This window comes from Hemiscyllium ocellatum, chromosome 19 (assembly GCF_020745735.1).
Source record: "Hemiscyllium ocellatum isolate sHemOce1 chromosome 19, sHemOce1.pat.X.cur, whole genome shotgun sequence".
Taxonomy (NCBI): domain Eukaryota; kingdom Metazoa; phylum Chordata; class Chondrichthyes; order Orectolobiformes; family Hemiscylliidae; genus Hemiscyllium; species Hemiscyllium ocellatum.
In genome coordinates, this window is record NC_083419.1 from 35,524,901 (window position 1) to 36,678,333 (window position 1,153,433).

Genomic DNA, 1,153,433 nt, shown 5'->3' on the forward strand with positions numbered 1-1,153,433 from the left:
TTTTTTAGATTCCTTACCGTGTGGAAAGAGGCCGTTCAGCCCAACCAGTCCACACCGACCCTCCGAAGAGTAACCCACCCAGACCCATTTCCCTCTGACTAATGCACCTAACACTATGGCCAATTCAGCTGACCTGCGCATCTTTGTGACTGTGGGAGGAAACCGGAGCACCCGGAGGAAACCCACGCAGACATGGGGAGAACTTGCAAACTCCACACAGCAGTCCCCAGAGGCTGGAATTGAACCTGGGACCTTAGTGCTGTGAGGCAGCAGTGCTAACCACTGAGCCACCATGCGATGGATGTGCTGGTAATGAGCTAGAATTGAATGTTATCAGTGCATGTGTGAAAACTGATGATCTGATAATGGGATGCTGTCACCAAGGGAGGACAGTAGATGAAAAACAGGAGAGGCTGAAACCTAAATATTTCCAGGTCAAGGCAATGTGACTTGAAGGGGCTGTTGGAGCAAGTTGAATGCTCATTGGTAGAGATGGCAGGTTTGGAAAATGCTGTGAAAGTCCCGTAATGCATTATATTGTGCATAAAGTAGCTGGTATAGGGTGCAGCTACACAGTGTGGATGATGGAGGGAATGTATGTTTTAAGGCAGCAGATAACCAATCAAGCCAGCTATTTCATCTGGATTCTTGACTATTGTTGAGCTTCACTTATTTAGGCAGCTATATCTCTACATTGAAATAACTCTTAGCCCATCACCAATTCACCCTTTATTTACGTGTGTAAATTCCTTGACACTGATCCAACTCCCTCAGAGCCAGTTCTCAGAGTGAACTAGATGTCTGACACTGCTGTTTTTTATCTGTCCTCCCGGGCTCACTAATTGAACCAGGTTAATAGCCCCAATCAGGGAACTCATATTCTGAGGTCCACCTGGTTGACCTTGTTACAATCACTTAACATATGTCTTCACAGGAGACAAATTATTTTAAAATCATAGCTACTGCATTAATTTACACTGACTTTGTTCAAACAGTTCCTGAACTTCTTATTTATCTAGCATTGGCAATGCCAGACTAACTCTGATATCATTCACCAGTGTATTTATATTTTTGTTTAAATTAACATCTTTAGGAGCTAGACTGCAATTATCTACTTTTCTCCTTTTTGCTGATTTGTTGAGACTTGATTGGCTGCTTTACATGATAGAATGTAGTCATTTAGGTTTTATTAAAATAATTACATGCAGCTGTATCAAAAATCCAGTAACTTCACCTACACTAAAATCCTTTTAGCTGACACATAATTGATTTGTTGCTAAGTTAGCTAAACTTCCTTGACCTTGACCAGGTAACTTGCTTTGATTACAGTGAATTACCAATAATTTCAGCAAAGCCATTCACAGTGTTTCTTCACAGTTCGTTGTTTTTGAGAGGAAATGTGAGAAATGCACAACCCAGCTGTTTCTGATTGCTTTTGAAAATCTTCAACATCATGGGTCCAACAATATACTAATAATATTACTTATAATATAAGTATTAAATATATAATATACATTAATGAACTTCACTTGGCACCACTGAACACCTGTTGTGTGTTATTTCTAAGTGTCCAGCAGTAATGATGGAAAATACTAAATCTAATGTAAGCGTTTATTTAGTTAAATACACCTGCCCCTGTACGGCTGGCTATTTTGTTATTCATTCACGGGATGAGGGCATCGCTGGCTAGGCCAGAGCTTATTGCCCATCATTAATTGCCCACAGGACAGTTAAGAGTCAACCACCTTGCAGTGGGTCTGAAGTCACACGTAGGCTAGACCGTGTAAGGATGGCAGTTTCCTTCCCAAAAGACATTAGTGAACCAGCTGGGGTTTTCTGACAATCACTAATGGATTGTTAGGCGTCATTAGACTCTTAATTCCAGATATTTCTTAATTGAATTCAAATTCCATCATCTGCCACGATGGGATTCAAAATCAGTCCCCAGTACATTATCTGAGTCTCAGGATTAAGAACCCAGCAATAATACCATTAGGCCATTGCCTTCCCCCCGAATTCTCTAGGATATGATGCTATAACAAACTTTATAATAAAATTAGGTCAGGATTCGCTTCACAATTTGAATCGTGAAATTGTGGTCTTTAAATTACTGGTCTTTAAAAGTCAAGTTGCTTTGTTAATAATCAAATTGTGTATTATTTGTAGGCAAGTCCATCTACCTCAAGCTTAAGCTCCACTCATTCAGCATCTCCAAATGTTACTAGTTCAGCTCCATCCAGTGCCAGAGGTAAGTCTGTTCAATCCAATTAAAATGGTAACATTTAAACTATTTATTAGAAGATGTAAAATATTTACAGCTCTGAATTATTTCAGGGTTAATAGAATTATTATGGCCAAACAACTTAAAAGAAAGATGATTTGTTTCCTTACTGTATATTTTAGGTTCCCCGCTGCTATCTGATAAACACAAACATTCAAGAGAAAATACATGCTTGTCTCCCAGAGAACGACCTTGTAGTGCCATTTATCCAATATCTATGGAACCTGCACAGGTAAGCATATGATAAAGAAAGCACATAGTGTCATTCTCTCTCTCAAATAAAGATACAAAAAGCCACGTACAAAACTCTAGCTGCCCTGTAATTGTTGTTTTCAGATACTAAATGTGGGCTTTATCAAAGCATTTAAAATAGCATGAACCATTTCTTCTGAGAAAAAGCAGTTTAAGCTTTGTGATTAGCTTGGTGGAAAATAAAAGTTGGATACGTGTCTTATTCAAAACCCAATCAAAGGGAAGTTGGCACATAGATGATTAAATGGTCTTTGGAATCAAAGACCTGTATCTTCTGATGTGGGAATGGAAAATGGCTCCACCTTAAGTTGCTGATATGCCTCTCGACTCTGAGAAAGTTCTGATGTGTGCACATGCACATTACATGTACATAAAGTTTAAACTTCCCATTGCCAGCTTTTCCCTGCTCAGCTTACTGCACAATTGTCTATTGGGATGTGATTGCCAGAACCCATCCAGACTGTCTGCCCTTTACTTTCTCAATTTTGTTCGACAGATTCACTTTGACCTTTTTCTTGCAGCTGCTGATGATTGCAGCTTGAAGTAAATCAGCTGGAGTGTCAAAGCATTCCAGTACAACAGCAACGTTGACACATATCACACCACTACTTCCCCCTCCCACAGCTCAGTGCACTTAGCTTCCACTACAATCACAGCTCAATATAACATCCCCTAATTCTGCTCACAATCCACACATCCCTGACAGTTTACAAGCTGTGTCATTGTGAGTAAGCCCCACACCCCTCTCCTCTAATTGCCCAACTCCCTCCCAAGCATTGCCATCTGCCCTCTTCCTAATTTGTTCTCCCAGCCTCTAAACAGTGTTTAATTGCTGCACTTGATCGGCTCACCATTCCAGAATTCCCTGGCACCTATCCAACTGATGTCAGAAGAGTCAGCTTTATCGAGGCGGTGAGGGGGTGGGGGGAATGGTTTGCCGCATTGTTCAGGAAGGAAAGGATGGGGGTGAGCCAGGAGGCATTGAGCATTGTTTAAAGGAGAGCATTGTTGAGAGACAGTGAGGGAGGAAGAATGCATTTTCAAAGGTGGGTAGATACAGTGAGCATTTTGGGGTGTCTGGGAGGTGTTAGCATTTTTGGAGTGAACGTTGTGGAGGAGGGAAATGAGCAAGTGACTGTGAGGCTTGGCAAGGGGGTCAGGGAGGAGCGACCATTATAAAAGGAGGTTGTGTAATGCTGTCAGTGACAGGGACATTATAAACTGCACAAAAACATGAGTCAGTGTCTTTAGTTACACTGTGTCACTAATCCTCCTGACTCTGCTTGTTGATGGATTCAAACTGGAACCCAGACTGGAAAGATGAAAGGTTCCAGTGCTGCTGACCTTAGGATCTGCTTCAATGACTTCTACACTCTTGACAACATGAAAAGGTGGAATTCAATCAGTTAACTGAAACTATTTTGATGAAGGACTTAACCTGTGCCTTGTACACAGAATAAAAGAATAGAGGCTTACATACAGGATGAAAGTGAAGATTATTATCTGTCAATCCTGAATAGATCAAAATCAACACTAGTTAACAAGATCATCAAATGAAATTAAGAGAAAACTGCTGCTTTAGATTTGTTTTTTTCATTTCCACACACAAGTCACAAGATAATATATAGTGAGGATGGTAATCTGTTTTTCAACTTGATTTTGCATTTTCCTCACTTATTTATAACCATGGGGAGATTAAAATGCTGATTGTGTATTATTTCCCCATATCCTGATGTGAAACAGTGTCCTTTGGTGATGTATGAGGCTACCATTTATGTTTTATAATTGATAATGCCGCACAAAATATGAAATTAAATTGCTTTGTGGAAAGATGTTTAGCAATGATCTTCATTTTGAAAGCTTGTCACTAATGTATATCTTTTACGACAGAGTCTGGATTCATTAAAAAAAATCCCTTGTTGATTATGAACAAAGTTGAATTGTTGCGGTCTTTTATAATGCCATAATTTTACCTGATATTTTATTATAAAAATGTCTTATTTCTGATTGGTGCTTTAGCTAGTGGTTGAGAGGCATTGTACCAATTTATTATATTTTATGAACTGCGCTTCTCATGCATTGTTTCAACCTTCTGTTCATCAGCAGACACTTACCCAGCAGATTGGTGATCCCTGCATGCCCAGAAGTGATCCCAATTTATCTGCACCTGAAAAAGGTGGGCTTATGCTGTAATTTCCTTTCTAAATATACCTTTTTTCAGTAAGTAACATTGTTGTTAATTAGTATTGGACAATAGATATCAGTTGCTCAGCCTAGAAATTGAACACAAGATCAGAATGTACAGATGAGGAGAACCCGCAGACCACCATAATCCTTTCATCCTGAAATACCCCATAGTCTTTCTATTTCAGCATTGAAATGTATCTTAAATGAATCTAGGATTTTTACCTACACTACTCGAGAAAATATTTATTGCATTAATCATCTGTTTTCCAAAGAATAGTTTCCTGATACTGTCTTAAATGTACTTACTTTGTAGCTGTGAATGCTTGCAGTACTCTCTTTGTTCAATTTAAAACAACATTCTGAAGTTACTTCTTTCCACTCTCCTCTGTGTAAGTTTATTTCTCAGGTGTCTCTTGTGGAGATCAAAGTGTTTGAGAGTGATTTGATAGCTTATCTCTGTATTCTCTCCATTGTCTCTCATTTCCCATGATTGGAACTGTTCACAGAACTTGAACTGGTTTGACCAGAACATAGAGTTCTTACAATTTTGATGGATTCAAGTTAAACATTTTTGCTATGTAGTTCAATATTCTGTTACCTTTTAAAATTTTTATTTGCCATGGTTGAACATGTGGAGTGCAATTTTTGAGTATCTCAGCTTCATAATTGACCATTACAGCACCAAGCATAAAGTGCAGATGTTATCCATTTCACCTTCCTTTGTGCAGAATTTTATAAATGTCTGTTAGGTTTCACACATCACTGCTCTGTCCACACACACAGTTTGTTACGACACGGCAGTGAACTGTTAATTAAACCAAATACTCAGAAAAGCTCAGTTCACCTCACTTCATAATGTATTTAAAATATGAGTGACAGAGAACTATCAAATTCCACTATTTAAAGAAAATAATATCAATTTATTCTTTAACTCTAAAAGTGAACATTAAACAACATCTGTTCACAACTCTAAACCCTCTTTCTCTTAACTGTTTATTATCTGCCTCCAACTCTGTGACAATATACTGTTCCAACAAACATTTATTAAAATTACATCAATTTAATTTCAAAACCATACAGTGACTATAGTCATTGCTGTCTTTCTTCCTTCAACTGAAGATCTCCCTGGGTTATCATCTTTCTTTTTACTGAGATGATGTTTCATATGAAAAAGGTACCTTTGATAGAGAGTCTTTCAATCTTTTGGGTCTCTTTATCTCTCTCGATGGCAGTTACTTTGTCTGATTTTCAAACTGCCTTTTTTTTTAATACCCCCAACATTGGAACATGTCATTGGTTTGTTGTTGACAAAAACAATAAATTCTAACTCAATTGGGTTTTAGTATTCTGGGGCATAATTTAAACTGGCTAAATTCAAATTGTTGTCAAAACAGCAACCAACTCAGATATCTATACCACAGCCAAATATGACATCTTTTCAATTTTCCAGTACAATCTGGGACTGCAATCTAGTTAAGCATATGACAGGTGTTTATAAGCTCTTAATGCAAAACGGCATTCACTGTCTCTTTAAGATGCAGTACATGTCTTCAACTTCATAACACAACTAATTAGTGCTGAATTTTAATTTTTGGAATGAGCAATACATGGGTTGAAGGAACTTTTTTTAATGCTTAAATTCCTTCAAGCTTTTCCTTTTGGCTTTTTCCTTTTCTGTTCTTACTACCTCCTTCATTGAGTGATACAGTCAAGTTATAACAATGTCTTCTGTATTTGTGATGGTGTATGGGGAATTTGGACACTCACAGATGTATAATCAGAATAATTCAATAAATATTCTCAATATTTATCTATGTAGCATTAAACTTAAACTTAAAGCCATACTGCACAAGGAAAGCTTTAATTTTCAGATAGATTTGCTTTTGAGGTGGCATAAGATAGGCACTGAAACAGAAAGCCAACCAGCTTTCTTAAACTTAACTAGTGCCATTGCCTGCATTTGGCCTATTTCCCTCTAAACCTTTCCTATTCATATAGCTGTCCAAATATTGTACATTAAAAGCTGTCTTTTAAATATTGTAATCATACCAGCCTCCACCACTTCCTCTGACAGCTTGTTCCATATACGCATCACCCTTTGTGTGAGAAAGTTGCCCCTCAAATCCCTTTTAAAGTTTTCTCCTTTCTCTTTAAATCAATGCCCTTTACTTTTGGACTTACTTATCCTATGAAGGAAAAAAACTTTGGCGAATAATCTTGTCTGTGCTCTCTCATGACTCGTATACTCAATGCTCTGACCAATGAAGCATGGCAAACGCCTTCTTCATCACCCTGTCTATCTGCGATGCCACTTTCAAGAAACTATGTACGTGTATGCCTAGGTGTCTCTGTTCAACAACACTCCCTCGGGCCCTACCATTAACTGTCTTGGTTTTTCTTACCAAACTATAATACCTCACATTTATCTGCATTAAACTCCATCTGTCATTCCCCCAAGATCCACTGTTAGCAGCAAAGATTTCTTTTCAAAATAACTGACCCATTTCTACACATGCAATACCATCACCCTAAACATGCCTGTATTTGGGTGTAATGACTGAATAAGATATATAAGATCACTTCATACCCAGGTCTGCTTATAGCATCAGAGAGTTTATTGTGAGAAGAAAGCTTTGTGCATTTCAGGGACTTGTCCACTTTTAATACTTTTGCTTTTAGCCCACTTTTAGTTGTTACAAACAACTAAATGATTATACATTTATCCAACCAGATGAATCATGTGATTGTGAGATCTGTCCATGATAGCTTTAGGTTGTCCAAGGATGTTTACCAGATTCCCTTGTCCAGGCCTTCCCAACCTGTCTTATCAACAACATTCCAAATGTTAGCTGCTGTGTCAGTTACTCAGCGCTGTCTTGTTAAAATCAACTCCTGCTCCTCGGATGCTGCCTGACCTGCTCTGCTTTTCCTGCACCACTCTAATCTCGACTCCCACTATCTTGTTAAAAGTCTAACTGCCTGAGACTGAATGTCTACAGAAATATAGTTCTTATCCAGCAGGACTCCATTGCATGCATTTCACAAGACCCTCTGTTTTGTTTTAATCTCATTAACTTGGATATACTTTCTTTTGCACAGTCAAAAATCACATGCCACCGGGTTATGGTCCAACAGGTTTATTTGAAATCGCAAGCTTCTAGAGCCACCTCTCCTTCCTCAGGCAGCTAGTGAGAGAGAATAAAAGGACACAGAATTAAATTCTCTCCCACTAGCTGCCTGAGGAAGGAGCGGGAGCTCCGAAAGCTTGCAGTCTCAAATAAACATGTTGAGCTATAACCCAGTGTTGTGTGATTTTTGACTTTGTCCACCCCATTCCAACACTGGCTCCTCCACATCACTTCTTTTACACAAGTGATCATTACTCCAACTTATAGTTTAAGTTCAACCATTAGGCTATGGAAGTCTGCAACTTTAGCTGAAAATCTTCCTCAGCCATTTTATGTCAACTGAGAACCACTTTTGGACATTTTATGTTAACTTTAGCCATAGCCAGTCCTAAAATCTGCAGACTGTTGAGGTCACAACTAATCTGCTTCTAGTCCACATGTACAATGCTGGAAGATTTTAACCAGGCAGTTAAAAGCTTTATTTTCATCATCTCTGATCTCAGTATTGGATTTGAATTGAATAATTGACAGTTTTTGTTACATACTTATTGGCCCTGAGCTTGTGCAGTAGAAAGCTAGAGATTCCATATTAATTTTCAAGGAATTCATCTCATCAACGATTTCAAGTTCATTGGCCCTAATTAGCTGCATATACATTTGTTGACAGTTTAAGGTAGTTTTCTCTCCTTTTTGGACACTGTTCTTTCCAGTGCAGCCTCCATCTTTTCTCCTATCTCTTGCAGTCTCTATTTGCCACTTCATAGCCACCACTTCATCCCCATTGTGGTTTCCTTCTCTCCCCATCCCTGCAACAACCTCTTCCTTTTCTCCCTCTTGCAGTCTACTCTTCCTGCCAGTTGCAATCTCCCTCTCCCTCACTGTTATTACCTTCCTCTTTCAACCTACAGCCTCCCCCTCCTTGCCTTTGCACTGACTTCTCAACCTGCTCCAGCCTTGTAGCCAGCTCCTCCCCTAGGCCCCAGCTGACCTGAAACTGCCTGAACCCCAATAAAAGTCTCAGGCAGCTTTAGACATGGAGAATTGTGCACCACCACCATTTAGCTTCCCTACAGCTCACTGCTTAAGGAATCGGAGACTGTTTCTTTCCTATGCTTGCTAACAATAGTTTATGATCTCATGGTGCTACTGAACAAGTCAGATTTTAGAATGAAATCTGGCTTGTTAGTTTATTATTGTTTAATTGGTTAATGTAAGAGTTAGTCACTGAGGCAATCCCATGAGGCTGCATATTTCCTTTAACAACAGGATGGAAGTGTATTACACAAAAGAAATAAAAACAATGATCCAAATATCACAGGCAGTTAGATTGATCTCAAAACACACAGTAAAACATATTTTCAATCTGTTAACTCTAAGGTTTTATTTAAATAACTAATTCTAGGTTCTTTTCCACTGATTGTGGGCACAGTTAAATGAGTCCTTACCAAATCTGTTGACATGAACTTTTCACAAATCTGAGAGTCTAAGTCTTCTCTTTTCTAATAATCTGCAGATTTCTAACCATTTTTTCCTGTCTGATAAGCTTCACAATCTTAAACCCTTCTGTTGAGATGATTTGTTGCTGACCTGCTGTGAATCCTTTCTCCAGGAGAGAAACTAAACTTGCTTGTAAACTCAAAGCCAGTGTCCTCTGAACTGAGCAAAAATAAAATCCCAAATTCTTCTGAATCGGAAACAAAACCTTGCCGTCTAATTCATTTGCTCTGCCTGTTAGGGGAGGCAATGGTCTAGTGGTATTTTCACCAGACCTTTAATTCAGAAACCCAGGTAATGTTCTGGGCACCTGGGTTTGAACCCCACCAAGGCAGATGGTATAATTTGAACTAAGTAAAATCTGGAAGTAAGAGTCTAATGATGACTGTGACTCCATTGTCAGTTGTTGGAAAAATCCATTTGTTCACTAATGTCCTTTAGGGAAGGAATCTGCCATCATAACCTGATATGGCCTACGTGTGACTCTAGACCCACAGTAATGTGGTTGAATTTTAACTGCCCTCTGGGCAATTAGGGATGGGCAATCAGACACGAATGTAGTATAATTTGTAGTGCATGACAACCTATCAGCTACAGCATTTTGAAATATATGCCTATTTACAGCAATAATTTATTGCCTTTAACCTGGAAAAAAATCCCAAGTCACTTCACAGAGACCTAGTCTGACAAAACTGAACTCTGAGCCAAAGGTCTTTTTTAGCAGGATGGACCAAAAATGTAGCCATAGAGATGGATCTTGGAAGATGTAGAAGCAGAGAAGTAAGATGTTCGAGGTATTGGGACCTATTGTGGTTCTGCTCGCCGAGCTGGAAGTTTTATTGGGACCTGGCGAGCTACAGGGAGGGCCAACAAATTCAAGTGAATGGAATAAAGGATTCTTAACTGGTCAAATTTAGAGAACATGGGCATTGAAGGAGAAATGAAAGTATAAAGAAGCTTACAGGGGTATGGAGCACAAGGTTTAAAGGATTTGAATAGAAGGATGAAAATTTTAAATTAGAGATTTTGTGGAACTTGAAAGCTAATATATGTTAGTGAACACAAGCCAATCCACTGAAAGATATAACCGTAAATATAAAAGAATGGAATAAATTAATTGGGGACTCGTTACAGGACTTTAAACAGTGCATGTATTATTCTTTCACAGTAATGAATCCAACTCCTAGTAGTTGGAGTCTAGACAGTGGTAAGGAAGCTCGAAACTGTGTACCAGACAGTGCAAGGCTGGTGTCACCTCCTGTCCCACCCAGGCCACCACATACAGGTAAAATAATGTAGTCAATCTCCAAATCAGTTAATGGCCAAACCTTGGCATTTTGACAACACCACTTGAAGAAATTGATATGAAGAGTACTGGCACAGCTAATCAGAATGGCCATTATTCTATGATACAAACAGAAAATGCTGGAGAAACCCAGCTGCTCTGCCAACATTTGTGGAGGAAGAATCTGATTTAATGTTTTGAGTCCAATATAACACTATTTCAGAACTGATGAGTGTGGAAAGGTGATTGGTTTTATGGTATCAAAATTAAGGAAGGAGGAGCAAGTGAAACAAATGGTCTGGCACAAAGCAATGGCAACAGATTTGCTAATGACAATAGAGAAGTGATATAGATTGAGAGCAGATGTTAGTGACAGATGTTCATAGCAGAAAATAGGTCAGCCCTGCTGAGAGCAAAACCAGGCAAACAAGGTGCTTTGGCAGATAAAATGGAAGGAAAGTGTTGACCATGTAATCAATATTGAGGAAAGTGTTCACGGTCTAAAATCATCAAGGTTGAGTCCTGAAGGTGGTTAAGTCCCAAGTCAAGAAATGGGCTTCCTGTTCTTCTGATTACAACAAGCTTTGCTCGAACCCTGCAACAGGCCTAGGACTGGCAATCTTTAAATGAAAGTAGAATGGTGAAACAGCAAGAGACCGATGGAATAATTATGGTCATTATGGGAAAGAGGTATTTTGCAAAGTAATCACCCAGAATGCTTTTGGGTCTGGCCAACACATTGTGAGCAGCAAACACAATTGTGGGTTCCTGTGGTGCAGTGGTAGCATCCCTACTTCTGAGCAAGGAAGCTTGAGTTCAGGTTCCACCTGCTCCAAAGGTGTGTAATAACATCTCTGGATAGGTTGATTAGAAAAATATCTAGACTTGGTTGAAAGACATACAGGTAAATTGCTGCTTCATCTGGAAGTGTTTGTAGCCTTGGACAGTTAAGCAGAAAGTACATAAAGGAGCAAGTGTATTGGAAGATCCCATAGTGGAGGTGGGTGGAGGATGGTGATGGTGGTGGTGACAAAGGGGTGTTCAAAGTGAAGAAGGTTTAGACTATGATGTTAAAGAGACTCCCTTAACTTGGCAAGTTTTTCCAGCATTTCTTGTTTGTATTTCACCTGTACTTTTCTTTTAATTTGATTGTTCTTTTAATTAACTTAAAAGCATCTTTTATTCTCATTTGCATTATATTTTATTTATATTTGATGATATTTCAAGACATTTGTCAAGTTTTTTTTGGTGTATTTGTGATGTGCCTTCAAATGACAATGGAGTGGAGAATGGTGAGAGTAATATCATCATGAATATGTAATTAAAGGAATAATTTAAAACCTACCATGTCAGACTTAATTTACATATTTCAAACCAATTTTGCTATTTTATTTAATGAATTAGAGTATTTAAAACTTCACCTTTTATTCAACCCAAAATGCATATCCTCCACCAAAACGCTGCTTGACGTCGTTGAGTCATAGAGATGTACAGCATGGAAATGGGCCCATCGTCCAACTCATCTATGCCGATCAGATATCCTAACCCAATCTAGTTCCATTTGTCAGCACTTGGCCCATATCCTTTTAAACTCTTCCTATTCATATACCCATCCAGATGCCTTTTAAAATTTTATAATTGTAATTGTACCAACCTCCACCACTTCCTCTGGCAGCTCATTCCATACACGCACCACCCTCTGTGTGGAAAAGTTGCCCCATAGGTTTCTTTTATATCTTTCCCTCTCACCCTAAACCTATGCCCTCTAGTTCTGGACTCCCCTACCCCAGGGAAAAGACCTTATCTAATATTCCTATCCATGTTTCCATGATTTTGTAAACCTCTATACGATCACCCCTCAGCTTCTGACGCTCCAGGGAAAACAGCCCCAGCCTATTCAGCCTCTCCCTATATCTCAAACCTTCCAACTCGGGCAACATCCTGGTATATCCTTTCTGAACCCTTCCAAGTTTCACAAGATCCTTCCAATAGGAAGGAGACCAGAATTGCACGCAGTATTCCAAAAGTGGCCTAACCAATGTCCTGTACAAGCGCAACATGACCTGCCAACTCCTATACTCAATGCTCTGACCAATAAAAGAAAGCATACTAAATGCCACCTTCACTATCGTATCTACCTGCGACTCAACTTTCAAGAAACTCTGAACCTGCACTCCAAGGTCTCTCTGTTCAGTAACACTGTCCAGGACTTTACCCATAAGTGTATAAGCCCTGCTTTGATTTGCCTTTTCAAAATGCAACACCTCACAATTATCTGAATTAAACTCCATCTGCCACTCCTCATCCCATTTGCCCATAAGATCAAGATCCCATTGTACTCTGAGGTAACTTTCGATGTCCACTCTACCTCCAATTTTGATGTCATCTGCAAACTTTCTAACTATGCCTCTTATGTTCACTCCAATTCATTTATAAAAATGACAAAAGCAGTCGACCCAGCATCGATGCCTGTGGCACACCAATGGTCACAGGCCTTCTACCTTCATAACTACATTAGTTCATTTGGTACTGACTTGGTCTGCTGTACATTTCCCCGTATTCCAAACTTTTCATGATCAATTTGCCATCTCCAAAAGACAGTTCGGTTGGGTCAAAACTCTGCAATCTATTTTGTTCCTTACACCAATTTCACTTGTATATCATGCCTTCTACTCCTCTCCTCTTCCCCCTCCCTCCCCTTAACTCACAACTCCTCAAATAATTTAGAATTCTTATCCTCATATAAAATCCCTCCATGAGCCAACTCTTAGAAACATTTTATTCCTCTGCGTCTCATGTCTTGTGTAATCCCACCCTTACACCCTCTCACTCCATCATTGATGGGCTTCCATCAGAAATGTTCTATGTAAAATCCCTGTTACCTGTTGTTTCATGAAATCTTTGGTCATCCTGTTAACACCCTCTTTCACTGAGCATCCATTTTTCTCTCATGCCTCTGTGAAGTACTTAGGACTGCTTTGCTATGCTAAAGGCACAACTTAAAAACAAATACAAGTATCTTTGTGGATACTCAGCCTCTCAGAACTCTAGTGGCAACATTATAGCAAGAATAAATTATATCGCATTTGCTATTTTTTCTCAGTGAGATTTTTTGGGGATCCAACTCCTTCCTGAGTGGTATTAAAATGTTTGCCATTCACCCAGCAAATACTACCTTGGTAGTCCATGAAGTCATGCATATATAAGGTGTCAGTGCATTAGTTTGAGATGGGCTTAAAAAATTAACTCACATCAATACCTTTGAGCTTAATATTTGTAATGCCTAAAGTAAAAGTCCAAACTTGCTTTAAGCAACAATTAACATCCTTATTGTGCATTATATTCTGGACAACAGATTGTTTGCATCTTAGTGGTAATGATACTTTGGGCTGGGAAACTTAATTGTTTGGTAGGATTGTTGCAGGAGTGTAGATTAGTGTTGAAAATGTGTTGCTGATTAAAGCACAGCAGGTTAGGCAGCATCCAAGGAACAGGAAATTCGACGTTTCGGGCCAGAGCCCTTCATGTTCCTTGGATGCTGCCTAACCTGCTGTGCTTTAAACAGCAACACATTTTCAGTTCTGATCTCCAGCATCTGCAGACCTCACTTTTTACTTGTAGATTAGTGTTGGTCAGCAGAAATAGCAGACTATTTACAGGTCTGGCAACAGTTATATCAGCTTAGCTCAATGTTCATTTTTAATGGAAAACACCTTTTACCGCAAGTCTGTAAGCAAGGACTAACCATGCTTCTGTAGTTGCCACATATTTTCTGGTTCCCTCTTAATGTGGCATTTGTCAATGTTAATAGGTGAAGTTCTCTAATTCAATTTTCTTACAGTAAGTAGTGATCTACAATAATAATTCACCTCTGTGAACTATCAGCACTTATTATTTTTTTTTAAATTTAATACTACAGGTTCACCTGCAAAGACATACAGGTCCTTTTCTCCACAGGCATTTGAAACACCTCCTGCCCATCCCAGATCTCCTCATAAGGTATGTTTTTTAATCGTAAAGGCAATATGATACAATGCAGCTGTGTTTACATAGTTTAACTTTGAACCTACATGAGTTTGTAACATGAAGTGCTGTTTACATATTTATATTCCCAACAGTTTTTGGACTATCGCAGGACATCGGTAGAAATGGAAGTTATTGTTTCAGTAATAGATTTATTCACCAATAAGGCAATGATACTAAGAACAATCTTTACCCAATTTTCATATTTGGACAAATCAAACAGAATAGGGATTTTTTTTTAACAAACCTATTCAGAAATGTTATGACACACACCAGGAACAGATGGGACTTGAACATAGGACTCTTGGTTTGGGGTAGGGACACTACCACTGTGCCACAACGACCTTCAAACAGGAAAGAACAATAACTAACAAATACTGACATAAATCAAATCTATTTTACCTTGGCATTTTGGGCTGAATTGTCAGGATACAGCAGCTGTATCTGGTCTGTGGAATATTGTTTGGAGATCCTTAAACAAATAGTTGATGTGTAAATTAATGATAAATGATGTTTCAAAATATAAATACATGGATACACAGCATGTCAATATGTTAAGTGTTCAATGCACAGAAGAATTTCTGTTTTAAATCAAGAAAAATATGTCTGCATATGAATATAGATAGGTTATACGTCTGGGTATTCATTTATTAACTATATGTAATTAAAGGTCTGATTCCTTCATATTGCATTGAAGTTTGCAGAACCGAATCAATTTTGTTATCAGTGTAGTTGGAAAATCATATTTACTTAATCCTGCATGTTACTGTAACATTGGAGATAGTTGAACTCCATGCATATGTGCTGTGTTGAATTACAGGCATTTCTCTCTAGATAAATTGTCTCAAATCTGGCAGGCTTCATACAATCTGCTTTGTTTAATGTATAGACTGTGTACTTGACCATTTACAATTGCCTTTCGGTACAAAGTGAGTACCCAGTGCACGTTGAAGTGATTTCAAAGTGTATCATTAAATATTTTACGACAGGCCTGATGAGAATTCGTGGATTTTGTGTGTGTGGTAGTCTGTCACCTAGGAAATGACAGACAATCAAAACCAATATATAAAAACGGAATAGGATGAGAGGAATGATAGTTCAATGAACTCAAATTGTTGTCTAAAACTTCTTTCAGAATCTATCTGTTTCCACTTATATCTCATTAATTTTCTGTCCAAGTTACCATTTGAGTTCATTGGCACTATTATATATGAAATACCTAACAACATACACCTTATCTCATGTCCTTCGGTGTCAGCTTAAGTTTCAAATCATTTTTGAAATATGTAGCTCATTGACATGTAACAGTAAAACAAGGTGATAGAAGGCAAGTGCTACACCATAAACATAGTTGTTCCATTTAAGGCAGCTATTGATTTGTGACTGGTACTTTGTTAATGCATTTTGTAGCATTGAGACATTTCATCTTTCCAGTAGTATTTTAGTTTTCATGTCTGTTAGCTGGTCTTTGCATAATCGATGATGCTCTTCACTTATTTCTGTGAGAGATTATTGCATTCTTTGTGAAAGTATTTTGCACATCAAAAGCAAAAAAAAATTGACATTAGAAATACATTTAAAAAAACAAAAACTCAGGTAAAATCTTTGGAGAGACCAAAAAAATTAAAATTTGGATGCATCCCCTTTGCAGGTTTTGTAATTTTAATAGTTGGGTTGTCCCCAATGTGTCCAGCAATTATGTTTCTGAAATAAAAATGTGAAGAGCTGAAAATACTTACCAGTGCAATTAATATATGGTTAAAAAAACTATTAATAATTTGTTTTCTTCAAGATGGTAAAATAAGGGGACAGAGGACAGAAAGTCAGATTGATACAATGACAGAGTTGGTGCATTTTATACAAGAGGCAAATAAAAATCAGAAAGGAAATTGACAAAGAGGAAATATTAAATAGTAAAACTGATCATCTCAGTTAAATAAAAGAAGCATTAAAATAATGAAGAGACAAGTATGGTGTAAATATCTTCTAAAAAAATCAGTTCATACAATAAAATGGGAGAGATGGAAAACCCGGGGATAAGGTGTGACATAGCAGTCTGAAATGAGAATGTAGCTTAAGGTTAACGTTACACAAATTTGAACCTACATGTTTCCCAAACCTTTTTCTAATTGTATTAATATTATTTTCACTGTGAAGTTGTGAAATTATGACACTGACTTTTTATTCTGCATTGTTGTGTGATGCAGTGCAGTTAATTGTGTGTTATAATGTTCTAATTATTACATCATATAGTCATACTATTTTGGTTTTGGGATGGAAGCTATTAAAATTACAAGCTTAATTAGGTTATGATATTTGGAACTCTACCTGTAATTTAAGGTAAAATGAAAGGGATTAGATTAGGTTAGAATCCCTACAGTGTGGAAACAGGCCCTTTGGCCCAACCAGTCCACACCGACCCTCCGAAGAGTAACCCACCCAGTCCCATTTCCCTCTGACTAATGCACCTAACACTATGGGCAATTTAGCATGGCCAATTCACCTGGCCTGCGGGAGGAAACCCTTGCAGACAAAAGGAGAAAATGCAAACTCCACACAGACAGGCACCCAAGGCTGGAATCGAACCTGGGACCCTGGTGCTGTGAAGCAGCAGTGCTAACCACTGAGCCACTCATGTAACCTGGTATGAAATTTGTCTGAAAGGAAGCCTGGATGATTTAAATGTTAATTGTCAAATGTTTGTTTTACTGAGGTCGTACAAATGATTTATTTTTCTTTGTCGGCAGCAATCTATGTATCAGCAATGCAGATTGTTATAACAATTTTGCTTTAAATTGTCAATTTAATTCCAAGACAAGAATTGGACTCTTGAGAATGGTAGAAAGTGGGTACTGCAGATGCTGGAGATTAGTCAAGATTAGAGTGGTGCTCGAAAAATACAGCAGGTCAGACAGCATCTGAGGAGTAGCAAAAAGCCAATTGCTGATAAAGGGTATTTGCCCAAAACATTGATTTTTCCTGCCCCTCAAATTCTTGAGAATAGCTAGTTAGCATATCTACCTAGATAGAAGGCCTGTGTGATTCACGTTGCCAGAGGAAGAATGCGGAGGAAGCCCTTATGAACATCATGTATCTTGGAATATTGAAAACCCTGTTTGCAATCCACCTGGATCCAGGGAAGAGGGAATAAATAGAAGCCAAAAACAAACCTCCAAGATTTATCATATAGGAATGTGGTTGGAAGTCGAAGTTTTGATTGAAAAGACTAAATTCTTGGGAAATTAAAATAAGCTCGCAACGATCACCTGTCTTGAACTAGAGGAGAAATCTCCAGGAGAAAAAATGAACTCTCTGAAAAATAGATTTAAGATTTTTCAGAAGATTTGTAGCTCAGGTTGATGATAAGTAAGTTAGCTGGCTGAACTGGAAGATTTGTTTTCAGATGTTTTGTCACCATACTAGTAACATCATCAGTGAGAGTCTCCGGTGAAGCGCTGGTGGTATGTCCCACTTCTCTGTAAATAGTTCTTGATTTCTTAAGGTGGTTGATGTCATTTCCGGACAAGTGAAAGAAAGAAGCACATGAGAATACTTAGGGGCGTGGCATTCTAACCAGAACTCCATCAATAAACACATCCTATGTACCTCTCCTTGAAAAAAAGAACTGTAAATAACATCACCTTCCTTTAGAAACCAAGACCTATGAATAGAGAGGAATGACATACCACCGGAGACTCTCACTGATGTGACGAAACATCTGAAAACAAATCTTCCAGCTCAGTGAGCTAACTTACAGGTTTAAGATGGCACGTTACTAACATACAAATAAAAAATAAGCCCTTGGGGGCTGTGAATCAATTTGGATTGTTTTGGGAAATCTAAATGTTTATGAAAAGCACAAGATGTACCAGTGATTTTTTTTTGTTGATCTGAGAATAAGAAATATTCCATTATATAGTTAAAATGTATGTTGCCTATACAAATGGTGTTTGGCCAATGGTGTTTTGGCTATTTTTTTACAGTATAAGGTTTAACATATAATATCTTGTCATTCTTTTCAACTGTTATCAAGTGACAAGTAGGTTAGACCAGGGAAACCAAGTGGATGTGGTCTATCTAGACTTCCAAAAGGCCTTTGATAAGGTACCACACGGGAGGCTGCTGAGTAAGGTGAGGGCCCATGGTGTTCGAGGTGAGCTACTGGTATGGATTGAGGATTGGCTGTCTGACAGAAGGCAGAGAGTTGGGATAAAAGGTTCTTTTTCAGAATGGCAGCAGGTGACAAGCGGTGTCCCGCAGGGTTCAGTGTTGGGGCAGCAGCTGTTCACGTTATATATTAATGATCTGGATGAAGGGAGTGGGACCTTTCTAGCGAAGTTTGCCAATGATATGAAGTTAGGTGGACAGGCAGGTAGTACTGAGGAAGTGGGGAGGTGCAAAAGGATCTAGACAGTTTGAGAGAGTGGTCCAGGAAATGGCTGATGGAATTCAATGTGAGCAAATGCGAGGTCTTGCAGTTTGGAAAAAAGAATACAAGCATGGACTAACTTTCTAAACAGTGAGAAAATTCATAAAGCCAAAGTACAAAGGGATCTGGGAGTGCTAGTCGAGGATTCTCTACAGGTAAACATGCAGGTTGAGTCCGTGATTAAGGAAGCGAATGCAATGCTGTCATTTATCTCAAGAGGGTTGGAATATAAAAGCACCGTTGTGCTGCTGAGACTTTATAAAGCTCTGGTTAGGCCCCGTTTGGAGTACTGTGTCCAGTTTTGGTCACCACACCTCAGGAAGGACATACTGGCACTGGAGCGTGTCCAGCGGAGATTCACACAGATGATCCCTGGAATGGTAGGTCTAACATACGAGGAACGGCTGAGGATACTGGGATTGTATTCATTGGAGTTTAGAAGATTATGGGGAGATCTGATAGAAACTTACAAGATAATACATGGCTTGGAAAGGGTGGACGCTAGGAAATTGTTTCTGTTAGGCGGGGAGACTAGGACCTGTGGACGCAGCCTTAGAATTAGAGGGGGTAAATTCAGAACAAAAATGCAGAGACATTTCTTCAGCCAGAGAGTGGTGAGCCTGTGGAATTCATTGCCGCGGAGTGCAGTGGAGGCCGGGACACTAAATGTCTTCAAAACAGAGATTGATAAATTCTTGATGTCACAAGGAATTAAGGGCTACGGGAAGAATACGGGTAAATGGAGTTGAATGCCCATCAGCCATGATTGAATGGCGGAGTGGACTCGATGGGCCGAATGGCCTTACTTCCACTCCTATGTCTTATGATCTTATGGTTATCGGCATCGAATTAAAAAAGTATCAGGTTTTGAAATCCTAACTCTTTTTCCACCAAAATGAGTTGAGGGGAGGAAGAGAAAGAAAATATATTTAAAGGTTGTGTTTTAAGTTATTAGTCTCAACAGGGATCATAACGAATTAAATATGTCTAGGTCGTAGTTCAATGCTTGTGCACATGTGGGTGTTTGCATTGCCAGGGTTGACATAGCCAGAGTATTCATTATGTTTTAAAAATAAATGAAAGGACAGGAGTTAAACTCCTGGATTTACTAATTTGTTTCAGATAGAAATTTATTTTAGGAAATGCATATTTCAGGAAATAAGTTCACAGGGTACTGATACAGCTGTAATTATTCTTGCACCAGCATGTATGAAAATTGAGGCCATGGTGTTTTTGGGACCTGATGTTTGTAATGTCAACTGTTCATTGCCTCTATTTTCATCCAAAAATGTGTATCACAGAACTGAGATGCCATATATTCCCCATTGAGGCAAGTAGTGTGTAATCACCGCTCTCAATCTCTGATCCACATCTAGCGCGGTGGAAATGTATTAATGAAATGTATCAGGCTGAGATTGTTCACATCTTTCTAGCAAATTTGTTTAAGCTCAAAAATATTTTAATATTTATATCAGCAAAAGTAAAAACAATATAGTTATAAGCAGGAAAGTCGTGTAAATTCAGAACAGATGGATAAGAATCTGTAAATGGATATATGCTAACATGTTTGAGTTGTGTTAAAAAGGTTGAATACCCAAAAATGCATTGTTTGTTTAAGAGAAGAAACATGTTTAGGTCGTAGTTCAATGATCAGCCATGATCATATTGAATGGTGGTGCAGGCTCCAAGGGCAGAATGGCCTACTCCTGCACCTATTGTCTATTGTCTATTGAAATATTGACGAACCTGCTGTATTTTGAGTATTTTCTATATTTTAGGATTCTGCAGTTCTATAAGTTTGTTCAAGCGTAATAGGACACATTCTGTGAGACTAATCTGCCCTTATGATATTGAAACCTGTAACGGTATTCATCTTGTCTTTTCCAACAGAGTTCTGTTCAATCATTGACTCCTTCTCCCACTGATTATCAATCCTTGGGGCCAGTTTACAACTCACCTGTGCTGTCTGGAAGCAGTAGCAGTGGTATTTCTTCCCTGAGCAGGGGAAGTGTGACCGAGACCACCTTGACTGATGGAACAATTACATGCACCTTAATTGGGTCGGAGGAATTAATTAAAAGGGAGAATGAAACCTTTGCTTGTATGCCACCACGTTACAACTTATCTGAACATGGCACTGGAACGTCAAGACGTCGAGCTCCTCTACCTCATAGCCTGTCTGTTCCTCCCAATGCTGAGCCACCAGCTCTCCCTCCTAAACCCCATGTACTGCGTGTACATAGGTCAGAAGGTGAAAACCGAATGGATGAAATTCTTGTCAGACCCAGATCTCAGCCTCGAAAAGTGTCTCAACTATAGAAAATCTGAATACTGGCAAAAATTTTGTTCAACCTAAATGCTAATTTGGCCAAAAGAATCCAGGTGGGCACCTTAAACTTAAACCGTTTTGACCACATGTATGTACCCATTGATCAGTGATTCTGCTGATATGTAATGGAGCATTGTTATGCAATAGGTCAGGATGGAGAAACAGAAGGAACTAGCACGTGACCAGAATGGTTATCCAGTTGCAATGAGGAGTCCCCTTTTTCCCCAATTTGCATTTGTGCTAATGACACAAATGCTATACTATGTCTAATGTCTGTTAGCCAGGGATCTATAAGAAAGCACATTAGTTGATATAAAAATAGAGTCTGCATTCCACTTTGTTTGCCATTTTGATACTTGCACATATAGAATAGAACACATATAGTTCATCGTTCATGATAATGACTTTCGAATGAGAGGCGGCTTCCCTCCTGAAACTAATTTGAAAGGAGATATTTCTTATTTATCTCCCTCCTTCATCCTCTTTCTGTTTCTCAATCTTTATCTCTTTCTCACTTTATTTTTGAGCTCAGTACACTGTAGTATTTGCATTTGTAATATTTGTATTTTTCACCAAATTGTTCAAGTATCACATTTGGAAATCCATCTTACTATTTTTCCAGCAAAATTAGTTAGGGTAAGTGGTAAAGAAATTGTTTAAAGATTGTATTTAAAACTGAATTTATTTACACATTGAAAAAAGGCAAAGAAACAAAAAGTGTTTAAAATAAGCAGTTTTTCTCCAATAACCTGGTGTTGTGTGATTTTTAACTTTGTACACCCCAGTCCAACACCGGCATCTCCAAATCATTCCTCCAATAATATGCATGTATCATGTCCCAACAGCCTTAAAATGCAGAGCTTTGGGCTAATTGTTCAGCATTACAGGAAAGAAGAAAAACTATTTTGTTAGAAACTGTCTAATTTATGACGACTCCAAATCCTTTACTTAGAAACAGCACATAGGCCATTCGTTAAAAGAGGTGGTGATTGTTTCACATAATGTTCCTCCCCTTGCCTCAGATTACCCTACCAATATATCCTTTTATCATTTTTCCCAGTTGCACCTATACATATTGATGTAACAGTGTCCATATTGTTGCACAAAAGTAATTACAGCTGCCTTAATTGGGGTACAAGTTGAGATAGGTAATCACTTTTCACAGTTCGCATGTACTGAAAAATTTGTTAAGTAATTTGTAACTTTACACAAGCTTTTGCGAGGTTAATGGTGTAAAAGTACCATTAATTCTGCATTTTTAATTCTGAATTTTACAAACTGGGATTGACTTTGGGAGGATCCTGTTTGTGGGACAGTGATCTTTGTGGCAATCAGCTATTTATTAGCCGAAAGCAGATGCCTGAAATGTCATCACCTAACTCTGCAGACTGGCTTATTTATGAGATTGTTGAAGTATATGAAATATTTTGTCTACTTTTCCCCTTAATATAAAAAGTCACAAATTGTCTATGACCTTGTAATTAAAACAAGAACCTACCAACCTTAGTTAAAATAATTCTAATTTCCTTTGTCAGTCAAGTGCCTGCCTGAATACTTTTAGGTTGAACAGAGTATATCAAATTTCTGGTCTGGCATTTGGCTACATTTACAGAGGGACTACTTAATCTGGTGCCAGTAGCCTTCATCAGCCCAAACTATTAGCAATGTAATTGTTCAAACGTATATAGTAAATATTATCCATGAAGCAAAATTTGGAGAGGAGTTGCTAAAATGAGTTCCTGGAATTTTTCTTCAGTATTTCAAAATGTCATTATTAATGGAGAGGACAAACGTTTTAAAAAATTCCATTACATTTTAACAATGATTGTAAAAGTGATAAAAGGGCTAATTTGAATAATCTTCGAAAAGCACAAACAGTATCTATGAGTAAGAGTACTCAGAGCGAAGTCAATTTAAAAGAGAAGTGAATGTTTATGCTCTAAAGGTATATTTCTTGAAAAAATTACAAGTTGAATGTTTGAAGCAATGTATTATAATAGCACACAGTGAACGTACATTTTCAACATGCTTTTGGAATTTGGACAGTGTCAATAACAAAGTTGGGGCAAAAAGAAGATATTTTCAACATTAAAAATGGAAAAAAAAGACTTTAAACAGTTAGATCAAAATATGTTTTATGAATGAGCTGGTGGACCATACAAATCTACCTGTTTATCAACGAGAACTTTAGAAGAATGGTTACTTGCGAAATTTCAAAGGCTTTCAGCTGAAGTGTTCTATAATGTGGCTGCTTTTTCTGTTTTTGAAGGGAATGTATGTTTTTCCTGATCAGATATTTAAAGCAATCTTCAGAGACTGAGATACATAGATAATTGCAGTTTATTTTTCAGAACATTACTCAATCATTCTCTGCATGCTTCTACATAAACATTCTAAATTGAATATTTATATATTCTGGCAGTTTCCTCAGTGATCCAGTGAAAAACCTGCAAATAACCTATTTAAGTAATTTTACAAAACGATGCAGTCAAATCAGTGTGACTTTCATTCAATTGATACCTGACATAAAATGACCTGTGCTAAAGCTTTATATCATAGGTCAAGTCGAATGCAACGAACAATTCAATTCCTTTTTCATATCGATGTAAAAACAGACTTGCTTGAGATGCAGCAGGTGGAAATATAAACTGAGAAATTTTATGAGCTTGTTCTCAATCATCAAAACAATATTTTAATTGCTGTTTTCTTCATTCAAAAATATGTAGGTCCTGTTGCAAATCTTAAGAACTTGTTAAAACTGCCAAATTTAAATTTGTCACTGGTGGTTACATATTTTGACCTTGGTTGCTGTAAAAACCTTCAGGTTCAGAATGTCTTCAAGGGAAGGAAATCTGACATGCTCACCGAGTCGAACCTATGTGTGACCCCATTCCATTACCAATATAGTTGAGTCTTAGTTGTTCTAACTTGTATTATACCACTAGTGGTTTCAGAAAACCCACCATCACCACTTCAGCATAACCAGAGATAGCCAATAAAGATACTTCCTTTGACAATGATCCCTACAACTTACTTCATCCATTTAGAAAATTGTCCATATTTCAGCATCAAATTTCTTCTCATAACTCCTGGGTGTTCACCTCCACTGTTCCATCTGAACATCTATTCTTTGCACTAATCACTGTTTTTCTAATGGAGAATTGTGTGAAATCCATCATAGGCACACCTTTAACTACTGTTGGACCTGTGTTTCCCTATTCTACTCTCACAAGTTAATTTATGTTGCAGATTTATCTTGCCCATTTCCATAACTAGCTTGATCACTGTGACTATAATTTCTTGGTAGACTGAAATGCACAATTTTCTTTGGCCTTTTCCTGTAATACAAAACTTTGACACTGGATGTTAAACCATGTGGCCCTACTTGTGATGGTCTCTAATACTAGGAAAGAAGATATAGCAATTTTCACCATGAAATAAAGTGTTGGGAAATTTTGACAGCTAATTTGCAGAGGGTTGGATCATACAAACAAGGTGACAAATTACAAAGTAAAAATGTTTTATTCATATAGAGTAACAGATTTTTCAGGATACCAGGAAAACTCCCCTGCTTACTTTTAAATTAGTGTTATCCCACATTTAATGTCCACATGAGAAAAAAAGGTGGAGCCTGGAATTAATTTAAGGTGGCACAGTGCCTCAGTGGTTAGCACAGCTGTCTCATAGCACCAGGGTCCCAGGTTTAATTCCAGCCTCGGGTGACTGTCTGTGTGGAGTTTGCATATTCTCCCCGTGTCTGCATGGGTTTCCTCCAGGTGCTCTGGTTTCCTCCCACAGTCCAGATGTGCAGGTCAGGTGAATTGGCCATGCTAAATTGCCCATGGTGTTAGGTGCATTAGGCAGAGGGAAATGGGACTGGGTGGGTTACTCTTCAGAGGGTCGGTGTGGACTGGTTGGGCCAAAGGGCCTGTTTCCACACTGTAGGGAATCTAATCTAATATCTCATTCAAAACACAGCACTTTCCTCAGGTTCGATTATGTCTTCAAGTCCTGGAGTGGATCTTAATCCCATAATCATTTGATTTAGAGGAAAGGTTACTGCCATTGACTAATGCTTAATCCTTGGCTCGATTTTACTTTTCTGCAAATGGGTCATGCTGAAACTGTTAGAATCTTGCTTATTATTTCTTGCCAAAACTAGAATGGATACAGCGTACATCTCAAACATAGTTTCCTCAGATTTATGCTCTGCTGTTTTGCCTAGCTGAACATCTGTTGCTTGTTTGGACTGCTGCTTTGTGTTGGTCATACATGTGAATTGAGTCCACTCAATTCAGAGGTCTCTTGTGGCTTCATCTGTACCTATTTTGTCACCATTCATAACATATTTGCATTGTTATTCATTTTAATGTGCAATACTTTACATTATCTGAATTTGGGAGAAAGTGAGGACTGCAGATGCTGGCGATCAGAGCTGAAAATGTGTTGTTGGAAAAGTGCAGCAGGTCAGGCAGCATCCAAGGAGCAGAAGAATCGACATTTCGGGCATGAGCCCGAATTCCTGAAGAAGGGCTCATGCCCGAAACGTCAATTCATTATCTGTGTTTACCCCACCTATGTTTGTTGTACCCACTAAGTGTTTTTAACTAATTCTCTTGCTTTTAATTTATCCTCATTGCTTTGTGTCTTTTCTGTAAATTAGAAATAATGATCACAACACTATAACCCTTCAATCTCCCATATACACACTTCCCACCTGTCCTCTCCCAATCTACTGATAAATACTCATCTATACCCAAACCATAGTTTTGAATGGAAATAATAATCTTTCATATGGACCTATTTTGCAAAGTCTTCTGGCAGTCCAATTATGTCCACCTGAGGCTGTTATTTCCTTAAATGAATTGAGGTTTATTAGATTCTCTGTTGACACCAATTTACCACTTTTGTGCAGATAATCCTCAGACTTACAATTGATAATTGTTCCATTTTTGTTTTGTATGGAAAGGCGAATGAGCCTGCAGTTTTGATTGTTAGTTTTACCTCGCCCTTCCTCGCCTTTTGATTTCAAATATCACAATAGCCATTTTCACGGAGAATCCATTAGCCTCCATACAATGATTTTCAAAATTTCATAAATTTTGCAGCCTCGAATAATGTACCTATCTATCCCTGCATCTCTATTTGCATCAAACCTTTTTAGCCATTCTAAATGCCATCTTATTTACATTGAGCACAAAATTCATCTTGGATGGTAACAAAAAAACCACATCAGCAAGATCGCCAAATTTTCTTTTCCACAAAATGCAACATTGGGCAAGTAGAAAATGTTAGTTGACTCACTATCTCTTGCTGTGCACTATACCCATGTTGAATTTTACTCTTGTTGAGTTTAAATAGAATATCTATTTTAGAAGGATATATGATTAATATCTTGAAATATTCATGTAGACTATTGTTATTTCAAATTACTCATATGTTATCTAGGTGTCTGCAAGAAATCTTTATGTAATGGTCACAGAGAGGATGTTAAAAATGCTCAAATTAAATCACGGAATCCTATTGCTGCTGCATTTATTACTTAAAATAGCTAAATGTGTGATCTCACTTTCTGAAGGAATTAATTAAACCAATAATGTAAGAGCAACGTCAGTTAAAAGGAAACCAATGTTGCAATTGTATGGAAGGTCAGGATTTCTATGGTATTGATATAGACGAACTACATCTGCTTTTTGTAAATGTAAAATATAACAACTAATGTCACTGTTCTATTAATTATCATTTTTATGGCTGCTGTTTTTTTAAGAAAAAGCATAATGGATACATGCTTTGGTATGTAGATGTTCAGTGCAATTTTGTCTAGTAGCACTGGTTTAAAAAAACATGGAAAATTCAATAAAAGATCAGTAGTAAATGAAAACTACCGCTATGTTAGAAGAGGTTTCCTGGGAGGAAACTAAATAAATGCACTCTCCTTCAGAGGCTCAGAATATTTTAATATCTGTTTACTATTCAAACACAGTTCAATATGCCAATTATCTTTGCGGCCAGATCCAACTACTAAGCTAGTTGTTACTTTAGATTAAAAGCATGCATTTTCTTTTTTTTTCACTATGTCTTAAAACATGCCAGTTTCGAAATAATCTGGCCTGAGAAGTTAATGCATTTACTAAAATCAAACACTTGAACACATTATTTTGGGAAATTCCAGTTGCTCTAGGTTGCCTTTGTGCATGCTGTACCCAACTACTAATTAAAACATTGGTCTGTCCTAATTATTAGTTAAAAATATCTCCAATCTATAATGTAGGACACCTTATTTCTATGCCATGTTTCAGTGTAATGACTTTGTACTACAAAAAAGCAAAATAAATAGTATGTTTTTTTAAAAAAATAAAGTACTTGGGTGAACTGAAGAAAGTAAGATTAGTGAATCAGTTTTTACGATAATTAAAGTTTCTGTAGATGTTTTCACATTTAAATTGACCTTTTTAATATTAAAACTAAAGCAAATTACAGTGTGAATGTTGTTGCATTGCCAAATGTTTATCTATTAAGATTGTACATAAGTGTTTTTATAAGAATTCAGCCATATTAACTTACAACATTGAATGTTGGAAGAACAAATTCCTAATATATGTTTAGTATTTATATGATGTTTAGTGATTATATGTAAGCTCATAGGAACATGTTAATTTTATTGAGCATTTATTAAAATGCTAGTACTGGATTTCTCTAACTCTTGGTTCCTTTTGCAACAAGCTGAATTTTATCATTTATGAGTAATGTAATTTGTCGTCAAAGCACATGAAAGCCTAAATGACTGTATTTTATTAAAATAAATTGTTTGTACAATTAATTTTGCTTCCTAAATCTTGATAAGGTGTCAAAATATCCAAACTGTATCAAACTTGCTGACAGTATTGTCTTGTATGATATTTTTGTATATATGAAGTTGACCTGCTGTAAGTCAGTGATTTTTGATGACTTGAAGCACAATATATAGTGTTTCATTGGTAATCATCCACTGATTCCACACTTTGAATGTTGTATACAAAACTGCCAGATATGACTACTTTGTATAGAGGAGGGTTTGCAATGGTTTCAATGGCTAATTGCACATTGACTATCTTAGAATGTTCACAAATGAAAATAAAGCATTTTATCTCCAATTTGACTTTCAATTTACACTGTTATTTTATGTCATAAGTCAGGTTGGTGTTTTTTTTTAAAGCTTAGATGTGTTTAGTGTTCCTAAAATGAAGAATGAAAAAAAAACATATTATTAACATTGCAACAAGGTGTTGATGCAAGCAAAAATTAAGTTTAAAAAATCACAACATCAGGTTATAGTCCAAACGGTTTATATGGAAGCACTAGCTTTCAGAGTGCTCCTCCTTCATCAGATGGTTGTGGAGTATAAGATCGTAAGACACAGAATTTATAGCAAAAGTTTACAGTGTGATGTAACTGAAATTATATATTGAAAAAGACCTGGATTGTTTGTTAAGACTCTCATCTTTTAGAATGAGCATGTTGGTTTCAGTTCTTTCATATGTAAATCGCAGAACATTTAGAAGTTACATTCTCAAGTGAACTTTAACAATTGGTGTCATGTTGGTCCAGATAATGCAGTATGAGCTGTCCTGTGTGAGATTGTTTGTGCCACGATGATTCTAATCTTAAAAAATGGATTTACAGAATCTTACATGGATTTATGCAGTTTTTGAGAAAAGTAAAATGTAATTCTGCAAGTACAAACTCACCCCACAAACTTGTATGTGTATGTGTATGTGTGAATGTGGGTGTGTGTGTGTGTGTGTGGGGGGGGGAGGGTTTATGAGTGTCTGTGAGAGTGTGTGTATAGTGTGAGTGTAAAGTGGCATAAGTCTGTGAGAGGGTGCATGTATGAGTGTGGGAGTGTACATGTGAGCGGATGAGAGAGGGTCTGTAGGAGTGTGTGTGTGTGTATGTGTGTGTTTATAGGAGTGTCTGTGCGTGGGTGTCTGTGAGTATAGTGCAATGGGGTCACCTGTAGTGTGACATGAGTCCAAGGTCCCGATTGAGGCCATCCCCATGGGTACTGACATTGGCTATCCACCACTGTTTGGCCACTTTCCGTTGTCCCGAAGTCCGCCTTGGAGGATGGTCACCTGAAGGTCTGAGTTTCAATGACCTGGACAGCTGAAGTGTTCTCTGGCTGGGAGGAAACACTCCTGTCTGTTGATGGCTGTGCAGTGTCCATTCATCCGTTGCCGTACCCTCTGCTTGGTCTTGCCAAAGTACCATGCCTCAGGGCATCCTTGCCTGCAGTGTATGAGATAGATAACATTGGCTGAGTCGCATGAGTACCTGCCACATACATGGTGGAAGGTGCCCCAAGTGTAAGGTGGTATCCGTGTCGACATTTTGACACCTCTTGCAGCGTCCACCATGATAACGTTGTATGGTATTGTCCTGAAAGCCGAGCAATTTGCTATGAACAATGATCTGTTTGAGGTTTGGTGGTCGTTTAAAGGTGAGAAGTGGAGGTGTGGGGAAGGTCTTGGTGAGGTGCGCATCCTCATTCATAATGTGTTGCAGGCCACGAAGAACATTGTGTAGTTTTTCAGCTCCTGGGAAGTACTGGACAACTAAGGGTAACTTGTCTGTTGCAGCTTGTGTCGGTCTCCTGAGGAACTCATTACGGTTTCTCGCTGTGACACTTCAGAACTGGCGGTCGACGAGTTGAGCATTGTACCCCGCTCTTGAGTACTTCCAAATGCCCGTTATGTTCCTCCTCATCTGAACAGATCCTGTGTATGTGTAGGGCTTGTCCATAGGTGATGGCTGTTTTTAATATGTTTCGGGTGGAAGTTGGAGAAGTGTAGCATCGTGAAGTTATCTGTGGGTTTGCGGTAGAGTGAGGTGCCGATCCTTGATGGAGATGCATTTGTCCAAGAATGAGACAGATAATAGACAGTAGTCCATGGTGAGTTTGGCGGTGGGATGAAACGCGTTGATATCACTGTGCAGTTGTTTCAGTAACTCCTTGCCTTGGGTCCAGATGAGTCCTGCCTCCTCGCCTTTAAACAACCACCGAACCTCAAACAAATCATTGTTCATAGCAAACTGCCTGGCTTTCAGGACAACACCACACAATCTTGTCTTGGTGGACACTGCAAGATGTGTCAGAGTGTCGACACGGATACCACCATTACGCGTGGGGACACCTCCCACCATATACGTGGCAGGTACTCATGCGATTCGGCCAATCTCATACACTGCAAGCAAGGATGCCCTGAGGCATGGTACATTGGCAAGACCAAGAAGGGGCTACATTAATGGATGAATGGACACTGCTCAACAATCAACAGGCAGGAGTGTTCCCTCCCAGTCAAAGAACACTTTAGTGGTCCAGGACATTTGACCTCAGACCTTCAGGTGACCATCCTCCAAGGCGGATTCGGGACAGGCAACAACGAAAAGTGGTCGAGCAGAGGTTGATAGCCAAGTTTGGTACCCATAGGGAGGGCCTCAACTAGGACCTTGGGTTCATGTCACACTGCAGGTGACCCCATTATACTCTATACACACACACAGATAGACACATATACAGACAGGCACTCCTTCAGACACACATACTCCTACAGACCCTCTCTCATGCGCTCACACATGCACTCTCTTAGACTTATACCCCTTTGCGCTCTTACATTCTCACACGGACACTCATAACCCCGTTCCCCCCCCTCCCACCCCAACACACTCACGTTCACACATACAAATTTGTGGGGTGAATTTGTACTTGCAGAATTACATTTTACTTTGCTCAAAAACTGCATGAATCCATGTAAGATTCTGTAAATCAATTTTTTAGACGAGAATCAGTCTGACTATTGTGGTCAAGACAGCCTCACACAGGGCAGCTTACACCTTAAATGCATTATCTGGGCCGACATGACACCAACTGTTAAAGTTCACTTGAGAATGTAACTTATAAATGTTCTGCAATTTACATATGGAAGAACTGAAACCAGCATATTCATTTAACAAACAATCCAGGTCTTTTTCAATATATAATTTCAGTTACATCACACTAAACTTTTGCTATAAATTCAGTGTCCTACGATCTTATATTCCACAACCGCCTGATGAAGAAGCAGTGCCCTGAAAGCTAGTGCTTCCAAATAAACCTGTTGGACTGTAACCTGGTGTTGTGTGATTTTTACCTTTGTCCACCCTAGTCCAACACCAGCAACTCCAAATCAGTAAAAATTAATTTTCATTCCTTCAAGTAGAAACCCCTATTTCAGGATAATCCACCCAACAGGTTCAGGGGTCAGACATGGGTTTTGTACCTTGCCTATTCTATATTCTGTTGAATTAAATAAAGCCTGTCCCTCTTCTCATAGAGCCATAGAGATGTACAGCACAGAAACAGACCCTTCGGTCCAACCTGTCCATGCCGACCAGATATCCCAACCCAATCTAGTTCCACATGCCAGCACCCGGCCCATATCCCTCCAAACCCTTCCTATTCATATACCCATCCAAATGCCTCTTAAATGTTGCATTTGTACCAGCCTCCACCACATCCTCTGACAGCTTATTCCATACATGTACCACTCTCTGCGTGTAAAAGTTGCCCCTTAGGTCTCTTTTTTTATCTTTCCCCTCTCACCCTAAACCTAGTTCCTCTAGTTCTGAACTCTCTGACCCCAGGGAAAAGACCATTCTGCCCTTCAAGCCTACACCACCACTCAATATGATCATGGCTGATCATCCTCAATCAGTATCCTGTTCCTGCCTTATCTCCATAACCCTTGATTCCACTATCCTTGAGAGCTCTATCCAACTCTTTCTTAAATGAATCCAGAGACTGGGCCTCCACTGCCCTCTGGGGCAGAGCATTCCACACAGCTACCACTCTCTGGGTGAAGAAGTTTCTCCTCATCTCTGTCCTAAATGGTCTACCCCGAATCTTTAAGCTGTGTCCTCTGGTTCAGCACTCACCCATCAGTGGAAACATGTTTCCTGCCTCCAGAGTGTCCAATCCTTTAATAATCTTATATGTCTCAATCAGATCCCCTCTCAGTCTTCCAAACTCAAGGGTATACAAGCCCAGTTGCTCCAGTCTTTCAGTGTAAGGTAATCCCGCCATTCCAGGAATTGACCTCATGAACCTACACTGCACTCCCTCAATAGCCAGAATGTCTTTCCTCAAATTTGGAGACCAGAACTGCACACAGTACTCCAGGTGTGGTATCACCAGGGCTCTGTACAGCTGCAGAAGAACCTCTTTGCTTCTATACTCAATCCCTCTTGTTATGAAGGCCAGCATGCTATTAGCCTTCTGCACTACCTGCTGTACCTGCATGCTTACCTTCATTGACTGGTGTACAAGAACATCCAGATCTCTCTGTACTGTCCCTTTACCTAAATTGATTCCATTTAGGTAGTAATCTGCCTTCCTGTTCTTGCCACCAAAGTGGATAACCATACATTTATCCACATTGAACTGCATCTGCCATGCATCTGACCACTCACCTAACCTGTCCAGGTCACCCTGTAATCTCCTAACATCCTCATCACATTTTACCCTGCCACCCAGCTTAGTATCATCAGCAAATGTGCTAATGTTATTCTATATCATTAACATATATTGTAAAAAGCTGCAGTCCCAGTACTGATCCCTGCGGTACCCCACTGGTCACCGCCTGCCATTCTGAAATTGAGCCGTTTATCACTACTCTTTGTTTCCTATCAGCCAACCAACTTTCAATCCAATCTAGTACTTTGCCCCCAATACCGTGCGCCCTAATTTTACTCACTAACCTCCTATGTGGGACCTTATCAAAAGCTTTCTGAAAGTCCAGGTACACCAAATCTACTGGATCTCCCTCATTACATCCTCAAAAAATTCCAGAAGATTAGTCAAGCATGATTTCCCCTTCATAAATCCATGCTGACTCTGACCTATCCTGTTACTGCTATCCAGATGTGTCGTAATTTCATCCTTTATAATAGACTCCAGCATCTTTCCCACCACTGACATCAGGCTAACTGGTCTATAATTTCCTGCTTTCTCTCTCCCACCTTTCTTAAAAAGTGGTTCAACATTAGCCACCCTCCAATCCGCAGGAACTGATCCCCAATCTATCGAACTCTGGAAGATAATTACTAACGCACCCATGATTTCTCGAGCCACCTCCTTCAGTACCCTGGGATGTAGACTATCAGGCCCCTGGGACTTATCAGACCTAACAGTCTCTCCAACACCAATTCCTGGCAAATATAAATTCCCTTCAGTTCAGGTCCTTCAGCCACTGTTACCTCTGGGAGATTGCTTGCGTCTTCCCCAGTGAGCACAGATCTGAAGTACCAATTCAATTCTTCTGCCATTTCTTTGTTCCCTATGATATATTCCCCTGTTTCTGTCTTCAAGGGCCCAATTTTAGTCTGAACCATTTTTTTGCCTTTTACATACCTAAAAAAACTTTTATTATCGTCCTTTATATTATTGGCCAGTTTACCTTCATACCTCATTTTTTCTCTGTGTATTTCCTTCTTGGTAATCCTCTGTTGTTCTTTAAAAGCTTCGCAGTCCTCCGTTTTCCCACTTATCAGTGCTATGTTATACTTTTTCTCTTTTAACTTTATATGTTTCTTAACTTCCGTTGTCAGCCATGGCCACCCATGCTCCTCCTAGGATCTTTTTTCCTTTTTAGAATGAACTAATCCTGCAACTTCTGTATTAAACATAGAAATATCCGTCACTGTTCCTCCACTGTCATCCCTGCTAAGGTATTGCACCATTGAACTTTGGCCAGCTCCTCCCTCATAGCTCCATAGTTCCTTTTATTCAACAGAAATATTGTCACTTCTGATTGTACCCCCTCCCTCTCAAATTGCAGATTGAAACTTATTGTATTATGGTCACTACTTCCCAATGGCTCCTTCACTTCGAGGTCCCTAAACAATTCTGGTTCGTTGCACAGTATCAGATCCAGAATTGCCTTCTCCCTGGTCAGCTCCAGCACCATCTGTTCTAAGAATCCATCTCTGAGGCACTCCACAAAGTCTCTTTCTTGAGGTCCAATACCATCCTGATTCTCCCAATCTACCTGCATGTTGAAATCCCCCATCACAACTGTAGTAACATCTTTGCAACAGGCCAATTTCAGCTCCTGAATTAACTTACATCCGACATCCAGACTACTGTTTGGGCACCTGTAGATAACTCCCAAGAGGGTCTTTTTACCCTTAGTATTTCTCAGCTCTATCCACACTGACTCTACATCCCCCTGATTCTAGGTCCCCCCACGCATGGGACTGAATATCATCCCTTACCAACATGGCCACCCCACCCCCTCTGCCCGTCAGTCTGTCCTTACGATAGCACGTGTAGCCTTGAATATTCATTTCCCAGGCCCTGTCCACTTGAAGCTACATCTCAGTTATCCCCACAATATTATATCTGCCAATTTCCAAAAGGGCCTCAAGCTCATCCATTTTATTTCTAATCCTTCGTGCATTCATGTATAGTATTTTTAATTTGTTACTGCCCTCCCCCTTCCCATCAACTCCTATTTCACTCAACCTTACAGCATGATCCCTTTCTGAGTTTTCTGCCTTATTGATACAGTTGTCTTTCTTGACTTCCCTTGTTCTAACTTTCCCTCCAATTTCCTTCTTAAACATCCAGTTTGTCCCCCCCACCCCGCCGCTACTTAGTTTAAATGTAGCTGTGTTGCAGTGGCAAACCTGCCTGCCAGAATGCTGGTACTTAACCTATTAAGGTGCAAACCATCTCTCTTTTTAGATTAGATTACTTACAGTATGGAAACAGGCCCTTCGGCCCAACAAGTCCACACCGACCCGCAACCCACCCATACCCCTTACCTAACACTACGGGCAATTTAACATGGCCAATTCACCTGACCCGCATATCTTTGGACTGTGGGAGGAAACCGGAGCACCCGGAGTAAACCCACACAGACAAGGGGAGAACGTGCAAACTCCACACAGTCAGTCGCCTGAGGTGGGAATTTGTATAATTTATGCTTACCACAAAACACACCCCAGTCATCCAAGAATTTAAATCCTTGCTTCCTGCACCAGTTCCCCAGCCAAACGTACAAGTCCATTATCTCCCTGTTTCTGGCCTCACCAGCCCGAGGAACTGGAAGTAAACCGAAGATAACCACCTTGGACGTCCTGCTTTTCAACCTTCTTCCTAGTTCTCCGAAGTCCCGCTGTAGTATGTTCCTCCTCTTCTTCCTGACATCATTTGTGCCAACATGTACCACCACCTCTGGATCTTCACCTTCGTCCTTGAGGATTTCCTGCACTCTGTGATGTCTTTAACCCTGGCACCAGGAAGGCAACACACCATCCTTAAGTCCTGTCTGCTGCCACAAAATCCCCAGTCAGTTCCTCTCACTATGGAGTCCCCTATTACCACGGCTCTGTGCGATTTCCGACTCTTCCGCTCTGTCTCCATGTCAACTTTTGATTGAACAGACCTGGCTGCCTTGCGGACTGGCAGTGTCATCTGTCTCTACTGTTTCCAAAAGATTCAACTTGTTCCTGACAGGTACTTCCCCCGGGGTCTCTTGCACCTGTCTCCTCTCTGCCTTCCTCATCGTCTGCTCTCTTCTGGTATGATTGGTGTAATAACCTCACTGAAGGTCTTGTCCAGAAAGATCTTGTTCTCTCGGATGAACCTAAGGTCCTCGAGTTCTTTCATCAGTGCTGCAATATGCTCTGTCAGTAGCTGAACATGCACACACTTTCCACACTTATACGAACCAGACACACCAGAGTCATTGACCTCCCACATCAAGCACGTAGCGCACTGAACCAGCATGGCAGTCATGTCTTCACCCTCTTCAACTGTGGTGTAATCACTTCACTCAACCTCCTTGTCAAAGACTCCTGAGCTAAAGCCTCACTGTTCAATCCACAGGAACTTTCTTGGTCCCTCTTTTTGGGGCAAGTCTGTAGACTTTTAATTTAGGTTAGAGGAGGAGGGAGGCCCTACTTTGTAGGACCTGGGGTCTAGAACACACCCACTCAAATAGCAATCACTTACCTTCCCGACCAGCTTTGCACTCTGCCTTCACTTCCGCCCAGTTCCTGCTGCTCTCTGATGCAAAAAGACCATTGGCGTCGAGGTAAGTTCTTAAGTAATAATCACTTACCTTCCCGACCGGCTTTGCGTTCTGCCTTCACTTCCACCCAGCTCCCGTCGCTCTCTGATGCGAAAAAAATAGACTTTGTCTATTTATCCTATCCATGCCCCTCATAATTTTGTGAACCTCTATAAGGTCACCCCTCGGCCTCAGACGCTCCAGGGAAAACAGCTCCAGCCTGTTCAGCCTCTCCCTATAGCTCAAATCCTCCAACCCTGGCAACATCCTTGTAAATCTTTTCTGAATCCTTTCAAGTTTCACAACATCTTTCCGATAGGAAGGAGACCAGAAGTGCACGCAATATTCCAACAGTGGCCTAACCAATGTACTGTACAGCCACAACATGACTTCCCAACTCCTGTACTCAATACTCTGACCAATAAAGGAAAGCATACCAAACGCCTTCTTCACTATCCTATCTATCTGTGACTCCACTTTCAAGGAGCTTTGAACCTGCACTCCAAGGTCTCTTTGTTCAGCAACACTCCCTAGGACCTTGCCATTAAGTGTATAAGTCCAGCTAAGATTTGCTTTCCCAAAATGCAGCACCTCACATTTATCTGAATTAAACTCAATCTGCCACTTCTCAGCCCATTGGCCCATTCGGTCCAAATCCTGTTGTAATCTGAGGTAACCCTCTTCGCTGTCCACACCTCCAATTTTGGTGCTATCTGCAAACTTATTAACTGTACCTCTTATGCTCACATCCAAATCATTTATGTAAATAACAAAACGTAGAGGGCCCAGCACCGATCCTTGTGGCACTCCACTGGTCACAGGTCTCTAGTCTGAAAAACAAACCTCCACCACCATCTTCTGTCTTCTACCTTTGAGCCAGTTCTGTATCCAAATAGCTAGTTCTTCCTGTATTCCATGAGATCTAAGCTTGCTAATCAGTCTCCCATGGGGAACCTTGTTGAACACCTTACTAAAGTCCATACAGATCACATCTACTGCTCTGCCCTCATCAATCATCTTTGTTACTTTTTCAAAAAACTCAATCAAGTTTGTGAGACATGATTTCCCATGCACAAAGCCATGTTGGCTATCCCTAATCAGTCCTTGCCTTTCCAAATACATGGCTGAAAATGTGTTGCTGGTTAAAGCACAGCAGGTTAGGTAGCATCCAAGGAACAGGAAATTCGATGTTTCGGGCCAGAGCCCTTCATCAGGAATCAAGAGCTCTGGCCCGAAACGTCGAATTTCCTGTTCCTTGGATGCTGCCTAACCTGCTGTGCTTTAACCAGCAACACATTTTCAGCTCTGATCTCCAGCATCTGCAGACCTCACTTTTTACTTTCCAAATACATGTACATCCTGTCCCTCAGGATTCCCTCCAACAACTTGCCCACCACTGAGGTCAGGCTCACTGGTCTATAGTTCCCTGGCATGTCTTTACTGCCGTTCTTAAACAACGGCACCACGTTTGTCAACCTCCAATCTTCCGGCACCTCACTTGTGACTATCGATGTTACAAATATCTCAGCAAGAAGCCCAGCAATCACTTCTCTAGCTTCCCACAGAGTTCTCGGGTACACCTGATCAGGTCCTGGGGATTTATCCACCTTTAACCGTTTCAAGACATCCAGCACTTCCTCCTCTGTAATCTGGACATTTTGCAAGATGTCACCATCTATTTCCCTACAATGTATATCTTCCATATCCTTTTCCACAGTAAATACTGATGCAAAATATTCATTTAGTATCTCCCCCATTTTCTGTGGCTCCATACTGAGGCCGCCTTGCTGATCTTTGAGGGGCCCTATTCTCTCCCTAGTTACCCTTTTGTCCTTAATATATTTGTAAAAACCCTTTGGATTCTCCTTAATTCTATTTGCCAAAGCTATCTCATGTCTCCTTTTTTCCCTCCTGATTTCCCTCTTAAGTATACTCTTACTGCCTTTATACTCTTCAAAGGATTCACTCGATCTATCCTGTCTATACCTTCTTTTTCTTAACCAAACCCTCAATTTCTTTAGTCATCCAGCGTTCCCTATACCTACCAGCCTCCCCTTTCACCCTGGGAGGAATATACTTCCTCTGGATTTTTGTTATCTCATTTCTGAAGGCTTCCCATTTTCCAGCCATCCCTTTACCCGCGAACATCTGCCTCCAATCAGCTTTCGAAAGTTCTTGCCTAATACCGTCAAAATTGGCCTTTCTCCAATTTAGAACTTCAACTTTTAGATCTTGTCTATCCTTTTCCATCACAATTTTAAAACAAATAGAATTATGGTTGCTGGCCCCAATGTGCTCCCCCACTGACACCTCAGTCACCTGCCCTGCCTTATTTCCCAAGAGTAAGTCAAGTTTTGCACCTTCTCTGGTAGGTACATCCACATACTGAATCAGAAAATTGTCTTGTATGCGCTTAAGAAATTCATCTCCATCTAAACCTTTAATACTATGGCAGACCCAGTCGATGTGTGGAAAGTTAAAATCCCCTACCATAACTACCCTATTATTCTTACAGATAGCTGAGATCCCCTTACAAGTTTGTTTCTCCATTTCCTTCTGACTATTTGGGGGTCAATAATGCAATCTCAATAAGGTGATCATCCCTTTCTTCTTTCTCAGTTCCACCCAAATAACTTCCCTGGGCATATTTCTAGCAATATCCTCCCTCAGCACAGCTGCAATGCTTTCCCTTATCAAAAATGCCACTCCCCCTCCTTTCTTGCCTCCCTTTCTATCCTTCCTGTAGCATTTGTATCCCGGAACATTAAGCTGCCAGTCCTGCCTGTCCCTGAGCCATGTTTCTGTAATTGCTATGATATCCCAGTCCGATGTTCCTAACAATGCCCTGAGGTCAGCTACCTTCCCTGTTAGGCCCCTTGCATTCAAATAAATGCAGTCTAATTTATTAGTCTGACCTTGTCCCTGCCTGCCCTGACTGTTTGACTCACTTCTGTTCTCAACTGTACCAGTCTCAGATTGATCTCTTTCCTTACTATCTCCCTGTGTCCCACCTCCTCACCTTATTAGTTTAAATCCTCCCAAGTAGTTCTAGCAAATTTCCCTGCCAGTATATTAGTCCCCTTCCAATTTAGGTGCAATCCGTCCTTCTTGTACAGGTCATTTCTACCCCAAAAGAGATTCCAATGATCCAAAAAATGTCAAGCTTTCTCCCATACACCAGTTCCTCAGCCATGCATTCTTCTGCTCTATCCTCCTATTCCTGCCCTCACTAGCTCGTAGCGCTGGGAGTAATCCAGATATTGCTACCCTGAGGACCTCCTTTTTAAATTTCTGCATAACTCTCTGTAATCTCCCTTCAGAATCGCAACCTTTTCCCTTCCTATATCATTGGTTCCATTGTGGACAATGACCTCTTGCTGGTCCCTCTCCTCCGTGAGAACATTTTGCACCGTCTCTGAGACATCCTTGATTCTTGCACTAGGGAGTCAAAAGACCATTCTGCTTTTTCTCTGCTGGCCACAGAAAAGTCTGTCTGTACCTCAGAATCCCCTAACACAATTGATCTCTTCTTTTGAATAAAGGCTGGCTGTATCAGATGCTCTTATTTCAAGGCTATCTCGACTATTGCATACAGTCAAGGCATGGGAGTTGCTCAAACCTATTGCCACCAATAGGTTATTGAGATGGCAACACTAAATTTGTAAGCTGCCCACCTTCACCAGACCTGATGAGCATATTATAAATCTTGACTAATATGCCTGAGAAAATAGGAAAAAACAATTGTTGAACCATTTCCCCTACCTTCACAGAAAACATCTGCTCCCTGTAAAAACTCCCTGCACACCCCTTGCATGGGTCCATCTACCTCCTGAAACTTTAGTACATATTTCTCTCAATGTTCCTCTTGGTAGTCTGTCATCCTTCTATATTTGTAAATACTAATTTGCCCCACATTTTGCTGCAATCCTTGTATATTATCCTCCTGGAATTTCCATTTTTTCATCATTACTTTGGTTTCTAGCTCACCAGCACCTCAACTTCCAAATTCTTATATTTTTGGCAGCACAGTAGCTCAGTGGTTAGCACTGCCCACAGCATCAGGGATCTGGGTTCCATTCCAGCCTTGGGCGACTGTCTGTGTGAAGTTTGCACATCCTCTCTGTGTCTGCGTGGGTTTCCTCTGGGTGCTCCGGTTTCCTCCCACAATCCAAAGATGTGCAGGTTAGGTGAATTAGCCATGTTAAAATTGCCCATAGTGTTCAGGGGTGTGAAGGTTAGGTATATTAGTCTGGGGTAAATGTAGAGCAGTAGGGGAATGGATCTGGGTGGGTTACTCTTTGCAGGGTCAGTGTGGACTTGTTGGGCTGAAGGACCTGTTTCCACACTGTAGAGATTCTATTCTATATGTAGGTATGACATGACTCTGCTCTCTTCTCTATAACCCAATGCAATGCATCTCTCTTTTCCTCCAAACCTAATCTTCTGTCCATCCTCATCCTCCCTGGGCAACGTGCCTTTTGTAGTAGACAACTTATGTGCTGAACTACAAATGTTACCACACTAAACTTTAAAAGGCTGAAAATCCTCTTCCATGGTTATGTCTTGTCCCTTAATTGGACACTTTTATTTTCAAGGACCAGTTCAAATCTATTCTCAACTTCCTCTGACTTGCTTTTATCTTTCATTTCTAGCCTGCTAACTACTTTTCCTCAAACTGACTTTCATGGTATGTGTTACTCTGGGCTCCCTCCCTCAAGTCAAAGTTGAGCACAACATCCTGCCTCGTATAAATCTTCGTCTCATAAACTTGCTCTCTTGGAATGTGAGGTCCTTTCTGTTTTCTGCATGGTGAACAATAGAAGCACTCTTGCTTTCTCTCTGATTCTTACAGATTAATCTACAGGTAAAAATACACTTCTTCGAGACAATATTCTTAACTTTACAAATTTTTTTTTACCAGCAGAATAAAAGCAGTAAACTAATCTTAAATTTTTCCTTGTTATTAATGCTTCCTTCATAGAATAATGTAAAACGCAATACGAAATGTTTAAAGAAGCAGTTTTAATTTTAACCTTCATCTTGAAGGGATTAGAATGCATGTCGGTAAAAATTAGGATGAGGATGACTTACTTCTACTCTGGTTTGATGAGTTTTGGGATGGCTGAAAAGCTCAATGTGCAACCTGCAAATTCTGTCACACATTTGGAGAAATAATGGAATTCTGATGATTAATGCTCGTTTCAGAGATAGCATTTTACATTGCTTTAAGCAGTTGAATAAATTGAATGTTTGGCTCCACTGAATTTTATTGTCACTCACAATTCAACATCTACTTAGGTGGCATATTATTAGATTGGACTCTTTCCAGTCCAGGTTCGTTAACCTTGAAATATTTTATTGAGAATAAAAATAATGGACATTGGACAAAATATATATTTAATAACATTACAAATTGCTTTGAGGAATCCGATGAACTAGAGAAAGGAATTATTCCCTGCATTTACTTCAAAATAATAGAAATCAATGGCTGGGGGGATGCACAGAACATTCAGGGCATCTAAATATGTCAACCCAGTTCACCGGTTCACCTGGATATTATTGTATTACAAGTCAAAAATAAAATCATTACTAAACTTTTGAATTTTAGAAAACAAAACTGAAGAAAGCAATCTTCTGTGACATTTTGTGGATTTAAAGAATTTTGAAACATGAAATTGAAATTATGTGTATGGCTACTTGCACATGGTGTGTTATCTTTAAAGCCAATATAACTTTAATGGACACTGAAATCATTTGAGCAAGAATGACTAAGTTTGATGATAAAATTGAGTTATTCAGAGAATTAAAATATGCATAGAGTTATTGAAATATACTTTACCTGTTGTTTCGCGTCCCATAGTCATTGCCAATATTTTATGGAGATTTGAAGAACAGTGGAAATACAGAAGTGCAGGAAAAATATATTTTATCTCTTCAAATGATATTTTATACTTCACTGATGGAGAAGCAATACATTTAATCTATCTCTAAGCCTAACATTTTTATTATTAAGATTAACACATGTTGTTGGATATTTTGCATTTTCATACTGTAATTACCAATATCTTGAATCCACAGTTGCTTGTGTTTTAAAGTAATCTGTCTTGTATAGTTTTAATCCTTTTATAATGTTCTATAAATGTTATATTGGGTTTTTGTTATAGGACTATGATGTTATTTTATTAAAATTATATGGTGGTTCGGGGACACACTGCAATGCAACACAATGGAAGCACTTTTGATATATCTGCACATGTCAATCACTTTGTGGTAGAATGTCCCTTCCAAAAAGGAATTGAGTATTACCAAGTAAGCCAGTTACAGAGTCATAGAGTCGTACAGCATGGAAGCAGCTTTGGCCCAACTCATCTGTGCTGACTAGACATCCGAATTTGACCTAGTCTCATTTGGCCCATATCACTCTCTGAACCCTTCCCATTCACATACCCAAACCAGATGCCTTCTAAATGTTGTAATTGCACCCATCTCGACCACTACATTAGGCAACTCATTCCATACACAAATCACCCTCTGAATGAAAAAATTACACCTCCAGTCCTTTTGAAATATTTCCCTTCCAATCTTAATCCACCTTAGGAAAAATACCTTAGCTATTCACCCTATCAATGCCCCTCATGATTTGGTAAGCCTCTATAAATGAACATGGAGGGAAAAGCAACGTAAGATGGAAAATAAAACAGAATCCTGAAGTTCTGACTAAAAAAGTGCTTCACAGATGTCTTCCTAGTCAGGTCTGTGGACCTCTGATGTGCCTCAGTGTACTTGCAAATGTAAATACAAATAATTGCATTTGATATGAGACATTCTCTGGTACATATACTCCAAATGGTTTTATATTTACTTAGTATACTGCTGCAGAAGGGTTGTAGACAATGACCATTCTCTTTCAAAGCTTTGTGGCAGCTGCTCAAAGCCTTAATACATCCCTCAGCATGTGGTCCTGGACTTGAAATGTGTCAGTTCATGATACACAGTCATTATTGACAGTCCTTTGTACTGTGTCATGATCTTTTTAAGATACCATTAACACTTCTAATATCTTATTTGTGAAATTCCAAAAACCCAGTATTTACTATAAGAATGAAGCCACAAGAGACACAAAATCATAATGATAAATAACAAGAACATTTGATTTGGAGATGCCAGTGTTGGACTGGGGTGTACAAAGTTAAAAATCACACAACACCAGGTTATAGTTCAACAAGTTCAAGTGGAAACACTTTGTTGGAGGGAATCCTGAGGGACAGGATGTACATGTATTTGGAAAGGCAAGGACTGATTCGGGATAGACAACATGGCTTTGTGCATGGGAAATGCTCCTTGGATGCACCTGATCTGCTGCGCTTTTCCAGCATTTTTAATACATTTTTCAGCTCTGATCTCCAGCACCTGCAGTCCTCACTTTCTCCGACCTTCAACATAATATCTGGCTAACACCAATTGTTACAGTTAACCTGAGAATGTAACTTTTAAAAAAAATTTTGTGATTTACATATGAAAGAAGTGAAACTATCATGGTATTCGAACAGATGAAAGACTCAACAAACAATCAAGGTATTTTTCAATGTATAATTTCAGTTGCATCACACTGTAAACTTTTGCTATAAATTCTGTGTCTTACAATTGTGTACTCCACAACCACCTGATGAAGGAACAGTGCTCCGAAAGCTAGTGCTTCCAATTAACTCTGTTGGACTATAAACCTGGTGTTGTGTGATTTTTAACTAAGAACATTTGAACTAGTCACTCATTTTAGAGATAATAAAAAGTAAAATAGATACAGTTGGTGATGCTCCAAACTAAATTCAAATTACAAATTATAATATTTGACCATCTTCCTGAAAAACTCAAGTCAAAGGATTCACATTTTTGGATCACTGGAATCTCTTTTGGGGTAGACATGACCTGCACAAGAAGGATGGATTGCACCTAAATTGGAAAGGCACTAATACACTGACAGGAAGATTTGTTAGAGCTGCTCAAGAGGATTTAAACTAGTATGGTTGGGGGGGAGAAGGGGGTCAGGGAGGTTGTGAGAAAAGTGATCAATCTGAAACTGGTACAATTGACGAAAGAAGCAAGTCAAACAATCAGGCAAGGACAAAACAGAGAACAAGGGAAGACTGATGAATTAGATTGCATTTATTTCAATGCAAGGGGCCTAACAGGGAAGGCAGATGAACTCAGGGCATGGTTAGGAACATGGGACTGGGATATCATAGCAATTACAGAAACATAGCTCAGGGATGGGCAGGACTGGCAGCATAATGTTCCGGGATACAAATGCTACAGGAAGGATAGAAAGGGAGGCAAGAGAGGAGGGAGAGTGGCATTTTTGATAAGGGATAGCATTACAGCTGTGCTGAGGGAGGATATTCCTGGAAATATATCCAGGGAGGCTATTTGGGTGGAACTGAGAAAGAAGAAAGGGATGATCACCTTATTGGGATTGTATTATTGACCTCCTAATAGTCAGAGGGAAATGGAGAAACAAACTTGTAAGGAGATCTCAGCTATGTGTAAGAATAATAAGGTAGTTATGGTAGGGGATTTTAACTTTCCAAACATCGACTGGGACTGCCATAGTGTAAAGGTTTAGATGGAGATGAATTTCTTAAGCGCATACAAGACAATTTTCTGATACAGTATGTGGATGTACCTACCAGAGAAAGTGCAAACCTTGACCTACTCTTGGGAAATAAGGTAGGGCAGGTGACTGAGGTGTCAGTGAGGGAGCACTTTGGGGCCAGCGACCATAATTCTGTTCGATTTAAAATCGTGATGGAAAAGGATAGACCAGATCTAAAAGTTGAAGTTCTAAATTGGAGAAAGGCCAATTTTGACAGAGTATGAGGCAAGAACTTTCAAAAGCTGATTGGAGGCAGATGTTCGCGGGTAAGGGGATGGCTAGAAAATGGGAAGCCTTCAGAAATGAGATAACAAGAATCCAGAGAAAGTAGAAAATAGAATGAAGGAGAATCCAAAGGGTTTTTACAAATATATTAAGGACAAAAGGGTAACTAGGGAGAGAATAGGGCCCCTCAAAGATCTGCAAGGCGGCCTTTGTGTGGAGCCACAGAAAATGGGGGAGATACTAAATGAATATTTTGCATCAGTATTTACTGTGAAAAAGGATATGGAAGATATACATTGTAGGGAAATAGATGGTGACATCTTGCAAAACGTCCAGATTACAGAGGAGGAAGTGCTGGATGTCTTGAAACGGTTAAAGGTGGATAAATCCCCAGGACCTGATCAGGTGTACCCGAGAACTCTGTGGGAAGCTAGAGAAGTGATTGCTGGGCTTCTTGCTGAGATATTTGTAACATCGATAGTCACAAGTGAGGTGCCGGAAGACTGGAGGTTGACAAACGTGGTGCCGTTGTTTAAGAACGGCAGTAAAGACATGCCAGGGAACTATAGACCAGTGAGCCTGACCTCAGTGGTGGGCAAGTTGTTGGAGGGAATCCTGAGGGACAGGATGTACATGTATTTGGAAAGGTAAGGACTGATTAGGGATAGCCAACATGGCTTTGTGCATGGGAAATCATGTCTCACAAACTTGATTGAGTTTTTTGAAGAAGTAACAAAGAAGATTGATGAGGGCAGAGCAGTAGATGTGATCTTTATGGATGCAAATGTGTTGCTGGTCAAAGCACAGCAGGCCAGGCAGCATCTCAGGAATAGAGAATTCGACGTTTCGAGCATAAGCCCTTCATGAAGGGCTTATGCTCGAAACGTCGAATTCTCTATTCCTGAGATGCTGCCTGGCCTGCTGTGCTTTGACCAGCAACACATTTGCAGCTGTGATCTCTAGCATCTGCAGACCTCATTTTTTTCATCGTGATCTTTATGGACTTTAGTAAGGTGTTCGACAAGGTTCCCCATGGGAGACTGATTAGCAAGCTTAGATCTCATGGAATACAGGAAGAACTAGCCATTTGGATACAGAGCTGGCTCAAAGGTAGAAGACAGAAGATAGTGGTGGAAGTTTGTTTTTCAGACTAGACACCTGTGACCAGTGGAGTGTCACAAGGATCGGTGCTGGGTCCTCTACTTTTTGTCATTTACATAAATGATTTGGATGCGAGCAACAGAGGTACAGTTAGTAAGTTTGCAGATGACACCAAAATTGGAGGTGTAGTGGACAGCGAAGAGGGTTACCTCAAATTACAACAGGATTTGGTTCGGATGGGCCAATGGGCTGAGATGTGGCAGATAGAGTTTAATTCAGATAAATGCGAGGTGCTGCATTATGGGAAAGCAAATCTTAACAGGACTTATACACTTAATGGTAAGGTCCTAGGGAGTGTTGCTGAGCAAAGAGACCTTGGAATGCAGGTTCAAAGCTCGTTGAAAGTGGAGTCGCAGGTAGATAGGATAGTGAAGAAGGCATTTGGTATGCTTTCCTTTATTGGTCAGAGTATTGAGCACAGGAGTTGGGAGGTCATATTGTGGCTGTACAGGACATTGGTTAGGCCACTTTTGGAATATTGCATGCAATTCTGGTCTCCTTCCTATCAGAAAGATATTGTGAAACTTGAAAGGGTTCAGAAAAAATTTACAAGGATGTTGTCAGGGTTGGAGGATTTGAGCTATAGGGAGAGGTTAAATAGGCTGGAGCTGTTTTCCCTGGAGCAGAGGGTGAGGGGTGACCTTATAGTTTTTATAAAATCACAAGAAACATGGATAGGGTTAATAGACAACATCTTTTCCCTGGGGTGGGGAGTCCAGAACTAGAGAATATAGGTTTACGGTGAGAGGGGAAAGATATAAAAGAGACCTAAGGGTCAACTTTTTCATGCAGAAGGTGGTGCGTGTGTGGAATGAACTGCTAGAGGAAGTGGTGGTACCTTTTAAATGTTGCAATTGTATCAGGATAGGTATATGAATAGGAAGGGTTTGGAGGCATATGGGGCAGGTGCTGGCAAGTGGGATTAGATTGTGTTGGATATCTGGTCAGCATGGATGAGTTGGACTGAAGAGTCTGTTTCCATGCTGTACATCTCTATGATTCTCTCACTTTAAGTACTGTTGGAGAAAGATCTTAAAGAGGAGTATGAGTCATGTGTTCAGTTACACAAATCAATCTTCACTGGAGCTCCATTACCACCTATGGGTAAGGACAGAGACCGCTGCGTCAGCAAAAATATCCTTTGATTGTCTGTGTCAGTTAAAACTAAAACCCCGAATAGACATTCCTGAGCATCTACAACCACTCCACCTTTTAGGCACTTGGCCTAAGCACCAAGCTGGCTTCTATCTTACGCCATTGACATAAGCAATAATGCTTGTTTTCTCAACTCTCTTCCACAGTATTTTCCTTTTTGTAATTGCTCATTATCTTGTCCAATTAGCCCCTAATGATTAACTTTTAGTGGAGGTTTATTTTGAAGATATCATTTTTTTATTCTTTCATTACATACACTCTTTAATCAAGGCCATACATAAGCATGTACATGTTCAATAATCGCAAGATGGTTATATATATGAGAAAGTTTAAGATCAGCTCATGCCTAACTGGTGACAGATTATGGATGGACTTAAAAGATTCTCAACCTCTTCCTTCATTTTTACCCGTCTTGTGGATATTTCTTCAGTATTTTTCCTTCTCTGTCTCCAATTGCAATTTTTACCATCTTCTCACCAATACCAAAAGTCAGTTTCTTTATGGATTTTGTCAGTGCCTTATCACTTAAAATACTTTTTTGTGCTCTTCCAGGTCACACAAATCATTTAATCAAATAGGTGTACATGTCTAGGGCCTGATCTTCAGTGATATTTTCATAATTCATTCCTACATGTTTGTTACTTCAGATGTAGCACAGTGGCTCAGTGGTCAGCACTGCTGCCTCACAGCATCAGAGTCCCAGGTTCAATTCCAGCCTCGGACAATTGAGTATGTGGAGTTTGCACATTCTCCCAGTGTCTGTGTGGGTTTCGTCTGGGTGCTCCGATTTCCTCCCACAGTCCAAAGATGTGCCAGATGAATTGCCCATGCTAAATTGCCACATAGTGTTAGGTGCATTAGTCAGAGGGAAATGGGTCTGGGTGGATTACTCTTCAGAGGATCGGTGTGGACTTGTTGGGCCAAAGGGCCTGTTTCCACACTGCAGGGAATCGAATATAACTGCACTCTTACATCAGTTTACCAGGATTATGCCATACACTCTTGACTTTCAGATGATCTTTTTGAAAGATCAAAAAAGTCATTGGAGGGTGCCAGTGTATTTTCCTCACCTGATCCAATGCTCCTGGTAAAAACTCAAAAAAAAGCTGCTGATGCTGGAAATCAGACACAAAACCAGAAATTGTTGGGAAAGCTTAGCGGATCTGACAGCATCTTGGAGACCAATCAGAATTAATGTTCTGGGTGGAGTGATTCCTTCCAAAAAGGTTGATCTATGTTTTGAAAACAAGCTAAAAACATTTTTATAAATGCTGGCCAAATCAGCCAATTCAGTTTCCCGAAAAATAAACTCTCATGGCTCACATATCTCCAAAAGAATACGATTAGTTATCTAATTCTACTTACATTTTGATTTCATTGGATATATTCCATTTAGCTATACACAAGGTGAATCGTTCCCATTTCCATTTGATGCTGTCACTTTTATTTTCCTGTTACTATTCTTTTAGTCTAAAATTACTGTTATAACTGGTTCAGGAACCGTGGAGTAACCTTAGTCTCCAAAGTATTGAGCAAAACAGGTATGTTTTTGCAATAGTTTTAAAAGAGACAAATAAATGAATTCAAACATTACCAAACTTCGCGTGTTTGGCTTTAGAAAACATACATGCAATTTTCTCAAATGTAACTTGCTGGATTACACTTAACTTTGCTTCCTTTCAAAAATATTCCAAATCCAAACTTGACAACAACTGACTCAAGTTTATTTTGTACACAGCCCCTGCAGTGTTGTTGGGCTAACGGGTTTCAAATAATTTCTTCCAAAGCAATCTATCCCAATTTTTCCTGATACATATTAAAACCACCTGGACCATTTTTACTGGCTCGTGTTTTAAATTCAAATTTAAAAAGTTAAATGGGCTTGACCATTAACATTCAATTGAATTTCCATTGTGTGTTGAACATGTATCAAGTAATTTTATCAATCCCAATTTCAGTAAAGAATTTGTCACCACAAGATTTCTAGCTCCCTTGTTGTGTTTGTGAAACCTATTCAAAACCAAAATCTACTGGTACAGGAAGAAGCCCAGTGGGTTAACAATATCCATACTACAAGATATCTCACCACAACGAATGTGATTGAGAAAATTTAAAACTGCAAGTACACATTGGAAAATTCACATTGGAAAAGGGCAGTGCTGGTGAGAACACAGAGATCCAGGCTACAAAATTAGATGGGATTGAGGTTGATAAAGAGGTTTTAGCAATATTGGAAGATGTGAAAATAGATAAGGGTGGAATTTATCCTCTGATTCTCTGGGAATCCAGGAAGGAGATTGCAGAGCCTTTGGCTTTGATCTTTATGACATCATGTTGACAGGAGTAGTGCCAGAAGACTGGAGGATAGCAAATGTTGTTCCCTTGTTTAGGAAGGGAAGTTAGGTAGTTATAGGCCAGTGCGCCTTACTTTGGTTGTGGGTAAGGTGTTGGAAAATGTTATAAGAGATAGGATTTATAATCATTTGGAAAGGAATAATTTGATTAGGGATAGTCAACACGGTTTTGTAAAGGGCGGTCATGCCTCACTAACCTTATTGAGTTCTTCGAGAAGGTGACAAAACAGGTGGATGAAAGTAAGGTGGTTGATGTGGTGTACATGGACTTCAGCAAGGTGTTTGATAAGGTTCCACATGGTAAGCTATTGCACGAAATAAGGAGTTTTAGGATTGAAGGTGATTTAACTGTTTAGATCAGAAATTGGCTAGCTGAAAGAAGATAGAGTTGTGGATAGTGCGGAAAGATGTTATGGGTTAAAGAGGGACATAGATAAGATGCACAGCTGGGCTGAGAAGTGGCAAATGGAGTTTAATGCAGAAAAGTATGTGCTAGTTCAGTTCGGAAGATGTAACAGGAATTCAGAGTACTGGGCTAATGGTAAAATTCTTGGCAGTGTAGATGAACAGAGAGATCTTGGTGTTTAAGTGCATAAATCCCTGAAAGTGCCAAGTTGATAGGGTTGTTAAGAAAGTATGCTGTGTTGGCATTTATTTGTATGGGGTTTGAGGTTCAGAACCACAAGATCATGCTTCAGCTGTACAAGATACTGGTAAGGTCGCATCTGGAGTGTTGCGAACAATTCTAGTCACCGCATTATAGGAAGGATGTGCAAGCTTTGGAAAGGGCTCAGAGGAGATTTACGAAGACGTTGCCTGGTATGGAAGGAAGGTCTTATGAGGAAAGGTTGAGGAAACTGAGGCTGTTTTCATTGCAGAGGAGAAGGTTGAGAAGTGACTTAATCGAGATGTATAAGATAATCAGAGGGTTAGATAGGGTGGACAGTGAGAGCCTTTTTCCTCAAATGGTGAAAGCTATCACAAAGGGACATAGCTTTAAATTGAGGGGTGATAGATTTAAGACAGATATCGGGGTAGTTTCTTCTCTCAGAGAGTAGTAGGGGTGTGGAACGGCCTGCCTGCAATCGTAGTAAACTTGCCAACATTAAGGGCATTTAAATAGGCATTGGACATATATATGGATAATAATTGAACAGTGTAGGTTATATAGGCTTCAGATTAATTTAGTGGGTCAGTGCAACATTGAGGGCCAAACAGCCTATACTGTGCTGTGATGTTCTAAGTAGGAAGAGTTAACTCTGTTGGTCTCAGAAGGGGCAGACCCCAAGTCAGAAGGTGATGTAGCCATACCTTCATGAATTCAGTTTTTAAAAAAACTGTTTAGAATTTTATTTTACTTATCTCAAACTGACATTTTAAATTTCTATTGTCTTAAAGAAAACATTTTCTAAGTAGGTATACAAACAAAACATTTCTCATTCCAAATTCAGACTTCAAATTGGATCCTTCCAAAAAGGTTTATCTATGTTTTGAAAACAAGCTCAAAACATTTTTATCACAACATCTTTTCTACTGCAGCTTAAAAGAAGTTTTAAATTTTTCAATGAAATAAGGTTTGAAAGTCTTAAATGTATGATGCTTTTGGGCTATTCCTTACCTTAATACTGATCTCAGCTGAATGTAAGGGATGCTCTCCTTGTAATTGTTTTGGTAATTCTCTGTGATCACAATCCAATTTTCACAGAGGGCTTCTTTAACTTGAATGGAGGAAGGGGACTTGTTAATCTCTTCTCTAACTGTACCCCCAGCTCCTATTTCTTTGTTCACAATTTCTGGCTCATGGGTGACATTACGCTGCTAACAATACACTCAAGGTCTTGCAAGGTAACAGTCCCTGCTGCTGTCTCTTCACAGATTTCTGTCAGCCATGTTTTGATTTTTTTTCCTATACCAGAGGAGAAGTTCATTTCAACGTCAGTTTCAACATCAGTACCCAATTTTTCCAAGTCACAATATTGGATTTATCCACAGTATTGTATTGGTACAGTGCTTTCCAAAATTTTAATTATTACAGTTTGTTTGGACAGTTTTGCTGCTTCCACTAAATCGTTAACTAAATTTTCATGTTGCATGTGGTCCCTGGACAAGGTGATAAACCTTTGCAGAGCCCAGGCCATCACATAATCACATGCTATATTAGAGGCATACCTGCTATCAGTATATATGTTAACTCTCTCATCTCTGGCTCATTTCAGTGTTTCCATTCAGGCTTTTTATTCTGCCACTTGGGCTGACTGTCTACCAGGAATCTGCTGCCTGGCCATCAGGTTTCCCTCAACGTCTACCACTGCCCAGGCAGTGTGGAGCATTCCCTCATAATATTTCCTTGATCTTGAAATATCAAGCAGTTACACTTACTTTCCTTGAGTGTAATGATCTGCTCAAATTGTCTATATCCTTTTCTCTTTCAGTTAATCTATTTACATAAATTGTTCTAAAATTCACTCTTCACAAATTCTGGAACCTCTGAATATTATAAATTCAGATTCATGCTCCTTAATTTGTCTTTTTTATCCTCCAGTTCTCTATTTACAGATCACCCCACTTAATATCAGAAAAATAGCATCACACAATTTCTCCAGCTGTCTTTGTCTATATCCATCTTGAAGATATTTCTTCAATATATTTCCTTCTTGCCAATTTTATGTATAGCTGGATCATTGAATGGTAACTACCTACATTATGCAAATACCTCTATTGACCTACAGTGTACATGGTATTAAACAAAACCACTCGAAAAAATTGTGGTGTGTTCATCAGGCTTTATCTTCTGCTTATACTTCCCGCCTTTTATTTTTTCTGGGGTTCTCTACTACACACTCCTACACCACCTGAGTCTTAAATTGGCCTTCTTTCACTTCACTAACTGTCTCAACACATTACAATTTCACTTACTTGTTTAAATACTGGAATACATGTATCATACAACAGCTCAAGGTGGGGTATCTGTGTGTCATCCACTGGGCCCTTTCACTCAGCTCACTTTCATTCCCCAGAGTCCACATTCCTATATCTCTGTAACATTTCCCTCATTCTCCACCCTTAAACACTTCCCCTCATCCAATTTCACAATTCAACTAACCATCCTATCCAATTCCAGAGCTCTGGAGAGATTTGCAGTCCATGGAATATATTCTGGTAATATCTTAAAACAGAAGTCAAACATTTCTGTTTGCTGCAGGCAAAAACATACTTTGTTCATTCTTTCTTTGAGTTGACTCCCATTTTTTTCAAAAAACGTTGTTTGATAACTCATTCTAGATATTTAGTGTATCTATATATAAATTTGTCCAAATTTAATATTTTGTTACTCCCTCAAAATCACTAACAATCTTTTATGCATTAAAACCACTGAGACTGTGTGCATGCATTTTATCATTTTCCGGAATCTTTTCAAATTTTCAGGTAACTATTCCTTTTAAATGTTTGAGAATGCCAGACCACGTGAGTCTTATTTTCTTTTTTATCATGATATGCTTAAGTTTATGGAGAAAATGACGACTGCAGATGCTAGAGATCAGAGCTGAAAATGTGTTGCTGGAAAAGCGCAGCAGGTCAGGCAGCATTCAAAGAGCAGGAGAATCGACGTTTCAGGCATGAGCCCTTCTTCAGGAAACATGAGATTCATGAATGATGAGATACATTGTTAATGAATAGCTTGATGGATTGAGGATGCTTTGTCCTTAGTTTTGTTGCAATGTTGAAAGTCTGCAGACATGTTCAAAAGTTCGTAGTCATTGGTGAAAGTCTTCAGAATCTTCAATTATCTGAAAAACAAAACTGTCTCCATCATTCCATTTCAAGCAGAATGGGTCAATTAGTGGTGGCGTACTGCTGGTTTAAAGGGGGTGAGGTGAAAACTCCTGAACATAATTACGCTAACAATCCCTCTTCCTCCTGTACAGAAATAACAACCGTGTGTTACAATTCATTTATGAATGAAGGAAAAGCTTGCCTCATTTGTTAGATTCTACTGTCCTTTTTAACTCCTTCATCTCAGTTTTCTCAGCTCTTAGAATATATCATCAGATAATTTTGTTCAAAGAGAATTGTAACTATTACTTGGATACTTTTACACCAAAAAACATTTCAGATGAGCTAAAGTCTTATCATCCAGAATTAAAGATTCACCCTTGTATTAAACTTTGGCCATAAAATGGAATTCCAAACATGATAATTGAAACATAAAGATTCTGAAATTAAACATTTACCCTCAATCTAAACATAACACAAAGTATCTTATTTTGAGAAAGGAGCAAGTAAATTATATCTTTTGACTTAATTTTTTCTTCTTCAATTAACTTGAATAAACTGTAACCAATCCCGAGAGATACATTTTTATATGCTTTAGGAAACAAATTCTAAATCAACAATTGTTGCAGGTCTTTTTTTTAAATGACCTTGCGTAATTCCTTAAAGGGTCCTCACTCTAACCATATATGTCTCAAACTGATAAGAACGCGCATCATCATACATTCCTAAAATATAAATTGAATTCAAAATAGTCCCAGATCTCGATCTCCAGGGAATGACAACACATGGACACAATCCAGACCACATAGAGTTAGCATTTAGTTCAAGGATCAGAGCACAAAAGCTGGTCTCTCTCTCCCTCTCCAACAATGATGAACACTTTGTACCTTTTTTTTAAATCTCAGTTTTAAACTTTCTGATTCGCTTGTGGTGTGAGTGAGATGCACAATAATTTTAAATCCAATTTTTCACGTTCTAGTAGCAGCAGCTATAATATATAGTCATGACAAGGGAGTTTACCTCCAATATGCTCAGGTGTGATAAATATCTGCTGACCAAAGAATTTCTCTTTTAATTATTCAGTTTGGTTTAGGGACTGCTATTACTGGCCCAGCTGGCATTACTTTAGCAGACACCTTTTGTTTCTCTCAAATGATTCAGACATTTTGTTAATTCTACATGGGCTCAAAGTATGAATATTAAGGAAAAACCAAGAGTTGCAGATGCTGTAAATCAGAAACAAAAGCATAAATTGCAGGAAAAGCTCAGTAGATCTGGCAGCATTTAAGGAGAGAAATCAAAGTTAATGTTTTGGGTTGAGTGACCCTTCCCTGAAACTGAAAACAGCTAGGAAAATGTCAGTTTATATGTAGAAAATAGCGTGGGGAGAGAGGGTAAGCAATAAATGATAGGGCATAGAGCCCAAAGAGAGGGAAGAACAGTTGGATAGAAAAAAGAGTGGATAGCAATCTGGCTAGAAGGGTGAATAGCTAGTCATGGGGACTGTTAGTGGCTAACAATGCATTATGTGTAATAGCAGACTATATGATAAGTAGTCTTATGGTGAAGATTGTGGAGGTTGGGGTAAGGACATGGGAGAGCTCAAGACTAAAGTTGTTGAAATTAATATTGAGTCCAAAAGGCTGTATTGTCCCAAAGCGGAAAATCAGGTGCTGTTCTTCCATATTCCACTGAGCTTTGCTGACTGAACGAGACTGAGACAGAGATGTTGGCCTGGGAACAAAGTAGTGTGTTGAAACAGCAGTCAACTTAGAGTTCAAGGTCTTTTTGGCAAACAGTAAGTAGATCGCTCAGTCTATGCTTTGTTTCCCAATTTGGAGGAGATCACATGAGCAGCAAATGCAGAAGACGAGATTATGTGAAGAGCAGGTAGAGTGCTGCTTCACCTGGAAGCTTTGTTTGTGCCCTTGGATACTGAGGAGGGAGAAAGTAAACAGAGAGGTTGTTACACCTTCTCTGGTTGTAGGCGATGGTGTTGTGAGGTTGTAGGGGGAATGTTGGGAGTGTAGGATGTGTGAACCAGCATGTTCATTACTTCAAAGATTCAAATAAGAATCGAGATTTCTTGGGCCTTCTGCTTATTTTAGGTAAAGTTGTTCCTTTCAGATATCCAACATTTGTAGATTCCTAGTTCAACACAGACACTGCTAACATTTTAAGTATAGGCAGCTCGGGTAGGAACTCTCCTACTTCTAATATTACTTAACTCTAGTCTTGCATCCAAGAAATTTCTTTCTCTGAGCTTACCTGTCCCAGAGGTCCAAATGTTATAACATACTTCAATTATCAAGGGATTAAAACGTGTTTTAGCTTTCATTAACAGGGGAATTGAGTTGAAGAGCTGTGAGGTTTTGCTGCAGCTCTTCAAGTCCCTGGTGAGACCACACTTGGAATATTGTGTCCAGTTCTGGTCACCCTACTATAGGAAAGATACAGAGGTTTTGGAGAGGGTGCAAAGACGGTTTACCAGGATGCTGCCTGGACTGGAGTGCTTGCCTTATGAAGAAAAGTTGAATAAGCTCAGACTTTTCCCTCTGGAGAGAAGAAGGAAGCAAGGAGACCTGATCAAGGTGTACAAAATAATGAGTGGAATAGATAGAGTCAATAGCCAAAGACTTTTCCCCAGGGCAGGATTGACTGGTATGAGGAGTCACAGTTTGAAGATATTAGGAGGAAGGTATAAAGGAGATGTCAGAGGTCAGTTCTTTATGCAGAGAGTTGTGAATGCATGGAATTGCCAGCTGTGGTGGTGGAAGCAGAGTCATTAGGGACATTTAAGCGACTGCTGCACATGCACATGAATAGCAGTGAGTTGAGGGGTGCGTAGGTTAAGTTACTATATTTTACATTAGGATTAAACCCTGGCACAACATCGTGGGCCAAAGGGCCTATTCTGTGCTGTACTTTTCTATGTTCTATGTTCTATTACATAGCAAATGAATCTTCCTCAAAAGAGATGCTTCTAGCAACAAGTTTGTTCTAAACTTAAACTAAACCACTTGAAACAAACCATTTAAAAAATTATTTTTTGTTTACCATTTTTGTGAGGTGGCATGGTAGCTCAGTGGTTAGTAGTACTGCCTCACAGCGCCAGGTACCTGGGTTCAATTCCAGCCTTGGGTGACTGTGTGGAGTTTGCACATTCTCCCTGTGTCTACGTGGGTTTCCTCCCACAATCCAAAGATATGCAGGTCAGGTGAATTGGCCATGCTAAATTGCCCACAGTATTTGGTGTATTAGTAAGAGGGAAATGGGTCTGGGTGGGTTACTCATTGGTGGGTCAGTGTGGACTTGTTGGGCCGCAGGGCCTGTTTCCACATTGTAGGGAATCTAATCTAATTTGATTTTTATAACTATTGATTATCTGTCAGGGCAGCTAGGTAACATAATCAGTTACTTGGAAGCAAAGATTTTTTTTTAAATAACAAGAAACCATTTCCAGTTGATCTGGGTGGGATTTTTCCCTCCCCAATATGCCATGGGAAATGGTGAAAATGTTAGGAAAATATAATGAGAAATTTTTAAAAATCAAAATCTCTATGTCAAGAAACTTTTTTTCTGATTTTATCCTTAAGATTTAGATGACAACTTCAGAATCTTGCTATTAAGTAGTAAAAGCCATATTTCTATGGATTTGCATCTCATTATTAGCCCAACTTACTTTATTCCTGCATTTCTTCCAATTTTCTCCTCATTCCAAGAAATTATATGGCACAAATTCCTGAAATGTAAGTCAGAACGAGGACCTGGTGGCTACTGTTAGTTAATTGCTTGTCACCGTCATGATCCAAACATGCCTTCGCAACAATATCCCTGCATGCTTTTATGGCCACAATACACCTCCACACTTCTCCGTCATAGGGACACCTAATTACTCCATCATTATGCCTGCTTTTGGAGCAACTTACACACTACTTTTTCCCCTCAATACTTTAGAGCTTCGACTTATGTGCTTCTGCCAGGTCGCTTTGTGCACAGGGACAATTGCATCTAAACAGGATGCATATTATGGCTCTTAGTTTACTTTCTTTGCACTCATTTTGTACTTGCTTGGAGGTTATCAAACTCTGTGGCTTTCATTATGGTCTTCAATACTCAGGAACAGGATGCTACCCCTTGTGGCTTACATTACTTGTTAGCACAGAGGGAGAGGCTGTCGGCTTGACATGGTGAGGCGCACTGAACAGTCAATGAAGTGGATGTGCAGCAGTATGGCATCAGGCCACATCAATGTACATTTTCAGTTGCATCAGTACCTTACATAGCAAATCATTTTTTAAATTATTCATTAACGGGATATGTGCATCGCTGGCTGGACTTGTATTTATTGCTTATCCCTAGGTGCCCGTGAGGTGGTAGTGAGCTGCATTCTTGAGCTGCTGCAGTCCATATTCTATTAATAGATGCACATTTCTGTTAGAGATGGAGTTCCAGGAGTTTGATCTACAGACTTTGAAGGAATAGCAATATATTTCCAAATCAGCATGGTGAATGCCTTGAAAGGAAATTTCTAGGTGGTTGTGTTCCCATATATCTGCTGCCCTTGGCCTTGTAGACTGACAATCTTGTGGATTTGGAAGATACTGTCTAAGGGGCCATGGTGAATTCTACTGTGCATCTTGTACGTGATACACACTGCTGCGAATGAATATTAGTCTTGCCAAACACCCAAGAACTGTAAAGCACAAGAACAGCCCCTTCAGTCACCAAGCCTGTGTTGACACTTGACTCTTTTCTAATCTAAAAGCCTTTTGTCTATACATTGCCTGTATTCCTCTCTTCCTTGCCAATTCATGTATCTGTCAAGACACCTCTTAAATGTTGCTATTTTGTCTGCTTGTACCACCATCTTGGCAGTGCATTCCAGGCACTTATCACAGTCTGCATAAATTATATCAATTATCTAGTAATTGATATTTCTATTTGGAAAAAAGATTCCAACTATCCATTCTATCTATACCTCTCGTAATTTTGTAAATTTCTATCAATCACCCCTCAGTCTCTGACATTCAAGTGATAACAAACTAAGTTTGTTCAATCTCTCCTCATAGCTAATACCTCCTGAAGAAGGGTTATGCGTGAAATGTTGATTTCTCCACCTCCTGGTGCTGTCTGGCTTGCTGTATTTTTCTAGCTCCCTGCTGGAATACCTTCAAAACCAGGCAACATCAAAACCAGGCAACTGTTTCAATATGTTTCCATGTTGTCTGGTGGTGTGACAATCAGAACTGTATACAATATTCCAAATGTGGTCTCAACCACCTGATGAAGGAGCAACGCTCCAAAAGCTAGTGCTTCAATTTAAACCTGTTGGACTATAATCTGGTGCTGTGTGATTTTTAACTTTGTATACCCAGTCCAACACCGGCATCTCCAAATCATAACTAAAATTCTAATAGCTGTAACATGACTTGACCATTTTTATATTCTGTGCCCTGCCATTTTCAGTGAACTGTATATATATCTAGGTCCCCTTGTATGACCTTCGAAAATGTAGCATCTTGCATTTAGTGCCATAGAGTCATAGAACTTTTCAGCATGGAAACAGATACTTTGGTACAATTTGTCCATGCCAACCAGATATCCTAAATTAATCTAGTCCCATTTGCCAGCATTTCACCCATATCTATCTAAACTCTTCCTATTCATATACCCATCCAGGTGCCTTTTAAATATTGTATTTGTACCAGCTTCCACCACTTTCGCTAGCTGTTCATTCTATGCACGTACCATACTGTGCGAAATAGTTGCTCCTTAGGTCCCTTTTAAATCTTTCCCTCTCACCTCTAAACATTACACTCCAGCTTTGGACTCCTCCACCATGGGAAAAGACCATGCCCCTCATGATTTTATACACCTCTATAAGGTTACCCCTTTGCCTCTGACACTCCGGGAAAATAGCCCCAGCCTATTCAGCCTCTCCTATAGTTCACTCTTCAACCCTGGCAACATTCTCACAGATCTTTTTTAAATCTTTTCGGGTTTCACAACATCTTTCCTATAGCAAGGAGACCAGAATTGTATACAGTATTCCAAAAGTAGCCTAAACAATGTGCTGTACAAACACAACATGACCTCCCAACTTCTATACACATTTCACTGACCAATAAAGGCAAGTGTTCCAAATACTGCCTTCACTATCGTGTCTACCTGGGACTCAACTTTCAAGGAACTATGAACCTGCACTCCAAGATCTCTTTGTTCAGCAACACTCTCCAGGACCTTACCATTAAGTGTATATGTCCTGCCCTGATTTGCCTTTCCAAAATGCAGCACCTCACATTTATCTAAATTAAATTTCATCTGCCACTCCTCGACTCATTGGTCCATCTGACCAAGGTTCTTTGTACTCTGAAGTAACCTTCCTCGCTGTCCACTATACCTCCAACATTGGTGTCAATTGCAAACTGTCTAACCATACCTCCTATGTTCACATCCAAATCACTTATTGGACCCAGCACCGATCATTGTGGCACATGACTGGTCACAGGCCTCCAGTTTGAAAAGCTACCCCCCCACTACCTTTGAGCCAGTTCTGTATCCAAATGGCTACTTCTCCCTTGATTCCATTTTATCCAACCTTGCTAATCAGTCTACCATGTAGAACCTTATTGAATGTCTTACTGAAGTCCATATAGATCACATCCACCGCTCTGCTCTCATTTTCTTTGCTGTTTCTTCAAAAAAACTTAATTGTGTTCGTGAGACATGATTTCTTATATACAAAGCAGTGTTGACTATCCCTAATTAGTCCTTGCCCTTCCAAATATATAGAAATCCCTCAGGATTTCCTCCAATAACTTGCCCACCACTGTTGACAGGTTCACCAGTTCACCAGTTTATAGTTCCCTTGCATTTCCTTACCTTTCTTAAATAGTGGCACCACATTAGTCAACCTCCAGTCTTCCGGCACCTTACTTGTGGTTATTAATGATACAAATATCTCAGCAAGGGATCCAGCAATCACTGCCTTAGCTTGTCACAGAGAATTAGGGTACACCTGATTAGGTCCATGGAATTTCTCCTCCTTTTTTGTGTTTTAGGAGGTCCAACACCATTTCTTCTGCAATATGGACATATTTCAAGATTTTGTTATTTATTTCTCCACGTTCTCTATCTTTCATATCGTTCTCCACAGTAAACATTGATGCAAAAGACTTGTTTAGTATATCCCCCATCTCTTGCAGTTCCACACATATGTGGTCTTGCTGATCTTTCAGGGGCCCTATCTCTTCCTTGTTCCTCCTTTACCCTTCATGTATTTGTAGAATCTCTTTGGATGCTCCTCAAACCTATTTGCTAAAGCTATTTCATGTCCCCTTTTTGCCATCCTGATTGCCCTCTTAAGTATACTTCTACTGCTTTTATACCCTTCTCAGAATTCATTCGATCCCTGCTGTCTATACCTGACATATGCTTCCTTCTTTTTCTTGAGCAAAACCTAGTCATGCTGCACTCACCACAATTACCAGCTTATTATCCCATTTTGTTCTTAATAGATATTTTTATTGAAAAAGAAGATTTTTAAGATTTTTTACTACAAAAATTACAAAAATAATACAAACTTGAGGTACATAGTAAGTTTGCAGATGACAGTAAAATTGGAGGTGTAGTAGACAGCGAAGTGGGTTACCTCAGATTACAACAGGATCTGGACAAGATGGGCCAATGGGCTGAGAAGTGGCAGATGGAGTTTAATTCAGATAAATGCGAGGTGCTGCATTTTGGGAAAGCAAATCTTAGCAGGACTTATACACTTCATGGTAGGGTCCTAGGGAGTGTTGCTAAACAAAGAGACTTTGGAGTATAGGTTCCTAGCTCCTTGAAAGTGGAGTCGCAGATAGATAGGATAGTGAAAAAGGCGTTGGTATGCTTTCCTTTATCGGTCAGAGTATTGAGTACAGGAGTTGGGAGGTCATGTTGCCGCTGTACAGGACATTGGTTAGGCTACTGTTGGAATATTGCGTGCAATTCTGGTCTCCTTCCTATCAGAAAGATGCTTTGAAACTTGAAAGGGTTTAGAAAAGATTTACAAAGATGTTGCTAGGGTTGGAAGAATTGAGCTATAGGGAGAGGCTGAACAGGCTGGGGCTGTTTTCTCTGGAGCGTTGGAAGCTGAGGGGTGACCTTATCGAGGTTTCCAAAATTATGAGGGGCATGGATAAGATAAATAGACAAAGTCTTTTCCCTGGGATTGGGGAGTCCAGAACTAGAGGGCATAGGTTGAGGATGAGAGGGGAAAGATATAAAAGAGGCAATGTTTTCACGCAGAAGATGGAACGTGTATGGAATGAGCTGCCAGAGGATGTGGTGGAGGCTGGTACAATTGCAACATTCAAGAGGCATTTAGATGGATTTATGAATAGGAAAGGTTTGGAGGGATATGGGCCGGGTGCTGGCATGTGGGACTAGATTGGGTTGGGATATCTGGTCGGAATGGAAGGTTGGGCCGAAGGGTCTGTTTCCGCGCTGTACATCTCTGTGATTCTATGACTAGTGTATTCCACTTTACAATACAATAAAAAAACTAACTAGTAATCTATTTTACAACCAACCAAAACATAAAATAGGATGTCATATATTACTAACAATAAACAAATAGGTAAATAAATAACTAAATACATACTCAAAATAGATTTATATTAAATCATAACAAAACCCATATTTATATGGGATTCCTCCTCCTGGGGACCCCCGAAATAAAAAGGGCTAAGCAATATGGCCGAAATATCTGTGTCAGTATAGTCAAAAAGGGCTGCTATGTTCTATAAAATAATTCCATTTTTTAGTGCACGTATTCATAAGGAAGTCAAGAGGGATATATTCCATGACTATCCTGTGCCTGTTTGAAAGTCCTGGGGGTCCTTCGGATACCCAATTCACTAAAATATTTTTCCTTGCACTAATGGAAAGGATAGTGAATAATTTCCTCCTGTATACATCCAAAGATCAAAAATTTGGGGAGCCAAGAGTAGGGACACTGGGTCCAATCCAATCTCTGTACCCAAATTCTTTGTCAAGGCATTCGCTACTCTGTCCCAATGCCTGCAGATCTTATGGCATGTCCACAGACAATGCGTGAAGAGTACCAATTTTGATTTTGCATTGAGGACACACTGGAGATGCTCCTGCCTTGAACTTTGCAAGTCGTTCAGGTGCCATGTGAGCCCTGTGAGGTATCTTCAATTGAGTCGCCTGAGTTCTGTTACAGATAGAGATCTTCCTGGCATTTTCCCAGATATCTTCCCACATGTCTAAGGAGATTTCCAATCCTAATTCTTGACTCCAGGTTTTATATAACCATTCCATGTCCTTCGATACCTTACTGCAAAGTAAGTGGTAGAATGTACTGACTGAGGGCAGATCCATCGGCCAAAGCACTCTCCTTTCCTATCTGATTTATAAGGATTGACTATCAGTGTGGTCTTCTTTTGTGTAAAGTCTCGTATTTGAAAATACTGAAAGAGGTTCTTGCTGGACAGCCCAAACCTCTGGCGCAGCTGCTCAAAGGACATCATGACCTCCCCATCCACCAGATCTCCCAAACAGGAGATACCTCTGGACTCCCAGATTTTGAATATAACATCGGTCAGCCCTGGATGGAATTCGTTCCCATTATAGGGGTATAAGGGGAGGTTTTTTTTGTCCAGGTTACCCTCATCTTGTTGCATTATCTGCCAGACTTTGATTGTATTTAATACAATAGGGTTTTTATAATAATCTATAATAACTCTCATCTGGTCCATAAATAGTAAATTGATGAGAGGAAATTTTGCTTGGGAGGCCTCAATATCTAACCAGATTGATTGTAGGTCACAAGAGATCCAATCAGCTACATAAGATGATAGGGAGCTCAATTGGTACCTCCTGAAATCTGAAAAGTCCAGTCCTCCCCTTACTTGTGGAAGCTGCAGCATTTCTAACTTGATAAGGGGCCGTCTATGACTCCAAATAAAGGAGCTGAGCCAACCATAAAGCTTACGCAGCGCCTGTCTCAGCAGCATCAAGGAGAGCATTCTCATAGGGTATAAAAGATGAGTTACAATATTTATCTTAACTAAGGCTACTCTACCTAGCCAAGATATTGGGAGAGCTTCCCAGCGTTGAAGGTCCTGTCTTATTTTCTCTTATAAGTGTGCATAATTGGCTTTATATAGCTGACCAAGTGCTGAAGTAATGAAAATACCTAAGTACAGAAAAGCTCCTAGTGACCACCGAAAGGGAAAACAGGATCCGTCTGGAAAATCGGATATATTGGCATCCCAATGGCATGGCCTCTGATTTCACAAAATTGATTTTGTACCTGAGAACATTCCAAATAAATTGACCACTTGAATGAAGCTGGGCACAGATGTCAAAGGAAAGGAGAACATCATCCGCATGGAGAGTAATTTTGTGCTTGCCCGATCTAACCTCTGGAGCCGTTATGTTAGGGTCAGCTTGTATAGCTTCTGCCAGCGGTTCAATCACCAGCGTTAATAATAATGGTGAGAAAGGACATCCCTGACAACAGCCTCTGCCAATGCTAAGACTATCTGAACTTCAATCATTGGTGATTACTGCTGCTTTGGGATCATTATATAATACTGAAACCCATTTAGTAAAGACCTCTCCAACACCAAATCATTCCAGCATATAAAAAGATATGACCATTCTACCCGATCGAATGCCTTCTCTGCATCTAGTATTGCTCCCTACTGGCATGCTTGTACCATATTTAAGACTCTTCTAATGTTGTTAGTAAACCCCATCTGGTCGTCTTTTATAATGAATGCTAAGATCCTCTCCAGTCTTAATGGTAACATTTTTGAGAGAATTTTAAAATCCACAACAACAGCAGTCTTCTGGGACCTTTCCCTTCTTAAGAATGAGAGAAATATTTGCATGTTTCAACAAAGTTGGGAGGCAGCCCTGACTATGTGAATAGTTATACATATTTATAAGTAGTCTGGCCAGTTCCCCTATAAATTCTTTATAGAACTCAGCCTGGAATCATCTGGTCCAGGCACTTTGCCACTCTGAAGCTGCCTCACCACTTCCTGTACTTTCTGGGTTGTCAGGAGGGCATTCAAGAATGACACCTGCTCCTAGGTTAGGCCTGGGAGGGCCAGAGTTTTAAAGAAAGACTCCATCTTCCTCGTTCTATCCTCATGGTCCTGCGACTTATACAACTCAAAATAATATTTCCTAAAGGCTGCATTGATCTTTCTACATTTACAAGTCAGGATACCAGCACTCTCTCTAATAAATGTAATGGTTTGGGGAGCCTTTTTCTTTTTGGCAAGGTATGCTAGATACTTGCCAGGCTTGTCACCATATTCAAATAGTCTCTGCTTCGCGAATAATATCTCCCTCTTTGCTGTTTGAGTAAGTGCGGGATTCAAGGTTGCCCTCAGGGCTGTGATCCGCTGTAGTTTAGTAATGGAGGGCCTATCAACATATGCTGTCTCAGCTGCCTTCAGACGAGCCTCGCACAGATGCTGTTGTCCTCCCTTTGGTCTTTTCCGGGTCGCAGAATATGAAATCATCAAGCCTCGTGCGTATGCCTTTGCAGTCTCCCACATCGTCGAGGGGTTACTGGCTGTGTCTGAGTTGATATCCCAGAAGGTTTTAAGTTCCTGCGAAAAATATTTTATGAACTTGCTATCCTTCAATAAAAAAGGCTCCATATGCCAATGTCGGGGACCTACCCCATTTTGAGTGGGAGCAGCGGCTCAGTAAAAGCGAACCCGGAAGACTACAGCTAATGTAGGACAGTTTGTTTTAAAATTACTTACCTGTAGCGGGCAGCGGTGTTTTCTTTTTCTCTCTCTTCACAGAAAGAGCGGGAGCAGCAGGGGAAGTGACGGCTACCAGAGGGGCAGCCGGGAAAGAAAGCAGTGAGTATATAAATCAGGAAGGCGGCTAAACCCGAGATTCTACACCTGTAGTATCTCCCACCCACCCTCCTCCTCTCACCTCCTTAACTACACTGTTCCTTAAGGTAAGGATTTTCTAATTCTTTACCAGTGACTGGTTAAAAATTTACTTTGTGTGTATATATATATAAATTCTTTTTTAGGGAAAGACTATAGCAGATAGGTATCAGAAAGTATTCTAACTCAAACTAGTACAAAGTAACTAAGTAATTAATTAACTAAGCAGAGATGGCTAGGCAGGTGATGTGCTGTAGCTGTATGATGTGGGAGTTGGCTGATCCCGTTGTGAATGGCAGTGACCACATCTGCAGCAAGTGTTGGTTGCTGGAAGAACTCCGGATCAGAGTTGATGATCTGGAATCTGAGCTTCAAACACTGCGGCACATCCGGGAGGGGGAGAGTTACCTGGACGCTTTGTTTCAGGAGGCAGTCACACCTGGGAGATTAAGTAATTCACATTCAGCTAGTGATCAGGCACATCAGAGTGTGACCGTCAGTGAGGCAGGTAGGGGGAACCTGAAATCAGGAGTGGAGGAGCCTCAGCCCTTGACCTTGTCCAAGAGGTACGAGATTCTTGCTCCCTGTTCGGATGAGGAAAAGGGCTCGGGACAGGATGAGCCAACTGACCAAGGCACCATGGTGCAGAAGGCCATTCAAGAGGGGGGAGCTAATAGACAAGTAGTGGTTATTGGGGATTCTATAATTAGGGGGACGGATAGTATCCTTGGGAGTCTCGCATGGTGTGTTGCCTGCCCGGTGCCAGGGTGCGGGACATCTCCGACCGGCTTGAAAGGATATTGGAGCGGGAGGGGGAGGATCCGGTTGTTGTGGTCCACGTTGGTACTAACAACATAGGCAAGACTAGGGTGGAGGACCTGTTTGGGGATTACGAAGCACTAGGCAGGAAATTGAAACACAGGTCCTCAAGGGTCATAATCTCCGGATTACTGCCCGAGCCACGTACCAAATTGGCATAGGGACAAGAAATTAGGCAAGTAAACATGTGGCTAAGGGGTTGGTGTAGGAAAGAGGGATTCCACTTCATGGGGCATTGGCATCAGTTTTGAAACAGTGGGGATCTGTATTGTTGGGACGGTCTCCACTTGAACCAATCAGGTACCAATGTTCTAGCAAAGAGAATAAATAGGGTGGTCAGTAGGACTTTAAACTTCTGAGCTGGGGGGAAGGGAAAGTGAAAGCGACAGGGAGTATGGCGTTAAATGGAAAGATAAGCAGCAGGATAGCATGTGTGCAGGCGGATTTAAAATTGAGGCAGACTGGGAATGCAGAAAAAAGCAAGGAGAACTTAGGACATCATATGACTTCCAATATCCCTAATGATAAGAAAGTTAGCATGAAGACATTTTACCTGAATGCTCGTCGCATTCATAACAAAGCAGATGAACTAGTGGCACAGATCATAGTGAATGATTATGATGTAGTAGGCATCACAGAGACTTGGTTACAGGGGGGTCAGGACTGGCAGTTAAATCTTCAAGGATTTTCAACTTATCGAAAAGACAGGGAGGTCGGCAGAGGGGGTGGGGTTGCCTTGTTAGTTAAGTACAAAATTAAATCTATGGCACTGAATGACATAGCGTCAGATGATGTGGAGTCTGTGTGGGTGGAATTGAGGAACCACAAAGGCAAAAAAAAACCATAATTGGAGTTGTGCACAGACCTCCTAACAGTGGTCAGGACCAGGGACGCAACATGTACCGGGAAATAGAGAAGGCATGTCAGAAAGGCAAGGTCACAGTGATCATGGGAGACTTCAATATGCAGGTGGACTGGATAAATAATGTTGCCAGTGGATCCAAAGAAAGGGAATTCATGGAATGCTTACAGGATGGCTGTTTGGAACAGCTTGTCGTGGAGCCCACAAGGGAGCAGGCTATTCTGGACCTAGTACTTTGCAATGAACCAGACTTTATAAAAGATCTTAAAGTAAGGAAACCCTTAGGAAGCAGCGATCATAACATGGTAGAGTTCAGTCTGGAGTTTGAAAGAGAGAAGGCAAAATTGGATGTAATGGTGTTACAGTTAAATAAAGGTAATTATGAGGGCATGAGAGAGGAACTGACAAAAATAGACTGGAAGCAGAGGCTAGCGGGGAAGACAGTAGATCAAAAGTGGCAGGAGTTTGTGGGTATAATTGAGGACACTGTACAGAGGTTCATCCCCAAGGAAAGAAAGATTATCCGGAGAGGGATTAGACAACCATGGCTGACAAAGGAAGTCAGGAAATGTATTAAAGAAAAAGAGAGATCCTATAAAGTGGCCAAGAGCAGTGGGAAATCAGAAGATTGGGAAGGCTACAAAAACAAACAGAGGATAACAAAGAGAGTAATAAGAAAGGAGAGGATCAAATATGAAGGTCGGCTAGCCAGTGATATTAGAAATGATAGTAAAAGTTTCTTTCAATACATAAGAAACAAACGACAAGCTAAAGTAGACATTGGGCCACTTCAAACTGATGCTGGAAGCCTAGTGATGGGAGATAAGGAAATAGCAGGAGAACTTAACAAGTACTTTGCGTCAGTTTTCACAGTGGAAGACATGAGTAATATCCCAAGAATTAAAGGGAGTCAGGGGGCTGAGTTGAGTATGGTTGCCATTACAAAAGAGATAGTGCTAGAAAAGCTAAAAAGTCTTAAAATTGATAAATCTCCTGGCCCTGATGGGATATATCCTAGAGTTCTGAGAGAGATGGCTGAGGAAATAGCGGAGGCATTGGTTGAGATCTTTCAAGAGTCACTGGAGTCAGGGGAAGTCCCGGATGATTGGAGGATTACTGTAGTAACCCCCTTGTTCAAGAAAGGATCAAGACAAAAGATGGAAAATTATAGGCCAATTAGCCTAACCTCGGTTGTTAGTAAAATTCTAGAATCCATCATTAAGGATGAGGTTTCTAAATTCTTAGAAGAGCAGAGTCTGATTAGAACAAGTCAACATGGATTTAGTAAGGGGAGGTCATGCCTGACAAACCTGTTGGAATTCTTTGAAGAGGTGACATGTAGGTTAGACCAGGGAAACCCAGTAGATGTGGTCTATCTAGACTTCCAAAAGGCCTTCGATAAGGTGCCACACAGGAGGCTGCTGAGCAAGGTGAGGCCCATGGTGTTCGAGGTGAGCTACTGGGATGGATTGAGGATTGGCTGTCTGACAGAAGGCAGAGAGTTGGGATAAAAGGTTCTTTTTCGGAATGGCAGCCGGTAACGAGCGATGTCCCGTAGGGTTCAGTGTTGGGACCACAGTTGTTCACATTATATATTAATGATCTGGATGAAGGGACTGGGGGCATTCTAGTGAAGTTTGCAGATGATATGAAGTTAGGTGGACAGGCAGGTAGTAATGAGGAAGTGGGGAGGCTACAGAAGGATCTAGACAGTTTGGGAGAGTGGTCCAGGAAATGGCTGATGGAATTCAACGTGAGCAAATGCGAGGTCTTGCATTTTGGCAAAAAAAAGCATAGACTACTTTCTAAACGGTGAGAAAATTCGTAAAGCTAAAGTATAAAGGGATCTGGGAGTGCTAGTCGAGGATTCTCTAAAGGTAAACATGCAGGTTGAGTCCGTGTTATCACTTATCTCAAGAGGGTTGGAATATAAAAGCACCGTTGTGCTACTGAGACTGTATAAAGTTCTGGTTAGGCCCCATTTGGAGTACTGTGTCCAGTTTTGGTCCCCACACCTCAGGAAGGACATACTGGCACTGGAACGTGTCCAGCGGAGATTCACACGGATGATCCTTGGAATGGTTGGTCTAACATATGAGGAACGGCTGAGAATCCTGGGATTGTATTCGTTGGAGTTTAGAAGATTAAGAGGAGACTTAATAGAGATGTACAAGATAATACATGGCTTGGAAAGGGTGGACGCTAGGAAGTTGTTTCCGTTAGGTGAGGAGACTAGGACCCGTGGACACAGCCTTAAAATTAGAGGGGGTAAATTCAGAACAGAAATGCGGAGACATTTCTTCAGCCAGAGAATGGTGGGCCTGTGGAATTCATTGCCACAGAGTGCAGTGGAGGCCGGAACGCTAAATGTCTTGAAGGCAGAGATCGATAGATTCTTGTTGTCTCAAGGAATTAAGGGCTACGGGGAGAATGCGGGTAAGTGGAGTTGAAATGCCCATCAGCCATGATTGAATGGCGGAGTGGACTCGATGGACCGAATGGCCTTACTTCCACTCCTATGTCTTATGGTCTTATGCTCTTATCATTAGTCTTAACTTCCATATATACTGCAGCATGGTCAGAAATAGTTGTATTACCTATTTTACTAGACAATATTGAGTTCAAAAGGGTCAGGGGGACAAAAAAACAGGTTGATTCTGGTATGGCACTTGTGTGGGTTAGAATAGAAAGTAAAGTCTCTACCCTCAGGATGGAGACACCTCCACATATCTATCAGCCCCAACTCCTTGTTCAGATCTGCTAGCTGCCTAGATCTCAAAGATATGCCTGCAGAGCTCCTAGGTATCTTGTCAGTCTCTGGGTCAATGATACAATTAAAATCTCCCCCTATAATTGTCTGGTGAACCCCGAGATCCATAAACTTAGAGAACACTTTCATTACAAATTTAAAAGGGTGTGCCGGGGGCAATAAATCTTGTATTCCTCTCCATATATTAGGGCTTTAATCAATACATACCGTCCAGACTCATGTTTTATCTGGCTTAGCATTTGGAAGGGAAGATTCTTCCGAATAAGAATAGCTACTCCCCTACTTTTTAAGCTGAAAGGTGAAAAGAATACCTGGCCAAACCCACCCTGTTGCAGCTTCAAGTGCTCCTTATCAAGTAGGTGTGTCTCCTGTAAAAGAGATACATCAACCCTTTCATTTTTAAGACCTGATAATATCTTTTTCCTTTTGATTGGCGAGTAGCTCTCCTTGACATTCCAGGTGCACCACCTAAACGAATGGCTAGGTATGATCGTCCAGGCAAGCCTGAGATTGCTCAGAAGGAAGAACCCCACCCAAAAGACATTGAATACAGACCAAAATCAATTCACAAAAAGAAGAAAACTCTTTAAAACAGTTAAATCAAAGCAACTATGAACCACTCCTAAATAAAAATAACATAAAGCATATTTAAAGGGAGTCTTGCCCCCTTGCTCATAGGGGGCACTACTACCTTCCAATAACCCTGCCATAACCTCTCCCATTACAAAATAGAAGAAATAAATTCCAGTATCTTATAAACCAGAAGTTAAAGTGGGCGACACCCTCCCACAATCACCTAGATACGCTTAGCAAAACAACACAAGATAAAAATATATAAGATTACAAAATTACAATCCTAGCAAGTATTAATCAACTAAATAAGAAGAAAAACATTCAGAAACATTCCCCAATAATCAAATAAACTGCGCGAGCTATAGATAAGAGACCCAAAAAAGAATAAGGAACGAGCCCCCCACCCCTCAAGGAAAGATGGAGAAAAGAAAGAGGGAGAAAGGAGAGGGGAAAGACAAATGGGGGGCAAAACGAAGTCGTTGTCCATACAGTTCAAATCCCGCAGCCTACTTGAGAGCATCCAGGAATTCTTTTACTTTTTTCAGTGACCCAAAGTTATACACAGATCCTCCATGACTGAAGCGCAGCGTTGCTGGATATCGCAGAGTATTGAATATTTAAGTCTCTCAGACGCTTCTTCGCCTTGTCAAATGCCCTCCTCTTGCGGATCACAACCAGAGAAAAGTCCTGAAACAACATTATCTTGGAGCCCTTGTACTTTGTAACATGGGGATCCTTTCCCAAGACTCTGGAGGCCTCCAGCAGCATTTGTTTTTCTCTGTAGCGTTGAAGTCAAACTAGGACCGGGTGATTGTCGAGGTTGTCGATTTGCTCCTTCAGGGTATGGATTCGCTGCTGCAGAGCCCGGACCTGACCTACGGATGACTCAGCAGCAGTGTCCAAGGCCACGGCCCATTGCTCCATCCTTCCAACATGCTGCCCGAGTTTTTTGAACTCTTGATCGTGCTTCTGCGGCATGACCAAGAACAATGCCCACCTGGACCTGGTCTCCTCAATGGACGCATCAAAATTCTCTCAGAATGCAATGAACTCCGAGATCAGGCTCACCTCTGCAGATAAGTCCCCCGGGGTGGCTGCAGACGTCTCTGCTGCTGCAAAGAAAGGGGGGTCCTTATCTGTTGTGAACTATGACAGCCTTTGCCTTAGTCATTTTAAAAAGCACCAAACTGTTAAAGTTTGATGCAAAATGGCCAAGGGTGCATAAGCAGTTGAGGTGAGGATGGGCACCACATTTTGCCTGAATCTTGGGCAGAGCTCTGCAGACTTAGACCTGCTTGGTCGCTGCCATCTTGGATCCCCATTATCCCATTTTTGAAGGCTTCACATTTTACAGTCATCCCTTTACCTACAAATATCCACCCCCAATCTACCTTTGAAAGTTCTGCCTAATACCATCAAAATTGACCTTCCTCCAATTTAAAACTTTAACTTTTAGAACCACTCTATCCTTTTCCATCACTATTTTAACACTAATAGAATTGTGGTCACGGGCCTTGACGTTCTAATCCACTGATACCTCAGTCACCTGCCTTGTCTTATTTCCCAAGAGTAAGCCAAGTTTTACACCTTCGCTAATGGGTACATCCACATACTGAATTAGAAAAGTTTCTCATACACACTTAACAAATTGCTCTCCATCTAAGCCCTTAACACTATGGCAATCCCAGTCTATGTTCAGAAGTTGAAATCCCCCTCCATAACCATCCCTTTTTTTTTACAGATAACTGAGATCTACTAACAATTTTTTTCTTAATTTCCCACAGACTACATGGGGGTCTATAGTACAATTCCAATAAGGTGAATATCCCCCTTCCTTGTTTCTCAGTTCCATCCAAATAACTTTCCTGGATGTATTCCCAGTAATATCCTCCCCGTAATGTTATCCCTAATCAAAAATGCCACTCCCCTCCTCTCTTGCCCCCTCCCCCCACCAACTCCTTTCTATCCTTCCTATAACATCTATACCCTGGAACATTAAGCTGCCAGTCCTGTCCATCCATGAGCCACATCTTCATAATCGCTATGATATCCCAGTTCCATGTTTCTAACCATGCCCACAGTTCATTTGCCTTACAGTGAGAAAAGAGATCCATCTGAGACTGGTGCAGTTGGGAAGTGATCAGGCAGGCAGGAACAAAGCAGAGAATGAGGTAGGACTGGTAAATTAAGCTGCATTTATTTAAATGCAAATGCACACAATGCCCCATGCTCAAGTTTTTGCCTGCTCCAGTTGCTGTGTCCTCCCTCCAGCCTCTCTGGTTCCTGTTCCCAATCAAGATAAGGCTTGAAACTAGTAGTTAGATTCAATTCAATTCGATTCCCTACAGTGTGGAAATTGTGGTGGCTATCTCAACCTCTCCCACAATCCACCTCAGTTGCCTCTCATTGGTGGCCTCAATTGGTTGCTCTTCCTCCTGTTGAGTACCATATCCTCGGCAATCCCCTTTTCAGTTATGGAGTCTATGCAAATTCTCCCACAAAAGCCCCCTCGGTTGGTTCTCACGGGCACCTGATCTCACCTCAAGAATTCAGCTTACTTTTTCATTTTTGAACCGAAACCATAATGAGGTCAGGATCCAAGAGGTCCTTGTTTAATGAAAACAGGGCATCAGTGAGCACGTGGCTTAATGACATCTTCTATCATTCTACTGATTATCAAATGTATATGGAGTGGTATTTGGCCAACTGGATTTGTCATGTTCAAAACATACCTGGGCAGTTTTCCACTTGGGTGGGGGGTGGAGGTGAGTGACAAGGTTCGCGGAGCGCCTCAGTGATGGGACACTCAGATCAGACGGAAGCTGATTCCACTTCCAACGCGAGGGTTACTTGCAGTGTGTCTGGTTCCTTGAAGCCCCAGAAACTCACAAACCAGCACCTCCACATTATGATGGGCACCGTGCCTCTTGACAAGCTTTGGACCTACTCTGAGGTTTGAGGCATGCCCCAGGATCCTCCAATTCACTAAAATGTCCGATACTGTTCTTTAATTTTTTTTTAGATTAGATTAGACTTACAGTGTGGAAACAGGCCCTTCGGCCCAACAAGTCCACACCGACCCGCCGAAGCGCAACCCACCCATACCCCTACATTTACCCCTTATCTAACACTACGGGCAATTTAGCTTGGCCAATTCACCTGACCCACACATCTTTGTGACTGTGGGAGGAAACCGGAGCACCCGGAGGAAACCCACGCAGACACGGGGAGAACGTGCAAACTCCACACAGTCAGTCGCCTGAGTCGGGAATTGAACCCGGGTCTACAGGCGCTGTGAGGCAGCAGTGCTAACCACTGTGCCACCGTGCCGCCCACGATTTGCTATTACAATTGTGGCATCTACAATTGCTTACCACAGGACATCCAGACTTTGCTGCAGTTAGCATACAGGACTCTTTGGGCAACCGTGAAAAGCTCTATTGAATTCCCACTGAACAGTGGCCTAATGTGGGCGCACGCTCTGATTGGCTTGGGAATAGCATTAAAAATGCCATCATGGCCATCGTACAACAACAGGCTGACTTTAGGGAGGTTACCTGTTGCTTGCACAAGGCTAACAAATTCGTCCCTAGTTTTGTCACTCGCTTTAAAGATGTATGGGAGTCTTCTCAGGCAGAGAATGGTAAATTGGTGGTACAGATCCTTGTAAATTATGTGCTGTGCCGACATGCACGTGTTTACAAGTCCCACAACCTAACCTGCAAATGGCCACATGGGGAGATGCACTCACCACTCTCAGCAATTTTGATCAACGGGTCTGTTTGATTATAAAAAGGAAAAGGAGGCGTACCCTTGGCTCATGCAAGTGTGGAATCAGGGGCAGAGTCATGGCCAGGGACAGTGGCATTGGGACAAAAGTGCAGACAGATCTAGGGCATATGGCAAACTTGGTCACCGGGAGCGGGATCATTGGTCAGCGGCCCCTCAGCATCATTGAAAGCTTCCACCCGTGCACTACCCTTACTTTCCCAGCAATACCATACTCCTTCACAGGGGCAGCCTCAACAGGTCACCTTTACTGCAGATGCCCCATTTCCTCGTCCTCCTAATGCCCTAGGCTGCCTGGGGAGGGAGATTTTGCAGGCTGCCTTGATACACCTTTCCCACTCCCTGTCTGAAAATCCTATGATGGGTGTGGATTGGGGGGTGGGGGGTGGGGGGGGGGGTGTTGTCTCGTTTCAGTTTTCGTAGACTCCACAGCCACCCACTTGTCTGCACCTCCCTCATAGAACTTTCTCCTCAGTTCCCATACTGTCCGCACTGTGGGTATCTCTGAAGTGCCTACGGTTGAACCGCTTTCTAATCCAATGCCCTTTAGCGTTATGGTCACTGACAAGGCTATAATTTTCTCGTCCTGTTTAGTGGCCTTCCTGGGCCTCCAAACCCTTTGTAAATGGAATGCTTCTATTCACTGCTCTCCACAGGGTCTCACCCTAGAAATCACTGATTCCCGCTACTCTCTGTTTCAGGCTGCCATGACCACCCTTGTCTTCCCCTGTTCAGTCCGCCTACAGTTGGTCATGCCTGTCCAGACCTATGAGCACTTTTCTTGACCTTTTCCTTTCCCTTTTATTGCATGCCCCTTTATCTCCCACAATCTCTTCCCTGTGCGGGATCGTTCTGACAGGTAATTTCTTACATGAATTTCACTGTACTGCGTTTTTCACACGTGAACCGGGGTCACCCTACTCTATTCTTGCCGATCCCTACCTCACTTTGCCCTCTACACTAAGGTTGATTGGTCTTTACTTCATTAACCCTGAAAGAATAGCTGTGGAGATTCTGCTCACATAAGCAGACACTGCTGCTTTGCCATGATCCTGCCTCTACTCCCTACATCTCACTTATCGTCAAGGCCCCATGGCATCCCAAGGACTTGGGACCCATGGTAGCCACGTTACAGTGACTGCCTCAGCATTTTGCATCACTCAACCCTGGGAAGACCTTGTCAGTTCGGATTGTTGTCTCGGGCAGGAAGGATTTTGCGAGTGCTACCTCCCCTCATCCGTGGAGGTGACCTTTACTGTCCAGTCCCCTGGGACACCTCTCCTACGAAGACCCCTTACCACTTGCTGAAAGGTGCGCATAGGTCTATTTTTAACTCTCTTAAAGGTAAAGTACACCCACATATTCATAACATATCCCCCTTTAGAAAAAATGAACAAACATAATGAAAAGACGGCTTCATTTTTTTGTCTACTTTTAAAACACATTACCCTAGCATACAGATAACGTTAATGTAAGTTCACCTTAACCTCTTCCCATATACCTGTGTATGCATAGCATTCAATAAAGATAAAGTTCATCTAAAATCTATCAGTTAAATCTGCTATAATGCATCTGTGATTACATTCTTCCAACCTGCAACATGTATGATTTTTAAATTAAAAGTCTATAAGACTCCAATGAAATTGTCTCATATTTTTGTCTTTAAAGCGTTCTAAGAATGTAAGCGGATTGTGATCTGTGTATACAACCATCTCCGACACATTGTTCGTGCCATACACATTAAAATGTTGTACATCCAGTACCAAACTCAATAGTTCCTTTTCGATTGTGAATATTTCCTCTGGTGGATGTTGATCTTCAAAAAGTAACCAACAGGCAGTTCAATCCTATCATCATCTTCCTGGATGAATACACTTCTAACTCCTATGTCACTAGCATCGATGGCAACATTAAAAGCTTTTGAAAAGCTGGGTGTAGCTAAAACTGGTCGGTGGTTAATACGTCTTTCAAATGGTCGAATGCCTCCTGACATTGTTCTGTCCACTGAAACTTCTTCAGCAAATCGGTTAACGGTGCCACTGCACTTCTGAAGTTTGGAACAAACTTCCCATAGAATTGCTGAGTCCTAAGAATCGAAGCACCTCTTTCTTTGAGGTTGGTCATGGAAATTCCTCAATGGCCTTCATCTTTGCATTCCGTGGGGTCAACCTTCCATGACCAATGTTATGCCCCAAGAATGTCACCTCTGTTTTCGCAAATTCTGTTTTATTTATCACCAGTTTTGCTTCTTGTACTCATTCCAAGAGCTCAGCCAACTGTACCGTGTGATCTTTCCAGGACTTACTAAAGATCACTACCTTGTCCAAACAAATTTTGCAGTTTGTTAACCTACCCACAGCTTTGTTTATGAGTCTTTGGAATGTGGCAGGTGTGATCTTTATTCCAAAGGGCATCACTTTAAACTGATATAGCCCATTTGGGGTTACAAACGCAGAAATTTATTTTGCCTACTCTGATAAAGGTAGTTGCCAGTAACCACACATTAATTCCAACTTGGTGATGTAATTGGCTTGTCCTATCTTCTCGATACAGTCCTCCAATCTAGGAATTCGATATGACTCTGACTTTGTAATGGGCATTGACCTTTTGATAATCCCCGCAGAATCATGGAGTCCTGTCAGGTTTGGGAACTAAGGCGATCTGCAAACTCCACTCGCTCTGGCTTGATTCGATGATGTCCTCATTGAGCATGGCCTTCACCTCCATCTGGACCAGGTTGGCTTTGAAACAATTAAGCCAGCAGGGGTGTTGTTTTATCGGAACAGCATTCCTTATGAATACTTCATGTACAATAGCATTAGTCCTCCCCATCTGATTCACACATATGTCCTTATACTGCAGTAACAAATCTTTTTTGGAGTTGGATAGGCTCCTGGCTTGGGTCCTGGGGCAGCGGTCTCCTATAAGGGCTTGTTGTCCTTGTTGTTGTTTTATACTTCTCACTGTCCTAATTATTTTTGTTAAGCAGTGTTGCATGCGTTTCGGCTCACTACTGCTGCCTTCTGTCCCACTGACTTCACACTTGACCAAGACTCCCCTTCCTGAAAGGCCCTGCCATGAAGTAGAACCCATTGGGCTTGACCACTCTGATTCTGAGGGCTACCTACCTGATTCCAAGCCTCCTTCACCAGGCAATCCCCCTGACTCTGGCTATACTCCCCGTTTTGCCAAAGCTCCTGACCTGCTCTTTTGATTGCGAAAACGAAGGGATTTTGGAAACGATTTTTAGGACCCAGATTGGGCTGTCTTTTTTTAGCTGAGTTGTTTTCTAACAAGTTGTTTATGAGAATTCTTTTGCTGACCTTTCTGCTGTATCTCCTCACCCACTGATAAGTTCCTCTCTCTTTATATGGGAGCTGTTAGAACTGCGCCACTACTTATCTGGTGCTAACTCCTGCAAATAATGTGCTACATGACCGCCTAATGTTGTTAGACATGCATTGTTCTGTAATTAAGTCAGTAATCTGTAATCCTATATAATCTGTGAAACCCTATAGCTAGGCGGAGAGGTCATGGTCTATTTGTGCTGAGTGGTCACTGCTCTCTTCCCATGATATCATGAGTAAACATGTCAATTACTCAAGTCCTGCGTACAAGATTTAATTAGCGAGAAACGGAAAGTGTCTACAATACCAGTCAACGTTGATAACTCCCATCACAGCTGCTTCCTGACTGCAAACCACTGTGCTGCACCTGTTCTGCCAGTGGGACAATGATGATGATGGTTTCTGGGATATTGTAAAGTGTGAATCTATGTCAAGTTATTTTGCTTTACTAGTTGTGACACAGCTCTCCTAATTTTGGCACTAGCCTCCAGATGTTTATTAGGATGGCTTGGCAGGGTCAACAACTTTGTCATTGTCATTACCGACACCTAGGTCAATATCAGGTGTACCATCCACTTTCATTTATCTTTTGAGACTTACTTATGATTATTACGACTGAGTGAGTTTCTAGGCCATTTCAGAGAGCAGTTAAGAGTTAACCACATTACTGGTGGGTCTGGAACAAGGTCAGGATAGCAGATTTCCTTCCTTAAAGGACATAGATAATAGGTGGGTTTTTCTGACAATGGTCCTCATTAGTTTCTTAAATTCAAGTTATGCTGAATTCAAATTCCACCATCTGACATGGCGGGATTCAAACCCAGGCATTACCTGAGTCACTGGATTAATTGCCTGGCAATAATATCACTGGGCTATAAACCCCTTTTAAAAGCCCTGGTCATTCTTGGAGTTTTGCTTAATAATGTTCAGGGTTCTTACGCTGTTTGAGAGGATCTAGTCAATGATTTAATTTGAGTCAGAATTGTTATTACCATTTCAGAAACCCATAAGAGGAGCAGACCTTAGTGTGGTCAAACTATTGTCAATCGATGGTGACATCATATTGGGGCAAAGGGGTTATCTAATCACATGACAGAGGACTGACCACCATCAGTAGGCACTTGGTCCTATTGAAGATCACTGTCCTTGCAGTTGAGGGATTAGGACATAATCAGTCCTGCAAGTCAACTGCAACTGTTCTGGAAATTACAGGTAGGCCATCCTGTAATCTGGAGCTGGGCTGTGGTCAGTCTGGGCTATCCTGTCAAATCAGTGCAGAGGCTGGATCCTCTTCAGTGTTGGAGCTTTACTCAATAATGGTTGAAGAGCTTGGGGTGGGACAACTACAGACTCATTTAATTATAAACAGAATTGACTTAGGCATAACAGATTCCACTGAGATCATGTCCAATGAGAAAGAAGAAACTTATTCTCAGGAAGGTGATTGACACATACAGAAAAACTGAGGGCCTGAATGAGCAGCTAGAACTTTTTCATAACAGAAAAGACAGTGCTGATGTACATTCCTGGCCGGAAGGGCAAAAATATTATGGACAAAATGCAGGATGTAAATGCTTAGGAGGACATTACACAAAAGAAAAAGTACATGTCCAGCGTGGGGAAAGCAGTGTTCTCTGTAATGCGTACTGTATATTAAATGTTTGGTCAATATGTTGTACAACACGTAGGTAACATTGCCGCTAGACAGATATCATTTGTGTGGTGGGCAAAATGTCTTTTTGGCTTGATAACAACAACCCATTTTTAGAGTAAACCACCACTCATGGGGATTTCCTGCATTGTAACAGCTCAAGACAGCTAGCTTCACCTGTTGTTCAAATGTTTGAAACACCTTTTAGGGGAAAATGTTATGTACATAGTGCCTATCATGAGTTTTTACGACATACAATGAGTGATGATTTAATCAAGGTACTCGTTATCACACAGGGTAGTTTTTATTTGCCTGTGTCAAGCTTACATGGTGACAGATGACTAGGGTCCTATTCACGCTGTTGTCAAGAAGATTGATCTTGGAGGACCATAGGAACCCCACGTTTATATTGACCATTAAATATCGGTTTGAGGTAAACTCACTTTCAGACCTCTCAACTAATATGGAGAGCTCACAGTATGGCACAAAGAGTCAAGACAGGTTGTGGGCTACCCGATGTTCAGCTCTTCACACCTTATGAGGAGGAAATCGTGATCAGTTGACTGATGGTGTCCTAGTCCCTTGACTAGTACCTGAAGCTCTGCTTGATTTATCTTCTTTGACTTGACTGAAGCCTGCTCACAACCATAACAGGCTTCCTTCCATTGTGTCAGCACAAGGAAAGACCGCTGTAATATAAGCCTGCTATCTCTGGCTAAGGGAGCAATTCCAAACAAGGCAAGGTAAGTCAGGGATGCTCTAAGCATCCGGAGAGGCTCTAGAATGACAGTCTGCAATGAAAGCAAACAAAGATCCTCAAGATGCAATCTGATCCAGTCCCTGAGCTGGGTATGTGTCCCTCTAACACAATGTCCTTGCTACAGCTTTGCAAAAATAGTTGTGACACAAAGTGCCACATTAAAATGTAAATGAATCCCGTCAATGTCTCAGAGCTGTGCTGTAAAGTTCTTAGGGGCTGACATGTCAGATGCCAATGTCCATGAATTCAGAGTGCATGTGGCCAGTTCTTACTGGAGAATGCCCTGACATCCAATACGAAGGTTCTTCGAAGCAAACAGCAAGGTGATTTCACCAGGTACACTGAAGGTTTCCATGAAATTTTGTTTGTCGGCCAAGTTTGAGAAGATTGCAAGCAGAATATTAATGAGGCAAGATGGGCTGACAACAAAGTGTTAATCCCCATTAATTGGTAACTTGCTGTTGCCAAGCAAGAATCTTGCCAGTCTACCTGTGAAAAGCACAAAATGTTCTTGATTTGAGATGGACCTTGCTGAAAGTTTCATTCGATTCTCCCACACATCTCAACATAGCCCATATCACTCAGACCTCTGTAACATTTTGCCTTGTGATTCTAATAGTGGTCTACACTTATCAGAAAGTTCTTGCGAGAGTGAAAAGGTTCCAAAGCTTCATCCATGATTTGTCCAGGACGTAATATTCAGTAGTTAACTTGTTTATATTGGTATTCATTACAAACACTTCATTGGGTGATTTTGTCCTAGATTCCATTTCTCATGTTTGACCAGTAAAGCACTTCTCTTGCCTTCCTTGGACTCAACTTTATCCCTCGGTGGTACGCATGGATTTACTTTATTATCTCTCCTATCAAAAGTTTGGGAAAACGACACTGTTCCATGTACAATATGTCATCTTGGGTTGTCAATTCATCTTTAAACATCTAGCACATTCTTGTGACCATTATTTCATGGCTAGTTCTTGTAGCCTTGAGAGAGTTCCATCTTGATGGGTAATTTACTTGATTTTAGCAAGGCACTTGTCCATCAAATTCAATGATTCTGCTGGGTTGATAGCTTCTAGAGCATTTGAACTGCTGCATCAAGGTTGATCTGGAAGATTTCACACATACAACCCTCAACTTTCTTTACTTGGAGTGTTGCTCTTAACAGTCTGCCAGCTTTATCCCTTGCTTGGGTTTCGTGGCTGGATAATATATCTGTAACCAGAGCAATATTTATTGCAGTCTAGATTAGAGTGGTGTGTCTAGATTAGAGTGGTGCTGGAAAAGCACAGCAGGTCATGCAGCATCCGAGGAGCAGGAAAATCGAAGTATCAGGCAAAAGCCCTTCATCAGTAATGAAACATTCCAGCACCACTCTAATCTAGACTCTGATTTCTAGCATCTGCAGTCCTCACTTTTGCCTAATATTTATTGCAGATGTTTTGGAAAAGACAGTAGTGATTTGAGGAAAATGCTTTGAAATAGTCTGTGGTTAGACTAAACTTTGTCCCTTCCAAGAAGGTATCAACAAATATTTTCACAGGCACTCTTTCTCACTCTTAGCAGAGTCATTTCATTTGGTTTAATTGCATTAATGCAACTAGTTTTTATTGTTGCATTAAGGTTGTTCCAGCTCCTGACTCACTGGTGCCACGTTGAAAGGTGATCTTATCATTAATTTCATAATATTTCAGCATTGATGCTGTCAACATTAGTTTCTTGATTTCTGTGATCATTGCTCTTGCTCTGTGCCAAACACCACTATGCATTCTTTGCAGAGAGTTGATATAACGGTTCATAGTCTGATAACAAGTTGAGCAAGAATTTTGCGAAGTAGATGACAAAACCAAATCATTGCCCTGCTTCTAAGTCTGTTGGTTGCTGCATCGCTGAAGCTCTCAGTTTTCCAGGATCTCAGTGAAGACCTTTTGCTCTCAGTACATGATGTACGCACTCAACTTCAGACATTGTTAATTGCACTGCAGATCATTGTCAGAAACAGCTTCTTGCAATGTGTCTCTGCACCCACAAACTATCTGATCATCCACGATAATTTCTACTCCAGGAAGATCGTTAACCATCTTATGCTTTCTATGTTGACCCTTTCTGGAGTTGCAGAAATGCCAAATGATGTGTGCAATTAGCTATCTCTTGATCATTGTCCAGAATGTAGTTAGAAAACTGCTGCTTTCAGTGAGCTTCTCTTGCCAGTAACCATCCTTCACTTCTAGGATAGTGAAGATTTTTACCAAGAAACGTGTAGCAAAATTCCTTCAATGATTGGCAAGGTGTAATGAGGTCTCTTCTAAACTTTAGTTCAATTCTTTGGGTTAGTGACAATTCTCAGCTATCCAGGATGTTTCACTACTACTATACTGTTAATCTATTCTGTAGAAGTTGTTACTTTCTTGACTCAATCTTCTTTTCTAGTTATTTGATTCTGCCTTCTAATCTGGCCTTTTTGGCAGCTGGAGCTCTACTTGGCAGATGCTGAATTGATCTTACACTGTTATCTGCTTAAAATCATATTCTTTAGGAAGACATCCTAAGGTACATGATTTTACTTCTCTAGGCTTGTTCTGCAGTTCATGGCACAATATTCTGTGACATATTGCAAATTGGAGAAATGCATGGAAATTCAAAGCCTAATGTCGTATCTTATCCAAACTACTCTCTGAATAGCAAAAAGCTATTGAAACTTTAAGCAGTAACAGGCGTGATTGGCAACATCAATATGAAATAAAAGAAAGCCAACCATTGCAAGACTTGAGCACTAAGAGGCAACTCAAGTGGTAACTGGATCTATATAGAGTAACAGTCATCTTGATCACATATGGTTGGAAGAGAATGACCATGGGTATTGTCACAACCTTGGACGCTTACAGACAACTGGAGAAACTGGCTTCCACCAGTGGAAAATCAATCTGGAAGTTGTTAAATCGTCATGTGAACTGAGCACAGATCAAACATCAGTCCCAGAGGTCCGCACCTCACCAACAATAGAAATGAAACAAAAGGTACAATGGCAACTCTAATTTGGGATTAAAACTGTTGGTAAAGACATGTTACAAAGATGAACATAAAGAGACCTGCACAATTTAAAAACTACAAATACAATGCATCTTCAGAGAGAGATGAGAACTGTTAATGCATGAGAATAGCTGTGTGCATCGCAGGTAATGTGGATAACTCACATGTGAATGATAATACATGCAAATATTTTGAAAAAGAGGGAATGGATGTTTGACATAGAAATGCTACTATCACTCCTGTCTTGCCATAGTCATGTCATTTACCATTTGACACCCTTCACAGCCATTCACCTTGTTGCCAGGCCAACAGTATATTTGAGTGTTAGCCTAAGAGCACCTCACAACTTCCACCGGCAGCTTGTTCCATTGGGATTATCACTGTCCCAGTCGTAACATTTCACAATCGCTGCTAAGTCGTTCAACTCCAGGGATTCGTGGGAGTGGGGGAAGCAAAATGCAGCAGATTCTGGGAATCTGAACTAAAATCAAATGAATGTGTAAATATTCAACAGGCCTGGCATCATCTGTGGAGAGTAATGTTTCAGAAGTGTGACTGACAGACTCTCGGGGTTGGGTGGGGAATCCTGGTTGTGGGTGACGCGCAAGGCCCGGTGTCTCGGATGGTGTCGTTGGGCCCGGGATCGGTCTCCCGCTGGCGGGGGGTGAATGTTGGTCTCCGGGTCCGGGGGGGGGGGGGAAAGAGAGGCGCAGGGCCCGGTCTCTCGGTGGGGCTGGGGCTGGGGCTGAGGCTGAATGTTGGACTCCGGGTCCCGGAGGAGCCTCAGGGCTCGGCGCCGGGCCGGTCCGATCCGGTCCGGAGGAAGTGACGGCACCGTGCGGTGCGCGGGGTTTCCCGGGGCCCTGTGTCGGACTCGGGACTCGGTGAACAAACGGTAACTAGCGGCTCCGGAAAGGATTGGTTTAGAAGTTGTCTCTGGGTGTTATTGGGAGGGGGCCGCCTGTTTGTGATGCTGCAGCCTCTCTGACGGACTGGGTTCCCGGAGGCGGCGAGGCTCCGGCTCCGGCTCCGGCTCCGGCGCGAGCTCGGGCCAACGCTGAGAAGCGGCCGTTGGTCCTCACGCTGACTGCTGCTCGAGAGCAGCTGCTTTAGCTCGGGAATGGCGGGGGGGGAGCTCGGACAGTATCTGATCCACACCTCAAACATTAACTAATATCCTCTCTGCCTGCAGATGCTGCCAGACCTGCTGAGTTTCTCCAGCAACTTTTCCATTTATCTCACATTTCCAAAATTCCGCAGTATTTTGCCTTTATTTCCGCGGAACTGGATCCGCATCTCAGCTCCTCCCCCTCACACCCACAATGTCCCCCGCCCCCCCAGCACTCCAGAAGAGCCTTCATCAACGTCTTATATCACCTCAACATACCGCCCCAACAGCTATACAGAACAACACCGATTATCCGAATTTTGGATAATCCGAACAAGATCTCAAGGTCCTGATGCCTGGGTAAACTGTGTTATCTGAACATTTACAACACTATTTTACAACACTACCCAAGGCCCTTATTTCTTCTACCAAATTGCAATACCCCATATATATCTAAATACATCTGTCACTCTTCAGCCCATTGATCCAATTGATCAAGATCTCTTTGCAATTCTCCCTCCCTCCCAACCCCACAAATCGTCTCTCTCATGCCTTATCCTCCCCAGCTCCTGTGCCCATCACCTCCACCCTCATCTTCTCTTCCTATGTGCTTGCAAGTCTGCTACCTCCTGTAGTTTACATGTCATCTTCCTCCTTGTACTCTCTCCTGCTATTAAGACCATAAGCATAGGAGTGGAAGTAAGGCCATTCGGCCCATCGAGTCCATTCCGTCATTCAATCATGGCTGATGGGCATTTCAACTCCACTTACCCGCATTCGCCCCGTAGCCCTTAATTCCTCGAGACATCAAAAATCTATCAATCTCTGCCTTGAAGACATTTAGCGTCCCGGCCTCCACTGCACTCTGCGGCAATGAATTCCACAGGTCCACCACTCTCTGGCTGAAGAAATGTCTCTGCATTTCTGTTCTGAATTGATTCCCTCTAATTTTAAGGCTGTGTCCACGGGCCCTAGTCTCCTCGCCTAACGGAAAAAGTTTCCTAGCGTCCACCCTTTCCAAGCCATGTATTATCTTGTAAGTTTCTATTAAGTCTCCCCTTAATCTTCTAAACTCCAATGAATACAATCCCAGGATCCTCAGCCGTTCCTCATATGTTAGACCAACCATTCCAGGAATCATCCGTGTGAATCTCCGCTGGACACGTTCCGGTGCCAGTATGTCCTTCCTGAGGTGTGGGGACCAAAACTGGACACAGTACTCCAAATGGGGCCTAACCAGAGCTTTATAAAGTCTCAGTAGCACAACGGTGCTTTTATATTCCAATCCTCTTGAGATAAGTGACAACATTACATTCGCTTTCTTAATCACAGACTCAACCTGCATGTTTACCTTTAGAGAATCCTCGACCAGCACTCCCAGATCCCATTGTACTTTGGCTTTACGAATTGTCTCCCCCTTCCCTCTGTCAATGCTTCAATTAGTTTCTATCTCCCCACCCTCTCCCTATAGTGACAATATGACAGGTCTGTGCTTCAGCAATGTCTGTGGGTTTTTATTAGTTTATGGTCAGTTGAAAGATTGGGAGCAATAGTGTATATGACATTGTGTTTCTGCTGATTAAATTATATTTGTGTTAAACCCAATATCCAAACTTTCAGTCTTTTATTTTTCTTATCTCTGCATCAACACCTGCAGAAAAAGTTAAGATCTGATTAATATGCGAATACCATATACAAAAATAAAAACTTTAAAACAATCTCATTCTGATAGATTGCACAGTTACAAGTAGAAGGCAGTATTTTGAGTACTAAAACTGGGCTGAAAGCATAACTTGACCATCTAAATCTTTTATATTTCTGTCATCTTAAGGAATTTTGCTGCTAGGTGAAGATAGTTATGCTGTATTGTCCATTGCAAAGTTGTAATTTCAGTTGAAATTTAGTGCATTGTTGCCATTGTCTGTTCTCCATTTTCCACTGCTAGATTGTCACCATTGGTTGGCTCTGGCAATGTGGTGTAGTGAAAAGGATGAATAATGAATGCTTTATCCTCTTATTTTTGTTTTGCTCAAAATTTACAGAGCTTTTAAGTGGTAACACTATGTAAAAATGATACAATAGTCTGCTTTGGTTTTTGTTTTCTCAACTACCAACAGTAAGTTTTACCCTCATAATTTGCTGCATCTGTATAATTACATTTTCAGTAAAAATGCCAAGGTGGCTTATAAAGACAAGAAGAAAAATATGAATGTTGAGCCAAAGAAGATTAGGAAGGGCTAATGCTATGAATTGATTTAAAGGAGGAATTTGGGTTGGGACTTACATGGCTGAAGAATCTCACAATTGTCCTTTTAAGGGTGATGCACAAGAAATTGGAATTTGAGCATGATATGTTTGAATGGTTATTGAGTAGAAACATTTGAAATGAAAGACAAGGTCAAGGAGTGATGTGAACAAAATAAGACTTTTAAATTTGGGGATTTGGGGAACTGGGAGACAGTTTAGATTACCATAGACTGGAGTGAATGGAGAATGGCGGCCAGTATAGATAAGGATATATGCAGCAGAGATTTGGATAGCTGAAGTATATTGAGGGTGGCAATTGGAAGGCCACCAAGATTTTTTTGGTCATGATAAAAATGGACAGAAATTGAGCCAAGTGATATTATGGAGTTAGAAGTAGCAGCTCTTTGTGATGGAGAGTGTGGGGGATCAAAAACTCAGAGTTTAACTGAATCAAAGCATGCAATTGAGAAAATAGATTGTAATTCACCAGTGACAGATTCTCGCTTGACTTGGAATCTTCAATAATTCAAGCTTAATTTTCTGGGTGTTACTGTGAATAACAAATTAAAAACAAAGTAGTCACATTAAAGGATGTGTACTTTCTTTTCATTTTCCTGTAAACTTTATTGGCCATGAGGAAAGAAGACTGACAAAGGAGGGTCGTTTGAGATAGCAACTTTAATGATGAAACCTCCTGGAATACTTCCACAACTTAAGTACCAATATACTCCATGTGGACACATTTGAATTGTGTATCCATATCCATAGAGAACTAGGTTAAGAGAGACCGATCTCTTTCCAATTCCTAATTTTACTTTTGGATTTGGAGTTAAATCCCAAAAATGATTCGATTGAAAACTGTACAAACCAGCAAATTGCGGTACCTTCTCAGGAAGAGTCACTCAACCTGAATCATTAACTCTGATTTCTCTCCATAGATGCTGCCAGAGCTGCTGAGCTTTTCCAGCAATTTCTGTTCTTGTTTCTGCGATACCTTATTTAAAACATTTTTTTATGAAGTGTTTTACTTCAAAGCATGTTCTATCAAAATTTGTTTTTTTAAAGATATTTTTAACAAGGAGAGCTTTAGAGACAAAAGCAAAATGCTGCAGATACAGGTTTAAAATATAAACAGAAAGTGCTGGAGGAACTTGGTCCTGGCAGCATCTGTGGAGAGAGAAACAAAGTTAATGTTACAAGGCTAATATGACTCCTTTGGAACATTGAACTTAAGAACAGTGGGGTGGTGGAGTCCAGAACTAGAGGTGATAGGTTTAGGGTGAGAGGGGAAAGTTTTAAAAGGGACCTAAGGGGCAACGTTTTCACACAGAGGGTGGTACGTGTATGGAATGAACTGCCACAGGAAGTGGTGGAAGCTGGTACAATTACAACATTTAAAATGCATCTGGACGGGTATATGAATAGGAAGGGTTTAGAGGGATATGGGCCAAGTCAAATGGGACTAGATTGGGTTGGGATATCTGGTTGGCCTGGACGAGTTGGACCGAAAGGTCTGGTTTTGTGCTGTACATCTCTGTGACTCAATAACAGTTGAGTATGGAGGTAGCAAGCGTGTAAAAGGGATTAGGCAGTAGAAAGGTTGCAATAGGGTTCTTAGTGAATATAGTAGTGACAGATAGGATATGTGATTGAAAACGTTTTCAATCTTCTGTTGCAAGGTTGAACGCAACAGAAAAATACAAGCAGTCTAATTAAGGCTGAGCAGTGGGGAATATGATCAGTGGCAAAAAAAAATATTTTCTAGCAGGAGCTGAAGAATATGGCTTTGCTGTTTCCTAATTTTGAGCTCTGGTCATTTGAGATTCATCCACGACTTTGTGGGAGGGCAGTTAATTCAGTTGTCTAGGTGACTGGTTTGTGATGCAGCATGACACCACCAGCACAGGTTCAGTTTCCACATTGCCTGAGCTCACCTTGAAGGTCCCTGTTTTGCCTGAGGCAATCAGGTTAAACCAACACCAGTCATCTCACCCGAACAAGAGAGTAGCCTATGGTCCTCTGGGACTATAGTGACTTTTACTTTGTGTTGAAGTAATCTAGCAGTATTGAAGTTTGACACAATATAGAGGTAATGACATTAGAGATAGAATAGTTTTGTTGATTGAATTAAGACATAGAGGAACAGTTGTCGGCAAGGACAACCTTATGGAGCCAGACAAAAGTAAATTAGCATAGAAGGCTGATGGCTTGATCATGAGCTGTACTGAATGCTGCAGAAACCATGAGGAAGAAAAAGTGCACAGATAATATGATTTTGTTTAAGAATTTGCATCAGGTATGAGGGGCATGCATAGGATAAATAGGCAAAGTCTTTTCCTTGTGGTCGGGGAGTCCAGAACTAGAGGGCATAGTTTAGGGTGAGAGGGGAAAGATATAAAAAAGACCTAAGGGGCAACTTTTTCACGCAGAGCGTGGTAAGTGTGTAGAATGAGCTGCCAGAGGATGTGGTGGAGGCTGGTACAATTGCAACATTTAAGAAGCATTTGGATGGGTATATGAATAGGAAGGGTTTGGAGGGATATGGTCTGGGTGCTGGCAGGTGGGACTAGATTGGGTTGGGAAATCTGGTCGGCATGGATGGGTTGGACTGAAAGGTCTGTTTCCATGCTGTACATCTCTATAACTCTAAGTAGATATGAACAGGAAAATCCTTGAGATGAATTATGGTGCATCTTGTTAAGATCCACTAACTCAGCAGGGTAGCACTTACTAAGTGATTGGGCAAGTTCATAATGTCTGCTCTGACTACATAAAAATGCTTAGTATTTTAAGTTTAAGTATGTCAAGGTAAATTCAATGATATTCAATAGTGTAAGCTTGCAGATTGGTGGTAATCTTGCCTTTATTTTGCAAAATGTGGGTTCCAGGCGACTTGCAGGTCTTAAATGCAAAATCTAGGCTGATGCTGCAGCATAGTTCTGATGAGTGCTGCACTTTTTGAAATCTTTTGGATTTAATTTTAAACCTGCCTGAGTTAGTGGATGTAAATGATCCCATTACCTGTATGCTTTTTGAAAAACAGCATAAGAATTTGCCCAATGTCCTGAACAACATTTGACGTCTTTTAAATAAAAAAGTTTGTTATCTATTGCTGTGGGATTTGTCTGCAAATTGTCTACATACCAATGGTGCTACACTTCAGTCAACTATGAAGCTTTTTAGAACAGCTTGAGAATGTGACTCACGCTAAATAATTGCAACTGCGTTTCAGTTAAGACAAATTCCACCTTTTATAGTTTATTTGGGATTTTCCACACAGATCACCTATTTTGAACCACAATCTGAGAAAGAAATCTTCATTCTTGTAGGAAATAGTATGAGATCACTTTGTTATTCAGTTAATCCACCAACATTGATATATTTGATGGAACTATAGATATGAATAACAGTGACAAAAACCTAAAAACGGTCAGCATTTCATACACAGATCATATTACCAAAATTATAATTGTATGTATGTACAGCAGTATCTTTTAAATTGTCAGTTTTTGTTAAATGCAGTCAGTTCATCTTTAAATATACAGTCCAAAAATCACTTTCTGGAATCACAATGTGTAGGTCTGGAAAGTAAAATAAAGCTGGATCATACATTGGATACTATAACATGCTTGGGGGGGAATTTACATCTGAGATTCTGACTCGTTTGACTGCAATGAGCTGAACTTCTGAAGAAATTGAGTAGAATACTGAATTACTTGCCACTGACTGTGTGGAGTTTGCACGTTCTCCCCGTGTCTGCGTGGGTTTCCTCCGGGTGTTCCGGTTTCCTCCCACAGTCCAAAGATGTGCGGGTCAGGTGAATTGGCCATGCTAAATTGCCCGTAGTGTTAGGTAAGGGGTAAATGTAGGGGTATGGGTGGGTTGCGCTTCGGCGGGTCGGTGTGGACTTGTTGGGCCGAAGGGCCTGTTTCCACACTGTAAGTAATCTAATGCTGATCTTGCTCCTTCTGTCTTGCTACTGAGGCAATAATAACTGAAGAACTGAGGTCGCCTTCTATTACAAAGAAGTTCAAAAGAAGCTTCTATATCAGAGCTTTTTAAAAGTCATGGTGGAACAGTCATGAGAGACAAGTGCCAATTCTTCTTTTCAAAAGTGTTGAAGATTTAAGAAATGATTTTTAGATTTAGAAGTAAGATCTATCACAGATGGCAAATACCTAATCATACATAGGAAAGAAGTTGGCCATTCAGCTCATTGAGCTTCCACCACCATTCAGTTAGATTGTGGCTGATCAAACCGCTGCAGGGTTTCTGTAAAGGTTATAACCCATCTATTTGTCCTAGAGTTCCACAGTATAGCCTTTACAAGAACCAGCTTGTCAGTTGCACAGTTTCATAGCGAGTAAGCCATAACAAGGACCCACTTGGAAGGTTTGATCTTGCTTAGATTAGATTAGATTACTTACAGTGTGGAAACAGGCCCTTTGGCCCAACAAGTCCACACCGACCCGCCGAAGCGCAACCCACCCATACCCCTTACCTAACACTACGGGCAATTTAGCATGGCCAATTCTCCTGACCCGCACATCTTTGGACTGTGGGAGGAAACTGGAGCACCCGGAGGAAACCCACTTAAGAAAACTATATTTATGATATATCTTTAAATTCATAATAGTACAATGTTACTGTGGATGACATTAATTTACACTGCATTATTCCTGTATTTTCAGCATTTCATTTGTACGTAGCACCACTTTTTGTCTCAAGCAAATGCTATCCTTATTGCTATGCTATCAGCTTGTGTTTAAATTTTGTATTTTTTACAGTTTGTATCATCAGCCTACAATTGATATCAATGCAGCAAATGATTTTAATGCTCATTGTTACAACTGAGCACTTACAGCCTAGGCACATTGTTCAGATACAGATTATAATTTGCACTATTCTATCACAGCAATGCAGTTATTTGTTACCACACAAAATGTGAAATTGCAGGAATAGAGATTTTGTAAACTGAGTGCTAAAGTGAGGAATATTGTGTAAGTGAGATTTCTCTAGTAAAGTCACATATTGCACTCCTTAGATATCAGAGTTGAATTCTGAAGAAAGAGGAGAATAACAGCTTTTGAAATGTGATTATGTTGGAGAATACTGAGAATCAGGTGCATGGACAGAAAGACAAATGACTGGATTAAATTAAAGTTAGAATTTTATAAACCAAAGCGCTTGCGAATGTATAAGTAGAGAAAAATCATCAAGTATGGACATTGGAAACAAAGATATGGTGACCTTCACCTGGCAACTGTTGAAGAAGAGATTGAGGGTAAAAGCAGAAGAACTAAAGAAGAAAGAAGTATAAAACAGACTTAGTAAAAAATGGATGGAGGATAGTATTGAGATGTGGACTGAGGAAGGTTTGAAGAAAGCCAAAGAATTAATACAATGTCAATTACCCCAAAGAGGCTGTGAATGAAAAGAACAAAAAGGATATATCTGCTAAGTATTTATCATGCTGTACTTCAGATTAGCATTGAGAATTTGACTTTAATCTGTAAAACTGCAAACTAGTTAAGATAAAAATTGAAAATGCTCACAATACTCAGCAGATCTGGCAGTATTTCAAACCTTTAAAGTTTCAGGTCACTAACCTTTCATTAGGGCTGTTTATTACTTTAAACTCAAGTGAGGGAAGAATCAGGTGAAAGAAGATTTAGAAATCCAAAGAGAAAAGTCAAGGCAATATAGACGTGCAGTGACTTAGAGTCATAGAATTTTACAATATTGAAACGGACCTTTCAGTCTAACTCATTCATGCCTACTAGTCTTCCCAAGCTAGTTTCATTTGCCTGCACTTGGCCTATAATCCTCTAAACTTTCCTATCTATGTACCTCTCCAGATGTCTTTTAAATGTTGTAACTGTACCTGCATCTCCTATTTCCTTTGGCAGATCATTTCTTATACTCGCCACCCTCTGTGTGAAAAAGGTTACCCCTCAGCTAAAGCAAACTGAGTGGAAAAAGAATGGACAAGAAATTTAATGGTAATAGTCCATTAGCAAGTAAGGTCATGGAATGCATAGTAGTAAATAAAAATAAAAGCCTTTTAACTGAATGTTGGTGGCAGGCCACTGATCTCTTCTGGTAAAAAAAAGCCATGGAAACAGATGCAAGCACATCTTTCACCTGCCTTATGGAAAAACCTCTCTGGTTATCTGAATGTGAGATATATTCATAAGAGCTAGACACACAAAATCAAGACGAGTTGTTTTGATCTAATTGCCATTACAAATATATAGTTACTTGGCAAGGCTGGTTGAGAAGTAAATATGCAAGGGTTCACAGCCTTAGAAGTAGAGGGGGTCAATTCAGAACAGAAATGCGGAGACATTTCTTCAGCCAGAGGGTGGTGGGCCTGTGGAATTCATTGCCACGGAGTGCAGTGGAGGCCGGGACGCTAAATGTCTTCAAGGTAGAGATTGATAGATTCTTGTTGTCTCGAGGAATTAAGGGCTACGGGGAGAACGCTGGTAAGTGGAGTTGAAATGCCCATCAGCCATGTTTGAATGGCGGAGTGGACTTGATGGGCCAAATGGCCTTACTTCCACTCCCATGTCTTGTGGTCTTATGGTACACTTCATTTTGAAAAGGCAGAATGAAAAAATGAGGAGCAACCCCAATTGGAAAAGATGACTTGGGGGCCAGTAGTGAGAAAGGATCTTGGGTCAGAAGATCAAGAAATAGAACTAGTAAGTGAAGAGATTAGGAATAAGTAGAGTTAGATTCCAACTGTAGTTATGAAGTTGGACAGAGAATTAAGCAAATAAAAAAAACGTGGAGCTTGTGGTGAAGTCAGTGTCGCAATCTTTTGGTAAAACAGTAAATTCATCAATCTTTCTGTAGATTGAACCAAACAAATTGGCAAAGGTAATTTGGCAAATGAGATTCCAGAATGCTATCATACCAGTTTTCTGCACAATATGTTTGTAGAAGTAACTGGGGTAAATTTATTCCAGATCTTAATATTGTGTGGTGAGGCAGGTTTAGTTATCTCATCATAAAAGATCCTCTGTGAAAACATAGTATGATTGAATTACATTATAAGTTTGAAAGTGACATAGCCCAGTTGCAATAAGAATCTTAAAAAGATTCAATTACACAGGAATGAATATAGAAATACCCAATGTTTACTAAAGTGTACGGTGATAAATAATCATTTAAAGAGCAATTCAAAATGTTCATCAAACATACATTTAAAAATAAACAAAAAACTCATCAAGAAAGGTCACTAGGGAAGTTAATGAAAATATTAGATTAATAGAAGAAGCTGTACTATTGCAAAAGATGACAATAAGCCTGAAGATTGGGAGTGGCTAAGAAACAAGCAAAACACCAGCAAAGAGACAAATTTTGATTGCAGAACTAAGACTGGCTAGCAAACTCACTTTTTCTCTGCCTGTTAAAGAAAAATTGCTGACATCACTGACTGGATGGAAACACCAAGAACTTAAAAGATAACTAATATTCTCTACTGCTGACAGTCACAGAAATAAATTGACTTACTCTGGTCTCATCTTAAATCCTTACAACTTAAGGGCATTCAAATGACTCTAAATTACATATTCTTTTCTCATTTTTGTATTGCCCATTGTCCTTTATAACTTTGAATGAGTGTGGACCAACGAAACTACACAAGGGCCTTCTGTTTGGCATTGTGCTTTTGTTTTTTTTGAGCTAGCAAGTAATGAATTTGCTCATTTTTGTCTCAGGAAAACCTTGTACACTGTAATTAGCTCCTTAATAATCTCAGTGAAAACAGTTAACTACATTTTATTTGAATAAATCTGGAGCTGTGTGATGAGAAGAACTTAAAACCTCAGCTGCAATAAACTAGTGATAATGTTATTTAGGGGTTATTTTCTATTCCAAGTTATGTTTTTCTGCATCCAATCAGGTATTTATAAAATCGTTGTCGTTCTGGAAGTTGGATAAAATCAACAGAACTAGTTGTGATGTTCTATTTTTTTTCTCAAAAACTTGACAGAAACTTTAATTGTAAATGGACATTTGCAATCTGGCTTGCACATATAACCTGTAGAAACATGTCCAGGTTGCTTGTTTTGTGTTGTGGTGCATGTTTTAAAAAATTGTGCTCTCAATCTGTTCTTGTTGCAAGATATTTTCTAATCAACCTGTTTGGAGATGTTATTACATACCTCTGGAGGTTCGACTTGAACACAGGACTCCTTGGTCCAGTGGCAGGGTCACTGCTGCTGTATTGTAGGATCTCCCGACTCACTTGCACCAAAGGTAATAGACAGAATGGTAGACAACTGATTGAAGGCAGACACCTATCATTTAGGACCACAGAAGGAAGAACGGCCATTGTTTTGCAAATGTGGGAGATAAGGGGTGTCTAGAGCCTGGAAGGAAAGGTAACTCCATTCTGGAGAAAAAAAGGTCCGAGGTCCCTAGGTAAAAGAGTAGTTTTTGCTTCTTCCCAGTACCAGGGAGATAATTAGCAGCAACAACCAAGCGATATCTGGGCATTATTGTTTCCCAGATACACTGGTGAAACATAAATCTGTACAGTAGCAGATTTCAAGCATGCATGTATAAATATAAATGAGCTAGGTGACAGTAAGATTTTAATAGTATCATCGCTGTTTTGCAAAAAGGTGGGAGGGCGTTTTTGATAACCGGCAAGTTAAGAATTCTTGCTGTATGTAGGGCATGTGGAAGTTCTGGGAAGATGCTAGTTCTGAAGAATTGAAAGGGAGGGATGATCTTGCTGAGGATAATAGTGTGGGAGAGTTGTAGACAGGAAGGTGGTGCACGTTTTGTAGTGAGAATGCTGTATTCACTGTCATAACCTGGGAGCTGACTACAAAGTATTTTAAATATTTATGGTGTTTCTTTATTTTGTTGTCTTATATCATCACTTCCACTCACATTTCTCCATATTATTACAACATAAGACTGCTTGTATTGTAATATATATTCAATATCATGACGAGCAGCAATAAAGAGGTTTTGAGTGATGTTGCAGAGAACTTATGTTGTAATTTTGTTTTGTCAGATAATGGCACGTAGTTTTGGCAGACGTTACCTCAAGGCATTTGTTAGTGGTTTCTTTGTCGCTGTTCCTGTTACTGTGACATTTCTGGATCGTGTGGCATACATTGCAAGAGTGGAGGGTGCATCAATGCAGGTACAGTAGACAAATTTTGCTTTGTGCTCATACAAGACAAATTGTAAGCATACGATGAAATTGAGCATATTTGCTCCTGCTGAAAATGTGTTGCTGGAAAAGCGCAGCAGGTCAGGCAGCATCCAAGGAACAGGAGATTCGACGTTTCGGGCATAAGCCCTTCTTCTGGAATCATATTTGCTTCTGTACAACTACTGGTCATTTCATTGTGATTGTGCTTAATGTATATTTTGGTCTCGTACTTCAAGTGCAGAAGTTCAACAGTTCAATACACTTCAGTTATTGGAATTTTGTAATACAGCTTGTTTAGCCACTTTTAACAACTGATTATGCCTATTTTCCTCCAGGAATTCTTGGCTATTAATTGTAGTAATCAAGACCAAATAAAATGTAATTCTTTTGTTGCTTTTATCAATTATGAATTTAATTTGTAAAAATATGGAATAAAACAATTTAGTTTGAAAAATGCACATGTGCATAAATTCTGAATAATTGCTTAATCACAGTATTTCTGGAAACTCTTTGTGTACCCGACTCAGTTGTTAAAATGTTTTCTGGTGTCGTAAGTGTGTAGAATATTTTATCATTCTTATGGCTATCAGGCTATCATTGGGATTTAGGCACTTATTATTTATTTATTTTACCCAATGCAGAGAGTACCAACCATAATTCAGGGCATCCAAAGCAGCTTGGAGCTCCAAATGGGATTGATAAGTGCCTTGGAGTAGTGAATGCATCAAAGGATACTTAGGGAAGTAAGGGTGGAAATTATGGAGGCACCAGTCAAAATTGTCCAATCCTCCTTAGATACAGGGGTGGAGAATTGCAACTGTTTCATACTTATTCAAAATTTGATGCAAAGAAACTACAGGCCAATCTTTTAGAAATAATGATATAGATAATAGAAATTATAAATTAATATTGTAGAACAGAGGGGCCTAGTGATGCATGTATAAGATTCTTTGAAGTTTATGTCATTTATAGACCGAGTGGTTAAAAAGGCGTTTGGCATGTTTGCCTTCATTGCTCAGTCCTTTGAGTATAGGAGTTGGGAAGTCATGTTAAGGTTGTACAGGACATTGGTGAGGCTTCTTCTGGAGTACTGTGTCCAGTTCTGGTTGCCCAGTTATAGGAAGGAAATTATTAAGCTGGAGAGGGTACGGAAGAGATTTACCAGGATGTTGCTGGGTATGGAAGGCTTGAATTATAAAGGTAGGCTGGAACCTTTTTCACTGAAGTGTAGGAGGTTGACAGGTGATCTTATAGAGGTTTATAAAATAATGAGAGGTACAGATACAGCTAATGGTGGTTTTCTTTTCCCTAGGATGGGGAATTTCAGGACTGGGGGCACATTTTTACGGTGAGAGGAGAAAGATTAAAAAAAGATATGAGAAATGTTTTTACATGGAGGGTGGTTAGTGTGTGGAATCAACTTCCAGAGGAATTGATAGGTATGGGTACAATTACCATGTTTAAAAGAGATTCGGATAAGTACATGAATAGGAAAGATTTGAAGGGTTATGGGCCAGGAGCAGGCAGGTGGGCCTAGTTTAGTTTGGGATTACGTTCGGATTGGTTGGACCCAAGGGTCTGTTTCTGCGCTATATGAATCTATGACACTGAGTCACTTGAGCAAGTGGTGAGGAGGATATGATAATAAGTAGTCAGAGGTACAATCTACATCAGTGGCTCTCGTGAGGAAACTGAGTCCATTGTACCTAAGGTTACTAACGGAATAAAATTAGTTGAGAAAGTAAGAATTGATGACATTACAAAGGCAAAACAGACGTTCTCAATTAGTGGACAAGAACTTAGCAGATGGAACATAATACAGAGAGAAATATGTATTTAGAAATGGGTGCTCAGTATCATCAGCAAAGTGAGAGGGGAACGAGGGAACCTCACTTCAGGTGCTACTTCAACTTCAGCAGGCACCCACAGGTAGGAGGAGCAACTGGCAGGGACTCCAGGACCTCCCTCCAAACTATCAAGAGGTTCCTTCTCTCTCCGCCTTCCTTTTGCTAGTGACTCCATTGTTTGCAGCAGCTGAAGCCAAGGATGGTATACCTACATCTGTTCAGGAAACTCTCAAAGTCATAAGCCCTCAAAGGGCACTTGCCAAATCTTCAATTGTCATTGGGGTGTAGCACTCACCAAACACTGTCCTCTACCCAGATGGAAGGGCAGTACCTAGATGTTGTGGTAGGCAAAGGTAAGAACAGATATTTTGAGGAGACATTGGTGGCACAGCTTTGTAATCAATTTATATACTTTTCACCAATGTAGACAGAAAAACCACATGAACAGTTCTAACATTTGCTGCAGTCTCATTTCCCCACTGGAGGATGACATGTTTGAAATGAAAGTATGGAACATCTTCCGCCATGACAACGGGATGCTTTTTTTCTATCAGAAAACCTTTGATTATCTCACACCATCAGCAATGTGTGTCTAAAGTTGCTCTCATCACCGAGTGAACCATTGACCAGTTTGGGGATAGCAGTCAAGAGTCAAGATTAGAGTGGTGCTGCAAAAGCACAACATGTCAGGCAGCATCTGAGGTCTTGACTTTGATCTCCAGCATTTACAGTCCTCACTTTCACCAAAAGCAGTCAAGACTCTAGTGATAGCATTCAAGGGCGCTTGCTTTGTCCGACATGTTCAAAAGGGATGATACTGGGGTTAGCCACAAAATAGGCCCCAAACAGCCAATTAATGAAGAGTGACATTTGACTGGTATCTACAGGGTGCCCGAGGACAAGTTTTTAGCCTCTACAACCCTACCAAACGCTCTCAGCATATGAGGCAAGGAATTTCCAGCTGAAATGTGATTCTCTCTATTCCTTAGTGGGCAAGCATTTCCACCTGCACGGCTATGGTGTTGGAAGCAAGGTCACTGGGACCACTTTGTCCAAGGTATTTGGCCTCCATTTTGCAAGAGACATAGCCCATGTTGTTTTTGCACTCCATAATCCCCTGTTCACAAGGGAGTACCTACAATGTAGCTGCTGCCGATGTATTTTTAAAAAGTCATTCGCAGGATGAAGGCCCCGCCAGCATTTAGTATCCATCTTCGAGGGCTGTTAGAGTCAGCCAAGTATAGTGTAGGTAAGGATGGCAGTTTCCTTCCCTAAAGGAAATTAGTGACCCAGATTTACAAACACTGGTTAGTTTTTGAAGAAACTCAACACCCATCAGAGGAAATAATCCATGATTGAAAAAGAACTATTGCGTTTGATACGGGCCTTCTAACATTTTAATGTATTCATCACAAACAATGTGTCAGAGATGGTTGTGTACACATATCACAATCGTCTTGCATTCTTTGAACACTTTAAAGGCAAGAATGTGAGACTATTTCACTGGAGTCTTACATTACAGACTTCTAATTTACAAATCACACATGTTGCAGATCGTAAGAAAGTAATCACAGATGCATTATCATGGATTTAACTGATAAAGTATAGATAAGATTGGTATCTATATATGTGGGAATGTTATATATGTGGGAAGAAGTTAATATGAACTTAGATGAAGGTTATGTGTATGTCATGATAATGTGGTTAAGGAATAGAGAAAAAAATGAAGCCATCTTTTCTTTCTGATGGTTCTTTTCTTCTCTTAAGGGGGAAGTGTTATGAGGTGTAGATGTGCACTCTACCCTTAAGAGCGAGGAAGCTAGCAAGGACTAGCACAGTCATCACGCAATAAGTCCAATTCGACGATGTAACTGGCTAGCCAACTTTTCTCGATACCGTCCTCCATTCTCAGTATTGGGGATGAGTCCGACTTTGTTATGGCGTTGACCTTTCAATAATCCACACAAAATCATTGAGTCCTGTCTGGTTTGGGAGCGAGGATGGTCGGCAAATTCTACTCGCTCTGGGTTGGTTTGATGATATCCTCGTTGAGCATGGCCTCCACTTCCTTCTGGACCTGTCTGGCTTTCAAAGGATTGACTGATAGGGGTATTGCTTTTTATGGAACAGTATTCCCTATGTCTACTTCATGTGCAATAGCATTAGTCCTCTCCATTTGATTCCTGCATAAGTCCTCATACTGAAGTAACAAATCTTTCACCTGCATACTATGCTCCAGAGACAGATAGTTTACTAACCTGTCCCAATCCTCATTTTTAAACATATTTTGAAGCACATCAAGATCCACAATATCTGGATTTGATTCCTCACTCTTCAAGGCAGTAACTAACACCTGTTTCTCCAGTTCTTTCTCTCTAGTATAATACGGTTTCAACATGTTCACATGACATACCCAATACAGTATTTTTCTATTGGTATGTTTACTAGATAGTCCACCTGACTCAACTTTTTCTCAATTTGATAGGGACCATTAAATCTGGCTTTGAAGGGATCTTCTATCACTGGTAACAGTACTGACACATCATCTCCTGAGGAAAACGTCCGAATCTCAGAGGTTTTATCTGCCACCTACTTCATTCTATGCTGTGCCCTCTTTAGGTGCTGTTTAACTAATTGATTTAATCTGTCCCTCATCTCTGATACACAATCTGTTAGATCTTTGACTTTGGTCCTGTCAATTTTTGTTTAATTAATTTCAAAGGGCCTTTCACATCATGCCTGAGTATTAACTTGAAGGAAGTGAACTGAATAGATTCATTTGGGGCATCACTAATGGCAAACAATACGAATGGGATACCTTTATCCCAATCATTCAGGTAAACCTGATAGTCTGATGTCACCTTTCTCAAGCTCCCTGGGATTCATGATGATACACACTGGATTTAAAGTTGTGTATGCTTAAGCTCTCCCCAATCTCCTTAGCATGTAAAATTTGACCCTTAGTCTGTCAGAATCGCTCTGGGTAGCCCATACCATGTGGAGAAAGCTACTAACTCCTCTACTACACTTTTTGCCTTGATATTCCCTAAGGGAATTACCTCAGGTAATCTGGCAGACACATCCATTATGGTTAACAAGTACTGGTTCCCACTTCTAGTTCTCAGGAGGGGACCTACACAATCAATTAGAACTTGCGTGAAAGTCTCTTCAAATGCAGGAATTTGCAATAAAGGTACTGCCTGTGGCTTAGCTACCATTTGGCATGTATGACACATAGGGCAAAATCTTCGAGGAGAAAGTGGAAAAGTTAACCACATCCTTGTGCATTCCAGGCCAATAAAAATGTTTTTGTGCCTTAGCCTGAGTCGTTTGTATCCCTAGGTGACCTCCTACAAGTAGTTCATGTGCTACTCATTACACTTCCTGTCTGTATCCTACCAGCAACACAATCTGGTGCATTTCAGCCCATTTCTCCTCTGCACTAACTTGCCATGGTCTCCATTTCCCACTTCGGGTTCTATCTTTCACATAGTAATCTTCAGGAATATTTTCTACCTCCTTTTCAGAGTCCGCATCCACATATATATCTTTTAGCGTCTTGTCTTTCTGTTGCAAGTCCCTTCGCCTTTCAGGACTAAGCACTTCTGCCTCACCCTCTGCCTGTGCAGGTTTTCCCTGCACCATCTCCTCAAACAGGGTGTCTGCTAACTGAACCTCAACTCCTTCATTTTTTCCTTAGTTTTTGCTTCCTGCTGTGACTTATGATAGTGGGATCTGGTTACTACACAATCTAAGAAAATACCAGGATATTTTTCTTTTAACTCCTCAGTTTCTTGGTCTTGCTTGGGCTTATCCACAACAAGGTGTGTCACTCCCACCTTGGACCCTGCTAAATCTTTCCCAAGAATAAACTGGATTCCTGGAACTGACACTCTGCAATCACTCCCACTATTACTTCCCCAGGCTTGAGTTGGCATTCCAACCTGAACTTACACAGGGGAACGCTAAATTTCTGTTAATCTATCCCACAAATGGCACTCTCAGGTAACAGATCAGAAAAAGTGCAAATTCGTTCAGTTTTACTTTTAGAGACTGGTTAGATTGTGTATCTCTCAAAATTATAACTTCTTGCCCTTCTCCCCTTGTTCTTTCTGAGTAAACGTTACCCACAGAGACAAATTCTTTATAGAGATCAGGCACTAACTCCATACCCAGTCTCTGCCTAGGCTGTGCATGCTCCTGTAGGTCCTTGGCTCTTCTTGGGGTTTCCTTTACTACTTTCATTAATGCCACTGGCTTAGCTTCTTTGACCACATTTTTTCCCACAGTGCCTTTCTTTAACAACCAGCACTGTGACTTTACATATCCCACTTTCTGGCAGTGAAAACTCCTTTTCCACGTGCCCTTTTTGAACCATCAGCGCTGTAATTTTCTGTGTCCCACTCCATTACAGTGAAAACACTGAGGCTTTTCATCTCCTTTCCACCCTGTAAGGATTCTTTAATCTGTTGTAAACTCTTATCAGTGTTCACTGTTTCATACTGTAGGATCTCCCCTTCTCCCAAATTCTGTCCCTCACAGGACAAAATTCTGGCAGGATGCTTGTGTTATGCACCAACATGTATTTATCTGCTAACTCTGCTGCCCATCTCACTTCTTGAACTATCTATTCATTCATATGAATTCCTATTGGTATGTTTACTAGATAGTCCACCTGACTCAACTTTTGACTCAACATGAATTCCACCATTTCTGGAAGTGAGTTTTAAAGCCCCTCCAGCAGAATAATCTCTCTTAGAGCCTCATAGGTCTTATCTATCTTTAAGGCCCACACCTTTCTATCAAAGTGACTATGTTTAATTCTTTCGAACGCAACATACATCTGACCTGGTTCCTTCTTTATGCTTCTGAACTGCTGTCTGTACACTAGTAGTACCTATTCATAAGCTCTTAAAATAGCCTGTTTGACCTCTTCATAATCTCTTGACCCCTCATCTGACAGCGCAGCAAATATCTCACTCGCTGTGCCTACCAGTTTAGTCTGAACTAGCATTACCCATAAATCCTCAAACTACCTCATCCGCCTAGCCAATGTTCCAAATGAAATAAAGAAGGCTTCAACATCTTTCTCATCAAAATGTGGCAGAGTTTTGACGTATTTGTATATATCACTACCATATCTTTTAATCTACATCCTGTTAACTTGACTTTGCTGACTAAGTTGAAATGTCTCAAATTCATATTCTCTCTCTTTGCTCAACCATAAACCTTCTCTCACTCTCTTTCTTCTCTTTCTCTCTCCCTTTGTTCATCTTCTAACTCCATTTTCCTCAATTGTAATTTAAGTTTTTCTGACTTGACTACACTTCTCTTTTTCTCTGACACACCTAAGTGTTTGAGTAATTCCCTTACAATTTCAGCTTTATTTTTGTCCTTCGTTAAACCCAATTCTAACCTCTTTGCTAATTCTAAGAATATGGGCTTTTTTGTTTCTTTGTAAACTTTCTTGGCAAATTTGGGAATCATCTTCAAACCCTAGAACCTCTTTAGCCATTTTAAGTGCCATTTCTCTCATTTTTAATTTAACTAATTACAAGTAACCAAAATTAAACCATCTGTCTCACCCATGTTAGAAAAATGCACAACACCAGGTTATAGTCCAACAGGTTTATTTGGAAGCACTAGCTTTCAGAGCACTGCTCCTTCATCAGATGGTTGTTCATGATGGAGCAGCGCTCTGAAATCTAGTGCTTCCAAATAAACCTGTAGGACTATAACCTGGTGTTATGTGACTTTTAATTTTGTACATCCCACTCCAACACGGACATTTCCAAATAATATCTCACCTACGTTTCACTTAAAAGATCTAGGACACTAACTGGCAAGTGTTTAAATCTACTGGGCTTTTCTTGTACCCCAAATGTATTCAAATCTGTCCAAATCTCAGACTGGATCTGTCTAAACCTATTGAAATCACGAATCTGTGACCCAAACAGTTCAAATCCCAGCAAAGAGCCCCCAAACTGCTATGACACAGAGTAAACCCCTCTGCTAACTTAAATCTGACATACAGAGAAGCTTATCTCGTGCTGTAATCTGTTAAATTTTGAGAGGCAAAGAAGTATCTCAGAGGTTACTGTTTAAAATAAGAATTAGCAACTTTATTCTTTAAGTCCAAAAGAGAACATTAAACAACTATTTGCAATTCCTTTCTCTTAAATCTATCTTTTTCCCCCAGTCTGCAATGCTGGCTGGATTAAAAAACCCTGATTAATATTTACAAAAAAATTAATCATGGTTCAAAACCAGTCAGCTTTGTCGATTTTTCCCTTGAAAATTTTCCTCTGTAGATTTTTCTCAAGATCTTCAGTGTTCTCCTGCACAGATTTCTTATGGACAGTACATTTCAGAGAGCTGTTTGGTTAGCAGTCTATGCTTGTTGGTGTTGTTGACAGTTCTCCCCCAACTGTTCAAAATGTCTGGTTTTATACCCCAAAACATCAGATTATTTCATTGGTTTGAAGTCATCAAAACATTAAATTCAAATTTGATTGGAGTTTGGTATCTGGGGCATATTTTAAACTGATTGGCTGAAATTCAATTTATTTTTTTCGCATGGCAATGCAACTCCAGCTATTTGTTTCATCCAAGTGTTACATTTTAAATTGTTTAGGACACTCTGTGCTTTTAGTCAGTCTTTGCTAGCTTCCTCCCTCTCTTGAATGTACAGTACACACCTATGCCTTCATAATACCAAGGATCCCAAATATGCCTTTAGCAGCTTTCCCAAATTGGTCTGCTACCTTCAAAAACTGTGTACATGTACCTCCCAGATGTCTCAGTTCTTGTACACCTATCAAAGTGTATATTTCCCACTTTTCCTCATAAAATTGTATCTGTACCCTGACTTCCCATTTTGCCAGTCATTTTATGTTCTTGCTGAAGTCTCATAGTTTACTACCTTTCTAAATTTTGTATCAGCAACAAACTTTAAAATTATGCATTGTCTGCCAAGTTCGGATCATTATCATTAATCAAAAAAGTAGACTCCTAATGTTGACTACTGGGGAGCACCACTGAATACTTATACATAGCTGGAATTCTAAATGGATTGAGCAGTTCAAAAAGCAGCTCCGACCGCATCTCAAGGGCAGTTAGGATTGGGCAATTAATGCTGGCCCACCTGGTGAAAAGTGCTCACATCTGCATGAATAATACATTTTTAAAATACTGACTTCTTTGGAATATAGAGGAAAGTGAGGACTGCAGATGCTGGAGATCAGAGCTGAAAATGTGTTGCTGGAAAAGCGCAGCAGGTCAGGCAGCATCCAAGGAGCAGCAGAATCGATTTTTCGGGCATGAGCCCTTCTTCAGGAATGAGGAAAGTGTGCCAAACGGGCTAAGGTAAAAGGTAGGGAGGAGCGACTTGGGGGAATGGGCATTAGAAATGCAGTAGGTGGAAGGAGGTTAAAGTGAGGGTGATAGGCCGGAGTGGGTGTGGGGGCGGAGAGGTCAGGAAGAAGATTGCAGGTTAGGAAGGTGGTGCTGAGTTCGAGGGTTGGGACTGAGACAAGGTGGTGGGGAGGGGAAATGAGGAAACTGGAGAAATCAGAGTTCACCCCTTGTGGTTGGAGGGTTCCTAGGCGGAAGATGAGGCGCTCTTTCTCCAGCCGTCATGTTGATATGGTCTGGCGATGGAGGAATGCAAGGTCCTGCAGGTCCTTGGTGGAGTGGGAGGGGGAGTTGAAGTGTTGAGCCTCAGGGTGGTTGGGTTGGTTGGTCTGGGTGTCCCAGAGGTGTTCTCTGAAATGTTCCGCAAGTAGGCGGCCTGTCTCCCCAATATAGAGGAGGCCACATCAGGTGCAGCGGATGCAGTAAATGATGTGTGTGGAGGTGCAGGTGAATTTGTGGTGGATATGGAAGGATCCCTTGGGGCCTTGGAGGGAAGTAAGGGGGGAGGTGTGGGCACAAGTTTTGCATTTCTTGCAGTTGCAGGGGAAAGTGCCGGGAGTGGAGGTTGGGTTGGTGGGAGGTATAGACTTGACGAGGGAGTCACAGAGGGAGTGGTCTTTTCGGAACGCTGATGGGGAGGGGAGGGAAATATATCCCTGGTGATGGAGTCCGTTTGGAGGTGGCGGAAATGACGATGGATGATACAATGTATATGGAGGTTGGTAGGGTGGTAGGTGAGGACCAGTGGGGTTCTGTCCTGGTGGCGATTGGAGGGGCGTGGCTCAAGGGAGGAGAAGCGGGAAGTGGAGGAGATGCGGTGGAGAGCATTGTCGATCACGTCTGGGGGGAAATTGCGGTCTTTGAAGAAGAAGGCCATCTGGGTTGTTCGGTATTGGAACTGGTCCTCGTGGGAGCAGATGTGGCGGAGACGAACAAATTGGGAAAATGGGTTGGCTTTTTTACAGGGGGTAGGGTGGGAGGAGGTGTAGTTGAGGTAGCTGTGGGAGTCGGTCGGTTTATAGTAAATGTCAGTGTTGATTCGGTCGTCCGAGATAGAAATGGAGAGGTCTAGGAAGGGGAGGGAGGAGTCTGAGATGGTCCAGGTAAATTTGAGGTCGGGGTGGAAGGTGTTGGTAAAGTGGATGAACTATTCAACCTCCTCGTGGGAGCACGAGGCAGCGCCGATACAGTCATCGATGTGGCGGAGGAAAAGGTGGGGGATGGTGCCAGGGTAGCTGCGGAAGATGGACTGTTCCACATATCCTGCGAAGAGGCCCATGGCTACTCCTTTGGTTTGGAGGAAGTGGGAGGATTGGAAAGAGAAGTCGTTCACAGTGAGGACCAGTTCAGTTAGTCAAAGGACGGTGTCAGTGGAAGGGTACTGGTTGGTACGGCGGGAAAGGAAGAAGCGGAGGGCTTTGAGTCCGTCGTGATGGGAGATGGAGGTGTACAGGGACTGGATGTCCATGGTGAAGAAAGGCGTTGGGGACCGGGGAAGTGAAAGTCATGGAGGAGGTGGAGGGCATGGGTGGTGTCCCGAACGTAGGTGGGGAGTTCTTGGACTAAGGGGGACAGGACCGTGTCGAGGTATGCAGAGGTATCTATATCCACCACAAATTCACCTGCATCTCCACACACATCATTTACTGGATCCGCTGCACCCGATGTGACCTCCTCTATATTGGGGAGACAGGCTGCCTACTTGCAGAACGTTTCAGAGAACACCTCTGGGACACCCGGACCAACCAACCAACCACCCCGTGGCTCAACACTTCAACTCTCCCTCCCACTCCACCAAGGACATGCAGGTCCTTGGACTCCTCCATCGTCAGACCATAGCAACACGATGGTTGGAGGAAGAGCGCCTCATCTTCTGCCTAGGAACCCTCCAACCACAAGGGATGAACTCAGATTTCTCCAGTTTCCTCATTTCTCCTCCCCCCACCTTGTCTCAGTCAAATCCCTCGAACTCAGCACCATCTTCCTAACCTGCAATCTTCTTCCTGACCTCTCCGCCCCCACCCCCACTCCGGCCTATCACCCTCACCTTAACCTCCTTCCACCTATTGTATTTCCCACGCCCCTCCCCCAAGTACCTCCTCCCTACCTTTTATCTTATTGGCACACTTTCCTCATTCCTGAAGAAGGGCTCATGCCCGAAACGTTGATTCTCCTGCTCCTTGGATGCTGCCTGACCTGCTGCGCTTTTCGAGCAACACATTTTCAGCTTCTTTGGAATATAGAAGCACATTTTATTATTAAGGAGACGAGGGTCACTTGAGCGCATAATTGACTAAGAGATCTAGGCAGGACATAATGGTGAACAGCTGCAAGAACTTAATTAACTGAAAGGCTTTGAAAAATCTGCAGTGCATCTTTCATCTAGGCGGTATTGTCTGTGCAAAGTGAAGACAGTTCAGCAATTTCTGCTGACTTATGCTACAACTGACCAGCAATATTTAATATTATCCCTGATAAAGATATTCAATTATCAGACATCAAATGACAGACATCACCAGCATGCATTTTGTCAGGGGTACAAGCCTGGTATTTGTTAGAAAAATTGTTTGGATGCAGTTACAGTGATTAATCGTTTTTGTGAAGCATAATCTCGACGTCTTTGAAAATAATATATAAGCACATGTTCTTAGCTGTAATACGGTCATGCTTTTCTTCATGGAAGCTTTTTTTGAAAAGATCTAAGGTGATGGAATACCTGAGATAATATTTAGTCATTCATAACAACATAAATTGGAATACAATACATTTAAAATGTTGCAGATTTATAGGCACTCCTAAGAAGTATACTTAGGGAAATTCATAAGTAAGATTGCTTTTATAACACAGAGATTTGCTAACAGGTTCTGTGGTTATTTTGTAAACCAGCAAAACTGGATAGTTTTTGGTCCTTGGATGATCAAGCGAGACAGTTGCATTTTTTAAGTATCCAGCATCCCATTTAAAAAACAAAAAATGCTCAAATTCTTCTGAGATCACACTGAATTCCATTTTTGTCAAATAAATGACAATAAACATTAGTTAGATATTCACTTTGTTCCTGAAGTAAGGACAAAAGACTTCAGTCACAATCAGTGAGTGATCAAATGAATGAATTAGTAATTCTTGTTCATCAGAAGTAAGAAAATCAGAAGAATCTCATGCCTCTTTTCTTAATTTTGTTCTAAAAACTGGTAAACTCCAAGCACCTTATTTGTGGAAAATACCATTTATCCTTAATTGTTGCAGGCAGTAATTTTTGATGCAACGTCTTACATTATGACTTCATAAAGAGGTCAACTATTTGATAAATTCAAAAGTTATTCCATAGTTTTCATGATTAACTGTCTAAAAAAAAACAATCATTTTGATTAGAAGATGTAATTGTAGGGTTATATTTTTATCTCTCCAGATCATCCGCTTTTATAGTTTGAATTTTGTATAATATATATTTCTGTGAATTTTGCAAAACAAATGAATTTCAAAGGGATCATAAGATAATTTGCAATGTTAGCAAATGGTGTTGATCTATTCTTGAAAAGAATAAGATATTGATGAAAGGAATAGCTCAAACACACAAATTCCTTCATGTATACTTAGCACCCATCCAGATGGATAGACATATTGTTGATTTTATCTCAACCAATCCTGATGTTATTCTGCAATTTAATTTGTAATTAAATGTACTGGATGCATCTTTAATTTCTGATACAAATTACTTTCTAATTTCACACTCAGGTGGCTATTAAAACCATCACCTAACAATGTTCTTCCTACCTTACTGTTTTGTACTGAATTGTGACTGTTACTTATTAATCTTTTACCTTAGATGTGGTTTTAACACCCTGGCAACTTGCCTTCATGGAGGAAGTAGAAACTGCATTACAGTTAGCTGAGCATTCCATTATGGTTCCATCCACACACACTCCACTGTTGCTTATTACCTACACTTCATGCTGATCTTCATACTGTTGAAAATCTTTGAACATTATATAAATTAAATTCATGAATATGCGAATGTGTCGCTCTAAAGTTGAATAATTGTTTTGAATGATGCGGAATGTTGAAATGTTCATTTTTTAAAAATGAAGTTCTGTTTAACTAGATTCTGTTTGCTTATCTATGCCTATTGCACTTGAAACAGTACCTCCTCACACCCTCTGAGTCTTTCTCTTTGAAAGCTGAAGCAAATTAAAAATTTTGTTTGTTCACTGTGTCTTCATTCTCATTAGCTGTATTTTTGATTATTATTTTGGTTTTGATGTGCTTATTGCATAACTTATTATTTTCCTTTCTATTTTTTCCTAATCTATTAACTATCTTCATAACTTTTCCTTTTTTTTTCAAGGTTTACTTTTTTTTGCATTGGAATTGTCACAAATGTTTTAAATTCACAATTTAATTGCCCTTTCACTGCTGATCCAAGGTTCTTTAAGAAGTGTTGCACTCACTTTACTTGTAGGAATAAGTGGCTATTTAATCATTTCTCATTATTTGTCTGCCATTTTGGCTACTAATTATGTGTTACAATTGGTCTGGACTACTTTCCTTTATATCTCATGAGAAGTATCATTGTTTCCTCTACTTATCAATTTTTATAACAAAACCAAATATTGTCTTTATCAAGATGGAGAGTGAGATAGTTGATTTGGAGAATAGGATGCTGAATCTTAATACAGGAGACAATGAAGATATGAGGCATGAGTTGGCCTTAATAGACGGGGGAGAGGTACTGAAAGGGATGACAGTGACTTGGCCAGAGGTGGGGAACCTTTTCATGTTGGAAGGCCGCATTATGTTAGTTGTAATCTAATAAGGCTGCATCCAAGAAACTTCAATTATATATTCTTCAAAATTCACATTATTTTGTAAAAATCTAACTACTATGTACTAAATAAAAAAATTTTAAAAATGTTAATTCTAAAGTTAACTAATCTTTTAATGACTTTGTTGTCTGTTTTTTGTAGGAAAGCATTGGAACATTTGGTTGCAGCATGGAGGTTTGCAGTTTTAGCTGATCCTCTAGATGGCTGACCTATTTGTAACCTTAAATCTATATTCCTGCAGATTAAAATAAAAATAATAAAGGATGAATAAAAACATATTAATAAAAAATAAAAGATTTGTTCTGCAAAATTTGGATTCATTCAAAAGGCCACACACAATGGCCTAGAAGGCTGCATGCGGCCTTAAGGCCGCAGGTTCCCCATCCCTAGAGTAGGCAATGACAATTATTCAAGGAATGCATAAGGGAACTGCAACAACTGTTGACTCCTATCTGGCACAAAAGCGAAATGGGTTAGAGGACCAATCCATGGCTTACAAAGGAAATGAGAGAAAGTATCCAATCCAGGGAAGAAGCATACAGATTGGCCAAGAAAAATAATAGAGATAAAAAAAAACTATAGATGCTGGAATCCAAGGTAGACAAGTAGGAAGCTGGAAGAACACAGCAAGCCAGGCAGCATTAGGAGGTAGAAAAGTCGATGTTTTGGGTGTAACGTTTCTGCAGGTCTGAGGATTGGGAGCAGTTTAGAATTGATCAAAGAAGGATGAAGGGATTGATTGAAAAGGGGAAAATACAGTATGAAAATAATCTTGCAGGGAACATAAAGAATGACACTAAGTGTTTTTATACGTACGTGAAGAGAAAGCAGCTAGTGAAGACCAATATAAGTCCCCTACTGTCAGAAATGGGGGAATATACAATAGGGGGCAAAGAAATGGCTGAGCAACTGAATACATACTTTGGTTATGTATTCACAAAAGAGGAACAAATCAGACACCAGAAATGTTTGAAAATGCAAGATTTAGTGAAAGGGAAGAACTGAGGGAGATCAATATTAGTAGGCAAATAGTGTTGGGAAAATTCTGGGGATTGAAGCTGGGTAAATCCCCATGGCCTGATAATCTACATTCTAGAATTCTTGAGGAAGTGACTGTAGAAATAGTAGATGCATTGGTGGTAATGTTTCAAGATGCTACAAGATGGAAGAGTCCCTGCAGATTGGTGGGTTGTGAATGTTACTCCAGCATTCAAAAAGGAAGGTCGAGAGAAACCAGGGAATTATAGACCAGCAAGCCTAACATCAGTAGTCGGGAAAATTCTCAAATCCCTTATCAAGAACTTTATTGTGGAGCATTTAGAAAGCAGTGGCAGAATCAGACAGAGGTCAACATGATTTTATGAAAGGGAAATCATGCTTGACAAATCTGTTGGAATTCTATGAAGATGTAACTAGTAGAGTTGACATGCGGGAGCCAGTCGATATGGTATATTTGGACTTTAAGAAAGCGTTTGACAAAGTCTTGTATAAGAGATTACTGTGCAAAATTAAAGCACATGGGATTGGGGTAAGTGTATTGAGTTGGATAGAAAACCGTTTGACAAAGAGGAAATAAAGAGTGGTGTTATGACATGGGGTAAACCCTCCTGCTTAATTAAAACAAGCAACACAGAAAAGATTTACCCCATGCAGTAATCTGTGAAAATTCAAGTGGCCAAGAACTATTTAAAGTAAAAATTAACAACTTTACTTCTTAAAGTATAGCAAAGAATAATTAACTAACAACTATTTATAATTTCTTCCCCAAACCTATCTTTTACCTTCCCTTCTATAATACTAGTCTGATAAAACTCCCAGTTAAGATTTATAGAAACATTCAAATTTTAAAACCAGCCAGCAGTTGAATCTTCTCTTTATCTTTGGTGGTAGATTGGCTCTCCAGGTCAGTTTTCATTGATTTTTTGTATGCAAACTCCTTCTCTAGACAGGTACCTCTCAGAGAGTTTTGACTAGCAGTCTACAGCTGTTGGTCTGGTGGCAGTTCTCCTCTCAACTATTCAATATTCTTATACCCCCCCCAACATTGGATTGTGTCATTGGCTTTTAAGATTGTCAATATACTAAATTTAAATTGGATTGGAGTTTGGTATTTTTCAGGGTATAATTTAACCTGATTGGCTTAATTCAAATCTGTCATGTCATTTCCTGGCAACCAGCTACCCTAGCTGCTGGACCAGAAGGTTACATAATAACTTAATGTGAACACTTGGTTCTGTCACTGCTAGCTTTTAACTCTCTTGAAGGTACATTACACCCACACCTTCATAACAGTAGGAATTAAAGGGTCCTTTTCAAATTGGCAGGCAGTAACTATTGGTGCAAGGACACCAGTTATTCACACTAGATATTAATGATTTGGATGAGGGAAAAAATGTAACATCTTAAAGTTTGCAGATGATACCTGATTGGATGGGAGGGTGAACTGTGATGAGGATGCAAAGGTACTTCAGCACGATTTGGACAGGTTGGGTGAGTGAGCAAATCAATGGCAGATGCAGATACATTGGATAAATACGAAGTAATTCTCTTTGGAAGTAAAAACAAGAAAGCAGATATTATCTGAATGGCTGTAAGTTGAGTGAGGGGAGTGTGCAGTGCGACCTGGGTGGCCTTGTACACCTGTTGTTGAAGGTAAGGATGCAGGTGGTAAAGAAGGCAAATAGTAAGTTGACCTTCTTTGCGAGAGGTTTCGAATACAGGAACAGGGATGTGTTGTTGTAGTTACACAAGCCTTGGTGAGACTGCACTTAAAATATTATGTGCAGTTTTAGTCTCCTTTTCTGAGGCAGGATGCTCTTGCTCTCAAGGGACATCGGCGAAGGTTTACCAGGCTGATTTTGGTGATGGTGGGACTGACATATGAGGAGAGATTGACTAGGTTAGGATTGTTATTGTTGGAGTTCAGACGAGTGAGGGGAGATGTCATAGAGACTTATAAAATTCTAACAGTACGAAGCAGGGTAGACGCAGTGAAGATGTTCTCATTGGTGGGTGCATTCAGAACTAGGGGCCACAGTCTGAGGATACAGGGTGGACCATTTAGGACGTGTTGTAACAGTTTGGGTGTTATTTGCTGGGATTTAAATAGTTTGGATCTCAGATTCATGATTTGGATAATTTGATACTGATCCAGTCTGAGTTTTGGACAGATTTGAATAGATTTTGGGGACAAAAAAGCCCAGTAGATTTAACCACTTGCCAGTTAGTGTTCTAGATCTTTAAATAAAACGTAGGTGAGATGTGATTTGGAGGTGCCCATGTTGGAGTGAGGTGTACAAAATTAAAAATCACACCAGGTTATAGTCCAACAGGTTTATTTGGAAGCACTACTTTCAGAGTGCTGCTCCTTCATGAACAACCACCTGATGAAGGAGCAGTTAGACATAGGCATAGAGTCGTCGAGATGCACAGCATGGAAACAGACCCTTTGGTCCAACCTGTCCATGCTGACCAGATATCCCAACCTGCCAGCACCCGGCCCATATCCCTCCAAACTCTTCCTATTCATATACCCATCCAAATGCCTCTTAAATGTTGCAATTGTACCGCCTCCACCACTTCCTCTGGTAATTCATTCCATATCCGTACCAACCTCTGCGCGAAAAAGTCTCTTCTTTATCTTTCCCCTCTCACCCTAAACCTATACCCTCTAGTCAGGGCGGCACGGTGGCACAGTGGTTAGCACTGCTGCCTCACAGCGCCAGGGACCTGGGTTCAATTCCCGCCTCAGGCGACTGACTGTGTGGAGTTTGCACGTTCTCCCCGTGTCTGCGTGGGTTTCCTCCGGGTGCTCCGGTTTCCTCCCACAGTCCAAAGATGTGCGGGTCAGGTGAATTGGCCATGCTAAATTGCCCGTAGTGTTAGGTAAGGGGTATATGTAGGCGTATGGGTGAATGGCGGGTCGGTGTGGACTTGTTGGGCCGAAGGGCCTGTTTCCACACTGTAAGTAATCTAATCTAATCTAGTCCTGGACTTCCCTACCCCAGGGACCAGGCATTGTCTGTTTACCCTATCCATGCCCCTCATAATTTTGTAAACCTCTATAAGGTCACCCCTTAGCCTCTGACGCTCTAGGGAAAACAGCCCCAGCCTGTTCAGCTTCTCCCTACAGCTCAATCCTCCACAGTGCTCTGAAAACTAGTGCTTCCAAATAAACCCTTTGGACTATAACCTGGTATTGTGTATTTTTCTAACATAGGTGAGACAGATGGTTTAATTTTGGTGACTTGTGGTTGGTTAAATTAAAAGTGAGAGAAGTGGCTCTTAATATGGCTATAGAGGTTCTAGGGTTTGAAGATGATACCCAAGTTTGCCAAAAAGTTATAGTAAAAGAAAAGACCATGCTCTTAGAATTAGCAAAGAGGTTAGATTTTGGGTTTAACCAAGGACAAAAGTAAAGCTGAAATTGTAAGGGAATTACTCAAACACTTAGGTATTTCAGAGAAACAGATAAATGCAGTAGAGTTAGAAAAATGAGTTAGAAGATAGCAAAGAGAGAGAAGAAAACGAGAGAGAAGGTTCTTAGTTGAGCAAAGAGAGAGAGAAGAAAAGGAGTGAGACAGAGAGGGTGAAGAAAGAGAGTGATAGAGGGAAAAGAAAGAGAGAGAAGGTTCTTAGCTGAGCAAAAAAAAGAGAACTTGAACTTGCAAATTTGTGACTTAGTCAGCAAAGTCAATTTAGCAGGATGGAAATTAAAAAAGAAGGTACAGATCTATACAAATATGTCACAACTCTGCCACATTTTGATGAGAAAGATGTTGAAGCCTTCTTTATTTCATTTGAAAAATTGGTTCGGCAGATGGAGTGGTCCGAGAATTTATCGATAATGCTAGTTCAGACTAAACTGATAGTGCGGCAAATACCTCACTAGCTCTCTCTATCAGATGAGGGGGTTAAGTGACTATGGAGAGGTTAAACAGGCTATTTTAAGTGCTTATGAATTGGTACCAGAAGCATACAGACAGCAGTTCAGAAATACAAAGAAGGAACCAGGTCAGACTTAAGAGGAGTTTGAAAGAATTAAACATAGTTATTTTAGATGGATGGGTGCAGGCTTTAAAGATAGAGATGACCTATAATGCTCTAAGAGGGATTATTCTGCTGGAGGAGTTTAAAAACTCACTTCCAAAGATGATAAGAATTCATGTGGTTGAACAGAAGGTTCAGGAAGTGAGAAGGGCAGCAGAATTAGCAGATGAATACATGTTGGTACATAAGACAAGCTTCCGGCCAGTTAGTGTCAGATCTTGAGAAGAATTCACCTCTGTTGGTAAGGTTTACTCAGAATAGAGAGAGAAGGCAAAAAGTTATAATTTTGAGAGATAGACGATCTAACCAGTCTCTAAAAGTAAGAGATGAGTGAATTTGCACCTGAGATTGATCTGTTACCTGAGAGTGTAGTAATTTGTGGGATAGATGGACAGAAATTTAGCATTTTCCTATGTAAGATCAGGTTGGAATGCCAGCTCAAGCCTGGGGAACTAACAGTGGGAGTGATTGACAGAGGATCAGTTCCAGGAATCCAGTTGTTCTTGGGAAAGATTTAGCAGGGTCCAAGATGGGAGTGACACACCTTGTTGTGAAAAAGCCCAAGGAAGACCAAAAAAAATTGAGGAGTTAAAAGAAAAATATCCTGGTATTTTCCTAGACTGTGTAGTAACCAGAGTAACTATCATAAGTCACAGCATAAAACAAAAGCTAAAGACCAAAATGAAGGAGTTGAGGTTCACTTAGCAGACACCCTGTTTGAGGAGATGGTGCAGGGAAAACTTGAACAGGTAGACGGTCAGACAGAAGTGCTTAGTCCTGAAAGGCTAAGGGACTTGCAACAGCAAGACGATAAAAAAAAATGTGGATACGTACTCTGAAAAGGAGGTAGAGAATATTTCTGAGGGTTATTACCTGAAAGGTAGAATCCTCAGATGGAAATGGAATCCACGGCTGGTTAGTGCAGAGGAGAAATGGGCCAAAGTACAACAGATTGTGTTGCCACTAGCATGCAGACAGGAAGTTACAAGTAGCACATGAACTACCTGTAGGAGGTCATCTAGATGTATGAAAGACTCAGGCTGAAACATGTTTATTGGCTTGGAATGCACATGGATGTGGTTAACTTTTGCTGTACGTGTCATACATTCCAAGTGGTAGGTAAGCTATAGGCGGTAATAAAACCAGCACCTTTGTTGCCAATGCCCACATTCGAAGAACCTTTCCTGTGGTATATAATTGATTGTGTAGGTCCTGAGAACTAGAAATGGGAACCAGTATTTGTTAACCATAATGGATGTGTCTACCAGATTACCTGAGGCAATTCCATTATGGAGTAGCTGAAGATGTGTTGCTGGAAAAGCGCAGCAGGTCAGGCAGCATCTAAGGAACAGGAAATTCGACGTTTCGGGCATAAGCCCTTCATCAGGAATGAGGAAAGTGTGTCCAGCAGGCTAAGATAAAAGATAGGGAGGAGGGGCGATGGAGATGTGATAGGTGGAAGGAGGTCAAGGTGAGGGTGATAGGCTGGAGTGGGGTGGGGGCGGAGAGGTCAGGAAGAAGATTGCAGGTTAGGAAGGCGGTGCTGAGTTCGAGGGATTCGACTGAAACAAGGTGGGGGAAGGGGAAATGAGGAAACTGGAGAAATCTGAGTTCATCCCTTGTGGTTGGAGGGTTCCCAGGTGGAAGATGAGGCGCTCTTCCTCCAACCGTCGTGTTGTTACGGTCTGGCGATGGAGGAGTCCGGAGACCTGCATGTCCTTGGTGGAGTGGGAGGGAGAGTTAAAGTGTTGAGCCACGAGGTGGTTGGGTTGGTTGGTCCGGGTGTCCCAGAGGTGTTCTCTGAAACGTTCTGCAAGTAGGCGGCCTGTCTCCCCAATATAGAGGAGGCCACATCGGGTGCAGCGGATGCAACAGATGATGTGTGTGGAGGTGCAGGTGAATTTGTCGCGGATATGGAAGGATCCCTTGGGGCCTTGGAGAGAAGGAAGGGAGGAAGTGTGGGTGCAAGTTTTGCATTTCTTGCGGTTGCAGGGGAAGGTGCCGGGAGTGAAGGTTGGGTTGGTGAGGGGCATGGACCTGATGAGGGAGTCATGGAGGGAGTGGTCTTTTCGGAATGCTGATAGGGGTGGGGAGGGAAATATATCCCTAGTGGTGGGGTCCATTTGGAGGTGGCGGAAATGACGGCGGATGATACGATGTATATGGAGGTTGGTGGGGCGGTAGGTGAGAACCAGTGGGGTTCTGTCCTGGTGGCGGTTGGAGGGGCGGGGCTCAAGGGTGGAGGAGCGGGAAGTGGAGGAGATGCGGTGGAGGGCATTGTCGATTACGTCTGGGGGGAATCTGCGGTCCTTGAAGAAGGAGGCCATCTGGGCTGTACGGTATTGGAACTGGACCTCCTGGGAGCAGATGCGGCGGAGATGAAGGAATTGGGAATATGGGATGGCGTTTTTACAGGGGGCAGGGTGGGAGGAGGTGTAGTCTAGGTTCTCCTCCATTATGGAGTATCAAGGCAAAAAGGGTTGTAGAAGAGTTAGTAACTTTCTTCACACCATATGGGCTACCCAGGGAGATTCAGTCAGACCAAGGGTCTAATTTTACTGCTAGTGGCGAGTTATCAATCAAGAGGAAACCATAGCTTGTTAAATGTCTGATTGGCACTGCAACTTGCCTCTTTAATGTTCAGCTTACCAATCGGACTGAACAATTTGGATGTTCAGAATTCTCAACATAGAATTCCGAGCTGAGACCGTTCTTCAGTTCACCGTTGGCTGTGAGAGGAGCCTCCATATTTCTCTGCAGCAAACAGCAGCTCAGGACACAATCCTTGACAATCAGTCGCATGCATACATTCACAACTTAGATTTATTTTTGGTCATTTGGAGTTAAGAATTTAATTTCTAAATCCAAAAGTAGTGTGCACTACGAACTATGGAATCAGGTATTCACAACAGAACATACTTAGGTCGACACCGCAGTGCAGCAATGTGCATGATCTGCAAATATAGCAGTATTTTTCCCAGATGTGACATTCAATTGAGCCCCTGTTTCAGATACATATATAATGTCTCATTATATTGTTTCAGGAAAAGGACGTTTCCCTTGTGTTGTGACCAATATGAATGCCTCAATCAACTTTATCTGTTTATTCACACGGTGCTTGTGGGACTTGGCTCTTTGTTTTTTATTTTGTTTAGAATTTTGGGTCCAGTTTGCTTTCGATTCCAGGGGTTTCTACCTTTTGGACCAGCTTTCTATCTGTGGCCTTGACAAACGCTGTACTGAAATCCATTGAAACCACATCAGCTGCACTACCCTCGTCAATATGTTTAGTCACCTTTTAAAAAAAAATCAATTAAATTAGACAAGATCTGCCTCCTACAAATCTGTGCTGTTCAGGGAATAGAGTAAGGAGATGAGCAGTGAAATAAACGAGTTAGGTGAGAACATGAGGAAGATTAAAGCCAAAAGGATTGAAAGGAAGGGCAACCAAAAAAGAAATAGGAAGATTTGGGGAGTCACCTAGACTGAGAGGCTGAGACTGTGACTCATTCCATGAGGTGTAACTGTGGCCTCCTTCAACTGTGATCCAAATAGCAAGTGTGCAATAGGGCTGAAAATGGCTGCCACAAAGCTGGAGTGAGCAGAATAAGTGATTCATTCTCTGAAGGAATGGACTGCATTTTAGTGTGCTGTGAGGTTCTTCAAAGAGTAAAAACATTAAACAGGCCCCAACACAGTGCCGGTGAAAGATACATGTCATCACAAAAGACTACCTGATGAAGGAACAGCACTCTGAAAGCTAGTACTTCCAAATAAACCTGTTGAAATATAACTCAGTCTTGACCATGTCATACAACATTACAATGTCTGTGAGGCCCAAGCAATAGTTTGCACCCGGGAAAGATTCACACTCATTACCAAACTAGCAATCGCCTTCCAAGGTTGTACAGATTGCACAGGCTGCAGGAGCTGCTCAATTCACACCTTGGATCATAAAGCACCTTGTAGAATTAAAGACGGTTAACTTCTGTACATTCAGTCTTGGAGTTGCAGATAAAATGGCATTCACTCACATACAGATGATGAGTGAATATTTTAAAATGTAGTCATGTATTTACGTTGAAGTGCCACATACGGGTTCTCAGAAAGGTTGTCTCTTTTGTTTTCCACCTAGCTGCAATCTCACACTCGATAGTGAAGCAAAAGCAGCCTGCCCTGTTGACTTTGGAGATTTGGTTTGATGGCCCGAGGGCAATTGTGGCTGGAGAATTCACATATGCTCTGTCTGTCCTGCCCAGAGGCAGGTTCACCCTCCTTGGTGTGATCCACTCCCAGCGATGAGAGTGACAGGCAGGGTGGAGGTGGAAGGCCTGCTCATCTCTGAAGTGATCTGACATAACACTATACTATAGGAAGGATGTGGAAGCTTTAGAACGAGTGCAGAGGAGGTTTACCAGGATGTTGCCTGGAATGGTAGGAAAATCTTATGAGGAAAGGCTGAGGCACTTGGGGCTGTTCTCATTGGAGAAGAGAAGGTTTAGGGGAGATCTGATAGAAGTGTATAAGATGATTAGGGGTTTAGATAGGGTAGATACTAAGAACCTTTTACCGCTAATGGAGTCAGGTGTTACTAGGGGACATAGCTTTAAATTAAGGGGTGGTAGGTATAGGACAGATGTTAGGGGTAGATTCTTTACACAGCGGGTTGTGAGTTCATGGAATGCCCTGCCCGTATCAGTGGTGAACTCTCCTTCTTTATGGTCATTTAAGCGGGCATTGGATAGGCATTTGGAAGTTATTGGGCTAGTATAGGTTAGGTAGGATTCGGTCGGCGCAACATCGAGGGCCGAAGGGCCTGTACTGCGCTGTATCCTTCTATGTCTATGTTAACACGCACAGAATTTACATTTTCACTTTTGGATACTTATTTTCTTCTAATTATTTCCTAGCCATCATTAAATCCTCCGGGAAGAACCACATGTGATGTCGTGCTTTTAAATCGATGGAGTGTGCGGAACTATGAAGTACAACGTGGTGATGTCATCTCCCTGGTGTAAGTAATATATCTTGTAGTTTTCAGTAAAATGGATGTGTTTCTGAATCACTTGCCAGCTTTGAAATGTACATTGATTGTGTTACTGGCTTGTGTGTTTGTTTCAAAGCCAATCTTCAGGGTATAATCTTGTGACTGGTATTCACGTTTTCAATTAAAGAATTCTCTAAAAGAACCATATTTGTTAAATATTTTTGATATTGATGTGATTGGTTGTTTTCTGTTTGCTTGCCTGGATCTTTTTGGTGTGATTCATTATTTCATGTCATCCAGTTATGAAAATGAAAGATTGCAGAAAGCATTAGATAAAACTATGTTTAGCTTCACCCTAACAGTCTTCTGTACTCTGTAGATTTCCTTGGCCATGTATCATTTTGTGAATGAAGCAATCATGAAACAGAATAAAATGCATTGAATTAATATTGTTTTAAAACTCAATTGACTTACCTCTTTTCTTGTGATATTTCATTTCTGAAAGTAGAACAAAATATGAAATAAACTTCTCTATGAGAAGTTTGAGGCGGCACGGTGGCTCAGTGGTTAGCACTGCTGCCTCACAATGCCAGGGACCTGGGTTAGATTTCAGTCTTGGGTGACTCTCTGTGTGGAGTTTGCACATTCTCCCGGTGTCTGTGTGGGTTTCCTCTGGGTGCTCCAGTTTCCTCCTACAGTCCAAAGATGTGCAGGTCAGGTGAATTGGCCATGCTAAATTGCCCACAGTATTTGGTGTATTAGTAAGAGGGAAATGGGTCTGGGTGGGTTACTCATTGGTGGGTCGGTGTGGACGTGTTGGGCCGAAGGGCCTGTTTCCACACTATAGGGAATCTAATCTAATCTTTTTTGCTGCCTTTTCCCGGAGGGTTATGAGGGTTACTGTTCTCCTGCTCCAAGCTAGATAAATCTTCCAACTTCTATTCCTGTCATAGACTCCATCTCCAAACTGACAGCAAGCATTCTGTGCAGTGAACAATAAAGTGCTTTTTTTGTTTAAGGTATAGGCCTGGCGAACATTTATCGCGTTTGATCCCTCAACTTTCAGTCCATTCTTAGGCTAAGCTGCATGTTTCTGGAAGCAGAAGCACAAAGTTACAGCCCACACAAAGGAAGGATCCCTGCAACCTATTTCCATGGTAACATGGTACACTGAGGATACTAACTTTAGCTTCAAAACCAAACCTTTTGACACTGATATCGATATGATGAATTGATATCTCCAATGGAGTTAACAGTCCCTTTTCCAGATTAGCTGTTTCCACTAACACCTATCACCTCTGTTTTCTCCCTTTCCCCTTACCCCATCAATCCTCCCCTTTTCCCATCACCTCTTTCCCCTTCTCCCGTCACCCCCTTTCCCCCTTCTCTCATCACCCCCTTCCCCATCACCCGCCTTCCGCCTTCTCCTCTTACCCTCCCTTCTCCCATCTCCATCCCTCCCCTTTCCCCTCTTTCTGTTCACCCATCTCCCCCCTTTCCCTGCCCCATGTCTCCCCTTTCCTTATCTCCCCCTTTCCCCATCTTGCACCTCTCGTCCCTGCCCTCTTCTCATCTCTCCCATCCTCCCTTGTTTACAAAGATGGTCTAACTTCTTCCACCTGAGAATTACTTTTATATGATTTAGATCTCTTATTGGGTAAATAAGTTACAGCCCTCTCGTCTCTACTGAGCTCAGAGATAATGCATCAATTTTCTTACTTCCAAACCTCAACTTATTAATTAAACAGGCATTACCCTTGAACTGTTACTTTAAATCTCTTTACCAGTTTCTCAACTAAGTGTTTCCATTTACCTTCATTTAAAATTCAATTTCAGTTCTGCAGAGTTTCCACTCTCTGGCACTATCCTTTATATTGATGCCCGTGGAATGTTTGAAGCAGCAAAGTGATATTGAGGCAGCATCTTCATTTATGGATGTTGAGTTCCTGATGGCACAACCTGATGTGATCCCAAAACAGTTAATGAATACATTAGATGAGCTACAGTAAACTGGTGTTCAAGGGAAGGCTGACATGCAGAGATATTCCTTTTGGTGCCAAAGAGTGAAGTTGATTTATATGTTTTGGTTGATACAAAAATTGAATATGCCAGTACGTTAATTGTAATAAACTTCTCCCTTCTACTTAATTAGACAGTACTTGACTGACTGAGTTTAATTTTCTCCTTGCAAATAATTGACCTGATCTCTTGCATTCTATGCTGCACTCTTAATTGAGATTCTGAGTCAAAACCTGGGAACCATTTATTTTCTGAGCAGTCAATGTGCCTGTGACTAGAATTTAGCAGTTACTAAGAAGACAGTTTGTCATTTGAAAAACAGAATTTAACACGCACAAACATTATTTTAGTTTACTGTCTGTAAAGTACACTTGTTCTATGTGCATTTTTATGATGTAAAATTCATTGTTACAAAATATATTGAAGTTATTCTGTTCCTGATTGCTGAAGAATATTGGTGATGATGTTTCTGTATTTAAGCCAGCTGCTGTCAGTCCAGTGGCCTTAGTTAAAAACTTGACTGTGTATTTGAACCCCAGTTTAGGCTTTGCATTGTCTGAGCACTCCTGGAATGCTGTATTGAAAGGAAGCAATGTTTTTAAGAGTTGCATTTTTTAAACTTTGCTTATAGGATGTGGGCATCACTGGCAAGGATAATTGTTTTGAACATCCCTCTTTGTCCTTTCAAAAGTGGTGGTGAATGCCTTATTGAACTGTGGTCAACATGGTGCATGGGTAATCATTACCATGTTAGGAAAGGTGTCTGATGGTTTTGGCCCAGCAGCAGTGAGGAATGCGATATATTTTCAGGTCAAATGGCATATGATTTGGAGGGGATATGAAACTCTCCCATTTGCAACCCTTGCGATTCCAGTTGTTCCAGGTCACGGATTTGAAAGGTCTGTAGAATTAGCCTTGATGAGCTACTGTTGTGTTTTTTGTGGAGAGTGCAGGCTGCTCCATAATGGAATGCTGATTGAGTGAGTGAATATTCCAAGTCATGGATAGCATGACATTACTTGAATAATTCGCTTGCTTTCCCACCATGGATGCTGCCTCATCTGCTATGATTAGTGCTATGGTTAGCACTGCTGCCTCACAGTGCCAGAGACCCGGGTTCAATTCCCGCTGCAGGCGACTGACTGTGTGTAGTTTGCACGTTCTCCCCATGTCTGCGTGAGTTTCGTCCGGGTGCTCCGGTTTCCTTCCACAGTCCAAAGATGTGCAGGTCAGGTGAATTGGCCATGGTAAATTGCCTGTAATGTTAGGTAAGGGGTAAATGTAGGGGTATGGGTGGGTTGCGCTTCGGCGGGTCGGTGTGGACTTGTTGGGCCAAAGGGCCTGTTTCCACACTGTAAGTAATCTAATCTAATCTCCAGCATTTTTTATTTTCAGTCATGATAATCATTTTGTTCTGGATGATGTTGATTTTTTTGCTAATTGTTGACGCTGTTGTCATCCAGGTAACTGGGGAGTATTCTATCACCCTCTCCACTTGTAAATTCAAGTAAAGTTGTCATAGTCTTACCAAAATATAGGGCTGCTTTCCCATTTGAGAGAGGTGATTGGTAATGAAATAACCTGGGGTCACTATGCCTCAGGTGAGGGGAGAGATTGAGAAGGAGAGAATTCATGGTAACCTCAGCCAGTGTGTGAATTGAACCCAGACTATTGGCATCACACTGCATGACAAATCAGCCACCCAGCCAAGTGACCCCCATTCCTGGCCTTTTTGCCTTGTGGATGGTGAAGAGGCTTTGGGGAGGCAGGAGGTGAGTGATTCCATCACGAATTCCAGGTCTCCAACTTGCCCTTGTAGCTACAGTATTTGAATGACAATTATGTTTAAGTTTCTAGCCTGTAGTAAACACCAGGATGTTTATCGTAGTGGGGTGGGGACAGAGTTAACTGTTTAGGGGTATGGTTAGATTCTCTCTTTTTGGGAATAGTCATTGTCTGGGCCCTTGTGCAGCGTAAATAGTACTTGTCAAATATTTGTCTTGATTATTATCTGGATCGTTTTGCCTGTGGACACAGAACGCATCATTATCTGATGAATTGTGAACAGAGAACTAACTATTGTGCAATCATCGATGAACATTGGCATTTCTAAATCAATGATGGAAGAAATTCATTGATGTAACAGTGAAGATGGCAGGCCCTGGAACACTGCTGTCTTTCAGTTGTGCCTCTCTGGTGGTTCAGATAACTGTTTACAAATATATGACTCGACTTAATAATAGGAATTCTTTGAGTGGCATTGTCCACATTCTTTCTTAAACACTAATATTAAAAACAAATTGTCTAAGGTATTGGTGGCAATAGCAATAAGTCAAGTTAGAAATGTGACTTTTTAGGAACGTGTGTTGAAGATGCAAATTAAGTCCATTGGTTTAGTGTTTGTATATTTCCTTCAAAATATATGCAGATGGAACAAATCCATTATATCACCGACAGTTTGGCCGAGGCATAGGACAATTGGAAAATCATGTTGTTTTAAACCTTTTTAACAATTTTCTACAAAAATCATATATCATACTTTATTTCTGGAGATAAGTTGGTATGTTCCACTTCAGCTTTGAAATGCTTATTTAATTTTATTATTCTACTTGCTAAATCTATGTTATTTTGCTTTTTTTTGGATGTAGTGGCGAAAATGGTTTCTGGATTCAGGTGGTTCTTCTATAATGCCATAGTTACTTTCCAGCGAAACTTTGCTTAATCGAAAATCATTTAATATAAATAATGGGACCTTTGGGAAAAGTGGGCTTAGGGGCAAACCAGCAAAAAATATCATTCACAATCGCTCAAAAAACACCCAAAAGTCTAACACAACGTACAGCACAGCCTGAATGAAATCAGATTTATTAACAAAAATAAGTTTAACACAATACATGTAAAAACTGTAGAAAGCTGCTCTCAATACAGTACCTCCCACAGAAAGCTGCTCTGTCAGCAGTTAACATCGTGCATCACGGAACAGCATGAAGATCTGCGCATGCACAGAATGAAGCGTGCAAACCGATCCCCGCTGGAAACGCACTATTGCGAACAGAGATAAGTGTTCTCAAAAATACCGTTCCCTAATTCTTTAGCGATGTTATAGCCAAATCACGCTACTGGAACACACGTTATCCAATAAGTACCTGTAATTAATTTTCTTTTGTGTAGATTTTCATCAGAAGGCTGAAGTTCTGCACTGAGCCACAAGATGGCAATGCTTAGCTGACTAAAATACTGATTTGGAGCAGGCAGGAATGAAGTTCCTTTGTGTAGTTTTAAGCAGGAAATATTCTAAGGAGAGGAAAAAGTGAGGTCTGCAGATGCTGGAGATCAGAGCATCTGCATTCCTGATGAAGGGCTTATGCCCGAAACGTCGAATTTCCTGTTCCTTGGGATGCTGCCTGACCTGCTGCGCTTTAACCAGCAACACATTTTCAACCCAGGAAATATTCTAAGCATTGGTGTTGTCTGGTACCAATTTTTTGAACAGAAATTAAGTTAAATTAACCACTTAAGCTATTGCTAGGTCAGTTAAAAATAAAATTTGTCTGGATATTAGTGAAAGTGTGAGATAATTTCACTTTGTGAAGTATTACAGTGTTGCTTTTCCAGAATAAAGGGGCAGCAGTGTGGCTCAGTGGTTAGCACTGCTGCTTCACAATGCCAGGGAGCCAGGTTTGATTCCACCCTTGAGTGACTGTCTGTGTGGAGTTTGCACATTCTCCCTGTGTTTGCATGGGCTTTCTACAGGTGGTTGGGTTTTCTCCCACAATAGGTGGGACTAGCCATAGGAAAGACAGGGTTACAGGGTGGGGGTGGGTCTAGGTGGGACACTCTTCAGAGGGTTGGTATGGATTCGATGGGCTGAATTGCCTACTTCCACATTGAAGGGATTCTATGACTTTGGAGTGTACAGACATGATGGTGTCAGTTCTGATTTGCTAATTTATTTCTACTATTGCTGCACATTATGAAATGTGATATTAAATAATTGTTGTATTTAGTGTTCAAAAGTATTTTGACTAGCATTATCTATAATAATAATGCAATTTTATATTATTTATGTTTCTATTTATTGGCAAAATATACCGTATAATCAAAATTCGTTAGAAAATCTGTTAGTAATTTCCAGATTTATGCTTTTAACTATCTCCCCATAATCTTATATCTACAATACTCCAGCTTTTATTATCAAATGTTTATGTGGAGTTAGATTTTCAGGATCTGTTATTTTGTCTGTACTCATTATTTCTACTATAATACTACCCTCACTAGACATTTCTGGCAATTCATAATTGTTACCAGACCTTCACTACTGTCTCCACACCATAGTATTTATAAATAAGCCAAACAATTGCCAATAATGTACATTTCCAGGAAACATTCACATCACGTATTGTTTCATGATGTTCAGCGTCACCTTATATCTCAACATTCGCAAGATGTCAACATTTTGTTGTCACCCGTCTTTGGCTCAATCTAAATTACAGAGTTTTCACATCAGACACCCTTGCTTTATGTCCAAGTAATTTATATAGGAAGTGAGCAACAACTAGTCCTGAATCATGTGGAACATTATTATGCACTTTGAATGACTTTAACAGGTTGTGAATGTACAAGCTTGAGGCCTAGACAACTGAAGGCATGTCTACCAATGCTGGAGCAATTACATAAATGGGAATCTAAAAGCATCCAGAATTAAGAGTACAGACATCTTGAAAGCTGCACTAGCTGGGGATCATTACAGAGGTAGAGAGTGACAGGCCTCGTGGGATTTTTAATGAAGGATGATATTTTAAACTCAAGTTACTTGGTTGAGAGCCAATGTATGCCAGACAGCATTGGGCTGGTAGGGGTAGAATGTAGTGGGAGTTTGGACATGAAAAGTAGAGGTTTGGAGGGTGGAGTGTGTGAGACCTGACAGGATTGCATTGAAATGGTCCAGTGTTTAGATAAAGTTACAGATGGATGTTGCAGTAATAGATGAAATGAGTCACGACTGACATCTGGCAATGTTATGATGGTGGAAATGCATTGTCTTAGTGGCAGGAATATTAAGTCAAAAGCTCATCGTGGGATTAGATGTAATCACAGTAAGTACCTGACCTTTTCATTTTGGTTGCATATACAATAAATTATCTTCTATATTGCTTTAGTTTTAAGGGATAGTTTTCCAAAATAAAAGTTTGAAATATATGTATGCAAACATTTGTGGATCTTTTAACAGACCTTTTTTAAATCAAAAATATATTTGACTGTGTAAGTAAGTTGGCATGTGTGCGAATAGTGCAGTAATTGCTTAAAAGCAGGGCAGCAAAAGAAGGAGTAAAAAATGAGGTCTGCAGATGCTGGAGATCACAGTTGAAAATGTGTTGCTGGTTAAAGCACAGCAGCTTAGGCAGCATCCAAGGAACAGGAAATTCGACGTTTCGGGCATAAGCCCTTCATCAGGAATGAGGAGAGTGTGCCAAGCAGGCTAAGATAAAAGGTAGGGAGGAGGGACTTGAGGGAGGGGCGATGGAGATGTGATAGGTGGAAGGAGGTCAAGGTGAGGGTGATAGCCCGGAGTGGGGTGGGGTCGGAGAGGTCAGGAAGAAGATTGCAGGTTAGGAGGGCGGTGCTGAGTTGAGGTTTTTGTCCTGAGCTGGGGTAGGGCTGATTGCAGGGAATGTAGGTATTTTTGTCCTGAGCTGGGGTAGGGCTGATTGCAGGGAATGTAGGTATTTTGTCCTGAGCACCACCCGAAACGTCGAATTTCCTGTTCCTTGGATGCTGCCTAACCTGCTGTGCTTTAACCAGCAACACATTTTTAACAGCAAAAGAAGGAACTGATTGACAGCTGAGGAGAGGGGGATGTTTCTGGAAATTCTGAATGAAACTCTAAATAGTTTAAGACAAGGCTAATGAATAGGAATGTGACTGAGAAAAGAATACTTGATTTTGATTTTATTATCATGTGTACTCAAGTATAAAAGTACAGATGTAACAGTGAAAAGTGTATAATGTCGACACGCAAGGCACCATCTTAGAAACAAATACCTACATACAGAATCTTAAGAACAAGGTAGAAAAGAAGAACAAAGTTAAATGTTAAATGTTGCAGTAATTATAGTACAATGACAGCTTCTGACTTTTAAGTAGAAAATAAAGAAAGAAAGCTGAAAGTTCAAACATTACAGTCTTTCTTAAGTACTGTCAGATCTTATCAATGTTGATGTTAATGAGATTGTAACTTTACTAGAGCTGGATGTAGGACAATTGTTAGAAATAGCTGCAAAAAGGAATTGGCCATCAGAAATTAGCAGAAGTCAACACGGATGTATAGCTTGATGATCTGGATTATAAACTGTTGGAAGACTTAGAGAGGAAGTAACAGATGCTTTGGCCATAATTATTCAGTTCTTTTTGGATTTGTTATAATGACATTGTTGCAAAACGGTAAGAGTGGAATTTTAACAAATCAGACCCACACACAGGTAAGAGATCAGTAGTGATTGGCAAATCATTTGTAATTAAAGTTGATTTTGCTATAACTTCTTAAATTAGATTTAGTTTCACAACCAGTCAGAGAAGGCAGGCAGAATGATGTTCCTATTCAGTTATAACACAGCTTTCTGGATGATGGGATCCTGATGTCAGAAAGGCATTGCTTCTTGTAGTGTTAGCAATCTCAGGACTGGAAAGAGGGTTTGAGAAGGCTGTTCTCTCCCTGGCCTGGAGATCCTATTGTCCATTTAAGAAACTGAAGTGAGCTTGCTATATTCCATGAATAGGAAGAAAGAGGCCAACTAAACTAAATAAGCATAGGTGTAAGTTGTCAAGGAAGTGAGTAACAGGAACATGGCTTCTTGAATGTGGATACAGTGCCCAAGATGTTCTCCAATACTCTAGATGACCAGGAAAGGGAATGGTGTAATACTTTGAGATTTCAGGCCCCATCCTCTGGCTTTCCTAACATTTTCCTGCACAGCAGGTCCTCAGCCCAACACATCTTGCAGCTTTATTTTAAGGTCATTTATTCATTCTATCACATTAAACGTTACCAAGTCTTATCTAAGTTACTCACTGGTTGGTTTCAGAATGTGTTCTGAGAAACTATCTCAAAAGCATTTACGAACTCCACACCCAGGCTACTACTGCCAATCTAATTTTACCTAAAAATCACTTATGATTATTGCTGTTCCATTAGACAAACACACAATTTTTCTTTCTTTTATACTTTGCCCCTTGACTATGACCACATTGTGGGACAGTGATTTGGTTGCAACAGATGAGAAAATTAAACAGAACACATTGAAATGCCAAGCCTTTGTCTTAAGCCTTTAAGCAGTGTGATACAGACAAAACCCAAGTGATTTTTGAGAAACAATGATGAAGCAGAGACCACTATGGTGATGCAGAGAAGCACTGGATTGTGTTATTAACCAAGCAGGATGCTGGTAAGAGTTGGCTATGTTTCTGTCTCATTGGAAAGTGCACTTAAAATTGCTCATCTGGAGCACATATTTTACAATAATTCTTGTATAATTTTCTTGGAGTCAACCTAAGTCAATGCATGCATTGTGGATATGGTCCCCGCCAAGTTTGAAAAAGCAATGATTCGCAGTAAGTAATGATTATCTTTATTAGTGTAGAAAGGGGCCATTATCCCCAGCTATTCCTGTGAATTTAATAGCTATCATTAATAGTCTTTGAAACTTGGGATAAGACTTTATATCTGAAAATGTGTTGCTGGAAAAGTGCAGCAGGTTAGGCAGCATTCAAGGAGCAGGAAATTCGACGTTTCGGGCATAAGCCCTTCATCAGGAATGAAGGGCTTATGCCCGAAATGTCGAATTTCCTGCTCCTTGGATGCTGCCTGACCTGCTGCACTTTTCCAGCAACACATTTTCAGTTCTGATCTCCAGCATCTGCAGACCTCACTTTCTCCTATAAGATTTTATATAATGAGTCCAGATTATGCCGAGCATATGTGCTGCAGCATAGCAAAAATGCTAAATAGATGGAATAATCATACCTTGAATTGGAACAATCCTTGGCAGGAGACAGAATCCAAACTTTAAACTAATATTCACTTTTTAAGAGAAAATCTAAAAAGGCATTCACTTGCAGCATCAGATACTCAGCTTCAGTGTCATATCATTCAATTTTTATAGCTTCCCCAAAAGCATTAACAGCAGGAATTGCCTATGGCCCTGAACTAGATCAATGATATCATTGGGTGCCCATCTTTACAACAAGTTCATTTTTCTGGCAGTTGCCTGCAACACAGCATTAAGGAAAAAAGAACAGTGTCTCCTATGTCATTGTAATGCTATCAGTCCATACTCGTTTGTCAGAAAACAAAGTGGCTAATTCACTTGGGAAATGCAGCAAATCGTTTTTTCCAGCACATTGCCAGAGGCCTGTTTGACAATTAATTTCAAACTTTCTTTCAACATCCTTGGGTAAAGTCATGTCTCTAAATAATTGCTAGTTACATTGTGTTGTATTTCACCTGTCTGTTGTGCAGAGCATATGGTCAATTGCTGTTGGAATGTTGCTATCTCTGGTTCAGTGGATCTATCTTATAGGCTTCTATCTAAATATGTTTCGGAGAAGCTTTTCTTTCATTCTGGGACACTGAACATTTGTCAACAAAATGTACTCTACTATGGTAGCCTATTATGACTCTTCACTGACAAATTCTCAATTAATGGACAGTCAGGACTTTATATTTCCTGCCTGAAGAATGACTGCCTAATTAACAACAATTGCAAGGGTCGATTGTATTCTTTGCGGTTCAATGTCTTCCACTGTTCTTTAGTGTATTGTATATTGAAACTGAAAGTGAGATTGAATTTTTACTTGTAAATTATCTGTTATGATGAGCAAGGTAGAAGTACTCCAGTTAAATGCTATAACCTACAATCACAAAAGTTAAATTGGATCTTAAATTAGTTTGGGATTAAAAGGACATCATGAAGAAACTGTGTTGGCAAACTAGAATGAATTACAAATGAACTTAAAGGCTGCAGGAAATTATTCTAGTTTCAGCTGTTTTTTTTAGAAACTCCTTTCCTATACTACTCTATCGAACTATAGCCTGCAATATTTAGTTGGATGGGATGTGTTGTGGGAATTTCTGGGGTTTGATAATCGCCCCTATCCTCTGACTGTTACCCACAGAGTGACCAGAGATTTGTAGAGTTAAAATGGCCTTTGTTACTAGCTATAGTAAGGGAACTGCATCTAAAAATGAATGTGGAGACCCCAAACAAAGGATTACAGAAGCGATTATACTCTTAGAAATGGACCAATTAGAAACTGTACAGTTATCTGAATCCAATCATTTACATCATGAATAGAATGAGTACAATTAATCTATCACTACGTTGGTATGTCTAGCTAAATGTAAGTAGATTACTTACAGTGTGGAAACAGGCCCTTCGGCCCAACAACCCGCTGAAACGCAACCCACCCATACCCCTACATTTACCCCTTACCTAACACTACGGGCAATTTAGCATGGCCAATTCATCTGACCCGCCATCTTCGGACTGTGGGAGGAAACCGGAGCACACAGAGGAAACCCACGCAGACACGGGGAGAACGTGCAAACTCCACACAGTCATTCGCCTGAGGCGGGAATTGAACCCGGGTCTCTGGCGCTGTGAGGCAGCAGTGCTAACCACTGTGACACTGTGCCGCCCACATAAGCCCTTCTTCAGGAAGGGCTTATGCCAGAAACGTCAATTCTCTTGCTTCTCGGATGCTGCCTGGCCTGCTGTGTTTTTCCAGCACCACATTTTTCAACTCTGGTCTCCAGCATCTGCAGTCCTCACTTTCTCCTAGCTAAATGTAATGTATGGTTAGTATGAAGATATGCACATACTATATTGCACTATAGGCTCCAATTGTCCTTAACATAACGGTTTATGTCTGACTTGTGTATATCAATCATTCTCCCCTGTCTGATATCCCTGGTGTCTTAATGACTTATTTCACGTCTCAGAGATTCAATGAATAAGCAACCTCTTTAGGTAGCTGTGAGCTCTATTATTATTATTCCTTTGCTATCTTGCAGAGAAGTTGGCTCCTAGAAGAAATGATCCCATGTGTTGATTAATGATCAGTTTTGTCTTTGTGAATTTATCCACAGCTAGCAGATCACAATTTTGTGTCATTAAATGCTGCTCTTCAAGTTATTGTATTATTTTTAAAAACTCTTTCAGGAACTTAACTCATTGTGCTAATGTACTACATCATATTACTTAACTACAATTTTCTTTATAATATAGTAACAATAAAGAATGAGCATTTGCTCTGATAAGTAAAAACACACCTTGAGAGTCGGATGTCTTGTTCAAAATGAGCTCTCTTAATCAGATATGAGCAAGCAATACGAATTCCAACTTTCACATCGAATTACTGGGATTCCATGGCACAATTAATTTGTACAATTATAGAGATTTGCAATACTTGTCACACAGTCTCTGATGTTAGATGTGATTTTACGATTGAACAACATTTTCCAAATAATTCAGAATCTGTGAAGAACAACTCTGACAGTAATTTAGGATTTCCAGTTGGACTTGCAGTGTGGTGCAATTCCATGCACTGAAATGACCTATGTTAATACACAGGGCCTCTTCTTTGCAGATAAGAATGAGTGTGTACACACACTGCACATTTTTCAACTGTCCTGATGAGTGCAAGCCAAAAAGCTTCAACAAAATGTTTCTCAACAATACTCAACTTCTATAGTACTCAATAAACATTTTTTGGTTAATTTATAAAGGTACTCAAACTTCCACCCTGTAATACTTATGATTCTTTGTAATGTCCCCACAGCATTTATATTTCTTTATAAAGCTAACAAAGTCTCCACCTTATGTGATTTGGTCTTAACCTTGAATCAATTATGTCTTACCCTTTTGAATGCTTATAACAATGCTACCCCTCTGTTAGGCTCTTTGCCTGCTGTGTATATTTATCCATCTATGTGACTGATTTCTTCCCCTCTGCAGCATCTCTTGATCCCCTTCAATCCTAATTATTAAGACGCATGTTCAAACACACACACGTACACAAAAATAATCTATTTGTTCCAAGTTCAGAAAAGACTAGCCCATGCCTTTAAAGGAAAGAAAACAAATAATTATGACATAATAAACATCAATCTGCTTTAAAACCGCCTGCAAAACAAACCAAGAAGGGGTAGAATAGACACTGGCCTGCAAACACATGCAACTGGAAGAGTTTTTTTTGCCTAGTCTATTTGTGTCTCACTCTAGAACAAAAATAAGGAATTGCTACAACACAGTTAACAGAATCAACCACAGCCTTTTACAGTCGGTTTTTGATGAATATTCTGAGCTGATTGATGTGTCCTCTTTTCTATGTAGTCTTAGCCCATGATACTCAGGCATACATTTCATTCAATATGCCTGAAGCCATTCTGTTTTCTTCCAGTAGGACTGAGTAAGTTCCTGAGCTTAGAATTGTCAGCAACAACTTATTCTCTTATGTCTCATTAAAACCATGGAGTTCAGTCTTTTGGGAAATCTGGAGTGATCTTATGGCTCTTACCCTTATATCAATTTTCCATCTCAAAGGTGAGCTTCCCAAGTTCCTTAAAAGTGAATGAGACTACAAACTCCTTTTCTAACACTCCCAAACCGTGTGATGGCCCTGGATACAGAACTCTTTCCTCAGTTCATCAGCTTTAAACAAGCTGAGCACGTGGGCAAGTGCATGGCAGATGCAGTGTAATGTAGATAACTGTGAGGTTCTCTTTCTCTGCAGCAAATAAAATGGAAGACGCATGATAATCAGAATAACTATAAATTGAAAGGGGAATGTGCAATGTCCTTGTACACCAGTCACTGCAGGTTAGTACAAAGGCGCAGCAGATAGTAAAGAAAGCAAATAGTATGTTGGCTTTCACAATGAGCAGTATTGAGTACAAGAGCAGGGGTGTCTTACTGCAATTACACAGGGCATTGGTGAAACCACACCTGGAATATTTAGTGCAGTTTAGATCATTTTATCTGGGGAAGAATGTTGTTGCATGGATGGGTTGCAGCAAAGACTTTCTAGCTTGATTCCTGGGATGGTAGGTCCAACGTATAAGGAGAATTTGAATTGGTTAGAATTGTATTTGATGTGCTCTCATAAAAATCTCAAAGACTACAAGGACCAGACAAAGTAGTCACAGGGTGTTCCTGTGGTCGGGGAGTCCAGAACTCGGGATCACAATGACATAAACCATTGAGGACTGCAATGAGGGGAAATTTCATCACCCAGAGCATGGTCAGCCTGTGGAATTCATTACCCCAGAAAGTAGTCAAGGCCAAAACATTATATGATTTCAAGGAGTTGGATATAACACTTGGGGCTAAAAGTATCAAAAGATTTGATGGGGGGGGGAAGCAGAAACAGGCTGTTGAGTTAAATCAACAGCCATGATCATAATGAGTGGCACAGCAAACATGAAGGGCTCTTATTTTCTATGTTTCTGTGTTTCATCGTTACAACTGAATCCTCTTTCTTTCTCCTCTATGCTGATTTTCTTTTTCTCTTCTTTCACTCGTTCACCTCTTTTGATCATGGAAACTATTTTCCTTAAATATACTTTCATTATGTATTAGCTCTTGAGTGTAGTCATCAGGATCAAAGCTGCAAACTATGTATAAAATCTTTCTGGTAACAGCATTTGCCATTCAAAAAATTGAATTGAAATTCAATGTCTTTGACAACTGAATACTGCTTGTTAATAAAAAATGAAAAATTGCAAAAGGAACAAAATATTTTTTCAACAGTATATCAGCCATTGTCAGGGATGGTGTTAAATGTACCTATGCATCAGAGAAGTAATTTAGACATTGCTCATTTTTCCTTTAAGTTAAAAAGAAACTGTTAAATTGATGAACTGCCTGAGGAAAATGGTTACAAATTAATGAATGAACCACTGTATTAAAGATGCTGACATCATAATGATTGAATGCATTTAAATTTACTGCACCTCAGTATTCAGAGTCAGCAAAATCCACCCTCCATACCATTTTGTGTGATTTGGTTTAAGCATAATATTGTTTCAGCTATGTTATAAATGTACACTGCAGATTAAAACAACATGAATAAGTGTTTTCTATTTGCAGCTAGTCAATGATGTGTATAAACAATTAGTTACTCGTGGATTTACACATTGTTTCAGCTTGGAAAACATTCCAAACATCTTCTGGTAGGATTGTACTGAAGTGTCTATAATTAGTATATGAATGGAACCGTCACTGTGTTCCAACAAAGAGTGTAACAATTAAAAATATTATTCTAAGTTTTATTTCAAACTTTGAATTTATATACAATAAAGGGAGATTCAGTTGTTACCAATTAATTCTTTAATCAGACTTTGGTGACAGAGGCAATTACAAATTTTCTTTATCTACCATACAAAGTGCCAATTAGTCACCAGTGTTAATGCGGTCAAGGTGTGACCTTTCCAACAGCACATATGGTTTAATAGGATTGGTAATGATTTTCTGTTTGCATGCTGTTGATTTTCTTTTGCACAATTATTTGTTGCTTGAATGCAGTTTTGTCATTTCTATAGACTACACACTACACAAGCTTCAGACATCAGTAGATCTTTGTATATGTAATTTGTAAAAATGAAATCAATTAGAAAAAGGCTGCTTCTAATTTAGAGCCACTTTTCTTTTTTGCCCAGGCATTGTATTCATTGGTGATGTAACTGTGTTGGCTGCTGACATTGATAAAAGCTGCCCACAAAGACCTAGCAAGCTATTAGTGTAGATTTCACATATCCCCATGTTATTATGGTGCCAGCTAAAGGAGGTCTTTGACATTGAACAGTAATGTCATCATGCTGACTGAATAGCCAATCATATTGGAGAACTCATAACAAAAAGGTATTGTTTCATGGAAAGCAAATTAAAGGTGGGTTATGCACAAGAGATTAGATACTAAAATATTAAATACATTTTAAAAATAAATTAATTTTTATGATTTTAAAAATCTGAAAATTTTAACAATAATTGAGAATTTGGGTATGCTATAAATATAAATTCAATTTATCAGGACCGCAGCATTTTTTTCAATATTACTTATAGACATAGTAAGCTGTTAATGAGGCTACACCTCAACCAATTAGGCTTAATTTATTTAAGGAACATTGCAATGAGAATAATGCCCAAGAAAGAGGTAGTTTGTGTCAGTTCAGTGATTTTTAATCCACTTCTAACTGCAAGGACTTCAACAGTAAAGGATCTGGAAATGATTGACAGCAATTTATGGATCTGCTGTGAACTCTGCACACGTGGACACTAAGAATTGCTGAATTTCACAGTAATGATGGATAATATTGACAGTAACATCATTACAATTGCACAACCTGAGCCTAAACTTGTTTTGTTTTAAAGATGCCCTCAGTGATTATGTTTTTTCATTGTGGCTACATAATATTAGAGTCACTGAGACGTACAGCACAGAAACGACCCTTCAGTCCAACTCATGCAACTAACGTAATCTAGTCCCATTTGCCAGCACATGGCCCATGTCCCTCCAAACCCTTCCTATTCATATACACATTCAAATGCCTTTTAAATGTTGCAATTGTATCAGCCTCCACCACTTCCTCTGGCAACTCATTCCATACACGTACCACCCTCTGAGTGAAAGTGTTGCCCCTTAGGTCTCTTTTACATCTTTCCCCTCTCACTCTAAGCTTATGCCCTCTAGTTCTGGACTCTCCTATCCCAGGGAAAAGACTTTGTCTATTTATCTTATCCATGCCACTCATAATTTTGTAAACCTCTATAAGGTCACCGCTCGGCCTCTGACGCTCCAGGGAAAACGGACCCAGCCTGTTCAGCCCCTTCCCCATAGCTCAAATCCTCCAACCCTGCCAACATCCTTGTAAATCTTTTCTGAACATTTTCAAGTTTCACAACATCCTTCCGATCAGAAGGAGACCAGAATTTCACGCAAGTAGCCTAACCAATGTCCTGTATAGCCGCAACATAACCTCCCAACTCCTGTATTCAATACTCTGTCCAATAAAGGAAAGCATACCAAATGCCTTCTTCACTCTCCTATCTACCTGTGACTCCAATTTAAAGGAGGGTCTCTCTTGTTCAGTAACACTCCCCAGGACATTCCCATTAAGTGTAGAAGTCTTTCTGATTTGCTTTTCCAAAATGCAGCACCTCGCATTTAGAGTCATAGAGAAGTACAACATGGAAACAGACCCTTTAGTCCAACCTGTCCATGCCGACCAGATATCCCAACCCAATCTAGTCCCACCTGCCAGCACCCGGCCCATATCCCTCCAAACCCTTCCTATCCATATACCCATCCAAATGCCTCTCAAATGTTGCAATTGTACCAGCCTCCACCACATCCTCTGGCAGCTCATTCCATACACATACCACCCTTTGTGTGAAAAATTTGCCCCTTAGGTCTCTTTTATATCTTTCCCCTCTCACCCTAAACCTATGCCCTCTAATTCTGGACTCCCTGACCCCAGGGAAAAGACTTTGCCTATTTATTCTGTCCATGCCCCTCATAATTTTGAAACCTTTATAAGGTCAACTCTCAGCCTCAAATCCTCCAACCCTGGCAACATCCTTGTAAATCTTTTCTGAACCCTTTCAAGTTTCACAACATCTTCCAATAGGAAGGAGACCAGAATTACACGCAATATTCCAACAGTGGCCTAACCAATGTCCTGTACAGCCGCAACATGACCTCCCAACTCCTGCACTCAATACTCTGACCAATAAAGGAAAGCATACCAAGCGCCTTTTTCACAATTCTATCTACCTGCGACTCCACTTTCAAGGAGCTGTGACCCTGCACTCCAAGGTCTCTTTGTCAGCAACACTCCCTAGGACTTTACCATTATGTGTATAAGTCCTGCTAAGATTTGCTTTCCCAAAATGCAGCACTTTGCATTTATTTGAATTAATAGACAATAGACAATAGGTGCAGGAGTAGGCCTTTCAGCCCTTCGAGCCTGCAAGGCCATTCAATATGATCATGGCTGATCATGCCTAATCAGTATCCGCTTCCTGCCTTACCTCCATAACCCTTGATTCCACTATCTTTGAGAGCTCTATCCAACCCTTTCTTAAATGAATCCAGAGACTGGGCCTCCACTGCCCTCTGGGGCAGAGCATTCCACACAGCCACCACTCTCTGAGTGAAGAAATTTCTCCTCATCTCTGTCCTAAATGGTCTACCCCGTATTTAACTCCATCTGCCACTTCTCAGCCCATTGGCCCATCTGGTCCAGATCCTGTTGTGATCTGAGGTAACCCTCAGAAGTCCCAGAAGACTGGAAGATAGCAAATGTGGTTTCCTTATTCAAGAAGGGGAGTAGGGATAACCCTAGTAACTATAGGCCAGTGAGTCTCACTTCTGTTGTGGGCAAAGTCTTAGAGAGAATTGTAAGGGATAGAATTTATGAACATCTGAATAGGAATAATGTGATCAAGGATAGTCAGCATGGTTTTGTGAAGGGTAGGTCGTGCCTCACAAACCTTATTGAATTCTTTGAGAAGGTGACTAAGGAGGTGGACAACGCTAAAGCGGTAGATGTGGTGTATCTGGATTTTAGTAAGGCGTTTGATAAGGTTCCCCATGGTAGGCTACTGCGGAAAATACGGAGGTATGGCATTGAGGGTGCGTTGGAGGTTTGGATTAGGAATTGGCTGGCTGGAAGAAGGCAGAGGGTAGTAGTTTATGGTAAAGGTTCCTCTTGGAGTGCAGTTACTAGCGGTGTTCGGCAAGGATCTGTTTTGGGACCATTGCTGTTTGTCATTTTTATAAATGACCTGGAGGAGGGGCTAGAAGGTTGGGTGAGCAAGTTTGCGGATGATACGAAAGTCGGTGGAGTTGTTGTTAGTGAGGAAGGATGTGGCAGGTTACAGCGGGATATAGATAAGCTGCAGAGCTGGGCAGAAAGGTGGCAAATGGAGTTCAATGAAGGTAAGTGTGAAGTGATTCACTTTGGTAAGAGTAACAAGAAGATGGGGTACTGGGCTAATGGTCAGATACTTGGTAAAGTGGATGAGCAGAGGGATCTTGGTGTCCATGTACACAGATCTCTGAAAGTTGCCACCCAGGTAAATAGTGCTGTGAAGAAGGCATATGGCATACTGGCTTTTATTGGTAGAGGAATTGAGTTCTGGAGTCCTGAGGTCATGTTGCAGTTGTATAAGACTCTGGTACGGCCGCATCTGGAGTATTGTGTGCAGTTTTGGTCGCCATACTATAGGAAGGATGTGGAGGCACTGGAACGGGTGCAGAGGAGGTTTACCAGGATGTTGCCTGGTATGGTAGGAAGACCGTATGAGGAAAGGCTGAGGCACTTGTGGCTGTTTTCATTGGAGAAAAGAAGGTTTAGGGGTGGCTTGATAGAGGTGTACAAGATGATTAGGGGTTTAGATAGGGTTGACCATGAGAACCTTTTTCGACGTATGGAGTCAGCTATTACGAAGGGGCATAGCTTTAAAGTTAGGGGTGGTAGGTATAGGACGGATGTTAGGAATAGATTCTTTACTCAGCGAGTCGTGAGTTCATGGAATGCCCTGCCAGTAGCAGTGGTGGACTCTCCCTCTTTATGGGCATTTAAACGGGCATTGGATAGGTATATGGAGAATAGTGGGCTAGTGTAGGTTAGGTGGGCTTGGATCGGCGCAACATCGAGGGCCAAAGGGCCTGTACTGCGCTGTATTTTTCTATGTTCTATGTTTTATACTCCTGCTACCTTTATACTCTTCTAAAGATTCTCTCAATCTCTGCTGTCTATACCTGACATATGCTTCCTTTGTTTTCTTAATCAAAACCTCAATTTCTCTAGTCATCCAGCATTCCCTACACCAATCAGCCCTTCCTTTCACCCTAACAGGAAAATACTGTCTTTAGACTGTCTTATTGAAGGCTTCCCATTTTCCAGCTGTCCTTTTACCTGTGAACAACTGGCCCACTCAGCTTTTGAAAGTTCATTCTTAATACCGTCAAAATTAGCTTTCCTCCAATTTAGAACTTCACCTTTTCGATCTGGAATGTCTTTTTTCATCACTATTTTAAAACCGATAGAATCATGGTCACTGGCCCCAACGTGCTCCCCCACTGACGTGTCAGTCACCTGCCCTGCCTTATTTCCCAAGAGTAGGTCAAGTTTTGCACCTTCTCTAGTAGGTACATCCACATACTGAATCAGTAAATTTTCTTGTACACACTTAACAAACTCCTCTCCACTAATGTAATTAAAATTTAAGAACATTCTCCTGATCTTATTTAATCTTCAAACTGGGGAAAATATTTATTGGGAAAGAAAAGGTGATGAACAATTCAGCAGAGTCACTGTACTAAATTTTAATGAAATGTCATTGAATTCCATTCAAGGAAAGTTTTTAAATATCTATTATATCGAAAAAAAAACAATTTTGGTATAAGTGGTCTTGTAATAAATATCTGAACTATCTGCTACAAATATGTATCTGTAGATATTTGCAAGTTCCAAATTAATTTCTACCTGCAGATCTTCTTTGATGACTGTGAAAGAGCCTGTACAGCAATTAGAAATCTGCATTACTAGCTCACAGGAATAGCCTAACTGCTCAGCTTATTTGATGTAAGACAAAATGAATAGCATTGCTCATACCAGCACTGCCTTAGATCACAACATTGTTGTTAATGTCCAGACAGCTATTTATCGCAGAGATGTAATTTAAAGTGAATGTATGGATGTACAGTTGCAATATGATACCTGAGGAGATAGTATGAAGGCACGATGACATTGTGATTTAAGGTGAAGGTAAAGAAGCCCTGCAGGACATTTTCAATTTATGAGAATACTATGACACCATTCATTATTTTGACATCATGCTCACCTGATTTGAAATGGGTTTAGTGAAAAATAGTAAGAAAGCTCTGTCTAATGACTGTCAGTTTTGCATGCAGAATTATGGGTCTTACATATGGTTATGTGCTACCCTGGAGGAGTCTCAAATGTACCTTGTTATATAGAGCTGATAATTTCTGGCTGAGAGCCGATATCTGCAGTGGGCTATAAATTTAGCTATGATGTATTACTTTCTAGGTGGAGGGTATGTGCTGGGACTACAATTTGGAGCTTGATTAAATTTCAAATATTTTAAGTTAAAATTTTGTTCAACTCTTCATGAAGGAAACAAAAACTAAACCAAAATCTATATCAGTCTATCATGAGCATGACCTTCCTTATTTGGATGAAATAAGTTTGTTTTTGTCATCTGCTTAATTGCACTGAACTTCGCACATAACTCTCATACTGGAATAACTGTATCAACAACCACACTTCCATATTTTTAAAACGACAATGATATTTTGTACTAAATACTTTTGTTCATATGAAGAAAGATCATTCTAATAATTTATTTTTACTCTTGTGCATGGAATATTTAAAGCTAATTGTGGTCTAATGTCTTGTCTTTGTATATTTCCATTGATAGACTGCCATTTGATTTAAGTATTTATAGAATAATATCTCAACTGGATACATTCTATTAAAATGTATTGTGCTATAATTTACCATGCATGCTACACCTTGCAGTGCATCATGTAGTGAAGCTGTTGTAAAATTGTCCAGCTTTCATAGCTTTTCACAGCAATCTAATTTATCCCTGTAATCAATTCTTGTAAATACTTTCTCCAAATTAACTAATACTGTCAGTTTGCATGTGAAAAATTAGCCTTTTTCATATAATATATGTGTATAAATTTATAGTGTCTGCCGTATTTCTTTTCTCATTGCAGGGTTGTCCTGTTTTGCAATTTTTAGATATTTGGACCACTTTGTGGAGAAGACTTGGATATAATTGAAATGTTTAGTGGTAAATTATCCAAGTGAGAAATTCTTCTCCAACAGGGACAGAGAGGTTGATATGGTAATAAAGTTACACCAGAGTACTATTATCCAGGCTGATTTAGAGCAATTAGGAGACTTGTTATCTCATGTCAGGCACTTCAAGCAAACAGTCTTACCATCAGAAGTTTGAATATTCCTTTGTGTTGAGGTTTGAAGAAACAGAGATAAAGTTCCATGTCAAGTTCGTGTGTGATTTGCAGGGAAACCTAATAATGGTGATCCCTTCCTCTTTTGGTTGGTGGAAGTTGAGAGTTTGTCTGATATAACTGGGGAAGTTCAAGCAGGTTGCTGCAGTTCATAAGCATTTTTTTGTACCTGTACTCATTCAAGAAACATCACTCTTCTCATTCATGCGTTGGAAAGGTTTTGAGGACTTTGGCTGAAGAATACCCAGACCCTGGTGTTAATTAAATTTAGAGCTTTACAAATGGAGAGTACTGTTTATGTTTCTTAAACACAGATAAGAGAGGATTTGAGCCATTGAATGATGGTTAAGGAGGAGACAGATATTTGTAATATTGCTAAATAAACTCGGTACTTTTCAAGATGGTTTCCTATCTTGCCACCTGTCTTTGATGTTTAACATCCGAACTGCTTTGGTAAATACAGAATTTATAAGGCTAGTCCAGCTAAATTTTCATTTTGTGTTTGAATGGGAGAGGTGGGTCAATTAGATTAGCTTTCAGAAATATTTGGGGGTCACTAGTCAAACTATCAAAGGCGCTAAATCCCACCATCCACAAGGAAAAAAATCAGGAGAGTGATTTAATACTCTCCACTACCGTGGATGAATTCAAATCTTACAACATTTCAGAATGTTCAACACCATTCAAAACAAAGCAGTTTGTTTAATAGGCATCCCATCCAACACCTTTTACAATCACTGCCTCAACCCTTAACACAGTGGCAATATTATCTATAAAATGCACAGCAAAACTGATTAAGCCTCCGTAGACAGCACATTTCAAACCCAAGACCTCTACCAGCTAAAAGGACAAAGATAGCCAGTACATGGGAACACAATAACCTGGCAGGTTCGCCTTTAAGCCCCACACCATTCTGATTTGGAAATATATCTCCTTGCTTCTTAAACATATTCAGTAACTGACTCGCTTCCGACAGTCTTCTGCAATAGAGAATTCCACAGGTTCACATCTTCTGAGTGAAGATGTTTCTCTCCTCATCACAATCAGAAATAGTGTACTACATATCCTGAGACCATGAAAAATTGTCTAAAGCTGTCATAATTTTATATGTTTCAATGAGGATCACTCTCATCATTCTAAGTTTCAGTGAAAACAGACCCAGTTAGATTAGATTACATTACAGTGTGGAAACAGGCCCTTCGGCCCGACAAGTCCACACCGACACACCGAAGCGTAACCCACCCATACCCCTACATTTATCCATTACCTAACGCTACGGGCAATTTAGCATGGCCAGTTCACCTGACCTGCACATCTTTGGACTGTGGGAGGAAACCGGAGCACCTGGAGGAAACCCACGCAGATACGGGGAGAACGTGCAAACTCCACACAGTCAGTCGCCTGAGGCGACCCAATTGAGTTGACCCAATATCTCCTCTTGTGACAAACCTGCTATCCTAGGAATCAATCTGGTGATCCTTCACTGCACTCTTGTGTGGCAAATATTTTCTTTTAAATAAGGAAACCAAACCTGCATACTCTACTCCAAATGTGATCTCACCAAGGTCCTTGCTCCTCTCAAACCCTCTTGCATGAAGGCCAATGAATTTTAAAAGGTCTTTGATGAAATGCCCTATAGTAGGCTTGTCAGTAAAACTTAACTTTATGGAATGAAACAGCAACAACACAGATACACAGTTGATAGAAGTCAATAGTGACTGTAAAGTGAAAGAGTGACAGGAAAGTTTTTTGACTGAAAGAAAATATAAAATTAGATTTCCAGAGTTAAATGTTGGAACTCCAGCCGTTCTTGTGCATATTAATTACCTATAATTGGATGTACTGAGCATAATTTCAAAATTTGCAAATAGCATAAAACCTAGAAATGTTGAGATGTAGGGAGGACAGTAATAGAGTTTGAGAGACCAGCAGGATGGGTAGACCAATGGCAAATATGGATAATGCAGTGTGAAGTGAACATGTTGGCAGAAGACTGAATGAAAGCAATGTATACTAAATGGATGGTTGTAGCTGATTTAAAGAGGACGTAAAAAACATTTATGAACATGGCTTCAGGGATGAGGGACTTCAGTTATGTGGATAAAGTGGAGAAGCTGGGATTCTTTTCCTTATAATAGTTAAAATTGAGAGGAGGTTTGACAGAGGTGTTCAAAAGTTTGAGAAATTTTGTAGAGAAGTACTATTCCTATTTTGTCGCAGGTTTGAGAACCACAAGGCAGCTGTTTACATTGATTGGCAAAAGAATCAATGGAACCATGAGGAAAAACCTTTTAAACAATGAGTGGCTATGATTTGGAATGCACAGTTCAGAGTGTGTGGTGATAGATTGAGTCAGATGTTTCAAAATAGAATAGGATAGCACCTGAAGTAGAAGAAATGCAGGGGTGTATGGTAAGGCTCAGGGAATGACTCCCGTTGCACAGAATCAAAAGCTATGTGATGTGCTGAATGACCTCCGATTGTGCTGTTACCTTTTTGTGCCATTGTCTCTTTGTTTGCAATCAGAACCTGAACTTCAGGAATTACATGTACTGTATGTAAACCAGTGTCATGCATTCTTCCACCCCGTTCAACTTTCAGTATTGAAGAGATTTTCCAATTGTCTTCCCCATGACCTATTGTTAAAATATTAAATAATCATTTTTATATCTCCAGTGCTGCTACCTATTGCTTCTTTGAACTACAGTTCAACCTCAGATCTTGCTATGTTGCTTTGCTCTATAATACTTTTCCTCTTTTGGTGGCTGTCCTGTTCTTGTCTTGCCTCATTACATTAACCATTCGTTTACTTGGAGGATTCTCTCATTAATTACGTTTGCTGTCTCTATTCCTGCACCTCAGCATCTGTTTTCCCTTGCATCCCAAATCCTTTCTTGTGAGCCAACATCTTTGCCATTCCCAGTTTTCATCCCTCTTCTTTTCCATTTTCTTTCTTCTTATTGTCCTCCATTCACTCCTCTATTGTTATCCTTTCAACTGTATTCTCACCATTTAACATCTTTTCCGCGTATGTTCACTATTCTCTTACTTGCTTTGCCCTTCCATCTTCCTTCTTTCTCCCTTTTTCCATCTCACTCCAATAGCACACCATTGTTAAAATTTTTCATTTCCTCTGTGAGATTGAAACCACTTAACAATATCACTCAATGTTGGCATTTATTTCCTCCACTGAGAGTTCTGTGCTCAAAATCATAACTGCTGAGAACATTTATAGTATCAGGACTAACCCCATCCAGACCATTTAACATTGGAAGATTTGGAGAGCCAAATTCTCAATTTGAATAGTTGAGAAACTTGAAAATATTTGAGCACTCACTCCAGGCAGCTTCATAGTGTTTGAGATCCTCTGAACCTTTCCCATTGGAAGGATTTGTAGTCTGCCCTTCTCTAAAAGATTTCTCTTGTCTTTTCCTTCAGTGTTCTCCCTTTCGCTTGGCCTTCTGTCTCATCCTTACTTCTTCCCCTTCTTCTTCCTTACTCTTGTCTTCTGCCCCTCCTTACTCTTTGTTGGATTGGTTTCTTCTTCTAATTTGCCTCAACATCGGAGTACAATTGCATGAAGCTATAATGCAGAATCAGGTCACATTGAATAAACTATACTTCATGGTATGAGATACGTGGTATGAGATGGTATGAGGCCTTCAGATCACTCAGTCAGTATGTGTGTTCAGACATAGCATATTTCATGATTCTGGTATCGGTACAGCAATGATCACACAACTCTAATACTAATTCCAGCTTTGATCTCCACATTTGCATACATTCTTGAATTCATAACACATGAAAGATGTATATAACTGATGTCAGAATGACAACATAGACCTGACAAACATGCACTTAACTCCTCGATTCTTTCCAATCATTCTATTAACAGAGTTGTTGCTCTCTCAAACACTATGATTATACAGCCCACACATGATGTTTCTCTTGTTTTATTACTATTAAAAACAGATGATCAAATTCATGTAAATTAAACACATCCCACTACCCAACTTAATCTAAAATAAACTTTGCTAAGTCTCATTGGCACAATGCATGCATATTGAGTTATAAGCCGACTTAACTCATCATACTGTGGTCCCACAAACAAATTGGGATATGGAGGTCCTGATAGAACTCTCATTTCCATTTCCACCTCTTACCTTTACCCCCTTTCTCCATTTGTATCTAATTTCTTTTCTTCCTTTTGACTTCATCCCTCGTCACTCCTTCTCATTTCCAGTTTCTTTCCTTTCCTTTTCCCTTTTCCTCTCCTTTCTCGAGGCTATTGTCCTTGAAAGAGTCAATCATCTTATCTTGGTCTCCCTCCTTCATCTGCTGTCTCCTTCCCTCACTCTCCCTGTCCACATCTTCCACTGTCGTATTTTCCTTTTGTTTCCCTTTGCTGTTGTCTGCTTCTCCCCCCACTCCTGTTGTCCATTCCTGTTAACCTCCTGTCCTCCCCACCCCCCAAACTTACACAGTTCCCAATTCTCCTCTTTGTCTTGCTCCTGGCTGTCCTGGCTGCCCACAGCCCTCATCCTCCCCTTAGCCCTTGGTGTCCTCCACTACCCCCCCCCAAAAAAAAAGAAACATTTCTCAATCCCCGAACTCTTGGTTGACTCCCACCATTTTCTCCATTTCCCTATTGAATTTAGCCATTCACAATCACAAGTGCCAGTGGAATTCACTACCACAGAAAGTCAAACATTGTGTTTTTAAGGAAGAGGTAGATATATCTCCGGGAGCTGAAGGGGTCAGAGGATATGGGGAGAGCAAGATTAAAATATTGAGCTCCATGATCATAATGAATTGCAGAGCAGACTCGAGGGGTTGAATGGCCTACTCCTGTTATTATCTTCTATGTTTATATAGGCAGTCAATGACTTTTAGCAGTATTCTAATAATTGAGTCTGTTAAGAAGCAGCAATTTAGTTATGATACATTAGTTAATTACATAAAGTATATAACCATGACAATTAGAGACGGTTCACTGATAGCAGAGGGTAAACAAGCTGTTGGCGCAGAATGTTTTAGCTGAGCTGTTAGGGAACCCTTCCCTTAGTTGTCTTCCTCTTCTTCTGGTCTGTCTTCCATCTGCCTCATGAGGACTGCTGTGGGGCCATCTGATGAAAACTGTTGCCTACAATGTTTGCAGGTTAAGGAATGCCCTCTGCTGCTGTGTACTCTTTGTTATTCACATTTGAAGGGGCAGGTTAGTTTCTCTGTATCAATCAATCATCTGAATCCTTTAGCCAATAGCCACAGGACAAATACTCATGACGTTGAATGGCCATTGTCCCCTGGTCCTCCATTTGAAAATAAGTTTGCATTCCTTCTAAGAAGAAAAACCTCTTTATTTTCGAAAACAATATACTGATAATAGGGTACACTTAGCATTAGATAAACAGTTGATGATAATTCAATGTGCATTGTGACCTCTGTGTATTTCTTCCTATCAGTACTCCCTTGCAGGAAATTAATTACTGTTGTAATAGCTGGAAAGTTAAATTTTTATATGTACAGTAAATTCTCAGAAAATTCAGTTTTTATGGGCCCGCAACATCCAACGCCTCCAGTGACTTTCATTCTCCTCTTTCCACTCCTAATCTCTATCCCCTCTCTCCTCCCCCCATTCCTGGCTTCCTCTATAGCTGTTTTCCCCACCTCCTAATTCTCTCTTTCTTTATTTTATTACTCATTTTCATCTCTGTCTCTACCTTCTATTCTCATCAACTTTGCTTAACCTGATTACTGCACCTAAGACTGAACTCCTTGCAGAAATCACCATTGTGGATCACCTAATTTGAATGAAAACTGCAGTGTTATAGCATTTTTAAAGATTTATCATATCAATATAACATCCAGCGTTAAATGTGCAAATATAGAAATAATGATAACCCTCAAATAAAGGAGAATTTAAAAAATGGTTTTTCTGTGAGGTTGTTGATAAATAGTGCAGAGGCATAGTTATTAGCGTGGGTCACAGAACACATTTTAAAAATACCAATTGGTAGTATTTCTTGAGGGAATTGCGGTCACAACTTCCTATTACAGTCTAGCCAAAACAGTGGAAAATCAGTTTTTCAGAAGCATTCTCATTTGCAGTGCAGAGACAATGTTCCAATGACTCTGGTGTAACCTTTCTGGTGTTTAGATCTTCTTAAATGGAAATAGCTATACATTTTACAGTTTGAAATATCTGTTCAGTGTAAGAGGGACTTCTAGCCACAGCCCCTGTAGAAAAAAAACACTCAGTAGCTGCATGTATGCAGGAAATAATTTTAACTACGAGTGGCATTCTCAAAATAAATCCAGTTTAGTTTCTGCATTGTAGCAGTAATACTCAATATATTCAAACGATGTAATAATTGGAGATATAGAGTTAAGATACAGCTACTCTGAATTCTAACGTATTAGAAACTTTCATTTGTAATCTGTTATCATATACTCAACATGACCAAAGCACTTCATGACAATTGAATTGAGTGAATCATTGATAGCATTCAAACTACGCTAACAATATGAAACCTAGAGCGATATGTTGTGCTTCCTCCTAGGCATCAGGCCACCTCTCCTCAAATTGCTTAATAGTGTGTCTCTTTCAAATGCTTATCTAGATCCCCTTCAATGCATTTCTGCTACTTGGCTAAACTACACCTTGCAGCAGTGAATTTCAAGTTCCAACCACTTGCTGGTGTCACTGTAAATCTTGTATTCAAGGCTCCAAAGGGGCCTTGAAGCAAAAGCCTGCTGGATCAGGAGTAAATAAGTTACCAAAAAATACATGCAAGTTGGCCAAAAGTTGAAACATTACTTTCATTCATACTTTGTTAATATATATATATTATTGCTTAAAAATATTTCTCTTGAAAAAAAAAGTTTTATTGCATTGTGACCTCATCTGTAGAAATTTTTATAATATCCTGTTTGAATCATTAAATACGCAAAATTTAATTTGCAACTCTGAAGGTGCCAGAGACAATACTAAAAATATTAACTTCCGTCAATTGGAAATGTATTTTTTCTTGCCAATATTTATTTCCTCCATCCATTCATGATTTGGAGATGCAGGTGTTTGACTGGGGTGTACAAAGTTAAAAATCACACAACACCAGGTTATAGTGCAACAGGTTTATTTGGAAGCACTAGTGCTCCACAACCACCTGATGAAGGAGCAGCGCTCTGAAAGCTAGTGCTTCCAAATAAACCTGTTGGACTATAACCTGGTGTTGTGTGATTTTTAACTTTGTCCATCCATTCAAGTCTTTAATATCAACTATAGTCCTAATACTTTACAACTTCAGTATATTCCTTATCCTACTTTAGGAGTGGCAGAAACCAAAGCTGGCAAAATGCAAGTCCAAATCTGTTGAAGTTTTTGATAAAAATTTGAAAAGATACATTTTTTGATATTTAATTTCAGAGCGGATAAGAAGATAATGCTGGCCTGAACTGGTGTTGTTTCTTTAAAGTTATCTTGAGTGACAGAAAAGTAACTTGGATTTTTAGAAATAGTATTATTAATAAAAAACCTAGGAAGTCTCAAACTAGGGGGTAAAGTGATCATATGTGTAAACACTTACTTTGGCTCCAATTGTTGCCATGACAGAGATCATCTTTGCAGTGAAAATGCAGAAACATGTATGGAATTTCAAATCCCGCCCCTGAACCTTTCTTCTGGGTAGCCAGGGTACATGTCTGGACAGCTGAAGTACCCATGTTGATATGGGCCCACAATACATTGTGGGTGGATACAGGGATCCTTGGGGTTGGGCATCAGGTATCCTTAGGCTTTAAAGGCCAGGGATACATTGGGCGGTAGTCAGGAGTTCTTTGGGACTGTCAGCTGTTGAGGACATTGAACATAAAATATACATAACCACTTAGAACTGTCCAACTTGTCAAGAGGTGTCAATCAGCATCACAGAGTGTTTTTCTTAAAAGTATTTTATCTGCAAATAAGACATTTATTTAATATAACTACAAATAATAATTTGTTAATACTGAACGTCAGTATTGCTGAAAACCTGTGTATTTTTTTAGTCTTGCATTCATCAGAATAATTGTCAAGAATGCCAATAAAAGGGACATCCAGTATTTATACCGTATAAGAGGAGAGTGTTGTCTAATTGGAAAGCGGACTGATTCTTGGAGGCATTGCCATGAGGAATGCAGCAATTAAGATTGGTCATTAACTGCCAGGGTTTGTTTAGATTTTAGGTTGATTCTGGTCAGGATAGTGCTGTGAAAAGAAAAAAGCCAGTGATTAGCTGATACCTATTTGACTAAGATGCAGTAGAAGTATAGACAGGGCATTTCCACACTCATGCTGGATATTCGGTGAGTTAGCCAGATAAGGAAGGGCAACAGATGATGTGTACGGGAGGATTGAATTGCCAGTCCTACTCCATGATTCTATGTTGCTGCTTTATATTGACAGATTTGTTTATTACATAATGCAGTTTGTTTGTTTTTTGTGCCAGTCTCTCTTTTCCTACAGCTAGTACTCTTCCATTACTTTTAACTGCGTATTTCTGTCTGTATGTCATTCTGTTTTCACTATCACTATTTATCTAGTTGAAGACACTCTGCTCATTGTAATGTTTTACCTATCTATTGCTGGTTCTTATTCTTCATTTGCCAACTTGCTGTCGTTTTTCTCTTCATCTCTCCCAAGATGCATGTTCCTTCATCAATGTAATTAACTTTTAACTCAGGATATGCAACTTAGGGCTTAGAATGTCTGCTTAGCTGTACATAACTCCTTAAATCAAGCAAAAAAGCGTCTTGTGCATTAATTAAGTTGTAATTTAATGTATCCGTAATTTTTTCTCCACCCGTAGGATGTGGGCACTGCTGGTAGGCCAGCATTTATTATCTATCCCAAGCTGTCCTTGAGAAGGTGATGGTAAGCAGCTGCCTTGAACCGCTGCAATCCATGTTCTGTAGGTAGACCCACAATGCCATGGGGAGGCGGGCGGGTGGGGGGGGTGGGGGTGGGGGGGGTGGGGAGTGGGGAACTTTCAAGATTTTGACCTAATGTTAGTGAAGGAATGGTGATATATTTCCAAGTCAGGATTGTGAGTAGGTTGGCAGGGAACTTGCAGGCAATGGTGTTTCCATTTATCTGCTGGCATCTGAGTCCTGAAGAAGGGTTACACCCAAAATGTTGACTTCTCCACCTCCTGATGCTGCCTGGCTTGCTGTGCTCTTCTAGCCTACAGCTTGTCTACCTTCTCCTGGACGGTGTCAAGCCTCTTAAGTGTTGGATCTGTGTGCTGTCCAGGAAAATGGGGAGTATTCCAACACAGTTCTGACTTATGCTTTGTAGATGGTGGACAGGCTTTGGGGAGTCAGGAGGCAAGTTACTCACTGTAGTATTTCTAGCCTCTGACCCTTGAAGGCACTGTGTTTAAGTGACAAGTCCAATTGAGCATCTGGTCAATGGTAACCCCAAGAATATTGATAGCAAGGAATTCAGATTCACCATTTAATGTAGTAACACCATTTAATGTCAAAGGGCGGTGGTTAGAGTGTCTCTTACTGGAGACATTCATTATCTGGGGCATTTGTGTGGTGTGAATGTTGCTTGGCACTTGTTGGCCCAAGCTTGTACACTGTCCAAATCTTGTTGCTTCAATACCTGAGGAGCCATAAAAGGTGCTGAACATTGTGTGACCATCGACAAACATCCCTATGTCTGAGCTTTTGATGGAGGAAAGGTCATTGATGAATCAACTGAAGATGGTTGGGCCGAGGACACTACCCTGAGGAACTCCTGCAGAGATGTCGTGTAACTGAAATGATAACAACTACAACCATCTTCTGACGTATCAAATGCCTTTTGGAAATACAAATATCCTATGTCTATCAGTTCTCTTTTATCAACTCTTTTTGGTATATCCTCAAAGAACTCTAGCAAATTTTGAAACATGAAGAGATTTACTAGGATGTTGCTGGAAATAGAAGGTTTGAGCTATAAGGAAAAGCTGGAACTCTTTTCATTGGAGCGTGGGAGGTTGACATATGCTCTTATAGAAATTGATAAAATAGTGAGGGGTATAGAAAGGGTTAATAATAGTTGTACTTTCCCTTGGATGGGGGATTTCAAGACTAGGGAACATATTTTTGTAAGGTGTGAGGAGAGAGATTTTAAAAAGTCATGAGGGGGCAATGTTTTTTCACAGAGGGTGGTTTGTGTGTGGAATGAACTTCCAGTTATAATATTTTTTTTGTAGATATTTTTATTGAAATTTAACATTTTTGCAAATTTACAAAAATAAACAAAACTCTCAAATACAAACATTGATGTACAATTAAATCATATATACAATAGTCATAATTTAACAAAGAAAAGAGAAAGAAAGAAAACAAAAAAAGAAAAAAAAGAAACGAAAAAAGAAAGAAAAAAAAACTCAACTTTCTACTAATCTAACCTATAACTAACCAGAGTGTATACATAAGTCTCTTACATGCTCGGAATGTATAAACATCAAATATAATAAAACCCGTATTCGCGCAGGATTCCTCTCCCAAGGGGCCCCGGAGCAGCCCGGTCTGAAATCTTCACTAAATAAAAGCCCTTGTTAGGATAGCCGAAATATCTGCATTTATATAATTCAAAAAGGGCTGCCATATTTTATAAAATAATTCAGTCTTTCGGTGCACCATATTTGTGAGGAAGTCAAGGGGGATATATTCCATAATTAATCTGTGCCAATTTGAAAGTCCAGGGGGGCCCTCAGCCACCCAGTTCACCAAAATATTTTTCCTTGCACAGAAAGAGAGAATAGAAAATAGTCTCTTCCCATGCATATCCAGAGATGAGAGGTTCGAAAAGCCCAAAAGGAGAGATACAGGGTCCACCCTAATTTCCGTTCCTAAAATTTCTGTCAGGGTATTTGCCACTTTAGTCCAGTATCTGCGGATTTTCTGACAAGTCCACAGACAATGTACAAGAGTACCCACCTCTATTTTGCATTTGGGACACATTGGAGATGCTCCTGCCTTAAATTTTGCCAGTCGAGCCGGAGCTATATGGGCCCTATGAAGTATCTTTAGTTGGATAGCCTGAGTTCTGTTACAGATAGCAATTCTTCTAGCATTTTCCCAAATGTCATTCCACATATCCTCAGAGATTTCTAGCCCCAAGTCCTGCTCCCATGTTTTAAGCAGGTCATCCATGTCTCCTGAGACTCCATCATGTAGCAAATGGTATATAGTACTAACGGAGGATGCCCCCGCTGGTCGTAAGACATTACGTTCTCTGTCTGATTTATAAAGACTATCTATTAATGTAGTCTTCCTCTGTATATAATCTCGAACTTGGAAGTATCGAAAGAGATCCCCATTAGGTATTCCGAATTTCAGACGCAGCTGCTCAAAGGACATCAGGATCCCATCTTTAAATAGGTCCCCTAAGCATGAGATGCCCCTGGATCTCCAGAGTTTAAAGGTGGCATCTGTAATCCCCGGTTGGAATCCCCATGCGCCTACTATTGGTGCATGGGGGGATGTTTTATGTGAGTTACCCTCATTTTGCCGCATTATATTCCAGGCCTTAATTGTGTTTAATATTATGGGATTTTTACAGTGGTCTGTAATGATTTTCCTCTTATCTAAAAATAAAAGGTTAATAAGTGGGTATTTTACTTGGGAGGCTTCGATATCCAGCCAAATTGATTGTGGATCAGATGAAACCCAATCAGCTATGTAACTTAGTAGGGAGCTTAACTGATATTTCCTAAAGTCTGGGAAGTCCAGTCCTCCCCTTGCCTGTGGAAGCTGTAGCTTCTTCAGCTTAATAAGGGGCCGTCTATGGTTCCAAATAAAGGAGCCCAACCAGCTATATAATTTACGTAGGGCTAGCCTTGGCAGCATCAGCGGGAGCATTCTCATAGGATATAAGAGACGGGGCAGAACATTCATTTTAATTAATACTATTCTCCCTAGCCAGGAAATCGGAAGGTCTCTCCATCGCTGGAGGTCCTGCCTTATCCTTTCCATTAATTGTACAAAATTAGCCCTATACAGCTGATCAAATACTGGCGTGATAAAAATACCTAAATATAAGAAGCCCTCCAGGGACCAACGGAAGGGAAAAGGGGATCCGTCCATTAAGTGGGGTATCATAGCCAGACCACCCATTGGCATGGCTTCCGATTTTGAAAAATTAATTTTATAGCCTGAGAATGCACTAAATGTATTAATAACTTGAATTAGATGAGGCACTGACATTAAAGGATTACTGAGGAATAAGAGAACGTCATCTGCATAGAGGGTAATTTTGTGTTTACCTGTACCAATCCTCGGGGCCATTATATTAGGATCAGTCCGGATGGCTTCTGCTAATGGTTCGATTATCAGTGTAAACAACAATGGTGAGAGGGGACATCCTTGACGGCAGCCCCTACCCACACTGAAGCCATCCGATCTTAACCCATTAGTAATAACAGCTGCTTTGGGGTCATTATACAATGTTGAAACCCATTTGGTAAACACCTGTCCAACGCCAAACCTTTCCAATGTGTAAAATAAATATGACCATTCAACCCTATCAAATGCCTTTTCCGCATCCAATGAAATTACTACTCCTGGTATCTTTCCCTGATGACAGGCTTGGATCATATTCAAGACCCTTCTGATATTATTGGATGATCTGCGGCCCTTAATAAATCCCGTCTGGTCCTCCTTTATAATATATGGCAGTACCCTTTCTAGTCTTAGTGCTAACATTTTTGAGAGAATTTTAAAGTCTACATTTAGTAAGGATATTGGTCTGTAAGATGCACAATCTTCTGGGTCTTTTCCTTTTTTGAGGATAAGAGAAATATTTGCTTCTTTCAGCGTGGGCGGGAGACAGACCTGACTATGCGCAAAATTATACATATCCATAAGTGGGTCAACCAATATTCCTGTAAATTCTTTATAGAATTCAGCTTGAAAACCATCCGGGCCCGGTGCTTTTCCGCTCTGAAGTTGCCTAATTGCCTCAAGTATTTCTTGGACTGTTAAAGGGGTATTTAGGGCCGACACCTGTTCCGGAGTCAGGCCCGGGAAGGTCAAATTTTTAAAAAATGACTGCATCCTCCTAATCCTATCTTCACAATCCTGCGATCTATATAGTTCAGAATAAAATTCTTTAAAGGTCGCATTGATCTTTTTATGATCATGAGTCAGGGTACCTGTACTTTCCTTGATGGTCGGAATAGTTTGAGGGGCTTTCTTTTTCTTTGCAAGAAATGCTAAGTATCTACCCGGTTTGTCGCCATATTCATATAATCTTTGTTTCGCAAATAATATTTCCCTTTTAGCCGTTTGAGTAAGCGCGGTGTTTAAAGCTGTCCTAAGAGCTGTAATCCTCTGCAATTTTGTGATAGAAGGTCTATCAGCGTATGCTGTTTCGGCTGCTTTTAGGCGAGCTTCGAGCAGACGCTGTTGCTCTCCCTTCATTTTCCTCTGGGTCGCTGAATAGGAGATGATCAAACCTCGTGCATAAGCTTTGATGGTCTCCCACATCATTGACGGATTACTAGCCGTACCAGTATTAATTTCTAAAAAAGTTTTAAGTTCTTGGGAGAAGTACTTTAAAAATTTGCTATCTTTTATCAGGAAGGGGTCCATACGCCAATGCCGAGCAGATGTCCCATTGTTCTTTACCTTAGTTTCCATGTATACAGCGGCATGGTCAGAGATTGCTATAGTACCTATTTTACAGGTTGCTATAGAGTTTAGAAAAATCGATGGGGCAAAAAACATATCAATTCTTGTGTAACATTTATGTGGATTAGAGTAGAAAGAAAAATCTCTACCCTGTGGATGGAGACATCTCCATACATCTACCAATCCTAATTCTTTATTCAGGTCCGCCAGTTGTCTAGATCTGGGAGATACTCCAGCGGCACTCTTGGGAATCCTGTCTATTTCCGGATCCATAATACAATTAAAGTCTCCCCCTATAATTGTATGACGGGCACCAAAGGCCATCAGTTTTGAAAAAGCTTCCGTTATGAATTTAAAGGGGTGTGCCGGGGGGCAGTATACATTTAAGATCCCATATTCCTCTCCATTTATGAGGGCTTTAATCAAAATATATCGTCCAGATTCGTCTTTTATCTGATTTAGAATTTTCAAAGGGAACTTCTTCCGGACAAGGATAACGACTCCCCTGCTTTTTGAATTAAAAGAGGAAAAAAAGGCCTGATCAAATCCGCCCTGTCGTAATTTTAAGTGTTCTTTATCCGACAGGTGTGTCTCCTGTAGGAGAGCTATATCAACTCTCTCCTTCTTAAGATTTGATAATATTTTCTTCCTTTTAACTGGCGAATTACTCCCCCTGACATTCCAGGTGCACCACTTAACCGACTGTTCAGCCATAATCATCTGGACAGATCCGAGACCCCTCGGGAGGGGAAACCCTATCTAGAACATCCCGAGCATGGAGCATACAAGATTTACAAAAGTAAAGATTCTCTGATACACTCAAAACAATATAACAAAAAACTCTTTCTAAGTATAAAAAATATAAAACATTCCGAATTGGAGATTTTCTCCCTTGTTCCCAGGGAGCGTCACTTCCTCTCCCACAGTCCATCTTACCCTCTTCCAACCAGTGCCCCACCCTTGACCCAGGTGTTCCTCAATAAAATGAGGAGAATTCAAATATAATATAAAGCTAGAGTTAACAGTGAACACCCCACCCCCACCCACACCCACATCTAAATATATTTGGGAATATTAATACCATATATAACTATAAGATTACAATCTCAACACGTAATACTTAAATATAATACCACAAAATAACAGGGGAAAGAAAAACAACCCCGCTCCTAAAAACAGAAGTAAAATAGAATAAGGTAACCACCTCCGCCCATCAACATTAACCAAACGCCCCAACATATATATATACATACACACATAGGGGGAAAGATAAGAAAAGATGAGGGGATGTAAACCAAAATAATGGGAAAGGCAGACCAGCGTCCACACTCTCTTACAGCTTATTTAAGAGAGTCCAAGAATTCCTTAGCCTTCTCCGGTGATCCGAAGTTATATATGGATCCTTCGTGGCTAAGGCGTAGCGTCGCTGGATATCGTAAGGAGTACTGGATATTTAAGTCCCTTAAACGCTTCTTCGCCTCATCAAATGCCTTCCTCTTTCGGACCAAAGCTGGGGAGAAGTCCTGGAACAGCATGATCCTGGATCCTTTGTGGGTCATAGCTTGGGGATCTTTTCCCAGATTTCTTGAGGCTTCCAGGAGCATCTGCCTCTCCCTATAGCTCTGCAGCTGGAACAGGACCGGGCGTGGGCGCTGGGTTGAGCCGGGCCCACGTACTGTGACCCGGTAGGCCCATTCTACCCTTACCTGGCCTGATCCAGCCTGCAGATTTAAAAGTTGTGGCAGCCAATGCTCTAAGAATGCTGTCAGCTGGCCTCCCTCTTCCTGCTCGGGAAGGCCCAACAACCGAATATTTTTTCTACGACATCGATTTTCGAGATCATCAATGTGGTTTTCTAGGTTCTGGACTCGATTCTTGAGAAAACGGATGTGGTCGGCTGTTGATTTTATCCCAGTCTCTGAGGCTGCGGCCTTCGACTCCACCTCTCTGACTCGGCACTCCAATTCCTGAATGTCTCTGCCCTGCTTCTGCAGCTCGGCTGATAGTGCTTCTCTGCTCTGCCGAGACTCATCGATAAAAGCATCAATCTTAGCCTCCCACCTGGCAAACATCTCCTCAAAGCTCATCTTCGTTGGTAAATCTCCTGAAGTAGCTGAAGACACCTTTGTTGCAGCTGAAGAGGGAGAGGGTGGGGGAGGGGTCCCTGCTTTCTTAGAGCCGCCTGTTCCCTTCCCTTTACTCATTTTCCAGCTAGTATTAGACTATTTAAATGTACTAATAGGTAACTATTTAAGGTTAACAACTATTATAAATGGTTTAGTGAGTGTGGTGGGGGTGGATAGCCCACTTTTCCCAAGTTTTGGGTAGAGCACTGTGGACTCAGTCTTGCTGGGTCGCCGCCATCTTGGATCCCCCTCCCAGTTATAATATTTAAAAGCCATTGGAAAATACATGATTAGGAAAGGTTTGGAGGGATAAGGGCCAGGAGTAGGCAGGTGAGAATAGTTTAGTTTGGGATTGTTTGACATGGATTGTTTGGACCAATGACAGTTATGTGCTCGGTTTGACTTCATAGAGATATCTCAAATGAATCCTCTCTGTTTGCTCCCTTTGAGTAAATATTTGGACAGGATGGGAGCGACCCTTTGAAATTAATTAAAGAGAAGTTGACAGGATCGAAGTCAAAGATCTTCCACTTGGACTGTGTAATTGAGGTGAGAGAGAGATTAAATTGGGTAGGTGAGTTAGCTAAACAGCACCTGAAGAGGGCACAGCATAGAATGAAGCAGGTGGCAGATTAAAAACTCTAAAATTCAGAAATTTTCCCATGGGGATGACATATTAGTATTGTTACCAGTGGTAGGAGATCCGGTTTCGAGGTCTCTATAAAATTTAGAAAACGTTAAATCAGGTAAACTATCTAGTAAAGATACCGGATTAAGAAAAAACTGTATCGTGTATGTCATGTGAATATGTTGAAACTTTATTATAATATACAGGGAACTGGAGAAACAGGTGTTATTTACTTCCCACAGTGAGGAATCAAATCCAGATGTTGTGGAGTTTGATGTCCCTCAAAATACATTAAACAATGAGGAAATCATTGAGGATTAGGATAGGTTAGTGAACCATCTGACTTAGAAGCAAAGAACCCTGTTGGAAAGGTTGTTGCAGCAGTATGAGGACAAATGCAGGAATAAGATGGGGAGGACGAATATTATTGTGCATGAGGTGGGAGTAAGGAATGCTATTCTGATAAAACAACACTCTTACAGACTTAATCCTTTCAAAGTCACGCAGGTCCAGAAGGAAGTGGATGTGATGCTCAATAGAGATATAATTGAACCGAGTCAGAGTGAGTGGATCTTGCCGATCGTGTTAGTTTCCAAACCTGATAGGACTCAGTGATTTTGTGTGGACTATTGGAAGGTCAACACCATAACAAAGCTGGACTCATTCCCAATAGCAAGATTGGAGGACTGCATAGAAAAAGTTGGACAAGCCAGTTACATCACAGACTTGGACTTACTGCGTGATTATTGGCAGGTACCTTTTTCAGAAAAAGTGAAAGAGGTTACTGAGTTTGTATCCCCACATAGGCTGTATTAATTCAAAGTCATGCCTTTTGGAATGAAGAACACACCCGCCACATTCCAACGAGTCATGAAGAGAGTTGTCTGGGTTAACAAACTTTGCAATTTATCTGGATGATGTAGTGACCTTTAGTGAGTCATGGAAAGATCACATGGCACAGTTGGCAGAGCTCTTTGAATGATAACTGAGATGCAAAACATGGTAATAAATTTAAAGAAAACAGAATTTGCAAGGCAAAGGTGACGTTTTTGGGACACAACATAGGTTATGGAAGGCTGACCCCAAGGAATGTGAAGATGAAGGCCTTTGACCATCCTTATAGAAAGAGGTGCTTTGGTTTTTGGAACTAATCAGATTCTACCAGATGTTTTTCCAAACATTAGTAGCGTGGTGGCACCGCTAACAGATTTATGAAAGAAGAACACAAAATTTCATTGGACACAACCATTCCAGGAGGCAATTGACAGTGTAAAAGCAGTATTAACCACCACACCAGTTTCAGCTACATCAATTTTTTTTGAAAGTCTTCAAAGTTGCAATCAATGCGAGTGATATAGAAGATGGTTGGAACGGTACTGCTACAGGAAGATGATGATAGAATTGAACAGCCAGTTGGCTACTTTTCATAGAAACTCAACACCCACCAGAGAAAATACCCTACCATCGAAAAATAATTGTTGAGTTTGGTACAGGCTTTGTAACATTTTAATGTCCATGTGACGAGCAGTGTGTTGGAGACAGTTATGTCCACAGAACCAAATCCTCTTGCATCCTTGGAACAATTTAAATACAAAAATATGAGACAATTTTGTTGTAGTCTTAGGTTGCAGACTTTTAATTTACAAATTATATATGTTGCAGGTCGTAAGAAATGTGATAGCAGATGTGTTATTTAAAAGAAAAACTATAGATAAGATTGAACAGATTCCAATGTAATTTTTTTGTGTGCAGAAATTATTATGAACTTAGATTGATGATCTTTGTATTTCATAATAATGGGATTAAGAATTAGGAAAAAAAATGAAGACATCTTTTCATTATGATGGTTTTTTTTTCTAAAGGGGTGGCCTTGTTATAAAGTTGAAGGTGTGCACTATACCTTTAAGAGAATGTATAGTGTTCTGCACTGAGAGGTTAGAAGAGAAGTCTCAGAGTGTACTGGAAAATTGAAAATATGTAACATTTGGTTGTGAAATAGATACCTGAGTTGATTGCTGTTTTGACAACAATTCAAATTTAACTAATCAGTTTAAATTATGCCCCAGGATACTAAAACCCAATTGAGTTTGAATTTATTGTTTTGCCAACATCGAACCAATGAGACGGCCTGATATTGGGGATATTAAAAAAGGCAGGCATTTTGAAAATCAGACAAAGCAACTGCCATTGAAAGCCAAGAACTTAGGAACACTGTCTATCAAAGGTACCTTTTCATATGACATGTCTTCACAATAAAAAGAAAGAAGATGATCCAGGGAGATCTTCAGCTGGAAGAAGACAGACATTGAAGACGACATCCACTGAATGGTTTTGAAATTAAAGTTGATGTAATTTTAATAAGAGATTTATTGGAAGAGTATGTTGTTATAGAGTTGGAGGCAAGTAATAAGCAGTTAAGAGAAAGCAGGGCTTTGAGTTGTGAATAGTTGTTGTCTAATGTTCACTTTTAGAATAAATTGATATTATTTTCTTTGAATAGTAGAATTTGGGAGTTCTCTTTCACTTATATTTAACAGATTATGAGGTGCGGTGAGCTTTTCTGGCTGCCTCGTTTAATTAACAGAGGGGTTCACTGCCATGTTGTAACAGTAGAGACTGTTGGGAGGATATAGCTTTCTATCCATTTCCCATAAACTACTTCCACCAAGTCTGGGTAATCCAAGATGGAGGAGAGAAAAATTGTGGCTGTAAGAGCTGCTCCTTTTTTGAGATGTTTGCAGTGTTAGCATTGACTTCCTTGAATTATAGGATCAGTAATTACTGTTCTATAAGCTGTTGCCTTGTTTTGGAACTTTGGGAAAAAAATATAAAAACAACAGAGCTTTAAAATGGAGGAAGACAGACAAAGATAGTGACCACAAGAGAAATGACTCAAACAAAGAAATAAACCTGCACTGCTGACTGACTTAGTAGTGAGTCTGCACAGCTGACTGTTCTGCTGTTTAATTTCAAGTATCTCTGCACATTGGAATTCATTAAAAAAACACAAACAGCAAAATTCCTAGTTGGCTTTGTAGAAACCTGTGTGAGAGAGCTCACAGCGGGGGAGCAGCTAAGTGGCTTTTTAAAGTATAACTTTTTTTCTGTAAATCTACTAATAGTGAGTAGAGTGAGTGCTTTTTGGAGGAGATACTAAATGAGTATTTTGCATCAGTTTTTACCTTGGAAAAGAATATGGAAAATAAAGAACATGGAAAAATAAATAGAAACATCTTGAAAAATGGCCATATGGCAGAAGAAGTGGTGCTGGATGGCTTAAAATGCATATAGTGAGATATTTGTATCATTGATAGCCACAGGTGAGGTGTCGTGAGACTGGAGGTTGACTAAAGAGGTGCTACTATTTAAGAAAGATGGTAAGGAAAAGCTTGGGCACTATACTGGTGAGCCTGACATGGCTGGTGGGCAAGTTGTTAGAGGGAAGCTTGTATTTGGAAAGGCAAGGTCCTATTAGGGATAGTCAACATGGCTTTGTGCATGGGAAATTGTGTCTCACTTACTTGACTGAGTTTTTTGAAGAAGTATCAAAGAGGATTGAAGAGGGCGGAGTGGTGAAAGTCATCTATATGGACTTCAGTAAGGTGTTTGACAAGGTTTCTCATGATAGGCTGGTCAGCAAGGTTGGATAACATAGAATGCAGGGAGGACTAGCTATTTGGATACAGAATTGGCTTCAAGGTAGAAGACAGAAGGTGGTGGTGGAGGGTTGCTTTTCAGACTGGAGGCCTGTGCCACAAAGATCAGTGCTGGGTCCACTGCTTTTCATCATTTATGTAAATGATTTGAATGTGAACATAGGGGGTATAGTTAGTAGGTTCACATGCACCAAAATTGGAGGTGTAGTGGACAGCGAAGTAGGTTACCTCACAGTACAATGGGATCTTGATTAAATTGGGCCAAGGAGTGGCAGATAGAGTTTGATTTAAATAAATGTGAGGTGCTGCATTTTGGAAAAGCAAATCAGAGTAGGACTTATACACATAATCGTAAGGGAAGTGTTGCTGAACAAAGAGACTTTGGAGTGCAGGTTCATAGTTCCTTGAAAGTGGAGTCCCAAGTTGACAAGATAGTGAAGAAGGCATCTGGTATGCTTGCCTTTATTGGCCTGTGTATTGAGTAAAGGAATTGGGAGGCAATGTTGCTGCAGTGCAGGACATTGGTTCGGCCACTTTTGGAATACTGTGTGCAGTTCTGTTCTCCGTGCTATAAGATATTGTAAAACCAGAAAGTGTTCAGAAAGGAATTACAAGGATGTTCCCAGGGTTGGAGTGTTGGAACTATGGGAGGGGCTGAATTGGCAGGAGTGTTGGAGGCTGAGGGGTGACCTTATAAAGGTTTATAAAATCATGAGGAGCATAGACAGGGTAAATAGACAAGGTTGGGTGAGTCCAAAACTTGAGGGCATAAGTTTAAGGTGAGAGGGGAAAGATTTAAAAGGGACCTAGGGGAAACTTTCTCATACAGAAGATGGTGCGTGTACAGTATGAGCTGCCCCAGGAAGTGGTGGAGGCTAGTTCAATTACGACTTTTAACAGGCATTTCAATGGGTATACGAATAGGAAGGCTTTGGAGGGATATGGGCAAAATGCTAGCAAATGGGACTAGATGCATTTAGCATATCTGGTCAGCATTGACAAGTTGGACTGAAGGGTCTGTTTCTGAGCTGTACACCTTTATGCCTCTAAGTCCCTTGACATTATGTGCTTTGTGCTTCTTACTCTCAATCACACATTAACCCTTCCTGATTCTTCCAGATTCACATGGAATTCCATTTTCAAGGGCATTTGAAGGTGTAAAAATTCTAACTTAGTTGGTTTAATTGTGTGGACAGTTATTCAAAAAGCAAATTTGCGCAATTATTTATTGTTCTAAAACAAGTTTACATTATCTGCAGATAGCCCTGAAGAGAAAGCTGCAATTGAAATTAATCCAGATGGCATATCCTCTTTTAAGTAACTTGAAATCATCGAGACCTCTATTTTAATTGCTTTAATTAATTTAATTCAATGCTGAAACAGCAATATCAATAGGTTTGACACCAGTGCCACATTAGCATCTAAGAATGGCAAAGATTCCCCATAGAACATTTAAATGCAGCTTTGAAAAACGTGAAAGATTGTTAAAATCAATTTTATTTTAATTCGTGCTGATGGTAGTGTTGTAAAGCTTGAATTATTTGTTTTATATAATTAAAGATAGACGAAACTTCTCAATGATTTAACTTTGTTGATTAATATACGCATGAATTGTAATTGTATTTCCACAAATAGGTTAATATGATCCTATTTGCTTCTTCGCACAAATGCATCATATACTGTATAAAAAGCATAGAAATGTACATTTAGTCTTCCCTGTTTATTTAAATTTGCATTCCAAGTAATGCTTGTTTGTTGACATCAGCAATGATTTCGGCTAACTAAAGATTGCATAGAACATTACTCAATGAACCCGGCAAACAAAAACTTTGGGATTTGGACAATCAATAAATTGATTTTGGCCCTGAACTTACAAAAGAATCTGAAAAAATATTCAATATATTATTCTCATAAACAAAATCACTGTCTAATCAAATCAAACATGTTCCATTTGAGAAACTTCTTAAAAATCTGTCACCTATTTTAGACTTCTTGTTCAATGTTTACAGAATGCTTAGTTTTCCACATTTTTGCAATTCATAATTCTATTTGATAGTAAATTAATTCTGTGTTTAATCTCTACCATTTCACAGAGTTTTGGTCGCAGTGTGAGGTAATGTAAATTTAAAACCCAGTTTACTGAAAAGTGACTGTTTATTCTTTAGTATAGAGCTGAAAATGTGTTGCTGGAAACGCACAGCAGGTAAGGCAGCATCCAAGGAGCAGGAGAATCGACGTTTCGGGCATGAGCCCTTCTTCAGGATTCCTGCTGCCTGACCTGCTGCGCTTTTCCAGCAACACATTTTTAGCTCTGATCTCCAGCATCTGCAGTCCTCACTTTCTCCTATTCTTTAGTATATGCTTCTTCTAAAAGTATCTTATGAAAATTGTACAGTCGCATATTGTAGAAGGACAGGTGCTTGTGAAGACATGCTACAGCATAAAATGAGAAGGCAGTTCTACATAAAACATAAGTTGTAACCAAGAAGGAGACACCTGTTTTTCTTAAATTTCTAATTAGGACTGGTTTGAAGCAACATAAATTAACACTTTTAAGAACATTAGTGGTCACTTTACCATGACATAGATGACTTAGTTTTACAACCAGTTGTGAATTTTAATTTGGTGAATTGTCACTATGCAGGAGGTCATATGGCATATACTGTGACTTTGTTCCTTTGGGTATAAATCTAGTGTGCAAATGCCAAGGACTGCTGCCTTTTTATAATCACACAAACAAATTTGCATGAATTAGTCATGCTGAATCTGGAATGTGATGCTGATAATATGTTAATTATGTTTTTTAATCAGTTACTGGACAAGTACCAGCCTTTTATTAGGATTTTAGTACCAAGTATAACTGGCACCTGTTAATTGAGACAGCCAGGCAGATATAAAATTATTCTATTCATCAGTTTGCTTCCATTGAGCAGAACTCATTGGTTCTGATTTAAATACATTGGAAATCAATTGGTGCCAAAAAATGTGCCCTTTGTAAATGATAGTCTTCATCACACACATTCCAATTAACTGACATCCACTGTAATTATAATATAGCAATAGGTGCAGGAAATGCATTTGCTTTCAAAGTGCCCTTTATGCATTATGCATTTCTAGAGTAATTGCTGTTGAGTAATCTGCCTGTACAGTAAACACGTATTTTATATCATACATATAGTCAGTCTGAATGATTTTTAGCTCACAATTTGTTCACCTAAATGTACAGTGAGTACGGTATTTTAGATTAAATGGGAATTTATTTAAACAATTGTTCCAATTTTGTTTTTCTCTGTATGTGTTCTATTTGTCATATCACAGAAATGAAGAAAAATTATGCTTTGAAGAAATGATGATGGTTTGGTTATTTTGCCTAAAGAGAATCTCTCCAGCTATACATGCTGTTAATGCAAAAACTGTAGTTTGTGGAAAGCTGCAGTAATACCTGTCTTCCTAGATGTGAAGCATGGATTGAAATTTCATAAACGATCTGCTCAATTGTTATCCCAGTGTGGCTTTAAGGTGTTAATAGTAATTAGTCTGTTACAAGCACCAAATATACTTCAAAATCTAGTAATTTCTTGTACCTATCCAGTCTGCTTGCAATCAGCTAGCCTGACCAATATTGCTTGCTTGTTTGTTCTTTTGATGCAAAGATGATCGAACAATAGGTCAGCTATTTACAACCTAAGATCAAACTAGTTTGCTCTGCACACCAAGACCCATTTTCCCTTTATTCTACAATATCAGTGTTAAACACCCCCTCGAGGGAAAGTCACACCTTGTTGAGAGTTTTCAAACAGCTGACTTAAATGCTGTTGAACAACGTCTCTGGACCTGAAAACTGTCTTTTTTTCCCAGTTGAAAAATGACAAATGTCTCCATTATGATTACATTTCATGTCTGTAATTCTTTTATTGTTGACTCCAATTTTAGTCTTATGTCAATGTATAAATATTTTATTTTGTCCTTTTAGACCTTTCGGTCCATGCCCACCAGATATCCCAACCCAATCTAGTCCCACCTGCCAACATCTGGCCCATATCCCTCCAAACCCTTCGTATTCATAAACCCATCCAAATGCTTCTTAAATGTTGCAATTGTATCAGCCTCCACCACATCCTCTGGCAGCTCATTCCATACCCGTACCACCCTCTGCGTGAAAAGGTTGTCCCTTAGGTCTCTTTCATATCGTCCCCGTCTCACCCTAAACCTATGCCCTCCAGCTCTGGACTCCCCGACCGCAGGGAAAAGACTTTGTCTATTTATCCTATTCATGCCCATCATAATTTTGTTAACCTCTGTAAGGTCACCCATCATCCTCCAACGCACAAGGGAAAACAGCCCCAGCCTGTTCAGCCTCTCCCTTTGGCTCAGATCCTCCAACCCTGGCAACATACTTGTAAATCTCTTCTGAACCCTTTCAAGTTTCACAACATCTTTCCAGTAGGAAGGAGACTAGAATTGCATGCAATATTCCAACAGTGGCCTAACCAATATCCAGTACAGCAGCAACATGACCTCCCAACTCCTGTACTCAATATTCTCACCAATAAAGGAAAGCATACTAAGCACCTTCTTCACTATCCTATCTACCTGCGACTCCATTTTCAAGGAGCTATGACCTGCACTCTAAGGTCACTTTGTTCAGCAACACTCCCTGGGACCTTACCATTAAGTGCATAAGTCCTGCTAAGATTTGCTTTCCCAAAATGTAGCACCTTGCATTTATTTGAATTAAACTCCATCTGCCACCTCTCAACCCATTGGTCCAGATCCTGTTGTAATCTGAGGTAACCCTCTTCACTGTCCACTACACCTCCAATTTTGGTGTCATCTGCAAACTTACTAACTGTACCTATTATGGTCGCATCCAAATCATTTATGTAAATGACAAAAAGTAAAAGGCCCAGTACCGATCCTTGTGGCACTCCACTGGTCACAGACCTCCAGTCTGAAAAACAACCCTCCACCACCACCCTCTGTTTTCAGTTCTGTATCCAATTGGCTAGTTCTCACTTTATTCCATGAGATCTAATCTTGCTAATCAGTCTCCCATGGGGAACCTTGTTGAACGCCTTACTGAAGTCCATATAGATCACATTTACTGCTCTGCCCTCATCAATCTTCTTTGTTACTTCTTCAAAAAAAACTCAAAATAAAAGTTTGAGAGGCATGATTTCCCACACACAAAGCCATGTTGGCTATCCAGAATCAGCCCTTGCCTTTCTAAATACATGTACATCCTGTCCCTCAGGATTCTCTCCAACAACTTGGCCACCACTGAGGTCAGGCTCACCAGTCTATAGTTCCCTGGCATGTCTTTATCGCCCTTCTTCAACAATGGCACCACGTTTGTCAACCACCAGTCTTCCAGCACCTCTCCTGTGACTATCAATGATACAAATATCTCAGCAAGAGGCCCAGCAATCACTTCTCTAGCTTCCCACAGTGTTCTCGGGTACACCCGATAAGGTCCTGGGGATTTATCCACCTTTAACGTTTCAAGACATCCAGCACTTCCTCCTCTATAATCTGGACATTTTCAAGATATCACCATCTATTTCCCTACAGTCTATATCTTCCATATTCTTTTCCACAGTAAATACTGATGCAAAATATTTATTTAGTATCTCCTCCATTTTCTGTGGCTCCACACAAAGGCCGCCTTGCTGATCTTTGAGGGGCCCTATTCTCTCCCTAGTTACCCTTTTGCCCTTAATATATTTGTAAAAACCCTTTGGATTCTCTTTAATTCTATTTGCCAAACCTATCTCATGTCCCTGTTTTTCCCTCCTGATTTCCCTCTTAAATATACTCCTACTTCCTTATACTCTTCTAAATATTCACTCAATCTATCCTGTCTATACCTGACATATGCTTCCTTCTTTTTCTTAACCAAAACCCTCAATTTCTTTAGTCATCCAGCATTCCCTATACCTACCAGCCTTCCCTTTCACCCTGACAGGAATATACTTTCTCTGGATTTTTGTTATCTCATTTCTGAAGGCTTCCCGTTTTCCAGCCTTTACCTGCGAACACCTGCCTCCAATCAGCTTTCGAAAGTTTATGCCTAATACTGTCAAAATTGGCCTTTCTCCAATTTAGAACTTCAACTATTAGATCTGGTCTATCCTTTTCCATCACTATTTTAAAATGAATAGAATTATGGTCGCTGGCCCCAAAGTGTTCCCCCACTGACACCTCAGTCACCTGCCCTGCGCTATTTCCCAAGAGTAGGCCAGGTTTTGCACCTTCTCTGGTAGGTACATCCACATACTGTATCAGAAAATTGTCTTGTACACACTTAAGAAATTCCTCTCCATCTAAACCTTTAACAATATGGCAATCCCAGTCGACGCTTTGAAAGTTAAAATCCCCTACCATAACTATCCTATTATTCTTACAGATAGCTGAGATCTCCTTACAAGTTTGTTTCTCAATTTCCCACTGACAATTGTGTGTGTGTGGGGGGGTGGGGGTGGGGTCTATGATACAATCCCAATAAAGTGATCATCCTTTTCTTATTTCTCAGTTCCACCCAATTAACCTCCCTCAGCACAGCTGTAATGCTGTCCTTTATCAAAAATGTGACTCCCCTCCTCTCTTGCCTCCCTTTCTATCCTTCCTGTAGCATTTGTATCTTGGAATATTAAACTGCCAATCCTGCCCATCCCTGAACCATGTTTCTGTAATTGCTATGATATCCCAGTCCCAAGACCATCATGGAAGCCCAAACTTCCCGTCCATGCACTCCATTTATTATTGTCTGAGTGCCAAACTGCTTTTTAAAAGCTGAAGATATTCCGAATCAATTAACCAGTGTTGGATTCCTGTAACTTTTAGCATCACTAGCTGTTTTGAAAGGTTATTAAAGATTTAATGGGTGCAGACTTATTACATTGAGAATAGGTAGCCAGTGTGGTACTTAAAGATTAAACCAGTATCAGAATAAGTACTCTAAAGTGAGTAAAAGGAGATGTTGATATAATTATTGACTTGTCAATGTTCCGAAATTGACGTCTGTCACAATTTGACATAAAGTCTAATATTTACTAATTTTAGCTTTTGTAGAGAAATTTAAAGTTCATAATGTGAGACTGTTTCAATTAATTCAAACTTATAATATCAAAAATGTTCACATTGCTGGAGAAGACATAGATGAATTATCAATAATGTAATTATGCTGGGATAGTTTAAGAATTTGAAAGTTAAGATAACAAGATGTTTTGTAAATTCTCCTCCCGCAGTCCAAAGATGTGCAGGTCAGGTGAATTGGCCATGCTAAATTGCCCATAGTATTAGGTGCATTAGTTACAGGGAGATGGGTCTGGATGGGTTACTCTTCGGAGGATCAGTGTGGACTGGTTTTGCCGAAGGGCCTGTTTCCACACTGTAGGGAATCTAGTTTAGTCTAGTCATTTAAAACAGACGTAAGGGGCAACTTTTTCTTGCAGAGGGTAATGTGTATATTGAATGAGCTGCCAGAGGAAGTGCTGGAAACTGGTACAGATTAGATTACTTACAGTGTGGAAACAGGCCCTTCGGCCCAACAAGTCCACACCGACCCGCTGAAGCGCAACCCATACCCCTACGTTTAACTAACACTACGGGCAATATAGCATGGCCAATTCACTTAACCTGCACATCTTTGGACTGTGGGAGGAAACCGGAGTCCCCGGAGGAAACCCACACAGACACGGGGAGAATGTGCAAACTCCACACAGTCAGACGCCCGAGGCGGGAATTGAACCCGGGTCTCTGGCGCTGTGAGGCAGCAGTGCTAACCACTGTGCCACCGTGCCGCCCACTAACTGTACAATTACAACATTTTAAAGGCATCTGGCTGGGTATATGAATAGGATGGGTTTAGAGGGATATGGGCCAAGTGCTGGCAAATGGGACTAGATTAATTAAGGATATCTGGTTGGCATGGACAAGTTGACCTGAGGGTCTATTTCTGTGCTGTACATCTCCATGATTCTATGACTCATTTCACTCTTGTGTTCTGGACTTTGAGAATTTGTTTTTCCCTGTCTGTTTTCTATTTGTAGTATTTATATCGAATCATCTGTTTTTTTTTGTCCATTTTGCATTTGCGTGTTTTGCATTTATCGAGGTATAGCTTAAGTTGTACTGCAGTAAATCATGAGCATAATCTTTTGCCATTCATTCAAAAATAAATCTGTTTACAATAAATAGGTTAATTTTCTTGATAATGAAGAAGATTGTTGCAAATTTCTTTTGTCCAAGAAAACAGTCTGCTCGGTCAATTGATCAAATTGATAGGTTAATTACACATTTGTGACAGCTTAGGGAATGGTGTGGCATGATTATTGGCACACACTTTGCAACTGAGTCATGACACTGGCTAAGCTAACATTGATTGTGCATTTGTCAATGGCATGTTGAGGAGATGAGAAGATATTTGGAGAGGGATGAAATAAAATGTAAACACAAAATTCTCCCTGCATGACAGATTTATCAAAATCTGAAATAAACATGTTGCTTTTCTAGAGCTGAGAAGTGTTTTGTCAGAACTGTGGAAGGTATTTGTTTTGAGCAGTTATGGAAAGTGATTGGTTTAATCCTTAGATAATTTCTCTGAGGCATTGAACTCAGACTTAATTTTGTACACTTGCTGCACCTGTCATGGGTGGTTTCACTGGAAATTCTTGTCTTTGGTACGGTGGGCGGCACGGTGGCACAGTGGTTAGCACTGCTGCCTCACAGTGCCAGAGACCAGGGTTCAATTCCCGCTTCAGGTGACTGACTGTGTGAAGTTTGCACATTCTCCCTGTATCTGCATGGGTTTCCTCCGGATGCTTCAGTTTCCTCCCACAATCCAAAGATGTGCAGGTTAGGTGAATTGGCCATGCTAAATTGCCCATAGTGTTAGGTGAAGGGGTAAGTGTAGGGTTTTGGGTGGGTTGCGCTTTGGCGGGTCGGTGTGGACTTGTTCCACACTGTAGATAATCTAATCTAATCTCATCAGTCTTTTTCTTTGACAAGATATAGTCTGCTTTGCAGAGAGATATCGTCCAACTTGTGTGATGACCCCAGACTTGCAGAGAGGTATCTTCCAACCTGTGTGATGACTCCAGACTTGCAGAGAGGTATCTTCCAACCTGTGTGATGACTCCAGACTTGCAGAGAAGTATCTTCCAATCTGTGTGATGACCCCAGACTTGCAGAGAGATATCTTCCAATCTGTATGATGACCCCAGACTTGCAGAGATATCTTGTAACATGTGTGATGATACCAGAATTGCGTAACAAAGTTAAATAGATAATTTATCATTTAGAAAGAAAATGAGCTTAATAAATGTTTTATGATGTTCTAAATCCTGATCCAAATTAAAGAAAAACTCTTTTAAAAATTTTTCAGTAACGACAAAAAATGCCATAATTCAGACTGTTTCCTCTGAGCTCAAAGAACTGGAATTTCTTCTCCAAAATCTCCACCATGTCTTCCACTCCTTGACCAAACTTCAGGTCACATATACTTGTTTGAAAAATGTAAACAGTCATGAAGTTACACAGATTGTTTGGAAATGAAAATGGTACACAGTTATGCCAACAATAGAAAAAATTGCAACAGCTATGCCAGAATTCACAAGACTATTGAGGACCATAGAGTGCTGTGAAAGGAGATTGTAAGGGCAGATGTAAACTGATTCCCAGATTATGACAGATTACTACTAAATGATTTTTGCCTCAATCTCTACACATCTAGATGATTCTTATGTTCCAGATGAGGCATACTAAGTACTGAATGTCATTATTAATATTAAAGTTAATAGAAATATCATAATACAGTAGGAAAACTAAATGCTATTGAGTTTCAACTCCAGATAACAGCTATCCAAAGGAAATTAAAGAAATTTTGTCAATGGGCCTCTCATCAGTCATTTTAGTCAGTCAGCAGAATTATGTGAGTTTCTTTAGACTGTAACTTGGTCATGTAGGTCTTGTTTACTTAAAAAAGTGAACAAATCAAAATCAGGAAGTTTCTAAATTTCTGAAACATTAAATGTTTGCCTCCAAGCATGCTATCTGCCCAACATTTTCCATTTTTAATAACACAGGCCTACTAACCTATCCTCCACAATTGAGGAGATGTAGCATGGATCATAAGAAATTAAAAATTGTTCACAGTTTCCAAAACAAATCAATTCACCAAATTTCAGAGTTTCTTTGGAGAAGTCACTTGTGCAGTAGGTGAGGGAAGTCTAGTTGACATGATCTATCTGAAGTTTCAAAGCCTTTGGCATCCTTCACAAGATACCTGCGGAAATGTGAAATACTGGCCTGGAAGTTGGCTCCAATCCTGCAATCAGAAATGATAACTAACTAACTGATGTGATTCAGATTGGAAATAAAAGTGGTGATCCTTGGAGGTTAATCCTCGTCCTAATGCTCTTTCTTCATTTTATTCATGACCTAGGAAGTGGTTTGGGGGTATAGGTTTGTCGATAATATCAAAATTTGTGGATTTAGTTTACTAAATGTGAACAGTTTTAATTTAAGTAGAGTCATGACAATTAGCTGTTCAACTGTTATGGTTAAGGAAATGGTGTGATAATATAGTCTGTTAGGACCAGGTAAAGGAAAGGAAGTAGTTCCCTCTTTAAGTTCTTCTCAGTCAGTTGCAACATGCAATTTTCTTTTCTTATTTTGTTTTCACTAGTTACTGAGTGGGACATCAGGGGACTCCTGCGCTGTCTCTTTCTCTTGCACTGCCTGGCTTATTTTCTATCTGTCTGTTTGCCCTTAAGTTGTGGTGTGATTGTTTCTTAGGATGTCCTATCACAAACATCTCTGCCTTGTGAATCTCCTTAGTGACTTGCTTGCTTCTCCAGAGTTACATCTTGTACCCTGGCATAAACATTTTAGGCACACTCCATTGACAGTGGCCTTGCACACCCATGTCTATGTATATTGACATTTGACATGTAAGTGTCTCATTATATTGTTGTGACACAACTTTGTATCACTTGCAATACATCGCTGCACTTTGGAGTGTCTCACGCACTCCCCCCACCCCTCCCACCCTCCCCCTCCCAGGACATATTTTACAGATGGACAGGTACCTCCCTCATGAATTGGATCTCAGGACTCCTCCTTCCCTCTCTTAGTGCTCATTCATTTTGTGCATACGTCATTGCTTGCAGCCTTACCCTTGAGGGCATTAATGAGTTGCACCATTGTATTTTAGTGTTTCCTGCCATGCCTAGCCTTTTTGTGCTTTGTTCCCTTAGCCAGATCTTAAAGACTTAACAGGAGTTTTGTCTTGCTTTGCTGTTCAGTGCTTGTCATGGTTATTACAAATCATCATCACTTAAGGGGATGAGCAATTTGCTGTATGGCATCGTGCTACTTCAATCTTAGATCTGCACTGTGTGCCTGCCACTTATATGATAAGGTCTAAGTGGAGTAATCCTCAAGTAACTTGAGGGAGAAAGTCATCAGTAAAGCAAAATCAGCCTCTAGTATCTGGTCAGGGCTTGGGCATGGACGCTCATTGCAGTTACTGTCATTGCAGGGGTTCTGTACCTCTACATTCTGCAGTCCAGGGAGTTGAGGAAAAGCAGTCAGGGCTGGTCATTCACAGTTTAGATCTGTAATTTGAGTTGCTCGAGAGAGAGTCATGAAAGGCCTCGTCACCTCTGGAGTGTCCTGATAGGAGAATTCTCACGGCTTGTATGTGGTTTCCTCCTTTGGCTAGATGCCTACTAGCACCATCTTGATTCGTGAGAATGGGGCACCTGGAGTGAGTTCCACATCTCTTGTCTTCTTGTCACCTTACAATTGGTGCTGTGCACCAATGGCTAGAGTGATGGATTGCAGGTCTGTCTGCCTATCCTGCAAACTCAGAGACTGTTGGACCTGGATCCACACTGATCCCACCAATCTATCCAAGAAGCATGCAGATGATCCCATACCAGAGACAGCAGGGTCCCAACAGCATTAGTGTAGTCTGCAGCCTTGTGTGAAATGGTATAATGAAGGTAGTTTGGCAGCTTTTTGTAAATATGTTCAGTGACTGACCACGACATTTCTCAAATTACAAAATAATCTATCAAGTCAGGTTTCACTCTTGAATCTCACTTATCCAGTTTTGCCATCACCTGACATCATAACAAGGTCCCTTTCTGTTCAAAGTTTTTATCAAAACGAAACAGTCTAATTTGAATACTCTGGGATAACCCAAAAATTGCCTCTTTGTCTTAAAAGCAAGACATTTAAAAGTATTTACAAACTAATGGGTACAGAGATTTATCACAGTAAGAAGGCAATGTGAGTCTTAACTACATCCTCCTTCCTTTTTTGTTGTCATTTTTACTTAAAATACACTTGCCACTTTAGTACTGTATTTGAATGCTTATTATAACAAGGCTTTTTGTTCAGATGTTCCCTGAAAAACTCTTTAAATTACAGTTTGCCAAAATAGAGGATTCTTTGAGTCAGCACTATGGAACTCTGTTATGGTGAGTTACATGAGATGTCCATGGAGAGAAGTGATTGTGGCCATAACCTTTTGCATAGTTCACATGAATTAAATGATTTACCAAACTTGATCCAACAAATGGGGAAGAAACAAAATATGTTGATCCCTGGGGATAGAAAATATGTGTTATAAATGGAAATTGGTCAATAGATGTAACATTTTATTTACTCTGCAGATTAGACCACAGAGTTACTGGAGAAGGAGCTACAGTTAAGTTAAATTTAAATGATCAAAGCATATCAAATGAAAAAGATGGGTTTTTAAGAATCATATTATGCTGTGGTACCCCTTGATTCTGACATGTTATTTGATAGTTGTTGTCTGATGTCATTACAGCTGTGCTGAAAGGATGGATCTAGGAACTTACCACTTGCAGTTACAGTAATAAAATCAGCAATTACTGGAAAACCCAGGTCTGGCAGCATCAGTGGAGAAAGTAGAGTTAACGTTTATTGTCCAGTGACCCTTCTTCAGACCTGCCGAACCTTTTCAGCAATTTCTGATTTTACTTCCGATTGACGGCATCTGCAGTTCTTTGTTTTTATTTAGTTACAGTAGTGGTTGTGGACCATTCAAGTCAGCATCAATTCTCTTTGTGCAAATCCACCATTCTTGCTTGCATTATAAAAACTGTTTTTCTTTGTGCCTTTTTAAAAAATTGTAAGCTAAAATGAGAGAGATTTGTTTTGAAACCAACGCCTAAAAGGATTGCTGCATGTTTTGAAAAGCAAGTAGCCTGATATCTATGGCGATCATTGTGCAAGTAGCTGTGAGAACAAACAGGAAGTGAAGTGGTCAAAAACAATTTCAAGGCTTGGCATATTTTAAAGTTGAGAGAAGAGAAATTTTTTTAAAAAAGGTGAGGGGCAATTTCTTTTACGCAGAGGGTGGTTTGCATGTGGAATAAACTTCCTGAGAAGTGGTGGATGTGGCACAGTTACAGTGTTTAAAGAACACTTGGATAAGTCCATGAACTGGAATAGTTTCAAGGGATGTGAGTCAGGAGAAGCCCGGTCAGACCAGTTTAGTTTGGGATTATGTTTGGCATGGACTGGTTAGACTGAAGGGTCTGTTTCCATGCTGTATGACTCTGACAAATTGGATTCTCTGTACAGCCATAGTTAGTCTATGGACTAGTGGCCAGTATCAATGACAAAATCCTTCTGCCTGCCAACAGCTGTGCGGTTGGTTCTTAGGTAACTGAACAGCTTGGAATTGGGACCAAGATACTCTGTTCTTTGCGATCAAAACCATTTTACTTCTGAAGAAAGCAGTTCAGCTTTCCTTCACCAGTTGTTATAAGCTGTGACATTAATTTGACAAGTCAGAACCTTTTATCAGCAATCCAGCCACCTTATGTTTCTTGAAAATTAGTGGAAGCATCCAGAAAAAAGTGATTTAAAAAGCAATGTTCTGAACTGAATCAAAACGATCATCTCAGCAATCTGTGAACAGGAACTATTAAACTGCCTCACAGATTTCCCCTCTGCTCATATCCTATATTGTGTGTAGGATTATAAAGAAGATTAGAGTTTTCATTTGTAGTGCTATATGGTGGCAGTTTTATAATGTTTTACCTGTAGCTACAGTCAATTGCTTGCAATAAACAGTAATTATAAATAGTAATAGAAATCTGCTCCATGTTTTCGATCAACCTGGGTCTGAAATCTGATAAACTGGGAATTTTTGTGTCCTTATTTTAGAATCTTTAACTTTTGTGATGACTTGAGAATAACTAGACTTGATTTTGATCATGTTAACCCAGTGAGTTGTGCCAGTATCTGTAATTCTGTATTATTTAATCTGCAATCAATCTGTAACCTGGACATATGCACGTTCGTGTTATCTGGAAGATCACCATGTACCAACAGTAAGTTCTGTTACTGTTGTTATGACATGGCAGTGAACCCTTCTGCTAACAGCCAGAAAAGCTCACCTAACCTTGTACTCTGTTAAAGTTTGAGAGCACTCCCAACTTCCACTATTTAAAGAAAAAATATCAATTTTATTCTTTAACTCTGAAAGTGAACATTAAACAACAACTATTTACAACTCCTTAATCTTAAGGGTCTGTTATCCATCTCCAACTCTATAACAATATACTGATTCAATAAAAGCCCCTCTTAAAATTATGTCAACTTAATTTTCAAAGCCCCATACAGAGGCTGTTGGCTTCGGTGTCTGTTTTCTTTCAACTAAAGATCTCCCTGGGTCACCTTTGGCCTTTTACTGCAAAGATGTTTCGTATGAAAAAGGCACCTTTTGATAAAAGTGTTTTGAATGGTAGTCTCTCTCTAGACGGCAGGTTGTCGCTGTCTCTCTGGCTATCTCTCAAAATGCCAGCTTATTTATACACCAAACATCGGATTATCTCATTGGTCCTATGTTGTCAAAACAGTAAAATTCAAATTCGATTGGCTTTGAGTATCCTAGGGCATAACTTAAACTAATTGGTTAGGTTTGAACTGTTGTGAACATTTCAGCCAAATGTTACATATTTTCAATTGTCATACACTCTGAGACTGCTAGTCAGTCACATGACTCTCACTGCCAATAACTTTCACTCTTTCTTAAAGGTACAGTGCATGCCTTCAGTTTCATAACACTATTTTTAATAAAAGCTATTTCTAAAATACAGTGAGTGCATTGATGAGACATTCTTGTATTTACTGCTTATCATGTTTAATATTGTTATTTATAACATATGGTTCCTTCAGGATTTTAACCAATGACTGGCATTAATAGACAATGATTTGTATTTGACAACTCTGGGTTCATGAAGTCACATGTTTTTTACAAATACAGTTACTAACAGCAGCAACTATTAAATGTTCAGTATTAAAGTTGCCCATTAGGAATCAATATTCTGGAAAATCAAATGTTGCTTCACATATTAGGATAAAGGATGATTATGGCTGGCCAATGAACTAAAAAATATGCTTCAGTGTTTTGATGACTACAACTTGTACAAAAAAAGTGCTTTACAGTGTTGGCTTTACATAAAACAGAATAAATATTACCGATAGGCACTTAGAACAATGAAGGTGGAGATATGTGCATTCACACTACATTAAAGATATCTTTCCCATTGCACATTGTTCAGTATATTTTATTTGTATAAAGTATCTAACCTCCTTTAGAGAACAAAATTTGATAGCCTTATATGTGATTCAGACCCTCAGTTGACTCTTAATTGCCCCTGTGAAATAGCCCACTCAATTCAAGGGCAATTAGGGATGTGCATCAAATGCTGACCTTGCTGGCAATATCCATATCCCATCAATGAATAAAGAGAAATATACTTTACAGTTGATTAGGTGCTTGCCATTTTAGGAGATTTATACTGTCTCTGACATGAAATGTCAGTTTGTTTATCATATCAGATAGTTAGCAACAGCAAAAAACAGCAAATAATCTTGGCTGAAACCTCAGTTCAGGTGTTAATTTTCGTGTAGCCACACTTGGAATGTGTTATCAAATTAAAAGTATTGTGCCATGCAAATTGAGGCTTTTGGACTGAGATTGCTGAATTGTTGGAGGTCTATTCATTGAACCTCTTTAAGTTGGATGTAAAAGATATGCCATGGCACAAATGTAGCAGAAAGATGGTTCTGGCTGACTAAGCATCAATCAATGTATGAAAATACAATGTCCTGGTCCCTATTCTCATTACTGTTTGTGCATCTTATCATGTCCGAATTAGCTGTTGTGTTCCTAGAAAACAGTGACTACTTCGCAAAAAGAATTAACTCATAATGAGATGTTTTGGAATATCTTGACCATATAAATAACACTAAAAATGTCAATGCGTTCTTTTTATGATGTAAGTGCAAATAACTTCTACCAATATATAGAAATTGTATCAACTTCTAGGTTCTTAACTAGAACCAATAACGCCAGAAAGAAAGAGTACAAAATGGTTTTGATTTTCTGCAGTTTGTTGAAGCTTTAGCTGACTGTAAATTAATGACTACAATGTAACAGGTTAATTGTATTTTATGTAATCACAGTCATATGAATATTATAATGTATGCCAGGATCTTAATTCTTTACAGTTATCCTTTCAAATTATAAAATAATTAACTTATACTCTACTATGTAAATCATGTTTCAATTCTGTAATGATATCACAATAATTTTTCAAAACTTTAAGTAAAAAATGTAGGGTTTTTTTGCTGCCAGTAATATTGTTTTCATTTTGAAGTGAATGGTTTATTGCATCAAAAAGTTGAGAAAATAAGGCTTCAAGAAGTTACGGACAAAATTTGACTTCTTTACAGATACTTATCCTCAATATTCTCTTTGTTTTGAAACTTTCTGAATTTTCATAGAGTCATAGAGATATACAGCAGAGAAACAGACCCTTTAGTCCAACTCGTCCATGCTGACCAGATATTCTAATCTAATCTAGTCCCATTTGTCAGCAATTGGCCCATATCCCTCTAAACCCTTCCTATTCATATAACTATCCAGATGCCTTTTAAATGCTGTAACTGTACAAGCCTCCACCACTTCCTCTGGCAGCTCATTCCATACGTGCACCACCCTCTGTGAAAAAGTTGCTCCTTAACTCTTTTTTATATTTTTTCCCTCTTGCCCTAAACCTATGCCCTCTTGTTCTGCTCTCTCCCACCCCAGGGAAAATACCTTGTCTGTTTATCATATTCATGCCCCTCATGATTTTATAAACCTCTATCAGGTCACCCATCAGCCTCTGACTCTCCAGGGAAAATAGCCCCAGCCTATTCAGCCTCTCCCTATAGCTCAAACCCTCCAACCCTGGCAACATCCTTGTAAATCTTCTCTGAACTCTTTCAAGCTTCACAACATCCTTCTGATAGAAAGAAGACTAGAATTGCATGCAGTATTCCAAAAGTAGCCTAACCAATGTCCTGTAGAGCTGCAAGGTGACCTCCCAACTCCTATACTCAGAGCTCTCACCAATGAAGGAAAATAACCTAAACACCTTTTTCACTATCTTATCTATCTGCGACTGTACTTTTAGGGAGCTATGAACCTGCACTTCAACGTCTTTTTGTTCAGCAACTCTCCTCAGGATCTTATCATTAAGTGCATAAGTCCTGCTTTGATTTGCTTTCCCAAAATGCAGCACCTTGCATATATCTAAATTAAACTCCATCTGGAAAGTTGTCAGACTTTCCCAACTCTTTCTGCCTTTACTAAAGATTGGTCAGAGGCTTATGTGGAGGTCTCTTGATACTTTTGGAGGGCGGACAACCTATTTCCTTGGTGGTGGTTGGCGAAAATACCCTGGGAAAGGCCCTCCCTCCATAGACACTTTAACAAAATGAATTTATTCTCTTGGGAAAATATTCGTACTCCAAGATGCTATGCAATAACACAGGGATATCAGTTCATTTTTTTCAGAAAATGTGCAGGTCAACGACATTTAAAGTAATGTACAAGTTTTGAAAAGATACTTCCAAATATTGACAATAATGCAATATAATGTTTAATAATTTGTTTTAATCTTCCCTTTTTTTATGAATTGCAAAGACAACATCTTGATCTTCTTATCAGCATCCATAAATTGGACAATTATTATTCCAAATTGTCTTTAAATTGTGCGTAATGAAAGATTTGACATGAGACCAGGGAGCATATATCTGTTGGGTGAAGGAGGAGGATGGGCTTGGTCCTGAGGTGAGACAGCAACACAGGTTGAGAGATCAAGGTGCTGAATGGACACAGGAAATGCAATGTGCAGGTGGGTCAGTGTTAGCTTGTATTTGGGGAGCAGTTTGGGTACAGGAAGTGTAAAGTGTGAATCAGGAAGCACTGTGTTTCAAGACCCAACTTTAATAAAGACGCAAATCTTGTGAAACTAGAATTGCACTGGCAATTTTGTTGTGGGAACAGTTTTTTTTTCCTTCATTATATATCAGGAGTTTGATGTTTTCAAATTGTATTTGGGTTTCTTAAACCTCAAACAATAAATTGCTATTCAAAATGATATTGAAGTTTAGAGAAGGGATTGAAGTATTAAAGAAATAAATAGGAAGGGGAAGTGCTGAGAGGAATTGGGAATAGGCAAAATTGTGGGACTTGAAGCAGTAAGGGCAGGTCAAGGTCCCAAGTACATTCTGAAATAAGAAATGAAGCAGAGAAGAGTGAATGTATCAGAGAGCCATTATTTGTGGAGAACAAATTTTACTTGGCTCCAGGAGCAGCTATAATGTGTTGGTGTACAGATTAGATTTTCCATTAGAGATTAGATATGTTGCAGATAAATTAGTGTATAACCTCCTCCAGTCCTAACTCTGTTCCAGCTGTGGACTCTTTAATATATTTGTTTTTTGTAACTGACCATTGGCAGTCTTGCAACAACTGTTTAGTTCTTAGTTCTGGAATTTCCTTCCTAAACATCTTTTTCTGTCTTTTTACGCTGAAAGTATTCCTTAACACCTAATTCTAATATGAAACCTTTAGTTTGAAAATGCTCCTGTGATACACTTTAAGGTATTGTGCAATGTTAAGGGTATTTTATAAATACAAATTGTGAAGCAAAGTGTACTTGATCAAAGTGCAAATACAACGTTTCTTAAGAGAAGTAACAGGAGAATTAAGCCTGTGGGTCTGCAGTGACCCTAAATTTGGAAAGATGCAAGGTCTAGCAAACTCTTACAAAGCAGCCAAACTTCGTCCCCAGGCCTATGAGAAAGTACCGTACAGACAAAACCTGCCATTATACAAATGGATACATTATTTCTGATCAGCTGGATTTAGTTTCTGAAAAAGAAAACAACTTAAGCTGTCCAGTGCTGTTGCTTAGGACATGGCCCATTAGAACTTAAGTCCCAATTTTAAAAGTTGCCTGTTTCTTAACTGCATGACTCGTGATGCTGGAATTGAAATTATAAGCATTTTATTCATAAAGCTATATTCCATTATAGTGCATTTTGTATCTTTAACCTGTGATAATGGAATGATTATTAATTATATTTTCAACATAAATCTCCATCCTTTTCAAAGGACATTTACCTTCAGAATGTGTTCGGGAGTGTACCATCCGTAATATAGCAGTCTCACATTTTGTGATTTTTTAAAAAAATAAGTACATTGCCCCCAGCTCAACATCTCAAAATCAGGCTTTAATTTCCTCTGCAGCATATGGACAACCCTCAATATAATATGCACTTGGCAAGCTGATGTACAGTTGGCAGCTTAAAACCTTACCTTGCCATGACTACCTTGACCAAATTAGACAGCATGTAGCAAACATCTTCTCCCAATTCAAGTTTGAGGGTGAGACCCTGGAGCTAAAATTGCTGTCCAGAAGGACATTATACTGGTTAGAGATTTTTACATGAAACTTCTGAACATCTGTACCCAAAGCCAAATGAAAACAGAAGTTTGTGAAAATTGACATGTCCTAGGAAGCAAACTGGTGGAATATCTTTTACAGTGACTCCTGCATGATGGCAGATTATTTTCTCCCCTGTTTCTAAATGCGTGGGTTTATTTCTGCTTCATTAAGTACTAATCGAAGCTTTATTCTGCCTCATGGTCTTGAACACGCAGGCCTGAACTTTAAAAATCATGCATTGCCTTGCTCATACAACAGATTTTGTCAACCCTGAAGATTTTGCAATGTAAACAGTTTTTTCTTCAATGGGTGTTATGAATTTGATGTTTACAGCTTGCATCTGTTTCATTAAACCTCTTACAATAAATTGCCAAAAACATTTGGAATAGTAGATGCATCATTTTCATGACACTTTGGTGAAGAACACTGAAAATGAGAGTAGAGAATAGGAGTGAATTAGCAGCATTTGTACAATAACACAACAGCTATCTGGACCAAGTGAAGTAGGATACTGATTATTTGGATAAGCATGAAGCTCACTGTGTGACAGCCTTTGTGCAGGTGGCAACCATGACTGAATGCTGACAAAATATTGCAAAAATCAGGGCAGATATCCTGATGGAGATGGTATATATTCTGAGAGAATAAAAGTAGAAATATGTCAAGCCCTTGCTTAACATTAACTCACTTAAGATTGTTTAATTTTAACATCATTAACAACATGATGTCACTATAGTTTCTGAATAAAATAGACTGAGATGGTTTATCTAATTTAGAGAAAATGGTATAGCATAAAGAACAAAAAGTTGGCTTGATAGAAGCTGTCCCGTCTTATTATTGCTTAATATATTTTGAATATGCTGTTAACAAAATAGTTGAGTGATGATGCACATTCCATTACATTTTTACCAAGGATTGACATTTGTATGCATCATTCTGTATGTATTCATCATGAATTAGGACTTCTTTTCATTATGATTTGACATTTTTATTTTGGGACCATTGTTTGCAGATCTTGTATGATTGAGTACACTAGATTTGTTTCCAAGCAGAATTGTGACTATAGATACTTGTGGCTATTCTTTGGAAACAAACATTTTGACATTCAATTACTTGAGTGCAGCTTTGAGATGTTAGGATGGATTGAGTGCACACCAGCCAGCTTGTCGATGCAATTTGTCTCTGAATTATTCCTTTTTTTTCAGTTTATAACACTTAATTTACATTTGAATGAGAGTTCTTTACTGAACTGGATTTGTTTCATTTGAAGGTTATAAGGATGAGTACTGTAATTAACGAGGAAGCACTACATAATTTAAATCAGTTTCAGCAGCAAACCGGAAAGAAATGAAAGAATCTTCTGGAGATGCATTGGCCCAGGTATATGTGCATATGGGAAATACAAGTTCAATTGGAATAGCTTTGACAGTGGTAATAAAAAAGAAATATTTGAAAATATGAAGCAAATTAGACCGCATCTGTGGACAAAGAGAGTTAATGTTTAAGGTCTGATCTTTCATCAGAACTGGGAATAGAATTAGAAATGTAATAGGCTTTGAGCAAGTGAAAGACAGTGGGGGGGGGCGCTGGGGGGGACATTGGTGAACAAAAAAAGATTGATGCTTGATGACTAGAGAAGACATGATGGACCAAAGGGCCTCTTTCCGTGCTGTAAAATTCTACGACTATAGGGTAGAAGGCAGGTGAGGTTAATGACAAATGCTTAAAATACAAAAGTCAAAAGAAGTGATAATGGTCAGACAATATGTTACTCAGTACAGCATGTACAAGCTTTGACTTGCTCTTGGAGCCGCAATATTTATGTGGCTTCTGCACATTAGATTTTAGCCAGACTGACCCTCGAGGATATTGCTGGTGGATAATTTTGATGCCAGTAATCTTTTTGAATATTGGGTGAAATTCTTAGATTCTTTCTAGACAGGAGATGGTCATTGTTAACAAATGTTATTAGCCGCTCGTTCATCCACAGCTGAATATGGACAAGTTGATTATTTGAGGAATTGTGAATGAAATTGTAGAATCATCTTTATATATTCCTACTTCTGATCTCATGGTGGAGAGAAAGTTATTGGTGAAGCAGCTGAAGATGACTGAACCTAGGACACTACTGCAACAATGTTAATGTTGAACTGAGGTAATGGGTTTCTGACAGTCAGAACCACCTTACTTTGTGTTTGGCATTACTCTAGCTATGGAAAGGTTTCATTGACTTCACTTTGGTCAGAGTTCCTTAATGTGATCCTCAATCAAATGCTTCTTTGCTGCCACCAGTACTTTGAATTAGGTCTGCAGAAGGAGAAGTTTACATCTGACAATCTTGAATATACTCAATCAACAACTTTACAAGTTTCCTTAGACAGCACCTTCCAAGCTCAAACCTCTCTCTTCCAGGAGGATTAGCCAGCAGATGCAAGTACCCTTCCGAGCTACACACCTTGCTACACACCATCCCTGTTGCTTCAATGTCATTAGGTCAACATCCTGAAATTTGGTCTCTAGCATGACTGTAAGTGCATCTATACCATGTGGATGGCACTACTATCACCTTCTCGTTTGAAATTAGGGATGGGCATTAAATACTGGCATAGCTAGCAATGCTCATGATCTGTGTATTAATTTTTAAAAAATCCATACTCCATATATAAAATTTAATGGCTAATCTGTTAACTTAATTTCATTTTATACGCTTTTGTCAGGAATCTTTGACTACTATTATTCCCTGTTCTTTAAATTTCCAGGTCATGTAGCTTTTCTGGACTAAGTGAGGAAAAAGCATTTCCAGAATATTAAATTGTGGAGGGTATTGTAGTTTCCTCCAGTCTTGTCTTCTGATGTCATTTTTGCTTAAACGCTAGTCATATTGGCCAATATCAAGAAGCTGGAACCTGAACTATATTTCATCCTTTCCATAGTGCAGAGAGCACATATCCCATCCTTTCTTAGACTGAGATCATTTAAGTTAACACAGGTTTAGGAGAGGCAGTGGTTTTATTGCTAGACTATTAATCTAGACCATGCAACATTCTGGGAACCTGAATCCTGCCAGAGCAGATGATAGAATTTCAATGCAACAAAAGTCCAGAATTAAGAGTTATTGTTACTCATGAAACCATTGCTGAGGGAAATAAAAACTCTGGGTTCACTAATGTCTTTTAGGGAAAGTAACTGTCGTCCTTACCTGGTCTGGACTATACGTGATTAGGATGGACAATATATGCTGGTGTAGCCAGCGATGCCCACATTCTGTGAATGAATCAAACAAATGTTGAAAGAATTTAATAACTGTGATTGAATACTCATTCAAAATGAATGTTCAATAAATATTGACCATCTGCAGTCATCTAAGTATGTTTTGAAGAGATCTGGTTGTGGACAAAGAACTATTGCTAAACCTGTATGAATCATTATTTTAGCTGTATTAAGGATGTTAAGGCCATAGGTAGTGGTGTGTACTAGGTTTAGTTGAGTCTAAATGATCTTTTGTGATATCTTTCACTGCACTTCAAGATCATTAGTGGGCGGCACGGTGGCACAGTGGTTAGCACTGCTGCCTCACAGCGCCGGAGACCCGGGTTCAATTCCCAACTCAGGCGACTGACTGTGTGGAGTTTGCACGTTCTCCCTGTGTCAGCGTGGGTTTCCTCCGGGTGCTCCGGTTTCCTCCCACAGTCCAAAGATGTGCGGGTCAGGTGAATTGACCATGCTAAATTGCCCATAGTGTTAGGTAAGGGGTAAATGTAGGGGTTTCGCTTCGGCGGGTCGGTGTGGACTTGTTGGGCCGAAGGGCCTGTTTCCACACTGTAAATCTAATCTAATCTAATCTAATCATGTTTTAATTGGATCACGGATCATGATTCAGTCCTCTTTTTAAGTTATGTTCTATTATTGTATTACACTTTGGTTTGATATTGTTTATAGGTTAACATTCACCATTCAGTTGGGAGCACACTTCTTAGCCAGGATCTTCTTTCTTCTAGTACAGTCCAGAGACTTGATCACAGCATTCTGGGTTCCAGTTTAGTAAATGGGGATTCCATTCCGCAGTGTTAAAGGTTTGAGGTACATCATTTTGTAAATTCTCAATTTATTTCAAGGCTTTGATGATTTTCAACACCTACTGGCAGACACATTTAGAAAATATTCTATGAATATAGAGAGAGATGTGGGTGAGTTCATGGAAAGTCATCAGTGAGTGATAGCAGCTTTGGAGCTCACAAGTGTCTAAAGTGGCTCATTTCTATAAACCACTACAATTCAATATATACTCCATTGATATAGTACTCATGAGCATTAGAACAGTTCAGTAACAGCATTTAAAATATTAGTCTTTACAGTGTGAAGTGATACTACTGTAAATCATGATGTGGATGTGCAGCTTTTCTTGAATGTCAATCTGAGGCAGTTATTTGAAGGATGAGGCTGTGCAATGCAGTTCGAAAGTATGAGACTTCAGGAGTGGATGTGTCAGGAATCGGTTACAATTAACAGTTGTGTCAGCATTTCCAGTGGATATTGTATCCACATGAATCATTACATGTTCACCATAGTGTGGAAGCAGACATTTTCAGCCCATCAAGTCCACACTGACATTCCAAAGAACATCCCTTCCAGTCCCTATGACTATGCATTTCCCATGACCAATGCAGCTAGCCTACATACCACTGGACACAATAGGCAATTTAGCATGGCCAATCCACCTACACATTTTTGGATTGTGGGAGGAAACCAGAGCACACTGAGGAAACCCACGTGGACACAGAGAGAATGTGCAAACTCCACACGGACAGTCATCCAAGGCTGAAATTGAACCCAGATCCTTGCCACAGTGAAGCAGCAGTGCTAACCACTGAGCTCACATGCCACGCCATGTTAGTTAGCAGAACAGCAAAATCCCACTATTATATGTTGCAGTTGTAAACTATGGCATTATTGTGACAACGTACTTAGTTAATTTACCTTTTTTTCTGAAGGAGAATCGTTGAAAAGATAAGTTTGTTTGGCAAGAGAATAGTTTAAGCATACCTTTGTCAAACTTTGTAGGAGTACTAGGAGAAAGTGAGCACTGCAGATGCTGGAGTACCAGAGTTGAAAAATGTGGTGCTGGAAAAACACAGCAGGCCAGGCAACATCTGAGGAACAGGAGAATCAAAGCTTCAAGCATAAGCCCTTCTTCAGGAAGGGCTTATGCCCGACACATCGATTCTCCTGCTCCTCGGATGCTGCCTGGCCTGCTGTGTTTTTCCAGCACCACATTTTTCAACTCTTTGTAGAAGTACCGTTTATTATTTATGAAATCCTGTAGATATTTTTAATCAACCTATTTGGGCAAGATGTCACACAGGTGGGACTGGAATTCAGAACTATGGCCGATAAGGACCTGGAATCTGATTTGAGTTAAGGCTCTTAGAACCATGCAGCACGGAAACAGTCCCTTCAGTCCAATTTGTTTGTGCTGACCAGGTTTCCCCAAACTAAACTAAACTAGTTCCATGTGCCTGCATTTGGCCCATATCCTTATTAATCTTGCCTATTTATCTGTCCAAGTGTCTTTTAAATGTTGTAACTGTACCTGCCTTTATCGCTTTCTCTGGCAGTTCATTCTATAGACCTATCATCCTCTGTGTGAAAATGTTGCCCCTTAAGTCCCTTTTAAATCTTTGCCACCTCACCTTAAAATTATGTCCTCTTGTTTTGAACTTCCCTATCCTAGGATCAAAACCTTTGCTATTCACCTTATTGATGCTTCTCGTGATTTTATGAATCTTTAAAAGGTCAGCCCTCAACATCCTATGCTCCAGGGAAAGGAATCCTGGACTATCCAGCCTCTCCTCATAATTCAAACCCTGCAATCCCAGTAACATCTTTTCTGCATCCTTTACAATTTAATAACATCCATCCTATAGCAGGACCCCAGAATTGTACTCAGTATTCCAAAAGTGGCCTCACCAACACACCATAACATGATGTGTCAAATTGTATACTCAGTGGTCTGAGCATTGAAGACAAGTGTGCCAAATGCTTTCATCACCACCCTCTCTTAAGATTTTAAACTTTTAAAAATGCAGCTTAGTAAATACCAGTTACAACATTTTTGACAAAACAAAAATGTTTCGATGTGAAACTATAGACTGCATTTTCCATCTGAGTATGAAGTTTGACATCACTGATGTTAACATTGTGCTTATCATTTGAATCTACTCGAAATATGATAGCTGCAAAGAATGAAAAGTGAAGCTACAAATTCTTGGAAAGGTTTCAAAGCAAGAAACAGCTAAGTTTGAAACATAAGTGATATATTATTTATAATACTCATTAGCTTCAGTAATAGAAGTGGTTAATAGAATTCTCATCCATTTATCACTGAGCTTAGGTAACTTTATTTTCTGTAGCTAATATGATTCTTTTAAATTAGATTTACAAATGATTTTGTTATCTCATCCCTAAGTGAGCGGATAGTGCAACACAATTTAATTTTAGTGAAAGTATACCATACTGTTACAATTAAAGATAACACACATGATTAATTGCTGTCTTTGATGCACTTGTGTGTACTTGAACAGTTTACTGGAATGACCTAAATAACTTTGTAATTTTGAGAGTCACTGTCCAGAAGTCTGTTAAGTGCTAATTAAATGTAGTTGAATATAATCTAATCAACTGCACAATATAACCCATTGTACAACACATTTGATAGAAAATTTGTAGATAAAGTAAAAACACTCTCTGACACAGTATATTGGTGGTAAAGGATAGTGCTGAAGGTGGAAAGAGGTGCAACTAATCTGCATTGTAAATTGGAGTTTTGCATCTACATATATTCTTAAAGTTTACGTTAGTTCATCTTATTAAATCTTTACCAAGCTGTGTTAATGATATTAACCATTTCTATCATTGTAGCTAATGTAGCTCCAAATAACATACCAAATACTTTTAAATCTTAGCATTTCATTGTTCTTAATAAAATTTGCATGCAAATTTTTGTTTCTCTTGCAATTCTTCTTCACATGTTCTTTGCATTGACCATGCATCCGTTGGAGTCAAATTAGAAGTGTAATTTGAATGCTAATGCTGTAAAACTTTCTTTTGAGAAGGAAAGGTTTGGCACAGTGAAAAGTTTTGTTATTACAAGCAGTCTGAGGGCAGATCATACCAAGCAAGGATGTATAGATCAAAAAGATTTTGAGGCATCCAGGTTACATTGCACAGGGCATGAACTAGCTGAGCTCAATGTTAGCAAGATCAGCATTATTTGAGGCTAGAGAGTCCATACAACAGTCCAATAAAGGCTAGGAAGAAGCTGTTCCAAAACCTGCGGATGTGTGTACAGGCTTCTATATCTTCTGCCTGATGAAAGACGTTACAGGAGATCATTACTGGGAAGTGATGGGTCTTTGTTGGCAGCCTTTCCGTGGCAGTGAGCCATGTAAATGGAGTCCATGAATGGAAGGTTGGCTTCTGTGATGGTCTGGGCTATACACGCAATCTTCTGTAGTTTCTTATGGTCCTGGGCGGAGCAGTTACCATACCAGGCAGTAATGAACTCTGACAGTATGCTTTCAATGGTGCATCTGTATAAGTTGCTGAGTGTCCTTATGGACATGCCAAATTTCTGAGCCACTAAAGGATGAAGAAATGCTGTTGTGCCTTCTTGACCATCACATCTACATCGATGGGCCGAATAGCTTTACTTCCACTCTGGTATCTTATGGAATAAATATTGATTGCACATATGGACTGGATGCTGGCAGGGTGGGACTAGATTGGGGTGGGATATCTGGTCGGCATGGACGAGTTGGACGTAAGGGTCTGTTTCTGTGCTGTACATCTCTATGACTCTGAGTGACTTGATGCTCTCCACCCTCTCCACCTCAGTTCTTTGATGTAGATGGGGGGCATGTTTTTCTTCTTCCTTTCTCAAGTCAATGATCAGTTCTTTAGGTTTTTCTGACCTTGAAAGAGAAGTTGTTCTCATTTCACCATGTCACCAGCAGTGAGATGCCAGTTGACAAGATTAGATTCCTTGTTAATGGTGCAACTTGCTCATTAATATTCATCCTCCCATCTTCACAAACTCCCCAAATAAGTTTGATATTGGGAAAACTTGACAAAACCAAAGAGAGTACGTGGTAGACTCTTCAGGTTACTGCTTGCTCCATGTGACTTCTGTGTTGAAAATTGGGCACCAACACATCAAGACATGTTTCATGGGCAACAGATACATGCACCCTATGAACATAAACATTGGTGTCTGACAGGTGCCAGTTTCTAAGAACAAGGGACATCTCCAATCCACTTACAAGATACTTCTGCATTTTAATGCTGCTTCATGGAATGCATTAGCAATTAATGTTGCCATGCTCCAACAAGGATGCTGGGTGCTCAGGGACATGCATCCAGCTCATGGACTGGACCACCACGTTTGCTTGGGTTCAGAATGAATGAGCACTATCTTGGAGGTCACAGCATCTGCCGCTTCAGCCAGAGATATCAAACTCATATTACTACTGTTTTGCCTTGCTGTCTAGCACAGATAGAATGCCAAGAAACATTTCTTAATATCAGTAGGCCACAGTCAAGACAAAGAGGATAACCTTTTGCTGAGGGGATCCTAGCACACTGAGTCTAGCACAGCTGCTGTTACCAGTCTAGGACCTGCTTGGGTTCCTCATAATTGGGAGGCTGTCCTTGTAAGGGATGAGGAGCAGAATGATTGGCACAACACCATCTGTCTTGACTCTTCTTGCCTATAGTGGGCTATTTTGCCCTGCTGGAATGAGAAAGGGCAGGTATTACATGAGATGAAAATGGGTGGCAGAGCTGTTACTTTTGGGATGAGTGAGAGGGTGTCCCTTGCGAATAAGTGCATGTGCAACTCCGAGGGCATGAAGGATTGCTGGTGTTGGTGTTTGAAGTAGGTACGGATGAATGGGAAATAGTGAAAGTGGCAGAGAAAAGCATTGGGTTGAGGTAGGTCAGTGGTAGGTGAGTAGACAAAGGATCATGAGAGTGTGAGGTATCAGAGAGAGAGATATGGTGGCACTTGCCATAACATTGGCAGAATAACATTGACCTTTTTCCCACATTACTAGACATTCCTCCAGATGGCTAAGATTGCTTTAACCTGGGTAGAAACTTCACTCCAGGGTGGCAGGGTATGATGTCGTGGCCTCCATTGTTGATCCTAAGTGAGGGAGTAGACTCTACATTGACACCATCTTGTACAGTATGATACTGCACACAAAATGGGTACCAATTGCCTTGTTGACCATGTCTGTGGCAAAAGTCAGGAACATTATAAAGCAACTCAGGACTGAAAAGGTTTGTCCAGGTGCACAATGGGCTTTTACAGATGGCATTGGTGGAAATGATCAGCATTCATTTTAGACTGAACCCCCCCCCCCCACCCATCCCGTAACTCACATGAGATTTTCACCATTGCTAACCCACCCAATCTGCATATCCCTGGACAGTACTGGGCAACTTTTAACATGGCCAATCCACCTAGCCTGCATATCATTGAACTCTGGGAGGAAACCAGAGCACCCGGAGGAAATCCATGCAGACATGGGGAAAATGAGTGGAGTTTGCTCATCCAAGGCTCGAATTAGACTCGGGTCCCTAGAGCTGTGAGGCAGCAGTGCAAACCACTGAGCCACCTGAAAGAGAAAAGCCACCATAGTCTATTGGACCAGAGCGCTGCTCTCTCATTAACCTGGGGTCACCACATTTCAGACAAAGGGATAGGCTGAAGAGATTTCTTTACAGTAACCTCGGTCTGCAGAACAAATGTTAAAATGGGCCAGGATCGGGATTTCTGTAGATATCCACGAAGTTGAAAATGTGTTGCTGGAAAAGCGCAGCAGGTCAGGCAGCATCCAAGGAACAGGAAATTCGACGTTTCGGGCATAAGCCCTTCACCTTGACCTCCTTCCAACTATCACATCTCCATCGCCCCTCCCCCAAGTCCCTCCTCCCTACCTTTTATCTTAGCCTGCTGGACACACTTTCCTCATTCCTGATGAAGGGCTTATGCCCAAAACATCGAATTTCCTGTTCCTTGGATGCTGCCTGACCTGCTGCGCTTTTCCAGCAACACATTTTCAGCTCTGATCTCCAGCATCTGCAGACCTCACTTTCTCCTCGAAGATATCCACGAAGTGATGAGTTATTCTGGGAAACTGCTCAAAGTATGAGTTGAAAATTGGACATGAGAGATCCATAGAGGCCTGTCAGGTATTAATGAGGTGATTTTGTCAGATAGGGCAAGCAAACTCCTTAGATCTTGCAGGTAAAACCCTCCAAAAAACTTGATGCAACTCAGGCTTAGCCAAAAAGAAAATGCAGCTTGGTATTTTTCTCTTGCTAGAGTCCTCAAACCTTTGTACCTAATGTATATCCAGAGAGCTGCAACAGACTTTTAAAACATCCTGAAGATCTAAATCTCCAGATATGTTGAACGAAGCATATTTAATGAACATTATCTTTTTTTACTTCATTTAGAGGGATTGCCTGTCGATAATTGCTCTGACGAAGGCGGTAGTGAGCTGCCTTCTTGAACCATTTCAGTCCTTCAGGTTAACCAATCACAGTCGTCTGTCTGTCTCTCTGTAATGAGAGAGCAGCCCTATGGACTGGTGAGACCACGACAACTTTACACCCACAGTGCTGTTGTTATGTATTTCCTCAGTATTTCTTTTCATCCTTTGGTGACGTTCCCTTTTATCTAAATGTTTCTTTGTTGAAGATGGATGCAGGATGTCAATTTTACAGCATCAGTTCGATGAGCAGATAGTTCCAAATGTTTTGAATTAGTCAATAATTTCTGCATTTATCACCCAATCCCCTCTAACTAATTAATCCATTTATCCTGCGTCAACTTCATTTAGGGAATCCTCTCCATGTACATAGCCTCCAATCATCCAGCTGGTATCACGGTTAAATCAAAATGTTGCTTTTCACCATGCACATTGATAAGCATTAAGACTAATATTTTTCATCTTTAAAGACAGTTAATTCATTGAAGTTCTTTTGAGTAACCAGTACTGTGGATTAAGGGGAGCTGGTAGATGTGTGATTGATGGATTTCAAGAATGCATTTGACAACGTGCCACAGAAAGTTGGAGATCATAGTTTATGGGGTAACATTTAGCATGCATAGAAAAATGGCTGGGTGACAGAAAACAGAGGGAATGCAAAAATGGGTCTTTTAGGGTATGACGTATGGAGTTCCACTTCTTACAGTTTGTATCAACATTTTAGCTGAGTAGAGCAAAGACATGGTAGTTAGATTTGCAGGTGACACAAAGAAGAATGGAACAGTGTATTGTGAGGAGGCCACAAGAAAGAATATCAAGATAGAGAGGAAGACCTTCTTTAAATTTTTAATGTGGAAGAGAGAAGCCAGAAATAAATACAAGATTGAGGCTTTGCAATTGACCCAATTAAGCTACATATGTTGTAAATGTCATACACTAGTTGCAGTAACATGTTCTATTTTTGCTCTGTCATGACATAGGCAGGACATTTGCAACTGCTTCTGTTATCAAAATCTTTGATTAGAGACTCAATTGGTATCAATGGGCTTAATATCCCCTTATTGTGCATTGAACTCAATGATAGAACAAGAAGGCTGGAATCTCTGTTCAGTTGAACGTTTTTCAGCACAATTTACCTGAAATCACTAATTAAAGGTTCAAAATATTACTGAATGTCAAGCGCACATCAGGTTTCTGTGATCTTGTATGCCAGTTAAAATGTATAATTGCAGGGATCCAAAATGGCAGCGATCTGAAATGTCTGCCCTGCTGAGCTCTGCACCACAGCTCAGGCGAAGTGGTACTTTTATCCTCCCCACCTAAGTTACTTCAGAAAAATTTGATAATTAAATATTGGTAGAATCATTATAAACCTTTGTTTAAGCAAGGGGAAATGACTAAAAGTAAAGGTTTGGGTAAGTCCCAACACACAGGACATTCCCTGTCAGCATCGGACACATCTGCTACCATGCCCGCGACCGTGACTGCGACCGCAGCTTCAGTCTCCTCTGCAACTCCGCTGGAATCACTTATCCAACAGACCTTGGCTGCAGAGTTCATGAAGCTCAGGGAGATGATCGAGGCTTCGACTGAGGACAGTTGCAGCTGGAACCAATCTCAGCAATGCTACACAAGCATGAGCAGGAGCTGGAAGGGCTTCGAAAGCAAATGGAGGAGGTTGAATCGTAGACTGCAGCATCGGAGACTGTGATTGAGTCCTCGATGGAGCAGACCCAAACCCTCAAGAAGCAGGTCCGGGCCTTAACAAAGCAGGTTGGCGACCTTGAAAACAGAGGTCAGAAGAAGAATATCTGGGTCGTCAGGCTGCCGGAGGGAGCGGAAATCGAGTAGCCAGTAAGTTTTTTGAAAACTGGTTGCCATGATTTCTTGGTTGGGAGGCCAAGGTGGGCTGGGTGAAGGTTGACAGAGTTCACTGGGTTGTGGTGCGCAGGCCTGGTTCAAACCAGTGCCCCTGCCTGGTCCAGTGCTGTTTTCAGTCATGCTTCGAGCCGGTGCTGTTGCTCTCCATTCTGCTGCTTCCAACTGGCAAGAGTAAGAGATAATTATCCCCTGAGCATAAGCCTTAGCAGTCTCCCAGGCAAAGTGTCCCCTTATTAGCCTGCTGTTTTTAGATAAAATGAGGACAGTTGCCTAGTACTGTCAGTATCCAATAATTATTAATACTGTCAAAGCATGGAGGGCAATGCGACAGAGTGAGGGTAATATATCTAAAACTTGTTTTCATAGCCCTATAATTGGTATTCCAAGATTCAGGTTGGGGATAATGGACCCTGGGTTCAAACTCTAGGCAGCTAGGGGAGTTTCCTGTTTGGGTGACTTATTTGAGGGCAACGCATTGATATCCTTTGACCAAATAAGCTACAAGTAAGGATTATCTGGCAGAGACCTTTATTGTTTTTTTTCAGATTAGGGAAAAAGGAACCACACTCTTTAAAGATCCGACACAGAGCTGAAAATGTGTTGCTGGAAAAGTGCAGCAGGTCAGGCAGCATCCGAGGAGCAGGAGAATCGAAGTTCCTGAAGAAGGGCTCATGCCCGAAACGTAGATTCTCCTGCTTCTTGGATGCTGCCTGACCTGCTGCGCTTTTCCAGCAGCAGATTTTCAGCTCTGATCTCCAGCATCTGCAGTCTTCACTTTCTCCTAGAAGATCCAATATAGAGAAGAAGGTACTCCATGCCAAGAGCACTCTCAGTTTTTACTCTGTATAATCGGGTTGGGGAATGGTCCCACGGATGATATTAAGGAACTATGTGAGTTCTGGGAGAGAGTGATGGAGTTGATATTTCCTCGGAGACATGGGGGGATATCTGTGGAAGTGCATGAAAGATTTTGATCTGTAATAGGACCCATGTCATGCAGCTGAAGATTCTTCATAGGGTCAATCTGGCCCCAGACTGTCTCTCGAAATTTAAGGTGTGAGTATACTCAGTGTGCCTCAAGTGTAAAATAAGCACTGGTACTCTCACTCACTGTGATCATACCACTGTACTGGAGTGCTGTGGCAGGGGTAATAGGGAGGGTCTTGAGGACCGAAGTTAAGGTGGACCCGATTTCTCTTCTCCTGGGTTTGCCCAATTTATCTTCTTTAGACACTCAGGGGAATTTTTTTTTCATATCCTTACTTTCTGTGTGAGGAGAAATATTTTGATGTGTTGGATATCTGAAACCCTCCCCCACCCTGGGCTTGTCGGGTTGATGTAAGCTAATCATGGAACATAACTCCTGGACTTTCTTACAAAAATGGTGCACCAAAAAACAGAAATGTTTTATAAGACTTGGCAGCCTTATTTCGATTACATAGATTTGTCTGCCATTTTAATTAGGGATTTTGTGTAGCCATGACGATCTGATTTAGTGAACTTGGTACCCCAAGAGAAAGAACTTTGAAGAAATGCAAGTGTTATAGTCAGTGCTCTCGAAGTTTGGGAGCTATTGTTTAGTTGTGCTAAGCAGTGTTATTTATTTATTACTTCTGTTGGACTGTTTATCTTGCACATGAGGAGAAAGTGAGGACTGCAGATGCTAGAGATCAGAGTTGAGAGTATAGTGCTGGAAAAGCACAGCTGGTCAGGCAGCATTCAAGGAGCAGGAGAATCAACATTTCGGGCAAGAACCCTTCATCCGGAATCCTTACTTTCTGATGAGGGGCTTGTGCCCAAAACATTGATTCTCCTGTGCCTTGGATGCTATCTTGCACATGAGTATAGTCTTGTTTGGTTTGAATTTTTTTTTACTTTTTTTATATTCCTTTTTTTGTATATATAGAGTAATGTTGTTGTTGGTTTAGTGTTGTTATAATTTTATAAAAAAAGAAATCTTTTTTCTGTACAAATATTTAAAAAGATATAACTGCTCTAGAAGTAGGCCGCATCAATGAGACTGGCCAGACTCATGGGTCAAATTCATTGCCACAAATGAAGCTAGTTTGCAAGCTTCAAGAAGGCTCTTAAAACTGTGCGTTTTATCTCCACAAGTACACTAATTGGCATATTTTAAAAGCTTGTTTTGTAACTTAATAAAAAACTGACTAACATAAACATACAGAAGCATTTGCAAGTTGAAATAGCTTTCCATTTGTATTAATCATTGATAGAGTAGATACCAATTGAAAATTTAAATCATTGTGATAAAAGTGTTTTATGGATATTATTTGAACCTGTTGAAACATTTGAAGCCTATGGCCTTCATTTGTTCTGATTCCATTAATATTTAATATTTATTTAGCAGTCCCCCTAAAATGAAAAACACATGAATAGTATCTGAAAATACAGCTGGATGTACATTGACTAAAATTTATCAGAAGCTATTTTGATGTCACTTTCATGGAATTATAATGCTGACATAGATGCAGCAAGGAAAAAACCTTAGCCTAGAAAGCAAAATTATCAAGGCCGTGGACTCCATATTTATTGTGTTGCATTCAACTTATAATGATAGTTACTAGAGAAATCTCATCCAAAGTGTCCTACAATTGCATTGTGCACTTCATATTTGTTAGTTGGGATAAATGTTAGATTGAGGTTTTTCAGATCCCTCGCATCTTTCTCAGTATCTCTGCTTATTTAGTCAGTTTAGACTGTGGAGTTGTGAAATGACAGTGGTGATGAGTCCAAGAATGATTTATTATTATATCATTAGAGAAATAACCAAGGCACATTTACAGACAATCTTAGCAAATGTATTTGTTTTGCTAAAGGGAAATTCACATTTATTACTCAGAATGCTAATGTTTATTAAACTCATTTAACAGCTAGCTGTTGTTACTTGGAGATTCTCAAACAGTGCATATGTAATTCTGTTGTTATGGAGAACAAATTAAAACATAATGGAGCTTTTAGTTTTAGCAGAGACATAATTCAAAGAGTTTCTTACCTCCTTTACTTAATGGTTAGCAATTCTTAAAAGGTGCACTTGGCCAGGTACAAAGTACAAAATAAAACAATTTGCATTTGTATTCGGGTGCATTCACATTTGACTTTTAGTGCAGGTAATTCTAACACGCATTTCGTCAACGCAAATTTGCTGTACTATGATTGATGAATCATGGACACTTTCTAAAGCCTGAACTTTTAAAATAAGTGTTGGCTGAAACGTGATTACAGCGCCAACACTTAAAACGTGATTTTCCTATAATGCAGGGTTGCACAAGAACGCAACCATTGCATTATAGAAGAACTAACTATATTGCATAAATGCAAAACTCCAGTACTATGTAAACTGAATAAATGGCTAGTTTAGACCACTTCCACCTCAGTACCTCATCACCCTTTGTTCTTTCCATCAACAATAAAGAAAAGCATTTAAATGAGACCCATATCTAGTCAGAGGTCATTCTGACCTCCATGCCAGCAATTGCTGCTTCAAAGCTTGCAGCCCCCGAATCCCATCTGACTACTCTACTGCCAGTCAGAACCCACAATTTTGGAACTGCTGCTTAAAAGGTGTTGTATCTCTGTCGCTGCAGCTCGAGATATCCAGTGCTCTAACAATTAAGTAAAGTTACTTACCCTAATCCAGTTGCTGATTTTCAATTGAAACTACAGGTAACATGTAAAACACTTGAAGGGAACAATGATAAGCTTTGGAATGGGCAGACTAGTGGCAAATTTAAATTAATATAAAGAAGTGTGGTGTTATGCATTTTGCATGGGGAAAAGAGAAATTAAATTGATGGCCCTTTACCATTGATCTTCAAAAACATAAAGTCAGAACCATCTTTCCAATAATAGGTTGCCCTGAAAAACGTTCGGCAATATCGAAAGGAAGCTCTTTTGAAGCTCTTCCATCTGTTTCAAGTTGAAATAGTCTCTGTGTTTCAAGTGTCTCCTTGTGACTATTGTTTCTGATGCCTGGTATAGTCCTGGTGAAACTATACTTGATGTTCTATTTGCCTTTAATGCATTTACTATATTTAGGTGCACAAAATATCTCTTCACTTGTACTTATTGTCTTTAAAATCAACAACAGCATTATATATTTTATAATGGTTATGCCTGCAAATGAACACTTATGTACATTAAAATGTATCTGTCATTTTTCTGCTATTCCTCTGAACTGATTTGTCCTTCTGAAGTCATTTACAGTCTTCCATTCGTGCACCACCCTCTGTGAAAAAGTTGCTCTTTAACTTTCTTTTATATTTTTTCCCTCTTGCCCTAAACCTATGCCCTCTTATTCTGCTCTCTCCCACCCCAGGGAAAATACCTTGTCTGTTTATCCTATCCATGCCCCTCATGATTTTATAAACCTCCATAAGGTCACCCCTCAGCCTCTGACGCTCCAGGGAAAACAGCCCCAGCCTATTCAGCCTCTCCCTGTAGCTCAAATCCTCCAACCCTGGCGACATCCTTGTAAATCTTTTCTGAACCCTTTCAAGTTTTTCAAGATCCTTTTGGTGGGAAGGAGACCAGCATTGCATGCAATATTCCAAAAGAGGCAGAACCAATGTCCTGTATAGCTGCAACATGACCTCCCAACTTCTGTACTCAATGCTCTGACCAATAAAAAATGCCTTCTTCACCATCCTATTGACCTATGACTCTACTTTCAAGGAACTATGAATGTGCACTCCAAGGTCTCATTTGGACCTTACCATTAAGTGTATAAATCCTGTTCTGATTTGCTTTTCCAAAATGTAACAGCTTGCATTTATCTAAATTAAACTCCATCTGCCAGTCCTCAGCCCATTGGCCCATCTGATCAAGGTCCTGTTGTACTCTGAGGTAATTTTCTTCACTGTCCATTACACCTCCAATTTTGGTATCATTTATAAAGTTAATAACTATACCTCCTATATTCACATCCAAATCATTTATGTAAATGACAAAAATTAGTGGACCCAGCACCGATCCTTGAGGCACACCATTGGTCACAAATCTCCAGTCTGAAGAGCAACCCTCCAGCACCATCCTCTGCCTTCTACCTTTGAGACAGTTCTGTATCCAAATGGCTAGTTCTAGTCCCTTGAATCTGTTTTGCCATTTAAATAGATCATGGCTGATCTATATCTCCAGTGCCATTTTGCTTTTTTCTTTTCATGATGCTTTTATCCAGCAATGAAATTTTATCAACGATTTCCTTGAAAGTTGCAAAATTACACACTATCTGTAGCATTTTAATGTGTACTTTCCTTCTGAAACTACATTTACACAGCATCTACTGCATTCATTTTCTCACTACTGTTACATTTATCAGAGGCATTTGCCTTTATCACATCTGTGCTGATTTTTTGAATTGTCCCATTCATCTTGGAATGCTCATTAATTTCATCTTGGATTAAGGACTTTAAAAATTTATCTACAAGCCACAGCTAACAGGCCAATAATTGATATAACTGTAGCCTTATTTTCACATGACTAATGGCATTATATGGATGATTGCAGTCAGATACACTAGTTTTCTTAAAAAAAGTCCAATTTCTTGGAGACTACTATTGAATTTGTATCTACCACTCTATCAGGCAGTGCATTATAAGTTGCAAACACTGGTTTTTGAAAGTTGCAACAACAACTTATACCGTGGCCTTTAATGTAATGAAACATTTCCAGGCACTTCACAGGCGCATTATAAAACAATGTATGACAATCAAACTACATCAGGAAATATAAGTTGACCAAAAACGGAGACAAATGTAAAATGTGCAACATGTTAAAGGAGGGAAAAATGAGCTGTAGAGCCTGCAAGAGCATATTTCACCAGAGCCTAGGGTATAGTCAACTGAAGGCATGGTTACCAATAGTGGAGTAATTGTGATTAGTCATCTCTGATTACCTTAAATCTATATATTCTCATTGCCAATCATTCAACTGTTGGAAATCTTCTCTTTATGTACTCTTGTCAAATTTCTCATGATTTTAATCACAAATTTAACTCCTGCTTGAAGGAGAGCAATGCCAACTTCGCTAGTCAATGCTACTGTAATCTATTAGATCATTCTAAAAAATCAAATCTTTAATTTGTCTCTAATGACACTGCTAGCCCATTGGCCCACATTCCCTAATCATTCTTCTTCCCATTCCCTGTCCTCCCCCCAAATCTTTCTTACTTCAAATACTTAAATAATTTTTCTGTAAAAGATATACCAGACTTTGCACTGAACTAGTCCGTGGTCTTAATTACAGGTATTTTAGAATACGTTTTTTTTAACTATTGTTCTGACAAGCAATTGCTTCACATCCTCTCTTTTGTATATCTAAAATCTCAATTCTACCGTTCTTTTCAAAAATGATACAAAATATTTTATTTATTATTTATTTCACCTTATGTCATAATTTCTTCCAACATAAACCATGATTGCTAGCTGTTTAATTTGTTTGTCCCAAAACAGTTGCATTGCTCCCTGATATCCTATGCCATGTGCCTAGCAAGGCTATATATAATTTGCAATGATTGGATATAATATGTATGTTCATTTGAACATAAAACTACTCATTGTGATTTTTTTTCTTCACTTTATTTTTCCTTATTTGGCAACTACTTGCTTATGCTGTGATTTTTTTTATTTCTCCTTGTGGTAACGCTCTCCCTAGTAGTTGTAATTGTCAGGTCCCTGCACTGTTTCCTAGTTCAATAACAATTTTAGCACCTGCAATGTAATAAAATGTCCTAAGCTGCTTCACCTGAACTTGAAAAGTGAAAGTTGGTGAGTGTGATATTTGGGGCACATGAGCAAGGCTGTATTAAAGAGGTGAGTTTCCTGCTCATTTTAACTGAGAAGAGAGAGGTGAAGAGGTTTATGGAGGGAATTCTAGAGCTCAGAACCTCAGCAGCTGAAGACATGACCACCAGTGCTGAAGTGATTAAAATTCAGAATGTCCAAGAAACCACAAGTGGTGGAGTGCAAATGTCTTGGAGGATTGTGAAACTGAAGGTGTGATGAAGCCGTGAAGGGATTTGAAAACAAGGATGAGAATTTTGAAATTAAAGTGTTGTTTTATTGGGGCCAGTGATTGCATTATAACATTTCAAGGTAAGAGGGACATGATTGAGGCTTTCAGTAGCACATGAGCTAAGGTATGCAATAGAAGTAGCTCATATGGTGATGGCTGGGATTTGTGTGAAAGTTCATCTTAGGGTCAAATGTGACCCTACAGTTGCAAACGGTCAACAGTTGCTAGAGAGAGGGATGGAATTAGTGACTAGGGAATGGAACAAACAGTCTGACAATTTAGACACCATGGAGGGATTAAAAGCAGTTGTAGTGAGGTAGAGCTGGATGTCATCAGCATACATAATCTTCTCCTGTTTCTCTTTCTCGATAATTTATGTCTATTGGCAGAGCACTATTGAAGAATCCTTCAGCCTACTGCACTGATGGAGTGTTCCCAGCTGCTTCTCACGTTCAGGACCACAAAGTTCATAAAATCAAACATAATAATTTTATGATTTAACTCCAATATAATTTCAGATTTACTGCACCTTGAGGCTAAGTTCCTGAGTTTTTGCTCTCCGTTGATCCCATGCTGTGCCAGACCCTGTCTAGGCATCTCCCAGAGTACTATTTGTTCTTTTATGAATCAAACCTAATTAGCATTCTGTTACTTGCCACTATATTTCAGAGCCTTGAGTTTTTTTTTGACATTTTATACTGTGGTGTTAGTTTTATGACTTTACAAAATCTTCAAAAAATATGAATTTTTAGAAGTGATTTTCTTAAGTCTTTTCTAAATAAATATTTGAGAATTAAAAACCTTATTGACCCGATTCAGTGGAATTCATCGGTTTGGATTTTCAACGTGGTCATTTTCAGCTCTAATATTCTGTTCAGGGATCGAATATTGTATTATTTATTTATCACATCTTTCTAAAACTTTATGCAATGTCTATAGTCTAATGAATAAATATTAAATCTACATATGTGGGTGCAAAATTTATTTAACAGCCATAAACCAGCAGGTTCTTGCTGATGTTTCCAAACTTGCCCCATAGTTATTGCTGCTGTGCGTTCTGTTCATTATTGTCAGAAAAGAAACATTGTACATAGCTGACACAGATTACCTATCAAATGCCCTTACAGTTTTAAGTGCCCATATGCCAATTCTCATTGTGCACTCCCTGGTTGACACAGAGCACAACCTGGTAACTGGCCCAAATGGTGAAGAACCATGTTTCAACCTACAGTGAGAAATATGGACAACTCAACCCCTTGAAGACAGGCTTGGAAAGATATGACTATTTGTTCCCCAAGTCAAGCATGATAAAAATCTCAAATTGTCACTGGCCAGCCAAGTCAGACCATCATCTATATGCTGAGCTTAGACCCTGTAAGATCCATTACTGGTGGCATTGCAACCATTCACAGTGTGTCAATTGAAGCCATTTAATGAATTGTTAACCTTGATTTTGAACTGTAATTGCTTACCCAGCCATTTAAATAAGGAATCTCAGTGATCTTCCGATCTGTTCCTGTTGCAACCAATAGCATTTATTCATTTAATCATTCTTATTATTGAATACACATGAGAATTATATCTCTTTAAGAAACTATTATATCCAATCAGATTGCTAGTTATGGAAACATTTAAATTAATAGTTGTATAATCATATTAGGATGTAATGCTCCAAATGCATCTTTAATTTTTCATTTAGTTAAACATCAGTTGAAATAAAATTTATTCTAGGCTTCCTTGAGAGACTTTACAGATGCAGGTTCTTTATTGTCATCCTTTTCGTGACCGTTCAGTCAAGTGTACTATTTTGTAGTATTGTGGTCCCTCAAAACAGATCAAAATCATATTACTAAAGGGAATAATAACAGTTTAAAATGAATGTACACATGTCTGTCATGTAAGTAGAATTAGCATGATTAGTATTGAGTATAATATTTTACTCCATTCACAAGTAAACATGCAATATTATGCTGAAATCAAGTTTTACACCGTGTCTGATAGTATTCGAGTTATATTGATGCTTCTTGAGTGCACATTGCATTTTTAAATTGTGGAATGTCTGCAAAGATTTTCTGCACTGAACTTTTTCCCTAGTGTGGGAACGTCAAATTCAAAATAATGTTTTTCTCTATCTAGAGACTTTGTGAAATTGTTGCAAATTTAGTTTGCATGCTTAAACCATTGAATGTAATGGTATTTTGTTTAGGCTTAATATTAATGTACAAATTAGTTTTGTCAATGGTTTTATATATGCTGCAAAACTGTACTGAACGCATTACATGAGATCAAACAGTAACTTAACAAGCAATATCCAACAGTTGTGAATGCAATTCATTCTCAATTGTACCAGTTGCTTATATTTTAAGAAATTGTTATGAGGAGATAATTAATGTCTAAATATGTTTCCAGAACGTAGGGGTGTTCTGTCTCCAAGACACAATTGATTTTAATTTTGTCCAACTTCTATTAGATAACAAATGGTGTTGATTCTTTAGGAATAGATAATCTTCTTGAATTTACTGAAATCAAAATTTCTTTCTGTCGAAGTCAACATAAAATGTTGAGAACTAAACATGCAGATACCTTTGAATCCATGCTGTGCACGTTAATGCTAACCTTGACAGTAGAATGTTTATTTCCGCTGATAGAACTGACCAGATATTCAAAAATTTCAGTGAGATGTTTCACCCAGAAACCAGCTTACCTCAGCTGATTTCTCTTGACCTTAGGGTATCCTTTTATACCTTGTTAAATCTGTGCCAATCTTTGTTTTTCTAATGGATTATTGTGACAGAGAAGGTTAAGTATGTCTGTGCTTGGAATTTGAATTGAAAAATAAAACAATTCTTGTGAAAATGTCTTAATTATTTAATCAAAGCTGCTTCCTCTCCTCCACCACAGCTAACATCCTCCCCAGTGTTTTGCTTTAGCTGGTCACAGTGAAGCTAATTTGTTTTAAGGAATTAATGTCACTGTACAATAGATTTACGGAATTGCTCCCTGCACTCATGAATTGAATCTTTGTTAGATTGTGAAAGGAAAAGCTAACGATTGTTGATATTGCTATTCAGAATTTATGGAACAATCTATATCCAATTTCATATACAACATCTGTTAACTGACTCGATGTCAGAAACTCAGAAAGTCACATTTTCTTTAGTTAGAAGCTTTTTAGATAAATCTATAGTCACTTATTTTGCTGTAATCTGCATGATCCTGTAATTTGTAATGTTGACATTTATAGTCAACAAAACAATTGACTTTTACATTTAATTAGTTGATCAACTATGCCTCCCTCATTATTTGCAATGTGTGGAAAAAGAAGCAAAGTCGGATTGCTGTTTTCACGCAGTTTTTCAAACACTGAGTAGATAGGGCATGGAATGCACTGCCTATAAATGTGGTAGAGTCATGTTCAGTTGAGGCATTAAAGAGGGAAATTGGATAGGAATGCATGTGGGGAAAACCATGAATCATAGAATTCCTACAGTACGGAAGCAGCTATGAGGCCCATCAAGTCCACACCTCCCCTCCAAAGTGCATTCTACCCAGACACACTCTGCTGTCCTGTACCCCCCCCCAAAAAAAAATTCCCTACATTTCCTATAGTTAATCTGCCTAACCTACACATCTATGGACACTACGTGGCAATTTAGCATGGCCAATGCACCTAATCTGCACATATTGCACTGTAGGAGAAAAGCCACGTAGAAGCAAGGAGAATGTGCAAACTCTGCACAGAGGCTGGAATTGAACCTCTGTCCCTGGCACTGTGAGGCAGCAGTCTAACTACTGAGCCACCATGTAGCCCTGTACATCTATATATGCCATCTCTGTGTTTTTATGTTTCTAAATAATAAAGGTTCATAAAGTTTGATTTGCCCTATTTGACATTCAGGTAAAAAATGAGGTCTGCAGATGCTGGAGATCACAGCTGAAAATGTGTTGCTGGTTAAAGCACAGCAGGTTAGGCAGCATCCGACTGAGACAAGGTGGGGGGAGGGGAAATGAGGAAACTGGAGAAATCTGAGACGTGACTCCCTCGTCAGGTCCACACCCCCCACCAACCCAACCTCCACTCCCGGCACCTTCCCCTGCAACCGCAGGAAATGTAAAACTTGCGCCCATACCTCCTCCCTCACTTCCCTCCAAGGCCCCAAGAGATCCTTCCATATCCGCCACAAGTTCACCTGTACCTCCACACACATCATCTATTGCATCCCCTGCACCCGATGTGGCCTCCTCTATATTGGGGAGACAGGCCGCTTACTTGCGGAACGCTTCAGAGAACACCTCTGGGACGCCCGGACCAACCAACCCAACCACCCCGTGGCTCAACACTTTAACTCTCCCTCCCACTCCACCGAGGACATGCAGGTCCTTGGACTCCTCCACCGGCAGAACATAACAACACGACGGCGGGAGGAGGAGCGCCTCATCTTCCGCCTGGGAACCCTCCAACCACAAGGAATGAACTCAGATTTCTCCAGTTTCCTCATTTCCCCTCCCCCCACCTTGTCTCAGTCGGTTCCCTCAACTCAGCACCGCCCTCCTAACCTGCAATCTTCTTCCTGACCTCTCCGCCCCCACCCCACTCTGGCCTATCACCCTCACCTTGACCTCCTTCCACCTATCACATCTCCATCGCCCCTCCCCCAAGTCCCTCCTCCCTACCTTGTATCTTAGCCTGCTTGGCACACTCTCCTCATTCCTGATGAAGGGCTTATGCCCGAAACGTCGAATTTCCTATTCCTTGGATGCTGCCTAACCTGCTGTGCTTTAACCAGCAACACATTTTCAGCTATTTGACATTCAGTACTGATTGACCAAAAGCCTCCTTTCAACAAATTCTTAGAAGATCAAAACCGTTGGCAGTGGATGTCTTGCTAGCTGGCTACTGGACTAGTGGGAACCATGCATTGCTAAAAGCCTGTTGGAGGTAAGTGCCTGCTGCCTAAACTTGGGCCTTCCCTGAATTTTAAGAGCCCGGGGATGGGAATCCTACTTTTTGAAAGCTACAGCCTATTCAGAGGCCAATGGTTCCTCATTGTCTGTTAGCACCACAGGAGAAAATAGTAAGATCAACATGGGATGGAATCTTACTTTTCTTTGGCTAAATCTGAGTTGTGTCAAGTTTCTTTTGATGGATTTGTTGTCGTGAGGCCTAGCAGGTTCTCTCATATCTTACCAAACTAGTCTCATTAATTATTTACCACACTTGTATGACCAATTTCCACCCCATCTTATCACACACCATTTCTGAAATAACTTGCCACTCACTGAATATTCCAGTATTTATTGACATTCTGTGTGTCCATGCTATCTTTAAAAATCTCTTGTGCATCCAGGCAAGCACAAGGCTTGGTTGCTGACATTTACCCTGGATGTGGCAGACAGAGGCAAATTGGTGCCCACTTTATGAAAGGGCCCTGGAACTCCTCAGCAAAGCTTGGGTCAGGCAGAAGACTTTCTTCTCCTCCAGGACTGACTGTGGACTCTACCGTGTCAGCTTGGACCCAGGTTACCAACTGAGTTAAAGCAGTCTCAGCCACCCGGAGGAATGCTCAACATTGTACGAAAGTCAATTTTCTTTTTCATTGTGTCAGTGTAAGTTCCACCATCAGTATTTTCTGTTCTTACTTCAGATTTCCAACATCTACACAATTGTGCTTTTACTTAAGCTAATTGTTGTGTCAAATGTTTTCATGAAACTCAGTGTTACATACGTTGTGTCTTTATTTAATATTCTTTTCACAGGATGTGTCCCAAACATTTGCTGCCCACCCATAATTGTCCTTGTGAAAGTAATGGTGACCCAATTTGCTGAATTGTTGCAATCCATTTGATATAGGTTCATTCATGGTGCAGTTCGAATCAAAGATGCAGGAGTTTGACCCAGAAACAGTGAAGGGATAGCAATGTAGTTCCAGATTAATATGGTGTGTGACTTGGATGGAACTTACAGACATAGGTGTCCACATGCAATTGCTGGCCTTCTCCTTCAAGGTGACTCAGGTCTTGGGTTTGAAAAATGCACTTGAATGAATTTTGCTGAGTTGTTGCACTGCATCTCATAGATGGTACACATTACTGCCACTGTGTGTCAGTGGTGAAAGGAATGAATATTGATACATGGGGTACCAATCAAGCAGGCCGTTTCATCATGGATGGTGTTGAGTTTTCTGTGTGTTTTTGGGGCTGCACCTATCCTGCAAATTAGTATTTCATCACACTCCTTACTTGCTTGTGAACCTGAAAATTGCATTCATATGGCTGGTCTAACTCAGTTTCTGGCCAATGGTAACCTTCAGGAGATTGATAGGGGGATTCAGCTTGTCTGATATTTGTGTGGCATGAATGTTATTTGCCACTGACCCAGTGTTGTTCAAGTATTACTGCATACAGACATGGACAGCATCCGTGTCTCAGGAGGTGTGAATGGTACTGAACACTCTGAAATCATTTGTGATCTTCTCCAATTCTGACCTTATGATGGAGGGAAGGTTACATATGGATAATGAGAAGGTGATTGCAACCAAGAGAGGAATTACTCCATTTATATCCTGGGGATGAGGTGATTGACAATCATTTTCCTTTGTGCTTGGTAACATTCAAACCAATGAATAGTTTTTCCCTGATACCAATTTGCATCTATTTTGTTCGAGCTCCAAATTGTCACACGTGGTCAAATAAGACCATAAGATATAGGAGTGGAAGTAAGGCCATTCGGCCCATCGAGTCCACTCCACCATTCAATCATAGCTAATGGGCATTTCAACTCCACTTACCCACAATCTCCCCGTAGCCCTTAATTCTTTGTGGCATCAAGAATTTATCAATCTCTGCCTTGAAGACATTTAGCGTCCCGGCCTCCATTGCACTCCGCGGCAATGAATTCCACAGGCCCACCACTCTCTGGCTGAAGAAATGTCTCCGCATTTCTGTTCTGAATTTAGCTCCTCTAATTCTAAAGCTGTGTCCACGGGTCCTAGTCTCCTCGCCTAACGGAAACAATTTCCTAGCGTCCACCCTTTTCAAGCCATGTATTATTTTGTAAGTTTCTATTAGATCTCCCCTTAATCTTCTAAACTCCAATGAATACAATCCCAGGATCCTCAGCCGTTCCTCGTATGTTAGACCTACCATTCCAGGGATCATCCGTGTGAATCTCCACTGGACACGCTCCAGTGTCAGTATGTCCTTCCTGAGGTGTGGGGACCAAAACTGGACACAGTACTCCAAATGGGGCCTAACCAGAGCTTTATAAAGTCTCAGTAGCACAATGGTGCTTTTATATTCCAACCCTCTTGAGATAAATGACAACATTGCATTCGCTTTCTTAATCACGGACTCAATCTGCATATTTACCTTTAGAGAATCCGCGACTAGCACTCCCAGATCCCTTTGTACTTTGGCTTTATGAATTTTCTTACCATTTAGAAAATAGTCCATGCTTGTATTCTTTTTTCCAAAGTGCAAGACCTCGCATTTGCTCACATTGAATTCCATCAGCCATTTCCTGGACCACTCTCCCAACCTGTCTAGATCCTTCTGCAGCTTCCCCACTTCCTCAGTACGACCTGCCTATCCAATGTTATGCATCAAGGAGCTCACATGCTGGGAGCAATCTGATGACTGCTCCCTGAAGGTGGAAGAGTCATGTGAATGATACAGAATGGAGATCCTGCTGCCTTCCACCTCCCTCCAATACAGTGCAGGGCAGGAAAACTGAAGCAGAGCCTTCCTGCCCAGAGTCCCATTGAAGCCCATAAGTGGCTCTTAATGGTTTCATCCTGCTGCTGCTGGAATTCTACCAGTAATAGGTAGGAGAATTCTCAGGACTGGGTTTGCCTGTGACTTCTGTCTGTACCCCAAAGTTTGAAGCACTGTGAATGATCAGAAACCTTACATCAGGGAAGTGGAGCTCAGTAAGAAGCAAGCCTCTGCCTTTTCTGCTGATTTCCCCCTTTCACTGGAGCTCTCTTCCTGCAGCCTGAAGTGCTCAATTTACCTGATTACAGTGAATTTGTCACTTCTCTGCATAGGTCCCATTGCAATCCTAGCAGTGGTCACCGTACCTGATGGCATTATTTATATTGGAGTGCTTTTGACCTGTGATTAACCTTCTGCTCTCTGGAACTGGTATACTCAAAGATTCCTTGATTTAATGTCCCCAGTGGAGCTCTGTGCACAGGTATCAGGATTTAATCGCAAATTAGGCACTTTACTTTGTCAGAGTTTCTGGAGATTGGGTCATCAGGACAGCCCCCAGATTTATTGAAGAGGACAGTACCCACCATCCATGTTAAAATCCATCTGTGGCCTTGACTCATCATGGCTCAGTCTGCCTCAGAGGGAATAAAAGAATGCACATACAAGCACAGAAATCCACTCCAGAACACACAGGAGTTTTGTTGTTACACACAAACGTAACACAGTTGCACACAAATATAATTCAGTTGAGGTCAGCTTGCACAAGAAGTAAATGACTAAGGTAATTTAGGGAGTGCCTCAAGTCAACTTGGTTAGATATCTATACTAGAGTCCTTTTTTTATAACTTGCAGAACAGCAATTCACTGACTTCCATGATATTTGAATACATTTTCTCAACTTTCTCCCATTTTTGTATCCAGTGCAGATCTTGTGCTGTATAATAGTGATAAAGGTTCCAGTTCCACTTAACTGATACTTAACTGCTGTGGCTTGCAGATAAAATGCAGGTGCAATCATTCAAGGAGGTCATTGAAGCACTCTCTGAAGTAAGCAAATTGCTTTTTCTTTTGTAGTTCAAACTTTATTTGTTAATTATGTTTTCACAAATTGATAAATGCATATTTCCTAATTTTTCTAGGAAGTTAGATGAGGCAGTGACTACTGAGCAATAAAGCATTTCTGAATTCTACTTTGTTTGGATTTGAGTTCTGTGGGTGAACATTCTGAAGCATATTAATCCCTATATTACACCACTGAATGACTGCATAATTCATGATGTACTGGGTAAATGAATGATATAGTCCAAAATGTCAATAAGCTTTTTATTTTTCATGTAACCTATGGGGTGACAAGTCATTCATCACTTTTGCACATTTTATTGAAGGAAGATTAGAGTTCTTACAACAGCTGATAGGAGAAATAATCTTTACTGCCCAGACCATCATATATTGTGCAATAAAATCTTCTTGTTGGAGAGAAAGATTTCATACAAGTTGGAAAATATAACGAAGTTGTAAAGCGTTTTATTGTCCTGGAAGGCAAAAGCTCATTGGCCTTAATCAATAACTAGAACTTTACTATCCAGACTCTGTGAAAAATCTATGTTTGACTTACTTTCTGCGATGGAAAAATAAATCAATTTTACTTGTGTAGTTCCTTGCTAACATTGCTTGGATGTTCTTTAGAAGAGAGGACACTGAAAAACAGGCTATTCTGTCATGCAGTATTGCTCATTAGAAGAAATTTTATTTTGTTAGGCAGTAGTAATTATTTTTAGGTTCCAAACTCCTTCGTCATTAACCAGCCACTCTAAGATTGTGATCAACCAGCAATTTGAAAAAAGGACAAGATTTTCACAAGATTGGAAAAGGAAATATGAAAATATTTTTAAAAACGAATCATGAGACACGCTGCAGGTTGGAAAAATGGGAAAAATGGAAATTTACATTTTGTGTCTTAAGACCTTTCCTCAGAAAAGAAAATATTATAAATGGATAGCGACGTCAGACAAAATGATGAAAGAGATAATTTTCTATTTGTATAAAGCTTTGTCACAACTTCAGGATGTTCCAAAGTATTTTACACCCAATGAAGTGCACTTAAAATGCAATCACCGTTGTAAGGTGAGAAATCTGGCAATCAAATTATGCACAGCAGGGTCCTGCAAACAGCAGTGTAATAATGACCTGACAATCTGTTTCTGGTGTTAATTGAGGGATAAATATTGGTTTAGACACTGGGGAGAACTCAACTAAAATAGTGCCGTGAGATCTTTTGCATTCACCTGAGAAGTAGACAATATAGCTGTCTCAGCACTATATTAGGAGCATCAATATAGATTATTAGCTTGGAATGAGGCTTGAACCTGCAACTTACAGATTCAGACAAGAGTGCTGGGAACTGGACCATGCTTGTAATTATGAATAGAAGAAAAAAAACAAGTACAGGATTATTAAAAATACCTGGTTAAAATTAAATATTAATAGATATTTCACAATGTGGAAGTTAGATTTTTCTTGCCTTGAAAAACTGTCACTTAATTTCAAAGACTATGTAGAGGTACCAATTGATGGGAACATGCAAATCATCTTACTCAAAATGTTGACATTGATTTTGTGTCAAAATGGCCACTACATTATATAAAATATAAATTTGGAATTTGGCACTGTTTCTGCTATCAAAAGTATTTGTCGCCAAATGACTGTGATGTTTTCTGCCTCCTGCATGTTCTTGAGTGTGTCCACCTGCTGCGCCAGATGATGCATGCATTCTGTGAGGAGCTGCAGGTTGTCCCAGTTCCTACAGCTCTAATTGTCAGGGAAGTTTGAACTGTCCCTTATTTCCCACACCTCACAGAAGAGGCATACCACACCACAAACTGTTATTTTTAAACAGTCTAGCGACTACTGGACTAAAATAATAAACAAGTAGCCCAAAATGAATAAACTTTATCTAGTTAAATGACAACTATTATTTAACAACCAACAGGCTTACTAAATGTATTATCCTTCAAACAACAGTCCAAATAGTCTACCTGGCACTACAGTCAAATTCCCATTACTCTACAACTGTAAAACTATGTAAGGGTTTATAAATGGAAATTTGGGAAAAGAATCATCTGATTGGTACTCACCGATTAGGAGGCTTCCTGCGCAGCAAGTCACTTTTGTGTTCGTGTCCCCAGGTAACACCTCTGAAGGTGGTTTTTTTGCAATTCCCTTTTAAGAACTGGTGAGCAAGCTAACTTATCCCAGAACCCTCCTCAGTTGCCTCTCTTTGTCGGTCTCTCTTGGACACTCCTCCTCCTGTGAAGCACCTAGTTCTTCACAGTCTCTTTCTTAGTCTCAGACAGTGAAAATTCCAAACACTCACTGCCCTTTACTTTAAGTGTTTTCATTACTTTCTGTGGAATTATGAGATGGTGGTGGTGGCATAGGCAGTACCTGCGCTCCTCAGCTCAGGGCACATTAATCCTGTCTGCTTTTCTCTTATTCTTCTTCCTTCTTAATTTGTGACATTTTATTGAAAGAAGAATCTTGTGGAGAGATCAGCAGCGATGTTATCAGAGTGGTTGAGGGTTGGAGTGGAGCAGGCTGGAGACCTGGAGCAAAGTGAGGATAGCCATTGGGCCCGGAGTGGAGCAGGCATTGCCGAGAGTTCGAAGCGGAGTGGGGAATGCCAAGGGCCCAGAGCAGAGTGGGGATGGCCTAGGGCTCAGAGCAAAGCGGGAATGGCCAGAGGATCCGGAGCTGAGTGGGATAGCCAAGGGCCCAGAATGGAGCGGGGATGGCCGAGGGCCCGGAACAGAGCGGGGTTGGCCAAGGATCCAGAGCGAAGCGGGGACGGCCAAGAGCCTGGAGCAGGGATGGCCAACGGCCCGGAGTGGAGTGGGGACGGCTGAGGGCAAGGAGCGGAACAGGGACGGCCGAGTGCCCGGAGCGGAGCGGGGATGGCTGAGGGCACAGAGCGGGGACGGCTGAGGGCCTGGAGCAGAGCGGGGACGGCTGAGGGCCTGGAGCGGAGGGGAGCAGGGACGGCCGTGGGCCCGGAGTGGAGCGGGGATGGCTGAGGGCACAGAGTGGAGTGGGGACGGCTGAGGGCCCGGAGTGGAGCGGGGACGGCTGAGGGCCCGGAGCGGAGCGGGGACAGCTGAGGGCCTGGAGCAGAGCGGGGACGGCTGAGGGCCTGGAGCGGAGGGGAGCAGGGACGGCCGTGGGCCCGGAGTGGAGCAGAAATGGCCAGAAGGCCCGGAGTGGAGTGTAGACGGTCAGAAGGCCCGGAGCGGAGTGGGGACGGTTGAGGGCCTGGAGCACAGCAGGGAGGCTGAACCAAGGGCAGAGCGGGGATGGCTGAGGGCCTGGGGCGGAGCAGGGATGGCCGAGGCCCAGGAGCGGAGCAGGGATGGCTGAGGGCACGGAGCGGGGATGGCCGAGGGCCCGGGGCAGGGATGGCCGAGGGCCCGGAGTGGAACAGGGACTGCCGAGGGCCTGGAGCGGGGATGGCTGAGGGCCCGGAGTGGAGTGGGGATGGCTGAGGGCTGGAGCGCAGTGGGGACAGTCCAGGGCCCAGAGCGCAGTGGGGATGGCCGAGGGCCCGGAGCGGAGCGGAGCGGGGACGGCCCAGGGCCTGGAGCGCAGCGGGGATGGCAGAGGGCCCGGAGCGGAGCGGGGACAGCCCAGGGCCCGGAACGGAGCGGGGATGGCCGAGGGCCCGGAGTGGAGCGGGGATGGCTGAGGGCCGGAGCGGAGCGGGGACAGTCCAAGGCCCAGAGCGCAGCGGGGATGGTTATTGGGCTGGAGACTAGTGCAATCAGTCAGCAGCTGGTCAGACCACTTGTGGAAGCTTCATGCATTGATTTACTGCAGGTTGTTTATAGAAGGAATGTAATGTTTATCTTTTCACCTTTATTTCTTTTTGCCATCGCAATTTGGCTGCAGTGCGATTGGTGAATTGGGGAACTCCCATTGGCTATTACATGATTCAATCCCTGGCCACCTTAAGTTCACTCTAGCTGTTTACTTCGGGTCAAGCAAAATAGGTTGGATGATGGGGCAAATTTTTTCTGGCCTTGTTGTTGATGTTTTCGAGGATGGTTTTTGAAATTATTGCAAGAGAAAAGATTTGGATTTCAAGATTCTCCTTATTCTAGACAATGTGCCAATCCTTTCTCCCACCATTGATGAGCTTTCTGAAAACATCAAAGTGCTTATCTACCTCTGAAAGCAACCTCTCTCATTCACCCCATGGACCAGGGTGTAATAGCAGCTTTTAAAGCTTATTATTTAAGGTGCACTTTCAGGAAGCTGATTGCAGTTACTGAGGGGGATAATGAGGACTGTGTTCTTCAATTTTGGAAGAGCTTTAACGTTAAGAATACTATTGACATCATTGAAGAAGCCTGAGGTGATGTCAGTAAGGACTACTTCCATGTAGCTTGGTGGAAGCTTCCCCCAGTTTTTCTTCATGATTTTAAAGGTGTTAAACCATCTGAGGAGGTTCCAGCATTCAAAGAACATTGTAGCTCTTGTAAAGCACGTTGGATTTGAAGAAGTGGAGACTGATCTACAACAACTTGATGCTGTGGTGGGAATTGAAACTCAAGATGAAAATTTAGTCGTCCAGGTGGCAGCATTTTGAGAACTTTCTAATTCTCTTTTGTCTTGTATCCTGAGAGAAGCTAAGAGGCAGTTGCAGCTCTGACTACATTGCAGAACACGGCAAGATAGCAGTTTGTGGCATAAAACCTTATCTGGCACCTTGTCAACAGCTTCTTCATGAAAGAAGAAAGACGGCAAAGCAGCAAAAACGAGGTGCCTTTTTTAAGCCAACCCACAAGAAACTGTCTGAGGACAATGAATCACAGCTATCCACTTCTGGACTAAATATTTTCTTTCCCTGTAACCCTGTACCCAGAACTGCACCTGAAAGTAATGATGATGCTAATGATGCACCTCAGCCCCTGTCTTAAAACAGAACTGTGAGTCAGCAAACTTAGAAACCCCTTAAAGTGTTACATTTTTTGTAATATTTCATTAAAATATATGATTTTAGCATTTAGTGCTATTAGTTGTGTTAGGTTAACTCCTATTTTTGTTTTGATTTTTACTGAAATTGTTGGTGGTTCACCCCAACCCTATTTTTCCCGTATGTCCTGTTATTTCTGTTGCACGATTTTCTATAAAATGAGGTCGTAAGAGAGTGCATTATAGCAGAACTGACTATAACTTTATTTTTGTACCTAATATTTGTACCTAGATACTTTGTATTCAAGCTAGTGTCATGTGGGATGACACTGTACACATTTGTACTTGAGTACGTGACAATAAACCTAAACCTAACCCTCTTTGTGAAAATGTTTTCCCCCATGTTCCCTCTAATCCTCCTACCAATCACCTTAAATCGGTAATTGATGTCTCTGATCAGCGAATCATTGTTTCCTGTCAACTCTATCCAGGTCTTCATTATTTTGTATATCTTGATATAGGTTGCCCTCAGCCTCCTCTATTCTTGAAGGAAGAGAAGATAATATATGTTCAGAAGAAACCTGTTGGATCTCAGTGCTTACTAGCAGAAGGTCATGCAGGTTTCCTATGCTGGTTTTTTGTCTTTTTGTATATATATTTGTGTTAATTATTTATAGTGATGAATGATAAGACATCACAATTTTGCATTCTTCCAGAATTAATGGATTATTGGGCTTTTGGTACTTGAGACAAAAATAGTCACAGTGATTACAAGCAGCAATATGTGTGCCTAATATCAAGGGGGCATCAGCCAAAAATGAGCCAGGTGTTTTCTTTTTCATTTTCCAACAGTCACATCAAGATTTAGGAAATTATCATCTTAATTGATTAATCACAGGATCAGGTACTTATCCGTATAAATCACTTCGTAGGTGATGTAGCAAATTGACTGTCATCAATTTTTTTAAGACTATCATTGCACTTAAATTCCATTTGTCTTTCATTTCATCATTGTGGCATGGTGCTGTAAGCAACATTTTTTTGCAACCTGATTTTAAGTTGTATTGATAGTTTGAAGTTTAGAAGAACCTTTTCTACATTTGTATTTTTTTTCCTTTTGCCAAGACTTAGCAGAAAGCCTCCCTGTAAATTTGACCATGGTTTTATCACTCCTTTTGATAACATTCAATGCCAGCAAATGGTTTGGAAATTCATGGAAAGGTAGCGGGGTCTACCTGAGCAAAAAGTTGACAGAAGTATAACTTTAAGTGACAAGCCTTAAGTGAAACATCATGCGATAGGGCAGTCATTGCTTCATGAAAGTTTATTGTAATTACTGTAAATAGTTTGAGATGACAATGAGGGAAAGTATTTCGACCATCATTGGAGCTTTCTGAACCTATGAATTTCTGGGCTGTCCAAAACAAAGCAGCAACAAAAACCAATCAGTCTGAGCAAGCAGGCACCTCTTGGCAGGTATTTTAAACACTATTTTGAGGTTGAAAGATTTAACCAACTTTGCAGGTTTAACTGTGGCAGGGTCCCAGCATATTAGCAACTAAAATGCACTCTGTTGTGTTCCCGTAAAATTTGGATCATCAGTGCAGATAAATATTCATTATGTGTTTAAGAAAATTGCAAATCATTATTTGTGAAGCACAATGATAAAGTGCAAGGTTGTTTTATTTTTTAAAAACCATAGTTCTCATTTATTGTAACTATTCGTCCATTCATACATGTGTGCTTTGCCTGGAGGCAGGTCCATTGCTAATTGTATGCTGATGTTTTATTCTGAACTGTTTCCTTAGATATTTTTTGTCATTGGTGATTTGCTATTGCGTTTTATTCTTGGGGCAGACAAAGGAGGTAGGTTCCCAGTTCACCTCGGCTGGTACTGGAACAAGAACTAACACTTGCTAGCCATCTAGCTAACTGGCCCCTTAACAATACACCTCAAAATAACAATGCCTTTGGAGACAGGTTTTGCAGTGTTCTGTACATCTAAAGCTATGCTGATTCAACTGGAAATTTCCTATTTAGTACTTTTATTAAAGATGAACAACTTTTAAGTTGAATTATTTTAGTCTTTTTTCCTTCTGTGCAATGTTATGTCTGTCATTTGGAGTGCTCTTGTTGGCTAGATGTGATCAAGTAGCTTAAAGCAGAATGCAAAGTGAACCCAAAATACCTTCCTTGAGCATGATGCTTTTATTATTTGAAACTTGTGGGAACTTGTGATTAACAGTGTTGATTGGCAAGAAAGTAGCAGCCAACATCTTATTGTAATGTTATTGTATTTGCCTTTTAGTTGTCTCTTTTTAAGACATTTATTTTGTATTAGAATAGATTTCACAGTTTGAGTTTCTTTTAGGATTGTAATTGTCTTTACAAATAGGTGAGTTGAATGCACTATTGGTTGTTTGTGCTAAATTCAATTTGCAGTGTATTTCTGAGGATTAGTGATCTAGAAATTGCTTGGATTTGTTTTTGCATGGATGAATGGGAGAAGACAGGGTTTGAGCACCATCTCAAATTACATAAGGCACTTGAGTTCACAGATGTGAGTAAGAAAATTGGGTCTTTTCTGTGCTTGACAGATGTGTGAAATCTCCAATATCCTGAGGGATAATTTCATTAAAGATAATGGCTTTTGACTGAAATTGTTACCATCCTGTGCAAATATCACAAAATATGTATTCTGCATTTTTGAACCAGGCTGCATTGATGTGTCTGAGTTGCGGGATCTGGCCTTCTGAAACAAACTTGGTTAAAGGTGAGCCAGAAGCATAGAAGTTTACTGTACAGAAAGAAGCCTTTCAGTCAATGGCTGCTGTCATCTAAAGCTTAAATCCATTGGCTTGTTCTCTCCCAACTCTTAGCATTTTCCACTGCTTCAGATAGTTACTGAAATTTCCTTTGAATGATGCATTTCTCTCTGCCTCTGCCACATTCAGAAATCCAACAGAATTTTCAATGATGAGTTTTCTTAACCCACTATCCTTGCTTCCTTTGTGGCAAATTCAAATTGACCTCTTGTCACTGATTCCCCAAACAGAAGTACTTGTCTTTCTCTATACACACAGTCCAACCCTTTGACAGTTTCTAAGTGTTTTCTTTCTTGGTATTTTTGAAGAATGCTGAACAGATCATGCTCCACAGCACTAGCTGTCCCAGGGAAAATGAAGAGTCCACCCACTCAATATCCCTATACTGTATCCTTCTGCTGCTCCCTTGGAAATAATCATAGTACCTCATTCCTTTATTATTATAGTTTTCTTTCTCTGATATTGTCCTGATTAATCTATGTTAATCACTGTTTGTCAAAAGTATCCTTTCTTGTATCTGTGTCCTATCTATAAAACTTATAAATATGTTGACCTTGTAAAAGCATTATCTACTCATGTCCTACCTTTCAATGAAGGATGTTTATGAACTTTATTCTGTTCACCTATTTATCGTATTGAACGAGTCCAATATGTTTTAATATTTGTCAAGTTCAACTGAAATTATTTACATCACAAATGCTTCCGCTGTCTTTCCATCCTGATGATTACTGAAATCTTTTATAGGTCTTACTATTTACCAGACTTTCTACTTTTTGTCATCAATACCTTTTGGATTGTGTTCCCTGTGGAACACTGAAACATAAGACTTATGATAAAGAGTGGGCTACTTAGCCTTTCAATCCTGTTCCACTATTCAATGTGTTCATGGCTAACTTCTAGTGATCTCAACTGCATTTCTATATAACATCCTCCATTATCTTTGATTTCCTTGAAAGACAGAATTTTGTTAGAGTCTATCTAACTCAGCTTTGAGAATAATCAGTGACGCTCCCTCAACTGTTTTCTGGGGGAAAAGAATTCCATAAACTAACAACCCTCAGGAAAAATAAATGCTGTCTTTTCCATCTTAGATGGGAGACCTCTTATTTTTAAACTGTGCCACAGTTCTCGTTTTATCCTTGATAATACAAGTCCTCTCATAATACATTCTATATATTTCCATGTGCCTATTCCCATGTTATTTGCTTATAGTGAGAACAAAGTGAACCCATTATTGCCTGCTGGGATACAATATTTTTAACTATTTTACGTGTCTGAGAAATGCACATTTACTCCTGTCCATCAGACCGTTTATCACTTGTGTCATGACCTCTAATATCATCTGCCTGTTTGTCTGAATGTTCCTACCAAGCTTGTTATGAGGCAACCTTCTGAAAATATGTATTGGGTTATGCTGTTTAATGAGGCAACTGGCACTTACTAATGTAATCATCAAGCATACTGGAGTGCTAATTCAGCAAAAGATAGAGATTTCCTCAGATTTGACATCCTTAATAAATGTTGTAAAATTTGGAAAACAAAGAAAATCTGCTTCTGGAACATAGTGCAGACTGCATTGTAATTATGATAGGTACAGCTGTTCTCTGTTATACCCTTTCCTAAATAGAAAATACTGTGAATCCTCCGGAAAGGAAGGAAGCCTCCATAGTGAGGCTCACAGGAAGAAAGCTGATTGCTGTGTCCAGTGTTATGGACTAGGCCAGTCCACTCAGTGCATTCTTAAGCAGGCAGCCAAGACCATAACTCTGCAATTTGTTTTGATAAGTATATAGTGAAAATCACCCGGAGTAAGGGAGCTAGGTTGACTACTTGGTTTTAAAACAGACAAAGATTTATTCACAAGGTTACACAATTAAACACAAAGAACAGAATAAAGATCCCTTACAGAATTCAGTCTATACAAACTAGACTTAATCATGTTTTTACAATCCTAAAAGCAAAACTCCTTAAAACCCAGTACATATGGAACACATGCTTACAGGTTGATGTTAGAAGGGCAGAAAGAGAGAGAGAGAGAGAGAGAGTTTGTTTCCACACAGCTCACTGTTGAATTCCCAACTAGTTCTGGACTGAAATGCTTAGCTAGAGAGCTGACCACTCTCCTTTCATTGTAAAGGTCATTTCTAAAACATGACCACTTTGGCCTGAAGTCTCATCTGTTTGCATATAAATAAAAAGGCCTCTCAATACGCTTTAACCTCTGTACCAAACCAGTCTAATTGGCATCGGGAGCGGTTTACGGCTCCTCTGAAAAAGCAAGGACATAGTATCCTTGAGAAAAGGAACCGCTTTTAGAAAAAAGATACCAGCTTTGTGATACTAGATTGTGAAGTTTGCTAGCGATTGGAACCCTTATGCAACCGTGGAAAATATTTCTTGCTTAAATATTTGAAACCTTTCATAAATATATAAAATTAAATTTAATATTTATTTATAAATGTTATCTTGGCTGATTTGATGAGCCTGAACACAAATTATGTTTGGAAACTCAGTGTATAATTAACTGAAAAGTTATTCCAGGCAGGGAAAGTGCCTATCATCTATGGGCAGAGTGTCAATTTTGGTGATTTTTGTGGAGGTTTCTTTTTGTGAACCCTAGCGAGATTTCTCACGGTATTCTCTGAATCTTGCCTCATTACTGATGCACCACATGTCTATGGAACCCTATTTGTTCTGTCTTCCCTCAGGTCACTGCCTAGCTCCTCTGGGATTCCTGGTGTTGGTACAATTTTTAAAGCTCAGCTGTGTACCAAAGTCAAATGCTGTCAGTCAGGAGTTGTGCTTCACCATGCACATAGTGGGAGTGGAATTAAAAACAAATATTTCTCAGGGAATATTGCTAACACTTCCTTACAAATACATTCTTAAATCTATTGCTATTTCAGAAACAAGCTACACAGCTTACCTGCCCTTCATAACATCCCACCTTACAACCCCGTTGAAGGCTGGTCCCAATGCCCTGTGTAGCCTAACATTGTTGTTGTTCCATGTGGGAACATTACATACTGGAAAACCTTGGGTAGTTGAACATATTTGCTTTTATTTAACAACCATCAAGGCAAAGAATAAACAAATGCACAGAATCTGTATTTATCTCCGGAAACAGACAGGAACTGCTTGCCTTTTGAGCACCAATAACCGTGCAGTCAATGAGTGATCACCATGCTCTGTTCCTCAGTGGGTTACAAAACAGAGCTTTTAGCATTGGCTGCGGAGTGTAGCTCTCGTCTCCCAAGAAGCATCCTTGCAAGACATCCAAACCTGGCAACAAAGCATGAACATGAGACTTCTCAAGGATGTAAACACCATGGCACCTCCAATGGTACCTTGTGCAGACTTTGAGGACATGATGCTGATGATCACAGATGACTTGAATATTGAAATTTGGAACCGTTTTATATTAATGAAGTTAGCTTTGGCATGACATGATGTCAGTGTAATGTCCCATATAAGTATAATGCTCCTCACCTAGAGGAAGCTAGCTTTCTTTGCGAAGTCAACTGTGCAGACTGCAGCACTGACCTTGTCATGGGGAAATTGTGCAAATTGCTGTGTTCACCCTTAATACATTTGAGGGTCAAGGGTTTTGAGATCTCACACAGATCCCATCAGTGCCTTGGAAGAAGCCAGTTGCATATCAAGTTAAATGCAGCTATCACCTTGATAGGCACCAGGGTAGGATGACCATCCACTCCTTGTATCGCAGCTCCCGATCTAGCAGCTGGTGTAGTTCTGTGACAGTTTCCTGGGACATCCTGATTCTGTGGTAACACTATGCCTTGCTCATCTGGTGGAAGTGACATTGAGGTAGATAGACTTTTGATATTCTGTGTCTAGATTTGAGTGGTGCTGGAAAAGTGCAGCAAGTCAGGCAGCATCCGAGGGGCAGGAAAATCGATGTTTCGGGCACAAGCCCTTCATCAGGAGTGAAGGTATTCTGTATCTCCTGCACATCCTGAGAGGACCTTCCGTTGTGATTTTTTCGTGTGGAGGTAACTGCTGAAAGTTGTTGCTAGTCCTGAACTTGCTGGTGCAGCTGTTCCTCCTTCTCTGAGTTCTCTTTGCACCACAGCAACAGTGGTAATAACCCCTGCTGTGGCTGAATCCATTGGGCATGTTTCTGATTAGCTTATGTATGGAATATAAGAGACACGGTGAAGTGAACAGTTAAGTAAAGTGAACAGTTAGCATCAGTTTGCATCGCTCAGAAATGTCAATTTAATGTAGTCCTCCATTCAATGGGATATGGAGGACTTCATCAAGGAGAGCCATGGATTACCACTGTGTGGACTTTTGACAAAGGGACATCATTCTAATGAATACAACACAAGCTATGTCATGCAAATATAGTAGGAGATCCTAAGTGGTATATAATTACTGATTCCTTTTCCTTCCACCCCTACATAAATCAGATCCATTCCTATTCTGCAGCTTACAGATCTTGGATAGTTTTTGAATTGTGGCCCACAGGTGGCACTTTTGAGGTCAGCTGTGATTACTTCTGCTTCATAAGGATGACTATCTTCAATCTGCAATGACCAATGATACAGTCAAGATTGCTTGTCATCAGATGTATATGTGTGACAATGTATCCCACACGGTTGGACATTGCATGCATTTCATGTGCAGGGTGCTATGATCACAGATATCTTCAATCTGTCCTGTAAAAGGGCCTGATTAATACGGTTACCCCTCGAAAGGATTCACATCACTCACAAGTACAGCCATGTATTCAGATGGAAATAAAATCCATCACTCATTCCGGGTGTGATCACAGATTCTCCATTTCAATTGCCCGAGGACGGAAGGCACACAAGTTGCAAGCTTAGGCTGGTAATCCATGGACCCCCTCGAAGTTCCATCTTTCTTTCTTTCTGGTGGTCCTATCAAGCCAGCTGTATTGTGCTTCCAAATTTCCAACCAATTTCTTTGAATTACCACTTCATCTCAAAATTTCTGCCTGAACCAAGACCTGCCAGCTTAGTCATGCCAACCATTAATGTTGCCTAGTCTCCTATGGAGACCAGCATTGTTTTGCCCATCGGTGCACTCCCTTCTTCTACAACTCATGTATTCCATTATATTATTGTCTCCCCTCCTTATATATCGAATTTCCCTTTTCACAATTGTCTCCTCTGTACTGCAGCATGGTGCCTTCAATCCCCACAATTGACTCCCTTATTTTCCTGTTTTCCCTAATACGGCCCCCCCCCATTTGTCAGTGAGGTGATCCCCGAATGAATGCTGACATTCCTCTGACTGACATGGAAGGATAGCTCACCCATGTGACAGGACCCCCAACAGGTCTTTGACTGACTCATTCCAATTCCCTGGACTGGTTGAGCTAGATTTGAAGAGCTAAACCTGGACCATTCCCTGGGATGTAACATTATGACACTTGACCCTGACATTCGAAACAGCCAAATGACTGTGTTCAAGCTCATGGACTGATAGTGGTCACTGTCATTGACTTTCAGTGCCATCCTGATGGAAGGCTGACTACTTTGACTTGACTAAGGACTATTCCCTTTAGACATTGAAACATGGCCATTTGGTTATAACATGTACAAAGTGTTTGCATTGTCAGCTTGCTGGCACATGGTACAGATGTGAAATTGATACTGTGCAAGTCCAGGAATTGACACCTTATAGGTTCTCTCCATCAGCTGGGAGAATGCAAAACTGCAAAGTAATGAAGTGAGATTAGGTAATAATCATATAGGGTCTTCGATGCTCTCTCACAAGATTTACATCTCTCTACTTAGTACTTAGGTGAAGAATCAGCTCTCGATCTCAAGAATGTTATTACCTCCAATCTCATCCTATTTCCCAAATTTCTCATTAATGTTCACCTTATTCTGGGCTGGGAAGATTCTGCCTTATGTATGATTGATGGCAGAGTTAACACTGGTACAGATATTCTGTTTTTCTATTTGGATATATTTGTGGGAATAGGTATGGTTAGGTATACTTGAACAAGGTGGAAGTTAAAGTTATTCCAAATATAGATTTCTATTTGATAGTTTAAATCATTAAAATAGTTATTTTTTCATGGTAGTTTTGACATGTGTGAACTTAAAACAGACTTGCAACGTTATTTTATTCAGCAAACTATTTTCCACCTCTTCCTTACCCTGTGATCATTTTTACAGCATTAAACAAATTGTTTCCACACTATATTTATGTTCATACTTTGTGTGCAAAAGTTAGATAATCAAAAATAGCTTCTGTATCAATGAGGCCGTTTCACTCCATCTTTCAGCATTTAGTTTAGGTGTTGTGGTTCTGTTCGTCGAGATGGGAATTTGTGTTGCAGACGTTTCGTCCCCTGTTTAGGTGACATCCTCAGTGCTTGGAAGCCTCCTGTGAAGCACTTCTGTGATGTTTCCTCTGGCATTTAGAGTGATTTGTATCTGCCGCTTCCGGTTGTCAGTTCCAGCTGTCCGCTGCAGTGGCCTGTATTTTGGGGCCAGGTCGATGTGCTTATTGATTAAATCTGTGGATGAGTGCCATGCCTCTAGGAATTCCCTGGCCGTTCTCTGTTTGTCTTGTCGTATAATAGCAGCGTGAGTTCGACTGGCAGATACAAATCACTTAAAATGCCGGAGGAAAGATCACAGAAGTGCTTCACAGGAGGCTCCCAAGCACTGAGGATGTCACCTAGACAGGGGACGAAACATCTGCAACACAAATTCCCAGCTCGGCGAACAGAACCACAACAACAACGAGCACCCAAGCTACAAATCTTCTACCAAACTTTGAATTTAGTTTAGTGCCAGAATTCAAAATTAACAATATCTTGGTGATTTTTTTTTACTGATATTTCAAGCATGATAAATGTGTACCACTGGAATCAAAAGTATGAAGGGGTCATGTCCATTAGAGTCAAATGTTTATTTGAGATCTGGATAAGATGTTTTTGGGAATAGTGATGGTGTAGAGAAAGGACCCAATTTACCCCCTTTTCTGATGTGGCTAAGTAAGGAGGAACATGCTGCTTCTGATGCTGATCAGTACAAGAAGGAAGTAACTTAACCATTCACCTCTTGCATAAAAAATGACCTAGGTTGTTGACATCTAACGTTAAAGACAAAGCACATCTTGTTTTTACAAAAATGATAATTTTCCCATTTAAGTAGATGAAAATATAATGAGTTATGACGGCAATGCAATTTAGCTGAAGGGAGTTAACTTTGTTGATTTTGTCAAACTGCTATTTTGAAGTCTCACCTTGAAGTTTTTTTTTAAAATGGAGATCTTCTAACAGCAAATGGAGATTCAGCAAAAACCCTTCCAGGGTGTCCTTGACACATGGTTTGCCTTAGAAGTGGCTGATTGCCTCAGAGTAGCATAGATACGAGTAAACGTGTGTGGCTGCCATAGTTTTGTTCTGCTCCCCCATGCATTTCTTCCAGGATAAAATGAGGATTGTAGATGCTTGACATCAGAGTCGAGAGCATGGTGCTAGAAAAGCACAGCAGGTCAGGCAGCATTCAAGGAGCAGGCGACTCAACATTTCAGGTATAAACCCTTCGTCAGGAATCATGATTCCTGATGAAGGACTTATGCCTGATACGTCGATTCTCCTGCTCCTTGGATGCTGCCTGACCTGCTGTGCTTTTCCAGCACCACACGCTTGACTCATGCTTTTCCTCTGTATGTGCTCTGCACTGACCTCCCCTAAACCCATGTTCCTGACATGCTCTTTTCTTGACTCTGCTGAAATATTGCATTCCTGCCTTCCTCATCTTGTACTGCTATTGCATTTCTCCTAACAATGATCTTGGTCATTCTCCTCCCCATCAAGCTCATCTCTTTGTTATTCTGCTTTCTGCCCCTGGTACTCTCCACAAACTCCTGATCTAATTGTGATGTGTTACCCCAGTGGTCCTTATCTTACCTTACCTTCCTTGTCTTTCTTGATGCTCTTCGTCCTCAGCTCCTGCCAGACAGGCTTGTTATGAGAAGCCGGTCCATCCACTCACTTATAATATGTATGTAACAGCTTTGTTAAACCCTTCTTTAAAATGTAACTCTTCCAAATTATGACTGGTATGTAGTAATATAATTTCAATAAGGCTGCTGTGATCATTAGTCTGTCTAAAAAGAGATGGTTCACAATAATGTTGGAGAACCACTGTTCTATTTCATGAAAACATTTTAACTTACAATGTTTTATTTGTTTTTTTTAATCCTTCACCAAGTATTATGGTCTGTATGATTTTATTTTTTGCTGTGAGCATCAATTGTCTATTATATTTGTTTCTATTATCAGAGATATGCCTTTGCTTTTTCACTACTAAGTCTTTTCTGAGATGGCATCATTGTGTTCTTGTCTGTGATGTGCTGCATCCTCTGAAGCTCTTGCATCCAATTCATGATAGAACTTTTATTGTTAAAATAAGTTTATTGTTTTTCTCCTTTTCTGTATTTTTATACACTTCTATATTGTATGTTGGCAGCAGATCAAGAAATAATTTAGAAATGGGTGTCATTGTAAATGCAGACACAGCAGCACTACAATAACAAGTGCTGTAAAATTGTGGTTTCTTAAGGACGTAAATAAAGTTGGAAACATATATAATTACTTCCTACAAGTATTCATTAGAGAAGACAGTTGAATACGACCTACTATTGGGAGTTCTACTAAATTTATTTTAGTAATTTCAGTGTCACTGTATGAATGTGTCGAGAAGCCTAAGAATCCCCAAACAAATAAATCCCAGGGCAGTAATGATGGCTCTCAAGGACTTAGTAAAATTAAAGCAGAAATCTGGAAAATGTTGACAGTGATCACAAGGTGGCTAATCATAAGCGCAGGAGGTCCACTGGGACTAAAACAGGTCACAATTATGTGTATTTTCACAAAGTACATGATGCGCTAAATCTGAATAACTAATAGTCTTTCTTCAATAATTGGCAAAATAATGAATGCCCATTCTAACTCACAGCTGACCTGCTAAGAATATAACCAGTGCCTCAACACTGCACTAAAACATCAGCCTGGATTATGAGCTCAAAACTCAGAAGCTTCAACCTATTACTGCATAACTGAAAGGTATGAATATTATTGTTTAGAACAGATCAACCAAATGTGCTTTTATTTTGCTACAGAGTAGGTTCATGTGAAGTGATGTAAAAGCTGCAGATGTGTTGCTGGTCAAAGCACAGCAGGCCAGGCAGCATCTCAGGAATAGAGAATTCGACGTTTCGAGCATAAGCCCTTCATCATGTGAAGTGATGCCTGAGTTATTTTTATGTCAACCCAATTTTGGAAGATCAGATCCAGATGCAAATTATACAATAAATGGCAGAACCCTTAGGAACATTGACATACAGAGAAATGTACAGGTCCACAGATTCCTGAAAGTGGTGACACAGGTGGATAAGGTGGTCAAGAAGGCATTCAGCATTCTTACTATCATCTGCAAGGACATCGAATCTAAAAGTTGGCAAGTTATGTTATAGCTGAATAAAACTTCAGTGAGGCCAAATTTGAAATATTGTGTGCAGTTCTGGTCACCACGCTACCACTAGAAGGACATTGATGCCTTGTAGAGGGTGCAGAGAAAGTTTACCATGATGTTGCCTGGTCTAGAGAGTTTTAGATGTGAGGAGAGGTTGGATAAACTTGGATTATTTTCACTGAAATGACAAAGGCTGAGGAGTGACCTGATAGAGGTCTACAAAATTATGAGTGACATAGATAGGGTGGATAATCAGAGGCTTTTTCAAGGGGGGAGAAATGCAGGGAAATGTTTTCGCAAAGAAGATGGTAGGTGCCTGAAACGTGCTGTGAGTGGAGGTGGTGAAAGCAGACATGTTAGTCATGTTTAAGGCATATCTTGATAGACACATGAATAGGAGGCGAACAGAGGGATAGAAACCCCGCATGACCAGTAGGTAGTGGATATAAATAAGGATTAGGAATTGGCGCAGGTTTGGTGGGCCAAATGGCCTCTGCTGTATTGGATGTTCCGTGGAAAACCAATTGATAAATATCACATGCTATCTGTTGAAATGTAGCACATTTCATTTTTCCCACAGTAAATATGCATTTTACTCAGGTGAAACCTATGAATAGGTCTGCCACTAAAACCATAGAACAGATGCTTTCTAATTAACAGCATGAAAGTTGCACCTTTCATTATCTTTATACTCCAACCAGCAAGCATCCCCATCGTCCTATATTCACAAAAACTGTGTGTAAGTTCCAGTGTCCTAGCTGTGAACTTGAGTAGCCTTTTTCATTTGAAGAATAGTAGTCTACTCAAAGTTGGTTTGTGGTACTTTTTGTTTTATTCATTCATGGGATGGGAACATCGCTGGCTAGGTCAACATTTATTGTCCATCTCTAATTACCCCGAAGCCAGTTAAGAGTCAACCACATTGCTGTGGGCCATATGTAGGCAGACCAGGTAAGAATTCCAGTTTCCTTCCCTGAAGGACATTGCTGAACCATGGGTTTTTACGACAATCAGCAATGGATTTGTGGTCATCATTAGATTCCTAATTCCAGATACATATTGAATTCAAATTCCTACCATCTGCTGTAGCAGGATTCAAAACCAGGTCTCCAGGACATTACCTATGTCTCTAGATTAATAGTCCAGCGATAATACCACAAAGCCTTTGCCTGTTAGGAGCTCTTTAGTAATAATTAATATTAAACAAAGTATATAATATTGAAAGGAATTTCTTTACTTGGATTTTCTGCAATCATCTCAAAGTAATCATATTGAAACCAGCTGCAAATCTGTTTTTATTGTCCAGAAGCCACCTACCTGAGAAAGGAAAGATTTGGTGGTGATTTTTTAAACTTATGTTACTGGTAGCCACTATTACTTGTGACAATGTGGCAAACACCAAAGCCACTCTTGCTGTCTCCAGTTCTTTCTCCAAATTTAAATCTGTGCTTATCAATTAAGCATTTGTACGAACAAATTATTGAGTCATCTTCCTATAACAAGGGAGGTTATAGTGGAATGGTAATGTCACTGGTCCAATAATCTAGAACTCCAGGATGTTGTTCTGGTCATGTGGGTTCAAATCCCACTATATTAGATGGTGAAATTTCAATTAAAAGCAAAAATCTGGAGTTAAAATTTGCTCATGGTGACTGTGTAACTAATGTCAATTGTCGTAAAAACCTATGTGGCTCACTACTGTCCTTTAGGGAAGGAAGTATACTGGCCTACATTTAATTCCAGACCCATTGTTGTAGTTTTTGTTGATAGAATCAAAATAGGAGCTACCAATTTGAACTTAAAACTAGTTACCCAGTGTTCTCTTTATAAAGATTGATGATAAAGTTAAGCTTTGTTCATTGAGGCATAACAGAATTTTTAATAATGTACTGAGACGTAATTACTATTGAGCAACTGTCCTCAGACTGAAAAAGAAATATTACACGTGTAGTCTAATTCACTTGGAAGAAAATGTGAAAATTGTAGCTATCTTTTGAACAAAGTTTAGAAATTTTGTTGAAAATTTGTTTTGAAATTCAACTTTCTCTCTTAATCTATGTATATCATATAATCTCCATTTTGTTTCCCATACAATAATTTAAATGAAATTTATATTTGTTGGAAACACCTATCTAGTTCAGTAATGTCCTTTAGGGAAGGAAATCTGCCATCCTTATCAGGTCTGGCCTTTATGTGACTGCCGATCCACATTAATGTGGTTGACTCTTAGCAGCTCTTTGGGTGAATTAGGGTTGATCAACAAATGCAGGCCTGATCAGTGATGCTCTCATCCCATGAATGAATAAAAAAAACAAGTTACTCTTTACTTTTTGCTATGTCTTGTGTAAGAGCTCTTCAGTCTAGTTAATTGTCCTGCCTTTAGTGTATACTGTCACTCGATGTCTTAGAAGGTGTCACATTCAAGCTGTTATTGAAATACAGGAAATGTATACCCCACACCCAAGTCAGACATTGTGAGCAGCTTTTATTGAGGCCAGTGGTGAGCACTGTCACAATATCATTGACCAGAAAATCTAGCCAGTAGATCGATTTAACATCTCAAGTTTACCTCATTACTTTTTAAATGTTGATTTCATGGCTTGAATTCATGTGTTTCCTGAAATTACAAGGACCATGAATAAAGATTATGTGTGTATGACTGAAAAAATACACGCTATTGAAGTTATGTTTTGCATTCATCAGATACAAAGGAAAGAATTGTCACAATTTGTACTGCATGAGAAAATGATACTATTTGTCAGCAAATTAATTCTGGTTGCAGTGTTGCCGAAGAGAATGTGCTGGAGGACTTTTGTCCCCAGGCTCCTTGATCCAAAAAGGCACATTGCTTGGACATGATCCTTCTGGCTGCAGAAGGGAAATGAACAAAGGCAAAGTTAGCCATTTCACACTGTCACTGTACAGTAACAACACAAGTGATTTTTTTTCTACTAACCAGATACAATTGATTAGGCAAAAAGATATGCTGCCTACCGTGCAATGAGTAATGTGGTATCTGAATTATATTGTTAGTGTAATGCAATATACATAGGCCAAGAGCTTCGATGACTGGAAGACAATATAAAACAGAACAACCCATCAGCTGTTCACTATAGAAAGTATTGATGATACTCAACTAGTCCTTGTTTGCACATCACAACTTACTGTCGAATATTAGATGTGTATATTGTGGACAGCACTTAACTCAACAATTCTGAACATGCTAATCATTAATTCACAATCATTCTCACAATATGGTTCACCATTGCTTGTAATTCATACACAGGGACCTGTCCTCAGGAAGGTAAAAGAAAAACATGCGCATTATGCATTAAATTTTAAATTAAATTTTAAAAAGGGACAGTTATTCCCTGTTGCATTCCCCATGACATTAAGTTGTGATGTGCAAACAAGGACCAGTTGAGTATCATGAATACTTTCTATAGTGAACAGCCAATGGGGTGTTCTGTTTTATATTGCCTCAACCAATCAAATTCAACTTGCCAACTAATTAGTACTCTTTTGCGGTATAAATTGTTTTTCCTTTGTAATGTGTTATCCTTATGACTGTTCTGATGAGCGCAGGATGAAGAGCTTCATTGGATGTCTTTTTTACAACAATACTAAAGTTCTGCATTGTGAAGCAACTTATTAATTATGTAGTCATTTCATCATAATGACCGAAGTGCAATTGCAGCAGAGGAAAACACAGTGTAGCAAAGCCAGTAACAAAAACATCTTCTTGCTTTGTCTGATAATGTGACTAAAGCCTTTACAAATGGAAATCAACTTCATGTTTAATGTTACTACTTTTCTTTGGTTTGCCCCATGATATTGCATTATAATGACCATAAAAGGATTATGATTCTTTGATCAGAATGTTGGTTATCTGCCCTAATATCTGATGTGTCTTCTGTCAAATTTTGTTTGATAATATTTCTGGTGAAACGCCTTCCAAAGGATGTTATATTGATGCTTGTTGTCAATGTTGGTTTTCCACATATATAATGTTGTATTTTTATGATGCACAGTGGCATAATTCTTCGTGATCTTTAATGATTATTAGTTCTCATACAGTCCCTGCAGATTTATTGATAGAAACAATATTGAGCACTGTTGGTATTTCTATTGTTATGAAATCATGCAATTAGTTTTATTTTCATAATTGAAAATAGAATTAGATATTTGGTTACCCTTTAAAATTCAATGACATAATTGTAATTATTAATATTTCACAAATTTGCTTCTTTAGGCTGTGAGCTCAATGCAATATGATTAACATATCATGTTATAGAATACACATGCTAGAGAATATAAAAAACTTGATACTGCTGTATTGTGTTACTCAATATGGCAAACATACTAGCAAATTTTAACGTACCCTGACATCTATATTGTATTGTATACCTATATACAATTTGTATAAAATCCTAACACTTCCTGGATATTTTACCTCAGGCCCTTTTTTTTTGTTTTTCTTGGAGATTTTACAGCTTAGGTAACCCAAATGGTCAAACGAGACCATTTATCACACTTTGTCCCTCTGGGAGGAAATGTTTTTATTTGTTCACAGGATGAGGGCAACCCTGGCTAGGCCCATTGAGCTCTTAGAGTCATACAGTCATAGAGATGTACAGCATGCAAACAGACCCTTTGGTCCAACCTGTCCATGCCAACCAGATATCCCATCCCAATCTAGTCCCACCTGCCAGCATCCAGCCCATATCCCTCCAAACCCTTCCTATTCATATATCCTTCCAAATGCCTCTTAAATGTTGCAGTTGTACCAACCTCCACCACATCCTCTGGCAGCTCATTCCATACACCCTCTGAGTGAAAAAATTGCCCCTTCGGTCTCTTTTATATCTTTCCCCTCTCATCCTAAATTTATGCCCTCTAGTTCTGGACTCCCCAACCCCAGGGAAAAGACTTTGTCTATTTATCCTATCCATGCCCCTCATAATTTTGTAAACCTCTATATGGTCACCCCTCAGCCTCTGATGGTCCAGGGAAAACAGCCCCAGCCTGTTCAGCATCTCCCTATAGCTCCAAACCTCCAACCCCGGCAACATCCTTGTAAATCTTTTCTGAACCCTTTCAAGTTTCACAACATCTTTCCGATAGGAAGGAGACCAGAATTGCACGCAATATTCCAACAGTGGCCTAACCAATGTCCTGTACAGCCGCAACATGACCTTCCAACTCCTGTACTCAATACTCTGACCAATAAGGGAAAGCATACAAAATGCCTTTTTCACTATCCTATCTACCTGCAACTCCACTTTCAAGGAGCTATGAACCTGCACTCCAAGATCTCTTTGTTCAGCAACACTCCCGAGGACCTTACCATTAAGTGTATAAGTCCTGCTAAGATTTGCTTTCCCAAAATGCAGCACCTCACATTTATCTGAATTAAACTCCATCTGCCACTTCTTAGCACATTGGCCCATCTGGTCCAGATCCTGTTGTAATCTGAGGTAACCCTCTTCACTCCAATTTTGGTGTCATCTGCAAACTTACTAACTGTACCTCTTATGCCCACATCCAAATCATTTATGTAAATGACAAAAAATAAAGGGCCCAGCACTGATCCTTGTGGCAATTCACTGGTCACAGACCTCCAGTCTGAAAAACAACTCTCCACCACCACCCTCTATCTTCTACGTTTGAGCCAGTTCTGTATCCAAATGGCTAGTTCTCCATGTATTCAATGAGATCTAAGCTTGCTAATCAGTCTCCCGTGGGAAATCTTGTCGAACGCCTTCCTGAAGTGCATATAGATCACATCTACTGCTCTGCCCTCATCTTCTTTGTTACTTCTTCAAAAAAAACTCAAAATAAAAGTTTGTGAGACATGATTTCCCAAACACAAAGCCATGTTGGCTATCCAGAATCAGCCCTTGCCTTTCTAAATACATGTCCCTCAGGATTCTCTCCAACAACTTGGCCACCACCGAGGTCAGGCTCACCAGTCTATAGTTCCCTGGCATGTCTTTACTGCCCTTCTTCAACAATGGCACCACATTTGTCAACCTCCAGTCTTCCGGCACCTCTCCTGTGACTATCGATGATACAAATATCTCAGCAAGAGGCCCAGCAATCACTTCTGTAGCTTCCCACAGTGTTCTCGGGTACACCCGATAAGGTCCTGGGGATTTATCCACCTTTAACGTTTCAAGACATCCAGCACTTCCTCCTCTATAATCTGGACATTTTCAAGATGTCACCATCTATTACCCCATAGTAAATACTGATGCAAAATATTTATTTAGTATCTCCTCCATTTTCTGTGGCTCCACACATAGGCCGCCTTGCTGATCTTTGAGGGGCCCTATTCTCTCCCTAGTTACCCTTTTGCCCTTAATATATTTGTAAAAACCCTTTGGATTCTCTTTAATTCTATTTGCCAAACCTATCTCATGTCCCCTTTTTGCCCTCCTGATTTCCCTCTTAAGTATACTCCCATTTCCTTTATACTCTTCTAAGGATTCACTCGATTTATCCTGTCTATACCTGACATATGCTTCTTTCTTTTTCTTAACCAAACCCTCAATTTCTTTAGTCATCAGCATTCCCTATACCTTCCAGCCTTCCCTTTCACCCTGACAGGAATATACTTTCTCTGGATTCTTGTCATCTCATTTCTGAAGGCTTTCCATTTTCCAGCCGTCCCTTCACCTGCGAACATCTGCCTCCAATCAGCTTATGAAAGTTCCTGCCTAATACCGTCAAAATTGGCCTTTCACCAATTTAGAACTTCAACTTTTAGATCTGGTCTATCCTTTTCCATCATGATTTTAATACGAATAGAATTATGGTCACTGGTTCCAAAATGCTCCCCCACTGACACCTCAGTCACCTGACCCTGCCTTATTTCCCAAGAGTAGGTCAAGTTTTGCACCTTCTCTAGTATGTACATCCGCATACTCTATCAGAAAATTGTCTTATACACACTTAAGAAATTCCTCTCCATTGAAACCTTTAATTTTGAGTTTTTTTTAATGGAATTCTAATTTCACTGGCCTGTCTGCCCTGGTCAGATTCAAATTCAGAACTCAGAACTGGGTCTCTGGATTAATAGTCCAGTAATAATGCCATTAGGCTATTGCCTCTACACTTCTCCGAATCCATAGTACTAAGAATACAGAGCTCTTTGCATTATGTACAGTGTCACAAATTGCAGATGCAATTTATTTCCTTGTAATTTGCATTTTGTCGGCTTTTTTGTGTAATTAAGCATGCTGGTTAGATGTATTATAGTTTTGATATGCATGTATTGGAGAGTAATTTGATCTTTTTTTCTCTGTAACTTAGCTGCTCGTTTGCTAATGTAACAGACTGTCATTGGAAAATATCGTAACATATGGGTAGGTAATCTCCAGGACCTTGTCCAAGTCACCATCTTCATGTGTGAAGGACATTGCAGCCAGACCTTATCTAAGTAATTATGGATAGCAATCAGGAGCAAGAACCCAGGCGCTTTTGTGATTTTGTTATGCAGGGATGCCTAGATCAGTTGAGGTATCCCTACTGCACTTAAGCTGAAATCACAACAAAATTGCAGCTAGGAGGCTTTCTGGGCCATGTAGCTCATCCTGACATAGAACTCTCAGCAAATTCTATCATAACATTCAAGTATTAGTTAGATGTTTCAAATGCTACTTTGTTTGTTAATTACATGTTACAAATAGCTCTTTGACAACCCAGTCTTGTATTTTCCTTAAAATAGTTTATACATATTTCATTTTACCACACAATTACTTCAAACTAGCCTTCCCTTTCCCATTTTGCTTTTTTTAAATACATCCATCAGGATCTACCTTATCTATCTACTTTTCCAAGTTTTTAGTATCTTTCTTTGTAACTCAGCCTCTTTAACGTGTCTCTTTACGACTGTGTTTTCAATGCTTGGTGATTGAGTGGAATGACTAAATCATTCTCTTGGTAACCTACTTCAAGCATGAAAGAGTTGCCCTAAACCAGTGGGGAGAGAGTCTCTGGACAGTCCAGGGACTTTTCCACCAATCAAATGAAAACATACACTTTCATGTTTGCCTTTAGTCTACTTTGCCTGTTACAAACCAATTAATTAATTGATTACTTGTGTATCCAATCAGGTTAATCATGTGACCGTGTGAGCAGTACATGGACAACTTTAGATCATCCCGTGATCTCACGATGTTTACCAGACTCCTTTATCAATTATCCTCAGATCTTTACCATACATCTTATTCAACCACATTCCAGACTTAGCTCCTGCACCAGTCATACAGCACTCCTCTGCTAATAGAAAAGAGCCTCTTCTGCCTCAGAATGAATATCCTCAGGAATGTAGTTAACTGTCACAAGGCCCTTGGTATATTATCTTCATCTAGTTATTCTACTTCTGTGAAGGCAGCTAATTACCCTAGCTTACAATTTAATTTCACATAGCAGACTATAGAAGCTGCTTTTTCAGCTAAACGTCTTCCTCAGCCATTTTATCTCAACTGAGAACCACTTTGAGCCATTTTATACTGCTTTAACTATGGGAAATCCTAACAGATCACCTTCAGTAACTGAGTGGAGACTAATGATTGAACCTGGGTCCTTTCTAATCTATAGAAATCAATATATCACCTCTTGGTTTATTTACCTAATGAGTCAGTAGGGAAGTCTATTGGTATTTGAGCTTCACTAATTTTACACAAAGTTCACAAATAAACTGAGAATTCTGTATCTGTTAATTGGACAACTGATCCATTACTGTCTTTTTATTGAAGTGATTTTATATCTTTCATACCAAATGTAATATTTCTCTCATAACAATCTCCATTTGTATGACTTAACTTGCTCAAAGAAATTCCTCACTATTGTAAAGCGCTTTTTGTAATGATTACTTGTAATTATAAAGTGCTTTAAATATACGGTAAAATTCCCCAAGGAATATAAGAACACCAATCATACATTTGATACTGAACAGTGTGTGGCAGAACAATTGAAATTGGGAATATTCAAGTGGTCAGATTTGGAGCAGTGGAAACGTTTTGGTGAGTTGTAGTCCTGGGGAAAGTTACTTTGATAGGGAGGGTTGAGAAAATGGAGGGAGTTGAGAGCAAAGATAAGAATTTTAAAATGGACCATTTACTGGAGTGGGGAGCCAGGTAGAGATCAGCAAGCACAATCAGGAATGGGAGTTGGTGTAAGTTCAGATGGTGAAAGATGGGAAGTGGACTAGAAAGACTCAGAATAGCCAAATCTAGAGGTAGTGAGGCAAAGATCAGAGTTTCGACAGTGGATGAATTCGGCACTATGAACATTTTTCAACCTCCCTAAAAATGCTGCCTTGATAAAATGTTCCCATGCTTGGAACCTCATTATCTTGGGATCAATTAGTAAGAGGTGTCCTTGTCCTGCTTTGTCCATTTATTGAGGGAAAGACAGCTGCCATTTCTGTGTAAGTTGAATCTGGTGCAAAGTTTTGATGTCTCATCAAGAGACAACATAGATGAAAAGTTGGAGGAAACCAAAGAAAGAAGTCACTCCAGATATAATATTGCAGGCGTAGAAAGTGAATTGCAGGTCACTATTGGGCTGTAACTGGATATACAAAAAGTAGAAGAGACAAAGACACCTTTTAACCATGAGTAATTGCACATACTTCAAGATGGAACTGCATTCTATCTTTGAATTGTGCTCATGAAGATAAATTTACGATATTTATATTGGTTCAAAACACAAGCTGTATTTTCTTACATAGACTCATTCTAAGAATAGAGATAGAAATACTAAATTATTCATTAAAATTCCACGTAAAACAGCATATCTATCTTCTGGACTGTTTATGTGAATTAAATTGTGTGTGGAGTGAGAAGAGATCTTTCGAATTGGAATAAATAATCATTTTATTTGTGTAAAATCTATTACAAATATGAATTGCAATTGGCACAATAACTGCAGTGACCTGGCTTCATGGCTTGTGAACACTGAGTTAACTTCATGGAACTTAACTTCTTGTGCAACATCTTTCCTATTTGAAGAGAAAATTTCTGCGAAACTGAACTTGTTAGCGATCTCATGTGGGATTACTCACTGCAAGTTAAAATATATTTATTTTATAACAGAGTTGTGAACACTGGAAGATTCATTGCTGTTAAGCATGGGAATAACAGCAATTTCCAGTGTAGTCACTTGTGCCGCAAGTCAGAATTTTATAAAAATCTTTAGGGTGTGGGCATCGCTGACAAGGCCAGTATTTATTTTTCATTACTAATTGCCTTTGAACTGAGTGGTTTTCCAGGCCATTCCAGCGGGCAATTAAAGTCTGTTCCACCGCTGTGGATCTGGAGCCACCTATATTTCAGACTAAGTCAGGATAACAGATTTCCTTTCTTAAAGGAGACTAGTGAATGAGAGAGATTTTTAATGGTAATCAGTGCAATCTCATGATGGTCCTGGATTGATATATTGTCAATATGAGCTCATTGTTCATAAGCACTGGATCTAATATTGATTTATTTAGAATTGCAATTAACAGGCACAGAAACCTGCATGGAATCAGAAGTAGGCCATTTAGCCCATCAACTCTACTCAGCCATTCAATTAGATCTGATAATCTACTGATTAAAAATCTAACTATCTCAGCCTTGAATATACTTAATGAACCAGCCTCCAAGGATCTTTGAGATAAAGATTTACAAAGATTCGCTACTTTATGAGAGAAGAAATTCCTCCATGTCTCTGTCTTAAATAGGTGACCCTCTCTAAGATAATATTCTACAATTTATACAGGCAGACAATAACAATAATACAGTAGTTTTCAGGTGAAGCAGGGGTTACACAACAGTGATCTGGTCCTACATCCTCCCACAAGTATCTGAATTATCTTGTATGTTTCAATAAGGTCTTCTCTCATTCTTCAAAATTCCAAGTCCAACCTGCTCAACCTCTTCTCATAAGAAAATCGCTTGATACCCGGTACTAACCTAGTGAACCTTCTCTGAGTTACCTCCGATGCCAGTATATCTTTGCTTATATTAGAGGACCAGACTGTTCATAGTATTTGTAGGTGTGGTCTGACTAGTGCTGTGTATAGTTTTTGTAAAACTTCCCTATTTTTATGTCCATTCCTTTTGAAATAAATGCCAATATTCCACTTGCTTCATCTGTACATGCTACATCCGATAAAGGAATAAATTAAATGTAAGGAGTTAACCCTTTCTGTTTAAAATTTGGAAACAATTCTCAAACCATTTTGACTTAATTTGCACCAAGGATAAATTATTGTAAATAATGAAGTCCCAAACACTGAGTTCTAATCTTGTACAGCTGTTAAGTCTTCAAATACTGGTGTCAGCAAGACAGTACTGTGGCATCCTCGCACATTCATATTCTTCAGAGGCTTTTTTCAGTTTGCATTAACAGTTCTGGGTAATCCAAGATGGAGGACGGGGAAAATGTCTGGCTGTAAGAGCTGCTCCTTTTTTTGAGAGATTTTAGGTGTTGGAGGTGATTTCCTCGAATTCCAGGAGCAGCAATTACTGTTTTATATGCTGCTGCATTGTTTTGGAACTTTGGGAAAACAAAGTCGAAACAACAGTAGTTTTAAAAGGGAGAAGAGCAGACAAAGGAAGCACATGGTGAGGACAGTGCAGGAGAGAGAGAGAGAGAGAGAGAGAGAACCTGCACAGTTACCGCCTTTGCTGTTTGAATTCGTGTATTGCTGGATATCGGAGTGCATCTGGGAAAATTCACAAACAGTGAAATTCAGAACTAATCTTGGAGGAACTGTTGGACAAAGTTCACAGCACAGAATCAGATAAGTTAATTGTTGTTTTAAATCTGTCCAAGAGAAAGGCTGTATTAGTGAGTACAGTGGGTTCTTTCTTGATTATGTGTGTTTGGAGATAAGTCTCTTGATTAAACTTAAAATATAAGCCACAGCTATTAATTTAACCTGGGGCAGTGTTTTGTTGAGGAACAAGACGTGTTATTTTCTGGTTCTGTAGATTGTGAAGGAGCAAAAATGGCCTTTGCAGTGATATGTACTTCTTGTCAGATGTGGGAGTTTAAGGGTTACTGCGGATTATATCTGCCATAAATGTAATCTTATCAGAATGAGTGGATCGGGTGGAGAAACAGATAGAAGTGATGAGGAATTTGCAACAGCAACAGTATGTGATGGATGGCAGTTATAGGAAAGGGGGAAAGTCTCAGATACAGTCACATAAATGGGTTAACTCCAGGAAGGGTAAGAGAGGTAGGCAGCTTGTGCAGGAGTCTTTTGTGGACATACCCATTTCAAACAGGTATGCTGTTTTGGAAAATGTAGGGGGTGATGGATTCTCAGGGGAACGTAGCACAAACAGCCAAGTTTCTGGTATTGAGACTGGCTCTAATGCAATGAGGGGTACGTCGGCTTCCAAGAGATCAATTGTGTTAGGGGATTCTGTAGTCCGAGGTACAGACAGACATTTCTGTGGACAGCAAAGATAAAGCAGAATAGTGTGTTGTTTCCCTGGTGCCAGGATCAAGGCTGTCTCAGAGAGGGTGCAGAATGTTCTCATGGGGGAGAGGGGCCAGCAAGAGGTCATTGTCCACATTGGAACCAACGACTTAGGAAAGGAAAAGTTGAGATTCTGAAGGGAGATTATAGAGAGTTAGGTAGAAATTTAAAAAGGAGGTCCTCAAGAGTAGTAATATCTGGATTACTCCCAGTTCTACGAGCTAGTGAGGGCAGGAATATGTGGATAGAGCAGATGAATGGATGGCTGAGGAGCTGGTGTATGGGAGAAGGATTCACATTTTTGGATCATTGGAATTTCCTTTGGGATAGAAGTGACCTGTACAAGAAGGATGGATTGTACCTAAATTGGAAGGGGACTACTATACTGGCAGGGAAATTTGCTAGAACTGCTTGGGAGGATTTAAACTAGTAAGGTGGGGGTGGGGAAGTGGTGGGACCCAGGGAGATAGTGAGGAAAATGTCAATCTGAGACTGGTACAGTTGAGAACAGAAGTGAGTCAAACAGTCAAGGCAGGCAGGGGCAAGGTGGGACTAATATATTAAACTGCAGTTAAAACAGCGAAGGCAGATGAACTCAGGGCACGGTTAGGAGCATGGGACTGAGATATCATAGCAATTACAGAAACATGGCTCAGGGATGGGCAGGACTGGCAGCTTAATGTTCAGGATACAAATGCTGCAGGAAGGATAGAAAGGGAGACAACAAAGGAGGGGGAGAGGCATTTTTGATAAAGGACATCATTACAGCTGTGCTGAGGGAGGATATTCTCGGAAATACATCCAGAGAAGTTATTTGGGTGGAAGTGAGAAATAAGAAAGGGATTATCACCTTATTGGGATTGTAATATAGATCCCCTAATAGTCAGAGGGAAATTGAGAAACAAACTTGTAAGGTGATCTCAGCTATCAGTAAGAATAATAGGGTAGTTATGGTAGGGGAATTTAACTTTCCAAACATCGACTGTGACTGCCATAGTGTTAAGGTTTAGATGGAGAGGAATTTCTTAAGTGTGTACTAGACAATTTTCTGATTCAGTATGTGGATGTACCTACTCGAGAAGGTGCAAAACCTGACCTACTCTTGGGAAATAAGGCAGGGCAGGTGACTGAGGTGTCAGTGAGGGAGCACTTTGGGGGCCAGCGACCATAATTCTATTCGTTTTAAAATCGTGATGGAAAAGGATAGACCAGATCTAAAAGTTGAAGTTCTAAATTGGCGAAAGGCCATTTTTGATGGTATGAGGCAAGAACTTTCATAAGCTGATTGGAGGCAGATGTTCGCAGGTAAAGGGATGGCTGGAAAATGGAAAGCGTTCAGAAATGAGATGACAAGAATCCAGAGAAAGTATATTTCTGTCAGGGTGAAAGGGAAGGCTGGAAGGTATAGGGAATGCTGATGACTAAAGAAATTGAGGGTTTGGTTAAGAGAAAGAAGGAAGCATATGTCAGGTATAGACAGGAGAGATCGAGTGAATCCTTAGAAGAGTATAAAGGAAGTAGGAGTATACTTAAGAGGGAAATCAGGAGGGCAAAAAGGGGATATGAGATAGCTTTGGCAAATAGAATTAAGGAGAATCCAAAGGGTTTTTACAAATATATTAAGGACAAAAGGGTAACTAGGGAGAGAATAGGGCCCCTCAAAAATCAGCAAGGTGGCCTTTGTGTGGAGCCACAGAAAATGGGGGAGATACTAAATGAATATGTTGCATCAGTATTTACTGTGGAAAAGGATATGGAAGATACAGATTGTAGGGAAATAGATGGTGACATCTTGAAAAATGTCCAGATTACAGAGGAAGAAGTGTTGGATGTCTTGAAACAGTTGTAGGTGGATAAATCCCCAGGACCTGATCAGGTTTACCCAAGAATTCTGTGGAAAGCTAGAGACGTGATTGCTGGGCCTCTTGCTGAGATATTTGTATCGTCAATAGTCACAAGTGAGGTGCCGGAAGACTGGAGGTTTGCAAATGTGGTGCCACTGTTTAAGAAAGGTGGTAAAGACAAGCCAGGGAACTATAGACCGGTGAGCCTGACCTCAGTGGTGGGCAAGTTGTTGGAGGGAATCCTGAGGGACAGAGTGTACATGTATTCGGAAAGGCAAGGACTGATTAGGGATAGTCAACATGGCTTTGTATGTGGGAAATCCTGTCTCACAAACTTGATTGAGTTTTTTGAAGATGTAAGAAAGAAGATTGATGGGGCAGAGCAGTAGATATGATCGATATGTACTTTGGTACGGCATTCGTCAAGGTTCCCCATGGGAGACTGATTAGCAAGCTTAGATCTCATGGAATATAGGGAGAACTAGCCATTTGGATACAGAACTGGCTCAACAGTAGAAGACAGAGGGTGGTGGTGGAGGGTTGTTACTCAGACTGGAGGCCTGTGACCAGTGAAGTGCCACAAGAATCGGTGCTGGGCCCTTTACTTTTTGTCATTTACATAAATGATTTGGATGCGAACATAAGAGGTCCAGTTAGTAAGTTTGCAGATGACACCAAAACTAGAAATATAGTGGACAGTGAAGAGGGTTACCTCAGATTACAACAGGATCTGGACCAGATGGGCCAATGGGCTGAGAAGTAGCAGATGGAGTTTAATTCAGATAAATGCGAGGCGCTGCATTTTGGGAAAGCAAATCTTAGCAGGACTTATACACTTAATGGAAAGGTCCTCAGGAGTGTTGCTGAACAAAGAGACCTTGGAGTGCGAATTCATAGCTCCTTGAAAGTGGAGTCACAGGTATATAGGATAGTGAAGAAGGTGTTTGGTATGCTTTCCTTTATTGGTCAGAGTATTGAGTACAGGAGGTGGGAGGTCATGTTGCGGCTGTACAGGACATTGCTTAGGCCACTGTTGGAATATTGCATGCAGTTCTGGTCTCCTTCCTATGAAAAAGATGCTGTGAAACTTGAAAGAGTTCAGAAAAGATTTACAAGGATGTTGCCAGGGTTGGAGGATTTGAGCTACAGGGAAAGGCTGAACAGGCTGGGGCTGTTTTCCCTGGAGCGTCGGAGGCTGAGGAGTGACCTTACAGAGGTTTACAAAATTATGAGGGGCATGGATAGGGTAAATAGACAAAGTCTTTTCCCTGGGGTCAGGGAGTCCAGAACTAGAGGGCATAGGTTTAGGGTGAGAGGGGAAAGATATAAAAGAGACCTAAGGGGCAACTTTTTCACACAGAGGGCGGTGTATAGAATGAGCTGCCAGAGGAAGTGGTGGAGGCTGGTACAATTGCCACATTTAAGAGGCATTTGGATGGGCATATGAATAGGAAGGGTTTGGAGGGATATGGGACAGGTGCTGGCAGGTGGGGCTAGATTGGGTTGAGATATCTGGTCGCCATGGACAGGTTGGACTGAAGGGTCTGTTTCCATGCTTTACATCTCTATGACTCTATGACTCTAAGCCATTGAATTTGGTCACTTCCCCACAATGTTCTTTTGCTGGAAGTTGCCCTTATCTTAGGCCACTATTGATCCGCTTGTTGAAAACAAACTTATTTGTCCACCCTAACCCTAATGTTCAACTATTTTAAAGCCTATAGTTGTATATGCAATTATTTAAAAGTTTACCGAAGTTTTTAAGAGAGCTTTAAAGTATTTGAAGTAGTAATAAAACACTCTCCTGTCTTTGAGCTGAATGTCACAGAATAGTCACAACACTGAAGCAGGCCATTCAGCCCATCTTGACTGTACAAGCGTAACTCTGCTAGCCCTATTTTTCTATCCTTTCTTGAGAGCCTCACAAAGTCACTCTTGAGTTTCTGACTGACCTTAAAAGCTTGGTGTATGACCTGTCATGTCATTAGGCAATATGCTTTCAGTCTTTGTGCCACATTACAAGACCTTGCTCATCCTTTTGTTATTGAACCTTGCATCAGTCAGAAATGGCACTCTTGCCAATTATAGAATCATAGAATTTACGGTAAAGAAGGACGCCGTTCAACCCATTGTGTTTGCACTGGCTCCTGAAAGAGGCACTCAGTAGTTCCGTTCTCAAGCCCTATCTCTGTAGCTCTCTAACTTAAGCAGTTTCAAAATTATATCCAGCTCTCTTTTGAAACCTGGTATGGAATTCACCTTCACTCTCAAAGGCAGCACATTCCAGATCCTAACAACTCCGAGTAAAGACATTCCTCCACATCTCACTGCTAGCTCTCTTGTTGAAAATTTTGCTAAAGCCTATTGTTGTCTGAAGTTTTTTTACCTTCACTGTTCCTTCTCATGAATTGAACCACTAAAGCCCAGGCCTTATTCATCCATAAATGAAAACAGAGTTAATGTTTTGAGTCAGACATGACTCTTCAGTTAATCAATTGTTAATTCTGCTGTTCTCTCCAGAGATGCTGCTATACCTGCAGTTTCTTCAGCTCTTTCTGTTTTTCAGATTTCTAGCATATGTAGTATTTTGCCTGATTAATCTTTAGAAGTCACTGCACCTGACCATGATCTGAGGCATCTTGAACTCTCATTGACTTATTAATGAATGAACAGTTAGTTCATGGTTAATCCTGGATTCATAAGCAACATATACTTCATTCTTGATTGGTTTCCTCAAAAGTAATGGTAATGATAATGACATGACTTTCTACTGTCTCCTCTTTCTTTTTTACACGTAGATCATTTTGTGAACTATTCCCTCTTATAATAGCGTATCATTCTTATCTTACCAATTCTATAGAATTTTATAGAACTTCAAGATAAGGTGTCAGTAATGAACAATTTATAAATTTGTTTAGCTTATGTGCTGTCTCCTCCTCGTACTGAACTATCATGTTAATGCCCCAAAAGACCCATTTGAATGATTTCAAAATCTATTGATATTGTTTAACTATAAGAATCATGTGTATGACTACACAATAGTTGTTGATTCCTAAAGGAAATTAAAGCTCAAAATGACTATACAGATTAATACACACAGGTCTATTACATATGTTAAGTAATAATTTCAAAATGTAGAAGACTTTTTAGTCTCAAAACACTTACAACATTTGTTAGCCTGCATTTACTTTAACTTAATCCATAGAGCAGCAATAAAAACAAACTACTGTTCTTTTCACCTTTCATACACCTTTCTTCCTTTCATCAAGCGATAATTAACCACAATTAAACAGTATAATTTAATGCAAAAACAGATGTTGCTGCTGCAGGTCTTGCAGCATCTGTGAAGAGAAATCAAAGTTAACAATGCTGCCAGACCTGCTGAGCTTTTCCAGCAACTTATGCTTTTGTTTCTGATTTACAATATGTGCAGTTCTTTTGGTTTTTAATAGTGTAATTTAATTCCTCACTTAATTAAATGCACCAAAATGGCAAATTATTGAAAAACATCTTGATCCTACAATTTATATGGGCAAACAATAACTACAATACAGTAGTCTTCAGGTGAAGCAGGGGTTACACAACGGGGATCACAGCATGCAAATATAACCCAGTTTTCATTTTTACATCTACATTTCCCCATTTTGCATATGACAGCAATTTGACGTTATCTTCAGTAATAGCAATATTGTTATAAGAATAACAAGTAGCAATGCTTACTAAATTTTGGGAAGTAGAGTTGGGGCTTAGGAGTTTCTTTGCAGTTCATATGGAGGAAATGGATGAGGCAGAAGTAAAGTGCTACTGCAGCAGAGATAGATGATAACAAGGTTACATAATAAAATCAAACATGGACATTTATAAGGGAAGTAGTTATGAAATATGTAAATGTTCCAACGGAGCTGATATTTATGTAGCACTTTTAAAACAAATCAAGATATTGCATAGCACCATTACAAGATTAGACACTAACTCACATAAGACAAAGCTCAGATAGCCAAAAATGTCTTAACAGAAAAAAAAGGGTTAGAGAGTAATTGTTAATATATTCGAAGGATATAATTATAACTCAATTTATAGCTGTATCTAGATATGATTAAATTTTTTCAACATATGACCTATTTGGCATTGTTACCCAAGGATCAAGAATAGTCTTCATGTGAAGCACAGGTAAAAGCTGGTTGTAATTAGATAAAGGTCTACAGAATCTGAATTAGAAATCATACATTCTTTCCTTTATGGTTCTCTCCCCCTTATAAATTCCACTGTCCATAACTGTATACTTTTCATCAGTCTTCACTGCAGTATGTTATGCACAATTGCTATCAATCATTGCATAGGTGCCACTCTAACTGAAAAATTCAAGGTAGTTGCAGATTGACTCCTGTAATGAATTAGGGATCTCAAACCAGGTAAAGCTCTTGTACTATCTCTGCCAGTCCTTCCTTGATGTGAGCGTAAATCTAATGAGGCTTAAAGATTGAGAATTGTGAGCCGCTTGCTTTTATATTTCAGTTTACTAGAATTGTGGATTAAATTGGTGGTGTGAAATGTTAAATATGGAAAAATATACTGTCACGTCTAAATTTGATGGGAAATGGACTTATATTTGGCAGATAATATTACTTGTTGATAAATTTAGCAAAATACTTTAATACTAAGCATATAATTATCATGGAAGCTCTACTAAAATTTTGTCAGCAAGTAAAATATCTGGGTGTAATAGTATATGAATTTCTAAAGGTTAATGATCAATGCCACAAGATGATAGCAACAACTCGTAAAGCAGTGGGATTTATTGCTGGGACCTTCCCATAAAAGATAAACAGCACTCAAGCGCCCTTGTGAATAATCTTGGTTAGACTTCATGGACAGTGCTATGCCTACTTTTGATCTGTTCTATAAAAGGTTTAGCAGGGTCTATAGAATGGTGCATGACTTAAAAGCTGTTAGTTATGACAGCAGACTTAGAGAGCTATGTCTATTTATTGTTGAGAAATGTAGATTTGTATTGGAGTTTGAGCTGAATTTTACCAAAAATTGGCTAAGTTTTATTCCGTGGACCCAAATGAGTGTTCTCACACTGTCCTGTACGGATTGGTAAATTAGCTCTACAATGCACCCTGCTTGCACTATCTTACTTCTTCCGCAGCAAATGTATTCGTCACTGACAGGACTTAGTGGGAGTTCTAGCACGAGCACTGTTTTTAAAGCCTGGTCATGTACCAGAACAAACCCTGCAAGGAACACTTCTGAGGGCTCATAGGAGGTGTTTCTGACACGTCATTACAAATACAAGTGCACATTCATAAAGGCAATGTGATTTAAGAAACAAGCTACACAACTTGTCAGCCTTAGAGCCATCCCATCCTAGCGCCATGTCTGTAGGAATGCAATTCTTTCCATAATGTCTGACAGAGCCAAACCTCTTATTGTTCAAAGTGTGACCATCACATACTGAAAAGCCTTCAAATGTTTGAAAACATTCACTTTAATTTATCAACAGCAAAAGCAAAGAAAGAACAAGCAAATGCTCCCTTTCCTTCCAGGACTGCTTGCCTTTTTGAGCAACAAAGATTTATAGTCAATAAATGATTGCTGCACCAGCTCATATCTATTGGAGCCAACTGCTGATTAGGTCCTGTCTGATTTGCGCCTGATGCTGCAGCACTGGAACCTCCTCTTTAGCATGCCTATTGTCTGCTCAAGATGCTTGGCCTGAGTCAGGGTTGCAGGGTTGCATTTGAGGTATTCAGCCATGAAGCAAACCAGAAACATGAGATTTCACAAAGATGTAGACATCACAGCAGTTCCCAGGATACATAGTGCAGACTTCCAAGATGTGGTACCAATGATTACATTGGTGAATGTGAATTCTTTTCTGTTTGTGACATCAACTACGTTATGTTATAGTGCTCTGAATGTGATATATGTACAGTCTGTAGTGCCCTGCTCCTGGGGGTAGCCAGCTATGTTGGCAAAGCCTACTGTCCATGTTGCAGGACTAACATTGTCACAGGAAAATGAGATGAAGCAATGTGATCTGGTACAAATTAAATTAATTAACAGCCATGCTGCAGTCAAAAGTTGTGATCCACAAAGTCCCCATTGGATCCTTGGAAACAGCCAGTTGCATACAGGGTGCACCTGTCACCCTGACAACCATGGGGATAGGATGGCCACCCATTCTTTCAGGTTGCAGGTCCTACTCCAACAGTTGGCATAGCTCTGTGATAGTGTCCTAGGACATCCTTAGTCAGTGGTGACACTGTGTCTTGCCCATACGGAGGAATTGGCTTCAAGAATGATAGACTTTGGCTCTCTTGGACTAATGTGCATCCTGAGGGTACTTTCAGCTGCAATTTTAATTTTTTTTTTCTATTCATAGGTTTGTTAAATTTGTAGGTAATGGTTTGAAGTAATAAAGCAAGAAGTCTGAGAAACCAGACTTCTTAGTAAACCACATTTCTCAAGTCCAGTTGGAGTTTTGCAAGAATCAATAAAACCAGGAAAATGTTGATCTACATGGGTAAAACAGTAGCAGACATCCCAGACATGAGTTGTGCCCTGGTCACATTGTATTTGTGCTGCCGTATTCAGTTCTGATCATCAAAAAATACTAGTGAGACATTCATGTGCTGGAGGCAGTATGGAAAAGAGCCACAAGATTGGTCCTTAGTGTGATGGGCAAGAGGCTTGTTTCTCGTGATTTTATTGAATTATATAAAATAGTCAACGGTATAGAAAATATTAATCCAGTACCTCACTTTAAATTTTTGACAGTAGGACAAAGTTTTATGCTATAAATGGCAAGATGATATCAAGAAGTTGTTCCTTGGAGTGTGAAATGGATTTCTGGGCAGAGTGGTGCAGATATCAAGCCTCAGCTGTATTTAAGAAACAACTAGATGCAGTGATGGTGATGTGGGGAAGTGGTAGGGAACTGTCTAGTGCTTCTGGATGGATGAATTTAGATTAGTATTTCTCATCCCCTATCATTACATCAAACTTGACTAAATCTAAAAAGTGGATTGTGAAGAATGATCTCTGTGAGAAAAAAAAACTCAGAGGGACCAAGATATAATATTCAGGTAATAGAAATCATTTCTATTAACATCAAAATGTGCAGGAACGGTTGCACCTCTTGATTACATTATCATGTCACTCAAAATGTTTTAAATGCCCTCTGGTACATTGATTAGTGTGAAGTAAAGTGACAGTTATGCATCCAAATGTGGCAGTTATTCTTTACAAATAATCATTTAAATGGTGACTTCATCTACTTTCTTTAGACATATCATTGGCTGAGATACTAGACTCTGTTATTTGGAAAGTGATGAAAAGATATTGTCTGTTTCCCTTAACCACTGGAATAATGAAAAGATGTTAGGCTTAAACTGAAATTAGAGATTTATTGTCAAGTGAGTTGGATAGCTGAATCTCACATACATACATCAGGTTAGAATGGAGAAGGGAGTTATTCAGGTGAGAAAACTCAGTTGGGAGGCAGATGGAAAGATAAAGTAAAATGAACCAAAGGAAGAAATGAAATGTGTCACCTTTTTTTTAAAGCTTCTTGCTTATTTAAACAGTAATGATTTATTTTATTAAACATTTTGTTCATTTTCACCATTTAAGTACTAACCCAACAAACTAGTTGTTTACTGGAGTCTATCTCAGTCTCAGAACTTATATGATCAGATTTTTCAAGCAATCCTGAAGTATCCTTTTGTCAACATTGAAAGTGTGCATAATTAATTTGTACCATTGTATATAATATTCAATTTTTAGTGTGTCTAGAATGCATAAAATTAAAAACTGGTTTGATTGTGGACATCTATTTGTATTTATTCCAGCACTTGAGAATCATAGTCATAGAGTCAATGCAGCACAGAAGCAGACCTTCAGTCCAACCAGTCCAGGCCAAACATAAACCCAAACTAAACTAGTCTCATCTGCCTGCTCCTGGTCCATATCCTTCCAAACCTTTCCTATTCATGGATTTATCTCCATGTGTTTTAAGTGTTGTAACTGTACCCACATCCACCACTTTCTCAGAAGTTCATTATATGTGTGAATCGCTGTCTGTGTAAAAGATTTACCCCTCATACCTTTTTAAATCTCTCTCCTCTCACTATTAAAATAAAGCCCCTAGTGAAATTGCCTATCAGAGAAAAGACAGCTACCATTAGCTCTATCTGTGTCCCTCATTACCTTATAAACATTTAAAAGGCTGTCACTCAACCTCCAATGCTCCATTTTGGTTTTTCATTTTTTTAGGAAGAGGTACAAAAAAACCTGCTCTACACTTTTAGTCTTCTTTTATTGCAATAAGTTCTGATTATGAGTCATTTTATGCTTCAATGAAACATGCAGGCAGCTATTCCTACTTTCCATTATATTGTGGCTACATTTATAGGTCAAAGTAAAGAAGGTTTACCTTTATGTTTAGATAAAAACTTTCCCTGGTAAAGCAAAATTGTGCATATTATGATTCAGGCACTTGAACAGACTACAAACTTTCAATATGCATGTTATGATATTTAATTCTTAATTTGTACTTATAAATATTTGTGTAAGAATTTGCTAAATTGACTGCAAAGTCTTAGTTGGAAAATTTTCTTGCAAATGCTAATTATTTTATATTCTTCAATAAATAGTATAATATGTGATATCTGATTTATTGAGAGCTTGCATATCTCTGAAAAATCTTATGTTCTATCATATCTCCATAAATCTATTAAAAGTTGAATGTATAATTTTACTATTGTGATGGAAATATAATAAAGCTGATTAGATGAATATGACTGATTGGGGTGATCAAACAAAATTGAATTGCTGAGACCACCGCTGTTTTTTTTAAAATTGCTTTGACAGCATCAGATTTGTTTGCTGCAAGGAAATTTCTTGTAAAATATAATTGAATGCGTCACAATCATAAATCAAATTTCTCAGCTGACTGTGCACTCTGGTGATGTGACAATTACATAAGGTCTGGCTGTGTTAGGAGGAAATGAAACTGTCTCCAACATGAAATAGTGTAACAGTTGTGCCATTTTAAGTGTCGCTCTTCCTTTTAATCACCACAGTGAACAAAGCAGCTGGGGTTGGGCTGTTTCATTTGCCTGATTAAAGTATGTCCAACAGGGTCCATTACTTGGCATACAACAAGTGTGACTCTGTGTCTGATAATTAACTGGAGATCTAATGTCACTCTGTCTGAAGCAAGGGTTTTGGAGTTCAAGCTGGGGTTGCTTTACCACTGAAATATTATTTCCCTTTTGGCAGTCACCTATTGTTCAAAATCTAAGTGTGAGGCTTTATTTTCTGTAATCTGCAGTAAACTGATCATAACTTTTGGGTGATACATAGAACATAGGATAGTACAGCACAGCACAGGCCCTTCAGCCTTCAATATTGTGCCGACCTTTTATCCTACTCTTAAGTTCAAATTAATCTACATACCCTATATTTTACTATTATCCATGTGCCTATTTAAGAGTCGCTTAGATGTCTCTAATGTATCTGACTCTAATATGGCTGGCAGTGCATTCCTTGCACCCACTACTCTTTGTGTAAAGAACCTACCTCCCCTAAAGCTTCCTCCAATTGCCTTAAAATTATGCCCTCTTGTAATAGCCATCCCTGCCCTGGGAAACAGTCTTTGGCTATCCACTCTATTGATACCGCTCTTCATCTTGTACACCTTGATCAGGTCACTGCTCATTCTTCTTTGCACCAATGAGAAAAGCTGTAACTCTCTCAATCTTTCTTCATAAGGCATTCCCTCTGGTCCATGCAGTATCCTGGTAAATCTCCTCTGCACAACTCTCTAAAGCTTCTATATCCTTCCTATAATGAGGTGACCAGAACTGAACACAGTATTCCAAGTGTGGTCTAACCAGGGTTCTATGGAGCTGTATTATAACCTCGCAGCTCTTAAAGTCAATCCCCCTGCTAATGAAAGCCAACACACTATACGCCTTCTTAACAATCCTCTCAACTTGGGCGGCAGCTTCGAGGGATTGATGGATGTGGGCCCCAAGATCCCTGTGTTCCTCCACACTGCCAAGAATCCTGCCTTTAACCCTGTAATTTGCATTCAAATTCAACCTTCCAAAGTGAATCACTTCACACTTTTCCATCTACCAATTGTCAGGCCAGCTCTGCATCCTGTCAATGTCCTGTTACAACCTACAACAGCCCTCCGCACTATTCACCACTCCATAAACTTTTGTGTAATCAGCAGACTTATAAACCCACCCTTTCACTTCCTCATGCAAGTCATCTATAAAAATCACAAAGACCAGAGGTCCTAGAACAGATCCCTGTGGAACACCATAGGTCACTGAGCTCTGGGCTGAATACTTTCCATCAACTACCAGCCTCTGCCTTCTATGGACCAGCCAATTCTGTATCCAGACAGCCAGTTTCCCTGTATTTCATGCCTCCTTACTTTCTGAATGAGGCCACTGTGGGGAACCTTACCAAATGCCTTGCTAAAATCCATGTAAACCACATCTGCTACTCCACCTTCATCAATGTGTTTTGTCACATCCTCAAAGAATTCAGTGAGACTTGAGGCTTGACCTGCCCCTCACAAAGCCAAGCTGACTATCTCGAATCAAGCTATGCTTTTCCAAATAATAATAAATCCTGTCACTTAGAATCCTCTCCAGTATTTTGTGCACCACAGACGTAAGACTCAATGATCTGTAATTCCCAGGGTTATCCCTAATCCCTGTCTTGATCAAGGGAATAACATTTGCCACTATCCAATCATCTGGTTCTACTGCAGTGGACAGTGAGGACGCAAGAAATCATTGCCAAAGACGCAGCAATTTCTTCCCTTGCCTCCTGTAAAATCTAGGGTATATCCAAATGGCCCAAGGGATTTATCTATCCTCATGTTTTTCAAAATTTCCAGCACATCCTCCTTCTTACCATCAACCTGTTTGAGTGTATCAGTCTATTTTCACATTGTCTTCACAAATGGGAAGATCCTTCTTACAAGTGAACACTGAAGCAAAGTATTCATTAAGAACCTCCTCCACCTCCTCCGACTCCAGGCACAAGTTCCCTCCAGTATCCTGGTCAGCCCTATCCTCACTCTGGCCATCATCTTGTTCCTCACATAAGTGTAGAACACTTTGGGATTTTTTTTAATCCTATCCACCAAGGCTTTTTCATGCCCCCTTCTAGCTCTTGTAAGTCCATTCCTCAGTTCCTTCCTGGCTACTTTGTAGCCCTCCAGAGCATTGTCTGATCCTTGCTTCCTCGACCTTAAGTAAGCTTCCTTCTTCCTCTTGACTAGATGTTCCACATTTCTTGTCATCCAAGGTTCCTTCACCTTACCATCCTTTCCTTGCCTCAGTGGGACAAACCTATCCAGCACTCTTAGCAAGTGCTCCCTAAACAACCTCCACATATTCCTGAGAATACCTGATCCCAACTTATGCTTCACAGTTCCTGCCTAATAGCATTGTAATTCCCTGTCTCCTAAATGAATACTTTTCCCATACCATCTGCTCCTATCCCTCTCCATGACTATAGTAAAGATCAGGGAGTTGTGATCACTATCACCAAAACGCTCTCCCACTGAGAGATCTGACACCTGACCTGGTTCATTGCCAAGCACCAAATCCAATTGTCAGCCTACGTACATATTGAGTCAAGAGTCCTCCTGGACATACATGACAAAGTCTGCTCCATTCAAATATTTACACTAACGAGGTTCAATCAATATTAGGGAAGTTGAAAGTCACCCATAACAACAACGCTGATACTCCTGCACCTTTCCAAAATCTGCCTCCCAATCAGCTCCACAGTGTTTCTGTTGCTATGGGGGTGCGGGGTGGGGGGGGTGGGGGGGGGGGTGGGCCGGGGGGGGTGGTGGTGGCGGGGGAGTCTATAGAAAACTTCATAAAGTGACTGCTCCTTTCTTGTTTCTGACTTCCACCCATAATGACTCAGTAGACAAACTATCCTCAACATTGTCCCTTTCTGCAGCTGTTATACTATCCCCGATTGGCAATCCAGCTCCCAACCACTTTTACCTCCCTCCCTATTACTTTTGAAGCATCAAAACCTGGAACATCTAACAACCATTCCTGCCTGTGTGATATCCACATCTCCTTAATGACCACAACATTGCAGCTCCAAGTACCTTCCATGCTCTATGTTCACCACCCTTACACCTGACACTTCTTGCATTAAAATAGACATACTTCAATGCATCACACTGACTGCAACTATCAACTGTCTATCCTTCCTCACAGACTCTCTGCACGCTGTATCCGCCTGTTCCCCAGCTACCTCCTCCTCTGATCCGTAGCTCTGGTTCCCATCCCCCTGCCAAATTAGTTTAATCCCTCCTGAAGAGCTCCAGCAAACCTCCTGCCCAGGATATTGGTCCCCTCCAGTTCAGGTGCAACCCATCCTGCTTGTACAGGTCCCACTTTCCCCAGAAGGTATCCCAATGAACCACATATCTGAAGCCCTCCCTCTTACACCAGCTCTGCAGCCAGGTGTTCAACTGCACTTGGTCCCTGTTCCTAGCATCACTAGCACTTGCTATTGGTAGCAATCATGAAATTACTACTCTGCTCGTCCTGCCTTTTAGCTTCCAAATTTAATCTGTATATTCATTTTTCAGGTCTTCAACCATATTCCTAGCTGAGTCATTGGTACCGATATGTACCATGACTTCTGGCTGCTCAGCCTCCACCTTACGATTCCTGGAGACTCAATCCCAGACATCCCTGACACTGATCCGGGAGGCAACGTATCAGCTGGACGTGTTGTTCACGACCACAGAATCCCCTGTCTGTTCCTCTAACCAATGAATCTCCTATCACTATCACTCTCCTATCATCCCCCTTTCCTTTTTGAGCCACAGAGCCAGGCTCTCTTGTAGACACCTGGCCATTGTGGCTTTCCCCAGGTAGGTCCGCGCTCCCCCTCAACAGTATCCAAAGTGGTATACTTACTATTGAGCGGAATGGCCACAGGGGATCCCTTCACTGACTGCCTATTTCTTTTCTCTCTCCTCCCCTGACGGTCACACAGCAACCTTTATCCTGTAACTTAGGTGTGACTACCTCCCTATAACTCCTCTCTATCACCCCCTCAGCCTCCTGAAAGAGCAATACATAATTCTCTTGATATAAAGGTATTTTAATAAGTGATTTGCCTTAAAATACAATATTTAAATTTGAGGACACATATTCAAACATCCAATAAGGGATCTAAAACCTGAGTAGGGAATTTAATTTTAACGTGATAGTTAGTTGTTTAAGCCCTTGCATAACAAGTTTCCACTTCTTTCCTTTTTATAATGAGTACATTTTATTTTCTGATTTTTTTTCATGAGCAGCGAGATTGTGAAAGTTTTTCAAAGGGAGGTTGTATTTGAGAATTCAGATATACAGTCTTTTTGAGAATGTAACTAGGTGGATAAAGGGGAACCATTGGATGCAAAATATGTAATATTTTTAAAGACATGCAATAAGGTTCCACATTAAAAAGCTGTTACTTGAAATAAAGGCGCATGGGTTTGGAGGGTAATTTAGTAGTGTAGATGAGTAATTAGTTTATAAACAGAAAAAAACAGTTGGAATAAACAGGTCATTCTGATCAGGAAACTGATGAGTGGGATACTGTAGGATTTAAGGATCAGTGCTGAGATCTCAGCCATTTATAATATAGATCAATTACTTTGAAGGAATCATATAGAATGTGTTCAAGTATCCTGATGATACAGAACAAAGAAAGAATGTAACTTATGTGGAGTCCAATGAATCTGAAAAGGGCTATGTTTATGTAATTTACCCACAGCTGAAGTCAGACTTACAGGTTCATAGCTCCCCAGTTTCTTCTTACAATGGTTTTTAAACAAAGGTACATTATTAACCACCCTCCAGTCATCAGGCACCTCACGCATAGTTATAGATGACACAAATATTTCTGCAAGTTTGAGTTTTGTTTTCCACAGAGAGGGTAATTGGTCAGGCTCTAACCATGCTGGGTTTGAAAGGTTTATTCACACCCTTTTTGTTTGCCTCTAACAGATAATGCCTCTGACCTAAGGCATTCACATTTTAAAACATAAGGTATTCAAAGGGGAGTGACCAGCTAGCTGTGTAGCGAGCCTTCGTTTAGATTAGAGTTTTTGATTCAGTTCAGCAGCAGTGTGTATGAAGAAAGGTTGCTGAGGCAAGTCCAATTGGGTACTCTCTCTCTCTTCTCTCTCTAACTTCAAGCCTGTAAGCTTGTTTCATTTTTTACTCTTTGTGCTAAGGGATTTGTTTTTTGGGACTGTTGCAAGTATTTTTGGAACAGCATCATTACATCAGAATAGTCTGTCAGGTTTTAGATAAGATAAGTTTTCCAGTATTCTATTTTCTGTTCTTTGTGTTTCCTTTGTAATTTTGTAAATAAATTCTGTTTGTTAAAAACGTGGCAGTCAAACCAGCTAAGTCACTCCGGGAATATCCACTTTACACTTCCCTCAAACAAATATCAAAGTTACAGTCTGGGCTACCTGCCTAAGAATGTTTGGAGAGGTCGGGCCTGGTCAATAACACAATACACTCGTTATATTGATTGAGATTCAATTGTATCAAGTTGTTCAGATCTAAAATCAGATTCACTTTTAGTCTTGACTGGGACCACAATATTTGTATTCATCCATTGAGCCTTAATCTTATCAGTCTTACCCTTCACTCTAACAGGAGCGTAGTGCCTCTGAATTCTTGTCGTTATACTTTTGAACGCCTCCCACTTGTCAGGCGTTCATTTACCTGTGAACAGTCTAATCCAATCAACTCTTGAAAGCTCTTGTCTCATACCATTAAAACTTGCCTTAATCCAATTGAAAAAAATGACTTTTCCGTTGGAAAGGGGAAGTATGGTGGCTCAGTGGTTAGCACTGCTGTCTCACAGTGCCAGGGACCCACGTTTAATTCTAGCCTTGGGCAATTGTCTCTGTGGAGTTTGAACATTCCCCCTGTGTCTGTGTGGGTTTCTTCCGGGTTCTTCGGTTTCTTCCCACAGTCCAAAGCAGGTTAGGTGAATTGGCCATGGGAATTGCCCATAGTGTTCAGGGGTGTGCAGGTTAGATGCATTAGTCAGGGGTAAATGTAAAGTAATAGGTTAGAGGAATGAGTCTGAGAAGGATACACTTCAGAGGGTTGGTGTGAACTTATTGGGCCAAATGGCCTGTTTCCACACTGTAGGGATTCTATGATAACCAGTTTGAAACTAATTGAAGTATGATTGCTGGACCCAAAGTGCTCCCCCACTTTTACTTCAATCACCTGTCCTGCCTTAATGCCCAAAATAAAGTCTGGTTTTACTTCTTCTCCAGTAGGAGCATCCACATAGCGATACAGATAATTTTTGTGAACACATCTGACAAATTCTTCACCATCCAAACCTTTAACACTATGGTAGCCACAGTACATGTTTGCAAAATTAAAATCCCCCAAAATAATAAAACATTATTATGCTTACATGTATCTGAAATCTCCTTACATATTTGTTTTTCAATTTTTCTCTCTCATTATTGTGTGGTCGATAGTACAATCCCATCAAAATGAAACTTCCTTTCTGATTCGTAATTTCTATCCATATATTTTCACTGGATGATTTTTCAAAAATATCTTCCCTAGTTACAACAGTAATGTATTCCTTAAATCATGTCTCACAAACTTAATTGAGTTCTTTGAGGAAGTTACCTAAAAGATTGATGATGGAGTACATAGCAGTAGACATTATTTATTTGGATTTTAGTAAAGCATTTGACAAGGTTCTGCATGGTAGACTAATTAGTAAAGTTAGGTCACATGGGATTTAGGGTGAACTTGCCAATTGGATACATAATTGGCCTAATGGCAGGAGACAGCGTAACAGTGGGGAATTGCTTTTTGGACTGGAAACCTGTGATCAGCGGTGTTCGACAGGGATCGGTTCTGGGGACTCTTTTGTTTGTCATGTATATAAATGATTTGGATGACAGAAATGGTTAGTAAGTTTGTATATGACACCAAAATTGGTGGCATAATAGACAGTGAAGAAGGTTTTCTAAGATTACAAAGGAATCTTGATCAAATGGGTCAGTGGGCTCAAAAAATGGCAGATGGAGTTCAATCTGGATAAATGCGTGGTATTGTATTTTGGTAAAACAAACAATGGTGGAGCTTATACAATTAATGGTAGAATCTTTGGTAGTATTGTAGAACAGAAGGACCTCAGGGTGCAAGTACATAATCCTTTGAAGTTTGCATGTAAACAGAGTGGTTAAAAAGAAATTTGGCACACTTGCCTTAATTGCTTAATCCTTTGAATATAGGAAAGTCATGTTCAGTTTGTACAGGACATTGGTGAGACCTATTCTGGAATACTGTGTCTGGTTCAGGTTGCCCAGTTGTAGGAAGTATATTATTAATCTGGAGAGGGTTCAGAAGAGATTTGCCAGAATGTTGCTGGGTATGGAAGTTTAAGTTATAAAGAGAGGCCGAATAGGCTGGGACTTTTTTCACTAGCGTGTAGAAGGTTAAGAGACGGCCTGATAGAAGTTAAGAAAATAATGAGATGTATAGATAGAGTTAATGGTATTTATCTTTTCCTGAGAATGGGGGATTTCAAGATTGGGGGCACATTTTTAAGGTGAGGAGAGAGAGATTTAAAAAAGATAAGAGGCTAATTTTTTTACACACAGGGTGGTTCGTGTGTAAATAATGAGAAATTAAGAAATGTTAATATTCCAAAGAATGAACTTCCTGAGGAAGTGGTGGATCTGTGTACAATTACAATGTTTAAATGACATTTAGCTAAGTATGTGAATAGGTAAGATTGGAAGGGATATAGATAATGAGCAGGCAGGTGGGACTAGTTTAGTTTGGGATTATGTTTGGCATGGATGGTTGGACCAAATGGTCTGTTTCTGTGCTGTATGACTCAATGACTAAATAAGTGTATTAGGAAATTGCAGATGGTGCATCTCTATGATTGTGACTCTGTGAGTTAAAAAAAAATTAAATAATGAGAAATTAAGAAATGTTAATATTCCAAAGAATTTGCATATTCCCCATCCACCTGGACACCCCGTGCTGGCCTCTTACCCACCCTCGATCTATTTATAGCCAACTGCCGCCGCGACATTAACCGACTCAACCTGTCCACCCCTCTCACCCACTCCAACCTCTCACCCTCAGAACGTGCAGCCCTCCACTCCCTCCGCTCCAACCCCAACCTCACCATCAAACTGGCAGACAAGGGAGGCGTGGTAGTAGTTTGGCGCACCGACCTTTATACCGCTGAGGCCAAACGCCAGCTCGTGGACGCCTCCTCTTATTGCCCCCTTGACCATGACCCCACCTCCCACCACCAAGCCATCATCTCCCAGACCATCCATAACCTCATCACCTCAGGGGATCTCCCATCCACCGCCTCCAACCTCATAGTCCCACAACCCCGCACCGCCCGTTTCTATCTCCTGCCCAAAATCCACAAACCTGACCGCCCCGGCCGACCCATTGTCTCAGTCTGCTCCTGCCCCACCGAACTCATCTCTGCGTACCTTGACACGGTTCTGTCCCCTTTAGTCCAAGAACTCCCCACCTACGTTCGGAACACTACCCATGCAGTCCACCTCCTCCATGATTTTCGCTTCCCCGGTCCCCAACGCCTTATCTTCACGATGGACATCCAGTCCCTGTACACCTCCATCCCCCATCACGAAGGACTCAAAGCCCTCCGCTTCTTCCTTTCCTGCCGCACCAACCAGTACCCTTCCACTGACACCCTCCTTCGACTGACTGAACTGGTCCTCACCCTGAATAACTTCTCTTTCCAATCCTCCCACTTCCTCCAACCTAAAGGAGTTGCCATGGGCACCCGCATGGGTCCCAGCTATGCCTGTCTCTTCATAGGATATGTGGAACAGTCCATCTTCCGCAACTACACTGGCACCACCCACCCCACCTTTTCCTCTGCTACATCGATTGACTGTATCGGCGCTGCCTCGTGCTCCCACGAGGAGGTTGAACAGTTCATCAACTTTACCAACACCTTCCATCCGACCTCAAATTCACCTGGACTGTCTCAGACTCCTCCCTCCCCTTCCTAGACCTTTCCATTTCTATCTCGGACGACCAACTCAACACAGACATCTACTATAAACCGACTGACTCCCACAGCTACCTGGACTACACCTCCTCCCACCCTGCCCCCTGTAAAAACGCCATCCCATATTCCCAATTCCTTCGTCTTCGCCGCATCTGCTCCCAGGAGGACCAGTTCCAATACCGTACAGCCCAGATGGCCTCCTTCTTCAAGGACCGCAGATTCCCCCCAGACGTGATCGACGATGCCCTCCACCGCATCTCCTCCACTTCCCGCTCCTCCGCCCTTGAGCCCCACCCCTCCAACCGCCACCAAGACAGAACCCCACTGGTTCTCACCTACCACCCCACCAACCTCCGTATACAACGTATCATCCGCCGTCATTTCCGCCACCTCCAAACGGACTCCACCACCAGGCATATATTTCCCTCCCCTCCCCTATCAGTGTTCCGCAAAGACCACTCCCTTCGTGACTCCCTCGTCAGGTCCACACCCCCCACCAACCCAACCTCCACTCCTGGCACCTTCCCCTGCAAGTGCAGGAAATGCAAAACTTGCGCCCACACCTCCCCCCTTACTTCTCTCCAAGGCCCCAAGGGATCCTTCCATATCCGCCACAAATTCACCTGCACCTCCACACACATCATCTATTGCATCCGCTGCACCCGATGTGGTCTCCTCTATATTGGGGAGATGGGCCGCCTACTTGCGGAACGCTTCAGGGAACACCTCTGGGATGCCCGGACCAACCAACCCAACCACCCCGTGGCTGAACACTTTAACTCTCCCTCCCACTCCACCGAGGACATGCAGGTCCTTGGATTCCTCCATCGCCAGAACATAACAACACGATGGTTGGAGGAAGAGTGCCTCATCTTCTGCCTGGGAACCCTCCAACCACAAGGGATGAACTCAGATTTCTCCAGTTTCCTCATTTCCCCTCCCCCCACCTTGTCTCAGTCGATTCCCTCGAACTCAGCACCGCCCTCCTAACCTGCAATCTTCTTCCTGACCTCTCCGTCCCCACCCCACTCCGGCCTATCACCCTCACCTTGACCTCCTTCCACCTATCACATCTCCATCTCCCCTCCCCCAAGTCCCTCCTCCCTACCTTTTATCTTAGCCTGCCTGGCACATTCTCCTCATTCCTGATGAAGCGCTCTGGCCCGAAACTTCGAATTTCCTGTTCCTTGGATGCTGCCTGACCTGCTGTGCTTTAACGAGCAACACATTTTCAGCCCCAATTTGCATATTCTCTCAACTACAAAAAATTAACCTAGAGTTTCAACAAGTAATTGGTTAATCCTAGTGGTAAAGGTAATTGACCTAACTTGCAAGTGGGGTGCTGTACAGGAGTAAGGAGGTTTATGTTGCAGTTGTTCAGGGCTTTGGTGAGATAACACTTGGAATATAGGATATCATTTTCTCTACCAAGGAGAGGACATGTTTTTCTTGGAAGGGATGCAAAGATGGTTCAAATTTACATATGAATTGATATTATTGGATTGATTCCTAGAATGATAGAAGGGATTGAGTAGACTGGGGTTTCAATGAATGGGAGCTCCATCTCATTGAATAGGATTCTGAGAATCTTAGCCTAGATACACACTACAAATTTGCTTTTCCAGGATGTCTTGAATTCAGGGACATTGCCTCAAAATAATTGATTTACTGTTTAGGATTCAAGCAAAGATCAATATTTTCACTTGGAATGTTGTAAATCTTCAGAAATCTCTGCTCAGAGAGTACATTATGAGTTGTATATGATGTTGCATTTTCCTGGAACAGTGTGAATGAAGGTAAATGAAATGGAGGCAATGGGTCCTAAACTTGGGCAATTGCTTGACAGGTGTGGCACGTTGGCTCAGTCGTTAGCTCTTCTGCCTCACAGCATGTGGGACTGGGTTCGATTCCGCCCTCAGGCAACTGTCTGGGTGGAGTTTGCACATTCGCCCTGTGTCTATGAGTTTCCTCCAGGTGTTCTGGTTCCCTCCCGCAGTCCAAAGATATGCAGATTAGTTGGATTGGCCATGCTAAATTGCCCATAGTGTTCAGAGACGTACAAGATAGGTGAATTAGCCATGGGGAATGCAGGGTTACAGGAATAGAACAGGGGAGTGGGTTTGGGTAGAATGCTCTTCAGAGATCAGTGTGGACCCAAAGGGCAGAATGGCCTGCTTCCACACAGTAGGGATTCTATGATTGGCTCTCCGCAATAAATGAGTTTGGAGATTGTACAATTAAATCTCTGCTGGATTTGGAATCCGGTGCTGTTGACGTGGTCTCCTCTACATTGGGGATACTGAGCACAAACTCGTGTAACAGTTCAGGGAATATCTCTGGTGTACGAACCTACCAACCCCACCTTCCTGTGACCATTCACTTCAACTCCCCTTCCCAGTTCCCTGAGGGCATATCCATTCTGGGTCTACTCCATCGCCTACACAAGGCCACCCACAGACTGGAGGAGGAATACCTCATCTTCCACCTTGAGAGCTTACACCACACAACATAAACATTAAATCCACCAGTTTCCAAATCTCCCCACCCCCGCCACGCCATCCCAGATCCAACCCTCCGACTCACATCTGCCCTCTTGACCTGACCTACCTGTCCATCATCCTTCCCACCTATCCGCTCTACACTTCCCACGATTCTATCCCCATCACCTCCTACCTTGACTCAGCTATCGCCATCTCATCTACCTTTCCTCTAGCCCCAACCCCCCATTTATCTCTCAGCACCCTTCCCCCTCCCTTGTTCTGAAGAAGGGTTATGGCCAAAACATCGATTGTCTTGTTCCTTGGATGCTGCCTGACCTGCTGTGCTTTTCCAAAGTCACGTTTTTATCAACTCTGACTCTTCAGTACCTGCAGTCCTCACTTTCTCCTTCTTTTTCTCTGTGCAAATCTCTTTCCCTATTTTTATTAAACAGGCTCTTCTTTATGCTGAAAAATGTGAACACTGGCTTTAAACTATTACTGTCTCTTTATCCTTGGATTAAGAGAGGATTCTGTTAATTTTGCTACTTTTCATGCCAGGTCAAATTATTATCAGTCAACTGCACTCATGCAAAGCCACTTTTAAATCACAGGTACAGCATAAAATGTCAATGTAGGTCAGTTGGTAACATGCTTATTTCTGAATTGAAAAGTAGTAGGTTCCTTCTCAGTGCTGGAACTTGAGCATAAAATCAGTGTCATACAAAGGGAATGCACCGCTGTCAGAGGTCCCGCACAGTAAGAGGTGCTGCTTTTCCGACTAAATGAGATGTTAAACTTATCTGCTCTCTCAGATGCTGGAAGTCATTCAATCATAAAACTTTGAAGAACAACTGGACTCTATCCATTGTTTTGGATAATACAGGTAGATGATCCTTTATCCAAAGTTCCAAAATCCAAAAAACTCTGAAATCCAAAGTTTTGTTTGTGCATTTTTTTCATTAACAAGGTTGTTTGGCGTGCAATTAACACAAGTTAACTCCTACTTGATGTGTGTCACTCAGATGTGACATGGGTGGGTATGGGCCAGCACCGGCAGGCCTGGATTTTCTCTCAAGGCCTGTTTTACTTAGTACATTTGCTCCTCCAGTAAGATTTTTAAAAATTTCACCATCAAACTGTCACTTATTCTGAAATCCGAAAAATTCCAAATTCTGAGAAACAGCTGGCCCCGATGAGTTTGGATAAAGGTGGCATGGTGGCTCAGTGGTGAGCACTGCTGCCTCACAGTGCCAGGATCCCAGGTTCGATTCCAGCCTCAGGCAACTGTCTGTGTGGAGTTTGCACATTCTCTCCGTGTCTGCGTGGGTTTCCTCTGGGTGCTCCGGTTTCCTCCCACAGTCCAAAGATGTGCAAGTCAGGTAAATTGGCCATGTTAAATTGCCCATAGTGTTAGATGAAAATAGTCAGAGGGAAATGGGTCTGGGTGAGTTACTCTTCGGAGGGTCGGTGTGGACTGGTTGGGCCGAAGGGCCTGTTTCCATACTGTAGGAAATCTAATCTAATCAAGTTTACCTGTACTAAATCCTTAAACAGCAAAAGAAACATATTAAGTTGTCATTATCACTCTGATGTTGTAGCAGCTTACTGTGTGCAATACTGGCTTTGTGTTTCCAACATTCCAACATTGGCAAAATTTTGAAAGTTCTTTCTTGCTGTAAAATACATTGGGGTGCACTGAGAATATGAAAAGCAATATATAAATGCAAGTTTTACTTCTGTAATTTCAAATGGACAGGTGAACTTGTTTATTTACTTAGAATTGAATAGTAAATAGCAGTTAAAACGCATAATATATTGGTAATTTTTAACTTTATTAAGTGGTTATTTTAGTAAATATGTTAAAAAATTCAAAGTTCACTAGATGCTGAACTAGGGTGGAGTGTAGAGAGGAATGGCTGTTGATTTGTCAAAACAGATAGTGGACAGATCAATGATAAATGAAACTCAATACAGTCAGAATCACACCACTACGTGTAGGAAAGACAATTAGCAACCCAACACACTGTTTTTGAAGTCACTAAGGGTGAAGTCGAAAGAAACCTTAACAGACTCAACAGGAGTCAGGGCAGCAATCAATAAAATCAATCGAATGTTGAATTATATAGCCCAAGCTGTCAACTAGAAGTCAGAGGAAAACAGAGCAGAAAAAGACAGAGGAAGTAAACAGAACTGGGGAATAGAATACATTCAAATTGACACATCGGGCAGTGATAGACTAAAGGAAGATCCATAATTTCGGAATTATTCTGGGCTCTGCTTGTACAGCTATCTGTACATTTATAGGAGAGATCTGGGAGCAAGCAATTCTTGCGCTTACATGCTACGAATGCCATATGGAGTGTGGGGCTTCCACTAAAAGCAATATTTAAAATGGGGCAGCAGGAGAGCTCACATACTGCAGTACGATGTAGCCATGAATGCAATTTACAGATACTCAAGTATTAAATTGTGTTTACTTAGCTAGTTGTCATCTTATAAAATTGGTTGAAAACTTTTAAACATTTGACTTACTTAATTTGGAATGCAGTCAGTATAAGGTCTTTTCCATGTTCTTTATCCCTCTTTCTCTCACTGGTCTCTACATTTTAGCCTCCTCTTTCATTTTTGTCTTTTCTGGAATGTGGACAACGCTAGCTGGCCAGGATTTTATTGTCTTTCCCTGGTTCCTCTTGAGAACCTAATGGTAGGGTGCCTTCTAGAACCACTGCAGTCCACATGCTGTGGCTTGACCCAGAATGCACTCAGGGAAGGCCTGACCTTAATTTCTCACTTGAATTACATTACATTCTCAGAACCAGAGAGAAAAGAAATGAAATTTATTCTGCTATCTTCTAATGACACTGGCAAACTTACAACAAGTTGTAATTAAAAGCAAATGTTATAAGTTTTTTTAAACCTCTGTACCTTTGTTAGCTGAGTCAAAAGTCACATAACACCAGGTGGTAGTCCAACAGGTTTATTTGAAATCATAAGCTTTTGGAGAACTGCTCCTTCGTCAGGTGATGTCAAACTCCGAAAGCTTGCGATTTCAAGTAAACCTGTTGAACTGTAACCTGGTGTCCTATTGCTTCTGACTTTGTCCACTCCAGTCCAACACCGGCACCTCCACATCTTTGTTAGCTGAGGTGTAGGAAATGCAAAAAAGTCATTATAAATATGTATCCAATATAAATATATATCCATGCTTTTTTGCTGATCCTAGAGATGAAACAAAAGAACCCTGAAATTGCAAATAAAAACAGATGTCCAAACATTTCAGGATCTATAATGGAAAATATGTAATATTTGGGAGAATATCTAGTACTTTGAAAGCATTAACTCATTGGACTAGAATTCTGACGGTATTGCATCTGTTCAAGTAAAGAACACACACACCAAAGCGCTCAATGTGGTGAAATGTGATGCACTTTTTTACTGGGAGCTGAAAGTACCATATTGATAGAAGCAGAAAAGGAGCTGTCCCGATTCTGTAGCTGAAATAGAAATGCAATGCCTAATACCTGGTTGAGGACCCATTCATAAAATTAAACTGCCCTGTATGCAAGGCAGGAAATTGTTGTCTCTCTTGTCTTTACACGAAGCATGGGATGCTGCCAGCAAAAACATCAGCTCCTTGAAAACAGCTTATTTGATTGTAAAGCCAAGTGATGCAGGAATATTCTCCCTGACTCCACTTCAACGCTAAAGTCTGGGCCAACTCTCTCGCACTTGACGGCTGAAGCCAGCTTTTATCTGTTGAAATGGAAAATCTCTTGGGTGGCATTCTGCATATGAAACCCAGTATATATCTGTATCTCCTGGGTCTCTGATAAACCTATTTATACCAAGTGTGCATTGACAGACACCTTTCTCCTTTTGTGATTCTGACAGATCTGCAGTATATTTTCATTTATTTCTGCACCTGTTCTTATTAGGTAGGATGGACTTGATTGTAAGCATTCAATTTCCAGGAAAAAAAAGAGAAAGAGAATCTAAAATAGAAAAAAGAAAATACAACTTTCATTCAGAGAGCATTTGAAGAAGATCTCGTGACTTGTATATCCGCATTTTTTTGATGAATGTAAACCTTTCAGTGCATAAAATTTGAAAAGCGTAGAGGAAAGGGGGAACATTCATTTCAAGCATTTGCCCTTTCTACAGTTTGAATTGCGGGGGAGTGACATATATAAGGATACAGTAGAATAGCATGACTTATGTCTCAAACTTCGAAAGAGTGGTGTGAATTCAATGCTGGCTTGAGTAATGGCTACACTGACAGAATCATTTGTTCATTTCTTAAGTAACATTAAACATCAAATGTACTTTCTTGATATTCAATTACAAACCTTTGCTTAGAGGTAAGTGAAAATGACTTTCAGATTTTGGTCAAGTACAAAAGCCTTATCAGCAATCTCTCCTCTAATTTTTTTTTGTTGTTGTGTAGCCCATTTATTCCAAAGCGTGGTACCTTCAAATGTTTTTTGCGCAGCCACTGATGCATGTATGTTACCTTAAAGAGGGGGCAACATATGTTTGGCCTTCTGGGTGGCTGTACACATGCATGGAATTTTAGCTTTTACGTGATTGATATTTCCATTATGAATTGATACGTGCAAGGAAGTGATAGTGAGAGAAAGATACTGGGGAGGGACAGTTTGAGGGTTCAGCAGCAGCTCCTTGCCTGATCCCTCAATTAGACCCCAAGAGCCTTTGAATGAGGGACCCTTCTGAGAGTCCTTCTGAAAATATATCTGGGTTTACATGTTGAGCTTCCTACATAGTGAGCCTCCTGCCCTAAAGGTGGTGTGTGAAGCAGTGGACACTGAATACTCCTTCTTCAAGCACAAATCCAACCACAGAAGAGAAGCATGCAGTCAGGACAAATGACTGTCTCAACTATCTGCTGCTTGATCTCATTAGTGGTCAAATGAGGCACTGCAATAAATTAGTGAGGAGGTCTCCACTCTGCCTTAGCCCACTTCTGCATTGGGTGGCCAAAGATCAAGAGTGTGTGGCAGATATTAGGGAGCAGTCCTTTAAATTTGCCAAGGGTTGGGGGTCTACAACCTTAAATGTCTGATATAAACAGACTCCTCAGAAATGTAGGCAATCCATTAGTCCATGAACCAACCTCATTATGATTGTTGGGGACTAATGTATACTAACCCCTACCTCAGATTCCCAATGGACAAAGGGAGAACTAACAGGTTGAGAGCCCTGAAGTATCTCTTTCTAAGTGCTCAAATAATAAATGCCCCTAATGTATCCAATTACAAAGGGGCTTGGTAGCTTAAATTGAATTCCAGGTACAAAATATGCTATAAGGTACTGTGCAGTGAGCTGAATCATGGTAAATGCTTGTGTTACTTAGTTCAAAAAGGGGAAGCCTTGCCAAAAGATCAATCTTTTTAAAAAGGGACACATCAACTGAAAAAGGGAGGAGGATGCCTGTGTTAGGAAAAAACTCATAAAGGATGATTCGTGATCACATAACATACATTGTTTGAAGCAATGTATATGCAACTGATTGAAAGGAAGAGAATCCATAGATTGAGAAAACATCAGCCCAAGGTCAGTCTCTAATCCAGGATTGTTTGTGTGAGAAGTATTCTTTGTGATATCAGACACATGGCAGGTGGAGCTTCAACCTGCATCTTCTGGCCCAGAGGAGAGATACAGCCACTGTCCCACAGGATTTTATAACTATAGCTCACCCCAGTATTAATTGAACTTGACTCATGAGCTTCCATTCAACAACAATGCCAATTATCATCTGAATCTGATTGTTCATTGTCGATCAAAAAAAGGAGAACATTTAAAGCTCTGCACCTCAGCAGATTCTGTTCGTGATAGTATTTAAAATTATTAGGTAGATGAACAATAATTTGCATAACCACAGCAATAACGGCGTGGTGAGCGTATGGAATGGAGTTGCTAGAGGAAGTGGTAGAGGCTGATACAGTTACAACATTTAAAAGGCATCTGGATGGGTACATGAGTAGAAACATTTAGAGAGATATGGGCCAAATGCTGCCAAATGGGACTATATTAGGTTAGGATATCTGGTCGGCATGGACGAGTTGGACTGAAGAATCTGTTTCCATGCTGTACATCTCTATGACTCCATGTGGAACAAATTTTAATACACAGTGAATTGTTAGTCTGAGCAAGTACCTCACCTGAATTCCATTCAATTCTGAATAGTTCAATTTCGTATTGTTCCTGGGTTATGATGTCAAAGGGTATATAAGAAATCAAAGTGTAATTTGGCAGGAATGGGTCACACTAATCTATTTGTGTCAAATCATTCAGTGGTTCATAAATCTTATTATATTTTTGCAACTTACATTTTGCTTTCAGAAGAACATCAGGACTGTTTGAATATTTGGAAAATTACATGCATTATCAGATTTAAATAAGCTACTCTTTATAGATTAAAAAGACTTAAACGTCTAACAGAGCTATTTTCCTTCAATAGCTGTTCACGATTTACAGGGATTGTGGTATCATCTCCCCATGTGTCTCAATTTAGAAACATCCAAATTGACTTCTGTCAGACAACATGTGTAAAGAAAGTGATGATGGATTTTACACATTATCTTTATAATGCAATAGAAAAAGCACAAAATTTGTTGTGAACCAACTAAATGCAATTTTTAAAAAATCATTCAGAGGTATTATAGTATAGCTTTTAATTGTACTCAACTTCTGAAGACGTGTTCAATTGATCTAGCAAATTGTATCAAACGTGAATACACTATTCTTTAAAATGGTGTAAACTGGCTTTTCCAGTCAGGGTGGTGAAGCAATGACACTTGCCACTGACCTTGAAGAAAGTTGTCCACAAATATCTAGCATACTTTTTGGATGGACTTCCCCTTTCCCTTGTCAGCTTTGTAGGAAATTGCCAGGGGAAAATCATTGGGTCATTTCTAACACAAACCATAATTACAAGTTTTCGTGGAATATGTACACAGTTCATTATGGAACACAATAGTCTTGTCCTCAAGAATCAGAGAGACCAACTAGTAGTATTGAAATATTTACACAGGCAGCAAAGCACAAATTAAAACCAGTGAATCTCTTCATATTTAAGTTTTGAAATTGTATTGTCAGCAAGATAAACGATTGGGACATACTTACGGCATGAAGATAAAGCTAATATTTCAAAGCTTTAAATAAAGTTATTGTTTAAATGGTTTTCTCCCAGAAATCTTTTAATTTTAAATTCAAATTTTAAGATTCTGCAAAAAATAAAATTATTCTCGGTGCCAGTGAAAATGTTTCACTGAAATTATGAATTTACTATTAAAATCTGAACAAGTTTACTTCAACATAATATAATATTTTTAAAGGCTTCCACAGTTAGATCAAGGGTGTAAATTGTCATCCTTCCAGTGATTTATAATTGACTGCAAGTTCTCAACGGTGCCTGTTTTGGTGAAGCATCAAACCATTGCCAGATGCATGTAGATTTTGACATGTAGCTATGAAAGATCAGACTCCAGGCGTTGTGAAGGCAAACGTTGACAGTTTCAACATCGCTAATTGTACAATCTTCAGGCCTGTGTTGAAAGAAATTAATTTTCCAAATCTTTTCATATGAAAAATTAATTTAAAATTCTTGTTTCATAACAGTGCCTGTCTTTATTAATTGGCATAACCCTTTGCTTGAAGTTGATGCAACTTTTACCAATAAGGTCTAGTTGAATGCTCCACAGGAACAAAGGAACAGAAGAAATAGGAGTAGGACCATTTGGCCTATTGAGTCTGCTCTGCCATTCAGTGCAATCATGGTTGATCATTTGCCTCAACTACACACATTTCCATATCAGAGGATTCCTTGTGCAACCAAAGATCTGTCTATCTCATCATTCTGTCATTTGTTTTCTCTGAAACACAAAGTTCCAGAAACCATAGCTGAAATTGCTGGGAAAACTCAGCAGGTCTGGCAGCACCTGTGGAGAGAAAGTAGAGTTAACATTTTAAGTCCAGTGACCCTATTTCAGAACTCTGAAATTCCAGGCTGAATTCCTCAAGGGTTGAGCACAAAAACAAGGATATCACGGCAGCAAAGTACAAAGTAGGTACTTTACTGTTGGAGATGCTGTCTTTTGCATGATGCTATCTTCTACCCTTTGGAAGAGTCTGTAAACTCAGTAAGTTCTTCAGGTTTTCTTTTTTTTCTCTCTTCCTTGTTTAGTCCTGTGTGGGCTTTCAGATTAGCTGGGTAAGGCTGATAGAGTAGTTGCATGTTCCTCCTGTGGAATGTGGCAGGTGAGAGACATGACACATGTATCTGCCGACCACATCTGCAGGAACTGCACCCAACTCGAGCTCCTCAAAAATCGAGTTAGGGTACAGGAGCTGGAGCTAGATGAACTGTGGATCATCTGGGATGCTCAGGGGGAGATGGAGAGGATGAACAAGGAGGTTGTACTCCTCAGGCACAGGATAAGGACAGCTAGGTTACATCAAGGGGAGGAATGGGGACTGAAAAACAGAGCAGGGATCCCCGTGGCCATTCCTCTCAGCAATAAGTATACCGTTTTGGATACTGCTGGTGGGGACAGTCGACCAGGAGAAAGCCATAGTTGTCAGGTCTCTGACACTGAGCCTGGCACTGTGGCTCAGTAGGGAAGGGGAAAGAATAGAAAAGTGCTAGTGGTAGGGGACTCAATAGTTAGACGGATTGACAGGAGATTTTGTGGTCAGGAACAGGACTCCCGGAAGGTATGTTGCCTCCCCGGTGCCAGGGTCCAGAATGTTGCTGATTGTGTTTACAGGATTCTGAAGGGGGAAGTGAGCAGCCAGAAATCATGGTACATATTAGCACCAATGACATAGCCAGGAAAGGGATTGAGGATCTGAAAAGTGACTACAGAGAGCTAGGTTGGAAGCTGAAGAGCAGGACGAGTAGTGTTCTCAGGTTTGCGACCATTGCCACGAGATAGTGAGATGAGGAACAAGCAGCTTAACACGTGGCTGCGCAGTTGGAGCAGGAGGGAGGGCTTCAGGTACTTAGACCATTGGGAAGCCATCTGGGGAAGGTGGGATGGTACATGAAGGACAGGTTGTAGCTGAACTGGAGGGGCACAAATGTCCTGGGTGGGAGATTTGCTCGTGTGATTCAGGAGGGTTTAAACTAGTTTGGCTGGGGTTGGGAACCAGAGCTACATATCTGAGAGGGGGTAGTTGTGGATGGGGCAGTGACAGGATGTAGTGAATCTATCAGGGGTTTTCATGTGATGAAAGGGATCAGTTAAAGTGCGTCTCCTTTAATACAAGGAATGTCAGAAATGGTGGTCATGAACTTAGAGCATCGATCAGTACTTGGGACTGTGATGTTGTGGCCATAACAGAGAGTTGAGTTTCACAAGGGAAGGAATGGTTGCTAGATGTTCCAGGGTTTAGAACATATAAAAAGAACAGGGAGAGGTGTTTAATATTGCTAATCAGAGAGTACTTCCACACTAGAGGTTCAATGATTTCTACGATTCTATGACTTGAAACTGTCCTGTTTTTGCCTGCTGTCTGCTTCCTCTCTGGTTATAGATTATCTATCCAGGCTAATATAATTACACCCAACTCCCTGAGCCCTTAGTTTGCGCATTCAGCTTTGTTGTGTTACCTTATCAGACCCAGGTATAATATACTGTTGGTTCCCCCATGTCTCTGCTATCAGTTTGGTCCTCAAATTTAAAAAAAAGAACAATGTCAAGCCCTATTTCCCTTTTGTAAACCACAGAATGATTATAGCACAGAAGATCATTTGGCTCATTGTGTCTAAGCCTGCTCTTTGCCATTCTGCACCCTATACCTTTATCTCTGAAAAGATTTCCTTTTCTGATAATGATCTGGTTCTGATGGCAAACTAAAATTGATTCTGCGTCCATGCTCTCAGGCACTGCATTTCAGGGCCCAACCTCTTACTGTACAAACAACATTCTTGTTCATGTCATCATTGCTGTTTTGCCTAACCACCTTACATTCATGTCCTTTCAATTTCAATCTTTCTATTCATTTGGAAGAATTTCTTCCTTCATACACAGTCTAGACCACTAATGATTTTGAATTTGTGCGATCATACGGTGATATTATAAGGATATTGTTAGCACTTTGTTAATAGGAAACTCCAATATTACAGTCATAGAGTCATAGAGATGTACAGCATGGCCCTTCGGTCCAACCTGTCCATGCTGACCAGATATCCCAACCCAATCTAGTCCCACCTGCCAGCACCCAGCCCATATCCCTTTAAACCCTTCCTATTCATATACCCATCCAAATGCCTCTTAAATGTTGCAATTGCACCAGCCTCCACCACTTCCTCTGGCAGCTCATTCCATACACGTACCACCCTCTGCGTGAAAACGTTGCCCCTTAGGTCTCTTTTATATCTTTTCCCTATCATCCTAAACGTATGCTCTCTCGTTCTGGACTCCCCGACCCAAGGGAAAAGACTTTGTCTATTTAACCTATCCATGCCCTTCATAATTTTGTAAATCTCTGTAAGGTCACCCCTCAACCTCCAAAGCTCCAGGAAAAACAGCCCCAGTCTGTTCAGCCTCTCCCTATAGCTCAAATCCTCCAACCCTGGCAACATCCTTATAAATCTTTTCTGAACCCTTTCAAGTTTCACAACATCTTTCCGATAAGGAGACCAGAATTGCACGCAATATTCCAACAGTGGCTTAGCCAATGTTCTGTACAGCTGCAGCATGATCTCCCAACTCCTGTACTCAATACTCTGACCAATAAAGGAAAGCATACCAAACGCCTTCTTCACTATCCTATCTTCTTAGAACAACTGATTTAAAACTAACTGACCTGCAGTTACAAGTATTCTCTCTTACTTTCTTTTTAAATAATGGTATTTGCTAACTTCCGAACCACTTAGACTGCTCTAGAATGTTTCTTATTGTTGAGTTTTTATTTTTAATAACATGTATTTTTGTTGAATGGCTTGAATTCTTTCTATAACAGTCCTCCATAATATATTTGCCATTTATTCATTCACCAGCCTATCTTTCAGTTTGTTTGCACAGGCAACCTTCAAAAGCCTTCTCCTCATACAATGGAATTGACTGTGTTGAAGCTTAAGATTCTTGTTTGAGGCTGGGCTATGTCACTTTCAAACTTGATATGGCATTTTGCAATATTATAGGCAGATAACCATTGGCTGTTTTACTGTACCATTGCTCAAAAGCCCTTCTTCATTGCACAAATTGTTTCAACAAATAATTCCAAATCTGCTTTCTCAATTTGATTAGTCCAGAGCACCTGAAAAGTGAAGACGCCACAATTACCTTTGCCATAAGCTCCAATAATGTCTTGCTTAATGCTCTGTCCTACAGTAAATGTCTGGGGGCTTAAAAACTACTCCCATTGGTGATGTTTTGACCCTTGCTATTCTTAAACTCCACTCATAATGATTCTACTTCTTGAACTGATTAGTCATAATTCTTTCTCTCAACTGGCCTATGTCACTATTTACGATGAGGTTTACCCTTCCTCCTTTTTCATCCTGCCTATTTGCTTTCTGAAACGTTATGCATTATTGTGAAATCTCAACTAGGAAACTAAAGCAGTTAGCTGGAAGATTCAGTTTGGACTTTCTGAACAAACTCCAAATTGGAAATGGGCACCGACATCATGAAGCACACTACACGGACACTGGCATCCAACATGTGTCAGCATCTGAGAACCCTCACTGTACATCTCTAATCCATTTACGGGACACTTATGAACTTTAATGCTGCATCATCAAATACCATTGTAATGTTGCAGTGAAGACACATACTCAATTCACAATCTGAGTCAGGCTGCACCCCTGTCCACTCTGAGCTTATCAAACCTTGCATTGCATTGCCTTGCTTTTATTGTGCTTTGTCCCCTCAGCTTGAAATACTTGGTTCAAATTATTGCTATCTTGGTATACAGTTTAGCGTAGGCACAAAGCAAGGAAGCTTTCGGAGTTGACAGCAAGCCTCAATCAAGACAAGGAGGATAGGCTTTGCTCAGAGCATCCCTGCACAGCAAGTCAAGAGCAGCCTCAAATACCAGTGCATAGTCAAAGAAAACTGAAATTCAGCCCCCACATGTCGTGGCAGGCTTTGAAATATGACATGACTTTGAACCCTTCTCCTGTTGCCTTTGCTTCCATGCCTGTTTCTTTGGACAAAGAATCCTCTCCTGGTCCTATAGACTCCTTCACCACCTGCAACACACTCCCTTCACCAGCCTCCTCCTTCTGGCTTTTTACTCGACCTGTTCATCGAGAAGTGTCAACATGACATTGGTCACCTCAATTACTCTGCCCTGCTTACGCATTTCTCCCTATCTCCCGCTGAACTGACTGCACTCCGTGCTGTCTGATCCAACCCTGACTTTGTAATGAAGCCTGCTGTCAAGGGTGGTGCTGTTGTCTGGGAGACTGACCGCTATATTGTAGAGGCTGAGTACTAGCTCTCAGAGACCTCCTCCTCTCTGTCTTGGGCCATGATTCCACGATGGAACATCAAGCTGTCCTGTCTACAATGGTCACTAACCTCATTTAATTTGGTGATCTAACTCCACTGCCTCCAAGTTTATAGTCTCCAAATCCCACATAGCGTGCTTCTACCTCCTTCCCAAAATCTACAAACAGGACTGCTGGGGCAGACCCATTGTTTCTGTCTGCTCCTGTTCCACAGAACTCATCTCTCCCTACTTGATTCAGTTTTTCTCCCCTTGTCTAGTCCCTTTCCACTTAAGTCCATGATGCCTTTGACACTTCTCATTTGTGTCAGAATTTCCAGTTTGTGGCCTCCAGTCACTGCCTCTTTATCATGTACATACAATTGCTTTACACTTCCATCTCCCATCAGGATGGTCTCAGGGTTCTTTGTTTCTTCCTGGAAGAAAGGTCTGAATCATTCCCATCCACCATTACCCTTCTCCATCTGAATGAGCTTATCCTCACTCTGAGCAACTTCTTTTGTAAGTCTTCTCAGTTTCTTGTGGTCAGTGCCTGTCTCTTTGTGGGGTACATGCAAACAGGCCCTTTGATCCAACTAGTCCACGCTGACCATGTTCCCAAACGACTGATTCCTATGGAAGCCCCACCCACAACTCTTTCTCTGGTATGTCGATGATATCATTGGTGCCATTGCCCTCTCTCATCCAAAATTAGAAAAGTTTATCAATTTCGCTTCCAATTTCCACCATGCTCTCACCCTTACCTGGTCCATCTCTGACTCCTCTCTTCCCTTCCTTAACATCTCTCTTTCCATTTCTGGGGATAGACTGGCCACTGATATCTATTACAAATCAACTAACTTTCATAGTTATCTTGTCGATGCATCCTCATAACCTGCTTACTTAAAAATTCTTCTGTTCTCCTAGTTTCCCCATCTCCATCTTTTCTGATAATACCAGCTTCAACAGGGCAATCTCTTAAATATCCACCTTTTGCCCTCAGCTGATCTGGCCCATCTCCCGCACTCCAGCTCTCTTCCCCTCTCTTCCCTCCTCAACTAGCAATGGGGTCCCTCTTGTCCTTATCTAAAACCCCACCAGCATCCGGAGGACCACGGTCACCACCTCCAGCGGGATATCACTATCAGGCACATATTCCAACCCCCATTCCCTTGTCAGTTGCAGCTACCGTTTCCTCTGGGATCCCAAGGTCCATTCCTCCTTCTATGCCAACACCCTCCTCCAGCCCCACTGCATCTTTCCTTGCAAATACAGAAGGTATGACACTTGCCTGTTCACCTCACCCCCCCCCACCCCCTTCAGTATCCAAGGGCCCAAAACCCAACTTCCAGGTGAAGCAGTGTTTTACCTGCACTTCACTCCATCTAGACTACTGCATTCCCTGCTCACAATGTGGTCTCCTATACATTGGGAAAACGAAGTTGAGACTGGATGAACACTTCAGAGAACACCTATGTTCTGTCTCCAATAAAGACCCTGAGCTTCCAGTGCCTGTCACTTCAACACACCAAGTTATTCCCTGGCCATCATCTCTGTCTCGGGCCTGCTGCAGTGCTTCAGTGAAGCTCAGTGCAAGCTGGAAGGACAACACATCATTTTCAGCTTCGGAACCCTTTTAGAGTTTGAGCACCTTCTCCATGCTTTCCCCCACCTCCACACACCAAGCCTTGTTGTCATATGGTCTGTTATTACACACAACCCATTGTTAGCCACAATTGGTCCCCACAAGCAGCTATTCATTCTCCTAAACTGACTGTTATCCATTCCTTTGTTCAACTGTTTTTCCCTCTCCTTGGGCTCTATCTCCACATCTCAGTTACTTCTTATCCCCTCCTCCCATCCAATCTTATGCATAAAAAGCAATTTCTTTCCTCGTTACCATCAGTTCTGAAGAGGGGTCACTGGACCCGAAATATTAACTCTGCTTTTTCTTCAGTGTTGCTGCCAGACCTGCTCAGTTTTTCTAGCAATTTCTACTTTTGTTTCTGATTTCCAGCATCCACAGTTCTTCCCGTTTTTTTTTAATTTTCCCAGAATAAACACCCTTGGCAAATGAGGTATTAACAAATGAGGAGGCTTTTGTTACATAAATTAAGATAGCCTATTCGTCTCTTCGCGATACATTTTGTAGCATTTGGTCAGGATCTGGAATACTGTACTTAAATGTAAAAGCAGTTTCAATGAAAGCCTTCAAAAGTGATGTGTATACTTATCTGCAGTGGAATTATTTGCAGGGGAATGGAACTGGATGAGTTTTTCTACCCTGGACCTGTGATACAGAATGATCCCTTTCTGTGCTGTTAACCATTGTACATTCCTATAAAATGATTCCTGTGTCAATCTGCTTAGCTTTACTCAAATCACTACACCATTACATTGACTCAACGTTTTGCTTTAGACTTCTAGATCTCTATTCACCCATTACTACTTAACATTAATCCCATTTCAACAGAACATCCTCTTCTTTCTTGCACACTGGTGTCAGATCCTTCATTAGACTTCCAAGATGTTAGCAGCATTTGGCTTCTGAGCGCGGAACTCAAATGCTTGTGGCTCATGAGGCCATATACACATGGCTTCATTGTTATCTTTCCAGCTCAGTAACGTTTCTATTGGTTTTTGTTGCCCTGGGGTTTCCTCCTAATGTCCTCCAACCCCACCATCTTGGGTGGCAGGATCGGAAGACGAGCCACTGGTCGATCAGAGCCAGGACCTGTTAATTGATGTTCAGCGTCAGAGGAGGTGTGGGACTCATGGAGTGTGACAGTCCCCAGCTTGGAGACGGCGGACGCTGAAGTGACCATGGTGCTAGAAAAGGAGCACATTGCCAGGAACGTGGAGATGATGGCAACTGAAGGAGCAGAGAGGGTGGTCAATGGAGAGGGGAAGATGAACTTTTGAAGCTGTTTCAGTTTTAGTAATAATTTATTCAGTAATTTATTCTGTAATCCACTTTTTACTGTGCCTTGGTACAAGAGATATATTGGTACAATATATTAAATAAATCTACTGAAAATAAATAAATCAAGAATCAAAATCCTTTCACACACCACTTTTTAAGTTACATCCTTTTAGTCCTTTTTATCTTATGTAGTGAGCAGTTGCTTATGCTTATTTTCATATATTTTTATGTAATTAATTCAATCAAAATGATTCTACTTGACCATTTTCCTAAGCATAGGCAAAATCACGTTACATATAGGAATTATACTTGTATGTTATGACTAGCATGTACAGTGACTTGCATCTGAATCAGTTGCTCATTGACATATCCACCCACAGGCATTATTAATCTTTTACAAAAATGAAGTTTAGAATGTTGAATGCGAGTGATGGATTTATGTATTCTCTCCAATTTTAGGGGAGTTGAGGTCTTAATTTATTGTTAGAACTGCTTGTGAGATTGATCTCACAAGCAGTTAATATGTAGATTAATCCCCAAGATGGAACGGTGCCATTCCTGCTGTTCTGGGAAAATCTAAGTTTTTAATGAGATGCAAATATCCAGTTTAAATTTTAGTTCAACAATGAATAGCAGGTGTTTATGGAATTGAAGCATTTTGTTTTTAACTCCAAATAAACTGAACTTCATAACAGTGGAGGGAATTATCATAGAAATCAGTTATGTTTTCTGCAAAATCCAATGTACAATCAAACAAGGTTCTTCCTTGTGTCACAAATGACATAATCCTTAATTGTAATCACAGTAAACACTTCCACATTGTGCTTCTCCACCTGTCTCCAGCCTTTACTTCAGTTGACCATATCTTCTCTCCTGCCTCTATTTCATCGAGCTTTCCATTCTTATCTAATCAAACAGCATAATACTGTGGATGCTGCAAACATGAAATAAGAACAGAAAATGTTGGAAATACTGAGTGGGACAGACACATTGTTCAACTTTAATCCTGTTTGTCTTTCCTGATTATATTCTGTACTCAATTCCTACTTACTTAACCATAGCCTGAGTATTAGTGGGAATAGTTTCTCTTTCAATTCCCATATCAATACTTGTCTGCCTCCTATTTTCTCATAGACAAACCACCCCTTGGCGATACCATCGATGATCACATCAGATTTCCACATGTATGCTGAGACTACTCAGCCCTAACACACCACCTTAACCCCTTCATTCTTTAACTTGTTAGAATGTTTTTGACACCCTGACTCATTCCCAGTCTAGATGAGAGTGTTTGAAACCTTGGTATTGAACTGGATATACACACTATCATCATAACTGCCTTACTTCTGACTTCATAATGTCACCACCCTTGCCTCAGTTCATTTATTGCTAAAAACATCCATTTGTTATCTCTAGAGTATTCTAATTTGCTATTGCCACCTTCCTCCTTTTCACTTTCCATCATCTGAAACTCATCCAAAACTTTCTGAATGGCGTCTTAACTTGCATCAAATCCCAAACAATGATCACTCCTGTGCTGACATATTGATTTTCACTTGAGACACATCTTGATTTTAAAATCAAGGTATTATATAAATATAAACTGTTGGTAGAAATAATTAGGTGAACATTTAGAATTTCAAAATCACCAAATTAAATGCTTTTTCTTTTAATGTAAAACTGACATACCTTTTTAACAAAGTTGATTGTTGCTATCTTGAATCGTGAATCTCAAAATATTAATATCCAAGGAAGGCAAATGACTAGGAAGTCAAATGGAATGTTGCATTTATTGCAAGGGGAATTGAGTATAAAAGTAGGGATGTTTTGCAACAATTATGCAGGGTATTTGACAGTGCATCAGAAATACTGTGCACAGTTTTGGTTCCCTTACTTAAGAAAGGATATAATTGGATTAGAAGCCATGCAGAAGAGATTAACTTGACTGATTCCTGGAATGAAGGGGTTATCTTCTGAAGAAAGGTTGAACATATTGTGCCTGTATCTAATGGAGTTTAGAAGATAAGGGACTTGATAGGGTGATGCTGAGAGGATGTTTCCCCTTGTGACAGAGGGAGACGAGAACTAGGGAAGATGATTTAACTAGAAGAGGCTTCCATTTACTGTCAGGATTAGAATTTTTCACTCCAGAGGATCATGGGTTTTTGGAATGATTTTCCCAGAGATCTGTAGAGACTGGTGCTGTGAATATTTTTAAGGCTGGATTCAAGAGCTTTTCGACTGGCAAGGGAGTAAAGGTTGTTAGGAATAGGCAGGAAGGTGAAACTGAGGTCATAATCAGGTCACCCATGATCTTATCAAATGCAGAGCAGGCTCAAGGGGCTTTGTGGCCTACTCTGCTCCTAATTTGTATGTCAGACTGGACCTAAGCCATTTTGAGTAAATGGTGTTATAGCTTTAATTTTCATTTTCAGCAATTATATTCTCACCAATCAAACAGGGATATTTTGATCTTCCTAAAATGTAGGAACTGGGCAGAAACATCCTAAAAATGATGGCATCTGATCATTCAGAGCACACCATTGATATTCTCCCTTGAGTTAAGTGGCATTTTTAATGTGAAAATTGGGGTTATATGATTCAGATTCCTGTCCAAGATTGAACTCCCCACCTGACTAGCACTCTAAGGCTAAAGTGGCTGCCTAATTTGGTCCTAAGGCACTCACCTCAAGCTGGTCAGTGGGCACATTCTGCTAGCTGGCTATCCAAAAACACAGTGGCACAGTGGTTAGCACTGCTACCTCATAGCGCCAGGGACCCGGGTTCAATTTTGCATATTCTCCCTGTGTCTGTGTGAGTTTCCTCCAAATGCTCTGGTTTCCTCCCACAGTCCGAAGATGTGCAGGTTAGGTGAATTGGCCATGCTAAATTGCCCGTAGTGTGAGGTGGATTAGTCAGGGGCAAATATAGGGGGGTGGGTTTCTCTTCAGAGGGTCGGTGTGGACTTGTTGGGCTGAAGGGCCTGTTTCCACACTGTTGGTAATTAATCTAATCTAATCTCCATGTGTGTAAATTATCTTTTATCATTCTTGCAAAATTTGGAATTTTACCTACAACACAAAAGGTGAGAAAGATGATTGCATTTTCTGATTTTATGTGATATACTTTGGTGATAGTGTACTGTGATCTCTAATGCTACCTACACACAGGTTACCTAGTGCAGAAGAGTAGACTTGTCTAACTTGATGCTTGACAACTTGAATAGGTTGGGCAGTAAATATGATAAATGATCTTGGAGCTATAAAACTGCTGTTGGTACCTTAATACAGCTGCTGTGGGATTGCTCTTAACATAGACAGGTGTTCCAGCTGAAACCAGAAAGATCTTTTAAATATCTAGGTGATACAATTTAATATAAAGTGACAGGATGAAATTGATATAAATAATTTGTGAGATATTAATGTAATGAAATAGAATATATTCTTATTGCTCAAAAGTAGAGTTGAATTTCCTTGAGCCTTACCAAACAAAATGCTTTCTTTGCTCTCTTCCCCTTTCAACATCACGTGTGAAGCATTCCAGTCTCCTACACCACATATCCTGATGGCTATTTTTTAATGAAACTGTCATGATCCTGTTAGAGTTGATAACTCTTCTACATTGCTAGGAGTAACCTCGAGTAGGAGCCTGGGGAATAAGGGATCGAGGAGTAAGGGTGGAAAGGGATTGGGAGAGAAGAAAGGAAGCTAGAGCATGAGGGTTAGGGAAGCAGGAAAACCAGGGAATAGGAGGGGACGCTGGGGGTGTCAGGGAGAGATAAGGAAGGCCAATTGAAGTTATGAAGAGAAAAGCTGGATAATAGAGTACAGGAAATATAAATACTTTGGACTGAAGTTGGCTGAGAGTGTTGGTGTATTATTACTCATAAGTGATTTGAGAAGAAGACAGTGGAGGCCATAAATTCTATTTATAAAAGCCAAACAGGAAAGGTAGTAGGAAAGTCCTTGAAGTAGTACTATTACATCATCAAATGTTTCACCAAAATTGGCTGCTGACATGAATTAAAATGTGAAGAAATGGAATAAGTGTTTGTAAAGGTGGAATGACAGAATCTGGAGGAAAACAACAAAACATGTTGGCACAGCCACTGGAGCCAAAAGCTCTCCTCGTGTACTTCAATCTTTCCTTAAAACTCTCCATTATTGAGTGTGAGCTTAGAGAATGGTTTGAATTGTTGATGCTGAGTTATATTAGGGTGACATGCTCTGAGAAATATCCCAAACATTGAGCTCATTGGCCTTTGCGTAATCTCTTTTTTTGGTTCAGGTGAGACTTTGCTGGCCAATTTTGTTGTATAAAGTCTAAATACAGATTGCCTATGACTGAGGCTTCCAGCTTTGCACAAAACCAGAACTGAAGAGAAAGGAAGAGATGAGGCCTATAAAAAAAACCCATTGGTGGAGGATCCTTTGATTGTGCAAGGAGGGTCTGCATATAGTTTTAGGAAGAGTTTTGATGGCTATAAGATTACAATACATTGTAGGTGAGATATTTCGATGTTCTATTTATTATCGCCAGTTACATCTAGGCATACCAGTGAATGATTATATTAATATCACTTATGAAGAAGTTTGGAGTGTTAGTCTTTTTATTGCTCATTATCAGTGGAACTTCAATGAATTATCTGAGTTCCTCTCTCCTGTGGGTTCCCGTCAGCAAATTGCTTTTTATTTTCTTTTACACCTACTCATGAGTGCTTCTTGGTCTTTAGAGTTGTTATAGCAGCTCTATTCACATGACTGAACAACATATGGTTGTAAGCTACTCAGAACTTGAATATTAAGGCAGTGGTGCCCAAAGTCTTTTGTTCTTGGACTTTTTTTTAGATTTACCAAGACTTTGGTGTTCCTCATAAGAAGTTTCTTTCTTTAAATATCACTCTTGTGGTAATTCATCTTGTAAAATCACAATAATCATACAGTACAGGTAAACAAAGATTCATAGAGATGTACAGCATGGAAACAGACCCTTCGGTCCAACTCATCCATGCCAACCACATATCCTAACCTAATCTAGTCCCATTTGGTAGCATGTCTAGAAATGTTTTTTACTGATCATTTCGCAGTCTTTATTCCCAAGCAGCCTTCTCCCATTCACTCAACAGGCCCTCATCCCAAGCACCTGCGTTCACTTCTTTTACCTTTTTATTAAAGGACCTCACCAGGGGAAAGGAGTTAGCCAGGCAGACTGAGACGATGAGTCGAGCAGCTGCAGCACCTGCTGGGACAGTGTTTTGGCCAGTAGCTGCTCCTCTCATACCACCGATGCTCACATTCATGTACCGACACTCACTTTCCCAATGCTCGCTATCAGCAGCCAGTGTGAGATATAAATAATTTGCAAGAAAGTGAGTAGCAGCATATGAGCGTAAGTACCACAGACATTTATGTTTGGGAAGAACCTCTTGATAATGGAGAGTGAGAAGTGGAGGTGAGAAAAATATTTCATCTCTGAAAGTCTGTCACATGACCAAAAGAAAATATACCTCCTGAAGGCATCAGTGTATACTCTACTTTGGGAAGCACTTATTTAAGCTATGTACAGTAGCATTTGTAATCATCAAAAAATGAGAATGTGTGTTAGACTGTTGTTTCATGGGTATTCCAGATCCTCTGGTCAAAGCAAATTTGCACTGCAATGTATAGCCTAGGTTTCTTTTTTTTTTAACAAAAGTTTCATGTTTCGATTTGCGTGACAGCAGTTAAATCTGCAATAAAAAGTGTGTGCACAAGTTTCTGCACAGTTTTTAAGAAGTCGCAAAGGGGCCATTTTTGTTAGGTGTCTCTGTTATGTGCAATAAGTTTGGTAGTTTCCTCCTGCCCAATGTTCTCATCCTGTTCATTGGAAGACTGTTCCCTTTCCCTCAGTTCCTCAGCATCTATCATATCGCCTCATTACTAATTTCAGTTGTCCAGAGCAAAGCATATGGCATACTCTGTTCAGACAATACTGGAGGCCCCTCAGATCAGTCCAGTAGTGGAACCGCATCTTCGGCAATATCTGCACAACCATGGCCCTTTTTGAGGCAAGGGCAGCATTATATTTTCATCACGTGTCAGTCAAGAGGTTGCGTATTGGTGTTCTGAGTCATGGTTTCATTGGATAGTCCTTATCTTCCAACAACCGGCCTTTATAAGGCACCTGGAACTTCACCTGCACCGGGTGCATGCTGAGAATGTTGGAACCATGACGGATGCCAGGGTAGTGGGCGCATACCTCCAGGAAGTGGTAATGGTGATCATGGATGATCAGAGTTACCTCTAAGCTCTGCTGTGACATTCCATGTATGGCAATAGTGTGCCATTGTGGATCACCGGATTCTCTACTGGTTTCAGATGTCAGTGTCCCACATAGACTTCAGCGGTCCATGTTGAAGAAAAAAGAAACTAGCAAGAAGGCTGCATCTGAATTCTGCAGTATGTTAGTACAGTCCTCTCAGTGCCACATATGTACAGTCATAGAGTCATACAGCATGGAAACAGACCTTTTGGTTCAACTTGTCTATGCCGACCAAGTTTCCCAAACTAAACTAGTCCCATTTGCCTGCTTTTGGCCCATATCCTTTTATACCTGTCCAAATGTCTTTTAAATGTTGTAATTGCATCCCATAACAGGGTAGATTTTATAAATGTTTGGTTTGTAAGAGAAAAAGCATGTACAGAATAATATATTGAAGCATTAAAACTCAGAATACAGGAGTGACCTTATGGAGGTTTACAAAATTATGAGGATCATGGATAGGATAAATAGACAAAGTCTTTTCCCTGGGATCGGGGAGTCCAGAACTAGAGGGCATAGGTTTAAGGTGAGAGGGAAAAGATATCAAAGAGACCTAAGGGGCAACTCTTTCACGCAGAGGGTGGTGCGTGTGTGGAATGAGCTGCCAGAGGAAGTGATGGAGGCTGGTACAATTGCAACATTTAAGAGGCATTCGGATGGGAGTTTGAATAGGAAGGGTTTGGAGGGATATGGGCTGGGTGCTGGCAGGTGGGACTAGATTGGACAGGGATATCTGATCGGCATGGACGGATTGGACTGAAGGGTCTGTTTCCATGCCGTACATCTCTATGAATCTTTGACTCTATCTGCGTCAAGTCAGATAAACTAGGGTGTGGGACCCTCTATTTACATTAATGGGGGTCACAAAGAGACAGAGGTGGTACACGTTCATCCACCATTACCTTGAAATACATGGTGGACAATAAACACTTTGAAAGGAATATTCCTCAGGTACTTTTATTGTAAGTGCTGGTGGATGGAAAATTAGGAGATTCAATTGAAATATTGAATTTTGTTTTTAGAGAGGTCAAGTTATGTTGATTTAATATTTGGTAAAAGATTTCACATATTAGCTGAAAAATATTCTTCTTGTTAAAAAGGAAGATTCATCAGATATGAGTGAAAAGATTTTAGAAAAGCTGTCAGATGAATTAAAAGGATAGACTCGTGATTATTCTATTGATGAGGAATATGAGCACCGTTTATATGTTCAAGAGTTTCTACAGTCTAACTCCAATGTGTGTGCCAATGCACAAGACTTGAAGTAAAGAAGGAGCATTTAAAATGTTGAGAGCCAACTTGAACCTGTAATGGAATAAGATTGGTTATTCATGAAGCTAGTTTCTTCAATGATAGCTGCTGGAGTTATAACAGGCAGATTTCAAGGGAATGAAGTGTTTGTTCCTTGGATAATATTGAACCCCTTAGATGGAAAACTATCTTTTCAACTCTGGAAAAAAGAGGCAGCAATTGATTCTTCATTTTCAATGTCTCTTTAGGTCACAAGGTCAGATGTCTGCCCTGTTTTACATGTTACTTTATGTAGTTTTTCTGGCGTAAGGAGATTTGATTTTGTTCAAGTCTTTTGTGAAAGAATAACAAGAAATCATGTATTTAAAGAACTACCATTTTGGCTATTAGTATTTTGCTCATCCCTTTTAGAATCAAAAGAGTGGCGTGGGAAACATGGAATGGCGCAAGATGGACCAACTGGCATGGGAAGGATGGCATAAAAGGGGTGGATGAAATTATAGAATTGCCTCAGTAAACAAATTAGACAGCAAATGGCTTGCTGATCTCTCTTAATTTTTAATAAAAAATAGGAAATGCTAAAATACTCAGCAGCTCAGACAATATTCATAGGGAGTAAAACAGCATTAACTTGTCGCTCCGTTGTTGTTTCCTAACCTTTTGAGGTTCAGGTTTTAATTCAATACCTTGGGTATTGTAGTTTAAAAATGATTATGACTGAGTGTGAAAGACTCAAAACTCTGTCTGAATGCTGAACCCTTTACTGTTGTCCTATATGTCAATAACTTAGATTTGCCGATTATTCACAGTTTACAGATGATACAAAATTGGCGATGCAGTTGTTAGTGAGGAAAAAGCTGTGGACTGCAGCAAGACATTAATAGATTTGTCAAATCAGAAAGATGTTGTGAAACTTGAAAGGGTTCGGAAAAGATTTACAAGGATGTTGCCAGGGTTGGAGGATTTGAGCTATTGGGAGAGGTTGAACAGGCTGGGGCTGTTTTCCCTGGAGCTTCGAAGGCTGAGGGGTGACCTCATAGAGGGTTTTAAAATCAGAAGGGCATGGATAGGATAAATAGACAAAGTCTTTTCCCTGGGGTTGGAGAGTCCAGAACTAGAGGGCATAGGTTTAGGGTGAGAGGGGAAAGATATAAAAGAAACCTAAGGAGCAACTTTTTCATGCAGAGAGTGGTACACGTATGGAATGAGCTGCCAGAAGATGTGGTGGAGGCTGGTACAATTGCAACATTTAAAAGGCATTTGAATGGTTATATGAATAGGAAGGGTTTGGAGAGATATGGGCTGGGTGCTGGCAGGTGGGACTAGATTGGGTTGGGATATCTGGTCGGCATGGACAAGTTATCTAGAAGGGTCTGTTTCCATGCTGTACATCTCTATGACTCTAAATGGACAAAAGAGTGACAAATGTAATTAAATCCAGAAAAGTGTGAGGTAGAATATTTGGGTAAAATAAGGTGAGGAAATACAGAACAAATTAAAAGGTTCTGAGAAATGTAGAGGTACCAATGAACCTTAGAGCACATGCTAGTGGTGACTGTAATCATTGTCATTCGTCATAAAAATGGAGTGTCTTTTCGGGAACAAATCTACCATCCTTATTGAGTCTGGTCTGTATGTGACTCCAGATTCACAACAATGTGGTTGACTCTTAACTGCTCTCAGAAATAATCCAAGCAAGCCACTTAGCTCAAAGGTTTTTAGAGATGGGCAACAAATACGACTTCACCAGTAGTTCTTCTTCCCATCAAAGAATTAACAAAGATCAACTGATCCTATTAACTCAGGATACACATCAGCAATGGTTAGGTACTTTTGATAATTTGACAGGTCCAAGGTGCAGAACAGGCAAAAGAGGATTGACAATGAACTACCCGAAACAACCCTTACCCTGTACCATATATTGGCTGATGTGGCAGATACCATGAGGTGTCACTGCTGGTACTGAGGTTACTATTAAAACAGCCATAACCTACAAGGCAACTGGCGAAAGCTGAAAGTTATGATGAAGTTAGATTGCTCTTCATGGCCAGCACAGATACAATGGACTAAATGTCCTCCTTCTGTCTCATAAATGTTTCCATGTTTTTTGTTCAATTCTGCACTGCTTGTGTCAATCACATCTAGCTTATATCAGGCTTTGTATAAACCTGCATTGTAGATACATTGTAGATTAATCTGCTTAAAAATGCTGCTATTCTTGGACTGGGTTTTTATGTCAACTTAGAGAGAGGGTGCAAAGGAGACCCAAATGGGAAAGGGCACCCTCCAATGGTAGCACCTCATTTCTTCCCACAATTTTAAGCACTTATTTAAAATAAATGTGATTTCCACTTTACTTGGCAGCTCACATCAGTCGTGGGCAGTGTAATATTGGGGTCAGTTGAGGGTTTAACAAGCTCAATTGATCCTTAATTATTTACTTACATATAATGGATGTGTCGCTGAAAATGTTTTGCTGGAAAAGTACAGCAGGTCAGGCAGCATCCAAGGAGCAGGAGATTCGACGTTTCGGGCATAAGCCCTTCTTCCTGAAGAAGGGCTTATGCCCGAAACGTCGAATCTCCTGCTCCTTGGATGCTGCCTGACCTGCTGCGCTTTTCCAGCAAAACATTTTCAGCTCTGATCTCCAGCATCTGCAGACCTCACTTTCTCCTATAATGGGTGTGTCACCAATTTTGGCAATCGCCCACCTATCACCCAAAACATGCTTGCTAATTTGTAATTTCCAGCTCGATCATGTATCTGGAATTTATTTGTTGGTGCATTTTCGACTCAATGGCTAATTTTTTTGATCGCATTAGTATTCACTCTAGGAATTGAAGCTCAAATTGGAAATAACTGAGATGGATAAAATATTCAAATATCTTTTCTTCCTTGTTATCAAGCAGTTGCATGGTTCATTGATTCAAAATAAATGAAACTTTTAATTAAAACTATTTCCACTTTGCTAGCTTGTTAAAGGGATATAATTTTAGCCACTTTGGGTCTTTAACAATATTGATATTCATAGCATATTGACATTGTGAAACCTTGCCTGTGTAATTGGCTTTTATGTGATTCGACGTTCAGAGAAAAACCTGTTTTAATTCACAATGTAGAAGTTAGATCTGATTGACAGAAACTTGCTGTATTCACACTTATTGCATTGAGAAATAACAGTTAAAGCTTTATACATTCATAAAGGGAAGATATGGCTTTGGAGTTACTGACAGAATTCTACTTCATGATTTAAATTAATTATTCAAATACAATATTGAAATGATTCATATTCTACCATTTAACATATTAAATAAATGATATATTTTCTGCTGGAAATCAGCTTGTTGTGAATTTTGATCAAGCCTCAGTTCAGGCAGTTAGTGCTCAATTCTTATGCGAATCATTCTGAAGGGACCGTTTACTCCATCACACCTGGGCACATTTTCCATTCACCTCCAATACTTTGCAACCTTCATGTTACAAATGTAGGAGGTGTAATGGCTGTCCTTTTATTTGCTCTCACCATCCAATGACCAAATACTTCCTACTATCATATGACTTTCAATCTTGTCAAATTTACTGCTCATAATGTGGTCTCCTCTGTACTGGAGAAAGCAAATACAGGTTTGTTATGGACAGTGCTCAGTCTGCAGATATGACTCTGAGTGCTGGTGGCATTTTAATCCTTCACCTTGCTCTGATGCTTTTATCTCTCTCCTGTGCCTTCTGCATTGCTCCAATGAAACTCAGTCTTTGTGAAAGGACCAGCAACTCATCATTTGATTAAGCATTTCACAGCCTTCTAGACTCAACATTGATTTCAACAATTTCAACAAAAACTCACTTTTGTTTCAGGAACGAACGAGACAGACAAAGCCAAAATAATATTCACATTTATGGGATGCTGAATTTTAAAAAAAAGTGTACCTCCATCTCCTTGTTGTTTGCTTAACTTTACACATTTAATTTTTTTCTTAATTTTTCTTCTATAGCATCTTGATATGTACTTTAGGCACTTTTTTTTTCTCTCTCTTTATCTCACAACAGATGCTACTAATAACGTATTGAGTATTTCTTGCATTTTCTATTTTTATTCAACTTCCCATAAATGTTAATACTGTTTTGGCTTTGTGTATCTCATTAGTTTCTGAAACAAAAGTGAATTTTTGTTGCAAACTTAGCATTCACTTGAAAAAGCCTCATGCAAACAAATGTTAATGCTGATCACAGGACTCACTATCCTACAGTGAACTGCTATATCCTTAGCCCATCCACAAATTAGTTTACTTCCGGTGCTATAAAAAGGTGGATTCGGCTAGTATAATTCCAATATCTGTAACCATTTGGCAGCTTTCTGAAATTCTCAACTGGGATGTTTTTACATGTAGAACCACTGTTTTTGAGCCTTGTAATTAGGCAGCCATTGGTCAGCATGGTACTTTTTTCAAATCAGGAATCTTCTTTGTCATTAATATTGGCAGAGCAAGTGTCAGTGGTTTGAACAGGTTGAAGAGTCAGATGTTGTTACAACTGCAGAGAGGCCACAGAGGAAGAGAATTGTGACATTTTACTCTGCCAGAGTTACATAACTACATTTCAAAAAATATTACTCCTTGCAATCATCTTCTTTGGTTCCAGTTCCTCCTACCTGCAACAGGGGATATCAACAAAATCAGAAACCCTTAACTCGTGCTTGGAATAGCTGGGTGACAATGCTATGTCTGTTCCAACAAGTGACTTTGCTACATCTCTGATAGTTAATTTGAAACAGCAGATCTTCCAAGGTATCGCTGACCACAAATATCCCCAGCAAGCCTCTCTTAATAAGCCAATGTGCTTTGTAAGTTGCCAACACATCTATTACATCAATGTGTAATTTGTATATGATACCAGTGCCGTGTTATTCCCTGGCACCTGCCGTGACTCTTTATCTGCTGTTCGTTCATTCACCATCTTTCCCTATAAGCAGAGAAATATTGTAAAAACCATTTCCTGTATGCATATCTAATCACTGCTCTCAGAAATTTGGATTTGCTTTCTACGGAAAGATTCAAATGTCAACTAGAATCCTCTGAATAAACACGATGTGCTCAATTCTGCTTCCTAGACAATCATAGAATCCCTACAATGTGGAAATAGGCCATTCAGTCGATCCAGTCCACACCAACCTTCCAAAGAACATCCCAGCCCTATCCCCATAACCCCATACCTACCATGACTAATCCACCTAGCCTGCACATTCTTAGACACAGTGATCAATTTAGCATGGCCAATCCATTAAACCTGCACATCTATGGACTGTCAGAGGAAACGAGAGCACCAGAAGAAAACCCATGCAGACACGAGGAGAACATGCAAACTCCACATGGACAGTCGCCCAAGGCTGGTATCGAACCAGGGATCCTGACACTGTGACGCAGCAGTGCTAACCACTGAGCCACCATGCCACCCAGTAGTACAGCTTTCAGAGGATATCTTATAGATTTGCAGTACTGCAGTGAAGTTGATACACTCCGGTGGTTCAGACAAAGATCTTTGAGATGCAAGTGGCCAGTAACCTTTTAATTCTTGGCCCTCAGAAAGTCCAGCAGCTGATTATAGAATCTTAGCAGCTGCAAGGACAAAAATATTACAACGTTACGCAGCCTATAAGGAAGGCCCAGCCGTGGATACACTGAGGGAATCATGTGTTCTGGGGTTGACTGCAATGGCTTTAATGGCAGGGCCACTGGCCACTGTATGTTGCCCAGTAGCAAACTGGTTACACGCAGAAATAAACATAGAATCATAGAGATGTACAGCATGGAAGCAGACCTTTCGGTCCAATCTGTCCATGCCGACCAGCTATCCCAACCCAATCTAGTCGCACATGCCAGCACCCGGCCCATATCCCTCCAAACCCTTCCTTCCTATTTACACTCCCATCCAAATGCCTCTTAAATGTTGCAATTGTATTAGCCTCCACCATTTTCCTCTGGCAGCTCATTCCATACGCGTACCACTCTCTGCATGAAAGAGTTGCCCCTTAGGTCTCTTTTATATCTTTCCTCTCTCACCCTAAATCTATGCCCTCTAGTTCTGGACTCCCCGATCCCAGGGAAAAGGCTTTGTCTATTTATCCTATCCATGCCCCTCATAATTTTGTAAACCTCTATAAGGTCACCCCTCAGCCTCCGACGCTCCAGGGAAAACAGCCCCAGCCTGTTCAGCCTCTCCCTGTAGCTCAAACCCTCCAACCCTGGCAACATCCTTGTAAATCTTTTCTGAACTCTTTCAAGTTTCACACTATCTTTCCACTAGGAAGGAGACCAGAATTGCACACAATCTTCCAACAGTGACCTAACCAATGTCCTGCACAGCTGCAGCATGACCTCCCAACTCCTGTACTCAGTACTCTGACCAATAAAGGAAAGCATACCAAACAGCATTGTCAGATCACTGCTGAGTAAAGATAATCACTAAATTTATGCCAATGTTATCAGTCAATTAGAGCAGGCATCATACTCACTTCTCCTTTTTGGTCCAAATTAATTTTGAGGCATAAGATTAATTTTACAATAATTTAAATGCCACATTCTGAACTCCAAGATGTTGCTGAACAGAGATGTGTACATTCTAACTGCTTTATTTTCAAGCATCTTCTCACAGCTAATACTGCATTGACATTGATGGAAGCCAGAACACAGGCCATTTACCTGTTTTTCTGTTTCTGATAGTGTGGATCTGAAAGGAATTTGGTAAGTTTTTTTTTAATTTAAAAAGAAGTACGTGTAAAAAGGAAAATATATCACCTAATGGGAAACTGAATCTCAGTGGTTCTTTTCCGACAAATGTTAAAAATTGTAGCAAAGAAAACTTGTCTACTCCCTTTTTTAAAAAAAAGCAAAAATATCCTTCCTCCAACTTTCAAACGATTCATGTCAGAAAAATAAATCTGACAATCTTGAAGCTAGTCACTGCAGCCAAGATTGTTCTCCATCTATATTGGTGCTTCTGTTTTCTGTTCACAAAGACATTCAAACTTGAGTTCAAACATTGCAGAAGAGCAAATGGAATATTTTGAACAGCTGTGTTTTCTTTCCATCTGATGAAAGGATCAAGTCTGAATGTTCTGACAGTAACAATAAATCTGTTTTCAAATGTTCACATTTCTCTCCTGAAAAAAGGTAAGGAAAATACACTTTTACTGAAATTGGAAGCCTTGGCTAGTTTTACCACATTGGATGAAATTTGAGGTTGGGATTCATCTTACATGTAACAAAATGGTGATTTGGATCAAAGCAAAGTTGTCATTTATGCCCAGTCCTGCAAATGAAAACAAATGCAAGGTAAATGTATTTCGTTCCATAAAGTAAATTTTCCAGCACAAAAATGTGCTTTTGAATTATTTTACTTCAATAGTTTAAAAATGAGAATTGTCAGGATTTTGTTGGGTTACAGAGATTATGCATTGAGAAAGTCATTGCCACAGGTATAGAATTCTTAAACATTCATGATTGAACGTTACCAGAGTTGAGTGTTATGAATCATTATCCTCAAGAATTAGCCAGATCTTTGAATATTTGCCCTCACAGCAAGTAAAGTTTCTACAGTGAGGAAGCACTGCTTTCCTTATCCAGTTGGCTCAATTTTCCTCCTTTGTTATATGAAGGACATCATGCCAAATATTTATGTGCATTTGGGACTCCAGATGTTAAAGAATGTTAAAATGAATGGTTCCAGCAAAGTGATTTATTGCTGGGCAATTAAAGATTCTGGGAAGGAGAAGTGCACTGAGTGTAAAGTGTACCTTGTGTGAGAGCAGACTTATTGTAGTGCTGCCCAAGAGATTTCACTTACTTGCCATATCACTGTAAATTTATAATCTGGCAGCTGTAAACTATTTCTGAGATCATTGGAGTGATCTCTACAGTTGCTTGTTATTGATTGCCGTTGCTTTCTTCTATTGGCCTGGACTGGTTGATCTAATTGGTTAAGGTGACAATGCTAACTACTGCTTTCTCCATACAATGACACTGATATTTTAATGGTCCAATGCTTACACTTGTGTTACATATCAAAGTAGTATTAAACAAAAAGCAGTGACCAAAGATAGTAAACACATTTGCACACACTGTTTTCCAGAGGCATAAAAGATTAAGGGATGCATTGCATACACAATTCAAGGATGAGTATTGAGGTGACATCTTATATAATATATATAAATAAATATAAATATTAATTCACAGTTCCGAATCAAAACTGTAGCTCGTCACTTCTGGCTTCCCAATTAACTTTATACAGCTAGTGGATAACATACTGCACAAGAGTCTCGGAAATTTGCAACTCTGAGACGATAAACTGATTGTAGTAGTGCAGTCACTGTTGAGAAACCTGGAGAAATTATGAAGTTTGAGTACACATTTGGAAGTGTAGATGCTGGAGGTTTGAATTGCATTGTGAATTACTAATGAAGTATTGTAATAATAAAATGATAACTACCAGCTCTTTGATGTAGTTGCAAGAGTATATGTTGACATGATGAATAGTTTGCCAGAATTGTGCTTTATATCAAGGTCCAAGAAATGTTCTTTGCAAATCTTGTTTATAATTTTTAAAATTTACATATCTTCAAATTAAACATTGCAATATTGTTTTATCAAAGCGATAAGGTAAGTTTAGTTTTAAATTATCTCTTTGCATCAGGCACTTTCCCTTACTAACATGGCTTAGATACTTGCCTATCTGGGTTGATATGATACTTTGATTATGTCAACACTTTTCCATTTGGCCTATACCTTTTGGGAAGATAATTGTCGAGGGAGCAGAGACTGGAGTTGCACATCAGGACCGTGTGGGTGTCCTGATGCAGCTGAATCCCCATGAATTGTCCTTGCCTTTCTGATTAACCAGTACCTGATCTGGAAGGCTTCAATAATAACAGTAATAATCATCGTCATAATGTTAATAGCTGAACAGTTACCCAAATTCAAATCAACCAATTCCTGGATAATTATTAAATTGACTTCCCCCAATTCACCACAGACTTACAACTTCAATCATACCATGGAAATCCAATTTGACACTTCCCAACCTCTGACTCCCCTTCAGAATCCAATGTCCAATCCCTCAGTGAGCTACACCTGAATCATTGTCCCACAGGCCTAACTGTCTGCTCCTCCCTTCCAACCTCAGAATCTGACTCCCCTCACCATACCCAGCTCTAACTCCATACCCACCACATACCTTTGACAGACAACCAACATCCTCCCTACCTTGGACTGGATGTTCCCCACCTCTTAACCCCTCCCAGCAACCCACCCCAGCCCAATACCCTTCAACTCCCCATGCTCCAATCCCACCCGCTTCCTCTCCCCAGTCCTGACAACACCAATTATAAAATAATTTTGAGTTGAGAAATCACTGCCATCTTTTGGATGACATTACTTCACGTAAGTTAAAGCTATCTTGATGAAGGAACATGTAATCAGGCTTTTGTGCAGTATTTGAATATTGTGATAAAGGGCTTCATGACTATGAATCTGATTAATTGTTTCAAATTCTATGAATGTTACCAACATTATAAAAGTACTTAATTTCTAATAAAGTCAGGATGAAGCAAAGAATTTAATTTCAACAACAAACCAGCTTGTGTGATTGTATGTTAATGTTCTATAAATTACAGGCATCTCTTAAAGAGTCTGCATCAACTCGTTGGCTTATATCAATTGATTGTTTATCTTGAATTAATAAGCTCCAACCATAGAAACATTCTCTGTGGAAACATTTCTTTGCTTTTTCTTACTTACAATTTAGGTTTTTTAATGTGCCATGATTGTCATATTTGCAAAAATGTGCAAGAGTGTAATTTTCAATGCACAATTCCTTTGAGATCTTTTCTGCTTTTTGGTGAATTTATTATTCATGTTTGGGTGCATCTCAATAATGTTGCTGATGCTATGACAATATGCTTATAATTAATTATCTTAACACTGTATTTTTAATGCAGAATTCTTTAATTGGATCAATGAATATTTAAAGATGACTTCTTCAAAACCTCAAATTGATGATTTAAAGAAAGATTAGGTGAAACAAAGACAGAAAATCATATTTGGCACTTTAACATATAATGAAACGTTAGTCCAAAATATAGATTTTTTTTGCTGCCTAACCTTTTGGAAATTTCATTAATGACAAATCACGTAGCAACCCCATAACTCTGACACTGAATATGTCTAGTGTTACAGCCAGCAACTGTTTCCAGAACATAATAAGTTGAATCAATGTGCCTCACGTAGCACACCCCAACTTTAATTTGTAATGATTCAAGTTAATCAGTGGTCAAATCTCTTGTTTAAACTGGTTAATTTATTACAAACCCACTTACAAAGAAAGAGATAAAGCTATTAACTAAAGATTATGATATCAAAATTAAAGTGCAGATAATGCAAAATAATACTTTCAAGAGGAATATCCTGATACTGACTGTAGTGTATGGTTGTGGTTTGTTGCTTGAGTTCCTTCTGAGGAGAAAGCAAGGACTGCAGATGCTGGAGATCAGAGCTGAAAACGTGTTGCTGGAAAAGCGCAGCAGGTCAGGCAGCATCCAAGGAGCAGGAGAATCGACGTTTCGGGCATGAGCCCGAAGAAGGGGCTCATTGCAGCAGTTCAAGAAGACAGCTCACCACCCCCTTTTTCAAGGGCAACTAGGAATGAATAAGAAATGCTGGCCAGCCAGCGATACCTACATCCTATGAGTGAATAAAAAAAGCAAAGCAAGCATCAGTATACTTGTAAAAGCAATTCTTAAAATCTAAGGCAAAGTAGACTTTCATTTATCACGATTTTTTAAAAAGCCACAGGCCATTTTATCTGAAAATTACTTCTCCCCTGGAATTGTATTACTCTCTTTAAAAACCTTCAAAGCTTTCTTCTGTTGCAAAAGGATATTTCAAAATCAGTAGTCACCTGAGGCTCTTTCCCTCCCCTTCCAAAAATAATACAGAGGTCTTCTTTAAGTTTTTTGCACAGTAAGGGCCTTCTTAATGTCAGCAGTTTAAAGAATGCAGAAGACCATGCAAATATTGCATTTGACCCAACATTCTGTGTTGTGTTTTGAATTCAAAGCTGTAAATAGTTCTGACCACATTTTACTCAGTGTTCCCATATCTCTTCAACTTATTCCAGTTGACATGAACAATCTTAATTTGGCCTGCTGTTGAAAGGCTTTTGGGGAAACATTTATTGTACAGTACTTAAAAATGAGGCAAAGTGAAATGGTAAAATTAGCATTGGTTTACTGTGTTTCATATCTTCTAAGTTCAATTGTTGATAATCATCTGATCTAGCTTTTGGTATTTGCATTTATAATACAAATATTTTAAACATTCTTTTTATCTGGAGGTCTTGTATTTAAACAAAATATAACTAACTCTTGTAGTTTTGACCTCAGAGCTTCTTTCACGGCTGAAAGTATTTGTGAATACCTTCATAAGAGATATGACTTATTTATCTAGTGAGGAAGCTATATGCTCAACTGCAATACAAACTACCCGTCTTGAAGATAGCCTTTCATAACCTTCCATCAGCATAAACAGGCAAGATAGTGAATTTTCACTTTGACCGTGCTGTTCCACTATTTGAAAGCAGCCCTCAATGATTTATTGACTTTTCCTCAATTATTATTATTGCTAATCCAGTCCCAGTGGCTTTGGTGATATTATGTCATTATGTTATTATATATAAACATTATAAACCTCTTATTTAACTTAGTGGTCACCATTTGTGCTAATGGCTCATTTGTATGACTGCTGTATGACTCTTGCTACAGGTATCTGTTGTATTATGTTCGTCTGATAACTCTGTGGTTCTTGTTTTTGAAAGTCCTTTTGAAGCAAGGAGCACAGTAATCCATACAGATACAGCTCTGTTCTTGTATAATTATAGGCTTGAATACAATCGGTATGAGTGGCTACAAATATAATATCTTTCACACATCAAATAACTGTACGGAATATAGCAATCAAGGATTGGCAGAGACCCTGTGCTCTGACAGCTTTCTCTTAAACAGCTCCAATGTGGATTCCTAATATGAGATGAATCCTTATGGTGTTGAGACTGCCACCTGCACTATCTGGCTATGTTTATGCTTATCTGTTAAACAAAATTTGTCAAGTATAGGCCAGGCCAATTGACCAATGACAATCACTTCTTTTAGTAAATTCTCTGTTAATGACACAAATTATTAGCGTAACCCTTCTATTTTCACAGTTAGCATCTTGCTAAATTCTTTGATATTATTGTGTCTGTAGAATCCATTCCTGTATATTTATGTTTTACAAATTAAACATTTCCTTCTCTTTATATGTTTTGTGCTGTTTCATTACAACAATATTGGATCTTTCATATTGTCATTTCATTTTCTCTTCCAACCATGACCTATTCACAATTAACACAATCTCTGCTGCACACTCACCAGCCAAAAAGAAATTTGGCAGTGCAACTAAAGGACTCTTACTTGTCCTTGAAACATTCTTGAGGTTGGCTGAGCAGTCCAAATGGTTGAATGAAATTGTCAACATTTATACTGGTTGGCTGGCTCATTAACTGCTTGAGAAGTATTAAGGCAGAACATAATAGTAGGTTTTGGCTGATTTTTTTTTGTCACTCTTTTTAGTTGTGTGCTTCCTTGTGGCTCATTACGTTCAACCAAATACATTGGCGCATCCCATTTCCCAAGAAAGTTTGAGAAACTTTTTTTAAGTATTTCTAAAATAAACATTCCTCAGTTTTAATTTTTAAAATTTATTTTTAATAATTTTGCAGGTTTTTGTGTGGTTAGATATTCTATGATATCTCATTTGTCAGTGAACAAAAGAAATGAAAAAGATGTCTAATAATTTATATGTTTTAAAATGTAAAACTATATAGTAGAATATGTAAGAAATTACAGAGAGTGAGAGACAGACAGACCCCAGGATATAATAATCCATATGAGGCAGAAGTATACCCCAAACCACCTCACTCTTGATTTTTGACCTATTCTAATCTACCAGATGCAGACTCACATTCTTTAATCAAGTCAGAGAGTTAATTATCACAAAGATTGTCAAAGTAAATGCTCAAAAGAATAATAAAAATGCTGTGAGTCTCAGCTCTAATGGTTCTTGCTGTTAAGCTCTCTGGCTCACAGTCTCATCATCTTTCTTCTGTTTTCTGTTGGCCATTGTTTCGCTTTTAGATATATTCCAACACTGGTCTGTAATTTTCTTTGTATTCTGACAGAAAGACCCTTTCCATGTTAAATCAAGCTATACTTTGTCCTGGGCTCTCTATGTTCCAATATATATGCATGTGCAGGTGCTTCCTTCCTTTTTCCCCCAAAGGTTAGAAACATTATGACATGGTTTTCTATATGGTAGCCCATGTAATGTATACCAGGTTCTTGCTGATGTGGATATCTGGATCTTTATTAATAATTAAACATGTACATTAACATGTTATTTCAGATTTACATCTTGTCTGGATTCTATATTCGTTTATATTACCACTACATTATATAAACAGTTGACTAACTGACTGACAACTTGCTGTTAATCTGACTGGCTGTACAGAGAGTAAATCAAAGCCTTTTATACCACAGTATCACATCTTGTGATGTCATCTAGCTATCGTAAAGGGATAGTGCATTTCTGAGAGCTGTGCAATAATACAACTAAAATATTCACTTATCTATTAATAGGTTACCATTTGCAATTCTGCTGTTTCATGCTCATTTTATCTATTATTTTTACAAGTGAGTCCTAATGACTTTTTATCTCCTCCATTATCAAAGAAATGTACAATCCTAACAGTGCGGAAAGGGCCATTTAGCTCATTGAGTCTGCACCAACTCTCCAAAGAGCATTCCATACAGACCCAGGTCCCCTATCTATCCCTGTAACTCCTCATTTACCATGGCCAATCCACCTAACCTGCACATTCCTGAACACTGTGGGGCAATTTAGAATGGCCAGTCCACCTAACCTGTACATCTTTGGACTACAGGAGGAAACCAGAGCATCCAATGGAAACCCATGCAGAAACCTGGAGGATATGCAAACTCTAGGCAAACAGTCACCCAAGGCTTGAGATGAACACCGTCCCTGGCACTGTGTGGCAATAGTACTAACTCCTGAGCCACATTATCTTTTCCATACATAGAGCATGCATGAAGTCAGCCTTCAATATATTCTTGCACATAACATAAAATTAGTTCTATTAATTTAACTGTTTTAGTTTTCAAAAAATGTAAAGTGCATTATGGCTTATAGTCTGTGATGAATCACATTTTATTGGTCTATGAGTCTTTTCATCTATGAAACTTACTGTTTCTAATGCTTGAAACTGCACATAACCCACACATATGCATATCATTGGATTGACAAAATTTACAATTTTTAGTGAAGCTAACCATCATGCTTTTAGTCCAACATTGACATTATGATTTCTTAAGAAGAATACTGCAGAATTATTATTGAAGACAACACAGTAAAATCTGCTAATTATTACAAACAGGACTTTATATTCTTGCATAATGAAATATTGAATATTAAGTAATGTAGAGATGGTTAACTTATTACAGATTTTATAAAGGACTTTGTCCTGACTTGCAAGTCTGGCATTTATTGCTCATCATGAGTTGCCTTGAGAAGGCAAATTTTGGCCCTTTCCTTGAACTGCTATTGAATTGGTGAAAGTGCATCCACAGTGCTATTTAATATGATGTTCCATGATTTTTCAGTGTGCTATGGTGAAGGAATGATGATATATGGAACCTGAGAAGGGAGGGAGAAGGAGGTGATGTTTACATGTACCTGCCAATGTTATCGTTCTTGATGGTGGAGGCAATGGATTTGGAAATTACTGCTGAAGAATCGGCAATTTGTTGGTGTGTATTCAATGACAGACCACTCTGCAGCCATGGTATGCCACTTTTCACAGAATACTCTTAACCACAGCAATTAGATGGCTGTCCCAATGAGTTTTTCATCAACGATGAGACCCCCTCCAATTGTACTACAATTGAATGTCAAGTGGAAGTGGCTAAATTTTCTCTTGTGCAAGATAGACATTGTCTGCCATTTGTGTGATGCATCTGTTACTTGCCACTTAAAAGCCCAAGAGTGAATATTGTTCAGTTCAGTCTACCTGTGGGCATTGACTGCTTAATTACATGAGGAATTATATTGGAACTGAACATTGAAATCATTCGTGAATAGCCTCACTTCTAATCTTTATAATGGAAGGAAGATCATCGATCAGCTAAAGGTGGCTGGGCCTAGAGTTCTGCCCTGAGAAACTCATGCAGTAATATTCCAGGTTTGAAATGACTGGCCTCCAACAATTAGAGCCATCTTCCTTTGTGGCAGAATGTCTTCAGTCATTGGACAGTTTCCCCACTGCTTTCAGTTCTAATGGAACTTGTTGGTACCACACCCAATCAAAGTATGTCTTGATGTCAATGTTGGTTACACTTGCCCTCACCTTTGGAATTCAGTTCCTCGGCTTATATTTGGATCAAGACTGTAACAACTGGAGATGAGTGACCCTTTTAAATCTAAGATGAGTATGTGAACAGGTTATTGGGGAATTAGTGATACTGAATGATCTGGTTGATGCCCTCATCTCTGCAGTTAGTTGCATGTATTTTGGTAGGACATTTATTAGGTACAATAGAATTGTCTTGCATTTTGTGGATGAGAAATATCTAGCTGATATATTGTCATGTAGGCACCATCATTTAGCAAGATTGGGACAACTTGACTTGAGGTATAGCACTTGTGAAAGAATTGGGAACAATGCACAGATTTAAAGTAATTAATAAAAGAAGCATAAGTACGATGAGAGAAAATGTTTTCACATGACAAATGGTTAAGGTCTAGAATGCATTGCCAAAGAGTAGTTGAAGCTGGTTCAATCAAGGTATTCAAAATATTTGTGAGATATTTTTTCACACAACAAGTAGTTAGGATATGGAATGCGTTGTCTGAAAATATGGTAGAGGCAGTTTCAGTTATTGATATCAGAAAGGCTTTGGTCATTATTCGGATAGAAATGGTGTGCAGGAAAGTGGGAAAATGGAGGAGGTTAGCACTAGGTAATAGAACTGATGCAGGCCAGATTGGCTGAATAGCCTCTTCCTGTGCTATTACAATTCTATGATTCTGAATTCTATAGTTACTAGCAGGGGTGCTCAACTGGGACATTTTTGTGTTCTACAAGCCAGCCGATTCTTTGTGGCCATGGACTGAACAAAATTGGCTGAAGACTTTACATCTGCTCATGATGGATGCATATATTTCAGCCTTGTCCTTTATATTCATGACCCTGAAACTGGAGATGTTTCTTGATCCTTCTCCCCTGATAAGATGCTCAACTGTCCACATGTATTTATAATTAAAATTGGCAGTAATGTAGATCTTTGATTGTGGGAATATATGGCTCTATCTGTAGCATATGGCTGTCGCTGATTAGCATACATGTTGTCTTGTTTTATAGCTGCATTGGATCGCACTGCATTTTCAGATACGCTTGATGTTATGTTCAGCATGCTTTTCTACACCCTACATAAACCATGGTTGGCTGTTTGAATTGATTGTGAAAGAGGAGTCTGCCTGTAAATTTATAGGTTGAAGTGGTACAAAATGGCATTGGCCAGTTAGATCTGTTTTTAATCAATCGCAATTTGCTCAATGTGTTGCCATTTGACATGTTGGACGGTGTCCACGATGTGACGGACTGCATAGTAATCACTCAAATGTCTTCATGAGCTGACATGCTCATGATGGGTAGGTTGGTGTCAATAGGATCAAGTAAGCTAATTCACTGTGTTATTTCATCACTTACATAAACTGAGTTTAGCAGTTATGTCCTTTTGGATTTGACACCTAAGTTAAGCTACTTGTTGATAAACATTCAAATCCCTTATCCACAGTATTGTGTGTGCCCTTGCTAGCTTCAGAGCTTCTTTTGATTGGTGTGATGGGTCAGCACTGATTCATCTGTTGAGAGGATACAATAACTGACAATCAGCTGTTTTTAAGAATGCCAGTACTACTCTTCCCTGACTATATATCATTGGTGGTTTCTCTTGCTCTGTGATGTACAAATGTAGAAATGGTGGTGAAGAAGTTTTGAATGTGTACAGAGTGGAATTTACAGAATTTGGAATGCCCATGAGGCCAGGAATAGAGGAGCATAGATATCTGGGAGGGTTGTCGAGCTGGAGGAAGTGAGATAGCTGCAGAGATAGTGAGCATCAAGGCTACACTGAAATTGGAAAGCCAAAAATCAAGACATTACATGACTAGGAACCAATGTAAGTGAGCAAGCACAAAGATGATAAAGGAATGAGATAACCTCGAGTTTACCGACTGTAGAATGAGGGAAACCAGCTAGGAGTTTAGTGGAATAATAATTTTGAGGAAATAATGATGGAAGAGGAAACATTGTCCATTCAACCCATCAAATCTGCTGATATGATAATCCCCAACGCCACTTTCCTGCCTTTTCCCTATAACATTTGATTTCCTTCCTGTCTATCTCAGCCTTGTATACACTTAATGACCCAGCCTTATGAAACCTTGATACGCAAGCGAAAGGGGTGATGTTGTGGAGGTGGGAACAGACAGAGCCAATGATGGCTTCTCAGAATTAAATATGATGTTGCCCCAGTTGTTTTGGGAAATATTAGATCTTCTAGACTTGCATCCCTTTACATCCCCGTTCTCTCCCTGTATGTGTACACACAGAATGAAGCCACTCATGCTTCCTGCTATCCCATTACCCCATATACCCTCTCAGCCATTTTAGTGCCAATTCATCCCAAACCCATGTCTTGCCATCCACCATCCTTTGCCCTTTTATTCTCCATGCAAATACACCTTGTATCCACCATGGATACTATGGATCTCAGGATCCATATTGAAATGAGACAAAATAAAGTTTTAGATAGATATCACCAGATTTTAATGTGTATGTATATATATGAAAAAAAACAGTCACTCGCGAAACCTCATTCAGTGCATGTAAATCCTCCCAAGGACTTAATCCCGTATAAAAACATTTATGTTCATAATGCCATTTCAAAGAAAAAGCATTCAATGACCCCTTTGGGTTTGGGTTGCCCCTATGTGTAAGTCATACTGTCCCTGTTCTCAAAGATCTGATTTGTTGGAAATAGGGACAGAATTTTCACACCTGGATTCTCAGTGCTGCTCTGAGTATGCTGTGGAGTCTTGATGACTGCACAAAAGTTGTGGTCCAAGATTGCAGACTGACTTAATATCAGCCTGTTTCCAGGGAAGTAGATAGACCTGGTATCTACAGAACTGAGTTTGGAGTAGTCACTGAAAACAATGGCTTTAGTCTTTCAAATATTTAATTGGAGGATGTATCCACCCGCCCAAAACTGCATGGCAGTTAAATAGTCTGATAATTGAGTAACAAAAGCAGAAATTGCTGGAAAAGCTCAGCAGGTCTGGCAGCATCTGTGAAAAGAAATCAATATTAATGGTTCAGGTCCAATGACCCTTTCTTCAAACAGATTTGTGGATTTGATAATTGAGTAATGTTGGAGGAGTTGAGAGAGGTAAAGGTAAGGTAGAGTTGGGTTTATTCAGTGTATGTGTGAAAACTAATGGTGTGTGTTCTGATTCTGTCACAATGGACAGCATGTAAATGAGAAGTAGAAAGGGACCAAAGATAAATCCTTGCAGCATACCAGAGGTGATGATGTTGGGATAAGAAGAAATGTCACTCTGGCTGATGCAATGATTCTGATTCAATGAATAAGAATGGAACCAGATGATAGCAGTCCTACTCAGTCAGACAGCAGTGAAGAGATGTTGGAAGAGGATGTGATAAAACATGTCAGAAGCTGCCAGGAGCTCCAGAATGTTGAGTAACTTACCTTTGTCTAATCCACAATGAGTATTGTTTGTAATTTTGGTAAGAGCCTTTTTGATACCACGAAAGGGCATTGGAGTATCCATGCATAGAGTTCCATGTAAGATGAATTGCATTTTGGAGTTGACATGATCTCAAGGGTTTCAGAGAGGAAAGGCAGGTTGGAAATGGGACATTATTTCCAAAGGTCGAGGGTCGTGGGTTAAGTTTTTTGAGTAACAGAATTGCAATAGAAGCGGCAATAATAGCTCCTATGACTGTGATTTTAATTAGATGTTTAAATATTTCTAGGTTGTGCATTATGCTGTTGAAAATTAAATAAGTATAGCTGTGATCTCATAGGATATGTTTCTTTTGTTAAGAGGAGTGAGGCTTATTACAAGGAAAATTCTGGCCTGTGGGTTGTTAAATATAGCATGATACTGTTAATCATTATCAGAATTTATATTATTACTTTATGGATTATTTATACATTACTCCTTACTTTCAGTTTGCATAATTGCCTTGAAGCAAGTTATGGAAATTATTCAAGGAAACGGATGAACAAGTAGAGTACTAATTGCCTACATTAAGATGCATCATTGTATTTGTACTATGCAACATAAATGATTCCTTGATCTAAAAATGACCATATGTTAGGAGAAATATTGTCTTCATCCTGTAAATACAAGTCCGTCTGTTTTCTGAATTTCTGTCATGATCTTGATTTGTTCAATCAGAAGATAAATGGAGTTTGAAAGTAACACTGGAATGGGCACAGCTGTGATTGTAGAAAGGCGAACATCCACAATAAAATCAACACTTTTTATGGCTATGCTGTGTGAATGCTTATTTGTGTGGAATGAGCATCCAGAGTTTTGTGTGCTTGAATGCTTATTATGCACAACGCTATTAATCATTAAACCATTATAACATTAACCTGGATTAACTTCTTCACTGTTACTATCCATATTCTTGTGGTCAAGGTACAAAACGTAGAGATCACATTCATAGTCCTTTGTGACAATAATCAGTATTTTTATCGATCAAATGCAGTGAATATTGTTTTGTTGTATTTTAAACAAAAGCATGAGTCATGTTCTATAATTATAGACTATTTAACTGAATTGCAGATAATTCAAACCAGAATGATTACATTCATAGATCAAATAACCAATCTGAAGAAATTATTGTCAAAAATTAATACATTTCTTTATCAGAGAATGACCTTGATAAGAAAATGAACAACTGCCATAAGAACTCTCCATATTTTGAAATGGGAAAGTGATATCAATTTACAGATGAAGTGTGAAAGGAAGTGTAATGGTACTGCTTCCTTGACATACCATTTTTATAACAGTTTCTCTGCCGTGATTGCAGTTTGAAGAATGTGGATAATTTCTTTAGGGATTCTTCTGATAACCTGCCATTACATGGCAGAAGAGTTATGGAAACCAGCAGAAAACAGCTGAACCACAGGAACCCAAGAAGACCCCCATGGAAACTCAACCTTTAAAGTTTTATGATGGAGTTGATCTGTAACAATTCACCATACATGACTGACTTTGTTTCGACCAAGAATAATGCAAAGGAAGAAGAAGCAGTGAGCAGTATAAGGTATTGAGGAGAAGATAGTGGCACTTAGTTGGTGGAGTGAAGGAGGAGGGGCTCCTGCGTTGGCACTACCCCATTTAGCAGGACCTCCAGGACCCTGTCCTCAAATTGAGCATTAATGCAATGTCCTAGACAAATGTTAGTAACGGTGCAGGGCAGCTCCAGACTGACAGTGCTTGTCTGGGTGTACAACAGGCTTTTATGAATGGCATCAGCACAAGGGTGCTGGTGAATTCATGATATCTGGTGAGTGAGTTTTGTTCCAGGAATGGCAGGTGGTGAGATAGGATGGAAAATGAACATGAATATACCTTTGGAGCATGGTAAATAAGTTGTGTGTGGCAGCATATGGCAAACAACCTTGCAGCGACAAACCTTCCAAAAATCTCTTGCAACTCAGACCCAGACAAATGTAAGATTCATTGCCACGCCGTTGAGAGAATCCTGCTAGCGATCTGTCGACTTTGAATATTAAATTCACCTAACAATATTTCAAGAGCAAACATTCCTTCTTCATCCAGTCTGCAAAATGTATTTTCCACGATGAGGCAATTCCATGAATTATAAACTCTTCTGTTATTTATAGACTTGTAAAAAAATCTGTATGTGTATTTTCCTTCAGTTTATGTAGATGAGTGTGAAAGAATGAGTGGCATAGCTTTAAATTTTCAGAATGCATATGTAAAGAAATAATGTGTTTACTTAAACCCATTTTTGTTTGTTTGTTTGTTGCTGGTTCCTAATTTATGGACACACCAATAACTGAAGAAATACATCATCCTATTTAAATAAATATACATTGGTTATGAATGGTAAGGGATGGAAACAGTCACTTTAGTAATTCTCTCTCATTCTGACTATAACATAAAGTTCTTGTTTGGGTGGTTGAGGAACATTACCATGACAGCTTTCAGCTGAAAATCAGTAGTGATATGCTAGTCAATTATTTAACAGAATATTGTATTATGATTTTTCCCATTTATTTGAACAACTGAATGAGCAGCAAATTTCAAATTCTATTTGTGTAAATTTTTAAAATTGCATGTTCTAGAAATTAATGTTTCTCAGCTGGACTTAGATTTTTGCAGTACTTCATTGATAACGAAAATGAGGCAATGTCTTTGACTTAATTTGTTTTTAATTTCTGGAGTTTTTTTTCAATTTTTAAATTACGTATCAATGTTTATGGAATGGAAGCAGGGAGATTAATAATGCTTTAATCTATGTTAATGGAATGGTCTCTTCTGGATAATCATTCTTTGAAACCAAGCACTGTGATTTAGGAAACCATTATTACAGCTATAAGAAAAGGGATTATTTGCCCAAATCAATATTAATTGTGCTATTATGCCAACCACTACCAGCTCATGATTGGGCTAGTTATCATCACTAGCCCAATCACTATCCTTGACTGAGTCTATTGGTCTATGGGTTGGAGAGACTAAATAAGAAAAGTCTCTTGTCTGAAACAAGGTATAGTTTATAGTGTGATAGCAGTTAGGTAAAAGGTATATTAGGCATTGTTATGAAGACCTGTGAACATAGGTCTTGAACCTACAAGATCTTAAGATAATCCACGGTTTCCCACCTAAGTCCTTGTGACATCATCAGATTGGGTGAACTAATGTAGTCTCCATCATTAACATTTTCAGAACCATTACTTTATACAATATTAACCACACCCCTAAAATTAAACATGATAAGCACTGAGTGACAAATTATGCATATTCAGCAAATCCTATGGGCTGTCCTAGCCTACTACATCTTAAAGCAGGATTGCACAAAGTATTACTGCATGAAACACTTTTTATGATGTAATTTTCATTCTATTTAGGTTGTTAAAGTAACTTTTTATTACCTTACTATATTTTATTTCCTTTTTGACTTTGTGTGCATTTCTGGTGAGGTTTCATCCATATTAAGTCACAAAAGATATTGATTTGCCTCATGCCTTTAAATTTTACCAATGAATAACATCCCATGGTTTCCATAAGACCAATTCCCAAGGTTTAAGCTATTCTACTGAAGCACAGGAAAAGAGAATTTTTTTTAATGACTGGAGACATACATTTTAAATCTTTCAGTTCTAATAAATTTTTGATAGTGTAATAAATGAAATAATCGATAATGTACCCTCTTCTATGATGCAGTAGTTTAAAAATGTCCTATGGTGGAGGATTTTTTTGTTTTGGAAAGCAATTTTGTTTCGTCAGGTTGCTGTGCTGAATAATTTTCATTGCTTGAATGGGAAAAATCATAATACAATATTCTGTTACATAATTGACCTTGTTTTGGATAATTTATTTTTTATGTATTTCAGACATGCATTTTATGGTTTCACTAATGCAGAAATCTGTTATTCTGATATGAGAATTTCTTACACATTTTCCCCATTATCACCTTATTTTTAGACAATGATCAGTCTCTCCTCTTTAAAAAGAAGCACATACATTCTAGAATTATGGAGGAGCCAGTTACTGCAGATGCTGAAATCTGTACTGAAAACACAAAATGCTGGCAATCACAGTGGATGCTGACTGACCCGTTGTGATTTCCAGCAGTTTTGTTTTCATTCTAAAGTTATGTGGTATTGTGACAATGCAATATAAAGTCTTTTGTGAAAGCTTTTGTATAAAGTCATAGCAACATGAAGCATAGTGTGAACACTGAATAAATTGATTTTGTTGTACTTTAATTGAGTGTACTTTTGTGCTGAAGAAGTTCACTTTTGCTTCCAAGAATAGTTGAAAAGATCTACTGAACTTCCACGTTACAATGGAATGTGGTTCAGTTCAGTATAATTTTGGATTAATCACACTTATTTTTTTTCTCAAGACTGAATCCTCCAATATTATAGGAAAGTGTTATTTTCGTGGAGTTTCACGGTGAGATTCTCTCGGCAAGGCCTAGCGAGATTTCTCACACTATAGCGCTAGACTGACCTCATTAACTACCTACTACTCCATCATTTTTATTTGATGCTAGCCTGGTTCTCCCCACTCACTCAAGCTGGAAATACTCACCACTGCTGGCATACCCTCGCCTCGTTTTAAAAAGCCATTGTGCTCCTGTTTAAGTGTTTGCAGTCAGGAGCTTGAGATTAAAGGGAGTCAAGATTGGGAGAAGGTGCAAAGTATTTATACTTTAAAATAAAACCAGCAGGTTGTGTGTTAACAATGGGTGAGCTGTCAATGGCCAAAGTTCCAGAAAAATGATGAAAATTTTAGGTTGTAAACTTTTATTGTTGAAACAGTCCATTTACTTCCAAGATCAAAGAGAGTAAGGTTCTCATGGATAAGTAATCAGCATCGTTACCTGAATACAAGGCCCATGTGATATACATTGCCACAGAAATGTACTTTTAATGTGAAAGGGCTCCTTAGTTATGTCTGAAACTCTCAGATGTAGTTAGTCTGCCAGATTCTGTGAGAAAGAACAGCTAGAAGGTGAAAGACTCTGTGGTTCTCTCTGATGGAACAGATGTAGGACCATATGCTCAGACTGAAAAAACCAAATTCCTGAGGAATTAAAACAAAGCTGGATGATTTTCTTATCTTTAGTTAGAGGGCAAAGTTTTCAGAAAAATCTTGCATTTTGAAAGACAGGTCTGGAGTCAGTAGTTTCCGATTTGGGAAAGGAAAAGAACAGAAGTAAACTCTTGGGAAGTAAGAATAATTTTGGACTGACACTGGGAGAATTAAATGTTTACTTAAAGGACTGACTAATGCAAACTTGTGTGTTTTTAAAGTTACACTAAAAATATCAAGGGCATTGTTCTGTTCCATGATTTAACTTACATTTCCCTTAAAAATAGTCTTTAGTCAGTTGTTCGAGTAAATTTATTAAAACACGAAATCTTGTCATCATCCTTTCAGTTTGAATTTTTTTTATAGTTATCAGTCTCTGTGCAGATCCTATTGGTAATCAATAAGGAATTTTGATATGACAATGTGACAATTTGCTAGGATCAATGATGCAAAATAAAAATCAGTCTCAGGAACAAGAGGTTACATATTTTTGTATAAATATTTGAAAGCACGAGAGAATGTTTTAGACTTAGTTTGTGGATTGTATAGTAAATATAGTAAACATTTTTTCTGAAAGGAAGGAAATGGCCTGTTTTGATGCATGATGTAATGTTCACTCTGGGCTTACATTCTTATAATTTGCTATGGCAAAATAGAATTTAAAGAAGCTTTGGGATGATTGACAGCATGTAACGTTACATTACATAAGGACCAGACAATGACCTTCTCTGGTAAGAGAGAAGTTAAACATCTTCCCTTGACATTTACTGCCATGATCATTGCTAAATCATTTACCATCAATGTTCTGTGAATTACCATTGTCCAAAACTGAACTGGACCAGTCATTCTAAATACTGGTGGATGGAAGATTAGGTCCACCATCTACAAAACACAAACAAAGAGTGTAATGAAATTCTGTACACATGTGGAAATCAGCAGATTAACAGCATTCAAGAAAATCAACATCATTCAGGGCAAGGCAACCTGTTTGATTTTCACACCATCCATCACCTAAGACATTCGCTCTTGTAACACTAATGCACATTAGAAGCTTGTTGAAGAGATGCTGTCCTGTTCGGTGCTCTACTTATGTTCCAAATATGAGTGGAAGCTTCTGTGACGAGATGCTTCTTCAAACAGAGGCCATTTCTCTGATTATTCATTTGCTGTCCTCATTTCCTGTTGATAGCTTTTTAAGCAACAAATGCAGGAGAGGAATGGCCTCAGATTAGAAGAGCCACAAGCTGTCATCCTGAAACTGCTTTCTGGTAATAGCAACAATGCCAGTAGTCAGTCTGCTTAGAATGTGGGCGAGGCACTGTATGGATGTAATGCTTGCAGGGTAGGTGATGTTGAAAGAGGCTTTGAATTGCTGGAGAGACACTCTGAACCAAAGGAGGAGAACAAAGAACAGTATCGCACATGAACAGGCCCTTTGACCACCAAGACTGCGCTGACACTTGAAGCCTTTCCAAACTAAAAGCCTTCACCTCTACACTGTCCGTATCCCTCTATTCCCTGCCTATTCATGTATCTGTCAAGATGCCTCTTAAACAAGGCGATTATATTCACTTGTACCACCTCCTCTGGCAATGCATTTACCATTCTCAATGTAAATAACTTGCCTCTCACATCTCCTTTAAACTTATTCCCTTTTACTTTTAAACTTATGTCCACTAGTAATTGGCATTTCTACCCTGGGAAAAAAGACTCTGACTATCCATTCTATCCATGCCTCTCATAATTTTGTAAACTTCTATTAGGTCACCCAGCAGCCTCTGACATTCAAGTGAAAATAAACCAAGTTTGTCCAATCTCACCTCATAGCTAATACTCTGCAAATCAGGCAATATTCTGGTAAACCATTCCTCTACTCTCTTCAAAGCCACCACATCCGTCTGATAATGTGGTGATCAGGATTGTACACAACATTCTAAGTATGATCTAACTGAAGTTCTATACAACTGCAATATGAGTTGTTAATTTTTATACTGGATGCGCCAACCTATGATGGCAAGCATGACTAATGTCTTTTTGACCACCTTATCCACTTGTTGCCACTTTCAGGGGACTGTGGACTTGTACCCCTAGCTCCCTTTGTATGTTGATGCGATAAAGGGTTTTGCTGTGTGCTTCCCTTCTGTATTAGATCTTCCAAAATGTATCACCTCACATTTGTTCAAATTAAACTACATCTGCCATTTCTCCACTCAAGTCTCCAACCTAGCTATATCCTGCTGTATTCTCTGACAATCCTCCTCATTATCTGCACAGATACAATGCACTGCAGATGCCATCCATAAGGATGCAATTTGGGTCTGTCAAATATTTTCTTGTGAAAATCCTATGTTCTTCTCCGAACATATTTGATATTGAGCACTTTTTCACTTCTATGGTTAATTAGCCTTACAGTAGGCCGAGTGACCATTGGGGGTTCCAGGAAAAGGCTCAATATCATCTCTTACCAAACTCAAAGAGTCTGTCAAAGGGGGAACTGGCCACTTTGAGGTCAATGAGAAAGGCTAATAGTGGGGTAATCATGCTGTTGGCAGTGAAAATGTTTGGAGGGCAGAACTCCATACATAATTTTTCTTGTAGCTCAAGGGGGCAGGGAGAGTTGGAGTGGAAGAATGGTAAGAGTGTGTTAAAGGGGTAAGAAAGAAAGAGTGAAAGGAAACATGAGCAATGGAGATGGAAAGGGGTGAGAGCAAAAGGGAAACTGGAAAGAGAAAGAAAATATTGGAAACAGGGGAAGGAAATGTATATGAAGGATGACAGTGAGTAAGAGTGGGATAGGCAATGAGTATGTGAGGTTTGAAGAGATGGAGTGACAGCGAGGACGTAAACCCTGAGACTGAGAGTGAGCCGGATATAGACCATCCTTTTCCTTTTCTTTCTTCTTACTTGTCCACAAAGTAGGTTCAGAAAGGCAAAAAGCCCAGATTGAAAGGCAACCCACTTCTGACCCACACATTCATCTAATTTTCTCGAGGCCAGTTTGATATGTGTGACACCAAAGTGGGGTTGATTGAACTCAACTCCATTTATTTAAATTATTGATTTATTAGTTTGAATTTTTTTTCTAAATATCATATTTACTTTTGTGGCAAATCTTTCCCTCTGGCACCCTCAAAGTGAGAGAAAAACTGATGTGTATCTCTCTGTCGTTCTTCACTATGCAAAAAGCTTGGACAGTGCTGATTGATTACTGTCAAGAGCAGCAGCTGCATGGGAATGATAGCACTTGCAAGTTTTGCGCCAAGACACACATTATTCTGACTTGGAAATATTTTACTGTTCCTTCTAGTCTTGCTGGGCCAGGAATTTGCAACTCCCTTCCCGCAACAGCACTGAACATACCTACAGCACATGTACTGTAGCAGTTCAAGAAGGCCACTTGCTTCAATGCAATGAGGAATGGAAAACAAGTCCTGGGTGTGGTAATGAAATAAACAACCCATAAACAGAAAATAAAATGAAAACATAAATATTTTATTGCAAACTGAAGTTAACTAATTTTATATTAATCTGTTAAGTTTACCTATCAGTGGCTTTCTTCATTGCCATTAAAATAGAAATGCACCATTTGCACTGCTAGCAGGGTTACTAATGTTCACTGCTAAGCCTCTCACATGAGAATCTTCCTAAGCTTTTTAACTGAATGAATGAACAGTTTTCCATGAGTCAAGTTCCTGGAACTAAGTACCAGTAAATCCTCTTCACACATTTATATAGGCAGTGGCTTGTTTCATTTGAAACTTACTATTATCATTAATATAAAAATGCACCACTTGCATCCCTGGAAGGATTAGTCATGCACCTTGCTAAGTCTCTCCTATGAGAATCTTGCTAAGATTTTTCATAAAAAGTAGAAACAAACAGCTTTCCTTGAACGAAGTTTATGGACCAAGTGCTTGTAAATCCTGTACACATGGCAGTGTAGCAACCCAAATATTTTGGCAATGTGCCCACACTTTAACGGGATAAGTTGAATGTTAGTATGCAGAGATAATAGTAGATCAGAAATGTTCCTGTTCTGAGAGTATATGTTACAACTTATTTCAAAGATGAATGTAACACCTTTCCATAAAATATTTCTTGCTCCCTAAAAATTAACAAACCAATTGATTTTCTTTTAGCTGGCTTAATTCCTTAACAGCATGTTGGTATGTAGTATAGAACATGTCAAAAATACTTTTAATGTACATTTTATGAACCCATTTTTGCTGCTGACCGTACATTGGGAATATTGTTAATATAAAAGCTCTGTTATTAATTTTGCAGCGACATCATTTGAAATGATAGGATGTATGTTTAGATATTCAGTCTTTTATATCTTGATCAGGCCCATGTTTTTTATGAAATATAGGAAGTGCAGACTACTTCTTCCTCACAGGAAATTAGTAGAATTTCAAAGATGGTTTACCTGTGCCATTTTCACATGTTTGCTTGCTGTTTACTTCAGAATATTATTAATGTGGGCACACTTTCTACCCATGACTCTGTTGAGGACAATGGTGCTGGCAGAGCCAAAGAATACGTTCATAAGATAGAGGATTAAAATTAGGCTATTTGGCCCATCGAGTCTGCTCTGCCATTCAATCATGACTGCTCTATTTCTCACCCTTATTTTCCTGCCTTCCCCCCATAATGTTTTAACTCATTACGAATTAAAAATCTGTCTAACCCCTTCTTAAATTTATTCACTGTCCCAGCATCCACCACACTTGGGGGTAGTGAATTCCACAGATTCACAACCATTTGAGATAAGTAGTTTCTCCTCAACTCTGTTTTAAGTTTGTTACCTGTTATTCTAAGGCAATTACCTCTCATCCTAGAATGCTCCACAAGAGGGAAGCATCTGCTCCACGTCTATTTTATCCAGACCTTTTATCATCTCGAATACCTTAATTCAATCTCCCCTCATTCTTCTAAATTCCAGAGAGTATAGGCCTAAACTGTTCAATCTCTTTTCATTTGACAAACCCCCTCATCTCTGAGATCAATCTGAGAACTGCCTCCAATGCCACTACAAAGTTCCTCAAATGAAACCAAAACTGTGCATGATTCTCCAGGTGCAGTCTTTTCAATTTCAAGTGGACCTATAGTGTATTTATGTTTTATAACATCCAATATTTTTGGACATCCAGCTAATGGTCACAGTTCACTAATCCAACTTCTATCCCCAATGACTGCCTGGCCTCTCAGTGCCAGATGTTAACACCTGGTGCCATCCATTTGCATGAATGCTCAATATGTTAGAAACATCGAAACTGAGGTGTGCAATAATCCGTTGGCAAGAGATTTCTATTTCAGCCTCTGAATGCTATATTCTGAAAATGAATTGTTTATATTTCTAAAAAAGCTGACAAGGCTTGAGTACCTTTGAAATTAATTAATTGAGTAATGCATCTAATTCAAAATTCAAACAGCAATGGGCACTGATTATCCTATCAGTCTCTTTGTAAATAACTGATCTTTGTTAGAATCTTTATTCTTAGATATTACATCCATTATTCTCAGCTCTTGAATATTTTCAACAGCTGTCAGAGTTCACGGATAATTTATATTCTAGTTTGGATTTCTTGATCAGAATTTTGGGACTTTGTTTCCCCATGACTTTTCCAGATCAAGTTCAAGTTATATGAAGCTACAGACAGCTGAGGTTTATCAATTAATGTTACATTTCTAACAAAATATGATAATTCAGTCTCACAATCTAAACTAGAAAAAAATAACAAATATTTGGATACATAAAATTTCATCTAATTGAGATTAATTCTGATTTGCAGTATATTCAGAAAGTCAACTTTTGATGAGGTTATGTTACGTGCCATCTGGTAGCTTGTTCATTTCTGTTCCATTTAACTGTAATGAGCTTGTATCTAATTATTGATAAAATATATGAATTTGAACTTCAACTTCGTGTACTTAGGTTGAGTGTATGGTTTTGATATCATGAATCTGAAGTTTATCACTTTCACATTATCAGATGTTAAGTGTCCTGACTTTGAAATACCTCAAAATATGAAAAAAAAACAAAATGGTATCAATTACTACCTTTGTAAAATTGTGTCTGTTATAAAATAAAGATGCCATTAAATTTTATGAAGTATTCATTTTTAGTCTCATCACATTTTCTTTCAGTGTTCTTATGCTTTTTTGTCTAAACATTTGAGGGAACCACCAGCCATTTACCTCATGATGGCTTCATTGAGATTTGGATTACACATCGTAGGTAGTTTTATACATGCTTTATACTTGTATGGCAATTATATACTCTGTCTTCAGGCTGTCCTCTACATTCCTTTAAAAATTCAGTTTTTGGGGGCTTGCTGATTTTATGTTGCAGTACATTTTAGCATTTCGCTTTTGATTAACCAAATATTGAATATGTGTGAAACTCATCTCTTCTTTTGAGTCTCCAGTTCAAGTCTGTACTCACCTATAGAGTATTAGTTTGCCCATTAAAGCATACACTATTGGAACATATTTCAATTACCCTAGTCCAGGGAGCTTAAATTCGTATAACCAATGTGAAGGGTCTTACTCGTGCTTGGGAGTATCTCTGAAATTTAACACAGATTAAGTGTTTAGTATTCCAACTTTGTGCCAATGTGCTTTATTGCTAAGTGCTTTGGTTGTGAAAGAACAGAATAATAGCAAGAAGAAAGAATGTGAGAATGTCAGAGCATTCAGTTTGTGTTGTTCAGAGTGCAAAAACTAAAAGATAACTAGGATGGTAAAAAAATGTAGTTTGAAGAAATATATATTTGTAAGTTTTTGGGGTCCACTTTACTAGTGAAACTTAAATTAATTACAACGATAAATTAAGTTTGAGAGAGTCAATCAAAATGGTTCTAATTAGCTTCAAATTCTGTTCCAGGTACAAATGTTTTCACGAGTTTTACAAAATTTATTAAATTTATCACAACACATACAAAATTGATAGTACTGAATAAAAACAGTGGTTTTTCAGTGAACCCACTTTGAGTTGCCAGTTTGCAACCTTAGTTGGCCGGTCTCAAATTTCCTATTCTGTCAATGGAAGTACTCTTTCGATCTTTCGTCCTCATTTCTTATTCACTGAACACGAAGAACTGCCACTTTTTAACCTTTGTGAGCCAAGATCCCTTGTGCATGACCAGACACATCCTGAACTCTAGTTGTGTTTTCGTACATAAATAGTTCATAGTTGCTCTTGAATTGACTAGATGCTGTCCATGTGCATAGATCCCTAAAAATTGCCACCCAAGTTGATAGGGTTGTAAGAAGGCACATGGTGTGTTAGCTTTTGTCAGTTAGAGGGTTTGAGTTTCAGAGCCACAGGTCATATTGCAGTTGTATAAAACTCTGGTGTGGCCACACTTGGAGTATTGCGTAAAGTTCTGGTCACCACATTGTGGGAAGGATGTGGAAGTATTGGAAAGGGTACAGAGGAGATTTACCAGGATGTCGCCTGGTATAGAGGAAAGGTCTTATGAGGAAAGGCTGAGGGACTTGAGGTTGTTTTTGTGAGAGAGAAGAAGGTTGAGAGATGACTGAATAGAGACATACAAGATGATCAGAGGGTTTGATAGGGAGGACAGTGAGAGCCTTTTTCCTCTGATGGTGATGGCTAGCACAAGTGGACATCACTTTAAATTAGGGGTGATAGATATCGGACGGTTGTGAGAGGTTCTTCACTCAGTGAGTCGTAAGGGCGTGGAATGCCCTGCCTGCAACAGTAGTAGACTCGCCAACTTTAAGGGCATTTAAATGGTCATTGGATAAACATATGAATGATAATGGAATAGTGGAGGTTAGATGGGCTTCAGATTGGTTTCATAGGTCAGCGCAACATCGAGGCCTAAAGGGCCTATATTGTGCTGTAATGTTCTGTGTTCTATGGTGTCGAATAAATGGTTAAACTACAAAATTCACGATAGAACCAAATATCAAGGTAACATATCTTACCTATGCACATGCCATACACAGGGGAACCTCGATTATCCAAACATGATGGGCACTATTTCATTCAGGTAATTGATTATTCGGTTAATTGATTAAATGCCTGTCCTCTGGGGCTTGCAGTTTTTAAAGTCTGCTCCCCATTCAGGAGATTGCAGAAGGACACGGAGCGCGAGGCCGTGCCCCTGATCCCCCGCCTGCCCCCTGGCCCCAAACCCCTTCCAACACTGCGCCCCCCCCCCACCAAATTCCAGTCCAACACTGCGCCCCCGCCCCCCAGCACAAAGCGTGTGAGCCCCCAACACCTCAATCCCACCTGCTCTGCCCCCAAACCCCATCCAACCCCGTCCCCAACCCTGTCCAGCCCTGCAACCAATTCCAACCAACATCCTCCCTCCTCCCACCTCCATGTGGGTAGGGGGGTGTAGGGTACACCCTTCTGTAGAAGTAAAGTGTGGGGAGAGAGACAGAGGGCGGGAGGTCAGTCATTTAGAGACAGTGCCTGTTTAAACATTATAAACAAAAGACGCGATCACTGCTGGAAACACGCCTTTGATGTAATGATTCCACCAGGACATCGAGATCACCTTCAGATAATCCAATTTTCAGATAATTGGTATTCGGATAATTGAGGTTCCTCTAGTATGTCTGTATATGTACAGACCTGCAAGACCTGTTCACACTAAGTTACAAAACTAAAAAAATTAAAATATAGTTGTGTCCTTGAGTATAATACGATTCCCTCAAGGCATTTTCACGTGTTAGTCAAACTCTACATTAACCTGAGTCGTGACACAATGATAAAACTGTAAACCCTGACCATACTTTGACCAGAGTTGTATGTTTTTCTTCCTTATAGAAACTGTTTACAACTATCTATTTGAGAAAATGAGGACTGCAGATGCTGGAGAGTCAGAGTCGAAAGGCTTGGCGCTGTGCCTTTCCAGTGCCACACTTTTCAACTGCAACTATCCATACTCAAACACAATATAATTTTACTCCTCACTTAATTAATCAATTCAAAATGATTAATTATTGAGAAATAGCCAATCCTACAACTTGGCTTATGTACATAAACGCAGTCAAATGGGGAGAAAATGTCAAAATGGTACACTTCTAATTCGTTTCTTGCTGTAATAGTCTTGCAGATATACAAAAGTGAGATGACGGGGGGTGGGGTCTTAGAATTAGAACTAGAATTCCTACAGTATGGAACTAGGTCCTTCGGCCCAACAAGTCCACACTGACCATCCAAAGAATAGACTGCCCAGACCCATTCCCCTATTACTCCACATTTACCCCTGACTAACACACCTAACGTACACACCCTTGGAAAAACAATGGAAAATTCAGCATGGCCAATTCATCTAACCTGCACATATTTGGATTGTGGAAAGAAACCAGAGCACCCGAAGTAAACCCATGCAGACACAGGGAGAATGTGCAAACTTTAAACAGCCAGTTGCCTGAGGCTGGAATTGAACCTGGGTCCTCGGTGCTGTGAGGCAGCGGTGCCAACCATTGAGCCACCATGCCACCTTAGTGTGTTTAAATTCCTGCAGTGCAATAGGTACAAATTTTCTACAATCATTCTACCTTTCATAATTTTGTTACTTCAAAATACTTTGATCACTTTTTTTACGATTATATAAAATATGTTGCATATGTGACTTGTCCATCTTTGATATGTAACTTTGTGTAGTCTGTGTAGAGTATAGATTTGAAATTGGTGAATACAAAGCAACAATTCTGTGAGGGATATGCAAGGAAGCAATACATGGTATCTGTAAATTAGCTGGAAATGTCATTAATACACACTTTTCAGCTGCTCAGCAATTAATAGAATCCAAACATTGTGGAAGCAGGCCTTTCGAGTCATCAGATCCACATCCCACCCAGACCCATCCTGAAACCCTGCATTTCTCATGGCTAATCAACCTAGCCTGCACATGCCCCGATACAATGGGTAACTTAGCATCCCATCCTGCACATCTTTGGACTGTTGGAGGCAACTGGAGCACCTGGAGGAAACCCAGGCAGACACAGGGAGAATATGCAAACTCCGCACAGACAATTGGCCAAGGGTGGAATCGAACCCAGGTCCCTGGTGCTGTAAGGCAATAGTGCTAAACACTGAGCCACCATGTTGCCCTAATTAGATGATTAAATTGAGTTACTCATTATTAGAGTGCCAAATTAGATTAGAGCCTGGTTCTTGCCGTGTTATTACAAGTAAGCTTTTTGTACATTTCATAGATTTCTCTGTGATTATTTCTATCAGGATAGAGTTGAATAGGGTTACTAAATTATTTGGAGTTCAGAAAATGTAGATGTGCATTAAATCAAAAAAAAAGTTATTTCCTTAATAGTCAATCAACATGAACAAGAATTTTCCATTTTGCAGTATTTTCCATTCACAACTGAAATATAGGTCATGGTTTTTAGCGAATGGTCTCCTGGAAGTTTTCATCATTGCTATCTGTGGGAAAACCCTGCTTTTGCTTTGCCAGCTGCTTCAGTGACTAAGCAAAATTGAGCTCAGTATAAATAAACTTCATACTATTTTGCAGTGGAACTTATTAGTAAGTCTCTTTACTGGGCAACCAAGCTGCCTTTCAAATTGCAATTTTTCACAAGTTAAGACATTTAAAGAAATCCAGTTTGCATATTTTAGCTGTTAAAAAGGTACGCAGACTAGTCACTATATTAAAATATATTCAGAAGTTGCATTGCTGTATTTAGTTTTCAGAATTATTTGATTGACAGACAGAAGTAAAAAAGTTTATGTTATAAATCTCTGCTGATTGAGAAATTATGGATGATAGGGCATAGCATTTGAGTATTATGGAGCAGCACTTAACAATAGTAAGTACAACTGTGACTTCTCAGATTGAAGAATTTGAATTCTTCAAACTCATGGAAGAGTAGTTACTATAGATTGCATTAAATAAAATGCCCTTTGAATCATTCTGAAGGAGGGAGCCAATTTGTATGTAATGTATAAAATGTGAACCACTCTTGTCAAGACAGGAACATCTGTTTCTTTGTTGGTTTCCATTTGCATTGTGGTGCGTGTAGTCTTGTCTTGCCTAACACTCCCTTTCATCTTGTTGGCACAATGGCCTGTTTTGCCCACTTGATCCCATGCACGTTGCATATGGCAAAATATATTGTCATGTATAATCCTAAATGCACAGTTGGTTATAGGTCTAAGCAAGAATTTTGATGCTGAGAAAACTGCAACTTTAATGAATGAAGTCAACTTAAACAGCTACAGTAAGTAACATGATTTATGCTTATTTACATTATATATGTGTATATATATATATATATATATAATGTATATATATCTGCTGTTATCATTCTTCAATCTTTTTATTCACAACTTTCATTTTTATTAATTGATTTCTATAATTTTAACTGCAAGATAATAACTTTATTATTGTTTTAGTAGTTATGTGAAATGCAATGTGGAGATTGTGATTCTAGTGCTAGTCACATAATTTTGTTAACTAGTGAATTATTCAACACTTGACAAATATGAGTGCAAATCAGATTTCTAAGCAAAATATTTCCATATTCCTTCAGCTACCTTCTCAAGCTGATATTATATTGTCATTCACTGGTTTTCAGTGGTTACATATATTGTCTCCCATGTTTCAAACAAAGGAATACTAGACTCTTGAAAATCCATATTCAAAACCTACACATGATTTCTTTTAAAATTATGCCTTCCTTGTAAAATTATGTTTTGTTTGATTCAAATAATTGACTGAAACTCAGAAAGGAGCTTGTTCTGATTAATTATTTACACTACTTATTTGTGTAAGTAAATTTAATTTTGAGAAGGCACATAGATTGTTATGTCAGTACCATATTATTTATCTTACTTGAATCATTTATTTTTTTTAGTATTTTATGTATTATTTATATACATAATTATGCCTTGCATAATCTTGGTTTAGATCATACAGAATCCATCAAGCAAAACCTATTATATACATTAGGACCCAATTCAAATTTTCTTAATAAATTTCTGATCTGATGCTAAAAGATATTGGCCTTCAATGAATGACGGTTTGCCTAATCAATTGTAATAACTTAAGAGTTTTTCATGACGTATTCCTCTCCTTTTTCTAAGAAGATGACTCTTACTGGGTTATAAGTTCATAAATACCAGCAGTGTCAAGAGTGAGTGAAAAACAGTTGTGTTGATAATCAGTTTATCACTCTGGGCTTTCTTGATATTTGAAAACAGTCATTTTGTATAATTGTTGCTCATGTCTATGTTTGCACAGACAAAAATAAAAATAAATCATTTTCTACTTGTGCCCCACTCTTACTATTTTTCTCTGTCTGTGCCTTTGGGTGAATGTTTAGCTCATTTAGCTTTCACATTTATGCTGACAACTGACAACTTTACCTCAGCACCAACTCCCTCGACTCCTCCACTGTTGCTAAGTCATCAGGCTGCTAGCACATCATCCAGTGCCAAAAGAGCAGAAATTTCCTCCAATTAAATATTGGGTGGACTAATGTTTTCCATCTGCATTCCAAACACCATTCTCTAGCTACTGACACCATCTCTCTGATGATAATAGTTTGAGATCAAGTCAATGCGTTAAGTCAATTCATAATCTTGGGGTCACCTTTGATCCCAAGATGAGCTTTAGACCTCTTATTTACACCATCACCATGACTCCTTTTTTTAACCTTCATGCAATAGCCTGACTTCGCTCAGTCTCAGCTTATTTGCTGCTGAAATCCTCATCCATTCCTTTGTTTCCTCTAGACTCAACTATTCCAAAACATTTCCGGCCATCCTCCCAGATTCTATCCTCTGTAAATTTGAAGTCATTCAGAAACTAATGTCTGTTTTTATTTGTAGAAAGTCCCATTCGTCTGTCACGTCTCTCTTTGCTGACCTACATTTACAAATATAAATTGGATGAGCTTTGCTTATTTCTATCTTATAAAACAATGCAATTTTGTAAAATCTATTTTTTGTCAATTGGTAACTTGAAGTGATTGTCATTGAATATTTTTACTGCAGTGCCCTGTTTTACTCATAAAAGTGGTTCATCAAACAGATGATATTTTGTAACTTTTGAACTCCACTATTAATGGCTACTAAACTTAAGAGAGAATTAGAGGAGAATGTTAGATATATGAGCAGGTTCCTGCTGATCTGTTCAATACCTGCATTGTAATGGGTTGTATTTCAAATCTCTTGCCTTTGACAAATCGCCTAGCACTAGAAGCTTTGTCCAAGGTGCTGAAATCTGTGGTGATGCATGAACAAGCCTACCTGATAAATTCGAGTGTCACATTGTGTGTGATGGTGATTTATCAATTTTCTCAGTTTTTTTTGGTGTGGAAAAGACATTAGCATTGTAAAGATACAAATCTGCAGTATTACCAGACATTTTGGAAGCTACTTCCCCATATTGCTTCAGTTTTAATTTCTCCAATAATGTAATGGCACTCTGAATCTGAAGAAAACCTCCCTGACTATAATAATTAGATAAAATTGCAGTGTTAGATCTTGAAATGATATTTATGAAAATGTATGATTTTGGAAAATTGCTGATTAAGGAAGGCATATTTCTGCTGTTCGATTTCATGAGTAAAGCCAAAATTAGTTTGAAATGCGGATGAAGTTCAGTAAATGAAATAAAAGCCTCATTTCACCTGAAGATCAAACAAAACCAGGCACAGGTCAGACACTCATGCAGAAATATCTGCCAATTAGGTGAAACTGAAATTCCTGTTTATCTCTTTGCATAAAAAAAACTTATTGTGGTTACTGATAACGCACTTACCATTCAGAAAAAAAATTATAACACTTGAATTTAAAAGGAAACCAGACATAATTGCAAGTTTATTCAAAAATGTTAATTTTGTTCCAAAAAATCAATTTCACATACTGATTTTATTCACTGTGAGATCTACTCTAACGGATTGTATCCATTCAATAACACCACATCTGGCATTCTATTTTAAACTGCCCACCTTCTAAACAACTGCCAGCTAAAGTATTGTGTAAAACAGGACAGGAGGTATTGCTTGGAGACCACTATTACAGTCCACTACTTTACACATTACATAGTTAAATACAGGAAAAATACTTTTAACCTTTACTTAGCATCATTGTGCCATTGTACCATATCTTTTGACTGTAGTGAGCAGTTTAACATTAATAGAATAGAAGTTAGGCTGTTACAACTTATATTGGCTGGTGATTGTTTCTTTTGAAAGTTGTAATTCTTACAAGGACACTCTCACCAATCCACATCTTTGTCTTGTCTTTATTAGTTTGGTGTATGTCTGTCCATCGTACAGCAAGTACAGTATAGAAGAGGGGTCTCCTCCCATTTCCTGCAAGTATTGTGAGCAGGGCCTGTGCTTTGTTTTCCTTCCAACGTTTAAAAGCAGTCCAGTTGTAACTGGCATTTTAAAATATCACCAATTTATGAACAGGTTGCTGATACATCTATTACCGTGGCTTTAACTTCCAGTGGTCCTTTCTTCTCTTTTGCTGTGTCCCAAACATTGATAATTGGAGGGTAGAAGTTGTTTGATGGAAATATTGCTTGACCCGGCATGTACTTTCTTGAACAGCTGTGGCCAGAATTATACTTCATCCTCCAAGTTACATAAGAGCAGAGACATGTCATGCTAATGACACCAAAGATCGCACCAAGGACAGTCACAAGTGCTGAGGTTGTAGTTTGTCCATTTGATTTTACAGCCAAGTCTAATCCATTTGTTGTGACATTGATACATTTCTTTTCAGTTTGTTGATGAAGGTTAGTTACGTGAACACATACCTCATACTCAGTCGACGGGTTCAAATGTGTTAGATTATATGTACGTACATCTATTGGAACTCTGGCTGTATACATAAGTTGGGGGCTGTCAGAATTTGTTTTGGCAGACCATTGGATATTTGATGACATACAGTTGGAAACAGCCTTCCAAGACACTAAGATAGAATATGATGCCACATTTTTTATTTTGATATTCAGAGATTCATTCATGGATTGTGCAAGTGAGCCATTCACTGTGATAAGAACTGTCTTCAAATCTGCTCCAACCAGATTGTGGGCCACACAAGTATACAAGCCTGTTTCATTGTTGCTTATATGAAATAAATCCAGTGTTCCTTCAAGTTGCATGTTGTATTTATTGGTTGCAGTGTTAGGCAGAAGTTTATCACCTGATGGTGCGATCCAGTAGATTTCAGGCTCTGGTAGTCCTGTAGCTCGACAATGTAGAGATACTGAGCTCCCACTGCTTACATTTAGAGCAGAAGGGAAACTTCCTGATGCTATTAACGGAAGGCACATATCTGTCATTTCTCGGAAGGGAATCTCTCGGACGTGCTGACCTTTAAATTCAGGTGGGTCAAAACAAAACAAAGACTGTGGTTCCATAAATCGAATGTGTGTTTTGTTCATGTTAATCCAACGAATGACACAGTCGCATCTGATTGGATTGCTATGAATGCTGACTTCCTGCAGTTTGGGTAAAGATTCCACTGTGCCTCTGTAGAGAGCACTAAGTGCGTTGCTGTTAAGCATTAATGTTTCAAGTTGGGGAGCTCTGTAGAATGCGTTTGGATGGATATACGATAGTTTTGGGTTGTTTGTTGCTTCAATTTTTGTTAGTTCAGGCAAATTGTCGAGAGCAAGACAGTCAATAGAAACCAATTCTGCCATATTATTAATGCCTAACTCTTTCAAGTGCAACATATTTCTGAAATCTCCTTGCCGTATTCTCTGGATAGGATTTTTATTCAAATCCAAGAATTTGAGATTTGGAACTTTCTGAAGAGCTGCATGGGGCACGGTGATAAGTCTGTTGTCATAAAAAGAGATGCTTTCTAAATTGTTTAGGCCGACTAATGTATTGTCCCCCAGTTCTGAAAGCTTAATTCCTGCCAAAACCAAACTCCTCAGATTGATGAGGGGTTTGAAGCTCATCCCTTGAATTTTAGTGATGGGATTTTCCCCTATTGTTAGAATCTCTAAGCTTGGGATAGCTTCAAACCAGTTGCTTTTAACCGTTGTTAGTAGGTTGGAATTAAGATGCAATCTGAGAAGAGTATTAAGACCTGTAAAGGCTCCCATTGCAATTCTGGAAATCTGATTATGATTAACATAAAGTTCCTGTAGGTTGCTGAGTCCAAGCAAACAGTTGTCAGGCAACTCTGTGAGCTTATTTTCCTCCAGGTGCAGTGACATTAGCTGAAGCATTTTTCCCAGGTTGATATCACGGATTGATAAAAAATTGTTTTGAGATAAATCTATTTCAGTAAGGTTAACCAAATAGTCTATTTTGTTCTCGATTTTTGAAATGTTGTTACTTTGCAGTAGCAAAACTTGGGTCTCAGCTGGTATTTTTGGAGGAGGTGAAGCCAAGTTTAAATCATTGCATTCTATTGTAGGAGCTTCCATATAAATAGATCTTGGCGTGAACCATGGTCTGATTTCACAAATACAGAATTTCGGACAGTCCATATTTCTTCCTACCGTTTGTACTAGTGCAGTGATTGCAAGCCCAATAAAAACACAGGTATTGAGCGATGTGTCCTTCATCATGGAATGGTTTCCTGTGCCCAATAATAGTTGTTTAAGGATTCTGCAATTACTTCTGTTCAGTTTAATCACCAGATCATTTGTTATCAAGCACTGAACATTTGCTGTCTCATATATTCCATGTGAGTGGCAGATTTTTGTCCTTGAAAGAAAGTAGTAAACTTTCAATTACCCTGTCCAAAGATGCCATGCATTTAAGGCTGTTCAATCCTTGATATTGTGAAAGTGATAAACTGGGATAATCTCTCAGAAAATTCTGTAAATATATTCTGAGCCTCATTTATTCTTCTATGGTCTGCTCATTTTTCTTGAACATCATGAAAATAACATTGGATCACCTACAATAAACAAAAAAAACTTCATTAGGCAATGTAAAACCATGTATCCATACATTTAGAAATGTTTTAGCTTTGTATATATATATTTGCATAGATAATTTGTATGAGTAAACATACATAGATATATTTACGCTATAGGTACAAACTTCTAAAAAAAGTAAACAGAAGTAACACCACTGTGCCTCCGTGCTGCCCAAAAATGTGTCTGCGTGGGTTTCCTCTGGTTGCTCAAGTTTCCTCCCACAATCCAAAAATGTGCAGATTAGGTGAATTGGCCATGCTAAATGTCCGTAGTGTTAGGTGAAGGGGTAAATGTAAGGGAATGGGTCTGGGTGGGTTGCGCTTCAGCGGGTCAGTGTGGACTTGTTGGGCCGAAGGGCCTGTTTTCACACTGTAACTAATCTAATCAATGTAAGTAATCTAAAATCTAAATCAATATTACTTTCTTTATAGTATTCATTTATACATCAGAGCATTTGGCAGAGGATTTTGTGTTTCCCCAAACCATTGACTTTTCACAAAACAGAGTTCATCTTTTTAAAGTAAATTCCATTGAAATGTCAGGACTTCTGTGGGAACCTAGAGAGGTGACTGCTGTGCCTCTTGCTGAGATATTTGTATTATCGATAGTCACAGGTGAGATGTCAGAGGAATGGAGGTTGGCTAATGTGGTGCCACTGTTTAAGAAGGGAGGTAAGGAAAGCCAGAGAACTATAGACCAGTGAACCTGACGTTGGTGGTGGGCAAGCTGTTGGAGGGAATCCTGAGGGACAGGATGTACATGTATTGGGCGGCATGGTGGCACAGTGGTTAGCACTGCTGCCTCACACGCCAGAGACCTGGGTTCATTTCCCGCCTCAGGCGACTGACTGTGTGGAGTTTGCACATCCTCCGGATGCTCCGGTTTCCTCTCACAGTCCAAAAATGTGCCGGTTAGGTGAATTGGCCATGCTAAATTGCCCATAGTTCTGGATCAGTGGTGCTGGAAGAGCACAGCAACTCAGGCAGCATCCAACGAGCAGCGAAATTGACGTTTTGGGCAAAAGCCCTTCAAATTGCCCGTAGTGTTAGGTGAAGGGGTAAATGTATGAGAATGTGTCTGGGTTGCGCTTCGGTGGGTCGGTGTGGACTTGTTGGGCTGAAGGACCTGTTTCCACATTGTAAGTAATCTAATCTAACCTAAGAAGTATATTTGAATGTGTAGAATACTGTGTTTGATTAACTTGCACTGTTAATAACGTTAATTGAGTCAATAATCTTTAATGATCAAAAACACTCTTTCATATGTTCAATATTGCACTTTCTCCAATATTATAATGTACGAAAGCCTGCATTAGCTTCTACAGAATTTTATTACCTGAAAGGAATATATTGGTGATCTGTTTTTGTTGTTACACGCTAGGAAATCTGACAATATTGCTTTAATCAGAATTTTGAATTACAAACTAAGTGATTGACTAGCCCTAATCTTACTCTAGTCACTCTTTTACTCCAGTTATGCTTGTACAATTTCTTTTAAAACACATTCAAAATGCACAACTGTCTCAGCATCTGTAAGGAGAAAAGATGGATTAATGGTTCAAGTGTAAACTCTTCATTACAAGTATAAACCAACATTTTACTGGGGTTTGGAGGAAAGTGAGCACAGAGGTGTTTTGATGAAATTGTCTGAAAAAAACATTGTTAGGAACTGTAAATGGGGATTTTTTTTTTGTTCTTGGTGTTTTATCCTCTAATGGAGCAGACATTTTCACCATCTATTTGCACAATACTTTTTTTTCAACTAATGGAAAGTGAAATTCAGACAAGTTTTAAATCATTCTCTTGGTCTATTTTCTGTGTAGAACATAATGACCAGTGTGTTCTGTTAAATATCATATTCCTTACCTTGTAAATCACCTGAAATCTATGTTACCCTGAGCAGTGGTACCGATGATTTTCTATTAATATGTTAAAGAGAATGCAACAGAATACATGTGCAAATAACATAAAAAATGCATATTAAATTACTTGGTTTTTGAAGCCAAGACAACGTTTCACCTTTTAAACTTATTAGCCAATAAAAACATGGGGCCAAATTTTCCGAAGCAGTATTAAGACAGAAACGAGGTATGATGTCAATAAAATAACACTGGTGGCTTGTGTGCCAGTCTGCTATCTGTGTTCCTATCTTTCCTAAGGACAGCAATGTACGAAGGACAGGCAGGAAATTAAATTGACTGCCTCATTAATTAGATGGATTGAGGTCATTATGTAGCTCATTGAATGATCTTCCAAGAGTTTCATGCATTTTGTTGGCTATTAGGAGTACTTTGAAATTGTTGCATACTGGGTGGGAAAAGAGGTGGCAGCAGAATTTTATTAATTTGAAATAAAGATGGAAGCCTGCACAAAACGTGCTTAGCAGTGATGAAATTTCACTAACCTACCTTTTTCCTATCTTATCCTTGGTCCCAGCTTGCAGCTTGTCATAACCACTTTAAAGGTAAAGATCATTTTTTTAAGACCAGGCATAGACAGCAGCCACAGCGATCACTGCTGTTCACTTCTCTGATGACCTGTTGCTATTCCTGCCCATTAATTGGTGGCAGACCCATTTCTAGGATTGTCAATGCTCTAATCCTGTGAAAAGTCAATGCTTCACTGCAAGCTTAAATTTGTGGTGGCTGTACAAATTGAATGCAACTTCCAATTCCTGCCTTTGACACAAATGTCTGACCCTTCAGTTCTGAATGATGCAAAGGTTTCATACTCTAATTTGTAAGTTTTCATATGGGGTAATGATTAAACAGTGAATGCCCAAAGTCTTTGTTTGCCTAAAACGAAGATTTTGTAGGTTTCCATTAAGCTCAGTCAAAATTCGAGCCTAAATCACATAATACTAACATCCGTCTCAAGGGAAGGCAGTGGCATACTGGGAAAGTCAGTGGTCTAGTAATCCAGAACACTGGACTAATATTATGAGGGCATCGGGTCAATTCCTGCATGGCAGTTTGAGAAACTTGAATTCAATAAAACTTCTGGAATAAAAAAGATAAACTAATCTAATGATCGCCATTTAGCCATTAGTGAACCAGACAATGTCCTTTTGGAAAGAAATTCTCTCCTTATCAGGTCTCACCTTCATGTGATTCCAGACCCATGGCAATGTGGTTGGCCCTTATCTGTCCTCTGGCTAACTAGGTCTTCGGTCTAGTGTTCACATCCATGAACAAATAAAGAAAAATTCTCTGTTCTTGCTTCTGTACAGAACTCCTCCACAGGAAAACTTCTTGACTTAATATTCAAACCCCTTTGTGATTCAGATCTGCTCTGACTTGCTATCTTTCATAGTTCTGTTCCATTACCTCACCAATATTTCCCAAAAGGAGGAGCCTATGACTTCCTTCTCCTCTTTATGTATTCATTCAATCCTACCTCTTCTGACCAAACTTTCGGCCATTTGTCCCATGTATCATTCTTTGACCCAATGTCAACTTTTGTCTCATAATGCTCATCTGAGCTGCCTTTGGATGATTTTCTACATTAAAGTTGCTATATAAATACAACTTGTTGACTTATATGAACAGAGCTCTAACATATCATGCATTATTGATGTTGTGGAATGGGAGACCTGTCTCTGAAGGATAGAGATTTATCTAAGAAATAAGAGAATAAGAGGGATTAATTAAATGAATCATGAAGCAATTGTGTTTATTTTCTGGGAATCTGTTTGCACATTTACTGCTTTGAGGAGAAAATCTGGTTTTCTCTTGGGAATTGTTTGTTTTGAATCTATTGTTTCCTAATCCACATTGAAATTTGACAACAGAAACTTGTTTTGATGCTGCACTTGTCACCGACAATATTTCTCAAGGTGCTTTGCAGAGGAATAGCAAGAGGAAAGATGCACTGATGCAAGAGATGGTGAGAGAACGTTATTCAATACAATGAACTTTGAGGAGGCAGGAAAAAGTGAGGCTGTATGACTTTGGTGGGAAGGATAAGGATGTCAAAATAAATGGTTCAGGAATAAGAACTTTATGCAGACCAGTAAATAAACAGACAATAAGCAAATCTATTGTAGTATGAATGAGATCTGCTTTGCTTGAGATAAACTTGAGTTTATGAAGGGTAACTGACAGAAGGCCTGCAAAATGTGGAATAAAATATGGAAGTGACAAGGGCAGAGATTGGGAATGATATGGAAATAGCAGAAAGTCTACTTCTTGACATCCAAATTAAATATCTTGGAGATTCATAGAATCATGCATCTCAGTTTTAATTTAATGATCTAGCTATGATTGAGTTTTTTGAAAAAGTAACAAAGATGGTTGATGAGGGCAGAGCGGTGGATGTGATTTATATGGACTTCAGTAAGGTGTTTGACAAGGTTCCCCATGGTAGACTGGTTAGCAAGGTTATATCTCATGAAATACAGGGAGAACTAGCCATTTGGATACAGAACTGACTCAAAGGTAGAAGACAGAGGGTGGTGGTGGAGGGTTGTTTTTCAGACTGGAGGCCTGTGACCAGTGGAGTGCTAGAAGGATTGGTGCTGGGTCCACTACTTTTTGTCATTTATATTCAAATCACTTATATGAGCATCGGAGATATAATTACTACATTTGCAGATGACACCAAAATTGGAAGTGTAGTGGACAGCAAAGAAGGTTACCTCCAATTACAATGGGATCTTGATCAGATGGGCCAATGGGCTGAGGAGTGGCAGATGGAGTCTAATTTAGGTAAATGCGAGGTGCTGTATTTTGGGAAAGCATATTTTAGCAGGATTTGTACACTTAATGGTAAGGTCCTAGGGAGTGTTGCTGAACAAGGAGACCTTGGAGTGCAGGTTCATAGCCTCTTGAAAGTAGACTCGCAGGTAGATAGGATAGTGAAGAAGGCGTTTTGGTATGCTTTTCTTTATTGGTCAGAGTATTGAGTACAGGAGTTGGGAGGTCATGTTGCGGCTGTACTGGATGTTGGTTAGGTCACTTTTGGAATATTGCATGCAATTCTAATCTCCTTCCTATCAAAAAGATGTTGTGAAACCTGAATGAGTTCAGAAAAGATTTACAAGGATGTTGCCAGAGTTGGAGGATTTGAGCTATAAGGAGAGGCTGAATAGGATGCGGCTGTTTTCCCTGGAGCTTCGAAGGCTGAGGGGTAACCTCAGAGGTTTATAAAATCATGAGGAGCATGGATAGGATAAATAGGCAAAATCTTTTCCCTGGGGTGGAGGAGTGCAGAACTGGAGGGCATAGGTTTAGCATGAGAGGGAAAGGATATAAATGGGACCTAAGGGGCAACTTTTCACACAGAGGGTGGTGTGAGTATGGAATGAGCTGCCAGAGGAAGTGGTGGAGGCTAGTAAAATTATAGCATTTAAAAGGCATCTGGATGTATAAATGAATAGGAAGGGTTTGGAGGGATATGGGCCAAGTGCTGGCAAATGGATTATGGGATATCTGATCAGCATGGACGAGTTGGACTGAAGGGTCTGTTTTCGTGCTGTACATCTCTATGACTCTATCTGTAATGCATTCACGGTTTCTGAATTTTTGATGCAGGATATCCTATTAAAAGTTATTTCAATTAAAACAAGTTGGATAACTTAGCTATTGTAAATTCATGATTTGGAGATGCCGGTGTTGGATTGGGGTGTACAAAGTTAAAAATCACACAACACCAGGTTATAGTCCAACAGGTTTAATTGGAAGCACACTAGCTTTCGGAGCGACCTGATGAAGACCTTCACCTGATGAAGGAGCGTCGCTCTGAAAGCTAGTGTGCTTCCAGTTAAACCTGTTGGATTATAACCTGGTGTTGTGTGATTTTTAACATTGTAAATTCAGTAATAAACATTTTGACCACTTATTCTCCCCAGGTAAGAACCTAATTGTACGTTGTTTCATAGGTTGAGCAATCACACAGCATGATCACTACTTCTCAGTGCACATTATTAGCACCTTGTTGTGGTTGCTATGCAACAACCAAGCAACCTGTGGCAATGTCTTCACTGGTGCTAATAATATGAAATGGTGTTATTTTGTGATGTTTGTCAATGGAATCAGATACACAGTATTCCAGCTAAAGATATGTAAAGTATCTAGACAGGTGCCAATAAGATCAAAATGTGACTTGCTAATGCTGCCTTCCAAAAGAGTGAGTGTGTGGCACGGGGGCATAGTGATTAGCACAGCTGCCTCACAGCTCCAGAGACCCAGGTTCAATTCCTGCCTCAGGCGACTCTGTGTGGAGTTTGTGCATTCTCCCCATGTCTGCGTGGGTTTCCTCTGGGTGCTCCAGTTTCCTCCCACAGTCCAAAAATTTGCAGGTTAGGTGAACTGGCCATGCTATAAATTGCCCGTAGTATTAGGTGAAGAGGCAGGTCGGTGTGGACTTGTTGGGCTGAAGGGCCTGTTTCCACACTGTAAGTAATCTAATCTAATCTATACCCAATCAGTATAGTTTGAGATTATAACTGTAAAAGTTAAAACAGGTTTACTATGAGAATGCCAGTGCTAAGCATCTTCACAAATCCATGTAAAAGTAATTATGTTGTGATTTTTAAACATTCTGCTGACAGGAAGTGAACATTGCTGGCAAGGCCAGCATTTATTGCTGTTTCTAATTGCCTTTGAGAAGATGGTGGTAAGCCACCTTCTTGAACCTTTGCAGTATATGTGGTGTAGGTACACCCAGAGTGCTGTTAGAGAGGGGCTTTCAGGATTTTGACCTAGTGCTGTAATTTCCCCATTTCTCAATTAGCTCTGAAGCAGGAGGGAAACTGATAGTCAATTGAGGTGCACAGAAGGAAAGACCAGTAAAACTTGCAAATGGCACATACTAGTCCTACTCTTCATGTACACTTCAAAATAGCACTCCTTTACATTCGCATCCAAGTAGTACTGTCTTTTTCTCTCTGTTAACAAATCTATCAGATCTTCTAGCGATCAAGTAGCTGATAGGCTCATTGCAGGTATTAAAACTGCAGACCAGGATGACCTGCCGAACTGGAGCTGTAGCTAGTCAGAGGCAGCCTAACAGCAGAGGTTGTAGTTGCTGCAAGGACAGCCCCACCCCGAACCTGATTCCCAAGATGGAGTATCAAATTCCCAGCTTGGCGAACAGAACCACAACAAACATGGAGTATCACCGTCAGGAAAGGGAAGTTTTGTTTAGGGTAGAGTGGTGGTGTTTCTGGGGTTGGGCGGGTCACAGGGAGAGGGGTCAGAATCAAGGGAATGGGAATTGCTCTCAATGGCCTGTCCTGGGTCCAGTCCCTTGGTCTTGCATGAATCACTCTCCTGCCTGCCTGTATTGGGTTACCAGTCAGGTTGGCCAACTCATCGTCTTCCCATCTGGAGCTGAAGTCATTAATTGACCACTCAGGGCCTCAACTGAAGCCAAAATAACAAGGTCGAACTTGGGTCTTCCCAAATAGAATTTTATTGAAGCCTGGTTGGGTAGGTCTGCCATCAACCTAGCTAATTAAGTTGACTTCTCAATTTTTCAGCCTGATAGATTTACCCAACAAATGGGAAGGAACAGTGAATCATTTCCAAATCAGGATGGTGTATGCTTGGAGGGAAGTGTGTGGGTGGTATTGTTTTCATGCAGCTGTAACCTTTGTCCTCCTACGAGTAGAAATCTTGAGTTTGGAAAGTGCTATTGAAAGAGCTTTGGTGAGTTTTCCCAATGTATCTTACAATGGTACACACTGCTGTAGTTGCATATTGGTAGTGGAGGGAGTGAAAGTTGGTGAATGGGTTGCCAGTTGATTTGGCTGTTTTTCTCCTAGATTAGATTCTCTACAGTGTGGAAAAAGGACCTTTATGTAAGATGTTGAGTTTCTTGGAGATTGGAGCTGCATTCATTCAGGCAAATGGAGGAATATGCCATCACACTCCTAACCAGTGCTTTGTGGATGGTGGATGCACTTTGGGAAGTCAGTATGTGAGTTACTTGCTGCAGAATCCATATCTCTGACTTGTTTTTGCAACCACTCTTTTGGCTGGTCCAATGTGGTCCCTGATTGATAGCAACCACTATGATATTGAGAATTTGGTGATAGTAATGCCAAAAAGATGGTTAGATGCTCTGTTATTGGAAATGGTCATTGACTGGCACTTGAGTGAAGCTGGTGTTTTGTAGTCAGGAGTCACACAATATTAAGTGATAGTCCATCAGGTTTATTTGAAATCACAACCTTTTGGAACGTAGCCCCTGAAGTGGCTACTCTCCAAAAGCTTCTGATTTCAAATAAACCTGTTGGACTATCAACTGATGTTATGTGATTTCTCATTTTGTCCACCCAGTTCAACACTGGCACCTCCACATCATGGTGTTTTGCAGGTTATTTTGTTTTCTGTTCAACAGTAGATACAAGACCTGAAACTAAACATCATATTTATGAAAACACTGACAAATTATTCATCAATTTATATAAGAATGTACTATCGCAAGGCTGATTTATAACGCTACAATTAATCCAACTGTGAGAACATAGCATCAGAAGGAAAAATGGAAAAATATTTAGAATAATAACCATAAAATGCACAATAAATAGCATTTGAAATTTTCCTTCTAAAATTAAGTGTTTTAAAATTGAATGAAAGATAAAAGAGAAGCGAATATATAAATACATTTTGAAAACTAAAATATGTGTATAAGAATGGTCCAACCTAATAATATTCTGAAAATCTGTCACATTCCCTGTTTAGCCACGTAACTGTTTGTTTTCACAGACCTGTCATCTCTGTTTCCACTTCTGATTTGCTACCGAGGTAGAATTGGTATATTCGGAAGAAAAGACCATCAGAAATTATACCTACTTCATGTTGTATTTGGATAAACCTAAATTGAAAACTTTCCATGTGTATTAATCTGTAATTGCCCCATTGATTTTGCACATAAACAAATCATATACATTGAAAAAAAGGCAGAAATTGCCAAAGAAACTCAGCAGGTGTGGCAGTGTCTATGGGAAGAAAGCAGAGTGAACATTTTGAGTCCAGTGACTCTTCATCAGAACTGGTGTTTTGCTTTGATAGTGAGCATATGAGCAAGGAAAATCCCAGGGTCTGTTCATGGTGTCTGCTGAGATACCAGGATATCTTTAGGGGCTGAACAGTTGCCTCAAGTGCTCTGCGATGTTAAGAAGGAAAATATAAAGATGGTTTAAAAGATAAACGTTGCCCCAGCTGATTCCAGACTGCCTTCAAATATGTTTAGTGCTGCATGTTAAATATTGAAGTTAAACAAAGCACAACCAATACATTAACAAAGAAAAATAAACATTAAAATTTTCACATCAAGAGATTTTGCAGTGTTTTTGGGAAACCAGGTATCTTGCGGAGCATTACATTAACATGATGATAGCTTAATTTTGTTACTGGACAACTCAGATTCCTGAATAAAATAGAGTTTGATAGATTTTTTTTTAAAAACGTTAGTTAAAATGGTTGTAAGTCACTGGGACACATTCACATGAGACTGCAGACTTTCTTTAACAACACAATAAAATTTTATTATTTTAATACAGTATATAAAATGTAAAGCGAAACAAAGCTTCAACCTTTTTTTTATACAAACCAATGGAGAAATTCAAATCCAGAAAAAGTACACTCCATCTCTGAACTTGTTTGAGTTTAGTTAACTGGCTGATGATAGTTTGTCTGCTGTGGAATGTGGAGCCTATATGTTGCATTTTTTTCCCCAAATCTACCAGCATGAATTCATCCACAATGGTAAGAGACTAAACTTTCTCACTTCTAATAACTGCAGATTTCTAACCAAACTCTCCTGGTTTCAAAGTTTCACAAAACAAACCTTTCCATTGAGGTGACTGTGTTTTCCCTGAACAGTCCAAAAGAACTGCCTAATCGCATTTTTTTTTAAAGGCCAACTTGTGTTTAGAAAAAAATTTCTTTCTTTTAAAAGGAAATGAATATGCCCATCTTAGAAACCCTTCATACACTAACAAAAAATATATTTCTTGTCAATTCATAAATTGGACACCTGGATTTGGTGTCACTTCACTGGTTATTTGAAAGGCTCAAACTAATGTAACAAAACTCAAATAGTAAAATCAACAGTACATAGTCAACATGGCTTTGTGCATGGGAAATCGTGTTTCACAAACTTCATTGAGTTTGTTGAAGAAGTAGCAAAGAGGATGGAGGAGGGCAGAGCAGTGGACATGATTTATATGGACCTTAGTAAGGTATTCAACAAGGTTCCTCATTATAAACTGGGTAGCAAGGTTACAGAGAGAACTAGCCATTTGGTTATAGAACTGTCTTAAAATAGAAGACAGGGTGTGACCACTGGTGTGCCACAAGGATCAGTGCCGGGTCCACTGCTTTTCATCATTTGATTTTGATATGAACTTAGGAGGAATAGTTAATAAGCTTGGAGGTGCAGTGGCCATTGAGGAAAGTTACCTCAGAGTACAATGGGATCTTGATCAGGTGGGCCAATGGGCCGAGAAGTGACAGATGGAGGTGCTGCATTTCACAAAGGCAAATCAGGGTATAGGTATAGGTTTAGGGTGCAAGGGGTAAGATTTAAAAAGGGACCTAAGGGGCAACTTATACATTTAATGGTAAGGTCCTGGGGAGTGTTGCTGAACAAAGAGACCTTGGAGTGCAGGTTCATAGCTCCTTGAAAGTAGAGTCACAAGTAGATAGGATAGTGAAAAAGGCGTTTGGTATGCTTTCCTGTATTGGTTAGAGCATTGAGTAAAGGAGTTGGGAGGACATGTTGCGGCTGTACAGGACATTAATTAGGCCATTTTTGGAATATTGCGTGCAATTCTGGTCTCCTTCCCATCAGAAGGATGTTTTAAAACTTGAAAGGGTTCAAAAAAGATTTACAAGGATGTTGCCAGGGTTGGAGGGTTTGAGCTATAAGCAGAGGCTGAATAGGCTGGGGCTGTTTTTCCTGGAGCATTGGAGGTAAGGGGTGACCCGATGGAGGTTTATAAAATCACGAGGGGCATGGATAGAGTAAATAGACAAGGTCTTTTCCCTGGGATCCATAACTGGACAGTAAAGGCTTAGGGTGTGAGGGGAAAGATTTAAAAAGGGACCTAAGGGGCAATGTCTTCAAGCAGAGGGTGATCATGTATGGAATGAGCTGCCAGAGGAAGTAGTGGGGCCTGGTACAATTGCAACATTTAAAAGGCATCTGAATAGGTATATGAATTGGAAGAGTTTAGAGGGATATGGGACAAATTCTGACAAATGGGACTAGATTAATTTAGGATATCTGGTCAGCATAGATGAGTTGGACCAAAGGACCTGTTCCATGCTGTACATCTCTTTGACGCTATGACTCTAATAGCTTCCACATGGCTTTTCTATACACCTCCCATAATGGTGTAATTCTACACCTTTTACTTTCTTCAGTTAATTGATGTACATTTTCAGTTAAACCAAGTAATTTTAATGTTTTTCTTTTGCTTATTACAAAATGTGTTTCCTCCGCATTACTGGGCATTCATCTGTTGATTTTCTTTTTCTTAAATTGGACTGTGTTCTTGGTATGTGGGCCATGTTGTGCACAATCAACATTGTGACTGTATAAAGCTGGCTTGAAGGTCTCTCATTCCCAGTGTTTTAACATGATCTTAGTTATTGGTACAAAGTTTTATCTTTTGGCTTCTGTGGCATCACTCATCCTGAGGATTTTACGTTTGTGGAAATGATTCAAACTGCCCTTTGGGTCCTTGAGCAATAGGATTATTACGCTTCATTCCAGCTTTGACCTCAACTAAATATCATTACTGTGATGAAAAACCAGACAACCACTTGTTAAGACAAAGCTTGATACAAAACATTTTATTGATCTGAACTCAAATTTTGTTTGATAATGCTTCTGTGAATCATATGTTTTACTACATTAAGATGTTATGTAAATGCAGTTTGCTGATTATGGTGGTGTCCCTGTCTTTCTTGTTCACAGACAATCAGAGGTCAATGAATTTGAAAGCAATGCATACGAGCAATTTTGTAACAAATTTAATAAGCTGACATTGTTTAATTTCGGGGAAAAAAGCTTTCACAGAACTGGCATTTGAAATGTTAATTGCATTCTACTTTTTTTAAGCTTACAAGACCAGGCTTTAACTAAAAAAGCCAAATTATTTAATGTTGAGACTAATCAAAAATTATTTGAACTATGAGAACAGAATTCCTGGAAATTATGGTCTGAAATGCGGACTTTTAACTGTATACTGTATTGTAAAAATTGATAATGTTCCCTTTGGAACCTTTTCCTGAATTGAAACATTTCTTTGTATTTGTTATTAATTAAAGGTTAATGAGTTACAAACCTTGATTATAGATAATAAATAAATAAATGTGATGGTTCCCTTTAACTTAGTGTTTTCCTTAACTGCTTCCCACTTCCAACTTGAACAAGAAACATTTATTTTCCTCCAACCTAATTTGCCAGAGAAGAAAATAATTTGACAGTTTGCATTACCCACATACTTAATCATAGTCTAAAGTATGCAAAGTATTCATTTCCTCTAATTCTAAAACTGTTAAACACACAGCTTTGAAGTTAAATGGATAGTGTCCTAGATCAGCTGATTCATCAATGAACTTCCCTCCAACATAAGGTCAGAAGAGGACATTCGCTGATGATTGCACAATATTCAATACCAGGCAGCAATACCTGAACAATATCTAACTTGGGCTGATAAATGGCAAGTAACGTTTCAGCTGCATAGGTGCCAGGAAATGACTGTCTGCAAGAAGAGAGAATCTAACCATTATTCCTTGCCATTCAATGTCACAATCATTGTTGAATATGACTGAGCAGAAACTGAGCTGATCTAGCCACTTTAGTAATGTGGTTTCAAGAACAAGCCAGAGGCTAGGAATCCTGCAGCTAGCAACTCACATCTCAACTCCCCAAAGTCAGTTCACCATTTACAAGTCATAAGTCAGGAACATAATGGAATACACCCCATTTGTCTGGATGAATGCAGCTCTAACAACATTTGAGAAGCTTAATATCATCCAGTACAATGCAACCCCTTGACTGGCACCAGATCTACAGTTATTCACTTCTCAACCTCTTGTCCCATCAATGAATTTAAAAAAACTCTCCACTGCAATACCATAGTGGAGGGTGAGCCCAAGGATAATGTGAAGGTTCACTTGAAAGTCAATCATCATGTCCAGAGTTTCATTCAATGATGTACCCATTTGAATATATTGAAAAAAATCACTCATTCAAAAAAAAACACTTCATTGAATTTGGCAGCTTCTCAAAAGCTTGCCTTTGGCTGATCTGTCTGGTTGCTTGTGGCTCAATCTCTTTACATAAGCTTTCTCTAGGATTTTATTCTTTGAACTGCTCCTTTAGACCACAAAATTCTGAAAGAAGAATGTTCTCTTTTATTACAAGTGTTGTTTTGCAACTATCCTGACATACACACGACATGAATTTTTGGTTCTAAATGTATGATCACAAAATTAGCAATAGCATATAAGTAGTTTCTCATGGTTGGTGCTACTAATCACAAACAAAAAAGAGCTGCAGTCCTCTGTAGTCTGGAGTGTACTTTTTTTTCTGTCCAGTATCTACTCAACCACAATTTATGACTCAGGAATCATGTAGTTTGTTGAGAGTGTGGTGCTGGAAAAACACAGCAGGTCAGGCAGTATCTGAGAAGCAGGAGAATAGACGTTTCGGGTTGCCTAAAATGTCGATTCTCCTGCTCCTCAGATGCTGCCTGACCTGCTGTACTTTTCCAACACCACATTCTCAATTCTATAATCTCCAGCATCTGCAGGACTCACTTTCGCCTAATCATATGGTTTGTGGTCACTAGATATTGCCGACAATTAGCAAACAGGGTGCTAGTGGACATCTAGCTTGTGGTTGATGCCATCTGTTGTCTGAAAATGGCGGTGCTTGGACCCATCTGCATGTGCCCCTGCTCAAACAGAATTTTACATTGGCTCTAGAGTCCTGAACCTCCTTCAAGAGCCAATGCTCCTCAACTTCAAGCTACCTCTTAGCTAAGTATAGTGTCTTTCCACCTTGCGAAGAGGTGTTTTTTGTGCAGGCTACTGCTGCACACCTTCCTACGTTCACTGTCCAGAAATGCCTTGGCCGCTTATTAGCTGTCGGGCAGTGGGGATCCCCAATGGAGGGCGCTTTACTCAGGAGTCCTCCAATTTTCCATCAGGGACCTGGGGTGGAGGGTGTTGAATGCAGCAGTCCCATGTAACCGCAGATTGTGGCAGTTCATGGACTCCTAGCTAAATATTTATTTTGCAGCGCAGTGGAGTCTGGGGCCCATGTATATATTGGTAGTGGGCATTTGCATCCCTGTTTTTAGTTATTTGAAAAATCTTTTGCTGCATTTTTTTGGTTGCAATTCAGCGCCACGCTCATAATCTTTGGGCATCCAGTGCAGAGGAGAATGGGCAGATAAGAGGAACTCTTAGTGAGACTTCTCCTGGACCTGGCCAGGCTGGCTATAAATAGGTCCAGCCAGCCGGGTCTGGAGGGAGCCATCTCTACTGACTGTCTGTCCTCTGTGGTTATGTTTGTGCCCAGGTGTCCATGGAGCAGGAGCACACAGTGTCCATCAGTGCTCTCGAGAGAGGTGGCATTGCTGGGGATACAGTGCATTATCTACCCCCCCCCCCCCATCCTTACTGCTCTCCCTCCTGTGCTAATTCATCTGTTATTTTGAAAATAATCCCATTTTTGTTTAAAATCTTTCTCTGACACACATTCTACATCGTTTCCAATTTTGATGTTGGTTTGATGATTATCCTTATTTAGGATGGAAGTTTTCGCTAATGATTGAAATGAGTGCCTGAGATGATGATTGTTCTCCTTCTATTCTTTTTGTTCACTCTACAAAGAAGGAACCTGATTCAGAGACCTTCGCAATTAACAGAAAATATCAATTGCTGATAGTGAGGTTTCATGTTAGTAAATTAAACACTTATCTTTAATTCTTTCCTGACCATGTCCTGAGACAACATTTTAAATCTTAGCATAAAAGCTCTCTTTACTCATTCTGCTATGTGCAAAAGAAGTAGGTATCAATCTAGTTTCAAAGCATGATTATAATCGTCGCTTCATTGCATATTGATATCTGAATAATGGAACAGTTTTAAATTTTAAGGTAGTATGTCTTTCAAATGTTCAAGCTGCACCATCTTAGAATCACACATTCTTTTTGCCTAATTTCATATCGTCCTTCAGAAATAAAATTTTTATTGCTGGTGTTAAAGCAGTACAGTGAGTTGAGCTATAATCTGCTCTGAAGGAGGATGGGCTACTGGGTGTACATCTGAATCCAGAAAATGAGCCAAAGCTGAACAAATGCTTTAAAATAAGGTGAAACAGTCCACAATACAAATCCTGATACAAGGTGTAGTAGTGTTTTACTCTTTTGCAAGGATGAAAAAGCATTGCAGGTCCACTGGCTCTGTAGAATTCATTTATACATTACTGACTGGAGATAGAAACTAAATTTTAGGATTGCTGAAAATCTAAGAAAGTCTGGGTGTATTTCCACCACAGAATTTTGGGTCTTGATACATTTGGTTTACTTTCAAACTTATTGTTTTTGAATTAAATTTCAGCTTTAGGTGTTGCCCTAAATAGTTTGCAGGATCCATTTACTTTCACTGGAAGCTAACCACTGAATTAACAGACATGCAGTGCACTGCAGGTTCAAAAGATAAAACTAGTTTGTTGCTCTATTGTTTCTTATCCTGGATTTGACAGCAGGCTAGATCTAGATAGGAAGTTATCTGATTTGATTATTTTAAACAAATACTTTTCTTTAAATTTAAGTAACTTCAGGAGGAATGAGGCTTAGTTGAAACCAGTTAAACCAAACATTAGAATAAACACCCAATTAAGAGTCACAATAAAATATTAACGATTTTGTCATCCTATTTTAGATGTTGACTGATCTGAAGTATATGAATTGACTGCTATTTAAACAGAAACGGCAACCTATTTAAAACAAACAACTGACCTGACCAGTATTGACAGTTTCTACTAGACCTGCTGTTCAATTTGACACCACCAATCCCAGATTAGAAAAGAATTTTCTTGTGAAATGCTGACAAGCTTGCACGTAGATTAAATACTGACTTTGATCGTTGGCATATATGATAACAGCTGTAAGCAGCTAATAGTGTTACCATGGCAACATTCTGGACATGCAGGGAGTACTTCCTATTTCAGAATGCTAAATTATCGCAAGGCACGAGGACTAGTAAACTGAAAAAATCAATTACTTGTGATATACTGTGGCTCAACAACTCTGACTAACATTGAAAAGAAAAGAAATAAAATACCATCCTTCATGGATAGGAAAAAGTGAGGACTGCAGATGCTGGAGATCAGATTGAGAGTGTGGTGCTGGAAAAGCACTGCTGGTCAGGCATAAGCCCTTGCCCGAAATGTCGAACCTCCTGCTCCGAGGATGCTGCCTAACCCGCTGTGTATTTCTGGCATCATACTCTTGACGTCCTTCATGGATAGCCAAGCCTGTTATCATATTACATCAGTGTTAAGCAAGAACATTATATAAAATTGAGCACAACAGCAAAAAATGGACCCTTGAGATGATGGGTGAACAGGATACAATCAACATTTGACATTTGGCACCCCATAAAAATTCATTGCTTCTGCTAGCCAATGTTTAAGTTCCATTGATACTTATCACAAAACATGAGATGCGGGCTGCTTCTTAAACCTTTGCAGTCCATAGGTGGGCATGCGGGTAGGTAAACCCACAGTTCTATTGTGGTGTCTTTCAAGGATTTTGACCTAACAGTGAAGGGACTATGATATTGTTCCAAATGAGGATGGTATATGGCTTGGAGGGGAACTTGCACCTGTTACCTTTGCTTTTCTGACTGATCGATGTTGCAGGTTTGGAAGCTACTATTAAAGGAGTTTGCTGAGTTGCTGCAGTACATCTTGAATAATGTCCATAGTGTTCTTCTGTGTGTCGGTGGTGGAGGGAGTGAATGTTGAAGGTGGTGTGATGGTTAAATAGGCTGCTTTGTCACTTCTTGAGTGTTGTGGGAGCTGCACCCATTCAGATAAGTGGATATTCTGTCAAATCCTCAACTTGTACCTTATAGATGATAGATAGGATTTTGGAAAGAGAGGAGGTGAGTAACATGTTGCAAGATTCCTAGCCTCTAAACTGCTTTTGCAGCCACGGTATATTTACATGGCTGGTGCAGTTCAGGTTCTGATCAATGATAACCCCAAGGTTGTTGACAGTGAAGGATTCTGAAAATCACGGGGTGATGGTTAGAATTTCTTTTGCTGGAGATGACATCATCTGGCAATTGTATATAATGATTGTTACTTCTTACTTGCTAGCCAAAGCCTGAAATGTTATCCAGGTCTTGCTGCATATGACCAAAGATAACTTCATTATCTGAGGAATTGCAAAAAGTGCTGAGCATTGTACAATCATCAACAAACATCCCCACTTATAATCTCATGATAGTCATTCATGAAGGAGCTGAACAGCTGTGACATGATTCTGAGGTACACCTGCAGTGATGTGCCAAGACTTAGATGCTTAACTTACAATCACAAACATCTTCCTTAATGTAGGTATGGTCCTAGTCAGTGGAGAGTTTTCCATCAATGCACATTGATGCCAGTTTTGCTCAAGCTCTTTGATGCCATATTTGGTCAAATGCTGCCTTGATGTCAGTCTGAGCTCATCTTGCATTTTGATTGTGGTTAGACCAAGACTGGAATGAGATGAAGAGCTGAGTGGCCCTAGTAAAACTCAAATGAGCAGTGATATTGCTGAAAAACTGGCACTTGCCAATGACTCTATTCATGGGTGGTTTAAATAAGAAACGTGGCAGTGAGATTTCTGGGATTAAACTTAACAATTTGAATAAAAGTATGTTCTTTTAAAATGCGCAAGACATTTAAGGATGCCATGCTTTTTTTTAACAATTGAGGTATAATATAACAGATAAAATGAATTAATTACTTGCATCTCAAAGATAATGTCACATCACTCAAGCTTATTTGCTTTTAACCTGGTTTGTTGATGTTTCTAATTTGATAGCATGCTGTAAGTCTGCTGGTGAAGGACCTGAGTAAAAGAACATAACCTTTCCTTCTCTCCTTCCACACATAATCACATTTGTCAGTTCCCAGCTTTAAGGAAGTGCGCCAAGACTGGTTTTTGCAGTCCATGATTGATCTCTGCCAACCCCATGTTTGAAGTAGTTCTACAGTGGCAGAAGGAAACCACAAGAAATAGAACCAGTGAGAATGTTTTTTTGTGATCTGATACAAACTATTATTCACATTATAAAGATTTAGTTTGCTAAATCATAATGTATTACTGTTTGAAACACCTTATCTTTTTACGTCAGCAGTCTACCTCCTGGTACATCATTAGAAATGTCATTTTATATTTTATAATTTAAAAATGATGACTTCTTCCTCATGTAATATGAGAATATACATGAGAAGGGTCTATTACATTCTAATTGGACGATCTGAAATCCACAGTTGAAATATATCACCTAATACCATTCAGCAGGTACGATATGTAAATATAATCATTTAGTTTAAAATTAACAATATACCACAAAGATGGTCAGCAATTTAAGGTCTCCTCTGGTAATCTGATCAAATTATGTCAAGCCATGGGGATTACAACATTTCTCAATATAATGAAGGGAATGTTAGACAGGTAAACAATTCCAAATAAAATTATAAGTTGCTTACTTAGTTTTCCATACACAGAGGAACCTTGATAATCCAACATTCGATTATCCGAACATCGGATTATCCGGCAAGATCACAAGGTCCCGATGCTTGGCTAAACTATGTTATCCGGCATTCTATTATCCGGAATTCGATTAACTGAACAAATTATTCCCCGCCCATGCCCTTTGGATAATCAAGGTTCCTCTGTACTACAGAATTGGAATATTGAGGACCTACACAAACTGCACAATATGGACTGCAGTGCTTCAATAATGTAGCTCACCAAGGCCCATTGGAGGTGCATAATGAATACTGCTTGGCCTGTGATACCCACATTTCATTAATGAATTAAAAATGCATAATTTTCAAAAAAAATCCTGTGATAGAATAATAAAATCTCTGCACATAATCCAGTAAGAATATTTTTGCTAAAGTTAAAATCCCAGGATAATTTTCACAAATCCTGGTATAAAAAGGATTATTGCGAACTCCATAGTGTAAATATTTGTCAAAGACTCAGCTTCCTGTCTTTCTATGAACTGCATCATGTGATGTTGGTTTCTCACTAGTTACAGCACAAAATTAGCATGACTATTGCAATAAATTTGCAACTTAAATTACTTGCCTTATCCACTACACTTAAAAACAAAACAGTGGTTTCTCACAAAATATATTCCATTATAGCTAGAGAATTTACCTTTAATTTGCAAAGGCCCCTTTGGAATAAATAATGAAACTCTGGACAGATTAATTGCAGTATCATGGTGATAGAATATGATTGGAATCTCATAATTAGATTTGTTTCACATGCTGTCAGTCTGTATATTCCACGCTTCACTTCACAAGGAGAGGCGACATTGTTCCTGATAGAAAGGCATTCTCAGCTAGGATAAGCCAAGCATTGTTGCTCATCACCAGAGCAACAGAGAAGTAAAGCAAGACAAGCAGGAAGGAGGAGTAAAAAAGTGTGGTGAGCCTTGGCACTTGTTCTGTTTCCACTTCAATTGTTAGAAAGATGGTAATTAAAAAGTAAAAATTCAGCAGTTACATAGTACCATGCTCTATTGCCAATAAGGCGAGCAACTCAGCTTATCGCACCATTTTACAGGCTGTGAGCATTTTCAAAGCCCAGCTGTTGCACCATAATAGCCTTTCTTCAAGCACAATGAATTAAAGAACTGCTTTACACTTTCTGCCTTTGCAGTCATTCATAGAATCCCAACAGTGCAGAAAGAGATCATTCGATCCATTGAATCCACACCAACCTAATATTGAACAAAACAACTGGGACAAGTTTTCCAGACAACCAAAATGAATCTTTTAAATAGCCTATCTTGATACTCAGTCATCTCTGTGGCTACCTTGAACCTGTGTTGAGGGACAGTGGCCTGACTGCATCCCACACCAACCCCATGCACACAGCAAAGTTCTGTTATTTAGGGACATTTCTGCCATGATGTTGTGGCAGGCCTGAGAGATTTTCCAACTTGAACAATCCAACCCAGAATCAAAAAATTAGATTGCAAACTGTTTGCCATAAGGTTAGAAGTGGGGATATTTACTGGTGATTGCTCAACGTTCAGAATTGCTCAACGTTCAGAAGGCATATGGTGTACTGGGCTTTATTGGCAGAGGAATTGAGTTCCGGAGTCCTGAGGTCATGTTGCAGTTGTATAAGACTCTGGTGCGGCCTCATCTGGAGTATTGTATGCAGTTTTGGTCACCATACTATAGGAAGGATGTGGAGGCATTGGAACGAGTGCAGAGGAGGTTTATATCAGGATGTTGCCTGGTATGGTAGGAAAATCGTATGAGGAAAGACTGAGGCACTTGGGGCTGTTCTCATTGGAGAAAAGAAGGTTTAGGGGAGATTCGATAGAGGTGTACAAGATGATTAGGGGTTTAGATAGGGTAGACACTGAGAACCTTTTACCGCTAATGGAGTCAGCTGTTACAAGGGGACACAGCTTTAAATTAAGGGGTGGAAGGTATAGGACAGATGTTAGGGGTAGTTTCTTTACACAGCGGGTTGTGAGTTCATGGAATGCCCTGCCAGTAGCAGTGGTGAACTCTCCCTCTTTATGGTCATTTAAGCGGGCATTGGATAGGCATTTAGAAGTTATTGGGCTAGTGTAGGTTAGGTAGGATTCGGTTGGCGCAACATTAAGGGCCGAAGGGCCTGTACTGCGCTGTATTTTTCTATGTTCTATGTTCTATGTTCTAATTATTATAACTCATCAGATACTGAAGCAGCCTGTGACCAAATCTAGGAAGACCTTTGCAACATCCAGGCTTGGACTGAGAAGTGGTAAGTAACATTCACACTATAGTAGTACCAGGCAATGACAATCCCCAGGAAGACAGAGTCTAACCATCACCCCTTGATGATCAATAGCATTATCATTGCTCTCCCACTGTTACTATCAACCAGAAACCGAAGTGGACGAGCCATATAAATACTCCATCCATAAAAGCAGTCACAGACAAGGAATTCTGAGATGAGTAATTCACCTTCTGTTTCCATAAACCTTGTAAACCATCTACCCAGCATATGTTAGGAGTGCAACAGAATACTCTCCACTTGCTTACAGTTCCAACAGCGCACAAGAAGTTTGGGAGAATCCAAGATAAAAGAGCCCATTTGATTGGCACCTCCCTCACCACCTTTAACATTCATTCTCTTCACCACCAATGCACAGATGCTACCAGATGCACTGCAGTAAGGCTCTTCCAATAGCATCTTTCAATCCCATGAGCTTTACCACCAAGAAAGTGTATGGAACACCACACATCATCCTGACCTGGAATTTTGTCATTATTTTTTCATTGTCACTGAGTCAAACTTCTAGAGCTTCCACATAGCTCAATCGGTTTCCCTGTTCTCTAAAGAATACAGCAGTTCTAGAAGATAGTTACTACCACCTTGGATGATATGCAATAATGCAGACTTAGCCATGAACAAATAAACAAAAATATGAACCAAAAGTATATTGTTACCCTGAGTACATTTATGTTTAAGATAAAAATGACGAAGAATGTGAGATAATTCCATTGCTCTGGAACAGCATACTACATTACACGTATAATAAAAATTTGATGCTTAAACAAACCCTTAAATCACCAATAGCATTCCTCAGAAGAGTGATACTGTTAAAAAATTCTTCATGATTATTTTTATCCTACAATTTGATCTGTTCCTGACAAGGATAATTCGTGAAAAATGCTGTCAAAGAAAATGGAAATCATGCACAATGAAACTCCAAAAGGTAGCTTTTAGTTGTAACAGAAAAATGAACAGCTCACTGATGGGTTAACAGCCCTGTCTATTCAAATTCCCAGAGTATCTCCAAGAAAAGTAGGAGCAAACTACTACAGATGCTGGAATATGTAATAAAAGCAAATTGTGAACCATTTCTTCCCTTTCTCTTAGCTTCTTATCATGTCCTCTCTTCTCTCCACCCATCTCTGTGTCAGTCCTTTCAAGTCTGGCAAGAAACACACCATTGTTCTGCCATTCTCACATTCCAATCACTTAGTCTGAACTATCAACATCTTACTCTCCCAGCACCCTACACGCACTCCCCCCAACTCTCCAAACTATAGAATAAATGCTGCCCCCTCCACACTTCACTTCAGCTCTGATGAAGAGTCATCTAGACTGGAAACATTAGCTTGCTCTCTCTCTCTCTATGGATGCTGTCTGACCCACTGTTATCTCCAGCATTTGTTGTTTTCAGTATCTCTAAGAAATGCTGCAATGATTGGGAGATCTGGTGACCTATGGTGAGGAAGAATACATAGCTCGTCCATTGAGAATTAACCTTATGGCTTCCCAAATTATTAGTTTCTTTTAAAGCATTTTATTAAATTATTGAAGTGGAAAAAAAAGACTTGAAAAACAACAAATGCATATATAAGAAATGAAAACAGTACTGACGAAACTCAAGCATGTTTGGTAGCATCTGTGGCAGAGTTGATGTTTTGAGTCCAATAGGACTCTTCTTTGAAACTGAAGAATTCAAATCTACAGCGTTCAGTACTTTGTTTTTATTTTAAGTTATGAGACGAGCCCACTTTGTTCATTGCCTTCTCTTTTGTCACTGTCAACAGTTGATTAGTGTACTTCTCCTTCCAATAGAATCCATAATATTACATACTGAGGCAAGGACATTCATTACTCTATTATGGTCTCTTCAAGAGAATAATACTGTTGTGAAGATTTATGAAAGTAGCAATGTTCAATTCTGTTAGATTATTATGAACAGTCGACTGACTTCCACCTCATGGTAATGCTGATTTGTAATATTCTTTTGAACAAAATTATTTTTACACAATTCTGAAATAAGGCAAATTAAACCAGGCCAGTGGTCTGTTACAGAGAGTCAATAATTTAAGGTTCTCCTTTTAAAATGACAATCAAATGTTCTATCAAATGCAATATGATCTTATTTTGTAACATGGGAATACTGGCTTGTACTGTTGAATTATGGTCCTTTTATAGCCAGTAATGGCTGGTTTCAGGAATTCCTATCTAAAGATCTTCACGCATTATCAAAATGGATGTGTTTTGTGCAGTAATGGGTTTATTGTCAAATTAGGCTGTAATTTAGAGTGACTGATGTGTGAACTGAACTGCTGATTAGCTAAGTGGGACCTTGATGTGCAAAAACTGCACATTGTGAAAATCTAATAGCTCTAATATTTCCTTCCAATGTCATTGATGTTAACACAAAAGAGAAACAGAACTTCCTTTTACTTTCATAATTCAACTTTGTATTCTACAGCATAAATGTGCTCTGGGGATATGGTCAGTTGGTTTGCATTAAGTGTATTTAACATGGTTAGAACTGTACCATGTTGGTTTGGGCTTTAGTTACATGATGAATATGACTTCCTGCAGCTCATAATAGTTAATCTGCAGTGCTTCACAATTGATTCATAATTGTATTTTTCTGGAACTCAGCTGAAGAAACTATCCTGTTTTATGATTTCAGCAGCGTTAGTTACGAGGGTATTTATGTATTTTGCACACTTCAGAAATGTGCAGGTTATGTTTGGTTTTACAGCACTTAATCTTGGTTTATATCCAGCATAATGAAAGGTAAAACTAACATGAAGAACTAGTAGAAAATCAACCATTTGGTAATGTTTAATAGTGAAGATATTTGATTTTTTTGTTTAAACTCAGCCAGCATACAGCCCATGTTATTCATAGTAGTTATTGAAAAGAATAGCACAATGCAAGCCTCAATCCTCAGGTGGATTCTTAATTTTAGCATTTATATCCATGCCATTCTTGCTGTAGTCCCAGACTCTTCTACCACATCAGCAAAACAAATGATAAGACAGTTGCATTTAATACTGATTAGGTATCATCTAATTAGAAAGTCAAATCAGCCGGAGAACAGACAAGAACGAAGGGCAGAAATGTGCCAAACCTGTTGCGTTTTATGTTGCGGGGGAGTTAGGACATTATCCCATCTAGAAAAATAAATGCATATCATTAGAAGTAGGCAAGATTCAAGGAAAATTATGGTGTCTGCTTTGTAATTTTCATTTCATAGTGGAACTTAAATCAATCATCAAAAAATATTATCTCAACATAACCAAGTCAATAGCAAAATACTGAATCTCAAATCAAGTTCAATTTGTGTTCCTTAATTAATTGCACCATTACATTGAGTTTTCCATTTGGAAAGCAAAATATTTGTTTTTGTTTGTTAACTCTGAAACATTTCCAAAAGCCTTGCATTTATATACTGTGGTGGCTTTCTTGTTTTAGGACATCCAAAGCCCTTGCCACTAGTGAAGCATTGTTCATTTAATTATGTAGGAAATGTCATATTTCAAAATTCTGTGTTCCCTGTATAGAAATATCTGGTGTGGTAATGTCAAGCAAAACCAGCATAATTTAGAAGAGTGTAATACCAGATTGGTTGCTGTAATAATGATGGGGGAAAGGGCTACCCTATATTTGAAACATTACAACTCTTCTCTGCACTTGTCACATGGGTAAATTAACTCAGTGGTTGCAATCTTGCTTCTCAAGTCAGAAGGTCATGGGATCAAGCCCTCTTTTAGAAATGAGGTAAATGATTTGTACTGTCACTTCAATGCATTGCAGAGGTACTGCACAACTGGACTGTCTTTCAGGTAAGATATCAAAGAAAGGCTCTGTACACCTATTCTGGTTGCACTATATGAAGAAAGCAAGATGTTGTCTGTGACCTGAGCAATTTCCTTTCCCTCACCCAAATGTCACTAAAGCAGATTGTGAGTATTAAGTTCAATAGACTCTTACTGTCTTGCAAATTTGCCAGCATGATAATAATCGCCATTTCACAAATAATTGTTTTTAAAAACTTTATGCAACATGATATCGTGAGAAGTATAAGATTTGTTCTTAATTCCCATGTAAAGCAGTCATAACAGAAATTTATTTTTTTTTAGTGGAAGGTTGCCAGATCAGTAACTGCACTTCTATTAAAAGTACTATTATTAGATCAGGTCTGTTCTTTGGTTTTTTTTATTTCAATTGAGTCAGTTGCTTTTGCAAGCAGAATTACCATTATGAAAGCTAATTCATACTCCTTTATATCTATTTGTACTTTAACAGGACCTGGGGGTCCAATTGGTGAACTGAAGTTAGTACCTGTGGCCTTTGTCAATACATGCCTTCAATATTCCTGATAAAGGTCCAAGTTACTAATAGGTATGGAGACGCTGCTCATATTATGTTAACCCATAGTAAAGTGTACATGCAGCATCATAGTTAAAATCAGATTTGCTCAGATTTTAATAGATCCAGCTTACCCCTGTGCATCGACATGAAAATAATGAAAATATTATGCTTCCTTTCTTTTATGAGCTATGTTTCTTGAATGAAATATAAAGGTTTTTTTTTAATTTGACACTTTTCCTAGCCTTTATTGCCTGTTATTTCTCTATCATAACAGTAAAATAAATTACTCTTGGCATAAAAATGGGAAAAAAAACCTGCAGATGCTGTAAATCAGAAACAAAAACAAGTTGTTGGAAAAGCTCAGCAGGTCTGGCAGCATCTGTGGAGAAATAAGAGTTAACATTTTGGGTCTAGTGAGCCTTTTTGCTTTCTGAGGGAGTGTCACTCAACCTGAAACGTTAACTCTGATTTCTCTCCATGGATGCTGCCAGACCTGCTGAGCTTTTCCAGCAATTTCTGTTTTTGGTTCTATATTTGATATGTTTAATTGTCTGCTCTTATCCTGATTTTTCACAATCAGAAGGAAATCCAAAACATTCCTACATGATGGATGTGAGATGTTCACATACAAGTTAGACAATGAGCATCTTGGATCTGCTTTTTATTAGTTATCTGTCATACAGATAAATGCTCTGAGCTAAGTCTTCATTTGGGACATATACCATCTTAAATGCTAATGGAAGTATTAATAATACTATGTACACCTGTTGAGCGAAGCTTTTGAAACTCAGCCAAGCATTCACACCAGAGAAGATTATCATTTTCAATACTAAACTTTAACACAGCACAGCACAGTATAGCACAGCGTTAAATTTTCACACTTCCTGATGTTTGTGAAATCACTGTGAGGTTCACTGTCTGTAGTGGTATCATATACTAAAAAAAAAGCTGGGGTAAAATTTTTGGCAATTCCCATCCACCAGGAGTGAGAACGAAAACATACTGATCACTTGATGTAAAAAAAAATACACTTCTGGAAGATTATTACAGAATATTAGCATAAGGCATCTGAAATCAAAATTGTGCCTGTGTGAAGTATATGGGCTAGATTTTATTGCTGTATGCCAGATGCATTTTTGGCAGAAGTGGAGAGGGGATGGAACAAATAGATCTGTAATGTGACTAGCCCATCACCTGCCCACAGATTCCCAACCCAGTCCCAATTAAACAGTAGATGGCTATTGATTTTGGTGCCACTGACTTCTTTTACAACAAATGGACAATCAAGCTTGTTAACAAGTCTATGACTGAAATTACTCAAAGAGTAGAATACTGCTGATGCTGGGAATCTGAAATGAAACAGTTGGAAAACCTCGGCAAATTAGGCTGCATCAACAGAGAGAGAAACAGAGTTAAATGTTATGCGGGGCAGACCACAATATGCATTTGGGCAAGGAATGTTGTAGGCTTTTCTTTTTAACTCAGCTAAATGGGCCAAATGAGGGTGGGAGGAGGAGGGGGGGGGCATCTGCAGACTGTGCATTAGGGTCAACTCCCCCCTCCCAAAGCAAAAAAAGAGTTGCACTGGCATTGATATTTCCTGCCTAGCTCCCAAAACCCAACCTCCATTTTCCCTGTCGCCACTCCCCCCTCCCCAAAAACTATCCTGAGCCTCCCCGATTCCACAACACCTAAAGATGCCCAGGACTTGCATGCACCTGGAATCTATCCTATTTCAATGCAGTCTGCAATACTTAAAGTCCCTGCCGCATCCATTAATTTCTTCTGGAGTTTCTTGGATAGCTAGGACTGTTAATTACCCAAGTCTATTGACAGTTCACCAGGGCAAGACAAAAGGCAGTGCATTGCTGCCTTGTCAATTCACTCACAATCATCTGCAACCTGATGGAAACAGTGTCTTCAAGCAGCACTTACTGATCTCACCAACCCCTCGGCTCACAGCCTCATTTCTGATGAAGGGCTTTTGTCGACTCTCCTGCTCCTCGAATGCTGCCTGACCTGATGTGCTTCTCCAGCACCACACTCAACATTCAATTCTCCCAGATCATTCCAAAGTGATTCTTAGCACTCGGGGGTTTTCTTTGTTTATTGCTTCAACTTGAGCAATTTTAAATTCAGAGTTGTCTTCTACAACGAGGTTTTCTTTCCAGAGATTCTAGCTACGTGAATCTTCCAGCCCTTTCTTGAGCTTTCACATTCCTGTGTGGTATAACATACCTAGTGAAAATTTCACAGTGCCTGGAAGATAGTGGAAAATATGATGAGAATGGTAAAAAGCAGATTCTTAGTGTTGTGAAAATTCCCTTAAGGTTTCAAAGGCTATAAGAGAATCCGACTTTGAATGGCAATGACCCTATGCAGCTCATATTATCTAATCTTTCCCTATTTATATGCTGTTTGTGATTATCCTTGGTATGGTGAGGATCTTGACAGTTTGGACAGATACGTGCAGCTTGCTGATGGCTTTTTCAGATCTTCATGTTGACCATCATCCTCAACACCTTATAGCATGCTCTATGGTTAGCAACTGTCTCCATTCTTTATCCACTGAAGTCAGCTTTGGCAAATAAACGGCCTTACCACATCATCATGGTCGATCTTGGACTGACAACATACAATGCACTTAAATCTTCAGGTTCATTTATATCTTTTAAGGAAGGAAGTCTGCCACCTTTACCCAGTGTAGCCTACATGTGACTCCAGAACCACAGCAATGACTTTTAACAGCCCTCTGGGCAACGAGGAATGGATAATAAATTCTGGCCAACTAGTAATGCCCACATCCCATAAATGAATAAAAAGCACTTCACTTCACCACTGAATTTTGGAGCTTGTAGATACCTCAGATTGTAATGATGCGGTCAGGTTGCTCTTTGTGTAGGGCGACATACCCATCTCAGGCATCTGCAAAGTGTGCATCTCAGGTGACACAGGCTGCTTTCATCATATTTACTCTCTTCACAGCTACTTGGAATTAGTATCACTGCTTTGCCTTTTACGACAGACAGAAACCCAGCTTTGTCATGGTTGCCAGCACTGAACAGTAAAGAGAATGGTCACGTTGCCATATGGCACCATGCTACATTGAAGTCAGAGCTACAGAACATGCCAGCTGATTATGCAGCAAACGCACGGCATGTGCTTCCATCAGGTAGCTATGTCTGAAAGTCTAAATGGAGTAATCCTTAGTCAAGTCAAAAGAGACAATGCTTAGTCCAGGGTCACCAGCTTCAGTTAAGAGCATCGTTTGATCTCAGTTCAGAGGTTAGCAACAATCAGAATCACTGCTGTTATGACGCAGATGGAAGCCATTCAGCCTACTACATTTGCACCAGCTCTCCAAATAAGCATCATTTCTCTAATTCAGTCCTACAGGTCATAGCCAACTGGAATTTACAGGCATCTGTGTAAGTGTTGGGAAGACATCAGTACAAGGGGCAGTGGGACATTTCTTCCTGCAGTGGGACAAAGGCAGTGATTGAACATCTTGGAAGTGAATATAACTGCATGTCTTTCTTTAAACGTCCTGAGATTTTCACAGATGATTCATCCTCTCATAAAAGATTTCTTTCAAAAGAATGTAAGGCAATTATTGGTTTGGAAAACTGATATATGAAGGATTGCTAACACATTTTGTACTTTTTGTGGAAAACTTTTTTACCAGAATGTTCTTTACAGCACTCCCACTAGGTAACAAACTTCTGATGAACTGTTGGTTTTCTACCAAATCATTTCCCTCGGTCATAAATCTACATTCACATCAATATTCAGTCTTGAACTCAGAGACTGTACCAGGAATTCATATTCTCAACTCTATCAAACAACATTGAAACTGGTTGCACAGTTATACGACTAGTCTTAAAGCCTGTAATTAGCAGAATTTGTAACTCACTATATCAGAAACAAAACTCGAGATAGCCTCTGATAATTGAGTGAAAACTATCAAAATGAATATTTCTGACTCATGATAATAATCTTTTAAGCTTCCATTCGCTGGGCACAAAGATTGGTACATCTTTCAAAACTGCGTAGAAATGCATTTTCCCTTGACAGGAGATTCAGAGATGTAGAATTAGCCAGGGTACTGTTTATCTGGGAGGTAGACCGGAGTTTACAACCCACTTAGTCCATAGGTGTGTAACAACATCTGATCAGAAAGTATCCTTAAGTGGAACGGACTCTGCAAGCCTATGTTGACTTATGCTCTGTTAATCTTGTGCATTACTAGATGGACAAAGAAATGTAATGAGAACCCTGCAAGTCCCAACATGAAACACATCATTAATTTTTATTGAGAATGTCATGCAGACAGCTAAGCTCCAAGTAGATGGATGCTGTCATGCATACAATATAAATTTGAGATCTGCAATTCAAACTCTAAGATAGTGTGTAAGCTTTACTTAATGAAATGGTACAGTTTATTTTTACTTGAGAGTACAATGGAGATGCAATGGCCTAGAAGTATTATCATTAGACTATTAATTCAGAAACTCAACTAATGTTCTGGGGACCCACATTCAAACCTGCCACAGCAGATGGTCCAATTTAAATTCAATAAAAAGAAATCTGGAATTAAGAATCTTCTGATGACCATTAAGCCATTGTCAGGAAAAACCCATATGACTCACTCATATCCTTTGCATATCTGTGGACTGTCAGAGGAACCCAGAGCACCTGGTGGAAACACGCAGACACAGAGAGGAAATCTCCACTGTCACTGAAATCAAACCCTGGTTCCTGGTGCTGTGAGGTAACAGTGCTGCTTATGTGATAGACCAGTTAGTTTGATCCTGGCCAGTGGTAAAATTTTAGAATCCATTAATAATATGAGATTGCAAGTACTTGGAAATGCATGATAAAACAGGACTGAGTCATGACGGTTTCATCAAAGGGTCTTTTTCAGGATGGCAGCTGGTGACTAGTGAAGTTCCACAGGGTCTGTATTGGGATGACAACTATTTACATACCTTAAAAATCTGGACAAAGGTGACTGAGGGCATTGTTGCTAAGTTTGCAGATGACACAGATAGGTGGAGGGACAGGTCGTGTTGCGGAAGCAGTCGGCTGCAGAAGGACTTGGACAGGCTAGGAGGGTGAGCAAAGAAGTTGCAAATGGAATACAATGTGGGAAAGTGTGTGGTTATGCACTTTTGTAAAAAAAAAGGCATAAACTATTTTCTAATGGGGAAAGAAATCATAGGCATAAAAAGAATTAGGAGTCCCAGTTCAGGATTCTATTAATATGCAGGTTCAGTTGGCAGTTGGGAAGACAAATGCAGTTTTAGCATTCATTTCAAGAAGGCTAGAGTACAAGAGCAGAGATGTACTGCTGAGGCTATATAGGGCACTGGTCAGACATGATTTTGAATATTGTAAGCAGTTTGGGCCCCCTAGTTAATGAAGGATGTCCTGGCATTGAAGGGAGTCCAGAGGAGATTTACAAGAATGATCCCAGGGATGAAGACTCTGGAAGGAAACTGGAGCACCTGGAGCAAACCCATGCAGACCACAGGGAGAATGTGCAAACTCCACACAGACAAACACCTGTGGCTGGAATTGAACCTAGGTCACTGGTGCTGTGAGGCAGCAGTGCTAACCACTGAGCCATTGGATGGTTAATCTGAGGTATTCATTGTCATGGGGGGCTGTAGAGTTCAAGTCATTGAGTGCATTTAAGACAGATATAGATTGGTTCTTGATCAGTAAGGGGATCAAGCGTTATGGGGAGAAAGTGGGAGAATAAGGTTGAGAAACATGAACAGACCTGATGGACCTCCTCAAGGGTAACTTGGGATGGGTATTAAATGCTATCCAGTCGGTGAAGCCTACATCCCAGAACTTTTGTTTGAGATTTATATAATTGATTTGAATCTGAATTTAGAGGACGTGGTTAGTATGTTTGCGGATGACATCAAAATTGGTGGTACAGTGGACAATGAAGAAGGTTTTCTCAGATTATAGAGATTTTGATCAATTGGGTCAATGGGCTGAGGAATGGCAGGTGGAGTTTAATTTGGATAAATGTGTGTATTGCATTTTGGTAAAACAAACAAAGGCAGGACTTACACAATCAATGGTTGGTCCCTGGGTCATGTTGTAGAACAGAGAGACCTACGGCTTCAGGTCCATAATTCTTTGAATTGTGTCATATGAAGACTGGGTGCTTAATAAGGCATTTAGCATGCTTGCCTTCATTGTTCAGGCCTTTGTGAATAGGAGGTGAAATGTCATATTGAGGTTGTACAGGACGTTGGTAAGGCCTCTTCTGGAATACTATGTACAGTGGTGGTCGCCCTGCTATAGGAAGGATATTATTAAATTGGAGATGGTTCAGAAAAGATTTCCCAGAATGTTGCCGGGAATAGAAGATTTGAGTTACAAAGATAGGCTGGATAGGCAAGAACTCTTTTGCACTGGGGTGTAGAAGGTCGAGATTTATAAAATTACGAAGGGCATTGATGACATCCGCTGAGAAGATTAGACGGTGTTTTAAACATATAGTTATCCCTAAGTTGGCAAGTTTCAAACATGTACATTTAGATTAAATCTCTAAAGTAGTTACATGGAATATTATCCTTGTGCCAAACATTATTATTTGAATCTGTCTCCAGAGAGATGCAATTTGGCAGATCTTTGATTCTATCTGCCTTGGGCTGCAAGCAGACAGATTCTCCTTTTTTGAATATGTGCACCACTAAGAGAACGAAGACTGACAAATGAAGGATAACAAAAAAACACATTATTTATCTTTAAGTGTCATAGCCTTTGTTCTTCAGATTAATTTCTTCTCCTAATACTACATCTAGCACATTCATTGCCTCCAGAATATTCACTTCTAGTTTTCGATGATTTCTCTAGTATTGGATTTTCTGTCATAGGTTGAAAGCATTTTCTGGTTTCATGCTATCTAGTTTGAAGAGAGAAATCAGTGGGGAGCAAAGATTATATGTGTATCAGAGGATTTTTGAAATTTCACATGCTGGTTTTCAGATTTTAATTTTGGTACAAATGAGGAATTGCAACCTTGGACCATATTGTGGTATAGATAAAGTTATCCATAGATATACTTTTACTGTTGCAACGAACTGGAGAAAAAGCAAATGAGAAAAATGAAATATTGGACGTATAATCTAAGGTACCGTATATATATCTGAGTAACAGTTGATTTTTTGACTTTTTAAAAGTTAAATTTATAGGATCGACCATTACGTGGACACTATCTTTGAGGGGCTGAAATTCATGCCCGTCAAAATTCTGACCGCATCATGATCAGAAGCCTAATTGATCTAAGTGAACCTGGAGAGGAACACACCAGCCAGTGGGCTGGAAGCCAGGAGTGGAGTGGAACAACCGGCAGACTGGAAAGCTGGGGTGGAACGTGACAGCCGGCACACTGTTTCATAAATGTTGATCTGTTATCTGTGAAGAACTAGGGTCGACTTTTACAGAAGATATATGCAAAGTTCCAGGTTATTTGGCCAAAAATAGGGGGCCGACTTTGACGTGAGATCGATTATTACTCGAGTGTATATGGTAGGTCTTGCAACTTATTGAACAGCAAACATTGAATTATTAACTTGACACTATGTCTGTCTATATCCTGTTCCACAGAAGTGATTAATGACATTATCAAATGTGCTTTAAGCTTTAATATTGCCATACTATGTATTTTAGCTTAGAACTATAACAAGTAAAAAGTAGATATTACATTCATTTCAATATATGTGCATTCAAGTAGGTCACACTGTTTGATGATTTCAGATAATTTAAGATAACAATGTAATTAATCACTCTCGTAATTATATCTAGTGAGTGTCCTGTAATCACACACGATATTTGCAAGCATGGTACTTCCTTATTTTGTTGGTCAAACAATTTTGCATGACTGCTGTTGCTTAGTCTTTCTGAGATCAGTAAAGCTGTCAAATGAAAGTTGAACCATATGCCTTTTGTTTAGAATGACTGCCTGTTACTTTGCTCAATACTATATATTGCACTCATTGGATTTCGTGATCAGTGTACTCTTGGGTGTAAAATGTTGATTTGGTATTACAACTCATTAATTGTTATTTCCCTCTCTTACATGTTTAATGTTTACAAGGAGCTTTTTGCACTGCTGCACAAGCTTAGACGGCAGTGCATAACCAGAAGAATGTTCATGATATTACAAGCAGTAGTCAATGGTGATACGTTAGTTTTGAGTGTTTGGTGTAGTCAATACCAGTACAGCATAAGACTTTCAAGCCAGAGTTTTCTTTCCTTAGGTGATAAAAGTGGTATCTAAAAGGCTGAGCAAATTAGACACAGGAACTATTGAACTTTCTCAGTATAAAGACTATAATCAGATTTTTAAATTGTGAACATTTTTCGCTATCAAGGCAAGAGTTCAACAGAATAGCTTATATTCAACCTGCTTATTCTGTTGTGTGTAAACAGGTGGTGTTTCAGCCTTTTCATACAAGGCCCGGTGCTTCAGGTTTTTGCTAAAGTTGTAAACCATGATCTCTAGAATCAATATGATGGTTCTCCTCCTACATGAAACAGACATCAGCAAATAATTAAGAAAACATACATTACAGTGTTTTCTCTACATGCAGTAATTCAAACAATTACACAAAATTTTGGTGAACCAGACTATAGAAAGCAAAGATTAGATTAAATGTCTTGCTAAATCCAAAATGGCAGTTGTGTTCACTGATGCAGGCTTTATGTAATCCAAAAAAGTACTTGAATCAAGTATATTAAAAGTGACTGAAAGAAATATCAGCGAAAGTGTTTTCCACCCCTCATGGCATGAGGCAGTCCTTAAAGTCTTTCAATGCCACTTTTAATGATGATCACCAGGGAATGTTTGAGAATGAAACAAATTGAATAATAAAGATGTACAGCATGGAAACAGACCCTTCGGTCCAACCTGTCCATGCCGACCAGATATCCCAACCCAATCTAGTTCCACCTGCCAGCACCTGTCCCATATATCCCTCCAAACCCTTCCTATTCATACACCCATCCAAATGCCTCTTAAATGTTACAATTGTACCAGCCTCCACCATAGCCTCTGGCAGCTCATTCCATACATGTACCACCCTCTGCGTGAAAACGTTGCCCCTTAGGACTCTTTTATATCTTTCCCCTGTCAGCGTAAACCTATGCCCTCTAGTTCTGGACTCTTTGATCCCAGGAAATGACTTTGTCTATTTAACCTATCCATGCCCCTCATAATTTTGTAAATCTCTATAAGGTCACCCCTCAGCCTCCGACGCTCAAGGGAAAACAGCCCCAGCCTGTTCAGCCTCTCCCTATAGCTCAAATCCTCCAACCCTGGCAACATCCTTGTAAATCTTTTCTGAACCCTTTCAAGTTTCACAACATCTTTCCGATAGGCAGGAGACCAGAATTGGACGCAATACTCCAACAGTGGCCTAAGCAATGTCCTGTACAGCCGCAACATGACCTCCCAACTCCTGTACTCAATACTCTGACCAATAAAGGAAAGCATACCAAACGCCTTCTTCATTATCTTATCATTCCAGCTCTGACCGATTAAGTCCAAGAAAGGAACAATCATAGATGGTCTTCATGCCTGTGTGCTAATTGAGTGCCAGATGCTGGCAGTTAAAAACAGACACCCTGTCACTTTGAGATCTGGGTTTGAGGGAGTGATATTATTGTCAAAGACTTCCCATGTGTAAATAAAAGGTGGGTCTTCGTGGAATTATTTTGATGGCAACGAGGAAATAGCATGCTCCTGAAGAAATTCACCTGTAATAGTCGTCTTTGAGGTAGGTCAGCATTTCTGGCATCATGCCGTTATTTGCGAAAATTGACTTGTGTTATCGAAGACTGGGCCCAGTATGTGGAAAGAATGCATTGCGTTTTTCGGGCAAAATGAGGTTGGAGCAGATGAAAAGCAATGAGTAATTCTGACAGCTTGCGGACCTGCAGCTTTTTTTGGTTATTTGGAGCTTAACTTTCCATAAGGCACCAGATACTAAAGCCTTTCAAGAGTTGATGGATTTAGTTTAGGAATACTACAACCCCAAGCCTCCTTTAATTTTGAGTCACTATTGTACTTATTCAGCAATTCGAGAACCAAGGGAATCTGTGTCAGGATTTTTGACAACTGATTAAGGCGACTGGCAGATGCATGTGACTTTAACTTAGCCTTAATTTAGGTGCTGAGAGTCCATTTGGTATGTGGGGTTAATAATGTAACCATGCAAAAGTGCCTACTTGCTGAAGGACAAATGGATTTCAAACATACACAAGAACAGGCTTTATCATTGGAAAATGTGGAAAGTGGAGCGCTTGAATTACAGGGTATTTCAATGGATGTGGACATGCTCGCCAGTCCAACTGAGGTTGGGGAACGCCACTTGAATGAAGGTAATTGCATAACCACACTCAAGATATATCCTGAACAGAGGCACTCCAGGTCAACCCACAGTAAAACCCCAAAACAAAGCCAAGCCCTAGCCAAATGGTTAAAACTTTCTAAAATTTTCTTCAAGATCTGGGCCAGTGAGCCAGTATGGTTGCTGCCAGTATGTGGACTCGAGACAGCAGAAGAATCCCACTAGACCTAAACTGAGTAAGAGAATTTATAGGCCATTATCGAGGAGTGCACATCTCGGAAAGTCCACCTACATTTGGTTTGGAACAGTTAAACTGCTTAGCAATATAGAAATTAGAACCAAACAAAATAAAAGTCTGGTTAAATGTTCACCCCGTTCTAATGGGAGGTCAATACTAGCTTGGGCATTTCAGCAACTGCAGAACCTGTTTTTAACAAAATTCACTCTGGACGCTAACCCTTAGGTTTGAACAAGACCTCAGCTAGACTGAGGACCTTTACAGATTAAAGGTACAATTTCACTTCTGGTCTCTTACGAGAAGCAGCTGGTTCAGTTTCCATTGATGGTAATAAAAAACTCAGGCCCAAGCTTGATGGTTTGGTTGAGAAAGATTCACCTAGATTGGCTCAACATTTTTGATTAGAAAATGGATGCCTAAGTGAAGTCTGAATTAAACATAGTCAGCTATGATATAATGCGATATTTCCTTTCTCGTGCAATCTCGCGTTATAAGAAAATCGCGCAATAGCCACACCATATATGTAATAGGGCCAAAGTCGTGTTAAAGCCAATACAGATCAGGAAAGTTTGCATTCTACAAATAACGGTCTAAATTATTCAATCGCATTAAAGCCAATCTGTGCCGAAGAAATACACATTATCGCAGAACCGACTGTACTTGAATGTTTTTCAGGAAGGTGGAGGAGCGAAGGCCACCTTGCATGTTGACCAGGAAACAATGCCATGATTGGAAGGCCTGCCCAGTGCCGTTTGCCTTATGGGCAAATGTATAGGCAGAAATCAGAAGGCTAGAAAGTGAAGGAATCATCAAATCTAATCCACTTTGCAGAATGGGCAGCACCAGTCGTACCAATTGTGAATCCAAATGGCTTGATTCGCCTTTGTTGGGATTTTAAACAAACAGTAAACTGCATTTGCAACTGGATAAATACCCAGTACCTCGCATAGAGGATTCATATGGAAAACTGTCAGGGGGTCTATCCATGTGTATGTGCCATGTGTATTTGATTCCCAGATGTTTCTTACAATTAATACAAAGGTTTGTACCAATATATAAGGTTGTCTTTTGTGATATTGTCAGCATGTGCAATTTTTCAGCAGACGATGGAGAAAATTTTACAAAGTCTACCCCAGATCGACATTTATCTAGATGACATACTATTAACAGGAAAAACCAATAAGTAGCACATAGAAACTTTAGACATAGTCCTTAGAATTTTCTCCCAGAAGGACATACACCTTAAGGAAAAATGTGTTCCAGGCAGCCAAAGTGACAAATTGGGCTACTGAGTCAACAAGACCAATTGGAAGATAATGTGAAGGTAATCAAATGTGCCCCAGTTCTCACGTCTATATTACAGCTGAGGTCTTTCCTTAGGCTGGTGAATTATTACAGAAAGATCAGACAATACCTGGCCTCCATCCTGGCACCTTTGCATCAACTCCTAAGAAAGGGTCATGAAATGGAGGTGCCAGTATTGGACAGGGTGGACAGGGTCAGAATTTACACGACGGCACAATGTAATCCAACAGGTTTATTTGAAGTTCCAGGCTTTCTGAGTGAAGTGAAGACAAGCACATAGCATCAGAATGTAAAGGCAGAGATCAAAAGATCATTACAAAATGGTATGAACGGAGTGTTGACAGGCTGAATAATAAATCTCTGCAGGTAATCAAAACTGTCAGATGATGTAAGTAAAGTGTCAAAAGCTGATGGCAAGCGAAGGGTCGATCTATGGTCTGATTAATTGAGGCAGAGAGATAATTACAAAAAATTAAAAATAAGATGGTAATGAAAACAAACCAACTGGCTAGAATAACAAAGTAGGCATGCCAAGTATTTAACCAAGTAATCCAAAACTGTACAAACCAATTAAGGTAGAGAGGTTCAGTGACATATAACATTTGGGTATGATGGTATTGACGATGCATATGGACCATATGGAAGCTGGAAACTCACAAACGGTGCACATGCAAAACATACCATTGTTGTTCGAGCAACATACCATTGTACTTGGCTGATAATTCTTTCTCTCTTTCCCTTTCTCTGGGAAAGTGTCTTTCCCAGTCCAGCTGGTTGAGATCAGGAATTCACAAAATGTCACCATATTGTAAACCACAGAAGTAGTATACACTTCACTGTTTGCTAGCACAGTACATTAGTCTAGCTTCACAATGCACCACCAAACCACATGTTAGTCATCATGAACATTTCATTATCAGTTTCTGTCCGGTTTTTTTTGTGACAATTCTACATTGATTTTCTAAAATTATTTGAATTGTAGTTAGTGAATTTTTTGGTGTGGAATCCACGTTAGTCAAACAGTACTGATGCTCATGAGATGTATATTTGTGATGATAAGACCTCAATATAAAGTAGAGCAGATTATTTGTCAGACTAAAAGGCTATCTACTTCTATTTCAGCAAATCGATACATTTTACAATACCTATTTGCCTTAGATTCTGGATGGGTCATTTCTCCTGCATGCACTAAAGTATCCTTTATTTTAGAATTTGGACTTTGAACTAGTGGGCTGTAGGTTTTGCTCTGTGTGTATGAGGAAGTAGAATGTTAACCTGCCAGTACTTTTGAAGCTAGGACTTCTTTAAGCCATATGATAGAGGGGGTCCCTGGGGTTATAATTTGTTTGTGTTGGAACAGTTTTACAAGTGAACAGTGTAAACATTGATAACCATTAGGTTGTTTTCAGTTTAGATATATCAGGCTTTTTTGTATAGGAGAAAGCCCGTAGCTTGGAAAATATTTCATTTCACATGGGTGTCAGTGGAAGTTCTGTGTATGAGAAAGGTTCTCCTGAAGGAAGCAAATAGTTTAGAACCTTCAAAAAATGTTTCCTCAGTGTCAGGATTTAATTTGAAAGTTCCAGACCAGAAGTGTTTGGTTATAGCCCAGAGGAGTTATTCAAGTATTAGGAAAGCCTAAGCTAAGTTGTGTAACTAATCAAAGAGGTGGCTACTAAACTCTCAAAACTGAAATGGGGAAAAAAGACAGGTTAGACTTATAAATGTGATGGGCAAGCAAAGTGTCTTTGTTTTTTGAGCAATGTAATAAGATGGTCATGTAAAAAATGGGATTGTTTCTTTACTAAGATATTTTGAAATGTTTCAAATTATGTTATATATTAACAGCTTGTTTATTCTATTTTATCTTTTCTTTTGTGGACACGCTTCTGTTTATTGTTATAAGTAAATCTGCAGCATTGTGCTTGGGTTTGAGTGAAAGATTACTTTTTTAAAAATCTATCAAATCAGAGTTCAATCTGCAATCTGACTTGTCCAGTAAAAAAAAATCAAGGGATCATAAAACTGACATACAAGACCTTTTATTATATAGATTAATCAATGATTACCAGCAATAAATGGGCAGCACGGTTGCTGAATGGGCAGCACGGTGGTTCAGTGGTTAGCAATGCTGCCTCAAAGCGCCACGGACCCAGGTTCGATTTCCACCTCGGGCCCTTTCTGTGTGGAGTTTGCACGTTCTCCTCGTGTCTGTGTGGGTTTCTTCCAGGTGCTCCAGTTTCCTCCCACAATCCGAAGATGTGCAGATCAGGTGAATTGGCTGTGCTAAATTGCCCACAATTTTATGTTCATTAGTCATGGGTAAATGTAGGGAAATGGGTCTGGGAGGGTTACTCTTCGGAGGGTCGGTGTGTGCTTATTGGGCCAGATGGCCCTATGTTCACACTGTAGGGAATCTAATCTTAAAAAAAAGTGTTTTTACTTATGGAATAATGAAGCTGGAATTTTGCAGACTTTGTTCCTCATTTTATTTAAAAAAAAGCATACTGGCCAGCAGAGGAAACAGGGTCATACTTAAAGTGAATAAGGACAGTTATGACAGAATGTACTCCTTCAAACCCCAGTATCAACCGTACACACATCACTTGAAAATTGAATTAAATTGACCATAATCAAGAAGAGTATTCCAGTGCCTTTACCAGCTTCCGCCAAAATAGCTACATCAGCGAAACAATTGGAAGAGCGATAAAGTGACATGGGATATTTTGTCAAAAAATCTTTCCCTCATTACAAAGAAGCATACAGCTTTCACATTGTATCACTAAAAAACTTGGCAAAAGGTGAAAATTAGGTGTTTACTGTGTTGAGATTCATTGGTTCAATTTAGTTGCACAGGAAATATTAAATAAAGTCACTTTATAATAAAGCTTCATTAAAAAAAATGTTTCCAAGGACCTTTTAAAAAGAAATGTTTTGCAAAGTTATAGATTTTGTTATCTGTGTGCCATTTTATTAATGGTCATAATTTGTTTCTACTGTCTTATTCATGGTAGTGAGAAAACTGTTCTTTTTCAGGCCTCTTGGGTTGCCATACCAGTTCTGCATTTGTTCAGAACCATGGATGCATTAAGCTACCATTATATATTTTCATATTGTTTTAGCAAGAAACTGTTATGAAAATCTGTATGACCTGATTAAATAATAAAGGTCCGTCTGACCACAACAAGGATGAGAGCAAATATTTTATGTAACTGAAGGAGCATGAAGAGATAACCTCACTAGAGTTTATTCTTCAAATAAAAATCAGAGTAGGGACAAACCCATTACAGTTAAGCACACTGATGATAATGGTGAGCACAGGTGACTTACATTATGGTAATTTTTTTTATTTAAAAAGCTAATTATATCATTATTTGCATTAATATGGCTTCATTGACTCTAAGGCACACTTCAAACAATTCAGAAATCATCAGTTGGGATTTCTACAACGAATTAATAAAAACTGGTTTTGGTTTATTTTGCCAAAGAAAGTAATATAGTCCTTAAAATAAGAGAATTTGAGGTAACTGACCTTAAAGCCATTGAGTTTCACATTTCAGTTTAAATATCGTCTTCACTGGTTTAATGGTACTAATAATTTTTACTATTGATAAGATGCTGCAACTGATTATTTTATGCAGCTAAACTCACAACATCACCTTATCTCTTGATTGGTTTTATGTGCTGCAGTGGTCATAATTAAGACAATGGGTTTGTAAAATATGAAAAATTTCCCAAATTGTATTTTGATGAATTAAAGGCTAAATTGGGCTTCTTGTCTAGCACTTCTCTAAAATTTTTTTGTTTGAAATACTGGAGCTCTTATCCTTGATAACTTCTTACTGCATCCTGCACAATCAGATATGTGCATGTATACAAGTTGTATTTCTAATGCAACCCAAAGAACTCTCTAAAGAGATCATGGGCTCCATCATGTAACGGTACAGCGAAGGTTTTCTAGTGAATGTCAGATTATTGAAGATTAATTGCCCGAATGTTGCCATTTTGTAACATATTTAGAAAAAATAAAGATTTATATATGTACCAGGTACAGGCCTTATGGTTTTGGGTCATTGTGGACCTACCAGAAATCAATATTGAGACTTCGGAATGTACGGGTTGTTAAAACCCAGTTATATGAATGGTTAATTAGAAAAGGTAGCTGAAAATGTGTTGCTGGAAAAGCGCAGCAGGTCAGGCAGCATCCAAGGAGCAGGAGAATCAATGTTTCGGGCATGAGCCCTTCTTCAGGAATGAAGAAGGGCTCAGGCCCGAAACTATGATTCTCCTGCTCCTTGGATGCTGCCTGACCTGCTGCGCTTTTCCAGCAACACATTTTCAGCTTTGATCTCCGGCATCTGCAGTCCTCACTTTCTCCTAATTAGAAAAGGTAGACAGACAGACAACTAAATATATTTACCAAAGAGTCACGTTGTAAATTTTTAAATAACAGGCTCCATAAGGATAAATTAAGATTTTTAACAATCATTATTCATTTCCCTATAGAACAACAGTACACTGGTACTTTATAGAAGTGGAATCAGTGTGTTTATGGAAATAAATTGTGCAAGTGCTTTCTTCACTCAACATTTTAACTCAGCAAGAGACTGTAAAGTATATAGGTACTGTTAATTTGTAAATTATAATTACATAGGAAGACTGTTACAAAAATCATGATCATACTGATGATTGTAATCCTAATGGAACAAGGCCATCATTAGCAAATGGCATGGTATTGAAGATCAATGTTGTCTTTCTCATTGTCAAAAGTTTTGATCTGTAAACATCAAGATAACACTATAGAGTATGTGACTATACAATGGGACCCTTTCCCCTCAAGTACTGCAAATAAATGTTACTTGTCCACAAAGCACTTAATCCAGTGAAATTTGGTAAACAGTGAAAAAAGATCATCAAATCTCAATATTTTAGTATTTAGCTGTTTCCATGAAGTAGGCACTACTATTCAAAAAAAACCCTCAGTGGTGGAAAGATTTGGGGCCCATGGATCTTAAGTCATCTGTTGAGAATGGTGTCTGCTAACACTGCTGTATAAGGACATTTTCAATTGCATTAAATGTGTTTTATAATTACAATTTGTTGATGCTTTTCCAAGTAATATTTACAGGAATGCTTTTGCATATTCTCTCTCTCTCATAGCAGTGGTTAAAGTTACAGCTACTACCAATCCTACCTCCCAATTATAGATCTTACTCCCAGATTTTCTTCCTGTTATGTGTTCCTCTTTGGCTTTACATCAGTATATTGTTGTTCCCGAATTCCTATACGATAATATACTTTCTTATTGCATATTTCCTTTGTCCACTCATAAAAACTGGGAAATAAGAACACAGTGTAGCCTCTCATTATTTCTTCTGTCCTCAGCCAATGTTCTGAGGGTTGCATTTGTTACAAGTGATGGCTGTAAGTTATGTCAGAGAGTGACATGCACCTGCAGCACTTGCATGAAACATTCAATGGATGTTTTGTATTTTAAACTTTCAAAACCAGCATTGCCACTCCATTAAAAAAAAGGTTGAATGTGGACAACCTCAGTGTCTTATTTGATGGTATTTCAAAATCTATTATTGACTGCTTACCTCTTGACTGGTCTCAGCCTCATATGTACTAAGTCATGGTTTCTTCAACAGCGTCTTTGCTGATGTCTTCAGCTCCATCTCAAACCAGTTCCAAATATTTCAAAATGTTGCCACCAGAAACTTTTAGGGAATTAAGTTCATTTTCCCTCCTATGGCTCACTGCTTTCCCAAGATTCCTTGTCCTTGTTATAAATTCCTTTATGGTTATACTCTCCAACCTCATCTCTGCAAATTTTTGATGAGCACTGCTATACAATCTATACATCAGTACTTAATTGCTGGTCTCCTGTGTATCACCCTCTATTTGTTCAGCCATTTTCTCCCTAAAGCTATCTCTTTTTCTGCATGATTATGAATTAGGTTTTTTTATTGCATTCCAAAATTTTATTACTTCTCATTCACTCATTGTATGTTAAGAACTTTATTATATTCAGAACTTTAAATGTAATGTGTGTTCTTGTATCACATGGGCTTAGGTACTTCAGATCACCAAATTGCCAAATAGAAAGATTCATAGCATAATTTCTGAAGCACAGGATTAAAATCAAGCATTGGTAAACACTACTTCTGGCGACATAACTATTATTTCATTTATATTACTACTTTGATAGTGATTTTGGCGTTGCAGAAAATTGGCGATACAAATGTGCTCTAAATGCTAACCAACTAGTGCTAAACATCCTGAAATTTGTAGTTATAAAATAATAGAACACAAATCTCCTTTGCTGCTGTTGTAACTTGGATAGAAAGTTTAAATGGCAGCAATGGATAATTGAGCCATTTACGAAAGCTGAGGCATGTTACTGTAGGTCTAACACTTCTAACTGATGGGAAAAAGACATTAATTATAGCAACTATTAGCTCTGCTGTTCAGCATAAAGGTTAATGCTTCAAGTATGAGGGCTGTAAATTTTAAAAAATAATCGAAGATTTATGCGTTTCATTGTACAGAGGCGACAGTAATTGAATCTTAAGGCAAATTGGTGAATACAGTGCACTGATAGCAAGGTCAGATGTTGGACCTGTTCTGTATTACAATGTTGTCTGCTTTTATGCTTTTATTTCAGATTGACAGCATTGGCAGTGTTCTTTACTTAAGGCTTTTGTTCCATTCACCCTTCCTACTCACCAAATCTTCCCTCCCTCCTCCAAACACCCTTCCAACCACCACCACGCTCCCCCAACCCTGAATCCATCCAAGTATTTTTGTCCAAGCTTCCCTTTGTATTTCCCTGTAGGTGAATGGTTAAAAGCACAGCAGGAAATCAAAAGTATGAAAACAATTTAACTGTTCTCACAAAAATGTTATTGTGACCTTATGGGGATGACGGAACATCTATTGATGCAAATTTTAAATTACAAGAGCATGGATGTTTTAAATGCGGCTGTACAGGGCTTTACTCAGATCGCATTTGGAGTTCTGTGTACAGTTTTGATCTCCTTATTTGAAAAGCTACGATTTATTGCATTAGATTCAATGCAGAGGTGATTCGTCTGACTCATTCCTGGAATGAAAAACCTGTCTCTACAAGATAAGCCCAATTGCCTTAAAGCCATTGAAGTTTAGAAGAATAAGAGTTGATTGTATTGAAAAACATATGCCGGGGTAATGTTTCCTTTTGTGGGCAAGACTAAAACTAGGGGACACAGTCGAAGAAGAAAGAGGTCTTTTTAAGATGGAGATTGAGATTTTATTTTTTTCAGAGGATTTTCAGTGAATGAAATTATCTTTCCCAGTAAGGGGAAGCTGGGCCATTGCATTTATTTAAAGGCAGAATTTTGCTGGAAAATCAAGGGTTATGGAGGAATGATTGGAAAGTGATGTTAATTTTTTTTGAATGGCAAAGCAAATTAAAAGGATCAAATGGCCTACTCTTGCCCCTAAATCTGTGTTCATAAGTTCTTCATGGGTCCCTCTAAGTCTTGTTCGTTCTTCCAGCTAACATTGTGCACATACTTCCTGCCTCTACCATGATTCTCTTCAGCTATGTATAATATGGCCTCCTCTTTTTCTTGTCCAATCTCATTGGGAAAGCTCTAGCCTATATTTGGAGTAGTTTATCTCCTAGCACTTTATCAGAGAGTTTGTTGATACTGGTGTCAGTTATGAGGATTTTAAACTTGTATGACGATTTAATCCTTATTACTAAAACTGGTTTGTTGTCATAATTGTGTCATTTAGACACAATTTTGAAAATTCCAATGTTATTGATTTCTTTGTGCATGCATTGTAAAATATACTGGTATCAGTAGATTCAAAATTTGGTGTTTGTCAAAACCTAATGTTCTTAGATTGCAATTATTTTTGTATGGCCATCTCAGCATGCAACCTTTATTAGATTATAAATCTGTTTTTATATTTTACTTAGTGGATCTATTTGTGCTGGCTAGCCTGACTTCAGTACAAATGAAATTCCATATAATGAGATGTAAACAGCAATGGTTTCCAGTTCCCACCCATAATATTCATCTGGTGCTTGCTGTTGAGAACTTGCTGAGTCCAGCAAAGCAGCTTTAGAGCAGTTGCAGAAACCAAGTCTGTCCTTGTCCCTACAGCATGCCACTACTATTGTGTTTCTTTTGTAGATTGTTTACTTTGCTACAGACACGCTGTAATGTTAGAATATTAGCTTCAAATATGTTTGAAGAACTAGTACCTTTATAGTAATTTATAGTAATTCTCACCACCAATCAAGAACATATAATCAGGAACAAGTCTCTTCTTCATGGCAGTTTTCACCACGGCTTATTAAGGAACACACGTGGAGGCGGATTTTACAGTAAGTTCTATTGCTATTAACTTTTCGAGAAGCCAGACTGGTTTAAGAGGTGTAGATTAAAATGGGGAGCTAAAGAGTTTCCTTCACAACTTGCAACACAGAATTATAATTCCTAGTTTGTATTATGATTATAGCACTTAAATAATTGTACATAATATGTATCATAAAAGGAGAGCTTGGCTGAAATGAGAAATGTATTCTGGAAAGATTGTTCTTGTATTAATGCTATACCAGTGGAGCATGCTGGAGATGACTAAATCAGATCTCAGTGTAACCATGGTGAAAACAACGTGAACACCATCTTTGGTGATTTAATCTTAACAACTTGGTCTCAAATCATTGTAAACCATACAAGGTCTTTTTGAATTGAATTAAATGGGACTTAGATTATGAACATCAATGAGCTAAATTTTACATATTTATTGTATTTTTTTTAATTGCTTAAAACACTGGTGGATTCATTTTGATGCATTGTATGCTGACAAAGTTACTTTGACCTACACTTGACTTCACTTCCTTTCTTGTTTGAATGCTGCTAATGTTTTGCATACGTTTGCCATGGTTCATTCTTTGTTTTTGTTGTATATACCAGTTTACAAATACAATATTTTTCATATTATTCTACCAACTTAGCTTCAAAGTTTACAACCTCTTTACATCAGATATATGGATTTGGGTATGGAATTCATGTTGTGTTTGCAGTTTTTGCAGGATTTCAAATTTCTTCTAGTTGAAAAGCAGTTTCCTATTGAACAATTTATACGGATGCATTTTTTGGCTGTCAGTATATAGGTTCTTACAGTCATTAGGACATAATGGGGGGAAGACAGTAACTTATTGTCATGTGTATACCACCCACTACTGTTCATGTCGGTATACATTAAAGGTTAGCATTTACTGAAACATTTCAGTTGTCTTGCCTACTTACATTTAGTAAGTACTTAAAATGTTTACAAAAATTCATTGAATGTAAGGCCTTGTTGACAACCTAGTAGAAAATGGAAGTAAGTGGTCATGCTTCATTAAAGTTAGAGACAACATCACTTCTCCACTCACCGACTGCAATTATGTATGAACTGTTGTTCTTTTGCAATTTAATGAATTTCTTTATCAATGAGATTGTCCTGTAACAAGCAGTAATTATATATTTAGATGTAAGATTGATCTAGTATAGTTCTATTAGAAAAACCTGTACAAAAGACAATAGATTTAATAATACAACAGACCTATTCAAACTACAACTGTCTTTTCTTTTATTATTCAGTCATGGAAAAAAGACAATGTTGCCTCATGCTGTAGAAACAGCTTTATTATAATTTACCAAGATTGTTTGATTAAATTAACTCCTTAGCATCTGAGCAATTAATTTAGGACCTTTTTCAAAGGGTGAAGCCAAATCAGTGTTTTGGGTTTTTTAAAAGAAAAATCCTGATCTAATAGAAAACAAAAGTGTTCTTTGATTTTATATAACAATGCAGCACAATATCAATGTTGGACAGTCTGATAACGGAAGGAAATGTTAAATGCTTTGAGAAATATTGTCAGATGAAGATAACATATAACAGCTCCAATACTACAATGTTGGTCATTTTGGATGGAGTTAAAAGTAGTAGATATAATGTTATTTTATCTGTAATTATTTTGCACCAATATGTCAAATGTATCAGCAATTGGATTTTATAACTGCCCTATTTTTGTTGAGCTGTTTTAAAGATTGTTATTTACTACCAATCCACAGACCTAGATCAACAGAAGGTCAATACGCTTTTGTAATAAGCTCATCTTGTCTTTGTGCCATGAGTTCATTTTGTTCATGATCCAAGGCAGATCACAAGCTTTAAACTAAAACCACCTTTTTAAAAAGAGGTTACCCTGTGTTCACTATTAGTTACTCAGGATAGCTAACCGAATGCTCATCTTCAACTGCAATAGTCTGCCTGCACATTTCTACTGAAATGAAACATAAGATTTAACATCCCAGGCACCTTTTGTATTATACCTGTGCTGACTTTTTTTTATACCTACACTGACAATCTCTTCAAAATTTGATTTTAATTTCTGTTGTGCGTTTTCTGATTTGACGCCTTTAAGAATAAATCATAACTTTATGCATCCCAAATATTCATAATGTTCTTGATTAAGAGGAGGGATTGGAATAAGACAGTTTAACTGAAGACTCATTAATCTAAGACACATCTGTTGTGCATGTGTTTTAGTAATAATACTGTATCTGGAATTGATATGAAGCATTAAAATTAAAATGTAAAATGAGCTTACCGTAACATCCTCAAGCATCTGGTTCAATCCGCTTGGTTTCTCCAGAGCTTCTGAGCAAGGGTCTGTTTCAGATAGGAAGGATGTTCAGAAGCATGTATCCTGCTCTCGGATGAGCAGCAATACTTGAGCTGTGCCTTAACAATAAGCATCTGTTTGTATTGTTTGCAGTAGCTCTGCCGTCGAGCCGAGGCTGACAATCCGGTGTATGAAAATGCTGCTAAGCTCCTTTATATTTCCCCTCGTATCCAGAGTCCTTAGTGGTGCATGATTCACACTATCAGTTGTCACATTATCGGACTGCCTGCTCAGCGGTCATTAATAACTGAACACCCTCCATTCCCCAGAGAACAGCCAATGATTTCCAAGAGCTAAGGTGTATCCTTTACAACTGCTTGAGTCTGGTTGGATGAAATAACTTGTCCATCATCTGGCAGTTCTGCTGAAGAGTGGGTAAAAGGACCGAGTGTTCAGATTTCCCTTTGTATCCTCAGGAGCTGCTCTGCTCACAGTCTGGGACGTAATAGCGACACTTCTTGAGACATTGTTGGTGCCTTGCACTTAGTAATGTTCGATGGTGCATTTGATTTTAATGATTGGCGAAACTCACCTCGTTTTATCTCTGAGGGCTGTGAGCATCTCGCTTTATTTGTTTTCACACTGTAGGGATGGTGACTAACTCCTGGCAGGAAAACAAGCCGTGCCAGACACATGTGATAAGGTAGTGACCTCCCTCCCCCTTTCCTATCAATCCACCAACAACAGCACCGAGCTTGGCGTGGACACGCTCATATCTGTGCTGTCCTCCTGTGCATGAACTTAACAAAAAGTGTCTCGCAATATTTGCGAAGCATCTACTGGATTGTATTTGGAATCCATTTGGAACATAAGCTTTATCCTGTCACCGTCTTGACAGCTACAGGATCAATAGGTTCAGGAGTTTTTTTTAAGGTTTTGCTTTATTTGCTGTTATATTGTCGTAGAATATATATTTAAGAATTGTACAGTTAGAAAGCCTTCCGTTATGTTTTACTAAGAAACTTGATAACCTTAACGGAAGTACATGTGAACTCTGCTGAATTCAAATAAGGATAACGCCCGAGAGACACATGACTGCACTGTAAATACAAGCGAGGACAAAGCTCTTTGGTCAGCTGCAGTTTGAGGAAGTCCTGGTGTCTGTTACTGTTTTGTGAGCCACCTGCCCGTATTCTGATTCTTTCCCAAGTGATACAATTAAAGGTTTCAGTTGTCTGGAAAGCGGGGAAGCCTGAGCAATTTGTACAGATATTTAAATTCACCATGAGCATTATTCGTTTTTTGAAAAAAATGATTGCCCCCTTAGTTTAGGATTTTAAAAACGTCAGTTTAATTGAGAATTCCCACTCACAACAGGACAATGCATTTGGTTTTCCTTAATTTTTATTTGTGTAAAATGTTTGAAACAATATTTAACCACATATTAGTAAAAATAGGTGGTTATATTCCTGAATCGGTGTGCAGTCCTTCACGTGATATTTGTACTGGGAGCGTTGGTGAGGCCATGCCTAGTGTATTGAGAGCAATTTTGGACTCCTTCCATAGGAAAAATCTACTTCCCAGATTGCGAGTGCAACAAAGTCCATTACATTAGTTCCTCGGGTGGAGGAATTTTGCTATGGGGCAAGATTAATAGACTTGTCCTATATGCTCGGGAAGTTTAGAGAACCATTATTAACCATGCTTCCAGAGATGGGACTGGATTGAATACTGACCTTTCACCTCTGGATTAAGCCATTTTCCTACACTATTGTCATGCCTCTGTATGTTTTTGATATGTAGAAATCTATCAGTCTTAATTTTGAATATACTCACTAATTGAACCATACAATAGACAAAATTCTTACAAGGACCTTCAGACGGAATGCAGGGAGTATGTAGAGGAGCAGGGAGAAGTTCTACAACCAGGGGATAAAGTCTCAGAATAAAAGACTGATCATTGACATCTGAAGTGAGAAATTTATTCATTTAGAGGGGCTGAATTTAGAATTCCCTATTACAGACAGCTGTGAGTGCTCAATCAGTGAGTATATTCAAAATTAAGACTGATAGATTTCTACATATCAAAAACATACAGAGGCATGACAATAGTGTAGGAAAATGGCTTAATCCAGAGGTGAAAGGTCAGTATTCAATCCAGTCCCATCCCTGAAAGCATGGTTAATAATGGCTCAGTTGATGTCACAATTATCTGTTTGTGAACTGGTTTTCTCCTCCAAATTTGTTCTTATTACAAATTCTCTAGAGTTCAACAGTTGTCAATGAAATCCCTTTTCAAAGGATTGCTGTTGTGAATTTTTCAATAGATTGAATTGATAATTGATCAGCATGGACAGGTTGGACCAAAGGGTTTGTTTCCATGCTGCACATCTCTGTGACTATGACTCTATAAATTGAAGTTTAGAAAACTGAAGCTGGTGACTCCAGACCGTATTGAAATTACAATTCAGCAAATAATGAGACATTAAAAAGCATACATTACTATCAAATTAATACTAGTACCTTTCTCATGCAGGTCTTTCTTCTGTTTTCTTTATTGCGTTCAGTTGCTTGGCCAAATGGGGAAATATGCAAATACAGGTTTCATTCAGGAAGGCAACGATTGACAAGTGAGATCCTGTAATTTATTGATAATGTGCAAGGTGATTCTGGAGGAAAGTGTGACTATTTTACTTTTAACAAAAAGAAAGTTTATTTGAGAAGGCACAAAACTTATTGAAGGACTTCAGAAGTGAAGTCAAAGAGTCAGAGACAGCGATAACTCATCTACCCAATTCTTCAAACATTATCTTCTTTGCTCTGTATGTGGCAGAGTCTGCACAATATCTATTGAAGCTGTCAGCCATCTCAGATCTCATTGAACGGGATTAGCAGCAAGTTACCCTTAGTTCCCAATGACTGCTTAAGAAAATGATTGGGAAGAAATAGTTATAAATTCTTCAGAAGTTGTGAAGCATCCTGTCAGACTTGAAACGTTACTCTGTTTCTGTCTCTACTGATGCTACCAGAACTGTTAAGTTTCTCCAGCGTTCTCTGGGTTTGTTAGTTATACTTCTTCTCAGTTAAGAACTGGTTTAGAACCAGCCTCAAAGACTAGTGTCATTTTTACCTTCAGAAAGCACATTTGGGATTCCTTTCTCTATAAGATTATTTTAATTCTTTTACTTGTCTGCGCATCATTGGTAAGGCCAGTTTTTGCTGCTGTTCTCTAAATTTCTTGAGATTTGGTGGCAAGCTGGTGAGAATAGTGATGAATGCCTTTTTCACATTTATTTGAGGTTCCTCCCAGCAGCAATTCAAACAGACTATTCAGAAACAAAAATGAATAAATGAGGTGGTGTTACTACCTGTTTGTAGCTGAGGCACTATTTAAACAGTGCTTTTTGATAATCTAGCTCTATTATAGATTCTCTTGAACTGGTTGAGTACTGCGTGGGCCAACATTCAAAATTTAAAATGTAAAATAAAAATGTTGTTAATTATCAAAAGTTTTGAATTATTCATTATCTAAATGTATAATTAACTTTTTTAATGAAACCTCTTGAGTTAAAAAAGGCTTCATCTGATTCTTGGTCAATTGATCAACCATTTAAATGGCTAATTTTGAAATGACTGCGTGTAATTTATTGCTGAACTTAAATGAATGAGCCATTATACTTTAAAAACAATGTAACAATCAATTGTAATTAAAAAGGTATTTAGAAATCATGGGTAAAACTTGTTTTTGCCACTAATAAGGTAATTATCACACGCATGGGAAGATTTTTGATTATTCATCCACTCCTCTAATGAAAACATCATTAGATGCTCAAGGACGTTAGGCGTGTATCTTGCACACCCTCATTATTTTTATATTTTTTTAACCAACTATTTAAATTTGTCTTGGTATAGAATTGGCACCAGCATGATGGTATAACAATGGATGCCCTATTTCTTCTACAGTTGATAGTTCATTTCACTAGTTCCAGCAACATTTCAAATGGAAAGGTTTTGAATATGGTTTCATGGTGTACTGGTTCCCGTATAACAGCATACATCTCCCGGTATAAATGGAAACTAGTAATTCTTGTTCATGATGTATTTTCAACCCTTCACAGAACGGATAGATCAGTGCTGGTAACAAGTTTCATGTGTGAGTGGCTGGAAGAAGTAAATATATGGTGTAAACACACAATGTATACTTCAAGTTCTTCTAAATTAGGACAGAATGCATTAAGCATATTGCTCCTTTTGTGGGTGGCCCAGATATTGTTACCATGAGACTAACAAGGCTATCAACATTTACCATGTTGACAAGGTAAGTCTGTCAACAACTCTGGCTTCTCGATAAGCCGAGTGAAATGTGAAAATTGTGAAGTTTCTTTAAGAGATATGTTGCTTGTCCACAGGGGGCACTGGTGCAGTCCTTGCTAACAGACTAAAATCCCTGTAATGGTATGAATTTGCTGTACCCAGCCTCTCATTGGTATGCTTAGGAGTAGTTTGAGCTTTTAACAATGTAAAAAGTGATAATTATTGCTGAACAACCACATTATCCTGGAGAAAAAAATAATTTTATAAGTTTACAGATTTTATTTCTCAAGAAAAATAATATTACAGAGGATTTTTTTTGCTTTTTCTGTGTTTCTTTAAAATTTATCTCTGTTTCTTAATCTCATCTGTATTTCCCAAGCATTATTGCCCTTCCTAGAGTTAGTTTAAATTGAGTTTTTATTTCCAGTTTTTTGCTTTCTTAATTTGATTGATATTGCCCAAATGAAGTTACTTCATCCTGATTGGCCAGCCTTTCTGTTGCTTGCACTGTTCACAGATACTACTAATCCTTTGTAGGAAGCATTGCTCAGACAAGTATGTCAAATTATTGGAACCTCCATTGATAACTTCTGGTAATGGTAAGCAAGGGAGCAGGAAAACGTCTTTCTTTGCTGGGAGGGAAAAATCTAGACCATTATTGTTTTATTTACTCAGTGTTGACATTATAGAAGAGTTCACAGAAAAGCTAGTGAGAAGATTTTAAACTACCTAACTTTGTCTTGTATTGTGTTCAAAGAGTAACCATTTACTGAAGTGTTTATAGTCGGCCAATAATGTATGGGATGTGGCCTCATGCTTTTTCATTTCAAACAGCCTGCATATTGGGCACTATTAATCCATCTTCTAAGATGTAAACCATAGTGTGCCAGTGTAACATAATGGTGGCAGTTCCCTGGAGGATACAAAATTGTGTTATCACAAGTAAGATTGTCAAACAGTTTAAGTTTTAAAGAATTAGTTGTCAAAGATCTTCATATCTTTGTCTATGCATTGAAGATACTCTGCACCATATTGTGTTGCAATTTTACACTGCTAAATGGGATAGACTTGAACAGATCTAGCAATTTAAAACTGGGCATCTATTGAGTGGTATGGACCATTGGCAGAATTGTATACAGCTACAATATGTAACCATTTACCCCAGCATAATTCCTAATCTACCATTTCCTATCAAGTCAGGAGATCAGCATTGTTTCAATGCAGAGTGCAGGAAGGCATGCCAAGAGTATCAACAGACGTATCTAAAAATGAAGTGTCAACCTGGTAAAGCTATAACACATGATGAGTCAGACAGCAGAAGCAGATAGGGCTCAGCAATCCAACAAACAAAAGATCAGATGTATACTCTGTAATCCTGGCACATCCAGTTGTGAGTGGTGGTGGATGATTAAACACTAGTACCATTATCCTGCATCTTTATTGATGGGGAAGCATATCACCTCAGTGTAAAAGACAAAGTTGAAACTTGACATCTACCTTCAGCCAGAAGTGTCAACTGGATAGTCCATTTTGGCCTCCTCCTAATGTCCCCAGCATCATAGGTACCAATCTTCAACCAATGCAAATCATTGTGTCTAGTAGCAAGAATTGGCTGAAGGCATTGGAGCCTGCAAAGGCTGTGGAGCCTTTCAATCTTTCGGCAGTATTACTAAGAATTGTGCTCAAGAACTTGTCGCATCTCTAGACAAGCTGTTCCAGTAGTGACACCACTGGTATGTACTCGACAATGTGGAAAATTGCCTAGATGTACCTTCCCACATTTATAAAGGAATAACTTACTTGTTGATGTTCAGTTTGTGTTCTGCTAGGCCCATTTAACTCCTGACCTAATTATAACCTTGATCTGAATATGGACAAAGAGCTGAATTCCAGAGGTGAGGTGAGAGTAACTGGCCTTTACATAGAAGCATAGGAAATAGGAAAATAAGGTTTTTTGGCTTTTCAAGCTTTCTCCATCAATCAGTGTGATTATGGGTGATCATCCAACTCAATTCCTGTTTTCTTCCCAAACCCTTTGATCCCTTTAGCCCTACAATCTGTATCTAACTCATTCTTGAAACTATTCAATGTTTTGGCCTCAACCAGTTTCTGTGATAGAGGATTCCACAGACTTACCATTCACTGCTAAAGAAACTTCTCTTCATCTTGGTCCTAAACAACGACCCCATATCCTTAGACTGTGACCTCTGTTCTGGATGTTCTGGACATTAAGAAGCATTTGTCTGTGTGTAACTTTGAGGAACTCTAGCAAAAATGGAGTCAATAGGAATGATCTGCTATTTGAAGTCAGACTTGGCACCAAGGAAGATGGTTGATGGCGATCAATAATCTCAGTCCCAGGATATCTCTGCAGGACAGTCTCAGTCTCGTGTCCTCGGCCCAATCACCTTCAGCTGCTTCATCAATGACATTCCCGCCATGCAAGGATTGTGAGCCTGTGGGATTCTTTACTACTGTGGGCTGTGGAGACTCAGTCTTTGAATGTGTCTAAGATAAACGTTGATAGATTTCTAATTAGCAGTAGTTCACAGGTATATAGGGATGAGGTTAGTAAAAGTGTTCAATGACCATAATCATATTGAATGGTGGGGCAGACTCAAGAGGCAAAATGGCCTCCTCCTGTTTTGGTGTTCTATCATCCAATCAAGGACAAAGCATATTGCTTGTTTGTCACCCCGTCAATCACGTTAAACATTCACACACATGCATCTGATTCAATTCAACACACAGTGACAGCAATATGTACCATCTTCAAGATGCACAATAGTATCTGTCTGAGGCTCCTTTGATGGCAGCTTCCAAATCCATAACCTCTACAGCCTAGAAGGACTAAGACAGCAACTGCAACCATTTGCAAGTTCACATCCAAACCATGTACCATCCTGATTTGAAAACTGGATCATTGTTCCTTCATTTTCACTGGACCGTGCTTCCTAACAGCACTGTGTGTATCCCTACACCTTACTGACTGCAGCCGTTCCAGAAGGAAGGTCACTCCCACCTTCTCCAGGGCAACTCGGTATATAAATATTGGACTAGTCATCAATGCTAACATCCCATGAACAATGAAAGAAAATGTGCAAGATAAGGCTAGAGTTATCCTAATTCTAAAGTATTGCTATGCCATTTAATTATTGACAAAATACTTTTATTATTGTGTCTACTTTTTGTTTGTCATTATTGATGATGACAGTTGCAAGGCATAAAATATATTTCATTTTCAACTATTGGAACAAATTAGACCTATCATGTTTTAATAAATATAGGTAGTGTTTACATAGTATTCCAGGATTGCTTTGCTTTCAATACTCAACACAATTGTATTGTCTTTATAGTTAATTTGTGAGAGAAGGATGATGAAGGAGAAAGTGATGGTTGGTAGAAACTCTACATTTTGGAGGTGATTACGTTTAGAACACAACCTGGCTCTGAAACAAAATGATTTTTGACAAATAGATAGATGTTTTGTTGTGATAGTAAAGTGCTGAGTTAATTAGGTTTACTTCAAATCTTCAACATACTAAGCATGCAGTGTAATGAGCACTTAGTTCATCCCATTTAGCTTGCTTGTGTGGTGTTTACCATTAACAATTGTTGCATATCTTCCTTGGTTTAACCTCCTAAAGACTTACCAGTCCTAAAGTACTTTTCCAACAGTAGTAAAATAGTCAAGAGTAGAGTCTGCTTAAAATGTGTTTTTGAAAACTTGATTTTGAACAATTTGCTGAACATAATTTGCAGTTTATTGTTTTATTTTGTCATCAATTCCCTAAGAAAGAGTCTGTGCACCATCTGCTGAATGTCACTTGGCTTTCGCCAATGGATCTCTAACTTTAAAAACAACCTGTTCTGATTCAGAATTGCGAAGTTTATAGATCCACCCAAACCTGTAGAGGTGGGAACAGCAGCGTAATTATAATTCACATGGTACCCTAAAAATGGTATTGTTTTCAATTATCGCTTCCCACTCCAAAACAATTATTGGAACCCATTATGTGTTTCCTTGGGGCACCATTTTCCTTTCTGATCTCCCCAAAATTGGCTCTCTTCAGATGGAGCAAGACCATGATTAATGTTGAATTTTTTTTAAAAATTCACTCATGGGATATGTGTGTTGCTGACTGGCCAGTATTTATTGCCTGTCCCTAATTGCCGTTGAGAAGATGGTGGTGATCTGACTTCTTGAAATGCTGCAGCTTATGTACCATCGGTAGATCACATTGATATTAGGAAGGAATTCCAGAATTTTTGACCCCGCGATACTGAAGAAAGATGCATTTCTAAATCAGGGCAGTGAATTGCTTGGAGTGGACTTGAAGGTTGGTGGTCTGCCAAAGTGTCAGCTGCTGTTGTAGATGGAAGTGGTCATGGGTTTGGAAGGTGTTGACTAAGGACCTTTGCTGAATGTCTGCAGTATGTAGCGTTGCAACTGAGCTTTGGTGGTGAAGGGATGTGGTGCCAATCAAGTGGGCTGCTTTGTCTTGGAAGGTGTCAAGCTTCTTGAATGTTGTTAGCACTGCACCCATCCAGGCAAATTGAAAGTATTCCATCACATTGAAAGGACAGACAATTGGGCAGAGGGGGTGGGCTTGACTTGTCAGTAACAAATGAGGTTTGTGACTAACAAAAAGTCAAATAGGATGAGAAGGCATAGAATTTGTGTGGGGAAAGGAGAGGAACTGTAAAGGAGAAAAGACCCTGACGGAAGGTGTGTACAGGCCTCATAGCAGTAGTCAGCATATGGGGAAGAAAATAAATGAGGAGATAGAAAAGGCATGTCAAAAAAGCACTATTACAATAAACAATGTGCAGGTGGAATGGGAAATTCAGATTGGTAGTGGACCACCAGAAAAGGAGTTAATGGAATGTCTATGGGATGGTCGTTTTGAAGCAGCTTGTGGTAGGGTCCACTGGGAACTAGACAATCTGGATTTGGTGATGTGTAAAGATGCAGACTTGACCATAATATGATTGAATTCACCCTGCAGTCTGAGAGTGAGAAGCTGAAATCAAATGTAACGCCATTACAATTGAGTAAAGGTAACTACATGAGGGAAGAACTAGCCAAAGTTGAGTGGGAAGGAGCCTATTGAGGAAGGTGTGGAGGAGCAATGATAGAAATTTCTGGGGATACTTTGGGAAGCACAACAGAAATTCATCTTAAGCAAGAAGAAAAATACTAAGGGGAAGACAAAGCAACCATAGCTGATGAGGAAAGTCAAAGACAGCATAAAAACATACAAAGTGGTGAAGATTAGTATTGATAAAACATGGTGCTGGTAAATGAAGAGCAGGTCAGGCAGCATCTGAGAAGCAAGAGAGTCAATATTTCAGGCATAACTTTTCTTCAGAACTGGGGAGGGGGTGGGGGCCTGAGAGATAAAGAGTAGGAGGGGTTGTGGAAGCAGGGGAAAGGTTGGTGGGTGATCTTTGAGAGGGAGGAGGAAAATTTCTTCAAGGTGGGCATCCTTGGAAGAGGCTTTGCAGTAAGCTTTGCAGCAACTAGGAGAAAGTGAGGACTGCAGATGCTGGAGAATCAGAGTTGAAAAAGTGTGGCGCTAGAAAAGCACAGCAGGTCAGGCAGGTCTGAGGAGCAAGAGAGTCGATGTTTTGGGGATGAGAGATAAATAGGGGTTGGGCCTTGGGGAAAAGGATTAGTAGGAAGCCAGAGGGTTAGGAAGCCTGTAAAAACCAGCAGGCAATAGCTAAAAAAAAGGCGCAAAGAGGGAAGAAGATGAAATATGAGGGAAAGCTAGTTATTAATATAAAAGAGGATTGCAAGAGTTTCTTAGATATCTAAAAGGTAAGGGAGAGGTAAGAGTGGACAGTAAGACCAGTGGAAAATGAGGCTAGAGACGTAGCATTGTGGAAACGAGAAATGGCAGAAGGACTGAACACATACTTTGTATTAGTTTTCATAGTGGAAGCAACCAGTAGCAAAACAGAACTTCAAGAGTCAGGAGGCAAGGGTGAGTGCAATAGCTGTCACTGAAGCTGGGGAAGCTGATGGTGGATAAATCACCTTGACCAGATGGACTACACCCCAGAATTCTGAAGCTGATGACTGGGGAGATTGTAGAGGCATTGGTGGTGATCTTTCAGGAATCATTGGAGTCAGGGAGGGCTAACGTAATACTCATGTTTAAGAAGGGACGGAGCAGAAGACAGAAAATTATAGGCCAGTTAACCTGACCTCAGTTGTTGGTAAAAAAAAATTTAGATCCATGCTGAAGGATGAGATTGCGAAGTACTGGGATGTGCACAGTAAAATAGGACTGAATCATTACAGCTTAATCAAGGGCTTGTCTGACAACTCTGTTATCATTCTTTTGAGCAAGTAATGAGCAAGTTAGAAAAAAAAGAGCCAGTGGATGTGTTCAATTTGTATTCCCAGAAGGCTTTTGACAAGGTGCTGCACAGGAAGCTGCTAAATGAAATAGGGACAAGATACTGGCAAGGATAGAGGATTGACTGATTGGCAGAAGGCAGAGCGTAGGGGTAAAGATGTTCATTTCAGGAGGGCAGCCGGTAACCATTGGAGTTCTGTGTTTGGATCACAACCATTCATGTTATACGTTAATGATCCAGTCAAAGGAAATGAGGACATTGTTGCTGAGTTTGCAGATGGCACAAAGATCGATGGGGGTGGGCGGGGGTAGGCCATGTTAGGGAAGTGGGGAGGCTGCAGAAGGCCTTAGACAGGCTAGGAGACTGGGTAAAGAAGTGACAGATGGGATACAATGTAGAAAATGTCAGATTTTGCACTTTGGTTGGAAGAATAGAGATATGGACTATTTTCGAAATGGTAAAGGCTTTGGAAATCTGAAATGTAAAAGAACAGGGGTCCTAGTTCAGGATTCTCTTTTAACACGCAGATTTAGTTGGCAGTTGGGAAGGCAAATGCAATGTTAGCCTTCATTCTAGAAGGGCTAGAATACAAGAGCAGAGTTGTACTGCTGAAGCTGTATAAGGCTCCAGTCAGAATCTTCTGAGCAGTTTTGGGCCCCATGTCTAAGGCAGAATGTGCTGGTGTTGGTGTGGGTCCACAAAGTGTTTAAAGATGATCCTGGGGATGAAGGGCTTGTCAAATAAGGGCTGGTTGAGGATTCTGAGTCTGTTCTTAAAGTAATTTAGAAGGATAAGGCCTGAATGAAGTGGACATAGAGAAGATATTTCTACTAGTAGAAAAGACTAGGACAGAGGACAGCCTCAGAATGGAGGGATGATCCTTTAGAAGTTAGAGGAAAGCATTTCTTCAGCTAGAAGGTGGTGAATCTGTGGAATTCATTTCTACAGAGAGTTGAGGAAGCCAAGTCATTCAGTATATTTAAGTCAGAGAGAGGTTTTTGATTGGTAAGGGGAGCTGAAAATGTGTTGCTGGAAAAGCGCAGCAGGTCAGGCAGCATCCAAGGAACAGGAGATTCGACGTTTTGGGCACAAGCCCTTCTTCAGGAAGCCCTTATTCCTGAAGAAGGGCTTATGCCCGAAACGTCGAATCTCCTGTTCCTTGGATGCTGCCTGACCTGCTGCGCTTTTCCAGCAACACATTTTCAGCTCTGATCTCCAGCATCTGCAGACCTCACTTTCTCCTCAATTGGTAAGGGGAGCAAGGGTTACGGGGAGAAGGCAGGTCATAGAGTCATAGGGATGTACAGCATGGAAACAGACCCTTCGGTCCAACTCGTCCATGCCGACCAGATATCCCAACCCAACCTAGTCCCACCTGCCAGCACCCGTCCCATATCCCTCCAAACCCTTCCTATTCATATACACATCCAAATGCCTCTTTAATGTTGCAATTGTACCAGCCTCCACCACATCCTCTGGCAGCTCATTCCATACACGCACCACCCTCTGTGTGAAAACGTTGCCCCTTAGGTCTCTTTTATATCTTTCCTCTCTCACCCTAAACCTATGCCCTCTAGTTCTGGACTCCCTGACCCCAAGGAAAAAAACTTTGCCTATTTATCCTATCCATGCCCCTCATCATTTTGTAAACCTCTATAAGGTCACCCCTCAGCCTCCGATGCTCCAGGGAAAACAGACCCAGCCTGTTCAGCTTCTCCCTGTAGCTCAAATCCTCCAACCCTGGCAACATCCTTGTAAATCTTTTCTGAACCCTTTCAAGTTTCACAACATCTTTCCGATCGGAAGGAGACCAGAATTGCACACGATATTCCAACAGTGGCCTAACCAATGTCCTGTACAGTCGCAACATGACCTCCTAACTCCTGTACTCAATACTCTGACCAATTTAGGAAAGCATACCAAACGCCTTCTTCACTATCCTATCTACCTGCGACTCCACTTTCAAGGAGTTATGAACCTGCACTCCTAGGTCCCTTTGTTCAGCAACACTCCCTAGGTGAATGGGTTAGAGAAATAGATCAACCATGATTGAATGGTGAAAAACACTTAATGGACCAAGGGGCCTAATTCTGCTTCTATATCTTATGGTCACTCTCGAATTGTGCTTTGCAGACTTTGGTGAGTTAGGAGCTGAGTTACTCGCTACTGAACCTCTGACCTGCTTTTGTAGCCACTGTATTTATATTGTGAGTTTCTGGTCGGATTGGATTTAGAACATAGAACAGTACAGCACAGTACATGCCTTTTGGCCCATTGTGCCGACCTTTTACCCTACTCAAAGATCAAACTAATCTACATAATCTTCATTGTACTATCTTCCATGTGCCTCTCCAAGAGTCGCTCAAATGTTCCTAATATATCTGACTCTACTCTCAGCACTAGCAGTGCATTCCACGCACCCACCACTCTCTGTGTAAAGAACCTTTCTCCAATCACTTTAAAATTATACCCCCTTGTGATAGCCATTTCTGCCCTTGGAGAAAGTTTCTGGCTATTCACTGTATGCCTCTCAGCATCTTGTACACCTGTATCAAGTCACCTCCCATCCTTCTTTGCTCCAATGCTTTTTGAGTACAAGACATACTGGGCAATTTTCCAAGCTGTCAGTAGTTGCCAGTGTTGCAACTGTATTGGAAGAGTTTCGTTGGGGAAATTTTGGAGGACATGTCTTCAGTACTATTGCCAGAATATTGTCAGGGCCTATAGCCTTTGCAGTATCCAGTGCCTCCAGTTGTTTTTTGATATCATGTGGAGTCAAATTGAATTAGCTGAAGATTATTATCTTTGATGCTGAGGACCACTGGAAATGTATAAAGAATGTTGTTCTGAAAAGTATACTTCTTTAAAAAATTGAAGTCTTGTTTTGGTATGTTCATATTGGATGACTATGTAATAAAGCTGGAAACATGCTGCACATGACACAGTGCAAATTTGTTTAAGTGTTTTGGGATCATCAACAATGAAATGCAAAATGATGCTACATGTGATCAGTCCTTGCACCTTGATAGCATTTAACTGCTTGTATTGTTTTATTAATGGACAAGTAATTTATTCATATTTTAACTTTTATATCTAAAATGTGGCCAGATAAACTTAATATCATTTTACATTATCAGTCTTTTCTCCTCTAATATTAGTCAAACTAAATACATTGCATATAAACCTCTTCTATCAGAGATTTTAACATAAACTGTAATTTTATATCCTGTGACTAAGAACTTGATAGCTAATGTTATCTTGTAAACGTGTAGTGTGTTCTACTTAATCAGTTCATATCTTGTTTCAAAGCTATAGCACATCTGATAGTGTGCTACAATAAATATAGAATGTGACGTTATTGAAAAATCTGAGTAATGAACAAATATTCTCCATAATGTGCTATCAGGTTGATATGAAAAAATCTTTAAATGTTCCCATTTAAGCAAAATATTGCAGATGCTTGAAATCTGAAACAAATGAAAAGAATGCTGGAGATTCTCAGTAGATCCCTCTTTTTCTTTTCTGGCAACTCAGTCAAATTTAACCATGCTGCTACTCTTCTATTTATCTCCATGCTGAAAAGCCTTAAATGAGTCTATCAAATGACTTTGGAAGTCCACATACATTACATCAATTCCTCTACCCACTGTAATATTTCTTCAAATTAGCTGATGTGATTTACCCTTAATGAATTGGTGCTGACTATCCTTAAATAATACACATTTGCCCAAGTGACTCTGAATTTTGCCATTTCTAAATGCTTTCCCAAATTATGGTGCCTTCCTTGTGGTTGCTGGTTTCATCCTTTGTTAAATTGATGTGCAATCTTTACAATTTTGCATTCCTGTGGACCATCCTTGGATCTAAAGTCATTCTAAAATTTCCAGCCTTGCTTCACTCAGCGTGTTTAGATTCATACTTGCTTGTCTGAAGTTGGGCCTCCCACAACTAATTGACTCAGATTTTCCAATGTCAGATAGTCATTAGAGCAGCATGGGCTGGAATTTTGCACCTTTTTAATCAGCAATTTCCTGCATCTGTGGAAAAAAAGAGCTTAATTAATGTTGGAGAATTGAATAATAATTGAAAATTTTAAAGAGGAGTACCGTTAGCTGTATCTGTTTCAATAGTAATCTGAATATTTGGCCATTATTTTTACTCTGATTACTTTTGTGCTTTTCTATAGCTAATGGAAAACTTATGATAGTATGATCACTGTTTCCAAAACACTCTTATACTGACAGTTGATTCACATGTCTGAGCTGATTCCCTAGATCTAGACCCAGTATTGCCTCCTTCATCACTGATTTAAAACCTGTTGTAGAAAACTCTCCATAAAGGTATGACACCTATAAGGATGACTGATACCTTTAACTTTGATATCTATGGTTGAACTGAATTTACCACATATGTACTTTAGTACAATGAAATAAAAAGAAGTGGTGGGAAATGCATTTACTCCAACCATGAGGAACAGATTAATGGATTGATTTGAAACTTGCTTAAAATTAAAGCAGGAAATTGTTGGTTAATTTATCAGCAAGTTAATGAAAGGTTATTGAGAAAGACATTAATTTGTTAATTTTATTGTCATTTCATCACCCTATTGACATGTACATTAATATTGTAACTTATAGTCCACTACCGGTTTCAGATAATCCATTTATTTCCTCCCCATATTTTGTATATTTTATATTCTTCCTTCCTTTTTTTCTAACAATCCTACTTGTCTAATTTCCAATTTTCAGTTTTGGAGAAGTATTTCAGCTTTGTATGCATGCAAATTATGCCAGTTGTGTATCTCAGTTTTGAGTCTGGGATGACCTTTGTCTGATCTGAGCAAGTCAGAAGGAAAACTTGCTGAGCATTGGAAAAATATGGGCATTCTATTTCAATAATGTGTCATGTTTTGTTGAGAAACATGGTTATTTTAAACTAAATTAACCAAGATGATTTCATTGCGTGGTAGAGGGCACATTAATTCACTGAGGCAGCTTGGGTTCAGCATCAGACTGCAAGCAAGGTGTAAAATTAAAACAAATGTGGGCTGTATTTTGTTGTCAAATGATTTCTGTGTAAAAACAACTGTTCTCATTATCAGTCTATGTGCTTTATAGCTTTTTCAAAATTCAGAAGTGGTCTTATTTGAGTCACAAGTAAATTGTATAAACATTCAACATTGGGAATGATAAATTTGGAATAGTATCAAACAATGAAGTTAATACAAATCAACAGAAATATGATACAGATATGCTAGTAAAATGCTGTCAAGTGGTTGATGAAAATTCATGTGAATAATTGTGAGGTGATATATTTAGACAGGATGGAGAGGAAGAGGCAATATAAATATTTAACATTAAAAAAAAGCTCTAAAGTGTATTTAGGGATTAAAGAGACACTGGAGGGGTATGTAAATTGACATTGAAAATGGCAGACACACTGAGAGAGTGGTTGGAAAAGCATGTGATATAGGATTTTGAGCTTCATTAAAAAAAGGTACTATATATCAAAGAATGGAGTTTATGCTAATTCTGATTAGGACGCAATTAGAATTTTGCATGCAGTTCTGGTTGCCACACTTCAGAAAGGAAGAGCGAATGCGTCAGAAGATTGCTGTGAAATTCATGGTTTCAAAGCTTCTAATCTTTGAGATGTTGTAAGGAGAAACTGAACAGGGGTACCAACAAAGGAAACTGACCTTTTTTGGTGGTTGGTGAGGAAACTAAGGCTGAAACTGAGATTGAAAACCAAAACTTCTGATTTGAACGTTCTGAAAGGAGACAGAGGGAACATAGCTCAGAAGAGGTTGGTAAGTCTAGAGGCGCAGTACAGGCAAGCTGAAGAAGACAGCAGTGAAATCCAGACACTGAAAATAATAAATGTACAGTTCCTTCAAGTATTTCTTTTATTTGAAGTTAACATTGATCGATACCACAGCATTCAGAAACTGTATCACTTTTGGTAAAGATCATTCCCAAGGAACTTAAGTGTACCACGATTAGTTGGGGATCAAGGTAAATCTGAAATTCTACAAGAGGAGCCCAGAGTTTTGAAAGACTTTGTGACGGAAATTGATGCCATATTTGCTGGATTGATTGCCAAAACAATTTAAATTCTGTTCTAGCTATATCTGTCATTTAATGTCTAATGTATAGTTTATAATTGACTGCAGTTTGCTTGTTAATTCTTGTTTAACTTGTTGATTTCGGTTTTTTGAGTTTGGCAGTTAGCTATGGTGGTATTAATGTTTGCTTTGTTTGAATTTTAAATCATAAGGACTCTTTTGCTTAAACTTTGAAATCTTGTGCCATGATTTCACATTTTTCTTTCTTTAAAAATCCCAATTTGACTGAGCTGATAACAGAGTGCAGAATTGCTGGAGTGGTTCCAGATTAGGTTGGAGAAATGGGGCTGTTCTCCTGGGACCAAAGAGGATTGTGGATAGATTTGAGAAATGTACATAATTACGATAGGTCTGGATAACATGGACCAGAATACGATTTTCCCATTAGCTGATATGTGGTCGCGTTTAAAGCACTTTGGCAAGAAGTGCTGAGGGAACACCATTTTTATGCAGCAAATGGTAATGGCCTGCACCTGGTTTTATGCGCTGGACTATCTTTGCATAACAAAGGATCTTACACTTGGATGTGTAATCCCACAATCAACTCATGACTCTTCCATCCTCCAATGTGTTTCTGTTGTGTAATACCTAAATGGAACTGGAGCCAGATATCTGAAAAATTTAAACTGAAAGCATCGCTCACATTTCTTTTGCAGAATTCGTATAAACTAACAACATGCAGGAGTGTACTAAGAAATTCAAAACTGCTTCATCCGGTATAGAGCTAACTATTGGTCTCAGTAAACAGTAATTTGTGATTTCTCTGTTTGTACTACATTAGAATGGAGTGAGTATTTTGCAATATGAGTTAGTCTCAGTGTGCAAAATAACTGCAACCTACTACGTTATCTCACCATCAAGAGGCTCCCCTTTGAGCTAAATGAAAAATACATCCATAGCTTTCCTTGGAAGATGAAAGATTCCACCTGCCTGCTCTAGCTGTTGAAGTTATGTCTGTATCTGAAGTTGGTTCTTAACTGACTTCATTTGAAAGAAACTGCCCACTGCCAAGATAATAAATTTCATAAACCATATATGTGACTGATATAGTGGACCAAACCTACAAGTGATACATGACAAAATCATTAGATTTTATAGCACAGAATGTGTAGGATTCATTATGTAAATTCAATAATAAATCATATTAGTTATTTATACATAAGACTGATGAAAACTCTTCAATGACTGAGAATTAGTAGACCTCATTTATTCTGTTATAGTACTTTCAGAAATTAGCCAATTATTTGTTTAAAATCTGCCTGTGGAATGTGAGTTCAGTTGTATTTCGTTGAAGCTAGCCATTTTGTAAATTAGCTTTTTCATGGTCTGTTGAATCTAGTTTCCTCATCTCCATGATTAAAGAGCAACCTGTAGGAACAGAATGAATTTGTTTCTAATTTGGAGTAAACTGCTGTGTGGCCAAAGGCACTGATACAAATGATGGATTAGCAATTATAAATAAATCCAACCTGTATTTTTGATTAAATAACCTCTGTAAAACGTACCTGTGATTACCATTTAAAATTATGTTTGGCTTTGTGGCCGACAAATAAAATGTTACTCACTTAGTTTAATTCCTCATCTGATTTCTAGAATTAGGTTAGTTCAATCTGAAAGTAACTTTTCAGATTGAATTTGAAAACAGTAGCAATTTGTATTCATGGTGTTTTTGACATATACTCCCAAGGTGCTTTACAGGCACATGATAGAAGAACATTTGACACTGAGCCACATAAGGAGATATTGGGTCAAATGTCAAAAGAAAATTAGGAACAAAGATAGGTTTTAAGTATCTTAAAGATTGACAGGTGCAGAGTTCAAGGGAGGGAATATCATTAAAAAAATTTAAAGTTTAAATAAAATGCTGCAAACACATCATAAACAAAGTAGTCTTTTAAAAAAAAACTTAAGCAAGATTAAAGGAATTGCAAGAATTCAAATGTTAAGTTTTTTTTCGCGAAGACCCTCTCATTGCCACATTAAGTACTTGATTCAGATTATACCAGCATGCCATCCTGATATTTAGGAAAAATGTATTAACATCTTTTCACATAAAAGATATTACATGAAATATAGAGACTGTGGAAGAGCTTGAGACTAAGGCAAATATAGCTAAGAGGGTAGAGCAGTCAGGGAGAGGTTGCTGAGCTCAGCGGAACTGGAGGCTTGGACTGTATTTCCTTTAGTGCAAGAACTGTAACAGGTTGGATGGATTAATGCATGCAGTTATGTTGTTATCACAGGGACATGGTTGAAAGAGGGACAGGGTTGGCAGCTTAATGCTTCAGAGTATCAATATTTTAGGTGAGACAGAGGTAGAAGCAAATGAGGTGAGGGAGTTGCAATGTGGTTAGGGTGCATATCATAGCTGTGTTGATGGAGGATACCCTGGAAGGATTTTGCAGTGAGGCATTATGGGTGGAATTCAAGAATAGGAAGTGTGCAATCCAATCCCTCGTGGTGTTCCACAGGGATCAGTGCTGAGACCTTTGTTGCTTGTAATATATATATATAAATAATCTGGAGAAAAATGCAGGCAGTCTGATTAACAAGTCTGCAAATTAGATTAGATTAGATTAGATTACTTACAGTGTGGAAACAGGCCCTTCAGCCCAACAAGTCCACACCGACCCACCGAAGCGCAACCCACCCACACCCCTACATTTACCCCTTACCTAACACTACGGGCAATTTAGCATGGCCAATTCACCTAACCCGCACATCTTTGGACTGTGGCAGGAAACCAGAGCACCCGGAGGAAACCCACGCAGACACGGGGAGAACGTGCAAACTCCACACAGTCAGTCGCCTGAGTCAGGAAATGAATCCGGGTCTCGGGCGCTGTGAGGCAGCAGTGCTAACCACTGTGCCACCGTGCCGCCCTTTGATTGGTGGAATTGCAGATCATAAGGGGAAATTGACAAAAGGATACAGCAAGATATAGATAGATTGCAGATTTGAGCAGAAAAATGACAGATGGAGTTTAATCCAGACAAGTGTGAGGTGATGCATTTTGGAAGGTTAGATTCAGGTGTGAATTATACAATGAATGAGAGACCCTTAGGAGTATTGACTTACAGAGGGATCTGGGTTTACAGGTCCACATATCCCTGAAATTGGCAACACAGTAGCTAATGTGGTCAATACAGCATACAGCACGCTTGCCTTCATTGGCTGAGGCATTGATTTTAACTGTTGGCAGGTTATGTTACAGTCTGAAATTTCAGTTAGGCCAGATTTGGAATATTGCATGCAGTTCTAGTGACCACACAACCAGAAGGATGTGGATGCTTTGGAGAGGGTGTAGGGAAGGTTTACTAGGATGTTGCCTGGTCTGAAGGGTTTCAGTTATGAGGAGAATTTAGATAAATTAAGATTGTTTTCACTGGAAAGATGGAGGCCGAGGGGCAACCTGATAGAGGTCTACAAAATTATGAGAGACAGAGATAAGGTGGATAGTTAGAGGCTTTTTTCCCAGACTGAAAGTGTCAACTACAAGAGGGCATAGATTCAAGGTGAGAAGGGGCAAGTTGAGGGGAGAGGTGTGGGGAAAGATTTTCACATAGTGGGTGGTGGGTGCCTAGAATGCATTGCTAATGGAGTGGTCGAAGCAGGCACATAGCAATGTTTAAGGCACATGAATGTGAGGCAAACAAAGGGTTAGAAACTGCATTTGGGCAATAAGTAGTAGGTATAAGTAAGGATTAGGAATTGGCTCAGGCTTGGTGGGCTGCAGGGCAAGTTCCTCTCTGTATGATTTTGTATTGTATTGATGTGCAACTTGCACTCATTCAAAGCAGTTAGTGTTAAGTGAATGAAGATCTGGTTGAATATGTGTAAATTGGCACTTGTAAAATTTAAAGCATTAATTGATTGAAGGATTTCTAAAGATAACAAATAAAATAGTGTGCATTTTAATACACTCCGAATCACTTTATTCAGCTGTCACCTTGCGTTTCTTCCAACAATATTGAGTTCTTAACTGGTGTAGCAGATAAAATCGTCACTGCTATATTTTTTTCCCCTTTCGTCTTTACCTATTAACCCATAGAAAAATGGAAAACGTAGTTTTCTTTATTAATCTCATCATTAGTTGATATTTTACCTTCAGTCTAATTCATTGTTATAAATGATCTAATTAATCAATCAGAAAAATTGCAACCATAATAGTGCATTATGTCGAGTTTAAACAGAATTTCAAATTATTGCAACACTATTTATAAAGGAGATACATATATGTGCATATGAGTGTGATTAAAAAGTGAATACTCTTCCAGGTCAAACATGATAGCAGGCATGTGCCAACAGTTCTACCTTTTCTCCTGCCTCACGCCTCCCCCCTCCCCCCAATTTATCCTTAGGAGTTTCTCCACATTGCTTACCGCAATAGCGTCCATCAAAATTGGATCCTTTCTAACCTTTTGCAAAGGTGTTATATCTTTCAAACCCAATTATATTCTAAAAGTTTTTTTTTAAACAATAAAATGTCCCATGGTGCATCTGGCATTAAAGTGGAAATGGCATTAAATCTGGCAAATAAAGTGGAAAAGATGTTCACTTTGGAAGGAAGAATAAAAAAAAAGCACAGTATTCGTTAATTGGGGAATGACTGCAGAATTTCCAGATGCAGAGTGATCTAAATATTCTAGAACGAGTAACAAAAAGTTAGTATATAAGTACAGCAAGTACTTAGGAATGCTAATGAAATGTTATCCTTCAGTATGAGGGGGATTGAGCATAATGTAAGAATTTTCCTTCAGGCGTACAGGGAACTGGTTATATCTGGGCTCCTTATTTAGGGAATGATATATTCGCATTGGAGACAGTTCAGAAGAGTTTTATTAGATTGATACTGTTATGAGTTGGACAGGTTGGACTTGTTTTCACAGAAGCTTAGATGGTGGGGTGATGACTGAAGTATATAAAATCCTAAAAGGTCTTGATGAGGTGGATATGAGAAAACTATTTCCCTTTGTGTGTCAGTCCAGAACAAGGGGAGACAATTTAAACATTAGGAGTTATCCTCTGGGACACAAATGAGGAGAATTTCTCTAATTTAGAGGGTTCTGTGGCTTTTGAATTCTCTACCTCAGAAGTCATTAGAGATTGGATCACTGAATATTTTTAAGAGTAGAGGTAGCTAGAAGTAGGTTATTGGAAGAAGGTGGGAATGTGAAATTTGAAATACAAACAAATCAATCATCATCATATTGACTGGCAAAGCAGTCACAATGGACTGAATAGCCTATTTCTGCTGCTAATTTGTATGTTCATAGGAGTTTTTTAAAATTTAAACCAGAAAGTGAAAACCATATCTGTTGTTATTTGCCAACTTTCAGGAGTCTCCAGAATCATCTTATACATTTTTATCCTTTGCCAACTAAAACTTCAAACCAACTTCTCTTACGTAATCTTATGCTGTCTCCTGTGGTTTATCTCATAACTCCTTTGAAACATCACATTTCCAGCCTTGAAACTATTTTACCATGGGTTTCATTATTTCATCTATCCATCTTAGTAGCTTATACTCAAAAGTTATTCATAAGAATTGATAACAAGCTGTTCATAACGATTATCACGTCCAATTGTTCATTCCTATCCTCTTATTAAACCATGACATGATTCACTAAAGTAACCTTTATTCTACTTCCACAGACTTATTAGTTTTCTCATTTCACAAGCATTTTAACAGAAAAACCTAATATAGTTTTGTAGGATAGTTCCTCGTTTTGTGTCCAGTTATTGTTTTACTAATGTCGTGGTTTACAGTAAGCTTACAGCACCAATCTAGTTCTGTATTGCAAGTTGGTTAAATATATGTTTATCATCTTGCTAATTTCTGGCAATGGGCAATAGGTATCTACCAGGCCTAAGTATATTTATCAAATTGTCAGTTCTTATGACTAACTGAAAAAAAAATCATCAAAGAAACTAAGATGCAAATTCTCTCGACAAAGCTTTATTCATTGAAGCAACAAGATGTGCAATAGCCTGGTGAGATTAACATGACACAAAAATGTATGTGGAGAAAGTCAGGACTGCAGATGCTGGAGATCAGTGTTGAAATGTGTGGTGCTGCAAAAGCACAACTGGTTAGGCAGCATCCAAGGAACATTAGACCATTTCTTCTGTGGCTTATTTGTTAGGTCCACGCCCTCTACCAAACCATCCTCCATTCCCGGCACCTTCCCCTGTTACCACAAGAAGTACAAAACCTGCACCCATATCTCCCTCCTTACCTCTGTCCAAGGCCTCAAAGAATCCTTCCACATCCGACAGAGATTCACCTGTACTTCCACACACGTCATCTACTGTGTCCATTGCTCTCAATGTGGTCTCTTCTACATTGGGGAGACAAGACACCAACTTGCGGAATGTTTCAGAGAACATCTCTGGGACACACGCACTACACAACTCCACTGCCCTGTGGCCGAACACTTTAGCTCCCTCTCCCACTGTGCCAAGGACATGCAAGTCTTGGGCCTCCTCCACCGCCAAACTCTCTAGCCATCCCATGCCTGGGGGAAGAACACCTCATCCTCTGTCTTGGGACCTTCTAACCAAAAGGGATCAATGTGGATTTCACCAGTTTCCTAATTTCCCCTCCTTCCACCTTATTCCCAGATCCAGCCTTCCAACTCGGCACCGCTCTCTTGAATGGTCCTACCTGTCCATCTTCCTGCCCACCTATCCATTCCAACCTCCTCTCAGACCAATCACCTCCACTTTCACCTCCCCATTGCATTCCCAACTACCTCCCCCCAGCCCCAACCCCAACTCCCATTTTTCTCTGAGTCCCCTTGGGCTAACCCCTCATTCCTGATCAAGAGGTCTTGTTCAAAATGTTAACTTTCCTGCTTCTTGGATGCTGCCTGACTGGCTGTGCTTTTCTAGCACCACACTTTTCGACAAAAATATATGTGTAAAACTGCAAGAAGGATTCATTACTCAAAAGATTGTATACATGACCTCAAAGAAGTAAATTGATCTAACTCCGATGTTAGTTCATGAATGAAACAACATTTTCAATTTTTTTATTGAGTCACTTTTTTTGGCTTAATATTAGATTATGACAAAGCAGTAAGACTGATCTACTGACAAATGCAACACTTGTGTATTTGTGACACCGTACATTTTGAAGACCCTGATATTACATTATTTTCCCTATTTTGCCAGCAGCTACTGAAGTGCTTGAGAGGCTAAAAGAAGCATTGGCAAATTTATTTTCTTCTCTTCGGCAGACTATTATAATATTGTATGTGATGCAGAAAATATCATTACCTACTGCTTTTAAGATCATTATCAGTGTAATGTTTTGTTTGAATGTCCTTAATAAATGTCATTGGGAAACAATAAATAAAAATACTTATAGATCAAGATGTGTAGTGAAGGAATACAGTTGATTAAAAAGGGAAAGTGATGAGGACAACATACTATGTGAAAACACAGCTTACTGTACATATTGTTATCTTAAACTACTACAAAGTCTAGAAGTTAACTATAGAAAATTGCATAATTTAATACTGGCTAAAAAAATGAGTTCAGTTGTATTTATATTCTATATTGCATTTTTCATGTAAACTGGAGCAAGTACAGATTGAGTATAACAATTGAATCAAATACACATTTTATAGTGGGAAAACATTTGTATTAATTCTGTACTTGACCAACTTTATTTATTCATGTTGTATGTTATGACACAGGCATAGCAAGCCAAACCAAAACGAAGCTCACTGTTACTGGATTTGTAACACAGTGAAATTTAAACTTTTAATAACCCTTAAATTTGCTAAGTTATTAGTAACCATATTTTACAAATCACAGATCTTGGACGCCAAATTTTTACCCTAAACGAATTAACAGTTTATTATTAAGAATGCAACTTCAGCAGAACACTGATAAACTACAAGGCGATCCAAGCCCAATCTTCTTTAATAATAGACTCACTCTCAAGCATTGGCAATCAGGCACTGTTAAGAGATAAATTAAAAAAGAAAACGCAAAATATTTAATTTATCTGTTTGATATCCATTTCAGTAATAAATACCTGGCCTTCATGAAGTCCTTAGATGACAGCTTGTATTCCTGGCACTGTATAACATGTTTCAGAAGTCACTGGTCAATGCAAACAGCTTTTGCAAACCTCTGGAGACTTACTTATTTCTTATAGACTAGCATTCTTTTCTCAGAACTTCCAACAAATCAATAACTGGAGGTTAACTAAACACAGCAATAGTCAAAAACAGCCCCAGTCCGAAAGCTTCCTAAACTAAACCTCGTCAGAATCCGTTAATTCTTTTATTTTCACCTTTATTCGCAACATTCGCTTTGGTTGGCTGCTCAGCACTGGTCATCCCTTGATTGACCAGTGTATCATCCACCTATCTCCAGTCCCGAGCGTAGCAAAATCTCTGCTGAAATGTCTGCTGTGTCGAGCAGTAATTAACCTCTATTATCTTTTCGGGCCAGTTCCCAATTTTAACTGCTCTTTTTTTTTAAGTTAGCTGCTGTTCAAAATTCAAGTCTCAACTGCAACTATCAGTTCCAAACCAAAAGTAAGAAAAATAAAAGAAAAATAGTGCTTTGTCAAATAATCATACTCTACCTTTAAATGTCTACAAAATATTTACTCCCATAAGTCCAGTAAATGTCTGAGGCAGCAATCAGCTGAGTTTCATTTTGCAAATGCATATTTCTCACTGTCTAAATTATTTCACAATATCCCCTCAAACTGTTAGAAATAGGATATTAAAATCAGCATTGAGAAAAAATTAACACATGTAAAAAGTAAAGTTCCATAACTTGTCACAATGCACAATAAACTGTATTTATGCAATCTGGTTGAATTTTCAGAACTTAATTTAGCTTGTCATTTGATGTTAAATTTATTCAAAATGAGCTTTTAATGTTGCTGACATTAAAAGAGACAAAAGATTGAAGAAAACTGCCCAGTGAGCTCCACCTGTGTAAAGGAATAGAATAGCAATGAATGAGAAACCTCTAAGCACAAAAATGCCTCAGGGTTCAGCTGACATTGACAAACTATTTAACCTTTCTCTTGCAGTTAATGACATCTCAACCTCTTGATGCTTCCTTCAGATTAAAAATAAGAATTTGTGTCACAAGATTATGACCTTTTAGTAGGTTACCTCTGTATAATGTTATTAAAATTCTAAAGGATTTTGGAATTACCATTTAGATTTCCATTAGGTCTTATGAGACATGAGAATTTAAGAATCAAATACTTAATTAAAATTAACAGTGCTATCCCAAGTTTATTGCTGCCATTTCACAAACAAGTTAATAACATCCAGCCAAGAATGAATAGACTCCCTGTGGAATAAATGTTCTAGAGCGCAGAAAATTCTAGAAAAGGTTCCTGACACAGTTGCAATATAAAGTGATCATTAGGATTTTGATATTTTCCTTGGGTTTAAGTCCCATCTGCCCCAGAAGTATGTATAAACAGGTTAATTCTGTAATATCTATAAAGGGATAGTGTTAACTCCTTACACATGTATCCTTCAAGCACACAGACAACCCAGATTTGGAAAGTACATTGATGTCTACCCATTATACTGATATGAAATGGACACCTATACATCCAAAATTGTTTTTTTTTTCATTCTTACATGAGTTGAAGGATTTGTGAGCAACCACTTGTTGCCCACCCTGAATAGCACTTCAACTGAATGGCTTGCTAGGGCATTTTGGATGGCACTTCAGAGTCAACCCTGATGAAAGGCTTTTGCCCGGAACGTCGATTTTACTGCTCCTCAGATGCTGCCTGAACTGTTGTACTCTTCCAGCTGCACTAATCCAGAATTACATTTCTAGAGTCGAGAGTCACAAGTAGGTCAATTAAATAGCTCCACAGAGGCTGGTATCCTGTCACCAAATCACCCTTTATTTACACATTGGAAAGCCTTGACACTGATCAAGCTTCCTCAGAGCCAGCTGACACTCTATTCATATCTATCAGCCAGAGCTCCCTGATTGGACCAGAGTAACAGCCCCAACAGGGACCTCATTATTCTATGAGGTCTACCTGGCTGATGTTACAATCACTACAGTCAGGATGGGTGAAATGGCAGCTTTCTTTCCCTTCTGTTTATTAGTAAACCAGATGGAATTTTACAAGTGATGTGCATAGTCACTGTTACTAAGATTAGCTTTATGTTCCAGGTTGAAATAATTTGATTTAGATTCCACCAGCTGTGGTAAGATTTGAACTCAAGTCCCCAGATGTTAGCCTCGGTCTCCTGATTACTATTGCATACCATTATATTGGTATGATATTACCATTATGGTGAAGTCTGTGCATTGTGCTGAAGTTTATTCATTGATAGGATTGCAAATCCACTATATTGAATTGGGCTCATTCACAGATTTCTACAATAAATTCTATAAGTCATTTGAATAATACTGGACTAGCGAGTCAGGGATTCAAGCTAATTTTTTGATTGCAAATGATGATGGCTGAATTCAATAATATCTGAAATTGAAAGCATGTATAATAGCAACCATTTGATCATTGGTGATTATCATAACAGATATCTGTTTCACTAATGTTGTCAAGGGAGGGAAATATATTGCCCTTACCTGGTCTGGATTACATGCCACTCTAGTTCCATAGAAATGTGCTTGTTTCTTAACTGCCTTCTGAAATGGTCAAGCAAGCCACCCAGTTGAATGAACTACCACAAAGTCTAAAGAAAGCAATGAAGTTGGGTGAATAGCCCAGCAGCGACCCAAGCACCAGAAGTAATAATGGCAAACCCATTCCTGCCAATTGTGCAAGATCCTCCTTACTGACATCTGGGGGCATGTGCCAAAATTGAGAGAGCTGTTTTATAGAACATTCCAGCAAAAGCCTGATATTGCCAAAGTCACAGAATCACACCCTACAGACAATGTCCCAGACACGAGTAACACCTTCCCTGTGTTTGTCCTGCTCCACCAGGAGGACAAATCCACCAGAGGGGAGGCACAATTGTATATAGTCAGAAGATTAGCATAGTCTCCCTGTTCTTGTACTCTATACCACTATTTATAAACCCTGGGATATTCTATGCATTAATAACTTCTCTCTGCAACTCTCTGTCCTATCACCTTCAATGATCTGCGCACCTGCATAGCCAAGTACCTCTCCTCCTGCACCCCGTTTCAAATTGTATATCTTGTTTATCCATGATTTTCCTACTGTTACAATAAGAAGGTAGACAGCCAAATCAAATCAGCCTCACTATCTTTTATAAACAACACGGTTAAATGAAAACATTCAAAGGTCCTCAAAATTGACCCCAATAATTACTAACCAGACTTTTTGAATAGTCAGTACCTTTGTGAATATTGATATCAGATGCCAGGTTTCTAGCCTTAAACAGAGGAATTTACAAATTTTTTGTTAATACAGTAGCTTTAGTCAAACAAAGTTAAACAACAAGATAATCTATTAATGTCTATGATACAAACCCAATCTTCTTTGATTCAATCCAAGTCTTTCAAGACAGACAGTCAAACCAAAACTGTTAAGGAATAATTCAAAATTTAAAAAAATAAATGAGGTGTAGTTGGTACCCTCACTTAAGCAGTCTCTATGATCAGTCAGACCACAGGCACATGGAATTCTATCTTGCTTGGTTTCTGACAACACCAGTCATTGTCAACAGCTTCTAGTAGGCTCTGAGGAATATTCTCTTAATGCATACAAGTAGGATTTTATTCTTTGAAATTTCAATAAGTTGATAATGGGACGAGAACCAGGAAGTAATCAAACCTCCAGCCTATAGCTTTGGCTGTCACAATCCTTCTGACAAAAATACAGATCAAAACCAGTTTAAACTTTAGTTTCCCTTTCTGTTTTTTTTCAACATTTTCGTAGTTAGACTGATTGGCATCATAACTCCACGTCAAGCCTCTGTTAACATTCAAATCTCTGGCATGTATTTGAGCATAATGCATCTCCAGAACCAAAATGTCTATAATATTCTTTGAACAAGAGTCAACCTGAAATTAACCTCCAAGCCTGTCCTCAAAAGCTTATATCAGTTTGTGTATTTTTGAATTAGTTGCTACTTCAGTCCAAAGGTCACCCTCAATTCTCTGTTCTAAACCAAAAATTACAGCAAAAAAATAAAAATAATGTAGGTCTCAACACTATCAAAATGTATCCACTTCATGCTTGAACTTAATTTCCCACCTATAGAAAGGGAGGCAAGAGAGTGGCATTTTTGATAAGGGATAGCATTGCAGCTGTGCTGAGGGAGGATATTCTTGGAAATACATTCAGGGAAGTTATTTGGGTGGATCTGAGAAATAAAAAAGGGACGATCACCATAATGGGTTGTATTATAGATCCCCCAATAGTCAGAGGGAAATTGAGAAACAAACTTGTAAGGAGATCTCAGCTAGCTGTAAGAATAATAGGGTAGTTATGGTAGGGGATTTTAACTTTCCAAACATCAACTGGGACTGCCATAGTGTTAAAGGTTTAGATGGAGAGGAATTTCTTAAGTGTGTACAAGACAATTTTCTGATTCAGTATGTGGATGTACCTACTAGAGAAGGTGCAAAACTTGACCTACTCTTGGGAAATAAAGCAGGCAGGTGACTGAGGTGTCAGTAGGGGAGCGCTTTGGGGCCAGTGACCATAATTCTATTCGTTTTTAAATTGTGATGGAAAGAGATAGACCAGATCTAAAAGTTGAAGTTCTAAATTGGAGAAAGGCCAATTTTGACGGTATGAGGCAAGAACATTTGAAAGCTGATTGGAGGCAGATGCTCGCAGGTAAAGGGATGGCTGGAAAATGGGAAGCCTTTAGAAATGAGATAACAAGAATCCAGAGGAAGTATATTCCTGTCAGGGTGAAAGGGAAAGCTGATAGGTATAGGGAATGCTGAATGACTAAAAAAAATTGAGGATTTGGTTAAGACAAAGAAGGAAGCGTATGTCAGGTACAGACAGGATAGATCGAGTGAATCCTTAGAAGAGTATAAAGGAAGTAGGAGTATACTTAAGAGGGAAATCAGGAGGGCAAATAGGGACATGAGATAGCTTTGGCAAATAGAATTAAGGAGAATCCAAAGAGTTTTTACAAATATATTAAGGACAAAAGGGTAACTAGGGAGAGAATAGGGCCCCTCAAAGATCAGCAAGGCAGCCTTTGTGTGGAGCCACAGAAAAAGGGGGAGATGCTAAATGAATATTTTGCATCAGTATTTACTGTGGAAAAGGCTATGGAAGATATAGACTGTAGGGAAATAGATGGTGACATCTTGAAAAATGTCCAGATGACAGAGGAGGAAGTGCTGGAAGTCTTGAAACAGTTAAAGGTGGATAAATCCCCAGGACTTGATCAGGTGTACCCGAAAACTCTGTGGGAAGCTAGAGAAATGATTGCTGGGCCTCTTGCTGAGATATTTGTATCATCGATAGTTACAGGTGAGGTGTCGGAAGACTGGAGGTTGGCAAACTGTGATGCCACTATTTAAGAAGGGCATTAAAGACAAGCCAGGGAACTATAGACCGGTGAGCCTGACCTCAGTGGTGGGCAAATTGTTTAAGGGAATCCTGAGGGACAGGATGTACATGTATTTGGAAAGGCAAGGACCCTGATTAGGGATAGCCAACATGGCTTTGTGCATGGAAAATCATGTCTCACAAACTTGATTGAATTTTTTGAAGAAGTAAGAAAGAAGATTGATGGGGGCAGAACAGTAGATGTGATCTATATAGACTTCAGTAAGGTGTTCGATAAGGTTCCCCATGGGAGACTGATTAGCAAGGTTAGATCTCATGGAATTCAGGGAGAACTAGCCATTTGGATATAGAACTGGCTCAAAGGTAGAAGACAGAGAGTGGTGGTGGAGGGTTGTTTTTCAGACTGGAGGCCTGTGACCAGTGGAGTACCACAAGGATCGGTGCTGGGTCTTCTACTTTTTGTCATTTACGTAAATGATTTGGATGCGAGCATAAGAGGTACAGTTAGTAAGTTTGCAGATGACACCCCAAATTGGAAGTGTAGTGGACAGCGAAGAGGGTTACCTCAGATTACAACAGGATCTGGACCAGATGGGCCAATGAGCTGAGAAGTGGCAGATGGAATTTAATTGAGATAAATGCAAGGTGCTGCATTTTGGGAAAGCAAATCTTAGCAGGACTTATACACTTAATGGTAAGGTCCTAGGGAGTGTTGCTGAACAAATAGACCTTGGAGTGCAGGGTCATAGCTCCTTGAAAGTGGAGTCGAAGGTAGATAGGGTAGTGAAGAAGGTGTTTGGTATGCTTTACTTTATTGGTCAGAGTATTGAGTACAGGAGTCAGGAGGTCATGTTGCGGCTGTACGGGACATTGGTTAGGCCACTGTTGGAATATTGCATGCAATTCTGGTCTCTTTTCTATTGGAAGATGTTGTGAAACTTGAAAGGGTTCAGAAAAGATTTACAAGGATGTTGCCAGGGTTGGAGGATTTGAGCTATAAGGAGAGGCTGAACAGGCTCGGGCTGTTTTCCCTGGACCATCGGAGGCTGAGGAGTGACCTTATAGAGGTTTACAAAATGATGAGGGGCATGGATAGGTTAAATAAACAAAGTCTTTTCCCTGGGATCGGGGAGTCCAGAACTAGAGGGCATAGAATTAGGGTGAGAGGGGAAAGATATCAAACAGTCCTAAGGGGCAACGTTTTCACGCAGAGGGTGGTACGTGTATGGAATGAGCTGTCACAGGATGTTGTGGAGGCTGATACATTTGCAACATTTAAGAGGCATTTGGATGGGTATATGGATAGGAAGGGTTTGGAGGGATATGGGCTGGGTGCTGGCAGGTGGGACTAAATCGAGTTGGGATATCTGGTTGGCATGGACAGGTTGGATCGAGGGGTCTGCTTCCATGCTATACATCTCTATGACTCCATCTACCCACACAACCACATTTGTGATAAAATTTTGAAATTCTACGTTGTTTTTCTGACTGTTTTACAATTCTTGTGAGTTTTGAATTAACTGCAACCTTTAAGGTTGTCTCTTGTACATCTCATCATTAATACATATCAGTAAAATTCAGGGTCAGATGTCAAGTTAACAGGCCTCTAATTTCCTGCTTTCTGTTTCACTTCATTTACTGTTTTTCCAAATCTAGGAAATTTTAGGACATTGAAATCGGCTAATCACTATCTCAGTAGCCACTTCTTTTAAGACCACAGGATGAAGTCCATCAGGACCCAGGACTTGTTAGCTCCAAAACTTTATTCAGTATTACTTCATGATTGTAAATTTCTTGATTTCTTCCTTCCCTTCTACTTCTGATTCACAGCTATTTTGATGTGTTACCTAAATCTTCTACAGAGAAGACTGATGCAAATGATTTGTCAAATTTGTCTGCTATCTCCTTATCTTTCATTATTTATTTCTGCTTTCACTTTTTGTACAACTAGTACCTACCTTGTTGATTCCTTTCTGAAAAGTTTGAAGCTCTTGATGTTTGGTTTTATATTTCTAACAAAATTTCTGTAATTTTTCCCTCATTCTTTTTTTTAGCCATTCCTTCCTTTTTTGTATTTGTATAGTCTTCAGACCTGGAACTTATCTCTGTGTAATCTCTTTAAATTTGATACTAACTTTGACATTTTTTACTTAACCTGGCATAATGGATCCTCCCATTGCATTTTTTTCTTGTCGCAGCTAGAAAATTAAAAATATGTCCAATTAACCACTCTAGCCTTAATGTGTAAGTATGAATAGTGTAAGTACTTTACTCTTTAAATCAGTCATTGTAAGAATAATGATAAAATTAAGGTTGTACTCTATAATGCATTAGGAAGGTTACTGTGGAAAAGATACTAATGAACTTTTGAACCAGACATTGATATTTTATCAGGCATGTGTCATATGTGTTAATTTTGACACAGTTTATTTTTAAAATCTGCTAAATAAACAAATATATATATGTCTATTTCCAGAAAAACTTCTTATTGTCACATTTATTGGCAAAGCTAGTGTAATCTGCAGTGTTTCCACTGACTGACATGTTTGTCAAATTAAGTGACTCAGAGCTTTACATAACATACACCTAGTTGATTAGAACAATAAAAGTGGATCCAGGATCCAAAAATGAATTAATAATGTCAGCAAAGCATCTTTCCGGTGTCCAGTACAATGTATGGTGTTAGGGAAAATGACCCACATGACCCCCCCCCCGCCATATGTTATTTTGTTTGAAGTCCTTCTCCATGAAATATTGAAACTATGTTCTCCTCAGTAGTATAGCTGGTATCTCAATGCCCATGGTTAGTGTTTTACTATTTAACAATGATGGTATTCAGTGATAGAATTCTGAAGTGTCATGCTGACATAATCAGAAAGTCTCTGTAGTCAGTAAATGTTCATCTCGTAAATGTGCTTTCAAAACATTTAATATTGCATGCAATTTTTGAAACGTCACTCATCATGCAAGCAATGTGAAATGTTCAACCATGAAATAGGATTCTCATTCAATCATTGAAATGCCTACATATAAATTACCTCAGAGTTATTAGGTCCTTTTCAGTCATTACATAGAAATGGTATTTCATGGCTAAACATTAGGTATATTCAATGTATATGTAGATAAATCAATCATAAGTAATTGGATTGAATGTCAGAAGAGAAAGGGAAAAAATAGCCATTCAGCTTGTAACTTGCCATCTATCTGTGCATGTTCAAAACCTGTTAATTTTCTGTTTTGTCAATTTATTTTCTAATTTTTCTCTCCTTGCAGGGATCATATTCAAAATGGCTATTTGTCTGTCGTTATCCCATCCACATTATTAATATTCTTGATAGAGTTTTGTAGTTGGGCTATTTGTTCACAATAGAGGAATGTGATGGGAAACTATTCCTTTTCTTGTTTAAGTCCTTGTACATTCCCAGCAGATGGTGTGGATAGTAACTGGATGTAGGTGCCCTGGATGGTTTCCCTTCCTGAAGCAATTGCAGCATTTAAACAACCATCTTATCTGATATACACCTGGTTTGGTCAGATCAAAACTTAGATTTTCCTGACTCTGTTCCTCAGCTTACTCATTGGCAAAATGCATTGAGCCAACAGTAGACACCTTCTATTTTTTCAAATGCTCGGCCAACTTCATGCACGATCCATTCATTTGATTACAGTTCAAAGTGAAAGGTTGTTAGACCATGAGATATTACAGATTGCAGCCTATGGTGGTAACTTGCTGTTTTTTAAAATTATTTATGCACCGATTTTACAGAGAAACCCTAAAACTGTATCATCTACCAATTATTTGACATAAATTCTTGACATTGTTCAATATGCCATCTTTTAAAATCAGCTTTCTGCCACTGGTTTCAGCATTAACTAGGTTGGAATGTTAATTTTAAATGTAATGACTGACTTCTCATGGGAATGGCGTGAATAGCAATCTCTTGGTTCAGCAATGTATCATAATCTCCTTAATGAATTATAGATTTGTATTAATTTTCTGATCAATTATGGTTTTTTTAAACTGCTTCTTCCAAGCCACATCTCTGTGATATGACATCTGCATTTTGCCCTAGCAAATTAAGTGATAGTAATTAGTGACTAAATGCATGTTGTAATCTGATGTGTAGGATTCTCATTCCTCAATATTTCTTCACACAAGGCCAATGAGCTGTGCTCAGTTAAATAGAAAGATCTCCCAATGGTGAAGTACTGTATTTCATAATAAATGCTATTTCCAAAGTAGGTCACTGATTGATCCTCTTGTTGAAGTAGAAATGCTAGTCAAATGCTGCCTAAAGAATTGATGACTGGTAATTTGACTGACCTTGCTGGCTATTTATTAGCCCTTCGGCTGTTCTTTTTCTTAAAAGATGTTGATCAACTCTGAAAGCATTCGGAGATTCTGAAAAGCAATTAGATTTCATATGACAGAAAACCCTGATTTCTGCAAAGCAGTTGTGATTTATAGATTTCTACAAGGTTAGGTCAGAGATTTGGTAACTACAAAGTTGCTCATTATTAACTGCCACTTCACATTTCCATACGATGCACTAAATTCCTTACATTTGTGAATATTGTCTTTGAAACATTTAAGTGAGGATGTCAGCTGAGTTAACTCAAGGGATTTGAGGGAAAAGTGTCACGTAAGAGATGCAATCATTCAGTCATTTCAGTCACTGCTTGATGATTATCTGACCTCCGTTAAGTTAAAAATAGATATTAAGAGTTGTCTGCTGCTCTCATTTAGATGTTTAAGTTGCTAGAATACAGACTACAACTTAATGATAAAAGAACAGAGACTCTTGATTAGAATGTTAAGTGTTCTCTATTAGATTATGAAGTGTACTTTATGGCACTTTAGCGTACCCTAGGAGAAATGTGCTGAATTGAGGATTAGTTTCATTTCTTCTAACTTGAATATATATTCATCCTTAGCAAGAAATAGAAAGATTTACATTTTTTCACCAGTGACAGAAAGAGATAATCCAGCTTGTTGCAGTAATCAAGCTGATATGTTTCTACCTATTCTGAACAATAGCACCGTTCAGCAACAATGCCATTGCAACGTTTGAAGCAGTCTGGGAAATGTATCCTGCAGCAGCATCGCAGTGAGGCAGTCTGGGAAGAGTATCTTGCAGCAGCATCGCAGTGAGGCTGTTTGGGAAGAGTATCTTGCAGCAGCATCGCAGTGAGGCAGTCTGGGAAGAGTATCTTGCAGCAGCATCGCAGTGAGGCAGTCTGGGAAGAGTATCTTGCAGTAACATAGCAGTGAGGCTGTTTGGGAAGAGTATCCTATAGCAGCATCGCAATGAAGCAGTCTGGAAGATAATCCTGTAGCAGCATTGCAATGAAGCAATCCGGGAAGAATTTCAAAACTGACATGGGGTGAGGAAGCAGCTAATTGAATGACTAAGGTCAGGTGAATATATATACAATTTTTTACCAATTACAGTTTATAATATCTTTATTTTGGCTTTATAATTTGTAAGGGTATTATTGCATGTGTTCCAAGAAAAAAAGACCCTAGAGCAAAATTTCTTTTAACTTTGTTTTCTTCTGATTGGACCTCCTGAGGTCAGTACTTGGCAATGACTGGTAATCAATGCTGCAAAAAGTGTGGTTAGCACAGAATGTTAGAGTAGCTGGCACACATGCAGCTTAGAGGAAACGCTGCCCAAGAGCAATGAATATTACTTATTTTCAGGGCACTCTGAGGGCTTAATTTGAAGGGATAAGACATGGAAGGAGAGCTCAAAGGTTTTGAATGCTCCTCCTGCTCTTTTTGGGAAGTTGGGCATATTTCCAGTGCCTGAAGTGTCTCCAGCTGCAGCTGCTGGAAACTTGAGATTTGGAGCTGGAGCAGCAACTGCAGATACTGTAGGTTGGGAGTGTTGTGGATAATATGCACAGGGAGATGACTATTCTGCAGGCTAAGACTCTACAGTCAGGGAGGGAATTGATGACCAGCAGCAGATCAAGAGGACTAACTAAACAATACAGCAGTCTCCCTTGACCATTCCACAAAATGCAAAACCACTTCGGAGACAGTTGGGGATAATGGCCTCTTGGAGGAGAGTAGCAATAGCCAAATTCATTGCACCATGGTTGGCTCTGCTGCACAGGAGAAGAGGAATAAGTGTAGACATGCTATAATATTAGGGGGTTCAACTGGAAGGAAAAAGTAGATAGACATTACTGTAACTGCAAACAAGACTCTGGGATAATGTGTTATTTCCAGGGTGCTTTGGTCAAGGAAATTTTGAGCACAACAGGACACCCTGTGGTTGGTGCGTACAGCTAGTGGTTGTGGTACATGTCAGTATCAATGGCGTGTTTAAATAAAAAGTGCTGAGGTCCTAAAATCAGAATATAGAGAGTTAAGAAGCAAGTTAAAAGTAGAACCTCCAAGGTAGTGATGTCAGGATTGCTACCAGTGCCATATGTTAGTCAGTGTAGAAATAGCATGTGAAAACATGGCTGGAGAGATGGCGCGAGGGGGAAGGTTTCAGATTTCTGTTATATTGGGACCAGTTCTGAGGAAATGGGATAAGTACAAGCTGAATGGGTTACACCTGTGGAGGATCAGAACTGATGTCCAAAGGGGAGTATTTTCCAGTGCAGTTGGGGAGGGTTCAAGTGAAAATGGCAGCAGGCTGGGAACCTAGAAATGGGATAGAAGAAAGAGAAATAAAGGAAAAGACAAAAGACGGAATGCAAAATAAGAAAAATGTTACTCAGAGAATTCAAAGGCAAGAATCAAATGGGAGGTCACAAGACAAAATAATATGAATAAGATTAAGAAGATTAAAAAAAAACCCTAAATGGGTTTGATGTAGTTCGGATTAGAGAAACATGACTGTATGGTGACCAAGGTTGGGAACTGAATATTCTGGGATATTAATGCAATCGTGAGGAAAGATGTTAGCTCTGGGAACTGGAATCTGTTTGGGGTAGAGCTTAGAAACTCCAAAAGGTGGAAAATGATTGTGTACATTGTGTACAGACCCCCAACATTGGGAAGGTATTAAACAGGAAATTAAAAACTCAAACAATAAAGATGCCACTGTAATTATGGACAATTTTTCAAGGATGTAACTAGTAGAGTTGATAAGGGAAAAGCAGTGGATATTGTTTACTTAGACTTTCGAAAGGCTTTCAGTTATGTTCCACAGAAGAGATGCTGTAAAATTAAAGCACCTGGGATTGGGATAATGTACACATGTAGAGAATTGGTTGGCAGACACGAAATGAAGAGATGAAATTGCCTAATGGGATACCACAGGGATTAGTGCTTGGGCCCCAACTATTCACAATTTTTATTAATGAAACAGATGAGAGAATGAAATGTAATATCTTGCAAGTTTGCAGATCCTATAAAGCTGTAGGTTGAACTGTGAGAAGGATGCAGAAACTCTTCAGTGTGATTTGGACACATTGAGTGAGTGACCAAATATACGGCAAATGATGTTTAATGTGTGTGAATGTGAGGTTATCCATTTTATTGCAAAAATAGGAAGGCAGATCATTATCTGAATGACGATAGATTGGGAAAGGGGGAGGTGCAATGAGACCTGTATGTACTTGTCTAGCAGTAGTTGAAAGTCTTGAAGGTAATCCTGCAGGCATTGCAGGTGAATAGTATGTTCGCCTCAATAGTGAGAGTGTTTAAGTGCTGGAGCAGGGATGTCTTGCTACAATTATGCAAGACCTGAGTAAGATCACACTTGGAGTATTCTGTACAGTTTCTGGAGTCCTTATTTGAAGAAGAATGTTCTGGCTTTGGAGAAAATACAACAAAACTTTGCCAGGCTAATTTCTAGAATGGCAGGACTGATGCATGAAGAGACATTGGTTTGGTTTGGGCTATAGTCATTGGAGTGTAGAAGAATGAGGGGGAAGTCTCACAGAAATCTATAATATTCTGTCAGAAGTAGACGTGGTCAATACAGAAAACATGCTCCCTATGATGGGGGAGTCCAGAAGCAAAGGTCACAGTCTAAGGATATAGGCTATGCTAGTTAGAACTGTGATGAGGAGAAACGTCTTCATTCCAGAGAGTGGTGAACATGTGGAATTCTCTGCCACAGAAAGCAGCTGAGGTCAAAACATTGAATGTTTTCAAGACGGTGGTAAAATATAATTCTCAGGACGAAAGGGATCAAATAGTGTGGGGCGAAGCAGGAATAGGGTACTGAGTGGAAAGTAAGCCATGATCATATAGAATGGCAGAACAAGTTTGAAGGGCCAAATATTCTACTCCTGCTCCTATTTTCTATGTTTCTATAATTTCTTGAATAAAGCATAACTCAAAAAAATGTTTGAAGGACAAGTTGTCAACATTTTGAATAATTGGTACCAAACTCTTCTCATTCATTAATGTTAACGATACTGCATTTCATGGAGACCTTCACAATGTCTTTATAGAATATTGTTTGCCCTTTCCTGACTTCACTGATTTGAGAGTTGAAAAAAAAAGTATCTGACAGATGGGACACATTTCAGCAAATTGACCAACAAATCTATTATGGCTGATCTTGCAGGAGTTTTGTCTGAATATTTTGAGAGCTGACTTCAAAAGGGACACTGGTGCTTGTTTGATGAGCCTCCCATTGAATATGGAGGATGCAGAAGGGCACATTACTGATGCAATTTCTCTTACATGTCACTGACACACAGCCCTACTCTCACTTCTGTTGAAGGAGCCATGGTGAATTTCTGCAGTACATCTTGTAGATGGAGTACATAGCTGCTACTTTATTGGTGGTTGAAAGAGTGAATAAAGTGCAATTGAATAAGACTCAAATCATTCAGGATGGCTTCAAGCTTTTTTAGTGTTGTTGGAGTTGTAGTTATCCAGTCAAATTTGGAGTATTCCATCACACTCCTGACTTATGCCTTTTAAATGGCAAACAGGGTTTGGGGAATCAGAAGGTAGGTTTTCCATTGCAGGATTCATAGCCTCTGACCTGTTTTTGTAGTCACAATATTTATATGGCTATTCTAATTCAATTTCTGGTCAATGTGGATATGGATAATAAAGGACTTAGCAATAGTAATGCCAAATATTGAATGTCAAGGAATGACATTTTCTTGTCGGAGATGGTCATTATCTGACACTTGTATTGTGTTGAATGTTGCCATTTATCAGCTCAAGTTTGGGTATTGTTCAAGTCTTAATGCATTTGGGCATACAGTGCTTCATATCTGAGGAGTTGCGAATAATACTGAACATTGTTCAGTCATCAATGAATGACCCACTGCCTTCTGACCTTATGATTGAAGGAAGGTTATTGATGAAGTATCAGACAATGGTTGAGCAAGGAGATTACCCTGAGAAACTCCTGTGGACATGTCCTGGAGCTGAGATGACTGATGTCCAGAAACCACAATAACTTTCCTTCAGGTCATGTATGACTCCAAACAATGGATGGTTTTCCACCAGATTTTCATTTAGTCCAGTTTAACTTTGATGCCACACTCAGCCAAATGCACCCGTCATATAATTGGCAATCATTCTCAAGTCACTTCAGCTCCAGAGTTCAGCTGCTTTGTCCCATGCCTGCCCCAAGGCTATAATGAAGTCAAGTAATAAGTGGCCCTTGTGGAACCCACACTGAGTGCCAGCGAGCATTTTATTTCTAAACAAGTGCAGCTTGATGGCGCTGTTAATGGCCCCCTTTCATCACTTTACTGATGATTAGGAGTAGAATGATGGGTGTTAATTGACTGGGTTGGATATCCTTTCCAGCCTGATCAACAGTGTTTAACACTCATTTTATTATTTTATGTCTAAATTGGAGTATTATATAATTGTTATCTTAGTCATTAAGGCATCATGCCAGTTACTTGAGCAGTTGCCTTCTTTGCCAGTAGGCAGAATGAAATACTGTATGCAATTAAGGAAAAGTGAATTGCGTATTTGAGAATTCATTGGTAACTTTCTCTGTCTAAACCTCATTGTGCTCAGGTGGAGAAATTGTGAAACATGATGATTTTGACTTCAGATCATTTCTTATTCGAGCCCAAGGCATGGATTGGCCACAAGGCAATAAAATATAATCGGTAAAACATGGCTGCACTATATTGGAGAGATTGAGTGAAGCTTATCCTGGCTCCTTGTGCTTCTTCCTCTCCTGAGTTGAAATTTGTGGCATTTACAACACCAAGATGATTGACAGATTATAAACTTATGCAATTGGAAAGGACAAGTCAACAAAAGGAACACTTTATAAAAAAAACATTTAGTTCAGAAAATAATTATCACTATCAAATTAGCTAGCAGTTAAGATTGATATTGGTACCATATTTAATATTTATTTGTTGCAAATTATGAATTCATCTTCCTTATTTAAAATTCAGCCACCAGCTGTGAAATGCTGTTATATAAGATCACATTACAAGTTGTAGCATCATATTCATGTGGCTGAGAAACATTGCAAACTATCAGAACACTGTTTTGTAGTTTAGCAAAGTTAACCACAAGATTTATTGCGTCCTTGAAACCTCTTGCAGTCTGCATCATTCTGTATAACATGACCGCAAATCACGTTGCTGGCAGTGTGTTTTTCAGCAGGAAGTTTTAGCTGCTGATGGAGGCTGTGTTCAAACTCCTGAGATTGACTGGACAAGCTATTAAACAATTCTGTGTAATTTTCAACTGTAGTAATATTGAGTTTTGTTAAAGGCAATTAGAATCCATTTTATATTGATAACAGTTTGATTTAACTTCAGGAGGATCAATATATTCTTGGTTTTGACAATTAATGACAGCTGTGGTCAGTCATTAATAGTCAAAACCAAGAATATATTGATCCTCCTGAAGTAGAAGATTCACTGCCAAGTTTTTATTTTTTGTTACATTTTGAATGTGGTTTGGTAGAAATTTTGATAGAATTTAATACCAAAGGCACGGATCTTGTGGTGCATCCTAGACGGGGCCTCAATGCTGTTCTAGTTGGAAGTCGAACACTATTACAACCAGTTATAGCAAACCAAAGTGTCAAGAGGGAAGAACATTGATGGACCATCCATCATAGACACCAGAGACAGCAAAGACAAATCCTGCCCAGGCTCTTCTGCAAGGTCCACCTCACTAACATTTTGGTAGTTGTGCCAAATTTGGGAGAGCTGTCCCATACTCTAGTCAAATAACAGAATTATAACCTCTAGCCAATGTTTCAACTCCTCCATTCCCAAGGCACGAGGTGACAAAGTGGTGTAGAGGCAGGGGGAGTGGCACAGTGAGTCCTCTATGTTGATTCTGGACTGCATGAGGTCTCATAGCATCAGGTGAAACCTGAGTAAGGAATGCTTCTAATGACCTCCCTCAGCAATGAATCAATATTCCTCTGCTACTTTGTTTTTCCAAGGGCACAGCATATACTGTTGATAGGGAAATCCAATGCCCATCAGCACGAGTGACTTGATAATACCACTTCTGACCAGTCCTGAAGAACATAGCTGCCAAACTGAATCTACAACAGGTGGTGAGAGAATCAGTAAGAGGGAAAACCCATCTAACCTAATATCTGTTACGGATGAATATATCCTTGATAATATCAGTAAAGTGATTTCCACACAATGTGGAGGCAGAATCCTATTCTTCACACCCGAGGAGAACCTTTGTGTTATTGTGTGATGTGACCATTTTATTAAATAGGATATGCTCAGAATAGATTAATAGTGGAGCAGAATGGTATTCAACCACAATTTTAATCTCACGATCCAATGCCTCACTGTCATTCCCTTCAAGCCAGGAGATCTAATGTGGTTCAATGTTGATTCAGGAGAGCAGAGGACACAGATAGGTGGAGGGACTAGGAGTATTAAGGAAACAGGGAGGCTGCAGAAAGACTTGGACAGACTGACAGAGTGGGCGAAGAAGTGGCAGATGGAATACAATGTGGTAAAATGTCAGGTTATGCACTTTAGTAGGAAGAATAAAGTCATAGGCATTGTCTAAATGGGGCTTCAGAAATCGGAAGCATAAAGAGATTTAGGAGTCCCAGTTCAGGATTCTTTTACGGTTAACATTCACATTCAGTAGGCAGTTAGGAAGCCAAATGCAATGTTAGCATTCATTTCAAAAGGAACAGCAGAGGTGTGCGACTGAAACTCTGATCATATTTATTGGAATATTGTGAGCAGTTTTGGTTCTTGTATCTCAAGAAGAATGTGCTGGCATTGGAGGTTTTAAAAAATTATGCTGGGGATGAAGGGCTTGTCATATGAGGAGCCCTTGAAGACTCTGGGTCTGTACTTGATGGAATTTGGAAGGATGAGGAGGGGATCTCATTGAAATGTGCAGCATATTGTGCAACTGGGATAAGGCAAGTATGAAGATGTTCCTGATACTAGGAGAGACGAGGATAGCCTGAGAGTGAAGATATGAACCTTTAGAACTTAGACGAGGAGGAGTTTCTCCAGCTGGATGATGATGACTTTGTGGAACTCATTGTCACAGAAAGTTGAGGAGCCCAAGTCATTAAGTGTATTTAAGATGGAGATAGATCAATTCTTGATTAGTAAGGGGATCAAGAATTACAAGGAGAAGGCATGAGAATGGAGTTGAGAAACATGTCAGCCATGATTGAATGGCAGAGCAAGCTTGATTGGTGGTATAGCTTAAGTTTGCTCCTGTGTCTTATGGTCTTTCAGTCTTACTCCAGGAGCAGCAACAGGTGCACATAAAAATGAGGTGTCAGCTTGGTGAAGCTACAACTCAGCATTACATACAAGCTAAAAAGTGCTAGACAGAGCAAAGTGATCTGATAGCCAGTAGATTATATCAAAGTTTTACAGTCCAAACACATCCAGCCACGAATGGTGTTCGATAGTTAGTCAGTGCGAAATGCAAAGCTGAAATGTTTATGATCATATTTACGCAAAAATATCACTTATTGGCTTATCACAGATGCTAGCCTTCAGCCAATTTAGTTCACATCATCTGTTGCCAAGAAACTACTTAAGCCACTGGATACTGCAAAGGCTAAGGATCCTGACATCTTCCTGGCCTTAGTACTGAAAACTTGCTCCAGAACCAAGGTATCTAATTACAAAATGTCAGAAAAATGCAGAAACTTTTGCTGGTGGTACAACCAGGAAGCACTTACTCAGCAATAACCCGAAGACAGATGTGTGGGTTCTGCAAGGAATATTTGACAGCAGGCCCCATTACAACCTTGGTCAAAACATGGTCAAAAATGTTGATTTCAGCTAATTTTTGTGGTGTGGAATCATCTTCAAATGATAATCCGAGACAGAATTTACAGGCATCCAAAAATGGGGATTAACTAGGAAGAGTCAGCAATGTTTGTTCTAAGGGGAAGAAGTATTTAACTGACTTGTTGGCATTCTCTGAAGAGGTAACAGAGTTGATGAGTGTTCCAAAGGGTGTTTGATACAATGTCTCACATCAGACACAAATGAGAAAATTTATAGCTCGTGAAATAAATAGGACAGCAGTAACATGGATATAAAATATGCTGGGGGTTAGAAAACAAAAGGTAATGGTTAATGGTTATTTTTCAGGCTGGAGGAAGATTCGTTGTGAGATTCCCTAGAGGTTTTTCTTTGCAATCCTTGTTTTTCCTGACTTAGATTTGAAGGTAGTTGAATCAATTTCAGTTAGTTAAGGGTTAAATAGGGATATGCAGTTTAAGTTTGAAGTAATTTTAGCTTAAAAATAAACAGGAATATAAACAAAGGGACATTGACATGTTTGTAGGGTGAGAAGATACCAGTAAATGGCAAATCTGGAGAAGTGTGAAGTGATATGTTTTGATAGAAAAATATGGAGGTATAGTATAAACTAAAAGGCACTACCCTAAAGACTGTTCAGGATCAGAGACACCTGTGCCAATATCTGTGTCTATATCACTGGAGGAACTAAGATAAGTAGAGTGTGCAGTTAATAAAGCATACAGTGTACTTTTTTTAAAAATTGATATAGAGCGCTAGAGTCCAACCCGTCCATGCCGACCAGATATCCCAACCCAATCTAGTCCCATCTGCCAACACTTGGTCCATATTCCTCCAAACCCTTCTCTCCATATACCCATACAAATGCCCTTTAAATGTTGAAATTGTACTAACCTCCACCACTTCCTCTGGCAGCTCATTCCATACACATGCCTCCTCTGCGTGAACAAGTTGCCCCTTAGATCTCTCTTACACCTTTCCGCTCTCACCATAAATCTATGCCCTCTAGTTCTAGACTCCCCCACTCCAGGGAAAAGACTTTGTCTATTTATCCAACCATGCCCCTCATGATTTTGTAAACCTCTATAAGGTCACCCATCAGCCTCCGACACTCCAGGGAAAACTTACATAAGACACTGGTCAACTGGGCTATTAGCTACAATTCTGGCTGCCATATTTTCGGAAGACTGTGAATACATTAGAAAGCATGTAGGAGAGTTTTAGGAGAATGGTTCCAAAGATGAGAAACATTAGTTGTGAAGATAGATTGAAGAAGTTGGGAACTACCTCCCCTTGAGAGGAGAAGAAGATCTGACAGAAGTTTCCTAATCATGAGGAGGTTGAACAGAATAGATGACGAGAAACAGAGAAACTGTTCCCTCTCATAAAAGGATCAAAAATGACAGGGCACAAATCTTTGCAAATTAACTTCCGAAAAAAAGTGAAAAAATTAACTTTTATACACTGCGAGTAGTTAGTGTTTGGAATTCACTACTTGGAATTGTGATGGAGGCAGGTTCAATTGAAGCATTCAGGAGGGAATTAGATGATTATTTAAATGAAATCAATATTCAGTATTGTTGGAAAAAGGCAGGTGAATAGTACAAAGTCACCATGCTCATTTACAGAGTCAGTGTAGCCACGGCCATCTTCCACAACTGTAACAATTCTGTCACTCCATGAATAGGTGCATTCAACTGACTGTCCTTAACATCAGGCTGGTATTTAATCAACTCCGACATCTAAATTTTGTAGGAAAATTGAAGGCAAAGTGAGACCTGGGTAAAATTCAGGCTTGCCTGAATGCCATCCACCACAAAATCAGCTCACTTTATTTGCACCCCTTTCACCACCTTTTAAGTTTACTACCTCCAAAACCAATTCAGATTGGTAGCAGCAGGTACCATCTATAAAATGCACTGCACAAACCCATCAAGGCTCTTATAATAACACATTTCAAACCTGTGACCTCTACCATCTCGAAAATATATGAGAACACCATCACCTGCAAGTTCCTCACCAACCTAAACACCATCGTCATTTGGAATGATATCACTAACCTTTAACTTTTGTTTGAGTTTAAATCATGAGACTCCTTTCCAAACAACTTTTTGTGTACCTACATCATGTCGACTTCAATAGTTCAAGAGTGTGGCTGGGATGGGCAACAAATGCTGGCCTTTTCAAGAGACGCTGACATACCATGAATGAATAAAAATAAACTTGTCTGCATATTTCTCTGACTTTCAAAATCCATTACTCTGAAGCCACTCTCGTACATAAGAGCCAGGTATTTGCAAAATTATGTTGGTATAGTTAGTCAGATATTAAATAGGACAGATCACAAATTGCAAGATTCCTGTTGTAATTGCTCAGAATTTTACTTATGTTTGTCTTAAAGTTACTGGGGTGACTTGGGCTTCTACAATTGACTTAGCTATTACTCTGTGAGGTCCCAGTTTGTTTTTATTCTCCCCTCTTGTGACCTTTGTGAATTTTTTTTAATGCATTCATGGGATGAGGGTGCCTCTGGCCAAGCCAGCGTTTCTTGCCCATCCCTAATTGCCCAGAGGGCTGTTAAGAGTCAACCACATCGTGGTGGATCTGGAGTCCTATGTAGGCCAGACTGGGTAAGAGTGGCAAATTCCTTCCCTGAAGTACATTAGTGAACCAGATAGGCTTTTTCTAACAATTGACCATGGATTCACAGTCATCATTCGATTCTTACTTCCAGATTTTACTGAGTTCAAATTACACCATCTACTATGGCAGGATTTGGACCCGGGTCCCCAGGACATAACCTGCGTCTCTGGATTAAAGCCAACGATAATACCACGAGGCCATTACCTTCCCCAAACTCAGTGCTATATAAAGATACCTTTGCAATTCAATAACCATAATTATTCAATATTTAGATTCACCCTTAAAGAATTGCATGTGGGTGCCAAATTTGTTTTGGTGACTTGTGTCAACTGAGGTTATAGAACAACGCTATAGGAATGTAATCAGAAAAGAACCAGATCTGTTTTATTTTTCATGGTGTGCTTGCCAATTTCATGTAATATTCTCTCACAATTATGTTGTGCAGTAATGTCATTCACATCAAAATGTCACATTACATCCCTTAGTCAGTGCCTTACTTTTCATCCTTTTCTCAATAAAAAAATTGTCATAACAAGTGTCCGTTTGAATTACCAACTCAAGTTTATGAAAGGATTATTGTGAAATACCAGTTTTGAAGGTATAATTTCCACTTCTACTGATAACAGTACACATAAAACATGATAAATAGCTATAATTGAATTGCAATAATGAACTTAACAGTGACTGTTTTAACAGGCTTTACCACACTAACAAATTAATTATGGCTAATTCATTGTTGAAGCACTAAACGAGGATTTAAATGCAGAAGTAAAGAAATGCTGGTACTTCCAGAAATTATTTAAAAACACTCGAAGGTAATGAGAGCTTCATGTGTCATTCTGAATTAAAACGTCAGGCCCATAAAGGAAGAAGAACATCTAAACCCTATGGCTTAAAACAAAGTATCTACTTTACAGCTATAATTTTATGTCTACAATAATTTTAAATGCAGAGATTTTCAGTACCATGTCCTGCCTCTTCACTTAGGAATATTGCGCCTTAGATTTATGTAAAATAAATTAAAGATGTCAATACTTCAGGTCCCAGTTTTAGAGTCACCGTGATATACAGCATGGAAGCATACCCTTCGGTCCAACTTCTCCATGCTGACCAGATGTCCTGAATTGATCTCACCCCATTTGCCAGCACTTGGAATATATCCCTGTAAACACTTCCTTTTCATATACCCATCAAGGTGTCTTTTAAATGTTATAATTGTACTAGCCTCCACCACTTCCTCTGGCAGCTTATTCCACAGTCTGTGTGAAACAGTTGCCCCTTAGGTCTATTTTAAGTCTTTCCTCTCTTACCTTAAATTTATATCCTCTAGTTTTGGACTCTCCTGACCTGAGAAAAAGACCTTGGCTATTCACCCTTTCTATGCCCCTCATGATTTTATAAACTTCTAAAAGGTTACCCATCAGCTGCCGATGCTCAAGGGAAAATAGCTCCAGCCTTCTTACACTTCAAGAAATTTAGAAACAGGAGAATGTCAAAAAAAAACACTTTTCCAGTCCGTCTGTCCTGCATTGCTCCAAAAAGGTACCAAATAGCCTAAAGCCATTATTTTTCATTTTGCTATACCCTCTGACCTAATTTTGTTTTCACCTTTGAGCTGTGACTTGCATCTTTTTCAATTAGAACAAATCCTTAGCTTCCTTACTTTGATATCTTAATTTAAATTCCGCACACTGAGAATTATCTTACTTGTTTACCTTATTTAAACATGCTATGTTACACCATCAAGGTAGGAAGAACTTGAACCCAGAGCCTCTAGCCTAGAGTACAGACACAACCACTGTGCCAGAAATTCCTCCTCACTTGCTCAATTTTACAACAAATTACACAATGAAAACTTTGACATGAAATTCCATTTTGGAGGTGGTTTGCATCTTATTCAGCAAAGAACAATGTATGCAATTTTTTGGCAATTTTTGATCCACCAGTAGTTTCTTAATCTTTATTTTCATATAATATCTGCCAAACCATCCATTACTTGTATGAACATTTTGTCTCACGCTTGCTGAAAGGTATTGCTTACATCACAGCAAAGAAGCAGTTAATGTAACAGCTGAACATAAATCAAGAAGGTCAATGAAACCAACACAAATCATCAAATAAAAGCAAAATACTGCAGATGCTAGAAATATGAAAACAAGACAGAAATTGAAGGTCTGGCAGCACCTGTGGAAAGCTAAATAGAGTTAACATTTTGAGTCCAGTATGAATCTTCAGTACTGGACTCAAAATATTATCTTCCACAGATGCTGCTGGGCTCAATAAAATGTTGAGAAGGGTCATAGGATTGTACAGTACGGAAAAAGACCCTTTGGTCCAACTTATCCATGCCGACCAGATACCCTAAATTAATCTAGTCCCATTTGCTAGTATTTGGCCCATATCCTTAAACCCTTCCTATTCAGGTGACCATCAGATGCCTTTTAAATATTGTAATTGTACCAGACTCAACTAGTTCCTCTGGCAGCTCACTTCATGCATGCACCACCCTCTGCAGGAAGGTGTTGTCCCAAAGGTCACTTTTAATCTTTCCCCTCTCACCTTAAACCTATGCCTTCTAGTTTTGAACTTCCCTACCCTGGGGAAAAGACTTTGGCTGTTTAGCCTATACAAGCCCCTCGTGATTTTATAAACCTTCATAAGGTCACCCCTCGGCCTCTGCACTCCTGCGAAAACAGCCCCAGCGTCTTCAGCCTCTCACTATAGCTGAAACCCTCCAACACCAGCAACATCATTGTAAATCTTTACTGCACCCTTTCAAGTTTAATAACGTCTTTCTAATAGCAAGGAGATTAGAATTGAATGCAGTATTCCAAAAGTAGCCTAACCAATATTCTGTACAGCCACAACATGACATCCCAATTCCTATGCTTGATGAAGTTATGAGTAAAGACAAGCGTACCAAATGCCTTCTTCGTAATCTTGTGAACGATACACCCCAATGTCCCTTGGATCTGCAATACTCCCCAGATTCTTACCATAAAGTGTATAAGTCCTGCCCTGATTTGTCTTGTCAAAATGCAGCCCCTCACATTTATCTAAATTAAACTCCGTCTTCCACTCCTCGGCCCATCAGGTGACCTGATCAAGGTCAGAGAGAACCTTCTCACTGTCCACTACACCACCTATTTTGATGTCATCTGCAAGCTTACTAACCATTCCTCCTATATTTACATGCAAGTAATTTATATAAATGACAAAAATCAGTGAACCCTACACCGAACCTTGCAGTACACCACTGGTCACAGGCCTTTAGTCTGAAAAAAACAACCTCCACCAGTACCCTCTGATTCCTACTTTCAAGCCAATTTTTTATTCAAATTGCTAGCTCTCCCTGGATTCAGTGAATATAACAAATTCATAGTCACGAGTCAGCAAAACCAAACAATCATGGCAAGGAAAATGGAATTATTCAAAATATCTTTGACAAATTATTTTGTCTGATATTTAAGACAACTTGTATATATAAATAATACTCTCAAATGGTTTGCTGGCACTACATTAATTTTGGTGAGAACGGATTGGAGAGGGTAGCTTGAGAGAGTTAAGGAGTATATTACACTGCCGTTGCTGAAGTGATATATATTTTCTAATCAGCCGGTTCAAAAATGTTATTACACACCTGTTGAGCAGGTGTGACTTGAACCCAGGCCTCCGAACTCAGGGATAGGGATATTGCCGGTGTATTAAAAGAACCCCTTGTTGCTCAAGAGGATATAAATCAGTTAACTTTTGGAATCATCCTCACATAACCTTGTTACGCCCTAATTTTAGAAACTGTGATCTATTTAGGTCTTTAGACAAAGTGGCAACTTCAGTAACTGTACAGTGAACAGAATAATTAAATAGAGCTTCATCTGAGCCAGGAATTACAACTGTGGACCTGAGACAATGTGTGAGACATTTCGCCAACTATCTATAATTGCCAGCATTACCTTCGATGAAATCTACCTTCACATCATGTTCATAATGTACTTACTGGTTATTGTACATGTTTATTTTTATATAAATAAATATTTCTACATAGAATATTTGCATTTTTATTAGCTACAGATCATCATAACACATTGTTGTGGTTCTGTTCGCCAAGCTGGAAGTTTTTGTTGCAAACGTTTCGTTCCCTGGCTAGGGAACATCATCAGTGCTATTGGAGCCTCCTGTGAAGCGCTGCTTTGATGTTTCTTCCGGTATTTATAGTGGTTTGTTCTTGCCGCTTCCGGGTGTCAGTTTCAGCTGTAGTAGTTTGTATGTGGGGTCCAGGTCGATGTGTCTGTTGATGGATGTTCTTGCCGCTTCAGGGTGTCAGTTTCAGCTGTAGTGGTTTGTATATGGGGTCCAGGTCCATGTGTCTGTTAATGGAGTTTGTGGATGAATGCCATGCCTCTAGGAATTCCCTGGCTGTTCTCTGTCTGGCTTGTCCTATGATGGTAGTGTTTTCCCAGTCAAATTCATGTTCCTGGTTGTCTGAGTGTATGGCTACTAGGGATAGCTGGTCATGTCGTTTTGTGGCTAGCTGATGTTCATGGATGCGGATTGTTAGCTGTCTTTAGCATGAGGCCTGGACTGATGAACCATAGATATGAGGTAAGTTTATGATACTTTCAAAATCCACCCACTGGCAAATAGTTCAAATCAAACCCTGTGTTCATGTGCAAATGTGACATCTGGGGAATTTAAATTTAGTTAATTAAATAAATGTCTGAAATAAAAAATGTAACACCAGTAATGGTGACTGTGAAAATACCCGATTGCTGTAAAACCCATCAGCTTCTTATTATTTTGGGGAGACATCTATGGGCCTTAGCTGGTGTGGTCTATCAGTGTCTTCAGACCCATATCAATGTGATTAACTCTTACTAGGCCTCCAAAATGGCCAAGCAAGCCACTCATCATCACATTCTTAGAGGAAATTAGGGATGGGTTATAACTGCTGACCCTACCAGCATGCTATCCTATTAATGAAGTTTAAAAAAAAGCAATTGAAATATTATTCTGTAATCCTCAGCACATTAATAAAAAAAATAAAAGTAGGAATGATGCTTTTAAATAGGAATTGGCATCAACATGAAGATGCAATTAAGTGTGCATATAATGATTTTGTTGCGAGGAAAATGGAAAATAAGGATCAGCAAAATCAGATAGTAAAATGGCGATCCTAATAAGAGGCGAAAATTAGAAAAGCAAGTTGTAACCTATACAAATGAAATAAAAAGATGTGCTCGAATCAATGTTAAATAAGAAATGAATATCTTTACAGATGAAGTATGTAAATAATGAAGCAGAGTTTAGAATTTTTCCAACTGCAGTTTATTTTCCTCTGAAAAGCTGTATTCCCAACATAGTACTAAAACAGTGCAGCATGGATCTGAGTTTATAGAGACATTAGTGGTCAGCAATTAAATGGACATTAAACAGGAATGCTTGGAGGTTAATAAAAGCACCAGGCCCATATGGAATCCATTGGAGAGCACTAAAACAAATGAGGATAGGGATGGTGTGACAGAAATTTTGCTAAGTTCATTGAATGCAAGTGAGGTATGAGAGAAATGGAAGTCAGCAAATGTATTTCCAATCTATAAAAATTAAAATGTTGAATCCTGGAAATTACAGGCTTGTAACCTAATCTTTGTTGTGACAAAATGTATTAGTATATTAAAAAAGGAAGCAATTCAAAAACATTCAGTGAGCTTAAAGGAAATTATTCCAAGCATATAGAGTCATAGAGATGTATAGCATGGAAATAGACCCTTCGGTCCAACCTGTCCATGCCGACGAGATATCCCAACCCAATCTAGTCCCACCTGCCAGTACCCGGCTCATATCCCACCAAACCCTTCCTATTCATATACCCATCGAAATGCCTCTTAAATGTTGCAATTGTACCAGCCTCCACCACTTCCTCTGGCAGCTCATTTCATACACATACCACCCTCTGCGTGAAAAAGTTGCCCCTTAGGTCTTTTTAATATCTTTCCCCTCTCACCCTGAACCTATGCCCTCTAGTTCTGGGCTCCCCGACCCCAGGGAAAAGACTTCGCCTATTTACCCTATCCATGCCTCTCATAATTTTGTAAACCTCTGTAAGGTCACCCCTCAGCCTCGGACGCTGCAGGGAAAACAGTCCCAGCCTGTTCAGTCTCTCCCTATAGCTCAAATCCTCCAAACCTGGCAACATCCTAGTAAATCTTTTCTGAACCCTTTCAAGTTTCACAACATTTTTCTGATAGGAAGGAGACCATAATTGCACACAACATTCCAATAGTGGCCTAACCAATGTCCTGTAGCCGCAACGTGACTTCCCACCCAGAACCTGGTTCATGTTAAGCACATTGTTAGAAAATTTTGAGAGTTTAACACAATTAGTTAATTAGCCAGGAAATGGTAATAGTTCAATGAAGGACAACAGGGATACAAACAGGGGGTGATAAATGAGATAGGTTTACACTAAAATAAGGCAAATCTAATTCAATATGACTCACTTTGAGCACCTTTGTTTCCAGGATGAAAGTGGTACATTGAAGCCCTATTCAAAAAACTCAGGTACAAGTCTACACTGACAGTCCGGTGTCACTGAGGGAGTACCACAGTATTGGAGATACCATCTTTCGAATGACAGATTAAAACAAGACACTGGCTGCACTTTCGGGACGTGCTCTTTCAACACCAACAGAGATTTAGGAATAATTCGAAGAAAATCAAGGGATTTCTGCCCAATATCCTCATCAATATTTATTTTTCAATCACCATTAGTAAATAAACATTATTTCCTGGTCATCATTTTTTATTGATATTTGTAGGAACCTGAGTGTAAATACAGCACATAAATACAAGTGTTTGTCTTATTTATTTGTAAGTGGAATAAATGTGGCTCATCATAACTGTACTTTGACTATGCAGCCTGACAAAGTAGAGGTGATCAAGAGAGACGTGGCAAGATAGCGATTGGAGGTTCGTGTGTTTATATGCTTGTGAGAGACAGCAAGCAGATGAGAACAGTGAGGCACCAAGGATATGTAATTTGGGAACTTGGGAGGAAAGGTGCGTGACTGAAATACACAATCTTTGATTGGGTAACTAAAAGTAGATCTATCTGAGCTGGCAACAGAAGAAATGAATGACATGATGTGAAGACCAGAGTTTGTAGGGAGACAGAGGAAGGATAATGCACTGTAAGTGTGGGTGTACTTTGTGGTTGTTTATAGCCATTTCAGTGTAGGTGTAAGAACAGAGAACTGATTGAAGTTTTGAGAAAGATGGACAAAGATTTGGTGGCAGTAGCAGTCAATAAGGATTCCAAATTCAACAGGAAACCTATTTTGCTGGTCCCGAACAAGAACTCAAAAGGCAGAGCAATATTTAAACAGGCAAAAGTGAGGCTCGAATGCTGCCTGAACTGCTGTGCTCTTCCAGCACCACTAATCCAGAATCTGGTTTCCAGCATCTGCAGTCATTGTTTTTACCTAAAAGGTGAGGACTGCAGATGCTGGAGATTAGAGTCAAGAGTGTGGTACTGGAAAAGCACAGCAGGTCAGGCAGCATCCAAAGAGCTGCCTGACCTGCTGTGCTTTTCCATCACCATACTATCAATATTTAAATGGTCTGATTGATTTTTCTTATTTCTATTTTCTTACCATATGTCAATAAAAAATGTGACAGTGCTATATTTCCTTACAAATCTCTGTGTGTATGAAACGGATATGAAAATTACTGTTTCTGGATGTCTTGAAATTGCAAAGGTCAGTTTTATTTCACCATACAAACAGAAAAAGTTTCAATCTGTATATTTGTCTGACCATTGCAGACGTTTAGAGCAATTTAGATTTCCAGTGCAATGTTATACTGTTTTATTTGTTGCTTGGGCATTGTCCTCATCATCTTGCCACTGAGTTTAGAATCTTGCCAAATAATTTAACTCTATTGAAGCTCATTGATTGGGATTGTGGTGACCCATAACCTTTCATTTTTCAAAATGTATCAGCTAATGCAAAATTTCATCCTCTTGTTTTAAGCAATTTGTAATTCAAATGTTTTAAATGAATTTCTTGTGTAACTAGAAAATTAATTGAACCTTTATTGCAATTACATCATTGTCTCCAAACATTAATATACATCAACTGACATATTTAGCTTTTAAGTTTAAGAAAAGTGAACTATGATTAAGGTGCTATTTGTCATACTTGAGTTAAAATAATTCTAAGTAAGTTGAATTGGATTTCTTGCATGAAGTTTCTGAAGATTATGCTATTTTCATAAATTGAACATTCCTGTTTAATGAATTTTGAAGACGCATGAAATTATGCTTCGTTACAATGTGTTGAACTTCAATATTTCATGAATTTGGGAATGCATAGAATGATGTAATGTGTAATTATTTAACTAACTTGTTCAGGAAGGTCAGTGAACTTAGTTGGCTAGACAGCTCGATTATGATGCAGAATGATGCCAACAATTTGGGTTCAATTCCCACACTGGCTGAGGCTGCCATGAAGGACTCCACCTCTTTGTGGTGACCCTCATCATCAGTTATCTCTCTTTAATGAGAGAACAACCTTATGGTCTGATAAGACTGTGGCAATTTGGCATTGGGAAACACAGGTGATTGCATCATAACATTTGATACACCTTTACAGTGACTTTGAGAATTCTTTCCTTATTTGATTGAGAAATGTATGTACTATCTTCAAACATTTAATATAGCAGAGCTTGTGCAATGAAATACTCTTGTGACATCTTAGAAAGCACATTGATGCTCATATGCACCTGATAGTACAGAACTTCAGTCTTGCTGAAACAAAAGGCATATTGTACAAGCTTTTTGTTCTGCACTCATCAGGACAGACATAAGGATGGCTGATTTCAAAGAGAATAACAATTTACATGCCCATGTTCAAAGAATGTTGATTGATTGGTCAGTAAACTCTGATTGAAATATTGTCATAGAGAATTCACCAGAGAACAATTGTCATCACACTTCTTTATTTCAACAAAGTTGCAGTATTTGAAGATATTCCTTTAGTCTGTGGAGTACATGACCTTGTATGTGCATGTATGTAGCTTCTTGCAAGTGGAAACCTGACTGAGAATCTGAGGTGGTTAGTAATATGTCAGCTGTTGGGACATATTACCTATAAATCTACAAATCTCACCACTGAAATTCATTGAACTAAAGAAAAGTCTTAGGACTTGAAATATCAATTCTGTTTCTCACTTCATAAATGCTTTGAAGATCTTCTGAATTGCATCAGCATCTCCTTTATTTATTTAAGGTTTCCAGCATCTGCAATATTTTGCTTTTATTTACTGAAATTCATATACTGTAATGGCAGAGGGGATAATAGTGTCCATGACAATACTTCAATGAATCAGTTGACTTGCCAAATAATCAACACTCTTTGCTTATATAGCATAAATTGTTGCTCACTTTGAAATTTAGCATTTTCGTATCTGTCCTGATAAATAGAAGATCAAAAAATTTGACTGTATGTCTTTTTCATCAGTAAGATCTCTGCTGTGATTTCTCCTTGTAACTACAATATTTGGGCACGTCAGTGGGAAAACAAATGTGATAAGATGGTTGACATCTCCCCTCCAGAAAGGGAAAAGATGTGGTTGTGTAACTCACAGATATGGTAATATATATCCTTGCTCTGTCCTGAACAGCATTGTCAGTTGTGTGACAAGCTGTTCTCCTGAATAGGCAGTGATTCACATTGCGAAGTCGAAGTGTGGGATGAAATTATTACTTTCAAAGCAATGACGACATTTCTAAGCTGCTTTTACTGGCTGACAAAAATTGACTTTGGATATAAGCAAGAGTAATCTTCAATGAAAACTGTAACATCATGTCACCGTTCAAGTAATCCGATTTTTGTTTTGTGGTACAGTATAAGATCCATCATGTCTCTGAGCAGAAATGAATTCACAATCATATCTGCCTTAAATTTTAATCTTGGATTGAAGATTTTGTTTTATTTTAATCAAATGAAAAACAGCTGAGAATGTGTGTAATTGCTTGCTTCTTGGTACTGGTTGCATGAAGCCAGGTGTTTTGAGGAAGATGAAGGCCATCAATAACTACAGCAAATAATTATTCTAAGGGTGATTTTGATGCTCTGTCATTAGTCCTATTCCACATATATAGCTGGGCTACACCTTACCAAAATTAATAATCCTGCCATTGGTGCAGTGAAGGGAGAAGAAAACAATTTCAGAGTGGTTTCAATCTTCATTCTTTTGCATGTGAAATATTTCATTGCAAATTTGTTAGGAGGAACATTTTCTCTATTGCCAAAAAGATTCATGTGTTTGAGGTACACATTGCAGAATTTATTAATTTTGAATTCTGTGTTCCACTATGTAAACACAATTAGATTAGAATCTTGTAGCTGCAACTAGATGATCATAGATTCAAGATGGATCATCTATCCTGTTGAAATATATTGGCAAACATTAATTTTTGAGGAACAACCAATACAAAGAAATCTGTCTGTGCTAACATCTTCACAGAAACGTGAGCATCATCTGTAGGCCCAGTGATATCAGACAAGGTAACTGATTACAGCATAAATGTTTGACTAGCTGGAATATTTTTTTCTCATTGTATCAAAACATGTAAGTGTTTATATTATCACTTAAATATATATCTGAAACTGAATTTATACTTATTAACAGTACAATCAATTTACCTTGCCTGGTGCTATCAAAATAATTGTTGAAAATTTAAAACAGAATATTTCAGCTGTTTGGTTGCACCATGTAAACTTCTCCAATAAACTGTTCTGCTTGGTGTTTCAACTGTGGATGTGGCCGATTTGAGGAGGACTACAATACTAATCATTTCTTTCTAGAATCTTATCATTTGCTTTCTGGGCAGAAATTTTATTTCCTAAGAAATGATGAGGAGGGCAGCGAATCAGGCAGGTTGGCACTGGAAAGATGTCCATCCTCTTTGTTCGCCCCCACCCCCACCTCAGAAATGAAGTTCTACATGTGAAGATCCCGCTTTTTCCTCAGCCTGCTATCAACGATAGTCCATAAGTGGTCAGTTAATATGGTGGTGGTGGGAGTGGGTGTGGGTTTGTGTTCCCCTCAATCGGCATTGAATTATTCAAGATGTGAGGGATTGTATCTAAAGCAAGGAGTTGGTCTTTGACAGACACACCTGCTCATGCTTTCGATACTACTCCATATGACCTCCAGGCCAAGATCACCACTCAGATACTCTTCCCAGATGACATCTTATATTCTATGAAGTGATCCTCCATCTGAACGCTGGTGAGAGAAGGGGGAGTACTGAGTTCCAGTAATGCCAGCCTCTGTTTTCTTGGCATCTACAGGTGGGCAGGACTGGGTTGGTAATTCTGGCAGAAAGCCAACAGCAGCCAATTAGCTGTCTGTTTGATGGAATATGAAGCATGCTTTCTGGCCATGGATTTTGTTCAGGAGACCCCTCCACCTTACAGATGTAACCCAAAAAAAGGAAACCTCCAGCCCCGTCTACACTGATAAACTAAACTCAGTTGTTTTTCTGATGCCTGTCATTTTACAAACTATAATTATGTGTGGTATTTTCAAAACATTTCCTTGTGGGTAATGAATGGTTTCCTGAAATTATAAAGAATTATGTGCTATTTTGAATGACACAATTTACAAGTTATAAGGAAATGCAGTGCATAAAATCATAACGTCATCCAAAGATGAATGCTAGACCTAAGTTTAATCTGAGACTTAAATAATTTATTTAAACCCCCTCAATAAAGTTTTGTAAGTATGTTCATTTTTGGCCCAAAGGAATTAACAAATAAGAGAAGGATCAGAATTTTGTGGTACTTGGTAATGTCACTAACATTGGGTCAGAAGATTTGGGTTCTAGGCCTATCTGTTCCAGCAGTATTTGAACAGTTTGATTAAGGTAACTATAAGCAGGAGGATCCTTGGGAAAAACAAGCGAAGAGATTTTAAAAATACGCTATAAATCTTAATCATGCGCAGATATGAATACATTTAGAATTCACAGTACAACAGTAGGTCAGAGCATCTGGTCTTAAAATGATACCAAACTTGGATTGAGAGAATAAATGAGATTTGGACAAACAGCAGAATAACAAGTGTTGTTTTATCATACATAATAAAATGTGAAAAAACTCATAAAATGCAAAACGTTATTGTTAGCCTATAACTTTCTAATATTCAGTCAAGCTTGTCTCAGCACTATTATATTCATTATAACTTCTAATATTAGGCAGTCTGTAAGGTTAATTATTTTGGTACTTACAAGATGGCCAAATTAGGTAACATCTCATATTAACTAATTATCCATTAGCCACCTTAATGATTAACTATTAATCTTCTGTGGCATCTACTTGGAAACCAAATGGAAGTGATATTAAGTATTGTGTTTAAAATCAATTTTAAGTAAGAATTGCTGTAAAGTTAAAATAAATGCAATGCATTTTAAGAGATCATCGTATTCAATGTAATTCTGCTTTTAAATATTCTTAAAATAATTGGAGTGAGCTAGTTTCACAAAATGTCACATTGATACATTTGGAAGTGGATACTAACATTTCTATTATGCATTGTTAAGGTCCTGTACAATTTGCAATGTGTTTATGCAGTGAAACATGTTCAAAACTATGCTTTGGCTGCAAATCAGAATGGTTTCGTGGTACTTTATCCTCCACTATCTTATTTATTCTGTTAATGAGGTTATGTACGTCAATGTGATAATAGGCAGAGGAGGACAGCAAAATAATTTAATATGCGAGATGTAATGTCAGAAGGCATACAAGATGCATAAAGTATTGAACCAGTGCCACAGTATGTTATTGCTTACAAATCAGTTCTGAAAAATTAAGGGAAAATTGATTTGGAGCAGAGGAACATCAATATGAAATACCATATTCTGGTGTATTGTTTGCAAAACAAAAAATAATCCCCAACCTTTCTTTCCAATTGAATTAATCTGGAGATAAACAGGAGCTATGAATCATACAATCTTGCAAAAAAAAGGAATCTATTCAGACCAGCATGTGTCTTGGAAAAAGCTATCCAATTAATCTCAATATTCTGCTCTTTCCTCATAACCTTTGAGTTTTTCATTTTCAAGTTATATATTCAATCCACTTTTGAACATTACCATTGAATTTGCTTCTGCTACCATTCCAGGGAGTGCATTTCAGTTCATTGCAACTCTCAGAGTTATGGAATAGCTTCTCATCTCCACATTCATTCTTTCACTTATACACATTTCCAAGTTACTTGCATGTCGAAATTTTCCACATTTCAAGCTTGTTTAGTGAGTTTGGCTGAATATTATTGAGGTGTGTTGACTATTGATGATGTGTTTAATAACCAATATTCATTGTTATTTGGCGTAAAGAGAATGCCAGCACCCCACTCCTGAACAGCATAAAAGATGACATAAGATGATCCTTACATTGTGATAGGCCTTGCTGTACTTGTTGCCCGTTTCTATCACACTTCTGGCTATAGCCCATATGGTTCAAACCCCTACAAGATTCTACCTCTAATTACTTCCGGGTTGAAGTAGATTTTAGTTCCTCTAATTTTCTCCTGGCTAAATATTAAGCTGAGTCTATTGGAACCAATTCAGAGTTGGAGACATTTTCAGTGGCTTCTAGACACAAAGTAATTGCCCATCAAAAGTTTCAACTTCCAGAGCAATTCCTGGAGTCAGCTGTGTAAAGACTTTTGCATGGTCCTGATGTACAGCTCCAGTCGATGCTGCTGCAAAGACTATCTTCCCCATTGGGAATTTGGGTAATAACTCCATTTCTCTCACCACAGATGCTGTTATATGTTCAGAACTTCATTTTTATTTCATATTTCCAGTATCCACAAATATCTAGCTTTTATTTTAGAAGAGTTCCATGACTTTGATTCATTGCTAATTGAGGATTTTGTATAACTTGGAAATAAACTTGAAGACAATGGTATTCATTTGGAGTTTAAAGGGTGCCATTGAAGTAAGCTTCATGATTTGCTGCTATGCATCTTTAAGACTTTATTGACTGTTGCATCTATGTATCATTAGTGGAGCACATAAATGTTTAAAACAGTGATGTGGTGCAAATCTACTGGGTGCTTTGTCCTGCATGCAGTTGACGTTCTTGAATTATACTCATCCAGGTAATTGGAAAGTTTTTCTTCACACTCCTAATTTGTTCTTTGTTGATGGAGGACAGACTTTGTGCAGTCAGTCACCATGGAATACCCAACTTATTTTTTGGCAATAAGTATTTTATATGGTTGGTTTCTGGTCAGTGGTGACCTCCCAGGATTTTAATTGTGGATATTTGGTGATATTAGTACTGTTCAATGTCAAGAGAAGGGGGGTTAGATTTTCTCTTGCTGAATATGACCATTGTCTATCACTGTGTGATGCTTACATTATTTGCTAACTCTCCGTTGAAGTATGAATGTTGTCCAGCACCTATCTAAGGGGTTGTGAATGTCTTGCTATATCCCCACTTTTTACCTTATGAAGGGAAGGGTATTGATGTAAAAGCTGAAGATTGTTCAGATGTTGGGCCTTGTAAACTGACCTGAAGTGTCTTGCAGCCGAGATTATTGAGCTCCAATAACTGGAACTGCGGTAATTTTTCTTTGTGCTGCCTATGACGAGTGAATAGTTCTCCCAGTTCCTATCAATTTCAATTTTACCAGAACTTTTTGATGTCAAGGGCAGTCACTCTACTTTTGTGATTCAGGTTTTTGTCTGTGTAAGAGCCATAATTGTTCTGAGATGAAGAGTTGAGTTGTGCTGTCAGAGTCCAACATGGGCATTGGTATTGAGTAAGTGTGCTTGATACCTCATTTATTTCCACCTTTTATTTCTCTTCTGATGATTAAGAGTTGGCTGAAGGAGTGATAATAAGCCTTTTTGAATTTATCTTACTTTTTGAGAGAAAACTTCACTGTTCTCAAATTTCACTTTGAAACTCTCTGAAGTCTCCAGAGAGTGCCTTGCTCTCCTTAATTGGATGGTGCTCCTAGAATTGGCCTTTAAATTAGCTGTCACCTTGAAAATCTCATCCATAGCCCTGGCAACCAATTCCCGATTTCCTATCAATATACAACCCAGCATTGGAACAGAACTCCAGTATTACGATTGAGCCCTTTATTCCTCATGGAACACCTTCTGATGCTGAATATCTCTTTTCACAACATGAAAGACATGTGAGTACAGAGAAAGCAAGCAGTCATTTTTGTAATCATCAAACTAAAAATGAAGACTAAATTGTGGTCTGATATTTACTCCCTCTTTTACAGATACCTAAGTTAATATCTGCTAATTTCTTTGCTCTTCAAGTTCTATAAACTATCATTGAAATAAGAGAGATATTTACAATCCAGTATCTGATTGTGTAACCAAAACACATTTATACTGATGATTAATGTAAGAGATTGATAATGCATTACAATTATAAAAGAAAGGCTTAATGTGTGTCTTGAAAAGACTAAGTTTATTTGGACAAATTATTAGTGATAATATTTTCCTTTGGTATCTTGAGAAAGGCACAACATGATGGGCCAATAATAAGTGAAACACAATAAATACTATAAATAAATAGCACTCAGAATTTTAGCTTTCCTTTTTATATAAACTGATATTGAAGTTTGAAGCAAATCTTTTGCAGCTAGTACAAGAAAATTAATAATCTTGTTCCTTTCGTCTAGATATAACATATTATTGTATTTTCCAAATGTGCTGTGCTTGCTTAAAGGGCTCATGGCACATTGAGAAATTTGCTATCCCTCAGGTGTAAAATAAATTTCTTTTGTACCTAGTCTTTAATGAAAGTACATGGCAGGAGTCATTTCTCTATCTTTGGACAAGAGAGGAAAAAAAGTCACCTCATCTCCCTGGTGGTTCCTTTTGCTCCCTTCAACATAAATCCACTGTCAGTGTTGGTGATTTCCTGGCATGGAAACTGTTTCATGGCATCACTTCCTGTGTCGAGAGCTCTTCCTGTGATCTTGCTCATTTCAGTGTACTGTTCAGTTTTAGTTTGCACTATGTCTGCTCAGATTCCAAACTACGTGTGTTGTGCTCTCACATTTGGAACTTGTTTATACCATATTTGGAAAAGGCTCTCTGATCATCAGTCACAACACTGTTTGTGCAAATTAAAGGAAATTGCCCATCTAGCTAGCCTAAGCAAGGTTCAAACTCACCCTCTTTTAATCTGCCTAAGTGAAAATCACAAGAGATTTGATTTCTACATGACTAGCTCTATACATGGTAAAAACAGCTTCAGATTAAAGTCAATTTGAACGCAAACAAGGGATCATAATTTTATGCAATGTTTTCTTATTAAAAAGCTTCACATTAAATCCTGTTCCCAAAAGGTGAATCTAGATTTTGAAGAGTTCTGAGGAAGGGTTACTTGATCTGAAATGTTAACTTTGACTTCTCTTGACAGATGCTGCCAGAGCTGCTGACTTTTTCCCGAAGTTTCTGTTTTCATTTCTGATTTAAAGCATCTGCAGTTTTTCTCAGTTTTTGTTAAATCTAGGGTTTCTGCTTTCCTCTCTTGAAGGTAGCCACAGGATATGGGGCCAGCTTATCACCGAGTCAGACTGACTCCAGAGTACTTTAAAAATGTTGGCTAGGAGGTAATTCCAGATTCCCAGACTTATTGCCAAGTTTTCACATTTTCACCAAAGCCTTTTATGTTTTGTAAGCACACACTCTGCATTCACATCTCAGCTGGCTCCATTGTGGAAATAGGCATAGCCCCTCCTCCTCAGTTTTCACCTGCGTGGGGCAGATTTTTTAAGGGCTGTAGTTCATCATAGATCAGAAATGTTGTGATCCATAGTCTGCATGAGAATCCAGTTGAAGGATCCTTCTCAAGCTGCCCACTGCTAATCTATGCCCTCCTTCTCATCCCACATGTCCTTTATGCACCTATGCATAGATATGGCATTTGCGTGCTGAGTCACACACAATACATTATTTCAGAGCAATGAACACTTTACTGACAGTTATAAAAATAAGCTTTGGAAAAGGATTCATTCATAAATTTTCACTACATTGTTTTAAAACAATGTTTAAAAAGTACTCTTCACTGCAACCCAATAAAAACTAAATCATCCCTATCCTTTGTATTAGATTAGATTCCCTGCAGTATGGAAGCAGGCCCTTCGACCCAACAAGTCCACACTGATCCTCCAAAGAGTAACCTGTCTAGACCTTTTCTCCATACCCTATATTAACCCCTGGCTAATGCACCTCACTGTTAGCATGGCCAATTCACCTGACCTGCAAATCTTTGGATCTTTAAATTTCCAATATCATTTAAGCGTTTGTAAAGAAATGTTACGAAATTGAGAGTTGAGATCAGACAGCCAGAGCTGTCAATCAAGGTGGGGCTCAGGCGTTTCCAGACAATAATGGTTGTCTGCACTCTTAGCTAAGCCTCATTATGTCTTCTTCATGACACAAGTTGAGATAGAAACAGAAGTACAGTTCCATTCAATTGTGAAAATAGTGCTCTTTAGGTGTACTGCTCCATTAACTTTTGGGAAAACGTCATCCAGTTAGCTGGGGTTCACCATTCAAACTGATTGAATTACATGAGGCTGCTGTGCTTATGTGGCATATATGAACCAAAATTGGCGCACGAATTAAGTTTTCACTCTTGCAGTCTAATTAATCTTTTAATCACATAGCTGTTCATTATTGCCACTCAACCCCTCTAATGCTGAAAATTATCCATTACTATTTCTTCAGGTCTTCATTGTTGTTAGAGATTTTATGATTTAAAAAAAAATATTTTTCTGCCTCTCTTTGCTATTGTAATTTTCTCTCAGTTGCTTTCTCTCACTGATTTGAAATTGAATCATCCATTTTAATTAGCACTTCCTTCTTTGTCCTTGCTCTGATAATTTCACAATCCATCAGTATGACTGGTTAAGGAGAGATGTCATTTTTTGTCCAGTTTGTTCAGCCTCCAGCTATCCAGTTACCATCACTGTAATGTTATCAGATTGCATTTTCAGCAACGTCCCAAACAAAACATTAAAAACCTGAATACTCAAGACCAGTCTAGCTAATGCCAGAAAGTGTTAAAGTGCTAAATACAAATGATAGGAGACCAATTCAAACATCCAATCACAGTCACAGCATTGCTATGGTGCAGAAAGAGGCCATTCAACCCACTGAACTTACACTCGTCCAGTAGTAGTGCCAACATCCTGCCTTTTTTGCATATCCCTGCACACCATTTCTATCTAAAAATGAACTATGGCCTCTTGAATGCCTGACAAACTACTGTAGAATGACTATACTGAGAAGTGATGGCCATTTGTTATAGAAACTTATAGCAGTGTTGTGTCATTCAAAGAGTAGCATATAAAACATATAAACCGATACATGAACATCATTTCATTCTATTTGCATTCACAATGAAACTTTACTTATCCAAGGTGATAGCTGTTCCTGAGAGAGGATGCAGACACATTGCAGTTGCAATTTTACAGTGACTGATTATTCCTTTACACAGCCTCTATTAAAGGCTGCCACCTTCCCCAGCAGAATCTGCTGCTAGATTCAACCTTGATCTCTGTGGCAGGCATATTCTTCTGCCCTTCTGCTGCTTCATCAGAGTGCCGAGAAACATTCCAAATCTTTTATAGTTATGATACCTGACAAATACCTACAGGCAATGAACAATTGCAAATTATTGGGAGTTGTTACCAAGCTTAATAGCTTGTTATTTCGTCATTTCAAAATATATTTTGATGCCGGTTTGTATCCCAAATTTGGGAGTCCTGTGTGATGATATGGTATTGCTGGTCAAACATCATCACAATATATGTTACTTTGCCAAGTTTTTATTTGGGGTATTGGGCACAAATAAATTCCAGCCTCTTTGCTCACAAGTGGGAACCATGATGCCTATCAATGATTGTTTAAAAAAAAAATCAGTTTGTTTACTAGTGCCCTTTTGGGCAAATCTGACATCCTCCAGTCTGAAGGACATACTCTCAGAAATGTGGTTGACTCGAAAATGCCTTAGCAACTCACTGAGCTGAGGGGCAATTAGAGATGGACAAAAATTCATGGGTTTGCCAGAGGAGTCCAAAAATTAAAAAAAACTTACATTCTTCTTGAAAAATGTTATGGGATTTTACACTGCATTAATCGTTGGCTTATAAGCTTGTTATGCTTTAAAATGTGGAAATATTTGTATGTGGTATGAATACTGTGATGGACATCAGTTCAGTTTGGTTTTAAATAATTTTCCCATATCTTGCAACTATAAATAATTTCTTGATTTACTTTGTCACGCTATTCAGAAGAAGTTATTTTGGAAGCCTCACAGCCAGTCATTCTTTTATGTATTGCTTTTAGATGATGGAGTTGGTTTCTGATAAGATATAACTTCACAGTGGATCTTAACTGTGATTGATACAGCATGTCAAGGAGCACAGTGGCTCCCATATGGCTCTAATGGTCTCTATTTCTGTTTTGTAATTTCAATGAATTTCTTTAAATGAATCGAATGTTAGAGGACATAATGGATTGTATAATCTTGTCCTTTAATTTTAGGTCACCTAAAAACCCAGAGCAGAAAATAATCAAGCGAGTGATTGCCCTTGAAGGAGATATCATCAGGTAAATACTCTGTACTGTAATAACTTGGTTCTTAAGGTTTCTGTGATACGTGATAGTTAATCAACTATAAAACGCAGCTGAATGTCCATACTGGATTCTTGTGATTGCCATGGTGACATATTAGAAAGACCACTTTGTTCTGTTTCTTTTTAAGAGACGTGCTGCCTTTTCATGTTCTGACAAAAGTAAATTCAATATTGCTCATCTACTTCTATTTAAAACTAAAATCCTAAATATGTAATAAAACTCCCCCGGCAGGGCGAACGTATATCTTGCCCATTTGTGGTTGGTTTTGCCTGCCAGGTAAATAACTCTCTCTGTGGCTCTTACAATCTTATATTAAAATGGTTCATCTCTGCAGTTCTGCATTGCAAGGTGATCTTGAAATGTGAATCCAAATGGCAGGCAGTAGCAGAACTAATAGAGTTTTGAAATTGATCACCATGGTGGTTATGAGATTTAAATGAGAAATGGACAATAAGTGACTCTTACCTTTATCATTATTCTTTTAGTCTCATTCTGGTTATTTTGACACCAGGTTGGAGTGCAGAAAATTTATTGATAAAAATTAATTGTTTTTAACATGGTAGATAATAACTGATTAAATATAATGTTTGTGTCTTGCACTTGGTTTTCTTGCAATATTTTCTATTACTAAAACATGGAATGTAGCTCTGAAGACTGTTATTGAGTATCAATTTCTCGGGAGCTGTCTTGGTGAGCAATGTTTAAGCTATTTATGTAGTGTTGTGTAACGGATCTGACACAGTCAGGATATTATGCAAAGATCAACTCACTTGTATAGGCATTGCCAGAAAATGGCTTAGGTTACCAGTTCTATTGACAAAAATGATGGATGAATCTAACTTGGGAAAGGAAAACAAAAAAAACTAGAAAATTAACAGCTGATCAGTCAGTTTCTATAAAAACAAAAGGTTTATTGATGTTTTCCATCCTTCACCAGGACTGAGAGTGAAAGAGAAATAGCATTTTACCTAGCTTGGAAAAACATTGAAGAAAAATAGAGGTGGAGGAAGACAATTATCACAAATGAGCTGAAAATGTGTTGCTGGTTAAAGCACAGCAGGTTAGGCAGCATCCAAGGAACAGGAAATTCGACGTTTCGGGCCAGAGCCCTTCATCAGGAAACATCCTGATGAAGGGCTCTGGCCCGAAACGTCGAATTTCCTGTTCCTTGGATGCTGCCTAACCTGCTGTGCTTTAACCAGCAACACATTTTCAGCTCTGATCTCCAGCATCTGCAGACCTCACTTTTTACTCGAAGAAATGATCACAAATGATACTCATACAGATTGCTTAACTAGGTGGAGTGATCTGTAAACTCCTTAATCAAAATATTTGTTGAGATAAGAAATAATTTGTGGAATGGAGAAATATAAAAAGGAAAAATAATATGTAGATCATGTAAGATATAGAGATACTCTGACAATGAAATCAATTAGTTTTGTTTCTGTTAACCTTTACAAGTTGCATGTGGTTTGTGAAGTAAGCATACAGTAGAAAACTAGAAATATTTTAAATATTGTGTTATTGGGTAAAATGGTTCAAAAACTATGTCATGTATTTCCCTCTTGATGTCTGTAATTTTTAATTTGTCCTCTTTAATTCTATATTTTCTTGTCTATTCCTTGTATCCTTCAGTCCCGATTTTAACAGAAAATAGGGTATGGGTGATAGGATGAGCATCAGCCCAGTTCTCAATCCCTGACATCACTCTTAAGGAATCTGGATATCTTAACACGTGTTAGTTATTTGAATATAATTGAGTGATCCACCATATTTTGCGAACTGAGCAGCAAACCCATGTTTATGGAATGATTCCTGATGACTCTCCTAAGGCCTACTTAAAGGACAGTTAGGTTCACTTCTGCCTGATTCATTTGTTGTATTACTACAACAGGGTTCATTTAGATGAATGACTCTTTGCAGCACTAACAATGTAACAACAGTGACTACACTTCAGAAACACATCATCAGCTATAAAGTGTTTTGGGAAATACTAAAGTTATGCGAGCTGGCATATAAATGCAAATCTTTCCCTTTTTATTTCTTGCTTGCTATCTCCCTGTATGTCCTTGTAGAGGAATCAGGGCAAGTGGGGAACCATTATCTCCTACCATCCCTGATATCTCTCCAGGATGAATATCCAGCAAGTCTGCAGACAGGTGCCTGAGAGAATCTGTGTCAATAGCATCACCTTAAGTGCTTGGTCCAATAGCTTAGCAAGGATGAATTTCTGTGATCATTTGCACAAGTGTTCTGCCGTCTAAAGCCTCTGATGTTCTGTATGTATCACCATACCCATGTAATTGATCAATTTGCAAATGCTACTTGCATTTAAACAGGAAGTGTAGAAATATGGCCCAAAAAAGGGTCAGCATCGCCCAAAAATTATCTGATATTTATGTTATGAAGATGTAGGAGTACTGATTGTTTAAGAGAGTGGAAAAGCTGGCAAGGACTTAGAGAAACACTGAGTACTAGAAAATTTAAAATATAACATTTGGTCAAACAGCTAGATTAGTTGGGTTGCCTGGATACAAAAACAAATTTGAATTCAGCCAACCAGTTTGAATTATGCCCCAAGATACCAAACTCCAATCGGGTTTCAATTTAGTTTTTTGACAATATTAAAACCAATGAAATGATCTGATGTTTTGGGGTATAAATATTAGACATTTTGGAACAGTTATCCAGAGCGGAAAAGAGAACTGCCAATCACCAACAATTAGAGGGAGACTGCTTGCAGAAATATCTGCTCTCTTAAAGGTAGCTTTACCTATTAACAACCTGTCAACTAGAATCCCTAAGAAGAAGAAAGGAAGACAGGCAAATACAGAGGACACTGGGCAAGTTGACTGGTTTTGAAACATGATTATTATGTTTTGGTAAATCATAATTGGGATTGTATTATAGAGGGGAAGGTAAAAGATAGGTTTAGACAAATAAGTTGTTAATTATTCTCTGTTAAACTTTAAAAAATAAACTTGTTAATTTTTACTTTAAATAGTAACTTTTGGGATAGTTCTTTGTCTCTCAAATTTTCACAGATTACAGCACAGGGTAAACCTTTTCTGTGTTGCTGGTTTAAATTAGCGGGGGTCGGGGGGGTGGGGAGGTTACCCCATGTTGTAACATTTATTAACAGAGTGCTCTGGAACATAGAACATAAAAAAATACAACACAGAACAAGCCCTTTGGCCCATGATGTTGTGCCAAACATGAATCCTAATGTAAAATAAAATAACCTAACCTGCACTTAACCTCAATACACTGCTCTCCATGTGCATGTCCAGCAGTCGCTTAAATGTCTGTAATGACTCTGTTGCCACCACCACAGCTGGCAACACATTCTATGCATTCAGAACTCTGTGTAAAAAAACTTCCTCTGACATCCCCTCTATACCTTTCTCCTAATATCTTAAAACTATGACCCCTCATGCCAGTCAATCCTGCCCTGGGAAAGCTCTCTGGCGATTGTCTCTACCCATTCCTCTCATTATCATGTATAGTAATACTTTACAGCTTCACAGTAATATTCTAAATGTCACGTAATGAGATCTGGACTTCCACTGACCAAAGAGCTATCAGTCTCAGTGAAATCTTTCTGATCCCTAGACTTAACCTTGTGTTCAGGAGTCTGAAACTAAGGAATTGCCTTCATAGTACTACAGTCCTGTAAAGTGATGGAAGAAGAGAACCAGTGGTAGCACAAACAAAAGTCTCAAAGTGATCTGCCATTGCAGAATGTTATGACACGGCAGTAAGCACCTTCTGTTAATTAAATCAAACACACAGAAAATCTCACCTCGCGTTGTAATCTGTTAAAGTATGAGTGACAGAGAGCTATCCAAATTCTACTATTTAAAGAAAAAATATAAATTTTATTCTTTAACTCTAAAAGTGAACATTAAACAACAACTACTTACAATTCTATACCTCCTTTCTCTTAAAGATTTATTATTTACCTCCCACTCTGTAATAATATACTGATCCAATAAAAGCCACTATTAAAATTACAGCAACTTAATTTTCAAAACCAGACAGCAGCTGTCATCTCCAGTGTCTGTCTTCCTCTGTTTGTAGAACATGTATAAATTGGACTTCTGCTGCAAAGATATTTTATATGAAAAGGTACTTTTGATAGAGAGTGTTTTCAGGCAGTCTCTTGATGGAAGTTGGTGCTCTTCCTCTGGTTAACTCTCAAAATTGGCTTATTTAAACCCCAAACAATGGATCGGCTCATTGGTTTGAGGCTGTCAAAAGTAAAATTCAAATTTGATTAGATTAGATTCCTACAGTATAGAAACAGGCCCTTCAGTCCGACAAGCCCACACCTACCCACCGAAGAGTAACCCACCCAGACCCATTCCCCTGACTATTGCACTCAAGGCAATGGGCAATGTAGCAAGGCCAATTCACCTGACCTGCACATTTTTGGATTGTGGGAAGAAACCGGAGGAAACCCATGCAGACACGGGGAGAATGTGCAAACTCCACACAGATAGTCACCTGAGGTAGGAATTGGGTTTAGTATCCTGGGGCATAATTTAAACTTGTTAAATTCAAGTGGTGGTCAAAACAACTGAGGTGTCTAGTTTACAGCCAAATGTTAGATATTTTCAATTTTCCAGTGCACTCTGAGACTGCTAATCACTCATATGACAGTTGACTGCAAACTCTCACTGCCATTCACTCTCGCTTAAAGGTAGAGTACATGCCTTCAACTTCATAACAAGAAGACAACAAACCATTCACCATTATCCCTTTTGGAAGTGGTGTGTTTTGTGCTTGTTTTTTTGCCAATTTTATATTTCCATAGTCCAATGAGTTCCAAGAGCAAGGTGAGCATAAATTCCAGTTATGAAATGTTGTGTATAAAGAGGTATTTAACCCAGATTTTCACCCTATTGCTATCAAATCTTAGTTTCCTCTTTGCCAGTGCTATCACAAGCTTCAAAATACATTATAAATTGAGTGTGATACAGGTTCAAAATCCACTGTGGCGAAGGGTGAAATACGAATTCAATAAATTAAGGAGTAATCCAGTAGTGACTATCTAATAGTTATTGTAAAAACCCAACTGGTTCACTAATGTCCTTTAAGGAGAGAAAACTGGTATGGCCAATGAGTGACTGCAGATCCACAGAACATGTATAAATTGAATTAAGATGATGATTACTGCCATTCAAAATTCTGGTCAGTCTAAAGAATCCTGACTTAATTCACCATTTGGACACATTGTGTAGGGAGTTGGTCGCATCATGACTGGGCTCTTCGCCAACTAATACCTAGAACATAGAACATTACAGTGCAGTACAGGCCCTTTGGCCTTGATGTTGTGCCGATCTGTGAAACCAATCTGAAGCCCATCCAACCTAAACTATTCCATTTTCATCAATATGTTTATCTAATGACCATTTAAGTGCCCTTAAAGTTGGCTTCTGAACAAAAAAAAATGACTTTCAACTAATATCTAATATCAATTTGTGAATGACAGCACTTTGTGGGAAGGATTAACTTAGGAGGCATTAGTGGGTGGTATAACCTATGTTTTGAAAAGCATCCACCCCAGTTCATAGGTTTTCAATGATTACAAAGTTATATTCACACTGCCTCAGCCCAGTGATGCTAAAGGCACAGACAGCTCATGATTCCTTGTCTCTCTTATTCTTCCTGTGTCCTCCTGAAATCTGTGCAATGAATCTCAAGTGAGTCCTTTTTATTCTCTGTAGCCCGAGGCTCTTCCTGTGTTGTCATGTCCTGATCTTGTTACTTCATCCATCAATTCTTCAATCTTGGTGATCACCCACGGTCAAGACCCAGGCAGCATTTCCTTTACATGTGAACAGTCCATTGTTAACTCTTTGCTGAATAAACATTCACAGGATTGTAGACCCATGATTCTTGTTACAATGTGGTTCCATTTAACTCAAGTCACACAGAAAGTACACATCTAAAATTAGTTCTCCACTACCCAAAGAGCAGACACATAAAAAGAGTTTGTTACATAAAGACTAAATCTTATGGTTCTTTTGGCTAAGTTCAAGTTGAATCAAATTCTTTCGAAGATTTTGGGCCATGAGACCTAGTGACTTTTCTCACCGTATCTTATGAAATTGATCTCATTCAGTACTTACCAGCCCCTTTCGCCTCTGATTGCTGCCACATTTTACCACATGGCATTCCCAAAATGATTCGCTGTTCAGCAGACATCGTAGTATTCACTGCCACCCTTTAAAGCTCTTTGTGCATCCATACAAGTACTATCCGTCAAGATGTGCCCTACATGGTTCCTGTCATTTGCCCTGGACATGGCAGAGAGGAGGGGTGTATATCAGCACCCTGCTTTGCATGGATGTTCCTTGCAGTTGTGCTGTATGGGGTATACAGGTAGGGTTTTCTCTTTTCCCCAGGAGCAGCAATCACCTCACTGAGGCCTGTTGCCAGGCTTTGTGCCAGGCTTTGGCTGTGCTCTAAATGGCACAGCAAGACAACAGTCTTATAAGCCCAGTATCTCTGACTGACGGGCCAACGCACAAAAACAGCAAGGCAGTACAACGCAGAGGTGCTGTGAATAAAGAGATAAGGATGAAGCAAGTGAGTACTATGCCAGTGAGGGAAGAACCTAAAGATGATGCCTGGTCCAGTCCATGAACTGGGTGCGTGTTCCTGAGCACACAGTGTCCTTGCTGCAACATTGCAATGATAGTTGCCAGAACAGCCTTAGGTACATTGAAGTACAAAAAAGACCTGTAAGTGAATTGGAGCTGTGCTATAAGATTTGTTAGAGACTGATATGTGTCAGAAACCAGTGTCTGTATGACTGGTATCCTTGGAGTGTGCCCTGAGATATTAGTACCTGGTTTCCAACATGGAGGTTGTTTGGAGCTGCAGTGAGCTAAATCCAATAGGTACCCTCTCAGGTTTCCATGTTGAGTTCTCCAGACATCTAATTTGTTTGGAAAGAAGCGAGGCTGAATATTAATATGGTGAATTGTTCAGTTAACAAGGTGTTCGATAAGTGTCAGTCCCCATCAATTGGCATTTTGCTGCTGTTTAGTAAGAATCTCACTCACCACTTGTGAAAAGTTTAAAAAATGGCGCTATGGAGATGGACCTCACCGAATGTTTCTGCACATCTTGCAATTGTCCACATTGCTTCGACAGCTATAAGATCCCACCCATTGTATAAAAATACAAAAAGCAAAAAAAGTATCATCTTTCCTTCTTGCAAGACAGTCAAACTATAGATGGATGTACAATAGAGTGAAACGGACTGCTGCTTTGCGGTTTCTGAGAAAACTGGGAAATAAAATTTCATCCTGCATCCCAGAATCTATATTATATTTCAAAGGAAGCTAATGTGCAATATTGTTAGCTGGGCCTATTCAGGAAGTCTCCCTGAAGGGTTTACTGGAAGAGTGTATTTCCTGCTGGCAGTGAAATCTTTCCATTGTAAGCTATTATTTCTACAGCTTCCTTTATCAACAAGACATTATAAAATATCTCTGCTGGTTTCTTTTATGGCCCTTTCAAAGGAGTCTTGGCTGAATGCTATAAATGTTTGCAAAACAATTGCTGTCAGGAAATCTGCAGAAATTCCAATTGTTGTCTGTCCAGTGTGTGTCATCATCTCACAAGGTTTTATGTAATATAGGGCTTTTTGCCTGACATTGGAGCTGTAGGGTGCCATCCAAACCCTAAAGTCAGTTTGAGGTACTGGTTTGCTTGTGAATGTTACAGCTGATTTTGCAAGCAATACAGTGTTCAAAGTACTGAATTTTCATGAGTTGAGTGCAGCTCAGTCAACCAACACAGTGGCTAGTAGCATTGTTATCTTGCATTAGCTAATCAAAATTGATCTAGTTTCCTTGGTAAATTGTGAGTGGTGTGTACAAATCAACAGAGTGTACAAGTTGAAATGCACCTGCAGCCACCATCATTATCTGTACCCACAGGTGTGTTAACCTACAGGACAGTAAAAAGTGAGGTCTGCAGATGCTGGAGATCAGAGCTGAAAATGTGTTGCTGGTTAAAGCACAGCAGGTTAGGCAGCATCCAAGGAACAGGAAATTCGACGTTTCAGGCCAGAGCCCTTCATCAGGAATGAGGAGAGTGTGCCAGGCAGGCTAAGATAAAAGGTAGGGAGGAGGGAATTGGGGGAGGGGCGATGGAGATGTGATAGGTGGAAGGAGGTCAAGGTGAGGGTGATAGGCTGGAGTGGGGTGGGGGCGGAGAGGTCAGGAAGAAGATTGCAGGTTAGGAGGGCGGTGCTGAGTTCGAGGGAACCGACTGAGACAAGGTGGGGGGAGGGGAAATGAGGAAACTGGAGAAATCTGAGTTCATCCCTTGTGGTTGGAGGGTTCCCAGGCGGAAGATGAGGCACTCTTCCTCCAACCGTTGTGTTGTTATGTTCTGCCTATGGAGGAGTCCAAGGACCTGATGTCCTCGGTGGAGTGGGAGGGAGAGTTAAAGTGTTGAGCCATGGGGTGGTTGGGTTGGTTGGTCCGGGCATCCCAGAGGTGTTCCCTGAAGCGTTCCGCAAGTAGGCGGCCCGTCTCCCCAATATAGAGGAGGCCACATCGGGTGCAGCGGATGCAATAGATGATGTGTGTGGAGGTGCAGGTGAATTTGTGGCGGATATGGAAGGATACCTTGGGGCCTTCCTCCAAACTAAAGGAGTTGCCATGGGCACCCGCATGGGCCCCAGCTATGCCTGTCTCTTCGTGGGATATGTGGAACAGTCCATCTTCCGCAACTACACTGGCACCACCCCCCACCTTTTTCCTCCGCTACATCGATGACTGTATTGGCGCTGCCTCGTGCTCCCACGAGGAGGTTGAACAGTTCATCAACTTTACCAACACCTTCCATCCCAACCTCAAATTCACCTGGACTGTCTCAGACTCCTCCCTCCCCTTTCTAGACCTTTCCATTTCTATCTCGGGCGACCGACTCAACACAGACATCTACTATAAACTGACTGACTCCCACAGCTACCTGGACTACACCTCCTCCCACCCTGCCCCCTGTAAAAACGCCATCCCATATTCCCAATTCCTTCGTCTCCGCCGCATCTGCTCCCAGGAGGACCAGTTCCAATACCAGTACAGCCCAGATGGCCTCCTTCTTCAAGGACCGAAGATTCCCCCCAGACGTGATTGACGATGCCCTCCACCGCATCTCCTCCACTTCCCGCTCCTCCGCCCTTGAGCCCCGCCCCTCCAACCGCCACCAAGACAGAACCCCACTGGTTCTCACTTACCACCCCACCAACCTCCGTATACAGCGTATCATCCGCCGTCATTTCCGCCACCTCCAAACGGACCCCACCACCAGGGATATATTTCCCTCCCCTCCCCTTTCAGCGTTCCGCAAAGACCACTCCCTTCGTGACTCCCTCGTCAAGTGCACACCCCCCACCAACCCAACCTCCACTCCCGGCACCTTCCCTTGCAACCGCAGGAAATGTAAAACTTGCGCCCACACCTCCTCCCTTACTTCTCTCCAAGGCCCCAAGGGATCCTTCCATATCCGCCACAAATTCACCTGCACCTCCACACACATCATCTATTGCATCCGCTGCACCCGATGTGGCCTCCTCTATATTGGGGAGACAGGCCGCCTACTTGCGGAACGCTTCAGGGAACACCTCTGGGACGCCCGGACCAACCAACCCAACCACCCCATGGCTCAACACTTTAACTCTCCCTCCCACTCCACCGAGGACATGCAGGTCCTTGGACTCCTCCATCGCCAGAACATAACAACATGACGGTTGGAGGAAGAGTGCCTCATCTTCCGCCTGGGAACCCTCCAACCACAAGGGATGAACTCAGATTTCTCCAGTTTCCTCATTTCTCCTCCCCCCACCTTGTCTCAGTCGGTTCCCTCGAACTCAGCACCGCCCTCCTAACCTGCAATCTTCTTCCTGACCTCTCCGCCCCCACCCCACTCCAGCCTATCACCCTCACCTTGACCTCCTTCCACCTATCACATCTCCATCGCCCCTCCCCCGAGTCCCTCCTCCCTGCCTTTTATCTTAGCCTGCCTGGCATACTCTCCTCATTCCTGATGAAGGGCTCTGGCCTGAAACGTCGAATTTCCTGTTCCTTGGATGCTGCCTGACCTGCTGTGCTTTAACCAGCAACACATTTTCAGCTCTAACTACAGGTCAACAAATCTAGAGGTACTTGATTTCAAACATGGCCCATCTAACACGTCAGCAGGTAGAACATACCACTGGTTTAATTTTCATGTTCTTATAATGCTATTAACAAGTAAAAGAGCTCTCAGATATGTAGTACATGAACAGTGGTGCAAAATCAGACCATACTGTGGAAGATCATGAGAGAAATGGGGCAAGGACAATAATTGCTTAATTTCCATCTCTTTCAGGAACAATAAAATCTTTCACCACCATTCCCCCACTTAGCAAGCTGTATTATCAACATGCCCTAGTATCTACATGATGAGAGTGTGACAGGACCTGTAAAACAATCCTCAAATTGCACTGACCTCAAGATTCTGCCAGTGTAGCAGACGCTGGGTCAGCAGATGAATCCCTTTTCACAGAGGTCAGTCTTGGTTGGATCATCTAACTTCTTATAGGTTTTAACCTACTAACTTCTTATAGGTTTTAACTCAGACCATGGCAATACAGCATTTTTCAGGCTTCCAAAATGCTACAGCCCATTTATCAGTCCTTCTTGTGGTACTGCAGAACATTTCATTTCCCTGGAAAACAGAGATTGGCTTTCTGTGCATGAATAAATATCAAACCATGTTGGTGAGAAGCCACACTCCCTCCTTCCCCAATGGAAAATCATCGTGGAGAGTGATCAGACAGAAAATGGATTTAGTGTCTTTCTGTGGAGAGTTTTTTCAATCTTTCTGCTATTTCCTCAGCTTGTTGATGTTGGATAGCCTAGAGCACTCAATAGCTTGTATCTAAGCTATTGGGTTTTCCTGGAGAGATGATCTTACTTGTTACCAATGAAGTGGTTTTCGAAACAATGTTGCTACGGCTACATCATAATCAAGGTTTAACCATTGAAAGGCTCAGAATAACATCCAAAAGTGTACTGCAGATTTTTTAGCTTCTTGCAATCTTTTCTGCCTGAAATTGCATGAGAAAGTCCAAATGAGAAGAAGAGGCAATCTTTGGCTCATCACTTTATCTAAAACAATGAGCCAAACCTCTCAGCAATATTTGTGAGCATCATTCTTTGAGAAAATTATGTTATTGCTTCTATCTCTACCTTAAAAGAGTGGAGATATTAATAGTCTTGAAATTCTGATGTTTTTGATGTTTCAATGATGTTGTACTGGCACGTGATACCAGAATTGGGGCAGAAATAGGGTTTAAGACCATAAGACCAGAAGATATAGGAGTAGAAGTAAGGCCATTCGGCCCATCGAGTCCACTCCGCCATTCAATCATGGCTGATGGGCATTTCAACTCCACTTACCCGCATTCTCCCCGTAGCCCTTAATTCCTTGTGACAACAAGAATTTATCAATCTCTGCCTTGAAGACCTTTAGCGTCCCGGCCTCCACTGCACTCCGCGGCAATGAATTCCACAGGCCCACCACTCTCTGGCTGAAGAAATGTCTCTGCATTTCTGTTCTGAATTGACCCCCTCTAATTCTAAGGCTGTGTGCATGGATTCTAGTTTCCTCGCCTAATGGAAACAATTTCCTAGCGTCCACCCTTTCCAAGCCATGTATTATCTTGGACGTTTCTATTAAATCTCCCCTTAATCTTCTAAACTCCAATGAATACAATCCCAGGATCCTCAGCCGTTCCTCATATGTTAGACCTACCATTCCAGGGATCATCCGTGTGCATCTCCTCTGGACATGCTCCAGTGCCAGTATGTCCTTCCTGAGGTGTGGGCACCAAAACTGGACACAGTACTCCAAATGGGGCCTAACCAGAGCTTTATACAGTCTCAGTAGCATAACGGTGCTTTTATATTCCAATCCTCTTTGAGATAAATGACACATTGCATTTGCTTTCTTAATCACTGACTCAACCTGCATGTTTATCTTTAGAGAATCCTCGACTAGCACTCTCAGATCCCTTTGTACTTCGGTTTTATGAATTTTCTCAATGTTAGAAAGTAGTCCATGCTTGTATTCTTTTTTCCAAAGTGCAAGACCTCATATTTGCTCACATTGAATTCCATCAGCCATTTCCTGGACCACTCTCCCAAACTGTCTAGCTCCTTCTGCAGCCTCTCTACATTCTCAGTACTACCTGCCTGTCCACCTTCATGTCATTGGCAAACTTCGCTAGACTGCCCCCAGTCCCTTCATCCAGATCATTAATATATAACATGAATAGCTGCGGCCCCAACACTGCGGGACACCGCTTATCACTGGCTGCCATTCTGAAAAAGAACCTTTTATCCCAACTCTCTGCCTTCTGTCAGACAGCCAATCCTCAATCCATACCAGTAGCTCACCTCGAACATCATGGGCCCTCACCTTGCTCAGCAGCCTCCCGTGTGGCACCTTATCAAAGGCCTTTTGGAAGTCTAGATAGACCACATCCACTGGGTTTCCCTGGTCTAACCTACTTGTCACCTCTTCAAAGATTTCCAACAAGTTTGTCAGACATGACCTCCCCTTACTAAATCCATGTAGACTTGTCCTAATCCGACTCTGCTTTTCCAAGAATTTAGAAACCTCATCCTTAATGATGGATTCTAGAATTTTACCAATAACCGAGGTTAGGCTACTTGACCTATAATTTTCCATCTTTTGTCTTGATTCTTTCTTGAACAAGGGGTTTACAACAGCGATCTTCCAATCATCCGGGACTTTCCCTGACTCCAGTGACTTTTGAAAGATCTCAACCAACGCCTCCGCTATTTGCTCAGCCACCTCTCTCAGAACTCTAGGATGTATCCCATCGGGGCTAGGAGATTTATCAATTTTAAGACCTTTTAGCTTTTCTAGCACTTTCTCTTTTGTAATGGCAACCATACTCAACTCAGCCCCCTGACTCCCTTTAATTGTTGGGATATTACTCATGTCTTCCATTGTGAAGACTGACGCAAGGTACTTGTTAACTTCTCCTGCTGCTTCCTTATCTCCCATCACTAGGTTTCCAGCATCAGTTTGAAGTGGCCCAATGTCTACTTTTGCCTGTCATTTGTTTCTTATGTATTGGAAGAAACTTTTACTATCATTTTTAATATTACAGGCTAGCCTACCTTCATATTTGATCCTCTCCTTCCTTATTTCTCTCTTTGTTATCCTCTGTTTGTTTTTGTACAAAGTATTAACATCTAAATAGTGTCTTTCACAACCTCAACATTCTGAAGTGTTTTGCAATGGATGGAGTACTTCCCAACTGCAGTCACTTTTCTGATACGTGAAGAATAGCATCCAATTTGTACACAGCAAAGATATAAAAAGCAATAAAATAATCATATTATTATTGTGTTCTGAGCATGTTGTGTCTTCTTTGATTGATGTGAGGCTGAATGAAGGAAAGGTGACACAAACATTCAGTCTGCTGATGTTTGGACCTTTTCTGTTCCACCAGCCATATACCTGTGCTCAGGGTTTTTCTGATTGCCAGTAACGAAATCCTTCTTGGTGGTGGAGGTCTCTGCTTGAGTAATGATCCTGATACTGGGTACATGATTTGGAGTATTGGGCAGAGTTTTCTCTCCAAGGAGTGGGAAACTATTTCTGAATCGTGAACTCACTTCCAGGCAAAGGAATTATTTTACATGAGGTCAGCCTTTAATTGGTGGCAGAGAGATGTGCCATCCATGTGCTGGTCAGGTGAATTAGCCATGCTAAAATGCCTATAGTGTTTGGTGCGTTAGACAGGGCTAAATATAGGATAGGGGAATGGGTCTGGGTGAGTTAATCTACGGAGGGTTGGTGTGGTCTTGTTGGGCTGAAGGGCCTGTTTCCATACTGAAGGAAATCTTTTCAAAAATTAAGGATGCCAGACAGGCTCTCAAAGCTCTGGCCAATCAGACACCTTCCTGATTTGAATGAAACTGTAGAGTAAATAAGGTGTTTCAAAGTGGAACTGCCCTCTATACAGCTTTATGAAGACTTCAGTTTTAAAATTGGATTTCACAATTCACCCAATGCTAAAGGTGTGTGTGTGTGGTCGCCTTACACCCAGACAGTTAAGGAGGGTCTGGGTATGTTACACCGGGTATGTTGGACCCTCATTCTGTTGCTGGAAGCCATATCCATGCACTTTAGGCCATAGTCCTGACGAAGGGTTTCAACTCAAAATGTTGACTTTGCTGTCTGACCTGCTGAGTTCTTCCAGCTTCACGTCTATTGACTCTGACTTTCCAGCATCTGCAGTCCTTTCTGTCTCCTAGACCTTTAAAGAGCCTGTTTGGCTGGGTGACACTGATACCAAATCCCCCAATGCCCTGCCCCATCCCATCCTGCATCACTCAACAATAGCCCTGGTGGCAAGAGGGTGCAGGGAAACGCGAGTGCAGGGCTATGTTTTACTTTCTACTCCCAATGGGAGCTCAAAACCCCACCAATTGAGTGGAACTCATGCCCTGACGTTTTGATGATTAAAACAAAATCCAGGCCATTATCATTCATTGTACAACAACAGCCAAAGGAACTTTCTTTTTATTTGTGGCCACAGCAGATATAATGAATTCATCATGAACAATTCTATTGCTTGTGCTCTTGACCATAAACTTGGAGTGTATAGCTGCTGCTCTGTTTCTTCAGCCAGGGGGTGGTTAATCTGTGGAACTCATTGCTGCAGAAGGCAGTTGAGACCAAGTCATTGAATGTATTTAAGACGGAGATAGTTATGTTTTTGATTAGTCCAGGGGATGAAGGGTTCAATGGAGAAAGCAGGAGTATGTGGTTGAGAAACATATCAAGCATATCTCAACATATTGCGAAACATAATCAAATGGTGGACTAGACTTGATGGGCTGAATGGCCTAATTCTGTTTCTATATCAGATGGTCTTATACCCCAACAATATGACATACAAATAACAAAGTATTCAAATTGTTTCAACAGTAGTTGCTCACTTAATTTAACACATGTAGTGTTGTTACATGTTGTTGCCTTTGTTCCATTTTTAGATTAAGCCATGAAAGAACAAGATGTTGACCATTGATTATGAAACACTGATCAGAATGGATGTTGCGATGCTTTTTTAACTTGGCAGAGTGGTCATTTAAAGAATCATTACCATGCTGTGCTCCCAGCTTAGGTTGTTTAACATCAAACTGCCAATTCTATCTTGCACCAGACTTGCAAAACTCATACCCTTTGTGTTTTCCTTTCATTTCCCAATCCACCATCTTGTCCTGTCTGGAAGCACACCTATACATTTTCAGTATTATTTCACTGTTGAACCAAATGATGGTGCACATTATGTGTCACTGAATGTACCGTTTTTTGGATCAGAGTGGTGCTGGAAAAGCATGGGTGCTTTATTTCCATTTTACTTGAATACGACACAGGAAAATAAGCACCCATTGACTTAGATTCAAACCACAGCCTTAGGCATGTGAAGAAAACATTAGCTGTGAAAATTATGCTTTTTAGTACATTGTGTCCTGTGTCTGGTTCTGGTGCTTTGTACTGGGACAAATGCTTGCATGCAGTTCAGCAGTCAATATTAATTACATATAAGGAACTTACTTTAACATGCCCAACCATAGACATTTCACAGCAGTTAAAATCTGAAAATAGTGTGCAGATTTCTATCACATTATTTTAATCGTTACCAAAATATTCAGCACTTATATTTCACATGTAAGGTTAAAACCTTTGATTTTCTACATTAATACAAATGTGTCTTTTTAATGTTATAGCCTACTGTCTTTTAAAGTTATTTTGATAGGCATCTCTTTTGTTTAAGGGTTAGGTCAATAATATTTTTAGTATAGTAAGGACTGTTCAACTTTATATATCAATGTAGAATTGGATCTTAAAATATTAATTCAATGAAAATATGCAGATTAGTTACTCCAAGAAATGTGCCCCAACATTCATTATCTTTTTGAATTGCAACATTCATTATCTTTTTTATCTCAATAAAATTAATCTTATGTTTTATAAATAGTTATGATCACCCCTATGTAATTTCATTTTGGGACAATAAATCATTTCATTATTTTAGAGAAATGATCACTCCATTGTAAGAGAGTCAGATGCTTGTACAAGAAGTATGTAAGCCCAAAAGAAGTGAACAAAAACCTGAAAGGGTCAAAAAATCTCCTGTGTCTGCCAGCCTTGTCAGCTGGATGATGGAATAGTTGGAGTAGAGGCCTGCATTGTTTCACATAATTTGTTTAATGGCTTCTACAAATTAAAGTGAATCTACTTACAGCAGAGGGAAAGGTCACCTGACCTTAGCAAGCTAGCCCATGCTCTTGCATGCAAACGCATTCTTCTAAACATCTTACCGTTCATAAAAAAATGCATGCATAACCACATATCTTGCCTATTTTCCCAAAATGCATGGTTGCCAAAAAAAACCATAATCATTCACAAAACTATGTTAATTCTGGTGAAACCCATTCTCATCGTTCGCTGCTTTTCATGCAGAGTTTTTAAATTGTGCAGGTCTTTTAATGCTGCATATGTGCATTGTCATTGGCTGTTTAACTAGCATTTGCTTCTTCGAATGATGACAATCCTTATTGCGGGAATTTCATTTCTGTGGTGAGTCCTTATGCCATAGTAGCTGTTATTGCTGATGTTGCATCATTTTTCACTGTTGGGGAAGAGTGGACCTCTGGAAGTACTCTATGTAGATGCCTTGAAGCAGATAAATACTTTGGAGAAGATGATCTGAGTGGTTTGTGGTTGGACACTAATGCCTCTTTGTCTCTCGCAAGCAGATTTTGATTAAATGCTCACAAGCAAAGGTAATGACCATACACTGTTTCCCAATCTGAACCTAACATTGTTCAGTCTACATGAATGCCCTGGGCACAAATGCAATTGGTTGGCCTTGCTGCACAAGAGTCACTCCAAGTCCTGTCTCACTGGCAAGACAATACAAGGTGACTTCATCATTGACATTGTAATATGTCAGTACTGATATTGCAATCACTGGTTGCTTGACTTCTATAGACTATTCATTTCCATTTCCATATCACCATAGACTAGCAGATTGCTTCCACTTCAGAAAGATCACTGACTATCTTGTGCTGTCTGTGTTAATACTCTTCTGGGACAGTGTAAGTATCAAAACCAAATCATCTGTATCTCCCAAAAAGCATCCAAAACTCGGTTAGAAAACTGTTGCTGTCATCCAGCCTGTGAACATCTTTTGCATCAAGGGCAGTAAAGGTCTTAGCTTTGACAAGTCATGGTAAAATTGCTTCGGTGGTTGGCATGGAGTAGTGAGATCTCTTCAAAGCATTTTTGAGATCCTTTGCACCTGTTTTCCATGTTCAGTTTTTCATAGTATTTTGCACTTTCACATGCTGCTAATCCAATCTGTAGCCATTGCCCCTTTAATGACTGTTTCCTTATTTTCCACCTCTTCTATCTTATCTCTTAGGCTGGACTTGAGGGCAACTGGAACTCTGCTTAGCAGTTACTGCATTGATATCAGATTTTTATCCATGATACTCATAAACCAGATTTTTTTTGTCTTTGTAGTCTTCTGGGATTTATTTGGGAGGTGATGGCTTAGAAGTTTACGAAATGTTGGAAATCCTTTCTGTCACATACCAGGTTCCCAGTCTAAATTTTGAAACTTGCTTTAGTTGAAATGAGTGCATTTGTGCATTCCACCAACATTTACTAGATTTTCGTCCTCCATGAAAATTTTGGGGCCAGAACTACTACCAGAACCTCAAGTAATAGCAACTGTTCTCCTGTCACATTGCAGAACAGGGTTAACTGAAGTAAAATCTTGCAATATTTATATTAGTTAAGTGGGAGAGCATGGTGGATGGGTGAGGAGAAGCATTACAGGAAATTTCCAATCTAAAATCTAGCCCAAAATATAACAAAGAAGACCTCACTCTGAACGATAATGAGATACTTTGTTTTGATATAGTGAACTTTTCACCAGATTTTGTTTTCTGGCCCTGCTTTAGGTTTCAGAGGATTTTCTCAGCAGGAATGCGGTTTGAACCTGCAAGACTTTAGTCAGCTATGGAAGTATTGAGCTCCTGTAATTGCCATCCATCTTAATAATGTCATTTACCTGAACAAAGCATAGATTTGTCTGTTTGGTGAACAGTTTATCAATAGGTTCATAATACTGATATATTATAAAACACGACACAAAAATTATACAGCATAGGAAAACTCCTTTGATCCATCAAGCTTGTACTGATTCCTAATCCTTATTTGGATCCGCTACCTATTGCCCACATGTGGTTTCTATCCCTCCGTTCACCTTCCATCCATGTGTCTATCAATATTTACCTTAAATGTTGCTAATGTACCTGCTTCTACCACCTTCACTGGTATTGCGTTTTAGGCACCTACCACCCTCTCTGTGAAAACTTTTCCCTACACTTCTCCCCTAAACTTTCCCCTGCTGTCCTTGAACCTGTACCCTCTTATAGTTGACCTTTCCACCCTGGGAAAAAGCCTTTCACTATCCACCCTATCGATGCCTCTCAGAATTTTTTAGACATCTATCAGGTCACCCCTGAGCCTCCATCTTTCCAGTGGAAGCAGTGTTAGTTTGTCCAACCTCTCTTCATAACTAAAACCCTACAGACCAGGCACCATCCTGGAAAAGATTAGAGTGGTGCTGGAAAAGCACAGCAGGTCAGGCAGCATCCAAGGAGCAGGACAATCAACGTTTTGGGCAAAAGCCCTTCATCAGGAATCCGCTCCAAGGCATTCCATCCTTCTTGTAGTAAGGTGACCAGAAATGCACGCAAAATTAAAAATGCAGTCAAACTAGAGTATTATACAGCTGTAACATAACTAGCCAACCTTTATGTTTAATGCCCTGGCCAATGAAGACAAACATACTGTATGCCTTTTGACCACCTTATGCACCTGTGTTACCATTTTCAGAGATCTACGGACAAGTATGCCTAGATACCACTGTATATCAATACTCCTCAGAGTTCTCTCATTTATTGTACAAATTGCACCTGAATTTGATCTTCCAAAATGCATCACCTTTCATTTGTCCAGATTAATCTCCATCTGCGATTTCTCTGCCCAAATCTACAATCTATCTATATCTATCCTTTGACAATTCCCCTCGCTATCTGCAACTTGAAAAATGTGGGTGTCATCTGCAAACCTACTAATGAGACCACCTATATTTTCATTCAGATCATGATACATTAATTGACTCTGAAATTGTCATGAATCCTTTGAGTTATCCAATACATTTTGAACTGATTGCCAAAACTCAACACAGTAGCATGACCCACATTGCACAATTATCATTCAGAATTATTTTTAAATGATGAATAAAAGCCAATGTTTGCACTATCTGAAGCAACAATTAACTAAATGAAGAGCATTGAAGGAGGTACTTACATGGGTTCCATGTCTCTCAGAGTAGTAAATTTAAAATCATCATCCTTATCCTCATTGCCCCAGCTGCCTATTTAATTTCATTTTTGGTCTCCATTTCCCCTGAGCCTCATATGAATTTTCCTATTGATAGCAGAACATTTAAATACTCAGGACACTTTTTTTTCCCTGTGGCTTCTGAACCCAGCCATTAGGCTCAGAGGGAGTTTATATGTCACAAATGTGAGAAACAGTCGTAGAGTCATAGAGATGTACAGTATGGAAACAGTCCAACCTGCCCATGCCGACCAGATATCCCAACCCAATCTAGCCACATTTGCCAGACCCGGCCCACATCCCTCCAAACCCCTCCTATTCATATACCCATCCAAATACCTCTTAAATGTTGCAATTGTACCAGCCTCCACCACATCCTCTGGCAGGTCATTCCATATATGTACCACCCTCTGTGTGACAAAGTTGCCCCTTAGGTCTCTTTTATATCTTTCTCCTCTCACCCTAAACCTATGCCCTCTAGTTCTGGACTCCCCAACCCCAGGGAAAAGACTTTGTCTATTTATCCTATCCATGCCCTCATAATTTTGTAAACCTCTATGAGGTCACCCCTCAGCCTCCAACGCTGCAGGGAAAACAGCCCCAGCCTGTTCAGAGTCTCCCTATAGCTCAAATTTTCCAACCCTGGCAATATCCTTGTAAATCGTTTCTGAACCCTTTCAAGTTTCACAACATCTTTCCGGTAGGAAGGAGACCAGAATTGCATGCAATATTCTAACAGTGGCCTCATGAGACCACCTATAATGAGCCGCAACATGACCTCCCAACTCCTGTACTCAATAGTCTGACCAATAAAGGAAAGCATACCAAACACCTTCTTCACTATCCTATCTACCTGCAGTCTATATCTTCCATATCCTTTTCCACAGTAAATACTGATGCAAAATATTAATTTGGTATCTCCCCCATTTTCTGTGGCTCCACACAAAGGCTGCCTTGCTGATCTTTGAGGGGCCCTATTCTCTCCCTAGTTACCCTTTTGTCTTTAATATATTTGTAAAAACCTTTGGATTCTCCTTAATTCTATTTGCCAAAGCTATCTCATGTCCCCTTTTTGCTCTCCTGATTTCCCTCTTAAGTATACTCCTACTTCCTTTATACTCTTCTAAGGATTCACTCGATCTATCCTGTCTGTACCTGGCATATGCTTTCTTCTTTTTCTTAACCAAACTCTCAATTTCTTTAGTCATCCAGCATTCCCTATACCTACCCAGCTTTCCCTTTCACCCTGACAGGAATATACTTTCTCTGGATTCTTGTTATCTCATTTCAGAAGGCTTCCCATTTTCCAGCCATCCCTTTACCTGCGAACATCTGCCTCCAATCAGCTTTCAAAAGTTCTTGCCTAATACCGTCAAAATTGGCCTTTCTCCAATTTAGAACTTCAACTTTTAGATCTGGTCTATCTTTTTCCATCACTATTTTAAAGTGAATAGAATTGTGGTCGCTGGCCCCAAAGTGCTCCCCCACTGACACCTCAGTCACCTGCCCTGCCTTATTTCCCAAGAGTAGGTCAAGTTTTGCACCTTCTCTAGTAGGTACATCCACATACTGTATCGGAAAATTGTCTTGTACGCACTTATGAAATTCCTCTCCGTCTAAACCTTTAACACTATGGCAGTCCCAGTCAATGTTTGGAAAGTTAAATTCCCCTACCATAACTACCCCATTATTCTTACAGATAGCTGTGATCTCCTTACAAGTTTGTTTCTCAATTTCTCTCTGACTTTTAGGGTGTATGTAATACAATCCCAATAAGGTGATCACCTTTCTTAGTTTTCAGTTCCACCCAATACTTCCCTGGATATATTTCCGTGAATATCCTCCCTCAGAACAGCTATAATGCTATCAAAAATGCCACTCTCCCTCCTCTCTTGCCTCCCTTTCTATCCTTCCTGTAGCATTTATATCCTGGAACATTAAGCTGTCAGTCCTGCCCATCCCTGAGCCATGTTTCTGTAATTGCTATGATATCCCAGTCCCATGTCCCTGAGTTCATCTGCCTTCCCTGTTAGGCCCCTTGCATTGGAATAAATGCAGTTTAATTTATTAGTCCCACCTTGTCCCTGCCTGCCCTGACTGTTTGACTCACTTCTGTTCTCAACTGTACCAGTCTCAGATTGATCTCATTCCTCACTATCTCCATGGGTCCCACCCTCCCACCTTACTAGTTTAAATTCTCCCGAGCAGTTCTAGCAAATTTCCCTGCCAGTATGTTAGTCCCTTTCCAATTTGGATGCAATCCATCCTTCTTGTACAGGTCACTTCTACCCCAAAAGAGATTTCAATGATCCAAAAATGTGAATCCTTCTCCCATATACCAGCTCCTGAGCCATGCATTCATCTGCTCTATCCTCCTATTCCTGCCCTCACGAGCTCATAGCACTGGGTGTAATCCAGATATTACTGCCTTTGAGGACCTCCCTTTTATGTTTCTGCCAAACTCTCTGTAATCTCCCTTCAAAATCTCAAACTTTTCCCTTCCTATATCATTGGTTCCAATGTGGACAATGACCTCTTGCTGGCTCTCTCCCCTGTGAGAACATTCTGCACCCTCTCTGAGACATCCTTGATCCTCGCACCAGGGAAACAACACTCCATTCTGCTTTTTCTTTGCTGACCACAGAAACGTCTGTCTGCACCTCGGACTATAGAATCCCCTAACACAATTGATCTCTTGGAAGCCGATGTAGCCCCCGTTGCATTAGAGCCAGTCTCAATACCAGAAACTTGGCTGTTCATGCTACATTCCCCTGAGAATCCATCACCCCCTACATTTTCCAAAACAGCATACCTGTTTGAAATGGGTGTATCCACAAAAGCCTCCTGCCCTCGGTGCCTACCCCTCTTACCCTTCCTGGAGTTAACCCATCTATGTGACTGTATCTGATACTTTCCTCCCTTCCTATACCTGCCATCCATCACATACTGTTGCTGTTGCAAATTCCTCATCGTTTCTATCTGTCTCTCCAACCGATCCAGTAGGTCTGATAAGTTTCGCATCCAACAGCATTTATAGCAGCTATAATCCGCAGTAACCCTTAAACTCTCTTTAAACTCCCACATCTGACAAGAAGTACATATCACTGCAAAGGCCATTTTTGCTCCTTCACAATCTACAGACCCAGAAAATAACACCGTCTTATTCCTCTACAAACACTGCCCCAGGTTAAATTAGTAGCTGTGGCTTATATTTTAAGTTTAATCAAGAGGCTTATCTCCAAAAACATATAATCAAGAAAGAACCCACTGTACTCATTAATACAGCCTTTCTCTTGGACAGACATAAAACAACAATTAATTTATCTGATCGTGAGTTGTGAACTTCGCCCAAACCGGTTCCTCCAAGATTAGTTGTGAAATTCACTGTTTGTTAATTTTCCCAGATGCACTCTGATGTCCAGCACACATGAATTGAAAAGCAGGCAGTAACTGTGCAGGTTTTCTCTCTCTCTCTCTCTCTGGAACCCAGGCAGGCAAGGAAGGCCTCAAAAACGCCTGGATTACTAGATTTTGAAGAAATCAACTCCAACTCTGAACATATCTCAAAAAGGAGCAGTTCTTACTGCCACAATATTTTCCTGTCCTCCATCTTCGATTACTCTTTTTAATATTGTACAAACGTGCCCTTCCATTCTCAGAAATCTGTGAACAAACACTCCAAGGTCCCTTTATCCCACAGAACTTCCTAGTGTCATGCTGTTCATCCCTATCTTTAACTCTTTGTCGACCCTTTCTACTCTCTGTCATTCCTTTTATGTTCTTCTTGCCTTTACATCACTGTTTCTCTACTGTGCGCCTGAAGGTCTTACGTTCCCACCTTTTTACAATTTCCAGTAATTTTGTTGTTGAGTCACTTCCTTTCTGTTGATCGTTTGTGTTATAGCTTGGAGTACTGGGCAAACTCACAAAATAAATGCAGTTGAACAGCGTGGAGTGTATTGAGTATTTCATATAAACTTGACTTTGGCATGATTTGGTGTGCCTCACATTTTAAAATTCAAAAATAACCAAATTGTATGATGGTTACTGACTGTGAGCAATCAAATTCTGCAAATACTCAATAGGTTAGGCAGTGTATGTCAGGAGAGAAACAGATCTTTCATCAGAATTCAGAGGGAAGAACATACTGAGATTAGCTATTGTTCAATCTGATCAGTGAATTACAAGTTGTAACAGTACGTAAAACATTGTTCAACTGCTAACTGAATTCCAAGTTATGAACAATTTGTTTCCAAGGAAGTATATAATATAAAAATACAAATGTAAAAAGGAGCTTTAGCGCATTAGACGTAATGTTCAGGAAAACTAGCGTATTGCCACAGAATTTATATTTTGATGTTTTATATTAATTAGAGCTTTACTGATTATACAATTCTCTTACAACAACAAGACTTTGCTCTTAAAAGTAAAGCTGTCTGGCCTTTCATGTTCACAAGGTACTTGAAAACTGGTAGAAGGTTAGCTTTGATGTGTAGTAGATCAGAGAAAGGGCACATCTCATTTAATCTTTTCATCTTGCACTATATCGCTCATGACAGACTCCTTGCTCAATGCTACTGTAGGTTACATTTGCATCATGAAAGGGGGCGATCAAGCTGTTCTAAGTGGCACGTCATAAACTCTGATTAGTAATAGTCTACTGTATGATCTACTTGAAAGCCAAATTGATAGACCATAACCTTTATTTGGGCTACAGTTAGCAAACTGGACTTAAAACCATTTCTCAGCAAGACCTAGATGACATTTATTGTTATGCTAAAAAAGGAAAACTTGTGCATAAATTGTTAACTGTCTACATAGGCTGTGTTTACTAACATAACCATTTGTATGTTTCTCCAAACAACTTTTAAATGCTCTTCATGTTCAAATAAATTAATCTCAAAAGCAAAATACTTGTGCGTTCTGGAAGCCTGAAATAAACACAGGGTTATGCTCAGCAGGTCAGGCAACTTCTATTAGGAGAGAAAACTTGGGTTAGCATTTCAGGTTGATTACCCAAGTTGTGATAAAAGGCCATCAACCTGAAATGGTAATTCTCTTCCCTCCACACAAATCTTGCCAGAGTTGTTGAGTGTTTCTTATAGTTTCTATTTTTATTTTAAACTAATCTCAATATACTCTTTTCAACAGCCTCATTTTGATCTACATTTCCTCCATGTCAGTGAATGTAGCAGTTAGCATTTGAGTAAAGCCACACTAATTATGTGAACCTATGAAAAGGTGGAGGTGGGAGGCATAAGATCTTGGACAAAGAACTTGAGTGCTTGTTTATCAGCACGAAATAAAGAAAACAAACTGCTCCCTGAAATGTCCATTATAAACTACAATCCTGCTTTTGCTCGAAAATTAGTCCCTATTTTATAGAAATTGAACATTGTGAGATATGTGTTGTAAAAGCATTGTTGAAAAAATTACAAAGCTATGATATCATAAACCTAGCAAATAATGAAAATTGACTGTTGTGCTTTTGGATTTTATTTTCAGCTATTTTCAAACTATCTTCATTAAAGATGGATCTGAAATTGTATTGGATAGTTAAAATTTAATCAGGAATTAGTGAAATTTCACATAGTTAAAATTCAGATGTGCCTGCATTTACTTAAATTGAAGTAAATTTGTTTTTTTTTTAAATTAAGTCAAGGCTGCACATCAGAAAGTTACTAATATAACCAAGAGATTTAATCTTCATAACCCTCTGATCCCTAAATTGGCTGAATTTGTTTCCATCCATAATATACTGAAAGTTGTGTGTCAGAATTTTGACCACCATAACACGGCATGCACAGTTTGGATTGTGGTTCCTGTTATTCTAAAGAATGTATTTGTGTGGAATATTGTGTGATGCATTTTTAATACAACACATGGAATATTCAGGGTGGAATAGGAATGGTCAGGTGATTGCAAATAACTAGAACTGAAGTATTCAAGAGGTAGTGATCTTATTAGTTATTGATAAAAGAGAGAGAAGAGAAATTGCAGCAAAAACAGAGTTTTGTTATATTTGTAATGCTGAAACAGGCCGTTCAGCCCAATAGGACAATCTGTTGTTTTTGCTTCACTTGAACCAAATAAAGAGCACCATAATTTCTGACATCACAAAGACACTGGAACCATTAATTTACATCATTGTTCTGCTATGAACAAACCAGCTAATTGCTGATGTAGGAAATGAATTGCTTCTCAGACAACAAATATTTTCCTGAATGCCATCCAGCAGTGCATGAGGGGAACAAGGTGGCACAGCTGATATACCTTCCCTGCCACTTAGCTGTGTGAGTGAAAATGAACCTTGTAAAACTGGTATATAATAGAACTGTGTCTGTAATAGGGCTGTCACAGAGCTGTGTCATTTCCACCATATGTGATATCAGTATAACAATGCAGCTCGTTCAAAATCAGACTCCCCCTTAATTATCACATACTGTGTTCTTCCTCAGTCAGCATTAGGGATATCTACAGTGTTAGCCAGCTTTCTGTCTAGAAACACTTCATGAGAATGACATATGTTTGTACAGTAGGGCCAGTGACTTCAGAACGTCTGCTGCTGATGACTTTTTTTGTGATTCCAGCTGATGTTATTATCAGACAAGTCAGATTCCATATTCAAATTTGGCTTGATAGATTTTTTCCTTTGGTTTTGACATAGTTGTCTTTTACTGAAACACAAATGTGTAACACTGCAGATTTGGTGTTAAACATTAAACAGAAGTTTATTATGCAAAATAAATCAAGATGAAATAGAATAAACCAAACTGTGTATATATAATATGCATTTAAAGATTTTTAAAGTGCATGTCCTACAAATCTTTATAGCACTTCTTTACAATATTCAAACACCAAAGAGAATCTCTTTCTCTTTCACATCTGCAAAACTTAATTTAACTGTGGCATTTATTCTCCTCTGTCTTGAGAATCTGATAACTTCTTCCTTGAACCGTCATAGAATCGAGTGTAGACTTTGTCAACTTCAAATGACCCCTTCAGGTTTTAACCAAACATTTCTGCTCTGGTACTTTAAACCTGAACTCTTTACACTGAGGTGTCCTATTTCTTAACAGGTCTAATCTAATTTACAGTTCCTTTGATCAGGAGCAACTGTTTTTTACATTCACCTTTAGCCAAGGCTATTAAAAGTGCCAAACTGAAACTCAAAAGCTTTTTTTCTGAGTTATGAGTGTTTCTCTAATCAAAGAAAAAAAGGTCAACAACCTTCTAAACTGAAAACTTAGTTCATCCTCTTTGCTTTGTTTGGTTGTAAACTCTCCTGCTGAAAACAAAACCTCATTACATGCCAGGAACTCAAACTCTAATATGTTTTTAGAAGGAATCTCACAAATACTTACAATTTAATTGTTAAATCCCATCAGGCAAACACAACAAAACATGCATGACACCAGTTTAAATCCAAACCCATGACCACCATCATCGAGAAGAACATTGACAGATAATTGAGAATGCCTCCCCCAGTGAGTTCCCCTTCAACCGATGCACCACTCTGACTTGTAAACATGTTGCCGTTCAATTCATGTCACTGGGTCGAAATCCTGGAACTCTTCTTTAATAGTATTGTGGGTGTGCCTGCACCATTGCCCTGTGGCAGTTCAAGTAGACAGCTTAACATCACTTTCTGAAGGACAACTGGGGATAACTAAGAAATACTGCCAGTCAGTGATATCCAACACCCAGTGAGTGAAAAAAAAATTAATCACACATCTTACATCTCAACTTACAAACTAACTCGAAAGGATCCAGAAGGTCACCAGTGATACCCTTCAAGGGTCTCATATCTAATGTAAGTTGAGAAATTAAGCATATTGAGATGTGAAGGTATGTGGTGTGGACCCTTGCAGTTTCTCAACAGTGAGTTGCAAAACTGTTCAGATATTGAGCCTTGAGTCTCATGCCTGTGTTGCTATTGAATCTTGAACACAATCAGTCAACAGAATCTGAAAGTTGGGTCGTTTTTAACATTACAGCAAACCTCAGTAAATTTTAGAGGGATTCAGAAATGGTTCCAGGTTTGAGATCAGAGTGAGGGCAGAGTGATTAGGAATTGGAAGCTACAGTGGTTGGAAGTGGTAGAGGGTTGCTATATGTAAAATTGGGAGTAGCAGATGTTATTTATCTTCTTTATTGCATACAAACCATGAGCCTGATCTTTCAGTCAGCTTGAATTGACGTATCCTGCCTCAGAGAAGTGCTTTGTGGATGGTGGTCAAGCTTTGAATCCAATCTTGGTTGAGATATTATTCATTACACATTTTCTAAATCTTTTAAAATGAGGTATAAACTTGTGATATGCAGTGGCAGAGAACATATTTCTACATCTCCTGCGAAAATACTTGGAAAATTGTTTGTGATTGAAGATGGTAATATGATTTTCACTGAAGACTATAAAATAGATTTGTAAGTTATTCCCCAGGCGAGCCTATTCTTCTCTGAAATATATGAGCCAAAATGATCAAACTTAATGGATGTTTTAATACCACAAACAGAAGGAAAACAATAGGAGAGAGGAGATGGGAGGCAGGGTTTATATGGAATATGCAATGATGAGAACTCCAAATTAATAATTGGGAACTATGACAAAGGCAAACAGGATGTTAAGCAAGTAAGGAAGCTAATTAATATCATTGTGGAAACTTTGAATTTCCTACCCAAAACTAGAAATGGCAAAATATAAAAGAAAAGCTGAAACTATAATTACATTAAGATCATAAAGATAACTGTTAAGAAAATTTGTGACAACTTTTAAAAATAAAAACAATTTGTAATCTAGAAATGACTGAATATAGTAGTAATTCTTTACTATTTGGGTGTTAAATATCTTTTTGTAGAGTGCAGAAACGACATTCTGACCCAGAAGATCACACGTATTCTAATCGAGACTGCCTCATTTTCCTCCTTTCAAATGAATGTTCCTCCCCACAGATTTTCTTTTCTTTGCTCCACTGAAGTGATCTACAACTCCCAGGTGGTGAAGATGAAAATCTGCTACTGAGTTTCGTGCACGCACTATTTATTAAGATGTGATTTTGTAAGAAAGGCCAAGGACAAAAATAATTCAGATCTGCAAGACTTTGAATGAGCAGCATACTTGAAGTGTTCCAGGGAGGATAAAGTAAGAGGAACTAGCAAATAAGGCAGCAAACTATTTATCATTAAGGGCTGTGAAGGAAAACGTGAATTGCCATTTGAACTCCGAGCTCTTTAATGCAAAATTAATTTCAATAATCTTAATTCCCATAAACATCAAAACTTCGCTATAAATGCATGCCAAACAATTAACACCACGGGCATCTTTGGTCATAGCTGTTTCTAATGTTGTTTTGCATTGTTTACAATGCTACTGCACAGTTGTGTTACTCAATATGCATGCCAATATATAAAAGCATGATTTGATATGAATTCTTAATAAATGCAGTACTGAAGTTTACAAACTACTCGTGTACAATGCAAAATACATCCAGATCCAATATCACAAGTGGGAGCGTAATCACTGAGAATCAAACTTAGGCAAGAGAGAAGAAATAAATTGTATGCATGTTATAATAAACTTCTGGTATGTTGCTTTTTCCATCATTTTCTTTCTGCCAGCTTCTCTATCACAGCAGTTTCCCTTGATTTATGCATCATTATTTGTTCTGATATGTATTCCAATCTACTGCAGTAGGAACCATGGAGAATGCCCACTTAATTATGAGAGAAGCCCCTCAGCAATGTAGTGAGGCTCATGGACTGTGGGATCTGCAAGGCTTTCCTGCATCTCCTGAATGAGATTCCCCAGCAAACATTGTCTGGGTTAGCAGCTTCTTTCTGATGAGGGTGAAAGAGGGCAGGGACTCTGTGCTCAGTTATTTGACTTCACATTAAGATGGGAATTAGAGATGGTGGTTACTGAATGCCATTTCCCTGTATCCCACACTCCTTTTGAATTATAGCCTGTGACCCTCATGCCAAGCTTGCTCACCTGTGGCACCTCAGTGTCAGAGCATTTCTGGCAGTTTCCAATCCCAGTAGTGAGGAGTCACTGCCCTCTGATTGACCAGCAACTCTCAGTTGGCAGGATTAGCACTTAAAGCTACGATAGTTCTCCTGAGGAAAAGGTAGGCATTGACATATGGACAGGCACGCATGCGTGTGAGGACACGCACACCGATAAACTACTTTTTGCATTTCATTAAGATATGTCTTCTGCCATTTAAACTAATTTTTTATTGCAAGCTTTTCATAATTTGTTTCAAGAGTTGAGACAGAAATCATGCACTAAGTATTTCAAATAGGGAAAGGTGTTATTTAGAAAGAGTGCTGATTGAAATTTGATTCTAATTTTGCTCATCAACAATTTCAAAAATAATGTATTGTTCCCATCTTTTCAACATGTAATTGACATTAGATATTTCTTAAGTTATACAATATAAGGGAACTGTGAACTACTTTACAGTTTTAATACAATATATTAATCTGCCTGATAAAACAGTCAAGAAGGTGGAAGCAAATTAATATGTAATTCACAAGATGCATAAACGTCATATATATATATATATTTCTTGCTAAAAGCTGCAGGTAATTTCAGTTTAAAAGGTTATTTGTGAGCAATACGAATCATATGGTCAGAGCATTGAGTATAGGAGTTGGGAGGTCAGCTGCAGCTACAGCATATTGGTTAGGCCACTTTTGGAATATTCTGTGTAATTCTGGTCTCCCTCTGATAGGCAGGATGTTGTGAAACTTGAAAGGGTTCAGAAACGATTTGGAAGCATGGTACCAGTGTTGGGAGTTTTGAGCTATAGAGAGAGGCTGAATAGGCTGGGGCTGTTTTCCCTGGAACATTGGAGGCTGAGGGATGATCTTGTAGAGGTTTATAAAATCAGAAGGGATGTGGATAGGGTAACTGGATAAGATCTTTTCCCTAGGGTGGGTGAGTCCAGAACTAGAGGGCATAGTTTTAGGGTGAGAGGGGAAAGATTTAAAAAGGACCTAAAGGGCAGCTTTTTCATGCAAAGGGTGGTGCGTGTATGGAATGAGCTGTCAGAGGAAGTGGTGGAGGCTGGTACAATTACAACATGTGGATGAGTGCATGAGTGGGAAGAATTTAGAGGGATATGGGCTAAATGCTGGCAAATGGGACTAGATTGACTTAGGATATCTGGTCAACATGAATGAGTTGGATTGAAGGGTCTGTTTCTGTGCTGTACATCTCCATGACACTAACACAACAATAACATGAATAAATAAGGTCATAAAGCTGTACAACATAGAAGCAGGTTTAACTTGTCCATGCCGATCAAATATCTGGGTGTTGATGAATCACGTCTGCTTGACCTGGAGGAATCAGTTTGTATACTTGGTCCCATAACTTCCTCGTTCTTTTTGGATTCTGGAAAACAAATTCACAGAGCAGGACTTTCCCTTTTCTTGTCTCTGTCTGGGGGTGGACATCTTTAAGATTGAGACATTTAATGCCTACTCCTCCACTCCAGCAGCAAGAAAGCCGCTGGATCAAGGACCAGTGAAGCTTCTCAGCCAATTAATTCCCTCGACAGATGGATCATACTCCACTCAAAGATGACAGCCAATCAAAGGGATGGGCAGAAGATTCTGTTGTAGCAGTCAGGAAGGCTGCTACTTCTCCAGCCAAATTGGAACAAAGTTAATCAGGCTGTGAGAATGCTGAGGCCCGTCAGTGGTAGCTAACTCACTCCTTAAGGACTGTAACTATGGCAGGTCGGGAGGGTTGACCATGGGCTTTCCTGCTCTGGGCTGAATTTGTGAGGTGGTGAGAAAGGGCAAGTTATCTCCCAGTCCTAGTCCATCAAATTACTTAACCTTCCTGTCACAGAAAATTCCACACACTGAATTCACCACATATCAAGTTTGAAACCCATTATCCCTGAGCCCCCTGCAATTCAGTGGTGGCTCTGGGATTAAATGGGAGCTATTCTGCTGTCTCCTGTAGGTTTCCCAGCTATCTTGTTGTGTTTGCCAGCAGCCTCCCAAGGGGGGGAATGTGGGGGAGTCTCAGGGAGGATTTCCTCATTATCATACATTCTGTACCTGACTGAGAGAGTAGGTTTGGGGTAAGGGTTGAATTTCACTGAAAACCACCACACTTTACCCCTTCTGTGACCACTATTCCTTTTGACCTGGGACCCTTGATGATCTGCTGGGCACATTCAATAACAGCGACTGATTGTGCAGAAACATGTTCAACTGGACAATATATGTAAAGGGGTTACATTCAAGGTCTACACTGAATTGAAAAATCCTTTTATTGTTGTTGTCACCATTTTCTGCTTTTTACTTGAGATATGTGATTGGGTTTGATGCTACTGGTCATTCCATTAGCATACCACATGTATATTGAAATCAATTGTCAACTGTTGCTCAGTGCTGGCCCTCACTTCTAAGTGGTATGCGTTCAAGTCTTATTCCAGAAACATGAGTTTTGCAGGTGGTCATCCAAGTGCAGAACGGAGGCAATGCTACACTCGGAGGTGTCAGTTTTTGGGCAGCACATTAAGCCAGTCTGTCTCCCTTTTAATCCACTGCATTTATTAAAGAATAATAGGGCAGTTCTTCTGGGTATCCTTGCCAAGTTCATTTCTCAATCAACATCACTAAAACAAGATGACAACAACTTTGTTTATATAATTTGTAAAAGGTGCTATATAAACGCAAATCTTGTTTACTATCTCCGCTGTTAAGTATCTAGTTAAACAATAGCATGACCTGGGGCTAGCAGTGAGAATCTTTACTCTGTATAACAGCTATTGGAATTTTTGCGGATGTTGTCACATGAATTCTATTATCTTTGGAGAAAGAGAATTGAAAAGAGCATCAAGACAATGCACTTCAGCCTAATAATTCCTGTACTTTATACAAAATGCAGAATATAATTTTCACAGGAATAAACATCAAGTTTCATGCATTTTATTATGAAAACAATAAAGACACAGTTTACGAACTCTGAACTCATCTTCTCCACTATGTTTGCTCAGACTTTTAAAATGCAAAGCAAGATTTTGTTGCAATTGTGAGACCATCACCTTTGTGCATCTGGAGAGGGATGACACCAGGAGACTTCCAGTACTATTAGCAGAGCTTTAATTCCTTTGCAGTATTTATCTCGCTCCCTCTTAAATGTACCTATGATATTCACCTCCACTCCTACCTCTTCCACATTCCCTGTTTACTTCTGGGAAAGAAGTCTCTCCTAACTCTCCTGTTAAATTTATTGTTGATTACCTGAGGTTTGTTCATTTAACATCCATTTCGCTGCAAAGGAAAACATATTCTTTACTTCCTCAAAACAGCTTCATAATTGTAAAGGTCTCTGTTGGCACACTCCTTCATTCACCTTCTGTTTTTGAGAAATAAAAGGAGCTTGTGCCCATCGCTTTGCATTTTGGATAACCCAGTTACAATGCAAGTTTAATATGATATCTACGCTTTTCAGTTTGCACAATATTCTTCCCTCTGATCAGCAAATTTGTCATTTTCATCAGAATATTAACCATTCTATTTGAAAGGTGCTTACCTATTGTTTAAAATAAACTGCTGAATCATCTAATTTAGGACAAATCTTCTATTCCTGGTGTTTGTAAGCTTGAAGTGGGAAGGGTTATTAATTAGGCAGTGTGTTAGTGCACCTAAACCCTGCCATTTTATCACCTCCTCCAGAATTAAGCTGTCAGCAGAAAGGCCTGTGGCATTCTTACTCCTTTGCCAACTGAGGCCCTTAAGTTTGTTTTTATATTTATGCATGAAATGTGAGCATTTCTGGTTAGGCCAAAATTTATTTCCCATTCAGTATCATCCTTTATATTGAGCTGTTTTCTTAAACCGATATGAGTACATCCATAGTACTGTTAGGAAGGATGTTCGAGAAGTTTGATCCGTTGTCTACGAAGAAACTATGTTAAATTTCGAATGTGTCATTTAAAGGGAAATGGACATGTGGTGGTGTTCCCACGTATTTGCTCCCCTTGTCCTTTTTGGTGGTGGTAGACTTGGGATTTGGAAGGTTGTGCTGAAGGAGCTGCAACAGGTTTCTTCAATGCACCTTGTAGATGGTGTACATTGCTGTCACTGTATATCATTGGTGAATGTGTAAAGTGGCGGAGAGGGTGCCAGTCCTCTTTGGTTGCTTTGTTTTGGAATGTAAAAGGCTTGAGTATTGTGAGCTGCTCTCATCCAGGCATGTAGGGAGTGTTCCATCATCCTTCTAACTTATGCCTTGTTAAATAGTGCTGAAAATGTGTTGCTGGAAAAGCGCAGCAGGTCAGGCAGCATCCAAGGAGCAGGAGAATCGACGTTTCGGGCATGAGCCCTTCTTCAGGAATGAGGAAAGTGTGCCAAGCAGACTAAGGTAAAAGGTAGGGAGGAGGGACTTGGGGGAGGGGCTTTGGAAATGCGATAGGTGGAAGGAGGTTAAGGTGAGGGTGATAGGCCAGAGTAGGGGTGGGGGCGGAGAGGTCAGGAAGAAGATTGCAGGTTAGGAAGGTGGTGCTGAGTTTGAGGGCTGGGACTGAGACAAGGTGGGGGGAGGGGAAATGAGGAAACTGCAGAAGTCTGAGTTCATCCCTTGTCGTTGGAGGGTTCCTAAGCGGAAGATGAGGCGCTCTTCCTCCAGCCATCGTGTTGCTATGGTCTGGCGATGGAGGAATACAAGGACCTGCATGTCCTTGGTGGAGTGGGAGGGGGAGTTAAAATGTTGCGCCATGGTTGGTTGGGTTGGTTGGTTGGTCTAGATGTCCCAGAGGTGTTCTCTGAAACGTTCTGCAAGTAGGCAGCCTGTCTCCCCAATATAAAGGAGGCCACATCGGGTGCAGCAGATGCAGTAAATGATGTGTGTGGAGGTGCAGGTGAATTTGTGGCGGATATGGAAGGATCCCTGGGGCCATGGAGGAAAGTAAGGTGGGAGGTGTGGGCGCAAGTTTTGCATTTCCTGCAGTTGCAGGGGAAGGTGCCGGGAGTGGAGGTTGGGTTGGTGGAGGGTGTGGACCTGACAAGGGAGTCGTGGAGGGAGTGGTCTTTTCAGAACGCTGATAGGAGAGGGGAGGGAAATATATCCCTGGTGATGGGGTCCGTTTGGAGGTGGCGGAAATGACGACGGATGATATGATATATATGGAGGTTGGTGGGGTGGTAGGTAGGGACCAGTGGGGTTCTGTCCTGGTGGCGATTGGAGGGGCGGGGCTCCAGACGGAGGAGCGGGAAGTGGAGGAGATGCTTTGGAGAGCATCGCCGATCACATATGGGGGGAAATTGTGGTCTTTGAAGAAGGAGGCCATTTGGGTTCACCCTCACCCTCACCTTACTTCCTTCCACCTATCGCATTTCCAACACCCCTCCACCAAGTCCCTCCTCCCTACCTTTTATCTTAGCCCGCTTGGCACACTTTCCTCATTCCTGAAGAAGGGCTCATGCCCGAAACGTCGATTCTCCTGCTCCTTGGATGCTGCCTGACCTGCTGCGCTTTTCCAGCACACATTTTCAGCTCTGATCTCCAGGATCTGCAGTCCTCACTTTCTCCTTGTTAAGTAGTGGACAGACTTTGGAGTCAAGAGATAGTTACTGCAGAATTCTAAGCCTCTACCCTGTTCTTCTAGTTACAGCTAGCCCAGTTCAATTTTGGACCCAAAGATGTTTTATTTCAGCAACTGTAATGCTATTGAATGGCAAAAGCACATGGTTGGATTCTCTCTTTGTAAGTGGCCACTGCCTAGCATTTAGAACATAGAACAGTTCAGCACAATATAGGCCCTTTGGCCTTCGATGTTGTGCTGACCCTTTATTCTACTCTAAGATCAAATTAACCAACCAACTCTTCATTTACTATCATCCATGTGCCTACTCAAGAGTCATTTAAGTGCCTCTAATGTCCCGATCTGACAATACTACCATAGTTGGCAGTGCATTCCACGCACCCACCACTGTCTGTATAAAGAACCTACCTCTGACATCTCCCCTAAACATTCCTCCAATCACCTTAAAATTATGCCCCCTTGTGATAGCCATTTCTGCCTTGGGAAAAATTCTCTGGCTATCCACTCTATCTATGCCTCTCACCACCTTGTACACCTCTATGAAGTCACCTCTTATCCTTCGTCGCTCCATTGAGAAGATCCCTAGTTCCCTTAATCTTTCTTCATAAGACATGCCCTCCTGTCCAGCTAGCATCCTGGTAAATCTCCTCTGCACCCTCTGTAAAGCTTCCACATCTTTCCTATAATGAGGCGACCAGAAGTGAACGTAATATTTCAAGTGTGGTCTAATCAGGACTCTGAAGAGCTGCAGCATAACCTCAGGGCTCTTAAACTCAATCCCCCTGCTACTGAAAGCCAACACACCATACGCCTTCTTAACAACCCTCTTAACTTGGGTGGCAACTTTGAGGGATCTATCTATCCATCTGTTCCTCGACATTGCCTAGAATCCAGCCTTTAATTCTGTAACCTGCATTCAAATTTGACTTTCCAAAATGAATCACTTCACACTTCTCCAGGTTGAATTCCATCTGCCACTTATCAGCCCAGCTTTGCATCCTGTCAATGTCTCGTTGGAATCTACAACAGCCCTCCACACTATCCACAACTCCACCAACCTTTGTGTCATCAGCAAACTTACTAACTCACCCTTTCATTTCCTCATCCAAGTCATTTATAAAAATCACAAAGACCAAAGGTCCCAGAACAGATCCCTGTGGAACAACACTGGTTACCGAGCTCCAGGCTGAATACTTTCCATCTACTACCACTCTTTGTCATCTATGGGCCAGCCAATTTGGTATTCAGATAGCCAGGTTTCCCTGTATCCCATGCTTCCTTACTTTCTGAATGAACCTACCATGGGCAACCTTTGTGTGGCAAGAATGTTATTTGCCACTTACCAGCCCAAGCCGGAAAAAGTGCAGGTCTTGCTGAATATGGTGCGTCCTGTTTCAGTAACTGAGAGTCATGAATGGCGCTGAACATTGTGACCTTATGATGGAAGCAACTGAAGATGTTTGATTGTAAGACAATACTGTTGCCTTTGAAATATTCTACACAGACATTTCAACTAATTTATTATTCATAGAGCATATTTACCCAGATACTCTTACTGTATGAGACAAGTAAAGGACTGCAGTTCAAATTATTTTTTATTAAAACACACTCAAGTTAAAGAAACAAATCTTACAAATAAGTAAAATGAATTAAATGAACTTTTCCCAAACTAGGCTGCCTGCCTGAAAAACACACACTACTCGCTGTGGTGAACTTCTTGGGGTTGCGGGGTCCAATTCGCTAAATTCTGTTGACAAGGCACTCAGGTGAATCTTGCATGGAGTTTTCAATGAGGGAATGGCTACAAAATGTCCCTTCTCATCCTTCCCTTTCTGAGCCTTCTGGAATATTCTCTGACTTCAACCAAAAATGTCACAGGTAGGGGTTACAGTGCCAAATGAGGTCCGACCAGGTCATCCTCGGTGTAACTGCACCCTTTCCAAGATGTGATTTATTTCGTGGTGCCAAGTGGTCTGGCCAAAACTGGGAAATACACAAACATTACATTTCTCCTTATTGTTCTGGCTGAGTATTGCTTAAAGCATTTAAAGTCATAATGACACTCCCTTGTTAAAGTCAACCGCCTTTGTTCAATATGCAGGACAGATTTGGGCTGATCCTTGATACCTTTTGACCTGTGGTAAACTTGACCTATTCATATTCCATGAGGTCCTGCTTGAATAAACTGTTTAGCTGATTTTATGTTGGGCCTAGTTGCTTGTGCCATTGGCTACTTGGCTATTATCTCTTCTTTTGATCCCACAGCTCTCAGTGAATATGATTACACAAATAATTAAGTGTGGTGCTGGAAAAAGCACAGTAGGTCAGTTAGCATCTGAGGAGCAGGAGAGTCAACATTTCAAGCAGGACCTTTCATCAGTCTACTGTGACTCTGCAGTCCTCTCTATCTCCTAAATGATCACACAACCCAAGCTGAATTTACCTTGTCAGGCAAGCATTTAAGTCTCAGTCAGCCAAAACTACTCTGAGGAACTCCTGCCACAATGTCTTGGGATAAAAGTGATAGACCTCCAACAACTCATAACCATTTCTCTCCCTATGAACTGTGTCCAACCAGTAGCGATTACTCCTCCTCCCCCCCCCCCCCCCCCCCCCGCCTCTGATCTCGTTAACTTTAATTTTACTAGGTCTGTTTGATAGCTGTACTCAGACAACTGCTGATTTGATGTCAAAGGCAGTCACTCTTACACCACCTTTTGCATTCTGTTCTTTTGGATCAAGAATTTACTGAATTTAGGAGCTGAGTTGCCCCAGAGAAATCCAAACTGAACATCATCAAGCAGGTCTTGATAGCACTGTTGAGCCTCTTCCACCACTTTGTGATGATCAAGAGTGGACTGATGTGATAATAATTGACTGGGTTAGCTTGTCCCTTGCCTTGTGGACAGAACATACGTGAGAGATTTTCTACACGGATAGTTGCCAATGTAGCTGTACTGAAATTGTTTAGCTAGAGTATGGCTACTCCTGAAGCAGAATTCTTCTGTTGCGTAGCTGGAAGGTTGACAGGACTTTTCCCCTTTGTAGCTCCCATTGCCTTCAGCCATTTCTTGGTGTCATGTAGAGTGAATCGAATTGGTTGAAGATTAGTATCTGTGATGCTGGGCAACTCAAAGAGGCTGAGATGGATCATCCACTTAACACTTGTGACTAAAAATGATTAGAAATGCTTCAGCCTTTTCTGTTAGACTGATGTGTTGGCTGCCCCACCATTAAAGATTTGTGGATTCTCCTCCAAATGTTAATAGTTTAATTGCTAACTGACATTCATGGCTGGATGTACAGAACTGAAAAGTCTAGATCAGATCCATTATAAGTGAGAGTGCTTAGCCTTGAGCATTGTATGTTGCTTAAGCTGCTTGGTATGTAAGTAGTCCTGCGCTGTAGCTGCAGCTGACTGACACATTAGTTTTTGGTATGTTTGGCGCTGCTCCTGCCATTTCCCCCTGGATTCTTCATTGAATCAGGTTGATTCTGCAGGAGTTAGTAATGATAGAATTGGAGTATGCAAGGCGATGATGGAGTTACACATTATAATGTTTCTGTCTTAATGGTTAAGAGCCATAGCTTATAACAACTACTGAGGGAACAATAAAGTGGCTTTCTTCAAGTTTATGGTTTTTTATTACTGTAGAGAAAAGAGATCCTCTTGCCCTTGCAGAGATCTGATGACTTCTTCCAAGTTGTTTCAGCTACCTGGGAGCCAATCACATAGTTATTAGCAGAAGAAGACCTTTGTTATTAATGACTGATCACCACATCATAGACCAATCAGTTGCTTGTTGCTAGCTGAAGCTCCATTCATACACACCTCTTGGCACCAGCTTATTGTAACCAGACGTCCACTACTACTTAAACAAGCTTTCCACAAAGAGTTATGGGGGTAGAATACAGGGATGCCAGGTAAATCATAGGGAATACCTCAGCTAGGATATTATATTCAGTTCTAAACACTGTGCTGCAAGAAAATGCCAGTGTTTTAAGGTACAGCAGAGTGTCTCAGTTGTGATACCATGCATGAGGACTTCAGTTATGTAAATAAATTATAGTTGTTTTCAAAGGGTAAAACATGTTGAGGGGAGGTTTGGTGGAGGAGTTCAAAACCATAGGTTTTAATAGTAATATATCAGGAAAATCTGAAAATGGAAAAAACAATCAATTCTAAGTCTTATTTTTAAATCTCCTTCTGCAACAATTCAGCCCCATCTTCCTCCTCAATAGAAATATCCTATGCCTTCATGGACATCTTATGGACATACAAATGACATTGTAAATAAAAATTTCATCCGTGTAAGCACAACATTATAGAAGATAAACTAACAAGAATTTCGTAGTTAAATGCTTATGATAATGTTTGCACTGTGATGCACCAAGGAAATATTTTGTTTTGCTAGTTATTAAAGAAAACAGTTTTAAACCAGAATGTTATGATGACAGTAGATCCACTCCTCCTTGTGTTTCACTAACTTCCTACCTTAAAAAAAAGCAAAATACTTGGGAAAGAACACTAATACACAGAAACCTTTGATTTCTGTGAAATCTCAGTGGAAGTTTTCATGGACCAGGATTTTTCCAACTGTCTCCAATTGCTGATTTTCAAAGCTGGAGGACATCTGCACTTCAGTTTCAACTGTGATAGATTGAAGTTACCAGCTAATAGTGATTTTATTTTGCTCATAAACAGTTACTAGTTTCGAAACAAGTTTAGTCTGATAGGTGCTTAAGCAAGTCATTTTGATTTAAACAGGGGGAAAGTATAGTTCACGAATATTTACTAACCAGAAAGCAAAATGTTCTTAAAATCCCTCATCTTTAGCTTGCTGCAGATTGGCTCCACAGACTATGAATACGATAACATATATTTTCAGCTTGGAAATCAACCATATTTTCCTCTTGTTGAGAATGCTTGAGTGACATTCTACATGTTCTAATTAACTTGGATTCCATGGCCATCCACCAAAATTTCCATCAACATTATAAACTTCTCACTGGGATAGTCTGTTTGAAATCAAACCCAGCTATTCATGGAGTTGTCAGAAAAGTTAAAGATTTCTAAAATTATATTGAATTCCCCCAGTTTAACACTGACGTTAACAGAAAGCATGGACCAGATTTCTGACCTTTATAAGGATTGCTATTCATTATAAAGAAAATTGTTTGCAGGTGCGAGGTGCTGCATTTTGGGAAAGCAAATCTTAGCAGGACTTATACACTTAATGGTAAGGTCCAAGGGAGTGTTCCTGAACAAAGAGACCTTGGAGTGCAGGTTCATAGCTCCTTGAAAATGGAGTCGCAGGTACATAGGATAGTGAAGAAGGCTTTCCTTTATTGGTCAGAGTATTGAGTACAAGAGTTGAGAGGTCATGTTGTGGCTGTACAGGACATTGGTTAGGCCACTGTTGGAATATTGCGTGCAATTCTGGTCTCCTTCCTATCAGAAAGATGTTGTAAAACTTGAAAAGGTTCAGAAAAGATTTACAATGATGTTGCCAGGGTTGGAAGATTTGAGCTGTAGGGAGAGGCATGGATAGGGTAAATAGGCAAAGTCTTTTTCCTGGGGTCGGGGAGTCCAGAACTAGAGGGCATTGGTTCAGAGTGAGAGGGGAATGATACAAAAGAGACCTAATGGGTAACTTTTTCATGCAGAGGGTGGTACGTGTATGGAATGAGCTGCCAGAGGAAGTGGTGGAGGCTTCAATTGCAACATTTAAGAGGCATTTGGATGGGTATATGAATAGGAAGGGTTTGGAAGGATATGGGCCGGGTGCTGGCAGGTCGGACTAGATTGGGTTGGGATATCTGGTCGGTTGGACCGAAGGGTCTGTTTCCAAGCTATACATCTCTATGACTCTCTGACTCTATAAACAATTCTGAATCACTGACATACAATTATATTGGTTGAAACTTTAACCCACTTATAAACACCTCTTCCCTCATACTGAGACACAAAAATTGGGTGTTATGGAGGAAGGAGAAGACAGGGAAGTCATTTCAATGGTCCATTTCACCAGGTATCACTGAGATGGTTGTTTTTAGCTTGTAAGGAAGTGTTGCTGCTTGGTTCTCCTTCTCCAAAGTTGTCATTTGTTTGCAAAAGGTATATGTTGGCTGCTTCAGACTTATAAAGCCTCTGTCTTACAGATTAAGAGCCACAGCTTACAGCAACTGCTGAGGGAATGATAAACTGGCTTTCTTTAGCCTTAAGGTTTCTTATTACTGCAGAGAAATGAGGTACTCCTGCCCTTGCATTGATCTGATGACTTCTCCCAAGCTGTTTCAGTTCCCTGGGAGCCAACCACAGAGTTATTGGAGCAAGAAGACCTTTGTCATTAATAACGGGTCATTGAAGCTCCATTCATACACACCTCTTGGCACCAGCTTATCTCTAACTAGACTTCCACTACTGCTTAAAATAAGCTTGTCACAGAGTTGTGGGGCCAGAGTCCTTATGTATATTTAAGGCTGAGATTTTTGATCAGTTATAGGGTTATAGTAAAAGGACAGGAAAGTGGAAGTGAGGAGTGTCAGATCAATCATGATGCTCTGGAACGGTCTGGATCAGTTTCGAGGAGCTGAATGGCCTACTTCTATTCCTATTTCTTACATTCTTATGTAATGTAAACTGCAGTATGCTGTAAATAACACTTATAATGAATGTCAAATTACTTGCTGTAAAGAATGCAGCAAATCTTCAACAATCCTTGTTTTTCTTTTCAGTAGCACTTTTCTTATTTCAGTCCATAATTAAAAATATAGAAAACTCAAAAATATACAATCTTTGCAACTTCATTAGCTACAAATTTCCTGCTGATTGAGAACTATCTGAGAAACTACCTACTTTTCTGAATCATCTGTTCCCAACTGAATAGCATTGAGCAGCTCTATTGTTATTCACAAGAACTAGTCATGATGTAGTTTTCCGACCTTATTGTCAAATTAAAGGAATCAGAATGAATTTCAGTGAGAGTTACATGATTGTATGTCAATTCAGCTTCAGAACAAATTGGTTCACTTCTAATTTAGATATGAAATGATTTTAACAATACTTCACATTATGTCTGGAGCCTATGACAAGACAAGACTTCTCAGCTTCCTTGAGAATTATAATTTTTTATGATACAACTGGTGAACTGCTTAACTCCCACAGAGTGTTGTATTTTCAGATGTTATCACTGCCAGCATATAGCATTCTGGTTAGGGTAGTTCACTGCCATCAATTCTCTATGCTCAATCTAAGATCTACCTAATTATCAGTAGTAGAAGATAGACCATTGGCGCATCTAAACAGAAGAGGCACTTGCCTTGTCTAACAAGATAGCTTACTACACAATAGATGCTGCCAGACATGCTGAGTTTTTCAAGCAATTTCTATTTTTGTTTCTAATTTGCAGCATCAACAGTTCTTATGGTTTTATTTAGGAATCAGTACAGTTTACATTAACTTGTTGAGCATAATTACTCAGGGGATTCTTTTTCATTTCACCTATTTTTCTAAACAACCTGTTCAGAGATGTTATTACATGCCTCTTGAGCAGGTGGGACTTGAACTTGTGCCTGCTGTTGGGGTGTGGACATTACCACTGCACCACCAGTAGGCCCTCATAATTGCTAAGGACTCTAAGGAGCAAACCAGAATACAGTTGCTCTCTTCAAAATGAACTCCACTGTCTCCAGTGTCACCAACTGGTCCTTTCTCTAAAAGCTGTTCCTTTTCTCAAGGATATCGTGTCTTTGGCTTTTTCAGAGGGGTCGTAAAAACAGTCCGGGCTCTGAAACGACTGGTTTCGTACAGAGACGAAAGGGTTTACTGAGACGTCTTTTTGTTCATATGTAAGCAGATGAGAATTTAGGCCAGAGCTTTAATGATTTAGAAGTGATGTGTATAATGAAAGGACGTGGTAAAAACAATGACTGCAGATGCTGGAAACCAGAGTCTTAGATTAGAGTGGTGCTGGAAAAGCACAGCCAGTCAGGCAGCATCCAAGGAGCAGGAAAATTGACGTTTCGGGCAAAAGCCCTTCATCAGGAGTGAAGGGTTTTTGCCCAAAACATCGATTTTCCTGCTCATCGGATGCTGCCTGACCTGCTGTGCTTTTCCAGCACCACTCTAATCTCGACAATGAAAGGGAGTGGTCAGTCCTAAAAGCTGAAGTCTTGGTTGAGTCAGTTCAGCAGTGGGCTGTGTGGAAATAGACTGCTGGACTCTGTCTCCTTCTGCCCTCCTAACTTCGACATGTAAGCCTCTGTTTCAGTTTTACTCTATGTTTAAGGGGACTGTTGTGTATTTTTGGAACAGCATAAGTAAGTCTATATTCTGTTCTTTGTATTTTATTCTGTAATTTTGTGAATGATTTTTTTGTCTGTTTTAAAACCTGGTAGTCAACCTAGCTAATTTACTCTGGGTACCTTTCACTGTACACTTTCCAAAACAAATTGCAAAGCTATAGTATGGGCTGCCTGCTTAAGAATGGTTTGAGTGGTCTGGCTGAGTCCATAACAACAATGAAAGACTGTGCAACATTATCAGACTGGGTAAGCTGAATGCAACATGAACAGAAACTCTCCAGAACCATTCTCTTCTCCAACAAAAGCTACTGAATCACCAAATCACTATGCTTGAGTATTTGTGAGCATCTAACTTTCACTTAACACCATTAATTTTCCCACCTTCTGCAGAGGTATTGATGTCATCACAAAAATTAATAACATTTTGTTTTGTTTGCTAATTAAACATCTTCAAATTAATACAGCATAACATAAGATAGTATATAGTAAATGACACAAAACAAGGGAATTTTCCATGATAAGACAGAGGATACACTATTTTATGTGGGTGAGTGGTTTATATTATCATGGCCAGCTGTTTTTATTGAAAGTCACAAAGCTCAATTGCTATGTAATCAAACACCGAGGTCATTATTGCAAAATGCCAGAGCAGAATTCTGGTTTTCTTTATTCCATTACATAACCGATGAATTCAGTTAAGGTTAAAATATTCAGATGTCTGACTTAAGTCAGTTTCATTTGCTGAGGGCATCATACATCCAAGTCTCTGCCTTGTTCTTGTTATGCTTCTCTGTGTGGCACAAATTTGCAATTTGATGGAGTTAGATGGTAAGAAAGGCACACCAGATGTACTGTTTCATTATATCAAATAGAAAAATGTTAAATGTGGCAAATTTAATGCATGAGTCAATGGTATCATTAAAACAAATTTCATTCTTATTACCGATGCAAGTCTGGAAGAACTTACAATTATCTTTATTACAAAAATGAATCACTGCAATATGTGTAAAGAAATACATTTTTAAGAATAACAATTTGTTCATTATGTTTTAAAGAACTATGGGATATAGGAACAGATTCATAAAGATTCCCAATGGCCATTTATGGATTGAAGGAGATCACCATGGACACAGCTTTGACAGCAATGCTTTTGGACCTGTAAGTTTATTCTTTTTTTCTTCAGTCTGTTAAATTAATGTTGTACTTGCAGCAATCAAGATCATGAAATAATGGAAGAAGTAACTCAAATAGATTCTGCAAATTGTTCAATTAGCTTTGTACATATAATTCAGACTGGGTATCTTAATCGGCATAGAATGATGTTATGATGTGCTGTATTTTCACTTGACTACTTAATGACTTTCTGTAAAGCATGGAAAGTTATCGAAATTGTAAAATAAGTAAGTGCAGTCTCATAAAGATGCATATTTCTTATTTAATTATTGGTAAATGTCTTCTATAAGAAAACGAATAGTGAGGCACTAGAAAGAAATACTTTGAAGTGAAATTCTATTGCTGCATTGCATTTATCATGGAATCATTCTGTAATTTCCACAAAAAACTCAATTGGTAAAACATAATCTGTCCTTTAAACATATATATACACATTGTAGCAAATACCTATTTCACATGTTTTAGTTTGAGAAATTAAGGTGTAAATGCAAAACACGGGTTAAGTGCAATTGAAGCACATGATTTTGATTGTACTTAACAGTTTGGAGCAATTTTGCTTTAAGAAGTTACTCATATCGTTTCATTCAATCAAAGTAGACAAACTTGTTTGATTTGCGAATTAGAGTAAATTAGCTTTAACGCGTTCAGTGAATTCTAAAAGGCTGTAAAATTCTGAGTAGTCTACATTTTCTTCGAGATAGTGGATCTTAAGAAAGTTCCCTGGTTTCAATTTCTTGAGGGAGCTATTGCTGGAAGACATCAGTGGCACTTTGGGGCTGGAAGAGTGCTAGAGCAAAGAAGTGGCTTCAGGCAGCTTGTGTGTTGCTGTCAGTAGACTCAGTTAGTTAGGGCAGGAAGAGTCCCTGGGAGCTGTTTATAGTTCAGTGCAGTTGATGATGGTGTAAAGGAAGCCAAGAAATTGTATATGTTTGATACACATTGAAGAATGAAGATCTTGGAGTACTCACAGGAGTAGTGACAACTTCATTGTCTATAAAAGAGCTGGAATTGTGTCGAGGAGTTGAAGCTGAGGTGCAGTCTTGGGGACTCTCGTGAAATGCAGTCTCAGGAGGTCAGATTAAACCACCTCAACATGAGAAATCAATGAGATAATTGCTGTCAGAGACGTTTTAGGAAGGTTGAAGGCTGGATTCTCAAGAGTGAAGAATTAGGATCCCTCGTAAAGGAGATAATGGCTAGTATTTTCCAATTTGCCCACAAGAGTGGTGGCAAACATAAAATGAGGGATACCGCCAACCATTGTAAATAGGATAGCCCACTGGACCTTCTACTTATCAGCCATGTACGATGGTCTCTTAGTGGGCATTGTGTTCAATCACTTCCTACAAGGGCATTATCTTGCGCTGTCTAAGGTTGTCAGTCAATCAAATGCCAGCAGTCACAGTGAGCATTACTTCTGAAACCAAGGCTACTGTTGGCATGGTAACCATGAATATAGGAGGAATGAGAATGGCACGCTTGGGGAGGGGGGGCGAGGGTGGTGATCAGATGGTGGAGGGTAGGGAAGGGTGTTTGTTGCAAGAATGTGGCTTTCATGGCCATCTCTGAATCTCAGTCATTCCCTTAGTGTCACCCAGATTATGGCAAATTGAGTTTCATCCCAATCCTAGTCCTAGTTGGGAAGGGTGCCTCGTTCTTGCCTGCCAAGAAGAGAATCATAGTGAAATAGTCCTTAGGTTGCTGTTAACTGACTACTTAAGAACCTCAGTTGGTGGTGGAATGGGAAGATTAAGCTTTTGACTTCCCACTCAGGCTTTAATTGCTGTAATGGCAGGAATATTGAATGTATCTCCTGAATGTAGACTTGTCTAATTATCTTCCCACTCTGCCACTTTCCTGACTGCTTTTCAGGAGGAAAGAGTCCACCTGAAATTTTAGTGAGATTTGACAACCTGTAGTGTCACTGGGGTGTTCTGTTTTGACCACATGTTCTATTTGATGTGCTCCATTAGGTATTTGTCCATAATTTCTGTTAAATCATATTCACCATGTTTATTGTGGATATTGCAGTTATATTATGCTTGATTAACTTTGTATAACAAAGTTTAATGTGTGTGTTAAAAACAATAGAATGGTATGGCATTATCCTCTTAGAATCATCTGGAACCTCAAACTTTGTTCACTTCAAGCAAAATAAAACAATCCTTTTTTTAGCCAGACCTTAACATTCAGCCCCTCTACCACTGATGAGTAGTGGCAGCAGTACAGACCATATGGAAGATTCACTGTAGCAATTTAGTAAGAATCCTTTGGCAGCCCTTTCTAAACGTGCAAATTCAAGGGTAGCAAATGTGTGAGAACACAACCATCTCCAGTTTGTCTCCAAGACACACACCAACCTGACTTGGAAATATATCACTATTCCCTCCCTGACAGCAGGTTAAAATTCTGGAACTCTCCCAAACTTTGGTGTACTCAATCTAATAGACTGCGATGGTTTAAAGAGTTCACTGCCACCCTTCAATGGCAAAAAAGATGGGCAATAAATGCTCACTGATCCATCAGTACCCACATCTCAAATGAACAAAAAAAGACTAAACGTGGAGATCTCATCAAGGATCATAACAGCTGACTATCACAGATTACCCGAAACCTCTCCAATTGTCACTAACTTTATCCTATATTCTAGATTAATAAAATTAGACCCATAAGTGACATTAATGTATCTGTGATTTCCTGGCTTTTCCCACTTCTCAAACAAGAAATTTTAAACTAAATTGCAGTCCTTAAAAGAACTTTCAGTTTCCAACAAATCTTTGGTAAATTCTATTTCATACGTCCTTTTACTCTTCCCAGACATGAAAGAATGAGTTTACCAATGGCGAAAATTATCTGTATTACATTGCCCAGTGAGTCTAGAACTTGACAAAAGCCAATGTATATTTACAATATCACAACTAAAGAATGAGTAATAAAAGGGGATAAATTCAGGAGGATGAAAATCCCAAATATTTTCCCCTTTTCAAATCCCTTTTCTGGGTGGAATTTTGTGCTCCTGAATGTTGTGAGGTGGATGCAGTGGTGGGATACACAAATCCTTCACCTCTACCAGAATTAGATTGAGGCTAAGAAGGCCCATGACCAACCTACCCATACCATTGTGAATTGTGGCCAATTATTTGACAGCCACTGTTTGCCTCTGCAGGGATTAGCCCAGCTGTAAGTGGACTCATCACCATTAGATATCAGGTTACATTATGAGGGCAGTAGGTTAGCTGGTGGCATGTGGTGGTTCCTCAATCAGAGGAAATCATTGCCTGATTGAGGGACTGGACATTTGACAGGAGCTGTTTGCTGGGAACTACCCTGCGGTCCTTGTATCCACCACAAACCCCCCAACCAATCCCCTAAATATTACTTACTTTAGTCCTTGGTCCTCTGTAGTTCTGGAATTCATGAGATGTTTGTTCAGCAACAACTGCCTCCTCTAGGCAGATTAACAACTGAGTAGCTGATAAATCTTGCTGGTCAGAACTTGCACAAGGTCTTAATTCCAGGTGAAGAATCAATGATGGCCTTCCAATGTCTGATTGGCATGTGATTTGGCAGCTGGTTGGAGTGATAGCATCGAACTGTTGAGACCCCTGCCACATCAGCATGATTCCACTTCCATCATCTGCAATGAATTCCTTCACCTGTTAGACAGAAACTTTGTGTAGATGTCATTGTCAGCTGTCTCCTGTTCTGTCAACTCATAACTCAACCTCACTGTCCTTCTTAATCCTCAGTCACTGTGTTCAGTTTTCCCTCACCAAGCTGAGCTCTCCTGGTGGATTAAGTGAGATCCTGTTGTGATAATCTCCTGCTCTCCCTTTCTGACCGTTCAATTCCCTTTCCTAGAACAGTGTTTGTAGTTAGTTTTCTCAGACCCTTTGCCAGTTCTAAACTACTGATATTACTGTCTATTTGAAAGATTGACCTTTGGCTTGTATATATTATTTAAACAATGAAATTAAACATTAATTTGGTTCAAAATAATATTTCTGACACTCCACTGTTTGGATAATATATGTTGCAACATTTTTGCCTTTGGCTGACTTTATTTTCCAAAACAAATACATGTTTGTTCCTTGTAATTCAGTTTAATGCTTGATGACTGCTGTACTGTTTATTTAAAAAAAACTGCATAACATTAGTTTTTTTAACTTAAAATTTTCATTAGATTTAGAGTACACAATGGAAAACAGTATATTACAACTGGTTTCTGCTTCATTTAGAGTAGCATAGCTCACTACTTTACAGTTTGATGGCTTTTCAATGTGATTCATGCAAAGTAGCATGGTCCCCAGTGGTGTCATGGTGATGTCACTGGATCAGTAATCCACAAGCCTAGTTCAAATTCTATCATTGTAGCTGAAGGAATTTAAATTCAGTTAGTTGCCTCAGTAACTCTGGAATTGAGAGCTGGTGTCTGTAATGGTGACTGTGAAACTTGATTGTTGTAAAAACCTATCTGGTTCACTCATGTCCTTTTGGAAAGGAAATCTACTGCCCTTACCCAAGATACGTGCATCTTCAAACCCTTATCAGCCTTTAATTGGCCTCACGAATGGCTCAACCAGCCACTCAGTTGCACTAAACTGGTAGCAGATGGGCTGCAGCGGTTTAGTCAGTTTAACCTTTGCGGGGCATTTAGAAATGACAAATTCTGACCTTACCAGCAACTGTCTACAACCTAAGAAAGAACAAAATAAAGGTGATTTGAATCATGAAGCTGACTGATAGTTTTGTAAAGATGAATGGCTGCATACTTTTCAGCGTTACCTATTACTTACAGCTCAATTTCTTTCAATTGCTGTAATGTTTTAAATTAGTACCTGTAAACAAATAGAGAATTGTAGAAAGAAAAAGAAGTGGATGATATGCTTCAAATCGTATAAAGAATTACTACTTGAACGAGAATTAATGGTGCAAACTTCCTCTGGAATGTTTTGAAGGTTTCAAGGTTAATCAGTTTCTTTTTCAAAGTACTGCTTGTACGCCAGGATAAATTATTGCATAGAAGAAAAATAATAATGTTGTGGTGGCAAAATTGATCATGTCACTCCATTAAATATCTTGAAGGGTGGAATTTTCCCATTTTCAGTTTAAGCATTTGTTGAATGCAATCCATGGTGTCTAATGTGGATCGGAGCAAAGTTTCTCATGCAATCTTCCAACCTATACCAACTGGAGCTTGGATGCTCTTCTTCTACAATCATGGGGAAGGAGAGGTGGAAGTTCTTGCTGCTGCTAGGATCTTCAATGGTTCGTGCCTCTGACACTATATTGAAAGTCCAACTGCACACCACTTCAGATGCTACCAGCCAGGACGTTCTATGGTGCTGGACCATAGGGAAAGGAAAACATATATCCTGCTTCACAGATAGTGACCTGGAGGTATTAATGAATGGGCTGGCAGAGAGAAGGGCCATCCTTTTTCTTGTGGACTGCCACAGGAGGCCATGCCACCAAGCTTATCCAGGCTGGACACAGATAGTAACCCATGTTACTGCTGTGACCCGGGTTAGAGAGAGCACATGTACAGGAAAATGTCACTGACCTTCTCCACTATGAAAGGGTAGCTGTTATCATTTTGTCTTTGCTACCTCACACACGCAGGGCCACCGCTCAGCAACTCTACACTGCACAAGCCTTTCGTCAAGGCTCATAGACTACAGCTTTCACTATTATGTGCATCATGTTTATTCAATCCAACCTATCCTCCAAAACTACTCATCCTTTCTGCCCTCTGCACTTCCTACTCACTAAGACAGCTCACCATGTTTCCTACTGCTAAAATGTTGCTGCTAAACAATGACCCAATTGAAAAGGCCCTGGCAAAAATATCATATGTCCTTCAGAAATCCAAATCCAGTTAATTCATCTTGGAATGAAGCTTCAACAATGTTACCTCTAGGTTTTCATGTATCAATGCATTGTTCTGCCACACTGTCTTGGAAAGCCCACCTAGTAAATATGCTGATCCGCATCTTCATCCTCAGAATGTTGCTGTCAATGCCCCATTTCATCCATATCTGGTACATCTCCACTTTTTGAGCTTCAGTTGCGAAGGGTACAGCTAGCGACAAATGAAATGGCACATCCTTTGTGTGCTATACTTCAAGGATTTGCCAGAGTGATCCAGATATTAAAACCCCTACACTATCTTTAGGAGAGTTTAAGGAAATTGTGACAAGTCCTGTAGATCAGGGTCACAAGATTCTCCTCCACCCCTTTTGTGAATCTTTACCTGCTGCTTCTCCTTCTGGAGGCTGCATGATTGCTGCTGGAAGTTTTTGTTCTTATTGGCTTGCTGTTGATATCTTAATTGTTGTTGTTCAACTCCAAAAACAATGTCAAAAGACTCCAGGTACATAAGTAGATAATCTCTGGGGATTGTCAGAAAGCAAATACAATTGTTATGAAGGAGGCTGAGCTTTCCCATCCATCACAATGAAATCTCATGGTTTGCCCTCATCTGGTATGAGTGTGCTTTGCAAAATGTCCTGCCTTCACATGGAGCTTTGAGGTCTATTACCTTATCCAAATGCATGCTGCACAACCAAACTTTGTGTACTATACTGGGAGAGTAGAATTCTGCCAGTAAGCCAATATTATAGATTCCTGCCACTACCACCAAATAAAAAGCTGCCTTGCAAATCACAGGCCACATTCTTACAATTCAATTTGCAATTGTGGCAGTTGCAACACATTGTCCTCCAGTGCTGACTGCAGAATTTGTTTGTGAAAACGCAAAAGCAAGTGCAGCTTTTAAACACTTTGGTCTACTTAATTTGATTATCTGACTTAACAAGGAGTCAATTAGTGCACACAATGTAATGCTCATGATGGCTTGAGGCCATAAATTTTTAATATGCGTTCTTGGGTAATGAATGACCTGCTGATGAAGTATAAATTGAAGCCAGATGGGTGGCATTACTGAATCAGTGGAGGCATGATTACTGCAATTGGCCCTAACAGGCCCTCACAATCCAAAGAGAAAAACTGTAAGTTACTCCATTCATTTTGCATGCAGTTGGGACCATTTTGTGTTGTTATTGTACAGTTGACTTTCAATCTGACATGGCAATATTCCAACTTTGTTTCTGTGCAAGTGACTTGCAGGGCTTCCTTGTGATGCAAGACCTTCCCCATGTTTCTTTTTTTCTTTGATGTTGCTGTCCTTGTGACCCCTATGACCTTTTAGCCTCTTTGAGTTTCTATTGAACTCCTTTATATGACTATTAATGTCATCACTTTAACCACCAGAGACCATAGCTTTGGAAATTTCCATGCCTTTATTGGCCATTGAGCGGCCTGAGTTACTATAACCTGTTTGTAACCCCACTTCCAGTCCACCTCAGTCATTCTGAGATCACATCTTACTATAGCTGAAAATGTATTGCTGGAAAAGCACAGCAGGTCAGGCAGCATCCAAGGAGCAGGACAATCGATGTTTCGGGCATGAGCCCTTCTTCAGGAACGCTTTTCCAGCAATACATTTTCAGCTCTGATCTCCAGCATCTGCAGTCCTGACTTTCTCCCACATCTTACTGTATCCAATTGTCCTCCATCACTGGCACCATCCCTCAAAAACTCAGTACAATGAAACCCATTTCCAGACACAAGTTGCTTGCTTTTCCCAGGAGTCTATGGGATAAGCGCCATGACCATTCTTTGATCAAACTTCTATGACTGGCTATGATCCAATTCTTCAGAGTGATATGGCAGGACAGCCCAGAATGACCCAACCTCCAGTCTGAGGTGTTCATGACACTTGTAATTCCTGATTACATTTGGCCTGCATGACTGACTATGTCTCAATTGCTGAACTATAGGGACAAAGATCCCCTGACTTTGGTTGAACCAAGTGCCTGACACATGGTGGCCAACCTCAAGGTAGCCCACTCTATCCCTGGGAGTCTGTACATCAGTGTTGAATTCAGCGAGAGTGCAATGAGAAAGCAATATCTAGTAGACCCAGGCTGGACAGAGGCCTCCAAATAAGTGCAAGTAACTGAGTGTAATGAAGGTAGATGCGCCCTGTGCAAATACATGAGATGCTTGTACTTGTGGACAAAGCAACCTGGCAGAAGCATGTAAGGGACTCTGTATTGAATTGCTGAAGTGGTGTGTAAGTTGGTTCCAAGTGCAGGCATTGTAATGTGGTGAAGCTGTTAGTTTGTCACTGCTGACTTGAATGGACCAAGGGTCAGGGAGAATGGTGTCCATGGAGCGAGCATGAACATTAAAGTGAACAAATGATGGTTGTGATAAGAATCATTAAGTGGCAGCTGACAGATACTCACTGTCTGTTTTGCATGTCACAATTTTATGTTTAGTTTCTTGGGGATGGACAGGAGAAGGGGTGATGGTATGTAAAAAAGGTGAGTTCAGCTTTTAATGAAGTGCAAATGTATGCAAATTAGACATCTTTTGAAAGTAAGAATTTGAAGTCACTGTTTCTGGCTTCAGTAGAAAATTGCAAAATTCATCACAAACACAAATTATGAACTTTCATTTTGTATTTTCCCAACTTTCTCGCCATTGCTCACAGTGCACCAGGAATAGAAAAAAAATCTGTCTACTGTGGATCTAACATTAATCAAATTGCAAGATTCAGGTTCTGTAACATTAAAAAATAATTTTCAGTGACAATGAGGTTGTTTGATAGTAATTATTAAGAACAGATAACTTGATGTATTATAAAATTTACTAACAGGTGAATGGGATCTGTGTTTAGTATGTATCTAAGTGTATATTTGGATCTTCATACCCTTCATGAGTTGAGGACTGCAGATCACTCTACCTTCCTTTAACACAACCTCTACAATGTCTTGACTTCCACCTTTAACTTTTCTACCCAATTTTGTCTATATGAATGGAATGTACTAATCCTTTCACCAGTATTCCTACTGTAAAATTTGGGTTTGTGTCCTCTAAATTTAGAATCTAATAAACAAATTGTTTCAACAGTTTTGGTTGTAGTGACAGCCCTGTGACAATAATTGGAATGAAGGTATATGTGTTGTTTTCCCCTAGCTGTTAAATTTGGCATTTCATTTACTCAGGCCTTTATAAGAGTGACACATATCCTTAAAAACATCCCAGTGTAATTAAATTAAATGTTTTATTCTGCATCGCTCAGTCACTCCCTTGAGAAACACAGTGAGAAAAATAGTTGAAAGACAACATTATCACTGACCCATAATGAACTCATTGCAGTAATTCCTAATTATTTCTGTCAGCAGAAAATAGACAAAAAAGTTTAAGTTTTGCATCCAACCGTCTCATAATTCAACAATGTGTAAAAGGAAAATTTTAATTATTGTAGTGTTTATAAAGGGAACGTAATTAGTGTCAAATGTTAGTTGATGCTTAATGTTTAGAACTAGTGTGGTGAAATTCAATATTTGCTTTAGAATAAACTTTTATCTATAAATAATGGCTAGATGTGGAAGCTCTTATGTACTATTTCATTTTTTGGACTGTGATGAGAACTGAACAAGTTCATACTTCAAAATACTTTTTTCATTCTGTTATTTTCAATTTATTAGATTTTGTGTCTCAGCAGAATATGTTTTTAGGACGAAATTATCCAAGACATTTCACACAAGTGTGACTAAACTCTATGGTCAAAGTATTCTGTATAAAGAAGATGTGAAAGAACAACAAAGAGGTACAGAGGTTTAGGGGCTTTTTTCTAGAGCTTGGAGCATGGCGATGACACAGCATCCCAATAGTGGACAAAGTATGTCTTAAACTAAGATGGACGATCATGGAGTTTGCGGAGGACTGTAAGACTGGAGAAATTAACAATAAGGGAGAGTGAGATCAAAAAAGGAATTCAATAGCAAGTTGAGAATTTTCAATGGGAGTCTTTGGTGAACTGGGAGCTGTGAAGGCCAATTAGGAGAGTGGGCAGTGATGGAATGTCGAGGCCTGGTTGATGGAAAGTTTAGCAGGGTAATATTTGGGAGGCCAGGCGGAACACCACTGGCATAGTCAGACTTGAATGTGACATAAGCACAGATGAGAATTTCTTGAACAAATGTTGAAGGTAGGGTTAGATGTTGGATAATATTACATAAGGGGAAATCATCAAATCCCTACAGCATGGAAACACGCCATTCAGCCCATCAAGTCCACACAGACCCTCAGAGCTTGATGTGTAATCAGAGGTTTAGCTCAGCATAAAAATACCAGCTGAGTTGGAAACAGTCTCCTTTATCCTAAGCTGGTGGCAACAGTGGGGATAGTATCAATAACACAAAATCAGTGTTTGGGGGAGGAGGGGCCAGTATTGAACTGTAGGATATCATGGCTTATCCAAAACTGTTGGCAACACAATGGCAGTAGAGGCAGAGGGATGGTCCAGATTTGACTATAGTTGGTACCATGGACTGAATTTAAGATATCCTGCTGATCATTTGACTCTTTTATCCATCTGATACGCATAATCTCCTCGTCTTTGGGGGATTAGCTTTTGTCTCAATTACAGTCATTAGCTTCACCCTGGCCTGGTGGGGTTATAGAGCTGCTGACTAACAGGATTTTCCAATAGCTCTCTAAGGTAAGAGTTTCTTCTGAGATGGGTGTCACCCTGATCCAAATAGTCATCAGCTTTTCATAAGCGAACTCCTCATCGATTTTGCAGTTGGTCAATGAGGAATGGGAGAGTGGGTGCAAAGATATGACCTTGGGCTATTTTGGTTGGAGGGATGTGGAGACAGGAAGAGATCATTTGCGAGATGTTTTATGATAAATAAACCTGTGGCACAATAAAGATAGATATGTTTATTCATACCATGCAGGAGATATATCAAAGGGAGACGGTGTTGTCAGTTGTTTCAAACTTGAACCAAATTGAGTTGACAACTAGAAACGTCTACTTAATTTTTGAACTATAATAACATTTTTTTTCCTTAAAAAGATTATGAAATCTTTACAATTCTTTAATAAGTTATGAATAATCATCTCAATTTTGATGCCTTTGTAAGTATTTCATAACAAAACATTGTATATCATTCAATGCAGAAAACAAACAATTATTATTCAACAATATTTTAAATATTGTAGTAAAGCTGAATGTTGTGTTAAAATAGTGTAGGCACTGTGAGAAAAGCTTCACTGCATGCATCTAAGATGTTGAAAATACACACTAGTCTTATCTATTATACTTATTCCATGGTTCTTCTTGTGGTTTATTTAAATATTGGTAATTAAAATGCTATTGCAAATATACTCAGTAGTTTGCTTGAGGGTACAGTACCTGATACACATACTGTAACAACTGCTACTAATAACCTTTTTATTGGAACAGCTAGAACATGGCACTAATAAGGTTCACATTTAGAGACACATCTTTAATTGTTTAATCAAAGGACTTGTTTTGTCACTTCTACGTAAGTATGGTGTTCATTTCCTATGTGTGGAATCCTTTATGATTATATTTTGAGCCGTTTTAAGACATGATACTTCAGAGTCAAGGCATAAAATGACAAAACAAATCTCATTTATGAAGTTTATCCTGGACTAACAGACTGGGTTGTTATATTTATTGACATCATTAAGTGTGATTGTAAGGTGAGCTATTTTTGCAAAAAAGCATGTCTTCACAAAGTTCCCAGAAGAGAAATTGAACAAGTTGCATGGCAAAAGTATTCAAGTATTGAATTCTGAAAGCCATTTTTTCCTATTCTGTTTTTACATAAAGAAAGACTGTTTTTCAACATGCTTAGAATGTTGAAGATACCTTTGGGGATGCATGCATTGTTTGTTGAATAGGGTAAGGTGGCTGTGGTACAGTGGGAGGAACACTGCTGAAAGGGATGGGGATGTGATTGCTGGGGGGGTGAAACAGAGGCATGTGTAGAGATGTGCATCAATGATGGTGAATGGGAGAATCTATAAGTGTAAAGGACAGAAGGCAAAAAAAGCAGAGGAGGGCATGATAGGAAGGTTATTTGCAGTAACCATCACTCGCCAGGGTGAGCATCAAAGAGCAGGATGAGCATCAGTAAGGTGTAATCACGGTGTTCGGGGGGAGGGAGGACATTGGATGCAAAGCTTAATGTGGTGGATCTCCACATGGGGAGGATGAGTAGAAGAGTGGAAAATATCTGGGACAGCATCAAGGCTGGGTGGATTCAGTGTCAATGTCAGCCATCCTCTCTGGGTGGTTGGAAAGGTGACCTTGAACTTTGATGTGACTGGCTTCTTCAGGGAGTGATAGCTGACCTGTGAGGGATCTCTCAGTCATTCATCAAGAAATGCACCAGGGCTGGTACCATCTCTGCTAGGTTACACCAGTTTGTGTTGTTTCCTGATGATGAGCTCAGTGCTGCAATCCCAGGCAGTAGGATTTGGAAATATAACTGGCTTCCCCCAGGTACAGGGTGCCATCGGCATTCTTGTCCTAGTGCATAATGACATTTTAAAGATGGGATGAGCTCAAAGATGCCAATCTTTCAGTGGATTCCTGCTGAGTGGTGAGTTGCTCTGAGAATGACACATGGTGATAGGGAATAGATTGGACAAGAGGGATGCCATTGGGTTATGGATCAGTAGTTAATGAGGCAAGTTTTCAAAGACATGATAAGAAATCTCACTCGATCTCATGCATCAAAAACTTACAGGAGACCTGATGCAACTGGCACGTAACCAAAAAGACGTAAGATTCAGTTTTAGGATTCTAACAAAGAAAAACACATTTGAACTCTTTGCTGTGCCTTGATTTCTCAATAGATTCCTCCTGGTTTGCTGAGTAGTTAGTTTAGGTTTTTATATCAGATGCCCTTTTTGTCTCCTGCAGGAAACCTCATGTTGCTGGCATTAATTTATTCCACTTTTCGGTCAGTAGATCAGACTGAGACAGTGGTACTGGAAAAGCACAGCAGGTCAGGCAGCATCCGAGGAGCAGGAAAATCGATGTTTCGGGCAAAAGCCCTTCATCAGGAATGAGACAGTTAACGTATGACATTGGTGTCCTGCTGGTAATCGAAGCTTTAAACTTGACATCCATTCCACGATCAACATTGCCTACCTTAATCTCTGCAATATTTCCCATCTGTGATCCTAATCCTTACCCTACCTGCAGTAAACCCTAATCCAAATTTTAATTCACTTTGTGTGTTATTTCCCCTCTGCTGTCCCTGTTATGCCATTATATCCTGTTGCATAACTCATATTCTGTACTGTGTCAAATCCTCCATTGCTCCCACACACATCCTATTATCTAGAATTCTTCAGTCCTCCCTTTCCCATTTTCAAACAAACCAGTTGAGACTTTGTCTGATCACTTACCTGGCTTTGCCATATCCTGCTCTTGTCAATAGGCACAGAAGCAATAGAAACAGGAGTAGACCTTATCTGCCATTCAGCTCGATCATGATTGATTTTCTACCTTAAAGTCATTTTTTCTGAACAATCTCCATATCACATTGTATCTTTAGTAGAAGTCTGTTAATGTCTGTCTTGATTAAACTGAATGACTGAAACTTCATGGTCATTGAGGGAGAGAATTTCAAAAATTCTTGACCATATGAGTGAAGAAATTCCTCTTCGTTTTTGTCCTAAATGGCTTATTTTATTCTGAGACTGTATCGCATTTCTAGATCCCAAATCAAGAAAAACACTCTTCCTGCATCGCCCCTATTGACACCACTTTTGAATTTTGTATGTTTCAACTAGAGCACAATCTTATTCTTCTAAACTCCTAGGTCTAAGCTTTGCAATAAGAATAATAGTATTCCTTTACCTCATCATTGGGAGCTGCTATTACTATGGTAATCAGATTCTGTTTCAAGGGCCAGGATAACTTTGGTTGGCAGTATAATTCCAAATGCTGACATCTTATTGATAGTTTATTGCAGGGGATCTTGAATAATGGATAGTGTTGGTCAAAAGAACTGAGCAAGAGCATCAGCTCCAATCCCATACACAGAATCATGGCATGCTCACAAGAGATTGGGAGAAATCAAACACTGAGGTGAATTACATTTAGGGTACGGATTCAGTGTAGGTGGGATTAGTGAGAGATACAGAGAACAAAGCTTGGGAGAGGTTGTGTGAATGCAGTTCCTATGATGTCTGCCAGAGAAAAGACATTTCCCTGAGCAGGGCAAGATTGAAAAAAGAAGCCTGTATGTACTAGAGAAACATGTTATTTTAAGAACAAGGAAAAAAGTCAAAACATTTAGCTTGTGCAGTGCATTTTGTGAAATATTGGTGCTCCACTTTCAAACTAGATAATGCTCAATATGTATTTTCAACTGGAGTCACAGTGTTCAATTAAAGTCCCATTAATAATCAGATCATTTGTATTTTTAAAACCCCAAAAGTAATTGTTTGCCTGTGTCTTAATAATTTTCCATTGGTAATTGTTTAATTACCCATGTTATAAATGCATGCATGGACAATGACAAGCCTGAGGATTTCAGAGCAAAGTATCCGTTGACAGTTTTTCCAGTTTAATTGGTCATGATAGCAATTAGTGTCACTTATTCTCAAATACAACACATTGAAGCCAACATGACTCAACAGAACAACTCAACTTAAAAGATTCACAAAATTAGCCAATATTTTAAATTGTTAAACACCGTGTGAAATTTCCTGGAAATAAGCATGTTTATGATTTTGCAATTCAGTAAATCATGCTGATTTTACTGTGTGTGGTAGTTCCCTAGAAACAAAATATTAAGGTTGCTTGAAGACACGTTGGGCAGTAAAGTATTTTGGATTACAGCAGAAATATAAGTTGTGCTGAGTTGGTAATGTTCTTGTTTTCTGAGTCAGATTGTCCTGTTTTGAAGGGCTGAATTCAGAGGTGCTCAACAGCTAAACGTAGCCCCATCAGCTGGTGTTTGCCCCTCCCCCCAACTCCATCACTCCTCCTGGCTATTTTTGAGGATTGGCAGCCATCCTCATATAAACTCAAAAGAGAAAAAGTATAACGTAGCAAAGATGAGTGGGAAAACGGAGGACTGGGAAGCTTTTAAAGAACAACAGAGGATTACTAAGAAGGAAATACGCAGAGAAAAAATGAGGTATGAAGGTAAACTGGCCAAAAATATAAAGGAGGATAGTAAAAGCTTTTTTAGTTATTTGAAAGGGAAAAAAATGATAAAGACTAAAATTGGGCCCTTGAAGACAGAAACAGGGGAATATATTACAGGGAACAAAGAAATGGCAGAAGAGTTGAATTGGTACTTCAGATCTGTGTTCACTGGGGAAGACACAAGCAATCTCCCTGAGGTAACAGTGGCTGAAGGTCCTGAACTGAAGGGAATTTATATTTGCCAGGAATTGGTGTTGGAGAGACTGTTGGATCTGAAGGTTGATAAGTCCCCGGGGCCTGATGGTCTACATCCCAGGTACTGAAGGAGGTGGCTTTAGAAATCGTGGATGCGTTGGTGATTATTTTCCAGAATTCGATAGATTTGGGATCAGTTCCTGTGGATTGGAGGGTGGCTAATGTTGTCCCACTTTTTAAGAAAGGAGCAAGAGAGAAAGCAGAAAATTATAGACCAGTTAGTCTGACCTCAGTGGTGGGAAAGATGCTATAAAGGATGAAATTACGACACAGCTGGATAGCAGTAACAGAATAGGTCAGAGTCAGCATGGAGTTATGAAGGGGAAATCATGCTTGACTAATCTTCTGGAATTTTTGAGGATGTAATTCTGAAGATGGACAAGGGAGATCCAGTGGATGTAGTGTACTTGGACTTGCAGAAAGCCTTTGATAAAGTCCCTCATAGGAGGTTAGTGAGCAAAATTAGGGTGCATGGTATTGGGGGCAAAGTACTGACTTGGATTGAAAATTGGTTGGCTGACAGGAAACAAAGAGTAGTGATAAATGGCTCCCTTTCAGAATAGCAGGCGGTGACCAGTGGGGTACTGCAGGGATCAGTGCTGGGACCGCAGCTTTTTACAATATATATTAATGATATAGAAGATTGTATTAATAGTAACATTAGCAAATTTGCTGATGATCCAAAGCTGGTTGGCAGGGTGAAATGTGAGGAGGATGTTAGGAGATTATAGGGTGACCTGGACAGGTTAGGTGAGTGGACAGATGCATTGCAGATGCAGTTTAATGTGGATAAATGTATGGTTATCCACTTTGGTGGCAAGAACAGGAAGGCAGATTACTACCTAAATGGAGTCAAGTTAGGTAAAGGGACAGTACAAAGAGATCTGGGTGTTCTTGTACACCAGTTAATGAAGGCAAGCATGCTGGTACAGCAGGTAGTGAAGAAAGCTAATAGCATGCTGGCCTTCATAACAAGAGGGATTGAGTATAGAAGCAAAGAGGTTCTTCTGCAGTTGTACAGGGCCTTGGTGAGACTGCACCTGGAATATTGTGTGCAGTTCTGGTCTCCAAATTTGAGGAAAGACATTCTGGCTATTGAGGGAGTGCAGCGTAGGTTCACGAGGTCAATTCCTAGAATGGCGGGACTATCTTATGTTGAAAGATTGGAGCAACTGGGCTTGTATACCCTTGAGTTTGGAAGACTGAGAGGGGATTTGATTGAGATGTGTAAGATTATTAAAGGATTGGACACTCTGGAGGCAGGAAACATGTTTCCGCTGATGGGTGAGTCCCGAACCAGAGGACACAGCTTAAAAATAAGGGGTAGGCCATTTAAGACAGAGATGAGGAGAAATTTCTTCACCCAGAGAGTGGTGGGTGTGTGGAATGCTCTGCCCCAGAAGGCAGTGGAAGCCCAGTCTCTGGATTCATTTAAGAAAGAGTTGGATAGAGCTCTCAAGGATAGTGGAATCAAGGGTTATGGAGATAAGGCAGGAACAGGATACTGATTGAGGATGATCAGCCATGATCATAATGAATGGTGGTGCAGGCTCGAAGGACAGAATAGCCTACTCCTGCACCTATTGTCTATTGTCTATTGCCATCAGGGCTATTAGCCAAAAATGGTGGGTCTCAGACCATGCTCATGACAAACCTTAAAAAGGAAGGCTGGCTCGAACCTTCCCAGTCAGCATAGGTACCTTGCAGCTAGAGCTGCCACCCTCCCATGCTGTGGTGGCCTGGCTGCTTTGATATAATTGAACCTCCATCTTAAAGTCTCTTCTTTGTGTCACTTAACTTTTTTTGTTGTAAAAGCAGTTGCAAAACCGAAAGACTTTATTTCTCCAGTTCCAGGAAATTTTGTGTTACATAAGAAGGTTTTGGAGTTGGTGCGGTGTGTGGAGGTTGATTAAGATGGTCACCCCCCTGACACAACCAACAACTAGAGGAGACTGCATTGTAAAAATATATATTGAATTAAATGATTTCTACTGGAGTATATGTTTCAATATATCAAGTATGATATAGACTACATATAGAAATAGATTCCATTAATATATGAGATACAAGTACAAAAGATTGTCAACATATTTCATTTCAAATACAGAATTATTGTTCTCTATATTCCAAAGGTTACTCTCTATAAATGAGTGTGGAGTAATCACAGCATCAGAGCATAGGTGAAAATCAATGGATATAAAGCTGTGGGTTTCACCATCCTTCTGTATGGAGCTCAATAATGGATCCTGTATCATCGTCATGTACACCTTCGAGACAGCTTTCTTTAACACTGCCTCTGCAGCATCATCAAAATCCGCAGGCAGGACCTCATCACAAACATTAACATTCTAGAAAATGCCAGTATCACCAGCATTGAGGCTATTACCATGCCCTGGGCAGATCACAGTGCCTGGGTGGACGACAGTTGCCTGCCCAAGATTGTATTGTATGGAGAGCAGAGCATTGGTAAATCGAATAGAAGGGCTCCATGCAAAAAGTCTCTGAAGATGTCCCTTTCTGTGTGCCACATCGACCATTGCCAGTGGGAAGTACACAGGATCAATCCTGGTAACTGAAGGAGCTGCAGTGGATGTTAATTGACACCTTTGAGACTGAGTGAAGAAACCATATGAAAGAGAAAACGTAGGGAAGGATAAATCCAAATTCCCCACCTTTATCTGTCTCTGCTGTGCGAGGATCTACCAGTTATGCTAGTTCTGACTAGCCACCAGTGAGCATGTAACCAATGAGCTCTAACCTTTCGAAAATCTTCATCCACGAAGCAGTGCCAAGAGATGTTCAATATTTAGAGTATTTGTGAATATAAATGAGGATGTACAGAAATTTACTGTAAGGATTGTCTTTTAAGTAATGAATTACACCTTATCAGATTATGATATCAGTTATTAAATAGAGCATGTTGCAAAACCAAAATCTTTATGGATTTGTAACCTGCCTTATTGAATAGTAGATTTAAAAACTCTGATTGACATTTGAGCTTTCTCTGTCAAAGATTGTTTAACTAGCATAGATTGTGGCATATAATTTGAAAAGTGTCACAGTTGCACCAAAAATCAAGTTTTTGCATATGTTTGGTATATGACACCTCTCTAATTCTACTCCCCTATCTCATTTGCAGCCTGCTAAGTTATATAGGCACTAAAAGTCACTCACAACTGACTCCAAACCTACAGCATTGTGACTGACACTTAATTGACCTCTTGGCAATTCGGATTGGGGAATAAATACAGGCCTGGCCAGTAACACCCAAACCCATGATGAAGTGAAAAGAAAGAATCCATTTTTTATACTCAGTGTATAAATTAACCCTTGTTTTTGCAGGGATTTTATCAGGTTTCGCCTCTACGTTGATATCTTTCGTTTGAGACCTGCAACCAATTGTATATTCAAGACTAAAGGGAAACTTTCTCCCATTATCTTTTTATTATGATCACTTTTAGACATGTTACTGTACCTCTGTTGAACCTTTGTACACCTTGATGTGAAAAAGATCACATAGAAAATGGAATATTTGATCAGTTCAATCTTGTGACAACCATCACTGCAAAATGCAGTGCCATGAACATAGCAAAATGTTCCAAGGCATTTGACTTTTAGCTAAAAAAGCCTAGTGTTGGAACATCTCTCCTTGATTTTGATACTAGATCACTATGATCAGGGTTTGCATCAAGATGATTTTTCTCCTCATCCTTCATAAGATAAAACTCCAAGCATCACCCTATTCAGATTCCCAACTATCAATATCTTTTGTGTTGCCTTTAAAAGCTGATTTAAAAATCTAAATAGAAAAGATATAAAGACTTGTGATGTTCACCTATGAAAGAGCAGATTGAACAAAGAATTGTGCCAATTTCAGAGAGGATTAAAAATGAAAAAGGTCAATATTGAGTCAAAATATTTGAGGTAATCTGGTTATGTTATGTCATTGGTGCAATTTAATCTGGAATGCAATGTGCAGCTCTAGGCAACAAAGTATAATAAGGATACTGTGCCAACTGTAAAGATGTTGAAAAAAATGTCCAAAATGATTAAGGGGATTGAGAGATTGTATACTGAAGAATAATTGTGTAAACTGGGCATGTTCTCACTTAAAAGAAGTTTCAGAAGTGACATGATCGCTTTTTTTACTATTCTAAAGGGAATAAATAATGTAGACCATGACAAGCTATTTCACCTTGTTCAGAGCATTAGAACCAAGAGGTAAAAATTGTGTTTGGAATTAAATAGATTTCTTGCAGAATGTAACATCTAGCGACAGAATATCTGGATAACTTGTGACATAGAATTTAGTAAGGGTAACATATTTGGAAGGATCAAATGACTTTGGACCTATGAGTCACAAAGATTTCCATCAATGGGAATATTCTTAGTCCCTGGGTCAGTTGTAGACTGGCTGATAGAATCAGGTTGCTTTGATTAGTCAACAAGACCATTCATACAGGACGCTATCAGGATGCTAAAAGTTGAACTATGTGGAGTTATGGTTTTTCTCAACTAGAAAATCCTATCTCCATATAAAACTGAAATAGTAAGTGAGCTTGAAATAGATTTCAAAACAACATGGAGGAGAAACTTACAAAAATCTGTGTGAAATGAGTGGAAATAAAAATAAATTTTCGAAGCTTTATCCCTGAGATTTTGAAGGATGCATTCTTTAAATTGAAGATGATTTAACCTATAGATAATCATGGACAGGTTACTCTAAATATTTCTAAAAAAAAATTTGCATTGATAAGCATTTCAAAAACTTAACGATTCTTGTAGTATTTCAGTAAAGAGCATGGTGGAAGAGTGCTCAGTTTTTAGCCCAGATGTCAGTGAACCAACGCCATCTCTGCTACAGCGTCCACAGTATCAATTGTAGCTCTGTTGGTGGCACTGTAATCTGAGTCACAAGGTTGTTGCTTCAAGTCTCACACCAGCACTTGAGCACAACATTCCACTGACATCCAGCGCAGGGCTGAGAGAATGTTGCCCTGTCAGAGGTGCTGTTTTTTGGACGAGACATTAAACTGAAGCCTCATTTGCTCTCTTAAAGACATAAAAGAGTCGGTGGCAGAACTTCAAAGAAGAATAGGTAAATTATTTCCTGTATCTTGGCCAATTTTTATGCCACAAATAAAATAAGTGCTGAAATCCTGAACAACTACACTGAGAAATTTAGAAACATTCTGTGAGAGGCCAAGCAATTCCTTTCCAGTGCTGAGACCAAAAAGGTGGTTTTTCAAACAAGACACAGGCATCAGGTCAAGATTGTCACGAGTGAGTGGTGATGATCTACTAATGGCAATAGAAACTAAATGCTGAGAATTCCAAACGTCAAAGTCTAAGTAGGTACCTTGCAATTCCAGCTCACCACTTGCTCCTCCAAGCCTTCAGTTTGGACACCAAGAACCAATATTTCAGGGCACACTCCATCGGCAGTGGGTGCATGTACACCTATGTCTACAGTTCTTGGATTCCCACCTGTCTCAGCCTCACACCATCATAATGGCACCTCTCTGATTGAGTTGCAGAATCCCTGTGTGTTTTCTGATAGAAGGTGGTGCCACTTAGCTTCATGGAGTGGAGGTGGTGTTATAATCTCTTCTGCCAGGCTAGGGGAAGAAGATGGCCCTTCTCTGCATCACTCCAATCACCAGGATGTCCAGATCTCTGTACGCAGTTGAGTCACAAATTTCCCTTTATCCACCATGTCCACAGCAAATGTTTTGAACTGCTCAGAGCAGCTATGGACTGCTAGTGCTAAACAGAATGCAGAACTGTCTTGTAAAGGTGGTGCGAACGACAGGATTCCCACGATGCGTTGGTTCAGTCAAGAACATCTGTAAATGCTGAATGAGAGAATCAGGATAGCATCAGACAAGAAGGGTTCTGTATGGTGTGGTATCTACTTCGTGAGGCAAATTTAGGACGATCATGTGAGAAAACCAACCAGGCTTTCTAAAGAAAAGGCATCCAAAAATTTGATTTCTAGTAAGATTCAGTTCAAGTTTGCTGCGTTCATCAATCGTGAATTTTAAGAAGAGTGACAAAGCCTCCTTTTTGACTTTAAACGAACTGTTGAATAATTGTAATTAGTATGAAATGAGAGTTGTGGCATATCACGTAATCCTAGGACAAGAGGCAAGACTGTGTTCTGCTTTAGCAGAATGAGTGGTGCAAATTAAAAATTATAAACATTGTGCAGTTTATTGGTGGCACAGTGGCTCAGTGGTTAGCATTGCTGCCTCACAGCACCAGGGTCCCAGGTTCAATTCCAGCCTCAGGTGACTGTCTGTGTGGAATTTGCACATTCTCCACAAGTCTGCGTGGGTTTTCTCCAGGTGCTCCGGTTTCCTCCCACAGTCCAAAGATGTGCAGTTTAGGTGAATTGGCCATGCTAAATTGCCCATAGTGTTAGGTGCATTAGTCAGAGTAAAATGGGTCTGGATGGTTGGTTGGGCCAAAGGACCTCTTCGGAGGGTCGGTGTGCACTGGTTGGGCCAAAGGGCCTGTTTCCATACTATAGAGAATCTAATCTAATATAATTCTAATTGACACTGCCAACTTCAGGGATCTGTGAATTATTAGCCCAAGATCCCTCTAAGCTACTCAGTGTCCTGCGTTCATTAAATATTCTCTGGTTTATTTTTCCAAAGTGCATCACCTCACACTTATCAGGGCGAAATATTATCTACCACTGGTCTGCCCATCTGACCAACTCATCTGTATCTTCTTGTAACCTACAACCATTTTCTTGGCTTTTAGCCAGTTGACTAACCATGATGTAATCTGCAAATTTGTTCAACATTCGCCCCACATTTTCAGATATGTTATTTATATATACACCAACAGGTAAAGGTCCTAGTACTGATCCTTGTGGTACAACGCTGGCCATCAGCCTCTAGTCACTCAAACAGCTTTCTATTACTCCCTTTGTGTCCTGTTAATAAGCCAGTTTTTGATCTATCTGACCAAGTTTCCCTCCATTTCATGTGCTTTAACCTTTTCAATCAGTCTTCCATGTGTGCCCTTGTCAAAAACTTTGCTAACATCCATATAAACTACATTAACTGAACTTCCCTCATCCACACACTTGATCACACTTTCAAGAAATTCAAATATATTTGTGAGGCATGACCTCTCTCTGACAAAGCCATGATGACTATCCCTAATTAACGCATGCCTTTCCAACTGAGTATTAATTCACTTCTTCAGAATTTTCTCTAAGATTTTGCCAGCATGGTGGCTCAGTGGTTAGCACTGCTGCCTCAGAAGCGCCAGGGACCCAGGTTCGATTCCACCCTCAGACAATGCTCTGTGTGGAGTTTACACATTTTCCCTATGTGTACTTGGGTTTCCTCCAGGTGCTCCGGTTTCCTTGCACAGTCTAAAGATGAACAGGTTAGGTAGACTGGCCATGCTGAATTACCCACCGTGTAGTACAAGATGAGGGTGGGTCAGTAGGTCTGGGTGGGATGCTCTCTGGAGGGTCAATGAGGACTCGATGGGCTGAATGGCCTGCTTCCATAAGACCATAAGACATAGGAGTGGAAGTAAGGCCATTCGGCCCATCGAGTCCACTCTGCCAACCAATCATGGCTGATGGGCATTTCAACTCCACTTACCCGCATTCTCTCTGTAGCCCTTAATTCCTTGTGACATCAAGAATTTATCAAATTTTGCCTTGAAAACATTTAGCGTCCCAGCCTCCAATGCACTCCGCGGCAATGAATTCCACGGCCCACCACTCTCTGGCTGAAGAAATGTCTCCACATTTCTGTTCTGAATAGACCCCCTCTTATTCTAAGGCTGTGTCCACGGGCCCTAGTCTCCTCGCCAAACGGAAACAATTTCCTAGCGTCCACCCTTTCCAAGCCATGTATTATCTTGTAAGTTTCTATTAGATCTCCCCTTAATCTTCTAAACTCCAATAAATACAATCCCAGGATCCTCAGCCATTCCTCATATGTTAGACCTACCATTCCAGGGATCATCCGTGTGAATCTCCGCTGGACATGCTCCAGTGTCAGTATGTCCTTCCTGAGGTGTGGGGCCCAAAATTGGACACAATATTCTAAATGGGACCTAACCAGAGCTTTATAAAGCCTCAGTAGCACAATGGTGCTTTTATATTCCAACCCTCTTGAGATAAATGACAACATTGCATTCGCTTTCTTAATCACGGACTCAACCTGCATGTTTACCTTTAGAGAATCCTCAACTAGCACTCCCAGATCCCTTTGTACTTTGGCTTTATGAATTTTCTCACCGTTTAGAAATTAGTCCATGCTTGTATTCTTTTTTCCAAAGTGCAAGACCTCACATTTGCTCAAGTTGAATTCCATCAGCCATTTCCTGGACCACTCTCCCAAACTGTCTAGCTCCTTCTACAGCCTCTCCACATGCTCAGTACTACCTGTCTGTCCACCTAACTTTGTGTCATCGGCAAACTTCGCTAGAATGCCCCCAGTCCCTTCATCCACATCATCAATATATAACATGAACAGCTGCAGCTCCAACACTGAACCCTGCGGGACACCGCTTGTCACCGGCTGCCATTCCGAATAAGAGCCTTTTATCCCAACTCTCTGCTTTCTGTCAGACAGCCAATCCTCAATCCATACCAGTAGCTCATCTCGAACACCATGGGCCCTCACCTTACTCAGCAGCCTCCCATGTGGCACCTTATCAAAAGCCTTTTGAAAGTCTAGATATACCACATCCACTGGGTTTCCCTGGTCTAACCTACTTGTCACCTCTTCAAAGAATTCCAACAGGTTTGTCAGGCACGACCCCCCCCTTACTAAATCCATGTTGACTTGTTCTAATCCTACTCTGCTCTTCCAAGAATTTAGCAAGCTCATCCTTAATGATGGATTCTAGAATTTTACCAACAACCGAGGTTAGGCTAATTGACCTATAATTTTCCATCTTTTGTCTTGATCCTTTCTTGAACAAGGGGGTTACAACAGCGATCTTCCAATCATCCAGGACTTTCCCTGACTCCAGTGACTTTTGAAAGATCTCAACCAACGCCTCCGCTATTTGCTCAGCCACCTCCCTCAGAACTCTAGGATGTATCCTACCGGGGCCAGGAGATTTATCAATTTTAAGACCTTTTATCTTTTCTAGCAATTTCTCTTTTGTAATGGCAACCATACTCAACTCAGCCCCCTGACTCCCTTTAATTGCTGGGATATTACTCATGTCTTCCACTGTGAAGACTGACATAAAGTACTTGTTAAGTTCTTCTGCTATTTCCTTATCTCCCATCACTAGGCTTCCAGTATCAGTTTGAAGTGGCCCAATGTCTACTTTTGCCTGTCATTTGTTTCTTATGTATTGAAAGAAACTTTTACTATCATTTCTAATATTACTGGCTAGCCTACCTTCATATTTGATCCTCTCCTTCCTTATTTCTCTCTTTGTTATCCTCTGTTTGTTTTTGTAGCCTTCCCAATCTTCTGATTTCCCACTTCTCTTGGCCACTTTATAGGATCTCTCTTTTTCTTTAATACATTTCATGACTTCCTTTGTCAGCCATGACTGTCTAATCCCTCCCCGGATAATCTTTCTTTTCTTGGGGATGAACCTCTGTACAGTGTCCTCAATTATACCCACAAACTCCTGCCATTTTTGCTCTACTGTCTTCCCCGCTAGGTTCTGCTTCCAGTATATTTTTGTCAGTTCCTCTCTCATGCCCACATAATTACCTTTATTTAACTGTAACACCATTACATTCGATTTTGCCTTCTCTCTTTCAAACTGCAGACTGAACTCTACCATATATGATCGCTGCTTCCTAAGGGTTCCGTTACTTTAGGATTTTTAATAAAGTCTGGTTCATTACATAGCACTAGGTCCAGAATAGCCTGCTCCCTTGTAGGCTCCATGACAAGCTGTTCCAAACAGCCATCCTGTAAGCATTCCATGAATTCCCTTTCTTTTGATCCACTGGCAACATTATTTACCCAGTCCATCTGCATATTGAAGTCTCCCATGATCACCACCAAGTCTTCCACACTGAAGAGATTCTGTGATTTTCCCTACTACTGATGTGAGACTCATGGTCTGTAATTTCCTGCTTCATGTTGACCACCCTTCTTGGTAAAGTGGAACCACATTCGCCATCCTTGAGTCCTCTGTTACCTCCTCCCTTGGCCAGAGGGTTAGAGTCCCTGCAATTTCTTGACTCACTCTAGCCCCCCCCCCCCCCCCCCCCCCCCCCCAGCAGCCTGGGATGCAATTCATCTGGGCCAGGAGATTTCTCTGTTTTTAAGTCAACATAGCCTGCCATACCTTCCTTTTTCCTATGTCAAACTGTGCAAGTTCCTCACAGTCCCTTTTCCTGAATTTCTTACCTACATTCTCCTTTTCTAGAGTGAAGATTGAGAGAGGTATTCATTTAACACCCAGTATCCTGCAGCTTCACACTCAGATTGCCCCCTGAGTCCTTAATGTGCCCTTCTCATTCCCTATTTGGACAAATGAAGATGAAGATTATACTGACAGAGTAACAAAATCAGAGACTCTATGTGGTTTGTATTGGACATAAGGGATGCTTTGGACAAATTGGACCAAATGACCCATTTCTGTGTCTCAACCTTATGTAAAATTACCTAGAATAGTGGAGTTCATGTGGAGAGGTTGTTTCTGAGAGGCTCATTTACTGGAGGATATAATTTTTGAGTATGGACTTGAGACTTTGCTGAACAAAGAGACCGGGGTGCCAGTGCATAGTTTCTTAAAAGTAGCTTACAGGTAGACCGGGTGGTGACGGAAGCATTTGGTATGCTTGCATTCATTGGTCAGAACATTGAATTTAGGAATTGGAATATCATGTTGCAGCTGTACAGGATATTGGTGAGGCCACTTTAAAAATACTGTGTACAATTCTGGTCATCCTTCAGTAGAAAGGATGTTGTTAAACTTGAGAGGGTACAGAAAAGATTTACAAGGATATTGCCAGGACTACAGTGTTTAAGTTACAGGGAGAGGCTGAATAGGCTGGGTCTTTTCTTCCTTGGAGGTTCAAGGCTGAGAGGTGACTTTATAAAGGTTTATGAAATCATAAGAGGCATAGATAAGGTGCATGGCCAATCTTACCGCGGGTGAGAGAGTCCAAAACTAGAGGGCATAGGTTTAAGGTGAGAGAGGAAAGATTTTAAAAAGACCTGATGCGTAACTTTTTCATGCAGAGGGTGGTGCGTGTAGGGATTGATCTGCCAGAAGAAGTGGCGGAGGCTGGTACAATTACAGCATTGATAAGGCATCTAGATGGGTTTAGTGAGATATGTGCCGAATGCTGGCAAATGAGACTATGTCAGATCAGCATGGACGAATTGGACTGAAGGGTCTGTTTCTGTGCTGTATGATTCTATGACATGCAAACCAAAGAGAACACTTTTGTCTCTACAAGTTGTTATGTCATGCAGCCTTTGACCACAAGATTCCTTCCACAATGATATTTTTTCTCTATTGTCCAGTTGGGTGGGACTATCTCCTGTCATTCAGTCTATTTCCTAAGTAGGTCAGTAATTTGCATTTGTTTGAGCAACTTTAACAGATAGTCTTTTATAGAAAACCTCATCCCATTTCTCTAAAAGTCTGTATAAAAAAATAGCCATAGGCATTTCCCTGAGCACTATTTTAATTACTTCTTCAAAAACTTCAATCAGAATCTGAGACGTTCTACTCTTTACAAATCCATACTGTCTGGGGTCAGCTGATGTTTTTGATAATGAGCAGCCTCCATATCCTTAGTTAGACTTTAGAAATTTCCCAGAAACAGATCTAAAATTTCCTGATTGTTTTCTAGCTACTTTCTTAAATAATATGCAAGATTTCCAGCCATCAAGAGAACTTTGCAAGATGATAATTAGCATATTAGCAATGATCTCACATACTTCCATTAAATCCTATGACTGAAAACATCTCATCCTGGGGATCTGTCACTGTTTACCACCATTATTTTCTTAATTACTATTGTTATTGTTACAATAACCTTGTTGAATCCCTGACCAAGTCTTCTTAGGGTATACAGCACATTGATTTCTTCCCCATCTTTAAATACTGTTGCACTGCAGTTATTGAGCATGTTCACCATTTCCTTTTCAGTCGTAACTATCTACTTTGTTACTTTTTGCTTGTGTTAGTATATTTCACATTTGCCAGAACTTGTCATCTTTCGTCCTCAGATCAGTCTTTCTCGGCAGGTAAAGCTTTTTCCTCTTGGAGCAATTATGAATTATGTGAATTATATTTTTACTTTTTTTCCCAAATATATACTTGAACAATAACATTTAAGAAGTAAAGATAATTGAATATAAATTACAGAACATGTAACGAAATTAAACTTTCCTCTATACAGCATATTCCATGATGAAATGTCTCAATCCAGTTTGGAGCACTTGCTGGGCTCCTATCGATTTGTTAACCACTCAGTCCAATTTAATGTGGACAGTAACTGCCTCATTCCTTTAAAGTCCGACATGTGGTAAATATAAAATACAAATTATTGTTTCCTGGCTGGCCAAGTGTAAATAATGTATTTCCAAAATGAATATCTGCTAAAGTAAGGGCTGAGTGAGAGTTTTGGAGCAGAATGACATCGGGAAATTGGTCAGTGGGGAAGGGGGCTTCTGAATAATTTAAACCAACTGCATAAATAAATGTATAAATAATCAGTAATTAATTAGATCAAAGAGAATAAAATTAACTAAATAGAAGATGTCAACATTAAAAGAATCTAAATTGTATTCAATCAAGAACTGCTGTACAATGTTGGGAGCCATGCCACAGGAAAGAAGAGGAAGGAGGTCCAGCTGAGGCAGTATCAGCAGCTTTCATTACCTACTGCATCTATTAGAAGAATAAGGACAGCTGATGCATGAGAACAGCACACCTCTGCACATTCTCCTCTAGGTCACACTCCTGCCACAGCTGGAAAAAAAGCACTATTTCTTTATCATTGTTTGATCAAAATACTGGATCTTTGTATCTAATAAGAAAAAGCTCAGATGAACGTTGAACTTTATTATGACCATAGCTGTACCAAAGTTGACTCCTCAGTTTGTGTCCTATCGATCCTGAACCTTGTTAACAATCTTTCATTTTGCAAACTCTAATGTAGAAGTTCAAACTTTTAGTTATAAATTGTAGCGCCCCTACTACTGGCTGCAATGTAACACTATATTCTGGAAGGTTCTATCAGTTCCTGTCCAACAAAATTGACCCTACAATTATTGGCCTACTTTTCGAAGTTTGTGATTTAGCTCCTGTTATTGTTCTCATGCTGTTTCTGAATTCCATAGTTGTTACCTGCTAGAATGTAATAAACATCCTGCTCATAATCATTGTTCTATTTACCTGCATTTGATAAGCTGTCTGTTCAGGGATACTGCTAAGTAATAGCAGCTAGATGTGCAAAGATACAGTACACACGGTCAGTCATGCTTCAACTAAACTCTGTCTTCTCACAAAAACTATGAATGAATGTCAGTAAGTGTGAAGTAGCAAATTAATTATTTCCTCCAGCATCACTTTTAGTCATATCTGATATTGTACTTACTATATTCAGCTATTTTGTATTGTGAATCTATTTAATTTGAGACTCAATTTACAAGTTTAAGAATAAAAATATGTTTGTAATTTTGTCTTGTTAAATCTTTTTCAAATTTGAAAAAGCTTTTCAATAATTATTTTACTGAATATATTGAAATAGAGAAGCTTATTTGCACTTAATTTTCAGATGCTTGCTATTTTGGTCTTTTTCAACCAAGAAATATTTTAATGACACCAACAGAAAGTAATTATATAAGTTATAATAGTGAGAAAGGTATTAACCAAAATGTGGGAATAACTTTAATGTTAGGATAAATAAACAAAGTCTCTTCCCTGGGGTGGGGGTGTCCAGGACTAGAGGGCATAGGTTTAATGTGATAGGGGCAAGATATAAAAGAGACTTAAGGGTCAACTTTTTCACACAGAGGATAGTACGTGTATGGAATGAGCTGCCAGAGGAAGTGGTGGAGGCTGGTACAATTCCAACATTTAAAAGGCATCTGGATGGTTATATGAATGGAAAGGGTTTGGAGAGATATGGTCCGGGTGCTTGCAGGTGGGACTAGATTGGGTTGAGATATCTGATCGACATGGACGAGTTGGACCGACGGTTCCATTTCCGTGCTGTACATCTCTATGACTCTACTGGCTAGAACATAAATACCTCTTCGACAGCTGGGCATATGGAATGACAAATGCTGTCGCTTTTCAGCAATGTATCAGTTCAGTAATTAATTGTATGTCCCAGGTAGTCAACATGATAGTTATAAACTTTTGTGTTCATCAGCATATTCTTAGGAGTTGGTTCTAGACTTACGTTTCATAAAAGGATTGAGGGTCATTTGTATCTTATTTCTAAGTAGACTATTAGACTGTAAGCATTGCATCTCTCAATGCCACACTTTGTGCTGCTGCATTGGCCAGTCACTTCAATTGTGAGAAAGATTTGGAGATGTCGGTGTTGGACTGGGGTTTACAAAGTGAAAAATCACACAACACCAGGTTACAGTCCAACAGGTTTATTTGGAAGTACACTAGCTTTCGGAGCTCCTTCATCAGGTGATTGTGGAAGTGATTTTAAAGACTTGTAACTTTGTCAGTTCAATGGTTCAATGATATTTGTATCAGTTTGGGCTCATATTTATATGCATGAAACTGAGAAAGTTATGATGTAAGCATAAGGCTGAACAGAAAGACAGTTATCGAGAATGGAGAAGACATATTGCTTTCACCTTGGTCATACAAGGTGTAAATGAAGACTTTAAAGAAAACCTTAGTACAACCAGGAAGCTAGTTCAGCCATGACATGTGTCGTTTGTCAGGAAGATAAGCCCAAAGTGGCATTATTTCTGTGAAATTTAATAAATGTAGAAGGTTTCATACATTAATGATACTTAACAAAGAACAAGTGAAAGTCTAGTTAGCTTTTATAGTCTTTACCGCCCGTTTCTACCTCCTGCCCAAAAACCACCAACCCGACTGCCCCAGCCAACCCATTGTCTCAGCCTGCTTCTGCCCCACCGAACTCATCTCTGCATAACTCGACACTGTCCTGTCCCCCTTAGTCCAAGAACTCCCCACCTACATTCGGGACACCACCCACTCCCTCCACCTCCTCCAGGATTTTCACTTCCCCGGCCCCCAACACCTTATCTTCACGATGGACATCCAGTCTCTATACACTTCCATCCCCCATCACGAAGGCCTCCAACCCCTCCGCTTCTTCTTCTCCCGCCGACCCAACCAGTACCCTTCCACTGACACCCTCCTTCGACTGACTGAATTGGTCCTCACTCTTAGCAACTTCTCTTTCCGATCCTCCCACTTCCTCCAAACTAAAGGAGTAGCCATGGGCACCCGCATGGGCCACAGCTATGCCTGCCTCTTCGTCGGATATGTGGAACAGTCCATCTTCCGCAGCTACACTGGCACCACCTCCCACCTTTTCCTCCACAACATCGATGATTGTATTGGTTCCAACTCGTGCTCCCACGGGGAGGTTGATCAGTTCGTGCACTTTACTAACACCTTCCACCCCGACCTCAGATTTACCTGGACTGTCTCAGACTCCTCCCTCCCCTTCCTAGACCTCTCCATTTCTATTTCAGATGACCGACTCAACACAGACATTTACTACAAACTGACCGACTCCCACAGCAACCTAGATTACACCTCCTCCCACCCTGCCCCCTGTAAAAACGCCATCCCATATTCCCAATTCCTTCGCCTCCTCCGCATCTGCTCCCAGGAGGACCAATTCCACTACCGAACAACCCAAGTGGCCTCCTTCTTCAAAGACCACAATTTCCCCTCCGACGTGGTTGACGATGCTCTCCACCGCATCTCCTCCACTTCCCGCACCTCTGCCCTTGAACCGTGCCCTCCAATCGTCACCAGGACAGAACCCCACTGGTCCTCACCTACCAACCCACCAACCTCCATATACATTGTATCATCCTCCATCATTTCTGCTACCTCCAAACAGATCCCACCACCAGGGATATATTTCTCTCCGCGACTCCCTCGTCAGGTCCACACCCCCCACCAACCCAACCTCCATTCTCGGCACCTTCCCCTGCAGCCGCAAGAAGTGCAAAACTTGCGCCCACACCTCCCCCCTCACCTCCCTCCAAGGCCCCAATGGATCCTTCCATATCCGTCGCAAATTCACCTGCACCTCCACACACATGATTTACTGTATACATTGCACCCGATGTGGTCTCCTCTACATTGGGGAGACAGGCCACTTACTTGCGGAATGTTTCAGGGAACACCTCTGGGACACCCGCACCAACCAACCCAACCGTCCCGTGGCTGAACACTTTAACTCCCCCTCCCACTCCGCCAAAGACATGCAGGTCCTTGGCCTCCTCCATCGCCAGACTCTGCCCACATGACGCCTAGAGGAAGAGCGCCTCATCTTCTGCCTAGGAACCGTCCAACCACACGGGATGATGTAGATTTCTCCAGCTTCCTCATTTCCCCTCCCCCCACCTTATCTCAGTCCCAACCCCCAGATTCAGCACCGCCCTCCTAACTTGCAGCCTTCTTCCCGATCTCTCCACCCCCACCCTCTCTCCGGCCTATCACCCTCACCTCCTTCCACCTATTGTATTTCCAGCGCCTCTCCCCCAAATCCCCTCCCCCTACCTTTTATCTCAGCCCACCTGGCACACCAGCCTCATTCCTGAAGAAGAGCTTATGCCCGAAATGTCGATACTCCTGCTCCTTGGATGCTGCTTGGCCTGCTGTGTTTTTCCAACATCACATTTTTAAACTCTGGTCTCCAGCATCTGCAGTCCTCACTTTCTCCTAGTCTTTATAATTATCCCAATGTTTGACCCATTGTTTGTTCCACCCATGTGAATATGCACTTATATCGATCTAGATCATTTTGTCTCTTCATTGAGAATGTTCCAGCCCACGGGAAGAACTGACTTACAGAAAAATATAGTCTAATCATGTGCTTTCTGTATCCTGCATGCAACTTGAATAAGAACTTGGTAAATTCTGATTGTATGATGGATCCTCCACCACTGCTCATTGTGTTATAAGAACTAACATGCCTCTTGGTCATCACAGAGTAAATTTGCTGTCACTGTCTTTCTTTTAGGTTGGAATCGGCAGGCTCTGTTTTGTCTAGTGTGGCAGAGGAAATCTAGCAAATTTTCTAACAAGAAGACACTCTTCTTGTAAACGAGATGTAATTTGTACAGTAACAATCTGGTACAAATTATATTGGTATGATAGACATTGTTACTAAGTCTATGGAAAACCTAAATAGAGCTGTACTTCCCATCTCAGTGCTTATGAATCATCCTAGTGGATTGGGCTTATTGTTTTCTTCAACACAAATCCTTTCAGAACCAAACAACTTTCCAGGTATAAGAACCTGTGAACTGCTTTATCACAGCTTTTTTTCTGTTCTTTGTTTCTGATTCTCTTTCTTTTGCAGTGCAACCAATGATGTTGATGATAATGAGAGTTTTGACTGTATCAAACTCAATGCAATACATTTAGTTAATAATATTTTACACAGTAATTGTAGAGAACTTGAATATTGGTGTAAAAGGATACATTTTACCAAAGCTTTTGATAGAGAATTCTGGAATGTTTTTTAAGCTGAAAGGAAATGCTTCTAGTTGAGGGAGAGAAACATTTAGTTTCACTTTTGACTTTGAAAGGGTGAGTCCTGTGAAATCCTTGCAACAGAATGGTTGTTAGAAAAGGCTTGCACTCATCAGGACATTTGCAAAAAGACCATTATTATGATGTTATTACCAGACAAGTCATGTTCCAGGCAAGAACGTGGCTTGATCAAATTTTATTTGTTTTGGTTTCGACAAAATAGTCTCTCTCTGAAACACACGCTCGCAATGATGTACCTTTTGTTTTGAGTGGCAACATGCAACAGCTAACTTCAAGTCTTGCTCAAACTTTTGATTGACCTTACATTTGATCTGAGGAAAAGGAACACATTTCAAGACCACAAGGTCTGCTTTAGACTATTTCATGAATTTGTACAATATACAACATAAAATCATCCAGTTATGGTAGCCATTATTCTGCAGGACTATTATGATGTACCCTGTGTCTGCATGTTTGTGTGCTAAGCAAACAATTTGTGCCCTATTTATAATAAAGCTACATTTGAACTAGAATAGGGAAATTAATTTCCTTTCTTCAATGTCCCAATTACCAATAAGGCCAATCTCATAATGCATAGACCTGTAGGAATCCTAATATGTATACTAAGCAGTGAATGCAGGTTAGTGGTAGACAGTGATCGGGATCCCCTGGACAAATTCTCAACTAGGACATTGAAGAAAGGGAGTTAATCTGACTGGTCTAGTTCAAAGTGAATTTGAGCGCAGCCTGGAGCCCATGATGACATGTAAGGAAATTCTTTCATGCAACTGTGGATTCAGATATAGGATCATAGAATCCCTACAATGTAGAAGCAGGCTATTCAGTACATTGAGTCCACACTGATGGTCTGAAGAGTATTCTCCCCAGACTCACCTCGACCCACCCACCTACCCTATGCATTTCTGATGGCCAATCCACTTAGCCTGCACATCCCTGGACACTGTGAGCCATTTAACATGGCCAATCCATCGAGCACATCTTAGACTGTGGGAGGAAACTGGAGCACCCACGCAGACGCAGAAAGAATGCGCAAACTCCATACAGACAATGGCTCAGGGATGGAATTGAACCCGGGTGCCTGGCACTGTGAGGCAGAAGTAGTAATCACTGAGCCACCTTGCTATACCAAACATATCATCTACATTTCAGAAATATGCAAGGAGTAGGATATTAACTATTATTACATTCCTCATGGAATCTAGATAATTTCCAAGAGCTAGGCATTGTGGGGATCCTGTGGTAAAGCTATCTAACTGGCATGCATCGTGTTTTTGAAACTGAACTCAACTGTGTAAGTACCGACTTATAAGTTCAAAGAATACTGATTCACACAGTGGTGTCAGCTCTAGATCATATTAATAAAGTGCTGCAGTGCAGAGTTCTGATTTCTTTCAGTGAGATATTGGTAAGCAAGTGAGCATTGTTACCGAAATGCCAGTCCTATATAGTCTTGCAAATGTGAAGGAATCATTTACTGAGTACGTAGGCAAATAGCATGAAACCAGTTGTCGAAATTCACCCAACCATGTGGCCAGTTCATGATGTGCAGAACTGGTCGTAAGTATGGTTGGTTGTGAAGAGACATAATTTTGTGTGGCTTGGGGAACGTGTACATGTGTAGGTGCAGTGACCATGTGGAGGAAACCGATCATCTATATCGGCAGGCAGTTCATTGCTGCTACTTAAATCCAGCAGCTACATTTTTCAGCTTGCTTTCAAGTAAGGCTGTGACAAGTCCAATTAATACAAATTTGGATCTGTAATTAAATTAGTTTGCATTTTGTTGATACGATGACACTTGATAAGGATGACTCTTATAATCCTTTGTTAGGTTTACTGATATTTATGTCCAGGTTGGCCGTGAGGCTTTCAACACTGCCAGACATTCACATTTCGATTTGCTGGCATTATTTAAGAAGTTCATGAACTTTCCTCGATCACGTTTACTCAGCTTTGATTCATAGCTAATAGTATTTTGCAGTATTTTGAATATTGATGATTTTAGTTTGCCTTTGCTTCACATGTTTTTGCAAAAGTTCCTTTTTCCAATTGTTGATCTACATTTAATTTGCTTAGCCTACTTGGGTGGATGTGTTTCACTTCGAATTATGGACATGCCAGAAATATCTTAACTGCAAAGTAACTGATTTCTAACCAAAGTAGAAGACACTGTACGATTGGAATTCTGGTCATCTTCTGTTGGAGAATCAATTATAATCAATAATACATGTGTGGAGACAATGGCTGAGATTTTCTGATGCCCAAATTGTCATTATTCTAGCACAGATGAGAGATAAGAACACTATGGAATCCCCATTATAGCAAAGTCTGCAAAAATTGTCTGGGAAATTGAATATTCCACTGGGTAATTACCCTTTACCTCGAGCCCTCTGAAAATAATTATTTAAGTTAAAGTGATGAAATTAAGTAAATAGTTACATATGGTTTGTCTACTTAATTGTCTAACTTTTCTTGCACAGTCATTTACCTAATTAATTAGACAATTAAAAGCTATTGAATATAAGGTAACTCCCTCCTGAGTAACTATTCAACTCACCCTGTGCTTACCTATATACCCCAAACTACAAGTCCCCCAGACCACTTCAAGCCCCAAGACCATGATCTGACAGACCCTCACGACCTGAACTTGCTCCAAACTTGCTTCCACCTTTCCCTACTACAGCTTCCTCTGCCACACTTTCCCCTGCTCCAGACTTACCCCATTTTCCCTGCCTCTCACCCTCTTTTACCCTACTCTGGACCCAATTTTCCTCTACCCAAGAACACAGCCCCTTCCTTTCCCTGATCTGGATCTGATCTGTCCATGCTCTCCTCCCACCTCGCTGCCCACCCATGAAACCTGATAGCACTTCTTGCCACCTTTCTGTAGAGGGAAACATGGATGTTGATGGAGTTATGAATTATTTATTGGAATATAATTTCTAGCTCCAGTGTTGTGGTAATAGACAGCAATATAGTCAATGGATAGATACAGTTCTCTATAGTGAGAAGGCTGTATTACCTGTCTGGCAGAACAGTTTGGGACATGTGCTTGGGATTGGAGAGGAATTTGCAACGATCCAACTTTGGTAGTCCACAAAGATACCAACAACATCAATAGGACCAGGAAGGAGGTTTTGCAGAGAGAGTATAAGTAGCTAGAAATTAAATTTTTAAAAAGGCACATCAAGGACAAACAGAATATAATGTGGGAAAACGTGAATTTGTCCATTTTGGGCAGGAAGAATAGAAAAACAGTACCCTACATGGAGAGAGATTCGGAACTAGAGTGTCCTGATATGTGAATTACAAAACGTTAGTACGCAGGTACAGTGAATTACTCAGAAGGCAAATCAGCTATTGGTGTTCGCTACAAGGCAAGTGGAATGTAAAAGTAGTGAAGTTTTACTATAGCTGTGTCACATCTAGAGTACGATGTACAGTTTTAGACTCCTCATTTGTAAAAGGATATGAATGTGTTAGAATCATTTGAGAGAATGTTCACTCAATTCATTCTTGGGTGAAAGGCATCTTATGAAAAAGAGTGAAATGTATTGAAGCCACAATTAGGGTAAGGCTACCAGATTTACTTCTCCATAGCACCAGGTGGGGTTTTATGGCATTGTTTTTATGACTTTTCTTGCTTTCAATTCTAGATTTATCAATTGAATTAAATTCCACCAGCTGCCTGGGCCAGTGGAGTATCAGTGCAGTCATAGTACCATTAACCCCTTAATTTCAGAAAATTACAGGTGGCTTGCATAAACCAATGGCTCAGAGGTTTGTTTTTGTCTATTACTCTAAATTTCTCAATGTTCAGCATAACATTGTGAGCTGAAGGGCCCATTCCTGTGCTGCACAGTTCTATGTTCAATATCTTGCTTATTTGTGAAATATGATAAACTGTCTTACTATTGAGTGATTTCAGAATGTGTACTTGGAATATTCTAATTGTAACCTGTAATGAGACATTTTTTTATGCTGTGGACCCTCAGTATTCTATGATTTTATTTTTGCCACAACTTCATCACACACAAATTAGCAGGCAAAGATGGAGAAATCAGAACCAAGAGGAATTCTTTGAAGTCTTACTGTGTTCACAGTGCAATGTTAGCAATGATAAATGAAAAAGCCCCGCTCCTCCAACCGCCACCAAGACAGAACCCCACTGGTTCTCACCTACCACCCCACCAACCTCCGCATACAACGTATCATCCGCCGCCATTTCCGCCACCTCCAAACGGACCCCACCACCAAGGATATATTTCCCTCCCCTCCCCTATCAGCGTTCCGCAAGGACCACTCCCTTCGTGACTCCCTCGTCAGATCCACACCCCCCACCAACCCAACCTCCACCCCCGGCACCTTCCCCTGCAACCGCAGGAAATGTAAAACTTGCGCCCACACCTCCACACTCACTTCCCTCCAAGGCCCCAAGGGATCCTTCCATATCCGCCACAAGTTCACCTGTACCTCCACACACATCATCTATTGCATCCGCTGCACCCGATGTGGCCTCCTCTATATTGGTGAGACAGGCCGCTTACTTGCGGAACGCTTCAGAGAACACCTCCGGGCCGCCCGAACCAACCAACCCAATCACCCCGTGGCTCAACACTTTAACTCTCCCTCCCACTCCACTGAGGACATGCAGGTCCTTGGACTCCTCCACCGGCAGAACACAACTACAAGACGGCTGGAGGAGGAGCGCCTCATCTTCCGCCTGGGAACCCTCCAACCACAAGGTATGAATTCAGATTTCTCCAGTTTCCTCATTTCCCCTCCCCCCACCTTGTCTCAGTCGGTTCCCTCAACTCAGCACCACCCTCCTAACCTGCAATCCTCTTCCTGACCTCTCCGCCCCCACCCCACTCCGACCTATCACCCTCACCTTGACCTCCTTCCACCTATCCCACCTCTATCGCCCCTCCCCCTAGTCCCTCCTCCCTACCTTTTATCTTAGCCTGCTTGGCTCTCTCTCTCTTGAAGGGCTTATGCTCGAAACGTCGAATTCTCTATTCCTGAGATGCTGCCTGGCCTGCTGTGCTTTGACCAGCAACACATTTGCAGCTGTGATCTCCAGCATCTGCAGACCTCATTTTTTACTCAATGATAAATGAAAGCTTAGTGACTAGTTGATTAAAACTCCTTTTGATATTGTGGACAAAAATGTCAAAATGGTCAAGGTCTGAGCAATTTTAAGCAGGCTCATTTAGTTACAGTACTCCAAGAGCTGAAAGTTGGTAATTAAATAAAGATAAAGGAAGATAGGTTGGGTCAAGATTTACAGATAGCAAGTGAGTTGCTTTCAGCAATTAGTAAAGCTGAATCTAAAGACCCTGCATATTAAAAAAAACAGGAAAAACTGGAACCTGGAAATCAGAAACAAAAACAGAAATTACTGGAAAAGCTCAGCAGGTCTGACAGCACTTCTGCAGATAAATCAGAGTTATCCTTCCTCAGAACTGTTCTTGTTTCTGAAGATCGTCCAATTCAGGTCTTGCCTCCTGGTTGTGTTCCCTCTCCCTATGATGTTGTCATAGCTGAGTACTCTTTCCATGTCCTTTTTGTTTCCTGGGAGGAAATGTAGAAATATCAAAGTTTAAAGTATAGCTTTGTACTGACAGAACTGCAACAATAACAGTTTGATTTTGGCACAATAATGATGGCAAATTCCTATAGGGACAAAATAACCCCTTTGTTAAATGAAAGAGCGCAGTCTTTACTCACATTCAATTACGATGACACTGTTTCCTCAGTGAAAGGAATGGAGATGTGATAAGATGACCAGCCATTCATTTTAAAAGATGAAAGGAAGAAGAATAACTTTAAAAGCCTGACTCTGAGTTTGTGAACAGTTCTACCTGTTAATGAATGACTTCAAATTCAGTTTAACTGCCCAGATACATGACAGACTTCTTGGATACCCAGTTGTCTATCACATTAACTTGCCAAGTTGACAGATATTGTACTGATCACAGTTCTTTCGCTACGAGTTGTCTGATTGTTCTACCATCATAGAAAAATACACATGCTTTCTTTTTGCAGCATAAACTTGCCATATACAGAAGTAAAGTTTGTATGAAGTGGTTTTGTTTTCTAAGTTCCATATCTTTAAATCATGAAACTTGTCAGACTTCAGGAGAGCTTACCTTACATCATGAACACAGAATACAATATAATCTAACTTTCCAGGGCTTGGTTCATTTTCCCGTCAAGCTTAATACATGGTTCTAAAACACTGCTGAGTGTCAGGTTTGATTATTTATTCCTGAACTTTGTCAGTAATCCTGATCCCACTCATCATTACTCACTTACCTTTCCTTCCATTGGCTAAGCCTGTTGGAAGTGCATTTGTCTGGAATTTCCACTTGATTGCAATTTTAAGATGCAGTATGTTCCTGATGAAGGGCTTATGCTCGAAACGTCGAATTCTCTATTCCTGAGATGCTGCCTAACCTGCTGTGCTTTGACCAGCAACACATTTGCAGCTATGCAGTATGTTCACTACCAATGTAAGTGGCACAGAAGATCTCAGAACTTTGAGTGCAGATTTTATTTAACATATATTTGCTGACCAAACTTTTGTGCTAAACTTTAAAGCATTGTGTGTATGCAGGCCTGTCTCTCAAATTAAGCTGTGCCCTAGAATGAATTCATCACTATTGTCATGGAGCTATGCAGCATGGAAATAACCTCCTCAGTCCAACTCATCCATGCCACCCAGATATCTGAAATTAATCTAGTCTAGTGTGGCCCAAATCTCTTTAAACCCTTTCTCTTCATGTACCATCCAGAAGACTTTTATGGAAACTCATTCCATACATGTTTCACCCTCTGTATGAAAAACATAAAAGATCCCTTTTAAGTCGTTTCCCTCTCATCTTAAACCTATGCCGTCAAGTTTTGGACTCCCCTGCCATAGAAAAAAGATATTGGCTATTTCACCTTATCCATACCACACCACCCCTCCCCCTTCCCCCATATCTTTATAAACCTTTTCAAGGTCATTCCTCAGCCTCCAACACTGTAGGGAGAAAGACCCCAGCCTATTCAGCCTCTCCTTATAGCTCAAACACTCCAACCTCGGCAACATCCTTGTAAGTCTTTTCTGAATCCTCTCAAATTTCACAACATCTTTCCTGCAGCAAGAAGACCAGAATTGAAGGCAATATTCTAAAAGTGGCCTACTGAATGTCCTATATAGCCGCAACATGATGTCCCAACTCCTGTACTCAATGTTCTGACTGATGAAGGCAACCATGTCAAATGCCTGTCTACCTGTGACTCCACTTTGAAGGGACTATGAACCATTATCCTAAGGTCTCTTTGTTCAGCAACATTGCAGTAAGGTGAGCATACTGCACCTTAAAATTGCAATTGAGTGGAAATTCCAGACAAATGCACTTCCATTTATATTAAATTTATCAGACCTCTCCGATTTGCCTTACCAATTGGATGCCTCCATTAATAGCATTCATTTGTGAATATTCAAGGGGACTCAGAAATTAACATGGATGCTTTGAGTACAGTAATCCTAACAGATAAGTTTTTTTTTAAAGATTGAATTAAGTTTTAAAGAATGAATTTAAATATTGTTAATGAACTGATTATCGGAGGCATGTGTGACTTTGAGACTCTGCCTTAGAAAGTGGAGGAGGGAAACTCATTGAATATTTGTGAGACTGTATTAGCTGGATTCTTGTCAGACAGGGAATCATCAGTTACCAGAGTAGATTGGAATGTGGAATTTGAAACATAAACCGGTCAGCCATGATCTTATTGAATAGCAGAGCAGTCTCGAGGGGCTGAATGGTCTAGTTTTCTTCCTATTTCATACATTCGTGTATTTATATTTTTTTAAAGACATCTTCAATAATTTAAAATCAAATTACTCAGGCATTGGTTGATAGTTTTTAGAATACTATACTAAAAATTATAGCACACAAAGAGAGCATTTACCATTTCCTATCAACGTAGTTGGAATAAACCAGCCACATATTCTAATCTGCAATTCACAATGCAGATGCACAGTTTTTTTTATGAAATCCCCATTTTCAGCTGTATTAAGAAAACTTTACCACGTTTCTATTTCTGAAGATGTCAAAAACATTTGTTAAAGCACTTTTAAGATAAATTTTTAAAACATTGTTTCACAAAAGATTTGCTTTCAGTGATATTTAAATGAGTTCAATGGGCACTAGAGCAAAAATTTGAGGAAACAAAAAATCTCTTTTCAGAGCTTGTACAGATTGTAGAGAAATTTAACTGTTTACAACCAAGTGGAAACTCTAGTCACTATAGTGATAGATGTTGATGTTACAATTGCTTTTTATTTGGATTGAGACAATGTTTTAGAAGGATTGACATAGGTAAAAGGTCTTGCTGGACAATAGAGTTTTAAAAGTTAGGCTTAATAAATTGACATCTCTTCTGTAGTATAATATTCTGTTCCATTGCAAAACTTATTTTTAAGCTGTACTGACATGAAAATGCAGATGTTGTATCTAATACACTTTTCAATATGCTGTTGCAAAGAGCTATAGATTAAGTAATAAATGACTCTAGTGCCCACAATAGGTTACTCTAGTCCACTCAGTTCATATTAAAAGGGCTATCTAATAATTGTGAATTTGGTTAAATATTTACTTTCAGTTAATTGCTGTATTTTTTTCTTGAAAGCAAATATATATGTTGGTGTTAGGTTATATATGGTACTTTCCTATACTCTGTGTTCACTTGCCAAAATATGAAAGTTATATGTTTGTAAATGTTTTGACTTGTAACTGTGATATTGTAGTTCATTAACAATGACATCCTCATTGTGATATAGCAAATTTATATCAGCAGAAATATGGATAAATATACTTTGAATTCGTCAAACAAAACGATTAATTATTTATTTATGCTGATGTCATTTTGCTTCCATCAGAGTTTTTTTTAACCTAATATGGCAATTCTTATATTAGAATAGATTCCCTACAGTGTGGAAACAGGCCCTTCAACCCAAAAGTCCACACCGACCCTCCGAAGAGCAACCCACCCAGCCCCATTCCCCTACATTTACCCCAGACTAATCCACCTAACACTGCAGGCAATTTAGCACGGCCAATTCACCTAACCTGCACATCTTTGGACTGTGGGAGGAAACTGGAGCACCTGGAGGAAACCCACGCAGACACGGGGAGAATGTGCAAACTCCACACAGACAGTCGCCCAAGGCTGGAATTGAATTGGGTCCCTGGCACTGTGAGGCAGCACTGCTAACCACTGAGCCACCGTGCCACCTAGAATATGGATGTAATGATATTGAAGAATCCAACAGACATTCATCATAACTAATTATTATGCATAAATGTTACCTTTATGGCACATCAGTGTATAGGCTAATATTAAGATATTAAATTATACAGAGAAGCATGCTGTGAATAGCATTTAGGCTTCAGTGATCCGAGTTAAGAAATTATCTGGCTCTCACCAATTGTTACAGTTAACCTGAGAATGTGACTTCTAAAAAAAAGTTTTGTGATTTACATATTAAAGGAGTGAAACAATCAACGAACAATCAAGGTATTTTTCAATGTATAATTTCAGTTACATCACACTGTAAACTTTTGCTATAAATTCTGTGTATTACAATTGTGTACTCCACAACCACCTGATGAAGGAGCAGTGCTCCGAAAGCTAGCGCTTCCAATTAAACCTGTTGGACTATAACCTGGTGTTGTGTGATTTTTAACTGAGTTAAGATAGTGCAAGTGATCTTTATAGCCTTTATGTCATTGTCAGTGCATATGGAAGGTTACAAATCACACAACACCAGATTATAGTCCAACAGATTTAATTAGAAGCACGAGCTTTCGGAGCATTGCTCCTTCATCAGGTGGTTGTGGTACAATTGTAAGGCACAGAATTTATAGCAAAAGTTTACTGTGTGATGAAACTGAAATTATACATTGAAAAAATACCTTGAGTGTTTGTTAAGTCTCTCATCTGTTAGAATGAACATGTTAGCTTCACTTCTTTTCATATGTAAATCACAAAAGTTTTTTTACAAGTTACATTCTCAAGTTAACTGTAACAATTGGTGTCAGTGCAGATAAAATGTTGAGATGTTGAAGGTGTTAGGCCCCTGTGTTCCTGTCTCTGCCATAATGTTTCGACTGATTCTAATCTAAAAAGTGAGTTAAAAGAATCTTACATGGACTCATGCAGTTTTTGAGCAAAGTACAATGTAACTCTGCAAGTCTCACTTCACCCCACAAATGTATATGTGTATGTGTGCATGTGGGTTTTTTGTATATGTGTGTGTGTCTGGGGTGGGCGTTTGTGAGTGTCTGTGAGAGAGAGTGTGTGTGAATGTAAAGTGGTCTACGTCTGTGAGAGGGTGCATGTGTGAGTGTGGGAGTGTGTGTGTGTATGTCTGGGGTGGGGGGTTATGAGTGTTTGTGAGAGGGTGCATGTTTCCTCAAGGTATACAAATATACTGATGCAATGTTTTTTGTAATAATTCAGGGATTGAACATACATCTGATTGAAGATTTGTAGCTCGGGTATCCGTTGTTGTGGTTCTGCTCGCCGAGCTGGAAGTTTTTGCTGCAAACGTTTCGTTCCCTGGCTAGGGAACATCATCAGTGCTGTTGGAGCCTCGTGTGAAGTGCTGCTTTGATGTTTCTTCCGGTATTTATATTGGTTTGTTCTTGCCGCTTCCGGGTGTCAGTTTCAGCTGCATGAGCCAAACTAATGTAGTTTACAAAATACCATGCAAGGACTGCACAAAACACTATATAGGACAAACAGGAAGACAGCTAACAATCCGCATCCATGAACACCAGCTAGCCACAAAACGACACGACCAGCTATCTCTAGTAGCCATACACTCAGACAACCAGCAACATGAATTTGACTGGGAAAACACCACTATCATAGGACAAGCCAGACAGAGAACAGCCAGAGAATTCCTAGAAGCATGGCATTCATCCCCAAACTCCATCAACAGACAAATTGACCTGGACACCATATACAAACCACTACAGCTGAAACTGACACCCGGAAACGGCAAGAACATCCATCAACAGACACATCGACCTGGACCCCACATACAAATCACTGCAGCTGATACTGACACCCGGAAGCGGCAAGAACAAACCAATATAAATACCGGAAGAAACATCAAAGCAGCGCTTCACACGAGGCTCCAACAGCACTGATGATGTTCCCTAGCCAGGGAACGAAACGTTTGCAGCAAAAACTTCCAGCTCGGCGAGCAGAACCACAACGTTGAACATACATTTGTTAATCTAAATTCACTTGCAAAATGACTTCTAGCAAATTCTTGTTCACTCTGTTTATTTTGTACATGAGGAAGTGGTTGTATTATCTGATTCGATGTTACATAGATTATTAATGAGTACTTCATTATAGAAAGCAGTAACTTATCCTGAAAAGCAAAAAGTTTTTTTTCTGGGATAAAGGGTTGAGCTTCTCCCCATATGGATGCACTCGCCTTCAATGAATTAAGATCTATTTTTGGTCATTCAACTCCAGCCTTTCCTGGGTGTGCATAATGTTACATTCCAAAGGTATGTGCAGCATTTACAGACTATGTTAGTCACTTCACCAGGTAAAGAATGACACTGAATACAAACTTAGTGAATAAAATCACAAAGGTCAAGTTCTCCATACAGTTAAAATTGCAAACAGCTCCAGACTTGCTTTGCTCATTGTATGAATCTGAGGTAGTCCTTGCAGCTCTTTTTTTAAAGAGAACTCCATACTACTCTCTCTCTGTAAAGACCATTTTTCCAGAACATTCTGCGTTTTTAGTCCAGCTTAGTTGTTCATTAGTTCAATCTGTATTCTTCTACAATATGCATGGTGTAGTTTACTTTTATTGAAAATTTTAATTAAGTGCCAGTAGGTAAAGAGATTCTGATTTGGAATGTTACCAAATTAAAGGTTACTATGTCAAACTGCTATTGTTATGATATAAAAACATTTAATCAAGGTCACACCTAATTCAACATAGAATCCCTACCATGTAGAAGCAGTCCATTCAGCCCATCAAGTCCACATGACCCTATGAAGAGTATCCCACCTAGACTCAGCCCCTACTCTATCCCTGTAACCCTGCATTTCTACAGGTAATCCACCTAGCCTGCATATCTCTGGACACTTTGGGCAATTTAGCACAGCCAAATTTCACATCTTTAGACTGTGAGAGGATACCGGAGCCCTGGAAGGAAGCCGCACTGATGGGGAAGAATGTGCAAACTCCACACAGTCGATTGAGGGTGGAATTGAACCTGGGTCCCTGGCACTGTGAAACTGCAGTGCTAACCACTGAGCCACTGTGAGCTTGAATTTATCAGTCATTATCATCTACTGTTTTGCAATGTGCTTGCTTTCTGACAAACCTCTAAATGGGGCTATCCCTGAGTGCAAACACAAATCTCTGAGTACAATGGTTAATGCTTTAACTGTCCTGTGAAGCAAAACCAGTAACAATTGAAAGAAATAGACGATTGTCAGGGACTGTACTGTCCTGCCATGGATGAGAATTGTAACACTTTGTTTGACTCTTCTTTGCTTCATGCTACAAATAGAAACTAATACTTGTGAAGTGTTCTTTACACATTACTCTCTAGTCATGAATAGCATATTTGATGTTACTTAATGTGAAATTTCCATTTCTTTTTGTCCCAAGCAAAGCTGATGTTACGAGGTAGACAGTCTACATGAAGTTAGTTGTAAGTATTGATGATGTGGAGGTGCCAATATTAGACTGGGATGGACAAGGTCAAATGTCACACGACATCAGGTTATAGTCGAACAGGTTTATTTAAAATCACAGGCTTTTCGAGCACTGACCCTTCATCAAAGTGAAGTGACTGCACCTGATGAAGGGGCAGTGCTTCAAAATCTTGTGATTTCAAATCAACCTGTTGGAATATAACCTGGTATAGTGTAAGTATTATTAAAAGATATCAATCAAATGGTATAAAATTCATTAATTGATATTTTCACGGATTCTTAATTTAGGATTTAGAGTTAAAAAATGTACACAGCAATAACGTTGAATATCATTTTCTACCTATACATCATTGCTTTGCTAGTTATCTCTCACTTGAGGGCACTTTCAGATGCTAATTCAACTCTCCCACCCTCTCCCTATTTTCGTTCCTGCTCACATCCTTATTCTACAGCTAGTAATATCTCACATGATGGGAGTGGGGTTAGGGATCTCAGATTCAGCCCAGAATCAGGTCCCACCTATTATTTTTAAATCTTTGTGTCTTCTTTCTAACATGGAAGGTAGCATGAAAATCTAGATGTGCTCTAATTGAAAAGATTGATTCTCGAATTCTGTGCCACAAAGTCAAGTTGATAGCATTTTGTAAGTGTTGAGATGCAAAATTGTATAATTCTAAACTAGAAAGAATGCTCTTATAGATTTAAACTGGTTTCAAGATTGAAGAAAACGTATCTATACCATGGGGATTACTATTGACCAGAAACTGACCTAGACCAGCCACTTGAATACAGTGGGAATGAGAGCAAGTCAGAAACTGGAAATCCTGAGGGTAATCATATATCTCCAGACATCCACAGCATGTCCAACATCTATAGGCATGAGTAAAAAGTGAGGTCTGCAGATGCTGGAGATCAGAGCTGAAAATGTGTTGCTGGTTAAAGCACAGCAGGTTAGGCAGCATCCAAGGAACAGGAAATTCGACGTTTCGGGCCAGAGCCCTTCATCAGGCTCTGGCCCGAAACGTCGAATTTCCTGTTCCTTGGATGCTGCCTAACCTGCTGTGCTTTAACCAGCAACACATTTTCAGCATTTATAGGCATGAGTCAAGAGCATGCTAGAATATTTTTCACTTGTGTGGATAAGTGCCGCTCTAACAACACCAACAGCACTCAAAAGATTTGACACCATCTGGGAAGTAGCCCACTTGGTTAGTTCTCACCTGCACCAATGCCCAGTGGCTGCTGATGTTCTATACAATGTGTACTATAGCAGCTCACCAATGTTCTTTTGACAGCAGCCTGTACCAGTGAGAAGGACAAAGGCAGCAGATGTGTGGGAATAGCACCATCTGTACATTTTGTTTCAAGCCTTCCACCATCCTGACTCGGAAGTATATCTCTGATCCTTCAGTATGCTGGCTTCATATCCTGGAGCTTCATTCCTAAAAGCAATGCGAGTGTACATGTACTACATGTGCTGATTCAAGAGAGCTGCTCAACTCCACCTTCTCAAGGGCAACTTAAAATTGGACAACAAATGCTGTCCTTACCAGTGAAGATCACATCATTTGAAATATTGAAAATAGAAGAGATTTTGACAAGATCACACTAATGAGATGCATTAGAATAAAATTATTATCATCAATTGCTATTGTTTTTGTTAGGGTTCTGCTGATCTTTGTCTGCACATAACCAGTCAGATGAGATCTTTTATGAAAATTCTAGACCTATGTTTTAGAAAAATGGGGCAATGATTAGTGATAAATAATTAATAATAATTACATATGAATATATTAATAATGTGGTTCCATTTCGCGGCTATACCATGCTGTATATCATTCTATATCGCTGTCATTTTCTGTACAATGTAGGTTTTTATTCAGTGTTGCCTTAATTGTTTAGAGACAAAGAAACTGCAGATACTGGAATCCAAGGTAAACAAGCAGGAGGCCAGAAGAACACAACAAGCCAGGCAGCAGCAGGGGGTGGAGAAGTCAACATTTCAGGTGTAACCTGAGAACAAATGTAACCTCAGGGCACATTTAACTGAGCAGCTCTACTGGGCCCGCATGGGCCGACCTGACCTCCCAGTCACCACACATTCTAATTCCCCTTCCGACTGCCTTTCCAAGATGAACATCCTTGGCCTCCTCCATTGCTACAGTGAATCAGAGTGTAAATTGGAGGAATAATCTGGGCCCGGAGGACTCAACATTGAGTTTTCTAATTTCAAATAGCCTCAAGTCCCAACCCCTGACTCACCTTCCAACCCGTCCCCCTCCCTTCCATTCCTCTGACCGACCCTTTTCTCCAGCTACTAACCGGATTCTTTCCTCCCATCGACCAACCAGGTCGTGCCCCCTACCTGTGCTCATCAATCCCTAGCTCACCACTCCGCCCCATCTTCCCACCTAAAACCCTTCCCCTCCCACTTTATCTGCAGCTCTCTTTACACCCACCCTCAGTCCTGAAGAAGGATTATACCAGAAACATTGATTTCTCCACCTCGTGATGCTGCTTAGCTTACTGTGTTTTTCCAGCTTCCTGCTTGTCTGTCTTTAATTGTCTCATTACGAATACAAACAGTCATACCAGCCATGTGGAGGTTGCTTTGGTGGTAAGTGGGTGTCAGGAGTCTTAGTCAGAATTCAAAACTAAAGTTCGATCCAGACCTGAAAGTTTAACTGCTTCCGAGCTCCAAACACACAAGTTAGCTGACAGCAGAGGTGTGGCTACACAAATAATAGAAAAACAGCAAGATGAAACTCCTGGATGTTTCCCAGATCACTTATTGTTATGAAAAATGTCCATTCTAGCAGGAAAAACTGTAGGACCTGAAACAATCAGTGAGGCAATGTAATGTTCTTACAAAGAAGGGATGATTTGTCCTCTGTTTAAAATCCTGAAGACTGTTTGAATTGAAAAAAACACCTTTATCATCTTTCATTCAGAGCAAAATACATGTCCACTGCTCCTGGATTGCTTTAATTAAGAGGACATTTGGTGTAGCTTAATAGAAAAAAGGCGACTTTTTTTTAGTTTCAGTTGGCTCCAATATTTACGTTGTTATTGCTGCTGAGGCTATTGTGAATTCTTCACTGGGTTTCAGAAAACATATGGCCTTCACATAGATTTCAGCAGCTTTCAAATCTCCCCACCACCACCTCATCCCAAGTCCAGCCCTCCCTCTCTGACCTGCCCCTTCTCCTGACCAGACCTGTCTATCTTCCTTCCCACCTATCCATTCCACTCTTCCCACTGATGTATCACAATCATCTCCCACCTGTATCCACCTATCACTATCCCACTACCTTTTCCCCAATCCTACCCCCTCATTTATTTCTCAGCCCTCTTCCTCCTTCCCATCCTGATGAAAGGTTCCAATCTGAAATGTCAACTCCCCTGCTCCTCTGATGCTGTTTTGATCTGCTGTGCTTTTTGCAGTTCCACACTTCGTTGAATTTGACTTTCCAGCATCTGCTTTCCTATCTCCAAGTTTCAGAAAACACCAAAACTACTTAACAACACAATTCCTATTTTAAGTGACATTTTAAGGAATTAATAAATAATTATCTATCTTTAAAATAGTTGATGAAGTGGATGTTTGGTTGTATTTACAACAGTATGATCACTTGAGTGAACTTTTTTTTGCTTATGATTTTCAGCAGGAAGTGTGTGTGAGAGATCTGTTAGATTGTTAGAAACGTAATTTTTGTTCTCCTCTCCATTTTAAATGCACAGTCTGAGGTCTATGAATATTTGATGCAGGGTAAAAGGAAAGGAAGACAAATTGGAGGGGGGAGGGGTTATTGGGAAAGAATAAGAGGGACATGGAAGGGTAATGGAGGTAAGGCAGGGTTGGTTAGCTCAGTCAGCTAGATGGTTGGTTTGTGAAGCAGAGTCATGACGCCACCATGGGTTCAATTCCTGTATTGGCTGAGGATACCATGAAGGATCTTCTTCTCTCGCCTGAGGCTTGATGACTCTCAGATTAAATCACCACCAGATTAAATCTCTCTCTAATGATAGAGCAGCTCTATAGTTGTCTGGAGTAATAGCAATTTTATGGGGGCAAGGACGAGACTTGAGAAATGAGGGCTTGAGGCCTGACATTAATCATTACATCTGGAGCAATAGCCAGGTAAATTGAGGTAGGCATTCAACCTTCTGACCTGGCCAAACCTCGGCTGCCTTATGCCTGACTCTATTTTTTCATCATTTTGCCTCTGACTCCCTAACTCGTGGATGTGGTGAGCAGAGATCTTTTTGAAGGAATAACAGTGAAATACTATGGCTGTGGAGATCTGAAAAATTTTTGGAAAAAGGAAGTGCAGAAGAAACTCACCTTGTCTGGAAGCATTAGAAGAGAGGCGAGCTCTCTTTTCTAGCACTTTCTGTCTTTTTAAAGGAAACAGACTTCCAAGTCAGGAAGTTTCTCACCTTGACCTTCCCACTTCCTGAATGAAAATCTCGTCCATGATTCCTGACTAATCTCTGGAACACTGTTTGGTCTTCAACACTTAAATGGCATTTTTCATGTGTAAACCTTGGCAGAGAATTGGTAGTCTGTACGTCTGCAGGGTATATCAGCTGAATCTGACTCAGTCTTCTTCTGATATCAACATCCTATATACTTCAAAGTTTGTGCGAAGATTTGTAGCTCGGGTGCTCGTTGTTGTGGTTCTGTTCGCCGAGCTGGAAGTTTTTGTTGCAAACATTTCGTCCCCTGGCTAGGCGACATCATCAGTGCTTTGGAGCCTCCTGCGAAGCGCTTCTTTGATGTTTCTTCCGGTATTTATAGTGGTCTGTCCTTGCCGCTTCCGGGTGTCAGTTTCAGCTGTCCGCTGTAGTGGTTGGTATATTGGGTCCAGGTCGATGTGTTTGTTGATGGAGTTTGTGGATGAATGCCATGCCTCTAGGAATTCCCTGGCTGTTTTCTGTCTGGCTTGCCCTATGATAGTAGTGTTGTCCCAGTCGAATTCATGTTGTTTGTTGTCTGCGTGTGTGGCTACTAGGGATAGCTGGTCGTGTCGTTTCGTGGCTAGTTGATGTTCATGTATGCGGATTGTTAGCTGTCTTCCTGTTTGTCCTATATAGTGTTTTGTGCAGTCCTTGCATGGTATTTTGTATACTACATTAGTTTTGCTCATGTTGGGTATCGGGTCCTTTGTTCTAGTAAGTTGTTGTCTGAGCGTGGCTGTTGGTTTGTGTGCCGTTATGAGTCCTAAGGGTCGCAGTAGTCTGGCTGTCAGTTCTGAAACGCTCCTGATGTATGGTAGTGTGGCTAGTCCTTTTGGTTGTGGCATGCCCTCATTCCATGGTCTTTCTCTTAGGCATCTGTTGATAAAGTTGCGCGGGTATCCGTTTTTGGCGAATACCTTGTATAGGTGTTCCTCTTCTTCTTTTTGCAGTTCTGGTGTACTGCAGTGTGTTGTGGCCCTTTTGAATAGTGTCCTGATGCAGCTTCGTTTGTGTGTGTTGTTCGTTTGTATACTACCAGCAGATAAAGGCAGAATGACGGTCATCCTAGATAAATCAGATTACATCCAAAAAGCACAACAACTACACGCAGATACCAACACCTACCAACTGAAGGAATGTGACCCCACACCACAACTCACCAATAGAATAAATAACACACTAAGGAATCTACAAAAAAACGGACAGATAACCAAAGCTGACCTACAAAGAATGAAACCGGAAAGCAACAACATCCCCAGATTCTACGGACTACCTAAAGTACATAAACCAGACATCCCACTCAGACCCATAGTATCATTACCAGGGACACCATCATACAAACTGGCCAAAGAACTACAACAGAAACTGAAACACCTAGTCAGCGGATCCAAACACTCCATACAATCAACACAGGAATTCTTGAACATCATCAGAAATATACACATAGACAAAGAAGAAACCATGATCTCATTCGACGTGACGACACTGTTCACTTCGATTGACAAAACCCTAGCCAAAGAAGCAATAGCCAACCTACTGGACATACAGAACAGAAAACAGGACGCGGAACCTATCAACAAAGACGGCATACTTAAAGTACTGGATTTGTGCCTCACTACACACTTTACATTCAACAACCAGATATACGAACAAATCAACGGAACACCCATGGGATCACCAATCTCGTGACTCATAGCAGAGGCAGTTATGCAAAGGTTAGAACAAACAGTCCTACCACAAATTCAACCCAAACTCTGGGTCAGATATGTCGATGACACGTTTGTAATCATCAAAAACACGGAAGTAGAAAAAACACACCGGATCATCAACGCCACACTCTCAGGAATCCGATTCACGAGAGAAGAAGAAAAGGACAGCCAACTCCCATTCCTAGACGTGATAGTACAGAGAACACCGAACGGAGAATTCATCACAAGGGTATACAGGAAAGCAACACACACGGACCAAGTCCTAAACTATGAAAGTAACCATCCCAACACACACAAACGAAGCTGCATCAGGACACTATTCAAAAGGGCCACAACACACTGCAGTACACCAGAACTACAAAAAGAAGAAGAGGGACACCTATACAAGGTATTCGCCAAAAACGGATACCCGCGCAACTTCATCAACAGATGCCTAAGAGAAAGACCACGGAACGAGGACATGCCACAACCAAAAGGACTAGCCACACTACCATACATCTGGAGCGTTTCAGAACTGACAGCCAGACTACTGCGACCCTTAGGACTCATAACGGCACACAAACCAACAACCACGCTCAGACAACAACTTACTAGAACGACGGACCCGATACCCAACATGAGCAAAACTAATGTAGTTTATAAAATACCATGCAAGGACTGCACAAAACACTATATAGGACAAACAGGAAGACAGCTAACAATCCGCATACATGAACATCAACTAGCCACGAAACGACACGACCAGCTATCCCTAGTAGCCACACACGCAGACAACAAATAACATGAATTCGACTAGGACAACATTACTATCATAGAGCAAGCCAGACAGAAAACAGCCAGGGAATTCCTAGAGGCATGGCATTCATCCACAAACTCCATCAACAAACACATCGACCTGGACCCAATATACCAACCACTACAGTGGACAGCTGAAACTGACACCCGGAAGCGGCAAGGACAGACCACTATAAATACCGGAAGAAACATCAAAGAAGCGCTTCGCAGGAGGCTCCAAAGCACTGATGATGTCGCCTAGCCAGGGGACGAAACGTTTGCAACAAAAACTTCCAGCTCGGCGAACAGAACCACAACATCCTATATACTTCCAGCTAAGATGCTGAAATTCATCGTCATGACCCTGTAACAAACCTGCCAGTGATGAGCCAGCCAAACACGCATTAGAAATTGCTGAACTCTGGGAACATTTTTTGTATTATCAAAACTCTGTAGCTGCCTCATTGGGTGGACAATATCTAGGTGCATGTTTAAGGCTTTGCTATATTAAAAAATCTAAATGACCTTCTTTATTTAATTAAATAAATGTGTACTGTGTTTTGTAATGCACTGTAAACTTAATTTCCTTATTCAATATCAAAATTTAATTTGCTTACAAGCCATGAAAATGCTGCTTTGTGATAAGCTAGCCTTTCTGAAAATAAAACCTTGCAGAGTCAATTTAACTTAGTGTAATGCAATCTAATAGTCTTTACGGTGAAGGTACTTTTGTGCATAGCCATATTGGATGCTGTTCTTGAAGTGTATTAGACATGCCATTCACTGTAACATATTGGAATTTTGCTCTTCCAAGTGCACAGTCAGAAATAGTTCAGAAACAAAATTTTCAGAAGGATGATAAAAATAGTTTGAGAGGAATATTTACAGGATTTTACTGAACAGAAAGATAAGCTTCCCTTAGTTTTTCAACTCCAGCCCTATTTGCCTGTAGCAAATTCAGGAAACCATAACTGCTTTTCTTTTTTAAAAAAATGTTCTTAAGTGTGGTCATGGAAGCAAAATATCACTTATTGTGATTCTTCAGTTGAATTGGTATTGGCTCTCAACATGCCAGTCTTGTGTAGAGAAAGCAGCACCAGAGTAAAATTGTAGAACTTGCTCAGGCCAATGATCACAAAAATTCAATTTAAAATGTTCTACAAGTGATCCATTCATGAGAATTACCAGCACTAAAATGTAACCATTGGAAATGTAACAGCACGCTTTAATTCTATTGAAAGCATAATGGAGCTAGATTTATCATGATAGACACCTGTCTCCCAGAATTCAATCATACAAATATCAAATTAAAAATAGCATTGTTCAATAGCGAGGTTTGGTTTTGGTGTGTGTCAGCCCATCATTATTTGAGATGTTGGTCTTTCTTTTGTAAGTGATACCTGACTGTAATAAATTTTCAGGTCTTCTTGTTTCGAGCAGCTGTGAACCTGTCAGTCTCAAAAAATCATGTTTTTCTGCATGGCCTAAATTAACTGGATGGCTGCAGACAAACATAGATAAATATCTTTAAAGAGTGTGTCCTCACTGAACTATTATTTTAAAATATGTGAATCCATTTTTGTATATGTATGTGTACACATGAAATATATATCTTCAGTTGCAAATAACACTGTAAATATTATACGTGCTGAAGAAAAAGTTAGCAAAGACCATAATTTCTTCACTGCTTTTGTGATTCAGATGTTTGTTCACTAAGATTTTCATGCAATTGCCTTTGAAATGATCTATGCATTCCTGAACTGTCAGTTTACAAATTTATTCCATGGTTGACTGTGTGCTGCATGATGAAATATATTTTCCAGAAAAACCACATCCCCTCAAGCTTCTTTCTGTTATTGTAACACATCTATTACCAAAATTGGTTTGAGTAAGCTATTGAGACCATGGTAAAACTGAAAGCATTATGTGTGGTATTTGCTAAAAAGAGCTGACACTAACTAGATGACAAACAAGTTATCAGAATATCACAAATTTGAAATACATGTCAGGTATTATTTTCAAATATATTATGTGATGTTTAATGATTCAGTCCAGCTCTATATCCTACAATGACTTCAGACTTGGGAAATTAATCCATCAAGATCCTACTGTGTTTTGCAGAAAGCTATGTTTTCTATTTCCTGTTGTTTGCAGCAAATCAAAAGTTCACATAGAATGACAACAGCCAGGAATGCACTTTGCAAGTCAACTGCTATCATTTGTGCATATTGTGCTGCCCAAGAGTTTTCTTTTGAGTTAAAAAAGTAAAATTTATTGTATACTTCTGTCTCTGTGGTATTTCAAATTTTGGATTCCAACCAGTTCAGTGATAATCCTTAATTAGCAGATTGTAGGGTAAGTACAAGACAAAACTAATTTATGATATTAATTATTGCGTGCTTTACATTCAATGTATTATTTCTAACATTCTATATGCAGAGATTTTATATTTAACATTTTTAAACCAAGTTCCTCTTGTGACTTGAGTGCCTTTGTCTTGTTACTCATATTTATCCCTGTGACTAATGAATTCTTCTACATAATCTTTTTTGAATGCAAGAAAACTAGCTAACACAAAAGCCAGGATATTTTTATTGAAAGGTCAGTTTTATTTGTATTTTAACAGCAAAATTAATGATGATCACTTTTTTTATTCTACAAAATAATAAATATGATGTGCACAAACAATCCAACTTTCTTAGGACTGAAATAATATGGAACACACAGGTTTTCCAGTAGAAGACGGCGAACAGTATAACTTAGGTTCCCAAGGAATTGAGAACTTAAACTATTTTTGTTGCATATGTAACAAAGGAAAACAGGGTCCAGCTCCATCTAGGAAGATTGTGTCAGCTGCTGGTTGTCTTAGCTACATAAAATGCCACTACAATATTCGTGTTGGACTTTGTCCCACTTTCTACAACAGGGTCTATTTCTCACCAAAAAAAATCAAAGACAGCCATTAAGTGCTGATGGACATTTTAATTGCCAGATTGTGTGTAGAAGCATAATATTGAGTAGGACTGCATTAATTTCAACTAACTACAGGATATCTCTTAAAGTCATGGTTATGTTCCTTGAAGTTGAAAGTTCTGGTGAAAACATTTGAAGTGAAGCAGTGATTCCCATTGAAAGCAATGTTAAGACTGGAGTTAGGTTCCACAGGGCCTTCCTTAGCAGAAAAAAATTAAAGCATCATACATCTAATCTCTAGGTTGAAATATTTATGTATTGGTCAATGTTAAAACTGTTAAAATAAAATGAATTTATAAGGATAAAAGGAAAATGTGACATTATACTTATAATATCTTCTATAATGTACCTTCCAAAGCACAGAGGCTTTTTCCTGGTAATATCTCTACCTGCAGCACCACAGGTATAGAGCTAATTGCTGATGGGGAGATAGAAAGAATTTGAGTTCTGTCTGTCCTGGAATGATGGCTGATCCAGATGGAGTTCTCCCTCATTGTTGAATCATAGAATCCCTACAGTGTAGGAACAGGTCTTTTAGCCCAACAAGTCCACACTGACCCTCCGAATAGTATCCTATTCAGACTAATTCCCCTACCTTATTACTCTATATTTACCCCTGACTACTGCACCCAGCCTACACATCCCTGAACACTATGGGCAATTTAACATGGCCAATTCACCTAACCTGCACATCTTTTGGACTGTGGGAGGAAACCGGAGCACTTGGAGGAAACCCACACAGACACAGCGAGAATGTGCAAACTCCACACAAACAGTTGTTCTGCTAGCTGCCGGCTGCATTGCCTCAGGGTCCCCTGGTATTCTGGTTCTATCATTTTCAAATTGATCTTGTTAGCAAGATAGGTAGCGATACTGGCAGCTATGGCAGCTGGCTTGCGTCCTGATGGGTGTAAGTTCCTTAGTGAAGACTTCAGACAGTGTAGCACAGAAGAAGGCTACAGCCTCATATTTGAGAGGGAGATATCACTCCAAAGTGCTGCCATCCTGGTCAGGTAAACTACTGCAGTTCTGTAAATAACATTCCTATGAATCCCCTGACACTCAAAAAACGTTCAGTCCTAATAATGTTGCAATGTTAAAATGAAATAACGCATAAATAGTCAATTTTAAATTCAAACGCTTTGTAATTTGGTTTCCTTGAGCAACTTGAACAGGTCTTGCATCAATGGAAATTATTTTAAAAAATGAGAAAATATCAGAGCTGAGATCAATCCTGGAGTCATAGAGATGTACATCATGGAAACACACCCTTTGGTCCACATCGTCCATGCTGACAAGATATCCTAAATTAATCTAATCTCATTTGCCAGTATTTGGACCATATCTCTGTAAACCCTCCCTATTCATATACTCATCCAGTTGCCTTTTAAATACTGTAATTGTACCAGCCTCCACTACTTCCTCTGGCAACTCATTCTATGCACGCACCACCCTCACATGAAAAAGTTGTCTCTTAGGCCCCTTTTAAATTATTCCCCTCTCACCTCGACCCTATGCTGTCTCATTTTAGACGACTCCACCCTGAGGAAAATATCTTGTCTGTTTACCCTATCCATGCCCCTCATGATTTTATAAACCTCGATAAGGTCACCCCTCAGCCTCCGACACTGGAGGAAAACTAGCCCCAGTCTATTCAGCCTCTCCCTGTAGCTGAAACCTTCCAACCCTGACAGCACTTCTTTAAATCTTGTCTGAACCTATCCAAGTTTTACAACATTCTTCCTATAGCAGGGAGACGAGAATCGTATGCAGTATTCCAAAAGTGGTCTAACCCAATGTCCTGTATAGCCACAACATGACCATCCAACTCCTATGCTCAATGCACTGACCAATAAAGGAAATCATACCAAACATCCTCTTCACTATCCTATCTACCTGTAGCTCCACTTTCAAAGAAGTATGAATCTGCACTCTCAGGTCTCTTTGTTCAGCAACACTCCCTACGACCTTAGCTTTAAGTGTATAAGTCCTCCCCTGATTTGCCTTTCCAAAATGCAGAACCTAACATTTATCTTAATTAAACTTCATCTCTCACTCTCAGCCCATTAGGTCATCTGATCAAGATCGTGTTGTAGTCTGAGGTAGCCTTTTTCGCTGTCCACTACATCTTTAATTTTGGTGTCATCTGCAAACATACTAACAATACCTCCTTTATTCACATTGAAATCATTTATATAAATGATGAAAAGCAGTGGACCCAGCACAGATCCTTGTGGTACACTGCTGGTTACAGGCCTTCAGTCTGAGATAATCTCCGCCTCCACCAGCATTCTCTTGTCTTTTACTTTCAAGCCAGTTCTGTACCCAAATGATTAGTTCTCCATGTATTCTATGTGATCTAACCATGAGGAAGCTTGTGGAGTGCCTTACTGAAGCCCATATAGATCATGTCCACCGTTGTGCCTTCATCAATCCTCTTTGTTACTTCTTCAAGAAATTCAGTTAAGTTATCAGAAAGATTTAATATGCTGGTGCTCTTACTCTAGAAAAGAGAAAGTTGAGGAGTTATCTGATAGATATCTAAAGTTATGAAAGTTTGATGGGTAGGCATGGAGATGCTGTTTCCATTTGTGGATGAGAAAACAACCATAAACATGGTTACTTAAATTAAATACAGAGTTCAAGAGAGGTATCTCTCATTGTCATAGTAAGTAGTTGAGATTCGTAACATAAACATTTTCAAGAAGAAACTGGATAAACACATGAAAGTGAAAGGAGTAGCAATATTTCTTGACTACCTGAGACAGGACAGTGTGGGAGGATTATAAGTGCTATATGAACCTATTGGACCAAATGGCCTTAATTGTAATGAAGAAAAAGCTGTACACAGGGTGCAGTATGTATTGACCTGGATTTTATAGTTAGCTGTGAAGTAAGACTAGTCACCGCTGACCTCAAAGAAATTCTTGCAGACAGACATACCAGTCTTTGTGGTCAGAGCTTTAACTCTTGATGTGCAGTGAATTGTAATGTTTTTTTAATGAGGATTATCAGTATGTAGTGATGAGATCAAGCTGGATCAACAGCCAAACAGAATAATCACTCATCAGAACAATTTGTAAGAATACTGATTTAAGGAAAGCCAACATATATACTATATTAATAAAGAAAGCCTACTTATCTGGCAAATGGACTCTGATTTGTACAGGCATTGCCATGGAGAATGTACCAGGTAATGATGATTAACAAATAATAGCCAGGCTTTGTTTAAATTTTAAACTAGATCAGACTCAGATTATCTGACCAATATTATCCATTTGAAGAATCGTATCTAATGTTGCATGTTTTCTAAATGTGGGCTTATTGGGTACAGCTGGTATCTTGTTTGTTGTGAACAGTCAAAAGGATACACTGTTGATATAATCTGCCAGTCTTTGCAACGTATAGCCTACATTCCTGGCATCACATTGGCACTAAAATTCACATACCACATTATTCATTAGTGTAATCGATAGAACTGCTTTTTGGTTTAAAGACAGCATCCTGTTAGTGGCAAACACCACTCGTGTTGTTACTGCACATCGCACAAACTCATGAATGGCTGTAAGGCCGTTACCATTAGTTCTGAAAAGGGTCCAATTTATCTCAGACTCAGGTATAGTACCTTAAAAGTATGAACAAAAGGTGAAACTAGCAGGCAGCCAGTAGGTTTAGTTTTATCCCTTCCTGCTTTCTAAAATTGGCTCAGAAGTTTCCTATCTCCTTCATTCCTGTAGTACCTCACAATGGTTGTGCTTTTCACATGCACCATTTAACAATTTATTTGTTTTAAATGGCAACTTTGAAATGACCTTGTCACTATTTTTCTGGCTTACCTTACCTTCTCTCCAGTTGTTTTGACCTGAATGTTATTGTGGATTAGGAGCTTTGATCTTGTATCTATGTTTTCCAATTTAATCAGACATCCAACTTGCATATCTAGCAATAATGCACAATAATCTATGAGAACAGTCCATTGTGCAAATTATCGATATTGTTTGAAATGTTTCCACTCCCCTCTGAATTAAATTTATTTACTTCACTGTGGAGAGGTTCCTAGTTTTTCTAACAAGCCTGAATAGCTTATCTTGCTACATTCTCTTTTGTAGGAAATCTTCACATAGAGACACCACAAAATTATGTGATATTCCAAGCCTTACACAATTAAATGTGCAGATGGCACTACTTCCTTAGCAAGCATTTAAAGCTAGTTTTCTCAATCATGAAACTTGATTGATGTAAGGTGAAGGATGTAAAACAAATTTAAAACCAAATGTTGTTTGTTACTTTTAGTGATTTCAATAAAGCCAAATATAGCTCCTCTGATTATTCACAAGTGGTTGAAAATCAGAAACTGTGACAGAATTTTTAATATTTTGCTACTCTGTGAATAATTTCATCTCTTTATAATTTTTCACACAGATACTTCCTGTTCTATGTTGTCCAAGTTTAGACATTTTCTTGAGCTGTTAAGTAACTCTTCACACAACTTTCCAGTCTTGAATAACGTGCATTTATAATCAGCTGCAGGGAACCCTGTTTTCCTTCTATTTGAAGTTATTCATGTCAAAGAAATATATGCTGAAATCACAGTAGCATCTGAGGGAGTGGAGGAGAGTTGGCTGTGTGGTCTGGAGATCATGTATTTGGGAGCAGAGAGACTCGATATCTTGAGTGAGATTTCAGAAAATGGTTTTGTCTGACTAAATCTGCTGTCAAGAAAATGGATAATTTGGTGTGTAGGGTGTGGGGAGTGCAGAGACAGGCAAGTAAATAAATTGCTTCTAATATTTTGAACATCTGCTTAAAGTCTTTGTTTATGTACAGTAACGGCACAAAACATTGTACCTTTTTGGGTATACTTTGTAAAACCAATCAAACAAAACTTTATGCTGCATGGTCTTTTTTCCTGAAATAAGCTTCTAGTTTGTTTGATATTTAACTTTCTAAATAGGGTTAGTGAATGCTAAAGCAAAGGAGAACATGCCAAATCTTTACAAAGTACTGGTTAGGCCTCAACTGGAGCTTTGGACAGAATTTAATGACGTAAACAGGTGAGTTCAGAATTGGGAGGGAAGGTCCATGTAATTGGGCAGATGGGTGTGGTGGAGATCTGGCTGCCTTCCTGTGTTCTCCTAAGTTTGGTATGGCATAATGGTATTGTTTTAGACTAGTGTTCAGAGAATCAGAGACCTGAGTTCAAATCCCACTATCGAAGATTGTGAAATTTGAATTCAATTGAAGAGGTCTGGAATTTAAAAATTAGCTATGAGTTAATTGTCATAAAACCCATCTGATTCACTATTATTCTTTAGAGTAGGAAAAACTGCTGTCCTTATCTGGTCAGACCTACGTCAATGTGATTGACTATAAACTGTCCTATAAAATAGCTAAGCAAGACACTCAGTATTAATCATTAAAAAAGAATGAAACTGGACTGACCACTTGACACCCAATAAGACACCTGAAACAGCAACAGCAAACTGAGCCCTGTTGACTCTGCAAAGTTCTTCTTACTCACATCTGAGGGCGAGTGTCAAAATTATAGAGGTTGGCTCACAAACATTTCAAGCACCACCCTGACATTATAATACTCCCAGTATCATACCTTACACGCAACATCTCAGACAACACCATTATCACCTGTAACAAAAGCAGAAATTGCTGGAAAAGCTCAGCAGGTTTGGCAGCATCCGTAGAGAGAAATCAGAGTTAATGTTTCAGGGTGAGTGACCTTTCCTCAGAACATCTGTAGCAGTGGTATGAGCACAGTGGAGCACAATGGTAAAGATTTGGGAGGGAGTTATCCCAGGAGTCCTCAGTATTGACTCTGGATGCCATGAAGTCTCATAGCATCAGATAAAACCAGGGCAGGGAAACCTCCTGCTACCATGTAATTATAAGGGAGAGGCAAAAAATGCTAGGCCAGGCAGTGACACCCATATCTAATGAATGAATAAAAGAAGACTTCATTAGCCACCACTTTTAAGGCCATAGGATGAAGTCTGTTAGAACCTGGAGTGTAACAACCTGCAGCTCCATTAATTTGTATAGTACCACTTCCCTAGTGATTATAATTTTATGATTTGGAGATGCAGGTATTAGACTGGGGTGTACAAAATTAAAATTCACACAACACCAGGTTATAGTCTAACAGGTTTAATTGGAAGCACTAGCTTTTGGAGCGCTGCTCCTTCATCGGATGGTTGATGACTTGTGCAGAGTTATCCTTACTTATCACTGGAATAAGTGGGATTTGAACTGGGCCTCCTGACTTGGAGGTAGGTCCTTCAACCTCATGATGCACAAATATTAGTGGGATGTTTTTGTATCCTGTATTGTAAAACAAACAAAAAATGTTATTACCTTCACTATTTCTTTATTATTTACTATTAACTGCCCATTCCCACTCTCTGGATGACCAGTCCTCACTTAACTTTCTCCATTCCTTTTTAGGCACCAATTGAAACTCCCTTGGTTTTTATTTTTACATTTCTGGCTAACATCCTCTGATGTTTTATTATATTACTCCTGATTAATCTTTAAGCTGTACTCTGCCATTCTTTATATTCTGAAAAGTCATCTGATCTGCCACTCACCTTTGTGCAAATATATGATTCTTACTGAGGTGGGTCCTCTCTGAAATTTTCTTTATTGTGAGAATGTAACTTTTATAAATATTTTGAAATATCTGACAATGCTCCTCTACTGATTCATCTCCTTGTCTAATATCCCAGTTCGCTTTAGCTTGCCAGCTTTCATGCTCTGAGATTGCCCTTAATTGACTTTAAAGTACTGATTTTACACCCATCTTTCTCCTTTTAAAACCCAAAGTAAAATTGAGTCATATTATGATTGCTACTACCTAGAGGTGCCTTTACACTGAGGTCATTAATTAATCCTATAAATACTGTTAATACACAAGCCAACGTCTACTCTAGCCTGCATTCTAGTCAGTTTCAGAACATGTCCCTCTAAGGAACTCAATTGAAAATTTTTTTATGAATTCTCAATCGAGGTTACTATTAGAACATAGAACATAGAAAAATACAGTGCAGGACAGGCCCTTCGGCCCTCGATGTTGCGCCGATCCAAGCCCACCTAACCTACACTAGCCCACTTTCCCCTATATGCCTATCCAATGCCCGTTTAAAGCCCATAAAGAGGGAGAGTCGACCACTGTTATTGGCAGGGCATTCCATGAACTCACGACTTGCTGAGTAAAGAATCTACCCCTAACATCTGACCTATACCTACCACCCCTTAATTGCCAATATCATTTTTCCAGTTTATTTAAATCATCCACAATTTTCACCTTCTGTTTATCATAAACACCCAATATTTATTTTTGTATATTTCTTCCTAAATTGTGTATATTATTCAGTGGCCTTGAGGCTAATTCTGTGAGTGACTTCTTTCCCCTTCTATTTTATATCACCACCCAAACTGATTCTATATTGTGATCTCCTGAATCAAGGTCATCTCTACCTCTTGCACCTGTGTGATCTTTGATTAGGAGTTCAAGCCCTCCTCCTTTCACTAGCTTCCTGTTCTTTTTAAATATCATAAATCCCTCAATATTAAGAACACCATCCTTATTATCAAGCAGCCATGTCTCCATTATAGATGTCAAACCATATTTAGTGACTGCCCATTCAGATAAAGAGCCTTTAGTTTTGTTTTATTGTTAGTTTTATTATATATCATCTAGACAGCTAGGTTCGTCTGTTTGCCCCATCCTAGCTTCTCTGGTCTGCATTTTCCACATTATCCTGCCTCGACTCTATTCCTTGATCTATTGCATTTTCCCAAATTCGATCTCTCATCTTGATTAGTTTAAAGTCCTCTCAAGTTTCCTAGGTATGCAACTCTAAGCGAATGAGACTCACGGTTGGTGTGTTGCCTCCCAGGTGTTAGGGTCCATGATGTCTCAGATCGTATCTTTGGGAGAATGTGACTAGCCTCAAATCCTTGCCCATGTAGGTACCAACGACATAGGTGGAAAGAGGGATTGGGATGTAAGGCAGGATTTCAGGGAGCTAGGGTGGAAGTTGTTATCGCTGGTTTGTTACCCGTGCCACGTGGTAGCGAGGCAAGGAATAGGGAGAGATATCAGCTGAACACGTGGCTGCAAGAATGGTGCAGGAGGAAGGGTTTCTGGTTCTTGGATAATTGGGGCTCATTCTGGGGAAGGTGGGACTTGTACAAACAGGACGGTGTTCACTTGAACCAGAGGGGTACTAATATCCTGGGTGGGAAATTTGCTGGTGCTATTCGGGTGGGTTTAAACTAGCTCAGGAGAGGGATGGGATACTGAGGTGTAGTTGCAATGCACAGGAGGATGAGAGTAGGACGGACAGGGACAGGATTTCAGGATCACAGGAATAAGCTGGCAGACAGCAAAGTGGTTTGAAGTGTATATACTTCAACTCCAGAAGTATCCAAAATAAGGTAGGTAAGCTTGTAGCATGGATAGATACCTGGGACTTCGATGTTGTGGCCATTTCGGAGACATGGATAGAGCAGGGTGAGGAATGATGTTGCAGGTTCCATCATGGGCGGCATGGTGGCACAGTGGTTAGCACTGCTGCCTCACAGCACCAGAGACCCGGGTTCAATTCCCGCCTCAGGCGATTGACTGTGTGGAGTTTGCACGTTCTCCCCGTGTCTGCGTGGGTTTCCTCCGGGTGCTCCGGTTTCCTCCCACAGTCCAAAGATGTGCAGGTCAGGTGAATTGGCCATGCTAAATTGCCCGTAGTGTTAGGTAAGGGGTAAATGTAGGGGTATGGGTGGGTTGTGCTTCGGTGGGTCGGTGTGGACTTGTTGAGCCGAAGGGCCTGTTTCCACACTGTAAGTAATCTAATCTAAGGTTTAGATCTTTCATTAAGAACAGGCAAGGCGGTAAAAGAAGGGGAGGCATAGCCTTGTTAGTCAAGGATAGTATAAGGGTGGCTGAGAGAACTTTTGATGAGGAACATGAAAGGAGAGGTCACACTGCTTGGAGTTTTTTATTGGCCTCTGCAGAGTTCCACAGAGGTGGAAGAGAGGATTAGCAAAATTATTCTGGGTAGGGGTGAAATGAACAAGATGGTCATTATAGGGACTTTAACTTCCCCAACATTGACTGGAAATGCTATAACTCCAGTACATCGGATGGATCAGTTTTTGTCCAATGTATACAGGAGGTTTCCTGACACAGTATGTCGAAGGGCCAACTAGCGGGGAGGCCACACTAGATTTGGTACTTGGTAATGAACCAGGCCAGGTGTTTGATTTAGTTGTCAGTGAGCACTTTGGAGAGAATGACCATAATTCAGGTACGTTTAGTTTAGTGATGGATAGGGATAGGTATATGCCACAGGGCAAGAGTTATCGATGGGGCAAGGGCAATTATAATGTGATTAGGCAAGAATTAGGCTGCATAGAATGGGGTAGCAAAATGCAGGGATTGCAGACAATGGAATTGTGGAGCTGGTTTTAGGAACAGATATTGCGTGTCCTTGATAGTTATGTCCCTGTCAGGCAGGGAGGAAGTGATAAAATAAGGGAACCGTGGTTTACAACAGAAATTGCATCTCTTGTTATGAAGAAGAAGAAGGCTTATATGTTGACGAGGCAAGATGGTTCAGATGAGGTGATGAAGAGTTACAGATCAGCTAGGAAGGACTTAAAGAGAGAGTTAAGAAGAGCAAAGAGAGGACACAAGTAATCTTTAGCAAATAGAATTAAGGAGAACCCTAAAGCTTTCTATAGATATGTGAGGAATAAAAGGATGATTAGGGTAGGAATAGGGCCAATCAAAGGCAGTTGAGTGTGGACCCTGTAGAGATTGGAGAGGTGCTAAGTGAACATTTCTCATCGGTTTTCACTCAGGAAAAGGAGAATATTGTAGAGGAGAAGAATGAGTTATGCGATATTAGACTAGAAAGGATCAAGGTTAGTTTCGAAGAGATGTGATCAATTCTAGAAGGAGTGAAAGTAGACAAGTCCCCTGGGCTGGATGGGATTTATCCAAGGATTCTCTGGGAAGCTAGGGAGGAGATAGCGGAGACTTTGGCTTTGATGTTTGAGTCGTCATTGTCTGTAGGTTTGGTACCAGAGGACTGGAGGATTGCAAATGTTGTGCCCTTGTTCAAGAAGGGCAGTAGAGATGACCCAGATAATTATTGACCAGTGAGCCTTATTTCTATTGTAGGAAAGGTTTTGGAAAGGATTATAAGAGATAAGATTTATAATTATCTTGCAAGCAACCATTTGATTTCAAATAGTCAACATGGTTTCGTCAAGGGCAGGTCGTGTCTCACAAATCTCAATGAGTTTTTTGAGAAAGTGTCCAAGCTTTGTAGATGAGGGTAAGGCAGTTGACATTATAAAGCCTTTGATAAGGCTCCACATGGTAGGCTGTTGGAGAAAATGCGGAGGCATGGAATTGAGGGTGATTTAGCAGCTTGGATTAGAAACTGGCTTTTTGAAAGAAGGCAGCGAGTGGTGGTTGATGGAAAATATTCAGCCTGGAGTCCGATTACTATTGGTGTGCCTCAAGGATCTGTTTTGGGACCACTGCTGTTTGTCATTGTTATAAATGACTTAGACACATGCATAGGTGGATGGATTAGTAAATTAAAGTCGGTGGAGTAGTGGACAATGTGGAAGAATGTTACAGGTTGCAGGGGAACTTGGATAAACTGCAGAATTGGGCTGAGGGTGGCAAATGGAGTTCAATGCAGCTAAATGTGAGGTGATGCACTTTGGGAAGAATAACAGGGAGGCAGAGTACTGAGTCAATGGAAAGATTATTGGTAGTGTGGATGTGCAGAGGGGTCTTGGAGTCCATGTACATAGATCCCTGAAAGTTGCCACCCAGGTGGGTAGTGCTGTTAAGAAGGCATACGGTGTGTTAGGTTTCATTGGTAGAGGGATTGAGTTCCGGAGCTGCAATATCATGCTACAACTATATAAACCGTTAATGTGGCCACACTTGGAATATTGTGAACAGTTCTGGTCCCCATATTTCGGGCAGGATGTGGAAGCATTGGAAAGGGTTTAGAGGAGATTTACCAGGATGTTGCCTGGTCTGGAGGGAAGGTTTTATGAGGAAAGGCTGAGAGACTTGAACCTGTTCTCATTGGAAAGAAGAAGGCTAAGAGGGGATTTGATAAAGACATACAAGATGATCAGAGGATTAGATAGAGTAGACAGTGAAAGTCTTTTTCCTTGGATGATGATGTCACCGTGTACGAGGGGGCATAACTACAAATTGAGGGGTAGTAGATTTAAGACAGATGTCAGAGGCAGGTTCTTTACGCAGAAAGTGGTAAGGGCGTGGAATGCCCTACCTTTTAATGCAGTCAACTCAACCACATTAGGGAGATTGAAACAATCCTTAGATAAGCAAATGGATGATTTTGGGATAGTGCAGGGGTCGAGCTGAGAATAGTTCACAGGGCCAAAGGACCTGTTCTGGGCTGTATTGTTCTATGTTCTATGTTCATGAGACCACCAGTCCTAATTTTGTTTGATAACTGTCCTGTGAAGAACCTGGAGATATTTTATTATGTTCAAGTTGTTACATAAGTGCAAATTATTGTTCTTTAAGGATTGTTCCTGTAAGTTTGCTATATTATACTACTGTCTGTAGGTTGTAATATATTGTAGTAAACATCAATAGTTGTCTAGACTCCCTGTAAATAACAATGCAAGTGATGCACTAATTCATTAAAAAAGAAAAGGAGCAAAGTCTGGAAATGATTGATGGGGGAGTCAGAAGAAGAAATCTCTAGAATCAAGTGTGCAGAAAGTGATGGGGCAGACTGGTAGGCCTATATGTAAAAAGACAGTAAATTTGGAACATAGATATATACTGATCTCTATTAACAGTGAGTTTGTTGCAGTATTTTCCAGAATCCCTGATTATTATTGTTAAGAACAGCTGATGAAATTCCCAGTAGAAGCTGCCAAATTAACCATTTTCTTTAATAGCAAAAGTTTTGAGTTGCCACTTCAGGGATTCTTAAATTCTTCATATCTCCCTGTGAAATATCACAGGTAATCTTGTCTTGTGCCATTAGATAAACGAATGGGCCCATAATATGGATTTATAAATGAAGTGTTTCCCACATGTGCATAATGTGGTGATGTTGTACCATTTGGTTTGAAAGTATCTTTATGTATCATGTGTAAAATTATCTCCCAATATAAAAAGTATACGAAAAGTCAAACAAAAGAGATCCAGCGTAGCACTGCTTGCAGTAGATATTGTTTCCATAATTATATATTTAAAACAATTTCACAGATATGTAGTTTCTTATGAATATTTGCTTATACATTTGTGAAGATATATGTGTAAAATTGACACTTGTACAGAGAAGAACTGTAGTATGAGTAAAATAAGAATCTGTATATTATTTCAAATATCTGGTCTGAGGTGTACAGTTTCTAATAGACTTTCCCTGAAATCTGCTATTTTAGAGTTATTAGTGTCTAATCGATACCAGCAGGTTTATCATCCCTTCAAACATTAATGATCTCACAATTCCAAAGCAATTGAAAAGCATTTATTTGAAAATGATGCTTTACAACAACTGTTATATTTGATTCCCTTGAGTTGGCCGTGTTAACTAAGTGCCAGATAACATCAGGCCTAACAAACTCTGAGTAGACTATTAAGCACAACAGCTTTCTGCACTTGTCCTGGGTCCACTTTTATTTGTCATTTATATAAATGATTTGGGTGAGAATACAGAAGGCTTGGTTAGTAAATTTGCGGATGACATCAAAATTATTAGTATTGTAGATAGTGAAGAAGGTTATCTAAGATTAAAAAGAGTTCTTGATCAATTGGGTCAATGGGTTGAAGTGTGGCAGATGGAGTTTAATTTGGATAAATGCGAAGTTTTGCATTATGGTAAAACAAACAAGGGCAGGACTTATACACTTAGAAGTAGGGCCTTGGGTAGTATTATAGGACAGGGAGACCTAGGGGTTCAGGTACATAATTCTTTAAAGTTTGCATTACAAACAGACAGGGTGATTAAGACATTTAACGTGCTTGTCTTCGCTGCTCAGACCTTTCAGTATGGGAATAGGGATGTCATGTTGAGATTGTACAGGATGTTTATGAAGCCTCTTGTGGAGTACTGTGTCCAGTTCTGGTCACCCTATAATTAAATTAGAAGAAATTTACCAGGATTTTGTTGGATACGGAAAGTTTGAGTTATGGGGGGAGGCTGGATAGGCTGAGACGTTTTTCCACTGGAGCATCAGAGGTTGAGAAATGACCATATACAGGTCTATAAAATCATGAGGGCTATTGATAAAGTGAATAGTAAGGGTATTTTGCTAGAGTGGGGGATTTCAACACTAAGGGGCATTTTTTAAGGTGAGAGGAGAAAGATTTTTAAAAATGTGACAGGCTTTTTTTATACACAGAGGTTCATGTATGGAATGAACTTCCAGAGGAAGTGGTGGATGTGGATACAGTTACAGCACTTAAAAAGACATTTAGATAAGTATATGAATAAGAAATGTTTGAAGGGATATGGGCCAAGTGCAGGCAAGTGGGACTAGTTTAGTTTGGGATTTTGGTCGGCATGGACTGGTTGTACTGAAGGGTCTGTTGCTGTGCTGTATGACTCTATGTAAATCAAGGCAGAAATCGCTAATTTAGCTACAACTGATGAGAACTTATAGACATTCAAGCAGGACACTTAATTTGCAAAGTCCATACTTTACATATGAGTACAAACATATTCAATCCTGACTTTCAGATGGGGAACTAAATAAATATTTGAAGAGCAAAGAATTTATGCTGTAGGATAAAGACAGGGGTTTAGAATTAATTGGATAGCTTTCACAGTCATGATTGTGAGATGACACTGTGGCTTTAAGAAGTGTATTTTATCTTTTTTTTTAATGAAGAAAGGTTGAGACAGAGTTGACGAGTGGCCGACTCAAAGCCAATCGAGTAAACAGCTTGTGAGGCTTTGGGGCTTTTATTTTAAAGTTGGAACAATAGAAGCAGCCTGCTAGATTTTTAGTTTTAGCTCTGCAATTGCTGGGATCTTGAAGCTGGATGTGAAAGCTCTTATTCCTCTCTCTGTTACAGCTAAAAGTTGGGGTTCCCTCCCTGCTGCTAGAATTACATTTGAGACAATCTGTTTTAATGAATTTGTCTTTGCCAAGGGAATGTTAATGGGATGTGACTACATTGGAATATTTAATTGGTAATAGTTAGTATATTTATTATTTTATTAAGAATTTCAATAGAGTTACAGTTAAGCCAGCTCTCTTATTTTATTCTTATATTGTCTGTATTTTAACTATACTGTAAAAATAAAGTGTGTTTTGCTTAACGGGGAATAATTTGACCAATTGAATTGCATCTGGAACACAATGCCTTACACTTACCTTTAAGATAAGAAAAAGTTAGGTTCTAGACTATCTACTTAATATATTTTGAGCTGTTCCCTAACAATGGGCTGAATGGTCTCCAGTTCTGTAGCATTCTGTGATGTAAATCTGAGACATATTGAATGAATGCTTCGCTTCCAATCTTTGGTAATGCATTTCTGACCAGCAACAAATGAAAACTTGTTGGTGTCACCAAACTGAGAGGGAATACAAGTTATGAGGAGGATGCACGGAAACTTCAGGAAGACTTAGATAGTTTTATGGTAAGTGAATCAGCTAGAACATGGCAGCTAGAACATAGTGTAAACAAGACAAAATTATTTGTTCTAGCAGACAAACAGAAAGACAGAATACTTCCTTAATGGTAAGAGATTAGGAATTGCAAGCGTCTAAAGCGACTTGAATGTCCTCGTCCTTGAGTTACTAAATGTTAACATGTAAGTTTGCAATTAGGAAGGCAAATGGTATGTTAGCTTTCAACATAAGGGAATTTGAGTGTAGGAGCAAAGATCCAGTTGTGTAGAGTCAGTGTAATTTGCACCATTATCTAAAGAGGGGTAAACATAGCACAGAGGGAATGCAAAGGAGGTTCACCAGATTTACTCCTCAATTTCAGGAATGTCTTATGAGGAGCGCTGGAAGAGGTGCACAAGATTTTGAATGTGACATGGAGGCGAAAGGCTGATTATTTTTGCTGTTGAGGGAAAAACACATAAGTTTCAATATTTCCCAACTTGACAGCCTCACCTGAGTTTAAATGACTCTGTTAGACTTAATTTTCATTCTAGGGGTGTGGTTATGGGCCATAGCTGAACCCGACAGCCCAGAACTAGGTGCTCGGTGGTGAAAGAATGGGTGATTGCTGAAGTTGTTTAGAAAGCCCAAGTGGGATTTAATCCCAGTCATTTTAGAAGCTGATAGGCCACCTAGTCTTCATCTTTACCTGCCAATCTTCTTACCCATCTATCTGCTCCACGCTCCCCTCTGACCTATCACCTCCATTCCCACCCCCATTCACCTATTGTACTCTTTGCTATCTTCTCCCCAGCTCCACCCCCCACCCCCATTTATCTCTTAACCCTGGAGACTTCCTGCCTCTATTCCTGATGAAGGGCTTTTGCCTGAAACGTCAATTTTGGTTGATGCCTGACCTGCTGTGCTTTTTCAGCATCACTCTGATCTAAACACCTAGTCTTCATCTCCCATGCAAGTCTATAAAAATGGTCTCGCAGAGTTTTTTTTTCAAAAGGTTTATTTGAAAGCTGCAGCTTGATTTTTTTTTCATGCTTAAAGAGTGGGGGATTTAGAAGATAACTTCAGATCATGACATATCTGACCTTCATGAGAGTTTATATCTACTGCTTGAATTTGAAACTCTCAAATGTAAATCAGGTCCATTTAAACTCAGAATTAAATTGAAATGGTCCAGTTGAGCTCAGGTCTGCCTCCTTTGTGAATTATTCTTCCCCTCTACTTGAAGGAATTGGATCTGCTGGAAATAGGGTTGGGTCCTAACAATCTATTTACTGTTCACCCAGCTGCCTTTGTCAATATTTAGTCAGAATAATTGGCCTGAACACACACATGGTCACCAAGTTAGCTCCTGTGCTTGCATAAGTGGACCTAGTGATGTCAGTTACTGGCAGCAGCTGCCCTCAGCCAGAATGTATTTGCATATGTAAGGTCAGTGTCACACTGTACAGTTGTGCACAGATATACAATTAAATGGGAGTATTGCTAGAGCTAGCATTGCAACTAGAATAACTGGGGATAACTGAGTGAGAAGGTTAATATTTATCGATGTAAAAGTATTTGATTTGTTAATCATAAACTGTTTTAAGAGTTTCTTGAAAGAATTCAACCTCAGGTCAAGAATTAAGTGGAAAATATTTCATGGTATTACCTGAAGCTTGCAACTAATGGGAACTTGATGCAGTCAAATCCATTGATTTGCAAAAAGGCAGTTATTTCCTTCTTTTTGAAGGTTCTGAGTTCTATATGACTGCCTGAAGTTTTTTTTCTGATGAAAAATGTGTGATAGGATACAGCCATAATATAGATATTTTGTTTCCTTTCCCTCTGTTCATCTACCTTCTTTTCTGCAGTTCAGAAATTCAGGAGAGAGATCCCAGGAGGATTAACTGAATGACAGGCATTTTCTGGGAAGATGGAGATGTGGAATTTTTTTCCATTTGCTGAGATAACCAGCAAAGGACTTACTTTCTTGGGAAAAGACAGATGGCTCATGCAAAGTGAGTTTGCCAGTAACCCCATGAGCATATGACTCATGAAGTTGCAGAAAACTAACATCGCAGCACACACTTGTGCATCCCATTGAGGATGCTACTCCATAACAGCTATTATGAAAGGTGATCACTACTGATCAGAATTGAAAAAGACACCATTCTTTTATGTCACTCACAGAGTCACACAGCGCAGAAACAGACACTTCGGTCTGAAAGTGATAATTCAAAACTAAATTAAATCTATCTATTATATTTTTTAAAGAAATTGTAGGACTTGATTTTAAGCACATCAGTTTATATATTTTGGAAGAAAGCTGATGCTGTTGAAATGTAAAATATTCAAACTAGCACCTTAAAAAATAACTATTACAGTAGGAAACATTTATTAGAGATCATCTTTCCTTACTTTGACATTATCAACAACTACAAGAATATTTTCAAACTTCATAACACTATAAGATATCAGAGCAGAATTAGGCTATTTGACCCATTGAGTCTGCTCTACCATTTCATCATGGCTGATATGTTTCTCAACTCCATTCTCCTGCCTTTTTCCCCATAATCCTTGAGTCTTTTAAACATTCTGTCACCAAATTGCCTTTTCAGATGTTAAAATTTGTGTTGTTGAACATGGTAAGACTCGCATCTTTGGGATCACATCATTGGCCTGAATTTGAATAAAAATCAGCTGTCAATTTCAGAGGATGTCCTGGAGGGTTTCTGTCTATAAGCTCCAATGTGTTACATCATGGAATTCTCCACCACCCACCTCATTCAGTGTGCACCATGCATCTTTGAGTCAAACTTATTCTATCATGCAGTCAACAGCAGCAGAAGTACTTACCACTTTCGGGACCTCCTGATACTCATGCTACTGGCACCATCTTAAATCCCAGTTGTGCACCAGATCAAAATCTACAAGCCAGAAACTACTATTCACAGTATGTTTATGCACAGTTCTCCAGAATATAGCTGTGGAAGAGAAATAGCATCATGCATCACCTAGAGTTCTTAGTGGACAGGATGATGAAGAACAGGACTGTCCTCTTCCCTCATTCTGGTAGAGGCCACAACACCACATCCTACCAGCCTGGTCTCAAATTATCACCTGGGTCAATGCAATGCCCGCAGTCCAGGGGAATACCCATCAATGTAGGAAGAAGATTAATGATCATCTGTGCTGCAGAAGGGTCTCTCTCTGCTACCTCATGCTCACTTTAACTCTGCCACTGCTCCCATCTGTTGCCAAAGATACTTTTACTGATGCATGCAACATCTTCCCACAATTGATTTCCCGCACCCCACACCTCCACTTAACTTACTAGCCCTGCACGCCCTCTGGACTACCTACTCATTTGTTCGGGGCACATCACCAGTAGCAGCTGTACCAGTCACTTTTGTTTTACTTAATCCCTGTTTGTCTCCTGGAAGGAGAAAACAGCTCACAATAAGACATAGACAGCTAAGACGGGCAGTGGGTACAACATTTGAGTTCTCACCCTGTATGGGTAGACACGGCTTCCTTACAGAGGGAGGACTGTGATTACTGTGGTAATGCTGAGACCTACAAGTCCCAGCAACCAAGCACGATTCATTATCAAGTGATGCCTGAGTCTCTTTACCACTACTGTGAATGCTATTCTTAACGTGCCTGGGTTTTTTGCAGACATCAGCAGCATCCACACAGTCTTCACCTCGAAGGGAGCAGCCACTCTAAGAAATAGTCACTCCTCTACCTCAGTGGGAAAATACACAGATCCTTCAGAGGACACAGTGGCAAGGATGCTTCCTGCACCCTCCAATAGCTCAGATAATGACACCTCAGTGGGTATCTCAGCTAGATTAGAGCGGAAAACATAGGCTGGTTAGGAAATCACTGCTGCGTCTCTGCAGCTGATCAACAGAGAACCGCCTCAGGTTATGAGCACTAAGAAGACTGCTGGAGACCAAACACCTGCTCAGCCTCAGGCACGAGAGGACCCATGATGTGCAGCATTAATAATTTCATAAAAATGTATAGCAGACAAGAAAGTGCAGACAAGTTTATCAGAGATACATAGGAGATTGAATTGAATGTTGGAGGAGTTCAGTAATGTTAACAGTTCAGTAATATTGTGGATAGGCTGCCATGGAGACCAAAGCTCAGCATATTCAATGTTTGCCAAATGTACAGACTGACATACACTCATCCTTGTAGCTGTTGCGTCTCAGCATCAAGTGCAAGGTGACAGGGCGACAAGTGACCTTGATCTCTATCCATGTGCCCCTTCCTCACAAGGAGACTGATTGGTGCTAGGAGGCACCCAGCAGGAGAAGGAACCATATAACCTATACAGTTCATGGTAGGGCCCTGGGGAGTGTTGTCAAACAAAGAGACTGAGGGGTGCAGGTGCATAGTTCCTTGAAAGTGGAGTCGCAGGTCTAGAGAGTGGTGAAGAAAGTGTTTGACTCTTTGGTCAAAGCATTGAGTGTAGGAGTTGGGATGATGTCATGCTGCAGCTGTACAGCATATTGGTGAGGCTACTTTTAGAATACTGAATACAATTCTGATCATTCTTCCATAGGAGAGAGTACAGAAAAGATTTACAAGAATGTTGCCGAGACTGGAGAGTTTGAGTTATCAAGTTAGGCCGGTGCTATTTTCCCTGGAGTGTCGGAGGTTGGGAGGTGACCTTGTAGAAGTTTAAAAAATCATGAGGTGCATGGGGATAGGATGAACAGCTGAGCGCTTTTTCCAGTGTAGGGTGTCCAAAACTAGAGGGCATAGATTTAAGGTGAGAGGGAAAAGATTTAAGAAGGACCTGAGGGGTAAGTTTATCACTGAGAGGATGGTGCGTGTATAGAATGAGCTACCAGAGGAAGTGGTGGAAGTGGGTACAATTATAACATTGGATGGTATATGAATAGGAAGGGCTTAGAGGGATAAGGGTCAAATGCTGGCAAATGCGACTAGGTCAGATTGGAATGTTTAGTCTGGATGGGCGAGTTGGACCAAAGGGTTTGTTTCTATGCTGTGCTGTAAGATTCTATGACTCTGTAAGTCCCCCTAGATGTTTCCTTTCTGGGCGCCTAGCCCCTTCACTGTCCCCACATGCATTGTCCAATCCTGCCAATCCTGTGGAAGTTCAAGAGGAGAGTGAACCTGCAACTGATCAGGATACTCTCAGCACATCCCAACTCTTTAGCTACAAATGCCAGGGGTTTACTCTGTGAAACATCAGGCCAACAGACTCCACAATAGGGCAGGGTTCCTGTAACTTTGCTGTAGATTGCAGTACTGCACCTAGACAATGGGAGGGAAAGGTAAAGGATTGAGGATGCATATGGGCCAGGATTGACGCAAACTTAATTACTGGAGCCTTGAGATCATTTACACCCACCTAATTCAGCAGGCGGGACCTTGGTTTCACATCTCAACTTCAAGAACACACCTCCAAAATTGCAGCTCTTCAATGGCATGTCAGCTTTGGTTTTTGTGTTCCAGCCCTGAAGTAAGACTTGAACCCAGAGCTTCTGACTCTCAGGTAAGAGTGCTAGCAACTGAGCCAAAGCTGAAATGACTACCATTAATGTCTTGTGCCAATTTTGTTGGATTTTGAGGAACCCTTACTTGGAGTACAATGTTAAATTTTCATTTAATTTCTGAAGGATGGATATACTTTCCTGAGAGAGGATGCAACAAAGGTTCAGTAGTTTGATCTTGGGTTGAGAGAGGTTGTCAATGAGGAGAGATGAAACAGAAGTATTCTCCATGGCTGAACTTTATGGATGATTTAGCCTTGCTCCCTAAGTGATAAACCAAAGGAGAACTGGGTTCAAAATGTGACCTCTTCCCAGCAGGAATTTAAAGTTTGGGATGGAGTTAATTGCTGTCAGGCTTTCCATCCCTTTTCTTGTGAAAATGAGTGCCACGCTGCTTTTTTTCCTGCATCTTCCTGCTCGTAGCCTCTCCTAAACTGAATCAGCACATCCATGCATCTCTGCTGACATCTTCCAATTGCAGCAAATAAGCAGTTGCATCAGATTAGACCTCATGAACAAATATTTGAATCGTTGCATCTCACATTTCTTCAGAAACATCGCAGGATATCAGACAAGCTCCTTAAACAGTGGGTTCATGTTCTTCACCATCTCCCACTTTGAGAGCTTTTCTCTGGCTGGCTGCATCAAACAGGTTCATGCACCATTCGACATATGGCCATGACTGGCATCGCAGCTTCATAAAGCATCAATTGGCAGTGCAGCTCAAATACTCTCTGAATGTGTGGCTTTAATCATCAAATGTGTGGCATGTAGAGGAGACTTGGGACTCTAATCATGCTCAACAACTAAAACTGACGGGCTTCCCACATGGAATAGGCATTCTCCTGCCACAGGTAAATACTGATGTGGGCTATGATGCATGCATTAACTAGCCAATGAAGGGTCTCAGTAGCCTACGGATACGTAAGCCACTCAACACCTCTCTGTACGATTTTGAACTGCTCAGTGGAGAGGCAGGTAGGTGATGGGATTTTCTGAGCCCCATTAGATTTTTTGTGCTCCATTAGATTTTCTGTGTTCCCCTCACCTTCAAAACCGTAGTAGGTTGAGAGGAGAGCACACTGTCTGGAATCTGTAACAACGAAAGATGACATTAGTAAAAACATAAAATTCTTGGAGGTTTTAGCAGGATAAATACTGAGAGAATGATTTCCCCTGACAGAAGAATCTAGAAATAGGGACAATAGGCACAGAAATTGTGATTCTGGATCAGTGGTGCTGGAAGAGCACAGCAGTTCAGGCAGCATCCAAAGAGTAGCGAAATCGACGTTTCGGGCAAAAGCCCTTCATCAGGAATAAAGGCCGCTTCAGTCTCTCTACCTTTATTCCTGATGAAGGGCTTTTGCCCGAAACGTCGGTTTCGCTGCTCGTTGGATGCTGCCTGAACTGCTATGCTCTTCCAGCACCACTGATCCAGAATCTGGTTTCCAGCATCTGTAGTCATTGTTTTTACCTTACTGAAATTGTGATTGCCAGGAATATACTTTGGCAGCAGTTTTTATTGTTCATTGGGTTGGAAAATGTTGCCAAGACTTATAATTTCAAATAAAAGCAACATAGAGAATGAGGAACTGAAATGTCACTAAGAGTTTGTGCTTCTCTTCAGTGGGCTTCAGGTGTGGTGAAAAGTCTATTGATGATTGTTATGAGTCCATTTCATACTGTGCTTTCATCCAATTTCAACCCCGTTGTCTCAAGGTACACAGTAGACCACTTAACACAGAGAGGAGGAAAATCTCCTTCATTCAGAATGTGGTAGAGTTTGGAAACCTCTACCTCAGAATTTTGTGAGTGCTCAGTTTGTGCATTTGTTGAAGCCAGTTTGATAGATGTTTTGAGCACTAATAAAATCAAGGGATGCGGAGATAGAATGGGAAAGTGAAGCTGATGTACAAGTTCAGGCACAATCTTATTGATTGATGGACCAGTCTTGAGGGATCATATTTCTGAATTTCATATGTTGTTAGAAAGAACAGTATGTTTAAAAATGTAATAATGGAAATGTTCTTTTTTTAGCATAACAGATTCTGATATCTTTCAAAATAAATCATTCAAATATGTGAAAAACGCAGTGTAAGTCTCAACAAATAAAAATAAAATAGCTATAAAATACGAGAAATAGTATAATGCTATTCTTCAGAACTGACATAAATACATGGACTTTGCATACCCTGTGATTTTTATCTGGCAGCAAAGGTGTGTTGAGTAATCTGAGGTTTCAGTGTGTGCACTTTTGGAACATTGCAAATAATTCACATGTTGCAGGTAGAATTTAATCCAGTCCCTTTCAGTGGCCAATATGGTGTCCAGGCTTACTAACTTAGGGAGGAGGTAGCCTATTCATGGCAGAGAATCTTCTATGATTAAGTCACAGGTGAGAAGGAGCCAGTATACATAAATTACCCTCTAGTAGTGGGAAGGTAATTAGACTCATTAATGAGCCTGCTAAACTTGATTTATTTCTGCCTTTGCACTATAACATAAATTCCTTAGGTCTCTCAGGACTTCTGAAACATATTCACTAAAACCTAATGGCTTTAGAGGGGTATCTCTCAGTTAATATAAGTTTTAGGCTGATCTGCATTAAAATTGACTCCATTGTTGTGCTAAGTAGTGGTGCCAGAGACGACACTGCCTCTCCCACAAGACCAAGACTATACTATGCCTATTGTTGGAGGTCAACCTTCACCCAAGGAGTTACATTTTTTACCTCATGCCACTTAAAGCTACAGCAGTCCTGAATGTTTATGCCATACATTTCTTCCAACGGTCTACAGGGGACTTTATGAGTTCTCCCAACATGTCAGTCAAGAAGGCTCATCTTCATAAAATATTGAATGAACGAGAATAGCCAAACTGAACAGTCCAAAGACTTTGGAGGGCATGGCAGATTTTCCATGTGCGCATTGTGCAACCAACTGCACACATGTCATCATCATAGCACCCTCTAACTAACTACTTTAATCAGCCTGAAGAGATACTGCTTCGAATGTGCAGGTTGCGTTCGATCATTGGATATGGATGCCTCAGGTATGTGCTTAGGTATCCAAGCATCAGTCAAGATACCTAAATACACTGAAACTCCTGGCTGCCATGACTGTTCACATCATAACAGCAACTTAGTGAATGGAATCTTGGAGATAAGGGATATCGTCTCTGGACCTGACTCATGATGCCTGTGAGCTACACTTACATGGGCCTCTTTAGAGATAGAGCATTATTCAGTTAATCCAACCACAACCCATGAAACTCCTCCTGCCATGACTGACCTCTGGCCTGGGTCACTTTGTAATCCTGAGCTTCAAGTGGCTGTTGTTCAGCAGCATCCACCACCTCCCAGTAACTGCTAAGCAAACAACTGTTGACCTCTAATTGGTTGGTTCTCAGCAGGTAGGATTTCCCTCTGGGGTCCTGAACTGGAAAGTTGGCTTCTCAACTGTCTGATTGGCTTGTGTTTTGGTGGGCCTTTCAACCAAAGCAATAAAGATCACTCAATAGAAAGTTTAGTCTGTCATTGCCATGACAAGATTTTTGTCCTTAGTATATTGTGCCAAGGCTGAACATCTTAGAAAAGATTTTTTCCTTAATATTGGGGCACCATAAGAAGAAATGGAATGGAGTCTGTTCAGTTCTGTCTGCTTGCTATGTACAGTCAGTTGGAGCAAAGTTAATGCTGGGTTTGAGAAGATAACACCAAAGCATTCAGATCTCCCAGATGAATGAGACTAATACATTGAAATTTAAAAAAGGTTAAAAATTAAGAAAGACTAAATTAAGTAAAATGTTAATTGTTTTTATTGATACTTTATATTTTATGACCCATAGATCTGACACTATCTCCATTAGAAAATCTAGCAGCAGTATAGCAAAACGTTAATACCATTTCCTTTCTCATTTACTTAAGTGCCAATTAGTTTAAATGAACAATTCATTTATTCGTCAGACCTATCCAAATATGATAGACTGTACACAAACAATGTGGAGAAATGTTCTACATGCACGTTTGTGGTAAATTCAGTGTTCTGAGTTTGAACAATGTTTAGGTGTAAATACTTTTAATATAATTCAAATGTTTGGCTCTACAATAGACTTTTTCAATTTTATTTGAATAGCAATTGTATTGCATTGTTTATTCTTTTCTACTCATTCACAAACTTAAACAAGGGCGAATGACATTGAAAACAGGGCATACTTAAATGCAAACATTAAAAGCTGCAATAGCCAGTACCATACTTAACACTACAAAAGTGGTCTTATTGGCAAAAATGATAGATTGTATTTGTCCTGACGGGGAGTTTTCTTTTATAGGATCTCTTTTGAGATGGAAAGTGTTTGTCAAAGGATAAGTTTCTGTCTATCATCCCTCTGCAGCAAATGTCTACATGTTTACATTTGATGTGAAATGAAGTCTGAAAATGAACTGCCTAACAGTTCTGATTACTAGAATGGCAATTAACACTTAAGAGGAAGCAGAGTTGACATAAGTCTTTGGGCAGAATCTAATAGGATTCTGATCAACATGGGCTATGGCAAAAAATGTGGCCAAATTGCGTCAGAAGTCCAATGAGGCATGTCTCAATGTTGGGAACAACTCGCAGCATCTTTTAACTCAGTTCCAGGCATCAAGGCAAGGTTCTTGCCAGGCAGCAATACATTACCTGTTAAGAGGGATTATTGCATGTTAATGCCATTAGTAACAGCAGATCTTGCCACAATATGCAGATTTCTATTGTACACAATGAACAAAGTGGTTCTGAGGTTTCTCAATATAAAGCTGGAGTAGGAACCTGGGAACTTCACCTTGTTACTAGCTGTGAAGAGCCTCCATGTTGGTTACCACACAACAGCATCTCACGACACGCTTCATGGGCACCAGCCATATGCACCTTACAAACACAACATTTATAATCTCTAAGAATCCCCTAACCACTTTCTGTCTCCTTTCATATTTCAGTGCTGCATTCAACACACAACTACAATTGTCAATATAAAGCAGCAGCAAGAGTGCTCAGGGACATGCACCTACTCATGGACTGGACCAAGCTGTCTGGACTGTTTGCTTGCTCTTTTAGCATTCACTCACTTTGAGTTGACCTGGATACTTGTGGAATTTTTGTCTTGCTCTTTTGTGCCTTACCCCTCAGCTAGAAATATCAGGCTCACAGTGTTGCTTTATTTCTGTGCTATTTCTTGATGCCTGGAACTGAGTTAAAAGATGCAGTGAGTCCTTTTCAGCATTGACATACGCCTCACTGGACTTCTGACGCAATTCAGCCACATATTTTGCCATAGCCCATGTCGATCAGATCTCTATAAGATTCTGCCCAAAGAGTTAGATCAATTCTGTTTACTTTTAAGTATTATTTGCCAGGAAACTTGTCATGGTTGCCAGCAGTCCTCAGTCAATTAAGCAAGACAGCCTTCTTTTCTGGGGTCCTGGCACCTTGACTGCCCTGTGACATCAGTCAAGAGACTGACAGTCAGTCAGTGCAGAATCAGAATCCATTTCTCAGAAGAGCTACATGGCATCAGTCCTGATTCTTTCTGCCCTATTGTGGGTTATGTTCTGCTGAAATGAGAAGGAGCTGAAAGTGAGTGGCCCCGCTGTTACTTTTGGTTAAGACGTGTTTAGAGTGAGTGAACACACATCATAGAAGGCATGCAGTGTTAGTGGTGTTGGAATGGATGAGAGCAATTGAAGGAAGATGATGCAGACAGTGACAGTGGTAGAACATGAGCCTTGGTGGGATGTGAATACAGAGTTAAAGTGAGTATGAGGAATTGGAGGAAAGAGAAACACTTAAGTCGGTGGAATACAGAAGGTCATTGACCTTCTTCCTACATTTGACCAACCAACCCAACCACCCCGTGCTCAACACTTTAACTCCCCCTCCCACTGCACCAAGGACATGCAGGTACTTGGACTCCTCCATCGCCAGACCATAACAACACGACGGTTGGAGGAAGAGTGCCTCATCTTCCGCCTAGGAACCCTCCAACCACAAGGGATGAACTCAGATTTCTCCAGTTTCCTCATTTCCCCTCCCCCCACCTTGTCTCAGTCAAATCGCTCGAACTCAGCACCGCCTTCCTAACCTGCAATCTTCTTCCTGAACTCTCCGCCCCCACTCCCCACTCCGGCTATCACCCTCACCTTGACCTCCTTCCACCTATCGCATCTCCATTGCCCCTCCTACAAGTCCCTCCTCCCTACCTTTTATCTTAGCCTGCTGGACACACTTTCCTCATTCCTGAAGAAGGGCTTATGCCTGAAATGTCGAATCTCCTGTTCCTTGGATGCTGCCTGACCTGCTGCGCTTTTCCACCAACACATTTTCAGCTCTGATCTCCAGCATCTGCAGTCCTCACTTTCTCCTCCTTCTTCCTACATTGTTGGCATTCCTCCAGACAACTGAGACTATGCTGACCTGGGTGTCAACTTCTGCTGTTATGGCCCCTGTTACTACCACTTCAGAAAGTACACTGATTCTCAAGCCCCTCTACTCCTAGGGTTGCCACAAAAGCTTAAGATTTAATCAAAGTATTTAAAGTTCTCAATTTATCTGTCTGATTGAATCAAGTCAACAGAAAATACTGACTAGGTTCCTGTGCTTAACAGGGTAAACTATGTATCACAAATAAGTACATTCTGATCACAATAAACAGCTATGAATTATGGCTCTACTAGTTAAAAATGCTTCTCCAACCCTTTGAAACCTGTACATATACACATAACCAAAAAAATCTAATTTTATGCATGGAGAGCAAAATAATGGGAAATACAGTTCAATAGCACAAGTCTATAGGGTGTGTTGAGATGTTTACTTTGGATTGTCACGTCATTCTATTTTTCAATTCCCTTTCTCCACATTATTTCACTTCTTTGCAGAAATAAAAGGGGAATTGGAAAACTATCTTGGTGTCTCTTAGAGACAAAATCTTTTAGTTGCTGGTTAAAGATAACAGCTTACAGTAACTGATGAGAGAGCATAATTATTTTCCCTATTGCAAAGAGAGGGGGACACACAACATCTACATCATTCACAACTATGACCTGTTCATCTACCCAGGACCCAGTGAGAGAGTTGTTGCTAGTCTGATGACTTTTACCATCCATGACTGATCACAATTGCACAAACCAATCAGCTTCTTGATGCTGGCCAATTCTCACTTTGCACACATGTTTTGGTGCTGTGCTATTTACAATCATCTTCCTCCCACTGCTTCATCAATGCAGCAGTGTAAACACCACACACAATGAGTTTGTTTTTAAAATTGCAAGAATTGATTTCACAATCTGTGATCTTAAAATTGTCCATTTTAGTCCGCAATCAAAATTGGAGGAAATAAAATTATATGGTGTTTACACCTGCTGGTCTTGGTGGAAATGTATATCCGGCTTCTGCACTCCAAGGGTCTCCACCTCCCTGACACAAATTGAGGCATCAGTTTTCCCTTTTCTGCTGTATCTGGTGAGAATACCAAAATGCATGCAGTTCCAAACTTAGTGCTTGTTTGGGTGCATAACTGTCTTTTAAAGATGACATAATTGCCAGGCCATTCTAGACTATCTGGGCAGAAATGAGTTGTTCTGGGTATGATCAGTAGTAGAATATGGCAAGGATCAGACAAGAGGGACATCGTCGGAGCTGGTTAAGTAGTTAATGAGGTGTGTTTATTAAGATGTGGTGAGGGAACTCACTCAGCCTCGTGAAGAGAAAGCCCTTCATGAAACTTGACAAAACTGACATGATCGAAAAATGTCAAGTTCGGCCCTTCATGCTGATAGCTGAATTTTATTGACTGTGCTATCAAAATCTTGGCAGATGCTCCAACATATATCCATTTTCAAAACTTTTAATTCTCTTTTTGTTTAAACTCTGGGTATTTTAGATCTTTGAATTCCCTTGGCGCACTGGCCTTGATGGTCCCTGCGATTAACTGGACGGCATTTAACTCCAAGAGCTGTCTGTAGCCCAGGTCACTAAACTACTCCATCATCTGCAGTTCAATTCCATAACAAATTTAAACATAACACATTATCTGCTATATTAAAACCTATTTTCTATTTGTAATTTTGGGATAGAAATTCATGTTGAGTAGGAGTACAGTGAATCAGAACCTAATTTTTACTCCTACCCAAGACAAAGTCCTGTCATTTACATCAAGCTTTATGTTCCCCTTCTTAAAAACATCAAATAAGACATTTCATCAACATTTAGGTACCATTCTCTGCAGAATCATTACCATTCCTGTTGCTTTTTGTGTATAATAATAAGGTTAGTCCCTCAAAAACATTTCCAAGACTGGTGTAATCTTGTAAATAATTTACAAGATAATACAGATGTGCTTTTCCTGACCGTTGGTAAAAACTGTTCCTCTTTCATTCTAAAAGTAAAGACTGAGTAGGATGTGAGGGATGAGGCTCAGTGATTTACTAAAGCATAAACCACTGATCAGTGTCAGCAGTTTAACCCATGAGTGGAAATGTAAAATGAGTTATGCAGACCTGAGTCCCTGGTGATCTACCTTAGGATTGACCCCAAACTCTGGTCTGATCTTTCTGTATAATACAACATATTTATTTGTTTTGAGTGTATTTATGAGGAAACATTTTACTTTTAAAATATAGTATAACCTTGTCAGAGGTTGTTTTCCTCCTGTTTTAGACCTACAACTTCTACAGTGAAGTGCTCACCTATTCATTTGTAGCAATACCCATTTGATGCTAAACCTTCCTAGCAAGGTGCATCCTGAACCAAGTTAAAATCACTGATAATTTCCAATGAAGTAATTCAATGACTAGTGCATTGCTAACCTCCACTGATAAGAAATCCAAATCGCTTGTTCTCAGCTGGAAGTGAAAAGTACGAACGTGAGTGTTTTATTTTAAAACACACGTAACTATAAGAAGTAGCCCATTTCCAAAATATTCCTCCATATCATTGTTTATGTTTTACTAAATTGAGACAGCATAGTATCTGAATTATGTAAGGTTTACTATAATGAAAAGCTCTGCAGGCTGAGTGAATAGCGTCATTGCACCATGTGACACAGATGGCAGTTACAAAATTATTGCAGATGCGAAAGACCATTTGGTCTTTCTTAGTTTATCCATCCAGAATGACCTTAAAGGTTTTTATTGCACCATCTAATTGCTTCTGAAATTATTCCATACTTTTTACCTTCAATGTTCTGTCTGAAAATCAAGTCCGCTTGTTGATTGCACTTAGTGTGAAAGGAAGCTTCTGATAATGGTCATATATGTTGCTTTTTTGTAGTTTATACCTGTTTCTGTAATTTACAGTGACAGCCAGTTAGTGCTTTCCATGTCATTTACAATCTAGAACAATGGTGAATGATGTTGAGAGTGTGGTGCTGGAAAAGCACAGCAGATCAGGCAGCATCCAAGGAGCAGGAGAATCGACGTTTTGGGCAAAAATCCTTCATCATGTTGAATGATGTCAGGACAAGGAAATCATCTTTAGGACTAAAATGAGAATTCTTTTTCACTTAAAAGGAATGTGTATCTTCAGTATTCTCTCAATTTCATAAAGCTGTGGATGCTCAAATGCTGAATATATTCAAGATAGATATTTGGATACTAAAGCATTCAATGGATAGGAGGATAATAGAATAAGGTAGATTTGAGGTTGAATCTCTGCTTTGATCCTGTTAAAACGTATTGCACACACTCAAAGGTTCTCTTGTCTTTCCTCAAAGTTATGATTCTAACACTAACACAGGGATAATCTCAGTGTTTCTTTCCTGGACTGCCTCCAAGAATGGGGTACAGTCCTTAGTGTGTGCTGACTATACAGAGTACCATATTATTTGATCATGCTTTTCTCTGATCACCTATTTTGGACACCTTAATGTTCTTTTAATTAATGTCCTTTTGACCTTGTAACCTTTAACTGCACACTGGTTAGATGTGTTATGTAAATATCTACTCATACTCTTCGACAGTTTACAATTTTGTTCTTGGCTACTTGAGCTCCAGCAATTTACTTTGTGCAATTCTTCCTCATTATTTATACTAAATCTAGTCTCCTGTTCTTCCTGTTTTCAAGTTTTGCCAAATGTATTGCACGATTTCTGAGCTTGAACAACTTGCTGTCTTTGAGTCACGAAGTGAGGAACAATAATGCTCCCAACACCAATTTGTATATCACTCAACTCTACTCAATACTCCTCTTACTCAGTTGCTGTCTAACCATTATCCTGATCCTCTGCACTCTGCAAGAACAATTCTGCAAGAACAATCCAACATTTCCCCATATGCATGCAGACTTTTTCTATTGAGATAATTATCTGATTTCCTTTGCAAAGCTCTATGATTGATTCAGCCTCCAGTACACCATCAGGCAGTGCATTCTGGATCCCAACCACTCTCTGTTCCTCATTTTTGTTTTTGTCCTTTTGCCGTACACCTGAAATCAGTGCCCTCTGTTTCTCAACCCTTAAGCCAATGGATGTTGTTTCTTCAGAATCATTGCAATTTTGCACACCTGTCAAATTTCCTCTCACTCACTTTTCTCCAATCTATCCACAAGAGGAAAGTCCCCAACTCTGGAGTCATTCTCATCAAACCTTTTCTGCATGCTCTCCATTGTCTTCCCATCCTTCCCTAGTTACAATGGCCATAATTGAAAATATTTCTCCAGTTGAGGCTGGCTAAGTGTTTTATAAAGGTTGATAATAATTCCCTTGTTTTTATATTTCATATGTATTACTGACAATTTTCTCGAATTACATTGGTTTCTCAATGCTCTTTTGTGCATAAACCCCAGGTCCCTCTCATATTTTATCCTTTATTTTGTTTTGTCTCTAGTCATTCTTCCTACCTACTGAAATATAGTACTTCACTCTTTTCTGCATGAGTTTTAATTTGCCACATTCCACCTGCCTTTTTATGTCCTGTTAAACTCAATTGTTAACTCCTCAAAGTTAACAGTGTTTTTAAGTTTTGTATCATTCTCAAGTTTTCAAATTGTGCCTTGCACGACTAAGTCTTTGTTATTAATATTAAAAAAAAAGTAATCCTAGTTCAGACTTTGGATAACTCCACTTCCTTCGGTCTGCAAAACAATAATTCACCGCCACTCTGTTTCCTATCACTCAACCATCTTCATTCCCATGCTCTTTTATTCAGGTTTTAACTTTGCTGACAAACCACATGCCTATTATGTGACACCTTGATAAACATCTATTGGAATTCCATATCCAGTACATTAACCATCTCTGTTACCTCAGCAAAATAATCAAGTTGGTTAAACACGATTTGCCTTTAACAAATCAGTTTTGGTTTTCCTTATTAATTAATCCAGATTTGTCCAAAGATTGCTAATTTTGTCCAGGATTATTGTTTCCTAAAGTTTTCCCACCAGTGAGGTTAAATTGACTAGCCTGCATCTGCATCTTTCAAGGCTTTTTTGAATAAGAGTGTAATATTGGCAGTTCTCCAATTGTCTGACACCACCCACTTATCTAAAGAAGATAATTATCAGCAAACCCCAATTTCTATTCTTTCTTCCCTCAATGTTCTTTGATATCTCACATACAATCCTGGTGACTTCTCAACTTGAGGTACAGCCAGCCCAACTAACAAGCCCTCTCTATCAATTTTTAACCAGTCCAAGATCTCAACTCTTCTTGTCTTTCCCTGTCACTTTTTTTTTCTTGGTAGATACAGTGGAAAGTGCTTGTTAAGTACTTGATCCAAGCCTCATTTCTTCTGGTCCTCTATGAGCTCCCTCCTCTTTAACCATCCAAGGACTATTTCTATACCCATAGCAGATATAGGATACTCTTTTATATTAGCAGCTAGCCTCTAACAATTTATATTTGCATCTTTTGTTTTTACTTTTGTTCTAAATCATGTTTTCATCCTGAGTCCTGCTTGTATTGCTAATGTAATATCTGATATAGTTTCCTTTTTCTGTTTCTTTCTGCTTTCTATCTCCTTCCATGTCCATATTCATCCAGAGTTAACATATCTTTGAGATTAACTGAAGACGTTTGACGAAGTAGCCACTTGCTGAATGAGTGAAACTCAGAAGTGCAATAACATCTAAAACAAAAGTTTTTTTGATCGGCTCCAAGGGGTCTTCAATTCACTTGTTACAACTGTATTATTTACTCACTAAACAATGCACAACACCAAATCATCAGGATTATTTTGAACAAAACATTCTTTCCTGTTATCTGTTGAGTTAGGACCTCCTTCATTGTCACTGGATCAAAATCCTCAAATTTCCTCCTTCATGCCTCATCGGAAATAACACCATAACACACACTGGGAGGGTTTCAGAGGACTGTGCTGCATCTTATTTCAAGATAGCCAGGATTGTGTAAAACAAAAGATGACATTGAAGCATTTGCTGTGTGTTTGATCCATCTTGGCCATCTCCAGTAGTCTAGCACCTCATAGTCACCAGTGAATTACACCATGTGATAGCAAGAAATGATTAGAGGCACTAGATGTTTCAAGGTCCATGGACCCTGACAACATCCCAACAACAGTTCTAAAGGTTTCTGCTTTAGGACTTCTGCAACTTTAGCCAGGCTAATCCAGTATAGCAATAACAATAACCTCCATCCAACAATGTGGAAAATTGCTCAGTTATGTCCTATATACAAAAAGGAGGACAAATCCAATCCAGCCAGTTATTGTCCTATCAGTCTCCTCTCAATCCTCAGTAAAGTGTTTGGAAATGTCATCAACTGTGCTACTGTGTAGCACTTGCTTCGCATTACCTTGCCAACTGATGTCCATTTTGTGTTCCATCAGGGCCTCTCAGTTCCTGACCTCGTTAGGGCTTTGGTGCAAATATGGAAGAAAGAGCTGAATTCCAGAGGCAATGTGAAAGTGACTGCCCTGGACTGCAAGGCCACATTTGGCCAAGTGTAACATCAAGGAACCCTAGCAAAACTGAAGTCTGTGGCAATCAGGGGTGAACTCTTTGGAGTCTTGCCTGATGCATAGGAAGATGGTTATGATTGTTAGAATTGAAAATGTGTTGCTGGTTAAAGCACAGCAGGTTAGGCAGCATCCAAGGAATAGGAAATTCGACGTTTCGGGCATAAGCCCTTCATCAGGAATGAGGAGAGGGTGCCAGGCAGGCTAAGATAAAAGGTAGGGAGGAGGGACTTGGGGGAGGGGTGATGGAGATGTGATAGGTGGAAGGAGGTCAAGGTGAAGGTGATAGGCTGGAGTGGGGTGGGGGCGGAGAGGTTAGGAAGAAGATTGCAGGTTAGGAGGGTGGTGCTAAGTTGAGGGAACCGACTGAGACAAGGTGGGGGGAGGGGAAATGAGGAAACTGGAGAAATCTGAGTTCATCCCTTGTGGTTGGAGGGTTCCCAGGCGGAAGATGAGGCGTTCTTCCTCCAACCGTCGTGTTGTTATGTTTTGCCGGTGGAGGAGTCCAAGGACCTGCATGTCCTCGGTGGAGTGGGAGGGAGAGTTAAAGTGTTGAGCCACGGGGTGGTTGGGTTGGTTGGTCCGGGCATCCTTGAGGTGTTCTCTGAAGCGTTCCGCAAGTAAGCGGCCGTCTCCCCAATGTAGAGGAGGCCACATCGGGTGCAGCGGATGCAATAGATGATGTGTGTGGAGGTACAGGTGAACTTGTGCCGGATATGGAAGGATATGATTGTTAGAAGTCAGTCATCTCAGTTCCTGGTCATCTCTGCAGGAGTACCTCAAAGCAGTGCCCTCGGCCCAACCATCTTCAGCTACTTCATCAATTATCTTCCTTCCAGCATAAGATCAGAAGTGGGGATGTCTACTGGTGACTGCACAGTGTTCAGCAACACTCACCATTTATGAGCACAGTTCAGGGGTTTGATGGACTACTCCCCACTTGCCTGAATGAGTGCAGTGCCATCATAACACAAGCTGTCACAACCATCCACAAACATCCACTTCCCCCACCACTGTAGAAGCAGTGTACCAAACATATGATGCACTGCAGAATTTTCCAAGGCCCGTTAAAGAGTACCTTTCAAACCCATAGCCACTTCCTTCCAGCAGGACATGAGCAGCAGATGCACAGGAACACCGCTACATACAAGTTCCTCTCCAAGCCACTCAACATCCTGACTTGTAAATATATATTGCCATTCCTTCAGAGCTATTGGTTCAAAATTCCTAACAACATAAGTCTACTCACAGCATATGGACTGCAGCAGTTCAAGAAGGCAGCTCACCTTCTCAAGAGCTCATGGGTATGGGCAACAAAAGCCTGTCCAGCTAGTAATGCCCATATCCCATGAGTGGAGAAAAAAAAATTGTGTGGAAAATTGCAACAGTTCTCTAAAGGTTTATACACTGCACATCATTGTGCTCACAATAGTTCATTTGTGAAGTCACTTCTTGAACAACATTAAGAAGGTTGGTCAGGTAGGCAGTTTCCAGTTTGAATTCAGGTTGACATTTAATCAAATGATAAAGTTAATTTTGAATCTACTGTGCTTCCTTTATCCTGAAGCATGGTTACACAGGTGCAAACATTCTTTGTTTTCAGCCAGCATTGTTTCCATTGTAGCTTCCAAGAATCTTAAAACAATGCAAATGTATTGAGATAAACACCTAGTTATTTAAGATATGTTGGTTTAGAATAAAACATTGGCAGTTAATTAGGAAGAACTTCCTATCCTACTTTAAATGGTGCTGTCGAATGGTTCATTACTGCCTGACATTGCTAGGTGAAAGTGAGAACTGCAGATGCTGGAGATTAGAGTCGACAATGTAGTGTTGGAAAAGCACAGCAGGTCAGGCAGCATCCAAGGAGCAGGAGAGTCGACGTTTCAGGCCAAAACCCTTCTTCAGGAATGAGGGTGTGAGCCAGGGGGTGGTGAGATAAATGGGAGGGGAATGTAGCTGAGAGTGTGATAGGTAGATGGAGGTGGGGGTAATGTTGATAGGTCAGAGGGGAGGGTGGAGCAGATAGATGGGAAGGAAGATGGACAGGTCATGAGGGCGGTGCCGAGTTGGAAGGTTGGATCTGGGATAAGGTGGGGGGGGAGAGTAAATGAAAAACTGGTGAAATCCACATTGATGCCTTGGGATTAGAGGGTCCCGAAGTGAAAGATGAGTGTTCAAACAACATTCTGCCTGATACTGCTGACTTCCTTTTGGTCAACATTCCATCTAAGAGATAGTATCCCAAACAATGTCCTCACCGGCAGCCATTGCCACACCTTCCGTTTTTCCCAGTGTTAGGAAAAACCAGGCACTGGCCTGAGGGGTCAATTGTACAAATTAGACTGCTTAGCGTCTTTGGGCGCTGGTGGTAATGTGAATGGCAATTGAATAGTTACTCAGGAGTTTGGCTTGAATAACTTTCCCTGAGTAACTACTTACTTAACTGCAGCGAGACCTTCCAAGTTCTCAATTCAAATAGATACCTACAATGTAGAAGAATTTCCAAGGGAAATTTTAAATTTCCATATGACCGTAAAATATAGGAGCAGAAATTAGGCCGTTCAGCCGGTCGAGTCTATTGTCCTGCTTTCTCCCTGTAACCCTTGATACTGAAAAGCCTATCTATCTCAGTCTTAAATATACTTAGTGACCTGGCCCCCACAGTCTTCTGTGGCAATGACTTCCATAGATTCACCACTCTCTGGCAGAATAAGTTTCTTCTTATCTCCTTTCTTAAAGGTCTCCCCTTTATTCTAAGGCTGTGCTCTCAGGTCCTAATCTCTCCTACCAATGGAAATAACATCTACTCTCTCCAGGCCATTCAGTATTCTGTATGTTTAAATTAGATTCTCCCATCCCCACCTCCACCCCCCACCATTCTTCTAAACTCCATTGAGTATAAACCCAGAACCCTCACACTTTCCTCATATGTTAAGCATTTCATACCTGGGGCGCTTCTCATGAACCTCCTCTGAACACATTCCAGGGCCGGTTCATGAGATATGGGACCCTAAACTGTGCACAACAGTCCAAAGATGGTCTGATCAGAGCATTGTAGAGCCCCAGAAGTACATCCCTGCTTTTAAATTCAAGTTCTCTCAAAATAAATGCCATCATTGCATTTGCCTTCCTAACTACTGACTCAACCTGCAGGTTTACCTTGAGAGAACCCTAGACTAAAACTCCAAAGTCTCTTTGCACTTCAGACTTCTGAATTTTCTCCCCATTTAGAAAATAGTCCATGTCTCTGTTCTTCCCACCAAAGTGCATGACCTCATAGTTTCCCACATTGTACTTTAATTTCCTGACATTTCCTTCAGAGTCTGCTACGACAAGGATTCAACAAGTGATCAGATGCACAGCTCCCATTTCCAGTGCAGAAATGATAATCTTGCCAGCAGAAAATTTGTGTCAACAACCTTAGCATGTTTCTGACATAAAATCAGGTTTTTGCTGTTGAATAACACCAATTCCAAAATATGCCTAAAATTGCAGTTTTTCTTGGCAGAATGAACGGAAACAATTTTCTCACTCTAATTCATAGCAAGAAACAATCTGTATCAGCCAGACCACAGGCAGGAACAGTTGTGACAGAGTACTCCCCACAGGCTGGGAGGAAGAAAATGAAGGACAAGTATAGAAACTGGCTCTAAAGCAGCAATAACAAAAGGAAGGAGCTACTTAGTCTCCAGCCCACTCAATTGGGAATGGTATATGCCACAATGTAATCTGAAAGAAGAACATTTTAAAATGGGCCATAACTTTTTATGTTTACTTCAGTATTTTCAAAAGATGTAGCTTTGTAGACTCACCACAGAAATCCATTATTAAGGTTGCATGAGATTAACAAATCATACAAGATAAAAATGCAACAGTAAGTCGAAAACATCTGAATTTATAGAGTCATACAGTAATTGATTCATAGAGCACAGATACAGACTGTTCGGTCCAACCAGTCCATGCCAAATGTAATCCCAAACTAAACTCGTCCCACCCCTCCCTGCTCCTGACCCATATCCCTCCAAGTCTTTCCTATACATGTACCTATCCAAATGTCTTTTAAACATTGTAATTGTACCCACATCCTCAGTAAATTAATTCTCCACACGAACCACCCTCTGTGTAAAAAATTTGCCTCTAATGTTTTTTTTAAAATCTCTCTCCACTCAACATAAAAATGTGCCCCCTTGTCTTGAAATGCCCCAAAATAGGGAAGACAGCCACCATTAGCTCTATCTATATCCCTCACTATTTTATAAACTTCTATCAGGTCGCCTCTCAACCTCCTAAGCTGCAGTTAAAAAAAATATTAACCGATTCTTCCTTTATAACTCAAACTTTCCGACCCACCAATGTCCGGGTTAATCTCTTCTGACCCCTCCAACTGAATAATATCCTTCCTCTAACTGGGCCACCAGAACTTACTTCATCCTTATCAAATAAAACTGCAAAGATTTAAGTAGGAAACTAGTTAAATTAGTATTTGTGAGTGCTTCACATTGGATACAATTGCTGTAAAATAAATTACAGAATGAGACCATTTGACCCATCATGCCGGTGCTGACTCTTGGAAAGCTATACATTATTGTACATTATTATGTACCTTCAAGCAGCCCTGCAAGTTGCTCATCATTATATACTTGTTCAACTTGCTTTTAAAATTATTATGGAATTGACATCCATCATCTTTTCAGAGCTTAGCAACTCTCCATTATTGAAATTAAGCATCTCCTCATCTTTCCAAGAAGTCTATAGCATGTCAAGTTGATAAGGTGGTCAAAACTCTACTGGGTACTTGGGATTATAAATGGAGGGTTATGATAGAAACAATGTTAGGACTTTACAAATCATTCATTAGGCCTCAGGTGAAGTGTTGTAGACAATTCTAGATACCACAGCAGGAAAAATCTAAAGGCTTTTGTTAGGGTACAAAGAAGGTGTGCACTAATATTACCTACATGTGTAAATCAAGTTAGAGCCAACAGCTTAATTTTGATCTCGTTTTCAGCTGAAGTGGAGTCAAATCCTACCTCCTCATACTACCTGTAGTAAGAGTCATAGCACTTTGCCTTGGTTCAATAAATAATCACCTTTGACAAGCCTTTGGGTAGAACACTGAAGAAGATGATTATACTAAATATATCAAAGTGAATATATAACAGTGAATGCTCAATGAAACCACATCAGTCACTAGTCAATAATGCTAACTGCCACCCATATACTAAAATAGAAACGATGGAGGTGCCGGTGTTGGACTGGGTGGACAAGGTTAAAAATCACACCACACCAGGTTATAGTCCAACAGGTTTATTTGGAAGCACTCGCTTTCAGAGCACTCCTCTTTCATCAGGTTACCTGAAGGAACAGCAGTCTGAAAGCTAGTACTTCCAAATAAACTTGTTGGATTATAGCCTGGTGTTGTGTGATTTTTAAAATAGAAACAGTAGATGCTGAGAATACTTGGCTGTTAGAGCAACATCTATGGAGAAATAAATGGAGTTAACATTTCAGAATGATGTGCATCCATTACATTAGCTATGATGTGGAGGTGCCTCCCAGCATGTACTGTTTCTATTTTAGTATATGGGCAGCAGTTAACATTATTGACTAGTGGCTGACGTAGTTTATTGAGCCTTCACTATTATGTATTCACTTCAATATATTTAATAAAATCACCTTCCTCAATGTTCTTCCCAAAGGCCTGTCAAAGATGATTATTTATTGAACCATGGCAAAGTGGCTGGAATGCATACAGACTCTAACCTCACACCTTTACTGCATTGTCTGAGCTAAGATGTCACCTTTTATTATAAAACCTTATTTATCTTGGGATTGTGACTTGAAATAAGTTCTGGGATTTAAATATTAATGAATCGAAACCTACAACCCATTCTAAAAGATGAAAGACTTAACAGCAATCTAGGTTTGTTCAATATATCATATCAGTTGTATGACACTGATCTTTTGCTATAATTCTGTGTCGCATGATCCTACTCCACTAGCTACCTGATGAAGGAGCAGCGCTCCAAAACCTTGTACTTCCCAAAAGCTTGTAAAACCTGTTGGACTATAACCTGGTGTGTGTGATTGTTAACATCATTAGAAATAGTAATAAGGAGCACATGTTTGCATCTCCTACATTTGTACAGGAAGTTTAGGAACAATGATGGGGCCAATGTTTTTCTGATACATAACTAGGGAAGAACAGACTATTCAAAATAAATAATGAAAGCAAGAGATCAAATTTGGGGGAATTGATGGAGAATAAAAGGATAAAGCTAAAGGCTGTGCATCTAAATGTACATGACATTTGAAGCAATGCAGATGAACTAACAGACCAAATACAAATTAAGAAATACGATCTGGTAGCCATTAAAGAAACATGGCTGCAACATAACTTGGAATAGGACTTGGAATCTGAAGGTTACAGGATATGTAGTTATGGTAGGAATCAAGGAAAAGGTGGAACAATTGTTCCTTTAGTTATTGGTGGTATTAGCACAGTCAAGAGGGATGACCTAACTCAGATGTAGACACATTTTAAGTCAAAATGATTAATAATAAAGCCTTTTGGGTGTGGTGAACAGGTGGTGTTTCCTAACAGTCACCACATAGGGTAGGGTAGAGCATAAATAAAGAATAGTGAGAGTTGTCAGAAAAATACAGTGATAAACATAGAGGATTTTAATCTACATAAAGATTGGATAAGTCAAACAGGCAAAGGTAGCCCAGATGAGGAGTTCATAAAGAAATTTTCAGGTTAGCTTTCTGGAATAGCATATTCTGGAGCTGACCAGAGGACAGGCTGTACTGGACCTGGTATTGTGCAATGAGATAGAATTAATAATTTCCTAAGTAGCAGTGACCACATTATAATTAAATTGTTCTCTCAGATAGAGGATCTGAGATTTTTTTTTAATTAAATGGAAGGAATTATGAGGGCATGATAGTAGAGCTAGCTAAATTTAATTGGCCAATCTGGTTAAAGCATAGGGTCAATACTAATGCAGTGGCAGAAGTATGTCTATATGTCTGCATAAAAGAACGCATTATTATGGCAGTTTGATAGCTATTAGGCTCTGGCTGAAGGGCCAACACGCAAACAGGCAAGACACAGCATAGCAGGGAAGGGATGCAAGCAGTCCTGAGGTTCAGCCTGGTCCGATGCATGAACTGGGTGACTGTCCCTGCTTGCAATGCTAATCGGGCGGCACGGTGGCACAGTGGTTAGCACTGCTGCCTTACACCGCCAGAGACCTGGGTTCAATTCATGCCTCGGGCAACTGTCTGTGGGGAGTTTGCAGGTTCTCCCCATGTCTCCGTGCGTTTCCTCCGGGTGCTCCGGTTTCCTCCCACAGTTCAAAAATGTGCAGGTTAGGTGAATTGGCCATGCTAAATTGCCCGTAGTGTTAGGTGAAGGGGAATGGGTCTGGGTGGGTTGCTCTTCCGAGGTTTGGTGTGGACTAAGTGGGCCGAAGGGCCTGTTTCCACACTGTAAGTAATCTAAGCTAATCTATCTAATTGCCAGTATGCACCTAAATACTGATCCGTGCAGATCCAAGAGGTATGATATGGATGGTGAGGGATTGGCAAATGTTACATGCTGTCCATGAATGAAGGGTGTATGAGGCATGGAGCATGCCTGAGATGTTGTTTCGCCATGAACAACATACAGGTTTCTCACAGCAAGTGGAGAGCTGAAGTTGCTAAGTACCTGCTCTGTCAAGAATTCTCAGCATCAAGCTTGTTCGCCATGGTTGATAAGCTAAATATTAGCGAGGTGAGATATACTGTTAATGAACTATAATCGATCTAAACTGGTAACTCACCACTACCAAGTGAGGAACTTGCCTTACTACTCAACAGAGGCATGTAAAATGTAACAAGTTGCTCCCAGCGTTAAGACCTGCCTCCCCAGATTGCCCCAGAAGCTCAACATAGCCCATGTCATTCAGGTGCCTATAAGATTTCACTCTGAGGTTTTGAGATGGGACAAGGAATGGACGATTTACTGTGGAGTGAGATTTCTGTTAACCAGTTTACGTGCTTTCATTGACTTTCCTTTGTGGATTTTTTTTTTATCAGTCCTCATAGATTGACTGCAATGAACTTCCAAAAATAACCTTGTTACATTAATTATATCCTAGTGATACATGCTCTGACTGAATTTTGAATATGATAGCAGAATCTGATCACTGACTAATTAAGAATGGACACGTGTCAGCCATTTCATTAATTGCAATTAAACACAGGGTGCATATTTGTATGATCTACCTCTTGGCCAAGATGCCTGAATTCAAGTCCCATCTGCTGCAGAGGTGTATAATAACATCTCTGAACAGGTTGATTAGAAAATATCTGCAATAATTAGATTGCACATTATTATTTTTACAAAAATAGAGTAATTGGTTTCAACAATTCTAATATGAAGACAAACATTAATACAATTATCAAAACTGGTTTATTTTAAAATGGCTATTTTGTAACTGTGGTTAGATTTTCCAGTAAAATTCGAGATATTTAGACTCCTGTCCTTTGAATCTGAAATGATTTGCAGACAGTGTTTGTTGATTTCCTCAAATAAGGATCATAGTTCTTACATGTCCCTTAGACAATTTAACCTCCCCCTTCCAACAAGCTGTGTAAATTTAACCAAGAAAATATCAGAGCATTTAATTTTTAAATGAATTGCTTGATTTTTGCTCTTTCTTCAGAGACATTTCAGATGCCAGGGTAGAAGGAGGTTGGCATCAAATTGATATCAGGAATTAACAGTCTTGTTTTCTTCCTGCGTATTTTTCACCTTACTTATGAGGTCGTTAGGTGTTATGTCACGTTGCTCCAATCAATGTCAATCATTTTGATCCCATGCTATCCCTGGGTTGAAAATGATCTGTAATTATACTGCTGGCTTGCTGTCTCACAGTCACCAAGGGGAATCAAGCAGAAAAGGCTGTTTTTATCCCTCAAAGGAGCCATGAACTTTGAAGTATTGAATGAAGAAGTTGTAAAAGTAGGAAATAGCAATTTAGCCAGATATTCTATTTATCGGTCTTTGGAGCAAGACTGCACCTTTCTTTGCTCCACTAAATGAGTATTCTGCTTCCATGCGAGGAACAAACTCAGAAAAAAGATACTTGAAATCTGAAGCGTAAACAGAAAATGGTCAGTGTCTGAAGAAAGAAAAATGTTTTATCAGAACCAGTTCTGAAGGACGGGCTGCTCCAAAACATTCAGCCAGAAATTGCTGTGGTTGCAGATTTGGTAGAGAATTCTTAAATTCGGTGGCTCATCATTGACAAACACTATATTTCCATGACAATTGCTGGAATGTTGATCTGATAGTGGGGCAGTGATGTTGAGTGTTGCACGTTGGACCTTACAGTTGATTTTGTATCTCCTTGTTTAATGAAAAAAAATGATACAGTAAGAAGTAGAGCAAAAAGCATAAGGAATTAGGGTAAATTAGAGCCAAACAAATATGAAGACAGAAAGAGGAATAAAGAGAGGGGCATGAAGAAGGGAGACAAAAAGAAAGTTTAGGAAAGTTTAAGAAATGTAAACAGAATGAATGTATAGCTCAAGTTAGTGTTTAGACATAATACCAGCTAAAAACATGACTTGTGGCAACCAGTTAGCCTAACATATGTTAGTTCTGCTTACAAACATATATTACATGCAACCTTTTTTTTACAACTAGAAGTCAGACTAGCAAACATACATTGCTGGAGAAACTCAGCAAGTTTGGCAGCATCTGTGGAGAGAAAATAGATTTAGGATTTTCTCTCCACAGCTGCTATCAGACTGGCTGAATTTCTCCAGCAATTTCTGTTTCCATTTCAGATCTTCAGCATCCACAGTTCTTTGTTTTATTGACAAAAGCCAGATTAAACTGAAGTAAAACACTTCAGACAAAACTAAGATGAGTGTAGTGACATGGATGAGCTACAAGAAAAGCAATTCACCTGGGTGCTGTATATTAGAAAATAATGTTTTGAGCATAGAAAAGCAAGAAGATTATAAAATCTGCTTAAGCTGCACAATTTGCTTAATTGGCTTGAAACTCACAATATGTCTCAATGTGTTTTGACTGTTTAATATATCTCTCAGCAGTGACAGTTACACCTAAGCACACAAGTCTCCTAGTTATGAAAATAACATTTAAATCCCGCTGTTGCTGAGGCAAATACTGTTACAATCTGCATCAATTCCGATCAGAGCAGAACATAAGAGCAGAATGGGGCTAACAGTTCTTTTAATGTGTTGCTAAGCAGATTTGATGCAACCATAGTCAGCACAATAAATTCTGGCAGTCTTACGAAAATGAACAAAATTCTATCCATTTATGTCACCTCAAACCCTTGGTGGGGATATATGATTTCTGCACCTAGGTACTGAGGAGGTTTCAAAGAGAAGGAAGAGCACATTGGTAATGGCATTCCATTCGAATTTTGCCACTACTTAAGCATTCTTGTCACAACTGCTCCAGCACCGATGAAAAGGGGAAAACCTACCCTGTGTTCAGCTGTAAAACTGAAACAAACAGAAAATTCTAGAAATGCACTGCAGGTTAAAAGAGGAAAAATATTTCACAAAGAATTCTTCATTCTCAAGAAGGATTACATCCAAAACATTGTTCTATTACTCTTTACAAGTGTTTACCGATAGCGTCAGTATTTTTAATTTTGTTTATTATAATGCTCATTGTTTTCCAAAAATATACATTATTCATAAAATTTGCAGTAAAACAAAACATAAAAACGCTTTGGCTTAAACATTATAAGACTTGCAAGAAACTTCAACTGATATGACTGTTACACTTAAAATTAATGAAATACATTGCATATCAGGCAGTACAATGATGAAAAAGCACTATTTTCCCAATATAAAGAGGTCTCTGAATCTTTATCTGAAGGATTCTGGATCAGTGGTGCTGGAAGAGCACAGCAGTTCAGGCAGCATCCAACGAGCAGCGAAATCGACGTTCTTTGGATGCTGCCTGAACTGCTGTGCTCTTCCAGCACCACTGATCCAGAATCTGGTTTCCAGTATCTGCAGTCATTGTTTTTACCCTTTATCTGAAAGAGGCAGATGATCTTTTTGTTTGTGATATGTTTGCTCATTTTTTTTTCCAAGATCTCCAACTGCAGTTGTAGTTCTGTTGTGATCATAGCCAGTAACTTATGTTATATTAGACTGGACAGTGCTACTCAATGGAATCTTTGTTTTATTCTGTGTTCTGCTGGGTCAATTAAATCTAGTGCCATCTGCAGCTGGAAGAATTTGACCAAAACTGTAATAAAATAGTTGAAATTCCTTCTTTCTCTGTGCATCATAGTAAAGTATGTTGGAACAGGGAAGTAACTGGCTGCTTACCATATTGTTATGAAATCAATCATAACCATTTTACTATTGGGAATAATAGATCGGTGATTTATGTTAAAACTACCAATTTGCATACAAAGATTATGAGAAGCATAGACTTTAGTGCATAACTCAAAAAAATTAATTGGGTGAGTGTGGGATAGTGATATAAGTTAATTCCATTAATTATACTTAATTCATGTTTGCAACTTAGCTGCATTAAAAATAGAATTGATTCTATAAGTACAAGCGAAACATTCTTTATAAAACTTGGGAGTATATAATTATTATGTCATTGTAATGATTTAGTAAAGAATTGGGCTAATTAAACCTAATTTATATGTATAAATTAATTACTATATTACCATTCTACAAGTTAGAGTTATAAATGTTGTATTTGTACAGCTTGGAGGACATAGTGTAGCTTTGGGAAATACATAAATGGGACAGCGCAGTGGCTCACTGCTGCCTCACAGCGCCAGGGACTTGGGTTCGATTTTAGCCTCAGGCGACTATCTGTGTGGAGTTTGCACATTCTCCCCATGTCTGAGTGGCTTCATCCATGTGCTCTGGTTTCCTCCTACCATCCAAGGATGTGCAGGTTAGGTGGATTGGCTTTGGGAAATGCAGAGTTACAGGGATAGGGTGGGTCTGGGTTGGATCCTGTTCAGAGGGTTGGTATGGAATTGATGGGTCAAATGGTCTGCTTCCACACTGAAGGGATTCTATGTTTCTACAATATACTAAAAAGAATATTTTCTACCATTAAAATCTAAGTCTATACTAAATAACCTCCTCTTATCTCCCTTCAAACACAAAAAGGTTCCAATTAAATATTTGGTGAATCATATATTCCTGTGTTTTAAAATGTTTTTTTTCGATGTTTGTAACAGAAAGTTCACATATTTCATTCTAGTAATGTTCTGGGATTTTGGTACTAGTAGGTTTGGTTTTACCACTTTCCAATTTATCAGTGGATCTGGGGCAAGGTAATTTGAGGACTTACGGTATTCCCACCATTTGATTTTTCCAATGGCTGGATTGGACAGGACAAATGACCCTTTTCCCCATGGGGCAGGATTATTGAACACAGGATCCAGGCTCAAAGGACCGAATGACCTATTCCTATCCCTAATTCCAATATTCCTATGAATTACCTGTGAGGCCCTGACATACAGCACTCCTTGATCAGCAGAAGAGGTGCAGTCCTGAAACATTAACTGAATCTTCATCTAAATGATTGATTCCAGTTTATTCTCTTGCTGTTCTAACTACAATCATCCATCATAGTTCCATATAAGAAAGTTTAATGACACTGTACAATATTTTTCAGAAATAAAGGTTGCTGCAAATGGCATATAACTGACTTAATGCAAAAAGTTGACAATGAGTGCAGTTTTTTTTTATCTGGGATCAAATTATCCTTTATTGGTTCCAATGGAGTGATAGTGAAATAACATTTCTGCAAAAGTGGTCGTATTTTCTAATGCCACCGTGTCCTTGCTCTTCAGTAATGATTGTCATGATTTTTGCCTTTATGTCATCATTGCTATGGCAGTATAACCTAAAACATTTATTGGTTAGGTCACGATGCTTTTTCAATTTCAATGAGTAAGAATGATTAACATTTGTACAGTGCCTTTCATAACCTCAGAATGCTCTTAGTGGGCAACTAGGCATTTTTCAAGTTCAGATGTTGTTACAGTGTAAGAAATACAGCAGCAGTTTGTGCAACATAAGAACTCTGACATGAGCAATGGAATGATGACCAGACAGTCTGCTTTAGGTATGATTGAGATGAAAATTGGCTAGAATGCTAGAGATGGTTACCTCCCTTTCTTTGAAATAGTGCTATTGGATCTTTCAGAGCTTCAGTATGGTACCTCAACCAAAAAAGGGCACTTTTGACAGTCCAATACTCATATCAACCAACAGCAGTGTTAGCCTAGATTTTTGTCTTCAGTGGAATGAGACTTGAGTCCAGAACCTTCTGACTTAGAGATGAAAATGATAAACTGACTGAACCATTGCAGAGATATGACTGTAGTTCATAGTGCATTCATCTTTGTGCTTTTGCAATGTTCATACCTTACTGAGCATGGTATCTTTGCATTTGTAAATGTTGTTGAGAATTTCCACTTCTGAGAATCTAATTGGAAAATTAATGAAGGCTGTGAGTGAAATTGAGGCAATGGAAGACAGACAGGTCCCAACAAATGTACATCACACATAATGAAGATTCGTTGAGTTTGTTGTATTTTATCATAACATTTCAGCAAAATTTCAGGTCATGGAAATTTGCTTATGGAGTAATAACCCTGTAAAACCTTGGTGGCTACAATATAAGTCTTCAGTTCCTTTCAGAATCAGATAGAGATCAAACTCCATGAGTCACAGCAGTAGGAAGAATGACTGGAAGAAGGACCAAAATGGCAAAATCAAATCAGCATTAAAACCTGAAAACACTATGAGCAGAAGACTAGTGAGTAGAGTTTTTATATAATGAGTACTCATGTTTGAAAACTCACCTTTTTAATATAGAAACCACAATAGAAAGGGACATGATATAAAATTGTGATGGCTATGATTTATACACGAGATTCTATGTTCTTTATAAATCCTATCAGTCTCCTTTGAGGGAAAAAGAATTATAACAATCATGCTTCCTGCAGAGTCATGTTAAAGGAAAGTATATAGTAATGATATATAGATATATATCATATACTGTAGATGTATCAATGCAGATGACAAAAACAAACTCTCATATCAGCTAAATTCTAATACTTGAATGTCAAGAGGGGAGCCCCTGCAGCAGGTAAGCTGCTTGATTGCCTTTTCCATTGACCACTTCAATTATCACGTGACCAGTCATCTTTGAAATGTCTGAACAGATACTCAGATAAAATTTCAACACTCATATAGCCTGGATGCAATGTTCAAATGATTTGATTATGCATGCATGCACAGAGCCAACGCTGAGCAATCCAGGTGTTTCTGCACCAAGGTTCAAGATGACCACAGTTTATATATGTTTTCTTATCGGTGTAATGAACAGCCACAGCACAATGGCCTCCAGTGGGCTGATAGTTCTATAACTGTACAATTAAATTTTGGTAGCAGCATTCTAGATACTTGGTATTGTTTTTCCAGAGACAGAATAGAATGTGTATTTATTTTACGTGAAAGGTTTATGAAGGTGAATCAATGTTGGCTGGAGTCATCTGGCTGTGTGACAGTGTCCCTCTCCATTTCTTAATTAAATTACCTTGTGTCATTGTTTATGCTGCTGGAATGCCTGAGTTTAACCATCCAGTCTACCTTCACATCTTCTCTGTCCCTTTGTTTAGTATGCTAATATCCATTTGTTATTTGCACGTGTTTAGCTAAATTCTGCTTAATTCGAGCTCTCCTATAAGACTGTGGTTGTCTGTGTATGTTTCATTACCGTGCTTCTGCTGTTAATCGACACTCTAAAGCCAAATTCTGCACCTTCCCCTTCAAATTCTTAATACACACTAGCATTGTTATATATCTAGCATTTGGAGGGATCAGTCACCAGTTTTTAATCTATTCCCAGTGTCTCTGCTTTGTCAATATTTTCAAGCAATCTGGGTGCATGAGTTCTAGAGCAAAGATCTAGCTGATATCAGAGGATACTGGATGACAAGAGTAAAGTGTGCCATATCATGAGTAGAATCTCTGATCAAACTAATCAGCATTGAACTGATTTCAAAATGCTGCTATGGAGAAATCTGGGAACTGCCAGTTCTCATTAGACAATTTGCCAGGAGTATTCAAAATTTCATGTTTATTAGGCGTATTATTGGCATTGACAAGCAAGGAAACCTTGATTTGTTTTACATGAGCTTCAGGTGGTTTGTTAGTAAACATTCATTCATTCCAAGGCTTGTGAAGCTCAGAGCACAACTTTGCAAGATTGTCCTCATCTCATTTCAATTTCTCTGACTCCACCAGCGCTCCTCAAACATTCCAGAACATTCTCCTGGCCTCTGGAACTACTTGGACTCCATTAGCCATGCGGCTGGTGCAGCTGCCACCCCACGCTGATTGATGATGTCACTTCCACCCCCATCATGGCCACTCCCACAACGACTTCCACCCCTCACAATTCCTCATACATCACATATGACATCACGTCCACCCCTCACATCATCGCTGATGTCACATGCTCAGTGACTTCTGCCACCCCTGTTGCCGTGTCTGCCACCACTTCTGCCCCCACCAACGCCACTCACCTGCATTCTGCTGACATGCCCCCCCACATATCCCACTGACACCATTCCCACCACCCAGAACCCTGAGGGGAGCACCATCCCTGCTCATGACTCCACCCCCATTCCCCCCACCATCACACTCACTCCAGTTACTGGATCCACCCCCACTTCCAGCTCCACACCCACACCAGATCCCAGCTACCAACCCTGCCGAGTTTTCACCATCCCTCCAGACCTCCCCCCTCACTGAGGGCTAACGATCAGTCCTCAGCAAAGGACTCACCTTCATCCCCCTCCTTCCATGCATCAATGAATTTAATACACGCCGTGACGTCAAACACTTCTTCCACCTCCTCCACCTCCGAGCTTACTTTCACAATCAGGACTCCCGCCAACCTTCTGAGGACCCCTTCGCTGACCTCCAACATACTGCATCCACCTGGACACCCGCGCTGGCCTATTACCTGCCCTTGACCTCTTCATTTCCAACTGCCGCCGGGACATTAACCGCCTTAATCTGTCTACCCCCCTCCCCCACTCCAACCTCTCACCCTCACAACGTGCAGCCCTCCAATCCCTCTGCTCCAATCCCAACCTCACCATCAAGCCAGTAGATAAAGGGGGCGCAGTGGTATCTGGCGCATTGACCTCTGCACCGCTGAAGCCAAACGCCAACTCGAGGACACCCCTTCCTACTGCCCCCTCGATCATGACCCCACCCCCCCATCACCAAACCATCATCTCCCAGACCATACAGAACCTCATCACCTCAGGAGATCTCCCACCCACAGCTTCCAACCTCATAGTCCGGGAACCCTACACTGCCCGGTTCTAAGTCCTTCCCAAGATCCATAAGCCTGACCACCCTGGCCAACCCATTGTCTCAGCCTGATCCTGCCTCACTGAACTCATCTCTACCTACCTCGACACTGTCGTATCCCCCTCAGTCCAAGAACTCCCCACATACGTTCGAGACACCACCCACACCCTCCACCTCCTCCAAGACTTCTGTTTCCCTGGCCCCCAACGCCCCATCTTCACCATGGATATCCAATCCCTCTATACCTTCATCCGCCATGACCAAAGCCTCCAAGCCCTCCGTTTTTTCCTCTCCCGACTTCCCCAACAGTACTCTTCCACCAACACTCTCATTCGTTTGGCCGAACTGGTCCTCACCCTTAACAATTTCTCCTTCGAATCCTCCCACTTCCTCCAGACCCAAGGGCTAGCCATGGGCACACGTATGGGCCCCAGCTATGCCTGTCTCTTTGTTGGCTACATAGAACAGGCAATCTTCTGTAATTATACTGGCACCACTCCCCACCGCTTCCTCCGCTACATTGATGACTGCATTGGTGCCACCTCATGCTCCCGCGAGGAGGTTGAGCAATTCATCAACTTCACCAACACATACCACCCTGACCTTAAATTTACCTGGACCATCTCTGATACCTCCCTCCCCTTCCTGGACCTCTCCAAGTCCATTAATGATGACCGACTTGACACTGACAGTTTTTACAAACCACCGACTCCCACAGCTACCTGGATTACACCTCTTTCCACCCTACCTCTTGCAAAAATGCCATCCTGTATTCCCAATTCCTCCGCCTCCGCCGTATCTGTTCCCAGGAGGACCAGTTCCACCACAGAACACACCAAATGGACTCGTTCTTTAGAGACTGCAATTTCCCTTCCCACGTGGTTAAAGATGCCCTCCAACGCATCTTGTCCACATCCCACACCTCCACCCTCAGACGCCACCCCTCCAACCGTAACAAGGACAGAACGCCCCTGGTGCTCACCTTCCACTCTACCAACCAAATCATTCACCGACAAAGCATAAACCAAATCATCCGCTGACATTTCCGCCACCTCAAAAAGACCCCACCACCAAGGATATATTTCCCACCCCACCCCTTTCCGCCTTCCACAAAGACCATTCCCTCCGTGACTACCTGGTCAGGTCCTCCTACAACCCACCCTCCCATCCTGGCACCTTCCCCTTCCCTGCAGGAACTGCAAAACCTGCACCCACACCTCCTCCCTCACCTCCATCCAAGGCCCTAAAGGAGCCTTCCACATTCATCAAAGTTTTACCTGCACATTCACTAATGTCATTTCTTGCATCCGTTGCTCCCGATGCGGTCTCCTCTACATTGGGGAGACTGGACGCCTCCTAGCAGAGTGCTTTAGGGAACATCTCCGGGACACCTGCACCAATCAAGCACACCGCCCTGTGGCCCAACATTTCAACTCCCCCTCCCACGCTACCGAGGACATGGAGGTCCTGGGCCTCCTTCACTGCTGCTCCCTCACCACCAGACGCCTGGAGGAAAAACGCCTCATCTTCCGCCTCGGAACACTTCAAACCCAGGGCATCAATGTGGACTTGAACAATTTCCTCATTTCCCCTTCCCCACCTCATCCTAGTTCCAAACTTCCAGCTCAGCACTGTCCCCATGATTTGTATTACCTGCCTATCTTCTTTCCACCTATCCACTCCACCCTCCTCCCTGACCTATCACCTTCATCCCCTCCCCCACTCACCTATTGTACTCCATGCTCCTTTCTCCCCACCCCCACCCTCCTCTTGCTTATCTCTCCACGCTTCAGGCTCACTGCCTTTATTCCTGATGAAGGGCTTTTGCCTGAAATGTTGATTTTGCTGCTCTTCGGATTCTGCCTGAACTGCTGTGCTCTTCCAGCACCACTAATCCAAAATCTGGTTTCCAGCGTCTGCAGTCATTGTTTTTACCTAATTCTTTCTGGTTGTCATACCATGGAGATGCTGTGTGCAGTGGTGAGGTCCCTGCCTTTGAACCAGAAGATCCAGATTCAAGTCTTACTTCATGACCTGATTTGCATAGTGGTTGTATTGATAATGCTGCCACACATTTTTCCAACATATGCCATTGGTAAATAGTAAGAGCAGGAGAAATTCTTGGTCAGCCATGTAATGAAACAAATTGGGAGTGGGGAAGGCATGGATGAGGTTGACTGACTGAGTTGGCTAAATTGCTGGCATGGATCAGAATGGCACCAATAGGAGAATCGACGTTTCGGGCATGAGCCCTTCTCCTGCTCCTTGGATACTGCCTGACCTGCTGCGCTTTTCCAGCAACACATTTTCAGCTCTGATCTCCAGCATCTGCAGTCCTCACTTTCTCGGCATAGATTTAGAGTCTGCTTTTGCCTGTGATGGAGATTGTGGTGCTGTGAGTCAGACTACCCTTCGAATAGAGAACTGAAGACATGATGCTATCTTCCACAAATTCTGTTTTTTCAGAGAAGTGAAGATATTGTGGTCTTGTCACTAGAGCAGTAATCTGAAGGCCCAAGCTAATGTTTTGGGGATATAGGTTCAAATTGCTCTGTTCTTGGAATTTAAATTTGATTAATAAAACTCTTGAATTATAAAACAATTTAATCAATGATGATTATCGTTAAAAAAAACAATCAGGCTCAATCATATTGTTTAGGGAATGAAATCTGGCCTATAGCCAGATCCGCAGCAATTCGGTTTACATTTAATAACCTTCGAACATGGACTAGCAAGCCGCTCGTGTCAAGGTCAGTTAGAAATGGGCAACAAGTGATGGTCTTACCAGTGATACCCAAATCCCATAAAAGAGCAAAGAAAACAAAACTTGCATTTTGTTCCAGATTTCCTTGGACCTTTTTCTTAGCATTTAAGTTGAACAAAGTAGCATTTCTGAGAAGTATCTGTCCTTCAGTTTGTTGAACTTATAATTGGAAGTTAGGTGATCAACCATGGAGACTATTTGTCATAGTAAGTAGGTTTGTACAGAGTTAAGCATTACAATATGGCAGCAGTTTTTATCACAATGATTGGTGTTTGCAAAGTATAAATTTCGAGAAAATTCCAGCGAGCCTTGGCTTCCTATTTCAGATATTCATCATCTCTAAAGAAGCACTTGTTCATTCCAGAATCCTATACATTATTTCTCAGCTTTGTCAAATAACAGGCTATATTCAAGTGTCACTGCAGCTCTGCCAAGTCATTTTTAGCTAAAAATTTGAAAGCGCAATCTTTGGAAAGAACAGCTGAGACATGAAGTACATTAACCGATAGTTTTCCTTTGAGTGATAGGTAGTATTACAAGAGCTGAAATACCTATTATTGCCAATTCCAACAAAAAGTAAGTGGAAGAAGCAGGAGATGAAATACCACTCATTTTTCATTTTGTTAAAATTAACAAAGACAATGAATTTCAGGATCATGCAGACTTGATTTATTATTCCCTTGTTTATGAGGAAATATTGTACATCTGTTCCATTTTTGACATTTTTATGTTTTTTTGAATCCACAGAAAGCCATGATGATAATTGACAATTTAATTGCATAATTGTGTAAACAAATTCTTTCATTTGGGCCTCCTGCTTCCATTAGTAACTTAAACTAATTAAATGGGAACAGCAGTACTCAGAAGAGCCTTCTAACTATACTGACAGCTGTGATCTTCAATTACTTCAAAATCTGTCACGTGTGCCATCTAAATTGGTGAACTATATAATAGAATATCTCATTTATTTAAAACTACAGCATCAATACATAATGAGCCATTTTTTGTCATCCATCTTCCAAGTTTAAACTCTTAAAAACAAGGATGGTCAACATTGGTGTACTCATCACAGTTATCTTCCATAGTTCTCAGTTTCTTAGATGCTGAGAAGTGTGCATTCTCTTTTAAGAAATCTGTACCTCTACAAATACATAAAACAAGGTGAATGTTTTTTCTAATATTCACTCAAAACAAGCTGAACTTACTGCCTGTATTTGCTTCATGGAAACTATCACCTTTCCATTTTCGTGCTGAGATAAACATTCAACCATGTTGCATCTAAAAATGGCCAAAGTGTTGCAACTTTGAGATGGTGGTGTAATGGTAAAATCATTGAGCAAACCAATCAAAGACGCAGCCCAATAATGTGTGGAACTGGGTTTAAATCTGTAATATAAAGCTAGGCACAGTAATAGTCATTATGAAACTCAGAGAGTAGTAAGGGTATGGAATGCTTTGCCTGCAACGGTAGTAGATTCGCCAAGGTTAAATACATTTAAGTCATCATTGGACAGGTATATGGACGTACATGGAATAGTGTAGGAGGGATGGGCTTCAGATTAGTATGACAGGGCGGCGCAACATCAAGGGCCAAAGGGCCTGTACAGCACTGTAATGTTCTATGTTCTATGAAACCATTGTCAATAGTTATAAATTTCCATCTAATTCACCAATGTGCTGTAGAGGATGAAATCTGTCATCCTTACTTGAGTCTGGCCTGTATATGATTCCTGATCCACAGCAATGTGGTTGCCTCTTAACTATCCTTAGAATGGCTGAGCAAGCAACTGATTTCAAGGGAATTATGGATTGGCAACAAATGTTGTCCTTCCCAGAAACACATAAAACCCATGAAAGAAGAAACAAAAACAGTATAGTTTATTTAGGATTTAGACAAATGGCAGAGTAGACTTGGATGCACTTAGAGTCATAGAGATGTACAGCATAGAAACAGACTCTACAGTCCAACCCATCCATGCTGACCAGATATCCCAACCCAATCTAGTCCCACCTACCAGCACCCGGCCCATATCGCTCCAAACCCTTCCTATTCATACATCCATCCAAATGCCTCTTAAATGTTGCAATTGTACCAGCCTCCACCACATCCTCTGGCAGCTCATTCAATACATGTACCACCCTCTGCATGAAAAAGTTACCCCTTAGGTCTCTTTTATATCTTTCCCCTCTCACCCTCAACCTATGCCCTCTAATTCTGGACTCCCCGACTCCAGGGAAAAGACTTTGTCTATTTATCCTATTCATGCCCCTCATAATTTTGTAAACCTCTATAAAGTCACCTCTGAGCCTCCGACACTCCAGGGAAAACAGCTCCAGCTTGTTCAGCCTCTCCCTGTAGCTCAGATCCTCCAACCCTGGCAACATCCTTGTAAATCTTTTTTGAACCCTTTCAAGTTTCACAACATCTTTCCAATAGGAAGGAGACCAGAATTGCACGTAATAATCTAACAGTGGCCTAACCAATGTCCTGTACAGCTGCAACATGACCTCCCAACTCATGTACTCAATACTCTGACGAATAAAGGAAAGCATACCAAACGCCTTCTTCACTATCCTATCTACCTGCGACTCGACTTTCAAGGAGCTATGAACCGGCACTCCAAGGTCTCCTTGTTCAGCAACACTCCCGAGGACCTTACCATTAAGTGTATAAGTCCTGCTAAGATTTGCTTCCCAAAAGCACTATTCACTTCCTCACTATGGCAGAAATGCATCAAAGCATCCATTTTGAGCTCCCGTTTTGGTCGTCATCAAAAAGTGAAGAGTAGCACAACCACTTTGTAAATGGGGTTAAAAGTCTGCGGCAGAACCGCCATATTTTGACACATACTATATTGCTGTGTCCACTGTTAAAAATCACACAACACCAGGTCATAGTCCACCAGGTTTATTTGGAAGCACAAGTTTTTGGAGCGCTGCTCCTTCAGGTGTTTGTGGAGTACAGGATCATAAGATTAAGAATTTATAGCAAACGTTTACAGTGTGAGGTATCTGAAATTATGTATTGAAAAAGACCTGGATTGTTTGTTAAGTCTCTCATCTTTTAGAATGACCATGTTGGTTTCTCAAGGGAACTTTAACAATAGGTGCCATGTCAGCCCAGCTAATGCATTGAAGGTGTGAGGTACCCTGTGTATGCTATCATTTTTGTGACATGCCTCAGTCCAGTTCAATTTCTGTATTACCACAAATATGCATTGACTAACAGTCTTTTAGATAACATTTGGACACGGTGTCACAGTTTAACAGGTCGTTTTTCTGAGCATAAAATCTAGTAATTTGGATTTTCTGTGGCACAAATAGGCAGAAACGAAGTAGCATATGTGCCTGAAAACACAGCCCTAAGCAGTGCCTTGTGCCTGAACTGCGTAAAAGCAGTAGGTTGCATGTTCCTCAATTCCACTTCCTGACTGAAGCCTGGACAAGTTATCCAGTTCCATGTTGAGTCAAACCACAAGTTGGCATGTGGTGTTAGGCAATAGGAGGGGTGAAGACCAGGCCAGCTGAAATCTGCAATGTACCGATAGAGTTAGGAGAATTTGGAAAAGTAAGTAAATAAAATCTTTAATCAACTTTCTTTATGTGTCTCGAAAGGTTGTTTAAGCATCTGTAGTTAGATGGTAGTAAACCTGGAATAGTTGTCTGATGCAAGTTTCACCTTATCTGCTGCAATTAGCATTTGTTTTTAATATTGGGTGCTGACTCTCATTGGTGTAGTAACAGAATTATTTCCTGTTGTAGGCTTGTGCCGAAGACAATGAGAAATCACTATCTTCTAAAATTGGCAGCCAATACACTTCTAGAGAAAATCAGGCACATTAAATTGCTCCAGGAACTGGCACATTCAATGAAAATCTTTGCCTAAAAATGGGTATAATGGAGACTGATTTTAACTACCTATTTGAAACTAATTCCACTTGCTTTTGCCAATGCATGAACTTATGCTGAGAAAACTGACTAAGTATTGGCCATTATTTGCAAAGTTATTCATAGAGCAGCTGGACTTTTGTCTTTCATTTGGGATGGGAATTGGGTCACAAAAGGCTGAACTTAATGAAAGAAAACTATTTTCTTCAGTATTTCCAATACCATACCACTTTGATGTGACCCTTTCTCAGGACAGGTAAGTCTTGGGTGCATATGTCCCTTACATGGGATTGGGTCACCATTGTAAGGACCACCAGTAAGCTACATTTCCTGCTGATGTGAGTTTTGGAAGCTCTCTAAACTGCGTCTTCTTGGAGAGTTCATGACGAGTGAAGACACTCCATGCGATCCAAGGCAAAGTGACATGTTGGATCCGAAATTGGCTGAGAAATAGGAAGCTGAGGGTGATGGTAGTTTCCATAACTGGAAATGCATTTCCAGTTTCCCAGGCCTTAGTGCTGGGGTCTTTGTTGTGTGTGGTATGGATATGTACCCCAAGGTTGCTCTGTTCCTTTGAGCTTCCTAGTTTCCTGCCATTTGTTGAGTATAGCTTCTTTGTTGCTTCTTTCAAAGTGCATCACCTCACATTTATCAGGGTTAAATTCTATCTGTCACTGATTGGCCCAACTAACCAATGCATCTACATTTTCCTGTAACCTAAGACTTTTGGACTATCGAGACTATACTACCAAAAAATACACTCTAACCTTCACTAATCCCACTTTCCTGCACTCAGGCCATAGCCATGAATGTTATGATCATCCACGTACTTCATAAAGAATGTGAGCTTTCCTGTCTCAACTACCCTCTCAGACAGTGCATTCCAGAGCTCCACCCCCCCCACCATGGAAAAATATTCTCCTTATTATCCTCTCTAAATCTCCTCCCATACTTTTCAAAAGCATACCCTCTTGTTCTCAAACCTTTTCTCAAAGGGGAACAGCTGCTTTCTATCTACCCTGGTCATATTCCTTACAATCTTATGCATCGCTATCATGAAAACAATCTGATTTTATCCAGCTTCTCTTCATGGACGAAATGCTTCGATCCAGACAACATCCTGGTAAACTTGTCTGCGTTCCCACCAGTGCAATCACAAACTTCCTACAAGATGGTGGCTAGAACTGGTCACAGCACTCCAGTTGTGGCCTAATCAAAGTATTGTACAGCTCCAACATAACATCCCAGCTCTTCTAAACATGCCTGGACTGGTAAAGGCAAGCACCCACATCCCTTCTTCACTATCCTATTAGCCTCCCCAGCCACCCTCAGGGATTTGTAGACAAACACCTCTGAGGTCCTTCTATTCCTGTGAACTTCCTAGTATCTTGCCATTCATTGAGAGCTCCCTTGTCTTGCTACTTCATCCAGCCTATCACCTCACATTTATCAGGGTTAAATTCCATTTGCCAATGATCTGACCATCTGACTGTCTGTAACCTACGGCCTGCTTCCTCATTGCCAATGACCTGGCCATTCGTTATGTCATCTGGAACTGTATTTATAATCGTCTCCACATTCTAATCTGCATTATTTATGAATATCACAAACAATGGGGGCCTAGCACTAATCACTGTGGAATGCCCCTGGTCACCAGTCTCCAGTCACACAAACAGCTTTTTACTATCACCTTTTTTCTCCTGCCACTAAACCAATTGTGGATCCAATTTGCCGAGTCACCCTGGATCCCACGAGCTTTAAATCTCTTCATCAGTTTCCCAGATGGGACTTTCTTGTACAGTAATAATTTTGAAATGATCAAGAAGTTCATGGATGATGCAAAAATTAGTAAGGTGATAAAGAATGAGGAAGATAGCTGTAAATTGCAAGAAGATTTCAATGGACTAGTCAGGTGGGCAGATCAATGGCAAATGGAATTCAACCAGTAAAGTGTAAGTGGGGAGGGCTAACATGGCAAGGAATTACATTATGAATGGTAGAACCCTGAAAGGACCTTGATGGGCATATCTACAGAACTCTGAAGGTAACAGTGCAGGCTGATAAGATTGATAGGAACACGACAGGATACTTGGCTTTTGTTTTTGAATGATTCTGTCCATTTCAGGCAACTTAGCTGGAAGTTTTGGTTATGGAAGCTGTAGCCATAATGAATGGTTAACCGGGCTACTGCTTGTTTCAGCTTAGCAGGTGGCCTATTGATCCTAAAATGATTGACACACTTAAGATACTGGAATAACAAAATCTGTCTTTGAAGCATTTCTTGTTTATTTATAGATTTAATATGAACTTAAATGTTTATCATATTTTTCACTGGAGTAGATTTTGTTTTCTTTCCAAGATCAGTGATACTGGGTTTGAATCAATGGTTTTATTGGATTGGGAAAAAACATTAAACTTCTAACAATGATTTTAAGATAACTGTCATCACTGCTGCATATTTTCTAAGGTATGTGCATAGTGGGTACTGGTTGAATGAATATGGAGGGCATGTGCTGTGTAAAGGAAGTGGTATGGGTGATCTAAGGACAGTAGGGATGGAGTGGTATGGGCATGAGATGTGGGGATGGTTTCTGTGAACTATTTTTGCAATAAGGTTTGGAGGATTTTCATAAATAACATGAATTTGGCTGCTATTATGAAGAACTGAGGCATGCATTCTAACCTGCTGGCTTCAGTTCTCACACGCTTCACACAGTCCATCGTGGCTTGCAAAATTCACTGTAAATTAATCACTGTGTGAAAAGGCAAAAATCGTAAGCAAAGTCATACTTGCATCATTTCAGGAGGCAGAAATATACGCAGTTCAGATTTTCCTGTGAGTTTTTCCTAAGGGAAGATCTGAGCCAAGGTCTCCTGAATCTTTTTTTTAGCTAAATGTATACCTACAGAAGGCATTTAAACATTTACAATTAAGGTATTGAGTCACCAATCCCAAGACAATTTTTAATAGCTCTGACAATGATTTCCATCTGTTGAACTAATTATATCAGTGTAATATGGTATAGTACCCACACAGTCTTTTATACTGACAGTGGAGGGCATTTTTTTTTAGATTACTTACAGTGTGGAAACAGGCCCTTTGGCCCAACAAGTCCACACCGACCCGCCGAAGCGCAACCCACCCATACCCCTACATTTGCTCCTTACCTAACACTACGGGCAATTTAGCATGGCCAATTTACCTAACTCGCACATCTTTGTACTGAGAGGGGAAACCGGAGTACCCAGAGGAAACCCACGCAGACACGGGGAGAACATGCAAACTCCACACAGTCAGTCGCCTGAGGCGGGAATTGAACCCGGGTCTCTGGCGCTGTAAGGCAGCAGTGCTAACCACTGTGCCACCGTGTCTATCGACACAATAAAAAAGCAGATTTATTCTCTAGCAATTTAATACTAATAATTTAAATGGCAAATAATATCTATTGATTATGTTGATATACTTAGATTCAATCAACACATTTATTAAAACAATGGAAAGAAGACAGAGTACAAATTAATTTGCCGGTTCTGTAGTTGTAAAATCAGCACAACACCTTCCAATTTTCAAGCCCAACATCTGAAAGGCTTTCAACCCAAAGATTAAAACAAAATACATAACTATATAAGATGACCCAGAAGTCTATGTTAAACTCCCTGGAAAAATGGGAGCACAAGGAGTAGTGCCCAGCCTGCTCAGTTTAATTTTGCCTGGTCTAAAATTCAGCCATGGCAAGAAAACTGCTGACACACATTTTAAACGTTCCTTAAAGATTCCTCTCCCAGGCCCACAACATTCCAGATGGCCACAATCAGCTAACTTTTACCCTGCTCCTTTGACCTCAGCACTTAATTAAGGGCCGACAACTGTTTTGCAGATGATTATAAAATTCAAATCCCCAAGAAGTCAAGCTGCTTGTGAGTCTGAGACCTGAAGCCTAGCTTTGAGCTGGAAAAGTTGGGGTCAAATGCCCAATGATGTGCACCAATATGTTTTCAGCTCTGTGTATTTATATTAGAGTAGATTCTGACAGTTTAATACTGCAGTATATTTTGTTTTCAGCTCTGAATTCCTATTGTCATTGTCATGAATGAGCTGGTTGTGATAATCTTGTAATATCGGGGGAAACAATGGCCTAGTGCTATTATTGCTGGACTATTAATCCACAGAACCAGGGAACATTCTAGGGACCTGGATTCAAATCCGACCAGGGCAGATAGTAGCATTTAACATCAATAAAAATCTGGAATTAAGAGTCTAATGACAATCATGAAGCTGTTGCTGACTATTGGAAAAGTCCATTTGGTTCACTAATATCCTTTAGGGAAGGAAATTGTCATCCTTCCTGGTCTGGCCTACATGTGACTCCAGATCCGTAGCAATGTGATTGTCTCTTAACTGCCCTCTGGGCAATAAATGCTGATCTAGCCTGCAATTGCCACATCCCATGAATGAATAGATAAATTCTTTGAAAAGCTAATCTGCCTTGAAATAGAGAAAAGAGACCTTGAAAATAATTGCCAGAAGTCACCAGACCTTCCAACTATAATGTTGTCAAGCTCCTAGAATGCTCCAAGCTTGTTACAGACAGACATACCAGACTTATGTGAAGATCATGTTTATTTGCACAAACAAAAACTCATTGAAAGTGGCTTCTCAATTGTACATTCAGCTTTTATTTTACCTACCTCACCAAGTGCCTAAAATGGGGACTAAAATACCCCAAAGAGCTCCAGATGCTGGAAATCAGAAACAAAAACACAAATTGCTAGGAAAGCTTCGCAACATCTATAGAGACAAAGCAGAGTTAGTGTTTCAGGTCCTGTGACCTTTCTTCAGAATGAATGCATGATTTGTCAAAGTTAACGTAGCAGCTACCTTAAGTTTTGATCCGGACAAGACAAGCTAACAAACATCATTGGAAACAGAACACCAAGACGAATTCTGGTAAGACAGCATCAGAAAGAGGATTCTCAACAGGCAAAGGAGAAAAGGGCAAACAAGTCAATGATTGCTGTACTGAACAAGGATGCCAAGGGCCACAAATTGCATTGCCATGGAAATAAAAGGAGCCTGCACTCCCTCCCAGAAACAAACACAGAGAATGCTGGAAAAACTCAGCAAATCTGGCAAAGTTAACATTTTGACACTGCTTCAGAATTGAAAGGTGTTGAAAAATATTTATGCTTTTGACAGAGGAGGAGCCAGAGGGCAGATGGTGGAGAGACGCAGTGCAAAAAACAAAGGCGTCCTTAGTAGCATTGAAAGAAAAAAAGAGATGGAAAATGGATGTAAATTCAGGTATGAAAGAGTGTGAAGTGGTCCTCAGTACTACGTACAAAGTAAACAAGACACAAACATGACATGGCTGAGAGTGATTTGGGAAGAGAAACTGTAAAAAAAATGTAGACAAATATCATGAGGTCAGTTTCTGAAGTTATTGAATTCAATTCTGATATGTTGAAGTTATTGAGTGCCTAAGCAGAAAATAAGGTGCTGCTCCTCAAGCTCTCATTGTGCTGCATTGGAAGATTGCAACAGACCCAGGACAGAAATGTTAGCATGAGAGCAAGGTGATTTATTCAAACAGCAAGCAACTGGGAAGTCAGGGTCATTCCTATGGGCAGAATAGGGGTGTTCTGCAAAGTAGTCATCCAGTCTGTATTTGTCTTGCCAAAGTAAAGGAGACCATATTGTTAAACGTGAATGCAGTGGGCTATATTGACAGAAACAGAAAGTGAGGACTGCAGATGCTAGAGACCCGAGTCAAAAAGTGTGGTGCTAGAAAAGCACAGCTGGTCAGGCAGCATCCGAGGAGCAGGAGAGTCAGCGTTTAGAGCATTAACTTCATTCCTGATGAAGAACTTATGCTCGAAGCGTCTACTCTCCTGTTCTTCGGATGCTACCTGACCGGCTGTGCTTTTCCAGCACCACACTTTTTGACTCTACATTGAAAGAAGTACTGGTAAAATGCTGCTTCACCTTGAAAGTGTGTTTGGAACCTTGGACAGTATGGAGGCAGTAGATGAATGGGCAAGTGTTAAATCTTCTACAATTGGAAGGTACCATAATGAAATGAGGAAATGTTAGAGAACTTAGAGTTGCAGGTGGACAGAGAGGGCATTTGCCACACTTGCTGACATTGATCAGAGCAATGAGTATAGGAGTTGGGATGTCATGTTGTGGCTGTACAAGACATGTGTGAACTACTGTTAAAATACAGCGTACAATTCTGGTCACCCTTGAAAGAATGTAGAGAAGATTTACAAGGATGTTGCTGGGACTGGAACACTTCAGTTATAGGGAGAGGCTGAATAGGTTGGGGCCTTTTTCCCCTGAAGCGTGGGGGCTGGTCGGTGAGCTTATAGAGGTTTATAAAATCATGAAGGGCATAGAAAGGTTGAATATCTAAAGTGTTTTTCCTGGGGTTGGGGTGTTGAAAACTAGAGGGCATAGGTTTAAGGTGAGAGGGAAAAGATTTAGAAAGGGGTAATAGTTTCATGAAGAGGGTGGTACATGTATGGAATAAGCTGCCAGAGGAAGAGGCAGGTATAATTGCAACATTTAAAAGGCATCAAGATACTTATATGAATAGGAAGGGCTTATAAGGATATGAGCCAAATGCTGGCAAATGGGACTAGGTCTGATTGGGATGTCTGGTCAGTATAAACCAAAAGGTCTGTTTCCATGCTGTATGACTCTATCACTCTTCTGCTCAGTTCACCTGTGGGCAATACTTCCAACTATTCAACTCCATTGCCACTGCTGAATCCAAACTTCAAGCTTCCAAAATTTTTTGTCAGAAACTGAAATCTTCAAACAAATAACATGCCTGTAATGATAACAAATTGACTTGATTGTCATCTTTAAAATTTTTAAAATCTATTTCTACCTATAATCTTTGTATCTTAATTAATAACAATTATCAATCTTTTACCTAGTAACTTTAAGCAAGACTCATTTAATGAACTCACTTATAACCTTATTTAAAACTAAAGCTTTGCTGTTGGCTTTCTAAATTGGAACACTCAAAAACTAAAGGAGTTTTAAAAAAAACTACACGATTTTGCAGTTCTGCAGATATACCTGTTGTAGACAAGACAGTGGTACATTTTCAACACTTTAGATTGACTGGTATTTGCCTTCACAGTGTTGTAACAGTGTATGCTTGACGGTATTATAGATCTTGAAAATCTTATTTTTAAAGGTTGCATTTTTAAATGGACTCTTAGTTGATGTGAACTCCTTGTGAATTCAACCATTTCCCTTGTCTCACTAGGAGACGAAACATGACATTCTCAGACATGAAAGACATTGGAATTCAATAGATGTTCCTTCAGTGTAAACAGAAGCCATTGACTTTGATGGTTTACTTCCAGACACAAAATACATTAACTGATAAGAAATTTTAGGCATGAAAGTCACCACAGCAGGTGAGAAAAATACTTCAAAGTGCTGATTAAAATTGTCTCAATGCTTTATTTGGAAGATGACTTGGAATTTTTTTTCCATGTCACATGATATAGTAGCCTCTCTACTCAAACTTTGGCAAAAAAATTATAAGCGGTAGACAATTAGTCAGAACTTCCATTTCAAAGAGAGAGAAGATGCTGAAAGAAAGGTCATGGCAGCACAGTGGCTCAGTGGTTAGCACTGCTGCCTCACAGCACGAGGGACTCGGGTTCAACTCCACGCATCCTCTTCGTGCCTGTGTGGGTTTCCTCCGGGTGTTCTGGTTTCCTCCCACATTGCAAAAATGCACAGGTTAGGTGAATTGTATATAGGGATAGGGCAGGGAAGTGAGTCTGGGTAGGATGCTCTTTCGAGTGAGGGCTGGGCTGAATGTAGGGATTCTATGGACTGCTGTGGCTAATTGTGCAACTGAAGTGTCTCGCTGCAGCACCATAAAAAAGAGTAAGTCCATTTTGTTCCATCTTCAACTTTACCTGTGAAGACATTCTATGACAGATTAACTAAATAAATCATTGCAACTATTGAGACATCTGTTCTGAACTGTACTGAAATAGAGATTCAGTCTTTATAAGTATTGTTTTTATTTTCATCTGTACCTAACCAATGTGTGTGAAAGTATGAGAGAGGTGTTGTTTTCTTTTGTAACCTCCTTAATAAGAATGTGAAAAAATAAACTAATTTTTTAATGTTGCTAGATTATTTAAAATTGACTGTAAGCACAAGAAATCATAGAGTTCCTACAGCATGGAAAGGGGTTATTCAGCCCATTCTCATTGAGTTTGCACTGCCCCTCTGAAGAGCATCCCACCCAGACCCCATCCTAACCCTACCCTAACCCTATAATCCTGCATTTACTGTGGTTAATCCACCTAATCGGCACACTTCTGGACACTATGGGCAATTTAGCATGGCCAATCCACCTAACCTGCACCTCTTTGGACTGTGGGAGGAAAATGGAGCACCTGGCAGAAACAGGAAGTAGGTGCAAACTCCACACAGACGGTCGCCCGAGAGTGGAATCGAACCCGGTCCACAATGCTGTGAGGCAACTGTGGTAACTACTGAGCCACTGTGCCATTCATGTACACAAGGACATGTCAAATGCAAATATATCAATCAACTTTAAGGAGATAGCTTAAAACTGTGACAGCAGAAAAATGCAAAATATTAGCAAGGATTGTTATTATTAATTATGTAATAATTCAAAAATATAACCTGAAATATTTGTGTTTTTTTTGACATTATCTTAGATTGCCAGCCTAATTAGAATGTACTCAGGGATGTTTTAAACCTATAGACTCCAAGGTGATTGTCACGCAAATTGATGTCGTCAGACCCAGGAGATGGATGATATGTTCTATGTTTCCCCATACTTATTTCAAGGACAATTTACCCCCTACAGATACTGTGATGTTTTAAATTACCTTCTCAGATTGGATAATTTGCTAATGCAGTGTGATAATTTTCACCTAAGGCTCAATTGTGTGCAATGGTTGACCAGGCTCTCTTTCAGTGCATAATTCTGTATAAATGTGAATCTCATTTTAAAAACGCTGTGAGGATTTACATTGGCAATATCTGAATTCCTTCCTTGAGCAGTAAATGTTACTGATCTTACCATAATCGTTTGCCGGTACTTTTTGTCAATTTGATTACAATTCAAAGTTTCAGAATAAACCAAAGAGTCTTTCTCTAAGTAGAATAATTCAGGTATTAAAGTGAGAAAATGTCACATTTCAGTAAAGTTTCAGTTATTTCAAAAGGAAATAACACAAGAAATATTTTAAAAAGTGGTTTATTGCCAGTACCCTGGGAAATTATGTGTGCTTAGTGTCCTATTCAAAATGTCAGTTATACTACAGCACTCATTCAGATGATTGATTGCATAAGCATTGCTGATGACAGTAAAGAAATGGCTGATGTGGTTTTAATGTTTTGAAGTAATTTTAATGTTGATTAAGGTCAAAGATTTCAATTAGATGGACGGAAATCATTTCCAATTTTTGGACAAAGTCCACGTTATCCCTTGTAGGTAAACCACAGTGTGCTTTAACTGCCAGCTGAGCCACAGCAATAACATAGCCTGAACATTACTTGAACTGCTCTGACCTTTCCTGCTTCCTACATTAGTTTGCATTGTGATTTTTTCAGGTTCTGCTGGTTGATTAGTCCCAATTTATGCTGAACAGTCAGCAGCTTTATGCTGCGTGTGATGTACTCTATGAGTCATACCCTTTGGGGTAAGAGACCATTTGGCCTATTGGGCCTGTGTTGACTTACCTTCACTAATCCCACTTTCCAGCATTGACCCCCCAGCCTGTAATGTTATGATATTTCAAGTGCTCATCCACATACTTTTTAAATGTTGAGGTTCCTGTCTCTACTGCCTTCTCAGGCAGAGGATTCTAAATTCCCAGGCAGAGGATTCTAAATTCCCACTACCCTCTGAGTGAAAATATTTTCACTCAAATCATCTCTAAACCTCCCGCCCTTCATCTTAAAATTATGCTCCTTCGTTATTGACCCTTCAACCAAGGGGTGTAACAGCTTCCTATCTACCCTGTCCTTGCCCCTCATAATCCTATATACCTTAATCAGGTTCCCCCTCAGTCTTCTCTATTCTAAAGCCATGATGTGGAGGTGCCGTTGTTGGACTGGGGGCGATAAACTTTAAAATCACGTAACACCAGGTTATAGTTAAACAGGTTTATTTGGAAATACTGGCTTTCGGAATGCTGCTCATTCATCAGGTTGCTGTGGAGCAGGAACACAAGACACAGAATTTATAGCAAAAGATCTCAATGTCATGCAGCCTAGATTGCTGATAAATCATTCATGGGTTGCAGGTTTCGGTTCATTAATATGTAAATTCCAGAATTTCTTTTATGTCACATTCTTGAGATAACTTAAGGATTTATTTTTAAAAGGCAACAACTCAGCTCAGGCATTGCATTAAAGGTGTGAGGTTAGAGTCACATTGGTTCTATTTCCAAAGTAGGAATTTATAATAATATTACATGGATTGACTGCCTGCAGCTTGGATGCTTTTTGAGCAAAATAGAATGTGTGCTTATGTTATCTCGAGAATGTGACTTAAAAGAAGTTTTGGGAATTACGTATTAATGATTCCAAACCTAAAACCAATTCTAAAAGATGAAAGACTAAACAGCAATCTAGATTTGTTCAATATATTGTTCTAGTTGCATGGCATTGTGATCTTTTGCTATAAATTCTATGTCTTAAGATCCTGCTCCACAGCTAATGATGAAGGAACAGAGCTCTGAAAGCTAGTACCTCCAAATAAACCTTTTGGACTATAACTTGGTGTTGTGTGATTTTTAATTTTTTCCTATTCTGAAGCAAACAACTGGAGTCTATCCAGCCTTTGGTCATAGCTAAAATGCTCATTTCTAGGTGACATCCTGGTGAATCTCCTCTGCATTCTTCCAGTGTAATCAGTGTAATCACATCTTCCCTATTGTGAGAGAGCTAGAACTGCACACAATATTTCAGCTGTCGCTTAAACGAAGTTTTGTACAGCTCCAGCATAACCTCCCTGCTATTATAATCTAATCCACATCCACTTAGCACTTCTGACTGAAGATTGTTGCGAATGCATCAGCCTTATCTTTTGTGCTGATGTACTGGGCTCCTCCATCATTGAGGATGGAGATATTTGTGGACCCTCCTGCTCCAGTGAGTTGCTTAATTGTCCACCACCATTCACAACTGGATGTGGCAGGACTGCAGAGCTTAGATCTGATCCATTGGTTGTGCGATTGCTTAGCTCTGTCTATCACTTGCTATTTATGCCATTTGGCACGCAAGTAGACCTTGCTCTGTACAAATCGACTCTGACATTTCAGTGACCAAGTTTCCAAAGTACTTATTCACTAAGTGATTGGATTGCTGTGTGACTGAAAATTCTATATAAATAGAACTCCGTCCTTACTGTTCGAGAAAAGTTATTTTCTTTTCATCAGGCTGAGTTAGATTCAAACTGGATCTTGGAAGTAAACTAAAGGTATTCTTGCCCCCCCTGTGACAGTGACAGCTGGTGACTACAGAAAAGTGGAAAATAGGTGCAGAGGTAGGCCATTCAACCCATTGCATCTGCTGCAACACGATCATGGTCCTGCTCCTTCCCCAAACCCCTTGACACCTATAGCTTCTAGCCTAACCAACGCAACAATGTTACCATGATAATGTGTCCTTTATGCATGTGTCATTTTATTTTTTTTTATTCCAAAGCTAGCTTTTATTATAGGAAGAAGTAAGACCAAAGTATACAGTAAGCTGGGAACCAGTGAGCAGATGGCAGAAGTGAAAGCCAACCAACACTTGGCAAAGCCAGCTTCTTTTCTTGAATCCATGATGCATATACCCAATATGCACATTATAAACCTCCACTGCTCCCTGTAATCCCACAGCCTCGCAGCTCCCGCACATTCTTGTTCTGTCTCTTTTCACCACAACCACCACTCATGTCCACATTGCCCCCTGCTCCCAAATTCAACTCCAGTCCCAAGCCAAGCCACTGCTCACTTAAATCAAAACAAAATAGTCCAGAAATCCTAAGTAATAACAGAAAATGCTAGTGAAGCACAGCAGGTCTGGCAGCATCAGTGGGAAGAGAAACCAAGGTAAAATTTGAGTCCCAAGATACTTCTTTGGAACTGTTCATTTGGCACCTCTTCTTGTGGAATTTTCCAGCTTTATCCTGCTCACCTGGTGCTCAAGCTGCTGCTGACCAGCACACAGAAGTTCAAATGTGGCTGAGCCTCAGCTTTCTGAAATCTGGATATACTTTTGAAATGCTGTGCTGAGTTATGCATTAAGTCTGGCCACAATGGGAATGGCTGATTTACATGCCAAGAATTTCAAAGCAATCTAAAGCATGAAACAAAGGTATTCTTTCAACTTGTTTCATGCTACACAGCTATTTACCAAAATTGGAACCTGTTCTCTTTAAAATTTGATTGTAATAAAGCAACTTTATAGCAGCACTGAGGATTTTATTGTAGGATTGCATTAGATTACTGCTTGCATTTATGTTGTTGTGAGCTTCAAGGGAAATATATTTTTCCTGTATATTCTTGAGTTAGGAGAGGTTGAGGATATATTTATTTTACTGCAGTAGCTTCAGTTGAATGGTTCAAATGAAAATCATATGAAAAATCGATTATAAATCTAGAATCAGAGTTCAACGTGACTGAAGCAGAGTTTCTCAACTATCAATTGCAAGTGTCAGAATATTGTTGTTGAAATATGAAGTAGCATATTCTAAGCTTATACATTTGCATTATTTGTTCACTATATCAGTGAAATTTGTTGCTGAGGAGACACAGGAGAAAGTTTCTTGAATTCTATTTTTATTCACATACATTTAGTAGGTAATTATGTATATTTCTCATATACGTTTTCAAATTTTGTTCAATTTTGATTTTCGAATCACAAATTTTAGATGTGAAGTTAAACCAACACTCCATCTGCCTTAACAGATTTATGTAAAAGGCACTGTTTTGAATAAGGGCAATAAAGTTGTCGTAAGTGTTCCAGCCAATGTCTTTCGCTCAAGCAGTGTCAGAGAAACAGATTATCTGATTAGAATTAGAATTAGCTTTATTGTCACGTGCACTCAAGTACAGATGTACAGGAGTACAATGAAAAGTTCCCTATGTCACCACACATGTCACCACCTTAGATACGAAGTGCCTAGGTACAAATCTTAGATACAACATAGGGAAATAAAGGAAAAAAGTTACATGACCTTACAATTATTCATAGTATATGTTGGAAAGATAAGAAATACAGAGAGGAGGAATGAAAAAAGAAAAAAAAAGAAATGGACAGACTGGATGGTCCCTGGGCTGAGGAGTCCAGATGCTGCCTACTCCACCGCTGTCATCTGGGAACCTGTTGTGTGTAATTTTGTTGCTGTACTTCCAACCTTACAGTTACTCTTCAGAAGCACTTTGTTGAATGTAAAACACTTTAAAACATCCTGATGTCTTGAAAAGCATTATGCACATGCTGATCTTTCAAGTCTCTCTGAAGATATAATCGATAACCTTCTAAGATGCAAGATACTTTCCAATGTTTCATGGATCATTTGTATACTTCCTGGTCATCAATGTGAGACTAGTTATTTTACAAAAACAAAAGGGCTGATTTTTCCCACCCTCTAAATAATATGGGCAATGGTGAGCCAGGTATATGACAAGGATAAAAACATCGAGTCTCGATGTTGTGAAAAGAAATGTCAGATTATTAATTTAAGGTTCTCATAGCTAAATGAGACTCTTACTAATGAGCAATGAAGAACCTATTTGCCTGCAGTTTTGATTAACATAATACAGCTCAGTGCTTCAATACTGCACTTTGGATGTCACTGACACCTTACAATTCAATTGCTCTTAGCTTGTTTTCTTAGTGTTCACTTTCTTTGTGGTTACTTGGATGCTCACAGCATCCCTTCATTGCATTGTGTTTCAGTGCAGACAGAACACCAGGCAGTTGGGTCATGTTTGCCTAAGATGAAAAATCAAAGGAGTGGACATGTTGCTGTACAGAACCCTGCAACATCGGTACCTCAGCCACAACATGTGACAGCAGTTACTGTAACAAACACACGGCATAAGCTTCAAACAGCATGTCTAGAAAAAGTGAAGTAGTCTTTAGTCCAATTAAGGTGGATTATGACCACTCAGGGGCTTAGTGGTTAGGTGTCCCAGGTGAATGAGTAGAAAATCTAAAGGCTATTGATTTGGAGAGGAATGAGGTGGGTGTGAGGCATTAAGAGAAGATGAAGGACTCATGCCGGAAATGTCAGTTCTACTGCTCTTCAGATGCTGCCTGACCTGCTGTGCTTTTCCAGCACCAAACTTTTCAACTATAATCTCCAGCATCTGTTGTCCTCACTTTCTCCTATTCAGAGAAGATGTGACATGCAATATTGAGAATGAGTTTTACATTGATGTGATATTGAATATTGAGGTAGCCCATGAGCATTGGGGAGAGGTGGGAGCAGTTAGGATGAGTGTGAGGTAGCAGAGAGCAGTGGTAGCACTTAACCTTTTGAAACACAGGACGTCATTAACCTTTGAAGGAATGTGTGTTCTATGGACCATGAAACTGCATTGAGTCTGGTGGATATGCAGACCAGGTTGATTGTGTTTGACTTCGCACACAGCTTCAGGTTAAATATTTGCACATGACATGAGCACCATAAGGTTGTGGCATCAGTGAACACTTGCAGTGCTGCTCAGCCGAAGATTGAATGAATGCAGCGCTGTGGAGTCTGGTGCACATTCAATGGTGAACATCATGAAATTGTGTGAGAAAGTTGCCAGTGTTTGTGGAGGGAAGCCCTCTGTGAAACGCCTGGAAAGTGACACAACCACATTCTGGGAAAATTCAGCCTTATATCTTATGTCATACCCTTCCTCCAAGCTGCATGATCATTCAGCCACTGATTGGTATGCCGGCATCATTCTGGTTTCAGAAACCAAATCATTCATGACTCTTGGAGTCTACATACCAGTAAATTATTTAGAAGGAAAGCTGCTTAAGCTTGTTTAGCTGCTGTGGAGTAAAGGATTAACTATACTTTCCCTCTAAGCATAGCTACTATGCTAAGGAATTGGTCACAGTGATGTAGCATCACATAGGAACGAAGCCTGAGTCTACAGGATTCCAGAGAGGTATTTTCTTACCGTCCTGTGTATATCATTATGTTTTATAAAGCTTGCTACTGTTCACTAACAAGGATGGAGACCTGAAGTTATACAGCTACCACTGTATTAAATGCATCATTTACTATGAGCAAAAAGGATGTTGAATAATTTTAAGATTTCATAGTAGTGTACAGTACAGCAGTTGCTCATTAGCCTTTTGAGTCTGAACCACAAAAAAAACACTACTCTCTCTCACTACACCCACACCCTTGAATGCTATGATACTTCAAGTGCACATCCAAGTACCTTTAAAAAGTTGTAAGATTACTTTCATCAAGCTGTGCATTTCTAATTATTACACCTCAGTAAAGCAGAGATCAAAGGAAATGTGCTGTGGACTTTTAAAAGGACATGTAAATTGACTCTTTTGCAAACTAAAATGTCCTCCAAGTTTCTGACACAGCAATGGCGCTAAGGTGTGTTGGTCGCAAGTTTCTTGTTCTCGAGTTAGACCCTAGTTTTTGAAGCTTTTATTTGTCAGCATTTTCAATTCCTTCATAATTATTCAAACATATTCAGAAAATATGGTTTTTTTAATTCTAATTTGGATGAAGCTTTGTACATGTCGAGGTGCAGGAAATTGGACATCTTTCACAACTTAGTTTCCATGTGTCAGCAATAAATATCAATGTCACCTCAGCTTTGGAGTTCAGTTCTTTTGGCCAAAGATGGTATGAAGTTCTTTTAGAGCAGAAACTGAAGATTGTGACGAGGACATTGATGAGTGTGTCCCTCTTGATAGCACTATTGAGACTCTTTCCATCACTTTACCAATAATTGAGAGTAGTTGGCAGGGTAATTGGTTGGATTGGATTTATCTTAATTATTATGCCATGTTTGCAAACCTACACGAGCACCTGCTCCTCCCCAAAATGAATATTTTGATACTTTGGAAACTGATGAATATTATGTGCAATTTTTTGTCTATCGTACTTCAGCTGAAATAAGTAATCATTTCTACAACTGGTAACTGTTCACATTAAATGTGTTTGATTCATGACGCTAGTAGAACCATGAAGTACCCAAAGGATTCATTACTGTACTTAAGCTCAGCATAATCATAAGAAAATTATCAAAGGCAAGAAAATTTACTGACTTGAGCAAAAGGAATTAAAAATCGACATTCCATTGGAAAATTATGCAGTTTTTATTTTTTTCCATCTTACTCATATGACACTTGAACATTCAAAACTGCTAAAATGTACAAAAAAATCTTGCAAACTACTTTACACATGGCAGCTTATGTCTAAGTGATTTGGATGATTTAGCTTGCTTACTCCACAGCTCATTGAACAAAAAGAAAAACAACTGAAAAACTGAAAATCTTTTTTGGAAGTAGTGAAGGCTCTATTCATTCACAATGTTCAGCAGTTACTCACTGCGCACCTGACCCTCACAGTAGTCAAATTGATAGAGTGAAGTAGCAAAACAGAATTTTGGAATATACTTTTCTAATAAATGCAATTTTAAAATATTTATTCTTGGGAAGTCAAGAGAAATATTTTACCAGAAATCCTGATTTGGAGATGCCGGTGTTGGACTGGGGTGTACAAAGTTAAAAATCACACAACACCAGGTTATAGTCCAACAGATTTATTTGGAAGCACTCGCTTTCGGAGCACTGCTATTTCATCAGGAGTTGTGACCAGCAGTGGTTACAATGTGGATCTGTGGAGCCAAATTGAGTTGAATAGGTGCAATAAAGAGGAAGCTAACTAAGCAGATAGGAGAAAAGGGCACAAAATGTTGATTGGGGTTAGTTGAGATGCCAAGGTACACAAGACTATGGGCCAAGTGCTAGAAAATGGGATTAGAACAATTAGTTTGAATGGCACAAACCTGATGTGCTGAAGTACCTTTTTCTATGCTGTTAACCTGTATGACTGTGTCAAAGGCAGGAAATGGCTTTTGTGGAGTATAAACACCACATGAACCTTTTGGGCCAAATTACCTTTTGCCATGCCGTGAATATTTTGTAGTTCATATGTTTAAAGGTCTTTCTTGTTCTTTTAGGCTCTAGAAAATGGTTGAAGCGGCAGGTAACTCAAATTAGGCAACCTTGTAACTTGATAAACATACTGTTGGATGGTGTCAAGCCTGCCGTGCCCAAAAGCAGAGTGTAGGCAGCCACAAGTATGCACAGTTGTGACATGGGCTTGTTAGAAGGCCCTCATCAGTTCAATGTGCCTTTGTCCCAGTTGTTTTAAAACATTTTAGGCCCACTAGCCTTCATCCCCAAACTCATCCAAATGTCCCTTTTTATACTCCAGTACATCGCCACAGCCATCATGGAATCATGTTCAAATAACAACTGTAATCAGTAAGTGGTGAAAATAGCCTCTTTATTCAGCAATCGCAGTAACACAGTTTGAGGCGGAAATAGAATCCTGAAATACAATTATTACAGTAGCCTGGATGTAAGTTTGTTCGCTGAGCTTGAAGGTTCATTTCCAGACATTTTGTTACTTTACTAGGTAACACCTTCAGTGGGCATCAGGCGAAGCACTGCTGAAAATTCCTGCTTTCTATATATATGTTTGGGTTTCTTTGGGTTGGTGATGTTATTTCCTGTGGTGAAGCCACTGCCTGCTCCTTTTCTCAGGAGGTGGTAGATGGGGTCTAACTCGATGTGTTTGTTGATAGAGTTCTGATTGGAATGCCATGCTTCTAGGAATTCTCGTGCATGTCTTGTGCACATCCATCCTAGGACAAGCCAAACAAAGACATGCACGAGAATTCCTAGAAGCATGGCATTCCAACTGGAACTCTATCAATGAACACATCAAGTTAGACCCCATCTACCACCCCCTGAGAAAAGGAACAGGAAGTGACTTCACCACAGGAAATAACATCACCACAGGAAATGACATCACCAACCCAAAGAAACCAAGCATATAAATAGAAAGCAGGAACTTCAGCAGTGCTTTGCCTGAGGCCCACTGAAGATGTTACCTAGTAGGGTAACGAAACGTCTAGAAATGAACTTTCAAAATCAGCAAGCAAACCTACATCCAAAACCTCAAGCTGAGCTACAAATCTTCTCAAACCTTGCTGTTATAGTAGCCTCTTTATACTGTTCTTACATGTATTAAAGTTCCATAACTATGGTGTTACATTTTTTTATCTATAGTACACAAAATTTGAGGAAACGGGACATGGCCTAAATATTTGCTAAGTGCTAGCTGTTACTGCTGATAGGAGTAATTAAGAAATCTGTCCAGTCTGTTTGCATACTTAAGCGGTGTTAGTCCTTTTGGCTTTTAAGTTAGTAAATGTTCATAAAATGCTAAGCCTATATACTCGAAATAATACCTGTACTTAATGAAAGCATAAAGGATATTAAACTGATTACTGTAGTTGGGTTGTGAGATTTGTTTGTTGTTTGCCAATGTAGTTTCATTCGTTTGTGCAGTTTCACAGAAACACTGTTTTGTCAGTTAAAGGGATAGTGGCCTTGTTGAATGGTATTCAACAAATACATACTAATTGGGGAAACTGTTTGGTGTTCTGTAATCTATTCAGGTCTGAGAGATGGTTGGTAAGGGCTGATTAACATTATAATGTTTCGTGGAGACTTAATGGGGATGGTATTGTTTACAGTATTGACACCTATTCAGAGGTAGTCATGATTTGGAGACGCTGGTTTTGGACTGGGGTGTACAAAGTTAAAAATTGCACAACACCAGGTTATGGTCCAACAGGTTTATTTGGAAGTAGTAACTTTTGGAGCGCTGCTTCTTCTTTAGGTAGCTGTGGAGCAGGATCATAAGAGAATCTAGGTTTGTTTAATATGTCATTTCGGTTGCATGACACTGTCGTCTTTTGCTATAAATTGTGTGTCATGATCCTGCTCTATAGCTACCTGATGAACGAGCAATGCTCGGAAAGCTAGTACGTACAAATAAACCTGTTGGACTATAAGCTGGTGTTGTGTGATTTTTAACATTGTCCACTCCGGTCCAACACCAGCACCTCGACATTAATCTACATTGTAACAGTAAAATATACTGCAAATGCTGTTCTATGAATAAATTAATAAAGTCGGGTTATAGTAAGCAACTGGTTGGTACAGGGTTATGAATGAATGAATGGGAACCCGGTATTCATGAATATAGTAAGCTGGTAAGTGAGTTGGTAAAGATAACCTATAACACAATATCTCACTCCATTTACCTAGTATCCACCATTGTCAGACCTCTGGAGATGAAATAAAATGAGCTTCCGGCAATCTAATACAACTTTCACTATGCAGACTACGTATTTGAAAAAAAATCCCAGTCGTGAAATCATCAAAGTTTTTAAATTTCCATAAGTAAATAAACAAAAATCTCTCACCTTGCTTCTTTAATAGCATCTTCAAGCAGTCAATCAAACCAATTCCTAGTGGAGATGATAGGAACTTTTAAAACCAGACACACGTAAATACCCTTAAAGAAACATAAATAAAGAACTCCTGCGAAATTATTCAAACTCATGCTACAACAGATGGCCTTTCAATCAAAGCTACCAAAACTACACAATGACTGACAGCTACAATTAGTTCTCTTTTGCAATTTAAAGAAAACTTCTTCAAATTATTCAATAAAATATGTTAAACATACCTTTTCTGCCCTGAAAGAGCATTTACATCTATTCCATAAATTTGTGACTCCGAACTCTAGGTTAAGTCCCCTACAACAGCCAAAATTCAGCACTAAGTTGAAGTGGCCTTGCTGAGTCCAGGTTTTCTCTTCTACATAATCCGGACACCATCTTTTTTCCTCTGTCAGCAAACATTATATGTGTCTGGACTACCTGTGACTTCACTTTTAAGGAACTATGAACCTGCACTCCAAGTTCTCTTTCTTCAGAAACACTCCCCATGGTGTAAATGTTCTGCCCTGATTTACCTTTCCAAAATGCAGCACCTCACATTTATCCAAATTTAACTCCCTCTGACTTACACAGGATCACAGTGCTGGGAAATGGGCATGGGGTAATAGATAAAATTCTCCACTGTTGAAAAGCCTGCTAAGAAATCGAAGCTTCTAAACCGAAAAAGGAGTTAATTTTGAGGGGAAAGCCAAATGATAAAACTGGTAACAAAATGAAAGAAAACAAGAGGAGTGCTATTTCACTTTCAAAGATAGCGTTATGTCAACTCACGTAGCCTTTAATTTCAAAGAATTCTGACAGGAAATTGTTGAAGCTTTAACATTGTAATAATCTGGATTTAATATCTGTCCATGGAAGATGTTGAGTCATAGAAATGTCAGAGAGGAAGTCTTTCTTAGCTTGTCAATTGTTCATAACGGAAAGTACAGCTGTTTCTTATTAACATTAGTTGCTGTTGCATTAAAACAGTGACTACACTTCCAAAGTAGTTAATTGGCTGTAAAAAACTTTGAAGGGCATTGTATAAATGTATTTATTTGACACTCCAACTGAGTTTATTACTTACTGTGCATCTCTTGCTGTATTCTACTCTTCCATCTTCTCATTGACCTCGATGTACAACATGATTACCAGTATAATGGTTACAGAGAACTACGTTTTGAGTTTCTTGTTCATTGTACCTTATCATGAAACATTTGTTTCTCAGTAGAGATATGCAAAATATTTCAGTTTTTAAATCTGCATTTTTGAGGTTTTGGAGAGCAATAATTAGCCAATCTAAATATTGTCTGATGAATTTGTACAATAGAAATTGCTATTTTATACTAATTCTTCAAATATTGGACCATATATTAATAATTGAACCACTATGTAAAGTCACTGGTCAATGAAACAGTATCAGCCATTTTGTTAAGATTTACCTTCACCCATTAAATTTCCAAGTGATTTTACATGACATATTGCTGCCATGCAAAGGGAGGAATCAAAGAGTCGAGAATGTGGTGCTGGAAAAGCACAACAGGTCAGGCAGCATTCAAGGAGCAGGAGAATCAGCATTTCAGGCAACACCCCACTTTCCTGATGAAGGGCGTATACCCAAAACGTCGATTCTCCTGCTCCTCGTATGCTGCCTGATCTGCTGTGCTTCTCCAGCACCACACCCTCGATGGGGAATCAAAGTGGTGTGACACCCACTATAGAGCACCTCATGATCTGTTTGAACAGGATGGCCAACTATGGATTTGCTTAGTATCTGTAAGAGAAGAATTATGAATGAATAGCAGAGTCTGAGCCAATAGGTATCAGTATAATTAACAAAATGCCAAATCAGGTGTGGAATGCTAAATAACGATAAAGCTTTGATAAAGCAAGATAGATAAAAGAGGCAAAGAAAACGCTAAAACATTTAAATCTCCCAACAAGAAGTAAAATTTGAGGGATTGAAAGTCCACATTTCTAAAATTTTATTTCCAATGCCAGAGATGCTCTTTGGCCATAGTTAAGACATAGCACACAAATATCTTTAATGGACAAGGTCCTACGTATCTCTAGCAAATTTCATCCACTTTTATGATAACAGTACAGGGATGTAATGCTGCTCCGTACATGTGAATGGAGAGCTGTTGAAATGAGATTGTCATGCAGCATGTAATGGATAGTATCTTTCAAATAACACCTTCTGAATTTTCACGTTATATTCATGTCTGGTCCAAAGAAGAGTCAGAGCAGACTCAAAATGTTATCTCTATTTCTCTTTCCACAGACGCTGCCAGACCTGCTTAGTTTCTCCACTATTCTTCTTGTTTGTTTCAGTTTATCTAGTTTATCTTGCCTTGGCTTAAATCTCATGATTTCTTGGAAATGCTGTTCTGCCCTTCTAAAGAAAAGGGTGACCTTCACAGCAACTAAAACCAAAAACACATTTTCCTCTACTTTGGAACCTGAATTCACAATATAAACTTTCATCACAATGTGCAAAAAGTCTTTAAAATGGCAATCCATTCATTTATAATAATCTTAACAAAGTGTGAAAACAGATGGATCACCTGGCGTTGTCTTGGCACCAGAAATAACAACAGTAAAAACAGCCCTGATGATCCTCCAAAGTCCCCCTTACTAACATCTGAGGATCAATGCCAAAACTGAGAGAACTGTCTCACAGATTAGTCAAGCAACAGCCTGACATGGTCACTCTTATAGAATCATGCTTTGCAGATAATATCTGAGACAACAGCATCACCATTACATCCTGTTCCACAACAGGACTGGCCCAGCAGAGGTGGCAGCACCATCAGGAGGGGGTTGGCCTGGAAGTCCTCAATATTAACTCTGGACACCATGAAGTATCATGTCATCAGGTCAAATATGGGCAAGGAAACCTCCCGATGATTACTACCTACCATCCTCCCTTGGCTTATGATTCAGTGCTTCATCATGTTGAGCACCGCTTGGAGGAAGCACTGAGACATAGGCCTCGAATGCGAGGGATGTCAATGTCCACCATTCTTGGCATCCATGAGGCACTCTGGGCCATTAGTAGCAGCAGAATTATGTTGTAACATGATCTGCAACCTCATGGCCATCATATGTCCCTCTCTACTATTACCATCAAGCCAGGGGATCAACTCAGGGTTTCAATGAAGAATGTGGGAGAACATGCCAGGATTAGCATCAGACACATTTAAAAGTTAGGGGTTAACCTGGTGATGTTACAAGACAGGGCTACCTCCCTGCCAAACTGCATAAGTAGTTAGTGATAGACAGAGATAAACAATCCTACAGCCAGTGGATCAGATTTAAGTTCTACAGTTGCTGCCATATGAATGGTGGGGGATGGTGTGAATAGTGGGGGATCCCAGAACATCAGAGCAAAGAATAAGATTGAATGATTCGCAAATCTTCAGTCAGAAGTGGTGAGTGAATGATCCATCTTAGCCTCCTCTAGTCTTCAGCGAATTAAATTCACTTCACCTGATATCAAGCAACATTTGGAGGCACTGTATGCTACAGAGGCCCTCATAATTTTCCAGTAATAGTACTGAAAACATATGCTCCAGAACTTACCACACTCCTAGCCAAGCTGTTCCAGTACAGCTACAACGTTGACATTATACCCAATAATTTGTAAACAATTCCTAACAATGTTCTGAAATAAAAAGCAGGACAATTCCAACCTGGTCAATTACTGCCCCATCAATCTACTCACAATCATCCATAAAGTGTTGGAAGGTGTCATCAACAGTGCTATCAAGCAGGACCTGCTCAGCAATAATCTGTCAGTCTTGATTTAAACATGGACAAAAGGGATAAATTCCAGAGGTGAAGGTGAGAGTGAAATCCCTTGATATCATGGTGAAATTTTGGCCAAGTCTGGCATCAAGACAGCACCTTCCAAACCCTCAGTGACTACCATCTAGAAAGACAAGAGCAGCAGATATGTAGGAACACCACCACTTGTAACTTCCCTCCAAGCCACTCTCCATCCTGACTTGAAAATATATCACCATTCTTTCACTGTTGCTAGGTTAACTTGCTGAAATTGTCTCCCTAAAGGAATTGTGGGTCTACCTGCAGTGAGTTGACTGTATTGATTTAAGGAGGCAGCTCACTATCACTTTCTCAGGGATCATTGAATTGAATCCCTACAGTGTGGAAGCAGGCCATTCAGCCCATTGTATCCCCACCGACCCTCTGAACAGGCATCCATCCAGACCCATCCCCCTACCCTATCACTGTAACCCTGCATTTCCCATGGCTAATCAACCTAGCTTGCATATCTATGGACATTGTGGACAATTTAGCAAGGCTAATCCACCTAACCTGCATATCTTTGGACTGTGGGAGAAACTGGAACACCTGAAGGAAACCTCTGCAGAAACGGGGAGAATGTGCAAACTCCATACAGATAGTTACCCAAGGCTGGAATTTAACCCGGGTCCTTGGTACTATGAGGCAGCAGCACTAATCGCTGAGTCACTGTGCTCTACTGGGCACAGTGTACGTCTCGTAGGGACGAGCAATAAATGGGAGCCCAGTCAGCTACGCCTATGTCCTCAGAATCAATAAAAGTGACTCAGGGCTGTCATGATAGTACCAAATCAAAGTGATTGTTTTGAACAATCTGGGAGCTTTGCTGTTTTGATACAGAACTCTACAGTGCAGATAGAAGCCATTCAGACCATTGCATCTACTCTGACTCTCCGAAGAGCATCCCACCCAGACTAATTTCTCACTAGCTGCCATTTTAATTGCTCATTAGTTTTGGTTGGTTCAGATAGAAGCCAGACGCAGGCAATAGCAACATGAACTATTACAAATTAATCTGTAATGTTGTTAAGGCTCACTTTTGTTTTAATGTAAAAAACATTAAAATCTCACCAAACCTCCACATTTCTGATAAAAACTAATGGGATTGGTCCTGTCATATTGTTTGGATGATCAGGAAAAAGTAATCTTTAAAATTTGAGAAAGAAGCCACCTTCTGGATAAAATGATATGGAAGACGTAAGCTCACAAACTGTGATAAATGGCATTGAAGACCAAAATGCCTAACATGATGTCAAACATAATTACCTTCTGATTGGTTATTCTAAACAAGAAGACATAATCTTAAAATTAGAGCAAAACCTTTCGACCCAATAGAAATTATTTTTGTATATGAAAATCTGAACCTAAAGGTTGCTGGGCCATTTGAAATTTTCAAGACTAAAATTGACAGATTATGGTTCGGCAAAAACATCTTGGGATTTAGAGCAAAGACAGGTAAGTGTTCCTATGGCAGTGAGCTGATCTCTGGTTGCACAGTTATAAATAGAATACAATTGGGATCAATGCCCTAGGGCTGAGGAAAAGAAAATATCTCAAGTTATTACTTCTGATGGCTGGAAAATCCATGCATTAAATTCCAAGTCAGGTCAGGATTTTTTTTTCTGTGCTCCCTGCACCTCCCAATTGCATTGCTTACTGTGACACATGAAGAATAATTATTAGGGAAAGATAATAGAACATAGCTGGTGTCTATTCAACTAGTAGTTATCAGCTTTAAATGGAGAGGCTAGGACATTGTCAATGAAAAACTGATTAGTAAAATATATGCAGTGTAAGCAGATTTGAATAGAAAGGGCAAAAGCGCAAATATAAAATAATTTTGGAACTGCCGAGTGGAACAGGTTCCATTAACTGCATTCTACAACAATCCTACCTCTTGGCACATTTACTGGATGCTGTAAACACAGCAACCACAGCCTGCTAACCCACAACCCAAGTGGTGACATCCCAAGTTTCAACCTTCCATAGATAATATGGGGAACTTTCAACCTCTTGAGGATGGATCAGGTAAATATGACCCCATTTGCTTCTCAAATGAGACATGCATGGTAACTTAGTGGTTAGCACTGCTGCCTGACAGCACCAGGGACCTGGGTTCAATTCCAGCCTTGAGTGACTGTCTGTGTGGAGTTTACATATTCTCCCTATATCTGTGTGGGTTTCCTCTCGCAGTCCAAAGAAGAGCAGGTTAGCTGGATTAGCCGTGGGAGGAAATGGAGGGTTATGGGGATAGGGTAGGGGGCTGTGTCTGGGTGGAATGCTCTTTGGAGGGTCGGTGCAGACTTGATGGACTGAATGGCCTACTTCTGCACTGTAGGGATTCTGTGAGGAAAGTTATGCAAATTATGACTGTAGCCATCTAAGTTAGACTATCAGCCATTAACTGAACACTCGCCTCAAAACATTCATTCAGGTAGCATCACAACCTTCACATTGGATTAAGACATTAGTGAATAGTTAACCTTAAACTATAACTCCTTCCCCAGCCATATGACAAAATGTTTTGGAATTTACATAATTTTCTTTTAAACTCTAGTTATTTATAACATACAAGTTTCAAGTGTTTATCAATGCTATATCATTTTTAAAACAAAGACATAAATGTTAGATATCAACCAATTATTGTGAAAACATAATGTTTGAATATAACACATTTTAAACTTAAATTTGCAGTAGATCTGTAGTGTATTCAACCGTATTAATTTATGCTATCTTGCTGATCTTCTGCGTTGAAATCTATTTTGTAAATTTTGCCTTGTGATCAAATTTCTAGCATTAAAATTATGCAGATGTAATTGAGACTAAATTGACATGGCACCGAGTTAATTTTTTTATAAATTATAATTCAACTGAACATTAACATAATGAGCAATGAAATAGTACATAACAGTAGAAAAATGAAACATTAATGCAGAGATGTCACAGCAATGTACAGCATGGAAACAGACCCTGCGATCTAACCAGATATCCTAAATTAATCTAGTCCCATTTGCCAGCATCTGGCACATATCCCTCTAAACTCTTCCTATTCATATACTTATCCAGATGTCTTTTAAAATATTATAATTGTACCAGCCTCCACCACTTTCTCTGGCAGTTCATTTCATAAATGCAAATATGTCGACTATTGCACAAATATTTACGTCTCCTGGAATGCAAAGATAACCTGGCACCAAGCATTTCCTTAAAATCTCCTTCCTCCACACTGAACTCTCATCTCCAACAACAACAACAGTTTAATGAGCAGACTTCTCACTAAGATGGAGATTATTTAGTTTCCTCTGCTATAGATCCTGACCCCTCCTCCTTGCCCACAAGCTAGATGTGTCCTCTAAGATAGGCATCAAATCACAAATGCCATTTTCTGTGACTGTAACTGATTATTATCCCTCTTGTTGCTTCTCAACTCCACTGCAACCATTAACACATTTATGAGTTAAAAATCACACAACAGTTAATACTTCCGAATAAACCTGTTGTACTATAACCTGATGTTGTGTGATTTTTAATTTTGTCCACCCCAGTCCAACACAAGCACCTCCACATCATGACATTTATGAGTGGTAGTGAAATTGCTTCAAATGAAATTGAAGGTGAAGTTCTCCCAGCAATCGATTCTCTTCTGGGAAACTCTAAACATCTATTCTTTCCTTCCTTTTCTCATTCACATGCTGACTGTCAGGGAGGTGATGGCCTAGTGGAATATCATTAGATGACTAATCCAGAGATCTGAGGATAATGTTCTGGGGACTTGGGATTGAACCCCTCAATAGAAAGGTGGAATTTGAATTTAATAAAAATCTGGAATTAAGGGTGTAATGATGACCATGAAACCATTGTCAATTGTTGAAAAAAAAACCTACTAAAGCTCTTTAGGGAAGAAAACTGTCATCCTTACTTGGTCTGGCCTACATGTGAATCCAAAACTGTAAGCCAGGGAATTATAGACCAGTCAACCTGACATTGGTGGTGGGAAAGTTGTTGGAGGGAATTCTGAGAGACAAGTACATGTATTTGGAAAGACAATGACTGATTAGGGATAGTCAACATGGCTTTGTGCGTGGGAAATCATGTATCATAAACTTGATTGAGTTTTTTGAAGAACTAACAAAGAGGATTGATGGGGGCAGAGCAGTGGACCTGATCTATATGGGCTTCAGTAAGGCGTTTGACAAGGTTGCCCATAGGAGGCTGGTTAACATGGTTAGATCTCATGGAATACAGGGAGAACTAGCCATTTGCATACAGAACTGGCTCAAAGGTAGAAGACAGAGGGTGGTGGTAGAGGGTAGCTTTTCAGACTGGAGGCCTGTGACCAGTGGAGTGCCACAAGGATCGGCGCTGGGTCTACTACTTTTCATAATTTATATAATTGATTTGGATGTGAGCATAAGAGGTATAGTTAGTAAGTTTGCAGATGAAACCAAAATTGGATGTGTAGTGGACAGCAAAGAAGGGTACCTCAGATTACAACAGGATCTTGATCAGATGGGCTAATAGGCTGAGGGCTGGCAGATGGAGCTTAATTTAGATAAACGTGAGATGCTGCATTTTGGGAAAGCAAATCTTACCAGGACTTATATACCTAATGATAAGATCTGATGGAATGTTGTTGAACAAAGATACCTTGAAGTGCAAGTTCATTGCTCCTTGAAAGTAGAGTCGCAGGTAGATAGGATAGTGAAGAAGGCTTTCCTTTATTGGTCAGTGAATTGAGTACGGGAGTTGAGAGGTCATGTTGCGGCTGTACAGGACATTGGTTTGGACGCTTTTGGAATATTGTGTGTAATTCTAGGCTCCTTCCTATTAGATGGTGTTGTGAAACTTGAAAGTGTTCAGAAAAGATTTACAAGGCTATTGCCAGGGTTGGACGATTTGAGCTATAAAGAGAGGTTGAATAGACTGGGGCTGTTTTCCCTGGAATGTCAGAGACTGAGAGATGACCTTATAGTGGTTTATAAAATCATGAGGGGCATGGATAGGATAAATGGACAAAGTCTTCTCCCTGGGGTGGAAGAGTCCAGAACTAGAGGCCATAGGTTTAGGGTGAGAGGGGAATGATATAAAAGAGACCTAAGAGGTAGCTTTTTCATGCAGAGGGTGGTAAATGTATGGAATGAGTTGCCAGATGAAGTGGTGGAGGCTGGTACAATTGCAACATTTAAAAGGCATCTGGATGGGTATGTGATTGGGGTGGTTTGGAGGGATATGAGCCGGGTGCTGGCAAGTGGGATTAGATTGGGTTGGGATATCTGGTCGGCATGGACAAGTTGGACCAAAGGCTCTGTTTCCATATTGTGCATCTCTATGACGCTATAACAGTGTGATTGACTCTTAACTGCCCTCTAGACAATTAGAATTAAGCAATAAATGCTGGCCCAGTAAGTGATGCCTTCACCCTGTGAATAAATAGATAAAATAATTGGCAGGCATGGGGTCTGGGTCTGCTTGTGCCTAGTGATAGAGAGGGGACACCAGGCTCTACATTTCCATTACAACAGATTTCCATGCCACTTCCTCTGTACAATCAACCTGCTCATTCAACATTGATTCTTGGATAATCTACAGTTTTCTGCAATTGAACATTGAAAAATCCAAAACTACAAACTTTGGTCACATTTGAAACATTCACCAACTGACTTCCAGTTCCAGCAATCTTCCTGATTGTTGTCTCAAGTTGAAACCAGTTGTTCAAACCTTTGGTATACACTTTGACCCTGACTTGACCTTTCCTCCTTTCTAGCAAAAAGATCACCTATCTCCATTAAAACGCTTCTCTCCATGACTTAGTTTGTTGCAAAATCACTCAATCATGTATTTGTCCAATGTAAACCTGACAAATAGTCAAACTGCCTTGTCCTGCCCCTGCTCATGGAGAGAAGGAAAGGGACTAGGAATGGTAAATATGACTCAACTCTGGGTTTTTCAAACCTATTTCCAGCACCAATATTCTTTGCCACTGAGAGATAAGGGTGTACCCTGCACTCTCAACCTGGCTGTTCCGTTACAGGGGTAAGCATCTCATACCTCCTCCCCACAATGTTCATGGAGTTCTATCAACTTCTAATGGATTCATAGTTCAGGGCACCTCAGGGAAACCATGAGTCCTGGTCTGGATCTTGGACCCTTTTGAAAGATTTGTTTAAAATGGTTACTCATGCCTCCTATCCCTTCGATGCTCCCCCCATGCCCTCTTTGCTAGTATGCACTATATACAGAACCAAAGGCTCAAGTCTTAAAAGGCCCCATAAAAAGAAACACTCAAACAGAAGTCTTCTTTGTAAAAAGAATGATGCTCTTAGAAATTTATAAAAGTTTCAACCAGCCAATGTTATTCAAAGTTCAATAGCGACAGCTTTGACCCACTCCGTTCCTCCTAACCTTGTCAAAATAACTGTACGAATGTTGAAAGGGAAAAAAGGTCAAAGAAATAAGAAAAATATATATATTCATAAAGATGTCAGTCAATCAAAACCAAAATTCCAGCTTGCATCAAACAGACCTATTGAATTAATTCCAGTGAGACCATCTAGAGAGACAGATGTCTGGCCATTTATTTCTGCTGACACTTGTGCCAGACAGGCGAATGATGAATGTTTGGTTAAACTCCAAAACTCTCGTAGTGATCTGTTCAGATAAATGGAAGGAGTGCTTTTCTGCTAACTGCATCTTTAAAAGATTATAGAATATTAACTTTCTTTCGACTGCTTTTTTCAATGTATGGCTATTTGGTCAAGACTTAGAGATGACAAGTAAGGTCTTGTTACTTTATAGAACATAGAACTGTGCAGCCCTTTGGCCCTCGATGTTGTGCCAGCCTTTTATCCTACTCTAAGATCAAACTAACTTCCATATCTTTCATTTTACTATCTTCCATATGCCGATCCAAGAATCACTAAATGTCCCTCATGTATCTGACTCTACTGCCACTGCTGGCAGTGCATTCCCGCACTCACCACTTTCTGTGTAAAGCACCTACCTCTGACATCTCCCCAAACTTTCCTCCAACTACCTAGAACTCTGTGGGAAGCTAGGAAGTGATTGCTGGGATTCTTAGTGAGATATTTGTATCATCGATAGTCACAGGTATAGTGCTGGAAGACTGGAGGTTGGCAAATGTGCTGCCACTGTTTAAAAAAGGAAGTAAGGACAAGCCAGGGAACTATAGACCCGTCAGCCTGACCTCAGTGGTGGGCAGATTGTTAGAGGGAATCCTGGGGGACAGGATGTACATATATTTGGAAAAGCAAGGACTGATTAGGGATAGTCAACATGGCTTTATGCGTGAGAAATCATGTCTCTCAAACTTGATTGAGTTTTTTGAAGAAGTAACAAAGAGGATTGATGGGGTCAAAGCGGTAGATGTGATCTATGTGGACTTCAGTAAGGTGTTTGACAAGGTTCCCCATGGGAGACTGGTGAGTAAGGTTAGATTTCATGGAATACAGGGAAAACTAGCCATTTGGATACAGAACTGACTCAAAGGTAGAAGTCAGAGGGTGGTGGTGGAGGGTTGTTTTTCAGACTGGAGGCCTGTGACCAGTGGAGTGCCACAAGGATCGCTGCTGGGTCCACTACTTTTCATCGTTTATATAATGATTTGAGTATGAGGTTAGTAGGTTTGCAGATGACATCAAAATTGGAGGTGTAGTGAACAGTGAAGAAGGTTACCTCAGATTACAACAGGATCTTGATCAGATGGGCCAATGGGCTGAAAAGTGGCAGATGGAGTTTAATTCAGATAAATGCGAGGTGCTGCATTTTGGGAAAGCAAATCATAGCAGGACATATACACTTAATGGTAAGGTCCTAGGGAGTGTTGCTGAACAAAGAGACCTTGGAGTGCAGGTTCATAGCTCCTTGAAAGTGGAGTCACAGGTAGAAAGGATAGTGAAGAAGGTGTTTGGTATGCTTTCCTTTATTGGTCAGAGTACTGAGTACAGGAGTTGGGAGGTCATGTTGTGGCTGTACAGGACATTGGTTAGGCCACTGTTGGAATATTGCGTGCAATTCTAGTCTCCTTCCTATCAGAAAGATGTTGTGAAACTTGAAAGGGTTCAGAAAAGATGTACAAGGATGTTGCCAGGGTTGGAGGATTTGAGCAATAGGGAGAGGTTGAATAAGCTGCAGCTGTTTTCCCCGGAGCGCTGGAGATTGAGGGGTGACCTCATAGAGGTTTATAAAATGATGAGGGGCATAGATAGGATAAATAGACAAAGTTTTTCCTTGGGGTGGGGGAGTCCAGAACTAGAGGCCATTGGTTTAAGGTGATAGGGGAAAGACATAAAAAAGACCTAAGGGGCAACCTTTTCCCACAGAGGGTGGTACATGTATGGAATGAGCTGCCAGAGGAAGTGGTGGAGGCTGGTACAATTGCAATATATGAAAGGCATCTGGATGGGTATATGAATAGGAAGGATTTGGTGGGATATTGACCGGGTGCTGGCAGGTGGGACTAGATTGTGTTGGGATATCTGGTCAGCATGGACGAGTTGGACTGAAGGGTCTGTTTCCAAGTTGTACATCTTATGAGTCTATGACTCTACCTTAAAATTATGCTCCCTCAGTGTTACACATTTAAACATCGAACATTACAGCACAGTACTGGCCCTTTGGCCCTCAATGTTGCGCCGATCTGTGGAACCAATCTGAAGCCCATCTAGCCTACATTATTCCATTCTTGTTCATATGCTGATCAAATGACCATTTAAATGCCCTTAAAGTTGGCGAGTCTACTACTATTGCAGGCAGTGCATTCCATGCCCCACTATTCTCTGAGTAAAGAAACTACGTCTGACATCTGTCTCATATCTAACACTCCTCAATTTAAAGCTATGTCTCCTCATGCTAGCCATCACCATCCGAGGAAGAAGGCTCTCACCGTCCAACCTATCTAACCCTCTGATTATCTTGTATGTCTCAATTAAGTCGCCTCTCAACCTTCTTTCCACCATGGGAAAAGGTCTCTGACTATGCCTCTCATTATCTTATACACCTCTATCAAGTCATCTCCTATCCTTCTTCGCTCCAATGAGAAAAGCCCTGGCTCCCTCAATCTTTCTTCATAAGTCTAACAGCATCCTGGTAAATCTCCTCTGCACCCTCTCTAAAGCTTCCACATCTTTCCTATAATGAGGCAACTAGAACTGAACGCAATATTCCAAGTGTGGTCTAACCAGGGCTCTATAAATTTGCAGCATAATCTCGCGGCTCTAAAATTCAATCCCCCTGCTAATGAAAGCTAACACACCATATACCTTCTTAACAACCCTAATAACCTAGGGCATCAACTTGGAGGGATTCTTGAACATGGAACACAAGATCCCCCTGTTCATCCACACTGCTAGGAATTCTGCCTTTAACCCTGTATTTTGCATTCAAATTCGACCTTCCAAAGTGAATGACTTCACACTTTTCCAGGTTGAATTTCATCTGCCAGTTATCAGCTCAGTTCTGCATCCTGCCAATGTCCTGTTACAACCTCCACACTATCCACAATTCCACCAACCTTTGTGTCATCAGCAAATTTAGTTACCCACCTGTCTACTTGCTCATCCAAGTCATTTATAAAAATCACAAAGAACAGAGATCCCAGAACAGATCCCTGCAGGACACCACTGGTCACTGAGCTCCAGCCTAAATACTTTCCATCTACCACCACCCTCTGTTTTCTGTGGGCCAGCCAATTCTGGATTCAGACAGACAGATTTCCCTACATCCCATGTCTCCTTACTTTTTGAATGAACCTACCATGAGGAACGTTATCAAATGCCTTGCTGAAATCCATGTGCACCACATTCACTGCTCTACCTTCATCAATGTGTTTCGTCACATCCTGAAACAATTCAATAAGGTTGTGAGGCATGACCTGCCCCTCACAAAGCTATGCTGACTATCTCTAATCAAACTACGGTTTTTCAAGTAATCATAAATCCTGTCTCTCAAAATCCTCTCCAATACTTTGCCCATCACTGACACAAGACTGACTGGTCTGTAATTCGCAGGATTATCCCAATTCCCTTTCTTGAACAAAGGAAAGCCAAAGGCACAGCAATCTCTTCCTTCGCTTCCTGTAGTTACCTTGGGTATATCCCGTCTGGCCCAGAGTGTTTATCTATCCCTATGTTTTCACCTGTTCGAGCATATCAGTCTGTTTCACATTGTCCTCAGAAAAGACAAGGTCCTTCTCAGTAGTGAATACTGAAACAAAGTATTCATTAAGGACCTCCCCTACCTCCTCCGACTCCAGGCACAAGTTCCCTCCACTATCCCTGATCGGCCCTACCCTCAATCTGGCCATCCTGTTGTTCCTTGTTTAAGTGTAGAACGCCGTAGGGTTTTCCTTAATCCTACCTGCTAAAGCTTTTTCATGTTTCTAGCTCTCCTAGGTCCATTCTTCAGTTCCTTCCTGGCTACCTTATAACCTTCTAAAACCCTATCTAATCCTTGCCTCCTCAACCTTAAGTAATCTTCCTTCTTTCTCATGACTAGATATTCCACATCCCTTGTTATCCAAGGTTCCTTCACCCTACCATCCCTTCCTTGCACCAGTGAGACAAACCTGTCCAGCACTATCAGCAGGTGCTTCCTAAACAACCTCCACATTTCTGTTGTGCATTTCCCTGACAACATCTGTTCCCAATTTAGACAGCCCAGTTCCTGCCCAACAGCACTGTAATCCCCCCCGCACTCCCCCCCCATCTAAATACCTTACTGTGCCATCTGCTCCTATCCCGCTCCATGAGTATGGTAAAGGTCAGGGAGTTGTAATCACTAAGACCGAAATGCTCTCCCACTGAGAGACCTGACATTTATGCTGTGAACTGTTTCATCTGACAATTCTATCAGGTTGTAACTGCATGATCCCTTTTTGCCAACTAATCCAGTGTGCATTATGTTTACAACCAATCAGCAAAATAACAAAAATGACAAGCCTTGAAATGCTCATGAGAAAGAAAACACCCAATTGAAACTTGCTTTGAGAAAAATGAGCGCAATGAGTAGGCATGGCGAATGAGTTGGGAGAGAGTGGTTCTTAGAGGCGAAGGTTAGAAAGTCTAACAGTCTTTAATAGAACCAAGAACCCAGAAAACCAAGATGGGGCTTCTAAACAGCCTGCCGTAACATTTGTTTGACTTCACAGTCACTTTGAAACTGCTTCTGGTGGCTGGTGGGCCTAACTGAATCCTGCCTTCATGGTGGTAAAATATCCCATGTTGGTGGCAATTATATCGAGTCAGACTTGCTTCATTAGCAAAATGTGCATTGTAAAGAGTGGGCAGGCTTTGGGAGTCAGGAGGTAAATTCCTTGCATCAGAATGCCCTTCCCCTGCCTGCTGTTGTAGCCACAGTATTAGTAGAGAAGTTCTTGTTAGATTTCAAGTGACCTACTGAAGAGGTTAATTGTTGTGTGCTGATTGCAATGATAATACTTGAAGTCTTAAGCCTGAAGTTAGTTTTTGCCTTAGTTTTAGACTTTGCCTTTTCCTCAACCAGTCTGTCTTGCACCCAAAGTCACAGTGTGTCATTGAATCACACGATAAAAGAGTGATTATAGTGACATTGATTTGTAAAAGATGACAGCTAGACTCTTCCTTACTGGAAACATCACTGTCTAACATATATACATCAACCCTCCTTGTTTCTTATCAGCCCAAACATGAATCTTATCCAGATCTTTCTGCATGTGGACATGAACTGCTTCATTTGCTAAGGAATTGAATCTCTTTACCCTGCTGAGTTCCTTCAAGACCCTCCTTAAAATTACTTAATTTGACCAAACTTTTAAGAAATCTGCTTAGTTACTTTTTTTTCCTCTCTTAAATTTTGTTCAATTATACTCCCTGTGAAGAATTGAAAGCCTTTTTAAAGACATTAAACAAATTTTAGGTATATTTTCACAAGCAGGGAAAGTCTATCTGACAGATAAGCAAATCACGGAAACTTAAATCTAACTTCGGCAGTGTGTTTAGTATAATTTGTTAAAAATTAGATGGAGTTAGACAGATAATACATAAATAAGTAATTAAAGTGAAGACTTCAACCATTATAATCCACTATATACACCATCTTGTTTTCATTTATTAGTATCCCAGCAAAATAACTGCTACTTATTCTTTTCAACACAATCAGCTTAAAATAACGTCTGGAAATATTTAACAGAATTAAGGAAAATCCAAAGGGTTTTTACAAATACATTAAGGACAAAAGGGTAACTAGGGAGAGAATAGGCCCCCTCAACGATCAGCAAGTCAACTTTTGTGTGGAGCTGCAGAAAATGGGGGAGATACTAAACGAATATTTTGCAACAGTATTTACTGTGGAAAAGGATATGGAAGATATAGAATGTAGGGAAATAGATGATGATACCTTGCAAAATGTCCATATTACAGAGGAGGAAGTGCTGGGTGTCTTGAAATGCATAAAGGTGAATAAATCCCCAGGACCAGATCAGGTGTACCCTAGAACTCTGTGGGAAGCTAGAGAAATGATTGCTGGGCCTCTTGCTGAGATATTTGTATCATCGATAGTCACAGGTCAGGTGCCGGAAGACTGGAGGTTGGCTAACATGGTGCTACTGTTTAAGAAAGGTGGTAAGGGCAAGCCAGGGAACTATAGACCAATGAGCCTGACGTCGGTGGTGGGCAAGTTGATGGAGGGAATCCTGAGGGACAGGATGTACATATATTTGGAAAGGCAAGGACTGATTAGGGATAGTCAACGTGGCTTTGTGCGTGGAAAATCATATCTCACAAACTTGATTGAGTTTTTTGAAAAAGTAACCAAGAGAATTGATGAGAGCAAAGAGGTAGATGTGATCTATATGGACTTCAGTAAGGCGTTTGACAAGGTTCCTTATGGGAGACTGGTGAGCAATGTTAGATCTCACAGAATACAGGGAGAGCTAGCCATTTTGATACAGAACTGACTCAAAGGTGGTGGTGGAGGGTTGTTATTTTTCAGGCTGGAGGCCTGTGACCAGTGGAGTGCCACAAGGATCGGTGCTGGTCCACTACACTTTGTCATTTACATAAATGTTTTGGATGTGAGCATAAGAGGTCCAGTTAGTAAGTTTGCAGATGACACCAAAATTGGAGGTGTAGTGGACAGCGAAGAAGTTTACCTCAGATTACAAACAGACATTGGAGTGCAAGTTCATAACTCCTTGAAAGTGGAGTCACAGGTAGATAGGATAGTGAAGAAAGCGTTTGGGCTGCTTTCTTTTATTGGTCAGAGTATCGAGTACAGGAGTTGGGAGGTCATGTTGCAGCTGTACAGGACATTGGTTAGGACGCTTTTGAAATATTGCGTGCAATTCTGGTCTCCTTCCTATCCGAAAGATGTTGTGAAACTTGAAAGAGTTCAGAAAAGATCTACAAAAGATCAGGGTTGGAGGATTTGAGCTGTCGGGAGAGGCTGAACAGGCTGGGGCTGTTTTCCCTCTAGCGTCGGAGGCTGAAAGGTGACCTTATAGAGGTTTACAAAATTATGAGGGGCACAGATAGGATAAATAGACAAAGTCTTTTCCCTGGGGTCGGGGAGTCCAGAATTTGAGGGCATTGGTTTAGGGTGAGAAGGGAAAGATATGAAAAAGAGACCTAAGGGGCAACTTTTTACACAGAGGGTGGTAAATATGGTATGAGCTGCCAGAGGAAGTGGTGGAGGCTAGTACAATTGCAACATATAAAACGCATTTAGATGGATATATGAATAGAAAGGGTTTGGAGGGATATGGGCTGGGTGCTGGCAGGTGGGATTAGGTTGGGTCGGGATATCTGGTTGGCATGGACGGGTTGGACTGAAGGGTCTGTTTCCATGCTGTACATCTCTATGACACTAGAAGGTAAAGGAAAAGCAAGTTGAGTGCATCCCAGTTTATGAGGAGAGAATCAAAATTGTTATTGTAATATTATAGGTCATGTTTAGGAGGTCTGACCAAGTCTGAAAAACAGTTTAAAACCTTATTTTAGCTAGCGTGGTGGCTGTTCAGCCAGTTTTGTCTCGAAGCCCATACATTTTATCTTGCAAGCCCCATTTAAATTTATCTGTCCTGTCTCTCACTCTAACTGGGAGTAGATGATGTGAGAACCAGTGGATGACTGTCAGACTCTTGGCTGGAGAACAATTCTTTTGGAGACCTAACATCATGACCCTTGATATAAGGATCGTGCTGGTCTCTCAAAACAATATCAGAACAAAAGGAGAGAGAAGACGGAGGATGGGGAGGCCCAAGGATCATATAGCACAACCCAAAAGCGCTCTCCAGCTCCTGACAGAATCCTCACAAATATTTTAAAAATTAACTTTCACCCAGCAAATTATGACCATTGTTGTTGCCTGCCACTAGGTTTTACTGATGAGTTTGGTACCAAATGATTTCATGCAGTTGTGTTACAAATACTCATCATATGATCAGGCTGAGACTTAGACATCTTCATTAAGAGCCCTGCTAATCTTGGGCAGCCTCCACACTACTGACATTCTGGCAATTTAAATGGTAAGGGTTTCCATCCTGTGCCATTTGGTTCTGCCCATTTCTACCAAGTGGACGAGGTTCAAATCAGAGCTGAAAGTTTATTAAACTAGAACGTTTTCTATAAAACATTAATTTTTCAAGGTGTGTTACAAAAAACATTTATAAAATTCAATTGTAGCTACATCTTGTGTGGAAATGTAGGGTTAACTTCTGAATAACTGAATTTCATAAATAACATTTTAACTGTATTCTTTGAAGCATTCAACTTCAGTCGAATTCTTTGCATTTTTGTCATTGAATAATATACTCTAGAAATATTAATGTAGAAAGAACCATAAAAAATTTTAACTTTCAATGTTCTTTACATAATCTGTGAATTGCTATTTTTATTTTGAGTACAATATAATGTTATCCATTTTCCAGAATTTTAACCACGATAATAAAACTAATACATGTCATTCAGTTCCTTGTATAAATTTTGCTGGAAGAATATTTTTGAAAGTCATTTCAATGCCATGCTGCATGTTGGAGTAGTGCAAATGTAATCTCCCTTGAATTAATATGTTTACACTACACAAGGTAATCTGAATTATTATTAATCTATAATGACATCAGATTAAATGTGTAATTGGGAACATGACGAGTTAGAAAATGTCCTTGAGGCAAAATCTAAAGACAGTTGAGTTTTTGCACTCTGCATTTGCAAAGTGGTGTTTGGGGTGGAATTGTTCTATTTTTTATGGGGCTAGACATGTAATTTTGTGAGACCAGTGTTGTGATTTTATTATGTACAATAGCATTTCAGTAAGTACTTAATACCTGCAAACACTAATATTATAACACAGATAAATCTCAAACCAAATATTGAAAAAAACAAAGATGATTAACCAAGTTGCTATTATTTTTCATTGTCAGTATTTCAGTTGATTGACACACTACCTACTCATAAGTTGCATCATCTGCAGATGCACTGAAAAAGTTCACCAAGGCTCTTTAGAGAGTACCTTCTAAACCTGCAGCCACTACTATCTATAGAGCAGAGTTAGTAGATACATCTGCAAGTTCTCCAAACCAAACCGCACACCATCCTAACTTGGAAATGTGTTGCTGTTCCTCCACTATTGCTGGGTCAAAATCCTAAAACACCCACAAAATTGCGTTTTGGGTCTACCTATACCAACTGGGTTGAGCGGATTAAGAAGGCAGCTCAATACCACCATCTCCAGGGCAAATAGAGATGGGCAATAAACAGTGATCCCCATGCCCCGTAAATGAATAATGACGTTTCATTTGAATCTTTAGCTTTTCAACAAAATATTTGAAATCTGAACCTATACCTGAATGCATGGTATTCAAGAGAGATAGGGAAGGAAAGAAAGGAAATGCAAACAAAGTACTACAGATTCGGAAGATCTGAAATAAGAATATGAAATGTGAGAGAAACTACGCAGGGTTGTGGCAGTATTTTTGGAGAGTGAAACAGAGTTAATGTTCAGTTCTGTGCTACTGAAAGGAGGTAGATATCTGATTGTTTTGAAACTTTTGAAAATGGGAAAGGAGCAAGTGAAATAAAAAAAAAGACTAGTGAAAGACTAGAAAGCAGAAGATTAAATTCAAAGGTGTCATGAAACAAAAGGCAAAGGGAGTGTAATGGTTGCTCCAGGAAAAGGGTTAATAGCAGAATGCATGTTAGCTCTGACTGAAAGCAAAAACATGGAAACAAGATACAGACTAGCACTTGAGCAAAGAGAAAAAAGTCAAAGTGGTGTACAGAGTTCATGGAGTGACATTTTGAACTTTGAGAAGAAGGCTGCAAAATGCCTAACTGGAAAATGTAGTGCTGTTCCTCCAAATTACAGCAGACTTCACTTGAAACATGGAACAGGATTGGGTTGGAAATGTGAACATGGAACAAGATGGTTTATTGGAATGGCATGCAGGCAGAAGTTTGGGGTTATGCGTAGTGACTAGGTGGAGGTGTTCCTCAAATTGGTGATGTCTGTCTGCATTTTCCCTTCCCAAAATAGTGGAGGCTGCATTTTAAACAACTAATACGGTAATCTGAAATGGAAGAAGTAGAAGTAGATCACTGCTTCGACTGAAAGGAGTGTATGGGGTTATGCTCACCAAGGGGGGAGAAGCTAAAAGGTCAACATTTACATCTCCTGTGATTAGATGGAAAGGTGCCATGCTACCAAATTGAGCTTTGTGAGATGTGATAGAGGAGTGGACAAGTATATCTCAGACAGAAATGTACCTGCAGAATTCTGACAGAGGAAGGGAGGGGAAGTGAAGATGTGTTTGGTTGTGGCAGAACTGGTACAGAATGATCCTTTGAATGTGAAGGCTGGGGGGTGAAAAATGAAATCAAGGGGGGAACTCTATTCTGTTCTTAGGAAGGATGGGAAGGAGTGGGGTTCTAAAATTCATTGCATGAGAATGTGGTGAAGGCAGGGTCATAAGGAGATTAGGCAGTGATCTAAAGATAAGATATTTGCAGTGTAACAAGGAAAGGAAAGAGGACTGAGACAACTTAGTTCTTCTTGCAGAGAGATGATACACTACAAATGTTTTATCTTTAGATCACTTCCTAATCTGGTAGGCTGAATGGTCTCCTCTGCTGTAACTATTCTGTAAGTCTACATTGGACAAATTATAGCAGAGACTTCAGTTCTCAAACTGTTAGAGCTGTTTTTAGTGGAATAAACTTCTCAGTTAAATTTAAACAATGTACTTCGTGAAAGAATGAAAGTGTAAAGCAGAAATTGTTTTGTTATTGTGTTTTATTGTCAGTGAGGATTTCATCAGTTCTGAAGGGAATAATGGATACCCAGGGGTTATTAGTGAATAACTTCCAGAATTTTTTTAGATGGTATCGTGAAATGCAAGTATGAAACTTCATTTTGTAAGCAATAACTGAGCAAAGCGATGAGGTTAAATCAGCAGTTGTACTGGCACTTTCATGTCAATATAAAACAGTTTTAGATGCATATTCAAAGGGGTTCTATTTGATGTAAGATTCCATTGTAATCCAAACTCATTTTTAAGTTAGGCAGTCTGAAACATATGCGTGGGAAATTTCTCACATCTATTTACAATCATGCAACTTAGAAAATAGCTTGGGAACTTTTACGAACATTGTGAGTCCACTTCCAAATGTGTGCAAGTTTCATTGAAGATGATTTTCTTGCATAATGGATGGATGTTGAGCTGGTATTATTATTGCGGTGGTTATGCATCACACTTTCCCGATATGGGATTGATATCTACAGTATAATTGCAGCCACATATACAGACCTGTTTATTTTTTGTCTATTATTTTTGCTATGTCATTGAAGAAGATGGCTGTTCAGTGCCTCTGCTTCCTGCTTACTATCAGGTATTCTCAGCCAGACCTCTCCATTTATACAAACTCATTGAAGAATTAATCATTGTGATGTGTCAATTGAAGGCATGTTGAGTGACAACTTTCTAATTATGTAAAAGTGATATCTGTTATGAAATAATCACTGAAATAAAACTGAGTGTTTGGGGACTATCACAGCTGTACACTAATTAGATTGGTAACTAAATTTGCTTGGTAGAACATGACTATTGAACTAGATTAACAGGACCATCATGCAATAAATTGAAATTGAAAATGAAATGACTCAAATGTTGTCATTTTGAGCTTATTTATGAATACTTTCAATTAGCATAAGTTCAATTCATTTAAGAGTTATGGGCACCAGTAATGAGTACATTCTTTCTGCACACTGCTATTTTTTCATTTCATTCAGGATGTGGTGGCTGATATCTAACGAGCAGCATTGTGCCAGTATTTTTGGATTCAAAAAGAAGTTTTAATAATATTTTAGATTGAGTGTTTCAGTACCAGAGGCTGGCATTGCTGCCTTTACTAATTTTAATGAAAAATGTAGTGTCAGATATGAAACAGTGAAATTCCACTCCTCTGTTCCCTAGCTACTTGATCATTTTTTTGGTTCTAAGCTCGTGTCCTGCCAGATTTACAGAACACAAGTGTTCTTAAGGTGTCAGTAAAGATCTTAAGTGAAGAGACTTTGATTGGACTTAACCAAAGCTTCTAATCAGCATAAATATATAGTATATTTCAGTTAATTTGGGACATAATAGCAGACGTATAGGAAATTATGAATCCAGTGGTGTTATAGCTTAAGATCAAAATCCACTATGGAGTAAATTTTGAGAGAATTCTAATATTAAGATTGTTTGATAGTGATGTTTGGTACTGACAATAGATCATTGTTTCACTTTTGATGCCCTGCATTAGGAAGGAGTTGTGGTCCTGAATTAAGAGGATGAACAGTTTCATTTCTGATGCTCAATACACTTTCCTTAGAAGGCAAAAACTTAGGGATATGGGCCATGAACAGCAGGTGGGACTAGTTTAGCTTAGGATTATGTTTGGCATGGATTGGTTGGGCCGAAGGGTCTGTTTGCATGCTGTATGACTTTATGGCTGTATAACAGCAAGCATTATGCCAAAGGCACTACTCCATATAAAGATTTTAACTACAGTTTCTTTATTATTCAGACGTCAATTCTGTCAAAGCTGAGAGTCTTAACTTGATGTTTCAAGGACTTTTATTGCTATTGCATTGGATCGATCATTGATTAAAATAGTAGCTGATGAGAAATTTAATTAGATATATATGAATAATAATTATTTTGAATGCAATAAATGTGATTTATGTGCAATGAAAATACTTTTCAAACTGAATATTAATTGTAATAATATGTTTTAAAATATTCAGCTTTAGAATTCAATATAACTGTAAAATTAATGAGATGAATTTTTCCCTCAGTCTTAAGTGAATGGCACCAGCCATTCATTACACTACACATACCCATAAGATTTTCTATAAGATTTTTACTGAAACTTACTGCAATAAGAGAATTAACATGACAGAACCACAAACATCTGATGGAGGAGGAGTGCTCCAAAAGCTTGTGCTTCCAATTAAACCTGTTGGACTATAACCTGGCGTTGTGATTTTTAACATGACAGATGTTTCATGTTTTCATACATGCAGTTTTTCATTATGGAATCATACAGCATGGAAACAGACTCTTCGGTCCAACTTGTCCACATTGACCATATTCCCAAACCAAACTAGTCCCGCTCGCCTGTGTTTGGCTCATATCCCTCCAGACATTTTCTATTTCTGTACTTGTCCAAATGTTTTTTAAATGTTGTAACTGCACCTGCATCTACTACTTCCTCTGGCAGTTCATTCCACATATGCACCACTGATAAAATTGTTGACCCTCCAACATGTCCTTTTTAAATCTTTCTCCTTTCGCCTGAAAAATGTACCCCTGGTTACCCCATCCTAAGAAAAAGACCCTTGCCATTCACCTTTTCTATGTCCGTTATGATTTTATAAATCTCAATAATGTCACCTATCAACCTCCTACACTCCAGTAAAAAAAATCCCAGCCTATCTTTATAACTCATATCTTCCATTCTGGCAACATCCTGGTAAATCTTTTCTGAACCCTCTGCAAATTAATAATATCCTTCCTATTGCAAGGCAACCAGAACAGTACATAGTACTCCAGAAGATGCCTTACCCAAGCCCTGGACAACCTCAACATTACATCCCAGCTCCTATACTTAAGGGTCTTAGTGTTGAAGGCAAGCATGCTAAATGCTTTCTTAACCACCCTCCACCTGTTACGCAAATTTCAAAGAATTATGTAGCTGAAGCCGTAGGTCTCTCTATTCTACACCATTACCCAGGACCCTACTATTCATAATATAAATTCTGTCATTGTTTTATCAAAATGTAATATCTCATATTTATCTAAATTAAACTCCATGTGCCACTTCACAGTCCATTGACCCAATTGATCAAGATCTCTTTTTAAGCCTAGATAACCTTCTTCACTGTTCTCAATATCACCAATTTTAGTGTCATCCACAAACTTACTAACCAAGTCTCCTGAATTCTCATGTAAAATCTGTTTAAAAAAAAATGACAAACCAAAGCAGACCCAGTACTGTTACCTGTGGAACACAGCTGGTCACAGGCCTCCAGTCTGAAAAACAACCTTCCAGCACCACTCTCTGTCTCCTAACGTCAAGCTAATTTTGAATTGAATTGGCAAGCTCTCCCTGAATCCCATGTGCTATAACTTTACTAATTAGTCTGCCAAATGAAGAGAGTCCTGTTTCAAGCATGCAAACAATGAAAAGCCAGGTTTGTGATAAAGGGAAAAAAACCATGAGACATTCTCACTACATACTAAAAGTGAATAGAAAAGAAAACGTAGCGGCAACGTTAATATTCATAAATTATGTTGTACATTTTACAGGTTTCCCTTGGACTAGTTCATGCCCGTGCTTCACACATCATCTGGCCTCCCAATCGTTGGATGAAATTACAAACAGATCTCCCCGTGGAGCGAAGGCCTTTGTTGATTGAGGGCAATGAATCGGTGGATGAAACGTCCATTTAGCACCGAATGAAGAAAGCAAGCTTCCAGCTTGAAATTGAATTGATCCAGTAGCTGCTGTAAAAGGAAGATTGCATTGTGTTGTTCTGTAGTGTTGTATATTCCATGCACTGGGCTTTCCCAAGCCATAAACACTTGTGTTCTACATTGCAAAATTCATTATTACACAGACTTTATTGAACACTTGCCATAATTTTTAGTTGTTTTTCCTGATGTGTTTTGAATGATTTCACTGCCTATTGAGCCAAAACTCATCTTGAATTTAGGATGAAATACAAATGAAAGAGTTAATTCCAGTGGAGACCTGGGAACATCAACTGCAGTTTTGCCAAGGAAGCCATTAATATACCCTTGATGTTATTGAGATGATGTCAGTCTAGAACCAATAGATTAGGGCCTGAAAATCTCTTATGATCAGTTTGCCAGCGTAAGTGTGGACAATTACAGTTAGCACCTTTCCTCACCTAAAACAAGGAATCTTGACTCAAACTTCTGGGAAGTTAAGTTAAAAGAATGTCATTTGCATAACTGGACCAGACTGAGATGCGTTTACGTTAAAAGCGCAGGGTCCTCTATCATGCAAAAGGCCAAACAAGTTTTGATCTTATATGTAATACAGGACCCATTCTGGTGAGAAAATGTAAGAAATATTTCTATTTTTGCATTCTTTAAAAGAGCTCAAAACATGTCCTCTGCACCTCATCCTGCCCATTCGAACTGGCATCTTTTTCATAGCACCACCATTCCTGGTGTAGGCAAAGTAGATGCATGATATGTAAACGGCCCACCGAAACCAAAGGTCCAATCTACATCTGCATGAATCCTGGTAGCATCAAGATCAGACCCAAATTCTGTCTTGGGCATTAAAGAAAACTTAGTTTCACTGCAGCCCCAAGAATATCATGGTCTGGGACTTTTGGGAGGATTTGGTTCAAGCAGACTTTATATAGAAAGTCATTTCATTCATGGCTCCTAGCTTAAAACCTAACTTAGAAGGAAATGACTATTTTCTCTCTCTGTACTGCTAATGAAGATCCAATTTGAAATGAATTGATGAATGTTTCAATCCAGTTCATCACGGCTGTAGGTTTGCAACTCACAAAGGTGTGGAGTTTACTATAAATTGGCATGCATTTTGGTTTCTTATAACAAGATTTAATTAGCGAGTAGGTAAAGTAGGATACTACTGTTGGGACAGAATTGAAAGAACCTTACTTTCTTTGAAATATGCAGCTTTGAAACCAAAGATTACTTAATATTGAATTGACATTGGGTGATACAAGGGAATAGATGCTCCATCCCCCAGCACTGACACTCTAATTTCCGACACTATTGCCACTGCTACAAAGTGTAACACTGAATATTTTTAATTTTTGTCACATCAGAGCAGATCTGAATTAGATTCCACTGCAAGATGTTTTTTTTTCCACTATTTCAGGCAACTACCCCATTCAAGTAAGATGTTTCTTCAGAGCTTAGAATGTTGTGACAGTGAAGGCAATATAAACAAATAAATAAGAATGAGCCCTTGCAATCTTTTATCAAGATAACCAAAAGCGTAATTCTTCAAACAGAAACTTCCTTGATCTAGCAGATTCTGAATGATGGTAACATTGAAAAGGATTTGCAGGCTTCTAAGTCATGACATTTTTTAGAAACAGAAGATTTGTGGCACAGACAGAAGTCAGTCAGCCCATTGTGCTCTGAGCCACCCAAGAATGAATTATGTGACTGAATTCCACTGACCATTCCTTGATCCACAATTATGTAGCTTGTGATATTTTATTCCTTTTTAATGGTTTCTATCACCCTCTCAAGCAATGAGCTTCAGATCTTCACCACCTTCTGGATTCAAAAAAATGTCTCTTTAAACTTTTCCCGTCTGTCCAACTATTACTTTAAATCTTTGTCCCTTCTCATATTTGACTGCCCTATTATGAGATCTAGGTTCTATCTACTACAATTTTTTATAATTCTATAATACGTTGTCCCAGCATCCTCCATTCAAAAGAAAATAATTCTAAGTTTTTCAGTTTTTCCACGTAACTAAAATTCTTCATTTCTGGCAATACATTTTAAATCTTTATATACCTGAACCAAAAGAATTTCATCCTTCCTATAATATGGTGACAAAGTCCCAGTAGTACTCTGTATGGTGTATTCTAACTTGTCCTTGATCAGAGTCGATATTTCTATAATTTGAAGCCTTCTTGATTTTGCATTATCTGTATTTTATTCAGTGTGAGCTCAATTTATTAATATGTTCTATTCTTTACTTAAAATTCACTGGATTGCCATGTATTCTCAGTGGTTCAACTATAAATCCATGAGATGTCATGGCAATCTTTCATACAGCTTGGAAAGATGCCAGGTTTGATCCCTGTAGTCTCAGCTGATGACAGCAGTGCAAGATCACTCTTAACATCACCCAGGGAAAAAATAACCAGAGCAACAGAAACCAGGATTCCTTATTGTCTCGCAACTCCTGCTGGAAGTTTGCATGTTGGATGCACCTATAATGAGACCGGCTATGGTGGTATTCTTGTGTTTCATGTTAGGATCTGAACTACAATTGTCCAATAAAGAAGGTCATACTTTAGACATGTCAACACAGCTAAATATAATTGTTCATAGATTTGTTCTAACTTCTAAAATGCAAATTTGACTTAAGAAGTAAACTCCATGGAAAGCCAGTGAAACCTTGAATGGCATTTCACATTAGGTCACAAAGGAGCTACATAGAAGCACTATGAAATTTTTTTGTGTTCCTTCTAAAACTGGCAAACTAAGGAAGGTGCATCAAATCTTTTATTCCCCTTATGAGAAAGTCAAGGCTAATGCAGATAAGATAATTACAGTTAAGATAATTGGTCTGGGACAGATCTCTTTACCCATCATAAATTTTGCAGAGAAACAAAGTATCTTTGTATTGTAATTGATATCAAATTATTTCTGGAAACTTTAGCAATTAAAGTGGTTAAATGGCCTAATGCTGAATTGCCCTATTCAAGTAGAGCAAGTGGGGCAGCACAGTGGCTCACTGCTGCCTCAGCGCCAGGGACCCAGGTTTGATTCCTGCCTCATGCGAACTGTCTGTGTGGAGTTTGCACATTCTCCCCATGTCTGCGTGGGTTTCCTCAAGGTGCTCAGGTTTTCTCCCCCAATCCAAAGATGTGCATGTCAGGTGAACTGGCTATGCTAAATTGTCCATTGTGTTTGGTGCATTAGGCAGGAGTAAATGTAGGGTAGTGGAATGAGTCTGGGTGGATTACTTTTCAGAGAATGAGTGTGAACCTGTTGGGCCAAAGGGCCCGTTTCCATAACCTAATCAAGAGTTATTCTAACCCCATTTTCCTACTATGTAGAGGTACTGGTCTTGGACTGGGGTGGACAAAGTCAGAAGTCACATAATAGCAGGTTATAGTCCAACAGGTTTATTTGAAATCGCACAAGCTTTCAGACCCCACTACCCTGTTCTGTATCTGTAAAATTTTCCATACTTTTCTGTTTTGACAGCATCACCTTGATAAATTGCCATGATCTTTCTATTTTATTTAATTTGTTCACTATTGAATTACTTATTACACTCACTCATGCACTCTCTCTCACACATGCGCACTCTCTCACATACACACACACATGTGCTCTCTCATACTCACACACTCTCTCAGGCACACACACACACACACACACATGCATGCACATGGGGTGAATCATTTTATCCAAATCATTGTGTTTATTTGCAGATACATTCTATTTTGTTCAAAAAACACACAATTTATCATCACAGTCAGTCAATATGACATCTTATAAATTCCAGCTTTCGGAATAAAACCAGCTTGATTCCAGGTTAAAACTCTGAGACAGATTCTGAACAAAGACTCATACCTACAATTCAGTGTCTGACCTGAGATGTCACCTTTTGTGTGTTCCTATCGCTCTGCCTGATTGTCATGACAGCACAGCACTGACATTGACTTTACGAATACCTTTCATATCATCTAACACTCTTGGTCACCTGTAGAGACATATTATCTGACACTCAACTCACACCAGTTGGGTGATCTTTTGAACTCTCTGCCCTTGATCTCTGCCTATAAACTCTGTGTCTGAGTGTCCTTCTCTCTCACTGAAGGACAAATAGACAAAATATTTTCCTTGGGGTGGGGGAGTCCAGAACTGAAGGTGTTAGGCTTAGGGTGAGAGAGGTAAGATATAAAAGATATCTAAGGGGCAACGTTTTCACGTAGAGGGTGGTGCGAGGATAGAATGAGCTGCCAGAGGAAGTGGTGGAGGCTGGTACAATTGCAACATTTAAGAGGCATTTGGATGGGTAGATGAATAGGAAGGGTTTGGAGGGAAATGCGTCAGGTGCTGGCAGGTGGGACTAGATTAGGCTGGGATATCTGGTCAGCATGGAACAAGTTGGACAGAAGGGTCTGTTTCCATGCTGTACATCTCTATGACTCTATGACCTCACAAAGGGCCTATGCTCTGAAAGCCTGTGTGATTTCAAATAAACCTGTTGGACTATAACCTGGTGTCATGTGACTTTTGATTCTGCCTTTTTCCTTGGATTGAACTGTTCTCAGACAGGGAGAAGGAAACATAGGACCACCAATTCACTCTGCGGTAGGGAAGTACATTTCCTTTAGGTTGATCATGGACTGGTTTGCATACTTGCCATCAAACTACATGATGTATGGTAGTGAATTAATGTTCAAGGGAAAAAAAACTAGTTTTAAATTTAATTATGGTCTTTTCAGTAATTAGAAAACTAAGATTAACCATTTAAATGTACCAGGTAAAGTTTCATAAGTTTATCTAATATGTTAAGTATATGGTCAATTGTTTGAAACTCTAAAATTGAGGCATATCAATTTTGGAAACAGAATAATCGAAGGTATTTTGTTTGAAGATGTAATATTGAACAAAGAAGGAACTCTGATTTTACTTTGCCCAGAGCTCTATGAAAGACCTTGTGGCACTTATGGATTTTATAAAGTGCTTTGTACCAGGAAGTTCATGCAAAATAATGTTATCTCTTATCATCAGTCAGAGTTAGGAAATTTTGCAGCCATACTTTGATATTTTTAGTACTCTTACAATGGTATTTTTGAAATAATTGATATTTTTAATCTCAATTTAATGCTATCAGATCATGAGCATATCCTTGGCATAATGAAAGTTGCCTTTTCTTTAAGTATTGCTTAAAAGTACACATTTTGCAGATGCTTTTCATCTTGCATTCGTTGAGATAATTTGCAATATCAATTTTTTGGGAGTGAGGGAATGAATATAGAAACTGTAAGAGAGGAGAATGGTGATTAGAAGCATTGCCATGGAAAATGCACCAGCTAATAATGATTGGCAGTTAAGTGCCAGACCTTGTTTAAATTTTAAAGCAGGCAGGTTCACTCTGATTAGACCCGGCACTGTCCTAAGACTGAACCACCGAATGTGTTAAAACAGGCACAGTGCATCTACATGTTTGTTCTGTCATTCCTACGTATTCCTATCCTGTGAAGCTTCTAGTACACAGAAATGTCCCATACTGCAAGTCCAACTAACAATCTTTAATCAATAGTCAGAGTAATGCTTCACTTACTTAGGATTATCCAGCAGGATATTCCTCTCCTATTTTTAAGTACACATACATGGAAGCAATGACCAGTACACAAAAAGTGATTCACAGGGTATGCAAGAGGTGTTTGCCTATGTTTACAAATGAATATTGAAAGTCATTGCAATTCTTGGAAACTTCATCAATTGTAAATAAAAATGTGAAAACAAACTGATGTTTCATTGTTGCGCACCATTCTGCTTTAATATGTTTGTGAAAAATATCTATGATGGTATACAGGTAAGTATTACAAATTAATAACCCAGATGTTCTGAGGCAGGTAGTCATTGGAACAACATGTGACTGAAGTTATCTGTTGGGTAGAGATGGAATCCTAAACACAACAGACTGCACAGGAATTGCCTGGGAAATTAAAGATCTAATTGGCAATCCTACATCTGGAACCCTCTTAGAAAACCCTTAAGATCAAAGAATTTGGAGGCTTACAGCTCTGTTAATAGTTATCCAGGAAAAGGTACATGATTAAAAACTTAGTTTTAATACCAGGATAACTGTTAAGATGACCTCCCAATTTTCAATTTACCACCAGCGCTCCTCCCCTAATCGATCACCATCACCCTACCACTCTTGCCTCCCCCCCATAGCACTTACCTGAGTGTCTGGCCCTGACACTATCATGCCTACCAGCCCTGACAACTCCTCACCCCAAACCCAAGCAACTTCTTTGACCAGTGCAACCCCGATAATCCATTCTTCCCACTGCAAGTCACAAGGTACAATCTTGTGATCCAACAGTGAAAAAATCCCCAAAAAAGACACTAACGCTACCCATGCTGTGGCAAGATTAATTTACTTGAAAAGCTCTTTGAAGATACTAGATTCAAAGACATTATAACAGCCATTATAATGAGGTCAGCCAGATGGACCTCACTGAACATGAGTTCCCTGATTGGGGCTGTTAATATGGTCCAATTAGGGAGTCTTGGCTGACAGACATAAACAAGCATGTCAGAGGTTCTGTTCACTTGAGGAGTTAGCTCTAAGCGAGCTGAATCAGTGTCAACAACTCTCCGTGTCAATAAGGGGTGAGTTGGTGAAGGCCTAGCAGCCACTGTGGAGTAATTTCAGTAGCAACAAGAGGAAACGACAATCCTGATGAAATTCGCTTCCAACAGTCACCTTTGAGTTAGGGTAAGTATTTCTGACGTCATGTCATTATTTGGGAAGTTTGACTCATTTGATCATGCCATAGAAGACTGGGCCCAGTAAATGTGATTTTTTTTTCTGGGCTAATGACATTGGGGCAGATGAAAAGCAATGATTAATTCTCTTGAAAGCTTGTGGACCCACAGCTTTTTCAGTTATTAGGAGCCTAAGTTTCACTGAAACCTATCAAGAGCTGGTGGATTTAGTTAAGAAATATTACAACCCAAGACGCCTTTAATTCTGAGGTGCTATCATTTAACCTTGCAGTCTGAGAACCAGAGGAATCCCTACTGGGATTTTTGTCACAAGGTTAAGACAACTGAAAAAGTGTGACTTTTGTTTAAGTCTTAATGAGATGTGAGAGAATGGTTAGTACATGGGAATACTGATGTAACTGCAAAATCATCTGCTAGCTGAAAACCAACTGGACTTCAAACAGGCACTACAACTGGCTTCATCATTGGAAAATGTGACAAGTGGAGCATTTGAGTTGCAGGGTATTCCAATGGAGGTGGACACCTTCAGGAGTACTACTGAGCTTAGGGAACACCACTTGAGTGAAGGTAATTGCACAGCCTCACTCAGGACATATACTGAACAGAGGGACTCTAAGTCAGCCCATAGCAAAACCCCAAAACAAAACCAAACTTCGGCCAAATGGTAAAACGTTTTCTTTGGATCCGGGCCAGAAGGCCAATGTAGTTGCTGCTAGTATGCAAACTCAAAACAGCAAAAGAGTTCCACCAGACCTAAATTGAGTAAGTGAGCTCATCAGCCAGTATCCAGGCAAGTGCACACTCTGGAAAGTCCATCTACATCTGGTTTGGAACAGTTACATTGGTTCTGATTCAGATGTTGCTAAGCAATCAAAATAAGCATCTGGTTCTAATGAAAGCCACAAAGTCACAGAATCAAAGAGATGTACACCATGGAAACAGACCCTTCTGTCCATTTTGTCCAAGATTGACCAGATATTCCAACATAATCTAGTCCCATTTGCCAGTATTTGGCCCATCCTTCCTATTCAAATACCCATCCAGATGCCTTTTAAATGTTGCAATTGTACCAGCCTCCACCACTTCCTCTGGCAGCTCATTCCATATACACACCACCGTCTGCATGAAAAGGTTGCCCCTTAGATCCCTTTTACATCTTTCCCTTCTCACACTAAACCTATGCCCTCTAGTTTTGGACACCCTCACCCCAGGGAAGAGACTCTGTCTATTTTATCCTATCCATGCCCCTCATGAGTTTATAAACCTCTATGAGGTCACCCCTCAGACTTCAATGCTCCAGGGCACACAGCCCCAGACTATTCAAAAAACTCAATCAAGTTTGTGAGGCATAACTTCCCACACACAAAGCCATGTTGACTATCCCAAATCCCTTTCCAAATACGTGTAAATCCTGTCCCTCAGGATTCACCAACTTGTCCACCACTGATGTCAAGCTCATCGGTCTATATGGTGATATCTTGAAAAATTCCATATTACAGAGGAGGAAGTGCTGGATGTCTGAAAATGCATAAAAGTGGATAAATCCCCAGGACCTGATCGGGTGTACCCTAGAACTCTAGAGGTGTACCCAGGGATTGTGGCTTGTCCTTACCACCTTTCTTAAACAATGGCACCACGTTAGCCAACCTCCAGTCTTTTGGCACCCACCTGTGACTATTGATGATACAAGTATCTCCGCAAGTGGGCCAGCAATCACTTCCCTAGCTTCCGACAAGTTGGACTGAAGGGTCTGTTTCTGTGTACCTCTATGACTCTGTAATGGGCCTGGATTGTAAACTCCAAGTATACTTCCAATTTTTTTTTCTCTTCAGCCACTCTGGAAAGAAAATCGTACTATCAGCCAGCATTAGTGATTGTTTTGCTCCAATATCTTTATCTTTATTAGTTTAGCTCTTTGAGTAACTAATAAGAAAGTAGCTCTCCATTTGAACTAAAATATTCAGAAACTCCGGTGGTCTGATTGTCTATCAATGATAAATTCTTCCTTTATCTGACTATCCTGAAACTTGTATCCCTTCTGAGGTGGTTCTGAGGAAATACATGATACAGCTCTAAATTTAATACCCATCTCTTCTCCAGATGCTCTTTTTCCTATTGCTGTTATTGGTCTCCCATTTAAATTCTAGTCAGTAGCTTTAATACATCCAGTTTTATTACAAAGGAAGGACATTGTTTTCTTTATTTCACTTTTAATTTCCAGCCTTTTCCTTTATTAATGTGCCATGGTTTTGTTTGCTACCTAAAAGTAATACCATTTCCACTTATAGATTTTCTATTCTTCCAATTTCATTGTTGACTCCAGTATGACTATCTTACTTTTTACTCTAACATTTTCAGCTCTGATCTCCAGCATCTGCAGACCTCACTTTTTAACTCCAGTATGACTATTTGCCTGCATGTAACTGTTTATGTGAGATATCAGAGCTGACTGCCAGAATTTCAGTTTTCAGATCCTTGATGCTCATCTCAGTAAGTCTTAAGATTGCTGGAATACTATTGTGTTAATCTTCCATAATCATGATATCTCTCACATTTTCAAATTTCTTCTCTGAAATCATTGATGACATTTATTTTACTCATGCAAATTCTACACGTGTATTATTAGGTTTCTTTCCGATATTCCTAAGTTTTAAGGAATAAACTTTAAGAATACGCCCATAAGCATCGAGTATTGCTCTTTTCACAAATCTCCCTACAAATATATCCAAATAGAGTCAAAAAGAATTGTGGGTGTTATGGGCAGAAGCTTGGAAGGACAGTTCAATGTCCCTGTCTACAAGATCCATTGAGGTGATTCCTTTTGGCTTGTCAGTTCCTACTGCTGCTTTATCTTCCTTTTTCAGCTGCTTTCACTTTCTTGAAGGAGGTACAGGTAATTGCTTCATACTTGTAATAGCTTACAAATGCTGAGGGTAAGCAAACTGGCTTTCTTCAGGTTTGGGGTATATAATTATACTGCAAAAGACTTTCTTTTCTGGAGGTCCAAAGGCTTTTGACCGAAGATTCACCCCCAAAAACTGTTCAACTACCTGGGAGCCAATCAAGTTGTTGTTGGCAGACAGCCAGCCTTTGACATTGATAACTGGTAACCATTCCACAGACCAATCAGCTGCTTGTTGTAAGCCGAATCTCCCTTTGTCTACAACCCCAGCTCCAGGCTGTCTGTAGTTCTTCCTCCACCACTTCAACAAGTGGCAGTGTAAAAAACATTTACAGTGAATGTGAGGTAACTTGTTTTTAAAAACTGCAGCAATCCCTTCCCAATCTTCAGTTTTAAAATCCGTCCTTTTCCTATTTCAGTCCACAATCAAAATAGAGAAAAATATAAAGATACTGTCTTTACACAGAATTGAAAACCGAAAGCCTATTGACCTGTACTTTGCAATCCAAGTTCCCACATAATGATCATTATATATCTTAAACTTTTAACAATATCTGTGATGTAATATGTGAATTATTTGTTTAAATGTTTTTGTGTTGACATGCTAACTCTCAGATAGACTTTGAATACCATATTAATTCATGCAATGGCACCATTTGCTTGTGAGTTTTACCTCAACGTAAAATAATAGTAGGTTCTGTAGGTTGCTAGAAACACTGTAAACTGGCTGAGAACACATGGCGATCCATTACCTGTATCACAAGTCTCTGGCAAACTCAATTTTGTGAACAACTCATTTAAAATGTAAATGGGTCATTTTGTGACAGTACAGGACATTGGTTAGGCCACTTTTGGAATATTGTGTGCAATTCTGGTCTCCCTCCTATGGGAAGAATATTATGAAACTTGAAAGGGTTCAGAAAAGATTTATAAGCATTTTGCCAGGGTTGGAGGGTTTGAGCTATAGGGAGATGCTGAATAGGCTGGGGCATTTCCCTGGATGTGCAGAGGCTGAGGGATGACCTTGTAGAGGTTTATAAAATCATGAGGGGCATGTATAGGGTAGATGGACAAGGTAATTTCTCCAGAAAGGGGGAGTCCAGAACTAGAGGGAAAAGGTTTAGGTTGAGAGGGGAAAGACATAAAAGAGACCTAAAGGGCAACCTTTTCATGCAGAGAGTGGTGCATGTATGGAATGAGCTGCTAGAGGAAGTAGTGGAGTCTGGTAAAATTACAATGGTGAAAAGGCATCTGGATGGCTATAAGATAGGAAGGGTTCAGAGGAATATGGGCCGAGTCCTAGCAAATGGGAATAGATTAATTTAGGATATCTGCTCAGCATGGACGAGTTGGACCGAAGAGTTTGTTTCCATCCTTCACATCTCTATGGCTCTCTGACCTAAGTGATGGTTATGAAACCTTTTATGTTGATTTCCAGCCATTTGCCACGTGGATCATGAGCAAGAAGCAAAGAAAATTATTGCTGCAGGCTGATTGCACTTCTCTAAAAAAATCTATTTGGAGTGGTTGCCATGATTCTATTGGTATTGGAGTTGTTTGGACAGATGCAGGACGCAGTTGGACAGATGCAGGACGCAGTTGAACAGATTTTTTGCTGAGTATTTATGTTGCACTGTTTCTGGCAAGGTCTTCTATTTTAGAATTCAGCACTGTCCATCAGACTGCTTCATGCGATGATTGTGTAATCTGAACAACACCCATATGTTATTCACGGTCAAGTTGCAATATGTGTTGCTGTAACACTCTTGGATAATTGCTTGAGTTCTGCGTAGGATACAGCTGTCATCAAACAATGTGAGCACATTGAATACGCTGTAGTATTTTGTCAGGCATCTTGAGATTTAGGTACCATTTTACTTTCTGCGGTACACTGTCACAAATTCTGCCATCAATTCCTCTCATGTAACAAGATTCACAGTTGTATGTGTGAAATCATCACATTCACATCTCAAATTCCTTTGCTGTTGGTAATACTCCTGTGATAGTTCTATAACTACTGAATGTGCATATACTTACAAAGAACCAATGAGATACTCAATCTCAAAGTTCTACTGTGACGAAATTCTGTCCACCTTTAGAGGCAGAGAGGTCAACGTTGAGCTCCTGAAACAGATGGCAATGTAGTCAATGCTTGTTGGTCAGTGCAGAGAGTGAAGTTTCTACAATAGGGGTGCATGTGCCAAAGTGTATAAGCATAAATCGAGGTAAGTGCTTCCTGCTTGTTCCTCAAGTATTTGTATTCAGTTCCTAACAGAGGGTATGACACTTAAGTGATTGCCATTTGCTTCCTCTAACATACTATGCAAGTTCAATTTCAGTTGCATTTCCTAACACATCTGTTATAGCTTGCATTTTCATATGTAATAAAATGTTGGGATGCTAGCTTTGCCTTTAACATGTCCAATGTTGTTTACTGTTGCAATGCTCCATTTCCATATTTTGCACAGCAGCTTCTGAAAAACTTCTGCGACTTTTCTGTATTTGGATAGGAATTTGTGGTAAAAGGAATGATGTCAATTCTTTCATGTTAGTTAAGGCTATTCTTGTCGGCCGGCTTCACTCCAGCTGCTGTCACTTTGTGCCTAGGGAACTCAATGTTGTGAATATGCATTTTTCCCGATTGAGCATCAACATGTGTTTTGTGAGTCAAGTGAGCATCACTAATAACTGCTGATTTTGTTCTATTTTGTCCCTTCCATGAATAATAACTAAGTAGTGTGGATAGGTTTAGTAACCTAAAATTTGCTGGGTTAGTAATATTTAAAATGAAAGCCTGGTCTTTTGAAAAGTCAATGGTTTGATAATGATGATCTAATGATTAGAAAATCACTGGTCTTAATGTTTATATGTCTAAAAGAATATGTGTGTATAAAGCAAGTCTCTTCAACTCAGCAGTAATGGACAGGAACTCTGAAAGGCTGGCGTCTTGTTAAAAACAGACCTGGTAGTGTGGACTATTTATCGGCTAAACAGAGAGTGTTTGATCTCAGAATTCTGCTGTGTAAATATCATATGGCTGATTAGGTCCTTAAGCATGACAACAGTATGAGCAATAAGCCTGAAATCAAAGTTTATTAAAACTAAAAAAAAAGCCTCTTTCTGTGAAAACAAGCAAGTGACTTCATGAGTAATTGATCAAACCAGTCATTGTAGATGACACATTGTGTTAGTTTGCCAGTGATCAAATTAATCAAATTGCTGGAAACTGGACAATGTCAAAGTTGGAACACACAGCCTGTCTAAATGGAAAAGAGTATAAGAAAGGTTCCCTCAGAGCAATAGTGAGCTCGCTCAGGACAAAGTAATCTCAACAGCAACAGGAGATTGCAACAGAGTGGACTCTCACCAGTTTCAGTCTAATCTTTGGATAAGTCCATGTAAACTGGGTCACTTGAGATTGTAAACCTTGTAATGTATAATTATTATTGCACCATTTAGTAGTGTACTTTGCTTTAATAAAGAACAATTGGGTATATCCCATTGTTAAGTGAGATTGACTGAGAGGAAATATAATACATGAGAGTAAACTCGCAAGGAAAAATAAGTGTGCTTGTAAGACCTTTTATAAAGATATTAAATAAATTGGTGCAGACAAATGTAGGCTATTTACAGTATGAAACAGAAGAATTAATAATGGAGTACAAGGATATACTTTGGTTCTGTTTTTATAGAAGAAGACATAAATAACTTCCCAAAAGTGCTCAGGAAGCAAGGATCTATTAGGAAGGAGGAATTGAAAAAAATAGTACTAATTAAAAAAGGTGGTGGAGCAATTGATTTGTTTAAAAACTGATAAATCCCCAGGCTCTGCTAATCTACATCCCAGGGTACTAAAGGTATAGCCAGAGAAACAATGGGCTAACGCAAAATTCTGTAGATTCTGAAACAGTCTCTGCACATTGAAGTGGGGCAAATGTTACTCCACTATTTAAGAAAGGAAGTAGCAAGAAATCTGGGAATTACAGATCTGTTGGCCTACCTTCAGTGGTAAGGAAAATGCTGGAATCTATTAAAAAGTATGTGACAACAGGATACTTAGAAAATGCCAACAGCATTACACAAAGCCAGCATGCATTTGTGAAAAGGAAATTGTATTTTAAGTTAAGTGAGTGGGCAGATGCAGCATAATAGGATATTGTGAAGTTATCCACTTCAGCATGAAAAAGCGAATAGCAGAGCTTTATTTAAATATTGATAGATGGGGAAATGGTGGCATACAAAGGACCTGGGCATCTCTATACACCACTCACTGAAAGCATGCAGTTGCAGCAAACAAATAGGAAGGCAAATGGTACATGGTCTTCATTGTAAGGCGGTTTCAGTACAGGAGTAGGGCGTGTCTTATTACAGGGGAGATGTCTTATTACAGCTCGACACTTCAGCCGATGAAGCAGCAGTGCTCCAAAAGCTTGTGATTTTAAATAAACCAGTTGGACTATAAATTAATATCATGTGACTTATGACTTTGCAGTTCTTCAAAGCCTTGCTGAGACCACAACTAAAGTCTTTTGTGCAGCTTTAATCTCCTTATCTAAAAAAAAGATATATTTGCAAAAGACGGAATGAACAAAGTGCAGTAGACTGATTCCTGCATTGACAGAATGTAATATGAGAAGAGATTGGGTCAACTGACTTCACTGGAGTTTAAAAGAATGAGAAGGGGCCTCATTGAAACTTTTAAAATCCTGAAATTAAAGGGCTGAACAGACTGATTGCAGAAATGATATCCTCTGTAGCCAGGGATATCAGTAGAAGGGTTCACCACTTCAGGATATGGGCTACGTCATTTTTGATTAAGATGAGGAGAGATTTCTTTAATTAGAGTATGGTGAACCTGTGGAATTCTCTGCCACAAAAGGCTGTGGAGGCCAAGTCTCTAAATACGTTCAAGAAAGAAATAGATAGATTAGTAGAAACTGAACATGTCAAGGGGTTTGGGGAGAGAACAGGAGTATGGCACGAGGATAGGTGATCAGCCATGATAATGTTGAATGGTGGAGTGGACTCAGTAGACCTAAATGGCCCATGCCTGCTCCTATTTTCTATGTTTTAAATTGATCACAAATTAACTTATTGATCACTGTATCAAATTTATATGTAGCATATAGGAATATAGGAACAGAAACAGGCCTTTCAGGCCCTCGAGTCTGTACCATCATTCAATGAGATCATGGCTGATCTGTGGCCTAACTCCAAATAGCTGCCTTTGGCCCTTATCCCTCAATACATTAGCTTAACAAATGCTTATCTATTTCAAATTAACGACTGATCCAGCATTCACTGCTGTCTGTGGCAGAGAGTTCCAAATTTCTACCATCCTTTGTGTGGAGAAGTGCTTCCGAACATCTGTCCTGAATAGTCTGGCCTTAATTCTCAGACTGTTCTAGATTCCTCAACAGTGGAAATAGTCTCTTTTTATCTACCTTGTCTTTTCTTGTTAATATCTTGAAAAGATAAACTTCCAAATTCAAGACAAAACAAGCCTAATTTGTGCAATAATTTCTTATAACTTAACCCCTGAAGTTCAGGTAACATTTTTGTACACCTATGTTGCACTCCAACCAACACCCTTCCTAAGGTGAGCTTGCCAGATATGCTCACAGTACTATTGCTACAGCGCAGTCATGTATTGTTTTATGAGCTCACCATTTCCCTGGCATCTCCAGCGGGAAGAGTATTTCTTTAACCTGAAGTATGTGTCATGAACTCTTGGTGATGTATTAAAAGTTCACATGTCTTCTGTGAGCTGTTCAAATACTGACTGTGCTTCAGTTCCAAGGCTATGGATCGTATCATCTTACTGTGGGTTGTCGCTATCTGTGGATCATCCATACCATTAGGGCCAAGGTTTTGAACCACGAGATCCATTGATCCCGTGGCATGCATAGATCTCTCTGTGAAGAAGGAAGAAGTGCTGGAACTGGTAAGCTTAAAATGTCTTCCATTCTCATTGTCAGATATTGTGTTTCACACCTCAGAGACATTCAGAGATAACTTGCACCAGGTTCCGTGTATGAACAGGAACTTTATTGCATTGTTTTTTATAATGTCTGCTTTTTCATATTTACTGCCTGCATCTGTTTTTCTAACCACAGCCGCAGGCTTGACTCACAGCACACAGCACAGTGAGCAGTCAACATTCACACCAAACAAACAATTGACTCCAAAAGCAGGCATGGGTAGGAGCTTAATGACAGGGTAGAGAATAGCTGCATCAAGTAGCATTTGACAGACTGATGAAAACACATTCCCTTTTCTACATGCTGCTTGTGGTTTATAATTCGACTTGTGTCATTTGGCATGAGATGTTTACTTTGGGTGACTCTTGTAGAAACGATATTCTAATATTTGAGGAACAAATTTAATGCAGTTTTATTGTGTTATTATTTGTGTTCATTCTTTTGTTTCTTGGTAGTATTGAGTTTTGTACTATCAGTGTTCAGATTTATTGCACAATTAATTATGTTTTCAGTATTTGATTAACCAGTTTGACAAAGCTGTAACTTCCTCTTAAAATAAAACTGCGGTAGATTATTGCAACAATGAAAGGCAGGGAGACCAAAACACTGTACAAATGGTGGAAGCGGAATGTCCACAGGCTCAATAATAAGTCTCTGCAGGTGATCAAAGGTGTGAGACTAATGAGTGTTGACTGAAGTCAACATTAGGGCAAGGGGCACCCGTTCCAATGACTGGAGTCACATTAACAAAGGTAATTTGAGACTCATTTTCTTGGATTTCTGAGCTGTACTAAATAATAGAATATTGCACTACAAAACTGCATTGTGGTTATTGTCCAGCTAATAACAGAAATTTCCTCGTACTATTTTGAACAGGGAGACAGAAATCCTACAGCCAAATCAAGTTCCATGTTATTTTCTTTAAGTTCCAAAATATTTCTGTGTAGATTCTTTGTCTGAATATAAAATTAATTGTGAGTTTAATTCTGGGATTCCAATTAAGAAAGCAAGTACTTAGGTTTATGTAACATTCAACTTGACATCCCAGAGCACTTCATAATCAATTGAGCATTTTGAAGGGTATTTACCGTTGTGATGTTAGGAAAGGTAGTAGACAATAATGGTACAACAAGGTGCGACAAACAGCAATGAGATAAACAACCACATAATCTATTTTTGTGGCGTTGGTGAAGGAATAAATATTGGCTAGGATAACCTCCTCTTTGAAATGGTATCATTTGCATTCACTTGAGGGAGCTGGTATCTCATCTGAAAAATAGGTTAATAAAAAAAATTCTAAATTTACCTTATACTTCAATGTCTTTTGACACATCTGTGCTCTTTTCCATAATATATGTTTCTCAGTAAATTCAATTTTGAAGTATGATCTTGGTTAGGATCATTCATACAGATCCAGTTAATAATAGTCCAGGAAAATGGCTTGAAATGACCTGAATAATTGAGCCCTATTCCCACAACAATTTACTTTTTAATCTCAAGAAATATAGTTTAAATCATATTAGAACTTAAGCAGATGAGATAGTTGTTTCAGATCATACTTATACAGCAGTTTTTATTTCTGCAATTGTCTCTGAAAGCCCATCTTTTGAAAGATGGAGATTCAGCACATCCTTGATTCGAAATCAAAGGTTCATAGGATTTCTCCAAAGAGAGAAGGTTATTGATTCATTGAGTTCACACAGCTATTGTGTATTTCGGATTCTGTGTGGAAAAATGACTAAGATCACTCTCAGGGGACAAGTAATATGCTTCACCTTAACCCGAGGGGGAGAGAGAAATTGATATTGAATTCCTTTCTCTCCCAAGGTGCAGTAAGACAAATAACTTGGACATTAATTAATCAAGTCTTGCAAGGTGAGCTGCCCACTGACAGTTAATTTTCAGATACTTTTTGCGTAGTTGTAGTTTCAAAACATACTCCAACTTAGAAACTTTTTTCAACAACTTTGAACATCTCTGGATCAATGACAAAACGCAAGATGGGTAGCTGTGCTCTTTTTCTCCAGGGGTTTGCATGGAACCTGCAGGGTGTGATTTTGAGCACGCTTATTTCAATAACAATGAAAACAACCCACATCCATTTTGCACATTTACCACAGAAAATTTTCAAATGGTGCTCGAGGCACAGGGTGAAAATGGGTGCTCTTGGAGATTTTGAAGTGATCAAAAATTTGATCAGAGAAGTGATTTTTTATTACAGATCTGAATGGAGTAAATCAATCTGGAGATGCAGGGCACTTAAGGTGAGAAATCTGGAATATTTCACCAAGCCTGGCTACCAATGTGGTGGGACTGGGAGGAGGGGCTTACATAAAGGGCCAGAGGTTGAAAGAAAGCGAGCGGTAATGTCACAAATAAATGTAAACACAAGAGGTGACAGTTTTAAATTTGAATAGCTGGATTGTTGTGAGTCAAGGGCATGAGGGATATGGCAACATCATCCCTCCAGGTTCTTGTTCAAATCGCACAGCATTCTGACATCAAAATATATTACTTTTGCTGTTGAGTCAAAATCCTGAATCTCTCCAACAAATAGCACTGTCGGAGTGCCTTTGCCACACCAATTATAGTGGTACAAGAATGTGAGTCATCATCACCTTCACCAGCTAGAGATGGATAATAAACATTAGCCCAGTCAGTGACATCTTTTCCCAAGAATGAACTTTTTAAAGCTTCTTTGTTTTCTTTCTTCATTTATTGATATGACCTCACAAATCTTCCATCACCTATTTCTGACATATAATTCAAAGCCCTGACAGGACGTATTTAAATTATATTCACATCTGAATTTATGATTGTTGAATCATATTGTACAAATGCCTGTGGGAATTTACATCTTTCTTCAACTAAGGAGATTGTAGGGCAGCTTGCCGTATGCTCGAGGAGAAAAATGAAATGCAAGTTATTAATAAATTAGAAAGCAGTTAAAATATGTCAGCAAAAATAGATTTTAAAAGCCTGCATTTTGGACAATGAAGACAAGGTTGAAGTTCCTTGAGGTATTCCAGACTTCTGAGGTCCAGAGCTGAAATGATATTTGCATGAAATGAAAGAGAGCTAGAATTGATGTTCCCCTGATTGAAGTACAATGAAAGCTGAGACATTGACCACCATACGGAGTATCACAGCTTGGTTTGCAAATATTATCTTGTAGTTGACAACCACTACCACACTCAAAAGGATAGCCTCCAAATGCTGCATGAGGGTCTGTGCCAAGTTGGATCCAAACTCTAAGATCCTTCTCAGTGATAAACTACCGTCTGGTAGGCCTATCAATGCATTAGGCTTTTTGGTGAGCATTCTTGTCAGTGTTGTCCCAAACCTTGCCACATCGAAGCTTTCATTGAAGTCCCCTGCAGTAGAGCTTCATATTCAAGGGAGCTGATGCACAAACTGTCTCATTCCTGTGTTTTGGCTGTAGCCTTTTTATGCCTGGTGACTGACCAAATTCTATACTCTACGTCTTAACGTATATGAGTTTAACTTGGTGGATGTATTTGTCCTTGCAAGTAATGGTGACCCTTCTTCAGTAATGTGGTGCTACTTTCTCCCTCCTTATGAGGCTGCAGTGGCTAAGCAAGTGGCTCATTCCCTTGATTGACCTAATCAGACAGCCCCAGATGAGAAGTGCCCAGACCTTGGACTAGTGGCTTATATTTCCCTACTGTATTATCCCATTTCCCAGACAAAAGTTGATAGTTGGGAGGATAGGTGGCAGATGACATTCAACCCAGAGTAGTGTGTGCTGATTGGCCTTGGTTGGAAGAACACTGAAAGACAATATAAAATAGGGCACACAATTCTAAAGGGACTGCAGGAGCAAAGGGATCTGGGTGCACAGAGCATTGAAGGTGGCTGAACAGATGGAGAGAGCAGTAAATAAAGCAAACAGTGTTCTCAACTTAATTAATAGGGGCATAAAGTACAAGACCAACGTGATGATGTTGAACTTGTACAAGACTCTTGTTAGACCTCACCTGGAATATTTTGTAGAATTATGGATGCCACATTGTGGGAAAGATGTAAATGCATTGGAATGCAGATGTGATTTACTTGAATGATTCCAGGTATGAGAAACTTTCGCTATGAGGATAGATCGAAGATGTTGGGACAGTTCTCCTGGAAAGAAGGAAGCTGAGAGGAGTTCTGATGGAAGTTTTCAAAATCATGAGTGTGCTGAACATTGTAGTTATGTAGAAGCTGCTTCTATTTGTAAAAGAGACAAGAAATAAGGGCATAGATTTAAAATTATGTCCAAATGAAGCAAGGGTGATGTGAGGAAGAAACCTTTTCACACAGTGAGTAGTTAGGGTGTGATAAGCACTGCCTGAAAATATGATGGAGGCAGGTTCCATTGAGAACATTGGATGGGTTTTGGAAAATAATGTGTGGGTAGGTGTGGCGAAGATTTAGAGGATTGGCACTAGATAATACAACACAATTAGTTAACAGAATAGTGCAGGTACAATGGGCTGAATGGTCTCCATCTGCACCATAATAATCCTGTGATTTTGGTCAGGGATGCTGTGCCTTTGCAGTCCATGGAGTGGATTATAGTTGAGAACACTTTGCTTTATTTACTGCTCTCTCCATCTGTTCAGCCACCTTCAATGCTCTGTGCACCCAGATCCCTTTGCTCCTGCAGTCCCTTTAGAATTGTGCACCATATTTTATATGGTTTTTCGGTGTTCTTCAAACCAAGGTTAATCAGCACACACTACTCTGCTTTGAATGTCATCTGCCACCTATCCTCTCAACTACCAATGTTTGGAGTTCCTCGCTGTCCTCTCACAGTTTGCAATTCTTCAAATTTAATGTCATCTGCAAACTTGAAAATAGTCCCCTAGACACCAAGATCATTAATGTGTATCAGGAAAAGAAAAGTCTCAGCACCGACCCATTGGGTACTGCATTATAAACTTGAAAAGTATTCCTTACTCTCTGTTTTCTATCATTCAGCTAATTTTGTATTCACATTGTCACTATCCCTTTTATCCCATGACCTATAACAGTCCTCACAAAACTATTGTGAGATACTGTATCAAATGACTTCTGAAAATGCACGTACAGGCCATTCTGTTATAATGCGTGTTACGTTAACATGAATTCGCTGTAACACGATTGACAAATTGGGAACACTGTTTCTAAAGCACAAACTGTGTGTGTTGGCAGTAATGGAATTACATCACCAACACTTTGTGCTGCTCCTAAAGCGCAGATTTTCTGTAATGTGATGTTGTACAAGAACGCAACCATTGTGTTATAGAAGAACTATCTGTATACCACTTCATAATTGTTACCTTCATCAACCTTTTCCATTCAAAGAATTCCAGCAAGTTAGTTAAACATGATTTCACTGACTGCTCCTAATTAACCCACTTTCTTCTACGTGACTACTGATTATATCCCGAATACTTGTTTCTGAAGGTTTCCCCACTACCAAAGTTAAACTGAATCTTTTTATTGAACAAGTCCAAAGGTACATGGTGTAAAAGCAGGCCTCAGAGAAAGGAGGGGAAACTTCTCCAGCAGCTTTTGCTGCCAAGAACTCTTCTCCTGCACCAAATTGATTTCCAAGTGGAATCATGCTTTCAAAGCAATTTTACAATTTTTAGGACAATAATGTTGTGTTGTCCTCGAAGGAAGAATTAAGAAGACATAAAAATGCCTTATGAGATGTTGCAATCACTCGACTTCAACCAGCTGATAATGTAATGAACAGGAACAGCACGGAGGATGTTTTATATATGAACAAGGAAGTAAATTCCATCAGACACCAACTCATTCACAGTCATTCATTAGAAAAAAGCTGTTGAAAGACTGATCTTGTAGAGGTAAGACTTTTCAAATGGGAGATTATCCACTTACTAGACGACAAGATTTTAGCTGCTCACTTTTCAGAATTGTGAGAAGTATGATATTTGCAATTGAAAGAAGGGGTTATACCTTAGTAGCCATTGGTATGTATTTGGAAATTAAGGAAGCTAACCATGCAATCAGCTTGTTATTGGTTATTCAGAAATATTTCTGGATACTTATGAAAAAACAGCTATAATTATTTATAATATAAAGTATTTTATTATTGGATTTGTCTTGAATCAATGAAATAACAAAGTGTAACATTGTACTGTAAAAACTACTTTCAACACTTGTGGTTAGTTCAATATATAATTATTTTAGCTTGGTGTTCCCATCCTATATCACATGTAGATGCAGAAGACAATTCAGTGGATTTGGACAACTCCAGCCCTACAAGTGGTGCTCATTCTAATGGTAGGTGGATATATAAGCAATCCCTTTGATATTGTGAGCACAGAGCTACTTTTGTCACAGTAATGATTGATCTATTTTATCTCGGTAACTATTATTGCTTGTTTTTATGTATTATAATTATAATTTATAATATGCTAAGCAATTGAGAGAAAAGATAAGAGAAAACTAACACCAATAACAATCACAAGAGAAAAAGTACTAACAAAACAAATGAGGATAAAGTTGGATAAGTCCCCGGAACCTGATGGTTTGCACCCGAGGATATTAAAGGAAGTAGCTACAGAGATAATGGTTGCACTCATAGTAATTTTCCAGGAATTATTAGATTATGGAAAGGTCCCAAAGGATTGGAAAAATACCAATGTAACACCCTTATCCAAAAAATAAGATAACTATCCATCAGTTAGCTTACTGTTTGCTATAAAGAAAATTATAGACTCTATTGTAAAGGATATAACTGTACAGCATTTAGGAACATCCTCGAAGAGGTAACAGGCAGGATAAAGGGGAATGAGATGAGGAGGATTTTTTTCTCTCAGAGTTTCGTGAATCTGTGGAATCTTTTACCACCGAAGGGCGAGGAAGGCGAGGTCATTAAGCATATTTAAGGCTGAGATGGATCATTAATCAGTAAAGGAATTAAGGGCAATAGGAAAAGGCAAGAAAGTGCAGTTGAGGATTATTAAATCTGCCACGATCTCAGTGAATGATGGTGCAGACATTTTGGCCAAAAAGCCTACGTCTGCTATTTTACATTATGATGCTTTCTATGTTCTATAAAAATGTTCATTATGCATACATTGTCAAGTTTATATAGTATTATATTTTCAAAGTAATTAATCAAATATTGGGATTGAAAAACAGCCATGAAGTTTCCATTTCATGTAAATAACATGTTTAGACTGTTTTTGTTCATTTAGAGAATTCAAGATATCAACACCGTTCTATGTCAAAAGTTAATGGGTGGCACTTCCTCTAAACACCTGAAATTGCATTTAATTATGCACCCTGGTACGGCCAGGCCAGGCTCCCTCAAAACATTTCAGGAAAGTGGCTCAAACCCTAACTTTGCAAGTTCTTTTAAACTGATATAAAGTGGATATTCCAAGAGAGATGCAGCTGGTCAAACCACTTAGTTTTAAACAAAACAGAATTTATTTACAAGACTACCAAATGAAACACAAACAAAAGAGAAGAAGATCCCAAATAACTTATCCTATCTGAAAACCCAACAGATTATCTCAACTTAATGATGGTGTTCCAAATACTTGCAACAATCCCCATAAACACCCCATGCACAAAAGGTAAAATCAGGGTCTTACAGGAGAGAAGTCAGAGGGAGAGTACTAGCATGGACCTGCTTCTTTAGATTCAGCAGCTTCACACTACTGCTAAAAACCAACCCAAACCAGAGAAAAACTGATCTGGGAGAACTGGCCACTCCCCTTTCATTGTACAGCTTGTTTTAGAGTAGAAAGCCTGTTTCCTGAGGCAGTATCTGTTAGATATAATCAAATTGGCCCTAAAACCCTTCAACCATAGACTTTATGGAGTCTGTGTCATTTACAACCAATCTGAATAAAAGGACAAGGACAGCATAACAGGATAGCTCCTTGTTAAAGGAACAGCTTTATCACAACCCACTTTGGAGAAAGTGAGGACTGCAGATGCTGGAGACCAGAGTTGAAAAATGTGGTGCTGGAAAAAACACAGCAGGCCAGGCAGCATCCGAGGAGCAGGAGAATCGACGTTTCGGGCATAAACCCTTCTTCAGCTCATTCCTGAAGAAGAGCCTATGCCCAAAACATTGATTCTCCTGCTCCTCGAATGCTGCCTGGCCTGCTGTGTTTTTCCAGCACCACGTCTCTCAACCCATTTTACCAATATCAATTTACACTTAAATTTCCCAGGTGGTTTTATTACTATAAGGCAAAAAACAAACATAAGTAAGCAGAAATCCATATAAATTGGAATGTGAGAAAATAAACTTGCACCCTATACTTGACCCACAAAAAGGTAACTCCCAGACATTTTGCATTTGGACAGCTGTTATTCAGCCATTCATACCTCATTTAGATACACAAAAAAAAACAAAATCAGAAATTAATGGAAAAATTCAGCAGGTCTGGCAGCATCTGTAGAAAGAAAGAGAGTCCATGTTTTGGGTCCAGTAATTCTTCTTCAGAACTCACCATGTTGAATATGTTTGGAGGATGAAGTGGAACTGGGAGTCAGGGCAGTTATGAGCCAGTGTGAGGTGGTGCTGATGGAGAGAGAGCGTGAGAGTGTACCTACCACAACACATGGCACTGAATGTGGATCTCAGAATATCCCAAGAACAGCTATCTGAAGAACATTGAGTGTCATCTAAATAGATCTTTTGTTCTTTGATTTAGCCATTATCACTCTCATTAGGCTGCTAGTGAAGGAGTCGTTTGTGGATATACTCATTTCAAACAGATATGCTGTTTTGGAAAATGTAGGGGGCGATGGATTCTCAGGGGAACGTAGCACGAACAGCCAGGTTTCTGGTATTGAGACTGGCTCTAATGCAACAAGGGTTACGTCAGCTTCCAAGAGATCAATTGTGTTAGGGGACTCTGCAGTCCAAGGTACAGACAGACGTTTCTATGGCCAGCAAAGAAAAAGTAGAATGGTGTGTTGTTTCTCTGGTGCCAGGATCAAGGATGTCTCAGAGACTGTGCAGAATGTTCTCACAGGAGAGAGGGGCCAGCAAGAGGTCATTGTCCACATTGAAACCAATGGCATTGGAAGGAAAAAGGTTGAGATTCTGAAGGGAGATTACAGAGAGTTAGGCAGAAATTTAAAAATGAGGTCCTCGAGAGTAGTAATATCTGGATTACTCCCGGTGCTATGAGCTAATGAGGACAGGAACAGGAAGATAGAACAGATGAACACATGGCTGAGGAGCTGGTGTATGGGAGAAGGATTCACATTTTTGGATCATTGGAATCTCTTTTGGGGTAGAAGTGACCTGTACAAGAAGGACGGATTGCACCTACATTGGAAGGGGACTAATATACTGGCAGGGAGATTTGCTTGAGCTGCTCGGGAGGATTTAAACTAGTAAGATGGAGGGCTGGGACCCAGCGAGATAGTGAGGAAAGAGATTGATCTAAGACGGGTACAGTTGAGAACAGAAGCAAGTCAAACAGTCAGGGCAGAGACAAGATAGGACTAATAAATTAAACTGCATTTATTTCAATGCAAGGGGCCTAACAGGGAAGGCAGATGAACTCAGGGCATGGTTAGGAACATGGGATTGCGATATCATAGCAATTACAGAAACATGGCTCAGGGATGGGCAGGACTGGCAGCTTAATGTTCCAGGATACAAAAAAGATAGAAAGGGAGGCAAGAGAGGAGGGGGAGTGGCATTTTTGATAAGGGATAGCATTACAGCTGTGCTGAGGGAGGATATTCCCCGAAATACATCCAGGGAAGTTATTTGGGTGGAATTGAGAAATAAGAAAGGGATGATCACCTTACTGGGATTGTATTATAGACCCCCTAATAGTCAGCGGGAAATTGAGAAACAAATTTGAAAGGAGATTTCATTTATCTGTAAGAATAATAGGGTCTTTATGGTAGGGGATTTTTACTTTCCAAATGTAGACTGGGACGGCTGTAGTGTTAAGAGTCTAGATGGAGAGGAATTTGTTAAGAGTGGGCAAGAAAATTTTCTGATTCAGTATGTGGATGTACCTACTAGTGAAGGTGCAAAACCTGACCTACTCTTGGGAAATAAGGCAGGGCAGGTGACTGAGGTGTCAGTGGGGGAGCACTTTGGGGCCAGCTTTCATAATTCTATCAGTTTTTAAATAATGATGGAAAAGGATAGACCAGATATAACAGTTGAAGTTCCAAATTGGAGAAAGGCCAATTTTGACGGTATTAGGCAAGAACTTTTGAAAGCTGATTGGGGGCAGATGTTCGCAGATAAAGGGACGGCTGGAAAATGGGAAGCCTTCAGAAATGAGAACGCGAATCCAGAGAAAGTATATTCCTGTCAGGGTGAAAGGGAAGGCTGGTCAAAATTGAGGGTTTGGTTAAGAAAAAGAAGGAAGCTTATGTAAGGTATAGACAGGATAGATAGAGTGAATCCTTAGAAGAGTATAAAGGAAATAGGAGTATACTTAAATCAGGAGGGCAAAAAGGGGACATGAGATATCTTTCGTAAATAGAATTAAGGAGAATCCAAAGAGTGTTTACAAATATATTAAGGACAAAAGGGTAACTAGGGAAAGAATAGGGCCCCTCAAAGATCAGCAAGGCGGCCTTTGTGTGGAGCCGGAGAAAATGGGGGAAATACTAAATGTAGGGAAATAGATGGTGACATCTTGCTAAATGTCCATATTATAGAGGAGGAAGTGCTGGATGTCTTGAAACAGGTAAAAGTGGATAAATCCCCAGGATCTGATCAGGTGTACCTTCAAACTCTATGGGAACCTAAAGAAGTGATTGCTGGGCTTTTGCTGAGATATTTATATCATCGATAGTCACAGGTGAGGTGTCGGAAGACTGGAGGTTGGCTAATGTGGTGCCACTGTTTAAGAAAGGTGATTTAAGGTATAGAGAGAGGCTGAACAGGCTGGGGCTATTTTCCCTGAAGCATCGGAGGCTGAGGGGTGATCTTATAGAAGCTTACAAAATTATGAGGGGGATGGATAGGGTAAATAGGCAAAGTCTTTTCCCTGGGGTCGGGGAATCCAGAACTAGAGGGCATAGTTTTATGGTGAGAGGGGAAAGATATAAAAGAGACCTTAGGGGCAACGTTTTCACACGGAGGATAGTACGTGTATGGAATGAGCTGCCAGAGCAAGTGGTGGAGGCTGGTACAGTTGCTGCATTTAAGACGCATTTGAATGGGTATATGAATAGGAAGGGTTTGGACGGATATAGACTGGGTACTGGCAGGTGGGACTAGATTGGGTTGGGATATCTGGTTGGACCGAAGGGTCTATTTCCATGCTGCTCATCTCTATGGTTCTATCTAAAAAAAAATTAAATTCCAATGAGCTGTTAAACTTTAACCCTTTCCACCATGAAACCTTTTGTCATTTTAACTTTGTTTTAATCTCCACAGATGTGGCATAAACGAATCAGAATTTCCAGCATTCCCTGTGTCTATTCCAGATATTCCTTCTTTGGTACAAACATCAACAATCATGCCATTTGGCAAATATTTATGCAAATTAAGCACAAGATATGTAAAAACATGCAATCATGGAAGTTTTTTAGTCTTTATTGTTACTTATACTGATGGCATTCAAAGATCAAAAATCCAGTGCAATCTCTGAATGACACAATCACTGAGAACAGTATCCACTTAGTTAAAAATCACACAATTACAGGTTCGGGTCCAACAAGTTTATTTGGAAGCACTAGCTTTCAGAGCACTGCTCCTTCATCAGGTGGTTGTGGAGTATAGGATCATAAGACACAGAATTTATTGCAGAAGAGTACAGTCTCATACAGTGATATGGTGTTCTGCAAAAACATGATGCCTGTGTCAATATGCGCAATCTTCTTGTACTCACCTACCTGCTGGATTGTCTATTGCAGCAAATTGGTGGCCCTCCACTCAGTGCAGATAAAGCAATGCCATACACTGCATGATGCCAGTGGAACTGGGAATGTCCCCTAAGTGGAGCAGCGGACACCATCGGGGTTTAAACTGCAAAGCAAATTGATATAAGCTTCTCTAACATTTTTAAGTGATTGCATAGTTTTTTTCTTACATTTCCTTTTTCCTTTTAACTTGTAATATAGTTAGTATTGTGAATGTCTTTCTTTTTACTTATAGTAAACTTTTAATGCTGTTATGTAATAACTCTAAGTCCATTTTTTCTCTTTGATTCTGAGTAAATAAGTGTCACTGAGGTAGATAAGCAGTTAAGGAGATAGGGTGGTGGTGGTGGTGGGGGAGCGGTGTGACAGCTGGGTAGATGGTGAGGGGGGTGAGTAGGGTGGCAGGTTTGCAGGTGGAAAAGGTGGTAGCTAAGTAGGATAGCAGGTAGATAGAGTGGTAGATGTGTAGAATAGTAGATTGATTAAGGTGCAAGACTGGAAGGGTGGTAGTTGCATAGGTTGAGATTAGCATATGTTTAGGGTGGACAAGAGGCAAAGGTGGAATGTTAGTGGGTGAGGATGGTCGTGTGGCAGGTGGGTGAGGGGTTGAGGTTGGTCATAGCGAGTCAGGTGGTGAGGTTTGGTTCTGAAGATGGACACAACCTGAAAATTTAAAATGGGGGAGCCAACTGAGAGGAGGCAGGCTCATAGCAAACATTTATACTGGAGTGTGAGAAGCAACTGTCAGCACATTATCCACCCACAACTTGTTTGCATGTACATATTTGTTCATAGCAGAGATTCAGCTTTCAGATAATCTTTTATTAATGACCCTGATTCTATTTTTGCTGGCAATAATTTTTGTCTTTCTGCCTGTGAATTTCATTGTTACTCTTGAATTAATCTTCATTCTACTGGTGATAAATCACTTTCACTCCTGGCTGCATCTTTTTAATTTAAATTTATTTAACCTTTTATGATCATCTCCCATTCCCTCTTTCTGGATTTCTTCATAATTCGTTCCAATCCTGCCTAAACAACCTACCTCAGGTCCTTACCTATGCTGCTCTATGACCAGATGTCAGGAGATACCAGTTTCCCATCCTTTCTTTCCTTTTTATTGGGAAATGCCAACTCCCACTTGCCATTTTACCACTCGTAACTAATAATACTGTAAAAAGTATTATCAGAAAAAATAGACACAAGCCACTGTGCTAACACTCAATGCCACTGTACATTAACCTAACATGCAAATACATGACACAAGACCTTTCAACATTACAACACAGTCAATGTTTCTGTTCCCAACATTAAAAAATTTTCAATATTTGTCAGAGAGCTCAAGATCAAAGGAAATAAAATGTTGTTTAACATATCTTTAAAGAATTAAATTTTACCGGTGGATCTTTGAGAATAATTTCCGAATGTAAAAGACATTGAACCGACACTGTAAAGTAAAATTTGGTTATTAAAAGCCTGGACTTTGGAAAGAGGAGAAATTCAATTCCTTTTTCACATTAAAATGAGTGATTCTCTATAGCAATCCTGCTGAGCTAATGGTTTCAAGGAAGTAATTATCAGTCCTTTGTTTTCCAAAATTATAGAGATAAAGTAGTTTTGCCAAATTGTATACAAGATAATTAAAACAAAACTCTTTTCATATTGACAAGCTTACGTGAATGGTTTACATCTTGGCCAACTCTGTATTTCGGATCAGATTGAGCAGCATCTGTGGAAAGAGAATATTTCAGGTCAATAAAAATTCTCAAACTGGCATGTTTAATCTGTTCCTTTCCTCGAGGATGCTACAGGTCGTGCTGAATATTTTCAGCATTTTCTGTTTTTAGTTGGTTTCCAGGATCTTCAAGACAATATTTTGTGTGGAATGGATCAGCAGCCCCATGCTAGCATGGAGTCTCTGTTGTATTTGCTGCTGCAAAGACAGTGGGCTAGGAAGATGGAGGACTCAATGGACTTTGTTTTCTCAGATCGTACTGCTCAACAGCTGAACTTTCTGTTTCTGCTGAGTTCTTCCAATACCCTTCAAAGTGTCAACTTCAAGGCATTATAGCTCTCAATTTACAGTGTCAAAGTCTTGATATCTCATTTGCAGATTTCGTTCTAATGGGAGTACAACTGTCTAGGACTAGTGGCCAGTCCACTTTACAATAAGTCTTTCAATACACAGCATGATCCATCCAATGAGTGTGACTGAGACAGCATACACATTGTTGGTGTATTAAGGAAGACATTCTGATGAAATCAGCACATTCCAGACTCCTGTATTGGTGACATCATCCTGCCAAGAATACATCCGAGACAGTAAAAGCTGAAACTATTCAGTTTTTCTCCTGCCTAGCGCATGTTGTTAGGTCTTCTCCCTGACAGAAGTTCATTTGGGACAGAGGTTTGGTGGATTCCTAGTTTGGTATCCCACACCATACACTTTGACTTTGCTTACAAAGACCAGCTGTAGCTTCAGTGGTATGTGTGTTGTATGAACGATGTTCAGCAGTGACCACCTTGTGTGATAGTGTCTGCACTCTGCTCAATATGGAGTGGGTTCACTGCCACCATCCTCATTTACATTAGAGATCCATAGCCCCTACGGAGCCTGATATGGTGGAGAAAACCACATTAGTTTATGAGAAGATGATCTTAACTTAAACAAAATGTAGTTTATTGCCTGTTAGCAACTATATACAAATCATACTGGATGTGATAGGGATTGTTAGGGAGGATATGAAGAGGGCCTGGATGGTACAGTTTCCTGCTTTGAGATACTCTGTTGTTCTCCCACCATGTCTGTGTAGCATGATGGTGAGTTTGCTTAAGACACTCCTCAGTATTAAACCTTGCAGATGAATATAATACTTACCTCCAAGCTTTTTTCCCATTATTAATAGTTATGAGTTTGTATATATGATTAAATCTACCACTACTCCATCACCCCCCCCCCCCCGCCCCCCGCGCGCCCCCCCCAATCTTTGACTTCAATCTTCAGGCATTCTGAGGGTTCACTATTTTTCAAGAATGTTTTTCTTTGGTGTTGGAGGATTAGTACATTTCTGGATTGAAAACTGTGATTTTGATCCTGTTCCTACGAGTATGAAGGGCTGAAAGTCCCTTTAGACTGGACATTGCTGAATCTCTTGTATTACCTTCATGGAAGATGTCTTTCCTGATGAAACAGGCGTTTTCTCCATTGCAACAAGTTGAGGACTTTCAATCTGATTTGTTTTCTTCATGGAGGATGGTGGCCCTGTTGAAGCAAGTTTAAAATCATACAACATCAGGTTTAATTGGAAGCAAGAGCTTTTGTACCGCTGCTCCTTCATCAGGTACTGTGCATCAGGTACATACACTCCCGAATTAATGGGTTCGACATGCGTTTCTTCTGCTGTCTCTGCCTCCAGGCCCACTTTTTCAATCAAGGCTCCTGCCCACCCACCGAGGACCCCTTCTCCCGCCTCCAACACACCCCTTCCACCTGGACTTCCTGTAGTGGCCTGTTACCTGCCTTTGACTTTTTACTTCTATCTGCCGCCATGACATAGACAGTCTCAACCTGTCCACTCCCCTCACCCACTCCAACCTTCTGCTCTCGTAATGCGCAGCTCTCACTCCAACTCCAGCATCACCATCAAACCAGCAGACAAGGTTGGGCATGTGGTTGTTTGGGGGACCAACCTCTACACCGTTGAAGTCAAGCGCCAACTTGCAGACACCTCTCCTACTGGCCCCTTGACCACAACCTCACCTCTCATCACCAAACCATCATCTCCCAGATCTACAACTTCATCACCTCTGGGGATCTCCCATCCACAGTCTCCAACCTCATTGTCCGCGAACCCCGCAACACCCAATTCTACCTCCTACCGAGGATTCACAGATCTGACTTCCCCAGCTGAGTCATTTTCTTGACCTACTCCTGTCCTATTCCAGATGAAGGGCTTATGCCTGAAATGTCGATTCTCCTACTCCTTGGATGCTGCCTGGCCTGCTGTGATTTTCGAGCACCACAGTCTTGACTCTGATCTCCATCATCTGCAGTCCTCACTTTCTCCTACTGTTGAATGAAGAATGTCGTTTTTACTTTCTCCTACTATCGAATCAAGGCATGTCTCTTTTTTACAGTATCCTAGATCACTAACTCAGGCACTTTTTTTGTATACTCCTGGATCTCTAGATAATGGTTGGCCCCTCTGAGTTTTGACTTTAAAGTGGTTGTAAGCTCCACATGTTCAATATGTACCAGCAGACTTTTACCCTCAATCTGCTTGTTAGTCTTTGTTGAAGTGTGTGGACTGTTTATTTTGTCTTTTTAATTAGTTTGGACATTTCTATTTGATCTCAGTGATTTCAATATTGGTGAAACTACAATATTACTTCCTTCCATCTGCTATTTAAGAATTATTTCTTCCTGGCTTGATCTCTGTCACTGTTACTGAAGATTATTCCCATTTGGGCGGCACGGTGGCTCAGTGGTTAGCACTGCTGCCTTACAGCACCAGGGACCCAGGTTCAATTCCAGCCTTGGGCGACTGTCTGTGTGGAGTTTGCACATTTTCCCCGTGTCTGCATGGGCTTCCTCCAGGTGCTCCGGTTTCCTCCCATAGTCCAAAGATGTGCAGGTTAGGTGATTTGGCCATGCTAAATTGCCCATAGTGTTTGGTGCATTAGTCAGAGGGAAATGGGAGTGGGTGGGTTACTCTTTGGCGGGTTGGTGTGAACTTGTTGGACCGAAGGGCCTGTTTCCACACTGTAGGGACTCTAATATTAATATAATAAATGAAATTCTCTGTTAGAACTTGTGCTTTCCAAATTACCTCAGCATCTGACATTGGTCTTAAATCTCTCAAACTGATTTTTTACCAAGCTGTGCTGCACTCTGAGCGCCCTCAGTGCAAGATATATTAATGAGCTCAAGTGTACTGCTCATTGGTTATGTAGATGTTAGTATTCATTTGCAAACCTGGCTGAGCTTTGCAATCTGAATTCTCTTTTGTGTTGATACGAGTATCAAGTATTTCTGCCAATCCAGTATAGTCACAGGTTCCCATCTTGTTTACAGCACAAAACAAATATTTATACCAACATAGTCAATCTCAATGGATTCCCTCTTCTGTTTGAGATCTATTATGGATCAAGGGATAGCAGGTTAGGCAGCATCTCAGGAATAGAGAATTCGACGTTTCGAGCATAAGCCCTTATGAAGGGCTTATGCTCGAAACGTCGAATTCTCTATTCCTGAGATGCTGCCTAACCTGCTGTGCTTTGACCAGCAACACTTTTGCAGCTGTGATCTCCAGCATCTGCAGACCTCATTTTTTACTATGGATCAAGGGAGCCCAATGAAATCTTCTACGCATTGTCCTTGGACCGGCCAGTTGTTTCTTAACTGGATGTTCCTTGATATATTGCCCCATAACTGGTTGTTCATGCACCAGTTGCTTTTTGCCCTAAACAATTTCATCTGTTTTTGAGGAAAATTATATTAAAGACATGTATTTAATACACAAGAGTGAGAATTATTTATTGTGAAGTGTCTATAGTTTTTCTGCTCTCTGAGTCATCCTTTATACTTGAGAATTATTATAGCATACCTTGAATCTTAAGTGCTATATCTCCTATATCACAATTTCATCAGCTGTACACAGTATGTTTTTAACCATGGAACCTTACCTGATGATATAGTGACACAAATTCCTGAATCATGCTTCAATTTAATAAGATGCCCATTGATATAAATATGCTTTTGCAAAAAAGGCTTCAATTCTGCTCAGAGAACTATAGGCTTTTCTTCAATTGTAGGTTGTTTTACGTCATTAGTCACTTCATATAGAGAACTGTTTGACTTCCTGCTTTTCTGTGACTGTGTCCTAGTTTGGTACATTTTCTGTAAGTGGCTTATTGTGTTACAGATAAAGCATTCCTTTTTAATAGCTTTGCATTAACTGTACCTTTAATGTTTGTTTGATCCACTGACCTGACAAGGACCTTTTGAATCTGGTGTCTATCCTACTCACTGTTCTGATTTCTCACTGCTGTCTTTTGTGGTTACATACCTTAGCAGGTGAATGAATTCCACTGATTTCCTGTGATGAGTATGATCTTCTCCTCTTAAGCTTAATCTGTGTTGCTTTTGGACTTTGGCTTTGTTCACCATTTGAATGATTTTCTTTAGAATGAGATCTTCTTTTGACTTCAATAAATTTGACAAAGGCTTATTAGCAATTCCGGGAACAATTTGATGACTTAAGGAATATAACTTTAAATCACCAAAGTTGTATTCCACACTCCACCCCCACCCCCCGATGATTCCTGTATTCCTGATGAAGGGCTTTTGCCCAAAACATCGATTTTACTGTTCCTCAGATGCTGCCTGAACTGCTGTGCTCTTCCAGCACCACTGATCCAAAACATGTTATTCTATATTCTGTTCTCTTTCGTTCATGTTTCATTCAGTAGTCTGTAAATAAATTTTGTTTTGTTTAAAACTGTGCGGTTTGACCAGCTGCCTTACTCCTGGAATATCCACTTTACACCTGCTTAAAACAACTTGCAAAGTTAGGATCTGGGTGACCTTCTTGTCATGTTTTGAAGGGGTATGGCCTGGTCCATAACAATTATTCCAAATTTTATTAAATCTTGTTTTTTCAACAATGCTATTTGTTCTGAGGTTGAAATAATTGTCAAAAGTTTGGGGTACTTCTTCAAATATATATGTTGTTTCTTTCACACCTTGTTAATCACTAACATCATCAACTATACTCCCAAACAAGCATAGCAAATGCTAGAGAAACTCAGCAAGTCTGGCAGCATCCATAGAGAGAGAAACTGAGTTACTGTTTTGAGTCCAGTATGATTCTTCTTCAAAGTGCCAAAGGACTACTTTCTATGTAGAATGTATTAAAGCATTCAGCTTATGATTTAGCCTCTGATTTGTAAGTTATTCTGTACCTTAAGAATTGTTTTCTCCAAGCTGCTCAATGCTGTGTTTTATTTGGCCCATCTCTGAAATGAAATCTTCCTTAGAATATTATTTCTGTTGTCATGTATTTTTATTTATTTGCTTAAAAGGCTTTTAGTTTTGCAGTAATGGCAGTGCTACTACTTTAAATTGCTACTGCAGGGTTTTTCCACATTTTTCGAAGGTAAAATGGAGGATTACCATCCTTTTCCCAACTTCTCTGGATGAATCCTGCTATTTGTGACCTAAGTACAGTTGATTCTGATATAAGGCGATAATTCTGTTCTCATGTGATGTCATGTTATAAGAAAATTGTGCAATAGCCGTATCATTTAAACAAATGGGGCCAGAATTGCGTTATAGCCAAAACAAGTAACGGTCTAAATTCTTTAATTGCATTAAAGCCCATTGGCATTGAAGAAACATATGTTAGAGCAGAACTGCCTGTATATGAGTCTGTTTCCTATACGGGTTGACTGAATGAACCTGCAATCCTCTGTCTTAATAATGATACTCAGCTTAATTCTGCATTTTTCTGGCCAATTCCTACTATCTGTAGCTCTAATAATAATCCCAATTTCTTTCAAGGGATTTCCTGAATGATTCCCACTGTCTGCAATTTTAATAAACACTTCCTGCCTTTTCTGTGGTTAAATAATAGCTCTCTTGTCTATTCTGCAGCTTTAGTCTCCTAACTGCCTTCTTCCATCAGACTTTGTCAGTTTATGCTTCAAATATGCTCCTTTACACTATAATCCTGACTTTGCTTCATGCCTGGGTCTTCAACCTCAAATTGAATTGCTTCTGTGGTGGCTGATTTCCCTTATTCTAGCCCTGCCTCATGGTACTTGCTCACTATGGTGACTACATTTGGTTGGAGGTGAAATTGCTCTTCTTTACTTGTGGCTGTTCCAGTCTATATTTATGTGTCATTTTCAAAGCTTTCCCTTGCCTACAAAGAATTTTGATTTTACTCAAAGATCTCTGATGTCTGTTCACTTTCCTACTGAATCCTGATTTGAGACTCCCTCAATCTGACATGTGTCCTTAAAGCAGGCTAACACTCTTGGAATGACTAGTGGTACCAGAATAAAAACTCTGGTTGATTCCTTTGCAGATCTCAAAGGGCTGTAATGTTGCCTTATCATAGCTGGTCATATTCACCATGTTGTCAGGAAAAGAGCACCTTTGTGCAACTTCAGAAGTATTTTTTCTTGAGCAAATTGCCATAAAGTAATTGTGGAGAGTGTTTTGCTATGAATTCTGATTAAAACAGTCATTGACTTTTAAGGTTACAATATAGATAACAACTAATTTTGCAAATTGTTATATATTTGTACTACATATTATTTGAAAATCCAGATTGTTTTTCAAAATAGTTGAATATGTAAAAGCAGGTCTTAATTTCTAACTTATTATAGAGTACATCAGTCAGCAATGTAGAGCGTCATGCAATTTAAGAAAAGGCCCTTTGTCTCACCGTGTCAGTGCAGACGAACAAACACCAAATTACATTTACTTGCACTTGGTCAATAGCTTACTAATCCCCAGCATTTTAAATGCTCATCCAGATGCTTCTTAAATGTTGTGGGGGTACCTGCCTCCACACCCTCTCAGGCAGCATATTCCATATTTCTACTGCCTGCTGGATGACTTTTTTTTCTCTCAGATCCCCTCTAAACCACTTGCAACTCACCTTAATCTCATGCCTTCTGGTTTTAGACACATCTGCCATGGGGAAGACATTTGCATAATCTATTCTGTCCATGCCTCTCATAATTTTGCATACTTCAATTGGGTGCCCCTTCAGCCTCCTCTGCTCTAAGGAAATCAAACCCAGCCTATCAAGTCTCAACTCATAACTGAGACTTTCATTCAGGTAACATCCTGGTGAATCTCCTCGATACTGTCTCCACTTCAATCACATCCTTCCAATCGTCATAGGGCTATAGTGCCATAGTTCTGATATACAGTGGGGGAATGCTACTGCATCACCAACTCATGAGATTTGCTAACACACACATGGGGTTTCATCAGGAACTAATCTGCAGTTTTAATTTGGGTTCACGGGGTACTGGAACTCTTAATTCACTTTCCTGTTTACATAGAGGATTTCTAACACTTGGCTACCCAACAGAAGGCTATAGTCACATTGACTGATGGGAAAACATTGAGCTGAGAATTTCATTGCACTTGTATTCCACAATATTTAGTTATCTTGAGTACAAGGAAACATAATGATGCGATCAGCAAGCAATTGTATCCAGAAGTAAAAGAAAATCAGGATGTTTGCAAGGTTTGTGAAGGTTTGTAGCTCGAGTTGAGTTTAGGGTGTAGGTTTGCTCACTGAGCTGTAGGTTTGATATTCAGATGTTTCATTACCTGGCTAGGTAACATCATCAGTGGGGACCTCCAAGTGAAGCAAAGCTGTTGTCTCCTGTTTTCTATTTATATGTTTGTCCTGGATGGGGTTCCTGGGGTTTGTGGTGATGTCATTTCCTGTTCATTTTCTGAGGGGTTGATAGATGGCATCTAGATCTATGTATTTACTTATGGCGTTGTGGTTGGAGTGCCAGGTCTCTCGGAATTCTCTGGCATGTCTTTGCTTAGCCTGTCCCAGGATAGATGTATTGTCCCAGTCGAAATGGTGTTTTTTTTCCCTCCATGTGTAGGGCTACGAGGGAGAGAGGGACGTGTCTTTTTGTGGCTAGCTGGTATTCATGTATCCTGGTGGCTAACTTTCTTCCTGTTTGTCCTACGTAGTGTTTGTGGCAGTCCTTGCATGGAATTTTGTAGACGATGTTGGTTGTGTCCATGGGTTATACTGGGTCTTTTAAGTTTGTTAGTTTTTGTTTGAGACTGTTGGTGGGTTTGTGTGCTACTAGGATTCCGAGGGGTCTTAGTAGTCTGTCTGTCATTTCTGAAATTTCTTTGATGTATGGTAAGGTGGTTAGGGTTTCTGGCTGTGTTTGGTCTGCTTGTCGTGGTTTGTTCTTGAGGAATCTGCGGACTGTATTTTTTGAGTATCCGTTCTTCTTGAATACGTTGTATAGGTAGTTCTCCTCTGTTTTCCGAAGTTCGTCTGTGCTGCAGTGTGTGGTGGCTCGTTGGTATAGTGTTCTGATACAGTTTCGTTTGTGTGTGTTGGGATGGTTGCTGGTGTAGTTAAGTATTTGGTCAGTGTTTGTCGGTTTTCTGTATACGCAGGTTTGTAGTTCTCTGTTGTCCGTTCTTTCGACTGTGACGTCCAGGAATGTGAGTTTGTTGTTGGTTTCTTCCTCCTTGGTGAACTTCATGCCTGTGAGAGTGTTGTTGTTGATGTTAAATGTCTCTTCTATCTTGTTTCGTTTTGTGATGACAAAGGGGTCATCTACGTAGCGGACCCAGATTTTTGGTTTGATGGTTGGTAGGGCTGTCTGTTCTAGTCTTTGCAGTTCTACTTCTGCTTTGAATTCTGCTATGAAACGAACCAACGGCACACACATGGAATCTCCACTATCTTTGCTTATTGGGACTTTCGTGTATATTCGGAATAGCATAATTAAGTCTAGTTTAGATAGATTGAGTTCTGTAGGGGTTCTTTATTCTGTTCTGCGTGTTCATTGTGTAATTTCTTGAATAAATTTTTGTCTGTTTTAAAACCTGGTACTCAACATAGCTACCTCACTCTGTGTAATTTTCACTGTATACATACTGAAACAAATTGCAAAGGTTTGGTCTGGATTGCTTTCTTAAGAATGTTTTGAGTGGTCTGGCCTAGTCCATAACAGAGATTAGGAATGTTAGACAATAGACAATAGGTGCAGGAGTAGGCCATTCTGCCCCTTGAGCCTGCACCACCATTCATTGTGATCATGGCTGATCATCCTCAATAGTATCTTGTTCCTGCCTTATCTTCATAACCCTTGATTCCACTATCCTTGAGAGCTCTATCCAACTCTTTCTTAAACGAATCCAGAGACTGGGCTTCCACTGCCTTTTGGAGCAGAGCATTCCACACACCCACCACTCTTTTGGTGAAGAGGTTTCTCCTCATCTATCCCTTATTTTTAAGCTGTGTCCTCTGGTTCGGGACTCACCCATCAGCAGAAACATGTTTCCTGCCTCCCAAGTGTCCAATTCTTTAATAATCTTATACGTCTCAATCAGATCCCCTCTCAGTCTTCTAAACTCAAGGGTATACAAGCCCAGTCGCTCCAATCTTTCAACATAAGATAGTCCCGCCATTCCAGGAATTGACCTCGTGAACCTACGCTGCACTCCCTCAATAGCCAGAATGTCTTTCCTCAAATTTGGAGACCAGAAATGCACACAATATTCCAGGTGCAGTCTCACCAGGGCCCTGTACAGCTGCAGAAGAACCTCTTTGCTTCTATACTCAATCCCTCTTGTTATGAAAGTAGACTAGTCAAAAGTATAAAGGAGGATAGTAAAAGCTTTTTGAGGTATGTGAAAGGGAAAAAAAATGGTTAAGACTAAAATTGGGCCCTTGAAGAAAGGAACAGGGGAATACATTATGGGGAACAAGGAAATGGCAGAAGAGTTGAATTGGTACTTCAGATCTGTGTTCACTGTGGAAGACACAAGCAATCTCCCTGAGGTAACAGTGGCTGAAGGACCTGAACTGAAGGGAATTTATATTTGCCAGGATTTGGTGTTGGAGAGACTGTTAGGTCTGAAGGCTGATAAGTCCCCGGGGCCTGATGGTCTACATCCCAGGGTACTGAAGGAGGTGGTTCTAGAAATCGTGGATGCATTGGTGATTATTTTCCAGAGTTCGATAGATTCGGGATCAGTTCCTACGGATTGGAGGGTAGCTAATGTTGTACCACTTTTTAAGAAAGGAGTGAGAGAGAAAGCAGGAACTTAGTCTGACTTCAGTGGTGGGAAAGACGTTAGAGTCAATTATAAAGGATGAAATTACGACACATCTGGATAGCAGTAACAGGATAGGTCAGGGTCAGCATGGATTTATGAAGGGGAAATCATGCTTGACTAATCTTCTGGAATTTTTTGAGGATGTAATTCTGAAGATGGACAAGAGAGATCCAGTGGATGTAATGTACCTGGACTTTCAGAAAGCCTTTGATAAAGCCCCTCATAGGAGGTTAGTGAGCAAAATTAGGGCATATGGTATTGGGGGCAAAGTACTGACTTGGATTGAAAATTGGTTGGCTGACAGGAAACAAAGAGTAGTGATAAACTCCCTTTCAGAATAGCAGGCAGTGACCAGTGGGGTACCGCAGGGATCAGTGCTGGGACCGCAGCTTTTTACAATATATATTAATGATATAGAAGATGGTATTAATATAACATTAGCAAATTTGCTAATGATACTAAGATGGGTGGCAGGATCAAATGTGAGGAGGTTACAGGGTGACCTGGACAGGTTAGGTGAGTGGACAGATGCAGTTTAATGTGGATAAATGTATGGTTATCCACTTTTGGTGGCAAGAACAGGAAGGCAGATTACTACCTAAATGGAGTCAAGTTAGGTTAAGGGGCAGTACAAAGAGAACTGGGTGTTCTTGTACACCGGTCAATGAAGGTAAGCATGCAGGTACAACAGGTAATGAAGAAAGCTAATAGCATGCCGGCTAGGAATGTTAACTTGAAGGCACTGGATGACCAATGGATAACTGCATCAGAGGCAGATAAGGCAAGAGTTTGCCAATATAATTAACTTTTCATATACTGTTTTATTAAAATCAATTTATCTAATATATTTCACACATATGAAAAGTGTTGGCAAAGAAATAGTAGAGGCCCTATTACCTATATAAACAAATTCATTAAAGAAACATAAAAGAGCGAATGATAGCTAAACTCATTTATACACTTAAAAATCAAGACAGAAGAGGTACAGAAAACTATAAACTAATTAGCTTTATGTTAGTGGTAGAAAAATGTGAAATCCCAATTCACTAATGTAAGAGAAAAATGTCTGGAAACTAAAAACATAACAGTTGGCATGGATTTCAAAAGGGAGTTAAGATTAGAGTTGTGCTGGAAAAGCACAGCAGGTCAGGCAGCATCTGAGGAGCAGAAAAATCGATATTTCGGGCAAAAGCCCTTCATCAGGAAGCCCTTCATCACTCCTTCAAAAGGGAGAGTCATGTATAACCTGTTTTGTTGAATCAGGTGAGTAGCAAAGTGTAGTGAAGAGAAATGTGGTAGAAATAGTTGGATTTTTAGATGGCTTCCATGTGATGTGGAAGACATGTGAGGAAGATCTAAATATATGGAAGCAACATAACAACCTGGCTATGAACAAAACAGTATATAGATTAGAAGTTCTTTTTCAGACTGGCAAAAGGTGTGATGTTGTTTTCTACAAAGATAGGTGCTGGGCAACTATTGTTCACTATCTATTCAAACATTTGGATGCATGAACCATAAATAAAATTTCAACCTATTTAATGGATGATATCAAATTGTGGGGTAGAGTTAATAAAGGGGAAGATTGCAAGAAAGTTTGGGAAGACATTAATAAACTTGCCAAGTAGGCATATAATTGCAAATTAATTCCAATATAAATAAATGTAAGGTGGTATATTTTGACAGGAAAATTAAGAATGTCTGTTTCTCCGTCTCAGATTATATCTACATGAATCTCTAAAAAGAGACAATCCTGTTTATAAGGCCACTCAACAATGAACAAAGGACTGGGGTTCACACCAATGGAATAGAACTGAAAATAATTTGAGTTAATTAAATAAATTAATAAAACTAAAAATACATTCCCTGATGAAGGGCTTATGCCCAAAATGTGGATTCTCCTGCTTCTCGGATGCTGCCTGACCTGCTGTGCTTTTCCAGCACCACACTTTCGACTCCGATTTCCAGCATCTGCAGTCCTCACTTTCTCATGAAAATAAATTATGTTAACCTTTGATAGAACATTTGCTACATCACACTTTAAATGCTACAAATAGTTCTATCTCCATATTGTAAAAAAAAGGATCCAGAGGCACTGGAAAAAGTGCAGAAATGATTTGCTGGAATTATGCCAAACTGAGAAGTTTTACATTGCAAAAAAGATTGAATTGGATAAATTAGGGCCCCTTTTTCTGTAAAACAGAATACAATGAGGAGGTGTAGGGGTGGTGCATATCACATTAATGATAATGAACCAATAATTAATTGCTTGTCAGAGATTGATATCTCTGTTGGTTTTTTAATACAGTAAAACATACTTTAGGTTGTGAAGCAGAGACTACAGCAGCCAACTGATTTCTGGGTGTGCAACTCACAACGCAAAGCAGATTAACAGCCAAGAAGAGTTGCATCATCATACACATAAATCTTATGATGTTTTAAAAGTGAATTTTCTTAAAAGTGTGACACACCTCTCCTTTCCAAAAGAAAATTTAATTGTTTACAGTTTCAAGTGTGAATATGACCTTTTATTATGTATATGTACTTTTTGGATCTGTTCAGATCTTGTGATTCTGTCGAACTGTTATCAAGGACAGCAGTTTTCATGGACTGCAGTTACTGATGCATAATTTGCTTATCCTGATGCGCTACAGTCAGGCTTCATTCCAGATTAATCACTAATTGATCTCAGTCTTAAACGTTTCAAGTAGTTCAAAGCTCTTGGCATTTATTGTTTTGTTTCTTAAGGGTTCCCAATTCATTTGGAAGCTTCTGCTTTGACACCTTAGATTCTTCCAATTCCTTTGACTTTTTTGCCTTATGTCAGTCCACTATATTTTCTCCTTCAGAATCTGTTGTAAGAACTGTCTGGCATTTTTAAAGTTTTTTCTTTTTGTCTTCTTTGAAGCTTGGAAAAATTGCATTTGCTACTTCGTTTGTTGTTCATTTTCGTGTTTGTCCTGCTTGAGATTTTTCAATAGAACAGCATTGTTGGCATTTATTTCTAAAATAAAGGGAATTAGAACATAAAACATAGAAGATAGAAAAATACAGCACAGAATAGGCCCATCGACCCTCGATGTTGCGCCGACCTGTGAACTATTCGAAGCTCATCCCCCTACACTATCCCATCATCAACCATGTGCTTATACAAGGATTGTTTAAATCTCCATAAAATAAGTGAGTTAACTATATTGGCAGGTAGGACATTCCAGGCCCTTACCATTCTCTGAGTAAAGAACTTGCCTCTGACATCTGTTTTAAATTTATCACGCCTCAATTTGTAGTTATGCCCCCTCGTACAAGCTGACGTCATCATCCTAGGAAAAAGACTTTCACTGTCTACCCTATCTAATCCTCTGATCATCTTGTATGTCTCTATCAAATCCCCTCTTAGCCTTCTTCTTTCCGATGAAAACAGAACTAAGTCTCACAGATTTTCCTCATAAGAGCTTCCCTCCTGACCAGGCAACATCCTGGTAAATTTCCTCTGCACCTTTTCAATGCTTCCACATCCTTTCTGTAATGGGGTGACCAGAACTGTACACAATATTTCAAGTGCAGCCACGCTAGTGTTTTGTATAGTTACAGCATGACATTGCGGCTCCGAAATTCAATCTCTCTACCAATGGAACCTAACACACTGTATGCCTTCTTAACAGCACTATCCACCTGGGTGGCAACTTTCAGGGATCTATGTATATGGACTCCAAGATCCCTCTGCACATCCACACTACCAATAATCTTTCCATTGACCCAGTACTCTGCCTTCCTGTTATTCTTCCCAAAGTGCTTCACCTCACATTTAGCTGCATTTGCCACCTCTCAGCCCAATTCTACAGTTTATCCAAATCCCCTGCAACCTGTAACATTCTTCCAAACTGTCCACTACTCCAATGACCTTTGTGTCTTCTGCAAATTTACTAACTCATCCACCTATGTCTGTGTCTAAGTCATTTATAAAAATGACAAACAGCAGTGGTCCCAAAACAGATCCTTGAGGCACACCACTAGTAACTGGACTCCAGGCTGAATATTTTCCATCAACCACCACTCGCTGCCTTCTTTCAGAAGCCAGTTTCTAATCCAAACTGCTAAACCACCCTCAATCCCATTCCTCTGCATTTTCTCCAACAGCCTATCATGTGGAACCTTATCAAAGGCTTTACTAAAGTCCATGTACACCACATCAACTCCCCTACGTGCTTGGTCACCTTCTCAAAAAGCTCAATGAGGTTTGTGAGACACGATCCGCCCTTGATGAAACCATGTTGACTATCTCCAATCAAATTGTTGCTTTCTAGATGATTATAAATCGTATCTTTTATAATCCTTTCCAAAACCTTTCCTACCACAGAAGTAAGGCTCACTAGTCTGTAATTATCTGGGTCATCTATAATGCCCTTCTTAATAAGGGCACAACATTTGCAAACCTCCAGTCCTCTGGTACTAAACCTGTAGACAATGACAACTTAAATATCAAAACCAAAGTCTCCATTATCTCCTCCTTAGCTGCCCAGACAATCCTCAGATAAATCCCATCTGGCCCAGGGGACTTGTCTACATTCACTCCTTCTAGAATTGATAACACCTCATCAAAACTAACCTCAATTCTTTCTAGTCTAATATCTTGTATCTCATTCTTCTCCTCTACAATATTCTCCTTTTCCTGAGTGGAAACTGATGAGAAATGTTCGTTTAGTACCTCTCTGTTCTGCACAGGGTCCATACTCAACTTCCCACTTCCGTCTTTGACTGGTCCTATTCCTACCCTAGTCATCCTTTTATTCCTCACATACCTATAAAAAGATTAGGATTCTCTTTTGTTCTATCTGCTAAAGACTGCTCATGTCCTCTCTTTGCTTTTCTTAACTCTCTCTTTAGATCCTTCCTAGCTAATTTGTAAGTTTCCATCGCCTCATCTGAACCATCTTGTCTCATCAACACATAAGCCTCCTTCTTCCGCTTAACAACAGATGCAATTTCTGTAGTAAACTATGGTTCCCTTACCTTATCACTTCCTCCCTGCCTGATTGGAAGATTCCTATCAAGGACATATCTGTTCCTTAAACCAGTTGCAGCTGATTGTTGTGTATATTGTGCATCTGCACTTGTTTTTGCAGGGCTGTAAGTTTTTTCCAACACTGCTCTGCGCTCAAGCCAAATTTTTCAAAGTTGTTTTCTGATTTATTTTATGTACAATTTGCTCCAGATCTTTCTGTAAATCTGCAACTTTTTCATTGGATTCATCCTACTTCCTTTCTTTCTCCTTCAGCTCTTCATTCAGCTTCTGAGCTGAGTTGAGATATCCCCTAAAGATTTCATCACCTCAGAAATCATGCTCTCGAGTGTGGATCGTTTCTGAGCTAGTAGTTCAGGCTTTTCCACTTGAACTTTCATTTGTCACCCCACAACAAAGAATTGAGATTTTTCCCCACTCATTCAGAAGAAAATGTTCATCCTTCTTTCTTATTCAGTTCTGCAAATGTTTTTTGAATAGTCTGCAGCAATCTCTGTTGTACTTTCATTGTCTGACTGATTCCATGGATTCAGACATGAAATCATGTCTGGTTATGGCATGATGGTATTAGCAGCAATTACTGATCCAGCAGTTTGCATGATGTAGAACATCTGTAATATCCAAGCAGTTTGATTGTACATGCACTCTAGCACGTGGGGATTGTAAACCATTGTATACTGAGAGCTTTGTATTATATTTATATATTTATATCATAGCTTTCCATGTCTGTGGGTACATGTGTCTTAGCATTCACAGGGATAGTATATTGGCACTGGAACCCTGTGTCATGTTAGTCAATCGTGAATAGTCACTCTTTTCCTGAGGACAGATGCATTAAATTTTTGCAAACACTTCAGACAGTGTATTGGAGAGAGATTTTAAAGAGGATCCTGAGTCCTGTGTTCAGTAGCACAAATCAATCTTTATTTGGAGCTTCTTTACCACACATGTGGGAGAGGTCAGAGATTCTGAATTGGTTGCCTAAAGTGGTCCATGTCTTGTGGGCATCTTTTAGCTCTTTGCCTATTAATCCCAATGTGTTAACTCTGTATAGACTGTTGTTTGAAGTTGCCAAACCAATCAAAGTGGCTTGGTTTTCTTCATTGGACACGTATCAAGGTATAGACCACAACTCTGAATGCTGTTTAAATATTTCAAATTCTGTTAGGGAGTTTCCTGTGTCCCAATTTCAACCAGGAAATTTTGTGGGCATTCTGACAATATCCTTTGACATTCACTTTCCTGCTATTAATTAGACATGCAACCTGCTCACTAGCCTTTCTCAAGTGAGTTAAACTGGTCCGTCAGTCGGGATTTGGCTTCCTTTGAACCAGCTGTATTTTCAACACTCTCTAATGCAGTGCTGAACAAAGATATTGAGGGTTGTCTTATGCACATTACACCTATTGACCATGTATTTTACATGTATACACTTAATAGTAAGGTCCTAGGGAGTGTTGCTGTACAAAGAGACTTGGAGTGCAGGTTCATAGCTCCTTGAAAGTGGAGTCACAGGTAGATAGGATAGTGAAGAAGGAGTTTGGTAAGCTTTCCTTTGTTGGTCAGAGTATTGAGCACAGGAGTTGGGAGGTCATGTTGCAGCTGTACAAGATATTGGTTAGGCCACTGTTGGAATATTGCATGCAATTCTGGCCTCCTTCCTAGTGGAAAGATGCTGTGAAACTTCAAAGCGTTCAGAAAAGATTTACAAGGACGTTGCTAGGGTTGGAGGTTTTGAGCTATAGGAAGAGGCTGATCAGGCTGGGACTGTTTTCCCTGCAACGTCGGAGGCTGAAGGGTGACCTCATAGAGGTTTATAAAATTATGAGGGGCATGGACAGGGTAAATAGGCAAAGTCTTTCCCTGGGGTTGGGGAGTCCAGAACTAGAGAGCATAGATTGAGGGTGAGAGGGGAAAGATATAAAAGACTCCTATGGGACATCTTTTTCACACAGAGGGTGGTACGTGTATGGAATGAGCTGCCAGAGGAAATGGTGGAGGCTGGTACAATTGCAACATTTAAGAGGCATTTGGATGGGTATATGAATAGGAAGGGTTTGGAGGGATATGGGCTGGGTGCTGGCAGGTGGGACTAGATTGGGTTGGGATATCTGGTAGGCATGGACAGGTTGGATCGAAGGGTCTATTTCCATGCTGTACATCTCTATGACTCTATGGCACAGCACATACAGCACTTGTGCTGGTAGTGTACTTACCTCTGAACCAGGAGGCTTGAGTTCAAGTCTCACCTGCTCCAGAGATGTGTAATAAAATCCCTGAACAGGTTGATGAAAAAATATTTACACACAGAACATGGAAACGTTAAAGGTGAATTCTCCAAAAGGCATGAAACAGTGACCTATTCAAAGTCTCTAAGATTATGAAATAGTGAGACAGAGGAGAGAAGACAGCTCCACATGTGAAATATTCAGTAATTCATCAAGGTTTCTTCATCAACAAACCCACAACTTCTACCAAATCGAAGGATCATGGCAACAGGTAACTAAAAACACTATTTCCTTCCAAATCACCCATTATCCTGGTGTTGGACATATACTATGAATTAACCATTCTTTTCTGACCACTTTCCTGAACTGTTGTAATGTAGAGAATGATAGATTTTGACCAGTGACAGTGAAATAAGGTGATTGACTATCACCTTCTCAAGCTGTTATAGTTCATATAAAAGACAAAGTTTCAGGATTTTGAATAATGATGAAGGACTGGTGATATATATTCAAACACCACCTTCTCAATGGCAATTAGGGATGGGCAATAAATCCAAGCATTGTCCACAGCCCACAAATATGTAAAAAAAAAGCATAATTTTGCTAAGTAAGGATGCTAGTACTTTCATCAACTTTATGTACCTAGTGGAATTCAAATAAGATACATTTCACAATGTGACAAGTGATGCATGTCTCCTACACAGTTGAATAGAAAATGTATTAACTTGAGGATTCTCAGACCTATGTATCTGATTTATAGATTTGCAACAAAGCTCTTCATTTGAAAAGGAATATTCTCTTGTAATGAATGAAGTGTATGATAATTATTGTCACAATGTATGCACACCAGCTGTTGCAGTCTCTTGATTGCACTGGCTTTCATCAGGTACTAGTTATTTATTATTTTTCTATGAGCTTCCTTCTATTATTTTCATGTTTTATTCATTAGGTTACTGTACTGCATTTCGTATTCATAACTATCTTTTGTTGTATTATTTAGGTGCTACCATTTTGATATTTGTATTAGCATGAGAACACTCATTAATAAAATTATAAATCTGCCTGTATATTTCTGTATATGAAACAGTTGTCATTCTTAGATGGACCACAGTGATTAGATCAATGACTTCACATGGTGTGGAATATAAAATCATTTTAAGTGTGTATTTATGTTAAAGTCTGGAATAAATTTCTTCCAGCATTTAGAAATGTGATTTTAATTCTATTTTTACATGCAGAGATATAATTCTCTCTGAGGGACTTGATAAGGAATAGGTATTCAAACAATATTGTTTTACAATTGTTCAGGCCTCATTCAACTGATACAAAACAAATTTATTTGCAAGGACAAAAAAGTCGGATTTATAAAGAAGTGATTCTTCAAAAACATTTATAATATTTATTTCCATATGAAAAAGGCCATTTTTAAAACTGTGCAGTTATAACCTTTTGGGGATATAAACAATTTGCTGCAGTTCTCAGATGTTCAATGAGGTTGTCACAAAAGTGTCTTACTGTGTTGTTTTCATAAAAAGCTATGGGCACTACTAATCAACTGAGAAATATTCCTCATGTCAATGAAACATTGGGCATGAATATCAGAGCCTACAAAATAAAATTGTTTTTAATTCTCCAACTTGTCATCCAAGGCAATCAGAGCACAGGGCTGAGTAGGGGCCCTGAACCCCACAAGTTCTTCCAGTGTCAGAGACCTTGGCTGTTACAGTCTCCTCCATCCACAAGGAGGTGTCTGTAATGTGCTTCCCAATTCTAAAACTGCAGACCCTCTCCAACCTATGCAAATGTAATTCTGCAGGTGGAGGGTGTGAAACAGGCAATTGATAGAACATTCTTTAGGCTGGGGCTTTGTCCCTAGAGGTAGAGTCTTCAGTTCTGTTCAGTGCTGGCATTGTGATCAGATGATAGGATCCACCAGTGAAAACCCATCACTACAACATAATCACATGACTCCCGTATCCACAGCCAGGCCTTCACATTTTAACTTGAATTATAGGTTGCCAACAAGCAACATTAGCAGAACTGAAGTCTAATCTGCCATCAGGATGCATTCACCCCTTAACAAATCTTGTTCACGAAATATTTCAGTTCGGAAGAAGCAGTTCAGTACAGAAAGAAGCTGGTCAGTCCATCTGGCTTATGCTTGTCCTCTGAAGGAGTCATTGTTTGTCTTTTCCCTATATTCTGTTACTTATTTTTCCTTTTAGATATTTACATTTTTTTTTGGAAAGCTTCTGCTTCCATCACTTCCTAGTGGAACGCTTAGTGCCCTAACAATCTTGTGCCTAAAAACATTGTCCTAGCTTCTCTGTTCTTGTCATATTGATCCTAAATAAATGTGCTTCTGTTACTGATTTATTTGCTGGTGAAAATGTTACTTTAGTACTTCCTGTATTCTTATTAAAAATTGCTAATTTTGATTACCGTTGCATTGCATCGTATTTCTATATATTACTCTGAAAAAGTAGTGTTATTAGAATTAAAGCAACACTGGGAATTAGTATTTGTTTATGAACACATCAGATTTTAATTGACTCAGATTTTATATTGTTAGGTTGTAAAAGCAACATTTGGTTTTCTTTTGTACTGATGAAATTATGTTTATCAACAATTAGGGCAAGAAGTAACAGACAAAGTATTCTGAGTAGAAGCTATTAATTCAATGTCATCTGATGCTTCATGGCATGCGAATGTATTATTTTCCACTTGTGGTTAGCGCGGCTGTAAACTGGGTATGGCTCTGTGGTCACAAAAACAGAAGAGCAGATGTATGACAGCAGGACACTCTGCACTGGCTATAGAGCAGTTCATAATCATTTTTCGTGTGTCTCACATAGATAAGGCATTTGAATAAACACATATTTACTAAAACAAAAATGCAAATACATAGTTCCTAATATACCTGAAACAAAAGCTAAAATTACAAAATAATCATGATTTTGCTGACCCGTCACCCAAAATTTGAGAGTGCTGAGCCCCAGCCTTAGTAATCAGAATTTTTATAATATTATTCATAACAATATTCATAAAAAAACATATCTGTTGAAGGTTATATTGCTTCTTGAATTTGTGGTTTAGCAGCACAATGTGCACACTGTGGGTTATTTATTCTTGTACCAGTAAAAGATTACTAATGAAGGAAAGTAGATTATGTAACTTTTTTTCCATTCTTCAATGAGATGCAGGTATCACTGACAAGGCCTACATTTGTTGTCCATTCCTAGTTGCCTTTGAATTGAATCATTTGCTCGGCCATTTCAGAGAGCAGTTAAAGACAATCACCTTACCGTAAGCCTGGAGCTACATATAATCTATTACATTTGCAACAATCCATGATAATTTCATACTAACTAAGGTCAGTTTTCAAAAATAATTATCTATGGAACTTAAGTTTGAAAAGTTGCCATGATGGGATTTGAACTCATGACCTCAGAGCATTAAACTGAGATTTTGGATTACTAGTGCAGTGACATTACCACTACAGCACCATTTTCCTATTTGTACCTTCACTAACAAATGGTCACTTGTCGTAGGTCAGGTCTGTTGCCAGTTTAATCCTAGTGCCAGCTAGTTGAGATTCTTAAATACACCTTAATTGAAGAGGAAGCATGGAGCAAGAGTTTTGGGAAAGGCACACTGCCTGATGGATTAAAGGCACCTTACTGCCCTCAAACCTGCCAGCAGGAGAGCATTACATGCAGTTCTTAGGCCCTGCTTGAAGTCATAGTCAAGGGACATTGTCTCAGCAGCACCAGTGACAGCAATAGGATAGACAGCCAATCTGATAGGCAGCTGTCCGAGGAAGAGGCAGAAGTTCCATCTTCATCCAATTCTCATTCTTCTGATGAAACATGGCTGTGGGGCTGCTGTGAGCTCTGGGACATGAAACCCTGCTGTCCAAAAAGCACTGCCCCTTGTATGACTGGCTGGCAAATTGGCTAGTGTTCTTGGGTTTGTTGGTAATTGCTGGAATTTAAGTTCCTTAAATAATTCTGTTGAATGATAATCTAGCCCTAGTTACCTTGAAATTATCATTGACTGTTCAAGTTTACTGTCATTTTAAGAAGAAAATCTGCCATCACCGTGTCTGGAGCTCCAGATCTGATGAAATGTTATGTCATGGACCAGTATCACAATCAAGGACCAGTTTTATTTCTAATTTGGTGTAAATGGCTCCAATTTGAATAAAGGTAACAAGCCAATTGATAACGTATTTGAACCATAATGAACACACTATAAAGTAAAATATTCTCACCTCAAAGCAAGCTGTTGTCAACCTTTGTTAACAGGAATTGTTATTTTTCGGTGGGAACAAAGCAGAACATTACCAATTTAGTACATGTTTTCCCCTATTGATTGTGTGTTTAGCACTATTGATAGCTCAGCAATTGTAACAACTCCAGAGTAATGTACATTCAGGTTTGACAGACCAAAGCACTAGAGACTTCATTTGCGGAGAATTTGTGGAACAGCTTTTTGATGCTAGGCAAAAGTGAGGACAGCAGATGCTGGAAACCAGAGTTTAGATCAGAGTGGTTCTGGAAAAGCACAGCAGGTCAGGCAGCATCTGAGGAGCAGGAAAATCAACCTTTTGGGCAAAAGCCCTTCATCAGGAATAGACTCTATTCCTGATGAAGAGTTTTGCCTGAAACGTCGATTTTCCTGCTCCTCGGATGGTACCTGACCTGCTGTGCTTTTCTAGCACCACTCTTACCCCAGCTTTATTTTGCATTCTGTCGAAAATTTCTTCCCATCCTGATGATGCTTTATTTGCAAAAAGAAACATTAATACAGATAAGTGCTACTAATACAGTTTAGGAAAATATTAGCGAATGGCATACGCAGAAGTTTACTGTCTCTTTAAAATGTTATTAATGTTAGCAGCAAGTGGACATTTTCACAGCTGGTGTGAAATAGTATTCTCTCTGTTTTTATGTCTTGCATGGATATTGAGCCTAGCCTGACCTATCAGCTTGTTAACTATGTCTTTACATGCACCAGGCAACTTTAGTGGTTACATCTTTTTATCCTATATTGAAATCACTTAGCTGGCATGCATATGTCAGCTGAAAGATGTGGCCCATGCAAAGTCATAAAATTACCCCTCACTCCACAGATTCAAAATCATTGCTACATTTAATTGCCCATTAAACACACACTGCAAGTCAGCCAAGCTAAGTATCAATAAGAAACATCATTGTGAGATGCTCACATAATATTTTAGGTTTATAATTATGAGAAGAAAGTATTGAAAGTGAAGTACAAATGCTAATGCAGAGTTGGAAAGTGGGAGAATGCAAATTTGATTTTAGCTACTTCAATTTGTGAGTTTCTGATCATTTTTTTCGAAGGGTAGATAAGGTGTTGATTGTAGGAAACATTATTTTGTTGCTTTAAGGAAGATAAAAAGGAAGTAATATTGTTACTGTGTCATTGCCTTGTACTATTTAGCATGGATCAGAAAGATGAATCTGTCCATCCCTTAAACCCTTAATGGGATTAAGAAATTGAGGGAATCTCTTATTGTCGGTGGACTGAATATCCGAAAAGCAAAAGAGATTGCATTCCTTGGAATAATTCACTTAGAAATCCATTTGATTTGCATTCAGTATTGAAATTCAAATGGTGTTACAACAATGATAAATATGGGCTATTGAATTTTAGTTTCTCCCATTTGATTGTTACACCTGAGACTGTCAATGGAGTACAAGGACAAAGCAACATGGACACAAAACGGTTACAGTAGCCACGTAACCACTGATTGAGGTAATGTTTGGGTGATCCACAAAATAATCCAAACCGTCTGCTCTGAAATTATCATTTTCATCAAAAAATGACAAACAACTGAGTCAGTATCAGGAAACACACAATTCTCACATTTTAATTCACACTAGTATGATAATTTCACGTATCAGGAGACGAAAGGCTCACATAACTGCCCGCTTGGAAAGACAGTACAGCTTCACTCAAAATTATCCAATGAACTATTTTTCAACAGCTGCATTTGAGCAGTGGAAGGAAAGCAGATTAGTCAGCAAGAACCTGAAGACTCTATCTCACCCTGCCTATTCATCTTGGAATACAATGTATCCATCACAATTGAAGCATCAATTACCAAGATATTCTTCAGTGAAAGAAAGAGGAATTTTATTTCCTACTAACTCTGAAGAAATTATAAAGTAGAATTTCAAACATGCATTTAAATGTAAGAAATAAATGTAGAATGGTTTGGTACAGACAAGGTTATAACAAAAGTTACATTGTTTAAAAGTCCTTAAGAATCCTTGAAGTATAATTATCTGTGAACATATTTGCTTAATTATTGAATGATCTCCTCAGCAGTGGTGAAATCTTAAATATGTTTAATTTCTTGGTTATTGGCTATTTTCCAAATTCATTTTCCTATAGCTTCAGTCACCAGCAGTCAACTGAAGTCTTGCCCAGGTCTGTTTCTCATTCTGGTGCTAGACTTACTTCAAATTCAGTTAAAGTTAGTTCAGAATTATTTACTTGATCTGTCCTTGGTATATGAGACATGTTGTCAGTTGTCAGGATGATTGATTGATTGGCATGTATCTTCAGCCGTACCAATTATTTGAACACTTTTTCAGCTTAAATAATTTAAGTTTCGTTATCTTGAACCTCCTATGTCAGGTTCCAGTTGATTTGTGATCAATAATGCTGCTCGATTGCTTCGATTCATGACAGATATTACATTTAGGCTGACATTACTGGGTGGAACTTTATCCTACAAGAGAGCTAGTGCAGCATCTCATTTCAGATGCAATTTAGATACTTAATTTCAATTCAGTATTAAGTGCAATTTAGATACTTATTTAACCAGTGGCAGGCCTTCCCCAGGATGCAAAGTGCTGCTGGCCAGTCAGAAGCTGATAATTTATTGTAGGCACTACCAGCACTGAACCCAGGTTACAGGTGAGTGAAGGCATGATGGAGGCCATAGGAAAGGAGTGCAGTGGTCCAGCAGCAAGGGGAAAGGAGTGGTTTTCTGTGGCACAGCCTTTCTTGATGTCATGGAATCAGGTACCATGTGGTTTTGAACAAGGGATCCCTTCTATGGATATCTACAAGTAAATCCAATTGGGTTTTGATTTCTGAGTCCCCTGCCCACTGCTGGTTGAACAGCAATGGCATTGGGATTTGCTTTTTAAGTAGCACTGCCTACTCAGTTGGTGTTGAGGTGATGGATGGAGAGCTATCATACTCTGGAATTAATCAAGACAGAGATGCAAGTGAGTGGGGTTTCCTCCTGAGACTGGCTCCTGACTTCAAATGTGCCTTGAAAGAAGGTTTTAAATTCCATCAATATGTAGTGTATTAGCAATTATACTATCAGGATTTCCAGGCCAAGGAATGGAGTACATGTGCTTTATCCTTTAAGATATTTCCAGTACTTCATAGGAACCCTATTCTGAATTTTTGTTTTTCTTCCATGTTGTGACTCAAAGTGTGGATCATATGCTGTGGGTGAACCCACTGAACACCAAGTGTTGCTGGATCCTGGAGATAGAGGAACCATTAAAGGTGCTATATAATTAGAAGTTGTTGTTATAATTTATTAGTCAACTATACTAGGTTTCTGTTATGGCTTTTCTTGTATTGTCCTAAATCATAGCAATGAAAGAGGAGGAAGGCTCTGAACTGAAACAGTTTAGATATCTCTGTATGTTTTTTAAAAAAATGTTAATATAGCCATTGGTAACCTATTTTGAATGTGTTACTTCCCTTTTCTCACAAAGAAAATTTGAATACTTATTTCTGCATTGTTTTAAAGACTTTACATTTGTACCTGAACTACTGAAGAAGTGGTGTCTGAGGTAACTTTGTCACTGAGCAAACCAAGATTCTCTTTCCAGAAATACAATTTAAAAAAAAAACTAATCCCAAAACTGTTGGTTATGAAGGTAGCTTCTCACTGTAGTGTTTACTAAATTTAGCACTTTGTTCACAACGCTAAATTCATTAATACCAAGGTTGTTCAAAAATGTAAAACCATTCTCAAAATTCAAGATGGAGGCGAGATTAGTCCCTGTCATGATAGGAATGGCATTGTGGTGTGAATAGTGTCATCGTACACATTATTCCACGTGTTTATGTCTCCTGCTGATGTAATGTGAATCTTTGAAGCAATATGAATGACATTATAAAGTTATCAGTCAGAAAAAATTGATTTAGGTATTTTAATGCTTGTACATTGCTTATATGCAATTTAAAGTCTGCTCTAGACTCAAATATGTAATGAAGTTGTCAGTGTGACACCAAATGATGTGTGCTGTTTTGTCAGAACTGCTGATTTTGCAGTGTCAGTATTTGAAGAGAAGCGTGAACTTGGTGCAGTGTCCTGTGCAATGTTTACTTCTCCACAATCATTGATAAAACCGGGTTAACCTGTCAGTTGTCTCATTGCTTTTTGTATACTCTTGTTCTGCAGAGACTGGCTGCTACATTTGAAGATAACAGTGACTGAACTTCAAATAATTAATTGGCTCTAAAGTGCTTTGGGACATTCTGTGGATGCTATTGCAATATATTTTTGTCTTCAGAATGTGGTGATGCTGGCACAGCTGCATTTATTGTACATCTCAGTTATGCTGAGAAGGTGGTGATGAGCTTTCTCCTTGAACTATTAAAGTTTTGTGATGACGATGTTACTAAGTAGGGAATTGCAAATAAAAATGCACTGACAATGAAAGAATATTTTAAATATGTCCAAACCATGATGGTGTATGAATTGAAGGGGAGCCTGGAGGTGATCATGGTATTGCAAATCTGTATCTCTGTGGTAAAAGGCAGGGGAAGGACATGCTGTTGTTGTAAACTTACTTTATTCACAAACAGTGTGAAACTTTTTTAAGGAGCCAAATATGTTCTGTCAGGAGTTACTAACTCACTTACCCTCTGGACCAAGGATTTTATTTACCTGACAAGATCTTGATGATTTTTGTTTATCTCAGAACACATCTCTCAAAGATTTTTTACTATTTCATTATGCTGATCAAATAGGTGAACAGGTCAGGCAGCATCGGAGGAGTAGGAAGTTGATCGTTCGGGCATAAGCTCTTCATCTGGAATGTTTTACTCAGGAAGGGGTTGTGTCTGAAACATCAACTCTCCTGCTCCTCCGATGCTGCCTGACCTGTTGTGCTTCTTCCAGCATCACACTTTTCGAATCTGACTCACCAGCATCTGCAGTCCTCACTCTCTCTCCTGATCAAATAGATAAAGCTACTTTAAATATGGTGCATGGACAGACAAGTATGTTTCATATTAAATTTTTTTTTATTGAAGCGTGAAAATAACAGCAAGCCTGGAATGAATTGAGACGATAGTAAAATAATGTGGATAAATAACCTGGTTGAACTGGAGGTAAAGAGTAATTCTTTATGATCTAGCAGTTGTGATTTATATACATAGATACTTCCAAAGAATTATCTATTTGTGGGAATCAAGGTTTCTGATAAAATATTAATTAAGCAATGTTAAGGTTAACACAAATAACAATGCACACAGGGACAGAAGACTTGGCAACAAGCTAGTTTAAGATCGGTCCTCGGAATTCCTTAAAAGAGAATTATTCTATTAAGATTACCCTGTGTTTATGTGGCATTTATTGTAACCAGATGAAAAATTGTTATTACTTATTAATGTGTTGTGAAGTGGCCATTTAGTTATTAATTATACTTTCAAGGCATAGTTATGGTTTCCTTATTCTTCGTGTTTTTGTGACTAAATACAGGAGTATCTCTGCAGCTAACCTCTGTTTATGCTGGGACTGCTGTACTATGTCCTTGTCAAACATAATGTAATGAGCTCTGGGGGGATGGAGGCAGTCTGGCAGTTAGAGTAGCTGGAAGTCTTAAGATTGAAATTGCTTTGCATTTGACCTGGTCGTTCTACAATAAAGTTATTTCTGTTTGTTCTAACTGTGTGGAACAGATCTGCCTCTTCTGTTGCACACCTCCTGAATACAATCCTTCAACATTTCAATAATAATTACTCTGCCTGTGGTTTGTTCCATAACAGACTGCTCTTAATTTAGAATTCCGGTGGGATCTGAGTCCATGGCTTCAGAATACAGATTTTGCTGTGAACTGAAATGAGCAGGTGTAATGAATAGCATAAGTTGCTTGCATCTGCTGTACTATGACTTGGGATAAACAATTGTGAATAAAGAAATACCAGGACACAGGGTTAGGAATCTCACTTAACTGACTAACAATATTAATAATCTGGACATCAATATTTAGGCAATGGAACAGCTTGAAAGCTACACGTATGTGTTAATTACACAAAAGCAGTCCTAAGCTTCTTTACAGATCTTCAAATATAAAGGTATTCAGGAAATTATATATGTCTTTTACATTTTCTTGGAAAAAACAACATCAGCTTCTGACAATATAAAAGGCAAGTAAGCATTTTGTCTCCTAACCATTATGTCTTTCTTTTCAGATGCTGGCAGTCCATAATTTTCTCAAACTGTATTTATGCAAAATTCTAAAAAATAGCATTCTATGGTGGAATATTATTGAGGCAGTGAGGTCTTTTCAACTGCCTTGAGATACAGTGGAAAAATCTATTTTTTTCCAGGGTATGTGTCATAAACCTAATATTAATCAGATTTTAACAAGGCCACTGCTGTGCCTTTGACTGGAACCAAGACCCTTTAGCAGGGGTACTGCCTCAATCTTGCACAAAGGAGTGAAACAACTTCACAGAAACCAGTATCCTGTCACCAAGTCACCCATTTTATTTACATGGGCACAATGCTTGACACTGGTCCAGGTTCCTCAGATAGCTCTGAGTGGACAGAACCTGTCACACTCATGTTTATATCCATCAGCCAAGGCTCCCTGATTGGGGCTGTTAACCTGGGCCAATCAGGGAACTCATGCAGTCCTCCTGGCTGACCTTGCTACAATCACTACATCTTGCCATCTAAGTCCAGGAATGTAGGCCCGTTCTTTCTCTTGTACCCTGTCTTGAAGCATTTTCGCAATGGGTCCAGTTCCTCTGACTCAGCCTCAGATATGGGAACACATACCAGACCGTAGCCCGCCTCTTCCAGCTAGAGCATCTCGGAAGAAATTCATCTTCTTATTCAGGCAGTGAAAGTATCGAGGCTACGACACCCACCATGTCCATCTCCGACTCCGAGCTTCTTCGATGTTAGACAGAGGGGGAGAATTCACTGGTTTTGACAGCTCTTCTGGCTGTTCTCAGGGTTTGGATATGTTTTGCTTCTGCCCTGGTTGCAGTCTTTATGGGATCCATGTGCTTATTCAGGATGGCTGCACCTACCCAGATTTTGTACATCATGGAACCAGACCTTGTGCCGACCACACCTCTTGCCCATGCCAGCCCATTCCTGTGGTTTTGGAATGAACCTTTGCCTCTGAAATAAACTCCTCATGCTAAGAGGAATCTTGTATTCAGCATTGGCTTTCTGATGCCATTACCCCCCCCCCCCCCCCACATACCCAAGGTCCAGGAAGATCAGATGTAATCTGGCGCAGTCTTTTCCCCCATGGGCATTTCTGCTGGCCCAGACAGATATAAACAAGAATGGCTGACAGACCTGTCAGCCAGGGCTCCCTCATTGGACCAGGATAGCAGCCCCAATCAGGGAACTTATAGTCTGAGGTCCACTTGGCTGACCGAGTTACAATCACTACAGGGAGTATCACTGAGGGAACCATAGCTGCTGGGAGAAGAGCAATGAGGTTCACAGTGGAGCAAGATAAGTAATTTCTAGGGAAGGGGGTTTCTCTGGTTGATTCCTGGAGGTATGGGCTACAGGGTTTGGAAATAGGAAAACAGTATGGATCCCAGCAGAAAATCTCTGCCCTAGATCCAGTCCCTAAATCAAGTATTTCTTGCCTTTAATCAAGGCCCCACTCCACCCCATCAACCTGCCTGCACAATTTGATCAGTTGGACAGGCTGCATGGCAACAGGCTTACTTGTTGATTGCTGGTGGTGTACTAAGGCCTTTAAATAGTCAATTGGCCTCTTGAGGTTCTGAGAATAATTGGTCAAACATGGACGTTCCTGCCTCAGTTTTATTTCTAGTGGAAGTAAGAAGACAGCAGTTTTGGCTACACCACTTCCCCACCGACTCAAGTGCCCTTTTTTATCTCCAAGCCTGTGACGTGCAGGAGACCAAAATTCTGCCCCAATACAAAACATGCAGAGCAGATTCATATGCTCTTCCTTTTAATTAAAAGTAAGTTGCATCCATTCTCCTAAGTGACAGCATTAGTTAACTATTAGCATTATATCTAATGAACCCAGAATCATTTTATTCGTGATAGTGAGCTTATTAAAATTCCAGAATTCAATCAAACATAATTTTACTTTTAATGTAACACTATCTTTGGAAGTGGGTTTGAAACTGTTTGGAGAAATGAGTGGAAGAAAGTGTTGGCAATATGGTTAACAGATGCAGTCCAGTAGCTGTAATTTAATAGTCAGTGAGGCAAGATCACAATTAACCGGCCTGGCTGCTGCCTGACAGGAACTTTAATGGTTTTGAGAAATGGAACCATGCTGGAATATCTTGTGTAAGCAGTGTTCGCATTGATAACAGATTTGTTACAAAAGTGAGGAGAGAACCCCTCTTCTCAAGTTATGAGTTTAAGAGAAGTTAATGCATCAGAAATCAAGTCTATGGTGAACCTTTGAGTGCCTACTAATCAAACCAGATTTGACACCACTCTAAGTTTGTACTGCTTGTGGTGTCATACAAAGTAAGGTGAACAACTCAAACACACAGGGCTGATTTTATAATTTAATAATCAATGAGATCAACTAATTAAACGAAACAAAAATGCTATTTCCGTAGTTTTCATTGCACAATGGAATACGAGTGAGTAGAATGTTGTGCCTGTGGCTAAATACAACATCCTGATGGATATCTTTGCTATCCAGTTTGTCTCTGTAGTTTTCCCTTTTTCTGGGTTTGATAATGTAACTGATCTGGGGCAATCTGTTTGATTATTTAAGTCTGGTTGTAGACTCAGAAAAGTAAGCAAGCCAGAGGAGTTACAAGAAGAGCTGGACATCACCAGCTGAAACACCGAGAAAACATTTCAAAACCATTACAAATTAAAGTCTGTCACACACACACACATCTTTACAAATCTCACAGATACAAATATATAAAAAATGGCAGTATAGTGATTACATATCAAAATACTTTAGACAGGCTCAAAACTGAAGGATTGTTAAAAATTGTCTTAAGATTGCATTGTTCTTTTCTCAGTTCGGTAATCTATGATCCTTTTGCCAATTATCTTCCTGTTTGCTTCTCTGTGGATATATCCAGAATCATTTGAATACATGGTACCAGGCTTGGGGGATTGTAAATGTTATACCCTTCAGAAAAGGGAGAAACAGAAGGTTGGCAATTAGATGTTAGTCTATTTAGGGTCAATGGTGAGGAAATAATAATTATGATTGAATTGAAGTGCAATCATATACAAATCTCCTGCCCACTCTATTACAGTTATGTGATCTGCACTGAGGTGCACACACTGAGGACAGCCATCTTTGAAGTACTTGCAATTTAGTACAGATCAGTCTGCTGCTTTGTGTACATAGAACATGGTGCCAGAAGTGGGGTTGAAATTAAGTGTTGAAGACCTATTTAAAAAAAAAGAAAATGTACATCTACTGACAGTGAGACACAAGAATATTCAGAACTATGAAAAGTTTAAGAAACCGTCCACAGCTGAAACACTGGTAAGAACCAAAGAGCGTAACTTTTTCTCTCCTGGGTCCAGTCAAAATGAAAGGTGGCATGAAGCAAAACTAGCTGTTCTTCGATGCACAATGGCAAAGTTACAAAATAGCAGTTTTGTTTGACCAAGCCAGAACAGCTCAGAATAGCCACACTTCTCACTGTTGGGAAGAGACTGTTTCAAAGTGTATTCCATCCTAAATATCTCTTAAGAATAGAGAAAATAGACTGCAGAAATGTTGAAAGCTTTGAAGGCATGCTTTACACTTTCTGAATGTAAATTGCGAATGACAAGTGTTCAATATTAGGGCTCCTAGGTTTTAAAAAAACTCCACTGAACAGCATGTACATTCATTAATTCAGCTCATGAAATTCTATGAATTTGCATGATGAAAAAGTGATACAATTAAAGAAGGATTACGTTAGACATAAGAGATCCTGCAATGAGAGCAAGTGTTCTCAGGAGAAACTTATTCTGAGGAAAACATTTGACATGTGCTGTGGTTATGGTTGAGCAGCTAGACCATATTCATGGCAGAACAGACTGGTGTTGCAGTGTGCTGATAGATACTCCAGGACAGAATGGACAGCGTCAAAAGACAGGATGTAATTTTACACAGAACAACAATCAGAAGAGTAGAATACATGTCTAGTATGGGGAAACAACCTTCTTGTTGTACAAATGTTTTAACTAGAAGCAAATGCAAGAGGGCAGCACGGTGGCTCAGTGGTTAGCACTGCTGTCTCAGTGCTAGAGACCTGGGTTCAATTCCCGCCTCAGGCGACTCTCTGTGTGGAGTTTGCACATTCTCCCCATGTTTGCGTGGGTTTCCTCCGGGTGCTCTGGTTTCCTCCCAGAATCCAAAAATATGCAGGTTAGGTGAATTGGCCATATTAAATTGCCTGTAGTGTTGGGTAAATGTAGGGGAATGGGTCTGGGTGGATTGCGCTTTGGCAGGTCGGTGTGTACTTGTTGGGCCGAAGGGCCTGTTTCCACGCAGTAAGTAATCTAAAATGTTGGAGATTCTGTCAACCATTCTACATTTAATAACAGATTGGTTCAGTCCTCTCGATTAAGTATTGGAATGATGACTGCCAAAGGAGAACATCATGTCTGATAGACACTGATAAGTCATGTAACATCCGAACTTGAGCAAAGTGGCTCAACTTGCAATCCAACAATGAAACCCTTTAAAGTGAGGTTGAGAGTAGGTGATGGTACCATTCTCATGCTGAAGAACAGATTATTTTATTTGAGCCCACTGCAATGACATTAATAAAGGTCTGGAGTTCCAGATCATATATAGCAAGCAAAAGTCTGTCATCTTAGCTGAAGCAAGTTAAATGCTTGGACTTGTAACCTTCTATGTGCCAAAACAGATTTGCAATGTATCTCTACACACTAAACCACTCATAGTGGAATACAATTATGTGTTTACAGGCTTACTGTCATCCTGGAGAATATTAGCTTGAAGTAGATGAGTGAAAGACCAATTTGATGTCTGCTGACGAAATGTCCAGCTGTCCTGAAAGACCAGAGAAGAGCTGAAAAAGAAAAGAGTAATGCAAAAATTGCCATCACCAGTTGTTTTTTGGGAACACGCTCCTTGAACTGTGTCCCAATGTCACTGCATGTCCTTGGCTGTGAGATGGCACAATAATTGACACAAACCTGGCAAGACTTGTTGATGAATCCATCAAATGTCTGCACTGCTTTTACCTCTGGTCGCCACATTACTTTTACAGTTCTTACTCTTGATCAGGTGCAGTGCTAATCCTGTCAATACATGGCCTACACACTTGGTTTTGGGCATTTTAATTTGCAATTTATTTTCTTGTTCAGCTTCAAATTCTTCTAGCACGCTCTTCCTAGCAGTCACAACTGAAAAATACAGCCGCTTCATCCAGGTTTGGGGAATTCAACCTCATAGATTGCCACTCTATCTCCAGTCAAATAGAAAGGCTGAGGTGGCAGTGAAAATCTTCCACGAAATTAAGCAAAACCAACCCAGATGTATATAAGGTAATCATCAAGTAGAGAGATAAACTTACTAAAGGGATGGAATGTAGCCAGTACAAAGATTAAGCCATGCTCCACTGAATATGTTTTCAATAGTGAAAAATATACTAAAACCCAATGTCATAACAGGTTGGAATAATATCAAATTAAAACAACAGAGCCAAATTTCACTCTTGTCAAGACTGCCAAAGCTATGCATTGGAGAGTCGCTCATGAAGTTGTAAACTTACCATTTGCACAGATCAAACAGCAGAGCAGATGTACACAATAACCCAACAACAGAAATGGAACAAGGCATCACAGCAACAGGAGAGGAGCTTTGGCACAGTGGGAACGTCATTAGACTGGTAACTCAGACCCCAAATGAAAGTTGGGAATCCCACCAAGACATGTGAAATTTGAATTCAACAAAAAAAACCCTGAAATTAAACACTAGCCTAAGATTAGTCATTACCATTATTTTTAAAATGTTTGCTAATGTCCTGCAAAAGAAAACATCGGCCTTGGTCTGGCTAGATATGTCTCTAGTTCTACAGCAAAGGCGGTTGACTCTTAATGGCCCTCTGGGCAATTAGGAATGGGTAATAAATATTGAACCACCAGCAAAACCCACATCCTGGGAAGTAATAATATAAAAACAACACGTGATAGAAAGGATAGGCCGAGCGGAAGGAACGTTGCCCAAATTAATGGTCAAAAACAATGTGCATGGATCTCACTTAAAAGACCAACATGATTTAAAGTATATGAACTGAGTTCTACCAGAAATTGGCTATGTGACAATTTTAGGGAGTTTCATATCATGCTGCTGTCCATGAGCTCTAGCAAGTAATTTCACTCAATTCTTTGCTGCCCATCTCATTATTTAGGGTAGACACAGCTTGCTGGAAGACACAGCAAGCCAGGCAGTATCAGGAGGTGGGGAAGTCATATTTCGGGCATAACCCTTTTCCATCTCATGGCTTGCTCTTTTCTTCCAGCCTTCAGCTTGTCTACCTTGGATTCCAGCATCAGCAGTTTTTTATTTGTGTCTCACCTCATTATTTAGGCACCACATTGCAAAGGTGGCAAGCTATCTCATATTCACCAATAGTTGTACTCCTCACGGTCAGGACCTTCCACTAACAGCACAATTTTTTGAATTGCAGCTGTGCACCAGATCTATTGCTGCCAGCCAGCATTAACACTTTCTAGTATATCTAGTGGGGGAAAAAATAAAGTAAAACTTCTGTGGGCACATAGGTGGCACAAGTGATACTTAATTGGATATTGAAGCTCACTTTTGGGAATGTTTTGTTATTAAAAATCAGCTGTCTGATTGACTTTAATTGTAACTGAAGCTACATAGGCCACCTAAAATTAATGCCATACCATGTTACAACCCTATCTAAGGGACTGTGACTCTTTGTAACATTCAATGTGGGAGCATCACATGTTGGAAAAGCTTGAAATGACACACAAATAGGGACTACATCCTCAGAGGAAAAACACTTACTCTGCCTGTGTGGAGTATGCGCAGGCACCCAAGGCTGGAATCGAACCTGGTATTGTGAGGCAGCAGTGCTAACCACTGAGCCACCGTGCCACCCTGACAGTCATCATCACCCTTCTTTTGACAGTGTCTCATGATGGTTGGCATGGGTCAGCTGGAGTTCAGGGGTAATGGTGGGAGATGAAGATTTCTGTGGAAGAGTTAGATGGAAACATGTGGAAGCTCAAAATGGAGATGATAAGGAGTACAAGTAAAACTAACTGAACAATCTGCAAAGTGGGACCTATTCTCATCCAGATTATAAAATGTGCAATAGAATTGGAAAATGCCTGGGGAAACTCAAATTGTTATCCTCTCATTCCCTGGTCCTCGACATAATAGTTATTCAGCTTTCGCTGAGTTTGACTATTGCAAGGTCAAGTTGAATGTTTTCAGAATTCAAACAGAGATAAACTAACTGCAAACCTTCATCAAAGCATCGTTTACAAATCTCAGCACAGCATTGAGTTAAAATGGACTCATTCTCTTTAAATTTCACAGTAAATGGATAATTACTTTCACAGTAAATGGATAATTTTCCATTACATTTTCTCCCTTTTTGTCATTTTATGACAACAAGGACAACTACAGCAACCAAAGAAAAATAGAGCCAGATTAGCTATACATCAGAAAATGTTCAGGAAACACCAGGCCTTTCCTCAGATACCACCTACACGAAACACAGCCTTGTGGTGGTATCGTCACTTGCTCTGGTGTGCCCTGTACACAGTCCATGTTCACACGTTACACTCGTCAAAGCCATGGTAGGGGTCCACGCAATGCCCCTGCCGTTACGAATAGTCTTACCAGGGCGCTTGCTAAAAGTGTGAGCTGGGGCAGTCCCGTATTCATATGAGGCTTCTAATCACTACTTGCACTTAATTGGTTCCGGTGCTGTCCGATGTCTCCTCAGGCTTGCAATGGCTGGCGTGTATCTACGTGGCTCTTTCTGCGATCTTAACTGCTGACTGTGTTGTAAGGAGCACTTGAAATGGTCTAAGCCACCTCTTCGTCTTTCAGTTTTTCCTCCTGAAGTCTTTCACCACTACCCAGTCTCCCGGTTCTAGATCGTGCAGCTTCCCTTTGGCTGGTTGGGGTAGTGCTGCTTTCATCTGATTCTGTATTTGAGATAAAAGTGTATACAGTAAAACAACAGCTCATCCTCACAGTGGCCTGTTATCTGTCTTACCTTAGGTGTTGGGCGGCATACCAAACAAAATCTCAAACGGGCTAAGATTAGCTCTTCCTGTCCTCCTAGATCTCATATACGTTAGTACAATCGGAAGTGCCTTTGTCCATGTCACCCCTAGTTCCTCACAATGTTTTGTCAATTTATTTTTTAGGGTAGCATTTTCTCTTTCCACTGCCTCACCACTCGCTGGGTGGTAGGCACAGTTTTGTCTCATATTGATTCCCAAGTAATCACTGATCTGCTGTAAGGCATTATTGACAAAGAGTGTCCCATTGTCACTACTAAGTCTTTCTGGGATTCCCCATCTCGGAATTATCTCAGTTAGCAAAACTTTGGCGACTGCACCGACATCCTGTTTAGACGTGGGGAACTCTTCCACCCATTTGGAAACCATATCAACTATTACCAGACAATACCTTTTCCCCTCAGTGGGAGTTATTCAATGAAATCCATCTGTAAATGTTCAAAAGGTTTTTGGGGTTGGGGGTGTGCTGCCTGACTCATCTGTATTTCCCTCCCACATTATTAGTGGCACAGATAAAACAACGTTCACAATATTTCTGGGATTAATGAGTAAATCCCTTAGTGTACCAGTGTGCTGAAATACTGTCGTACAACCCCCCTTTTGACATATGGTCCTTACCGTGTGTCAGTTTGGCATAGACTGGAAATAATGATCGTGGTAGACAGGGTTTACCATTGGGGCCACACCATACCCCTTCCCTCACACTGCATCCTGCTTTCATACACTACGTTTTTCTCTCGGTGTGGCCTGTGACTGTAACTCCCGTACGTCTGCTGTTGGGGTACAAATTTTTGTTGTAAGCATGTCAATCTGCTCACCTATTGGCTGCTGTTTTCGCTGCCGAGTCTGCCCTTGCATTGCCTTGAGAAATAAAATCATTATTTTTTATGTGGGCTTCACACTTACACACGGCGATTGATTTAGCAGCAGGATCACTTCCAGGAGGTCAGAAATCAGGCCACTGTGTGTGATGGGCATTGCGGTGGAGGTCAAGAAGTCTCTGTTTCCACAGGGTTCCAAAATCATGTACAACCCCGAATGCATATCAGTAAATATTCACTGTCTTTCTCTCAGCCAATTTACAGGCCTCAGTCAAGGCAATCAGCTCTGCTGCTTGTGCTGACAGATGAGAAGGGAGTGATCCCGCTTTGACTATCTCATAGGTAGTCACTACAGCATATCCAATACAACTCTGGCCTGTCTCCTTGCTCCTGACTGCTGACCCATCCACAAAAAAACTCCATATTCGGATTCTGAAGTGGTGAATCCTGCAAATCTGGTCTAGGGCTGCAAATTTCATTAGTTACAGCGACACAATCATGTGGGTCTCCATGTCCTTCTGTGGGGAGAAGGCTAGCAGGGTTAAGGATGTTACATCGCTTTATTGTAATGTTAGGCATTTCCAATAACACAATATTATATCTGAGCCAACGCACTGCTGACATGTGTGCGGTCCTTTCCTCGGAAAGCAGTCAGGATACTGCATGTGGGACCAGAAGGGTTAATTCACCGTAGCCAACTATATACCTCGACGCTACAACAGCTTTTTCACCTGCAGCCACGGCATGCAGGCATTTAGATAATCCTGACACTACAGGGTCTAGTTTAGCTGAAAAGTAAGCTACTGGCCTCAATCTTCCCCCATGATCCTGCAACAGCACAGATGTCATGCAGCCACGCTTCTCATCCACCGTTTGTACAAAAGGCTTGTTTGGGTTCGGAATCCCCAGTGTAGGTGTAGTTTGGAGCGCCTTTTTTTAATTCAACAAAGGCACTCTCGGCCTCTGGGGTTCACTGTAACGGACTCTGGTTCTGCAAACCTTTGTCATGGGCTATGTCACTTAGGGGCACCTCATGGATTGCGTAATGTGGGATAAACGTTCTACAGTAGGAGCACATGCCCAAAAAGGATAGGAATTGTTTCTTCTTGTGAGGCTTTGGAATTTGCTGGATTGCTTCAATTCTGCCTTGACCAATAGCTTTCCCTTGTTCAGATATAGTATAGGAGTTAGGAACATTTGGGGCGCGGGTAACAACGGCGCTATTGACTGCCTGCAGGTCTTGAACAAACCTCCATTCCTCTGGTTCATCGGGAATGTTTGCCTTTTTGACCGGAAAAATAGGGGTTCTCACCGGTGAGTTTTCACAGGGGATCATCACTCCAGCCTTTAGGAGGGGTTCAAAGACTGGAGTAATTCCTTCTATGGCTTCGGGTTTGAACAGGCATTGTGCTCTGCAAGGATGATACTCAGACTCCGGGGTTATCCTTATGGGCTCACAGCCCCGTATCAGCCCTTCATCATGTTTGCCCTTTGCCCACAACTCAGTAGGGACCATTTTTAATTTTGAGTCCGAGACTTCTATCTCAGGGAAATGCGAGGCTACTCTCCTAGGCTTTTCAGGGCTAGCAGGGTTACCTGGACTGTCCTATCTGCCTGAGTTAGCCAGTTTAGTTTCTTCTTATATGTTCACATATCTGCATTGAACCAAATACCCACATCATCCCTGAAGACCCAACCTGCGACCTGTCACCAGACACCTTTGCCAGTGACACCTGAGGAGCAGAGCCTTCCACATCAAAAAGATAGGGTCTACTTGCTGTTACAGATAGTAAAAAATGAGGTCTGCAGATGCTGGAGATCACAGCTGCAAATGTGTTGCTGGTCAAAGCACAGCAGGTTAGGCAGCATCTATTCCTGAGATGCTGCCTAACCTGCTGTGCTTTGACCAGCAACACATTTGCAGCTTGCTGTTACAGATACCTGAGAGAAGTTCACACTGACTGCACTTCTGTGATTACTCCAATAAAATTTGCACAATAACAACTAATCTGGTCTAACCAATCTCCTGAACCACTCCTTCTCATATAGTTTGTCAGGGCCATCATGGCATATGTATGCTGTGCAGTGCAGCATACAACTAGCAAGAAAATCGGTGTTAATAGGATTAATATGGTTGCTTGCTTCCAGGGTGAGTGAATCGCTCACTGAACTTATTGCTCTCTGGTCTAATCGCCACTCATAGACATACATCAGGGGTTGTGGGTCATATTTTACAGCCTGCACTAATAAATCCTCCCTTTGAATTACCTGCAAGTCCGTCAGAGTACTGACCAAGTCCAACCCCAGTCTCACTATGAGATCCCGAGCCATCAGATGTAAATGACAAAATTCCGATAACAAGAAGGAGAATTGGAATGTTTTCCCGTTTCGCACAATAGGGGCGCAGAAAATCTCTCCCGCACCACAGCCCCTGATGCACCCATTGTATTCAGGAACCTTTCACTCATCTTTATTTGTGTCGATTGTCGAAACTGGCTTAATGTAAGGACTGAATATGTTGCCCCTGTATCTACCAAAAAGGAAACTGATGTACTTTCCACATATAACTTAGAGGTGGGCATTGACTTATACGCATCATTGTGATATTGGACATACTGTCCACACTTCGCAATCTCAGTGCTCAACGCAGAGGTGTGACATGTCTCAGTGCCCATAAGGTTAGTAAAAGAGATTAGCATAAATGATTCTTCATTGCCAAGCATAAAGGGAAGAGGCTTACCTGTACCTTGTGGGCTGCCCACCTCCACCTCAGCCTTCCCCAGTCAGTCACCCTGCTGTCTAGCCTCCAGGGCCGATTGAGGCTATCTGTGCGGGCACTGTCTCGCCTGGTGGTCCATTGCTCCGCAAACAAAGCACCCGCTGGATCTACCTCTGCCCGCCCCTCTTCCGTGACCACTTCCATGTCCTCTTCTGCGACCTCCACCTCTGCCTCTCTCTCTACCTGCAGCACCTCCATCCAATGGCTGGGTGACCATTTGCATCAGAGTAAGCTGAGCTTTATGTGCTTGCTTCCATCTTTAGTTTCCGCTCATCCTTCTCTTGGGTAAGTAATTTTTCAGCATGGATTGCATGTAGTTCTATCAAATTCAGCTTTCCCGTGTCCCAGGTAATACATGTATCTTTTACCTTTTTTGCTATTTCATCCTTCATTCCACTGATGAAGCTGTTCCTCAGGTGTGCCTCATACGACGTGATTTCTGCTGCCGTTATGACTTCCCGTTGTTTGCACATTGCTATTTTGGTCATGTTCATTCTCACTGGAAACACCTCCCTACAGGTGGTTGCCAGCGCTGCAACAAAAGCATTAAAGTTTCCGTTCTGTTCCGCTTGCAAGTTGGCTGCTCTGGTATGGACATTTACACATGGCCAGGTACACTTGATTTTGGTGGCATCAGCACCTAGTTTTCATCCCAGGAGACATCTCATCTCATGTGACATGGGACGAAATTCAGTACAGAACTTTGTCACTTCTTCGGTAAACTTATTACCTCCAACTTCGCGTGGGTTCGCAACTGCCCATAGGCACCTTCCAGATCCTTCATGGTCCATGGCTGGTGGACCAACACTGGGCGCCCTTCTGGACCTGCAACTTCAACCATTGGGGCTTGCAACCATCTGCCTGGTTAGATGGTCGTGCGCTAGTATCCTCGCTGTCTGACTCATCATCCGTCGGGGGGTGATTGCAAACAGGCCTTTGATGCCTTTGCATCTTGAAGTGGCCATCTTTCTTTTGGGCTTCTTGCTTCAGTTGGTTGCGGGTGTGGTGTACAATCGATGATCCAGCAGACCTTGAGGTGGCGGTCACTAACGTGGAACCTTCACCAGGCGGACACCGTAAGGGGGCTGCAGGTCTTGGAGGGCAGTCATCAAGGTCAGGATCTGAAACAGACTTAAGACACTGTACATCTTCGTTAGGTTGTTTGCCGCGTGCGTCTGCATGTGTGCTAGTGTTTGATTTATCTTTCACTTGAGATTTCCTTTTATCTGATATCAGCCTCAGCCTTCCACGTGTTATAAGCTCTCCAATTCACAGGTTCAATTTTTCCCTTCCTTTTCTCCTTCTCTCTCTCTCTCCTCCAACCTCGACCTCAATATTTCCAGCTGTCTCTTACTTAAACTTCCTCCCTCTGGAAAACCACATTCCTTGATCCATAATTCTAACTGCTTCACAGACTCATTTTTGGTTGGCCATTCCAAGTCCTATGTAGACACTCCCTTTGTTTGCTCTTGCTGGAGCCCATTTTTAGTGTCACTGGAAAAGTGTTCAGTTCTGTCTCTCCCTCGCGGTACCGTTACCTTTTCCTTTTTGACTTGCTTTTTACCTCCGGAGGTCCCATCTCGCATTGGGCACATCCACCTCAATGCCTTGGTCTTCATAAACCAAGAAACCATGTACCCAGTACATCTTAGGCGAGTCCACCTCAGCCACTGGTAGTTCCAAATCTAAAACCACCCTTAAGCTTGCCGACTCCTAAACACTCTTGAGACAGCAAGCCCTTCCCTTGGGGTTTTACTCTAATACCACACGAGAGTTCACTGAACACTTTTCCTGCTGTATTTATTCTCTTTGAATGAGTCTCTTTACGGGATTACCTTACCCACGACTCTTACCCCAATCTTATTTGATTCAAAAACCCGGCGCTAGGGTGATCTACAGATTCCCAGTCCTCTCAAGCAAATGGCCAATTCAGTGCTCGAGATGAAGTGAAAGACCTTCAAGGCACTGGTGTGTGCGCCTCCTTGGAATCTTCAGAACCTCACTCAGTTGCAGGATCCCAGACAAGCCCCCAAGTTTACCGTGTGGAAATTGACTCACTAATTACTAAGAGCAAAGCAAAGGTCTTTATTAAAAATCTTGCAAGATTGACTCATTACACTAATCAGATGCCTCAATGCAATGAGTACCGAAAAATTACAGACGCCTGCCATATAGTGTTCCTTATCACACTCTGAAGAGCAAAGACTGGGGAAACTCAAGTTGTTATCCTCTTATCCCCGGTCCTCGACATAACAGTTATTCAGCATTCGCTGAGTTCGACTATTTCAAGGTCAAGTTGAATGTTTTCACAATTCAAACAGAGATAAACTAACTGCAAACCTTCATCAAAGCATCGTTTACAAAGCTCAGTACAACATTGAGTTAAAATGGACTCATTCTCTTTAAATTTCACAGTAAATGGATAATTTTCCATTACAGTAACCCACACATTATCTCTACGCATCCTTTTTAAATGTTGAGTTCCACCAGTAACAATTGTTGTTTCCTCTGCATTGTTAATAATCTGTCACCAATCACCACAATTGACACTCTCTGGAAACAACCATTTTAGAAATTCTTTGATAAAGTACAGACCAATCTACTGCCTTGTGAACATAGAACAAATAACGTCCAGGAAAATCCATTTGGACCACAATGGGCTAATATAAGAAAGCAGACATGATCTTGTTAAAGGCATCAATGTTTGACTAATTGATTGAGGTTTTTCTTGATGAGGTAACACTAGGTGGATAAGGGCTTTATGATTTATGTGTGCATTAACTTTGAAAATGTTTCTAAAACTATGGATTACACTTGTAAAGAAAATTGAAAGCAATAGGATAAAAGGGGCAGCAGCAGCACACATTCAAAATTGGTTGAGAGATTAAAAAATGGAGTTGGAGTGAATGGCTGTTTTCATACTGAAGGGAAGTAGATGGAGGAGTTCTCTAAAGTTCAATATGAAGATTACTGCTACCTTTGATATACTTTAATAACATGGACTTGGGATCCAGGGCATGTTTTTAAAATTTGCACATCTTTATTTTGAATCTCTAGTTTCTGGATTATTTTGCATTTATCTTAGCTAACTCTGTTTTACCACCTTCAGCAACTTCAATATCCTTCCTTCTCTCTATCATAAAATCGCAAGTGGGGATGTTCACCAAGGTTTGCACATGTTCACCACTATTCATGGCTCCCTCAGATTTCAAAGCAGTCCATGTCCAAAGGCAACAAGACCTGGACAATGTCCAGGATTGGCCTGAAAAGTGGCAAGTAACAATTGTGCCAAACAATGGCCATCTCCAACAAGAGACAGTCCAACTACTACCCTTTGACATTCAATGATGTTTTTATTATTGACTTCCCCACTGTCAACATCCTTTGAGTTACCATTGACCAGAAACTCAACTGGAATCTCCACATAAACATAATGGCTACAAGAGCAGGTCAGAGGCTAAGAATTTTGCAGTGGCTGACTCTGCAAAGCTTGTCCACCATCTACAAGGTACAGGTCAGAATTGTACTCCCTACTTGCCTGGATGATTGCTTCTCCAAACAACACTCAAGGAGACTGGCACCATCCAGGACAAAGCAATCCACTTGATTGGCACTACATCCATAAAAAGCATCAGTGGTGTTTTTTGTTCTACACTATGCCCTATGAAAATTCAAAGATCCTTAGACAGCACCTTTCAAACCCATGGCCACTTTCAATTCTAAGGACATGGGCAGGAGATAGTACATGAGACCACGACCACCTGCAAAGTGCCCTTGAAGCCACACACATCCTGACTTGGAAAAGATATCACAATTCTTTCAGTGGTACTAGCTCAAAATCCTGGAAATCACTCCCAAATGGCATTAGATAACATGGTCTGCAATGATTCAAGAAGGCAGATCACCATGATCTCTTCAATGGCAACTGGGATGGGCAATAAATGCTGACTCATCCAGTGACACCCACATTGCACGAATGAAAATTCTAACTCAGTTGACCAGCACTTTGAACAAGCATGTACACTGAATAATGTAACTACCTTCAACAGTTCACTTGTAATGTATTATTGACTCATTTTCGTCACTCAAGCTCGTGGGCCGTACTGTGTGAGAATGAAAGGCAGCTATGTCAGTTCAACGTTCATAACAATACAACAAACTTGAAAATAGTTCCAAGGGAGCTAAATGCTGTTGTACCATTTGGGGTTCAAATTGACAGATAAACGTATCAAGCTATAGTCTCACAGTTTGATAGCATGTGAATCTCTTGACTATGCTGTGGTTGAATAATTCCCACCAGCTTTCCATTCTTCTTTACGCATCACTGTGTTTGAAATGTGACAGAATGATAATTCACAAGTTATAGAGAATCCTTCTACTTTTTAAAAATGGTGCAAGGTGGGACAAACCCAAGTGACCAATAAAAAGCAGGTCATAAAAGTTTGTACTTTTAGAATTTTTAAATCAGTTTTGTATTTCTGCTATGATGGTACAATGCTTTCTGGTTTCAGGAACTGTATATTCTGCATAGGAGTTAATTTCCAAAAATAATTAAATTTGGAAAGCAGATACATTTTCACGCAGGTACATTTGTATTCATAAAGTATGAGATTTGGAAATTTTAAAATAAATGCTTAAAATTTTCCAAATAGGATGGTATATCATTCTTGAGCTGAAGAAAGTTAAACAGATTTTACTGTCACTGTTCATTAGCTTGTTAATTTGGTAAAATCTTATTGGAAAATTGTGTGCATATTTTAGTTCTATTAACTGTCTTTGGCCTTCAGCTCATGGTAAATTCAGCTTTTTGTTCTCACATAATATTAGTTCTCATCTTTATTTTAGACAATAAGCAAGTTCTAAGAAATAATCATTACATTTCTGACTGGACACATTTTAGAGCAATTTGTTTAATAGGTAGCATTTCAGTAAATGCTTTAGCTTTCTCTCTTTCCGTGTCACTAGTATAATATCAATCACTATTTTTGCAATTTGTGCGGAAAAGGCATGTCGAATTGAATGCCAACTCCAAATCTGATGGATCATTAGCATATTATAATGTGTCTCTACATAGTTCTCAATTTCAAGTAGATTTCAGGCATTAAAAGAAATCCAACAAATTACTTTGTACTGGCACACAAATATAACTGAGCAATAAAGAAGTAATTGTTGGTAGTACAGAACATAAACTTTGCTAAAATGAACCAAGAAGACTAAGATTTTTATCTTGCACTCAGCAGAACCCGACTGCATGAAACAGACTTAGAGAAAAGGATACCAATTTCTACAGCATGAGAAGAGTATGCTGACTGGTCGCACCATCACTGACTTGGTGATGCTGCAAAAACAGTTAACTATCAACTTTAGTTCTCAGACCAAACAGGTAGACACTGGTCAAGGCATGCCCATGGCAATACAGCAGATATTGGTAGTCCCCATTTTCTTGCAAAACATGTATGTACAAATTTCTTTCACCTGCATAAAACAAACCTGTGAGCCCAACTGATAACCTCTTATGTCTGGTGGAATTCTTAACTTTACATTTTCAGAGAGAATATGCTTTTTCTCCCCCCTCAACTTTGGTGAGCCCTCATCTTCTATTAAATGGAAAGACGTGTTCACTGAGTTTTAACTCCTTTAATACTAGTTAACTCATCACAAACCAACATGCGACAAGTCTACTGAAACCCTTAAAGCACACCTATTGGACCTGGCAGATTCACATCGTGAAGCACCTACTGATTTGACAGATTTTTCTTCTGCAACACAAATGACTGGTAGCGTTGCGTAATCTCAAGGCAAACGCCAATATAAATCTGACAAAGGGACTGAAGTAGTCATACTCAAAAAAAACCCCACAATTGCAATAACAAAATGCTGCTGTACTCAATGATGGTTCCATGTTTATATGAAAACCTGCCATTACAGATGATCAGACAGCTACATTTGATTACAAGTAGACTCTTTATTTCGGATGTTGCATGCCTCCAGTTTGAACTTTTTATTTGGTGCCATCTCCTCCCTATTTAAAGAAAGAAAGTTTGTGTTTGTTTTAAAGAAAAAAAATCCTATATTTCAATTTACTTGTGTTTTACAGTGTCTGATAAGACATGTTCTGGACAAGTACAATTGTCCATCCTTACCCACTTATTAAATGTTCTGATTCTTTTAAAATATGCAACATCATCAAACATTTACACCCCCTTCAGTGTCAGCATATGCATGACGAACCTGGTGGATATCTGGCTGATGGTAACAACAATGGCTGGATGTTACATGGACACATTGTCAAAGGATGTATAACAATGCAGGAACAATAGTGGTAATACAGGTGTCAGAGTTGTGTACACGAATTGTATGGGGAATGTCTACATGACACAAAGTTAAAAGTCATCCTGTTATAATTAGTTGTGACTCAGAGCTATGTGAACAATGCCACCATTGTCAGAAATTACAGCTATATGGCTCTTTTAGACATTTGAACAATGCCGGTCAGCATTTTTGTGATGGTGACTCAGCTGGGACTAAAGTGCAAACACACTGATTTGTTTTATTTCAGTTTTGTGCTAAGTCTTGCAGCTAAAACATTTAAGACATTTGTAACCATTGTTCCGAAATGGGAAATAACATTAAATAACATCAGTGAAACAGTTTGGTCTTACTAAATGTTTTTAGGAATATAAAAACATAAATGCCCCACCATTTAAAAGGATTGTGGATGATCTTCTACTTAAACTCTGTCTTATTGTAGTTTTGCTATATCTTTCTCAAGCTCAAAACCAATTATCCTCCATCTTGAATATATTCAATGATCATTCCGACAATTCTCTGTAGCAATGAATTTCAATGAGTCAATCCTGTTAATGAAGAAATTTTCCTTTTATTTCAGTTCAAATAACTTCCCCCATATTCTGCAACTCTCACTTTGTGGTCTAGGCTCTCTATCCCCAAGGGAAGTTTTTGCTCAACATCTATATCACAGGCCTCTTAATGTTATGTTTCAATTAGTTCATCTCTTGTTCTTTTAAACTCCAGGGAACACAGCTCCAGTCTCAATGTGTCCACATAGGATGACTTACTCATCCCAAGAACCAGTCTACTAAGCAAATCCAGGGAACCCTTGTTACATTCTCTCAAGGCAAATATATCCTAACTTTGCCAAAGAGATCAACTGCAATACTGTTCTCTAGACAAATTATTTTTGAGAGTTAAAATTCACACAACACCAGGTTATAGTCCAATAGGTCTATTTGGAAGCACTAGCTTTCAGAGCACTGCTCCTTCATCAGGTGGTTGTGGAGTATAAGATCATAAGGCACAAAATTTATAGCAGAAGATTACAGTGTCATAGAGTGATAAATTGTTCTAGATAAACCTGATGTATGCGTCAATATGTGCAATCTTCTTATACCCACCTACCTGCTGGATTGTCTATTGCAGTAAGTTGGTGGCCCTCCACTCAGTGAGATAAAGCAATGCCATACGTTGCATGATGCCAGTGGAACTGGGAATGTCTCCTAAGTGGAGCAGCGGACACCATCAGGGATTAAACTGCAAAGCAAATTGATTTAAACTTCTCGCGGATATTTAAGTGATTACAGTTTTTTTTTTCTTTTTCCTTTATCCTTAACTTGTAGTATTATAGTTATTATTGTTAACGTCTTTCTTATTGCAAAAATTATTGCCAGCAAAAATAGAATCAGGGTCATGAATAAAAGATGATCTGAAAGCTGAATCTCTGCTATGAACAAATATGTACATGCAAACAAGTTGTGCGGATACTTTGGGTGGATAATGTGCTGACCGTGGCTTCCCACACTCCAGTATAGATTTTCGCAATGAGCCTGCCTCCTCTCAGTTGGCTCCCCCATTTTAAATTTTCAGGTTGTGTCCATCTCCAGAATCAAACCTCACCACCTGACTCCGAATGACCAACCTCAAGCCCTCACCAACCTGCCACACTACCATCCTCACCCACTAACATTCCACCTTTGCCTCTTGTCCACCCTAAACATATGCTAATCTCAACCTATGCAACTACTACCCTTCCAGTCTTGCACCCTAATCAATCTATGATTCTACACATCTACCACCCTATCTGCCTGCTACCCTACTTAGCTACCACCTTATCCACCTGTAAGCCTACAATCCTACTCCCCTCACCATCTACCCAGCTGTCACCCCACCACCATCACCCTGTCTCCTTAACTGCTTATCTACCTCAGTGACACTCATTTACTCAGAATCAAAGAGAAAAAAATGGACTTAGAATTATTACATAACGTCATTAAAGGTTTATAAGAAGTAAAAAGAAAGACATTCTCAATACTATCTATATTACAAGTTAAAAGGAAAATAGTCAGAAAATAACTATGTCATCACTTAAAAATGTTAGAGAAGTTTAAATCAATTTGCTGTAATCTTCTGCTAAAAAGTCTGTCTTTTGATCTTATTCTCCACAACCACTCCAGAGCAGTGCTCTGAAAGCTAGAGTTTCCAATTAAACCTGTTGGACTATAACCTGGTGTTGTGTGATTTTTAACTTTGTACACCCCGATCCAACACAGGCATCTCCAAATCATACTTTTGAGAGAACTTCTACCATTGAGAAACCAGCAGAGCTCCATCTTAGAGTAAACTGTAATTAATTTTACCAAAACAGAAGCTGGCATCTAATTTCATAGTTGAGGTAGACCTTGAACTCACTGAGGACCCCTTCTCTTGCCTCCAACACACCCCATCCACCTGGACACCATGTGCTGGCCTGTTACCTGCCCTTGACCTCTTCATTTTAAACTGTTGCCACGACATCAACTGCCTCAACCAGTCCAACCGCCTCACCCACTCCCGCGCTCTCCCTCTCAACGCACAGACCTCCACTCCAAACCCAACCTCACAATCAAACCTGCAGACAAGGGGTGGGTGCAGTAGTAGAGTGGTGCACCGACCTTGACACTGGTGAAGCTAGGTGCCAACTCACAGACCCCTCCTCCTCCTACTACCCTCGTGATCATGACCTCACCTCCCATCACCCATTCATCATCTCCCAGACCATCCATAACCTCATCACCTCTGAGGATCTCCCACCCACAGCCTCCAACCTTATTGTCCCTGAACCCTGCACTGCCTGATTCTACCTCCTTTTTAAGATTCACAAACCTGACTGGGTCAACTGTGGCACTGCCTCAGCCTGCACCAGTCCCACTGAACTCCTCTCTTCCCACCTCGACACCATCCTGTCCCCGTTAGTGTGGAAACTCCCAACCTACTTTCGAGACATCACCCATGCCCTTCACCTCCTCCAAGATTTTCATTTCCCTGGCTCCCAACACCTCATTTTCACCATGGACATCCAGTCCCTGTACACATCGATCTGCCATGACAAAGGTCTGTTTCTTCCCCTCACGCCGTCCCAACTAGTACCGTTCCACCGACACCCTCAATCACCTGGCTGAACTGGTTCTCACCCTCAACAACTTCTCCTTCCAATCCTCCCACTTCCTCTGAATCAAAGGGGTAGCCAGGGGCACCCGCATGGAACCTAGCTATGCCTGACTGTTTGTTGGCTATGTGGAATAGTCCATCCTCTGCAGTTACACTGGCACCATCCCCCACCTGTTCCTCCACTACATCGATGACTGTATCGGCACCGCCTCGTGCTCCCACGAGGAGGTTGAATAGTTCATCAACTTTACCAACACCTTCCACCCCGATCACAAATTCACCTGGACCATTTTGGCAACCTCCCTCCCCTTCCTGATCCTCCCCATCACCGTCTCTGGTGACCGACTTACCACAGACCAGAAGCCCACCAACTCCCACAGCTACCTGGACTACAACTCCTCCCACCCTACCTCCTGTACAAACTCCATCCCGTATTCACAATTCCTCTGCCTCATCTGTTCCAAGGATGACCAATTCCACCTCAGAGTCCCAGAAGGCCTCTTCCTTCTATGATCTCAACTTCCCTTCCCACGTGATTGACTATGCCCTCCAGCACATCATCTCCACTTCATGCACCATCGCCCTTGAACCCCACCTCTTGACGCAACAAGGACAGAAACCCTGTGGTCCTCAATTTCCACACCACTAACCTTCGTATACATTGCTTCATCTACTGCCACCTCCAAATGGACCTCACCACCAGAGAGATATCTCTCCACCCCTATCAGCATGCCGAAAATACCATTCCCTCTGCAACTCCCTCATCAAGTCCACACCCTTCCCCCAACCAAACCACACCCCACTCCTGGCACCTTTCCCTGTACAAAACCTGCGCCCACACCACTCCCCTCACCTCCAGCCAAGGTCCCAAGGGATCCTTCCATATCTGTCAGAAATTTACCTGTACCTCTATCAATGTCACGTATTGCATCTGTTGCACCCAGTGTGGTCTTTTCTACACTGGGGAGAGAGGATGCCTTTTTGCAGATCATTTCCGAGACCATCTCTGGGACACCCACACCTCTGGGACACCCTCTCTCCCCCCCCCCGTCTGTGGCTGAACATTTCAACTCCCCCTCCCACTCCGTCAATGACATGCAGCTCCTGGACCTCCCCCACTGCTAAACCATTACTACTCGATGCCTGGAGGAAGAACAGCTCATATTCTGCTCTGGTACACTGCAACTGCCTGAGATAAATGTGGATTTCAACAGCTTCCTCATTTTCCCTTCCCTCCCCCCCCACATTATCCCAGTCCCAAGCCTCCAACTCGGCACCACTCTCCAGACCTGTCCGTCACTTCCCCCTCCCCCCACCCCTGACCTATCACCTTCTCCCTCACCTTTATCCATTTATCACACTCCCAGCTACCTTTCACCCCCAACCTCATTCCACTCATTCCACTCCCATTTATGTCTCAGCTCTAGCCTACAAGACCCATTCCTGATAAAGGGCTTTTGCCCGAAACATCGATTCTCCTGCTCCTCAGATGTTGCCTGACCTGCTGTGCTTTTCCAGCACTACACTCTTGACTCTCTCTTTTTCTTGTAAGGATTAAGCAATCCAAGTTAGATTCATTGAGGTATACAGCAAAGAAAAAGATTATTTTGGTCCATCAAGTCTTGACCAGTCAAAAACAATCAGCTAACTATTCTAATTCCATTTTCCAGCACTAGACCCATGCCCTGGTATGTCTTGATATCACAAGTTCACATGTTTGAAGGGCTATTGCCTCTACAACTCTTGCAGGCAGTGAGTTCCAGATTCTCATCACCCTCAGAGGTAAAAAGGTCTTTCCTCATATCCCCTCTAAACCTCCTGCCCCTTACATTTAAATCTATGCCCTCGATCACTGATTCTTCCATGTAGAGGAAACATTTCTTCCTGTCTACACTAACTGTGACCTTCATAATTTTATAGATTTCCATCATGTCTCCCCGGAGTTTCCATTGTTCCAGGAAAATACCACCCTAAAACTCTCCAGCCCAGGCAACATACTGGTAAATCTCCTCTGCATCCCCTCCAGTGCAATTAAATCCCTCTTATAATGTGCATTCCAGAGGTGCACATAATATTCTAGCTGTGGCCTAACCAACGTTAATACAGTTGCAGCATAAGCTCCCTGCTGTCAAAGTCAATATCTCGTCTAATAAAGGCAAATATTCCATGTACCTTCTAAGCCACTTCACCTGTCCTGCCACTTTTAAGGGAATGTGGACAAGTTCCTCAGATCCTCGTTGCTTCCCGGGGTCCTAACATTCATCATCTATTCCCTTGCCTTGTTTGTCCTGCATTATGGACCAGACCAAATGCCCTCAAAATATCTTAAGAAAATAGTCTACACCCTAACTTTTTCTTATTTTAAAGGTAAGTGTAAGGCATTGTGGTTCAGCTGCATTTTGAATGGTCAAACTATTGACTTCAGGCAAAACACTCTTTATGTTTACACTACAGTTAACATACAGACAAAACAGAAGATTTGGCTTAACTGTGTAACTCTCAAAATTCTTAACAAAATAGATATTAACTACTATGAATTAACTGTTCTAGTATGACAACATTCCATAAACATATCCTTGGTAAAACAAAATAGATTGTCTTACATGTAATTCTAGCAACAGGATAAGAATCCCAGCTTTTAGGTGTAACAGAGGAATAGGAACTTCAACATCCAGCTTCAAGACTCCAGCAACTGCTGAAAGGTAAAACTAAAAATCTTGGTTCTGTGGGAATTTGATCCCACTCATGCAGGCTACTTCTATTGTTCTGATTTTTTTAAAAATCCCAAGGCCTTATAAGCTGTTTGTTTTTTTGGCTTTGGAGCAGGCTGTTTGGCACCTCTATTTCAATCTTCCTTCTTCATTTTTTTTAAGGAAAGTTTTTTTTAATAAACCTCTTAACCATAGTATTGTCACTCTGCCCAAGTGCATCACCTCACACATACCTGGACTGAATTTTATTTGCCATCAATCAGTCCAACAGATTAGCCTGACCAAATCCTTCCATAATCTAAGACTAACCTCCCCACTGTTTACCACTCAACCAATTTTCATATTATCCACAAACCAATTGATCAATCCTCCTATATTCTAAGTCATTTCTACACATAACACAAACAGCAAGTGCCTCAACACTGATTCCTGTGAAATCCTACAGGACATAGGCTTCCAGTCACACAAACATCCCTTGACTATCACCCTCTGCTTCCAACTGACCTAGTTTCCTGGGATTCCATGGGTTCTTACCTTTTGCTATCAGTTTCCCATGTGGGAACATCAAAAGCCGTGCTGAAATCTAAGTAGACTATATCGAATGCATTGCCCTCCTCTGTATGCATAGTTATCTCTTCAAAATACTTAATAAAGTTGGTCAGACATGACCTTAACAAAACCATGCTGATTGTTCTTGATTATTCCATGTCTTACCAAGTGTCTCTGAGAATATTTTTCCTGCCACTTGCATTAGACTGACTTGCATGTAGTTTTCTGATTTATCTCTTACTCCTTTACTTGAATAGGGTGCCATATGGCCAGCCTTCGATGTTCTGGTACCTTTCCGATAGCCAGAATTATTGCCAGCAGCCCTGTAATTTCCTCCCTTGTCTCACATAACAGTCTGCAACACATTTCATCTGGTCCTGGAGATTTATCTACTTTTAAGCCTGTCGGTTTATGCAGAATCTCCTCCTCTGTCTGTGCTAATTGCTTGAATTATATCACAGTTCTTCCAACCTTCCCTATCAATTTCTATACCTACATCATCCTTCTCACTGGTCAACACTCAAAGTATTCATTTAGAACCTTATCCATGTCCTCCAGCTCCTCTCGCAAGAACCACTGTGGTATGTATTTGGAACTGACCTTTCCCCTAGTTTTCCTTTTACCATTAATGTATTTGTAAAATAACTTATGATTTTCATTTATTTTACTTGCCATTGCTCTTTCTTGCCCTCTTTTTGGTCTCCTAATTTATTTTGAAAATTTCCCCCTTGCACGTTCTGCATTCCCTCTCTGACTTCTGTTTCGTGATTTCAGCATCTGCTATAAACTTCCCATTTTCTCTTTATCCAATCCTTATATCCCTTGCTATCTCAATATATCCTTGTTCTTTATTGAAACATATTGACCCTGTACTCTCCCAGTTTCCTTCTTCAATATGCCCCACTGTTCTGACACAGATTTACTTAAAAGTAACTACTAGTTCCATTCTGGCCAAATCATACCTGCTCTTGTTAAAATCAGTCCTCCCCTCAGTATAGAAACCATCCTTTGTCCTTTTCCATAACAATTATGAATCTAATGGAGTTATGATTACTCTCTGCCAAATGCTCCCATGTTGATATTTCAACCATTTGCTCAGCTTTATTACCTAAAATTAAGTTCAAGATCACCCATCTCTCTTCTGGAACCTTCTACATGGCTGAAAAAGCTCTCCGGGTTACAACTTAAGAATTCTGCCCCTCTAATACCTTTTCACTGGGATTGGCATACACATCTGCTCTACCTTTTCTGTCAGACTATTAGGGGGCCTAGAATGCACTCCCAGCAATGTGATTGGTCCTCATTTTGATTTTTAAGTACCACACATATGTCTTAATTTGAGGAGCCTTCTAAGAAATCATCTCTCCTTAATGCTGTAATTGATCTCCTGAGCAATATTGTGACACTCCTCCATCTTCCTCGTCTTGCCTCTCTTGCTGTGGGCAGCACGATGGCTCAGTGGGCAGCACTGCTGCCTCACAGCGCCAGGGACATAGGTTGGATTCCTGCCTCGGGTGACTGTCTGTGTGGAATTTGCACATCCTCCCCATGTCTGCATGGGTTTCCTCCGCTTGCTCTGGTTTCCTCTCCCAATCCAAAGATGTGCGGGTTAGGTGCATTGGCTACGCTAAATTGACCATAGTGAAAGGTGCATTAGTCAGGTGTAAACATGGGGTTTGGGTCCTTTTGGGTTACTCTGCGGTGGGTCGGTGTGCACTTGTTGGGCTGAAAGTCCTGTTTCCATACTGAAGGGAATCTCATCTAATTTCTCTCAGTAATAGTAATTGCATCATGTCCTATGATTTTAATTTGTACCCTCAACTCCTCTCTCTTGTTTGTCAAATTCCTTGCATTAAAAGAAATACCATTCAATCTTGCCAAACTCCCTTGTGCCTTAACTGGCCTATAACTTCTGTGCCTCCTTGACTTCCTTGTCTTCGCTTCCATGCTTGGTTGTGCATTTTCCCCTTCTGCATCTTTCCTCTGGATCCTACCCTCTGCTAAGTTAGTTCAAACCCTCTGCAATAGGAAGCCTCCCCACCAGGATGTTGCACTATTCTGGTCCAGGTGGAACCCATCCACCTTTGACATACCCCACCTACCCCAGAACCTGTCCCAATATCTTAGAAATCTAAAGCCCTCTCTCCTGCACCATCTCTCCAGACGTGTATTCAACTGGGCTAACCCCCTATATTTACACTCACTCACTAGCTAATTATTTTAAAAGAATATCTGTTTTAATTCAATAGAGTCTGCAGTGGTGGTATTTTAACATTCTAAGAGAGTGCAATAACTTTTGAACACTCATTAAAATGTTAATCATTTTTGATGCTAAACCTAGTGACGGTGCCATAAATATTAGTTAATTAGTGAAATTAAGTCCTGCCAATGGCTGACCAATTTCAATTTAAATAAAGTTCAACTCTTGACATTTATTCACAACAGCTGCTTAATCTATTGATGCTACCTAATTTTTTAATGATTAATTAACATGAGAATAATTAATTGCTCAATTTTCATGTTGGACAGAAAAGAATGACAATTGTTTTAGACATGTTTGCATAAGTAATCAATCAGTTGGGAAAAAGGAAACTGTTCAAATGCTTCTGACCTTTCATCATAAATCTAAGGAACAGCTAAAGCAACATCATCAAATAAATTGAGTTTGTTTTTTTTGTGCCCAACCACAAATATGTCAAACATATCTTAATTTATGGTAAAAACATGACTTGTGCTTGTCATATTCCTAAAAGAGCTTTTGTAGTTATGTTAATGCTTTATTTCCACAATAACTTTTGAATAGTGCATCATCACATACCATTACTTCCTTGTTATCCAGTGGTAAAAACATATTGCTTCACTAAGGACTTGGGACAAACATTAAAATGATTAAAGGCAGTCAGCATAGCTTTGTCAAGGGTAGATTATGTCTCTCTACCTGTTTTATTTTGGAGCAGGTAACCACTATGGTGGATTACAAGGAGTAAAATCTTTGTGTCTTTTATGGACTTAGCGAAGGCACTCGGCAAATTTCCTCAGAGACTTCTAACAAAAATGACTGCATGCTGAATTGTGTATGGATATGGAATTGGGTAGGATCATAGAGTCAAACAGCATGGAAATAGACTCTTCGGTCCAACCCGTCCATTTCCAAACTAAACTAGTCCCACCTAAATCCATCCAAACATCTATTATTCATGGACTTATCTAAATATCTTTTAAACATTGTAACTGTACCTCCATTCACCACTTCATCAAAGTTCATTCCACACACAAATCACTCCGTGATTTTTTTAAAAAAATTATATCTTTTTTAAAAAAAATTTCTCCTCTCACTTTAAAAACATGTCCCCTCATCCTAAAATCCTCCACCCGAGGGAGAAAATATTTGCCATTCACCTTAACGATCCTCTCATGATTTTATAAACCTCGAAGGTCACCCCTCAATCTCCTAAGCTGCAGTGAAAAAAGATCCCAGTCTATCCAGCCTATCCTTAAGACTGAAACATTCCATTCCCAGCAACATCCTGGTAAATCTCTCCGGAATGCTCTGGAAAGACAAAAGAGGTCGTATTAATAATACTTTACTGACCAGTGGAGTTCAATTGGGGCCTTAGCTTTTCATTGTATTCAGGCAGAGGACTTGGTGAAGAAAAACATGGTAATATTACTGGAATAATTAATCAATTTAATACAGGTTAACACTCTGCAGTCAGGGGTTCAAATCTTACCAAGGCTTAGTGGTTAGCATTGCTGCCTCATGGACTTGGGTTCGATTCTATCCTTGAGCCTGCCTGTATGGAGTTACACACACTCTCACTGTGTGTAGGTTGCACATTGTTCCTGTAGCTGCTTGGGTTTCCTCCAGGTGCTCCAGTTTCCTCCCATAGCCCTAAAATGGGCAGATTAGGTGGATTGGCCATGCTAGCATTCCCATAGTGCACAGGAATGTGCAGGCATTTTTGGAATATTTAGGGTTGTAGGGATGGGGTGGGTCTGGGTGGGATGCTTTTCAGAAGGTTGGGATTGGCCTGATTCCACACTGTTATGTTTCTATGACTGTCCAGTCATTACATACTTCCAGAACACTGTAGATAGTTAGTTGTTGAACTTATGGAGAGCTTATCTCAGGCCTAATTCAAACTAACTCACCATGCTGATTGCCTTTCACAAATTAATATTCCCATTATCAGCTTTCAGTTCCAGCGCATACAAGTCAATCAGCACACAACAGAGCCAAACTGGGCTGTTGGGCTAGGATGGACACTGTAATAAAAGTGAGCCAATGAGGTTCACATGATCAGGAACCACTGAGGTTGGCTGTCCTTTGGGTTCACTGCATCTTTGTTTCACTGAGATCATGTTCCACATGTTATCTGTGATGTCTGTATCATTTTGTTTTGTGCAAAATCAACACTTAAAAATTGGAACAATGGACCTTTGAGCACCTCAAATGGATTTTAATTTTGAAAGCGAGCATTTTTCTAGCCTGTGAGTCATGTACTCAGGATGTTGCTGATTAAAGATAAGTTCCAATTCCTCTAATGTAAGGCTGGCAAGACCTCTGTTCTGGCAAAATTCTGATGTGTTTTTTTTCCCATCTCACTGCTGACCCAGGTTACGGAACTGTTCGTTCTTCACTGCTCTTGATAGCCACAAATCCTGTGACCGTGCAAGTTCGAAATGCTAGTTCGAGCCAGTTGCTGAAGGTGGAGAATGGAACATGTCTGTTAAATATAGCTGTTCCGAAAAGCTGCACTCGTTTACCTTGCCATTGCAGACGGTGGGTGGCACAGTGGCACTGTGGTTAGCACAGCTACCTCACAGCACCAGAGACCGGGTTCAATTCTTGCCTCAGGCGACTGACTGCGTGGAGTTTGCGCATTCTCCCCGTGTCTGGGTGGGTTTCCTCTGGGTGCTCCGGTTTCGTCCCACAGTCTAAAAAAATGTGCAGGTTAAATGAATTGGCCATGCTAAGTTGCCCATAGTGTTAGGTGAAGGGGTAAATGTAGGGGAATGGGCTTGGGTGGGTTGCGCTTCGGCAGGTTGGTGTGGACTTGTTGGGCCGAAGGGCCTGTTTCCACACTGTAAGTAATCTAATCTAATCTTTCCTTCACTCCCTCAAATGCGATAACTTAAATTTGCTCACATGTGCCCAAAAGTGGTATTTAAATCAAAAGTAAATGGATTACGATCCCTGAAGAGATAACCAAATTTATGTTGAGGTCTGGCTAGTGACTGGAACCTTTTTTGTTTTGTTTAAAGTAGTGAAAAGTTTAAGATTCCAGCTGGTTAGTAAGAAAATAAACACTCAGCATTAATGCTTTTGAACAAACAAAATAAACTTTATTATTCAAAGTTAAAAGAATAAAATAATCTGCCATATGCACAAATGCAACTATTCAATATTCAGAATTAATTTCTCGGTTAATAGTCAAATGCCCCATGGAACACATTAAATAGTCAATGCACAGACTTCTCAGCAACCTCTCGATGTTAACAACACTGAGTCACCCAAATCTTGTTAAATTTTTGACTCTTTTACAACAGATTCCAATTAATCACATTAATGATTGGGTCTTGAAACTCTCTGAAAAGCTGCTTTGTCACAGACTGCCTGAATAACTGCTTACATCTGAGTAGTTCAATCTCTTCCTGAGGAGATTGTGTTCCACTGGATTCCCCAGACTGCCTTTCAACACCAATATACTGGCACAATTTCAGTTATTTTGTGGACAGCCAACAAGACTCCCCCTGGGCTTTCTCCACGCTCAGTAATTTTCAACTGCACCAAGGAAGTAGTGGGTGCACTTCGGCGGACCGGTGTGGACTTGTTGGGCCGAAGGGCCTGTTTCCACACTGTAAATAATCTAATCTAATCTAATACACTTGTGAATTTCCTTCAACTGCATTCTCAGCTGTATTGATCTGTCAATGGCTTTAAGTGTATTCTCCTGTCTAACTACCTAGTGTCCAAACATCAGCATTCATTTGGCTTGAAGCCACTTAGTTTGTTCTGCAATCGCCCAGCTTCAAATGACAACTAATTTCTCCCAGCAAACCTACAGATGAATTGAAACTAACCAATTTTCTTAAGCTATATCTAAAGCTGCTCTGAATGCCTTAACTTGACCTTTCAATTTTAAGTCAGCTCTATGTAAGACTGGGACTGTTGATAGTGCATAATTAGTAAGCTTCATCCGAGCAGTTGGGGAGGACAACTCCTCAGTGAGACACAACCAGAGTGAAAGTGTCTTTCTGGAAATTTGGAGCTCAATGGGAATTTGGTGCAAAAAGGAAGAGGAGCTCCTTTTTACAAGTTTGTAAGGATTATATTCTACAAAAACGAGGACCAGGAAATAATGGCCTGTGGTAACTGATATTATTTGATATTAAGCATCTCACAAAAGTTTTAATTGGAAACAGGTAAGTCATTTCAGGAGAGTACAAAACTACGGTGTGTACATCCTGCTCTACATGGGACATCAGAGACATTTCCATAGCTTGGCACCAGTATGTGACGTGGACAGCATGTGTTTCCAGCTGCTGCTCCTGAACGCCTAGGTTTTGCTGCAGGAGCGAGGGCTAGGAAGCATCTACTAGGTGGACCGTGTCATGGATAACACTTCTTGAGAAGTGGTAATGCTGCAGGCTAAGACTCCACATACAGGAAGGGAATGGGTAACTACCAGTCAGATCAAGCAGAACAGGCATCTCCTAGGGCTATTCTCCTGAAAGACAAAGATACCATTTTGGATACTGTTGAGGGGAATGGCATCTTCAGAGAAAACAGCAACAGCCAAATTCATTGCATGATGGTTGGCTCTGCTGTGCAAGGGAGGAGTACAAAGTATGGGAATGAAATAGTTATTGAGGAATCAGTTGAAAGGAGAATAGTTAGATGTTTCTGTGGCTGCAAACAAGATTCTGGGTTGAACTGTTGCCTCGCTGGTGCCAGGATAAAGGATGTTTCAATGTGACTACATGACATCTAGAAGGGGAAGGATGAGCAGCCAATGTTCATGCTACACATCTGCACAAATTGCAGGGGTTTTTAAAAAAAGGAAATGAGGTCCTCAGGCACAGGCTAGAGAGTTAAGAAATAAATTGAAATGTCGGACCTCAAAGGTAGTGATTTCAGGATTTCTACCAGTGGCATGTACTAGTCAGTGTAGAAATAGTAGAAACTATCAGATGAATATATGGCTGAAGAGATGGTGTGAGGGGAAGGGTTTCCGATTTTTGGAGCTTTGAGACTGATCTGGGGGGAGGTGAGGCCTTCCCCGAACTGTATAAGTTGCACCTGGGCAGGACTGGGACTGATATCTTTTGGGAGACGATTTGCCACAGCGGCTGGTGACACTTTAAACTGACATGCCAGTGAATGGGAACCTATGAAAGGAATCAGAGGTAAAGGGGAGGGTGGGGGGGGAGTGAACAATAGGGGATGATAGAACCCAGTGAGCAAAATCAGCAGTTGGACAGGTAAAGGAATAGGTAAAGGTCAGCTTGGGAAATGAATACCTGCTGACATGGACAATTAGTAGCTGACAATGGGTTGGTTGTGGAAGCTGCCCATTGACTTAACAAGGCCTGGCATGTGGAAGTTGGGGTAAGGATATTGGAGAAAGTGCTCAGGCCCTAAAAATTACTGAACTCAATACTGAGTCCTGAAGGCTGCAGTGAAACACGAGCTGTTGTTCTTCCAGCATGTGCTGAGTTTTGCTGGAGCACTGGAGCAAACCCAAGACAGAAATGTTGGCCAGGGAACGCATCAGTGTGTTGAAGCTCTGGGTCATTTTGCCAATGGAACATAGGTGTTTCATTCAAGAAGGAGTTAGATATAGCACCTGGGGCTAAAGGAATCAAAGGATTGGAGGGGAAAAAACAGGAACAGGCTATTGAATTGCATAATCAGCCATGATCATTTTGAATAACAGAACAAACTCGAAGGGATGAATGACTTACTCCTGCTCCTTTTTTCTATGTTTCCAAGTTAACTATCAATCATTTATATTTAAACTTTAATCTGCTTAAGTAAATTAGTTTTACCACCTTCAGAGTTCATTGAATGCTTTTAAGTTAATTTAACTCGAACTTTCCAAAACTGTCTTTTCTATTCTGAGTCTACCTTTCTGGCATTTAAACCTCCTAAAGCAATATGATCTTTTTTAAGTTTAATAGATTTTCATGTGCTTCAATTTCTTGTATCCAATTTTCCACAGTTAAACTTTAGTTCTTAAAATTATCTATTAAAACACATTTACCGTGAACTAGATATTCACAACAACTACAGCATTAATGTGACCCAGTAAATGAACTGGCCATCTAATCACTTTTCCCAGCAAAAGAAGAAAACAGCAGCAGAGTGCTGGTGTCAGTTTATCTGTGGTGAACACCAAGCCGACAGCCATTGCATGCAGCACTTGCGTTGAGCACTTGGGCTGTATACAAAATGAGGGCTAGCCCATCAGCCTCTCTCTGTGGACGATCAGTTCCACTGTATCTTGAAAAGAGTACTCCCAGGCTGTGCACTCTCACAGTGGGGGTGGATTGGATGTCAGGTCTGATCTCATGTTTAGGGAGAAGGGACAGATATGCCAGGTCTTGTCCCACAGTAGGCACGTCGGGTCAGGTCAGATTTTAAAATCCAAAGGTGATTTATTTTAGGTAATTCACAAAGACTGAAATAAAACTCTGAGGCTTTACTGCCCTTACACCTCATATCCTCCCAGTTATTGGATGAGGAAACAGCTCAAAATAATTTTGAAAATAGGAAAAGAAATACAGCGAGAACTTGACAACAGGAGAAACTGTCAGCTTGGAAAGAAGACAATTAAGAAATTGTTTAGTAATAAAAGGATCCTGAGTGATGAATAGTTACTGTAAAATTATTGCTTAGGAACTGATTGAGGAAGAAGTCAACTGAAAAGTTATTCTGCAACACCGGTTTTCTGTTGCTAAAGTTATGATGTGTTAAGTGCTTTATGTATAACTAATAATTCACCTTTGACTTCTAGTTGAATTTACCTCATTTTAAGTATGTACAGAACTATTGATGCCTCTGTACATTTCAGATTCATTCTTTGACTAATTTGCAATTACAGGATAGAAAAGATGGGCAATTATGTTTAATCCAAAACTTAGCACTATAGCAACTGGAGATGAAGATAGTTGCAGATTTCAGCAGAACATAGACAAACTAGTGAAATGGGCAGGCAGATGATAGGTACAATCTAATACTATAAAGATGAAGTGATACACTTTCAGAGAAATAACATAAGACAAGGTTGGTAGTGAGTGAATGTAAAAGCAAAGCCAGCAAAATGTATGAAGGGCAAGTTGGGTAAGCAAGTTGGTATTGCTAGGTTATTAACCCAGAAATTCAGCTAATGTTCTGGAGACCTGGATTCAAATCTGCCCATGGCCAACATTGGAATTTGAATTCAACAACGAATCTGGAATTAAGGGTTTAATGATGACTATGAAACCATCATTGCTTGTTGGGAAAGTCCATCTGATTCAGCAATGTACTTTAGGAAAGGAAACTGCCATCCTTATCTCGTCTGGCCTAAATCTGACTTCTGATCCACGGCAATGTGGTTGACTCTTAGCTGCCCACTCAGCAATTAGGGATGGACAATAAATGCTGGTCGAGCCACATCCCATGAGTGAATAAACAAAAGGGTCCAGGATAGAAAAAAGTACATTGTAGTAAACTTTTTACAAAATACAATTTGACCATGGAGAGTTTACCAGGATGTTATCAGAAATGAAGAACTTCTGATAATGTCGAGAGATTGGAAAAGCTGATATTGCTTTCCTTGGAATAAAGAAAATCAAGGGGTGACCTAATATAACTATTTCAAATTAGGAGGGGATTTGATAGAGTAGATATGGAGAAACCATTTCATTTGGGAGTGGATTGATAACTAAAAACCATAGCTTTAGAATGATTGCTAAAAGTAGATGGGATTGAGATTTTTGTTTTGTGCACAGAATTGTTGAGCAAAGAGTTGGAAAGCACTACCTGAAAAGCTGATGAAAGTAAACTGCCTCACTAGGTACCAATTAATAAATGCACATGAATTTGGGAAAAAAAAGAATTTGCATTTATAGGGAAGAAGCTGGAATTTGGGAGGATTTGGGCAGCTCCTTTAAAGCACAGGACATTCATTCTGAGATTCCTGCTGTAAGGTGTGATGTGATGGAGACTGGATGTAAAATTGCTCTTGGATACTAACTTTTATTGGGAGTTCTTTGATGCGAGAATATCTGTTCAATGTTTGGGTTTCTGCAATGGAGCTTTAAGTGTCTGAACATGTTGATTTTCAACCAACAGGTCTTTGAACACACTGGGCAGGATATCCACTAGGCAATAGGATCCAGAGAGCAGAATTTGCCTCTTTTTCTTTCCTTCTCAACCTCATCATTAAGGCATTTGGATTCCAATTATGATGCAGTCTGATGGACAAAGTTGCTGCCATGCCAAATGATTGGCTCCCCCTAGCCATTACTGCCAGTGCTGTGGTGCTCAAGGAGAGATTCAGAGTGCCTTCGAAGGTTTTGCTTGTCCTCCCCTGGAATGCTGGCAAACTGAGAGTTGGGGAACGTATCACCTAGTGAAGTAACTGTCTTCCTGTGTTAAAATAGGGAATGGGCAATAGGAAATTAGGAGCTAATTATACTGCATTGCTTGGTGTTCTATTCCATTGACTTCAATGAAATTAGGATGCTGATTCATTGCCTCCTATTTTCTGCTGCTTGACAAGACTGATTTCACCCATAAAGACAAGCTATCTCTTCCCAGTGGTAGGAATTTAAAATAAAATATAACCAAACTAAGGGAAAGTGACAACAGCTCCTCTGATAAATTGATGAGAAGTATGTGATGTTTAAGCATAAAATAGATCAAAACAAATAAACCAGTCACACTTCAGTGAATTTGTTTCATTTTTGGTGAATTAAATTTGTTTCAGTTGAATTCAGGTCAATCAGATAAAGTGGTAGAAGTTCAAAGATTAAGAAATACATTCACAGTCACATTGATCCAGCATGATTGCAATGATTCAACTTGATGCAACACCTCATTATCGAGTATTTAACTTAAAGCTGAAAAACATTTACTTTTATCATACCATTCAGAACTTCCTATTAAGTGTGTAATATCTGAGTAACTGCAATAACACATTCATTGAAATTTCAAAATGAATGTATTTTGAGTTGCAATGGAACTGTGCAATGTTTGCAAGTCACACCGTCAATAAAAGGCTGCTATAGTTTATCTGATACACTGTGATCAGTCTCCTTTGTGTCAGCATTTTAAGAGTGGGAAATGTCATTCTTTATTTGAGATTTAACTTTCTCCAATGGATCAATAAGGCTAACTGGAAGGTCAGGGATAAACCCCAACAAATCCAGTGAGACAAAGGTTGGTTTCTTATGCAATGCACGGGACAAATATACTGCAGGTGCTGGTATCCAGGGTAGACAAGCAGGAAGCTGGAAGAACACAGCAAGCCAGGCAGCATCTCCTGATGCTGTATGAGGCAAACCAACAAAGCAGGGATTTGCTGTTCAGTAAAACACTCCAAGCAGGTTGGTAGCCTGGAGATTGGTGAACATCTGAGACACTGGTGGTAATTTTACACAAGAGTAGCTCTGCTTCAGTTTAGGCAGAAAAGTTGACCGGTGTGTTTGCCTTTGCTTGACTGACTTCCCTGACAGCAAATTAATGACCATTGGTTTGCTAATTGGCTCATGACAGGACTTCTGCCCTCATCTGGGAGGGAGGAAACCCCACTTTTGAGAATTGCCCACCAAACAAATAGCTGCCAGCTTCCTTCCAGCAGTGTCACTGGGAGCAATGCCCACTATTGGGATTGCAGGGAATCCTCCCTGAAGAGCACTCATGTTGCTACACATGGTGGTAAGTCTAGGGAATTGTCTTAACAGTGGGGAGGCTACAGGCATGTCTGGGTAGGTATGTCTAAGATGCTACAGGAGATTACCTTGGTGGGAGCAAAGCTCTCCTGAGCACAGGTGCCTAAACTGAACACAGACATGGACCTGCCACATGGCATGTCTATCTGCTGCTGGTAAAATACCAATCCGTGCAGTGATAATGTTTTTTTTAAAAAGTTAGATAAACACATGAGAAATGACATAACAGGAGGATATGCTGAAAGAGTTAGATGAAAGATAGAATTCCTATAGTGTGGAAACAGGCCGTTCAGTCCATCAAGTCCAAACTGACCCTCCAAAGAACATTCCATCCCATTCCTGCAACTCTGCATTCCTCATGGCTAATCCACCTAGTCTGCACATTCTTGACACACTGGGCAATTTAGCGTGATCAATCCACTTAACCTGCACATCTTTGAACTTTGGGAGGAAACCGGAGCACCCGGAGGAAACCCACACAGACACAGGGAGAATGTGCAAACTCCACACAGACTGTCACCTGAGGGTGGAATCAAACCCAGGTCCCTGTTGTTGTGAGGTAGCAGTGCAAACCACTGAGCCACCATGTCACCCGAAAGAACGGGTGAGGGTAGGCTCAGGTCGAGGATAAATAATTGCATGCACAAGTTCTGTACTGTGGATCCAATACAACTCAATATATAAGGAACAAGAGTTTTGGATCTTTGAGAAATGTTTGAGAATATGTACTTAAAGCATCATACTTCAAAATAGAATAGGGCAAAGCATAAATTAAGGGATGTTGAATAAGACCTAAAAATGTGTATAGTTAATACATGGCCATTCGTTCTGATCCAAAAAACCTGATTGCAACATGCAGCCTTCACTATGCATGCTAGAGAATAGCTGCATGCCTGAAAAGGGACCCCTCAGTGCTGAGAGGCTAGCATGAACTCAGCTACTTCAATCAAGCCTGTACCACGTAAAGGGGAAACACAATTTGGCTGAAATATGCTGAGGTAAAGGAATTGCTTGCTGAATATGTTCTGTGGGTCTGGCCTCCACTGAGAGCCCTCCCCTCCTATTTCTTTCCTCCCTCCTTTGCAGAATGCTGTTCATTTTTATTCAATGTCCTGAAAGTTGCATGCCAGCCTCAGCATTTGTTCATGTTGACTCTATTGCAATTCACTTCAGTACATCAATTCTCTCAGTTTTCTGGGCTGTACTCTCTCAAAGTCATAAGGTTATATAACAGTGTTCAAGTTTGATTGGAAATATTTGACACTGGACTGTATTGTAATTGAATATTTCTGAAAGGAATGCCAGTGTAAGACTTTGTGTTGATAAATTTCCAATTTTTGCACCACTTACACTTACAGTCACTTGAGGTAGAATCAATATTCCACAGTTATTTCATTTATTGACTTAAATACAGTAACTAATATCTGGTGCAGCTGAGAAAAAGAGGGACAGAAGCAGAGTGAGCAGAAAATGAAAGCATGTCTGGCTAACATTTTTCAAACCAATCCATTACTCGAGGCTTTTATTTTTTTGAGAAAGATTAACAAGCTTAAAAGCGAAAACATATGGAGCCAAACAAGTTGTTGACAATTTTTGTGGATGTTCAGTGCCCAGGGAGATTTCCATTTGAATAGGTAGTAGTTTCACTTTTCAATATTTTGTGTTTTACTTTTTTGATTTTGTGTTGGTGATGCAATTTGCAAAAATTGCTGTCTTGGTGTGTCAATTTCATGTTGTTGAACCTGCCTGGACCCACATATCGCATGGTGCTGTCCAAGCAATTAATAGGGATGTCCTGGCTAAAAGGTGGGATGTTCCAGTATCAATTCAAGAAGATAGATTTGCGTTTCCTTTTCATAATTACAGGCATATCAAAGCATTTTTCAGTGGATGAAACACTTCCAAATTCATAATGAAAGAAATGGAGCATTCACGAACAATTGTAATCATGACTAGGTAATCTATTTTTGTTGTTGATTTGAGGGATTAATATCGACCAAGATTCTGAGGACAACTACACTTCTGCTCTTCCAAGAGGTGTTGTGAAATCCTTTAGGACTTTCTACAGAGATGGATGGAGTGTCTGTTTATCATTTCAGCCAAAAGTTGACAATCTTGACACTACAGCATTTTGTCTGGGATGAAATTCAATATCATACTAATATGCCTCTTAGTTTGCCTTAGTCATGTGTCCTCTACCAAGAGGCATGGCCTAGAGGCATTAATCTAACAGCCAGTTAAAAACAAAATGACACACTAGAAGCAGACTGTTTGCACTGCAAGCTTGGAATATGGTGTCAGAGCAGAATAGAAGTTAAGTGTTGAAGAGCTTAATGGAAGCAGTTACTAAAAGATGGACATGAGGATGTTCTGAGGTGCTGAGTGTCACTGAAAGCTGCTGAAAAATAACAAAGAAGTAAACCACAACTGACATACTGGATAAGTCACAACTTTACCCTTCTTAAAACTAGTTAAAATGAAAGGTGATAAGAGCCCGTTGTGTTAGGGATAAGGTAATGGCATAGTGGAAGGATTAGCTGACTAGCAGAAGGTAGAAAGTGGAAATAAAGGGGTCTTTCTCAGGAAGGTAGCCTGTGACTAATGGTGTTCTGCAGAGGTCACTGCTAGGACTGCAACTATTCACATCATGCATTAACAATCTGGATGAAGGAACTGAGGGCATTGTTGCTAAATTGGCAGATGATACAAAGAAAGGTGGAGATGAGTTAGACTGGAAAAGGGTGTTGAAGATGAAGGAACCCTTAGGAGGCAGTGGTCATAATATGATTGGATTTACTCTGCAATTTGAGAGGGACAAGGTAATGGTATTACAGATGAATAAAGGCAACTACAGAGGCATGAGGGAGGAGATGGGTAGAATTGACTGGGAGAGGAGCTTAGCAGGAAAGACACTGGAACAGCAATGGCAGGAGATTCTGGGAGTAATTCAGGAAACACTGCGGAGATTCATCCTGAGGAAAAAGAAACCAGGTACGGGAAGGTGAGGCAACCATGCTGACTAGGGAAGTCAGGGATCGCATAAAAATAAAAGAGAAATCATATAATGTGGTGAAGGGCAGTGGGAAACCAGAGGATTGGGAAGTTTAAAAAGACCAATAGAGGGCAACAAAAGAGATATAAGGAGGGAGAAAATTAAATATGAGGGTAAGCTAACCAGTAATATATAAAGGAAGACTGAGAGTTTCTTTAAGTATATAAAAGGGCAAAAGAGAGGCAAAAGTGGACATTAGGTTGCTGGAAAATAACACTGGGGAGATAGTGGGGAACAAGGAAATGGCTGAGGAACTGAATAATTACTTTATGTCAGTCTTCATAATGGAATACATGATAATATCCTAAACATTCAAGGAATTGAGGGGCAGAGAGGAGTATGGTGGCCATTACCAAGGGGAAAGTGCTAGAAAAACTGAATGGCCTGAAGGTGGATAGAATTAGGGAGAGAACTGAATAATCACTAATATGACACCTCTGTTTAAAAAGGGAGTAAGGCAAAAGATGGAAAATTACAGACTGATTAGCCTAACCTCAGTCAGGGGTAAGATCCTGAAATCCATTGTGAAGGATGAGATTTCTGAATACTTGGAAGACTATCGTAAAATAGGGCAAAATCAGCATGGTTTCATCCAGGGAGGTCATGCCTGACAAATCTACTAGAATTCATAGAGGATGTAATGAGCAGGTTAGACCAAGGGCAGTCAATGGATGTTATCTACCAAGACTTCAGGAAGGTCTTTGCCAAGGTGCCGCACAGGAGGTTACTGAGTAAGATAAGGGCCCATGGTGTCAGAGGCAAGCTGCTAGCCTGAATAGAAGCTTGGCTGTCTGACAGAAGGCAGAGAGTGAGGATGAAAGGGTCCTTCTCAGGATGGCACCTAGTGACAAGTGGTGTTCCACAAGATTCCGTGTTGGGGCCACAACTTTTCACTTTATACATTAACAATTCAGAAGAAGGATCTGAAGGCATTCTAGCTAAGTTTTCAGGTGATACAAAGATAGCTGGAGAGACAGGTAGCATTGAAGAGGCAGGGAGGCTACAGAAGGTTTTGGACAAGTTAGAAGAATGGGCAAAGAAGTGGCAGATGGAGTTCAATGTGGGAAGTTATGAGGTCATCCACTTTGGTAGGAAGAATAGAAGCATGGAGTATTTGCTAAATAGGGAGAAAATTCAGAAGTCTGACGTACAAAGAGATTTGAGAGTTCTAGTCCAGGATTCTCTCAAGGTAAACTTGCAGGTTGAAACAGTAGTTAGGAAGGCAAATGCAATGATGGCATTTATTTTGAGAAGACTTGAATGTAAAAGCAGGATGTACTTGTGAGGCTCTATAAGGCTCTGGTGAGACCACATTTGGAGTATTGTGCACAGTTTGGGCCCCATATCTCAGGAAGGATGTACAGGTCCTGGCATGTGTTCAGAGGAGATTCACGAGAGTGGCCGCAGGAATGAAAGTCTTAACATTTAAGGAATGTTTGAGGACTCTGGATTTACACTCTATGGAGTTAGAAGGATGAGGGAAGATTGAATTGAATCATACTGAATGGCCTGGACAGAGTAGATGTTGGGAAAATATTTCCATTGGTAGGAGAGATTCAGATCCGAGTGCACAATGTGCAAGTAAAGGGCCAGCCTTTTAGAACTGTGATGAGGAGGAGCTATTTCAGCCAGACAATGTGGAACTCACTTCCACAGAATGTTGTGGAGGCCAAGTCATTGAGTGTATTTAAGACAGTGATTGGTTCTTGATTAAATGTTTTGGGGAAAAGGCTGGACAATGGAATCAAGAAACATATAGCCGTGATCCAATGGTGGAGAAGACTCAGTAGGCTGAATGACTAATTCTGCTCCTATGCCTTATGGTCTTATGGTGATATGAAACAGAACTGGCTGCATTTCCATGCACACTCTTCATGTAAGAAGAGGTTAATGAAGTAGTTGATGCATTGATTTTAATTTTTCAAAACCCATTTGATTTGGGGAATGTCACATTAGATTAAAAGATAGGAATTTTGACTACTTTATTGAAACAACAACCAAAACAAAAGCCAAAACAGGAAACTGAGGGACAGTTAGCTCAACATCTGGGATAGGGAATAATTACAAGCTGTGCTGAAAGAAGTCCCAGCAGGTCACTTAAATAAGTTCAAGGCAGAGTCAACGTACTTTGTGAAGGGCAACTAATTTCAATAAATGTTTAAGCATTATTTGAGGAAGTAAGAATTAAGGGGAAACTGAGAGATATAGGTAGGTATTTGATCAGTTCCACATCAAAGATTATTGTCGAAAATAAAAGCTCACGTATGAGGGCCAAAATATTTACATTGGGGAAAAAATGGCTGGATAATAGGAAGGAAAAAGTTGGCATAAATGAATCCTTTTCAAGTTGGCAAGATATAACAAGTGGTCGGGCACTGTATCATTGCTGGGATCTCAACAGTTTAAAATCCCACAGGAAAAAAGAGAAACCAAATTTACTCTCAGGAAAGCAATCGTCATGTGCAGAGGCTATAAATGAGCAATGAAAGCAGTATCCTTGCAGAACAGTCCAGGCTTTGCATTACGCTGACAGACATTACAGGCTGATAGGGAGCAGCAATTATAGACAAATGTATGATATAAATACGATGGATAAACAGGGACAGTGACAACAGCGTTAAGACCTGATGAAGGCACATTATCCAGAAGGGAATGCAATACTATATAAATGTGCTTCTTGGCTTGCTTTAGTCAGATGACCTCTTCCATAAGGCAAACACTTTACAGCCAGTTCAGTAAAGACACAGTAGAAGCCAAGTGTTTATACCATGAGCTCATAACACATTTTGCTCGGTGCTGCACTGGAATATCAATTTTGAATTTTGTGAATGGGTTCTGGAATGCTGCTTCAACTCATAATATTCTGACTCTGAGACAAGAATGATATAACTGAACCACTGATTAGGCACTTTGGGGTGGCATGGTGGCTCAATGGTGAGGACTGGTGCCTGGATCTGTGTTTGATTCCAATCTTGGGTGACAAATAAGGGCATGACTTATTCAGCTAGTGTTAGGGCCCTTGGGAATGTTGTCAAACAGAGAGACCTGGGGTGCAGGTACATAGTTCCTTGAAAGTGACATCACAGGTAGACAGCACAGTGAAGAAGGCATTTGGCACATTTGCCTTAATCAGTCAGAGCACTGATACAGGAGTTGGGATGTCATGTTACAGTTGTATCAGATGTTCATGAGGCTACTTTTGGAGTAGTGTGTGCCATTCTAGCCGCCCTGCTATAGGTAGGATATTATTAAATTGGAAAGAGTGCAGAGAAGATTTACAAGGATGTTACAGTGACTGGAGGGTTTGAGTTGCAGGGAGAGGTTGGATTCTCTGGATGTTTTTCCTTGGAACTTGAGAAGCTTGAGGGGAGACCTACATAGAGGTTTACTGAATCATGAGGGTCATAGATGAGGTGAACAGGAAAGGTCTTTTTCCTGAGGGTAGAGGAGTTCAAAACTGAGGGGCATAATTTTAAGTTGACAAGAGAAAGATTTAAAAGACACCCGAGGGACAACCTTTTCACACAAAGGGTGGATCGTATGTGGAATAAACTGCCAAAGGAAGTGGTAGATGCAAGTACAGTTACAACGTTTAAAAGACATTTGGAGAATTACATGAATAGGAAGGGTTTAAAGAGACCTGGGCCAAGGGTGGGCAAATGGAATTTGTTTAGTTTGGAAAGTGTGGTTGGACCAAAGGGTCTGTTTCTGTGCTGTAGAACTCTACGCATCAATGACTGAATGTCTGTCTCTGCGAAATTTACATGTTTTTGCCCATGTCTGCATGGGTTTCCATTCAGTGTTTCTTCCCATAGTCCAAAGATGTGCAAGCCAGGTGGATTGGTAATACTAAATTGTCCTATAGTGTCTAGGGATGTGCAGGCTAGATGAATTAGCCAGAGCAAATTGGCCCGTATTGTTCAGGGATGAGCAGGTTAAGTGGATTAGCCATTGTAAGTAAGGAGATAGAGTAGGGAGTTGGGTTTGGGTGGGATACACATTGGAGGGTTGGTGTGAACTTGTTGGGTGAATGGCCTCCTTACACACTGTTGAGATTCTATAAGAGATTACTGTGTTATAATTTCTGAATAAAAAATGCTTTCATCCATACCAACCTCAACTCAGCCTGACTTTAGCATTCACAAAGTTTCCTTTTCTTATTTAAATTAAACTGCAGAAATTACAGATTGAGAATTACAATGATCAGAATTATATAATTGTTGGAAAATAGCCTGGCCACACTCAAAAATATTAAGGCCACAATGAAAATTTGACCTTTATCTGCCACACTGGTTTTCAGTTGGCTGAATTCATATCAATAAATTGCAATCAAAATGGAAGCATAGATCAGACTATTAAATATACTCTAGATAATGCCAATAGGAATGTAAGTAATTTTTCAATAAGTTCAAATCAGTTGCTCTCCTGCAGTTTTATATATTAAGTAACCTTAATTATAATGTGCATGCAAGACATCAAAGCAATTGAGGATGATCACTTTATTTGTCAAACAAAATGTTTAGCTCCTATGTGACAAAATGTGTAACAACTGATTCAGGATTTCCTGGAGTGAGGAAAATTGCCTCATATCTCTGTAGGAAGCAAATAATTTCCTTCCCAAACTCCTCACTAAGTATTAGATACTGAGCAAGACAATAAAAAAAGATTTGTAGTGCGTAATATTTTTAATCAAGCCAAGCTTTGAACAGAATGTCAAACATATTAGCTGATGGGCTTAAGAAATATGACTTTAATCATTTGGAATATCCCATATTTCTTTTCAATTTGGCCGAGCCATTTAATGTTTACTGACTAATCTATTTCTCTCAGGTTTCCTTTTGTTAGGATGCACATTACTGGAGATGTTGTTTTGTTTTCTTAGCAGTGGATAATGAATTTTCAGTTGGACATAAATCCTATCTTGATAAATGACCAATGTGTGTACTCATACTAGATTCTTGCACATTCTCAGCTAAATTTAAAACTATTAACCTTCCAAGGGATCAGACATCTATAAAATTTCCATTGCTCATTAGTCTATGGTTGAATGAAACTGAGGAATCTAATTGGCTAGCTAAATAGTTTCTAATTATCATTAAGGATTATCACATCTGAATTAACCTTTATAAAAACATTTAGATATAAAAGTGATTCCACCCAAACTAACAACTGATAGTATTAAGTAGATTCTATTATAATTTAATAATTTCAATTAAATTAATAACAATTATAGCCATAAAAATACTTTTGCTCAAATTTGACAATATGCTGTTTTACAACTAGCCACAATTCACAAACAAGCTGAGGTTCTGATAAAACTTTCGTTCTCAAGGATAATTATGGACAACACACTACAACCCATGAAAAGAGTTTTAAAACAACACTTTGAATCTAAAGAAGTCTATACATCTTTAATACAAGTTATCTTTGACTGTTTACTGATGTTTTCTGAGCAAGGTTTAAGACTGCGTTTGTCATCTATATAAATGATTTGGATGTAAATATGGATGGTATTGTTAATAAGTTTGCAGATGACACCAAAATAATTGGTGCAGTGGACAGTGAAGAAGATTATCTCAGATTACAATGGAACCTTGATCAGATGGGCCAATGAACCAAGGAGTGGCCGATGGAGTTTAATTCAGATAAATGTGAGGTGCTGCATTTTGGAAAGGCACATTAGGGCACAACTTCTACACTTAATGATAGAGTCCTGGGAAGTGTCGCCAAGCAAGAAGACCTAGGGATGCAGGTGGATAATTCCTAGAAAGTGGAGTCGCAGGCAGACAGGGTGGTAAAGAAGGTGTTTGGTATACTTCCCCTCATTGGTCAATACACTGAGTATTGAGTTGGGGTGTCATGTTGTGTCAGTACATAACATTGATTAAGCCACTTTTAGAATACTGAATACAATTCTGGTTGCTGTTCTATAGGGTTCAGAAAAGATTTACAAGCATTTTGCTAAGGCTGGAGGGTTTAAGTTATAGGGAAAGCCTACAGGCTGGGGCTTTTTTTTCCTTGGAGTGTTGAAGATTGAGTCGTAATCTTATAGAGGTTTATAAAATCGTGAGAGGCATGGATAGGGTGAATAGCCTAGCTCTTTTTTTCCTAGGGTGGGGGGAGTCCAAAACTAGAGGGCATAGGTTTCAGGTGAGAGGGGAAAGGACCTGAGAGGTGACTTTTTCTCGCAGAGGGTGGTGCATATATGGATCGAGCTGCCAGAGGAAGTGGTGGGGATGGGTATAGTTACAACATTTAAAATGCATCTGGATGGGTATATGAATAGAAAGGATTCAGAGAGATATGGGCCAAATGCTGGCAAATGGGGCTCGGTCAGAGTGGATGTCTGGTCAGTGCGGATGAGTTGGACTGAAGGTCCTATTTCTGTGCTGTATAACTCTACAACTCTATGGTCTCTTCCCTCTGACCCTCTTGTAAGGATAAGCCTCCCTTCAGACCTTTTTTAAGTAATTCAAATCTACATAGTAGAAAGGAGACCCAGTCATCTCTTGAGAGCGCCAACTGTTAAACGTGTCTGTTAATTTCATCTTTGATTAAATCATGGATAATGTCTGTTGAAATGAATGTTGGACATTACTGCATTTGGTGCAAATGATTTGAATTATTTGGAAGGAATAGTATTTACATGTGTTTTCTTTACAGTCCATATTTCACTTTGGAGGAAGATTTCTTTCTTTAACATGTGGAATTAAAATTCTGTTCAGTTTTCCAGTCTGCATTTGATTGGTCCTAAGTTCAATTTTAGAAAGAAATTAAGTGAGTAATTAATTATCCTTAGTTCCATTGAGATTTGGAAAATATATATTTGCTAAACCCAGTAGCGTAAATGCACTCTTCTGTTTTCATGGCTGTTTTAAAATATGTAGTAAAAGCTTAAGGTTAAGATAGGTTCTGTGGGGTATATAATTTGCAAATTAAAAAATATTCTACATCTGTGAAATGAGAATTTATTTCACACATTCCATATTTAATATTGTATTCTTCATATCGCTGTGGTCCACAGTAAAAATAAACACAAGAACCAAACATTGCTTTAGAGGTTTATGAAGTGTTTAAAAAAAAGAGCCTTTGACACAAAATGTTGTCCAAAATGCAGAAACTTCTGCCACCCTAAGTTTAGGTAACGTTAATAAACGTATTTCTAAAGATTAACCTGGGAGAGATGATAAAACTTAGGAGATTAGTTTCCTGGTGCAGTCCTTCTCTATTCTCTTGTCTGTGTTCTTTGCCATGGTGTAACTGGGAGTTTAAAAATTAATTGTGCCATTTATTTTGCTGAAGTCATTATAAACATATCCAGAATAGATGGGTGCGCCTGTGAAGACTAATAGGGGTTTTAATTATATTGTATTCTTTTCTGAATTTGCATACAAACTAGCTGATTGTTCATTTCAATATGCCATCTATCAGTATATCTCTTTCAGTATTTACAATTAAAGTAAAAGCTTCACAGTATGAAAATGCAGTTCCATTACTAGTTAAAATGTACCCTTCCTAACGTTTAATTTTAATGTAATTTGTGGGCAACCTGATATGTTTCTAAAGAGATTCATTTCATACAAGTTTGGATTTTAACTTGAATCTATGAACCACATTATGATATAAAGATGCTTTAGGCATGCAATAATTTCAGGAGATACAATCAGTAATTGTTTTGTCAGCAGGGGATGTTTCATCAGGTCAGATGGTGATGAATAGGGACCCTATCACTGCCCCAGTTATATCAGTGATGGGAAGGCTTGTAACAGCCTTTTCACCCTGCTGCTAATTAATATGTGGACAATTTACTATCACTTAAGGAATTCATCTTGTCTTCACCAGTAGTAGGTGCTCTTGTAGTGTCCCTATCACTGAACCAGGAGGCCCAGGTTTAAGTCCTAATTGCTCCAGAAGTGTGTAAAAACATCTCTGAACAGGTTAGTTAGAAAGTATCTTTACCTACCAGGAGACAGGGTGGTTGGTATGAGGACAGGCCTGAAAAGTGAACCTTGTCAGGGTTGATTGTGGTGTCCCAAAGGAAGCCCTTCATTTAGAATTTCTTTCCAAGCACATGTTTTTTTCTCCCCTATCCACTGCCATCAGCATGTTTTGGCAGGACTTGCAGATTATTAATCAACTTGTTTGGCTACATTCGTGCCCAGGTGTCCGTGGAGAGGGAGCACGCAGTGCCCACTAATACTCTTGATGCCTTTAGAGAGAGGACACCGCACGGAGTACAGGGCCTTATTTTCCCTTTCAACTCGATTTTGATTTAGCATCCTGCCTATCACCTTACCTCTCCCTCACCTTCCTGCCTTTAATGGGCTTTATATGTTAGCAATGTTTGAGAAGATTTGTAGCTCAGGTTGATGATAAGTATGTAAGTTAGCTCGCTGTGCTTGAAGGGCTTTATATGTAAATTATTCCATTGGAAACATGGCAATTAACTGGTATGGGCAGCACAGTGGCTCAGTGGTTAGCACTATTGCTTTCACAGCACCAGGAGCCTACGTTCGATTCCAGCCTTGGCTGACTGTAGGTGTGGAGTTTGCACATTCTCCCCATGTCTGTGTGGGTGTGCTCCAGTTTCCTCCCACAGTCCAACGATGTGCAGGTCAGGTGAATTGGCTATGCTAAATTGCCTATAGTGATAGGTGCATTGGTCAGGGGTAAATGCAGGGTAGGAGAATGGGTCTGGGTGGGTTACTCTTCGGAGGGTCGGTGTGGACTTGTTGAGCCAAAGAGTTTCTTTCCATACTGTAGGGAATCTAATCTAATTGATGTTGGTTACTAGATAGAAGAAAATACTGCGGGTGATGAGGTGATAGGGAAGAAAATGTTCATTTCAGCTTAAGAGCACTTCTGCATATATAAAATAAAGAATCAGCCTGTATGATTATATCATGATTGCAAATTCCTTGACCAGTGGTCCTGGGTGGGATTTGAATTTCCGAATGAAAAACAGCAGTACTACTCCCTACACTACAGCCATCAAATAATACATCACAGACCTTTAAACTGAGTGGCTGAGATATAAGGGATGGTCTGCAGACACTGCCGGGAGATATGTAAGACCCTTGAGCCTAAATTATTTGATGTTATTTGATTTTTTTGATAAATGAAAATACAAGTAATGTATGTGGTTAAAAGCTTTTGTTTTTAAATGGATGCAGGACTGATCCAAAATCATCAAGCTACTGATTCAAAACTAAAAGAAGCTTTGCTAGATTCATGTTCTGTAAGTAACGGCTGTGAGAATTGCAATATAGTGAAAACAAGTTCACTGTAAAAATAGAAAATGACCATGAAGTGACAAAGAACGTACTAAATGGGAAAAGGCACCTGCAATAGGTGGAGAAGAGATTGTCCCAAATTGGATAGCAACACAACTAAAAGGTAATTTAATAGACTGTCAAGAGAAATTTTCAAACATGCAGTGGATAAAGTGCAAACAGCACATTAATGTAATTTGAATAAGAAACACATCAGAAAATAGAATTACTGGAGAAACGTGGATTAAAGTTAAACTGAAATTTAAAGAAGGAACATATCACAACATTAGAACTGACAATGGAAGTCAGTCACCTCAGCTCCAGGACATCTTCACTGGAGTTCCTCAGGGTAGTGTCCTCGGTCCAACCATATTCAGCTGCTTCATCAATACCGTCTCTTCATCATTAGGTCATATGTGGGAATGTTTGCTGATGATTGTGCAATGTTAATACAATTTGTGACTCCTCAGATACTGAGTGGTCCGTGTTCAAATGCAACTAGACTCTGGCATTGTTCGGACTTTGCTGAAATATGGCAAGTAATGTTTGTGCCTCACAAATGCCAGGCAATGACCATCTCAAAAAGGGGACAATCTACCTACTACCCTTTGGCATTCAATGGCATTACCATTACAGAGTCCTTCACTATCATCTCCTGGGGATTTCTATTGTCCTGAAACTGTACTGGACTAGCCATATAAACACATTGGTTACAAGAATAGGTCAGGGCTAGGAATACTGCAGTGTTCTGCAGTAACTCATCATCTGACTCCCCAAATCCTGTCTGTCATTTATAAGGTAGACATCAGGAACATGATGGAATACTTCCCACTTGCCTGGTAGGGTGCAGCTCCAAATGTAAAATGTTTTTCATTCACAGATCCTACAGTCAAGTCAGAATGTTAAATCCAGGATCTTTTTATTCTTACTCCTTGACATTACCATTCAGTCCACTAGCATCTGTTATTTTCTTCCACAGTTAACCAGATTAGATCTTGTTCATGAACCCATAGGCTATGCACAAACTCCATCCATTTAAATATACTCAACATGCAGATTTTCAGCTAGACATCAAGAAAACACCATATATACCAAGCCCTGTGATGATGAGCAAGTGACAATTGGGACACATAGGTAATGCTGCTGGCAGTCTTCAGTCATAATACTCTAACTAGGCATTTTGAGGGTGTCTGCTGTTCTCCGCAGATAGGGACAGACTTATATTCTCCCGAGGTTACAGAGCAGACCTTTTCAGGCACAGCTCCCCTCCCTAAAAACCAGAGAAGAAGAAAGAGAGGAAGCCTAAACACTGTCCACTCTCCCTCCACCTGCTGATTGACTGACTACAACTAATTGATCTGCACATGAGCAGTAAAATGCAAAGAACAAGTCTACAAGCCATTGTCTGAAGGGCTCTTCATGGAATGTCAGAACATGCCACACCATTGAGTCAAAACTAAAGTACAAATCCCACTCTGACATATGTCAATGTTTAAAATAATGGAATTAAAATCTAACCTAATGGTGACAATGTAACATTGTTGTCAAAGCCTATCTGTTTCATTAATGCCCTTTTAGGGATGGAAATCTGCCAATCTTATCTGGTCTGGCCTACATGTGACTTGAGACTGATGGCAATATGATTGACTTTTAACTGCCCTCTGAAAAGTCCTTGCAGACCATTCAGTTCAAGGCATTTTGAATTGTGCAGCAAAGATGCTCACATTCCGTGAATCAACTTCTAAAAGAAATGCAAGAGCCATTTCCTCACCTAAAGTGGTTAAAGTAGGTGATACGATACAATACAACCTTGCTATTAGGTTGCTCATCTCAGTTTGGGCTTTGCTGAGTTTTGCTGAAAACTGAGTTCTAACAAAGGATTATTGTACCCAAAACATTATCTGTTTTTCTTTCCACAAATGCTGCCAGACCTACTGAGTTTTTCCAGCGCTTTCTGTTTTTTTTTCTTTAGACAGCCCACTGCCTTTTATCTTAGCCTGCTTGGCACACTGTCCTCATTCCTGATGAAGGGCTTATGCCCGAAACGTCGAATTTCCTGTTCCTTGGATGCTGCCTAACCTGCTGTGCTTTAACCAGCAACACATTTGCACCACTGCCAATTATACTTTGAAACCATTAACATCTTCTTCAAAGGAGGAGACATCTACCAGATTATCATTGCTGGAGCAGCACAGTTTCATAAACACTTGCATATGAACTAAAAGAGCTGGGATTTGAGTAAGAGGAGTTGACTATTGGAGTAAGAATGTCTTGGTACAGTCATACAGGGCCTTGGTGAGGCCACACTTTGAGTACTGTGTGCAATTTTGGTCTCCTAGTCTGAGGAAGGACATTCTTGCTATTGGGGGAGTCCAGCGAAGGTTTACCGGACTAATTCCCAGGATAGCGGGACTGACATATGAGGAAAGACAGGATCAACTGGGCTTGTACTTGCTGGAGTTTAGAAGAATGAGTGGCATAGCATAGGAGCATATAAAATCCTGATGGGACGAGACAGGCTATAGACGTGAGAAGAATGTTCCCAATGCTGGCGGAGTCCAGAACTAAGGGTCACAGTCTAAGAATAAGAGGTAAGCCATACACGAAGAATGTCTTCACTCAGATTTATGAACCTGTGGAATTCTCTCCCACAGGAAACTGTTGGGCCAGCTTGTTAGATACATTCAAGAGAAAGCTGGACATGGTGCCTGTGGCTAAAGTGATCAAGGGATATGAGGAGAGAGTGAGAATGGGATACTGAGATTGCATGATCAGTCATGACCATATTAAATGGCAGTGTAGGCTTGAAGGGCTGAATGGTCTACTCCGGCATCTATTTTTTATATTTCTAGCTTCAGAAATATCAGCCAGAGTGTGCAAAGTAAGCATATTTGGTTCATTCCAGATTCCTGCTGAATGCTGAGGCTATTCTTGATTCTACATCTCCTAACAGTAATATCACTACCTCTATTAGTTTTATTGATTCAGTCACTTGCCTATCTACTAAATAATGATGTAATAGCTCTAATAAGCACAGTTTGTTTTGTTAGGTCGGCTGAAACACTATTGTGTAGGCATAAAACAATTGCGAGGATCTCATGAATAAGATTGTGAGTCTTAATTCAGAGTCTGATAAAATAAATAGCTATTAATAGAAATACATTTGACAAGGATTTTACTTATTTCTTCCTCTTGAGTGTCAATTATGTCATGCAAGAAATCCCAGGGAAGGGTTGCTAAATCTAACATGGAGGTAACTATATTAAATGTCATTAGGTTAAAGGTTATTAAATATATTATAGTAAGTGGAATCTTACAACAAATAATTCAATATTTGGAGCGATAATAATTACATTTTGGATGGCAAACTTGAATTTAAAAATTTTTTTTGGAATTATCGGTTCCACAGAGGCTTTGGAATGATACCATGATTGAATCAGACATCGCAAACATATGTATATCCATAAAATCAATGAAATGTTTTTACTGACTATCCTCCATTATCCCTGTGCTTGTCAATTTACATTGTCTCCCAGTTAAACAACACCTCAATTGTAAAATTCTCTCTTTGTTTCCAGTTAACTGCATGGCTGCAGTTCTCCATATCTTGTAGTCTCCAGTCTCTCTGAGATGGCTGCAATATATCAATCCTGGCACCCGGTGATTCCCCGATTTCATTGATCTATCATTGGGAATGCTGTTTATTGTTTACCATATATTAGACTGCATAGGATATATCATGAATTGTTACATTCTGTTGAGTTGGATATCTTACAATTTATTTACAATGCTATTCAGAGGTTACAATATCACAGACTGAGTTTTATGTTTACTGATGGACTGTACAATGCACTAACACAACCAACTGACTGCATTGACCTCGTTCACAGAGAAATAATGTGAAGATGGAGCGTGTACCTTTACACTGGAACATTGTGTTATTATGCCATGTAAATTATGAAAGGTGACTATTCTGGAATATCTCCTTAAATGCTTGCCACTGGGTCTCTACCTATCCCTTAACCTAATTTCATTGTTCACTTTAGCCAGTTCTGTCTTCATGCCCTAATAATTTCCCTTTTACATCAGTTTAAAACACTAGGTTTTAATACACTTTTTTTTCCTTCAAATTGAATGCGGGACTTAATCATATGATTACTGCCTGTAGGTGCCTTAACTATGATCATTCATTAGTTTTTACCCTCCATGCACATTATCTGATCTAGTCTAGCCTTCTGGCTGGCTCATTCCAGGATGCATTGCTCTAAGAGTGTGTCCCAAAATTGCTCCATACAGGCTACCTTTTTTAACCTTTTAATTCATTCACAAAATGGGGTGTCACTGAATAGGCCAATATTAATTGACTATTCCTAATTGTCCAATGGCAGGTAAGGGTCAACCATCGCTGTAGGTCTGGTGTCACATGTAGGTCAGACAGGGTCAGGACAGCAGTTTCCTTCCCTCAAAGATATTAGTAAATTTTTCTGACAATTGACAATGATTTTGTGTGCATCATTAGTCTCTTTTTTACAGTTTTTAAAAAATTGGATTCAAACTCCACTATTTGCCAAGAAAAGGACTCCAAACCCGATTCCCAAGGGGACCTGGGTCTCTGCACCAAATAGTCGAGCGATAATACCACTAGGCCATCACCTCTGTGTTTATCAGTGCACTGTTTCTCATAAGCTTCCACAATTTTGTGCTGTATACCTACAAAGTTGTTACTATTAGGAAGCTTATACATCACTTCTGCAAGTGACTCCTTACATTTACCTTTTGCCATCTCTGTCCAAACTGATTGTACTTCTTGATCCCCAGAAATAAGGTCATTTTTCTCCAAAGTGCCAATGTCAAACTTAATTAACAGAGCTACCATTATCTTTTCTTAGCTTCCTGTCCTTCCTAAATGTCACAAATATTCAGGTCCCAGTCTTTGTCATTTCTATTTTAATGTCAAAGTTATCAGGTCATATTTATCCATTGCAATTTGTGTGATCAATTCAATTGGTTTTGTTGCAAATGCCAAGTGCATTCAAATATAGAGCATTTACTTCTGCCTTATAAATATTTTTATAACCGTTAGCCTTAGCTGCAAGTGTAAATTTATGGTGTAAACCACCCAGTTAACACTCTCACCTTACTTACCTTGTGCCAAGTTGCTTGTGGCTCAGGAAGTAATCCTGAAATTATTACCTTTTGAGGTTCAGCTTTTTAACAAGTATAGCACAATTGTTCATTTTCTGTTTGAATCTCTTTATTTCTTCTACTTATATTGTTGATACCTACATGGACCATGATCACTGGATCTTAACCCCTCACCTCCCAGTGTAAGTTTCTCTGCAGACCAGTACTGGCATCCTGAACTCTAGCACTTGGCAGGCAACACACCCTTTGGGACACTTGCTCTTTCCTATAGAAGAGCGGTGTCTATCCCCTTGTCTATATATTCCCCTGGTTCCACTTCATTCCTAGTAATTGTCTTCATCTGAAAGGCTTCCTGAGTGTAGTTCTAGGATCAATATACTCATCCACCCTGCAACACTACCTTCAATCATACGGATTGCTAAAACCTCAAATCTATTCCCTGTTAAGACAATTGCAAAGATTGAGTCTCCTCCACTACTACCTTTTATACGTGTGAGAATGACATAAGCCGACTCTGCTGTTGCTGAGTTCTCCTTTTTCTGTGCAGAGAATTGAGGAAGCTGTGCTTGTAAGCCTGAAATCAGCAGCATTCCATGTGAATAATTACTTTATCATTTTTTTGGCACAATGTTTTGAAGAATCTAAATGCAATTGTATGTTGTGTTCCCAAGATCAAAGAAAATAGGTTGACATCTATCTTCACCCTTCAATGTACTTTTTAAATGTGTTAAACTTACCTTAAATATCATCTGAAAGTTGGGATTCTTTTCCTGTACTCAAACATTGGCCTGGAGAGTCTGAGGAGTGGCAATCAGTTAGATTGACACTCAATCCTAATTCTTCCTGATCAGATTGAACTTCTCATTTATTGTTGGCAATTCCAATCCTGGCTCCTACAGAAATTGGGGAGTGTACCTCAAATCAAACAGCTCGCTCTTGGTTCAGGAACGTCAGAGCATGTCAAACCATTGGCAACCCCTTGTAGTAGTCAGTGTGACATGTTGTGAGATTTCCTAGTGCTGTGAAAGGATAAGCCTGTGAGGGAAGTGTGGGGTCAGGGTGCCATTGATAAAACGATGGGTACTGTTATGAGGTTGACGGCATGTACTGTACCTTTTTAAGAGAGAGTGAATGCTGTTCTGAACTGAGAGCTCACAAGCACCTGTCATATGACTAGCGAGCAATCTCAGTGTACTGCAAAATTGAAAATATGTAATATTTGGCTGTGAAATAGATACCTGAGTTGGTTGCTGTTTGACAACAATTCACATTTAACCAATCAGTTTAAATTATGCCTCAGGATACTAAACCCTAATCAAGTTTGAATTTATTGTTTTGCCAACATTGAACCAATGAGACAATCCAATGTTGGGGGTATGAAAAAAAGCAGACATTTTCAAAGTAAGACTGAGCAACTGTCATTTGAAACAAATGTATCTTTTCATATGAAACATCTTCACTAAAAAGAAAGAAGACGATCCAGGGAGATCTTAACTGGAAGAAGAAAAACACCAGAGACAACAGCCCCTGTATGGTTTTAAATTAAGTTAATGTAATCACATTAAGTATTTTATTGGAACAGTATTGAAACAGGCTGAAGGGTGACCTTATAGAGGTTTACAAAATTATGAGGGGCATGGATAGGGTAAATACACAAAGTCTTTTCCCTGAGGTCAGGGAGTCCAGGGCATAGGTTTAGGGTGAGAGGGGAAAAATATAAAAGAGACCTAAGGGGCAACGTTTTCATGCAGAGGGTGGTACGTGTATGGAATGAGCTGACAGAGTAAGTGGTGGAGGCTGGTACAATTGCAACATTTAAACGGCATTTGGATGGGTATGTGAATAGGAAGGGTTTGGAGGGATATGGGCCGGGTGCTGGCAAGTGGGACTAGATTGGGTTGGGATATCTGGTCGGCATGGATGGGTTGGATCGAAGGGTCTGTTTCCATGCTGTACATCTCTATGACTCTATTTGACAGGTGCTTGTAAGCTCTGAGTTCAAAACAGCATTCACTCTCTCTTAAAGTTCTAATATAAGCCTTCAACTTAATAACAGTACCACATGGGTAGGGTGCCAGATGCAAAAACAGTCATGCGCCAGTGTTCTATATAGGTAAGATGTCATGCTGGCTGCCAGGTAGATGCAGTGCCAGGTTAGTGATGGAGTGCTAAGGGTAGTTAGGGATTGTGGCCTGGGTATTGGGTGTCAGCCTGGGTAGTAGGGTCAGATTTAGCGGTCTGGCTGCAGGGAGGGAGGGGTTTATTTCTATTGTTTGGAGTGGAGGATGTTGGGTCTTGGAATGATATTGTGACTGGTAGATAGTGGTAGCAAATCAGGTTTGGGGATGGGAGGAATTGGTGTGTTGATACCTGGCAGAGAGAGGGAATGGTATCAGGTGATGGGGATTCAGGCCGGAAGTAACGTGTGTTGATGCCATGCGGTGAGTAATATTGTACTAGTTGCAGAGATTTGTTCATGGGGATTATTGTGGGGGGTCCAGAGGTTGGATGGAGTCAGGGAAATGTGAGGTGATGCATTTTGAGAAGTCGAATTACAGAGCGAACTATACTGTTACCAGAAGAACCTTGAGAAAAGTTGATGAACAGAGAGGTCTGGGAGTTCAGGTCCCTTGTACCCTGAAGGTGGCTGCACAGTTGGAGAGAGTGGTCAAGTAGGCATATGGTATGCTTGCCTTCATTGGACGGGGCATTGAGTAGAAGAGTTTAGATCAGAGTGGTGCTGGAAAAGGTTGGTTGATGAAGGGCTTATGCCTGAAACGTCGATTTTCCTGCTCTTTGGTTGCTGCCCGACCTGCTGTGCTTTTCCAGCACCACCCTGATATAAACTCTGGTTTCCAGCATCTGCAGTCTTCACTTTTGCCTTATTAAGTATAAGAGCTGGCTAGTCACATTAAAATTGTACACAACTTTAGTTTGGCTGCATTTAGAATACTGTGTACAGTTCTGGTCGCCACATTACCAAAAGGATGTGGATGCTTTGGAGAGGGTGCAGACAAGGTTTATGAGGATGTTGCCTGAGATGAAAGGTGCTAGCTATGAAGAGAGGTTGAGTAGGTTAAGATTGTTTTTATTAGCGAAAAGGAGATTGAGGGGGGACCTGATTGAGGTCTACAAAAAAAAATAAAGGTTATAGATAGGGTGAATAGAGATAAGCTTTTTCCCAGGGTGAGGGATTCAGTAACGAGAGGTCATGCATTCAAGGTGACAGGAGAAAAGTTTAAGGGGGATTCACATGGCAAGTACTTTACACAGAGGGTGATAGACAGTGGATTTGGATTGGCACAAGCTTGGGGGACCAAAGGGCCTGTTCCTGGGCTGTAAATTTTTTTTGTTCTTTGTCGGGAACATGTGGTTGTCAGAGTCAATGATGAGTTTTGGGATCAGCCTAATGGTTATCCAGGAGTTAACCCTCTAAATCTTCTTGGTTAACTAAAGGCTTAGCTGAGGTGGACCTTTGTAGACTGTCTGACATCGATGGATTCTTTTGGAGAGTTCCTGATGCAGGAGAATTACATGCTAGAATCTTTAGTTTCCCCAGTGATTCACACAGAATTTACTGGCTCTGCAATTCTACATGGTCCTGAAGTGTATAACTGCTCCAGTGACCATCTGACCATCCGAATATCTGGCTCAATGATTCATCATTAGCATTGCCTTGAGCACAGAATTGGATAGGAGCTCTGGAAGGTAAAAACCATTGTGAACCCAACTTCCTTCATCCAGGACTTGTCCCACTGGTCTTCTGCAGCATCTCTCCCATGACTGCAGCAAGATTTGCAGCAGGGACAGGGACAGTCAAAAACTTTGCTGAACCATTCTTGTCAGAGAGGTGCTGCATTAATTGATCTCAGTTGGGTCAGCAGTAGGAAGTCTCATAGTTGGCCTTTATCATTTGCATTAAGGAGCAGCAAGTAAAACTGAACCATCACACTCAATCTCCACCGGGTTTTTTTATTGTTGCCTGTGTTACTTAGGTTCAGTTTTCAGGGGTCACAAAATAAGAAGAAAATTGAAGATAAAGTTGGAGCCCAGATTAAGTAAGAGACACACAAGTGAAAATCTGATTTTATTTTATTTGTAACATGACTGTAACTCAAAATATGAAGGGGACTGAAATTAAAGAACATCCGGAGATTAGGTTTTCACATCAATATACCTCAATATTTACAGTAGAAAACATTGGAAATTTATTTTTGAAATATATTGCTTCAAGGTTTTTCACTCTTGAACACTGGAAGTTACAAAGCAATTGCAGTTGATTCTGTTTCCAAGGAAGAAAACTGTGAAGATTGTCAGGCTACTGTAATTTAAATCCTCTGAAACATTTCTTAAAGGGTCGTACAAGATTGGATCCTCATAATATTGTGTAGAATTGTCAAAATGCAACACTTTGTGGATGTAATTTATGCTTTTTATATCTCTTTGCCACAGTGCAAATGAAATATTCAGGTCTTGAAATAGCATTGAAGATTTTGAATATAATCTTTCGAAGAGGCAATCACCATCAAAATTCCAGTTTTCTCTGCTATAACTGAGCCATGATTGTAAGAAGTAGCCTTCAAACGTCACCTTTTCATCTCACAGGATCATCGGTGGAGAGAGTGGGAAGACCCCTTTTAAAAAGTACCCATTCATTAGTACACTGGAAAGGTTTGGGACGTTCAAATATTTTGGTCAAGATCCTGGAATTCCTTTCCTAACAGTACTATAGATGTATCCATCCACCCATGGTCTGTAGAAATTCAAAAGAACATCTCATCCCTACCTTCTTGCCAGTTATAGTTGTGTAATTATTGCTGGCTTAGCCAGCTACAGTCATGTAGAGTCATAGAGATGTATAGTGTGGAAACAGACCCTTCTGTCCAACTCATCCATGATGACCTGATATCCTAAATTAATCTAGTCCCATTTGCCAGCATTTTGCCCATATCCCTCTATTTCCTTCCTATTCATATACCCATCCAGATTTTTAAAAATGTTGTAATTGTACCAGCCTCCACCATTTCCTCTGGCAGTTCATTCCATACATGCACCACCCTCTGTGTGAAAACGTTGCCCGTTAGGACTCTTTTAAATATTTTCCTTCTCACATTAAACCTACACCCTCTAGTTTTGGACTCCCCTACGATGGGGAAAAGACATTGACTATTCACCGTATCCATGCCCTGTTGATTTTATAAACTTCCATGAGGTCACCCTTCTGCCTCCTTCATAGCCCTAGCCCTTTGAGCAAACAAGAAGAAAAAACAAATCAGCTTAAATTGTGAATGGGTGAGTGGGTGAATGTGTAGATAGGATTGGGAGTTATGTGAGTGAGGTAAGTGAGTGAGAGGATATGGTAGAAGGGTGACAGGTTGACAGCTATTCAGAAGGAATAGCCAGTAAAATTTGTGAATGACGCATCCCTGTCCACCTTGTCTTGTACACTTCAGAGCTGTGCTCTAGTACATCCAATACCTTCATTTCCAAGTATAACTTTTTTTTTAACTATGTTTTCCCTCTGGGTACGATAGCTATGTTGTTCAGCTAGCTATCATTGATAGTTAACTGATCCAGCTGCATCACCATGCTAACCCTGATCCAAACAATCTGCACCTCTTTTCATGCTGTAGATATTGGTATGCCCTTTTAAAGTTTGTTTTCTTGCATCCCAGTCATGATGACTGCAAGACAAAAGTGCTTCAATATTGTGTCTCTTGTTGGCAATGTTTAAAAACACATTTCCCGTGTAAATGTTAAAATGCATTTTTAATAAATACTCAATTCTGATGAACACGACCAAAGTTACAGAGTCATAGAGTCATAGAGATGTACAGCAAGGAAACAAACCCTTCGGTCCAACTAGCCCATGCTGAACAGATATCCTAAAGTAAGCTAGTCCCATTTGCCAGCACTTGGCCCATATACATCTAAATCCTTCCTATTCATATACCCATCTAGATGCCTGTTAAATGTTGCAGTTGTACTGGCCTCCACTACCTACTCTGCTAGCTCATTCCATACATGCACCACCCTCTGCATGAAAAAGTTGCCCCGTAGGTCTCTTTATTTCTTTCCCTTCTCACCCTGAACCTATGCCTCAAGTTCTGAACTCCCCCACCCCAGGGAAAAGACTTTGTGTATTTATTCTATCCATGCCCCTCATAATTTTATGCACCTCTATGAGGTCACCACTCAGCCTTTGACGCTCCAGGGAAAACAGCCCCAGCCTATTCAACCTCTCCCAATCCTCAAATCCTCCAACCCTGGTAATATCCTTGTAAATCTTTTTGGAACACTTTCAAGTTTCACAACATCCATTCGATAGGAAGGAGACCAGAATTGCATGCAATATTCCAAAAGTGGCCTGAACAATATCCTGTACAGCTGCAACACGACCTCCTAACTCCTATAGTCAATGCTCCTATAGACAAATAAAGGAAAGCATACCAAACACTGCCTTCACTATTCTATCTACCTGTGACTTTACTTTCAAGGAGCTATGAACCTGCATTCCAAGGTCTCTTTGTTCAGCAACACTCCCCAGGACCTTACCATCAAGTGTATAAGTCCTGCTCTGATTTGCTTTCCCAAAATGCAGCACCTTGCATTTATCTAAATTAAACTCTACCTGCGACTCGTCAGCCCATTGGCCCATTTGATCAGGATCCTATTGTAATCTGAGGTAACCTTCTTCATTGTTCACTACACTTCCAATTTCGGTGTCATCTGCAAACTTACAAATTATTCCTCCTTTGTTCATATCCAAATCATTTATATAAAATTACATCTTATCTGCCATTACCTTCTGTAATTTCCCTTTCTAAAGCTAGTACCAAAGCTGCCCTTCATGGGGAGAGTATTCCTGGAGATCTTTCTACAAGTGCAAGGTAGGCAAATCTTGTAGCTTCATTTCAATTTCTTTTCAATCCAGGTCTGAGCATCCACCTACATTCTGCTATGATGAAACATCACAAACGTTTGATCTCCAGCTACGCTTTCTCTTCTGAATCCTAACACACTAACCTGTCTGTTAACAGTTCCAGTTCCAGTCCCAGTTCTGAAGAAGGGTCACTGGACCCAAAATATTAACACTGATTTCTCTCCACAGATGCTGCCAGACCTGCTGAGATTTTCTGGCAACTTCTGTTTTTGCTGTTGAACTTGTCAGTAACACTGAGTGATATCTCAGGGAAGCTTATAACCCAATATTACAATAGTTTTCTCTGTGTTCTTCCCAGCTCCAATCCCATTAACATGGCAGTACAGATCACATTGACCTTGTATCTATATAGAGATACTGATTATCAATCCCTGAGACCACAACTATACTTTATCTTTGAAATAAATGGACAATTTAAAGCATAACTGTTTTCTACCAAATGCTGTCAACATTTTTCTGGGACATTGGCGATTCTCAGTGTATTCATTGTTAACACACAAACTACAGCCATTGTCTCCAAGCATAAACATCTTACATCTCCAGTAAAATAATTTTGTGCTCCCTTCAATTCCAAAAATCAAATAATTCAGGCTTACTGTCAGGCAGACTTCAGAACGGGTCACAACACTCTTCCTTTTTCCCTTAAATAGACAGAGTCTTCTCAGGCACTGAACAACCTGTGCTTTTGAGAAGATGTTTGGGAGAATCATGTGAAATTAGCAGTGAGGATTGACAGCCAGAACTCACATTTTTCCAACTAAGTGTTGAACTGCGAGATAGGATTCTCTCTAGAGAGGCTAAGTTATAAATATTAGTATATATTAATATCTTCATTATCATGTCAATTCACCTCACTGATATGCAGTTTTCCATTAGCCCAGCCACTGTTAAGAAACCAGCGGCAACAACTTGTGACATGAAAGTCAGGGTGGAAACCTGGAGACTCCAGCTTGCTACTTGCTCTCTCAGACTCCCATCAGTCACCAGACTATCAGAACGTGTTCCATGGACAGCAACAAATTGTATTTCCCAACATGTAGGACCTCTAAATTCAGTATTTTAGGGGCAATAACATGAACTATGCAGGGCAGCTGCAGACTACCAGAGCAGGCACAGCTTGGCTTTAAATAAGGCACCAGTGCCAGGAATTGTGGGAAGTTTTGGCATGGGCAGTACCTCCGCCATTGAGAAGTTTGAGCATGTTACACATAGGATGCCATGGGATGGATGCGTAGGTGATATAGCAAATTTGGGAAGATAATTCTCAGGGACAGCAGAGAGATCCCCTCCATGAAACTGGTCAAAAATGACACAGACAAATTCTGATAAGATTCACCCCAGAGTCCCAAAACATAAAAACCTTATCAACTTCATAATATGCATGTTAATAATTCTTGTGAATTCTCTGTAGGATTGAAAGCTTTGAATGTGATACTTCACATCGATATTGAAGCAAAGGAAACTTACAGGCTCTCTCATCTCCATATTATATCAGATTCCTGATGAAGGGCTTATGCCCGAAACATTGATTCTCCTGCTCATTGAATGCTGCCTGACCTGCTGTGCCTTTACAGTACCACACTCTCGACTCCATGTCTTCCATCCATGAATGAATAAAATAAATTATTATCTACCTATGCAAATAGTATGGCTTTCCTGATACTGTATACAAAATTGATCTGTCGAGACACTTCATGCTCAATTTCTTCACACTTCCCTCAACAGTGATTTGAATTTAATTTTTATTGACAGGATTTAGTCTAACATTTCCCAAATAGACGTTAAGTGACAAGTTATGATCGAATTCATCATGGTTTCCAAGCCCACTTTGCTGATCAGCACTTTAAGGTATTAGTTTGGAGGAAACAGTGGATTAATACGGTGAAACAGTTATGAAGTAGTTTTATGTCCAGAATCAAAGAACAGTTAAATTGTGTTGGAGTGTAAGCCAAGCAGCAGATCCGTTCTCATTCATTTTACATCAAGTGAATTAGGTTAAAGCGACTTGTGTAATTCCTAAGGTTGTTGCTTAAATACTAAATGTAGGTTCAGTATTCTGAAATAATAACTGAGAATTGCCAAGGTTTTATAGCTTGATTAGACCATTGTTACATTTAACATTTATGATGTTGAAGCCTTACGTTTTTCAATGAATGACTTATTTAGCTCTTTTAAAGGAGCAAAATTTGTTTGCAATTTATGTGTTTTGAGGAGATTTTCCTTCAGGAATAATTGAGTCGAGGTATTTTGTCACAGATGTGTTCCAGTAACACAATGGGAGCAAGTCTCGGAGAGTTAATGGACAAATGAAATGGTTTATACTTGCCTGACAAAACACAATTTTCTTTTCAATGAAAAATTGTGGAGGTTTTTCAAATGAATGTGAAGGCAGAACCTAGAATTTGACAATGCTTGAAACTCTGGACATAAAATACTTGCCTTTTCCTTTTATTATGCCTGATATATGCAATAAATCATCAAACAGTCAAAATGCTCTCTTTCAATTTGCATTTAAGGCTGACAGTTCTGAATGGCAAAATCATCCCTTGAAAAAGCAATGGCAAGTTTTGTTTATCAGGACATATTTAATGATATCAACTGGCAATAAAGAACAACAGGCTGACAGGTAAATGTAAGTCAGACCAGGGTCCCCAGAGCATTACCTGAGTCTCTGGTTTAATAGGCCAGCAATATTACCACTAGGTTGAGGTTGTCTTTCATGGAACTTGCCTATTGTGGTTTGTTTCCCTCAGGAGAATCCATCAAGGTGTAAATTATACATTACTTTTGAAACAAATAGATTTATAGTTGAGAGAGAATTTTATATTTAAAATATGAATATTTATTTACACAGTCCAGATCAGAAGTGAAAATAAAATTCTATGATTCTATGCTATTTTGCAGGAATCATGCAAAAGGTTGCAGTAATAACATCTATACTTCAACGTTGGTAAATAATTTTAATTTGTTATTGTTTTAATGTTTTGAGTTGGCCTACATTTACCTGTCAGCCTGTTGTTCTACATTGTCAGTCAACATCCTGTATACAAAATTGATCTGCCTTGACACTTTATGTTTAATTTCTTCACACTTCCCTTACCAGTGATTTGGATTTAATTTTTATTGACAGGATTTAGTCTAACATTTTCCAAATAGAAGTTAAATGACAAGTTATGATCGAACTTATCATGGTTTCCATGCCCACTTTACTTACACAGTACTTACACACAGTACTTGCGCATCAAGATTTCTCATTAAGACATGCTAAGATACAACAAAGGCGTAAGTTGCAGATCAACCTGCTGTATTCCCTTTTAAGTCCCTATTTATGTATGAGAATTAAAAATTGAAGCCATAAAACCATCATCTATGTACATAGGCAAACTGTGCTCAAGACCGTGGAAGTTTTTCATTCTTAGTTCAATTTTGCTGATATTCAGTATTATCATGAAGGAGACCAATCGATTTAAGGGGAAAAAAGGGAATTAAAAGATATGCAAATGGAACAGAATAGTGAGGATGATGGAGAAAATCAGACTTAATTGAAAAATAATAAGCTCAAAGATCTTAGGGCCTACTCCTGCTCTGATTTCTTATATCCTTACAAATTTGTCAAAGATACAGAAATCACAGTGTAGTTATCAGTGAAGTGCTTTTTTTGAAAAAAATCACTATATAATGCTAGAAATATGACTGTGTTCTGCAGCACCTAAACTTTGCATTTAAATTTACTACTCGTTCAAATTGGCTTAAATGCTCTCATGTTCTGCATAAGGGAGGCAGAGAACTATTTAATGAGCAGAAAAGTGTATTGCTAGATGTTTTGCTGACTCAGTGTAAAAGATATTGAGGACGTTCAAGCATAGTGCAAGAAACTAATACACTAATTTTCTCAATCTTTCATGCAGAAAAGTCACCATTTTGTCTGTTTAACTATATTGCACATGTCACACACACCTTAGCCTCCCAGATGATGCTTGAGAGTTTACGACATTATGGGAACAGGAGGATTCTAAAACTGGGAGAATATGAAAGAATCTGGGTAAGAGTTTAGAAATTTTGACATAGATTTTATACTATTTTTGATTGGTTTCTAAACAAAAAAACTATTCCTCAACATATCCCTCAGTGAAAAGCTATCTATTTAGTAGCTGGACAAGAAAGACAAGTAGGCATTTAAAGTTTTATTGTACTTTATATATCAGAACTTACCAACGATATGACAGCTCCATTTTTAAGTGCTCAAGCTACTTTGTAAACCTCTTATTGATTACCATTGCTGCTAATGAAGGCATATATCCTTTGTTCTTTTATCTGTATTTATCCTTCTGTAGTGAAACCAGCAGAGACAAAATGAAGTATGAAATTAAAAGGAAGAATGACCCAGATTTTCTGATCAGGATCAGAAATCTAATTTCCAGTCCTAATCATACACAAAAATAAACACAAAAATAAAATAAAGAACTGCAGATGCTGGAAATCTGAAACAAAACCAGAAATTGCTGAAAAAACTCAGCAGGGCTGGCAGCATATGTGGAAGGAAGGCAGAGTTAACCTTTTGGGTCCAGTAACCCTAGTTCAGAACTGAAGAAAATTGAACACTTTGATTTAGAGGAGGTCTTCCCTCACATTTTCTGACTAAAAATCTTCCTTTCCAAAAGTAGCATGAACGATGCTACATGGTGGCATGGTGGCACAGTGGTTAGCACTGCTGCCTCACAGCGCCAGAGACCTGGGTTCAATTCCAGCCTTGGGCAACTGTCTGTGTGGAGTTTGCACATTCTCCCTGTGTCTGTTTCCTCCTGGTGCACAGTCCAAAAATGTGTGTAGGTCAGGTAAATTGCCTGTAGTGTTGGGTAAAATGCAGGGGAATGGGTCTGGGTGGGTTGCTCTTCGGAGAGTCGGTGTGGACTTGTTGGGCGAAGGGCCTGTTTCCATACTGTAAGTAATCTAATCTAATTCCATGAAGATAGGAGTGGAGAGGTTAGCATGAAAAAAACATGTAGAATGTTTTAAAAAGGACCTGAGCAGTAATGCAGAGGGTGATGCATGTTTGGAACAAGCTACCAGAGGAAGCAATAGAGGTGAGTTCAATTGCAACATTGTAAAGATATCTGGATGAGTATGTAAATAGGAAAGGTTTAGAGGGCCTTGGGTTAAATGCTGGCAAATGGGACTAGGTCAGATTGGGATGTCTGATTAGTAAGGGTGACTTGGACTGAAGGGTCTGTTTCCATGCTGTATGACTCTGCATTTCATCCTGACACTGAAAGACTGTAGCCATTTGAAAAAGGTCAAAGAGAAATTAAGTGTAAGGGTTGGGTATTCAGTAGATGAATTGTATTGGGTGCCAGCTGGGCGAAGGGTGAGGGTGGCAAGTGAACGAAGAGGAAGGGTGCCAAGTAGGTGGTGGATTAGAATGTCAGATTGGGGAAAGGGTAAGGTGCCAGGTGGGTTAGGGGCTGAGATGGCATGGGGAGGATAGGATACCAGATGGGTGAGGGGTTAGGGTGGAAGGTGGGTGAGGAGGAAATGTGTAAGCTGGGGAATGGGTAAGCTGAGTGTTGTGATAGGATGCCAAGTCTGGGGATCTTTGGTGAGGAGTGCAAGGTCTGATGAAACAGACCGGAAGAACCAGGTTTGGGGGTTAATTTTTCAGGGTCAGAGGGATGTAGGGATAGTCTGGTAAAGGTGTTAGCAATAAGTCAAGATTTCAGTTTAATACATACTCAGGACTTCAGCAGCTTTTAATCCTCCAACATTTTCTGGGTAGTAACTAAGCTTGTCAGTCACAACCCTCTAAATTCTAATTCTTTTGAGACTTCTTTGGAGGGTAATTGCCAAGGAGCATTCAGTTCCCTGGATAATACATGTAGAAGCAGTTGTGTCTGGACTTTAGCATTGCCTCAAATCACAATTTCAGTCTTTGCTACTGCAACCAGTCTCTTCCTATCACAAAATCCGGGATCATATTCCAGTCGTATTCTTCGACATTTCAGTGTTTGCTCAGTTTTCATCTGCATTGGTATTGCTGAGAGATGTTACTTTTTGGTTTAAATTAAATAGCGCAACAAATTAAATCCTCCATAGGAACTCCTCCGATTTTCTGAGAATACAAATGCACAGGTGAATTGCAGCCAACTACTATCATCTGAAATGAGTATTCAAACCTCTTACCCAGTATTTTTCTCTTATGTGAAAGACAAAATACAGGGAGGTGACCAATACTTTAATTAACAAACTCACATTATTTTAACTCTAAGTATTAGTACTCAATATAAAACATATATTCATTGCAAAATTTATTTCTTAATTCAACCTAACTTAACTTCAAATTTAATTCACTTGATTTAACTTCATTTTAGTTTAACTTTAACTAAATCCCCATTTAACCCCGACTCTTACTTTAACTCTGTAAAGTTAAAAGTCACACAACACCAGGTTATAGTCCAGCAAGTTTATTTGGAAGCACTAGCTTTCAGAGAGCCATTCCTTCATCAGGTGGTTGTGAAGATTAAGATCATGCTCACAGAATTTATAGCCAGAGGAGTCCAGTGTCATGGAGATGTGATACAGAAAACAATCTGAGATTGATTTGGAGATGCCAGTGTTGGACTGGGGTGTACAAAGTTAAAACTCCAGGAGCAGCACTCCGAAAGCTAGTGCTTCCAAATAAACCTGTTAGACTATAACCTGATGTAGAGTTTTAACAATCTGAGATTAAAACTTTCATCTTTTATAATGCAGTATGCTGGTTTCTGTTCTTTGATATGTAAATCCCAGAACTTCTTTTGAATTACATTCTCAACATAGCTCAGGTTTTTAAACAATAGTTGTGAAGTCTGTCGGTGTCCCAATGTTATGTCAGACTGACAAGCCCTCTGCATAGTTTTAGAGTAAAAAGTGAGGTCTGCAGATGCTGGAGATCAGAGCTGAAAATGTGTTGCTGGTTAAAGCACAGCAGGTTAGGCAGCATCCAAGGAACAGGAAATTCGACGTTTCGGGCCAGAGACCTTCGTCAGGAAGGCTCTGATGAAGGTTCTGGCCCGAAACGTTGAATTTCCTGTTCCTTGGATGCTGCCTAACCTGCTGTGCTTTAACCAGCAACACATTTTCAACTCTGCATAGTTTTACCCCGTTTTACATGGATTCATGCAGTTTTTGAGCAAAATGAAATGAAACTCTGCAAAAACAAATTCACCCCATAAGCTTATATGTGTGCGTGTGTTGGAGTGGCAGATTGAATATGCACATGAGTGTATGTGTGCACATGATATATGTGTGAGAAGGTGTATGTGTTGGAGTGAGTGCAGGAGGTGTATGTGTGTGCATATGAGAGAGAGCTTGTGTATGAGGGAGTGTGTGTGTGTGTGTGTGTGTGTGATGCGTGTGATGCAGTGGGGTGACCTGTAGTGTGACATGCCGCCATTCCCATGGGAATCAAACTTTGCTATCAGCTTCTGCTCAGCCACTGTCCATTGTTGCTTGTCACGAAGTCAGCCTTGAGGGATGGTCACCAAAAGGTCTGAGGTCGAATGTCACAGACCGCTGAAGTGTTCCCTAATGGGGAGGGAACACTCCTGCCTGGTGATTGTTGTGCATTGTCCATTCATCTGTAGTTGTAGCATTTGCTCTGTCTCGCCAATGTACCATGCCTCAGGGCACCCTTGCCTGCAGTGTATAAGGTAGACAATGTTGGCTGAATACCTTCTGCGTGCATGGTGGGAGGTGTCCCCACATGTAATTGTGTTACCCATGTTGATTCTCTGACATGTCTTGCAGCGGCTGCTGTGGCAGGGTTGTATGGTGGGGTTGTCCTCAAGGCTATGAATCATGATCTGTTTAAAGTTTAGTGGTTGTTTAAAAGTGAGAAGTGGAGGTGCAGGAAGGTCTTGGTGAGATGCTCATCCTCATCAATAATGTGTTGCAAGCTGCGAAGAACATGGCGTAGTCGTTCAGCTGCCGGGAAGTACTAGACAACGTGCGGTACCCTGTTCTAACTCTATAAGTTTTAACTCTATAGTTTTAAGTCTATAAGTTTGACTTGAAACAAATACTACTCCAATTTGAGTGAAGTGGCCAACTTGTGCTCTTGTTGTGGACCTGGCCTCGTGGTTCTTTATCTTCTCTAAGGATAAATTCAGGGCATGTGTTTCTCAAATGTTGGTCCTGAAGGTTCACTCCTGCAAACCCCTCTGTCTTGCGAACTTTGTCCCAAAGTGTGTACACTCTTCAGAACTGTCCCTGGCATTCAGGCAATGAATTGATCAAACCCGATGGTAAGTGTAAATGTGGGAGTTTACTCCTAAGTGCTTATACAAAGTCATGAACAGCCACGTGCCATGCTCCAGATGAAATGAAAACTGAACGAATTGCGGTTGCTGTAAAACCACCTGATGAAGGAGCAGCGCTCCGAAGGCTAGTGCTTTCAAATAAACCTGCTGGACTATAACCTGGTGTTGTGTGATTTTGACTTTGCTCCCCCCCAGTCCAACACCGGCTTCTCCAAATGATCATTTTTAGGGCACCGCTCTCTAGTTAAACCAAGATCTGCATTCACTAGAAGACATGAGCTGAATTTTCTGAGGAGTGACGATCCCACAAAATGTACTTCAGTCCTTTGCAGAAAAAGAGAGAACTCAACAATTCTGACAGGTGATTTCAATCAGGGGTCCTTCAGAAATGCAGAGCCATCTGACAGTTCTTTCATAGTGCAGAACAGTCAAAGGAAAGCAAACAATGCTCCTTTTTTTTCACAGCAATCAGTTGCTGCATTCTGAAACTTAAATGTTTGGAATCACAGACAACTACTTCAAGAGCTGTGGTCAAACATTATGTGCTAAGTGTGAGGTTAGAATTCCAGGAAGGTAGGGTGCTCGATGGGTAGGGAGGTTGGATGCCAATTAAGTAATGTGGTAAGTGGGATGGATATCGAGTAGGTAATGGGGGGGGGGGGGGGTGCACTAGGTGGTTAGGATGCTAAATAGATACAGTGGTAAGTTTCCACGGGATAGGGTACCAGGTGTGTAGGATGCCAAAAGGATGAAGGGTAGGTATTTATCACTCTTCTTATTTGACAGATATAACTAGTGCATATGCTTCTCAATTTCAGCATGTGCAGCTGAGAATAAATGTGGGCAGGACATGGGTGGAACCATACTGAAAAATTTTGAAGCTGATATTTCCTAAGATAAGTTGTGGTTGTTGCACTCCTTTGAAGCATGGTATAATTTAATAAGATAGGACAAACTGCATGGCATTATGCAAAAGAGTTTCTGCTAGTGTTGCTTGCTATTACTGCACTACATTAGCAACAGGTTTCCAATAGCTGTTGTTGAAAATTGGACATTGAGCAAATTTAAGGAGGAAGAAGACATATTTTTTATTTTGTAATGGGTTGGGCAGGAAAATGAAGTTGACATCGAGCTGAGGTCAGCCATGATCGTATTGAATGATGGAGAAGGCTGGAGGGACTGGATTGCCTACTTTTGCCTGTGCTTCTTAGGTTTTTATGTAAAGGCCAAACGAGCATTCTGTGGCAGTTTGCTATTATTTAGCATCTTTTTAATGAGACAATCCAGCCAATGCTCCATCCACCCTTTCAGGTGGCCATAAAAGATCCAAGGACAAGAGCTGTAGAGTTCTGTCCAGCATCCTGGACCAAGTTTATCCTTGAATGATAGCATTGCAATAGATTATTTGACCATCATCACATTGCTGTTTAAGTGCTGAAGGTAGATTAGTTGCCATGTTTCCTGCACCATAGTTATTTCAACAGTCCTTCTATGACCACAATGCACCTTGGGACAACCTATGGTTGTGAAGGGTGCCATCTAAATGCAAGGTATTTTGTTTTCTTTTAATATTCATGATGTGGAATATTCATAAAGGGGGCAATAAGCAACATTTCAGATGGTAAACTAAACATTTATTTTCATTTTATGCCATTTTTAATCAGGCACCAGGATACACACGCCAACGTACGTACAAATTTAATCATCAATTCTTTTCCCATGGAGTTGCAAGAAGAATCAGAGGCCTTGTCATCAGCTCTTTCGGAGTGGGACAAAACTGCAAGGATATACTTAATTTCATACAATTTTTCTGTCAGGTGGCATTTTGCAGACAGTACTTTCTAGGCCGAATCATAATTTAAAAGCTGATTTTGAAAGCCTTGCGAATCAAGAAGTAAAGTCACTTCCTGCGAAATTGATACCTTCAGCAGTATTCACAAGGAATGAGCTCAGATTTAGTTAAAAGGCTACCTTTAATTAATCTTTCAGAAAAATGCGGTACAAGAGCTATAGCTGTTTCTAATTTCGAAAAAAAAGCTGATCAGTTTTTTTTTAATCAGCAGATTTGCTAATAGAGCGGAATTTTAATACATTGTTCTTTTGTACAGTCTGCATTTGTGATGTTCTGCCATTGCTCCCAGAGAGTAAACAATCAAATCCACACTTCCCACTCTTAGCAACACAAACATTGTTTTGGCATTTGCTGCAGTCTTCCTACCTCACACTTTCCGCCTTTCATGACAATATCAATTTGCATTTATACAAAATCTGTAGTAGAAAATGTCCCAAGGTGCATCACAGAAGTGCTATCAAACAGAATTTAGGATTGCACAACATGGGAGGTGTTAGACAGATACTCAAAGCTTGATCAAAGAGATAAATTTTAAGAAAAAGCAGCAAAATACTGCAGATGCTGGAAATCTGAAATTAATGCAGAAAATGCTGGTGAAATTCAGAACTGGCAGCATCTGTGGAATCTTGAAGAGTGCCCTAAAAAGAGACAAGGAGAAAGACAGCAATGTTCATTTCGGAAATTCTGGTGTTTAGGGCCTATTCAGCTGAAAGCACAGCTGCCAATGGCGGAGTGATTAATCATAGGGAGGTTTGAGAGGTCAGAATTAGAGGAGCATGGAAATCTCAAAGCATTGCGGTACTGGAGGAATTTAGAGTTACAGTTAACAAGGGCAGAACCTTAGAGAGATTTGACAACATGGAGGAGAATTCAAAAATCATGTCTTCATATGTGTAGCCAGTGAATATGATTTTTGAACAATTAATTGCAGGTGTCCCCTGGGAAGTAAAGTCATCATAGTCCCAGAGAGAGAGAGATAACTGCTGCTGAGTTCAACCTTAGAGTTACCACAACTCAAGTGAGGTTGAGAAACCTCAGTTGGTGTGAGAATTAAACTCATTCAGTATCACAAACCAACCATTCAGGCAACTGGCACATTTCATTGGATAGGCATATGGACGAGAATGAAATAGTGTAGGTTAGATGGGCTTCAGATTGGTTCCACAGGTCGATGCAACATGGAGGGCCAAAGGGCCTGTACTGCACTCTAATGTCCTATGTTTTATTCCCCTCTCCTCCCTTGTCAGCCTTCAGCAAGAACCATTCCCTTTGGGACAAACTGGTCCAATCCTCCTTCACTCTCAACAACAGCAAAACCACCTCCCCCTGCACACCTCCCTCCACCCCCTCCAACACCCACAGCCCCACAGCACCTTCCCCCTGCAACCGCTGAAGGTGTAACACCTGCCCATTTATTCCCTCCTCAGTATCTAAGGGCCGAAACAAAATTTTCAGGTGAAGCAGTGCTTTACCTGCACTTCACTCAATTAATTACTGTACTCACTGCTCACAGTGCCGTCTCCTCTACATTGGGAAAATGAAGTATAGACTGGGTGACCGCAACATACCACTTTGTTCCCTAGCCACCAATCCTGTATTCCAAGCGAGGAGAACAACACTTCATTTTCTGCTTGGGAACTGTACAGCCCTCTGGGCTCAAAATTGAGTTAAACAATTTTAGGGCTTGAGTTTCTCCTTATCCAAACCCCCACCCACCAGGCCTTGATATCAAATGGTCTCTATTATACACAACACATTGTTAGTCACTAAAAGTCCCATTTAGCAGCTATTTGTTTTTCTAGTCTGACCGTTATCCATTGCTTTGTCTGTCCAACTGTTCTTCTCTCTTTGGCTGTATTTCTACTTGTCATGTACTCTTTACCCACTTCCTCACCATCTTCTGCATAAAAAGCAATGGTTTCCTAACTACCATCAGTTCTGAAGAAGGGTCACTGGACTGGATCTGAAACGTTAACTTTGATTTCTCTTCACAGATGCTGCCCGATTTGCTGAGCTTTTTCAGCAAAATTTGTTTTTGTTTCTGATTTCCAGCATCAGCAGTTCTTTTGCTTTTTTTAAAGTCGGTCAACTGAGTTAACCAATTCCATTGGTGCCCATATTCCCGTATACACAAACACACACACACAGACACACAGACACGCACACACACACAGACACGTACACACAGATACACGTACACACAGGCCCGTACACACACACGCACACACACATACCAGCAAAATAGTCCGTATTCTATTGGGGTAGACTGACTGAATGAATCATGTGACCGCCAGGACCATTTCCAGCATTGAAGAGTTGATTGTTTTATAGTGGAATGATTCCACTATACAAAAGAAAACATGATGGGACTGCAAGATCAGTTTATGGACAGCTCGAGACCGACTCATAATCTCAGGATGTTTATCGGATCTCCTGAACAATTATCCTTGGACCTTTGCAATGCATCTTCTTCAATTTCATTCTAGGTTTTAGCTCTTGCACCATTTATTCAGTATTTCCCTTTAATAACAAGGGGCTTCTCCTATCTAAGAGTGAATACACATGAAAATGCAGTTAAATCCCTTAATGCCTATGTAATTAAAACTCCATTTTTTATATAACCTGTGGCAACCATTACTTGACTGTCTTCTATCACATGGCCAATATCAGACATTGGACCAGCCTAGTATGGAGGCTTGTGTCAGTATTCCTCAAGGACATTCCTTATTAAACTGTCTCTATGCAAGCAGTGCTGTATTTTTGCTGCTTATTCAACAGGACTCTTCTGTCTGCATTTCACAAGATCCTTTGTGTGTTACTTTAACTTTGTTACTGTGGGTATACTCCTTCTATGAAGACAGCTAGCTACTCTAGTTTGTAACTTAGCTTCAAACATCAGACTACAGATGCTGCTGTGTCAGCTAAAAAAAGCCTTCCTCAACCGAAAGCCACTGTCAGTCATTTTTATGCTGCTTCATCCATGGACAATCCCTATCAGGCTGTGGTCTGTCCTATTAACTGTTCATTCATGTTTAAAGTGTTTCATCTAATTCTTCAGTTGGTTTTTGAATTAGTGCTGAAAGGATCTAATAGTTCCCAGTTAATTCAACGATAATCAAAGAGTGGAGTTTGCATCAACAGTGGGAAACATGACTTTGGAATGTTTCTGGATTCCAAAGCTGTCCTAAAGAAAACTGTACCCTCTTGGGGATTTTTGTAGAGATGTTCCCTTGATTAGTATGGAGACAGATTTCCCTGTTAATTAAGGGAGGTCACCAGCCTCTTCTTAATATTGGTTGGCCATTTAGAGATCTTTCAGCTTACGAGGAGCAGCAGGCTGTGTCGACATTGTTATGGACCAGGCCAGACTCCCTCAAAACATTTCAAGAAGGTAGCCCAGACCCTAACTTGTCTAGTTGTTTTGAGCAGGTATATAGTGGATATTCGAGGCATGATGCAGCTGGTCAAAACCTCTCAGTTTTAAACAAAATAGAATTTATTTACGGAGTACTGAATGAAACACAAACAAAAGAGAATGGAATACAGAATAACTTAACCTATCTGGAACCCAACAGATTATCCCAACTTAATGATGCTGTTGCAAATTCCTGCAACAATCCTCTAAAGACCCCTTGGCAAAAAATATAAAATCAAACACAGGGTTTTATAGGAGAGAGAGAGAGAGAGAGGGAGAGATGGCAGAGAGATTTAGCAATCAGCACCTTCTTCCATGTCACTGTTCCTTTTGGATTCCCAGCTAACAACTGACCAGTAGCTCTGAACAAGCAGACTGCTAAAAGCCAAACCAGAGAAACGCTGAGCTGGGAGAACTGACCACATTGTAGATTTTTTTCTCTCTAAAAACTTGAAAGCCTTTTTCCACAGGCAGTATCTGTTACATATAATCAAATTGCCCTTAAGCCCATTTGAACCTGTGTCTTTATAAACCCTCTGAAAAAAAAACAAGGAGAGCATAATCTTGTTACAGGAGCAGCATGTACAGAAAGGGCACTTTACCAAGGAGTGTTTCTCATGATCTAAAAAAAAGATTCCTGCAGCCAGGAATTGGTTACAGTGGCAGACAGGGAAGGCCTATAGGCTTGCCTGAATCTCTGACTCACTCCCCAACCTGCCTCCAATTACATTCGTCCCTTGTTGGCTCCAAGAGCGGGAGTCCAATTGAATTTCCCAGTTGCCATCCTTTAATTGCAGTTGATAAAGTTCTTAATGAACCTAATCAGGTATTTGCTTCTGGGGGTTCCCTTCAGGCCTCAAGCCTGTCAGTCATATGGAGTTAGGAACAGTATTTTGGGGCTCTTCACCATTACACAGGGCTTGAAAATCTTGCCCTTTTTCTCTGATGACATAATTTTGTTGTGTTTGCTGTGAATTGCATTTGATTGCTGTTCTTACCATTTGAACTGCTACTTGATTGAAACATTTGTGCTGATATTTTGAAGTTCTTCTTGAATTGCTTTTGTATTTTCATTTTGCCTATTTCCTGTTTCCCGTTAGAAGTTGAGTTGACTTTGTTGGAGAAATGGGTTTTCTAAAGGCAGTCCATAATTATTAATATGGTCTTGGTGTAACTCAGCTAGAAACCATCATGCAATGTAAGGCAGTTTAATCTGAGCTGACCTCCCCTCCAGTGGTAAATACTTAGCTGACATACGTTTTGCAAAATTGACTTTGCAAACTTTGATTCAGAAGACAGCTCACAAATCTTCCACTATCTCCTTCCGTCATACTGTCCTGTTAGTAAAATACCTTGAAATAGTAAGAAAGGTCAAGCTTCTTCTTGCGTTGTGATTTAGAGTTATTTTTAAGGATCAGCTGATACATTATGTTGATGGTAACACCATTGTGAACTGAAGGTATGAATGTCTTAGATTCCATCTTAACTGAGGTTACTTGAAGCATGACACTGAAGTATGCAACTATTTGTAACTGGAATAGCTTAATGTCAAATTTCACTGAAGTGTCTGTGAATCTAATGTTTGTATACAACCATAAATTGAAATAAATATCCTTTTTAATTTTTCAACGTATTACCCACATTACTCTTATGATATGGAAAATAAAAAAGGCACTGTCACGCTGAGTCAAAGTGCCCTGCATGAAACAAAAGACACGTCACTCCTGACTATCACCTCATTCTACACCATATTCCAATTGCTAGCAATCAAATAGGGATTGGATCATTACTCTGTCTCTTCACTCAGTTACAAACTCTTTTTTCTTCTTTTTTTGTTGTACAAGATTTTCCAAAACATTTTATTTATTCATTTAGCTACTGCATCTTAAAAAATAATTAAATGTATTTGATGTTGTTATCCAGATTTAGGATTCTAACGGGACAAACAGAAAGACAGCTAACGACCCGCATCCATGAACACCAACTAGCCACGAAACGACACGACCAGCTATCCTTAGAGCCACACACGTAGATGACAAGTAACATGAATTCGACTGGGACAACAGTACTATTATAGGACAAGCCAAATGGAGAACTGCCAGGGAATTCCTAGAGGCATGGCACTCATCCACAGATTCAATCAATAAGCACATCGACCTGGACCCAATATACCGGCCACTGCAGGGGACAGCTGGAACTGACAACTGGAAGCGGCAGATTCAAACCACTATAAATGCCGGAGGAAACATCACAAAAGCGCTTCACACGAGGCTCCCAATCACTGAGGATGTCACCTGAACAGGGGACGAATTCCCAGCTCAGCGAACAGAACCACAATAACGAGCACCCGAGTTACAAATCTTCTCCCAAACTTTGAATTATAACACACTGTCAGAGCAGCAATTTTCCCTCCAAGGCTGCACAGCCGTCTGAATGTGTCACAAAATGTCAGCTGGCGTGTGGACACATTGGTTGCCAATTCTGGAAGTAGTTGCAGTACGTGGATTTTGGAGATTCGCACTGCATGTATCAGAAAAGATTTGTAGGCCACTGGTCCATTGACTGTTCAATAGATTCCAGTAGTCCTCTCTTTACAATAGACCTCCCTGTACAAAGATGCTCTTATGAATCTTCAATATCTTCATGGTGAACATCACCTTAAAGTAAATGAGAGTGAGAGACCAACTCCGTGTGCCCAGGAGAGTTACTGCTGCCCTCAAGGACAGCTGGAAAGGTAGGATAGAGGAACAAGTGGCCTCACCAATCTAGGAGGTGGTAACCAATCAAAATAATTTTAAATAAGTCAATAAATAACTTTTGTTCTTGAGGAGCTGGCAGCTGATGATAAGCAAGTTAAAGCAGAAAACACAGTCAGCACACAGCAACAGAAAGAGAAAAAAAGGTGAGAAAAAAGAATAGAACAAGAAGAAAAGGATGCAAATGAGGAACTTTAAGTCTACTAAATAGGTCATATACTGTCAGTGGATGGACTTCAGCCAGATCCTGACAAGGTGAGAGCAGTAACCGAGATGTTCCAACAAACAGGTGTGAAAGCAATGTGATAACATTTTAGATTTGTGAATATCTAGCAAAATTCTTGACTAATTTGTCATCAGAATGTGAACAGCTCACTGGTAACTGTGTACATTAATATTGAGGATCAGAACAAGATGCATCATTCATACTAGTCAAATAAAAACTAGCCAGTTTAATGAAATGATTTGCAAGCGTAGCATAGTAAGCATAGCAAATATGATGTTAGAAAGACCTTTTTTGCAGAATGAGCAGCTTGCATCTAGAATCTAGGAGCGTAGTAGATGTTTATGCCCGAAATGTCGATTCTCTTGATCCTCAGATGCTGTCTGACTGGCTGTGCTTTTCCAGCACCACACTGTCTTCAACTGTAATGGATGCAGAATCAATTGAGGCATTAAAGAGGGCATTGCATGAGTACTTAATAAAAATAATGTGCATAGGTATGGGAAAAGGCAAATGAATGGTATTACATCAAAAATCTTGTTGGGGAGCAGGCTTAGATAAGATGGGATAAGTGACCTATTACAACACTATTAATCATATGAAAGTCATCAACCCAGCTGACTCACCGAACGAAAATATCAATAATGGTTTGTAGCTCACTCACTGCTCACACACAGGCAACATCTGTGCACTGCAGACTGGTGACAGAAGTTGGGGCAGTCTTGGTTCTGGCCTGAAGGCGAAGGTTGAATAATTCCCATTTATCCTTTAGGTTAGCTCCACTCCGGCACAAAGCTTCATGGAGATGGAGGCGAAGTGTTGCAAGCAAGGAAATTGGAAAAGAGTATTGGTGCATTTGTGCAATCCTACTTGACTCTTATATTAAGTCTATGGTGGATTCTTTGGTGAGGTCAAAGTTTGCATGTCATCATTAAGCCGCCGGAGAATTGTGATTAATTTCTGTAATGGCTGAATTTGAGGACATTCCACACATTCCAGCTGTGTCCAGTTCTGGTCTTTCCCGTTACAGGAAGGATTCATTACGCTGGAGAGGATTAAGAAATTTATCACTATATTGCCAGGGGTGGAGGATTTGAATTGCAAAGAGAAGCTGGATAAGCTGAGACTTTTTTTCACTAGAGCAGAGGAGGTCTTGAGCTGAAAATGTGTTGCTGGAAAAGCGCAGCAGGTCAGGCAGCATCCAAGGAACAGGAAATTCGACGCTTCGGGCATAAGCCCTTCTTCCCAGAGGAGGTCTTGAGGTGACCTTGTAGAGGTCCTAAAATAATGAGGGGTAAAGATGAGGTGAATGGCAGGTGTCTTATCCCTGGAATGTGGGATTTTAAGACTAAGGGCATATCTTTAAGGTTAAAGGAGAAAATTTGAAAAAAGACCAGAAGGGCAATTTCTTTACACAGTGGTTCATGAGTGGAATGAACTTCCAGAAGTGTTGGATGTGGGTACAGTTACAGCATTTAAAAACATTTAGTTGAATACATGAATTTAAAATGTTTGGAGGGATATGGGCCAAGCGTAAGCAGATGGGACAATTTAGTTTGGGATTATGGTCAGCATGGATTGGCTAGACCAAAGGGTCTATTTCCACACTGTATGACTCAATGATTCTATCTGAAAGATAAACTTCATGCTCTTATCATGTACTTATCATGGGAATATCATCCCATGGGAAAGAGCATCACCCTGGAACAAGCAGACCAGCTAAAAACAATAGAAAAGTTATTAAATGATTTGAATGCTTTAGAGGTAAAGGATAAAATATATGTACAGAAACTGAAGAAAATAGGACTGCATTGAATCAACTCAGAGTTTTGCTAATAGATAATGAGTTTCTTTGTTTGCCATGCATATTGGGAAATGGCTAATTTATAGTTGTATATGGGAGTGCATATTTTATTTTTGTAAAAGGTAGGATATTTGGAGAAATGTACTTGAATGTAGCTTACTGGTTAGCTTGCTGTAATCATACATCTCTACCTCTGCTGTGACTTCCTTTTCAATTCAGATTGTGGCAGCAGTTAAACATATTACTTGAAAAACACACTCATTTGGTTTCAAATGCCATGATAAGCAAAAAAAAGCATAAAAGATTCTATGCTTCCCTCTAACATATAGAGACTGAGTGACTATAAAAACAAAAATGTATTTTATCCTTCTTTGATTGAAGGGTGCCAGGTGTCTTCTAACCTTATGTTGGAGGTGCTTTAAGTGACAAGTGTAGCCAGTTACCCTTGAGAGATGCTTACATGCAGTGTAAAGACCTTTTAAAAGTGCTGCAGTAGCTCATTGATTTTATCCATGCAGAGTGTACTGCATTAAACTGCATGATATAAACATCTAAAGATCAATAACTTATGTGCTATACCTTCAAGCAGACTGCTTTCCTGTCTACACAGTCAGCAATGCCTCATTGGTAATAATGAAAGAATATTAACCAGTGTGCCTAATTGAGACAGTAGCTTTCAGAGCAGCATAATTTGACCATGTTTTAAATTATGAAATTGTTGCAATGTTCCATTTAATGTAATTTTTGGTAATTACTGCTTTTGGCAATCCTAAACACTTATGTTCTTATCTTTCTCCTTGTTGCTTATTTCATTAGGAAGACAGGCTTTTCTTAAAGGATTGGATGAATATCAGTTTATGTGACACTCATCAAAACTTTAACAAGTTAAAAACAAAGTAAAAAGGTCTTATATTTCTACATTTGTACAGTACCTTTCATGACCGGATATCCCAAACACCATTTTAATGAATGAAGTACTTTTGCAGTTGTTATTCTAATGGATGGAAAACAGCAATCAAGTTGGATACAGCAAGCCCCCACAGACAGTAATGCAATAATGAATAGATGATTTTCCTATAACATTGATTCAAAGGTTATTCTGTAGAGTGTCCATTAAATTACAAAGATGAGGAAGTCTGGCATATCTTGTTAATTGACGGGGATTTATTCAATTAAAATAAAATAAACTATGAGAATTGAAATATATTTCTTTTGGTACTCCTTGTATAAAACATTTAGAGTCATAGAGACGTACAGCACAGAAACAGACCCTTCAGTCCAACTCGTCCATGCCGAGCAGATATTCTGACCCAATCTAGTCCCATTTGCAAGCACTTGGCCCATATCGCTCTAAACCCTTCCTATTCATATACCCATCCAGATGCCTTTTAAATGCTGCAATTGTACCAGCCTCCAGCACTTCCTATGGCAGCCAATTCCACACATGTACACCCTCTATGTGAAAATGTTGCCCCTTAGGTCCCTTTTAATCTTTCTCTTCTCATCCTAAACCTATGCCCTCTAGTTCTGGACTCCCCCACCCCAGGGAAAAGACTTGACTATTTATCCTATCCATGTTCCTCATGATTTTGTAAACCTGTGTAAGGTCACCCCTCAGCCTCCGACGCTCCAGGGAAAACAACCCTCACCTATTTAACCTCTCCCTATAGCTCAAACCCTCCAACCCTGGCAACTTGTTGTAAATCTTTAGAATCCTTTCAAGTTTCACAACATCCTTCCAAAAGGAAGGTGACCAGAATTACACACAATATTCCAAACGTGGCCTAACTAATGTCCTGTACAGCCGCAATTTGACCTCCCAACTCCTATAATCAATGCTCTGACCAATAAAGGAAAGCTTACCAAATGCTTCCTTCACTATCCTATCTACCTGCGACTCTACTTCTAGGGAGCTATGAACCTGCACTCCAAGGTCTCTTTGTTCAGCCCATTTGATCAAGGTCCCATTGTACTTCTTCGCTGTCCACTACACCTCCAATTTTGGTGTCATCTGCAAACTTACTAACTATACCTCCTATATTCACATTTAAGACCATAAGACCATAAGACATAGGAGTGGAATTAAGGCCATTCTGCCCATCGAGTCCACTCCGCCATTTAATCATAGCTGATAGGCATTTCATCTCCACTTACCCGCATTCTCCCCGTAGCCCTTAATTCCTTGTGACATCAAGAATTTATCAATCTCTGCCTTGAAGGCATTTAGCGTCCCGGCTTCCACTGCACTCCACAGCAATGAATTCCACAGGCCCACCACTCTCTGGCTGAAGAAATGTCTCTGCATTTCTGTTCTGAATTGACCCCCTCTAATTCTAAGGCTGTGTCCATGGGTCCTAGTCTCCCCGCCTAATGGAAACAATTTCCTAGCGTCCACCCTTTCCAAGCCATGTATTATCTTGTAAGTTTCTATTAGATCTCCCCTTAACCTTCTAAATTCCAATGAGTACAATCCCAGGATCCTTCACCGTTCCTCGTATGTTAGACCTACCATTCCAGGGGTCATCCGTGTGAATCTCCGCTGGACATGCTCCAGTGCCAGTATGTCGCTCCTGATGTGTGGGGCCCAAAACTGGACACAGTACTCCAAATGGGGCCTAACCAGAGATTTATAAAGTCTCAGCAGCACATCGCTGTTTTTATATTCCAACCCTCTTGAGATAAATGATAACATTGCATTCACTTTCTTAATCACGGACTCAACCTGCATGTTTACCTTTAGAGAATCCTCGACTAGCACTCCCAGATCCCTTTGTACTTTGGCTTTACGAATTTTCTCACCGTTTAGAAAGTAGTCCATGCTTGTATTCCATAGTGCAAGACCTCGCATTTGCTCACACTGAACGTCATCAGCCATTTCCTGGACCACTCTCCCAAACTGTCGAGATCCTTCTGCAGCCTCCCCACTTCCTCAGTACTACCTGCCTGTCCACCTATCTTCGTATCATCGGCAAACTTTGCTAGAATGCCCCCAGTCCCTTCATCCAGATCATTAATATATAACATGAACAGCTGCGGCCCCAACACTGAACCCTGCGGGACACCGCTTGTCACTGGCTGCCATTCCGAAAAAGAACCTCTTATCCCAACTCTCTGCCTTCTGTCAGACAGCCAATCCTCAATCAATGCCATTAGCTCACCTCGAACACCATGGGCCCTCCCCTTACTCAGCAGACTCCCGTGTGGCACCTTATCAAAGGCCTTTTGGAAGTCTAGATAGACCACATCCACTGGGTTTCCCTGGTCTAACCTACTGTCACCTCTTCAAAGAATTATAACAGGTTTGTCAGGCATGACCTGCTTACTAAATCCATGTTGACTTGTTCTAATCCGACCCTGCTCTTCCAAGAATTTAAAAACCTTATCCTTAATGACTAGAATTTTACCAACATCTGAGGTGAGGCTAATTGGCCTATAATATTCCATCTTTTGTCTTGATCCTTTCTTGAACAATGGGGTTACAATAGCAGTCTTCCAATCATCCAGGACTTTCCCTGACTCCAGTGACTTTTGAAAGATCTCAATGCCTCCGCTATTTCCTCAGCCACCTCCCTCAGAACTCTAGGATGTAGCCTATCAGAGCCAGGAGATTTGTCAATTTTAAGACCTTTTAGCTTTTCTAGCACTATCTCTTTTGTAATGGCAACCATACTCAGCTCAGCCCCCTGACTCCCTTTGATTGTTGGGATATTACTCATGTCTTCCACTGTGAAGACTGACACAAAGTACTTATTAAGTTCTCCAGCTATTTCCTTATCTCCCATCACTAACCTTCCAGAATCAGTTTGAAGTGGCCCAATGTCTACTTTTGCCTGTCGTTTGTTTCTTATGTATTGAAAGAAACTTTTGCTATCATTTCTAATATTACTGGCTAGCTTACCTTCATATTTGATCCTCTCCTTCCTTATTTCTCTCTTTGGTATCCTCTGTTTGTTTTTGTAGCCTTCCCAATCTTCTGATTTCCCAGTGCTCTTGGCCACTTTATAGGATCTCTGTTTTCCTTTGATACATTCCTGACTTCCTTTGTCAGCCATGGCTGTCTAATCCCTCCCCAGATAATCTTTCTTTTCTTGGGGATGAACCTCTGTACTGTGTCCTCAATTATATCCACAAACTGCTGCCATTTGTGCTCTACTGTCTTCCCTGCTAGGCTCTGCTTCCAGTCGATTTTTGTCAGTTTCTCTCTCATGCCCTCATAATTACCTTCATTTAACTGTAACACCATTACATCCGATTTTGCCTTCTCTCTTTCAAACTGCAGACTGAACTCTGCCATATTATGATCGCTGCTTCCTAAGTGTTCCCTTACTTTAAGATCTTTTATAAAGATCTTAATGGAATGGGGTTATTGCTGATAAGGTCAGACTTTTGTGTCCATCCTAATTGTCTTTGAGAAAATGTTTGAACCCTGTGATGTTGTTACACCCATAATTCTAGCAGGCAGAGAATATTTTGCTAGAGGGATCTGAGCCATAATGCAAGCCTGGCATTATTCTCACTTTGACTGATGGCACAGCAGCTGCAGAAAGCAAATGCTACACCAAATCTGTCTAAGGACTTGAGATGTGGCATCTCCCACATCATTTACATGTCATTTTTGCATTGATGGCCATTCAGAAAACATGCATGAAAACTGCTTGCACTGGCAATACCACATTCTTGCCTGACACATAACTCTCCCAATGCATTCCTGCACTAGCAGGAAAGGTATTGGATGGGCTACAGATCTCTAACACATAAATCTGTAGTTGGGCTTTCACCTAACTCTAAAGTGATGCAGTCAGAAGACATCTCCTTCCTCATGTGCAATAGCTAGAAAGATGGGAAAATATGGGAACAATAAAATAAGGTTCTTCTAATTACTATAATAAAAGCAAACTACTGTCGATGCTGGAAATCTGAAATAAACACTGAAAACACTGGAGAAACTCGGCAGCATCTGTGGGGAGAGAAACAAAGTTGATGTTTTGAGTCTGGTATGTCTTCTTCAGAACTGAAGAACTTGTTGGGACAGCTGCAGTGATCATGTCTCACTGATTCCCCAGTTTCCTCCATCTCCCTTCAATTTGCACTTAGTTAGCATATTGTCAAGGAATGCACATTAAGATTATGGCTTCAAGTAATTGGCATAATATCATGCACATGAATTGTCTACTTGTCATATCAGCTGAGATGACTTCATGAGAACAGGAAGCTAAAACTATAACCTGAACTTCCTATTTTACAACCGTATTCCAAAGTGAGGCCTGGAAGACAATGCATTGCACCTGTCAGATTGTCTCACTGAAATGTAAGTCTGCAAGGACATGGCGTATTATGTGGAAACAAAGCCTTTTTTTGCATCTGACACGTTAGTGTTATTTTCACTGAAGCACAGCTTTTCATATATGTCCCCCAGGATGAGAAGAGTCAAGTAATTTGAGTAGTGGGACTGTCCGCTCCGGTTGGTTTCCCCAGGCGCAAGGCACTATTGGTCATACCTGTATTGCTTTAAGAGCACTATATCATCAATCTTCAGAGTATGAGAATTGAAAAGACTTCTACTCCATGAATATTCAAATTAAATGTGGCCATACGTGCCAGATTCCCTGGGAGTTGCCATGTTATTTTCATACTGGAAAATTCAGAGGTTGCTGCATCACTCCAATGTCCTCTTTCTGAGCTGGTGCCTGGTCACTGGTGCATACTCTGACGGTTCAATTGTTTCCTCCTTGGAGGTGGAATGGAGCTAGAAGTCTCTGTTGCTGGCCATATCCTATAGGCATGATGACTGGGAGATGAGGGGGAGACCCTCCAAATTTTGCTCATAACACTTTTATGAAACTCAGACTGATGCAGAAATGAAGATACAATACTTCTCAGAATTCAACCAGGATCATTGTGGAACAGACCATAGACTGTAAAAGTTTTGATGTTTGAACAACTCTGGTGGGGTTTTGCAGTACAGCCCAGAAAGCCTGTCCCACACCATTGTGGCAAAGCGTGCCCTTTATAACTTATTCCTGAAGAAGGGCTCATGCCCGAAACGTCGATTCTCCTGCTCTTTGGATGCTGCCTGACCTGCTGTGCTTTTCCAGCAACACATTTTCAGCCCTTTATAACTTGAGTCAATAAATGTTATCCTAGATGCTAATGGAATGACAGCTGTCTTCTGATGATGAAGATGAGGCTAGGGATCAGGACATTGACCTGAAGGACTGTACAAAACAGCATAACAACACAATCTATTACAGTCCAAGAACCTAATTGTAACTCACTTTTAGGCTAAAAGTTGGATTTGGCGTTCCTTTCATTGTCTCAGATGCTGTAGCTAGCCTGCATAGTAGCCATTTTGAGCAAAAGAAATGTTATCCTTGTCAGTTTTGTGGGCCTTGTTATTTTTGCAGATCTTGACCATTTATGTTGCTGATTAAATGTCTCATTATCCATATGATCATATGCTTGATGTCTTTCTGTGATCTCACTTTAAAATATCTACATGTAATCTATCCTCCATGACTTACATGGGAAAAAGCAACCATCAGTGCATTAGTATTCATTGGTGCTAAGGATAGATGGCTCCTCACACATCTACCAGTATATGACATCCAAGTGTTGTGTAATGAAGTCCCTCAGAATAGCCATCAGGTTGACAGGAATTTTGTAGAGCCTCCTTTTTCTGTAATTGGTAACATTTCAAGGTTTCCGAGTTTCTGTAGATGATGAAGTTGCCCTGAAATTCTTGAGCGCTGTCGAAGACAGTATTGACAGATCCTGAGAAAACACCACTTTACCCAACTTCTCTCTGTTCAACAACATGCTGTGAGTGAGATTTGACAAGTAAACTGCCTATTATACATCTTCCAACCTTTAAAGGCAGTGAGCTCTGTTGAAAAGCTCATACATAGAATGAAGAGGTGTGCCGAGTCATTCACAAGGTTTGTGTAAGCTTAGAATGATGCGTGCAGGCCAGTATGAGCATTCCCCTGAACATAGCATTTAATCTCAATGTTGTCCATATTTATGTCCAAAAGCTTGGATGCAGTCCTCAGTATCAGAGTTCAAAGGATTCCTGACAAGGCGTCTTCCGACAGTCTCCTAACCAGATTAGGGTTGCAAGCTTGGGGTGTGGGGTGTGGGGCCTGTGGATGGGTTGTTGAAAGTTGAGGAGGTGGAGTCCCTGTGTATCTCTGATGAGACCTGTGTGAGAGATCCTGTCTCTCAGTCCTCCTCCTTCTGAGTGCCGATTAGTATAACTTTGTCTTTCTGAGATGAAAGGGTGCCTGGACTGGTCAGTGTCCTTCACGATCCCACACCTTTCCTGCCTTATTATTAATAGTGAGCAGCCATGGTGAAAATGATGAAGCACCAAACCATCCATGTATCTGGCAGGCATTGAGTGTGCTCAGGGTAAAAAATGAGGTCTGCAGATGCTGGAGATCATAGTTGAAAATGTGTTGCTGGTTAAAGCACAGCAGGTTAGGCAGCATCCAAGGAATAGGAAATTTGACGTTTCGGGCATAAGCCCTTCATCAGGAATGAGGAGAGTGTGCCAGGCAGGCTAAGATAAAAGGTAGGGAGGAGGGACTTGGGGGAGGGGCGATGGAGATGTGATAGGTGGAAGGAGGTCAAGGTGAGGGTGATAGGCCGGAGTGGGGTGGGGGCGGAGAGGTCAGGAAGAAGATTGCAGGTTAGGAGGGCGGTGCTGAGTTGAGGGAACCGACTGAGACAAGGTGGGGGGAGGGGAAATGAGGAAACTGGAGCCAAATTTTGTTGGTTGGAATGTAGTTCGGAGTCCATGCGGGATCAGTCGGTTCCGTAGGCAGGTGCTGAGGAAGGCGATGTGGCTGTGGTAGCGAGTCTGTTTGAGAACGTGGCTGAAGAGTTGCTGTGCAGAGGAGAGGAACTGGGGGGTGCAGTGAGGGAGGGACTCACTGAAATCCTTGTAGAGGGAGGAAGAGAGCTTCTTCAAGGAAGGCATCCTTGCAAGAGGATTCGCAGTAGGTTAAAATCTTCGGGTAAAAAATGAGGTCTGCAGATGCTGGAGATCACGTTGAAAATATGTTGCTGGTTACAGCACAGCAGGTTAGGCAGCATCGAAGGAATAGGAAATTCGACGTTTCAGGCATAAGCCCTTCATCAGGAATGAGGAGAGTGTGCCAAGCAGGCTAAGATAAAAGGTAGGGAGGAGGGACTTGGGGGAGGGGCGATGGAGATGTGATAGGTGGAAGGAGGTCAAGGTGAGGGTGTTAAGCCGGAGTGGGGTGGGGTCGGAGAGGTCAGGAAGAAGATTGCAGGTTAGGAGGGCGGTACTGAGTTGAGGGAACCGACTGAGACAAGGTGGGGGGAGGCGATCCAGTTTCCTCATTTCCCCTCCCCCCACCTTGTCTCAGTCGGTTCCCTCAACTCAGCACCGCCCTCCTAACCTGCAATCTTCTTCCTGACCTCTCCGCCCCCACCCCACTCCGGCCTATCACCCTCACCTTGACCTCCTTCCACCTATCACATCTCCATCGCCCCTCCCCCACGTCCCTCCTCCCTACCTTTTATCGTAGCCTGCTTGGCACACTCTCCTCATTCCTGATGAAGGGCTTATGCCCGAAACGTCAAATTTCCTATTCCTTAGATGCTGCCTAACCTGCTGTGCTTTAACCAGCAACACATTTTTAATTGAGTGTGCTCAACCTGGGTCAACACGGTGGATGCCAACCTCTCCATGGATACCGCCTACCAGGGCATACTGGACTTAGCACAGCACTGATAACATTGATGGATACCTCAATCCTTCATCCCAGCCTACTGGCTGCCTCTGGCAGTGCTGTCTGATTTTCCTGTGTTTGTGTCCGCAGGTTGACCAAGTTATTAAGGCTGAGAATGGAGACATGTCACCTGCCTGGTTCTGAGCAGGTGCCTGGTCACTGGTGCATTCTCTGAGGGTTTAGTTGTTTCCTCTTTGGAAGTGGAATGGATCTAGGAGTCTCTGCTTCTGCCAATGTCCTATTGGAAATTAGTTGGATTCTGCTATTTCCAAAACGTGGGAATTGGTTGTTAAAGATACTAAAAAACTTGTGCAGATTAAAAATAGGCTGACACTGGTGTTAATAGGGAGCCATTAAACAAAACTTAATGAATCTTACTGGACTGTTGCCCATTGAGGTCTCAATATCCCCAAATAAGCAGTCCTGCTCTTCTCTGGCCAGATCTACTATTCCTTCCCCATAAGGAGGTAAGGTGTGGAGACTGATGAGAGCCAGTGCTACCTCCATCCTCGCTCCCTTTGTCCCCTCCACTTCTACCTTTCAGTCAGTTACATGTCTATTTTTCTTACAATGTGGTAATGGGTGGGATTGTGTATGATGGAAGTGATGAGCAAAGCAGTAGGTAGTGATGCCAGGGTGGAATAGGTGGTTAGGTATCGCCAGTTGGATGCATAGAAAATGCAGAGGGTAAGAAAAGTTAGTAGTTTTGGAAGAAGAAGTGGGTGAAAGCCCTTGAGCAGACATGATGCATGTAACAGTGAGAGCTACAGTACATGAACCTTGATGGGATATGTGTGCAGTGAGAAAGCATTGGTCTTGTAGATATGAGGTAGAGGATGGCAGCATTTACCCTTGTAGAATGCTGATGATCATTCATCTTTTTGTGCTTTTGGGCATATCCATACAATCAGGGCACTGCACTAACTTGGGCTTCAATATTTGTCCTGGCTGATTGGGTCTAATGGTATGGCCTCCCTTTGCAAAGCCTGTCCTCCTCTCCACTATTCTGTCACACCAACACCCCAAGTCTCTGTCCAGTGGGCGAGCGTGCCTTTCTTCTGGGCCATCTCTTTTGTGATTAGACTTGAACACCATGACATGAGAGGTACTTCCAGGTATGAAGTGATGTGTTGCTCAACTTTAACTAATGTGCCTGAGGCATGAATGTTGCAAGAACCTGCCAGCGGCAAGTGCTCCCACCTCTGTGGTCACATGGTTTCCCAGAAAATGTACCAAAGAATTTGGAAGATTTCATGAGACAATCACTTTGGCCCTTGGCAGATCGGACATCATGAACTCACTTGGCATAACACTTTGCCTGCAAGTTGGAAACCTCAGTCCAATGTGGGAGTCCCTTGCAAGGGTTTTCCTACAGTTAGCTCTGTAATTCGTAACATGTAACTCCAGTCTGCTGTCAAACCAGGTTTGCAACATGGCCAAGTTGTCAATTTTAAAGAAGATTGCAGCTCCCATTGGCACTGTTTAATTATTGGAACTTAGCTGCTGGAAGAGGAGTTTTGTACCTGTCTATAACCACATACACAGGATTCTCTCCTCAGGAAAAGAATTGAGATTCCAGCCAGCGAGTTCAAATAAAGTATCATGTTGCCAGAACCAGTTCTGAAAGTGTACCTTGAGTCCTGTAACTGCAATAGATGCCACATAAACCTAGTCGACATTGCATTTATAAATCTTCATGGCGTATTCTGAATTTATAATCTCATTAAATTCTCATTTAAACTTTAGTTAAGTTAAAATTCAGTTTGGAGTAATCTTCTTTTGCTCATTTTGGCTCATTAGTTTGCCAAATTCCCAATTAAACATGCTTTCCATTTCTGTGTAATCAGCTTGATTATTGAATCTTTCCATAGATAACCTTAATAGAAGTAAATAAAGTTGAGAAATAAAGTATGAGAAATTATAATGTTTCACAATCTACATTTTAATATTGTATTTTGTAATACTCACTGAAAATTTCCATCAAATACATATTTCACTGTTTACATACATTATACAGGTTATCATCATTAACTTTAAATCAAACGAAATAGATGTACTAACTTTTGATGGATATTTTATTCAGAATTATTCTATTAAATCTTGCATTTATACAAGTATTTGGGCATTAATAGAAAACTTGACTGTTTATGGGCATCACTACTGTGAAATTTTGCCAATTTCTTTTTACTGAAGCAAATTGACAAGGAATAAATTCAACTTTCAATTTATTTAGACACAGATATCTTGAATATGAGTGTAACCGAAAAGGTTACATTTGCTGAGAATTTATTTGCTTCAAACCTTGCAAACCCCTGACAGGGTTTCAGGAATGTCATAGAGTCATAGAGTCATAGAGTTGTACAGCATGGAAACAGACCCTTCGGTCCAACCCGTCCATGCCGACTAGATTCCCCAACCCAATCTAGTCCCACCTGCCAGCACCTGGCCCATATCCCTCCAAATCCTTCCTATTCATATACTCATCCAAATGTCTCTTAAATGTTGCAATTGTACCAGCCTCCACCATTTCCTCTGGCAGCTCATTCCACACCCATACCACCCTCTGCATGAAAAAGTTGCCCCTTAGGTCTCTTTGATATCTTTCCCTTCTCACCCTAAATCTATGCCCTCTAGCTCTGGACTCCCCGACTCCAGGGAAAAGACTTTGCCTATTTATCCTATCCATGCCCCTCATAATTTTGTAAACCTCTATAAGGTCACCCCTCAGCCTCCGACGCTCCAGGGAAAACACCCTGTTCAGTCTCTCAATCATTGACCAATCTTCTTCACCCTATCTCTGACCTTGCATGTTCCTGCATTCATGCCTCAGAGGGATAGATTAGTGATCTGCTCTACACAGGTTCAAATCTCACTACTCATCTGAGGGATCTTCTTACAAAATGCCTTACAGGACTGTTAATTTGTGACAATATGATCCACTTATTGGTTTTGTGGCCTCTGACACAAAACCATCCAATGGAAATTACTAACAACCTACAACACAAAGAGAGACCGGATTTCAAAGCAGGTTTCGAAATGGCTACCTCAATGGAGTTGGCAGCCAACAAAGCAACCCAATTGGCTGGCAATACCCAGGTACATGGGCGGCACGGTGGCACAGTGGTTAGCACTGCTGTCTCACAGCGCCTGTAGACCCGGGTTCAATTCCCGACTCAGGCGACTGACTGTGTGGAGTTTGCACGTTCTCCCCGTGTCTGCGTGGGTTTCCTCCGGGTGCTCCGGTTTCCTCCCACAGTCACAAAGATGTGCGGGTTAGGTGAATTGGCCAAGCTAAATTGCCCGTAGTGTTAGGTAAGGGGTAAATGTAGGGGTATGGGTGGGTTGCGCTTCGGCGGGTCGGTGTGGACTTGTTGGGCCGAAGGGCCTGTTTCCACACTGTAAGTCTAATCTAATCTAATCTACATCAAGTAATGGAAACTGGGCAGAGAGTGGTACCAACTGTAGAATGCCACCCATGTGGCAATGATGGCCACGGGTGTCAACATGTTGGACTTGAGAAGCCTAGTACCTGTAAGTGAGATATTGCCTGAAATTGCTGATTACAGTGCAAACAATAAAAAGGGAGTCAGGAAGAAACTACTCTGAAGACAAGGCAAAGGGTACACACTGCCAGCCAGGAAGTAGACAGAGAGTCAGCCAGGTCTGCGGGTGAAGTAGAAGGCCCAGAAACATCAGAGTTTTGATTAATCATACTGTCGGTGCAGAGTGAAGCTGGTTGATTTTGAGTTTTTCCCAAAATAGAAGGGAATACAGTAAAAATGGAAATGGATACAGGTGTGTGGTGTCCCTGTTTTCAGAAACAGTCTTTCAGGAGAAGTTCAAGGCACTGCCATTGAAGCCTGCTAAAATTAAATGACAGATATATGTGGAACAAGTGGTGCCACCGAGAGACTACGAACTGTTGAAATTACCGTTAAGGATCAGTGTGCAGACTTGTCCATTAACATACCCTACATTAGTCAGATGCTCCTGGTTACAATCAATAAGTTTGAACTGGGTGTGGTTAATAGGCTGGTGGATTCAAAAATGAATTTGCAAAGATCCTGGACAAGTACAAAGACGACTTCAAAGGAACCTTGGGAGGTATAAAATGAATCAAAATTGAAATGTAGCTGAAGCCTGAGGCTTGTCTGAGGATTCTGAAAACACACCTAGTACTGTACATTATCCTGCCGAAAGTGGCTGTGGGTCCAGATCAGCTGGTGAATGTGAGAGCATTTGAACCATAACCACCAGTGAATGGGCCACTCCCATTTTTCTGGTCTTAAAAACATATGGTGCAATGAGGACTTATGGTGACTTTAAGGTCACAGTTAACCCAGCCTGAGTGTGGATCAATACACTTTTCCATTCATAGAAGACCTACATAGTGGACTGGCCAGAGAAAAGAAGTTTGTAAAAATGGACTTACAAGTAGGGGTCATAAAGGAAAAGTGCAGCTGACGATAGTGACACCCTGGGAATCTGCTCTTCTACAAGTAACTTGCTTTAGGCAACATGTCAACACCAAGTCAGTTCCACAGGGACGTGAATCAACTTGCAGAACATTTCAGAGAACATCTCCGAGACACGTGCACTAAACAACCCCATTGCCCTGTAACCAAACACTTCAACTCCCCTTCCCACTCAAAATCATGCATGTCCTGGGCCTCCTCCACTGCCAAATCTTAACCACTCAATGCCTGGAGGAAGAACACCTCATTCTCCACCTTGGGACCCTCCAACCACATGGAATCAATGTCAATTTGACCAGTTTCCTAATTTTCCCTCCCCCTACTTTATCTCAGATTAAACCCTCCAACTTGGCACCGCCTTCTTGCACTGTTCTATCTGTTCATCTTCCTTCCCACCTATCCACTCCCTCCTCCACTCCGATCTATCACCATCACCCTCCAACTTCATCTACCTATCGTATTCCCAGCTACCTTGCCCCCAGCCCCACACCCCTCCCATTTATCTCTTAATCTCCTTGGGCCACCTCTTCATTCCTGATGAAGAGCTTATGCTCAAAACATGGACACTCCTGCTCCTCAGATGCTGCCTGACCTGCTGTGCTTTTCCAACATTACACTTTTGTTTCTGGATTAAAAGTCCAGTGAGAATATCACTAGACTGTCACCTCCACTTAGTGATAGTGAAAATCCTGTGCATTAGGAAGAAAGGTGGCACCATTATTGCCCTTTCACTCGTGGGAATGGCCTCAATCACCATGGCAACAGTTTCACATTGATTTTGTGGGCCTGTGGAGGGGTGGATGGTTATGATATTGGTAAGAATGGAAGCAATGATAGACTGACTGGATGAAATGCAAGTAAGTTGTGAGTGATGATTGTCCATAATTTGTTGTGTGAGAGTTTGAGGAGTATCTGGAAAGTCATGGAGTCAGTAGTCTATGAATGGAATATCTTGCCTAAGGAGGACTAGTCATCCTTCCATGTTTGTCATGCTCTATAAATATTCCTGCCTATGTACATGTGTTGGCTATAATGCCTGTATAATCTGTGTAATTGATATGTACATGTTTATTATTGGGAGCTTTCAAAACAAAGGTGTGGACTTATTATGTATGTAGTTGGGGATGTGACTCTTTTAAGAGAGTTGGCCAGGCGATGCAGAGGGTGAAGTTTGGATCCAGTTTAGAGCCAGCTGTGGAGGTGTGAGTGTTCTTGTTTAGATTTACCATTTGTCTACCTCGTGTATAATTCCTGGTTCCATAGGAGGCACCAAGATATCACATAGGGTTTGAGTGAACAAGCAAAGTTCCAGGGATGGACGTTATGTGGCAGGTAGTTGAGGACAGAGTGTGGGAGATGATTAAGAGTATACATGTGGCAGGTAAGTTCATGAGATAACGAGTGTTGGGAAATGTAAGGTTGGAAGCTAGTTGGCTGTTCTTCGGGATAGGATGGGGTAGGTGTGTCTTCATTGTTGTTTTGAGGCATCAGTTTCATATGTTGGCTGGATTTAGAGCATTCTTTAATCTCTTTAGTTTTTTCCTGTGCAACTAATAAAGAAAGTAAGTCGGAGCACTTTAAAGTTTACAACTCTAACTGAGAGCTGATGAGCTTTTCTGAGATTCTAAATGCTGGGTAGTTGCCCATTGGAAATGTAAATTTCCTGGGCATTTACTGCATAGTCAGTCGTTGGAATTTCCAAAAAGTACTGTCGTGCATCTGTCATGCTGTGTCTTGTCTCCAATAAGTTGAAAACCTGTGCATTATGGGGGAGTTCTGTGATGTGACACTCACAGCATGGAGTTATCGTTTGAAGCATGAGATGGAGAATTAATATCTAGTTCATGTTGTCTATATCTATAATTTTCTGCCTTCTGGGAGAACAGGAGATCACCCCTAAAATACTTCCAGAAACATTTGAAAATTCTGAAAGCAATGTATTAATTAATGTGTATTGTGTCACAATGATGGACATATCCACATTATGGAGTGTTGATAAAGGAGGAAAAAGAGTCTCACCGTACACCCTATCCAATTCTCCGATTAGAGGATTAGAACAAAAACAGCCTCAAGTCCCTCAACCTTTCCTCATAAAACCTTTCCTCCATACCAGGCAACATCCTGGTAAGTCTCCTCTGCACGCTTTCCAATGCTTCCACGTCCTTGCTATAATGCAGTGACCAGAACTGAATGCAACACTCCAAGTACAGCCGCACCAAATTTAGTACAACTGCAACATGACCACATGGCTCCAAAACTCAATCCCTCTACTAATAAAAGTTAACACAGCTATCAACCTGGGTGGCAACTTTCAGGCATCTATGAACATGTGCACTGAGACCTGTCTGCTCATCCACACTACCAATTTGAATTGAACAATTCTACTTTTAATTATTGAGGATTCACAATGCCTGGAATTGATGACTCTGTCACCTTGAAACAACTTCTTGAGCATGTCAAGAAGTGAGTGGCTCAGGGAGTATGTCTGCTCAGCCACATAGCACACTGCCTTTCTTGCAGGGACAAAACAGTCTTGAAAGCACATTCACCATTTATCTTCATTGAGAGCAGATGAGTTCATGGAAAAGTAAACATTAGTATTATCAGATATACAAAACAGATTAGTGTAGAGTGGGAGAGCTCCTTACACATTTGGTGGGAATTGCCATTAATTTTAACTGTACTATTCAATTTTACCCTATCATAAATTGCTAATGCATAAAATATGAATCAATGGTTTTCTTTTAAGAAATGTTTTTTTCCAGGTAATTGTACACTACAATTAAAACCAGCATAAATTAGTAGGCTGATCATAAGATTGATTATAATTGGTGTTTTTCTCATTAACAGAAAATAAGTTGGTTTCTTTCTCATTTGAAATACTAAGTTGGTGAGCAAAATAAATGAAAATGGCCTCCCATTGTAATCTGTTTTATTCAAAGGAATTAACTTTTGAAGATTTTAAGTCTTTGTTTCAAAATTGTACCCTTTTATTCATTCATGGGATAAGAGCATTGCTGGCTAGGTCAGCGTTTCTTGCCCATCCCCAATTACCCAGAGGGCAGTTAGAGTCAACCACATTGCTACAGGTCTGGTGTCATACGTAGGGCAGACAAGGTAAGGATGGCAGTTGCCATTCCTCATGGATGTTAGTGAACCAGATTGGTTTTTCCAACAATCAACAATGATCATCCTTAGTCTCTTAATTCCAGATGTTAATTGAATTCAAATTCCACCATCTGCCATGGTGGGATTTGAAGTTGGACCCACAGAACATTACCTGGGTCACCATATTAACAGTGCAGTGGTAATGCCACTAAGCCATTGCCTCTCCAGTATACATATTTCTGTGATTTCTTGGAGTTCCATAATGAGAAAATGGAGCATATGGTCAGCAATTTATGTGAAATGGCAAAATTCAGGCGGGGTGGCAGGATGTGGTAGTAAATGTGTTCCAAGTGCCATTGCTCACTGAGACAGTGAGGCACAAGTCAGTCATTTCCAGAAAGCTGTAAGGACGATATCCTAGCTCAAAGACTCAACTATATGACTGTGAATTTCTCTCAGAAAGCAGTAATCGAGTGGCAAAGCATAAGCTGTCTTCTGCACTCTTGCACACCAAATCTATCTTGTGCATTGAAACAAATTTTCAGCACCTCATTTGCCCTAGCCTGCCCCTTCTCCCAACTTCCACCTTGTTGCCTGTGTCAGGTTGTCGTTTTCCTGTGAAACAATGTTCATGAGGCAGGACTGTGATAAACTGTTGTAAAGGATGTGCTCAGTTGGTACCAAATTATTATAGGATCTTCTTCAGATAGGATTCTTCAACTATTCTAACATCAACTCCTCTTTTAATATTAGTCTGTGATGCTTATTAATATGAAGTGGTGAAAGATTAACTACAAACACCTTAAGTCACAAGAAGTAGTTTATTACATAATAGTAATATAACAGGTTACATTAGCTTTAGACTGGTTAATTACATTAACACTAGGTAAGATACATTGCTTTCTTCTGTATGGCTGTAGACTGTATAGCAGATTAACAAGCTGACCAGCAAATTCCAGAAATAGGTATTCATGTACCAGTGGAGTGGACTATTCTAAAGCTTCTAAGTAAACCCTTTCAGGCCAAGTGCTTTAGACAACTTTGTGAACTTGGCGATTTTCCCTTGATTAGTACATTGTGTATTATTTACAGAAATATATCATGTTTACCTTATCCCTTCGCTCATCCAAGTCTCTAACTTTGCAAACTTTTCTTTAGTTGGATGAGTCAGTAATCATTTGCTTGAGGTTGATTTGCAAAAATGCCACTGTTTGTCATCCTTTCCAATTGATAGGTCTTTCATTTCTTGAATGTATTTCACTGAAGATGTTCATTGGTGCTAGTGTTGCTGGTAGTCTATATCCTATTTGGAAGATCTTTAATTTCTTTAAAGCGTGCAATGCAAGACAATTGAGTTGGTGAAAGATGTAATCTTCTTTTAACTTTATCACAGGTAGATTATGAGAACCTTTTACAAGGATACCTGGTCTTTTTAGAGTCATAGGGTCATGGAGATGTACAGCAGGGAAACATACCCTTCGGTCCTACCCGTCCATGCCGACTAGATATCCCAACCCAATCTAGTCCCACATGCCAGCGCCCGGCCCATATCCCTCCAAACTCTTCCTGTTCATATACCCATCCAAATGCCTCTTAAATGTTGCAATTGTACCAACCTCCACCACATCCTCTGGCAGCTCATTCCATATACATACCACCCTCTGGGTGAAAAAGTTGCCCCTTAGGTTTCTTTTATATCTTTCCCCTTTCACCCTAAACCTATGCCCTCTAGTTCTGGACTCCCTGACCCCAGCGAAAAGACTTTGTCCATTTATCCTATCCATGCCCCTCATAATTTTGTAAACCTCTATAAGGTCACCCCTCAGCCTCCGACGCTCCAGGGAAAACAGCCCCAGCCTGTTCAGCCTCTCCCTGTAGCTCAGATCCTCCAACCCTGGCAACATCCTTGTAAATCTTTTCTGAACCCTTTCAAGTTTCACAACATCTTTCCGATAGGAAGGAGACCAGAATTGCATGCAATATTCCAACAGTGGCCTAACCAATGTCCTGTACAGCTGCAACATGACCTCCCAACTCCTGTATTCAATACTCTGACCAATAAAGTATACCAAACGCCTTCTTCACTATCCTATCTACCTGCGACTCCACTTTCAAGGAGCTACGAATCTGCACTCCAAGGTCTCTTTGTTCAGCAACACTCCCTAGGACCTTATCATTAAGTGTATAAATCCTGCTAAGATTTGCTTTCCCAAAATGCAGCACCTCGCATTTATCTGAATTAAACTCCATCTGCCACTTCTCAGCCCATTGGCCCATAAGGTCCAGATCCTGTTGTAATCTGAGGTAACCCTCTTTGCTGTCCACTACACCTCCAATTTTGGTGTCATCTGCTAACTTACTAACTGTACCTCTTATACTTGCATCCAAATCATTTATGTAAATAACAAAAAGTAGAGGACCCAGCACCGATCCTTGTGGCACACCACTGGTCACAGGCCTCCTGTCTGAAAAACAACCCTCCACCACCACCCTCTGTCTTCTACCTTTGAGTCAGTTCTGTATCCAAATGGCTAGTTCTCCCTGTATTCCAAGAGATCTAACCTTGCTAATCAGTTTCCTATGGGGAACCTTGTCAAGCGCCTTACTGAAGTCCATATAGATTACATCTGCTACTCTGCCCTCATCAATCTTCTTTGTTATTTCTTCAAAAAACTCAATCAAGTTTGAGAGACATGATTTCCCATGCACAAGTCCATGTTGACTATCCCAAATCAGTCCTTGCCTTTCCAAATACAGATACATCCTGTCCCTCAGGATTCCCTCCAACACCTTGCCCATCACCAAGTTCTGGCTCACCTGTCTATAGCTTCCGGGCTTGTCTTTACTGCCCTTCTGAAACAGTGGCACCACATTAGCCAACCTCCAGTCTTCAGGCACCTCACCTGTGACTATCAATATTATAAATATCTCAGCAAGAGGCCCAGCAATCACTTCTCTAGCTTCCCACAGAGTTCTCGGGTACACCTGATCAGGTCCTAGGGATTTATCCACCTTTAACCATTTCAAGACATCCAGCACTTCCTCCTCTGTAATATGGACATTTTGCAAGATGTCACCATCTAATTCCCTACAGTCTATATCTTCCATATCCTTTTCCACAGTAAATAGTGATGCAAAATATTCATTTAGTATCTCCCCCATTTTCTGTGGTTCCACACAAAGGCTGCCTTGCTGATCTTTGAGGGGCCCTATTCTCTCCCTAGTTACCCTTTTGTCCTTAATATATTTGTAAAACCCCTTTGGATTCTCCTTAATTCTATTTGCCAAAGCTAAGTCATGTTCCCGTTTTGCCCTCCTGATTTCCCTTCTAAGTATACTCCTAAGTTCTTTATACTCTTCTAAGGATTCACTCGATCTATCCTGTCTGTACCTGACATATGCTTCCTTCTTTTTCTTAACCAAACCCTCAATTTCTTTAGTCATCCAGCATTCCCCATACCTACCAGCCTTCCCTTTCACCCTGACAGGAACATACTTTCTCTGGATTCTTGTTATCTCATTTCTGAAGGCTTCCCATTTTTCAGCCATCCCTTTACCTGCAAACATCTGCCTCCAATCAGCTTTTGAAAGCTCTTGCCTAATACCGTCAAAATTGGCCTTTCTCCAATTTAGAACTTCAACTTTTAGATCTTCTATCACTATTTTAAAGTGAATAGAACTATGGTCGCTGGCCCCAAAGTTCTCCCCTTCTGCCACCTTAGACACCTGTCCTGCCTTATTTCCCAAGAGTAGGTCAGGTTTTGCACCTTCACTAGTAGGTACATCCACATGCTGAATCAGAAAATTGTCTTGTACACACTTAAGAAATTCCTCTCCATCTAAACTTTTAACACTATGGCTGTCCCAGTCGATGTTTGGAAAGTTAAAATCCCCTACCATAACTACCCCATTATTCTTACAGATAGCTGAGATCTCCTTACAAGTTTGCTTCTCAATTTCCCTCTGCCTATTGGGAGGGTCTATAATCCAATCCTAATAAGGTGATCATCCCTTTCTTATTTCTCAGTTCTACCCAAATAACTTCCCTGGATGTATTTCCGGAAATATCCTCCCTCAGCACAGCTGTAATGCTATCCCTTATCAAAAATGCCACTCCCCCTCCTCTTTTGCCTCCCTTTCTATCTTTCCTGTAGCATTTATATCCTGGAACATTAAGCTGCCAGTCCTGCCCATCCCTGAGCCATGTTTCTGTAATTGCTATGATATCCCAGTCCCATGTTCCTAACCATGCCCTGAGTTCATCTGCCTTCCCTGTTAGGCCCCTTGCATTGAAATAATTGCAGTTTAATTTACTAGTCGTACCTTGTCCCTGCCTGCCCTGACTATTTGACTCACTTCTGTTCTCAGCTGTACCCATCTTAGATTGATCTCTTTCCTCACTATCTCCCTGGGTCCCACCCCCCACCTTACTAGTTTAAATCCTCCCAAGCAGTTCTAGCAAATTTCCCTGCCAGTATATTAATCCCCTTCCAATTTAGGTGCAATCCGTCCTTCTTGTACAGGTCACTTCGACCCCAAAAGAGATTCCAATGATCCAAATATGTGAATCCTTCTCCCATACACTAGCTCCTGAGCCATATATTCATCTGCTCTATCCTCCTATTCCTGCCCTCCCTAGCTCGTAGCAGTGGGAGTAATCCAGATATTGCTACCCTTGAGGACCTCTTTTTTAAATTTCTACCTAACTCTCTGTAATCTCCCTTCAGAGTCTCAACCTTTTCCCTTCTAATGTCATTGGTTCCAATGTGTACAATGACCGCTTGCTGGCCCCTCTCCCCTGTGAGAATATTCTGCATCCTCTCTGAGACATCCTTGATTCTGGCACCAGGGAAACAACACACCATTCTGCTTTTTCTCTGCTGGCCACAGAAACATCTGTCTGTACCTCTGGCTACAGAATCCCCGAACAAAATTGATCTCTTGGAAGCCAACGTACCCTTTGTTGCATTAGAGCCAGTCTCAATACCAGAAACTTGGCTGTTTGTGTTGCGTTCCCCTGAGAATCCATCACCCCCTACATTTTCCAAAACAGCATACCTGTTTGAAATGGGTATATCTACAAAAGACACCTGCTCTAGCTGCCTACCTCTCTTACCCTTCCTGGAGTTAACCCATCCATGTGACTGTATCTGAGACTTTTCCCCCTTCCTATAACTGCCATCCATCACATACTGTTGCTGTTGCAAATTCCTCATCGCTTCTATCTGTCTCTCCAACCGATCCACTCGATCTGATAAGATTCGCATCCAACAGCACTTATGGCAGCTATAATCCGCAGTAACCCTTAAACTCTCTTTAAACTCCCACATCTGACAAGAAGTACATATCACTGCAAAGGCCATTTTTGCTCCTTCACAATCTACAAACCCAGAAAATAACACCGTCTTATTCCTCTGCAAACACTGCCCCACGTTAAATTAATAGCTATGGCTTATATTTTAAGTTTAATCAAGAGACTTATCTCCAAAAACATATAATCAAGAAAGAATCCACTGTACCCACTACTGCAGCCTTTCTATTGGACAGACTTAAAACAGCAATTAACTTATCTGATTCTGTGCTGTGAACTTCGCCCAACAGTTCCTCCAAGATTAGTTGTGAATTTCACTGTTTGTTAATTTTCCCAGATGCACTCCGATGTCCAGCAATACATGAATTCAAACAGCAAAGGCAGTAACTGTGCAGTATCTTTCTTTCTTTTTTTCTTTCTTTCTTTCTTAAAAGGGAGATCAGTGAAGCTTTCTTACTGTTGATCTAAGCAAAATGTGTCAAAGCAAATGACTGAAATTCTTCCTTAAGTAACCAGATTTTATTGGGCAAAACATGCTCTTTTGCTCAGAAGGGAAGTCTTCTGGCTCTGGGAGACATATGCATGTTCTGCAAACTTAATTGTATTTAGAATAGACTAATCTCTTGAACACAAGAATGGTTCAGTTGCTTCAGCAACGGAAAAGGCTGTAGGGTTCAGTTGGTATGACGTCACTTTACAACATTGGATTTCGCAAACACTAAGAGATAATGTAGAATGTGTTCCCTCTTCATAGTGGGAGATGCATAGAAGGGAGGGTATTCAATAGAAAGAAGGTATGTTGGGGTTTAGATTCATGCTGCACAGATAGGACAGGATGCAGAGGGGATAATGTCGTGGTTCTATCAATGATGATCTTTATGCCTTAACGAAACTTTGAACACTTCATTAATTTTCCCCCTGTCCCTGTATCTTACATCATTAGGTTGTAACTTTGTTTTTCAACTAAGGATTTTATAGGATAATGATACTCAGTCTTGTATTAAACTGGAATTAATTGGATGTCCGTTGATGTAGATGACCTCTGATGGGGTGATTCAGATGGGTCACCTATTCCTTTAGGGCTGTGTTATTTTCTGATAAAGAAGGTACGTCATCATCTAAGAATGCACATTCTAAGAAAATAAGCTTTGGGATTCAGGACATTTTCTAACAGTGGTTGGTAGACCATGTTGACATCTTTGCAGATGTAACCAACATTTTTCTATTGTTTCAGGGTTGTTTCTGGTTTTTGCCCATTTTTGAAAAATATCAGACTTGCTTGGAAAAGAATGGCATTCATGTGGTAGAGCTGGATATTGCTGCTGTTAATTTGCTGTACACTTTGGATAATGACTTCTAGCTTCAAAAGAATTGAACACTTTGTTTTAGTTTTCCACATGATTATTTGGAATATTTGTACATTATACAATAAACTGGTACTGATAGTTTTCTGAAGTATATTTGTTCATGTGTTCCCCAGACTATTGTGTATTTTAGAATTTCAGGTAGAATAGAATTTTACAGTATAGAAGAAGGTCAGTCAACCATTGTGTCTATACTGGCTCCTGAAAGAACTACCCAGCTAGTCCCATTCTTCATCCCTATCGCTGTAGCCCTCTAAATTCATCACCTTCAAATATATAACTGTTTCTCTTCTGAAACCATCTGTGGAATCCGCCTCCACCACTCTCCCAGGCAGCGCATTCTAAATCTTAACAAATCTCTGAGTTAAGGAGTTTCTCTCTATCCTTCTTCTAGATTTCTTCCTGATGGTCTTGAAATTGTGATCCCTAGTTACGAACTTGCCAGCTAGCGAAAACAGAATTACTTCGTCTACCTTGTCAAAATTGTTTGTAATTTTGAACACCTCAATAAGGTCACCTATTAATCTTCACTAGCCCCAGGGGAATCAGCTCAATTTCTCCAATCTTTCCTTTTATCTAAAATCCTTCATTCCCAATATCATTCAAGGAAATCTCCATTGTACTCTCTTCAGGACTTTGACATTCTTCCATGAATAAGATGTTCAGAACTGAACACAATGCTCCAAATGTGGTCTTATCAATGATTTATAGAGGTGTAGCATCACTTCTTTGCTTTTATACTCATGCCTCTAGTTATAAACTCAAGGATCTTATAAGCCTTCTTGACAACTGTTTCAACTTGTCTGGCCACTTTCAGAGAATTATAAACATGAAACCTAAGGTTCCTCTTCTCCTGTATTCCCATCAAAGTTGTAACATTAAATCTATGCTGTCTCCCTACTAAAATGCATTACCTCTGAATTGAACATAATCTAGACAGCCTTTTCCTGTGTAAGATCTTTTTGTGTTTGTAAAAGATCTGGAAAAGATGAATCAGAAAGTCTGTTGAAAATTACGTCTTCCGTTAGACAGGTTGCAATGCTTGATGTTCACAAGATTTGTGAAATAAAAATCATTCAAGCTGTTAACATGCTCACCTAGTTGCTGAATTCATTTTTTGAAATTTTCTTCTTCCAAAATTGGTTCTTAAAGGAAAATTGTTGTGAAATCCTTTTAAAGTGTCAAAGTTAAAAGTATTTTCTTTAACATTTTGTCTGTTATTAACATGGTCTGCTAATCAACTCATTGAACAGAGCAGTATGTTGATTTGCTCTGCTTGTGACTTTTTGTCCCAACCTGAACCAAAGAAGTTCCTGAACACTGGAGGTTGGCTTATGTGGTGCTATTACTTTATAAAGGCTGCAAGGAAAAACCAGGGAACTGTAGACCAGCAAGCCTTGCATCAGTGGTGAATGAGTTGTTGGAAGGGATTCAGAAAGATGGGATTTGGAAAGGCCAGAACTAATTAGGGACAGTCAACATGTGTGAGGGAAATTGTGTCTCATTAACTGGATTGAGGTTTATGAGGAGGTGACAAAGAAGATTGAAGACAGAGCCATAGACATTGTCTATACCGACTTCAGCGCGGCGTTCAACAAGATTTCTGCATAATAGACTGTTTAGTAAGGTTAGATCACATGGGGTTCTGGTGGAACTAGCCAATTAGATACAAACTTGGCTTGAAGATAGGAGAAAGGGGATGGTATTAGAGGATTGCTTTTTGGAGGGATATGGGACAAATGCTGGCAAATGGGACCAGGTCAGAATGGGGATGTCTGGTTGGTGCAGACAAATTGAACCGAAGGATCTGTTTCCATGCTGTCTGACTCTATGACCTAATTCTGTTTCTCACTTAATGTTTTTTTACATGCTGACCAATTGAATTTTCTATCTGAAGAATTTTTCACCTTGAATCTCCTGGAGGTTTAAGAACATTCTCCATTTTTGCTTAAACTAAATTGAAACTTAAAATTCTGCAGGTTTTATAAAGTTATTTAGATTCTGCTGTACTTGCAGCTTTTTACCTTTAGGTTTGAACTGTGGTTGCAATTAAATATAAAGATTGTCAGAAATATTGTTGGCTTTGAGAAAATCGCAACTGAAAATATTCCTTCTCCTTCTGCCCCAGACTGAACTGCAGGCATAGCATCCTTATGCTCACTTGAACACTGAACCCTTCTGTTAATTGTGTCACTTGTTCTGTTCTTTTCTGTGACCCTTTTATCCACTCATAAAGCAATCAATCATCACCCTGGACTGCATCCTGCTCTTCTCTTGGGGATTGTTCCCGTTCATCTTTTATAATATTATTTGGTTATCTATGTATTAATATGTAATCTTAATTAATTAACCAACTATTAAAAATTGATTGCGTAAATTTAATCTAAGGAATCCTTTTGGTTCCTCACGACTAATTTAGTGCATAACATCTTTTAACTAAAAACTCCTGTCTTTAAATTAAACACTGGCATGTGTTCAACAAACTGCAGGTAGCACCAGCAACTTCCACACAGATGGCGTCCATCTGTTGGGATCAAAGATTTTTACATTAACAATGTGCAGTTGTTGCAATTTCTTTAAAACAAACTTCAGAAATAAACGGCTGAGCCTAATTTGATCACTGGAAATCTTTAACTGCTGACAAATGGACCATAATTCACTCAATTCTTTAGTCAGTCAATCAGACCTGTTAAACTCTCGGCTCAGATTTTCATCCTTGCACAAATCTAATCAGACCAAATAATTATAGTTCTCGCATAACTGATTTTTAAAAAGCTAATCAAATTACATGTTTCTGTCCATGCTGCGGCTAATCACAGCCCCTGTATTTTATGTCCTTTGAGTAATTTGTCTGTTTTTGAAAATGATCATAAAGTCCTTTCAAAGAGATGCATTTCACACAATAAATTAAGTCAAAATGGGGAGTCCAAACGACATTAAAAATTAAAGCCAAGTGACTCAGGAATCAAGTCAAAAAGTACTTCTTCACCAAAACAATGTGGAACTTCCTTCTCTGAAAATATGTTGAATCTAGATCAATTGTAATTTTTAATAGATTTTTGTTGGGCACAAAGATATTAAGGGCTTCAGAACCAATGACAGAGTTGGAAACAGATCAAGTGTGATCTAAGGGAATAGGTAGCAAAATTGAGGGGTTGAATGGTTTATGTTCATTCATTCACAGCCTGCCAGCATTTATTGCCCATCCCTAGTTGCTCAGCAAAGGCAATCACATTGCTGTGGGTCTGAAGTCATATGTAGGCCAGACTAAGTAAGGTTAGCAGTTTCCTTCTCTAAAGGATGTAAGTGAACCACTTAGGTTTTTCTGACAATCAACAATGATTTCATGGCCTCCAGACACTTAATTCCAGATTTTTAAAAATTGAATTCAAACTCCATCATCTTGTCATGGCTGGATTTAAACTTGATTCACTAGAAGATTATGTGGATCTCTAGATTTACAGTCCAGCAATAACACCATTCCGCCCTTACCTCCCCACAATCTAGTCTCGTAAAGAGCTTTGCCTTTCAAAGGAGATATAATTGTCCCACAAGAACATATGTCATGAATATTCCAGGGTCCCACTGGAAAACGAAGAGACAGGAACCCTAATTGGATACAAGACTATTGATACAATTTACATTGTTAAATAATAAAAATTCAGTAAGATTTAGAAATAAATTTTTAATGTGCCTAAACTGCTCAAATTAAAAAAAAATCATTGGCCATAACACATCTTATGCATATTCAGACAGCTATTCTGTTGAAAATCGAGAAGAAATGTTGACAAAACTGGCTCACGTTCAAAAGTTGAGCATGTTAATTTATTCTGAAGCCAGATGGTTAAGAAGGAAACCAAACCCCAACCTTTCACTTGGTAGTAGACTTATTTTCAGAATATGCCATTATACGTGACTGCTTCCCACCTAAACAATACCCAGTTTTTATTTTCTTAAATGGACTCAATATACTTAATCAATCAATGTCCTTCACCTCTCTATCCTTAACTTTGATCATACAATGAACATTAGCAGAGTCAAGGTCAAATTTGGTTCTGTTTGCGATCATTTCATGTAAGGTTAGATTTTGGAACTAATTTATAATAGCCCTCTGGGAAAACTAGATCAGGAATCATCTGTCCATACCCTCTTTTTTTATATAAAAGCTGTTCTGCAGTCGCAAGAACCTTTTAAAGACCTGTTTACAGAAAAGAGATATTTTGACAATTGCAAGTATTTTAAAAATCCAGCACATGTACTTTAAAAGAAGAGACGTGGAGGGTTCCAATGGCACGTTGGTAGTATCCCCAGCTCTAAACCAGAAGGGTTAAGCTCAAATCCCATTGGTCCAGAGATGTGTAATAACAATTTAATTAAAACTATCTTAAAAAAAAGTAGAACCTGCTGACTAAAACATGCTTAGTGTTTTAGATCCAGCATCAAAAGATTTCCATAGAATAAAATTGAGTAGTATATGCATAAAATGTGATGTGTCTACGGATGTAGTGTGTTTTCTGACAATTTCATATTTTTAACAATTTAAGCACATTAAATGCAATACCAAATCTTATTGATTTTATGTTTGTAAAATTGGAATTTGAATATTACAAGTCAATAATAAGTTATTGCAAATCAATGATTCAAAGGAAAAGTATCATTTAGATTAAAGTCAAGCTTACTTGATATCAATCTGGGAAGGGTGCGAGAAATACTTAGAAACCATTTTGTGTGTTCCGAGTGCATGAAACTGACTATGTAGCATTGATTTGGTGACCTTACTTTACATGAAATCAATATTAGATTGATATTAAAAAATCATTTGCTTTTTTTTCCATCTTTACTTCAGTTCATCGTCTGTAATGCTGCTAGAGACACTTATAATTAACTTTGGGAGATGAGGAGAAGATCTCATTGTGAACATCCTGCCAGCTTCCTTACAATTCCTGTGGAGAACTATTAGACTTTTATTGGTGGATCTCGCTAATGCGTAGTTAATGTTATAATATTACAATCATGAGACATTTAAGGTTGCCATGTTTTTGTATTGAGCTTTAATTTAGGGGGGAAATGAGAGGGTTTATATGACATACTCTGCAGTCTGCCTGGTAGTATGCTGGTTTGATAGGTTGAAGAGGGCCCAGATTACTTTAATCGGAAAAAAAAAGTGCAAACTGTTTACACCTGGAGACAATAGCCACAGACTTTGTACTACCAGCAAGGCCATATGGCTAATGTAATCCTCAACTCAAATTTCCTGCCTTATCTCCATATCATACAATTCCCTCATTGATTAAACATTTGTCTATCTCAGCATTTAATACACTTAATGACCTACAAAATTCCACAGATTCACTATCCTCAGAGGAAGAAATTCCTCATTACCTCTATCTTAAAAAGGTGCCAATTAATTCTGAGATCATGCCCTCTGATCCTCAACTCTCCCACAAGGGGAAACAACCAGTTTGAATCTAACCTGTCAAGCTCCCTAACAATCTTGTGTGATTCAATAAGGTCTCCTCTTTTTTTTTCTGTACAAAAAGGTGTACAGGCCCAACATATTCAAGCTCTCCAAATATGAAAATCTCTGCACACCTGGAATCAACCTAGTGAATAATCTCTGGACTGCCTCTAATGCCAGTATATCATTCATTAGATAAGGGGACAACAACCCCTATATCCCTCTGTGCTTCAGCTTTCTACAGTCTTTCTTCACTTAACTAATATTCATCTCTTCTATTCTTCCTGCGAATGTGCAAAACCTCACATTTCCTCACAATATTATTCCAGCTGCCAAATTCTTGCCCAATCACATTACCTGTTTTTATGTCATCCTCACCACTTGTTTTCCCATCTACTTTTTATGTACATAGACAGACTATGCGCCTCTGACATCTCAAAAAAATATTGAGAATATTGGGTTGTTTTCATAGAATCCCTACAGTGCAGACAGAGGCCATTCAGCCCATCAAATATTCACTAACCCTCTGAAGAATATCCAACCTAAGCCATGTAACTTTGCATTTACCGAAGTTAATCCACCCAGCCTACATATCTCTGCACACTATGGGCAATTTTAGAATGGCCAATTCATCTAACCTGCAAATCTTTGGTCTGGAGAGGAAACTGAAACACCTGGAGGGTGACATGCAAACACTGGGAGAAGGAGCAAATACAGGCAGTCAGCTGAGGATAGAATCAAACTTGGGTTCCTGGCCCTTTGAGGCAGCAGTGCTAATCACTGTGCCCCAGTGATAAAATTAATTTTACTTTCAAGATAAAAGGCAGTTGGCTTTCGAAGGATAGCTACCTAGCATACCTCCAGTTAGTCAAGGCCAATGTGATACATATTGCCAGGAAGTTGGACTCTGAGAAAGAAAAGGTGCTGAAAATTCATGTACGAGGTTAGTCTGCCAGGATCAGGAGGAGGAGACCACCATGGTTCACTACCAGAATGTGGGCTCAAATCTGTGCTTGGATCAAATAGGCCAAATTCATGATGAGTTAAATTGAAAGCTGGAAAATTCACCTACTTGTGGGTTGAGGAAAAATCTCCAGGGGAAAGAAATGAAAAGTCCTCAGGTTAGGGAAGGGAATTAAATTGAGTGCTACTTAAAAAATAATATAAAGTGTGTTTTTGAATTGAGTTTCCAATTGTGCAAGCAGAAAAAAGATGAATGCTTGTTTTGTGGTTTAAAGTATGTGTTACCTACCAAGATGGTGTTTATTTTAAAGTGCTTCTAGTTTTGTTTTCTCATTGTCAATGTCTTAAAACATGAAATCTTGTCAGGTGTTCTTTTCAGCTTTCAACTGAAAGCACTTTTTTTTTGTTTAGAGCTACAGTTTCTATAGGGATCATAAAGAAACCTCTACATTTTGTTCTCCAAGTTAAAATACAGATTAAATACTGGATGACCCAAATTGCTTTACAGCTAACAAAATATTGTTGAAATGTAATCACTTTTTATTCTTTTGCTGGTTAATTAACCAGCAATTTTATCAATGCGTAAGCTTGCAGCTATTTGAGGACATGGACGTTTTTTGTTTTTCCCAGTGCAAATGGATTATGCAGATATCATCTGCCAATATTAGCTTTCCTCTCATTTAAGGGAAGTTGTCATTCAAAGATGGTTTTCAGACTGGAGAGATGGAAATAATTTTGCGCTGCCTTCCACAGCATTGTAAGAATCCTCATCAAAGTTGCAGATAATATCCCTAGTGACACTTTGCACAGTGCATTCTCCCTTCTTGTATGAACATATGAACACGGAACAAAAGTAGACCACTCGCCTTTTGCGCCTACTCCTCCATTCAATAAGAAAACCCTGGCTAATCTGATTTTTAACCTCAACTGTATATTCCTGGATACCCAATGATCTTTCATCCCCTTGGTAATGAAAAATCTATCTACCTCTGCCTTAAAAACGTTCAAAAGTTCTTCATCCACTGCCTTTTGAGGAAGGGATTTCCAAAAACTCACTCCCTCTGAGAGAATTTATTTTCCTCATCTCTGTTTTTAGCAGGTGCCACCATTCTTGCTGTTTTCAATCTCAATGCAATCTTTACATGGCTAACTATATTACTGTCATAGAAAATAGGAGCAGGAGGAGACCATTCGGTCCTTCAAACCTGATCTGCCAGTCATTCTGATCATGGCTGATCACACAACTTAGTAATTGTTTTCTGCTTCATTCCCACATCCCTCAATCCCTTTAGCCCCAAGAATGAGATCCAACTCCTTCATGAAATCATACATCAACATTGTTATCTTGACTGCTTTGTGTGGAAGTGAATTCCCAGGCTGACTACTCTCTAGATGACAAAACTTCTCCATATCTCAGTAGGGTGGCATGGTGGCTCGGTGGTTAGCACTGCTGCCTCACAGTACCAGGGACCAGGGTTCGATTCCTGCCTTGGGTGGCTGTCTGTGTGGAGTTTGTACATTCTCCCCGTGTCTGCGTGGGTTTCCTCTGGGTGCTCCCGTTTCCTCCCACAATCCAAAGATGTGCAGGTTGGGTGAATTGCCCATGCTAAATTGACCATAGTGTTAGGTGCATTAGTCAGGGGTAAATATAAGGTTGGAGAATGGATCTGGATGGGTTACTCTTTGGAAGATCGGTGTGGACTTGTTGGGCTGAAGGGTCTGTTTCCAAACAGTAAGGAAACTAATCTAAATGACGTCTTCTTCAATACAGTCATCTCACAGTCAGCAGAGCCACAAAGAATCCTCCTAGCACTAGTTTCAGCTCAGCTGGGTAAACTGATAGTCTGTGGGGTATGTCATAGGAACATATGGAATGAGCTGCCAGAGGAAGTGGTGGAAGCTAGTATAATTGTAACATTTAAAAGGCATTTGGATGGGTCTATAAATAGGAATGGTTTGGAGGGATATGGGCCAGATCTGGTTGGCATGGACAAGTTGGATCGAAGGGTCTGTTTCTGTGTTGTACATCTCTATGGTTCAGTATAAGTAACAGTATTTGGGCGGCACAGTGGCACAGTGGTTAGCACTGCTGCCTCACAGCGCCAGAGACCCGGGTTCAATTCCCACCTCAGGTGACTGTCTATGTGGAGTTTGCACATTCTCCCCATGTCTTTTGGGTGCTCCGGTTTCCTCCCACAGTCCAAAAGTGTGCAGGTTAGGTGAATTGGTCATGCTAAATTGTCCGTAGTGTTAGGTGAAGGAGTAAATGTAGTGGAATGGGTCTGGGTGCGTTGAACTTTGGTGGATCAGTGTGGACTTGTTGGGCTGAAGGGCCTGTTTCCATTCTGTAAGTAATCTAATCTAATCTAAATGGTTTACCCTATACCCTTGGGTTGTGATGCCAGGTCTGGATTTCCCTGCCATTGGGAACATCCCTCCTGTATCTAACATGTCTAGTCCTATTCACATTTTATAAGTCTCAAAGTCGTGCAATTCAGTCAGTCTCAGTCCCTCTGTTCTTCTCCCATTTAAATTGCTATTTAATTCCCTCAAGTTCCTATATGACTTTCTTTTGAAATCATTGAAAATATCTGCTTTCAATATGTATGTAATGTGATGATGCTGTTCCTTTAACAATGTTATGCTGTCCTTGGCTTTTTTCCAGAGAGGTCATAAAAGCAGCGAGTCTGAAATATCTGGCTTGGATGGGCTTTAGGGCCAATTTGATTATTGCGAACAGATGCTGCCTCAGACAAAAGGCTTTCAAGTTTTTGAAAAAGACTTGTACAATAAACGGGGAGTGGCAAGTTCTCCGAGTTCAGTTTTTCTCTGGTTTGATTTGGTTTCAGCGGTCTGGCTATTCACTGAATGTAATCAGTTCAGTTTGAGGTTGCTAGCCCAAGAAACAGCTGCATGGAAGAGGGTATTCCATGCTGCCATCTCTTTCTCTCCTGGAAGACCTTGTGTTTGATTCTACCTTTTGTGCCAATGGTGTTTATGGGGATTATTGAAAATATTTGGAACAGTGTCATTAAGTTGGGATGATCTGTTAGGTTTTCAGATAGGTTAGGTTAGAACATGGAACATAGAATATTACAGCATAGTACAGGCTCTTCGGCTCTCAATGTTGCATTGCCCTGTGGAACCAATCTGAAGCCCAGCTAACCTACACTATTCCATTTTCATCCATATGTCTAACCAATTACTATTTAAATGCCCATAAAGTTGGTAAGTCTACGAATGTTGCATGCCCCTACTACTCTCTGAGTAAAGAAACTACCTCTGATGTCAGTCCTTTATCTATCACCCCTAAATTTGCAGCTTTGCCCCTTTGTGCTGGCTGTCACCATCCGAGGAAAAAGGCTCTTATTGCCAGTCGATCTAACCCTCTGATTATCTTATATGTCTCAATTAAGTCACCTCTCAACATTCTTCACTCTGACAAAAACAGCCTCAAGTTCCTCAACTTTTCTTCATACCAGACAACATCCCAGTAAATCTCCTCTGAATTCTTTCCAAAGTTTCTATATCCTTCCTATAATGCAGTGACCAGAACTGCACGCAAACTCCAAGTGCGGCCGCACCAGAGATTTGTGCAGCTGTAGCATGACCTCATGCTTCTGAAGCTTGATCCCTCTACTAATAAAAGCTAATACACTGTATGCCTTCTTAGCCACACTGTCAACCTGGATGGCAACTTTGAGTGATCTATGCACATGGACACCAAGATCTCTCTGCTTATCTACACTACCAAGAATCTTACCATTTGCCCAATACTCTGCATTCCTGTTACCCCTTCCAAAGTGAATCACCTCACACTTTTCTGCATTAAACTCCATTTGCCACCTCTCAGCCCAGCTCTGCAGCTTATCAATGTCCCTCTGTAACCTACCATATCCTTTGGCACTATCCACAACTGTACGACCTTAGTGTCACCTGCAAATTCACTACCCCATTCCTTCTGGGGATCCCTCATCTAGGTAGTTGATTAAAATGGCAAGCAGACATTATGAAATGATATATAGGTTATTCTGTATTCTGTTCTCTTTTGTGTTTCATTGATAATCTTGTAAATAAATTCTATTTTGTTTAAAACTAAGTGGTTTGACCAGTGACATCACTCCTGGAATATCCACTTTACATCTTCTTAAAACAACTTGCAAAGTTAGGGTCCAGTCTACTTCCTTGAAATGTTTTGAGGGGGTCCGGCTTGGTCCATAAGAGATTAGGGTCTTGTCTGGGATTTGGTCCATAGTTCCAAATTATGGCTGACATGGTGGCTCAGTGGTTAGCACTGCTACCTCACAGTGCCAGGGATCTAGATTCGATTCCTGCCTCGGGCGACTGTCTGTGTGGAGTTTGTACATTCTCCTGTGTCTACGTGGGTTTCCTCCAGGTGCTCCGGTTTCCTCCCACAGTCCAAAGATGGGCAGGTTAGTTGAATTGGCCATGCTAAATTGCCCATATTGTTTGGTGCATTAGTCAGGGGTAAATGTAGGAGAATAGGTCTGAGTGGGTTACTCTTTGGAGAGTCAGTGTGGACTTGTTGGACCAAATGCCCTGTTTTCACATTGTAGGGAATCTAAAGAAAGGTTGGGATGAAGACTTGAAGGCAGCAAGTGGTAGCTGTTAGTGTCCCTTTGTTCCAGGTATTGAATTCAGTTGGTTTAAACAGTGCTTGGGATTGCAATAACTATTTCAGTCACTAGGGGTTTTCTAGGGGTAGGCGAAGTGACTTTGGGAGGTTTGCAAAAGGTAATTAAGGCAAAGTTACTGAAATTAGCAGATAGGCTGGAACTGGAGCTGCCTCCTTTCATGAAAAAAGGAGAGATAATGACAGCAATAGCCAACATTTACATTTGGTGGAAATGTCACCAGAATCTTTAGAGATTCAAATAAAAATGACACGGCTTGAGTTAGAGACAAAAGACAAGGACAGGGCAACAGAAATTGAAACAGTTTGAATTACAATTAAAAGCAGAAGGAGAAAGACAAAGAGTTTGCGCTTAAGGAGTTGCAACTTAGCCAGGAGTTCAAAAATTCACTCCCTGAAGTAGAGAGAGCTTGTGGAAGAGCAGAGAGTTAAAACAGCAAGATTAGCAGCTGAAATGGCTGATGATTATGACTTGGTCCATAAATCAAAATTTGGCTTCCAAATCAGTTTCAATCCATGAGGGATACAAATTGGGGAAATGAGAAATCCTCACGTGGAAAGGGAAAGGTAGATCTTGGTGAAGATCAAAATGATAACTTACCACAGGGTAAAAAGAAAACCCTTGATTGGGAAAGAGAAGTTAGAAAACTCCAGTGTATTCACTGCAATAAAGTAGGCTCCATGAAATTACAGTGTTAGTGGGTTAGGAAATCAGGATAAGCCAGTGAATTTTGTTAGAGTGGTAGTGGAAAGCACAGTGGAGGTTAGAAAGCTGCACTAGAATGGTCAGAGGTTGGTTAAGGATAAACCACATACTTGCACAGGCTGGGAGCTGAAGGTAAAGAGGTAGCAATATTAAGAGATACAGGATTCTCTTAATATATGATGTTGAAAGATGAAGAGATATGTATCTCTGAAGGACTACTGCCAGAAAAGGTATGAGTAACAGGAATTCACGATGCATAAAGAAGTGCTCAATTATGTAAAATGAAGTTAGGGTGTTCAGTGAAGAGTGGAGAAGTTGTGGGTAGGAGTACTAGACAAAACTCAGCTTGAGGAATACAATTTGTCCTTGCTAATTATAGAGCTGATTCACCAGTAGGTTTGCTGCCTACTGTGGTTGAAAAGCCAATGGAAACTCGGGCAACTGAACGATCCCAGAATGCATATCCTGGGGTTTTTCCGGACTGTGGGGTAACAAGGGTCACAATGTCACCAATTGAAACAGGAGAGATCGAAGAGAGATAAGAAAGTTGAAATGGAATTAGCAAAAACCCTGTTTGATCAGATGGTTGACACAAACCAGAAGCAGATAGATGACAAAGCAGACATTCTTAGCTCAGATACATTAACTGAGTTACAGCAGAAAGATGAACATTTAAAGCAATTGTATCAAAAGGCACACACAGAAAAGGAATCAGAATGTATCCCTGAATGTCACTATCTTAAAAATAATGTTTTAATCAGGAAATGGAGAGCCTCACATATTCTGGCAGATGAGAAATGAGCAGAGGTTCATCAGGTCATATTGCCAGTGGGATATAGAAAGGAGGTCAAGATTAGAGTGGTGTTGGAAAAGCACAGCAGGTCAGGCAGCATCCAAGGAGTAGGAAAATCGATGTTTTGGGCAAAACATCAGGAATGAGGCAGGAAGCCTCCAGGGTGGAGCGATAAGTGGAAGGTGGTGGGGCTGGGGAGAAGATAGCCAGGAGTACAATAGGTGGATGGAGGTGGGGATGAACGTGAAAGGTTGGAGGGGAGAGTGGAATGGATAGGTAGGAAGGATGATTGGCAGGTAGGACTTGTCATGAGAATGGTGCTGAGCTGGCAGGTTGGAACTGGGGTAAGGTGGGGGGAAGGGAAATGAGGAAACTGGTGATGTCCACATTGATGCCTTGGAACATTTCCTGCTCCTCGTATGCTGCCTGACCTGCTGTGCTTTTCCAGCACCACTCTAAGCTTGACTCTGCTCTCCAGCATCAGCACTTTTGCCTGTAGAAAAGAAGTGTTGCAGGTGGTGCATGAGCTACCATTAAGGGGGGTCATTTAGGAGTGAGAAAAACACAAGCTAAAAAACAAAAACATTTTTAATGGCCTGGACTGCGCAAGGATGTAGTTGAATTTGCCAGACATGTCATACATATCAGGTAATTGGAAAACTACGGGCAGTAATAAAACCCACACCTTTAATAACTATTGCTGCATTTGAGGAACCTTTTACAAGAATCTTAATTGATTGCATAAGACCCCTACCTGAAAGTGGAAATCAGTATTTGCTATCAATAGTAGCTGTGTCCACTAGATTTCCAGAGGCTGTTCTGTTACGCAATATCACAGCTAAAAGGATTTTGGAGGAATTACCCAAATTTTTCACTAGATACAGACTACTCATAGAGATACAATCAGCTCAAGGGTCAAACTTCACATCAACATTATTCAAGCAAGTTATGGAAAGCTTAGGAATTAAACAATTCAAGTCTACTGCATACCATCCAGAATCACAGGGAGGGCTGGAAAGGCGGTATCAGACATTAAGACCATGTTGAGGGCTGAGAGTCAAGACTACCAAGGTGGTTGTGATAAAGGAATGTGGAAGCACACTAGCTTTTGGAGCGACGCTCCTTCATCAGGTGGGAGCATCGCTCCGAAAGCTAGTGTGCTTCCAATTAAACCTGTTGGACTATAACCTGGCGTTGTGTGATTTTTAACTTTGTGATAAAGGAATTCTGTCTGTGCTTTTTGTGATCAGAGAGGCATCAAATGAATTGACCAAATTGAGTCCATTTGAATTAGATTTTGGGCATGAAGTGAGAGGACCATCAATGCTGATTAAGGAGAAATAGGTAAGTCAGAATTCAGAGACCACATATTTGAACTATGTGTTAAATTTCAGGGAACAATTAAATAGTGCTGGGGAGTTGACTAGACAGCATTTAAAAGTATCAGGAAGCAGACAAGAAATCAAAACTCACAATTTTTCTATTGGAGATAAGGTGTTAGTGCTACTTTCAGTGATAGGTAAACCTTTAAAAGCTAGATTTAGTGGACGTTATCAAGTCGAAAGGAAATTGAGTGAGATGAATTATTTGATAAGGATTTCAGACAGAAAGAAATCTCACAGTGTGTCATGCGAATATACTCAAAAGGTATTTTGACAAGGAAGGAAAACCAAAGGAGACTGTGTTATTGGTTACAGTGAAGAGGGAAGAACCAAGTTCAGAGGATTCTGAATTAGCCATTCCTCAAATTAAATTGGACAATGAGGAAGTTGTCAAAAATTGAGCTAAACTATTAAGTTACCTTCCAGTGAAAATCAAAATGACCTGAAAGAGTTATTAGATTATTCCCTACAGTGTGGAAACAGATCCTTCGGTCCAACCACTCCACACCAACCCTCTGAAGAGTAACCCACTCAGAACCATTTCCCTCTGATTTATGCACTTAACACTATGGGCAATTTAGCATGGCCAATTCACCAGACCTGCACATCTTTGGATTGTGGGAGGAAACCCACGCAGACACAAGGAGAACGTGCAAATTCCACACAGACAGTTGCCCGAGGCTGGAATCGAACCTAGGACCCTGGTGCTGTGAGGCAGAAGTGCTAATCACTGAGCCACTGTGCCGCCCCACTGGCACCCTGTGAGATATGTGGAAATAAGCTGGGATGTGCTAACCTAATTATGATCCAGATATAGGAGATGCTGTTCCCATTAAGCAATAACCATCTAAAGTTGACACAGGCTCAAAAGAAGATTGAACGTATGCTGCATGGCAACATAATCGAAGTGAGTTAGTGACTGAAGGTCACCCATAGTGATGGTACCAAAACCAGATGACACTCAATGGTTATGTGTTGACTATTGCAAAGTCAATGCAGATATAAAAACTGATGCATATCCAATTCTGCTTTTGGAAAACTGTTCAAAAGGTGGGACAAGCAACTTATATTTTGAAGTTGGACTTGCTCAGAGGGTACTGGCAGGTACCTTTGTCCGAAAGAGCAAAGACAATTTTGGCTTTTGTAATGCCGAATAGGCTATATCAGTTTAAAGTCGTACCATTTGTTATGAAAAATGTGCCAGCCACATTTCAGAGACTAGCCAGTAAGGTTGTTGCCAGATTACCCAATAGTGTCACATGTATAGATGACCTGGTGATTTTTAATTACACATGGAAGGAACATTCGCAACATTTATCAGACTTATTCAATCAGAAGGCAAGCCTGGTGATAATCTTGGAGAAAAGTGAATTTGCCAAAGCCCAAGTCACCTTCCTGAGCCTGATTATTGGACATGGACAAATGGCCTCAACAAATGCAAAGGCAAAGGTAGTTAAAGAGCAGTACAACAATTCCTGGGATTGAGTGAATTTATCAAAAATTTGTACCAAAATGTAGCAGTTTGGTTGCTCCACTCACTGAATTGCTAAAGAAAGGCAAGAAGCTTCAGTGGATAGCGGTTTGTCAGAGACAATTGACAGCCTGAAAGTTGTATTAACTGCTGCCCCAGTATTAGTGACAGCTAATTCTGCAAAGTGATTCAAGATGGCTATCAATGCAAGTGATGTGTGTGTGGTGCTGTGTTCTTACAGGAAGATGACAAGAAGTTAGAAAGACCGATTGGATATTTATCCAAAAAATTGAACATTCTTCAGCAGAAGTATTCACAGTTGTGAAGGAGACTTTGAGCGTAGTGTTGGCATTGCAACATTTCAATGTTTTATGTTATCAGTAATAAATCTGTGACAATCATATATACTGATCATAACCTATGTTCAGTGCTGATGAGAAAACATGATTGCCGATGCATTGTCAAGACTTGAATGAGAAACTGAAGAGTTCAGTGGCAGGCATAAAACAGAATGTAGTAGTGCATGTTTGCATGATTATTGTCAATGTAATGTATATGTGTGTTGTAGAGTACTAACAATTTAAGATTAAGGAGTTTTAAAATGAAGCCATCTTTGGATATTGATGGTTCCTTTTTTAAGGGTGGAGGCATGATTATTCTGCTCCTTTTAACAATGTTATGCTGTCCTTGGCTTTTTTTTGAGGGAGATCAGAAAAGCAGCAATTCCAAAATGTCTGGCTTGGATGTGTTTTAGGGTCAATTTGATTATAGCTAATGGATATTGCCTCAGATAAAAGGCTTTTAAGTTTAAAAAAAAACACTTCTGGAATGAAAGGGGAGTGGTGAGTTCTCCAAGCTCAGCTCTTCTCTGGTTTGACTTAGTTTTAGCGGTCTGGCTGTTCACTGAATGTAATCAATTCAGTTTGAGGCTGCTGGTCCAAGAAACAACTATATGGAAGAGCATGTTCCATGCTGCTATCTCTCTTTCTCTCTCCTGTAAGACCCTGTGTTTGATTTTACCTTTTGTGCCAAGGGGTGTTTATGGGGATTGTTGCAAGTATTTGGAACAACATCATTAAGTTGGGATTATCTGTTGGGTTTTCAGGTAGGTTACATTATTTGGTATTCTGTTCTCTTTTGCTTGCATTTCATTCAGTAATTTTGTAAATAAATTCTGTTTTGTTTAAAACTAAGTGTTTGAGCCATCTGCATCACTCCTGGAAAATCCACACACACCTGCTTAAAACAACTAGGCAAGTTAGAGTCTGGCCGACCTCCTTGTAATGTTTTGAGGGGGTCTGGCTGGGTCCATAACAGTAGGCTGTGAGCTACAATTCATTATCACTTGTGACCTAAAAAATATCCTTTCATTACATTTGCCCTTGCCCAAAACATTAAATCTGTCTTTGTACCATCAGTTAATGACAATATATCCCATTACTCACCTTGCCTAAGTCTATCTTAATCTTGTACACCTGGTTCAAATCTTTCCTCAAACATTTTTGCTCCAAAGAGAACAACTGCAATTTCTTCAACCGAGCCTTGTAGCTAAAAGATCTAATTCCTGGAAAATATCTTAGTGAATTTCTTTTTGAAGGACTGTTGTATCTTTCCAAAACTGTGGTGAGCAAACTGCATACAATACTCTTGTTATGGTCCAAGCAGAGCTTTATGAATATTCAGCCTAACTTTCCTGCTTCTGTACTCAATATGTTTTACTTATGAAGCCCGCAATCCCATATGCTTCATGAATGATTCTCTCACTATGTCCTAACACCTCCAAAGTTCTATGTCCTTGAACCCGCTGTCATTTTTTAGATCTGTGCCATTGAATTTTCATTAGCTATCCCCATTCCTTTTACCAAAATAGATCACAACATATCTCTCTGAATTAAATTCATTCTGTCACATTTTTGTCCATTCTGCTATCTATCTATATCCTGTGGCAACTTGTTGATACATCTTCACAGACTGTTACAGCTTCAAAATTGGTATCACAAATTGGTATTGAAAGTTTACTTTGTATTCCAATATCCAAGTCAATTATATATACCCAATTTTAAAAGTGGTCACAGAACTAATCCATAAGATCATACATAAAGGTCAAAGGACACTATGGTGCATCTCCATAATGTCACACACCACCATTTTAAATTTGACTATTCAAACATTTTCCTACCTAGCTTCTGATCTTTCGCATATCGAAAATTCTGCTTCATGTATCTTACTTCACCTATCCATCAGCCATATTCTCACTGAGTTACAATAGCTCCAATTTCCCTGGCACCTCACATTTAAAATTGTCATTCTTGTGCTAAAATCTCTTTGAATGTACCTCTCTATCTCTGATCTCCTTGAGCCCTATAACCTATTCCTTATGTTCACCTGATTCATCAATCTTGTGTATTCCCTTAGTCTTGTTCTATCCGCATTGGTAGCTGTGCCTTTGGTACAGTAAGTTTAATATTCTCTATTTCTCTTTTTGTCTTTCTGGCTTCATCTCTTTCACAAATCTTGATTAAATAATACCTCTTTGACTAAACATTTCATTACATCTTTAAAATTTCCTTCACAGTGGTTTTAGTGGTTAGCACTGCTGCCTCACAGCACCAGGGTCCCAGGTTCGATTCCAGCCTCGGGCGACTGTCTGTGTGGAGTTTACACATTCTCCCCGTGTCTGCATGGGTTTTCTCTGGTTTCCTCCCACAGTCCAAAGATGTGTAGGTTAGGTGAATTGGCCATACTAAATTGCCCATAGTGTTAGGTGCACTAGTCAGAGGGAAATGGGTCTGGGCGGGTTACTCTTCGGAGTGTCGGTGTGGACTGGTTGGGCCGAAGGGCCTGTTTTCACACTGTAGAGAATCTAATCTAAATCATTTTTCCAATTACATCTTTGTGAATTTCTTTAAGATATTTTACTACATTTAAAGGACAACATAAATCATGAAGTCAACGCAAAAGACTCTGGCACTGACGTTAAGATGCCCGGCTTGGAACGAGGGGCTAGGAAACAGTTTTCTAAAATGCATGCTTATAGTGGGGAAGCTTTCCCAAAGTCAAATAATGACAGGGATTAGCTGTTTGCTCTGTGAGGGCTGACAGCAATTAAAATTGTTAAAATCCCCACTGGGCTGATTTTACAGGCTCAATGGCATTTCCCCACCAACAGAATGGCTCCCTGTTGAGTGAAGAAGCTGATGACTCAATGGAGGTGATTTCCCTATGGGAGTGGGTCGGGGAAACCACTGGGTACCAAGATTTCATTCTCTACTGATGGGGACAGAGCCAAGAAAGTCAGTTAAACTGATGGCATCTTCATAGTCTGTAGCAGGCTGACACTGAAGTAATGAATGGCAGTTCTAACCATTGGTAATTGATGGATGCAAGTAGATCCAGCGGGTAACCCTTCATTTCTACTTGACTCTAACATTATTTCTGGAAATATTCCTCAGCGGATCTGATATATGACAAATAGAGATCAAAGCTAAAGATTAAATCTTAATCTCGTTTCCTGGGAAATATATCCAGTTTTCCATGTGATTCATGGGCTTTTTTTGTGAAAATTGTTGAACTAGTCAATCTCCCATGGTATTGCTCTGAGTAAGTTAGAGGATGTGTCATTTTATAATAATAGATTGTGTTTCCACTGGTTTCTGAGTAAGTCAAATTCTATTTGTACTAAATGATGCATTGGGATTTTATTTGTGCTTTAGGGATCAATTTTCATGATTTCCCTATTATTCTGTGTAACCTGTAACTGAGTAGATTGTATTTTACATAGCTTGTCTTGCTGTTGTAACAGATTATGATTGAATACAATGCTGAGACTGAGACCGGTCACTAATTGGAGCAAGGTGCCTGGTACTTAGTGATACTAAGCAGTGAGACTTGTTGCTATATTGTCCCTGTGATCACTGGTTCTGAGAAGCTTGTATTTGAGTAAGAAGCTAATGGCTGAACTCTTGAGAAGGATATGAAGTACAGGAATCTTCTGGCCATCAGACTAGGTAGAGGAAATTTGGTGATCCAAAGAATGGTAGCACACACATAAAAAGATTTGCAAAAGAAGAAAAAGACAAGGTGAGAATGAAAGATTTTACACAATGAGTGGTTTTTCTATCTGGAATGCACTCCCTGGAAATATGGTGAAGGCTGGTTCAATTCAGGCTTTCAAGAGAGCATTGGATGATTATTTAAATAGATATAATATGCACAAATATGGGGAAAGGCAGGAGAGTGGCACTAAGTCACAATGCTCACTTGCAGTGCTGGTGTGAACACAATGGGCTGAATGGCCTCCTTCGGCACTGAAATACTTCTATGGTTTTGCGATTTCCAGCTGATCTGGGAGAGCAGAAAGTGAGTTTTGCAGATCTGTGCTTACTTTCTGGGTGATTGTCCTGATTCCTTCATCATGCAAGAAACCTATGTTCTGTAGAGCTTCCCGTCAAAATCCTGACCCTGTGGATGACTGTAAGGATAAAAAGTGAGGTCTGCAGATGCTGGAGATCACAGCTGAAAATGTGTTGCTGGTTAAAGCACAGCAGGTCAGGCAGCATCCAAGGAACAGGAAATTCGACATTTCGGGCAAAAGCCCTTCATCAGGAATCAGGTTTCCTGATGAAGGGCTTTTGCCTGAAACATCGAATTTCCTGTTCCTTGGATACTGCCTGACCCGATGACTGTAAGGGGAAGAGTTATCATCTTAACACTCACCCAGACTATTTAGCAGGGGGCTTTCAGGAGGGGAGGGGTATATTTAGGGAACCAGCATGTATAGCATTTGCGAAGTTCAGGATGCGAAAATAAAAAACTATGCCCCGTAACAGACAGTGTATAAATTAATTCTCTTATAGTGTGCCTCCCCACCTTTGTCAAATCTGTGCATATTGTGTCCACAAGGCTTTGTGCTGCTCTCCAAGTGTCTCATATTGTTTCAAACTGATCCTACTGTCCTTTTCTCCTTTCAAATGAACAGTAATTGCAACCCAGCTGGGCAGCATGGAAAATGGAAAAGGAGAAGACAGTAATTCAACAGAAGCATCATCATCTCTCCAATTTACAGGCACCAGCTCAGATGCTAACACTGTGCATACTTTTAGGGGATAGCATAAGCCCCCTGCATACAAGGGGACACCAGGCATGTGTAACATATGCCAGAGCAAAGAGTTGTGAGGGTACTGTGCTTGATGAGGCACTGCAGAAAATGTTTTATATAATGGATTAAATTTAAACTAATCAAGTCCACTGTGACTTGTCAGGAATTTTCCATGGAGACGGAACAGTCACCCTTTCTTCAGTGAAAAAGATGCAATGTATGGACATGTTCCTCTTGCCTACAAAGCACAAGGCACTGTGTGTAAATAAATATAGCTTCTAGTATGTTTAAATGAATACATGGTTAGACCAAGTGATAACCTTACATTAATTTCTGGTGTCATTCTTAGTGCAGTCAGGATTATTTTAAAATGTTTTCCAATACCTGAATCACATTTATTATTGGGTGCTCACAGTTAGGTTTTTCAAGCATACTGTTTGTGTACATTTACACTGCCCACTGCAGACAAAGACATGTGTTGTCTGATTTATTCTGCTAGCCATTGAGATGTACACCATACATAGCTGTCATCACACACTGACACTGAAACACATAATACCTATTTCTGTGGTTGCTGCAGCCCATTCATCTCATCCTGTATTAAATCTGGGCTAGTGTCCTAGACTCAACTACCTGTAGTTGCTTCATGAATGGCCTTCCCTCCTTCGTACGGACAGAATGGGGTTCTTTGCTGATGATTGCACAATGCATTTGTGACTCCTCAGATACTAAAAAAGTTTGTGCTTGCAAGTGACGAACCCAGACAACCCTCAGAATTGATCTGATAAGTAGCAAGTAACATTCGTGCCATAAAAACCCTACCAGAAAATGTTGACATCATTTTGTACTCAATAGCCTCATTCACACTCATTTGTAATGATCTGTATTAAAAGCCATCAGTCACCATTTAATAACAATCAATTGAATTTATCAATCTAAAATGAAATCAAAAAGCACTTGAATTATCTCAGTTGCAAACATTATTTGCCTTCAGAGTGGTCAGAGCTGTTAAATGAGGTGGAATCCACAGTCAAGCTGAAAGAAAAAGAAGCCATAGCATGAAAATAGTCTTCAGAAAGGTTCCTCTAACAACTAGAAGCTATCAAGTGGCAAGTGATGATCATCTTCAACAAGAGAGAATCTAATCATCTCCCCTTAACATTAAATAGCTTTAGCATTAGTAGACACTGTAGTGGGACATCTTATAAAACATTTCACTGTATTTTTCATGTAAAAGTATGTGACAATAAATTTCTATATTCTATTCTATTTTGTTAATTACTGAAATCCTGCTATCAACATCTTGGAAGGTGACCATTTACCAAAAGCATCTGGGCCAGCCAGATAGATACCTGTGAAGACATACTCCTCTTTAATGGTGTATTGTCAAGCTACATACTCCTTGAGGTAGATGACAGTTACATCTTACAAGCACTCTATGAGTGTAAAAATCAATTGGAGAAGGTCAACATTCAACAAAGTCAATATTGATATTCTAGTGTTATTGCAGACTCTATCTTAAGTTAAATCTCAACTTTTTTAATAGGGTCTAATCTTATTGTACGTTTGATTGTCAGCTTAAATTGTATTAGTTTTGATTCCTTTGATGTACTTGTTTAAACTGTTTCTAAGTTTCAATGTCCTTCATGTTGACATCTAACTTTTGGTAAAATTGATATAAATTATCTTTAGCTAGATGTTAATTTTCAAACTGTAAAAAAAATCTGCTCCTTATTCATCCAACACCATCATTTGCAAATATGTTTTATGATATGCCCATGTAGATAGAGTCATGGAAACAGGCCCTTCAGCCCAACTCATCCTTGCTGACCAGGTTTCCTAAATTGAACTAGTCCCATTTGCTTACATTTGGCCCATATCCCTTGATACCTTTCCATTTTATGTATTTGTCAAAATATCTTTTAAATGTTGTAACTGGATCTGCCTCTACCACTTCCTCTGGCAGCTCAGATCTAAAATGAATTTGCGAAGCGTTTCCAAATGGGCAGTTTGAGCAAATAAAGGATCTAATTCCAAAAGTATTTGAGCTTTATTAACCTCGCGCAAAGCAAAAGGCTGTTATTTTCAAACATCCAGTTGATTTAAAAGCACATTAATTTTTATAATTTTAACTAAAGCTTCTTTCAAGTTGTGACTTATAAAAATTTGCTGAATTTTCTCAATTTTTGCTAACAGAAAATGTTGGACCCTACATGCTCTTGAGATCATTACGCAGTCAGTTGATTAATTCTGTGGTGATGGAAGCATTGACAAATTCAAGAGTTTACTTTGAAAAATACAATGATAATGAAGTTCACAACTAATCCACAATGCAGTTGTGATAGCCTAACTAACTAATGCCTTTTGAAGTTAGAAGCATAACCGCATGGAATGGCACAAGAAAGTGTTACTAATATATCAGTGAAGGACCTGAAGGCATTTGGATTTAGAGAATATTATATGGGGCAGCTGACAGATTGAGGATACAGCAGATGGCTGGCAATGGGTAGTGTAATAGCAGACATAGGCATCTTATGCCAGAGACTGAAAGAGTGATCCCTTGCACAGTGCTAAGTGTATAGGAGGACTTTCAATTTGGGACTTTAAAGCAAAGGAATGCGGTACGTGGATTTTTTTTATTAGATTAGGTTTCCTACAGTGTGGAAACAGGCCCTTTGGCCCAACCAGTCTACGCCAACCCTCCAAAGAGTAACCCACCCACACCCATTTCCCTCTGACTAATGCAACTAGCATTATGGGCAATTTAGCGTGGCCAATTCACCTGACCTGCACATCCAGATAAAAGGTAGGGAGGAGGGACTTGGGGGAGGGGTGTTGGAAATGCGATAGGTGGAATGAGGTTAAGGTGAGGAATGGGGGTGGGGGCGGAGAGGTCAGGAAGAAGATTGCAGGTTAGGAAGGTGGTGCTGAGTTCGAGGGTTGGGACTGAGACAAGATGGGGGGAGGGGAAATGAGGAAACTAGAGAAATCTGGCCTATCACCCTCACCTTAACCTCCTTCCACCTATCGCAAACTCCACACAGTCAGTCGCCTGAGTCGGGAACTGAACCCGGGTCTCGGGCGCTGTGAGGCAACAGTGCTAACCACTGTGCCACCCACCATTATGATAGAGGAATTCAGAATGGTATATTTGAATGGCTTTTCTGTTCATTTCTTTTCTCATAATAGCATTGACCTCAATTCCCTTTGAGTCTGACCATCTATTGATCTCAGCCCTAACTGTACTCTAGAGATTCACAACCTTCCAAATAGTTATGATCCGAGCTGATGGTACTACTGGATTGGTCCGATCCTGGAATGAAATCTGCATGACAGATTTTTTTACACTGAGAGTTAAAGTGGTGGTCATTCACTGAATCTTGGTCCTACAAGGCTGCAGAACTCATTTGATAATATAATAAGTTCATTGCACAATAACAAAACCAAAAATCTAGTTATCGAATGCAGCTAGAAAAATAATTAAAACACTCAGTAATACCAAGTTTCCACAGTAAAAACAATCATATATTACTATTCCTGAATGTCTCTGATACATTAGGATTAAGCCACTATTCTGAAAGGACTTTCTGAAGAAGTTTTTTTTAAAAAAACCTTCAAAAATATTATCAACTACATGTCACTTTCATTAAATCCAAACTATGAAAGCGTTATTCATAGATACAAATCAAATACCTTTCATCATAGCATCCATAATGAAGAATGAAAATGTATTGTTACAAGGAATTTTCATTTCATCCTAAAAATGTTTCCATACTATTTCTTTGTTACATTAATGGTAATAATTTATTGGCATTAAATATACAATGAATATTATGGCAACCATATTGTTTGGGATCCCAGCATTCAGTTTCCTTTATATGCTCTAGCTAAAGCATCTGCTACATCAACTTTTACATTGTATTCACATCTGTCCTTTGAACATAAATGGGTTATTAAATGGTAACATTATCAGAGAGACAACTTCTCCTCATAAATCTTCTTCTAGCCCTTCTTCCGTGGCAAGATTTCATCTTTTGTGTCCTTGTCATAGCTTACATTTACACCAACTTTTGTATTGTAAGGAAACTTCAAGTGAATCATTAAGTTTGGGTGTAATTGATGATCCTGTGGCATGCCTACTAGTAACACTCCACCAACCTGAAAGTTAGTTATTCATAATCTCTGTTTGCTGTTTCACCAAACTTCCATACATGATAATATATTAAACTTAATTCCACAAGCCCTCTACAACAATTTTTGAGTGACAACTTATTAAATACTTTTTGAAAATCCATCTGCCCCTTTATGTACACTGCTTATTAAATTACACACTCATTTAGCATATTACCATGGAACATTGGCGATTCTTATGTATAAATACTAAATCAATAGGATTAAAGCTATGGTTTGTTCCTAATATTTTGGAATGTATTCATTTGGAATAATGGGTCTCATCTAATACAGTCCCAAGTGGAGGTGATTCTCATTTGCTGATGCCCTGAATTTTAATGATCTTAATGATCCTGGTGATAATGTAGCTTTATGGTTTGCAAGAAGTTGAGCTGAGGGCTGAGAAATCTACATGCTGGATTGATGTTACGAGCTAATTTGTTATTCTAATAACACACTAATTCCTCATATATGCCTCAACTAAAGCATTTGCAAATCAAGGTGCAAGTTAGAAGGGTAATGAGCAACCCTTTCCAATTTCCTCTCATGACATTTTTAGGCTACTGGCAGCAATGTGTTTGGGTGTTCTCATCACAGTTACACCTACAGGTTTGTAGTATTATTATATTGTAGAACTACCTTGTAATTTCAGAAAAGTGGAGGAATGAACGGAGTGACATGCTCTGACATTCTGCCAACAACCAACGTGGGCAGTTTAGGAATTAAGAACACAAGAACTCGGAGCAAGAATAGGCAAATCAGCTCCTTGATCGCACTCTGCCACTTCATATAATCATAGCTAATCTCATCTTGGCCTCAGCTCCACTTTTCTCTGTAACCCTTCAAGCCACAGCTAATTAAAAATCATTCATCTCCTCCTTAAATTTACTCAATGTCTCAGCATGCAACACACTCTAGGGTAGTGAATTCCACAGATTCACCACCCTTTGAGAAAAGTAACTTCCTCTCATTTGTTTTAAATCTGCTACCTCTTAACGTAAAACCGAGACCTCTCATTCTAGATTGCCACACATAAGGAAACATCTTTTCTATGTCTACTTTGTCAGTCTTCTGAAGCATTTTATATACCTGAATTCGATCTCCTTATTCTTCTAAATTCCAGAGAGTGTAGACCTAAACGCCTCATTTCTTCTCATAAGACAAACCCTTCATCTCTGAAATTAATCTAGTGAACCGACTGTGAATTGTCTCCAATGCAACTACATACCTCCTTGAGGGTACTCCAGGTATGATTTCACTGATGCCTTGTATAGTTGCAGCACACTTCCTTACTTTAACACTCTGTTCCTTTCGCAATAAATGTCAAAATTCTATTGGTTTTCCTTATTACCTGCTGTACCTGCATACTACTTTGCAGTGATTCATGCATGAGGACACCCAGGTCGCTCTGAACCGAAGCACGTTGAAGCTTCACTCAATTAAAATAATAAGTTGCCATTCTACCTCTCCAATGAAAACCTCACATTTATCTACATTAAACTTCATCTGCCAAATTTTGGCACATTCATCTAATCTACCCATCTCAATTTCTGTGCTCTGTACCATGAACTCCCCAATCTCTTACTCCAAGGATCCAACATTCACTTTAGTTACTCTCTTCCCTTTCATATACAAATAGTGGCTTTTGCTGTCCATTTTTATATTTTGCACTAGTTTTCTTTCATAATTTACCTTTGCATAGAGTCATAGAGATGTACAGCATGGAAACAGACCCTTTGGTCCAACCCGTCCATTCTGACCAGATATCCCAACCCAATCTAGTCCCACCTGCCAGCACCCGGTCCATATCCCTCCAAACCCTTCCTATTCATATACCATCAAAACGCCTCTAAAATGTTGTAATTGTACCAGCCTCCACCACATCCTCTGGTAGCTCATTCCATATACGTACCATCCTCTGCATGAAAAAGTTGCCCCTGAGGTCTCTTTTATATCTTTCCCCTCTCACCCTAAACCTATGCCCTCTAGTTCTGGACTCCCCAACCCCAGGGAAAAGACTTTGCCTATTTATCCTATCCATGTCCCTCATAATTATGTAAACCTTTATAAGGTTACCCCTCAGCCTCCGACGCTCCAGGAAAAACAGCTCCAGCCTGTTCAGCCTCTTCCTGTAGCTCAGATCCTCCAACCCTGGCAACATTCTTGTAAATCTTTTCTGAACCCTTTCAACTTTCACAACATCTTTCCGATAGGAAGGAGACCAGAATTGCATGCAATATTCCAACAGTGGCCTAACCAATGTCCTATACAGCCGCAACATGACATCCCAACTCCTGTACTCAATACTCTGACCAATAAAGGAAAGCATACCAAGCGCCTTCTTCATTATCCTATCTATCCACGACTCCACTTTCAAGGAGTTATGAAAATGCAGCACCTTTCATTTATCTGAATTAAACTCATCTGCCACTTCTCAGTCCATTGGCCCATAAGGTCCAGATCCTGTTGTAATCTGAGGTAACCCTCTTCGCTGTCCACTACACCTCCAATTTTGATGTCATCTGCAAACTTACTAACTGCACCTCTTATGCTCGCATCCAAATCATTTATGCAAATGACAAAAAGTAGAAGGCCCAGCACCGATCCTTGTGACACTCCACTGGTCACAGGTCTCCAGTCTGAAAAACAACCCTCCACCACCACCCTCTGTCTTCTACCTTTGAGCCAGTTCTGTCTTAGTTTTTTTTAAGGTTTCCTTAACTTCTTTGCTTAGCCAGGGAAAAGGTTTATTCCTCTCTTATAATCTTTCTTCTGTTTTGGAATATATTTTAAATTATGAGCAATTGACAATTGCAAACATCTGCTGTTGCTCATCAACTATTCTACCTTTTAGTCTTCCTGTTCAGTCCACTTTGGGCCAGATCTGTCATCATGCCTATGTAATTACCTTTGCTTAACTCCAGAACCCTACTGTGGGATTCCAGTTTCTCATCTTCCAACTGGATTTGTAATTCTACCATATTATGCTCACTGCCTTAGGTAATCCTTTGAAAGTTAAAGGTTAAAAGTTGTTTTACAAGGAAGAAGATGCAAGAAATCACACTTGTAAACTATAGTTAGAAGGCATCAATTTAAGTCTGAGGTGAGGAGGAATTTCTTGTCTCGGGGGTCGTGAGTCTTTGCAACTCCCTGCCACTGTGTGCATATAGGACTGAGAATGATTGTTGATCACTAGGGGAATCAATAACTGTGCGGAAATTGGAAGGAAAATAGATGCGAGGAATGCCAGATCACCCACGGTTCTTTGGATGGCAGAGCAAGCTGAAAAGGTTAAATGGCCTACTCCTGTTCCTATTTCTTATGGTCTCACATTCTGAGTCACAGAAATACTTGGAGATTGTAACACATGAAAGACTGTTTAAATGTAAGTGACTTCCACTTGGAATCCCATCTGCACCTGCATGGATGAGGTTTTAAGGGGTTAGACATTTTTCAGTGTTGTCTAGATGATATTTTAATTATGGGCAGAAATGAGAGACAGCATTTCCACAATTCAGATGCTACTCTGCAGAGGCTTGAAGAATATGGTCTAAGAATCAAGGAAGGCACGTGTCAATATTTTCAACCTTCCACTGAATATTTAAGTCATGCCATTGGTGTTCAATGACTGCACAAATCATCTTCAAAGCCACAGCTGAGGCACCAGCAGCCAGCTACCAGGAAAGTATTAAAATGGCAAAATATAGCCTAAGAAACCAATAGGCAAGAGGTCGTCTTATGTTTACTTGTTCAGACTCCCTGTGAAGAACACAAGAAGAAAGGATTTAGATGCATTTGGAAAGGCAAGGACTGGTTAAGGATAGTCAACATGACTTTGTGTGTGGGAAGTCATATCTCACTAATTTGATTGGATTTTTTGAAGAGGTGACAAAGAAGATTGATGCAAACAGAGCCATAGATTTTGTCTGTATGAATTTCAGCAAAACATTTGACAAAGATCCACATGGGAGACTGGCTAGTAAGGTTAGATCACATGGGATTCAAGGGGACACTGGCCAATTGGACACACAATTGGCTTGAAGATAGGAGCCAGAGGGTAGTGATGGAGTATTGCTTTTTAGACTGGAGACCTGTGACCAACGATGTGTTACAAGGATCAGTGCCAGTCTCTCTGCTTTTAGTCATCTATAAAAATTATTTGGATGTGAATATGGACAGTATGGTTAGTAAGGTTGCAGATGACACCAAAGTAAGTAGTATAATGAACACTGAAGAAGAGTAAACAATTAATAATAGAGCCATGGGGATTGTTGCTGAACAAAGAGGCCTAGACATACAGGATTTGGAAATGCTAGTGCTGGACTGGGAGGTATAAAGTTAAAAATCACACAACACCAGGTTATAGTCCAACAGGTCTATATTTGAACAGTACATGTGAAAGAACTGAAACCAACATGGTCATTCTAAAAGATGAGAGATTTTACAAACAATCCAGGTCTTTTTGAATATATAATTTCAGTTACATCTCACTTTAAACTTTTGCTATAAATTCTGTGTCTTACAATCTTATACTCCACAACCACCTGATGAAGGAGCAGTGCTCCAAAAGCCAGTGCTTCCAAATAAACCTGTTGGACTATAAAATGGTATTGTGTGATTTTTAACTTTAGACATACAGGTGCATAGTTCCTTGAAAGTGCAATCGCAGGAAGACAGGGTGGTGAAGAAGGCATTTGGCACGCTTGCCTTCATTGGTCAGAACATTGAGGATATGAGTTGGGATGTCATGTTGCTGCTGTATAGGACATTGATGAAGCCACCTTTAGAATACTACTTGGAAGTCTGGTCACCCATCTATGTTGTTAAACTTGAAAGAATGCAGGAGAGATTTACAAGGATGTTGCCAGGATTGGAGGGTTTGAGTTATAGGGAAAGGCTGAATACCCTGGGGTATTTTTCCTGGAGGTTTGGAGGCTGAAAGAGGCTAACCTTTATAGAGGTTTATAAAATCATGAGGAACATGGATAGGTTGGATAGCCAAGATCTTTTTCCTGGAGTGAGGGAGTCTAAAACTAGAGGACATAGGTTTAAAATGAGACGGTAAAGATTGAAAAAGGACCTGAGAGATAACTTTTTTGTGCAGAGAATGGTGAGTGTATGGAATGAGCTGCCAAAGGAAGTGGTGGAGGCTGGTGCAAAACAACATTTTAAAGGCATTTGGATGGGTATATAAATAGGAAGGATTTAGATGGACACGGGCTAAGTGCTGGTAATCCATCAGATTGAGATGTCTGGTCCGTGTGGATGAGTTGGACTGAATGATCTGTGTCTGTGCTGTATGATGCTATAAGCTGTTCTGGTTGTGGACAGATTTTTAGTTCCACAGGGTGTGTAAAGAATGCCAGTTGTTATAAGTACTTGCATGTTAAACTTTTTATTTAATTCAAAGACAGGATGGTGTTGGAGAATTGGAGATTTTGAATATAATTAATTATCATTTCCATTTAGATAGAAAGCCCGTGTGATTTAAATATTTTTCGAAATGTTATTGGTCTCTACAGAGATTGTCCAGTCACAAAGATTCAACCCGTTCAAATTGGCAGGATACTGTGGTGCATAAAAAATTTTTTTTTGAGAAAGTGAAATTTATTAATTCCTGCCCCAGAGCATATTCTGCACAATATAAATCATGCATTTATAATAAACAGCAGATGGACTTGATGTGAAAGAACTTGGCATGTTTTGTTGATTGGTTTTCAGAACTTTTTTGTATATAAACTGGCTGTATGACATTCAAAACCACCTTGCTGGATACAAGGTGCCCTATAACACTGGAAGTGGCTATATCAATACATATCCTTTCTTCCTGTTTGACCTGCTGATGTGGATGCAAGAAAAGAAACAAGATATTCAGCTGAGAACTTGCTCTGCCATTCAAAGATATCTTGGCTGATCTGTGTCCAACTCTGTCCATCCATGTTTTCTCCATATCCCCAGTCTCTCAAATTTGCACTTTTTTGATATTTTGTACGCATTTCTGTTTCCATTTAATATATTTTTCATCCCTTTGTTGACATAGTTTTGTTTTGATTGGTTAAGTTCTTAGCTGTTAACGTATACACAATCCTGTATTAAGTTAAATTATTTTTGAACAGCTCCCACTGTTATTTCTGAGTTAAATCTACTAACAGTTTTTGTTGTCAGTTTCCATCTAATCTCATTAAAGTTAGCCTCAAAGAAAATTACTGTCTTAGTAACTGTATTAAATTTTCCCTTTCTCTTTCTCTCAATAAAAAGCCTGCCAAGTCATTTTTTGAAAGATCCATTTCCATGGAAACAGAATATCTGGAGATTTTTTTTCCATCCTGAAAATAAATGCGCTGTTATCTCAATAAAGCAAATGCTAGAGTTGCCGAACTTGCAATCATTTAAGGACAGTAGATTATAGTATGCTGCATTAGAGTTTTCGACAAATATGAATATACGATTCAGGAAAAGAAGAAAACTATTGGGCCGCTTGAGCCTGCCATTGAAAAAAAATCATTGTTGACCTGTTTGTATTCTGAATACCACATCTCTAACTTCATCCAATAACTTTTAATACCCTCGCCTAATACAAGTTCGTCTTCCTCCTCTGTAAAAATATCCAATGATCCTGCCTTGACTGCCTCCAATGTTGTGCAATTCTGAGATAAACCACTTCTACCTGTCTCTGAACTAAAAGGGTATCCTCTAATTTTAAAACAGTTTCTCCCCATTCTGCATTCACCCACAAGAGCAGACAACATTTCCACATCCACCTCTTAAAGACTATTTAAATTTTCGTATACTTTTATGAAGTCGGCGCTCAGCTTTCTAAATTCTAGTGGAAATAAGCCTAGTCGGTCCAAGCTCACAAAGGTTTTCACCAGTTCCAAGTACCAATCTGGGTTACTGCCTCGGCATTCAAATACTTCCTTAAATAAGGGGATCACAACTGCACACAAGATGTTGTTTCACCAATGACCTGTCTAACTGAAACATAACGTTCTTACCTTCAGTTCAATCATCTCTTAATAAAGGAAAGCTTTCCCTTAGCTGCCTTAATTATTTGTTTTACCTGCATACTAGTAATTTTGGAACTCAGGCACGAGAACACATGGATCCCTCTCCATCTTGGAATTCTGCAGTTGTTTTCTATTTAATTCTAACTTTGTTCTTCTGATCTTCCCATGCTATATTTTATCTGCCAAATTTCTGCCCATGCATTCAACCTACCTATATCCATGTGTATCCTCTTTAAGACCAATTCACAACATAGTTTCCTGCCCGCTTTTGTGCCATCTGTAAAGTTAGCTACAATTTTGTTTCCCTGAGCTAAACCATTGGTATTTATGCCATGTTTTCTTTGATAAAGTATAATTATGTTTTCCTTTGAATAGATTTAACTTTTTTTATCAGTGAATTAAAAGGAATAGAAATGCATGTGCTTAAAATGTCTGGTGGCTTCTGCTATGAGTGGTTTGCTGTAGAATGGGATCAGAAGATATTACTATATACCAATAATTGTGTTGACCCAAGTTATTGTAGATAAGAAATGAAGTGGAAAATTAATAAACCTGTGCCAAATTTGGCCAGCATTATACTCTGGGATTCCAAGATAGTATTATTAATACTAATAATTTGCCAAAAGCAATGAATACAACCATTTTGCTTGTTTAAAAACGAATGGAGGGAACACGATGGAGAGTTTGTGGCCTCCATCCGAGAGGAAATGAGAGACTAGCATCATGATAATGCAGCAATATGCCTTGTATCCATTCCTATTATTGCTCTGGTGACTGAAGTCTTCCTAAGATCTATTGCAGAGTAGTTAGAAAGCCTGCCTGAGTCTGATGGTGGCCTGCTTTACTTGGTAAATTGCATCCTATGATGTACATAGAACCCTCTATAGTTCATGATCAGCTGGCAGTGCAGGTGAAGAGAAGGCCATAAATATATCTTTCTCAATTTTTGTGGGACTGTGAGGATTAGGAGACTCCATATTGGATACGTGAAACCAGCCTTAGCCATTGTAGTAGTAAGGCCTACTTGCGGAATGTTTCAGGGAACACCTCTGGGACACCCGCACCAACCAACCCAACCGCCCCGTGGCTGAACACTTTAACTCCCCCTCCCACTCTGTCAAGGACATGCAGGTCTTTGGCTTCCTCCATCGCCAGACCATGGCCACATGACGCCTGGAAGAAGAGCGCTTCATCTTCCGCCTCGGAACCCTCCAACCACACGGGATGAATGTAGCTTCCTCCAGCTTCCTCATTTCCCCTCCCCCCCACCTTATCTCAGTCTCAACCCTCGGATTCAGCACCACCCTCTTGACCTGCAATCTTCTTTCCGACCTGTCCGCCCCCACCCCCTCTCCGGCCTACCACCCTCACCCTCACCTCCTTCCACCTATCGTATTCCCAGTGCCCCTCCCCCAAATTCCCTCCCCCTTACCTTTTATCTCAGCCCGGTTGGCACACCAGCCTCATTCCTGAAGAAGAGCTTATGCACGAAACGTCGATTTTCCTGCTCCTCAGATGCTGCCTGGCCTGCTGTGTTTTTCCAGCACCACACTTTTCTACACTAGTAGTAAGTACATGCCAAAGTATATTCTGCTTGCTCTCCCCTTCAGATATAATGCAAACACTATTATTATTATCAAAGTGAGTCATCATGCACATCATACGCCCAAAATCTGTAAAAGCAATTATGTAGTTACCATTACTAATAGAGCTATTCTAGTGATAATTTCACTATTTGTGGTGTGAAGCTGCAGTGATCAGCATCAACAATTCATTATTGAACTATATTTTCCTCCCAAGCCAGTTTTCATATTGCTACCTTCATTTCAGTTGCTTTGCTTGAGGCAGGGAGCTCTTATTTAAGGCACACATTAAACTGAGGTGCACGTTAAACTGAGGCTATGCTAGGGTACCTGCTAAACAATGAAAACTGAAACCTTTGTAATTTAGTCTGTTCCCTAAAGCAAGTGTAAACCTTTCCTCCTGGCAGTATTTTTTGGGCAGCTGGCTTGTAGACTCCACTCAGTGGTTCTCAGGAAGGGTCACTGACTCCAATACGTTAACTCTGATTTCTGATGCTTCCAGACCTGCTGAGCTTTTCCAGCAATTTCTATCTTTGTACCCAACTGCCCTGTCCATTGAGAGGGCTAGAGCTTGTTAACATAGTACCTGTCTAAAGATGAACACACTGAAGAAACTTGATACCTTCAGAATGGATTAAGTGTTCCAAGGGATTGTATAAGGGCAGGTTGGGGGAGGGGGAATTCTGTTCTTGGTGATTAGATTAGACTACATTACAGTGTGGAAACAGGCCCTTCGGCCCAACAAGTCCACACCGACCCGCAACCCACCCATACCCTTACATTTACCCCTTACCTATCACTACGGGCAATTTAGCATGGCCAATTCACCCTGACCTGCACATCTTTGGATTGTGGGAGGAAACCGGAGCACCCGGAGGAAACCCATGCAGACATGGGGAGAACGTGCAAACTCCACACAGTCAGTCGCCTAAGGTGGGAATTGAACCCGGGTCTCTGGCACTGTGAGGCAACAGTGCTAACCACTGTGCCACCATGCCGCCCAACTACTATAGTAGTTTGCTCTTGTTTTAGAATCTATCAAGGTCTTCTCTACAATTTGAAAGAAAGTAGTCATTGTGGTGGAACAAAGGATGGGGAAAACCTTTTCACAAAACAACACAAAAATGAAGAACAAAACACAAACAATGCTAAAAACTTGGGCATTGTCTAACTTCTGAATCAGAAGGCTGTGTGTCCGACTAATACTGTGATATTCATATGAGTAATGTTGTGAGAAATGATCTTCTTTATACTCGCAATAATTTCAAAAAATCCACTGGAAGGCTTTCCAATACTTCATAAAAATGCCGTGTGAGCCTAGCTCTTTTATTTTTATGGTTCCCTGATGTGTGCATTTTTGTTCCACTCAGCAAACCTTTGGGAGGACCTTGGCCACCATTTCCCTGTCACCTGCAGATGTACCCACACCATGTATCAGACATGAACTGCCATCCTGTGTATTTGTGTTTGGGAGGGATGGAACATTTAATAGTGCATCCTCAAGATTGTTACCCTCCTCTGAGGTTCTTTTTTCAGGAGGGCTTTATTGCTGAGAAGGTCCTAACGAAAGGAGGAAATGTCGAGAGGAAGAATTGCGTGAATGGACTTGATGTAAGCAGTTAGCCTTGAGAAGGCAGATTGAAACTGTCAAGTTGGTCAGATATGTAATATGCTAAGGTTAATGAAGGGTTACTACGTTAGGCGGCCACCCTGATATGTTACCAATCTCACCTTCCTCAATGCTGTTATCTTTTTCTAGGCTATCCGTAGCCAAATCTTCATGCTGCATTTCAGTGAGAATTGCAATGTCAAGTGCTCATCCCTCAGTCTTTCCATACCCCTTCCGTGATGTCTTGTTCTATAGATAGAGAGGATGAGAGTTAACAGTGAGTGGCTTTTTAAAGGAAAGTGGAGAGATCAAGCATTTGTGCATGTGCTGCATTTGTGAGAACTGCAGGAAAAGTACGATGGAATGACAATAGGGAGAAGATGGATGGAAAGTCAAGTGTCTAGGAAATGAAATAAGGAAGGTGTCCTGGGAGCAGCTGCAAGTGTTGGGATGTGAGAATCGAATTCTGCTAATGTGTGATGTGGAGAGCGTGCACGATGAGGTGAGTGTGTTTAGAATCAGAAGGATTTGGTGTTATGTCCTCTTGTGATTGTCTAGTGAAGGATATGATAGAGGGGAATGAATTGTTGAAAGTGCTTGGTGGGGGTGAAGCTGAGTGTAATGAAGTGCTCCTCAGACATGAAAATAAATGTTCATACTGTTCAGAGGAAATGTGAAAACAGAGAACAACCTGCTGGAAATTGTACCTTGATCTGGATAGACAGCATTATTTATAATGGAGTAGTGATTTGATTTTTAGATACCAATGAAAATGGAGCTCTATTTTACAGATACCAGGGAAAATTTAATCTCCAAGCTGTCTGTTTATTCAGCATAGAATGGTTGTAACACTACCTACTGCATTATCTACTGCAACTAAGCTATGCCATAATTTATACTGGACACCATATCAGCTAGATAATTTTTAATCATCAGCTGGAAAAACATGCAAGCTCTTTAAAATGCAAATCTTGCATTTGTTTTATCCCAACTGCAGGAATGCAGGAAAACTAGCCTAATCTACTCTGCACAAAGACTGTATTGGAGAAGAGGTGGACCAGCCTAAGTAATAATCTCTAAAGGGACTGAGTTCTGGAAGCTGCTTAAAAAGTCATTATCGAGCAAATTGTCAGCTTTTGCTTTTAGTGGGAGAAGCTAGAGAAGCATGAGATCTCCTACGAATCCAAGCATTTTCGGAGCTTCAGGCAGGATTACCTGAAGAGCACTCAAAAACCTTAACTTTGGCTAGTTCATTTAAGGGCTGACAAGTTCTTGCTCTTCTTGAATGGTAAACTGCAGTGGACCATCCTTTTGACATGTAAAAACACCCAAACCCATTTCTACATCAGACTGAGACAGGCTAGTGTCAGCACTTTTTCTAGTTTAGTAAGATAAATTTCTTGATAATCATAAAAGTGAAATACTGCAGCTGTTAGAATTATGAAGTAAAAACAGGAAATGTTGAAAATACTCAGAAGCAATGTACAATGTTGTTCATACCACATTTGTTTATGTGCATGGTCCCTTTAAATTCTTTTGTGTAGTCATACAAACCAGTAACTTAAAAAGGGCCAACTTGTGCACAGTATGCAAGGAAACACTTGAGTCTTTGAGGAGAGAGGACTTTGTCGATCAGGTCAGACAGCAAATGTTAAAAGAGTGCCACAATTAATGGATGAGACTTTACCAGCAACGGTAGTTCCCATGGTATAATGCAGTTAATGGAAGTGAAATTGTTATGCTGTCAACTATTACTGTCATGATTAGCTGGCAAGCGTAGGGTGGTGAGCAGACATGGAGTTATCTCAAATATTGAACCGCAGTGTAAGATGAGGATCAGTCACCTGATACAGTCTGGTAAGTCAGGCAAAATACAAGACAGTGAGGACACTCAATCGTGGATGAATCTGATAAAGTCACTAAGTTTGGCCATCCTCCAGATTACCCAATATAGAAAGTTCACATTTGATGTGTGGCTGCCTTGACTTGTCTTCACTTCAAGTAAAACAACTTTAAGTGAATCATAGGTTCCCAAAGAATTCTGTGTGAAAGCAAAAGTTAGTTGTTTCATACGTTTATCAGCTGGAAAAGACAATGTACCTGTTGAAAGACTGTACTATACACACGGAGCACTGGATATTCTGAGCTGAGATGACTTTAAAAATAAATTAAGTCGTTAAATATTAAAGAAATAATGTATTATTTGAAGGGAAGCATTGCAATTTGCATGGTGGGTTTGGTAACTTAGCAGCTTTTCTACCAAGGCGTATGTGAAATACAAAGTGGGCAGTAATTATTTCACCATAATTTGGAAATCACAGCCCGACAAATGCTATCATTTAATTAATTACAATAGTACCGCACTTCAACAGTAAGTAAGAAGGAAGAGCTAAAATTGAAGGAAGTGAACTTGTTGGAAGAATTGTTGGTGTTGTGTTGATGTTGCCTCTTTTTTTGGGAGTGATCTTTTCCAGCTTATTTCATGCCTAATGGTTGTCAGAAATTCAAGTTTGGAAAAACAAGGAGAGTCCATATTTCCTCAGATTGAATCAGCAAATCATAAAACTATAACGCCATAAGCTATAAGAGCAGAATGAAGCCATTCAACCTATCAGGTCTGCTCCACGATTTGATCAAATCCATTCTCCTGCCTTCTCCAACTAACCCTTGATCCCATTTTCAATCATTATCTTAAGTAAATTCAATGATTTGGCTTTGACAGCCCTTATGGCAATGAGTTCCACAGATCCATCACTTCCTTGCCCAACAAGTGCCTCATCATCTCAGTTCTAAAGGGTTGCTGCTTTACATTGAGGCTGTGCCCTCAGGTCTTAGACTCTCCGACCAGTGGAAACATCTTTTCCATTCCACTCTTTTCAAGGCCTCTCAGTATTCTGTAAGTTTCAAGCAGATCTCCCTTCATCCTTCTAAAATCCAGTCTAGACTCAAAGTCCTCAACCATTCCTCATAGACAAGCCCTTCATCCCTGGAATCATTCTTTTAAACATCCTTTGGATCCCCTCTAATACCGACAAATCCTTCCCCAGATAAGGGGCCCGGAACAGATCACAATATTCCAAATGCAGTCTGACCACAGCTATATACAGACTCAGCAGTACATCTCTGCTTTTGTATTCTAGCCCTCTCGAAAGGAATGCTAACATTGCATTTGCCTTTCTAGCTGCCAACTGAACCTGCATGTTAACCTTAAGAAAATCCTGAACTAGGACTCCCAACTCCTTTTGTGCTTTAGATTTCCAAAACAGTTCCCTGATTTGAAAATATTCTACTCCTCTGTCCTTCCTACAAAAGTGCCTAACCTCTCTCTTTTCCGCACGACTTGTCCCTCCACCTATCTTGGTGTCATCTACAAACTTTGCAACAATGCCTTCAGTTCCTTCATGTTAATGTGTAATGAGAATAGTTATAGACCAAATACTGACTCCTGTGGAACTCTACTAGTCACTGGCTGCCATCCTGAAAAAGACCCCTTTATCCCCACTCATTGCCTTCTGCCAGTCAGCCAATCCTTTATCCATGCCAGTACTTTGCCTCTAACACCACTGGGCTCTTCGAGTTGATTTGATTTATTATCGTCATACACTTGAGCTTTTTTTACTTCTCTTTTCTCTCATGGGTTTCTTTTTGTAATTCTGTCATAAAGAGTACTTATTTTTGGAATTTCCAGTTAAGTTATCTGCTTATCCCTAAACCTCATTGGACCTCTCTTGTTTCTCGTTTTTCAGCATTCAAAAAAACTTGCAGCCTTGCTTTCTTTGTCCGAAAGTTATAACATTACATTTTTCCTGCATTGAAATCCATCCAGCACAATTTTGCCCATTCACTTCATCTGTCAACGTCTCTTGTTTAATTTTATGCTCCTCTCTGCAAAATTTACTGTACCAATTTTTGTGTCAACGGTGAGCTTGAATGTATAGCTGTCTATTGTGTTAACTAAGATAATTCTAAATATAATGAAGAGTTGAAGCCTCAGCACAAACCCTTATGGGACACACCAAGTCACTTCTTTCCAATTCAAGTACATTCCAATTATCCCTCCTCTTATTCTTTGACTAACCAACCATTAATTAAACCAGTTCAATTTTACCTTCAAATCCATGAGCTTTCATGACTCTCTCTGCTAAAAGGCTATTGAAAATTGAAATTTTCAAGACTGATATTGACAGATTGTGTGTGTGTTAAGTAAGATTTTCAAGGAGACTGGAAAAGAAAAGCTAAATAAGTGGAGTTGATGTTCAGAGTATCGATGATCAAATAAAACAGACTTAAAAGAATTAATGCATAATAAAACTTTGGCAGTCCATATAAATTAAATTTCAAGTCCACCATCTACTGCTTTTGTTACTTCCTCAAAAATATCAATTAGTTTCTTCAAACACGACCTAACTTTTATGAAACAATGTTAGCGAAATGTGAAACAAGATCAGGAAGTATTGGAAAAACTGAACAGGTCTGGTAGCATCTGTTTCTGACAAAGGGTCACTGGACTCACAATGTTTACTCTGTTGCTCTCACCACAGATGCTGAGTCTCTCTAGCACTTTCTGTTTGTGCTTCAGGTTTCCAGCATCCACAGTTATTTGTTTTAGTTTAGAGCAATTTGAGCTGATTAAATCTCAAGTCACTTCAAACTTAATTGTTGGTTACAATAACTTTCCACAACAAAGAGTACACCAACAGGGCCACAAATTCCTGTTAGTTTTCACTCTCACTTTACTTCATGCCACTATTTTTTTTCTGGAACAATCCACTGTACATTGTTTTAGATCAAGCATCCTGTTTTTTAATTGACTTTGCTGAATACATTACTCAATATGATCTTGAAACAGTTGAGCAAATATGATCATAAGTAAATGGGATTCCTAATATCAAGGACTTCTTATCTAGATTGACTGTGATAATCTTGGTGGAAATTAGAGGAGGCTCCATTTACATGGCTCATTTCAGATTTCAATTGAGCTTCCAGCCACATTTATGGCAACTGATTTCTTTTTCTGAAATAAATTCTCATTGTATGCTCCTGTGTCCAAATGTGTTCATTTCCTTGACAATAATTAATAGGTTTTCTAATCCATGCAAATCCTTATGTGGCTATTACAACACAAGTATAAATACTGACCATTTTTGCCACACAATCAGTTTTTTATTTGATTTTCAATTTTTAAAAAATTTAAGCAGTAACATTTCACAATGAAAAAATGTGCCTTCCTCAGAGTACAATAATTGTCTCTGACCAGCTGTGAAACTGCATTTTATCAGAATTGTACAATACATAGCTCAGGCTTGAAGGAATCCCAAAGGACATTTTACATTTCCTAACAGAAATGCTGTATTAACAGTCTGATGTGTTTTTGATGTACGCTGCATTTAACCCAGAACAATATGTTCATGCCCAACATTACTGAACATACTGATCAGTAAGAGTTGTTTATTATCTTTTCACACTGAACAATATCTTGAAGGGGAAATTTTTGATGTCCATCATTCATTGAGTGAGTGATAACTTCAGCAGGAGGTTCAAACCATTTTAACTTGCATGGTAAACTGTTAGAATTACTCCTGTGTTTGGTGGGTTTGTGCTGGAGATGGCAACTGGAAATCTACTGACTCCTGCATGGAGTCAAACTGAAAGCTTCCTATTAAAGGGAGGAATGATAATCTGGTGATGTTGGGGAAGTGGAGTGGCATGGAGGTTTCTACAGTATCTACCAAGCATCTGTCAGGACCTTTCAGGATTTTGTGCGTTTCAAAGAGGTTTCATCCCAGGAACTAATTGAGTAAATTTCCTGCATCCCATTCTGTCTGTTTCTCCATGATTCTCCATCACTCCCAATGCTTCCTCACTTCCTCATACAATCAAAGAAAGTGTAGGACTTGCCCATTCACCTCCTCAAAGTCCAACGCCCCACTTACACATTCCAGGTGAAGCAGCATTTTACTTCTAATTTACTTTCAATGAAGTCCCCGACATCCACTGCTCACAATGCAGTTTCCTTTACCTGGCTAAGACCAAACACAGACTGGGTGACTACTTTGTGGAACAGCACCTCTCTGTCAATAGGAATGATGCTGACTTCATATTTGCTTGTCATTTCAATAAACCACTTTGTTCTCACTTTAACATTTCTGTCCCGCTGCAATCTTCCAATGCAGAACAACATAATTTCAAAAAATAAATCTCTGCATAGGAAGTTTATAGCCTTGAGGTCTCATCATTGAATTCCATACATTAAAACTGATTGCATGATATCTGTTCTCCATTTTTCATTCTTTCCTTTCATTTATCCTCCCGCACAGCTTTGCTTTGTGTTTTATTTAAAACATAGAACAGTACAAGCCCTTTGGCCCATGATGTTGTGCCAATCATTTATCTTAATCTAAGATCAACCTAACCTACACACTCCTCAATTTACTGCCGTCCATGTGTTTGTCCAGCAGTCACTTAAGTGTCTCTAATGTCTCTCTGACTCTACTACCATCACTGGCAGTTCATTCCACGCACCCACCCTTATACCTTCCTCCCATCACCTTAAAATTATGACCCCTTGTGACAGCCATTTCTGCCCTGGGGAAAAGTCTCTGGCGATTTACTCTATCTATGCCTCTCATTACCTTGTACACCTCTATCAAGTCACCTCTCTTCCTTTTCCTCTCCCGTGTGAAAAGCCCTAGCTCACTCAACCTCTCTTCATAAGACAAGCCCTCCAATCCAGGCAGCATCCTGGTAAATCTCTACTCTACCCTGTCTAAAGCATCTATATCCTTCCTATAGTGAGGCGACCAGAACTGGACACAATATTCCAAGTGTAGTCTAAGCAGGGTTTTATAGAGCTGCAGGAAAACCTCACGGCTCTTAAACTCAATCCCCCTGTTAATGAAAGCCAAATCACCATACACCTTCTTAACAACCTGATCAACTTGGGTGGCAACTTTGAGGGATCTGTGGACATGAACCCCAAGATGCCCCTGTTCCTCCACACTGCCAAGAATCCTTTCTTTAACCCTGTGTTCAGCATTCAAATTCGACCTTCGAAAATGAATCATTTCACATATATCCAGGTTGAATTCTGTCCATCGCTTTTCAGCCCAGCTCTGAAATCCACATACACCATATCCACTGCTTGACCTTCATCAACTTGTTTCGTCAAAGAACTCAATAAGATTTGTGAAGCATGACCTGTTCCTCTCAAACATACTGACTATCTTTAATCAACTATGTTTTTCCAAATACTCTTATGGGGTTTCATGTTGACTCTCATAGGTCCACCATCCTTAATTAGACTCAGGACTTACTAATGAGCCACCATTTTGATTCCCAATGTTTCTGGAGCAATTTGGTCCATTAGTTCTATATTTCTCTCCACAGGCGCTGCCTGACCCATTGACTTTTTCAAGTTTTATTTCAGAATTGCAAAATTGGCAAACATCAGGAGTCTATAAATTCTGTGTTTATGATTTCACCATGAAAGGAATACAAAACATAAAGAAATAATGGTGCAGATTGAGAAATATTGGATCGTGTAGTGCAAATGCTGGAGATTCCAATCCAGCTAGATTTAGATTTGTTGATGAGAAACTCTTGCTGAAATCTGGGGAATCACACTTTCAAACACTGTTCTTGTTCAGAGATGCTGGGTGAAACACAGCAAAGTAGTGAATTAGTGCAGTTTAGAGGATAGAGTGTCTGACAACAAAAGTTCCATTATACAGAAAAGTGTCTGCTACCATTGACAGCAGAATACAGAAGCAAGTGTGTCTTGTAGCATGTGAAGAATTGAAATGGGTCAATATCTTTGCACTAACACAATATATAATTCTGATAACTTACTTAGAGTTTTTAATTTTGGATGGGAATAGATTATTCTTTGCCAGTATTTTGACCAGGAAACTTGGCTGGTTGTGAGTTTTGTGTTTGTGCAACAAAATATGAAGCAAATCTATTTTATATTTCAAAGGAATATGCAGCAGAACACCAAATTTGTGCACAAATTCTGTCTATGAGTTATGTTATGCACTAATTCTCTTTTCCACTCGCACTAACTCCTATCAATAGCCATTAAAACTGTCTACAAGTGAATATAATTATAATTAGGATGTTCGTCATCTGAAATGTCTCAATGTCAATCTTTTTTCTGAGTGTTAGCTGGTGGCTATATCTCATTGTGTGCAATCTCTTAGCTGCAATGACATGTTAAAATTGGAAAGAAGATCAAGAGAATATGTTAAAGCAACCCCAGGCAGTTTTCTAATTGTCTTAATGCATATTAGTTTGCTAGCTATAATGAAGCTGATAATTAGGAGAGAAATCTAGCAGTATTAAACACTTATTATTGCTGGCAAAGATTTCAAAGAGGTTTATCTGTGTAGAAGTAACAGGCTTGGAAAGGGGATGCAGAGTTTAAAATGGCCTGTCACACTTTGATTTGTCAGATCTTATAAAATTAGATAGAACTGAAGTATTAAAATAACCATATTGTTTGAAAAAGGTTGTATTTGTTAAGGTGTGCATTACATAAGGTTGCATTAGCAATGACACTATCTCAGTGCAATGAAGTAAGTAATTTTGTTAAAATTTCCTCTAATATAGTGCATTATTCACAAACCAAAAATGTAGTCAATGCTTTGTTTGAAAACCTTCCAAGATCACAGATCACATTTTATCAGCCTATTGAAGACGGGTTGAGAGACCTGAGATTTTATTAAATACTAACAGAAGACATTGTGGTAAGGAAATATTTGGTTCCTCTCCCAATGTGATATTCCTGGAAGTGTAAACATAAGTGGCTTGATTGTTCGCTGAGTAGAGGAGGCAGCACAATTAATTCAATTAAAAGTCCAATTGACATCTTCTCTATACCTTGGCTGACACCTGCATAGACTCCTGCTTTGTGGAAAGACTGTGTGGTACATGCATTTTGATTCTCTGGAGAATAGCTGGGACTCTAAACATGCCTTGACTAAAGAAGGGATCTACCAATGACTATTCCTGTAACCAGCTGCTGCAACTGGAGGGTTCATTGCTCCAATCTTAGGGGGTATGTTGAGACCTGGAAAATATTTCTTACCTAACCTTCAAGGGTGCCTCCCATTATGGAGATGCCTTTTTCTCACTGCAGCCTCAGCAATGGTTGCCATCATTAATAGTATTAGCAGTGCTGCCGAGCTGCTGGTCCTCTTATTCAAATCCCTCCAATCTTATCTCTCTCTCTCCCACCTCTAATCTCTTCCAATTTGACAGCAGAATTGTCTCGACTAAGCTCTTGATCATGCCTTCAGTTACTTTGATCTTAAGCTCTGGAATACTTTCTTGCACCTTCTGCCTCACTCTTCTCTATTAATATTCCCTTCAAATCTACACCTTGGGCAAAGCATTAGGTTTTGAGACTCAATCTTCCATGTGGTTTGATTTCATACTTTGTTTTATAATGACCCCATGAAGTATCTTGGATTATTTTCATCCTTTAATCTCACTACATAAACACAAGTTGTGACTGTTATAAAACCTAGATAATACTTTTATTATTAGATCCAGTTCCACTTCGGATGTGTTCTTGCGCATGTACTACTCGAATGTTATGTTGCTGCAAACGAGCTCATTATTATGTATGTAGAAGATTAAATTCCAGGTATTAGTTACAACATAGCCTCAGAAATAACTCATGATAGTGATTTATTAAGTAAAATATACAAAAAAACAAACATTTCCTGACTACAAGGTAATAAATATTGTTTCAATTCAAATATTGTGTTTAACAAGCATCAGATCAATAAAAAGAGAGAGTATAATCTTTTAGTTTTACAGTGCCAGGTCCCAACCCTAACAGATCAGATTTGCTGAAACAGGGGCCAGGTCACCTCTGTGGTCTAAACAAGCACAAAGCACTTTCAAACACCCTAATGCTCTCAGTATTTGGTAGCCTCATTGGGAGTGGCAGGTGCTGATGAAGCAGGTAGGGAAGCGCAAAGATGCTTCAAGCTGAAAATGCCTCTGCTAACCTGCTGAAGATTTAAACCTGAAGGGCCTACTACTCTTATGGCCATTAGTGTGAAGGGGAAGAGCCCAGGCTATGGTTTTTGCCTTGATGGCGGCCAGTAAAATGTAGAAATGCTCAATTTCCTGCCAGTCTTTGCAGCCTTCTGAACTCGGCAGAGGGCCAATCCTGCAACTGGAGAATCTTGATAGCACTGTCATCTTGGCCATTACAGGACCTTGGCCATTTCTTAACTGTTGCCAGTCTTTATCAGGTGACAACTTGTCTTTTAGAGCACCAGCACGAAATCAATAGGCATAGGGAAACTAGCTCATTAGAACTTTAACCACAGCCTCGTCCACAACGCCAGCTCCATGGGGATGGGAGGGTTCTGCCCAAAGTGTTCAAATACAATTTTTAATCACTTCCATGACTTTTCATAAAAGAAATTTACCTATCTGGGCATCCTTTTTCCTGCTTTCTTCATTGGCATTGGACTGGCATGAGTGGGTTCCAGGGCAGATAAATCTACCATGGGCTCTGACATAGTCCACAAGTCTGGATATTGTTGTGACCTTGAGGTTTATTGGCTGTGAAGAAAGAAGACAAAACTTTCAATGATTCACAGTAACAATTGCAAAAGCAACTTTAATCAGAAAGAAACAGCCTGCTCATCTCTTTAATTTTCCCAAAGGTCATTCCCTGTTTGGCAATAAGAATTTGGCATTTACAATATGATCTAATTACACACCAAGTTGAAAACCTTGATTTTCTACTCTGTGATTAAAATCAGGATGAAGTCATTCCTTTTGTTCCATTATATCACTCTCTTTCTCCCACTTAGTTGTACAGAATGTTTGTTCCCGGCAGTTTTTTTTTATTTCTTGTTCTAATTGAGCCTGATGTTTACTTGTGTTATTTTTTCCTACTCGTGAATCCCTTGTTGCAACATTTTCACTTGCTCTGTAAGCCGTGACTGTTTGAACTCCAGGAGCAGTAAGTAATGTCATTTTCGATGAAATCGTGTTGTATTGAAACATGCACTAAGCATATATCAGTGTTTCTTGCATGGGAGTTTCTTACTGACCATAGATGAAAGTCATTATTGGAGGCATTTGGCCATCTCTAATGGTTGTCAGAAAGCTGGTGTAAATTTGGGAGCGAAGGCTGATTGACATGTCATTTTCTTCTACATCAGAGTGTTAACAGAAGGGAATGACAGTTGATCTTTGAAGGGGTTCAGCAGGCTTGACAAGAGAGTGATTGATAAAAAGTATGTTAAAAGTTTGACACACAGTATGGTGCAAGTTGACTCAATTCCCATAATTATTGAAAGACTTCAGGGGGAAAATTGAATCAAACTTGAAAATGAGCATGGGGATCATAATAAGCCTCTACGCTGTGCTCATGAGTGTCATGAAAACTAAGTGATGTCTGCTACATTAAATGGTAGTAGTATGTAGCCCAGCACAACATGCTGAATGGCTTCATAATTCAGCAGAGGGCTCAATTTTGTGCACCATTTAAAGTTAATCGGCACCATTAGCTGACTAATTCTGACTGCAGCAGCTACTGGACGTGTTGCAGAAGACATTCTGAGCAGGAAGAAGGATGGAAAAGATGCAGCAAGGCAGCATGCACCAGGGTTATCAGGCGCACCATTGGAAATTTCACAGAGATCATACATCCAGTGTTGTTAATCAAGAGTCATAGAGATGTACAGCATGGAAACAGACCCTTCAGTCCAACCTGTCCATGCCGACCGGATATCCCAACCCAACTAGTCCCACCTGCCAGCACCCAGCCCATATCCCTCCAAACCCTTCCTATTCATATATTCATCCAAATGCCTCTTAAATGTTGCAATTATACCAGCCTCCACCACTTGCTCTGGCAGCTCAGTCCATACACGTACTACCCTCCACGTGAAAACGTTGCCCCTTAGGTCTCTTTTATATCTTTCCCCTCTCACCCTAAACCTATGCCCTTTAGTTCTGGACTCCCCAACCCCATGGAAAAGACTTTGTCTATTTATCCTATCCATGCTCCTCATAATTTTGTAAACCTCTATAAGATCACCCCTCAGCCTCTGACACACCAGGGAAAACAGCCTCAGCCTGTTCAGCCTTTCCCTGTAGCTGAGATCCTCTAACTCTGGCAACATTCTTGTAAATCTTTTCTGAACCCTTTCATGTTTCACAATGTTTTTCCGATAGGAAGGAAACCAGAATTGCAATATTCCAACAGTGGCCTAACCAATGTCCTGTACAGTCGTAATGTGACCTCCCAACTCCTGTACTCAATACTCTGACCGATAAAGGAAAGCATACCAAACGCCTTCTTCACTATCCAATCTACCTGCGACTCCACTTTCAAGGAGCTACGAACCTACACTCCAAGGTCTCTTTATTAAGCAACACTCTCTAGGACCTTAACATAATGTGTATAAATCCTGCTAAGATTTGCTTTCCCAAAAGGCAGCACCTCACATTTATCTGAATTAAACTCCATTTGCCACTTCTCAGGCCATTGGCCCATCTGGTCCAGATCCTGTAGTAATCTGAGGTAACCCTCTTCGCTGTCCACTACACCTCCAATTTTGGTGTCATCTGCAAACTTACTAACTGTACCTCTTATGCTCGCATCCAAATCATTTATGTAAATGACAAAAAGTAGAGGACCCAGCACCGATCCTTGAGGCACACCACTGGTCACAGGTCTCCAGTCTGAAAAACAACCCTCCACCACCAGCCTCTGTCTTCTACCTTTGAGCCAGTCCTGTATCCAAATGACTAGTTCTCCCTGTTTTCTGTGAGATCTAACCTTGCTAATCAGTCTCCCATGGGGAACCTTGTTGAACGCCTTACTGAAGTCCACATAGATCACATCTACTGCTCTGCTCTCATCAATCCTCTTTATTACGCCTTCAAAAAACTCAATCAAGTTTGTGAGGCATGATTTCCCACGCACAAAGCCATGTTGACTATCCCAAATCAGTCTTTGCCTTTCCAAATACATGTACATCCTGTCCTTCAGGATTCCCTCCACAACTTGCCCACCACTGAGATCAGGCTCACCGGTTTATAGTTTCCTGGCTTGTCTTTACCGCCCTTCTGAAACAGTGGCACCACTTTTTCCAACCTCCAGTCTTCCGGCACCTCACCTATTGTTGTGGTTCTGTTCGTTGAGCTAGGTGTTTGTGTTGCAAACGTTTCGTCCTCTGTCTAGGTGACATCCTCAGTGCTTGGGGGCCTCCTGTGAAGCGCTTCTGTGATGTTTCCTCCGGCATTTATAGTGGCTTGTCTCTGCCGCTTCCGGTTGTCAGTTCTAGCTATCCGCTGCAGTGGCCGGTATATTGGGACCCATCACAGAAGCGCTTCACAGGAGGCTCCCAAGCACTGAGGATGTCACCAGATAGGGGACGAAATGTTTGCAACACAAACTCCCAGCTCGGCGAACAGAACCACAACAATGAACACCCGAGCTACAAATCTTCTCCCAAACTTTGAACCTCGCCTGTGACTATCGATGATACAAATATCTCAGCAAGAGGCCCAGCAATTACTTCTCCAGCTTTCCCACAGAGTTCTCGGGTACACCTGATCTGATCCTGGGGATAGTCAAGAATGTAGTCCTGGAAAAACACAGCAGGTCAGGCAGCATCTGAGGAGCAGGAGAATCTGAAACGAATGAATGGCTTATGTCCAAGCCATCGATTCTCCTGCTCCTCGGATACTGCTTGATGGCTGTGCTTTTCCAGTGCCACACACTTTACTCTGATCTCCAGCACTCCTCACTTTTTCCTAGTGTTGCTAATCAAGCTGGGGTTCATGTGTTTCAACTCTCTAATGGTTGTCAGGCCTCTCCATCAAGCCTCATTAATTTTAGATTTTGAAATATTATCTTCCTTGATTGAAAACCGTAAAGCTCAGGAATGAGATTGTATATCCCAGAACCATAACTCGCCCACCATTTTTTAAAGATTTCCCAAGTCAAACTAAATTGAATGAAAATCTGCCCAATATTTCAGAACTTTTAGTAATATGTATACTATTAAAAGCTTTCACTGCCATTTTTATCTCAAGAAGTAGGTTTTAACTTCAGTATGTAAATGATCAGGGGTCCAAAAAGGTCTACACTATGTTGTTTGAAGTGATTTAAGTTACTGTTTTAACATCCGACTCATTGTCTGTATCCCTCTGTCTCCTTTAATCTCGTAGATTGTGCTTGACTGCATAATAATTATTTATATTGGACAATATGTCATCCCATGCTGTCTGTCATACGAGAAAGAGAATCCTTCTTTTAGGCCAAGTTGGAATTTAATCTGCATCATAAACATGATAATTTTGAGTATTCTTCACTCAAGAAATAGAGTTTGGTAACTTCTATTGGGATAACTAAAATCTCATATTTCTGGTATTAAATATAATTTATACACTCATTTTATTAAGGTTTAAATTCTCCTTTTGGATTTGATCCCATTTGCTGATCTAAATATGATTGACCACTAGCTAGGACTGAGCCCACCAGTCATTTGTCTGTGGAGAATCTTTAAAGTATTTTTTCCCAACAATAAATGTTCCATCATTGTCTGCAAAGAACTTCCATGTCACTAATCTTAGCCTTTCATTGCTTTGATTTTGGGGTCTCTGTTTGTCTTTTAATTGTTTACTGTTTGAACAATTTTGTTCTTTGTTCAGCATCGAGGCTTACAAAGTAGAAAAGCTCACAGTGGGCTGCCTTTGTTATGCAAAAGAAAACATATTCTTTAGCTCCCAGAATGATGTCAGCATCGAAACACATCTTTTACAATGCTAACTATTACCAAAACTTGCAACATTGCAGAGATTGGCCTCGGTTTCTTTTTATTTCTATCACAATGCAAAGTTGCCATGATTTAGAAATTGGCTGCATAGGCTGATTCCACCTTCCCTCAAGCTTGCAATCTATTTGTATTGTATTTTTATCAGCTCCTGTGTTCAAGGTGGGTAGATTGTGTCCAGTGAACCAGAAAACTATTTAGACCATTATCACCACATGCTCATATTCTACAAACTCCCTGCTCTATTCACTGCATAGTAGAAAATAAATTTTGAATAATGTCTTGCATCAATTTTTCATTATCTTGCTTTAATAACTGAATTCACAATTTTTTTGTAAATGCTGTAATTTTTTCAAGATTCACTTTCCTTCTATTATTCTACTGAATTGTTATCTATATCAAGTTTAACACCAGGGAGATCGTATGTTGAAACACTAGGTGGACACTTTCAGACATGGTCCCCACTATCTTTTGCCAGTCAGTAGTCCAAGTGGTGAAGGAGTGGGCTTAGCCATTGTTCTTTTGTCGAGCTATAGCAAGAGCATTCCATTTCAGGATATGTGTTATCATGTGTTACAAGAATTCGTGAGTGCTTGGATTTTTGAGGCTGCACCAACCACAGGAGGCTGGGAAAATCTCACCCCTCAAGTATGTAACTCTTACCTGGACTTCCTCCTGTGAGACCTGAGAGGCTGCTATGAGGATGAGCTTTCCCAAAGATGGGACAAAGAGGGCATCTTTTCCAAACATAGAGGCAGGCTAAATGGAAGTGGTTGAGGAAGTCAGTTGCAAAGACACCATCTCTTCAAACTGCAGACAGCGCACAGAGAGGTTTTCAGAAGTCAGTGGTGTAACATTTCTAAGTATCAAGCTCTGTACTCTAATGTCCTTACATTACTTGGACCAATGCATATTCAAGCTCTTTGAGCACCTCACACCCCGCTCTGAGCAACCAATACACAGTTTCCTCCTTTGCCTATTGCTGCGATACAACAAACCTCATAATACTCTCCATAAAAGGTATCCTTTACTCCTCTATCGATAAACCACTCTAAACAATCACTTCTCTACTTTGACATGTGAAGGAGGGAGGGAGAGGTCAAGCCCCTGTTTTTCAACAATAGCTGTGCATTCAGGTATGTTTTATTTACAGGTTACAAGTTAGTCAATAAATGACTAATGGATGAGTGGATGAGCTGAGTAGGTAATCTGGTCTGGTGGGGTAGTTACTAAATGGTCTGAGGTAGTTGGATTTTGTTGGATTGTATTTGGGTGGCCAGGGAGCTGGTTAAACCAGGTTAGGTTGTGTTTGGATGACTCGGGAATGTGTGACAGTTGGGCAGATGGGTGTTTGGGGCTAAAGTTTAATAGTCAGGTGTTGTTGGGTAGTTGGGAGAATACTCAACTTCAATGGAAGTGGTGGGGTGTAGGGGGGTGGGGGGGACATGATCTTGTATTTAAGGGATGGTCTGGCCTGATTGCTGTCATAGCCAGGTGGTTAGGGAGATACTGGATTTCAGTTTGGAGGCTAGTTGGCTCGGGATAATTGGATCTGTTGGCTGCTAGTCAGTCGAATGGAAGAGTGAGTCAGGTCTACTATGGGGTTGTGTAATTGATTCTGGTTGGAGGGGTTAGTCAAGTTGGGGGTTTTCTGGGGATTTCCATTGTTGTGCTCAGATGATTTATTGTTAGACCATGTAACATTTCCTGAGTAAATATCCAGTTTGAGCTTTGACAAAGGGTCAGTTAGACTCAAAACATCAGCTCTTTTCTCTCCTTACAGATGCCGCCAGACCTGCTGAGATTTTCCAGCATTTTCTCTTCTGGTTTCAGATTCCAGCATCCGCAGTAATTTGTTTTTATCCAGTTAAATCCTGTCTTTCTGGTCTGGAGCTTCGGCTTAGATGTTTGCAGAATTTACCAGGCAGCAAGGAATCACAACTTCTGCTTGATCAAGATGTTCATTTCCCGACTTAATTCCCATCTCTGATGATGTGGACACCTGAAGGTCTGAGTCAATGTCTGGTCTATGAATTGGAAACTTCAGTCCAGGAAAGAGAAAATTTCTGTTTTTTAGTTTAAATAAATATGCATTCTTTTTTACAGTGTGTAATTATCTAATTTTAGTTACTTTAGTGAATCTTCTCTATTTTTGGCTATGTCTTTAATTTTACATTACCTGTATCACTTTCATTGCTTTCACTTTATCTCCTTTTCTCATCTGGTCTGATGTGACTATAGGAAATGACGGTCGACAGATGTTTTTCTCAGTACAGTTGTCATTAAGTGTGAGATTTTTGTTGGTGTGATTGTATCTGTCAGTACATAGTGTAGCTACATCATGTTCTCTTTCTCTCAAGAGGAATAGATATTGATACAGCTCACACTTCCCTGACCAGAAAATAAATCATGCATTTCTCTGTACCAGGCCCTATATGCAGAATTATAGATTCTGTGATTTTCTTGAGTTGGCCACAAACATACTTAGAATGTGCAAAGCTAGTGTTCTGGGGAATTATGATAAGATATGGTGCTATTGTTATCAACAAATCAAGTTCTTGTTTGGTTTTCTTGCTTAAACAGCAGCTTGACATGAGTAAGCACTTTCGTGAAACCTTCCTGTTTCTAATTCAATTTAAGTTTTCCTCCACTTACAGAACCAACATCCCAGTGAAGTTTTTTTTAGACATTCATAACTGTCTGCTGAAGAGACTGTGATTTACTTGGCTATCATAATCCTATGCACACTGTGAAAGCTCTCCTTCCCTACTTTATATCTTTCCTTCTTCCTCACTCATTCTTCATGCCCTTCCAATCCAAATTATGCTGTTTCTGAGCTTCATGTTATAGGCTTTTTTTATGGTTGAGTCCTTCCCATGGTCCTGAACGTTAGAGCTGAGTTCCCTTGTATTAACCTGTGTTCAAGATTTTCTTCCCTAAGTTGTATTTTCCATAGAGTATTCTATGAATCTTTGGGTGAGCAAAACCAAGTTGTTTGCTCCCATTTTCTTAGGTGCTACAAGCATATATCAAACTCCAAAATGGCATCCACAGCATACACACCCTGGTATGAGGGGATCTGATTGAGACATAAAAAATTATTAAAGGATTGGACTCTCTGGAGGCAGGAAACATGTTTCTGCTGATGGGTGAGTGCCGAACCAGAGGACACAGCTTAAAAATACGGGGTAGACCATTTAGGACAGAGATGAGGAGAAACTTCTTCAACCAGAGAGTGGTTACTGTGTGGAATGCTCTGCCCCAGAAGGCAGTGGAGGCCCAGTCTCTGGATTCATTTAAGAAAGAGTTGGATAGGGCTCTCAAGGATAGTAGAATCAAGGGTTATGGAGATAAGGCAGGAGCGGGATACTGATTAAGGATGATCAGCCATGATCATATTGAAAGGTGGTGCAGGCTTGAAGGGCAGAATGGCCTACTCCTGCACCTATTGTCTATTGTCTTAAAGGATGCTGTGTTGGTAAGGGTGCTAACAACCATTCAGTGAACGCTGGTTGTATTATGCAGAGCAAGAGGATCATGGCATCACTCAATGTGCAATTCGAATTTGATGCCAGTGGTGTCACTTGGTTGCTCAATGGTTAACGCAATACCCTCATAACATCACCCAGTTAAACAAATGTTCAGCAGCAGGAAACCTCCACCCGCACTATCTAAATGGATCTTCAAGTAATTGCAAATGATTTGCTGCTTGACTTTTCTTTCCTTATGAATTCTGCAGCTGTTTGGTACTTTCTAAAGTTCATTGAAGATACCAATGTCTACAGGGAGTGTAAGGTAGACAAGTAGGAGGCTGGAATAATACAGCAAGCCAGGCAGCATCAAAAGGTGCAATGGCAGTGATGAGGAACCTTTGCTAACTTGAAAGCTTCTACACAATACACTTTTCCCAGATACGCACGCTATAATAGACACTTTCGCTGGAATACAGACTATGAACAGATGTCACACACAGTGAGATTTTCTGCTGGAAGAGGGAGGAAGCAAAAAGGGATGAAGACTCTCAGTTACAGACCATTTCAGCACAGGGTTATCAGGAGTAACTCTCCAACTTGGCTCTTGGTAAGGACCAATGCGTGAGATGTTTGCACTTCAGTCAGAATGCCTTCACTGAAACTTGCTACAAATACTGCCTTAACCCAATGCCCCAATTGCAAGTGGTTGTAAAGGTGATTGATGATAATTTTTTATTCATTTGTTTTCTTCCAGAAATTCTGATAGTCTATTGGCGTACAGATTTATGATCTAATGTGACATTCTGCAATCCACCAGTAATCCACAATGTGGGTGGTGATAATGATAGGAGCAGTCTGAGCTAGCCTGAGAGCAAGCCCACCTTGTATCACAGAGCCCTGAGTTTCCACTCAAGCATTCTGGGAACGGCGGTATGTTATTTGTGCTGCAAAGCAACCTGTAAAATGAGCCATCAGATATTGTCTTTAAGTATATTGATGAAGTTGGCCAATACTTTCCAAACTAGACATGATAGTCTCCAAACTCTGTACAAAGCTCTGTTCCAAGTTGGTACAGAATTCATTTAGGATTTTTGACTTTGACAGTAGCATTTCTGGTAGACCTTCAAATTCACTAAGCGTTTCATTGTGCATACGTATTTGTGTGTCCCTGTAGAATATCCCTTGCTTTCTGCAGCAGAATTAATATACACAGGAATCTGCTATGTCTTTGTCCTATATCCTGGCTATTCTCATCAAGCTCAATGTCTTAACATCGAGAGTGTGGTGCTGGAAGAGCACAGCAGGTCTGGCAGCATCCGAGGAACAGGAGAATTGATGTTTCGGGTAGAAGCCTGATGAAGTGCTTATGCCTAAAATGTCGACTCTCCTGCTCCTCGATTGCTGCCTGACCTGCTGAGCTTTTCCAGCACCATACTCCTGTCACTGATCTCCAGCATCTGCAGTCCTCACTTTCTCCTCAGTGTCTCAACGTGCTCAGGTTGCTCTTCAGCACTGTTCTCTAGTTTAGGTGCAGTGCCGGTCTTTGGGGTGATGGCTATCGGTGTAAAATTGAGTGACTTTTTTTTATCACTGGCTTCTTTCTCTACTGACTGACCCAACTGTACTACTTGGATAGTTGAACGGAGAAAGACACCAGGGGATGACAGTGGTATGGAGAATGGGCTAAAGTGACAAGGATATGCTGGCATTATCTGCTGCTTGTAAATCAGAAGAAGTGGTTGGATAGGAGAGAAGCAGATGTGAGAAGCAAATATCCTCATACATAATCCATCCCCTTCAATGGTGTCAGTTTCTGAAAGCCATGGAGCCCACTCTCTTTCCCACTTGTTAATATTTTCTACATCAATTTGTTTTTTACACATTTGACCTGTCCAGCATGTTATGACACACCTCTAGAGCAGATGGGATTTGAAACTGGGCCTTGTGTGGTTTAGTGGCAAGGACATTACCATTGCACCATAAGAGTCCCTACCCTCATAGCATCAAATTTACTTCCTACACTATTGCCATCAACTGCTCTATCCACATTCGGTCAACCTATTTAAGAAGTGCAGATAACCATTAAACAGCACAGACAAGTTGCAACTGGTTCTAACCACTGCTGATGTGTCTAACTCATTGATAGCATGGTTGCTACTAGCTGGAGGTTGAAATCAATAAAATGAGTAAGCAGCATGAAGTTGGCATGTTGCCTACATTACAATCAGTGGGCCTGTTGACCATGCTTTGCAATCCCTGAAGCTGTTTTTAGATGGTTATGAACAAGTTGTTTATCCATTTTAGTGTTTTTAAAAATCTTTGCCATGGACTCACAAAGCATTCTTGAGCTTTTTACTTGGCCCTGAGTTTTTTTTAATTAATGGCTCTCTATGGCTAACTGAGCATAGTGCTCTCAATCCTATTTCCTTTGCCTGGGTGTAAAGGCCTGATTGGTTTACAGTAGCAAAGGATCACCAGCTCTGAGCCTTGGTTAGCTCCAGTTGCTTGGAGGTCAATGGCACATGCTAGTGTCCCTACTGCTGGGCTACTACCTCTGGGTTCAAGTCCTACCTATCCTGAAAGTATGCTATAAACAGGTCCAAACAGATTGATTTAAAAGTTTATTGCAGGATAGTAATTATTTATTTGATAAGATTCAGGTGATTGCTACTACGATGATATGGATCTGCATCCCATGTGACTTCAATATATTCTGCCTTATCTCCATCTAAGCCTGTATGATATCATCAGATTAGGTGGAATTTAATATTGTCTCTAACATTAAACCTGTCACATTCTTTATCTTATGCAACATGTGGTGAAGCTGCTCCTTTAACAAGGTTATACAGTCCTTGGCTTCTTTTCAGAGAGGTTGTAAACAACACAGACTCCAAACAGTCTAGGGTATAGGGTTTCAGGTCGAACTTGAACATAGTTAACAGAGACTGCCTCAGGCAGAATGCTTTCAAGTTAAAAGAAACACTTGTACAATGAAATGGAGTGGCCAGTTCTGCCAGCTCAGCTTTTCTCTAGTTTGGTTTGTTTTAGCAGTAGTATGAAGAAAAGCTCTGGACCCACAGATACTCTCTATCTGACTTTTATCCTGTCAGAACTTGTGCTTGATTTTATCTTTTGTGCCAAAGAGTGTTAATGGAGATTGTTGCAAGTATATGGAACAGCATCATTGACTTCGCATGATCTATTGTGTTTTCAGAGAGGTCAAATTATTAGGTATTCTCTTTTTGGTTGTTTGTGTTTCATTCAGTAATCTTGTAAATAAATTCTGTTTTGTTTAATACTAAATCGTTTCTCTCCTGGAATATCCACTTTACACCTGCTTATAGCAATGAGCAGAGTTAGGGTCTGGGCTACCTTCTCGAAAAGTTTTACCTACACATCCACTAATATCATTTATTGTATCCGTTGCTCCCGATGCGGTCTCCTCTACATTGGGGAGACTGGTCACCTCCTAGCAGAGCGCTTTAGGGAACATCTGTGGGACACCTGCACCAATCAACCTCACCGCCCTATGGCCCACCATTTCAACTCAGCCGAGGACATGGAGGTCCTGGGCCTCCTTCATTGCTGCTCACTCACCTCCTGACGCCTGGAGGAAGAACGCCTCATCTTTTCTCTTGGAACACTTCAACCGCAGGGCATCAAAGTGGATTTCACCAGTTTCCTCATTTCCCCTTCCCCCACCTCACCCCAGTTGCAAACTTCCAGCTCAGCACTGTCCCCGTGACTTATCCTACCTGCCTATCTTCCTTTCCACCTATTCATTCCACCCTCCTCCCTGATCTATCACCTCCATCCCCACCCCCATTCACCTATTACACTCTATGCAACTTTCTCCCCACCCTCACCCTCCTCTCGTTTATCTCTCCACCCTGCAGGCATTCTGCCTCTATTCCTGATGAAGGGCTTTTCCCCAAAACATCGATTTTCCTGCTTCTCGGATGCTGCCTGAACTGCTGTGCTTTTCCAGCACCATCTAATCTAGAAATATTTTGAGGGGTCAGGCCTGGCCCATAACAAACATAATTACAGTGGGACAAGAATATCACATACCAACCAATGTATAAAGATTTATTACATGAGGATTTGGAGTTGAATATTCTTGTGGAAAGAGTTGTGGTGGTGTGTGAAGGGGACCAAGTGTTAAGGACAGATTTATTAGATAGATTTAAATAAGAGATAGGGGAGAGGCAGTTATAATGGGCTTATACCTTTATGCCTGCATTTTCCAGAGTTCAGTGTTGGATAGGAACATCAGTGATCAATTCAGGGTCATGTTTTTTTTTCCCTGAAATCATAGAAATTAACAGCCCAAAAGTTTCCCATCATGTCCACACCTGCTGGCCAGGACTCATCTGGCGATTATTCCTTATGGTCTGCAATCTTTGGTGGTTTAAGGTTTCATTTGTGCAGATCATCATTAAGTTTCCAAACCCTCAAATGACACTGATTATTGACCTGTTTGACCACGGGAAACATCACAGTCAAACTTGAACCTACCTTCTCAAAGCTTCTATACATGCACATTTTCAACATGGAATCTGTTTTTCAGTCAGAAACACAACTAAACATTTACCTGCCTCACCAAAGTGTCCTTAAACAGGAGATAAAGCTATTAGCTATTACCTTGACTAAGATCAAGTTAAGGAGAAAGTGTGCACTGCAGATGCTGGAGATCAAAGTTGAAAAGTGTGGGGCTAGAAAAGCACAGCAGGTCAGGCAGCATCTGAGGAGCAGGAAAGATCAATGTTTCAGGCATAAGACGAACATTCCTGATGAGGGGTTTATGTCCAAAGCATTGATTCTCCTGCTCCTTGGATGCTGCCTTACCTGCTGTGCTTTTCCAGTGCCACACTTTTTGACGAAGATCAAGTCAACAAGATCAAATTAACAAGATGTAAGTATAAACTCATCAAGCTATCTGAAGAAATTTGTTATAAATTTGTAGTGAAAACTTACTCTTATATTTCTACAACTGGTAATTCAACTACTTAAAACAAAAGTACTATCTGGAAAACATTTATATTTACGCATCATCAGGAATAAAATAGAATATTTTAGACATTTTCAACATGCTGTCCATTGTAAAGAGCTTTGAACCATGTGATTTTTTTGGATGGGAAGCCAAATTATTAGTATGTGCTGAAAATCACCTACTGTTTACACTGGAATCAAATGACTTTGGGAAAGCAGCGAATCAAAGCATTTAAAGAGATAAAAGATGGAAATTATTATGTAGCAGGTCAGAGTGTAAAGTAGATGTCACAGAAACTGCTCTCATGAAATCCTGTTCTCAGTAGAAGTCCCCAATAGAATTTCCAATTACCAGCCTTTCTATTCAACTGGTGAACCCCAAAGAGCTGAACTGTGGCCAGATTCTGGTAGAAGTCCAAGTGAGATGGAATCAGAATTAGATCCATCATTAATCTATCATTGTCAGCAATTTGTCTTTGTCAGTAGGGAAAAGTGGTTATGAGAAGTCATCTTGTTCAATCCTGTTTTCCAATCTGTTGGTCTACAGGGGTTGTTTCACAACTTTTTTTAAATAACAATGTCATCTCTACAGAGACTTATGTGAGTTTGTCTTGTGTGGATTAAAGGGGTAAAGCTTTAATTTCAGAACATAGCTGAGATGCAAATTTGTAAGTTGTCACTTGCTTGAAGAAAATTTTTTTATTTATGATAAACATTAAAGATGTTTCTCTTATTCTGGATTGTAGTCCAAAAAGTGGAATTGGCCATTTTGATAATTGAATCAACACATTTACAATGAATGGTGAGACTGATAAAGTATTGTGGCTTGATTATCAGTGCAGTCTTCCTGTGACAGTCATAACACTATCACACTGATAGCTGATCGCTATTTATTCAAAATGTACTTCAGAAAGATATTGGAACTCTGCATATAGTAAAGAAAAAGTAATTTGTAATTAATTCATTTCATTAGAGATGGACTAATACTTCACTCATTCAGAGACAGGGTGAGATGTCTAGCTTTGGGATCTCTTTCAACATTTAAAGGGTGTGTCAATTCAGTTATTAGGAGTTGTCACAAAATCCAAACTAAATGTATCCTATATTCTGAGTCAATCGGCCACCTGAATAAAATATTTAATATGGCACAATTAATTTGGTTATTCCCCTCTCTCTCTGCTACCTACGCTCTTCATGGGCAAAATCTTAAAAACTTGAACCATTTTTGGGTCCCTTGAGGTTCAAGGAAATAATCTGGTGAAACAATCAGTTAAGAGGCTGCCTCCCTGCTCACTCTTCAGTGATGGATAGTGGGTTGGTTCTCGAGGTGGGAACATGGACATTGCAGTACACTCCAATGGAGAGAGGCGGTCCCCATTGTGAGACCAGAGGGACTGATGCTGAACACTGGATGTAAAGAATAGCGGAGAGGCCACTACAAGTGATATTAGCATTATTAGCATTAGCTAGCTCAGAAACTTAAAGTATGTGAACAGACAGCAATCTTATCATTTTGCTACCCCTGAGCTTTCCCATGGCTTATAAAACTTTGATATTCTACCCTCTTAGCACTTGGTTCAAGTTCTCTAATCAATATCTAAGTTACCCTTTAAGTATTTACCTGCCGCTGCAAATAGGTAACTATGCTGCATTTAATTGAAAACATTCATTGTGACTGGGCCACAACCATAGACAGACCTTTGCAAATTTACTATTGCCTCCATTTTGCTTCGCGCCTCAGATATGAAAAGATGATTCTCACCACGTTCCTTGTATGAACTGGAGCTTTATTAGGATGCTTGTTTCAGTTTCTTTGACCACACTCATATGAGCGGGAGCCATTCAGCCCCTCAAGCATGCTCCATCATTCGATGAAATGGTATATTTGTGGCCCAACTCTGTACACCTATTTTTAGCCTACATTCCTTAATGCCTTCACTTAACAAGAATTAAAATGAATAGCTGATCTACCATTAATTTTCATTTATGGAAGATATTCCAAACCTCTACTATCTTTATGTCTAGAAATGCTTCCAAGCATCTCTCCTGAATGGTCTACTCGCAATTTTCAGACTGTACTCCTCGGTTCTATAATTTCCAAACAGTGGCAATTGTTTATCTTTATCCACCCTGTGTTTTCCTGTTAATTTCTTGATCAGATCACCCCTTAACCTTCTAAATTCTAGAGAAAACAAGCCTAATTTATAAATTCATTCCTCATCACTTAATCCCTGAAGTCCATGTATTATTCTTGCAAATCTATGTTGTACTCCCTCAAAGGTCAATATATCCCTCCTAAGTACTCATAGGCTTGATTCAAAGCACTGAGTAATAAATGGATGCATCTAATTAAACGTTGGACAATTGAATACAAACATATTTTCCTCATTGTAAAACTAAATTCCTTTACTTCAAACTTTCCCAAGCATCAAACATGATGCACCAAGTAATTTGTTAGATTAGACAGCATTCATTTTCTCCAAGTACACAAGTTATCTGTGAAATATGAAGGTGGCTGATTAGATTAGACTTACAGTGTGGAAACAGGCCCTTCGGCCCAACAAGTCCACACCGACCCGCCGAAGCGCAACCCACCCATACCCCTACATTTACCCCTTACCTAACACTACGGGCAATTTTAGCTTGGCCAATTCACCTGACCCACACATCTTTGGACTGTGGGAGGAAACCGGAGCACCCGGAGGAAACCCACGCAGACACGGGGAGAATGTGCAAACTCCACACAGTCAGTCGCCTGAGTCGGGAATTGAACCCAGGTCTACAGGCGCTGTGAGGCAGCAGTGCTAACCACCGTGCCACCGTGCCGCCCACTCTTCTGTGTCTTCTGTGTATTCACATTGATGACATGCACCATCACCATTATGGTCATTTATCAGAAAAGTACTTCATTCATTCATTCAAGAGATATGGGCTTTGATGTCTGAACATTACCTAATTGTTTTGAGAGGATAGTGATGGCCTCCTTGAAATGTTGCAATCTGGGGTAGTTTCAACCAAAGTGAGTTTAGGGGAAGAGTTCCAGTATCTTGATCCAGCAACAGTGAAGGAACTGTGATATATTTCCAATTCTGAGTGGTAAGTAGCTTAGAAAGGAACTTGCAAGAAGCAGAGTTTCCATATATCTTCTGCACTTGTCCTTCTACGTGGTAGAAATCTCAGATTTGGAATGTGTTGCCTAAGGAGTCTTGCTGAATTTCTTCATTGCATCTTGTAAATGGTACACACAGCTGCTACTGAGTGTTAATGGTGTAGGCTTGAATATGTATGGGATGTGCCAATAAATCAATTGATGACCACACCCTGATGTGGCTAACAATGTAAGTATCACTTGATATTTTTTTTCCCAAAGAGATACATATATCAATGTTACAAGCACAAATGGAGGTTAGTGCTTTCCACTCTGCAGTAGTGTATTTGCATTGAGTTTCTGATAATCACTGCAATATGTCAGTGGTTGGTCATTCACTCTCTTCAATATACTGTAAAAGTACAGCTCCAATAGAATTTGCCGATGCATCTGTTGTAACATATGGTTCTGCATGAAAGTTGATATGAATCAGGATGGTGAAGATGCTATCTTCAACTTCAGTGTTTTACAGTTTGTGGTGCAATTGTCTGTGCTATTGTGCATCTTTATGTTGTCTTTTTCAAAGGATCTCTGAAATCTCTGTATATTCAGGAACAAATTTGTGATAGAATTGGTAGCACTGAGGTATAATGCCAACTGTTTCATTGGATGGAATTGGAAGCATATGGATGACTTTGACATTATTGTTTGTAGACTTTGCTCCTGACACTTACACTATCCTAAGAAGTCAATAGGGATGTTATAGAGTTTGAAATGAGCATCAAATTGTGTTTATGTGAGGTGTGTGAGTGTCACTGATAATCATTGATTGTGTTCTGCTTTGTCTCTTGATGGACAACAATAGCATCAAGTAAGTTGAACCTTCCCTAGCTTCTGACAAAACTGAGGAAACAATCTTCTCGAAGGTGTTATCTTCTGAACTTAGTGCAGAGTTCATTTTGTGATACTGCCACAATATCACGTGTAACAAAAACTGTAAGATATCAACATTGCTGTGCTAATAACATCTGAAGATAACTCCATCACAAGTTGAGCTTTATGTAGACCATGGAGTCACAAAATGTTGCCAATATTTCTTGAACTGTGGGAGATGGACACTTGTCTAAAAGTATTATTTTGTTAACCATCTACACACCATTACACAATTCAAGTTTTCAATTTCTGAGTTGTGCATTGACCAACCTAGTAATCCAAGGGGTGAGTTGATTTGTTTAATGATACTGTCTGTTTCAAATCACCTTGGATCCTGTGGCACATCAGCATGGATCACAAATGGCAACCATCTCTCATTTTGCAACAACTAACAAAACTGCTGTGTCAAAATGAGAAACATGTCGGGACCTATTTATTTTCCCAAATCCGGTAAATAAGGATACTGCAAGTTACATGAATGTGTTCTCCAGCAGGTTTTTCAAGTTTGAAGTCACCTTATTGAACAGATTCACTTCCATTTTGCTTCTGCCACTGGTTACATACTGGAGAGCATGAATTGTAAGCATTCAATAAACATGAAAGATCGAGTTTTTGTAAGTTTGAAGAGGGTCTGTTGCAGGAACGAAAGTTACTAAAAATTACGATTGTACAGTTTGTCGCTTAATGTAAATACTTTCAAATTAACATTAATGAGGTCTGACATTAAGGTGCCCATGATCTTGACTGAGCAATCTTTAAATGGCCTGGTGCTTTACTATCTGTGATTGTGTACATGTGCTCTGCTTCACTCTCAAGAATACATTTCTCTTTATGTCAAACTGAGGAAGTTTTCTTCACTAGTCTGTACACCATGTTGAATGGATTCCTTCTTGAGCATTAGCAGTATATTTGAAATGGATGTGGTATTGTGAACTAATGGGTACCTCCATGAGTTAGCTAACCTACATTGGATAAGTGTTGATGAGACTGTCTAGATTTCTGTCCAGAACCTTTACATTTGAGCTGTTTGAGTAAAGTGTGTCTCTAACTCGGAGACTAATGGCTATACCAATATATACTCTTTAAATAAAACATGGCAGAGACATTTTAGAATGATATAGTCAGCATTTTTTCTGAGATCACACCAACATCTTCCAAGTTTGTGGAACTGATGTTTTTAAATAAGGTGGTCATGAATTGGTTCATTAGTGTACAAGATCGACACACAGAAATCGATTGACATGACATTGGCATGTATTGTTTAATGGGCTCATGTCTGGCAAAGTGTGCTTCATCAGCACTTACCATCCATGTTCAATGTGGACATACTTTCCGTATGTTTCACAAATATGTAGTAGCCTTTTGCCCAAGACATTGGAGGAACATTGACCTCTGGCAGGCTGCTGTCACCTGCAGCCCATCCATACCACTCAACATCCACATTGTGTCTGGTTGATTTGTCTTGACCTCCAATGTTCTTATTCAGTGAATTTCCTTTGGGCTTTTTCCTCCCAGTATGATCTTGTTTATTTAAAAGTTATTTAAGCCTTATCAAACTGATAAATTTACTTCCCACTGCCACTCAAAATAAAACTCTAACTTCCACCAGTTCTATCTTTAAAATTATTATTTTTAAAATTACTTTTTGAGTAATTAGTTATAATGGAGATCTGTAATCTTATTAAGAATGAAAATAAAACCAATTATTCTTTTAATGGCAAGCATAGTTGAAAAGGTATTTGTGTTATTTGAGTGGACCTACATTTTACAGTCAAGGAAATCTATATTATAGGACGTGGTTTGATTCTGGTATTCAGTGCATAACTACAGTACGTGAATTTTGGAATTTGTCCTGTGTTAGATAAACTATTCAGTCAAAGGCATCAAGATAGCGTGAGACAATCAATATTGAAGTGTCAACCTGAAGGAACGGAGCCAACATCATCCAGATAACATGGGACTTAGATCCATAATAGGCTCAGAATGATGTGTAGACAAAATCAGTAGATCAAAGTATGCCGATGGCATATATTCCCACAGGGTGACAGACTAGGGCATGTTATTTTGCTCAGGCTCTGTTGACTAGCAGTGCTTGGAGAAACAAAATGCTGTTTCCTCTTTATACCTGGAGGTACTATACAACTGTCTTTACCTAGAGTTTGCATCTTATACTTTCTACATTCTAATTTCTTCTTCTCTTGTTTTAGAGAGAGCGCTGGGAAAAAAAATTAAAGGTTTAATGCCCCTTGCTAAAAATAAATGATTCTAACAGCTGGCTGACATTTGTCTTTTCATTGTAGGTGTAGTTAAAGTTATAATTATATCCGCACTTAATTATATAATGTCAGTAATCTTCTTGAAAGTGCCTCTGCTTTCTTTTTAAGCTGGTTGTATAATTAAGGGCTTGCTTTATTTAAAAAAAATGTTTCAGGGTCAATTACAAGGAGTCAGGGTGAAACAACATTGTGACAACTATGCAAGTATTTCTTGGAATTTAAACTTTTGACAGTCATTGGGTGACTTCATCTATATGGAAGAATACTGAAATGCAGAAATACTGGACTTAGTTTTGATATTTTGAAAATAATAAACATTTATAAAATAAATAAATTCTGTACTCAATTATTATACATGTCCTACTGCACAACCTTTGGTTAGGAAAGGTTTGGACAGATCTTGGCCAGGAGCAGGCAGGTGGGACAATTCAGTTTGGGATTATGGTCAGCATGGACTGGTTGGAGCAAAGGGCCTGTTTCCATGCTGTATGAATCTTTGACTCTATAATACTGGAATGGAAGATGTACTTAATCCACCTTGAGTTTTGCAATGGTTCATCAGCTAGTATCAAAAGATGTCCAGGTAGAACAAAAATGGGGAGGTATTAATAAAATACTATGAACTAAGAATTGCTCATTATTCAGATGATGGAATGCAAAGATAAATGCAATATATTTTTCTTTACTGCAAATCATCTTCACAAGTTCTTCTTCCCTGATTCCTCCACAATTGTTCCATCAATAACTAAAAGGAGTTTGTGTACTTGTCTGTCCCTCCCCAGCTTCACTGAATCAAATGCTCTCTGGTTGCACGCCTAAACTCACTTTGTCTGCTCTCACCTAAGTGACAACAGTGACAGCCATTTGAAGTGTTCTCCACTAGTGATCCATGCTGATGAAGTCTTAGCTAGTCAGGTTGGGTGGGGAGCTGAAGAAGTGCAAGGTCTGTATAGTCGACAGTGAGAGCTAGCAGCAAGGGATTCTTATGTTTGGATGTTTACTAGCACAGAGAGACTGAGTCTGAGGCTTGCTGAGGAGCAACTGCTGTTACCATCCATTGTGCTGTCAATATCAAGAACGGAACGGGGATGAAAACAGTTGCAACTAAACCCAGATTTGGACAGGGAACATGCTTTGTTCTGTGAAGGGGGTGGGGGGGGGGGGGCTTCAATGTTGAACAATGTGAAGCTTTTTAAAGGGAAATGGCATTACACTGACAGTGAAGCTGAAGCACACCTGAGAGTTATACGTACTTTTTAAATTATAGGCATTAGTCTACTCTGTGAAATCACTCCTGCCACTTCTGTACCTTACAAGGCTTTCTTCATTCTTTCAGCAAGGGTGCCAGTTACACTTGATGGCAACCAGCACCACCTCCCTTCACAGTGTGACCTATTTCCCTCTTCTCCTTATATATAGAGTCACTCTTCTTCAGTGTTGTAATCCCTTCTGCATCCCAGCATTCTAACTCCAATCCACTACTGAGTTATCCAGCCTCCTTCCACAGTTGTGACCTCTGATGACCTCCCCTTGATTGTGTCTCAATGCTTTTCCAGGTTCTGCAACTGAGCAAGAAGGAGTCTGCCTTATAGTGGAACTCATTGGTCTTCCAGGTTTGGTTGGGTGACCCTGGAAGTGTTTTTATCAGGAGGGCCCAGACATGCTGAGCATGTCCTGCTGGGATGCAGGTGCAGTCTCCTTGACTCACTCCGTTAGGGCTGATGGGTACAGACAGGGTGGAGTGGAAGGCACCTCCACCACTGGAGTGTGCTGAGAAGAGAGTTATAGGGAGCCATTGTGTGGTTCCTGCTCTGACTTTGTGCCTAATTGCACCACCCTATCTCCTTGCGAGGAAAGGGTACCAAGTGTGAGTTCAGTGTTCCTCCTCCCTCTGTAGCCTTGCTGTTTATACTGGACACCAGTGCTGTTAGTTCAATTGCGCAATACTTGCACAGTAACCATTTTTCCTTATAATGTGAAATCTTGTGGTATAGTTCTTTCTGTAATATGAGGAATTTGTATTTTTCTTTAAACCATTGCTGGTCTCGATGCGGTTGTAACAAAATATACTACATTTTTCATTTATCTATATTTCACAAGTGCACTCACATTTCCTCATTGTGATTAGAATAAACACACTTTTCTGCACTAAAGTATTGTATAGCACCAACTTGGAGTCATAAGACACCTCTCAGTGGTTAACCTGCTTTTTCACATGCTTATTTCACTGTCATTTTCCATTGTTTCTTTATTTGTGTTTTTTGGGCTCTCTTCCAGTCAATTTGAGCAATGTGCCAGTTCAACAGTTGATACCATTGTGATAGTCCCAAGAGATTAGACTTCAAAAAGATTACGTTGTAGTCCTCCCATTGCTGATGAAAGGGAATTTCACTCTATGAAGTAAAATCCATCAGGCTTTCTGAAGGAATATAATCACAGATCAGGGAAAATCTGTTGCCATGTCTGTTGGAAGTCTGAATATTTTCAGTTAAATATGAAACCTATGACTGTAAATTCGTGAGTTTGAATTCCATAGCCCTTATTCAGTCTTTGATTGAACAAAAAGTAGAAAAAGGAATATTATTAATTAGAATGGGTCAAAAGCACAAGACTATGTATGTTATGTGCCACATTGCAGTCTCCATTTTTCAATACTCATGATATTCAGCAATAGAAGTGGAGATCAGCAATGAAAAGAAACAGACCAGCTGTGTGTCGAAAGGAGAGTTATCGTGTGGATTAACATATTTTAATTTCTGTTAGTTCTAAGCAGCAAAACAAAAGTTTGGATAAACACATTATCTTTAATTACTGCATATATATGATCTCAATGCTGCCCATCTCTTCCCTAAGCTCCTAATAGCAACCTAACCAATGATTTGTTTATGTTTACTCCATGTCCCTTGTTTTAAAATCTATCCTTTCCTTTATTAGCTCCCTCTCTAATTTTAAAGGCACCTAATGGAACTACTATGTCTTCTATTTTTAAAAATTGTTTTACCATTTAGTGTGCAATTTCTCTTGCACTTTCACCTGACATATATTGTCACAAGAGTTAAGCTGTTGACTGAGGTTAATTGATTAATTAAGTGACAAAGTAATTATAAAAAGGGCAGTACATTTGTTCCCAGTATCCATGGAGACGGAGTACATGGTGTTTACTAATATTCATGATGCTTTAAGGGAGAGATGGGCACCACAGTTGGGTGGAGTGTCGTATTTTCCCCTCAGTCTCCATGTTGAGTTAATCTCCTCTGTAGTTCTCCCTCACTGCCCCTTTTATTGCACTGCCTCTGATGGGCTTTGTAGGTAAATTGACTAAATGGAAACGTAGGTGATTTAGTAGTGATGGATAAAGATCCAAAGTAATACCTTCTTTTAATGTGCTCTGCATGTAAATTGAACATTTGGAAACATTGGAGATTCAATGGTGGTGGTTAATAGGTGAAAATTGTCATAGATGATTTAGCAAGAACTATTTGATTGTGTGTACAGAACTTACACACATGAAAAAGATACAAAGTAGCTCCCTTCTTCCAAATGTATTTCTTTTGCTGGGTGTGTGACCTCTGTAATGCCATGCAGCTCCTGTTCAAAGATCAGGAGGGTCTGCAGGTCTCCCTCAGGATGCTATCTGTCTTTTATCAGGATCTGATCAACATCTGGAACATGGTCAGCTGGGCCTCCCAGCCATCAGAAATAGTGACTATCATCAGAGAGCCACTGCCCAGGAATCAGCACCTCCACCATCGTGGGTTCAAGTGGCTAGTGGAAGGGAGGGCCCTTCATCCACCTCCCAGCCATATCTTGATGTATGTTTTACCGCAAGGTGGCAGAGTCCCTAGTGGAGGGGTCTTTATGCAGAAGGCGTCCTGCTTTCCATCGGGGGCCTGGTGAAGCAGTCCTTTATAACCACAGATTGCGGCTGTTCAGGGACTCCTAGCCCATTTGTTTATTTTGTGGTGGTGTAGAGTCTGTTGATCATGTATATATTGGTTATGGGTGGATTCATTCGCATTTTAGTTAAAAACGTCTTTTGTTGAGCTTTTGGTTACACTTTAATCCCATGCTGCTGATGTTTGAGTATCCAGTGTGGAGGGGTATGGGCAGATTGGAGGACCTCCTCGTGGGCCCCTATATCTTGTAGTTCAGTAGTAGTTTCCTTACCTTTGAGCTAGGAGACCTGGATTTAAGTCCTGCCTGCTTCAGAGATGTATCATAACGACTCTGAATAGATTGTGGAGAAAATATCGAAAGGAGAAACAAGTGGTACCCAGTGTGGAATGAACTTTGTGACTTGAATATTCAATGAAGTCTATACACAAGGAAACCTGCCTTGAATTCTATTTCACCATCAGGCATGGATCTGAATTGCCAATCTATCACCTCAATTTATTCTCTTTCTTCCCACTTCCTTTTTTATTATATTTCCAATACTTTTGATTTTGTGGAAGCTTTGAGAAGTGGAAGGTGACAAAGCATGAAGCAGATGCTCTACCAGCCCAACTGATAAATACATTCATGGATTAGCCATCAATCCCTTAAAAGGATAGGTAATTCATTAATGCTAGATGCATGGGGATGGGGATGGGGATGGGGATGGGGTGGGAGACAAGGTGTGGGTGGGATGCTCTTTGGAGGTTTGATGCAGACTCAATGGGCTGAATGGTCTCCTTCCAAACTGCATGGTTTCTATGATTCTAGATCAGAGACAATTCCAATTATATATAGAGGCTAGAATTTAATGAAGTTTACTGAATTAGAAAGATTTGGATAATTATTTTGGCTTAAATAAAATTCCTAATACAATCAATGTCTATCAGTTTGGTGTGATGTAGGTGATGTAGAAACAAAACAGTAAAGGGCTAACTTTTATGCTTTGGGTATTTTCGGGTCATCTTGATACAAGACTCAGTGAATTTTCTCACCGTGTTGCAGACCTGCTGTAATAATTGCCACTCCCATCCTTCAGTTGACCATCACGTCTAATTTCTGTCCTATCTTACCACAAACTTTCCCCAGGGCAGCTTACCACTCAGTGGCTATCTGCTGTAAGAACAGCATCTCTTGTAGCCACACTGTTATTGTAAGTCTGCTGCACACATGGCGAATTGCTGCCATTTGGCAGCTGCCCAGCTCATGACTGCGAAGGAGATGTTGGCATCGTGGTTCTCCAATCAGGTTCTGGAACCAGGTTAATGCAATAGTGCAACAAAGGAATGTCTTCGTCCCAGAGGACCGTTGGAGGATTCTGTGCCACCAAACGATGCCAGCCTGGTCAGAGATCACCACCTAGGTCAGTGGCAACTCCAGGATGTGGAGGACTGGCCTGCAGGGCTGAAAGAAGCTTGATGGCCTTCTCTGCATATGCCCCAATTCCCCCCACCCTCTGCGAGTCTGTGTCATACTCTGCTCTCTACCACTGCACACCCCTTCCACTAAGGCTTATGCTCTAATGTCTTTCCTCACCTATTTTCACTCTCTGCATGCTTTCACACCACTAACTTTGCACCCTCTCCATGCTGCCTTCTCACTCCCACAAGGTACCTCAATACCCATCCTCCACATCCCCAGCACTAATAGACCTGGAATCCACTTGAGTCATATCACTTGCTCCCTTTTATATAATCACAGGAGAAGACATCCCATGACAGGGCAGATGATGCCTGATATCTGTGTCCTCAAACCTACGAGGACAGAATTCTTGCCCTCACTGGAAAAGACCGGGATTGATGCTGTGGAGATGCAGACATCTATATCCTGAAACTAGCTAGGTACAACCTGTAGCAACATTCACCAGCAGTGAGTGAATTAGACCCAACTTCCAATCAATGGCAACAATGCATTCTGCCTGTTATGCCTTACACATGTAACCTGCCACCTGAGTACAAAGGTTCTGTGTCCCCAGAAGAAGTGTAAGCAAGTTTGCAGCTGCCACTAGCTCCAATACTGACACCTTACTGGGATCAATGCGTCCACAGAGTGTGTGATTCTGGGAATAGCAGGGTTTGATTTCCAGCCTGATACTTGAGTGAAGTGTGGCACTGTGCCAGTGAGGTGCAATACAGAGAGAAGGTCAATGCTGCAGCCTGCATGCCTGTGTCATGACCAGTGTTTAGATTCCCAGCCTGTAAAAGCCCAATGGCCAGTGCTAGCTACAGACGCCTCCCTCAAACATCAGCTCTCTAACCTGTCCATTCCCAGGGCATTTGTAGCCATTTTTCTCCCCATTGTGCACTTTCCCTTTGCTTCATGATGGAAGGCAACAGTGAGCAATTATCAGCCAGTGACTTACAATCTCTGCCTAAGAGTACTGCTGAGCCCTGAAACATTACTGACCCCTTCCTCGGTGCCCATTCCATCAACCTCACAGGCTTCACACTTCCCTATATCCCCACTCAAACTGTACACATGTGCCTCTACCTGCCTACCACCTCACCTACCCCAACCCAATTTTAATTCCCACAAACATAATATCCCATATTGAGATCTGCAAATGTGACATTGCAAAGAACCTCATTGGACTTCTCATCCAATTCTGCCACCCACTTCATCATAGTCCAGGCCATTTGGACACTTAACAGGAGTCTATCCAACATATTACATGCTCTGTCAGAGGTAGGATCACAGCTGAGCACGGTGAGCATGTTTAATAGGGCAGTTATATATCATTCCCCGATCAAACCTAATATGGCAAAGTGCAAGCTTTGTGATTTATTCCAGAATATGTCTTAATGTACTCCTGAAAGTTCTGGAATTGATCCATCCTATGTCTTTATAACAGCTTAAAAATAAAACAAGGAGTCTTTAAAACACTTTGACAATTGCTGCAATGACCTTGAATGGCAGTTAGTGAACATTTATAAAACAGCCGTCAAACATAGGTGCTTGATCTGGCACTTTTGTTTTTAGCTTCTTGTCAGTGTAAGGCCTTTTGGCTGAGAAATATTCCCCTATGTCCACTTGCCTTACAAATTAGTGACATTGTCAAGTGCAATAAGGATCACATTGCATGTGACATCTGATGAATTTCATACTGCTATTCCCTTAAGGCGCTTTGAGTTACCTTGTGCCTTTTGGGCTAAGCAAGAAACATTATAATTGGCAACATGTAATTAAATTCCCACTTCTTAGTTTATCTTGTGTCTCATTGAACTCACCCTTACTGAAGAGTTGAATTACTTGCTCGAACCTATCAGGAAGGTATGGGTTTGGGCCATGAATTTTCTTTTCTTTCTCCATTGCTTTGCTAAATTTCACCTCTTTCTCTTGCCTAAAGTAGCTCTCTCTTGACTGGGATACATTTTCAGTGCAGGACTGTTAAAGCCTCACCTAAGTGCCTCTTATTAACGTACAAATTGCAATCGCGGGCATTGTCAAGCTTTATTACACTGAGTTTACAGTCAAGTTTGAACTGATAGTTTTATCAAGTTTTATCAACAGTGTTATTTATATTTCCCCACTGAACCCAAAAACACTGTGACCATTTGCATCAGCCCCATATACTGCAGACCCTTTTTATATTGACTTCTCTTAACCTGGACTACTCCTGTCATGATAGGTCCTGCCCCTCAATAAATGTATTTTGCAAACTCCCTCTTTCACAAATCTTAATCTCCAGCCCCTCTCTAAGGGCTCATTTAAAGAGAATGTGGAACTTTTTTAGTGAATGGAGCCATCAACTGACTCATTGTTCCCCCAGTGTGAAAGCTCCTGAGCAGGAGACTGAATGGAAACTTTACCAAGTGTCAAGGAAAGCTGTCGCATCCTTATGCAGTCTCAATGTCCTGAGTTGCCGTATGCATGCTCTTGATCTCTCTCTTGAGCAATTACTGACTCACCATCGCTCAAAGCTATCCTAGTCCAGAGTTTCATTTCATGCCTCCCTCAATCAGCACTTTAATATAAAAGGTGTTTATCTTTCTTATGCATGCAATGGATCACAAGCTTCACCAACTCATGTACAAAATCCATCTGGTTCCTTTTCCCTCATTCCTGAGTCACACCCTTTGTGATGTATTCACAATCCCTTCTGAACCCTGAAGACTGTCTTTTGGAAAGACCTCAGCTTCACTTTATATCCCCACCTCCATGAACTTTGAGCTTGGCATGTGCTAAGCACTTCTTCCATTGCTTCAACCTCCAGGCCTACATCTTTATCAGGTCACTTCCCAACCATCCTGCACAAAACAGAGCCATTCACCCGTCATCATGTTTCTCTCTATCTAGGCCTCTCTCTCTGACCTCTTCATCCCTCTTTATTTTGAGAACTGTGAATTAAATCAATTAAGCTAACTCAATTTCTCTGTTCCTCAAAGTCACTGTTATATGCTTCTGAATGTTCAATGCTCTGTTTTCTGAGGTCCAACACTAACATTAACATCAAACATACTGACAAGGCTGGAGCAGTTGCTGTCTGGTATATTGATCTCTTTGGCTGATCACCAACTCTCTAATATTTCTTACCTCCTTCTGGTCCAACATCAAGCTATTGTATCATAACCATCACTGATCTCGTATTCTGTGAAGATCTTCCATTCTCTGCCTCCAACCTCCTAGTTCTCCAACTACAAGTAAACCATGTCTTCCTTCTTCCCAAGATTCAAACAAGATTCCCCAGTTGACCTGCTCCTGTCAGACTGAACCTATTCCCTTCTATACTAACTCAGTTGTCTTTCATCTTTCTAACCAACAACCCTGATTTTTCTGATGCCCTGCATCACTCTAATAGTTTCCTTATCTGAAACACCTTGTTACAATGAGGTGGGAAAGGGTCAATAGATTCCCATCTTTTCAATTCCCCAGTAGATCGCAACAAATGTTTAAGGTTTTCCCTTATATGTAGCTGCAGCTTTTTCCAATTCAAATGTTGTTAATTATTTTTAAACACAGAATAGAGCCAATCGCAAGGTTGTCTTATATTAAAAAATGCAAAAAAGGTTCATTACCTGCTAAACCCAAGAAAAAGCAATGACAGAATGTCAAGTGTAAGCTCCTGTGCACTCAGACCCTCAGGCATGCACACAGGTACAAAGCTCAAAGGGGATAGTGTCCAGGATAAAAGAGCATGCAGTTTAGAGACATTTAGGTGTCTTTGAAGTGTACAGTTTTAACAGAACAGAGGCAGTAACAGTCCCCATATCACCACCGTGTTCCTCTGCCTGACTAAGCATGTTCTCATTCTGAGCAATTGTTCCTTCAACAATAAAAGCAAAGTACTCCAGATGCTCGACATCTTAAATATAAATAAAAAGTGCTGAAGAAATTCTGGTGAGCCAGCAGCATCTGTGGAGAGAGAAAAACAGAGTTAACATTGCAAATCCAAAATGACTCTTCTTCAGGCTGGAACAATGATAGTTTTGATGCTGTGGAAAAGCAGGGAGGAAGAATAAATGCAATATATGGAAAAGGTGCCTCAGAGCAAAATGCTGATGGAATTCTAATGGTGGGAGAGAAATCATATCCTTGAAGTATAGGCATTGGTGGTAGGCTTTTCAAAACAGAAAATAGGTCAGCTCTGCTTAGAGCAGTTCTGCAATTTACATATGAAAGAACTGAAACCAACATATTCATTCTAAAAGATGAGAGACTTAACAAACAATTCAGATCTTTTTCAAAATATAATTTCAGTTTCACCAACTGTAAATTTTTGCTATAAGTTTTGTGTCTTACAATCTTATTCTCCACAACCACCTGATGAAGGAGCAGTGCTTAGAAAGCTAGTGCTTTCAAATAAATCTGTTGGACTATAACCTGGTGTTGTGTGATGTTTAACTCTGCTTAGAACAAACACTTTAAACAAGACAGAGATAGGGAGGGGTATAATCAGAACAGAGGAGGGAGTTTATGGTCTGAAATTGTTGATCTCATTACGGAGTCTGGAAAACTGTAAAGTGCCAAGATGGGAAATTAGGTGCTGCTCTTCCAGCTTGCATTTTGCTTCATGAGAACACAGTAGCAGGCTTGAGACAGAAATATTAGCATGAGAGACAAACAGTGTATTGAAATAGTAAGTGACTGGAAAGTCAGGATTATTTTTGCAGAGCAGAGGTGTTTCACAAAGCAGTTACTGAGATGACGTTTTTTATACGGTCCAAAGTTTCTTTGCTACACACCTATGGGCCTACAACGATTGAGAACAGCTTGAGTAATTATGTCAAAAATTAAATCTTTTTAAACAGAGTCTCTTTGAAACTGTGTTCACTTTGTCATGTAATGGATTTCACATTTAAACTGTAAGAGCTCACAGCAGTAGTTTGTAGCAATAAAAAACAGCTGATACTATGTGACAAAGTATGCTTCGCACGGATCCATTCCATTGGATTTTTAAACTGCAAGGTAATGGCCTTTGGCAGATTATGTGCAATTCATTGCAAATAGCCAGAAAACAGAAAAATGGCCTGTATATACAAGAACCGACACAAGAGTGAACAGTGGTGTCGCAGATGGACTGCTGAGATCTGAACTGCTATTTCTGTGCTTGTCAGGTCATGTCAAAAGCAATTGAAATAGCACAACATACTAGACAGATTTTGGTGAGGAAAACACTTTAGGATTAAAATAATTTTCTTAAACAATAGTCGTCCACTGTTGACCATAATCTATTAAAATAAAGCTTTGTTGCTGCAGGTGATTGACTAAAAATATTTGAAGGAAAGCTGCTAACAGGAGATTATTTTCCTGTTTTTGGAGTTTAGGTCAAAAAATTATAATCATGTAGAACCTGCATTTCAGCTGAACAGCTCAGCATGTACTGGGGATATGCGCTACATGTCATTTTAGGAGGATGTGAGGACTGCAAATGCTGGAGATCAGAGTTGAGGGTGTGGTGCTGGAAAATCACAGCAGGTCAGGCAGCATCCAAGGAGCAGGAGAATCGACATTTTGGGCAAAAGCCCTTCATCAGGATGATAATGCCTAAGAAAACTGGGGCCTAATATCAATTCCAGGCCCTTGCTAATATTCAGCTGTGAGTGAACACAGTGTATGCTCTGTTGTCAGTTTTCTCAGGAGCTACCTAAGCGCAGCAGGTCAGGCAGCATCCAAGAAGCAGGAGAATTGATGTTTCGGGCATAAGCCCTTCCTCAGGAAGAAGGGCTTATGCCTGAAACGTCGATTCTCCTGCTCCTTGGATGCTGCCTGACCTGATGCATTTTTCCAGCAACACATTTTTCAACTCTGATTTCCAGCATCTGCTGTCCTCACTTTCTCCGAGTTGATTTTAAGCTACTACGAATCCTCTTGCAAGGATGCCTTCCTTGAGGAAGCTCCCTTCCTCCCTATACAAGGATTTCAGTGAGTCCCTCTCTAACTGCACCTCCCAGGTCATCTCCTCTGCCCAGAAGCTCTTCAGCCACATCCTCAAACAGACTCGCTACCACAGCCACATCTCCTTCCTCAGCAACTGTCTATGGAACCGACTGACCCCGCATGGACTCTGGACTACGTTCAGACATTCCTGAAGAAGGGCTTATGCCCGAAACATTGATTCGCCTGCTCCTTGGATGCTGCCTGACCTGCTGCGCTTTTTCAGCAACACATTGTTCAGCTCTGATCTCCAGCATCTGCAGTCCTCACTTTCTCCTCAGGAGCTACCTAGCCAATCTAATGATTTTAAAGGGTCTTCTTCACCAACAGATTCAAGTTGGTGGTTAATTGTTTGCCATTATTTGGAGTAAGGCAACCTTTGAGTCATCAAGCCAACTTTACAGGACATTGAAAACAATCATCACAAATTTATTCTAAAAATAATGTTCCTTTTTACTTTCGAAAAAGAAATTGCTTTCATGCAATGTGTCTGTAGGTTTAGGATTGAAACGATCAGGTAAATAATCTTGCATTTCCATGTACACGTGCACTAATAGCTATATTTCTGTACTTAGAAGCATAGCAACTTAGAGTTAGCAGCAGGATTCGGCCATTCAGTTCTTCAAATTCCCTCACTAGTGGGCTTTATCCATTCAGGATAGTTTTGCACTTTAAATTGAGGGGTGATAGATATAGGACAGATGTCAGAGGTAGGTTCTTTACTCAGAGTAGTACGGCCTGCAACAGTAGTAGACTCCCCAACTTTAAGGGCATTTAAGTGATTATTGGATAAACATATGGATGAAAATGGAATAGTGTAGGTTAAATGGACTTCATATTGGTTCCACAGATTAGCGCAACATCGAGGGCCAAAGGGCCTGTACTGTGCTGTAAAGTTCTATGTTCTATATTTAGGATTTTATATGTCTCATTAAAAGTAACTCTAATTCTTCTGATACAAGCCCACCCCATGCAATGCTTCTGATAGGATAACCTCCTCATCCCAGGAATGAGCCGGGGAACCTTCTCTGAACTGCTTCAAATGTAATTTCATCCTTTTTCAAATAAGGAGGCCAAATGTGATCTCACAGAGTCTCTGCACAGCTGCAGCAAAACCTCCCTATTTTTATATTCTATTTCTCTGATATAAACAATGACCGTCACATACTTCCTTATCAATTGTTGTGTCTGCAACTAATATTTTGTGATTTATGTACCAGCATACCCAGATTCCTGGATACCTTGGAGTTCTGCTATCAAGCTCCACTCAGTATCCTCCATTTGCCAATGTATTGCTCACTCATCCAATTTATCAATATCCTTTTGCAGCACTCGCACTTCCTCTTTACCTAAATATCTTGGTATCATCAGTAAATCTAGCTACTTGTATGTTTGCCCCCTTAGCCATATCATTGGTATAGCCATGGAGGTAGATTGTAAATATTTGGGCGGCACGGAGGCACAGTGGTTAGCACTGCTGCCACACAGCGCCTGAGACCCGGGTTCAATTCCCGACTCAGGCGACAGACTGTGTGGAGTTTGCACATTCTCCCCGTGTCTGCGTGGGTTTCCTCCGGGTGCTCCGGTTTCCTCCCACAGTCCAAAGATGTGCGGGTCAGGTGAATTGGCCATGCTAAATTGCCCGTAGTGTTAGGTAAGGGGTAAATGTAGGGGTATGGGTGGGTTGCGCTTTGGCGGGTCGGTGTGGACTTGTTGGGCCAAAGGGCCTGTTTCCACACTGTAAGTAATCTAATCTATTTGAGACCCCAGAACTGCTTACTGTGACCCTTCACTATTTACACCCTGTTATCTTGTAAAAGAACCATTTATCCCTACCCTCTGCTTCCTGGTTGCTCATCAATCCTTTATCCATGCTGTTCTGTGTGCTCTTACCTTTTGGAGCATCACTGAATAGGAAGGGTTTTGAGGGATATGGGCCGAGTGCCGGCAGGTGGGACTAGATTGGGTTGGGATATTTGGTCAGTCTGGACAGGTTGGACCGAAGGGTCTGTTTCCATGCTGTACATCTCTATGACTCTATTTGGACCACTTATCAAATGTCTTTTTGGAAATCCAAGCACACTACATGTACCAGTTCCCCTTTATTCCCTTATGTGCTAACTTTCTCAAAAGTCACTAATCAAGATTTCCCTTTGATTGTATTTGATCATGTTATGATTTTCTAAGTATCTTGTTATGACCTCCTTCATGATGGATTTTAGCTTTTTTTTTCTACAGCAGATGTTAGGCTAACTGGATTTTTTTTGAAAATGAGAATGTAAGTTGTGTGTAATGCCACTTTCTCACAAAAGATCCTGCTGAGTCTTAACATCATGCACTTGTAATGCTGAACTGATTTATTTGGCAGTTTGGGTTAACAACAAATTATATTTTGGTCCATTTAATGTGGATGTGCTGAATTCTTATTTTTTTTTCAATTCAGAGCATAGGTCCATGTAGACAAGATTAGAGTGGTGCTGGAAAAGCACAGCAGGTCAGGCAGCATCTAAGGAGCAGGAAAATCGACGTTTCCTGATGAAGGGCTTTTGCCCAAAACATTGATTTTCCTGCTCCTCGGATGTTGCCTGACTTGCTGTGCTTTTCCAGCACCACTCTAATCTTGACTCTAATCTCCAGCATCTGCAGAACCCACCTCCGCCCATAAGTCCATGTCGTCAGTTTTGTCCTTTCTTTGATCTTTGCTTCCCTTGAAGACAATGATAAGTCACACAAAGACAGTTTCCCCAAATGTACAATGTTGGATATCAAATTCTTCTATGAGGACATAGAAATTATGCTAGTTCTTAATGCTGTGTCTAAATGGCTGCTCTCATATTTTAGACTGGCACATTGATGAGTTTGCATGCTACTTTTATGGAAAGGTCGCATAAAACAGATTGCTTATGTTTTGTCAATGAGCACAATAAAATTAAGAAACATTTATGATTTATTCTGTTGTCAAGGCATTAACTTCAACTTACAACAGTGGTTTTGGCATAGGGGCTTGTTCAGATTTTATGAGATATTGGCATGGATTTTAATTTCAGTTTCTTGTTGAGTGCAGTGCTTCAGATGAATTAACTTTTGTCCTTATTTGGTTCCGTTTATATGCTCGTTGCTTCAATTTGTATCCTTGCTGTACAGCCGCAATAGGACATTGGAGGAGGAGTATCTCATAACTTCTCCATATGTTTAGGTGATAAATGAGGGCTGGAAGTGCAACTTTGGATCCTAGAGTGATGAATTCTCTGAAGTAGCTCAAGTCAAAATGTTCTTGACATTACTAATCTCTTGTTGACGATTAGCAAGTTGAGATTCTATGCTGTTCAAACTGCAGATGTACAATGAAATTATTAGTTACATAATCCTTTCAAAGGATATTTCTTAATCTGGTATATTCTTCTCTCCCCTTACGTTTCACAAATCACTTGCAGATCTTGATGTTAATCCCTTTACTATACATGCACTTCAGGCGAATTGGAAACTGGTGTTTTCCAAGTGTTTGTGATGCCTGTGTAAACAGGAGTTAGCTTCTGTTAATATACAAATTCAGGTCCTTACATCAGCTTTAGGAGTCTGATTACAATTCATTGCTATTGGATGTGCTAGTTGCTCCATGTCCCAGTTATTGCATCAACTAATGAAAAATGACAATTCCTGTATTGAATGAGTTATCAAGTTATTGCAATTTATTTAGTACTTTGTCACTTTCATGTATATTGCATCTTATTGCATTGCTCAGAACTATCTCGAAGGGCTTCATCTATAATTCATTACTTTGAAATGCAGTTATGGACTGAGTATGGCAGTCACTTTGGGCACAAAGAGTGCCACAAACAGCAATAATGAATGATTAGAAATCTACTCTTGGCATTGTACATTGAAGGGAAATTCTGTTCAACGATAGAGCAATAACTCCCTGCTTTAAGCAGTGACATGATTCTAATGTCCACAGATTTGATAGGTCCTGGATTTAATGTCTCACTGAAGGATCAAACATTCAACAATGAAACATTCCTTCAGTTTTGTATGAAGTATCATTTTGATTCGCGTTCATTTTGGAATAATGCTTGAACTCACAATGTTCTAATTCAGAGCTAAATGAACTGATATTTCAATAATAGAAACATTGTGCCAGTGTTTAATTTGTAGAAACATTGTGTCGAAGATGAACAATTATATCTAAGATTTAGTTACAGATACTGAATAAGAATTCAATAGTGACTGTTGTGGCTGTGACTGCCATATTCATAATCACTGATTTATTTTCTTATAATAATTGGCTCCAACAACATAAAAGAATGTCATGTTTGCAATAAACACAAGTTTGGATTATTCAAAATATATTTATAATTTAGAGAAACCATGGCAACTATCATTATTTCCAAGAATGGATGATAGTTACACATCTTAATTACATAATTTTACTGTACTACCTGTATCTGTAAGTTATATGAAGATTATATGTAAATCAAAGCAGAAGTTTAATACCCAGCATCTTTAAAAGATCACTATGATGTTCATAATTAAAATTTTATGAATAGTGCATTGTAAAAGTCAATTGCCTGGTGACACTGTGGGCTTGATAATGACCTGAACCTGGAAAGGGAGGTAATGGAGAGTTTGTGATGGGAAACCTAGAAGTAAGCATTTCCTGGATGCCCTGCAACTTGAACAACTGAATCTATACATTAATAAAATGTGAGTTGCTGCATTTTGGAAAGGCAAATCAGGGCAGGACAGACTTATACACTTAATGGCAAGGTCCAGAGGAGTGTTGCTGTAACAAGAGACCTTGGAGTGCAGGTTCATAGTTCCTTGAAAATGGAGTCCCAGGTCTAAAACATGATGAAGAAGTTGTCTGGTATGCTTGCCCTTTTTAGTCAGAGCACTGGGAAATGGAGTTGGGAGGTCATGGTGCAATTGTACAGGACATTAGTTAGGTCATGTTTGGAACACTGCATTCAATTCTGGTCTCCCTGCTATAGGAAGGATGTTGTGAAACTTGAAAGGGTTCAGAAAAGATTTACAAGGATATTGCCAGGGTTGGAGGGTTTAAGCTATAAGGAGAAGCTGAATAGGCTGGGTCTACTTTCCCTGGAGCATCAGAGGCTAAGGGGTGATCTTAGAGAGGTTTATAAAGTCATATGGGGCGTGGATAAGGAGAATAGACAAGGAGTATGGGAGTCCAACACTAGAGGGTATAGGCTTAAGGTGAGGGGGGTAAGATTTAAAAGGGACCTAATGGGTAAATTTTTCACACAGAGGATGATGCGTGTATAGATGAGCTGCCAAAAGAAATGGTGGAGACTGGTACAATTACAAGGCAGCTGGATGGTTTCATGAATAGGAAGGGATTAGATGGTTATGGGCCAAGTGCTGGCAAATGGGACTAGATTAGTTTTGGATATCTGGTCAGCATGGACAAATTGAACAGCTCTACGACTCTAAGTTTCCCAGCCAACAGCAATTTGGGACTGTTTGTACGAACTTAAAAATATTTGAAACAGAAGCAGCAGTAGTCATTTTCACCTCTCCAGGCAGCCTTGCCTTTCAGTGAGATCATGGCTGATCTGCTCTCAGCCTCAACTGCTCTCTCATGCCACCTCCTCATAGTCCTAAACTCTGAATATTTCAACCTTCATTGTTAAAATGCTTTCAGTGATCCAGCCACAGGCTGAAAAGCTTGAAGGCGGGTATAAAACAAATAGCAAGGAAGTTCGATATCTGGTGAATGGAGGTCATTAGAGATTGGGGTATTGAACATTGCTGGGAGAGTGAATATCACAGGCTGGTGATCAGGGGCAGGGGAATCTGGAGAACAGCATTGCTGGAGGCTTGAATCAATCTTCACAGGCAGGATTGAACATTGTGGCTGGGGATCAGATGATCAGGGAGTTTTTAAAAAGGAAAATTTGATGATACAGAAAGCACTTGTCCTCCTCTTGGCTCACATGAAAGGCAATAACGTTCTTGCTTCATGGACCCAGCCCTATTCGATAGCATTTCCACACTGTAGATATTAAATCTAAAACATTGATTAACATGGAGATACACAACTTCCTCAACCTCCTTTTAACAACTATTCTATGTTTTGAGAACAGGTTGATTGTCCTTACCCTTGTGTATCTTTGTGAGTTTTTGTTTTCAGTCAATGCGACATGCAGTATGTAAATGCTGAATTCATCTGTAAAAGGTGTTTGCACAGACAGCAATGCTCATCAGCTGCAATAACTGCTGTACTATGTTACAGCCAGAGTGGATATAAATTTATTTCAATTAAATCTATTTTTGAATGACCAAATTCATTCATAGAAAATGTAAATACATTACATATCTCAGTCTTGAATCTGGGTTTGATGTATAGGCTGCTGGAGAGTGTCTTATACTACATTTACAGATGAAAAATGTTATTTCAGTAGCATGATCTACCTTGTTCGAGTAAGATCCTTCAAAGTGAACCATGTTTTCTGCCTATATTATTGCTGTTTTCTTAAACAGTTTATTAATTATTTTTATTCTTTACCAAAAATATTTTTGGGATATGACCTCTGGACTTTATTTTTGTCCAAAAATAGCTATGAGTCCATGTAAGCTACTATGTCTGTTAAAACTGCCTTATCTTCTGTTACTGTAGTATGACAACACAATACCTCTTCTTTAAAAAGGAGACAGTATAAATCAATGCTGTCTGTTCACTTCACCCCTTAAAAAGTCAGCAATGTTGCCCACAGTATAATTGGGGTAGGAGATAGATTTTGTGTATGTATGAGGTCAGAAATAGTGTTACATAAACCAGATGTCAATTCAGTTATAAGCCAAGGTCTTGAACCTTGCAGTTCCTGTTTCCATGGCAGCAATTGTACTGTGGATATATTACTTAAGGCAGTATTGAGGCCAACAGTGAAGGTGCCCTGTTGAGAACTTGCTATGTAATGGGGTCAGTCCATTGATTTGCAGCAACGAATTCTGAGACAAAATTGGATACCAAGAGTCCTTTTGTTCCTGCATATTGAAGGAACAACATTTAAGAATGCAAATGTATGTTTAAATTACACCACCCATACACCAAATTTAAACTCCAACAGCATACACTATTAATGAGATTTTCAACATTAAATCAATAATCTTGTGCAGTTTAACTACTGGCAGGCCCATTAGTGTGTGTATATGTATGTACGACGCTATGGACAGCACTAACACAGAAAGGAACCTGTTCCAATGGGAATTTCAATTAGACAGTTTACACAAGACTGTTAATTAGAATCAGTTGGTGTTCTCTTTGCTCATGAACAAATATTTTTTTTCCTGCATAAGAGATCTTTCCGCTTATGTTTACATTAACTGTTAGATTTCTGACAGATCTGTAAATTCTGTCTTTTATAATTGATCTATTTGTAAAATATTTAAAATGAGGAGGTTTCAGATCATGCAGTGAGGTGCTGGAAAATCTGGTACAGTGATAATAGGCTAAAAGTTAATGGTGAAGCTACAGTGCTCACTGCTAACCTTGGAGAAAGCTACTTAACTGATATCAAGCAACCTCTGTCGTGTGGATTTCCCTTTGCTGTACAGTGATCTAAATCTGATCAAGGGAATCATATCAGGATTGGCAATTAATCACATTGTAGTATTCTCATAAACAGCAAAATGAGAAGCAAAACAATTCAATTCCTTCATTTTTAATTTTTAAAAGATGGTTTGGTAATCCAGAGCCCTTGTGAATGCTCTGGGTCATGGGTGCAAAGTTCTCCCATGGCAGACTCGAATTCAATAAAATGTGGAATTATTTTTAACAACACTGGCTTGACCATGTAACCATTTTCAATTGTTGCAAAAACCTATTTGGTTCGCTAATGTCCTTTGGGAATAAATATCTGCTGTACTTACCTGGTCTGCCGGCATGTGACCCCAGTCTGTGGAAAACTCAGTGGTGCATTTTCTGCTGAAGCGTAGAAGTACTGATAGCAACCTCAGAATTTCGATCTTTGAATGCACATGTGCAGATTTGGAAGTTACTGTCAGTTTCAGAGGGGTTACAATTGGCATTGTTGGTAGTTTCTCTGAAACGACTGTTTTTTGTGGATAAAAGGATGGTCCAACTTCTTCCCTCTGACTGGGTCTAAGGCCTAGTTGGTTCACAGTGGTCTAGGATGAACAGCTATTGAGCCTTAACAAATAAAACCCCTTCTCTTAATAATATCTAGATTATTGCACGATAGAAATTAGATGCAAGGTGAATTTGTTCATTAGACATTGACACTGAGAGAATGTGGGTACATGAAATTCATACGATCCTAAAATGTCCTGCCCTTTCTGCAACCATAGTCGGGATAGCATCATCAGATTATGTAGAGCTTTAATGCAGAGTCCAACATTAACTCTTTCAGAACTATTATCTTTTTGTAGCAATGACGCCCATCAAATCAAGAGCAACCCTGAGGTGGCAGGATAGCTTAATTTTGAAAAATGTTACAGCATAAAATATTAATAACTAATATAAAAAGTAAAAGAAAAACATAACTCTTTTTTTTAGTGAAAAAGTTGTATTTCCTGTGCTTTCTCAGCCATAGTTACTGTGAAGCCGTGGATTAGTTCGCCAAGCTGGTTTTCCTGCAAGGTTTCATTGCTAGGTGACCAGCACTCTCTCACTTCCACCCACACAGATAACGAAGGACACAAGTTCATCTGGGACAATGTAACCATCTTAGCACAGGCAAAACTCAGACATGCCAACAATTAATTGAAGCCTGGCACTGCAACCGGAAATCTATCAATAGACACATTGAGCTTGACTCCATATACAAACTACTCGGTTACCAAACCAGAAAAGTACCAACAAACAGAGATATATAAATACCAGGAGGGACAGACCACCAGCAAAGACACATTGATGATATCACCTAGCGAGGCGACAAAACGGTAGCAGAAAAACACACTGACTCAGCAAATGAATCCACAACTTCATCCACAACACGAGCTTCAAATCTTCTCAAGAACTCTATAGTTACTATAATTTCAAGTTTATGATATACAAATATAGGTATATCTCAGTTTGTGAAAATGGCAATATGTAAAACCTCAGCAAGTTCAAAAACACAAATACAATCTATTCACTTGCTAATTGGTTTTCCACCAAAATGTCTGTCAGTGTACTTTATATCATCCAATATGTTATGCTTACACAGGCCTGGTGCCCAGTTGGATTGTGTAGTGATAGTAATTGTTGCTTGGTCGTTTCCACTGCTCAATGATGTTCTAATCAAGCAGTCAATCTGCTACTACCTCAAAGAACAAAGAATGAAAAAACTTTACAGCCCATGAACAGGCCCTTCAGCCAAACCTGAGCTGATCCAAATCCACTGTCTAAACCTATCGCCCAATTCCTAAGCATCTGTATCCCTCTGCTCCCCACCTACTCATACATCTGTCCAGACGCACCTTAAATGAATCTACCATGCCTGCTTCTACTACCTCTGTTGGCAACACCTACCACCATCTGTGTAAAATGCTTGCCGCGTGTATCCCCCTTCAACTTTTCACCTCTCATCTTGAAAGTATGACCTTTCCTTATTGAATCCCTCACCTTGGAAAAAAGCTTATCTCTATCCACCCTGTCTATACACTTCATGATTTTATAGACCTCAATCAGGTCCCCCTTCAATCTCTTTTTTTCTAATGAAAACAACTCTAACCTACTCAACCCTCTTCATAATCAACACCTTCCATACTAGGCAACATCCTCATAAATCTTCTCTGCACCCTCTCCAAAGTGTCCATATCCTTTTAGTAATATGGCAACCAGAACTGTACACAGTATTCTAAATGCAGCCGAACCAAAGTCTTGAACAATTTCAACATGACCTGCCAACTCTTATACTCAATACCCTCCAAGACCCCAAGGAATCCTTCCATATCCGCCACAAATTCACCTGCACCTCCACACACATCATCTATTGCATCCGCTGCACCCGATGTAGCCTCCTCTATATTGGGGAGACGGGCCGCCTACTTGCAGAACGCTTCAGGGAACACCTCTGGGACGCCCGAACCAACCAACCCAACCACCCCGTGGCTCAACACTTTAAATCCCCCTCCCACTCCACTGAAGACATGCAGGTCCTTGGACTCCTCCATTGCCAGAACATAACAACACGACGGTTGGAGGAAGAGCGCCTCATCTTCCGCCTGGGAACCCTCCAACCACAAGGAATGAACTCAGATTTCTCCAGTTTCCTCATTTCCCCTCCCCCCACCTTGTCTCAGTCGATTCCCTTGAACTCAGCACCGCCCTCCTAACCTGCAATCCTCTTCCTGACCTCTCCGCCCCCACCCCACTCCGGCCTATCACCCTCACCTTGACCTCCTTCCACCTATCACATCTCCATCGCCCCTCCCCCAAGTCCCTCCTCCCTACCTTTTATCTTAGCCTGCCTCGCACTCTCTCCTCATTCCTGATGAAGGGCTCTGGCCCGAAACGTCGAATTTCCTGTTCCTTGGATGCTGCCTGACCTGCTGTGCTTTAACCAGCAACACATTTTCAACCCTGTCTGATGAAGGCAAGCATACCGTATACCTTCTTGACCACTTTATCTCCCTGTGCAGCAATCTTCAGGGCACAATGGACCTGAACTTCCAGATCTCTCTGCTCATGAACTTTTCCCAAGGGTCTTCCATTTACAGTATCGTTCACTCTAGAATTAGACTTCCCAAAATGCATCATCTCATATTTACCTCAATTGAATTCCATCTGCTATTTCTCCGTGCAACTCTCTAGTCTACCTATATCCTCCTGTACTCTTTGACAGACCCCTATGCTTTCTGCTACTCCACCAATCTTCGTGTCATCTGCAAACTCAGTGATCAGACCAACAGTGCCCTCTTCCAGATCATTTATATATATCGCAAACAACAGTGGCCCCAGCACTGATCCCTGTGGAACACCTCTGGTCACCTTTCTCCATTTCGAGAAACTCCTTTCAACTACTACTCCCTGACTCCTGTTGCTCATCCAGTTCTTTATACACCTAGCTAGAACACCCTGCACACTATGTGACTACATTTCTCGATTAGTCTTATCAAACGCCTTACTAAAGTCCATGTATATGACATCTACAGCCCTTCTTTCATCTATCAACTTGGTCACTTCCTCAAAGAACTCTATTAAGTTGGTAAGGCATGATCTCCCCCGCACAAAACCATGTGCCTATCACTGATAAGCCCATTCTTTTCCAAATATAAATAGATTTTATCCCTCAGCACTTTTCCACCACTGACATCAGGCTCACTGGTCTGTAATTACCTGAATATCCCTACTATCCTTCTTGTACAGGGAGACAACAAGAGCAACCCTTCAGTCCTTCAGGACTGTGTTTAAGGATGCTACAAAGATGTCTGCCAGGGCCCCAGCTATTTCCTCTCTCGCCTCCTTCAGCAACCTGGAATAGATCCCATCCGGTCCTGGGGATTTGTCCACTTCAATATCCTTTAGCCTACCCAACACGTCTTCCCTCCTTATGTCGACGTGATCCAGAGTAAACAAACTTTTATCTCTAATTTCAGCATTCATCAATTCCTGATCCTCAGTGAACACTGATGCAAAGTAATCATTGAGAATCTCACCCATTCTCTCAGGTTTGACAAACAACCTTCCTTCCTTATCCTTTAGTAAACCAGCCCTTTCTCTAGTTATCCTCTTGCTTCTTAAATAAGACTAAAAGGCCTTAGGATTCTCTTTAATTCTGCTTGCTAAAGTTATTTCATGACCCCTTTTAGCCCGCTTGATTCTTCATTTAAGATTGGTCCTACTCTCCCGATATTTCTCCAAGGCCCATTCTGTTCTTAGTTGTCAAGGCCTTATGTATGCTTTCCTTTTCCTGTTGGCTAGTCACACGATTCCTCCTGTCATCCATGAATCTTGCCTTTCCTATCCCTTGTTTTCAAAGGGATATGCCTATCCCTGCGCTATCTTCAACATATCTTTGAAAGCCTCCCACATATCAAATGTGGACTTTCCTTCAAATAGCTGTGTCCAATTCACATTTCCCAGCTCCTGTCTAATTTTGATATAATTGGCCTTGGCCCAGTTTAGTATTTGTCCCTTAGGACCACTCTCATCTTTGTCCATGAGTATTCTAAAACTTACAGAATTGTGGTCACTATTCCCAAAGAAATCTCCCACTGCAACTTTTACCATCTGGCCTGACTCATTCCCCAGTACCAGGTCCAATAAGGCCCCTTGCCTTGTCAGATTGTTGACATACTGCTCTAGAAATCTGCCAACTTTCCTGTGAACACATTAAGAAGCAACCATCACTTGCCACAATGTTAAAACCTTACAGCAATTGTAAAGTAGTTTTCAAAACTGAAATAAATTACTAAGTTAACTCAATATGTTATAAAAAGATAAATCACCAATGAAATGGATTTAGATAACTCATTTGCACTTTGGGTGTGCATTCTATGCCTGACAATGTTAGATGATTTATTTGTTTTTGTGGGAAGTCACTGAGCCACATTAGTTATTAGGAGGCAAGTTATTAAATTGGAGAAATCTCTTATTGCGCATTGTTGAAAGCATTCCATTTAACAGGTGATAGTGGTTCTGCAAGATAGTCACCAGGTCAGAGTTCATCTAAAAGTAAAAGCTGTTGTAATATCCAGCTAGATTTCATTTAAAACGTGAAAATATTCTGACAAATCTGCTTAACATTATTTGTTTTTACTTCAATCCGAGGACTCAATAGCATAGTAAAGTAAAACCATGTTCTTTTCTGGGACTTGGGTTCAAACACAAACCAGAATGAGACATTGGCCAACTATGTGGAGAGAGAGCAAGCTTACATTTCGAGGCTTGGTGACTCTTCATGGGAGTTGACATGAAGTGTAGAGAGGGCAGCCTTTATGCAATGGTGGGTGGGGTGTGTGGAGTGCTGTGGGAGAAACAGTGTTGATAGTACAGGTTAAGTGATTGGAACGTGAGAATGGCAGAGCAATGGTGTGTCTAACTGCCAAATGGGAAAGAACAGACAAAACCACTGGGCTGGGGTGAGGGGAGAGAGGATATGGTGACAGAAAGTACAACAAGTAAAGCTGGAAGAAATGGAAGTCAGTTCACAATCTGAAGGTGTTGAACTCAATATGAAGTCCAGAAGGTTGTAAATTGCCTAGTCTGAAGATGAGATGGTGTACTTCCAGTTTGCGCTGTGATTCGCTGGAATATTGCAGCATGCTGAGGACAGACACATGGGCATGCGAGCAGGACGCTGTGTTAAAATGACTGGCTCCAGGAAAGCTGCTTGTGCATGGACTGGAGGTTTTCTGCAAAGTGGTCACCAGTCTGCGTTGTGTTTCTCCACTGTAGAGTAGCCCACATTGGGTGCAGCAAATGCAATCCAATTGGCCAACTACAAATGGGTACAGGGCTCATGCTCTCAATGCTTTCAATGAAGGCAGCATGCTAACATTGTTGCCTGCTAACTTAAATGATTGTGCTCAGCATGGTATGTAGTGACTGCACAACTGAGCAGGTGGCAGCCCACACAAACAATACTTGCATGTACCAGTGTGAAGAAATGGTACTCATAGTTGCAAAAACTGGACAGGAAGGCCACTCTCATTCCCTTGAACTTGCTACTAATAAGCACATAATTCAACCATGTCACTCCAGGTCCTCAGGCAAGACTTATCACAAGATGGGAATGTGACATGTGTACATTCAAAATTAACTGATGAGGCTGTCCTTAGAGCAAATTAGCATGAACTAAAGGAAAGGCTTGCGTTTATATTGCAATTTAAAGAGCTGTCAGATGTCTTCAATGCTTACAGCGTGATAGAATCCCTGATTTCAAAACTAGTATTTTTTTGAGATATACCCTAATTGAAAACTAAACTGAAAAAAGAAGCTGACTCTTCCAAATTCTCAGGAAACAAAGACTGAAAATAAAACTTCTGAGGAGACTGACATCATACACAAAGAGACAGGGACATCAGAGCTCAGATGATGATCCCTGTGGAGAACTATAGGCAGTTGAGAGAAGATGGAGGTGAGATCCAGAAACTGAATGTATCCAGATATTTGATTTGATTTCATAGAGTCATTGAGTCATGGAGATGTTAAGCACGGAAACAGACCCTTCGGTCCAACTCGTCCATGCCAACCAGATATCCCAACCCATTCTAGTCCCATTGGTCAACACTTGGCCTATATCCCTCTAAACCCTTCCTAATCATATACCCATTCAGATGCCTGTTAAATAATGTAATTGTACCAGCCTCCACCATTTCCTCCGGCAGCTCATTCCATACACACACCAACCTCGGTGTGAAAAAGGCCCTTTAGGCCCCTTTTATATCTTTCCCCTCTCACCCTAAACCTATGCCCTCTAGTTCTGGACTTCCCCACCCCCGGGAAAAGACCTTGTCTATTTACCCTATCCATGACTGTCATGATTGTATAAACCTCTATGAGGTCATCCCTCAGTCTCCGATACTCCAGGGAAAACAGCCCCAGCCTACTCAGCCTCTGCCTATAGCTCAATCCTTCCAATCCTGGCAACATCCTTGTAAATCTTTTCTGAACTCTTTCAAGTTTCACAACATCCTTCCACTAGGAAGGAGATCAGAATTGCATACAATATTCCAAAAGTGACCGAATCAATATCCTGTACAACTGCAACATGACCTCTCGACTCCTGTACTCAATGCTCTGACTAGTAAAGGAAAGCATACCAAACCTTCTTTACTATCCTATCTACCTGCAACTCTATTTTCAAGGAGCTATGAACCTGCACTCCAAGGTCTCTTTTTTCAACAACACTCTCTCGGACCTTACCATTAAATGTAAAAGTCCTGCTAAGATTTACTTCCCAAAATGCAGCACCTCATATTTATCTAAATTAAACTCCATTTGCCATTCCTCAGCTCATTGGCCCATCTGATCAAGACCCCATGTAATCTGAGATAACCTTCTTTGCTGTCTACTACACCTCTAATTTTAGTGTCATCTGCAAACTTACTAACTATGCCTCCTATACTCATATCCAAAGTATTTATATAAATGATGAAAAGTAGTGGACCCACACTGATCCTCATGGCACTTCATTGGTCATAGGCCTCCAGTCTGAAACACAACCCTCCACCACCACTCTGTCTTCTACCTTTGAGCCAGTTCTATATCCAATGACTAGTTCTCCCTGTATTCCATGAGATCTAACCTTTCTAACAAGTCTCCCATGGGGAGTATTGTTGAATGCCTCACTGAAGTCAATATAAATCACGTCTACTGCTCTACCCTCATTAATCCTCTTTGTTACATTTTCACAAAACTCCATCAAGTTTGTGAGACATGATTTCCCATGCACAAAGCTATCTCTAATCAGTCCTTGCCTTTCCAAAAACGTTTAAATCCTGTCCCTCAGGATTCCCTCCAATAACTTGCCCACCAACGATGTCAGGATCATTGGTCTATAGTTCCCTAGCTTGTCCTTACCACCTTTCTTAGGATGGTACCATGGTAACCAACCTCCAGTCTTCTGGCAGCTCACCTGTTACTATATTGTTTTCACCACCATAGGAATGAAAAGGTGCACAGTCTTCTCCATCTTCCACTTCAGCGCGGTGAGGGACTCTGACATCACTTATGGTTTGGGCAATATAATGGAATTGGGAACACATTAGTAGACAATGTCCTGTGAAACAAGCTATCACACTCAATACCACTTAAGGAGAATGTTAACATTCCCTTTCCAAACACAAATGTTCCTGGAAAGGAAGTTTAGATTGAAGCACTGTCCCTCATTTCCTCCAATGATTGATTTCAGGCTTTTCCATAGTAATAAAACACAATCCTTAACCTGAAATAATGGAAATTTGACAACAAAGCTAATGCAGATCTCTATTGTCATTTGGATCTGTGTTAGATTTTAGTCTGAAAATTTAAGTACTTTCCTTCCACATAGCACCAGTCACAGTGCAAGTATGTCACTGCCATTGGGAACTGGAATTGCCAAAGATGGTATCAACTACTTGGTTTCAGATTGTAGACTCCTTTCTGCTCTGTTTGATGATCTTTAACATGTTCATTTGTAGCAAACATAATGGGGAAAGACATTTTTTCTATCAGATTATATTTCTGAATACAGTAAGGAAATGATATTTAAAGGTTAAGTCACTTACACCATTTTGCCCTTGATAGTTTATCATTAACATTTTGGGAAAACATTTTTAATACAAAGGAAGTCTGTCTAATTCAATTTACAGAAGTAAATTGCCACAAACTCTAAGAAATAGTTATATTATTTTGCTATGAAAACGTCCTAATTATATAGTATCACAACTGAGAAGTTTTACAAGCTACCTGGGAGACAATCACACACACAATTCCATTGAGAGATGTAGTAGCCCCAATTCCGAAACATAGCCTGTATTGGAAGTATGTACTTTCTAACATTTAGCACTGTGTCCAGTTGCATTTTATTTACTCAAGCTCTTGCTTTCATGTTTCTTGGACAGAAGCACATTTCTTTTTCACCAAACACTAATGGTAGCTTAGAATCTCGAGAGTGTCGAAGCAGATTCGAAAGTGTGGTGCTGGAAAAGCACAGCCGGTCAAGCAGCATCGGAGAAGCAGGAGAATTGATGTTTAAGACATAAGCTCTTCATCAGGAATAAGCCTCATGAAGAGCTTATGCCCGAAACATCGATTCTCCTGCTCCTCGGATGCTGACTGATTGGCTGTGCTTTTCCAGCACCACACTCTCGACACTGATCTCCAGCACTCATTTTCTCAGTGTCGAAGCAGATCATTCAGCCCATTGAGTCCACACTGCCTCTCCAAAGAGCATCCCACCCAGATCCACCCCATCCCTGCAACACCCACAGCCAATCCACTTAACCTGCACATCTTTGGACTGTGGGAGGAAACTGGAGCACCCAGGTGGACACTGGGAGAATGTCACCCAAGAATCGAACCTGGGTCCCTGGTGAGCCAACAGTGCTAATCGCAGTTCCACCCCCAATTACATCATTGGATGCAATGGGATTTGAACCCACACCTCTATCAAGACTGGAACTTGGCCACATTACCATGTCTCCTCAAGGACCAAAGTGGACACATACATGTGGAACTACAGGAGATGGGTGAGGTCCTTAATGAATATTTCTCCCCTGTGTTTACTGTGGAGAAAGACATGAAGATTTGGGAACTTGGGAAAGTTAGTAGTGATATCTTGGGAACAGTCCATGTCACAGTACAGGAGGTGTTGCACATATTAGAATGTATGAATCTGCTCCTGACCAGATATATCCAAGAACCCTGTAAGAGGCTAGAGAAGAAATTGCAGGGACCCTTGCTGATATATTTATATTATCATTAGCCATGGGTGAAGTCCCCAAAGACTGGAGGATAGCAAATGTTATCCCCTTACTTAAGAAGAGCTGCAGAGATAAACCTGGGAACAATAGACCAGTAAGTCTAACATCTGTGATAAGTAAGTTACTTGAGAAGATTCTGAGGGATAAGATAAGTTCTTTGATAAAGTGACCAGGAGGGTAGATGGGAGCAGGTTGGAAGACGTAGTCCATATGGATTTAAGTAAGGTTTTGATAAGTTTCCACATGGTAGGGTGCTCTGCAAGGTTAGATCGCATGGAATCCAGGGGGAGCTGGCAAATCGGATACACAATTGGCATGACGGTATGAAGGGAACGGTAATAGTGGAAGGATACTTGTCAAACTGAAGGCCTGTAACTAGTGGAATGCCTCAGGGGTCAGTGCTGGGCCCATTATAGCTTGTTATCTATACTAATGAGTTGGTTGAGAATGTACAAGACATGATTGGTAAGTTTGCAGATGACACTGAAATAGCTGGTATCATGGACAGTGAGGAAGTTTATCAGAAATTGCAGCAGGATCTTGACCAGCTGGGGAATTGGGTTGAGAAATGACAAGTGGAGTTTAATATAGATAGGTGTGACGTGTTGCATTTTGGAAAATCAAATGAAGGTAAGAGTTTCATAGTGTGTAGCATGGCCTTAAGGAGTATAGTGGAGGAGGGGGACCTTGGCATTCAGGTGCATGGTTCTCTGAAAGTGGAGTCACAGAGAGACATGGCAGTGAAGAATGCTTTAGGCACACTGGCCTTTATCAGTGAGGGCACTGAGTATAGAAGTTGGGAAGTTTTGTTTAAGTTGTACAGGATGTTGATGAGGCCACACTTGGAGTATTGTGTTTAGTTTTGGTCACCTTGTTACAGGAAGGATGTTATTAAACTGGAAACAGTGCAGCAGAAATTTACAAGGATGTTGCCAGGATTCAAGGGACTGAGTTATACGGAGAGGTTGGACAAGCTAGGACTTTTTTCTATAGAGAGTAGGAGACTGAGGTGGGATTTATACAAGTGTATAAGCTCTTGATAGGTATGGATAGGGTGTATGCACGCAGTCTTTTTCCCAGGGTTGGGGAATCGAGGACTAGAGGGCATCCATTTAAAGTAAGAGGGGAAAGAACAAATTGGAACCTGAGGGGCAACTTTTTGTTTGCACAGAGGATAATACCCATATAGGATGGGCTGTCAGCAGAAGTGGTTGAGGTGGGTAAATTAACAACAATTAAAGGCAATTGGACAAATACATGGATAGGAAAGGTTTAGAAGGATATGGGCCAAATGCAGGGAAATGGGGTTAGTGTGGATGGACATTTTGATTGGCATGGACCAGTTTGGGCTGAAGGGCCTGTCTCCATGCTGTAGGACTCTATGACTCTAGCCATCTGTCATATTGGAATTGAATGTATGCTGGAGTTTCAGTTGGTGCACATTCATAATTCTTACACTGTGAGGGCATAGAAGAACAGATTTCTATGAAGAACTGGAATAAACAGACATATGGGCTCAAACAAGAGAGAGAAAAAACAGCAGAGGTGAAAAGGTGAGAAAGAAATGAAACATTGTGTCAGCATACAAAAGGAACTAATCCTTCGATGTGTTTTTATCTTACAAATAGAGTTTTGAACCAACATGTGGTACAAAATCTAAAACGACAGGAAATAATGATATGAATGTATTAAATTTGCATCATGCATCATTCAAGAGTTTAAATTAATAGCTTATTAATCAACCAGAATAGAATGCCAATTCAGTTTGCCAGCTGGAATATGGCTTTGTCAGCAGCAGAAAGCACAGCCAGGCATGATGTGAGGGATGGGTATTCTTTTCCTGGGTTTATCACACAAGTGTTTAAATTAACATAAACACCCAGAAAATCTTCTTAATCTCAACTTATTTAACAAAATGGTTACAATAGAGGATAGTGACAGCAGAACAAGAATGGCTGGTTCAGCAGTTCTAACGTAATTTGCTTTGACATATCAGATGTAGCTTTGATTTAATGAGCAGCTGCAACATCAGTCTTGAATTTCACCATGGTATAATAGCAAAAAGAATACTTCTAATGAATTGGAGGTTACATCTCATATATATTTTAAAAAGTCAATGTCTGGTGTTCCTGATGTGATTATTTTCACATATTGGTCATGGCATAAAATTAATAGAAGAATCGCAGAATTTGTTGTTGCTTTTCTCCACTACTGTTACATAGAATGAAAATCATAAGGCAATGTTGTAGGAGGTAATTTGCAGATACTCCCTTAAGGCCTATACTTGTTAGTTTGGAAACAGGAGTCTGAATTTTCATTAAACAGCAATGGAACATGCACTTAGCACTTGATTTTTAATTTACAAACCTCTCTTTTGGAAAATAAGGAAATTTTAAATATCTTCCAATCATTCACTATAACATGGAGCTGCAGAAAAGTGGCATAAGTGACATTTTTGTCAGTGTTTCAAAGCTCCTATAAATCTGCTGAACTTACAGCAGATGAGTGGGAGAACCTCTGCAGGAAATTACCCCATGGTTTCTTCCTTCATTGAAAGCTGTGGAAGGAATGAGAACAAAATAAATATTGTATATTAAGAGCTTAAGAAATCAGAGTGGAAGTAGGTCATTTGCCCATTAGCCATCCAATAAGGTAATGGCTGACCTACCGCAGGACTCAATTTCTCTTTCATACCAGTTCATCATCACCCTCAATTACTCAATATTTCGAAAACCTATTTACCTGCTGTTTAAGTCCCTCCACTGAGCTGCCCTCCACAACTCTCTGGGGTAGAAAGTTCTAGACATTTCAAACCCTCTGGGAGAAGACATTCCTTCACATCTCAGTATTAACTGAGTATCCTTTATTCTGCAAATGTGCCCCTTAGTTTGAAATTGCTTGCACTTGGGAAACATCTCCTCTGTCAAGACCCTGTGAACCTTGTATGTTTCAATAAGATTCTTCATTCTTCTAAAGCCTAATGAATAAATGGCTCATTTGTTAAGTTGCCTTGATAAGCCAACCCTTTGATCCCAAGAATCAGCCTAATGAATTTCTTTTAAATTGTCTCCAGTGCTGATACATCCTTTTTTAAATACAGGGATGAAAACTGTACACAGTCCTTCAGATGCAGCCTTGGCAACATCCTCAACAGGTGTACCACAACTTCCTGATTTTAAACTGCTCCTCTTTAACAATAAAGAATAATTTGGAACTCTAATATTGCTCAAATAAAGTCCTAAAGGAGCGTAAAAAAATCTCATTAGCAATTCTACTATTAGGAAGCCACCGAGAAAAAGCATATATACATGATATATGCCTCAGCAACTCCGCTAGGTGTATTTAACATTGCACTTGAGATTTCTAACATTACAAGGTACTCTGCAAGACGTCTGATTGATTAAGAAAGGATATCTCTCTTGTAAAATTGATAAGTGCTTGTATAGTTGATACATTTTTAAGGAGAATCTGATTATCATCTCACCAGGGATGGTAATAATTAATTACTTTGGGACGTGCTGCCAAATGGAAAAGAACATAATGCTGCCTCATTCAACTACCAACTGTCCATGAGGAAATAGAACAAATGCTTACTCTCAGAGCAAAGCATAAGTGACCTACTTTTCATTCAGTTATGGAGGTGTGCGTGACTGCCAAAATTGACATTTATTGATCTTGAGAGTAGTGGTCAGTCACCTTCTCGAACCACTGAAGTCGATGTAATGCATAATATTCTTTGTAATACACTCCAATACTGTTACAGAAAGGGCTCCACAATATTAACCCACAATATTAACTGACTATGAAGTCAACTTGATTTATGGCTTATGTCTACTGTCCTCATTCTTTGAGGTGGTTAAGGTTATGAGTTTGTAGCAGTAAAAATGGTGAGTTATTGCAGTGCATCTTATACATGGTCCTGCTGCAGTCACAATGCACCAGTGCTTGACATACTGGCAATCAAATGTGCTGCTTTGTCCGAGATGGTGCCGTGCATCTCAAATGTTGTTGGAGCTGAACACACTCAAACACATGGAAACTATTCTTTCATAGTCCTGACGTGTTTCTTGTAGATGGTGAAAACGTTTAGGGTATCAGGAAATTAATTATTTGCCAGAAATTAATCGATCATTAATGAACTCATCTAGCTTCTCAGGCTAGTTCAGTTAAGGTTCGTGTCTGTGGTGACTTTCAGGCTGTTATTGGTCGGGAGTAATGCTGCTGAATGTCAAGGAAAGGTGGTTAGACTTTCTTTTGTTGGAAATGGCCATTTCTGGAACTTGTGTGTAATGTTGGTTATTTCCCATTTATTGGCCTTTTCCTGAATGATATTTAGGTCTTGCTCCATGCAGATAGAGACTGCTTCATTTTCTGAGGAGTTGCAAGTGGTGATGACAACAGTATAATCATTTGTGATTATCTCCACTTTTTGCCTTATGATGGAGGGAAAATATTGATGAAGCAGCTGAAGGTGGTTGGGTTTGAAGATCTCCTATCGTCTTGTTCTGAAATGAAGTCAAGTGGTTCCAACAACCACAACGATCTTCCTTTAGGCTTGGTATGACTTTTCAGTGAGTGGAGAGCTTTACTCCTAATTCTGATCGGCTTGCATTTTACTTGAGTCATTGATGCCACACTCTGTCAAATGCTACCTTGAACTAAAAGTCACACCTCACTCATTCACACCTCTTCTCTAACATTTGGCTCTTTTTTTCTTTGGGTCAAAGGTTGGAATGAAATGTGGAATGTTATAGTGGTTATTGGTATCTCAAGCATTGGTTACAGAACCAGTGTGACTCTCTACTTTGCCTCCTTTTGGCAAGACACACTTCATCTTGTTCCACTTAGACACTTGACAGGCCAATAGCAGGCTATTTCACATGATGAAGGACCCTGGGCACGGAGGTCCCATTCACCGAGAACTGTTTGTTGTTTTCTCACCATGGCAAGCTCCTGCCTGTCAGTGAACTAACAACATGATGTGGGATGAGGACTGTAAAATGGCATTCATTGCCTACTAAAGCCTTCAGTTGGCACCAAGGTGGGAAAGCCATCCGCAAGGCTTACCATCATGACTTTATCAGCTTGGAGTCAGGAAAGCACCAGGGTCCCCACTTACCATCCTCCAGTAAAGTTAAATGTCCAATGCCACTAAAGTTTCCAAAGGAAAACACTCATAATTCCCATAGAGTCTGGAATGGTCCTGGTGGAATGGTTGCTAAATGCAACTTGATGGCACTGTCAGTGACATTTTCCATCACTTTAGCACTGATTAGAATTGATTGATGAGACAGAAATTGGCTGGGTTAGATTTTTTCTAAATTTTGTTGATGGGCTATACCTGGGTAATTTACATGTTGTTGGGTAGCTGTCACTGTTGTAACTGTACTGGAATGTCTTAGGTAGTGGTACTGCAATGTTAAATGCCACGCAGGGGAATGCAGGTTTAAGCACTACAGCTGGGATATTGTCACGGCTTTGCTGTAGGCATTAGACTCAGCTATTTCTTTATATCGCATATACTGAATGGAAATAACTGAAGGTTGGCATCTGTGATGTTCGGGTCTTCAGGAGGATGTTGAGACGAATGACAGTTCGGGCATGCATTATGGCACTGTCTTTTGGACCAACTTGCTGAGTGTGCCATCATGAGAATGAGAAAATTCAAGAAGCCTTCTTCTCCCTTTAGTTATTTAATTGTCGACTGCTACGACTTATTAAGTGTGGGAGAACCGCATCACTTGCACTGCCTATACCATTCTGTTGTGTTTAGTATGCATTTAGACCTGTGTTATATCTTCACCAAGTTAGCACTTCATTGTTAAATAGTTCTGGTGCTGCTCCTAGCATGCTTTCCTGCTCTCTTCTTTGAACCAGTATTGGCTGTTTGGTTTGATGATAATGAAGAGTGATGCTGGATGGTGATGCCAGACTATTAGGTATTATTTTGTGATGAAGGACAATTCTGCACCCACGGACAGCCACCTTTGAACTATAAGATCTGTTCTGAATCTATCATTTTTAACTGGTTGTGATAGTGCTATACAATCCAATATAGGATGTCCTCAGTGTAAAGAAAATGACTGTGATGATCATTGCTATCAGTTGTAAAATGAACAATTGTATTTACAACAAGTTGATTAAGTGAGGATGAGGTAAACTAAAATTTCCCCTTATGTTGATTCTCATTTTCGCAGCCCCAGTCTACCATCAGCATCCTTCAGAATTCTACCAGCTCCAATACCAGCCTTTAAGCCACTCTTGATGATCAAGTTGAAGTTTCCTGTCCAAAATATCCGAACTCTTGTTCCAGGTGAGACGCCACTTGCTAGAGTACCTAAGGTTAGGGTTAGCATTGACTGAAGAAGGGATTGTAATGCAGTTAGCCAGGTAGTCCTCATAAAAAATGAGTTTCCGGATTGGGGTTGTTAATCTGGTCCAATCAGGGAGCCCTGGCTAACAGATAAAAACAGGAGCGTCAGACATCCTATCAGTCTGAGAGCTGGCTCTGAGGGAGCTGGAGCAGTGTAGAGGACTTTCCACATGCAAATAAAGGATGACTTGGTGATTGGATACTGGCCTCTGTGAGTTATTTCAGGTACTGGGCGACAATCAACAAGAATTGTCCTGCAGTTTGACCTGATGTCCTGAGCCACCTTACTGCAATGCTGATATCTCTCTGTACCACTCCTCCCTGACTATAGACCACTGGTGCCCCCACCTCTGGTGATAGTGATTGAGAATTTAGGACATTGGCTGATTGATATGCTTCTGCGAGTAGGGTTTTTGAAACACTGATATTAATTCTGGTCAGATAGAAATATTTATATTATTTAAATTCTAATTGCAGCAACTTAAAATGCATGGCTCAACATTTTTTTTAAAAATTGAACTGCCAGTGCAATAATCTTCCATTAAGTCACAAGAATTCAAAATCCCTGTTTGTCATGAAATGATGACTCTTTAAGGACAAACAGAAAGTTTTATATTATTTTTCTTAAATGTATCCCCACACTCATGTGTTCATTTTACAGCAGATAAGAAGCTGTACAGGTAATGTATAGGAAAGTATACTAAATCTGACTTGTATCACTGCTGCTTGAGACTTCTTAACAAGTCATGCATTCAATACATTATTCAATAACTATTGGTTAAGATATGCCTTCTTAAAGGGTATATGCATATCATGTCCCAAAATCCTCTATCCCCCTTTCTAAAGAATCAAGCCAATTACTTGATAGAATAAAAACAAAACAAAACAATCTTATATCTATATGTGCTTTAACATAGAGCAATAAATGTAAAAGTCTCTCAAATATATTGGGCTTTGTTTATCTGCCCAAACTTATGCTGATTTTTGTTTGTGTTTGCAGTGTGTTTTCAAAATGGTGGTTAGCATTGCTTTGCTCATGTTGAGACTTTGAGGGTTACCTGATGTTGCTGGTTGTGGCATTGTCCTGATTTGTTATCTGCTTTGTTACACTGCAATGTAGTTTGATGTATGTAATTTGGATTTCATACGTTCATGGTTTTGGGCATTTGTGAATGATTTCTACTGAATTTCAGGTGCCATCAATTGGATGCTGTCCGTGAACTCACCATTATATACTCAGTTGTACAATTCACTAACCACATGCTGGTCATGCGGGTCCTTTATCTTTCCAAGTATTAACAATAATAAATGGAAACGTTTGTCTACATTTGGCTGCCCAATAGCGATGTCAATTTTGCAGCAGAATAAAATATATTTATTCAGAATGGGTATGCATATTTAGTTAAAATAGTATTATGAAGCCGATGGCAGATTATTTCCCTTACAGTGTTAAGTGATATCTTTCTAGCACAAACATGGTGGTCTATGGCATTTGTCATTGTCTTGATAGTACCATGACAGGTCCTTGGACGTAGGTAAATTTACAATCATTGAACGGTTTCTACAATATAGGAGAGCTGAAGTGATGAGTACGAGCCATTATCGCAACTGTTGGGTGTACTAGATCTGAGGGATGCAATCTCTGTTATTGATTGGTCGCTTGCCACTTTTGTGATCCTTACATATCAGTATTTAATAGAGGCATTTATACCTGAACTGGCGTCTTCTTTTGAAAATACGCAATGATGTGCCCTTCATCTTTGGACATAAGGAAGACTTCCATTGATACCACTGTGCCAAATCAATCTTTGTCCACAATCCTAAATGCCTACTTACCTTGTGAGTAATGTTCTGCTCATTCTCAATATCTGACTTTGCTAGATATTTTGAGGATCTTGTCTTCAAGTTGCTTGGTATGTTCACTTTACTGGTTATAATTCAGTCACCATCCAGCCTCTGCTTGTGACATCTCAGGATGGTGGGAGTTTGTGGCCTCCTGTTTTGGTCTGTGCTTCTAATGTCCTCTAATGCATGCATTGTTTAAAAACTGGGCATTTTCTTGGTCCTTGAGTGAGACTGCACCAGCTGTACTTTCTACTCAGGTAGCCTGCATTGGCTATCGTACTGCTTGTGGACGGATTATGCGTCCAAACTGTGGACTCTAATTGCGCATTAGTAGGACTTAATATTTGCGTTGAGAGTGTGGTGTTAGAAAGGCACAGCAGGTCAGGCAGCATCTGAGGAGCAGGAGAATCAATGTTTCAGGCATAAGCTCTTCATCAGGAATCTTAATGAAGGGCTTATGCCCAAAACGTTGATTCTCCTGCTCCTTGGATTCTGCCTGACTGGCTGTGCTTTTCCAGCACCACACTCTCGACTCTGATCTCCAGCATCTACAGTTCTCACTTTCTCATAGTTGACTTTATAGTTATGTCCATTTGTAGTCAGGCTACCACAGTGTCATCTTTGAGTTTGTCCAAGAATCTTTCTGGAACTTTTCCTTTTGGGTGGACATAAGCATGAGTTTGATTATTCTGTTGGATATCTCTGCTGCTGTCAATTCTCAATCATGCCCACTGACTCTGTATCTATTTACGACTTGATCAATGTTCTTTGTTAGCTTTTGACAAAGGGACAGGAATTCAAAGCAATGTACTCAGAATTTGAGATGTTGTCATAGTTGATCTTCAAATGTCAGCCATGTTTTGTTTTCTAACTTCTGAAGATCAGCATCAGACAGAGCTGATTTGTTCAGACCTTTGGAAAGCTGAGTTGCCAAGAGCAATTTAAGTTTTTAGTAGCTTTTTAAATTCAGCTTGAAGATATCGAGGTTCAGAAAACACAGCTTGGTGTATGATCAGAACAATGTAAATTCAGAATGGAGATCCATGACATTTCAATTGAGTAATGGGAAATTGTAGCTTTTTATAGATTTTATTTAATGATGTTTGGAGCTTTTAATTACTATACAATTTTTTTTTTCAATTTTCTACTGTTAAGTTAGGCCTGAGTCACAGTAGATTTAGTGACTACCATGTTCGCTGGGCACAGGCTACTGCTTGACTACAGTGGGTCTGTTGAGTTTTTTTTTCCCGGTTCTTCTGAGGTTTACTGAAGCCGAACCCACAAAAGTTTTTTTGACATGAAAATCATACTGCCTATTTCATCCGATACATTACACAATGAGTAATGCTGTTGTTATATTGCTCTCTAGTTGCTGGGAGCGTTAGTAGCTTCTTCCCAGTCAGGCAGCATCCGAGGAGCAGGAGAATCGACTTTTGGGCATAAGACGTTCATCAGGAATGTTCCTGTCGTGTTATGAAAAATGTACATAAAAATCAAACTTTTTCAGAAATCACAAACTATTACCATGTTATATCCTTGGATGCTGCCTGACCGGCTGTACTTTTTCAGCACCATACACTTTAACTCTGATCGCCAGCATCTGTAGTCCTCCCTTTCTCCTGCTGCTTCAGTATATCTAACAGGTAGTGAAATGAATACAGTGCATCCTATTGGTGCTGATAGTTTCCGATTTGACCCCTTAAAGATATGCTCACATTATATCACAAGAGTAACCAGTGGTGATTCTGGTGAGAATCAGTGGGATTAGAATACATGCAGAACTTAATTCTACAACACGTTGTTGTTGTGGTTCTGTTCGCCGAGCTGGAAGTTTTTGTTGCAAACATTTCGTCCCCTGGTTAGGCGACATCATCAGTGCTCTGGAGCCTCCTGCGAAGCGCTTCTTTGATGTTTCTTCCGGTATTTATAGTGGTAAATAACGTTGTTTTAATGTAGAAATTAGGTTTTATATTTGGGTTTTTTTTGACTGGAGCTTTAACTTGTTATATTGCCCTTCTCTTCAAATTTCTATATCTGGGCCTCAGGTTTCCGATCGTCGTTGCTCATTCCATGCCATTATATCCTGAGTTACTTGTAAAATATATTGTTAAAAATCAGACAACACCAGATTATAGTCCAACAGGTTTATTCGGAAGCACTAGTTTTTTAAGCGCTGCTCAGGAACAGCGCTGTGAAAGCTAATGCTTCCAAATAAACCTGTTGGACTATAATCTGGTGTTGTATGATTTTTAACTTTGTCCACCCCAGTCCAACACTGGCACCTCCAAATCATAAAATATATTGTAATGTTTAGTCTCAATCACATTTGAGAAATGGTGTTCAAGGTCTTGGAGATTAAAGCTGGTGCTATTAAGGAAGAGGACAATTTTTCACTTCAGTCATTGAGTGCTGGCATTGCATACCAGGTCTGTAGTAAAGTTCCCATTAATCTGCTCTATTAACATGCCTTAATTGCAGCTTTGTCTGGTTTTGGTTGATTTTCTGTCATTTGAGGTTGTTTCTATTTTTGAAACTCCATCACTACCACTGAAAACTCATTTATAATGTCCAGGTTTTGCTTTGCTGGCATTTCAGTATCACTGGAGCATTTTTTGATGTTCTACCGGGATGTGCTGTGGTGAATGTAACAGTTAACCAACAAAGGTCACATTTCTGATTTGTCAAGGTATTCAACATGATTATGCATTAGCTCTGCCAATACTCCCTCCAAAAATCAACCCAAAGGACCATTCAGTCAGCAGTTTGAAAGCTATGCCCCAGATATTTTGTTCAACCTTCAACGTATTTTCAAAAGATTGTCTGAATTGTTTAAATACAAAGGAGAAAGTGAGGACTGCAAATGCTGGAGAGTCGGAGTTGATAAAGTGTGGCACTGGAAAAAGCACAGCAGGTCAGGCAGCATCCTCTTTAGAAGATTATACCCAAAATGTCGACTCTCTCGCTCCTTGGATGCTGCCTGACCTGCTGTGCTTTTTCCAGTGCCATGCTTTATCATCTGCTTAATTATATGCCATAAATTTTATTTTCAAAGAGAACTAATTGTTCAAGCTGAGATCTAAGTGTTTGGGAAGTGTCTATACCTATTGAATTTCAACAAATCCTTCTATGTTTTGCATGAGTATTATTCACCTCAACCATTGCATATGAACATTTATTTCTTCAGCTTCATAAAACTTAATACATTTATTACTGCTTGCAAAGTACATGGGCCTCTATTGTACTCCAACAGAACTGTAAATCACAGATAACAACCATTTAATGTGCATATTTAGATTCATATGGTAATTATATAGCCTAAGTATTTGGAGCAAGAATTAATATATAATATAACATTTTAATCAGCAATTTCCCCAACGTGAGCATCTGTCAAATTGGGGAAGTACATAATTTTCTTTGATAAAGATGGCCTGCACTTTACAAAAAAAAATGAATTAATCATCTTAAAAAGATTTTGTTTCTATTTACAGAAGCAAGCAGAACAATATTGGCTCATTTTAGACCTTGATGATACATTGCTTGTGTTTATTCTTTCTAAGACATTAAATTTTTTTCAGAACTTTAACACAATTTCAAAACACTGTTTTGAGATAACAAACAGATTTTTGGCTAATTGCTTTTTCAATTGATGTAACCAAGAATCCCATTTATCATTAATTTTCCATTTTAATTGTTGCTCATGGCTGAATTTTTAAAGCTATTTTCACAACATGCAACCTTCTTGAATTAACGTGTTTTGATTTACAAGCAGAACGTGAGATCAGAGTTGTATCAAACCAAAGCCTAATTAAAGCTGAGAAATAGGAAAGATTACAGTGTCCTAGCATGTAGCGTAACTGGGATCAAAATTCTTGTTGCAAATTTAGAGCTCTACTGGTGTCCACGGATATCCACTGGTCTTCAATGGTATAGGCAATTCTTTCGAACAGATTGATTACCTACTGCTCTGTAGAAGTTGACTCCTGCAGCTTTGTATCTATCAGCATGTTACAGATACCCAAGAATGTAAGAAAACTGTTTTTAATTTGATCTCCGTTTCATAATTGTTCAATCTCTTTTTTAATTTCTGTCAATGCAAGTTATGTTAATGATAGACAAGACATTTTTTGGTTTGTAAGTTCCATGATAAACACAGCACACAGAACAAAAAGTGTGATGGAAGTGTTGATTGTAATTACTTGCACAGTCATAGTGCAAATGATCTATGAAAGACAATTCTTGTACTCCCACAGTCTAACATGTCTTTTGGTCTCAGAGATGTACACGATTATTGTTCTATTTTATGAATTTCCTGCTAAATCATAACTTTACAACCATGAAGTCAATGGAGTGAGAAGTCAGGCAATTTATTTTTGCCATTGGATACTTTGTTGCTGGTAAAGACAACAATTTCTACAAGGCACTGAAAACCCACTTATTCCATGGAAGAAAATCAGTTTATGGAGGAAACACAACAGCTTCATTTTCAGTTTTGGGGAATAAAAAGGATTCTGGTTACAGTGAACATCATCAACTTGAATTTATATAGTGTGTTTAAGATAGCAAAATATTTCAAGATATGTTAAAAGTGATTTTTAAAACAAAATTTGACACTTTTGTATGTAATTGGAAAACAAAAGCTTGGTCAAAGTGACAGGTGTTAAAGAGCATTTTAAATGAAAAAAGAGGTCCAGAGAGGAAAATCCAGTATTTGGAATAAGAGCATGGCTGCCATTTTAGGTGAGGAAGAGGTTATTGTTAAAATTGCTGCCATATAAGGGGCCAGAATGAGATAAACACAGATATTTTGAAGGGTTGTAGGACTGGAGGAGACTAGTGATAGGAGAGGCTGAGACCGTAAAGGGATTTGAAACAGGTTGGGAAATTTCAAATGAAAGGAAAGTACTACACATGCTGAAAATCTAAAATAAAAACTGAAAAAAAAAACAAAGTTTTGGAAAAACCTGGTAGGCCTGACAGCATCAAGAGAGAGAGAAACAAAGTTAACGTTTCGAGACCAGTATGATCCTTCTATGAAGCAGCATTACAAAGAATGGTCACATTGGAATTGAAGCATTAACTCTTCTCTCTCCACAGATGTTGCCAGCCTTGGCTCAGCTTATGTACAGACGGTGGAAGATAAAAAAAAACTGGACAGCAAACGGTAGAAGATAAAAAAAAATTGGATAGCAGAATGTAAATACTCAACTCTGTAGGTAGTAAAACCCGATGGATGGGGGTTTCAGCAGCAGTTGAGGGCACAGTTAGGTAATAATAGTGATATTATAGAAGTGCAAATAGATGGCCTTTGTGATGACATGGATATGCTACTGAAACTCATCAACATCAAGCACACCAATTTAGCCGGAAACTTTGTCTATTATTATCGAGAGAAGTCGGGTCAATGACAAGGGGGTAAAATCTGTGGTGGGGGTTGAAGACAATAACTTTTGTCTTCCCAATATTTAGTTGCAAGATATTTCTGCTCATACTGAATGCTGGGAAAGCAGACTGACGTTTCAGAGATGGTAGAGGAATTGTGAGAGATGGTAGAGCTGGATGTCACCAGTGTACGTGTAGAACCTATTTTGCTTTAAGACGCTTCCTATTGAAGGCTAATATTTATGTGTGGAACAGAGAAAACCAAAGATCTATGGAGCACATATCAGCGCAGAGGGAAAGAGGAACAGTAGCATGAATTGAAGGAGAATAAACGACCATTGATAAGTTGGCTGTTATTCTTTTCTGGATCCTGAAAGATAATGAAAAAAAAGTGAAAATTAAACAAAGGGAAGGAATATGAGATTGAAATGAAGCAATGGTTATAAATATGCATGAAAGGAAAATTTCATGGTAAGAGTCAGTACACCTATAATGGTGATCATAATATACCTCAAGACCCTGTAATTACAAAATGCAAATTAAAATTCATGGTAACTTAAAGGGAGAGATTCTACTAAATTTTACACTATCCTAAATTATTTAAACAGCTATCAGGGGAGAAATCTGTATTCCTGCAAGTATATTAACGAATCTCCTTGTTCTGGTGCTTTTTCAAACTACACCAGATGCAGCCTGGAGGCAGATATTTTATGTAGCAGTTCCTCAAGCAGATTCATGAATCTCTCTAATTACCTCATAAATCTGAGGTGCTATCCCAGTCTTCCATCCTCCTTCACAATGACACTAGACAGGAACTTTTGTGCAAAATGTATGCTTCCTGACTCCTCAGTTGTGCAGTTTGGAAATATAAAGTGAAAGATCAGAGGAGACTGAAATATTACAAAGTATCTTCTATGTAATGTGTAGAATTAAGTGAAAATTTGGTACAAGCCTTTTTCTTTCAATAGGTATCAAGACACAACTGTCCCACTGGGAAAGTGGAATAATGCTGGTGTGACATACATCCTGCCGTAGATGATAAATGTTGGCAAAGAAATGGTTATTTACAAATCCTTTGTCATTGTGAATGGATTATTTATAAACCTAATTTGATCAAATTGATGTTTAAAGAGTGAAAGCTGTACCCACGAACAGGCTCATTCTTGCATCTCTTTTCTAAGTATCCCATTTCACAGCATCCACTGACTTTAACATATTGCATTCAAACCTTGATCTCTACTTTCTGGATAAAGGCATATACTTCCCATAATTTTTTTTTCTGGCTCTTAAATTGAATTCAACAACACGGTGTTTACTTATTTCACAATTGAATAAATAGACTATCAAGGCTTGAAGACTTTTCTGAGAAAAGCAGTGTGATTTAATTGGCAGTCAAGGAATCCTTTACAATGAGTATTGGGTGGTTCTGATTGATGGTTCTGATTCACAGAGGAGAACAGTCAAAATAGTTGCACTCTTGGTTAAGCCTGACCAGCAGAAGTGATGAATGCAGAAAATAACAGTGATAACAAAAATACGCTATAATAACATTTGTTTTGGAGGCAAGATTTCCAATATTGTTTCAGTTGACCAAATGTGGGCTTTATATATTTCTAATTTGACAAAAAATTATTTGGGGACATTGCATATTTCAGAAAGTAGCTTCTGATTTACATGGAAATTTGTAACAAAATCAATATTTCTGAGCGAGATGACTCCTAAATAGCACTTCTCCTGGTACTGATTTTACAGTGTAATCCAAAGACTTTGTGACTCAAATTGTGAATTGGCAAACCAGTATATTTCAATGTTTTAAAGCTTGATACTTCATAAACAGTTTATTGCAGCTTTCATTCAGTTGGTGAGTGATGCAAAATGTAATTGATCAGCATTTATTGACCATATACAATTTGCTCAAAGACTGTCAAGCCTTTAATTTCCCTGTGGTACTGTAAGAGAGAATTGTATTTATCCTTTGCTTTGCACGTAAACAGTTGAAAACAATGTATAAAGCCATATGATATATCTTTAAGTTTATGAAATGTCTTCAAATCCATTTTGATTACTGATAATCCCTTAAAGTACACATAAGACTAGTTGTCTCATATTTGTCATTGCTTATTCAAATTTGCACCCAGACACCAAAGATTAATAATAAACAAAAGGCTTGTTGGAAATAATTTCTCAATAGTTTAGTATTTGCCCCCCTCACATTGTAAAATGTATTGAAGATCGTTACTTTTTTCATTTAAGTACCTATTTGCAGATTTCAATTAAATGGCAGAGTTAATGATCGCTTTTAGTGCTCAGATAGATCAACAGACAAACATTTCATCATACAATCCTTTTTACAGTCATTGTAAACAATACAATTAAATGAATTGTCAGATTTAGTGTCATCAAATCAGAATGAAAACACTTTCAATTATCCGTTCATTTATACACCCAGGATAAAACTGGGCTATATTTCCTCTGCTCAAATGTCAAGAGAAATGTCTGATTTCACTTGTAATTTATGAGCTACTAACAGATTTACAGGAAGATTTGAGATTTGGAACCAGCAGTTCCAGAGAGTACAGTTCCATTAGTGATAATGAAGAAAATAACAGGCTATCATAACACAGCTGTATCAGCAATTCTTTAAAACAATTTAAGCAGTTAATAAGCCACTTAACTGGTATAAAATGGAATTTTTGTTAATCCAGCTGTGCATTCTGCATGGGAAATAGCTCAATAAAAATTGAAAAAAATCCTGATTTATCCCAAAGGCTCTGTTTTCCAAATATTTATCCACTGCATTGTGAAAAGAATCAGATTTGAACGCCCACAGCTCTATTTTAATGAACCATACTCTACCACAAACTCAGTCACTACACAACTTGTTTGCATTTTACGAAGTTGTGAATTAACTTTTAATTTGATTTAGCAAGGGAAGAATATTTAGTTACTTGGTTTCAATCTAACACACAGAAACTAAGTTAGGCCTGACATCTGATTTTTGGAAATCAAATTGTTGGTAATTGAGACGTTCCATTCAAGTTACCAAAATCTTCTCTCCTTTAACATTTTAGTTTCTGGTTGATGTGTTATTTTTCTCCCCAAATGTCTCTGATTCATGAATATTAATTCTGTGTTTACAAAGGAAGAATTAGCTACATTTTAGATTCCCTGCAGTGTGGAAACAGGCCCTTCGGCCCAACCAGTCCTCCGAAGAGTAACCCAACCAGACCCATTTCCTTCTGACTAATGCATCTAACCAAGGGCAATTTAGCATGGCGAGTTCACCTGACTTGTACATCTTTGGATTGTGGGAGGAAACCGGAGCACCCGGAGGAAACCCACGCTGACATGTAAAGAATGCGCAAACTCCACACAGACAGTTGTCCGAGGCTGGGATCGAGCCTGGGATCCTGGCGCTGTGAGGCAGCAGTGCTAACCACTGAGCCACCGTCAGATTTCATGCAGCATTTATTAACATTCCTTACAAACATATAGAGAGATGACCCTTCAGTGAACCGCAGCAGATTGGTTTCAGCAGTGACTCTGAGGAAACTCTATGCACACTTTTGTTTATAGTACAATTATTGTTGGATGGTTCCTCTTTCCATTTGATGTCTCCCTCCGGAACCAAGGTAGTGAAACTTACTCAGATGAAGCACTAAGAGTGAATAGGGATAACAAAGACATCAGATACATCATCTTTGTTCTGCAGCAAATTATGCAAAGTAGGCTGTAACTTGCTAAATCACTGTCCTCTGTGGGGATTGAGTCACTTGTTGCTGGGGTATGGTCAGCTGTCAGCTCAAGATGTTTCAGCCAAAAAACATTTCAATGTGTTTCAAATATATTTCAAAAGTAGGAACAGTATGTGGTAAATTGATTTTAAAACAGGAGTATAGAAGAAGGAAGATGTTTATGAAACAGAGAAATGGTATTGGAGAAATTGAAGGCTAATAAATTCCAGAGCCTGTGAATCCACTTAAGGAACTCGCCCTCGAAATATTGATGTATTGGGAATCATCTTCCAAGATTCTTTAGACTTTAGAACAGTTCCTACAGATTGGAGGGTAACCCCACTATTCGAAAAGGGAAACAAAGAGAAAACATGGTATTATCGATTAGTGAGTTTAGAAGAATGAAGGGGGATCTCAGAAACCTTATAAAATTCTAACTAGAAAGGATAGGTGCAGGAAGAACCTGCCTGATGGTGGGTGAGTCCATAACCAGGAGTCATAGTTTAAGGATAAGGAGCAATCCTTTAAGGATTGAGATGAGGAACACCACAATCACATGAGAAAGACAAACCAAAAAAAAATTCTTTTTAACTTGGAGTTTGAGTTAAATGAGAAAAAGGAAGTTAAGAATGACATAACACCAGGCTGTAGTCCAATAGGTTCATTTCAAAAAGGAAAGAACAAAAAGGCTAGTAGTAGATAGAGGCTTGGACTTTTTCAATGGCAAAGAGCTATTCCGTCATTGTGGGAAAGACGGACAAAGATGAAAATCAAAAGTTTTGCTGTACTTAAGATGGATTAAAGCATTAACTGTACCTTTACTATAACATTGGCTAGTAAGCATGTACTTTAAGTGATATGTCAAGCTGACATTAAACCACGTGTAACTGGGACCCAAGTGTGTAGGGGTTGCTGCTTCATGTTGGAATGAAAAGACCTGTGGTAAGTGAAAGCTGACATATGGAGAATAGACATGGTAGCAAGAGCTCTCGTAGCACAATAGTAATAACCCTACTTCAGACCTGCTACATGCCCTTTTCTGAGCACACAAGCAACATGGAGGTGGCTGTAAAACTGAAAAATATTTTCTCCAATCAGAAGGACCTATGGCACCAAGTATTGGCATGAAACTTCAAAACAAATGTGAACAGCCATGTTAGTCTTGTTCTAATGCCAACGTGAGACAGGAAAACAATTTGCTGCTCAGTGGGATTTGGGAGGCAATTGAGATGAAAAGAAGTAAAGGAAGAAAGCTACAACAGAGTCTTTCAAGCTGACTGGCTGGGGATGGTGGTGAACAAGTGAACGTGTACCAGTAAGTGAATTGTCAGGTTGTCACTCTCCAGTGGTAAATGAAACCTCAGAGCTGCCACACTCCAGGAGTAGATACTATCAGTAGATGATGGAGTGAAGAGAATCCATTGGCAAATTAAATTTTCATAGCAAGCAACACCAGCAGACCAAAGGGCAAATGGGCCCAGTCACAAGGGAAACCAGCAGGTCTTGAACAGCAGCATGTGAAAATGGCAGAAATCATGACAATCACCCTCAACTAGTGCGCAGAACAGTTGGAAGGAAGTTTACCCTGAATCCTAAAATAATATATCACAAAGAAATTGTATAATGGGGGAGAACTTCTATTATCTAAGCCAGTCCACCTAATGGAGAGCCAGGTCAATGCACATAATGGCACAACTGCTCAATGTTTCTAATGCATCTGAGTAACCCCAAGGGTCTCAAAGGAATGAGAGAGAGGGGGAGCAGATATACATTCATGTTTATATATTCCATGGGAAACTGTGCTAATTATATTTTGGCAAAATGAAGGATTGCCAAGGATTCACTAAGATATGTTCAGGCACTGTAGGCTTTTGAGTACATTGATGTGAGACCAAACATTGTGATTGACTGTGCTGAGCTTTACAGCTGCACTCAAGAACCAGAAGAGGGAACAGGCTCGTTTGTGAATACCTCATTCTGATTTGCAGCCTATGCAACTATTGCTCCTTGTGGGGCTCTGTGAGGAGGCTCTATCAGACTTCTTGTGGTCCAGAGAGGATGTGGAAACCATGGAAACAGAACAAGCACTAAATTAAAGGGGAGTGAGATTCTTCATCTGACCACTTCATGAAGTCAGTACTATTCATCAACCAAATCAGCTTCAACCACTCTCTGATATGAGTACGGATAGAGCCCTGACAGCAACCAGATGAAACCCATGGAGGAGAATATCCTCACTGAACTCTGCAAAAGGTCACTGAAGGCAGTGGCCAGGAGACCAAACCTCAAACCAGCACAGACCATATACCTCTATGAAGATTGCACAAACATGCCCACAAAAAGCCAGAGAATCCACCAATTCAGTCATGGGCACACCAGGCCACAAAGAATGGCAGGATCAATCTCAGAACAGGGGTCACTTCAAAGAATGATTCCATTGAGGAAATGGCACATGATGCACTGTGGGTACTTTGGGAACCAGGGAGCTAGAAGATGGCCCCTTGTCATGAGGTTAAAATCCTGAATGTCTTAATTCTCAAAGGGAAGAAGCAGAAATAGAAAATGCAATAATACTTGGAAACTAATGCAGTGGATAGACTGGACTTCCATTTTGAAGTGTAAAAGATAATTTGGACTAGTGTGTCTCAATTGCGAGGCTGACTGGATGTTCCTCAGGAACAGCACTGTGGGTGTGCCCAAATCCCAATGACTGCAAGGAGTGCAGCAGTTGAAGAAGGTAACTTCCCACCACCTTGACTTGGGCAATAGGTGTTTGCTTAGCCAGTGATGACTACTCCCATAAGTGAATGAAAAAAATGGCTTTCATATGATTCTATGAAGACAGAAACAGGGGAATATATTACGGGGAACAAAGAAATGGCAGAAGAATTAAATGGGTACTTCAGATCTGTGTTCACTGGGGAAGACACAATCAATCTTCCTAAGGTAACAGTGGCTGAAGGACCTGAACTTAAGGGATTCTATATTTGCCAGAATTTGGTATTGGAGAGACTGTTAGGTCTGAAGGTTGATAAGTCTCCGGGGCCTGATGGTCTACACCCCAGGGTACTAAAGGAGGTGGCTCGGGAAATCGTGGATGCGTTGGTAATTATTTTCCAGAGTTCGATAGATTCGGGGTTGGTTCCTGAGGATTGGAGGGTGGCTAATGTTATACCACTTTTTAAGAAAGGTGGGAGAGAGAAAGCAGGAAATTATAGACCAGTTAGTCTGACCTCAGTGGTGAGAAAGATGCTGGAGTCTATTATAACGGATGAAATTATGGCACATCTGGATAGTAGTAACAGGATAGGCAGAGTCAGCATGGATTTATGAAGGGGAAATCATGCTTGACTAATCTTCTGGAATTTTTTGAGGATGTAACTCTGAAGATGGACGAGGGAGATCCAGTAGATGTAGTGTACCTAGACTTTCAGAAAGCTTTTGATAAAGTCCCACACAGGAGGTTAGTGAGTAAACTTAGGGATTATGGTATTGGGGGCAAAGTACTAGATTGGATTGAAAATTGGTTGGCTGATAGGAAACAAAGAGTAGTGATAAACGGCTCCATTTCGGAATGGCAGGCAGTGACCAGTGGGGTACCGCAGGGATCAGTGCTGGGACTGCAGCTTTTTACAATATATATTAATGATATAGAAGATGGTATCAGCAATAACATTAGCAAATTTGCTGATGATACAAAGCTGGGTGGCAGGGTGAAATGTGATGAGGATGTTAGGAGATTACAGGGTGACCTGGACAAGTTAAGTGAGTGGGCAGATGCATGGCAGATGCAGTTTAATGTGGATAAATGTATGGTTATCCATTTTGGTGGCATGAACAGGAAGGCAGATTACTACCTCAATGGAATTAATTTAGGTAAAGGGGCAGTACAGAGAGATCTGGGTGTTCTTGTACACCAGTCAATGAAGGCAAGCATGCAGGTACAGCAGGTAGTGAAGAAGGTTAATAGCATGCTGGCCTTCATAACAAGAGGAATTGAATATAGAAGCAAAGAGGTGCTTCTGCAGCTGTACAGGGCCCTGGTGAGACCACACCTGAAGTACTGTGTGCAGTTCTGGTCTCCAAATTTGAGGAAAGACATTCTGGCTATTGAGGGATTGCAGCGTAGGTTCACGAGGTCAATTCCTGGAATGGAAGGATTACCTTACACTGAAAGACTGAAGTGACTGGGCTTGTATACCCTTGACTTTAGAAGACTGAGAGGGGATCTGATTGAGACAAATAAGATTATGAAAGGATTGGACATTCTGGCAGCAGGAAACATGTTTGCGCTGATGGGTGAGTGCCGAACCAGAGGACACAGCTTAAAAATTCGGGGTAGACCATTTAGGACAGAGATGAGGAGAAACTTCTTCACCCAGAGAGTTGTGGCTGTGTGGAATGCTCTGCCCCAGAGGGCAGTGGAGGCCCAGTCTCTGGATTCATTTAAGAAAGAGTTGGATAGAGCTCTCAAAGATAGTGGAATCAAGGGTTATGGAGATAAGGCAGGAAGCGGATACTGATTAGGAATGATCAGCCATGATCATATTGAATGGCGATGCAGGCTTGAAGGGCTGAATGGCCTACTCCTGCACCTATTGTCTATTATCTATTGTCTATGACTCTAAGAGTTACCCAAAGGTAAATCCAAGCAAGGGTTCCTGACTCTTGAAGTAGTGCCATTCCTGCTTTAGGTAGGTCTCAGGAATCTCATTGGAAACTTTGTGCATCAACTTTGTAGGCTAGTATAACAGCCCATCAATCATGTTAAAATCAGGCACAGGAGTTAAAATTGCCTTGGTGCAAGTCATAATTGTCTAATGCCCTCACCCATTTAGTTCACTCTCTGAAATTAGGGCTACAATTATTTTTAATTGTTTGCACCCATATGAGTTTGAACAGTATCTAGAATAATTCTAAGATTCACTTTTATGCCAGATACATTTTGGGTAAAAGGGCAAAATTAGAGTGGTGCTGGAAAAGCACAACAGGTCAGGCAGCATCCAAGGAGCAGGAAAATTGACATTTCGGGCCAAAGCCCTTCATCTGGAACCATACTGATGGTTCAGGCGGGAGAGGGGCGGCAGCATGGCGGTTCAGTGGTTAGCACTGCTGCCAGGTTCGATTCCAGCCTCAGGTGACTGTCTGTGTGGAGTTTGCATGTTCTCTCCATTTCTGTGGGGGTTTCCTCTGGGTGCTGCAGTTTCCTCCTACAGTCTAAAGATGTGCAAGTCAGGTGAATTGGCCATGATAAATTGTCCATCGTGTTAGGTGCATTTGTTGGAGGGAAATGGGTCGGGGTGGGTTACTCTACAGAGGGTCGGTGTGGACTGGTTGGGCCGACGGGCCTGTTTCCACACTGTAGGGCATCTAATCTAATCTAATCTACCCCAAATTATATTAATATCTATAGAAACACACATTTATCAAAGGTTATTTGAAAAGCAATGTGTCCATTGCTACAATATTAATTCAATTTGGTGCTGCTACAATTGTTAAAAACACTATTCTAGCAGCACTATTGTGATCATACTTTAGTCCCAAGAAAACAAATGAATACAAAATAATGTAGAAATATGAAAAAAAATCACTAATTGAAAGCCATCTTGCATACTGCCTTTTGACCAATTGTGTCTTAATAAGAACTTCTGTAAAGCAAAGCACTGTGGGGGAAAAAAAAGAAACAGTTAGATGGAGATTTGTCTTTATTGTTCAACTGAATTATGCACCAGTGATGGCCACGATTCCTTCCTGAAACGGCATCATTACCAGAGCATCAATTGATTATCTGCCAATTTGATGTTCCCAGCTTTTTCTGCCAAGTCATCAAACATTCATAGCAATTTGCACAGTTGAATGCAATTGAATACTACACTTAGCCCAGAACTAGGGGGTCAAACTAAATCATCTGAAGATTATTCGAATCATGAAGCCATTTTTTCTTCTTGCAGCAGTACTCTTCAGAATTTCACCCATGGCAAAGTTATGATGAAAAAGCATCAAATACAATTAGTGTATGTTCTGTGCAGTGCAAGCATGTTGAATAAACCAACTAGAAACATGAACCATTGTCTCCAATATCTTTTTCACTCCCTAGCAGGTTATGCAGTGCCTTCATCAAAGGGTTGTGGACAGAAATAATCATTCTGTAAGTACTGCATCCTTGAATGCTGTGTCTCTGGGTTGTTCAGTGGAACCAGATAATGGAATAGGCCTCTGTATTGTCATCTCTTGGCACTCCATGTCAATTCTAATCATTTCCATGCATTTGTTCTTAATGAAACGCCTAATGGGGCTCACTGCCTGAGCCACACTACCTAACATAAAATGAATGCTGCCAATTATCTGTTTGATATTTACTTTCAATATTGCATCTAATACTTGTTCATCATGTATTTTCTAGAACGTTAATATTAAATTCATTGGGAATGATGCTCTTGCATTTAACTCCAGCACACAAATGACATTAAATATTGTTTTTAACTTAATTTAAACACATAGGGTAGCCCGGTGGCTCAGTAGTTAGCGATGCTATTTCACAGCACCAGGGACCTGGGTTCTGTCCCAGCCTTGGGTGGTTGTCTGTATGGAGTTTGCATGTTCTTCCCACGTCTCCATGGATTTCTTCTGGGTACTCCACTTTCCTCCCACCATCCAAAGATATGTTGTTTAGATGCATTGGTCATTCTAAATTGTCCCTTGGTGTCCAGGGATATCCACGCTAGGTAGATCAGTCATGGTAAACGCAGGGTTACAGGAACAGAGTTGGAGACTAGATTTGGGTGGGATGCATTCAGAGGGTTGGTGTCAAATCAATAGGCCAAATTGCGTCTTTCCACACAGTAAGCTTTATATGATATGAATATCGTGAACAAATCCAGCATTGATTGGTCATCACTACCTCTTGAAAATGTATTGATGGGCTTTTCTCTGGAAATGCTGAAAGCCAAATGGTAAAGCTGCTCTCATGTTATTGGTTGATAGGAAGCTCAAGGGTCTACATTTGAATTTACTCTCTCCCATTCTAACTCAAGCATAGATAAGTAATTGAGGTGATTCAAACTACCCATGCTCATGTTCTCTATTGGATCACTGCTTATATAATTTGAAAGACAGTGATGGTCTACAAATAATTTTGATATAGTGGAACACGGAGAGAAGCTATCCAGGTGAAGCAAAAATGATTTGACATTCTTTCACAGGTGCTACGTGAAGCCAAAAGAAAGACTTTTCTTTTCAACTTGACAAATCAAACAGTTCTTGAGCTTTATAAGAGTCACTAGTTAGGATACACAAAATCTAATCTGTAATATAAACTGAAGTTCGAGTTTGACAGCATTACTTGTTAATTTGTGATTGCATGTTATGACTATAGTTTTTGCCTATTGCATTATGAGAATATACGTAAGGCTATGAACTATTGACTTTATTAACCTCATTTTTGTGAGAGCAGATGAGTAAGGAAGCAAAAATATAGTAAGCAAATTCACCTGTGCAAGAAAACATTTAAGCAGAAATGTATTTTTGACACAAGGTGTGCAATGTATCCAAATTTGCTGATGATACGAAAAAGGGTGAAAGGGAATGTTGTGACAAGGACATAAGGGGTTACTCATAAATTGAATGAGTGTGCAAAAACTTGGCAGATGGAGGTTAACATAGAAAAGTGTGAAGTCATGCACTTTGATCAGAAAAATCAAAAGACAGACTATTATTTAAATGGAGAGAGACTGGGTGATCTTGTCCATGAAACACAAAGAGTTAGCACGCTGGTACAGCAGGTAAGTACAAGGACAAATGGAATTTTGGTCTTTATTGCTAGAAGGTTGGAAATGGTAAACAGGGAATTCTTTTTACAACTGTCTAAAGTCTTGATACTGCCAGACCTAGGGCACCGTGTATAGTTTTCTCCCTTATTTAAGAAAGGATATATTGGCATTAGAAGCACTTCAAAAGAGATTCAGTAGGCTGATTCCTGGGATGAAGGGGTTAACACCTCGAGAAAAGCTAAACACGTTAGGTATGTATTCTTTAGAGTGTAGATGAATGAGGGGTGATCTTTTTGAAACAAATAAGATTCTGCTAGGTCTTGACAGGGTCAAATTTGAGAAGATGTGGGGGGGAGTCTTGAACTTGTGGACATAGGGAATGAATGAGGGAAAATAAAACTGACACTCAAAGGGATTTCTTCTCTTGGAGAATACTGAATGCTTAGAATTTTCTATTCCATTGAATTGTGGAGACTAGGTCACTGAAAATATTTAAAGAGGAAGAAGACAGATCTTTGAAATATTAAGGAGTTCAGGGCTATGAGGAACTGGCATGAAAGAAAAGGTTGAGGGCTGGGGCAAATTAACTGTAAGTTTGTTGAATAATGGGGCAGATTTGACTGCTAAATGGCCTACCTTTGCTCCTAATTCTTATGTTGTTAGGTTCTAACCCTTTCATTTCCATGTTAAATTACTTGAGGGAGTGAGAAGGACAATGTTGCTTTTCTCTGTAGGTTAAAAAGAGAAAGAAACCAGTAGTTACCCTTTCTATAAAAGTCAAGATATTGAAAGGCAAGGCTCCAGTGGAGCTGTGTGAAAGATTCAGTCTTTTGGCTATCTTTTAGACATCAGAATCCAAACATCTTTGATCTTTGTTTAACACAAGGAGCCTGAGCAAGACAGGCCAGTTGTACAGTACTTTAAAAAGTAATACATGGACTCAATTGGGAGGATACTTATAAAATGAGGATACAATTGAGTTGAGAGTTTATAATTTTTGTTTGTCATGGATGATCTAAGCTACAGAGAAAGGCTGAACAGGTTGAGGCTGTTTTCTCTGGAGAGTCAGAGGCTGAGTGGTGACCTTATAGAGGTTTACAAACTTATGAGGGCCATGGATAGGATAAATAGACAAAGTCTTTTCCCTGGGGTTGAGGAGTCCAGAAGTAGAGAACATAGTTTTAGGGTGAGAGGGGAAAGATATAAGAGACCAAAGGGGCAACCTTTTCACGCAGAGGGTGGTACGGGTATGGAATGAGCTGCCAGAGGATGTGGTGGAGGCTGGTACAATTGCAACATTTAAGAGGCATTTGGATGGGTATATGAATAGGAAGGGTTTGGAGGGATATGGGCTAGGTGCTGGCAGGTGGGACTAGATTGGGTTGGGATATCTGGTCGACTTGGACGAGTTGGACCAAAGGGTCTGTTTCCATGCTGTACATCTCTAAGACTCTATGACTCTATTAATGGATCTTGCATCTTGTTGTACACTTGCTTGATTCACTATGCATGTCCTTGAAATTTTAAAACATAGTTGAATAAAGTTAGTTTAAGAATGTTGTAATCTTGTAGCTTGATTAATGCTATTGTTTATTCCATTCAAGTCTGAACCTTTGAAACAGGTTGAATGTTAAAATGCACCTCGTATAGCTTTTGCATCTGATGTGGACAAACAAATATAGAAATCTAGTGGTAGAAGGGTTGTTTTAAATATTGAAATGACACTTGCAATCATTACATTTGGACAGTAGGGCCAACTAAAGCAAAACTCAACTAATTTAACAAGAGTTGCTGTAGGTTGAAGTGAGGTCCTCTGTCCTCCCAAATTTATAATTACACTTACATAGGCCTATAGAATAAGCACAATGTGTTAAATTCTGATTTCCTTTTGTCTGTGCATACTTCCTCTATGCAGGTAACTTGGTTCTCGTAATATTCCTTCATACCATTTGATTCTACTTATCCATTTTAAATTCCCATGTCCATGTTTGGAATAGAAATTTCCCGCAATCATATTTTAACTGCACTCTCTGTCTGTGGTGGCTATGCATCACTTTTGTTTGTAAGCCAATTGTTATCATGCTGCAAAACACCTCTGCTTCAACCAAATCAGCTTCTTCACTTTCCCAGTTGGGAATGCAGCAGTAAACTGCACATTTGGATTTTGGTTTTACAAGCTTTGTTTTGTCAGAACTAGTAAAATGTGAAAAAGTTCTCAAACTACTATTGAGCTCAGTAGCAGAGCCATTTGTTGCAAAAAATGTTACTTTTTTTCAATATTGTATAGGGAATCATAAGTTACTGCAGAGAAAAGATGCCAGTTGTGATCGTTATCAATAGTGCAGTATATGATACCATGTTCAGTTCTGTGGTGAATCATGTTGGTGGAAATGATGTTGAACAGCAGGACAGAGTAATGCAAAGTGCTCCATTTAACACAATGCATTGACATTTGTCTCCTATTGTTTTGCTAGGGCTCCTTGATGTTATGCTCGGTTAAATGCAGCCTTGATGTCAAGGACTGTTACTCTCACCTCATCTCTGGAATTCAGCTGTTTTGTCCTTATCTGAACCAAGCCTGTAATGAAATCAGGAGCTGATTGGCCCTGCTGAAAACCAAACTGGGTATCATTGAGCAGGTTGTTGCTAAGCAGGTGCTGCTTGATAGCACTGTTGGTGACACCTTCCAACACTTTATTGATGATGCAGAGTAAACTGTTAGGGCAGTAATTGGCCAGGTTGGATTTGTCCTGCTTTTTGCATACAGGACATACCTGAGCAATTTTTCTCATTTTGGGGTAGATGCCAACATTGTAACTGTATTCAAAGTGCTTGGCTAATGGAACGGCAGTTTCTGGAGCACAAGTCTTTGGTACTATCACCTGAAAGTTGTCAAGGCCATAGCAGTGCCTCAAATCTTTCCTGTGAATTGAACTGGCTGAAGACTGGTATCTACGATGCCATGATCCTTAGAAGGTAAACCACTCATTCCAGGTATTTGTCTCCAATGCCTTCGCATGCTTTCTTAAATAGGGTGACCAATACTGTACACAGTAGTCCAGATATGGTCTCATTAATTCCCTATGTGACTGAAGCATAGCCTCGCTAATTTTCAATTCCCTTCATGATACTATTGAATTATCTTTCTTAATTATTTGCTGTTCTTGCATACTAGTCTTTTGCAATTCATGCACAAGGCCACTCAGATTCCTCTGCAAATGAGAACTCTGCAATCCCTCACCATTTAGATAATTTACTTCTTCTTTATTGTTGTTTCCAAAATGGACAATTTCATATTTCCCTCTCATTTAACCAGCCATTTTTTTAGCATCACAATGTCCTTGTCACAGTTTACTTTCCTATCTATCTTTGCAGCATCGGAAAATTTGGCAATCATACCTTCTGTTCCTTTCTCTGCTACTTCTGCCAGTTCCAGCACGATGCCATCATCAAATACAGTTTTAAACCCCTCTCTCCAATTCCTGTCATCATTCCAGGTGGATCATTCCTCTGTGACACCCTGACCTATTCGCCTATCACCCCAATTTTTAATTCTGTTCTGTCATACTTTCTCATTCAAATGTAACACTTTCCTTATATCCCCTTTCCCTCACTGTCCAAGGTCTAAAGCTCTCTTTCCAGGTAAAACACTGGGTCACTAGACCTCTTTCACTCTAGTCCATTGTACTATTTGCTCACAATCAAGTCTCCTGTACAGCGGGGAGCCCAAACGCAGTCTGATATCCACACCTCCATTAAATAGATTAAGATTAGATTAGATTACCTACAGTGTGGAAACAGGCCCTTCAGCCCAACTAGTCCACACCGAACCTCCGAACAATAACCTACCAGACCCATTCCCCCTAACTAAATGGGCAATTTAGCATGACCAATTCACTTAACCTGCACATCTTTGGACTGTGGGGGGAAACCAGAGCACCCAGAGGAAACCCACTCAGACACGGGGAGAATGTGCAAACTCCACACAGACAGTCACCTGAGGCTGGAATTGAACCCGGGTCACTGGCGCTGTGAGGCAGCAGTGCTAGCCACTGAGCCACCATGCCATCTAATCCACCAGCATAACCCTGATTTCTGGTTTCTTGCTATTTTAATACACCATCTTGCTCTCACACATAGGTGTGCTCCAGTTTTCCAGTGATGCCTGACATATTTTCCAGAAAAAAACTCCTCGTTTTCTGTTTAGGCACTTTATAGCTGTCTGGATTCAATACTGAGTTCGGTAACTTCAGACCCTGAACTCTATCCTCTATATTGTTTGCTCCACCTTCACCCTTCCCTCCCCATGTCTGATTTTCTTGGTTTTACTTTCAGCAGAGTTCACTGATATTCTGCTATTAACACCTACTCTGGATTCATCTGTCTTCATTACAACTGTAGCCATTCTCTTTACCTGTTGTTCTGTGATACCTGTGATCTCTAATCTCACTTGCCCTCTAACCCATCTCTGACCATCCTGTTTCACTTGCACCTCCACACCTTTTTCTTTACAGTATAAAATGATAAGGCTGCCATTGGAAGAGATTTGATGATGTAGGTGAACCTGTTCAAAAGGAAAGCATCAGAGTTGTGGCATTGGAATGGGAACATTTTAGATTAGATTTCCTACAGTGTGGAAACAGGCCCTTCGGCCCAACAAGTCCACACCGACCCGCTGAAGCGCAACCCACCCATACCCCTACACTTACCCCTTCACCTAACACTACGGGCAATTTAGCATGGCCAATTCACCTAACCTGCACATCTTTGGACTGTGGGAGGAAACCGGAGCACCCGGAGGAAACCCACGCAGACACGGGGAGAATGTGCAAACTCCACACAGTCAGTCGCCTGAGGTGGGAATTGAACCCAGGTCTCTGGCGCTGTGAGGCATCAGTGCTAACCACTGTGCCACCGTGCACACATGTTGTGCAATTGATTAAAAAAGGTACAAAGTTACAAAAATTGCTGCTTCTCACTTTCTCCAAGTTACGTGGCAACTGAATGATTCATAAATGTTACTTGCTGATCTAATTCTGTTAAAACTCAGTTAGCAGTGTAATTATTTAAACAGTGCTATTAAATTAATGTGAGGATAAATATATAATCTATGTGTAAGATTAAAGACATTGGCCTTTTTGAATGTGCATTTGGATAAAAATATAAAGCAAATTTTCAAAGTGAATGAGAAGATAGAATCTTAAATGTAATTATTGTACAATAATCATAAGCAATAATCTGCAAGTTACATTAATGATCTACAAAAGGATTTCAAAATTTCTCTTTACAAATGATTTCAAAACATTATGAAAAAGCAGGCTGGGATTGAAAGGTGATGATTTTTTCAGAATCTGAATACACTTTAAATTAAATATTATCTGTGTCTCCAGGACACTTCAAGAGCAGTGAAAAATGATTGATTTGTATTATTCCAGGTAACGTTTAATGCTTCACTCTATGATCATTTAGAAGTTTAATGAAGTAACCCATAGAACCCATTCAAAATCTATTTTTTCAATGTATTGCTACTATTCCTCCATTTCATTTCACTCCTGCTGCTGGAACCTGCCACTATGTTTGTTGCTTTGACTTAATTGACATGAAGCTTTAGTTTTGGACATCATTATGGTTTGCATTGCTCTTGCATTATTATAGCCTGAGCAATGTTCTGCAACTCACCTCTCTTTAATTTTCCAATTTAACTAATTTTACAATTATCTGAAATTTGCATTTTCATCTTACTCTTCAACAATTCAACAATTTAGTTTCTTGTAGCAAAATGTTATTCAGTGCAAAGTCAGGTGGACTGACAGATGACACACCTCACTACTATTCTACCAACAGGAGAGGGATATGTACCAACACTGTGTTAATCTTGCCTCTTAGTCTAATATCTAATTCTTAAAATACTTTTGCACGATCTGAAACAAGTTCACCTTTTTATCAGTAGATCTCAAATTTTGACTTAACTGATTCCTTCCCTGTGTCCAAGACCTTCTGGACTTGTTTTGTCATAAACCTTATACAGGTACTTGGAGAATTAGGGCTATGGGGAGATGGAACACCATTCAGGACTTGTACCCCTGTTTACAGAAGTAATTGTTCCTGACTTCCATTATGTAAACTCCTGCATCTCTCTAATTCTATGTTTGGGCAACCACTTATTTTATGGTACAGCTAATTTGTTCAAAAATTTGTTCATTACCCTGAAAACTAGCAATCAATATTGATAACATAAGAAATGGAACATTTGGGAGTTGGGTCAGACTGTCCATAGCCCTCCCAAGCTTGCTTTGCCATTCAGTGCAATCGTTGCTGAATTTTTCTCCCACTTTGTCTTCTTGCCTGCTCCACAAATTCCTAGATTCCTTGTGAGACCAAAAATCTATCTAGTGCAGGTTTAAACATATTCAATGAAGGAGCATCCATAACCCTCTGAGATGGAGAGTGCTAATGTTCATAATCCTTTGAATGAGGGAATTTATCCTCATCCTGAAACCTGAAAGATTGACACCCCCAGCTTTAGACAGTGGCCTTATGTTCTAGTCTCTCCGATCATGGGAAACAATATGTATCCATTCTGTGAGAATCTTGTTTATATTAATAAGGTTGCCTCTCATTTTCCTAAACTCGAGACAGTAGAATCTCAATTTTCTCAGTTCCTCGTCATTGGATAGGCCTCTTATCCCAGGAGTTGAGAGTGTTTTGCTGGAAATGCACAGCAGGTCAGGCCGCATCCGAGGAGCCGGAAAGTTAACGTTTTGGGCTGGAGCTCTTCATCGGGAAGAGCCAATCTAATTCAATTATTCTCATTCTATTTCATCCACAAAGCACCTGCTAGTCACCTTATACCCAATCTCACTTGCTACTGTAAAAAAAAATCAAACAGAATTAATGGGAAGAAATTGTGATGCTTTTAATGAGATCTCAGTGAAGTCAGATTTGGTGTCAGGCTGGACACCTTCCATCTCAAGTCATATAGTTTTATGAATATGTTCAGATGATTTCTCTTTGTTTCCAGCTGCACAAGAGTTAGAACTCTCATTGCACACTTGTATGTTGTTGGAGTTAACTGCACGTGTTTTAGAGCTACAACAGTGAGTCCAGGATACTCAGGCATCACACAGAGTGACACATCCTTCAAGCTTTTCCCTCCAATACAAGCTTCAGCGTTTGGCATTTTGGACCAGTCCTAATCACCTGGGGGTCCATGGACCAATACTTTGATTAATTTGTGCACATTCCCTTTACCTTCTCCAATGCAAGCCTATCCTTCCTTAAATTAGACACCAAACCATAGACAGTACTCCAGGTGTGAATTCATTAAAGCACTATACGTCTGGAGCAATACTTTCTTATTCTTGTATTCCAACCATTTGCAATACACCTTTTGCATTGTTTGTTGAAACCATGTGAGCTTAATAATCCTTGTCTGGCATGCCCAGTCATTCTGAACATCAAGATATAGAAATATTATGCCTTTTAAAAATATTCTGCTCTTTCTATTCACACCATCAAAATGAATAACTTCAGTCTTCCCCACTTTATTCTCCATCTACCATTTATTTGTCCAATTCCTCAACTTATGTATATCTCTTTGCTGTATTTGTTTGATTATACTCTGTTGAAGGAGGAATGGGAAAACCACACTCGGGCCAGGAGATTGCAGGATCCCAGTCTATTATAAATCCATCTGATTAAATACTCCACCCATCCCACCCAACAAACTCAGGGCAGGGCATTACATTCAATCTTCAGATATTAAATTAGAAAATTGTTCGAAAAACACAGTTTCCCTTTAAGCATATCAGTGAGTCACAGATTATCATCTGATGAGTAAGTACTGTTAGTATTGCTCACTGTTTACTTAGGCTGCATTTATAAACTATCAGAAATATGGAAAATATCTACATTACACACTTTCTAACAGATACTAATCTAGCAAAGAAATCCCAGACGGCATCAATAAAGAAGCTTTTTTCCTCCAGAACCTTTGAAATACTTTCTTTTTGCAACATTGCTGAAAATAACAAAAACTGGTTTTCAAACTTCAGGGATGCTAGATTTCATTCTGGACATTTCAAAACGTACTTTGTCCTCAAAAGAAAAAAAATCTGTGAAGACATCAAAAAAGAAACTTTAATTTATTTGCAGTCCACTTGCCTTCCACTTCCATTTATTTCCTGTTGTTGAGGCATTTCTTTCTCCTCTTATCTGTTCTTCTAGATTTGGTATAAAGAATTCCATAAATGCTCTGACAGTGAAAACTATCTGTCATCTGCAGAGTTTGTTTCTGCATTTCCAATTTTCTGTTGCTATTTCCCTTCCTTTATCTTTTTTTTTCTCTCTGTGGGAGGAAAAGTAATGTGACTTTGTTCCTTTACAAGCTGTCAGAATTTTGGAAAGTAATATAAAAATACAAGATACATTTTTTGGAATTATATAACTATAATTTGATTCTAGTTTAGGTCAGGCATGCTATATTTGGCAAATATGACTGAGAGGTGCATATATTAACACTGTAGCCAATTCAAATGAGCATTTCGCTCACCATATTAAAATATAACAATCTTGAACAAAAATATAAATATTAAAAAAGTCAATATTTCACCATAAATTCATCAATGAAACATGACTAGTGAATATTTTATCTACTTTTATTTTTGATTTAATTTTGCATTAATAATGCAGTGAAATGAGTATATCATTGTGATCCAATAATTTTTAGAATAAAGCTCTTGAAAGGCCTCTGTGTTTTAGAAAAAGCTATTTTGGCTGTAACTCAACACAAGAGGCTAAAACCATAGTTGCTACATGTCCCCTGATTAAGTGGGGTTTCCACATCCAGACATGGAAAGACTCTTGTCCAAGATTTTATCGGTGTATTAGTATTTATATACAATATAAGTAAGTCACCTAGCAACAGCAGCCTTCTTAGCCTGCAAGTTACAAATAGTAGAAAAGGCAAGCTGCTTAAACAAAGGGAGAATCTATCTTGAAACCATTTCTCACCAGACAGTGACTGAGAGAGAGAGAGAGAGAGAGAGAGAAAAAGAACTAGGTAGCTAACTGACTAACTAACTGGCCCACTGTCGAAAGTTACTGGGCAACTAAAAATGCCTTGTCTGCAGAACCATCACAGGGGCTGGATCTGACTTCAAGTTCTCATTTTGATAACAAGGAACTCAAGTGGCAGGTCCCATTGAAATAATACAGGGACTTATAGGGATTTCTTTTTTCCTTGATTACTACAGAATCTTAAGTAATATCTTCTAATAGACTAATCTTTAACCTATTTAATTACGAAGCTTGACTGCTGGTTTACTCTAACTTATGTCATTACAATTTTAATTAAAAGACTATATTAATTCAGTTCACTGACCATATGCGGACATGTCTGGTGATGATGGTGTATGCTTTCAACATGTATCTTTCCATGTGTGTGAGGCAAACTATTTAATATGTAGAGTACACGAAAATTACAGGATAAATCTCTCATGCTCCCTCAACTGATACTATGGCCATTATTTTCGAGTAAAAAATGAGGTCTGCAGATGCTGGAGATCACAGCTGCAAATGTGTTGCTGGTCAAAGCACAGCAGGTTAGGCAGCATCTCAGGAATAGAGAATTCGACGTTTCGAGCATAAGCCCTTCATCAGGAATAAGAGAGAGAGAGCCAAGCCGGCTGAGATAAAAGGTAGGGAGGAGGGACTAGGGGGAGGGGCGATGGAGGTGGGATAGGTGGAAGGAGGTCAAGGTGAGGGTGATAGGCCGGAGTGGGGTGGGGGCGGAGAGGTCAGGAAGAGGATTGCAGGTTAGGAGGGCGGTGCTGAGTTGAGGGAACCGACTGAGACAAGGTGGGGGGAGGGGAAATGAGGAAGCTGGAGAAATCTGAATTCATACCTTGTGGTTGGAGGGTTCCCAGGCGGAAGATGAGGCGCTCCTCCTCCAGCCGTCGTGTAGTTGTGTTCTGCCGGTGGAGGAGTCCAAGGACCTGCATGTCCTCGGTGGAGTGGGAGGGGGAGTTAAAGTGTTGAGCCACGGGGTGATTGGGTTGGTTGGTTCGGGCGGCCCAGAGGTGTTCTCTGAAGCGTTCCGCAAGTAAGCGGCCTGTCTCACCAATATAGAGGAGGCCACATCGGGTGCAGCGGATGCAATAGATGATGTGTGTGGAGGTACAGGTGAACTTGTGGCGGATATGGAAGGATCCCTTGGGGCCTTGGAGGGAAGTGAGTGTGGAGGTGTGGGCGCAAGTTTTACATTTCCTGCGGTTGCAGGGGAAGGTGCCGGGGTGGAGGTTGGGTTGGTGGGGGGTGTGGATCTGACAAGGGAGTCACGAAGGGAGTGGTCCTTGCGGAACGCTGATAGGGGAGGGGAGGGAAATATATCCATGGTGGTGGGGTCCGTTTGGAGGTGGCGGAAATGGCGGCGGATAATACGTTGTATGCGCAGGTTGGTGGGGTGGTAGGTGAGAACCAGTGGGGTTCTGTCTTGGTGGCGGTTGGAGGAGCGGGGCTCAAGGGCGGAGGAGCGGGAAGTGGAGGAGATGCGGTGGAGGGCATCGTCGATCACGTCTGGGGGGAATCTGCCCAAAATCCACAAACCTGCCTGCCCCGGCCGACCCATTGTCTCAGCCTGCTCCTGCCCCACCGAACTCATCTCCCAATACCTCGACACGGTCCTGTCCCCTTTAGTCCAAGAACTCCCCACCTACGTTCGGGACACCACCCACGCCCTCCACCTCCTCCAGGATTTTCGCTTCCCCGGTCCCCAACGCCTTATTTTCACTATGGACATCCAGTCCCTGTACACCTCCATCCCCCATCACGAAGGACTCAAAGCCCTCCGCTTCTTCCTTTCCCGCCGCACTAACCAGTACCCTTCCACTGACACCCTCCTTCGACTGACTGAACTGGTCCTCACCCTGAATAACTTCTCTTTTCAATCCTCCCACTTCCTCCAAACTAAAGGAGTTGCCATGGGCACCCGCATGGGCCCCAGCTATGCCTGCCTCTTCGTAGGATATGTGGAACAGTCCATCTTCCGCAACTACACTGGCACCACCCCCCACCTTTTCCTCCGCTACATCGATGACTGTATCGGCGCTGCCTCGTGCTCCCACGAGGAGGTTGAACAGTTCATCAACTTTACTAACACCTTCCATCCCGACCTGAAATTCACCTGGACTGTCTCAGACTCCTCCCTCCCCTTCCTAGACCTTTCCATTTCTATCTCGGGCGACCGACTCAACACAGACATCTATTATAAACCGACTGACTCCCACAGCTACCTGGACTACACCTCCTCCCACCCTGCCCCCTGTAAAAACGCCATCCCATATTCCCAATTCCTTCGTCTCCGCCGCATCTGCTCCCAGGAGGACCAATTCCAACACCGCACAACCCAGATGGCCTCCTTCTTCAAGGACCGCAGATTCCCCCCAGACGTGATCGACGATGCCCTCCACCGCATCTCCTCCACTTCCCGCTCCTCCGCCCTTGAGCCCCGCTCCTCCAACCGCCACCAAGACAGAACCCCACTGGTTCTCACCTACCACCCCACCAACCTGCGCATACAACGTATTATCCGCCGCCATTTCCGCCACCTCCAAACGGACCCCACCACCATGGATATATTTCCCTCCCCTCCCCTATCAGCGTTCCGCAAGGACCACTCCCTTCGTGACTCCCTTGTCAGATCCACACCCCCCACCAACCCAACCTCCACCCCCGGCACCTTCCCCTGCAACCGCAGGAAATGTAAAACTTGCGCCCACACCTCCACACTCACTTCCCTCCAAGGCCCCAAGGGATCCTTCCATATCCGCCACAAGTTCACCTGTACCTCCACACACATCATCTATTGCATCCGCTGCACCCGATGTGGCCTCCTCTATATTGGTGAGACAGGCCGCTTACTTGCGGAACGCTTCAGAGAACACCTCTGGGCCGCCCGAACCAACCAACCCAATCACCCCGTGGCTCAACACTTTAACTCCCCCTCCCACTCCACCGAGGACATGCAGGTCCTTGGACTCCTCCACCGGCAGAACACAACTACACGACGGCTGGAGGAGGAGCGCCTCATCTTCCGCCTGGGAACCCTCCAACCACAAGGTATGAATTCAGATTTCTCCAGCTTCCTCATTTCCCCGCCCCCCACCTTGTCTCAGTCGGTTCCCTCAACTCAGCACCGCCCTCCTAACCTGCAATCCTCTTCCTGACCTCTCCGCCCCCACCCCACTCCGGCCTATCACCCTCACCTTGACCTCCTTCCACCTATCCCACCTCCATCGCCCCTCCCCCTAGTCCCTCCTCCCTACCTTTTATCTCAGCCGGCTTGGCTCTCTCTCTCTTATTCCTGATGAAGGGCTTATGCTCGAAACGTCGAATTCTCTATTCCTGAGATGCTGCCTAACCTGCTGTGCTTTGACCAGCAACACATTTGCAGCTATGGCCATTATTTACCAGTATTGCAGATCCATTAACAGAAATGATGAGCTGATAATGCAATTAAAAGGAAAACTGATTGCTTTCCCTCGATCTTAGGATTGATGGCATTGTACATTCAAATCCCCAAGAGAAGTATCAGCAATAATACACAATTCTGACATTTTTAGATATTTGAAGTGCACGAGTGAACAGGAAAATTACAATTTCTAGACCATGTTTGTCTAGCTTAATTGGATACTTTATGTATGAAAGAGAATTATTGACTATAATCAGGATTACTTGAAATATTTTGATTGCAGTAACCTTGAGAATTTAACCCTTAAAACAAGCAGCCTCTGTGCTCATTAGTAATGCTTTATGTTTATTGCTAAATTCACTGACAATGGAACACACTTCGTGAGATAATTGACATAAATTGTGAAATTATGAACATTGCCTTAAATGTAGAATTTTGTTCATGCAAAATTTATGTGAAATTACCCAGGGACTTCCTTATTAGGAGATGTTTCATAATGATATAAGCTATAGCTTATAACCACTCTCCAATTAATGTCTTACATGCTACATTCAGTAAGAGGTCACATTTTCATTGCCCCTAATGTAACTTCAAGACGACCAGCCATAGAATTTGCTCCCTCTGATAACATTGGGGTTTCATCACTTAGGCTACATAGTTGTCTCTGAAGCCATATCTTTCTATCAGATCAAAGCTTCAAGTATAAGGGGATATATGCATAAGTTCATTAAAAATGTGTGTTGGACTGTTCAGTGTTCGTGATTAAATGGTAATTTAATTACATTATTGCTAAGTAATAGTTTCAAGTGAATTTACAGCCAACAGTTATAACTTGTAATTAGTTCTTGCTTAAAAAATTATTTCATCTACTTTAAGTAATGAACTTGTGTGCTTTTTGAAGGTTAGATTGAAATTCAGGTGATGGTCATATATGTCAAGCACTTGACATTTCAAAACCTGAAAATTGATTTTCACATGTTCTTGAAAGAGAAATTTGCCATTTCACTTCAGCTTTTGAAGTAAAGCTATTCGTGACCTTGTTATTCACTTTTGACTTGCTACTGATTCAAGTCATTTTGTATTTCTTCTGAAACGCAGATTGTTAGTTGCAATCCAAGACAACTGGATGATATTATTGGAAATAAATTAAGAGAGAACTTTGAAGTGAATCTCTCTGGCATGTATTTGTCTAAAATATGACTATGTTGAATCCTAATAAGCTCTGTAGTTCACATCATTAGTCAGAGGATTGGTTGGAACTGATTGTGGTGCAATGATAGAAGTATTCAAATCTCATTCAAGTTGTCAATTAAATATGGAGAATTTGTTTGTAAGTCTAATTACTTTACAATTTTAACATTCAAGAACTTACTCAAACGAAAAGATATTTCACCAGAAGTAATTTTAGGCTTTATGCTTTAATAATGATCAACCTTTAAAATTTCAATCAGCTTGTAAAATGCTTTTATTAACTTCCTGAAATATAAGAAATTCCAATAAATTGTGTAGTCATTTTATATAAATTTATTCATGAATGAGAATGTCATGGTCAGGCAGCACTTATTACCCATTCCTAGTTGTTCCTAAGAAGATGATAGTGAGCTTCCTTCTTGAAACATTATAGTCTGTTTGGTGTAGATACACCCACAATGCCATTATGGATGGAGTTCCAAGATTTTGACCCAGTAACACTGACAGAACAGCAATATATTTCCAAGTCAGGTTGTTGAGTGGCTTGGAGTGCAACTTGCAGGTGGCCAAGTTTTCATGTTTATGCTGCCCTTGTCCTTTTAGATTGTAGTGGACATTGGCTTAAAAGGTGCTGTTTAAGGACCGGTGGTAAATGTTTGCTGTGTATCTTGTAGACGATCTACATTCCAGTTACTGTTAGGTGTTGATAGAGGGATTGAATGTTGTCAATATGCTAACAAGCAAGTGAGCTGCTTTGTCCAATTTGGTGTCAAGTCTTTGTGTTGTAAGAGCCGCTGTGAAGAGTATTCTATAAACTCCTGGCTTGTTCCTTGCAGATAGTGGCCAGGCTTTGGGGAATCTGAATGTGTGTTGCTTTGTGCAATGTTCTTAACTTCTGACCTTGTCTTATAGCTTAATGGCTTGTCCAGTTCAGTTTCTGGTCAATAATAACCATCAAGATGTTGATATCTGGAGTATAAATATGCAATTTGTACTACATTGAATATAAGCATTTTGACACTAATTTTAGTTTTATAGAAATTAGTACCACTAGAATTGTTTTGGAAAACATGAAAGTATGGAAAAGACGATATAACTATCTCAGAATCAATTAATCAATAGAAAATCTAATTAACCTAAGAGAAACATAATTTAAAGAACTTTATGGCTCACTACAAGTCATCTCATGCTCAATTCAACCATAGCCCCACCAATATGACAAATGATTTGGATGTTACTAAGCAATTTAACTGCTCCAAACCAGATGGAGGTGGACTTTCCAGGGTGCACACTCTCCTAGATACCGGCCTTTGAGTTCTCTTACTCAATTCCCTGTTTTGAGTCTGCATACTGACAGCAACAACAATGGCTTGCTGGCCTGTATCCTATAGAAAATTTTAACCGTTTGACTTTGTTTTGGGGTTTTGCTGTGGGCTGACCTAGTGTCCCTCTGTTCAGGATATGTCCTGAGTAAGGCTGTGCAATTGCCTTCACTTGAGTTATATTCCCCAAGCTCAGTCAGATTGATGAATGTGTCCATTTCCATTGGAATACCCTGCAATCCATAAGCTTCATTGCTGCATTTTCCAATGATAAAGCCAATTGTAGTGTCTGTTTCAAGTCCAGTTGGATTTAAGCCAATGGGTGCTTTTGCATCTTTACATTGTTAATCCCACATACCAAGCAGTCTCTCAGAATCTCATTAATGGTTAAATCAAAATGATTTGCCTCTGCCTGTCATTTTAACAGAGTCAATAATCCCAATACAAATTCCCCTGGTTCTTGAATTGCCAAGGAAAACTGATAAGAATTAGAGAAGGGGGAGGGTTGTAATATTCCTTAACGAAATCTGTCAATTCTAATATTTGGTCCCTTGGAGTATTAGGATCCTAATCACCAAAAAAGCCATGGGTCCACAAGCTTTCAGGGGAATTACTTGTTGCTTTTCAAGTAGCCCAATATCATTTGCTTGGAAAAAATAGCTCATTCTTTCCACATGCTGGGCTCAATCTTCAATGGCAGGATCAAATAAGTCAAGCTTCCCAAATTACAGCTTGATGCCAGAAATGCTTACCCCAATTCAAAAGCAATCTTACAAGTGAATCTCTTCAGGAGCCTGTTTTTTTATTATCCCCACAGAAATAATTGCACAGAGGCCTATATGATGTCACCAAGTTATCCTTTATTTACATATGGAGAGTCCTTGACATGGATCCAGCTCCCTCAGAGCCAGCTCTCAGACTGAACAGGATGTCTGACACTCCTGTTCTTATCTACCAGCTAGGGCTCCCTGATTGGAGCAGATTAAAAGCCCCAGTCAGGGAACTCATATTCTATGAAGTCTACCTGGGTGATCTTGTTACAATCACTACAACGACCATTATATCTGATTCAAACATTTAACTCAAATTTGGAATTTTAAAATTTCTTTTGAGTTGGTCGTTTGGTCTTTCTTTGAAGTTACTGAAAGTTGTGCTCATGAATAATCAAATGGCAGAATCCAGTCAGGAATGAAGCAGCACCTTCTCTGCAAAATCTCATTGTAGTAGTCAAGGAGTCAAAGATTAATTAAGATTCATAGATTCAAGATTAACTGTGAGAGACTTAGAAAATAATGCAGGGTGACTAGAAGTTCTACCTTTTTCAAGGCACCAAGAAATTGTTTTGGAGACTCTGGATATGACAATCCATCTTTACATGTTTTCTTGGTGTTTTCATCTATTTCCTGCTATTAGAACCCTTTAGAAATTTTGGGCCTTTGTACTTGAACAGAAAATGATGATAATGATATAATGGTGCAAGTGATTGTATACAACTATTCTCACAGAAGCCATCTTCCCATAACAGAAGAGATCTCTCAATAACAAAGGCCTTAGCTTTATTCATCAGTTTGTTCGATCTATCACTGCGTTGGAAATAACTAGTTGTAATGGCATAGCATTGATCAGATTCTGCTGTCTAAAATGTTTTAAAGTTATGCCTATACATATATTATATTTATAACTGATATATATCATGATAGACAGACAAAAAACAATTCAGGGCACAGAATGTAAAGAGCTGATCAGTTGAGACCAAACCACCTTTAAATTGATGAGTTTATTGCAATGCTGCTAATTTAAATCGAAAAGGCTCATCTGAACTGACAGGCAACATTTGTTTGAATTATTGCTTTTATACTGTAAGCTATTTGTAATTCAACACATGGTTCATGGCATACTATAAGTGTGGATGACCAATATCCAACTTCTGTCATCTGTTTTTAATACTTGAGACTTTCATGAACTAATATGGTTTTTTAAAAAGGAAGAAACATAGACCTAAAATGAGTGCAGCGAACATCTAATCACAAATTGAAGCAAATTTGGACAGGCAATAAATGTTAGTCATCCAGTGTTGCCCACAACCCAAGAGTGGATAAAATAAATGATCAGGAAGCATATGTGGAATAAGCAAAATCATCTGAACTGGCTATATTATCTTATCTAAGACATTCAGACCAGTCAACTGAGTGAGGCAACGAGACACTAACAACTCCTTGTTTGAATTTACACTTGTATGAAACATTGCAAATGTTGGACATGAAATGGTGTCTACAACAATACAGCTTGGAAAGATAATGTTGCCACACTTGGGAATTAACCGTATTTCAATCATTACTTGACACAGTGGCATGAGAGAGAAAGATTGGGCTTTGGAACAGCTGGGACTGGAAAATTCTTTCTCAATTTCCCTGCTACCTTCACATCATTTCAGAAGTTAGCATTGGTGATAAAGCAGTTGGAGGTATATCCATTCACTGAGAACTGAAGGAATCTACAAATATGTTGCTGCTGAGGAATCATAGCTAAGCAACAATAACCTTCGGTTAATCTGCAGCAACTCAAGGAAGCGAGGGCATTTTAAACAGGATGTTACTTATCTTCATAATACCCAAACTCTCCTATTTTTAGACTTTATACTAATGTTTGCATGTGCGTTTGATGTGGAGTTTTGTTATATTTCTTCTAGGCATTAAGTGATAACATTCATCTTTCCTTCACTCAAGAAAACCTTGTAATTGGTTCCTTAATGTTTACTGTTACTGCATTTTAATTGGCAGTTGATATAGCTGTGTGCTCCAAAGAAAATAGAATATTTGTTGCAACTGATTGAGGGGAGTAAAAAGGGGAGCCATTCACCCTTTTTTCTTGGTGGTAACATCATTTCCTGCAAAATATTTACAAATATCCAAAGAGCTATTAAAATTGATTGCTATTTGATTCAGCATGTTCCAGTGCTTCTTGTGATGTTGAAAATCCAGATTGGCCCAAATCATCTTAAATTAAAACAAGAATCTTTGTCTATTCCCAACAGCTCACTGATTAAGTCACACATTTCAAAATCTGTATGTTCCTGTGATTTCATTGGCAGACGTATTTCCAATTTAAAAAAGAACTAGTCCTTTGACAACTCACTAAAAGATCAGGTTACAAAAATAGTTCTTAAGAAAAATGTCATGGTAACGTTAAACTCCATTTTTTAAAAATGCAACAAAGTCTGCTGAACGGGGGTCTTGGGAGATTTTGCTGTTATTTCCCAATTTTCTCCAAAATCAACAGTGAGGCACTAATCTCTGAAAGCTAGCTTCACTCGACAAGACTTATGGGATCTATGCCTTATACCAGGATCCCAAAGCAAGTCTACTCAGAATGAGTGTGAGACAGAGGAATCTCAGGTACAAGGCTGTCCTCAAATGGTCACATGTCCCCATTGATGCATTAGAGGTACTGTCTTCTGACTGACCAAAATGGAGAAAGTCTAGTTAGGAAAGCACTAAATACTTTGAGAGGATTTGTCAGTGGCACATGGAGGTGAAGTCAAAGTTTCGAACAGAGTGCCCAAACAACTCATCTACTCAACGTTTTGTACATCTTTGTAAGAATTTGCAGCTTACACATCAGTTTCACCAGATAGCTCAGAACCTTTCTAACTGGAGTGGCAGCAAGTCACCCACAAACACAAAGGCCTGCTTTGGAAAGTGAAGGTGTTACGGCCCCACAATAAGAGAAAATGAGATATAAATGTTTGCACACTCATTATAAATGAACATTTAAGGGCTGGAGAGGGAAAAAAAACGTCTTCCTTCGTGTTAAGTATGACTCCAAAAAATGGAGAAATCTGACTCTGATTCTCCTGGATTTCCACATTTCCAGGGCTTCTTGATGTTGCACTTGCTTCAACATTGATTTTAATAGTGATCACCCTCTCTACCCATCTTGAGTTCAAGGTATTTTCTAACCAACTCCTTCAGCGATATTATTACACACATCTGGGAAGTTGGAACTTGAACCTTGATCTCCTGGCTCAGAGATGGGGACACTACCATTATGCCACAAGAACCTTCCCCTCTTGAGTTCAACTTTGTGTCCATATTTGCGATGAATATAATGAGGTCAAGGAGATGAGTGGCTCAAGTGGAACCCAAACTGAACATCAGTGAGTGCGTTATTGCTGTCTTAGCACAACTTGGCACTGTTGACACCAATTTTCATCATTTTGCTGGTGTTCAGCAGGGAGTTCATTAGCTGTTAATTGGCTGGTTTGCAGCTCTACTTCTTATATTCAGGACATACCTGGGCACTTGTTAAGTAGATATCAATGTTGACTGGTAAGCAGAGCTAGTTCTGCAAAAAAATTCTTCTACACAATTGCCAGGATGTTGTTTACACCTCCTTCCTGGCTGTTGCTCTATGAATAACACCAATTTGATTTATTTTAAGCCAACTTTCTACATTCCTTTAGTAAGTTGCTTTAGCTTATGACATTTCCAAAAGAAAACTCTAAGAACCAATGAAGGAAATTGGTGAGAGTTTTGTTGATATCTTTTAGTGTTTCATAGATACATGAGAAATAAGTAAAATATTAAAAGTAGCTAAATATAGCCATTATTCAAAGAAGCAACATTGCTTGAGCCTCAGGGTGGCATGGTATCTGAGTGGTTAGCACTGCTACCTCACAATGCCAAGGACCTGGGTTTGATTCTGGCCTTGGGTGACTATCTGTGTAGAGTTTGCATGTTCTCCTCATATCTGTGTGGGTTTCTGCCAAGTGCTCCGGTTTCCTCTCTCAGTCCAAAGATATGCAGGTTGGTTGGATTGGCCATGCTAAATTGTCCACAATGTCCAGGGATGTGCAGGTTAAGAGGACTAGCCATGAGAAATGCAGGGTTACAGGGATAGGATAGGATGGATGGGTCTGGGTAGGATGCTTTTTGGGGGGTTAGTGTGGACTCAATTGGCCAAATGGCCTGCTTTCACTTAATAGACAAAGTGGGGAAAGTACTTAAATATAATTATAGGAAAGTATTGATAAACATTCAAAAATTAGAATTATTGTACAGAATCTTGGGGCACTGGTGAGAACATTTGGAAAATGACTTGGTCTGTGTGGAGCTTCTCGATGTTGAAATCCCATTTTCCAACCAAGCATTGAAGGCTGAGACGTGATTCTCACTAGTGAGCAGTGAAATGTATATTTGCATGCATTAGCACATATAAGCATTACATTAGTATCTAACCTTACCTTATTTATATGCAACTGGTTAGAAACTATATGGCTACAATTCATGACATGAAAGTCAAAACAGATTACTGCTTGCTCCTCCAGCCCTCTATCTTAGACACAAGACATCAATGTCTCAAAGTATTCTCCATGGGCAGAGACTGCCTACATCCCTTATCCATGGACCTTGGCATCCTTCTTGTTCCAGCTTCAACATTTCTGATTGGCTTAGTGTTTTTCTGGACTTCAAGATGGTGTTTTTAGAGCAAACTGGTACCTTTAATCATATTGTCTCTGCCAAAACACTTTGTGCGCAAGTACAGTAACACAACTCATGGATTGGATCAGGATGCATCTCAGGGCTCCTAACACTTAGCATTCATTCATTTTGTACATGTTTCAATATTCACAGCATCTCTGTCTTGCCTGATGTTGCCCTGCCTGTTTTGAGTTTAAAAGCTCAGCACATTTCTATTTTGACTTGCTAATTAGTATATACGATACTGTGCCTTTTAGAAATGTGTTCTATACTGTTTCTGTTGCAGAAGTATTGGTCACAGTGGAGGCAAATGGCTTTCAAACAGGCAGTTGGTAAACAGCTTTGAGTACTTCCTGGGTGTTTCTTTAAAGTAAGACAAAAGGGTCATGAGTTCAGAGGGGTGGTCAGACTCACACAGACCCAAAAGCATTTTGGTTTTACTTTCATTTAGTTGGTGGGTTTTTGCTGACTATTGGAGCTAAAAGCTTGACTTCTCTACCACTCAAGTGAAGTCTTTTACAGAGAGGCTTCCTCTTTTAAAAAAATCATAACAGGCAGAACGTTTCTTTCAGGGTGTAGGACCATTCGACGCAGCCACTTTGGTGCAACTCATTTCGGCTCGAGTGATTCGGCGCAGCTCTTATTTATTCCTTTTCAGGCTTACTTACAAACATTAATGAAAGCAATAAAAGGAAAAATAATGTTTATTTTCTTCAGTAAAAATGTTAAAAAGAAAATAAAAATGAAAGAAATAAGGCAACTACAAAATTGTTGATGGCATTTTAATGGGTTTTATTTTATATTAATAATTTGTATTTTAACATGTTTTATTTTAATATATTTTAATAATTTTAATAACAGAAGTTTAATAACTCCTACTGAATAAGTACAAAACAGTTCTGCACTGAAATGGGTCAGCGCCAAAATGGGACTGCGCCGAAATGGGTCGTGCCAAATTGGCCGCGCCGAAACGCTCACGCCAAAGTGGTTGCGCCAAATGGTTTCACTCCGTCTCTTTCAGTGTTTCTTTGTAATGGCCCAGAGAGAGACAGTACGTGAGAATAAGACCTGTGTTGGGGAATTGTCTTTGCCACGGCTGTGTTTATGGGATATTGTCTATAGCAGATGACTAGTAGTTAAAAAGTACATGGAAGATCTAACACCATCCAACATTGGGTACTTTGGTGCACTTACTGAAGAAAAGCATCATTGAGAATGTATAAAGATACATTCTCTTTGAAGTCAATGCTGAATAATGGTCAGGTTTGATTGTTCCATTTTAGAACTTGTCTAATGATTATACCTCTAACATGCTGTAAAATCAAATGTTTAATTATTGTCCAACTATTAATTTGTCAATACTCCAGGACTGTAGACAGAAACACAAGTGTCTCTTGATATGAATTGCAATTTCACTCAATAAGTAAGTGTTTCAAAGATGAATGCTATTTTAGCTATCTTATTATTTTCTCTGCAAGTCCATTGGGCTTCAGTATCTAGTCGTGTCTGTTGAGTGCATTGTCCTGATAGATCTAATTTCACAGTGCCATAGCAATTGATGCAGAGAAATGGCTCCAGGAAGGATCAGAACCTTGCTTTTATGATAATTTAGAGTACTTACTCATGCTGTCATTTGAGGTTAAATGCCTTGCATTTGAATCAGATGTTAGAGAAAGCTGAAATTCTGCTGATGGCTTTTGCTTTGTTTTACATTTCTAATGCAAGTTACAGTTAGAACTTAACAAGAAGTTGAGAATTAATATGCATTTGAAGAAAATATTAGTGAATTGATCAAATGTTAATCTAATCTTCAAATTCATTCATAAAATTAATGCAAAATACCCCACTGCAACAGGTTATGACACTGTAATAAAAATGTATATATTTTTTCCATTTCTGATGACATATTTCAGCTTTTGTAAGTAAAATTGCCAGCATCTTTTCAGTAATCCATGCCTTAAACTTCTGTGACCATCACAAATGCAGCAACCATGAATTTATTTGTGAATGTGAATGAGTACAAATTAATGGATGCAATTGACAGATAGAAGTTACCTGTTTAAAATAATTAGACACTTCGCTCAGTGCTGTGAGCTGTTAACAGCAGGTATGCAAAAAACTTGTATGATTGAAAAAGATACTCCAGGATGACTTTGGATTCAAAGTCCTGTTCCTTCAGCACTGAATCCATAAAGCATAATTTTTTGGAACACAACTTATGAGAGATACCCAATATAAATTCTTATGCATGGCAGGTTTGCACTAAGTGTTGATTTTCTAAGACAATATGGGCCCCGTGGTTTGTCTGGCGACCAATATTCATTACAAAATTACTAGCTCCCATAGTTATCTGGAATATACATCCTCATGCTGCTTATTGTGAGGACTCCATTTTGTTCTCCAAGTTTCTCTGTCTCTGTTGCATCTGTTCTGACAATGTCACTTTCTGCCTAGGGGCCCCAGAAATGTCCACCTTTTTCCTTAACTGAGGAATCCCCAGCACCATGGTTGACAGGGCCCTCAGCCGTGTCTGACTCATCTCCTGCACTTTGGCCCTCACCCATTGTCCCACAACACAAATAGGATGCCCTGACCGGGGTAAAGGTAAGAAAGGTAGGCAGCTAGTGCAGAAGTCTTTTGTGGCTATACACATTTCAAACAGGTATGCTGTTTTGGAAAATTAAGGGGGTGATGGATTCTCAGGGGAACGTAGCACGAACTGTTAAGTTTCTGGTATTGAGACTGGCTCTAATGCAATGAGGGTTACGTCGGGTTCCAAGAGATCAATTGTGTTCGGGGATTCTCTAGTCTGTGGTACAGACAGACGTTTCTGTGGCCAGTAGCAAAAAAATCAGAATGGTGCGTTGTTTCCCTGGTGCCAGGATCAAGGATGTCTCAGAGAGGGTGCAGAATGTTCTCACTGAGAAGAGGGGCCAGCAAGAGGTCATTGTCCACATTGGAACCAACGACATAGGAAGGGAAAAGGTTGAGATTCTGAAGGAAGATTACAGAGAGTTAGGCAGGAATTTAAAAAGGAGGTCCTCAAGGGTAGTAATATCTGGATTACCCCCAGTGATACGAGCTAGTGAGGGCAGGAATAGGAGGATAGGGCAGATGAATGCATGGCTGAGGAGCTGGTATATGGGAGAAGGATTCATATTTTTGGATCATTGGAATCTCTTCTGGGGTAGAAGTGACTGTACAAGAAGGACGGATTGCACCTAAATTGGAAGGGGCCTAATATACTGGCAGGGAAATTTGCTCGAGCTGCTTGGGAGGATTTAAACTACTAAGGTGGGGTGGGGGAGGGAGGGGAGGTGGTGGAGGGTGATCCAGGGAGATAATGAGGAAAGAGATCAATCTGAGACTGATACAGTTGAGACCAGAAGGGAGTCAAACAGTCAGGGCAGGCAGGGACAAGGTAGGACTAATAAATTAAACTGCATTTATTTCAATGCAAGGGGCCTAACGGGGGAGGAAGATGAACTCAGAGCATGATTAGGAACATGGGACTGGGATATCATAGCAATTACAGAAACATGGCTCAGGGATGCGCAGGACTGGCAGCTTAATGCTATAGGATACAAGTGCTACAGGAAGGATAGAAAGGGGGGCAAGAGAGGAGGGAGAGTGGCATTTTTGATAAGGGAGGATATTCCTGGAAATAAATCCAGCGAAGTTATTTGGGTGGAAGTAAGAAATAAGAAAGGGATGATCTCCTTATTGGGATTATATTATAGACCTCCTAATAGTCAGAGGGAAATTGAGAAACAAACTTGTGAGGAGATCTCAGCTAGCGGTAAGAATAATAGGTATGCAAGATGTAGACTGTAGGGAAATAGATGGTGACACCTTGCAAAATGTCCTTATTACAGAGGAGGAAGTGCTGGATGTCTTGAAATGGTTAAAGGTGGATAAATCCCCAGGACCTGATCAGGTGTACCGTAGAATTCTGTGGCAAGTTGGAGAAGTGATTGCTGGGCCTCTTGCTGAGATATTTGTATCATCGATAGTCACAGGTGAGGTGCAGGAAGACTGGAGGTTGGCTACCATGGTGCCACTATTTAAGAAAGGTGGTAAGGACAAGCCAGGGAACAATAGACCAGTGAGCCTGACTCGATGGTGGCAATTTGTAAGAGGAAATTCTGAGGGACAAGATGTACCTGTATTTGGAAAGGCAAGGACTGATTAGAGATAGTCAACATGGCTTTGTGTGTGGGAAATCATGTCTCACAAACTTGATTGAGTTTTTTGAAGAAGTAACAAAGAGGATTGATGAGGGCAGAGCAGTAGATGTGATCTGTCTGGTCTTTAGTAAGGCGTTCAACAAGGTTCCCCATGGGAGACTGATTAGCAAGGTTAGATCTCATGCAATACAGGGAGAACTAGCCATTTGGATACAGAACTGGCTCAAAGGTAGAAGACAGAGGGTGGTGGTGGAGGGTTGTTTTTCAGACTGGAGGCCACAAGGATCGGTGCTGGGCCCTCTATTTTTTGTCATTTACATAAATGATTTGGATGCGAGCATAAGAGGTACAGTTAGTAAGTTTGCAGATGACACCAAAAGTGGAGGTCCAGTGGACAGCGAAGAGGGTTACCTCCAGATTACAACAGGATCTGGACCTTATGGGCCAATGGGCTGAGAAGTGGCAGATGGAGTTTAATTCAGATAAATGCGAGGTGCTGCATTTTGGGAAGGCAAATCTTAGCTGGACTTATACACTTAATGATAAGGTCCTAGGGAGTGTTGCTGAACAAAGAGACCTTGGAGTGCAGGTTCATAGCTTCTTGAAAGTGGAGCCGTAGGTAGATAGGACAGTGAAGAAGGCGTTTGGTATGCTTTCCTTTATTGGTCAGATTGTTGAGTACTGGAGTTGAGAGGTCATGTTGTGGCTGTATAGGACATTGGTTAGGCCACTGTTGGAATATTGTGTGCAATTCTGGTCTCCTTCCTATCGGAAAGATATTGTGAAACATGAAAGGGTTCAGAAAAGATTTACAAGGATGTTGCCAGGATTGGAGAGTTTGAGCTATTGGGAGAGGCTGAACAGGCTGGGATTGCTTTCCCTGAAGCATCGGAGGCTGAGGGGTGACCTTATAGAGGTTTACAAAATTATGAGGGGCATGGATAGGGTAAATAGACAGAATCTTTTCCCTGGGGTCAGGGAGTCCAGAAGTAGAGGGCATAGATTTAGGGTGAGAGGGGAAAGATATAAAAGAGACCTAAGAGGCAACCTTTTCACACAGAGGGTGGTACGTGTATGGAATGAGCTGTCACAGAGGATGTGGTGGAGGCTGGTACAATTGCAACATTTAAAAGGCATTTGGATGGGTATATGAATAGGAAGGGTTTGCAGGGATAAGGGTCGGGTGCTGGCAGGTGGGACTAGATTGGGTTGGGATATCTGGTCGGCTTGGACAGGTGGGACCGAAGGGTCTGTTTCCCTGTTTCCATGCTGTGCGTCTCTATGACTCTATGACCATTCCACCAGCATCCAATTCCAAATGATTATTAACCACCATTTCTGTCACCTTCAGCAGGATGCCGCCATGAGACATGTCGGAATGGAAACCTTTTCAAGGTTTATAAAATCATGAGGGGAATGGAAAGGTGAATAGTCAAGGTCTTTTTCCTCAGGTGAGGGCGAGTCCAAAACCAGAGGATATAGGTTTTTTTTTAGATTACTTACAGTATGGAAACAGGCCCTTCAGCCCAACATGTCCACACTGACCCTCTGAAGACCAAATCATCCAGACCCATTCTCCTACATTTATCTCTTCACCTAACTCTATGGGCAATTTAACATGGCCATTTCACCTAGCCTGCATATTTTTGGACTGTGGGATGAAACCGGAGCACCCGGAGGAAACCCAAGCATACACGGAGAGAATGTGCAAACTCCACACAGACAGTTGCCTGAGGTGGGAATTGAACCCGGGTCTCTGGCGCTGGGAGGCAGCAGTGCTAACCAGGTCTAAGGTGATCAGGGAATGATTTAATAAGAACCTGAGGGGTAACTTTTTCATGCAGAAGATTATGAGTATATGGAATGAGTTGCCAGAGGAAATGGTGGAGGTGTGAACAGTTACAACATATAAAAGACATTTGGTTGTGTATATAAATAGGAAGGGCTTAGAGGAATATGAGTCAAATGCTGGCAAATGGGACTAGGTCAGAGTGGGATATTTTGTCAGTGCGGATGAGTTGGACCGAAAGGTCTGTTTCCATTCTATATGATTCTTTGAATCTATAGCCCCCTCCTCTCCCTTGTCAGCTTTCCACAGGGTCCGTTCCCTCCAGAACACATTGGTTCACTGCTCCTCCACTCTCAACATCATGGCACCTTCCTTTGCAATCACAAAGGGTTTAACTTCTTACCCATTTTCTTCCTCCCGCTTCACTATCCAAGGGTAATGAAACACCTTTCAGAAACACCTTCCTGCAGAAGGACTTATGCCCGAAACGTCGAATCTCCTGTTCCTTGGATGCTGCCTGACCTGCTGCGCTTTTCCAGCAACACATTTTCAGCACCGTTCAGGTAAAGCATTGATTTACCTGCACTTCATCCATTACAGTTTACCAACTTCGCTGCTCATAATGTGGTCACTGGGGAGTTAAACACAGACTGGGTGAATGCTTTGTATAACATTTATGTTCTGCCTGCAAAAGTACCCTGAGCTTTCAATTGCCTGCCCCTTTAACAGACCACCCTGTTCCCTGACCATCACCTCTGTCTCAGGCTTGATGCAGTGCTCTGGTGAAGCTCAGCACAAGCCGGAAGAACAGCACCTCATTTTCCACTTGGGGAACCTGCAGCCCTCCAGAATTAATATCGAGTTCTATAATTTTAGGACCTGAAAGTATTCTCCTGTGTCCTCACCCCAACATCCACAAAGCAGGCCTTATTATCATATGGTGCTGGAAGAGCACAGCAATTCAGGCAGCATCCAACGAGCAGCAAAATCCACGTTTCGGGCAAAAGCCCTTGATCGGGAATCCGAACGTCGATTTCGCTGCTCGTTGGATGCTGCCTGAACTGCTGTGCTCTTCCAGTACCACTGATCCAGAATCTGGTTTCCAGCATCTGCAGTCATTGTTTTTACCTCGTTATCATATGGGCTGCTAACTACAACCAACCCATTGTGAGCCACTAATGGTCCCCAGGCTTTCCTTTACCCATTCCTTTATCTGCCCAATTGCTGTTCTCTCTCCCTCTGGGCTTCCTGTCCACATATCATTTACTCCTCCCTCATCTGATCTTCAGGAAATCTATCAAACTTTTCCTAGCCACAATCAGTTCTGTTGATGGGTCACTGGACCTGAACCATTATTTCTGCTTTGTCTCCACAGACGCTGCCAGAGTTTTCCAGGCAATTTGAGTATTTGATTCTGATTTCTAGCATCTGTGTTTTTCCGTTTTTCTTGGAGGATTGGATTGTTGTCAAAAGTAATCATTATCTTTTGCAAAAAATCCAGCAAAGGAACTGTGGATGAGGGGTAGTGACAGACACAATCTATTTGGAATGATGTAAGGCCATGGACTGGCAGAGGAAACCATAAAGTGGATTAATTACTGAATGGAAATTAGCTGTGGCGTTGCAACCAGAGAAAAGATTCTGGGATTTGGATCGAGAAATTGGCAAGAACTGTTTACAGCTGAAGAGGGAATTTTAAATTAATTTCATTTTTACTGTAGCCACATCTGGAGAACCATATGGAGTTTGGATCTCCCTACTTTAAAATGAATATTTAGTGACTTTTGGCAGTGCAAAGGAAGACTACTAGCTTAATTCGAGGACTATGGAGACAAAGCTTAGAGCAGAGCGTTGTTTATCTTCAGTTTATTTTCTCTTAGAAAATCATACGAAATGATTTGATAGCCTTTTTTAAAAACATTTGTTCATGTAGTCACTGTTATAGAGTTACACAGCACAGTCCAACTCATCCGTGCCAATTAGACTGATCTCGTCCCATTTGCCAGCATATGGCCCACATCTCCCCAAATCCTTCCTATTCAGATACCCAGAAGAAGGTGAGGAGTGCAGATGCTGGAGATCAGAGTCGAGGATTGTGGCGCTGAAAAAACACAGCTGGTCAGGCAGCATCTGAGGAGCAGGAGAATCGACGGACTCCTGATGAAGAGCTTAGGTTCGAAACTTTGATGCTTCTGCTTCTCGGATGCTGCCTGACCAGCTGTGCTTTTCCAGCACCACAATCTTCAACTATTCATATACCCATCCAGATGCCTTTTAAGTGCTGTAATTGTGCCAAACTCCATCACTTCTTCTGGCAACTCATTCCATTCACGCACCACCCTCTGCATGAAAGGTGCCCTTAAGGTCCCTTTCAAATCTTTCCCCTCTTGTCTTAAACCTATGCCCTCTAGTTTGGACTAGCCTATACTGGAAGAAAGACCTTGACCCTTCACCCTATCAATGCCCCTCATGATTTTATAATTCCCTATAAGCCCACCCTTCAGCCTCCAACTTTGCAGGGGAGAAAAGCTCCTATTCAGCCTCTCTCTATAGCTCAGATCTTCCAATCATGGCAACATCCTTGTAAACCTTTCCTGAACCCTTTCAAGTGTATCAAAGCTTTAAATTCAAGAATTAAAACATAGCAACATTTACTTTCTTCCAACAGTTTTGTCCTTTCACATTTGCAGTCACCCCTCCCACTTACTATATTGAATCAGTGTATTTTTTGAGTATTTTTAATCACCTAATTTATTTGTGTTTACGTTGTAACTTTCCTATTTTTCAACCTCCTACTCTCAGATTGTTGGCACTGCCAGTGACTAGTGGCACTCTGTTAATGCCTGCAGAGTTTGAGTGCAAAGCCTTTTATTGGTGCAAGGAACAATTCTATCTCATAATATGGCACCTCATTTACTTTCTTCTTAAAATTATCTCAGTAAAAGATTATCCTCTTATGTCATTGTTGAGAAACAAATGAAAATCACTCTTGGATGAGAGAGTATAGAAATGTAGGAACTGCTGTAGGCTAAATGTATATTTAGATGTAGAGCTGAACAACTGAAATGTTGACACCTGAAATTCAAAACATTAAAGTATAATCAGGAAAAAAACGTGCTCTCAATGTGGAAATTAAATAATTACATGCAATACTGGTTTAAAAAAACACTGTGAAAATGTTCAAGGACAATGTTTGTCTTTGATTGAATGTGCACATTATTTATAATTGCTGGCTGTTAATGTCTTCTGATCTTCGATGGGTTAGGAGTGCAAAATAAATTTTAACTATCTGAAAACAACACACTGGTGTGTTTCAAGAACTTCAATTGATTCATTAGATGCATTGCATTGATAGGGTTGGGACCTACTTTTTTTTAATGAACAACAAGTTTAATTTACATATATTTGTTCTGTAAATCAATCCCAAGTTATTTCACAGAAGCGGTATCACCCAGAGTTTAATATTGAGCTACAGAAGGAAATATTAAGATAGATGAACAGAAATTTGAAAATAGGTAATTTTTAAGGAATGTCTTTGACGAAAAGATAGTGGTTAGGAAGGGATTCTAGCATTTAGGGACAAACACTAAGAGCACAGAGCCAATGGTATTATAATTTAAAATGGGATGTTCATGAGACCAGGATTTGAAGAGTGCAGAGATCTTGGAAATGTGTAGGACTGAAGGCAATCACATGAATATGGAGGTGAAAGCATAAAGGATTTTGAAACAAGGATGGAAGTTTTTAATTCGAGGCATAGTTGAACTAGGAATTGATGTAGTCAATGAGAACAGATGAGGGCCACAGTGATTGATGCAAGTTAGCACATAGAGTTATGTGTGAACTCAAGTTTGTGGAGGCTACTTGGAAAAAGGTTGGAATGATCAACTTCATAAGTTACAATGGCATGAATGAGAGTTTCTAACACAGAGCAGGAGTCAAGGGAGATGAAAATATATGATTTTAGTGAAGGTGTGGGTGTTTTGTTACTGCAGGAGTATTTTTGTGTAGCACTGAAATTTAATTTGAACAAAAGCAATTGGTGTGGATTGAATATTGGGGTCAGAAGTAAACTTAGAGTCTACATGAAACTTCTGGAATGAGATGCTTTACAGCTGAGTGAGCAGTCATGACCAGAATTGTATATGGTCTGTTCAAGTCATCAATTTGATTATCAAACGTACATACTGCATGTGTTAATGTGAAATCATTGGCACATAAGTATAAAGAAATACTAAGACAGATTTCTTTAGATGTGCTGTGCACTAACCTCAATTTTTGACATTTGCAGTACTTGTCTGATGTGAGGGATTGTAAAACAGGAATTCGCATAGCATCTTGCACATCAGGCGATATATTCCATAATTTCTAAATGTAGTATTTGAATATTTTGACTTTCTTACAGAACTGTAATTGAATTATCAATGTACCGGCAGGTTTTCAAAAACTTCCTTGTATTTTCTGTAAGTTAAACATGAATGTAAGATTCCAGCTGAGAAATCTGTCTTCTCATAAGAACCTGTCATGGCCATATTTTTGTTGTGTTTTTGATTGTTGCATGAAATAGGAAATCAACTCTCTTAAAAAAAAACAAGTGATGGTTTAGATGTGAATAAAGGAGGTATGGTTAGTGCATTTGCAGATGACACAAGGTTGGTGATGTCATAGACAGCCAAGAAGGTTACCTCCAGGGACATTGATCAGATGGGCCAAGAAGTATCAAATGGAATAAAATTTAGATAAACGTGAGATGCTGCATTTGGTGAGGCAAACCAGGCAGGATGTACATATTTTGTAGTAAGGTCCTGGAACGTGTTGCTGAACGAAGAGACCTTGGAGTGCAGGTTCATTGTTCCTTGAAATTGGAGTTGCAGGTAGACAGAATAGTGAAGAAGGTGTTTGGTACGCTTGTCTTTATTGGTCAGTGAATTGAGTATAAGTGTTGGGAAGTCATGCTGAGGCTATAAAAGACATCGGGTTAGGAAACTTTTGGAATACTGTGTTCAATTCTGACCTCCCTACTACAGGAAGGTTGTTGTGAAAATTGAAAGAGTTCAGAAAAGGTTTACAAGGATGTTTCCAGGTTTAGAAGGGAGAGGCTGAACAAGCTGGGACTATTTTCCATAGAGCGTTGGAGGCTGAGTAGTGAGTTTATTGATGTTTATAAAATCATGAGAGGCATGGATAAGGTTAAATGGGCAAGGTTTTTTTCCCGAGGGTGGGGGATTTCAAAACTGGAGGGAATAGATTTAAGGTGAGAGGGGAAAAGAGTTAAAAGGATCTGAGGGGCAACCTTTTCATATATAGGGTGGTGCGTGAATGGAATAACTTGCCAGAAGAAGCAGTGGAGGCTGGTACAATTGCAACATTTAAAAAGCATCTGGATGATATATAAATTGGAAGAGTTTAGAGGGATATGGACCAAATGTTGGCAAATGGCATTAGATTAGTTTGGGATAGAAGAAGGATTACACCCAAAACATTGACGTCTCCACCTCCTGATGCTGCCTGGCTTGCTGTGTTCCTCCAGCCTCCTGCCTGTCTACTTAGGATATCTGTTTGGCATGGATGAGTTGGACCAAAGGTCTGTTTCTGTGTTGTATATCTCTATAACCTTATGACGGTATGAACATCTTTCCTATAGCAAGTAGAGCAGAATCGAATGAAATATTCCAAAACTGGCTTAACCAATGTCCTGTACAGCTGCAACACGACCTTCCAACACTGATACTCAATGCACTGACCAATCAAGGCAAGCTTACCAAACGCCTTATTCACTATGCTGTCTACCTGCAAATCCGCTTTCAAAAAGCTATTTATGGTGTCACACTATTTATATAGCTGGTCCAGTTCAGATTTTGATAACCTCTGGAATGTTGACAATGGAGAATTCTGTGATGGTAATGCTGTTGAATTTTAAGGGGGGCTGGTTGGATTTTCTCTTGTTGGAGATGATTATTTCCTGGCACTTGCTTGGCTTAAATGTTGCTTGCAACTATTAGCCAAAATGGGTCTTGCTGCAAATGAACACGCACTACTTCAATATTTTGAGGACTCATGAATTTAGTGAACATTATACAATCACCAGCAAACATCCACACTTCTGACCTTCTGATGGAGGGAAGGTCATTGATGAAAGCGGTTCAAAATAGTTGGACCAAGGACACTTCCCTGAGGTACTCCTGTAGAGATGTCCGATAACTGAGATGATTGACCTGTAACAGCTACAAATGTTGTCGTTGTCTTGGAATAGCTTGCCTAGGAACATGACTTATTCTGGAGCACAAGTATTAGCCATTTTTAAGATTAAAGGGAATGTAGCCAATGTGGATTCAAATTCATTTTATTGCTGTGTGTCATGAACAAGGGCTCTTGGTTTCAAATTAAAGGCACAACAATAAACTCATGCTTTAGAACAAGTGATAATGTAAATAGGAATTGGTAGCCTGACCATATTTTCCCAATGAAGGGCTTTTGCCCAGAATGTCGATTCTCCTGCTCCTCGGATGCTGCCTGACCTGCTGTGCTTTTCCAGCACCACACTCTTGACTCTAACCTCCAGCATCTGCAGTCCTCACTTTTGCCTTACCATACTTCAACACAACTGAAGGAATCATCATTATCTTACCAGTGGATAATTGAATGTCCACTTGTTTCAATTGGCAGGTCCAATTCAATATGCAGATCTTGTTCATGGTGCATTTTTGTTCAAAACAGTCAGCATGTGTGTGTGCAGTGCCTACATTGATCATTCCTACAGGCTCTGCAGCCAGACATAAAATATGAAGCAAGTGTGAAGTAGCTTTTATTGGCAGGCATGCTGCTCACAGACCCCCAAAATAATTTTGGTTGCAATTGTGCCATCTCTCTGCAAATTTTGATGGTAGCTGAGTTGGCGCAATGTTAGCCAACCTCAAACCAGAAATTAAGCCTCATGATACCAGTCCGATCCCCAATTACACAACAGCCTGATTGATGGCACGTTAGTTACTCAAAATTGCAGTTGTCTCTTTGCTGTGGATACAGAAAGTTGCCTAAATGGTAAAATTGTAATGACTTATTTATTTAATTTCTAAAGCTATTCTTACCATTATTAAATATAATAGCCCAGATCTTCAGATCAGAGTTGATCCTGTTCCTGATGCTGACCTAATAAAAATCTATCCACTTACCTACCTCTATTGCTCCAGTCCAAACATCTAGTGGAGGCTCCAGAGGAAGTCCTTCTGAACATGAAATCTTGGAGGCAGCAGAAAAGAGAATTTGTGAAGGAGCTGCACTAGCTGCTGTGTTCTTGTAAATGGTTAAAGGTTCCCGAAGTTTCTCAGAAAGACAGTCTGAGTGAACAGCTGAATAACAGTATAAGTGCATAGGTGTGTTAGTGGGTAGGATGGGTGAAGATAATGCAGAAAGCAATAGATTGGGTGAGGTATGTGGGTGTGGTGGCAACCGGATAGGGTGATTTGATTTAATTTATCATTGTCACATTTACCAAGGTACAGTGAGAAGTATTTTTTGCATGTTAATCAGACAACGTATACCTTACATAAGCACATTGGGGTAGTAGAACACAATGCAGAATATAGAGTTACGCCTACAGAGAGGGGGAAAAATACATAAGGGGGTCTGTTCACAAGTCTGATAACAGTAGGGAAGAAGCTGTTCTTGAATCTGTAGGTATGTGTTTTCAAACACTTGTATCTTCTGCCTGATGGAATGGGGTGGAGGAGAGGATAACTGGGGTGGGAGGGGTGTTTGATTATGTTGGCTGCTTTTCAAAGGCAGCGGGAAGTATGGACGGAGTCAAGAGAAGGAAGACTGTGTTCACAGCTCTATAATTCTTACAGTCTTGGGCAGAGCAGTTGCCATATCAAGCTTTGATTCATCCCGATCGGATGCTTTCGATACTGCATCTATAAAAAAATTAGTAAGAGTCTTTATGGACATGCCAAATTTCCTTAGACTTCAGAGGAAGTAGAGACATTGGTGAGCTTTTTTGACTGTAGCGTCGATGTGAATAGACCAGGACAGATTGTTGATGATATTTACTTCTAGAAATTTGATGCTGTCAACCATCTCCACCACCACACCAATGATAAAGATAGGGTCATGTCTTCCAGTTTGCTTTCTGATGTCGATGATCAACTCCCTTGAGGGAGATATTCTTGTCTTTACACTATGCCACTAAACTCTCCATCTCTTTCCTGCACTTTGACTCATCATTGCTTAAGACCTGACCCACTACAGCGATGTCATCTCAACAAACTTGAAAACTGAATTAACGCTGAATTTGGCCACGCAGTCATGAATGTATAAGGAATACAGTCTGGGGCTGAGTAAGTAGCCTTGCAGGGCACTGGTGTTGAGGATTATTGTGGAGGAGGTGTTGTTGCCTATCCTTACTGTTTGCAGTCTGTGAGTCAGGAAGCCGATGATCCAATTGCAGAGGGAGCAGAGTCCTAGGTCTTGGAGTTTGAAGATGAGTTGTTTGGACTTATGGTAGTGAGGGCAGAGCTAAAGTCTATAAATAAGTGTATGATGTAGGTATCCTTGTTATCAAGATGTTCCAGGGATGAGTGTAGGGCCAAGGAGATGGCATCTGCCATAGACCTATTGTGACGGTAAACAAATTGTAGAGAATCAAGGCAATCTGGGAGGCTGCAATCGATGTGTGTCATTCCTAACCTCTCAAAGCACTTCATAATGATGGATGCCAGAACCACTGGGCGATAATCATTAAGGCACATTGCCTGGGCAGTGAGGAGAGTGGGGAGTTGGCAGGTGGTTGTGGTGGACAGGGTTGGGGTCAAACTGGCATTGAGGGCTAATCATGGCTTAAGGAGGATGTTTGCAGCTTTTGAGGGAATGTTGACCATAGAGCGGTCAAGAGCCAGAATTGAGCCAGCTATGGTGTGTGGTCAGTTGTATTATTAACCAAGAGTTAATCTAGGACTTTTCCACCTTTCCTGGGTAGAAATTCAAATAACTCAGAGTTGGAGACATTTTCAGAGTGACAAAGGGAGCGAGAGAATTTCAAGTTTAAACTTCTCGGGCAATTCCTGTGGTGTGGGTTCACCAGAACTCTCATGTGGTCCTGACAAGGGCTTATGCCTGAAACATTGACTCTCCTGCTCCTCAGATACTGTCTGGCCTGCTATGCTTTTCCAGCACCACACTCTTGACTTGAATCTACAGCATCTGCAGTCCTCATTTTTTCCACGTATCTTTAATTGTATATCACATCTCCAAAGACCCAGCAACCATAAAAACTGGACTATGATTTGTAAGGTAAACTCAGTTGAAAATAAATGCATGCTATAACCTCTTTGTGGAGGTTGACTTTAATTCTCGTTGTCAGGTGATAAATATGTGATACTGAATCAAAAATCCATTTTGTGTTTCACCAGCCTATTTTTTCTACCAGTCAGTGGGAGGAAAATCAGGCAAAATATAAAGTGTGTTCTGATTTGCTACCTTTTCTCCTTTGTCCAATGATAACAGTTATTTTATTTTCCCATGTGGGTCATTATTTTTGGTGAAGGAGGGGACACCTTGTAGTAATATAATAAAATATAAAACTGGTTAGTAAAGGAGTTGTCATGTTTACTTTATAATAAAATTAATGGCATGCTACTGAATATGTCAAAACATACTGTGTTTACCAACAGTGTGAGCAATTGGTGAGGAGAATGTGATGAGGAGAGTTCATGGACTGAAACCCTGAGGCATAGCATAATTAAGCTTGCAGTAAAGATCCTGTTGCCAAGATGTATGCCCTCCAGACTGAGGATTACTTTGCAGCAAGTTAAGATGCCTGCTTTTGTGACTGTACTATGTATCATGGTAAGGCAGGCAGGGATGTTGCTGTAAGCCTGCAGGTAGGCACTGGGAGAGTGATTGCTAACAGAGCAAAATAAGCATCCCTGAGATGCTACCTAGCTCAGTCAGGGAGTTGGATGCATGTCCCTGTGTGCAAAGTGTACTCACTGCAGCCTTTCAATACTAGTTGCTGGTGTGCCCTGCAAAACAGGTTTGTGATTTTTTTAGAACCCCTACAGTGTGGAAACAGGCCCTTCGGTCCAACAGGTCCACACTGACCCCCCCAAGGAGTGACCCACCCAGACCCATTTCCTTCTGACTAATGCACCTAACACTATGGGCAACTTAGCATGGCCAATTCACCTGATCTACACATCTTTGGACTGTGGGAGGAAATTGGAGCACCCGGAGGAAACCCACGCAGACACGGGAGAATGTGCAAACTCCACGCAAACAGTCGCCTAAGGCTAGAATCAAACCTGGGTCCCTGGCGCTGTGAGGCAGCAGTGCTAACCACTGACCCACTGTGCTTCCAGAATGGACTGTCATTGAAATAGGAGAAGTGCCAGGATGTTTGTGATGGGTTAGAAGGTGCAAGGTGCCTTTGTCCATCAAGGAAGGGTATGAGCAGATGGTGCTGGCTGAGTGTGTCCTGGTTTGGTCACAGGCAACATGGAGGTTGCTCGGAGCCGAATCCACCAGGAAGCTGTCCTGGTTTCCTTGTCAAGCTTTAGTGACACCCAGCTTGTTTGGCAAATCTGGCAAAATAGAGTCTGAATATTAATAAGATGAGTTGTGATGTTAACAAGCCATTTAACAAATGCTAATATTCTTCAGTTGGCATCTTGCCACTGTCAAGGGATAATCACACCATGCTGCTAGTGAAAAACATAAATGATAGACAGATGATCTTGACAATGGGAAGGTCCTTCTTGGACTCCTCATCTGATTCCGACACACATCCAGCCAAATTGTTATAAGATTCCACCCAGAGATATATTCATACAGGAAATTATTTATCACTTGGCCTTGGTTGTTCTGTGAAGCTAGATTAAATGATGAGTGATGGTGGCTGGCAGAATAGTTACGTGGCAACATGTTACAAAATTTTAATAAGGAAGAGAAAGTATGTGAGAAGGCACCATGAACAAGAATGGGGAGGTACATGTTGAGATTTGCTTTATTTAATCAAATCGTTTCTGTCCAAAACATCAATAATGGAAGTGGGAGTGTTCCTTGGAGCAGACTCCACTGTGTGCACATTCAGAATCTGTAACTTTATCCAAATACTTAATGTGGAGAGAAAATGAGAAAAGCAGTTTGTAAATTGCATACAAATATATTTCTCCTTGAAATCTACCCACGTGGTAAAATGTATTTTTTTTTAAATATTAACATAAGAGAGATCATAAGAAATAGGAACAAGAGTAGGTTGATCAGCCCCTCAATCCTGCTCTGCCATGCAATAGGATCTTGACTGATTAACTTTTGAAAAGAACAGATGCACACTTGCATGCAGATTAAAATACAGAACACACACGTACAAATGTAATAAATAAAAACTGAAAATGCTGGAAATGCTCAGCAGATCTGACAGCTTCTGCAGAGAGAGGAACAGAATTGCAGGTTAAATTTCCAATCAGCTTCAAGACTATATGGAGAGTATGGGGCATGCATATCATCAGGTCACCTTCTTGTCAAACCTCCAGGAAACAGCAGCTAATTGGTTATCTTCATATTTATTGTCCCATTAAGGACAGTGAGCTGCTTCCCATGAAGTAGGACACCCACTCAGAGAGCCCTGAGAGCACTGATGGAAATAGGGAGCATGCAGTTACCTCAAGTTTATAGTGTCCTATGGAACAGTTCAGCAACGTTTAAAATTAAGTTGTTTACCAGGGTGTCAGACCACCATAATGGTGAGGTTACTCATCTTGCTTTTAGCTGTAGCTGTGTGGCTGGTAGTGAGAAGGGCACTGCCTGTGAGATCCTTTCTGCATGAACAGACTCTCTGCACCAGTGCATGCTGCCCTTGAAGTGTCTGTGGAGGGGTTGGGACTGTCATACACCTCCTTCTGGCTTGTACCTATGCAAAGGAAGTCTGGAGAGAAATGCAAAGATGTCTGTTGAGGTTTGTCCAGAGCAGCTCCGTGATATGGCACTCCGTGCTTTACGGTTTGTTTCCCAGGATGAACATCAACTCTACCTGGAGATCATCAATTCAGTAAAAGACACTCTTTGGCCTGCCTGATATTTGCCAGTCTTCCAGTTGAAGGAGTTAACCCCGACAGAGTGTTGCAGACTGGCACATTCCAAGGTCCAGGACTACGTGCTGAGGGATGCGCTGAAGCTTGGGGTAGCTGCCGCCAAGATGCGGTGGGGAAAGACCACCATGTAAGGTCCCTCTGCCAAACAATAAAGGGGAGGGGGGGGAACCTCATTCAGTAATTGGGTCCCACTGTCACCTCAGCTATGGGCCAAGAGGTTGTCTGTAAATATAGAGAATGGTGGACATCAAAGACTTAATTTGTCATCTGTAAGTTAGAAGAGTAAAGATCTGAGTGGGTTCATTAACTGTCATAGATTGGTCCTAGCCTCCTTACAGTGTGGAAACAGGCCATTCAGCTCAACAAGTCCACACCAACCCTCTGAAGAGTAACCCACCCATAACCATTCTCCTACCCTAGTATCCTATATTTACTCCTGACTGATACACCCAGCCTCAGTGAACATTATGTGCAATTTAGCATGGCCAATTCACCTAATCTGCACATCTTTGGATTGTGGGAGGAAACCCGCTGGGAGAATGTGCAAACTCTACACAGACAGTCGCTCGAGGCTGGAATCGAACCCGGGTCTCTGGCACTGTGAAGCAGCAGTGCTAACCACTGTGCCACCCCACGTACCAAAGATTTGTTTTCTATGAATAAAGTATATTTTGAAATAAAAACATCTTGCTTTTAGCTGTGGCTGTAACCTTCTGACTATCATGACTTTGTCATGGGTGACATCAAGGAAGTTGCCAATGTTTCCACCTCCAGCCTGTGACTGGTAGGTCAGCTCCAGGTACCTGACAGGAGTCGGCTTCACTGGGAGGTGCTTGCAACGTCAGGAAGACCCTGGCAGATTCACCAATTTCTCCCCACAATGGGCACTTAATTGTTCTCATTTATCTCTGCTGCCATAACAATGTGCAACAATGACCAAAGGTCACAGTCATAAAATGTCAATTCTGCCTCTCTCTCCACAGATACTGCCTGACGTATTGAGGATTTCCTGCAGCTTCCATTTTAATTTCAGACTTTCGGCGCCCAGAATATCTTGCTTTTGTTCATACAGCAAATTCCAATTTCTAATCCAGACTCAGATATATCCTGTTGCCTGAATTCAGTAGCACTTCAACTTTCATTATTTTGTTTCTAATGTGAAGAAAAGACATTTTCTACTGCCATTTTGTGTCGCGAAGTGGCGTTACTAAAATAAGCAAAAGTTGGGAGAATTAATTGTGCCTCTAGACAAAGGAATCTGAAGCAACTAATTTAGATTCAGATGTCAGCTGGGAATGTTGCGTGGTAGATAAAGGGTTTTCTGTTGAAATGGCAGCTGTAATTTATCTGTCCGAAGTGATATGACAGCTTTCTGATTGCAAGAGACTCAGCTGCCCTTTTGTACTAGAAAATGATGACAAAAATCTTCTGTCAGAGCAGAGATAGCATTAATATTCAAGCTGGGTGTGCTGTACTTGGTTTTCTGGAGTCTCGAACAGTGACCATAAATGTCCGTACAAAAGTTATTAATATATATTGTGTGCTTGCTGCAAATTTTGGCAGCAAAGTTTTTCTTTCAGAAGCGATATATAAACATACTAAAAAGTCTAACCTTGTTGCCAATAACTTCTTTTCATCGCACCGCAGCTCTATCCTGGAAACTGATTTACTGTGATGCTGATTCTTACCAGAAACAGGCAAATTATTATTTTTGTGAGTTTCCAGGAAGGTTACACTCTGTGTGTTCTCTTATTATCTTCCAAATTTGCCTCATTACCGATGCAGCACTCTCCTACGGCAGCAAACTATGGCCATGGTACATCAGTAATGGTACTGTCTTTAAAGGCCAGCTATGCACTCGGTCAAGCACTGCCAGTCTGCACTGCAGAATTTGGTTTATTTGTCCTGGACCAGTTAGACTGTCACATAACATTGCTGATGGGAATCTGGAGGTCCCTTTGGATGGGGAATGTGTGTGTAGTCGCTGACCAAAGAATGTGCCCTGGGATGATGTAGACTGATGGAAGTCTGGAGGAGCAAATATCAACTGGAATCACCAGGTGACCACCCTGACTTGCATTTTGGGAATTGTTGCCATCCTGTATGAAGCATATGGGAGAATTGCAAACTACATATCAATGAGGTGATTGATGTAATGATGATACATTACTGCATATTACTGCTTAGGCCTCTCACTGCTCATTCATGAGACTCACCTTATCTTTCAAAAATGGGACTTCTATGCTTTTAACATTAGGAAGCTCCTCGCTGCTGATATTGTGTGACTCATGTACCTACATTACCAATACTCACATTTGGAGCATGGAAAAATTCCACCTTATATTTGGAAGCTGGAAACAGTTATTGATTTATAAGCATAAACGTGGGACCAGAGTTTCACTACAGAAATGGGAACCTCCTGTCTCCATAGGAATAACCCCTACATGCAAAATGTTCACTCTTTGGGGAGGGTGAGGGTGAAACAAATAGTGTTTTGAGTCCAATATGTACCTTTAGATCTCTAAAAGTAATCAACCTGTGTCTCTCACTTTGGAAGACAATTCAGAGGTGGTAACAGAGCCAGGTAAATGACTGTTTAGGAGGTCTACCTCAGTTCTCTGAAACTTCTGAGCAGTCTTATAAAGAAGTCTATTGACACTCTAGGAACTGATGGTAATTTTTTTTCCCCTGAGCTACACCAGAAGACCTGTCAACTAATGCCCTTCAGCATGGGATGCCTTTATTTTCTCTCTGCTGACAGCTGCAGTTTGGCTTTTAAATCACTTCAGAGCAGGACCCCCCTGGTCTTAGCCTCAAGCAACTTTACATCTTTATAAATTCATATTTCTCAAAGTGCAGCTTCAGGCCATTGAACAGTGAAAATGGAGTATGTTTGAACTCGGTATTAATTTCAAATGACTCTGCTGAGTTTGAGTTTCCCACATGTATAATTCATGTAGTGCCCCCTTCCCTCATGAGCAACAATCACATCTGCTGGAAATGTGGATGGGACAACTGCATCTGGGTCGCGCTTGGTCAGTTTTTAAGGCCTCCCGAGTTGATTCGGTTCTAACCCATCTAAAATCTAACCCATAATATTTCAACATTCTATGCAAGTTTACCTCTTCTCATATCTTTACTATTCAGAAGATAAGATAATTATGAATCAAATGCTGGGGTGGTATGGTGGCTCAGTTGTTAGCATGGCTGCCTCACAGCACTAGGGTCCTAGGTTCAATTCCAACCTTGGGTGGCTGTCTGTGTGGAGTTTGTACATTCTCCCTGTGCCTGTGTGGGTTTCCTCTGGGTGTTCTGCTTTCCTCCCACAGTCCAAAGATGTGCTGGTCAGGTGAATTGGCCATTCTAAATTGCCCATAGGGTTATGTGCATTAGTCAGAGGGAAACAAGTCTGGGTGGGTTACTGTTCGGAGGGTCGGTGTGGACTTGTTGGGCCGAAGGGCCTGTTTCCACACTGTACAGAATCCAACCTAAAAGGCCAATCCACCCTGTACATCTGTCTTTTAAAATTGTTTTGAGGAAATTCATCTTCATTATCATACTTGGATATTTATTCTACATGTTACAAGCAATTCTGATTAGAGATTCCTCACACAAAAATGGGTAGAAATGCAGTATAATTTCTATGTGTTTGCACCCTAAGCTGGCTGAGTGATTCTATTCGGCAGCTTTCATCAAAGGTTGAGTAAACAATTGATTTTGTAGGCGGAACTTTTGTTACTTTCTGTGTGGATCAGAAGGCAAAATGGAGCAGTTAAACAAAATGACAACATATTTCTTGCTTTATCTGAGGAGAGTGACTGATTTTTCAAACATGGGTTGAAAAGTGTGGTGCTGGAAAAGCACAGCAGATCAGGCAGCATCTGAGGAGCAGGAAAATCGACACTTCGAGCATAAGCTCTTCATCAGGAATGTAAGGATTTTTCAAATATTCTGTTTTCAGTAGTGTATGTGAATGAGTTGATAAATAACTCAAAAACAAAGCAGTAAGTCATAGATCCTGCCCTATCTTTTAGGATAATGCCACTTTGTTATCTATTGTTTGTGACAATTTTTTTTTAAATCGATACATTGACTGTATTTGATGCTTATCACTGGAGGGTATATCCTGATTTAGTTTAACTGATATCTTCAACGTTATAGACTCCATTATAGGGTGTCTTAGAACACTTTTCATTGTATTTTTACTGTTAAAATATATATGACAATAAATTTTAATTCTAATTCTAATTCGTGGTTGGAATTTCTTTCATTTGTAATCTTGTGCACTTAGCAATCAATAAGAAGAACCTTTTTTTTTGCTTCTGTTCTCTTAATGTTACAAATCATATACTTGCTATTAATGTAAGATATTACTGTCCATGAATCAGAATTTTACATAACATATTCAATTCAACATATCTTACTTACATGTCTAGTTATGGTACAGTTGAATTTAATTTCAGCATGCTGGTGATCTGTTTTCTATATTGTTGAAGCAAAATTTCAAGCTCTGCGTGTACAGAAAGCTGATCCTTTACTTCACCACCAGAATTACCCTCCATTGGCTAACCCATAATTAATTTCTCCAGTTCACCCTCCATGTTGTTTAATACGTTTCTTTTCAAGGAACTACCTAATTCACTTACAAAAGAAAATACTGTCGATTTTGATATAATGCAATAGTTCCATTCTCGTGCAACCTCGTATTATATGAAAATCATGGACTTGCCATCACCGTTTCAACTGAATCACGTCATAGCCAATACAGGTAAGGAAAGTTTGTGTTCTATAAGTGACGGTCTAAATTCTTCAATTGCATTGAAGCAAATTTGTGGTGAAGAAACATGCGTTACATCAGAACTGACTATATGGACATTACCTCAGTACTAATGATTGAATGTACCATGTAATAAGTACCCTTTCAAGTGTGCTTTTATTAAAGTCTCCTTTAATTCCTTTCGTGAATGAATTTGCACTTTATTGTCACTTTGCAACCCACAAAACTACCTTATTTGCGCAATACTAATCCTTCAGAATCTTAGAAATTCCTATCTGCAACTGTCTCAGTGCCAGGTGAAAGACGACTTTTCAAGGGATTGATTTAGCTGGTCAAAACCAGAGTTACTGCGGGGATAATATCTCAAAAGGAGAGGTAACTCTCAATGCTGCATTAAAGGTCATGTTCTGTGAATGAACAGCCTATTCTTTTGGATTGCAGGCTCCTCTTTTATATGTGTGCTTAGGCTCTTAATTACTATTAAAGGATGGAACTGTTTGGAGTGTACACCATGCAAAGACTAACCAGTTCCACTGAGCAAATAGCTGAAGAGATCCTGGAACATAAATTTTGAGCTTGTGGCAAAGGAACTGAACCAGCGTCCCTCGTGTGGGAGACGCTGCTTCAGAAAATCTAAGTGCTGTAAGATCTGCTGTGCAGTCCTCCTTTACACTATTAAGCCTAAAAACAGCAAATTCAACAATCGCACAATTCCGTTTCACATAGCAATCAAACATAAAAAGAAGTTTATTTATTTTAAGAACATTAACACTACGCATAGGCCTTTTTAAAAAAATCATTTGTAGCACGCAGGCATCTCTGGCTGGCCAGCACTGATAGCCCATCCCTATTTGCCCTTGAGAAGGTGGTGGTGAGCTGCCTTCTGAGTCACTGCAGTCCCCTTGCTGTGGGTTGACCTACAATGCTGATAGGGAGGGAATTCCAGGACTTTGACCCAACGACTGTGAAGGAATGGGGGTATATTTTCAAGTCAGAGTGGTGAGTGGCTTGGAGGGGATTGTGCAGGTGGTGGGGTTTCCAAGTACCTACTGCCCTTGTCTTTCTAGATGGAAGTGGTTGTGGGTTTGGAAGGTGCTGTCTAAGGATCTTTGGTAAATTTCTGCAGTGCATCCAGTAGATAGTAGACACTGCTGCTACTGAGCGCCAGTGGTGGAGGGATTGAATGTTTGTAGATGTGGTGTCAATCAAGCAGGTTGCTTTGTCCTAGATGGTGTCAAGCTTCTTGAGTGGTGTTGGAGCTGCACCCATCCAGGCAAGTGGGGAGCATTCCATCACACTCCTGACTTGTACCTTGTAGATGGTGAATAGACTTTGGGGTGTCAGGACGTGAGTTACTCGCTGCAGTATCCCTAGTCTCTGACCTGCTCTTGGAGCCACTGTGTTTATGTGGTGAGTCCAGTTGAGTTTCTGGTCAATAGTAACACCAAGGATGTTGGTAGTGTGGGATTCAGTGATGGTAATACTGTTGAATGTCAAGGGGCAGTGGTTAGAATGTCTCTTATTGGTGAAGGTCATTATCTGGCATTTGTGTGGTGTGAATGTCACTTGACAGCCCAAGCATAGATATTGTCCAGATCTTGTTGCATTTGAGCACGGACTGCTTCAGTACCTGAGAAGTTGTGAATGATGTTGAACACTGTGCAATCATTGCCGAACATCCCCATTTCTGACCCAGAGAGAAGGCCATCGATGAAGCAGCTGGAGATTGTTGGGTCAAGGACACCTACCCTGAGGAACTCCTGCAGAGATGTCCTGGAACTGAGGTGACTGACCCTCCACGGCCACTAGCATCTTCCTTTGTGCCAGGTATGACTCTAACTAGCGGGGTGTTTGCCCCCTGACACGCATTGATTCTAGTTTTGCCAGGGGTCTTTGATGCCATACTCGGTCAAATGTGGCCTTGATGTCAAAGGCTGTCACTCTCACCTTACCTCTGGAATTCAGCTCTTTTGTTCATGTTTGAACCAAGGCTGTAATGAGATCAGGAGCTGAGTGCCCCTGATGAAACCCAAACTGGGTGTCACTGATCAAGTTGTTGCTGAGCAGGAGCTGCTTGAAAGCCCTGTTGATGACCCTTTCCATCACTTTATTGATGATGGAGAGTAGACTGACTTGGCAATAATTGGCCGGGTTAGATTTGTCCTGCTTTTTCCACATTGTCCGGTAGATGCCAGTGTTCTAACTGTACTGGAAGAGCTTGGCTAGGGGAGCAGCAAGTTCTGGAGCACATGACTTAAGTATTATTGCCAGAAGTACACTCTCCATTGAACCAGGGTTGATCCCCTGGCTTGATGGTAATGGTTGCGTGGGGGGTATGCCAGGCCATAAAGTTACAGATTGTGCTGGAGTACAGTTCTGTTTCTGTTAATGGCCCATGGCGCCTCATGGATGCCCAGTCTTGAGTTGCTAGATCAGTTGAAAGTCTGCTTCCATTTAGCATGGTGATAGTGCCACACAATGCGATGGAGGTTATGCTCAAAGTGAAGGCAGGACTTCATCTCCACAGGTACAATACGGTGGTCACGTTTACTATGCCATCATGAACAGATGCTTCTGTAGCTGGAAGATTAGTAAGAATGAGGTCAAATATGCTTTTTCCTCTTGTTGGTTCCTTCACCACTTGCTGCAGAACCCAGTCTAGCAGCTGTATCCTTTAGAACCCGGCCAGCTCAATCAGAAATGCTGCTGCCAAGCCATTCTTGGTGTAGGACATTGAAATCGCCCACCCAGAGTACATTTTACACCCTTGCCACCCTCAGGTGGAGGAGTACTGATTCATCAGTCAAAGGAGGACGGTATGTGGTAACCAGTAAGAGGTTTCCTTGCCCATGTTTAACCCAAAGCCATGGGTCAAAGTCAAGAACTCCCAGGGCAACTCCCTCCGTCTGTATAACACTGTGCCACCACCTCTGCTGGGTCTGTCCTGTGGTGGGACAGGACATATCCAGGGATGATAATGGTGGTGATTGTGGTGTTATCTGTATGATATGATGCCGTAGGAATGACAATGTGAGGCTGTTGCTTGACTAGTCTGTGAGGCAGCTCTCCCAATTTGGCACTAGCCCCCAGATGTTGGTAAGGATGACTTTGCATGGTCAACAGGGCCGTTTGCATTTTGCCGTTGTCTTTTCTGGTTCCAAGGTTAATGCCAGGTGGTCCACCTGGTTTCATTACTTTTGTGACTTTCTAGCGATTGGTACAACTGATTGCCTTGCTGGGCCATTTCAGAGGGCAGTTGAGATTCAACCACATTGCTGTAGCTCTGGAATCACATGTAGGCCAGACCAGGTAAGGAGCAGTTCATCGACTTCACCCAAAGCTTCCACACCACCCTCAAATTCACTTGATCCATCTCAGTCACCTCCCTCACCTTTCTTGTCCTCTCCATCCATCTCTGGCAACAGTTTCCAGACGGATGTCTACTCCGAACCCACAGACTCCCATAACTACCTGTACAAACCTCCACCCACCCAATATCCTGCAAGAACTCCATCCCATTCTCCAATTCTTCCGACTCTGCCACATATGTTTGGATGAAGAGACATTCCACTCACGAGCTTCCCAGATGTCCACCTGTTTTGAACAATGTGATTTTCCTCCCTCCATCATCCAGACAGCCCTCTGCCGCACCACCTCCATTTCCTGTTCCATTGCTTTAAATGATCCCCCAACGCAATAAAGACAGAGCCCCCTCGTCCTCACCTACCACCCCATCAGTCTCCACATCCAATGCAATATCCTCAAACACTTCCGCTAACTCTAAATAGACCCTGCTACCAAGAACATCTTTGCCTCCCCACCCCTCTCTGCTTTCCGCAAGGACCATTCCGTTCGACAATCCTTGGTTCACACCACTCCTGCAATCGAACCCCCAGGTACCTTCCCCTGAAACCGGCAAAGATGCAAAACCTGCCGGTACAGCACCCCCCCTCAGCTCCACCAGTCGTTCACCTACCTCTCCTCCAACCTAGTTTACTGCATCAGGTGCTCCCAATGTGGTCTTCTCTACATCAGGGAGACTGAATGTAAACTTAGGGAACAGTTCATCGAGCATCACAACTGGTTCTGCAGGGGCAGACTGGACCTCTCAGTCATCACCCCCAACCACTCACTTTCTGACGACCATCCTTGGCCTCCTCCATTGCCAAAACAAACCCAGCTCCTGTGGGAGGAACAACACTTTATCATTCACCTGGGCACCTTACTGCCCAGAGGATTCAACATTGAGTTCTCCAATTTCAATCTACCTCTGATTGGTTTATTTCTGACCCTTATCTAAACAATGGCATCAATTTTCAACCTTCAGTCCTCTGGTCCAAGTTCAGAGAATATTATGTAATATTGAAAATGGAAGATGAAGGAATTTAAAACAGCTGCTATGACGTCTCCAGCTTACCACAGGATCTTGAAATATAAGTCATCAATTCCAAATGCTGCTGACCACTGTTAAAGTTAAAGTAAACTGAGGTAACATTAAAACATTTATACATTAAATGCAATCTGCAACATTCACACTTAACATTGTAGAGATTTTCAAATGACCAGATTTATAAATCTTTGAAGCATTCATGATTAGAAATGTTTCAAAATATAAATTGAACAAAAATAATTTGTAACATAATGGTTTGAAATAGAAAGAAATATTTTGATATTGATAATCTTGAATATTATTCTGTATGCCTGGACTTTCCCTGGATGGCTATGCACTTTCATCTAAGCCTATTCTGAGGATCTGAATTAAAATCTTTTTTGTTACTTTTCTTTTTTAATTGATGAGTTTTTTTTGCTGTTGGCAGCAATATGAGTCACTTTAATTCAAATATTTCACTGCGCTTTACAAATGATGAGCAAATCCTGATTAAAGATATTAATCAGGACACTTGAATTCTTTTTTCTGATTCACTAATCTTCTTTCTTCTTTGCTGAAGGTGTCAACGTATTAATATGGTCAAGCTAAATTGGTGCTTTAACTCAATTGTGTGTGCTTGTCAAATGATCCTGCAAAGTATTAAAAGAGAAACTTATTTTGTCTTTCATGTGTCTTTCATGAAACAGGACCTTTCATTTACCATCTGTTGAAATACTGTTGATGTCTATACTGTTGTAATCTAAGAAATACAGCAGTAATTTCCTCAAAGAAAGTGCCCAAAATCAGGTGGGCATTTATTCTTTTGTGCTTGTTAAATAACCTAATAATCTATTGCAAATAATCCATCTTAAGTAATACTATCCCCTGGACAGAAGCATTTAAATATGATCAAGGCAATTTTATTCCATTATACAATCCATTTGATTTATGTAATTTCACATTATTATCCAGTAGTGAGAAATAATTATTTAGATAGATGTAGTATTTATGCAGTGTCTTACAAGGACATATTCCTTCAGTGCATTACACTTAATATATTTTTATTAATTTGCCTTATATTTGTATATTGAACTACATGATCATTGCCTGCCTTGAATTGACTGTACTGGTCTTTCCTACAAAGATTCGCTTACCACGAGTATCTTCCCTACACTTTCACTCATGACAGTGATTGCTATAAACTGAACTCAGCATTTTTAAGTTTTCTGACAACCTACCTTCTGCAGACCATGAGGTCATTGATTTCCTGATAAATGAAAGTCATTGGATCATGTTTTTCACATTGTATATATGAATAAAGTTCAAATACATTAACCATAGGTCAGATATTACTCACTGTGCTACAAATATAAGCAATTTAATATAGATTCAATGAAGTATTGCAGGAGTGTGAAAACCATCTGGGGCTGTAAAACTGATGGTATTGTCCAATGCTTCTCAAAGGTGTGCAGCAATCGCGTGAAAATATGTTGTGACAGTGCAGAATTTTTTGTCTGATTTAATATTCTTGTAAACAATTTGGAAAACAGAATTCTAAAAATATCAACAGCCATCGACATGACTAGGATGTCAGATTTATTTTTCTTCTGTGGGAAAGTGGATTCAGTCAACTTGCTGCTGTATGCAAATATTTTTCATTATTGGTTTGATTTGAATACTCTGTGTGAAATACCATTTATCAATGAAGTCTATCTTAGTGTGATGGAGAAGACTACGATATAATTTCCATTTGCAATCACACACTAACATCGTGCAGAGGAAATGTAGAAATGTAGAAATGTTCTGGGAATTAAATACATCAATCATAGACTATCATTCTATTGTTTACAGCGTGTGAAGATTTTTATTTACTTGGCTTTTCCATAATATTTACTCTGACATTAATATGGTTTAGATGGATAAATTTGACAGAGCTGAACGTGATGCTTTGTTGTATTGCTACATTGTTCTGGGAAAATAGCAGGATTCAGAATCAATAGTAACTGTTTTGCCTTGAGATGTGTATGGGGAACTTTCAAAGTGTGTTCAAAATGGGCATCGACTGGGGGGAATAATTGTGCCCCTGCTCAGTGTGTCAACACTCCAACAAGTTGCCTGAGTTATTGAAGCATCAATAGGATCCAATGTATAGGATCCAATGATAAAACATTTGAACCCAATAAAAACTTGTGGTGAAGCCAAGTCACTGAGACTGAAAATGAAACAAGAAGGAACAAAATCTGTATTCGATTTACACCTGGCTTGGAAAAGCAGAAGTTACTGTCAACACCAACAAACTTCAGTAATCAGCAGGACAACATCACTAATAAATGGCACAACATGCCAATATCATCATCAACAGCAAGCAAGGAGTGACACCCACAATGTGTATCAAGTCATCACTGACAGAAATGAATGCCAACAAGATCAAGGCAAACATCCCACCACCAAAGGGATACAATGAGTCATGATTTAAGGAAAGAAAATAAGCTGTAACAAACTCCAAAGGTGCTCAGTTTAATTGTAATAATACTTGTCAAAAAATATAATATGCCTAAAGAAGACCAACAAAGTTAACGTTTGGAAAAGTTTTATCAATGTAGAGACACTTTTCATTAAAAAAATATGGATGCTATATTGTCACATTATTAATAGCATAGTTGTTAAGTGGATGGACATACAGAGAGCCATATTTACTACTGTTCTTCAGTTAAGGGCTGAGAGCAATGCATCATTCTACCATTTGGAGAGCAGCAAGGGCACATTTGATGAAGCCCCAGCATTCTAAGTCTAAATGTATGATCTTTTTTCAAAAACTTATAGAAATTTGAAGACATAACAAAGGATAACCAGAATGATACTGCTCTCCCATGGTGAAGTAGATAGGATTGGGAGTACTGGAGGCGACGACTGGTCTGCATCTTCAGAGAAGGAGCAACAAGATGAGGAACCTGATTGGGCACCTCTGACAGTCCACTTAACTGCCAATGGCATCTAGGGTAGATGATTCAGGCATATTTCAGGGATTCTGAGGTTGGGAATCCATCAGCCACACCAATTCTTCGCTTGACTGACACCCTGTTTGTTGTGAAACTTGAGTAGGCCTGGTGGCATTGGCACTGTTCTATACAGGGACAAAACACAATTGGGACAGGACTCAGAATGTGATATTGCTTACAGGTGGCCATTCTAGCTAGATTTGTAAAAAAATACAAAGACTTGAGATATCATGGTGCTCACAATTGGAAACAAACTCCTTCAGTCTCTTCCCAGTTATAGGCAGTATGACTGAAAATGCTGACAAAATCTCACAAATATTCTCCTGCTGCTCCAGAAAAGTCCAGTTTAACCATGCCTCCAAAGAACTGCCTCTGAGAGCCTCATAAGCTACATGTGAACCTGGTTATGATGCTTTTTCAGAGAATGTAGCCTCCTCCGAATGCTGCATTGTTGTCTGGCACTGGCTCCTGTAGACAACTGAAGAGCCTGTGGGAGGTAAAGGAGGTGAATTAGATCTAACTAGCCAAGGAATTTTCAAGTCGGTCTTGAGCAGGTCATCCAGTTTCAGTCACAACTGATATCAGGTGAACATGAATAACTGTTGTAAGCCACATGACTATTTTATCATCAATTCTGTTCCCAGCTATTTGGAGACACTCATCGTCTCGTTGCTAGATATTCTGAGACCCAGCTTTTTCTTCTCCTTAGCTGTCAAGGAGGAGATGAGTGGAAGGCCGCCTCTTCTCCCTGATTCCCCACCGTTTTCTATGCTCTTTCTTCCTGCAGCATAGAAAGAAGAGAGCTATTAGAATGAACTGTGGAATGTTTAAAGGATAATGTTTATGGAGGGTCACAATCAGGACGACTGTGGCATTGTTTTAAGAGAAGGGTGAATGTAAGTTTTAATGGTCAAATGGAAATATGAGGAGATGTCTCAACAGACAGAAATGTATGTACTGTAAAACTCTTTGATCTGAGGAGTGATATGCAGGAGTAGTGAAAGGTTGGTGCTTGCTTTATCATGACACTTGTATTATGTAAACATCCTGAGTCTTTTTAGACTCTTTCATGCAATATCAATGGGCAGGCTAGCATTTATTGACTATCTTCAATTGCCCTGGAAAAGGTGGTGGTTAGCCAATTCTTGAACCACTGCAGTCCTTGGGGGATGCAGTTCTATTAGGAAAGGACTTGTAAGATGCTGACTCAGTGATGGTGAGGAAACAGTTCCAAGTCAAGGCGGTGTGTTTGAGGGAACATGCAGGTGGTAATGTTTGAATGTATCTGCCATGTATCTTTCAGGTTAGCAGGGCTGGTGGATTTGGAAAGTGCTGTGAAAGGAATTGTGGTGAGTTACTACAGTGGATCTTGTAGATGGTACACATTGCTGCAATGGTGGGGCAGTGGTGAAAGGAGTGAATGTTGAAAGTGTTAGATGTGGTGCTAATCAAGCAGGCTGCTTTTTCTTGGATTGTATCAAGTCTTCTTGAGTGTTGTTGGAGCTGCACTCATCCAGGCAAGTAGAGAATATTCCCTATTCCAATCCTGACTTGTGCCGTATAGATGATGGACAGATACTGGGAGACAACTGATACGTTAGGTACTGACCTGCTTTTGTAGGCACAGTATTTATTTGATCAGTCCAATTTGGCTTCTGGTCAATGGTATCACTCAGGATGCCATTAGTGGGGGATTCAGTATTGGCAATGCCATTGAATATCTAGGGGCAACAGTTATATTCTCTCTTGGTGGAAATGGCTATTTACCTGGTAACTATGTGTTGCAAATGTTACTTGCCACTTGCCAACTCAAACTTGGATATTCGCCAGGTCTTACAGCATTTGGACATAGACTGCTACCTGAGGATATATAAGTGGTGCTGAACATGATATAGTCACCGATGAGCATCCCATTTCCTACCCTATGATGGAGTGAACGTCATTGATGTAGCAGATGAAGATTATTGGGCATAGGGCACCAATCTGAAGAACTCTTGCATCCCAAATGATCACCACCCCGAACCTGTCTTTGTGCTAGGTATGACCAGTACAGAGTTTTCCTACAATTCCCATTGACTTTAGTTTTGTTAGGGTTCCTTGACACTCTGCCAAATGCTGCCTTGATGTCAGGTCATTCCATTTCACTGTTCATTATCACATCAGTCCACTCCAATTTGTTTGGGAACCCAGGAGTCAGACACACTTACAGTGACTGTTATTAAATAGAGCACTGATAAAGGAACGACTGAAACTTGCAGCTTCCTGATGCACTGTCAGGTTCCCTGTATGTGGGTTCAAAAGTTCAAGCTCAGCCGACTGAGATAAACCAATAAAATACCTTCCTGAGTCATTGTACTTTAATGTTTAAAACTTTGACGAATAAGAGGAGAATGTAAAATTAATAAAATGAAAGAAAAAAGCCGTAAAAGAGAAATGTGGATATTTGTAATAAGTAAATCAAACAGTAAGAAAGTCCAGGCAGTGAAATGATTGCAATCAAGGTAGTGAAAATAAATCAAACCCCAACTGATAAACACAATCCATCAACAGACAATTTCACATCTTCACTTGTCAATCAGCAGATTGGTTCACAACTCACAAAAGCAATGCAATGAAATTGAAACCAGAAGAAATACTGGCAACAGCAAAGCATTTCAATTGTTAATCAAAGTCCAACACCAGCTCAATTATGCTGAAGTCTTTGCACTTCAATAGATAAGAGAATCTTTTGCAACGAGAAAGGTATCAATTACCTAGTTAACTGAGACATTATTGATATATTTTCCTCAAATACAACATATTATTACTCACAATTAAGATTTCATGGTTTTGATTATGGTTTATTTTATTATTTCATTTACCCCCTGAACTTCAGCCGGAAAATGCACTACTGGAACTCACCAGGTTGTGAATGGGTGCTGTTTTGGAGTTCACTTGCAAAGTGATTTGTATACAAGTCAGAACACAATGGAGGATAATATAAAGAAGCAATTTGTGAGTATAGGATATATTCAGGTCTTTAAAATTACATCCTTGTATGAGATTGCATTCTTAAGTATGAGTTTTTGTAAGTCAGACGTTCATACTGGGGGCCCCCTGTTATGTAGCTGGTCCACACAGTCCAGCAGACTGAAAATTGGCTTCTAATCACAGCTTGACTAGCAAGAGGGAGATATAATTGACCATAACCTATTTTTTGGGGAACAAAAATTAGTGTTCCTGATCAAGGGACCCTTTCAAGGGACCCTTTCTGAAAGCTCCTCAGAAGGGAGGAAGAGGAGACTCTGAAAGATTGTTACTGATTCCGCCAGCTGTAAGCGACACAGTGCATCCTGAAAATCATGGAGGTGAGGTCACCATCCAACTCTGGGTAATACCATCCTGAATGAAGCCTACTAAGCAACCATCTATAGGAGATAGTCTGGATTACTTCTTCCTCAAATTCCAGATAAAGTACCTCATTTATAAACTATAGAAAACTGACATATTTTTGTGATTATAATATTAGGTGAGAAGGATAAATAGGTTGGAATTACAATTTTGCACGTGCACTGCATTTGTCCATTCAGTCAGATGTACAAGTTGGCCTAGATAATTGCCTTCATATCAGAGATGTCTGACATTTGTGGAAGAGAGTTTGTATCTGCCTAATTGAAAATCCCACTGTAACTTGTGTAGGTGAGCTTGCAGCAATATTTTAGACTGCATAGGTGTTCTGAGAAATAAGTACATTTCCAGGATATTGATGCTTACAGAATTTTGAGGAGACAGACACTCTCAGGGTGGAGATTCACAATTTTGTTTAAATATATGGAGATGAGAATGTAAAGTGGTAACCAACAAGCCATCTCCATTGATGAGAGAACTGACTCAAATAAAAGCAAAGTATGACAGATGCTGAAAAGGTAAAATTAAAATAGTAAGTGCGAGAGAAACTCAGCAGGTCTGGCAGCATCTGTAGAAAGAGAAACAGAGTTAATGTTTTGATTCATAAGACTCCTTTTCAGTGGTTTTTCTTCAGGTTCTGTTTTTACTTGCGATATCTTTTGTCAATCAAGTTTGTGCAATTAAATTGTTTACTAGGCCTTTCCAAAGTCAACCGCATTCCTGTTCATCTGGAGTTGCACATAGCCCAAGATATTGGGAAGGAACAAAGGATAAGGAAGATATCATTTTTCATAAAGAATATGAGTGAATCAGATATTTTTCATGACCCAGTACTTGCATGGTGACTCCCTCACCTCCATCCAAGGCCCTAAAGGAGCCTTCCACATCCATCAAGGTTTTACCTGCACATCCACCAATATCATTTATTGTATCCGTTGCTCCCGGTGCGGTCTCCTCTACATTGGGGAGACTGGGCGCCTCCTAGCAGAGCGCTTTAAGGAACACCTCTGGGATACCCGCACTAATCAACCACACCGCCCTGTGGCCCAACATTTCAACTCTCCCTCCCACTCTGCCGAGTACATGGAGGTCTTGAGTCTCCTTCACCGCCGCTCCCTCATCACCAGATGTCTGGAGGAAGAACGCCTCATCTTCCGCCTCTGAACACTTCAACCCCAGGGTATCAATGTGGACTTCAACAGTTTCCTCATTTCCCCTTCCCCCACCTCACCCCAGTTCCAAACTTCCAGCTCAGCACTGTTCCCATGACTTGTCCTACCTGCCTATCTTCTTTTCCACCTATCCACTCCATCCTCCTCCTGCCCCCGACCTATCACCTTCATTCCCTCCCCCACTCACCTATTGTACTCTATGCTACTTTCTCCCCACCCCCACCCTCCTCTAGCTTATCTCTCCACCCTTCAGGCTCTCTGCCTGTATTCCTGATGAAGGGCTTTTGCCCGAAATATCAATTTTACTGCTCCTCGAATGCTGCCTGAACTGCTGTGCTTTTCCAGCACCACTCTAATCTACACCCCTTGCATGGTGACTGGTATTGATATCAACTTTTCATTTCATATTTATTTACTAAACTGAATTTAAATTTCCCAGCTGCCATTTGAACTTGCATCTTATGCTGAAATACATCTATTTTGAAATTATAATTCCAATTTTCTGCAAACATGTACTTCGAGAACAAAGATATAATAAAATTAAAGTAATTATAAAAGATATATATCTTTTTGATCAAATATCAAGAGTAAGAATTTTCTACCTGCCTTTCATGCCAGTTTATATTTTCTGATGATCCCCAATCACTACCATTAGTATAATACAACATAGCAAAAGGCAGCCATTGAGTGTTATAGATCATTTTAATCTGGTATTACTTACAAACTTGAATTGATTAATATACTTGATATTCTATAATAGGGACCATGAAATCTGTATCAGAATATGTAGTGCTCTATTCATTTTCATAATGTCCATATGTGAAAACAAAAGAAAAGTCTACCTTGGAATCAAGTGTAATTCAAATGTTTTAGTTACCTTTGGAACAAAGGAAAAATTGACAATCTATTGGCTTAAAACCAAGCCAAAAGAAATAAGAAACCTTCATGTAAATAGTGTGATAAATTATACCCTGAATTTTCTCAGAGAGGCAAGGGGCTTCTGACTTAGCCAATATGGCCCTAATTTTGGAAGTCCTGCCTCTTAACATGTTAGCCAAAGGGACAAATGCACATCCATGGTTTCCATAAGCAGTTGCACAAATTTTAAACTGCATTTAGACATAATCACTTCTTGTTAATGAGATGTCCAAAATATGACAGATTGATTTCAGATCCTTGGAGAAAAGGTTAAAAGCCATCAGAGCTGTTTGGAGAGATAGACCACCATGTTGAATAGATTCAGGAATCCTTTTGAAGAGAGGTAAGAAGCATTTTGGGATGGGAAACATTGCCTGTTCCCTGTTTTTTTTTGACACTGCAAACTCTGAGATCTGCACACAGCAGCAGCTTCTGGAAGTGGAAGACATTCATCAATAGCCAGCATGCAACATTGTTGGTAAAGGATGCAAGAACAGCATTCAAGAAATGAATACATGAATAGGAAGGGGATGGATCCTGTAAGTGAAGATAATTTGAGTGTGGAAGGGCAAAATGTGTCGGTGGAGGCTTAGAGGTCTGAAGGGCCTGTTCCTATGTTGTATTGTTCCTTGTTCTTGTTCTTGAAATAGATAAGTAGGGGGATGAGCAGGAGTTTTGCAGGAGGGGTAGCCTGTTCAGTGCCAGTAATAAGGACATCTCCACAGGATTAGAAAGGAACAGGGATGGATCCTGAAATATCTTTAAGAAGGGAAATGCAGTAGAAAAGCTTAGGAAAGGAATTTCAGAGCATCGATCTTATGTAGCTGAAGGCAATAGTGGAGTGAATAAAATCAGGGATGCATAACAGGCTAGAATTGGAGAGTCAAAGAGATCTTTTGGACTGGAAGAATTTTCAACAATAGAGAGAAACAATCCAACAAAGGAATTTGAAAACAAGGATGAGTCAGGATTCAATGTGTGCCAGTGAGCACAAAGGTGATAGAATGAGGGTTTGATTGAGTTGGGAAATAGAACATAGAACATTACAGCACAGTACAGGCCCTTCGGCCCTCAATGTTGTGCCGCCCTGTCATACCAATCTGAAGCCCATCTAACCTACATTATTCCATGTACGTCCATATGCTTATCCAATGATGACTTAAATGTACTTAAAGTTGGCGAATCTACTACTGTTGCAGGCAAAGCATTCCAAACCCTTACTACTCTCTGAGTAAAGAAACTACCTCTGACATCTGTCCTATATTTATTACCCCTCAATTTAAAGCAATGCCCCCTTGTGCTTGCCGTCACCATACTTGGAAAAAGGCTCTCCCTGTCTACCCTATCTAACCCTCTGATTATCTTATATGTCTCTAAGTTTGTGAGAAGATTTGTAGCTCGGGTGCTCGTTGTTGTGGTTCTGTTCGCCGAGCTGGGAGTTTTTGTTGCAAACGTTTCGTCCCCTTTCTAGGTGACATCTTCAGTGCTTGGGAGCCTCCTGTGAAGTGCTTCTGTGCTGATTCCTCCAGCATTTATACTGGTTTGAATCTGCCGCTTCCGGTTGTCAGTTGCTGTCCGCTGCAGTGGCTGGTATATAGGGTCTAGGTCAATGTGTCTGTTGATAGAATTTGTGGATGAGTGCCATGCCTCTAGGAATTCCCTGGCTGTTCTCTGTTTGGCCTGCCCTACAATAATGGTGTTTTCCCAATCGAATTCATGTTGTTTGTCATCTGAGTGTATGGCTACTAGGGATAGCTGGTCGTGTCGTCTCGTGGCTGGTTGGTGTTCATGGATGTGGATTGTTAGCTGTCTTCCTGTTTGTCCTATGTAGTGTTTTGTGCAATCCTTGCATGGGATTTTGTACACTACCCATTTTGTCTCTATTAAGTCACCTCTCAACCTTCTTCTCTCTAACAAAAACAGCCTCTAGTCCCTCGGTCTTTCCTTGTAAGACCTTCCCTTCATATCAGACAACATCTTAGTAAATCTCCTCTGCATCCTTTCCAAAGCTTCCACTTCCTTCTTATAATGTGGTGACCAGAACTGTACACAATACTCCAAGTGCGGCTGCACCAGAGTTTTGTACAATTGCAGCATAACCTCATCGTTCCGGAACTCGATCCCTCTACTAATAAAAGCTAAAATACTGTATGCCTTCTTAACAACCCTGTCAACCTGGGTGGCAACTTTCAAGGATCTGTGTACATGGACACCAAGTTCTTTCTAGGAGAAAGTGAGGACTGCAGATGCTGGAGATCAGAGCTGAAAATGTGTTGCTGGAAAAGCGCAGCAGGTCAGGCAGCATCCAAGGAGCTGGAGAGTCGAGGTTTTGGGCATGAGCCCTTCTTCAGGAATAAGATTCCTGAAGAAGGGCTCATGCCCGAAACCTCGACTCTCCTGCTCCTTGGATGCTGCCTGACCTGCTGCGCTTTTCCAGCAACACATTTTCAGCACCGAGTTCTCTCTGCCCATCTACACTATCAAGAATCTTACCATTAGCCCAGTACTTAGCATTCCGGTTACTCCAACCAAAGTGAACCACCTCACACTTGTCCGCATTAAACTCCATTTTCCACCTCTCAGCCCAGCTCTGCAGTTATCTATGTCTCTCTGTAACCTACAACATCCTTCATTACTATCCACAACACCACCGACCTTAGTCTCGCTTGCACGCCCTTCTACGCCCTCATCCAGGTTATTTATAAAAATGATGAATAGCAGCGGACACAACACCGACCCTTGCGGTACACCACTAGTAACTGGACTCCAGGATCAACATTTCCCATCAACCACCACCCTCTGTCTTCTTTCAGCAAGCCAATTACTGATTCAACTGCTATATCTCCCACAATCCCATTCTTCCGCATTTTGTACAATAACCTACTGTGGGGAACCTTATCAAACACCTTGCTGAAATCCATATCCACCACATCAACCAGTTTACTTTCATCTACCTGTCTGGTCATCTTCTCAAAGAACTCAATAAGGTTTGTGAGGCACGACCTACCCTTCACAAAACCATGCTGACTATCCCTAATCAAATTATTCTTTTTTGGACGATTATAAATCCTATCTCGTATAACCTTTTCCAACACTTTACCAACAACTGAAGTAAGGCTCGCTGGTCTATAATTACCAGGTTTGTCTCTACTCCCCTTCTTGAACAGGGGAACCACATTTGCTATCCTCCTGTCTTCTGGCACTATTCCTGTAGACAATGATGACTTAAAGATCAATGCCAAAGGCTCAGCAATCTCCTCCCTGGCTTCCCAGAGGATCTGAGGATAAATCCCATCCGGCCCAGGGAACTTATCTATTTTCACACTCTGCAGGATTTCTAATATCTCTTCCTTGTGAAGCTCAATCCCACCTAGACTAGTAGCCTGTATCTCAGTATTTTCCTACACAACATTATTGTTTTCTAGAGTGAATACTGTCGAAAAATATTCATTTAGTGCTTCCCCTATCTCCTCTGACTCCACAATCACTTCCCACTATTATCCTTGATTGGCCCTAATATTACTCTTGTCATTCTTTTACTCCTTAAATACCTATAGAAGGTCTTAGGGTTTGCCCTAATCCTATCTGCCAACAACTTCTCATGTCGCCTCCTGGCTCTTCTGAGCACTCTCTTTAGGTCTTTCTTGGTTACCTTGTAACCCTCAAGCGCCCTTGCTGAGCCTTCACATCTCATCCTAACATAAGCCTTCTTCTTCCTCTTGACCAGAAATTCCACTTCCTTCGTAAATCACAGCTCATGCGGTCTACAGCTTCCTCCCTGCATTACAGGTACATACTTATCTAGGACACACAGGAGCTTTTCCTTGAATAAGCTCCACATTTCGAATGTGCCCATCCCCTGCAGTTTTCTTCCCCATCCTATGCTTCCTAAATCTTGCCCAATCGCATCATAATTGCCTTTCCCCCAGCTGTAGCTCTTGCCCAGTGGTATACACCTATCCCTTTCTATCACTAAAGTAAACATAACAGAATTGTTATCGCTATCACCAAAGTGCTCACCTACCGGGCTCATTACCCAGTACCAAATTTAATGTGGCTTTGCCTCTTGTTGGCCTGTCTACATACTGTGTCAGGAAGCCCTCCTGCACACATTGGACAAAAACTGATCCATCTATAGTACTCGTACTATAGTGTTCCCAGTCAATATTAGGAAAGTTGAAGTTCCCCATGACAGCTACCCTGCCTCTCTCACTCCTATTGAGAATCATCTTTACTATCCTTTCGTCTACGTCTCTGGAACTATTCGGAACTAAACTCAAACAGGGTGACCTCTCCTTCCTGTTTCTAACCTCAGCCCATACTACCTCAGTTGACAAGTCCCCAAACATCCTTTCTGCAACTGTAACACTGTCCTTGACCAACAATGCCACACCTCCCCCTCTTTTACCATCTTCTCTGTTCTTACTGAAACATCTAAATCCTGGAACCTGCAACAACCATTCCTGTCCCTGCTCTATCCATGTCTCCGAAATGGCCACAACATCGATGTCCCAGGTACCAACCCATGCTACAAGTTCACCCACCTTATTCCGGATGCTCCTGGCATTGAAGTAGACACACTTCAAACCAACTTCTTACCTGCTGGTGCCATCTTGCATCCCTGAAACTTTATTTCGGACCTCCCTACTCTCAACCTTTTCGATACTCGAACTACAGTTTTGGTTCCCATCCCCCTGCTGGATTAGTTTAAACCCACCCAATAGCCTTAGCGAATTCCACCCCCCCCCAGGATATTGATACCCCTCTTGTTCAGATGAAGTACATCCTGTTTGTAGAGGTCCCACCTACCCCAGAAAGAGCCCCAATTATCCAATAATCCAAAACCCTCCCTCCTGCACCATCCCTGTAGCCAAGTGTGCAACTCCTCTCTCTCCCTATTCCTCACCCCACTTGCACATGGCATGGGCAACAAACCAGACCCAACAACTCTGTTCATCCTAGCTCTAAGCTTCTATCCTAGCTCCCTGAATTTCTGCCTTAAATCCCCATCTCTCTACCTACCTATGTCGTTGGTGCCTATGTGGACCACAACTTGGGGCTGCTCCCCCTCTCCCTTAAGGATCCCAAAAACACGATCAGACACATCACGAACCCTGGCATCTGGGAGGCAACACACCAACAGTGAGTCTCTCTCGTCCCCACAGAACCTCCTATCTGTCCCCCTAACTATGGAGTCCCCAATGACGACTGCTCTGCTCCTCTTTCCCCTTCCCTTCTGAGCAGCAGGGACAGACTCTGTGCCAGAGACCTGTGCCCCACTGCTTTCCCCTGGTAAGACCCCCCCCACCCCCCAACAGTATCCAAAACGGTATACTTATTGTTGAGGGGAATGGCCACAGGGGATCCCTGCACTGCCTGCCAGTTCCCTTTCCGTCCCCTGACCATAACCCATCTGCCTTTTTCTTGTACCTGAGGAGTGACTACCTCCCTGTAACTCCTCTCAATAGCCCCCTCTGCCTACCAAATGATCCGAAGCTCATCCAGCTCTAGCTCCAGTTCCCTAATGTCTTTGATGGCTCACATTTATGAGGGTGGAATATGGAAGGCTGACCAAGAAAGTATTGAAATAATCAAGTCTAGAATAGTGAAAGCAAGGAAGAGAATTTCAAAAGTGGCAAGAAACTGAGCCATTGGCAAAGCTGGTTAATGTCACAGAAGAGTTGTTAATTCTAGTGATAATGCAGATGTATGGTAGGAATCAGATCAAAATTAAAGGTGTGAACCTTTGGGTGCACTTCCAAACGGTGGTTGGGATTGAGTGGAAATGCATCAGAAACATATGGCTCCTGACAGCCTTGTACAGACTAATCAGTATGTCTTTCAGATACATTCATGCCGTTCCCAGCATTTCACACAATGATTTTCAAGAACTGTGACTAAATCAGTTTCAAACATGCAGGACAGATATTTGATTATGTTTGTGGTTTGGAGTACAGTATTGAATTTGAAATACATGTCATTTTGCTGCCCTCAATTCTTATGTCTATTCCAATTGCTTTTGGACTAAGCAAACAAAATTAAACTACGCCAGCAGTTGTCACATGACTCTTGTTAGCTTCCACATGCTGCTACATGGAAAGGCAAACTGTAAAGGATTTTCTTTCCTAAATTCTTACATTGATCTTGGAAGCAACCTAAATAACTCTACACCCTTCCAACAGTAATTTGCATTTTTCAGTAACATAGAAACTTTTATATTGCAATGGATTACAATGCTCTGCTTCCCAAATTTCCATGGGTTTTGGAAAAATATTTTAATAAGGTCAATTTGTCTGATTTTTAAATGTGGTTGGAAGTATGGCAGTGCAGACTGATCCAATACACACCTCAAACCAATTTTACCTCGAGGTTATGCTTAGGCTTCACTCCACATGAGCAGAACTTTTATAAATGTTGCAGGATAGCAAACTACCACCCCTAACCTCCCCACCCCCCCACCCACCCCCCACCTCCCCCACCGACTCATCAGAAAACAGTCAAGTTATAACAATTCTATACTATGCACCTGCCTGTTCAGTTTTCTCATTTTCATTTAAAAACATTATTTTTCCTTAACATTCTCAGTAATCATTAAACCCTTCCAGGTTAAATCAGCAGAATCCTCTTGAGTTTCTATCCAATTGGTCTCATCCCAATCTACTTTAGTATTTTATTACATCCTACCTTTGTAGCTTTTTCTCATTTTCTTCAATGCCCTTTCCGTTTACATATTCATTTTCCTTGTTTGACGCTCAGCTGACTTGCTGACTTGTTTAAAGTGAACCTCTAGGTTATTCTTGCCTCCAGTGCTGACAGCAGTTTTCCCCTTGGACTTTCCATAATCACTACCAATATCCCTCTGTTCAATGTCTGGCCAATTCACTACACTTCCAATTAATAAATATTAATCAAATTAATCAATTTTAAGTTTAACTTCATTTTCAGATACTTAATTTATATTTTCCACTCAGCAATTTAGCATTATTTTTAAATTTTCAATTCATAAATATTAATTTTAATTTACATACTGAATCATATGCATTAATATTTAAAATTATAATTTTAACATTTTACTAAGTTACCTTAGATTACTGATAATTACTGTATAATTACTGCAATGTACCAATAACTTGATTTTCATATTTTGTCTAGTATCATATGATTCAGATTTAAAGATTAATTTCATTTTATTATTTGTTGCTTATTTGCTTTTCTCTTATTTGTTTTGTGTTAAGCAATGGTGGCACAGGCACCTTCATTTCACATTCATAGTTCTCTGGGAAGCAATTCTGCTTGAATTAAAGCAATCATTTGATGTTTTTAAACGGGGCCTTCAGAAAACAAATCTCAGGGGTGCTGACCTAATGAAACTGGGGACAGAGCAAGCTATGCCCAAGTCTGAGAAGTGTGCAATTTGGAAGGACCTTGGAGGTGCTGATGTTTCCATGGCAATACAACTCTTGTCCTTTTCAGTAGTAGAGACATCAGGGAATATATTTATTGCTGATGTAACCTTTGTGAGTTGGAGTATATTCAGATATATTGTCATACATGTTAGAGTTACAATGCAGTAAGTATTGACAGAAGAGATTTTGAGGGGATGGTATGGCCTCTTATCAAGTAAACTACTCTGTCCTAGATTGTGGTTTTTTTTAGTATTAACATGCAGTTTCAGTTTGCAGTTTGGCTAGCAAAACTGATGTTTGACAGTTAAGGATAGGCATTTCTGGAACCATGAACATAATTATTAAATGGCATGTTGTCTCTCAGCTATTAGAGTTAAGAATATTGAGCAAGTGCAGGACATTTACGGAGGGGATTAGGAACAAAGGGGTCCTTGTGTAAAATGGATTGATTCTACCTGAGCAAAACAGGGGACTAATATTCTTGCAGGGAGGGCAACTGACATTGTTGAGTAGAGTTTTGAACTAATTTGGCAGCAATAAGATATGTGGAAATGAGAGGAGTGCCAAGAAGTATAAAAGAGAATAAAATCAGAATTGTCACAAAAATTACAGCAGAGTTAAAAGTGATAAATTCTATGTACATCAATATCTGTGATGTAGCCTTAGTCTGAGTACAGTAGGCCTAATCTTTAACGCAGGCCTGTCGATAAGGAATTACGCTGGTAGTCCTCAACATTGATTCCAAACCTCATGAAGTCACATTACATCAAATAAGACCCTTGAAGGGTCACTAGACCCAGAACATTAACTCTGATTTCTCTCCACAGATGCTACCAAATCTGCTGAGCTTTTCCAAAAATTTCTGTTTTTTTTATTTCAGAGTTCCAGCTTCCGCAGTTCTTTTGAATTTTTTTTGTCATGAGCAAGGAAATCCTCTGATTATCACTGACTACTGACCTGATAAATAAATACCCTTCCCTGTCAAGCCACCTTGGAGGAGAGATTCAAGTTGCAAGAACATGATGTACCACAGACAAGACAGTTCAATGTCTACCACCAAGTGTAACTTAGTAGCACCAATATAGACCAATTCCTAAAGGCTACAATTGCTAGCCTGAATCTGCAGCAGTTGATGAGAAAATCCAAAGAGAGAAATATTTACTTGTCCTTGTCTACAACAATCTGTTGTAGATGCATTTGTCTGTGACAGTATCAGTAAGAGTGATGACTGCTTTGTTGTTCCATCTCCATATTGAGGATATTCTCCATCTTGTTATTTGGTACTATCACCATGCTAAATGGGATAGACTTCAAGTAGATCTAGCAACTGAAGACCAGGCATCCATGAAGTATTGTGGGCTGTCAATAGCAGTAGAATTGTACTCTAACTGGAAGATGTTGCTATATTGAATGAAAAGTAATTTAATGCATGTTAGTAATGAGTTACAGATTATGCTGATATTGTAGACAATGTCATAGAGACAATGAGGAAAGCATGCAAGTTCAAGCCTTAAGTTGTTCTGCCGACAATTCCATAAGCCAGAGTGGCTGATGACAATGGCACTTCTCAGCATTAATTCTTTCTGACATTTCAGAACCACATGCAACAAGAAAGATTAACGGATGCTGCACATCTGTTGTGAACATGTTCAGTACATAGTAATGTGATTTGGACTGGCATTTGTGGTGAACATGAAACTGCCACTAAATATTTGCTAATGAATAGGCAACTTTGATGCTTTCATCTATTTATACGCCAATGTGGTCATTCATAAAATGATGGATTGCGATGTAAGCTTATGATGCTAAAAATTAACAAACTGCTTATAGCTTTATTGTTGTTAACTGAGTACAATGTTTCTTCTGATCAGGAACCTGCTGTTTTGCCTCCACCTATATTCCACGTGGCCTGCCATTTTCTTTAACTTCATGCTTTTTCTATTCGGGCCATTTTTATTACTGTTGTTAAAAGGATTATCCCTGTAGAATTTGCAATTCAATATTAAAATGTTCTAACGCTCAGTTATAGTTATATAATAGAATGGTAATAACTATAGTACTTAATATTCATAGTAGAGTTATGTAGTAAAGTTTGTTCTCTAGAAAAATATAAACTAACCATCCAAGTAATTACTTTGTCCAGTGTATAAAAACATTCCATGTTTTAAATTATTCTGGTTTCATTGCCTCATTGCAGACTGTATTTTAGCTAAGAACATTTCAAAAGCAACAATGTAACCATTGAATATTCTTGATATTTTGAATACCAATTTCACTGCAAGTGTCAAAACAGTCTGGTATCACAATACACTGTCTCTTAGCTTAATACCATACTGTGCTATATACTGTATCTGTTTAGGTATAATTCCTCTCAGCTTTTGAATGTGCTTGTATTCAGTCAAGGGAAACAGGTCGTTCATAATCACACTGTCACAGAAATTCAAGAGAAAAAGAGCTGAAGAGATAATTAAAGGCAGATTTGGATTTTGTTTTTCTATGATTGCCACACATCTATATCAGAAAGGCAGGTGTCATTCTTTAAATGTTGTGACCAAAATATATTTCCTTCTCATGCTGTGGCCACAAGTCTGAACTGTCAAAGCCATTAAAATCTATTTGTCAAAGCATAAATGAATTTACAAGATCACATCAGAATTTTGACTTGCCTGAAGTGGAGTTACTCTGACATGTCTGAACAAATCAGAAAATAATTCATGCTAATTATTACACAATGCATCATCTGCTCGCTGCTTGGGATGGAGTTGGCAGCTAGCACATTATACTTGCAGCTACAGTTTGTCTTGTGTATGTGATATTGTTTGTAGAAATAACATTTCTGTCTTAATCAAAGGGAAGGAACCTTAACCTAAATTTTTAATGTAGGAAGTGGTAATAGCTTCTTGGTATATTGTCATTGTCTGTCTCCCTGTCAGTTGTGTTTTAACATTCTAGTTATAACCAAACAGAAAAAAAAGTAAAATTGTTTTAAAAATCCACACCATACTACTGTTAGTTTGAAGATATTACCTGTAATCATTGGTTGAAAGTTAATATTACTCTGCTCTGCTACTATTCCACCTTCTGTCCAAAAATTCAAATGGAACCCTGCGCATTGAAAGCTGAACTCTATCTGTGGCAATTCAAGTAGCCGATGATATTTTTTTGAAACAGGCAAGTCACAGTGGAACTGAATTTATCTCTCCTCGCCTTGAAAAGTGACAGGTAATTCTCTAATGAGCTCCCTCCTGGTCCTTTGCCTGAAACAGGTTTTTAACTTCCAACAGCAAAATCTTGCTATCTGACATTCATTTTATCATAAGCTAAAAATCATTGCGTGCATGTTGTCTGCTATTACTAACACAGAAAATGTTTGCCAGTGTTATATTCTCTTATGTCACTACTTTTACCTTATTGCTCATAATTTACCTCAAACATTAAGGTAAAATTTAGTCTTCATAATGTCCATTTGACAGGCACGAAAAGGCTAAGTTCAAGGAGTGACACTGTTTAGTCTATTGTCAATGGAAATACATCCAAAACCCCAGAATGGAATCAAACCTTGTTTTGCAAGGGTCCAGGACTGCCTCCTGAAACAAGCAATAGGTACCTACTTTATGGTAATGTGAGGCCTAAGATCTGTTCAAGGATCTTACTTGAAACTGGATAGCCCTTTGCAGGAACCCCTCAGTACAGATCCATATAAATGTACATATATTATATATAAAAAATATGCACAACATGACAACAACTGTTGTGATGGTAAGTAGACATTTTATTAAAATTTCTGTAGAACTATGTGGAACAGTAATGCTCCTCTTGAACCATCTGCACTTTCAATGGCTCAAACAACCAGCCCTGATTTTGCTGGTAATCCTCTCCCATCATCTGGAACCTGCCCATGAGGCAGATGGTGCAAAACTGCATGTTTCCATCAGCTGAGCTGGCCTTGAGTGTATAGGCCAATGACTAATATTTTCCTCTCCTTGGACTTATTTTCCAGCATAGGGATCATTCCTGTTAGTAAGCCTTAGCTATGTAATTTCCACCCTTTTACTTAAAACACCAAATTGGTTTGAGAATTCAGCAATCCCTATATTTAATTGACCAAACTGAATTTATTTCCCATAGTAAGATACACTGCTCCTCAAAACAGTCAGGGTACACTCAGCACATCAGTGAGGCTGGATCTGAACAGGCAAACTACATTGGACATGATGTTATCTAATATTGGGAATTGTAGTTAGCATTGAGATATGATTTTTAACTGAGGAGAAAGGCAAATATATAATATTTTTCATTTGCAAGTGAAAATGAAACCCACAAGGACATAGAATAGGATCAATTTTAATCATTTATTCAAGATTCATTTTAGGTAGGATAGAAAATCCATTGAACTTGAAGTTTTAAATTTAAAAATAAACTGAGGAAATATAGATAGCCGCCAGTGAATACATAGTTGAGGATAAAAAAATTTGTAATTGTATTAGGTTAAACTCATATCTTGAATGCCAAAATTACATATTTTTAAATCAATTAATGGGAGTTATTAGTAAGTAAGAGCTCCTGGAAAAAAAAAATGCAAGTGTGTAAGTAAGAAATATTAGCACCACGTTCCATCTCTGTTTGTTCTACTCCATAAGGGCTGACAGAATGGATCAGCAGGGTTTCTGAAATGTCAGCTCAGTCTGTTGCTTGAGAATAATTTGCAATTAATGTGTAAGGTTTTTGTGGTGGGTCGTCTGGCAAGAAATGTGTCATAAAGAAAGGTATAAATAATATTTAAAAGAAAAGTAGTCAAAAATATTGCACAATAGGAGAAAGTTTGCAGTCTTGGACCAGACAAATACTATCATACTTTCCAATTTAGGATTATTAATGAACAGCTGATCATAAATGAGATCAAAAAACAACCAAATTAGCAAGTAGCACTTAGGGCATGGCTATATCAGCAATAGACATTTGAGAGTGCATCGTATCAGTAGGAATGTATTTCAACAGCAGGAGAGGGAAATTAATGAAAACAACAACAAAGAACATGAGAATAATTGATGTTTTGTTGATATTTTTCACTTGGAACTCTTTGGTGTTGTGTTTCTTGGCATTGTATTGTCGTGTTTCTGAATATTGGCTCAATTTTTATTTGTTTTTCTTTGAGGTATGTCTAATTTTCCTTCTGACTTGGCTTATCATCTCCATGCTGTCCGGCCATCTGTTCGATCATTTATTACATTTGTACCTCTACAGTCTCCCTACAACTTATATCCAAACCTGTTTTTTTGTACATTGCACTCAGATTGTCACTCTCTGAGCAAGGTCCTGCCATCTCATTGGCTTGCCTCCTAGTTGTGATATTAAGCCCTGTGATACTGGCAGAAGCTTCAGTGAAAAGTAAAGAATTGACAGATAGTTGTCGGGAACAGCATGTTGTGATGAGGTGGAGCCACCCTGAAATATAACTAAACTGCTGTCGGATGGAGCTCGATTAGCAATTATAATCAGTGCTTAGATAAGGCAATGATTTTGTACCTCGGGGTAGAAATGAAATGGTCAATGTAGCAAACAGCTCTGCAATATGTTGATAAACAAGTACTGAGAAATGAGCAGTTGCCACAGTTACCGTAGTGATGCTAAATTATATTGTATATTTCCAATACACAATTATTCTGTTCCACAATAATTTTTGTTTTAACAGTAAATAGGAAGGAGATAGAGATAATATACAGTATATTAGAGATGGATTTTTCTCTGTAATACAGGAATAAATTAAGAAATGGATGAGTGCCAAGACTTTTTTGTTCGTATATCTGTTACTCAATCTGCCTTGCAAACTTGCATGAGGTTCAGTGCTCATTGATGTGGCTACAGAAATGGGTTCGGGACAACTGATGGCTTTTTTCTTCATTAAAGTTTGAACAATGCTTTGTAGTTCGTTTCTTCCTCCTGAAAATATCATAGTAAATTTAAGCAAAGGAGTTTTAAAGATGAATTATATTTAAAATATGCAGATGAAAAGGTCAGTGAATCTGGTAAAATGCAGGATGACTATCATTGTCACCATGCCTGAGCAGTAGCTCAATGCATTACTCAGTGGACAGGCCACACAGACTCTTTTACTGAAGACATTTTGTAGCATTCCATCAAAAACAAACAGATCCATCCCCCCATATTCCTACAGTCTGGTTCAGCATTCTCCTCTAATACAATATAGATGCTGCATCCATTTACTTTAACATAATTTGTGAATTGTTGTAATGAGTGTAGAGTGTAGAGTGTAACAATTTGTCAAAGTTGGCCTATTTTCAATAACACTGAATTTAATTTTCAGCAGGTGTCGTGATTGAGCCCAAGCCAAGGAAATGTTAGCCGAGGCACTCGGATGATTTGTGCCACTAATACTGAGTATTTCCAATATTGAACACAACTTTTCAGTATTTCACTTTTATTTTAACATTTTTGGAAGGCTGGGAGTGCAGCCAGTCATTCGTCATGCTAGTATGAACAATGTTGATGCTGATCGGAATTTTATCTCTTTAGTTTGCAATTGGTTTTCATTACTTGAAGGCTCAAGTTCTACTAACAGGCTTGTTGTGAGTAGCAAGTTGCACAGTTCAATCTTTAAGGAGTTGATTGTTTAAATGGTCATGATACTTACATGGATTTCTTTAACATTGTCAAACCTGTGAATGTATTTGATCAGAACAAAAATGTAACACTTTGTAGCTGATCTAACTTAATCATGGCAGATTAAGGGCTGAATTTCAAATAGTGTGGTAAGACAGTTGGCAAAATACAAAAAAAAAGCTCATAAGCACTCGTTCACTTTAATGTTCACAGCATCCCTTGCCTTGCAGAGTAGACAAAATACCAGGCAGCTTGTCATGTTTGCCATCAATGAACAAAGGGTGGTCATGTTTGTAGATGATGTGGAGGTGCCGTTGTTGAACTGGAGTGGACAAAGTTAAAAATCACACAACATCAGATTATAGTCTAACAGGTTTAATTTGTAGCACTAGCTTTCGGAACGCTGCTCCTTCATCAAGTAGCTTTTGCAAAAGGAACAGAACTCTGAAAACTAGTGCCTGTAAATAAACCTGTTGGACCAGAACCTGGTGTTGTGTGATTTTATGTTTTTGGGAGACATTGTGCTACAGTCAATGTCATGCCTGCACCATGTGTCAGTAGCTTCCTCAGCAAACAGACTGAGTGCTTCAACCAAATGTCTGCATCTGAAAAACTTAGGGGACCTTGGTTAGTCAACGGCTGGGCTGTCCTCGGTCAGGAAAGGCAGTGAGGTGTCCTGGGTGAGTGAGTAGGAAATGCAAAGAGCATGAGGTTAGTGGTTTGGAATGATGGGATGGCTGACAGCCATTGACAGAAGATACTGTATCAATATAGAGAGTAGTAGATTTTGGGATTTGGTGGGATATTGACGCAATGGTAGAGTTAGGGTGGGTGTAAAAAAACAGAGAGAAGGTGCCTTCTTGCAGTATTGCTGCATTCCTCCTAACTATGCACATAGTACTGACCTGGGTGGCTAATACAGAACAGGCTGGCAGAGTTTGAAATGTTGTGCCATGAAGTTTTAAATATGATGCCTGTGGTGTGAATGCCATGAGGTCCCCAGCACTAGTGAGAATGTCTACTGCTGCTGAAAGCAGAATAGTGCAAGAGTAGCACCATGAAGTCCGAATGCAGATTATTGAGGTGAGCAGCATAAAATGGCATGAGAAAGACCCTTCAGTGACACAGTCAACTTCTGAGAGACTTGAGACATGTTGCTTTTGAACTTGTGTACAAACTTAGAAGGATTGGCATTACAATCTCTTGGAAGCATTTTTTCAAAGAGAGTAGACTTTAATGGATGGTCAAAGTTGATGGGATATAACCTTCCCCATTCCCGCAGAACAGATCAGAAACAGCAACACCCTTTGTTTATGTTCATTTTAAGCCTGCAAGAAGAGTAAACAAGTAAGCATATGACCAGTCTTTGGCGAAGATTTTTAATTTGCTACCACACTGTTTATACCTAGATTTGGGGTGGCAGCAAGACCAACATTGAACAAGATGAATTACACGAAGGTAAACCCTCTTATTCAGCACAACAAGACCATTGCCTGATCCTCACTACTGCATCCTTCCCTTCTCCCATTACTTCTTTCACTTTATCCCCCTGCCCAATCATTGCCTCTTTCACCTACCCACATTTAATTCCCCAAACTTCCTTTCTTCTACCAATGCTCCCTTCCTCATCCAATAACTTCCTTCATCACTTAGGAACATAGGAGCAGAAGTAAGCCTTTTGAACTCTTCTGTCCTTCAATATGATTGTGGCTAATTGTCCTTTCCTGGTAGGTATCTGAAACTCTGTCAGTTTCTGTTTTAAAGATACTCAATTACTGAGCTTCCAGAATCCTCTGAGAATTCCAAAGATTCAAGTCCTTGTAGGTTTAAATAGATCTTATCATCTTGATCCAAAGTTGTTTTCTCCTTAGTTTGGAATTCCATTCCCTGGTTCCAGATGCCCCAAACAGGTGAACCATCTGACCCTCATCGACACTATCTATTCCTTTCAGCATTTCGGTTTCAATAACGTTTCAATGAGATCATCTCTCGTTCTTTGAAACTGTAGAGTATATAGGCTCAGTTTGCCCAATCTTTCTTAATCGGACAATCCCTCCAGCCTGGTGAACATTTGTACACTCTCTATAGCATTAAAGATTAGGTATCCTTTATCCAAATGTCGAAAACTAAAAGGACCAAACAAAGAAAGGTCTTTTAGAAACAGAGTCTTATGGTCATACAGCATGGAATCAGATCCTTCAGTCCACCTCATCTGCACTGACCAGGCATCCCAATATGACCTAATCCCATTTGTCAGCATTTGGCCCACATCCCTATAAATTCTTTCTATTCACATATGCATCCAGATGCCTTTTAAAAACTTTAATCGTTCCATATGCGCACCACCCTCTGCAAGAAAAAAATTAACCCTCAGGCCCTTTTTAAAACTTTCCCCTCTCCCCTTAAACCTAGACCCTTTAGTTTTGGACTCTCCAACTTAGGAAAAATACCTTGACCACTCACCCTATCCATGCCCCTCATGATTTTATAAACCTCTATAAAATCTCTGCCCAGCCGCCGATGCTCCAGGAAAATAACCCCTGCCTTCAAACATACTCAAATAGATCTGTAGACACGCTGAGTATAGGATCTCAGACAAAACAAAACATTGCTTGATCTGAACAGATCTAAGTGGACCAAAAAGCAAAGTTTTCTTTTATAAAGGACCCACACAGATCTGTACAAACCCAAACGGACATAAGTGATAACAACAAGTGGAAAAATTAATTTATTTCAAGTTTTATGGATACAATTGTCGTGGATTCTTTAAAAGATGTCATTGAAAGTTCACAGTAGATTTCTTTGAAAACAAGGCTTCTGATAAATGTCTTGAATGATCACAACTGTTTACTTTGCTGTAGGAGATGCAAGGGCTGGCTATGATCAGTGACTGCCTTGGAGAGGTTCTTGTTTTACCTGGTGTAGTTGGAGGAAAGCCTGCTAAGAACCAATAGAGTTGGAGGAAACAATAAAAAATGCAGAGATATGAAACAAATAGTTTACTAATATAATCAGGTTTCTAATTAAGACAATATAAATCCAGATCCCACCAGACTCGGGTACATTGAATTGAAGAGTTAAATGAATATTTTGCTTTTGGTAGTGAGATGATTAGTGAGACATTTTAGAGAGCAAGTGTCTCTAAAACGAAAAATATTAATCATCCAAAAAAAATTGCCAGCCATGAGATTTACTAATAAAGGATTCTGGCCCTTCCTAAGATAAAGAGACCAAAAACAGCGCACAATACTCCAGGTGTGGTCTAACCAAGATCCTGTGCAAGTGAAGCAAGACTTTGCTGAAATCCTACTGTGATAAAGGCTAAAGTACCATTAGCCTTCCTTATAGTTTGGTTCACCTGTATATTAGCCTTTCCTAGCGATTTATTGAAGAGGTCACTCAGGTTTCTTTGTACACCTACACTTTCTAGACTTTTAAGAAATATTCTTCTTTCCAAAGTGGATAACCTCTAATTTTTCCACATAAAATCCATTTGTCATATCCTTGCTCATTCACAAAGTCTGTCCAAATCTTCTTGAATCTGCTGTGCATCTTCCACACATGTTCCTACCTAACCTTATATCCATCCACTTGGAAATATTACATTTGAATCCACATCCAAATTAGTGATACATATTTTGAATAGCTGGGGCCAGAGTATTGATCCTTGCATTACCTCATTTACACTCTGCCAATGTGAGGATGATCCATTTATTCCTATTGTAACGGAGACTCTTTATATTTCATGTTGCTTAGAAGACTTAAGTTTTGAAGCATTGTGGAAAAATTAATTTATTTCAAGTTTTATGGATACAATTGTCGTGGATTCTTTAAAAGATGTCATTGAAAGTTCACAGTAGATTTCTTTGAAAACAAGGCTTCTGATAAATGTCTTGAATGATCACAACTGTTTACTTTGCTGTAGGAGATGCAGGGGCTGGCTATGATCAGTGACTGCCTTGGAGAGGTTCTTGTTTTACCTGGTGTAGTTGGAGGAAAGCCTGCTAAGAACCAATAGAGTTGGAGGAAAACTTGCGATGAACAAGCTGCCCAGCTGATCTCTCCCATTTCTGAAAACACAAGTCCATGCATCACTTTGGGATCAAACCTATATGTTCTTTGAAAGAGTAATTGAAGGAACATCTCACTCTTGTATTTCACAAACAAGCTGTACCTGCTAGATTTTGGAGACAACTGTGTGTAATTTTTGACTGGACCGTATGTGATAAAACATTGCAGCAACAAATTCTAGCACATTCTACTATACTTTGCCTTCAAGAATAATCCATTGGCCAAAGTTACTTTAATTAGAAAGCCAGTCTCTGTAGACAAAATTCTTTATTTTCTATTCTTCTGAAGATTGTATGTGTTGTAAGCTATCTGGCAGGCTAAGCATTTATACTTTATTTCTTTTTATTCACTTGTAGAACATTAGCCATCCTAAGTAGCCATTGAGAAGGTGGTGATTAGCTGCCTTCTTGAGCTGCTGTAGTTTATGTGCTGTAGGTAGACCCACAATGTCTTTAGAGAGAGAATTCAAACATTTTGGTGCAATACCACTAAAGGAGTGTGATATTCTTCCAAGTCAGGATGGTGAGTGGCTTGGAGGCAGTGTTACTCTGTATCCATTGCCCTTGTCTTCTCAATGGAAGTGATCATAGATTTGGATAGTGATTTGGTGAGTTTCTGCTGTTCATTTTGTAGCTGGTGCACACTGCTGCTACTGAGTGTCAATAGTGGAGATAGTGGATATTTGTAGATGTGGTGCTAATCAAATGAGCAGGATGGTGTCAAGCTTCTTGAGTGTTGTTGGAGTTGAATTCAACAAGGGAAGTATTCCATTACATTCCTGATTTGTGCCTTGTAGATGGTGGACAGCAAGTCAGAAGGTGAGTTACTCACTGCAGCATCCTAGCCTGTGACCTGCTCTTGTACACACAGTTATTTAGCTGGTTAGTTCATGGACTGTTTCATTATCTGAGGAGTTGTAAATGGTGCTGAACATTGTGCAATCATTGGTGAACCTTACAACTTCTGACCTAATGATGGTGGGAAGGTTATTGGTGAAGCAGCTGAAGAAGATTGGGCCTAGCACATGACTCTGAGGAACTTCTGCAGAGATGTACTGGAGCTAAGATGACTGACCTCCAACAACCACAACTATCTTCTTATATGCCAGCTATGACTCCAACCAGCAGACAGTTTTCCCTCAATTCCCATTGATTCCAGTTTTGCTAGGGCTGCTTGACTCTTTTTTAGAAAAAGAGTCCCATATTCATCAATCACGTTACAGCAAATTCACATTGGTGATATGCATATTATAGTAGAATGATAAAATATTTAACTGGCCAACTTGGTTAATGAATGAAGATCTTTTTTATTTTGTATTACAACACTGGAGAAGTGGGATCCATCTTCAGTTGGAACATTGCTCTCTGCTTTCTTCCTTTCACCAATCTTTAATCCATCTGAGTACATTACGTCCCTCTCTCATGCTTTTTTAATTTTGCGAACCCAATCTTCTGTGGGAGACCTTTTCAAAAGATTTCTAAAAGTTCAACGATACTTCCCTTTCTCAACTCTGTTAGTAACCTCCTTAAAGAAATACCAATAGGTTAGTCAAAGATGAATTGCCATTCGCACATTCATGCTGACTCTGCCAATTACATCATTATTACAAATGGCCATTTCTCCTATTCTTCATTATGGATTCTAACATTTTCCTACTGCTGATATTAGGCTAATGGGTCTGCAATTCTGTTTTCATGTTCTCCTTGGTAGTAGATAGATGGGGTAATACGGTCACTCTCTGATCTGCAGGAACCATTCCAGCCTATGGGTGGGCACAAACGTCTGGGCCTCGAAATTTTGGTCAGAACACCCTGGATGCCTGTATAGTACCAGGATTAAACAGACTGAAACCACTTTGAAACCCAGGATTAATTTAAGAAACAACAACAAGGTTTGAACACCAAAATGAATGTCTGGACATTGCTCTCCAGAACCACCACAAAATCAGACCTGGAGGTAGCAAAATAAATCATGCAATCATGCAAACTGTTAATGAAGGAAGGAGAGCTCAATTTACTTTTAATGGTTAGGATCATTCCTATTTATTAGGATCCCACAAAAAATAAAGTTGAACTTTTGCTTTGGGATCTCTTATGCTCATTAAAACAGTGTGGCATATACTGGGTTGTGTTCAGTGATAAAGAATCACCTCCTTATTACGTCATTTATCACTCGAAACAGGCCAGGTCATTTGGCCAACCAGCTGTTTGGACCCCTTTAGAAATTACGGTAGACAGATAGTTAGGGTTCACAACCCCACTTGTAGGGTCTCGATACATTAATTTGGTCAAGTTATTAATGCCCCCTCAGATTCTGCCAGAATTCTGCTGCAGAGGTGAAAGGAAATAAGATTCTTCATGTGATCAAATCATGTGTGACAGAATTGAATATTGAAATGTGAACAAAATCCAATTTGTGCAAATAGAGATTAATGAACAGTTAAAAAAGGAATTAGATAATATGCATTTTACAAAATGATCTAGTGCAAATATAAATTTATAAACGCAAGAATTTTGCATGTCTGCTTTTCCTCCATCCAATTGAACTCTTGATATCATGAATAGAAGCAGTTGGTACAGAATTGATACCATTTTGTTTTGTTTTGTAGAGTAGATTTTTTAAAAATACACTTGTGAGATGTGGGCATCGCTGGCTGGTGGGCAGCATTTATTGCCTTTGCCTAGTTGCCCGTTAAAATTTGGTGGTGAGCTCCCTTTTTGAATTGCTGCAGTCCATTTGCTGTGGGTTGACCCGTAATGCCGTTAGTAAAGGAATGGCAATATACTTCCAAGTCAGGAAGGTGAGTGGCTTGGAGGAAAACTTAAAGGTGGTAGTGCTCCCACATATCTGCTGCCTTTGGCCTTCTTGATGGAAGTGGCTGTGTGTTTGGAAAGTGCTGTCTGAGGACCTTCAGTGAATTTCTGCAGAGCATCTTGTAGATAGCAAGCTACTTAGTACTGAATGGTGTCAGCCTTCTTGAGTGTTGTTGAAGCTACACTCATCCTAGTGAGTGGGAAGTTACACTCCTGACTTTTGCCTTGTATATGATGGACAAGCTTCAGTGAGTCAGGAGGTGAGTTACCTGCTGCTCTGACCTGCTCTTGTAGCCACTGTGTTTATGTAGCAAATCCAGTTGAGACTTTAGTCAATGATAACCCCCATGATATTGATAGTAGGGGATTCACTGATGGTAATATCATTGAAAGTCAGGGTGGGGGGGTGATTAGATTGTTGTTTATTGGTGATGGTCATAGCCTGGCTTTTGTGTAGCTGGTTATAGCCTGCTTCAGTATCTGAGGAGTCACGAATGGTATTGAATATTGTGCAATCATTGGGGAACATCCCTACTTCTGACCTTATGAAGCAGCTTAAGATGGTTGGGCCAAGGACACTACCCTGAGGAGCTCCTGCAGAGATGGATGTCCTGGAGCTGAGATGACTGACCTTCAACAACGATCTTCCTATGTGTCAGGTGGAAGGTTTGTTCCCCCAAGACATTGATTCCAGTTTTGCGAGGGCTCTTTGATGTCACCTAGTCAAATGCAGTCACCCTCACCTCACCTCTGGAATTCAGCTCTTTTGTCCATGTTTGAACCAAGGATGTAATGAGGTCAGGAGCTGAGTGGCTCTGACGGAATCTAATCTGGGTGTCACTGAGTAGGAGCTCCTTGATAGCACTGTTGACAGTGGGGGGAATGGGGAGAGTGCCATCACTTTACTGATGATTGAGAGTAGACTGTTGGGGCCTTAACTGGCTGGTTTGGTTTTGACCTGCTTCGTATGCACTGGACATCCCTGAGCAATTTTCAACACTGTTGGGTAGATTCCAGTGTTGTAACTGTACTGGAAGATCTTGGCTAGGGGAACACAAGCCTTCAGTACTATTGACGGAATAGTGTCAGGGCTATAGCCTTTGTAGTATCCAATATCTCCAACTGTTCCATGATTTCACGTGGAATGATTCGAATTGACTGAAGATTGGTATCTATAATGCTGGGGACCACTGGAGGAGGCCGAGATGAATCATCCATTTGGCACTTCTGGCTGAAAATTGCTGTGAAAGCTTCAAACTTATCTTTGCACTAATGGGCTGGGCTCTTCCATCATTGAGGATGGGGATATTTTGAGGAACTGTCTCCTCCAGTGGCAGGATCATCCACCACCATTCATGAGTGGATGTGACAAAACTGTAGGACTTAGATCTGATCCATTGGTTACAGGATCACTTAGCTCGTCTATCGCCTGCGTATGCTGTTTGGCATGCAAGTGGCCCTGTTTGGTAGCTTCATCAAGTTGACATCTTATTTTTAGGTATGCCTGGTGCTGCTCCTGACATGCCTTCCTACACTCTCCATTGAACCAGGATTGATCTCCCAGCTTGATGATAATGGCTGAGTGGGGGTATGCTGGGTCATGGAGTTACAGATTCTGCCACTGTTGATGGCTCACAATGCCTCATAGATGCCCAGTGTTGAGTTGCAAGATTTATTGGAAGTCTGTCCCATGTGCCATGGTGATAATGCCACCCACCGTAATGGAGGGTTTTGTCAATGTGAAGGCAGGATTTCATCTCCACAAGAACTGTGCAGTGGTCACTCTTACAGATACAGTCATGGACAGATATATCTGCAGCCAGCAGGTTAATAATTATGAGGTCAAGGATGTTTTTCCCTCTTGTTAGTTCCCTCACCACCTGCTGCAGACCCAGTTTAGCAGCAATGTCCTTTAGGACCCGATCAATTCTATTTTGCTGCCAAGCAGCTCTTGGTAGTGGACATTGAAATCCCCCACCATTTTTTTCCCTTGCCATTCTCAGTGCTTCTTCTAAGTATTGTTCAACAGGGAAGAGTGCTGATTCATCAGCTGAGGGAGGACAGAATGTGGCAATCAGCAGGAAGTTTCTGTGCCCATGTTAAACCTGAAACCATAAGACCTCATGAGATCCAGATTCAATGTCGATGACTCCTAGGGCAACACTCTCCTGACTATATACCACGATGCTACCACTTTGCTGGGTCCATCCTACCAATGGGACAGGACATATCCAGAGATGGTGATGGTGGTGTCTGGAACATAGCCATACTCACAGAATCATGTCTTATAGACAATATCAGGCAGTTGCTCTCTCAATTTTGGCACCAGCCCCGAGATGTTAGTAAGGAGGACTTTGCTATTGTTTTTCCGGTGCCATGGTTGATGTCAAGTGATCCATCTGTTTCATTTCTTTGAGACTTTGTAAAACATTTTATAACTGAATGACTTGCTAGGCCATATCTGGAATGACATGTAGGCCAGACCAGGTGAGGATGGCAGATTTCCTTCCCTGAAGTGGACCAGATGGATTTTCGGGATAATCGACAATGGTTTCATGATCACCAATAGATTCATAATTCCAGATAACTTTTTAAAATTTAATTTAAATTCTACCATCTGACATGATGGAATTAATGTTCTGTAGATCTGGGTCTGAATCCCACCTTATCAGATGGTGGAATCAAGTTTCTGGATTAATAGCCTAGCAACAATACTACTAGACCATCACCTCCCCTGTGTTATGAAAAGTACAATGAACAAAATAGGTTATTAGACTCATTTGCTGTCTCTTTCTTAGTTGTTAGAATCTCTGCTTATTATCCTATTGTTCTCCCGTCTCCATTTTAAGTTCTGTAAATGAGCTCATTTGTCTTCCAATTTTAGTTCTGATGGGCAGTCTGTAATATGAGGCTTTCTTGTTTTGAGATGGTGTCAGACTTACTGTGTGCTTTCAGCCTTTTATTTTCAAGCAAAACCATGTTAAAACTCAAGACATAGAAATCAGACTGTCAAGAATGCATGAAGCTACTTTCTCTGCAGTTAAAATCTAAATATGCAAAAGCGCACAATTACAACATTATATTTCACACAATGTCAAACCCAATTAGTATAAAGCTCAGTCTTGTCACTAGGTTTGTAATACTGCCCTCTTAAGTCATGTCTGCCTCAAACTTTGGATTTAAACTGCAACCTTGGAATTAGTGTGAAATCAAAATCATTTACATTGATGTTGCATTAATCACTGAGGTGATGGTTTTTCTCTCACATGAAGATTGTGTAGACTGTGGGAAAGGCTTTCATGGGAGGCAGTGGTGGAGTGGGAGTGGGGGCAGATGGAAAGTGTCATCTTTGTGACAAATGCTCATTTGAATGCAGTTGCGAAACTATCAGTGCAAATCGCACTCCTGATCCGCAGTTTGTCAACTAGGAAGGTAAAAATCTGAATGATTCGAAATATATCATATTTCCAATGATGCAGAGAAATCTTTGGAGACAAACACATGGGTCTTGACAAAGCAAGATTTGCGCCACCTTACATAAGGCAAATGATATTACATTCTAATCATATAGGGAAACTGGCAACAAATGGGAGTTGATGATGAGCCTCTGGGAGACATTGATCATGCTATGAACATTTAAGTGTTTTTACTTTTCTAGAATATTCCTTTTGCCCCACAGGAACACCTTAGGCCTCTCTTGCTCTCAGCTCCCTCCTTGCCAATTTTACTTTTTGACCGTTGCTACCCTTATGTTGATAGCTGGTAATGTCCCACTCTCTGAGATTCTGCTGTGCCTTGTAACTGCGGCTTCCTGCTTATTTACCAATGGCATAATGATAAGGTAAGTGAGTTAAAATCTCTGTCAAGGTTGGAGGTTGTTTTGCGCAAGCCTTGTCCTGCTCAAATCCTTCTAAATTATAGCTCCCAGAACTGAGACTGTTGTTTCCAGTGGTCACTGAATCAGTAGCAAAGAGTGACAAAGTCAGGTTAAATACTGAAAGGAATCGAGATAAAAATGTTTCTCCAGACAGAATGGGCATTAAGATAATGAATGCAGTGGTTACTTCTTTCAACATATGCCCAAAGAGTTGAAGAAGTTCCAGAATTTTAACCTAGCATCAAAGCACTAACAATATAGGTCCAAGTCATGATGTGTATAGAGTCACAGATGTTCAGCACAGAAACAGACCCTTTGGTCCAACTCATACATGCCAACCAGATATCCTAACCTAATCTAGTCCCATTTGCTAGCACTTCGCCCACATGCTTCTAAACCCTTCCTATTCATGTGCCCATCCAAATGCCTTTTAAATATTATAATTGTGCCAGCCTCTATCACTTTCTCTGTCAGCTCATTCAATAAACACATCACCTTTTGTGTGAAAAGGTTGCCATTAGGTCCCTTTTAAATCTTTCCCCTCTCACCCTAAACCTGTGGCCTCTAGTTCTCGACTCCCTCACCCCAGGGAAAAGACCTTGACCATTTATCCTATCCATGGCCCTCATGATTTTATAAACCTCTGTAAGGTCTTCCTTCAACCTCTGACACTCCAGGGAAAACAGTCCCAGCCTATTTAGCCTCTCCCCACAGCTCAAATCCTCCTAACCTGGCAACATCCTTGTAAATCTTTTATGAAGCCTTTTGTAATCCAAGATGGAGGATGGGAAAGATTTGTGGTTGTAAGAGCCACTCCTTTTTTGAGGTATTTTAGGTGTTGGAACTGATTTCCTTGAATTCCAGGGGCAATAATTACTGTTTTATAAGCCGTTGCATTGTTTTGGAACTTTGGTGAAAATGACAGCACATTCACAACGAGGAAGAGAGACAAAGGTAGAGACTACAAGGTCAGTGTAATTTGCAAGTGGCGGTATTCCCACACATTGGGTGCTCTTGTCCTTCTAGGAGTTTGGAAGGGGCTGTTGAAGAAGCTTTGGTGAGTTATTACAGTGCCTCTTTGAGATGATACTCTATGTCTGTGCTGCAAATGTGTTGCTGGTCAAAGCACAGCAGGCCAGGCAGCATCTCAGGAATAGAGAATTCGACGTTTCGAGCATAAGCCCTTCATCAGGAATAACAGAGAGAGAGCCAAGCAGGCTAAGATAAAAGGTAGGGAGGAGGGACTAGGGGGAGGGGCGATATGTGGAACAGTCCATCTTCCGCAACTACACTGGCACCACCCCCCACCTTTTCCTCCGCTACATCGATGACTGTATCGGCGCTGCCTCGTGCTCCCATGAGGAGGTTGAACAGTTCATCAACTTTACTAACACCTTCCATCCCGACCTGAAATTCACCTGGACTGTCTCAGACTCCTCCCTCCCCTTCCTAGACCTTTCCATTTCTATCTCGGGCGACCGACTCAACACAGACATCTATTATAAACCGACTGACTCCCACAGCTACCTGGACTACACCTCCTCCCACCCTGCCTCCTGTAAAAACGCCATCCCATATTCCCAATTCCTTCGTCTCCGCCGCATCTGCTCCCAGGAGGATCAATTCCAACACCGCACAGCCCAGATGGCCTCCTTCTTCAAGGACCGCAGATTCCCCCCAGACGTGATCAACGATGCCCTCCACCGCATCTCCTCCACTTCCCGCTCCTCCGCCCTTGAGCCCCGCTCCTCCAACCGCCACCAAGACAGAACCCCACTGGTTCTCACCTACCACCCCACCAACCTCCGCATACAACGTATCATCCGCCGTCATTTCCGCCACCTCCAAACGGACCCCACCACCAAGGATATATTTCCCTCCCCTCCCCTATCAGCGTTCCGCAAGGACCACTCCCTTCGTGACTCCCTCGTCAGATCCACACCCCCCACCAACCCAACCTCCACCCCCAGCACCTTCCCCTGCAACCGCAGGAAATGTAAAACTTGCGCCCACACCTCCACACTCACTTCCCTCCAAGGCCCCAAGGGATCCTTCCATATCCGCCACAAGTTCACCTGTACCTCCACACACATCATCTATTGCATCCGCTGCACCCGATGTGGCCTCCTCTATATTGGTGAGACAGGCTGCTTACTTGCGGAACGCTTCAGAGAACACCTCCGGGCCGCCCGAACCAACCAACCCAATCACCCCGTGGCTCAACACTTTAACTCCCCCTCCCACTCCACCGAGGACATGCAGGTCCTTGGACTCCTCCACCGGCAGAACACAACTACACGACGGCTGGAGGAGGAGCGCCTCATCTTCCGCCTGGGAACCCTCCAACCACAAGGTATGAATTCAGATTTCTCCAGTTTCCTCATTTCCCCTCCCCCCACCTTGTCTCAGTCGGTTCCCTCAACTCAGCACCGCCCTCCTAACCTGCAATCCTCTTCCTGACCTCTCCGCCCCCACCCCACTCCGGCCTATCACCCTCACCTTGACCTCCTTCCACCTATCCCACCTCCATCGCCCCTCCCCCTAGTCCCTCCTCCCTACCTTTTATCTTAGCCTGCTTGGCTCTCTCTCTCTTATTCCTGATGAAGGGCTTATGCTCGAAACGTCGAATTCTCTATTCCTGAGATGCTGCCTGGCCTGCTGTGCTTTGACCAGCAACACATTTGCAGCTGTGATCTCCAGCATCTGCAGACCTCATTTTTTACTCTATGTCTGTGCATCAGCAACAGAGGAAATGAATGTTTTGGAGCAGTGGGGAGGCTGCTTTTTCCTGGATGGTATCAAGTTTCTGGAGTGTTGGAGCTGCACTCATCCTTGCAAGTAATACGCATTCAATTAACTCCTCGTATGCCTTGTAGATGGACAGGCTTCAGGGAGTCAGGATATGAGTCATTCAGTGCGGAATTCTTAGCTTCTCACTTTCTCTTATAGTCACAGCTGGCTGGTCCTGTTTCTGATAGCCTCCAGGATGTTGATAGTGGGAGATTAAGTGATGATAATGGCATTGAATCTCCACAGGAAAGTATTAACTTCTCAATTCATGGAGATATTCATTGCTGGGAACCTGTGTGACAAGAATGTTACCTGTTATTTATCAGACCAAACCTGGATATTGACCAGGAGCAGGATCTTATAGGGGAACTAGGTAATATGACATTTGTGACAGAATACGAAGAGAAGTCTGGTGAAACCAATCTCAACTTCAATCACAACATTGCATCTTTTAAACAATTGCTGGAAGTTGAGGTGAGATTCTTCCTAGGCAGTAGTGACCTGCTTAATAACAGGAAATTATTGCTTTTTAACAAGCTTTATTAACTGCATATTACATCCCACAGAGAGGCCGTGGCCTAGTGGTGTAATTGCTCGTATATTAATCCAGAGACACAGAGAAGGTTTTTGGGGACCTGAGTTTGAATCCCAGGCAGATGGTGAAATTTGAATTACGTAAAAATCTGGAATTAAAGTCGAATGATGAATATGAGACCATTGTCAATGGTTCAGAAAACCCAACTGGATCACTAATGTCATTTAGGGAAAGAAACTGCCATCCTTACCTGGTCTGACCTATGTATGACTCCAGACCCACAGCAATGTGGTTGACTCTTAACGGCCCTCTGAACCAACCAGGGAGGACAGAAAGGAGACAAAGCTCAGTGACTCCACCTGGTGGGAAGAAATGGATGGAAATGGTAGAGATAAAAAGGACATGAAGGCTCCGAGAGTGTGTGGAGGTTGAGATGTAACTGGTGACCAGGCAGAGCTCAGTCTTGATGTCTTCACCGCAAGATGTGTTCCCTCCCATCACTTGCCAATTTCTAGAAGCCAAATGCAAATGGAAAATGGCTGGCAATGCCCATGATGGTCAAAGTATCTCTTTGATGGACAAAAGTATAGGATCCATGTTTACTAGAATGCTAGAATATTTAAGAGATAAATGCATGAAGCATCCACATGAAGACTGCAGCTACATTTGATTTGCAATTATTTTATTGTCAATTTGCAATGCATTTGGAGTGGTCTTAGGGCTCATACAGAAGTTAAAGGTGATTTGCACCATGCCTGTGGTGCTTGTAGATCAAACATTGTTGCTAACTTCTCCATCATTGAATTGCCAATGAATTGAAAAAAAGGAGAATATAGGCCAAAAGTGTCCCATAACCTGTGAAACTTTTAAGGTTGCAATGGGAGATGGAGGCTATTGCTTTGTTATTGGTCATGTAAGAACTGCAATGGTCTCTCCTTAACGCAATAAAAAGTTAAATATTTGATGTAGCTCTGCAATGGGAAGGGGGATTGGTGCGCTCCCTTTTTGATGTAATCTATTAGTCACTGTCCACACAGCACCTTCTCCATGTTGTAACCAGACCAAGGTTGAGCAGATGATTGAGCTGCCAAAGATATGGTTCCACTGCCTGAACTAGTCGAGAGTGTTCTCCAGGATAGTCCCGACAATGTGTGCTATATCATCCAGGTGTGCGGTACTATGCCCAATTGGAGCAGGTAATGAGACCATGTGATAGATGTAGAGAAACTGGAGGAACAGAAAGCAGTCTCCTGAGGAGAAGGATGAGATTAATGACAGAGCTCAGTTATGTTGGGCCCCACAAGCCAGACAGGGCCGGATTGATAACCAGTTTCAGTAGATGACAGGTAATTGTAAAATAGTCATTGATCATCATGCCATGGGTGAACTGCACCCTCTACCAATTTCATTTGTGGTGGATTTCGTGAGCTATAAATAAAAACTTACGTTTGGAATTATCCAATTGTTTCAGATTATTGATACTCACCTCCTGGACAATTGCAAGCTGCAGATTTCCATTGGGTGTTGGGTAGCAGTAACTTAGGGTATTTAGATGGGATGTAGCTAAGGTCAGGTAAACTTTGTAGTTTGTTGGTTAAACAGCAACTAGAGTGTTGGAATGGGGCTATATATGGAGAGAGAGTCACCCATTCCAGTTTTGTGGTATGAGTAATGTGGCTTTGTAGCTGCTATGCTATTACATTGCCAGTGAGGGGCAAAGCTTAATTGTCACCCTTGTCCGGGTACACAATGACTTTTTGAAATGACAGAGCATCAGAGAATTGGTCTTTCTGGAGATTCCGGTAATTCAGTGGATATCGGTGTTTGGATGGATATCTGGTGAATGGTGAGTTGTTCTGGAATGTTATGTGGTAAGGTAGGGACTAGAATGGGACATGAGAGGAGAGAAGGGATTGGACTGGTAGGTCTTCTTGAGCATTCCCACTCTGGATCTAATTGAGGCAGAGATAGCAAAAGTGATGAGTTCCGCACTTTGGACTTAAATGCTCCCTAGCTCCAAACTCACCTTGAAGGTAGGACATTAAATTCAGCCCAATGTTACAGAGTAAAACTGAATGATTTCTTGTTGATTTCAATGGTGCACTTATGAAGAAATATAAGTAATACATAATGACTGACAGTAATTTCTAGATTTGTGTGTTTAACTAATCTAGTGTGAAATCCGGATATTGTTTCTTTTCCTAGAGAAATAATCATATTATGCCCTGACAGTTTTGCTGTCATTATGGCAATTAAATCTGAACCATTATTTTCAAGACAGGCAATGTTAAAATGAAATAGTTTGGAGAAATGTTAATTAATACTCTTCGAAGATGTCATGATTGTGGCATGAAAGACTTAGTATGATAAAACAGAATAGTTTGAATAACTATATTAAAACTCTAAATGCACTCAGTGTTAGACTTGAAGCTATGTGGAACTAAGGGTTTTTTTTTCAAATAACTAGACTCACTGTCAAACAACTAATCCTTGTAGTATAGAATAAAGCTGATGAGGTTTCAGTCCTACTGACAACTCTGTATAATGTAAACCTTTTCCGTTCATGTACATGATTGGTATATACTGAACTGCCACTTACATTTTGCCCAATGGGTCAAAAATGACAGCCAGACAAATGATTAAACCAATGATGAAATTACACTATAAAGACTGAGAAATGCTCATAAAAAAGAAAGCTTTTCTTCAGAAATATACTATAGCTTTTCAATCTGCTATAATGAGAATTACAAACATTGGAGTGCAGGAACATTCTTGAAAGGTCATACAAGTAGGTTATCTATTTCTGCATTAAATGTATTGCTATGAAAATAATTTCCCTATACCTTATGGTGTATAAGCACTTACAGCCACCTTATTCAAGGGCAACTATTTCTAGTGTTGATTTTATCGAACCAGTCATTTTTTTTTGAGTGAAAGTTAATGATTAAGATTCAAAATCATTGCATCATTCATCTGAAAAGTGGGTGTTCAGTTTGATTGCTGTCTCATTTCTCCTCACATGTGGTAACTGCTGCCAGGATAATTGTTCCACACTAGTGGTCCATGCTGTCCAAACAGATTGACTTGAGGAAACACATACTTCGTACATGAAAACCACAGGGTAATTTCCATGGAATTTTCTTCAGTTTTTCTTTATTTAATTGTAAGAGAAACGCAGTTGCTGGCCAGAGCATTGAAATACTGATGAATAAACTAAATTCTAGTTGACTGTGTAAATATCATCTTTTTATTTTTCTGTATTTTTAAGTTGTGGGCAGCACGGTGGCATAGAGGTTAGCACTGCTGCCTCACAGCACCAGAGACCCGAGTTCAATTCCCGCCTCAGGCAACTGTCTGTGTGGAGTTTGCACATTCCCCCCTTGTCTGCGTGGGTTTCCTCCGGGTGCTCTAATTTCCTCCCACAGTCCAAAAATGTGCAGGTCAGGTGAATTAGCCATGCTAAATTGCCCATAGTGTTAGTTAAAGGGGTAAATGTAAGGGAATGGGTCTGGGTGGGTTGCTCTTCGGATGGTTGGTGTGGACTTCTTGGGCCAAAGGGCCTGTTTCCACACTGTAAGTAATCTAATCTAATCTAAAGGTGGACTGAAATGAGAAGAGGACTGTCTTAAGAACAGTATTGCTGGAGGATTGTGGCATGTTTTGAAAGCAACTAACTTGACACTCATTACAAGCATTATTTACACAGCTGCTTGTTGAGCAGTGTTTGCAGACTAACTGGCACTGAAGGGTTTTGGTCGATAGAAGTAGATGATTGGTCTGTGGAGTAGTGACCAATTATTGATGACAAAAGCATACTGCTTGCCAATATATATGTGATTAACTATCAGATAGTTGAACAACTTGAGGCTGTGAACAAGATAAAGAGAAAATATTACAAGGTCAGAAGCTCTCCCTATTATCTGCAGTGAAAAACATTCAAGCCTGAAGAAAACCAGATTATCGTTGCTTCAATAATTGCTGTAAATGATGAGTCAAAAAACATTTGCCAGTGAACCAAGCTTCCCGTATCTCTTGCAAACCAATAGAAGCAACCTCAGAAGGATGACTGAGAAGCAATATTGTAACCAGCAGAAAAATCATAAGAATCATCTTGGGATTCACCAAACTGCCTTCCCAGTCTTTCCCTCTGTCCATAACAACCATTATTATTCCCTGCCTGTGTTTGTCGAAGAGGGTGCGTACAGCACAGTTTATAAGGGGATTATAATTATAATTAGAAGGATCATATGTGAGGTAGCTCATAATAGTTTACCTATAGCTAGATTCTAATTAAATGTAATAACCTCTGTGCTTTCTGTCAACCTGGATCTGAAAGTGAGGTAAACTGGGAATCTGTTTTCTTTTAAAAATCTTTCTTTAACGTTTGTGATCATTCCAGGAATTCTGGACTTTGATTTCCAGCATGCTACCCCACTGAGACAAGATAATTGATACGAATCTTAAACTTTATTTATGTCAGGTCATTCTATTCATCTGGCATGGTAAAAGAACAAAGCCCTGGCAGGTGTCTCCTTTCCTGGTGCTTGCATATACAGAGGAGCCTCGATTATCCGAAGGACAAGGGCGGAGAGTACTTCATTCAGTGAATTGAATTCTGGATAATCGAATGCTGGATAACATTGTTTATCTAAGCATTGGGACCTTGCGATCTTGCTGGATAATCCAATATTCGGATAATCGAATGCCAGATAATTGAGGTGCTTCTGTAAACCAAAGGACATCAAGAATGTCTGTTCATGGTGGGAATCTGCAAGCTGTTTGACAAGGAAATGCCATAGTTTGGGGGAGGAGAAATTACATTTTTTTAATAAATGATTTCCTGTTCTCTATAGTGTCCTCCAAAGGGTTCCTAAGCTTTTGAACAACCAAATTTTAATGGCAGTTTAGTTATCCATAAGACAGTATAGAGCAGAAAGTAACTTCTATCAGAAACAGAATAATCAATGAATTGAGACTGTGTCCACAAATGATAAGAGTTATCTATTTGTTCATTCTTCTGGACAATGTTCTTCACCACAAGCCTTCAACAAAACTGAAAGATGCTGGAAATCAGAAACCAAATCAGAAATTGCTGGAAAATCTCAGCAGTGTCACTAAACCTGAAATATTAAAAATATTTTCTCTCCACAGATGCTGCCAGACCTGCTGAGCTTTCTGATTTTGTTTCTCAAAATGTTCATGTTTGGGAGAAATTAATTATAAGGAAATACAATAAATGAATTAAATTAGTGAACTAAGGTGAAAACAGCAGTGACAATTTGCCGAGCCATAAATTAATGGGATCGGGTCCACACTTGTCCAATACCCCACCAATTTTATTTAACTCTGAACTCAAGAGAAGGGGACAACAGACAGGTTGTAAAGCATAGAGCTGATATGATCTATTTGTTTCCTGCCAGGCAGGATAGCTTGAAATATCATTTGATCTTATATAACTGCATATTAAATTTAGTTTTCAGCAGCGTACAATTTCGTCTGGTGTAAGCCTTCATTTAGAGCTGTAGGATTGTGGATGATTGACAGATATATGAATGCCAGCAGGATTTTGGGATGATGGATTCTAGTTAAGGGCAAGTGAAGCAATCCCCTACTTTAATTAACAGATAACACCAAGAGGCTAGTAGCTGCTGGGAATGACATTTCACAGTGCTTTAGTGGCAAAGTCATAATTGGTGCCAATAAATGAGAAATTTAACTCAGTTATCTTGATTAAAGCATCTTAGCTTTCTGAGGAAACTTTTCAAGAATAAAGCATCAAATAAAAATTTACATGAGAGGTAATATTTGCCTCAATTACTGTAGTACAAATAATTTGATGTTGTTAATTAGGTTGTTTGAAGCGACCAAATTGGTGGACTAATGGAAATTAATCTCTCTGTCATATTTAACCCTAATAGACAACTTGGGCATGAGCACTATTCCATAACCCATAACTCTTCTCCACTTATTCCACTATTCCTCCCCACATTCCCACCACATTGTGTGCTGTATCAACTTTGAAGCCAGTTGATGCACGCTACAACACCATCCAAAATCTCAGCAGCTCCTTAGTTTGATAAGGATGATGCCCAAGGTCCAATTTCCAGTCTCTTTGGGGCCAGGCACACGGACACAGATTCCAATCATATCGCTTGTTTAGCCCCAGTTCATTGAACTACACAAATTTCTCAGCTGACAACCTGCCCAGACTATGGTTATACCTAACATGGGATTAACTCTTCAAGCAATTCCAATGTCATAATGTGAAGGATATCAATCTTGATAAGGGATTGAAAACCATCAATAAGAAAAGGCTTTGTAGAGGTGAAGCCTGTCAGCAAAAAATTATCTCCGCCAGCTGAATGACTATACTTGTCTTCAGTAATTCCATCGACTGCAGGACCAGTGAAAAACAACCAGGATACTGTTGCTATTCACACTAGCAATTTGTCTTCGCCATTAGAGATGTTTTTGGCTTCACTGAAATATTGAGCCAGTTTTTGTTAAGTTTCAAGCCAATTATTTTTTCCAATACCCTATCCAATCTTTTAGATGTAACATTAACCTGAACAAATACAGATACTGCAAAACAATCAAAATAAATTGAAGTCAATCTCAAATATAAATTTGTGAGCAAACCTGTTGCTTGGATACTTGAGGCCGGAGATGTTGGTACAAATGTGGTGCAATTCTGGCATATGAAATTGGAATTTTGTGAATAAACAAACATGCCAATGTTAAATGCTCTATAGAACAGACCCAGTTCTAGTAAAATTGATTAATGCATGAAATGCCCCATCCTTAAATTTACCCAGATTACTGGATACTCAAAAAGTAAAGGCATTACAGGTGACTCCGCCATCCGAAAGTAGGGTGTTCCCATGAAACCTTTCATTAGCCAAATTGGCGGAAAATTAAGAAACAATTACCATTAATTTCTATGGGAAAAAAATTTGACCTTAAAAAAAACCCTACCAAATCATACCAAATAGTGCATAAAAGCTAAAATAACACTAACATATAATAAAAGCAGGAAAGATAAGATAAATACACAGCCTAAGTAAAGTAGAAATAACACATATACAGTATAGTTTCACTCATCAGAATCGTGAAGACAGAAAACACACTGTAGGGCTGTGAGGAGGTGGTGGTGTTGAAGGTATGTTAGGCTTAGTTGCCAGAGGTTGGGGTTTTGGGAGGTACAGGAGACTGGGATATAGGAGAGAGAAGAAGGGGGTCATCTATCAACACTTCCGGGGAAGGCGTTTAGCGGTGCTACTCTCGATGCACGCGCTTTCTCGTGGAAGTGAAAATCCTCTTTCAGTTAGCAAAATCAAGTACTAATGTTGGTCTTTTGCAAAATCGAATTGGTGAAAAGCAAACATTCGAAAAGTGGGGGAGACCTGTTTCCCCAAAATTTCACCATTTACAGCAGTTTGCTACCTTTTTTTTAGAAAAAAACTGATCTGAAGGATTTGTTATCCGAGGAAATTGGTGAGACCATAGGGTCTGAATGTGCACAAGCGCTGATTCGTTGACTTTCAGTGAAGTGGCTAGAAGAGTCCTTTCTCAGCAACACCCTGTCATTTTGCTGGCTCTGTACACTACAGAATGGCAGAAGATACATGCCATTTAGCTAGAAGTGATGATCTTTATTGACATACTTTACCTTTGCAGAGATCAAATTCTGAAAGATTGCCATATCAAGCAGGAAAACCTATTCATCCCCACCTCCAGGACCCCTTTCTATAGACATCCCCATATGACGGAGGCAGAAGAGAACAGGAAGAGCAAGGAGAGCAAAAGACCCACTAAATAAAACTGTAGCGTTGGAGAAGATTGTGAAATTATAGAATGGAAACAATGCACGTTAGGTCCAAATTGCTGTCTACAACAGCAACTCTGAGTGCCACTCCCCTGCCCTTCCCCCATAGCTCTGTACTCTTTTCACTTTGGATGATCATCCAATTCACTTTTGAAAGCACCATTTGAATCTGTCTAATCCACAATTTCATACAATACATTTCAGATTCCTGCCAACTCATGGCACAATTTGCCTCATGACCTTTTTTTTATTGTTTTCTTTTTGACAATCAATGGGTCCTTTGTTTCTTGACCTTCCTGCAATGGGACTATTTTCAATCTAATGTGTATAGATGTCAAAAAATGTGGAACACATCCATCAAATCTCTTCTCTGACTTTTCTACTCTGAAGGAGAACAAACTGCAGCTTTCCCAATCTAAATAAAATAACTGATGATCCTCATTTCTGAAACCATTTTCATGAATCTTTTCTGCACCTCTGTTTTACTCATGTGTGGCTGAGCCAGCATTTATTGCCTGTCCCTGCTGGTTTTTGGATACAACGGAGTGGCTTATTAGACCATTTTATAGGGCAGTTAACAGTCAGCCACATTGTTGTGGGTCTGGAGTCTCCCGGAGATCATACCAGGTAAAGGCAACAGTTTCCTTCTCTAAAGGACATTTGTAAACCAAATTGTTGTTTTAAAAAGTAAGCTATCAAAAATGGTTTCATGGTCATCATTGAACATCTAGTTCCAGGTTTAATTTCTCAAATAGGGCCCATTAGGGACCAAGAGGCAATCTGTGCATGGAGCTGAAGGACATTCCAAATGTCTAAGAACATTCAGGACTGAATAAGAAGGAACAGAGTGAGTCTTTTAACACGTCAAAAGGGAGCAAATGAATGGAGGTCCTAGTAAAATAGAGAAAGTCTGTGGAGAACATAGGGGAACAAATTAGAAGAGTAAAAAGGGAGCATGAATAAACACTGGCAAGTAAGATTCGGGAGAATCCCAAGGCCACAGCAGAAGTTCAGAGAACTGAAGGACACATAATGAGGTTCTATTGTTTGGGAAGAGTGATAGAGATAAACCAGGGAATGACAGATGAGTGAGATTTCAGATTAGTGATAGGAAAACTATTGGAGAAAATTCTGAAGGAGAGAATTAATCTCTACTTGGCAAGGCAAAGGTTGATCAGGGATAGTCAGCATCATTTTGTCAGAGGAAGGACGTGCCTAACAAATTTGATAGAAATATTTGAGGATGTGGCTGATTGTATAGATGAGGGTAGGACATTGATGTAGTTAATACAGATTTCAGCGAAGCCTTTTGACAAGGATCCACATAGGAGACTGATAACGAAAGTAAAAGCACACGGGATCTCCAGTAACTTGGCAAGTTAGATCCAACATTGGCTCAGTTGTAGGAGACAGAGGTGGTGGTGAAAGGCTGTTTGTTACTGGAGGTTGAGTGCAGGTTTTAGGGTTACAGGACAATGTAGAAGAATTGGTCAGGTGGGAAGATGAGTGGAATCCTGGTGAAAGTGGGCTGATGCACATTAGATGAAGTAACAGGACAGGGGAGTACTTGATGAATAGTGGAACATTTGGTAGCTCAGAGGAATGCAGAAATCTTGGGATGCTCATCAAAAGATCCCTAAAAGTGGTCGAACAGTTTAATAGAGTTGTTTAGAAGACACACAGGATTTTTGCCTTTATCAGTCATGGTATAGTTTATAAGAGGAGGGAGGTTATTTTGGAAAAAAAAACAGAAATTGCTGAAAATAGTCAACGGGTCTTGCAGCATCTGTGGAGAAAAATCAGAGGTAATGTTTCAGGTTGAGTGACATTTCCTCAAACTGAAGGAAGCTGTCCTCAGTTCTGAGGAAGGGTCACTTGACCCAAAAGGTTAACTCTGATTTCTCTCCATAGCTGCTACCAGACCTGCTGGGCTTTGAGCAATTTCTGTTTTGGTTCTGAGTTACAGCATCTTCAGTTCTTTCAGTTTTTAATTGGAGGTTATGTTGGAGCTGTGCAGTCCACAGCTGGAGTTGTGTTCAGTTCTGGTCACCACACTGTAGGAGGGATGTGATTGTACTGGAGGGGATGCAAAGGAGATTCATAGGATGTTGTCTGTGATTGAGAAGTTTAGTGATGATGAAAGGCTGGATGGACTGGGATTGTTTTCTTTGAAGCAGAGAAGATTAAGAGGAGACAGGTGGGGTGTATAAGAATATGAAAGGCATGGACAAGGGAGATAGAAGGCAGCTGTTCCTCTTAGTTGGAGGGTCAATACCAAGGAGGGATAATTATAAAGGTGATGGGAGCTTCAGAGCGGATTTTCACCCAGAGGATGATTGAAATCTGGAAAACACTGGCTGGGAAACCTAACAAAATTAAAATTCAACAACTTCTTCACCTTTGTATGCTTTAAATCAAGAATGAACCTCAGTTCTTCCTTTGTTTCTTTATGGATTTACTAAGCTGCATTGTAACCTTTTTATGAGTCGTGCAACGAGACCACACCCACCCACTCCACCCTGACTTCCCCCAACCACCTGAACCGTACTCTTCCAGTATTCCATGTGAACACTTACCTTCTTCACTGATATGTGGCCATGTTATTCTTCTTATGAAAACATACAACCTCACTGTTATCTAACGTTTATTTGCTAATTGTAAGATCATTAAATGTCTTCCTGTAATTTACTCTAGCTCTCCTCTGCATTAAATCAACTCCATAATATAATTTCATTAGGCCTATTTTGAAGTGTAATTCCAAATCCTGAGTACAAATTGTTTTTGTAAATGTAAATGGTTTGATGAATTTTAGGAAAATGTTACTACCCCCTGTTGAGTGAAATAACAAGTACCTGAATGCTCAATAGAAATCACAAGTAAAGTGTCAAGCAAAGCATATAGAAGATTTCCTGGGAAGAGGTAAATAATTCCATGTTTGTGTGTATTATGGGTTCTACATGTGATCATTAGAGTGTGTGCATGTGGTCCCTCAGTGATGTTAACTGTGTGTAGCTAAAGGAACAATTTAAACTTAATCATAAATTGAGCTTTATCTTCTCACAAGAAACAATCACATATCTCAGGTGTGATGTAACTTGCAAATAAGCAACACATAATAAAACTAATGATAGGCAGAAAATTGCTCATCAATTCTGAACCTAAGAGTTTGTTTGGGCATCCTTTCACACATCAGCAGCTTAGACTGACACCAGCGAAAAGGTTTGTGGCAGCAAGTCTGCCCAAGACATCTCAGATGGTTCTAGCAGAAACTGACAGATGAGATTCCAAGTTGCTAATTTGAGTAATGCATGTGTGTGCATGTATGTGTTTGAGTTTCAATGAATAGTATGTAATTTCTTCACTTGACTTCATTACGGAATAAGCAATGTCATTGATTATAATCAGTGATGAAATTTAACATACCATATAAAATACCCCACTGCATTGACTATTTAATTTAATATTATTAATTTTTATTTCTGTTTCATTTTTCTATTATATAAAATTAACTATTATCATAGTAATTACTGAAGAAGTTCAATCAAGAGTCACTTATGTCCCCACCCTCATTATCAAGAATAAAGTATGTTGCATGTTATAATGAGATATGCGTTGTCGTTAATGGCCCATAGCAGCATTCTAAATGGAATATGAAAATCAAAATCAGGTTTCCAAGTGGATTAGTTTTGAAACAAGCTACTGTTATGCTGGGGAAATGTACAGTAAGGATAAAATGTTAAGCAGCAACAATCAGTGTCATTTCACTTTTTAGCAACTTTGGCAATAATCATTTGGATGATTATCCTACGTTTTTTGAAAACTTTTTTTTTGCTGCATTTATAATCATGTTCTGTTTGGTGTTTCTGTGAAGCACACAGAAACAATGCTTGATAATCATAATCAGTGACAACAAAAGCATATTACTTTCATAAACGAGCAGGAGAATCGACGTTTTGGGCATGAGCCCTTTGTCCCATTCCTGAAGAAGGGCTCATGCCCGAAACGTTGATTCCCCTCCTCCTTGGATGTTGTCTGACCTGCTGCGCTTTTCCAGCAACACATTTTCAGCTCTGATCTCTAGCATTTGAAGTCCTCACTTTCTCCTATTACCTTCATAAAGTCCACATCAATATCATTTTAAACTGTATTCCTCCCAATAGTGTTATCTGCTGGTTCAAAGATTTCAAACCAGTGATTGTGGATGCTAGGGATAAGCAGATTGAGCTGGTAAGTTTTACAAGAGATTTAACATTCTGAATACAGTTCACTCAAAATTCTGCTTTATATAGATTCCTGAACTATTTGTCATATTAGTACGTGATTAATCTTTCTGTAAACTAATAACAGTGTTTTGGCAATGACAGCATTCTGTTTTGCTTTACTAATGCTGTCTTGTTAATAGGTAAGGCAGCTGAACACTAAAGTGCTACAACAGTTCAAAATATGCATCAGATCCAGAGTTATTCAGCAGCTTGAGGTGATCAGAGATGTCATCCACATGTTAGGTAAATAACTTGCCATATTCTACTCCATAGAACAAGGAAAATAGTAAGGGATCAGGGAAGGATAACACAACAGATACAGAAGAAATGACTGTGACAAATTTGGTTCTGCAGTAACTACATTCTCAGTTTCAGTCAGCTCAGTTATTCATCAGAAAGATCCAACTATTCCACCTTTAAACAGTTGTTATGATGTTCTTCATCCTACTTATACAATGTTGTTCTTGGATACTCCAACTGGCAATCACTGTCAGGTTGACACTTTGCTATTTTCCTCTAATAGTTCTGAGCTCGAGATTTCTCGTCAGGAATTCCAATTCTGGCTCCTTCAAAAATGCAGAGCGTACCTAAAATCAACACAGCTCACCCACAGAGGAGGACATCAAACCTCACTCCTTTTTGCACCAGTCAGTGTACTGTGTTCTGAGATTTAAATGCCCAGCAGCGTAGTCAGACATGTTGACAGCTACTGTAAAAAGGTTCAGTATGTGAGGTAAGTGTAGGGTTAGGGTGCCAGGTGATATGATTCCAGGGCACCAAGTGGTTAGAGAGATAGGATGCCAAGTAAGTAGGTTGCCAGGCAAGTGATAAAGTCTTTAGGAGGTGGGAGGTGGCAGAGTATTCTGGATCACTGGGAGTTGGGAAGAATGTTAGGTCCAGTGGGAGAGTGGGGTTTGTTAATATAGGCAGTGACCAAGCTGATGGGGTGGGGTGTCGGTTTGAGGGGGTTGTGTAAAGTAGGGTCAATAGATGAGGGGCTTTTAGAGCTGGTGGCAGTTCAGACCAGAAGTGGGATGGATATCATTTGTTGGAAATTAGCATCCTTTTAAATCTAATCTTTTCATGATTTCCTGTATAGTATGAGATTTCATTTAACTGCTGCTTCAACTGCGTCTTCCCCAGACATTAACAATTTCCAACAAATAAGCACAAAAGAAAAGTGCCAATAAAGACCAGCAAAGCCACTAAGATCCATAAACTGATGTCAAAGAACCATGACACACCACTGTTATCAATGCAATGCTTAGGAAAACAAAAAAAATGAAATATTCATGAAAAGAATGAAAACTGGCTGTCAAACTAAGATGGATAAAATGGAAATAGTTATGGTAACATTATGAGTAGTTGTCCCATGTCCATTGGATTCAAATGGGTGATTGACACAGTATAAAGTCACAGCCCCTAGAATCAGGTTAACCAACAAGTGCTCAAGGTCCGGGGGCAGTCTAAGGTCCGGTCCCCTACTTGTAGGGGGCAGACCTCATTAGGAAGCTTTCTTCTTCAGATAAAAGAGGTAGGGATGATGAGAGCAGAAAAATTCAGGAAAGACCCAGGGAAGAGTTGGCAAGTACTTTGCTTATAGAGCAGGATGCCTACTTCATAACTGAAATGAAATTGACGTATTTTGTTCTAACTGCCTTGCCTGGTCACACTATGATATATGTAAACCATCGACAATTATCACAGATTATATAGTCTTCTTTGTCTAATTGGCTAATGTATTGCATCTAAACTTCTGCCTTTCAAAAAAACTTAATGATTCCTTATGAATGGTCAACTGCTTATGCTATTTAACTGTGGTCAGGAACCGTCAAATCCAACTGGTTCTCCAGTGGCTGAGGCCAGCTATGGGAGGGAGTATTGCATCTTGGGAAAGGGGTGTAGAATTAGGTTGGTTTGGGGTGTCTGGATGCACTTGGGGGTTGGCAGTGGAATGGGAGGTGGTTGTCAGGGTTCAGGTTCACAAGGGATCAGGGAGGTATTGTTGGATGTGGAGTGAGTCATTAGTTGGTGGTTCCATCTAATATTTACTCAGGAGTTACATTAGGTTTTTCATTGCCTAATATTTCTTGGGTAATGACAAACTTTAACAGAAGCTGGGTCCTCCTATTTTTTTTTGCCTTTAAATGGATTATTTTAGAGTGTTCCAGAACTAGGGTTAATTACTTATTGGAATCTTCAATCTCTTGTGTAATTCTAATGGAGTCCTCCATATCTGAGATTCTACACTGTCATGATGTGCTGCTCCAATGGCTATCTATTGGAATATCAAAACCATTGTTCGATCTCAAAGTTGTGCTAGTGTCGTTTTGTGATCTTTCCTACTTGTCAATTGTGTCATCCACAAACTTAACAACTACGTTTTCAGTCTATTCTTTCAAGCAATTTTTATAAATTGGAAAATGTTGAGGTCACAGCATTGATACCTGTGGCACACCAAGTGTTACCAAATGCAACCAGACATTGACCTATTTATGCCTCCTTCCTGTTTTCTAATGGCCAACCAATGTTCTATCCACAACCATATAAACTTCTATTTTCTGCAAATAAAATTTGGTTTGGCACTTTACACAATAAGTTCTAAAAATCTGTGCATTGGTCTCTTTTATCCAAAGATGCCAAGAATGCCAAAGCATTGGCTAAATTTGATTTCCCTGTTCCAAATTCCTGAGAGGGAGAGAGAGAGAGAGAGAGAGAGAGAGAGAGAGCGGGGGATGGCAATGGGTGATTTACTGCATTAGATGCACCATGTGAATACAGAATTATTGAAAGTTTGAAGAACATTTCTTGGTAAAGAAAGCTATTTTATAATTAAACATTATTTGTAACAACTTTTCTCACCAGCAAGTCCAGCATTGACTGTCTATCCCTTGTTGTTCTTGGGAAGGTGATAATAAGTCTACATAATGAATGGTGCTATTCCATGAGAAGGTAGTTTCCATAGTGCAGCTGCAGAAGGGAGCTCCAAGATTTTGATCAAAAGGGGAGATCATAAATCAATTAGTGATTTGGTTGTTAGTTATCTCATGGATTAAGTTGGGGAATATTTTGACATAAGCTTCAATTTTGGAGTATTGAAACCTTTCAATTTTAGTGTAAGATTTACATTGCAGATTAGCTGTGATTTTAAGATCAGCCTGCTCTTCAGTAGTAAGGTATCAATTCCAGTTGAACTCTAATCGGTATACGATTGTGAGATACCAAGAACATGGTGCAGGAAATGGAGCAAAGATTGGATTCTTAATTAGTTCGCAAATTTTGTTTCCGCTGGTTCTGGAACTTCAAGGCATAATGCATAGATCATCTGAAGCTGAGATATTGTTTCAAATTTATATTACATCAGCTGAATAAAAATCAAAAACTGCATACACTTGAGTGAAATGTTTAAGTATCATTTAAGAGAATCAAGATAACGACCAAAGTAGAGAGAAGGACAATCTAATGTTTAAAATGTGGTAAAGGAAATTAAAAGTGAATTTCTGCTTCAGCAAGTTCAACCTTGTCACCAGGAGCTAAACATGCTGCTAGGCAACATTCATCAGGTTTGGGAGAAACCAGAAACCTGAGGAAACAGGTAAGAAGGTTTCCTCCGGGTGCTCCGGTTTCCTCCCACAGTCCAAAGATGTGCGGGTCAGGTGAATTGGCCATGCTAAATTGCCCGTAGTATTAGGTAAGGGGTAAATGTAGGGGTATGGGTGGGTTGCTCTTCGGCGGGTCGGTGTGGACTTGTTGGGCCGAAGGGCCTGTTTCCATACTGTAAGTAATCTAATCTAATCTAATCTAAAACTGTTTTTTTTTAAAGAAACAGTTATGCGCTACAAGAGGCCCTGGAGCAGTAAAAGATGCTACACAAATGTAAGTTATTTTCTTATATCTGCCCATACAGAAATCTTGCTTTTCATCACTATTTCATCCAACAAAAGAAAGTGGGTAGGATGTAAATTCCTTTGGGAGAGTGATAAAGCAGTTCTGAGTTTCAATAAAGAAGTATTTTTGCCAGGACAAGAGAGGAAGATGTATCTTAGAAAGAATGGCCAAGACAGATCTTCTTATGTTTCCCAAAGAAAGCTATCACAAAGTCATCTCCTTGTGCCTTTTTCTGCGGAGAATTCTGAATGCTTGGCTGGTTGTGCCAGTGGGTGCATTAAATTTTTATAAAGCTAAATCCTTCTAAGCACAGCTGGTGAAATTTACATGAGCTGTCAGTTCAGTGTCTACAAATATTTCAAAGACGTAGCAAATGTCTTACTGCCTTCTGGACAGGAGCATCACAGACATGGTTCACTATCCAGGTGTCAGTGTTTGAGAGTGTAGATAGATTGTATCTAAGAGATCATCTGATTCATAAGTCCTCCCTCACTTGTTGTTCCTCACTCTGACTCAATCAGTCATCCATTATCTGGCTAAAGTTCAAGACTTTGAGCTTGCAATCATTGGTATATATAGAGAATAAAAAGCACTGGCAAGGTGGTGGTGAGGGGAATGAAGTCTGTTTTGGACATAACAAGTAATGGCAAACCAATAGTCATTTTCCAGTCTGACTGATTTCCCCTTCTGTTCACTTCAGCGGAAAGGAGGATTGCACAGTGCAAAGCAATTGCTGATGGGTTATTCTCCTCTTGGTGCAAAAGCCTAAGGAAAATACAGCTCCTCCCAAAGCACAATGATGCTTGCTTATGCTTGTGGGAGATTTTGCGCTTTATTTTTCGTTACCCACTTTTACTGAGGTACCTAAGATGCAAGGGGGTCATTCATTTCTAAGGCTTTTCTTTAATTCAAACCTGTTGTCTGAAATTTAATGTTTTTTTTGCATGAGAACAAAAATGCATTTGTGTAATTTAATGTAAGACATGTACAGTGATAGATATGTATCCAACCTGTAAACTAATCAACATGTCAGCAAATAATAATTCAGCAGGTTGTACTTCAGAGCCTGGCAATGTGTGTGGCAAGATGCAGCCAATTCATCTTCGACGTATTTCATTATATTTAAACATGCAGGGACTAGCGACATTGAGATAAAGACTCACTATTCTTAGTGAGACTAGCTCACTACATGTTGGCTCAACACAATCCAGTCCGAGCTTGCATACTTTAGGTTCTCATACTGTGGTCACAGTGTAAGCGTGATTTGACCATTACTTCCAATTTCATTAAGGCACAAATGTTCACGTTTGACATTTTTGTTTTGGGAGAGAAATGCATGCATTTCAATCAGCATTCTTTCAAAAGGGAAGAAAGTATAAGCTACTAACACAAATTAAAAGACCACAAGTTACTGAAATATTAACATTTCATTAAAACAAGAATACTGATCAAGCAATTCTCTTATGTTACCAATAATCTCTCATTTAATAATATGCTGCAGATCAAAATGAGGTTGATATAACTTTAATTGTCATACCAATGACTCTTCATATATTAGGATGTTGCTGGACTTAAGTGAAAAATATGCTTAATAATGTTCAGATTTGAGGGACATTTTAAATAGATGCAAAATGATTCATGAATCATTCTGATGTTTTGAAGTTTTAACATCACAGGAATTTAAAGTACACCACTGATTGACAAGAGATTTATAATTGTTCTGTCAGGTCTATTTTTACAATGTGGTTTGACAGAGTTAGTACATTTTTCTTAAAATGACCCTTGAAATACTGAAAATAAATAATTCTCAGGTAATTTTGATTTTTCTTTTTATCTCCCTCATTTTTATTTTCTTTTTTTAACAACCTATCTGTTGTATGCTGTTGGTGCTATCTTTAGGTGCCGCATCATATCTGCATATGTTTGCTGGAAGAATTCTTCCTATTGAAGAACGTAGAATTATGGGTGAAACCTTTTCAGGCCCTAGTGACATAGGCTAAAGTGAGACATTTGGTAAATCCCATCTCAACATCGAAATCATCGCATCACGGCTTGTGCACTTTTCTCAAGCTCACGAGACAGCAGCATATTCCCAATTAATGTTTATTGTTATTTATTAACAGCTTAGCCTACTTTGACTTGTGATCTTACCAAACTTGTCAAAGGAACAATTTAATGTGGAATTCAGAGTGAATTCCTGGTGGATTCAACTCACTGCTTGTTCTGATCTACCACCATGTTGGTCACCAGGCATCAATGCCTCAGAGAGACGGTCTACAGATATTAGCCACATCTCCCACATCCATTGACATTGGCATTTGGCATATGTCAGCCTCTAAAAACATTAGATTAGATAAGATTAAATTAGATTATATTTCTTACAGTGTGGAAACAAGTCCACACTGACCCTCCGATTAATGGCACATGCCTTTGAGTAGTCTGGACATATCTACACTTCAACACAACATGCCTACAGCTGGCCGCTATTGTTGTAATGCTGAGGGACGGCACTGCGCAGACACATGCACCCAGCTTACTGGCTGGGCTTTTGAATCACTGTCACTGTCATGGTGCTCACTCACTGAGTGTACCTGGATACTCACAGCATCCCTGCCTTACATGGCCTTTTTGCACATTGACCCCAGCATTAGAGATATCAGGCTTATATTACTGCAGTCTTGTCATGTCATTTACCACAGACGCAAAGCCAGAAATCTCATCATAATTGTCCAGTCAATGAGGATATGCTTCATTCAGGAGATCCTTGCACAGTAAGTCAAGGGCAGTCTCAGATACCAGTCTCTGCATGGGGTGGTAAGAATCAGGATCAGAAGGGGTGGGGAGCCAAATGACAAACAGCACACCATTTGTCTTGACTTCTGCTCCCTTATTGTGGGCTGTTTTGATCCAGGAATGAAATAGAAGCAGGTTAAAGTAGATGGCACAGTTATCACTGATGGAGCAGGTGGAGATGTTTCCTGAGCAAGTGAATAGGCAGCGCAGAGGACTAGCAAGCTTAGTGCTGTCGGACATTAGGTGTGGTTGAGAAAAAGTGTGGAAGATGTTGTAGTCAATTGTGAAAGTGGTAGGGCGGGGGGGGGGGTGCAGTAACAGAAACAGAGTGAGGTATAGGAGAGAAGATGGTGGCATTTAGCTGGTACGGTGGAGATGGTCTTTGAGCTGTTTCCTACAATGTTGGGCATTCCTCCAGACACTGCAGACAGTTTAAACCAAGGCTGCAATCTCAGACTAGGCTGGCATGGCCTTGTGTCAATCTGCGGAGAAAGGAAGTCCTCCCTGAACATCACCCTGTCAACCAGGTGCTCCAACACCCTGCCTACAAAATTGGGGGGGGGGGGGAGGTGGTGCGAAGGGTTATATGGGTGCCCATTTCCCATCTGCCACACCTGAGGTATATGTCAAAATATGTGCAGGGCAGCTCCAAACTGACCATGCTTGCTTGGGCCCCTTTTAAAAAAATAGCACCGGGGTTGCTGCACAATTCCTCATGTGAGTGACACGTTGCCCTGGAAACAGGGCATGATTAGAAGGGACAGAAATCAGACCAGGTATTCACCCATAAGGAGCAATTAACACAAAAAGTTTGGTAAGATATTGAACCAATGACGGAAACCATTCCACCAAACTTAGCCAAAAAAACAGAAGATTCAGGTCAATATAATTCTTCCATGTGTGGGGATAAATGTTGACAATAAGTTGCTTTTGAAACAAGCCCCTTCAAACTCTGTATCACTTGGAAGATAATGCACACATCCATCATTAAACAGATGTTTGACTTTTCTTACATTCGAGCTACCTTAATGCCAACTAAAATGCCATGACATTTATCTTTTGGTTAGTTACAGATAATCAGAACTGCCTGAATCCAGTTATCAGCTCTAATTTGTGTCATTTCTTCTGGCACTTACTGCACAGCAAAATGTTGATGCTTCCACTTCAAAAACTCAAAGCTGTAGGCAAAATATTGTTTTATGGAGAAGAAGATGAATGAAACATGAGTAGATAAGATAGTGGGAATTAGTTATTAAGTCAACTCACTGGGTGGTATTAATCTTATCTGTATTGTGGGCTGGGATCTTCAACTCTTGGGACAACACTTATCAAAGGAACATTTAATTGCATTTATTTTACATCATTAATGGTCCTGAAACATCATGCTAGTGATTTTAAACACTATTTGTAAAACAATCTGCAAGTAGAGAATTGAGAAATGATAAATAAGCATTGCTCTGGAAACCGTACAGATATTAATGAACACACTAGATGCTAGGTAACAACAAAATGGGCAAATTTATGTCACTACTATATCATTTGTACCAAAACACCTATACTTCATATTTGACAGGAATATTCAAAGTGACCTTACCTGCAGTCAGGAAATACTGGATGAAGATTTGGGAGACAGTTTTATGGCAGTCTCCTATGCTTTTGAATCTTGAAAAGCTTCCAAATTTAAAGTATTCATGGTATAAGTGTAATACAAAAGATGCTTGCTATTTTGAAATGCCAGTTGTTTTCATTTCTAAAGCTTTGCATCTCCATCTCCTTTATCTGCAGCAGCCCTTGGATTTCTGCTTCCCAGCCTCCACAGCATTTTAATCTGAAATGATGAATGCCCCACCTAGACCAGCAGATCCTGGCTCCTGAAGCTATTTAAACAGGGACTCAGCTGCCACTCACTGGATTATAGGGTCTTTGCTGGCTGTGATGCCCAGATATTTCCCAGCTTCTACACATTTGTTGCCTTCCAATCATTTTAGTAAGTTTGCTTTACTTCCCATGGGTGTGTTGTTCTTTCTTCTGGCTTAGCCAAGGCAGAGCAGCCACAGTAGCATATTTAATGAAGACAACCCAGGAAGGAATGGGAACAGCAAGTTAGGAAACTACATCGGTGCCTTGCAGATACAATAGACAATAGACAATAGGTGCAGGAGTAGGCCATTCTGCCCTTCGAGCCTGCACCACCAATCAATATGATTATGGCTGATCATCCTTAATCAGTATCCTGTTCCTGCCTTATCTCCATAATCCTTGATTCCACTATCTTTGTGGGTGCTAGTGAAGCAGGAGACTTGCAAACCTGCAAGCATTTTGAGATACTGAGAGAGACCATTGCACCATTGCCAAAATAATACATTGAGTCTCCTGACTCTTCTCCAAAAGAATAGATAGAAGTCGATAGGCAGTCACCCTTCTTGGGTGTTAAACTTGTGCATTGGTGAATATAGTGAAAGGTGTAGAAATAACAAGTTGACATAGCAATAAAGGGAAGTCAGTGTGCTGTGATGTGATGTGATGTGAGGAAGGAGTGGTGGGATTAGTTAGCAGTTGCATTAGTAGCCGTACATGAGAAGAGTATGGATATGGGAAAAACAGGAGGATATTTCAAATGAGCGAGAGAGGGTTTTAGTGTGCTAGCAATGATTCTTCAGAAATGATATGATGGAGACAAGAGAATGTTGACAGTATTAGGAAAGGAGGTCAGAGGAATTTTGTAAGGCACTGGGGACAGGTACTCACTACCTCTACTAGCTTCTTGAGACTAGCAGATCCTAAACATCAGAACTATAGCATCATACAGGATGGTAACTGACCCTTTGATCCAACTAGTCCATGCCAACCCAGTTTCCCAAACTAAGCTAGTCCCACTTGCTTGCATTTTACCTCTAAGCCCTTCCTAGTCATCCAAATGGAGGAGAAAGTGAGGACTGCAGATGCTAGAGATCAGAGCTGAAAATGTGTTGCTGGAAAAGTGCAGCAGGTCGGGCAGCATCCAAGGAACAGGACATTCGACGTTTCGGGTATAAGCCCTTCTTCAGGAATGAGGAAAGTGTGTCCAGCAGACTAAGATAAAAGGTAGGGAGGAGGGACTTAGGGGAGGGGCATTGGAGATGCGATAGGTGGAAGGAGGTCAAGGTGAGGGTGATAGGCTGGAGTGGGGTGGGGGCGGAGAGGTCAGGAAGAAGATTGCAGGTTAGGAAGTCGGTGCTGAGTTCGAGGGATTTGACTGAGACAAGGTGGGGGAGGGGAAATGAGGAAATTGGAGAAATCTGACTTCATCCCTTGTGGTTGGAGGGTTCCTAGGCGGAAGATGAGGCGCTCTTCCCCCAATCGAGGGAGACACGGAGGGAGTGGTCTTATCGGAATGCTGATAGGGGAGGGGAGGGAAATATATCCCTCATTTCCGCCACCTCCAAACGCACCCCACCACTAGGGATATATTTCCCTCCCCTCCCCTATCAGCATTGCAAAAAGACCACTCCCTCTGTGACTCCCTCGTCAGGTCCACACCCCCCACCAACCCAACCACCACTCCCGGCACCTTCCCCTGCAACCGCAAGAAATGCAAAACTTGCGCCCACACCTTCCCCCTTACTTCCCTCCAAGGCCCCATGGGATCCTTCCATATCTGCCACAAATTCACCTGCACCTCCACACACGCCATCTATTGCATCTGCTGCACCCTATGTGGCTCCTCTATATTGGGAAGACAGGCCGCCTACTCGTGGAACGTTTCAGAGAACACCTCTGGGACACCCAGACCAACTAACCCAACCACCCCGTGGCTCAACACTTCAACTCCCCCTCCCACTCCACCAAGGACATGCAGGCCCTTGGACTCCTCTATCGCCAGACCATAACAACACGACGGTTGGAGGAAAAGCGCCTCATCTTTCGCCTGGAAACCCTCCAACCACAAGGGATGAACTCAGATTTCTCCAGTTTCCTCATTTCCCCTCCCCCCACCTTGTCTCAGTCAAATCCCTTGAACTCAGCACCGCCTTCCTAACCTGCAATCCTCTTCCTGACCTCTCCGACCCCACCCCTCTCCGGCCTATCACCCTCACCTTGACCTCCTTCCACCTATCGCATCTCCAATGCCCCTCCCCTAAGTCCCTCCTCCCTACCTTTTATCTTAGTCTGCTGGACACACTTTCCTCATTCCTGAAGAAGGGCTTATGCCCGAAACGTCGAATGTCCTGTTCCTTGGATGCTGCCTGACCTGCTGCGCTTTTCCAGCAACACATTTTCAGCTCTAGTCATCCAAATGTCTTTTAAACTTGTAACTGTATCTACATCTATCACTTTCCCTGACAGTTCATTCCACATATAAGCTATCCTGTATGTGGAAAAAGTTGCCCCTCAGGTTTCTTTTGAATCTTACTGCTCTCACTTTAAAAATACACCCCCTGGTTTTGAACTTCCCCACACTTGGGCAAGAACCTTTGCTATCTTATCTATGCCCCTTATGATTTTACAAACCTCTATAATGTCACCCCTCAACCTCCTACACTACAATGAAAAATGTTCCAGCCTATCCAACCTAACCTTATAAAACCCTTTGTCACAGCAACAAGGGGCGGCACGGTGGCACAGTGGTTAGCACTGCTGCCTCACAGCGCCAGGGACCTGGGTTCAATTCCCACCTCAGGCGACTTACTGTGTGGAGTTTGCACATTCTCCCCGTGTCTGCGTGGGTTTCCCCCGGGTGCTCCGGTTTCCTCCCACAGTCCAAAGATGTGCGGGTCAGGTGAATTGGCCATGCTAAATTGCCCGTAGTGTTAGGTAAGGGGTATATGTAGGGGTATGGATGGGTTGCGCTTCGGCGGGTCGGTGTGGACTTGTTGGGCCGAAGGGCCTGTTTCCACACTGTACGTAATCTAATCTAATCTAAACATCTCGGTAAATCCTTTTGGAAGCCTCTCCAATAATAGCCTTGCTATAGCAGGGTGACCAGAATGATATACAATACTCCAAAAGCGGCCTCAACAATATCCCATTGAGCATTGGGAGCCACAGTCATGTGAACAGAGCTGATATTGCTGGGTTTGATTGGAATCCATGTGGTATAGAAACTTTGACACCAGCTGGAATTGATTCCATTATTCCGAGTGCTGCATTCTTACTGGCTACCCAATGCCATCTACCATCTCATGTTAACATCTGTTGACCAGTGTGCTGCAGAATTCTCCTCTGCAGAATGGATTTGTGATTCTTGCATTACATTAAACAGGGATATCTGGAATACTAAGTGTTAACTCCTGATCAGTGATTCACCACGCTGAAGGACAAGAGCAGCAGATATATGGGAGCACCACTACATGTAAAATCTCTGAAAGTCACACACCAACCTGACTTGGAAATATATTGTAGCTCCCACTGCAATGTTAGATCATAATCTGGAACTCCCTCCCCAAGAACGTTATGGGTGCACCTACAGCAAATGGACTGCAGGGGCTCAAGAAGGCAGCTCGCTGCTATCTGGGATTTTCCTGCTGCCGGAGGAGCACCTGCTCAATACTGATGCTCTCTACAAATCTTTTTTTTGTGGGGGGGAGGGGTTTATGCTGCTCATGTCAACCAGAGACTCGATGGCCCAGTGAAAGGCTTACAGGCAGGAAAGGGAGTTGCAGTCCAAACAACAGTTTGATCAGAGCAATTTCCTCTTGCTCCAAGCAGCCTGCCAAGCTTTCGCCCTCTAATTCCGAGATGCTGTGCACATCTCCAAGAGTGTATGCATGTTGAGTTACTCATGTGTTCTTCTGGACACCTGAACTGCATCTATCTGTTCCCATGGGAGCACTATGAAGCTGCTGAACCTTGGACTATGGCTGTGACCTCAGGAACCTTCCTGCCTTTCCTCCTGGAGGAGGCTCAAAATTGGCCACTCCTGGGTATGCTGTGCAGACGCGTGGGACTCACAGAATACTGGGGATGTGACCCCCACCCCCCACCCTGTCTGTCTCTGATGGATTAATATTTTCATCCCTAAGAGATCAATATGCTTACCTTATCAACTCTGGTAAAGTTTCTGATTTTATTTTGAGGCATTTCAAACCAGGAGCTAAACTCCTTAGAAATCTCCTCCCACCAAGCAGCAGAGCTGTTACCTTGAGCACTTTCAGAATCTACCTCGAGCACAATTGAATTTATCAGTCCTAATATTTCATTTGCAATGTTTATATTTTTAATCAATAATTTCTCGTTAGGGCCTTAAGTCTTTCTTACTACATGTTTTTCAGAGCTGTTATCAATTTTTGCCTCAATAGTGATTTTGTCCAAATATTTCTGTCAGGTAAGCCAGTATAATGTTTGTATAACTGCCACTAAAATAGTACTATAAAGGTAATGAGTATGAGTACTAAACATTTAGCTCTACGGAATTTTGGCAGATGGGGAATTACAAAATCGTTCGGCATCAAATGTCAAGAACATTGACAGATTCAGCAAGAAAATGTCATATAATAAATGTTTGAAATTTAATGAGATACAACTTCTAAGATATCTTAGTGTAAATATGCTAATAAAAAGCCGCAGGATGTTAGAATATAACGCTTCGAGGTTGCATAGAATAACCTAATGATATGCAATTGCTGATTTGCAAAGCATATTGAATGGAATAGAACCACATCATTTACTAGTACATTTTAAAATGTTGAGGTCCTATTTTTGAACATCATATATGATGTTTTGATAGGAAACTGAAGTACAGAGAGACTGTCATGAGGTCTCATACACACACCATTAATTTAAATTTTACTTTATCTATTATCGTTGGAAATGTCATGGTTTTCACAAAGGCAGATACAGATGAAGGATGTCCTTTGATTTGGTTAATTGATCTTTCAACTAAAATCTATAGTTCCAACTATCTCAGAAACCAGTTGTCTCTTGAATAATTCCAGAACTACACCTCCACTCACATCCCCAGAAGAAATGCCATGTATAATAATTGAGTGAAGGAATGCTTCCTGAAACTAGTTACAAAATTGGTCTTTTTTATTTTGTATCAATGACCCGAGTACTACTGTCATGGTTTGGGCCAAGAAGACCTTTTCTTGCACTTTGTATTTACTAAACCTTAATAATGAAACATCAAAGGCTTTTTAAAATGTAACTTTAAGCCAAGTATCAGTGCATCAGGGATTAAGTTTGAATCTTTTCCATCAGAATCACAGCATTGTTCCAGCCCAGAGGAAACTATTTAGCTTATCACCATCTGCACCCGTTCTTCAAGTGAGCATGTTTCACTTAATGCCATTGTCTTGCCCTCTCCCTGTAACCCATACATTGTTCCTTTTCAAATAATAATTTAACTCCTTTTTAAACTCACTGTTTGAACCTGCTTCTGTCATATCCTCCAGCAGTGTATTCCAGACCTTAATTTTAGCCACTCCAAGAAGCACAATTCTAACGACTCTAACTTATTTTCATTCTGGAACCATTCTTGTAAATCTCTTCTGCAACCTCTCCAACATCTTTCTAGCATTGGCAAAACGCAGTGCCCAGTACTGGATCCAATATTCTAGCTGACCTCAAACTCATGTTTTATACAAGTGCAGCAGAACATTCTTGCTGTTATACTCTATCTCACTGGGGTTATCTTTTCACTTTCTTATGAAGAAGTGTTTTGTGTTTGTAATTCTTAGTTGTTGAAGGAAGAGTGAAAAGTTACGCCTCTGCAATTTCCATTCTCATTTCCCGCTTATCCAGTGTTGATGCTTTATCAGTTATAAGTATAGATAGCCTATCCAATAAGTCCCCCCTCACCTAATGCAAACCCCTCAGTGGCTGAATTAAATCCCCTTTGTCCATGACCTGCATAGCATTTTCTTCCATGGTTAAGACATTTACAAAATTTTCTTTAATACTTAGGCTGTGTCCTGACTCCATATGTAAAACCCCTTTTGGAACCCTAACTGACCCTGCTTCTTCTTTTACTACTTATATGCCCCTATAGAAGATTTTGGGATCCACTTTTGTATGTGAACTTCCAGTATCTTTTCATACTCCATTTTTCCTTCTCTAATTTGCTTCTTCACCTCTCTCTGTACCTTTTATATTTAGCCTATTGCATTTTCGGCCTGACTTTGGACACAAGAGCTTTCTCCCCAGTTTCTATTTTTTTTGTTGCAGCCCAGTGAACTTTGGATATGTTTATACCACCCTTCACTTTCAAGGGAGTAAAGCCTTAAATTAGAATTAGAATTAAAATTCCTACAGGGTGGAAACAGGCCCCTCGGCCCAACAAGTCCACACCGACCCTCCAAAGAGTAACCCACCTAAACCCATTCCCCTATCCTATATTTGCCCCTGACGAATGTACCTAACCTACACATCCCTATAGGCAATTTAGCATGGTCAATTAACCCAACCTGTACATCCTTTGTGCCTGTACTCTATCTTTGAAAGTAGTCTATTCTTTGGCTACTCATTTACCTGCCAACCTTTAGTTCCAATTTACTTGGCCTAGATCAGCTTTTACCCTGTTGAAGTTGATTTTTCTATTTATTATTCTTGCTCTGGATTGTTCAATATCCTTCTCCATAGCTACCTTAAAAGTTTTGATACAGTGATCACTCAGGAAGAATTTGAGGAACAGTAACACTTGACTTATTTAGTCCATTTCGTTCCCAGTTGCAGGTCTAGCACTACCTCCTTTCTCATTGGACTGGAAACAGACACTGCAGAAGACTTTCCTTAACATAGTCTCAGAACTCTGTCTTTTCTCTGCCCTCTAACTACGATTACCCCAGTATATGTTTGGTTAATTAAAGTCCCTTCTGTCATGAATGTTTTTCCATGTCTTGTAATTACCTTGTAAATTTGTTCTTCTACATCCTTCGCACTAGCTGACAGTCCACAGATTGTACTGAGCAACATAATTGCATCGTTTTTGTTCCTCAGTTTTAGCCAAATTGATCCTGTTGTTGACCCCTGTGGGATATCTCTTTCTTCACACCAATACTCGTCTTAATTTTATGCTTCCTTTCTTTCATGCCCATCTTCTTGTACAACTTAGAACTGGGTGTTAAATATTCCTTGTTAGGTCATTCTTTCACAAAATTATAGTCACCAGCATAATAAAAGGCAAAATACTGCAGATACTGGAAATCTGAAACAAATGCAGCAAATGTAGTAGAGACTCAGCAGATTTTGCAGCAACTACAGAGAGAAAGAAACAGAGTTAATTTTCGAGTCTAGTATGACTCTTCGACAAAATTCTATCGGCACAGCTTCATATTTTCACATTGTAATTTGTGCTTTCAGTTTGCAAATCTGATCTCACAAACTCTGCATGCACAGGAACCTTGATTTAAACATGATTCCTTTTTCCCTTTTCTCTGATATTACCTATCAACTTAGCACACTTTATTTAGAGTAATTTGTCTCTCCCAGTACTCTATGCATCATGATATTCCTTTACTATCTCCCGGTTCCCACCCCTCTGCATATTAGTTTAGTCTCTTCCCAATGACACAAGTAAGGCTCCATCTCAGTTCAGTTCAAGTGCAAACCCCCATCCAACTTATACAGGTCCCAGTTCATCTAGAGCCAGTCTCAATGTCACAAGAATCTGAAGCGTACTCACCTTCACTATGTTTCTAGCCACACATTTATCTGCTAGATCCTCCAATCTCTATGCTTATTTGCGCGGGGCACGGGGGTAATCAAAATACAGAACCAGATCCCTTTCTATCTATGCCCCAGTGCACTTTTGACCCTGATCTGAGATGAATATGTAGCCTAGGTGATTAAAAATGCTATAATTTTAATATAGAATTTTCATATCTTAACTTGCTAAAGTTGTATCCAATTGTATAATGTGCTCTAGATTCTTAACTGTTTAAATCAGATTTGACTACATAGGGATAGTAGGAGTAGGCCATTCAGCCCCTCCAGCCTGTTCAGTCATTCACTGAAATCATGGCTGATCTGTAGTTCTATCATAGATTAATTTTGTTACGAGTAAAAAGTGAGGTGTGCAGATGCTGGAGATCAGAGCTGAAAATGTGTTGCTGGTTAAAGCGCAGCAGGTCAGGCAGCATCCAAGGAACAGGAGATTCGACGTTTCGGGCATAAGCGCTTCATCAGGAATTTTGTTACGAGGTTTGTTCCAATAAGAACAAAAAAAGTAAGAAAAAAAATTAAAAGCCTGTACATTTTTCAGAATTCTCTCTGATGGGCATTGACTGTTTTTGTGAACAGTTCCTCTCCTTTCCTCATGTAAATAAGATGGATTATTACTATGCAGCACACGAGTATGCTGCTGATTGTAGCTCAAAGGATGTGTTAATAATGGTTTGGGGAGCCAAAGTCGACTTTTTAGAATAATAAAAGAAGCAATGGCTTTGAATTGGAATTTGAATTTCCTAAAGTGATGTGTAGTGCTGACATTGAGAAGCAATTTAACTCAAATCCAAGCATTCTGATCAATCATCGATTATTTGTTGAAATTAGAAGCTCAAAACACAAGCACAATGGGTGCCAAGCATCAAATGTTCTCTTTAATACTAGTGCATATTCTGGGAATTTTGTTAAGCAGAAGTACTCCATAATGTTATAAGCAAGAGTGAGGCTGGATAGGACTGAATGTGGAGATGAGGGCACTCAGATTATTGGTTAGATTAGATAAAGGAATAATATGCCCAATATACCCCTACAGACATTGTCAAGTGTATGAGTGAATTTTCACCAAGCTAAGATGCCTCATTTTGTATCAAGAAAAAAAAATCCCAACTTTTGTGCCTCTACTACATATTTATATTAACATAAAATGATTCAATAAGATGTTTTGTCTAAATTTTCAAAGCCTGGGGTTTGCATGATCAGCCACATTAATCCGCCTAGTTTTATTCAATCCAACTAGCCTGGCAGATAACCTTAACTTTAGTTACCTTTAACACTTTACTATCACCCACATTAAGCACCACAGACTAACCTATACTCTTTTTTAAAAAAGTTTCCTTATCTTTCTTCATGTTCCTCATACCTGATGCAGCTTTCTCTTTGGTATGGTTTCATAGTCTCTGGATGGTAATAACATCATTGCTTAAATTGCAGAACCAAAAACTAACAGGGGTATTTCAAACGTCATCTGCCATACGAGAGAACCTAAGCACACCATTTAACATTACAACAATCACTAAATTGGAGCCACGCGAAACATCTTGCATTTCAAAGTGAAGAGAGACCAAGGGTTCCACCACAAATGATCTCCTACTTCCCCAAAGACTCTCTGCTGCCTAGATTAGATTAGATTACTAACAGTGTGGAAATTGGCCCAACAAGTCCACACCGACCCTCCGAAGAGCAACCCACCCAGACCCATTTCCCTACATTTACCCCTTCACATAACACTACGGGCAATTTAACATGGCCAATTCACCTAACCTGCACAATTTTGGACTGTGGGAGGAAACCGGAGCACCCAGAGGAAACCCACGCAGACACGGGGAGAATGTGCAAACTCCACACAGACAATTGCCTGAGGTGGGAATTGAACCCAGGTCTCTAGCTCTGTGAGGCAGCAGTGCTAACCACTATACCACTGTGCTGCCCATTTTTTGGAATGTTTGTTTAATTTTTTTTATTTGGACAATATTCCCTACAGTGTGGAAACAGGCCCTTTGGCCCAACAGTCCACACCAACCCGCTGAAGTGTAACCCATCCAGACCCATTTCCCTCTCACTAATGCACCCAACACTACGGACAATTTAGCATGGCCAATTCACCTGACCCGCAAATGTTTGGACTGTGGGCGGAAACCAGAGCACCCGGAGGAAACCCATGCAGACATGTGTACAATGTGCAAACTTGCAAGGAGCGAAATAGACAGGCAGGAAGCTGGAAGAATACAGCAAGCTAGGCAGTATCAGGAAGTGGAGAAGTCGACGTTTCGGGTGTAACCCTTCTTCAGGTTTGGGGGGGTATAGGGGGAGCTGCAGATAAAGAGTGTCGGGGAGGCACGGTGGTGAAGTGGGGATAGGTGAAGACAGGTAGAGGTTATGACTTGGTTGGTCAATGGGAGGAATGAATCTGGTTGCAGGCAGGGAGGAGTGGAAGGGATGGGAGGGGCTGGGAAGGGAGTCAGGGAATGGGAAGGGTGGTTATTTGAAATGGGAGAACTCAATGTCGAGTCCTCTGGGCTGTAGGCTGCCCAGGCAGAAGATGAGGTATTGTTCCTCCAGTTTGTGGTGTGGTTTATTATGACAATGGAGGAGGCCAAGGATGGTCATGTCGGAAAGAGAGTGGTGGGGGAATTGAAATGGACGGTGACTGGGAGTTCCAGTTGGCCCCTGCGAACCCGGCTGCGATGCTCGGCGAACCGTTCCCTAAGTTTATGTTCGGTCTCCCCAGTGTAGAGAAGACCACATCGGGAACACCTGATGCAGTAAACTAGGTTGAAGAGAGACAGGTAAATCTCTGTCTCCCCTGGAAGGAATGTTTGGGGCCCTGGATGGTGGTGAAGGGAGTGGTGTACCAGCAGGTTTTGCATCTTTTCTGGTTTCTGGGAAAGGTAAGGGGGGGGGGGGGGGGGGGGGGGGGGGGTGGAGTCGGTGGGTAGGATGGTGCAAACCAAGGACTGTCAAAGGGAATGGCCTTTGCAAAAGGCAGAGGGTGCGGGGAGGGGAAGATAGTCTTGGTGGTGGGGTCTAGTTGGAATTGGCGGAGGTGTTTAAGAATGAATAATTAGATGCAGAGACTGGTAGAGTGGTAGTTGAGGACAAGGGGGACTCTGTCTTTATTGTGTTGGAGGGTGGTTTCAAGCAGTGGAATCGGGAATGGAAGAGGTGCAGCAGAGGGCTGTCTGGATGACGGAGGAAAGAAAAGCATGTTTTCAAAATAGGTGGACACTTGGGAAGCTCGCGAGTGGAATGTCTCTTCATCCAACCAGATGCAGTGGAAATGGAGGAATTGGGAAAATAAGATGTAGTTTTTGTAGGATACTGGGTGGGAGGAGGTGTAGTCCATGTAGCTTTGAGACTCTGTAGGTTTGTAGTATACATCCAGGCAAAGGTGAGGACAGCAGATGCTGGAAACCAGAGTCTAGGTTAGAGCGGTGTTGGAAAAGCACAGCAGGTCAGGCAGCATCTGAGAAGCAGGATTTTCCAGCTCCTCGGATGCTGCCTGACCTGCTGTGCTTTTCCAGCACGGCTCTAATCTCGACCCTTGTAGCATACAATTGTCTGGAGACTGTTGCCGGAGATGGAAATGATGAGGTCAAGAAAGGGTAGGGAGGTGACCGAGATAGACCAAGTGTATTTGAGGGTGGGGTGGAAGTTGTGGGTGAAGTCCATGAACTATTCCAGTTCAGCCTGGATGCAGGATGCTGCACTGATGCAGTCATTGATGTAACAGTGGAAGAGTTGGGGCACAGTGCCTGTGTAGGTACTCAGGAGGGATATAGCTGACAAAGAGGCGGGCATAGAGAAATGGGGCCCACCTGGAAGGAGCAAGTCAGAATTATTGCACCATAATGGCAAACTCATCTTATTGCTTTTCACGCATTTCTTTAAATGTGAAAAGTAGTTTCTACTCATTTACCTACAACAACAGCCAACAGTTCCTGCTTTGGGAACAATATTCCAAGTTCAAATGCTTGATAAAAGTGTGCTAGTTTTCTAAAAACTTTTTTTGCTCAAATTTTCACTCAATCATTTGCATATGTATCAGTGTTTTAGAAGATACTCTTATTTGAAAATAAATAGGTGCACAAGATAGTACTAGGGATGATGACCTAGTACAGTTTTATTATCATAGCTAAAGGTATGTTTATCACAAAAACTACATTCTAAACAGTGACTTGTCTACCATCTGGTTGAAAAGCAATATTAAATAACTGACTTCAAAAAACAATACAAGGAACCTTGGAGAATTTCCACAGTGCATCTTGTGGTGGAGGGAGTGAATGTTTGTGGCTGTTGTGCCAATCAAGCAAGCTGATTTGTCCTGAAAAGAGACAAGCTTCTTAAGTATTGCTGGAATTGTATCCCTCCAGGCATGAAGAGTATTGCGCCACATTCCAAACTTATGCTTTGTAGGTGGTGGACAGTCTTTGGGGAATCTTGAGACAAGTTACTCACTGCAGTATTCCTAGCCTCTGACTGGCTCTTGTATCCACTATACTTATATGGCTATTCCAGTGCAGTTTCTGATCAATGGTAAACCTTAGGATGTTGATAAGGGGGAATCCAATGATGGCAACACCATTGACTATCAAAGATGATGGTTAGATTCTCACTTGTTGGAGATGGTCATTGCCTGATATTTTTGTGTGGTGTGAATGTTACTTGTCACGCTTCAGCCCAAATCTGGATATTGTCCAGAACTTGCTGCATTTGGATATGGACAGCTTCTGTATCTGAGGATTGTGAATCAGGTTGAAGACGATGCACTTCCACCTGCTCCAAAAGTTTATAATAGTACCTCTGAATAGGTTGATTAGAAAATATCAATAGAATTACTGATGTTTACAATACATAAAGAGTGATGAGCTCTTTATGCTTTAGCAGTGTCTATGCTGGAATAATGTAGAACTAATCCCATCTGTGTCCTCACCACGTTCTTCTCTGTGTCAAATTCTTATCCAATTATCTCTTTAAAAGATGCAATCATCTTAGCGTAATCTCTTTCTGTGATAAAGTACTGTAATGCCTCTCCTCACTTTCACTGATGTTTTAAAGTGGTGAACCAATCATCTTCCCAACCAGAGAAAATCACCTTTTCCTATTTTCTTCATCAAATCTCCTCAAGAATTTTATAACCATTCTGAACTTTATATGCTCCTATGGAAACAGTCTTTGAAGTCAATCCTCAGAGTTCACTTTCCAAGTGATGGCAACAAGAATCCATTCAGATTGATGTCAGCAACCTGGATTTAGATGGCTGCAGAAGTCAGTGGCTGAAGGGAATCCGGCAAAAGGATAAATGATCTACTGTGCTCAGACAGTGCACATGCATCTGGTTACCGAATGTTTCATGCCCCTATGAGTGTGAAATGCTATTGTGAGGTTGCCACTGTATAGGGCTGTCACTCTCAAGAATGGGTGTCAAGTATCATTGTCATCATCAAATGCTTTACATGCAGTCAATGTCTGCCACTTTACTGCAGCAACCAATGTTTCACTAATTGCACCAGTGACACATTCATACGTTTGCCAGGGTTCACATTTAAAACAGAAAAGGAGCTACAACACTCAGTAGTTCATGTCCCATCAGATCACTGATCTTTCATCACAATGAGGAGAACATGCATGTTTGATAACCTTTCACCAAAGACTTACATGGCCCATGGACTCCAAGATAAAACATTGTTTCAGAATGGACACCTCAAATATCTCCAGCACACACATCTATAATACGTTATTCTTACCATTAACTATAGCTTTTCAACACAGCCATCTTTCAACTAGGACCTTTTATACCTATCATCCTCCATGCCACATCCTTCATACAAGCATTGTACATGGATAATCACAGCTCCTTCTATATCTGTCAATGCAGGCAAAGTATGGATATACCCATGCTAATGTCTCTTAATGTGGTACTCCTTCTGCAGGCAAAGAACACATGCAGTCAACATGAACCTCTACAGTGGAGGGGGGGTTAGAGAATGCCTGTCACAAGATTCCTGAATCCCTTGAAGGAATGGGGAATTGTGTTGGCAGGATAGCATGCATAATGTGTATATGCTGAAAGGGAGGTTGGATTTATAAAACCTTCCATTGAGAAAGCTTCCAAGCAATGATTTCCAACACAAAAGCATCTGAATAAAGCATTGGATATTAATGGTAGCTAGTGACACTTTCAAACCTTTATGTGTTTCCATGCAGCACCCATAACACCCTCCCAAATCAGAAACAGAAGAGCTTCAGCTCCCAGGCCCACCTCTATCAGCACCTTGTAGCACAACTCTGAGTTATATGAGCCTCACAGGATGCGCCACCAAGGCATTCCTCTCCACCTTTCACCTGTTCAGAGACATTTACCTCCTTGGACTAGGCTCATGATCACATTCTGATGAGAATTGGCATGGGCCACAGAGCTAGAGGAAGAAGGAACAGACAAGGTATTTGACACTGAGGGTAGTTGGAGAACAGGCCACTGTTGAATTTGGAGATGTGGAGAGCTATGGATGAGTTGACAGAGTCCCAAGGGCAAACAGGGAAATGGTTGGCAGAAGTGCCAGACTGGAACAAAGGGAAGAGGAATTGTCTAGGCTCTACTATCATGGCTCTGGCATGTGAGTGATTGACTACTTTCACAGACAGGATAAAGGCAGTTGTTAAATTTTGCACTGGACTCATTCACCCTCTTGCGCTACACTATACTTTCTCCACTGTCACTGTGGAAATCCCTCTCCTTTTTGCTGACTGCTTCAACTTGCTGGTGACTATCATCCTTTTCACCATCTACTTTAATTATTCTACTCTCCTCCTGGTCTTGCTCCCATCTAGATTTCCAGCCGTAGTCCTATATCACCCATTGCTCACGTGACTCCAGGCCTAGAGCAATAGAGTTGACTTATAACTGCTATCTGAAAAGTCAAATCATTCAATTCAAGGGCAATTGGGATAGACAACAAAGGTCAATCTTGCTGATCACACCCACACCCCATGAAAAAATGTTTGGTAAAAAGGCACTAGAGAAGTAAACAGCAATTGGTGATGATGTCAACAGCAAGTCTCGTAAACTGTCAGCATGGCTTTAATAAGATTTGGTCATCCATTACATCATTAGTATTTGGAGGGGGCAGGGACGGAGAAATCTATGGAATTGGTCCTTATAATATCTGTTAATTGATGTGCATTGTGTGGTGTTCAACCACAGTACATTACCACATCTTTGAAATGAGTAACATCAGCGGGATAGTGATCCCGAACCCTTGGATAATGTTCTGGGACCTGTGTTGAAATCCCATCATAGCAGATGGCGATATTTGAATTCAATAAGAATTTGGAATAAAATAAGTTTACCATGGTAACCATTGCTGATTGTCACGACATTGCATCTGGTTCATGCGTGTCCTTTGTGGAAGAAAATCTGCTGTCCTTATCAGTTCTGATGTACATGCCACTACAGCCCCACAGCATAGCAATGCGGTTGACTCCTAACTGCTCTTTGAAAGGCCTAGTAAGTCATTCAGTTTGAAGGTGATTGGCAATAAATGTCAACTGCATGCCATGAAAGAATTTTGAAAAAAAAGTCGTTGGAGAAATAAACCAAAATTGGCTGAAGAATGAAGGCACAAGCTGTTCCAGGTGGTACAGAGAATAACATGGGATGGAATTATTCAGTCCGTTAGGAACAGGCTATGGCAAGGTTAATGGCAGAATCACAGGAAAGGTCCTGTCATGTTGGGAGCATCTACACCTTTTTATATTTTTGACAAATTGAGTGGCAGATTTTTTTTGCAAGGCAATGTCCATTGGCCAATTAAAAGGAAGTGTTGCTTATTAATGGTTCAACATACTTCATTAATATTCAGCTTATCTTACTAAACAATCTAGACATTGAGAAACGTGACAAGAAAATCAGAGTGCATTCCTGGCAGATTCCACTCACCACTTGCTCCGAAGGAGCTCTCACATTGGACTCTGGGCACTAACACTTCAGGGCACCAGCCACATGTATGCCATAGCCACAGACATGGCAACTGATATGAGCCAGCCTCCATGAACTATTATGGCACAAGTCTGATCCACTTGCAGGATCCTTCTACACTTCAAAGCTGCGCCACATCTGTACCAGCAATTATCAGTGCAAGGCCACCACGCACTCAGGGACACACAGCCAGCTCATGATCTGGATCAGGCTACATCTCCAGAGACTTTTCTCAGTGTCATAGTGCTCGGTCACTGACCTACCTGGATGCATACAGCATCCCTGCTTTGGTTTGTCTTGCCTTGTCTATGTGCAATTTGACCACTCAGCCAGAGAGAGCAGGTTCATGGTTCTTCTGTCTGGCTTTGCCATTTAAGGTGCACACAAATGCATTGTCATTGTTTTCAGCCAAGTCAAATGGTCCGAGCACACTAAGTGAAGTCTTCAATCCCAGTCCAGGGGCTTGAACACGAGGGGGTTCAGTGTGCCCACCCCAAGTGGTTCAGATAGCAATGTATTACTGTTTTATCAAATCCGTGGATTCTTGTGACTTTATTCGCTGAGTAGTCCTGACACCGGACACTTTGTCTGTTCAAAATTAAAGAGTACCCATCCTTGACCAGTCTGACCTGGGATCAAGATAATATATTAAAGAAAGAAAAATAGGATGGGAGAACTAGTCCATCTAAAAAAGGTTCCGCAAATTTAACAATAAAGCCTTAATCTGCTTTTGGAAAGCCATATTTTTGCCTCCCACACAAATTCCTCCCTCATCTTTACAGCTCTTAAGTATGTTTGGAAGAATTCTGCCCTTTGTTTTAACCTAAAACTTTAAAACTATATTCCCAAATTCTTTTTATGAAGAAATAAGGATCAAAATCCTGAAACACAACTTTCAGAAAAGTTTCCCATGTTTTTTAAAAAAGAGAAAAGTCTGACAAATGCCAAAATGTTACAACTGAGCTGGATGCAGATTCAATATTGATATTTATGGGCAGGAAAATGAGTAACTAATGTTGTCTGATTCCAACAGACTGCAGGCTGTTTTTATTTCCTTATCTTGCATATTATGTTCCTGATGTACATGCACACACAAAAGTCTGTTTGATGGATCAAGAGAAATTTTAATAATATGTTCGCCCTTTGGGGTTAGGTAATAGCTATACTCAGTGCAAGTCAGCTGTGAATGATATTCATCATAAAAAGCATAAAATAATCTTGGCAGTTTTGTTTTAGAAATCTAATAAAATTCATGTTCATTTCACCACAGCCATGGCAAATGTTCTCAAAGCCTCCCTGTGTCCTTGTAAACTTAAGAACAAGTGTTTACAAGGAACACACCATTTATCAGCCCTGACGGGTTAAGTAGCACATCACTTTTATCTTCAACTTAACAGTTACAGGAGACATGGAGATACAAAGCAGCAATAGATAAGAAGGTGACATTGCTATATCAAATCAATTCTGCAGACCCCTTATTTAACCTAAACCTTTAGCACTGATGAGAAAGAAAGCTGAAATCATTGTGGTCCACTTTTTAGTTTTCCTTATAAAATGTAAACTGATGAAGTACATTGCCAGACCTTGTTCTGTAATTGCCTTTGATTCCTGCTTTCGTTGCAGCATTGATAACAGTTGATCTATGGCTCTGAAATTTAACAAGCATTAACGTTCTTATGTAATCAGATAGAAAATAGTTGGATTTAAATAAATGGGCACCTGCAATTAGCTTTGGGCTTTTAATTGATCTTTCTTTTATTGAGCCAGAGAAATTAAAGCAATTAAATTAGATAGTGTTCAAAAACAGGATGTGATGTATTAGACACTTAATTGATGTACCAGAAGAAAACCTGGTCAGAGGAAAATCCGAGAAAATAGCAATTGTTGTTCCTCCATGAAAATGAGATAGTTTGAATGAATAAAAAATGTGCACTTGACGTATGACATCTTGCTGATTGATCAGTGTACGCGCTCGGTTTAAATTTCCAGGACATCAGATGGAATATAAATTACTCTAATCATCTGATGAGCAGCAATCGCCATTGAATTACTGCTTCACTATTTTGCTCTACAACTGAGCTTGGCAACGCTGGCTGGACTTTCAGATCCCGATTCCTTTAGAAATGAGGGATATATCTAAAAGTGAACACCTTCTTTGTAGTCCTGGATCACTGGGAGCAGTTAAACCACATCTGTCTTTTTTAAAATGGCACTAGTTGCCTTACTATGCAAAATCTTCATTCATTAACGTATTGAAAAGCTTTGGGACTCTGAAACATCTTGTCAGTAAATATGTAGGTAGGTGTGTGAGGGAAGTGTGTAAAAGGGGTAGGGTCGGTTAGGTAAGTAGCTGGTTAATGGTAGATAGGGTTGCAATTGTGAAGGGCGGCAAGGTGACGGGGAATATGATGGCAGCTGGGTGAGATGGGTAAGCAGAGTAGCTGGGTTGGGTTGTAGGGAGTTAGTCATGGAGGTTAAGAAGTCAGGCAGAGACAGACAAACAGGTTTTTTTAGGGAAGGGTAGGGATTGAATGGTGGGTCAAAAGATTGAATCAGTTGGGTACTAGCTGGTGGGATCCATCAGGTTGAGTTGGGGGGAATCAGGAATGAAGAAGTTAGGATTTTGTGTCTGATCAGATGCATAGGGAATGTCAGGGGAAGAGTCAGATGGTGGAGCCCAGTCAGGTTGAGTTGGGCTGAGGGAAAATTCAGCTTGGAAGGGGTCAAATGCCTTGTCTCTTACTATCCGGTACTGAGAAGATCTGGAATAAAAGTATTTGTATAGTACATAATACATCTCATTCTGCAGGCAATTCATCGATTACACAAACCATAACCCAACGAGTTCAATAAGCTCAGGGGATGTCTGCATCCTATTAATTTGCTGAAAAGAAGAAACAAAAATCTCAGCTTTAAATCAACAAATAAATACGAAAACGTGGATGCACATGAGAACAAGTATTTTTGCTTCAGCTTATATTTGAAATTGTTATTAAATTTCTATTAAAGTCAACTACCATTGCAGCCAAATGCTGAATTAAAAGTTACAATCAATTTTAAATGAGTTGAAAAGATATAAATAAATACAAAAAGAAGAAAGGAATTCAGGGAAAAACTCATCAATAGCACCACTAATTGATTCATCAAGCAGTTATAATTTCATTGTGTTATGGAGCAGACCAGACCCCCTCAGTATATTTTAAGAAGGTAGCCTCGATTCTAACCTTTTCTTATTTTAAAGACAGGTGTGTAACGCTGTGTTCCGGATGTGATTGGTGAAACTACTCAATGTTAAGCAAAACACAATTTATTTAATCACTGTAGTTAAAATACAAACAAACAAAGAAGAATTTAGAATAACTTAACCAAATCATAGATACAGTATCTATTACTAATTAACTGTTTCAATTTAGTAACATCCCTTGGCAAAAAGGCAAATTCAGACAGATTCTCAGATGCAGTTCTCCAATCTAAGAGGAAAAAGCATCAAGAGAAAATTCAGAAAAAGTACCAGCTGGGAGATATTCACAGAAGCTTCCAATTCTGAGATCCCAAAGGCTTCTGCTCAAAACAGTTGGATTTCAGGTCAAAAGTAATTACCAAGATTCAATGAGGATAATGCTGTTGACCAAGGATAGATAAAAAAAACAAAGTGAATGAAATGACGAACCTAGTTTGGAAACAAGATCTCTGTTTTTCACTCCACAGATATGTCTTGCAACTCTTCACAGCATTTTTGGTTTTCATTTCAGAATCCAGAATATTTTGCTCTTGTATCACGGCAAGATAGTTAAATTCCTTACCATTGGAGATGGCATTGGGGTATGACACAAATATTACTTTCTACTTATCCCCAAACCTGAATGTTGATGTATCTTGCTGCATGTTTCAGTGTCTCAGCAGTGGCAGGTATTAAGCAACACTATGGTCCCTATGACTTTCGGACTAAATGCAAGCCACATCAAGTTTGGTGGCGTGATTCTCACAATAAGGGTGAGTGGGTTTTATTATTGAATCTTCCCAATCTTGCTGCATGAATTGCAATTTCTATCTCATGGCATGTGTGACTTCTCATTTCCCAGAACAACGTGCCATTACCAGGATATCATGGAATTCACTGTCATCTCTGGCATCGGCACCATTTGCCATAGGTCATTGTGCACCCAGACAAGCACCTCAGTCTGGAGCCAGCCTGCACAGTTCCTGATGTTTGTCCCAGGCACAGACAGGGGGAAAATCAGCACTCTACTTTGCTGGCAGGATCATGCAGCTTCTGCTAGCTGAGTAGTAAACAGGAAAAACTTATCCTTCCATCAGGACCAACAGTGGAGGCCCACCACACCAAATCATGCCAGCCTGGTGTGAGGTAGCTAGCTGGGCAGTTTTGTAAATTATCTGAGAAATACCCAGGGCCATTGACCTTCTCCACTCTGCCAGTGAAAGTGGCATTATCTTCTCTCTGTTACATCACACTCACTATCTCTGCTACTGCACCCATCTCCCACTAAAACCCCTGCTCTCGCACCCTCTCTGTTGCCTGCAACATCTTTCCTCACTCATCCTCACCCATATCACATGGCAACACCACTAACCCTGCCTGCCCTCTATGCACACCACTCACTTGCCTTGGGGCATCTCCCGACCTGCATTGACAGTAACTGCTGTACTACTCACTTTCATCTTCTTTAATACTTGCCCTTTTCTCACTACAGGAAGAAAGACAGACCACAATAGGAGAGAAAGAGTCAAGTTGGGTGGTATGCTGCCCATCATTCAGACCCTCACCCTTTATGAGAGCATCCTGATTCTATTCCTCTCAAATAGGTCTCTAGACAAATGCTGCCTATCTCGTCCACTTATGATTTTGAATGAGAGTGTTTCTGGACGGGATAGGGAGAAGCTGTTTCTGCTCATAAAAGGAACAAGATCGAGAGGGGCACAGTCTTTGTCACATTCCACTGCACTAAGGTGGCGGTGGAGTAGGCAGTGTCCAGGCTCCTGAGCCCAGGCCTCGTCCATTCGGTCAGCCCCCCCTTTTTTAAAGAAAAACCCTATTTCTCCTTCTCTCTTAAGTGTTTTGATTTAAGTCTGCAGAGCGCTTGGTTGTGGAGGCAGCAGCAGTGACAGAGCATGGCAGTGGCTGGAGGCCTAGAGCAGGACTCTGATGGTCATTGCAAACCAAGCTGATGGTCGATGGACCCTGATGAGTCCAGGTGGTGGTCGGTGGTGATGTGGCAGTCATCAGCGAAGCATCTGGCAAGCCCAGACAGGACTTGGCCCAGCATAGATGAAAGCAAGCCCAGAGGAGAGCAAACTCTCATGGGGAAACCCAGCTTGGAGTATCTGCAAGCCCACAGCTTAAAAACTGTAATATTGAACTTTTTAAACTTATTTCCTTATTTTTCTATTTTTGCACCTAGGTACCTTTGTACCTAAGGTGGCGCCAGGATTGGTGATTTTGTACACATTTCACTGTACCCTTGTACTTGAGGACATGCAACAATCAAACCTAATTCTAATTTCATCTCTTCTGTCTCTTTTGGGGCTGAGGCTGAGTCTGTCATGATGTCTGGAGCTGAGTGACCCTGGTGAAACCCAAACTCAGATTGGTGAGCTCTTAATGCTATGTGGGTGCTGTCTGACAGCTTGCCAAAATTTGAAATAAAGTGATGGGACAATAAGTTATCAGATTGAATTTTCCCAGAATTTCTTTTTGAACAGGACACAGCTGCATGACCTACTAATTGTCATATAGGTGCCAGTGTTGCAGCTAGTTCTGGAAGATAAATCTCAGTGCAATGGTCAGGATGTTATTTAAACTGGAAAAAAAACCTGGATAATTAATTCAATATTCATTTGATTTGAGTCCCCAGTAACTCAAATTGATGTTGTGCTTTGAAGTAGCACCCAGTAATATGTCATATTATATCCTGTTCCATCTTTAAATTTTGTGCAAAACCATGACCAACATCTTTGGAACCTACTTATAGATCAATATTTTTTCCACCCATAAAATTATCTTAGTAATACAAATGCTCATATTGAGGAAGGATATCCACCTGAGGGCAGGTTCCTTCACAGACACCATGAAGTCTTGATTGGCTGGAAATGGCATTCCTGCCCCTCATTCTGGAAGATGTCCAGCCTTACAGGATGAAACAAAAAGGTAAAGAACTACAAATGCTGGAATTCAGTTCCAAAGAAGGGTCACTGGCCCTGAAACTTTAACTCTGCTTTCTCTTCACAGATGCTGCCAGACTTACGGAGTTTTCCCAGCCTTACAAAGCTCCTCTGGCCAATTTGATTGGCAAGGAGACTGTAGTGCCAGCAACATCTCATTTTAGTTGTGGCTACTGTTGGAACTACAGGCAGTCCTCAAAGAAGAGGAGCTCATGGAAGCCAGACTTCAGGAACTCTGGGGTTTAAACAGCATCTGGATAGAAAGAGTGTGGTGAGTACATAAACATTTCTAATAACTCCTTGGAGCCTGGGAGAGTTGAGGACTCAGTTAAATACTAATGCAAATTTATTAAAACTATGTACAAAAGCATTGATAGTACCTTCTCTCTTGAGGTCTCAAACCCATGTGATCTGACATCATTGTAACATAGCTGCTTGCACACATGCTCAGGAGATATTGTTGGAGCACTGATACAGTTAACCCTTCATGCTACATCAACAGGATAAAGAAAATAATGAAGGTTGAAGTTGATTGTTCTGGGGCAATTTATTTTGTTAATTTAATAAATGTTAATATTACATTACAATCAGACTATTTTTAAAATGCACTAGACCATCACAAGAAATCCAAATGTAAAATGAACAATAATTTTACACTGTTGCTCTTTGTTAGTGTTCCTTATAATTGTCACCCAATGCAAAATATGAAACTTTATGGCCTTTAGATAAGATTTCACGTTCTTGTTTTGACAAGACGTTAATGCAGATGTGAGTCTAAGACATCTTTAATTAAATAGAGTGAATTAGTAAAAAAAATGGTAATCTATTCACCATATTCAAATCTAAATTAAATTCCCATGAAATCAGTTACAGTTTATTTCAAACAATAAATACAACATATCTGTGTCTTAAGTCAGCCAATTATTTTAATATGGATAAATCTCAGGAAATATTAATTTGCTACTTGCCAACAATAACATATTAATGAATAGTTTGCAGTTTATAATGAATCCAAAGGCATAATATACGGAATTCAAATGATTTATCATAAATTTAATATAGATGTCAACAAGCTTTGACAATTTTTAAAGCTTTGCAGCAACATTTATTTCTGGCAAATACATTGGGAATAATTTGTACTAATTAAGTTTAACTGGAAAGCTACTCAATTTTTAAAAAGTTTTCAGAAGGATGTTTAAACTTAAGACTGCTCATCCAATTCTGCAAGATGGCCTGAAAATGAATAAAATGCTTTAGTGAACTGTTTTATTTTGCCAAATCCCAAAAGTTGCAGGGGTGAAGGATCCTCTTGCCCTCTCACCATCTCTATACGACACCTCTGTTGATGTGGGAAACACAAAGCCAAGTGTCACATTAATTCCCAAACAGCATGCTAATGACTTCTCTTCTGAAAGCAGCAGAACTTCCATATGATATTGTTATCTATCAAATACTCTCAGTGAGCAGATTCTTTTAACATTATGAAGCCTGGAGGGTATTTCATGTCCCAAAGAGTTAAATGTAATACAGATTTACAAATCTTTCTGGACTTTTTAAAATGAGCTTCTATTATCATCATTGACATGTCTGCTCCTTTGATATTTCCACAATATATAAGTAATGTTTATGATATTCTACATCATCATTATCCTCAGCTCTTTGTTAAAACGCGATGCTTCGGAGATAAGTCCCATTGAAAAATGTTTACTAAGGAAAAAGAGATTTGAACAGTGAGTTAATATGTTTTTAAGAAACAATCAGAGGTGGCAATGCTTTGGCCAGGAAAAGCAGACAAAAACATTTCTGTTGCAGGATGATCCTTTAATCCTTACGCAATATTTTTGTTGGATTCCTGCAGAAAATAATCTTAGCGTTTTACTCATTACTTGCAAACAGCAGGATCACTTCAAATCCAACATCTATTCAACATCAAAAAAATATACTGCTTCACTGTTACTAAACCAGAGCCAGTAAACAAAAGCCATAGTTCAGAAGTCAAATAGTGGTTTGTCAAATAATAATGTTCACAATAAACAGAAGCTGGACAATGTATTTTGGATATTAAATAAGAGGAGAGAACATTGGTCAAATATTTCCCCCACAGTCTTCTCACAATCATTTAACCATGATTTGATTTTTAATATTTTCCATGACTGTATCTAAATTGTATCAATATGCTTTTAACAATCATTTCATTAATATAAATGCATTTAACTTATGATCTTCCTTTGTGCATTTAATTACACTGCGGAAGATTTTCATTATGTGTTATTCATGTCAGAATTTATTGTGACATAAATAATGAACAGTAATTTTCGCTACTTACGCTTCACATTTTCTTGATTTATCAGTAACCAGCTGCTGATCAGTCTTTACCAAATATGCAGCCTTCAGCTAAATATCAATGATGTTTACTGCACAGGATCCTACACAACAGAGAGTTGATTTGTTGTGGAAATAATGGTGTTCAGGAATGTCACTGTTAGTTGTTTGTAAATGGCCAGCAAAGTTGAGTGGCTGAGCAGCTATTGTTAGACACATAAATTTGAAAATAGCTGTGGAGATACCCTGCTCTTCCAAAAACTGCAGGCAAAAGTTTGAGAATGGAGGGCAATGGGTGACAGCTGCACATGAGCTTGGATCCGGTCTCTAAACATTATTAGGGAAGGTCAGATGCCCTTTTGAATGCCTTTTGGGGTAGGTCAGGTGATCTTTAGAACTGTTAAAAATAGGCACGTGCATAAAAATGCATAAATTATTTACTATGGAATTAATTGGAGCAGTCAACAGACCATCAAAACAATCAGAAGTGCCAAGTAGACCTGTCAATATTAGCTCTCAAGTTGAAGGTAGTTTAAAGGATTTGCCTCATGGTATTATCATTGGACTGTTAATCCAGAGACCCAGGTAAATGTTCTGGATTCCTGAGTTTGAATCCTGCCATAGCAGATCGTGGAATTTGAACCCATCTGGTTTACTAATGTTCTTTAGGGAAGAAACTGCCATCCTTACCTGGTCTGGCCTAAATGTGACTCAGATCCACAGCAATGTGGTTGACTCTTAACTGCCCTCTGGATAATTAGGGATGGGCAATAAGTACTGGCCTGGCTAGAGATGCCCTCGTCTCATCCCTTGAATAAATTTCAAAAATTGAAAAAATATCCAGAGTGTTAAACAAAATCTTGCTATTTCACACTGCCTGTAGACAAAAGCTTAAGAGTCTCAGTCATTGAATTTCCTCTGCAAGACTGATTTGACAGCCATCATTATCACAGTCGGGTCCTTGTCATTGCATTTTGATTGACAGCCACAAGTGGTTATAGACTCTGATGTGGGACTATGAATTCCAGTGCATCAGGGACTTTGAACTTGTTGATATGATGATTTAATTAATTGAAGGACTGTAAATGTAATAAATGGATTTGTATAAAACAAGTGCTTTTAAGTATAATTAAGGCTACAATAAGCCCTTACATGAGTTCCAACGTCTGCCAATGATGGATATGAGGTGAATTGGAATAGCATGTGCAAGAACAAAGTGTGGAGGGGCAAAGGTAGACACAGCAGGTCTGAGGAAATATTGGGTGGGGAGCATGAGCTCATATGGATAGGGCATAGATAGTACAGTATATAGGATGCTGAGAACTGAAAGGAGATTTTTTTTAAAAAAAAGAATGGTGCTAGATTCCCAAGCCAGGTGCCCCATCCAGCACAGCTCCAAACCTAACAGCTGGTTTTTCTAGAGTTGACTGCCTTAATCCTCCCCACAACCCCCACCCAAAGCAATCTTAAAAGCTTGGTTTGTGGTGTCAAGAACTCCCCAGCTCTGCACACCCAACCCATAAGCAAAACATCAAACCTATTTTGTTCCATATATAATTTATTACGATCTCAGCTAATGTTATTACTGGATAAACCAGATCTGAAAGCTGGCTTGAAAAATATTCTTATTTTATTTAATGAGGTGGTATTTCAATGAACAATAAACACACAATGCTGCAGATCTAGTTTTAACAATAAAACACAAGCTTAATCTGAAAAGAAACCAAGATAAAATAGAATAACCCAATCCCTTCACATAAAACACAATTTGAAATGAGCAGTAAAACTATAATGTTCTGTCTATCCAAGCAGCAAACCTTTACAGTCTCCAAAACACCAGAGAGTTCACATTTATAGGGTTTGACATAACTATTGTTTTTAATATTCAATATTTAGAGTCTGATAGCCTTTGCCTTGAGTATTCCTACAACTGAACTTATTCATTTTCATGTTCAAATAACCACTCAGTATTCTAACCAAATACTTCTGGCTTGGAATTTTAGAACTAAATGCTTATAAAAAAGTAATCTAACTTTCCGTTTTCCTTTCTCCAAAAGAAACTTTCAGATATCCAACTTCTGAAAAACAAAAACAAAAACATTTCTAAGCAATGGGTGGTTACTCTAAGTAAAATAAATCAATTCCAGGTCTTCTAACTGAAAGCAATCTAATAAATCTTCAAGATTTATTCTGTTTGCACATAAAACTCTCTCAATGCAAAAAATTCCCATTACCACTCCAGGAACTCTCTTGATCATACTCACTTAAAAAAAAATCTGACTGCAGAAATGCCTGCAAGTTAATAATTTAATCTCTTCACATAAAGAGACTAAATCGGACATGTGGCTAGTTCAAAATCCAAAATCTATAATTATATATAGGCATATATAAAACATACCTTACATCACAATATAAATACATATTCTAATACAATATTGACTCTTATTTGTGCCATCCATCTAAAATTATAATTAAGAAAGTAAGCAGTGAAATGAGAATGGGGAAGTGGGGAAAATAGAGGAAACAGGGAGTTTGGTGAAAGAGGGGAGGACGTAATCATTATATCCAATCAGTTCCCTCCAACTGATGTTAGACTCACTAGCCTGTAATTTATTCCTACCTCCATTCTTGAAATAATGGTACCACGTTAGTTGTGTTCCAGTCCTCTGGCAGTCTTCCTGAGATCAGAAAGAATATGTAAATTAGTGTCCGTGCCCCTGAAATCTCCATCCCTGGCTCCCTCTGCAGTCTTGGATACATGCTGAAAAATGTGTTGCTGGAAAAGCGCAGCAGGTCAGGCAGCATCCAAGGTGCAAGAGAATCGACATTTCAGGCATAAGCCCTTCTTTCCTGAAGAAGGGCTTATGCCCGAAACGTCGATTCTCCTGCTCCTTGGATGCTGCCTGACCTGCTGCGCTTTTCCAGCAACACATTTTTCAGCTCTGATCTCCAGCATTTGCAGTCCTCACTTTCTCCTAGTCTTGGATACATTTCAACTCAGCCGGAGGATGTAACCACTTTTGAATCCACTAAAACTGCTAATACCTTCACACTCTCACTGTTAATTTGTTCAAGTATAACACAATCCATCTCCCTGATGTCTATATCCAAATCATGGGGTGGCACAGTGGCTCAGTGGTTTGCACTGCTGTCTTACAGCACCAGGGATCCTGGTTTGATTCCCACCTCAGGCAACTGTCTGTGTGGGGTTTGCACATTCTCCCCGTGCCTGCATGGGTTTGATCTGGTTTCCTCCCACCAGCCAAAGATGTACAGCCTGGTGAATTGGCCATGCTAAATTGCCCATAGTGTTGGGGAAATTGGTCAATGATAAATATAGGGGAATGGGGCTGTGTGCGTTACTCTTTGGAGAGTTGGTGTGGACTTGTTGGGCCAAAAGGCCTGTTTCCATACTATAGGAAATCTAATCATCCTTCTCTATCATAAATATGGATGCAAAGTGCTCATTTAAAGCCTCAACTGTGTCCTCTGGTTCAAGTTGCCACTTTGTTGCTCTTTTCCTAATTATTCTCTTGCCCCTAATATGCTTATAAAATGCTTTTGAATTTTCCTTAATGCTACCCCCAGTGATTGTTTATGTTCCCTCTTTGCTCTCCTGATTGAAGTAATCCCGCTGCATCTCCTGTACTTTTTAAAAAAGATTTAGCTTCGAGACATGGGTGTCACTGACTGGCCAGCATTTATTGCTCATCCCTAGTTGCTCTTGAGAAGGTGGTGGTGGTAAGCTACTTTCTTGAACTGCTGCAATCCTTTAGGGCATCCATTGTTGTGAGCCCTCAGTATCTGCCAACCATTTCCTTTTCTCTCATTCAATCCTCCATGGCCCTTGATATCTAGTATTCTCTGGATTGGTTAATGTCATCCTTAACCTTTACAGGAACTTGTTAGCTCTGTATTCACTAATGACTCCCAGTTCTCTGATGTGTTGCTGGAAAAGCGCAGCAAGTCAGGCAGCATCAAAGGAGCAGGAGAATCGACGTTTCGGGCATAAGCCCTTCTTCATTCCTGAAGAAGGGCTTATGCCTGGAATGTCAATTCTCCTGCTCCTTTGATGCTGCCTGACCTGACGCACTTTTCCAGCAGCACATTTTTCAGCTCTGATCTCCAACATCTGCGGTCCTCACTTTCTCCTAGTTCTCTGATGGTCATTTTACTGCAAAGAGGTATTCCCAGCCCACATTGGTCGGATCCTGTCTTATCATAGTAATAAATCAGCCATTCCCACTCTTCCTCCCCAATTCAGAACCTTTATTTCTGGTTAATCTTTCATTATTATTACTTTACTCCATCGTTATTTTATATCCTATTGATTTGTGGTCACTGTCGTCAAAGTGTTCCCCCACAGACACATTTATCACTTGTCCAATTTGTTTCCTAAAATTCATTCCAGCACCGCCCCCCACGCATTTGTTGGCATTGCCGATATTGGGCTGCAACCGTTAAAAATCCACGTTTCACTGTGCTCTCACCTAAGGTTTCTCAAACATTTGCCTGTAGGTGTTATCGCATTTTAAGAAGATTTGTAGCTCAGGTTCTGGATGTAAGTTTGTGTGCTGAGCTGGAAGGTTCATTTTCATATGTTTCATCACCATACTAGGTAACATCTTCCGTGAGCCTCCAGTGAAGCATTGGTGTCACCTGCATTAGAACATTATTTCAATGAGCCACCACACACTGTAGCTCAGAGGAGCTACAAAGGGTAGAGGAAAATCACCAATGCAGTGTATTCAAAATGAATGGGTATCCAATGAACACAGTCCACAGATTTCTCAGCAACAAACTCAAATAGGCAGACAAAATGTACCGAGAAACCCTCACCACTCTCCCCTACATCAAAGACATCTCAGAAATGACTGCCAGACTACTCAGACCCTTTGGCATCACGGGAGCCCATTAATACACCAACACACTAAAGCAGCAGCTAATGAACTTGAAAGACCCTATAGAGACAACAATCAAAACTAATGTCATTTACAAAATACCATGCAAGAACTGTAACACTACATTGGACAAACAGGCAGGAAATTAACTGCCAGGATACATGAACATCAACTTGCCACAAAAAGACATAACTCACTCTCACTCATATCCTTACATGCAGATGAAGAAAGACATCACTTCATCTGGGACAAGACATCCATCTTAGGACAAGCCAAACAGAGACATGTATGAGAATTCCTAGAAGCATGGCATTCCAACCAGAACTTTATCAACAAACACATTGACTTGGACTGCATTTACCACCCTCTGAGAAAAAGGACAGGAAATGACATCACCACATGAAATGCTATCACCACAGGAAATGAGAAAGCCAGTCACTAACACCAGTGCTTCACCGGAGGCTCACTGATGATGTTACCAAGTATAGTGACGAAACGTCTGAAAACGAACCTTCCAGCTCAGTGAGCAAACTTACATCCAGCATTAGCTTCACTATTATTTTGACTTCAAATTCTAGCCAATCTTAAAGCAATGTATTCAGTTCAGTAAAAGAAACAGAAATTGCTGGAAAAGCTCAGCAGGTCTGGCAGCATCTGTGGAGAGAAATGAGATTTAATGTTTCAGCTCAATTGATCCTTCCTCAGAACTCAGGAAGTTTAGTTTCAGATTTATAGCATCCACAGTTCTTTCAGTTTTTATTCAGTTGAATGTTGTATTTTGAGAGAGGAAAAGTACAAATTGAAACTGATTCTGAAACATTAGCAAAAGTCTTAAATTTTCTGTTTGTTGACTGAATACTGTGACACACAATACTCTAGATTCAGTGAGGTTTGATTTCTCAAGTCATTAAAATAACCCCAATTTATATAAAAACTAAACAGCCAGGAGAAAGCCATTACAATCTGTAACAAATATTGTCTGCAACAAAATACAGATGAAATGATCATTTATATAAATTTGCAGTTTAAGTCAGGGTCTAGCGGGTTCAACTGCTTAGAAAGTGCTGTTTTCCCATCCTTGGTTATATTTAGCAGCCTGATGAATTCTTGACAGAACCAACAGCTGTGCAGTACAATGTGCTCTCTGCACCGGAGGCTTGGATATTTAATCATCAACCAGCACTAGTCATAACTTGTCTATTAGGAAAAAAGGTGCTTTCATTTGCTGCGTTGATTAATAGGTTGCTGTGTAAGCTTGGAGTAAAGTTCCGAAATAGGACTGGGATTATCAGAAAATGTTGTAGCAGAAGTCCAAAAGGCAATAGAGTGTGGAAAGGACATAATTGGCTGTTCTTAAATCTTATTTATAACATTCAGTTCAAAATACTGCCAATCATAACTTGTCAGTTCAACAGCACTTTGATATTTGACAAGCTGTTCAATGGATAGATTTTGTATACTCCAAACATAAATGATGCATACTTTTATTATTGCCTGTATTAAATTCATTAAAGATAAACCATTATGTTAAAACTAATGTTTTAGCATGTTAAAAATGTAACTCCCAGAAAGGATCTGTTTTATTGTAATGAATACAGTAGATTCCCTTTGCTCGCTGTGTGTAGGTTTTTGTCAAGTGTAAATCATCTCTAATTGGATTTTCACTTCTAACACCTGCCTGAATGCCTACTGCTGATGGCATTCAACTTTCTGGTCTATCCACATTGCATAATTATTCAAATACTTTTGGTGGAAACTCAGATATGTGTCGAGATGACAAAGAAATAGTGAGGATAATTAAAAGGATGATGTCAAAATGGGGAAAGATCAGCTACAAACATTTGGATAAATTATTCAAACACGTCGTAACCTATCAGCAACCTTTGTCAAAGCTGTGAGGAAAATGGATCTAAAAAGGTAACAGGCCAAGGTGAAGAGGAAAGAATTCCTTGGTGCGAGCGGGACCTTACAGACAAACAATGTTGTACCCCAGCAGCCACCCTGCTCTTTAAAGTCAAGCTGGTGCTGCATTAAGAAAGGAGAGTTTTTGTTGCTGCACAATACCATCTCACAGATGGTCCGGAATGCAAAAGGAGAAATTTCAGGAGAGAGCTGACCATTGCAGTCCCTGCATGCTGCAGCTACTTGTCACATGATAGATGCACGAACCCTTGTAACAGATGGCTGAACACAGCATCTGCCAGTCTGCTAATCCAGATCCTGAATAGGCAAGATATCATAAGCAGATTGGATTGCTAGGTCCGACAGTATCCTTCCAAGAGTGGCCAAACAGACAAATTTGGGTTCATGTAGTACCATTTATTGAAATGCATGTTATGAGTTTTGAAGTCATGAACTGAATGCCCCTGGCTGAACCCAAATGGAATGTCAGTGACTATATTATTGATAAACAGGTACTCCCCAATAGTACTGTTGCTGATACTTTCTACTACCTTACAGATGATGAAGATTAGATTAATAGGGCACTGCTTGGCTGAGTTGGATTGGTTGTGATTTTAGTGCACAGAACCTACCTGGGCAATTTTCCATATTGTTAGATAGATGACAGTGTTGTTATTACTGGAACAGCTTGACTAGGGGTGTGGCAAATTCTGAAGCACAAGTCTTCAGTACTATTGCTGGAATATTTTTAGGACCATATAACCATTGTAGTATCCAGTGTCTCTAGCCATTTTTTGATAACAGGTTGAGTAAATTGAATTGACTGAAGACTGGCATTGATGTTGCTGGGGACCAATGTTCCCTCAAGCTGCATGTGGAGATCCCATGCATGGCGATTGGCTTGCTGACACATTGGCTTCTGGATTTAGAAGTCACCGTTACATGTGTGCTCTCAAAAATCCATGTGGCAGAAAATCAAATTACAGAGATCATAGCTGGTGGGGGGGGGGGGGGGGGGGGGGGGGGGGGGGGGGGGGGGAGGGGTGGGAGTCTCTGGAGAAGGCAGAGATGAATCATCCATTTGGCACTTCTGGCTGAAGATAGTTAAAAATACTGCAGCCTTATCTTTTGCACTGATGTACTGGGTCCCACAGTCAAAGGAAGGGAGTATTTGTGAAGCCTCCACCAGCTAGTTGTTTAATTACCTTCTGCCATTCATGACTGGTTGCAGCAATACTGCTTAAATCTGACCAGATGGTTGTGGAACCAGTTAGCTCTATCACTCATTCCTTAGTAAGTAGTAGGACAAGTAATGCAGTTTGGTAGCTTCACCAGGTTGGCACCTCATTTATGAACATGACTGGTACTGCTCCTGGCTAACCCTCCTGTAGTCTTCATTAATGAGAATGGCACTGGGGGATATACTGAACCACGAGACTGAAATATTGTTCCGTTTAAGTTATGCAGATGTGTTTTGATAGCAGCAATTAGCATTAGTTTGCTGACCACATCATTGATGAACTATTCTTGAAATCCCTGTCACACACAGGTCTGGGACGTCTATGCACTGTTAAGAAAATTAAGAGGGAATGCTGGTTGTAAATTGTATTGGAATACACAGATAGCCCACAGCGCCTTGTAGATGCCCAGTCCTGAGTTTCTAGATCTGTTCGAAGTCTGTCCTCTTTCGCACAGTGAAAATGCCACGCAACACGATGTGAAAGCAGTACTTTGCTTCCACAATGACTCTGCAGTGGTCACTCTTACAGATACTGTCGTGGACAGATACATCTGCAGCAAACACAGATTGGCGAGGATGAGGTCAAATATGGTTTTCTGTCTCATTTGTCCCGTTACCAACTGCAGTAAAACCAGTCTAGCAGCTATGTCCTTTAGGACCAGACCAGCTCGATCAGTAGTGCTGTTGCAGAGTCTCTACTGGTGGTGGAAATTGAAGTCCCCAACCCAGAGTATAATCTGTGCTTTTGGGGTCCTAAATGGTTCCTCCGTGTATACTCAACATGGAGGAGTACTGATTCATCAGCTTTTGGAGCTGGTAGGGCACGGTACATTGCCCTCAATAGGAGGCTTCCTTGACAGTGATGCCATGAGACTTCATTAGCTCTGGACCCAATGTTGAAAACAGTATTTTTGGGGATTGTGTGCAAGGTACAGTTCCATGAGTATCGCTATATCTGACTGTTGCTGGACTAGCCTGTCAGAGAGCTCCTCCAATTTTGGCACAAGTAAGGATGACCTTGGAGGCTCAAGAGGGCTACATTTGCCTTTGTCGGTACCTGACTTGCTGGACATTTCAGTCAAGAGTAGCCACATTAGTATGGGTCTAGAGTTACATACAGGCCAGACCAGGTGAGAATAACAGATTTCCTTCCCTAAAGGGCATTAGTGAACAATGTAGGTTTAATGACAGTCAATAATGACATCATGTCATCAGAAAATCACTATCTAACATGGTGGGATCTGAACCGCAGCCCCGAGAACATTATCTGGAGGTCAGGATTACAAGTCTACAATTTACTGCCCTACCTTTCAGCTCACTCACTGTCTTTGACATTATGTTACTGAGACTGAATCATCTACTCTGTATGAGGAAATGCAGTCAGCTCACTTTCCAATTTAGCCTGAACCCATGACATATGACATTTGGGTCCATCACCTCCCTATGCAAGTCAAAAGCAAATGACAGGTTGGAAATTGCAGAGACACTAACAATCTTTTAACAATCCCTAGATTTGGGGGTGGTGTCAGTCGACATTAAAGCTGAAAGCACTGGCCCTTCGTCTGAGAAGGTTGTTTCAACAGGCCCACCAAATAGAGACCAGTCTGTTTAACTTTGGTGTAGTAACTTGCACAAACGATTTAGGATAAAATTAATACTCACATAAAAAAGGGGCTAAATTGAAAGAGTCAGTATGGATTGTTGTTACATTGATATGGGAAAATCACATTTCACTTCCTGGAGCTTTTTGAAGAGTTAACATTGAGGTTTGATGAGGGTCATGCTGTTATGTAATGCTCATGGACTTCAAAACAATGTCTGATAGAGTGCCACACAATAGGCATGGGAGGAAGGTTTTAGGTCATGGAATGAAAGCGACTTTAGTAACATGGATACAAAAAAATTGGCTGAGTAATAGGAAACAGAGTAACATCCAGATCCCTCTGCACTGAAGCACTCTGAAGTTTGTCTCAATTTAGATAATGAGTTGCCTTTCTACTCTGCTCCAAATGGTTAACACCACACTTATTTCTCAATTGCAAATTACTTTCCCATCTATTTTAGCATCAACATGGAGAAGGACAGCATAAAATAAAAAACACTACTCTAAAGGACATGCAGGAGCAGAGAAACTTGGGTGTATCTGTGCATAATTATTAAGTGTGGCAAGACAGGTGGAGAACTATTCATGAAACAAGCGAACAATCTAGGCTTCATAGATAAAAGCCAAGAGTATAAGAGCAGAGGAATTATGTTGAAGCTATGCAAGACACTGTTTGGACTTCAGCTGGAGTTGTGCGCAGTTCAGGTGTCACCCTTTAAGGAGGATGTGAATGCCTTGGAGACAGAACGGAAGGTTTAGGAGAATGGTTCTTGGATGAGAAGCTTCAGCAGTAAGAATGGATTGGAGTGGTTGGGACTGTTTTCCTAGCAGAGGAGAAGCAGAGGGGAAAGTTAAGGAAATAATCATGAGGGGTCTGGACAGAGGAGAAAAGAGCAAAGTGGTTCCTAGTTGTAAAAAGATTAAGAACCAGCCGGCACACAGTTTAAGCACACAAACTCAAAGTGACAAAAACATTTTCACATATCACATGGCTCAGGTTTAGAATGCGCTGTCTAACGCATGATGAAGGAAGGTTTGGTTGATGTATTCAAAAGGGCTTGGATGATTATTTAAATAGAAACAACATATCAGGCTCAGGAAAAGGCAGGAGTTTTACATTGTCAAAATACTTACAGAATTGTTGTAAACATGATGTGCCAAAAGGACTGTGACACCATAGTAATTTTGTGATTCAGGGTCTTGAGGATGCAATTGTAGCTGCTTAGAGGTCCAGCTCATTTCTCTGGGCCATTAGCCAAGTCCTCTATATTGTTAGTCTGCCTGGCTCTCACTCATGCCTTGATATTCCCAGGTCTCCTATAGTCTCTCTATATCACCTTCATTCCCTCAAACCAGTTCCATATTTCTTCTGGTATACCTATCCTCACAATCTTCTACATCATTCTTCCAGTATCCACGATCAGAATTAATGACTTATTGAAAAGTTTGAGAAACCATTGAAATGCTCTTGAAACTGACCTAGGAAGCAAAAACACTGACAAATCTCCTTTGGAAACAAATCTGTTCATCTCCTATCTCAAAAGTATCAACCAACCAAGGTAGCCTATGGACATCCTTCTCACTCCACCATCAATTAAAGACCTTAACCTCATCCTATCAGGCTGAACCCAGTCACCCAAATTTAGCTCACCATGTGTAAGTTAGATATGCAAACCTGTGCTTGGTTGTCTGCAAATTTCCTCATTCTAAGGCACATGGTGTCTGATGAAGAGATTTAACATTATGAAGGATAGAGGGGTTGCACAAATGACCACTTTCTTACATTTATAGCCAGGTCTACTCCCTTTGGAACCTTGTCCATCTCCATCTTATACTGTAGCCTGGAAGCCAACAACAAAATTAGGTGAGGAGTAGGCGTCATACTGACAGTACCCATTGCCGCAGTGGTGAAATTTCTGGCCTCTGATTGGCTGGCAACTCTTGGTGGGTGGGCTTCCAGGGTTGTTGATCTCAAAGAGTCTAGTATTTTCTGGTTAAATATCTGTATAGCTTTTAATTCAGTGAGCATCCCCTAAGAGGGGTTACAGAGCTGCTACTGGTTCCAGACAGATGAAGAGAATTCTGTACCGTCTCACATACAGGTCAATATGTAGCTCTCCAAAGACTATTAGAACAACAGATACTTGATCAGTAAATAGAGACTACTGTTTTATCAAAATAAAATCAGCACACCATTAACAAACTAATTTCAATGGCTAATTCCAGAAATGAATTGTTAAAATATTAATGAAAACTGTCTTCAATGATGATTTGAACAAAACCATATCTTAATAAAAGTGCCCAAATGTGTTATTATCAATGTAACATTGCACATTGACAATGGGCAAAATAATTGGTCTACTGTACACATGATATATCGGTTGAAAATGGGTAGACCATTTACATTAGTACAAAGTTTGCTTTTTACATAATGTTTCAGAAATTGTGAGTTCATGGAATGCCCTGCCAGTAGCAGTGGTGGACTCTCCCTCTTTATGGTCATTTAAGCAGGCATTGGATAAGCATATGGAGGTTATTGGGCTAGTGTAGGTTAGGTAGGCTTTGGTCGGCGCAACATCGAGGGCCGAAGGGCCTGTACTGCGCTGTATTTTTCTATGTTCTATGTTCTAAATGGTCTATTGTATATATTTTAAACAAAACTAACTGCAACTAACTACAACCCATTCCCAATCAAGGGCTTATGCCCAAAATGTCAACTCTCCTGCTTCTTGGATGCTGCCTGACCTGCTGTGCTTTTCCACTCGGATCTCCAGCATCTGCAGTCCTCCCTTTCTCTAACTACAACTGACAGCTGTAGAAAGCAAAAAACAAGGACTTGTAGTCATTGTTATTTTACTAACAGGACTATTTAGTATCATTCATATTGCAATTCCTGATCTTGGCCATAGCCCAGATCATGCTGTTAATACCGCTGTGCAAACTGAGTATCAATATCTGGTAAATGAGTTAAACTTTGATTTTATTCAACCCAACATCTAAATGCAGACTATAAAAAGGTTGTAACTATAAAAACTTGAAATCAGCATAAACACATTAGACTGGGTAAATTGTATAAAGACAATTTGACATTATACAATACAAACTATATAATGCTATCATTCATTTAAACTTATTTCACTAAACGAAGCGCAAATGTGTAACAGTACGAATCAAGTACTTTTGATAAGAATTGTTACCTTTTCAGGGAATCTTCTTTGTTAAATACATAGCAGCTTACAAGAAATGAATTCTTTGCAGCGTGTAGCACCAAACAAAACTTCACATCCGAGGTTTCCCTGCATCCTGTTTTCTGCTCCAACTTAGATTGTAAACTAGTTCAATTTATAGCCTAAATGCTATTGCTTTCTAGTCCTGAAGGGATGACAGATCTGGCTTGTTCTGAAGGCAGAATCAATAAGTCATTGTTGAAGAGTATTGTATATTATTGAAAATAATTTCAGCTGAAGTCACCTAAAAGACTAGAAGTCCTGCTGTGTTTCTGGAGAAACAGAAGTCAGATGATTCATGTTTAAGACCTTTCCTCAGGTCTTGGAGATAATACAGATGAACAGCATTTAAGCTACCTAGGTTAACCTGTGACATAACTGCAAGGAATGTCAATACAAAAATAATTGTGCTTAGTTTAAAGACCCTTCTTGGGCAAACATGCTTATATGGAACATCAGAATAACATTTATGTTTGCAAAAGTATGAACAATATTTTGAAAAAAATGGCAGTTCTCCCAGTTCATCATTCTGTTAATACAACAGGTAAGAGCTTATTGAAAAGCTATCCAATAGATACAATTATCCCCTGTTATGTAATGGCAAACCTCTGACCTTTCAGGTATGGTCCTCTTTAGAAAGAGCAGCAAGGAATTCAAAGAGGAGATAAAAAGACAATAAGAGTGTATTAGATTATATTAACTTCAGAATATGCTTCAATTGCAAAATATGGTTCAATGCATTGAGATCAATGCAAATCTCAGATCTAGCGATATTAAATCTGTCAATATAAAGCAATAGAAATAATTGTTCCAGAGTTCCATTTAAAATTGTCCTTTCGCAATCTGTTATGATTAGCTGAGTAGATAATATTCAGAGGCAAGAACACCACCATCTAAGCAAGGAGTTTTGGTTTCAAGTTCGACTTAAGACTTATTTGTTAAAATGCTGTTGATGAGATTCAACCCTAACCCAACACAATCAGCATTCTTACCCCACTATTCCCTGAAGAGAAAAACAATATACCAAACAGATAATAGCATTAAAAACATCACAACTCTTCTTTTAATTACCTCATGTGAAACTGAAACAAATTACAAATTTGATAGTTAAGTAGATCACTTATAGTTCAATTTTTTTTATCTAGGCTTGTGTCAAGAGGTTGAGCATCCCAATTACACTGTTTAATGTTGAAGCATTATTCAGTAATTAACAGTAAGTTTGCATTTTTTTTTAATGAAAACATATGTTTTAATTGCATTTACAATTACAGGATATATTCCAAAGCTAAAACTTGTAACATTGTAGACTCAATGAGTTTAAAGGCAGCAAGTTACAATCAAACTGGCTCTAAACTGACAGAAATGTCTACCACACCTGTGACAATAGAAATGTAGTAGAAGCACCGAACTGATAATTCAATATTATTTACCGACCTGAATTCAATATGGTCTGCCCTTAGTACAAATACATTCAGAGCACAGTCAATTAAGGTAATCCTGATACAAATTGAATGTGACCTCCACAGGTCTGCATTGTGAACAAAATACAGACAATCTTTAACTCTCAAAATGAATTGGTTCTTTGTTTTAACACGTATGACTGTTTATATTAATTGAGCATCCAATCATGAATGTTGTATTTATGATCTCAAAGCACATCTCACAGCTTGTCAATTTTCAGTAAGTGCTCCAGTTCAGTAATAATGAGTGAAGCAGTACTATTTTGTAGAATACAAGCAGCAAATGTTTCAGGCTATTAGCAATTAAATCTAGCCAATTGTTCATTCCTCCAAAGCATATGATGCCTTGTTTGGAGTTCAATGCTACTGAGAAAAGGTCTGAGCAATTAATTGTTTTGAATGTCCTGTTCAACTGCTAAGCACAGTTTGAATAAGATGAATAGAAACTTGAATTACTTTCACACCATTTGCATTAATTGCTGCCTCTTTGAGAATCATGTTTACTTAAATACATCCTCAGTATGTACAATGAATTGAAACTGATCAGCATCAGGGATTTTGATAAATCTCCATGCCATTTGTGCTTAAAGACATTTTTCAGCCCCAACCATATAGTCATCACAGATATGCTTCCTTACCATTCAGAATTTATTCTACTTTGTCTCTTCAAATGTATGTTGATCACTTTTTCCCATGGTTTCTTGTTTCACATTTGTCAACTGTAAGGTCTTAGTTGTAATGTTAAACTGTGAAATTGGTTAGTTGCCTATCGTTCCACTGCCCCATCAATTGTTAACATTTCCTGCTGTGTTAAAAACTCCTGGATCTCATGCTCATTGATTTCCTATGAGTCCAGTTTAAATGATTTCTTCTTAGTTCTGATGGATTTCCAGCAGAGCCATTGTTAATTGTTTGATGAAATTCATTATTTTAATGATTTTCACTGTCGCTAACATGGTGTATCGGCATTTTCATGTTTGTATGTTGTTTGATGATTGATGGAAGTCTGTTTCATCTAGCTGACAATGTATTGTTTTGAGACTTCATTAATTCTGATTAAGGTGTTACCTCTTGTGTAGACCATATGTATAAGTTCTGAGACTCCATCTTAATTTATAATTCAGGTGAATCACTTATTTCACAGTGTTAATTTGTTTTTTGTTTGTTTTTCTGTGCTAATTATTCCAAGTAGAAAATTTTAAGTTGACCAGGCTTTTTGTTCATGAACAAATTTTGGCTTCAACCTACAATTCAACCTATAATTTGTCTCACTCTAATATCATCAGCTCCTGCAAATGAAAAGTTGCTGTCAAAATAGATTGGGTTGTTTCATTGTTGATCATATTTTTGACTGTCTATCCCAACCTTTCCATAGAACTACTGGATTAAATAAAATGAGGGCTGGAAGCAAAACCAAAATTGCTGGAAAAAATCCACAGGTCTGGCAACATCTGTGGAGAGCAAACAGAGTTAGCACTTTGGGGCCAGTGACTCTTCAGAATGTTAACTTTGCTTTCTCTCCACAGATGCTGCCAAACCTACTGAGTTATCCTGTCAATTTCTGTTTTTATTTCTGATTTTCCAGCATCGGTGGTTATTTCAGTTTTTTGTTGAGGGCTCGAAGTAGATTGTCTGAATTCCCAAATCGTTGTACAGAGGACCTCGATTATCCAGCATTCAATTAACCAAATTTCGGATTATCTGAACAAGATTACAGTGTATTGATGATTGGCTAACTATGTTATTCAGCTCTCAATTAACCAAACGAAATGCCCGTGTCCTTCAGATAATCGAGGTTCCTCTGTATATCTTGTGACTTCTGAACTAAATCTAACTAGTACAGAGCTCACCTGCTACGTCCTGCCTTGGAAGTATCATTATGTTTATCACAGCCATATGTACAATACGAGATATGCAATGACTTATTTAAGAAAACTATGACAGTAGCCTATTACTAGAATGTGCTTTGTCGATCCAGTGTGAATCACTTATGGGACACTGGTGTCACTGAATGAGCCAGGATTTATTTCCCATCTCAAATAGCCCTGGAGAAGGTGGGCATGAGCTACTTTTATGAACTCATGCAGGAAAGCCCACAATGCTAGGAGGAAGGAAATTCCAGGATTTTTGCCCAGCCACATTGAAGAATGGCAATACAGTTCCATGTCAGGGTGATGAGTTGTTTGGAGGGGAACTTACAGGTGGTGGTATTCCCATAAATCCACTGCCTGTATCTTTCTAGATGATAGCTGCCATGGGTTTGGAAGGTACTGGCGAAGAAACTTCAATGAATTTTTACAGTGTGTCTTGTAAATGGGATGCATGACTCCTACTGGAGTTTCTTTTATTCATTCGCAGGCTCGGGGCATCATTGGCTAGGTCAGCATTTACTACTCATCTCTACTTTCTCAGCGGGCATTTAAGAGTCGACTACATTGTTATGGGTCTGGACTCCCATGTAAGCCAGGGTTACCTTTCCTGAAGGACATTAGTGAACCAGAAGGGTTTTCCCAACAATCAGCAATGGATTCACGGTCATCATTACACTCAATATTCCAATTTTTATTGAATTCAGATTCCATCATCTGCCATGCAGGTTTTGAGCCCAGGCCCCCAGAATGTTACCTGGGTCCCTAGGTTAACAGTTGCACAATAATACCATAATCTCTTGAGTATCAGTGAAGAGGAAGTGAATATTTGTGTATGTGCTGTCAATCAAACTGGCTACTTTGTCCTACATGGCCTCTAGCTTCTTAAGTGTTGTTGGAGATGCATTCATCCAAGCCAGTGGGAAGTCTTCCATCACAGTCTTGAAGTTTGCCTTGGAGATGGTGGACAGGCTTTGAGGAGTCAGGAATAAATTATTTGCTGCAGAATTCCTAGAGTCTGACCTGCTGTTATAGATACAGCATTTGTATGGCTCATCAAGTTACTGGTTTTCCTTACTTTGTGTATGTAACTTGTTGGAATTCAAGGAGCAAATTTTACTTAATCCAATCCACATACAGCAGGCAGACCAGTATTGATTGGGGAGCCATTTGTAATAAAAGCAGACTTTGCTGTGTTTTTTTTTAATGTGCCATTAGTGCCCTACTGTCAGCTCGAAGGGCTGAATGGCCTACTCCTGCACCTATTGTCTATTGTCTATTGAACAGAAAGGACAGCTGTCCTAACATGGCAAATCTGTCAAAGCAAGGATGTCGAATTGAAGGGATCCTTGTGAGGAACAAAGAGCCTAAATTGCACATTGATACTTGAACAGCCCCGGGCTTGGAGGGATCATTAGAAGGTTGCTCCTCACCTCCCACAATTCCTATATCTTGGGTTTTTACCTTGAGTTTCTTCAGGACTGGGATCTTTGGAAATAGGTTGATATTAACAAAAGATAGGAAAAGGCCAGTCTTTCAGCCTCAACAGTACATGTCTAGGATTTTTTAAATGAATGCTAACATTGTATTTGCCCTCCTAACTGCTAACTGAACCTACATGTTAACCTAAGAGAATCCTGAAATAGGACTCTCAAGTCCCTTTGTGCTTCAGATTTCTGAAGGTCTTCCCTTATTAGAAGCTAGTTTATACCTCTATTCTTCCTATGAAAATACATAACCTCACACTTTCCCACAATGTATTCCATCTGCCACTTCTTTGCCCAAACTCCGAGCCCATCCAAATCCTTCTGCAGCCTTTCCACTTCCTCGACACCATCTATCTTTGTGAGACAGCTCTTACAGATTCATAAAGAAAGGTATAGGCATACAGTCATACAGCACAGAAACAGACCCTTCGTCCAACTTGTGCATGCTGACTAAATTTCCGAAACTAAACTAGTCCCATTTGCCTTCACTTGCCTCCACAACCCTCTCACCCTTTCCAATTCATGTACCTGTCCAATATTTTTTATTTGTTGCAACTGTACCTGCATCTACCACTTCCTCTGGGAGTTCATTCCACATACAAATCACTCTCTATGTTAAATCTTTCCCCCTCACCTTAAAATTATGCCTCTAGTTTTGAACTCCCCTACCCTAGGGAAAAGATCTTTGCTATTTGCCTTATCCATGCCCATCACATAATATGTTCGTAAACCTCTTTAAAGGTTATTAAGAAGGCATATGGTGTGCTGGCTTTCAGTAGCAGGGGGATTGAGTTTAAGAGTACTGAGGTTATGCTGCAGTTCGATAGTATCCTGATTAGACCACGCTTGGAATATTGTGTTCAGTTCTGGTCGCCTCATTATAGAAAAGATATGGAAGCTTTACAGAGGGTACACAGGAGATTTACCAGGATGCTAACTGGACTGGAGGGCATGTCTTATGAAGAAGGGTTTAGGGAGCTAGGGTTTTTCTCATTGGACCAAAGAAGGGTAAGATGTGACTTGATATAGGAAGATGAAATAATCTGTAATTGCTAAGCATATCAAGCTTCTAGCCCATCCTTGCTTCCTTGCTTCTTACTTGGTGCGACTATGTTAACCCTTTAACAAGGTTATGTTGCCCTTGGGTTGTTTCAGAGACATTGTAGAATAGACTCTGGAAAGTATAAGCTTAGAAGGGTTTTAGGGCCAATTTGATAATTGCTAACAGATACTGCCTCGGGAAATAGGCTTTCAAGTAAAAAAAAACACTTGTACAATGAAAAGGGAGTGGCCAGTTCTCCCAGCTCAACTTCTCTCTGGTTTGATTTGGTTTTAGCACAATAATGTTTGAAGCTGCTGGATCCAAAGAAGCAGGTCATAGAGTCATAGAGATTTGCAGCATGTAAACAAACCCTTCGGTCCAACCTGTCCACGCCGACCAGATATCCCCACCCAATTTTGTCACCTGCCAGCACCCGGCCCATCTCCTTCTAAAGCCTTCCTATCATATACCCATCCAGATGTGTTTTAGATATTGCAGTTGTACCAGCCTCCACCACTTCCTCTGGCAGCTCATTTCATACATGCACCACCCTCTGAGTTAAAAATGTTGCCCCTTACGTCTCTTTTCACTTAGGTCTGTTTTACATCTTTCCCCGCTCACCCTAAAAGTTCATGCTGGTTCTCTCTTTCTGACATCTCTCTGTAAGATCCTCTGTTTGATTTTACCTTTTGTGCCAAGGAGTGTCTTATGGGGATTGTTGCAAGTATTTGGAACAACGTCATTAAGTTGGTATATTCTGTTGGTTTTTTGGATAGGTTAAGTTATTCTATTCTCTTTTGTTTGTGTTTTATTTGATAATTAAATTTGAATTTAAATTGAATTGAATTGAATTTATTATCACGCGTGCAAAGGCACAGTGAACAGCTTTGTCCTGTGAGTAATACAGGCAGATACAGAGTTAAGTAGCATAGATAAGTAAATAATAGGTAAATAGGGGCAAAAACAAAAACACAGGTACAGGCGAATGTTAAGAGTTTGTGAGTCTATTGAGTATTCTAACTACAGTAGGGTAGAAACTGTTACGAATCTAGCTGGTTTGTGTGTTCCTTATCCCTAATGGAAGAGGTTGTGGAAAAGCATTGCCAGGGTGGGATGGATCTTTGAGAATGCTGGCAGTCTTTCTTTTGTAAATAAATTCAGGTTTATTTGAAACTAAGTGATTTGATCAGCAGCATCTCTCCTGGAATATCCACTTACACCTGCTTAAAACAACCGGCAAAGTTAGGGTCTGGAATACTTACTTGAAATGTTTTGAGGGGGTCTGGCCTGGTCCATAACACTTGGTCTGAAGTGAAAGCTTTCACCATTAAGAACTGTTGATGATTTCATGAGTTTCCCTTCATGCTGGCTGCTTCACTGCCTTGCTATAGCTACTCATAAACTGAATGATCAGCTCTTAAATTAGAAAACCTTTAAACCTGTAAATGGAAATTTCTTCTATGTTTGCTGAAATTATTCTATGCAGCTAAGTCAAATTCTAATCTGCATTTCTGCTCACTATGTTGCATTTGCTTTTGAGATTCGCACCAGTGGCAGTATAAGGTTAGGGAAGTTATCTGTCACTTACTGAATCTTAAAAAGAAGACGCTCTTAACTTAAACAAGCTGTAACTTATTAAAAGATGATAATCAAGTACAAGTTAGATTAATGAAAAAAACATTTCTGTTACTCAGACTCAGGGGAGGCCCATGGTTATAAGTTTACACTTTATGACATCCCTATTCCCACCCAAGCCAGACAACAGACTGGCTGGAGCTCAATGCAGTGTCAATCATTATTCCTTTCAAAACCATTACCATCTGTAACACCTTTTTATGAAGCAATAGGGGAGTTGATGTTATTGTTGGACTGTTAGTCCAGAGACCCAGGTAATATGCTGGGAACTATGCTGGCAGATGGCGATATTTGAATTCAGTTTTTAAAAATCAGGAATTAAGGATCTAAAGCTGACCACAAAACCATTATTGATTGTTGGAAAACCCAGCTAGTTCGCTAATATTCTTTATGGAGGGAAATTGCCATTCTTGCCTGGTCTGTCTCACATGTGATTCCAGACCCAGAGCAATGTGGCTAACTCTTAACTACCCTCTGGGCAATTACAGATGGGCAATAAGCACTGACCTGGCTCATGACACCGTCATCCCATGAATGAATAGGGTGAAGAAAAAGGAGGGAACTACTTTTGCTCCTGGGAATGTTAATGTTGCTGGTGCCATTCCTTGTGTTCTTCATCAGAAGTGCGAGGTAGAGAGGCATATGCTAGTCCCATGTCCTAGTGATGTCTGACAGCACAGTACATCAGAAATTGGAAATCCCATGGCAAAGAGTGACTTGCAGAAAATATACTGTGCGCAGCAGTCTCTCACCTAGGGGGGGTTTGCAGCTGTATAGTTTCACTGCATGAATGTTCCCCAGCCTGTCAATTGCACCAAAGTAGATCTCCACTGTGCTTTCAACTTATTGACCCCAGTGAATATTATACAGGTGAGGTAGCCACCTTTTCAAAACAGAATGTTGAGCTAATTTCTATTTTGTATGTTTCAATGACTGACCCAATAATTGGACTGGTGTGCCAAGTTTGCCTGCAAATCAGCAAACCCAAAGGTGTGAGGGATCAAACCGGATCTGGCATTTAATCCCTGCATTTAAAATTCTGCTACTATTTCAGTATGTTGGAGACTCACTTGAGCAGTGTGGTACTTTCTCTGCTGCTTTAATTCACCATGGTAAATACAATGATATAGTGCATGCTGTCAGCACTTCTGATGCAGAAATATTCTTCATGTAACTTCAGGAAGATTAATTTCTGCATACTTGTAGGAACCATTATCTTAATCCTTGTGGACAATTTCTCTACCACAATCAATTCTTCATGTCAGTTCCAATATTCACAGACATATAGAGAAGAGTTATGTTTTACATCTGGCTATCCTTCCATAAATCACCGATTTTTAAGCATCAGGCTTTCCATTAGACTTCACTAATTCTGTGAACCAATTTAGTTATGGTTCAGGATCGCTTTTTGTTTTAGGAGCACTGTTTTCTTTTGTCCACTGTATATAGCATTCATTACAGCTTACTACCCTGTCCATGAGCTTACTTCTGGTGAGTCTTACCAATAAAATGCACCTCTGCGGTCTGCTCACTAGCTTTTGAATTCTCAATAACTCATTGTTTGATAACTATTGACAATGACGACTAATTACACAACACTTTGTAAATATGCTAGTTCAAGCTTTCACAAGAAATATGAGCACTGATAATTCATAATTTCATTGTACCTGGGATAGAAAGCATGGATAGCTTTTATTGTTTCTGCTCCTGGCCCTGCTTTAGATGATTACCAGATATTTAATGGACTTAGGGACAACAGAAGGATGGTTTGCCAATGCACAGTCCTGCAGTGCTGGCAATGCCTGTTTCTCAAAGCTGCTCGATTCTTTTCTCTTGTTCAAAGCAAGGTAAACATTGTAAACACATTCAATATAAATTTGGTAGAATAATTCACAATATTTAAGAATCATATCAGAGTAGTGAGGGCTATAGGTTTACCACATGTTTGACAGTTGCCACCATTTCAAGCTTTTGTTTCAGTCCTTGGTCACTCAGAGCTGACAAAAGGTCAGTTAGACTCGAAACGTCAGCTCTTTTCTCTCCTTATAGATGCTGCCAGACTTGCTGAGATTTTCTAGCATTTTCTCTTTTGGTTTCATAATCCCCTTTGAGATTGAAGCTGGGAAAATCATAATAGGGAACAAGAAAATGGCAGAAGAATTGTATAAATATTTTTGCATCAGACTTCATGGTAGCATTGTAAACATAATAAATAATCAAGGGACAAAGTGGGAAGAGGAAATAAATACAATAGCTATCACTGGAGTTGAAGTTTTTTTATTTGTTCACTCAAGAGATGTGGGCATCACTGGCTGGTTCAGTATTTATTGTCATTGCCTGGAGTTGTAGGATTGTGACCCAATGACATAAACGTAACAGCAATGTATTTCCAAGTCAGGATGGTGAATGGCTTGGAGGGAAACTTGCAGGTGGTGGTATTCCATGTACCATGCTGCTCTTGTGCTTTTAGATGAAAGTGGCAATGTGTTTGGAAGGACTCTGGGTGAATTTCTGCAGTTCATTCTGGAGGTCATACATATCGCCGCTCCTAAGTATTGCTGGTGAAGGGAGTGGGGTGTGCTGCCAATAAAGCAGGAAGCTTTATCCTGGTAGCGTCAAGCTTCTTGAGTGTTTTTGGAGCTGTATTCATCCAAGCAAGTCGAAGTCTTCCATCACCTTCCTGATTTGTGCCTTGTCGATGGCAGAAAGGTTTTGCAGAATCAGGAGATGAGTTACTCACTGCAGTATTCCTAACTTTTGATCTTATCTTGTAGCCACTGTATTTATATGGCTAGTTTCAATTGAGTTTCTGGTCAATGGTAACCCCCAGAATTTTGACACTAGAGCATTTAGGCTTGGTAATGCTATTTAATGCCAAGGGATAATGGTCAGATTGTCTCTTTTTGGAGATGGTCATTGCATGACATTGCTAAGCTCAGATGTTATTTACCACTTCAGTCCAGTCTAGTGTTAGGGAAACTAGTGGGTCTAAAGCACCTGATGGGTTGCGTTGTATGATAATATAAGAAGTATCTGCAGAGACAGTGGATGCACCAGGAGTGATCTTTCAAGAATCGTTAGGTTTTTGAAAAGTCCTAGAGAATTGGAAAGCTGTTATTGTAGCACCTTACCCTAATGGGGAAGGAAACTAAACACAGGTAACTAGAGGAAACTTAGTTTACATCTACCATTGGGAAAATGTTGGCGTCTGTTGTAAAAGATGTAACGTAGAACATTTAGAAAAGCATAATATAATCAAGCAGAATCAGTGAGGCTTTGTGAAGGGAGAATCATGTCTGAAACCATGTCTTGGAATTCTTTGAAGAGGTAACAAGCGGTAGAGAAAAAGGATATCAGTAGATATTTTATATACTCCTTAATAACATGGAAATGCATGATGTTCCGGGGGTGTAGGTGGAGGGGGTTGCAGTGCCTTTATCATAGGTAGAGGAGTGGCTACCTAATAGAAGACAGTGTTGGGACAAGGAGAACACACAGTGTGGAGAACTGTAGTCCACGAGCCTTGATCTGTGCAATGACATGGCAATGTGAGTGTAAGGTTGAAGGGAGAAGGTGGTGGTGCTCACCCTTGCAGAACAGAGGAGAATATGAACCTTCTTCCTTTCTTGCTAGGTATTTCTACTGGGTACTATCCCAGTACACTGTCCTAGCACAGCCACGCTGAGTCTACTGGTGAGGAATTCTTTGCTCATCAGCAGGAGAAAGGATGAACTTGCTCTGCATCAGCACTCCTGGTTGGTGGAGCCAGATGGGGACATTCTTTATGGGTCATTTCCCTAGTCATACTGGTGGATCATGCTGAAGTGAAGGTTAGTTCCTGACTTGCTGCATCTGAAGTGCCATGGACTTGGGATTAAAATATGGTGCCAGCATTGTGAATGTTGTAAAATGCTGGCAGCAGTGAAATGTGCCACTATTCCTGTGAGTGTCCTGTGCAGAAGAGGCCCGTTGCTTTCTTAACGAAATAAAGAGCAACAGAGTGAATGAAAATGTTGACATGGGACACAGAGGACCAGATGGCATGAATCTCACTCAAAAATACACTCATCCAAAATATGGGAAATTCCAGCCTAAAACATTTGGATAGACAATAAAGTGTTGTCACTGTTACAGGAAACATGATAGTTAGTTTTACGCTTTGCAAGCTTTGCAACAATGTGGTAATGGAGAAAGTGAGGGCTGCAGATGCTGGAGATCAGGATCAAAAAGTGTTGGACTGGAAAAACACAACAGGTCAGACAACATCCAACTGACTGTGCTTTTCCAGCACCACACGTTTCGACAGCAATGTGATAATGACCAATTAATCTGATATTGACTGAGGGATAAATGATTTACTGGAATATTGAGAACTCTCTTGCTCTTCTTTGCAATCGTGCCGTGGGATCATTTGGATCCACTTGAGCAGATCGGTCTGAGTGTTTGGCTCTGGGGGAGGGGGGGAGTGGGGTAAAGGCTGTGTTAGGGAGGGTGAAGTTAAGTGTCTCATCTGAAAGATAGCATCTCCAGCAATGTAGCGCTGGAGTATGAAAATGTTTGCTTTGCGGGAATGTGAGGGTGGATGTTGGAACTATGTGGAGAGGTAACTCCCTCCCTGACGGCACTGTGCCACCTGACTACTGCAGTTGAAGAAAGCAGTTCACCTCTTTCTCAAAGGTGGTTAGGCAGCACAACAAACACTGGCCTTGCTCGGGATACCTAGGTTACATTCATAATTTTTTTTAAAATGAGGATTGCAAGCAGCAGGAACTGAAAGCAATTCAGAAATTGAGGTTGTAAAACATCCAAAACTGAATCTCAGTTTTCCAACAAGAGAATATTCCATTGCAGATGTTAAAATTGACGCACCTCGAAGCTACACTAATCTTATATAAAATCTCATTTTATGATCTGTAGTTAATGTATTAGCTCCAATGTAATCAGAGTTCCAATTTTTTTTTTAAGCATCACACCCTTCCCTAGAGTCCCCATTGGAACATGCAACCTTCTGTGTCCTCCACTCCAAACCCAACTTTACCATCAAACCTGCTGACAAGGGGGAGGGGGGCATGGTGGCAGTATGGCATGTGGACATCTGTGTCACTGAGGCCAGATGCCAACTCTCTGACACCTCCTCCTACACTTACACTGATGGCCCACCTCTCATCACCAAATCGTCATCTCCCAGACTATCAACAACCTCATCACCTCTGTAGATCTCCCATCCATAGATGCCAACCTGATAGAACCAGGTGGTGCAGAATTGGGGAATTATCTCCTCCCTTAAAATCCATAAACCTGACTGCCCCAGCTGACCCATCCTCTCTACCTGCTCCTGTCCCAGTCAACTCATCTCCTCTTATCTCAACCGTCCTCTCCTCTTTGGTCCACGAGACACCACCACCTACATTTGGGACACAACCCACACTCTTCAACTGCTCCATGACTTTCAATTCCCCAGCCCCCAACACGTCACCTTCATGATGGACATCCAGTCTCCAAACCTGTATCCCCATGAGGAGGGCGAAAAAGCCCTCCAATACTTCTTCTCCCACAGACCCAGCCAGTCCACCTCAACTGACAAGCTCTCTCCCCTGAATGAGCTAGTCCTCACCTTTAACAACTTTTTCCTTTGACTGCTCCCACTTCCTACAGACCAAAGGTGTGGCTATGGGAATCCGCATGGGCCCCATCTATTTCGCTCTCTTCTTAGGGTACATGGAACAATCCATCTTTCATAGTTACACCGGCACCACCCCCACCATTCCCTTCAGTACATTGATGACTGTATCGGTGCGGCCTCATGCTTCCACGAGGAGATTGACAAGAAATTAGGCCATTCAGCCCATCGAGCCAGCTCTGCCATTTAATCATGGCTGATATGTTTTTCAACCCCATTCTCTCCCTTTCTCCTGTTACCCATGATTCCCTTGATACTCAAGAACCTATCTAGCTCAATCTTAAGTATACTCAATGATCTGGCCTCCACAGCCTTCTGTGGCAATGAATTCCACAGATTCACCACTCTGGCTGAAAATGTTTCTCCTTATCTCTTTCTAAAAGGCCTTCCCTTTCCTCTAAGGCTATACCCTCAGGTCCTAGTCTCTCCTACCAATGGAAACATCTTTCCAACATCTACTCTGTTCAGGCCATTCAATATTCTGTATGTTTCAGTTAGATTATCCTCTCAGCTTTTTAAACTCCATGGAGCATAAACCCAGAGTCCTCAAACATTCCTCATACATTAAGCTTTTCATTCCTGGGACCATTCTCATGAACCTCCTCTGAACACGCTCCAGGGCCAGTGCATCCCTATGGGGCCCAAAACTGCACACAATACTCCAAATGTGGTCTGACCAGAGCTTTATTGAGCTTCAGAAGTACATCCCTGCTTTTATATTCAAGTCCCCTCAAAATAAATGCCATCATTGCATTTTTCTTTCTATCTACTGACTCCACCTGCAAGTTTACTTTGAAATAGTCCTGGCCTAGAATGCTAAAGACTCTTTGCACTTCAGACTTCGGAATTTTCTCCCCATTTAAAAAATAGTCCATTCCTCTATTCTTCCTACCAAAGTGCATGTTCTCACACTTTCTCATGTTGAACTCTATCTGCCACTTCTTTGCCCACTCTCCTATCCTGTCCAAATCCTTCTGCAGCCTCTCAACCTCCTCAATGCTAACTGTCTCTCTACCTATCTTTGTATCATCTGCAAACTTAGCCAGAATGCCTTCAGTTCCTTCATCTCAATTGCAAATGTGTAAATTGAAAAGTTGTGGTCCCAACACTGAGCCTTGTGGAACACCACTTGTCACCGGCTGCTATTCTGAGACGGACCTTTTTATCCCCACCCTCTGCTCTCTGCCAGACAGCCAAGCTTCTATCCATGCTAGCAGTTTGTCTCTAACATCACGCGTCAAGATTAGAGTGGTGCTGGAAAAGCACAGCAGATCAGGCAGCATCCGAGGAGCAGGAAAATTGACATTTCGGGCAAAAGCTATTCATCAGGAATCCTTTCCTGCTCCTCAAATGCTGCTTGACGTGCTGTGCTTTTCCAGCACCACTCTAATCTTGACTCTAATTTCCAGCATCTGCAGTATCCACTTCTGTCTAATGCCATGGGCCCTTATCTTCCTCAGTAGCCTCCTGTAAGGCACCTTGTCAAAGGCCTTCTTGAAGTCCAGGTAGAACACATCCATTGGCTCTCCTTGGCCTAATCTGCTCATTACTTCCTCAATTCTCGAAGATTTGTCAGGCATGATCTCCTCTTGATGAAACCAGGCTGGGCGGCACAGTGGCACAGTGGTTAGCACTGCTGCCTCACAGCACCTGAGACCCGGGTTCAATTCCCGACTCAGGCGACTGACTGTGTGGAGTTTGCTCGTTCTCCCCATGTCTGCGTGGGTTTCCTCCGGGTGCTCCGGTTTCCTCCCACAGTCCAAAGATGTGCGGGTCAGGTGAATTGGCCATGCTAAATTGCCCGTAGTGTTAGGTAAGGGGTAAATGTAGGGGTATGGGTGGGTTGCGCTTCGGCGGGTCGGTGTGGACTTGTTGGGCCAAAGGGCCTGTTTCCACACTGTACGTAATCTAATCTAAAGCTTGACCTTCTTTACCATACACTAGCAAGTATTCTGAAATCTTATCCTTCACAATGGATTCCAGGATCTTAGTCAGTCGAAGGAGGGTGTCAGTGGAAGGGTACTGGTTGGTACGGCGGGAAAGGAAGAAGTGGAGGGCTTTGAGTCCTTCGTGATGGGGGATGGAGGTGTACAGGGACTGGATGTCCATCGTGAAGATAAGGCGTTGGGGACCGGGGAAGCGAAAATCATGGAGGAGGTGGAGGGCGTGGGTAGTGTCCCAAACGTAGGTGGGGAGTGCTTGGACTAAAGGGGACAGAACTGTGTCGAGGTACGCGGAGATGAGTTCGGTGGGGCAGGAGAAGGCTGAGACAATGGGTCGGCCGGGGCAGTCAGGTTTGTGGATTTTGGGAGGAGGTAGAAACGGGCGGTGCAGGGTTGTGGGACTATGAGGTTGGAGGTGGAGGATGGGAGATCCCCTGAGGTGATGAGGTTATGGATGGTCTGGGAGATGATGGTTTGGTGGTGGGAGGTGGGGTCATGGTCAAGGGGGCAATAGGAGGAGGCGTCCGCGAGCTGGCGTTTGGCCTCAGCGGTATAAAGGTCGGTGCGCCAAACTACTACCGCGCCTCCCTTGTCTGCCCATTTGATGGTGAGGTTGGGGTTGGAGCGGAGGGAGTGGAGGGCTGCACGTTCCGAGGGTGAGAGGTTGGAGTGGATAAGAGGGGTGGACAGGTTGAGTCGGTTAATGTTGCGGCGGCAGTTGGCTATAAAGAGATCGAGGACGGGTAAGAGGCCAGCACGGGGTGTCCAGGTGGATGGGGTGTGTTGGAGGCGGGAGAAGGGGTCATCAGAGGATAGGCGAGAGTCTTGGTTGAAAAAGTAGGCACGGAGGCGAAGGCGGCGGAAGAATTGTTCAATGTCTCGCCGCGTGTTGAACTCATTAATCCGAGGGCATAGGGGAATGAAGGTGAGGCCTCTGCTGAGGACTGATCTTTCATCCTCAGAGAGGGGGAGGTCTGGAGGGATGGTGAAGACCCGGCAAGGCTGGGAACTAGGACCTGGTGTGGGACTGGAGCTGGGAGTGGGGGCGGGGTTAGGCACAGGGGTGGGGACGGAGATCGATGTGGGGGCAGGGTTAGACGTGGTGACAAAGATTGGTGTGGGGGCGGGGTCACGCGTGGTGACGGAAGTCGGCGTGGGGGCGGAGACACATGAGGCGTTGTGGTAGTGCAGGTTAGTGATGTCACTGGGGGCGGAAGTGGCTGTGGCAACGGCAACCGAAGGGGCAGAAATGGTTGTGGTAACGAAAGAAACGTTGTCATTCCCGATAGCCGCTGGGGTCACGAATCCGTCGGCGATCTTCCTGGCGATCGCCAGGGCGGTTGTCTGGGCATCAATCGCGGAGGCTGCAAGATTGGTGGGGGTGGAAGTGACGTCACGGTCGTCATCGGTCATTGGTGCCGCGGGCGCTGTAGTGGCCGAGCGGGTAATGGCGTCCGACAGATTGCAGAGGCCGATGGAAGATTCTGGAACAGTTGAGGAACCATGAGTGTGGGAGTAAGTACATGAAAGTTTTCGGTACTTACTGTCTTTGATTTCTGATATGGCTAGGAAGAACTGTTTGTTTCGTGTATGGATTCTTCTGTAGATGAAGAACAATGGAGGTCCTTTGCAAGTCTGTGAGAGTGTTGTCCTGAGCTGGGGTAGGGCTGATTGCACGGAATGTAGGTAGCGACGCATGGCTGCAAGGGTGGAGCGGAGGATCCGGAGGTAGGTCTGTTGCTGGACACTTCGGATTTGTTGTAGGTACAGGTTGTCCTGGTTGGGTCCAAATTTTGTTGCTCGGAACGTAGTCCGGAGTCCGTGTGGGATCAGTCGGTTCCGTAGGCAGGTGCTGAGGAAGGAGATGTGGCTGTGGTAGCGAGTCTGTTTGAGAACGTGGCTGAAGAGCTTCTGGGCAGAGGAGATGACCTGGGGGGTGCAGTGAGAGAGGGACTCACTGAAATCCTTGTAGAGGGAGGAAGAGAGCTTCTTCAAGGAAGGCATCCTTGTAAGAGGATTCGCAGTAGGTTAAAATCTTCGAGTAAAAACTGAGGTCTGCAGATGCTGGAGATCAGAGCTGAAAATGTGTTGCTGGTTAAAGCGCAGCAGGTCAGGCAGCATCCAAGGAACAGGAAATTCAACGTTTCGGGCATAAGCCCTTCATCAGGATGAAGGGCTTATGCCCGAAACATTGAATTTCCTGTTCCTTGGATGCTGCCTGACCTGCTGCGCTTTAACCAGCAACACATTTTCAGCTCTGATCTCCAGCATCTGCAGACCTCACTTTTTATTCCAGGATCTTACCCATGACCGAGGTTAGACTAATTGGTCTGTAATTTTCCGTCTTTGGCTTTACTCCCTTTTTAAACAGGGGTATCACGTTAGTGATTGTCCAGTCCTCTGAGACCCTCCCTGAAGAATCACCACTAATGCCTCCGCTCTCTTCAGCTCTCCACTGTCTCTCCCTTTGAACTCTGGGGTGTAGTTCATCTGTCCCAGGTTATTTATTCACCTTCAGGCTATGCAGTTTTTCTAGCACCTTCTCCTTGGTGGTGGCCTCGCTCTCTTGAATTATTGCGATATTACTTGTGTCTTCCACTGTGAAGGCACAAAATAATTATTCAGTTCCTCAGCATTTCCTTGTACCCCACTACTGTCTGTCCAGTGTCATTTTCCAGTGGCCCAATATCCACTTTTGCCTCTCTTTTGTCCTTTATATGTCTAAAGAAACTCTTACTGTCTTCCTTCATATTACTTGTTAGCTTACCCTCATATTTAATCTTTTCCCTCCTTTTTTTGTTGGTCTTTGTACTTCACCACTTCACCAGACTATATGCTTTTTCTTCTGCTTTTATACTGTCCCTGACTTCCCTAGTCAGCTCTGGTTGCCTCATCCTCCCTATACTGTGCTTCTTTTTCCTCGGGATGTATCTCTGCCATATCTCCTGAATTGCTCCCAGAAACTCTTGCATTTTCTCCTCCATTTCCTGCATCTCAACCTTCAAATGCCTCCCCCCACCCCAGCCAACCACAATAAGGACAGAGTCCCCCTGGTCCTCACATACCATCCCACCAACCTCCGAATCTAATTTATCATACCCCGCCAGTTTTGCCACCTGCAGTCTGATCCCACCACCAAACAGATATTTCCTTCCACACCTATATCTGCTTTCCATAGGAGCCGCTCTGCCTGTGACTCCCTCATCAGGACCACCCTCCCCTCCAACCTCTCCTCTACTCCCAGCACCTTTCGCTGCAACCACAGGAAGTGCAACACCTACCCCTCCACCTTCCTTCTCACCTCCATTTTAGGCCCCAGACAATCATTCCAAATACAACAGAGATTCACCTGCATTTCTAACCTGATGTATTGCATCTACTGCACCCGATGTGGTGTACTCTGGGACCGGTTCATGGAGCATCTACGCTCTGTAAGATCCAATCAGCACCACCTTTCAGTTGTCAGTCACTTCAACTCCTCCTCCCACTCCCTTGGTGACATGTCCATCCTGGGCCACCTTCACTGCCAAGATAAGGCCATAGACAAATTGGCTGAATAATACCTCATATTCTACCTTGGGACCTTACTGCCCAATGGCCTTAATGTAGAGTTTGCCAGCTTCAAAAGCTCCCCTTCCCCAACCTCATCCCGTATCCAGCACTACCCCTCCTCCTCGCCTCCCTGACCTGACCTTACCTGTCCATTTTCCTTTTCACCTATTCGCTCCACCTTCCCATTGACCAGTCACAATTACCCAATACCTGCATCCACCTATCACCATCCCAGCTACTCTCCCCAGGTCCCACCTCACTCTAATTATTTCTCAGCACCCTTCCCCCGCCATTCCTGATGAAGGGTCCCAACCCGAAACATGACTTTCCTGCTCTTCTTGTGCTGCCTGACCTGCTTTGCCTTTCCAGCTCCACTTTTTAATTGACTTCCCTCGAGTTACTGGTAGGACAGCTGTACTATTTTACTTTGAATTATGTACAATTTTAAAATGATGCACATTCCTCACTACTCTCTAGTGACAGCTGCTGGAGAGGTTTGGGCATGGACTTGCACTGAGGATAGGGTCAGTCTGAACGTACAATCTCACCACAATTAGATTGTAAGGATCACAAAAGGAGTAATCTTATCCATCAAAAGACATTTCATGAGGAACCCATAATCAAAAAAGGAGACTTCACTGGAAGGACAATGATAGTACAATAATTTGGTCAGCAAAAAAATTAATTGTTAATTAATTTTTTAATAATGTAAATTACACATATAAATGTATGAATTATATTCTGAATTTTAAATGTAGTCATGTGATATTTTAATAATTTTTGTAGATTTTTTGAAGAATTGATAGGGTATTGCTTTAGCAAACTCTTCAGAAATTATTGAGACAACAAGTAATAAGCTGTTTGGTCATAGTGAGGAGAAGACATATTCTCAGACTTGGAGCATGCACACTCAAGTGGTGTGTGTACCAAAAAATGGCCTTATTACATATAAAAGGAATTGTTCCTTCTCAATCTGTCTGTGTACTTCAATTACCAAGACCTAACTGAGTGAATCTATGTGCCACAATTGATTTGATTACTCAGCCTGGATTCCAGCACTGGGACGGAGCTCAAGCAAGACTTCAGCAGACAATGAAGTTCATGGAACATGGGGAAATGGCTATAGCACACACCAAGTTGAGTGAGCCATAGAGGAAAGGAAAGAACACAAATATTAAACCATGTCAACCATACAGAAATGAATGCATCATAAAATGAACTGAATGAGTTATAAGCAATTCGCATTGACCTGAGCCATAAGAAAATTGATGTAACACAAAGTTAAGAGGCTTAAACACACAAAAGTAAATTAATGCATGCTGAGCAGAGGCATGAAGCAGTGGGAACAACATACTCGGTGAAGCAGGCTTTAATAAATGACAGGCACACACCTAAGTGACTGAGGCATGTTAAAATACCATAGACAATGAACTGTGTAAATCTTATAAAAATGAGATGAAAACTCTCAATTGAAATCTCTTGTGAGACTGCCACTTCATTGAGAAATCTTAATGGAAATCTATGATAATGGAAGTTACTGCTATGAGGATTGCAATGGAATTTCTATATTAAAAACATGACCAAGATTAGTTTAGCTTGTTTTTTAAAAAATGTAATGAATTTAAGTTGTTCTTCACTGCAAAGTTACCAAGAATTACAAGCAAACTAATAATTCCCATTACTAATCAGGCATGATATAACTGGATAAAGGAATGGGCTTAAGAATTTCAATGGCCTATCCCTGTTCCAGTGAGAAACATTAAATTAATGGGAGATGTTTCTTTTCCCCTGGGATGGGGGATTTCAAGACTAGGGGCTTATTTTTAAGCTGAGAAGAGAGAGATTTAAAAGAGACATGAGGGCCAAATATTTGACAGAGGGTGGTTTGTGTGTGGAATGAACTTCCTGGATGTGGATACAATTACAACATTTAGAAGGCATTTGGAAAGGTTTAGAGGGATAAGGGTCTAGATTAGAGTGGTGATGGAAAAGCACAGCAAGTCAGGCAGCATCCGGGGAGCAGGAAAATCGATGTTTCGGGCAAAAGCCCTGTCCTGATGATGGACTTTTGCCCAAAACATCGATTTTCCTGCTCCCCGGATGCTGCCTGACCTGCTGTGCTTTTCCAGCACCACTCTAATCTAGACTCTGGTTTCCAGCATCTGCAGTCCTCACTTTTGCCTTGGAGGGATAAGGGCCAGGAGCAGGCAGGTGGGACCTCATTTAGTTTGGGATTATGTTGGGCATGGACTGGTTGGATCAAAGGCTCTGTTTCCATGCTGTATGACTCTATGACTCTGAGTATGGGGAGCAAATATTTGAATAGATGGACTAAATATCCACCCACCTGCTGCTTGTCTGCCAGACAGATCAACACCCAGTGTGGCATCTAACTTTTAAACCCTTGAAAATTGAGCAGGTTCTACAAAGGATGGGCAATCTGCTCATCTAGATTACAGTTCCACTGGTGTTGGTGAAATTTATCCTGAAGGGAAAGGGAGGAAAATATTTCAATACAAATATATTGGGCAGAATGGTCTGTTTTTTTTAGATTACTTACAGTGTGGAAACAGGCCCTTTGGCCCAACAAGACCACCCCGACCCACCGGAGCGTAACCCACCCATACCCCTAATTTACCCCTTACCTAACACTACGGGCAATTTAGCATGGCCAATTCACCTGACCCGCACATCTTTGGACTGTGGGAAGAAACCGGAGCACCCGGAGGAAACCCACACAGACACGGGGAGAACGTGCAAACTCCACACAGTCAGTCGCCTGAGTCGGGAATTGAACCCGGGTCTCAGGCGCTGTGAGGCAGCAGTGCTAACCACTGTGCCACCGTGTTTGTCTGTTTTAATATTCTGAGTTAGTCCAAGTACTCTTTAATATGATTCTTCGTGTATTTATCCAGTCTGCTGTTAAAAGAATACCAAAAGAACAAAGCAAAAAATGGAATTTAGAAGTGTTTGAAGTTTGCATAATGAAGAATATTCTAAGAACTGCCCTCGCTGTTCTTTGCTTTTCCTTTTTTTTATATATTATCCCTACACTACCACCTAATTGCGGTGGTGTTTATATTTTCCCCAGTCCCCATGCGTGTGTGTGCAGGTGTGAGACACAGTGAAAGATAGCAGGTGTACAAATCTTGATTTATATTCCACCACCAGGGAGAAAGGAAACACCTAAGTGGCCAGTGACAAGCCGTGCCCTTCTCAAAGGGCAACGCTGAGTGATCAAACAGTGAAGGGAAGGGCAGGGGTTAAATCAAAATAGAGTTGGAGGGGGAAATAATGCACTCCACTCCCTGCGGAGCCCACCTCTCCCTCTCTGTTCTATTGGAGCTGTATAAATTCAGTTAGTTCGTGCTGTACATCTCTAATATTCTAAGATAGTTAAATAACATTTGCAGATGAGCATTACTTTTACTCAGAGCAATACACAACAGAAATCATCCAGAAGATGATGAGACTGGATTGGAATTTTCTTTTAGATTGCATTTGAGAAGTTAACTACTGAAGAACATATAGTTGGAGCATTTTGAAAGATTGTTCCATGTGCACCCTACATCATCAGACAGCATGATACATAGTTGTAAAAAATGAATAGGGAAAAGACAATATGAATATACGCTATCGAAAAACATAATGGGAGAATGATAGAAGTTTCTATCTATATAAAAATTAACAAGGGCAGCTGTCAGTTCAATTCCAGGTGGAGACAGAATATTGGAGATAACAAGAAAATGGTGGAGAAACTGAATATTAATTTTGCCTCTGCCTTCATAGGAGAGGATACTGAAAATCTCCCAGGTAAATTAGGCAACCAGGGGACTCTGTAACGGAGGAACTAAAAGAAATCAGTATTAGTAAAGAGGTAATGTTTGAAAACTTTCCTGAATCCAGTGTTGCTAAATCACATGACCTTCGTCCCACAGTGTAAGGTAATGGATATGAGGTGGTAATATTTCATAATTGTGACTGTAATTGGAAGATAAACTTAAATCCACTAGTTAAGAAAAGAGAGAGTGTGGAGAACTACAGACTGGTTAGAATCGCATCAGTAATAGTCATGAGAATATCAGAATTTATTCTAAAAAATGTAATAACTGGATGTTTAGAGGCCAAAACCATACTTTCCAAACTTGTTGTAGACTTTTTGAGATATGACCTGTAAGATGGGCAAAGGAGAGCTGGTGGATGTAGTAGATTTGGATTTTTAGAAGGCTCTTGATAATGTCCCAAACTAAACTTAGTCAACCTGGGATTGACAGGAATATATTGACTGAGAATTGGTAAATAGACAGAAAGCAGAGAATAGGAATAAATATATCATTCTGAGAAGACAGGCTTCCACTAGTGGTGTATTGCAAGGGTCTGACTGACGTCCACAACTGTTCACAATCTATCAAAATGGTTTATATCCGGAGGTAAATTGTAATACATCCACATGTGCTGATGCCACCAAACTAGGTGGGATTGTAAGTTATGAGCAGGGTGCAAAAATAGACAATAGACAATAGGTGCAGGAGTAGGCTATTCTGCCCTTCGAGCCTGCACCACCAATCAATATGATCATGGCTGATCATCCTCAATCAGTATCCTGTTCCTGCCTTATCCCCATAACCCTTGATTCCACGATCCTTAAGAGCTCGATCCAACTCTTTCTTGAAAGTATCCAGAGACTTGGCCTCCACTGCCTTCTGGGGCACACTCACCACTCTCTGGGTGAAGAAGTTTCTCCTCAACTCTGTTCTAAGTGGCCTACCCCATATTTTTAAACAGTGTCCTCTGGTTTAGGATTCACCCATCAGCGGAAACATGCTTCCTGCCTCCAGAGTGTCCAATCCTTTAATAATCTTTTACGTCTCAATCAGATCCCCTCTCAGCCTTCTAAACTCAAGCGTATACAATCCCAGTCGCTCCAATCTTTCAACATAAGATAGTCCCGCCATTCCGGGAATTGACCTCGTGAACCTACGCTGCACTCCCTCAATAGCCAGAATGTCTTTCCTCAAATTTGGAGACCAAAACTGCACACAATATTCCAGGTACAGTTTCACCAGGGCCCTGTATAGCTGCAGAAGGACCTCTTTGCTTCTATACTCAATCCCTCTTGTTAAGAAGGCCAGCATGCTATTAGCTTTCTTCACTACCTGCTGTACCTGCATGCTTGCTTTCATTGACTGATGTACAAGAACACCTAGATCTCGTTGTACTGCCCCTTTACCTAACTTGACTCCATTTAGGTAGTAATCTGCCTTCCTGTTCTTGCCACCAAAGTGGATAACCACACATTTATCCACATTCAACTGCATCTGCCATGCATCTGTCCACTCACCTAGCCTGTCCAGGTCACCCTGTAATCTCCTAACATCCTCCTCACATTTCACCCTGCCACCCAGCTTTGTATCATCAGCAAATTTGCTAATACTACTGTTAATACCTTCATCTATATCATTAATGTACATTGTAAAAAGCTGCGGTCCCAACACTGATCCCTGCGGTACCCCACTGGTCACTGCCTGCCATTCCGAAAGCGAGCCGTTTATCACTACTCTCCGTTTCCTGTCAGCCAACCAATTTTCAATCCATGTCAGTATTTTGCCCCCAATACCATTTGCCCTAATTTTGCTCACTAACCTCCTATGTGGGACTTTATCAAAGGCTTTCTGAAAATCCAGGTATACTACATCCACTGGATCTCCCTTGTCCATCTTCAGAGTTACATCCTCAAAAAATTCCAGAAGATTAGTCAAGCATGATTTCCCCTTCATAAATCCATGCTGACTCTGACCTATCCTGTTACTGCTATCCAGATGAGTCGTAATTTCTTCCTTTATAATTGAATCCAGCATTTTTCCCACCACTGACGTCAGACTAACTGGCCTATAATTCTCTCTTTTCTCTTTCCCTCCTTTCTTAAAAAGTGGGACAACATTAGCCACCCTCCAATCTGCAGGAACTGATCCCGAATCTATAGAACATTGAAAAATGATGACCAGTGCATCCATGATTTCTAGAGCCCCCTCCTACAGTACCCTGGGATGTAGACCATCAGGCCCCGGGGACTTATCAGCCTTCAGACCTAACAGTCTCTCCAACACCAATTCCTGGCAAATATAAATTCCCTTCACTTCAAGTCCTTCATCCACTATTACATCTGGGAGATTGCTCGTGTCTTCCCCAGTGAAGACAGATCTGAAGTACCAATTCAACTCTTCTGCCATTTCTTTGTTCTTGTCACTGGTATCCTCACTCCGGTCACTGGTATCCTCACTCCTATCGCTGGTATCCTCACTCCTATTGCTGGTATCCTCACTCCGGTCACTGGTATCCTCACACCTATCGCTGGTATCCTCACTCCTCTTGCTGGTATCCTCACTCCGGTCATTGGTCACTGGTATCGCACTTTAATTGCTGGTATCCTCACTCTAATCGCTGGTATCCGCACTCCGGTCGCTGGTATCCACAATCCAGTCACTGGTATTTGCACTCTGTTCGCAGGTCACTGGTACCTACACTCCGGCCACAGGTATCCTCACTCTTGTCGCTGGTATCCCGACTCTGGTCACAGGTATCCTCACTCCGATCGCTGGTCACTGGTATGTCATTCCGCTCGCTAGTATCCTCACTCCTGTCACTGGTAACCTCACTTCTATCAATGATCACTGATATCATCACTCCGTTTGCAGTTATCCTCAATCCAATCACTGGTATCCTCACTCCCGTCGCTGGTCACTAGTATTCTCACTCCGGTCACTGGTATCCTCACTGCTATCGCTGGTCGCTGGTATCCTCACTCCAATCACTGGTATCCTCACTCCTGTTGCTGGTATCCTCACTCCGGTCGCTGGTATCCTCACTCTGGTCGCTGGTCACAGGTATCCTCACTCCAGTCGCTGGTATACTCACTTCAGTCATTAGTCGCTGGTATCCGCACTCCAATTGCTGGTATCCTCACTCTGGTCGTTGGTTGCTGGTATCTGCACTTCGATCGCTGGTATCGTCACTCTGGTCACAGGTATCGTCACTTTGGTTGCTGGTATCCTCACTCCGGTCACGGGGTTCAACACTCCATTCGCAGGTCACTGGTATCTTTACTCCAGCCACAGGTATCCTCACTCTTATCGCTGGTATCCTCACTCTCGTCACAGGTATCCTCACTCCGATCGCTGGTATCCTCACTAATGACGCTGGTATCCTCGCTCCAGTCAAGGGTATCCTCACCCCGGCCACAGGTATCCTCACTCCAATCGCTGGTATCCTCACTCCAGTCACTGGTATTCACACTCCAGTCACTGGTATCCGCACTCCATTCGCGGGTCACTGGTATCTTCACTCTGGCCACAGGTATCCTCACTCTGATCATGGGTATCCTCACTCCTGTCACTGGTATCCTCACTCCGGTTGCTGGTATCCTCACTCCGGTCGCTGGTATCCTCACTCCGGTCACTGGTATCCTCACTCCGGTCGCTGGTATCCTCGCTCCAGTCACTGGTATCCGCATTCCAGTCACTGGTATCCTCACTCCAGTCACGTGTATCCTCACTCCCGTCGCTAGTCGCTGGTATCCTCACTCTAGTCGCAGGTATCCTCACTCCGATCATTGGTCACTGGTATCTTCACTCCAGTCGCTAGTATCCTCACTCCGGTCACTGGTATCCTCACTCCGGTCACTGGTATCCTCACTCCGGTTGCTGGCATTCTCACCCGGGTCACAGGTATTCTCATTCCTATCGCTGGTCCCTGGTATCCTCACTCTAATCACTTGTATCCTCACTCCCATTACTGGTGTCCTCACTTTGGTCACTGGTAACCGCACTCTGGTCAATGGTATCTTCACTCATGTCGCTGGTCCCTGGTATCCTCACTCCAGTCACTATTATCCTAGCTCCAATCATTTGCATTCTCACTCTCGCCGCTGGTACCCTCACTCTGATCACTGGTATCCTCGCACCTGTCACTGGTCGCTGGTATCCTCACTCTAGTCACTGTTATCCTAGCTCGAATCACTTGTATCCTCACTCTTGTCACTGATATCCTCACTCTCATCTCCTCACTCCTGTCACTGGTCACTGGTATCCTCACTCTAGTCACTGTTATCCTAACTCCAATCACTTGTACCCTCACTCCCGTCACTGGTATCATCACTCCTGTCGCTGGTTGCTGGTATCCTCATTCCTGTTGCTGGTATCCTAACTCCAATCACTTGTACCCTCACTCCTGTCGCGAGTATTCTCACTCCCGTCACTGGTATCCTCACTCCCGTCGCTAGTATTCTCTCTCCGATTGCTGGTATCCTCACTCCGGTTGCTGGTATCCGTATTCTGGTCACTGCTATCCTCACTCCAGACACTGGTCATTGGTATCCTCCCTCCGTTCGCTGGTATCCTCACTCCGGTCACTGGTAACCTCACTCCAGTCGCTGGTGTCCTCACTCCAATCGCTGGTCGCCGGTATCCTCAATCTGGTCACTGGTATCCTCACTCCAATCACTGGTAGCTGATATCCTCACTCCGGTCACTGGTATCCTCATTCCAGACAATGGTATCCTCACTCCGATCACTGGTCACTGGTATCTTCACTCCAGTCGCTGGTGTCCTCACTCCAATCGCTGGTCGCTGATATCCTCACTCTGGTCACTGGTATCTTCACTCCAATCACTGGTCACTTGTATCCTCACTCCAGTCATTGGTATCCTCACTCCGGTCACTGGTATCCCCTTTCCGGACAATGGTATCCTCACTCCGATCACTGGTCACTGGTATCTTCACTCCAGTCGCTGGTATCCTCACTCCAATCACTGGTCGCTGATATCCTCAGTCCGGTCACTGATATCTTCACTCCAATCGCTGGTCGCTTGTATCCTCACTCCAGTCATTGGTATCCTCACTCCGGTCACTGGTATCCTCATTCCGGACAATGGTATCCTCACTCCGATCACTGGTCACTGGTATCCTCATTCCAGTCACTGGTATCCTCACTCCGGTCGCTGGTGTCCTCACTCTGGTCACTGGTATCCGCACTCTGGTCACAGGTATCCTCACTCCTGTCGAGGTCGCTAGTATCCTCACTCCAGTCACTGTTATCCTAACTCCAATCACTTGTATCCTCACTACCGTCGCTGGTATCCTAACACCAATCACTTGTATCCTCACTCCAGTCATGAGTATTCACACTCTCGCCACTGTTATCCTCACTCCCGTCGCTAGTGTTCTCACTCGGGTCACTGGTATCCTCACTCCAGTCGCTGACCGCTGGTATCCGCACTCCGGTTGCTGGTATGCTCACTCTGGTCGCTAGTCGCTGGTATCCTGACTCCGGTCGCTGACATTCTCACTCCGGTAACGGGTATCCTCACTCCAGTCACTGGTTTTCTCACTCCGGTCGCTGGTATCCTCACTCTGGTCACTTGTATCCTCACTCCGATCATTGGTCGCTGGTATCCTCACTCCGGTCACTGGCATCTTCACTCCAGTCGCTGGTATCCTCACTCCGATCATTGGTCGCTGGTATCCTCACTCCGGTCACTGGTATCTTCACTCCAGTTGCTGGTATCCTCACTCCGATCATTGGTCGCTGGTATCCTCACTCCGGTCACTGGTATCTTCACTCCAGTTGCTGGTATCCTCACTCCGATCATTGGTCGCTGGTATCCTCACTCCGGTCACTGGTATCTTCACTCCAGTTGCTGGTATCCTCACTCCAGTTGCTGGTGTCCTCACTCTGGTTGCTGGTATCCGCACTCATGTTGCTGGTGCCTGGCATCCTCACTCTGGTCACTGGTACCCTCACTCCTGTCGCGGTCGCTGGTATCCTCACTCCAGTCACTGTTATCCTAGCTCCAATCTCTTGTATCCTCACTCCTGTTGCTTGTATCTTCACACCAATCTCTTGTATCCTCACTCCCGGCACTGGTATCCTCATTCCCGTCGCTAGTATTCTCTCTCCAATTGCTGGTATCCTCACTCCGGTCGCTGGTGTCCTCCTCCTATCGCTGGTCGCTGGTATCCTCACTCTGGTCACTGGTATCCTCACTCCGATCACTGGTCGCTGGTATCCTCACTCCGGACACTGCTATCCTCACTCCAGTCACTGGCATCTTCACTCCAGTCGCTGGTATCCTCACCCTGGTCACTTGTATCCTCACTCTGGTCACTTGTATCCTTACTCCAGTCGCTGGTCGCTAGTATCCTCACCCCGGTCACTGGTACCCTCACTCCTGTCGCTGGTCACCGGTATCCGCACTCCGGTCACTGGTATCCTTGATCTGGTCACTGGTATCCTCAGTCCGGTCGCTGGTCGCTGGTATCCGCACTCCGGTCACTGGTTTCCTCATTCCCATCGCTGGTCGCTGGAATCCTCACTGCTGTCGCTGGTCCTTGGTATCCTCACTCCGGTCACAGGTATCCTCACTCCTGTCGTTGCCGCTGGTATCATCAGTTCTGTCACTGGTATCATCACTCCAATTGCTGGTCGCTGGTATGCTCACTCTGGACGCTGATATCCTCACTCTGGGTGCTGATATCCTCACTCTGGGTGCTGATATCCTCAATCCACATGCCAATATCCTCACTCCAGTCACTGGTATCCTCCTCTCCATTTGCTGGTATCCTCACTCTGGTCGCTGGTATCTTCACTCCAGTCGCAGGTATGCTCCCTCCGGTCGCTGGTATCCTCGCTCCGGTCGTTGGTATCCTCACTTTGGTCACTGGTATCCTCATTCCGGTCTCTGGTATCCTCACTCCGGTCGCTGGTTGCTGGTATCCTCACTCTGGTCGCTGGTATCCTCACTCCGGTCTCTGGTATCCTCTCTACAGTTGCTTGTATCCTCACTCCGGTTGCTGGACGCTGGTATCCTCACTCTGGTCACTAGTATCCTCACTCCGGTCACTGGTATCCTCACTCCGGTCACTGGTATCCTCACTCCGGTCTCTGATATCCTCACTACAATCGCTGGTATCCTCACTCCTGTTGCTGGATGCTGGTATCCTCACTCCAGTCACTAGTATCCTCACTCCGGTCACTGGTATCCTCACTCTGGTCACTGGTCACTGGTATCTTCACTCCAGTTGCTGGTATCCTCACTCCAGTTGCTGGTGTCCTCACTCTGGTTGCTGGTATCCGCACTCATGTCGCTGGTGCCTGGCATCCTCACTCTGGTCACTGGTACCCTCACTCCTGTCGCGGTCGCTGGTATCCTCACTCCGGTCACTGCTATCCTCACTCCAGTATGCTGTTCACTACTATCCTGTTGTCCTAGCTCCCATCTCTTGTATCCTCACTCCTGTTGCTTGTATCTTCACACCAATCTCTTGTATCCTCACTCCCGGCACTGGTATCTTCATTCCCGTCGCTAGTATTCTCTCTCCAATTGCTCAATTGCTGGTATCCTCACTCCGGTCGCTGGTGTCCTCCTCCTATCGCTGGTCGCTGGTATCCTCACTCTGGTCACTGGTATCCTCACTCCGATCACTGGTCGCTGGTATCCTCACTCCGGACACTGCTATCCTCACTCCAGTCACTGGCATCTTCACTCCAGTCGCTGGTATCCTCACCCTGGTCACTTGTATCCTCACTCTGGTCACTTGTATCCTTACTCCAGTCGCTGGTCGCTAGTATCCTCACCCCGGTCACTGGTACCCTCACTCCTGTCGCTGGTCACCGGTATCCGCACTCCGGTCACTGGTATCCTTGATCTGGTCACTGGTATCCTCAGTCCGGTCGCTGGTCGCTGGTATCCGCACTCCGGTCACTGGTTTCCTCATTCCCATCGCTGGTCGCTGGAATCCTCACTGCTGTCGCTGGTCCTTGGTATCCTCACTCCGGTCACAGGTATCCTCACTCCTGTCGTTGCCGCTGGTATCATCAGTTCTGTCACTGGTATCATCACTCCAATTGCTGGTCGCTGGTATCCTCACTCTGGACGCTGATATCCTCAATCCACATGCCAATATCCTCACTCCAGTCACTGGTATCCTCCTCTCCATTTGCTGGTATCCTCACTCTGGTCGCTGGTATCTTCACTCCAGTCGCAGGTATCTTCCCTCCGGTCTTTGGTATCCTCACTCTGGTCACTAGTATCCTCATTCCGGTCTCTGGTATCCTCACTCCGGTTGCTGGATGCTGGTATCCTCACTCTGGTCACTAGTATCCTCATTCCGGTCACTGGTATCCTTACTCCGGTTGCTGGACGCTGGTATCCTCACTCTGGTCACTAGTATCCTCACTCCGGTCACTGGTATCCTCACTCTGGTCACTGGTTGCTGGTATCCTCACTCTAGTCGCTGGTTGCTAGTATCCTCACTCTGGACGCTGATATTCTCCCTCTAGACACTGGTATCCTCACTCTGGACGCTGATATCCTCACTCCAGTCGCTGCTTACTGTTATCCTCACTCCAGCCACTGGTATCCTCACTCTGGACGCTGATATCCTCACTCTGGATGCTGATATCCTCAATCCACATGCCAGTATCCTCACTCCAGTCACTGGTATCCTCACTCCAGTCGCTTGTATCATCCTTTCCATTCGCTGGTATCCTCCCTCCAGTCGCTGGTATCCTCACTCTGGTCGCTGGTATCCTCACTCTGATCATGGGTCTCCTTACTCCTGTCGCTGGTATCCTTACTCCACTCGCTGGTATCCTCACTATAGTCGCTGGTATCCTCACTCCGGTCACTGGCATCCTCACTCCAGTCACGTGTTGCTGGTATCCTCATTCCAGTCGCTGGTTGCTAGTGTCCTCACTCTGGATGATGATATCCTCACTCTAGACACTGGCATCCTCACTCGCATGCAGGTATCCTCACTCCAGTCACTGGTATCCTCACTCCGGTCACTGGTATCCCCATTCCGGACAATGGTATCCTCACTCCAATCACTGGTCACTGATATCCTCAGTCCGCTCACTGGTATCTTCACTCCAAGCGCTGGTCGCTTGTATCCTCACTCCAGTCTTTGGTATCCTCACTCCGGTCACTGGTATCCTCATTCCAGTCACTGGTATCCTCACTCCGGTCGCTGGTGTCCTCACTCTGGTCACTGGTATCCGCACTCCGGTCACAGGTATCCTCACTCCTGTCGAGGTCGCTAGTATCCTCACTCCGGTCACTGTTATCCTAACTCCAATCACTTGTATCCTCACTCCAGTCATGAGTATTCACACTCTCACCACTGTTATCCTCACTCCCATCGCTAGTGTTCTCACTCCGGTCACTGGTATCCGCACTCCGGTTGCTGGTATGCTCACTCAGGTCGCTAGTCGCTGGTATCCTGACTCCGGTCGCTGACATTCTCACTTCGGTAACGGGTATCCTCACTCCAGTCACTGGTTTCCTCACTCCGGTTGCTGATATCCTCACTCTGGTTGCTGGTATCCTCACTATAGTCGCTGGTATCCTCACTCCGGTCACTGGACGCTGGTAACCTCACTCTGGAAGCTGGTATCCTAACTCCGATCGCTGGTCGCTGGTATCCTCACTCCAGTCACTGGCATCCTCACTCCAGTCGCTGGTATCCTCACTCCTGTCACGTGTTGCTGGTATCCTCACTCCAGTCGCTGGTATCCTCCTCCCCAGTCACTGGTATCCTCACTCTGGTCACTGGTCACTGGTATCTTCACTCCGTTTGCTGATAACCTCACACTGGTCACTGGTATCCGCATTCCGGACGATGCTATCCTCACTCCAGACACTGGCCATTCGTATCCTCCCTCCGTTCACTGGTACCCTCACTCTGTTCATTGGTATCTTCACTCTGGATGCTGATATCCTCAATCCGGATATTGGTATCCTCTCTCCAGCCACTGGTCACTGGTATCCTCACTCCGTTCGCTGGTATCCTCACACCGGTCGCTGGTATCCGCATTCTGGTCACTGTTATCCTCACTCCAGTCACTGGTATTCTCACTCCGGTCATTGGTTGCTGGTATCCTCACTCTGGACACTGATATCCTCACTCTAGACGCTGGTATCCTCACTCCGCATGCTGGTATCCTCACTCCAGTCTCTGTATTCTCACTCCAGTCGGTGGTATCCTCCTCTCCAATCGTTGGCATCTTCACTCCAGTCACTGGTCGCTGGTATCTTCACTCCGTTTGCTGATATGCTCACACCGGTCACTGGTATCCGCATTCCAGTCGCGGCTATCCTCACTCCAGACGCTGGTCATTGGTATCCTCTCTTCCTTTGCTGGTATCCTCACTCCAGACACTGGTATTCACACTCTGGATGCTGGTATCCTCACTCCAGTCACTGGTATCCTAACTCTGATCACTGGTCGCTGGTATCCTCACTCTGGATGCTGATATCCTCACTCTAGATGCTGGCATCCTCACTCCGCATGCCGGAATCCTCACTCCAGTCACTGCGATCCTCACTCCAGTCACGGGTTGCTGGTATCCTCACTCCAGTCGCTGGTATCCTCACTCCTGGTCGCTGATATCCACACTACAGTCGCTGGTATCCTCATTGCAGTCGCTGGTTGCTGGTATCCTAACTGGATGCTGATATCCTCACTCTAGATGCTGGTATCCTCACTCCGCATGCTGGTATCCTCACTCCAGTCACTTGTATCCCCACTCCAGTCTCTGGTATCCTCCTCTCCCGTTGCTGGTATCCTCACTGTGGTCACTGGTCGCTGGTCACTGGTCGCTGGTATCTTCACTCCGTTTGCTGATATCCTCACACCGGTCACTGGTATCCGCATTCCAGTCACTGCTATCCTCACTCCAGACACTGGTCATTGGTAACCTCCCACCGTTCGCTGGTATCCTCACTCCGGTCACAGGTATCCTCACTCCAGTCGCTGGTATCCTCACTCCGGTTGCTGGTATCCTCACTCCGGTCGCTGGTATCCTCACTCCGGTTGCTGGACGCTGGTATCCTCATTCCAGTCACTGGTCACTGGTATCCTCACTCCGGTCGCTGGTATCCTAACTCCCATCGCTGGTCGCTGGTATCCTCACTCCGGTCACTGGTATCCTCACTCCGGTCGCTAGTATCCTAACTCCCATCGCTGGTCGCTGGTATCCTCACTCCGGTTGCTGGTATCCTCACTCCGGTCGCTGGTATCCTCACTCCGGTTGCTGGACGCTGGTATCCTCATTCCAGTCACTGGTCACTGGTATCCTCACTCCGGTCGCTGGTATCCTAACTCCCATCGCTGGTCGCTGGTATCTTCACTCCGGTCACTGGTATCCTCACTCCAGTCGCTGGGTGCAGGTATCCTCACTCAGGACGCTGATATCCTCACTCTGTTCATTGGTATCTTCTCTCTGGACGCTGATATCCTCACTCCGGATATTGGTATCCTCACTCCAGCCACTGGTCATTGGTATCCTTACTCCGTTTGCTGGTATCCTCACACCGGACACTGGTATCCCCACTCCGGATATCGGTATCCTCACTCCAGCCACTGGTCGCTGGTATCCTCACTCCGTTTGCTGGTATCCTCACACCGGACACTGGTATCCTCACTCCAGTCGCTGATATCCTCACTCTGTTCGTTGGTATCTTCACTCTGGACGCTGATATCCTCACTCCAGTCGCTGGTATCCTCACTCCGGTCGCTGGATGCTGGTATTCTCACTCCGGACACTAGTATTTTCACTCTGGATGCTGATATCGCCACTCTGGATGCTGGTATCCTCACTCTGGATGCTGGTATCCTCACTCCAGTCACTGGTCACTGGTATCCTCACTCCGGTCGCTGGTGTCCTTACTCCCATCGCTGGTTGCTGGTATCCACACACCGGTCACTAGTATCATCACTCCGTTTGCTGGTATTCTCACTCCGGTCACTGGTATCCTCACGCTGGACGCTGGTATCCTCACTCCGGTCACTGATCGCTGGTATCCTCACTCCGGTCACTGGTCGCTGGTAGCCTCACTCCGGTCGCTGGTCGCCGGTAGCCTCATTCCGGTTAATGGTATCCTGACTCCGGTCACTGATATCCTCACTCCGGTTACTGGTATTGTCACTCCAGTCGCTTGTATTCTCACTCTGATCGCTGGTATTCTCACTCCGGTCACGGGTATCCTCACTCCTGTCGCTGGTATCCTCACTCCAGTCACTGGTATCCTCACTCCGGTCGCTGGTCGCTGGTATCCTCACTCCGGTCGCTGGTTGCTGGTATCGTCACTCCGGTTGCTGGTATCCTCACACCGGTTGCTGGTAACTGGTATCCTCACTCCGGTTGCTGGTATCCTCACTTCGGTCGCTGGTATCCTCTCTTCAGTCGCTGGTATCCTCGCTCCAGTCATTGGTATCCGCACTCCGGTCATTGGTATCCACACTCCAGTCACTGGTCACTGGATTCCTCACTCTGGTCGCTGGTCGCTGGTAGCCTTGCTCCGGTTAATGGCATCCTGACTCCGGTCACTCAATTCTCAATCCGGTCACAGGTATCCTCACTCCTGTCGAGGTCGCTAGTATCCTCACTCCGGTCACTGTTATCCTAACTCCAATCACTTGTATCCTTACTCCAGTCGCTGGTCGCTAGTATCCTCACCCCGGTCACTGGTACCCTCACTCCTGTCGCTGGTCACCGGTATCCACACTCCGGTCACTGGTATCCTTGATCTGGTCACTGGTATCCTCAGTCCGGTCGCTGGTCGCTGGTATCCGCACTCCGGTCACTGGTTTCCTCATTCCCATCGCTGGTCGCTGGAATCCTCACTGCTGTCGCTGGTCCTTGGTATCCTCACTCCGGTCACAGGTATCCTCACTCCTGTCGTTGCCGCTGGTATCATCAGTTCTGTCACTGGTATCATCACTCCAATTGCTGGTCGCTGGTATCCTCACTCTGGACGCTGATATCCTCAATCCACATGCCAATATCCTCACTCCAGTCACTGGTATCCTCCTCTCCATTTGCTGGTATCCTCACTCTGGTCGCTGGTATCTTCACTCCAGTCGCAGGTATCCTCCCTCCGGTCTTTGGTATCCTCACTCTGGTCACTAGTATCCTCATTCCGGTCTCTGGTATCCTCACTCCGGTTGCTGGATGCTGGTATCCTCACTCTGGTCACTAGTATCCTCATTCCGGTCACTGGTATCCTCACTCCGGTTGCTGGACGCTGGTATCCTCACTCTGGTCACTAGTATCCTCACTCCGGTCACTGGTATCCTCACTCTGGTCACTGGTTGCTGGTATCCTCACTCTAGTCGCTGGTTGCTAGTATCCTCACTCTGGACGCTGATATTCTCCCTCTAGACACTGGTATCCTCACTCTGGACGCTGATATCCTCACTCCAGTCGCTGCCTACTGTTATCCTCACTCCAGCCACTGGTATCCTCACTCTGGACGCTGATATCCTCACTCTGGATGCTGATATCCTCAATCCACATGCCAGTATCCTCACTCCAGTCACTGGTATCCTCACTCCAGTCGCTTGTATCATCCTTTCCATTCGCTGGTATCCTCCCTCCAGTCGCTGGTATCCTCACTCTGGTCGCTGGTATCCTCACTCTGATCATGGGTCTCCTTACTCCTGTCGCTGGTATCCTTACTCCACTCGCTGGTATCCTCACTATAGTCGCTGGTATCCTCACTCCGGTCACTGGCATCCTCACTCCAGTCACGTGTTGCTGGTATCCTCATTCCAGTCGCTGGTTGCTAGTGTCCTCACTCTGGATGATGATATCCTCACTCTAGACACTGGCATCCTCACTCGCATGCAGGTATCCTCACTCCAGTCACTGGTATCCTCACTCCGGTCACTGGTATCCCCATTCCGGACAATGGTATCCTCACTCCAATCACTGGTCACTGATATCCTCAGTCCGCTCACTGGTATCTTCACTCCAAGCGCTGGTCGCTTGTATCCTCACTCCAGTCTTTGGTATCCTCACTCCGGTCACTGGTATCCTCATTCCAGTCACTGGTATCCTCACTCCGGTCGCTGGTGTCCTCACTCTGGTCACTGGTATCCGCACTCCGGTCACAGGTATCCTCACTCCTGTCGAGGTCGCTAGTATCCTCACTCCGGTCACTGTTATCCTAACTCCAATCACTTGTATCCTTACTCCAGTCATGAGTATTCACACTCTCACCACTGTTATCCTCACTCCCGTCGCTAGTGTTCTCACTCCGGTCACTGGTATCCGCACTCCGGTTGCTGGTATGCTCACTCAGGTCGCTAGTCGCTGGTATCCTGACTCCGGTCGCTGACATTCTCACTTCGGTAACGGGTATCCTCACTCCAGTCACTGGTTTCCTCACTCCGGTTGCTGATATCCTCACTCTGGTTGCTGGTATCCTCACTATAGTCGCTGGTATCCTCACTCCGGTCACTGGACGCTGGTAACCTCACTCTGGAAGCTGGTATCCTAACTCCGATCGCTGGTCGCTGGTATCCTCACTCCAGTCACTGGCATCCTCACTCCAGTCGCTGGTATCCTCACTCCTGTCACGTGTTGCTGGTATCCTCACTCCAGTCGCTGGTATCCTCCTCCCCAGTCACTGGTATCCTCACTCTGGTCACTGGTCACTGGTATCTTCACTCCGTTTGCTGATAACCTCACACTGGTCACTGGTATCCGCATTCCGGACGATGCTATCCTCACTCCAGACACTGGCCATTCGTATCCTCCCTCCGTTCACTGGTACCCTCACTCTGTTCATTGGTATCTTCACTCTGGATGCTGATATCCTCAATCCGGATATTGGTACCCTCTCTCCAGCCACTGGTCACTGGTATCCTCATTCCGTTCGCTGGTATCCTCACACCGGTCGCTGGTATCCGCATTCTGGTCACTGTTATCCTCACTCCAGTCACTGGTATTCTCACTCCGGTCATTGGTTGCTGGTATCCTCACTCTGGACACTGATATCCTCACTCTAGACGCTGGTATCCTCACTCCGCATGCTGGTATCCTCACTCCAGTCTCTGTATTCTCACTCCAGTCGGTGGTATCCTCCTCTCCAATCGTTGGCATCTTCACTCCAGTCACTGGTCGCTGGTATCTTCACTCCGTTTGCTGATATGCTCACACCGGTCACTGGTATCCGCATTCCAGTCGCGGCTATCCTCACTCCAGACGCTGGTCATTGGTATCCTCTCTTCCTTTGCTGGTATCCTCACTCCAGACACTGGTATTCACACTCTGGATGCTGGTATCCTCACTCCAGTCACTGGTATCCTAACTCTGATCGCTGGTCGCTGGTATCCTCACTCTGGATGCTGATATCCTCACTCTAGATGCTGGCATCCTCACTCCGCATGCCGGAATCCTCACTCCAGTCACTGCGATCCTCACTCCAGTCACGGGTTGCTGGTATCCTCACTCCAGTCGCTGGTATCCTCACTCCTGGTCGCTGATATCCACACTACAGTCGCTGGTATCCTCATTGCAGTCGCTGGTTGCTGGTATCCTAACTGGATGCTGATATCCTCACTCTAGATGCTGGTATCCTCACTCCGCATGCTGGTATCCTCACTCCAGTCACTTGTATCCCCACTCCAGTCTCTGGTATCCTCCTCTCCCGTTGCTGGTATCCTCACTGTGGTCACTGGTCGCTGGTCACTGGTCGCTGGTATCTTCACTCCGTTTGCTGATATCCTCACACCGGTCACTGGTATCCGCATTCCAGTCACTGCTATCCTCACTCCAGACACTGGTCATTGGTAACCTCCCACCGTTCGCTGGTATCCTCACTCCGGTCACAGGTATCCTCACTCCAGTCGCTGGTATCCTCACTCCGGTTGCTGGTATCCTCACTCCGGTTGCTGGACGCTGGTATCCTCATTCCAGTCACTGGTCACTGGTATCCTCACTCCGGTCGCTGGTATCCTAACTCCCATCGCTGGTCGCTGGTATCCTCACTCCGGTCACTGGTATCCTCACTCTGGTCGCTAGTATCCTAACTCCCATCGCTGGTCGCTGGTAGCCTCACTCCGGTCGCTGGTCGCCGGTAGCCTCATTCCGGTTAATGGTATCCTGACTCCGGTCACTGATATCCTCACTCCGGTTACTGGTATTGTCACTCCAGTCGCTTGTATTCTCACTCTGATCGCTGGTATTCTCACTCCGGTCACGGGTATCCTCACTCCTGTCGCTGGTATCCTCACTCCAGTCACTGGTATCCTCACTCCGGTCGCTGGTCGCTGGTATCCTCACTCCGGTCGCTGGTTGCTGGTATCGTCACTCCGGTTGCTGGTATCCTCACACCGGTTGCTGGTAACTGGTATCCTCACTCCGGTTGCTGGTATCCTCACTTCGGTCGCTGGTATCCTCTCTTCAGTCGCTGGTATCCTCGCTCCAGTCATTGGTATCCGCACTCCGGTCATTGGTATCCACACTCCAGTCACTGGTCACTGGATTCCTCACTCTGGTCGCTGGTCGCTGGTAGCCTTGCTCCGGTTAATGGCATCCTGACTCCGGTCACTCAATTCTCAATCCGGTCACGGATATCCTCACTCCAGTCGCTGGTATCCTCACACCGGTTGCTGGTCGCTGGTATTCTCACCCTGATCGCTGGTATCCTCACTCCGGTCGCTGGTCACTGTTATCCTCACCCTGATCGCTGGTATCCTCACTCCAGAAGTTGGTATCCTCACTCTGGTAGCTGGTATCCTCACTTCAGTCGCTGGTATCCTCACTCCAGTCACTGGTTGCTGGTATTGTCACTCCGGTTGCTGATATCCTCACACCGGTCACTGGTATCCGATTCCGGTCGCTGCTATCCTCACTCCAGACATTGGTCATTCGTATCCTCCCTCCGTTCACTGCTATCCTCACTCCGGTCGCTGCTATCCTCACTCCACTCGCTGGTCGCGGGTATCCTCACTCTGGTCTCTGGTATCCTCACTCCAGTCGCTGGTATCCTCACTCCGGTCGCTGCTATCCTCACTCCGTTCGCTGGTATCCTCACTCCAGTCGCTGGTTGCTGGTATCCTCATTCTGGACGCTGGTATCCTCACACTAGACGCTGGCATCCTCACTCTGCATGCTGGTATCCCCACTCCAGTCACTGGTATCATTACTCCATTCGCTGGTATCCTCCTCTCCATTCACTGGTATCCTCACCCGAGTCACTGGTCGCTGGTATCTTCACCGTTTGCTGATATCCTCACACCGGTCACTGGTATCCGCATGCCGGTCGCTGCTATCCTCACTCCAGACACTGGTCATTGGTTTGCTCCCTCCGTTCGCTGGTATCCTCACTCCAGTAACTGGTCACTGGGATCTTCACTCTGGTTGCTGATATCCTCACACCGGTCACTGCTATCCGTCTTCCAGTCACTGCTATCCCCACTCCAGACACTGGTCATTGGTATCCTCCCTCCGTTCGCTGGTATCCTCACTCCGGTCACTGGTATCCTCACTCCAGTCACTTGTATCCTCACTCCAGTCGCTGGATGCTTGTATCCTCACCCCAGTCACTGGCATCCTCACTCTGGACGCTGATATCCTTACTGTGTTCACTGGTATCCTCACTCTGGTCGCTGGTCGCTGGTAGCCTCTCTCTGGCCACTAGTATCCTCACTTCGGTCGCTGGTATCCTCGCTCCAGTCGCTGGTATCGTCACTCTGGTCACTGGTATCCACACTCCAGTCACTGGTCGCTGGATTCCTCACTCTGGTCGCTGGTATTCTCACTGCGGTCACTGGTCGCTGGTAGCCTCACTCCGGTCGCTATTCACTGGTAGCCTCACTACGGTTAATGGTATCCTGACTCCGTTCATTGGTATCCTCACTCCGGTCAGTGGTATTCTCACTCCCGTCGCTTGTATTCTCACTCTGGTCGCTGGTATTCTCACTCCGGTCACCGATCCTCACTCCAGTCGCTGATATCCTCACTCAGGTCGCTGATATCCTCACTCCAGAAGCTGGTATCCTCACTCCGGTTGCTGGTATCCTCACTCCAGTCGCTGGTATCCTCACCCTGATCGCTGGTATCCTCACTCCGGTAGCTGGTATCCTCACTTCAGTCACTGGTATCCTTGCTCCAGTCGCTGGTATCCTCACTCCGGTCACTGGTTGCTGGTATTGTCACTCCGGTTGCTGGTATCCTCACCCCTGTTGCTGGTTACTGGTATCCTCACTCTAGTCGCTGGTATCCTCAGTCCGGTTGCCGGTATCCTCACTCCGGTCGCTGGTATCCTCACTTCGGTCACTGGTATCCTCGCTCCAATCACTGGTATCCGCACTCCGGTCATTGGTATCCACACTCCAGTCACTGGTCACTGGATTCCTCACTCTGGTCGCTGGTCGCTGGTAGCCTCACTCCGGTTAATGGCATCCTGACTCCGGTCACTGGTATTCTCATTCCGGTCGCTTGTATTCTCACTCTGGTCGCTGGTATTCTCACTCCGGTCAAGGGTATCCTCACTCTCGTTGCTGGTATCTTCACTCAGGTCACTGATATCCTCACTCCAGACACTGGTATTCTCACTCCGGTCGCTGGTATCCTAACTCCCATCGCCAGTCGCTGGTATCCTCACTCCGGTCACTGTTATCCTTTCTCCAGTCGCTGGTATCCACACTCTGGTCACTGGTTGCTGGTATCCTCACTCCAGTCACTGGTTGCTGGTATCCTCACTCTGGATGCTGATATCCTCACTCTAGACGCTGGCATCCTCACTCCGCATGCTGGTATCCTCACTCCAGTCACTGGTATCATTACTCCATTCACTGGTATCCTCACTCTGGTCGCTGGTCGCTGGTATCTTCACTCCGTTTGCTGATATCCTCACACCGGTCACTGGTATCCGATTCCGGTCGCTGCTATCCTCACTCCATACACTGGTCATTCGTAGCCTCCCTCCGTTCACTGCTATCCTCACTCCGGTCGCTGGTATCCTCACTCTGGTCTCTGGTATCCTCACTCCAGTCGCTGGTTGCTGGTATCCTCACTCTGGACGCTGGCATCCTCACTCTGCATGCTGGTATCCTCACTCCAGTCACTGGTATCATTACTCCATTCGCTGGTATCCTCACTCTGGTCACTGGTCGCCGGTATCTTCACCGTTTGCTGATATCCTCACACCGGTCACTGGTATCCGCATGCCGGTCGCTGCTATCCTCACTCCAGACACTGGTCATTGGTTTGCTCCCTCCGTTCGCTGGTATCCTCACTCCAGTCGCTGGTATCCTCACTCCAGTAACTGGTCACTGGGATCTTCACTCTGGTTGCTAATATCCTCACACCGGTCACTGTTATCCGTATTCCGGTCACTGCTATCCTCACTCCAGACACTGGTCATTGGTATCCTCCCTCGGTTCGCCGGTATCCTCACTCCGGTCACTGGTATCCTCACTCCAGTCACTGGTATCCTCACTCCAGTCGCTGGATGCTTGTATCCTCACCCCAGTCACTGGCATCCTCACTCTGGACGCTGATATCCTTACTGTGTTCACTGGTATCCTCACTCCGGTCGCTGGTCGCTGGTAGCCTCCCTCCGGCCACTAGTATCCTCACTTCGGTCGCTGGTATCCTCGCTCCAGTCGCTGGTATTCTCACTCCGGTCACGGATCCTCACTCCAGTCGCTAATATCCTCACTCAGGTCGCTGATATCCTCCCTCCAGTCGCTGGTATCCTCACTCCGGTCACTGGTATCCTCACTTCGGTCGCTGGTATCCTCACTCCAGTCGCTGGTATCCTCACCCTGCTCGCTGGTATCCTCCCTCCAGTCGCTGGTATCCTCACTCCGGTCACTGGTATCCTCACTTCGGTCGCTGGTATCCTCACTCCAGTCGCTGGTATCCTCACTCCAGCCACTGGTCGCTAGTATCATCACTCCGGTTGCTGGTATCCTCACTCTGGTTGCTGGTTACTGGTATGCTCACTCCAGTCAATAGCCGCTGGCATCCTCACTCTGGTCGCTGGTATCTTCAGTCCAGTTGTTGGTATCCTCACTCCAGTCGCTGGTATTCTCACTCTGGTCACTCGTCGCTGGTGGCCTCCCTCCGGTCACTGGTATCCTTACTTCGGTCGCTGGTATCCTAACTCCGATCGCTGGTCGCTGGTATCCTCATTCCGTTTGCTGATATCCTCACACCGGTCACTGGTATCTGCATTCCGGTAGCTGCTATCCTCACTCCAGACACTGGTCATTGGTATTCTCCCTCCGTTCGCTGGTATCCTCATTCCGGTCGCTGGTATACTCACTCCAGTCTCTGGTATCCTCACTCCAGTCGCTGGATGCTCTTATCCTTACTCTGGACGCAGGTATCCTCATTCCAGATGCTGGTATCTACACTCCAGTCACTGGTATCCACCTCTCCAGTCGCTGGTATCCTCACTCTGGTCAGTGGTCGCTGGTATCCTCGCTCCAGTCCCTGGTATTCTCACTCCAGTCACTGGTCGCTGGTATCCTCACTCCGGTCACTGGTAACCACACTCCAGTCGCTGGTATCCTCACTCCGGTCCCTGGTATCCTCACTTCGGTCGCTGGTTGCTTGTATCCTCACTCTGTATTCTGGTATCCTCACTCTGGACACTTATATCCTTACGCTGGACGCTGGTATCCTCACTCCAGACACTGGTCACTGGCATCCTCACACTCCGGTCGCTGGTATCCGCATTCCGATCACTGGTATCCTCACTCCAGACACTGGTCGCTGGTATCCTCCCTCTGGTCACTGGTATCCTCACTCCAGTCGCTGGTATCCTCCCTCTGGTTGCTGGTATCCTCACTCCGGTCACTGGGTGCTCTTATCCTTACTCCGGACGCTGGTGTCCTCACTCCGGATGCTGGTATCCTCACTCCAGTCCCTGGTATCCTCACTCCACTCGCTGGTATCCACCTCTCCAGTCACTGGTATCCTCACTCTGGTTGCTGGCATCCTCACTCCAGTCACCGGCCACTGGTATCCTCGCTCCAGTAACTGGTCGCTGGTATCCTCACTCCAATCACTGGTATCCACATTTGGTCACTGCTATATTCACTCCAGTCGCTGGTGTCCGCACTCCATTCCCAGATATCCTCGCTCCGATTGCTGGTTACTGGCATCCTCACTCTGGTCGCAGGTATCCTCACTTCGGTCATTGGTATCCGCATTCCGGTCACTGCTATCCTCACTCCAGACACTTGTCATTGGTATCCTCCCTCCGTTCGCTGGTATCCTCACTCCGGTCACTGGTGTCCTCACTCCGGTCGCTGGTATCCTCACTTCGGTCCTTATATCCTCACTCCAGTCCCTGGTATCCTCAGTGCGGTTGCTGGTTTCCTCACTCCAGCTGTTGGTATCCTCAATCCGGTCATTGGTCGCTAGCATCCTCACTCCGGACACTGGTATCTGCACTCCAGTCACTGGACACGGTATCCTCGCTCCAGTCACTGGTAGCTTCCCTCTGGTCACTGGTATACTCACTCCAGTCACTGGTATACTCACTCCAGTCATCGGTATCCTCACTCCGGTCGATGGTCACTGGTATCCTCACCCCGCTCGATGATATCCTCACTCCGGTCGCTGGTATCCTCTCTTCGGTTGCTGGTATCCTCGCTCCAGTCGCTGGTATCCGCACTCCGGTAATTGGTATCCACACTCCAGTCACTGGTCGCTGGATTCCTCACTCTGGTCGCTGGTCGCTGGTAGCCTCACTCCGGCTAATGGCATCCTGACTCCGGTCACTGGTATTCTCAATCCGGTCACTTGTATTCTCACTCTGGTCGCTGGTATTCTCACTCCAGAAGCTGGTATCCTCACTCCGGTTGCTGGTATCCACACTCCAGTCGCTGGTATCCTCACTCCGGTCACTGGTTGCTGGTATCCTCACCCTGATCGCTGGTATCCTCACTTCAGTCGCTGGTATCCTCACTCCAGTCACTGGTTGCTGGTATTGTCACTCCGGTTGCTGGTATCCTCACTCTAGTTGCTGGTAACTGGTATCCTCACTCCGGTCGCTGGTATCCTCACTCCGGTCGCTGGTATCCTCACTCCAGTAACTGGTCGCTGGTATCCTCATTCCAGTCACTGGTATCCACATTTGGTCACTGGTATATTCACTCCGGCCGCTGGTATCATCACTCCGGTCGCTGGTATCCTTACTCCGGTCACTGGTAACCAGACTCCAGTCGCTGGTATCCTCACTCCGGGTCCCTGGTATCCTCACTTCGGTCGCTCGTCGCTGGTGGCCTCCCTCCGGTCACTGGTATCCTCACTCCGGGTGCTGGTATCTGCACTCCACTCACTGGTCATGGCATCTCAGTTCGGTTACTGGTAGTCGCCCTCCGGTCACTGGTATCTTCACTCCGTTTGCTGGTATTCTCACACCGGTCGCTGGTATCCTCACTCCAGTCGCTGGTATCCTCACTCCAGTCGCTGGTAACTGGTATCCTCACTCCAGTCGCTGGTATCCTCACACTGGTCGCTGGTATACTCACTCCAGTAACTGGTCGCTGGTATCCTCATTCCAGTCACTGGTATCCACATTTGGTCACTGGTATATTCCCGGTCGCTGGTATCATCACTCCGGTCGCTGGTATCCTTACTCCGGTCACTGGTATCCTCACTCCAGTCGCTGGTATCCACACTCCAGTCCCTGGTATCCTCACTCCAATCCCTGGTATCCTCAGTCCGGTTGCTGGTTACTGGTATCCTCTCCCCGGTCGCTAATATCTCACTCCAGTCACTGGTCGCTGGCATCCTCACTCTGGCCGCTGGTATCCTCACTCCAGTCGCTCGTCGCTGGTAGCCTCCCTCCGGTCACTGGTATCTGCACTTTGGTCGCTGGCATCCTCACTCCGGGCGCTGGTATCTGCAGTCCAGTCACTGGTTACGGTCTCCTCACTTTGGTTGCTGGTATCCTCCTCTCCAGTCCCTGGTATCCTCCCTCCGTTCGCTGGTATCCTCACTACGGTCGCTGGATGCTCTATCCTTACTATGGATGCTGGTATCCTCACTCCAGATGCTGGTATCCTCACTCTGGTCTCTGGTATCCTCGCTCCAGTCCCTGGTATCCTCACTCTGGTCACTCATCGCTGGTGGCCTCCCTCCGGTCACTGGTATCCTTACTTTGGTCGTTGGTATCCTAACTCCGATCGCTGGTCACTGGTATCTTCACTCCGTTTGCTGGTATTCTCACACCGGTCGCTGGTATCCTCACTCCAGTCGCTGGTATCCTCACTCCGGTCGCTGGAAACAGGCATCCTCACTCCGGTCACTGGTATTCTCACTCCAGTCACTGGTCGCTGGTATCCTCACTCCAGTCACTGGTAACCAGACTCCAGTCGCTGGTATCCTCACTTCGGTCGCTCGTCACTGGTGGCCTCCCTCCGGTCACTGGTATCCTCACTCCGGGTGCTGGTATCTGCACTCCACTCACTGGTCACGGCATCTCAGTTCGGTTACTGGTAGTCGCCCTCCGGTCACTGGTATCCTCACTTCGGTCACTGGTATCCTCACTCCCGTCACTGCAATCCTCACTCCGATCGCTGTTATCCTCACTCTGGTCACTGGTATCCTCTGTCCGGTCGCTGGTATCCTCACTCCAGTAACTGGTCGCTGGTATCCTCACTACAGTAACTGGTCACTGGTATCCTCACTCCAGTCACTGGAATCCACATTTGGTCACTGGTATATTCACTCCAGTCGCTGGTATCCTCACTCCGGTCGCTGGTATCCTCACTCCAATCCCTGGTATCCTCACTCCAGTCCGTGGTATCATCAGCCCCATTGCTGGTTACTGGTATCCTTTCCCCGGTCGCTAGTATCTCACTCCAGTCACTGGTCGCTGGCAACCTCACTCTGGTCGCAGCTGGTATCCTCACTCCGGTTACTCGTCGCTGATAGCCTCCCTCCGGTCACTGGTATCTGCACTTTGGTCGCTGGCATCCTTACTCCGGGCGCTGGTATCTGCAGTCCAGTCACTGGTCACGGTCTCCTCACTTTGGTTGCTGCTATCCTCACTCCAGTCACTGGTATCCTCACTCCGGTCGCTCATCGCTGGTGGCCTCCCTCTGGTCACTAGTATCCTCACTTCGGTCGTTGGTTGCTTGTATCCTCACTCTGTTTTCTGGTATCCTCACTCTGGACACTGATATCCTTACACTGGACGGTCGTATCCTCACTCCAGTCACTGGTCGCTGGTAACCTCACACTGTCGCTGGTTGCTGGTAGCCTCACTCCGGTTAATGGTATTCTCACTCCGATCGCTTGTATTCTCACTCTGGTCGCTGGTATTCTCACTCTGGTCACGGATATCCTCACTCCCGTCGCTGGTATCCTCACTCAGGTCGCTGGTATCCTCACTCCAGTCACTGGTCGCTGGTATCCTCACTCCAGTCGCTGGTCGCTGGTAGCCTCACTCCGGTTAATGGTATTCTCACTCCGATCGCTTGTATTCTCACTCTGGTCGCTGGTATCCTCACTCCGGTCGCTGGTATCCTCACTCCGGTAGCTGGTATCCTCACTTCGGTCGCTGGTATCCTCGCTCCGGTCGCTGGTATACTCACTCTGGTTACTGGTATCCTCAGTCCGGTTGCTGGTATCCTCACTCCAGTCGCTGCTATCCTCACTCCAGTCGCTGGTATCCTCACTCCAGTAACTGGTCGCTGGTATCCTCACTCCGGTCACTGGAATCCACATTTGGTCACTGGTATATTCACTCCAGTCGCTGGTATCCTCACTCTGGTCTCTGGTATCCTTACTCCGGTCACTGATATCCTCACTCCAGTCGCTGGCATCCTCACTCCCATCCCTGGTATCCTCACTCCAGTCCGTGGTATCATCAGCCCCGTTGCTGGTTACTGGTATCCTCTCCCCGGTCGCTAGTATCTCACTCCAGTCACTGGTCGCTGGCATCCTCACTCTGGTCGCAGCTGGTATCCTCACTCCAGTTGCTCGTCGCTGATAGCCTCCCTCCGGTCACTGGTATCTGCACTTTGGTCACTGGCATCCTCACTCCGGGCGCTGGTATCTGCACTGCAGTCACTGGTCACGGTCTCCTCACTTTGGTTGCTGCTATCCTCACTCCAGTCACTGGTATCCTCACTCCGGTCGCTCATCGCTGGTGGTCTCCCTCTGGTCACTAGTATCCTCACTTCGGTCGCTGGTTGCTTGTATCCTCACTCTGTTTTCTGGTATCCTCACTCTGGACACTGATATCCTTACTCTGGACGGTGGTATCCTCACTCCAGTCACTGGTCGCTGGTATCCTCACACCCGTCGCTGGTCGCTGGTAGCCTCACTCCGGTTAATGGTATTCTCACTCCGGTCACTTGTATTCTCACTCTGGTCGCTGGTATTCTCACTCCGGTCACAGGTATCCTCACTCCCGTCGCTGGTATCCTCACTCAGGTTGCTGGTATCCTCACTCCAGAAGCTGGTATCCTCACTCCGTTCGCTGGTATCCTCACTCTGGTCGCTGGTATCCTCACTCTGGTCGCTGGTCGCTGGTATCCTCACCCTGCTCGCTGGTATCCTCACTCCGGTAGCTGGTATCCTCACTTCGGTCGCTGGTATCCTCACTCCGGTCGCTGGTATACTCACTCTGGTTACTGGTATCCTCAGTCCGGTTGCTGGTATCCTCACTCCAGTCGCTGGTCGCTGGTATCCTCACTCCCATCCCTGGTATCCTCACTCCAGTCCGTGGTATCATCAGCCCCGTTGCTGGTTACTGGTATCCTCTCCCCGGTCGCTAGTATCTCACTCCAGTCACTGGTCGCTGGCAACCTCACTCCGGTCGCTCATCGCTGGTGGTCTCCCTCTGGTCACTAGTATCCTCACTTCGGTCGTTGGTTGCTTGTATCCTCACTCTGTTTTCTGGTATCCTCACTCTGGACACTGATATCCTTACTCTGGACGCTGGTATCCTCACACCGGTCGCTGGTCTCTGGTACCCTCACTCCGGTTAATGGTATTCTCACTCCGATCGCTTGTATTCTCACTCTGGTCGCTGGTATTCTCACTCTGGTCATGGGTATCCTCACTCCAGAAGCTGGTATCCTCACTTTGGTCGCTGTTATCCTCACTCCGGTCACTGCACTCCTTACTCCAGTCACTGTTATCCTCACTCCGGTCACTGGTATCCTCACTCCGGTCGCTCGTCGCTGGTATCCTCCCTCCAGTCATGGTATCCTCACTCTGGTCACTGCTCTCCTCACTCCAGTCACTGTTATCCTCACTCCAGTCACTGTTATCCTCATTCCGGTCACTGGTATCCTCACTCCGGTCACCGGTATCCTCACTCCGGTCGCTCGTCGCTGGTATCCTCCCTCCAGTCATGGTATCCACACTTTGTTCATTGGTATACTCACTCCAGTCACTGGTCACAGTAACTTTGCTCCGGTCACTGGTATCCTACTCCGATCTCTGGTATCCTCACTCCGGTCACTGTTATCCTCACTCCAGTCACTCGTCGCTGGTAGCCCCCGCTACGGTCACTGGTATCCGCACTTTGGTTGCTGGTATCCTCACTCCAGTCGCTGGTATCCTCACTCCGGTTGCTGCTATCCTCACACCGGTCACTGGTATCCTCACTTCGGTCGCTGGTATCCTCACTCCAGTCACTGGTTGCTGGTATCCTCACTCCGGTCGCTGGTAGCCACCCTCCGGTCACTGGTATCCTCACTCTGGGTGCTGGTATCTGCACTCCAGTCACTGGTCACGGTATCCTCACTCCGGTGACTGGTATCCTCACTTCAGTCACTGCTATCCTCTCTCCAGTCATTGGTATCCTCACTTTGGTCGCTGTTATCCTCACTCCGGTCGCTGGTATCCTCACTCCAGTCACTGGTATCCTCACTCCGGTCACTGCACTCCTCACTCCAGTCACTGTTATCCTCACTCCGGTCACTGGTATCCTCACTCCGGTCGCTCGTCGCTGGTATCCTCCCTCCAGTCATGGTATCCTCACTCTGGTCACTGCTCTCCTCACTCCAGTCACTGTTATCCTCACTCCGGTCACTGGTATCCTCACTCCGGTCGCTCGTCGCTGGTATCCTCCCTTCAGTCATGGTATCCTCACTCCAGTTGCTGCTCTCCTCACTCCAGTCACTGTTATCCTCACTCCGGTCACTGGTATCCTCACTCCGGTCACCAGTATCCTCACTCCGGTCGCTCGTCGCTGGTATCCTCCCTCCAGTCATGGTATCCACACTTTGTTCATTGGTATACTCACTCCAGTCACTGGTCACAGTAACTTTGCTCCGGTCACTGGTATCCTACTCCGATCTCTGGTATCCTCACTCCGGTCACTGTTATCCTCACTCCAGTCACTCGTCGCTGGTAGCCCCCGCTACGGTCACTGGTATCCGCACTTTGGTTGCTGGTATCCTCACTCCAGTCGCTGGTATCCTCACTCCGGTTGCTGCTATCCTCACACCGGTCACTGGTATCCTCACTCCGGTCCCGGGTATCCTCACTCCGGTTGCTGCTAAAATCACGCCAGTCACTGGTATCCTCACTCCGGTCCCTGGTATCCTCACTCCGGTCACTGGTATCCTCACTCCGGTCACTGGTATCCTCACTCCGGTTGCTGCTAAAATCACGCCAGTCACTGGTATCCTCACTCCGGTCCCTGGTATCCTCACTCCGGTCACTGGTATCCTCACTCCGGTTGCTGCTATCCTCACTCCAATAGCTGGTATCCTCACTCCAGTCACTGGTCGCTGGAATCCATGCTCGGGTCACTGTTATCCTCACTCTGGTCGCTGGTATCCTCAGTCCGGTTGCTGGTATCCTCACTCCGGTCGCTGGTCGCTGGTAGCCTCCCTCCGGTCACTGGTATCCTCCCTCAGGTCGCTGGTATCCTCGCTCCAGTCACTGGTATCCTCACTCCGGTCGCAGGTATCCACACTCCAGTTGCTGGTATCCTCACTCCGGTCACTGGTATCCTCACTCAAGTCACTGGTAGCCTCCCTCCGGTCACTGGTATCACATAAATGTGATGTTATGTCATAAATAGCTAGAATCAAGAAATTGCAGGAGTGTTTCACACACTGATATGAATTGAATCTGTATCATAGCTGTCTCCTATGGGGTTGGAAAGTAATTATTCCACCATGATCTCCTGAGATTTTTGGAACAGCTTTATCAAAACCACACATGGAGGAAATCAAAAGCAAGAAGCAAATTTTGTTACCACAAGATAGTTAAAGATATTGACAAATTGGTGCAGAACATATTATCAAAGAAAATACAAGTTCATGGTAGAGGAGTAATGTATTGGCATGGTTAGAAAATTATTTGACTAACAGGAAACTGAGAGAAGATATAAGTAGGTCATTTTTTAGTTGACAAGATATAATGAGTGGTGTGCCACAGGGATCAGTGCTGGTGCCTCAACTATTTATAGTTAAAATAAATTATTTGGATGAAGGAAAAAAAAAGAAATGGTTGACAAATTTGTGATGACAAAGATGAATAGGAATGTCAGCTGTGAAGAGGACATAAGGAAGCTACAAAAGGATAGGTCACGAGGTAAGTAGGCAGGGATCTGGCAAATAGGGTTAAATGTTGGGAAATTTGAAATTGTCTATTTTGATAGGAAAGATAAGCATATAATCTAAATGGTGAGAGATTACAGTTCTCTAAGATACGGAGGGATGTGAATCATAAAACGTCGGTGTGCAGGTACAGCAAGCAATTAGGTAAGTTAATAGAATGTTATTGGTTATTGAAAGGGGAATTGAATACAGAAATTGGAAGGCTATGCTTCAGAGCTACAAGGCATTTCTGAGGCTACATTTGAAGTACCATGTATGGTATTCATCATTGTATGCAAGAAAATATATCAATACCTTAGAAATGGTTCCGAGGAGGTTTAATAGGCTAATTTACAACTCTGACTCTCCAGCATCTGCAGTCTTCATTTTGTCTTAGTGTGTAGATTGGGCATGTTGTCTCATGAGGTTGGATAGACTGGAGTTTAGAACAGTAAGAGGCAACTTGATTGAAAAATCTAAGCTCCTGAGAGATCTGGACAGAGTGAATCTGAAAAGAATGATTCATCTTGTGGGAGGTAATTTTATTTTCTTTCAGAGGATCATTGCAACACTTTGGAACGTGCATCGTCAAAAGATGATAGAAGCAGATTCTTTTAATATATTTAAGGCAGAAGTAGAGAGTTTCTAGATAAACATAAAAACACAGAAGATAGGAGCAGGAGGAGGCCATTCAGCCCTTCAGGCCTGCTCCGCCATTCATCATGATCATGGCTGATTATCAAACTCTGAGAAACAATGGCAGTGAACAGTTACTGCGGATAAGCCATGAAATTATTGAATGGTGGAGTAGGTTTCAGAGTCTGTGACTTACCCCTGCTCTTGGTTTATATATTCAAATACCCATATATTTTTTACAATATGTCTGAGACTGAGAAATGAGGCAACTAAGATTCCTATCATGAGTACCTCTCAATATTTTTGAGTGAGAAGGGGAAAAGGTGTCTTGATTTGATCAATAGTTAAAGCAAGTGCAAAAATATTGAATTTGTGACTAATCTCACCAGTGCAAAACTATTGAGGTATTGAGAAGTTGCAATTTGCAATATTTAGGGTAGTATCAGACAGTGGTTCAGAGTTTCTGCCAGAGGGTTTAAAATATTTCTAGGTCAGAATGCAGTCAAATTCACCCTAATACCACATACCATCTGCATGAAACAGGGCTGAAGAGTCAGAGTCATGGAGATGTACAGCACGAAAACAGACCCTTCAGTCCAACTCATCCATGCCGACCAGATATTCCAACCTAATCTAGTCCCATTTGCCAGCATTTGGCCCGTATCCATTCAAACCCTTCCCATTTTTATATACCCATCCAGATGCCTTTTAAATGTTGCAGTTGTACCAGCCTCCACCACTTCCTCTGGCAGCTCATTCCATACACGTACCACCCTCTGTGTGAACAAGTTGCTCCTTAGGTCCCTTGTAAATTTGTCCCCTCTCACCCTAAACCTATGCCCTCTAGTTCTAGACTCACCCAACCCAGAGAAAAGATCTTGTCTATTTATCCTATCCATGCCCCTCATGATTTTATAAACCTCTATAACCTCTATAAGGTCATCCCTCAGCCTCTGATGCTCCAGGAAAAACAACCCCAGCCTGTTCAGCCTCTCCACACAGCTCAAATCCTCCAACATCCTTGTAACTCTTTCCTGAAACCATCAAGTTTCACAACATCCTTCCGATAGGAAGGAGACCAGAATTGCATGCAATAGTCCAACAGTGGCCTAACCAATGTCCTGTACAGCTACAACATAACCTCCCAACTCCTATACTCAATACTCTGACCAATAAAAGAAAGCATTCCAAGTGCCTTCTTCACAATCCTATCTACCTGCGACTCCATTTCAAAGAGCTATGAACCTGCACTCTAAGGTCTCTTTGTTCAGCAACACTCCCTAGGACCTTACCATTAAATGTATAAGTCCTGCTAAGATTTGCTTTCCCAAAATGTATTACCTCACATTTATCTGCATTAAACTCCATCTGCCACTCCTCAGCCCATTTGGCTCAGCTGATCAAGATCCTTCTTTGCTGTCCACAATACCTCCAATTTTAGTGTCATCTGCAAATTTACTAACTATACCTCCTATATTCATACCCAAATAATTTACGTAAATGACAAAAAGTAGAGGGCCCAGCATCGATCCTTGTGGCACTTCACTGGTCACAGGCCTTCAGTCTGAAAAACAACCCTCCACCACCACCCTCTGTCTTCTACCTTTGAGCCAGTTTTGTATCCAAATAGCTAGTTCTCCCTGTATTCCGTGAGATCTAACCTTGCTAATCAGTATCCTATGGGGAAACTTGTCGAATGCCTTACTGAAGTCCATATAGATCACATCTACTGCTCTGCCCTCATCAATCTTCTTTGTTATTTCTTCAAAAGACTCAATCAAGTTTGTCAAGTTTCCCACGCACAAAGCCATGTTGGCTATCCCTAATCAGTCCTTGCCTTTCCAAATACATGTACATCCTGTCCCTCAGGATTCCCTCCAACAACTTGCCCACCACCGATGTCAAAGGCAATCACTTCTATAGCTTCCCACAGAGTGCTCGGGTACACCTGATCAGGTCCTGGGGATTTATCCACCTGTATGCGTTTCAAAACATCCAGCCACTTCCTCCTCTGTAATGTAGACATTTTTCAAGATGTCACCATCTATTTCCCTACAGTCTGTATCTTCCATGTCCTTCTCCACAGTAAACACTGATGTAAAATACTCATTTAGTATCTCCCCCATCTCCTGCGGCTCCACGCAAAGGCGCCTTGCTGATCTTTGAGGGGCCCTATTCTGTCCCGAGTTACCCTTTTATCCTTATTTGTAAAAGCTCTTTGGATTCTCCTTAACTCTATTTGCCAAAGCTATCTCATGTCCCCTTTTTCTCCTGCTGATTTCCCTCTTATGTATACTCCTACTGTCCTTACACCCATCTAAGGATTCACTCGATCTATCCTGTCAATACCTGACATATGCTTCCTTCTTTTTCTGAACCAAACCCTCAATTTCTCTAGTCATCCAGCTTTACCTACCAGCCTTTCCTTTCACTCATAAGCCTTCATCAGGAAACCCTGCCCCAGCTCCCAGCCCTGCCATGGGTTAAACATATGACCACCGCCACATCTCCATCCTCACAGCTGGCCTACGGAACCAAATGATCCCATGTCGACTCCGGAATACATTCACACCAACACAATTTGGACCTGAACAGGATGACCAGAATGCATTACAAATCCAAAACCTTCAGCAATGATTCTCTTTCGGGATCCTCCGTTCCATGTTAGCATCCACGCGCCACCATCTACTCTCCCTGCAGTCAGGCCGGCCACAGCTCAGGGCAACTCTCTCCCAGACCTAAGGTGGACCTCTGCTGTTCTACAACCTCAGAAGAATTTACACGCTCAGGAAACATTTTATCTCCACAATAATTGGACAAGAAATAACAGAAGTTAAACAAACTTTCATATACCTACCTCAACACATGGGTTACCTTCACAATTTCAGACCCTTCCCCTGGCCTCCCGAATGCTCAGACACCATTAGCCACACAGCGGCTCTTTCCGCAGGCATCAGGGGGAACGATGACATCACTTCTGCCCCCGTTGTAACACGGACAGCAGACACTGCAAACCACACCACCTCCACGATCACTGCCCAGACACCACCTCCACGATCACCACCCAGACACCCACCACCACAATCATCACCCAGACACCCACCACCACAATCATCACCCAGACACCCACCTCCACGATCACCACCCAGACACCCACCACCACAATCATCACCCAGATAACCACCACCACAATCATCACCCAGATACCCACCTCCACGATCACCACCCAGACACCCACCTCCACGATCACCACCCAGACACCCAACTACACGATCACCACCCAGACACCCACCTCCACGATCACCACCCAGACACCCAACTACACGATCACCACCCAGACACCCAACTACACGATCACCGCCCAGACACCCAACTACACGATCACCACCCAGACACCCAACTACACGATCACCACCCAGACACCCAACTACACGATCACCGCCAAGACACCCACCTCCACGATCACTGCCCAGATACCACCTCCACGATCACCGCCCAGATACCACCTCCACGATCACTGCCCAGATACCACCTCCACGATCACCACCCAGACACCCAACTACACGATCACCGACCACACCCCCACCTCCATGATCACCACCCGGACACCCACCTCCACGATCACCGACCACACCCCCACCTCCATGATCACCACCCGGACACCCACCTCCACGATAACCACCCGGACACCCACCTCCACGATCACCGCCCATACACCCACCTCCACAATCACCTCCCCCACTCCCATCTCCACGATCACCGCCCAGATACACAGCTCCACGAACTCCGCCTGGATACCGACCTCCACGATCACCGCCCAGACACCCACACCTGCAAACACCGTGAAGATGTCCCCCTCCCCTCCTGTTGCTCTTATCAGATTCACCACCTCCAGCACAATCATGATGCCTGTTCTATTCATCATTTCCACCCCAATTGACCCCACTGCAACCACTTCCTTCCTTAAAAACATCACTCACCTTGACACGGATGGCTCCATCATCAATCATTCACGACGCCACTTCCACCCCCAAGGACTCCGCGGTGGGCCCCACTTCTGCGCCCCGTTGTAAACGCCACTTCTGTTGGTGACATTACTGCTGACCCTAAAATCACGCCACTGAAGTTATTGTCCCCAACCCCACACCCAGCTGCAGCTCCACCTCACCTCCCAGCTCCCAGCCCTGCCATGTGCTAAATCCTGATGAAGGTCTGAAACATCTATTCCCCTGCTCCTCAGATGCTGCCTGACCTGCTGTGCTTTTCCAGCACCACACTCTCAATTCTGATCTCCAACACTTACTCTTAGCCTTCCCTTTCATGCTGACAAGAATATACTTTCTCTGGATTCTCGCTATCTCATCTCTGAAGCTTCCCATTTTCCAGCTGTCCCTTTTACCTGCGAACATCTGCCCCCAATCAGCTTTTGAATGTTCTTGCCTAATACCGTCAAAATTAGCCTTCCCCAACTTAGAACTTCAACTTTTAGATCTGTTCTATCCTTTTACATCAATATTTTAAAACTAATGGAATTATGGTCACTGGTCCCAGAGTGCTCCCGTACTGAAACCTCAGTCACCTGCCCTGCCTTATTTCCCAAGAGTAGGTCAAGTTTTGCACTTTCTCTAGTAGGTACGTCCACAGACTGAATCAGAAAATTGTCTTGTACACACTTAACATATTCCTCTCCATCTAAACCTTTAACACTATGGCAGTCCCAGTCGATGTTGGGAAAGTTAGAGAGAAGTAAAGATCACAAAAAAAATATTTGCAGTAGCGTTCGCTGACAAACTAGGTAATAATTTCCATCTTTCTCTCATTAAGACAAAATAGACAATTTTTTGTTCTTTTGCAGAATAACCCCACAATCTACAACAAGTTGCTCACCTTATGAGTCAGTGTTTAAGTGTGCTGCTCTGACAAGGTTTAGTTGGTTAGTTCTGACATCAACAGCAAAGTAAAAGAACACTAAGACAAAGTAAGGATGAGACTAAGAGTTCAGGGCTGCTCAGAAGGTCATAGTGAAAAACAACAAGATAATAATCTCAGAGACCACATTTCTTTTCACTCGGACTGATATAGCGACAAAACCAGGAGTATCTTTCAATTTAGAAATCAAATGCTGGAAAGAGAAAACAAATTGGCTACCTTCAAAGGAAATGTGTTTTTTGCCAGTGTACTTCCAATTCACATAACTTGGGAATTAGAGTGTATTTTAAACAATGAAGTTAGCAAGGTGTCAAATTTGGTAAAATTGTTAAAGAAGAGCAACAAGGCAAATGCAAGGCATTGATAAGGAAATGATAAACTGTGATCGGAAAGAATACAGAGTATGAATTGGAGCATAAATCAATAGATAAGTTATAAAAAGATAAAATTAAATAAATGTAACATTTGAAATTAATAGATTAACCGTGTGCACTAATAGAAATAAATAATTACACTCTGGTAGACACTACAGAAACATGGCTGCAGGATTACAGATTTGTGATGAATTTTGTAACAAATTGTTGCAATATAAGAACAGGAGGAGTCCATTCAGTCCCTCCAGCCTGTTCCACCATTCAATGAGATCATGGTTGATCTGTGGCCTCACTCCATACGCCTGCCTTTGGCCCACATCCCGTGTGGGCGGCACGGTGGCACAGTGGTTAGCACTGCTGCCTCACAGCGCCAGAGACCCGGGTTCAATTTCCACCTCAGGCGACTGACTGTGTGGAGTTTGCACGTTCTCCCCGTGTCTACGTGGGTTTCCTCCGGGTGCTCTGGTTTCCTCCCACAGTCCAAAGATGTGCGGATCAGGTGAATTGGCCATGCGAAATTGCCAGTAGTGTTAGGTAAGGGGTAAATGTAGGGGTACGGGTGGGTTGCGCTTTGGCAGTTCGGTGTGGACTTGTTGGGCCGAAGGGCCTGTTTCCACACTGTAAGTAATCTAATCTAATAACTTTGCTTAACAGAAACAAATCTCTGATTTAAAATGAACAACTGATCCAGTATCCATTGTCACTTATGGAAGGTAGATCTAATCATCTAATACCCTTTGGATATATTGTGAATATTGTCAGGTACAGGATATCTTTTTGGAAGAAATGAGGGATTGGCTCTGATAGTGAATGATATCAACACAACCAAGAAGGAAGTCCTCCGTTCAAGAAACCAGAATGTGGAAACAGGATAGGGATGAGAAATAATAAAGTCAAGAAATTAACTGAGAGAGTAGTATATAACCATTCTAACAATAACCACATGGTAATGTGGAGCATAACGGAAGATATAATGGCAGCTAATCAGAAAAATACAACAATAATCATGGGAGATTTTTAGTCTAACTATGGACTGGAAAATTCTGACAAAAGCAACCTAAATAAAGAGTTGGTAGAATGGTAGTTTCTTAGAACAGCATGTTCTGGAACTGACCAGAGGGCAGGCTATACGAGAACTGGAATTGGACAACAAGATAGAATTAATTAATGATCTCACAGTGAAAGTGTCCCAAGATAGCCATGACCATAATAAAATTGAATTCTATATCCATTTGGAGGGCGAGAAGTGTGGGTCTGAGATTATTTTTCAACATTTGAATAAGGGTAATTATGAGGTAATGAAAGGAGATTTAATGAAGTAAATTGACAAATTAGGTTAAAGAGTTGGTCAGTAGAGATGTAGTGGCAGATATTTAAGGGGATATTTCAGAATACACAGAGATGATGCATTCAAACATGTAAAATAAACTACAAAGGTTGGACCCACCATCCATTGCCAATTACAAGGATTAATGTGGTATCAAACTTCAAGAAAAAACAAATAATTGCATAGATGATGGGTCTGAAGATTGGGAAGAATGGAAGAATTAGCAAAGATTGTATTTTTAAAAATTGAGGAGGGAAGCACTAGACTGCATTAAGAAGCTAGCCATAAATGTTTTAAGAAAAGAGTTAATGAAGTGAACATTACTCCTATATAAAGTGAGACTAGAGTATAAATGATGGAGATAGGTTATGGTAGATAAAATGAACTGGTATTTTGCATCAGTCTTCACTATAGATGCTATAGATGTGCAGCACAGTGGCGCAGTGGTTAGCACTGCTGCCTCACAGCACCAGGAGCCCAGGTTTGATTCCAGCCTCAGGTGACTGTGCACAGTCCACAGACATTCTCCCTCTGGATGTAAGTCTGCTCGCTGAGCTAGAAGGTTTGTTTTCAGCATAGCGAACGAACTTACATCCAGAACCTCAACCTGAGCTACAAATCTTCTCCATACACGCTAACATTCTCCTTATGTCTGCGTGGGTTTCCTCCAGGTACCCCAGTTTCCTCTCATAAACCAAAGATGGGCAAATTAGTTGGATTGGCCAAACTAAATTACCCCATCATGACCAGGAATGTGCAGGCTAGGTGGATTAGCCATGGTAAATAAGGGGTTTCAGGGATAGGGTCAGAGGTTAGGTCTGGGTGGCATGCTGTTTGGAGAGCAATGCAGACTCAATGGGCTGAATGGCTTCTTTCTGCACTTTAGGGCTTCTGTAATTCAAGTAACATCACAGAAGATGTTGTAAATCAGTAAATGGAAGGGAAAGAGGAATTCAAATTGCAATCACCAGAGAAGTAGTGCTGATAGATTGTTGGAGCTGTAAACTGACAAAATAGACTTCACCTTAGCATCCTAACAGAAGTGACTAATGAGATAGTTGATGCATTGGTTTTTTATTTCACCAAAACACCTTTGGTTTAGGAACAGCCCTTTAGTCTGGAAGATGACAAATATAACTCCTTTGCTCAAAAGCAAGGAACCACAAGCCTGTTAGTTAGCTTCTATCATAGGAAAAAATGTTTGAAGCTACGATAAACAAAGTCATTGTGGAGCAACTAAGCAAGTTGAAGGTAATCTGGTAGAGTCATTTTGTGAAAGGAAATCATGTTTTGTCAATCTCTTGGTGTTCTTTGAAAAAGGAAGACATGTTACATAACAAGTTATTGCAGAAGATAAAAACTCATGATGTGCGGGTAATATATTGACATGGATGGAAGCTTAAAAACAAAACCAATGAATACTGGAAATTTGAAACAAAAGCAGGAAGTACTGCAGAAACTCTGAAGCTTTGGCAGCATCTGTATGATAAATTCTGATTTAATGTTTTGAGACCAGTGACCATTTGACAGAACTGAAAATAGTTTAGAAAGGGTGGTAGTTATGCTGTTGACGGGTGGGGGGAGATTGATGAATAGTGTATATGGAGACAGTGCCCAAAGAAGGGGATGGGTAAACAAATATTAGCTGATGATAAGCTGGGTGCTAATGAGAAGCACAAATGGTTGAAAATGCACAGTAAGTAGCACAGGATGTGGAGGGGAGGGTAATGAGCATGAAGGAGGGTGTTCACATTCTAAAATTGTTAAACTCAATATTGAGTCCTGAAGATCGTTACATACCTAGTCAGTAGCTGAGATGATGTTCCTTCATCTTACTTTGAACCACTGCTGAAGTGCTACAGTAGGCCTGAGACAGGATTGTTGGCAAGGGAACCCAGTGAAAGTAGCAGGCAACTAAAAGACTGGGCTCACTTTTAAACCTGAATAGAAGATTGGCTGGCTAACAGGAAACGGTTGACATAAATAAGCTGTTTTCATGTAGGAATGTAAGCTGGGACAAGATATGGGGAGGCTACAAAATGTTATCGATAGATTAAATGAGTTTGCAAAGATTTTGAAGCATTCACAACAACCTTCAGTCAAAAGTGTCAAGTGGATAATCCATCTCTGCCTCCTCCAGAGCTCCCCAGCATCACAGATGCCGGTCTTCCGCCAGTTTGATTCACACAAGGTGATATTAAGAAATGGTTGGAGGCACTGGTTGCTTGAAAGGCTATGGGTCCTGACCACGTTCCAGCCATATTACCGAAAACAGAGCTTGCCACTCCCCTAGCCAAACTTTTCCAGTAGAGTTACAACAAGGTTTGTGCGAAGATTTGTAGCTCGGGTGCTCGTTGTTGTGGTTCTGTTCGCCGAGCTGGAAGTTTTTGTTGCAAACGTTTCGTCCCCTGGCTCGGCGACATCATCAGTGCTCTGGAGCCTCCTGCAAAGTGCTTCTTTGATGTTTCTTCCGGTATTTATAGTGGTCTGTCCTTGCCGCTTCTGGGTGTCAGTGTCAGCTGTCCGCTGTAGTGGTTGGTATATTGGGTCCAGGTCGATGTGTTTGTTGATGGCGTTTGTGGATGAATGCCATGCCTCTAGGAATTCCCTGGCTGTTCTCTGTCTGGCTTGCCCTATGATAGTAGTGTTTTCCCAGTCAAATTCATGTTGCTTGTTGTCTGCGTGTGTGGCTACTAGGGATAGCTAGTCATGTCGTTTTGTGGCTAGTTGATGTTCATGTATGCGGATTGTTAGCTGTCTTCCTGTTTGTCCTATATAATGTTTTGTGCAGACCTTGCATGGTATTTTGTAAACTACATTAGTTTTGCTCATGTTGGGTATCGGGTCCTTTGTTCTAGTGAGTTGTTGTCTAAGCGTGGCTGTTGGTTCGTGTGCCGTTATGAGTCCTAAGGGTCGCAGTAGTCTGGCTGTCAGTTCTGAAACGCTCCTGATGTATGGTAACCTATCAACAAAGACGGCATACTTAAACTACTGGACTTGTGCCTCACTACACACTTTACATTCAACAATCAGATATACGAACAAATCAACGGAACACCCATGGGATCACCAATCTCGGGACTCATAGCAGAGGCAGTTATGCAAAGGTTAGAACAAACAGCCCTACCACATATTCAACCCAAACTCTAGGTCAGATATGTCGATGACACGTTCGTAATCATCAAAAACACGGAAATAGAAAAAACACACCGGATCATCAACGCCACACTCACAGGAATCCGATTCACAAGAGAAGAAGAAAAGGATAGCCAACTCCCATTCCTAGACGTGATAGTACAGAGAACACCAAACGGAGAATTCACCACAAGGGTACACAGGAAAACAACACACACAGACCAAGTCCTAAACTATGAAAGTAACCACCCCAACACACACAAACGAAGCTGCATCAGGACACTATTCAAAAGAGCCACAACACACTGCAGTACACCAGAACTGCAAAAAGAGGAAGAGGAACACCTATACAAGGTATTCGCCAAAAATGGATACCCGCGCAACTTTATCAACAGCTGCCTAAGAGACAGACCACGGAACGAGGACATGCCACAACCAAAAGGACTAGCCACACTACCATACATCAGGAGCGTTTCAGAACTGACAGCCAGACTACTGCGACCCTTTAGGACTCATAACGGCACACAAACCAACAGCCACGCTCAGACAACAACTCACTAGAACAAAGGACCCAATACCCAACATGAGCAAAACTAATGTAGTTTACAAAATACCATGCAAGGACTGCACAAAACACTATATAGGACAAACAGGAAGACAGCTAACAATCCGCATACATGAACATCAACTAGCCACGAAACAACACGACCAGCTATCCCTAGTAGCCACACATGCAGACATGAATTCGACTGGGAAAACACTACTATCATAGGGCAAGCCAGACAGAGAACAGCCAGGGAATTCCTAGAGGCATGGCATTCATCCACAAACGCCATTAACAAACACATCGACCTGGACCCAATATACCAACCACTACAGCGGACAGCTGAAACTGACACCCAGAAGCGGCAATGACAGACCACTATAAATACCGGAAGAAACATCAAAGAAGCGCTTTGCAGGAGGCTCCAGAGCACTGATGATGTCGCCTAGCCAAGGGACGAAACGTTTGCAACAAAAACTTCCAGCTCGGCGAACAGAACCACAACAACAGAGTTACAACAGTGGCATCAAGTCAACAATGCGGCAAATTGCCCAGGTAAGTACTGTCCACACAAAGCTAGACAAATCCAATCCAGCCAATTACCACCCCATCAGTCTTCTAAAAATCATCAGTAAATTGAAGGAAGATACCAACAACAGTGTTATCAAGCAGCACCTGCTCAGCGATAACTTGCTCAGTGATGCCAAATATCGATTCTGCCAAAACCACTCAGCTCCTGACTTCATTACAGCCTTGGTTCAAACATGGGCAAAAGAGCTAAATTCCAGAGGTGAGGTGAGAGTGACAGTGTTGACATCAAGGCCTCATTTGACTGAGTGGGGAATCAAGAGGTATGATGGGGCAAATTCTCCACTGGTTGGAGTCATACTTGGCACATAGGAAGATGGTTGTGATTGTTGGAGGTCAGTCATCTCCACTCCAGGACATCTCTGCAGAAGTTCCTCAGGATAGTGTCCTAGGCCCAATCATCTTCAGCTGCTTCAATGATCCTCCCTCTATCATGAGGTCAACCGTGGGGCTGTTTGCCAATGATTGCACAGTGTTCAGCATCCTTCATGACTCCTCAGACATAGAAGCAGTCCATGTTCAAATGCAACAAGATCTAGATAATATCCAAGTTTGGACTGACAAGTGGCAAGTAACATTGGCACCACACAAATGCCAGGTAATGACCAGTTCTAATAAAACACAATCTAACCACTGCCCCTTGACATTCAGTGGTGTTACCAACACTGATTTCCCCCACTATCAACATCCTGGGAGTTACTACTGACTAGAAATTCAACTGACTTGCCACATAAGCACATTGGCTACAAGAGTAAGTCAGAGGCTAGGAATACTCTGGCGAGTAACTCAACTCCTGACTCCCCAAAGCCCACACATCTTCTACAAGGTGCAAGTCAAGAATGTGATCGAATGTTCCCTACTTGCCTGGATGCGAAATAACAAAAACTTGACACCATCCAGGACAACGCAAGCCACTTGACTGACACCACATTCGCAAACATTCACTACCAACGCTCATCAGCAACAGTGTGTACGATCTATAAGATCCCCTGCAGAAATTCACCAAAGACCCTTGCATAGCTCCATCCAAATCCACATCCACTTCCATCTATAAGGACAAGGGCAGCAGATACATGGAAACAACACTGCCTGCAAGTTCCCCTTCAGGTCACTCACCATCCTGACTTGGAAATTCATCACCCTTCTTTTACTATCACTGGACCAAAATTGTGGAATTGCCTCCCTAATAGCATTGTGGCCTACCTACAGCACATGGACTGCAGCAGTTCAAGAAGGAAGCTCACTATCACCTTCTCAAGGACAACTAGTGACAGGCAATAAATGCTGGCCATCCAGCAATGCCCACCTCCCACAAGTGAATAAAAAATGGAAAATGTGAAATTATTCATTTTGTCAGAAGCTTTTTGATTTTAATGGGATATGGGCATCTCTGGCTAGGCCAACATTTATCATATATTCCTCATTGCCCAGAAGACAGTTAAGAGTTAAGCAACGTTATGTGGGTCTGATATTATATGTAGGCCAGACCAGATAAATAGGGTCATAGTCATATAGCACAGAAACTGACCCTTCGGCCCAACTCGTCCATACCAAGCAAGTTTCCTGAACTAAACTAGTCCCACTTGCCTTTTGCATTTCCTTCCTCAAAGTTCATTAATGAATTGGATGGATTTTTATGAAAATCTGCAATGGTCATATACCTTCATACCAGCATTTTTTAAAAGTTCCAGACTTTCCTTTAATTGAAACTTCATTGTCTACAATGGTGGGACCCCAGATCATAAGCTCTGAGTGCTAGATTACAATAACATATTACAGCACCTTCTTCACAAAGTATCATATGTTATTATATTCCCATATTATCTAAATGGTGAAAGTTGCAAACTTCTGAGACACAGAGCAATCTAGATGTTTGAGTATGTAAATATGGAAAAATGATATGTAGGTATCACAAATCAAAAGAAAGTTAACAATAAAAAAATTGTTTGTTACAAGGGACATTAAACACAAAAGAAGGGAGATTAGGCATTTGTGACTGTACATCTGGAGTACTATGTCTTAGTCATTTTTTTTCAGGAAAAAATGTAAATGTGTTGGAAGCAATTTAGAGAAGGTTTACCAGAGTAACACTTGGAATAAGTTGCTTGTCTTACGTAAACAGTTTGAACAGGTTGACAGGAGAAATTATTTGAGGGGTCATGACAGATTGGATATGTAAAAGTTGTTTTCTGTTAGAGAATCTAGAACTAGGTGTTCTGAAGAAGGGTCACTGGGCCCAAAACATTAATTCTGATTTATCTCCAAGAAAAAGGAGGAGGATATATCTGGGACAGATAGCTGGGATTGAGTGAAAACCAAGAAGAGTATAGAGGCAGTAGGAGGATACTGAAGCAGGAAATCAAGAGGGCATGAAATAGTGTTGGCAAATAGAGTTAAAGACAATCCAAAGTGATTCCATAAGTACATTAAAGGCAAATGGTAACTAGGGAGAGAATAGAAAATGTGGCCATCCATGTGTAGAACTGCAGGAGATGGATTACATACAAAATGAATATTTTGCCATAGTATTTGCTACGGACAACGACATGGAAGGTAGGTAACCTGGGAAAATAAATAGCGATGTCTTGAAAAGTGTTCACGTTATAGAAGAGGAGGTGCTGGAGGTCTTAAAATGCATAAAGGTGAATAAATCTCCAGGATCTGATCAGTTCTGTTCCTTAGCTTCACACAACATTCTGGGCATCAACAGCCGTGGGTGAGGTGATGTTGGACTGGAGGTTGGCTTACGTAGTGCTATTAATTAAGAAAAGCTGTAAGGAAAAGCTAGTGAACTATAGACCAGTGAGCCTTCCATCAGTGTTGGGTAAGTTGTTGGAAGGGTTTTTGAGGAACAGGATTTACATGTATTTGGAAAGTCAGGGACTGATTATACATAGTCAACATGGCTCTGTGCATGGGAAATCATGTCTCACTAGCTTGATTGGGGTTTTTGAAGAGGTGATGAAGAAGATTAATGAAGGCAGAGTCGTATACATTTTCTGTATGGACTTCAGCAAAGTGTTCAACAAGCTTCCTTATGGGAGACTGGCTAGTAAGGTTACAGCACATGAGATCCAGGGTGAGATAGCCAATTGGATACAAAATTGGCTTGAAGATAGGGGACAGAGGGTGGTGGAGGGTTGCTTTTCGGACTGGAGGCATACGACCAGTAGTTTGCCACAAGGAATAGCGCTGGGTCCACTGTTTTTTTATTATTTATATAAATGATTTGGGTGTCAATATAGGAGGTATGGTTAGTGCCTTTCCAGATGACACCAAAATAGGCAGTGTAGTGGACAATGAAGAAGTTTACCTCAGAATACAGTGGGATCTTAATCGCATGGGCCAATGGGCCGAGGAGTGGCAGATGGAGTTTAATTTAGATAAGTGTGAGATACTGCATTTTGGAAAGGCAAATCAGGGCAGGACCTATCAACTTAATGTTAAGGTCCTGGGGAGTGTTACTGAACAATGAGACCTTGGGATGTAAGTCATAGAGAGGTACATCATGGAAACACACCCTTTGTTCCAACCGTCAATGCTGACCAGATATCCCAACCTAATATAAGTCCCATTTTCCAGTGCTTGTCCCATATCCCTCTAAACCTTCCTTCTTATATATGCATCCAGATGTCTCTTAAATGTTGCAATTGTACCAGCCTCAACCACATCCTCTGGCAGCTCATTCCATATACGCGCCACCCTCTGTGTGAAAAATTTGCCTCTTAGCTCCCTTTTATATCTTTACCCTCTCACCCTAAACCTATGACCACTAGTTCTGGACTCCCCGACCCAGGGAAAAGACATTGTCTGTTAATCCTATTCATGCCCCTTTTGATTTTATAAACCTCTATAATGTCAATCCTTAGCTTCCAATGCTCCAGGAAAACAGCCTCAGCCTATTCAGCCTCTCCTTATAGCTTAAAGCCTCCAACCCTGCAACTTTGTTATAAATCTTTTCTGAACCCTTTCAAGTTTCACAACATCTTTCTGATAGGAAGGAAACCAGAATTGCACATAATATTCCAACAGTGGCCTAACCAATGTCCTGTACAGCCGCAACATGACCTCCCAACTACCGTACTCAATACTCTGACCAATAAAGGAAAGCATACCAAACGCCTTCTTCACTATCCTAATCTAGCTGCAACTCCACTTTCAAGGAGCTATGAACCTGCACTCCAAGGTCTCTTTGTTCAGTAACACTCCCTAGGATCTTACCATTAAGTGAATAACTCCTGCTCTGATTAGCCTTTCCAAAATGCAGCACCACACATTTAGCTAAATTAACTCCATCTGATGAAGGTCCTGTTGTACTCTGAGGTAACGTTCTTCGCTGTCCACTACACCTCCAATTTTGATGTCATCTGCAAACTTACTAACTATATCTCTTTTGTTCACATCCAAATCATTTATATAAAGGACGAAAAGTAGGGGACCCAGCACTGATCCTTGTGGCACTCCACTGGTCACAGACTCCAATCTGAAAAACAACCCTCCACCACCACCCTGCATCTTCTACTTTTGAGCCAGTTCTGCATCCAAATGGCTAGTGCTCCCTGTATTCCATGAGATCTAACCTTGCTAATCTGTCTCCCATGAGGAACTTTGTCAAATGCTTTACTGAAGTCCATATAGATCATGTCTACCTCTAAACCCTCATCAATCCTCTTCGTTACTTTTTCAAAAAACTCAATTAAGTTCATAAGATATGATTTTCCATGCACAAAGCTGTGTTGACTATCCCTAATCAGGTAAAGACAATGACTGCAAATGCTGGAAACCAGAATCTAGATTAGAGTGGGGCTGGAAAAGTACAGCCAGTCAGGCAGCATCAGAGGAACAGTAGTATATTCCTGATGAAAGGCTTTTGCCTGAAACGTCGATTTTACTGCTCCTTGGATGTTGCCTGAACTGCTGTGCTTTTCCAGCACTGCTCTAATCTAGACCCTATCCCTAATCAGACCTTGCCTTTCCAAATGCTCATAAATCCTGTCCATCCATATTCCCTCCAACAACATCCCCACTAGTGATGTCAGGCACATCAGTCTATAGTTCCCTGGCTTTTCCTTCCCACCTTTCTTAAGTAGTGGTACCACATTAGCCAACTTCCAGTCTTCCGGAAACGCACCTGTGACTATCAATGATGCAAATATCTCAGTGAGGGGCCAAGCAATTATTCTCCTAGGTTCCCACAAACTTCTAGGGTACACCTGATCAGGTCCTGAGGATTTATCCACTTTTATGCATTTCAAGGCATCCAGCACAAAACCGCGCACCCCCCCCCCGGAATATGGACATTTTTCAAGATATCACCAACTATTTCCCCACTTCCTATATCTTACATATCCTTCTCTACAGTAAACATTGATGCAAAATGCTCGTTTAGTATTTCCCCATATAGTTACTTGAAAGTGGAGTCTCAGGGAGACAGGCTGGTAGAAAAGGTGTTTGGCATGCTTGTCTTTATTGGTCAGAACATTGAATATAGAAGTTGGGATGTCATGTTGTAGCTGTACAGAGCATTGGTGAGGCCACTTTTGGAATACAGCATATGATTCAGGTCACCCTTCTCTGGGAAAGATCGTGTTAAAGGTGAGAGAGTGTAGAAAAGATTTACAAGGACGTTGCTGGGACTAAAGGATTTGAGTTATAAGGAGAGGCTGAATAAATTGGGGCTTCTTTCGCTGGACCATCAGAGACTGAGGGGTGACGTTACAGAGGTTTATAAAATTATGAGGGGCGTGGATAGGGAAAATAGCCAATTTTTTTTTAACCTTGGGTGGGAGAGTCTAAAACTATGGAGGATATAGTTTTAAGGTGAGAGGAAAAAGTTAAAAGGAGCTAAGTGGTAACTTTTTCACAGAAGGTTATTCAAATATGGAATGAACAATAGGGAGTGGTGGAGGAGGCTGGTACATTTACAACATTTAAAAGGCATCTGATAGGTATATGAATAGGAAGGATTTAGATGGATATGAGTGAAATGCTGGGAAATGGGAGCAGGTCAGATTAGGCTGTCTGGTCAGTGCTGATGAATTGGGCCAAAGGGATTGTTTCCATAGTGTATGATTCTATGACCTATAACTAGAGGGTCATCCACTTAGAACAATGAGTTGTTTTTTTTCTCTCTGAGGATCATGAATCTTTGGGACTCTGTTCCTGAAAATATGGTGGAAGCAGAGTCTTTGCATAATTTTAAGGCAGGAATGGATAGTTTCTTGGTAAGCAAGGAGTGAAAGATTTCAGAGTAGAAGGGAATGCAGGTTTGAGTTTACAATCATATCGCCCATGAGCTTATGAGGTGATAGAGCAACCTCAGGCTGCTGATTGACCTACTCCTGTTCCTTTTTCATAAGAGCTGATTTGACACAGTCAGAAAAATTGAAAATAGACATGGAAGGAGATATGCAGACAGAAGGAGAAAAAAAGTCAGGGAGATTAATTGGAGAAAGGAGAAACAAGTTATTATTTTCATTTATTTTGACAAATGAACATTTTCATTAAATGTTCATTTGTCAAAATAAATGAAAATAACATTGTTCTCCTTTCTCTAATTAATCTCCCTTACATTTTCATTAAATGCTCATGGTAAGAAACAAATGTTTCCTTTTACATGAAAATTACTCTGGCAATACTGGTCAATGTTTTGGCTATGATCAGAATGAAAACATGTCTGCAACCAAACCTGTTAAATGTTCAGGTATTGTTGATATTGGTTTAGTCATTGAGTTCTGGGAGATTTTAAGTATATGTACCATTTTGCATTGTAATGTGTAAGTTTTTGTTTAAATTGTTAAGAATTGCATCAGAAGAGCTGACTCCCCTGTTCCTTTGGTGAGGTAGAAATAAAACTGGTTCAATAATGTCTGTCTGTTGTTAATCTCAGTACAATAGACAACACAGAAAAAGCGAAGAAGTTTCATGGTGGATTTAGAATGGTCATAGCCTGTGTGATTCACTGTTCAAACTTCTTGAATCTTTGAGTATTTACCTTCTCAAGCATTTCAAAATGTTGCATTTTGCTTTTAGATCTCCTGTAACCTTCACTATTCCAGTAAGTGCACTTCAGAGAATTCCAGAGGGAGTTCCCATCAATTCAGATTACCATAAAGTGACATTATTATCTGAGCGGGACTATATGCCAACGTTCCTCCCTAGCTCTGCTTTGCTGTTTGCATTATGTAAGTGGAATGTTCATGGTTGCCAGTGTGTTTCAGGATTCTTTATTTCCAACAGTAGCAAAACTAGAGGATTGTTTAAAGGGACAGTCAAACACCAGAAGAAAATTATTCAAAGCATTCTAGTCTCATTGACGGAAGGATAAATCTTGCATTTCAACTTGTGTTCAAATGCAAAGACATGCAAGTGGGACACAGGAATGTAAAAATGGAAATTCCTGAATTGCTTTCTGCCTGACACATTGACATTGTCGAAATGTATAAAAAGAACTTGCATCTTTAATGAATTCAGAGCATCCCAAAGCACTTTACTACCAATGAAGTACTTGAAGTGCAGTCACTCCTGTAATAGCTGAAATGTGGTATTGAAATTGTGCGCAAAATGGTCCCAGAAACAGCAAACAGCACACGGACTGCAGCAGTTCAAGAAGGCAGCTTGCTGCTCCCTTCTCAAGGGCAACTAGGGATGGACAGAAAATACTGGACCAGCCACTGCAGCCCATGTCCCGCAGGTGAATGAAAAAAAAATCACGTACACTAACCTGATCATCTATTCTGGATTAAGTAAGGATGGAAATGCTTCAGAAGCCTTTCATGACTTATACTTGGAATGAATGCATTGTCTCATGAGGAACGTTTGGAAAGGCTATGGCTGTATCTGCCAGAGTTCCAAAGGGTTCAAGTATTAACTTGACTGAATTATATGAGATCTTTAGGAAAATCGACTGGGTAGATGTGTAGAAGATATTTCCTCTTACAGGATATTCTAGAATTGGTGGTCACTGTATAAAAGTTAAAGAGTCGTTATATTTAAAACTGAGATGAGGTGATTTTTTTTTCACAAAAATTTGAGAGTCATTGGAACCCTTTTCTGAAAAGGTGTTGGAGTAGAATCTCTGAATATTTTGAAGTGCTGGAGGGATTTTTGGTAAGCAAGAGGGTGAGAAGTTCTGGAGGATAGGAGGGACTGTGGATTTTGAGGTGAAAATCTGATGGTCATATTAAATGGCAGAACAGGCTCCCAGAACTGAATGAGCTCCTGTTCTGTGATCATATCATTTTGATTGAACGATAAATGTTAGCCAAGACACTGGAAATAAATCTGTTACTTTTCTTCAAATAGTACTGTTGATTGTTTAGGTCCAATGGAATTATCAGATGTGATCTCAGTTAAGACATCTCATCAGGAAGTTGGCTCCTAAGCCAGTGAGCATTCCTCAAGTGGCATTGTCTGATAGCACTGGATTGTCTATCTAGATGTGGTGTTCAAGTGGCTGGTGAGACCTGAGCACATCATACCAACCTGTCAGTACAAACTGGGCAGAGGAACCAGTCCCTGTGTTGGGTCAGGGTACATTTATTTAATATTCTGGCCTGAAAGGTTAGCTGTGGACACTGTGCTGTATGTCCTTGGGCATCCTAAAATTAAAGTCGAATTAAGACTTAGCTTTAAAATCAGTGAGTCTGAAGCTAGTAATTAACTTGTAAATATTTCTGTAACCATGATGATTGCTTTTAGAAACGTTTTTTTGGTTGGATGACTTTGTACACTAAGGATTGGGCAGGACTAGCAGCTTAATGTTCCAGGATACACTATAGGAAGGAGCATGGATAGGGTAAATAGACAAAGTCTTTTCCCTGGGGTCGGACAGTCCACAACTAGAGGGCATACGTTTAGGCTGAGAGGGAAAAGATATGAAAGAGACCTAAGGGGCAACTTTTTGGTACATGTATGGAATGAGCTGCCAGAGGAAGTGGTGGAGGCTGATACAATTGCAACACTTAAGAGGCATTTGGATGGGTATATGAATAGGAAGGGTTTGGAGGGATATGGACGGGGTGCTGGCAGGTGGGACTAGATTGGGTTGAGATATCTGGTCGGCATGGACAGGTTGGATCGAAGGGTCTGTTTCCATGCTGTACATCTCTATGACTCTAAGGATAGAAAGGGGGGGGGGGCGGCGGGAGGGTCAAGAAAGGAGGGCGTGTGGTACTTTTAATAAGGATTAACATTACAGCTGTACTTAGGAATACATCCAGGGAAGTGATTTGGGTGGAACTCAAAAATAGGAAAGGGATGATCACCTGATTGGGATTGTATTATAGACCACCCAATAGTCAGCCAGAAACTGAGTATCAAATTTGGAAGGAGATCAGTTATCTGTAAGAATAGGAGCATTGTTATGGTAGGGGATTTTAACTTTCGAAACATGGACCATGACTGCCATAGTGTTAAGGGTTTAGATGGAGAGAAATTTGTTAAGTGTGTACAAGAAACTTTTCTGATTTAGTCTGTGGATGTACCTATGAAAGAAGTTGCCAAACTTGACCTACTCTTGGGAAATAAGGCAGGGCAGGTGACTGAGGCACTTTGGGGCCAGCGACCATAATTCTATTAGTTTTAAAATAGTGATGGCAAAGGATAGGCTGGATCTAAATTGGAGGAAGGCCAATTTTGACCATATTAGGCAAGAACATTCAAAAGTTGATTGGGGGAAGATGTTCGCAGCTAAAGGGACAGCTGGAAAATGGGAAGCTTTCAAAAATGAGATAACGAGAGTCAGAGGCAGTATTTTCCTGTCAGGGTAAAAGGCAAAGCTGGTAGCTGTAGGGAATGATGGATGACTAGAGAAATTGAGAGTTTGATTAAGAAAAAGAAGGAAGCACATGTCAGGTAGAGACAGCAGAGATCAAGTGAATCCTTAGAAGAGTGCAAACGTAGGAAGAGTATACTTAAAAGGGAAATCAGAAAGGCAAAAATGGAACATGAGATAGCTTTGGCAAATAAGGTTAAGGAGACTCCAAAGGAATTCTATAAATACATTAAGACAAAAGGTAACTTGGGAGAGAATAGGGCCCCTCAAAGATCAGCAAGGTAGTCTATGTGTGGAACTGCAGGAAATGAGAGAGATACTGAACGAGTATTTTGTATTAGTATTTACTGTGGACAAGGACATGGAAGATGTAAAATGTGGGGAAATAGATGGTGACATTTTGAAAAATGTACATATTACAGAGGAGGAAGTGCTGAATGTCTTAAAATGCATAAAAGTGGATAAATCCCCAGTACCTGATCAGGTGCAGCCTAGAACTCTGTGGGAGGCTATAGAAGTGATTGCTGGGCCTCTTACTGAGATATTTGTATCATCGATAGTCATAGGTGAAGTGCCGGAAGACTGGAGGTTGGCTAACATGGTACCACTATTTAGGAAAAGCCAGTGAACTATAGGCTAGTGAGCCTGACGTTGGTGGTAGGCATGTTGTTGGAAGGAATCCTGAGGGGCAGGATTTACATGTCTTTAGAAAGGCAAGGATGGATTAGGGATAGCCAACATGGCTTGATGCATGGAAAATCATGTCTCACAAACTTGATCGAGTTTTTTGAAAAAATAACAAAGAGGATTGATGGGGTTAGAATGGTGGATGTGATCTATGTAGACTTCAGTAAGGCATTTGACAAAGTTCCTCATGGTAGGCTGGTTAGTAAGGTTAGATCTCATGGAATACAGGGAGAACTAGCCATTTGGACACAGAACTGGCTCAAAGGTAGAAGACAGAGGGTGGTGGTGGAGGGTTGTTTTTCAGACTAGAGGCCTGTGACCAGTGAAGTGGCACAAGGATCGGTGCTGGGTCCACTAGTTTTCACCATTTATATAAATGATTTGGATGTGACCATAAGAGGTATAGTTAGTAAGTTTGCAGATTACATCAACATTGGATGTGTAGTGGACAGCAAAAAGGTTACCTCAGATTACAATGGGATCTTGATCAGATGGACCAATGGGCTGAGGAGTGGCAGATGGAGCTTAATTTAGATAAATGCGAAGTGCTGCATTTTGGGAAATCAAATCTAAGCAGGATTTATACACTTAATGGTAAGGTCCTAGGGAGTGTTGCTAATCAATGAGACCTTTGAGTACAGGTTCATAACTCCTTAAAGTGGAGTGACATGTAGACAGGGTAGTGAAGAAGGCATTTGGCATGTTTTTCTTTGTTGGTCAGAATATTGAGTACAGGAGTTTAGATCAGAGTGGTGCTGGAAAAGCACAGCAGGTCAGGAGCAGGAAAATCGATGGTTTGGGCAAAAGCCCTTCATCAGGAATAGAGGCAGGAAGCCTCCAGGGTGGAAAGATAAAAGATTTTATCTTTTTATAGAGTTTTATAAAATTATGAGGAGCATGCATAGGGCGAATAGCCAAGGTTTTTGTTTTCCTTGGGTGGGGGAGTCCAGAACAAGAGAACAAAAGTTTCGTCTAAGGGGGAAATATTTACAAGAGACCTAAGGGGCAACGTTTTCATGCAGAGGATGGTGCATGTATGGAATGTGCTGCCAGAGGAAGTGGTGGAGGCTAGTACAATTGCAACATTGAAAAGGCATCTGATGGGTATATGAATAGGGAAGGTTAGAGGGATACGGGTCAAGTGCTGGCAAATTGGACTAGATTAGGTAAGGATATCTGGTCGGCATGGACAAGTTGGACCGAAGGATCTGTTTCCGTGCTGTATGATTATATGACTCTGTGCCTCCAATGGATTTTTGTTAATTTTATTTGTTTGAAATCCAGCATAGAAAATGACGCCTGAAGGTTTGTTAGTGTGCTGTGGAATCTACTTTTAGAAACTACAGAGAAGCGCCCGTGGCTGACAGGGAGAAACTTCTGTTTCAGTGCTTACTTTGATGTGTGTTTTGGTCGGATTCGACTTAGCTGTGTAGAGTAGCACTTCTGAGAAAAGACGGATATGATGAGTTAAATCTTTGCAGAGATTAGTTAGTTTTGTTCTAGCTGCAAATGTGTTGCTGGTCAAAGCACAGCAGGTTAGGCAGCATCTCAGGAATAGAGAATTCCACAGCTGCAAATGTGTTGCTGGTCAAAGCACAGCAGGTTAGGCAGCATCTCAGGAATAGAGAATTCCACAGCTGCAAATGTGTTGCTGGTCAAAGCACAGCAGGTTAGGCAGCATCTCAGGAATAGAGAATAGAGTTTTGTTCTAGACCAAGTAAAATCCAGAAATGGTTATTTAAGCAACATGTAATGCATTCTAAGTTTTTGGTAGCTCCAGGAAGAAGCTATTACATTTCTAGTTTGAAGATGAAAGTGACTTAAGCCTACCAAGGTATTAGATACAGGAATACTAGGATAGTATTATGAGTGTTGTTTTGGGTTCTGAAGTCAGAATGCTTTGCAGCATGATACAAAAGCTATTTTGTTCATTTACAATTTATACAGTAATGTTTTGGGATTAATGGAGTAATACTGTAAGTTCAAAATCTTTGAATTTGTATCATAAGTGTTTGAATTATTCTATTTTATCTCCATTCCTTTTGCAGTAAACTTCTGTTTTATTGCTATAGCAAAATCAAAAACATTGTGTGCTTATTTTTGAGCAATAAGCTACTTCATTAAAACTAAAATAAAATAAACTATGGCCTGTAGAGCCAGGTCCCTGGCTGGGATCTGACTTGTCTGGTAACAACATCTGCTGGAATCATAACAACAGACATGTGCTAGCCTCGAAAAACTTTCATGGTACGATTGTGCCCCACTTGCAACACTCTACTATACTTCATTGCTGCACTTCAGGATCCGTCAGCGACTGTCATTGTAATGTTCCCGCAAGGAGACTGTGCATACAGAGACACACATCCAGCTCATGGACTGGACCACGCTGTATCTTCAGGTTCTTCACTTGCTGTCAAAATGCTTATTCATTCTGAGCTTACCCAGATGGTCACAGCATCATAGCCCTACCTTTTGAGTTGTTTTATCCAGAGCTACCAGGCTCATGTGCATTTAGTGCGGGCACGTAGGCAGGAAGCTTGTCCTGGTTTCAGCAGGCCGCAGTCAAGACAAGTAGGATAGCCTTCAGTTAGGCATTGTAACTCAAGAGCAGTCTTGGGTACTAATCAAGGGATTCAGACATCTGTCAATCAGCCATTTGGAGTGGTCAAGGTCACATATAGGCTGGGGAGCCCAATGCCAAGCACACTACCACCTGCCTCGATCTTTTTTTGCTATTCTTTGGGCTGTTATTCCTCTGGAGTGAGAGAGAGGCAGGTCTGGTGCCATGGCCTCCATTGCTGGTCATGGGGGAAGGGGAAGTCCTGTAACTGTACTACTCTATCCAGCTGGACCTCCAGGCCTCTGCTCACAAAATGGACAGCCATCTCTCAGGCAAATATCAGGAACTTCGCAGGGCAGCTCCAGACTGACAGCGTTTCCTCGTGAAAACAACAGGGTTTTAAAGATGGCGCAGGTGCTCAGGATTCAGCGTTTTAGCAGCTATCTGCTGAGTGTTGAGATGTTCTGGGATAGTGGGTGGTAAAATGGAGCTAAAATTAGATGTGAGAGATGCCATATGACAACACAGATTGAATAAAATATGAAGAGAAATCTCACTAGCCCATGTAGTGAGAGTTCTCTCCAAATAATTCAAGCTTGCACTTCGCCAAAAAAAAATTAAATCCGGCAATTAGGGTTTATTTCAGTGCTCCCTGCACAGCTATCTTTAACCCTCTATCAACCTGGTGAAATGGGAAGTGTCCATACGCTTCTCGGCCATTTTAGTCAGACAGCCAGCCAATTGGGAACCACATATTTTGCTTTCTTAAACAAAAAGGGAGCAGAGAAAGCAAGTTTTGACCTTCATACTCTAGAACAATGTATCAACCTACATGTATTACGCAAGTTTCAAAGACCATTTCTAAGAGCAATAGTTCTGAATGGCAAACTTAGAATCAATGTACAAACCTATAGAAGGTTACCAGTCATCACCAAGTTACTTTGTACCTTCAGTTAACTTATTGAAAAAAGATCCCCCAGCTGCAGCTTGAAAAGAATGTGTGATATGCTGATTTAATTCTTCCTGTTCTTAGTTTTCATTTAGGTAATTAATTATTTTAGCAATTCAGATGAAGGCATCTGTGTGAAATGGCAGGATATTACTTCCTGTGCTAATTAAATAAATGCACAACTCACATAATTATCGCTCTTAATTATTTCTGCACGATAGCATGGATGCCACTTTTGAGTGGTGCTTGCTTGAAGGATTTTACATTCTAATGAATTAACATTTCACAGATACATTGTGGCTCTGATCAGATCTTAATAGTTTGACAATTGAAAGATTTACTTCAAAAAGCAATTGGGTACATTTTAAGTTGAATATTTCATTTCACAAATGAGAAATTCGATAATCCATATTAACACAATGGCTGAATCGTATATCGAACGACCCAAGACATATTTTATTATGTGTGTGTAAAATGTATGAATGTAAAAGAAAAATTGCCACTCCAAAAAGCATGCTTCATAGCTTTGAAGAGGAACTTTCTATAAAAAAAAGTCTATTTCTCTGACAGTTCATTTCTCATACCAATGTTGAGTACAGCGGATATAACAGGATGCTCATTAATGCATATTCATAATCGCTGGGGGCTAAATTGTATCTGTACTTAGCACATCTGCACTGACAGTGATGCAAAATATCAATATGCACCATGTTATATGAAAGTGTAAAATTGAATACTTGTTTAGCCTTTTAGGTGAAGATGCATGTGTTGCAGGAATGAGGTTGATATGTTACTGTTGAATTGTTTCTTTGGATGATGAAAGGGATATATAAGTTAGGACTTTCTGTTTTTCAAGTGTTGAGAGCTAGTGCTGCTTGACGCTTTATTCCAGAAACTTTGTTTGTTGCACTGTTGGTTACATCTACAATTGACAGATGCTCATTGAAGGAAGAGACAAAGGTAGATAATTTATCAATTAGATTGTATTAATTGATTTATATACCTTCATGGCATTCTGTAGTAATAAGCAGAGTATACTCAACCTTGGGACTCTGCTGACATTCAGAAATGATACAAGATGGTCTGCCATGGATATAATGTTATCAATACAGTTTGATTGAATTATGGTGCTGCAGATTCACTCCAGCTATTTATTATCTTTTATAGATCAGGCCTGTAAATCAGCTATTGCACAGGCAAATAGTGGCACAATCAAGGTTTCTGTGACTAGATAGATATGAATGAGGAATAGCATTCAGCCCATCAATCCAAAACATAAGTACAGTTGAACGATCGTATACTGCCAGGATGCTAGCCATGAATATTTTCTCATAACAAGAACAGAAATTGCTGAAACAACTCAGCAGTCTGGCAGCATTTGAAGCAGGGTAATTGGACATGAAATGTTAACTCTGCTTTCTCTCCATATATGCTGCCAGATCTGCTAAGCTTCTCGAGCAATTTCCATTTTTGTTTCAGATTTCCAGCATCCGCAGTCCATTGTTTTAATTGTTTTTATATGTTGATCACTCATTGTGAGGATTTTCTTTCCTTATTTTAATCTCAGAATACTCCAGGATGGGTTAGTCAACTTTCCTTCCCTGCCTCATTCAATGATTCTTCCATGTGAGAGTTGGAATGGTCTCTGACTAGGATGTCGATTAAATTGTCCTCAAGGTGCATGCGTCATACCTGCACAAAATGGCTGCCAACACCTGCAGCATGGCTAGGTAAAGTCCTGTGCTTTTTTTCTTCAGGATGGAGTAAAAATCTTGGAAGTGGGGGCCCTGCAACAGACAATTGATTACTGCTTCAGTGTTTCTGTAAAGCCACTGATTTAATAGTACTTCATTGGCACGCTTTCTCCAAGTATACAGTTGAAAAAAGTACTGCCTCAAAAACATATCTACATTATGTTGTGTTGATCTGCAGACCTCTTTATTACATCAGCTAAGCAAGTGCAATGAGAACAAGGCAATTACGAACAGAACTTGAAGTTCCCATTTCTCAACCTTCAGCTACAGCAAGAACTCGAAGATAACAGGCTGAATTTTATGAATTATTTTAGATAAATCCAAGTTGTGTGAGTTTTTTGGAGAGTTTTACACTGTGAAGCCTAGTGAGTTCTCTGGCTCTACCGTACCAAACAACTTGTCTCACTAATTACCTACCAGACCACCATGGTGTCTGTTGCATCAAGTTTCTATCCATTTTACCAGGCTCTGTTTCTAGAACAACTTGCCACTCAGCTGCAACTCGCCAAAACACTGGCATCCCTTGCATCCATACCATACTTAAAGCCTGGTGTGCACCTGGCATTCTGAAGCTCATTCAAGAACAGAACCTCTTTACTGGTGAGCTTTTAGGGAAAGCAATGACCTTGTTGTATTATTGCCAGACTATTAGGGGCTTTTGCCCGAAACATCGATTTTTCTGCTCCTTGGATGCTGCTTGACCTGCTGTGCTTTTTCAGCTCCACTCTAATCCAGACTCTGGTTTCCAGCATCTGCAGTCTTTGTTTTTACCTATTAGTCCAGAAACCCAGGTAATTTTCGAGGTCCTGGGTTCAAATCCCATTATGGCAGACAGTGGAACTTGCGTTCAGTAAAAAATCTAGAATTAAGAGTCTAATGATTACCATGTAAACATTGCGATTGTTGGTTAAACACATCTGGTTCACTAATGTCCTTTAGAGAAGGTAAGCTGCTGACTTTCCTGGCCTGGCTTATATGTGAGTCCAAATCCACAGCAATGCGGCTGACTCTTAACTGCTGTCTGGTCAATCAGGGAGAGCATATTAGTAGGCAATAGATAGATGAGTGCTAGGAGAGCAAGCAAGCATCTCTGGGATGCTGATGGCTCCAGTCTGTCCCTGTATGCAAAGGGTCCCTGCTGTGACCTTTCAATGTTGCTGATACACCCTGCCATTATCACCAGCAACTGGGGCAACTAGTGATGACTCAGTAGATGACAGATGCCAATGTCTGTTGAGGAAGGATATGTGCATCTAATGCCAATTGACCATGCCCTGGCTGTGGTTTGGTCAAAAGTAACATAGAATCATGCAGGGTGGAAGAATTATAGAATCTTACAGTACAGAAGGATACCATTTGACGCGTCCTATCTATACTGGTTCCTGAGAGGGCTACCCAGCTAGTTCCATTCTCCAGCCTTATCATCACAGCCCTCTAAATTCATCACTTTCAAATATATATCTAGTTCTATTTTGAAACCTATTGAATCTGCCTCCACCACTCCAAATCCTAACAACTCCTTGAGTAAAGAAGTTTCTCCTTACCTCACTTCTAGCTCTCTTGTTGGCAATCTTGAAATTGTGACCCTCTAGTTACTTTGGCCCATCAAACCTAGACCCTCAAAGCTACTCTAAATACACACTAATCCCCTTTTCCAGCACTAACCCCCGTGCAGTGGCAGAGTTAAAGTGAGTACTGAGCCTGTGTGTGTAAGGTGGCAGAGAGAAGATGTCGGCAGTTGCCCCTACAGTTTCCAGAAAACCATTGAGCTTTTTCCTGGTATTGCTGGGTGTTCCTTTTCACACTGGGACACAGTACTGACCTGGGCTGCAGTTTGTCTCTAGGTTGGCTGTTAGTCTTGTTAGTGGCTGTTAGTCCATAGAGGACTGCCCACCATTCCAACACTCTGTCCATCAACACCTCCAGGCCCCTGTCAGCAAAGTGGGGAGTCAACTTGCCCCTGGTCTGGAACCAGTGTTCTGGCAAAAAGGATAAATAGGATGGTCAGTAGGACTTAAAACTTGGGAGCTGGGGGGACGGGAAAGGGAACAGGGAGATTAGATTACTTACAGTGTGGAAACAGGCCCTTCAACCCAACAAGTCCACACCGACCCGCCGAAGCGCAACCCACCCATACCCCTACATTTACCCCTTACCCAACACTACGGGCAATGTAGCATAGCCAATTCACCTGACCCGCACATCTTTGGATTGTGGGAGGAAACCGGAGCACCCGGAGGAAACCCACACAGACACGGAGAGAACGTGCAAACTCCACACAGTCAGTCGCCTGAGGCGGGAATTGAACCCGGGTCCCTGGCGCTGTGAGGCAGCAGTGCTAACCACTGTGCCACCGTGCCACCCTTCTTTACACTGACCCTCCGAAGACCAACCCCCCCCCCCCCCCCCCCCCCCCACTATAAGATTAGATTACTTACAGTGTGGAAACAGGCCCTTCGTGTGGAAACAGGCCCTTCGGTATGGAGTCAAATAGAAAGCTAAGTAGCAGGTTAGCACGTGTTCAGGGTTTCAGTTCAAGGCAAGCTAGGAATGAAGCAAAAAGGAATGATAACTTAGGACATATTACGAGAGATGTTGGAAATCATGAGAAAAAGAAAATTAGCATTAAGGCCCCTAATCTAAATGCTCATAGTATTCATAACAAAGCAGATGAATTAACGGCACAAATCATCAGGAATGATTATGATGTGGTAGGCATCACAGAGACGTGCTTGCGGGGTATTCAGGACTGGCAGTTAAATGTTCAAGGATTTATAACTTATCAAAAAGACAAGGAGATGGGCAGAGGGGCTGGCGTTACCTTGCTAGTTAAAAATGAGATTAAATCTATGGTACTAAATGGCATAGGGCCCAGATGATGTGGAGTCTGTGTGGGTGGAGTTGAGGAACCACAAAGGCAAAAAAAAACATAATGGGAGGTATGTACAGACCTTCCAGCAGTGGCCAGGACCAGGGATGCAAGATATACCAGGAAACAGATAGGGCATGTCAGAAAGGCAAGGTCACAGTGATCATGGGGAACTTCAGCATGCAGGTGGACTGGGTGAATAATGTTGCTGGTGGATCCAAAGAAAGGGAATTCATGGAATGCTTACAGGATGGCTTTTTGGAACAGCTTGTGATGGAGCCCACAAGGGAGGAGACTATTCTGGACTTAGTGCTATGTAATGAGCCAGACCTTATAAAAAATCTTAAAATAAGGGAACACTTAGGAGGCAGCGATCATAATATGGTAGAGTTCAGTCTGCAGTTTGAAAGAGAGAAGGCAAAATTGGATAAAATGGTGTTACAGTTAAATAAAGGTAATTACAGGGGCATGAGAGAGGAACTGACGAAAATCAACTGGAAACAGAGCCTCGTGGGGAAGACAGTAGAGCAACAATGGCAAGAGTTTCTGGGTATAATGGAAGACTCAGTACAGAGGTTCATCCCAAAGAAAAGAAAGATTATCCTGGGTGGGGGACGGTAATTAGAAAGCCATGGCTGGCAAAGGAAGTCAGGAAATATATCAAAGAAAAGGAGAAAGCCTATAAAGTGGCCAAGAGCACAGGGAAATCAGAAGATTGAGAAGGCTACAAAAATAAGCAGAGGATAACAAAGAGAGAAATAAAGAAGGAGAGGATCAAAATGAAGGTAAGCTAGCCAGTAATATTAGAAATGATAGTAAAAGTTTCTTTTAATACATAAGGAACAAACGAGAGGCAGAAGTAAAAATTAGGCTGCTCCAAATTGATGGTGGAAGGCTAGTACTGGGAGAAGAGGAAACAACTGAAGAACTTAAAAACTACTTTGTGCCAGTCTTCACTGTGGAAGACATGAGTAATATCCCAACAATTAAGCAGAGTCAGGGGGCAGAGATGCATATAGTATCTATTACAAAAGAGAAAGTGCTAGAAAAGATAAAAGCTCTAAAACTTGATAAATCTCCTGGCCCCAATGGGCTGCATCTTACAGTTCTAAGGGAGGTGGCTGAGGAAATAGCAGAGGCACTGACTGTGATCTTTCAAAAATCACTGGAGTCAGGGAAAGTCCCAGATGATTGGAAAATCCTTGTTGCAAACCCCTTGTTCAAGAAAGGATCAGGAGAAAAGATGGAAAATTGTAGGCCAATTAGCCTAACCTTGATTGTAGGTAAAATTCTAGAATGCATCATTGATGAGATTTCTAAATTCTTGAAAGTCCAGGGTAGTATTCGAACAAGTCAGCATAGATTTATTAAGGGGAGGTCGTGCCTGACAAACCTGTTAGAATTCTTTGAAGAGGTAACAAACAGGTTAAACAGGGAAACCCAGCGGATGTTATCTATCTAGACTTCCAGAAGGCTTGTGATAAGGTGCCTCATGGGAGGCTGCCGAGTAAGGTGAGGGCCCATGGTGTTCAAGGTGAGCTACTGCATGGATTGAGGATTGGCTATCTAATAGAAGGCAGAGAGTTGGGATAAAACGTTCTTTTTTGGAATGGCAGCTGGTGACAAGTGGTGTCCCACAGGGTTCAGTATTGGAGTCGCAATTGTTCACCTTTATAAATTAATGATCTGGATGAATGTATTCTGGCAAGGTTCACCGATGATACAAAGTTAGGCAGACAGGCAGGTAGTACTGAGGAAGTGGGGAGGCTGCAGAAAGATTTAGACGGTTTAGGAGAGTGGTCCAGAAAATGGCTGATGAAATTCAACAAATGCAAGGTCTTGCACTTTGGAACAAAGAATACAGGCATGGACTACTTTCTAAACGGTGAGAAAATTCATAAAGCCAAAATACAAAGGGATCTGGGAGTGTTAGTCCAGGATTCTCTTAAAGGTTGACTTGCAGGTTGAGTCCGTGATTAAGAAAGCAAATGTAATGTAATCATTTATCACAAGAGGGTTGGAACATAAAAGCAACGATGGGCTTCTGAAACTTTAGAAAGCTCTAGTTAGGCCCCATTTAGAATACTGTGTCCAATTTTAGGCCCCACACCTCAGGAGGGTCATATTGGCACTGGAGCATATCCAGCAGAGATTCACACGGATGACCCCTGGAATGGTAGGCCTAACATATGATGAACAGCTGAGGATCCTGGGATTGTCTTCATTAGAGCTTAGAAGGTTGAGAAGAGATCTAATGGAAACTTACAAGATAATGCATGGCTTAGAAAGGGTTGATGCTGGGAAGTTGTTTCTGTTAGGCGGGGGGCCATGGGCACAGCCTTAAAATTAGAGGGGGGTCAATTTAAAACGAAAATGAGGAGACATTTCTTCAGCCAGAGAGTGGTGGGCCTGTGGAATTCATTGCCACAGAGCACAGTGGAGGTCGAGACATTGGGAGTCTTCAAGGCAGAGATTGATAAATTCTTGATCTTACAAGGAATTAAGGGCTACAGGGAGAGTGCAGGTAAGTGGAATTGAAACGCCATCAGCCATGATTAAATGGCAGAGTGGACTCGATGGGCTGAATGGCCTTGCTTCTACTCGTATGTCTCATGGTCTTATGGACTATGCCTTTGTAATAATAATTAGGTATCATAGTGTGAGGGGCAGTTCCTGGTCTGCAAAAACTGAAGTGGAGCACATCTGGGCTTTAGGAGATACTTTTGAATGTCTAGCCTGTGGCAAACACTCCACCTCTCCAGTCATGTCATTTCCTTGAGAAATTTCATTTTCCTTTTGAACCTCAATGTAGATGGTGGAAGAATTTTTATATACCACAAAAAATTCTGGATGACCTAAGGAGGATTGAGCCCCCATTACTGCATTACACTATAAATGGACAAAACAGGCTTTATGGCAACATTAATTTGTAGATGTGTACAAGAAGACTATGAATCATTGAAGAGACTCTGCAACTATTACATGAAGGACTGAAGCTATGATTATCTCCCTGTACATCTCTCACTCTCACTCTCACTCTCAATCTCTCTCACTCTCTCTCAGTCTCTCCCTCACACACACACGCTCTGACTCCCACTCTTACTCTCAATCTCTCTCTTTCACACTCTCTCTCTCTCACACTCTGTCTCTCACTCTCACTCTCTCTCTGTCTCTCTCTCTCTCACACACACACTCACACACACACACACTCTCATTCCAAATCTATGATCAGTCAACCATTTACTCAGTCATTTTAGCCATCTGCAGGGGTTGATGTTATATGAGTCAAGGTGCAGTACAGCCATGCATCTGTCTCATCTCACAGGAGTACTGTGAATTCATCATCTTTGACATCTGGTGCAGCATACTGATGAAACAATCAAGCTTTTATAACAGGGTTACTTGTTTCAGTCTCAAATGAAATGCATCACATTTCTGTTGCATTGCAAACATCTACAGAAATCTCCCTTTACTCTTGGGATTGGACACCATTACACATAGAGGATGCTACAAAACAAGGAACAGGAGCAAGTAATTCAGGTTCCCAAATCTATTCTGCCATTTAATACGATCATGGCTGATCTCAGCTCGGACTCAGCTCCATTTTCTATAACCCTTCAACCATTACTAATTAAAATCTGCCTACTTCCTCCCTAAATTTATTTAGTGTCCACCATACTCTGGACTAATGAATTTCACAGATTCACAATCCTTTGAGAGAAATAATGTCATCCGTTTTAAATAGCTGCTGCTTATTGTCAAACAGTGACATCTCATAGATTGCCCGATATGACAAAACAGTCTCTTGACAACAAACAATTTCAAATGAACAAAGTATCCACCAGAAAGAAGGGCAGCACGGTGGCTCAGTGGTTAGCACTGCTGCCTCACAGTACCAGGGACCCGGGTTCAATTCCCACCTTGGGTGACTGTCTGTGGGGAGTTTGCATGTTCTCCCGTGTCTGCATGGGTTTCTGCTGGGTGCTCTGGTTTCCTCCCACAGTCCAAAGTTGTGCAGGTTAAGTGAATTGGCCACGCTAAATTGCCTGCAGTGTTAAGTGCATTAGTCGGAGGGGAATGGGTCTAGGTGGGTTGCCCTTCAGAGGGTTGGTTTGGCCTGTTTCCACATGGTAGGGAATCTAATCTAAAGAAAAGAGAATGCCTATTACATTTCCTCCCTATTCTGGCTGGAACAGAAACGGCCTCTTATATTAGAAATGAGGAAACTGACACTCAGTGCCAGTATCACCTCCTTCCAGATATGGCTGGCATTTTGGGTAAGAACGCTACTATTATCATCCAGCACTTTGTCTCTCCAGCTTGTCTGAAATGCATTCATTTTAGACCTTTGAGATAATTTTATTAGGAGATTGAATGCTCCAATTTTTAAATGCATCACCTATAGCTCAAAACAAAAGTGTTCAAACATTTGATTACATGGACAATTTCACAAGTTCTTCAACAAGAAGATTGAATTTGAATGAATTCTATTTAAGTGAATGTTAGGTTTTTTTTCAAATTACACTTCATCCATAATAGAGAATGGAGCAGTTTGTAATTTTTTATATGCAGTGTGAACTTCAACACTGCTGTGGCAATTATATACAGGATAAAGCTCCTTCCGTGATATCTCACCATAAAGTCAGTCTGGAATAACTACTAGACCAATGTGACATTTCCATTTCCCACATCCGGGCTTGGAATTCTCTCTGAGCCGCTTCTGCTGTTACTTCTTCAGAGCAGTGTTAGAAAATCTATTTACAAAATATGACATTTCCACCAGCCTTCTAATAAAGGTACAATGGAGAATCTCAAAGGACATCCCATATTAGCATTCCCTGGGACGTTTTTTAAATGTGACCAATGCTTTAGAGTCAAGTACTGCTGAATTATTGTCAGAATTTCTGTTATTGGCTTTCATCCATTAGGCCTATCCTGACATGCACAAACTCAGATTACACAGGGCCTGAAGTAATCAACTTGTGTGTCAAGTCATCTCTACCTTTTCTGGGTTCTGATGAAAGATCATTGATTTGAATCAATATTTCTCTCCCCATTTGCCAGACTACTGAGTATTTTGAGCATTTCTGTATTGCAGACTTCCAATAACTGCAGTATTTTGCTTTTGCCTTAATGACCAAATGCATTTACTCTTGGTATTCAAAACCTAAATTGCAAAGAAATATACGTACAAGTTTAGAATATGAAGAAATGTGACTGAATAAATAAGGAACAGGCAAACAATTAATAAGGCTCTGGAGAGTATCATTTAAAAATCTGTGTAAGTAACATTTTCAATTGATAACTAAATTACAAATAATTTGTTAAGTTAATTGGTACAAAAATCTAAGGTAATTTCGATAAGGTTGGGTGAAGGTTACTGAATAGATTTGCAGCTTAGATTGAATTCCATTTTTACATCTAATAATGCATAATTTCAATTCAAGTAAATCAAGTTGAAACTATCATGTGGTCAAAGTGAACAGATGTGAAGCTGGAATAGCACAGCAGGTCAGATAGCATCAGAGGAACAAGAAAGTTAATGGAACTCTATAGAATAAAGAACAAAGAAAGTTTACAGCCCAGGAACAGGCCTATTGGCCCTCCAAGCCTGAGCCGATCCAAATCTACTAAAACCCTAAACAATTCTTCCGCCGTCTTCGCCTCCGTGCCTACGTTTACAACCAGGACTCTCGCCCACCCTCTGACGACCCCTTCTCCCACCTCCAACACATCCCATCCACCCGGACACCCCGTGCTGACCTCTAACCCGCCCTCGATCTATTTAGAGCCAGCCGCCGCCGCGACATTAACCGACTCAACCTCTCCACCCCTCTTACCCACTCCAACCTCTCACCCTCAGAACGTGCAGCCCTCCACTCCCTCCGCTCCAACCCCAACCTCACCATCAAACCGGCAGACAAGGGAGGCGCAGTAGTAGTTTGGCGCACCGACCTTTGTACCGCTGAGGCCAAACGCCAGCTCGCGGACACCTCCTCCTATTGCCCCCTTGACCATGACCCCACCTCCCACCACCAAACCATCATCTCCCAGACCATCCATAACCTTATCGCCTCAGGGGATCTCCCATCCACCGCCTCCAACCTCATAGTCCCACAACCCCGCACCGCCCGTTTCTACCTCCTGCCCAAAATCCACAAACCTGACTGCCCCGGCCGACCCATTGTCTCAGCCTGCTCCTGCCCCACCGAACTCATCTCCGCATACCTCGACACAGTTCTGTCCCCTTTAGTTCCAGAACTCCCCACCTACGTTCGGGACACCACCCACACCCTCCACCTCCTCCATGATTTTCGCTTCCCCGGGCCCCAACGCCTTATCTTCACGATGGACATCCAGTCCCTGTACACCTCCATCCCCCATCACGAAGGACTCAAAGCCCTCCGCTTCTTCCTTTCCCGCCACACCAACCAGTACCCTTCCACTGACACCCTCCTTCGACTGACTGAACTGGTCCTCACCCTGAATAACTTCTCTTTCCAATCCTCCCACTTCCTCCAAACTAAAGGAGTTGCCATGGGCACCCGCGTGGGCCTCAGCTATGTCTGTCTCTTCGTAGGATATGTGGAACAGTCCATCTTCCGCAACTACACTGGCACCACCCCCCCCACCTTTTCCTCCGCTATATCGATGACTGTATCGGCGCTGCCTCGTGCTCCCACGAGGAGGTTGAACAGTTCATCAACTTTACCAACACCTTCCATCCCGACCTGAAATTCACCTGGACTGTCTCAGACTCCTCCCTCCCCTTCCTAGACCTTTCCATTTCTATCTCGGGCGACCAAATCAACACAGACATCTACTATAAACCGACTGACTCCCACAGCTACCTGGACTACACCTCCTCCCACCCTGCCCCCTGTAAAAACGCCATCCCATATTCCCAATTCCTTCGTCTCCGCCGCATCTGCTCCCAGGAGGACCAGTTCCAATACTGTACAGCCCAGATGGCCTCCTTCTTCAAGGACCGCAGATTCCCCCCAGACGTGATCGATGATGCTCTCCACCGCATCTCCTCCACTTCCCGCTACTCCGCCTTGAGCCCTGCCCCTCCAACCTCCACCAAGACAGAACCCCACTGGTTCTCACCTACCACCCCACCAACCTCCGTATAGAGCGTATCATCCGCCGTCATTTCCGCCACTTCCAAACGGACCCCACCACCAGGGATATATTTCCCTCCCCTCCCCTATCAGTGTTCCGCAAAGACCACTCCCTTTGTGACTCCTTCGTCAGGTCCACACCCCCCACCAACCCAACCTCCACTCCTGGCACCTTCCCCTGCAACCGCAGGAAATGCAAAACTTGCGCCCACACCTCCTCCCTTACTTCTCTCCAAGGTCCCAAGGGATCCTTCCATATCTGCCACAAATTCACCTGCACCTCCACACACATCATCTATTGCATCCGCTGCACCCGATGTGGCCTCCTCTATATTGGGGAGACGGGCCGCCTACTTGCGGAACACTTCAGAGAACACCTCTGGGACGCCCGGACCAACCAACCCAACCACCCCATGGCTCAACACTTTAACTCTCCCTCCCACTCCACCGAGGACATGCAGGTCCTTGGACTCCTCCATCGCCAGAACATAACAACACGACAGTTGGAGGAAGAGTGCCTCATCTTCCGCCTGGGAACCCTCCCACCACAAGGGATGAACTCAGATTTCTCCAGTTTCCTCATTTCCCCTCCCCCCACCTTGTCTCAGTCAATTTTCTCGAACTCAGCACCGCCCTCCTAACCTGCAATCTTCTTCCTGACCTCTCCACCCCCACCCCACTCCGGCCTATCACCCTCACCTTGACCTCCTTCCACCTATCACATCGCCATCGCCCCTCCCCCAAGTCCCTCCTCCCTACCTTTCATCTTAGCCTGCCTGGCACACTCCCCTCATTCCTGATGAAGGGCTCTGGCCCGAAACGTCGAATTTCCTGTTCCTTGGATGCTGCCTGACCTGCTGTGCTTTAACCAGCAACACATTTTCAGCGTGTCTAAACCTGTCGCCCAGTTCCTAAGCATCTGTGTCCCTCTGCTCCTCACTGACTCATGCATCTGTCCAGATGCATCTTAAAAGAATCTACCATGCCTGACTCTACCACCTCTGCTGGCAACATGCTCCAAACACCCACTACCCTCTGTGTGAAGTAAGTGCCGCATATATACCCCTTAAACTTTCCACCTCTCATCTTGAAAGCATGAACTCTCATTATTTAATCCCTCACCCTGGGAAAAATCTTATCTCTATCCATGCTGTTTATACCCTTCATGATTTTGTAAATCTCAATCAGGTCCCCCCTCAATCTCCTTTTTTCTAATAAAAATAAACTTAACCTACTCAACCTTTCTTCATAGTTAGCACCTTCCACACCAGGCAACATCCTCGTAAACCTTGTCTGCACCCTTTCCAAAGCGTCCACATCCTTTTGGTAATGTGGCAACCACAATTGTACACAGTATTCTAAATGCAGCCAAACCAATGTCTTGTACAATTTTAACATGACCGACCAACTCTTATACTCAATATCCCATCCAATGAAGGCCAGCATACAATATGCCTTCTTGACCACTCTTCCCAGCTGTGCAGCAACCTTCAGGGTACAATGGACCTGCACTCCCAGATCTTTCTGCACAACAACTTTTCCCAAGGCTCTTCCATTCATTGTATAATTTGCTCTAGAATTAGTCTTGCCTAAATGCATCACCTCACGTTTGTCAAGATTGAAATCCATCAGCCACTTCTCCATCCAACTCTCCAGTCTATCCATGTCCTCCTGTGTTCTTTGACAGTCCCTTAGGCTTTCTGCTACTCCACCAATCTTTGTGTCATCTGCAAACTTGCTGATCATACCAACAGTTTCCCACCACTGACATCAGGCTCACTAGTCTGTAGTTACCCGGAATATCCCTACTACCCTTCTTGTACAGGGGGACAACATGAGCAACCTTCCAGTCCTCCAGCACCTCACCTGTGTTTAAGGATGCTGCAAAGATACCTGTCAGGGTTACAATTATTTCCTCTCTCGCCTCCCTCAGCAATCTGGGACAGATCCCATCTGGTCTTGGGGATTTGTCCACCTTAATAACCTCTAGCCTACCCAACACATCTTCCCTATTTATGTCAACGTATTCCAGACTAATCAAACTTCCATCTCTCATCTCCACATTCATCATGTCCCTCCCCTCAGTGAACACTGATGCAAAGTAATCATTCAGAATCTCACCCATTCTCTCAGGTTCGACATACAGCCTTCCTTCATTATCCTTTAGTGGATCAATCCTTTCTCTAGTTATCCACTTACTTCTGAAATTAGAATAAAATGCTTTGGGATTCTCCTTAATTTTGTTCACTAAAGCTATTTCATGACCCCTGTTAGCCCACTTGATTCCTCGTTTAAGACTGGTCCTACTCTTCCGATATTTCTCCAGGGCACATTCTGTTCTTAGACCTTGGACCTTATGTAGACTTCCCTTTTCCTCTTGGCTAGTCCTATGATTTCTCCTGTCATCCATGGTTCACAAATCTTGCCTTTCCTATCCTTTGCTTTCAACGGGACATGCCTGTCCTGCACAATCTTTAACCTATCTTTGAAAAACTCCTACATCTCAAATGTGGACTTCCCTTCAAATAGCTGTGTCCAATCTACATTTCCCAGCTCCTGCCTAATTTTGACATAATTGGCCTTGGCCCAGTTTAATACTCTTCCCTTAGGACCACTGTCACCTTTATCTACAAGTATTCTAAAACTTATAGAATTGTGGTCACTGTGCCCAAAGAAATTCCCCACCGCAACTTCTACCACTTTTCCTGACTTGTTCCCCAGTACCAGGACCAATATGGCCCCTCCCTCATCGGACTATTGACAAACTGCTCTATAGTTCCGAGTGATAATATGAACTGGAACCAACACAGCCATCAAAGTACCAGGGAAGGAAGAGAGGTAATGGAGCCTGAGTACGACTGGTATAAGGAATGTTCAATTTGGCGTACAAAACATTAGGCGCTGCTAGGATCCATACAGGTATTTAAAACCAACCTCTACTGGTGAGAGACAGTGAGTGGAGTTCAAGATATTATTCAATGTGAGAACACATTCAGTCTGGTGGTGGCTGAACCCTGCAGAGACCTCTGAACGGTATAGATCTCACTTTAAAGGATTTTTGAGTACCAGACCTCAGTGGGATGCTATTTCACCTCTTACACGGTTTTTTCTATCTCTATATACAGACAACAAAAAAGTGAGCCTTTTTAACCCTTTCCAAACCAGAACCCATGGCCAGATCAATTATGTTGTTACATTCTGATGGGCCCAGTTGAGGTGAAGCTCTTTGCTAATTGGTTTAAAGGATGCTTGATTAATATAATTGGCAACAAAAGTAATGATTGAGAGCCAACCTGTTTTGTTTTTGTTACTTTTATGACTCTTTGTTAAAATAAGATAGTTTATGATATTTTCTCCAGCTATTTGTTTAGGAAAAGGAGTTATTTGCTGTCAGGACCCCATGGTTGATACTCCTGAGTTCATTATCTTAAAGTGGATTTAATTGGTGAAGTTCCCATTAAATCAGACACCTCTCACTGATCATTTGTTCCTTCTTTGGGGCCATTTGAGATTTTTTTCATAGTGATTGAGTGCTTATTATTTCTTGAAAAAACATAACAAAAGATATAGTTGAAATAGTTTCTTATAATAATACAAACCTAATACAGATCACAAAGTATTAATATACACAAAGTGATATACAAAGTTTTAAACGTCTGTAGTAATGTACTATTCTTCCAAATTCAGTCAATACGTTCATAGTACTGTGTCCTAAAATTCTAAAGATTATACAGTTGCAAATGTAAACATTTTTACTATGTTAACTCAATGCAAACATTGCTTCTTCAAATGTAATAGTTTCTTTTACTACAAATTAAAGCAAAGCAAGTGCAGAGCACAGCAATTATTCTGAGTTTCTTTTATTTCCCCCATGTTGTGTGTGTGTGTGTAGGTGTGAGACACAGTGAGAGACACAAGGAGTACAAATCTTTATTCAATTCCCACCACCAGGAAGAAAGGAAACACCCAAGTGGCCAATGACAGGCAGTGCCCTTCATATCAAAGGGCAATGCTGTGTGATCAAACAGTGAAGGGGACGGCAGGGATTAAGTCAAAATAGAGTTGGAGGGGGAAATAATGCACTCCACTCCCTGCGGCACCCACCTCTCCCTGAACAACCCGAGGGTGTTGGTGGACATTGTGTGCTCCTTCTCCAGGGACACCTGGGCTCTCACCTAACCGAGAAGAGGGGCAAGCAGTTGGCCATAATGACACCCTCCACGACCCGCTGCCTGGACCTGTTTATTCAGAGTTTCTTCTCCCATGTAATTCCCTAATTGTTTCCAATAAAGCATTAATGAGCTAGCAGACTGTTATCTGGCCTTATTCAGCATTAACGTTTGCTTATTTCTGCAGTCATAAAATGGAAATAAGCTAAATAGGGGTCTTTTAGTATTTGCATTGTAATTTTAAAATGTTGGCTTGCAATCCCATGGTGCATTTCCTTTTCCATGAGATGAAGCAGAATCTTATCTTATTAAAGTGTACATTTTAGTACAGACTGCTGACAGTTCAACAGAATAATATCAGATTAGATTAGTCAATAGATATATTTTGATCATTTGATTTATAACTCAACTAAACTAAACATCCTCCCCCCCCAATTCAATAATGCTAGCATGGATTGAGAATTGGTTAGCAGACAAGAAACAATGGATCAAATCTTATGAGGGTCTGAGCAAT

General features: G+C 40.5%; 3 protein-coding genes across 6 annotated transcripts in view; 2 read left to right on the forward strand and 1 right to left on the reverse strand.

Moving 5' to 3' along the window:
* The window catches only part of dock4 (dedicator of cytokinesis 4), a 458,861-nt gene extending 437,122 nt beyond the window's left edge, over positions 1 to 21,739 (forward strand). The window contains exons 47-52 of the mRNA XM_060839361.1: positions 2,167 to 2,248; positions 2,404 to 2,513; positions 4,637 to 4,709; positions 10,511 to 10,627; positions 14,547 to 14,626; positions 20,970 to 21,739. Of these exons, the coding sequence (XP_060695344.1) occupies positions 2,167 to 2,248; positions 2,404 to 2,513; positions 4,637 to 4,709; positions 10,511 to 10,627; positions 14,547 to 14,626; positions 20,970 to 21,398 (891 nt within the window). The 3' untranslated portion in view covers positions 21,399 to 21,739. The remainder of the gene's footprint in view (positions 1 to 2,166; positions 2,249 to 2,403; positions 2,514 to 4,636; positions 4,710 to 10,510; positions 10,628 to 14,546; positions 14,627 to 20,969) is intronic.
* Positions 21,740 to 84,093: 62,354 nt separating this feature from the next.
* Positions 84,094 to 642,869, forward strand: immp2l (inner mitochondrial membrane peptidase subunit 2). 3 transcript variants are annotated; one of them, XM_060839822.1, is made up of 6 exons: positions 84,094 to 84,251; positions 95,749 to 95,880; positions 119,935 to 120,038; positions 440,019 to 440,084; positions 484,582 to 484,684; positions 640,825 to 642,869. In XM_060839822.1, the coding sequence occupies exons 2-6, from the start codon at positions 95,752 to 95,754 to the stop codon at positions 640,966 to 640,968; spliced, it is 546 nt and encodes a 181-aa protein (XP_060695805.1). In that variant the 5' UTR covers positions 84,094 to 84,251; positions 95,749 to 95,751; the 3' UTR covers positions 640,969 to 642,869. The 3 variants fall into 3 exon arrangements, with proteins under 3 accessions (XP_060695805.1, XP_060695807.1, XP_060695808.1); XM_060839824.1 differs by lacking the exon at positions 440,019 to 440,084; XM_060839825.1 differs by lacking the exons at positions 440,019 to 440,084; positions 484,582 to 484,684; positions 640,825 to 642,869 and adding an exon at positions 300,095 to 300,145.
* On the reverse strand, positions 323,239 to 374,920 carry lrrn3a (leucine rich repeat neuronal 3a). Of its 2 annotated transcripts, XM_060839820.1 has the most exons (3): positions 374,271 to 374,920; positions 350,451 to 350,493; positions 323,239 to 326,268 (listed from the first exon to the last, which is right to left on the reverse strand). In XM_060839820.1, exon 3 carries the CDS (start codon positions 325,931 to 325,933, stop codon positions 323,801 to 323,803), a length of 2,133 nt encoding a protein of 710 aa, XP_060695803.1. In that variant the 5' UTR covers positions 325,934 to 326,268; positions 350,451 to 350,493; positions 374,271 to 374,920; the 3' UTR covers positions 323,239 to 323,800. The 2 variants fall into 2 exon arrangements, with proteins under 2 accessions (XP_060695803.1, XP_060695804.1); XM_060839821.1 differs by lacking the exon at positions 350,451 to 350,493.
* Positions 642,870 to 1,153,433: the final 510,564 nt, after the last annotated feature.

What these genes read in the sequence shown, in the direction of transcription:
- immp2l (XM_060839822.1), top strand. Translation starts at nt 95,752, where the DNA reads ATGGCACGTAGTTTTGGCAGACGTTACCTCAAGGCATTTGTTAGTGGT. An exon ending in TGGAGGGTGCATCAATGCAG is followed by an intron (nt 95,881 to 119,934) that starts GTACAGTAGACA and finishes ATTATTTCCTAG; the next exon opens with CCATCATTAAATCCTCCGGG. An exon ending in ACAGCAATGCTTTTGGACCT is followed by an intron (nt 484,685 to 640,824) that starts GTAAGTTTATTC and finishes TACATTTTACAG; the next exon opens with GTTTCCCTTGGACTAGTTCA.
- lrrn3a (XM_060839821.1), bottom strand. Translation starts at nt 325,933, where the DNA reads ATGATGAAGGACACATCGCTCAATACCTGTGTTTTTATTGGGCTTGCA.